Raw genomic sequence first — 1,153,433 nt, forward strand, 5'->3', positions numbered from 1 at the left:
ACATACGCTTATGGAATGAATAGAATTAACATCCAGTGCCATTTCCCCTTTTCCTTTTTCTTATCAGACATTCAAAGATATTCAACATCTCGGGTGTCTTCCTGCTTACAATCTGTACCGCTTTTTCTACAAATATTCCATAAGAGGTGAACAAGCTGCTGCTGTTATGAAACATTTGCCAGGGATTGCTAGAAATGGTGCGCAGTTCAGTGGTTCTATTAAATCTTAAAGGTTTCCTTTCTTTCTTCCTTTTGCTTTTAAATTATAATTCAGCATACTCTTTTCGGTCCTTGTTAAACACTAAGGAGAATGCTCACAAATCAAAAATCACTGAATATCAGAGCCAGAGGAGCAATGGGGAAACTGAGCCTCAGAAAGAGGAAGTTACCTGCCCACAGTCAAGGAGCAAGTTCCTAGTGTGCTGAGGCAGGGTTGAGATCTTCTACCTTCCAGGCCAATGCTCTTTCCAATTCTGGTCATTTGTTACATGGTTTCATTTCTAAAATCATGCATGGCCCCACTCTCTACTCCTAGCTGTGAATTCCATCTCTTCATTTGAAAAGAGGGAATCCCAGCTTCATGATGCATCCTCAGTTAGCCTGATGTTCCCAAGGTCCCCAGGGAGCAAGTCTGGCCAGCCCAGGCCTCTTGCTGCCTCACCGCTGTTTGCCGAAGCCCTGCCCGCATCAGATGCCCTCTCCTCCCATGGCCCTGGCATCCACGCATGCACCTCACTCCAGCCTCCAGGCCTTACTCTGGCTCTTACTCTTACTCTGTTGCCAGAGAAGCCCTCTCACTGTGCTTTAGACCGGGCAACTCATTTATTCCTTGCAACAAACTCATGAGGGATGCAGCTGTCTTATCCCCATGTGAGGTAGAGAAAGGATAAGTCACTTGCTCAAGGTCACACAGGTTGTAAATGGTAGAGCTGCCAGTCTAGGTTGTAAGGAATGGAAACAAGAGATGAGCCCGGGTCTTCCATCCCAAAGAGGCCCCTGCTTTTTCACATCCATTCCATTCTCTCAGGAGGTGATATCGCAGGTTTCCAAACTCTTCTTTCTTGAGTACATTTGGGGAAACCGGTTCCTACCTTAGAAAGTCTCGTCTTAGGGCAATTAGATGTGGGAAATGTGGGTCTTCTGGCTCGGGAACTTTTTTTTTTTTCCTGTTAAAAGTGGCAAGCACAGTCATGATTAATACAAAACAATCTGTAAATGGTATATTCACATTTCCTCATTAGAAAAATTCACCTTTAGTGTACTCTATGGAAAATTCCAATGAAGAAAGGAAAATTTCTTAAAGAGCAGTGAGCAATTGCAGAGAGGAATTTTGAAATAGACAGGACAGGCGTTTGGTAACCTCTTGGTATTTGTTACTGCAAATGCTAGGCCTTGCAGAAATAATAACTTCAGAACAAATGAGTGTGTTAGTCAGACTTAAGAGGAACTTTGCACTGGCTTTGGGTATAGACTTTCACAAAGAAAAGTGTCTGATGTCCCAGTTCTCTAGAGTTGTGTTCTTAGACGGGCAAAGAAGCTGAAAGGCGTACTAGAGCATCCTTAAATTAGAGGATATATACCAGCTCTTAGGGTGAGGACACTCATTGTGCAATTGATGAACACCTGCTGCTCTGAGTTGGAAAGTTCAAGAGGAAAGAAGGAAGAAGGAAGGGAGGGAGGGAGGGAGGAAGGCAGGAAGAGAGGCAGGAAGGGAGGAAGGGAGGAAGAAGAGGATCGCCAAATGCTGTTTCTCTCCTCACCCCATTAAAGAATTCTCAACTATTATAAGAATAAATTCTATGATCTACCCATAATCTTAACTCTGGTCTCCAACACACAAACATACACATAAAAGTAACCCGAGGAGGGATCAGAATAGTTATGTAGAATCACCCAAAGGAATGTTTAGTCTGTTTAGGTGCAAACCTCGGTGATGTGAGTTGCAGCTTACAAAACACCCCCATTTTGCTGTGTGTTTGGGGAACTCTGCATGACGCCACGACAGTGCCAGCCCAGCTTAGGACAGGGGTGGCACTGTGCCTGACAGGGCTGGCCCCCTGTACGCTCAGCTCCATGCCACAGCACAGGGTTCTGTCCTAGAGGGGCGGACAGAGAGAACGTAACCTCAGTGAGAAATAGGAGGTTAAATGTGCAGCCAGGAGAAAACCATGTGGAGAGAGAAGGGACTGGGCTGCGATCTCGGCCACCACGTGGCCACCACCACAGCCACACCATCACTCATTGTGTTATTGTAGGCAATCGCTGCCCTTCTCAGGTCTCAGGGAAAATAAAGGGACATGGCCAGATGGCCCCTGAGAGCCTCTCCCAACCCTAACAGTGATGTTTGTGATTGTGGTCCCATATTTCGCTGTTCCCTCACCTGTGATATGGCCAGGTTGGACCAAATGACCTCTAAGTGCCCTCCAGCTCTAGGAATCTGTGATTCTATGACTAAATCAGAGCTCACTGAGCAAATATCAAAGCAGAGAGGCTGTAATTGCCAAAAGGCTGTTCCCAGTGTTCTAGCCCAGCCTAAGGCAGGAGGTTTTCCAGTACAGGTCACAAGGCGAAAGAGTGAGTCTCTTGGCCATGTGGGCACAGAGCGGAAGCTTTCCACCTCTGAAGGCAGCCCTGTCCCCCACAACCCCTGCTTCCGGATCAGCTGCTCCAGCAACCCTGCTCATCAGAGGATTGGTGGGCTTGGGTTTTACAAGTCAGGGGCCCTTCTAGGACCTCTGAGATCACTAACCCCTCCAAACCTTTTGCCTGTGCATTCCTGGTAAATAGTTTTCTGGCCTCTGCCTGAAGGCAGCCTGTTCCGTCTCAGGGGGCTTTGACTATAAGAAGTATCTTGGGTCAAGTTGTGGGTCAAGATCTGTCTCCCTATAACTCCTACATTGGTCAGGTCTGCCCTCTGAGACCTCCCCTGACAAGTCTGTCCTCTCTTTTCCCAGGGAAAGTCACTAAATCTTCGGAGACAATAAGCAAGCCCTCATGAGGTCTTCCCCGGGATAAGGGTCTTTATTTTTCCTAATAACATAGTTTTCAGCTCTCCTACTCTCCTGGCCCAAAGACTCTCCAAATTTTCAAGCATGACCTAGATTTGAGAGATACAAGACCTAGCTTGGAGCTGTGCATCCACCAGTGGGCCATATTCCATCAATGCAGGGAAATGAAGTTTTTTTTTAGGGCAAATAAAATATTGGACACAACAAGCTTATAAGTGATAAAGTGCTACATAAAAATTATTACTGCTACTAGATACTACTCCTAAAAATAACAATTACTCCTAGTAAATCAAGAACATAATCCAGTTGTCTTCTGAGAGTATAGGAGAATAGGAAAAAGGGATCTCCTCCTGTGATCTAGATGCCGTATTCACATGCATTCAGCCTGATACCATCATAGCTATTTCGGGAGGCTATGTCTCAGAGGTAGTTCATCCCGAGCTTACAGACAACTAAATACTACAGATTTATTACACATGCCATTGTCAGGCTAGGTTTTTCCAGCTCTTGTTATTGTAAACTTGAGGAATTTACATTTGTCTCTGACATTTTATCTTGTTGTGGTTCACTCTTTTCAGACACTTTAGGCCTATGATTCAACCATCAATAACAAACAGTGCTTTCCAATCCTGGCTTCATATTAAAATCATCATGGAAATTTTTTGAGCATGAATATTTCTCCTGAGCTCGATTCTCAAGATTTTGATTCATCTGTTCTCTGGTAGGACCCTGGAAGCTATATCTAAAACACACATCTTAGGTGGTTATTAGTCAGCACATCGACGTGCATTTGGAAATCCAGGGTATACCACAAACTGCCCTGCTCAGTTTCACTTACACACTTGACAAATGTGATTTTTGGAGGAAACTGCCTGGAGGGTAAGAAGATATCCACATGGAAGGGCAGGCAATGACTTTCTCATGCCTTTTACATTTTGTTTATGTTTGTTCTTTCGTAAATCACTTACTTCCTCATTCTATAAAACCATGTAGATACAACAACCTATAGGTGAGCAGAGCATGTGGGTTATCAGAAACACAGAAGCTTCAAAATGTTCTGTTTCTTTTCCATCAGGCAGCATCCTACCTGCCCATACTGGAAGTGTGCAATCTGGCCAAAAGGAGCATCCAATCTAAGAGCCCAGAGAAGTTGGCCATTTCCTTGGTCCATCTCCATCTTATTTTCTCACTGTCACCCTCAGTTTGAGTAACTGGTAAAGGTCCAGATGCATATGTCTTCTGCCTGAGGGATGATAACACACAGCTACTTGCTACTCCAATGCCCATGACAAACACGGCTAATCGATCACGGTCCTTTACCTGGCTAAGCCCAGGTGTGGCCTCCAAATCCTTCTCGAACTGGAGCTCAGTTCAGCCACTACCAATGTGAGCAGACATGTAAATTGAAACTTAGTCACATCCTCAGTCTGGCCAGCACTTTACCCCTTCATTTTATAGGAAAGCCCCAGAGAGATGAATTTACTTGCCAAGTTCACACTGCCTTGTCTAAAGTGATCTGGGAGAATTCTTCCTGGAATACAAGGAGCCCTATGTCTTCCTTATTCTGTTCAGGATTCACTCATTCAGCACACACATACTGAGACTTCTCTGTGGGCTAGGCAAAAACTGGGGAGGAGATAAAAGAAGAAAGGGATGAGACATAGTCCTTTTTCTCATGCCTGAAGTCCAGTAAGAGAAGAGCTACCCACAAATAACGACTCAAGTTGAGTGGGGATGAGTGACGAAAATGCAAGGGAAGAAAGATTCACATGATCATTGTTCTAAGGAAAGGTGTTCTCTTCTTTCAGTTAAAAAAAGCACACTCAAATTTGCCATAAGAAAAAAACATGCTACATTAAATTCATGTCTGTGTCCAAGGATCCCATCAAATCTGCCAGGTAGGGACCCTGTCACTTTTATTACCTCAATAACACTTAGCATAATACCATGCACACTCAGAATGTCACTCTACCCTCAGCCTAAATCTCCTTATACTTAAGTTCTGAGCGTATAAGAGCACAATTGTGTTACTAAAGGCTTTTTAAAATGTCTTAGCTCTATGACTACTAGATTTCTTCATCTGTGTCTACGTTAAAAGGCTTTTCACCACATTACTAAGGCTGTGGTCTACTTCTTATATACCTCTTAGACAAGAGCCTCCTTGTTACATAAATCCAGAGATCATTCCTCTGGCTGTTCAAGCCCTTGGAGGGCTACTCTAAGCCCCTGATTCATTGTTCTCAGAAATAGGCATTTCTGAAAACAAGTTGCTATTTTGCTTCTGGGGTCAGAGCTCAAATTTTTCTTATTGCCACTGGTGAAATGATATTCTGTTCTCCTTCCTCCATTTAAGTATAAAACATGCCCTAAAATATGTGCTAATTAATACATCTGTTTGTCTTACAGAGCAGTCGAAAAGCATCTATTTAAACTGTGATTCACATTTTGCCTTTCAGCCTGGCTGCAGATTTTTGTGCATGAATCAAATGAGGAGCCTGATTGCACTACTATTTTAAAGAGCCAATTAGAAAGTTCATTAAGTGATACTGGTGTGTTTTACTACAGGTAATAGAAGTATAAAGTTATACATGCCATTAACAAGCTGGAAGGTACAACTAGATTTGATGGCAGAATTAATTTTTTCACCTTTCCAAAAGAGTCTTCTGTAAGAGAACTGTGTGTCCCTACTGGAGACACAGTGGGCACAAGGCACAATTAGGGAACAAAAAAGAAAGCCATCTATATGTACTCAGTTCGGTGACAAAGGCTTATGGTCACCCTGATAGAAGAAGAGCTAAACCTAAAGCACAAGACTTGAGTTTTGTCAATCACATACTTGCTCCCAGGACTTGGGCTGAGCCTCAGTGGGAAAGGCTGAACTGAGCATCTTTCTCTGATCTCCTTGAGACTGAGTTAAATTTATTGATTGCTTGATGGCTTGTGAGCCCCATTCTTGTTTTGTTTGTGAGCCATTTTTGTCTAAATAGAGGTGCTTTCCAATTGGTTCTCAGTAATGCTTTTTTTTGCTCTATAAAGAGCAAAATCTTATTCTGTTCCTGGGGTTGGAATTTTTAATCAGATAACATACAAGGTAGCTAATTCATAAGTATACATTCTACAAGGTGGACTAGACTAGCCAAGGTGATCTAGGAGACTGGAAGGGGGTCTAAAAGGCACATTTTCAAATCCAACCCTGCAGGACTGAAGTCTATAACCAATGGACAAAATTACATGATCATGCACAGACCGTCTTATTAGGTTCCTTAGCCACCCATTCGCCCAAGTGCATTCTTTCAGAGCAGAGAAACTAGAGGCCTAGAACCATGTCTTGCCCACCCTCACGCTCTGAGCTGGGGTTCGTGCTAAAATGGTGGTGCTCTTCTTGGCTGTCTCCCAACACTCCAGCCCCGCCTGGTGGGCGGCTGTCTTCTCAGCAAAGGCTGAGAGGGACTCTGCTTGCACCCTCTGGGAGAAGTGTCTGTGATGCTCAGCTGTGTGGGGGAAGCTCTCACCACAGTTCCTGCTTATGCCACAAACACCCCGGGAATAAATAAAGGTCCCTGCTCTAACACCTTCTACTCGTACAGAGAATGCACATGAGCAAAAAAAGAGTTTAAAAATAAAACTCACAGAGGTAGGGATTCTCTGCCATTGGAAGAAATTCCTTAACACACATTAGTCAGGTAATATTTGCTTTGACTGATTCCATGGAAATTTTTTAGAGCTAGAAATAGGGCCTAAGAAAGCACGTAGTCCAAAACCCTTTATTTACAAGTGGACAGCCAAGCTCAGAGTGAAGGGCATTTGGTCAGCGCAGTGGGCTTTCCACTAAATGAGAACACTGTTTTCCCCTCCTCAGGGACTTCCTGAGGTGGTGAGGGTGTGCGTGTATGACACAGATTATGTGGCTAGAGAATACGAATCCATCATTCTTTTGAACTCCAGTAAAGAAACTGAGCTACTTTCCCCAAAGCCTTTCCAGTCAAACGGCTGGAGTGAAAGGCCGTGGGCGGGGGGGGGGGGGGGGGGGGGGGGGGTGGCGGCGGGGGGGCTTGGGGCCAGCTTACCCCTTTTAGCAATGTGACTTCTGACAGTTAAGCTCTCAGAGCTTCAGGTTTCTGCAAAATCAGGACATTAAACTGGCTATCTCTATGGTTGTCTAGAGGATTAAAGAAAGTAACTTTTGCAAAGCCCCAGGCCCACTGCCTGGCACACCTTCAAGATCAGTGTAAGTTCCTTTGTTTCCTGCCCCCGCCTCACCTCACTGCTCCCCGCCTTGGCATATGTGAGGGAACCGAAATAAGCAAAACCACGAGCAAGTGTTTGCTCCCATTGAAGTCTGTCTCCCTAGTATAGATGACATTTGGCCAAGGATATTCAAGAGCCCTGAAGACCCCACCAGAAACACTGTCCATAAAGCAGAGTGCCCATAGGAAGGGCTGAGGAATTTCAGGTGCCAGGCTCACTAGTCAGAGTAAATGTTCTTTATGTTCTAAGACTTCTGAATAAAGGCTTCCTCCTTGTTTGGGGAAACAGATGCAACAGGCCTCTTCTCTGCGGACGAGATTTTTCAGAGACTCAATAAAAGCAACAATCCTCCCTTGAGACCAAGGACCTGAGCTTTTATAAACTTCCTGACAGGAATCTCAGATGTCAGATTATCCAGCCTCCGAACGAGTCCTGAAGTCTCATCTGCACCATTCTGGACACCTTCAGGGACAGGAGCTGCTGATTTTATGACAGCAGTTTTTTTGTTTGTTTTTTTTTTAAGCATTAAAAAAAAATGTACACTACAATCTATCTCTTACTACTTCCAACTTTTGATCCTACTTCTGTACCTCAGGAGTCAACAAGGACAAGTTTGTTTCTTTTCTGTGCTTTGCGTAAGGAAAGAATGCCTTTACTTTTGTAACATTAGGGTGCAAGGATTTCTACAACAGTGTTGAGACATAGGCCATTTCACTCTTTAAAAATTAATCATTAATCTTGGTTTATGGTGACCATACAAGTGGGCAATCGTGTATATGTAGCGTATAATTTTCCGATGGCTGAGCTTTGACTCACCAGAGTTACCAGTTCCCAGACATCACCAGCCAGGGTGAAATATCTGGGTTTCAAATCAGTAAACTTGTGTTAGAGCCTTGCCCGGGCTAGACGATCTCAAACAGGCATCTGAGCCCATGTTCCTCAACTGTGGGAAAATGGAGATTACAGTGGAGTGGTAGAGTCTGTGGTAAAGAAGTCTGGACGTCTGAGTTCACATGTGTGTGTTGGGGGTGGGGATCATTAACTCACCTTAGTTTCTGTCTGTAAATGAACTGTTTGAGTTATGTAAGTATCATTGCACACACTTGTAGACTTCCCTCAGATGAAGTCTTAATTGGTTCTTCAATATTTAAAAGTTGATAAAATGGAAGGTTGGGGTGACAGCCCCTGGTTATTTCTAACTATTATGACAAGTTGGAATTTATGACCCTGTTCAGCTTTAACAGTTTTTTTTATTCCAAATCATAAGAGATATTGTAGCTAAAAGTATGTGGAAAATTATAAACTGAACTCTAACTGTAAAGATCAGTATGAATCATTTTAAGAGAGTCTTTGTAAATCCTGTATTGCAGTTACCTAATCCCCACAAAAAGCCAATGCCTCTTCAATGAAAACTCTGTCCTATTACATATTTTCTCTCTGAGGTGCACTTGTGCCCACACTCTTATAATCTGCCACTTTCACTTCAGATCCCTTTTAAAAGGCCCGGAAGGCTTGTTAACCATCTAAATACCTTCACTGAACTACAGAGCAGATTTTTCTTTCAATGAGATGCACTATGTGTATTGGCTAGCCTTTGCTGTGTAACAAACCAGTCCAAAACTTAGTGACGTAAAATAGTCAATTATTTGCTCACAATTCTCTTGGCCAGTAATTTTGTCTGGGATCAGCGGAGCAGTCATTTCAATGAACTCACCAGGTACGCTCATGCAGCTGCAACTGGCGTTGTGGCTTGGAGCTGATTGGTGCTCCTTCCAGCAAAGCTGTATGCCTCCAGAATCTAGCAGGCTAACTCAGTCTTTCCCACACACAGTCAAGTTGTAGACACCGCAAGAGAAGGTAAGAGCAGAAGTTGCAAGGCTTCTTGCTTAGTCTCTTCGGCCAAAGTCACAAGGCAAGCCTAGATTGAAAGGGTGGGTGACGAAACTCAACCTCTTCATGGGAGGAATGGCAAAGTCACATTGCAAAGACATATACAGACAGGACTGGTAAGATTATTGTGGCAATCTTGCAAACCTGTTACTGCCGTAACTAATGCTAGTTTTTGCTTAAAGATACCACATTTGATTTTCTTACTCTCTGATATTTAAATAAAGTATAGTATATAAAAAATGTAGTCTGATAACCAAAATATATGCAAGTTATAGAGAGAGTGAAAATAATCTGAGTCCTTAATTTTTCTCTGCTACTACGAAGCCTAATCTCCTGCCCACATCTTCCTCATATCTGGCCTGAGCACTCATGTCTCACTCCTCTCAGGCTTCTGTCAGGATTCCAGTTTGTCACATGTCACTGGGAAATGACCACGGAATTTCCTCTGCTGGAGGACTCTCGACCCATGCCATGGCATGGCTGGGCCACTGAAGTCTTCAGAAATGCCCTGTACTTGCTTACTGACAACAATTACGTGGTTTATGAAGTTTGCCCCAGAAAGAAGAAAGTAGTCAGTTCTTATAAAACATAAAAAATGAAATAATGCATAGACTAGTATGGATGCTTTGCAAAGATTACAGAGGACTCTGATTTATTAACCTAAATCAAGTAGTTCCCCTAAGTGCCCTGAGAAATATGTAATACAAGTACATGCATGTAGTGTGCTTCACATCAATAGGATTATGTGTCCATTGTTTTATATATTCAATTAGAAAACAACTCCTGGGTAGAGAGTACCATAGGGGACAATGACAGGTGAAACACATGGCACATACTGGGTACCAGGCACTCCTAGTGCTTCCACATGTTGACTCACTTAAGCTCACAATAAGCCTCCGAAGCAGGTAGTATTAGATCCCCATTCACACATTAAGTTCATGATATTTAAGTGACTTGCCAAAGGCCTAACTTGTAAGTGGTTGAGCTGGGGTGTGAATGCAGGCAGTCTGACACTCCGGTGCCTGGGATCTTAACCACCATCTTCTACTGTCACAAGAAATATGTGACTTATGCATATGGTTCCTGCCCTTAACACAGATGTCCCTGGCCCCATATAGGAACCATGAGGTTTTTATAATTACAGATGCCCCCTAGGTTCTGATTCAATAGGTATAGAGTAGATATTCATAGAGCGGTAGAGGCTATAAAATGTGAACACGAAGAAAACAATGTCATCGATTTTTTAAAAAATAATAATAAAAATAAAAGTATAATAGATGAGGAATAGGAAAGGTGCTATAGGTATTCAGAAGGGGGAAAATATTTCTGGCTGGAGAGGTGAAGGTCTAGAAGGACTTTATAGAGGAAGAAAAATCTGATTTGAACTTGAGTTGACATGTGAATATCCTGCGTGATCACCTAGGGTTGAATGAATAAAATAGAATGTTTCCGTCTGTATCTATATGCAGCAGTACCCACTACTGGATCCTGCAGCTGGTTTGGCCACAACAAAGTGTCAGGAGAGGCCTCTCTTGAGCCTTCTTAACTACAACACATTTGAAAGTCAACTCAACAATCATTGAGTAACCAATCATTAACCTACATTAACGGTATCTCACTGTAGGAGATAATACAGCACTCATGTGTGGAAGCCATCCATTAACTGAAAAATTGGAAATAAATGTTAGGGTCTGGGTTATGGTAGATTTCATGTTACATATCATCCACAGCTTATAAAATGTAACTATGTATTAAGTAGATTAGCAATAAAATTTCCACCTGATTTATTCAGAGTTGGCCATTTCATTGGAGCTGAAAATATACATTGTGAAGAAAGTAGTACTTGCCTAACTTAGGACTAGTGTATGAGAAAATGTAATTGTTGAGTTTTTGTCATGATGATGGGCTCCTTCAGAGGCTGGGATTGCTGAGTCATGGGGACCCATGCTCTGGTGGCTAGGAGAAAGGTTAACTGGGGACAGCTGTGGCTGCAGAAGGTACCCCTCCCCTTGGGAAGGCAAACAGATCAGAGAGGAAGCCTTTGGCTTTAGGTTGTTCTAGAAAGACAAAAATAATACTATAGCAGTGACTGGATGATGTGAGGAACCAGAAAGAAACAGATTGAGCACTTTGTAAATAATTAAGCATTATTGAAAATTATTGTATTTTGACATTATAGTATTTGGACCACAGCAACTGAAGTCCCTACAAGCCAAACTTGGCCTTATAATCATTTTAGGATTGTGGAAGGCTAGATTTGGAAAGGGCCTTAGAGAGCTCTTAATCCAAACTCATTTTGTCTAATTTTAGAGCAAACAGTTTCTCTGGAGCTGAGGAAACAAGTTGCCCAAGGTAGGATAGAAAGTTGTTCTAAATAAAGAGAGATACAACATGTTCTTTTGGTGTTTTTTTAAAAAGAAACACTTAAGTATTTTCTTGGGATTTCTATTTGTCAAGCCTAAAAAGCTATTGATACTTAAAGCACTGGGTTGCTATATTAAACTAAATTCAAAGCCATGCTACACAGCTGGTAAAAGATAAAAGAAGAAATGGTATGATGTTTCACAGTCTTTCGGGCCTGATTCAGATCCTAGGACAAATTTTTAATCATTCACTTAATCACCTATTGATGCTTACTATTGTTTTAAAAAAAAAAATTCAACTGAGTAAATTTTAAAGATCTTATTGGCTTTATTCAATGATTCATGAATCAAGCAGCTTCTTATATAGCAGATAAATGAAGGACTTTTATAGGCAGAAGGGAGTGAGCACAGTGAAGTTTTACTGGCAAGAAGTGGATTGTCTGTAGCAAGGTCACTTTCTTTTAGGGGATGAGAGGGGTCTGTCAGGCAGATTTCCTCACTAGGGCTGACCTGGGGATTCCTGACTGACTGGTTTAAGATTCCATTTCTGGGAGACCCAAAACTGTAATTAAGTATTAAGTCTTGGTTTGGTGATGTGGGGCTTAGGTAAGTGACTCCATTTGGGGCCTGTTGTCTTTGTTTTTTACAATCGCCCCCTTTTGGTCAGACTCTCAGCCTGAGAGATGGGATCCAAATTTAATGCATCAGCATTACTCCCAGCTATTACTCTGAAGTTCTCACAGTTTTTGCTGATCTTCCTCATGGTGTTCACAGGTCGTGACTTTGGGCTCACATTCTTTAAGTCTGTTATTTTCTTCATTCGTTCTCTGACTGAGAACATCTGAGGGAGATCATTGCTTGGTGGTTAACAGCTGCAAACGTGCATTTATAGCTTTTGAGAGAATACAGCCCACCAGCGAGACTTGTGCTTGTTATAAGTAAGATAATTCCCATTGCCTGGCATGTACTTTGGAACCATATAGCCGCAAGACCCAAACCAATCAAAATCAAAAAAAAGTTGAAGAAAGACCTTGTTGAAGGAGTCACTTTCTTAAGCCAAGTGGCTTGTTTGGTGATATGTAGCTGAGTTTCATCTTCTCCAGAAGTGTCCATCTAAGAGCAGCAAGTGGTGTTGACCATAGCACAAATGCTTCCTTGCTCAGCTAAGAGATAATTAAGGGCTATCCTATCTTCAAGAACAACTCTTTGGTCAGAGAGTCTAGGGATCTTTGCTGGACAGCTATTGCTTTAGCAGTAGATTCTGTGATATTTTCGAGTTAAGAAAAGGCTCCTGATCATAGCCTCACTCATACTTACTCTTAGCCAGGGAAGTATGGGTCTGCCAAAGGAAGCAAATCCTGAACCGTGAATGCCTCCTGGGAGTCCTCTTCTAATTTGATGATGTAAATCCAGGGGACTTGATCAATGAGGTGTCTCAGTTGGATTGTGGACAGTTAGGGGCACAATTAGATAACCTAGGAGGCATTTCCCAGTTATGTACCAGACAGCTAGGCATTCACAGGCCCAAGGAGAAGGAAAACCAACACAGAAAAAGATAAGTCCTATCAGGGCACTGTTAATGGATTCATTCCCAGAAATTGTTGTACTTGCCTGTTCAAACTAGGGATGTTTAAGTTTTGGGGAAGAAATCCCCTACCTTGAAATAAAAAGTTGTTTTATGTTCCTTCCAGAGATGGATGCTGCTGGTGAGATCTTTTCACAATTGGAGGTTGGAGGCAGATCTGATTTAGATAATCACAGGAATGTGGGGGTGCAAATGTACTACAATTTGCATAGGTATTTGTGTCTAGTCGGGCAAGTAAAATTATAATTAAAATAAGGTAAAAACAAGACGCTGGATGTTCTGGCTGTAAAAGCTGGACTCTCTAAGTAATTTCTGCAAAGGGCCAATTGTAGTTTATTGTGACATCGGGAATAAAAGAAAAATTGGTCACAGAAAGGACGAGGGGGTCTCTAACATCACGGACACTTTAGAGTTTTTGACGACAAATCCGGCAATCTAAAAGGTCATCCCCCTTAGCAATGGCCTGGTAGATACATAGGATGGCATTATCTTCCCAAGCCCATACCAGACTAAAGGAAAGAAAGAGAAGAAGAAAGAGCTTTGTATTTAAAGTATAAAGTCTTGTTCTGGCATCTTGTGTAGACGCGGTCTTCCTTAACGCCAACTACTTATTTTCCTAGTCTGTTTGATTTGGACTTCTCCGGTGTTGGCACAAGACTAGATGTCAGGAGAAGCCTTCTTCAGCTGTGAGATGTGTACTCAAGGTCCAATGCCTTCTAGTTTCCCAGCAGTGTCATTTGTCAGGAGCACTTGGTAAAGTCCCCTCTAAAGGAGTTTGAGGGCTGTCGTCCTCTGGTGACATTTCTGGAATACCTACTCACCAAGCTCCAGACCAGAACCAAGAGGATCCTTTGCATTGGGTTCTGGGAAAGCTTCTTTACTTGTTGAGGCCAGGCTTACAGACTTATAGTAGCTGGTGACTTTAGGAGATCAGCAGAAGGTTGTATGCCAGTAGACATTGGCATACCAGCTACTATTTCATGGGGAGTGAGTTTATGTTTCCAAATGGGGGTACTGCAAACAGTCAGAAGGACCAGATGGAACACCTTGGGCCAGGGGAGTCCAGTCATTTCAGCAAGTTCAGATTTTTGAGTTTGAGGATCTCATTAGTCTTCTCAGCCTTGCCTGATGATTGAGGGTGATAACTCCAAGAAATTTGTAAAATTTTCATGAAGGCTTGTATGATTTGCCCAGTGTAGTGGGTGCTTCAGTCACTGAAGATTGTGGAAGGTGTAGCCCAATTGAGGAACACATTTTCTAACAGTTTCTTGGCCCCTGTGAGGGCAGCAGCAAGGGAAGCAAGCAAAGGAAGGCTTCGATGCTTCCAGAGAACACACAGACAACAAGCACAGGTTGATAATGCGTACTAGGTGGCGACAATCTCGTATGAAGTCCTGTGGCCAAGGCTCAAAGAGCAGAGGTCTGAGGCCTCTGGAAACAAAGTTTTCCTGGGATTATGGATCTAACAGGTGAGACATCAGTGGTAAACTTTTTATAGAAGTCTCCTCAGCAATGTTTGTTCATCATCTGAGTCACCATAACTGCGCCAAGGTGGGTGAAAGGATATAAAAAAACCCTAAAAGACAGAGTTTGGCCAGAAGCTGGAAAGAACCAAGTGCCTGTGTCAGGTTTTCCCAAGTGTTCGTTGAATTTACAACCATTGTTTACCCACAGCGATTTCTCTGATTACAGGAGCAGACTGTTGCCATGTGGCAAGCTAGAAAACCCCTTTGTTTCCCTAACATCCCCAAATCATGGATGGCCCCGAAGGCATACTGGCTGTTTGTCCTCCCGATAGCTGGCATGCTCTGGTCAAGGCATGGAGCTCTCCTTTGGGGCTGATAGAACTTGTGCAAGGCTCACCCTCTCAAGGAGTTCATACCAGGTTAGGACAGCCTAGCCAGCCTGGAAAATCCCCTTTTTCATTTTTACAGTCTGACCCATCGACGAGCGAAGTTAGTTCAGAATTAGTCAAAGGCATGTCTTGTAAATCAGGATGCAGTGTCATGACATGGGATGTTGCTACTTCACGGGCACATGGTGGACCCTCCTCAGGCCGGGGCAGGAACCCGTGGCAGGACTCAGAATGTGGCACCGTTTAAGATGTAGATTAGGTGATGAAAGCAGAAGGATCGCACAGGAGGTTAGTCCCGGGGTTAAATCCACTAAGGAGCAATCCCAGGGCTTGGTTATCTCTTTCAAGCACACAGAAGGCTCAGTAGCCCAAGAGCAGGCTGTTCTTCCCGTGCTTGTTTTAGTAAAGCAGATCTCTGCCGAACACAATGACACTAGCTGCATCACACAGCAAAAAGCAATGTTTTTCAACGAAAGGTCCCAGAGTCATTTATATTGGTTGACATAGAAACTCTCTCTGAATTTTATTAGATACTCCCATTGCAGAACTTTCTTTCTTTACTCCGAGGGTATATGAGATGGGGTTTAAAGTAGAGGGTAAGCTCCAGTATCTACCAGAGTTTGGCGAGGGTTTGCATTCATTTTAACTTTAGTTTCCCCTTGGAGCTGTTTTACGGAGTTGCTGGTAGCAGTTGGCTGGACAATCTCTTAGAGTTGTGTGCTAGAGTTGTGTGAGCTCTGGCGGGGGGGGGTCCTCTGGGGGCCCTCCTTTAAGGATAGATATCCCCATATCTACATTTGAGGTGATACTGAAAGATTTGCATGAAACCTTTGAGGACAATCTTTTTTTTTTCCCCCAAGTGTCCCATTGATTACAAATGAGACACTGACCCCCTGGGACATCATTTTGATGTTGGACAATGGGGATGGCCCAACTATTATTTTAGGTTTCTGGTCTTAGAGCTGGTGAAACCGTAAGGTTAATAGCTTGTCAGACGTTTGTGTAGGTCTTGTTCCAAGGTCCTTTCAAAGTGTTTAGCTACGGTCACAAGTCCAGTCAGACCGGTGGCTTCCCATCCTGTTTTCTGCCTTTCTCACTGATCTCAGGAGAGAATCCATTTACAAATAGGGTACCTAGGGCAGGCTGGGTGATATCATCTATTGTATGGATCCCAGAATGCCATAGGAAGAGAGCTTCCAGATGGGCTTGAGTCTCTCTCTCTCTCTCTCTCTCTCATGCGCGCTCGTGCGTGCACATGTGCGCACACACACACACACACACGTCTGCCACAGATTTAGCTTTCTTTTGTTTGCAGGTTCGAATAATAGGCCAATCCTGTGTGGGCAGGGAAGACTCTGCTAATGGCTTTAAAGGATCAGTTGCTATTTTGTGAACTTTTTCTGGTCCATAAGCGGACCCTGTTGAAGACTGGGGATTTTCAATATCACCCTCAGGGTTATGCCATTCTGCTTCCTATATCTATTTTTAGGCTTCCCCAGGTCCTATCAACATGTGTCCAAGCTGATAAAGATCTGGCAGCCCAAGGTCACAGGCCCTGATAAGGACTCTAAATTCTTTTTTTTTACCCCTGTGTAGAAAGCATCTTTCTTACTTTCTTTTTTTTAAATTTAAATTTAATTAGCCAACATGTTGTATTTCGTTAGTTTCAGATGTAGAGTTTAGTAATTCATCAGTTGCATATAATACCCAGTGCTCATCACATCACGTGTCCTCCTTAATGCCCACCACCCAATTACCCCATCCCCCAACCCATCTCCCCTCCAGAAACCCCTAGTTCCCTAGAGTTAGGGGTCTCTCATGGTTTGCCTCCCTCTCTGATTTCTTCCCATTCAGTTTTCCCTCCCTTCCCATATGATCCCCTGCGCTATTCCTTATATTTAGCATATGAGTGAAACCATATGATAATTGTCTTTCTCTGATTGATTTAATTCGCTCAGCATAATACCCTCCAGTTCCATCCATATAGATGTAAATGGTAAGGTTTCAACCTTTTTGATGGATGAGTAATATTCCATTATATATATATATATATATATATATATATATATATATATATATATACCACATCTTCTTTATCCATTCATCTGTCAATGGACTTCTGGGCTCTTTCCACAGTTTGGCTATTGTGGACATTGCTATGAACATTGGGGTGCAGGTGCCCCTTTAGATCACGACATTTGTATCTTTGGGGTAAATACCCAGTAGTGCAATTGCTGGGACATAGGGTAGCTCTATTTTTAACTTCTTGAGGAATCTCCCTGGGTTTAGGAGACTCTTTAACTATGGCCCTTAGTTTGGTCTTTGACCAAGGCATGAAAGATACCTGTAGCCTCGGTGCTCTTATTTTTTAAGATGTAACTGTTAGGTAGTCTCTTCCAAGTGGAGGGACAATTTAGATAGAGTACCAGTAGAATGTGAGTACGCACATAAAAATTAGAGGGAAGCAGAAGTCATGTCAGTCTTACTGTTTTTTGTTTTAGGTACCTCTTGCATCTTTAGTTTTTCATTAGCCTTTTGCAGTGAATCATTCAATGAAGCTATTTTGGAATCTTGAAGCTTTTGGAAGCTTCTGCATACCGATTAAAATATGTATCGCATTCTGTTTGATCTGGGAACCCCTGTTTTCAAATGCATGTTTTACAAAATGGATGATCTTGTCTAATTGGAACATTCCCCATAAAGACCATCGTAATTTTAGGTTACTTTTAGTAAGATTTTTCCATTTTTGTAGATATCTATAGACATAAAATATTTATATTTTAGACATAAAATAAGCAGGTGTGTTGGAAAGTGGCACACTCAACTCTTCAGAACTTAAGGTTCCCTTGGGTCTCTGGAAGCCAAATTAATACCTAGGAGGGATATGTCCCTGGGTCTGGGATTGTGTGGTGTTTACTGTGTACCTTGTTGCATGGAAATTTTCTTGACTTTGGCAAGTGACCTAGTGTCAATCTAACCCATTCTGTGACCAACTTATCCTAACATGGGAGTCTTAGAGTTAGGTGGTGAGTGCTCTACAAGCTTTTAAGTGCTTGACCCACTAATTTTGTGGCTTTGGCTTCTGAGATTCCCATTAGCAACAGCCTTTACCTCATGTGCACATTAATAGAAAGCAACAGTGACCAGGCCATGAGAAGGCTTTGTGTACACCACCAGCAATCCCCAATGTGGAACTGGGGACTGGGGAAAGCACTGAAGCAGCAGACCCTAACAGATGGGGACCGCTGGGGGTTCTAATCAAATGGGGGACTGCACACTGCACCAAGGGCTGGGGCTGGGGTTCTGGGTGGAACCATCTGCTAGCTCAAACTGACCCACCCTGGACTAGACAGCCAATTAGATCAGGAGCCCAGCACAAAGAGAATGGAGCTCAGAAATGAGAGGAACTTACCCATGGCCCTCAGAAATGGTTAGAAAGATAGAGAACTCAAAGTGTTCATGGGTATCAGCCTGTGTTTCTCATTGTTCCCAAAGCAGTCAGGAGTTTCCTTCAGATCCAGAATTCTTCAGATTCGAGAACTGTTAAAAAAAAAAAAAAGTTCAACCAAGTAAATTTTAAGGATCTTATTGACTTTATTCAGTGATTCATGAATTAAGCAGCATCCCATATGGCAGATAGAAAGGAGCTCCAAGGAGCTATACAAAATGAGAAACTTTTATAGGCAGAAGGAGAGGGCACAGCAAAATTTTATTGGCAAGTAGCGGATTATTTGTAGCAAGGTCACTTTCTTTTTGGGGATGAGAGGGATCTGTCAGGCAGATTTCCTCACTAGTGCTGACCTGGTGATTCCTGACTGACTGGTTTAGGATTCCATTTCTGAGAGACCCAAAACTGTAATTGAGTTAAGTATTAAGTCTTGGTTTGGTGACGTGGGGCTTAGTGTAAGTGACTCCATTTGGGGCCTGTTGTCTTTGTTTTTAATACTATAGTCAAGATGTTTTCAAAACTCCAAAAGGGCTTGAAGAGTTCCCAGTACAGCAAAGGTATTAGAATATTCCATTACTTCTACTATTAGTACTAACAACACTCATAATATGACAATATGAGATACAAAGTGTTAAAGACCTGAAGAGACATACAGGGAGTCAGGATGTCAATGGTTCTAACTATCAGTGAGGTTTTCATGGAGAGGTGTCACCTCAACTGGCTTTGAAGGACTAAAGGATTTGTGCCCATAGACATTTTTGGTGGGCCAGGAGAAGTGAATTTCCTACAGTAAGCAAAGACACTGAGATGGAGAAGTATGAAGTAGATTTGTCAGAACGCAGAGCTCAGGAAGGGAACAGTGAGAGATTATGCTGGAAAGGAAGGCTTAAAGAAAATATACAATTTGCTCTCTTGCTTTGGTATTCTCATAACGCCAGAAAATATTTTTATTTTTATAATGTATATAATCAGTTCATTTAAGAAAACTTGAAAATATAGACATTTCAAAGGCAACCATAATTTTTATTATTTAATAATTTGCTCTATTTCCTTCCATTTTTTTTTTCACCGACAGCTGGGTTTTTTTTTTAAGCATTGTTCTAATCATACTTTATTGGGCTTTTCAATTATGTTAAACCTTATATGAAAGATCCATCCTTCAAGAGACATTTCTTTTTTTTAAGATTTTTTATTTATTCATTTGAGAGAGAGAGCGTGCGCACACAAGCGAGAACACAAGCAGGAGGGAGGGTTAGAGGGAGAGGGAGAAGTGGACTCCGCACTGAGCAGGGAGCCTGATGTGGAGCAGAGCTTGATCCCAGGACTCCGGGATCCTGAGCCAAAGGCAGCCGCTTAACCCACTGAGCCACCCAGGTGCCCCTCAAGAGACATTTCTTATGTTCAGTTATCTATAGCATTGGTCTCACAAGACACAAGAAACCACATGAAAGGGATAAAGGGGCCACTTGGTTCCCAGTGCTGCTGGGAGGGGGCACCAGTCCTCCTTGTTGTTGCAGAGACCCTGCTCCTCAGGGACCTCCCGACAAGGTGGGGCCTCTGTTGACGGCTCAAAGAGCAGTTTGCCAATCATTTAAACCATCACTTCACCATTCTTGAGTTCTTCTCTCTCGTTCTGTTTTTGCTCTGTAAAGCATGTCTTAAACCAGTGTTTCTCACATGGTAATGTGCCTAGGAATTACCTGGGGATCTGGTTAAAATGCAGATTGTGATTCCAAAGGTCTGTGGTGGGCTGGGGTTTCTGCCTTTCTAACAAGCTCCCAGATGATGTCGATGCCACCAGTCCACAGACCACACTTTGAGAAGCAAGGTCTTATTTTCTTTTTCATACCTAAGATGTCTCTTTGTTGCTTTCATACAAGTAAAACAAATTCACTTGGTCAAAACCTTTCTCCCACAAACCCAGATAAATATTATTTTATTTACTTTTGACATTTTTACTGTGGCCGAGACAGCTGAGGTCAATGTGATTTTTTTTTTTTTTTTTTTTTTTTTAGAGAGAGAAAGAGGGCTAACAGGTGGGGTTGCAGGTGGCAGGGAGTCAGAGGAAGAGAGAGAAAGAGAATCTTAAGCAGGCTCCACACCCAGTGCAGAGTCTGACATGTGGCTTGAGCCCACGACCCTGAGATCATGACCTGAGCTGAAATCATGAGTGGGATGCTTAAAAGACTTAGCCACCCAGGTGCCCTGAGGTAAATGTGATTTTGATTCCTTTCTAGGTAAACTATTTTGGCCACCAGGATGTTTAAAGGATTCATTGTTGTGCTTTACTCGTATGCTTCAAACATTTCACTCTGATGCGTCTCAGTGTGAATCTCTTGTCTTTGACTTTGCCTTGAATGCAGTGGACTTTTTGGTTGGCATACTCAGGTAAACTCTCTGCAGCTCAGGAAAGTTTCCTCTAGATATGCTCTTAATCATTGTTTCCGATCAATATTGTTTTTCCCCCAAGGACCTTCAATGATTCTCAGGTTAGACCTCTGACTCCTGTCTTACGGAGATCATTTTCTCTTTTTATTTTGATCTCTTTAGGCTTTTCTCTATAATCTAAAAAAGACTCCAGTTTATCCTCTATATCATAGACTAGGCTTTTCCAGGTCATTTCTGCTCTGGTTCTGCCCCCATTATGGATGTTAATTCTGCTGCTATACTTCTTAAATTTCCTAAAATATTTTCCCATTTTATCCATTTTCATTTCTGTTGTTCTTTTGTCTTTTCATGTTGGACTCTTTCTTTATTACTTCTGTTCTTTCAAAAAGGCATCGCCTTTTAAGCTTTTAGAGAATGCCAAAACTTCTTTATCATTTTCTTCTGGTTCTTCCAGCAAATCATTTCCAGAACATTGTTCTCCCTTTGTATTTCCAGGCTAATGTTCTCTTTTCCCTTGTTCTGTATGTACTGTAATGAACATTTGTCCTTGTTTTTGTTTCTCAGCATCTGAATCTCCTCCTTCTCCCTTCCCATGCTTGGCGAATCTCCCATTTTATGAAGCAAAGCTTGTCTTCCGTATAGAAACTGAAAATCCCAGAAACTCAATTTCTCAGTCTCCTTTACAATTTGAGAACACAGAGTCGGCTCTGCCAGTTAGATGTATCTACATTGACTAATAGGAGTGGTTCAAAGAAGCAGGGCAGAACTGGCTAATTCAATTTCCAGAAGCAGCATGGTAGCTTTCCCAAAGATAGTGTTGGGGGTGTCGGTGGCACAAGCAATAATGTCCCTAACCAGTTGTGGTATTAGGGTGTCACCACAGGACCATTATATAGCTTCATTCCTCTGTATAGTCTCTGAACCTGTTGTATAGTCTGAAAGTAGGCCCTGGAAATTCCTCAACATCCATTTAATAAATGTATTTTCTGTTTATATTGTCAGAGTCCAATTCACTTCTTACAACTAAGATCCCTTCATGATACAATACAAATCTTTTAAATAGACCCCACAGTGGTCTTATTTTTTGCCTACCATTCCTCAAATGAGTGGTCATCTTCTATTCTTACATGGTAGATTATTGATTCTGCTCTGTGCATCTGGGTCCCGGTCAAACCCATTCCCAGAGAAGAGCTGGATGTCATACTCCTTTTGGCCCAATTCCTGGTGTCTTTAGACTTTCATTCTGTGCAGATCTTTTGGTTGGGGCTGGGATTTCTAACTCTGAAAAAGTAAAAATAGAGGTCTAATGGGGAAAGGGATAGCTCAGTTCTCTCATCTATTAAATCAGAGGATGGGATTCGGTGATCTCTAAGGGCTCCGTACTTGTGTATGCATGCAGGTGAGGCAGGTTTAAAGAGACCAGAGACAGGAACCAAACTCACACACTCCCAGTCCCACTGCTTAGAACAGCCATCCTGAGCACCGATATGGGCAGCCCATCCCTTGCTCAGAAATTCTCCATGAACTTTGGAGAAAGTCAATGTCCCGGATAGATTGCCTGCTGCCCTGCCACACCCTGTTACTTTCCCCTGTTCTTTTCCATGAATTATGTTCCCTCCGCCCTCTGGTCCAAATTTTGCTAGCTCCATTACCTCCTCCCCCATAACCTGTCTTTCTTTATACTCCTCACATTCTATGCTCAAGCCATAATGAATTATTTTTAATTCCCTGATCCTACAGTTCTCAGTCTTTGCTTGTGCTATAAGCTTTGCCTGGAGCATTCCTCCTTGTCCTACATTTCTTCACCCATCTAATACCTGCTTCTCTCTCGGGTCCCATCTTATCTATTATTGCCTTCAACAGATCTTCTCTGCCTTCCTTTCTCCAAGACCTATGGGCTCCTTCTATGGGCTGACTCATCCTTAACACAAATCACTCTCTATAGTGATTGTGTGTGTGTGTGTGTGTGTGTGTTTATAACCTTGACTAGCCTCTAGCAAACCCCTTGGCTATGTTTTATTCCCTGTTGTTTCCCTAAAATTTAGTCAGGTGCCTGCATTGTAATAGGTACTTGAAAATATTTGTGAAAAAAATAATTATAATTAGAAATAATTCCTCCCCAACCCTGAACATAAATAGCACTTTAAAATACAATGACTTTCTTCTTTGTGTGAAGTATTTATTTATAGCATATTAGACTCTGTTCTTTTGGAGTAGAATAGTAGATGACTGGTTCAAGTTAATGTTATGTTCAGGAACTTTCATATCAATAGGTACTCAAGAATTACTTGTTTAGAGAAGTCTTGTGTTATAGGGTAAGCAAAAAAACAAAAATAAATTGTCTAAGTGGGACCACTTTGAGAGTGAAAAGCCGTGCTATTAATAATTACTCTGAGACAATAGGCATAAGCTGGATTGTCCAGAGCAAGTGGGACATACAATCACACTATTTAGCTGGCAACACTCCTTTGCCAGATCATTAAGAGTTGTTTTGTAGACTTTGATTTAAGATAGAAGGTGTTGGGTCAGGGAGAGCTTCTGGCATTGTACCTACTCTCTAGGACAAACTGATATGAAAGATTATCATCTCCTAATCAAACAGCAAGCAGTGAGTTAGTGATAGGGACAGATAAAGGGTGCAGGATTCTTGATTCCCTTTATTCTTTACCTGAGTGAATGCTACTTGCCTTTTGATTAAGTGTGGCACATGCAATAGGAGACATTGCAATTTAGATAATTTTTGAACTGTAATAATTAGTCATTATAAAAAAGAAGGCAACAAAATCAAATCTCTTTCTTCTTCCTACCTGTGCCACAGTGATGAAGCATAATCCTTTACTTGTAATCAGAGGTGGGAATAAAATGTCAAAGCCATATGCTTTAAAGAATTTAATTGGAGATTCATCCACCATCCTAATGCAGTAACCACTTTTTTTCCTTAAAGAAAAGCACTTAGAACATTTAGATATAAGTTTAGTGATCTTATATTTAAGAGCTTGATGCTAGAAAGTCTTCTCATCCATGCTCTACTTGGGGAAATCAAGACTCAATATATACTGCATTCGGGACAGTTTGTGGTTTAGTCGATCCACATGAGAAGACACTGATGGATGACTTTGACGGTAGTGTTGGAAAGGTTGAGTGGAGATGGGAAAAGCAGTGCTGGGGATTATGAAATCTAGTAGCAATAGTTTCATTGCATTTACAGTTTGCTTTTATAGTCATCATTTTATCATATCCATGTCATAAAGATACAGAAGAAGGTGGACAGTAGATCCCCATCCAGTAGATGAATAAATGAATGAATGAATGAATGAATGACAAAGGCCCTGGGGGAAGAAACAACATTCTCAGGGTCATACCTTCACTAGCAGAGTTGGAACTAGAACCCAAGTCTCTTGACGGCTAGCCTGAACATCCTCTGCTGTGCTCAGTTATGTGGTTGAGTGCTTCATCTGTGCATGGCATAGGGGACCTACCTGACATTTGTGAATGCCACCAAAAGCCTTCATGCTGCTTGTATTTGTGTTCAGAATATCCTGCAGGGTTCTGGTTCTTTGCCTGGCTGTCTATTAGGCCATGTGTTCTACGAAAAGAGAAAGTTAATAATAAAGTAGCCTGATGAAATGCAGCCAGATCTTTAGCCAGAGCCTTTCAGTGGCCTGCAGGTATTTGAGCCTACAGGTACACCAAGGTTTATTTGTTTGTTTGGTAGAATCATCCTAATTTTGTGTAATCAAAATGCATTTGAATTTTTCTGGTGACGATCCAGTGCCCATCTAATGTTAGTGATTGAAATAAAAGCATGTAGTGGAAATTTTTGCTTGAAATTATCCTTGAAAATACTTAGGAAGGTTTTGTGTTGGAGCCCAACCCAGCCTATTTTTCTTCTGGCTTTGGGACTAATTGCTGTTTCTCTGTTGAACACCAGAAGAAGCATCTGGCTTTTAACTGGGAGCCATGCTGAATACAAAATCGGTGTCTTTAAACAACAGAATTAGCAAGGTGAGAGACCACACTACAGAAAGCAGGCAGAGAATGAGAGACCCAATGTGGGGCAGGTTTGCCTCTCACAGCCCCTGCTCAAAAAAGCCCTGGTGGAGGGCATTACTGGCAGCATTTGACTTCTTATCTCTCTCCTCTCGTGTTGAATTTGTGAATGTTAAAATAATAAATGATGGGACAGCAAATAATGGGAACCTAACTTCAAAGAAGGGGACAATGGGAGAGAACTTTTTAGGGAAGAATTGACCAGACTTATCAACTAATTGGAAAGAGGAGTTGGGAAGAGAGAGAAGTCAAGAACGACCCTGGGCTGTGACTGGGGAGGTTGGTGTATCATGGGTAGAAACAGGGAGGTGTGGAGAAGAGAGGACTGGGGCATGTGCATTTTGAAGCCATTCGGAGCTTGAAGGCTCTCAAATAAAGGCTGACTAATGTATACAGGATATGACTTTAATCCATAACTCAAAAGCAAGACATGAAAATTTAAAGATTGTTTATAATTGAGAGCTTCCAATTAAAATTAAATTTATTGTGCAAAGGAGGAGAAACCTAGTGTCATTCAATTGGAAGTCCACCCCACCCTTCCTCTGGGAATGCACTAACAAAGAATGTCTTAAGCTAATTGGGTGAGTGAAAGGCCAAAGGTTAGAAATGTGGGTAAAAATCTCATTGAATATTTCAAAGTAATATCCCAACACACAAACCATCTGTCATGGATTCCTGAGAAGATTCAATTGTCAAAAGAAGGAATGCAACGTTCCAAATATGTATTGTTTTTTGTCTTCAAAAAAAAAAAAAAAAGCACTTTAGAGGTGCCTGGGTGGCTCAGTGGGTTAAGCATCTTCCTTGGCTCAGGTGATGATCTCAAGGTCCTGGGATCCAGTCCTGCATCAGGATCCCTGCTCAGTGGGGAGTCTGCTTCTCCCTCTGCCCTTCCCTCATGTTGTGCTTTCACGTGTGTGCACTTTCTCTCTTTCAAGTAAACAAATAAAATCTTTTTAACCAACTGAGCCACCCAGGCGCCCTAAACAAATAAAATCTTTTTAAAAAAAGCACTTTATTGGGGCACCTGGGTGGCTCAGTCAGTAGAGCATCTGACTCTTGATTGTGGCTCAGGTCTCCATCTCAGGGTTGTGAGTTCAAGCCCCGCATTGGGCTCCACTCTGGGTGTGGAGCCTACTTTAAAAAAAAGCACTTTATTGTCTTTGTGTTATTATAGACACACAGGAACATTTAAAATAATATATATTTACTGTAAGAAAATTTAGGTAAGTCAGAAGAAGAAATCATACTACCATTTAAAGATAACCATTTTTAAAACCTCGGTTTATAATCTTTCAGATCCTTTTCTATACATCTGTACTTTCCTTTGCACTTTAAAATATCATGTACCCAAGAAAAATGAAAATATATGTCCACACAAAGAGTTGTACATGAAACGGTCATAGCAACATCATTCATAATGTTCCCAAAGTGGATAAAACCCAAACATTCAGCAACTGGTGAATGGATAAACAGAAATGGCATATCCATCCAGTGGAATATTATTTGGCCATAAAAAAGAAGAAAGTATTAATACATGCTACAACATAGATGGATCTTGAAAACACTATGCTAGGTGAAAGAAGCCATACGCAAAAGTTGACACATTGCATGATTCCATTCACATGAAATTTCCAGAATATGCAAATCTAAAGAGACAGAAAGTAGATTAGGGGCTGCCTGGGGCTGCAGATTGGAATGGGAATGACTGTAATTGGGTACAAGGTTTATTTCTGGGATGACGGCACTGTTCTAATGTTAGAATGCAGTAATGGTTATATAATTCCATAAATTTATTAAAAATCGTGTATGCTTAAAATGAGTGAATTTTATGGCATATAAATTATACCTTAAATAAAGCTGTCAAAATATTTACTCTTCTCATTCACCTGAAACTGTACTTGAAAATATAAATCTAATCAAATCCCTATTGTTGGTCAGAGGTGCTCTCTCCTACCCTGATATCTGCTGTGATTTTCCAGAAGTGCATGAGGATATGTATTGCAGCTACGAATGAGGCAAAGCACATGCTAAGGCCTATCCTTGGATGCCCAGATTATAAAGAACTAGCAGACCTTCTTCAGCAGTCATATGATCCCACAAAGTGTTCTAGGGGCCGGTGAGGCCATTAAGACCAAGACCACAGAGATTTAACCTTTGGACAGCATCCTTTACCTCCTTGCTGCTGTTGTGAAGACAAAAATGCATGCTCCATGTTTGTGTTCCGCCAACAAGCCCTGGGGTCTATCTCCAGGCTCACTGTCACCTGTTAAATCGGGAGGCTGTCAGCTGAAGTGTCAGGTGAGACCATCCAGTGGTCCATTGGGAATTCTCAGCCAAGCTACCTCGTTGGCCCTTTCCCTTGGAATTGGTATGACGTATTGTCTTTGTGTTAGCATGTAGGATAGGTGTTGTGTCCATTTTTCTCAACACTGAATTCCTAGGCCTAATACAGTTAGTAGGTGCAGAGTAGACACTTGTCAGAATAAAAGGGTGTTGTAAACCATCTCCCTCTGTGTTTTGGAGTCTCTAAAACTTTTCACTGATAATGGACCCAAGAGGCACTAAAGTTCCATCCATCAGCATTTCCACCACCAGACTGGCCCCCAGTCAGACCGAACCATCTGACATCTGACCTGACTGGTTTCTAGGCATGCTCCCAACTCCTGTTATGTTCTGGGCTTACCTGAGGTCAAAAGCCAGCAGATTTGTGCAAGGGCCTGTGCTGGGATCGGCCAAATACATTCAGATAATGTGCTCCAGATAATGCAAACACTGAGTACTCTACAGTTACTGGCTGAAAGCCAGGTTTGGAAAACTGGGTAAAATTGTGCAAAAACCCAGGGGCAAATACAAGTCACTGTGTGTCCATATTTGCTTGATTCCTCTAAGCCAGTAGACTTTGTGACAGTCTTTTCCCTCAAGAAAAGACCTAGTATTCAAAATAGGGAGAAATATCCATTTAGGAAGTCTGATGATGTGTTCTTTTTTTTTTTTTTTTTTTACATTGAGATCATTTTTTCCCATTGTACAATGAGGTGTGAAGAACAGAGAGTAAACAAACGTTTTGTAAATGGCTTCATTATCTTTAATGCTGCATTTATGAAAAGCCTACCACTACTGTTTACCACATCAAGTTTTCATCTCTTTACAAAAGGCTGATGCTTATCTGACCTGGCCAAAGGTCGTGTTTGCATCGTGCACTGGTACAACAGTCTTAGGAAGAGAACTAAGTTCAATTATAGAGCTGGTACATCAAATATTAAAACCGTCACTTGTGCTTAGTTTTTCCTGGAAAAAGGTAAACTTGGGTGTTCTTTTAAGAATTTATGTAATATGAAGTGGCAGAATTACCATTGCTTTAATCCTGTATCTACTGCTATGGTAGAACTCTATCCTTACCTAATTTATAAAATTTATACATGTTAAATATGGGAAGGCCTAGATCTGTGCACACCAGGGCACATTGTAATACATGAGAAATCACCCTTTCCTTCCCCCACATCCCTCCCAGCACCTGCCCAGAGTCATGGTCTAAGATAACATGACTAATGTTCCAGAGGGAAGGCATCAATTGTGTTGCTTTTCTAGCCAAGATGAAGGATTCACTCATTCGCTCACTGGGTAGCATTTGATCCTAAGTCCCAAGATCTGCCTTGATTGCTGGGGAGGAGAAATGAACAATACAGGAAGCCTACTACGAAGGGTTTTCTGTTTGAGAAGAAGAGATCAAACACACTTAAAAAAATTTACAATGCAATGGGACAATCAAGTATGTACATTTCCTAGAAGACAGAGCAATTATTTTCCTATCAGTGGAGAAGGCTCGCAGGGAAGGAACAACGTGGAGAAGACTGCTTGGAAGGGAGCCGGCAGGACAGGTAAGATCTGCATTTGTGGAGATGGGCCCAGTTAAGTATTTCAGGAGGAAGAAACTAAATGGGAAAAGGCTGGAAGCCAAAAGGGCTGGAAGCTCTGTGTGCCGCTGTGTGTGTAAGTGGTGGTGAGGGCGGAGGGCTGGAGGTGCGGTCTGTGGCGCAGCCCGTGAGGGCTCGATCACAGAACCAGGAAGGGACAGCTGAACAGCTTGGACTTAACGCAGTTGATTTCATGAAACTTCAGAAGTTTCAGAGGATGATGTGGCAGGCTACCCTTTGAGAAGATGAATTTGGTCAATAGCTTGAGAGTAGTGTTGAATTGAAGAGCTGGGAGAATGTACGAGAATATGAAATCTAAGAACCTATTGTACGGATAAAGAACTTGAGACCAGAGAGAAAGTGACTTGCTCTGAGGTTACACAGCAACTTGAGGGCAAGGAAAGGATTACTCACCTTCCTCTCCTCTGCCTCCCTTGCCAATCCTGGTTCTACTTCCAAATGGTCAGGCTCCTGTTATTCTTCCTCTCCCTTCCTCTGGTCTGCTGACATTCAGGCCTTATCTCTTGAGGGAGATGTCTGATTTTATTTAAACACATAGGGCCTATACCTCCTGCATAATCTTCTGCCTTCGACCAGGAAGAAGAAGGGGTGGGGGGAACCAGCTGGATGTGTACAATGATCAAGGCAGGCACTGTGTTAAGGACTCAGGGACAAATTAGCCCCAGTCCACTAGTAGAGAAAGACAAGGTGATCAATGACATAATCCAGAGTCACACGGACTGAGGGTAAGCAGAGTGACAGGAATATCTTTGTGGGGCAAGGCATCCGTCGGAGGTGGTGATAGGTGCAAAAAGGAGGCGATAGTTTTGGGGAGTCCGAAGAGGTTAGGTAAGGGTTGCCAGGTGGATGGAGAAGGGAGGGCATTGCTGTGAGAAAGAAGAATCCATGAGAAGGCAGATGAATGCAGATAGGCAAGAAGTGTTTGGAAAACCACAAGACCTCCGTTGGCCGCAGGGTGGTTGTGTAGGCAAGGTGGGCAGAGATGAGGCTGAAGGGCTGTCCTAACCACACCAAAGGGGTTTGGCCTGATGCGTTTAAGCTGGGTAGAAGCAATATCAGGTTGGTGTTTAGCTTCCATCTTCCCTGCTCCTCTTGTCCTTAGTTGTTCTCCAATAGCCTCTTCATAGCTATTCCCTTTGGTCAGCTGTGGCGGATTATGAGTTCTGCACACTGGAGTGTTCTCACTGAGACCAGATGTTCACTCAGCAGCGGGCGAGCTAGTGCTGGGCTGCCTGGGCTCGGGGGGGGAGTCTCAGCTTCCCCATGTACCAGCTCTGTGTTAAGAGCAAGCTACTTAACCTCCCTGGGCTTTACTTTCCTTGTGGGCAAAAGGGCAAAATAGAGAAAAATAATACTGTTGACCTTAGAAAGGTTTTGTGAGGTTAAATACAAAGCATATGAAAAGTCTTCAGAATACTTCCTCGCTTCCCTTAAGCACGGGGACTGGACTGCCAGGAGCTACACAGAGGCCTTTGGGTAAGGGGCTGTAGCGGATGGAAGGGAATGGTGGGACCACAGCCCGCCTTCCTGGAAGTTTTGTGTGCCATCACTGGAACGGTGAGAATGCTTTTGTAGGCCTTCAGACCACCAGCTTGCCATCCCGGGATCACAGGACCTCTGCCCCACCTGAAATCCTGTGCTTCCTTTAGCCTCTGGATGGGTAATCCTATATTTCTCTGGCATTGAGTCTGCAAATTTACACAATGTTTCCTTCTTTCTTAAGCCCCTGAACACAGCAGGTTTTAGTGGGCATGTTGAAAAAAGTGAGAATACAAAAGAAACCAGATCAGCAAATGAGAATGAGGCTTTTGACTTGGGTTTGCACTGATGACTACCCCACATGCCCTTGACCAAGCATCCAATTTATGACTCTGCTTCTTATACTCCTGGTGAGTGCCTCATGAGTTGAAATGATCTTTCCTGATTAACTTTAATGCTTGTGCTAACACCATGCCCACCTGAGCAATTCCTCAATATCTCAGGAGAAGAAACATAGGGATCTTCCCCAACACACCCATACAACAGTTTCAACATAATTAGTAGCATTTCTGGATCCAACACAGCACTCTTATAATGTGTATGATAGAGGAAATGAATGACTCTAATTATACCTTATTAAATCTTATTAATCCTCATTAGAACCCTATTATCCTTTATAAGTGGGTTACTAGGGAAAAGAAAAAAAGAAATGCTGGTCAAGCCCCGTTATATTGGATGGGGATTGGGTGAACCCATTCTTACTTTGAGGGATACCAGGGTTTTTTGGTATTAAACAACAGCATTCAGAATACGAGTTTGCTGCAATGTTGAAGATAGACTAAGTGAACTGTGTTGTAATAGGATCTGACTCTTGAAAGCCCCAGGACAAAATCTCTTTTAAGAGCTCATATTTCCTATTTCAAACTGTATTATTAGTTGCAAAGAAAAAAATATTTCATGATTGCATGGCATGGGTACTCTTTACCTTATCTCTGCTATTTCCAATTTTTGCAGGTGTAGCTGGGAAATTGAGAGGAAGAGAGATTAAGTAATCTGAACCCGGGAATGTCTGAATTAAAAGACTCTGCACAAAGAAGGTGCTCAAGAAACGGTAAGTGTAATAACCTGTGTTTCTACATTCACTTCTTTAATTCTTGGTTGAAAAAAATCCCTCCAAATCCAAGAAGAACCAAGTTCTGGAATTTTCAAGAATAGGTACTCTCAACATCCATGAATGGGAATTATGTCCTGCTGGGAGCGAGGGCCTCCTTATTGGGTGGACACCCGCGCCCACCATTAGTCATGCGACCTGGATAGGGGGAGGTGAGTTCATGTGTTAGCTCAGTCCTTTATCTTGTGTTGGGCAAATCACTTTACCTGTTTTTTATCCTCAGATATTAAAGAGGGACTACACTTTGTCCCACCTAACACAAAGACCTAATAAACCTGTGAAAAAGCACTTTCATGATGTGCTGAGGTGAGGGATGATTATTTTAGGTACAGGAGGCCAGAAATACAAAGAAACAAACTCTACAGCCTTGAGTGCCTTCCAGGCACTAGCTGCTGAACATTACAACCTTTTGACAAAGTAAATGGTGGTTTTCATGGTTGCTCGTATTTACAAATGTCAGAGGGAAAAAAAAATCCGACTCAAACCTTCCAAGAACAGGCTTGCCTCTACTCAAACCAGTTCACCCAGTTCACAGATTTTTTTTTTTTCCTTTTTTTTTTTTTTTTTTTTTTGAAGCTGTAAGCTCACAGCAAGCTTTCTGGGCTTCTGGGACAAGCCTGGGAAGTAAATGCTAAACTGCAGGGGTTCTTCTGAGTACAGGACGGAGGAAGCTGCCCTGAAGCAAATGATTGTCACAGCTACTCAGGGCTGTCAATCAGAACCTTCCAGGAACTGACTCTGGGACCAAGAGAAGTTGGCAAGCTCTTCACAGGGTGGTCCGCGTTGTCCAGGGACACATAGCCTGTTTCATGGCTCAGTGGGACGAAAGGGGTCCCCTAGGGCCCTGCCTGGCAGCGGGAACGCGGCTGGGAGCCTAAGCATCCGGGTCCCGCGCTTGGATCTGTGTTGTGTATGACCCTGGGCACGTCATTTTTCTTCCCAGGGCTTCGGTTTTCTGCGTGAAGTGGGAGAGTTTGGAAGTTGGTCTTTGCCAGCTCTGCCATCCAGTAGGTTCATGAATGTTGCTGGGAATCCAGGGCGAGGCTCAGGAGCGAGATCTCGAAGGGAATTCCATGGCAGGGTGTCTTCTGCTGAGGCTCAGCGCCCTAAATTGGCGCTTCCATAGTAGACACGGTCCCCCCATTTCTTCAGTAGCCCCTCCACTCAGCCGCTTCCTCCTTCTACGTCTGCTTCCTCTTCCTCCAGCGCAGGCAAAGCCTCCACACCTCCCTCTTTCCCTTCCTCCTTTGCAAGCTCCCTGCATCCCCGCGTCTCCTCCTCTTCCTCCCAGGAAGTAACATGCCCTCCGCGCGCCCACCTTCTGGCCTAGCTGCAGCCCTAGCTGGCGCCCCCTCCCCCGCCAGGCGAGCGCTGCGCGGCGGCCCCGCGGGCACACGCTCTCCCATACCTTACATGGACAAATGCGTACAGGCAAAGTCAGGAATTCAGGCCCCTGACGTCAGCCTCCAGCTCTCAGGGCACCGCACGGGAGCCCGAGGGGAGGGGGTGGGGACGGTGGGGAGGAAGGAGGGGGAAAGGCACCAACCAGCAGCCGCTCCAGCCCTGCCGAAGTTTCACTTTTTGTCTGTGGGTCCGCTCCCGGGCCCCGCGCGAGCTTTCCCGGGATAAGTAGCGTTAGCGAGCAGGGGAGAGCCGGGCGCTGCAAGGTAAGGGCTGGCTGCACGGCCCGGGGCGCGGGGCGCGGGGCGCGGTGCGGGGCGCGGGGCCGGGCCTGTCCGGGGCCGGGGACAATGGGAGGGGGAGTGCCCGGGCACCTCCTCCTTCGCCTCTGCCTCCGCCTCCAGCCGCCGCCGCCGCCGCCGCCGCCGCCGCCGCCGCTGCCCCGGCTGCCTCCTCCCCGAGGTATTGTTGCAAATCCTCCTTCCTTCCCCCCACCCTCCGCTCGCGGGCGCCTCGGGAACCCCCGGCCCTCCCCTGGCGCGAGCGCCTCCGGGGAGGCAGGAGCGCGGGGCGCAGGGCGCGGAGTGCGCGCCCAGCCCGGGCCCCAGGGCCCGCGGTGCGGAAGTGCCGGCCGCGGCGCAATCACGGGGTGCACGCATGGGGGTGGGGGACCCCGAGGTTTCGGGAAGCGCGGACCTGGGGCTGGGCGGGGTTGGCGCCCTTCCCTGAGCGCCCCCTGCCCGGGCTTTTCAGGGCGTCCAGGGGGCGGGGCCACACCCAGCCGCTGGGAGCTTTCGCGGAATCCCAGTTGTCACAGTGGGAAGGGCCTAGGAACCCGGTAATTCGAGTCCCCCCATTTTACAGTCAGCTCAGTTGAGGCCCAGAGAGAAGGAGGGCCTCCCCGGAGTCACTCCGTAGAGGCCGAGCCATAACTGACATGGAAGGTTCCCAACTCCTGGTTCTTTTTCTCCAAGCATTTCTTCAGCACCCACTGTGTGCCACGCGTTGTGCTGGGTGTGCGGGGTCAGAGAGGCTGGTGGGGCCCAGTCCCTGCCCTCAGGGAGCACGCAGTCAACCGAGGTGCCCAAGCTGACCCGAGTGCAGAGTGCGGGGGGGGGTGAGGGGGGTGGGAAAGCCGTGGATAAAGTTTTCAGGCGCTTAAGGAAAGGAGTTTGATTTCTCCCTTTGGAGGGGCCGCGCTTGATCAAGGCTTTGAAGGATAGGGGGTTTCCTGAAGCCAGCCAGCGACAGGAAGGCCATTTGCGCGGGGGTGGGGGTGGGGAATGCAGAGGAGAGAAGACTAAATAAAGTGTGGAGAGTGGAGATGAAACTGTAAATGTGACTGTGTTGGGGGCATAGGGTTGGATGGAGGGGGTACATGAGATGAGATAAAGAGTGGAATTGTGCCTGAGTACTCGACAGAGCGACGCCTTTGGGACTAGGGAGTGCTCCGGGAACTGAAAGGGCTCTCTGGCTTCCCTTCCCCTCCCAGGGATTCACTGCCTTCCTGCCCTCAACACAAAATGCAAAAATGTAGGGTCATCCCTGAGCTGCTTTCCTAGTACAAGACTCACTTAACTTTGTTTCCATTACCCTTTTCTAAATTGTTTGCCTCCTAATGAAACTCATTTTCACTAAGGTGTTAGTGACTTAATGGCTTACCTTTCCCAGCACTTGTGCATTTTTAATAAAGTCTCTAGACAGAAGGAGGGAAAGCAGCTAACTGCCCCCCACCCCCAATTCCTTACCCTCCCTCACTCTTACAGGTAGGAAAACAAACGCAGAGGCCCAGAGGAGGTGGGTGCTGGTTCTGGAGCCTACAGTGAGTAATGGTGGATGGTGGGGGGCCCAGAACTCGAAACCGGGTTCTCTCCACTCCACAGCCAGCCTTCCGTCCTTCCGGGTTCCTGCCAGCACCAGGGGTCAGTTAAAAGGAAGAGTGTGTATCTTGAATTTAATCTTTGCAAGGCAGTCCCCCATGCACAACACCCAGGCTTTTATAGTCTAGAATGTAGACTCTAGATGGGAGATGAGTAGTTGGGGTTAGCTGTCTGGTTGAGGGTACAGGCCTGGGCCCTTTGGGTCAGGCATTCTCCCAGGCTTCTGCTCCTTGTAAGCAGTGGGTGGGCCTAGAGTTGGCTTTGGGGATGGTTGGAGGGAGGAGAAGCTGAGGTGCTGAGCTGGTTACTACGGCTGGGACTGAGTAGGACTCTTTTTGTGGTGACATGTTCTGGTGGAGAAGTCACTGTTCTGGGAAGGTGGACAGTTCCAGACAGTGGTTGGTGGAGAGGAGGCTTCATTATGAAGGGAGTTGGGATGTGACTTGAAGTCCTCTTTTGAGGGTTTTGATCAGGCTGGGACATGATTGAGAGGGGGAGGAACTGGCATTGGGAGGCCTCCTGCCGCCCAATTCCAGTGAGAGAGGCAATAATTTGGCCTAAGAGTATTCTCAGTGGGTGTTCATTCATTTACTTGGCATATATTACCAAGTACCTATTATGGGCCGTTGGCAAATATGAAAAATTTGTAGCAGGTTTCTAAATTTACTGAGACAAATAAATTTTATTTCATTAATTCTAAAACACTTCACATTTTAATATGACTGAAATTGGGTTCTCATAATCACAGATGTGTCATGGCCGAGCAGTTTTTCATTCTAAGTTGATAATGGTACATCTTAACAGTTGATGGTTAGATTTGATAAAATTTCTTCATTATACCCTTTATGAATGTGCAGGGCTCTGCACTTGATTAAACAGTTTCCCATCAGATATTCCATTTGGATATCAAACAATCCCCCCGAGAACTGGGCCTGGTGACACTGTCATCAGCATGTGAACCTTTGCCCAAGGTCACAGGGCTAATTAGAGATGTGCTCAAAATTACAGCCCAGAACTTTGATCTTGGTGTTAATATGTGACTTTACTTCACTGTGAACTTGGCACCGGTTAATTGGGAACAGGGAAGAGTCCGGTTGGATTTGATTTCAGAACTATGGCTTAAGATGCTGGGATAATGATGGGTTTTTGGTCAAGAGAGATGATGCCTGGTGACCTGGTAAAAGCAGGGGATGGAACACACAGCTAATTTGTGCAGAGAAAGGAGAAGAGCAGTGTGTGAGGTTCACAAGTTCTGCAACTGGCTGGCCCCAGGAGTACAAAGATGAGGGAACGCAGCCCCTGTCCTCCTTGAGAGCACAAGTGTGTGTGTGTGTGTGTGTGTGTGTGTGTGTGTGTGTGTTTGTGTATGTGTGTGTGTGCTGTTATAAGGGTATGTTTTGGCTGCTCTGCATTGAGGAGGGTCGACTTCAGGGAAGCAACCACAGAGGGAGTGGTGTCTGAAGAGAATCTTTAGGGCTGAGTAGGACTTGGCCATGTGGAAGAAGGACAGGTAAGACCCCGATGTGATGTGTTAGGCATATGCAGCCATAGGGAAGGTTTATGCATGAGGCTGTGTTTGGAATGAGCAGCGTGAAGGGGGCTGTGGGAAATGGAGATTTAAAAATTTAATTTGCTAAGTAGATTTAAATTTATCTTGTAGGCTAAAGGGTCATTACATGCTTCTCTAGAGATCGACTTGAGAACGCACTGGGGCGGGGGTTCTGGAAGTGTCGCTGGGATTAGGCATTTGTATGGTAATGCAGGAAGCACAGTAACACATTTAGTAACTGTTTGAATGAAGCTGAGACTTTGACCCTGGTCCCTAATTAGGAGTCCTAGCGTAGTGTGTGCATTGGTGGGGACTTTTCCTGGAATGTGGCGTTGGAAGGCTGCGCCTTGCTGGAAGAAACCCTGGTGAGGAAGGAGGAGGTAAGGCTGTGTTGCAGGTTGGAAGCTGCTATCTGAGTGGAAGACTGTGGGCTTGAAGGTGTGTATGAGCTAAAGGTGAGGCAAAGGAGGAGGTTTGGAGCAGAAGTGTGGTATGGGAGTCTGGTCCACACTTCCTGGATGTGTGGTGCGAATGGCTGGTACATTCCTTTGTGGGTCACAGAAATGAGACAGAACACTGATGTACTGATGAGGACTTCACCTCTCCTCACTGTCTGTGAATAGGGTGGGCGGGTGTCAGGAGGCTTAATGGGATTCATGCCTGGCAGCAGGTAAACCACAGAATGGAAGCTGGAAAATGTTTATCTTTTTATCATTCTTTCTTAATAACAGTAATAATAATATAATAATAATTTTGACAGTTTTCTGAGTGCTTCCCAGGTGCTTATGTAATTCTCATACTGATGGATTAAAGGAGGCTTTATGATTTTCGGTCTTATTTTGCAGATGAGAAAATGAATTTTTTTGTTAAGTAAGGTCACACAACTGTTAGTGACATGGCTAAGTTTTCAGCCTTTGCCTGATCTATAGCTTCATCACTGTCCTCTGTGTCCACAGAATGGAAATGCAAATCAGTGGTGTTTTCCAGTGCCCTTCCTTGGAATTTAATTCAGTTCACATGCACCGGGCCCGGTGGGATCACAGTCGAAGGTTTAAGTGCTCGAACAGGTTTCTTACTTCCACATGCTGCTGCCCAGCCCCTTCTCTCTCAAGATACTACCATTCCCTCTACCTGTTGCGTGTCTTCTCTCCCCAAACCTAGCCAGACAGAACAGAGCCTCTCCAGCAAACCATCGGCCCCTCCCCCCCACATTGTTCCCTCCTCTGTAGTGATAAGGCTTTGATGTATCCCTATAGAGAGGCAGTTGGGGCAATAAAATCACTCAAGAAGGGAAGTGAGGGAGGGTCTTGATCCCTGTCCTTGCCCTTGACCTGTGGCTCCTTCCACAATGCTGGATGTCCTCTGGACTTGAGCTGAAGAGCTCCTGTTGGATCCTGCCTGCTCTTCTTCCCATCACGCGCACACCTTCCTGCAAGTTGGCTTTCCAGCTCAGGACTCTGGGGGATCAACTCCAGTTCTTCCTGTGGCCTACCTGCCTCAGGTGGATCATTTGCATTTCACTGACTCAGAGATAAAGGCATTTTCAGGTGTGGAGACAGATGCTAGGACTGGCACTCAGCAAAGTAAACAGGACCTTGCCTATCTCATCTTTGAATCCCTCTGGTCTCTGGTGCTCTGAAGATGTTCAGTACTATTTGTTCAATGAATGAACCGCACTCACTGACACAATATAGGCACCAATCACCCCTTGACTTTATATGTTTGCTAATCTTTGTCCCCGCTCCACTTTAAAATAAGCTTCTCGAGGATTGCAAAAATGCCTGCCTTGTGAATGGCCATATCCCCAGGCCCAGAAGAGTGCCTGTCACATGGTAGGTGCTTTGGAAGCATTGGTTTGATGAAGAAAGGGATTGATGTATTTCACTGCAACCACACAGTTGCAATGATGGGGGAGAGGCACTTTGACCAACCCAGAAGCTTGGGCCCATGGAGTCCCAGGACTGGATGGAGGACCAGCTAGGCTGTAGCCTGCCCAGGTGGCATTGGCATTGGGCAGTCTCGTCGTCAGGGTGAAGACTAGGGCCCTGGTGTAGAGGGGAGTCTCTTCAGCACGCCATCTGAAGGCTGAGTGCATTTGCAAGTGTTCTTTCGCTTTTCCTTCCACAGCCGGGTGGTCCTGTTGCCCATGAACCTGATGTTTTTCTCGATCCATGCCTTTGCCTGTACTGTTCTCCCTGCCTGGAGTTCCAGGCTGGCCAGAGTCTCTTGCCTGTTGTAAACCTATGACCCTTTAAACTCAAGGCCCAAACCCACCTTGTGCCGTGAAGCCATTCCCAGGCCCCTTGCCCCCTTGTCCCTCACATATGTGTGCTCACATACACCTCAGTCTCTTGCGTTCAGTGCAGCTCAGGGATACTGCGAGATTAACATGTCCTAGACAGAAATGCTGGATACTGGCTGACAAAGACAACCGAGGCTTGGGCTCTATGGCTCTTTATTCCAGTATAGGAGAGAGACTAAAATAGAGCATGGTAAGGCCCTATGAGAGTGATGCACACAGGGCTGATGGGACCACTAAGAAAGGAGTGACCCGCCACCTGGAAGAACAGGAGAATGCTCATGGAGAAGAAGACATTGGGTTTTGAAGAGTGAGTAGGAGTGCATATGGTGGACGGGGATGGAAGAGTTTTCCAGATAGAGGGACTCGATATCTTTGTATCGTCCTGAAGCCTTAAAGTGTATGGTGAATGGAAGTGTGTGTGTGGAGCTTGCGGGGTAAAAGATGGGGCTGGTTTGGGAGGCTTAGGCGGGAAAGGGCTGCCAGGAAGGGTAAGGATGATGGCAGTTGTGGGGGGCAGGAGGGCTTTTGTTACTTTTTGAGCAAAGAAGGGTTTTAGTGGATCCATGTTTCAGAGAGCAGAGTGGTAGCAGATCAAGTGCAGAGGCAGGGAGCCCCTTTAGGAGGGTGCTGATCAGTTCCAGGGTGGGTGATAGTGGGCCTGCACCAGTCTGGCAGAGAAGAGAGGGGAAAACCGGATGCCTGGAGCTGTTTGCTGTTAGAAGCATACCAGGCAGCTAAGTTCCTACTCTTGTCCTAAATATTTGCCAGCTTATCAGCCTTGGCTGGAAAAAACTCTTTATGTGACCAAAGCGTATAGGAAGTTGAAGAAGCTTCGATCAAGCAGCCAGTTCCTGCCTTAGAAATGTGGGCTAGGCCTTGGTGCTAGGGCAACCGGATCCTTCTTTGTACAGGTGAGGAAATCGAGGCCCTGGGAAAGGGACACACTGCTCTGTCACATCCTTGTCAGCTGAGCTGGAGTTGGGCCACAGCCCATACTCCCAGGCCAGATCTCTTTCAAAGGTGTTTTTTGTTTTTTTAAAATTTTTATTGTATTTCAAAGGTAAATTTTTGCTTCTGTTTCTGCTGAGCCAGGCCTGACACATTCCTTCTCTGCCCTACTTCCCCTGCCCCGCCCCACCCCTCCCCCCCCCATGGCTTTGCTTTGGAGAATTTGGGAGGGAATATAACTTGGAGATCACTGTTACTGGGTTTGGACCTTGTACTTTGTACTTTGAAACAAAGTGATCAAGATGGTTCCATTTGAGTGTGTGTGTGGTTGGGGGTTGATTTCTTTTTACTGCCATTTATGCCCTTCCCTTTTTTTTTTTTTTTTTTGCAAGAACCAAGGTTCTGACTGCATGATAACTTCACGGCTTCTTGAAGCCCCCAGCCCCACCCCTACCCGTCCCCTTTCAATTTTACTTACTTTTGCTTGTGTAAAGGTTTTGAGGCTGCCAGTATTAGGTCCATTACAGGGTAGATCCTTTTGTTTTTTTCCTTCCCTGTTAAACCTACCCATCACAACCCATCTCACAGAACCCATTAGTATTGCATTGCCTTTGTAGCACTTTTTATGTGGCGGAGATGCATTTTACAATCGTTTTTATTACTGAGCTCCCAATTGCAATCCAAGAGATGGGTTAGCAGGATTAGTCATATCTGCAGAGTGTGGGTAAGAGCCCAGGGGTGAAGAACCTTCCCATGGGGTGCTCCGCTTTAACTGGCAGAATGAGAGTCAGGCTCCCATCTCCAAAGCTCTAGTCCTGCTCCTTAACTTTTGCAGGTAAGCATGAGAAATTGACATTGACGGGCACGTCCTTAGCAGGCCCTATATACAGGCAAGAAACCGTTAGTATTATTTCACTCTGTGCTAATTCGTATTCGCTGCTGTGTCTGTGATTTTGGAAGGCAACTGAGAATCAGGTTGGAGACCCCCAACCCTGAGGGTCTGGGCTATCGTTTTGGCAGTACCATCACTGAACGTTTTTGGTATATGAAAAGCTAAGACCTCTCTTTGAGCCACCCACTAGTGCCGTGGTCTTAAGTTCTAGAACATGCCTGAGCTTCAGTTACCTTCAAATAGAGATCTTCTATCACGATGCATTTGTGAGGACCGGAGGAATTTCCCTGACAGTGCTTTATAAACTATAATGCAGCATGCAGTGGGGCAGCTTCTGGGCCTGAGCATGGGGTCCGGCACACGGTGATGATCCCTTGCCTACGGGTGGAGATGGTGGGGTGTAACCCAGACAGCTGCGCCAAGTTTGAATCGTAGCTGTACCACTTACTGGAGAGTGCTCCCTGGGGTGGTCGCAGGCAGGACTTGCTCTACTGACTTCAGTGTTCTCAGACTTCTTATTGATGAGGGCATCAGTGTGGAGAACAGTGCGGCCTGCAAAGGGGGCTGAGTGCCGACGACAGCCGCGGCGCTTGCAGGCTGTGTAACGGCCCCTCTTCTCTTGCAGCCATCCCATTCCCTCATAGGATTTGTCTGTCTGGTGTCAGTGCCTCAGCCCTGCAGGGTTGGCTCTGTTGCAGTAATTGCTTGTGTCATGGCTTCACTTCAAAGCCCCCCGTGGTTAAAATGGAGAGCTGGTATGGAGGGGTGGCTCCAGTCCCCCCTCCAAAGCTTGTGTGGGAACCTTTCGTGGCTCAGGTCAGCGAGAGGCTCGGGACAGGGTGGGGTGATTTCACTGACCTTCAAGGAGTGTGTTTTGGCCTTGTTCCACCCCCAGTATGGGCACTTCTCCTGCCATAGCCATTGTTAGCATTCCTTCGTCACTCAGGCCATTAACCAGCAAATCAGCTGCCATGTCCAAGGGCTTTGGGAGGTAGAGGGCCCGACCGACCCCCTTAGAAGATGGCTGTGGCCGAATGTAGTGTGAATTTTTTGGCATCTTTGGAAGACCACTTGGTGGATGTTAAGGGGTTCCTGTCTTTAATGTGAACCTCAGTTTTCTTGTCTGTAAAGGTGGCTGTAGCTACCCTATTTGGCCAACAGGTAGAGGGACGCCACTCTCTGGTCTGCTCAGCACAGCCCTGGTTTATGTCCATGCCCCAGTGCAGGACTGATAGCGACCCCTTTCACTCCCAAAGGTGTTCTGATTTGCAGGATAGATGGTACGGTTGTCCCACTTGTAGGTAAGTTTCGAGGGAGGTCGTGCAAAAAGCGAGCATAAGGCTAGGCCTGTCATAATGACTCAGCAAACACCCACTATTTTTGGTGGAGGAGATGCGACACGCTCAAGAAACGTTGGTTCAGTGAACTACTTTTGTAAGGTAAAGTTTGAGGGTGTTGGAAGAGGTTGTGAAGATTGGAGGCACGTAGTGTTGGTCAGGGTTGATGAAGACGTGTTCAACCTGTCAGAATGTAAGAAGGTGCCACCACAGGAGAGGTGCAGTAGGGGACAGACGAGGTGCGCCGGTGTCCTGGAATAGGTATGAGGACATACGTTGGAAGGGCTGCTTCTCAGGTTAGACATTGAAGGACAGGAAGGCTCAGTCCAGGATGCTGGGGCAGCTAAAGTTGCTCTGGCTATTAAATCTAAAGAAATAAGACTGATTCTCTGGTCTGTGTGTCTACTCGAGCTAGGTTTTTGAATCATTTCTTTTTCCATTCATTGGCTCATCTTGATAATGATCTCAAGGATCACTGTGGAAGCCCAGTGCGGTACTAAGTTCTGTGCCAAGAAGTCACCAGAGTAACCTGCCCTTACTCTGCCTAATGAGTTTCCACTGAAGATGGCTCTTGTTCAGTTCCCAGGAAGAAAAACAAAACTTAGTTGGCACCTGGAGCTTTTGTCTTGTTTGGTATGAAAACGAATCATTTGCAAGAAGTGCAGCAGGGAGTTGCCACCAATAGGGCAGGGTGTGGGTGCACTGACTCGTGGGAAAGGCAAACGGAAGGGACCTGGAGGGTAAGCAGCACCTTTTCTTAGAATGAGGTGAAAGGTAGGTCAGCTTTCCAGATGTCTGGTCATTTCCAACCTGGAAAACCTCTCTTCCTGGCCACGGCCTCGCAGCTTCACTTGGGGAATCCTAGGGTTCCAGTAATGACAGTGGGGCAGGACCCTAAAGATACATTTGTCCATTGCTCTGATGCACCTGTACTCATTCATTCCACACCATGTGCCGGACGTACCTGTGAATGAATGAGTGAAATTCTGGTCTGGGTTTTGGGGATGGAAAATGCATGCAAGAAGTATCTGGTGGCTCTGATTGGATGGTGACTAACTCTGGGGACCTGAGGGAAACTTCACTGATGAAGAGACTGTCATTTAATTGGGCTTCGAAGGATGAGTGGGAATTTGATGGGCAAGGAGAGCAGAGGGTGGTTAAGTAAGGGAAGTCACATGGCAGAAACACAGAGGTGAGAGAGTACACAGTGCCTTGGAAAATTGGGGTCACTGGAAATGGGCTGCATAGTACAGAGGCCAGGGCAATGAGGGTGGAAAGATGGGGTGGGGCTGAGATGGAGAAAGGTCTCGATCGCTAAGGAGTTGAGGCTGCAGTATGAAAGGAGAATCAAGTCAGGGCCTCTGTGTTTTAGGAACATCATTGGTTATGGTGTGCTGGGTGGGGAGGGAGCGTACTAGAGATGGCAACATGTACTGTAATAGTCCAGGCAAAAGCCAAAGGGAAGCTGAGTTTGGGTCAAGGCCATGGACATGGGGGAGGTTTCACATATTAAATGATGTCACCCAATCTTCTCGTTTAAACAAGAAGAAACACAGAGCCTGAGCAGGTGAAACATGAAAAGCCCACAGCCCTGGTTCCATCCTTGCTTAGGGTCTGTAGAAAGGTGACAGTGCATGGCTGTTGAGATAGCTGTTTGTCGAGCAGAAGATCTCTATCCCTTTTTATCTTTTAAGCATTCCATGAAATCTCTTAATTGAATGGAATTGGTTCTTCCTAGAGTTATCAAATCTCTAATCACTGGAGATATTCAAGTAGTGGTTGATTGGAATGTTAGTGAAAACTCAGGTATTGATTGAAGATTTGATGTAGAATGTTTTTGAGGTCGCCCAACCCTGACTTCTTTTTTCTTATCCCTTCTCCCTCCTTTCCCTCCCCCCTCCCCTCCCCTCCCCTCCCCTCCCTCCCCTCCCTCCCCCCTCCCTCCCTTCCCTCCCCCCTCCCTCCCTCCCTTCCTTCCTCCGAATAGATGCTTGTAACCATCTTACCTGGGGGCCCTCTGTCCATTTGGCTTCTGAGGATCCTCTTAGCTAAATTGGATCAATGGCAGAGAAAGTTGAAAATGGATGACGAGGCACTAGGAATGGTGGGCTGTAGTTCATGCAGAGTATCGACCATTTTGATGCCGGTAGGTTGATACCCACCGAGGAGATCTTTAGGGCCTAGACTGGCCTGCATGATCCTGATCAAGTTGGAATATGGTTATGACTTTCTACCAGTCGCCATTTTTATAGTGCTTTACAGTGAAAAGTGTGTTTTCCTATGAACTACAGGCAAATCCTCATAACAGTGCTGTGAGTAGTTATTTACTAAGTTTTACTGATTAGGAATGTGAACAGAGAAAGATTAAATGACTCTCCAGGGGCCCAGGCTAGTTGGCTGTAAAGTCCTGTAAGAGGAATTTAACTTGAGTTTTCTGTCAGCACCATTTCAGATTCTTCCTGTTCTAGCCTGGCCAGATCCCTGAGACAAGCTCTAACTTCTGTTTATATTCATATCCATTGTGGATCCTGATGTGTGGCAAGAATTTAATAAGTGTTTGTTGAATGAACATATGAACGAATGAATTATGTAAACAAAGTAATAAATGAGAACTTGAGTTTTAAGAATGTTTAGTAATGAAAAAACCAAATTGAACTCATGTAAACATCAATAGTCTGTTATCAAAAGACAAAAAGATCTCATTTAGAATACATTTACTCAACTCCTTAAAAAAAAATACCAAAATACTTCCTACCAAAACTCTTTCACCTGAAACCTGTCTCTTCCCTCTTACGAGACCATAACCCTAATCTTAACCCCCCCCAGATTGTGTGTCCACTTTTTTATATGTGTACAGTATTTCCACTTAATATTATAAAAAAGTCCTTTTTTTTTAACCTGGGCTTTATATTTATCCTTTCTTTTTTTTTTAAGATTCTATTTATTTATTTGACAGAGAGAGCCAGCATAGGTAGGCAGAGAAGTAGGCAGAGGGGGAGGGAGAAGCAGGCTCCCCGCTGAGCAGGGAGCCAGCCGCGGGGCTGGATCCCAGGACCCTGGGGTCATGACCTGAGCCGAAGGCAGACGCTGAACTGACTGAGCCACCCAGGCGCCCCTATATTTATTTTTACATAACGAAAGAGTTGTTGAAATTAACAAATCCTGCTTTAAACGTTACCTATGTGGACAGTAGGATAGTTTTCAGTTTTAAAAACACTAAATGCAATTTGATATGTTAAAAAGTGCAGTGTAGACATCAATGGACAAATAGCTCTCACTTCCTTCTAAATCATTTCCTAAAGACAACTCTTGCTTTGTCACTTCCACTTATCCCTGACAGCAGTTGCCATTTTGTTCTTTGCATTATGTGTTTTTATGAATATATTTCTTATCTCCTCCGGGATGCAGTAACAAATGCCTGGATGGTTGGAGAGGCAGCTTTGGGTTCACATCAGGGCTCTGCCACTTGTTAGTCATGATAACCTTGTACTGGTTACTTAGTCTCCTCTGTGAAAGGGGATAACAGTGCCTTCCACATAATGTGGTTGTGCAAGGAATTCTGTGGTCAGTGTAGTAAAGCAGCAAAGCCTGCCAAGTGGTACCTGCTGAAAAGTGTTATCTCTGTCCACTTTCTCTCCGTCAGCCCACCAGATGGTAAGATGACCAAGATCATTTCCCTGTAGCGCCTGACCCATAACAGGGAGACCTTTAACAAATGTTTATCGGCTTCCTTCCATCTTTTGAAGGAAGACGTTTGGCACAAAATGCTATCTCTCATACTTTTCATCCCATTTGCCACACAGCCTCTAGCAGAGTCCTTAGCGGTGTGGGACTTTCCTTGTTTCTGTCTTCACCAGGATTTAATTTTATAACTTGCATTTGTCTTTGGTAAGTTCATATGTAAGAAATGGTATTTCGTTATTGTTTTAATTTGCATTCCTTTAATTACTGAAAAAATTTCCCATGTAGTGGTTTTTCCCTTGTGTGAGTTGTCAAATAGCAGTTTTTAAGTGGGCTGGAGAAGCTTGGTATGAAGGGGCTAGAAGTATTTAGTGTTGTTTTTATTTATTTATTTATTTTTAGTGTTGTTTTTTTTTCCAAAGATTTTATTTATGTATTTGACAGAGAGAGAGAGAGAGAGCACAAGTAGGCAGAGCGGCAGACAAGAGGGAGAGGGAGAAGCAGACTCCCTGCTGAGCAAGGAGCCCAATGCGGGACTCGATTCCAGGACCCTGGGATCATGACTTGAGCTGAAGGCAGATGCTTAACGACTGAGCCACCCAGGCATCCAGCGTTTAGCGTTTTGTGTTGCCGACTCTTTATTCATTCATTCGGTCAGTGTTTATTGAGCACCTACCCTACGCCAGGCACTATTCCAGGAACTACACATACTACAAAGAAAAACATAGTGAATAAAGTCCGTAATCTGCAATCCAACCTCCTCATTTAACATGTGCTGTAGCTGGGGACTCTGGAAGAGTGAGGCTAATTACCCAGCGCCATACAGTGTGCTCAGTATTGGAGCCAACCATTTATTTTTACTGTGATTTCATACGTTTTAGGTCAGTCGCCTTTTAAGCCATGGAAACATCCTAGAAATTTCAGAATTGTGACACCTACATAACATCCCCAAACTGTAGCTATGTTGAGAAAGCAGAGACCTGATTTTTGATTTAGAAAATATGATCACTTCAATCTTATATATGTAAGCTCCTTCCTAGACTTCTCTGCCTCTTACATTTACATTAATTCTTAAATGAATAAACTTATTATTAAAGGTGCCTGGGTGGCTCAGTCGGTTAAGCATCTGACTCTTGATTTCGGCTCAGGTCATGATCTTAGGGTCCTGAGATCGAGCCCCGTGTCAGGCTCCATGCTCAGCACGGAGTCCGTTTGGGATTCTTACTCCCTCTGCTGCCCCTGGCTCTCTTTCTCTGTCTCTCTCAACTAAATAAACAAATCTTTAAAGCAGGGCAAGAAAACAAAATAACCCCAATCCAGGCAGTTTGGAACAAGTGTGAACCTTTTTGGACATGTTTTTGGTAAATGGAAATAACAGATGACATATTTCTCTATCAAATAAAATAGTCAATTTAGATTTAATAAGGCAGTTATCTTCAGGTAATAAAAATTCAGCTAACTTGCCATAACTATCTTGTTTAAAGTCAATTAAGAGCCTCATATTCCTTACTTGCTGGGTAAAATTTAATACAACTTCAGTTAAGCATTTATTGCTTATTTAATTCAAAATTAAGTTAATCACCACAGTTGGTAACAACCACTGAGTATTTAATTAACATTCAGCAAACTATCTTATTAAGTCTAAATTAGATACAGACAGGTCTTGTTTATCCCCATCAGTCTGCAAACACCATTTCCCCACCTCCCACCCCAAAGGGCCTTGAGTTTTCCCATGGCTTTCCTCTTCTGATTCGCCAGCTTCATTTTCTTCTGGTTGGCACCACCTTGGGCAAAGGAGAAGGGAAAGAAGTAGGGGTCCATTGTGTTATGGGGACTTCTGGCGTAGGGCAGAGCTGAGGAGCTTCTGTTCCATCCGTTCTGTTCCGTTCCATTCTTCAGGAATTACTGAGCACCTTCTCCGTGCAAGACATTCTTGTAGATACTTAGGAAGATCTAGAGGAAGTTATGTTGACATATTTGGCTTTATTTTCTCATCTTCAAAATGAGATGATTGGGTTTAGTGCATTCATTTAGCACACATTTATTGACCTACAGCTTATAAAGCCCTTTGCTGTGTGTCAGGGATACCATGATGATTTGGAAAAAGTCCTTGCTTTTCAAGAAGACACACAGTCTCGTAGGAGAGGTGTAGTAGAATAAATATTGGACAAGATGCTGAAGTGCCTTAGAATAATGTGATTCTGTGAGGTACTGTTTCCCAGAGTCTTGGTACTGTTCTATGAGAAAAAGTTTCTCTAGCCAAATAGGTTTGGTAAAGTCCAAGTTAAACAAAATTAAGTGGGTACCTTTGCCGTGGGACTCTGTGAGCCTTTAGCAACCGAATGCACACCGTGATGTTTGTTTCTCAAAGTTACTTGATCAGAGAGTCCTTGAATCACCACCCTCCTCCTCCTTTTTTTTTTTTTTTTTTTTTTAAAATCCCCCTAGGACATTTCTTAGACTCAGTGTTCCATTGTGCTTTGGGAAGAGCTACTGTGAGCCACGGGGCCTGTCTGTAGCATCTGAGCCTCGGAGGGGTACTCAGGCATGCACCTTCAACTCTGACACAGGGTTGGAAGTTCTGCTGCGTAGGGAAAGCACGCTGACACAGTGGTGGATTTCAGACGTAGAGACGTGTGGCCAGGGTTGAGGGTGTGAAATCAGAGCAGGAGGGCTGGGCTCGTGAAGGAGGGACAGTTGTGTAAGTAGCGGGGGCCTGGGGGATTGTCAAGAGTTACCAGGAACGGGGCAACGGTGAAATTTGGACATGACTGGTTTGGTTGAGACGCCCTTAACCCGTGGACACAGCTTAGACAATGTCCGTTATAGCCTAAATCTGGAAAGGTAAGAGGCCACAGGGTTTTTGGTGCAGAACTCTGCTTTAGGTCTTGTTCCAATTGAGTGACTGCCCATCTGCAGAAGCCATCACTTCTGTAAGGCGTTCTGACACCTTGTCTGGGGCAGAGCCTCTGTCTGTGAATCCCAGTCTCTCTCAGGAGCGAGTCAGGGCTCCTTCATGGCTAGCTTCATTCCGGCAGGTCTCATGTCCATGTACCCCCATCGCATGCCCTTTCTCCTCCACCTTCCCTTCCCCTCCAGCTTCCCTTACTCTGATGAATCACCTGTCTTCATTTTTCCTTCTTACCCTTTTGTTTCATCATTTTCATCTAAGGCCAGCTACCTTTTTATATTCTTCCTGAAAAGTCATCTGTTTCATTTAAAATGATGCCACCAGTTTTCTCATCGGCAGTTGCAACCAGCAGTTGGAACACGCTAGATAAAGTGGAGGACAATCTACGAATCCTGTCCACAGTGTCATGGAGATCTGACCCCAGGCTCTTTCAGTATGCACCTGTTACCCAGTTCTGTATGGAAAGGGGCACAGGCAAGGAATGGGGAGGCCTGGGTTGTATTTCTTTTCTTCCTCTTCTTTTTAAAAAAGATTTTCTTTCTTTAGAGAGAGAATGGGGCAATGCACTCCTGGGTTTTCAGCATGGATTCCAGGGAATCTAGGAAAGCTGGTTACCTGGAGAGCTGAAGCTTGTTTTGCCCACCTTGGAAAGGCAGCTTGAAGGGCACCTGGGGGGCTCAGTCACTTAAGTGTCTGAATTCGGCTCAGGTCATGATCTCCGGGTCCTGGAATCGAGCCTCTGAGTTGGGCTCCTTGCTCAGCACGGCGTCTGCTTCTCCCTCTTCCTCTGCCGCCCGCCCCGTTTGTGCACGCACTTTCTCTCTCTGTCTCAAATAACTAAATAAAATCTTTTTTAAAAAAGAAGAGAAGGCAGCTTGCATGTTTCATTTCGCCATCCACCTGGACAGACACTTCAGCGAAAAAATGTCCTTAGGCAGCCCGGTAAGTGGCAGACCGTGGGCTGGTGGTACAGATCATCTAGAATGATGTGGCTGAGAGCACAGGACACAGCAGAAGTCCAGAGAAGTCGTTCACATGTAGAGAGGCCATTGATAATGGCCATGAGGTTGGGTTCCACTCCCGGAAAGATTTTCAAAAGGTAGGAATTTACCTTGAGAGTTCTTTAGCTTCCTCTGTATATTAAACATGAAACTCACCTTTCGGTCTTTGTGATTAGTCCTTTGGATTTCCCCAGTTACTATAGCCTTCTTGGAAAATTCAGAAGCATTTGGAAAGCTTTGATCTGCATAGTGCTTGAGAGCATGGGCCCTGGAGCTAGACTGTGTCCTGTCTCTACCATTAGAGCCAGGCTCTACCATTAATACCCCGACTTGTTCCTTCATCTGTGTAGGCCTCTGTGGCCTCATCCGTAAAATGGGAATAACAAAATTATCTGTCTCCTTGTTGTGAGGATTAAATGAGTTAATACACATCAAACCCTTAGAATAGAACCTGACACATGCTAAGTGCCCGTTAAATATTAGCCACTGTTTCTACGTGTTATCCTTATAGTCAGAAAAATTGTGATTTGGAGAAGGTATTAGAGATGAGTGGATTTTTGAGGGGGGGGGTCATTTTCTTTTAAGATTTTATTTTTAAGTTCTCTCTACACTCAACATGGGGCTCGAACTCATGACCTTGAGATCAAGAGTAGCACACTCTTCTGACTGAGCCAGCTAGGGCCCCCCCCCATCATCTTTTTAAATAAACTGTTAATTTTGGAATAGTTTTAAGTTTACAGTAAAGTTGTAAAGATTGTACAGAGAATTTCCATCCACCCATCATCCAGTTTCTCTTATTTTTGGTGTCTTGCATCACCATGGGCCATTTGTCCAAACTAAGATACTGACATGCGTACATTGCTCTTCACTAAACTCCAAACTCTGGATTTCTCCAGTTTTCCCGTTAGCATCCTATCTTCTTCTCTAGGATGCAGTCCATGGTAGCACATTGCCTTTGGTTGTTGCATCTCCCTTGCCTAGAGTGGCTTTAAAGCTTACATCTTGTAATAGCGAGGGAAGGATTCTTGATAGACCAGCCTGGGGCAGCTGTGGATGACATGGGGCCCAAGTGGGACTCACCTTCGTTGCCCTCTTTGGCTTCTTTGATTTGAAGGAGCTCTGATGAAGCAGGGCTTAAATATCCCCACAGTACAGCCTTGTGTTTGGGGGAGGAGACTGAGGCCCCTAAGTGGAGAGTGACAATGCTGGACAGAGCTGGGAACCTGGAGAAGGTCAAGAAAGGATCATGGCAAGGCCCTGATCCTGTCCCTGTTGAATGGATGAGTGAGTAATAGTCAGGGACTCCTTTTCTGTAAAGTGGGTTCAGTGGTCGGTGAAACCTCACAGTACTTAACGCTCACAAAGTATCACAATTTTACCTTGTGAAAATTAAGTGAGCCGAGGTGCTAACTTAGAGTGTAGCCTGAACCGCGGTAGGTTCTCAATAAATATTTGGAAAAAGAAGCCTTGAAAATTAGGAAACTATCCTTAGGACGTATTTCCAGAGGACTGGGACAAATCACGGCAAAACAAAGAACAGTCATTCATAAAGAAATCTGTGACACTCAGGAATGGAACCAGTGTTTGAGTTTCTGATAAGCAGGATATACTGTCTGTTTTTATTCTTGGAGGCTTTTATCATACAATACTACATTATGTTGCAGTCTGACTTTCACACAAATTGGATCCCAAAACTTCTTACAGGAATTAAAAATACAAACTCGTGGGCAGTATGTGTTTTATAAATTACAGAAAACAGTAGTGTAAAGACATGGCATAGTAAGTATAGTCAAGCCTGCAGCAGGCACTGATACCCAGGAGGAAGACATGGTGGAGGCAGCCGCGAAGGCACGGGAGCTGGGAAGCCGGATGAGGAGAGCAGGTGCAGTGTGGTGCTCAGTGCCAGGAGAGATGGAGGGAGGCCATCTTCAGCGGGGAGGCTGGAGGAAGAAGCTGGGGCAGTGGAGGCAGTGAGAGAATCCTGGAGACGTAAGCCCACTGTATATCCCTAAAATATATATTTTTTTAAATTTTAAGGACTTTATTTTTTTAAGAATGGTTTTAGGTTCACAGCAAAATTGAGGGGGAGGTACAGAGATTTCTCATATCCCTCCTTCCCCATACACATGCATAGTCTCCCCCATTATCCACACCCCCCACCAGAGTGGTATATGTGTTGCAGTTGAGGAACCTAAACTCATACCTCATTATCACCCAAAGTCCGTACTTTACGTTAGGGTTCACTCTTGGTGTGGTACATTCTATGGGTCTGGACAAATGCGTGATGACATGTATCTACCGCTGTATCTAATACAGAGTATTTTGCTGCCCTTGAAATCCTGTCATCTGCCTGTTCTTCCCTACCTCCAACCCCAACACCCGGCAACCACTGATCTTTGTCTCCATATATATCCATTTAGGGTGTTGTTGAATGGGACCAACTGACTTTTGGAACCTAATCTCCATTGCTTTCGCTCACTCTTGCCTTTGTCACAGCATTTCCTCAGCCTAGATTGCTGTTCCCTGCCATCATCACCTGTTTGAACTTATCTTCAAGGTCCAGCACCTCCTCCATGAAGCAGGCCTTGCTTTTCACCTTTTGTCCCTAAGCAGGAAATAATCAGTTCCTCCCAGCATTCATTCCTGTCTGGAATCTGGCAGACATATGGTAAACACTTGTTGAATGGATGGACAGGTGCACAGATGGACAGATGGACAGGTTTGACATTGCCCATAGTATGCTCAAACTTAGTTCCTTTAGGATAGGATTTTAACTTGCTCATCTCTACACCCCACAGGGCCAGCACTGAGAAGGTACCCTTCCATCCATCCATCCATCCATCCTTCCATGCACCCACCCATCCCCCCAACCCCCCATCCATCCACATACCCATCAACCTACCTACCCACCCATCCATCCACCCCTCCCATCCATCCATCCATCCATCCATCCATTCCACAGTAGACTTCAGGCACTATTTCAGGGTTGTAGCCATGAATGGTCCATTTGTTGATAGTCTATATAGAGAAAGTGGTATTCTTTGGGATGTGTTTTTATACCTATAAGGTTTGTCTGTAATTTTTCTTTTTCTTTTGGCATGTAAGGACTAAGGAAGAAATGGTTTGTTTCATCTGCACATGTCATCGGTGTTCAAAGCAAATGCTCTCTCATTCCTTCAGCCAGCTTTGTACTAAAGAGAGAGCTCACTGGGTTTGGAAAGGCCCTGTCTCTCAGAGTATGTGGCAGTTTCTTACTGACTTTGCCTTAGGGATAAGTGCCCTTTCCTGTGTTTTGAAAGATGGTGCCAGGATGCCACAGTGCTCCTGGTTGGGCTTGCTTGCTAATGTTTTTACTTTTATTTTTTAATATAGTGACAGAATGCATACTGCTGAGGTGGTAAATGGGAAAAAGAAGTGCAGTGGAGTAAACTGTCTGTTTCTGGGGGCCTTCTGTATTAATCACAGGAGGAAGCATCAGTCATGGCCAGTTGAGAGAGCCAGCTGACTTCCGTTCATGCCAGGTGGAAATCGGAGTGGCAGAATCGGGAGGAGTTTGATGGCGCTGAATTGGGGAAGCTAAAGGTTCTCTGCGCAGCAGTGCTGGAAGGATCAGAGAGACCGTGTAGTGTGGCACTTCAAAGCTAAAGGAGACCAGGGGCACCCTGGAGGGTGTGCTCCGCGTCCGCACGCCCGTGGATTCGGACAGCCTCCCAGGCTGTGCCGAGGCTGATGGGAACCACTGAGCTAGTCCAAACCACTGGTTTGTGTTTTAGAGATAGGGAAGTGAGACCTGGAGATGAGTGGAAAAGACTTGCCCAGAGTCACCCTGCTAATAGGAAGAAAGCTAGAGTTAGAACCAGGAATCCTGACTTGCAGAATGTTCCATCCTGTCACCAGAGATAGTCCGGGACTGGGCTATTTTTAGTTCTTCTGCAGAGTGACAGCTCTGTTTCACCAGCATTGCCAGATCTGGTCACAGACTTCTTTTTCAGGCCCTCCCACTCAGCTCTCCCCAGCTCCGTGTTCTTGCTCAGTGAAACCCCATCTTGACCACTGCTGTGCACTAGGAGTCACATGGGAACTGCAAGTGGTGTAGCCCTGGGGTGGTCGGAAGGCAGGGGCGTCAGCTACTCGAACCTTGACTAGGTCACGTATTCATTTTCTAATGTGAACAACAAGGACGGTACCGCCTCCTGGGGCTGCAGGGAAAGTGCTGAGCACATACCTGGCCCTCCGCGTCCACTCTGAATGTTAATGTGGGTTGCATTCATTATTACTGAAGAGGATAACCGTGGGCCCGAGCTCTCCTAGTAGGGGGCTTCTGGAGTCTCCTAGAGGGAAGCTGGGATTTCGTGGAACAAACACATGGCTTCAAGTTTAGAGGACTGGCTTTCAAGTCCCGGCTTTGTCACTTATAAGCTGTGCAGTCTCGGGCAAGTCACTGGACCTCTCTGAGCTATGATTTGAAGCAAGTAGACTTAGTTTATATAATAGGGCAGCATGAGGAGCAAGAGGAAGGATGGAAATTGGGAAGGTGTGGAAATCCGTGTATGAGGTACAGGTTTGGGTGGGTGCGGAATGCATGTGCCCGAGGAGGGGGTCAGTAGAAGGTGCTGGGTGGCCTGAGGCTTGGTGTTGGAAGGAGCAGCGGGCCTGGAGGTGGTCCAGTGATGGTTGACCAGACCTGCCTGCCTCGAGAGGGGCTTGTGCACAGTCCGGGAGAGATGTCATCACTCCTGTGTCAGGGTCACTGGAGAGCCTCCAGGACGGGCGCTGGGGGTTGGGGCCGAAGGATGAGGTGAGGTGGGCACTGGGATTGGAGTGTGACTGGGGAATCTAGCTAGGGTGATGGCATTTGCTTTGGACTGGGGCCTTGAGGCACACTCAGGGTAGGAGCCAGCTAAGTGATAAGACTCAGGATTGACCTTGTCACCTTGGTTGCTGGGTTTAGTGAGCAGCAAAAAGATTAGATTAGAAAGGTACTGCATATGATTGCTATATCTTTCGTGATTGGTTCAGTCTGGGAGAGGCCTGGCTACAAGTTGGGGTGGTCCTGGGGAAGATAAAGATAAGATCTCCCACAAGCCTCAGTTTTCTCACCTGTAAAATGGGGATGATGCTGATGTTATCTATTCTGTCTGGATTAAGGACTAAAATACAGTTGACTCTTGATAACACAGGTTTGAATTTGCAGGTCCACTTTTTTGAGGATTTTTTTTTTTTTGGATAAATACAGCGCAGTACTGTAAATGTGCTTTCCTTATGATTTTCTTAACATTTTCTTTTCTCTAGCTTACTTTGTTGTAAGAATACAGTGTGTGATACATGTAACTTGTGAAATATGTGTTAATCAACTCTTTATATTATCAGTAAGGCTTTTGGTCAACAGTAGGCTGTTTTGGGGAAGCTAAAAGTTATGCACAGATTTTTGTGTGGAGGCTGGTGCCCCTAAGCCCCGCATTGTTCAAAGGTCAACTGTACTTGTCCATGGGAAGGCTCTTGTTGCTTAAGGGACACCGGAGCAGTGCACGATGTCCCTGTCACAGGGAAGACCAAAGAGCAGGAGAAGAATGAGAGATGCAGAGCTGCAGCTGCGGGAGGACTGTGGGAGGTCAGCTGCTGCCCACGGAAGGTCAGGGATGCTGGGAGGGTGCAGGGTTTAAGAGCCCATGGAAATATTGCTCAGCTGGGCTCATCCAGCGCATACTCTTCTCCTTTCACAGTGGAGCTATCACCATGGCTGGGCCTGGGGGCTGGGATGGGGGGGACCCTGCAGCACCCTCGGTTTACCAGTGCGAGAGGAGTCAGGCTCGAGTGCCGTCCCTTGGACAGAAGTGTCAGGGCCGTGGATGGAGCTTCCCTGTGCTTAGAGAGACCTGGGGATTCAGCTCATGTCACCGATGGGGAGATGATGGGGAGAGCGAGGGTGGCACGGTGGGAGGTTTGTCCACAGCCTGGTGCCCCCCCTCCCCCCAGGAGATGCCTGTGCTCTGCAAGCCCCTCCCTTCCCTCCCCTCCTCCTTTCTCTGGCTGTCCTGGCTCCCCACCTCATGCTGTATGCCAGTGAAGCCCACCGCCTGTCTCCCTTCTCACCTTTGCTGGTCTCGGTTGCCCGGGGACTACTCTAAGCACCTTGGGGTGGATGGCTGTTGTTTGTTTTTCCAAGGTCCCAGCATCTCCCTTTTCTTTAGACCATAACTCAAGACAATACACCATCGTTCTTCCAGTATTTGTTTTCTGCCCACTGCATCAAACTTCTCTTCTTGGCTGGCGTTAAACTGCTAGTAACCATTTACCTCTGTGGTTCTCTTAACTGTAGGTCACACTGTTGGACGGTCAGAGGGGGATTCCTGCAGATGTTTGGCATTTTATAGCCGCCTTGTGCATTAGCGAGGGACACCGTTCCCCCCCATGGTTCCTGTCTGCCATTCCAGGGACTGGCCAAATAACGCCCCGGTTCAGCCATCTAGGAGGCTGTGGTCTACACAGGAAACAGACATGCAAACAAAATCGGGGCAGCGGGTGACGTAGTGGGTGTGTGTACCATACGCAGAGGAAGTGTCCCAGCGGCAGGGTGGTGGAGAGAGCCCATTAGGCTCTCAGGACATGCCGATGTGTTTGGCCACCGAGAAGAAAGAGAGAGAGGCATTTTGAATGCACCGACGTGGGCCCTACAATAGCCATGCTCCTCCCCATCCCCTCTAATTGCAGAACCATGCTGACTGCCCCCCGGGCTTTCAAATTTGGGGGGTCTTCAGAGTGAAGCTTCTCTTGGGCTCACACATGTACTTTGGAGGGCACTGAGCCCCTCCCAGGTTCCCGCCTCAGCCCTCGGGCTCATTTCCCCTGTCTCAGCCTGGTGCCCCTAAGGGCTGGGAGGGTTGTCCAGACTGGTGTGTCTCCCTTGGTTTCCGCTGGGATGCCAGGGCCCCCGCCCCTTTGGGGGGCCCATATCTGGGACACACTTGTCTCCCCAGTGCGTGCTGTACACTTGTACTTTCCTCTCTTGTTCTCACATTTCCATTTAAAGCCCTCTTGAGCAGGTCTCTTGCCAGAAGCATTCCTTCTGGTTTACTGGAACCCCACCTCTCATGCTGCCAGGAATGCAGCCGTGCGGGGGGGCTTAGCGCAGCCGCTCTCCGGCCTCTTTTCTCCTCCGAGATCATGACTTCTGGCTGGAGCAGTGACCGGCCCGGCCCTCTCTTATCTGAGCCTCCTCACCCCCTGAGACTTTCTTTCCCTTCCTCCTCCGTGCCCAGCCTCATCCTGCCTTGGGTCCATCACAACAGCCCCTTGTGGCCTTGTTCTCCTCTGCCTCCATCTGGGCCTTGCCCACCAGAAGCAATGCAGAGGGCTGGCTGGGTCTGCTGTAAGGAGGAAGTCGGCATGGCCCCCCCTAGCCGTGCTTGGGGCAGTAAGAACGTTTTGGTTTGATTTTCCCAATTAGTTTTATTCCTAGGCACAAATATGTGCACCGCTGTGTTCGGAGAATTTTTAGGAGAACTGCTTTGTGAGTGGAACCGAGTGAAAGGCACTTATTAGCTCCCAGTTTTCTTCTGGCTCTGCTCCACATGGGCCGCTGCAATCCCCGACTCCACTTTAGGGAAAGCATTCTCTCCCCAGCGTCCCAGCTGACCTCCTGCCTTCTCACTCACCATCTCCCATGGCCCCTGGGGAAATCCTTTGCCCTGCTGCACACCTCCACCCTGCCGTGATCTGACCTTGCCCTGGTTCCAGGATGGTCTCCGGCCAGCCCCTTGCCAGTCATATTCCGTGCTTCAGCTGTGCTGAGTGTGTTCCTGGGCATACTGCCTTGCACACCCGTGTGTCTGAGCATGTGCTTTCCCTTTGGTCCCGAGGGCCCTTTGTTTCTGTCTGATGAGCACCTGCTCATCCTGCAAAATGCAGCACAGATTTCTCCTCCTCTTGAACCTCCTCTCAGTCCCCCAGGAAGAAGTGAAAGCAAAATACAAACCTAAGTTTTATTGCGTGTGGTATTGTTCCAAGAGTAGTATATGCTCATAGTAAAATATTTCAAATACGCAGAACCAAATAAGGATATGAGAATCATTCATCAATCTACTATTTAGATATAAGCACTATTTTTAATGATCTTGAGTAGTTCCTTTCATTACTTTTTGGTACATTTGCATTTTGCTGACTTGATGTCTTACTGTGTATACAGTTTTATATATAAGCCACTTCACCGGACAGTAGCATGAGCCCCTTCTCACGGCGTTAGGAATTATTCATACATGTGCTTTTGATGACTGTCTATTATTCCATCTTCAGAATATACCGTAATTTTTAAGTATTTTTTGTTGGATAGCTGACATTTGAATTTCTAATTTTTCATTATTTTAAATGGCACTGTGATGAATGTCCTTTTTACAAAATTCTTTATCTACCTCTGACTACAAGGTAGATTAGTAGGACGTGAAATTGCTTGCTCAAAGGGCACGAACTTTCCTCACCCTCAATTTCAGAATAACTCATGGTCGCTGAAGAAAATTAGGAACATATGGGAAAGCACAAGGAAGAAAATCAAAACCACCTGTAGCTACTTGTAAAAAGCAGTGTGAAATTTGGTGTATAATTGCATGTGTGCATCTCCCTTTCTAGCCTGGGCATCGGCAAACAATTTCTGTAAAGGTCCGATAGTAAATATTTTAGGCTCGTTGGCCTCATATGGTCTCTGTCACATATTCTTCTTCTTTTTAAATAAAACTTTTAAAAATATATAAAAAACCATTCCTGGCTAGTGGGTCGTGTGGATAGTTTGCCAACCTGGTTTTAGCCTCCAGAGTGGGACCATGCTGTATATGCTAGTTTGGAATTGTTTTCCTCCATAAGGTTAACTAAGCTACCTTCTTACTCTTCCTCAGGGTTTTTGGTTTTGTGCTGCCCAAATAGTCTTCATGGTTTCTTGCTGGAATGCCCATGCCTCTGGTATAGAATTTAAAGCATGTTTTATTGTGACTATTTGCTGAGATGTCTGTTTTTCACATTTTCTTTATCTCTTTCTTTCCAGCCCTGTACAGTGCCTGAGTGGTCCTTAGGTGGTCACTTGGTATATTTGTCTGCAAATTTACCCCTTCAAAATGCCTATGGTCAGGACATTGCTACTCAAGATTTGTTTCTTGTGCTGGTACCGTCAGCATTACCTGAGAATTGTTAAAAATGAAGAATCTTAGCCCCACCCCAGAAATTGCATCTGAAGTGATGTGTATGCATGTCAGGTTTTGAGAGCAGAACTCTAGAGTTCACCACTGCTCTCTTGGGAATATATTTATTTATAGGCATCCCCTCCCTGTTGTTTTCAGGGGTAGGAACCTCCTGGGAATGGACTTAGGGTATTCACTAAGTTAGGAGCTGGCCTGGTGGTCTAGTATAGTTTGTTTCAGATTTGGCATTGGCTTCCATCTTGCCTTGTGGAACCCATGTGGCTGCCAGTGCTTCTGGCTGGAGATGGAGGTGATGGTAGAAGGAGTAAATGTTTAATTAGCACCTACTGTGTGCCAGGCTCTGTGCCAAGTTCTTTACAGGTGTTCCCCCAAGAGTGAGGCTCGATGGTCTCAGCTGAAGGAAACATGGGGATCTTAAAGACCACTGATTCTTTTTTTTTTTTAAAGATTTGTTTCTTTATTATTTTAGAGAGAGAGAGAGAAAGAGGGAGGGAGAGCACATGGTGGGGGAGGGGCAGAGGAAGAGGAAGTGAGGGAATCTCAAGAAGACTCCCTGCTGATTGCGGAGCCCAATGCAGGACTTGATCTCAGGCCCCTGAGATCAGGACCTGAGCCAAAATCAAGAGTCCGACGTTTAGCCCACTGAGCCACCAATGTGCCCCAAGGCTGCTGATTGTTAATCTTCAGAATCAGCCAGGGAATTTGAAAAATGGATACCTGAATCAGAATCTCTGAGATGCAGGCCTGATCATAAGTATTTAGAAAAACTTCCCGAAGCGTTTCTGTCGGGTGACCCCGGTGAAGAACCGACAGTCTTGGCCAGTATCCTGTTGTGTGGATGAGCAAAGTGAGGCTTGAGGAGCTCACCGAGCCTCCCAGGGTCACCTGGATTGTAGTGCCAAACCAGGCCAGGATCCGGTGTCTTTTACCTGCGGACACACTTCCCAGGACCCGGTGCTGCTTGCCCGCCTGCAGCGCTGGGCAGGAAGTAGAAGCTGGGGAAGAGGGTGCACCCTCGTCCTCCCGTGAGCTGAAGTGGACGTGCCACAGTGCGGGGGTGGGGAGGGACGACTTGGCAGCGGGGGGCCTAGGGAACACACACCAAGTCACGTGCTGTTCTTCCCTTTCCCCTCCCTCCTGGTGCCTGATTTTGGGGCTCTGACGGGGAGCTTGAGCAATGTCGACAGCTCTAAGTGATCAAGGCAGCTGCCGCAGCATCTGGGGGCCTCCTGCAGCTTTGCAGAGTGGTGGACAGCACCCTTAAAGGCGGGAGCAAAACTGTGTTCTCTCCGATTTTTCGCTGTGCCCTCAGGACCAGGGTATTTTAACGGGAAGCCTGGTCAGCCCTTGCTTCCAGTTCTGCTGGCCAGAGGCAAACAGAACGGGCTGTTCGCCGAGGCGTTGCAAAGACATGCTATGGAAGGGCGTACAGACATCGTAGAGAGGCCTGGGGTGTGATTGGCGCTCTGATCATGTGGCAGCTGGACTGGCAAGCAGGAACAGCCTAGTTACCAAGAGGGCTGCCATGTGTGGAGTGCTCACTGGGCCAGGCACTCTGCCTGTATTATGTTTCTGCTAGGCCTTTAACGGCCAGCAGAGGCCTGGGACGTTGGACACCTTCCCCCGAGTAGCCGGCTGGGGTATGAACCTGGTTCTGCTTGATTTCAAAGTCCATGATCTTATTTGTCCTTTGACACTGCTTTCCTAATTGGCTTTGTGTTGATTTCCCCCTCACCTGCCACTCCCAGGGATTTCACCGAAAAGCCCATGGCATTAGACTGAACTCCATATTTAAGGACACACAGAAGAAGGTATCAGAAAATGGGGTGGACTGCATCAGGTGGTCAGGCATTTCTGGCTGGTGGAGGTTTTTAAGAAGAGATTGTGTGCCTCTTGGTAGGAGACGGTCAGATGGGGATTCAACTGGCCAACATGTCGTGAACCTAACTGGAGGACCCAGTCATAAAGCAATACAAAGTACATTAGATGGAAATGTATAGGCGGAGTACTGGGCGGGCACTGAGGCTCTTGATTCTGTATGGCCTTCTAGCCACGAGAGCCATGGTGCTTACTGAGGGTCTGCAGTGTGCCGTGACTTCAGCTCTGGGGGTGTCCTGGGCATGAGGACCTGCCCATAGGGAGCTCCTTGTCCAGTAGCAGTGGGAGAACATACTCCCATGTAGACTGAGACCAGACCTTGTGGGGGCAGAGGACAAGAGTGTGCCCGAGGAGCTTAGAAGAAGGGGTGGGTTCAATGAGCAGGGAAGGCAGGTCAGGCCCCAGTGTGGAGGGCTTCAGATGATAAAGGAGTTGCATTCCACTTGGGCTTCTTCCTAAAGTTTATAGGAGCTGCTAAACCAAGTGTTTGCAGGGTGGTGGAGAGAAAGCAGGGGTGCTTTCTTTAATTCATTAAGCATTTGCTGTGTGGCCACTGTGGCTGGAGGGGGCAGAGCCAGCCTCCAACTAAGGATGAGCAGTGGTGAGCTGGAAGAAGAGGTCAGGTAGGGGCCTACTAGGAAGAGGGAGCTGTGTAGGTGAAGGTGTGGACCAGACTTGCTTATCTCAGTGTGCTTGAGGTGTGAAAGGATCGTGTACCTCCTTGCTCTCCTTGATCTTAACAGAGCTGATGGATCCAGATTCAGTAGCTTGGTGTGTGGAACCAGAAAGAGCTAGGGAATTCCCAGGACTTTGGTCTCCTTCTAGTGATTGGACGCTGACGAAGAGGAGGGACTTTGAAGCCCTTCGAAAAAGTTCCATTTTATCTCTGTCTTCTTTTCTCCTCCTTCAGCATGAAATAGATTGCACTGTGTATCATTAACCTATCGGGTACTTACTTTATCTTCTACCACTTCCAAGGGGGAAAAGTACTGAAGGAACTGACGAGTATGTTCCAGCATTCTGTTTGGACGGCCCAGGAATGCTCACTTATGGGAAATGTGCATTGCTGCTGGTGTGGAGACTGGAGACCAGGGGTGGATGGTATGGTTTTAGCCGTGGCCTACACTGGTTTAATAATTTGCTTGTCCATGCCCTCCTGTTAGTTTCCATGTGTTTTCGGCTCTCTATCCAGGCAGTTCACACAGCCTGGTGCCTACGTCAGCTAATTGCTCGGTACATTTTTGCCAGATGCATGAGTGAAGGACGTCCCTCTGCCTTCACGTGCTCATTCTGTATGTAAGTTACTCCTTCCCTCTTCTGTAGGGTAAGACCATTAAGAATGAGTGAGAGAATGCCTGGGAAGTCCCTTTAAATTCACAGGCTGGAAAGTTTTGAAGAATTCATGGAAAAATCTCATGGGAGTATCTGGGTAGCTGATAGCCAGGCGCTACACTTGCTAATGTGTAGTACATTTATAAACATGGGCCAAGGCATGCCCTGCACAGCTATATTTAAGGAGCTAATTTCAGTACCAGCCTTGGTGCAAACTTCATGAGGTCTTAAAGAAAGGGCCAGGAGTGTGCGTGCATGTGTATACAAGGTGTGTCGTGAGACAAGCTGATCCATGGATGTGATGTGGGGAGAGCAATCCTCAGGCTGTGTTGTTGTAGTGGAACCCCAGACTCTTGGGTTTTGTTCTTGAACAGGATACCAAAGTGATGTCCCTAAATCCTGGAGTTGCCTCATGGAAGGGGGAAACCGGCTCATCCAGTAGCTGAGTTGGATCTCACATCTTCATTTGCTGACAAGATCACACTTCAGTCCTGTTTGAAGCCTCCCCTCTTCTGTGCCTCTTTTCCTTCCCAAAACAGAGGAGATTTGGCATCACTCCTGTCAAGTTTATAGGGAAAGGTTCTGAAGGATATGCAGGGAAAATAAGCGGATGGACATAGAGCTACAGAGGGCAGACTGCCCTGTGCCATGTTCGGAGAGTCGTGTCAGGTAGAGCTTCTGTCTCTCTCGAGAAGCCTGGCTGTATGGGGAAGGCCTCTGGCGAATGGAGGCTGACACACGTGAGACGCAGGGCCTGAGGCAGGAACTCCCGACACTAGGCTCGTGGCGGTGAGGCTCAGACCTGTGGGCTTTGGTAGGTTGTGCTGTGTGACCTTTTCCTACTTTCCCAAGCAAGTACCGTGTGGCGTGTGAACTCCTGGGAGCCAGGTGCGGCCCCAGTGCCCAGGTTTGGGAAGGCCCTAAATGCTGCCATCGTGGCCGCGACGGTGTGGGACATTATGGGAAGGAGTCTCTAAGCATGGGCACGGCTGTGGCGTGAAATTTCTGAAGTCCGGGACAGTGTTGCCCTGGGCTCTGAGACGTGTTTGCAGATGGTCACCGAACCATCTCCTTAGCCCTGCTGGTAGAGACATCTTATTTATCTACTCCTTTTGGTGGCACACGGAGGAAAGGCTTGGGCTGTAGAGCCCGAGACCAGGTTTTGAATTTGTGCTCTGTTACTTTACAACTCTGTGACCTGGGGCAAGTTGCCCCTAAGCTCTAGATTCTTCCTCTGTATCCTAGGGGGAAAAGATTCTTTCCCTGCGGCGTGTGGCAGGGATTGGAGAGAATGTCTGTCAGGCATCCACGCTGGCCTGTGGGGGGTACCGAGTGAGTGAATGTACCATCTGCAGTGGGTAGCTCTCCTGTCCTACCATAAGCCCCTCAGTTGGCTGACTTCCTGCCTCTGCTCATGGAATTTCTACTTTCTAGAAAGCCACCTTTCCTCTACACGTTCTTATTTCCATTGGTTCAGATCAGGCCTCTGTGGTTTCTAGGACGCCCTCCGCAGGCATCCCAGTGAGCAGCGGCCTGCTTCCGTCCTCCTCTTGTGATGTGGCTCATTTCTCATCCAGGGCTGTGTGCTGGGAGTTCTTGTTTATGCACCCTCACCCATCAGCTCTCTGAGGTCAGGGGTTCGGCGTGATTTGTCTCTGCCCTCCTGCACCGTGCCCGGCACACAGTGGTGGGTGCCCAGTAAATGGCTCTTAGGTGACTGAGACAAAGAAGTGATCCGGCCGATGGCTGGCGTGCCCCTGGTTTTAGAATCGGAGAGGAGAAGAAAAAAATGGTTCAGGAGTGGAGCGTTAGGCCTGCGGGTTCCTATTTCCTCATTCAGGGTGCAGGTTGGGATTGCCCGGAGCCACAGTTCCTTGAGACTTACCACCTCAGGCCTAAATCTGCCTCCTTTAATTACCTCCTTTCCAGGGAACAGGAGTCCTTGTTGTCTGCCCAGAAGCAGCTAATTATAGCTCCAACCTCCAGGCCCTGGGGCGCTGCTAGGCCGCAGGACTGTGCCTCCTGAGCTGTCTGTTGACTTTGGGATTTCCTCAGGGATTCTTTGTATTTTCAGGTTTTCATTAGGGGCTGCTTTTTATTTCTAAGCCAGCAAAGAGAGTTGAGGGGCATTATCTGTTCAGACTTTGCTAGGAGGATGTTCAGGGAGAGTTAAGGATCTTGAGGAGAATGGGAAGAGGGGCAGAGGGGCTTTGAAAGGGGGCCTTGTGGTGCACTTAGCCATGTCCACAAGAGTGGCATCTTGTAATGGTTTCCCCAAGAAAGTTGCCTTGCATTTGGCTTTGATGACCTCAGGGTCATGCTATTTGCAGGGTCGTGCTATTTGCTTCCATTTTCCTTTGAAATATTTTTTTAGTAAAATTTTTAAAAATTTAAATTCAATGAATTAAAACATAGTGTAGAATTAGTTTCAGAGGTAGAGTTCCCTGATTCATCAGTTACATATAACACCCAGTGCTCATTACATCACGTGCCCTCTTTAATGTCCATCACCCAGTTGCCCCATCCCCCCACCCACCTCCCCTCCAGCAACCCTCAGTTTGTTTCCTGAGATTAAGAGCCTCTTATGGTTTGTCTCCCTCTCTGGTTTCGTCTTGTTTCATTTTTTCCTCTCTTCCCCTATGATCCTCTGCCTTGCTTCTTAAATTCCACATATGAGTGAAATGATATGATAATTGTGTTTCTCTCATTGACTTATTTTACTTAGCATAATACCCTCTAGTTCCATCCAGGTCATTGCAAATGGCAAGATTTCATTTTTTTTTTTTGATGGCTGTACTTTTTTTTTCCTTTATTTTTTGAGAGAGTGTATGAGATGGAGGGGGATGTGGACAGAGGGAGAGGGAGAGAGAGAGAGAATCTTAAGCAGGCTCCACGCCCAGTGTGGAGCGAGCCCGACGCAGGGCTTAATCTCACGACTCTGAGATCATGACCTGAGCTGAAATCAAGGGTTGGATGCTTAACCGACTGAGCCACCCAGGTGCCCCCTGATTTTTTTTTTATTTTAAAAGTCTCAAATAAATGTTCATAGTAAAAGTGAAGTGAAATAATACAAAAGCCTTTATATAAGAACAACAATTTCTTGTCCCGTTTCTCCCCATGCTGGTGTCATTCCCCACATATAACCATTTTTTGTTTAATTCTTCTCGTGGTTATTGTCATATCTGTGAACAATGTGCTTATGTGTATCTTTAGTTTTTGAGTCATTAGTTTTATACGTCTGCTCAGTTTTCGGATAGGCAGGGACGAGCTCGTTTATGCCCCACAGGTGCTTTGCATCCCCCTTCCCAATTGTTGACAGTTACATCACTGATTTACTTTCCCTGTTCATTTCCTTTATAAGTTTATATAATGTGCGTAAATCTCCATTCCTTGCTGTATCAACTTTGGACAGTATCTCTTCATCCACCATTTTGTAAGATGAAGATGGTGGGGCTTCTCTCCACCTTTCCTGACTCGCTTCTATTCATAATTTGTCACTTGGGTTTTACATGACTTTTGCCTCTCCATTGTTTATAATTGATCACGTAAAATGCACGTGTGCACGGTTTTGTAACCATAACTGAGTCTTCTGTGCTGTGTCTGTGGGTTGATTTCAAAAGCTGAAAGCAATCAACAACATTTACATTATGATTTCTAGGTAAATATTGCTCAGTATGGGGCTAAGTCATGTGCTGCGGTTTCATTTCCTTTTCTAGGGTTCTGAGGTCACCACCTTCAAGCCACTCAGGGGACTGAACTTTCCCTTAGCATCACAATCTAGCACATTCTCCTATTTCTCCTCTAGTTGCTTAAAATGGTCCCAGGTTTTTGTTTTATTTGTACAGTGAGCTTTTTGCCTTTTCTTCTTCTTTAATATTCTTGGAGTCTGAGGTTGTATTTTTTTGGTTGGAAGAAGAAAATTAAGTATTCTGCCATATCCCATATATCTTCTGTCTTTCTAATTGTTCTCTCTCCTGCTTGGAGTCTCTTCTGTGTTTCTTTTTGAAGTTCATTAATTTTTTCTTTCTTTTTTTTTTTTAAATAGTTGTTGTTTTTTTTTTTAAGATTTTATTTATTTGACAGACAGAGACACAGCGAGAGAGAGAACACAAGCTTGGAGAGTGAGAGAGGGAGAAGCAGGCTTCCCGCTAAGCGGGGAGCCCGATATGGGGCTCGAACCCAGGACCCTGGGATCATGACCTGAGCTGAAAGCAGACGCTTAACGACCGAGCCACCCAGGCTCCCCAATTTTTTCTTTTATATTGGGCTAGTTTCTCTAAATTTGGTTATGATTTCTCATGCCGTCTTTTGTTTTGTTCTGGAGTTTCTGATTGCCTTCTTCTATTTAAATCTCCAGACTTTATCGTAGCTTCAAGTATTTCCAGGATCTCACGGAAGAGTCCTGAGTCATGCTATTAGCCATTAGTCATCATCATTATTATTCCAAAGCAGGTATATTATTAAAATATTATTCACCAGTATTTTCTTATATATATTCTTATGAGGCAGTTTTGTTTGCTCTTTTTTTCTCTATTGAATATTCATTAACATTTCCAGATTATTTTATAATTCTTGTGTTTTTAATGGCCACTCATAGTCCATTGATTAGGTGTGCTATTTTTAAATTTAGCCATTTACATATTTTTGGATATGGATTGTTACCAATTTCTGCTCTTATAAATAACACTGTTGTGAACATTTTAATGCGTTAGGCTTTTTTCACTCATTTCTTTTATGAGTGCTTTGTAGGGAAAAAAACCTGGGGAAATCTGTGACATCTTTATGGACATAGTCCCATGATTATTCTCATGTTGGGAGTGTAGTGGGGAATCACTTGACATTTTGTATTAAGAAACATTTTTGTGGGGGAAGAGAGCAGTAGGAAGCAGGAGAGAAGTACCACCTCTGAATCAACATGCTTATTTTTCTTGGAAGCTTAAGAAGATCTAGTGTGTCTTATTGCAAACTTGGTACTGCCTAGAAATCCACTGAGTAATTACCCTCCTTAAATGAGGCTTCTGGGCTCAGCTGGGGCTATGTGACATACGCCCTTGATGTTATCACCCACAAATTTTATGTTTTTTTTTTTTTTTTTTTCTTTTGGCCAAGTATTATTCAGCATGATCACCTCCAACTGGATCACCCACCTCCTTTATTCACTGGAATTGTCTTTCGGTGACTGTTGGAAAAATCAGAATCATTCTAAAAAATCAAAGAGGTATTCCCATTGACAATATTCTACAGTATCTACAGCTGCTTCCATACATAGTTTCTAAAGAAGGGACTTGAGCAATGGCAAGATTATTAAAGGGACCACCGTGAGAAAATCCACAGTCACAAGAAGCCTAAATTGTGATCTATCGAAGAGACTGCCTTATTGTTTTATTGTCACCCCACAGCTTTGCATTACTCTACAACTTCATCAGTCTGGCAACATTTACTTTATGGTATTTACAAAGTCTGTGTGACATAATAACATAAAAGTAGAACCCTTGCCTTTGAGAAGCTTTGCAATTCATTGACGAGCACGGATCACGTAGTAAAGGATACATTCCCAGTGGCATTCAATTCTGAGCTTAATGAATCAGAGTCTAATTGTTTTGGATAGTAGGTGATAATATTGTCCTGAAAGTGATGATGAGACACAGAGATCTGGAATATCACAGCCTGGAGAGGACCTGGTTCAACAGTCCCAATTTCATACGAGAAAAAGGGGATCCAGAGGGGAGAACTCACTTAAGGTCATGTAAGTAGTTAGTGGCAGAACCAAGTCTTGTCTCCGTACTTTCTTACTTCTAGTCTGTTGGTTTTTCTTATACCGCTTCTTATAATTTAAAACATTTGCAGTTTTATTTCTGGGTGTATGAACTGTACTTCATCGGGCTGGAAATTAGAGAAATTCTCCATCATGTAGAAAGATGCAGAATCTTTAATAATGGAGAGAATACATTTGCCTGGAATGGAATCAGGAAGAATTTAAACTCTGAGACATAAGGAATCATTCCTGAGATGAGGGAAAGTGGTAGGCCAGCCAGGACCCTTTGTTAGGATATAATTGGAGCCATGCTCTTGTTTCTAGTCATTGGGGGAATTCGGAGGCTTGGTTCTTGGCTAATATACTTCCATTCTCCAGAACACAGATTCTACATCTATAAAATAGCAGAGTTGGACTTGGTGGGCTTGGCTGCATAGACCCTGCAGCTCTGAGCTCCACGAGTCCACGATTCTGGGTTATGTCGCGTGTCCAAGATGACTTGAAAAAAATAAGCAAGTTCTTGCTGAATCATTACCAGTGTCACCTGTTTTGGTCTGGCTGGGAAGTAGGTCAGAGCTTGGCAGACGTGAAAGTGTGGTTGGCTCCAGCTGTGAGTTCTGCCTGGGTACCCCTTATAGACACCTGCCTTCAAAAGGGTCTGTGGGAGTGGGCTGACATGTTGAGGTAGGGAAGGGCCATTTGTGGCCTGGTGCTGCAGTGATTGGTAGGAGAAGGAGCTATGTGGGGTAGGTAGGGGGTGAAGGAAGCACAGCTGGTGACTGGTACAGAAAGAGAGAAGCAGGCATGTGTTGACTGCTTATCATGTTTGGAGTTCTGGTGAACATTCTTTTCTTTTCTTTTTTTTTTTTTATTTATTCATTTGCGGGAGAGACAGAGAGAGAAGAAGCAGGGGGAGAGGCAGAGGGAGAGGGAGAAGCAGACTCCCTGCTTAACAAGGAGCCCGATGCGGGACTCGATCCCAGGACCCTGGGATCATGACCTGAGCCGAAGGCAGACGCTTAACCATCTGAGCCACCCAGGCGCCCCTGAACATTCTTTTCTTAAACTACTCCCAAATACCTGGGAAGTAGGTGTCATTATTTGGATGTTAAGGATGAAGAGACTGAGGCTTGGAGAGATTGAGTTATTTGTCCATGGTTAGGTCGCTGGTGACTGATAGTTCAGGGAGTCACTCTTGGGTCTGGCTTCAAATTCCCTTTTCTTTTCACAGTCCAAGTGTGCTCTGATGAAGGGGACAGGTGACAGGCACAGTCCAAGGCTTCATTGTGCTTTCAGTCTAGGAAGCGAGACAGACAACAGACAAGTAAACAAATCCCTGCTGTCAGAGAGTGAAAGGGGCTATGTGGGAGAGCAAAGCAGCATTAAGGGACAGCGGGTGACAGAGCTACAACCTAGTCCCACACGTCCTAGCCCAAGAAGATCATGCATTACTGACCTGGGCTGGCCCTAGGTAACCAGACAGCTCTGGACTGAGATGCTTGAGGGTAGACTTTAGCCCTGGCCCTGCCATGAACTAACTGTGTTTCTTGGAGAAGTCACCTCCCCATCATTAATATCGAGGAGACCCTGTCCTTCCTACCACACTGGATGATGAGGAAAGAGAAAATGAATCAGTGTGATGTGCAACCATTTTTTCACACCTCAATAGGTTATAAAAATACAAGGAAGGTTTTTAACAGTTTTGGGTAACTTTTAAATGGACGACTTCTTAAGTGTGCCTTGAGGGAACATGTTTCTTTTGGTCACTTCCTTAGTCCAAGAATGAGGACCCCAGGCCAGTCTCAGGCAAGTTCGGGTTGGGTTTGTCAGCATCGGGGCCACTGGAAATGTGCAGTGGAGAGCTGGCCTCAAGGTTGTGCCATTGGAGGAGAGGGAGGGGGTTGGGAGGACAGCAGCTGGGGCCACGGAGGTGGACTGGGTGTCTGTGGGAGACGGGAGTCAGATGCAGTCCAATCTGACACACAGTAGGGCAGTCGGGCAGGTGGGCAGCAAGAGCTTATTGAAGGCCTAATATGTGCTGGCCCATGGCTGAGGAGGGAGAGGTGTAGGAGATGTTGTGAATCACATCACTGTGCTCTCAGCTGAGTGTTCTGGTTGCCGAGGAGTCATGTGCTTCTGGCCCTGAAGGAACATCCTACCTCGTAATTGATATCCGTCCTGTTCCACAAAGTATGCAAATCAGCATTTAGTTTAGTACGTAAATTATCCATGTAGGTGGGGATGATATTTAAAGGTATAGAATACTCTGTACTGAAGGGCCACCAGCTCTGCCAGGGGAACCTTTTGGTTCCTGGATTGTGGAGAGGTTCTGGGGTCTTAAGGGAGGGATTGGGAAAATTGGGGCACACCTAGGGGCCTTCAAACAGAAGCTTTGTAACAGCAGGCAAAGAAATACTCAAGTATTTTAGCAACGTGTGTGACCATATCTCTGTGTGCTGGTAAGGACCAGCCTTGCATTGGTGTGCAATACCTTTTATTGCCTCGGTATAATCATTCACGCGCGCACAAAGCACAAAGGAGACAATGACTGGAAAGGCTTCATGGGGTCAGTGGTGTGGAGTTGCCTTCTGTGAAATGAATAGGAGTATGGTAAAGAATGTTATAGGATAAGGGGAGAGAGTGGGCAAGGGCACCAGTGCGTGAACCAGCCTAGAACTTGCCTGGTTGAGGGGTGGGCACATAAGGAACCCGGTGCTCAGGTGGCGGTGGGTGAGCACAGTGGAACCCCTGACAGAGCAGGGAAGGAGGGAGGAAGAGCAGCGTGTCCATGTTATCCTTCTCACAAGGGAAGGGGAGAGATCTGGACCAGGAAGTTGCAGGCAAATTGTAGCTGCCATGTGCCAGGTGTGAGGCAGTTTGCTAGCAGTCTCTGATCTACCAGCAGCTGCATGAGGTAGGATTTTCATCATTCCCTCGTCTTACAGGTTAAATCAGAACTTAGCACGTGCCCTGCACCGGGACACACAGTGGCACGCACAGCACAGGCTTTGAACTCAGATTTGTCTGGCTGCAAAGCCTGGACACCCGACTCCTGCACCATGTAGCCTCTGTGTCCTGTGAATTTGTAGTGACATCTCTGAGGAACGGGCGCTTTCCTTGGGTGGAAGTGTAACTTGTCACAAAAACTGGAGGCACTGGTATCTTCTTCTGCAAAATGAGGAACAGAATCCTTGCTCCAAGTATTGGCAAGGCTCAGGGAAGAGGGTGCTTCCGTCTATCTCGGCTCAGGTGCTTCAGTCTATCTCCTGCTGTCTCTGAGCCTTGACTTGACTTTCACTCTCGTGAGACCACTTCCTGATGGCGACAGACAGAATATGGTGATCATACGGACACTGTGTATTTCTGGTCTTGTGACAGGTCTTTCTCAGAATAAATCAATAACGTGGTTCCTGGTTAGGATTTGGCCTCTCCTATGACTTTAGGGCAGGTGAGGGCACACGACTGTGTGTGGTCAGGCACAGGAGGGTAACACAGGAGGGTTCTGTGCATGGTCTGCTGGAAACTGGTTGTGATGGCAGTTTTGCCACCAGGATTTTACTGGCCATGGAGAACGTGTGGCTGAGAAATACCGAGTGGAACAATAATTTATCTTTTGCTGGTAGAACTGATTTTGGATTAAATGACATTTGCCACAGAGTTTATCTGTTTTTTAACTTTTGCTTTTAAATTTTGCAATCTGTGTATCAATAGTTTTATCTATAGCTGGGTGAGTCAGTGGGTAATTTTTAATTTGGCTTTAAAAAATGGGGTCACATAAAGAGAAACAGCAGAAGATGCGGATTTTGACCAACAGGGTTAAAGGCTCTGCTTTGCCGCTCACATACTGTGTCCCTGTATTCCCCTGCCCCCCATCCCCTGTCCCATCTCAGGGCCTCCATAAGTTCTTCTTTTTCTTGTTTCTTTCCTGCTCAGTTAGGGTGCTAGATGGTCAGATGAGTGTCCTCATCTCTGGGGTCTGTGAGTGACCCTCACTCTTGGTCAGTTAGCGGCAGAGTTTTGAGGGGATTTTTTTTTTTTAAGATTTTATTTATCTAATTGACAGAGAGAGAGAGAGAGAGAGAGAGAGAGAGAGACAGTGAGAGAGGGAACACAAGCAGGGGGAGTGGGAGAGGGAGAAGCAGGCTTCCCGTGGAGCAGGGAGCCCGATGAGGGGCTCGATCCCAGGACCCTGGGACGATGGCCTGAGCCGAAGGCAGACGCTTAACCGACTGAACCACCCAGGCACCCCTTGAGGGAAGTTTTTTAATCAGGTTTGTTGACGGTGACCTTGACTGGCAAAAGAAACAAATTGATGGTCTTCATTTTTTCCCTCCACCTGACAGCTGTGCACCTAAGAATTCTGTCAGCTTTATACCTGAAAGACATAAAGTCTTTCAGCTTTATACCTTTTCTAATCCCCCCAATATTTCTGTGTTTCATGCTCAAGAGTAGGATGAAGCCAAACAGTTATTACCATGTACATGGAGCTCTTGGAAGTTTGGTGGGGTAGAGAAGATTTTCACTGTGAAACTCTTAAGTGATGTCTATATAGGACATGTTTCCTGTGCCATCGGTAGAAAGGTGATTAAGCCTTCAACCACCCTATCTCCCAGCCTTGGTCACACCCTGAGCAGCATTTCTCAGTCTCCTCTTTGGAGTCAAGCTCTATCCAGTTCTGCGAACCTCAAGAGTGTGATGACCCTGGAAAAAGCCTTGTTGTTTTTCTCTGGGAAAACCTGAGTGGCCACACCTTCTGTGGTTCTTGCAGGGAGAAAGGAAGAAGAGTGATGTTGGAAGTGAAAATATTCGTGTTAATGTAGCCAAGCCATGTTTATGAATGTGTGCACATGGACCTGATGGTGGTTTATTATGTTTTAAGCTCGTATGGCTTATATTATTTATAATGCAGAGAGACTTCTGGGTGGTACCCTACTTCTGTGTAATATTTTAGTGTCTTCACTAGTTTGAGTTGTACAGTGAGTCTATGAGGTATGCTGAGTTGAGGTTATATTTTTAGGGTAGGGGAAGTGGAGGCTCAGAAAGGTAAGTGGTCTGCTTGAGATAGATGTGAGCCGTAGGTCTTCTCATTAGTGTTTCACAGAGTTGTTTCGCTCTAAGAAAATTAGACTGACAACATTTGTGATTTTTTTTTTGAAGGACGAGGTTTAGAAGGAATGGAAATTATGCTGTTTATGTTAATATTAAGCTATACCAAGGCTCTAGTCATAATATGACTCAAGACTGGGAATTTAAAGTACCATTGATATAGGGAATGAAGCCATGGAGAGTTCACAGATTTTCTCAATGGATGACAGTCCACCCATCCTCTCCATCCATCCATCCATGCATTCATCCTTCCGTCCATCACCCATCCATTCATGTCATCATATTTTTTTTTTTTTACAAAAAATGTACAGTGTACCAGCTTCCATGCTGAGCCCTGATTCATTAAAGTTAAATCAGAATGACGTGTGGCCATTGAGAGTTTAAAGTGTGGCCAGTTTGAATTGAGATATGCTGTCAGTGTGAAGTATTCATCAGATTTCAAAGCCTTTATAGGAAAGAAAATGTCAAATATCTTTTTAATAAATGTTGTGTTCCTCACTTATGAAGTGGTAATATTTTGGTTGTATGGGGTTAAATGAAACGTATTATTAAAAGTAATTTCTCCGGCTTTTTTCTTGCTTTCTGAAAACGTGGCTTCGGCTAGCAAATGACAAATTACATTCATGGCTTGTGTTATATTTCTGTTGGGCAGTACTGCCCTGGAAGCTTGTTGTCTAGTAGGGGTAGCAAGATACACACCCATGTGTCCTTCTCTGGTAAGGCACCATTCCCCCTCGACCCCCCCCCCCCCTTCCTTCTCTGCCTTGTCTCGCCTTCTTTGGGCTTAGCCCATTTCAGTCTGACGGAAGCTGTTCTTACCCACATCTGTGGGGGCCAAATTCATTTCTTTGTAGCACTGCTCTGATCTGGCCCCGGTGGTCTTGTGACTGTTGACCAACTCTTGCTGCCTTCATTCTTCCTCAGCCCCTCTGGCCCCTCCTCACAGGTGCTTCCTTGCCTCTTGTTCTCCTCACATCTCATAAATGTGCGGGCATTGCAGAGCATGGTCTTCAGCCGCCATCGTTTACTTCGTGCTCACGGTTTACATTCAGTTTACACCTGCTGAGCTTCAGCCCTGTCTATGTAAGTGCCTTTTGGATACTCCCATTGGAAATGTTAAAGTTCTTCAGACTCAACCCGTCTTAGCATTGTCACGTTAACAAATGATACCCCCCTCTGTCTCTTCAATCACCCAGGCCTAGAAACTGGGACTCAGTTGCCAGATGCCTGCTCCCTTCCCTTCACCTTTCTCTCTTGTCATCCTCAGATCTTACCGGAGTCAAGCGTGGTGGACTCCTACCTGCCCCTCCTCCACCTTCGCTGTCCCGCCTCAGTCCCCACCCTCAGCATCTCTCATCTATAGTGGCTTAATTATTCTGCCCTTCTTCCATCCCAATTCTCTGTTCTTCTTCCAGAGCGACTTTCCAAAAATGCAAACCCATTCATGCCATATCTCTGTTTTTAAAATCCTTGGATGATTTCTTCATTCAGGATAAAATCCACAGTCCTTTGCCTGAAGTAGAAGACTCTTGGTATTTTGGCCCCTGCCTCTTTCCATCATCGTCTCACTAACTTCTGAGACAGATCCTGCATTCCAGGAATATCCATGAGATTTTCTGTAGCCTCCGTGACTTCACATGCACTGTTTCCTGGTGGGTGAAGACCTCGCTCCTTTCCCCAGGTTATCACGGTAGGTCCCGTATGCCTTTCAAGATTTCGCTCTGACATCTCTGCTTGGAATAAACCTCTGACCCCTGGTAACTCCCCTCCCCTATTTTCAGCTATTTATTGAAGTTGGTTGTGTTTCCTTGAGAACAAAGGTCATTTCTTCTAATTCTGTATCTTCACGTCCAAAGTGGGTGTGCAAGAACTATTTGTTGAATGACTAAGTGCCAAATAATAAAGGGTAGAGATACATTATTATAGAAGTTGTGATGGAAATTATAGCTAGGTAGGGATGGGAATAGGGAAGGCCCCAGGAGAGGTGGCATTTGAGCTCTGCCTTCAAGTCTGGGGGCATTGGGTTGAGAGGATACAGAGGAAACGCTGGTGGTCATCCTCTATGTGCTGTGTTCTACAGGGCACAAGAATATAGAATAGGCCCCTCCCCTGCTCAGTACTGTCGTCACTAGAGTTAAATAAGGAGGCCCGTCTTAGGAGTCCATCTGGGCTAGTGTCTGTCAGTCCTCAGCTTGGTTATGTAACTCGGCAGAGCCTCCTTCCCCCAGTCCACAGCTGGCACGGCAGACAGGCACCCCATCCGGCCTCGTGAACTGCCCTGGGGGAAAGGAATATAGAGTGAAGGCTTGCATTTTCATCTTGACTTCTCCTTTGGAACTGTCTTTCTGGACAGTAGAGAGGTGACCTCAGCAGCCAGAGACAGGAAAGAGCAAAATGAGTCATCACAGGCCCTAATGAGGTGCATGAGGGACCCTTGCTGGGAGGGTCAGGTGAGGTCGTGCTGTGCCCAGGGTGGGTTTTGCCTCGGGGCTCTAGGCAACACTGGAGCAGAGCTGAGCTAATTTTACCCACAGGAGCTGACTGTGCTGAAGGGCAAGGCTTATGACATTGGCCTGATCATTCTGTGATGTCCGGAGAGCTCCCAGGGCACAGCCCTGTTACGCAGGGGCCAATTTTCCTCTGCCAGATGCATACATTTTTCCATTCGGTGTGCCTAGCAGCACAAGGAGCTCCAGACTTGGTGGAAGGCTGGGGGACTGGGTTTGGGTCTGGCCTCCGCTCCTTGCTTACTAGCCGTCCGACCTTGGACGTATTATATAATCTCTCTGAGTCTCAGTTTCCTCGTTTGTAGAGTAGGACTTCTACCTGTGTCCTCTGATTGCTCTTAGGTTCACACACCGGGTGACGCTTAGCCGGTGTCAGCATGTACCAGCCACTGCTGCAGCTGCTTTGCTCATAGTGACTCATCTAATCCTCTAAGCAGACCGATGAGGGAGGGACTCTTCCTATCTCTATTTTACAAATGAGGAAACAAGGACAGGAACAGACATTTCTGGAGGCCTACTCTGTGGAGCTGCACAGAGCAGATGGGCTGGGTCTGCAGCCTGCATGCCTTTGAGGTACGCAAATACTCAATGGCAATTCTGGAAAGCAAAGAGGTCGAGCCAAGAATTCTCAGGAAAGAGTCAGCAATTCTGCTGTAAACACCCTTTATTTTATATGAATTAGAGTTTAAGTTGACCGTAAACTAGTTTATGTGGTTCTGATTAGCTTATGCCCTGCGATTTCTGTTCCTTAGGTCTGTTAGGCTCATTGTGGTAAAGTGAGCTATTTTTCTTCCCTCCTTGGAGGCCAGGGAGAAGGTCCCAGGTACAGACAGACCTAAGTCGTACTTGAGCAGATCAAGAAATAGAGGAATGGATCATCCGTGAACTATCTACCGTGTCCGCCCCTCCTACCCCGCCCCAGGTCTTCTGCATCTTCAGGCTTAAAGTGCGGGACAGATGTTCTACATCATTTAAGTGGAAAGGCATTAATTTGAGATGCTCACAGAATTGTTAGAAAGGCTGGAGCAGTGGGAGCAGGAGGCTATGTTGGCAGCTATTGAATTTCTGAATTTTTTCCATAGCCACAGTCCAGGGATGAGGAAGCCGCTGCGGGGGCCTCTAGACTTTTCTCAGCATCTTCATAGCTGGCGGTAGGATGTTGGATTGAAACATGGAGCGGTGTTTTGGATCACGATGGTGCTTGCCAGTAGAAGTAGGCAGGAAGCTTTAGCCTCACTTCCACCTTGTAGGTCTCACGCAAGTACCTCTTGTTGCTGGGCACTAATTCATTAGCTTCCAGGCAGTGTGGGAAATGTAGTTTCTAGCAGTCTGCTTCTGCAGTACGGGAAGGTGCTTTAGAGGTGGGAAGGAATTCTGGTGAGTCCACTGAGAAAATATACCCGCCACCTACACACTCCTTTAGAAGTGCCCATGCATTATTATCCCCAGACACTTAATATGTACCGTTAGTTATAATATAATTAGGTCTAATGTTCTACTCAATATTTGTTTATTTACATAAATATATAACATTAATACACTTGTTACCCCCCAAATTTAGGTAATTTGCCCAGTGACAGTTTCTGAATTGTGTTTTCCTTAGTGTTTTTTTTTTTTTTTAATTCCAGCATAGTTAACATACAGTGTTATATTAGTTTCAGGTGTGCCGTATAGTGATTCAACAATTTTGTACATTACTCAGTGCTCATCATAATGGGTTCTCCTTGGTTTTGATCAAAATGGTTGATATGTAATTTTCCTGTTCAGTTTAATCTCTTGGGAGTCATGCCCTGGACAGTTGTCTTGTTTACATAGCTTGTTCCCACCTGTTTATTAGACACTTAACTATGAGCCTGACACTATGCTAGATTTGGTACTGTGGGCAGAGAAGTCATGGATTCTTCCATTGGGAGCCCTCACCAGGAAGAGAATGACTAACTTAGGTACATAATAAGACTACAGGAAGGTTATGATTGACGTGCTGGACAACAGGCTGAGCAAATTGAAAGAGAAATGGTTCCAACTGGACTGAGAAGCAAGGCGGGTTTCATGTAGGGTGACCGTGGCTGGGTGGTTCTCGGGTGGGGGCAGTAACATCTCTCTAAGGGACCTATGCAGATGTGGTGGAGTGTTTTTGTTGTCTTAGTGCTGGAGGCCAGAGCACGATTGTCATTCAGTAGGCAGGGTCAAAGATGCTAGATGTCCTATAAGGCATGAGACACTGTGCAAAGAGCTGCCCTTCTTCAAAGAGCAATCTCTTTCCTGTTGGGAATGACCAGCAGGCCTTGAAAGATATCTAGGATATCTATATTTGATCGTGGGCTGGGGAGGGTAGTAGGTCAAGCAAAGGGAACAATGCAAGCTAAGAGTTCAATCTGAGTAAGGCGAAGGATGTGTGCTGAATGGCAGCGGGAGGGAGTCAGTTCATGGTGAGAATAGAAGGTTGACTCCCAGTTACTGAGAAATTTGAGGTGTTACATATAGCACTTGGACTTACTCTCTTGCCATTGGGAAGCCACTGGAGATGTTAGCGCAAAGTCCGTGGAGCAGAAACCTAGCCTGGCCTTACCACCCTTGTCTCAAGTAGACTTCAGTGATGCCTTCTGAATGAATGAATGCCCCGGGCAAGCCGTTTACAGGAGTTGGACTAGTTGGTACCTGAATTTTGCCAGATACAGGGTCCTGTGGTCTAGGGAGAGCCCGGCAGGCAGCATTTGGACTTGGGAGAGTACACGGCGGCCTGCCACACGCATCCTGTCTCCACAGCAGATGAGAGGGTGGAGTTCAGGCAGTAGTCGCAGAGAGGAGCTGATGTCTTAAGCATCTTGAAAGAGAGGGGGTTTCTTCCACGGCTCTCCCTTGTGGAGCCCTCGGGCCGCGAGGCCTGTGAAGCGCAGACTGAGAGTCCTCATTAATGCTCTTGCCTCTCGAGCTGATTAAAAATCGCCGGTCACATCAGCAGTTTGCTGACAAGCTTTCTGCGCTGAGACCATGACTACAGCTGCTCTTGGGGAGTGGCTTGCCGGTCCGGGTGGTGACACTGTCACGAGGTGTGCCCTGGGCCGTCCTGGAGAGTTCTAGGGGCCCTTTGACATTCTGGTCAGTCCTTCTTCCTTCTTTCAGGATGGGCTTCTGGGCTTTGGGAGGGAGAGCTCGGGAGGGGACTGAACAAACCTGTGTGTGAGATGCTACGTTGTTAGCACCTCTCTAACATTTCATTCTGAAACCTTTCAAGAGGAGAGAAATGGGATGTGGATGTATGGCGTGGCCCCAGGGCCCTCATTTTATGGTCCAGGGAAGGAAAGTGATTTGCCCAGGGTCACATAGCGAGCTAGCTACAGACCAGCCCAGCACCTTTATAGCAGGGTTTTTATTTATTTATTTATTTACTTGTTTATTTATTTATTTTTTAAAGATTTTATTTTTATTTATTTATTTGACAGAGAGAGACAAAGCGAGAGAAGGAGCAAAAGCAGGGGGAGTGGGAGAGGGAGAAGCAGGCTCTCCGCCGAGCAGGGAGCCCGATGCAGGGCTCGATCTCAGGACCCTGGGACCATGACCTGAGCCGAAGGCAGAGGCTTAATGTCTGAGCCACCCAGGCGCCCCTATAGCAGGGTGTTGATTGTACTCTGCTGCTGGGGGAGAGTGGGTAGTGACATAGGCTCTGAACTTGGCTACAGGCTCAGCTACTTCACTCTATTATGGACCCCCAGCTTCCTCATTTGTTAAACAGGTGTCATGGTCATATCTGACATTAAGCATTTAAAAAGATGGGGCATTCGAAAAGATTTATTGACTACAAAGAAATACAGAAGTATTTCTTCTTCTTTTGATGTGGATGTTTATGGACTGGAAATGGGTGGCACTGTCTGTAGAGAAAGGATGGGGCTTGAAGACTTGGGGATCCACTTCCCATTGCACGGTAAAGAAATTTTGCAATCGGATTTGTAGGCATAGCACTAGTGGGGAGATAGGGCCAAATCTTGGGGTTGGGAGGAATTGTGGGTACCTTCTTTCCTGGAGCCAGGAAGTCATGTAGCAATATCATGGGAGATGTGGCTAGAGAGATGGGTTGGGGGCCCATCCTGGAGATCCTGAATGCTGGCCCGAGGGCTGTTGGACATTATTTTTTGTGCAGTTCAGATTACTGGTTGGGGTCAGCTGGGAAAGCCAGGATGACACGGCGATTAAGCTGGCGACACCTTCAGGATGGGCAGGGAGCCTGGGGCAAAACTCCGGCAACAGACAGGGCATCGTGCAGTTGGAGCAGGGGCCTTGAGATGGGATGATTCCCAAGTTTTGGGCACATTAATTTTTGTAGTGGTTCAACTTTCTACTTGAGGTTATAATAAAAATGATGATACAGGTATAGAGCTGAGAAGTTTTCAAGAGTTTCACATCCATTAACTCCTTCGGGTTAAATTAAGGGGAGATAGAAAGCAAGATTGTTCTCATCCCTATTTTATAGATAAGGAAATGGGGACTCAGAGACAGATGGGATTTTTAAAAAAATTTTTTATTGTTATGTTAATCACCATACATTACATCATTAGTTTTTGATGTAGTGTTCCATGATTCATTGTTTGTGCATAACACCCAGTGCTCCACGCAGAACGTGTCCTCTTTAAAACCCATCACCGGGCTAACCCATCCCCCCACCCCCCTCCCCTCTAGAACCCTCAGTTTGTTTTTCAGAGTCCATCGTCTCTCATGGTTCGTCTCCCCCTCCGATTTACTCCCCTTCATTCTTCCCCTCCTGCTATGTTCTTCTTTTTTTTTTTCTTAACATATATTGCATTGTTTGTTTCAGAGGTACAGATCTGTGATTCAACAGTCTTGCACAATTCACAGCGCTCACCATAGCACATACCCTCCCCAATGTCTATCACCCAGCCACCCCCTCCCTCCCACCGCCCACCACTCCAGCAACCCTCAGTTTGTTTCCTGAGATTAAGAAGTCCTCATATCAGAGGTCACAGATGGGATTTTTGAAGCCACTTGGCTGCTTGGTATGGAAGGCGGAAGCTGGGATGCCCAGTCTTAATGCTTCCTCCTGTGCCAATGACCTGGGTCAGTGGTTTTCTCAAGCTTGCTTTCTCCGCCTTTGCCTATCTTGGTTGACTTTCTTGGAAGCCTAAAATGGCCTTGGGTTTCAGAGGTTCCCGAAACTAGCTGTAAGATTTTTCACAGATGAGCTGTGGGGAATTGGGAACACAAATGCTTTCCTCCCTCAAGCTCTTTATTGCTATCGTGTTGTTTGTTCAGGTTGAAAATGTCCATGAGAGCATTGAGCCCCAGGCGCTTCTTGAGGATCTTTGCTTTGGACACAGTGCTACCTCTTTTACATCTGTGACCTTAGATCAATTTATAGATGAGGTGATCATAACATAGTATTTATCGTCACATTCTATTATGCCATTAGGTAGTTCTAATAAGAGCCTTGTTTGGTAGATAACAATGTTATCCCATTTTACAGATGAGAAAACAGGCTTAGTGAGATATGAATAACTTGTTGGCAACACAGGTCCTAAACAGACGATAATCCAAATCTTCTAATGGCAACACAGGTTGGCAACACAGGTCCTAAATAGACGATAATCCAAATCTTCTAATTTGAGAACTCTTTCTTCTCTGCTACTCTGTAGCTGTCTCGCTGGTAAAAACACAGAGCTGCTTAATTAAGGAGGTACAGTTCACCTTGAAGGTTACTACCATCAGAGCTGGAAGGTACTGTGAAGAGCCCAGAAGGCTGCTGGTTTTCAAGCTGTGCTTTCCTGAGTAACAGCGTTGCAGACCTCCAGGAGTGGGGTTGGGGCTGGGGTGCTGGGTGGGGGAGGTGGCAACTGGGGGAAAAGAGCTGGGGAAAGGGGAGCTCCAGAGCCCAGCCTGAGTAGCTCTGGTGTTACCTACTTTACAAGTAGGCATCTGCAAAGCATTTTGTTTAAAGGAAAGTCTCCACGGTTGGGGAAAAAAAAAGTTTGAAAACCAGTATGCTAGCCCAGTGTGTCTGTTCACCAAAGCTGAGAGACAGAGTGGCTTAGCACCAGTCGCACTTGTGAGGGGTCCTGGGTTTTTATTCCCTCGTTCAAGGAAATGTGCATTCTGTCTACCTCCTCCTGAGGCCTTTGGGCACCTGGCTGCAGGCTCAGGGTCATGCAGCCTCAGAGTAGCTGCAGAAGCTTCAGGCTGCCCCATGCACACGATCCTTGCCCTGTGTCCTTCACCTTGGCTGTGTGTCTCCTCTTCAGACCTTGGGACCCTCACTGAGTTTAGTTCCATTTCTGTGAAGGATAGAGTGGAAATGACCGCTGGTATTGTGTTACTCCCCTGGCCCAACCTTCAGAGACGTTGTCTAACTGAATACATGTGACTATCGAGTGTTCATTGTATGCACAGTGCTGAGAACACAGGCAAGGCTCCTGACTCCAGGGGCCTTCCAGGGAGACAGAAGCAAATAAGGAATATGGTCAACTCTTTCTGTAGAGTGATGCTTGTGCTATATATGATCGTTTTCTGTGATAGTTATGTGAGGATGATTTCATCTCCTAGAAATGGGATAGGGAGAGTCTGGACAATAGGAAAGAAAGTTAGAAATTGGAGAGTGCATTCTAGAATTGCAAGGGATTGAGTTTGCATCGGGAGTTAGTTAATCCTGTTCTCTTCCTCTTACTGTCTCTGGGACTTGCACAGTTTACCCCTCCTTTAGGCCTTTATTTCCTCACTTGTATAATGGGTGAGACTGCCTAGGTCACAGGGCAGTTGATGGGATTAAATGGGATGATATATGCAGCCTGCTTGTACAATGCTCAGCACAGAGTAAGCACTCATTAAATTATAGTTGTTTTTGTTATCATTATTATTTGCCAGTGAGGAGTGAAAGAGACCATTTGAAAAAACCTGATCAGAGCTTTGCTTCTCAAAAACAAAAACAAAAACAAAACAAAACAAAAAAACCACTCTGCTTTCAGAAATAGAATCAATCTAATCGCCTTAGGCTACAATAATTATTTAGTTTCAGTTTACCTGGCTGAGTTACCTCTTTTTCTCTCCACTTACCTGCCCACCTCTCCCATTAGTGGCCTACCCACATCGCTCCTCACTGGACATGGCTCTTCATTGCCTGGGCTTAAATGCTTCCTTTGGCCTGGAAATGTCCTTTGTCACCGCCCCCGTCCCACCCTCATTTAATCTGTAGCCTGGAAGTCTGTGCCTCCCACTGAGGATACACTACTGAAGTCTGAACTTCTGGAGTTGGCCACCTCTTGTCCCCTGTTGCAGTCATGTCTGCATCTCAGAGTCCTCTGCTGTATCCTCCCTGGGGATTTGGGCACACGCGCTTAATAGGTGCTCACACATTGCTGTGATCAATTAATTTAGTGCCTTTCTCCAGTGTTAAGCACAAGGAAGCAGACGATCCCCAAAATGCAAACCAGAAAATAATCATCACTGAGCTGTTTGCTCATCAACCTTGGGAATGGATTTCTGGGGGAAGATCTGGCCCCTCCTTCAATGACATTGATGACTTGGGGTCTTTGCAGAAGTTGAAGAGATTCGTGATGACTAGCGTGTTGGGAGAGGCCTGAAGGAAGCCAGCCCAGTGAAGTGCACTCTCAGAGCTTCTTGGGTTTCCTCTGCTCCCAGGTGGATCTGCAGCAGACCTCTGGTGTGCAAATGGACCTCTCTGTGGCCTGGGATGCATGAATTCCAGGTTGAGCCTCCAAGAGGAGAGCTGTGCTGGGAGGTTTAATGGAACCTCTGTCCTTTTGGTATCTGCAACTTGAAATACCCTGTGCCCTTGATTAATTCATGCTTGGGAGCTTCCTTACTGCTCTCTGGTAAATAGCTTGTTACTGTACGTCTATTTCCCCCATGGGCTTATTGCAGAGAGACTGGAACCTGTGTTTCTAACAACTTCTCTAAGGAGAACATCACAGGTCACGTTTCCAGAGCTGAGAATCTCAGGGGGTCTTCTGTACATCCCTCTCTATTGCCTCTCTTTGGGTTGGCATTCGCTTGTAGCTGCAAAGGGAGCGCTGAAAATCCGACAGTGAAAATCCGAGCTTCAGCTGCCAGGGAGAAGCATAGTGAATTCAGAACCCTGTAGAATAGTCAAATCATTTCCCTTTCATTCCCAGAGCCTTCGTGTTTCTTTGTCTTGAGAATGACCTCACTGCTTTTTTGTATTTGTAATGGAATGCACAGTCATTTACAAGTAATCACACAATAATCCCTTACACTTTTGGACCGCCTTCCCGTTTTCCAGAGGGTTTTAACTCTCATTATCTCATTTGATCCTCATAACTGCTCCGAGAGGAGGCAGGAGGGCCATTTTAATCTCTAATTTTCAGGTGTAGAAAGTGAGGTTTAGAAAAGTTAAACAGTTGGCCGGAGGTCACACAGTGAGTACATGGTGGAGTTGGAACTGGAATGTCAAGTAGTCTAACTTCCAAACCAGTGTTCCTTTTATTACTTGCTCTGGATGTGACCTTGGGAATATACTTAGGCTCTCTGAGCCTCCTCTTTGCTGTCATGAGATTGGGTATACTACTGCGGGTGGAGTAGCCAGTAGGGATTAAATGAGGCTGCCTGGGAAGGCCTTTACAAGTTGGGAAAGCACGCTGCTAACGTGAGGCATCACTACTGCATCTACCTTGAATCCAAATGGTGCCATCGGAACTGTGGCAGAACAGAACCTTTTCTCCCCCGTTTGGTAAAGACGGTGAGGTCCAGAGTGGTGCTGGAGCGGTCAGGGATCATGAGCCCCCAGCCCTGTGATCAGCAAGTTGGACCCGCCGTCCTGCCTGTAGGCTGCTTTGTTATCCTGAGAGTGCTTGAGCTGGCAAGGCCCTCTTTTCCTGCAGAGCTCTCTCTGAATGTTCCTTGGAACATCCTTGTCTCCTGGAGACAGTTTTAGGTCTGGCAGGACAGTGGGGCAGGAATGGGGAGCTGGGAATGGGATCTGCGTCCCTGAGCTTCGGCCACAAAGGGTAGGAATGCAGCATGGGGGAGGGGGTAGAGGTGGACCGAAGAATGGGTCTCCAAGGTCTCTCTCCTCATTTCTCAGTGACTGGGATTTAACAGGGCGCGTCCTGTGAGTCCACAAGGCCGGCGGTTCACGTGCAGAATTGGGGATCGGGAAGGGTTGCTTAGCAGTAATGCTTCCTGGAAGAACCCAAAAAGGATGGATTTCAAGTTGGCAACAAATGCTTTGGAAACTAGTGGTGAGATATGGCCGGGAAACGGCTAGAGTACCCGAGGGTGGAGATCTTGGGTCCCTTAGTTTCTGTATCCGTATTCACTTAACAAAAATTCCAGGGCAGTGGAACAGATATAGGTTGTTTGTATGGTTAGAAGGGGCAGGATGAGGACTAGGAGGTTGAAATCCAGGAGCCAGATATTTTTTCCATATAAGGAAGAACTTTCTGTTGGGAGAATGGAATTTGCAGCTGCAGGAGATAATGATCGCCACCTCACTGGAGACCTCATGGCCACCACGGGGGGATTTATGACCAGGGGGGACTTATGACCAGGGGGGACGTCGGGCTTAGTGGCACTTATGGTCTTCTCTCGTTTCAAGATCCCAGAGCCAATGGCTCTCAGTGGTCAAGGGGAAGAGAGGCACATGTACATTAGGGAATGCAGGATATGTGGATATGGAAACTGATTTGTGGATATGGAAACTGATTTCCAAATGCGATTTTGCAAAATGGAGGGTAGATATAAACTCTTCTTTCTTGGTTTTCATTCTTATCCCTGTAGTCTGCTTACTCCTTGGCTTTCCGAGTTTCCAGGCCATCCATGGGCAGCTATTCTCCATGGAATGTCTTTTCTCTCTGCTGGTATGTTCCTGTTGGAGTATTGGAAGGGACTCCGAGCTCCTGACAGGATGACAGTCTTTCTACAGAATCACCAAGTCGCATGTAGTCTTCTCAGTTACAAAAGAGAACCATCCCATCCCTTAACCCTCTTCAGACCTGCCTCTGGGACCTCTTGGGAGTACTGCAGTGGCAGGAATTCTGTACTGAGTTCTGGTTCTGACATGTGGTGGAAGGTTCTCTGACCCTGCTTCCCTCCCTCCTTCAATGGCCCCTTATATTTGTGTGCCTTTCTTAAACATGCAGTAAACGAGAAATGCTTGCTGCTTTGCGGATATTTATGGCACGCTTGCAAAAATATGAAGCAAGTAACCAGGGTAAATGTGTCATGACTGTTTGGACGGACCGAGGAGTAGCTGCTTTTAGAGCATGTAGTTGGACAGTTTTGGGTTACCCACTCGGTGTGTAGACGATGGAATATAAGCTACAAGAGGAGAACTGATTTTTCCAAAATCTTGAGTGGCTGACCTGGGCTTAGGGCTTGGGTGCCCAGGCTCCCTGAGCGTTACTGCTTACTGCTGGAAGGTTCCCTGGGGATGAGAACTAGCGTCCCCATGGTGCAGACCAGGATGTGGGCAGGGACTCTGAAAAAATGGCTCACATGACCTAGAGAAAGCCTTTACAGCCAACCGTAGAATAAGATCACTGTAAAAAATAGAAGTGCTGGGAGGACGAGGCATGGATTCCCTGGTCCAGGCAGCCCCCTCGTCCCCTGCACTGCCATTTTCCCCATCATCCCGTCTTTCTCCTTTCTCTTCTGCTAATTCCATCTGGAGTCATTTTAGACCAGATCCCTTCCTGACTGACTTTACTGGTCCAATTTAGTTACCAAACACTTCTTGGGACCTTCTGATCTACACATTAAATTGGGCACTCAGTCTTCCTTCTCTGCACCCCCCTAGCAACGTTCTCCTGAAAGTCTGGTTTTTTTCTGGGTTTTCCTGCCTGGTGTCCGTCCTATGAGTAACTCAGGCAAAACTAAGTTCCCAGGAGGATTTTTGGTCCAAGGGAGTCGGGGAATTGGGACCAAGGGTGCGGATTGTTTTAGGGCTCATCTGCCATCAGAAGAACTATGGACTGGCTTCCTGGTGACCTCTTCAGGGACACCTACCCCAGATACCACCCGCCTCCCCTGAATTACTAGATCAACTCCATAAATGTCATTGTATTCTAGATGGCCCCATTCCTCAGGTGAACTTAAAGCCTTTCAAATCCGTCACTTCCTTGTTTGGGCTGAGGAGCCTTTTTCCTGTAACAGGACAGCCTATGGAGCAGTTGAGACTCTACTTCTTTTGGGGTTAATCATTTACTCCAAGTAAGGAATTATGTCATAAGTGGGGGCATGTTCTTCAAGTGCCAGAGGAGAGAAGGGTGATTTTTCTGACATCCTCTAGCCTGCTTCTCCATATATGGAAATGTTTACCCACCACACTGATCTATTGGAAGAGAAGGAGGTGACTCAGGGTTTAGGAGAAGCAGGATTTGAATTCTTGTTTGCAGAAACAAAGTCGCCCCCGTCCACCCCCCTCCCCACCCCCCGTCCCCTCCATTCCTTTGCCCCTTGTTCTGGAAGCTGAGGAGAGAAAGTGTCAGTGCCGTTCCCCTCAGGCCTTGGGGCCACCTCTTGCAGTGAGACTCAGGGTGTGTGAGAGGGAGTGAGGGCCAGCGGAGGGCCAGCTGCCTGTGGGGCCCGACTCGCGTGAGTACATCATTACTGACAGAGCAAATGGCGTTTCTGCTCTCAGACCTGGGGCTTGCAGCCCTGAAGGCTTGCACTGCGATGGGACGTGTTGCTGGGAGCGCTGGCCACTTTAATTTGGGGTGTAGGCAGCTGCTTTCCCAGGGGAGCTCTTCTCACAGTGGGATTTAGAGAGGGACTCTGCCTGAGGGAAAATTCTGTTTGTATGTAAAAAAAAAAAAAAAAAGATATTTCCTCCCACCTGAGGCCTAGCCAGAACTGGGTAGAAAGGTAATTTGGGAGTGTCATCATCTGTCTGATTCCTAGGGCTGGAGCCAGAAGTTAGAAGGACGTTTGTGGACACTTGGGGAAGGATAGTTTTAGCTTGGAAAGCAGAGTTATGGTTGGCCTTCAGGGCATAAAAAATATTGCTATATATGCAGCATTTGCATGGCATCCGCAGTTTGGAATAAACTCCCGGCGTGCAGTACGTTGTGAGGGTTGATGGACTCTTAGAGCTGGAAGGAGCCTTAGAGATGATTGGGTTGGTCGGCCTCTGTTTGCAGCAGGATGGTGGGCAGTGAAGGCCCAGGGGGCACAGCTAACTTGCCCTGTGGGTACAGGGCTGATTAGTTGGGATCGGAATCCAGGTCTTTCGCCTCTCGGATCGTTCCTCCTTCCATTGCACTTCACCTGCCCCCGTAGGCAGAGGTGGAGGAGCACATGCCCATTTTGCAGATGAAGAAACTGGGACTCTGGATGCCAGAGCTGCCCACACTTACTGATCTGATGGGTGAGACTGAGAACTAGCACCTGGTTCTCCCAATCCAGACCTCTTTCTATCATGTTCATGGGCTCAGATGCCTGAATTTGTTATTTGTAAAATTTTTCCTTTTTTTTTTTTTCCTTTTTCGGTTTCAGCTTACTTTTGTTCCGCTTCCGGTCTTGTGAATGTTGTTTGAATGTGAGTTGCTGCCTTCTGATCTGCTTTGCTGTCTGTATCTTTCTCTTCCTGAAAGGGGATGATAGCTTGTCCAAGCTGCAGAACTGACTAGTGGAGGCCCTTCTTTCAGTTTCTCCCAGGTGGTGGAAATTATGCACGGGCCTTGAAAGAGACTGAGCAGGGCTTTCCATCTTAGCTTCTACCACTGTTCTTGAAGCTGTCAGAATTCTGGAGTGTAATTCCCATTGAAAGGTGAGCCCGACTCTGAATGGATTTTATACACAGACACAGACACAGACACACACAGACACACAGACACACAGACACACACACACACACACACACACACACACACACACACCTACACACAACACACACAGACACAGACACACATATACACATACTTCTTTGCCTTCTTTGATACCATGGCAACTTTCAAGAGAGACTAAGAGGGCACCACCCTCTCTAACGGTCTACCAGATAATTACATGGCCACGAGTAGTTCTTTGTAGTCAGTTTGGTTTCTGGCGAACCTGGGGGCCCTTTCCTCCAGTTCAGGGAAGATAGTGTCTTGGGGAAGCACCAGCACACCAGTGGCATTAGGTGACGGATCGTAATAGCGCAGGAAAGTGCTCCGAGATGTCTGTCCAGGGCTGAAGGGAGGGCTACCAGCTCCCTAAGCTGCTCTGAAGCACCAGGGAAGCAGGATCTTGCCAGGACCCCGGGAACCTGTACCCAGCATGTCTCCTGCCCCATGGCTACGGTGGGGCTGCTTGTGAACCCTGCTCATCGGATGGGAGGAGGCTGCCTGGAAGCAGGAAGGCTTGGGAGGTTTCCCAGCTGCGGTGGTGACAGACAGGGGCACTAAGAGGTCAGGGCTGGTGGTGGTGCAGGTGTGCATGCTGGTAATGTGAAGGAGGAGAACTGACGTGAATGGAGGGCTTTCTGGGTGCCAGGCACTGGGCTAAGCACTTGACCTAAATCACCGAGTCACTACTACCGCTACCCATGAGTAGATGCTATTTTTTTTTCACTTTATTTTTAATTTTGGTAAAATACGCATAACATTTACCATCTACACATTTTTAAGTGTACAGCTCAGTAGTGTTGAGCGCAGTCACCTCTCCTGTCACCCATCTTCAGAACTTCTTTCATTAAGCAAAACTGAAAATCCATAGCCGTTAAACACTTGACTCCCTGTTCCCCTCCCCCAAGCCCCTGACAACCACCATTCTCCCTTCGGTATCCGTGAATTTGACCCCTCGGGGCACTTCACATGAAGTGGAACCGTACAGTAACCATCCTTTGGCAACTGCCCTATTTCACTTCGTGTGATGTCTGCAAGCTTCGTCCGTGTTGGGGCGTGTGTCAGAATTACATACGTACATACCACAGTTTGTCAGTCCACTTAGGTACTGTTGTTTACCTCCATTTGAGAGAGGAAGAACCTGAGGCTTTGAGGGGTTAAGTGGCCCAGAGTCACGTAGTCAGTAGTGGAGCTGGGATTTGAACCCAGTACTGTGACATCAGAGTGCATGTGATCAGGAGCAAGCAGGTATTTGATTTTAGTTGACAAGAGTGTGACAAACCAGGGTGATTCTTTTTTTTTTTTGTAAGATTTTATTCATTTATTTGAGAGAGAGAGTGAGAGAGAGAGCATGAGAGGGGGTAGGGTCAGAGGGAGCAGCAGACTCCCCGCTGAGCAGGGAGCCCGATGCGGGACTCGATCCCGGGACTCCGGGATCATGACCTGAGCCGAAGGCAGACACTTAACCAACTGAGCCACCCAGGCGCCCACCAGGGTGATTCTTAACTGGATGATGATACCTCCTCACACCTTGCTGTGACATTTCAGTAACCAGCTATTCCAAAGGACTGCACATAGGTATTTCCCTCCGTTCTCAAGCCACATGTGAAGCCCTTCTCTGGCGAATGGTAGGAGGTGGATGGCTCTTCTTATTTGTAATCCTCGTCCCTTTCCTTCACCTTAATTTTCCATCTCCCTCCCCAGTTTTCCCATTGGAAAAAAATCACAAACTGTGCGTCGTTGTTAGGTACTTCAGATCCCTTATGGAACAAGACAGAATATATAAGTCAGTGACGTGGTATCAGGTCTTTTTGTTATTACTAAGTCTAGGGACTAGCTGGGCTGCAGAGCAGTGTCCAGAGGCTGCACATGGGATTTTCTGACCTGGCTCTGTTGCTCAATCAGTGTCTAATTTGGGTGCTGATGCTTCTTTCTGAGCCTTAGTTTTTCCCACCTGGAAGATGGGCTGGTTGTCCATAACAGGGAACATTCTGTGCTGAGCCCACCTGAGGCGTTTTACATGATTGATCTCCTTCTATCCTCCCAGCGCTCCGCAGGTGCTGTTATCCCCATTTTACCTGAGAAAAGTCAGGTCTAGAGAAATGGGAAAACTTGCCTAAACTCCTACAGCTCCTGAGTTGCAAGCAGTAGTGATCCGCATCTGACTCCAAGGCCCAGACTTTAGCCACAGTGCTGGGCGACTTGCCCTAAGTGATCTGTAAGGTTTCTTTCCTTGGTGGCACGGATTCATCTAATTTTATTAAATGTTTATTGGATTCCCACTTACGTGCTTCATACTGTTCTGGGCACTGAGCCAGCCCTGGGTTTGGAGTGAAGAAAAAGACACACAGAACAATGATTCTTTGGAGCTTACATTCTAGTAGGGGTGTGTGGAGGAGGCAGATAATAAATGAACATGTAAATAGGAGGGAATGATAAGTAACACTTAGGAGGATTCACACAGGGCACTCAGATGGTAAGTGAACGCAGGAAGGGATCTGGGAGGTGATGTTTAAGCTGAGATCTGAATGATAAGGAGCCAGCCATGCAAAAGTCAGAGGGGAGAAGCATGCAGAGGGCACTGTCCCAGGCACTGTCCCAGGCCGTGGAGTGGGAATGAGTCTGTGCTTGAGGAACAGAAGGAGCCCAGAGTGCTAGGACGTAGTGGGCTGCTGAGGGAGAATCACCATAGGAGGGCAGAAGGGCTGCTGGGTGTAAGTAAGCTAGAGAAGGGGCTTGACCTGAGTTTAGGGGTGATGGGAAGCATCTGAGTATTTGACAAGCATCATTCTGCCTGCTCTCGGGGAAATGGATTACAAGGAGGGTGGCAAGGGTAGAAGCAAGGAAGTCAGGAGGAGACTCTTGCTGGAATCAGCGGGGAGGTGGTGGCAACTTTGATTAGGGCGGTAGAAGTGGGGCCTGAGAGAAGCGACTTGGTTCACGACGTGTTTTGGAGGGATTGTCTACAGGATGTCAAGTCCAGTGTCCTTCGGAGAAATGGCAAGGTCAATGGGCAGGAATCTGGGAGACCCTGATGGAGGTGAAAATGTGCAGTGAGGGGTGCACAGACTTGCAGCTGATTCAGACTAAGGAGTCTGTGTGCTCCCCGCTTTGGTTTCTAACGTTGAACTTCTGGCTAGGGAACAGAGGGCAGTGGCTTCCTGCCTCTGACTTCCTGGCTGAGAGTTGCTGGAACGCCCCAAAATAAGCCCTACAGAACATGCCGCTTCCTTTGCTCTCCGTGGGTATTTGTATAAAGCATTCTTTCCCACCAAGCCTACGGAACAGAGTGATGTTGACTTTGCGGGTGATATTTAACATATTGTTTTTCCTTGATGTGTTGTCTGCTCCTGCAGGGATTCCTGCCTCCTGTGGATTCCCTGGTCACGAGCCTTCAACCACCCTGTAAGATGGGTCTGGAAGGCTCAGTGGGAGCCCAGTAGAGCTGGGGTTTCAAGGCCCCACCTTGGCTCGGGGACCCTGGTCCAAGGGCACCTCCCAAACCTCCTCTTTCATTGACATTTGATTTCACACTTTCTGGCCCTGACCTCCCCCTTTGTAATTCCTTTTAATGGGCTGGACTTTACTGTAAATCCCCCATTTCTCAGTGGCGTGGAGAAACTGGTCTCATAAAAGTTAGATGATTCTGGGGGTACTTGGATGGCTCGATTGGTTGGGCGTTCGACTCTCGGTTTTGGCTCAGGTCATGATCTCACAGGGGTGGGATCGAGCCCCATTTTGGGCTCCACGCTTAGTGCGGAGTCTGCTTCACCTTCTCTCTCCCTCTCCCTCCCTCTCTGCCTGTTCCTCCTGCCCCCCTGCACATGTGTTGTCTCTTTCTCTCAAAACAAATAATAAATAAAGTCTTAAAAAAAAAAGAAGTTAGACGATTTGGTCAATGTGAGGTTGTATCTGAGTCAGGCTGGGAATCTAAGATTCCTGACCAAGCCTTGTGCCCTCTGACCACCAGGCCAAAGTGACCCCACATGAGACCTCGTGCCCCTGGGTGCCTCATGGCATTCTTATACGGCACTGGGCCCTGAGCCTGGTGATGCTCAGAGATCATAATCTAAATAACCTCTGTAATTCACTCCCGGGCTTCTTCTGGACACACTTCTCTTCAAATGGTTTGCGGTCTGTATTACCAGTTTTTTTTTTTTTTTTTTTTTTTAATAAAAACTCTTGAACATTATCTCTTAAAAACAGTGTTTTGTTTTTGCTCATTTGAATTTCCTTTAAAATTTCTTTCATATTACCCATTCATTTAGTCAGCAAACATTTATTGAGTTCTTACTGTATGCCAGGCATTGTGCTAGGTGCTGGGGATTGATTCAAAGATAATTTGGAGGCGTATGGAAGGGGAGTGGATAATTACAGCACCGTGAGATAAGTGCTATAATAGAGGGATATGTAAAGAGCTAGAAATAGCACCATGAATAACATCTCGGAACAAATTGCCTTCTTTTTTCCTTTTGGATTATTCCCTTATGTATATTGCCCAAAGTGGGATTACTGGGTCATTTAAAAGATGAAAACAATTTGGCACTAAAAGATGTAATGACTTGCCTGGGAGAATACAGATCAATTTTCAACAGGGGGAAAATTGTTGACAACTCCAGATTTAAACACTTCACCAGGAGGATTGCGCCGTTTTTATACCACCCCTATCATCATGGTGGCTTTTAGGGGGAGTACCTATTCTCAACCTGTCAGGCTGCATGTAGAAACACATATCCTTATATTTAATCTCACACATTAATTGTTAATTCTCACAAGAGCCTAGCTATGTAAGTTATGATTGTTTCCGTTTTACAAGTGAGGAAATTTAACTTCATTAAAAGGAAGTGACTTGCTCAGGGTTCTGTACTTAATTTGTGGGGAATCCAAGAATCAAGTGTAGGTTTTTTTTTTGATTCTAGGACTCCGGTCCTGTTCTCCATGTTCTTTTCACCAGGTAGGGTACTTGAGCTCCAACTAGGGCCTGGAATTCGTGTAATGAGCTGTAGAGACTGTTCTCAAGAAGGTCGGAATCTACCAAAGAGGTATAGAAGTTCTGACCTTCAAAAGGGCCAGTGATCCTCTGTGCATCAATCAGAAGGGACCCAAAGATCCATTATTCCTGACCCTGTCCCAGATCCTGGAAGGTTAGTACGTTGCCTTAGCACTGAAGCACAGAATTCCAAGTAGGGCTGAAACCACACTGCAGTTGTATTTTGAAACATTTATTATTTTCCTAGTATGTTTAGCTGTATGTCCCTGACTGTAAATTTATTGATTTCGCTATTGAGGAGTAAAAACTCCCACCCTGGTACCCGGCTTATCGTAGCCAGACAGTGATGCCTCCCACTCTGCGCTTCCTTGAGGCTTTGGCTCACTCGTCCCTCAGAGAGCCACGTTCCCTGCCATTTTCCAGACATACCCTGCTTTTTCTCACCTTCATGCTTTAGCTCATGCTGTTCCCTTAGCCTAAGGTGATCTCTCCCATCTTCCTCCAGAGAACTTCTCTTCCTCCTGTGCACTTCTGCACAGAGGCCACCTTCTGATGGAGGTGACCCCTGATCACCATCTACTCTCCACCGTCCACACCTCCCCACGCTAGAAAGGATCTCTCTGCTAACTCATGCCATTGTGGGCTGTGGGGCAATAGAGTATAACTCTGTGGTGCTTATGAGCATGGGATCTTCATTCAGATCTTGGCCCTGACACTGCTAGAGGTGTGGTCCATCAGGTCAGTTAATCTGCTTGAGCCTGAGGCTCCTCATCTGTCAAATGGCTATAAATAGACACAGTAAGTCATAGCGTTGTGAGGATTTATACCGTTATCTGTGCTACTTCTATGGTTAGGCACCGTCTCCTACTTTATGTCTCGACTCTCCTTTCTAGACTGGGAGCTCCTTTAAGGGCTGGAAGGGAAAAACATCTTGCCTGTGCCTTTAACAAATGGGACCTGCCACAAAGGCTCCTTTAAGGGAAAGATTCCAAAGGACCTAACTGTGTGACCTCAATGCAGGCTCATTACTCCTTGGAAGCCCCAGTCACATGGTGCCAGGCCTGGACGGGAGCGCTGAGATAGGGAACTTTGGGCACACGCAGTGTGTGCTGGATAGGCCTCTGGCTCCCGCTTGGTAACAGGATAGAGGCTGGAGCCTGTGTGCCCCCTGTGTTCTGATTCACCAAGTTGGGTAGTGCCGGCATTTTGCTGAAGGCAGAGTGGAAATCCTGCTTGGAACATGAGACTTGGTTTCTTTTCTGGGTCTTTTCATGGAGGGGAGTTGCAGATTAGAGGAGAAGGTCATTGGAGGTGTGGGTTTGGGCCACCTCTGAGAGCTACCTCCTCCTTTGACTTCTCTGTGAGTGGGGCCACGGAGAAGGGGTCCCTTTGGAGGGGGGAAGCTGTCCTTTAGACACCCCCTACCCTCTCTGTGCTTAGAAACTGACCGTGGAAGGGGATTCAGTTCTTAAAGGGGGAGCTCTGCCATTTAACTTTCTCTTGAATCATTTCCCAAAATGTAGTACCCATGAGTCTCAAGGTCCAAGGGTTTTAGCCTGGCACACTAGGTCGTTCCTGTCTTGGCCGCAACATTCCTTTTCAGCCTCGTCTCCCACCGCATCCCTCCATGTGCTCTGCCACTGGCCTCACCAGATTAGTCACTTTCCCTAAGAACACCCTGAACTCTTCCTTGCGGCCCTTAGCACATCGTGTTCCCTGGGCCTGTTTTCTTCCTCCTCACTCATGGAAACCCTCTTGGGTGTTCAGGCTCGGTTCAGAAGTCATGATCTGCAGAGTTCTTCCAGACCCTCAGAATGACAGTGCGTGTACGTGTGCTTTGCACACTTTTCATTCTGTCTTACGTATTTGAGCCTGTCCCCGGTGAGCCTAGGAGCTCTTTGAGAGCTCAAGGCAAGTCTGACTTGGCACCTACACCTGCTAGGTCCATACGCGGCACGGTGCCTTATTAAGGACAGGAGGTGCTAGCAAATGTCTGTTTTGAGCACCTGCGAATGCAGGGCACATGACATCGTGTCAGCTACCAGTTGTGCCAGAGGGGGTGTTGAGAAGCTTGTTCTAGGGTTACCCGCGGTTTGTTTGATCATGAGCCCAGCCATTGGAATTCTGTTGAATTGGCTTGATAGCAGCTCACTGCTAACCCTTTCTCAGGTCTGCTTCCCACATACCCAGCAGATGTCTGCTTAGTGCCGGGACTTGGAGCTTTCTATTTCACTTAAGAACGTAGAGCAAGGTGGAAGTCAGGGAGGATTCTGCTTCGAATGTGAACATTTTTTAGTTTGAAAGTTCAGGCTTTGTTTTTGTTTTTGTTTTTTTTTATTTTTTAATCCCAGAGCTCCTTAAAATGTAAAAACAGGGGGAGAGTTTTTTAGTCTCTTTCTGCCTCTAGAGTTGTCCATAGCAGAGTTGTAACTGCCAAGTAAAAGAACCTGGGTCATGGAGCTTGATTTCGAGGGCTTGGGTTCAAGTGTTGGCTTTACCATTTGTCAGTCCCAAAACCTTGGGCAGTTGCCTGACCTCTCTGACCCTCAGTTTCTTTAGTGGACAATTAGGAAATTGTTCTTATAGGGTTGTTGGAAAGTTTAAATGAGGTTTTGGACATTAAATTGGGATTTTTCTTCCTGTGTGATTCATGAATTGGATTTGAAGGCCATTTTTTTCATTATTTTTTATTTTATTTTTTTTTAGTGTAGTCGACGCACAATGTTACATTAGTTTCAGGTGTATAATATAGTGATTCAACATCTTTATGTGTTTGTTATGCTATGCTCACCAGAAGTGTAGCTACCATCTGTCACCATACTCGTTATTGCAATATAATTAATGATATTCCCTATGCTGGGCCTTTTATTCTGTGACTCATTCATTCTGCTACTGGAAGCCTATACTTCTGTTCCCTTTGGGCCCACTGTTCCCCATCCCCCTACCCCCTCTACTCTGACAACTATCAGTTTGTTCTCTGTATTTTAGGTCTTATTGAAGTCTATTTTAATTAATTAATTTTATTTTTATTTATTTATTTTTAAGATTTTATTTATTTATTTGACAGAGAGAGACACAGCAGAGGGAGTGGGAGAGGGAGAAGCAGGTTTCCCGCGGAGCAGGGAGCCTGACGCGGGGCTCGATCCCAGGACCCCGGGATCATGACCTGAGCCGAAGGCAGACGCTTAACTGACTGAGCCACCCAGGCGCCCTGGAGGCCATTTTAAAATAGCAGTTCCAAAAAGTTTGCTTTTGAAGGAAAATGCTTGGTTATGTAAGTTTGCCCACACATGTTTTATTTTATTTTTTTCAATGACAAGTGAATTTTCATATAGCACACTTAGGGAGCATACATAGCTTATAAGACTTCATTATAGTCCACATAAGTTAGAGCCACAGAATCATAAGCTTTGAGAAATTATGGAAGCCTTGGAAGACAAGGGGCTGACCATTAAGGCGTGCTGGGATTGGAATCCTGGGGCATGATTACTTAGACCCCGATGGGTAGTTGGTATTAGTGCTGTTTTGCAGACAGGGAAGCTTGAGCTCAGGGAGGTTAAATAATCTACACAAATCCTGTATCCAAGCATTCAGCTTCGTCCTGTACTCATGGTGGCCTCTAGAATTCCTTTCCCCTTCCAGACGTGACGAGGCCTGCCTTAGCTTCGTGGATCCTTTATCCTTTCCCTGCGGGAGCAGCCCCTGATTCTGGACCAGATAGAGCAGTGGAAATCGGAAATGTGGTTGTCCCATAACTTGTTTAATTAATCTGGAAGAGTGTCTTTCCTGTTCCTGCCAAGCATCTGCTCATTTTGAGCTCCTTTGACTACTCATTCGTCAGCCTGTTCTTGTTCTCCCGTTCGGAGAGAGATTCGCCATTGCCCGTCTCTGGTTTTGAGGTCAGGAGTGTATTTGAAGAGGACTTCATATTTCCTTTTAAAAAATTACAGGTGGAAACAAACTGAGTGTTGCAGGAGGGGACGTGGGTCGGGGGACGGGGTAACTGGGGGATGGGCATTAAGGAGGGCATGTGACGTGATGAGCACTGGGCGTTACACACAACTGATAAATTACTGAACACTACATATGAAACTGATGATGTACTACATGTTGACTAATTGAATTTAAAGTAAAAAGACGGAATTACAGGTGGAAAATAAAATTCATTGAGTATTTCCTATCATCTCGTCCAGACATGGGGTGGTGGGAAGAGACAGCACAGGGCGGGGATTCGGAATCATGGCTGTCATACTGAATCTGTCACTGACCAGGCAGGGGACTTTGAGCCAAGCCCTCCTTTTCCTGTCAGGACCCCAGTGTCTTCCCCTGCAAAGGGCTGAGGGCATTCCGAGGTGACTCCTAAGATTTTAAAATTCTGCATGTTTTGTGGTGTCAGAACCATCAGTTTCTGCTGAGCTGCCTAATCCTGTAGCTGTTTCTCTGATACTTTTCAATCTTTAGGTTTAATATATTCAACAATGTATAATTTTTTAAAGGGAAGCTTTTATAGACACTTCTGAAATATCAGGGTGGGGGGATAAACGGATGTTAAAAAATAGAAAACAACCAATTAAATAGTATATAGCATGTAATTCTCCTTGGAAACTTACCACGAAATTGAGGAGCACTTTAACAACTGGTAATTTAAATTGCATTTGAACTCTGCTAATGGTTTGTTTGCATGGGAACTTCAATCATTTCACAGTGGTTCTTTAGCAAAGCTCCTTGTTCTCTTTATGGAAAAGAAGAAAAAAAAATGGAGAGAAGTCCACGATGGAAGAGGAGACCACTGTCCTTTGGGTGTGGAGGGAGCCGCCAGGTGTGTGAGAGATTGCCCCAGGGTCAAGGTGGAGAGCCTCACCTTCCAGTTCAGAGAGCTAGCAAGTCCGACGCCCTCTACTGCTCTTGGAGAAACTGTTCTGATTTCCATCTCCCTCTGCAAGGAGAAACTTAGGTTTCCTGGGGCTTGCGGGGCGAGCGGTGTCTTATGAGATTGTGCTGTCCACGGGTCCGGTGTTTGCCTCTGCATACTCCATTCCTCAGCAAGTGTGAAATGATGCCTTTCTCATGTCAGTGGAATGGCATTGAGAATTCTCATGTCCTTGAAGACCACTAGGTCTCATTGCTTTGCCGGGCTCGTCTCGATTATGTGCCATTTTCCTGACTTAATTTCTTTTTGCTGTCGGGCTATCCTGACAGCCCTGGACCGGAGCCCGGGACCATCTGCCACTAACTGTGGCTCCTGGAGTGGCCACCTCCCTTCTCTGGCCCCAGCTTCTCCCCCCGTCAGTCGGAACGGTTGAGGCGGGTCATTTCTTTCTTTTTTTTTTTTTTAAGATTTTATTTATTTATTTGACAGAGACACAGCGAGAGAGGGAACACAAGCAGGGGGAGTGGGAGAGGGAGAAGCAGGCTTCCTGCGGAGCAGGGAGCCTGATGTGGGGCTTGAACCCAGGACCCTGGGATCATGACCTGAGCCGAAGGCAGACGCTTAACGACTGAGCCACCCAGGCACCCTGAGTCGGGTCATTTTTAAGGTTCCTCCCAACTTTGAGCAGATCTGAGTGTTTGAGGCCTGAATGAGATAATATACACAAATCAATTTCATGGTTGGTTGAATAATGTTTAAAATGACAACAATGAAAATGGGAGTAGTGGTTTTTCTGGTATGTGGGTTCCTCCTGCATATACAAAGCATGCATGTTGTAACAGCCACTGCTTTGGAATACTCGTCTGTTGGAATATGTACTGCATAATCCTTAGCAAAACAGTAATAGGTTTTAATGAAATAAAACCTGTAACGAGGACTTATCTGGAAGCGTCAAGATTGTCCAGCTCTCTGCTGCTCATTGGCTGTCCTTTTTGCAGACAAGGAAACTAAGCTTCAGAGGGGTCACTCAGTCCCACAGTTACAAGTTTGTCTCCAAACTCATTTTTTCTGGTCTATTTTTATTTGTTGTTCAGATTTTGCTATTAATTTTTTCTTGGCTAGAGTGTGAATATCTAACTATTGATCTCTTTCCCCTCTGTGATGATGATGAAGCTGTTTTCTCAGGAGAGCTGGGGTGCCAGCAACCTCCTTTCAGTGATTCTGTGACAAATTGGTGCAATAGAAGTGCCAGGAGCTGACTGGGGGCTTAGCAGGTGTAGAGGGAAGCCTCCAAATTTGTCAGCTTCAAGCCTGGCATCATTTCTGGTGTGGCCTAGTCAGTGAGTTCATAAAGCTGGAAAGTTCTAAAGCTGGCAAGATCCTAGAGATTTGTTGTGCCTTTTTTTTTTTAAGATTAATTAATTTATTTCTAGAGAGAGGGGTGGGGGTGGGGCAGAGGGAGAGAGAGATAAAATCCTGAAGCTGACTTCATGCTGAGCACAGAGCCTGACTCGGGGCTTGGTCCGAGGACTCTGAGATCATGACCTGAGCCGAAATCAAGAGTCGGCCACTCCACTGACTGAGCCACCCAGGCACCCAAGATCCTAAAAGATTTGTAAGCAAGCTCCTTCTCCCATTTTACACAGGTGGAGACATTGAGGTGCAGAAATACAACTGAAGACAGAACCCAGTCACCTGGTTCTCATTTGAGGCCTTCTCTCATTGGTCTCCTGAGCACTCATCAGAGGGAAGCTATTTTTCAACTGGTGAGTCCTATGAAGAAGAGAAGACTTTTTTCTTTTATAATTAATGCATATGTTTAATGAGTTTGAAAATCCATGGTATCGATTGAACGTGTGGGTACTAACAGCTGGGGTAGAATAAGGACTAGAGAAGAACCACAGTCTTCTTTCTTTTTATCTTGAGTCGATTTCCTTGGCAATGGACAAAATAGAACAGTGCTCATAAAATGTATGGCAGGACTCAGCTCTTGGAAGGAGACATGAAGAGGAATTGGAAGAAAATTGGGAGTAGTGATGAGTCTGTATTGCTTCCTTCTTTCTTCTTTGGCGTGGAGGGATGCGTTCTTGAAATTGAAAGCCCAAAAGGAAAATGGCAGTGAACGGTGTTATGGGCGTTTGCGAGGAAGGCAAAGTTATATTGTTGAATGGTTCTTGTTCACCCCCGTATGCGATGCTGCTGCTTCTGCGATCTCATTTTATTTTCACCAGAATCCTTTGAGGTGGTAGGGGAGGCTAGATTGCTCAGGCAAAGGGTGTGAGCCACTGTCTTAAAGGGTCTGCTTGAGTTCCACTGGGATCCCATTCCACACTCAGGAAGGGGAATGGCGAACAGGTAAAGAAAGCTTTCCCTTGTGTTTTGAAATACTTCTGAGTTTGGCTGGTAGAATAGAACATCGTGTTCTCAAAAATAGGAGTAGTGAAAAGAGTAATGTGTGGGCCACCCTTGGCTGGGCAGAGATCTGAGGCAAACAACGGGAGAATTCTGGGAAAAGCTTCCATTTAAAATTTGAGACCCGTGCTCTCCATCCTGAGGGCCAGTCCCTGTGTGCCCCGAGCACTGGCTGTATACTGAGTAAATAATACGCCTCACCATGTTTAGGGCATAGCAGATGCTGTAGTGAGTGATAAAACCTAACTTCATTTAAAAGCGTGACAGAGTTTACAGTTACATTTTGTCACCGTTTCTTCATCAATGTATCTTAAAAGAACAACTGACCTTCTGTGTGCCAATCGATAACTGACCTTCTGTGTGCCAATCGATAACTGACCTTCTGTGTGCCAGTCGATCTGTGTAAGATAAAAGGCTGACAACCATTGCTTCGACTCTTAAATACCTTAGCTTGTTCAAATTTCACACATGGTCTTGAATGTTTTGCCCCCAAGTGTACGCTTTAGGAATCAAATTGTGAATCTTTGTTACCTGCTCTACTTCCTGGGTTTTTTCAGTGTTTAAAATGAAAATGTGATTAATATGAAGACTTTTACTTGGATTAAAAACAGATAATCAAACACAGTGTGTGATGACAGAGTGGGAGAGAATGCCTAAGCGGGAGGAAGCTGGAAGACACTCAGAAGTTTTCATTGTCTCTAAGCTAACTGTGAGTCAACAGTGGTTTGTGTCTCCTAAAATGCCACTGCAGCCTTGGACCGCATGAAATAGGGTATGCCCTCTAGAACGGGGGGTGGGGGAGGTGGCGGAGATCCTGCTGGAAACCGGCAAGTCCAGAGGTGAGGTGGGCTTCAGGCCTAGTTTGAACAGGACTCGGCTCTGCTTCTCTGTTAGCACTACTTGCTCTGCCTTCTGTGTGTTGGCTTCAACCTTGGAAGTTTCACCCCGTGGTCATGAGATGTCTGCCTGCTGCAGCCCGGGCTCTAGGCCTCCTCTTACCACTCAGGGGGAAAGAGCCTGTTTGCTGTGTCCCCATGGCCTTGGGTTGCTGTGCATTCCCACACAGTCACTGAGGCCAGGAGGCCGGGACTGTGCTAACTGGCCTGTGCACTGGGGTCTCCTCTGGAATTGAGTCTGAAGACAGTCCCACGCCAATCTCATGGCAGCTCCATGGCGGAGAAGAGTGGTCCCTCAAAGGATATCTGGGTGCTGCTAGGAGGGGTGGTGAGAAGCCTTCTGCTGTTTGGGTGACCATGAACTCTCTTTCTACCTTCCTAACAGAGCTCCCCTAGAGTGTCGGCCTTTAGTCCTTGCTCTGTCTTCTGAGAGGGACATGACATTAGCCAGCTGGACTGTCTACACAGGAATGCTGTGAGGACCGGAGATGGTGTCCCACCGGGAATGGTTACGGGAATGAGACTCCACTGGAGAGGGCAGGAGGCAGGGTACACACGATGCTGGCCTTTAAGAATATAAAACCTGGTCAGAAGAGGGATAGCATCTCTCCTAAGTTCACAAGTGTATCTCAGGTCTGGTGGGATCTCTGGCACATAATAGGTGCACAGTGCATTTCGTGGATAGCAAGATTGAATCTGAAGGTAGGGAGTGTCCCTTTCTCCAAGGGCTTTCCATTAGACACTGGCCATTCTCTGTTGGAGAGTTTTATTAATTATTTATTAAATTAATTAATTAATTATTTTATTTTTTTATGTTGGGGAGTTTTAGGAAATCTAGCACCGATGAGGCTGCCTGCATGTCTCTGTGAAATTGAAACAAATGACTGGTAGAATGAGTCTTTTGGGGCCATTGTGGCTTAAGAAGTTTGTGAGTGCATAACAAGGCAGTGAGGTACAGTGGGATGGGGTGTCAGAGGTCTGCCAGTTATTAGATGTGTACCTCCAGAAAAATAACATACCCCTGCCTTCCGTTCCCTGATCTGGGAATTAAGAATGATAATCATTGTGCTGCCTGCCTCTCTTGTTTGCTTAGAGCAGATGGGTTGATAGATGCCAGCCTGTTTTGCAGACTGTAAAGTATGGTCCATTTATGATAGATTATTACAGCTGTTGTCTTCTTAACTAAAGAAAAATGAGACAGTGTAATGTGTCGTCCCCAGCACCATGTCAGCTACATGGTGTAAGCTCAGTATATGTTCTTCCTCCCAACTCTGCAGCCTCATCATCCCCAGGACTGGAAGGGCACTAATTTGTCCTCAGGCTTGGAAAGGAGCTAGATCCGGAACCTTGTGTAATGGTAATGGTTGACATTGAAATGAAATTGTGTACTATTATTACTTTTCATATTTGATTTGGCTCAAGGTAGCAAGAGGTGAAAGGAGGTAGAATTGGGAGACTGAAGAAGTCTCCATGCTTGAGCAATCCCTTAGAAGTTACAGTCTAGCTGTTCTGCTCTTGCTTTGTTTGATTAGATAATCACACCTTCTGCTCTAGGCGTCACCGGCCCAGTGGGAGTCAGGAAGGAAATTATTTCCCTCTGTTGATACTACTGTACAATTGTTGATGGTAGCCAAGGACTTTCATTTTTAATATTTCCTCTTTGGTCCTTAGAAGGATCAGGTATTAGTCTGTGCCGGAAGCAAAGCGATGGCCACTTCCGCCAGAGGTGAATGTCTTGGCTCCCTACAATTACTCGGTCAGGTGGTTTCTGGGCATGTGTGACCATCTGCTGAGCCAGCTTGCATTGCTTTTTATGTTATTGCTTCAAAAATACAAAAGGACTTGCTGAGTCTGAGCAGGAACCCATCCAGCCACCTAGGGCTCTGTGGCTGTTCTGTAACCCAGGGATGTCTTGGAGGAGATGTTTGCTATCCATGAAAGTTCAAGGTAGAGCTCTCTCTCTCTCTTTTGTTTCCTTCCTCCTAATTCCATATTCTCCTCTGACCTCAGCACAGTGGAACTGTCTCTGTTCTGTGTTGCTCAGGGCCGTGGGAGGTCAGAGGAATTCTCAGGTTCTCCTCAGATTCCTGTGTGGTAGGAGGGGTCTGATGCCTAATGGATGGGGCGCCCCATGAGTACTTGGTAGATTGCCGCCAAATATCTACCCCTGGTCCATAGACTGTGTGCTTGTGCTCTGCCCTGACCTACTGTTTGTCTGGAAGTTAGTAAACCTCAGGGTCTTTAGGACACCACCGTGAATGAGGCACAGTTCCTGACCTGGAGAAGCTTATAGTCTAGTTGGAGAGAAAGACATACACATAAGAAATACACATTAGAAAGAAAGATATTGTTTACAGCACACATTTATTAATCACCATATCTGTTTCAGGCCTCATAGTAGGTGCGTGGGAAATGGAAGTTAAGTTATTGTCTTGGATCTCATGGGGCTAACTTGAAAGGTTGGGAAAGTGGGAAGAGTTGGGAGTGTTGAGGAAGGTTTCCAGGAGGAGGGGATCCGATCTCAAAACCAGCGAGTGAGCCATGGAACCTTATAGCACAAGCTCAGAGTGCTGGCAGGGTATGCCTGTGCACGTCATCTGGCCCGCTAGAGCTGGACAGGTTCTGAGGGTAAATGTAGCCGATAGCACATTATGGCTGGGTAGGTAAGGACTCTCTCACCTTCCAGGTGTGGTTCCGTCTCCAGTTTATTTCCTGTCAACATGCTGTAGCCAAAAGTGTCATGTTGACTTAGAGCTGCACTGACATTATTTCCGTGGTCCTCTCTGTGTGGCCAGAGCATGCCTGGGTATGTGTCACCAAGTGGGAAAGTGTCTCTGCATTTGGGGGGGTGGGGTGGGGCAAGGGTTCCTCCCAAGAGTTCCTGATAGCTAATCTCTTGCGGTCTACTTCCTAGGCCTGAAAAATGATGGAGTTGGTAGGGACCAGGACTGGGCCTCCCCTGTGTGGCTGCTATCTTTTTTTTTTTTTTTTAAAGATTTTTATTTATTTATTTGACAGAGAGAGATACAGCGAGAGAGGGAACACAAGCAGGGGGACTGGGAGAGGGAGAAGCAGGCTTCCCGCCGAGCAGGGAGCCCGATGCGGGGCTCGATCCCAGGACCCTGGCTGGGATCGTGACTTGAGCCAAAGGCAGACGCTTAAGAACCGAGCCACTCAGGCTCCTGTGGCTGCTATCTTTGTTATCTATTGCTGCATAACAAACCCCAAACTTAACACTTAAAACAAAGAACATTTATAATCTCACACTGTCTGTGATTCGGGACCTGGCAGCCGCTTAGATGAGAGGCTCAGGGCCTCTCCTGAGGTTGCAGTCTAGGTGTTTGCTGGCCTGCAGTTTCATCTGAAGGCTCAGTGGGGGAGGACCCACCCCCAGGCTCTGGCAGGATTTATGTCCTCACGGGATGTTGGACTGAGGGCCTCAGTTCCTTGCTGACTGTTGACTGAAGGTGGCCCTCAGTTTTTTGCCATGAAGGCCTCACCATAGGGCAGCTAACAACATAGCAGCTGCCTTCTCCCCAAGCAAATGAGCACGAGAGAGTCCCCCAGATTCTTACAGCCTTTATGTAACCTGGTCCTGGAAGCGGCACACCTTTCCTCTCTGCCTCATTCTATTTGCTCAACCTACCAACTCACTAAATGCAACCCACACTCAAGGGGAGGGATTGCACAAGGGCATGAATACCAGGAGGTAGAGTTATAGGGGGCCATCTTAGGGACCGTCTACACAGATGCCCTAGGTTACATGGCATGTATGAAGGTGGGAGCATGAGTTACATGGAACCTGAAGAAACTCAGCACACTTCTGTGGACCAGCCTTACTTGAAGGCTTTTGGGAGAGAACTCCATTTAAAATCTGGATATAAGCATTGATCTATACCTGCACAGAATGCAAACGTGGCCTGGCTTTTCAGAGGAAGAACAGAAGTTTTCAATGACTGCTGTGTCCCCATGCCTCTACATTTTTACCCTCCCTAGCAGTTAGAGCTACTTTGACAGAAGTGCTTGGATGTTCTTGCTTGAGCTTTTGCTCTACAGGTGAGATACCAAGACCTAGAGAGGGGACAGACTGCTTTGGGGCCACAGAGCCGTCGGCAGCCATTGGGGGGCCCTCCAGAGTCTCCTTTGACCCTGGCCCCACTGCTTCTCCATCTTTCCACACTGTCTCTGCTTCAGAATCAGTCCATACCAGTTTTCAGCATGTTTTCTCTGCTTTTTACAGCTTCTAGCCTGTCCCAGAAACTGATTAGGGGAAAATAGGTTGAAATTTGGAGTCTTGAGCCTTCATGTTGTCCCTTTAGTTAAATTTCAGGGTCTCCATCTCCTGTTGGGTCGTGCTGTGTCCTGAAAAGTTGCATAAATCAGTGTTACTTGGCTCAGTGTGTCTCTGCAGTATGAATAACATATGTATTAAGAACAGTGGGCCGATACACAACATTGCTGTGGGACTGACAGGATCAGACGTAAAACCTCAGCCAGTACCTTCTGTCTGGCAGAAAGTTCTTTTCTAGAGCATCGGTTACCCCCCTTCCCCCCACCCCCACCAACCAAACTGTCTTTTATAAAACCAAGCCCATCAGTCCATTTTATAGAAGATGGCAGGTTCCCTTAGAGTCTTCTTTAACAATCCTAAAAAATTAATGGAAATGGAAGACTGAAAATTATGGTCAAGCTCATTAGGAGCCCTGCAGCCAAAAGAAGGAAAGCCTGCTTGGGTCAGTAAGACTGTCACTGGCCAGAATGTTAATACTACTCCCCCCGTTCCATGACCCCTTTTGACTCTCAATATATATATATATATATATATATTTTGTATTATTAGTGCTTTCAAAGTGTTGCTTGTCTCTTATTTAATTTTTACTGAAAGTCCATAACAGGAAATAGTTTTAATTGGGTGAAGGCAACAAGGTAGAACAGAATTTGGAATAAAAGGACTCTTCATGTATCAGTTGCCTGATCTTAACGGAAGTCACGTAATCATTTTTTTAAGTGGTCTCCATATTTGAAAAACGGGTGCAAAGAGCCGCTGCCTTGGGTTTTGTTGTGTTCACAAAGCAGCAGAATGTATACAGAGGGCCTGCCGAGTCCGGGACTTAGTACATAGTTGGTGCCCATGAAACATTAGCCTGTGCTCTCCGTAATAGTCTGTAAGTGCTGCAAATCACCCTCAGTTCTGCACTCTGTCGGGCTGTTTTCTCAATGCGCCCCCTTTGCCCTGTCCCCTTGGCTTGGACCAGACCCTCAGCATTTGCATGTGTTGTCCCAGAATAAGTAAAAGCCTTCACGTTTATAATTTTGCTTAATGACCCCCAAGACATAAATACAGACATCATAATATGCTCATATTTTCTGGTATTTGGGAATATAGTAGCTCTGAGAACAAAATACTCACACCCTGTGTTTCATGAGCAAGGCCTTGGGGCCACCAGGACTTGAAAAGTAAGTGTTGCTTTTCATGACAAGATTGTCTGGTCCAGAGAATGAGCTCCGCTTGGCCGCCATCAGCCACCTCTTCCTTTGTACGTGGAAGCTTCTCTGGGCCTGCCTAGCACTGACCCTCTTTGGCTCCTCTTTGGACTTCTATAGGATGACATCACCCCCCCCCCCCCCCGGCTTCAATGGCGACGGGCTTGAGTTATATCAGTTATTAAAAATGATCTAATATTTCCCTTTTAAATCTAGGGCCCTGGCTCGTTCTATGATTAAGCTAGTGATTTATTTATAATACGGTACGAGACGGCTGTAGCCACTCTATGATGTAATCTAAGAATGACATGAAAACAAAATAGGCTTTTACATAATGAAAGTGTTCCTGTAATACATTTTATAGCAAGGCTTTTTTTTTTTTTCCATTGAGAACGGAGAGAGAGTCTTTCCTTTCCTCCCACTCCTTCCTTATCTTCTTTTCCCATTTATGAGTCTTAAGGCCTTTAAGTCAATTAAAACACACACACATACACACACACACACACACACACACACACACGCTAGCTTTGGAAACACCACACAGACTTGGTTTGCTCTTCTAATCTTGTCTTGTCATCTTCTTTGCTCCTCTCCTGACGGCCGCCATGGTGTCATTATGGCTACCGCTCTGCCCAACTGCCTGTAGCCTCCCGTCAGAGCACAGCTGTCCTGACCCTTCCATTGCTCGTGCTGTTCCTACTACTGTTAACTCCTCCGTGATCTTGAATTTTCTCCTGCTAAAGTCAGATACACTGCACTGGGTTCCTACAGATGGCAGACTTCTTCAGGCCAGCTAGGATGCACCTCTTCTCCAAGCCTTCTCTGAAGCTTCTGTCTCCTACTTAGAAGCCCTTTCTCTGTCTTTCTTACAGAACTCCATGCAGTGGCAAGCTCCCCATCCCCATATCAAGGCACGTTCGCAGTGTATCAGAGTTAGAAGAGAAGTGACTTAGGGGAGTGGGGAAGGAGCCTCTGAAGTTCTGGTTCTGCCCTTGACACAGTCATGGGGAGGTCATGGTCCGTCTCTGAGTGTCCATTTTCCTCCTCTGAAGAATGAATGGTTTGCAGTTCATTTCATGTGGCTACGTGGGAGTATTGTTGGTAGTGGCTCCTTGAGGTGATGTGTGTTGAGAAGGATTCTGAAGTTATATCCTGATGGAGTAGGAAAGAATCCACGGTCGTGTAGCATTATCTGCTATGGCTGTGGTTGGGGAAGGGAGGGTGGAGGCATGCAAGAGGTCTAGACTTAGATGACTAGGCTAGATGACTTAGAGATCGCTTTCTCTTTTACCTTCTGGGATGCTTTGATTTGGTGACTCGAAGTGTCTTGCCCAAGGTCACACAGCTAACAGTGGCTAGAATCCAATCTCAGGTTTAGAGGTTGTTAAAAATGTATGTTCTAATCTCACATGCATCCATGCAGGCTGGCTGTGGGAGTTGAGAAGCTGGGATAAATAAGACTAGAGGGGCCATGGTTTATTGGAGGCACGAGACGCCCCCAAACCTGTATGCCCTTGAGGTAGGGTAGGGCCAGGAGATGCCTTTCACCTCTTTGTCTGATTTGCTTCCAAAGAGTTGTCATGTCCATACAGTTCTTATTTATGTCAGATATGGCATTTTAAGGTCAAAGTCAGAAAGTTAGGGGACTTTGCTGGGGTCTTCTTGGGCCGGGGCTGACAGAGTTCACCCATGGAATCTTTTGGATCCTCAGTGCCTCTCTCCCTGATCCCAGACAAAATGCTTAGCTCTCAGCAGAATGCTACATTGCTTGGACTCTAGGTCAGCTCCAAACAAAAAAAGGTCCTGGAACAGTGAGAGAGATAGAGGAGGGAAAGGAAGAGGGAAGTTTGGGATGGCTGATGACACTGGCAACAGGGATGAAAGAAGGAACTGGAAGTGGTTAGTGTGGAGAAGAGAGAAAGGGGATGGAGGAAGAAGGAGTAGAGTGGGACTCTGCCGTGGAAGGGGACACAGACTCACTCCTTGTGACCTCAGAAGGAGTTCTGGAAGCAGGGGGTGGAAGCAACAGAAAGACGTGTGAAGAAGGACTTTATGTTACGGGTAGACCCATAATATAAAGCAGTGGGATGTGCCATTTTGAGGGGTTATGACTTCACTACTATAGGTATGTAGGTGGAGGCTGAGACCGATGGGTCCTTTGTAGAGGGAATAAGCGGTTGGACTGGATGCCCATTAAGGTCCTCCCCGTCCCCAGAGTCTGGAATTTTCTGAAGGCATGTTTTATGTTCACTTAAATAATTCCATTTTAAAATGAAGACTTTATGGAGGAAAGTGATTCCTCCCTCCTCCATGGTCTTGGCACACATAAATGCTGACTTATCTTGGGCAATCTTTTGTTTCACTTAGCAGTATTGATGAAGGAAAGCAGGCTTTTGGAGGGTGTCTTAGTACTTTTTTGTATGGAGTGTATTTTTTGAGGATGATTTCTATGCTTTTCAAGGTATTTCCAGAGAATTCTGTTCTGTTGGCCTCCCTCAACCCTCCCTACCCCACCATCAATGGTTTGCTTTTTCTGTACTGAGTGCTTTGTTTATACATCCAGTGGAATGTTCGTGTCAGTTAGCTCTGCTATATAAGTAGATTTTCAGTCTTCCTTCTTTACTGGATTATAGAAGCTTCTTAAGAGCATGAATCCTGTCTTATTCCATAAGAGAGGACCTATGGTGCCTAGGGCAGTGGTTTGCAAATAGTAATGATGGCTCATTAACTTAACAACTCTTGAGCATCTGCTGTGTCCTAGACACCATTCCAGGTCCTGTGAACAAAATCAGACAAACCTTCTATTTGATGGAGATAGACCATATACAAATTAATGCGTGAATATATACCAGTGTGGTTGTAATCTACATTCAGAAGACAAATAAGACAGGTTAAGGGCACAGGGGTTGGGGAGGACACAGATTTAAATTCAAAGGTCTGAGAAGTTCTTCCTGATAAGGGTCCACAAGAGTGGGGACCTGAATGAAGTGAAGCAGTAAGCTGGAGCCAAGAGGAGGAAGAGTGTTTCAGGTTGAGAGAGAGAGAGCAATTGCAAAGGCCCTGAGGCCGAAGCCTGCTTGGTATTCTCTAGAATAATGAGGAGGCTAGTGTGGCTGGAGTAGAGTGCCTGAGCAGAAGAATGGAGGAGAGGAGCTCACCCATGCTCAGAAAAACCATTGCAACAACAAATACTTGTTAATAAGCACCTATTGAAGATTCTCAGAAAAAAAAAATGCCTTTGTGATGTAGAGAATCCACCGAAGTCTAACAAAAGGATGACAAAAGGTATTTCTGCTTTTCAGCTTTAGGATACAGGGGCAGAAGGTGGGACCTGAGACCTTAGCAGTGCGCAGCTCAGAACCAGTCCAGATGCGAAGGGTCCTGGTTTCCCTGGCGGAGGACTCTCCTTTTTGATTCTCTGCTCCAGTGGCAGGCGCACCTGCAGGGAGGTTGGGGCAGATGGGCAATTGCATGCCTAATCACCCATTCAGGCACCCACTTATTTGTTTTCCACATGCAAATATGGGTTTTTTGCGATGGATTTAATATATTTGTTGCTTCCTCATTTTATTTAAAACAAAACAAACGACCAACCATGTCAGTTGAGGGCAACAAATAGAAACATGAGTATTACGGTCTTGCTGTACGAGCTGGTTACACGGCTGAAAGTAATCCTAGGCAAATAAGTATTTTCTGTGCTCAATTATATTATTATTTTATATACTGTCATCATTACTGTCATCATTGTTAAACAAAAAAGGGTTTTAAAGAGGGAAGCGGTATTATTTTTCCTAAATCATTTTCTCACTATTTTAGGCTCCATATTTTTACCGTGTGGTTTCCACTTTCACTTTTTTAGTTTCTGAACTTCTGGACAATTGTTTAAAATTGTGGAATCTCCAAAGGCCATTGGCAGGTGGTGCCTGCAACTTCTTTAGCCTGGAAATAAACAAATAAACAAGCACAAAGTAGAAGTGTTTGCCCCTATCGATGTGCTATTATTATTTCTTGTGCAAGATCATGCAAAAAGTCACTTCCATTTATCTGAGAGCCTGTAGGTCCACAGCAATACCAGCTAGAGGGCTTTGGTGGGTGTTTGCTTTGATTTCCAGTGACATTTCAGTAGGATGTCCAAATTCTTAGATACTTTGGCACACTCAGGGAAACTGAGGTCTGGAGAGGTAAAATGACTTATTCAAGGTCTCAGTGAATGAGAGGTAGACTTGAACAGCTGATACTTTGGCAGATGGCTGCCCCTGGGGCCTGGGGTGACGAAGATAGTGCTGGAACCCACCGAAGATGTCATCTCAAGGTGAGGTCTGTGTGTAAATGGTGTCAACGTGTCTCATTTCCCTCTCATAACCTAACTTAAAAATCCTTTTGATATCAAGTCTTAAGCAGAGAAGCAGCGGTGGGGAATGTGGGTGGAAACTGCTTGCAGCTTGCCTGACAAGGCTGTGGACTGTGTAAGAGTGAGTATGTATATACGTGTGTGTGTGTGTGTGTGTGTGTGTGTATGTGTGTGTGTGCCCGCTCATGAGAGCCTGGGGCGCAGACGGCCATGCTCGGAGGGAGAGGGCAGACCACTGGGCAGTAGGACTTCATAATTAGGCACAGAATTTCTGAGCCAGAAGGAAGGCTAAAGCTTACTGAATTTGACTGCTTTATTTTGTAAAAAAGGAAGCTGATGTCCGGAGTGGTTGAGAGCCTTGCCCCAAATCATTCAACTTTAATTGAGTACTTAGAATATCAAAGCAGCAGCATCCTTTGATAGAAACTTTTATTTGGAGAAGTACCAGGCATCACTATCAAATTGTATTTACTATTAGCCAGTGGGGCTGCTCCTATGAGATGGAGCGTCTGCACACTTTGGGGTTCTTTCTTGAGGTATGGTTTTGGCAGGAGAACGTCAGGGGCTGCAAGGGCTCCAAATGCAGGCCTTCTCTATTCTTGCAGACCTCACAGATACCTAATCAGACATCAGATGGACGCTTAGTTCACTGACTTCCCCAATGACAAACTTACAAATGATTCTCTGAAAAAATTAAGGTTGGAGAGCAAGACCAGTTAAGTAACATTTTGTGGATCTTTTATATATTCTTAAATGTAGGACCCTTTCGCTTCTATCCTTAATTTTTTAAAAAAGATTTATTTATGAGAGAGAGGGAGCGCCAGAGAGTGCATGAGCATGAGTGGGAGGGGCAGAGGGAGAGGGAGAGAGAATCTCAAGCAGACTCTGGGTTGAGCACAGCGCTGGACGCAGGGCTTGATCTCAGGACCCTGAGATCATGACCCGAGATGAAATCTAGAGTCAGATGCTTAACGGACTGCGCCACCCAGGTGCCCCATCCCTTTCACTTTTAAACGTAAAACATTGGGATGCTGGATTTATGGGGTATGGATGCAGAGTCCAAGGTGGTATTTGTGGTGGTGGCCTGAGAGCAGGAAGATCCCTATGTATGAAAAGGGAAGCTTGTCAGGAACGTACTGAGAAAGGGTTCACGTTGTGTGTAGTGGCTCTGAGAATGATAAATGGCCCTGGGGACAGCCTTGACACCAAAGGCCTCTAGGAGCAGAGAGTGGTGAGCAAGGAAAGGACCGTTGAAATAGCACTAATTGAACCTCCCGTGCTCGTTGTCAGTGCAGGGGTAGCTCTCCACAGCTGTTTATAGGGAAGTACGTGCCGCCCGTTTGCTCCCCACGGTGTGCTGGACAATCCCAGACGCTAGCGGCAGCCTCCGTGCCCATGTCAGACACAGCGTGATAGGGTTTGGGTCTCTCGACTTACTCCCCATGTTTCTCTCTTCTCCCCTACCAACCCCCCCCCTTGGAAGAAAAATCCTCAGAATTGTTTATTTATGTTGATTTCTTTGTGTTTTGTAACTAACTTGGTTCTTGTTCCTCTCTGAAACTAATTCCCTTTATATGCGACCACGTTGTCATATACTTGAGTTCTCTTTGGCCCCGAGTTTTTTTTTTCTTTTACTTAAAAAAATGTTTTACCCTTTTCTCCTCGGACCTCCAGCTTTCTTGTCTACACGGACAAATGATTTTTGAAGAATCTTTAGGGAGTTATTGACTGTGTTAGAACTACTACTATAGAAGCAATTCTGATGACAGAATCCCACATTTAACTTGCTTTTCCAGAAATAATTTATTTTTACTTTAGCTTCAAGGAGTAGCAGTGGGGAAGAGGGCATTCTGAAAATAAGAAAAACATGCCAAGTGAGTAGCTGATTTCTAGCTAGGCACATGGAAAAAAGGTTTTATTTCAGTGACCTCTCTGCTCATTGGAAAACTCTGGGCTGGTGGATTTCATGATCCTGAGACTCTGGGCACTCTCGAGTTACAGTGAGTGATGAGGGCAAATCGCAGGGTAGAGGATGCTCTTATTGGGCTCCTGGCTGTATGGAGACATGCTGTACTTTGGCATTAAGACACATCATTTCTTCTAGTTGGGTAAGGTTGAAGGAATAGCTCCACCAAATCCCTAAATATGTGGGGCACGTGCAGAGTGCAGGGCTGGTAGAGAGTCATCCTTAACATGGGTTAAGTTTTAGTGTGGCCACTGGCCAAACTTGGTGATTCCTACTGGATTTGTCCAACTTGTAGACACAGGCCTGTTTCTCGTTCCGCCCCTCCCCCAGCCCCGAGTTGATGGAGTCTTTATTCAGTTCTTTTTGAGTTCAGGGCTATGTGGTATTATTAAGAATAACACACTTGATAAGGAAGATGGGATTGCTGAACTCTGACCCCAGCTCTGCCACAACCACCTGTGGAACTACTCACAAACATTTCATTTACTCAACAAATGTTTGTTTATTTTAAAGATTTTATTTATTTATCTGACAGAGAGAGACACAGCGAGAGAGGGAACACAAACAGGGGGAGTGGGAGAGGGAGAAGCAGACTTCCCGCAGAGCAGGGAGCCCGATGTGGGGCTCGATCCCAGGACCCTGGGATCATGACCTGAGCCCAAGGCAGATGCTTAACCAACTGAGCCAGCCCCTACTCAACAAATATTTAAATGAGCACTTTTTACGCATCAGGTACCAGAGATACAAAAATGTCTAAGACATGGTTCTTACCTTCACTACTTTCAGTCGGGGGTAGAGAGCTAAGTACACAAATAGAACATGCAGTGACTTCTCCTTTTGGGTCTCCCTTTTACATATCTAAGAGCCAGAACTGGATTAGATGATGGCCCCAAGGTCCCTTCTGAGGCTAACATGCCATTATCTGTGCACGATTCAGCAAATAGCCAAAAATCACTTGTTTAACGGAAAATTGGCAAACAGTTCCCCTTTCTCCCCAGTTTATAGGGGGTGATGTTGAAGATGAATGAGGCAGTATCGACAAAGTGCTTTAATAAGCAAGTTGCAGAAAAGACGTGATATAGGTTTGAGGCATTATTATTAATGGAAAAATGAAAACAAGGGCTGATGTTTTTAGAGAGAGAACAGATGGTTCTTTTGTTTAGAATTTGAGTATAAAGGGGAGAAAAAAAGGAGATACTTGCCATATTGTTTAGGCCCTGAATGTGAGTGACTTTAAAATGCCAAAACAATCTGGTTAGGAAAGTCCCATGGATTCAAAATAGCTCCTACACTGATCAAACTATAATTAATTTAACAAAAAAATGACAGTAAGAAAAATCCTAATAAGAAATGCCACGGTGACAATTGACACAACCTAACAAAAAACTACCGTTTTTGCGTCAGCTCTAGAAACTTAATTTTTCCTGTGCTCAGGAGTTCTACCACAGAGGAACAAATTAGTGGGAACTGATTTAAAACAGTGTTTCTTACTCAAGTCATTCCCCCCCCTCCCCACCCCGCCGAGTTATTTCAGTGTTCCGTGACTCATAAAGGAAATCTTCAGGATTCACAAGAAATTGGCAGTCCTCCCCCACCTTTGCTGTTGGATACTGATAGAGTGGTGGGAGCTGGGGCAGTTGACTGAGAGAGCAAACCTCAAAGGCCTTGGGGGACATGGCAGAGGGCAGGAGCTGGGAAGGACCTTCTTCTCAAAGAGAAGACTTTGAAATGGTTTCTTTCTCTTTCTTTTACTTTCTTAGGATCTGTCTGTGCAATATATGGTTAATTAATGTCTCCTTTTGGCAGCATGCTTGCCCTCCGATGGCCTATCACTTGTGAGGTGACAGAAGATGTGGACTTTGAGAAGGAGCTCCTGGGCCACCAACCTGGGGGCATTTAGTAAGATGTGCTAGATCTTTCTTCCAGGTGCCCTCTCACCTGTGGTGTGAGTGGGCCTCAATTTCCCCACTGTGGAAGAAGGAGGTTCCTAGAGTGTTCATTCTGAGACTAATCTGAATTCAGGTCCACATGCTCTCGTACTCGGCCGTAGGAAGGCTGGGGATGGCTTTTCATTTGGGAGTGTTTAAAATAAACATACCTCCTCAAGACAACAAGAATGAAAAGTCTCCTTTGCCGAGGTAGGAATCCTTTGTCCACGATCTGAGCCACTTGCCGAGGTGGTGCCTCAGTCCACTGCCTTGGATGGCAAGGTGGCATGGCTGGGTGTGGTCAGCGCCTTCACAGACCCAGAGGACCAGGGTGGGCTAGGGTAAGAAGGACCATCTCGTCGTGTGGAGTTCTGGGTGTCAGCCTACTTCTGCTTCTACCCCTGTGTGACCTCCTTGAAGTTTCTCCACGTCTGATTGGCTGGTTGGTCTGTGAGTTATCAATGGGATGAGAAGACATTTTTCCTCTGCCTTCAAGCTCAGGCTTTGCTCAGAAGAGTCCCAGGGGCCCTTTCATGGTGCGTCGCACGTGCTTCTCTCGGATGCCTCTTTCTTCCGACCTTGTGTCTGAGTCAGAAGAATACTTATTAGTTGTAGAGGTGCTCCTTTCCATGCCTTTCTGATAACCCACCCGTCTCCTCCGAGTCACTTCCTCTCACAGCTCCAGGTGCCCACACCTCTCTTTAGACCTGACATCACCGCATGCTGCTTATTCGGTATTACGTGTTTGTTTTCCGCCCTGGTCTGTGAAACCAGCCATGTCCGGTGCATTTCTGAAGCCTCAGTGTGGCCCTCGGCACCTGGTATATAGTAAATTTTCAATAAATGTCAGTTAAATGAATGAGTGGTGGATGATGATCCTGGGTTTCCTCACCAGGTTGTCAGTTTCTTGAGGACACGGACTATGTCTAATGATTTTCCTTTTGTCCACAGGGTGCCCAGCCTAGGGCTTTGAGCACAGTATGTAGTCACCTGCTGTTTGTCGAACGGCATGACGAGAGGTGGTGATGGGTCCAGAGCAGGGAAGGCACATGTAGAAATAAATCCTGTAGCTTGGTCATGGGCTGAGAGAGGTCGTAGAGCATTTGTGGGTCTCTGATGGAGCACTATGGAGGCTGGGGAGGGTGATGGCTTTTCCTTATTCCCTGTCACACCGGGTCCCCTGGGCTGGCTGTGCTAGTGACGATGGGTCTCATCCTTGGTCTGGTGTTAGTTTTTTTTTTTTTTTTCTTCTTCTTTGCCTTCATCCTTCAAGGCTTGAATTAGGGTAAATTGTTTGCATAATTCTACCTCATGTGATTTTCAACATTTTGTGGGTGGGGCTGGTGTTTTCTCATAATTGTGTTCCCCACGGGTCCTGGCACAGAGCTGTCCACGGAGATGCTTAGTAAATGTTTGCAGACTTGAATTTCATCCCACTGACTTTGCTCTCCAACTGCCTTTCATCTCCTCTCAGGAGCCAGCTTGTATGATAATGCCACCCATACAATGAAGGCTGCAGAGTTAACTTAATAATCAAATAACAAACCATGCTTCCTTCTCCACATTTTTTGTAGATCAAAATAACTTTGTTTTTGGGTGTGCCCTGCTTTTAAAAAAACAGTGGCAAATATATTGTGTTACCCTTACTGTTGCCCTTTGCTTATGAAATCTTAATATGTTAGGAAAAGAAAAAGATTTGTTTCCTTTTTTATTTATTTGAGAGAGAGAGAGAGTGTGAGGGGAGGGGCAGAAGGAGAGGGAGAATCTCAAGCAGACTCCTCGCTGAGCGTGGAGCCTGACATGGGGCTTGATACCACGACCCTGAGATCACGACCTGAGCTGAAATCAAGAGTTGGTTGCTTAACTGACTAAGCCACCCAGGTGCTCCAAGATTTCTGCTTTGTGACTGTAATTGATGAACTGTATAGTCAGTTTAACGTTTTATTTCTTGACAGATACCATAAAGCAGTGTGACGTGATGTGAGGATTTTCAGATGGAGAAATGAGTTAGAATATCCTTGGGTATTCTATCTGCTTCTTAATTGTTTTGTTATCTTGAGTAAGATTCTTTATTCCTCATTATTTCTTTATCTCTAAAAGGAGATTATTGAAAAAGGCAATTTCCACAACTTTTTTTTCCCCTGTTGGCATTAAATCCATGGAACTTGAGAGCTTTGGGAACAGAAACATCTATTTATTTTTCTGCCCTTTTAAGTGGGAAGGATGACCCCTAAGCCTCTGTAACCATCAGCTTCAGTAATGTTCAGAAGCCCCTGGGAAGCAGACACCCTGCAATTCAGCGCACTCACTTGGGATTAACGTCCTCTGCCCCTTCTCATATCCCAGGCTCAGGTTTTGATATTTAATTATAGGGGATTCTTCCCCTCTTGCACTAAATATCTTGTTCAAAGTCACTAATCCATTTAGTGAGTTAACAATTTATTGACATCGCATACCTCTTTCATTTTACCGTCTCAGATGAGAGGTTATGGGGCCTCAGCCTGGTTTGCTAGAGATTAGTGAACCAAGGCCTAGAGAGGGGACTCTGGTTGTCTCAGGTCACCCACATGAACCAGAACAAGCACTATATTCAGCCGTAAAGGCCCGACAGGAAGGTCTCTGACCTTCAGAAATCAGAGAGGCGTGTCAGCGTGGAGTGCAGTCTTGAGTGTGCTTCACTTGACCTGCCTGTGAAATGGGGTAATGATCTCTTTTTTGTCTGAAATCAGTGGGCTGTCCAGATGATCTCTGGAGAACTTCTCCTGCCCTGGGATCTATGATTCTGTGAGCACAACCCACACCCAAGATACTAGTTGCCAAGTACTTTGATGGGGAAAAAAGGGTTAAGGCTGATGTTTAGAGTACAGCCCCTTTGTTAGGAGCTCAATGCCTTTGAAAACTTAAGGAATTGTTTTATGTATTAGGCAAGGAAGTTGCGTATGTGCATATCAGTAAGATGCGGAGTAACTATGCACATATGCAAAGTACTTTACAATTTATTACCTTTTTTGCTGTAGACTAGCGAAACTGGTTTGTCATTTGTGCCTTTTTATCTTTGTGGACATTGAACCAGGGTGAGAAATAAAATGATACCGTCAGTGTCAGTCTGAGGACACGGTAAAGCCGCAGACAGCTGAAGCTTTTCCTAGAGCTTAGGAGCTGCAGAGGAGTTTAGAATCTTCTAGGTCAGTGGTTTGCAAGTGGGGCCACCTACCAACATCTCCAGAGGAACTAAAAAAAAACAAAACAAAACACACACGCGCGCGCACACACACACACAACAACAACAAAAACCTCCCTCCCTCAGCTTTTCACCTGATGTCGCAGCGTCTGTGGGTGGGGCCTTGAGCTTTAGTCTTATTTTAAAGTAAGTTCCTGGGAGAGCCACTGATCTGGTCTTGATTTTTGACCTGTGTCTTTGCTGGCCTCTTGATTACCATCTTACTCCGTGGACAGCCCTGGCACTGCGGGGCCGTCCCTCCCCGGCCGCCCCAGTGAAAACTGCTGGAGGGCAGAGGCACTGGAGACTCAACGGAAACAGCTCAGATGTTCTGGGAGGCCCTGAAATAAATGTTGAGTAAAGGAAGAGAAGGAGTTAACATTATTTACATGGGGATGTGCCTTCTTTTTATGCTTCTAAGAACATTTAAAAATGATAGCAAGGAATATATTTCATTGCTTTAATTGCCCAAGGTCTTTTTAAAGTATGTGCAATAAAATACCATTTAAGCTAACTGACCTTTATATTTTAATGCTTTTTGGAAGGGAACAATACCTAGTATTCAGCTGCAGTGTGTATGTGTGTGTGTATATATATATATATATATATATATATATATGTACACACATACACACACACACACACACACACACACACATATTCAGTCACCAGAGACTGTTTTGGAATCAGAGGGCTGAGAGTTTTGCTACCTTCACAGATATTTTACCTCTTTCTCTTTAAGCATCAAGTTCCATTTGGTTGATGGTTCTTGACCTCATAATGTCTAACCTTCGTATCTTTTTATTTTTCCTCTCTAAAGTTATCCAGGAAGGAAACTTCAAGGGTCATGAATTTTTCCTTCTGCTGGGAAGTTCAGGTGTGTGGCGCAAGACAGCACACGTGACCTGATCCATATTTTGACAAAAAAAGGGCTCCCTGCCCCTCCTCGCTCACCAATTTGGTGATACTTAACTTCAAAGGCCGCTGCTGATAGATTTTTAAAAATTGATGCTAGCTATTAGCTTGTTAGATACAGCTCATCCTCTAACTCTAAACTTGCTCTTTCTAGAAGAGATATAGTACTCGGATTGCAAACGCGAACTGGAATTTCAGAGGCTTGCATTGACCTACAAATCTTGTAATTGTAGCCCTGGTTACATATCCACGGTGGCCTTAGATATGTTTGGTGTTGTTCATCCCCAGGAGTTTCAGGAAAAGAAATTACAGAATCCTTTCCTGTGTTAAGAAATTAAAATATACAAATTTCTTTGTGTCGCCATGAAATACATGGGCATGCCACTATTATATGGAATATATCTTGGGATTAATTAATTTATTATTTTCAAATCCTGCTGAAAAATTGAGCTAATTTTTCCTGACTGTATTTTTTCCTTCTCTTTCTCGGTGGTTATTTTTTCTTTAAGTTTTTTTGCAAATGATTTCAAATGTGAATAAGTTGCAAGAATAGAAAGAGTCCAGATAATACTCCTATGCTTTCATTGGTTTCATCTGTTGTTAACATTTCATATTATTTACATTTTCCCTCTTCCCTTCTCTCTCTTTATTATATATCATATACTCTATATTATATATTACATATATGATTATTTTCTACAGTATTTGAGACTAAGCCACATGCATCATGATACATCACCCTAAGTACAGTGTGTTTTCCTAATGATAAGGGTTGTCTCTTCATGTTCACACTATAGTTATCCTGTTCAGTACACCGACTCTGATTTGGTATTTTAATGTCTCTACTTCTCTGTTGTCACTGTGTCCAGTTGACAGCATTTCCCCCTCTAGGACAGAGTCCAGCCCGGGATCAAGTAGTGTATTTAGTTGTCATGACTCTTTTGTCTCTTTCACTCTGGAACATTACCACAGCCTTTCTTTGTCTTTGATGGCATTGATAGTTTTGAGGCAATACGGTGCTCCTTTCTTTTCAGTCCTCTCATACTCCTCGTTTGCGTTAGTCAGTTGTTTCTTCGTGTTTAGATTCAGTTGTGTATTCCCTGCTAGAATATTGCATAGATTAATTCTCCTCAGGGATTAATTACATCGGGAGCCTTACGATGATGATGATCACCTGGTCAAAGTGTTGTTCGGTTTTTCCACTTTAGAGTTACTATTTTTCCCTTGCAGTTATGAAGCAACCCATGAGATGCTTTATTCTTGGTCGTCATCAAACATTTCCCCTAACTTCTTGCCTAAAGCAGTCTTTTCTGGTTGGCTGCAGAATTATGCTGTCCTGTCTTCAGCACTGCCTTTACTGCCATCGTGAACATTCTAGTATATGTGCTGCTGAAGGGAGCCTCCCAGAGTTCCGCATTCTGCTCTAAGCAAGAGCCCCTCCCCTCTCTCTCTCTCCCCGTTTCTAATATAGGGATGGACTTCCCGACTTCTGTTTCCATCTTGTATAATTTATTAGTGCTATGTAATTATTTTGATGCTTAGATTGCCCCAGATTTGTCCTGTGAGGGCCTCTTTAATCTGGCTTCTGTGTCTCTGTGGCTTGTTCCTGTCTTTGTTGTTGTTGTTAGCACTTATTTACCTGCTAGGATAAAAAGAGGTTCTGGTTTCATCTTGCATCATCTCTGCCTGAGCTCCAAAATCAACCATTTCTTCAGTATGTCCTGGTTCTTTTTAGTGGAGAATGGGATTAGGGACCAAGATTTGGGTGCTAGGTGTGCTCATGGCTATGGTGGTGCCTTTGGTCATAGGCCCCTTCGATGGCCAGAGCCAGGAAATTATACACATAAAAGTATCTACATGCATATATATATATATATGTTTATATCATCTATATATATATATACATAGACCTGTAGCTATAGGGATGAAAAAATATATGAATACACAAATAATAATAACAATGTTTTTTTGCTCGTACCACTATACAAAACAAGCCTGCTAAAAACAGTTCGGGATTTGCTTGTGATCCGCCCTCCCCCAAGTTTAATCCTGCCTAAGACTGAGGGTTTATTGTCAAATACTGTGTTTGGGAATTGTGGTTGGTTTTTTTTGGTTTTGTTTTGTTTTGTTTTGTTTTGAGAGAGAGAGCAGTGTCGTGGGGAGAGGCAGCCGCAGAGGGAGAGAGAGAATCTTGAGCAGGTTCCATGCCTGGCACGGAGTCCGGCTGGGCCTCGGTCTCTGTACCCTGAGATCATGACCTGAGCCAGAATCAAGAGTCGGATGCTTAACCGACTGAACCGCCCGGGTGCCCCAAGGAATTGTCGTTTTTTTTTTTTTTTCCTTTATAGACCTTCCCCCCAATCCCCTAGTGTCATTATGTTGTTCATTTAAAGTATATTTGGGTTTAATTCTTTTAGTTTGCTTTCAGTTTTAGCTTTCCTCCTTCCCACCCTTGCCTTGTTGATTTAATTTTATTTTTTGAATATGTAAAACATTAACATGCTTCCAAATGTCAAAACTAAACAAAAATATATACCCAGAGACGTGCTACTCCCTCCAACATTCCTTCCACCCTGATACTCCCTCTGCCTCTTGTAGGGAACCAGCCTTTTTGTTTTCTTTGTGTTATCTTTCCTGTATTTCTTTTAAACCTGATTTATGTGTGTTTTCATACTTTCTTTTCCTTATACGAAAGGTAACATACTATAAAAATAAGCCTTTTTGTACTTTTTAAAAATTCTTTTCTTCTGTTTCCTTCCCTCCTCGCACTCCCTTCCTTCTCCATCTCTCCTCTTTTCTCTCCTCCTTTCTTCAGTCTTTCTGCAGTTCATTCCTTCCTCCATTTCTCTCTGTCTCTCTCATACAGCTGATCTCTGCTTGGACAGTTGAGGGTTTTCCTGCAGTGGATAATATTATTCATATTTATTTTCATACCAGTGGAGATTTATCTTCAGGCCGTATTCTTGGAAGTGGGAATGCTGGGTCAAGGACGAATATTGAGTTAGGTGTAGGCAGTGCCAAATTCCTCTCTGGGGGGTGTCTCACTAGACCCCTCAACCATGGCATATTGTCAGGGTTTTGACTTGTTGCCAGTGTGATGGGTGAGAAATGATATTTTGATGTACTTTTAATTCGCATATATCCTATTATGAATGAAGTTGAACGTTTTTTCATGTGTTCAAGGACCATATTTGTTAGTTTTATAAATTTCATTTCGTGAATTGTCTGTTCATATATTTTGCCCATGTTTTTCGATTGGATTGTGGTCTTTTTTCCCCTCAAAAATGTCTTTGTAAATTAGCTCTTAATATTATAAGTATTTGCCCCAATTTGTTATTTGTCTTTTGACTTTGCTTATGGTGCTTTTTTTTTTTCGTAATGCGTAAGTTTATACATTTATATAGATGAATTTGTGTGGAACTTTCTCTTCCATTGCTCAGGTTTTTGATCATGGTTAGAAAGCATTTCCCAACAGCTATGTTCACTTGTGTTATTTTCCAGTGCCTGTATAATTTCATTTTTCACATTTAGATGTCTGATTCATTTGTAGGTTATTCTTATGTATGATGTGATGATGAATGGATCTAATTTTGTCCGTATCCAAACGGCTATCTACATGTCCCAACACCATTTAGCGAGAAAATTCTTTGTCTCTGTGATTTGAGCTTGGTGGTTACTCTTTAACGCACACCACGCCTCGATGTGAAGGGGACTGAACGGTGGTGACCAGTGGAACAAGGTGATCAGAGGAGAATGGGGAACCCAAAGCTGTTGACTTTCAACTCAGAACTCAGTTTCTCTTTTACAAGTCAGCCTCTCCCGTCCATTTCTCTTACCGATAAATGGATTAGCATATTCAACAGGAAAAGTATTTAAAACAAAAGAGGAGTTTAGGGATTGTCTGTGCTTTCCCTCCTGTCAGCAGTACCCATAACCACTCCCCTTCCCTGAAATAGACTATGAGAACTTGGCGGCATACGTTTTTGGGAGCACCTGTGACTCTGTGTCTGCTGTCCGTAGCACCTGGTCACATGCTGATTACTCACAGTGCCCTCTTCTGCCACCTGCCCGGTTCAGGGTGCCTCTGTGGGAAGCCTGTAGCCACACGGGGTGAGCAGTGGACTCTGGAGGTTTTGGGGTTTGGGAGGGCCTGGCTTTACAGATCCATAATTCTCTGGCAAGTTGGGACATATACCAAAGTCTCTGTCTCCTAGATTTTGGGGAGTGAAGAATTCCAAATAAATTTTCATACCTTCAAAAGTCAGTACTTAAAAGTTTGTTAATTTTTATTGAAAGCATAATGAACCTTCCTGTCTTTTTTAATAGAACTCACCTCATGGTAATTTAATATTGTTGGCACAGCCATTATTGTGTATTTTGCAAGCTTAGTTTTGGTAAATGTTGGTTTCCTATGATCTGTTGATAGGTATTCCACAAGAAGGGGGATTTTGTGGTCAAACACGTTTGGGAGATGTTGGCTTAAACAAATTTAGACATGTTTCTTTGCTGTAGAACTTCTCAGAACTCACAGAATGAATTTGTCAAATTTATTTGATCAGGAACCAAAATTTACCCCCACCCCTCCACCCCTTAGCAGCCTTGATAGTTTGACCTGCACAGTCAAGTTCATTAGGGCTGCAAGGGTGTCCTCTGATACCAGCATTCCACATCTACTTTTTGTTTTTATGGTCTCCTCCTAAAGTCTTCCAAAGTTAAGCTGTTTTTTGTTTTTTTTTTTAAAGATTTTATTTATTTGACAGAGAGAGACACAGCCAGAGAGGGAACACAAGCAGGGGGAGTGGGAGAGGGAGAAGCAGGCTCCCCACGGAGCAGGGAGCCCGATGCGGGGCTCGATCCCAGGACCCTGGGATCCTGACCTGAGCCGAAGGCAGACGCTTAACGACTGAGCCACCCAGGCGCCCCAAAAGTTAAGCTGTTTGAAAGCAGGGACTGACTGTTGCCATTTTATTCCTTCCTTGGCAGTACAAATACCTGCTGCAGTACCTGGCATGTAGTAGGTGCTCATTAAGTATTTCTGAGCTTGAAGTTGTCAGCTCTCACTTAGCTTGTTGCAGTGTTTCTGGTTTGGTTTCCCCTTCCAAATGTATGTTTTTAGTAGCAGTTTCTAAACAAGTCAAATGAACGTATTTGCAAAGGATTATGTCTGTAACGTTTCTGGCCTTTCTAGAGGTATAAAGCTTAGCCATGGACCTTTATTAATGATTTAGCTATTGCTGCTTGTCCCCAGGAATAGGTACATAGAATTGCCCCTCAGACAGGCAGCTCGTGCACAAGCCAATGCCTGTGGCTGAGAGGTCTGCCCTTCTGCTTTTCCAGTTTAAGAGCCAGACCAAACGGCTGCTGGTTTTCTCTGCTCCATGCATCTTCTGTGTTTGAATAGCTTTTCTGATCAGCAGCCACTGTGATCTCCTCTGGTTTCAGCTGCTCCTCAAGGTGACCTCCTGTCTCCCAGAGCTCATCCAGTCTTCCTCTACCCAATCAGGATCCCACAAAGGATCCATATTTTAGGTTAGTTAGTATCAACCAAACATGTGTGTGACACACACACACACACACACACACACACACACACACACATGGATTTTGGGAAGTGAGAGACTAGGGTGTCTAGTATCTAGGCTTAGCACAGGAGCTCTTTGTGAACACAGAATTCTGAAGTGATTAGTGTGCTTTATTTATTTTCAACATTTTATCGGTGGGGCTCTCTTTGAATATACAAGTAACTAATTTTCATTGTAGACAATTGGGAAAATAAAGAAAGTATAAGGAACAAAATCTAGATTGCCTGGAATCCTATTGCCCCAATGTACATTATAGTGAATAGTGTTCCATTGTGTGTGTGTACATCACAGCCTGCTATTCTGGGGCTTGCTTTTTAAACCAATTCTCCATTGTTAATTATGTCCTGTACTTTTGACATCACAATTAATATTTATAATATTTATGTATTGCAACACGGAACCATTAACCTTTTACTTTGTGCCTACAAGGCCAATGATTGTGTGACAGGAGTCAGTGATTGTATCTTCATTCACCCTTGTACTTCCAGGGTCTTGCTCAGGGCCAACTGTGCACATGTTTTTGGCTCAGTAGATGCCTGATGAATTTAGGCGACTAGGCATTAAACTGGAATTGGATCTGCCCACCTGTTCTTAAGAAATTCAACTCTCCAAATGATGTATTCCAAAACTACAAAAGAAGGTGACAGCCAAAGCAGATGAAGCCGCCCTTATAAGGGTAGGAAGAATTCAGTAAGACCCTACCAGCTCAGTAGGTGTTGCCCCTTGGTGATTTGGAAGTCTCTACCAGTTATGAGACAGGGCTTCCCTTGATTGTATGGTTGGCACAGTTGGTATCCGGTCCTCATCATTTTAAGACTGGAACTCCCCACCCCCCTCTTGAAAATAGCAAATCAGGATTTCCATGGTGGGAAGGGGAGGAAATCGGTTTGCATTAGTCAGACGCAGAAGGCAGCCCAGGATCAACCCGATGCCTTTTTCATATGTGCCTAAGAGCAAGAGCTTTGCATTAATTGGCTTGCCAGTATCTGTGCTCTGCCTCGGATGCTGTGGAAATGGGATTGGTTGGCAGAGGCATTGCACGGCGAAGGAAGAATCAGAGCAAAGGGTTTGAAGGATGTAAAGGAGAATATTCCCTGCTCCACAGGCATCTTCCTCTTTGGGGCACCAACAAACTCATCCCCATCAGACGCAGTGGGTGGAATTCCTTTATCACCTCTGCTCAGGTAAGAGATGAGGCTCGTGTAGCTGAATGATCAAAACTCCCCTGGGCAACCGTTGCCGAAGGTTCGTCACCTTCCTGCAGTGTCACCTCCCCACAGGACTTCTAGCAGAAATGGGTACCTAACTATTCAGCCCCCCAGAGGCCTTGTCTTTCTCAGCCGTGCTCACCAGTCACGGCACAGCGTCTCTCTCCTCCGTGTTGGGCTGGATAAACACAAATCAACCCTCACATCCTGACTCACTCCTACCTCATGCCAGAGAAGTTATAAAATGCTGGAGTGGCTTACTTAAGTATTATTTCTATCATGGTTTCTTGGGAAAGTACCCTTTGCCTTGATGGAGATGTGGAAAGCCTCTTGATTCCTTCCGCAACAAGGTTAGGAACCATCTCGTAGGGCAGGGTGCTTCTCTTGAAGCAGGCTGAGCTCATCCACCGAGTGTGTGGGTTCTTAATTGGAGAGGAGCAAAGGAGATAGGGACTGTCGTATCCACAGCTGGGGTCTGTCCTAGGTGCTGCTACTGGACACTGGGATTGTCTTTCCAACACGCACTCGAGACAGATGTCACCCCATTTTACAGATGAGGATCCTGAGCGCAGAGACTTGATGTTACTCTCCTGGGTCACAGAGGTGGTAGTCAGAGGACTGAGACTCCAAACCGGGTCTGAAAGGCCATGAAATGTGTGGCTTTTCCTGTATATGCGGCCACCTGGCATGCCGTTCTGGAGCACCAATTTCTCTAATGGTGTTCATAGATTCAGGGCCTGCAGCCTGCATTTGGGGTTACGTGTTCTATTCTCTGGAAGCCGTTCCTGGCTCCCTGCTCCCCACCGCACACACTTCATATCCAAGTGAATACGTAATGGTTAGTTGCATTTATAACATTTAAAAAGAATGTCCTCTAAGAACTTTTTTAGTTTTAGTCGTTTAATTTTACTGAAGGCCACAAATCTTTACAGAAAAGGCCTATTTAAGAATTTTTCACATGATTTTGGAAGACATATTGAAAGTAGAACGCCGAATTTGCTGTCCTCGACATCTCCTGATCAGGAAAACCTTCACAATCCTGCACAGCAACATCAATTACCAGTTCTTTTCAACACTGAGAAATTTCCTATTTATCTTGTCTCAAGGAAATTCAGACAGTGATGCTGATAGATTTCAGCCTCAGCTTTGGCTTAATATTGACACTAACACTCAGTTATTTGGCATTTGACCCAAGCAGGTAATGGGTACAAATCTTCTATCAGCAGATTTTTAAGATTTTGTGCCAGAAGGCAACATGTAGGTGTCTCAAGGTCAGACAGGAACAAATGGTTTCCATGGTCACCACCCACTAGTTCTCCAGTAATCCTTAAGGAAGTCAAGGAGCATCTTGTTAAAGAAAGGGAACCCACGGCTTAGAGAAGGGAAGGGCATTCATGTCCAGGGGTACGTACCCGGTGGTGGTGGAGCCTGAGCATCGGACCCCTTCTCCATCCTGGGGCATGGGATGCCACAGACCTGGCTTTTAGTCCTGGCTCCAGGGCTGACCCTGGCACATAAAGAGTAAGGCACATGTTTCCAGACTGCCTGTCTAATGAGCAGTGTTGGTAAACTCATTAATTAGTGTTGTGTTTATGGTTTTATTCTGACTACTGACTTGTAAGTTGAATTGAAATTGACCACCTTCTGGCAAGCCTTGGTTTCCTGTCTTGCCTGCGCAGTGAGGATGATGGTCGTGTCACCTCCAGAGACCTTTCTACTTCGCCATTCTGTGGTGTGATAAGGGTTGGATAGCGGAAAGGTGAGACCTAATGACTTTTGAAGTCCGAGCCAGTTTGTAATTGCTGAGAGGCATGACTGAGGGCAGTACATTGACAGGCTGGGTTTTAGTTGACATTGCAAGTGTAAATAATACTTCTTCTTGGTCTGTGCGATACAGATTTGGTCGTCTACCACATGTATTTCTCATTTTTGTCTTCAGTTCCTGGTTTGGTGATGGAATGCAGTTTTGGAGACGATTTCAGTTTGGTTTATTTGCTTAGTAATTATAATACTGTATTCACTGACGTTTCTTGGTTGAGCACCTAGTGTGTGCTGGACTGTGCACACCATCATCCCTAGTCCTAAAAGAAAAACAATATGCAAGGCATACATTCTAATTCCTCCTTTGCAAATAAGGAAGTTGAGGCTCAGCGAGATTAAAGCACTTGTTTAAGTTCACTTCAGTAGTGGCAGAGCCAGCATGTGTCTAACTGCAAAGCCTAGTCCCTTCTTACACCCCCAAACTGCGGGACTGATAGCTGGATGTTGGGATCTACACATTCCTCCTTACCCCCCATCCTGTGACAGTACCTCACAGGACTTTGCTTGGGCTGGTGCTGGCTCTTACGGTCCCCGTGGCCTTGACTAGTGTTGTGAGGCCAGCACCCACCTTCACTGATTACGTGATGCTGGTGACCCTCCCCTGGCCTCTGCCAACAGCCTCTGGGGAACCTGACACCCTCCTCTGAAGAGCTCACCCTGGATGCCCCAAGCAGGGGGGAAGAGGCCTTGAAAAGCTACTAGTGTGTGATTGGGAGTTACTTTGAGCTTGAGCGGAACAGTCAGTTCTTGTCATTTATTTGACTTTTGGCTTTCTTCTGAGCATTTTTACCCAAAACCCCAGCGGTGACTCTCAACCCCGGCTGCGTGTGAAAATCACCCGGGGAGCTGTGTAATGGTAACTGTGCCTGGGTCCCCCCCTATACATTCTGATTGGAATAGAGCTGGAGTGGGGCCCTGAGTATCTGCATTTTTAAAAATTAAGTACCCCGAGGGATAATAATGTTCAGCCAGGGACGAGAACCAATGCTTTAGGGGCAGAAAAGCCCTCTTCGCTCTTTTGTTGAGGTGGTATGCAATCTGCTGAATTCGTGGCTCCAGAGAAGGGGATGGAGCCACTTTGGATTGGATCACTGGGAACAGAGCCACGACTTCTGCCATTTTCTTTTCTTTTCTTTTTTTCTCTTCTCTTCTCTTTTCCTTTCTTTCCTTTCCTTTTTTTTTCTTTCAAGATTTATTTATTTGGGAGAGAGAGAGAGAGCACAAGCAGGGGGAGCAGCAGAGTCGGGGGAGAGGCAGGCTCCTTGCTAATAAGCAGGGAGCCTGATGCAGGACTTGATCCCGGGATCCCGGGATCATGACTTGAGCCGAAGATAGACACTGAACCGACTGAGCCACGCAGGCGCCCCTGACATCTGCGATTTTCCCTCCTAATTCATTCTCCCCACACTTACCAGATTTTCATCATCGAGGGCATGTGTTCTCTTGTTTGCGAGATAGTCACAGTCGCTCCTGGATTTTACTCTGGAACATATTGTGGGGTATTTATACTGCTTAGGTATTTGTCTATCGTCTCTACTTTTTGTTTACTAATTTAATTTACTACTACATGTAAAGGGATGGCTTCAAGTGAATCGGTCACCTTGGCACCCAGATGCATGCGGAGACAGTGTGCCTCGCCCCAGTGGAATTACGCCCCAACTCCCCAGCCTGGCGTCCTGTGTCCTCTTGATTGTCTGACAACAGTCTTTCTCTCCAGAATGAAGGCCACTCTTTCCTGCCCCTGGGCTCCAGCCGGCTGAACTGTACCCCGGACCAGGATCTGCCCCATCCCTGCCTTTGTTGGCGTTTCTCATCCTGCTGAGACATGAACTCTGTCCCAAAGCTGTCCCTCATCCCCGGCAACTAAAAATAACCTTTCCTTTCCTATATCCCCCACCCTGCTTGGAGCGGGAACACTTTTAGAATTTATCCCATTGTACCTTGAGCTATTCTTATTTATGCGTGTGTATTAATTCCTGCCCTTCTGTAGGTTTCTGGAGGGTGGGTTGCCCCTTCATTTTGGTATCTCCTGCTATGCCAAGAATATTAGAGGCATTCCCTAAATGCTTTTTGACTAAATGTGTTCCTTTTAGTTCAACTCTGCAGTTGTCCAAAATTAACCTCATGAGATATTGGTGGCTTTGGTGAACATTTGGAGAGGTACACTGGGATGGAGTAAAATCCGGTGACCTAGTTACAGAATATCCCCTGCAGGCTCACTAGTGAGGAAGGCTCATGTTTAAACTCTGTGAAAGGAGAGCCTGGCTTATTTATGGTGGTGGTGGTTTACAAGTCTTTAAAAATGATCCTCTGTTTTTTGAAGGATGAAAGCAGTGTATTCTCATATGTAGAATATTGAGAAAATGGGGATGAGAGTGAAAGAAGAAACGAAATATCACCTGTAATACGTCTAGCTCTTATGAATAAAACCTGCCCCGTTGTAACAGGATGTGATAATGTAGAGCGTCCTGTGGTTGGAGAAAGGAGTCTGCTTCTTTGTAGTTTTAATAATTGGCGGCAATGCCAGTGTGTCCAGTGGGTGAGCTAGCTGCTTGTTATTATTATTGTTGTTGCCATTGTCGTCATCATCACATACTGTGCACATCGCTACAGCCCCTCAAGAGGACATCATGGGCTGCTCTGTGATTAAACACCTTATATTGACAAAGCGCGTGCAGTCTTTTTATTTTTAGCACTGTGCCTCGACAACAGCTGTGTGAGGAAAGCCACTGTCTTCATCATACTTGTCACCACATAGTAATGGATTCCAACTAATTGGGAAAAAAAAAAGGGAAGCCCTGAGATTAAGGAATGGGTCCCCCCCACCCGCCCCCCGCCGCCGCTGCCCAACACCCTTGCAGCCAGGACAGGAAGATTAGTGTTCAGAAAATGTATTTGGGCAAGTGCGGGGGGCTGGGGGCTGAGTTAATTTGGTTGTTTTCTTCTTTTTTTTAGGTTTTCTCCGTTGTCTTGTATTTTTAAATGCTGTAGTTTGATTATTTCTTAAAAAAATGTTTGCCAAGCACCGAAGAGAATTCGCACAATGCAGAAGAGTAGAACGCATGCAATAAAAGTCTCCCCAAGTCCATTCATCAGTGAGAATCATTGTTCACGTTTTGGAAAACAGCTCAAGTTAATCAATTTAGAAGGTACAGGAAAAGTCTAAAAAACAAAAAAACCAAAAAAAGAAAAAGGAAAATTACTTATCTTACCCTTTACAGGGATCCACTGTGCCATTTTATTTGTGGAAATCTGTTTTGCTCCGTGACCCCACGTAGCAAACTCACCCTCCACGCCCTAGTTCTTGGCTCTACTTTATAGAACATTTTGGAAGGATTAAGAGTAAAAAAAAAAAAAAAAATCCTATCTCGACCAAAATGCACTTGCATCTGTTTTGGCACCCCTCCCCCACCACACACAGACACATGCACACGCGCTCAAACACAGGGGAGCAACCGCTGTAGTTGAGCCGCAGCCTCTTATTTTACAGACAGAAAGACCGAGGCCTAGAACTTATCCGAGGTCACGTATAAAACAAAGTGGCCATCAGTGCTCAAACCGAGGCCTCCTGAATTCTGGCCCAGTGCTGCTTCTACAGTGATCCCTCCTTACTAGGTCATAGAAGCAGTGGTAGAGAGAGAAAAGGAAAAACACGTCAGTTCTAAAGAGTGCAGTTCTTTTTTTTTTTCCCGTGTCCTTTAGCCGAGCTATTTTTGTGACTGTTCAGTACATGTACAGGGCTGCCTCTCGGAGCCTTCGGCCGGACTAAGAGGTCGCTCACCTCTGACTGCAGCCATGCCATCCCTCATGGCAGGCTCCATGGAATCTTTGGCCCAGAAACCAGATGGGAACAGACTATTCCAAGATAAAAAAAATCAAATCTCAGGGTCTGAGCATACACAGAGAAAAATGACTGTATGTCCTGTTGGACTACATGCAGGACAACGAAACAGTGATTTAGGAGTGTGTGTCTGGCTGGGGAGGCGGGGGCGGGTAGGGGCTGATGAGCTGAGGTTGATTCATCTCTTACTCCCTAATCCATCCATGAGCTCTGATAAATCTTATTACACAAATGCAAATGATTTTCCCTAAATGTGACCCTATTATTCTAGCTCCCCAAACCTTGAGTTGGTTCCTTTTGCCTGGACAACAAAGCATGGACTCCTCAGTCTGGCCCTCTGGGAGCTGTCCAGGGGACATTGATATAATCTGGGGATGTAATAATCCCCCATTTGCAGCCAGGCTGCTCCACCGCCCGCCAGCCCTCTTACCCCGGGAGGTTACTGGACCTCCCTGGGCTCCAGTTTCCTCCTATGTGAAATGGAGGTAGGCTTGTTATGGGGATTAAATGAGTTTGTAATGGCGCACCAGTGACGAGGTTATCCATCACATAGAAAGTGCTACAGGGTTTTGGTTTGTCAGGTGAATACCTCTCCCGTCCTTCTACTGGTAGCATTTCCCTTCTGCACTGGACTTCCGGGCGTTCCTGAGATGGGCCTCTCATTTCCCTGCCTCTGTGCCACTGTGCCACTCGTCTGTGAACTGTGGGCTCTCTCACTTCTGCCTGTCCAGATCTTATTCATCCTTTTGAGGCTGAACTCAAATACACCTTCATCCATTTATTTCTCTATTCATTCCTTTAACAGACTGTTAATCGGGGGTCTCTTGTGCTGCAGGTGTCTTCTGTAGGAAGGCTCCCACAGTTCCTCGGGCTCGGATGGTCTATCCCCTATGCCTCTCCCACCGCATCACCCTTGACATCTCTTTACAGTTCCTGAGGGGCCTGGTGGAATGTTAACTCTTTCAGAGTAGGTGCTTATTAAGCTTTACTTAAAAATGAATAAATGAGTGAATAAATGAATGAATTACCCTTTGTGGTTATTTATTGTGTTCTAATGAAGGTAAAAATAGAAACAAAACAATTTGAAAAAAAAACTTCATTTGTGTGTGTGTGTGTGTGTGTGTTTGTGTGAGAGAGAGCTAGAGAGAGAGAGAGAGGAAGAGAGAGGGAGGGAGGGAAGGAGAGAGGGAGGAAAGGAGAGAGGGAGGGAGGGGAAGAGAGAGGGAGGGAGGGAAGGAGAGGGAGGGAGGGAAGGAGAGAGGGAGGGAAGGAGAGAGGGAGGGAGGGGAAGAGAGAGGGAGGGAGGGGAAGAGAGAGGGAGGGAGGGGAAGAGAGAGGGAGGGAGGGAAGGAGAGAGGGAGGGAGGGGAAGAGAGAGGGAGGGAGGGGAAGAGAGAGGGAGGGAGGGAAGGAGAGAGGGAGGGAGGAAGGAGAGGGAGGGAGGGAGGGGAGGAGAGAGGGAGGGAGGGAGGGAAGGAGAGGGAGGGAGGGGAAGAGAGAGAGAGAGAGAGGAAGAGAGAGGGAGGGAGGGAAGGAGAGAGGGAGGGAGGAAGGAGAGAGGGAGGGAGGAAGGAGAGAGGGAGGGAGGGGAAGAGAGAGGGAGGGAGGGAAGGAGAGGGAGGGAGGGAGGGGAGGAGAGAGGGAGGGAGGGGAGGAGAGAGGGAGGGAGGGGAAGAGAGGGAGGGAGGGGAAGAGAGGGAGGGAGGGAGAGAGGGAGGGAAGGAGAGAGGGAGGGAGGGACGGAGGGAGGGCGGGAAGGAGAGGGCGGGGGGGGACGAGAGAGGGAGGGAGGGGAAGAGAGAGGGAGGGAGGGAAGGAGAGAGGGAGGGAGGGAAGGAGAGAGGGAGGGAGGGAAGGAGGGAGGGAGGGGAAGAGAGAGGGAGGGAGGGAAGGAGAGGGAGGGAGGGGAAGGAGAGGGAGGGAGGGAAGGAGAGAGGGAGGGAGAGGAAGAGAGAGGGAGGGAGGGAAGGAGAGGGAGGGAGGGAAGGAGAGGGAGGGAGGGAAGGAGAGGGAGGGAGGGGAAGAGAGAGGGAGGGAGGGAAGGAGAGGGAGGGAGGGGAAGAGAGAGGGAGGGAGGGAAGGAGAGAGGGAGGGAGAGGAAGAGAGAGGGAGGGAGGGAAGAGAGAGGGAGGGAGGGGACGGAGAGGGAGGGAGGGAAGGAGAGGGAGGGAGGGGAAGGAGAGAGGGAGCGAGGGAAGGAGAGGGAGCGAGGGAAGGAGAGGGAGCGAGGGAAGGAGAGGGAGCGAGGGAAGGAGAGGGAGGGAGGGAAGGAGAGAGGGAGGGAGGGGAGGAGAGAGGGAGGGAGGGAAGGAGAGGGAGGGAGACGGAGATTTTGAATGGGAGGAGGGCTGAGAATGCTCTGAGGGCAGAGCTACCTCCAAGCGGAAGAAAGGCAGGAAGCCGGGGAAGAGAGGGGAGTGCCGAAGGAGAGAGAAGCGGGGTGAGGGAGTAGGTTATTCTCTGAATCATAAAGCATTCACTCCAAGAAATGGTTTTCCTTAAGTGGTAGAAAATGTGAAGTGCATTGGTTCTCATTTTTCCTTTCCCTCTTTAGGAGGTTGGAACTCATTTTTTAAATGAGGTGGGGGAGGGCGAGAGGGTTTGGAGAAGGAGAGTGAAAACTGTTTTCTGAGGCTGTCTTTGCCAAGTAACCTCGGAGAGAAAGTTCAGGAGGTGGGCCTGCCCAAGCTGACCAGGAGCACGCAGCCAGCTCACTGTTTCTTTCATCCTTGTCCCTGTGGCGTCCCATCCCTACCCTCCGCTTCCAGCCACCTCCTTCCTGCCTGCCTCCCTCCCTCCCTCCCCCTCCCTCCCTCCCTCCCTCCCTCCCTCCCCCCCTCCCTCCCTCCCTCCCTCCCTCCCTTCCCTTCTTAACATGTAACTATTACAAGTAAGGAAATGGGGAAAGATATCAAAGACAAACAGAGAGGAAGCCGATGATTTCAACTTATTTGATGGGTTTTAGATCTCTGTACCTCATCACCTCTTCTGTTTCATTCTGGAGGCTTCTCCCCTGTCACCCCCTCCTCACTTTGTGTCCCACCCTTCTACCTACTTCCTACTCAAAGCAGGAGAGGAGACTTTAGCAACATAATGGGCTTGAGGAGGGAGAAGGGCTGATTCTAGAGTTTTAGTAGGAGCAAATTCCCGGCCTTTTTCTTCTGATGATTTCCCAGCTGAATGTGTTTTTTTTTTTTTTTTTTTTTTTTTGGTCTCTCAACTTTACTGTTAAAGATGCTTCGCTGTGGAAGGCACAAAGGATCAGTGATGGGCATACGTCCACTGATGTATGCCCTCTGGGGCATCCTGAGACAAGGAGAACCCCTGATGGCCGAGCACTCAGTATTGATGTGTGCATGCACACTGTGGGTGCTTTGGAGAGGCTGGTTTCTGGGGAGAGGGGGTGGGCCAGGGAGTTGGCAGGCAGGTGTGCCAACAAGCCACGAGTACCTGGAGGCAGGCTGTCAAGTGATCAACGCCAGAGTTACGAGCCTGCGGAGGGTAAGGTGTCTGTTGGCTGCCACTGGGGAAGGCTTGGCTGTGGGTGGCAGTGTTCTAGGTCTTGAAAGATAGCTAGACTGTGATCAGCATGGGAGGAGAGACGTGTCCTTGAGACGGAGGGAACACCAGAGGCATGAGAATCTGTCAAGGAATGGGGGATGGCGGGCTGAGTCTTGAAGGTGCGCAGAGGTGAGGCATCTCCATCAAATCATAGACGTTTTACATGTCCCGCTCTTGTGTTTGGGGCTCTTTCCTGTAAGCAGTAGGGAGCTTTTCTGGGTTTTGGAAGGAGCTGTGATAGGATTACTCTGGTGAAGTGTGTGTGTGTGTGTGTGTGTGTGTGTGTGTGTGTGTGTGTGTGTGTTTTGTTTTGCTTTGACTTTTTCATTTCCCCAGTCTTTTGAGGAACTGTTGGGCAACCTTGACTCTGGAAAGCGTGCACTGCCAACCTTTATCTGTCTTCTCTTCTCTCTCCTGGCCTGGCCCCGCTCCTTCTTGAGCTTCTGGGGAAAAAGCTTGGCAGGGCCGGCTCCAGGGGCTCCCGCTCGAGCTCTCGGGGGCAGCCCCTCTCTGCCTCTTCCGGTTTCCCATTCCTCCCCTCTTCCCTTCCTCCTCCTCCTCTTTCTCTGTCACCACCCCCGCCCGCCGCCAGCAGCCGTGCTCCCCTCCCTAAAATAAATAAACCAGTCGCTCCAAAAGGTTCCAGGCACATTAGTCACATATCCCAGAAGTTTAATACAGAATTATTTTGACAGTGAGAACAAGAAGTGTTTTCTAGTTGAACGCACAGAACTTGCTTATTCCAACTGGGCTTTCTGCCGCACAGACAGATGATATGTTTTTTAGAGGGATCGGCCCCGCAGGAGGCTGTGTCGCTTCCCTTGGATACATGACAAACTGCTCACTACCAAAAGTGGTTGGGGAAAAGATGTGAAATGAGACAGGGAGAGAAGAATGAAATCACATCCTTATTGGGAACATAACTTTCTCCCTGGTAACTTCAGCAAGCCGCCGAGAGATTTCTGCACATTTATTTATTTATTTGGCTGCCTCTGGAGCTGTGAAGTCCCTTTTTCAAGCCGGGCTCGTGCGTGTGCTAAAAGATGAGGGCAGATCGAGTTATTGCAGTGCGGGTGGCTCTCCAAGCATTCCAGTTGAATAGCTCTTCCAGAAATATTTCTTGACTCACTTATTTAGCACTTTCTATTGCTGTTACTAAGCAGATTGGAGGGCCCTCCCTGTGCTGTTGCCAGACAGCTCTTGGGTTGATGTGGATCCCTTATCCCTATTTGGCCTGTGCAAAGATGGAGGAATGAAAAGCTCAAGGCCACTGTCATCTCAGAGGGCTTCCCCCTCACCGCGCCGCCCCGAGGTGCCATCACACCGTACGCATTGTCAGAGGAAGAATAAAAGTGTGTGCTGCCCTCTGTCCAGCTTTGCCCCTCTCCTTCTGGGTCCCGGCCCCAAGCAGGGAGGCCTTTCTCCTGGGGCGGTTCACCTGGGTGTGAAGTCCTAGAGATGAGCACGGAGGAGAGAAGTAAAGAAGTTCCCGGCCTGGGATGTTCTGTTCTGTCTGGCTCCCGTCTTCCTTCACTCCTTGCTTCTCAAATCCTTCTAGAGATCTCCAGCCTTCTGGGGGTGCTGGATTGATCTCTCTAATAGCAGTGCATGCTCTCTGGAGCTTTCTGACCTTCGCTGCTTGTTTCTCATTAGCCTGTCATGCCCAGGCCTTCCTCCAGGAAACCTCTGTGTGGCCCAGGCATTTACTGGCTTTACGACTTTCGACAGTAGGCTCTTTGGGCTTTGGTGTTTTCAGACCTTGCTCCTTTGTGGAATCCTATTTCAAACCCCTTATGACATGTGATGTGAAATCCCAGGATAAGAGATAACCAAAGCGCCGTTGTATGGTGGTGCTTTGGTTACATGTGGAGGATCCAGTAAGCTTCCACCCTGGGCCAACGTATCTTTCCAGAATTCTGTGCCTCTGGGGAACCCACTTTGAAAACCACTGTCCCGGAGGTGAGTCAAGACTGCTGACAGCACCTAGGACCACGGTACTGCCTTCTTTAAGCTTTCTGCCCCCCCCCCCCCCCCCCCGGACATCTCTCAAGGTTGAGAAAGCAGCACCTGTGTAGATGAGGAAGAGAGGCCCAGAGGGAGACATGGCCTTTGCTGTTTCCTCACACTGGCTATGACATTCTCTGTAATGAAGGCCTGTTAGCTCAGTCACTTTGGGTGACTCTTCCCCAGGCCTCCTCATGGGGCCCGCGCCTGGCTTGTGAGTCAGGGCACCCCCTGGCTAGCACCTCATTGTTATTCATCACTCTGCACTGAGTGGCAGTTAGCAGGAATCCTTGCTACTGTGTGGGGGTTCTGGGCCTACAGCCTCTGTCTCAGGAACATTTATGAAAGGAGTAGCATGGCAGTCAAGCTGTTTTTTAAGGTAACTTTTTAAAAAAGATTTATTTATTTGAGAGAGAGAGAGAAAACGAGAGGGAGGGACAGGGGAAGAGGGAGAGAGAGAATCCCAAGCAGACTCCATGCTGAGCACAGAGACCAATGCAGGGCTTAATCTCATGACCCTGAGATCATGACCTGAGCCAAAACCAATTGTCGGATGCTTAACCGACTGTACCACCCAGGCACCCCTGTATTTGCTTTCCGTGAGGAAAGTCGAGCATGGGCTATCTTTCATTCCTCCACTGATATTTATGCAGCACCTACATTCACATGACACTCTGTTAATCCCCAAAGAAGGTTCTTTTTCTTTTTTTAAGATTTTGTTTATTTATTTGACAGAGAGAGACACAGTGAAAGAGAGGGAACATAAGCAGGGGGAGTGGGAGAGGGAGAAGCAGGCTTCCCGCGGAGCAGGGAGCCCGATGTGGGGCTCGATCCCAGGATCCTGGGATCATGACCTGAGCCGAAGGCAGACGCTTAACGCCTGAGCCCCCCAGGCGCCCCAACCCAAAGAAGGTTCTGACTTTTATGACTGTACTTTCCATTTTTACATTGCAAGACCGTTTCTAAAGAACTTTTCCCAGCTAAGATCTCAACCACGCCAGGGCAGAGGAGACTCCACAATTAGGTTCATAGTTCACGGTTTGGATGAGACGAAGTGCGAGGACTTGAACCAGAGGCTCCTTGACCTTTACCATTACACCAAACCACTCATGGTTCTTGTAGTGGGAATTATGGATGGATATACTATTAACAGGTGCCATTTATTAGGTGCTTACTTAGATGTCAAACGCCGCTAGGGCGACACTTTGGAAAAAGCCTATTTCATCTTTTCAAGTACCCCATAAGGTAGACATGGTTATGTCCAGTTTGCAGATGAATTGCTAGAGATATTGAAGGGATAAATAACTTGCTCAAATTCTGCTTCAGAGAACTGATGGACGTTGGATTCTAAACAGGACTGTGTGCCTGCCGTATAGGATGCGGTCCCTGTCCTTCCTTAGTCCTCCCTGAGAAGATGAAAAGTGCACTCTTAAAAATTACAGAGCTAGTTTGTGGGTGGCCATGTGCCACAGCGAGGGTTGTGCACTCACTGTTAAGGGTTAACAGGTGGTTTTCTCTCTTTGTTCTTGGAGGTCATATGCCCTTAGATGGTCCCTTCCACTTTCTTTTTAGATCTTATGTGCTCCACATCGAGATGTGCTTCATCGTCCTGACTGTGTGCCATGGGGCAAGTCATTTCTATTCTTGGGGCCTCGGTTTCACCCCCTCTCAAGCTGTCCTTTTCTGCTCTGACATTGCTCTTCTTTTACGTATCTGGGGGATGTGTTTATCAAATTCTCTTTGTATAATTCCTTTCAAAAGTATTGTTTGGAATTATAGATACTTACAACATTTTTGTTTTAGTGGAATGACAATTGCAGATTACCCCTGTTTTCAAAGAGATTTTCTGCTTCTGAAACGTAGTTTGCAAGTGTTTGAAAGTCAGACACCACAAGAAGAGATAACTAAGTCATATCAAGAAAGATGAGTGCCGAGGACATGTTCTGATGGGCTAGCTGGCTGCGTCTTGCTTTTCCAGTGTCAGTTTGCCTCTCTAACTCTTATGTTAGAATAGTGCCCAACACCTGTGTGAACGTGTGTGTGTGCGTGCATGTGCATGCGCACGCGCGCGTGCACACACACACACACAATTCTTGAGATAGAAACCGTCGTACCTCTGTTAAACTTGACACTTTCTCCCTAGAATCTGGTTAGCAAACCTTTGGGTGAGCAAAAGAAGAATCTTTTTCTCTGTGCCAAGTTCAGGGTGTGAATCAATTCTCCCTGCCTTTTGCATTTTAGTAAATGTTTCCTAGATAGATTCTTCAGATTTCCAGTAAAGACAAACAGCTCAGAAACCGGATTGCATTCATACCCAAGGCCTGAGTTCTGGGACCCAGGCATCGGAGCTCAGTGCCATATATGGCCAAAAGAGGCACAGGAGGAGGGAGTTGGGAGAGAATACCAGACATACAACGCATTCCTAAGAAATGTGCATTCGCAACTGACAAAATGGGACCCCATTGGTTTCCATCTTCTGCAGAACGTGAACTGTGAAATTTTGAGAAAGAAGCCAATGTTCCAAGCATCTGCCACCGAGAACAGTTTATTTTCCCTTTTCTTTTCAGTCACATGTAGGTTTAATTTGGAGTCAGTGTTCAAGTCAATGCTAGCTTGGAATGAGGGCTAAGAAATTATTCTTGGAGTCAGCAGATGTGGGTTCTCAGCCCATTCGACCGCCATCCAGCTGTGAAGCTCTCTCTCTGGCCTGTTTTTTTCAGTCAAAATGGCAGGGCTGGATTTGGTGATTGCCAAGATCTCTGCTATTTCTGTTTTCTTTGGTTCTAATTTTGCCCAAGATTTTCCAGTTTCTGTGGAATTCCCTGTGGAAAGTAGTTTCTGATTCTTCCAAATATTTTCTGTGGTTTGAACTTAAGAAGACAAAATAAAACCCTGGTCTTGAATTTTTCTTTGTGATTTCCTTAAATATGCCTTGGACACATTATTAGACTTCACTTGGCAGATAACTTTGTGCTGGGGGCAGAGATGAACACATTTACTGCATCTTCATGGTCATCCCCTTCCACTTCTCCCTCTTGCTGTCGGAGAGGAAGTGGGGTATGTGCAGCACTGAGTTGTGGGGTCAGGTGTGCACTTAGTGAACGTGGCCACTGAGTGGCCTTGTTGGTAGTCTACTTCTCTTATAAATTCTGCCTTCCCTGAGGGAGAAGCAGGACCAGTAGGAGGCAGCCCCCACAGCTTCCTCACACCTTTAGAAAGGGAACAGGGGTTGTGAAACTGAGGTGTTGGCTTTCCAGTCAGTCATGGGATGAGTCACTTGCCTGTCGTGGATGTTAAGAAGGTTAGGAAGAAACAGAAATGCAAAATTCTGGCCCTAGCGTGGACTGTAGTCAGTTTTACTTTATGAGATGAGGCGTGAGATTCTAATAAATGTTCTTTGTCTTCATGGGTTCTGTAGTTGGTTGTCAACACACTACAACAGTTAGGTTGCAAAAGTTTGTACTTTTCCATTCCTTCCAGAAGGCGTTCTGGCCAAAGTTGATCTCTCCCGTTTCCCTTCTGAAAGCAAGGCATTATTTTCTCTGCTGAGATAAAGGGAGGTTTCTTTGTTCCTTCAAAAAATATTGCAGCCCTTGGGCTTAGGTGCCTTGGCGCAGCCTGTGCCTCACCAGCACACTGGGTAGTTGTGGAAGGGTATGGTGCTGAGGAAGCCATGGTGGAGGAGTCTTCCTCCCCTCAGGGGCTGAAGAACCAGGCGCCACTCTGCCCAGCCATGCTGCGGTGGCCTCTCGGCTGGAGCAGGCCACTGTACGGCCACCCAGTGTTGGGAGTAGGAGAAAGGGGCGGATTGGAGCTGATAATGAGGCAGCCCGTGCTCCAGAGACGGTGGAAGCTAAGAGGTCTGTGTTCTGATGGCAGCCGTGCCATGCACTTGCCCTGTGAGCTGGTCGAGATGCTTCCGGTCTCTGGGCCTTCATTTCTCCTTCTGAAAAGTGAAGTGCCTGTGGGTCTTGAAGGCCTCTTCTTTCTGGCTCCTAAAGCAGGAATGTAACGTATTTCCAGATCGGCCCTTCATGTCTCATATTTCTCTTGCGAGTATCCCCAGCGATACCGAGCTCAGCAACTTGCACCAAGCTCTGACCATGCCGTAGAAGAGGGCACAAACAAGATGCCCACTCTGCGGACCCCTGCTCACTGTAATATCACAATTTTTTTTTTTTTTTTTAGCACAACATTCAACTCCCTTCACCGTCTTCCTCCACCTGGTGGTCTTTGTTTTTGGGAATGGGGGCTTCTGTGCAGCCTTTCTTTCCATGGATGGCCTTCATCTTGACTGAGCTAGCTGTGGGCCCTTTGGCACCACAGAGGTGGGTGTGCGAATGAAAATAGCAAACGGCACACCATGATGAGGTGGCTTTACTGGGTTGAAAGGGGAGTTGAGAAGAATGTATCAGGTTTCAGAGGTTCTGTGGTAGATTCTACCCATCAGTTAGGGGGGATCTTGGGGAACCAAGCACAGTGTGTCTTCTGCTTTGGTAAAAAGCATACATTTTAATGGTTATCAACGCTTAGTGCGATTATGAGAAAACCACAGGGAAGACCAATCATAAAACAGTAATAATTTGTTGACCGCGATTAACCTGTTGGGGACTGTGATATGTGACATAGGTTCACACAGGGCTTTACAGTGGACTCACCGCTTTCCACACCCCTTGACTCAGCAGAGCCTCACAACAGGTCCACAGTGGTGGCAGGCTAAGGAATGTTACCCTCATTCTATTTAAGAGCAAAGTGATGCTCGAATAGAAAGAAGGGGCTGCCCGGTGTCACGTGGTAAAGAGATGGCATGGGGAGGACTTGCCCCATGCTCTTGTGCCCACACCATGTTTCTTGTTTTTCTGAAGCTTCAGCCTGGCAAGTAAAACAGGTTAGATGCACACACGTGTGTGTGTCCTCACCTCCTCCATTAGAGGATGGCAGAGAATGGTGCTTACTTAGTAGTGAGTTGTGTAAGCCATAGTATTTGGTGAATCAGGCTCAGTGATTAGTGGGTTGATGTGTCAGTCAGCTCACTTTCACAGCTTTATGATCCAGTAGGGCACCATGATGGTTAAGAGAATTGAGGCCTTCCGGTTTCTGACTGTTCATTCTTGCCCATGTACTTCATTTATTTTAGACCGCAAAGAACTCATGATTATTGAACATTTAATATGTGCCATCATGCTTTGTGTGAGATGCTGATCTCTAGAAGTGAATCATAAACGGAGGGTTGTAAAGGACTTTAACATTTTTGTCGAATACCCCATCTGCCTTCTCATCCTACAGTCCCTCCTCTGATATTCTTGCCAGGTGATAAGTCCAAATGTACTTGATGATTTTATGTGATATTTTATAGTAGAGAGTAGAGTTGCTCCAAAGGCTATAAATTTTAATGTTTAGAGATATACATAAACTATTTGTAACTTCCATTGATGGTAATATATGCATCTATTAAGTGGCTTTATGAAAACTTAAATTTATGTTTTCTTCTTAGAGTAAGTTTCTTGGGTTGGCTACATGCTCTCTCTCTCTCTCTCTCTCTCTCTCTCTCTCTCGATTATGAACTCATTTGTCCTAATATTTCCCCTTAGGTGATTTGGGGCTATCTCAGTTCTGGAAATTGAAAATTGGGGCAATAAGCCCATGCCGTATTCTTTCTTTTCAATTCCATTTTTGGGACTAGAGTAATACCTATAGAATTGTTCAAATTTTGAGTCACATCAGATGATGTTTCTGCACATGATGTTTGAAACCTATTTATACTTTCCTAGAACCACAGAATCTTCAGGTGGGAAGGCACCGCAAAGGTCCTCTCAAATAGCCTTGGACAGTAAATTCCTTGAGGTCAAGAGCTGTGTCACATTTCTTCCTGTACCTCCTCCTGCTGAGCTCCAAACACCCAGCCCAGTGCCAGGTGGCCTCCATAAATAAGTGTTCGATTGAATGGGAAGTCTTCCTGGTGCTTCCTTTGCCTCTTGTTCAAGCTGTCCAGTCTTTGGGAGGCGGTGTGTGCACCCGTTGAGTGTGATGGACGAGTAAATCAGGGGTTTTCTCTCGTCCACTAGGGTTTTAGCTGTGTTTAGATTTAAGAATGCTGAGTAACTAATAAAAAGCGATTCCAAAGCACTCTGCAGATGGAAAGTACTTCATGTGTAATAAATAATAATGGTCTCTCAAGATTAGGTACAGCCACAGAAAGAAGTGCTGACCTTGCAGGCTACTGAAACGGCCAGTAGACCTCACTGTGCAAGAGTGAGACGGTGGATTTTGACCTTTCCTCCTTTTGTAATTAGCACTTTTATCTCCCGGTGAGTGTATTCCTCGTTATGGACAAAGTTGCCTTTCTGAACTATCTATGAACGAATCCTTCCAGTTATCTTTAGGGGAGGGACTGAAGGAGCACCCTGAAAATTGATAGGCAGGCCTTCCAGTTAGGACTTGAATCCAGTCCTTTTTGGGTCCTGCCCTCTCCCCCACTGCTACTTCTTCTAAAGAGTCTGTAGTCACCTCTGTTCTCAAGAGGTTGAAATTGGCTCCTCTCTCCAAACTAGTCAGTGGGATGGCCAGGGCCCTTCCTGGCTTTGGAGCATCAGATTCAGAGTGAACATCATTTGCCTGGGGGAGACTGCATTTTCCCAGATAGCCTCTCTCTTTTTACTGAGCACCCCTCCTTTTTCTGTTGGTGTTGTATCCAGGGAATGGCCTCCCTTTCCTTGGTCCTAGAGTGTGGGTCAGTCTGATTTATATTTGGTGAATATATGGTGACTGCACCAGGAACCATGAACTCTGTTTGCACCTGTGTTATTCCACGTTATTTAAGTGAGTACACTGAAATATAAACAGTCTTGCTCTTTTTCCTGGTGACCGTAAAAGCCTCTTTCTTCTCAGGAACAGCAGCCTACTCTAGCTGGGCATTATTCATTGAAGCAGTAAATATTTATTGAGCACCTACTATATTCCAGGAATGCTTCGTGGTGCTGGTCAGTGACCAAAACAAAGTCCTCTTGAACTAACATTCGAAGGACTTCACAGAAGTAGGGTTTTTACAAAACGACTTGACAGAAGTATGCTTAAAGAAATAAACACAACAAGCCCCAAACACAGCAGTTTCCTTCCTCCTACTCTTTTCTCTTGTCTTCCATTTTTTTTCCTCTTCATAAACTGAGTCAACAGCCTTTACTCTTTCCCCCTGCCTTACCACAACATCCATATTTTCTTCTCAACCCCCTCTTTGTCTCTTCTTTATGTCTGCTTGAGCTTTGCCTGTGGAGATAAAGCAGATGAAGCTTAACGCTGCCTTAATCCCAGCTTGGTATTCATTCCCTAGATTCACCCCCAGTCATGGTATGGTGGGTAGGTACCGTGTTGTGAACCAGAACCTGGAGGCGAGAGTGGCCACTGGCTCTGGGGCTTCTGGGTGCCCACCCAGCAGTGCTGCATTGTCAGGATCCTGCTGGAGAAATGGGTGTGGCCCCAGAGTCCGTGTGCCCCAGCGTGTTGTAAGCTCAAAAGGGGCTTTGCTCAGGAAGTCTTCCTTGATTCTCTCTTCTCTCGTCATTTTTCTAATGCATCTTCGCCAAATAGGAACTCAGTAAATTTTCGTTTCTTTCCCTTCTCTGAAGTCCCATGCCTCTTTAGCTGGGCTTGACCTAATGGGCCTTGGTCTGTAGTTTCTTGGTTATTGTGCCTTGCTTTACCTCTGTAGGAGCAGGTACTAAGTCCACGTGTGTTAAAATGTGTTAAATGAGCCGGGACTGGAGGGAACATTTTCCTCCCATGAAAACTAGTTCCTTGTTTTGTGATGAGGATGTTCTAGCCACATTGAGTACCCAGAATCCTAGAATTTTAGCATTTAGCTCAAATGCAGAGAGCTGACCTCTGTGCTGACCAAGTGGTTGGGTTTCCAGTACCCTTGGATTTCCACTCAATTCTGGGGCTTGTAGGTGCCTTACCATCCCTGGGCTAATGTCATCCTAAATTGGGTATTTGGGAATGGGGCCAAATGATAACTCCTTAGTAGATGCAAAGTAGAACCTAAGGGATAGATTTTTCCTTTTCTGTCCTGGTGATCTTGATCTCTGACTTTATGCCTTACATCTTCCCATTTGTTTTGTGCTGGATTCTAGCCTTAGGTCATGCATGCTTAATTAGCACAATAACCGATGGTTGTTGCACATGTACTATGTGTTGGGCTCTGACTACATTGCTTTCCGTACCTCATTTCATTTAATTCCCAAAGCCGGACTGTGTGGTCGATCCAGTGTCCTCTATATTGGATGGAGGAGGAGACTGAGGTTTAGTGAGGTTTGAATAACTTGTCCAAGGTCACGTAACCTGTAATGGCAGGGTCAGGGTTAGAAGCCAAGTCTCTCTGCCGCCAGCTTTCGATTTTGTAATTACTCTGCTCACCCCTGTTTCCTCTCCTGCCCTTCTCTGCTCACCTTGTGTGGGTCCCACGTGAGAACCAAGGACCACGCAGGTGGCTGGGAGGAGGGCTTTGCCCTTCCCTCTTTCTCCCATTGGCACCTGCAGCCCGAGCCCTTGAGTGTGTGCTGTATTCTCCTGACCTCTCACCAGATTCTAAATTGGCTCTCAAGGCTGACTTCGCTGACAAGCACTTTCTAGTGGGTTCATTGTTTTTCATGGTTTACTTGGTTTATTACCAGCTAGGGACAGCTTGACATTTGCTTTCATGCCTGCTGGATCCAGACCTCCTCTACAGTTCCTCCATACTTAGTGAAGACTCTATGACCACACGAACTGACAGAGGACGTCGCTGCGGATCCATCCCAACACGATGAGTTACAACAGTGTCTAGAGGCATGCTTGAGAATTTGAGGGAAAGGAGAGTGAGGTTGAGAGAGAGGCGTGGCCTTCACATCTGCTGGTGGATGACGATGGGCACAGCCTGGCCGCTTGAAATCATCATGCTCTTCAGGGAACTGCCTTCGCCTGGGCCACTCATATTATTGGTGCTTAGCATTTTTGTATTACTTTACATTTGCAAAGTGCTTTCCAGTGATTTATTAGCTGTTCTTGTTTTTAATAGCCCCTGGAGGTAAGTTGATATTCAGCCTTCTGAGAACATAAATGCAGAGAGAAGGCTCATCTCATCAGATATTATTGGATCTGGGGTCAGGACTCTGAACTCCTGGGATGAGGCCATTTGGGGTCACTGCCTCATGAGGATTAATAGGAGATCAAGTGGACTTAACTTCAGCAGAAGCAGGATGATGGCAGCTATTTAAGGAAATTGCACAGAAGCCATTATCAAAGGAGCTGGATTCCAGTCCTAACTGCTGTTGGCTAGCTGTGTTGACCTTGAGCCGTCACTTCGCCTCTTTTCGTTTTGGATTCACACTCTGATACAACAAGCGTTATCGCTCCCCTATCCCTTTAGGTCCAGCGTTGCGTTCAATCTAATTCTATGACTTAGGACTCCTTCTCTGGAAGGGGTGACCAAGGGACTGTGTGACAGGGAACATTGGGGATATGTATTAAAAAGTTGCTCACCTTCCTTTTTCCAGGATGCAAGCACTAACTGACAAGGATATGCCTTTAGATTCATTTTAAGAAGCACGCAATCCTCATTCACTCCAAAACCAAGAGAGCGAGTGGGGCTGCCGGAGGAAAGTCAGACTGGAGCCAGGACCATCAGTCCTGTATCTTGTGGGTGTTGTAGAAAGTAATTAGCAGGCTTGGTTGTCTCACTGGTTCAACACACGTTTTAGGGATGTGATGTAATGCGAGGAAACATTTAGTTGTCAGATTTTAGGGCTATATCAAATTTATTCTTGCAGGAAAAGTCTAGTTGTCCTGGCAACCTGAAATTGATTTTCTTTTTGCTCTTGTCAGCTGAAACTGGTCCCCTTTGAATCATTCCTCTAATTTAGTATAGAGAACTGTATGTCCCCACCTGGTGACCAAATCGTTCTTAATGACAGGTAACCCCGGCAAGTGGTTTCTCTTTCAGACCTGAGCCAGAAGCTTTCGTTTATTGCTTCCTTCACCCTGTGCTATTCTCTTTGTGCTTATTTATTTGTCTGTGGAGTCAGGGGTAGAAGTAAAGTGGCATTCGGTTAATTAAGAGTTTAATCAGGCCTGTGGAGCAGTGATGTAATTGGCAGCCAATCAGGGCCTTTCCTTTGCAGTTACCTCCTGGGCAGGGATGGGATTAGAATGGGCTCCAGGAGGGGGGGCTTTTTTGGGGGGGGGATGCCCAGCATTCCATAACCCGGGGAGGGTGATGTCATGACCCAGATGACAGAGAAAACGGAGCTGTGTGCCTGATTGTCATCTCTAGCAAGGGAAGGCGGGGGGTGGGGGGGTGGCCTTTAAACTCGGGAAGGTAGAATCAACATCATTCAGGAGGGACTGACATCCACACCAGTGGAGGAGGTCGTGTGCGGGCAGTGTGCTCAGCTCACTGATCTACGGAGAACTTCTGAGGAAACCTGGAAATCAGCAGAAATGCCAGAAGTGAGAGATGAGGAAATAGATATCAGTTATCAAAACAACAGGTATCTGGAGTCTATAATCTGCTGACTCTATTGTGATTCCTGGTATCATTTTAGACTGGCTTATTAGACAGGTGATTTGTGAGGCTTTGAAAGGAAGCTGTATTCTCGAGGAGCCAGAACGGGGTCACTTAGCTATTTCCCTTTGTGTCTGGGTTAACCCGGTGGTGGATCAGAGTGACATCCCAGACGCAGTGTGGACAGTGCCGGCTTCGGAGTCAGATTGTCTGGGTTTAAATCCAGGGTCGTCCGCTAAGTAGCCACTTGGCCTTAGGCAAACTGCTGAATTTCTGTGACTTGGCTTCCTCCTCTCTAAAATGGGGCTGATGACAGGACTGAGGAAGGACGCTGTGCAGCCTGAAGGAGATAATGCACGGGAAGTGCTTACAACACCTTGCATATATTAAGCATTCAGTCAGTGTTGTACCATTACTCAGTAGGAGTACATTTGAATTTAGTATGGATAAGATGGAGACCTGTAAGCTGGATTAGGAAATAGGCAGTGGCTGAACTTGTGGATCCATGAACGAATGCACATATTTTAGTAACGTGGGTAGGGAAGGAGTCCATGTTCTTGATAGGACAACCTTCACAATTATATTACAAGGGTGAGGATGCAGAGACAGGGAGAGTTGGAGACCGTTTTTTGCGACTTACCGACCCCCGTCCCACTCCCCCATCCTTTTTTCTCTCCCAAGGAGTAACCATCACTAAAATTGCTGTGTGTCTAGTTCCCCGCCGCCCCCCCCATAGATTTCTATTTCTGTAAATACGTATTTATTTTTTGGTTAAAAAAACACCTCAAAAGTTATTTTTACAAAGTTTACATTCTTTGTTCCTTCTTAAAATACCCAGACTTTCAAAAGAAAAACAGTCACTTGAAGCTGCAGTCCCACATTTGACTGACATTTAATCATCCTTCTACCCACAGGCAGAGCGGTACCTGCACCGTTTTCCCTTCTCACTGTGGCCCTCGGGAGACTTTTCTTTCTTTCTTCCTTTGTACCTTCCGCCCTCGTACCTCCCCTTCCCTTCCTTTCCATCTGTTCCCCTTATTTTCTTCCTTCCTTGCTTCCCTCCCTTTCTATCTACTTCCCTTTCCCGCCTTCCTTTCTTTCTCGTCTTTAGCTTAAATTGGGTCTTAGTGACTGGCATTTACACGATGCGACAGGCCTTTGGAGACTCAGGCCCCAGCTACCGAGGGCCAGCTCTGAATTGTCAGGCTTCCACCAATATGCTTTCTTGGGCTTGTTTCCTTGTCTTTTACACTGGAGGTTGTGACACCGTTGTCCAGCCTCAAGAGGCCACGTTGGGGCAGGGGTGATCCCTGTCTTAGGTAGTTTTCTGTCCTGTATGCAGGGTGATAGGTTGGCTTGTATACATATGCACGTTCCTTAGGCTTATGGAGGAGTAGGTTTTATTTTGGTGGGCTGCCCCTGAGTGCAGTGAGCTCAGAGGCTCTGTCATGAGACTTGCCATGTGTTGTTCTGGCCTCCCCATGTCCTCAACATAAGTGACATCCCTCCGCGGTGCCCCACCCATTCTCGCTTCCGGCTACCTTTCTGCCAGCTCCCTGACTCCTCCCTATCCACCTCAGGCTCATGCCCTTCACCCCATGGGGAAGGGCCATCTTGCATGGCTGGCTCTGCTGGGCACCTCCCTCCATACTTAACTCAAATTCTGTCTCATCAGAAACATCAGCTTTCGCACTTGGAATCAGTCTCCCTGCTCCTATATTCCCTATCCCCTGGTTCATACTTTCAGTAACATTTTCACAGACCACCTTGGATTTTAATGAGTGGCATCTGCTTCTAAGCTTTGATTTCCAGAGGGCAAGCATCTCTGCCTTTGGAGCCCAGCTCAATGGCTGGCAACTTTAGGAACGCCGTAAATATGTGTTGAGTTGGAGTACTAAGGAGGTCTGAGAGGGGTTGGAAAGCTAACTACAGTTAAGCCCAGGAACCAGAAGGGCCCCTGGGGCATGTCGCTTTTATGAGCAACTCTTCAGCTTTCCCCTGGGCTCCTTCTGCATCCTGCGTCTCTAGAGGCAGAGGACAGGTGGGGCCTGGTGAGGATGCTGGTGACATTCCCAGAGAGATTAAGTCAGAATCTCTTCTCCTAGCCCTCAGGTTCTAGAGGATCAACCTTTCTCCTGTTGGAAAAGCTCACCTTCTGAAGAGGAGGGAGTGGTTTATGTGAGGACCTCTGAATTCCTGACTTTGATTATGAACTTTCTTGAGGAAGACTTTGCGGCCTTTATGAGACGGAGTGAAAATCCAGGCTCGTTTTGTGACTCGGACCTTCGGGAACAGTCCAGGGTCAGGCTGTGCTCCCATGGTGTGCTTGACAAATCCACTTCCCACCCTCACTGTGGGATCTTAACTCAACTGCTGCTTATAAAGCATCTTTCCCTGACTAGCAGTTCAGACTCTGCATGTACTGCTGAACGTTGCTTCCAGTGACTCATGCACAGGAAAACTCTACATTTACCGCAACGTGGATAGGAATTTAGGTGGAAGAAGGTGCACGATGCAGAGGAGAGGGAAAAAGAGCACACTGAGGACCCCTGGTTCTGGTCCTGATCTGCCAGAGACATGCTGTGTGTTTCCACATCTGTGAAATGGGACACTAATGATTATTAGGAAGGGTTCTTAGAGAAATGAATGGAGATTATTTAGGGGAAGCATCTGGCAGAACACCTGACACATTTCCACAATAGAGTATCTCAATGAAGTTGTATAGACGTGGCCGGGCTCCCAGTGGCCATTGTTATTAGGATGACTTATAGGACTTAAGTGACGCTGAGTTACCGAGCCTGTTTGAGTCCCAGTTTAAATGGGTTTTATTTTCGGTTAAACAATACCTCGCCTGCTAAGTTACAAAGATTAGAGAATGTTTGTAAAAGGTCTACCACAGTGGTGTGTCTCAGTATCTGGCCCGAGGCTTGGTGCTCATCACTGCCCCCAGCTTCTCTGGAATGATGATGTGCTCTGTGGTGGACCCAGAGAAAGATGGCTTTGGGCTGGGAGGGGACGGGAGGATTGAGATTGGTGATGGAGAGAAGAGTGGGTACTTGTCCAGTGTGCGGGAGGCCAGGCCTAACCCAGGACCGTGGCAGGTGGCAGCTGAGGATAAGAAGTGGGGCTGGCGGGAGGGGCGGAGTAGAGGAAGGGGGATGGGCAGTTGGAGGCCGGAGGCAGAGGTGGAGGTGTCTGTTCGGAGCACTGGGTGCGGAGGCTGGAGGGCACTACGTGAACCCATGAAGTGCTAGGGTGTAGCTGCGGTGCTTTGCAGGGTAAGAAAGAGAGGGGCTTTCTGCGGTCACCATCCCTCCAGGTAAATGAAGGGATGGCCTCGTGTGTGTGTGTGTGTGTGTGTGTGTGTTTGTGTGTGAGAGAGAGAGAGAGAGAGTGTGCACGTGTGTGCGCACATGTGTGTGCATGAATGTGTATCAGTAACAGGACCAAAGAGGTCGGGGACTTACCCAAGGCCATACAGCTAGGAAACATCATTCATTTGCTTAAAGTGCTGACTTCAGTAATGACTGAGAGTGACTGAAATGGGCAGGGGGAACCTGTAAGGGAAAGAACCTTGGCCCCATTTCCTGCTCCCCGCCCCCCCCTCCCCCCCCCAGGCAGGTCGTGAGTAGGAGTTTTAAGTTTCACTGTTTGATAGCATCACCTCCTCTGCTTTCCCAGAAGTTATTCCTCGAAGTATGACTCGAATCGTTACTCTGTTGGGAGATGTCTCCGTTCGGAGAGGACCTTCTCCTTCGGTTGTTCACTAAAGACATGGTGGCCCCAACGAATCAGGGGCATCAGAAGCGAGTCCAAAGAAGAAGGCAGTCGGGACTAGGGGCCTGGGTCTGAGTGTCAGCCCTGCGAGAACTGGGCGAGTGGAAATACTTCTTAGTGCCTTGGCTTTTTCCTCCTGTAAAGTAGCGGGTAATGATTTCTACTTGATAAATTTGTTGCGACGGTGCTTTGCAAATTGTGGTGTTGGTCATGGTACAATAAAGGTAAAGGGATATCTGGCCTTGGGTCCCATTTCTGTGCGTGTGACACAGTAGTGGGAGGTGGGGAATTGGTCAGCATGGTGGTGCGTATCTTTTAAGAGTAGGGAAGGCCAGGCTTGTCTTTGTGGGGGCGGGCGAGGGGGGCTTAGAACATGGTTGTAAGTGACTGTAGAATCTGCTGACTGCTTGGTCCCCACCCTGCCTGGGCCAGCCACCCTGCCAGCAGTCCCCTGAGCCCCAGCTATGGGTGGGAGTATCTCCTAGCTCCTGTGTTACCTTGGGAGAATTTCTGAGCACCTAGGCCTTTATTTGTTCATCTGCAAAAGGAGGAAACCGCTTAGCTTCACCTGCATTATGAGGGTTCAGTGAAGAAAGGGATATGAAGATCCTTTGTAAGTTCCGTTGAACTCTTTGTATTTTGGGAGCTCATTTTCTCTCTCTTCTCCCTTCTTCTGGCGTCGTGGCCAAGGGACCTCTTTGATCTTGAAAAGGTAAGCTGGTACAGAGGCAGAAATGGGGCCTTAGAGAGTGGGAAGTGACTTTTCAAGGCCTGGGACCTCTGCCTGGTTTTTCACAGCATGCCAGATTCCACTCTGCAGTATGAGCCTGACTTGTCCCTTCCTCACACCTACCCAGAGGGAGACAGAAGCTTCGGGAAGGGCTTCAGCTCTTTGAAGCCGTGACAGGGTTGGGAGAAGTCTCCGGTGTGACGACTGCTGAGTGTGTTGAGGTTCCCGTTTACCTCCATGCTTGTCCAGCAGTGACTAGTTACTTGGGCATTTGGGTTTTGGGTGAGTCAACGGGCCCATGACCCAGAGGACGTGTGGTGTGCTGGAATTAGTCAGAAGGCATAACTGCTCATCCTGACCCCCAAGCCCATGTACTCTGTGTGGATGAGAAAGCTCTCTCTGATCCTTAATTGCTTTGCCCATAGAATAAGGTTTTCTCTCTTATGATTCAGAGTGTTCGTATGGAAATCAAAGGACAGAGGACTTTTTTTTTTTTTTGGTAAATAATATCGCAGTATTTAAGCCACTGGTGTCTGCACTTAAAACAGGTGGCTGACTTCTCTTCTTTGCTCCCACCCAGAGTAAAAAAAGAAAACCAGTTAAATTCCCGAGGACAGTTGGTAAACAGTCCAGTCTTTTTATATTTGGCACCTGAGGTCTCTGAATTTAAACCTGGACCATTTCAAATATATATTGGGGATACAAGGTAAGAGGGGACAATGTAAATCCAAGCAAAGGTCAAGGATTTCGGGTTCCCACCTGCCTTATCTCTACCTTGGCTTATGATACTCAGTTCTTCCTAGACACAGGGGCTTTGGTTTCCCCTTTTTTATGTAAAACAAGGTAGAGACTTGGATTGTTGGGCTCCAGAAGGTCCCTGTTTAAGAAACCGAGGGCCCGGCAAGGCCCCTCATTGAGGAAATGGCAAAAACGAAGACGAGAAGCTGGGTTCTCGGGATGCTCCAGTCCCTGCTCTTTCTGAGGCGTCACTCTTCCCTCCTGTCAGGTGTGGGGAGGAGCCAGATGGTTTGACAAATGGTTCTTGTTGCCGTCACATCTGCCTTCTCTTCTCTCTCCGACAGTGTGTACCTTCCCTGTTTTGGGGGGGATTAGGTGGGGTGGGCAGAGAGGGAGGGAGGGAGGTGGATGAAGGAAGAAAAAGATTTTATCACCTGGTTCTTGATGTGGCTGAGGTGACCAGTACGTTCTCGTTTCTCTGTCAAGAAGCAAAGCTGAGGCAATGAGTAATTGTCACCTTGACTTTAAAGCACAGAAAAGCCTAGACATGGCAGGCTGTATCAGGAGACAACATTGATTTCATATATATTCATCTTTAAAAAAAAGCACGTTTAAGATGCCATATCCATAAATACTAATAAGGCTGTCTGATTCCAATTTTCAGGTGAGATTAGCATTTTATTGAGTATTTTATCTGTCAGATTCAATACTGGATGTACCATCCTCCCAGGCTTATTAGCATAATTGCTGTGCTTAAGCAACAATAAAAAATTCAGCAATAAAATAGCAGTTAGTGCAGGCAATTTGTTGTCAAAAGCTTTTACTTAAGGACAGCTCCAGCCTGCATTTATTATCAAGTTAGGGTTATAATTTATTTTTATTTGGAAAAACAAAAGGATGGGGGAGATTTTGCTTTTTTGTTTTGGAAATAATACAGAATTAAAAAGCATTGCCTCTTTGGAACATTGTCCGCATCCCTTCTTCCTTTGCTGAAAGCAGCCTGTGATAGGAATAGACTCCACTTGTGAGGCTCATTGGCTCAAAAAGTCACTCTCCTTGGCGTTGGAATAAACGGGCATAACTGCCTGTTTGTGTTCACGTAGGTTTCTAAATTGCTCTCAGGGCTCTTTTGTTGCTCACATCTCACACCAGTCCTGGGAGGGCTCCATTCTGAGAATAGAAGAGCTGAAATGCCCTGTTCCAGATGGGGCAGTAGAGTGGCAGAGCCCAGCTGTGAAACCCAGTCTTTCAGCCCCCAGGCCTGGCTCGGCGTTGCAACCCTTTGCACTGTTGCCCAAACATCCTCGTGTGGGTGCTCTTTCTCCTGCTCTGTGGGGGGTGGTTTCATTCCAGCTCTTTTCCATGTGTGCACGTGTGTGCGTGTGCACACCTGTAAACACACACACCTGTACATGCATGCACCTGCACACACACACCTGTACATACATGCACCTGCACACACATCTATACGTGCACCCACCTGCACACACACACAGATCTGTACATACATGCACCTGCACACACATCTATATGCACACCCACCTGCACACACACACACACCTGTACATACACGCACCTGCACACACATCTATACGTGCACCCACCTGCACACACACACAGATCTGTACATACATGCACCTGCACACACATCTATACGCACACCCACCTGCACACACACACACCTGTACATACATGCACCTGCACACACATCTATACGTGCACCCACCTGCACACACACACAGATCTGTACATACATGCACCTGCACACACATCTATACGCACACCCACCTGCGCACACACACACACCTGTACATACACGCACCTGCACACACATCTATATGTGCACACATCTGCACACACACACATGCACCTGCGCATACACATCTATACGTGCACCTGCCTGCACACACAATCTGTACATACATGCACCTGCAGACACACATCTATACGTGCACACACCTGCACACACACATCTGTACATACATGCACCTGCACACACATCTATACGTGCACCCACCTGCACACACACACATACACCTGTACATACATGCACCTGCACACACACATCTATAGGTGCACACACCTGCACACACACACATCTGTACATACATGCACCTGCACACACACATCTATACGTGCACCCACCTGCGCACACACACGCATCTGTACATACATGCACCTGCACACACATCTATACGTGCACGCACCTGCACACACACATCTGTACACAGATGCACCTGCACACACATATCTATATGTGCACACCTGCGCACACACACATCTGTACATACATGCACCTGCACACACACATCTATATGTGCACACACCTGCACACGTGCACAACATACACACATTCATATACACACCTGTTCACACACACATCTGTACACACACAGGCAAATTTTCCCCCGGATTTAATGATGTATGCTTGCAGCTGTTTTTCCTTTGATGTCCTGGTTAAAGCAATTCTGCCATGGGAATTTTCTTTTGATAACAAATGTCTTCCATTGCTTGCATTTACAATCCCTGTCTCTCCCATTCTCTCTTTCTCTCACTAGTGACTAACTCAGGAAAGCACTTGGGATTACCATCTATGAAGGATCTGGTACAAAATAAATGATTTTATAAGTAACATGGCAGTCTTTATAGAGAAGACAGAGATGAGATTTAAAAGTGTGGAGACTGGGAAATCATTTTTCTTTGTTTTGGAATGTATCAGAAGTAAATAAGAACATTCAATTGTGGCTTCTTAGCATGCCTTAGGCTTCAATTATGGCTAATAATTTTTAAACTGAAGGTAAAATTTGGGGTGAGAACGGGTACCTGAAGCTCCCAAACTTTCAGAGAAGCATCTTAGATAATCCTAGATTTTCTTTCCTTCCTAGTTCAGAGAAAGAGCATATAATCATCGCCTCTGAACGTCCCGAGTGTGCAAGGTGCTGTGTAGCTATGGGGCTGTGAGACTCGGGACTTATTTAGGCTATTAGGATATTAACAAACGAATAGTGTTTTTTGTTTTTGAGCAGCTGTTATATGACAGGAACTGAAGTAGGAACTTTTCTCAGATTGTCCCATTTAATCTTAATGTTTCCTTCAATTATTCATTGGATTAATTTTTGTTGAGCACTTAATTATGTACCCGTCATTGTTCTAGTGTTTTAAGTGCATCATCTCATTTAATTTTTATAACAATTTCATGAGATGATGGCAGGCACTATTAGCATTGTTTTCATTGGTTAGATGAGGAAACTGAGGCTCAGAGAGGCTAGGTAATTTATCCAAGTCACACAGCTAGCAAGGGGTGGAACCTCTCTGGTTCTCCTGTCTCCTCAATCCATGTTCTTTCTACTGCACCGCTTGGCAAGAAATGAATGAACAGGTAGGGAGACCACGCCGATGATGAGTAGAAGGCTGTGGAGTTTCTTGATGTCAGGGCTGGCGTAGAACCTAGATGTTCATAAGGAGCACTGAACTTGAAACCGGACAAATCCTTGTGTGTTTCTTAGTGTTTGTAAAAACGTTGGTTAAATGACCTCTTGGAGTCTCAGTGTCTTCCTCTGAGTTAGGGATGATAAAATCTCTCTCCCGCTGGCATTGTGGGAATAAATTAGAAAATGTATGGGAGAGTCTCCGAAGGCGCTCGGTTCATGGTGGGTGTTTAGCCGGCGTCAGGAGTGCCCACGAAGAGGCAGTGTGATGTACTGGATAGGAATGGCCGCCCAGACCACATGGCCTGGGCTTAAATCTGTCGTACACGCCACATCATATTGTATGACCTTGGGCAAATGGCTTCCTCTCTGTGTGCTCCAATTTTCCTCGTCTGTAATAGGGACTTACCTCACAGGGTCCTCGTAAGGGTTAAATAAGTAAGTTAAAAAATAAATTAAAGGGTGAACGTAATACATGTATAACAGTGCATGGCGTAGCAAGCCCTCTGTAAGTGTTAAGTCTTATTATTAAATATACATAATTCTATGTAAGTGTTAGCCCTTGCGATCCCATCACGCTGCCATGGTGAAGGAGACAGGGGCAGAGTGAACAGTTCAGGACTGTTTTAGGACCCCGGCCCCTTTACTCAAGGACAGGGAACCAGTGTAGCCTGGGACATAGGAGTTGCACTTGCGTGGCCACTAATGACCTTGGACAGGTTCTTGGCTTCTCCGCCCTTGACCTTTGCTTATCTGCAGATGGTAGTTGGGAGGGTAAACTTCAGATGGCAGAGTGTGTGTGGGAGTGGAATACATCCACGTCCTTGATTAGCTTCTTCCTGGAGAGTTGCCTTGGAGCTACCACGGGTCACTTTGCTGGTAAAAGATGGCTGGTAGGGGCTATTTTCCCCATGTCATGCAGACAGGTTCCGGCCTCCCTCAATCTGCATGTGCCTGGCTCCTGTCCTCAGAGCTGTCCCCCATGTTCCTTCTCTGTAGAAAGCGTCGATATATTGCAGCTACTCTTCCCGATACCATTTCTCCTGCACCCAAAGGAGGTGAGTGGGAGTTTTGTATTCCACTTTTTGAAAGGTGATATACTTTTTTTTTTTAAGATTTTTATTTGTTTATTTGGGAGAGACAGAGAGAGAGAGAGAGAGAGAGAGAGAGAGAGAGAGCATGAGTGGGGAGGAGGAGCTGAGGAGGGGAATCCAGACATGGGGCCCCATCCCAGGACCCTGAGACCGTGACCTGAGCCATAGTCAGAAGCTTAACTGACTGAGCCACCCAGGTGCCCCTGGAACGTGATACATTCTTAATATATTTTGCCCACCTTCAGAAGATACTGAAAGACACTTAATGTTAAAGTCATGCTACTGAGGATATCTCCAAGGCAGAAGATTCTTCAGGATTTGTGCTTTCTTGGGCTTGTTCTAAGCAGCACTTTTCCTTACAAAAGGTGCATGTGTGCGTGTGTGCGTGCGTGTGTGAAACTTCCAGGAATTGGTAGGGTTAATTTGGGGGGTGTTTCTTTGGCTTATTCAAAATAGAAACAGAAAGGCAAACGTGTTTGTTCATGTCATTTAAAAATGTCTTTATAGGAAAGGATGTTAAGATAATACCTTACATTGTATGTGGAGCTTTGTAGTTCTCAAAGCCATTGAAAACGCATTTTCTTATGTGCATCTTCTGGCATCCCTATGAAGTAGGCAAGGCAGAGCTTATTGTTTTCCTTTTAGAGATGATGTAGCCAAGGTTCAGAGAGATGAAGTGAGTTATCGTAAAGCAGTGGTGGATGCAACCCCCAAATCTCTGGAGTGCTTTCTGCTTCACCACCCTGATTTGAGTGTAATGAGGTCATTCTTACCAAGCACTACCCAGGTCGGATAGAGATGTAATAAATCTAAAAAAATTTGCCTTTTTTTTTTCCCTCTTTTTTCTTTTGGTTAAATAGTTAACTATGATTTGATATGACTTGTTTCTCCCCAAGTATAAATAGCAATGAATCTCTAGGATTTCTTGTAAACCAGCATGTGCTTTTCAGAAATCAAATGTCAAAGTATTTCCTGAAACTTGCTTTAATGAACAGGAGAAGTGAAGGTAAAAGTCGTCTTTTGCATGAGTTAATTAGGAAGCAGGATGTGAGAACTTGCTGTGGGAATTTAAAGAGGAATACTTATACTGATGTGCAAACTCGATCAGTATATTCCAGAGGGTTTCATGCTGGTAGAAGTTTTAAGTGAATGAAGCTTTCATTAAGTAGATCAGTTGTTTTTGGTTTGCATGAAAACCTAATCTGTTCCATGAGTTGGATCTAAAAGGGGTCAACCAGTCTACACTCCAAAAAACAGAAGCATGAGTTGGACTTTTAGTTTTGATTGCGAGGTGCCTTTATCTGGAAGCTCGAGTGTGTTCTCTGAATATAGAACAGAGTAATGGAAGATGCTCTTGAGTTTCGTAAAGACACGGAGTCAGTGCGACCCTTACTTGGGAGGTGGGAAGGACTGAATTTTCTTTGGCAGATGTCTTTGTATCCCTCAACAAATAAGTCCAGGGCTGTATTATTAGCCTCATGTATCGGAGTATGGGTTAGAGTACATGTATTTTGGAAACCTACTACTTTGCTGCACACTACATGGTTTCTTAGACGGCAACTTCTGAGTGAGTTGCCAGCTTCCTGAGAGTGTCTTGGCCACTTAAGAAGGAGGCAGAAAGTTTTGGTTTGGACAGGTGACTCTCTTTACTTCCCATCTCTGATGGTTTCCTAAGTCTACGTGATCTGGTCATGTTACTGATGGGGGTGCTGAAATTGGCTCTGATTTATACCCCAGCTTGTCATATAATAATTAGCTCCCACAAGGTTAGCAATGAAATCACTAGCACAGCAAGTGAGACAGAGCAAGTCGAAGGTTGCCTTCTCTGAGTTTCTCTCCCACCTTTAATTGTGTTTAATCTGACACGAATCTGTCCTTTGTGTGTCGGTTTGGTCTTTTCTCCTAGATTCTGAACTCCTGGAAAGCAGGTGTCATATCTTATTAATCACCATGAGTGTGCCTGGCACATAGTAGGTACTTATTACTATGTAGTTGGGTCATATCTGAAGAAGCTGAAAAAGGTGGTTTTTCTTGCAAGAGAGACAGTCCTGCAGTATTGCTCCTTAGTACATTCCATGCTTTGCTTGGAGCCTCGGGGAAGTCAAGAGACAGATAGCTCCTTCCTTAGGGAGCCACAGTGTAGCTGTATCATGTCAGTGAGAACACCTCCCAAAGGGTGAAACAATGCAGAGGTGGGTCGTCGTCCTGATGAGTTTTCCATGCAGAATGACTTATGCTACAAGGCTCTGCCACCTCCTGCCACATTTAAGAAGTTCCTTCCAGGGGGTCATTTTCTTTTCACGTGTGAAGGGATAATCTTGACTGGGTCATTGAGGGAATGAGGAGATGACCTGTCAAACGGAGTGCTGAATAAATCGCTATTCTGATGTAGATGGGGGTCTGTTTTAGTTTTAGAAGGTAGATTGCTGACTGGATAAGCGAAATGTAGTTTGTCTGTAAAACAATATTATTCAGCGATAAAAAGAAGTCCTGATATATAAACTATCAGATCAATGAATCTTGAAAACATTATGGTAAGTAAAAGACCATTTACCAAAGACCACATATTATACGATCCCAGTTATAAAAAATGTCCATAATAGGCAAATCCATAGGGTTTATAGAGACAGAAAGTAGATGAGTGTTTGTCAGCAGGGGTGGCTTGGGGCATAGGGAGAGACTTCTAATGAGTATGAATTTCTTTTTGGGGCAACAAAAAATGTTCTTACATTACATTGTGGTAATCATTGTACAACTCTGAATATGTATACTAAAACTGAATTACAGATTTTAAATTTGTGAATGGTATCTCAATTAAACCTGTTAAAAAGTAAGTAGATTGCTTTGCAATCTACAATCTCTGAGGGTTGCTTCAGTGAATCAAATAGTGAGGGTCGAGTCTTTAACTCATCTTGATTTGTTTGGGGCCCAGAAGTCATGCTTCCTTAACAGTGGTGACCACGCCTAAGGAAAACCTGGTAACACCCAGGGCTACCACACTGGAAATCTGTCTCCCTCTCCCCCCCATCCATGCACAATCTTTTCAGGAGCTTTAAAATTTTATACTTCCAGAAATGTTGATTAGTGAGATATCCGATAAGAAATAACAGGGTACTGACAGCCCTGATTGTATAAATAGGCGTTTGGGATTGTGTTCATGGTTTGCTTGTCAGTACAAGAGAAATGTGTGATTATGTTGAATGATGGTTAATTTCCTTATCCACCCATTTTAAAAATAAAGATGTATGCCTGGAAGACAGGTGCCCAGGGAAGAAAGGTGCTCCAGGGCTCCAATGAGCCCTGGAGCTTTGCTAACGAACCCTGGGCAGGAACAAGATCCTATATGGGAGTAGGATTTTGAGTCCTGTCCGGGGTCAGGCTGCAGCTGATGAGTTAGGGAAACAACGGCTGTGCCTCACCGAGCAGTTATCATTTACTCTAGTTTTGTGTTTGTCTGGACAGCTTTTCCCCCTCCTCCTTCAAGATCACCGTTAGCCCCCTCTTGGTCTAACTTACTGTGTTAACCGAGTTAGAAGAGTAGCCAGTGGATGTGCGCAGGTGCTGGAGGGAAGGGGCGCCTTCTAGCTTTGTATGGGAACTGTTCATACACAAACACTTCTCTTTGATTAAGTATCCGGTGAAACCAATTCACATGAACTCCAATTAAACTTTAATGAACAAGTGGGTGTATTAATATCAGCTGAGTAATGCAGGCAGCACAGATTCCAGTAAGTGACTCACTTCTCTGAGCAGCTCATCCCCCATGCACGGTTGGAGTTACTAGAAAGCTTCCAGCTATATTTGAGCGGGTCTGGTCTGGGCCTTCCAGTTCTAGCAGTCTTCTTGCTTGTTATGAATTTAGTGACACAGCCACAGTCATCCAGGCCTCTTGTTTTCAGAGCAAGGATTGGGGATGGGGGGAGACTTGCTCATTTTGAGCAATGAGGCCTTTCGTGGAGCAATGACCATATGGACTGTTATTTTCTCCATCTTCTTCTTTTCTTTTTTTAAAGTGAGAATTCTTTTTCTCCTTAAACCCAGGGGCTATATTGCTGAACATCAAGGTAGTGAGGGCAGAACCCGTGGTTTTGAGCTAAACTTGGCCCCCTGGTTCTCACTTCCTGTCCCTGTCTGCTCTTCTGCCTCACCTCTACAAGAATCCCTATAGTTATATCAGAGATGGCAAGATGCGCTTAGAAGGGTGAGCCTTTTTCAGTCGTTACGCATCTGCCTTCGGCTCAGGTCATGATCCCAGGGTCCTGGGGTCCAGCCCCGCATTGGGCTCCCTGCTCAGTTGGAAGCCTGCTTCTCCCTCTCCCACTCCCCCTGCTCGTGTTCCCTCTTTTGCTGTGTCTCTCTCTGTCAAATAAATAAATAAAATCTTAAAAAAAAAAGTCTGTTTCAAAAAAAGAAAAGGGGTGAGCCTTTTTGAGCACAGATCCTGTTCCTTCTAGAGAATAACTGTATCCACTTCCTGTATTTATTCATTAAACGAGATAATGTATAATGTCCTTAGTTTCATGCCTGGTGAATAGTAAGTTTTCAATAAACATTAGGTAACCTGCACCAAAGAATGAGGCCATGGAGATGAAGGGCACTCAGCTCTTGTCAGTGAAGGAAATTAGACCCTCCTAGAGGTATGTCTTATACCTAAAAATGCCTTTGTAATTACAGAGTGTCAAAGACCAAAAGCTCGGAAGAGATAATGCACAGACAATGAAGAGATCCCTGAGGTTGGCTACGTCAGAGAAGGCTGGGGGTCAGGGCAGGGCCAGGTAAGGGTTTGGGAAGGTACTCTGAGGAGGAACGAAAAGCACCAGGCCCCGTGAGCACTTGCACGTAGGGTGCCATCAGTGTAGTTAGAGTAGGTGATGTGTTGGGGCCTGAGGAGACTAATGGAGACTGAACGTAGCCTCCGCCTTGGCCCCTGAGCCTCAGTCCCATCTTCCTTTGCTGCTTTGCCTCCTGTTCTTTTGTACCACCTAGAACCTAGTTGAAAGTAGTGCAGGGCGCCTGGGTGGCTGAGTTGGTTAAGCGACTGCCTTCGGCTCGGGTCATGATCCTGGAGTCCCGGGATCGAGTCCCGCATCGGGCCCCCTGCTCGGCAGGGAGTCTGCTTCTCCCTCTGACCCTCCCCCCTCTCATGTGCTCTCTCTCTCATTCTTTCTCTCAAATAAATAAATAAAATCTTTAAAAAAAAAAGAAAGTAGTGCATTGGTCAGGCAGCTGGAGATAAAGACAAGATTGTATAATGGGCTTTACGTCTGCAGTATCTCTGAATCAGAGTTTCCTTTCTTCCTTCAGAGAACCCCTGCATGTGACAGCTCCCCAGTCGGGGACAATGCCTATAAAATTCCTGACCTTGAGCAGCAGGGAGTGTATGGTTCCAGCAGTCAGGTAAATCCCAAGCCTTGGGAGGAAGGGGCCGAGTGGCACCTGCCCTGTTCCTTCTCTAAACTCTGTGGTGGGGTAACTCACTCATTCATCCACTGAAGACCGGGCTGGCGGAGGGGATGCTTGCTCGACTAGGCAAAAAGGGAGGTAGAAGGCCCTGCTAACCCGAGGTTCCGTGCCCCCAACTCTCACCCACATCCCAACATGGTTCCTTCAGGGGAAAAATGGGTAGGACAGGGCCATAGTGTGTGGGAAGGAGGGACAGTTTTTTGAGCAGAGAATGCTGTTATGCAGTCTGTAATTCAGGCTGCTTAATCTGCTTGAAGGACACACTTAGATAACTCAGACTGTAAGCAGGTCTTGTGTAATGTTGTCAAGGTCTCTGGTGCAAGAATCAGCCCCCATTTCAGAAATAGCAACCACATGTGAACAGTGGACTCTTTGCTTCCCTCCCAGACTTCTTAGAGAATGTTACAGGATAAAGAAATCTATGAAGTGAAGGCCTAAATTCCATCATGATAATAGAGGTGGGAGAGTCTCATCAAATAGATTAATTCCATGTTTGGAATTTTGGATAAAGCAGAAGGGATTCTTGCAGATCAGGAATTGAATAGGCTGATGATGTAAATTAGGAACTATATGTTGCTTCTAGAAAACAAAGGGATGTATATTAGGTTTTAAAAAATATAGGTCAATAGTTAATTTAGCAATTAGAGCTAGGTGTTTCATTATTTGAGAACTCTCTAGGACATCATTTTTTTATATACTGCTGAGAAGTATATTTCATTTTACAAATGAAGAAACAGTAAACAGATATAAAGATCATTATCTAAGGACACTTGGACCAAGTTTCATTAACTACCTTATTCCTTTGTTTTATATTGGGTATTTCATATTTAAGTGAAATAGGAATTGCTTTAAGGGATTCATAAGATGACTGAATTACACTTGGTTTTGACATCCAAAGAAATCCGGGAGATGTAACTAGTTAAACTGTCTACCTTGTGTAGCTGAGGAGACTTGTCATAGCAATTTAGTAGCCATGATGGATTATACATCTTTGATTTGGGGGCCTCTGACAAATTCCTTCCAATTCAGACTTTATCCAGGTCCTGTTGTTTCAACAATGTGAAAGCAATATGCAGCAGGTACGCTTCCTACCTTTACCTCCTGTCATATTTTTTTCAAGATCACAAGCTGCATGTATTGTGTAGATTGATTACCTAGGCTTTCTTTTTTCTTTTTAATTTAAAAATTTTTAAAATTTTTATTATTTTTAAAAGATTTTTATTTATTTATTTGACAGCGAGAGAGGGAACATGAGCAGGGGGAGCGGGAGAGGGAGAAGCAGGCTTCCCGCTGAGCGGGGAGCCCGAGGCGGGGCTCGATCCCAGGACCCTGGGACCATGACCTGAGCCGAAGGCAGACGCTTAACCGACTGAGCCACCCAGGCGCCCCTAACTAGCCTTCCTAAGGTGAATTCCTTTTTTGCAAACCTGTCCCCGCCAAACCTAAATCCTGCCCGAATTTCCCTCTTTACCTCATTCCTGGACTTCTAAAGTGGATCCTCTTTACTGGAGATACTTGACAGATGACACTACTCTTCTCTTGGAGGCCACTTTCTGGTGCCTTGGGAAACCTCACGGTCCCCCAAGTTGCTCCCTGGTTCTCCTTTCCTTTTGTCCACCATGAGCACAGGTTATCTACTGGCCACTTGATCCTCCTGGGCACTCTTGCCCAGGTACCCCAAGTGCTCTCGGGTACCCAAGCTGATGATTGCTCCAAACAGCTGCAGTTTCCCAACTGAGTTCGTGGATCGGCATCAGTTAGGGCAATTCTACCAGAATTCAGATTTTCAGTCTGCATCCCTAAATCGTTGGCTGTGGGCCTGGGCATTTGCATTTTTAAAACCTTTCTGGGTAACCAGATGGGCACCCCTGCTTATTAAAATCTACCGTTACCAGTTTACTTATGGCATGCAGTGCTTAGAGCTAAAGCTGTTTAAAAGACACTTCATCCATTGGTTCCAGGATGAGAAAGCCACACTGAGAGCATGAAAGAGAGTGAGAAGGTTTCTAAAAGGCTATGGCCTCAGCTGGAGAGGAAGCTGGATGATGCTGCAAGGGAACAAAGGCTCAATGTCCTGACCATCTGCTGCTTTTATTCTCCAGGCTCATTCCCATAATGAGTATTTATTCTGCCCAACAACACTTGTTCCTACATGTATGTGACTATGGGTTCCGTTGTAGAAGTTTCCACAGGAGGGGGACTGAGGGCAGGCGTTCTTCACTCAGCCCCACCAAAGTGAGGCCAGTCATTTTATCCTGTAGGTGCCAACCTTTCCACGAAGACTCACCTTCTTTTCTTGCCCCAGGCCCTACACAGACCCAGCATTTCCCTCTACATATTCCCTACATAATTCATCTGTCTTCTACCTTTAGTAATGCACCAGATTTTGTCAGACTTCGTTAACTCCATTAACTCGTTAACAGATTTCGGTGAGTTTGCTCACGGGTGGAGGTGAAGTGGGGGCCAGTGTTCCTCCAGCTGAGGTTACCCTCTCCTCGGGCTTTTCTGAGTGTACTAAGTGGAATCGGTGTTACGACTTCTCAGTCATATCTTCCCCATTTTTAAAACTGCGGAACTGCTCTTACCACCTCACTGGGGAGCACACAGTCAGTAAATTCTAATGGAAAAACCTGCCTGATGAGTGGGGCAGGAAGGTGTCACAGCCGTACTGGTGAGTCATCTCAAGACCAGCTAGATTTGAGCTGTGGTGCTTCTTCCATGCTGACACTAAACCTCCCTCAGCATTCTGTCGCCTGAAGCAGCTTTCGAATCTTTGTCTCAGATTTCCTTATCTAGGTCAGACTTTGTCTTTTTAAAAATGGTGCCGGGACATCTCCTTAGTAGATTAGACTGGTCCCATTAGGATAATTGGCTTTATACATTTATGAAAAGAGCAACAGTGGGAAATTTTGTTGTCTCGAACAGGGTCTTTCCCTCCCATTGTGGGGCAAGGCACTAAGGGAAAACCTGTGTAGTTTTTCTTTTCCTTCCCTTCCCTTTCCCTTTCCCTTTCCCTTTCCCTTCCTTTCCTTTCCCTTCCTTTCGTTTCCTCTCCTCTCCTTTCCTTTTTCTTTTGTTTCATTTCCTCTCCTCTCCTCTCTCTCTCTCTCTTTCTTTCTTTTTTTCTGTTGTTGTTTGTTTGTTTTTTGGGATAAGATGTGATGTTTGTACTTGGGGTAGTTTTAAGGCACCATAGTGTTGGAGCCCCCATTAGGGAAAAAGAAAAAAAAAAAAACAACCAACAACCCAGAGACCAAATTTTTTCCTTTGGTAAATGAATGGTCATTGTAAAGAAGGCTGTAGAGCATCTGGAAACTTTGAGTCACGTGAGCTGGCCCATTTCACTATATGAGCTTGAGTGCCTGCTTGTCGGTGGGGATCCTCAAACCCATCTCTTGGAGTTGTTGAATGGATCAGATAAGTTCATGCATAGGAAAATACTCTGTAAATGGAAAAAAAAAACTATTCTCATTTGTTTTCTTAGCACAGGTGCTGGTCTTTTTCTTAAAACAAAATAACTGTTCTTTTTCAATTGTAAGTTGTTCAATTGTTTCAATTGTAAGTTAAGTATACTCATTTTAGAAAATGAAGATGTCAGAAAGTTGTGAGAAGAAACTTCACGCATACTCACCATCCAAGATAACTGCTGTTCTATATTTTACACATATCTCCACACTATTCCTTTTTTAAAGGGGGGTCGTGTTATATGTATTTATTTTTACATGTTTTCTTTATATAATATTATATTGTAAACATTTTCCAATGTCATTGAACACCGTTCAGAAGTATACATTTTAATCATTACATCATATCTGTCTTATGTGAGTAATGCATTTGCATGTCTTGTGATATATTTGACCATTGTTTTCATTTTTCCAATGTACAGTAAACAGTGCTTCCTATTTACCAGGAAGAGAACTTGCTGTAAAACAAGGCAGAGGCAGTTGACACTGTCTTTGCAGTAGAGGAATTGGGCATCTTTTATTTCATCCTAAAGTGAAACGTATTAGGCTGCAGTTGAGCAGTACTTTTAGTTAAGATCTCAGTCAAGGTAAAGTTAGACTTGTGGAATTGTTAATTTAGAGAAAATTTTGACTGCAACCCAATCTATGAGGCCAAGTGCTCTTAATTAACATAACGTTAATTAGAGAAACATTGAAAAATAATATGGTTCGTCTCATGAATGCACTGCATTCGATAAGTTGGTTTATGCCCTCTGGAATACTTTTTATATTCTCTTATTAGGAGGATGTGGTAAATTTGTTTTGCCCAAAGGATTCATTTTTCTGTTGCTGGGCACATATATAATACTACAGTTACCACATTTTGGGATGTGATGACATGATGATGAAGAGAGGCCTTTGGATATTTTAAAATGGAGATTTAAGGAGCAGTAGACTAGGAGAGGGAATTGTGCTGGTATTTCAGTCTTGATCTTTTTTGTCACGGATTTATGTCTTTGCCTCTTTTTTTGTGTTTGTGTGTGTCTGCTCAGCATCTTGCCAGGTACATCTGCCTGAATTCCTTCCCCCCGTTTGTCCATGTGCCCACGCATCCCTCCTCCCACCTGTCCATCTACTCATCCGTGTAATCATCCATCCTCTGGCCATTCTCACCTTCCCTCTCATTTATCTCTCTCCATCTTCATCTGTTGCCCGCATCCATCAACTCTCCTATCCATGTCTATCTGTAAAATGAAGGGGGGAGACTGTTTTGATGGGAGCATATGAGTTTCTTTGTTGCATTTTACAAAGGGGATCACAGGGGCCAAGGGCACCAGAACCAGAAAATGAAAATGACTAGAACTTGACCATTTTTGTTTCACTCGGAAATCTGGAGGGATGTTCAGAACTGACCTGGTAACCCACTCTGTGATGCTCATCAGGGTGCTGTTAATGTAATGCATTTTGGGGAATGTTGTTTCAACTACTATTTTGCTAGAAATCAGTCACCAGGAGATAGAATGAACAAGAGCTATTATATCCCTTCTGAGTAGTAAATTCAGAAGGGAAAAAAATTTTCTTGAGTTTGGACTAAGAAAGAGTCAAAGATGTAGAGATGCCATCTTTCCAAATTTATCGAGTAAAAGAAAATATGTAACACTTTCAGGGACTTTAGGTATATTATACAAAGGTATTTTTGAGGTGTGGGGACCAGTGTTGCACTTGATACTGGGTAAAATGGGAGGCAAGGAACCAACTGTTACTGAAAACCTGTTTTCTTTTGATTCTGAGAAAGCTGCTTTGCACTAGCCTATCCTTAGGACTTACCTGTCTTACTTAGTTCTCACATCAGCCCTATAATGTAACTTGTGTTATTCCCATAATGTAAGGCAGAGACTTGTAGAGGCTAAATGATTCGCCCAAATTTACATGGTTAACAAGTAGCGAAGCTTCAGTGAAATCAAGACTTGTTTGACTCTGAAACTGTTACTCTTTGCAGTAAACTACACCACAACGAGCGTGTAAAACCTTAGCTGTAGACCAGCTCTCCACTTCCAGTTTTAGAGTAACTCAGCCTCTGAAAAGCAGCCTGCACATAGCACAGCTCTCAGATCCTTCAGTTCGTTTCGTGAAAGGTGAGAGGGTTTGCATGGAGACATGATAAAGAAGACAGTTCTTAGGATCTGGTTATAAGATTGAATCTCTAAACTTGACTTTGGTATTTGACAGAATGGGGTTTTCCTCAGGTACAGCTGTGTGTTTGTGTTCCACTTAACTGGAGTTTTACATTAGCTTGATCCCAAAGATGCAAAGGTCTCCTCCCCAAGGTGCATCTTAGGGAGGCAAACAAACCCATGAAATACTGTAAACAACTCTCCTCAAACTTCCCTAAGCTCTAGAAAGCCAGCAGGAAAGCTATTGTAATGTATTTTTGCCACGTGGGCTGTTACAGTCACAAATGAGCCTGAAATAGCAACAATTTTTGAAGGCACAGCAAATTTATGTCCTTCTTAACTTTTCCATAGGTTTGAAAGCTTGCCCCCTCCCTTTTTAATCATGCTGAACTGTGGCATTGCTAATATTCTATCCTGGGTGAAAATTCGTGTTGCATAATTAAGGCGCAAGATGGCGGCTGGTGAAAGAGGTTCTGCCTTAGGACCTGCCTTATATGATCTTATTCTCACTTTCCACCTTTATTTTATTCTCTAAGCATCAATTAATTGCCTACTGTCAACCAGGCATGGTGCTATGTGGGAAGGATACACTAGAACAGGGGTCAGCAAACTTTTCTGTAATGGGGCAGATGGTAAATATTTTAGCCTAAATATTTAGGTCCATATGGTCTCTGTTGTAGCTACTTATTCTGCTATCTGACAATATAAAGTAAATATAAATATTACAGTGTAAAAGGTAAAATATGTAACTCTGTCATAGGCAGTATGTAAATAATTGAGTGTGGCTATGTTTCAATACAATTTGACAGAAACATACAGTGAACCAGATTTGGTCTGCGGGCCACAGTCTGCCAACACCTTTGCCAGAATGTCCATGAAAATAGGGAACTTTGTCTTGTTCATTGCTACGTCGCCAGTGCCTAGAGTAGTGCCTGGCATATGGTAGATGCTCTATAAATATTGGTTAATTGAAAGAATGAGTGAATGAATGAATCACACCCCATCTCTGATCTCTAAGAGCTCATTATCCAATAGAGGAAATAAGAACTACATGTATGAGAGTGTTCAGGGTAGTGGAATTGGGTGGTATTTTAACGGAGACCTGAAGGATAGGGAAGTGTGTGTCACCAGCCGGAGATGGGAGGCATGTGGCAGATGGAAGAAACACACAAAAGGGACAAGAAGCAGGTCATTTGTGGTGAAGGATGAGTAGTTTGAATGTTCTATAATAGGATTTCCCTGACTTGCCTGATCATTGTAATCACTTGCTATGAATAATACAGATTTCTAGCACCACCCCCCCAAGATTCTGATTTGGTAAGGCAAGTTTGATCAATACTTGTTTATAAAATAAAGATCTGAAAGGAAGTAAGAGTGGGAGGTGTCATTGGAAAGATATACTGGGGTCATTTCTGATGGGCAATAAAGTTCTTACCTTTCCTACCAACTGAATCAGTACTGACTGATGGCAGCTGGACTGAGAATTATCCTGTATCTTCTGTGCCATGGAATGGAGGGGAGCCAGGGTGGAAGTCCACCCAACTCATCTACCTGCCTTCATATCAACCCTACTGATATTGTACTTCAGCCTTTATGATGAAATGACATATAACGTAGCCACTCATTTAAAATACAATGAAAATAACAAATTCTGTGTAGCTGCTAGACTTAATTGCTTTTGAAACTCTTGGTTGACTCACATCTAAGGGGGCAAATAGATTTGAACAACACAGTAGAAAACTTGCTTTCTCATGCCATAATTCTAGTTCAGAAGGTTATTTAATTTAATACCCAGATCTGTAGAATGTGACCACCGGGAAGGCCCTATGTCTCCTTTTAAATGATGGGGGAAAGATGAAGTCTGAATGTAGGCAGTAACTTGCTCAAGTTCTGTCACCAAATTATTGGCAAAACCAGGATTATAATGCAAATGCCAAGTTACTCAATTTAGTTTTCTTTTCATAGTGCTATGCTACATTTATCAATAGAATTCCTGATTTACATAATTTCTCTCCCCCTTGAATCTCATAGCCTTTTGCCCACACCTCTTCTATGCTGCTTATCATAAAGTTATATCCTAATGTTTTCTCCTGGACCAGTACCCCACTGTTACCCCAAATAAAGACTGAGCTCTGTTTCCTTGGAGAGCTTAACATATTTCCTGGCACTTAGCATGTGTTCAGCAAATAATTGTAGACTTGAAATATCTTGAGCATCTTTTCCTTTCTTGTGTGTTTTGACTCAAGTTTCTTTGCACTTATATTGTCAGAAAAGTCAAGCTCTTCTAGAATTGCTGAAATACAAAGCTACTTTCCCTTAAGCTTCCTTTAAAAGAAAAAAAAAGTTGAGTTCTCCATTATGGCTGAGACCTTTTTAAATAGCTCTTTTGATACTTAAATGTCAGCAACTTCAAAAATGAAATGTCAGTAAATTATCAGAGAAAGAAATTGCATATTTATTTGGGTAGATATATTTTAATTGACCACTTAAAATATAGATTATAGCAAAATTCTGAGAATTTTCATATCTTGCACATTTCTCTCAACTGCTAGAACTTTTTTGTTTGTATCTCTTAGAAGATTTAATTTTAATTTTTTCTGCATAATGGTTATGGATGTACATTTTTCTCTTCCAGTAGATGGTACACATTTTGAATTGAAGTTTAAAAAAATTAATTTCTGCCTCCACACAAAACCTTGCTTTGTAGGTGCTAATACTAAACAGGCATTTACTTAAACATAGTTAGAAAATGGTCAGTCTTATCTTCACTTATTCACTTATTTTTGCATCTATGTGCCATGTTTTGTGCTTAACCTTGGTGGTGGGGCTGGATTGGGGTGGGTACATGAAAGTGAATAAAAGATAGTTCTCTTTTTCAGAGAATTCTAATTTGGTGGGGATGTTGACACATAACAAGTAAATATGATGTGATGTACAGATCAAAGGTACATACACATAACTCGCTTTAGAATCTGGTGGCAGGTTAATTCTGACAAGGTGAATCGAGGGAGGCTTCAGCGAAGAGACACTAAGAAGAACCTGAATGTGTCTTCATCCTTCCATTCAGTCACTGGTTTTGATCTTCATCAACACAACACATGCACATGTGCACACACACACACACACACACACATCCAGTAACACAGTTTTCCTTTTGTGATCTGTTTGACAGTAGATTTAAAAGTCAAACAGCCTTTACATGGGACAAAAGAAAGAGAGGACCATGTTTCATTGTGTAATCTGCAGGTTTCTCAATGTCTGAAAAACACAGTTGCCAGCAGTTTCTTGGGATGGGCTTCGCCATTAGTGGCATGAACTGCAAGTATATTGGCCAGAGAGAGACAGAGAGAGGTGTACTGTTCCAAAGTGATAGTGTTCTCTCCAGAATTGTCCCATCTGGTTGTTGTTCTCCTCAATAGTTAAATTACATTAAATAGTTTCCTACGTAGAAGAAGTGTCGGCTTTGACTTCAGACAGTTCTGGTTCCGTATCTGACTTTGCCATTTATTATTTATATGCCCCAGGATCATTGCTTATCCTTTCCTAGGTTCAGTTTCCTCATCTTTGAAAATGGTGATAATGGAAAGTACATCTCAAAGTTGTGAGATTACGGAGTTGATGTTTGCCGAGCTCCTATTTCAGTGCCCGGGACACGATAGGTCCTCTGCCTATAGGGCCAGGTAAGGTATATAAAAGAGTGAACAGGTGGCATGCCAGGTTTATGGTTTTGACACAGACACACTGCATTTGCGTAGTTAATATACAGAACTAGCCTTGACTTCCACAAACAAATACTTCCCTTGTCTTCTTGAAACACGACGCCCTTTTAGCTAGCTTTCCTTTTCCCACTTAGGAGTCTTGGGTACAGGTAACATTTTGTTCTCCTCTTTAGTGTAGAGAAGATAACAGTGCAAATGTGCTAATGAAATGTGGCTGGTCCTTGGCCACGGTCAGTGTGTGTTTGGGGAAGAGCTACAGGGTGTGGTGGGGGACATGGATAGCTTGAGAAGACTGGCTCTGAAAAAGGTGGCAGCTGACTGGTGCCCATAAATTATTGCCTGTGGGAATGCATTGCCAGATTTTTTAAAAAAGATTTTATTTATTTATTTGAGAGAGAGAAAGTGCATGAGTGGGGATGGGCGGGGCAGGGGGAGAGGGAGAAGCAGACTCTCTGATGAGCAGGGAGCCCAATGCAGGGCTTAACGTGGGGCTCCAGCCCAGGACCCCGGGATCATGACCTGAGCCGAAGGCAGATGCTTAACTGACTGAGCCACCCAGGCTCCCCACATTTCCAGATTTTTATGTGAGATCTTTCTGTTTTTAAATGTTGACAGCTCATTGAAATTTTTAAAAAACATTAATGGGAGATACTTCCTCATGGAAGGAGAGAAATGCAATTTGTGATCTCACTCAGTAACCTCAGCTTTGGCTCTTAAAAGCAACAACAAAGCACTTTGAAAGTCCGCACTGTACACGGCGAACAATACTTATTGAAGGACCAGATTGGATCTGCAGCCCTCCACTGTGCATATCCTGTGCATATTTTTAATTGATAAAGATTACAGTGCATCATGGCCAACACTTACTGAGTCCTCTGCATGTGCTAGGCACTCTGCCATAGATATAACAGATATCATTTAGTTCTTACAATAACCCAAAAGGTGTGCGTTACTATTATTTTCCTATTTTTACAGATAAAGACACTGCGACTCAGAGAGATCAAGTATCTTTCCTGAGATCACACAGATGGTACATAACAGGTGGGCTTCAAGCCCAGGCCTGTTTACCTTCAAAACCAAGCATACCAGTGGTTCTCCACCCTGATGGTATATGTTAGAATCACAGGAATACCCTTAAAAACGTTGTTGCTCAAGCCCATCTCCAAACTAATTAAATCTGAATGTCTAGGGATGAGATCAGGTATAGGTATTCTTTTAAAAGCTCCAAATTGATTGTTAGAAGTAGAAGTCATATAGATTAACAACACCTCTCCCCACATTAAGCACTCCCTCTCTCCTATACCCAGTTTTATTTTTCTTTTAAGTATTTATTGCTCTCAGGAAATTATGTGTTCATTTACCTGTTTGTGAACTTTTTGCCTTTGTAGGCTCCAGGAGTGCAGACGTTTAGTCTTTTCTCATTCTTTGCCGTATCTCCACCATTTAGATTAGTGCCTGACACATAGTGGGTACTCATTAAATATTTATTTAACTGAAGAATTGGTCCTTCCCTGCAGAGAGTTTACAGTCTAGTGAGGGAGGCAAACAATGCAGACTTAGTTCTATGAGATAAGTTGGTAACAGTGATGGTCAAGCCAACTTCATTAAAACTTGTAAGACTGTGTTTATCTCTTCGACATTGATAAGATAGATTGTCCTGACCTGTACCGAATGAAGTGCGGGGTACTTTTAGTCATCTGCAGTACTAGACTGGGTCTGTTCTGTGCTCTGAGGTGTGTGTGTGAGGGGGTGGGTGGGTGTGGGTGTGTGTACATTGAGTAATAGCTAACGCACTCCTCTGTTCGGACAAAATTTTTTAGTGAGGCAGCTGGGGATTAGAAGCAGGGCATTCTGAGTTTTGTTATCCAAACATCAGGCCATAGAACAAATTCAGGACTGATGGTACAGGTTTACCCAATCATTAGGGAATTTAGATATTATCTTCTCTTTCTGGGAAAGCCAACTTCTGTGGGGCACTCTGCTCTCCTTATCTACAGCAATAGTCCTCAGCCTTTACTCATCAAGCCTCTGACAGTGGATTATGTTTGTCTAACAGCACCCCTTGGGCTGGGACCAAGGGAAGGCAGGCAGACGTTAAATGAAGTAACCGTAGACCCATCCATAACTCTGTCTCTTCATCTCCCATGTAAGGAGGTACATGAAAGTGTGAGTTACAGTATCATAGGGATAACCTTGAGAAAGTTTTGGTTTCTAAATAAAAAAAAATTCATTTGGAAGTTTAGGACTTTGAAAATGACTAGTAGCAGGTTGCCTGTGACACAGCTGACAATCAGTGGACCCTAGTCATCGTGAAGATACCTAAGCACTGGTTGGTATGGCCCAAGCACTGAGCAGTCAGAACCAATCCCCACATACACAGTTGTGCCCCCAAGTACAAGCTGATGGGCGGCCTTCCTGGTGGAGTCATAGTGTGTCATGAAGAAGCAGCTAAAAGTCAGTGATGTACAGAGAGTTGAGGCGAACTCCAGGCAATTCTCCTCAGGCAGCACAGAGAGTGGGAAGAGCCCTTTCCCTAGAATAAGAAAACTTGGATGGAGAACCTGATCTTGCCACTTATTGCAGGAGGCTCCTGGGCCGTTCACTTGCTTTTATTGAGCCTAAGTTTCTTCTAGATGTAGTAGAGGAGAGTAACTTTGGCATTCCCTATTTATCAGGCTTGCTAGGATGGTTAAGCACCTGTGAAGGAACTTCTCAAGAAGTTCCAAAGTAAGTTACCAAAGTAAGGATGATGATTCAGGAAACCGTGACAGCAGTGGCTTTTCTCCTGACTGACCAGCCCTGATTTCTCTGTTCCGGTTTAGCCCAAAATGAAGGTTGAGGGGACTCTGGGGGAAAGGGGAGACGAGCAAAGGCAGGACTGGGCTTTCTTCCATGCTTCTCCAGAACAGTTCTGACCTATGGAGTCTGAAAACAAACTTTGGGCATTTTGGTTTTATGTTGGAGATTGTTTAATGCAGAAAAGTGGATCTAAACGGCCTGTGGGATATTCATGAAAAGTACTGTGTTTGAGGTGGCCCGGTTGTCTTAAAGATGGGCTGATTTTGACAAAGGGGAAAAAATCGGGATTCGTTTACTGTAAATGGCAAGTAAGAAACAACAGAAAGTTGAATATTAGAAGAACTTTGCTGTCGCCAAAACCACACACTTTCACATTAGTAAAACACGGAGTTCTATCGGAGTGAAATGTGAAACTACTTGCAGACCACAGAGAGTAAAAAGTACTTTTGTTTCATTATTAATACATTGTCCTTATTTCTTTAAATGAGAATTGATAGCCACCATAATAGAATCTTTCTCAAAGACCAAACACAGAAAGAAAGAAAAATAAACCAAAATAAACACACAAAAACCTCAGCACCACCATCACCGCGAAGAAAACCCAGTTCTCTCAGGATGCGCGGTCTCCATCCATTGTGAAGTCATCAGGCTCGAGAAAGAAGGGCCACATTTCGTTCTATCAGGATCAAGTCTTCATTCAAGTTTTTTTTTTTTTTTTTTCCTCCCCCATCTCCTCTTTTGGAAGACTGACAAGGTTGGCAGGGTGATTTTATCGTCTGATGTTTGTGAAAATCTGAAGAGGAGGCCTTGTGGGTACTGGAACTCTCCATGCCCACAAGGGGGTGAGACAGGGGCGCCTGATGGAGGGATGTGCTCTAGGCACTTCAGAGTGAACATGGAGCGCTTGGAGGGGAAACAAGGTAACCTTGAAAAATGACGAGCCATTGGCTTTGAGGGAAAGAGGCCCATTCCTTGACCTCATGGGAAATTTTGTGGTGGAAAGTCTGTATGATGGAGGTCGATAGACTCCAGTTTTCATCTCTCTCACCTGTTCCCTAACTATAGCTATGCTCTGCTCATTCCTCAAGGAAATGTGGGAATTGAGAACCATGTTTTCTTGTTACTCTCCTGACTGATGTTTAGGATTGGTCATTATTTAGTTCAGCTCTTGCTTCACGGGGACTTGGAGTGTTCTGGTGAGGAGACGGGAAGTGGAGGCCAGAGGGCAGGGTGGGCGTAATGTATGTGGTTGAGCAAAACGGCACATATATTCCTTGCCAGGCCTTGGATTAGGTGCTTGATACATGTTATCGTGCTTAATTTTAACAGCAACTTGTTGAGGTGTAAATTTTAGCTTTCTGTTTTGCAGCTGTGGAAACTGAGATGTTGTAAGAATAAAGAACTTCTCCAAAGTCAAGGCTCTTAAGTAGCTGCATTAGGCTTCAAACCCCAACCCCTTTGTCATCCTCGTTCTTATAGGGCCTTAGTAAATTGCAGAGCTGGAAGATTCCAGACCATCTATCTAGCTGTCTCCCTTACCCTATATTCGACATTCTCATTGGTGCATTGTTGTCCAGTCTTTCTTTAAAGAAAACTAAAAAAATAACTGAATAAGCAACACAAAAATATAGTGCAAAATTAGAAAGTCACAAAACAGAGGTATAGTGAAAAATAAATTTTTCTCCTATCAAGGTCTCATTCTCTCTACTTTTCTTACCCAGAGGCCAACACTGTTAGCTGTTCCATGTATCTCCTTCTAGGAATAAACTGGGTCTAAACAAACATAAATATGTATTTACATTCCTTTATATTTCCATGCTTATAGAATATTTAGACAAAGGGGAGCACACTGCACACATTATTTTGCATCTTGCTTTTTTCATATAATCATAAATCTAGATGATCATTTCTGTATCAGTTTCATGTAATCATAAATCTAGATGATCATTTCTGTATTAGTTTTAATTAGCGTTTCTATTGCTATTAGTGACTTTTAACATCATTTTAAATAGGATATAACCATTTGTTTTTTGTTTTTGTGAATTCTCCTTTGCCTCCATTTCTGTTGGATTGTTGGACTTTTGCTTATTTTTTACAATTAAAAAAATTAGTCCTTAGTGTGTTATAGGAGTTGCAACACCCCACTGTTTTGCACTTGTCTTTTTAACTTGCGTATAACTTTTTTAAAATTACAGATTCACTTCAATCTTTTGGTTTTATAGGTTTTGGGGTTTTGTGTAACACTTAGAAATGCCTTCTCCACTTTGGTTATTTAAAAAAATACCTTCCAATTTACTTGTTTTTCATTTGCTTTTTTTTTTTTTTTTACCCTCTGTCTCTCTCTTTCTTTCTCTATCTCAGTCTCTCATCATTGATTCACTGAAATTATATTTTGGTAAAAGATGTAAGGTAGGGATCTACTTTGATATTTTCTTTTTTTTTAAGATTTTATTTATTTATTTGAGAGAGAGAGAGAGAGTAAGAGCAGGGAGGCGGCAAAGGGAGAGGGAGAGAATACCAAGCAGGTTCCATGCTCAGCGTGGAGCCCGATGCAGGGGCTCGATCTCACGACCCTGAGATCATGGCCTGAGCTGAAATCAAGAGTTGGACGCTTAACCAACTACGCCCCCCAGGCGCCCCCCACTTTGATATTTTCTGGATCCACCTGTCCAAATACTGTTTATTGAACAGTCCTCTTGTCCACACTGATTTGAAAAGCCACCTGTATTATATATTAAATTTCTTGATCCTTAATTCCTTAAATATTTAATACATAGGAATTCGTATCATTTGGGGACCTTCTGTCCCATTCATGTGTCACTTCTTGCACCATTTTCATGCTTTCAATTACTGCACCCGTATAATGTGTTTTGTTTTCTGATGAGCCTACTTCAATCTTATTAGTTCCTCTTTTTCTAAATTTTTCTTTTAGTGCTTCATTTCCCCATGAACTTTAGAATGAACTTGTTGAGTTCTGAGAATAATGTCCTGTTGGTATTTTTCTGGGGATTGCTTATCCATTTACTTTATGTGTTGTAAACATGTCATTTCTTTTTCCTAGAGCACAATGCCTTTCTGTTTGTTGAGGTCTTGTTTTATGTTATCAGGAGCATTTAAAGTTTTCCACATGTAGACTGTGCATATTTCTTATAAGTTTATTTTCCTAGGTATTTTTTGCTTTCTCTAGCTAATGGAATTTTTATATTATACCATCTGATTGTACATGTGTGTGCACGTAGCCTCTTGATATCAGTGTATCGTTTTTCTACCAGCCCCTTTACTGAATTCTCCATTATTTGAATAAGTTTTAGGTGAATTTCTTTGAGTTTGTAGTTCAGTAATCATATAATCTGACAATAACTATAATTTACCTTTTTCTTTCTAGTTTTTATAACTCTTACAGATTTTTCTAATTGTATTATCTGTTTCCTCTGGAAAAGTAAATATTAAATAGCAGTGTTAGATTGAATGTCCTTCTCTTTTTCTTGACTTTAATGGGAATGCTTATACTTACAATGTTCCCTATTAATTATAATTTTGACTTTGGTTTGAGAAATATATTGTGTTAAAAAAGTATCCATTCCTCTTCTGAGAGTCTTCTTTTATTTTTAAAATAGAGACTGGTTGTTAAATGTTTAATACTTTCTTGGAAACTATGGAGATCATCATGCATTGTCTCCTTTTCTGTTTGCTGAGAAAATGTCTTAGACTTTTATCTTTTATTCTGTAATTTGGTGAAATATGTAAGTGTATTTTTCAAACACGAAATCATGCTAGTGTTCCTGGAATAAATATCCACTTAGTCATAGTTTGTGTGTTATATTTTTAGTGTTGTTGGAATCTAGAGATTAATAATTTATTAACAATTTTTGCATCAGTTTTCCTAAGTGAGATGGTTTGAAAATTGTGTGGGTGGGTATATGTGTATATTTGCATTGCCAGATTCCAGCATAAAAGTTATGCCTAAATCACCATAAAATAACTTGGAAGCCTTTCTTTTCCCTTGCTTCTTTTTGAAATAGTTTGAATGCCACTTATATGATCTGTTCCTTCAATATGTGATAGAATTCCCCTGTGAAACTGTCTTGACTTGGTGCCTTTTGGGGAGGGGTGGAGGTGTTTCCTCTTTGACAACTTTGAATATTTCTCCTGTACTAATTCGACTAATTTGCTTTTATATCTCTTCTGTGGTTACTGTTGTTAATTGGATTTTAGGAATGTCACCTATTTCATGATTTGCATGGAGTTCAATAATTTCTTACACTTATTTTCATTTCCTTTGTGTTTATGGTTATTTCCACATTATTACTGAAAGTTTTGTGGTTTTGTGCTTTATTTCTCTATCCCCTCTTTTGATTAGTTTAACACAGGTTTGTTTGTTATTTATTCAGAAAACAGCCCTTGTACTTCTTTATTGGCTCAGTCATTCTTAATTTTCTCTTTAAAATTGTCGATAATATGTTTCTTCTACTTTGCCCGAGTTTATTTTGTTGTTTTTCTAATTGTTTGAGCTTGACTCTTAATCTGCCTGTTTTCATTTCTGCTTTTTTATTAATGTAAATAAAAAAAAAAGCCAGATCCAATTAGAATAAGCCTCATGGGGACAGGAACTGTGTCTATTTGTTCACTTCGAGACTACCATAATGCCTATCACATAGCAGGTGCTGCAGCAATATTTTTGTATGAATAAACAAATCCCCATGAAATAATTACGGGATTTGGGGTGGGTTCCCTCCTGTTCTAGTTCTTCTCTGCTGTCTTTGGCCATTCTCTCTAGGTATCTGCTCATATGGAGGCATAAGAAAATATTGACATGCTTCACATTACATTTTCAGAGTATGTTATTAACATCTTTATTTTGAAAATCTACCAATACAGTTTCCCCAATCAAGTAAAACTAGGTAAAAAGATCTCAGTAAAGATTAGCCTGGGAGAAAACATACCAGAGTAGAATCAGAATGTTAAAAGCTGCCGGGTTAGCAGACATCATGCCCATGATTTTTGTGGGTTTGGCCCCTTTGTGGAAGCTAAATCTTACAGAGAGGCCCCACCGTAGAATGAAAATGATTAAAACAGATGGGCTGCCGTTGGCGGGGAGGGTGCAGAGCCAGGGGAAGCCCAAAACCCTGGGCTGGCTGCCTTCCCTCCTGATCTTATCCCATGTCTCATTTGAAAACCAATAGTTCAAAAACTCTCAATTTTCAGATGAGAACGAAAACAAAAAATGCAAAGAAGGCAAATGATTCATTCAAAGTTACTCAGTGAGTTAGAGCCATCATGTGGGACTACAACTCCGGCCTTCTGTTTCTGAATCTTGTGGTATTTCCAGGCGCACAGGAAGCTTCCCGTACCTTGCTTCACTGTGTGTTTTTGGATGGACCTGGTGTTTGATTACCTCCCGCGGCAGGCCCAACAGTCCTTGCTGAGGCACAGACTGCATATTTGCTGATCCCTGAGGGGAAAGCTGTGATTCAGACTTTGAGGTCTAAGAATTGCAGACTTAGTTTCTAGTCTCCCGATGAAACTGCTAATCTGGGTGCCAGTGGTGTTTCTGCTACACGGACACCTGCCCACGCAGCATGATTAGAAATTATAATGATGACGGCGATGAGTCTTCCAGGACACCCACGTTCTTTGCAAGATATTTCTGCTAATTGTCTCTACCAGAATCAGTTGGAGAACTTTTTTTAGTTTTTTTTTTAATTTCCCCCTTTCTAAGTCAAGTAAAAATACTAGTTTAATTCTGGTGTAGGGTAAAGATTCATCCTCACCATTAGTGGCGTGTCATTTTTTTGTGCATGGGATCCTTGAGCCTCGGGTGCATGGGGTGATGGAAAGCATCCTGGGCTAGATGTGAGGAGATTTGGGTTCAGATTGCAGCAGTGCCCCAAATTTCCTTTGAACCCTTGGTAGAGATTACTTCCCTTCTTTGCACCTTTGTTTCCTCTTCTGTTCAATGGGCATCTGATTCTCTTGTGTCTAATTTACTAGAGTCCTGGGAGTCAAATGAGGGAACGAGTAAGGAAATGCTTAATTAACTCTGCCTTACAAATTGAGAGGGTTGTTACTGAAGATCTTTTGCACCGTTGGCATCTTAGCTTCTTAGGGTTTTATGGAGTGTACTACAATCAAAAAGTGTAGGTGTGAGAGCTGGGAAGGTAGTTCTGATAAAGGACCAAAATCATGCCTGAAATGTTATTGTATATGGGCTCTACCTTGAACCGGGGAAAAATGCTGCCATGAGGGGATGGCACACAGGGGAAAAGGGAGGATCCCAGGAACTGGGAATCTTACTGGAGAAGCAAGAGCGAAAATTAGAGAGGTGGGAGAGTAGGAGGCTAGAGTCTGGTTGTGTGACAGTGCAGTCATGGCCTAGCGGTGACAAGAGCATCAGAAAAATGCTGGCACTGGCTTTGGACCCTGTGTAGGGTCTGGAGTGTAGGGGGTCAGGAGGGTGCATATAGAGAGGCTGCAGGGACACCTGGGTCCTCACAGAGTCATGTCCAAGAAAGCCCGCCAGATACCCGCCAAGGAGGAGGGAAGCAGTTCCAAAGCTCCTTAGGGCCAGAAAGAGCTTGGTATTCTTTGTCTCTGCATTCTGTTAGTTAGCATGGTACTTGGTTCACAGTACTTGCCTTTTTTTTTTTTTTAATTGTTTTTGGCCTTGCTTTTTAATGTAAAGTCTGAATATCTGAAGGAATATTTAAGGAATTTAAGAGGGGTTCCGATAGGAAAGAGTCAAGTGGGGTAATTCTGCGTCTCTTTCTGGTTCACCGTTTCCTCACCCAAAAACTGTTGCTCTCCATGACTTGGTTTCTATCACATGCACTACCTTTGTTGAAGGGCAAACATTTTTCTAAAAGTAGGATGAGAAAAAATACTTGGCAAACATGTTGATATTTTTGTTATAGTGTTGAGGGCTCAGGAAGGAGTAAAATGTTTTTGAAAGACCTTTTCCTTTAGCAGAGGACTTCAGCTTGTAAACGGGGCTCAGATAACTTTAGCTTTTATTCTTGTCTGTCTGTCTATCTATCATCTATCCATCCATCCATCCACCTACCCATCCACATATCTATCTATGCAAGATCGTAGAATTTAATTTTTCTTATTCTTTGATCTTTGATTGGTTTGCTGAATCAAGTAAACTGAGTTGAAGGAAAACTGACTTTTGAGAGAGAAATTTGGGGAGAAAAAAAGTATCCTGATTTTTTGAAAAGAATTTTTCCCATGCTAGGTTATATAGTTTCACTGACACTTGGATTGGGAACTAAAAGGTCTGGGTACACTGAATCTCTGAAAACCCTGTGAACGTGTTGGCGGAGCTTTTTTCCTTCTTAGCACAGATGGAGAAGCCGTTTTTGTTTTTGTTTTTTCAGTAAAATAGAGCCAATATAATATCTGAAACCTTCAAGCATGATTTGGGGAGATCATTCTCTATCTGTTGCTGGTCCAAATATAAAATAAAAATGTTTAAAAATTAGCAAAAACACAAATTTTTCAATTACAATTTCTTTTTTGGCCAAGTTGGCCTTTCTCATTCTATTCCTTTATGTATAATTAAAAAAAATTCTTTAATTCAGCTAATTCCTAGCTTCCAGTGAACCTTTTAACTAATCAAATGCATTTGAAATACTTTTAATTTATTATAAGAACAATACAAAGTGAGGAATCATTTTACATAATGTCTTTTCTTATTGTTCAGTGTTGTTAGCTCTTTTTCCTGATGGAGTTTTGGTTTGGCTGGAAGCAGCCTTAGGGTATTCATCCCAGGTAGTGTTTATCATGTTGCTGTTGGTGAGTTACAAAAATGGTAACTAGCAATAGTAACTGGTAACAGAGTCCCTGTGTGCCTTCACCTAGCTTCCTCTAATAGTAATATCTTACATAACCAAATACATCTGTCAAAGCTAAGAGATTATCGTTGGTACAGTGCAGTTAATTAAACTGCAGATGCATTAGAATTTCTCCAGTTTCTCCATTAATGCCTTTTGTCCCTTCCATGTTCAGGTTCAGGATACTACTCTGTGTGTATTCCTTGTGTCCTTTTAGTCTCCTGTCCGTAACTGTTGCTCAACCATTCCTTGTTTTTCATGACCTTGATATTTCCTCAGCATACTGGGCAGGTATTTTATAGAATGTCCCTCAGTTTGAGTTTATCTGATATTTTCCTATGGTTAGAGTGGGGTTGTGGATTCTGGGGAAGACCACCCTACAGGCGAAGCGCCAGTCCTATGGATTCATATCGGGAAGTACATGGTATTAACCTGAGATGACCTATTACAGAGATGTTCACCTTGCCGGTGATCAGTTTTGTTTTGTTAGGTTTTAACTAATGACCGTTTGTCTGAGACTATTAACACTCTGACATTTTTGCAAATTAGTGGTGACAATCGCTGACTGGCCTTCAAGCTACTAGCTTCATTGCAATGGAGGGCCAACACTCTCAAAGCAGGCAGCTCCCACAGCTCAATTAGGAAACGAGGTGTGGACCTGAAGTCTATGTTTAGGTTTGCCAGTCTGTCCTTCTGTCTGAACCCTGGTGCCTGCCTGTGGGGAGACCTGAGCTACAATGCTGGCTTTGTGTATTCTTACCCAGTGAACTGCATAGGGATCAGGACCTGTTTTAGAAATAAAATCTCCAACAGAAAGGAGAACACTAAGGAAAGCAGGTGGAAATGAGAGGTGGAACTTGCCTATCCCTCCTAATGACTTCTGGAGATGATCCTTCCCTTGATTATTATGGTATCATGGATGCCAGCCATTTACTGGTCAGATAGAAGCACCCCTCCTCCTGTCATGAAGGAAGTATGGAGAGTGAGGAGGGAGAGCTTTTTATCATTTGATGAGGGAACAGTCTTGCATATCCATGGACCAAAACCAGCGTCCCAGTGGGTAAAGTGGCTAAGTTGCCATTTTGTTGGTAGTGGTCCTTGGTCTTGTTTGGTTCTCTTCCATCTTCACATGCAGTGTGGAGCCATTTGCTAGTCTTGCAATCTCTTGATCATGAGATTGAAGATTGAGAGAAATAATTGGCAATATTGGGTGGATTGGGTCTGCCTGTGGGAATCTATGTATCTTGATGTCTATTGCAAAACTTGTCTCTCTGTCTCCACCAAATGTTTCGCTTTGTTCACGTACTGGGAGGTGAAAGTTGGGAAGAGGTCGGGGACATGTTATCCTGTGTGATGGCCGGTAGCCACACGTGACCACTGAGCACTTGAAATGTGGCTAGTGCCACATGTTGAAAGGATAATATTTTGTATATGTTTGTAAATTAAATCCTTTTCTCTTTTTTATTTTATTTTATTTTATTTTATTTTATTTTCTATTCCTACTAGAACATTTAAATTTTGTATGTGGCTCACATTATATTTCTGTTGGATGGTGGTTTGAGCCTGGGAAAAATATGGAACACGGTAAATTGACCTTGTGTTCTTCCCTGAGTTCTAATAATGTTGGCATTAAAAGGAAAAGCTTCAACAGTCATAATTTTCATTAAAAAAAATCTGATTCAGAAGAATTGGCTCATTTTACATTATTGCTTGGACTGGAGAAGAATCTGACATTTGGTATTTTCATAATTGAGAACATAACTTGCTGACTTAAAAAAAAAATCACAACATTTTGTGCTTGGCCTTAGGTACCAGACTTTGAGCTCTTTGGAAATAGGGATTGTGTCCTTTTCTCTTTCCACCATCCTTTCCCCCAAAACCACACATTGACTTGCACATAGAAGGTGGTTAGCTGGCATTTGTTGAGAAACAAAATAACTTTTAAAAAAGAGAAAACCTTATGAAGCTACCCTGTATTTATGGTTGGAAGAGAGAAGTACCCACCTTTATAAGGCAACCTTTTTTCTTAAGTCAGCCACCAAAATTAAAGAACATTGATCTGAGTGTTTATTTACTTCTTGATTTGATTACCATTCTCATCAGGTATCCCTGTCAGCTCTGCTTATGATAAAGAATCTTTTCAAAATGCTTAACTTCATCACCCCTCTGGGGAAGAGGAGACAGAAAAGGATGCTGCTTACACGTATTAATTCTCGCCTTGTTCAGACAGTATATCTAAGGCCCTGAAGATTGGATTCTTCTTATTTTCCCTCCTGTTTGATCCTTTCTAACATCTACCGATATAATGGAGGGTGTGGGAATAATAATGAGAGATGAGTTTAAGCTTGGACTATATTAACTTTTCATTTTTTTTTTTTTTTTAAATTTTATTCTGCTTCATAATGAGCCAGAGCCTGTGTGAACCCAGGACTTACAGGCCCTCAGTCTTCCGTTATAGGTACTCCCCTGATTCTTTCTTCTTTGGTGCAGGCCCTGGGGCTGGGGGAGGGGACAGTCTTTGTTAGATGTTATTTGGTCAGAACCCTGTGCTGGGAAATTCAAGAGCTTCCATGATTCCATGCTGGGTATGGTGCAGATTCTAACTGATTCCTGAATCCAGCTGTAGTCAAGACCATGTTGCCTTGGTCAGGGGCAAGCCTTCTAGAGTCTACCATGGCTTTGTTGCACACGACTCCTACAAAAGACCTCTTGAAAGAGCCCTTTGGTTATAGACAGCCTTATTTCTAAGAAATATTTGAAGCTCTGATTCTTCTGCAGAACAGCATGGAAGATCACGCGTCCTCTTGGAGACATGCTCAGGACAGCTGTAATGAGTGGAGAAAGGATTGGCCTTGGAGTCAGAAGGCCTATGTTTACTTTCTGACTCTCCTATTTTCTGCTTGTTGGATTCTAGACAAACAACCTATCATCTCTGGGCATTAATTTCTTCATCTGTCTAAATTGGACAATATCTGCTTCCCGGGGTTGTCATACGTTAATGTAAAGGGAGTGCCGATTTTAGGGACCGATATTTAGGCTTTATAAACACTAAATGAGTTGGTTTTTTTCACACATGTCTTATGATTTTGTTGGTGATAGACCAATAGCCATCTTCTGTCTTCATTTTGGAGGTGGGGAGGAAGGCATTGGGTAACTGTGTGCTAAATTCCACTTTAATTCTAGCTTTGAGAAAAAGAGCAGGGAGAATGTGGTAAGCAATTGCTTCTAAAAAGCTCGGACTAAAAGCACTTGATGGATTTGTGCTGGCTTCCCGGTAGACTCATCTCTGCACTGCCCGCATAGCACAATTAATAGTTATTACTCAAGAAGGAACAAATAAAAAAAAAGCGAAGGCAGGCATAAAAACATCCTTTCATCTTCCTGACGATGGTCCCCTTTGTCAGGTCTGTGGAGCCATACCTGTGAATCATCCTGGGAAAGCACAGTGTGGGTGATTAGAAGGAAGATCTTGTGGCTCATTTCTTACCCACTTCCTGGGCTGGGGAAATGTCTCAGCTCATCTTTCTTATCTACTGATGTCTTGTCAATATCTACTACCGTTCCCCATGCATCTTCACAAACAAGGGCCTCTTTCTCACTCCAGACCATCACGATGTAGAGAGCCAGTTCCTCTCTGTGCAGACAAAATTGTACAGAAAAAGCAGAATAAAGCTGAGAAGAGAAGAATGGGGCCAGGGAAGAGCCCTGGAATAGGGGTACAGAACAGAGTCTGAGCAAGAGCATAAAAACACTCAAGCTATGTTTGTGTTATGAAGAAGCTATGACATGAATCACGGTCCTGCTACAGATCGGCCACTTGACCTTGCGTACTTCACTCTTAAGCTCCTAGAGTCCATGAATCAAGGTTTGCCACTTGCAATTTTGAAGGTTAGTCAGAGCCCAAGGAAACCCTGACTTTGAGAATGGATGCCTCAAGTGGGCACTTGATTCTCCCATAGATTCAACTTCTTAGGCAAAATGGAGGTGAAGGTAACAGATTTTATGGTTTGTTCCTGTGTTTGAATCCAGCTAAAGCAGGAGTGACTCTGGGTGAGCTACACAATGTCTCTGAGTTTCACTTTTGTTGTCTGTGAGATAGGAATAAGGTTGTTGTCTGAACTGGAGATCATGAATGCTGTAATGCACCTGGCACCGAATAAGCTCTCAATAAAAGATGGCTATTGTTGTTGTTACTGTTCTTATTATTATCTGTCACCACAATCATTTCCTTGGCCCTAACTCATAGGGATAGACTGTGGCCACAGGCAGTATTCATTGTGAAAGCGGTTTGCACTAGATAGATGGAAACTATCTGCACGGTGAATAATACAATTAAAGAAAGCTCAAAATCAATTCCACCATCTTCTTTTTTATTTTCGCTCATGGGTTATTTGTCGTCAAGTCTTGGATTGTATCTTTTTTTGCTACCGCTCTTGGAGTTTCCCCTTCTTCTCTAATTCTACCCATGATTCCTCTAAGCCGAGCTCTCATTGCCTCCTGCTGCACTGGTGTTCCTGCCTCCAGGCTCTCTTAGAACCCTGGTTCTAAAGTGTGATTCCTGGGCCTGTGGCACCCCCAGCAAGCCTCCCAGCTTGCTGGAAATACAGCATCTTGAGTCCCACCCAGACCTGCAGAATCACAGGGCATGTTCGCCACCATGCTGTAGGGCCTCCATCCACCTCATTCGCTCAGAGTACATGCTTAGCCAGCGTGTGTGTGTTCTGCCTTTGGACTGTTTCCTGTTTCTGGTTGCTCGTAGTACCTTTTTTGCAAGAGGTGGTCGAGAGGGTAAGCATGAGGCCGTGTAAAGGCACTAGAATAGGAGAATAGTGACTCAGTCCAAGTCACCGGCCATTACCTTGATTGTGACAACAGAATCTCTGAAATGGTCTCTATACTTTTATGAATTCCCTTTGTTTCTCTTCTCCACACCACATGGGGAGATCTAAAGTTGTTGATTGGATCATATCTCACGCCCCACCATACAGTGGTTTCCATGGCATCTAGAAACATTCAGAAGACCTACTTGTAGCCCACAAAGGCACTGTGAGGTGGGCTTTCCTTATCTCCCACTCCATAATCACTTTACTCAGGAAGGTAAGGACCTTATTGACCTTCCTTTTGTCCTGTGTATAAGCCAAGTTTGTTCCCACCTGACCTTCTTCTGATTCGTATATGGCTGGCGTGGACTCTTCATTCTAGGTTCAGTACAGATGTCATCTCCTCGGAGAGATCTTCCTTAACCTGTAGCTAAAGAAGCACACCTCTCCGCTCCCCATTTCTTTCTCCCTTTATCTCCTTTTATGTTCTGTGTAACACTTGGGGTTCTCTGGAAGCATGGTTACCATGCCTTTGTTTTCTTTCTCTATATTGCAAACTCATTTGGCGAGAGCTATCTTAGTTATAACGATGATGGTGATGATTTGTTGAGTGCTCACTATGTGCTAGGCACTGTACATAGTGCACTCTAATGGATCAGTTCATTTGGATTATTTCCTTCTCGTTAATGGACTCTTTGTTTCTATCTTTATCTTTCCTTAGTCTTAGGATGTCAGCTCCCAAAACATGGGGACGGTATCTATTTGTTGGCATTCTGTTCCCAGCCTGTAGAAGGTTGCCCCAGCATAGGCATAGGAGTGGTGCTCAGGAAATGGTTGTTTAGGAGATGTATGGATCCCAGAAGGTTATCACTGGGGAAGGAGTCTACGTGGAAGGAAAGAGAAAGAGTCCCTCATCCCCTATTCGAGGAGAAAATAGCCTAAAGTTCATCTTTATCTTTAGTCTAAGACAGGGAGCAGGCGTTGGAATCTGAGTTGGGATTTGCTGTCGCAACCTTGGGTACAGAAGCAGATCCTGACAGTCTGGGAGAGGGATTTTCGAATGGCACCTTAATGAGAACAAGTCCTTGCTAAAGCTTTAAGTTTGGTGCGTAGTGTGGTTGGAAATACAGGGTCTTATGACTTTTACGTTCTTTGCGCTCATGCTGCCGATGTGCGTATGTGAGCCTTGTATTATTATGGACTCAGTCGGCAGTAACCATGGTGAGTAGACCTATCACACAGCATTTTTTCTGAGTCAGTTTAAAATGCTGACAATTAAATATACCGTACTCTTTTAAGCGATCCATCAGTCTCCCTTGTTGTCATGGTGACCGGAGTATATTTAGAAATGTGACAAGTACACTGAGTTCAATTGCACTTTTGCCAAAACATAGTTTTGCAGCTAAAATTGAATTTCCTGATTGAAGATCCAAGTGCTGTTAAGGGGACATAATCGTTTCTATACATTATTCTGGAAGCATAACTTACATCATTCTATTAAATCAGCAGTTAAAGTCTTACCGGGCTGGTGAGATACTGACACTGGAGTGGTTGTACATGGAGTTGATGAAGTAAAATAAAGGCGGCATCATGTTTTTCCTTTAAAAATGAAATTGGGCCTCATCAATGTAACTAGTTTAATGATTAATTCCCTTATATCTTTATAAAGAAACTGTAGGTAAGTGTGCATGTGTCTGTTCCTCCAGATTACATTTTTAATTGAAAGAAATTTATTAAGCACCTCCTCTCTCCTACATGCAATCTATTCTTAGCAGTATGAGGGCATCTCTTTTTCTTTTGGTTTGACCTCAGATTGACAAGCATCCTTATTTTTCCCCAGCCTTGTTCCTGCTGGGTTTTACATGGGGTAAAGAGATGAAATGAACATAACTTTTTGCCGGAAAAAAAAAAGGGAAAGTGAAAGTCCCCTCTCTTGTCTGATCGGGAGCTAGATTCAGATTCTCACTCCCTGTCCTTTGACCTGTCACTCCGGTGCTAAGAGAATGATATTGGGGTTGCACTCCTTGCTCAGTCCACCACAGGAGCTATTACCACCCTGCTTCCATTCCTGGCCAAAGACAGATTGTTTTCACTTGGGGGATGAGAAGTAAGGACTCCTGGATACTTTTGCCTCTGAGTTTTCCTGGAGCTGAATGTGTCAGCAAGTGGGGTAGATTTTGAGCCCCTGATACTATATGGTTAAATTGTTTATATTTCTTTCCTGTACATACAATAAGAGACATCCCAGTTATAATAACAATGGGTAAGATTTCCTGAGTTTTTTTTTTTCCTATATTCTAGGCATGGTGTATAGTAGGGTTGGATTTATTTATTTATTTATTTAAGGGAGAGAGGGAGAGAGAACATGAGCAGAGGGAGAGGGAGAAGCAGACTCCCCGCAGAGCAGGGAGCCTGACATGGGGCTCGATCCCAGGACCCTGGGATCATGACCTGAGCCAAAGGCAGCTGCCTAACCGACTGAGCCACCCAGGCTCCTCTGTAATAAGTATTTTAATGGATCATTTCAGTGGAACTACACAATAAATTATTTATTGCCATTCTTATTTCACATTAAAGAAACAGATGTAGAGAGATTTTGTATTTTGACCAAGAGTATACCCCAAATAGTAGTGGAGTCTGGATTCTGATCTAAGTGCCCTCTTAACCAGTGCCTGCCCCATGGAAGGCACACAGTAAATATTTGTTACTTACTTACAAGTGGTCTACTCCATGGTGAAGTCATACAGATGTTTCAGTGTTTCCAAATGTTCACGGACGGGGCCACTACATAACGGTAAACAGGTAGCAGGTAAACAGGTAGCAGGGTCTGAAGGCTTTGCTGAGCCACTCTGTGTCTTCCCTCATGGCTTAGAAGCAAAGTAGATTGGGACTGGGCAGGAAGGGGGCATACTAAGTTGCATCCAAGTGCTGTGGTTTGGTCTCAGGACCTGGTTACATTCTTTAACATGAGTTTTTGTTTATGTGGGTGATAGCTAATGATATTCATCTTAGAAATTAAAACAAATAAAAAAGATTTGAAAGAAAAATGTTTGTATGAAAATAAGTACATTTTCAAAAAAAAAGAGTGAGAAAAATGTCAGTTTGTCACGACACATGCTTTGATTAATGTTTATGAAGAAAATCCAGAAATATCTACAAAGGGATTGGAAAAAGAAGTAGAAAAGTTGCAATTATGGATTTCCTTTTTTAATACTACACCAAAACTTGACAAGTGGTAGTTCCCTAATGTGAAATCTGAAATGGTATCATTAAACTTCTCTATACTGTGTTATATTAAAATTCATTGGTCTGATATTCACTTTGAATTGATCTTGACCTCTGTGTAATACCACAAATTGATCATTTGGAAATACTGGCTCACTGAGTTATGCCTATCTTCCAAATCTTGACAAGTTTCATTCTTTAACAACGACAACAAAATCACATTCATTAATGTCACCACTGCTTTCATCAAAAAAGTATTTTATTATTATTATATTTTTGTGTTTATTTATAATTATATATTATGTTATTATAAAATTATTAGGAATATGTCAAGTATACAATAATAGTAGATGCAAGGTTTTTGAACCTTTAATCTTCACTTTAAAACTGATTTTTAGGGCGCCTGGGTGGCTCAGTTGGTTAAGCGACTGCCTTCAGCTCAGGTCATGATCCTGGAGTCCCGGGATCGAGTCCCACATCGGGCTCCCCGCTCAGCGGGGAGTCTGCTTCTCCCTCTGACCCTCTCCCCTCTCATGCTCTATCTCATTCTCTCTCTCAAATAAATAAATAAATAAAATCTTAAAAAAAAAAAAACTGATTTTTATCATTGGCAAGAAGGTCTGTTAATTGTTTTCCTTGAAATGATGGATTCTCTTTATTTTTGAGACAGTGTCTGGCCACACCAAGTCTGAATGACTGCAGTTTGTCAGTCATTCTTTCAGATAAAAATGATGTTCCGTGCAAAGTGCTGTTAGCTTAGCTCTCGATTCCAACAGTCACGCAGGTGCATTTCTTGGAGACAACCATTGTAGTTTGGGATTCAGCAGAAGTTCTTTGTGCCTAACTTTCCGTTCTGTCACGTGGAATATTAAAAAGATGTGTGCTCAAGGATTGAGTTTAATAAAATTAATCACTTTTAGTGCATGGAGGAGACTTGGAAGTGAAACTAGCCCTGTCTCCCCTTTCCTGTGGGGACTTGGTGGTGAAATGTACAATGACTCTCAGTATGTTTTGGTGCCATTGCTTGATTCACGTGAAGCCTCTGGCCATTTTTACCCACTCTTGATTGCTTTTGCACCATTGGTGCAGGTGTCAACACTGTGAAAAACACCCATCGTGGACATGGAGAGCCACTGATCTAATCCTGTCCTTTCGTTTTTTAGGCAAGCAGAGCTGAAAGGGTACCGGCCAGGACCACAGCGCTGGTTAGTGGCAGAACTTTGGCAAGAACCCAGTTATTAGTGAATTCCTCTTTTCTTCTTTTGATTTCCTGCACCAGTTTCAGGAATCTCAAGGTGGAGGTTTCTGAACTTCTTTTGTGACTATGGGATGCCATATATGTGTGTGTGTGTGTGTATATATATACACACACATATATATATAATTATTGAATTTACTTGGGAAGATTTCCTTTTTTTTTTTTTTTTTTTTTTTTTTTTTTGCTTATGAAGCCCTTGGTGTGTTTTCCCTGCTGTGTGCTCACCCCCGCACCACGGACGTCTCCCCCACTCTTCCGTAGTGACCACTGCTGCCGTATAAACAGAACGGGTTTTGTCTTTGCCAAGACCTGAGAGAAGCTGAAGGAGCGGTTCAGGGCTTGTTCATTTTCTGGTTTAGAATTCCAGCTTTGTGGGCGAAAAAAGACTCAGGGAGTTTGGGCTGAAGTAGCCACTTCCTTCTTCACCTGGATTAGCTCAGAGTCCCAGGGAAAATAACTACACACACACTCATTCTCTTTTCTGTCACTACGAATTCATCTCTCTGGATGACCCCCCCTCCTCCCACTTGTCTATTAAAATCCTCTCCGTCCCTTTTTTCTTTCCTGTGGGAGGGAGTCATCCAATAAAAATTACCCTTTGCCTTTGCTTTTGCCGATGTTAATATTTTATGTGATCTGTTTTCTTCAGTAAAAACTGGTCAGACTGACATTGTGATGGTGGATGCTGGGAAAGGCCATAGCACCGGACCCAGATATCACATTTTCTCTTCAGTACCCCTCTCCTATTTACAGTAGATTTTGGGGGGTCGGGGTGAGACAGGTCGCAGTGTATGAAAATGAGTGAATCTGGCCAACTTTAAAAAGTGGGCAGTGTGCTCTCAAATGGATTCTTCTCTCATTTTCCAATACGTTGAGTGTTCTTTTGCGAGATCTCCTTTGTTCCTATTTCTCATTCAACGTCTCATTTCTCTCTCCCACCTGTGAGCTTTTTTTGCCTTTTTTTTTTTAACTTTATTTTCTAACATTCTTCTGCTTCTTCCTCCATGGCTGTCTTGGTTACCCGGAAGTGAGCTCTGATTTGACCTTTGGTCACCCCTGTGAATCAGCTCTTCCCTAAACTTAGGCCTTCAATGACTTCCTTTTCTTTGCATAAAACGGATGGTTTGTACCCTTGGTTCCCTGTGAACCATTTAGGTTTCTTTCTTTCCTTCTGAGACTTCTGGTTATGGCTCTGTCTAGCCATTTATTAGGCTCACATACTGCATACCAGTAGTTCTATTTTAACTCTTTAAAATGTGTTTTCTGCCTGTCCGAACTTCTTGAGCATGGGGACTGTCTCATGTGTGGCACATCCTAGTTGCTCCATGGTTGTGCTGATTTTTTACCCAGGGGTCTCTTCTTCAAAGTCCATTCCTCAGATTTGTATCTGGAGATCTGAGCTGTTGTTTCTCTCTCAGTATTGGGCAGCTAAATCTCTAAAACACAGAGCTGCAGTGGACCATCTTTTAATGCTGACTCCCTCCCACTGCCAGGATGCTACACATGCCTTCCCTGACAGATGGCCCTTGAGCCTCTCCTTGAGCACTTCCAATTCTTTGTGAGGCCATTTGTTCTACTGCTCGACAGCTTCATGTTTAAAGCTCTCCTTTTCATTGTTCTGAAACTGCAGTTTTCCTGGTTTCAACCCTAAGAGTTCTGGTGTTGCATATTTTGCAAACGTGTAATATGTCTTATTCATGACCAGTCCTCAGATTCTCAAGGGTAGCTTTAAGTCCTCCATCCCCTTCACTTCTTGCTACCTCTCTCTTAGGACTTCAACAGGTTTGGATGCTTCTATTCTTTATTCCCCCAATCCCCCCAGGTCCACATCACTTTCTAGATTGCCGCCATGCCTTCCACCTCTAAAGTTCTCTTTCGAACCCACTTCTCTGTTAGATAGGGAAACAGTATGAGTCTGTGGGTCTAAAAGCTGGGATATACATAGGGAATACAATCAATGATGTTGTAATAGCATTATATGATGACAGGTGGTAGCTACACTTGTGAGCATAGCATGACTTACAAGAGTTGTTGGATCACCACGCGTATCATGGAACATTTTTGTACTTGGAACTAATGTAACACTGTGTATCAACTATACTTCAATACTTAAAGAAAAATAGCTAGGATATAAATTCTAGTACCATAGCTTACTAGGTGGGGGAACTCGGTCAGATTACTTAATTGTTCTGAGCCTTGGTTTATTCAGATGCAAAATGTATATAATAATGACTTCTAAGAATATTTTAAAGGATTGAAGTCTGCAAAATGCTAGCTCTATTACAGAAACATAGTGTGTTTAGTAAATGTTACTTTTTGCTTGATTAACTTTTTGTCTTTAATCTTTCCAATGATTTCGTTTTTAATTAAAAAAATTTTTTTTTAAAAATTAAAAATTTTTAATTCTAGTATAGTTAACATACAGGTAACATACAGTGTTACGTTAGTTTCAGGGGTACAATATAGTGATCCAACAATTCCATACATCACTCAGTGCTCCTCATGGTGAGTGTTCTCTTAATTCCCATTGCCTGTTTCCCCCACCACCCACCCCGGCCACCCTCCCTCTGGTAATCATAAGTTTGTTCTCCATAGTTAAGCATCTGTTTCTTGGTTTGTCTCCTTTTTTCTTTGCTCATTTGTTTTATTTCTTAAATTTCATATATGAGTGAAATCATTTGATATTTGGCTTTCTCTGACTGACTTACTTCACTTTAGCATAATACTCTCTAGCTACGTCCATGCTGCTGCAAATGGCAAGATTTCATTCTTTTGTATGACTAAATAATATTCCATTGTGTACATACATACATCATACGTACATATATATGTAATGACATATATATATGTATGTGTGTGTATATATATATATATATGTATATATGTGAGGGAAGTCATGTGTAGCATCCTGGCAGTGGGAGGGAGTCAGCATTAAGAGATGGCCCACTGCAGTTCTGTGTTTCAGAGATTTAGCTGCCCAATATTGATACTCTTCTTTATCCATTTATCTATCGATGGACACTTGGGCAGCTTCTATAATTTGGCTATTGTAAATAAAACTACAGTAAACATAGGGGTACATAGATCTTTTCAAATTAGTGTTTTTGTGTTTTTTAGGTAAATACCCAGTGGAATTAATGGATCATATGGTAGTTGTATTTTTAATTTTTTGAGGAATCTCCATTCTGTTTTCCATGGTGGCTATACCAGTTTGCGTTCCCACCAACAGTACAAGAGGGTTCCTATTTCTCCGCATCCTTGCCAGGACTTGATGTTTCTTGTATTTTTGATTTTAGCCATTTTGACAGGTGAGGTGATATCTCATTGTAGTTTTGATTTGTAGTTCCCTGATGATGAGTGATGTTGAATATATTTTCATGTGTCTGTTGGCCATCTGGATGTCTTCTTTGGTGAAATGTCTGTTCATGTCTTCTGCCTGTTTTTTAATTGGATTGTTTGGATTTATTTGGTGTTGAGTTGTACCAGTTCTTTATATATTTTGGATACTAACCCTTTATCAAATATGTCATTTGCAAATATTTTCTCCCATTCAGTAGGCTTTTAGTTTTTTTTTGATTGTTTCCAGTGATTTTCATTTTTATAGACATGACTTGATTTTTAGAATTCATTATTTTAAGAATTTCTCCCTCTCTCCTTTCTTTCTCTAGTCCTTTCTTTTTAGATTTGATTCATACCTACGATCCTAAAAAAAATTCCTGTTACTTCTAGATTCATTTCTCTTTTACTTTGTAAATTTGTCTAGTATTTAACATGTTTTTTTGGCAAATACTATTTTTAGCTACATAAATTTTTTCAACTCCTGCCTACATCTCTACTTGTGTATTCAGCTTTTATTATTCTTCCTGTGGAAAACATTTGTCCATGCCTTTAATGGGTTAATGATGACTGGGCCATTGCAGGTTACTTAAGTCCTCATTGAACTCCTCACTCAGTAGCTTTTAGAGGTATTTAGTTGAATAATATATTTTAAATTAAATATTCAATTAATGCCAATTCAGTCAACATTTTCTAAGCACTTCTAATATGACATGCTTTGAGCTGGGGCCCTAGGAATTACATAAAGCACTGTTTTAATTTGTTCATGAATTCATTCATTGAACATTTTCTTGAGTACTAAAGATCAGATTCTGGGTTTGGGGTTCAAAAAACTGAGTTAGACAGGGTTTCTATCCTCAAGGCACATAATCAAATAAAAATATTAAGACAGTGTGGTAATTTTAGTGATCTAGAAATGGATCCAACCAGGAATTATGAGAAGGGCTGCTTCCCCATACCTTTCTAGATTGAGAAAAGCATCTCAGCAGGTGGGATGCTTAAAGGCTGAGTAAGGGGCTTAAAGTCCACTGGAAGGATAAGACCTCTACTAGGGTTTAGACTGGGTTTGGTTATTAAGCTGTTTCTGTGAAAAACAATCACTAAGTTCCGTGTATTACCCTTGACTCTCCTCTTCCCTCCAGTTGTATTCGTGCAACATATTTCATTTTTCTGGTTATTTGAGTGGCCTTAGAACCAGGAGAATAACTGAAAGATAGATGTGATGCTGTTATATGTAGGTTTGCTTTTGGGACCTAATTACTGCCTGAATGCATATTTCTGCATTCCAAAGTAGCAATAATAACATAAATACATAAAAATAATCTCATGATAGTATGACACATTACAAAGTATTTCTCAATCCATCATGTCATTTACTTCTTATAGAACAGCTTAGTGCTCGTGGGTTTCCTGAGTGTCTTAAGCACTGTTTACTGATAGATAAGAGCATAAAAGTTAGCACTAAATAATTATGTATGGAGGGTTTGCAAAGAATTTTTTCTCTATTTTTTTTTTTAAAGATTTTATTTATTTGAGAGAGAGAGAGCACGTGAGAGGGGAGAGGGTCAGAGGGAGAAGCAGACTCCCTGCTGAGCAGGGAGCCCGATGCGGGACTCGATCCCGGGACTCCAGGATCATGACCTGAGCCGAAGGCAGTCGCTTAACCAACTGAGCCACCCAAGCGCCCATTTTTTCTCTATTTTATTCCAAGGGGATCATGCTGTGTTTTCTGATTTTATTTAAATCACAAGACCCAGTCTGCCCATAACGAGGCATCTAGGAAAGTGTCCCTTTGCCACTCTGTGCCTCAGCTTTGTTACTTGTCGAATGGGAATATTGCTACTTTTACTAACAGTAACACCAACCTCACCCCACTGGATTGAGATGAAGAGTGAATCATTAATCTGTGTGAGAGCGTAATGTACATAACTGGTCACCATTGTAGATGCAAAATGCACCTTTTGAGTGACCAGATTGTCAGCTGCTTTGGTCAAAATGTGGTCAACTTCATTTTTACCTATTTCTCCACACTCTCTAAGGTAGCTTCATGTCTCCCTTTCTTCCGTTTAGCCAAAAGGGACTGCGGGCAAGTGCTATATGTCCAATAAGCACTTGTTGATTGAATTTTTTTTAAAGTACTGACCTTTTAAAGTCTAGTGCTGGAAATTTATAAGCTACTTATATTTTTGCTTAGGATTCCTAAGGCCTCTCATTTAATTTCTAGATTGTAAGTTCCATTGATAGAGCCCTTATAAGTATCACATTAAGAAGCTGAGCATTACCTTTAGGCCAAAGCAATTTACTTTTTAAAAATCTGATTAATTTCAACACAATCAGCCAGGATGTCAGAAGATCTCAGTGCTTCTGATAGATGCTGACAGGTGAGGAAATTAAAATCAGGGAGGGAAGCAATTAAATACTGGCAAACATTACTTTAATGAGACAACCAAATCATTCAAAGCCATGGAATATGTTGTATTCTTGATAAGTATCTTAGGGTGGTGGGTGAGAGAGTGCATTTAAAAATGTACTAGAGTGCATTTAAAAATGCTCTTTGTATGGGATCTGGTGATGGGAGTAGAGGCCTTTCTGTTTGTTACCTAATGCCTTTGGCCTGGTCTAAAATTTCAACTGTTCTCAGAGACAGACTTCCTAATAATCGTGTTAAAGATTATGACAATGTTTAATTTAAGCAAATCTGGTGTATGATTTAATTTAAACAAGTAAATAATTTAATTTAAATCGATCTTACTCATCCTTTCACTCTACCTCTACTCCTTCCTAAAACTCAGGCAAACACACAAAATCCAGACAAAGTAATTTTTGGCCTTTTCACAAGTGGTTTAGGGATAACCATGGTCAAGATCTGTGAGAAGAGAAACCAAACCAAACCAAACCAAACCAAAATGTATTTTGTACAACTTCTAATTCAAAAGATTTGGGAATTAAAGTGCTAAGAGCAGAACCCAGGCACTCAGTCCCCATTCAGCTCTTCTCTGGGAACACAGTGCTAAGGAGTTACCCATTTGTTGGCTTAGTGCAAGTTTTTACAAGGCTCTGTAGTGTTGCTCATTGATATTACAGCACTTGTAAAATATCAAGTATTAAGAGGTATCTTTACATTGGCCACAGTGATTCTGGTGTGAGTTGGTTGGAATTTGTGTTCATAATGTGAGGTTCATCATCGTAGACTTGTGTTTCTTAAAAACTGTCCTAGGGTGCAGGGGTCAGTTCAGAAGACATTGTGGTTTGTGAAAAACCTTTTGGAGCAGTTCTCTCTGCTTCTTCATTTCTCACATCCTTCCATTCCTTTCTGCCTTTTTCCTTATTCCCTGTCATATTTCTTTCCTCTCTCTCTTTTTCATTGGCTTCATTTGTTCATTCCTATTTTTCCCAAAATACAGTGTAAATTATCAATTATTCTCTACCAGCTCCAAGTTGACTTGGTGAGTCTTGCTTTTGCACATACTTTAATTAATAGATTGAAAGTTTGCAAATTAAATGCTGAGTATACAGGTTTCTTTATTTTGGGTTGAAATTGCTTCTGAAGATGAGAACATTTTTCTTGAGAGAGAACGGGTGGTTTGACCAAGGATGCAGACTGCCAGGGTCTTGGTCAGCAGTCATAAATACAGAGGCGGCTAAGGATGACTGGCTTTATTAACAAGATGCTCCAGTGGGGTTTGCCAGTTGTCTAAGATGCCTTTATGGGTCTAGTGGAGAACTCCATTGCATTAGGTAATACGCATGAGGACGTATTGAGGACGCTCGAATCATGTGAAGAGGGCTGGTGAACTTCATAGCTGGGAGGCTTCAGCTTCTCTATTGCTGAACATTGAGACTTCTTGATGAGAGAGAATTCAGGGGTGCTGGCTTCTGTTGTTTCTGTGGTTGTGTTTTGAGAGTTTGCCAAAGATGTTGCATCTCTGAAACTGCACTGGGGAGAGCTGAGAAAGTCTGCATGGTAACCCTGCTTTGAACATTCCTTTTGCCCCAGCTTCGTAATGTGTCACCTACTGGTTAGACCACGGATACGAAGTCTTCTCTCTCTCTCTCTCTTCCTTTACTTGCCAGGGAAGCAGGGCTCAATACTAAATGTGCTTTGGTGCCTTGACAATTGACTTTTATATGGTAATGTGCTCCCAAATGGGAGGCTGCATCATGTAATAGAAGGGTCCTTCCTGGTTTTGGTGTCAAGATTCAAGGTTACATTTTGATCTGCTCCATTTTAACCATACGATCTTTGAAGTTTGGTTTCCTTATTGGTAAAATTGGTAATAAGATGATTACTGTTTTGATTTTGGTGGGCTATGACAAGACTTTCTTGCAGGGTATCTTAACCACATTCTATTTTTTTTTTTTTTAAAGATTTTGTTTATTTGACAGAGAGAGAGAGACAGCAAGAGAGGGAACACAAGCAGGGGGAGTGGAGGAGGGAGAAATAGGCTTCCCACGGAGCAGGGAGCCCAATGCGGGGCTCGATCCCAGGACCCCGGGATCATGACCTGAGCTGAAGGCAGACACTTAATGACTGAGCCACCCAGGCGCCCCATCAACCACATTCTATTCTTAATCTTATTTGAGTCCTATATGTTCTTCTGTTGGAAGCTCCATCTCTCTGAATCTAAAGGACAAACTTCAGGCGCAAAGGCCCAGACTTTCAAATGATTTGGGATGCAGCTGCAGGTCCTTCACCTAGAGCAGCATCTCTTGCTTTTTGGGGTCGAGAGGACACTTAATTTTTAAATTTTGAGGTGTTGTCTTTTGAAACAAACATTCTTTGTGTTGTTGTTAGGTGAGGCCATGGGAGATACACATGGATAAGTATTGCGGTGTTTTAGAATTAGGCATATGAAATCGAAGAAATTCCCAACCTGGAGATATTCTGTAGATTGTGAGCTTGTAACATCACTCTTTGATCAGATAAACATGGGCTCATAGGAAGAGATATTAATGTTTTGTATATCACCACTGTCCATATCTGTAGATATGAAATAATGGAGGAAAATCTTACAGAAAAAGTTTAACTGAGCTTGGGCTGTGAAGTAGATATTATAATCCCTATTTACATATAAGGAAATTGACACTCAGAGAGTTTAAGTAACTTGCCCAAGGACATTGTTAAGAGGAAGACAAGTCTGACTGGCTCTAAATCCCATGTGTTTTTGCCACTTTCTCATGTCAGTCAAATAGCTGGTTTTATTGTATTGTTCCCTCCTCCACCCACCCTAGTGGAGAAAGTCAATGAGTTGTTTGTGTTTTCCTAACCTAATAGCCCAGGACAGACTAAGCTATAAAGGAAGGATCACTGGACCAACAGGCGGAGTACCCTTCTGTGTACTGTACTGTGTAGTCTTGGGCAGGTGACCCATCTTTCCTGAACTTCCATTTCTGTATCTGTAAGATGAAGACAGTAATAGTCATTCAAAATATGTTTGTGAAGTTAGTCGTGAGAAATATGTTAGTTTCATTCTCCTTCTGTCTCTTCCTCCATGAGTTTTTGTTTCCTCACGGATGAAGTGAGTAGACTAATCTCTTCCTATTCTTCACTGGGGGGTTACGGAGTGAAATGAGATAATGAATATGAAAATGTTTTGCAAAACAAGAAACTGCTATATATATAAGTTTATGATAACTTATAGCTTAATACCTAAGAGTAATGTTTACCTTTTTCATTTACAGACACCAGCATTGCAATTTGCTGAACCTTGTGTCCACTGACCATTCCAAGAGCTAGCTATCTGAGGTAAGAGAGGATCGGCATCTTCATGTTTATGAAATGCTAACAGGCATCCTAACAATAATCTTGAATAAATGCAAAAGTATTTCGTGAGCACCAAAACCTGAAAAAATGGCCAACGCAATGAACTGCCATCCTTTTATCTCTTCTTGATTTAATTTCCCCTTTCAGTTTGTAGCCTTCCTGGTTTAATACCAAAAGCACAAAAATCTGGGCAACACAGAAAATTCAGATTTAACAAGTATTTAAGTGTCTATAATGTGCTATGTTCTTTCTTTTTTTTTTTTTTAAGACTTATTTATTTACTTTAGAGAGAGAGAGAGAGAGAGAGAGCATGAGTGGTGGGGGCGGGGGCAGAGGCTGCTGAACACGGAGCCCAGTGGGAGGCTTGATCCCACACCTGGGACATCACGACTTGGGCTGAAACCTAGAGTTGGACACTTAACTGACTGTACCACCCAGGTGCCCCCCTAATGTGCCATGTTCCCTTCTACTGTCTCTTTGTATCTATCCCCAGCTAGCATGTGGCAGGAGGACTTCTCTCTAATTTCCTGGCCCTTGATGGAGGGAATTTTTCACTACACCATGCTGCCAATGCTTTCCTGGCTCTGAAGGGATCAAACTCTACTTCTCGGGTCTGTCGGTGTCTTTTAGCTGCCCCGAAAAGATCTCAAAAAGACATAATTCAAGGCTACAGTGACATCACCAAAGTCCTAAGAATACAGAAAATGAGTTAGAGGATTTTGAAACTCAGACCCCATCGTATGTATATGCCCTTGTTCTAGAGGACCGGTGCGAAGGTGCTAGGGCTTTGGCAAAAGAACATATTTGTCTGGAGTTTGTCAAGAAAACAGAGGCCAGAAAAAAATTTAAAGGAAGCATGATGGTTGTAAAATTTGCAAGATGGGAGTTTTCTTTTACAGCTAACCAGCCAATATTTGCACTTCCCAGTTAGGTCTGCTGGGTTCTATGTTGTCTTTGAGAAGTCTTGGATGAGAAAGAGGTGATGTCATCAATATGGTGTTCCTAACGGCAAGCCCCGTAGGATAGCAACTTTGTGGAATATTTGGTATCAGCATTTAAAATGCTGTGAACACTTGTTTTGCTGAATATTTCGGTCATTCCATTGGTATGTTACTTCCCTGATCTTGAACTGTCAGTGTGACTTTAGTTACACAGACCTTGGAAAAAATCGAAGTTTGGGCACCTGGGTGGCTCAGTTGGTTAAGCGTCCCCCTTCGGCTCAGGTCATGATCCCAGGGTCCTGGGATCGAGCCCCCAGTGTCAGGCTCCCTGCTCTGCAGGGAGTCTGCTTCTTCCCCTGCCCCTCCCCACCACTCGTTCTCTCAATCTCTCTCTCTCTCGCTCTCTCTCTCTAAAATAGATAAATAAAATCTTTAAAAAAATTAAAAAAGTTTGTTGTCAGGCCCCATATTTGTCGGAATTAACGGTTTAGAATTGAGTGGAAATTATGGTGTTTTATTAATATGATTTTTTTTTAAATTAACAGGGTTTTTTTAAAGCTAATATTCACCATACACATCACATAAGAACATGTCTTGGGCAGACAAGGTGGGTGATGTATGGACTGTGAAACTCCTCCATAATTAGATCAGACAGAGCAGCAGCTATATTGTTTAGATTTTATTCTCATTCCTATGAAAGAGAGGGCTATAAAAAATGGTAGTGGCCAAAAATACAGGAATGACTCCTGCCCATCTTTTGGTCCCTCACTAGTCCCTAAATTACTCCTGCAAAAGCTCCTTTCTAATATAGTTCATGTATTTTCGTGGATAAATCTATCAGAAGAGAGTGTCTTGTAGACACATAATATTATAGTTTTCGATAGCCCTGTTAGGCAGAGATGTAAGTGGTTCATTTAGAAGCTGCAGTTGTATTAACTTTTCTCCAAATGCCAGTTGTTAAATATTAATAGAGTAAGCTTTGAAACTGTGTAAGTATGCCCCTCTTCTGCACTGAAACCCATCTTGAAGCTACAAATAGGAGTTTAAGCAAGCCTTGAAAGGTTAAGAAAGAATTGCCCTTGCGAGAGAGGGATTTCATCCGTATCTCTTCACCCATCCATCCCGCTCCCCATCCCTATTTTGGAGGGTGGGGATTGGTGTGCAGGGATGGATAAAAACTTCTCAAACAAGCCTTGGGAGGTAGAGAAGTAAATATTCTGGGGGCGTGCTGTAGAAATTGAAAATAATCTTGCGGTAATAATTGGTGTCAGTGGCAGTAATGAAGAAAGAATAACAGTTTAAATAAATAATTAGACTTGACAGGAGATGTGTCAACAGGTACCCACTTAATGAGTGTAATCATGTTTTTCTCTGCTTTCAACGTTGATCCACTGACTGTGGTGTGTTCCCTGTTCCATTTCCAAACCAAATCTATTTAAAGCTGCACTTCATGGAATCTGAAACAGTATACCCTGTTTACTATTTAGAGCTGATACCCAATGTTCTTTAATAGGCAAGATCTGTACTTGAACAAGAATAGGCTTCTGGCCTCCTGTAGACCGTTGATTGTCCCTGTTTTCCACAGCGTGGTTCATTAGCGAGGATGACTAGTACTGAATTAATTATCATGGACTTGTCTCTGTTGCTAGAGCGAATTTTTTTATTCTAATTTGATGGAAACAGCCCTAGTCTACTTTAAGTCAAATTAACCAGTTACTGCTTTTTGAGGTGGAGGTAGAGGCAGGAGTTACACCTGAAATTATTTCGGAGTTACCTGGAGAGAAGAGCATTGTTTTGGGGAGGGAAGCCATGTTTTATGTTGTGCTGTGTGAACCGGAGGTCGGGAGAATCTAATTCTAATCCCAGCTCTGGCTGTGTCACCTTCGGCAAGTCACTTTCCCTCTCTAGGGCCCAGGTCAGCATCTAGCAACAGATGGATTTGGGCCCGTTGGTCATGGCATGACTTCTAGTCAAATGTCCTATTGTCTGTGATTTTTATTTCTTAGCCAGTCTTTTCTTTCTCCTGCTGTCACTCTTCCGGAAGTCCTAGGAAAGTCTTAGGACCCTGTGACAGAGCCAGTGTTTGGAAGTAGGTATTTTTCTATTCGCTTGCTTCTTTTACATATCAGGAGAGCAGTTAATGATTTGGATTCTCTCTATGCTAGGATTGGGTGTTTATGCACTGGTTATCCCTTACCTCCAGCAACATTTAGGTTCTGGTTAGAAAGGAAGAAAACAAGTCCATCTTCCACCATGTTTCTCTACTCTATAATCTGGGTCTCATTTTTAGGGGATCCGGTAAACTTATCCACTGGTTGACGTTGATGGGGTCTTCTGTTGGATTTTTCCAGATTGAGTCCTTGACTTGTAAGGAGAGGTCAGAATGTCAAAGCTGGAGGGGACTTTAAGAACCAATCTAACCAAATTCCCTTTTTAGAGATTGAGACTTGGGGTCAGGGAGGGAGTCCAGTTTGTCTAAGGTATCAGTGGCAGATCCTGGTCTAGACTTTTATTCTGACTCCATGGTTGTATCTCTGTTTTAGGAGAGATATCTCTTTCTGTAAACTGTCCTTTCTCTTCCCGTTATTTAAAGGGCCATTGTCTTTCAGGCAAAGCCCGTCTCAGTGTCAATGCAGGGACCTGAGATGCTTTTAAAGCAAAGATGGATTCCATCTTTGTTAACTCCGTGGGGCAGTGGAGTAAGAGATTCTGGCTGGCTTCTGCTGTCTGTTTTTTATTAGGAGACTGTGGATTCCCCTGCAGTTCTTCCTGTAAGAGATTACTTGACCCTGACATCACCTCTGTTTCCTCCACCCGCCTCCTGCCCTTTTTTGATCCAATGAATTATAGGAAGCTGAGGATGAGCTCCTAGCTGGCTGTTTACTGTGCATAGTTGGAAACATTAATAAAGAGAAGACGGATGAAGGATTAATAAGCAAGAGGACAAGAGAGTAATAGCCAATACAGTGAAATCTAGTTCAAGGCCTGTAATTCCCAGGTGCAGTGCTACACAAGATTAATAGCAGCATCTCTCATTCTTTCAGACCGTCTCTCTCTGCCTTGTCCTTATGGGACTGGGCTGGGACTGAGAAGCAGCTGGAATGATCTTTGCCAAAACCAAACTCATGTGTTCATGAGATTTCTGGGTCCAGAGGAGGGAGTCGTAATTATCCATCATTTAGGAGTTAATTTAGAGGCCACTGGATCTAAGCATGTATCTTGGACCTTCCGATGCTGAAATACGGAGTGTGAAAATCATTTTGCCAAGTCTGAAGTTCAAATTCTGGCTCTAATTAATTTGCTTTGACTCTGGTGAAGCCATGACCTTGCCCTGAACCTCAGTTTCTCCATCTGTGCGATGGGAGGAGAAGGACAGTGGAATAGATGATGTCAGAGGTTCTTTCAGTCCTGATTGTCCCGAGTCTCTGGTTAGCCCAAGGTCCCATAACGAGTGTGCATCTGAGCCGGGGCTTGAATCCGGAACCACCTTTCTCTGGCTTGGAGTGCTCATTATCATAACTTTCACTGCCCAGGGAGGTTCTAAACAGTGCATTTGCATCCCTCAGCCTTTTAAAAATTAAAATCACCTTTTCTCCCCCTTAGTTGACAGGTCCCTTTTTTGCCTAAGGCAGTAGCTTTTAACTCTTGGGTGGTGCCTGTGGGGGCGGGAGGGGAGGGGAGGGGGCAGTGTAGGGCAGAGGATTATGGCATATTAAAAACTTTAGGTGAATCTCTGATATTTCAGAGATTAGAAGATGCATTAGAAAATGCACATCTGCATAGAATGTTGGCTATAATTTTAGGAGGTTTGTAGGCCTTCTGAAGGCCAGTGTAGATTCTAGGTTAAGCAGAAGACATTCTTTGATATGGAAGGCCTGAGATGACATTTGGCTAACATATATTTCCTTTTGCTGTTGGATTTTTCATAGTTCACCTGTGGTTCTTCTCTGAGTTTCAGCCTCATTTATGAGCATGATCCTGGACAGTTCAATGTCTCAAACTGTTGAGTGATATTTTAGCATTGAGACTGCTATTCTGCTCGCTTCATTCACTCACTCACTCACTCACTCACTCACTCACTCACTCAAATTACTTTTAACCCAGCATCAGTAAATGATAACCATTTAAATATATTATTTCATTTAATCTGGCAAACCAGAATTTTTTTTTTCCATTTTTCATGTACAGAAGCTGAAGTCAGAGTGGCTGAGTAATCCGCCCATTCGTACAGCTAATAAACAGCAAAGTCTGGATTCAAATCCAGATCTGGTCCCAAATATGTGATTACCTCTGGGGATCATACTGAATATGAATAGGGACAATGAAAATTCTAGAAACCATGGAAATCCCTGGTAGAAAATGGTCTGTGGGCTCCAGGGGAGTACAGTGAATATGGGAGTTCAGGGAGGGACAAGATCACATTTCCTGAATCCTTTAAACGATAATTGATTAGTTAAATGCTTATCTGGCACCTTAAGGCAGACTAAGAAATGTTGGACAATTGTATAAAACGCATTATAAATAACTCATTTTTTTCTTTTTCTTCAAGCTTCTGTCAGGTTAGTGGTCTCAATTTCTCCATTTTTGTAAGTGAGATGAGGAGGAGACAAAAATGGATTAGAGCCGTTGTACCCCGATAGTTGTGAGTTGTCAACCGGATTGGAATGTCAATGCTTTAGGGAATCCGTGTGTTGTTTTCTCTGTTAGACTGAGCGTGGGATTTTTTAACAGAGATAGACTTCTGACCATGCATGGATCAGCACAAATGCAGATGTGAGCAGCTAGAATTTGGATCGTGCCAAGATGTAATGTCTGCCACATGTGTGAAGCTAATGCTTAATGCTCGGTGACCCTTGTGAGCGTACGTGGGAGCCATGAGAGCGAAAGCTGGTGTCAGAGGGTCGAAGAGTCCTCAGAGATTGTCAGGTGCAATGTCTTCATCCTCACCCATGGGGAGACCTCAGAGATTGGCCTCAGAGGTTGTCAGGTGCAATGTCTTCATCTCACCCATGGGCAGACGGAGGCAAAGTAAAAACCAGACTTCATACCAGCCTCTGTGGTAGTGGCCACCTAAGATTTTCTGTCTCCCACTAACACACAGCAGATAGGCTCCATAGGCCGATACACCTGGATTGGGAATCCGGCATAATTAGTTGCATGGCCTTCGATACAGGACCTGATTTCTTTGGGTCTCGGTTTTGTTGTCTGTCGAATGGAAATCATACCCTACTGCCAGGACTGTTGTGAGGCCAAGTTCAGTACACGGAGGCGTGATTGGTAATGTGACTGGTAATCCTCATCGTAGCCTGAAGAGGCAGGCACAGTTGTCCTGCTTTACAGATTCTACTTCCTGATTTCATCTTGGTACTTTTTAGGCGCTTGCTCCTCCAAGTTTGGTCTGAAGACCAGGAGCATCAGCATCACCTGGGAAATTGTTAGAAATGCAGACTTCAGGCCACACTCCAGACCTCCTGAATCAGAATCTGCATTTTCACAAGATCCCCAGGTAGTTCCTGAGAAGCATTGTTTTATGCCTGAGATCAATGTCAAGGCCATTGGCCATGGCCTGGTGCCAGTGGCTGGCATGGTGCCAGCCTTTTTGGGCAGGCCTTCCCCATGCCTTGCAATGGTGGGAGGGAAGCCTGTGAAGTTGCGCCCTGGGAATCATGGAAGGCTGGCTTGAAGGAATCCAGCAGCCTTTATCTTTTCAACGCCTTTCATTTCCTCAGAAGTACGACTCACGGGGGTCAAACTGGGATTGGATCCCAAGTCTTCCTGCTCACAGAGTCCATGTTCTTTTCATTAAGCCATGATGTCTCAGTCCAGAGGCACGCTGGGCTGTGTGTCTGAGAACTCCCCATTCCCTCATCTTGCGGATGTTTCCACGCTGGCTGTTTTACTCCGTTACTCAATTCCTAGAGGGGAAGAATTAAAAAAAAAAAAAAAAAAAAAAAAAAAGGAGAAAAGGCAAAAAGCTTGAATTGAAAGCCAGGATCCTGCAGCTTAATCAGTTATTTTCGTGTTTTAATGAGGGTGACTATTGTAAAATAAGTAATTATTAATTACTCAAAACTAATGAAATATTTTAGTTTCCTTGCTAAAAAAGCATATGGAAGCTAAAAGAAAGCATATGGGTGTTTTTTGGGAAGCATATTGGTGAATGGACAAATTACAGTGGTGCCAATATGCCTTTGCTGTCTGGCTAGGGCCATCACTAAGTGTGCTGGCATCCGAGTCCCCGTGTATTTGAAGAGATTTTTTAAAATTTCCATCTGATGTGTGCCCTGGGTTGCCTCTGGAGCTACACAGCTCTGTTTCAAATTCTTCTGCTGTGATTTCACCCTGACCTTGCTGGTTGAGTGTCGCTCAGTACACTGCCTTTGCCGTAGGCGGCTGCCATGCTCCTCTTTCCCAGATGGCTCCCATCCTCCGCTGGAGACTCAACGGGTCTGCCCTGCCGACGGCTGCGGGTTGAGGCTGCCCATCTGATGGTTTTCCACAGTGGTAGAGACAGTACCCTTTTAGACTGCAGAACGGGATGCGCTTGCTCCCCTGGGGAGCCTGCGTGAGACCCTGGGCCGGCCACGGACGCTCTGCACGGCAGGTTCCCTCCTTGTGAGGCTGGAATGATAATGCCCACAGGCACATGTCCAATGTGTGGTTCGCACCCTTTGCTCCTCTCCTTTCCTCTCTGTCTCTTCCCTCTTGCTCCGTATTTAGTCAGTCTGGGAAATAGCTTGATGGATTTGGAGGTGGTTGGAGGGATTGCACACTTCTAGGCTTGGAACGATCAGGGGCAGCATGATATGTTTGAGAAGGTGCTTGGCCAAGTGTCAGAAAACGGAGGTTGCAGACCAGCCTGACTTAATAAGCATTTACTTGGCACCTACCAAGCAGGTGGGTTGCTAAGAAATCGAAGAAGGGAGGTGGCAGGGATGTAGAGGTGAGTTTGAGTTTGAGTTTGAGTCCCTTCTCCCGCAGAGGGCCAACTCCTGTAGAATGCCACCTCCCTCCCATTTTGCCTGCGTGGGCCTGCTGTCCTGCCTGAAGGACCAGCTCAAAGCCCTCCTCCTAGGGAAGCCTCCTTCTGTACCCCTTGGCTCTGAAATACGGTCTTAGCCTTGGACTTTGTTTTATAATGAAACTTTATTTTGATTGCCATCTTTTTCTGTTTCCTCACACCCCTTCCTGCCCCTCCTGCACACATAGTATATGGGTTCTGCATCTAAAGGCTATTCTCTGTTTCTCTGAATCCTCGTTAGCTCCCAGCCATGCCCTAGACATACTGTTCAGTAAAGAAGCACGTAACTATATTCTTCAACCGTTTTTCCCTGCTCCCTGTTGCTTGCATTTAAGATGGATATGAGCCTTATACGTATAGGCTTAGAGAATTGCAGAACTGGAAAGGGACTTAACAGCTGTCTAGAGCCCTCTCTCCGGGGAGAAATGACTGACCATACTTTACCTGCCCAGTTAGCAGCAGGTCTGAGAATGGCATCCCCGTCTGACCAAGCAGTAGAGGGACAGTTGTGGCCAGAGTTCCCGCTCACCACTCAGGCCTTGGCTGGGTTCTTCCTTTCCCTGAAGACCATAGGAATCAAGGTGCTACCCATGGCACTGCTGCTCTGTGAAACAGTGGGAAGCAAGCAGACATTTATTGGGTATCTGTTGTGTGACAGGCCCCATGACAGGTGTGTTCGCAGAGTTTAGCCTGGTCAGTCAGTCGTAAGCTAGAATTTGCCCTCTGCGTGAGGGAGATGGCTTGTAAAGAGGATACTTAGTAGAAGCCCTTCCTTAGAAGCTCTGATGAGCATACTAGAGTAGATGGACGCTTAGCTCCCAGAACATGGGCGCAGAGCTCTGCAAAGCTGCACACCCGACTGTTTTAAGGGTCACTGACTGTGAAGACAAGTGTAATAAGCAAGCCGACATTGTGATCAAGACTGAGGTGGGCAGACCTGTGTTCTCCCCAGTATACAGCCGAGTCTTGGGAGAACCGGACTCGAGTGCCTCCCACGTGAGCATTTGTAGTATTGGCTTGTACTTGCTCTTATTACACCTCACTCCCTCCTTTCTCCATGCCTCCAACCCACCGACTGTGAATTTTCCCCACCTCTCCTTCTCCCTCAAGCTAACCCTGGGTGGCCTAAAGTTTTCAGCGCTCTCGGGCGGCAGAGTCCTCTGCGCTGGACTGTGAAAACGCTGGCAGGGAAGACGAGACACAAATCTGTTAAATACATAGTAAAAATAGCTTATGATCTCTGGGAGTTGGTATTAAGCAAGACGATATTAACGAGGTTTGAGCGCCGCGCTGAAATGTGGCAGCTGTGCAGGCATATTGGCTGCTTGTCCTCCCTACCTCTGGCAGCTTGTGCGCAGTGTTGCCATGGCAGTCCTCGGGCTCTGTTTAGATCAGCTGTTTTCTGAAGGAGCCCCTGACCTTCCCCACGGTAGAAACCATCGATGTGGTCATGGCAGTGCCTCTTCAGAAGCGGTGCAACTGGTGAGCCCCAGTTGTCACTTAGAAACTACCGAAAGGGCATCTTGGCTCCTTCCATAGTTTGGCTGTTATGAACATTGGGGTGCATACGGCCCTTCTTTTCACTACATCTGTGTCTTCCAGGTAGATACCCAGGAGTGCAATTGCTGGGTCATTGGGTCATAGGGTAGCTCTATTTTTAATTTTCTGAGGAACCTCCACACTGTTTCCCAGAGTGCTGTAAGCAGCTTGCATTCCCACCGACAGTGTAAGAGGGTTCCCCTTTCTCCACAACCTCTCCAACATTTGTTGTTTCTTGCCTTGTCCATTTTTGCCATTCTAACTGGTGTAAGGTGGTATCTCAATGTGGTTTTGATTTGAATTTCCCTGATGGCTAATGATGATGAACATTTTTTCACGTGTCTGTTAGCCATTTGTATGTCTTCTTCGGAGAAGTGTCTTTTCATATCTTCTGCCCATTTTTTGTCTTGATTATTTGTTTTTTGGGTGTCGAGGTTGAGAAGTTCTTTATAGATCTTGGATACCAGCCCTTTGTCTGTAGTGTCATTTGCAAATATCTTCTTCCATTCTGTGGGTTGCCTCTTCGTTTTGTTGACTGTTTCCTTTGCTGTGCAGAAGCTTTTTTATCTTGATGACGTCCCAAAAGTTCATTTTTGCTTTTGTTTCACTAGCCTTTGGAGATGTGCCTTAAAAGTTGTTGCTGTGGCCGATGTCAAAGAGATTACTGCCTATGTTCTCCTCTAGGATTTTGATGGATTCCTGTCTCACATTGAGGTCTCCCATCCATTTTGAGTTTATCTCTGTGTGTGATGTTAGAGAATGGTCAAGTTTCGTTCTTCTGCATGTGGCTGTCCAATTTTCCGAGCACCATTTATTGAAGAGACTGTCTTTTTTCCATTGCATATTTTTTCCTGCTCTGTCGAAAATTATTTGACGATAGAGTTGAGGGTCCATTTCTGGGCTCTCTATTCTGTTCCATTGGTCTATATGTCTGTTTTTGTGCCAGTACCATGCTGTCTTGGTGATGACAGCTTTGTCATAGAGCTGGAAGTCCGGAATTGTGATGCCGCCAGCTTTGCTTTTCTTTTTCAACATTTCCTTGGCGATTCGGGGCCCTTCAGCAGAGGAATGGATAAAGAAGATGTGGTCCATACATACAATGGAATATCACTCAGCCATCAGAAAGGACGACTACCCAACTTTTACATCCGCATGGATGGGACTGGAGGAGATTATGCTAAGGGAAATAAGTCAGGCAAAGAAAGTCAATTATCATACGGTTTCCCTTACTTGTGGAACATACGGAATAACATGGAGGACATTAGGAGAAGGAAGGGGAAAATGAAGGGGGGGAAATCGGAGGGGGAGACGAACCACGAGAGACGATGGTCTCTGAGAAACGATCTGAGGGTTTCAGAGGGGAGGGCGTGGGAGGAGGGTCTCCTGATTTCCAGCTGGTCCCAACTGTGCCACACTTACTCTGCCCGAGGGCCCCTTGCAGCCCAGGGGGCTGTGGATGGAGGTGAGCCAGGCCCGGGGACAGTGCGGTCTCTAGGAATGGGTAGGGGAGGTGAGCAGGGGAACGGACTCAGTGCAGAGGAAGGGATGAGGAAGTGACGGGGTGTTACGGATAGCAGGGGGCCGCTTGGTGCCCACAGGGCATGTCTGAGGTGCCGTGCAGCTGTGCCCCTCGGCAGAGACTCTGCCTATCCCGTGCCACAGATGAGGTTATTGAGAAGTAGATGCTTAAAGGGGCAGGGGAAAAATGTCATGCTCTCCGTTGCTCTGAACCCTTTCCTGGCCTCCCGTAGGACCTCACATAAGACTACTGTACGAGCCAGCATCAGCACCATCCTTTGTTGGCAGGTGCCTCATTATGTAGTGTTAAGTATTCTTCAGACAGCTCATCTATGAGACGTTGACTCCTCCACAAGACTGCAGGGCCCCAGGGGATAGAAGGGATTTTTCTCCCTTCCTTTTTTCCTCCTCCCTCCTACCCTTCCTCTCGTCCCTCCCTGCTGCCTTTCAAACATGGCATCTGGCATAGACCTGAATCACATGAGGAGCGTACGGTAAATTTTGGTTGAGTTGGACTTGTTTGAATTTAGATGACCTCTTAAAATATTTGTAGTTGACAGTGAAAGTGGGCAGGTTATGATTTGGGGGAACAGTGTTCTCACCAGTTTGGGTTCTGTATGATTTCTCCTACGTTCTTAATTATAAAACCCAGTGTGCCGTCCAGTATCATCATCCTTCTACGGCGAAGAAGTGAGTCAAGGGGCCTGCGCAAGTTCACTTCAAAATGGTGAGATTTGGTTTGTGTCCAGGTCTTCAGTTTTTAAATAACGCAATGTTACTTCTGTTTTTCACCACTACTTGTGGGAGGGTGGCTATTCCATAGACAGTGATTCATCCTTTTCTCGAGGAGTTTCCAACCTTTTAAGGTGGTAACCTACCTCCTTTAGAGTTTGGGGAAATAGTTATGAGGTCTTAGGTTCAAACAGTGATTTGTTATAATGCTTTGGACAACACTTCAGCTTTTTTTTCCCAGTAAGCCAAGGAAAAACAGTTTTTATTTTTTATTTATTAATAAATATTAATATTTATTTATTTATTTATTCTTTAATTTGTTTAATTTGAGATAAACTTCAAAATAGAGTGTAAGAATTGGTAAACTTTTAATATATTTGGATACATCCAGGATAGAGGGATAAAAGGCCATCTGCCCTAAGTGAATTGACTAATTTATCTAGGAACAAAATTAGAGTACTGTTGGTTACAAAGGAAGGGTGTAAGAATTTTTGAATGTTGCAGTTAAAGCCTAGATTTTAGTTGATAATTGTTTTGTAGGTTCCTCTCAACATTTGCCATATTCAGTAGATGGTATGCATTCTGCTTTCCTAACTCTGTAGGATTTGGATGAGTTTGACTGATAACATTCTACATCCTTTGAGAAAGACCATAAATGTGGAACAGTCTTCTTTTTTATGTATGTGTTCAGGAAGGACACCGTTGCCTAATTTAATTTTCAGAACAGAGGCAAAGCTTATTTGTAGTGTCTATCTATCTATAATAGATTACATATATAACAGAGATTATATATATTATATATATCACATTATAATATAATATATATCTATAATATATATATGGATACATATAGACATATTATATATAGATATAATATATATATATATATCTCATGTTTCCTTTTTTGTATCTAAGTTTCCAGGTGTTTAAGGAGGAGAATGAGTTGAATAATAATGGCATAATGTCCAGAGAGAAAGTTGAATATATAAGACAAATATGTTTGTAAATCTGTCTCTGGAGAGAGAGAGAGAGAGTGTGTGTGTGTGTGTGATTAACTTCTGGTCTTTTTACAAAGTTGTCTGTACTTTGAAAGTATGTAATAACTTTGGAATTGTCAAGGGAAAAATTGAAATTTAAACTTGGATGTTCAGGGAGATGAATATTTTACCTTTTGTTTTAGAGTTGTAGGTAAAATTGAAAAGTTAGAAAATTGTTTTGTTTGGTATTAGGTGGAAATCAAACACTATATTTTCTTTGAGAAGAAAGTTTGTCTGGGGTATTTTGAGTGTTCTTGGAATCATTCTAAACTGTTTGGCCCCGATGGGTGCCTATACTTTAATTCAATTGAATCAATTTATTCTAACACTGGCTAAGAGAATATGTTATTTACAATAAATAATGCACTCTGAATAAAATAAAGGAAAAGAAAAAAGAACAAAGCAGCACTTTGTGCCTTTCTTGTATGTTTGAAGCAGTTTACCTTGCTTTAGAATTGCGTATGTGTCTGTTTCTCTAAGTAGATTGGAAGCGACCTGAAGATAGGAGAAGTGGTTCCTACATGTTTGTGACAATGATTTTGTGAATTCAGGTGCAGTAAATTAAAACAACTCTTATCACATCCTTTGTTTGGAGTTGACAGGCTTCTTTGGAATCTCTTTAGAAGTCATCCTATTATTCTTGAAATCCCTCTGCTTCATTCACTTTCTGTGGAATGAAGAAACATTGTCCATCTGCCTACTTAACAAGAGAAATGGGTAGCCTGTTTACACACTGGCCCAAACTGTTACTGTTAGAAAAGGTTTCATATATTTCAAAATGTTACAGAGCTAGGAAAAATATACACATGTAATATATAGAGTGCATATATATGTACATATATATATGATCTGTTCCTTGTCACAATATTTAACCCAACATGCTATTTACAGTAATGAATCAAAATGTCAGTTTTTTAAAAATATGAAGTGTCAAAGTGTTCCCACATTGCAGGAAAGTTTGATGTGACAGTTTGTTAATCATGTGACTATTATATCAAATGTGTCTCACAGTGTTTTTGCTCAGTGTTCTCTCTTGTAGGCTCCTCACACTTTTTTTAGTGATTTCCTAGTTCAAGTTACTAACCCAAGGAGCACATTCAGGTTACGTGTCTCCCACACCTCACAAATGCTCTGTTTTTCTGTACTTAAAACTGAATGGATTTCACATGATTTTTGAGTGGTTTGATTTTGTGCCTGACACATTTATGTATAGTGGCTTAAAAAAAAAAAAAAAAATTCCCCTGCTGTAATTTTGTTGTTTTCACTGCAGAATCATTACTTGAAACTTTAACATGGAGAATGAATGTTTTGTGTTTCCACAACTTGGGAGCCCCAAGGTATAATTTAGGTGTCCTTCTTTGCTATTGACCACTCTTTAGCCTTGGGTGCATTTTTAAATTTTGTTTGGCACAGTGATTATACCAACTTCTTCATCCTGTTAAAAGGGTAGAAATCATAGATCATAAATGTTTTGTATTTTGGAAAAGGCAGTATGATTTCTGTCAGGGGAATTTATGGCTTTGCTACTTGGTAGCTCTCTGTCCATGGGCTACTCTTAATTGTTGGGCCTCAGTTTCCTCTGAAGAATTGTTAAGGTTGAAATTAGAGCAGATCAGTAAATTTTTAATCTATGCTTCGTGGAGCCCTGGGGTCCTGAGTGGATATGTGGCCTCGGATTCTGGGGTACAGGGCGAGCAGTGAGGACCCTGGGTCTTTCTACCTGAGCAGTGTACTCTTGGATTTGTTTTAATTTAGTTTTATAAGCCATTTCATTTAAGTAAAGGATTCCGTTGCTTAAACAACCAGTTTGCCTACCTGTCGGCACCCACCCTACTAGATCTAGATGGATCTAGAGTCCGCATTCTTTGACTCTGTGGGTCATTTCTTGAGAGTTTTCAGTGGGCAAGCACGCCATCAGATCTCAGCTAATCTGACCTCGGGTTCCACCTGTGCATCCAGGAGGCCTGCATGGACGTCCTTTCAATGGCCAAGGGTTCTCCATACTGGGATTCGAGGCAAGGGGCACTAACTGAGATCACATCTGTGTTTGAATTTAGTCCTTACATCTTTGTAGTCTTAATAAACTTACTTTCCAATTCAGCAGATTTTTGGATAGCAAAGACCACGATGTACGACAAGTCTTGGCAGAGGAAGGGATAGAAGTTTTGCAGGTATTTTGTCTGCTTCTGGTCAAGGATGTGAATGTTACTCTTTAAGCTAGAGAGTTGCAGCTAGTTTGGGGAGGAGGGTGTGCATCCACAACTTGAATTTTTAATTTATCCATGACTTTGCCCTCCCTTCCACCCCATTTATATGCAGTCATCACCACCTGGATCCACTGTTCAGGGCATGTTCCCGTGTATATTCCCCAGAATGGTGTGGCTGGAGAATACAAAGTTGTGAATTAGCAAATCAAGGCAGAAACTGTAAGAATGACAAATGATTGAGGCATATGACTTAGTAACACTATAGAAAAGCCTTTAAGTATGAGCATAATAAAATCAAATTGGAGAAAATATTTCTTCACAGATTAAAAAACAAAACAAAACAAAACCAAAACAAACGTTCTAAAGATGGCAGGGAAGATGAATGTCTATTTTGCAAGACGCAGAAGCATCATTTTCAAAGTTCCTCGGGAATCAAATTGTGGAATTAAATCGATTTAACTCTTTTAATAGCTGGAATTCCGAAGGGAGAGAATGGTCAAGTCTCCAGTTCTGTGCATGATACTTTCTTATAGTGAAATGCCCCTCTGGTAATAAATCTCATAAAAACGGTGTGAGTCCAGAAGCAGCAGCTGAGTGCCAAGACAGAATGTTCTTTTATCGAGTCACATATCAGCCACAGGGGATGCACCTGGGTTTATTTGGATGAGGGGAGGGATGACCCAAAACGCATGTGTAGGATAATTAAGAAAAACCCCGGGGTGCCTGGGTGGCTCAGTTGGTTAAGCTACTGCCTTCGGCTCAGGTCATGATCCTGGAATCCCGGGATCGAGTCCCGCATCGGGCTCCCTGATCAGCAGGGAGTCTGCTTCTCCCTCTGACCCTCTTCCCTTCTCGTGCTCTCTGTCTCTCATTCTCTCTCTCTCAAATAAATAAATAAAATCTTTAAAAAAAAAAAAAAAAAAAGAAAAACCCCGGAGTGATTCCTGGTTCATTACCTGAAGAAACTGGTGAGATCAGGCAAAATGTTCTAAACAAATGTTGAGTTCTGGAAATACAGTTTCAAATCAAGCAGGAAGCATTTTGCGCACACGTTTCGTCAACATGGACTACCGTAAGGGATTGTTGGGGTGGAGGGAGATGACATGAGGATGAACCAAAATAAAAAGCACTCATCTATCTTGTTTGTTTAAGTATCTTACTTTTTCATGGACTCCTTTCTGCCTCCTTTTTCTCTTGCTAGATAGTGTAAGTACCTTGAGTTCAGAGCCTTCTCTGTCTTTGTTTCCCAGTTGCCTAGAGTCATGCCTGGCTCATTTATGAGCTCAATAAATATTTACTGAATGGATGAGCAATACTGAAAGATAGCATTATGGAGGGAAGAAACATGACAGAAATCTGGAAAATTCTGACCTGGCCACTTCTAAGCTCCCTGGGACTTTTACTTAATGCTTATTGAGTTGGGCATTATTCTGAGCACTTAGCACCATTAACTCACTCAATCCTCATAACCACTCTCTGAGGAAGGTATTGTTATTCTTACCATTTCACAGAGGAAAAATTGCGAACTGGGGACTTCACACAATTAGCTCCAGGTCATATGTTCATAAAAGGGAAAGCCAGGAGTTGAACTCAGATAGTCTGGCTCTGAGACTCTGGCTCTGTGAGAAGCTGCTCTCTTAACCACTAAGCTATATGGTCTCAGCGCTGTGAGTGTAATTAGACCTGCCTGTTCTGTCTCCCAGCATGTTGGGAGGCTGAAACAAGATGAGAGGCGTGAAGTATTAGGGAAGGGGTGAACCAACAGGCGAAGATGAGACAGTTTACAGGTAGCTATGATTTAAAGTAGAAAGTAGAACGTTGGCGAGAAAGTTCAGAGAAGAAAAAAGAACCACTACTTCCAACTGGCATTCAGGGCAGGGGATTAAGGAAGTCTTTTTGGGGGAAGTGACATTTGGGTAAACCTTGAATGAATGGGATTTTGGTAAAGGGAGATGCTTTCTAAGCCAGTGGAAAGTATCGAGGTACCAGTATGCACGTTGGTGGAAGAGAAGGTGTTAGTTCATCACATGTTGATTAGGTTAGCAGATCCTGTGTGTGGAGGCATGGGGAAGGGAGGGGGCTTCTGAAGGAAGGGGAGAAAACACTGAGCAGCGTAGTGAATGGGAAGATGATCAAGCATCACAGAAAAACTTGAGCAGCTTCACATTCTTTCTGGGAGTTGATTGTAGGCAGATAGCTAATGCCTGCCTTCCCTATATCATGCTTTGAGTCATCGTTTTCTTATGCCTGGTCCATAAATGCTAGTCCGAGTTGATACAACTCTAAAAAGAGTGGTCACACACGCCTGGCAAATGCCGCATACTCTGGCGCCCTCTTAGGTATTGACAATGTAGGTTAGCTTCTTTTAGGAAGCCCTGTGGGACAACAGGCAGCTTGCTTTCATTTGACTCTGGCACTTTGTTTTCTGCCTTCGAGCAACCCTAATTAACGTCCCCTAGGAGACGCCCTTCGGGAGACCCCCCCCCCCCCCCCCGCCCCAGCTAACCAGCTGGACTGATTCGTGTCCCTTTACTGACAGATCACCTAAGACTAGAGCCAGGTCCATTTTCAGGGCAGCTGAGAGTCCCATCTGAAAGAAGAAGAGCACTTTTGCCTGTAGAAATTGCGTGTCATTTAGAAAGCTGTGCTCAAGATAAACTTGAGAACCTGCAGCCCCTCTGAAAAAGTAAGAGTGAGAAGCAGGAAGTGAAGGCGCCTTAGGTCTTGAAGTGGAATGTGCCTTAGTGTGTTGGTTACACCAACCACAGGAACTCCCCCAGCAGGCTGCCTTGTGAACATTTTTTTGAGACAACAGCGTCAATGTCAGTAGCTCACCACGTAGCCCCAGAGAGGGCTCAATGCCTAGTTCACACCCTCCATTGGCCTGACAGTGAAAGGGAGGCTGCATTGAGCGTCTCCTCTGTGCCAGACCCTACATCAGGAGCTGCCATGTAAAATGACCTCACTTAATCCCCTCAGCAATCCCACTGGGGCAGGATTATGAATCTTTTCTTTTACAGATGAGGATGCTGAATCCCAGGGCGTCTCACTTGTGCTGAGTAGATCAGGCTTTTTATCCCGGACCTTTGCCATGTTCCTTTCCCTCCTTGTCTGCCCCCCCCCCCCCCCCCCCCCCGCCCGGGGAACTTGTGTCGTCCCCCCGCCCCCCCCCCCCCCCCCCCCGGGTTGTAGCTAAAAGGGGTTCTCTTCTGAAGAGTCTCTGAACCACGTGCGGCCTCTTGTCTGGAGTTGCATGCCGATCTTGTTCTTTATGTGTGCGTGCTTCCTCTCCAGATTCAGAACTTGGGTCTGAGTGACCGCAGAGCCCATGTGCTTCGTTGGCCCTGCTGGCCTGCGTTCGGCACTCTCTACAGTCCGGCTTCAAAGGAAACTTTTCAGACCTAGTCCTTCGGGGAATGCTGCCTCTCTAGGCCATTGTTCTAGTTCTAGATCTGCTTTGCTGACTTAGTTTTGAGTGTTCTAGATTGTAGTCCTCCTTATTTTTAATGTCATTTCCCCACTCCTGGAACCCGCCTGTTACCTTCTTATTTATCCAGTTCCTGTTTTAGCTGTCAAGCACTACTTTTCAAATTTGGCACGCATTGGAATCACCTGGGATGATTCAGTTGCTGTAAAGCTATATTACATTAGAAATGTAGATTACACTTACTCTCAGACATTATGGTCCAGTAGATCTGAGAGCACAGTGTGGGAGAATTTGTATTTCTGATGAGCTTCTGGATGATTCTGAAACTGTCAGTTTGTGGGCTCACTTTCATTAGCATGCCTTTTAAATACAGTTCAATACCCCTGTTTTCCAGGAAATTTAACTATCTCAACCCGAAGTAGTTTTTTTTTTTTTTTTTTTTTTTCCGTCTCTGTCTCTTTCTCTTTCTTCTTCTTTTATATGTTCATGGAACCCATTTCTTACTTTATCTGAATTAGGTAACTTTTCATTCATGTAAGTCTCAGGGGGCTGCATTACTGACTTCTGGTGCCTTGTTAAACACTTTACAGGAGAGAGACCACTTTGTGTATATGAACACCACTCTGGGTAGGGTGTCTTGAATTCTGAGTTCACATCTTGTTATCGCCTCCATGAGCTTTGTGTTTTGGGGACAAATCTTATCTTGTGGAATTGAGTTTCCTCATCTCTAAAATAATTATTCCATTTCCTCATGCTGCAGGAGCTCATAGAGAAGATCAAATGAGATAGTGATATGTAAGAGCTATATAAATACAATGATATTCATAGTAAATTATTGTTGGTGTTTTATTTCATAGGGTTGACTCATTCACTTTATCATCAGTAGTGAAGCATGAAGGAAATACTGTTGTTTTCAATGAAATGTGGATTGGAGGGTAGGGCTGAAGGGATCCTGGGATTTCAAGAAAGCACTGTAGGTTCCTGGAAATATTCTCGCACCTACAGTTGTGAGCCTGTGTTCAGGACAGAAAAGCAACGTACATTTACACTGTACTTCTGTCTTTAGGTAGACTAGGACAACGATTATGAAAATTGTGTTCATGTTCTGAACTTCTCATGTAAACTTGGGAAGAGCAATGAAATATTGAAAGTGGTTGTCACTTATAGGGGTTTATAGGGTGATTGCTCGTGGGTGAGTTGATAAATCCTTAAATTTCGGCTTTCTATAACAAGAATACCTAAAAAAGTAAGTAGTCTCTTCTTGGTTTTCTTAAGGAAGCTTATCCATCCCTTAAATGCCTGCTCTGCAAAGCCTAGACCTGGCACTGAGGAATAGAAATATGGGTAAATTTAATTTCTTCTTTCACAGAGTTTATAATCCAGTGGGAGACCCAGACACATAAATAACCAGCTGTTTTACCAAGCAAAACGACGTAGGTGACAAAAGAGAGGCATAGGCAGCATGCTGTGGGAGCCTGGAAGAGGGTTTCAGTTGGGTGTGGAATGGGGAGAAGCTTCCCGAAGGAGGTGGAAGTTGAGCACACCTTTAAGAACTGAAAGCATTTCAGCAAATGGACTTTTGGGTTGGAAGAAGCCAGACGAAGAGACAGTACGTTAGTGCTCTAGGTATTTCCTATCGTGTTTTATCGCCAAGGCTATGGGAAAAGTGTCAGTGCATAGACACATGAGAACATTTTTAAAGCTCTCCTGCTGATTTTCTGGTCCAGGTGACTATGCTTATTTTATTTCTTTTAGTACACGTGTCCCGTCCTTCTTTACACAACGTTCCGGGCTTGAGTTTTCTTTCCTGGTTATTCTCCTTTCTTTCTTGCAAAATTGGCTTACCCTCACTACCATACTCCTTTGGACCACCTCTTTCTCTTCTTCCCAAATACTGTAAAACCCCCTTCCATCTTTTACTCCCTAGCTCTTGTTTTCATTGAGGCATGAACGGCAGCTTTTTTATTTTCCTGTATTGATTAGATTGATGTGTTTGCAATATGAAGACACTACACTCTCTTCTCTGGGCTCTGGATCATCAAGTCTATAATGCCAACGTTAAGTCAGTACTTCTCTGTGTATAGTTCCTTTGCAGCCCTGAGGAGATACGGTCACAGCGGAAGGAAGCAGGTTGTTAAAAGCTGTTGGAATGAAACATCAGGTGCCCGGCTTGTCTGAGAATGCAAGGTAGACTTTCCATTCTGTGGCTGGTATGTTAGCAGCTTTGGACATTCGGAGACTTACATTTTGATACTTTTAATAATGTAATATAACTTTACATCAACTGAATCCAGGCAGTTTCACCATCCACTACATTATTAATTCCAGATGGGAAAATTCATTAGGGTTCAAATTTTGTTTGAGGCCCAACTGTTTCTTAAATTATTATTACAATTATTATCTATTTATTTTTTTACAACTGATGGGAAGGGAAATTTAACAGCTGTGTGATTAGCAGGGCATGAAATTAAAAATGTTTTGCACAGAATCAAGAGGTTGTTTACTACAGAATTCCTCATCTGAGAATTAAGTATCATTAAGTTTGGCCACAAGATGCTCTCTTTCACCGTTTAAGTTCGAGTCTTCACATCTAGTTCTTTGCTAAAAGGCCTTTAACCTTTTCTGGAAGGAAAATGCTGGTCAGATCATCACAAAGCATTTCTAATGTTTACAGTCAAGGTAACAACCGCATTTCTGTCACTCACAAGTTAACCGGGCAACTAGAAGTTCAGCCTCACTGCTCATAGCAAAGATTGAGTAAGTCCCAGTTTGAGGAAGTCTGGTCAATTAGAAAAGACTGCAGCCCCGTCAGCGGCTTGAGTCTTCTGCCCTCAAATTCCAAAGAGTGTGTCCTTTCTGTGAATGCAGGTGCAGACATCTAGAAGGCGATGTTTATCCGCACCTTCTCCTTTATTCAGATGATGCCATTTCTTGGGCCCTTTTCCAAAAATCCCTCCTTTGGGTTACAGGAAGTACCACATGGCCCTTGCTTTAAGTGGGATGTTGGCAGCCCGCTGCAGAAGCAGTGAAGCAGGAGGGTCAAGCACATTTGCTGGAGTCTCTTTGCCAAGTCCGAAGCCGGTTCTTCCGTTTCGCTCCTTTGAGTGGCAGGCACTCTTGGCAATTCCTTTGCCTCATCCCCTTATTTAATGGAGGGGACAACACTACCTGCCTGCAAGGTTACTCTGAGGATTAGGAAAGTTAGTACCTGGAAAACATTGAAGGCTCTGCTGACTTACAGTTTATGCTCAGTCACTGTTCGCTACCTCCGTTTCTTAAGGCAGCACATTGTTCTGTGTGTGGAGGTCTTTAACACACATCCGACACAGCCTTGCTGAGCTTTCAGCCTGGGATTTTTCATCTCTTCCTGTCTTCTTTGTCTTTAAATAGAGTCTTTCCTGTGTGATAATTATTTATGTACTTGTCTTAACTCTTTAGACAGGTTTTATCTTTATATTCCATGAATTGAATGAGACCCAGTCTCTGCCCTTAAGAGATTCTTTGTGGAGGGGAGTGGGTTGGTGAAAGTTAATGTAGGTAACTCTTACTGGAGGGAGAGTTGGCTAGACTAGGAATCTCCCCAATAAGAGTTATGATATTTATTTCATTTATGTTTTTAAAGATTTTATTTATTTATTTGACAGAGAGAGAGAGAGCAAGAGAGGGAACACAGCAGGGGGAGTGGGAGAGGGAGAAGCAGGCTTCCCGTTGAGCAGGGAGCCAGATGCAGGGCTCGATTCCAGGACTCTGGGCTCATGACCTGACCTGAAGTCAGACACTTAACAACTGAGCCACCGAGGTGCCCCAAGAGTTATGATATTTAGATAGTATCTCCAATACAGGGATTTGTAGTCATTGAAGGAGAGAGACGTTAGTTTTGGTGGGATTGGAGACCAACGTGGAGAGAATGAAGGAAGTCTGCCTGGAAGAGGAAGCATTTGATGTGGGACCTGAACACTGGGTGGAATGTGACCTGGTAGAAAAGGGGAAAGCCTCCCCAGACTATGTGAAGGGGGTGAACTGCACCTGATTTTTTTGTTTCCTGTGTGCTGGCCACCATCCAGGCCCTTTGGGGAGCTGCTGTTGCAGGTGGCACCTCCCCCGGAAAGCCAGTGAGTGTGTGAGTGAGGCTTTCATAGTCTCTGGGTCCTGTATAAAAAGTGGACAGAGGAGCCGCTCCCCATCCCCACTTATATCCTAGGTGTCTTTGAAAGGGGGTTTGCTCTTAGGTGGGGGTGGGGGAGAGGAAGACTAGGAAGGACAAAGACAGGAAATGATGGACACTTGTAGAGGTATTAGAATGAAAGCTGTTGAGTGCTCTTTATCTTTTTCTCTCAGATCACTTTTAGGGGTAATATAAGTACTTTTGCTTCCCCCCCCTTTTAAATATCCAAGTATCCCTTTTTTCTCCTTATCTCTACTTTTTCTTAGGAGCCAGTATTAAAATTACTCTTGTCCTCTGCCCTTAAAAATAAATCTGGGTGGGGTTATGCAAGAGAGTATTTCCTGGAATACATTACTTGCTGGGCGATAGATCTGGGTGTTTAAATACCTTTCCTGTAGAAGAAGGTCATTATAAGTGGGGATGCTACCGGCAAGCCTGTGGTGGTTGATGAGGATGTTTCCACACTGTGCTGCTGCCTCAGCTCTCTGCCATGTCAAGGTGGTTTTAAATGTACTGTCACTTTGAGCAAGTGACCCGAGGAGGTGCCATAATGTGCCTGTGGCTGGCCAGTCAGTACCTGGTGTGGCTGCAAAAACACTGAGGCTGGAGTTTTAGCACCACCCTGGAACATGTCCTTGCAACTATTCGAGTTAGCCAAGCAGCACTTTATCTGGGGGTGCCATTCTAGCCTGGGGAGCACTCGTCCCTACGTTGCTGCCATTGCTTGAAACATTCGCGGCATTGCCTGCAGAGGTAATGATGAGCCACCCCCAAAAGTCAGAGACTCATGCGACGTGAGACCATGAAATCCACTTACCTCATTCTGAGTGTGGGAAACCTGAGGCCCTGATACAAATATTGTTGAGCACAGCGGTCTTTCACTTAGGGGGAGCTTCAGATCTCAATTACCTTGTGAGCTCTCTGCTTGGTAGTTTCTCATTGTCTCGGAAAGACAATGAGAAAATGGATCCTTAAAGAAAATGGATTCTGAGTAAAGCCTATGCATAATTAGGAAGAAAAAGAGAGAGAAAGATAGAGAAAAAGGAAAAAAAAGTTCCCTCAGCATTGCCTGATATCACAGAGTATATCTGTAGCGTAGGGAAGACCCAGGCCTCTTGGGGTGAGGAGCCTTCTATATTACAAGAAAGTCTCAAGAAATGGAAATCACTTTGAGTGTCAAAGGCTTTGGTTGGTTATTGCATTTGTTACAAAATCTGGGATAGATAAAGGTAGAGTCAAACCTGGAAGTTTCTAGTTGAATGGTAGACCTTACCGTTCAGGGGTGGAGATGTTTTCAGGAATAAAGCTGTGTCCTTGTTATAATCCATTGTCATTTGCATAGCAGCATTTCCCAAAATGTGCTCCATGGAATACTGCCTCCACAAACGGCCAGACGAATTTGGGAATCAGCTGTTTTTGTAAGCCACTCGTTTTGGAGAATTCTCCATGCATCTTTAGCAAGATTAACTTGGAGAAGTCCTGTAGGTAAAAACATTCCTTAAATTCAGGTTTTGTCAAATTTATTTTATAATGGAATCATTTTGTGGACAGTTTCCCAGACTCGAGTTTTGTGGAACATTCTTTGGATAGCATGACTTTATTGTTAAAATTCTTAAGGTTCACATCTGTCATCTTGTAATAATCTCCTATGAAATATAAAGTCATTTGGGCTACACTACAGATCTTCATCTGCACTCCCTTCACCATAGGAGGAATTACAGGTTTATTTCAGGATCAAATACTTTGCAAATGAAATGTTCTTAGGAGGGGAGAAAAAAATCTTCTAGAGCCTAATAATTGCAGAAAGAAGACAGTGTTATACCAGCCAAACCCAATTTTGTGAATTAGGGCTTTAACTTGGGGAGTTGTTCCTGAAAATAGCTTGTTTTTAAGCAAAACTTTGTTGGCTTTTGGTGGTAGACTTTTTTTCACCATCAAAGGCATGAATATGGGTGATTTTAAACTGTGGTATGTTTCTTGCATTCAAAACCACGGCTTATGGGGGAAACAACACTTTTCATTTTTTTTTAACTTTTCTGAAAAGTTGTTTTGACCATTAGGGTATTTTCTTCTGTTTATTTAGGATATTAGCTTTCTTTCTGTCGTTCTTTCGTTCTCTCATTCTTGTTCTTGTTCTTTTTTTTTTTTTTTTTCTTTTTCTTTAAGCTGGAAGGGTCCTTGTTGATCTGCCCAGGCCTGCACTTCACAGATGAGGAAATAAAAGTCCCGGAAGGCTTCGGTAATCATTCTTAATTCACTCTCCCAGTTAGTGACAAAACCAGAACTAAAATCAAGATCCCTCATTTATCTGTTCAGTACTTTTTTTTAAGTAGTATACTCTTAAAAAGAAAGGAGTTATTGGGGCACCTGGGTGGCACAGTTGGTTAAGCATCTGACTCTTGGTTTCGGCTCAGGTCATGATCTCAGGGTTGTGAGACTGAGCTCCGCGTTGAGCTTGGTGCTCAGTGGGGAGTCTGCTTGAGACTCTGTCTTTCCCTCTCCCTCTGCCCCTCCCGATCATGCTCTCTCTCTCTCTCTCTCTCTCAAATAAATCAATCTTTTTTTTTTTTTTTAAGAAAGGAGGCATTTGCTTCTCTTGATTAGATAGGAGGTAGGTAGGTAGATGCTTCCGTACATAGATAAATACATACATGGGTGAAAGATACGCCCGTAATTAGAAACTCTTTTACCTTCAAGGTAAGAAGACCGTTCCTAGTGCTTTGGCGTCACCCACGCCAGGCCAGTCCTTTGTTACTATTCGCTTGAGAAGTTTAGTCACTTCAGTGCAGGAGATATGCGTGAAAGAGAGGCTCGTGCCCCATGTATCATCCCTCGGTCTCATTTCTGGTTGAGGGATTCACTCGGGCGAGGTGGGGGTTGAAGTCTCTGTGGTAAGGAGGACTGGCTCATCCCCAGCTGCTCCAGGGTTATGGCTTAGTTAGTTATCAGCCACTGTGTGTTATTTCTCTCCCTCGCTCCCTCCGTCTCCCAGTTTCAGCCTCTTCTTTGCCCTTCATCCATGTCTCAGCAGGAAGACCATCTCGTTCCATAGACAGGACAGAAAGCTCGGCTTACACCTGCTAAGTGTAAGCCAGCTGAGCAGAAGCAAAGTGAAATTCTCATGCCTTTGAGTTTCTTCCTTTAGCTAAGAGGATTTGTTAGGGTAGAGGTCGTGTGTGGATCCCCATTAGAAATCTCTAGTCCTGTGCTAGCTGTTATTTGTTCTGTGGTAGCACGGGAAAGGAAGCCCACTGGTCTGGGTGATGGAGAACATGGGGTGCACTTCTCTGCCCATGATCTTTGGGATTCCTGGGGAAACCAAGGACCTTGCTGAGCCTCATTTGACCCCCATCTCTGCAGGGCTTGGGGAGTCATGATTTCTGGGGTTGTGGGGATTAAATGAGATAATGGATACGAACAGGCTTTGTTCGTAAACTACAAAGCACCCCATACATCTGTTATGTATACCAGCATTATTATTATCAGTGGTAATGACAAGCACATACGCACTGCTGCCTTTGAGCCAGGTAGCATTTTAAGCATCATGTGTCTATTAGCAAACAATGCAGACAGCAGCTCTGTGTGCCAGGGGATAGCCCTGGGCATTGTAAACCACCGGGCCTGGCGGCTCACCGTGATCCGGGAAGGTGACTTACTAAGTGGGTGTGGGCATGTCCCTTCCCTTCCCTGGACCTGAGTTGTACTTTTCATAAAAGAAGCACTTGGACTCTGGCTGAGTGTCAGGCCTTGCCTGTTCTGGCATTTGTGATTCTGTTCAGCAGTGTTTTGTCCCTCACTGGCTCAGTCACTGATTATGAATCAGAACTCACCTGTAACCGAGGGCTACCAAAATCTCACACAAGCACCGAGTGTTCATGTAACTTTCCAAGGCCGCACGGCCCGTGAGTGTTGGAGTCGGCGTGCAGATCCCGCCCTGATGCCCGCGAATGATGGTAGCTGATCGATTTGATCGAGGTCCAGTGATCCCAGGTGTGTCGTGCTGTCAGACTCCTCATCTACTCAGCTTCATGATTATCATTGCACTCTTTAGGTTTGTGGTGTTTGTTGTCATTTAACCACCCGGTTAGCTCCCCAGCATCTTGACTTCAAGCTTTTCAGCACTGGAATGTGGTTTGCCAGCATCTGATGCAGGGTTTGGCCCATGGTCACGTCCCCCTTTACCCGCACAGTTTTTCTGTGCACCCTCTAGACTCTTCCAACCCCTCAGGGAGGTCTGCCACTGGCATCTAACTAAACTCTTTGGCTGCATGACCTTTTCACACCCAAAACCACTTGAGGAGGCTTCTGGGTCAGGACGCTGCACAAATCTCCACAGGGGAGACGTGTTTCAAGCTGCAGCCTGTTTGTTTTCTGCAGGGCATGTGCACTTTGACCTTCTCATGGTTGCTAAACTCTGCCAGTCTTTTGGTTGCCCCTGCTCTGGTTTTGCTTTGAGTGATTTTATGTTTCTAAAGGCCTGGTTTTCTTGATACAACATAAGATTTGGAGCCTAGTTGCATCTGGGAAAAGAGTTACACCCATTGGAGTTGGGAGTAAATGGACTCTTAGAACCCCAAGGAAATTGACATCAGTCTTAGACTGTGGACATCTTCCATCTCTGTCTCTGCCTTCCGTGTTTGTGTGGTGCTGTTCCAACATCTCTTATTGGGTCCAGCTTTCTTGGATGGTTGCCTTTTGGTCCTAACCCACTCAAGTGTGTTATTGTACCATTAGTACACCATGAGTAGTGTGACCTGCAGTTAGTTTATTCATCCATCTGCACGTGAATTATGTGATATTATCTACCTATTAGACACGGAACCAGGCACACTAGTTGATACCAAAATGAATTAGACACAATTCCTGTTTTCTTTTTTTGAAAATTTTTTAAATTTATTTTTTTTAAGATTTTATTTATTTATTTGACACAGAGAGAGCATGAGAGAGAGACCGAGAGTAAGCACAAGCAGGGGGAACGGCAGGCAGGAGAGAAGCAGGCTCCCCGCTGCGCAAAGAGCCCGATGCGGGACTTGATCCCAGGACCCGAGGATTATGACCTGAGCCAAAGGCAGCCACTCACCCGACTGAGCCACCCAGGCACCCCTGAAAAATTTTTAAAAAAACATTTTGTTTATTTATTTGACACAGAGAGAGAAGAGCCTGCACAAGCAGTGGGAGCAGCAGGCAGAGGGAGAAGCAAGCCTGTCACTGAGCAGGGAGCCCGACTCGGGGGCTCAATCCTAAGACCCTGGGATCATGTTCTGAGCTGAAGGCAGATGCTTAACCAACTGAGCCTCCCAGGCATGCCCCCCCCCCCGGCTTCCCCCCCCCCCCATTCCCTGTTTTCAAGAACCTAATACTTTGAGCAGGGAGAGGTCATTAATTCTATCGACAACTAGTTCTTGAGTGCCTACCATGACCAAGCATCAGGACTTTAACCAAAACTACGGATACCAGGCAGATACAAGCGCTCTCATTGCGGGGCTTCTGGTCCAGGAATAATAATGACCGCATTCATAATTTCACAGATACTTATGTAATTATGGTTGTCATACATGCCACAAAGCAAAGGTGCAGGTTGTAGTGGGAATATTAAACACTTTTTGTTTTCTGGTCTAGTTTGTGGGCAAAGTATGTTTCCCCAAAGAAATGGAGTTAAGCAGGTAAAGATGGGCACTGGAGAGTGGGCTTGGGCATAGACACCTCTTATCTGAAGTACAAAATGGTCAGGACTCAGTTCAAGCGTGGAAGTTGAGAGCATCAACCTGGGTTGATGCTAAAACTCTTTTCAGTATATATATATTTTTTGTGCTGCCCCCTCTATAAATGACAGGCTTTTGTAATATCGTGACCTGTTTTAGTAATTGTAAAATGACTTAAGAAAAAAATTTTCTGTTTTTCCTTACTGCTTAAATGTGTTGAAATAATTCACTGTATTTCATATGTACACCCAAGGTCTTTGAATCCAATTAGTAAGAAAAACATTTTTTTTATGTCATTGTTGAGAAACACAAAAATAAATAACTGGTAAAGAGAAACCCAAATATGAATGTCTTGAGCTTTCTGCTGGAATCTGGGAGTGTCTTGTTGTTAGACATGGTTTCAGACGTATCATTTTCCTTCTGCAGGTATTAATTTATTTATTGAGAGTACCTCGCTTAGGTTAAGTATTTTGCTGGACTGTTGGAGGTGAGAAGAAGGATATAGGCAGAGCTGATGCTTACTGCCCTTCAGATTATGTCATGCTCGGTGGCAGGAGGGCGAGTGGAACTCAAGTCCGACTCTCCCTCTATTTGCCAACCCAGGACCAGGCATGTTTTTCTAAGGTGCACAAAAGAAACTGATGGTTAGCCGAGGTCTGGCTGTGGAAATGTCTGGCACAGGTTTGTTTTTCTCTGAAAGCACTCATAGTTTAGTGGGGGAGGCAGACATGGGAAGAACTAAACATAATTATATTGCCAGCTAGAATGAGAGTTGTTAACTGGAGGTACAAATAACATTCTGAGGGAGCTCAGTTGAAGGATTTTAACACTGACAGAGTGGAGAGGATAAATTTATACAACATTCAAAGAGCTTAGGTGGATGGGTACATCTCTTTTCTTTCTTTCATTCTTCCTGTTCTTTCTTTTTCTTCCTCCCTCCCTCCTCCCGTCTTTCCTCCCTTCCTTCCTTCCTTCCTTCCTTCCTTCCTCCATAAGAGCTTTATTGAGATCTAATTCATATATCATATAATTAACTCTTTTAAAGCATACAGTTGGTTTTTATTATATTCACAGAGTTGTACAACCGTCACGAAAAATCAATTTTGGAACATTCCCCCCCCCAAAAAGAAATCCACACCCATTGGCTGTCACTCCTTACTCCCCCAGACACCCGTCATGCAGCCCTGAGCAGCCACTAGCCTGCTTTCTGCTCTGTAGACTTGCCTGTTCTGGACATTTCCTGTAAATTGAATCACGTAATAGGTGATCTTCTATAACTGGATTCTCTCACTTAGTGCAGTGTTTTCTAGTTCCATCCTTGCTGTGGCATGGCGAGTAGGTGTTTGGTTGCTGTAGAGTGGAAGGAAGTTTGCCCCAAAATGATGCACGAGGGTGAGCTAAGAGAAGGACCTTCTTAAGAAAGTATGGGCTATATATGAAAAGTTGAAATTAGAATATTGGATGGACTCTGCAGAGTAGGGCCTTATGGGAAATGTAGTTGGAAATGTAATTTGAAAGCAGATTATGAAGAGTAGGGATAAGTTCGAACTTTTTTCAGGATGCAGATATTGTTGAAAGGGGAGTAATACGACTTGATGGATATAATATGAAGAAAAATTGATATTTAATACTGTAAGGTCACCCAGGTTGGCTGTGGTGAGCCAGGTATGAAATTAATTATACCTAATTTCCAGGTACTTTTTCCTCATATTCCACTGCCCCTTACTCTATGTTTGTTGGCTGGAGTAAGTAGGAAAAGTGCACATGACTCTTTCTGTTATAGTTATTTTTTAAACTATTAGAAGTGTGTGGAAAAATAAACCTGCATAGGTTACAGTTAAAAATTCTACTCCCTCAGCACTTGGGACGAGGCAGCGTTTTCGTGGTAAAGCCCACTATATGTATTTTATCACGTCATGAGGAAATAGGCCCTCTCTTGCCCCATTTGGTTGCCTGTGTAGGCATGCTGTTTTGGATAAAGAGTATGTATCAGTCAGTGTGGGCTGCAGTAACAAATTGTCATAGCCTGCATGGCCTAAACAACAGAATTTTTTATTTATTTGTTCATTTATTTTTTGTGGTTCTGGAGGCTAGAAGTCTGAGCTCAGAGATGAGGGTATCAGTATGTTCAGGGTCTAGTGAGAGCTCTCTTCCAGGCTCGTAGAAAGCCTTCTCACTGTGTCCTCACAGCGCAGAGGGGGAGATGGGGCGAGCTCTCCGGGATCTTTTCTTATAAGGGCACCAGTTTCATCATTTGGGTCCCGCCCTCATCAAAGCCTAATTATCTCCCAAAGGCCCCACCTCCAAATATCGCTCTGAGGGTTAAGGCCTCAACATACCAGTTTGCGGGGGCATGGTTCAGTCCGTAGCAGGGTCGCACTTTGTTTTGATCTCCTTTTGACTCATGGCCGTGGATATGTTCCTTCTATTCATTTGACAGACTTCTGTTAATCACGTGGAAGTCAGAGGTGTCTCAGTGGAGCTTGCCCCCGTGTGCGTCTCTAGAAGCCTACAGAAATCCCTCAGTGCTTGTTTCTGTGCTGTTCACGTCACAGGCTTTTGCAAGAGGAAGGGTTTTAGAGATGATCTGGCTTAAGGACTATGAAATGAAGGTTAGCGGTCCATGAGCCTCCTGAAATTGCGTAATTCTCGCTGTTCGTGTGTGGGGGTATTCTCCTCACCCCCATCTCCGTCAGAATCTCAGCAGCTTTGTGTCCCTCCAAAGAGGAATTTCTCTTTTACACAAATGATTTTGAGCTCCTTACTTACCTCATTAAATCTTTACAACTCACCTTCATGGATTAGGAAACTAAGTACAGGTTTCAGTCAATTTGCCCAAGGTCACGGAGCTAGGAGGTGACAAAACCCAGGTTTGGACCGTGTGGTCTGACGCCAGAGCCTGTGGTCCTCACTCTCGTGCATTCTTAACCTGCACATGCTTTGCGTTACTCTGTCCCACCTGTTTTAGACTCTGGAGCTGACTGGCCCTCATTTAATAACTGGGTTATAGACACCCAGAAACAAGGCCATGATGGTGCTGTGATTAAAGACACATAGCCGTCAACATGTGACAGTGATACAAACCGAAAGTCAAATCCCGAGACTTCAACACATAGTTTTAAATTAAATTAAACATGCTGCATTTTGACCTTTGGTTCTGCCACTGAGTCTCTTGTCCTTCCTTCCCTTCTTGTCTCCTTTTCCTCTTCCCCTCCCTCTCTCCTTTCCTCTCTTTCTCTTTCCTTTCTTCCTTCAACAAGCACTATTTAATACTCCCCTCATTCAGAGCTGAGATGGAATTATTAGTCATTGAGTGTTTTACTGTTCCTAACGTGGCTTTATGGTTGGGGACCTGGGAACTACCCAACTCCTCTGTAGCCTCTGGAGCTGTCATACATGAAACCATGTTGAGGGAAGGCAAAGTACCTGAAGCCAGTGCCTTACCCTAGTACAGAGTGGGCCCCCTGATTTCTGATTTTGGGGACTGGATGGTGCCATTCATTAAAATAGGCAGTGCTGAACGAAGTGCCACATTTATGTGGGTATAGGGTAGAGTGGGAGGTTTTAAAAAGCTTTTCAGATTTGAGACTTTTGCAAATGAATTGCTGAGTGTTCTGGCCTGGAGTTTAGAAGAAAGGTCAGGACTGGAGTTGGGAACGGTTAAGCTATGACAAAAGCAGAGTAGTAGAGGAGATGGCTCAAGGGATATGGAGAGGAGCAAGCCTTCTGCCTCCTTTCTTTCCAGAGTCTGGCACCTGTCTCTGGTCCCATTTGCCCGGGTAACCCTTCCTCGTCTTTCTGACTCAGGCCGAGCCCAGCAGTCTCTGGCCTCCTGTTAATGTCGTTTTGTCCTTTCTTCGCCTGTTCACCCAGGTCCCCCACATACTTCGTAAAGCTGGAAGGGAGGGGCCGTGATCCGGTGGAACGCGTATTTATTTTAGAATCCCTAGTCTTGTTTTCTGCGTTAAGGCTTTGTCATTGGCTGTTTGTGTGATAGAGCAGATCGATTGATTGATTTTTCTCAACATCAAATTCCAAGTCTATAAAATGAGTTAATAATGTCTGCCTTGTCTTTGTCACAGAGTTGGTGTGCACTTTTTAACTACCACAGTGGGTATGAAAGCTCTTTAAAGAAATCATCTTTTGGGGCGCCTGGGTGGCTCAGTCAGTTGAGTGTCCTCCTCTTGACCTCAGCTCAGGTCTTGATCTCAGGGTCGTGAGTTCAAGCCCCACATTAAAAAAAAAAAAAGAAAGAAAGAAAGAAAAATAAATCATCTTTTTCCACATTTACATCTAGTAATGATGATGTTTGTTTTCACTCTCTAGGTAAACTCTAAGCTTTTTTGGATTTATATACACTTTTTCTTGTATACTTCCTCAGTACCTAAAATAGTATGTATATGAAATGTTCATTGCATGGTAATAAGGAAGATCTTATTTATTTTTTTTAAATTGTTGTAGCATTTTTTTTTTTTTTGAAGTTTTCCCCAGATGTTAGTGGTATGTTAACTTCTCCATAAAAAGTTTATGCTTTGACTTTGCTGGCCCCTTCTCCCGTGTCCTGTCCTCTGCATGGGTGCTGTCCTCCCTCCAGGCATGGTCTTGTCTCCCGGGAGTCTGACTCTGCCCCAGCAGTGGTGCCTTCTGTGTCTCTGCTGACACTTAAAACCCTGTAGGAACAGAGGGCCCAACTGCCTGATAGAAAAACTTCAGGCCCAGACAGGGTTCATCAGTATTTGGTTTCAGTCAGTATGATGCCGCTTTATCACTGATGCACATTCTCTGCTTTCCACTGAGGCTTACTGGTGTCTAGCTTCTTGTTTCTACTTATTTTTATTTTTTTAAGTTTTTACTGTGAAATTACTGACTTCTTCAGATATTCAGTTTTACGAGGATTCTGTTTTTGAATCCAATTTCATTCTGCTGTAGCTTAAATGGTACTTTCTTTTTCACCCTGCTGTGGTGCATTTGTTCCTAGACATCATCAGGGATGACACCAGACCCAGAAAATATTTTGTCATGTATTCCTGGAAAATTTAGTATGTTTGTTTGTTCGTGTTGACTGTGGATAGTATGGACACATATCCATTTTAATTGATAGTTTTGGTAAATATCATTATCAGTTTTCTCTACTTTCTCCTCACCTTCTTAGCATGGTTTGCCCCAGATAGATACACATTTTGCCTAATAAAATGTATTTTCCTTATCAGGCACTGTGTAAGATGCTTTATAACTTGAAAACATGATTAAAATATAGTTTCTGCCTAAGTTTCAAGGACCTTTATGTCTGGCGGAGGAGACGGGCATTTTAACAGGAAGGTTGTAATGTCAACTGGGCTAGGACGTGTCTAACATTAAAAGCACAAAAGTCTGAATTAGAGGTATATGTGAGAGGAAAAGAATGAACACGAGTGAGGACGTTGCCAGCATATTTATCTTTCATTGTAAATTGAACACCCAAATCCTTCCTCTCTGCTGAGGTTCTTTATATATAACATATATTTTATTTGTAATTATAATATACTTATGTGAATATATTTAATTTTTAAATCTGTTTCTATACTACATAAAATGTTACCTAACTTCTGCCTCACCCCAACCTCTGGCCCTTCGTTTTTATTTTATCATGATTTGAATAGTGTCAGGCAGACTGAAAGACTTAGGCATTTTTTTCCGAAGGTGACCAAAAAAAGCAGTTGGAGGGATGATTGATATGTATCTCAATGTTTAGAAAACCATAGAATTAGGGAGAAAGGTCTGTGGCATATCAGGATATAGGAAACTATATCGCCAGTTGCTAGAGGTGGTTGCTCAGATGTGCTTTCAATAGATAATGCTTAAATCATAGTGTGCATGTGCGTGCGTGCGCGCGCGCACACACACACGAGTCTCTCTGCCTTATTAACCATTTATTCTTACTCTCTTTCATTTGATGATTTCTTTTACCCTGTTTCTTTCTAAATATTACCTCTACTGGGACCTAATTAGAACCCCTCAGAATTCACAGAATGTTTGAATGCATGTGGGCTCCAAATGTTATCTTTAGACATTACGGGATATTAGAAACTAATTATGGTTATCCATTGTGTATACAGGTATATAAACACCTCTCTGCCAAATGTGTTGTCAGGCTGCAGTGAGAAACGTCAAGGAAATTGTTCTCATTAGCTTTTGAATTTTGAAGGAATTTTTTCTCTCCTGGAGTTAAATATTGCAAGTTGACACCTCTTAGGTTCTAAAGTGCATGTCCACAGCTGAAGTTTATCTTTATTGTTAAGTTACTGCTTTCTTTAGCACTGAGGTTGCTTTGTGACTTCATGAGGAAGGTACTACTTCTACAAAAGCAAGCTTTGTAGTGAACAAGCTTTTGTAGAAAAGACATACTGTTGGCCCTTGAACAACACAGGTTTGAACTGTGTGGGTCCGCTTACAGTGGATGTAAAAAAAAATAAGTACAGCACAGTATGGTAAATGTGTGTTCTCTTCCTTACGATTTTCTTAATAACATTTCCTTTTCTCCAGCTTCCTTTATTGTAATAATACAGTGTAGAATTCATGTAACATACAAAATATGTGTTATTGACTATTTCTGTGATTGCTAAGGCTCCCAGTCCACAGTAGGCTATTAGTAGGTAAGTTTTGGGGGATGTTGAAAGATATATGTGAATTTTCCACTGCTTGGGGGATCAGTGACCCTGACCCCTTAATTGGTTAAGAGTTAACTAGACTTCTCCTCTGTGGAATAGCCATGTTTAGAAAAGTTTAATTGAAACTCCAGCCAATCAAAAGCTGTTGCTCTCTTAGAGAGGTAATTGAGCATTGGTCTTTTTATTTACTTTTTTATAATATATAAAAATATTAAAATGACCCCAGATTTGATTTTGCCCCTAGAAAAGGGACACCGTGGAGTGCTGGGTAGGAAAGAATACCACCTCTAAAGTCTTGAGCGCTGGGGTCTAGGGTCGGTTCTGCCTGTGACTTGGTCTGTGCGCCTTCAGAAAGCTGGTGCACTTGCCTGAGCCTCATTTCCCCCTTTCAATAACAAAAGAGTTGCAAACTGTTGATCTGGAAGACACCTGAAAATTGGTCCCCTCTTTTTTATTTTTTAATTGTATAAATAATGTTGTAACGTTATGTAAAGCTCAGAACATTTCGTAGAAAAGAAAAAGTCACCCATAATTCCACCACCTAGATACAGGTATAATCTATCATTTTTGTGTATTCCCTTGCAATCTTTAGCTATTAGCATAAATTACCATAGCGCTATGTATCACTTGGCATCATCCATTAAGTATTTTCTGTATCACTGCATATTCTTGAATGATTACAATTTTAAAATCTGTTTAATATTTCATTGAGTGGTTATACCATATCTTACTTAATTATTCCATTATTTATATGTATTGCTGTGATTACCATTTTTATGCATAAATGTAGCTTAGTCCATCAAAAATTTTAAACATGATGTCGGAGGGTTGAGATATCAGGGTCAGAGGTTAACTTTTCATGGTCATTCAAATCCACTGATGACTTGTGTTCTAAAAGGGATGTTTCCATAACTGCAGGAGGAATGTGTGAGTGAGTCAGTATCTTGCCAGTTGTGCCAGCATTAGCTACGTCGTTTCTTTGGTATTAGCATTTCTTTGGTTATTGTAAGGTTAAACATGTCTCCTCATGTCTCATTTGCAGTTATATTTTGTATATGGCATTTAAAAATGAATACTTGGCGATGTTTGGGAGCCTGTTCACTGCAAAACAAAAAGAACATATTTTAATGAGAATGGTGCATGGCTTGTATGAAGAAGAGCTCCTAGAACTTTCTGAGTCACATGAAGGGCCCCTTGAGTAAATGGAAAGACACACCTTATTCCTAAATGGAAATATAGAGGTTTTTAAGTAGTTATTTTCCCTGTACATTTCATGTCATCTCAGCACAACGTTCAAGTTTATTGTTCTCGAATCTTCTCAAAATTAAATTCTAAGACTGTCTTGATAAAAACCCAGGCAAAATAGCTAAGAGAAATTTGACAAATAGGAGTAATGAGGAACGGGGACCAGCCTGGCCAGATGCTCCAGCACATTAGAAAGCAGCCCTCACTGACATGGTGGTGTTGGTGCTGGGATAGGATACTGTTGCAGTCACAGAACCCCCAGACACAGAGCACCTACCTGCGCTTGGAACTAAGATGCAGTAAAGCAACGTCTCGAAACATTCTGAGGAGGGAGGATTATTCTAATGGCCTTGGGGTAATTGGTAAGCCTTAATGAAAATGAGTTATAGCACGAATATGTATCCAAGTGGACCCTGATATGAATTACAGGTCATGTTAAACAATAACCAGACAAGGCTGAAGAAGAAAGAACAGATTTATTATATCTGGAGTAATGGGAAACAGTACTGTTTTTAGTTTAGAACTGGGATTTGTAGAATTTTTCGGCAGAGAGTCAGAGGGTGGCTATTTTATGCCTTGAGGGCCAGTTGGTCTCTGTCACGACTACTCAACTCTGCCATTGTGGTACCAGAGCAGCTGTGGACATCAAATATACGTCAAATACCTGCATGATATGCATGCGTTTATTTATTTATTTTAAAGATTTATTTATTCATTTTGAGGGAGAGCGAGCGAGCAAGGGAGCTAGAGGAAGGGGTAGAGGGAGAGGGAGAGAGAATCTTCAGCAGACTCCTTGCTGACTGGGGAGCCAGGCATGGGGCTCGATTGCAGGACCCTGAAATCATGCCCTGAGTGGAAATCAAGAGTTGGACGCCTAACTGACTGAGCCATCCAGGCACCCCCATAATATGCATTTATAAGAAGAAACATAACATTTTGAGTGCCACTTTCCCCACACAGCTATTCTCAAAGCAAATTTTCTGAATCTTTTAATTTTATACCATGCTCTGTGTGAAAAGTACTATCTCATTGTGTTTTCCTTCTATTGAAGTTGTGTAAGTGTGTGTATATTTTATTTTTATTTATTTATTTTTGCTGTATTTGTTTGCCATTGAGGTCTCCTCTTTGGTGAATTACAGGTAGGGTTCATTTATCTTATTTTAGCTCCCTGTCACTTGATGTCCTAAGGCCCTGGACATCGATTTGGTAACTCCAGCCCATTGCGGACGCGCAGGGTGCCATTTTGCTTTGTGAAATGTTAACTCTTCTCGTGACTTTGTGTCTATGGATCTGGGACTTGATTTTCAGCTCAGACCTTACCTGTGTCCTAAGGTGGCTGCTTGTTAATAGACTGAAGATGGAGGATTACTTTGCCACTACTTTGCCTCTCGGTCCTGAGCTCAGATTTTGGTTGTATTGACTGACCGCTTAGGCTCTCCACCTCCTTGAAAGTTAGTTGTTGCTCAGATATTACCCGAGTCTGCCTGTGCCCCTGGGATCCTGAAATCCAGCCATGGGCAAGGTCTGCCTTTGCATTTCTGTCCATCCAGGTGAGCAAACCTAGAGCTTGGGCCTCGCTCCCTCTACTTGTGCAGTTTCATAGAACTATCAGTATGATGCTTCACCCCTCAGTTATGAGAGAGATTTCTCTTTTCCAAGAGACACAGCTGAGAAAGTGATGAAGTCACTTGCACAGAGCCACACAAAAATTCTTAGAGGACATACACTGTGAGATTATTATAATTACCGAGGTGGAAATGTCACTTTCTTGGTCCAGCATGTCCATGGCCTTGGTGTGCTGCCAGCACAAAGGCTGTCCCTGTCCCTCCCTGCAATCTTTCTATTGTTGTATGTGCCACAGGAACTGAGACAGTTATGACAGAACTGAGCTGGTTTCTCTTCTCTTTTGGACATGATTGTTTGTCACAATTCTGATCACCATTTCTTCCTCCAGATTATAAGATTGTAAAAATATGGCTATATTTCTATTTCCTTTTGCTGCTTTGGGCTTGAAGAGTACCATTCATAGTTTGAAATTCCTCTATTAATGACCTGTCTTCATATACATCATCTGCTGCTTACAGAATGCTCTCGTGTTAAGTATTTCACCTGATCTCCTTAAAGAAGCACCTGTGAAGTAATCAGAGCAGGGAGGGTTGTGTCCATTTTGCAGGTGGTGAAATGAAGGCCCAGTGAGGTCTGGGAGGCGCTGGCCTGAGGCCATCATTGGAGCTGGTACCACAGCTGCCCTTCGATGTATGACCAGGTTTCTCTTTTCATGAGTTTCAGAGATTTTCGTGTCTGGGACATGAAGAAATTAATGACTTTTCTTTTTTTTTTTAAAGATTTTATTTATTTGACAGAGAGAGACACAGCGAGAGAGGGAACACAAGCAGGGGGAGTGGGAGAGGGAGAAGCAGGCTTCCGGCTAAGCAGGGAGCCCGATGCGGGACTCGATCCCAGGACCCTGGGACCATGACCTGAGCGGAAGGCAGATGCTTAACGACTGAGCCACCCAGGCGCCCCATTAATGACTTTTCTTGAGAGAGCTAAGCATTAGTGCTTTTGCCTATTATTTCTTTCACTCTGTTTCTGGCCTGAGTACTTTCAGAGAAGAAAGGGAATGTAAATACTCCCTTTTTCTTCAGACAGTGAGGCAGACGTTTTCAAAGAAGATACAGACCCTGAAGAAGCTGTGCTTGTTCTTTGGTATTTTTAACAACATGGCAACCACAATTTTGGATTTTTCTCCCTGCGGCTTTCCAGCTGCAGGCTGCCACTGTGCGTAACATTTGGGGGTCACTGATTCCTGTTCCTATTTTAACTATGTGAGGTTTGTGTATTATGTGACCTTTGGCCTCTGACCTTCAGATTTAGGGAACTGGAAATTTAGGAAGTTTTGTGAGGACTTGAATCCAAGTAAATTCCCTCATGAGTACAAAAACTCGTAGAGATGTGGAATGTTAGAGCTTAAGGGGACTTTCATCCATGTAGCCCCCTTAATTAGAAAACGTGGCCAGTTAGTGACAGAGCTGAGGCGAGAATGCTGAGATTAGATGAGGCTTCCTGTGGGTTTGCTCCACATCCCTGAGTGCTGCCCCCGCCTTGGCATGCCTCTTCCCACCAGACTTGGGGCTCTGAGGGCTGGCGCCGTGTCGGTTCTGTGTATGGCTGTGCTCTGTGCATGGTTCTGCTGCCTAGCAATGGTTAGAGTGCTTGTATAGGCATTCGGGATTTGTTTGCACCGTGAATGATTTGAGTCTATTTCTTGTTGATATTATGTCATTACTGTTATTGGCAAACTTAATTTTAAGGATAGTGTGGGGGGCTTATATGTGGTTTACTATAGGAAACAAACCACTCTAGGTATTTTTAGGCAGGAAGAATTTAATACACGGTATTATGTGCTTCTAAATAATTGGAAGGATCGTAGAGAATCATGGGGTTACCACAGGATTGTTGGGTTGAGGAAGGATGCACTGTATTTGGGATTAAGAAGCCATGGTCAGGAAGGTAGCACCTGGATCCTGAGACATGGAGTCCAGCCACCCGTCTGTCATAGCTGCTTCCTGACAACTACAAGGCTACAGATGGGATACGGGAATGTGAATGCAGAAAAGTCTCATCTCCATGGCCATGCTTCCAGAAGGAAGTAAGCCAAAGCTGCAGGAACATGGCCTTTGTCTTACTTTTGCCTTCCAAATCTCAAGCCAGTACATATATTTTGGCAGAACCTCTTTTGTAATCAAACCCTACCTGCAAGACAGCCTCTGCAATATGGCAAGTTTGAGTGCTCATCCACCATATGCAACACAGTAAGTTTACAGTTTTCACAACACGGGCACGTCTTCCATAAGCCTCTGTGCACTGTAGATACTACACTGAGGATGGATTAATAATTATGTTCTTTGAGACCTCTATTTGTCAGTGCAATTAATTATATAACAGAAGGTAATGCAACCACTTTACTTTAGGGAATCCCTAAGGGAAATTCCTATTTATCAGAGAAAATGCCATAAGGAGGGAAGATCCTGAGCTGGGAGAGTATTCTAAACTGTTTTGGTTTTAAACATCTTGGAAAGTACTACAAGGAGACATGCAATATTATGACGTAACAGTGCTTACCATGTCTGGGGGGGAGTTCCATCTTTGGCAAGGGTTGTCAGCTTTCCATCTTGTATGCTTCCTCCCTTCCCCTGCCCCTGTAGAATATACTTTTAAAATTTGCAGTGGAAATCCATATAAAATAGTTTCTTTAAAATAAATTAAATTGACTTATAGCCTGTGGGACTGCATTGAATTCTTTTGACTTCATCTTCCTTAACTCTCGTGTAGCCCCTATTTAGAAATGTAAAACAATTATAAGTAGTACCCTTCACCTTAACTCTTGTACCCTAGTGAATGAATTTGGACACATTTTATTTCAGTTTCTTGTCCACTGCCTTGTTTTCTTCTGTTCCAAGCGAAGAATCAGGCTAACCTGTTGTCCTTCTACTTGAAATGTAGTAGACATGATGAAATCACTGGTAATATTGGTGGGGGTAGGGGACAGGAATGGGCAGATGGTAAAGATGTAATTGAAGTAAATCATCTGGTTTTCTTCAAAAAGGCAGTAATCTTTGCTTCAGAAGAAAGGCTGAGTGAGTAGGGTCACTGATACCAGCTTCTGCTAGATTTCTGCTGTATCTTGCATTTTTCTACTCCTGCAGAAACATTCTAGTACATTCTCTCCTTACTGGGAAGCACATGTCTTTGGAGCAGGGAAGTCTGAAAGCCTCCTCTACTTCTGCTAATTGCTCTGCCCTCTTAGCAATGGCAGTAATAAACTCAAAGTATGGGAGGTCTTTGGCTATATGGAGCCCTTGGGAGAAGACCCTATCATATTGACAATTCTCTTGAACTCAGCAACCAAAACCTCATCATCACAGTGTGATAAGTAAATGACTATATATAAGTTATCATCTAAACTGGGACACCTTTGACAGTGAAAGGGGACATTGTTAATAATTACATCAAAACAACAAGCATACCTTGGATGTATGGTCCCCCTAATTATAATGAACTGTGGAGGACAGTGTTTGAAATGTGAACTAACATGATTCAAAAACAGATTTTGACTCTTTATATTCCCAAACCTTTATGTTTACCTTCTTTTTTATGTAGTAATCACTTTCTGAGCATTGATGATGGAAAAGATTCTGTATTGGGCACTAGGAAAATAAAGGAAGATGCCATCTTTGTTCTTTATTTACTTGCAGTCCCTGTTGTAACATTAGAGCAGCAGGTTTTCAGCCTGGCTCACAGTATGGCCCTCATAGGAAGGCTAGGGAAGTAATGCATTTTGGACTTACCCCTCTCAAAGTGGAACGTATTCTGCCAAAGGATGAACACTTAAATAAGGTGCGAGGAATAGTTCTATCAATTTGTTCATTTTGTTCTTGGGATTTTCTTAAGAAGTTGGCATGAGGAAACATTTATTTATTTACTTTGCCAAAGAGAGTTTGAAAACTACTGGTTTGAGATTTAAAATTTTATGTTATTATTCTAAAGTCATAAGGCTAGTTGTAAAAAAAAAGTGGGGGGGGGTTGGACTTCTAAACTTGGAACACAGAAACAAATAAACCAGGGGAAAAATTAGTTGAGAATTTAAAAAGTAAAAAAAAAATTTAAAAAAACTAACAAATTATTTTAAATATCTGGAGGGCTGCCATGTGTCGGGCTGCCATGTGTCAGGGGGCTTGTGGTTCCAGAGGGCAGAGGTAGGACTGATAGGTGGTTTTTATGGGAACACATAATACTTTTGGCAGTTACGACTTTCTGCCACGGAAGGGGCTGCCTTGTGAGGTAATGAATTCCTGGTCATTAGATATGTTCAAGCAAATTCACAGATGGTGGTTAAGTTTCAATTTCAGCTCCACATTAGAAGAAATATGTTCATGAACAGTTTCATGTTTCTTGGATGTTAAACTTATGTATTGTTGAACGTTGTTGCCTACTACCTTACAAATGTATATTGTGTGTGTGTGTGTGTGTGTGTGTGTGTGTGAGAGAGAGATTTCCCAGAGTATTAGCCAAACTAGTATTTTCTTCACACGTTGCATTGTTTATTTTGCATGGCGGTCAGTAATTGATAAAAATGCAGAAGGCACAACATCAATACTCTCATCGAGGGAGATTTAAAAGGGAATAATATTCACCGATGTCATTCTGAAACTGATCCGAAACAGCCTGGCTCGTTTTTACTCAGCTGCCATTGGTCAATGCCTCCACAGATTTTGTCTCTGTTTCAAAATCTTGAAATAAAAGTGCAACAACTTCCAACGTGACTTAAGAAAAAGGTCACCAGTTGAAAATGGTTTCAATTGTTTTGCTATTAAATGTGAAATTGCAAAACGAGCCTCTCTTACATAATTTGAATTTATAACACATTCTAATGAGAAGCCTGTCTGTTTTTCATACCATTTTTAATACTGAGAAATTTCTCCAGGCTCTTGGACTGGTGCTAAACAAAAATTATTATTTCAGAGCATATGATGATGCATGAAGTTGAAGTTGAATCTCTTTGTTTTCTAAAACTGTGTCTCATGGTGCTTGCAGGTTGAAAGTCTGTATCTCTCCACTCTCCCCTTTTATTTGTCCAATGTCTGGGAATTTTTATTTAATTTTACAATATCCTTATGTTTTAACCTGAGAGTGGAGTAGATTTGGGGTTTGGCAGAAATTTAAGATGAAAATTAAGTAATCGGGAAACAAAGATTACTTTGGAAACTTTATAGTAATATTACCAAAACTCATTAACAGTAATTCAAATTATAGTGTCTAAACTGTGCAAAGGCTGTAAGCTAGTTTATGACCAGCAGCTATGACATTAGGGTACAAAGAGCATACTTGACAGGTGACACGTTTTTGAGCAATTTAATGTTCAGAAGGCTGAAGTATAACAGTTAACTCTGTGTCTTGTAGCTATGATTACTCTTAGTGGGTTATATGGCCTGAATAAACATTGCTTCACAGAGTCGTGTGTAATATTGTCCGATGGAAATATGGCCTGAGATTTATCAATGGTGGACTCATCTTCAGTGAAGACAAAATTAAATATTTCAACTTTTCCAAGTTATATCTAAAACAAAATTTTTTCTGTTATTCTATTTGTTTTTATTGTTTGCTTATATTACAGTGACTTTTAAAAAAAGATTTTATTTATTTGAGAGAGAGAGTGAGCGAGAGAGAGAGCGAGCATGAGAGGGGGAGGAGTAGAGGGAAAGGGAGAAGCAGACTCCCTGCTGAGCCGGGAGCCTGATGCGGGGATCTACCTCAGGACCCTGAGATCGTGACCTGAGCTGAAGGCAGATGCTTAACCAACTGAGCCATCCAGGTGCCCCTTAAAGTGAATTTTTAATAAAAGAAAGTGTAAAAAATTATTAAAAAATTGAAATCAATTAAACGTCCCTCAGAGTGCTAATAAAATTCTATGACCTGTCTAATGGGCACAAGAGACTTGTAAACACATAACTACAAACATAGTGTTTGCATATTTTATTACAAGTTGGAACAAGCTGTCAGGAGAATGCAGACAAGTGAACAGCAGTTAACTTGTGGACCTATCACTTAGGGGCAGGTTTGGAATGAGAAGATTTCAGGTACCACTGGAGAGATTGCTAGGCCTCATTAGAGATTGCATCTGTGACTTTTCCGTACGCACTGTTTTATCCTACTGGAGGGGCAAGAAAGACATAAATTAGGATTTTAAAACCTTTATGAACCAGGTACTCAGAATCTCATCTTTGTAAATTCAGATTTTCACTTTTGGTAGATTTCTGAGCTCAAAGTCTCAAGGTGTGGTTTGCCCCTTTCTCTTAGCCTTGGACAGAAAGACAGTCTGTAAGTATCAGAGACTTAGAGGAAACCTCCTTAGGAACACGTTTTTTGTGAGCCTGGTACATTTCACAGACTTCCTATACCATTATAGAACATAAAATGATGTCATGAGATGGAATTTTGGAAATTATCTTCTTAAAGCTTACTATTGTAGAGCTGGAGAAACTGAGGTCCAGAGAGGGTAAATATTTTCTTGGTCATTTAGCCCAGTAGAACCATTGCTGTGGTGTGGCCTGGAGTGCAAGGTTGGGGTCACATGACTGGTGCTGATTTTCCATGGCATGATTTTCCACTGACTCTTGGAAGAGAGATTCTTGACTCCTCTGTCCATTTCCATACCTTTTACCCACTCTTTCTAGTTATCATCCAATAATCAATAGACTTACAGGCTTGCTTGCTGAAACTTTCCTATTGCAAACGCTTTTTGGAAGCAGAACAACTGGGCTTGAATGCGTCCTCTGATACGAGTTAGGGGCTGTGTGACCTTGGAAGAGTTGCTCCACCTTCTCTAAATCCTGGGTTTTGAATTTTCAAATTAGAAGGAACAAATCAGTCCCTACGATTTCTCACAGCTAGACTCTATGACCTCTTGGACATTGTCCTGGCTGTTGTCACCCCTGTCTGTTTTCCTGTGACTGATGGGAGTTGTGGCAAATAAAGACCAGTTAGTCAGTAATTGGTTTGGTTCTCTTCTCTTTTTGACTTTCCTCCGCATGCCCTGGTCTTCCAATGCTATTGTTTCACTCTCGTGGTTGGTTGTCCCCTTTCTGTGTGACATTCTCAAGCTGAGATGAAAGCTCAGTGTCGACATGTATCTCTATTCTGCCTCACTTTTTTGTCAGAAGGACAAGTTTATTTGTCTGGACTGATGCTTCCCTCCCTGCCGCTTCTTAGTTTACCTGGGATCAGCGATGTGGTGCAGTGGTTCTTGTCACCCACAGTGTTGCCAGCAATATGGGTTGTGCCTTTAGCATTAATTGGTATTCATACTAACTCTCTGCAAGGAAGCTTGGTATTTTATGTGTGGATTCCTGTCCTGCCTCCTTTCACTTTACACTCCCTGGTCAGTGGGACTCAGGGGAGTCGAGACAGTTTTGTAAGAAAGCTCAGCTCACTCAACTTGCAGACTTGTCGGAGGAATCGTGGAACATGAGAGGTGGAAGGAATGGCAGGAGGTATCTGATCTTACAGATAAGGAGAGACACTGAGGCTCAAGGAGGTCAACGGACTAAAGTCATCACTGAGTCAGTGGCTGAGCTCGAAATTACACCCGAGTCCTCTGCATTTAAGTCCAGAGCTTTTTCCAGTATTTCCAGTTGTGTCTCCGATAGCCTATATAAAGGTTTGGCATTTCTGCAGACTTGTTCTGTAGTCACCCCTTCCAAGTCATGCCAACTACCCATGCAGAGAGTGGGCCACTTAGCCAGGGCTGGGCCAGAGTTGCCTGGAGAGAGAAGTTGAGTGAATACATTGACATTTTCAGCCCATGGCAGGTTCCACTTTGCCCTTCCGGCTCTCATCTGACCTGATGCTTCAGAGGAAGAGTGATTACATTTGCTGTTCAGCGAACAATTTGTGTAATTTGCAGCCTGCCTTATTCTTTAACATTGTCTTCCCACGCTTCCATCATATGCCACGGTGTACCTGCTTCGTAATTAGACTGCTAGGGACTTACCTACATCACTTGGAGGAGGTTTGCCCGAAGTACTTATTTACTTGTGCATAAGAAATCCTGATTGATACCTTGGTAATCTCTGAGATCAATCTAAGCTTCTCTCCCTCAATGGTGAGGACTGAGGAGTCACGGAAGCGGGTGACCAACAAAGAAGAAGAATTAAAAAAGAGGGCTTTGCTTTCTTACTGATGAGCTAAGAGGAGAATTGTAGATGATCTAGAATTTCCATGATTTTGCTCGTTTGGGGCCTGTTCTACAGTCGGGATCTTCCGTGGAATCAGAAGAGTTTGTGAGTAGGGTTGTCCTTATTCCTCATCTAATCCAGTCACCTTGTTTTCAGAGAGAGGAAAGGGTGCCCTGCAAGCTCATGGCAGAGCTCTGCCTGAAAGCTGGGTCTAATTCAGAAGGTCAGGTATCCTCTAGTTGAATACTGAGCTGTAGAAAGGATGATTAGCTGTAGCCCAGAGAGGGAAGCACATTGTCCCATTTTAACAGACCATTAAGAAAGCAGTTTTGAAATTGTAGGAAGGTACTGACTTTTAGGTAAAGGGAAAAGATAGTGAAAAACCTCCAAAGTTATAGAAAAAGTATTATTTAAATCTTTATTGTTATTTTATTTTACTATTAGTTATTTATTTGAGAGAGAGAGTGTGTGAGAGAGCGAGCAGGAGCAGGGGGAAGGGCAGATGGAGAGGGAGAAGCAGAATCCCCACTAGCAGGGAGCCTGACCTGGGGCTCGATCCCAGGACCCTGAGGTCATGACCTGAGCTGAAGGCAGATGCTTAATGGACTGAGCCTCCCAGGTGTCCCTATTGCTTGTTTAAAGAAAGAAAATGTTGCTAAGGGACATGAATCCTGAACTTGGGTCGGCCATCAGCTACTTCTGATCTTTAAGTCACTTAACACCTCAGTCTCTCAAATTTTCTACCACTAAAATAGTATGTTAAAACTTGTCTCTTCCCTCGGTATCATTCATTTATTAGCAAACATTGACCAAGAGCCAGGCTTTGGGTTAATTGCCAAAGGAGATTTAGGGACTAATGCAACATGATTTAAAGATTAATATAAACGCTCTAAGTCAATTATTTTCAACCCTTCAATCAGAACACACACATAAAGATCCCCAGATGAGTCTAGTGTACAGACTGTCTTGAAAACTGCTACTTTAAACTTACAGTACTTGGTGTTAGATGATGCCGTGGAATGATTGGTTGGTTGTTTTTAAATTTTGATGATCTATGTAAATGTTTAAAGAAGTGTATAATATTGATTTTAGGAAAGAAGAACTTGAGCAAACACTAGTTAGTTCTATTTTTGTGGCTGACAATGACTTGTCATTCACATGGTAACTTTAGAGAGGTTAAGTGGCTTTTTTAAGTATTAAACCTCACTTTACCTGTCATCCTGTTTTCTCATCTGCAGAGGAAGGGTCTTGGTAATCATCTGGCCTTTTTTGGCTGTTTGTGCTTTGATTAGTTTGGTCAGACTATTGGCTTCATCAGTATATGACCCTGTGGTTCATGATGGTTATTTTTAGTGGAACAGAGTAGAGAAGACCTGGTAAGTAATATCCAGGAGCTAGGAATGGAGATAAGAGCAAAATCTACTGTTTCTAAGTGTGACTTCCTTTGGATTATGATTTTTCCCCCTCCAAACAGGAAGGTAGTACCATGATGAAGACCATGGATTTGGGGTTGAAGACTTGAGCTTTGCAGTTTGTCAGTGTATGTGTGTGTGTATATAAGCAAGTTATTTAATTCTTATAGTTTTACTTTCTTGACCTGCCGAATGTGGAGAATGATAACTCTACCTCACCTAATAGTGAAGACTGTTAGAAAATTGCTTGGCTTATAGTAAGTCCTCAGTAAACACTTGCTGTTTATTGTCAATGGCTTTTTTGTACCCGTTGAACAGCTAGGAAGAGACCACAGAGAGCGATAGAGAGAGGGTAATAAGTAAAGCTTTTTAGGTGCTTCTTCATTGCTTTGCATGTGGCAAAAGTTCCTGAAAGTCCAGTGTCTAGGGAGCCCAGCTCTCGGCCTCCCTTCACTTAGACCAGGGCCATTTCTCTTGTTTGTCTCTTTTGTGATGGTGTTTGCGTATTTTCACAGCCTCCGTGGAGATCTTCCCTTTCACTTCTTGCTTTCGCAATGATTGTAAACTTACAGTGAAACTGACCTAGAACCAGAGGAAGTAAGAGCAGGGTGAGTTTTGGTCCAGCACAACCAGCTCTCACCACTGCTTATCTTTGTGTTTATGTTGGTCGTTCTTGGAGAAGCTGAGAAACCCCAACTGACTTGTGCTAGTTCATCTGTTCACTAAACTTGTGAGGTTTCCTCAGACGCATTTATCAAAATAAAGGGCTGTAATTCAGGTTTCAGAGAAGGAAAGCAGTATAGACTATTAGAGCTGATTGGGACTTTACAGACATTCATTTTGCAAATGAGTATCCCCTGTTGTTAAAGGTCACACTGGCAAAGTTGAGACTAGAACTGGGGACATGGAGACTCTGTGTGTGTGCTATTGTGTTTATCACCTTCCTTGGATCCATCCTGAACTGGTTCATGTTTCGTACGTAGAGTTTTTACTCTTGTTAGATGACTATTCAGAGATTAAAGTTCTAGCTTCTTATTTCTCTGTATAAAGCCTTTAAAAAGCAAGCTCAATTTATCTTCTGAACCTTTTCCCCAAATATTCCCTTGAGTTCCTCATTTTAATACAGCTGGTCTGCTGCCTGTTCCATGGAAGGACCTTGCTTCTTCCTTGAGCTTACAGTATTTCCAGGCATTATCTTTGTTGTTCCATCTATCTTCAGAACCACGCAGCTTTCAAAGTCCTTGTCAAGGGCCACCCCTCCCTATGCTAGCTCCCATCACACACATGTCAGTTCTTTTGGTATGCTGTGTATTGCTCTTTTTCTCTTTTCACATATATAAATATCTCTTCTGCAGGTAGGCCTTAAGCTTCTTGAGAACAGGATGAGAATCTGATTCATCTCAGTACAGGATGAGAATCTGATTCATCTGGAGCTCTAATGCCAGGCAAATACAGTTATTCATTCATTAAGTTAACAGACATTTTTATTGAGTATCTATCATGTATTAGGCCCTGGGATTTGAGAGTGATAATTACTTCTGCTCTTAAGGATCCAAGAATTTAGCTTGGGATACAGGCAAGCAGAGAGACAGAGACGTGTGATGAGTACAGTACTCCAGGTGCTGTGTTAATGTAGTGAAAGGGTATATAACTTGAACTGGATGATAGAAAACATGAATTATGTCTTTAAGGACTAGTGGGAAGTGATGCTCAGGATCTAAATGATGCGTAGTAAATGAGACATCATTTTTAATTGAGAGGTAGCTAGATCGAAACGGAGAGAGATCAAACCTAGAAGAAATGGATGAGTTTCCAGCAGAATATGAAAATGACCTCAAAAGAAGCATAAAAAGGCTGTAACTATCATAGAAGTTATTGGAAATATGATTAAGATCTATTATTAAAGAAAGTATCACATCCAAATGACTTTACAGTAAGTTCTGATAAACTTTAAAGAATCAGATAATTCTAACCTCATCATTATTAAACAAATCCAAACAGTAGAAAAGGATGTAGAACCCTCATATGAAACCCAATGATGATGAGTAACACAAGGAGAGAAACACTATAGAATGATCTTACTCATGATTCTATGTACAGAAATTCCCTATAAAATAGCATATTTAATTTATCAATATATCAAACACTACAGCTGTGACTGAGTAGGAATTTTTCTAGGAATGCAGAGATGGTTCAGTATCTGGAACTCTATCAACAGGATTCATTACATTGCTAAATTAAGGGAGAGAAAAGGAGATGACCATATCAGTGGAGGCTAAGAAGGGAGATACAGAGATCCTAAAGAGGGATGAGTAACCAAAGAGATCAGCTTTCATCCATTTACTCCTTTATCCATAACATAGCTTTCTGGAGGCTTCTTAGCCAGGCATCGTGCTCATTTAGTGAGACTACCCAGAAGCTGCCAGCTTACTGGGTCAGTCCGTGTGGATTGTTATAAGTATGATACAAGTACTAGAAGAACCTGGAGTTAAGCTACTCTTTTTTTTTTTTGTGGGGGAGGGGTGTGAGTTAGGGAAATATTCACAGCATTGGAGACATTCAGGCTGGGTCAAGATAAAAAAATAAAAACAAAACACTCGGGCTTGGTGGAAAGTGAAGGGACCAAAATGACAGTGTAGATGGTGGGCACACCATGAGCAGGAGTGCGGGGTCAGAACCATTCATTGTAAATCCTGTGAATGGTGTCACCGGCGCACTGTGGACATACAGGAGAATGGTGTGAGGGGTTGCCTTTGAGGTCCTTTGCAAACAGGTAAGCTGGCCAGACCCTGGCACTCTCAGGAGGTGGAGCTGGAGGTGTCTTCATGGGGAGGGCAGTATCAGGGTAATAATATGAGGTATTGGGGATAACTGTAAAGATGATGGAGTCAATTAGTTACATATTGATGCTTAAGTTTTCATTTTTTATACTTTCCCAGAAGTTGCCTGTTCTTTTATATCTATGGCATATCTGAAAAAGCCAGGATTCTACAGTCAATTGGCAATGTGGGATTGATCTGGAAATGTGCCTCTTTGCTTTAGAAATCACTGCATCCTATATTAACCCATTTTTTTAAGTTTCTATTTTGGAATAACTTTAGGTTTATAGAAAAGTTTCAAGGGTGATAATATTAACCTGTTTAAAATGTACACATACAATTTACATTACACATGCGCAGAGTGCATTAAGGTTTTCATATCTTCATTCTGTCCTACGTGGTCTTGACCTCTGCTCACTTTAGTCATGTTGAAAGCAGAACAGACACTTTGAACCCCTTTCAGTAAGATCGAAGCGCGATTAAAAAAAAAAAAAAAAAACAACATATACAAGACCAAGTGTAGTGTTTCTCAATCCTAAGAGATGGGCTTTTCTTTTCTTTTTTTTTTTTTTCCCCTTAAATCTTGTCAAATGATTGTGAATGCACAGCCAGGGTGAAGATCCACGAGTAAACCAGATCCATGGTTGTTTTTCTCTATTGGTTTTGTGCTGGGCCTCCATGGTGGTTTTAGGAATATGTAAAATCTGGTCCTTGCCCTTTCAAGGAACTCACGGTGCCTGTGCAGACAGGACAAGGGAGGGAGAGGAAGAGCAGGGTCCTGCAACCGAGCGAGGCCAGTGAAAGCCTGTCACCGTGGCTGTAGTAACCGAAGCTTCCCGAGATTCCTAGTTGGGAGCCTTCCTCTTTGATCCGCCTCATCCTCTTTTACTGCGAAAACTGCACCTCCGACAATTTTCTTTCTCTTACTTTGCATAGCACTTCAGAGCATATGAGACCCTTCAGTGGCATGATCTCATCGGTTGTCCTAAAACTCGTGAGTTAGGGGGGACAGGGCTTTATCTTAATTTTGAGGGAGTTGAGGTCCCCAAGGCCCTGATGCGGGGAGGGGGCTGTTCAAGGTCAGGGCACTCCCTCTGAGGCTGCCTTCGCCCGCACGCTGCCCCGTCCCTCTCTGTCACCCCGTCTCTCCGTGGCCCTGCCACGTGCTGAGGCCTTTATTTTTCCCTGCATTTCCACTGGTCTTTGTCTTTACAGACATCTGGAGGTAATCATGTAGCCCTCTCAATTAATTCAGTTCAATTAATGAATTACGGGGTGGATTTGGGGCTGGGAGCCGGCGCGGGGTGCCTTCCGGGCCTCCCTGTGCTGGAGAGCTGTTGCAATCAGGCTTGGAGAGCCCTCCTCCTCAGCCAGCAGTCTGGGAGGCTCAGCCCCAGCCTGCAGGCTGCCTGGAGGGGTGACTGGCTCACCCTGACAGGCGACACATCATTTTTCTTTCCTCATACAGTGTATTGTAATCTGATCAGAACAGCACTTTGGCTGGGCTGCTTTGCCCGCTCCTGGTTACGTTTTTCACAAATGGTCCCCGTGAGACTCACTCAGCTCAGCTCCTCAGGCTTGTCAAGCGGGGCTGACCTTCGGGTTTGAATATTGCTAGCTCTTCGCTACTCAGTGCTAGTAGGGTCCCAGGCTTTGTGGCAGGCACACAGGGTTCCCCTCTTCCCAGTTTACAAGTGCTCCTTGGTGGGGAGTATAACTGCTCCTACAAGAAGGGTCATTTTAAAGTTTCCTGACATGGCGTTGGTTATGCCCTTGTTTCGAGAGTACACTTTTTGTGCTTCCTTGATGTTGACCCAATAAATTCAGGTTTCCCTATCTGGGCTTTGGTTCCATCCCACGTTTTAGTTGCCTCCTAGCTACTTTTCCCTCGACCCCTGCAGTCACACCAGACATGAGTGCTCTGCACTTTTTTGCCCATGCTGACCTGGTTCAGGCCAACTTCTGCTCAGCACTCAGGGCCCGGTGTGAGGGGCATCTCATTTGTGAGCTCTTCGTTCTGCTTCCGGCCAGAAGCAATTTTACCTTTTTCTGCACCCCGGAAATACTTTTATTTATTTTTATCTCGCTTAGGCAATATCACCTCATTTAGGTAACTTAATCATGGTTTAATTTATGTGGTATTCATTTTAATAGGTTATTAATAAAACTGAAGCTTTTTGTCCAACCTGGCTGCTATCAGATTCTCCTACCATAGAAACTTCCTCAGGTTAAGGACCATTTCCTATCCTCTCTATTTCCTGAAGAGTGTTAGACACTAAACAGGTAACTGTCCAAAGAGGTGTTCAAGATCGGTTGAGGGGAGTGTGCCATTTTCTCCTCCTCCAGTGAAGGTGAGGTTTTCACCCTCTTTCTCCTCCTCCCTCATTCACCTCTTCTCTTTCTTTTTCCTCCTTCTCAGAGAGCTCTGTCAGGATCTCATCAAGTATGGATTAAGGGGAGATAGCGTTGAAGGGAGGAAGGTTGCCTCCATTTTCATGCTTCTGTAAACCAACTCTGTTCATTTCTCTTTAGATTCCAACAATGTCTCACCCATCTTGGCTGCCACCCAAAAGCACTGGTGAGCCCCTTGGCCATGTGCCTGCGCGGATGGAGACCACCCATTCCTTTGGGACCCCCAGCATTTCAGTGTCCACACAACAACCACCCAAGAAATTTGCACCAGTAGTTGCTCCAAAGCCCAAGTACAACCCATACAAGCAGCCTGGCGGTGAAGGTAAGTGGGGGGATTTTAGAGTTGGGTGCCCAGAGTGGGAGAGTTCAATATAGTAAAGGTGATCTATCTACACAATGTTGTGTCAGAAAAAGGTAGCTTAAGAATTCAGTGTGCTTATCATAGTTAATAGACTGCCAAAGGTTAAAAACACATCTAGAAACTATCAAAGCCAGCCTTTTTTTTAGGGATAAAGAGAGTGAGCCCTCTTAGGGGTTATATGGCTGTGGTTATACAGTGAGTTAGGGCTAGAGCCAAAACTAGAACCTTGGTCTCCTTCTACTGTGTTATCTTCCACCCCTTCCCATTGTCTTGTAGAGATGTGTCTGCCACCCAGTTGCCCTTCCCTCTTGCCGTTGGACACGTGTCCCCACAATGCTGCCAAGAAGTGGTCTGATGGGAAACCCATATGAAGTGAACCTCGTGAGGCACCTGGAATTGTTAAGACTCCCCTAGGCTGCTGTGGGATAAAGTTGTCTGGAGAGCTCTGTGAGATCTGCATTTGCTGAAGGTCACAGGCAAATGAGAGCGAAGCCTAGTTCTAGGGGTTGTAATAGCAGTACATTCAATTCTCATCAAGCGGGAGTTTGATGAGCCGTGTGAGCTCAGCATCTTGGGTGTGTATATACTTGCACATTCCCACACTGAACCTCACAGGCAGCATGGAGAGTGCCATACTGTTGGGTTGAAGAGCTTCCATATTTTTACCAATGTCAGCAGCTCAGCCAAGTCCATGAAACAATGACTTATAACTGACAACAGAGGAAGGGTAAACTTCTGGGAGCTGAGAGCAAAGAGACAGTGAAAGGAGATTCAGCGCCCCCTTTCTCTGTTTTCTCCCTCCCCCACCTGCACTTTAAAAAAAATGACCTTACCTTACCCTTGCCAGGATGTTTCTTACTGCTTCTTGGGTGACATGAGTGTGTTTCTTCCAGCAAGTTTTTGTGAGACTGTTCCATACTCTGTGGTGTAGTTCGGTCTTTCTCTTTCCCTCCTAGTCCTCCCCCTGCCCCCAGCAAACACTTCACTCTTCTGTTGGTATTGTCATTAGAATTGAGTGACTTCTTCCAGGTATCCAGCTCGTGTGAGGGGGCTGGACGCTCAGGCAGGTGGTAGGGAAGTCAGGCATCAGCGTGCACGCCTGAACTGGGGCCATGGATCTTTGGGTATCCTTTTTCCAGAGAGGGCAAGAGCTGCTCTGGACAAACAGGAAGTGACACTCTTGGTGCTCTACCTAATCTCCATGGCGGTGTCTGAGTTGGATCGGCCTTGAAGGAGACGACATCTCCACAGTCAACCTAAGACTTAGTGGAACTGGTTTTCTCTGTTCTTAGCGGTGGTGCTTTAGTGGTTGCAGGCCTGGGGCTGGGATTTGGAAGAGAATCCCTCCTCTCCGGGACGGGAAGGGCCGATATGTTGGCTTTCTTACTTGTTTTCTCAGCGTGTTCCCTTATTTGCTTACTGGGGGATATGTTATTTTGTCCCCTAATTTTTGGGGAGAGCTGAAATGGACTTCCCTCTAATATGAAAGGAGTAAGATAGGCTCCCTCCTGGAGTAGGAAGCAGGCGTGTGAGGAAGGCTTCATTGGTGTGACAACCCCTACGGCCGGAGGGGTGGGGGCAGGTCCTATATTAAGGAGGCGATACGTGGCATATGTGAGGGAGGAGGAGCAGGCTGTGATCCCCCTTCAGACCCCTACATTCTGAGTGCAATGAGTAGCCGTGGCTTGGCCCCTTGGGTGACTCTCTTGCTCTCGAGATGCCCTGCTCTCTTCACTGCTCTCCGTGAGGCTCGCTCACTGCCTGTCTGGTTCTCTGGGGACCCTGGCGTCCTCTTCAAAACTCTGCAGCTCACAACCATTTGCTCTTTCTCAGCATCCCACCCTCATCCCTTTGGTCACCTGTCAAAATCCTACTGGTGTCGCCCTCTCCAAAATGGCCAGCCACGGCCTGGATCAGAAGTTCTCTTTCCCTTCCCTCAGTGTCCACATGCATCGTGTTCTGTGACTCTCACACACATTTCTGTTTTTTGTCACTCCTCCTGCTCTTTCTGTGTCGCTGTTCGACATGTGGTCTCTGCCAAGCGCTCTGCTTCTTCGTGCCATTTTATGGCCTTCTCATATAACCCTATGAGGTAAGTGGTTATTTTCACATGGCAAATGGGAAATGGGAGTTTGGAGACGAGAGGTGATCTTCTCTGTGGTTTTGTGGCTCCCCTACGTTTCTGAAACAAGTCCTGTCCTCGCCCAGGTGCCATCCTGCTTGGTCTTCTCTTCCTGGCATTTCTGGCGCCCAGGCCCCATGTGATGGTGGTACTTCCTTGTAAGAACGTAAGCTTTGTTTCCCCATTTAAGCAACAAGACATGGTTTCTCACTCGTCCTTATGTTGCTCTTGGCTCCTAGTATGCTACTGTGTTTTTAGTAGGAATGATTGTGTATGGTCAAATGTATGTCTGTATGTTCTTCTGTATGTATATATTTGGATGGATGGCGGATGGCTGGATGGGTGAGTGCTCTGCTCAGTAATTCTTCTCTCGCAATAAACAGTTTGGAATATGGCATCCTCATTTGAAGCAACTCAGTCTCATTTAATCTCTGAAGTCTTGATTCTTTCTTGCGATTCTGCCAATCTCTCTCTCTTTTTTTAATATAACCTTTTTTGAATACGTGAAAGAAGAAATTTCCCTTGCATATATACATTTTAAAGATAAATATGGGGAAAGGTTCATGGATATTCAGACTTTGTTTTTAAATGAAGCTCCATCTCTTCATCTGCTCTGTATTATGACATGATATTTGTTGGAAGTGTGAGATTTGCTTTACTTTCTATTTAATTTAAATGTTAGTGCATTCTCTGTTACTCTAAACAGTTTTATGATTTATGTTATTTTTTTGTTTACATTTTTATACATTTTTAAAGTTCGTATCCATTTTCCTTTTCCTTTTCCTTTTCTTCTTCTTTCTTTCTTTTTTTTGGGGGGGGGTGGTCCATTTAGAATGCTCTGCACCATTAGTGAAATCCCCAGATAGTAGGTAACACAGTTTTTATGTGCAGGGTGAATTGAAGATGCCGGGATCTTGTGTCCCAGCTCACCTGTTCTTTGCCTTTAGTACATATTCTCCCTCAGTTTCTCGCCCCTAGAGTCTTTTCATTCATAGCTTAGTTCAGAGCCTGACATCTAAAAAGCTTAACTGCAAAGGCAGCAAGTTAGAGTTAATAGAAAGCATACAGTCTGTCTTTTTCTGGTGTAAATGTGAGAAGTCAAGGGCAGAGGGTAGAAGTTATTTGCTCAGATGTGCACGGCCTGCTCGGGGCTGAGCTCAGGTCCCCTCTGTCTGAGTCCAGAGTTATATAGGACCTTGCACTATATTCTAGTGAGGACTCTTCCTCACTATGCCATAACCTCTTCACCTCAGAGAATTCTTATCCAGTGTGCCTTCCAACAGACTTCCTTGTAAATGAGCCTTCTCCTTCAGTGGACTTGGAGTTTTTGGAGGCAGGGACTGCCTGACTCATGCCTTTACTCCCAGTGACAACCAGCAGGATACCTGCCACATAGTAGGTGCTCTGTAATGTTTGGGGTAATGCTTAGGCCGTAGCAATATAAACCTGCTTATTCAGATCCCGGCTTCACGGCTACCTGTTAGGTGTTAGGTTTGTGTTTGAATTACTTTTACCCTCCCATCCCCATTCCTTGAGCTTTTTAGGCCAGGAGTTATGGAACCACTGCCGCCTGGAAGTTTTCAGTTCCATTTCTTACCTTGGTGTTATGTCTGCAATGTCTGGGCTTTGCTTTCTCATTTTTAAATTCTGACTGAGAGTGGCTAAGTACCCACATATTCTGCACATCAACTTATGTTTATGGGATCCCATATGTCATGAGTTTTCTTTTTTTAAAATTTATTTATTTATTTAAGTAATCTCTACACCCAATGTGGGGCTTGAACTCACAACCCCGAGATCAAGAGTCACGGGCTCTGCGGACTGAGTCATCTGGGAGCCCAACTGTCATAAATTCCTTTTAAAAGGTATTCTGCTAATAACCTTTCTCTAAAGGGCTTTGTCGTTTTTCCCAGTTAGTTGCTCTTTAGGCCTTCAGATCCCCGTATTTTGCTACCATTGTTCTCAGACTTTCCAGGGATCTTCTTTAACAACTGGTATCTCCTTAGTCCTCTTTGAGTGACCCTGCATTTCTAAATGCCTTCTCATGTTTAGTGCAATAAGCTTATGAGCCCATATATATTTTTTATTGTTTTGCCTTCTAACAAAGTTTATACTGTTAAATGCCTGTATCTTTTTTTTTTTTTTTTTTTGATGGGGTGGTTGCTATGTATGTATGATTTTGTCTCATCATCTTCTATTTTTGCTGATGAGGACAAGATAATGCATTTTTTTTTTTCTGGTCTTTAAAGTACTAGCCAGTAATATTCTGTATCCTATAATGTGGGTCTTCCATCTTCTCCAGATTTGCGAAACGAAAACCAAACCAAAAACACAAAGCCTTAGACTTGGATGGCAGAACAGGGTATACAGATCTTTCTTTTTTGTTCTTGGTAGATACCAAAGTAAGTGAGCTTTCCTACTTTACTAATACATTATTTTCTTGAGATGGTTCTGAAATGTTCCTGTCATTACAACTCTGGGAATTGGAAATAGACATACACATACACACACACGCGCACGTGCACACACACACACACACACACACGCAATCTTTTTTTCTCTTTTAATACTCTTGTCGAATGAAATGTGATAATTAGATTATCATACAGAATCATTTGTAATGTTTCCAGGTTTGTATATTTGGGGTTGCCTTGTGGCCTGAAATTTAACTTTCTCCAATTTCTAAGTTCCTTTGGAAAACATTTTTTATGTAAGATTTTTGAAAAATCGACTGTCTAGGATATGAATTCAAGGGACCTCATTCAGTAGAATCCCTTTGTATTTGTACAGTGCTTTATGGTTTATCCTACACTTCCATATTCGCCGTCATTTCATTCTCCAAAGGCGATTCTTGCCGTAGCTCTGTGAGTTAGGTAGAACAGATATTATTGCCATTTTGCTGAGTGGTAAACTACCAGAAGTGAAATAACTTATTCAGTAACCATGTAGCTAGTAAAATAATAGAGCTGACCTCTACTTTTCATGTCTAGGCTTCTTACTGATGTTATAGGGCTCTCTTTATTAGAGATTGGGATAGACGGCTTCCTCTAACTCCATTACTTTATTATTACATGATTCTTCTGGGATTAATTTCAAAACAGTTGCTCTTCTCACAAACTGTTTCTGCATATAATACCTTATAGACTTCTAGATAATATACATAAGACCTCAGCTTTCAAGCTTTGCCTACATTGGTTCACCTAGACTTGAAAAATCCAATCAGAATGGGTGAAATGAATTCTATTCATTCCTAAGCCTATTCCAGGCTTAGGACCCTGGAAATTTGTGACTGGATCTCTCCATGCTTTCTGCTCCCCCGAGATTATTCATCCGTTTCATGGAGGGGGAATAATCTGGAGTAGACATAGTAGCTAGAACAAAATGCCGTCACAAACAGTGGAATCCCCCATGGTGGAGATGGCAGCCAGTCTTCCTTCATTTCTGCTTTTGTGACAGAGCCATTCTTCATGCATTAATCACAAAGTCTTTGAGCAGCAGAACTAGAAGAGTTTGCAGGTCATGTGTTCTAGTTCTTACATTTGTCAGATGTGAAAACTCAGTCTAAGAGGGAAGGTGATGGCTTCCCAAGTTTATCCAAGGGTTTGGGGCTGAACTGGGGTCCAAGCCTGAGTTTCCCAAACGTGTGCATTCCACTGCATCTCCATTATCTCAGATTGAAAGAGGCAAGACAGGCTTGTCTCCTAGGAATCAATGAGTCCTGGATTATTGATACTTGGTAGAGAAGTAGCCATTAGTGATATGACACTGGTTTGGCTGGACATACTTATTTTCTCAACAGAAGCTAACATGCGAGGGAAACAGATGGCCACCAATGGCAATATAGTTAAATAATGTAGCACGGATTTTCTCTTACCGTTTTTGTGTTTAACCTACAGGCCAATTTGGTGCTTCTTCTCTTTTTTTTTGCTTTTTTCTTTTGCTTCTCTTCTTATGGTTAGTGAACTTTTTTCTTCTTCTTCTTCTTTTTTTTTTTTTTTGGTGAAACTTGGAAGAGTAGGTGGCAGAAAATGTGGGAGGACTGATTGTGAACTCTGAACAGTCATATCTAAATATTTAGACTCACAGTGTGCTAGCTTTTCTCTGGAGTCCTGTAATTTCTGTCCCCTGCCGTGAAAGGTGAATCCAGCCTGTGACTTTGCAGGTGCAAATGGGGGACATCTTCTTTCCGTAATCCTGACAGTCCCATTAAGTTGCCAGCAACTGCACGAGAGCAATTGCAGCTTCTTAGACGTTTGTTATAATTATGCATGGTCTGTCATGAGGACAGTCACAAAGTCATTGAAACATCAGGAGCTCTAATGACACTTGGGTTTGACTGGCATGCCCCTTTTCTTGTCCGGGGTAAGCGTGTTGAGTCTCATCTATCGCTGTGGAGTGCTGTACAGGAGTTTTAATTTTCAGAGCCTCAGGGGGGAAGAAAAGGACAAGCTGTTCATTCATTAGACGGTCAGCTAATAATTGTATTAATTTGATCTTCACATCACATCTTCCTGAAAAGAATTTGTAGTTCTTTGGGTGATGTTAGATTTTACCAAATATTCACAGGCCTTATTGACACTGTGGAGAGCCAAGGTTCTTGCTGATTCGGGGGTCGGAGTATTTACCTTCAAGCCTCAGGTTTGCTACCTGACCTTGATGATGACATTTTTCTATTCCACATTTCCTTAATTTATAAAATTAGCTGGAGAGATTAATTACTTTACAAGATTGCTTGAGCATCGACTATAATAATGAGTATGAAAATGTTTTATAAACCAGAAAATACCTTACAACTCTAAGGAACTGCTGTGGTGTGCTTGTTCAATAATCATTTCCCTAAAACAGATTTTGTATCAGGCTCTCTTCTAGGAGCTGAACGAATGGCAGTGAACAAAACAGAGATTAATTCCTGCCCTCATGGAATGTGCTTCTTGCTATAATAAAAATAATTAACTGTTTTATTCATAATAAGTAATATTGAAAAATACTATTTATTTAATAAATGCATCTCCTAATCTTATACATACTATATACTAATTATTCTAAGTTATAATACTAGTACTATAAGACTAATAAATGTGTAGTAATATAACTCTAATTATTACTAATAAAGGTATTAATATATACTGATGAAGATTATTAACTTCAAATAGCAATGATAAGAATCACAGTGCCTCAATATTACATAAACTATGAAATTCTAGACCAGGGTATATTTTAAAGATTATCTAATGCAACCCTTCATTTCCTAGATGAGGATAGTTATTTCACTGATACATTTCTGGGAGGTGTCAGGCCTTTGCCCTAGGAGTGCTGTAAATAACAAAGAGAATTGTTGAATTGAAGGCAGGGGTTATTACCCCAGTTTTAGAGGCTCAGAGGTCAGGTGGCTGGTTCAATATTACAGTACAGCGAGTGGTCAAGCTGAGCTTTGATCCTCTGGATTCCTTCCACGGTAACCACAACTCTGTGTCGCTGATGCGTTTTTAGTGACTTGTTTAGAAGCTCCAGTGATAGAATTAATTTATGTGGACAGATTGGATTAGATGTTTTAGAACAAAGAGAAGTTCATGTATTGTTAACAAAATCTCTTTTATTTTGTAACCTGTCAGCATAATTAACTGTGGAAGTAGATTACTTAATAAGGTAGTGGACTTCAAAAATGGTGAATAATGCTGTGTTCTGTGGTGAGGTGCTCTTTAATCTTCTTTATTTTTAAATTATATAAATGTATAATATTATTGTCACTCCATATTTTAAATCTAAACAAAGCTTAATTTTTTTTCAAAAATAAAAGTAAATATAGAAATACAGTAAAATATCACTACACACCTATTAGAATAGCTAAAATAAAAAAGAAATGCTGGTAGGGATGTGGAGAAACAACTGGATCGCTCACACGTTGCTGGTAAGACTATGTAAAATGGTATAACCACTCTGTAAAACTTTTTGGCAACTTTTTTCCCAACATGTATCAACCATATGATTCAGCAGTTGCACTCCTGGAAATTCAGTTCAGAGACATGAAAAGTTATGTTCACACAGAAACCTGTACATGAATGTTCATGACAACTTTTTTTCATAATGACAAGATACTAAAAACAATCCAAATGTCCTTCAATGGGTAAATATTTCAACAAACTCTGGTACATCCGAAGAATGCAATAATACTGTTCATCGATAAAAAGGAACGAACTATTGATATATGCAACAATCTGGATTGACCTCAAGGGCGTGATGCTTAATGAAAAAAAGAAGTCAGTTTCAAAAGGTTGCATGTACTGTGTGATTCCATTTATAAGACATTCTTGAGATGACAAAACTCTGGAGATGGAGAACAGATTCCTGGTTGCTAGGGAACAGGAATGAGGGATGGAGTGGGGCAGGGAGTGGGTGTTCATACCAAGAAAAAGCAACAGGGAGTCTTATCGTGTTGGTGGAGCAGTTCTATATCTTGGTTGTAGTGGTAGTTGCATGAATCTATGCATGGGATGAAATTGCATAGAACTATATAGACACACAAATGAATGCAGGTCAAAAAAATGGTGAAAACGGAGTAAGGGCTAGCTAACAGTAATATAACAATGTCCGTTTCCTGGTTTCGATATTGTATTCTCCCTGTATCAGATGTTACTATTGGAAGAAGCCGGATGAGTGGTACGTGGGAGTCTAAGCAGTTTTTACAACTTCCTATGAATCAATATTCCAAAATGAAAAGTTTAATAATAAGAAACACATCACACATAAAGATTTCTAAATGTTTTCTTCTCCTTCTCAAGTGCCATCTTACGTGGACACCAAATTGTCTGCACCATACTTTGATGATTATTGTTATAATGTATGGCTTAAACCAGTAGTTTTCAAAGCTGACCAGTCATCAGAAAGACTTGGAGAACATTTTTTTTCTTTTTTAGATTTATTTATTTATTTGAGAGAGAGCTAGAAAGCGGGGGGCGGGGTAGGGGCAAAAGGGAAGAGAGAGAGAGAATCTTCAAGCAGACTCCCTGCTGAGTGAGGAGCCCCACATGAGGGCTCAATCTCATGACCCTGAGATCATGACCTGAGCCCAAACCAAGAGTCAGACACTTAAGCTACTGAGCCCCCCATATACCCACCGGGAACATTTTTTTTTTTAAAGAAAAAACAAACAAACCCTGGGGCTCATGTCACTACTACAGATTTGGAATTTGAAGGCATCTGCTCCAAAACAAAACAAAACTCCCCAGATTGTTCTGATTGAGGCTCAACCAAAGTTTGGGAACCATTCAATTATTTCAATAACTCCAGGAAATGGTGTTTTAATGCCTTTTGAATCTTTTGCAGTCGTGTGGGTACACACTCTCTCCTTAGTTAATGACAGTGGCTTTTGAAGTCTTAAGTATCTTTTATCATGTGAACAATGGAGAGATTCATGGACTCAAATCATTCTTCACCTTGCTGTGCTTTTCCCTCTGTGCTTTCATCATAACAGAGTTTTCTGCAAATGTTGCCTCAGAGAATTTTAATTGGGACCCAAAGACAGAAGAAAGAAGATAAAAAAAAAAAAGATTCTTCTAGAATGCCTCAGTATGGAGCACTTGCTATTGTGTTACTTCAGGTAGCGATGCCTGAAACCTCAGCCTATTTTGGGTCATGACAGGCCTATGTAAATCATCCAAAAATGGATTCATTATGGATATTGTAAAAATAAATCTGACACCTGAGCCTTTGGGCAAATATACCATATAAAGAAATCATACCCTGGAACAACGGTTGACCCTAGGAGCTGCAAAAGAGAAAAAAAAAATCATGGTATTATATTTTTATCATCCTTTCTTAAATTTACTGTAGCTAGAGACTGGAAGACTGAGCACAGCTCCAGGGACAGAAGAGTACAGGTCCCTGAGATGTGACACCTCAAGCTTTCTAGCACTTTGACCCCCAGTATTCTCCACTGCTGTCTGTTCTTTACTTGGCTTTGCATGTTGCTGATCTCAAACAGAATAGACGGCTTGCTACACAGGATAGGCCTAGAATAGGTACCAAACTTCCATAAAGTTCTGTAAACTAAGCGCTTTAAAAGGATAGGAAGGATGTGCTGTGGGAGAAATTGGGGAAAGTGCCACAGAGGAGGGGACATCTGAGCAGAGTCTTGGAGAGTGGGTTAGCTGTGTGCCACCCAGTAAAGAGTGATGGACAGCATGACACCCCAAGCAAAGGGAATAACATATGCAAAAGCTGAGAAAGATCCCCCCCCACCCCATTCTCAACCTTGTAATTTTGGTAGCCTTTGGCTGATGTCTTTAGGCAGTGAATCTGGGCTTCTGGGAGTCCCTTTGCGATAGGAACCAAGGAACTTCATTCTGAGTAGACTGAGAATCTAGTATGCTCTAAAACATAGCTGTAGGAATAGCTCAAGGAAGTTGGGTAGCTAATGAGGAGGAAGAAACAAGAAAGAAGGTCAGACTGACCTTACCACACCATGGACAAGAAGCCTCTTCCTGGTTCCGGCCAGAAAGATCATGCCATTTCTCCCCAAGCGTCTGTCATGCTTGAGAATGAAATATTTCTGTATACCAGGTGCTAAGACAGAAAAGAAGGGTAAAGAAAGCACTCCCCAAATTAGATCAAACCAGCCTTAATTATGCAGTCAAACAAATATGTGAAATGAAGAAACTTGAAATCTTTTTGTTGTTGTTGCTATGTGTTCCTTTCTTACTTATCTCCATTTTGGGTGATCCTGAGAAAACAGGAAGCAATGAAAGAAGGACTTTATTATGAAATATTCATTACAACTTGCCACTTTAAAGATTGTGTGTGTGTGTGCGCCTGTGTGTGAATGGATTTAAATTCCTTTCCCACATAATATCTAGTTCAGTCACCACAATATGTTGTAACATTATTATGGTTCCTACATTATTATAGTTCCTAAAGGCAAATGAAAAATCCAAGATTCAGAGGACCCACAGATGAGGCTCTTTTAAGGGTAGAAGCCATATGTTACCAAATTTTAATACTTTGCCTTAAGTAAAATATTACTAATATAAATAATCACTGTGTAATAATAGTTATTATTACTATCACTAAAATAATTTCTCTGGCAAAACACTGTCTTAAGGATGGGAAGAACTTTTTTAGTGGATTTATTAGCCTATTTCATCTGAAAGCTACTCTGCTTTACTGTTAACCTATTTTTTTAGCTGCAGTGTAAATGTAGGTATCATCACCTTCAATCTGCAGAGCATATAATACAAAGTGAAACAACCAGCATAGGGCAAAGCTGGGATTTGAATTCTTGTCTCCTAATTCCACGTATAGAGCTTTTTCTTAGCACTACACTGCATCTTGTGTTAATGCTATTAATGTTTTGTATTAAAAGAAGAAAAACTTATCACTGTTATTTTCCCCAGTCATTACCATTCAGAGCTGTTTGAAAATTGAATTCATCCAAATAACATGCAAAAATAACCTGTGCATGGGTGTGTACAGGATAATGTATGGAAGTATAAAACAACCAAAGCTATCCCAGGAAGTCATTACCAAAAAGACATTATTTCAGGAAGTTCTTGAATAACCATTTGAAATCTCCATTAATTCAGGTGAATTATGTCATCTTCCTTAAACTTGTTAGATATCATTGGTAGTTTTATTGGCATTAAATTGAAATTAAAATGACATTAAAATTTGCTGTTTTCGTTATTGATATATGTTCCTAAATGTAATAGGTATTTGGATTTTATTGTGCTTCCTTTGTAAAAATTATTTACTAGGATAGATGGCCAATACATGATGTATGTCTGGAAATATCGCCATGACCTTGGAGTGTCCTACATGCCCATTTCATATGGCCCCCTGTAGATGGATTTTACTTTGTCGTACCTCATGCTCTGCCTTTTATTCTGGTTCCTCCAGTAAGGACAATTCTGATATACCTCATGCCATTTTATTGAATGGCGCTCTGTAGGTGATTGGGATAGAGTGCAAACACATCCTAGTCCTTAAGCAGGTTATATTTTTATTAGAAACTGGACATACAAAAAGGGCGAGTTAACTCACAGTAAAGAGCTGTAAATTCTGTGAAGTGGCTCTATGATTATTTTCTTGGAGGACTTGGAAAGAAGAGTTTACCTGGGGCCAGGACAGAACTGGAAGGCTGCAAGAGGAAAGGCTCAGGGCAGGCAGTGCTTAAGCATGGAGACTCCAGCATCAGATAGATCTGGGTTTAAGTTTGAGTTTACCTCTAATTCTCTAGGAACTTGGGCTAATTAGGTTAAGTAGCTACTTAAGATCTCTCAATTTGTTCTTTGCTTAAAAAATGTATATATCTTTAAAAAATACCTATCTCAAAGAGTTGTTTTCAAAATCCAGTGAATGTGTTGATGGAGTAGCGTGCAAAATAATAGCTGACTCAGTGGGAGCTGCCATTCTTATTGCTGCTCTTATTAAAATTAAAGCATGAATAGTAGATCTGGGAATCATAATCCATAGTTTTTCATCCATAGATTTTTTTTTTAGATCATTATTGTCCAAATGTAACTCTTGCTGGCTGTTTTTGAAAATAACCTTAGTTTTTGGGGCATCTGGGTGGTGCAGTTGGCTAACTGTTGGACTCTTGATTTTTGGCTCAGGTCATGATCTCAGGGTCATGAGATCGAGCCCTACTTTGGGCTTTGCGTTCAGCATGGAGTCTGCTTGGGATTCTCTCTCTCTCCCTCTGCCCCTCCTCCTGCTCACATTCTGTCTTTCTCTCTCTCACATAAATTAATTAAAAAAAGAGAAAATAACCTTACTTTTATCCTTTTTTGCTCTATGGAGGTGTTTTAGGATAGGCTTGTTTTAGTTTGTCCCCACTAGAATGATGATGTTTTGATATGTCCTATTTTGAATTTGTAGAACATGTTTCCCAGAGACTTTACTTGAAGTATGTTGTGGAAAAAAAAAAAAAAAGATTTATATATGTGGTGTTTTTAAGAAGAAGCATTTTTATTATTGAACTGTCATTACAGATAATGATGTCAATGAACATTAAATAGCAAACTGTTTAAATTAGTGATTTTTATTAATTTTTAAAGTCTTTTGTTTTCTAAAATATCAAATGAGGAAAGAGAGTTTAGAGATGTTATTAATTATATTATCAGAGAAAAAATAATTAACTGAATTAGCAATTTTATCTTGGGTCCCGTTCATCCCTGGGATTCATACTTGATATTTCGCCAGTCTCCTGAAGTTGTGTTTACACTTGGTCCACGTATATGTCTTTTTCAGGGAAAGGGTCCATATGTCATCAGACCCTTAAAGAGATGCTTAACTCACTCATTAAGAAAGATAACATCCCTTGCCTAAGAGGTCACCAGTGTCTCAAGCCAGTCATATTGATGCTGCTTAAATAAGAGCCAGATTTCCATTTTTCTCTCACCAGAGTTAGGAGGCACTGTTTGAAGAGAGAGCTGAGTATTTCATGGTGGTGGTGGTGGTGGTCGTGTTTCTAATAATTATATCAGAAAATATAATGCTTATACATAAAATGTACACCGTGTATGCAGTTATATCATGTTATAGGGTTTTGATATACCTTCATACCATATATATTTGCACCTCTCCTCTGGGTACTGCATATGCAGGGTGTTGTGTGAGGATGGATAAGGCATGAGTGGGACACGGGAGGGACACTGGGCAGGGATAGTGGCCCCATATGGTAGTTGAGGAGCTTATTCTTGAATCTCCTCTTGACTACTCTCTACCTGTCTTGTACCTGGTCTTACAGGTAGAGAGTAGTCAAGAGGAGATTCAAGAATAACTCTTCTGAGCCAAAATCAGATTCTTTATATGGCAGCATGTTTTCTGTTACTTAGCATAGAACTACTGTCTGTACATTTTTACTTATTTCTCTTATATGTGAATTTAAAATGTCATATTTGTTCTGCTTCCATTATTGCAGTTTTGAATGATGATTCATCAGTGCAGTGGCCTATTTTAGTGAACCACAATAGCTTGGGTAGAAAGGAAAAAAAAAAAAAGATTCAACATACTCAGGAATGGAAAGAAGCCATCTTTTTATAGCTAAAATTGCAAACATCTGGCAATTACTCTATTCTACCTCCCTTCAAAAAAGAAGAATCGTCCCTTCAACTGGAGCCTGCTGCTGTGTCTAATCAAGGCAGCTATGTGAGCCTCAAGGAGCAATAGGTTTTGATTCAAGGAGGCCATTGCCTAACCCAGTTGGCCAGAGTCTCTTTGGAAAGTACACTATTTAATGCTCCCCATATGGTACTGTATTATATAATGATAATAATGGTAATATGGCAATTAATGGCTGCAGAAAATCCCCTTTTGCTTTTCTGCCCTGGCTCATTTGTGGCGACTCTGATGGCAACTTTTCTATTTTGCAAGTTCACCGTTCAGGTCGACTTTGCCTCTCTCTGTTCTCTGAGGCTTTTTGTACTCCTGGACAGAAGGTTCAGCTACATCAGTTCAACCAACAGTTACCCACTCGATTTTATTCTTATAAGCTGGTCTAGTACAATGTTGAAGGAACAAATCAATTTTTATTGCAAGCCTGACAGTGATTCTTCGAGTCAAAAAACAATTCACCGTGGTTATGGTCCCTTAGTACCCCACCCTTATTTCTTATTGAGATAATTGTTTGTGAAACTAGTTCTTCCCTCACTGGCAAAAGTCAGCTCTGTTGGCAGGGGAAGTGAGAATGGCTGGTGGTTTGCAATAAGGGCTGAGAATCAGAACTTCTGCATTTTTCTCTTGGGGCTAATGCCAGCTTTCACTCTGGTCTTGACCAGTGCAGTTACCTTTCTATTCCCCATTTACCTTTCTCTTCCTCTAGGCCACTGAAGGGTAGAGGTGGACCTTCCTTTCCCAGGTTCTGCCAACCTTACTGCCACTGTTCTTGTTTGCCCTGGGGAATCTTAGTCAATAATCCATGGTAATTTTGAAGGAACGGAAAAGCTGTGGTAGGAAAAAGATAAAACAAAAAACAAGGTTCGAAAGCATGGTGATGTTCAAAAACAGCCTCAAGTACTAAAAATAGGCTGTTTTCTAGTGTTAGCATATGGGGGTACTTGGAAATCATAGACGTTCAATGGGGGCCCGGAGCTTATGTTATATGCCTGTCTTTTGCTTTTATGCTTTTGGTAGAATTTCGTTCAGTACCAAAAGCCAGAGCTTTTCCCTTGATATAAGAATTTTGCTAAGTGGTCTCTCCTGCAGTCTTCCCAAAATCCCAGTGAATTTTGTAAACATCTCATTAACCTGAATGTAGCTTTGGAAGAGGTAAGAATGTAACTAGGAATTTTCTGGCTAAAGAAAGAAAGAAAGAATGAATGAAAAAGAACAAGCACTCCTAACAGCCTAAAAGGCATCTCTTACTCAATACAGTTATTCCACGCAGAGCCATAGTGATCTCTGGAATTTTAAAATGGTGCGTGTCCCCTTTTCTCTGTCTCCATTCAGTGTGTTCTTGAGAGTGGTAGCCTTTCTCCCTCATGAGCACATCTTAGCCCTGGTACTTGTTTATTACAAGCTAGTGTTCTAGCTCATTTGCTCTTCCTGAGGACCTTGCTCATGTGGAAAAGGGTATGAGAGTGTGCCTTCCCTTTTACTTTAGGGCTTCAGGTCTGCACACATCCTAGAGTCTAGCCAGTGCCCTATTGTGGGGGGCTTTTGATGTCTCTTGATGGTTGTCTACCCTCGCTACACTTAACATTCATCTGGGACCTCCAAAAAATACCAAGACTTGGGCCTCATTAGCAGATATTCTAATGTAAATGGTCTGGGATGGGCACCATTTTTGGGAAACACTTCCCAAGTTTCAGGAACCACTGAGGTAGGCCGTTCTCTTACCTGATACTGATCACCTGATACACCATCTTTCCCAGGGTGTCCTCCAGGCTTTTCTTAGATATTTCTAGTGCAGGAAACTGAAATTCCCTGTTCTGTCTTTGGACAGCTCTAATGTGTTTTGAAAGCTTACCTTTACTTTGATTTGAAATCTGCCTTCAGAAAATGTGGGCATGTCTCTTAGTCTTAACATGTTTACTTAGTACTTAAAGCTGTAAGCACCTGCCCTCCAAGAAAAACAACAATAACAGAAAACAACTGTAGCAATGTGGTCACATCTCCCTGATTATGACCCAGTCCTCATTAAATGGGACCTCTCCCTTTACCACTTTGGCGTTAGAAATCTCTGGGAAGGGAACAGGGAAGAGCAAACAGACAAAACAGGTACTTACTCTGGTGAGGTGATGTCAGAGTTACCTTGTCAACTAGACAGTTTGGCTTCGTGAACAGGGACTCTGTGCTTGGTCACCATTAAATTCACAATGCGTAGCATGGTCCAGGCACAGAGGAAGCATTCAGTGAATATTCATTGAATAAATAATAGTTACGAAGTTTATTAAGGTAGCTCAGTTCAGATTAAATATATAGAAACTGATAGTTTTAAACATTTATTTATTTATGGTGGAGGGGGAGAAAGAGAGAGAGGGAAAATGAATGTGGGGATGAGGGGGAGAGGGAGAGGGAAAGAGAGAATCCTTAAGCAGACTCCCTGCTGAGCACAGAGCCCAGTGCAAGGCTCAGTCCCAGGGCCCTGAGATCATGACCTGAACGGAAATCAAGAGTCGGACACTTAACCAACTGAGCCACCCAGGTGCCCCCCCAAAACTGATAGTTTTAAATGTAATAATAATTTAGAAAATATGGTGGGAGAAGTTCCCTTCTGCAGAGGGAGTAAAGCTTAAAATACCTACCCACAAATTTAATAAGAGATATGAGGGTTCTACATCCAAACAACAACAGCAAAACTGAAATAACAGCTCAAAGCTCCCTGGAGGGACATAGCCTTAGTAGCAATCCCCCTGCTGCAGATACGTCCTCTCAGGCAGTCTTAAGTTTGCTTTGGCTTGAATGTCCAGTGGAGAGGGGAACAGATTTAATTTATAGTGTCACCTGCATTACCTTTATGTTAGAAAGGTATTTCCTCATATTTAGGTGGAGCCTGCTGCCCCTCAGATCTACTTTTGGTCCTAGTTCTGCCCTTAAAGCTTGCAGTCCCTTTCCTATGAGCCCTTCACGCCTTTAAGATAGTGATCTCTCCCTCATCTCCTTCTCCTCCCCTCCTTTAAGCTGGACAGTTCCACGGCAGTGTTTCTAAAAGTTTAAAAACATTTTTTTTTTTTTTTTTTTGATTTGAGATCTAATTGGCATATAGCATTGTATTAGTTTTAGGTGTATAACAGGACAGTTTGATATATGTTTCTATTGCGAAATGATCAGTACAGTAAGTTCAGTTAACATCCATCCATCCATCACCGCATGTAGGTACACTATTTTTTTTTTTTTTTCTTGTGAGGAGAACTTTTAAGATCTAATCTCTTAGTAAATGTCAAATAGCCAATACGGTATTATTAACTGTGGTCACCATGCTGTACGTTACATTCCCAGGACTTAAGTATCTTGTAACTAGAAGTTTGTACCTTCTACCACCTTTAATTCTTTGTATCCAGCTTATCCTGGAAAGCCCCCTCTGTCAGGACCCAAAACTGAACGTGAAGCCGTTGAATGCAGATGGAGAATGGCCAAAATTCTCCAAGAGGATCCCTTTCCCTCAACAAAGATGCAAGTACCAAGAATTGCCATTACAGTTGTTAGCACAATCAGGCTCACTTATAGCACTGTCCTATTTAAAAAAATACTGATATGTGTATGTATATTGACTAATTTATGTATGTATGTATGATATATATACTAATACTGTGGTATTTTCCTGGTGACCTTTTAAAAAAATCATGTGTATATTTTTTAAAAATACGATTTTTCCTTTTCTACACATGGAAAGAATACAGGGTCTTGGAAGGTAGTAAGGCCAAAAATGAATTGAGATCATTCCTATGATTAGATTAAGTAGTCTGATGAGGACAAATAGCATTTACAGTTGAATAAATAAGTTGGAGTTCTTGGAATCCAAGCAAGTCTAAATTTTGAGGAAACAAATTGGAAAAGCTCGAGTGCAGAATGACTAATAGTAAGAGCAAAACTGTGGTTACTAAGAAAATTATCACGATTGTTCTTTGCAATAGCTCTCCCTGGTGTATCCTGCTCTCGGGTTTAAGTTGTTCTACAGCTCCTTAATCCTTTATGCTTACTTCCTTAAGAAAGCAGGATAATCTGCTACTTTTCTTCTGCCTGTGCCAATGATTTATTTGGGTGTCGCAGGTACGTGCTACCCTCCCTGACTGCAGTGTGCCTCCAGCATAGATTCATTGGAAAAGTGAACAAAGCTCTTCAGACTTCACCTGTACAGTTAAGGTGATGAAGGGGCAGCAGGTCATTCCACAGTTATACTCCCCTCTATGATTTGTGATTCCCTGTGTTTGTTTAGAATGTAAAGAACACATAGAGTAGTAGAGGCAGGTGATTGAACACTCATAGACATCTGGAGAGGAAACACTGGCAAGATCATGTCCTAGAAACTTCTAAATATCTTTCTGTGCCAACCTGAGAGGGCATAGGCATAATTCAAAGCCCAATAGAGGAAGCCAAGTTCAATAAAATTGAAAGCACTTTTATACCAGCACTGGTAACTTTGAGTCCTCCCCCCAGCCCAGTTTAGATGGCTTTTGGGTATGGATTTTATTTATTGTGGTATTTTTCTTTCAATTAATTGAACTCTGTCAACCATAATTAAGGTTTTTTTTTTTTTTTTTTTTTTTTGATTCTGAGTGATTTTATTGTTTCAGAGAGCTTCAGCCATATTTACCTTTAAAGACTGGGTTTCTTGAGGCATTGTGTTTTTGCTAGTGGTGAATCTCTACTATTCCTAAGCAGTTTATCTCATGTAGTTTGCACTCTACTGGATAAAAATTAACCTGTATGAAAATGTCCGTTCCAGACTGAAATTGTCTTTGGGAATTACCTCTTATCCTGGAAAACAGTGTCGGTCCAAGGTTGAGAAAGGAGACGTCTTAGGACCTGTGCCCATGTCAGAGGCTCCCAAGGAATTTTTCTTCTCTGGAACAATGGCCAGGACACTTGTTGCTAATAGACCAGTACATTAACTGGGCATTTTGCTGGAAGTAGAGAAAGGACAAAGCTAGAGCCGTAGAGGGAATTTCAGGGCAAAAACCTCATAGTTAGAAGCTGGGCACTATGCTTGAAGTGCCCTTCAAACATCCTGTTTTCAGAAATAAACCCAACTGTCATAGCAACTGTTATTTTTTCCCCAGACTGAGTATAAAGAACCGTGATTCCTTGTTAGTAGCTAGGATCTATTGCAAAGTTTGACTTTGTTCTGAATACAATCTCAGAACTGTGCATGGAGACTCCATTGAAACGGGAGAACAAAAAGACTGACTAGAATAAAGGTAATTTTACCTTGACCTCACTGAAAGGAGGTGGCGGCCAATCAAGAAGGCAATCAGCACACGTGATATGAGCTAACCGGATAGAAGTGTGGACACTTTTTGCGGCACGTTATGGCTGACGTGTATCACTGAACCACCCTGGGTTGGGTTCCTCGATTGTAAAACAATGAGATTGAACAATATTATCTCTTCATTTCCTTCCTGCCCTAAAATTATATGAAAGTATGATTCAGCTACAGAAATTGTGTAAAATTGGTTACCCCTGAAGGGCATGGACTAAAATTGTTCCCATGGAATATTATAAATTTAGTTAGGCTGTGAAATGGGCCATCCGCTCTCAATTCTGTATGCCTTCAGCATGTTCCTTTTCCACTGCCGTGTCCTCTCAGTTCTCTCGTTGTAGGCTAATGTCCTCAAATCGTCTTTTCTGTAAACCAAAGCAAAGTAAAAATTTATGTTCTTAAGTACATACAGTCCATGAGGGAGCTAACATTTTATTTGTTCCTACTATATGCTGGGTATCTCATATATCATCTTTACAGCATCATTTGAAATTTGGTACTCATATTTCCAGTGTTCAAATAATGAAATTGAGGCTCAGGGAAATTATAAATAAGTGGCCTGATGTCCTGTGCTAATCATTAACAAGTCTTTGATTTGAATCCAGCCATCTCTAAATCCAAATTTCATAATCTTTCTGTTTCTGTTGTATTTTGTAAGTTGACTGGCAAACTCTATACAGAAAATATTTGTTAGGTGTGTACCCAATGAGATACATACATATATAGCTCTGCCTACATCTATATTCATTATCTATCTATCTATCTATCTATCTATCTATCTATCTATCTATCTGTCTGTCTATCATCTATCACTCAGTCAGAAAGAGAAATCTATATTCGTGATAGTATGCCAAGTGGAACCTTGCTAGAAGGACTTCCATTTTTATTTATTTATTTATTTATTTAATTTTTAAAAGATTTTTTTATTTATTTGAGAGAGAGAGAGAGAGAGTGCAGGAGCAGAGGGAGAGGGAGAAGCAGACTCCCCGCTGAGCAGGGAGCCCGATGCGGGGCTCGATCCCAGGACCCTGGGATCATGACCTGAGCTGAAGGCAGACACTTAACCGACTGAGCCACCCAGGTGCCCCTCCATTTTTAATATAAATCAGAAGCTTAAGCTGAAGGCATGAAGTTCTAATGATAAAAATCTGGGTATCACTTATGGGGGATCAGGGGAGCATGATGTCTTTGGATATATTCTATAGATGTTATGTAAACTTGGCCTTGTGATAAGAAAAGTGTTAAAAATTTTCCAGGTTAACCTTATGGTGGGGAGGAGAGTAAAATAAATACATCAATGAATGTCTGGCTGGCTTCCTGAATCTTCCAGGTAGTGTGAGGGAAATACAAACTGGGGAACATACACTGGACAAAGATCCAGAATCTTTTGTTACTTTCTTACATTTACTTAAAAAAAAAAATTCCTTGTCTGCTGGGCCACCTGGGCGGCTCAGTCAGTTGGGCGTCTGCCTTGGCTCAGGTCGTGATCCTGGGGTCCTGGGATCGAGCCCCATGTTGGGCTCCCTGTTCAGCGGAGAGGCTGCTCCCTCTCCCTCTGCCGATCCCCCTGCTTGTACATTCTCTCTCTCTCAAATAAATAAATAAAATCTTAAAAAAAATTCCTGGTCTGTTCTGAGGGCATCAAAACCTTTAAAAAGGAACATGTAGGACTCGATCCCGGGACTCCAGGATTATGACCTGAGTCCCACATCGGGCTCCCTGCTCAGCAGGGAGTCTGCTTCTCCCTCTTACCCTACCCTCTCTCATGTGCTCTCTCTCTCTCTCTCATTCTCTTTCTCAAATAAATAAATATAATCTTTAAAAAAAAATAAGAACATGTAATCATTTGTTTACCTTTTGCTGAAATGTGTGGGTGTGGGAAGTGGATAGGAGCCTCAAGGGATGAGAAGAAGACCTTAATCTGAACACTAATCACTTATTCATTCAACAAACATCTATGCCAAGAGCTGTGTTGAATTAGAGATAAACAGGGCATGAACTTTACTTTGGCTGTGTAGGCCCGAAAAAGAAGGGGAGACTGGAAGGCCCTGGCTAAGAAGCTGATCAGGGTTTTCTAGCAGCCTTGTCCTTCCTTATCCAAGCTGAGATTAACTTAGAACTTTTTTTTTTTTTTTGGTCCTTTTATTTACCTGTGAAATACACACACACACACATACACACACACAAATATATGTATTATATATATGTAATATATAATACATATATAATACATATATTACAGAGATGGCATGGAAGCTTTGTTGAAATTCATTTCAGTGTGAATATTGGCTTCTATGATGGTGGATACAGTTCATCTGTCGCGACGACCATTGTAAAGGAAGATGGGAGAATCCTTAGACCCTTCTTAAAAAATGAACTTTGGAAATCGTGGTCTGATGGCTGTGAGAGGGTTAAGAGAGCCCATCGTTTTGTAACCAGGCCCAGCGATCTTGTGTGAGCCATGTCAGGGTGTTGTCTGCACGCTGTCTTTGCTGATCACAGTAATCGGGTCATAAGAGAAAGAAAAGTAATAGAGTGTCTCTTAGCAACCAACCCCAGGAGAAAGAGAAAATTACTCAAACCCAGCCATCCAGCCAGGGAAGTAGAAAGAAAAAATATTCTGAAAGTCTGTTGAAAGTACCCAGGGACATGTCTCCTATGTGGCATCTCCTATAGGCTGGCTTGGGTCTCTCTTATAACAAAAGAAGGAAAGAAAAAGAAATAAGTGAACACACAAACAAAATCCCTCTAAAATGGAAACATTTCTTTGCCTTCCTTCATGTCTCTTTTGGTAATTTTTTTATAACTTAGAAAGAGGGGGAAAGAGGCAAAGGGTGGGCAGGGACCAAACACTTATTCCCTAACACAGGACTCGATAGTCCCAAGCGTGAGTAGATGTCAGGGAAGGAGGTGGTGGCTCTTCATTGTGCCTAGTATTTTCAGTTGAGATCTGGATTGCCCTCCCAAGAAATAGGAATGCAAAATCTAGAGGTGCTGTTATTAGTTGTAGAAGACCTGCTTTTGCTCACCCTTCTTGTTACCTACGTTAACAGTCAGCTCTCTAGCTACTAATATTTATCACTACAGACCTTGGTCTAGCGTAGCAGCTTTAAAACATTTTTTGGGACAAGTGGCAGTAAGAAATAAATTTCATGTTGATAATTACAGACACGCATGCACACACATACATCCATATATACATATACATATATATGTATGAAAGAAAATGTCACTTAACAATATATGCTCTCACTTCACATGATGCACATTGATGTTTTCTATTCTATTTCAGGTTTTAAAAATACTTTTGGAGGTCCAGTAAATTGATTTTATGACCTTTTAACAAGTTGCTTTATACAGTTTGAAAAGCCCTAGGCTAGGGTCAGCATTTGCCTTCCATTTTAATTTTATCAAAATGATGCCAAACAGCAAGTTCAGTCCCGGTGAAGAGCCCTTGGCCAGCATTGTGATGTTCAGAGTAACGGTTATTTAAGCTAATATTTCTTTGTCATCTGTCAAGTCGATGTATCCTGAGATCCTGGCTTGGAGTTTAGGGAAATAAGCTGAGGCAATTCTTGGACTGTCAGCAGTATAGAAAAGTACTATATTGTGACCAAGAAGCACTGCGCTGGACTCAGGCAGCTTGGTTCTACTTGGACACATCCTTTTCTCAGCCGGAGCCCCTTGTTTGATGGGGTTGAATTAGATAATGCCATAAATTCCTTCTCAGTGTAATATCTGGAATTTATAGCTAGAAAGGGTCCCACAAATCATCCAATCGAATCTCTGTGTTTCCAAGATTCAGTCCCAGAGAAAGAACATGGATAGATTTCCCTATGTCCTTTAAGGCTCTGTGTTAGAAAGAAATGTCCACAAAAGATTGAATCCTAGTTCCTCACTTCAAATATCTCACTTTAGTATGGGAGCAAAGCCATGTACACAACAAAGTTCCAGAAGAGGTACAATTTGTTAAACACTACAGTTAGGGTAGAATTAAAATATAAAAACGCAGAGGAATGGATAATTTAATCTGACTGGAAAGATGAAGGCTGAAGGCTACGCTAGTACAGGGGAGGAAGCTTTTGGGCTGGACCTTGAGGGAAGGAAAAGATTCACACAAGGAGATGTTGATGTTGGTAGACCATTTCAGGCAGACTACACTTTGTAGGTCATGGGAGAGGGGGGTCTTAATTGCCTCCTCTGAGTTGTTTTTTGACTTCCCTGAACTTACCAGAGTTGATATTTTTTCACCCCAAATTTTTCTATATTTTATGGGATTTTTTTTTTTCTTTCCAACTAAGATGACCCCTTGATAATGTGAGGTTTGATTAAATAATCTTTGTACAGTATTTCCTGGTGCTGGGAGATACACGCTCATACAAATACAAGGTGTCATTACAATGTTTTTCTCCCTCAGAGGACTAAAAAGTAAATAAGGAAATACAAATTAATACCTGTGGTCTTTGTAGAACAAATAATGCTTGAATATATATATATTTCCCCCATTTAGACAGATCTTCATATAGTTTTGTCTGAACTTCTAGTATTTTATAAACCATAGAAATACTGTCCATTATTAGGGATACTGGAAGTAATGTTCTTGCTGATGGCACTTTCTGAACTAGACTGGTTTGGTTATTAAGTCAGTTGAGAGAAATAAGTGCAACAACCAGAATGGACTTTGTAATTTTGCTTCCATTTTGTGCCTTTCTTTGAGGGGGCTCCAGGCACTCATGTAGCTTGTTCAGACCCCCGGTTCTCTAAAGCTTTCCTACTGGCAGCGGAGACAGAAAGGTGTGCTGCTGTCTTGAAGTTCATTTATGGACCTGCTTCCTCTCCACAGGCTTCTTCTAGAGCAGTATTCCCCCCAGCATGTACTCCCAATACCTCTTCTGTCCCCAAACCTGATTTAACAATGGCGGGAGTAAATACATTTCCTTAATATTCTGTGACACTTTACATTCGTAGCACACATTCACAGCTGTTATTTTATTTGATCTTTAGAACTCTTTTTTTGATAGGTAAATGGCAGGGGTTACTACTCCCATTTTGTAGATGACTGAGCTGAAGTATCCAGAGTTGAGATCCCTTGGTATCCCTCACTTAACCAAATCATGGTGCCAGGAGCAGAGGTGAAAGGATCCGGACTCCGGACCCAAGGGAGAGTAGTCGGATCGTGGAAGGTCCCTGCTGATGTTCAGTTCAGATGGTCTGTTGGAATGCTTTTCATTTTAGATGAAGAAACTTGAGGCTGGGAGAAATGGAGGTGCTAGTGTTTCAGAGGTCAGTACACAGAAGGAGATTTTCAAGTCCCTGTCTGGGAGGTGGTTAGCATCGCATTTCACAGATTTAATGCTGCCAGATCCCCTGCTGTGATCATAGCAAGGGATGGAGCTCTTGTTACTTGAGAAATGTGTGTGTGTGTATTTCATAAATAACTCCTGTTTATTGTTGATATCGTCTATATATAACTAATGTTATTTTAAGCCTGTATGTACGTGGGGCCCGATATTTGTCCAGTACTATGAATTGCCTTGGGAAAAAAAAAAAATCAATAACAAAAACTTAAGCTAAGATCTGGAATTTATATATGAAAGACTCAAAAGTACTTTTGGCGAGATTTCAAGAATAATGAACTGATCGGAAAATCATCGAGACTTTAAGTTCAGTAGGGATTTTGAGAAAGGTCCTATATGTTTAGGCCTGGATAGACAAAGGAAAGTGGGTCCTGAAGGCTGGAACAGTACAGTTGGCTAAGGGGTGAGAGATGAGGAGAGCGACTGTGGGTGGGGAGCATGGGGGTGACCAGCGGCAGTGGAGACCTTTGACCATGGAGCGGGGGTATGAAAGGAGGTACACGGGCCAGTGGGGAGTTCTTGGTCTCCCAGGTGAGGAAGGGGTGATTAGGGGAAGGAAGGGTAGACTCTGTCAGCCTTTCAGCCTGGAGCCTGGAACCACAGTGTGAGGTCAGGATGTAAACTCCTTGGAATTCAGCCATTTATATAGCTGCTCACATGGTCATAATTAGAAATTAAGATGACGCTCTTTGAAGTTAGCAACTTTCCTAAATAGCACTTGATGCTGCTGATGAATGAGACTGAGGCACATGACTTCTTCTGTAGGCTTCAGGCTAAATGGATCTGGGAGGATATGAGAGCTTCCGTTCCAAAGTGCCTACATTTGACTGACATGCTAAGTAATGCCTGGGTATAATTTGGGGAGTACTTGTGTATCCTTCAGAAGGAAAAGTTCCTGCTATTAGGATAATTTGTTAAACACTTCAAGTTTTCGAATATATTTCAATCAGAAAAATCCTCCTTGGATATGTTTTTCTTTGTGAACATTGGTAAATTTGAAGGTTTTCCGTACATTTAAAAATGTGCACAAGCTATAAGAACAAGAAAACAAATTCATTTTCAAAAATATAATCCTGTCTCCCATCATACAATTCCATTTTCTATGAACTGATTTATTCTCCAGCAATATGCATTTCTAGTTTTTGTAATGTGTAATCAAGGAGAGATACGATTTTTAATTTTTCTATTTAATGTTATAGAATAAGAATTTTCCTCATCATATTAAACGGTGGCATTATAGTCCTTAGAGAAGCTATACCAGAATTTATTTAACTGTTGCCATATAGCCAGTCATATGTGTGGCTTCCAGTGTTTTTCTCTTAGAGGACATAATGAGGGCTTTCATGGGTACAGCTTTTTGGGGAGTTAGCATGTCGAAGAAACTGGGAGCATGTTTATTACCAGCTGATAATTGGCGCTTGCCAAAATATTCTCTTCCTTAAATTCCATTCTGCAGTAAGTACAACAGTGGTGTGAAGTACTTGGGGCCCAGGGAGGATATTTGGAACTGGTTAGAAGACTTTTATTTGTGTGAGGTGGGTGAGGATGAGATGGGTGTGCGGTTCCATCTAATTTAAATAGGCCACGGAGGCAAATCAACTGGAATGAGGGAGAGGTGGTCCAACTACATTGCCTGGATATGATCTCCTTTGGGGCTGGATCATGTAGTTTTGTTGCAGTCAGGACGGTAGAGCACGGTGATGGTGATCAGTGAATAAGCAGACAGAGACCACTTGGCAGGTACGACCAGGGTCATGGCTGTGCAACGACAGGGGACTGATTCTATTCCTTGGCAGACTAATGAAAAACCCCAATCTTGGACCGACTGGGGTAATAATAATAATGAGAAGAAGAAGAAAGTTTTCTGTAGTGTTAACTATGTTCCGGATATTATTCCAAGCATTTTATATGTAAATATGCAAATATTCTATTTTAATACATGTTATTGTAAATATATTTATTGTAGTTCCTTCTTTGTTTAGTTCTTTGTTTCTTAGGAAGTATGAATCTGGAACCTAGTAGTGGGTGCCCATCAAATACCTATTAATTCAAGATTGGAAGAAAGAAGGAAGGAAGGCATGGATGAATGGATCACTTCATACATATGCCTATTTCTTGGAGGTCTAATCTTGACCTTAGAACCTTGGTTCAGCTATAACCAGGACAGAGTAGGTATGATCCATTTCACTACAGCAAAATCTTAGTTAAAAGCTAACTCTGCAGAGTGCGAAAGGATGCTGTTAACTAGTTTCCAAATGTATTAGTTTGATTTATTGTTGCCTTTTTCTGATAAAGAAATAGAGTAGTCTCCCCTAAAGTTTAGTGATTAAGTCACCAGCCGCCTTTTCTATTTTGGTAGTTGTGGTAATTGATGTTTCCTGGAAATTTTCCCCCTGTTCTATTAATACTGTCAAAGGGGGTTACAGTCGTGAGTCACTCCAGGAAGTCAACCATCGTTCGCTTCCTCAATTTTGCCAAACAGTCCCCATGTACAAAATCAACGACTTCTGCAAATGAGTTGCTTTATAGCTCTCAAGAAAGTTCTAGATAATGTAGCTTTTGTGGTTCATTCTGTGCTTCCTGCCATGATGGGGGATAAAACAAAAGTTGATGTTTTGTTTCTTGGTATTCTTGAAATCATTTACCATTTAGGTCACTGGTGTGGTCTCTCAGTTAAGAGAACTCCCACCTGCTGTCTAGCAAAAGTCCCTTGGCACTCATCTTTGCAAAGTTACACCTGGGGACAGAGACTTCAGCAGTCGGAACTGAGTTCATGAACTCCAGTGTGGGCTCTGCTTCTTAATGGTGTACACCTGCCTTTATGCTTCTGTATTCCTTCATTTGCTCACTTTTTAATGAGCTAATTAACACATTGATTCATTCAGTACCTAATAACATATCTCTTGAGCACTGCGTACTAGACACCATCCTATGCACCATCCTATGCACTGAAGCTGTAGTGCAGAGTACCTGCCCTTAGGAAGGTTCCAGTCTAGTTACTGTGAACTGTATTACTGAATTACCCACTGGAAAAACTAACTCAGAGAATATATAGCCCATAGGCTTGTCCTAAAGGAATCAAGTCCAACTGACATGTATAAAGTTGTGAAGAAGAAGGTAATTCATGTTGATTATGTAACTTTTATGCCTAGACTTCTCATCTGTGCCGCACCCCCCCCCCCCCCCGCCCCAGCACCGATAAACACTGGGGTGGAACTTAACTATGCATTTCTTGTGGTACTTAAATTTTTCTACCTTGGAAAATTAGTAATCTGTGTTCATGTTTTAGTTTCTCTGCAGATTCTTTGAGTAGAATCAGTGTGGGACTCATTTCTGGGTCAGGGCTGTCTCCCCTTCGACCTTTCCCCTCCTCATTACCTCTCCTTGCCTTCTAGCTTAGTGCCAGATGAGTGGTAGCTGTTCAGTATGATCAGTAAATGCCTGCTGTGTGATCTTAGACAAGTTAATGAACTTCTCTGAGTCGCAGTGTTCTCTTCTCTAAACAAAAGAGAACACTAATATCTGACTTCCTAGGTTGTTGTGAAGGTTAGGAATTAAATTGAAAGTTCTTTTAATAGTGCCTGACATTTGGTAAGCACTTACTAAATGTTATCATTAATAAATGATTTTACTGCTGCTTCTGAAGCAGCAGCATTTCCTTCTAGGATTTTCTTGTCATTCTTTATGATTGATAGAGAAGAGACATGCAGTCTAGGATTTCACATCAGCCTTCTTTATATAGGAAACTAGATGTAAATATGCTGTTTCAGTTGTGTACATCTTGCATTCTTGTATGATTGCTGACAAACCAGCAAGTAAAAATTTTGCTACCGTTTCCCCTCAGTGTCAATTCATGGTGTCGTTAAAATCTCCGAATTTTTCGAGATACTTACTGCTGACACTGATTTGACCAGAGGTTATGTGAATCAGTGTCCTCGTTGAGTAGTGCGGCATGATCTCTGAGGTTTGACTCAAGTCCTCGGTCCTTTGTCCTTTGTTTATTCTGGTGTGGGCAGAGGAATCAGGCAGCAGGACGTTGACATCCTTTTACCCACCTCTCCCATCTTCTGCTGGCAGAGAAAATGTTGTGTAAAGAAGGGCAACAGGATGACTGAAAATTGCTGGGATATAAAAAAAATTGTAGCATAATGAGAAATCCTAGTATATGTGCATGTTTTTATATATTTTCAGATATATGTGAATATATGTGTATATGTTTGTCTATATCGGACTTTGGAGTTGACATCTTTTTTTTATGTACAAACAATATGTACTTTTCAACTGTGTTTATAGCCCGTTGTCATTCAGTCCTTATACATCGACCCTGTTTGGTTGTCACAGCAGAGATTAGTCTCCATTTTATTGGTGGGGACATTCAGAGTTAATGACTAGCATGTTCTAGAGCAAGGATGGAACCCAGATTTTCAAAGTTGTAAGGCAGCAATCTTTTACCATGATCTGTACCTCTATCTGTGATTTGTGATTTATATCTATATCTCAGAAGATAATTTAGAAACATGGATATAGATTCAAGTTGAATCTTGACTTCTTTTTTAATGTCGTTTAAGTTTTTATTTTTTATTTTTTATTATTATGTTATGTTAATCACCATACATTACATCATTAGTTTTTGATGTAGTGTTCCATGATTCATTTTGTTTAAGTTTTTAATAGAAATAAAACTACAGCAAAGCTGCATTTGGCATCATTTGGGGCCCTTCCTATGTCTTCTTCGTATTGTGGTCACCTTTATCTGTGTTCTGATAACTGGCCCATGGCAGGTGCAGTATCAGAGTTGACTGAATGCTCCGCAATCCTCCCAGACCTATCCATTGTGGCATGGAACATGCTTTGTAACTGCGTATACGTGCAATCGTTTGATCAGTGCCTTCCTCCCAGGCTCGACCATAAACTTCATAGGGGCACCATGGTATCTTAGGGGTCTGAGCACAATGGATGGCAGGCAATAGGTGCTTCATAAGCTGCTGTTTGATGAATGAATGAATAAATGATTAAATGAGATGCCCAGACTTAAAAGTCCAGAATGTCAGTGCTAGAAGGAGCTTTCTAAGTTCTTTAAGTTCAACCTAATGAAATACTACTCAAAACCTCCCCTGTTGAACCACTGACAGAGATGCCTTGGAGTTTATAGAGACGAACAAAATATGCTTTCCATGCTCAGAAACTAATGATTTAATGGGGGGGGGGGCGTTTAAAATATGTGAAATGAATTGTAACAGAGTTCTAGGCAAAGCCTGTTGGGAACGGTAGAGAGAGATAAGATACTGCTTCTGATCGGGACATCAGGCAAGGTTTCCTGGAGATGCATTTCAACTGCGTCTTGGAAAGGAGACTTTCCATGAATGGGAACAGTGTTAGGAAAGAACAGTGTGTTTAGTGAATGGGTCATGGGGATGAGTCACTGGGTCTAATGGAGGGCCTGGGGGAACCATGAGCCTGACGTTGGGCCTCAGCATGACTGTGCAAAGTGAAATGTGCTCATTACCCTTTCTCCCTTTCCACCCATACTTACGTTTCTTTAACTCCTCTTTCAACTATCCATGACTCTTTTCTCCCTTACTCTTCCCCCAACCCCGTCATCCCCCCCCCCACCTTTCTTGGCAAAATCTGATACTTAGATAGTGAATAGTTTGTTGCACAAACTGTCACTGTTCATAAATTAATGTGACAGATGGGTGGTCTGGGGAACAAGACACTTTCTGTAATCTATAGCATTGAGGCCGAGTGAGGTGCTTCCCGAAGTAGTTTTCTTTTGCTATTTTTGCTCAGATTGTGATGTGGCCATGGCTTCAGTTCATACTTTCACTGTGGGGAATTTCTAATCTTGAGAATCAAGCTCTGGGTATGCATTTTTTATATAACCCCTTTTTTATGGAAACTGCTCTGCCAAGACAGTGATTTCTGCTGTCGTCTGCCAGGCTGAGGTGTTCAGTCCTGAGCATGCGGGCCGGCTGTGTGGAGCTGTCTTTGGCTCCCGGGGCCTCCTTGCTTTAGGAACACACCGCACGGGTGTATGTGTCTCTTTGTAAAACCGTTTTTTTTGGAGATGACAAAAAACACTCTAAGGAATACAAGCTTTGCTTCTGTTTCAAAGGTAGGGTAGAGGCAGATGGACCAGTCACTGAAGGCATGCTTGTGATCACTCCTCTCTGAACTTGATTTTCACTACTTGAACTTCATTTTCCATGCTTTTATGACCGATACACCTACACACAAAGGAAAGCATAATATTGCTCAAAGTGCAAGAAGCCATTTCCATCCTTGAACTCCACGTAATGGTTCATTTATTCGCCATTAGTCTAACAACATAAATGGCACTCCCTGTTTGTTACTGAAAGTAACGAAAGCCAAGCAAAAGAGCAGAAGGCAAGTTCTTGCCTATAGGAGCCGCAGTTGAATGTGGCATTGGCTAGTGATAAAGTACTGGCCCGCTCTTGGGGCCTGGCCTCGTCACTTACAGGCTCTGTGACATGGGGTAGGTCACCTAGCCTACTCACTAAATGGGGATAAACAGAATTGGCCTGCACTGACTTCTACTTCAAATGGCAATTGTGTGCAAAGGTGAATTGTAAATTGTAAGTGCTGAACAAATATGAAGGGCTGTTATCATTTCACCCCCTGGCTAAGGAGAAATTGGTAGCATGAATCTTACGTACCTTTCTTTGCTATTTTGATTCAGCAGCACCAAGAGCTTCGGCACTTCTTTTGCTGACATTCCTAATTAGCAATGCCGAACCTCAGCATTGTATCAATCCTCCCCAAGCCTTAAGATGGAAACAGGTGTTCCTGTTATAGCTCTACCATGTGCATGACAGGAAAGAATCGTGTTGCCATCAGAACCTTAATTTATCAATCTTACTGACTTAAATTTTAAATTTGCAAGCTTCAGATGATTCATTATCAACGTATTTTTCATGCCTTAGCTTTTCTCCAGGGAACAAAAGGAAATGGCTCACACCAGCACTTGTGATAACCTCTCATTCAGCAGAGGATGGTGTGCCCTTAATTTTGTCAGCATGTGCATAAAGAATGTACTTTTAGTAGAGATTCTTTACTCTGCAAATGCAGTGCATAATTTTCAAATATGCCTTTAAATCGGCCTCAAAACCTCTTCTGAATCTGGGTTTTTTCCTCCCTTCATTAAAATATTCCAACCTGGAAATTTCGTCTTTGGAAACTCAGACACTTTTTACTTCGTGTGAAGAGAACAACCAAATGATTGCCATACTTCAAAAACTACAAGGATGACATATTTTCGGCCTGTACCACATTGATATGGTTGAGCTGTATTTTTCTTCTAATGATACAGATAATCTATGTGTGTCTACGTGTGTTTGGTTTTTTATCTATGCGTTCATATTTTGAAAAGATAAGAGGCATAGAGGTAAATTTTGAGAAATTAAAACAGTTATGGACAAAATCGTCTTATCACTTTAGCAGTGCATCTCAATTCTAACCTTGAAACGAAAAGGTTGTATCTGCTTCTTTGATTATATACTAACTAGGAAAACAAATCTGTTATACCTGAGCTAGATTGTTCTCAGGATTTTGTGGAAGAAAAGATAACAAGCATAAATTCATCATAGAAAAGAAGAAAGACTAATCTATTCATTTGTTCATTCATTCATTTAGCCAAGCAATGTTTGAGAACCCATCATGTGCCAGATACTGTTTTAAGTCCGAGAGTAAGCTGTGACCAAAGTCCTTACCTTCCTGGGTTTTACTTTGTAAAAAGGAGGAGGCTAAGCCATCAAATATCTAAGGGCTCAAAGTGGAGAAAATCACACATGCACGCAAAGACACACACAGACTGGGGTTAGAGGATGAAGAATCGCCTGGTCGATTGTGATATAGAATTGGTGTCATGATTTGCCATCAGTTCCATCATCCTTAAAGGCCTCTCTTCTTATCATGAATTATTTCATTTGCCTCTTCTTTGTCCCATCTGGTGGGGAGTAGGAGTTGTCTGTCCTTTTTGCACCTAATTCTTTTATTTTTTGGTAAACACCACTTTCTCATTCTTGGCTCGAAGGCAGTGACCTTGCACGTGTGTTTTGTGCTTAATAATCTCAAGAGAGTCCTGTCCACAATACTTACCTTAAAAAGGCTTGTGGGATACCACTGAAATGACTAGAAACAGCTCTCTTTAGTAAGCACGCTGGGATTGTCTCATCATTTGAAGGGAGCCTGCAGGTTTGGCTTCCTTTTGCCACTCAAATCTCCCATGGCCTTTACAGACCAGTGAAAGTAGCAGGTGGCCTTTAGCTTTTAGTTTTTGTGAAATTTGTCTCTTTTCTGCCACTCTCTAGTGGGCTGTCGGGGTCAGCCCTTCATGAAATGGCCCACAGATCATTTCAGCTCTTTCTTTGTAAAAGCTTCTTTGTAACTTGTCGGTTACTGGGGATGCCATTTAACTTCTCTGTCTTCAACTCCTGAGGGGACTGCTTTGACAGTGTCCTCCGGAAGCTTTTGTGGGTTTTTTCTTTTGTTTTTGTTGTTCCTTGTTATTTTCATTTATTCTTTAATAATCAGAACCCATCCAACCTGTCAAACTCAGTTTCCCCAAGTTTCCTTAATTTTGCATTCACTGGCTGATTGCGTTACTGTGCTTATTACTCCAAACTGTATCTGCCTCTCTTCGGTGCATCACGCTCCTTGCCAGCCTCCAAGGCCTGGCTCACCTTCTCCCTTTTTCAAAGACCCTTTGCTTGTTAATGAATTCCCCACATGGCAGCCAGGTAGAGCTGTCCAGAGTAGGACTGTGCAGTTTTACTTGCTCTTTTTACCTTTCCTCTAGGTCTTGGTTAGCCCTAATTCTTATGTCTCAGCTTTCCAGAACTGACGTGCTTACTGTAGAACTGCTGTTTTCATAGTTGTTTTCTAAACTGCAGATGCTGGTGGCCACAGGACGATGGCAAGAGGAGATGGTGTCTCTCCTTCAACTGTTGGCATTACAGAGGATTCTGGAAATGCGCAAGTGTGAAAGCTTCAGGAAGCCTGAAGTGGGGGTTATGGCCTGAACCGTCTTCACTCTTTCATTGGGGTAGAGAATCTTAGAAGGTCTTGACACAAACCTCAAGGATCACCTGGGCCGTCCACCCTGTTTGTACCTTAAAACTGGGAGCAGAGCTTTTATAAAATACAGATGCAGGGTTCCCTGCTTCAGAGACTCTGACTTAATTGTCCCGCAGTGGGTCTGCACATTGATGCTTTATAGAAGTTTTCCATATGATTCAGGTTTGAGCACCACTGAGTTACTCTCACCACCTGATTTTATTAGGAGAAGATAAGGTCTGAAGCAAAAGTGACTTGCGCAGACTTTCGTAGTTGCAGGGCTGTCGAGTAGGGAACATGTATCTCCTGATTTCGAGTCAGCACTGCGTCCACTACCCTTACTACCATTTATTCGCATTTCATGTGTCAGATTGTCTGCTGTGGTCCTGGGTGGTGGTGGGGGGTGGGGAGAATTCCAGAACCTGAACTATGCAGGAGAGTAACTGGAAATTGTTCAGTGCTTACATGATTGAACCTAGAATACGTTGAGCTTGTAGGCTGTTGAATCAAGAAAGAAGGGAGATCTGGATAACTGGGTGTATTTGGATTCCCAAAGAGAGGGTCATAGGATTTAGCTTTAGGGCTTGATACTTCAAAATGTGATTGTATTCATAACAGATATTTGTGGTGTGTTGTAAAAGTATCATATTTATTGGCAAATGTCCTGGGTTCAGGTTACGATTCTGTCCTTATGAGTTCTGGGGACTTGGACAAACTGGCCCATCTTGAGCTTTGTTTTCCCCTGTTTTTATAATGGACATAATGTCCCCATTTCCCTGAGTTTTAGGAAGTTTACTGGAGACGACATATGTCAAAGCTGCCACATGACAGATACTCAGCGCTGATTTTGAAGTCAGGCAAGTCTGTCTAACATTTGCTGCAGCGAACGACATGGTACTAAGTATGTGGCCAAATCAGAAGGGTGATTTCTGTCAACTTTGCCTAGGACAGTCAGTAGGACTGAAGTGGCAAACTATAGCTGAGTCCCAGCTCATGAAACTTGCATGGCGTATGGTACCAGAGATAGGAAACAGTCCAGACTGTAAGGCAAGTGCTAGTCCTCTCCCCCACATTTGTAGCACAAGTGTATCCTGCACTATTTCTTAGTGTGCTGGAGGCTTTTTATGTTCAGAAAGATCTTAGTGAATCCTAGAATCATGCATTCCTGAAAAACCTTGGACATTAACTAGTTCAGCCTCCCATCCAGAACTTGCATCCTGGATAAATGGTTGCATAGACTCTGCTTGCACATCCAAAGTCATGCGACTCTTACTCTTTGGAGCCTGTTTATTTGTTGGGTAAACCATGTTGTTGAAAACATTTCTTATATTGGATTCTGCCTTCTTAAATCTTGGTTTGTTTCAAATAGCCTCCATACCTGGCATGGAGCCCAACACAGGGCTTGAACTCAGGACCCTGAGATTAAGACTTGAGCTGAGATCAAGAGTCAGACGCTTAACTGACTGAGGCACCCGGGTGCCCCACCTTCTTAAATCTTTTTTCTGAGTTAATGCAGAGAAAGTCTGATCTTCTTTTCCTTCTGAGGACCTTCCTTAGTTAAATAGTATAATGTAACAGGAAACACAGACCAACTCACACTAGCCAAGTAAAGGTGGTTTGCTATATGTTAGAAAATCCGAGAGAGGTTGGAAGCCATGAAGGCAGGAACCACAGTAGCTCCAGGCCTCTAAGAACCAAGAGTTTCAAGATTTTCACACCATTGGATTTCCTTTGAACATCTTTGCCCTTTCCTCCTTATGGACATCACATGCTTTAGACTGAATTAACAGTATGACTCCAAGATTGTTCAAGTTTCATTATTGGTCTTTGCAGAGCATCTCTTATTTTCTTTTTATGTTTCTTCCATTTTTTTCCTTTGCTTCATCCTTCATCCTCATTCCACTTTCCCTTCTACCTCAGAGATTCCTGCTCTCATGTGTTTGGAATAGTCCTTATATATGTATGAATCTTTAGAAATACATAGTATTTTAATTTACATAAATTTACATAATAATAATGCACAACACTTGCCATCTGCTTCCCACATGGTAAGCTGTCTTCCAGGTCCTTTAAATGTATTAACTGCAGTGATTGTCACAACAAACTCTGTGAGGCAGGGACTATTACCTTACCTGGTTTACAGATTAGAAAAGTAAGCACAGGGAAAGTAACTTTCCCAAGGTTACATTGCTGTGGAGTTAGTAGCTGAGCAAGGATTCAAACCCAAACAGTCTGACTTGGCACATCTCACACTTGTTTACTTAGCTCTTGTGTCTGTAGATTATGGTACTGTGCCACGGACCTGGTCCTATTTCTTATCTTTTTTTGCTGCTATTATGGCCCAGCATAGCCTTTCTTTGGTCCTCAAATTAAGCAATAATTGTATTATGAACTGTCTAATACATAGATAACATTTGTTGAGGGTTCAGGATGTATCAGACACTCTTTGTATGGGTTAGATTATTTACTTTGAATGGCTCTAAGATATTGGTATTATTATTATTTTTTTTAGAGGTGAGAAAAAATTGTACGCATTTCAAAACTGGTCAAGCATGTATGAGATATATTGAGTCGTATACATAAATAATGCTCAATGAGCATATAATGATTAGGACTCCTACAGCATCTCTCATACTCTGCCCACAGAGTGTGCTAATGGGTTTTAGAAGTTATATTAATTTACATTTGTCAGTATGATCAGCATAGTCTTTTAAAGATCTAGAAGTTTACTGTTTCTGACACTGCAGAGTATTCCAAAGTGTGTATCCATTGCATTCCATGGATCTGTGTCCCTGCTAATACACCTTAAAGCTACCTCCAAATCCCCCCTCCTGCAAACCTGGTCATGATGAACATCTTTATATAAGTGTTCTTAAGGATTGGCAAAAGTTTGCTCAGAGTTTGTAGCTGGGAGTAGGGTGCTTGGTCAGACTCAAATTCATTAGGTTTTGCCAATTTTTTTTTTCAGACTCAAATTCATTAGGTTTTGCCAATTTTTTTTTTTTCCATAATGGCTGCACCAGGGTCCATTTCCCCCAGGAAAACATTAGGATTCTCGTTTTCTCCATATAGTTCCCAACACATGGTACGTCGTGTACCTTTATATTTTGTGTTAATGTGATGGGTATAGGTGGTAGCTCCCAGTTTCTGCTTCTGTTCCATACATAGTAAGCTGACTCAGTCTCTCAAAATTACTGAGCAAGGGGATTTGTTTTATAATGGTGAAGTGTCCATTTCTGGTCCAATAGATCTCTAAGACTGTGGTCATAGTAGGCATGTTGCCTACTCATCAGGGTTTGTGGGTAGGAACAGATTCTCTGAAAAAGTGGTGTTGTCATTGTAGGCTGTTCTGCTGACCAGTCCTTCTTTCATTCCTTCCTTTTTTCAATATTGATTGAGTGACAACCATATCTTAGGAGCTTTTCTAAGCTCGTGAGCTGAGGGACACAGTTGTGAGCAAAATAGACATGGCCTTTGGTTTTTTGGAACCTCTAATCTAGTTGGGGGGTAGCCGTTAATTAAGTACTCATGGAAACATGGAACCATGGCGAGTGCTATTCATGAGAAGTAGAGGCAGCGGTGGCATGTAATAGACATAGCTGATCTATTTTTGCTTATTTGATACAGTTATATAAGGGATGCTGTAGGTCAGGGAAGTTAGAGGATATGGTGAAGTGGTGGGGAAGAATATTCAGACATAATAATCAAAAGGGACCCAGAGGAAAGAGGGAATCGGATGTCCTCAAGGAATGGAAAGGCTAGGATCACTTGGAGGGCTTTTAATTCATTTATTTAACACATTTTTATTGAGTGTTCGCTATGGTCCAGAATAGCATAGGGGGTGAGTGAGATGGAGCTAGGAAGGTGGGCACAGGGCTCTATCATGCGCTCATCTGCTTTGGGTTTTCTCGAATTTGAGCAGCCTGTGTTCTAATGTTTTGTTTGATTGTTTTCTTTGTTTTTATTTTTAATACTCTGGTTTCAGATGTCTCTTAACCTTTATTTGCTTTTACCAGAAGGTGCTACGGTTTGTCTCAGACCCTCTACAACAGAGGCCTGCAGAGCTAGGAGTAAGATCTTAAGTCTTACTCTCCAGAAGAGATGTATTCTAGACATTAGTTAAGTTCCCTTGCTGTTAGCAGCAAACATCACTCCTTATTTTTCTTCTTTTGCCATTAACCCAGCAGTATATTGTGTGGTCTTCAAGGGCACATGGTCTGTTTATGTGGAATGGCTGTAAATATAGTTAGCCTTTGGGATCTGAGCTTGTTGTTTGTGGCCTGATCTCCACATGTCTCGTTTCTTCCTTTCCCCAGAAGGACCACACTTGGTACATGACGAAGTCAGGCTATTGTCTGCTTGCTCAGTATTGTCAGACAAAATGCTTAAAAGCTGTTTGAGCTTATTTTTCTTTTGTCCACTGATGATGAAATCTCTCTCTCTCTCTCTTTTTTACTTGACATGTGATGAGAAAGAAAAACAACAAATAAGAAAAGGACCTTGGACAATTTCCACCCACTTTTGTTTTCCTGATCTTATAACATAACCTTTTGTATCTTCTACTTTTGCCCTCTACCCTCAAAATCTGTAGGGGGAAAATAGTTGCCATTGAAGGGAGATGTTTTAGTGGCCCTTGCTTTGTTTTCTAAGGGGTGAAGTGGGCATAACACTCACCCATGATGCAAAGGGTGCATATTATGGGCTAGAGACCACAGCCTGGTTTTGCCTTGTCTTATCTATTTGATGGAGTTAGTGTGCATCCTGTGACGAACCCCTATTTTGTCACATCTTATGCATATTTTATTATTTCCTACGTCTCTTTTCTTCAAGTAGTCCCCCATGCCCGAGTCCTTTCTTGATTATAGGTCTTTAGCTAGACCTGAAATCTCACCCCTTAATTCACTCCAGACGTTAAGTCAGCTCACATAGCCGTACATGAGCATGGCTCCCATTTGTATGTAGTGGCCTGTGGGAAGGAGATGGCGGTTGGCTATTTAAGATTCCTCCTTAGGTGGACCACCCCTTTCGGATTCTCTGGTTTCATCTCTTTTAAATCTGCTCCTCTATAGGCGTCTGTTACTGATCTGCATAAGCACGTTATTTCTCCTTGACTCTTCCTTCTTTCTCAGGTATTGAGATCCACCTGTTATATGTCCCCGTCATTTCTGCCCTTCCATGGCATCAGTCCACTCCATTCTTGGGCCGATGCTTTCTTTAGACCCTTAATAGACTCTGGAACTCCTTATCCCCAGGTCCTGGGCATCCATTCATTCTGCACCTTGTACTCCGTTTCTTCTACAATATTGACCTGATCCCGTTAATGGCCTATTGCACCCTTTACAGTAGCCACAGTCCCTGTGGGAGTAAGTTCCAGTCCAGCCAGCAATCTGTGATCCCTTGCTGATTGAATTTGCTTGTTTAACCTCAGCAGCAGTGGCTTCCCATTATGCCCTTTGCCCTGGCCAGATTGGACTATGCGCTGTTCTCTGAAAACATGCCATGTTTTCCTTCCTGTGTCTTCACCCAAATGGCTCTCTCTGTCTAGAATACACTTTTCAGTGTTTCTACTTCCACATATCTGTTCTACAGTCTTTATCAAAATAGTACCTTCTCTGTGAAGGCTTCCTTAGCTTAAAGTTATTTTGATTTCCTCTGAGTTTGTTACATATGGGGACTTCTGTTTCTTAGCATTCTACAGATGAGGAGACTGGACTCAGTCTCAGTAACTCCAACTCAAAAATGCAGCAGGTGGAACTGTGGAGGTTCTAACTAACGTTCTAACTAAAAATGCCATGTTTGTCCCACCGTACCACATTCTTTCCATTTCATATCATTCATATAATTCTACCTTATACAGTACAGTAGAGGGCAGGGTAGTGGAATAATGTCTGCCTTTTATTGAGTGCTTAGTATATTCCAGATACTGTTTTACATATCATATGTTTATTTAATTAATAATCATAAAATTATTTAAAGCAAGTAATCTTACGATCCCCACTGTCCATCTGAGGAAGTGAGGCACGGAAAGGTTGAGTAACTTGTCCAGGGTTATGCAGCCAGCTTGTGGCAGCCAGAATACCGACCCAGTCTGGCTCCACAGCCTGTGCTCTTTAACTGCCCTGTGACTCTGTGGATAAGCAGGAGCTCAAAATAGAAGCCTTAAGCCACTGACATTTTCAGTTAATAATATTTGACAATTGTGGGCTATAATATTTCTCAGTAACTTTTCTCAATGGAAAACCAGTGGGTCTCTTTGATGTGTTTCGAGACCTTAGGATTTTCAAAGGTTCCTCTGTTGTGGACACTTGAAATTTGTAATTGGAGATAAACTAATTGCTAACACTTTCCTACCTGGAAATAATTCAGCTCTAATGTATTTGTGTTCTTTGAAAACAACTCCAGTTTTAGGCATTATACACAAGCATGAGCTAACTACTTACGTTGATCGAAACACAACTTCTCTTAGTACTGAGAATTTGGAGACGTATCCTTTATACAAGTGAGATGACACAAATTGTTAATGCCCTGTCTTTACAAGAGCTGAGCAAGAAGAGAATCATGGTTCTCGGGACAGACAGAGTGGAAGAGAGTTTAATGGGTAACGTAGGTGCTACTTCATCAAGTTGCATGGTTTCAGGGCAGTTTATATAGACTCCGTTCTTAGTTGAGAGCCTGATGAAATCTCAAGGCCATTATTAATAATAACGTTTGGGGACTAGCAAAGTGCTACCATGATAAGCACTGACACGGAAAGAGAAAGGAGGTATTGACCTGATCTTCTTGGCCTTCCATTTTGAAAAAGATTCTTCAGTGCTTCACATGAAATGGAATCTATACACAACTCAGGAAAATGTGATTTTCTTGAGGCTGAAGACTAGGTTTTCTACATTTCTGATAATAAAGCTCAGTTAATATTTGGAATGAATGGAACAGTGAGAGGAAGTGGGCTCAAATCCTTGGTTTTCTTGATTGGTGACATAATTGATATCACTTACGAAATTTAAGTCAGTGGAATTTGATCACTCACCTGCTCTATGGAAGACATAGGCCACGGTTGAAAACAGTAGATATGTATACTTGATTTAAAAATGAGGCCGAAGTAAACTCTGTCATTATATACTGACTGGAGAAGAAGAGGGCCAATGTTGGTGAATCTGTTAGAACAAAAAAATGAATGTGACCTGCTCTCAATATGGTAAAACCAGCTCTCAGTACTCAACCTGTAAAGAGGATATTACTTTTGTCCAGAATTTTACAAGGATCTTTTTATTAAGGGGGCAACGAGAACTACAGTTGCCTAATATGGTTGTGAAAAAGTAAATCTGTTTTTGTTGGCTGGCTCATTTGTTCATTCATTCAGCATTTATTGGCACTATAAGAAACCCTGTACCATGTGCTACAGAGAGGGTTACCAAGTGGGTCACCACCAACATTAGGTCCTGCATCAGATTAGGAGGTTGTGATATGACCAGTGACAATAAACACATTCAGTAAGTATTGTTTGGAAAACTTGTTTGAGTTTTGCATGCTTGCTGTGTGTGTGTGTGTGTACGTCTGCGCGCACATGTACTTACATATTTGTTGGATCTCAGTGTAAAATGCATTTCTTATTCTGGATCATAGTAAAAAATATCTGCTAAATTTGCTATAGAAGGCAGATGAATTTATCACAGTTTCAATCAACAGGGAGCTCACAGGTAAGTAGGAATAGGTACAGTTATAAGGTAGAAAGTGGGAATGCTTTAAGGGACATATCTACTATGAGAATGCAATGAAACCAAAATAGTTTGAATGAAGAAATCAGCAAAGGTTTAATGGAAGAGCTGCCCTTTGTGCTGGACTTCAACAGTCGGTTAATGCTTAGCAGGGTTTAGTGTATGGGAGTCAGGATGGGGATTGGTGTGTGTTGATCTGTTTGAAGGCACGGAACCGTTCCACGATATTTCTAAGAAGTATTGCATTTCTTTTGGCTGCTAATGACAGAGCCAACCTTGGCTTTTGAGTTTAAGAAGAATGTGAGCACACTGAGCAAAGGAGTCAGGTAAGCAAATGGGGCTGGTTTGTTAGGAAATGCCTGTTGATTTATGAGAAAAGGAGCTAAGTCCAAGGAAGAAACGTGCATGGAGTGGCATGATAATAGTCTAGAATTCCTTTTATGTAGAGGACGGGGCAGTCATTTAGTTCTTGAATCCTTGCAAGAAAGGCAGGAAGTAACTGTTCAGAGCTGGAGTTACTTCTTGTAGAAAATAAGGGGGGGGGGGTTCGTATTTGCATTAACTCTTTAGAAATGGCTACCCCTTTTGGTACCCAAAGCAGAAATGGACTCAAGAATCCCAGAATTTTACATCTGGAAGAAAATCATTTGAGAACCATTAGAAAGAAGCATTCAGATTTCTCTGTGAACATTCAGAATGCACATGGCTGGTTGATTTGGAGTGTTGGACTCTTCCCAAAGATTTGGTCCTGTTAAAAAATGGAGCAGGGTTCTTCAGCAGGTGCTGAAGTCTTTGAGTTGAGTCTGGACAATAGCATTCCTGGGAATCTAGGGGAGGAGCTGCTTCAGTAGGGTGAGAGCTTGGTGGCGTGAAGATCTTTTCCTACTCTGTCTACAGCCTCCCCTTCTACACTCACCATCTTGTCTGTTAAATTATGTAATTTTCACAAGTTCCTCATACACAGAAAAATGGACTGGAGTACCAAGACATTTGGGTGCCCATCTGATTCCATTTGCATCTGATTTTTTAAAGAGAGCGAATGCCATTAACGGTGCTGAAATTTGCCTAGATAGAATTTCCGCACTGTGAGTGAAATGCTAGCTCTTCAAAGGATGGGTCTAAGCGCACGAACTACACCTGTGTCTGGAATCCCATTGTCGAGGGGCTGGTGCTCTCAACACTTGCATTCGTCGGGGGGGGGGGGCGGTGATTTAAGAATTAAAATCTGGGAGTGTTTCCCTTATGTTTTGAGGTCATTGCCTTGGTGCTATACAGATAATAACGGTGTTATTGATAGTAATGTGCAGCACATTGGTATTAAACTAGGAGCTGCTCTATGGAGTGGTGAATACTGTATTTTTAGCTCATTTCCTTAGGCAAATGCAAATATTGTGCTTGCGCAGTTACCTCGGGCGTTCACAAGTTGGATTTCCAGTGCAAACAGTTTCCAGTAAATATGAACCAAGTGGTACTATTAGTTTCGCATCCACTAGGCGCCTTTGTAAGCTTCTGAAGAGATAATTGAAGGAGAACTCGGATATGCGGTAAGTTGTGTATGTGTATAAAAGATTCAGCAGGGATTTAAGGCACTTCCAGCCCACATGAAACATTAAACATACTGGCTGAAACTAGCCTGAAGATGGGCTTTTTCTTGATCCTGAGGAGTTGTCTACTTTTTTATTTTATAAAACAAGATGAGGGCAGTGCATTACCCTAAGAAACAAGATGAACACAGTTAAGCCACATTACCTGTTTTCACCTTGGGATGGTGGGGGTTACTATCATGACTTCTAAAAACATATACTTCTCATTTGTCAAGCATTTCAGTATGGAAAAGTTCAAATGTATACAAAAGTAACGAGAAAGCTATTACGGGCCTCCATAAATATATTATCCGGCTTTGGCAATGATCTGCATTGTCAGTCTTGTTCCATCTATATACCTATTTCTTTTCTTCACCCAAGACTATTTTGAAGCTAAGCCCAGATATCATATCATTTAATTGCTATTGTAAATTTTAGTCTTTATTAGGTGTGTCTACAAGATTCTGAAAGATGAAGAACATGTTAGGAGGCCTCTTTAGAAAGGTATTTATTGATCTTGTGGCTTTTGCGTGAGTATGGGAGTGGCGACTCTTTTATGGAGGAGGAGATTAGAAAATGCAGTCTTTTGTTTTGCCCATCTCTCTATATTCTGGATGTAGTGTTAGCTTTGGGGACACCGTGTGGGAGTGTTATTTGATAAGGGTTTAAATGTTCAGCGACATATTTGGTCGAGAGAGACACCAGGTTGGTCTGATTTTGTTGTCATTATTTATTTAGATAAACTAGATGAACATTAGCCATCCTTTTTTTTTTTCCTTATTTTTTTCAGTAATCTCTACGCTCAGCAGGGGGTTGGAACTCATGACCCCACGATCAAGTGTCGGATGCTCTACTGACTGGGCCAGCCAGGTGCCCCAAACGTTAGCCATCCTTTTGCACGGAAGCCCTAACAGTATATTGAGAATTATCTATTTTTAGCCAGGTTGTGGTCTTAATTTTAAAAGTACTGTAAGTATAAGTAAAGATACTGAAAGTAGCCAGGTTGAGCAAACCCTAATCCTTTACTGCAGCGATTCCTCTCGCTCCCTTACCCCAGGAAGTGGGTCTTGGTGTACCAAGCAGAGTACGACATCTCATCTTTGACTAGATTACCTAGAAAACAGAGCCCGGGTCAAGAGCATATGTTGCTGGATTGGAAGGAGCAGGCCCAGGGAAGCGGGAGAAAAGGAGCGAGGCCTGGAAGGAGGGAGAATGGATACAGAAGGGAAGAGTACCAGGCTGTCCTGGACTTGCTCACTAACAAGTGCAACTGATTGCTTGGTTTCACAGCACGTGTTCACAGAAGCCTCCACCCTATGAGTCTCAGAATGATTCATTAACAGGAGGAAGGGGTTAAAAGGTCTGCACAGGTTCCTCATTCCCATTGCTCCAAGTGTGTTACCTGTTCAGCATTGACTTCCCGAGGAAACCTCTTTTATCTGCTTTTTTTTCCAAAGTGGCACTCTTGAGTATGCTTTGACTATTTAAAAAAAATAAAAAACCACGGAAAAGGAAATTCCGGGACTTCATTTCCATGGTGCCTTGCTAATCTAAGGTGCCTCAGGGGAAAGACGGAGTTTCCTAACGTTCCACACCAAACCTAGCTCTGAACTTTAATACCTGATTATTATCACTGGAATCAGATTAAAAGCATACTTATTTTCCTCTAAGTAACATATATTGATTGTTCATTTGGGATCCTTTGTTTTGAGATCAAGAGGATGCCCCAGTCATATCCATGCAACCTCTATTTTAACATGGGAAATTTAGGTTTTCAGTTTTTTTGCTCTTTTTTTTTTTCACTGTTTCCAGTTTTATTAAAGTCTTTGGATGTGTAGCACCCCCTTCCCCTCCGCCCCTTTTCTCTACCTTTATTGTTCCACCCAGTATTTCAGATTGATTTTCATATGTGGGATTATTAGAATAAGTGATATGATGCATTTTTAATGCTCTGGATTCATTTTAGCAAAATTTTATCCTGAAGTTACCAAATTGTACTTCCATTAGTAATGCATGATAGTGCCGATTTAACCATATGCTGATAATTCTTTTAAAATATGTTGTCTTTATGAGAACATTATTTTCTTTCTTTTTTTGAATTACTAATAGTAACTTTTTTTCACAAATTTGTAAACCAATTATACATTTAGTACGTAGGGTCAGTCCCTGTGTTAAATTCTCTCTACATGTGATCTCTTTTGTTTTTATTTATTTATTTATTTTTAAATTTATTTGAGACAGAGAGGGAGAGAGCGCACAAGTGTGGAGGAGGGTCAGAGAGAGAGAGGGAGAAGCAGACTCTCTGCTGATCAGGTAGCCCAATGCAGGGCTCAATCCCAGGACCCTGAGATCAGGACCTGAGCCGACACTTAACCTACTGAGCCACCCAGGCGCCCCCATGTTATCTCTTTTTTAAACTAACTTTTAAGATAGATATATTCTGGTTATGATTACAACTGTTGTTACTATTGTCAGTGTTAATATTCTCAATTCTCAGCTAGGGAAACTAAGAAACAGAGAGGCTGAGTGATACATACAATGTAATGAAGCTAATTTGTGGCATGTTTCTGGTTTATTCCCTATACTCTTCAGCAGGACACTCTGCTGCCTCTCATGTACGTCCTTTTGTTCACATTGGTTTAAAGAAATCATTTGTATATTGTTGTGTTTGCATGGCTAGCCAATTACTATGAGCTTTATGTGTAAGTGTTTTATTTCAGTTTTGTTGTAATTTGGAACTGGGCACAGACTGGTTTCAATTCTTTAAAAAAAAATTCTGCTTTTAATCAAACTGGCCAACTTTTGGTTTAAGGCAAGGATCTAAATTAATTTTTAAATGGCTTGTGTGTTATTGGTTAATCTTACCATTCCTCAGTGATTTTGCTTTCTCTTCTTCTGTATTTTTAGTGTGTACATAGGCCTCTTTTGTCCCATTACTACCTGTCTGTTCTTGTATAAACACGTCCCCTCTGCCAATTTCATTTGAGATTTTCTTAGCCACCTATGTAGTATCTTTAAAAAAGACGGAGGACCTGCATGAGTCCAGTTCTGCCCAACTTATTTTTACTAAATGCTCTCCTCTGCTTCCAAGGACCTGGGCAGCATGCTAGCTATTCATGGCTATGATAGGACCTGAGTAGAAACTTCTCTAGCTGCACGATCATCTTGGTCTTCTACCTTTCGGTGAGCTGGAGAATAGGCTTTCACCAGCTTTCGTTCGTTGCCTGATCTGTGCTAGGCTTTCTTGAGAAACTTTTGCATCTGTGAAGCATGCGAACTGGCTTGTGTGTGATTTGTCCCAGGATTACAGCAAGTCCGTGGCGGAGCCAGCACTGGCCTCTGGGACTTTTCTCTAGGTTGCTTTCTCCTTTGCATTATACCAGCGCATGCTGAGAAAACTGTCCCCATGTGTGGTCTCTCCCTTGTGAGTGTGCTTGACACAGTATTGAATTTGCAGTTTTGAGAGAAAGAAAGGCATAATGCTTCTTCCCAAAGAATTTTAATGAATTTAAATAAATGTGTGTTCCTGTTTCTAGCTCTCAATGGAAAATCTTTAATAAGGTTTAATTAATTAATTTTATGTCACCTTGAATCAGACAGAAAAGTTAGATTTCTTGCTTTGGTAGCAGAATTTAGGGGTGAGGCATAGGGAGTGGGGTGAACCATTTTAGGTATAATATGAGTAAATCTGCCAAGTCTGATTAAGTAGCTATAAATTTGAATTTGAATCTAAATTAATTAAACTTAAATAAAACAGAAATAGTCCCTCAGTCAGTGGCCACATTTCAAGTGCTCAGGAGCCACACATGGCACAATATAGAACATTTTCAAAATGGCAGAAAGTTCTGCTGTACAACGTTGGTCTACATGGTTTAACAAATGGAAGACTTGGGGAAAAGGAGCAAGCATAGAAGTGTGCTTTGTTGGTTTCTGTATGTTTTAGTGCAAAGAGCCCTTGCCTTAAAATATTATTGATGATTGATAAAACATTGAGATCCCATGATTTCAAATGATTTCATAGACATGAATCAATAGAGTAGCAAGATAGACAAAGTATTGACTATGTGAATGGATCAATACTTATTATACCTATTTTATAACTGAAAGGATTTTTTTTTTTAAAGATTTTATTTATTTATTTGACAGAGAGAGAGCGAGAGAGGGAACACAAGCAGGGGGAGTGGGAGAGGGAGAAGCAGGCTTCCCACCTAGCAGGGAGCCTGAAGTGGGGCTCGATCCCAGGACCCTGGGACCATGACCTGAGCCGAAGGCAGGCGCTTAATGACTGAGCCACCCAGGCGCCCTTAACTGAAGGGGTTAATAGGCACTCCACAGCCCAGCCTCTTAAATATCAGAGAAACAAAGGCTGAGGGTGTTTGAATGAATTATCAGAAGTCCTTCTGTTTTTAGAAATGTGAGTCTTCTTATGTTTATACCTCTGTTGGTTTGGGGTGAACTGCCTGCCATTGGGAGTCCTTCCTTTAAGGAAGTTTAAAATGGGACTCTTTGAACTCTGCACACTGGTATAATTGCAAACCCAAATTCAATGCAGAAAAAGCCTTACTAACCAAAGCAAACAAAGGAAAACAAACTAGACCCCAAGTGGATGCCATGATTTTTTATCCGGTTAAGAAAGTATGGAATCAGAACACGGAGTGTGATATGTTCTGGGAATTTATTGTCTTAAGGATGTCCCTGACTGAAATTTAAATAAAAATAAAACCAAGAGCATATCTCCCCATTTAATGATAGGTAGAAATGAAACCTTGTTGAATTCCATTTCTGGAGGACTCTGCTTTCATTTTCATCCCTTGGTACTTAGGATCCTGTGTGTGGTTTGTGACTAAGATGAGTGGGTGGGGGTTAACATGAGAAATTCCACAATGAGTGAGTTGGAACCATTTTGGTGTTGTGTCCAAGATAGCTCACATGTCCTAGTTAAGGCTGTGCGAAGTGAACTGGACCCTCCTAATGTGGTGGCCCCAAAGATTGGGTTTAATCCTCTGGTGTGACAGCATTCACAAGTCTTTTCAAGAGCCTAAGTACCATAAAATACTCTCACAAAAGCCTTCATTCCAAAGAATGTGTGTGTCGGTTTTTGTCAAGAGCTTTTAGCAAAGAACAATGTGCCTAAAGCCATAATCTAATAAACAAAGAGATAATCTAGTTCAGTTTTGTCTAAGTAATATAATGTCTCTATCAAACTATTTCCTGCACCTTGAGCTCTATTCACAAGGAAAGGGTTCTGCGTGGGAATGTGTATATATTTTCTCTTAACAGGAGGGCATTTAGCTCCTGTGACTGAATGACTTATTTTTCTTTTCTGGGTAGCTCTAGTTGTTTACGGTGGGAATTTTCCGTCTTGGTAATTTGGTATTTTACTTGTTTTTTATTGTAAAGGGTAGAAATGTGTACACCTGAATTTAAGAAATATGGTTGCCTCACCTCCATCTCAGTTAACAAGGGTCGGGTCAGAAAGTTCTCACATGTCTTGCAGCCTTTCTGTCAGATCTTTATGTACCTATTAAGTCAAAGGGAATATGCTGTTTTCATGAAGAAAGTTTATGGATGGGTAGGATTTGCCAGGCTTGACAGCCTAGGTGTCCCCCTTCACACCACTAGGTCAGCACCCATCTGTCCTTTGGAGAATTATGGCCTGATGGTGAGCAGAATATAGCTTATTAGGAAACTCGGAATATAAATAGCTTCATTTTCAAAGGTGCAGTGACACATGGGAGTTAGGGTCAGACATAGGTATTATCCACATTACAAGTTGCTTTTTGTCTAATCTTGCCTAGAGAATTATCTTTATGTCCTATTCTTGGTAAGCACCTACTTGCGGCTAAGATAACTGTCCAGTCATGGCATCAAGGGACATTTTCTGACTATAACCATTGAAGAGAAGCCTGAGTCTCTCATTGCCATTAATTGGCCCTTGTATTTTGAGTCATGGAGTCATAAACTATCAGTGCTGTAATGGGCCTTTAGAGACCATTTCCCAAGTTCCTTGGATTTATAAAGCCCACATCTCTTTTATAGTCTTCATGTCAAGTAGTGTTCTTGCCTCTACTTGAATATTTCGAGTTACATGGCACTCACACATTCTCAAACTATGTGATTTCTTTCTCCTTAAATGAGGTAGTTTCTCTGTTGTGTCTCAGGCTCTATAAATGCAGTTACATTCTGTCGATACACTTTTGTTAATACTTCTGTGAGACTCTTCATGTTTTTTTCCTAAAGAAGCATAATTTTTCTTTCTATATCATGAGAACAGTAGAGGCCCTATTTTTATGTCTTTTAGCCTTATGTTTTTGTCTGAAGAGGTAAACGTATTTGAAATGAGACATTTCTGTCATCTCAGGTGTATGCTGTATCTATCTCCACTTCTTTGCTAAATCGTAACACACATTTTTCTTAAAGTAATAGACTTCATCCATTCCCCACCCCCTTTAAGGGCATTGCCATATAGATCATCACAGAAACACGGCACGAATGTCCCTCATTCCATTTATGAGGTTCAGAAGGAACTTTCTCCGGACCTTAGCTGTGGTCTGTGTGGGTGGGTTTCTGGTCTTTCTGGGTTTCCTTATCCACAAAGTGGGGCTGAGGAGAGCGATCCCACAGGGAGAATATGTGGCTGGTTTCGTTGCATTCTCATTCAAACTTGCTTCTCAAAATTTCGAACCTAATATCTAATAGGGTTTTGTTTTCTCTTTTCTTAAATGTGACATCAAGATGCTAGTTGCAAAAATAAAAGAACAATGTGTATGAAATACAGTGGAACTATTTTTAGTAATATATATGTAAATCTAAGAATACACTAAAACATGATGAAATTTTCAGAAAATTACGGGAAATTCCAGAAAATTTGTGCCATGGAAGAGCTTTGGCTCATGTCTACATGGTGGCTCTGTGCTGATGAATTGTCTGTTGAGGTTTACAGCACTGTGTGCACACTTCCCTTCTTCATGGCACCTTGGGGTTAGCACCATAATGGCCCCCCAAAGATGTTCACCTCCTAATCTCTGGAACCTGTAAATGTATTGGGTTATATGGCAAAGAGGAATCCAGGTTGCAGATGGAATGAAGGCTTCTAATCAACTCACTTTAAGATAGGGAAATTTTCCAAGGATCTGGACGGGCCTTGCAAGTGGACCATGGAGACAAAAGAGGTTTTGGAGTGATGCAATATGGGAAAGAACTCAATAGCCTTTGCTGGCTTTGAAGATGGAGGGGGAAGGTCACAGGTCAAAGAATGAGGGCACTTTCTAGAAGTTGGAAGGACAAGGACATGGATTCTACTAGAGACTCCAACAAGGAATGCAACCCTGGAGTCACCTTGATTTTAACCCAGTGTTACCCATGGCAGCCTTCTGAGTTTTAGAACTGTGAAGTAATACATTTGTCTTATTTAAACAATTGTATGTGGTAATCTGTTGCAGAAACAATAGAAAACTAATACATGCGATATTATGTCGAAATTCTCTGTTAATGTGTCCGTTCTCCCCTCTAGACAAATTTCTCAAGGGCAACAGTGTTCCAAAAAAAATAAAATAAAATAATAATAATAATCTTAACACAGTTCCACATTTAAGAAACATAAAATTTCCTGTCATACACTAGAGAGAACTAGTATTTACTGAATGTGTATAAACCATCTGCCCAGCACTGCCTTAGTTACTGTGCTTTGCAAATTTTACTGACTCCTTAGGAACATTGTTCAGCCTTACTGAATCTCAGTCTTCTCATCTGTAAAATGAGTTTAAGGACTAGATCAGGGTTGGCAAACTTTTCTGTAAGTCTGGATAGAAAATATTTTAGGTTCTGCTGGCTAAAATGTCTTTGTCTCAATTACTCGGTTCTACTAGCAGAATACAAAAACAGCCATAGATGATAAATAAATTAATGACCGTAGCTGTGTTTCAATAAAACTTTATTTACAAAACCAGGAAATGGGCGGGATCTGCCCATTTGGCTATTGTTTGCTAACCAGTAGACTGGCAGACCCTCCTCATTCCATTCTAATTCCCGTCTAATCTGATGATATTGTGAGTTTATAAAGTTGTACCATTAGTGCCAGTTAAGCCATGAAAGTGCCAGTAGGACTTGGAGAGGTAACTCAAATGGTGGGTTGGATCTGTTTATAAGAAGCGGCATAATATTGCAGACTCAAGTGCCAGGAAGGGAACTGCCACCATGTCCTTGGCAAACATATCTGGGACAAATGCTCTTAAGGATGAGACATAAGGAGATCCTTGAATGCCAAGGCTGAGCTCACTGAACTTGAAACTCAGAGAGCTGGAAGTACGGTCGGAGAAATGAAAGGGAGCCATACATGCATTGCCCTCCAGAATGATAGCCCTTCTGAGGCAGCTGGCCAGAGGAAGTGGGAGGAGGGGATGAGTTTCTCACTCAGCTAAATTATGTCTTTGGGCAGCCAGACCGGGTCTGCTAGAATAACAAGGTGCCTGAACTTCTGCCCAGAACACGTCACCAAGCTTTGCATTTGGGACTGTCTTCCATCACATGGCTTCCTAATGTGAGGCAGTGAAGAAAGCAGAGTGAATGAAGTACAAGAATGGGGTTTTTCTTGGAGTGCCTCCCTAGAGACAAAACTTGATTTTTTTTTTAAGAGATTACTTTTTGAATTTTCCCTTCTCATTCAAAAAACATAAGTTCCTGGAGGATAAGCATCCAATCGACTTTGCAGGCCTTTTGAAGTTTGCCACTCATGTGGGACTTGCCCACTGTAGATGTGGGGGTGTGGGTTTACAGATCACAGTGGGCAAGGAGGAGCCCATCCGGAACTGAGCAGAGGACGCTGGGATTTGGGAATGTTCTTCTGTGTGTGACTTCCTGGTTGTGCTTGTTGTGGTTGTTTTGACTTGGCTGTTTCACTGGGTTTTGAGGACAAAACTGACCTCTTTGACCGATTTGTCACAATAGCTATTTGTGCCTTAAAAATTGTTCAGGAACAGTTTGTCCATTAAAGAAAGAATGACCTAGTAATAGTTCCAGACCCAAGGAAATGTCGGGTTAATCAGTTGCAGAAGCACTTGACGTGCCAAGAAGTTCCACCTCGGGGCTCCTGACATGGTTCCTTTCCAAGATTTCTAAACACTCTGGGGAGAGCACAATATTTATTTATTTGACTGCTAGGACTTCATTTTGCTATTGTTTTAGTTACTTATGCCCTTGTCTCTCTCTCTCTCTGTCTGCCTTTACCCCTTCTTTCGAACCCCTGTATGTGGAGAACCATATTAAGACTGTATTATCTACTCAGTTAATAATTATGTTTTTTATTTGGGTTTCTAAAGGTGAAGAAAGGGTTTATGGTCAAGGTGCATAGAGAATCACATCAAGATAAAAGTAATTTATATTTGTGTAGGACATTATGATTTTTAAATTATTTTTAATTTTATCTATCTGGTCTGCGCAACTCTGGGCAGTATACAAGACAAGGGTTGTTATTCTCATCTGACCAACAAAACTGAGACCTGGAAGTTTCATGATTTGACCAAGTTCACACAGCTAGTAAATAGTTCAGGTGTGACTGTAAGGGATGTATTTTAATACTACAGTGCTATTTCTTTTATATTTCTAAGTCAGCTAACCGAGTCACTGTTCAAGTCAAGAGCACGTTCCATTTATAGAAAAGATCCCCATGGGGATGTTCAGTTGAGTTTCTCTCTCAGTCTTTCAATCTCTCTCTCTTGTGCCTCTCTGTCTTTCAGTCTCTCTCTCTTTCTCTCTCTCCCTCTCTCTCTCTTTCTTTCTCTCCCCCCGCTCCCCACCACACACAGACCGCATCACACCACACACATATTTTGAGAATGGTAGCCACTCCCTTTTTCAAGTTCTTCCTTCAAAGAATAATTTATTTGGCTAGGATTCAACTTGTAGTTGTCAAGAATTCATGCATTTACCCACTTGGCAAATATTTTCTTAACTCTTCAATCTCAACTATGAGGCATGGAAAGAGGTGCTATAGGGCTAGAGGGCCAAATCATACATGACGGGGTCTCTCAAGGAGCACACGCTAAAGTAAGGTGAATGGCTCTTGTATTCTCAACCAGACACACAGTGGAAGTGCCCTAGAAGTGCTGCAGAGGGTGAGAAGTGAGAAGGTGCCCTTGTCACGGGGCTGCCAAGGAAGGTTGTGTGGGGTTGGCAGGTGACCTGGGCCTCCGAGAATAACTTGGCTTCTGCTATGAAGACATGTTAGAGAGGGAAGTTCTGATGGAGACAAGGCAGGAGAAAATTCTTGGAGTCAAGGAAGCAAGGAGAAGCAGTCAGGCAGATTACTGGGTATGTGGTGTAGGAGCTTTAGCATTCTAAAGTACAAAACTTCCAGAGCTGCTGTGTGCAGCAGTAATCTCAAGGAATGCATACTTACCAGAGCATTCTAGGAGAGCGTAAAATGAACCACGCTTGTCAAGGTTCTCTCCATTTCCTCCCAGGGGGCTCATCCTGTTTTAGGATTCTGCCTGTTCAGTATGAGATCCTGTCAAGTCTTGGGAAACCCATAATGTTCCCAAACCATCATTCTCTAAGACTCCAGCACAACTGCCATAGAATCAATTGGCCATTTACGTGAGGACTTATTTCTAAGCTCTCCCTGCTATTTCCATTGGTCTTTTAGGTCTGCTTTTGGGCCAGCACTACACTGTGGATGCTTTGTGTTGAGTTTTGAAATCAGAGCGTGAGAATCCTCCAACTTTGTCCTTTTTCAAAATTGTTTTGGCTTCTGGGGGACCAATGGATGTTTTCAATCTGGTGACAGTATCTCAGATTAGTTGGAAAGAACTAAATAAGGAATAATCGAAACCATTTAGGTTGTTTATTAAGCCTCCATAAGAGGTAACGGAGGTGTTGATTATTTGGGTGGCAGGAGAGGTGGAGAGTAGTAAATGGACTTGAACAATTTGGTATAATTCTGTTTTTTTTTTTTTTTTAAGATTTTATTTATTTGACAGAGAGAGACACAGCAAGAGAGGGAACACAAGCATGGGGAGTGGGAGAGGAAGAAGCAGGCTTCCCACGGAGCAGGGAGCCCGATGTGAGGCTCCATCCCAGGACCCTGGGATCATGACCTGAGCTGAAGGCAGACGCTTAATGACTGAGCTACCCAGGCGCCCCAAACAATTTGGTATAATTCAATATAGCTTGCTATATTTAGTGAGGATGATGGGACAAAAAACAGAGAAAAGGGGCTTTCTCCCAACCTGTATGATTGGGAGAATCACATGCTGTAATGAAGTAAATAGAAAAGTAGAGGGCACAAGGGAAGGTAAGCGGGTCTGTGAGTTAGGGTATCTGCTTTGAGTGTTGAGTCCTGAACTGGAGATTCCAGTGGAGGTCAGAGATGCAGACACGGAATAAGTGGGTGCCATGATTATTCTGGGTCTTATGTTGCTTATAACTGGTCTATTCATTTAGAATTGCTTTTTCAATATAATGCGTTTGTGGTTACCATGGTGGCAAGAGCCAAATAGAAGGAAGTGGTTGGGGACAGTGGCAAAGATGGAGATGTGGTTAAAGGTAATTTGCGAAGCTTCTGTGCCTTGCTTTAGCTAAGAACAAACAGAATGCTAGATGCTGTTGACATGTGTTTTATTTTGAAGTGACTGTTATTACTAGGGTCTGAAATCCTTAGCCTTGATCTCTTGGAGCCTAATGTTCCTGTTCTCCAGCTGAGAGAGTAATTCACCATCTTGTGTTGTAAACACTCACTCATTTTAACTGATTACACCTCCAATGATTCTCAAATCACTAAAATTACTAATTGCTATTCCTTACACATCAAAGAGTGAATCCTGAATAATTAACCCCAAATAAAATTAGATGAATTGGCCCTTTTAATTAGAGTCCCTGCTGCTGTTTGTTCTGAGCTTCCTTTTCTTACTGTTAAGAGACTTTTAGAATGATTAAAACTGTTTAAGTCTTAAACAGCCAGTGACCTTTTAATACAATATAAATCCGTGAAAGCAATATTTCAGTTAGCAGATGGTGCAGTAAATTTTTAGAGCAAGTACCTGTCAGCTCTAGTACTCCTTTGGAAAAAAAAAAAAAATCATGCCAAAAAACAACCACCTTGAAATGAAAGGAGTGTCTCTATTTGATTATTTTTAAAGCATTTATGCATTTGCTAAGCCTCAGTCTAGATGAAATGGCAGGGTTGAAGGAGAGTGAGTAATGGTTGGCATCATTTTATATAAATAGTAACAAGAATTTCTCAGAAGAATCTGAAGTCGTTTGTGCAGAAAAGATGAAGACTGGAGAAATCATAGAAAGCCCCTGGTGCCATGTAGCCATTCTCATCCTCAAGGAGTCTCCTGAAGCAGGGGAATGGGTTCCACGGTGGGGACAAGGAAGCTTTATGGGATTTCACTGCTGCTGATCATTGAGCTGGGATTACTGGCCTGCCAAGGCTGCAGTCAGCCTGGATTTAGCTGAAGATACTATACATGTTCCTGATCTATTTAGTCCAGGTCTTCTAAATAGCAAGAACCCCTTCTCCTCATCACAGCCTTCTAAAGTTGCAGGGACAGAACAAGTTTCCTTCTTATTCCCAACAGGTCTGAGAGTCTCACACCAAATCTGTCATGTACTGTGGGAAATGTATCCTTAGCTGGAAGGTAGGAGATTTGGGATCACAGTGGATTTTTTGGTATGGTTCCATACCACTTGGCTGTTTCTCTTCACTACACTGGTCCAAAATTCCTCCATCTATAAGATAAAGTTACTGGACTAGGGAAGTCACTTTTTTTCCCCCCTAAAATTTAAAAATAAGTTTTGACTTTTCATTCTGAAATAATTGCAGACTGTACACAAACACTGAAAAATAGTATGAAGGGTTTTCGCTTAGTCTTTCCAGTTTCCCCAATTGTTGACGTCTTACACAATCACGGTACCCGTACGCAAACCAGATAATTAATACACTGACACAATACTACTACCTAATATGTCGACTTTATTCAGATTTCATTAATTGTCCTACTAATCTCCTTTTTCTGGTCTAGGATCCTATCCAGAATCACAAGCTACATTTGGTTGTCTTGTCTCCTTAGTCTTCTTTAACTTAGGCTGGTTCCTCAGTCTGTTTTTCATGGAAGTCAATGACTGTTAAATAGGGCTACCCATCAGAATCAGCCAGGGAGCTTATCAAGATGCTTGTATCTCAATCCCAACCCCAGAGATTCTTTTTTTTTTTTTTAAAGACTTTATTTACTTATTTGTCAGAGAGAGAGAGAGAGAGAGCGCGAGAGCACAAGCAGGGGGAGCGACAGGCAGAGGGAGAAGCAGGGAGCCCACTGAGCAAGGAGTTCTGTGATGCAGAACTTGATTCCAGGACCCCAGGATCATGACCTGAGCCAAAGGCAGACACTTAACCGACTGAGCCACCCAGCCATCCCAACCCCAAAGATTCTGGTTGAAGAATTCTAGAGTAGGGCCTGGCTGCACGCAGTAGAGAAGGAAGTGCCCCATGAGATTCTGATGTACGCCCTCAGTTAAAAGTCAGATCTGTTTCAACACCTCAAGAACTGACCTTTTGAGAGTTCATCCATGTTACATCTCTTTTTCATCTTCCTTCATTTCCCTGTTCCTCCTCCATTCCCATTTCTTGTTTATGGGAAGAGTTCTGACTCTTCAAAATTCCTGGAAGATTTTTCAAGAAGTTTCTAGATATTTTGTGGGATGTAGTTAACATCCCACAAAACAGTACCTGTTAAGACCTATCTACAGATATTTTATTGTGGGAGAAAGATCAAGTACAATACATATGATGCTGTGTTTATGGAGGCTTGGGATGCCGCCATAATCAGATGACTAGGGAATGTGGACTCATTGCCTGTATCAGGATATGCTCTGAGTAAGGTAATGTGTAGAAACACCACCACTGCCAACAACAGCAAAACTCAGTGGCTATTTTAAGACTGTTGTTATTAGCTGTCCAACTATTAGCACCTTGCAGGACCTGTGACCCATCAGTACTGTACTGTATTGACCTTATGTCAATAATTGGAAAAGGGTAAAGTTGTCCAGGGTAAAAATGCATGTGTTCATTCTTTCAGAGTTCAATTCAGTTTAATACAATACTGATTTGTAATAATGATAATTTATAAAAACAATATTACTACCATTTATTATCTCCTATGTGTTATATATGCTCTGTATAGAGATTAGTAAAACAGAGTCTGTCTTCAAGGAACTTTTAGTCTAGTAGGAGAAACCGGTAGATATGTAATTAAACTAACAAAGAGCAGAATACATGCTCTAATAGAGCTAAATCAGGAGAGAGAGGTATGTTGTCTTCCATGTGGGGATGGTTTACTCTATCCACATACAGCAGTGATTGAATAAGTTAGCTGAGATATTTCAAGTGTTTTTATTGTGAAAACTCACCCCCTTAAGCTTCACACCATCTCTGGGGGGAAGGTAGGCTTTTGACCTCAGTGACTACCACAGGGTGATGTCCTATCTCCAAAGGAATGGGGTATTTTTTGGAATTGTCTTTCAGCACTATTTGTTTTCCACCTTCCTTTTTCAGTGGTAAATGAAGATTTTTGTTGTTGTTGTTGTTTTCCTGGACTGTTGCCTCATTCTCTGTCCACAACATGAATTTTAATTTTTATTTCAATTTTGAGAGAATTTCACTTTTTGGTATTGGGGCTGAAGATATCTCAATAGCTGATGGAAGATTGATGCTTAGGCGTACTTAAGTCATCGCCCCATTCATTGTGAGTGCCCATCTATGGAAGTCCAAATATATAGGGTGGTTTGTTTTTTGGGTAGCAATTAGCATGTTTTGTAAGACAGATGACAGTTGGTGGGTTAAAAATGTTAGTTCCGGTTCTAGTCCATTTGCAGAACCAGACCATCCTCCTAATTTCATATTACTTAAAAATCATTCAGTGCTTTTGACTAAGAAATTGAATTTGTTTTCAACAAATGGAAACCACAGTATAATAGAGGAATGCAGTATGCTTAGATGTGATGCACTCAGGTGTTTCACCTTCATACAAACAATTTATCTGTGATGAAGCACGAGGACTGTTGAATTCAGTGAAGACCCGGGGATTCTGTATTAGTGAATTTTAGAGTGAAACTGTCCATTTGAAAATCAGGGAGACTTCATCCACTTTAGGATAAATAATTCTTCTTGCTTTTAATTTGAGAATCACAATGAACATTTCAAGCTGAAGTTATTTAGAAAGATGACGGAAACATTACATTTGGGCTTGGGTAAATATAGTGGCACATTAAAATTAAACACTGGGTTTGAGTAGATTCTGCGATTCATTTCACAGTGTCTTCCTTTGATTTTAAAAAAATGCATGTCTGTATTTTATTGTGTAACAGTTGAACCAAAAGGAGAAGGATTAAAAAGAAAAAAAAAAAAAAACACAGCTCATCCCATAAGCTCTAGACAACCATTGTTAACATATAGGTTTCTACAAAAATAAGGACCATGTGATAAACACTATACAGTAGCCCACTATTTTCCTCACATGATATGTCAGAAAGTTCTTCATGTTCTTCTCCCAGATACTCCATGACTCACTCCCTCACTAGATTTAAGTCTTTGTTCAAATACCACATTGGTGAGGCATTTCCCAACCTTTCTCTTAAAAATTGTGGATACCACCCCCACCCTAGCACTCCCTTGATTTCTTTGCTCTGTATTTCTATAGTGCTAATCACCATTTGATACTATGTTTTATTTAATTTATTTAATTTATTTTTAAGTATTCTTCTCCTTCTGATAAATTCCATGAATGCAGGACTTTTTTTTGTTCTTATTGTTTGATTTCCCCCCCTCATGTCTAGAATAATGCCTGACACAGAAAAGGCTCTCAGTCAGTGAATAAGTAGATGTCAGATCTAGATCAAAATCATTATTTTGATGGCTACACAGTTTTCCAGTGTGTGATTGATTACAGTTGATTTTTTTTACCAATACTTTATTGATGAACATTCTGATTATTTCCATTATATTTCATTGTGATGAAGATTCTTTAACATGCTTCTCTATATACCCTTCAGGTACTTCTTTTGTAGGACAGTTTACTAAAAGTGGTGTTGCCGCATCAAAGTGCATAAATATTTTACAACTCTTGTTACCTGTTGTCAAATTTTCTTGAGAAAAGTTTTACCCTTAACACTCCTCTATATATGAATAGCACAGAAAAATGCAGATTTTCCTATTTTGTCATCAATATTGTGTTTCATTATTTTTAACCTTAGCCCTACCATGTAAATGACATTGCTTAGAAAATTAAGTACGATCACAATCAACAATCTGTTTTTAGTTAAGCAGCAGAAAGTAAAAATGGAAGGAAAATAGAAAGGTTAATTTTCTAATGTATAATTATGTATGATGAAAGCCTGAACTCCAAAAGTGTCTAGTGTGAGAGCTAAGGAATTGGGAATCACTTGGTTAAGGTCACATATCTCCTCACATACAGATGAAGATGTATCACTTAAGGGGGGGCTGGTGGTATTGCTCTTTGGATGATGAGGACAGGGAACCGGGAATGCCCAGCCTTGCCCTGATAATTATCAGTTCTCCCAGAGAGTTCTCAAAGGGGCTGCACACTCAAGGAACAGGAGCCAAATGGGAGTACAGGAGCCGCTTTATTAATAACTCCATGAAGACTTAATCTCTCTCTAGGACAGAGGTCCGAGGTCACACTGAGATGGTGCATAGGCTTTGGCTCTAGGAATAAGCAGACTTTTTATCCTCTCTACTGAAGATAACTGGCTGACTAAGGGTAATTCCTTTCATATTTTTAGTTATGACCAGTGGGTAGTAAATAGGTTGAGAAGCCTGAGAAGTGATGCATTCAATGGGACCTATCCTCAATGGTTTCTTGACCTCTGCCATATCCCAGTGTTTCCTGGCAGTTTTTAAAACCTTATTCAGCTCAATATTTGCAGATGACACATTTCTAGGTACTGAAAATTTCTCTTTGGTTTTGTGTATACATGTTATTTTAAAAATAGCGTATATTTTTCCTTCCCTTTCCCAATGTTCATCTGTTTTGTTTCTTAAATTCCCCATATGATAAAATAAGACATAATCAGGGAGGGAGACAAACCATAAGAGGTTCTTGACTATGGACATGAACTGAGGGTTGCTGGAGGGGAGGTAGGTGGGGGGATGGGGTAACTGGGGAATAGGCATTAAGGGGTGCACTTGATATAATGAGCACTGGGTGTTGTATGCAACTGATGAATCTCTAAAGTCTGCCTCTGAAAATAATAATACACTGTATGTTAATTAAATTGAGTTTAAGTAATCTTCGACAAAGCAGGAAAAACCATGCAATGGAAAAAACACAGTCTCTTCAATAAACGGTGCTGGGAGAATTGGACAGCCACATGCAGAAGAATGAAACTTGACCATTCTCTTAACACCATACACAAAGATAAACTCAAAATGGATGAAAGACCTCAATGTGAGACAGGAAATCATCAAAATCCTAGAGGAGAACATAGGCAGTAACCTCTTTGACATCGGCCACAGCAACTTCTTTCAAGATGCATCTCCAAAAGCTAGTGAAACAAAAGCAAAAATGAACTTTTGGGACTTCATCAAGATAAAAAGCTTCTGCACAGCAAAGGAAACAGTCAACAAAACGAAGAAGCAACCCACAGAATGGGAGAAGATATTTGCAAATGACACTACAGATAAAGGGCTGGTATCCAAGATCTATAAAGAACTTCTCAAACCCAAAAAACAAATAATCAAGACAAAAAATGGGCAGAAGACATGAACAGACACTTCTCCAAAGAAGACATACAAATGGCTAACAGACACGTGAAAAAATGTTCATCATCATTAGCCATCAGGGAAATTCAAATCAAAACCACATTGAGATACCACCTTACACCAGTTAGAATGGCAAAAATGGACAGGGAAAGAAAACAACAAATGTTGGAGAGGTTGTGGAGAAAGGGGAACCCTCTTACACTGTTGGTGGGAATGCAAGCTGGTACAGCCACTTTGGAAAACAGTGTGGAGGTGCCTCAAAAATTTTAAAATAGAGCTACCCTATGACCCAGCCGTTGCATTCTGGGTTTACCCCAGAGACACAGATGTAGTGAAAAGAAGGGCCAAATGCACCCCCATGTTCATAGCGGCAATGTCCACAATAGCCAAACTGTGGAAAGAGCCGAGATGCCCTTCAACAGATGAATGGATAAAGAAGATGTGGTCCATATATACAATGGAGTATTACTCAGCCATCAGAAAGGATGACTACCCAACTTTTACATCAACATGGATGCAACTGGAGGAGATTATGCTAAGTGAAATAAGTCAAACAGAGAAAGTCAATTATCATATGGTTTCACTTATTTGTGGAACATACGGAATAGTATGGAGGACATTAGAAGAAGGAAGGGAAAAATGAAGGGGGGAAATCGGAGGGAGAGATGAACCATGAAAGACTGTGGACTCTGAGGAGCAAACAGGGTTTTAGAGGGGAGGGGGTGGGGGGATGGGTTAGCCCGGTCATGGGAATTAAGGAGGGCACGTACTGCATGGAGCACTGGGTGTTATACGAAAACAATGGATCGTGGATCACCACATCAAAAACTAATGACATATTGTATGGTGACTAACATAATAAAATTAAAAAAAAATAAAAAAATAGCATGTAATTTCACTCATATGAGGAATCTAAGAAATAAAGTAAGCGAACAAAGGAAAAAAGAGACAGACCAAGAAGCTGACTTTAAATGATAGAGAACAAACTGATGGTTACCAGAGGGGAGGTGATGGTGAAGAGTGGGTGAAACAGGTGATGGGGAGTAAGAGTATGGAGTAATGTACAGAATTGCTGAATCACTGTATTATACACCTGAAACATATAACACTGTATGTTAACTATACCGGAATTTAAAAATATTATAAATGGGTAAAATAACGGCAGGTTAAAATTTTGTATAATGAAGAGTAAGCTTCTTTTCCACTCTTGGCCCTAGTGACAAAATTCGTCTTCTTCATAGAGGCAACTAGCAAGTTAACAATTTCTTAGGAATTCATTTAAAAGATAATCCATGACAGTACAGGCATATATGTTTTCATGCAGATGATACTATTATGCATGCTGTCCTAAACCGTGAACGCTTCATTTTTTTAAGTAAACTCTGCACCCAATGTGGAGCTCAGACTCACGACTCCTAGATTGGGAGTCATAGCTCTAAGGACGGAGCCAGCCAGGAGGCACCCTGTGAATGCTTCATTTTTAAAATATTTCACTCAGTGTGCTTTCTGGCATAGTTTCCTTGGTGGCAAGTGTGTTTCATATAAAGTGAAGATGGAGTTGAGGGTGAAATTGTAAAGGGTCTTTAGTTGCTTTGTTTTGTAATAAATTGCCTCTCATCTCTGAGGAGAACGCTACAAGGGTATGCCACTCCTGTCACCTTGGCTTTGTCTTCCACTCCATCTACTCAACCTATTGAGAGAGCCTTGCCTTCTCAGACTTGGTCTCTTGAGTAGGCAGCTTTAGACTGAGTTGTCCTCTTGTGCCTATGTGGAAAGCAACAAGAATTGTCGCCGGTTATGTAGACATTGTACAAGTCACATGCACATTTGCTTAGTGATGTTTCGGCTGGGAGGTGAGGCCCATCACAATCACTTTAGTGGTGGTTATTCCATGGAGTAACCGACACTTTTTAAATATATAAATCTAACAGAAATTGCAGTGTGCGTTACGTGTAGTAAGTATAGTTTCATGAAACCCTTGTTTCAGATACACGTGTGCTTAGATACGTCCAAGTGGTCATATTGCATCATGATATAAGAGGTTATTTCTTTACTCTGGGTTTTGGTCAAAAAAGGTTCAAAGTCACTGTTTTAACTGCTTTGATCTGCAGAGTGACACGGGGAAGTGGATATGGCCATCCTCATTTCATAGGTGAGGAGGCCGAACCTGAGATGGTAGTATTGCCTTTTCTGGGGTTTGCATTTCAGGTTCTCGGCTTGGGATTTTGTATTATTTTCTTTTGAACATATTTCTGTCCTCTATTTGTTACTATAAACAGAAATGGGTAACTGTTTTTACTGGAAGCTTGTGATTTGGTCACTGTAATTGCTTATGATCAGGCCACTGCAATTACATTTTTTTCACGTGTGTGTGTGTTCTAACCCAATCTGTTGTACACTCATAATTTAAATACTTAATTTGAAAAGCCCGTAAGTGATTTTCTTTATATATACCTTAATGTTTATTTCCTTAAACAACCAAAAAGTATCCACATAAGAAAGTGGGAGATCCAACAGCTGCCAAAGCCATGCTCCTCCCTGTGTCGCGCGTGGATCTACAGCCTCATTACCTGGCAAGCATGTTAGACATGCAGAGTCTCAGGCCTCACCCCATGCCTGCTGAATCCGAGTCTGCATTCTATTTAGTTATCCTTGGCCATTTGAACATTGACGTTTGAACAACATGTAAGGCATCAGGCCATTTTTTTTAAAAACGTCAATTGAGTGATTAAATGGCTTTCTGCGTATGTCAGTTATTCAGCTAATCTATTTACTGAGAGTGTGCCATGGCCCAAATCTCATGCCAGGATGTGGAGCTAGAAAGATAAATTGTAAGTGGGCTCGCCTTGTTAGGAGCTTCCGGTCTAAGTAGGAGAGAATGGTCATAAACACCAAAGTGCAACTAGATATTAGAGATGCTGTGATAGACCCTTGTGTGCTGTGAGGCACACAAGCGGCTGCTGTGTGAATCCCCGTGTATGCGTGCAGGTTTACATGGATGCTAAAGAAGAAAAAGAATGATGCTTTTTCTGTTTTTTTTTTTTTTTTTTTTTTTACTATAGTAAATTAATTCAGACTTCACTGATGATCTGTGTTTAATTATTCCCTTGTGTTTTTTCACTACCATCACATGTAACTAGTAATTTATCACCTTCTTTGCTAGTAAATTCTTGTTATTTTTTTCCCTCTGATGGGGGCCTTGATTTGATGAAGAGAGAAGTGAGCTCTGCATTCAGGTGGATAGATGCCTTTCATAGATGCCCAAACCATGTTACTAGGGCACCTACAGTGGCTGATAACTCAGCCCCCAGCAGGTAGCCATATCTGCTTCTTTGTGCTATGTCCTTCTAAGCCCTAGACTAGGAAGGGTAGCTGGAGAAAGGATGCATGCCTGGGTTATTGGCAGATTTGCCTCAGTTGCTTCTCAGGGTTAATGCTATGCATTACAAGCTAGTTTGTGGCAGTAAGTTGGTATAGAGTGGTCTTTGAGAGTTAGGGATATATACTTTTGCACGACTCACCCTTTAGCTGCCCCATGGTGCTATTTCTGGCACAAAGCAAAAATCCTTGGAATATTAGATGAATTCTTTGGGATGATACAGAGCAAATTAAGTGAGATACTTCTTAGCTTCTCTCCAAGGCAGTGAGGATCCCTTTCTAGCTCCGTATTTTACTAGCTGTGTAACTTGAGTCAACTCTTTACCTGGAAAGTGAGGGATAAATGTATTTTGTATGTGGGTAGGCTTTGGATGGTGAGGAAAAAGGTAAGGAGGAAGCCAGGTTTGTAGGCATGCGGCTGTGACTACCCTCTTTTTTTTTTTTAAGATTTTATTTATCCATTTGACACAGAGAGGGAGAGAGCACAAGCTGGGGGAGTGGCAGGCAGAGGGAGAAGGAGGCTCCCTACTGAGCAGGGAGCCCGATGTGGGGCTCAATCCAGGACCCTGGGATCATGACCTGAGCTGAAGGCAGCTGCTTAACCGACTGAGCCACCCTGGTGCCCAACCCTTCTTCTAAAACTGAATGTTTCCATCTTAGATTTTATGTATCCCTGCATTGTTCCAGTTGCCTGATGGTGTGTTCTTTTTTGGCTTGCTTGCTTGATTTTATTCCATGCCCCTGTTATTCATGGGGTCTGAAAATTCCATCTGGATTTCCCTGGCACGCAGAGAGGAGGACAGGCCATGTACTAATGGGAAGGTCTACAGCTCAGCGTAGCTAGTTGCAAGGTACTGCAGCTGATTCCGTGCAGATGTGTTTCTCTAGGAGGTTACCACCTGAGCTTCTGAGCCAGATGTTCTCTCATTGTTTGAAAAAATCTGCAAAAATGGAAAGAGTCCTCCCAACACACACACACACACACACACACACACACACACACACACACACACACACACACACACACTTTGTTGTTTTGTTCTTTCCATTTTGCCATCTTCCTTAAACATGGAAATTTGCTTTCTCTCTTAAGCAGACTTATTTTTCCTGCAACTTAGAAGCATTTTCTTTTGCTTAATGGCCTGTTAAACGGGTGAACTGTAAATCAGAGTTCTCGAAATAGTTCTTTGTCTGATTTAAGATAATTATGAAGAGCTTTTCATTCCAACTATCTCAACTAGTTATGTTTCCCTCCAAGGGACCCATTTTCTATCCTTTATCATGGGTGTGTCTGTTGCTTAGGCATTTGCCTGTTCCTCCACACCGTTTTAAAATGTGAGCTGCACCCTAAAGAATGAAGGAAGAGGCCTATGATGGTCGAGCTTGGAAAACTGAAAATTATGTGATAATTATTATGAGCTTATTCCTAGGCCTTTGAAAAATCTTAATCTCATCTTCGCCTAGAGTAAGCAGTCTAGATTTTTGTTGTTTTCAATTTAAAAATACATTCCTTCTTCCTTTTCTGTTCCTTTTCACCCTCCTAGGATTGTCGCCAACCTGTGCTTCATTATATATATTCAGTTTTTGTGTTAGAAATATAGTCAGGAAGGATATACAGTTGACCCTTGACTGATGCGGGGGTTAGGGGCACTGACCCGATGCAGTTGACAATCCTCATGTCTTTTGGCTCTCCAAAACATTAACTACTAATAGCTACTGTTGATCCTTCGGAAGCCTCGCTGATAACACAAACACTCGGTTGCACATATTTTGTATGTTATGTATATCATATACCGTATTCTTACAGATAAGTAAACTAGGAAAGAGAAAATGTTAAGAAAATCATAAGGATGAGAAAATACATTTACAGGACTGTGCTGTACAAAATCTGTGTGTCAGTCGACCTGTGGAGTTCAAACCCATGTTTTTCAGGGACTGACTAGTTGGAAGGGACTGCAGAGACAAACAGTTGTAGTTTTTATTCTAAGACTAATTTGCTGAGAATTTGGACTGTTCATGTGGCTTTCATGGGCCTCTGTTTCTACCTTTATAATATGATCTCCGAGATTACGTTCGGTTCTGATCCTGTTTAATGTTCTAGCAGTTCTCTGTGACATAATAAAATGTGGTAAAGTATAAGAAGGTGCTTAGAAGTCTTCTTTTAAGTTAGGTATGAAGAAGGCATAGGTCCGGATGGAACATTTGAACCAGCAAATTAGGCTGTGCACTAGAATTTGGTAGGGCCAGTCTCCATCAACCTAGACCTCCTTTGCTGATGACTTAAGATCTCATTGTGAGCATTCTTCTCATATGTTCTGACTTTTCAAGGCAGAAAACAACTTGGTGACAATTCTTTTTATTTAACAGGTGTTAAATAGTTTTTTAGTGCAGTGTTTGACCGAAGGAAGGCCAATATAGTTTCTCAATTCTGACTGCACATTAGACTCATTTGGGTTTTAAAGGAGTAGTGGCACCTGACCCCTCCTCCCCACTCCCTTTCCCCCATCCCCAAGATACTGATTGGTTTGATGTGAGATGGAATTTGGGCATCGGTATTTTTAGATAAGCTTTCTTGGTGATTCTAGTAAGTAGCCAGTTTTTAGAACTACTGGGTAGAGTTACTGAAGGTTTATGAGACTTATAACCCCAATAAGGATATGGATAAAGCATGTCTCCAGATGTGCACATCCAGAAAGGTAAGAGAAACAGAAATGTTTCTATATGACATAAGTCATTTAACCTTTCTAATCCTGTGGGGTTTAAAATAGGAATAATATAATACTTTGCTTAAATGCAGTGGTTCTCAAAGTGTGGTCCCAGGACCAATAGCATCAGCATCCCCTGGGCGTTTATTATAAATGCACATTCTCAGACCCCACTCTAGACCTACTGAATCAGGAACTCTGGGTGGGACAGAGCCATCTGTGTTTAACCAGACCTTTCTGAGATCCTGATGACCTCTGAAGTTTGAGAACCATTAGCACAGAGGGTTGGAGGACTAAGAGGTAGCCTTTGAAAATCTTAGCAGTGATTGGTGCATAGTGAGAGTCCACAAAGCACAGTACTCTTAAATACAGTGTGTTTGATGGCTTGGTAGTCGCAATATAGTGGGGAGCTAGATTGGACAATGACTCTTCTAACTCTGAGACTGTTACTTATAGGACAAATAGGGCCCACGTGAACCATCTCCAACGTGTATCAGAATAGTGAATCCAAGCCACCATCCTTCCACTGTGCCATTTAGTCTTTTTTATGGACAGCTTAAATCATGATATTTTGGTACTATCTGAGAGCAACTCATTGAGTGGCAGAACCCGCTGCCTTACCAGTTAAGTGTTGAGCATCTGAAATACAAAGCAAAGCTACTTATCTATGAATATTGTTTATTATTATTAAAATATTATTTTTTGAAGGAAAAAGGCAAATAGAGAATTTTTTTTTAAATGGAAGTTTCCTTTTCCTAATAGGATTTCTTGTGAAGTATTTAAAAAAATTCCATGGCGTGAAATCATAGAGCTCTTGGATTTATATGTACACCTCAGATCTTAGAGATTAGGTGTTCTCTTACGACAACATAACATTGGTATGCTGTGCTGGTTGGTCGGTGATGTTGAGGTTTCTTGATAAGCTGACCCCTCATAACATCCTGCCTGGATTGTATATAGATTTCAATGATGTTACTTATTTCAGTTGCTCCTGATTGGCCCTGCATGTACTTTTAGATTAGTCTTTAGTAAATCATATTGCAACCAGGTTTTTTCTTTTCAGAAATGCTTGTTGGATCCCCACTGCATGCATGATAAAATTCAAACTACTTACTAGACATGCAACACACTTAGAAGTTTTTTTTTTTTTTTGTCACTGCACTTATTTTTATTACCTACTAGTATTCTTTTACATTCCCATATTTATGCTATCTTAATAACTTCCTCCTTATTCTCTAGGCCCTGGATGTTTTAACTGATGCCTTTGTTCTGCTGTCTTTCTGCCAAACAGACTTGGTGTCTGTAATCATAATGTTCAGGGGCCCTTGTAATGCTCTGGTAAAGCCTTCCTTGCTCCCTCCATCTGGAGATAAACTTTCCTTTATCTGAGCTTCCAGAAGACTTTGTTCCTCCATCTTAAGATATTTTACCTTATATTATCTTTATTTGTATACACATTTTTTTCTTCCTGTACTTGACTGAAACTTTGCTGAGGGTTAGTACCAAGTCTTACACACCTCAGCCATCCGCACCCCAAGCACCTTCTCTGTTCTGGCTGAACATACCTGCCCCCTCTAGACTAGCTCTTATGTTACTTCTAAGTATCAGATCTGGTCCTCATTCTCTCAAAATTAAGGCTACTGATGAAACTGAAAAGAGCTATAATAGAGGATAGTTGCTCTAAGAGACAAAAAGTTGAATGTCAAAGTCAATTACAAAGCAGAAAAATGGCAGCAAATGTATGTTTTTCAAGAGTGCTCCACAATTGCATCTGTATTCACTTCATGTGTGCATTTCCTTTCTGTAGGTGACTTTTTTCCACCCCCGCCTCCGCCTCTAGATGATCCTGGTGCTCTTCCATCCAGCCCTGGAAACTTCCCTCCTCCACCACCCCTTGATGAAGGTGCTTTCAGGGCACAGGTAAGGTGTGTGGTTGAAGTCATATTAATAAGCCGTGCTAGAAAGCTCTTGAGTTCAGTGATTGTTTCTGTCGTGGATGAACATCTATCCAGAGCCTAAAGAGAGCTTTACAACTCACAGAGAGCTAAGGTACTTTAATGCATCATCCCCAGCTGAAGCTTCTCAGAGTTCTGCTGGCTTGCATTCGGAAGCTCCAGAAATCCTTTTACCTACTAATTTTGTTTTGAAACTCAAAGCCATTTTTTTAGGAATGTCATTTGAGAATTCCACATTTTCTTGTTTTCCTGGGGACCCAACCAGGCTTTTTTATTGCCTTGTTTCTCTATCCATAAACATTGCATTCTGCATGGGTAAGAGTGATATTTTAAGGCTCTGGTTGGTCACTGCAGGTCTTAATTGGTCAGCAACATCTTCCTAGCAAAAGCACCAGCAAACCTTCTTGGGGTATTCTTTTCTCAGTGAAGTCAAGGATGCACATTATAGTATGTATTGATTATATACAAGTGTCATGCTCCAGAGAGTGTTGATTGCAAGTAACTTGGGGCTGGAATCAGAAGCAACAGTAGGAATAGTCTGTGATCACGTAGAGTCACTGGTGACAGATGCCACCATTTAGGCATCTAAATGCTATTCATATCAGGAAGGAAAACTAAATAACAAAGTTATAGAATTATTGTTGTATTTTACGGGTGATGATGTTACTATAACTATACAGAAGAAAAACTAGCCCTTATGTTTTTGAGAAGCCTCAAAAATATTTGGGGCGGAAATTAATTGTGTCTGGTATTGGCTTCAAAATAATAAGAGTAGGGAGCTGATGATTGAGAAGACAGGTGAAAGATGAGTTATGAGGTGATAATTGTTGAGTGCATGCAACACTCAACATTATTTGGTCTACCTTTATATATATTTATAGTTTCCCATAGTAAGTTTTGGAGAGGAAAAGTCATGGGAACTAGTTAAATGGTTTAGTCCATTGTCTGGTTTTCTTTCTTCTAAATTTCAGGTTGGGAGAGACAAAGGAAGAAATGATTCATTCATTCAGGAGATATTCCATGTGTCTGTGTGTGTGTTGTACCCTTATAGCACTAGGAATTTTATAGCAAAAGGACATACAGGGTTCTGCCCTGATGAAACCCACATGTTAGTGAAACTGGTGGATGTAGACAAAATTCATATATTGATACCAAGTGCATTAGAATGAGATCAAGGCTGTGGGTTGGAGGACAGGGTGGTCCAGAGGCCTTGCTGAGAAGGGAACACCTAAGCAAAGATTTGGAGGCCGGGAAAGGGGAGTAACCATGTGAGTTTCTTGGGAGTGTATTTTCATATAGGAGAACTTAACAGAAGAAACTTTTTGTACTATTGATAAGTTAAAATGATTACGTTCTGGTTATAACCGGTGATCTCCAATTCACTTTGGAGCCTAGATCTTTTAAAATCTATTAAAAATTTTATGTCTTAAAAATTTTGTGTCTTAGATATACATATCATGGATTTCCTACAAAAATCTTGATTTTCCTATAAAATGTTGCTGATAAAATGTAGCAAGCTTATAAAATCAAAGCTCAGATTCCACATGGATAGGGGTCGTACAAGTTTATGTTTATTTTGTGCCACAGATCGGTCCGTTGGCAAATAGAAATAACATGATTATTTTTCCTTATTTTTAGTCATTGTTTGTTAACAATGAACAAAAAAAACCTCTTAAATTTGTCCTTTATATACCTTTGCTCTTACTTGGTCCTGGGCTGTTCTTTACGTATTATTGAATTTACATAATTAAAAACTTCACTTAGTCTATTTGCTTTCTTAGAATATTATAGAAACTATTTTCTTGTATTTTGAATCTTTAGTTCTAAAAAGCTTGTTTGACCTTGTGACGGAAGACTTATGTTTGACTGCTAGTTGAACCCTAGTTGTGTGTTTTTGTTTTATTTTTTTAAGATTTATTTACTTATTTTAGAGAGAGAGAAAGAGAGCACACAGAGAGCAGGGGCGAGGGAGAGGGGAAAGAGGAAATCTCAAGTAGACTCTGCGTTGAGCTTGGAGCCCCATGTGGGGATTGATCTCATGACTCTGAGATCAGAACCTGAGCAGAAACCAAATGTCTGTATGCTTAAATGACTGCAACACCCAGGTGCCCCTCTAGTTACATGCTTTTGAACAGGACACACTAAGTCCAATTTTTCTTATAATTAAAAGTAAGGTATCTGCCTACCTCTAGTAACTAGATGAAATACAGATGGATTTGAAATTGCCAAGCTATAATGGCTATATGGATATTTTGATGTTATAACTATTACTATGTAACTATAACAACAGCAGTAATAATAAGGCTTTCCCACAAGATTTAATTAAGAAAAATCCAAACCTGCGCTTTCATAAAAATTACAAATACTCTTTTCCTCTATGCACCTTGTCCTGATAACTATACGAAAACCGTGACTTTGTTTTTTATTTTTTTAAAAATTTTTTAAAGATTTTATTTATTTTACAGAGAGAGTGAGAGACAGAGACAGAGCATGAGCAAGGGGGAGGAAGCAGAGGGAAAGGGAGAAGCAGACTCCCCGCTGAGCCAGAAGTCTGATGCGGGGCTCGATCCCAGGGCCCCGGGATCATGACCTGAGCTGAAGGCAGACGCTTAACCAACTGAGGCACCCAGGCGCCCCCATGACTTGGTTTTAACAGGAAGGAAATAAAAAGCTGGTTGCCATGTTGGCTTATATATTTTGCAAAATAGAAGGAAGGAAAAAAATAAAACCGAGTTTGCCAAATGGGAAAGTGAAGATCTGGTAGGAGAGGCATGTTATTCTTGAATATATGGAAGCTTGCGCAAGGGCAAAAGAAAACGGGCATGCCCTTCTCTTGTGTGAGAGTGATAGTGACTTGGTCCTGCTCTAGCCATATTTGAACCACCTTGGAATATGAACTATAATAAAGCCCAAAGTAATATAGTCACCAGAGAAAATTTTGCACTTTTTCCTCTCGGCCATGGTGAAACCTCGTGTTGCCAAGTCCAAATTATAGCTGGTAAATGTGTGTTTTTATGTAGAAGTCTGTTTATGTTTCCAGCCAAATTTTCAGGTCAGCGTCAAAAGAATGTCTATGAAGTCTGACTATAAGAATTATAAGATTTTCAGCACTGAAAGGGACCTTAGAGATCATGTAGTCCAACCCTGGCGCCAGCCATTAGTTACAGCCTCTTCAAGGATTTACTAAATGAATTAATTCCCTGTGTTTGCAAATGGGGAAACTGAGTCCCAAGAAGGTAGGGATCCTCTAATCCATACCTGATTTTGAGGAATCTTGACTTCTGGGCTTGTCCCTCCTATTGCATCAGATGGCCTTGCACATTGCACATGGTTTTGCATTAGTCCGCCAGTCTGCAAGGCTCTGACGTTCAGACGAGGGCATTACAAGCTTTTATGTGGAAGGACCAGGTGCTGCTGGGGTTTTGCTTGGTGCGCTGAATTTTTGATACCTGCTAGGCACTTTTATTTATTTTTTCATTTTTGCAAAAGGCAAATATTTAATGTTAAAAATTCTTATTTTTAGTTTTTTTTTTTTTTTTTTTTTGAGGAAACAGATGAGTCTTGGAAATCAAATGAGGGCTTTATCTTTTCTTTTCTGTCAGGATCAGTTTGACCTCAGGACCTGTGAGGTTTGGGAGTGACGAGTTTAGTGACCCATTATGAAATAAATACCTTCTGTAAGTCAGGCACATACACTAGGGATTGTAGCCTTAGAAGTTGCCATCATGGTTCTAGTGCCCTGAGTCTCGATCTTGGGACTGTATAGCATTGTTCCGATCTGATGCCACAATAATTTGTTCTTATTTCAGCCAGCTAATGGGCAGGTCTATAGTATCGCTTAGAGTAGTTTCACTGGGGGAGAATGTCTCATAGAATTTCAGCTTTACAAGTGAATTAGAGATCATAATTTAAGTCCCTTTCTTTTGTTTGGACCTCCTTATTTTTTTTTTTTTTCCAGTTGAACAAAATACTACGGATGACTATTGGCAGGTGAGGTGATGTTGAAAGATAAGGAGATGATGGATCCCATGCAGTACCTCTGAATCAAGTTTGGGAGATACACATATATACACAGCTTTTATACTAAGGTGTTCTGTCGTAAATTATTCCTTAGTCACCACACTCTGATCTGAGTCCTCAGTTGTAGTAGAGGGTGGAGGAAATAAATTAACTGGCTGGAGATCTATAAGAAGGATTTTTGGAAACAGTTTCCTATGACCTGAACTTTGATGGCCAGGTAGGGCCTTAATTTTCAAACTGGGGTTGGGGGGAGAATAGATCTTTCAGCAATAAAGTAACAAAAGTAAAATTATTGAAGGAAAGCACAAAGTAGTGTGATAGGCCTGCATTCCAGACTGTGGAATTTGCCCTTTATTCCGAAATCGACAGTTTACTGCAGATGTTCATTAATGTTTTAATTATAAGGGTGACCTCCCCAGATCTGTTGTTGGCTGCCATGTGGGCACTTTTAACACCCCATCAGACATAACCTGTTGCATTGGTGGGAAACACCATGCAGTCAGCTCTGAGTTGTCTGGCATACTTCCTTGAGCTCTCAGGCACTTGTCTCCTGATACCTGATGGCTTGGAGTTCAGGTGACTGATTTTAATGACCACTTTTCCTAACATCTATGCTTGACTTTCTAGGCGGTGGCTCCTCACTGCCTCTCTCTGTGAGCCAGTCCCCTGGCTTGCTTTGACTTGCCCCCTCGGGTTTTCATCTCCCCTTTTCAGTTCATCCTGGCAGGATGGCCAAGGCCGCATTTGCTGCTGTCATTGCAGTCCCTCCACCTTAGAAAACAGACCGTGAGGCCTGTCACCGGTTACTCCCTATGTTAAAAACTTCTTTCTCTTATGGAAGTGAAATTTGTCTCTTTATGACTTCTTCCCAGTGATTTTCTTCCTACCCTTTTAAAGCATGGCACACCTGCAAAGGGACTATCAGGCCAGGGGAGGGATAGGTGAAGTGTGCCTCGAGAAGTTGATCATTAAAGCTGCCGAAAGAGGTGACTTTTCCGAGGACCGAGTGAGAACAGTATAACGTGAGCTCTGCACTGAACTTGGGCCCATGCCCAGAGTTAATTGAAAAGAGAAGGAAGAAGGAAAATCTCTGAAATCATTTATGGTCTTGTCTTAGTCCATCTTTAAAAAGTTTGTAGGCCAACTCATTTCTGTTCTTACGAAGACATTTTCAGAGCTCATTTATGTACATGGTGGATGGTGGATTATCAATCAGTTATCCGCTTATATCAATAATAATTTTAAAGTCTATCCTGGTTTTAGCATAGCGGGCACTGGATTCTGTGTCTCGTGACTCTTGTGGTCTAGTGCGATCATCGTCATGGGTGTGGAACGACAGATTTTTACTTGTAGACACAGGGGACTCAGGCCCTCAGCCATGACCACCTTCTTTCATGGCACCCACAGAAATAGGTAGTGGGACTTGCTTTATATGGCTTTGACATACCCTATCGTAGAGGCCCTCCCTTCCGCAGCCCGAGCGTGTGCTGAGGCAGCAGGGGTCTGGGCAAAAAAAGGAGATCTGGGCTGTAAAGTCTACGAGTAGAGGTAATGGGCAGTCCTGCCAGAACAAACCCGAAACGGTCAGAAGTTCTAATCCACTCAGAAGAGCTTGTCCTTTCTTTACATTGAGAAGACAGGCCTATCTTGATCCATGAGAACAGACCAAAGGAGTGATTGAGATGCTTCTTTCTTCCTGGCCCTTTCCCTTGTACCCGGGGCCTCAGGTTAGCAAGCCCTAGTTGGTTTGTAGGGTTGTTTGTGACCTCGACAACAGCAGCAGCTTCACAACTCTCTCCTCTTCTGGTTTGCGCTGGTAGGTCAGTGTGTGTTTAGCAGGGCCGGGAGGTTCTTGGGCTTTGGTCAATGCGATTTTCTACAAGTAAATTTCAAAGGTTTCCTGTTTGCTTTTCTCCCCGAATCATCATCTCCTTGGGTGTTCGGATGAGCCAAGAGAGGATATTTTTGGTGTCTGGACTTATAAACCCTTCTTTGAAAGTAGCAGGCCTGGAGCCCGTAAGGGTATTTTAGTATTTCATTTAGCAATTTGAACCTTTTTCATGGAATGTCATAGTTTTCTCTGCCTTATTTCTTAAGGACCTATTTAAAGAGGTAAACCTGTTCCTGGGGATCAGGAGTGGAGTGTGTACACACACACACACACACACACACACACACGCACACACGCACACTTCACACTTATCAACCCGATTACCACTGCTGCCGCCACCTTCAAGTAACCCAGGGCATCTGTATGCTTTCTGCAGGGAAGGACTGAGGAATCGCTGGACAAGACGAGTCCTCTGGGGAATTGGTTGTGGTCAGTAATGCTGTAGGTCAGGGTTACCGATGAGGTCAGGTTTGCTCTGGGTTCTTTGCCCAGAGACAAGTGAAGAAACTGCAGTTGGTCCTTTCTGAGTCAGTGAAAGTGTTTATCCTATTTTGTCTCTCCCATCAAGAATCTTTGCGATTTCTTCAAATCTCTCATATGCTTATTTTTTAATGTGTTTGTCTCTTAATGCAAATAAATCAAACAGCATAGATCAACTATTTTCAATCATGTTTCTCTATCAAGGAAAAAGTATGATGTCTCTACCCATACCTACACCATGTGAGGTTTGAGCGTTCTCCTTCCTGATGCATCCAAAGGGTTTTTAGGACAATTTGGAGAATGTGCTGTAGTATTTTAATCTCTTTTGAAAGGATCATTTCTCACATTAAATTGTATCACCACATTATTAATAACTTATAACTTTTACTTGTTTATTGCAGTGGCTTGTTTGCTGTTTCTCTTTCTTGAATACACATTCTGATTCTATTCTGGTCTTTTTTTTCTCTGCCATTTAGTACTTTATCAAGTAATTTTTTTTGCGGTGGAGGAAGCCTGAATGGATGACCTAGCTCCTGAGTTCTTATAGATCTGAAAATGATTTATTTTTACTTTCATATTTAAGTAAAAGTGGCTGCAGGTAGAATCCAAGCGTCAGATTTCCTTTATCAGTATTCAATGAAAATACACTATCACTTTAGTATCATTTAGCATTGCTGGTGAGAAATCAGCATTCAGTGGATCTGTTTGATTGGAGGAGTCAAGTTTTCATTTAGCTAAGATGGGTTTTCTTGTGTTATTGGGGAAAAAAAGCACTTTGACTTTTCGTTTGCCTTTTTCTTCCTTACAGAGCCCCTGTTTTATGATTTTGGATTTCTTCTCCATTCTTCATGCTGGGATTCTTTTTCAGTAGTTCTGCCTTCTGGAAGAATCCCCATTGCTTGCTTCCTTTCTTTATTTTTTAATTTTTTGTAGTGATAGTCTGCTCCTGACTTATAAATACTATATCCACCTGAATTTAGGGAAGGGAATGTGGTGGGAGTGGCTCTGGATCTGCTGTTCTGGTAGACCTAGCTGACTTGTACTCCAAACTTTATCTTTTATCTTGATCAGGAATATATAGTCCTTTAAATAGCATGGTGACCACAGAGTGGGTGTCTGCATCTGGTCTTCACCTTCTGTGTGTAATTAGGGGAGGCAGGCCAATGAAAGGGTTTCCCTTGGATACACAGACCAAGAGCGGACCAGCAAGCTTTACTGGAGCCCTCAAGGCTATGCATTAGCTGTGAGGATTCCCAATTGCACTTGCCACATAGATGCTAACAGAGGGCAGCAGCCGGCTTGGGGGGGGGTGGGGAGGTCTCTGGTGAGTCCTCCAGGCTTATCCATTCCATCCATCACTATTTACTTCCATCCATGTTTCTCAATGACTATGTCACCCGGAGTGTCAGGGAATGTGGCAAAGAACTTTTTGTTAGAAAGGATGAACTCAACTAAGTGATTTTACTGCTGTTATGACATTCTGTACTCCAAACATCCTTTCCCAAGAGGCTCCCCCACCCCCTCACCCTTCTTGTTGTGACAGCTCAGAGTTAGCTATTAAAGTCAGGTGTTGCTACCTTTTGTTTTTTATCTTAAGCTCACTCTCCTGCCCTCAAGGGCTTCACCACGGAAGAGCCCGCCTTGGTTGCATCATCTAAACCAAGTCAAGCTCTAGGGATAACATAGTATGATGGCGAACACTGTCACTGCAGGGTCCAGACACCTGGCCCCTCACTCACTAGCTGTATGCCCGTGCCCACCCTATTTAACCTTTCCATGCCTCAGTTTGCTCATCTGTAAACTGGGCATAGTACGGAACCTACATCTTTGGATTGCTGTGAGGTTTCAAAGAGAAGATGCACAGAGAGAACATAGTATGTTCCTGACTTAGGAAATGTATACTGTTGATGTCATCACTGTTGGGCAATTCTGGGCTAGTGGGCCTCTGTGCTGAGTTCTGCAACAGTTGTCACTGTCTTTGGTTTGCTTCTCCAAGGTTCACTGGTAACCCCACTCCTTGCTTCTATATGCTTGGGGATTTGGGGTCTTTTGCTAAAGATATACTTACACAAACTCCCTCTGGAAAATGCATGACTGGATTAACAACGAATCTTTTTAGATCTCTTACAGCTCTAAAATTCACTGCTTTGGTAATAAAATGTCACCTCTTTATAACTTCATGGTGATTTACAGATTGCAAAATACTTTATATTATCTGATCTTCACGTTTAAAAAAAACAAATACATTTTAACCAATTAAACAAAAAATTAAGGTCCAAGTTGTTGAGGCAACTTTTTTAGATCTCACAAGTGTCATGGAAGCAGTGATTTATTTTTAAATGGACAAAAACAAAAACGAAAGGTATTTTGGGGACTTTAAAGCCTCTTGGCTTAGTATCAATTCCCTTACAAATGAGAGAGGGCAGATCTTTTTGAATTCTCAAAAAGCAGCCGAAGTCATCAACAATATGTGTTCATGGCTGGTGGCCAGGGGCCACTGAGATAGCTTTCTGTGCAGTTCTTTAGTGGAAATAAGCACATCTTCCATCTTAGCCTTCTACATATTCTCTGACAATCCCCTCACAGATTGTGCCATGTTCTTTTTATCCATGGATTTGGTAGGAGGCTCTCTTGGGCTCACAAATCCTTTAGTTCCTTTGTAATTTACATAATCCACTCAACATGGGCACAAAACAACTTGATCTGAAAGGAGGGGTAAAAGAGGGAGTAGAAGATGCCAAGACCGAAAACCCAGGGCATTAACTCAGATTTTATTTTTGAAACTCCCAATGTTTTGGGGAGATTTTCTGTGCATAACTGATTTTGCTTGATCCATTCAAAAGTCAAGTATTTATGCATCCCAACTTGATAATTTACAATATATTACTGCATGCAATACTTATACCAGTTTTAAGGGGTTCCGTTATTCTTATCATTTTATCCTTAGCTTTTGTGAATTTGACCTGTCCGAGGCCCGCAAATTCCGTAAATTCCAAACTTGACTTGGAGAGTCTTTTGTTTTGTTTTGTTTTGTTTTTAAATAAAAGATTTTGATACACTTGATCTCACTTGAGCCTTTAAATAACTTATGAAAGGGGGAGGGTTGGGATAATCTCCATCTTGTGCAAGTGAAGGAGCTGAGGCTCAGGGAGGCTAAGTAATATTCTAGGTTTCCATGGTATTAAGTGTCCCAGGCAGGGATCAGACCCTGAGTCCTGTCAGTCCATTTCTTTCTCCCTCTCTCTGTCTCTCTGTCTCTCTCTCTCGCCATCACCACTTTATTGTTACTTTTCCTTTATATTCTTTCTCGATGAATGGCACAAAACACCAATTGTCACTTTCCTCTCCACATTCTTAGTATTTGGAAGCTCTTCCTCTTATATGACTTCTGTTGTAGAATTCTCTATGGCAATCTTGTCTTCAGCCTCTACTCCCCCCCCCCCCATTGTCTGTATCTTTATGGATTGTAAGAATGGCCTGGGTCACTCAATTCTCTTGATTTTGGCTCAGGTCGTGATCTCAGTCAGGGTGGTGAGATCCAGCCCTGCCTTGGGCTCCGTGCTCAGTGCGGAGTCTGCTGGAGAATCTCTCTCCCTCTCCCTCTCCCTCTGCCCCTCGCCCCCACTCAAATAAATAAATCTTTAACATATGGGGAAGATGTTTATAAACCTTTTAAATGGAATTCTTTCCATAATTTTTTGTTTGCTTTTATATTTATTTTACCAATAAACTTTAGTAAAGATAACAATTTTTATTACAGTGGAAAACGAGTAAAATTGGTGGTACCTGGTAGATAAACTGCTTCTATGGCAGTTTTTTGAAAGGGGAAATGGGAGTAACACAAGACAGGCAGATTCACATGATAAGAAATGTGATTTAGCTGTTATTTTTAGAAGTAAAGGATTTGACTAATGAGCCCCTCAAAAAAACGATAGAGAAAGTGAGAGAGAGAGAGAGGAAGACATAGGAGGTGGTCAGGGTCCTTTCTTTGCCCATAATTTGTATTATTCCTTCCAGTGCTTAAAACAGTCTGTCTCTGCCCTAAACCACCTTCTGTTTTGAACCATATGTGATATATCAAGATGATACGTGATTTGGGGCAGACCATTCCTAAGAACCAAATCTCAGTTTCTTTAGCCATCAACTAGCATGATGCTTCCTATCTTCTGTTTTTGTTTTGTTTTGTTTTTAAATGATTACAGAAAAACTTGATAGCACTCTGTAAAACAGCAAGTAAAGGATTTACCTTAAAAGTACTTTTTTTTTGGTAACATTGTTTCAACATCCTTGAGCATTCATTCTTTCTATTAGCAATCATATCACCCCCACATTTAGAGCAATAAATTCCTGCATGGTCTTTCAGTGTTGTAGTTGATGTCTTTGAGAGTGTTGAGAGGAGAAGGGCCAACTATCGCTGGGGCAGCCCTCGCTGACTACAGGAGCACTAAGGACTTCGGAGGACCTGTCTCAGAGCTTCATAGAGTACCTGGCTGGCTCAGGCTTAGGTAGTCCACGAAGAGATGATCAAACAAGTAAATGAAAAACATGGCCACCAGAAGAGTCTTTCACGATGCACATTCAGGAGACTTCATCATTTTTATGATCATTTTATGTCAAGCCATTTTGTAAGTGGAAATGTGCCTAGAGGACTGATTTCATTTCCTTTTCGCTCCTTGAGAGTCATACAGTATCACTTTAGTAATTCTTTCCTGACCCGTTGGGGATAGAGACCAGTTTTGGGCCATGGCAACTACAGAGAGATATTTTCATAGAGTTACAGATTCATTAAATAAGAGTCTCTCCTAGCCTTCCCTCCCGGCCTGCCATGTTTCTCTCTGTAAAGTGGGACTTAAGCCAGAGTCTGAGGATCAGCTGAAGTCATTTCAACTCCACTGAAATGGCCCTTGTCCATGTTTGCCACATCCTCTGAGCCCCCAGTGACTGTTCCTTTTCTGACATCTTCTACCTCTTTCAGGCAGGTAACACTTGACTCGAGCCTCCTCACTTCCTCCTTCAATTATCACGAAACAGAACTCTCTGAGTTCCTCTGCTGCATCTGCGACAATTCCTTTTCTCTCTCCTGTACCAGCTCCTCCTTCTTTTTTCATCTCCCCCTAAATTTAGGTGCCCACTCGGCGTTCTCCCTGTTGACCTCTGTCTTCTCTCAGTAGAAGTCATAACTCTGATGGAGTCAACTTTGATCTCTGTTTATTTAATGACTTGAAGTGGTGATGACTTTTTTCCTTAGACAACTGCTGTCCCATTTATCATAAAGTCTTTCTACAGGAAAACCTTCTGTCTCTTCACATTCAGTATGTCCCAGAACTACTCATCATCTTACACCAAGGCTTCCACTCTGTTAGAGACAGCACCGTATTTTCTATTCTTCCAAATTCGAAACTCTGGTCATTGCCGGTATGTCTTACTTTTTTAATATTATCTCTTACCAACATCTCATATTTTTTGGTTCAAAAGGACTCTCGGGTCTGATCTCATCTCTTTATTTTCCTGTTCATTAACCCAGCTTCTTCCTTCTCTGAAACACTCATTGCTTTGATTCTTTTTTTATTTTTATTTTTTGGGTTTTTGTTGTTGTTTTTCTATTCCAGCTGCATATCCCTAACCAATTAGTCTTCAAAAAAATGTTATTTTCTTCCTTTGGATTTTTATTGTTTGCCACATTAAATTTCTTCTCTTAGTTGATTTTCAGAGTATTCCGTGACCTCCCTCACCCTTTAAAGCACACCTCATCTCCCACTCTGCTCTTCCCAGTCTTGGCTCTTGCGAGACTGACGTCCTCATTGTCAGCTTCCCATGCTGAGTTAATTTTCCTTGTGTCTTCTTGCTGCCTGAAACATCCTCATTTCTCACCTGATCAGAAATCCTTCCAATTTTGAAAGCCAAATCCAGACCTGACTTTCTTCCCTGGAGCTTCTGATGCCACCAGCTTACCCCAGTCTGTCTCTTCTGTTTCCTCAGACTCTGTTGCCTGGGTAATGTGGTGTCGTGACATGATCCCAGGGTTTAGTGCCAGGAAGCTGTGCTCTGTTTCTTACCAGGTGCATGACCCATCTTCACATGCAAAATGGGAATCATGACACATTCTTAGAAAGTTATTTTGAGGATTAATTAAGATAAGGAGTAGAGAGTATCCAGGGGTATCTGTTTTGTAATCATGGCTATAATGAATCAGTTAATGATATTTCATTTTCCTGCCATTTAATATATGTCTCTTTGTGGACTGATGTAATTATATCATGTACATTAATATTACCTCCAAACTATATATTACAAAGCCAGAATTAAAATATGACATGGAAGAGACCTGTAGAAATTATTGAACATCACAAATCATAGAGACTCAGATTTGAAAGGGTCCTAATCCAGCCCATCTTTCTTGTGAAGAGGAAATGAGGGGAGGGCTAGATTTTTTAAGTGAAGCACCTAAAGTGACACAGTTAGTATGAGATCTGGTCCCAGCCCCAGCTGGAGGGTTCTGGACTCAAAAGGCTTAAACTCATTCAATTATCCTCTTGTTCATTCCCCTTTTAGAAATAGTCTGAAGGCTGGGTTACTGTTCATATTCCTCTATCACCCAAGTCTGTGTCTCACTGAGGGATATCTGGTTGATGTTTGTGGATTGATTGATTGATTCATTCATTCTTTGTCTTGGCAATAGGAGTTTTCTGGAAACATCTATGGAATATGCACCATACATGAGCTTATCACTCTTTTGATGCTCTTGATGCTGTCGTAAACAAAACTATTCGACTCGTCCACCTCAGTGTACTGGCTTGGGGTGGTGGGGAAAGGAAGTGGGAGAGGAAGTTCTAAACATCTTGAGCAAATCAAGCTTTTCTATTTTTAGTCCTTGCTACTGTTTGGAAAGTACAGCCCCTGTTCATGGCCGTCTGGCCTGTGTTTCCTCAGTGCCATTTCAAAAAGGGGAAAAATAAATATGGGAATTTTTTGTAGTGAAAATAGTTACTCAGTGAAATCACCGAAGTTCCTTCTTTTTCTCTTGATGAAACCTCAAACCCACTAGGCACAGATTCCTCAACCTCAACTATGCATGTCAAAGGCTCATGCAGAGTGGGAGACAGGAGTCAGCAAAACCTCCTGGAGCAAGATGTGCTGTGTTGTGCGTGCGAGAGACAGGGCAGGGAAGGCGCGGGATGGAATGGTTTCTTGATCAGTAGCTGGCTTGGCTGGCTACCAGATATGGTCCCCGGGAGAAAGTTGAACGCTGAACTGCATAGAGACACAGCTTTATAGCCCTTGCTTTAGCTATTCCTTCTGTCTGAGTGTCTCTCTCTGTCTCTGTCTCTCTCCCTGCTCTGTCTTTGGTAAACATTCCCTGATGGTCTTACAAGCCACTCCCCTAATTCAACTAGATGGATTGCTTCTCTTTCACTTTAGATGATAGTTTGGGGGCTTTTTCCCAATCCTAGGCTATATTAGGGAATGATAACCTTAGGAAAGAGAGTGAAGTGACCTGATCTCCAATCAGAGGGATTTCTATAGGATAGCAGGACTTGACTTGTGGGAAGTGTCAGGGGTAGAATGGCTCGGAGTTGAGTTGAGTGCAAGAGCCAGTGAGGGCCTGAACTGGGGCGGGGGCCACCACCTTGGCCAAGGGGAGCTGGAATCCAGGGCCATATGGGGGGTGGGTCTGGGAAACGGAGTGGTCCCAGAGGCTTGCAGCATCTTGCCTTTCTCCAGGGGCCAGAGATTTGCCTCCTGTCCTGGTGTTTGCCAAAGACGAGGCTCCTCTGAAGACTCGGCGCTCTGAGGCAAGTGAACTTTACTGGAGGAAATGTGGATGCCACTGAGCAAAGATTGCCCTCCTTAATGAGAGGGTCTGTGCCGTCTCTAGACGTAAACAGCTCTGCCGAGATCAAATTGTGGCAGCAGGGTGAGAAGAATACAGCGCTGTAATTAATGCTAATTGTGGATATTGCTGTATTGTTGTCATTGTTTTTTAATTGAATATCTATTAAGCTCCAACAGGGCGCTATGAATAATGCCAGCTTATAGTTGACTTATCAAAACACTCAGAAGACTTTATAAACACCAATAAATAGGAACTCATAGCACCCCTCCGAGGTGGTAAGTGCTGTTGCCTTTTCTACAAATGAAGAGAAGTGAAGGAGATTGTGTTTGCTTGGTTGGCACTGTGGGTGAGAACAGAGTGCTGTCGGAAGAGAGACAAGCATTTTCCCTGTCCCCGGGAACTGGGTTAGAATACATTAGTAAAGAATTCTCCTTCAGTGCGTTCAGAGTTGTGGGATTTTAATTAAATTGTGCCAGTTATTGTTAGCACTGCATTAGCACCAGGCAACCAAATTCTAGGCCAGCAGATTTCAAATTTAATGTGAAAAAGAATTGGGGGAGGGACGAAAGGCTTGTCAAATGCAGACTGCTAGGCCCTGCTCTCCAAAGTTCTGCTTTGGTAAATATGGGAAGGGGACTAAGAATTTTCCCTCTGAATGGGTGTCTGAAATGCTCTTGTCCTCAGAGGAGGCTCAGCTTCCCTTCAGAACCCCAGCCTTTTTCTTCTTATGAGGTCCATCTTCAGCCCCCCAAATCTAGCCTCACTCTGAGTTATCTGTAGGATCTCCTAGAACTCACCTAGTATAATCCTGTAATGTTCTAACTTACAGAACACGGGACTAGCTGGTATTTATAGAAGACCTACTGTCCATTTGCCATTCTGCTGGGCATGCCATTCCTGGGACCTTATCCCACCGGGTTTTCAGGATGTCCCTGTCGGGTTTGTATTATTATTCCCCTGTTTTGTAGGAGGGGATGTGACTTGCTCAAAAACATTCACGACTTTCAGTCCTTTGGATTTAAATCCAGGTGGGGGCCCGGTTCCACTTTGATGGGAGGAGAACCCCCAACTTGGTTTAAGTGGAATATATCATAAAGAAAAAAGCTCACACTGGAATAGGGGAGAGCAGGGAGGGAAAGGTAGGGACAGCCAATCCTGATTTTCCTTAGTCCTTGGTTATTTGTCCTGGTTCTGTAATGAAGTCTGGCTACCGCACTATTGGTAAATATGTGGTATCCATTTGATCATTGCTTGATTCTTCTGTGAAAAAGGAAACGTGTCTCGGGAAAGCCTGAGGGGAGGCATGAGCGGAATTCTGGAGTCAAGAAAGGCTTTTAAAGTGGAGATGAGAGTGGTGAGGCTCGGGACAGCATCGCTCCTTAACTCTATATCCTTCCCATTTTCTGTGTAGGGAAGTCCGCCTTTGCATAGAGCTCGGTTAACTTGTATTTCTTTTCTTTTTTTTTTTTTTTAAAGCTTAATTTTATTTATTTATTTTTTAAGATTTTATTTATTTATTTGAGAGAGAGAGAATGAGAGATAGAGAGCACGAGAGGGAAGAGGGTCAGAGGGAGAAGCAGACTCCCCGCTGAGCAGGGAGCCCGATGCGGGGCCCGATGCGGGACTCGATCCCGGGACTCCAGGATCATGACCTGAGCCGAAGGCAGTCGCTGAACCAACTGAGCCACCCAGGCGCTCTTAACTTGTATTTCTGAGGGCTGAGACACACATGCGTGCTGTCCTGTGGACTCACATTCATTCTCGATTAAGGGGAAATCAACAGCTTCCTGATATAGTCCCGTACTTACTTTTTTATCAATGGCAAACTTTTTTATAAAAATAGGAATTCCTGCTAGGAGCATCGTTAATATAAATTGTCTATGCACCGCCTAAAATATGTGTGATTCATACCATGTGTTTGTTCCCACATCAACGCTGCATCCCTAGATACAGCCACTCCTGCCCACCTTCTCCTTCCGTCACGGGGACATGCTTACCCTGCGGAGGTCTCTACCCCGCATGCGGGGCAAGCTCCCTCCTTGCAGAGCTGGTACACTTGCATTTTCTGACCACAGCCGATCCTTTGAGTCTGATCTACCATTATTTTTCCCCAAAAGAACATTTGTATTTGCCAAGTCCTGGTACACGCCCAGTACTCCTCTGATGTCTTTATGTTCTTGTGGTGAATATCTTAGGGATCTTTGCTCCATTCAAGATCTTCTCAGTTCTCCCTGAGTCCATGCAGCCTTTTCTGATTTCTCTATTTTTGTGCTCTAGCATCTTGCATTTCATATACTTTAATACTCACCTGCCTGCTGAATTATTCAGCTCTGTGATACAGTTATTTGTGGATAAGCAAACCTTTCTAATGGAACTGTAAGTACTCCGAGGACAGAGAGCCATTGATGTCCTTTTTGTTTTGTTTTGTTTAAATTCCTGTCCTTCATATCAGTGGGGCCTGAATATTTGTAAATATTTCTGGAAAAGTGACTGAAAACTCTACTGTATGGGGAAATGGAAGGTGAAAAGAGATGATTGGAGTTTGGCTTTTTAACTGTAGTTACAGCTATGACCTAATTCACAGTAACCTGATAGGATAATCACAGTTTGATGCTTGAAGGGAAGACCTGTCACATTTGCATTTCCAGCCTGGTGTCTTGGAAGGTGCCAGGGCTTGAGCTTTCAAGTGAAATGTTTAAGTCCCAAATTCTCATTCTTCCATTTTCTACCCAAGTGACTTGGAAAACTCTTCTAACCTGTGGTATCCTTTTTTGTAAAACAGGAATCCTATCTACCAATCTCTAGGGTTTTTTGTTTGTTTGTTTGTTTGTTTTTTACAAACAGGAAACTGCCTGACCAATGCAATGAGAAATATTTATGCAAGTGCTTTTCTAAACCCAGGCACTTCTCCGTTGATGATGACAGTGCAGAGGTAGCTATGATTTCTTTTCCTCATGTTCCCAGAGGTCATGGCATCCCGGGCTGTGCACAATGGATGGAGTGGCCACTAGGACTAGTGAGGCTACTAGCTCATAGGCCACTTCCCAGAACCATCTTTGAACAGCACGTCTGACCAAGATAAAATGATGAACAGATTTGTGACAATGATTAGGGAGAGGATGCATCCTTTATTATTAGCAAATAATGATTCCTAACATTTTAGGTAAGCCTCCCTGTCCATATCTTATCCATTTTTAGCCTCTGAGGTAAGAGGTAATGTGTGTTTTGTCTTGTCCTCTCCTGCCTGCTTGCTAGGACATTGCCACCCTCCCCTCTCTTTTTTCCATTTCTGTGGATCAACTGCTGGCTCTCCAAACAATGTAACTGAAGTCAGCTTCCTTTATAAAGTCCGCTGTCCATGACCCTACTTTTGAAATGGGTGTTTCAAATTGTGTCTTGTTAGTAGCTACTCTGTATCTTCTTCGGTATTTTCAACTATCAAAGTACACTTAAACTAAATAGAAACAGAATAATTTGGTTCCAGTAAGTGGCTGTAAGTGAGAAAAAATACATCAACAACAATGAATAACTTAAAATTCCTTATAATGTTAGGTAGGTGGCACTTTCGCAACGATGTTGGAATAACAGAACTTTTGAATCAGAAGAAACCACGAAGATCAAGTTTAAACCCATCGTCTTGCTGGTGAGCCAAAATAAGGTTAGAAGGAAAAAGCGATTGGCCCAGGGTCACCAGACTGAATTATGGCAGAACCAGGATGGAATGCCTAGTTTACTGCTTCTCTACTCTCCTTGCCCACACATCTGCCTCCCTGTCCACAAAAGAGAAATCTGTGGTTGTTCTGGGTAGGTAATCAGGATCACTGTGCTGGGCCTAAATATTCAGTCATCATCTGACATTAGCAGAAGTGGTAAGTTTCATAGGAGAACATTTAATACTGTCTCCTTTTACTTGATAGTTTTGAATTTTGAGCGGGAAGGCTGGGACCAAGGAGCACTGAGTATTCAGGTCATGCTGTCCCATCATTATCACTTGGCTTTTTTACCAACAGCAATTCACTTAAGCTCTCTGGTCCTTCGTTTCCTTTTTGGTACAACATGGCATTGTAATAGATGCTAGCCAAGATTCTTCCTGTCTCCAATGTCTGTGAATGTAAGTGTCTCCACCCATTCTGGCATCTCTCTTCTAGGAATTTTTGTAGCTCTAATTTGCACCTGTGTGTCAGTATTTTATTCTGAACTGGCTTGAGGATGACTCTTCTTCCCTCATTTTCTTGATCTTGTCCCAACAGTGAACTGGAAATCCTGGGGTGTGCCTCTGCTCTCATCTTCTGTAAAGTTTCCTCATCTGGGTGATGGGACAAGAGTAACTTTCTCCTTATATCATAGGCTCTTAAGAACAACAGTTGAACTAATGTATGAGCTATTGCTTGGAGAAGATGTTTCCCCGTATAGGATGTTCAGATTCTAGTCCTGTTTCAGCCCCTTCCCTAAATTATTATCTCACACACCTAAATCACTACTTTGCGGGCACTTTTATTATATTTAAATGAAAATGTTGGAGTAGCTCCTCAAATCTCCCTTCCAGTTCTAATATTTCATAAGCCTGAGTTACCTTTTTCATGCTAACCATCTATAATCTATTCACACTTTTCCCATACATCCTTTATCCGCAAGTCGTGATTGATGGTGCTTAGCACATAGAATCAGAACCACAAATGTATAAGAGAATGTCTCACTCCTTCTCCACTTGAATGGCATGCTCCTTTGTGTTATCGTTCTGGCTATCTGACATGGAATGCTTCACGTGGGAACGGAATACTTTCCTTGGTTTTGAGGGGTCATGAAAAGATTCAAGAAAAAGGTTGGAGGAGGATGAGCCGATAGATAATGTTAACATCAAATTTCTAAGTATTCACACATTTGCTTTTGGTTAATTCTATTATGTTATGGAGGAATGTGAGAATGTGGCTTCTGATATTTATCGTGCCTTAACTCGTTGACCCCATAGTATCAAAATGCAAAAGAAGAAAACCATCTGCCGTAAGGTTTTAAAGTAAAATCAATAACAAAAATATCTGGCATGGCCTGTTTTCCACTGCATATTTTCTGCGGTGAGGACCAACGATATTTTAGTCTGTCTATTTAATTCATAGGTTCAAATGATTTTTTGTTCTCCCCCAGCCACACCTCAAATTAATGTTTCCTTAATGGAAAATCAAACTGTTTCTTTTTTCTCTGCCTTTTAAAACTTGTATTATTTTTTATTAATTGTATTATGCGAAGCATTTCTGGGAAAGTTTTCATGGTCCCAGATGACTTTATGGATACCTTTATAAATATTTCAATGGGATGTACAGCCTACCTGGTCCTTTACAGATATTGGTTGGGTTTTTGTTTTTGTTTTTGTTCGCAAATTAAAGGTTTGTGGTAACCATGCATTGAGTACATTAGTTGGTGCCATTTTCCTGCCAGCGTTGGGTCACTCCGTGTCTCTGTCACATTTTGGTACTTCCGCAGTATTTCCAATTTTTCATTATTATTATATTTGTTGTGGTGATCTGCGACCAGTGATCTTTGACGCCCCTGTTATTTTGGGGTACCATGAACCCCGCTCATAGAAGATGACAGACTTAACTCATACATGTGTGTATTCTGACTGCTCCACAGACTGATCGTCCCCCCGTCTTTCTCCCTCTCCTTGGGCCTCCCTATTCCCTGAGACTCAATAATATTGAAATTAGTCCAGTTAGCAAGCCTACAATGACCTCTCACTGTTCAGGTGAAAGGAAATGTTGCACGTCTTTCATCTTAAACCCAAAGCTAGAAATGATTAAGCTTAATGAGGAAGGCATGTTGAAAGCCAAGCTAGGCTGAAAGCTAGGCCTCTTGTACCAGTTAGCCAAGTTGTGAATGCAATAAAGTGAAGCACAATAAAATTCTCGAGGAAAATTAAGAGTGCTACTCCAGTGAAAATGTGAATGATAAGAAAGCAAAACAGGCTTATGGCTGATGTGGAGAAAAATTCAATGGTCTGGTTAGAAGATCAGACCAGCCACAACATTCCCTTAAGCCAAAGCCTCATCCAGAGCAAAGCCCCAATTTCATTCAGTTCTGTGAAAGCTGAGAGAGATAAGGAAGCCGCAGAAGAAAAGTTTGAAGGTAGCAGTGGTTGGATCATGAGATTTAAGGAAAGAAGCCATTTCTAGAACATAAAAATACAAGGTGAAGCACCAAATGCTGATGCAGAAGCCACAGCAAGTTACCCAGAAGATCTAGCTCAGATAATTCATGAAGGTGGCTACACTTTACAATAGATTTTCAGTGTTGACAAAACAGCCTTCTTTAGGGAGAAGATGCCCTCTAGAACTTTCATAGCTAGACAGAAGTCAATGCCTGGCTTCAAAGCTTCAAAAGCTGACTCTCTTGTTAGGAGCTAATGCAGCTGGTGACTTTAAATTGAAGCCAATGCTCACTTACCATTTTGAAAATGGTAGGGCCCTTAAGAATTATGCAAAATCTACTCTGCTTATGCTCTATAAATGGAACAACAAAGCCTGGATGATAGTACATCTGTTTACAACATGGTTTACTGAACATTTTAAGCGCACCATTGAGACCTATTGCCGAGGTGGGGGAAAAAAAAAAGATCCCTTTCAAAATGTGACTGCTCACTGACAATGCACCTGGTCACCCAAGAGCTCTGATGGAAATGGACAATGAGTTTAATGTTTTCATGCCTGTTAACATAACACCTATACTGTAACCCATGGATCAAGGAGTAATTTCAACTTTCCAACTTACTGTTTAAGGGAAAACATTTCCTGGGGCTACAGATACCATAGACGGTAATTCCTTTGGGCAGTTAATTGAAAACCTTCTGGAAAGGATTCACCCTTCTAGATGCCTGTAAGTACATTCGTGATTCACAGGAAGAGCTCGAAATATCAACATCAATAAGAAACTTGGAAGAAGTTGATTCCAGCCCTCATGGGTGACTTGGAAGGGTTCGAGACTTCAGTGGAGAAACTGCAGGTGTGGGGGAAACCATAAGAGAACTGAATGACAAGAAGAGCCTGAAGATGGGACTGAATTGCTGCGATCTCATGATAAACTTGAATGCCTGAGGAGTTGCTTCTCACGGAGGAGTGAAGAGAGTGGTTGCTTGAGGTGGAATCCACTCCTGGTGAAGATGCAGTGAAGACTGTTGAAATGACAACAAGGGATTGAGAATATTACATATACTTAGTTGATAAAGCAGCGGTGGGGGTTGAGAGGATTGACCCCCGGTTCTGAAAGAAGTTCTGTGGGTAGAATGCTATCAAACAGCATCACGTGCTACGGAGAAATTGTTCATGAAGAGAAAATTCTATCAACGCAGTCAACTCTGTTGTTACCTGATTTTAAGACATCACCACCGGCCCCCGGCCTTCAGTGCACCACCGCCCTGAGCAGCCAGCAGCATGGAACACGACCCTCCGGCCCTCTGCCGGCAAAGAGAGACTGACTTGCTGAAAGCTCACATGATGGTTAGCATTTTTTTAACAACTAATTATTTTTTAGTTAAGGTATATACACTGGTTTTTTTTTAGACAATTCTATTGCACACTTAATAGACTACAATACAGTGTAAACATGACTCTTGTATGCACTGGGAAACCAAAAACTTCTTTTGGCTTGCTTTATTGTGCCATTTGCTTGATTGTGGTGGTCTGGAACCAAACCCCCAATATCTGAGGTATGCCTGTGCCTCCTTTTTACACACACACACACACACACACACACACACACACACACACACACGCGCGCGCGCGCGGTGTAGAAAAGGCAGCTTGGTATAATGTTTGCTAAGCTATGTATGTAGGCTGACTGGCAAGGTGGCTCTTAAGGATCCGGTTTCTTCATCTGTAGCTTGCCTAGAACATCTGCCACAGTGATTTTTCTACTATCTTTTGTAGCAGTGCTTCAGGGGACGTTACTGGAGGCAATGGGGAGGCCCCCCTGGGAGGAACCCCAGACTTCCCCTGTTGCACACGAGCCAGAGCTGCTCTGTTTTTATCTGCGTGAGTGGTGGAGCTCTGTGTATAATGTCATCTTCAGCAGAGGGTTCATCTGCTTTAAAAAGATGTGGCAAGTGTTTATTTTACTGTCAAATAATCTGATTGTGGTTATTACGATTTGCATTTTATTGATGGATAGATAATGTATTTTTCCATGTGATTATATAGCTATTGTCATGCAGGTTGATCTTTATTTTAATTGTAAGGAGCTACTTTAAGAATATTATTTTTATTTCATGAGAGTAGAATTCAGTAGCAATAATTCAGTGTAAGTAAATACAGTGAAAAGTACATTTTTTTGGTATTTTGTTGTTTTTGCTTTCTGACATGCATAGAGCCATGAGAAGCGAGGCTGCTCGTGTGTACTCTGGCAGAGACCACTTTACCATGCCCCTGCTCCTACTTACTGAGCTAGCTTGAACTCTGAAGTGGCCTGTCTTGGGTGGGTTTAGATCTGGTTGCAGGTGGGCAACAACGATCATGACGGGCAAGTTGTGAAATGTCATTATAGACCCAGTGAGAGAATTGAAAACAAAGTAAAAGAGGACCTGGAAGACTCATGCCCCTCATTTTTATAGAGGAAAAAGTTGCGTTTTAGGAAGGGAAAATCGGTCCTTATGGTGTCACAGGTAGACCTGGCTTCCCGCTGCCGTTCTTTGAGTGAGTGGGTCTTGTGCTGGCTGCCTCAGTCAGGCTGAGAGGAGAATGGAGACCCCACAGAGTATCTCCATGTAAAGGAGTTTATCTCAAGAATCCGTGTGGGTGGGATCTGGCAGCGGAAGGCTCAGGGCGAGGGCCATCTCTCTTTGCTTTTCATTCCTCTCCCCTCCCTCCCACTCCTCCCTCTTCGATCCTCTGCCTCTCCATTATTGGCAAGTCTGTTATTCCCCACCTGCCCCTAGTAATTGGCTTCTTAACTCCTTGTGTGTTTTGACTATTAGTAATTAGCCATGACCATGATCTTCTTGGCTTATCATGACCACAGTTCATCCTCATGGTGGTTTTGTGACATGTGTCTTCGCTCAAATTTAGAAGGGAAGGAGGTTTATTAGCCTTGCTCATCTTTTTGTCATTGGCCAAAGGTTAGGTTCACCAGCCTGTTCATGGACTTTTGGTCAGGTGACCAGCCTTGCTTCTGTGGGTCGCAGTGATTTGAAGCGGAGTTACATGGTCCAGAATATGGATCTTTTGGGACCAAGGGATAGTGGCAGGACTGTTTCCTTTAAAGAGATGTGCGTTGGCCAAACATGATCAACTTTGGGTATGTTTGTACTGAAAACTATGAGATGATATGGAATGTGAAGGAAAAAAATTGAGGTATAGATCGGGTCTAGTGTTTAGGTTTTATCTTGATGTTTTTGCTTCAAGTATACGAGACCCATGGAAAACTCTCATTTTCTCCTATTGTTACCCTACTTTCTGTTTCTTCAATGCCATGTTCCCGATTGCCAAGCTGTTATTATCTTTTGAATCATAAAAATGTTGTCTCTATTTTGAACGCAACAGAGTTTGCCCCAAAGATAGCTTTTTGTGGCACTTCTCACCACTGTCCTTAACTTTTGGGCAGATGAATCTTTTTAGTTGCTAAAGAGACTGGAGTTTAGACTAGTTTAACACATTAGAAAAGTTGAATAGCCATTGGATAGTAGGCTTCTTAGGGAAGGGGATTGCTTTTGTTTTTAAATCTCTTGTCTCTTCCATATGGTTTTACAAAGGATCTCAAAGAACATAGTGCATTTGATATCACTAGGCAGATACGAAAGTAACATTATCCCGTAGACTATAAACTCCTTGAGGTTAGCGATCAAGCCTGCATGCTACTTAGCACAAACCTTTCATAGAGCAGCATGGGAGAGCATGGGAGAGCCATTTGCACAAATCAACGGGTGAGATTTACCCTATGACTATTGGCTGTCACACAGAATTAGACAAAGGAGAGCCAGTTATCAAGTCATTAGGTTATCAGTAATGTCTTCTTGGAGGAGAGTACATTTGATAAGGTGGATGGGTTTCAGAAAGTAAGCCCTTCAGCTAAAATGAGTGGGAAGGAGAGTATACAAACATGAATTAAAGCATTTCTTTCCCCCTCTTCCAACATTTTGTGTCTCTTCAATAAAGTGACATTTTTATTAGATAAAATAGGTCATATTTTCTGTAATTTTCACTACTGTATGCTGCCTGTTGACTCAACATTATCAGAATCAGTGTGATAAGGGAACTTGCATTATTAGATAGCATGGGGGATGGTAAGAAGCAGTGTTACTGTTTCCATTTTATTTTTTTATTTTTATTTTTTTTATTTTTATTTTTATTGTTATGTTAATCACCATACATTACATCATTAGTTTTTGATGTAGTGTTCCATGATTCATTGTTTGTGCATAACACCCAGTGCTCCACGCAGAACGTGCCCTCTTTAATACCCATCACCAGGCTAACCCATCCCCCCACCCCCCTCCCCTCCAGAACCCTCAGTTTGTTTTTCAGAGTCCATCGTCTCTCATGGTTGGTCTCCCCCTCCGATTTCCCCCCCTTCATTCTTCCGCTCCTGCTATCTTCTTCTTCTTCTTTTTTTTCTTAACATATATTGCATTATTTGTTTCAGAGGTATAGATCTGTGATTCAACAGTCTTGCGCAATTCACAGCACTCGCCATAGCACATACCCTCCCCAATGTCTATCACCCAGCCACCCCATCCCTCCCACCCCCCCACCACTCCAGCAAAACTCAGCTTGTTTCCTGAGATTAAGAATTCCTCATATCAGTGAGGTCATATGATACATGTCTTTCTCTGATTGACTTATTTCACTCAGCATAACACCCTCCAGTTCCATACACGTCCTTGCAAAAGGCAAGCTCTCCTTCCTTTTGATGGCTGCATAATATTCCATTCTGTATATATACCACATTTTCTTTATCCATTCATCTGTCGATGGACACCTTGGCTCTTTCCACAGTTTGGCTATTGTGGACATTGCTGCTATAAACATGGGGTGCACGTACCCCTTCGGATCCCTACATTTGTATCTTTGGGGTAAATACCCAGTAGTGCAAATTGCTGGATCGTGTGGTAGCTCTATTTTTTTTTTTGAGGAACCTCCATACTGTTTTCCAGAGTGGTTGCACCAACTAGCATTCCCACCAACAGTGTAGGAGGGTTCCCCTTTCTCCGCATCCCCGCCAACATCTGTCGTTTCCTGACTTGTTAATTTTAGCCATTCTGTCCAGTGTGAGGTGGTATCTCATTGAGGTTTTGGCTTGGATTTCCCTGATGCCCAGCGATATTGAGCACTTTTTCATGTGTCTGTTGGCCATTTGGATGTCTTCTTTGGAAAAATGTCTGTTCCTGTCTTCTGCCCATTTCTCGATTGGATTATTTGTTCTTTGGGTGTTGAGTTGGATAAGTTCTTTATAGATTTTGGATACTAGCCCTTTATCTGATATGTCATTTGCAAATACTTTCTCCCATTGTGTCGGTTGTCTTTTGGTTTTGTGGACTGTTCCTTTTGCTGGGCAAAAGCTTTTTATCTTGATGAAATCCCAAGAGTTCATTTTTGCTCTTGCTTCCCTTGCCTTTGGCGATGTTTCTAGGAAGAAGTTGCTGCGGCTGAGGTCGAAGAGGTTGCTGCCTGTGTTCTCCTTTAGGATTTTGATGGACTCCTGTCTCACGTTTAGGTCTTTCAACCATTTGGAGTCTATTTTTGTGTGTGGTGTAAGGAAATGGTCCAGTTTCATTCTTCTGTATGTGGCTGTCCAATTTTCCCAACATCATTTGTTGAAGAGACTTTTTTTTTTTTTTTTGCAAGGTTGGTCTGATTAGCATCATTTTTTTAAAAATTTTTTTACTGTTCTGTTAATCACTATACATCATTAGTTTTTGATGTAGTGTTCCATGATTCATTGTTTGTGCATAACACCCAGTGCTTCATGCAGAATGTGCCCTCCTTAATACCATCACCAGGCTAACCCATCCCCCCACCCCCCTCCCCTCTAGAACCCCCAGTCCGTTTCTCAGAGTCCATTGTCTCTCATGGTTCAGAAGAGACTGTCTTTTTTCCATTGGACATTCTTTCCTGCTTTGTCAAAGATGAGTTGACCATAGAGTTGAGGGTCCATTTCTGGGCTCTCTATTCTGTTCCATTGATCTATGTGTCTGTTTTTGTGCCAGTACCATACTGTCTTGATGATGACAGCTTTGTAATAGAGCTGGAAGTCCGGAATTGTGATGTCGCCAGCTTTGCTTTTCTTTTTCAACATTCCTCTGGCTATTCGGGGTCTCTTCTGGTTCCCATACAAATTTTAGGATTATTTGTTCCTTTTCTTTGAAAAAAGTGGATGGTATTTTGATGGGGATTGCATTGAATGTGTAGATTGCTCTAGGTAGCATTGACATCTTCACAATGTTTGTTCTTCCAATCCATGAGCATGGAACGTTTTTCCATTGCTTTGTGTCTTCCTCAATTTCTTTCATGAGTATTTTATAGTTTTCTGAGTACAGATCCTTTGCCTCTTTGGTTAAATTTATTCCTAGGTATCTTATGGTTTTGGGTGCAATTGTAAATGGGATCGACTCCTTAATTTCTCTTTCTTCTGTCTTGTTGTTGGTGTATAGGAATGCCACTGATTTCTGTGCATTGATTTTATATCCTGTCACCTTACTGAATTCCTGTGTGAGTTCTAGCAGTTTTGGGGTGGATTCTTTTGGGTTTTCCACATAAAGTATCATATCATCTGCAAAGAGTGAGAGTTTGACTTCCTCTTTGCCGATTTGGATGCCTTTGATTTCTTTTTGTTGTCTGATTGCTGTGGCTAGGACTTCTAATACTATGTTGAATAGCAGTGGTGAGAGTGGACATCCCTGCCGCGTTCCTTACCTTAGGGGGAAAGCACTCAGCTTTTCCCCAATGAGAATGATATTGGCTGTAGGTTTTTCATAGATGGCTTTTATGATATTGAGGTATGTACCCTCTATCCCTATACTCTGAAGAGTTTTGATCAAGAAAGGATGCTGTACTTTGTCACATGCTTTTTCTGCATCTATTGAGAGGATCATATGATTCTTGTTCTTTCTTTTGTTAATGTATTTTATCACGTTGATTGCTTTGCGGATGTTGAACCAAACTTGCAGCCCAGGGATGAATCCCACTTGGTCGTGATGAATAATCCTTTTAATGTACTGTTGGATCCTATTGGCTAGTATTTTGGTGAGAATTTTTGCATCCATGCTCATCAAGGATATTGGTCTGTCATTCTCCATTTTGATGGGGTCTTTGTCTGGTTTTGGGATCAAGGTAATGGTGGCCTCATAAAATGAGTTTGGAAGTTTTCCTTCCATTTCTATTTTTTGGAACAGTTTCAGGAGAATAGGTATTAATTCTTCTTTAAATGTTTGGTAGAATTCCCCTGGGAAGCCATCTGGCCCTGAGCTTTTGTTTGTTGGGAGATTTTGATGACTGCTTCAATTTCCTTAGTGGTTATAGGTCTGTTTAGGTTTTCTATTTCTTCCTGGTTCAATTTTGGTAGTTGATACATCTCTAGGAATGCATCCATTTCTTCCAGGTTATCTAATTTGCTGGCATAGAGTTGCTCATAATATGTTCTTATAATTGTTTGTCTTTGGTGTTGGTTGTGATCTCTTTTCTTTCATTCATGATTTTGTTGATTTGGGTCATTTCTCTTCTTTTTGATCAGTCTGGCCAGGGCTTTATCAATCTTGTTAATTCTTTCAAAGAACCAGCTCCTAGTTCCGTTGATCTGTTCTGCTGTTCTTTTGGTTTCCATTTCATTCATTTCTGCTCTGATCTTTATTACTTCTCTTCTCCTGCTGGGCTTAGGCTTTATTTGCTCTTCTTTCTCTAGCTCCTTTAGGTGTAGGGTTAGGTTGTGTATTTGAGACCTTTCTTGTTTCTTGAGAAAGGCTTGTATTGCTATATACTTTCCTCTCAGGACTGCCTTTGCTGTATCCCAAAGATTTTGAACAGTTGTGTTTTCATTTTCATTGGTTTCCATGAATTTTTTAAATTCTTCTTTAGTTTCCTGGTTGACCCATTCATTCTTTAGTAGGATGCTCTTTAGCCTCCACGTATTTGAGTTCATTCCAACTTTCCTCTTGTGATTGAGTTGTAGTTTCAAAGCACTGTGGTCTGAAAATATGCAGGGAATAATCCCAATCTTTTGGTACTGGCTAAGACCTGATTTGTGACCTAGGATGTGATCTATTCTGGAGAATGTTCCATGGGCACTAGAGAAGAATGTGTATTCCGTTGCTTTGGGATGGAATGTTCTGAATATGTCTGTGAAGTCCATTTGGTCCAGTGTGTCATTTAAAGTCTTTATTTCCTTGTTGATCTTTTGCTTAGATGATCTGTCCATTTCAGTGAGGGGGGTGTTAAAGTCCCCCACTATTATTGTATTGTTGTCAATGTGTTTCTTCGCTTTTGTTATTAATGGCCTTACATAATTGGCTGCTCCCATGTTAGGGGCATAGATATTTACAGTTGTTAGATCTTCTTGTTGGATAGACCCTTTAAGTAGGATATAGTGTCCTTTCTCATCTCTTATTACAGTCTCTGTTTTAAAATCAAATTTGTCTGATATAAGGATTGCCACCCCAGTTTTCTTTTGGTGTCCATTAGCATGGTAAATGGTTTTCCACCCCCTCACTTTCAATCTGGGGGTGTCTTTGGGTCTAAAATGAGTCTCTTGCAGACAGCCTATTGATGGGTCTTGTTTTTCAATCCATCCTGTGTCTTTTGATTGGGGCATTTAGCCCCTTTACATTCAGGGTAACTATGGAAAGATACGAATTTAGTGTCATTGTATTCCCTGTAAGGTGACTGTTATTGTATATTGTCTGTGTTCCTTTCTGGTCTATGCTGCATTTAGGCTCTCTCTTTGCTTAGAGGACCCCTTTCAATATTTCTTGGAGGGCTGGTTTCGTGTTTGCAAATTCTTTTAGCTTTTGTTTATCCTGGAAGATTTTTATCTCTCCTTCAGTTTTCAATGACAGACTAGCTGGATATAGTATTCTTGGCTGCATATTTTTCTCGTTTAGTGCTCTGAAGATCTCATGCCAGTCCTTTCTGGCCTGCCAGGTCTCTGTGGATAGGTCTGTTGCCAATCTAATGTTTCTACCATTGTAGGTTACATAGCTCTTCTCCCGAGCCGCTTTCAAGATTTTCTCTTTGTCTCTGAGACTCGTAAGTTTTACTATTAGATGTTGGGGTGTTGACCTATTTTTATTGATTTTGAAGATGGGTTCTCTGTGCCTCCTGGATTTTGATGCCTGTTTCCTTCCCCACATTACGGAAGTTCTCTGCTACAATTTGCTCCAATATACCTTCTTCCCCCCCCTCTCTTTCTTCTTCTTCTGGGATCCCAATTATTCTAATGTTGTTTCGTCTTATCGTATCGCTTATCTCTCGAATTCTGCCCTCGTATTCCAATAGTTGTTTATCTCTCTTTTTCTCTGCTTCTTTATTTTCCATCATTTGGTCTTCTATATCGCTGATTCTCTCTTCTGCCTCATTTATCCTAGCAGTTAGTGCCCCCATTTTTGATTGCACTTAAATAATAGCCTTTTTGTTTTCAATTTGGTTAGATTTTAGTTCTTTTATTTCTCCAGGAAGGGTTTCTCTAATAACTTCCATGCTTTTTTCACGCCCAGCTAGTATCTTTAAAATCATGATTCTGAACTCTAGGTCCGACATCGTACTAATGTCCATATTGAGTAGGTCCCTGGCAGACGGTACTACCTCTTATTCTTTTTGCTGAGGTGATTTTTTTCATCTTGTCATTTTGTCCAGAGGAGGATAGATGAATGAGAAAACAAAATGCTAACAGGTTAACAATGTCCCCAATCAGAAAAGACCTGAAACCAGGGGAAAAGAAAGGGAAAGAAAGAAAAAAGAAAGAGAAAAGAAAAAAGAAAGAAGAAAAAAAAAAAAAAAGAAAAAGAAAAAGATAAAAACAAACAAAAACAGAACAAAAAAAAAGAATATGATCATATGATCAGGCTAGTGCATAGATCAGTGCCACACACTAGATTTTGGGTGTATTTTGGTCTGTTAGAAGAAAGTGCCTCCTAAAATTTTAAAGAAAGAAAGACTTATATATGTACAACATAAGGGTTGATACGATGAAGGGATGGAAGATGAATGTAAAGATGAAAATTATAAAAGATTTTATAAAAGGAATTGATAAGATAAGAAGTTTGAAAAAAGAAAGAAGAACAATTTAAAAAAAAAGAAAAAAAGGGAGAGAATGTGATTAGGCAGGAGACTAGAGCAAAGCCATATACTAGTGATTTAGGGTATATTTTGATCTGTTAGAAGAAACTGTATCTCAAAATTTTAAAGAGAGAACAAGTTATATATATATGCCAAAAATAAGGGTAACTACTATGAAGGGATAGAATATGACTCAAAAAATGAAAAATAAATTTTTTTTTTTCAAAAAGGGATTGGTAAGACATTCACTGAAAAAGGGAAAAAGAAAAATTCAAAAAAAAAGTTAAAAAAATTAACTTTGAAAAACTAATGAATCATGGTTAAAAAAGCCATGAATTCTATGTGCAGTATTCCCCTAGCGCTGGAGTTCTCCCGTTCTCCTTGATGGGTAAACTTGGTTTTGGCTTGCTGGCTGTTCGTGTTGATCTTCTAGGGGAGGGGCCTGTTGCCATGGTTCCCAAATGTCTTTGCCGGAGGCGGAACTGCCCCGCCCTTGCCTGTCCGGACTAAGCAATCTGCTTGGGTTTCCTCTCGGGAGCTTTTGTTCCCTGCAAGCTCTTGGTAGAGCTTTGGAGGACGAGAGTGAACATGGTGGCCTCCCAATCTCCACCTGGAGGAGCCGAGAACTTGGGGCCCCGCTCCTCAGTGCGTCCCCAGAGAAAAGCCGTCACTCTCGTCTCCCCGGTCTCCGGCCGCACTCTGTGCTCACCCGGCCTGTGACCGAGCGTTTCTATCTCTGGCACCCGACTCGGTGTGGAGTCTCCAAACGCAGCAGATCCCTGCGGTGCGCTCCCGCGCCGCTCCTCCCGGGGGAGGAAGGGGAGTCTCCCCGCATCTGCCGCTTGTTGGGTCCCTGCTGGAGGAGCAGTGGCCCGACTGTGCCGGGGATCATGGTTTATGGCAACCCCGAGCTGAGAGCCCGCGCCTTGGCTCTGTCTCTGCAGTGGGCTTCCCCGCTCCGGTACGTGGGAGCTCTGGCGCACTCAGGCACCCCCGGTCTTTCTGTGACCCGAGGGTCCTTAGACCACACTGTCCCGCGAGGGTTCCACCCCCCGCTTAGCCACTGGAGCGACGTCCCTCAGCGGAGCCGGCTTCTAAAAGTTCCGATTTTGTGCTCCGGGGCTCTGTCACTTGCCAGAAGCGGTGGACGGAGGCCCCCTCCCCCAACGTCTATCCTCCCGAATATCACCTCGGATTCACTTCTCCGCACGTCCTACCTTCCAGAAAGTGGTCGCTTTTCTGTTCAGAGAGTCATTGCTATTCTTGTCTTTGATCTCCTGTTGAGTTTGTAGGTGTTCACAATGGTTTGATCCCTATTCAGCTGAATTCCTGAGAGCAGAGGAAATCCAGGTCTCCTACTCCTCTGCCATCTTGCTCCGCCCCTCCATAAATCTCCATTTTATTTTTATCCAGATCTTTCTTACCCATTATTTGGATTGTCTGTTGGTATTTTCAAGGCCCCCCCCCCCCCCGAATTACCCTTTTAAGTGTTCATTGTGTTAGAAATCTACTTAGAGCAGTGGTTCTCACAGTGTGGTCCTTAGACCTACTTGTCGGCATCGATTCAGAACTTGTTAGAAATGTAAATTCTTGGGCCTCACCGATGATACACAGAATCCAGAACACTAGGGGTTGGATCCAGGAATCTGTGTTTCAACAAGCTCTGCAGGTGGTTCTACAACAGACTACAGTTTGAGAACTCCTGATCTAGAATTGGGTTCTTTATAGTTCATTCCTAGCACCATCAATAGTTTAAGAAGCACAGGAGCCTCATCTAACGGAAGCTCCAGCAGCTGGGTTTACTTTGAATCTCAAAATGCTTTTTAAACTTACATACTCACTAGGACTGTGTCATGTCAGCCAAAGCATTTATTTTGAGACTGTGGTCCAGGTAATAGTTGAGTAGGTAATGTTTATTGAATACTTAAGATGTGAGCAGTAGTTGGCACATAGGAACTCATTTAATCCTTAGAACAGCAGCATGAGGAACCAAGGCCCAGAGAGCTAAGGTAGACTGCTTAATGTCACCAAACTGGAAGGTGGCAGCTGCAGGCATCTAACCCCTACAAGGCTGACTCCAGAGGCTTTGCCATGCTCTTTGTGTGGTGGGGGGATTTAATCAAAATGATCACAAAGAAATGCATTGATCATATTCTCGGCTTCGTTAAAGAGAGAGATGATCAAAGATAGATACTTAGTTTTGTTGTTTAATAGACCGTATGCCTTTTTTTGTATCCCTTTTGTTATCACCAGCCATGTTTTTTTCACTAACCTTAGAAATAAGGGAATAATGAACTTCACTGACCATAAAAGAAAATAAATTAAGTGAAATCCATGCTGTGTTATTAATACTTAATTCCACTGAAAAGAAAATCAAAATTGCATATGGAAGAATGTACTGGTTTGTGTCCCCAGCCTTCTAGGGTTTCCTGAGATGAGATAGTTTTATATTTCTAAGCTATCTGGGGAATGTTTTTCTCCAATGAATCACAAAAGGAAGCCCAAGCTTGGATCCTGTTGGGATTCCCTTGGTGTTACACATGGGGTCTGCTCAAGTTCCCTGAGCTTTGGGAAGCATGGTTTAAATATCATAGATTTAGTACCTATAACATCAAGTTTTCTCTTTGATGATTTGGTTTCTTTCTCAGGTGTGCTTTTGAGCAGTCACAGAAAAATCTTGGCTCTTCAAATCCCCCTTCTGTGATGCGTCATTGTAATTGCTTGGCCACCTCAAAGATTCTGGACATTGCTGAGGATGAGGTCAGGCCCATGCATGGTTTGAGTGTGATACTGGATATGGGCTCTAATTCTAGGAAGTAAACTTCCTAGGGCAGACAGTGGTTCTTAATTAACTAGACCATTGCCCTTGATCCTTTGTTTCTCTTAACAGCCTGATTAGGAACTCTCTTTTTAACAATGTTGATTTGATCAGGCAGTTCTTGATGTTTTTTCATAGCAGAGGACTTTGCAGTTTGTCCTGCTCCCCTACCTCAAAATGGAAATGAATACTTAACAAATAACTTGTGATTATGCTAAGCAGAATGCACTTGTTTCCATTCATTAATAATGAACATTTTCCCCATTCTGCAGCCACCAGTGCAGTAATCAGTCCAGGCAAGGACCATCTATGGATGCTAAAACCTTTGGGGGAAGGGTTTTTATGAACAGAATAGCAGAGTTTTAAAGTGTCACCTCACAGATAATTTATTGATTTAAAAGGGAAGAGAGCAACTTTTACGATGAAGAAATCTGGTGGACCCCTCCTTAATCAAGTCATCAAATTTGATATCACTAAACCCAGCCAAACTGTTATCCTGAGCTTCCTGATGTGATGCAGTGGGAAGGACACAGCATCATGCACATAATATTCTTGTTCAACTTGCTTTAATCCACCTCTAGTCATCAGACAAAGCAAGATTGTTGAACTTTTTATAAGACACCTGGCCTGTATTCTTAGCTTCATGGAAGACAAAAATTGGCAGGGGGCTCAGAGGGGTGAGACTAAAAGACATGTCATCTCAACGTGTGATCTTTGACTGGATTCTAATAACAATAAATAAAAAGGGCATTACTGAGATTGCTGGTGAATGTGAGCTTGTGTGAGCATTAGAAAATTCCACACCCACGGGCACTTGAGTGGCTCAGTCAGTTGAGCGTCCAATTCTTGATCTCAGCTCAGGTTTTGATCTCTGGGTCCTGAATTCAAGTCCCATGTTGGGCTCAGGGTGGAATCTCCTTAAAAAAAAAAATTCCATACCTGTGTTACACGTCCAGGTGTGATCATGGTACCAGGAGTTCTTAGGAGATGTAAGCTGAAGTATATGGAGGGGAAGTTTCTGCAACTTCTTTCAAATGGTTTAGCTACAATAACAAATGAACAAATAAATGTATTTGTTAGAAGAGAGATAGTGCGAGAGCAAGTAAGTATGGCAGAGTGTTGGCTATTGATAAATCTGGGGGAAGGTATGTGGGTGGAGTTCAACTTTCCTGTGAATTTAATTTTTTTTAGATAAAGACCTTCGGGTATAAAGAATGAATAAATACAAGTGAATACTCTCATAACTCAATACTGTCCCTTCTTGTCTATTACCTGTAGTTCATGGATCAGCAGTGTGTGGGCAAAAACGTCACCCGTTTCAAGTCAGACTCTTAGAAATAGCCTTCCATGCTATACACTTTGGTTCTGGGCTCTGCTTTAAAGTCTATTCTTACATCTTTGCAATGGGGATGTCATCACCCTATAAATCTGCTAGTGGCACGAAGAATTACGATTTTCCAAGTTATAATAAGCCCCAATTGTGGTTTGGTGAGCTTGTGTCACATACATTTTTATTGAATGAATGAAAATAGTATCTTACAGAAAATAATATCCTATGGATGGCTAGCTCATGGGGGTTTTATAGCTGTTAGCAAGCAAAAAGACACAGTCACTGGACTCCATTGGTATCCAGCCTCTTGTCGTCTCTTCCCAGCTGCATACCCCAGCCACTACTCTGGCGCCCACCACTGCACGGGTATAAGCTGGCAGCACCCCGCCTCAGCTCCAATACCTGTCTCTCACTTTCTGCCGTGACGATTTTCTGCCACCATTCTACTTCTTGTCATGAGTACGGGGGTTTATAACCCATGGCAACCCTAAACCTGTGGAGAAATATAGCGTGAGGATGAGTATTCTCTTCTTTCATCCCTTGGGTGGGGAGATCTGAGGCATGATTCCCGGGCTCCTCCGAGCACCCCCCTGCCCCCGCCAGCAGATTGGGCCTTGAGCAGGTGATCGTAAGGCTGCAGTGATAGGAAGTTAGGAAGACATGTCGCTAAGTGTGTACCGTTCTGTGAAGTTGGTTGTAAGACAGTCGACTCTGGGATCTAACATAAAGTATTGAGAGTAGCAGGACAGTTCCTGCATCTACAGGTTCTGTAGAGGAGACGACCAAGAGGATCACCAGAGGAGGATGTGGCAGGACTTACGTGATTTGAACGGAGGCATAAAATAGAGACGCAACAGAGAGAGACCTGTTCTAATCTCTGATGGGGATTGAAATATGGCAGGGGAGCTCTTACCAGAAGACCAGGCAGGGCAGCAAGGGTCTGGGGTTCTTCGTGCAAAATCCCACAGCACTAGGCTGGGGCTTGCTGAATTACGTCAACCTCATAGGAGAAACTAAAAATGGGGAGTAGTCCCAGTTTGGTGGGAAGAGGGAATAAGGAGGCTGGATACCACCTGAAGCCTTACCTGTACAGGCTCGTTAAGCACTGTGATTACCTGTTTCATTGTATAGCTCAGGAGGATTTGGTGACTTTTGAGTCTCTGTGGTTAGATATCCATCAGTACTTAGAGCATGGGCAGTTGATGTACTTTCTACTGCAGTTAAAGTACAGATGTTGGAGACCTGATTAAATTCTGTCTCTTTACTGATACCCCGAGGGGACACTTAATGAATGATGCTCCCTTTAAGAAGAAGAATAATTAACAATAGCTATATTATTCATATTAATTTATAGTTACTGGTTACTATAATTAATGCTATTTAAGAAAATGATCATAATTATAGCACTTTACAATTTACAAAGTATTTTCCCATCCATTTTCTTATCTGAATCTTGTAACATCCCTCTGGCTTAGGTGGGGCAGGTGAGGGGGAGGAAACTATGGCCCAGAGAAGAATCTAAACAGTCCCCAGCTCTTACCACTATATTATGCTGTGGTGCTATGGAAATACACATAGGAGAATCAGATTCACACAGTTCTCAGTTACCTTCCCAAACACCAATGTCCCGTCTTTCCATGTTGTACCCGGACCCATTCCCCAAGCCCGCTCACGATTCCTGGGAAGGCACTTGTGACAGTGTCTTCCCCTCTACTCACCCTTTGTGCTTCTGAGTGCAGGTGGAGGGCGGCGCTTGTGATAACACGGGGTATTGACAGGAGAAGTCCATAGATCTCCAGCTTCATAGTCAGTGACCGCCACCACAGGCTTCCTCGGCAGCCCCTTGGCCAGAACCCTGAGCAAGACCCATTCTAGTGCACTTTGAAGGTGCATTGCTTGGAATGCACTGGGTCTCTCTCACAGACACATCTAATACCCAACTTAGCTTGCCGATTCCTCTTCCTAGACCATTAGTCTCCTGCCCGTGCCCCTTCCTGCTCCAACTCAAATGCTGTCATTCTATGTGATGATTTCTGAACACAAAGAACTTGTAATATCTCCCCAGTTGGATCTGCGCCTTCAGCAGAGGGGTGGAGACATTTACTTCCTTTTACTTGTAAATTTGTAAAAAAAAAAAAAAAAAAGCCTCTAATGAGTGTGATTTTAGGGAAATCACTTCATATCTTTCGGTTTTCTTATTTGTCAAAACAGGATAATTCTACTTCAGATTTTGTAAAAGCTAAAATAAGTGAAGTGCAGAAAAGCTTGGACCAAGCCACACTGTAACTTGAGAGATTTGCACTCAGACTGATAGCACTAGACACTGGAGATGGTTTTTTTGTGTGGGGGGGGGTAACACGTCTCTGTTACTTTCAACAGGGAAATCCTGGAGGCAAGACCCTTGAGGAGAGACGTTCTAGCCTGGATGCCGAGATAGACTCGCTGACCAGTATCTTGGCCGACCTTGAGTGCAGCTCTCCCTACAAGCCTCGACCCCCACAGGTAATAGCCTTCTGTAAACATGTCCACACTGTCGGCCACCGGAGTCCACAGCCACCTGAGAGAACAGGCTGCAGCTTGTTGCCCTTCCATTCATTTTTGACCTTCTCAGAGTCAGTGTTCTACATTGCATTTTTTTTTTTTTAATATCAGCGTATGTTAGTTGACAGAAACTTCTTCAGTTGAATTAACGAGTATTTATTTTAAAGGAACGCAAGAGTGTTATACAAAAATGTTGTGAAAATTAAATCTGCTCTTATTCTATTGCCCTGTACTTTTTCTGGCTTTCCCTATGACGGGTATTTTGTTATATGTCAGTATCGTCTGCACAAATATACTTTAGCATGGCTAGATTCAAGTTAAGGTGAGGGCTACATCTGCTGTAAAGAAACCCTTTCTGTTGGCTGTGGAGGTGGCTTCCATTTGGTGGTGGCTGTTGTAAGTAATGCTCTGAGCGACATATTCATGTCCATTTTCTTTGCAGTTCCTTTCCTGTCTCAAGATTCCTCAGGGGGGGATTTCTACATTGAGGAGCATGACCACTTCCTTCAGTTTTCTTGTCAAAGGTTGTGGATAGCTTATACTCACATCAACACTTTGGAAATATATATAGTTCTCCTCCATCTCACCAGAGTTAGCGATAGCTGCTAGGATCTGTATTTAAAGTGCAAACGGAGCGTTGTCATTAGCTCTTCCATGCATTCCTTTGCTCACTTTGGAGATTGGCTGTTTCTCTGCTCCTCGGTGTCCACAGAAGCTGATCTTCCACTGCTGTGGGTCATCGTGTCTCTCTCGGGTCTCGAGAAGGCAATGGCAGAACTACTCGAGGGCTTCTGAGTCCTCAGAAGACAGTGAGCAGAACTCTAGGTGCAGACACGGGACTGGTACTGTCATCAGTGTTGTTTGACTCATGTGATGTTTGCTGGACCACGTGACGGTGCGTACGGCACTCTGAGCCTCACTCTGGTTCTTGAACAATAGCTCCTGTATTCACAGTGGATTCTTTCACAAGCCAAAAGCCAGTCCTGCCTCTCCTCCGTCTGTCATTTCCACACATAAGATGGCAGTGCTTTCCTCATTGGACATATTCCCATTACTTTTTCTAGACACATCATGGGGCCGTCAGCCATGTGGGGGCACAAGGCCGAACAAGAGAGCTTGGTGGTTCCTCAGCTGTGTTGTCTCTACCAGCCCTACCCGTGGTGAAAACGCATTTCATTTCAGTCAACATGCCCTGAGCGGCAGGCATGGAGCAGGCACTCTGGTCTTTGGAGGGAACTATGCGGAGAAGGAAAGGGAGAAAAAGAGAACCAAGCTGCCATCTTCTAAGAGCCCATGATGTTAGAAGTCATACTCCGGCAGATACGGTAGAAGCACATGAACATGGCAGGCTCTGAGAAGGTTTATCAGAGAACCTTCGTGTTCAACTGGCGGGAGGGGGGCCTTGCAGTTTTGGGGGCCAGAAGGGAGAACAGCCTGAGCTGGAAAGCAGGAAGGTCCAGGGTGTGTTCAGGGAACTGCAAGCAGCTGGATAGTTGCAGAGAAGGCCACTGAGGGCTTGAAGTGTGCTCTAGGACCAGAAGGTTCCCTACTGAGAGCCTGTGGACACATTTGAAGGCCAGATTCACATTCTGGCCTGTTGTTTATAAAGATAATGGGGAACAGTTGAAGGTTCTCAAGCAGGGGAAAATTAAAATTCATTCTAGAAAAAAACAAAAACAAAAACATAGAAACAAGACCAACTCTGGAAAGATCCAGGAGGATGAGCCCAAGTCTGAGAATTATTCTTCAACAAGCCTTGCCTACTTCATCGCTCCTGGCCATTGTTTGATGTTAAACATTTTTCGTATTCCACCCAACACATACCTCAAGCCCAGTTTTTCAGGAGAGGGAGACCACTGACTTTACAGCTGGACTCACCTGTCTTATGCTCAAATACTTCTATGCCCCACCACACTGACCCACCCTGTTTTTAATAGGGCTTTTCTTTAGACTTTTTTTTTTTTTAATCTCCTAAATTCTTATACTGTAGTTTATACTGGGGAGGTTCTGCTTAGAGGTTTTTGCTTAATATAGCTTTCATTCTTTAAGGCTATGTCTCTGCATGTCTCCCATAAATCACTGCATTTTAATGGGTTGTTCAGCAGCTACATTTTTGTTTGAGCCATCATAATGTGCACACAAACTCATAATCACTGATATTTGGACAGTACTTTACTGATGGTAAAGCACTTTCACATATGTTCTCACTTGACTAACGTATAGATGCCTCAACTCTGAGACACAATTTGTGGCTGAGGAAACAAAGATGTGGCAGGTAAGTGACATGGCTCAGCAGGACATATGACTATAGTGTGGGCATAGCTGGACCTTGGCTTTTTTGTGTGTTTGGTTTTAAGTTCTAGAACAAGACTGAGGATGCCAGGATTTTTTTTTTTTTTTTTTTTTTTTACCAATGACAACACTATGAAATCAGTCATGTGAGTAACAGTATTGCTGAAGTATGGCTTTCTCATAAAAAATAAAACATTTAGAAGGTTTAAAAAGCTAATAATGGTAACCCTTAGATAAAAGAGTTGAGGATTAGGAGAAAATCTATTTTCAGTATGCCTATTCCATTCAGAAATTAAAGAGTGATCCTTTCTAACTTTTTTTTGTTATTCTGATTTAGGAAAGCAGGGGTTAATTGGGAGTGCTATCTCATTCTTCTGAATTATCTTCACTCTGGTGCAACTGAATTAGATGTGTTAGTATTTATTGGTTAACATAATTATATGCTGTGAGAACAATAATCACACACTTAAAATATTAACAAAAATATGTGCCAACAGAAGATGCTACTTGCAGGGGACTGTGTTGTGTTGTAATTAAAAGGTACTCAGAAAGTCCTAGAAATGTAGACTATTAATGCCCAACTTTGATGTTTCCATTTTTGATACAAAGCAAATTGAGACTCAAAGAAAATCCATTGAGTCACCTGAATACTTAAAGTAGGCTAGTAGGTCTATTATTTCTCATTATTTAAGCATGTGTTGTATGCTTACCCAAGCCCACCTCTGAATCACCTTTTTAGGCTGCTTTGACTCATGGATCTAAGGAAAAATGATGATATATGTGGAGTATTTGCAGAGGGAGAGGTCCAAAGGAGCTCTATAACTTTAAAAAATGTCTGAGCTATTAAAAATATATTTTATGGGGCATTTTCTTCCTTGTTCCAAGGGAATACTTTGTGCTCTCAGATTTCCCAACTTTAGTTCTGTGCTTATTTATCCATTTTTTAATTTGGGAAATTTGGCTTAATTCTACATATTCGTTCACTCCTAGCATTTATTGAGATCCCACTGTGGATTAGGCATTGGAAATATAAAGATCAGCATCAGTATATCCTTGCTCTAGAGTAATTTCTAATCTTACAGAAGAGACAAGCACATAAACAGTTCAAAAGGACACCAAAGAAGCACTTCCCTGTGCTACTTGAAGTTATCATGTGACTCACCAGATGTTGAAATTGTTGAAAAATCAAAAATAGGAATATCGGCATTATACTTCATACCTTTCTAGGGAAGTGTCAGGGCGGACTTCATGGAGCGGGGAGAATTTGAGTTTACTTGGCTGCACATGTCATGGGAAGGACATGAGATTCAAGGTACCAGAGAAACAGGAATGAGGAAGTCAAGGAATGTTGAAAGTGAATGCCTTGTTTGAGGATGAGTTAGGTCCTTTGTGACATATAGGGTATGTGGAATGCAAAGTGGAATGGCAGATGGAGAAATCACCTGTTCTTAATACCCAGGTTTCCCTCTTGATGCCCAAGGACTCATAGTAAGAGGGGGAATGGGAAGCATGCACGCACGCGCGCGCGTGTTTGTGTGTGTGTGTGTGTGTGTGTGTGTGTGGAGGGGTAGCAATAGTGCTTCTGGCTACAGTAGGATTGGGGGTAATTTTTTAAACAAATTTTATATTATAAAAATATACATTTGTGACACTGCACAAAATGTGCGTTTTAGGAAATAGTTTGAGAAGAACAGCTGTGAGAAGGTCAGGGTTGGTTATGAGGAGAATCACGGACCCAGTATGATCATAGAGTATCAGAGCTTAAGTGAGCTCTTGGGGTCATGTAGCCCAACACTTATTTTACAGAAGGAAAGTTTTTCCCCAGAGAGGGAAAGATTATTGTTCAATGAGGTTTAGTTAGAGGCAAGATGAATGATTCTCTTTTTCCTGAACCATGCCATAATGGTTCTCTGTGGATGATAACAACAACCAAGGGACAGTTTGGTTCTTTTTAGCATCTCAATTAGTTTATTCCACAATGTCTGTCTTTTGTGGTACTTTCCCTAAAAATATGTCTTGGAAACATAACGAAGGAGGAGATAAAGAACATATCTCAAAGGTAAACAGAAAATTTATGATCATATAGCATCTGTGAGTTAGTATATATCTAGACCTTACCCACTGAGCATCATTTCTTGGTAGAAGTGCAGCTCTGCTCAGGTTCAATTGCAATTCTGTCAGTTTCTTAGAAGACGAAGGATAAATCATGAACTTTTTTTTTTTTCTTTCTCTTAGCAGAGGCAGAGCTAGAGTGCTGGTCTTCTAATTCCTAGTACAAAGCTGCCTCTTCTTCCCACAAGGAGTTGGGTAGCACTGGAGATGGTCCCTAGGTGACCTGGAAGAACTTTCAGATATTTTATATTAATAGCTCATGGTACCTGGGGATTTAGTAACTTTTGGATCAGGTCGCCTTTGAATCGATCAAATGGGATTTCACTATCCTCATTTATGCTAGTGTGAAAATTTTGGAGAGATTTTGGGCATAAGGATAGGGCTGGACATAGTTTGAGAGCTGAGACTCTAAATTTGCCGGGAAGAAGACTACTGTTTTCTCCGTTCCACATGGTCTCCTCTCTAGGAAGAGCTTCATTTGCGGGAACTGTCACATCACCAGGCTGAGCTTCCTTTCGTTTCTGAAATGGGCATGGTGACTATGATGACTTCCCTTTTGCAGAGATGTAGTATTGTTCTACAGCTACAAGAAATAAGATGTTGACTTAAAGCAACCAACCCGTTCACGCGATTCTTCCCATTTTGTTTTGGGATTGTTAGCTTGTGTCCAGAGCTTGCTTTAAAGCTTTGGGTCTTTGAAGATTTGGAGCACATCATTTTTACATGCTGTTTACCCTATATGACATACTTATCTTCCTAATTTAGGGCATTTAAAAATGACTGTAACTTCTTAGTCTATTTGGAAACAGAGAACATACATGCTGTTTGGTCACATGGACACATCTTTAACTGCAATCCCTGGGCTCCCACACTAAGTTCTTTTCATAGAGCAATAATCTGTGAGGCCAACTGAGAAAGTATTTCAGGTGTGTGCGTGTTGTAGGGAAGGCTTTTTATTAGGAATTCATGTGGCCCGAGGGCTTGGAGACAGTGTAATCAGGGTGGAGTCTGGTGGTGCCATGGATCTTCTATTCTCTGGCGCTCCCTGTTCTAGCCTGCAAAAGCCATGAGCAGCTGCAGGGGAGATTAATTAGTAATTAAATTTTTAATATTTCATATTATTCAGTTCAACCCAAACTTGCAGGCCACAGGGGGATGAGAGCTGAGCCGTGCTGACACTCTGGTGGGATGTGGGCTATCCCTGCACGCCTGGACCTTGTTGGTTCCGTGTTGGGCTCCCTGAGAATTAGAGATAGGAGCTGGGTCTTATGCGAGAAAAGGAATAGGTATGGACAGTGTTGTCTTCCTTTTCCTACATTCTCCTGAGAAAAATTTGGGAGCATGTTGTGATTTGCTAGGGAAAAGAAACACCAGAGTTGTCTCTATCTGCATTGTCTGTTTACTAGTAGCTTTCTTTGAGAGCTATGGGAAAAGTTGAAACACTATAGAAACCTCATATATATGAGAGGAACTGGAGTACAATAAAATAAAATGTGTGAAAATACCACTTGAGAAGAAAAACAGATCTTATTATTTGCACTGTCCGCATTGAGAAGATCTGGTTTATTTTGAATTAGTCTGTACCTGCTAGAAAACTTGAGCAGTTAAATAACAACACGATGGGGGTGGAGGAGTGGTTAGCTGACTCAGACCTGCATGCCAAGAGTTTGATGACGGGCAATTAATTTTTAGATTGTATATAATTGCATCTCAATAACATTTATACCTCCTCCATTTTTTTTTTTTAAAGAAGGTGATGCTTCTGTTTGTGTCATATGTGACAAATAATAATAAAGTTAGCTTTTAATCTTTGTTTTGAGTGCCATGAAAATGTAACATTTTCAGAGTGGAAATTTAGGCCCAAAATATACCTTGGATTGCACCTCTACAAAACTTTGGCACAGAAATTTCCATTTCACCTGCCCCAGTGTCAGAATGTGCTCCTGGTGTCTGGTGTAGTTTAGCTCCTAGCAGTGATGGGAGAGGGAGCCAAGTGGATCACTGCTGCTGAGCACCATGGAGAAGCCAGGCCTTCTAGAGCCTGGAGTAGTGGTGGGGGGTCATCTCTGGTACCTTGGCCATGGTCCCTGGGATAGCCTTTAACTGATTTCTTTACCAGACCTGGCTGAGTCCTTGGCTCAGAGGTGATTGTTTTACAGGACACCTAATCTCTCAATCCAGGCCTTGGTTTAAAAAGAAACACGCAAAGATGGCTGTTGATTTTCTCCCATTTTCCAACAGCATCTTAGTGAAAATGATTAACTCTGTGTCCATGCAGAAGCACACATTGTATTTGCAAAATTAAAGAGCTTTCTTGTCAGGACTGGTTTCCCTATTTCTTTCTTCCTCTCCCACTGTTTAAACATCTATTTTGCAAGTAGCCTTGGTCTGAAACCCCAGGGTCCCCCCACACACACCTTTTTTTTTTTTCAATTTAAAAGAAAATAAACAACAAAATACAAATTCAGCTATATTTTTTACTTAAGATGATTAGACTTTACCGTGGCAAGTACATAAGAATATTGAGTTTTAAGAGAAGATATGGTCATCGTTTTGTCCATTTTCTATGCTTCGTAGCCAAACTAAAGCATAATGATGATAATGATGGTCTCTCTAGACAGAAGGTTGGAGGTGGTTAATAACCAATCCTACATATCACCATTTGTCAGGGTGAGTAATAGGTCTGTCCTCCACGCAAAATATCACATTGGCCTATAACTGCTAAGGTTCTTTTCACACCATGGAAAAAACTACCAGGGAAGTCATGCATTGCCTTTCAGGGAGTCTATTAATTACAAACATAAAACCATAGTTTGTTGTGTTTCTTAGTTTGAGCATATTTCCTTATGAAGTTCTAACGTGGAGTTTTATTGAAATAAAAGATACCAGTTGGGCACATACTTCTTTCTATTGAATCAGCAGGTATAGATTTCACTAGCAAGTACAGACAGGACCACTTGTGAATTTTGGAATTTGTCTCTCTGCTTTGGTCCCTCACCCAAATGTGTCATATCAGAGTTAAAGGCCACAGAAGGGAATTGGATTGTGTTTTGCTGTACTGAATCACACATTGCTTAAATGGAAAAGAAGACATCTTACAACAGCACTCACAAAGTATACCTTACTGAGGCAAGATAAAAGTGTGTACTGCCTTAAGCTGGAACAGCAAAGAAACAATTGTGATAAATACCAGACTATGAAGCCCTTGAGGGAAGATTATCTTTTGTTTCCTGGTACATGAGAGACAGACAAATTCACATTTACTGACCAAATGAGTAAATGTTGTCATCAAGTACAGTAATGTATCCACACCCTAGAAGTCTGCCAGAGAATCCAGTCTAGATTTGACATTGGGCTAGTGCATAGCAAAAGTACTAGTAGTTGCTTTCTGAGTTTTACATAGTGGGCATGTATTTGCATCCATACAAAAGAAGTACAACCGAGGCCAATGAGTTTTGTTAAGGACAGCTTAATGATGGCTGCTGATTCAGCTAGCATTTCTAGCTTTATCCCTTGGATTGCATTTTAACACTTGAAGGCAGTGCACTTGGTTGAGAAGAGGATATTATCTTAGGTTATGATTCAGTATAATACCATTATCTTATTATTGGGTATGGTATAAAAAAATAAACATCAAGTTATCTTCTGTATCCTCTTTAGAATTGCTGAAATGAGGAAACCATCATATTACTGTTTCCTAATACAAAGATCAATGTGATAAATTCTTTGAATTCAGTGATAGGAGACAAAAGTTACCTGAATGATGAACTGATAGATATCTTTCCTTTCTTCAGGGAAAAAAAAACCCGCAGAATTATCATATGACTCTTGCTTGGATTTCTATGATTCAACTTCTGCTTCCTTCACCACATTGTTTCTGATACCTCCTCACTGATATTTGAAATGTCATAAATAAATGCCAGTTATAAGCCATTTTGAAACTGGTGACTTTCCTAAATCTAACTCATGCTTTTTAAATGAAAATAAGTTCTGTATGTATGTACGTATGTGTGCCCATAAACATCCTTAAAAATATGTAAACTTCAGACCTTTTGAATAGAGATCATTTAATTCTAAACGGATTCTTTGCTTATATTGATGGTTACCAATGGCTCCATTAAAGTAACGTATTTGCTGATATAGATAAAATATAAGATTTAAAGTGGGCTAAAAAGAATATTTGTCTCTTTTAAGAAATGTGGTGTTTCAGAAAGCTTGAAGGACTAGTAGTCATATGCATGAGGCCATTACCTGAATCATTTGTGAAGTGTTTTAAACTCTTCCTAAATTTCATCTTGATAATGTAGTACTTACATGAAAATACTGGAAAATGCTGCTTACTAGATGCTGCGAGATGTGCTAAGTTCCTTAGCAATAAGGAATCTTCTTGGCTGTCTCTATCCCGCAACCTACACAGAGTGATGTTTTATTTCCCAAATGGCCAACTTATGTTAAATTGATCCTTACCCAAGTAGTCAAAGTCAGGAAACGGTTTTTATAAACAGCATCCTGGATGACATAATATTCTATGTAATATTAATTTCAGGGCTCCTTTTCTCATCAGGCAACTTAGCGTCGCTAAACGTTAACGATGTTTAAGTTTGTTTATGGGCAACTCTATTTTTACAGTCACTTGAGATCAGACCTCACAAACAGCAAGGGGAGTAAAAAGAGAGAATTAGGATGGTCTGTTTGCAGCTGTGTTAGAACAAGTTTCCGGAAGTACCTTGTGAAGGAAGGCTGTGAACGGATATGTGTCATGCAGACCATCACTCCTCTGCCACTGTCCATCATATCAGATGGGCAAAAGAGAAAGAAACGATAGGACTTACTGCTGAAGATGTGAGAAAAAGACTAAGATGTATCTTGCAAACTGGGACTCATAAAGGGTGGCTTTATGAGCAGGGAAATGGGATTCAAGAACATGGTGGCCATTGCATATGATTTTCCAAGCTCTCTCTTATTTAATGATTGGTTTGTTCACTCATTTATTCATTTTTTTTTCTTTTGTTCATTGACTACTAAATTGAACATAAAATTTCTACTGAGGTACTGAAAGATATTAAAGAAGGCCTGAGTGAATGGAGAGACATCCTGTGTTCATTGCTTGGAAGACTTAATATTGTTAAGATGGTGTGCTCCCCAAATTGTTGTACAGACTCAAAGTAATCCCTATCAGAATTCCAACTTTCTTCTTTGATGAGCAAATTTTAAAATTCATGTGAAATTTGAAGGGATCAAGAATAGACACAAGCAAATTTTAAAATTCATATGAAAATTGAAGGGATCAAGAATAGCCACAACAATCTTGGGGGAAAAAAAAATGAACAGTAGAAGACTCACACGTCCCAATTTCAAAACCTATTACAAAACTATAGGAATCAAGCAGCGTGGTACTGGCCTAAGGATACATGTAGATCAATAGGATGACATCGAGAGTCTCGAAATAAACCTTTACACTTAGGACCAACTGATTTTCAACAGGGGTTCCAAGACATTCACTGGGGAAACAATAGTTTTTTAACATATGATGTTAGAACAACTGGGTATCCACATGTGAAAGATTGAAATTGGACTTCTACCTCAGATCAAATACAAAAATTAACTTATCAGATGTAATATAAGAGCTAAAATTATAAAATTTTTAGAGAAAACATAGGAGTGATCTTCATGACCTTGAATTAGTCAGTAACACCAAAAGCACAAAGCAATTGAAGAAAAAACAGATACATTGGACTTCTTCAAAAGTAAACATTTTGGGGCACCTGGGTGGCGCAGTCCCTTAAGTGCCTGACTCTTGGTTTCAGCTCAGGTCGTGATCTCAGGGTACTGGGATCAAGCGCAGTGTCCGCTCCATGCTCTGTGTGGAGTCTGCTTGAAATTCTCTCTCCCTCTCCCTCTGCCCCCTCCCACTTATGCTCTCTCTCTCTTTCTCTCTCTTCTCTAAAATAAGTAAATAAATCTTTAAAAAAAAAGTAAACACTTGTGTGCCTCAGGTGACACCTTCAAAAGGGTGAAAAAACAACCCATGGGCTGGGATAATACATTTGCAAATCGCATTTCTGATATGGCCTATATTAAGATTCTTACAACTGAAGAAGACAGATAATCCAATTAAAAAATGGACAGAGGATCTGCATAGATATTTCTCTAAAGATACAGAAGAGGCTAACACACATAGGAAAAGATACTTGATGTCATTATTCATCTGGGAAATGATCAAATGAAGCCACAGTGAGATACCACAGTGAGATGCCACTTCATACACACTAAGATGGTTGTAATCAAAAAAGACAGTAACACATTTTGGCAAGGATATAGCGAAATTGGAACTACCATATATTGCTGGTTGATTGTAGGACAGTGCAGCCACTTTGGAAAAAAGTTTAGCAGTTCCTCAAAAGATTAGATATAGAGTTATCAGAAGACCTATCAGAAGTTCTATTTCTTTTATATCCAAGATAAGTTAAACATATATCCACACAAAAACCTGTACGTGAATGTACGTGGAAGCATTATTCATAATAGCCCCAAAGTGGAAATAACTTTAAGTATCCACCAGTTGATGAGTGAATAAATAAGGGGTAGCATATCATTGGAATTGATTATTATTTAGCCATAAAATGAAATGGAACACTGCTACATGCTATAACATGGATGGACCTTGAAAGTATTACGCTATATGAAAGAAGCCAGACACAAAAGACTTCATATTCTATGATTCTATTTATATGAATAGGCAAATCTATAGACACAGAAAGATAGGTTATCAGTGGCTGGGTGAAGGGGAGAATAGAGAGCGACTACTGATATGTACAGGAGTTTTTTCTGAGAATGATTAAAATATCCTGGAATTAGGCAATGATATTGCGTTCACAGTCCTTGAATATGTTAAGAACCACTGATTTTACATTTTTAAAGTGGATTTTATGGTATGTGAATTATATCTCAATTGAAAATATATATTTTTTTAAAAAAAGCTCTGTGTTGAACAGTATGCCTGGAATACCATCATAAAATTGTGCAGGGCTCCTGCCTTAAATAAGCTCACCATCTATTGAGAGAACACAGACTGACAATTATAGCAGAGTATCCGTCTTAAGGAAGAAGCACTTATAGGATATTGTTTCAAGAAGAAGAGGTAGTAGAACTTTGCCTGGATATCATGGAAGCTGTTTCTGCCTCCTGTTTTTACTCAGGAATCTCTGCAAGTAGGATGAGACTTCTGTGCAGCTCCAGAGAGCAGAACCAGGATCAGTATTTAGAAGCTGAGAAAAGCAATCAGCAATGCAGCATAAGGAGAATGCCTTTCTAATAGTAAGGGCAAAGTAGGCCACCTTAGAAGATGGCAAGTTTGCCTTCATTGGGGGCATTTGAAATGATCCTTTGGCATTTTTTTAAACTCTCCAAGCCTCAGTTATGAATCTGAGTTAATAACGTATCTCAGAATTGACATGAGGACCACATGAAGTAATGGATGTGTGTCTAATGTGTGAAGACACTGTCTTGCACGTAACACTGTGATCACTGTCTCTCTCACCACCATCATCATTATCAAATGAATTTTGGCAAGAATTCTGGGAAAGGAATTCAGGCAACAGATGGGAAAAATTGATTTGAATGATGCTAGTATTTCATGGTACTCTCATTCTTGGTTACAGGACTTGGAGTTTTCTGTTCCCTGATATAAAATTTGGAAAGAAATACAAAAGACCTTGATTCTATTCCAGGTCCTTAAATTGACTATTTCTGTTTCTACGACAAACTGCTCAGCCTCAATAATGGCTTTGTGCTGTTCCCCACGATAGCTAATACAGATGTGTGATTTACTAGAATTGTTACTGACAAGAATCTCCAGTGACCTCGGAAGATGGTCTTTGTGAATATCAATAGAACTCTGGTTGACACTGAGAAGGTTTATAGGTGAGACACTGTGAGGGTCAAACAGAAGGAGGATATTTCCTCAACCTTGCAAAGAATATGTCATCTCTTAAAAACAAAAAAGTGAAACACCTTAGTTAGACTTCTGGAAACAGTTATTTAAGATGTCATCAGAAGTCCAGAATTTCCGTGATTGGGCAGGATGTCTAGTGGGTAGTTACTACCTCTCTCTGGGTCTGTTTCAATATCTGTAAATTGGATTTGAGATGATTTCTTATGGTGATTCTCGCTTTGAGTTGGCATGGCTTTTGCCCTGAAAAACTGTTTTGATTTTCCTCTGTCTTTTTCTTATTTCACTATAGAAGTTTTTTTTTTTTTTTTTTTTTTTTTTTTTTTTTAAGATTGGGTTAAAGTTGATGGAAATCATTATGTGAAACCCGAGGGAAGTTTCTGCAAACTGAAAGACCAAGTTCATGTTTTTGCTAAGATAATTTGAACCCAAATTCATGGCGTTCAAGGTGATTTGGAGCCTACCTTGTAGAGTTTAGGAATATTTGAAAGGCAGTATATTGCTGTCCCTGAGCCTTTGTCCAGTCCTTTTAGTTATTTCCATGGCTTCTAATGCATAGACTCAAAAGCCAAAGCTAGAGCAATAACCGGTCTTGTCCTTTCATGTGGCATATGCATGAATCATCAACATCTGTTTCTGCGCATTACACCATAATCCCTCTTGTAATTGAGCAAGGTTCATTTTAAAAACAAAAATCATGACTTATGAACTTGTCACAATTTAATTGGACTCTTGGTATAATTTATTCTCATTATATCTCTCGACTGCACAGAGACTAAAGCATGTAAAACTATGGTCGAGTTGCTGTTCTTCAGAATGCCCTGGAGGGCTTGTTAAATGCAGATTGTTGGACTCCACCCCCTCAATTTTTTCGAGTGGGGCTCACGAATTTGTCTTTCCAACAAGGGCCCATATGGTGCTGATGTTGGGACCACACTTTGAGAACCTTCAAAGCTGCTTGTCGACCAATTGTTTCATAAGCAGCACCTTCTTCCTCCTTTCTTTCATCTCTACAGCTGTCTACCCTTAAGGCTCTGCTCTTGTCAACAATGGACACTAGTCTAATGTCTTCATTTTCTGGAGGAGGAAACCCTAACTTAGAGAAGTGTCTTTCTCTGGTTTCATAACTTGTCAAACCTTGGCAGATTTTTGCTGTTGTTTCATTGAGAATGATTTGCAACTGCAATTCTTTGACTCAACACTTAGGTTTAGAAAACTAGAATTCCAGTTCCAGCTCTGCCATGCTGGGAAGCATGGATTCCGTTGTTTTTTCTCTGAACTTCGTGTTCCTCATCGATGTGATAGGAATACATTCTCTGCTTACCATACAGGGTTTTGTGAGTAGTCAATGGCACACTGTGCATTAAGGTGCTTTGTAAATTATGAAGTGCTATGCAAATATTTTTCAACCTCATTCCAGTTATCAGATGCAGTATCATGTTAAACATAAAGTGTCTTATGATAGGCCCATCCTTCCCCCTCTCATCTAGGGTAGATACCAACTTTTCTAACTTTTCAGGAGGAAGTAGTATAGTATAAGCTTATCACCTTTTGCATCCTTTAATTTCCTTCCTATGTTGATTTCTCTCCTAATCTGCTTTTAAAATAAGCAGTTAGAACTTGTCATTTAACTATTTATGCATCTTAATACATACATGTATGTGAGATGCAGTCACATGCATTTTCACATTATGAATTTTTCTCCTAGTATCCTGGTATCCTGGTAAGATACCCTACACGTCACATTCATTAAGAATAAAGTAAGTGAGTTGCTATTTTGCTTGAAATTAATCTTCTTTTGGCATTTGCACTGGAAAAAAAACTGAGTTGCGCCAAGAGAAGTGGATTCTCCTCCCAGTTCTGCAATTAACAGGTTGTGTGAAAGAAGTCAGTTCCCTCTCTCTAAGCCTCAGGTCCCCATTTGTAAATGAGGCTAGTTCTTACTCATTCTTTCCACTCTCAGTGTCTATGATGTTGGAGTTATAAGGCAGTTTTTAAATTATGTCCCTCATTTTCCTGAGAAACACTGATAGAGTGTGCATGTTGACCTGGGTCTATTCTAGTAAGATATTTTCCTTTTCATGCCTGAGGCCTAACTGACATTTGCTTTTGTCTTGATGCACTAAAGCTCCCCCATACCTTTCCTTCAAGATATGGCTAGTCTCTAGGGAGACATCTCTGGGTTCTTAGGGATGTGTTTCTGTTGGTACAGTTGGAAATAGAAGAGGACTATGTTCTTTTTTGGTTCCCTGGGATGGGTTTATTAGGGCTGGGGTGGTGGTGGCAAAAGCTTTCATGTTTTTAGTGACCTTTTCCCTTCAGTAATATTCAGAGGATCTTCCTTATTAACACATAGTAAAAAGTATTGATTCTCTGTTGCTGTGGTACAGATTGTTTAAAAACCTAGCAGCTTAAAAAACCCATTTTCACATATTTTTCTGTAGACTAGGAATCTGGGCATAGCATAGCTGGACCATCAGTTCTCTCTCAAGTCTGCAATCAGGCTATTGTACCAGAGTCTACAGTCTCAACTGAGGCCTCGACTGGTGAATGATCTGCTTCTAAGCTCAGGGAATTGTTGCCAGGGTTCAGTTTCACCTGGGTTGTTGGACTGAGGGCCTTAGTTTTTAGCTGGCTCTTGACTAGACACTGCCCTCAGCTCTTTGCCTTATGGACCTCTACAATATGACAGCTCATTACATTAAAGCATGGAAGCTGGGAAAGCAAAAGGTAGAGTCTGCTCATGAGATATAAGACAGAATCATTGGTAACCTAATTATGGAAGTGGCACCCCATCCCATTTACTGTATTCTTTTTGTTAGAAATAGTGATTAAAATCAGGCCACACTTAAGATGAGGGGGTTATGCAAGGCTGTGAATATCAGGAAGTGGGGATCATCAGTGGCCATTTTGGAAACCTGCCTACCACAGAACAGGGTACCACTTGTGGAATCTGGTGGTCGTGTGAAGTTAAGGAGTAGGAGGAGCAGGTGAGGTATCAAGAGAAGAATAAAATCTGGAGGAAATTAGAGGTTGTGAAAGGCTCTAACAGATGTAGGAGGAATTCCACACTCTGAGAGCATTAGAGCTGGATTGGGTTTTAGGGGTCTTTTGATCTAACTCATCTCATTTTCTCAAGGAGTCCAAAGCTTATAGGGGGCCTTGATTGTATCTTAGCCAATTAGACCAAAGTCCTCAAACTCCTTTCTTTAGATTGTCAGCTTGTTATAATGGAAATAACTCCAGACTGGGAGTAAAACGATTTGTCTTTATAACTTTTGATTTGCTTCCGAGTAGCTGTGTGACATTGATCAAGTTAATTCCTTGAGATATGGTTATTCAGTCTAACATGAAGCTGTCATTTGTCATGTATATGTGTTTATGTCTCATGAACACATTAGCTCTTGTTGGTGAAAATTCTTTATAAACTTTATCAGCCTTTAGAAGAAAGTATGTTGTTGTTGAAATTAATGATGCATAGTTTGAGGCAAAGCAATCACCTCCTTTTGCCACAAAAGATGAGTATCCGTTCATAAAGATACAGATACTTTTATCTGTTTCCAAATCTGTGTAAGTCATCTACTGGTACATGATGAACTACCAAAAAACATAGTACTGTTTATTTTACTCATGGATCTCCAACTTTGGTAGTGTTCCATGAGGATGGCTTATCTCCGCTCTGGGAAACCAGCTCAGGTGGCTTGACTCGGGGATGGATAATTCACTTTCAGGTTAGATGAGTAATGGTCAGCAGGCTGTTACGGGGAGCTTGGCTGGAGCTGTGCATGTGGAACCATGGTTTCTCTCCATGTGCATCCCTCCACCAGACAGTGGGGGCTTCCTTATAACATGATAGCTGAGTTACCAGAGCAGATGTCCCCCCAAAAGATGGTAGAAATCATGCATTTTTATGACTTAGCTTTAGAAGTCACATAGAGTGCCATTTCCACTGTACAGTGTTGGTTGAAGTAGTCACAGAGGCTTGCCTAGGTTCAAGGACGGGGGACATAGATCCCATCTTTTGATGGGGTCGTGGCAAGGTTCTAGAAAAAAATGTGAGCAAGAGGTACTGTTTTGGCCATTTTTGGAAAATACAACGTGCCATTGTACTGCATTGTATTCTATCATGCTGAAGTTGATCATATCATATGAGAATGGTTAATGTTATATGGGTTTCTATTATTAAGTACTTACTAAGTGCCAAACATGTTGTAAGTTCTATAATTCCCTTAGAGTACACTTAATTCACCCTGTGAGTTAGTCATTGTACCTGTTCTCAGAGATGAGAAAACCAAAGCACGTAGATGTTAAGTCAGTTGCCTAAGGTCAAAGCAGCTCTTCAGTGGCAGAGTTCAGATCTAAATCCAGTTGACCTAATTCTGGAGTCCCTACATTTAACCCCTCTGCCATATAGCCTCTGTGTCCTCATCTGTATCTATATCTCAAATCATGTGCGTGCCATTCTCTTACCCACCCCTTCTGCATCCCCATCTCTGTCTATTGTGTCAAGAGTGAGTGGAGAGGGAAGCAGACTGATGAGGGCGGAATCACACACAGGAGTAGTAATACCTGTGGAAGGGATGGGGCTGAGCCTGCCCATAGGCACTCCAGGGGCTAGTGCCAGGAGGCCCCAAGAAAGAAAACAACTTAACATGCCACTAGTTCCACACAGAGTTTATAGGGGCCATGATTGTTCCTTTAATTTAAAAAGACTTACCGGAGTCTAAGGAAATCCAGGGAGAACAGCTGAGTAAGAAGATGTAGATCCAAAAAAAAAAAACCACAAAAAAAACAAAAGGGAAAAGGGGCCAATATTTGAAAAATAAAGAAGTTGAGAAGCATCTTTCCTTGTCCCCGAGAAGTTCAGCTGTGCTATTTTACTAGACGATGATGATCTATCTAATACTTAAATCCTACTGGTTTCTATTTTGGGATTTTTTTTTTTTTTTATCAGAGTCCAACCCACAAATTGAGAAAGTCACAATTAGGTTTTGTGCTAGTGTGTATCTGTTTTAACACTTTCTTTATTCCCTGAATCATGTATTTTCATTCCCCAGCAATGGTTAAGCCCCTCTTGAATGCAGGGCACTACAGATTAAAATCAAGGGAGAACAGTTTTTACCCTTTGCCCACTCTACAAGTGACTTCTAATGTAGGAAATGGATGAGCCAACAGAAGACAGGATATATAATAAATACGGTGATGAATGAATGAACAGGCCTCTATGAATTCATGGAGGAAGGTGCTCCAGTCCCCTTCTGGAGAGGTCAGAGGAGGCTTTTTAGAAGTGGCATTTAAGTCAATATATTGCGGCGTTAGAAATAGTTCAGCCTGTTTGGAGATCAGGGTATGTAGGGCAAGTGTCATGAGCTAAACCTGGGGAAGAAGGCAGGTGGATATGTTTCTGCAAATACATTTCCCACTTCTGTCTTCCTGCCTTATAAATTCAGTGATGACTCAGTACCAGGAATCTCAGGCAACAAACAACAAACATACGCGATATTGCATTTCTCTGTGATCCCTCAGAGATTCAAGTGATCTCAGTCGTCAGTGCAAACTCAGTGCCAGGAACTCATCTGAAAACTCTCAGGATGCAGCCTAGAACGTCTTGTGTCCTGTCAGGGTAAAATCAAACCAGTCACAAGTCAGTGAGGCCTTTAGGATCAGCCTTCTTTCCTCTAGCATCCCTTCTTTAGAAGCTGCCAGGCCTGTGTAGCGTTATCACATGGTAACACTCGTGATTCAGAAGTGCTTTACTACTGACAAAGCACATTCACATTGTCTCTTGTTTTCCTTAACACATGTGAGTTCGTTGTTACCTCATTTGATACATGACAAAATTGAGGCCCTGAAATCTGATGACTTAATTTTACCAAAAAGCACAAACAAACAAAAAAACATCCTAGAGAATCTGGTGGTTAAATTTGTTTCTTCTGTCTCCAGTTCCCAGCATATTTCTAGCATGTCAGTGGTTCTCCATAGCTGGGAACTCTGTTCAAATGAAATCTGAACTGGAAACTTGATCTGTAAGATGGCTAACATGGAATAGCTCTTTACTGAAATAGGCCTTTGGGGCTCCGGAACATTGCTGAGTCCCACTCTGCTCACTCTGGAGGCCACGCTGAGGCATCTCTATCTCTACCGTGAAAAGCAGTCCCATTCTACTGGGCAAATTCGTCATGTTGTACCTCGGAGCTTTCAGGAAAGACCTGAGGACTGACTATTTTGTTGCCTAGGCTGGGATTAATGCTGGAAGGGTGCCACTGTCCATGTGGGGTCAGCCTCACCATTCTCCCACTGATCCAACCATGAGTTTCCATGGATCAAAGCCAAGCCCATATGAGAATAAAGCAGAGGTTGAAAGAACCAGAAGAGGATGAAGGCAACATGGTACAGTGGACAGAGGCTGTGAATTCTCATCTTAATTCTGCCCCTAACTTGTTGTGTGATTTTTTACCAGCCAGTCTGCTTCCCTTCTCTTGTGCCAGCATTTCAACTCACAATACTAAGGATTTGAACCCTGGATCCCCTCAGATTCTAAGAGAAAATATCCCATGAGGTTTTCATTCCCTGAAGAAGACACCTAGCTTGTCCGTACCTCAGACCCCAAAAGGAGGATCGACCCTACTGTTTCACACTCCCTTTCATGACCTGCTGTGGTAGGTGTTTTGAAAGTGTCCTATTTCATGGATAGAGGGAGCTTGACCTGGTGAGTTGAATGAGTTATCGCCATGCAGGAATTCAAGTCCTCACTTTTTTTCCTGATGTGGTTCATTGTGTTTAAACATTTCAGTAGACTTCCTGCCTTGTTTTGCTGCCTTTAATATGGGGATAATAAATGAGGAAATCCTTGGGGTGAAGAAGAGGGAGGGGAAAGGCAGAATAGGAGGAGGGCTGTGTGTGTAAAAATTGTCAGCCACTGTGTCTCTTGCTCTGGAAGAATCAGGATAGTTTTGATTCAGATCTAAAAGGTAGAAAGAGGAGGTAGGTTGAAACCAGGAGGGCAGAGATGCTAGCGATGGCAGAGCTTTTTGTAAAATGCTACCTGTTTCAACTTGCCCTTGTCCCCCTCTCCAACATGGGGTGGGCCCTTGGAGGTCTTCCGTTTTGAGTCCCTCGGTCTTACAGAGGAGGGCCTTGAGGCCTGGCCAGGGGAGCAACTTGTCTACTCATGTTGTTACTATGCATCCCTCTCATAAAATGCACCCCATTGGGAAATAGTGGTGTGGGGGCCAGGGGGTGCTAAGATGCACCAGTACTAGTTTGGCCTCCATCCTGGGTTCACCTAAATCATCACCAGTTTCCTTGACACTAGGGATTAGACCTAGCTGAGAAGAAACCAAGCCTCCCACAGGAATGGCAGGAGAAGAAACCCATGGGCATGATATTTTGATAACAGTAGGGGCCACTGTCCTTCCTGCAATATACATGGTTGATGTGTTTAGAGGCCTTAAATTTATGAAAACGATAATGAGATGTTCCAACACAAAGCAATGTCCATGTCAGCCAGATTTCGATGGACAGTTTAAGAGAAGTCTATATTTCATTGTTTTATTTTGTTGTATTCATTACTGATTCCATTGGAGGGTTGGAACATATTAAGATATGATTACAGCACCAGAATATATTATCTCCCCCTGTATATTAAAGCGCCATATTATTAATTTAAATCCAAGAAAGATATACATGGATGAGCCTCACTGTGTTGCTTCTACCTCTTCAAACTTTTTTTCTTTTTTTGGTGCCATCGATGATTAGAGGACATTGGCTTGCCTGATAGCTCAGAAACCTGCCAACGGTGATTTTTTAAAAAAATAATTTTATATAGTTTATGTATTTTTGGTAGCTCCAAGCCTGACTGCCAGAACATTCTGTTTTATAGTAATGCCCTGGCTTTACCACTGAAAGCTGTAGCATTGTGCTTTATCTCATTATCTCCAGAGTGCAACATCGGAGATGTAGAAAAGACTGATAAACCCCCATAAATATAGACTCAGCTTACCTGAGGCTCAGTAGCACAGAGGCCCCCACTACCACCCATTTCCTCACGGGGGATAGGCTTTTATTTTTTTTTTTTTCCCGTAAGAATTAAGCCTACGCTCTGTGACCGCCTCACGCCCTTTCTTGAAGTGGATAAGAAACAAACATGCATGGGCTCACACATCTATTCTTGTTCCCTGTTTAGCAATTTCTGGGAAGAAAAGGCTTTAGAATGGGAGAATAGATTCAGAAATTTAATCTGAAGATGTGTCATTGTTGTGGTATGAGATATCTAATTGCCCTTCTGCTGGTCAGGATATGTGTTTTTAGAGATATTGTCTGTCGAGGCCTTTATTTTTATTTGTAATCTAGCTTCTCGCCATCTCCCTGACCCTGTTTTCTCTGTTTTTGCCTTCTCCTTTCCTCATTTTCTCCAGCCCTTTGTAGGCACACAAGCATACACACACTGGCTCATACAGCAATATGGGTGATACAGACTTAGGCACTTATGTACACGTGCACACAGTTATGTATACAGAGTTATCCATATACACACAGATGCCATGCACATCCCCAATTACTTACACATACGCACACCTGCGCATATAACGTACGCACAGACAGCTGCCTGTGCATTCTCAGCACGACTTAGAGGCGTGATCTTTAGTGTCTCAGGTTGTACTAGTCCTGGTTAATATTACCTAAGTTCTAATTATCAGGATTTGTGCTGAATGTTTTGCATGCGTTGTCTTATTTAATGTTTATACTTAGGAGGTGGTACTAGCTGTATCCCTGTTGAACAGGTGAGGAAACTGAGGCTTGGGGGGCTGTTGATAAGTTTTCCAAAGTCGTACATCTCACAACTAAGTGGTGAATGCAGCTGTGGCTATCTGGTTCCCAAGCCCACACGCCTATCTGCTCTCCAGTGGTACTCTGAAATAGTACCCAGAAAAGATCGACTCCCTAAAAGAAAGAATCTTCAAAATTAAATCAAGTGATGGGTACTAAGGAGGGCACGTACTGCATGGAGCACTGGGTGTTATACGCAAACAGTGAATCGTGGAACACTACATCAAAAACTAATGATGTAATGTATGGTGACTAACGTAATAGAGTAAGATTTAAAAAAAATCAATTCTTCGCACACTGCAATGTATATCACGTGACTTCTCTAGACAGGGAAGGGACGTATTATGATGGGAATAATCCAGACTAGAAATCAGAGCATCTAGGTCCTTATCACTTTCTCTGTCACTTCCTGGTGACTTGGGGGCAGGTCCATAAATGGGGGAAACGAAGCAATTTACAGCCGCATGGAAGTGTACCTAAGTTCTGTTGAGAGGATGCCGAAAGAAGTCTTTTAGAAAACATGCAAAATGATCTGCATTTGAGATATGGTGACTTTTGTCCTTTACCTCTGACACCATCTTCTCTTCTTGACACATTCACCTAGTTGTTGGCCAGGGAGGGGAGTCATGTCAGAGCACATCTCTGGCCTCTTGTTTATTCTAGCAAACACTTGGACTGGCTTTGCTATTACCTCATTGCAGGAACATTCAGAGCCAAGACGTGGCTCTTTGTTGATGTGCACTCCCACTCGCTGCAGGAACCAGTATCTTAGGACTTCCCCGCGGTGTCTTTCCCACAGCACTGCCACGCATGTATTGTCCATCCTGGAAATGAGGACACTGAGCCATGCGACTGAGTTACAGTTGCAGAGGTGATATGTACAAGACAGGGACTTTAGAAAAGAGGACTTGCAATTACCAGTCAAGTTCTTTTTTCCTTCACCCGTCATTCCTGTCTTGGAAGTTGATGGACACGTAGAGGTTCAAGATTGGTGTGCATTCAAATATTCATGCTAAATGGTAACGTCTCCTTTTGTGAAAAGTAGTGTCTGTGATCTCTGTCACTGTATTTATACCTTCAGTTTGTACACTGGCCAGGAGGCTTTCCTGACCTGTGTGTAGGTCTCAGATTAGGTAGTATTCTGACAAGGTACTTTGATGGTAAGAGAAGTGAATGTGTGTGTGAATGTGACCAAGATACTTCAAAGGCAATCTTTGTTTTATTGGGATCTTAAAAGAACACCCCCTCCATTCGCCAGTCTCTGTAACTTCGAAAATTGAACAAGACTCCAGTGTTATAGTGATTTGTTCAACGTTTTAAAAGTGTGGTTCAACATAGAGCAGAATAAGAAATCAAATAAAGCAGCAGCCAACAAAGTGACGGTTCTTGAAAAATCAGGCCAACAAAAACAAACCTTTGGGTATTCACCATGGTGGGCATCTCCTAAGCACACATTTATTTTTGGCAGTTGAGATCTCTGAAAAGCACAAATTAGCTGGCCCATTGCACTTACAGGCTTCAGGTTACTGGCAAGTGGGCTGGCATGGCTGTTGGTTAGGAGTGGTAGGACACCCAGATCATGGTGAGAAAAGTTGTCTGAACAAATATCCCTTATTTCCAGAATAAGGACAATGGTAGCTGTGCTGCCTAATTCACAAGGTGGTGTATTATTAAATGAGATATCAGTGAAAATGCTTTGTTACATTCCCAAACATTAGTTGGTATCCATGTATCTCTTGGCAATGTATCTCCTTATGAGCCTCAGGGAGCTTGTTGGATCTGCAGAAAGAAACTGGGTCATAGGATGTTTTCAGTAAGAACTGCATAAATTTCTACATAGAGAAGTAGTGTCCAAACTATGAACTCTTGTAGAGAGTTCATATTCTATTATTCCATTTAATAATAAACCTAGTTGCTTATAAAGCATCTAGTCTTTCCAAATATTTTAAAATATTTTGGCTCCTCATCAAACTAATAGGTATATATGGAACAGATACTATGTTGGTTACCAGGCTATAAAAAATACACCTTCCCTTTAGGGACTTACTTTAGTAAAGACAAACCATAAGAGGCTCTTAATCTCAGGAAACAAACTGAGGGTTGCTGGAGTGGTGGGGAGCGTGGGAGGGATGGGGTGGCTGGGCGATGGACATTGGGGAGGGTATGTGCTATGGCGAGCGCCGTGAATTGTGTGAGACTGATGAATCACAGATCTGTACCCCTGAAACAAATAATACATTATATGCTAATAAAATAAACAAACAAACAAATTATAACATATGCACTACTATGGAAAATAGACACCTTGTGTGTGTTGGGGGTAGGAGGGATGGTGATGGCTGTTGAACTTCCTCTCTGCCAGAGAGATTATTCTCCACCGAAAATGTCCCACCTGTATCTGACCTTTATGTACTGGTCAACCATGGGCATTCAATAATGTCAGTGGGAATGATGCTCCAGGAGCAGAGAGAGCTTTGTCTTGGGAGTAGGGTAGGAGCAGGGAGGAATGGTAAAAGTTCAGATTAGAAAGATGTGATACCATCTTGGAGGTCCTTGCACATCAGGTGGAGGAGCTTATGTAAGTAGTTTGAATATTAACTGGTTAACTGTAAGAAAAATGTAAGGTGTCCATGAGGCCTTCCCCCTCGCAGTTTCAATGTCTCCATCTGTCAAATGAGGGTTGTGACTTTGATCTCTGATGTTTCATATTTCCTTGAATCATTATATCTTAACTTCCCATGAGGATGACTTATTCAGTACCTATAACTGCAGTGGTTTCTCTAGTAGAGGGACAGTACTGTATGCTAGTTGCTAGGCATTGCTAGGCACCCATCGGTGAGGAAGCACATGTTCTGAGAAACCCAATGGGACCTAGGGCTGGCTAGTCATGTGTTGCTGATTTCAATATGATCTGGAAAACTCTATGAGAAATAAGTAGAGGATGCCATAAGGACCAGCATCAGCTCATGAAACTCATGAGCGAAGGCCAGAAAGTGGGAGTGAGCTTGGCCGATGTGCTAGTTTTTTATTATTCCTGTAACAATACCACACAGTTGGTGATTAAAACAACACATTTCTTTATTATCTTAAAGTTCTGTAGTTTAGAAGCCCAGTACATGTCTCTTCACCTAAAATAAAGGTGTTAGCAGAACTGCATTGGTATCTGGAGGTGCTAGGGGACCCTTTGCTTGGCTTTTCCAGCTTCCAGAGGCCACCCACATTCCCTGGCTCGTGGCCTATTCCTCTCCAAAGGAAATTCCCAGCCCTTCCAAAGCCAGCCCTGTTTCATCTCTCTGACCATAGCTGGGAAAGGTTCTCTGCTTTCAAGAAGTCATGTGATCAGCCTAGACCTGCCTAGATAATCCCAGATAACCTCTGCATTTCAAGATCTTTAACCTTAACCACATCTGCAAGGTCCCCTTTGCCAACGTAAAGGGACATATTCACAGGTTCTGGGAGTTAGGCTGTGGACACCTGTGGGTGAACCATTATCCTGCCTTCCACAGTCTGTTTATGGGAATGTAAGTAATTACACATTGTTCATGCATAGACAGTGAGGCTGTCGATGAGAAGAGACGGAATGGCCAGATCATGAAGTGTGTTTTGTGCTTTATGTAAAGAGTTCTGAAGTTATTCTGATGGCAGTAGGGAACTATTCAGTTCTTTTTAGCACAGGGATATTTCATTTGTAATGAACTATTGCAGTGAGCAGCTCTGTGGTCCCCAACAACCCTTTGCTTTATTTATTTCTATGGGAAAATTAAATCTATTTTTTGACTCAGCATACTGGGATACAATGCAGATATGCCATCTGCATATCATTAATATTCTCATCCCTTTTTACCATGTTCTTTTCTACATTATCTCCCTACTTGGTTTTTCTGGAGCCCGGGGGAATGCCATTCATGGTCTATGACTTGGGTAAAAAGTTCAGGAAGGTTTTCATTGGGCAGAGGTGTTTCAGATTTTGGAATCTGGAACTCAGTCATAGCACGAGGTATTTAGGAGGACAAAGAGATGCCTGTTCCTTGGAAGAGCAGCAGATTGGATTTGTGCTTTCTGGAGCTGACAGAGCCTGAGTGTGGAGGGGGATAGCCTCTTCATATGTTCAACCCAGGTGTAACACTCAGTTTTCTCTGGGGTCCCCAAGGAGCAGATCTAGGATGTCTAATGAAAAAATTGGCACCGATTCCCTGTACTTTCAACGTACGAACGGGCAGTTGACTTGTGTGCTGGTTCAAGAATGATTCGTAACACACAGGAGCTGGTGAATAGAGGAAGCCTAGTAAATTGAAAGATTCTCCTGATGGAACAGGGAAATTGAGATTTATTGTTCAGTCAGTTCCAATTACACTGTTGTGTTGCAGAGGGAAGCAGCTAAACAGGACATTGGCTTGTAACACTACCAACGTGGAGTCAACCTCAAAGGAGAGGGTTGTCAGAGCAGTTTTCGATGCCCAAGCTTCTACCAAATGAGTCACTTAGGTAAAGATAGAATCGAGGTGCTCACATTAAATCTGATCATTGAAATGTGAATACAGAATAGCAAACTGGCTTTGATCTTCATGGGGTTGCAGGCTGGGGAATAAAGAGGGGGTGTATTTTTAAAGGTTGTCTCTGCTACTTAGGAGAAAACACATTTCCTGTACATGTGAGACGGCAAATCAAGATGGGAAATGAGTCCATTTGAAGGAAAACTGCAAATTGTTTTTCTCGGTGTGAATTTCATGTGTGTGCATGGGCATGAATTTTGTGTGTGTGCATATGTGCACGTGTGTTTCTGGAAGAGTTTAGCGTCCTGAATTGTTACTTCTCTGCTGTAGTTGATAATCTCTAACACCCACTGTGGTGCATAGTGAGGAAGAATCTTCTATCTCCCACTTTAGAGGTCAATGACGTGGCATAATTTTATAGAAAAGGGCACACAATTTCAAATGTGACTTCTTTCCTCACTTGTAAGTAGAGTTGACAGCAGTGAATTGCTCTCCTCTATGTAAACTCAGAAAGAGTATCTTGTGGATGAGTGGTAGTTGAATTCTTACCAACGCACGTTAGCGATTAGAGGTGAATCCCTCTTTCTTTGGATGATGAGGAACATCGGTAGGGATGAGGCTGCTCGTCCGAGGTTGTGCAGTAGGTCAGCGGCACTGCCAGGCCTGGGGCCAGCATCACCTGGCTCCCAGTTGCATCCTAGGCCAGCACAGCTGCCTCCCACGTTTGACAGTCTGTGAGTCACAGTCCTGATCGATGGTGATGTGTAATATTTTACTTTGATTCTAAATCAACAAGCCACATTTACAAGTGCTTACACTGCTGCATTACATTTCACGCTTTTACACTATTCTTCTGGATTCTTCAAGTTGAATCTTACTTCTAGAACTCCAGTAAGAGTGACCAGAGAAAGCATGTATTCGATACAGCAGCTGCCGCCCCCCCCCCCCCCCCCCCCCCCCCCCCCCGCTTATCCATGGTTGTGCTTTCTGCAATTTCAGTGACCTGTGGTCAACCTGGGTCCAGAAGCTGATGATCCTCCTTCTGGCCTATTGTTAGGTCAGTAGTGTCCCAACATTCCATCACAATGCCCATGATGCACCTCACTTCAGTCATCAAAAAGACATTTTATCCTTACACGTCACCACAAGAAGAAGGGTGAGTACAGTCCAATACAGTATTTTGGGAGAGAAAGAGAGAGACCACTTTCCCATAACTTTTGTTAGAGTATATTGTTATCATATTGCTAATCTCTTACTGTGCCTCATTTATAAATTAAACTTTGTCATAGGTATGTGTAAATAGGAAAAAAAAACATGGCATATACACTGTTTGGTATTATCACAGTATCAGGCATCTACTGGGGGTCTTGGAATGTATCCCCCATGAATAAGGGGGGATTATTGTATTATGACAAATATTTTGTGAGCACCCGTTGAATGGCAAGCTCTCTTGTAGAAGGTGAAGGTGCTGCTTTGAATAAAAGTAAATGTATTTCCTTAAACAGTTCATATTCCTCTGGGGAGAGGAATAAGAAGCAGATAAGCAAGTATATATTAAGTCTGATGAAGTAAAGTGCTGGAGAGAAAAGATAAATGGAGAGAGGAAATACTTCGGTGAGAGTGCAGTAACACTTGCTATTTGGCATAGAGTAGGTAGAGAAGGCCTGATGAGTGGGTGATATTTGAGCAGAAATCTCAAGTAGGCAAGGGAGTGAGCCCTGCAGATATTTGGGACAGAGGGAAATATGTTCTGGACAGAGGAGAGCACATGTGTGGAAGGCTTGGGAGAGGAGCCAGGCTGGCAACTGGCCTGTTTGAGAAAAAGTAAAGTGGCCAAGGGTAGCTGGAGCTGCGTGATCTTCAGGGAATGAGAAAAGATGGGGTCAGGGACACACTGGGCCCCTGCTCATCACATAGGAGCTTGCAGGCTGTTGGAAGCACGCTGACTCGTAGTGCAAGGGAGATGGGGACATTTGGTGTCATGTGATCAGACTTCAAGGATCACTCTGGCAGCTTTGTGAGGGCAGACTGTAGGCTCCAGTGATGATCCAAGCTAGAAATGACATTTGGTTGGTAGGTATGGGGCAGTTGCTCATGGGAAATGGAATAAAAACCACGGTTGTTGGATTCTTGAGGCAGGTTTTTACATCTAAATCAACACTGGGCCAGGAGGAGTGTGGTAAGGAACAACTCCGGCAATGGGTGGTGGATTTGAGGAGCTGTGTCTCTCGACAGAGTGAGATACCATGAGCAAATAGCTCCCCCAATTCCTGTGCCTTGCTTTCTCAGGTCAGAAAATGGCGACAGGTGTTTCTTGGCTTTCTCACGTAGCTGTCCTCTCAGTGGAAAAGGCAGTGTCTTCAGCTTCTCAGTTTGCTGTGTTCCTACTGAGAAGGCCATAACCATACTTCCCACTGACCTGTCCTTCCTCAGAGCACTGTGTGGCTTATGCCCCCCGTGACACAACCGTGGCTAACTTGACTACCTGAATAAGGATAAGAGTCAAGAAGAACCTTGGGGGAAGGCAGAGGTTTTAGAAGTCTTATTATTGTTGCTTGGGCCATAATTGATTCAGGTCTGTAGAACTGTGCTCATGTTGTTCTGGTGTTCTCTTGTCTGCTTGTAATCATGCAATAAGCAGAACAACAGAGGCCATGAGAAGAGCCCAATTTCGGCCCTTCATGTCAGAAACTATCGAACAGGCACAGAAAAGTGAACTCGCTTGTGCAAGATCCCACAGTCCATTAAAGAACGGATATTATCAATATTCTTTTTTAAATTATTTATTTATTTGACAGAGAGAGAGAGGGAGAGAGTGGGGGTGGGGTGAGGCAGAGGGAGAGGGAGAGAGAAATTCGAAACATGATTTAGGGCTCAGTCTCAGGACCCTGAGGTCACGACCTGAGCCAAAACCAAGAGTCAGATGCTTCACTGACTGTGCCACCCAGGTGCCCCATCAATATTCTTTTTTTAAAGTTTTTACTTAAATTCCAGCTAGTGTAATATTAGTTTCAGGTGTATAATTTGGCATTCAGCACTTCTATACAATACCTGGTGCTCATCATAACAAGTGTACTGCTTCATCCCCATCAATATTCTTTTTTTTTAAAAAAAGATGCATTTATTTTATTTGAGACAGAGAGCGTGGCGGGGAGAGACAGAGGGAGGAGAGAGAATCTCAAGCAGACTCCCCGCTGAGCATGAAGCCCTTTGCGAGGCTCGATCTCAAGACCCTGAGATCATGACCTGAGCCAAAATCAAGAGTCAAGACACCTAACCACTGAACCACCTAGACACCCTCCCCACCCCCGTTAATATTCTTGAGCAGAAAGCAAGCCAAGTGTGTGTGTACACATGCTTGTTTACTCCCACATGGACACTCAGATAAAATATCTTCTCCAGTACTGGCCAGAAAGTTCCTTTTCTGCTTCTTAGTTCTTTTGTTCTTCTGTAGAAACACAAGCCTTTCTCTTAAACAGATTCCTAATTTGGGGTAAACTTTTATGTACTAAACACACCAGGATGAAAAACTGTATCCCCATACCTCCTCTTTACACCTGACGGTGCTACAGTTTACTGAGTTCATAATCTCTCCTACTGCACACATCTCCAGTGGGCTGTCATTTCTAGAAAGCTCTTGGTCTACAGCTTCCTATAATGTCTCATCACTATCTATCTGCCACTCTCATCCTTGGAACTTGCCTCCCTCCCCATTGGACTTGACGTACACATTTCTTCGGGCACTTGTCACATTCTGTACTCTATGACGGTGAAGGTCAGCTGTGTACATTTCCCTTCTCTGATAAGACAGGAAACTTGTGAATTGTGGGGAGTGTGTGTATGTGTGTGTGTGTGTGTGTGTGTGTATGTGTGTGTGTGTGTGTGTTCCGCCTCTGTTTCTGGATTTTTCATTGTATTTAACGCATTTGGACGTGATATGGGTTAGGAACTCAACGAATGTTTGCTGAACAAGTGAAGACAGTTGGGGAAAAAAATCAAACCCTCAACAATCTTTAAAACAATTCAATGAATAGAATTACCAGAACTGCTAGGCCATAGTTATTTTGACATTTTTACCTCCCACTTGCTATTCTAAATAAAAGCAAAATAAAACCATAGGTTCTCCACAGGTCAAAAATGAATGTAATGATCTAAAGTACACTGGGTCACACTGATTACATTTGATTAACTTTCTGTCTATGGAGAGACATGTGTATATGACTCTGCTTTTTCTCAGAGTAGCAGTGCCTTTGTTCTGTTCTGAATTCATGGGGAAAAAGAGGAGTTATTGATAAAACAAGGATCTTGACTTTGTCTCAGATGGGAGACAAAGAAGGTATTATGGAGATTAGGAAACAAAATATCTGGATTCTAGTATGCGCTCTGCCTCTGCCTAGCTGTGTGTCCTTCAACATGTCCCTATTCCTGTCTGGGCCAGTCTCCCCAAATGTCACATGCAAGAGCTGGAGGAATATAATTTCCAGTGCTTCTTCCAGCCCAGAATTCTAGGCTGGGACTGAGAAGTAATTCCTTCTGAAGACATAGGGCCCAACCTTCAGCTCTTAATTGGTCCACCATCATGATCACAAGTACCTGATTATTCACACACTTTTGAATATATGAATTGCATAAAGCTGTTCAGTGATGGTGAAAATTGAGTCCTAAATATTCTATCAGATGTATATGTAATGTAACCTATTCAGGATCTCATTAGAGTATAAAATGATATGTGAAATATGCACCAAGCGAGAAAGACTTAGAACATTATGATAACGGAGTAATACAATTTGATTTTTATGAGTTAAGGATGATGGTATAATAAGAGCTTCAGTTATATGAAGGCTGGAGCTGAAGTACGTAGAGCTGTGTCTAGTAGGGAAAACCGATGAGACTGTGTTGTTTTCATTCTTGTATTTCTGTGTTCACAGAATCAACTATTTCACTCAGAACTAGGAAACAAAGCTGCTTGTTAGCCTCTTTGTTCAGCCATTCTGACTCCTCACCCACCCCAGTTATATTTATACTTATGCATATTTTAGTATTCTTTTGCCATGTCATTGCCACAAAGAGAAATATTTGCACTTTGAAAAAGGTATCCAGAATCCCCCAATTTCACATCAGAAAAAATAATAACACTTACCTCACATTGACTCACTTCAGAAAATGTGAATGTCACACTGTCCCCCAAACCACTTTCCCCTTTGAATGCAAGCTGCACACACAGCAGGCTCCGCTGACCTCCTGCGTCCAGCATCTGAGCCCCTTACCCTCTACGGGCCGGGGCTGGTGCGGGCATTCATCTGGCCCAGGAGAACGAGTTCATGCTCGCACTCTGCTGTTTGGGACCTAGAGTCTCCATCTAACACTCAGGAGCTCTGTGAATGCTGGAGGGATGCTTGACTTCCCTAGATCCTAATTTCCTCAATGGTAAGAGAGGAATAATTATGTTTACATTATGACATGGCTAGAATTAAGAGAGAGAATGCATAGATGACCTTCAACTCAGGAACTGACCCTGAATAGGTGCAGCTTTACTTCCCCTCCTGTAGGTGGCCTGGGGTGTCTTTCTTCACCTGGTTTTTCTCTGTGCTGTGCTACCCCCAAAAGGGTCTTCCACTGCTCTGATAAGGAAAGGAAGATGGCCTGCAGTCATCCTGGAGGATCCCTTCCAGTTTAATGAGGCCTCAAATCACTACCCAGCAATCTCTGCAGCGCTGGGTTGTCCATTTCTCTGTGTGTTTCTTAGGCTTCTCTTGTTCCATAGTCTCCTACGAATGGAATGTGGGCTCCCGAGGAGCTGGATTCCAATCCTAACTCTCAGAATTAGCTGCTCGTTGACCAATGCCAAGTCATTTCCTTCTCCATATTGAAATGGCAGTCCTATCCCTTAGGTCTCTCTAGAGCCACATGGATTGTTCAAGTTCATTCACTTACCCCTTAGTTTATTGGAGACTCAAGTATTGAGGACACCATTTCTGTTTTCTTCCTTTTCTGTGATTCAAAGTTTATACAGTCCCACTGTTACCCCTGCAGCAGTAAACAGGTAAGATTTCTGAACCTGGTAGCTCTAGAGGCCTTTAGAACGCTGATGTTCTTTCTTGATAATGACAATTCAGTACTTTCACTTAATATATTAATATTTACAGAGTTTCTTCATATATTTATTAGTATTGAAATCTCATAGTAAGTCCTGAAGGTGGGGATTCTTATGTACATTTTAGAGATGAGAAAACAGGCTGATAGATGAAATGATGTGCTCTGGGGGCATCTGACTGGTTCAGTTGGTTAAGCATCTGACTCTTGATTTTGGCTCAGGTTGTGAGATCAAGCCCTACTTCTAGCTACTGTCTCAGTGGGGAGTCTGCTTGAGATTCTCTTCCTCTCCCTCTACCCCTCCCACTTGCGTGCGTGTGTGTGTGCATGTGGGTGTGTGTGTCTCTCTCAAATAAATAAGTAAATGTTAAAAAAAAGAAAAAGAAAAAGAAAGGATGTGCTCTGGAGTCCTATAGTAATAGTGCCGTATAGGCTGATTTCCTGCAGCAGCCTTTTCTCTGTCTAACGCCCCGGCTTTTGTTCTGAATGTCAGTGGGACTTCCAGCCTGAGTTAGGGTGTCTGTGTGCCCCTGAGTCCCTAAGCAAATCTGCCTTTTCTTGCAGGAGAATGAAATGAGACTGGGAAGCATTTTCTTAAGCCTATAGGGATCTGCATTTGCCTCCCTTTCTAATATATTCCCAACCTTAAATGCCTTCTTAAGCTCTGAGGGCATTTTACTCGGAGTAGAAATTCACTGTTGCCATTGGCTTCTTCAGAGTTTCGTAGTACACATTTTTTTCACCGCGGTGGGCAAGAAAGGTGCTCTTGGTACCTGAATGTACAATGTCTTGGACGTTGTCTCAGGGGGCAGTCACCGTAAAAAAAAGTACACTTGTTTTAATACGCACCCTTGATTTTTTTTCCTTCCTTTTAATGGCATGCTGTCTATACTTACTAATCCATTGAGCTTGTCAGTACATGTCCCTGTCACTCCTCAAAAATGTAAGGGAACGGCATGCTATAGACAGAGCACTGGGCAAGTCAGAAGAGTGGATTCCAAACCCACCTCTTCCACTAGTTCTTTGACTTCGGAAGACCCCTTCGCTTCTCTGAACATCTAGCTCATCTTTTATGAAGGACCAAACTAGATCATTTCTCAGGTTCTTTTCAACTCAGGTGTTCGGTAAATCCTCCAGCGTGTTGATCTCCTTCCTAGTTATTGAGCACTGACTATGTGCAATATAATGAAAGTGTAAAAGAAGTCTGGAGGAGGGAAACATCCACAAAAGGAAACTGAGTAGCGATATCGCAGCTTGGGACATCAGCGAGAAGCTACAGTGCATGGAGGCGAGCAGGTGGACGCCAGACTGCGTGGAAGGGCAGTCTGAGCTTAGGTTGGAGGATGGCCGCAGTACGTACTGTGCATGTGCACACACACACAGCCATGCCCCTTTCTACCGTCTCCTCAGTGTTGCTCTTTTTCCTTCTGCAAGCAGCTAAACTGCCAGGATTAAGTAGATTTGTACATCTGAGAAGGAATTCCTTTGAAAAAGATGGGGCACATCAGGTGTACCAGAAACTTTGATCCCATTATGAGTGTCATTTGGGGTTGTAAGAGTTTATTGCCTCTGTTGCCTATGACTTCCGGCAAGACGGGGATTTTTATATATTCTCTCTTGAATTGCTAACAGCAAGCCCAGTTCCCCCGTAGTTGGTGCTTGTTGCATTGAATTGCTGCCTCCTTACCTTCCTGGGGAAGAAGAAGGTAGTTTTCCTCATTGAGAATAACTAGAGGAAAAAAAAAATTTTTTTTAAGGAGCTACCAATAACAAAAAAACTGCAATGGGAAAATTGACAGCCTGGATCTGTAATCTAAGTGACCTGACAATTAAAAGAACTTATTACTGTGTCAGCCTGCCAGATGGATCTCCTTGAAATGTAACGTGCAGGGCTTCTGAACATGATTCAAGTGCAGGCTTCCTTTTCTCCCTGCTTCGTGTTTGTTGAGTTTGGGAAAGAAGCAGTTTTATTTGAACTAAACCCACTCATCTCAAGTGTGTTTAATGACAGCAGTATGTGACAGATAAAATAAAATCCTACGGCCTCATTTGATGTTTGTTTTAATTCCAGACCTTAGTGAAAGAGACAGGATGAAGTGATGTGGTTCAAATGGAGGAGTTTAAAACAAATTATCTATTATCACAAACTAAGCTATTTCTCTCCAGGGAAATTTAAGAGGTCAAATTAATACAATGATGGTAGTTGTAGTTGAGATGTATAGAGTGTTGGTGCCTTGTAGAATGGATTTGTGTTCATCTTATTCTACCTTCACATCGAGTCTGTGCTGTGAGTTTGCTTGGCCAGAAACTGTTGTCCCAGTATTACACACGATGTTGAGTGAGTTGCCCCCAATCCTACTTCTAACGTGGCAGAACTGGGTCTCATTCTTGGTCCTTTTGATTATGAATCCAGGGATCCCTCCACTGAGCAGTGCTGGCCCACCAGTCACATATGTGTGCAGTACTTTGAAGACATCCTGTTCCTTAACTTTACCGAAACATATATATGTGTGGAGTATGTGAATAAATTCTCATCACAACATATTCCGGCAATCAGAAGTATGTAGAATAGAACTTAAAAGCATTCCCTCGGATCACTGTATTGATTACTGCTGTATTCTCTCCCCCAACTCCGTACATTTTTCATAATCAGTATCGTCTGTTTGTCATGCGTCTTTGCAATCTTTTAACCATACATAAATACACATGGCTATGGCTATGGGTATGACTCTATGGCTAACATTTATTTTAAAAATAAATGTTATGATATTATCTCCAATTTGCTCTTTGCTTCTAGATCTTTTCATGCCAGTAAGCAGGGATATGCCATATTGTTTTTAACACCTGTCCCCTGCTCCATAGTTTGAGTGTACCATCATTTGCTTCTTCTACTGATGGGCACTAAGGGGTGGCATTTCTTTATTATAAATATTAACATGAGCTTCTTGCATGGGTGTCTGTGTTTTTTGTGAATCTAGAACTAGACATCCAGAACTGGAACTGCTTGGGGTTTTTTGTTTGTTTGTTTGTTTGTTCTTTTAAAGACGGCATTTATTTATTTGAGAGAGTGAGTACAAGCAGGGGGGCGGAGGGAGAGGGAGAAGCAGACTCCTCGCTGAGTGGTGAGCCCTATGTGGGGCTCGATCCCAGGACCCTGAGATCATGACCTGAACCAAAGGCAGATGCTTAACAGGCTGAGCCACCCAGGTGCCCCATAACTGCTTGTTTTTTTGAGGTTTATAAGTTAAGTTTCAACCACCATCCCCAAATGTTAGAGTCCTCATATTAGCTCATGTTATCGACCTGAGCTTCCACTTCGTTGCTTGGGGATGTGTTGTTCAGACCAGTGCAGACACTTCTCTAAATAGGTACTTGTGGCCAGGAGAGTAAATGTTGGGGGAGGTTGTTTTCCGCGGCTCTGTGGTTTGGATACAGGTGCTCGCCGTGGAGGAAGAGTAAGGTATTCTTGTGACACTTTTGTTTACTTAAAGCAGCCACACTCTTCACTCAGCTAGAATAAGTTATTTAATTCAATAAAGATGTCTACCGTAATTAAAAATGCAAATGGTGCAATGAACTACAAAATACCTTTATCTTATTCTTTGTTAAGAAACAAGTGTTTTGCATAATCAGGCTTGAAAAATATATGATTCCACCTTCTGTACTGCTTATATGATCTAAGCGTCCAGAGAGTTAATTCTATTCCCAGGCCTCCCGCTCTTGCCACCTTTCCTAGCTGCCTTGGACGAGAGGTAATTAAAAGGGACTAAAACCTGAGAAAGGGCCATGGAAGAGAAGAGAGCTAATCTGAATGGTTTGTTTGGTGTTACAAGATTGCAAGCAGACATGCACAGTAAACTCTCTCTTTCCCCTTCCTTCCATTTTCCTTTTCATTATATAAAAAGGCTTCGTTATTTCTTAAACCATGATATGCCAGTGTGGTCAGAATCATGTTTGTCCAACTTCCTTTAAAATAAAGAAACTGTTCCTCGGTTCTGTTGTAGTTAGGCTCTTTCAGGTTGCAGGAAGCCAAGGCGTGCTCAGTGTTACCTCAGTTGACTTTACCATGTCATCCGCCAGACAACAAAGCCACATGGAAACCTGGAATATCACTGAGGGACACAACAGTAGCTGATTTTGCCATCCCCTCAAAGTAAACCCCCAGTGTTTCCTTAAACAGTGGTCTCCCTTCCTATGGCTTAGCTTCTCTCTGTTTTTCTTTCTGTTTTCCTTTTGCTGCTCCTGTCAGTGGTGCTGTGTAGCTTTCCTCTGGACAGGACACCATGATGTTCACTCGCTAAGGTCGTCTCCTGTCTCAGCTGCTTCCTGCTACTCTGTGTATCTCTTGTTTCCACTCCTTACTACTTGTGCTGCCAGCTAACTGTGCCTTGCCCTCACATGTTTGAAACAATAAGGTCCATTATTGTAGCTGGTTCTTCTCCACTACAAATTGGGAAGGAATTCTTCCTCCAACATAATCTTATGTTGCTGGTTTGGGTTCAGTCTCTTCATCTAATTAGTTGTGGCCAGAATTCCGAATTAACCTGTTACAAAGCTGTGGGAAATGTATTTCTTAAAAACAAGCAATTTTTTGAAGCTCTTAACCTTGAACAGAACTGTGGGTGTGGTAGAGACTCAACCTTCTGTGTCCTCCTCCATCACAGTGGGTTTTTAAGTTAGCCACACAGAAGGTTTTCAGGATGTAGCATTTAAGTCCACGTGCTCCAAAAGCTCTGAAGATGTAGATTCTGATTCTGACGTGGTTCTAAGAAACAGTGGACCTTTTTTTGAGTTTTGCTCTCATCTCTAGGCTTTACTCTTTCTATCTTCTCAAGAAATTTGCTGTAAAAAAGGAAAAAGCTATCTTCAGAGAACTAAAGCTAACTTCCCACTACCCCCAAATCAAAGTGAGACCTGTGTTCAGATGCAGAAGAGAAGGCTCATGTGGACTGGGAGCCATGGAAGATACTAGTGAGTGTGGAGAAGGGCGTGAACAAGGGAACGGGGTTCTGGAAGAGGTGGGAGCGATGGGAGCAAGAAGACAAATGGGAAGATTTACAGAACATGGTGATGGGGCATCTCTTCCTCTGTTCCTGCACAGAGAGGAGTCCATTAACAGAAATAGGTTACTGAATAGGAGAAAATGTATGCTACATAACCTTGCTCTTCTCAAAAGAAGGAAGGGAAGTTAGGTGTGCAGGAGAGGGCCTGAGTGTGTGTGAAGCCAAGGAAATATAGATGGACCCTTTGGCCCTTTGGGATATGCACTGAACGGGTTCATGCAAAGGTATGGTGGCGCCACACTGAAGCCCCCTGGAAATTTGATGATCCAGGTCTGCACTGTGTCTTGGCTTTTTCAAGAATAGGTACAACCCCAGAGTCACCAAAAACAAACAAACAAGATAGCGAGTGACTTCAAGATAAAGGTCAGCTGAAAGGCTAGGTGAGCATTCTCAGGACACAATAAACAGAGTCCCTCCTTTCTATCCTTGCTCAGAAGCCATTGAGAAAGAGAGGAGGCAGACAGATGGAAACCAAACTGTCAGTGTTGGCACTGATAAAACCACCTTGGCTGACTTCATTAGCTTTAGGTCAAGAGAAATAACTGTCTTGCCTCTGAACAGACAGGTTTGCCCTGCTGAGAGTGGTCTGCACAGGGCCTGCCCCACCCCCAAACAATATGGAGTCTGAAAAAGCAGAGAAAAGCATGCTCTTGTAGGCAGCTGTTTCTGAGTGGAACTTGGAAGGGGCCGAACCATACATGCCCTGTTGCTGTCCTCAAAGTCGGCAATCCGCTAAGTCACTGGACTGACTCCTCAGTAAGATTTTCATCAGGAGAAGAATGTGTGAGGCACAGACATGTTATTATGAATGTTTCTCCATGGAAGGTCCTTCCCCATGGAAAACTCCAGAGCAGGGAGTGAACATCTCCCCTGCCTTTAATGACAGCGGCGTTCAAGGTATTAATTTGTGGGCCTAGCCTCCAGCCTGGTATAGGGCTGGCGAGGGGGGGGGGGGGGCACCAAATAGGGCTTCAGGGACGAGGTAAAGGTGGAATGAGTGGATGTTTTATAAAGGCAAAGAGAGTGCAGCTGGCTAAAGGCAAGTGACTAAAAACACATTCTGAGCTAGCGTGGCGATATGTGGAGGGGAGGTCTGGAATGTCACTGGGTGATGGGGATTGCTGAATGGACATGCACGGTCAGGGGAGTTGGAAGGAAGGACGGGTTAAGAAGTCAGGGTGAACTGAATATCTTAGATGGGGTTTCTCCCCCGATGTTTCCAAGTTAAAAAATTCTGTAATGTAGAGACGTGTTCCTCGCATTTTCCTACTGCCTTTTCCTTGGCTCTAGATCCATGTTCCCCCAGTATTTAGTTTTCACTGTAGTTTCAGAAGAATAACAAATCCACTCCACTGTTGGGTAGCACTCTCACCTGGTTTGTGTTGACTGAAAGGCAGTGTGGACACCTGATTACACCTAATGTTCAGATTTATACGAACGCTTGCGTGGGCTTGCCTCCAGTGTCAGTTTCATATCACAACTGCGTTCCCTTATCTGCAGTAAGATGTGCCTACTGTGACAGTTTTTAAAGTGATTTTGTAAAATCATTTTGGCTGCTCCAGACAGAGGAATGCTTTCTGATGTGTAGTCTGAGTGAAATTTAGTTAGCACGTACCATGGAAAATTTCCCATAAGAGACAATTAATGAAGGAAATTACTGTCATTAGTAAAGATCTATATTTCAAGTAATGTTCACATCTTAATGACTCTTTAAGGTATATAAGAACAACTTTTTGTACTTGCCTTTTTTACAGATTATAAAACAGCCAAAGAGATTTTGTCAGAGCTCATATAGTAAAATCCTTGCAGGAGAAACGGGCTCCTTTGACACTTCCACGTTGCTTGTACCATACATGAAATGTCAGGTTCCTCACTGATGCTCCTTCATACACAAACACACCTATGCATAGAGGGCAAGTGAGCTCCTGTCCAAGTAAGCATCACTTCAAATGCCAACATCCCTTAAAAGAGATGAATTAGCATTATACACACATGCATCATGCTTTACAGACTTCTGGTAAACAGAATGAATACAGCAATGAGCCCATTAGAAAGCAATTGTGGGATATTATTAGGGCTTTTAAAAGGTTTTATTCTATTTCTGTCCATTCAAAGCTAGTATTTCTAATAGTTTTCTTAAAACCCTGAACACGATTTTTGTTTGTTCATAAATACGGTGTCAAGTACATACTGAGTCTCATGCATTGTGGAGAAAGAATTTGAAGAACCAAATAGGATAAAACACATTTAATATTAAAATAATTGAAAGCATTCAATATTTGATCACTCAGAAGGGACTTTTACTATGCCTCAAGGTTATTTTTATTAACATGTATTATTGGAAAATGTATGGATGTTCCTTTACTCACACACTTCCAAACTTTTGCAAATGTGGGCAAAGCTGTTGGCCAGAAATATGCAAGTCATTTCTACACCAGTCTACCTGCTACTAAGAGGTGGTGTGGGTGGAGGATTATATACTGACAAGCAGGACTTAGAAACAAAGCAGTTTTGGAACAGTTCTTAACCTGTATGTGAGAAAGGAAGCTTTTATAGTGTAGTTAGTAGGAATTTTCATATGATTGCAAATGGATTAATAAGGTTTCTTATATTCTCAGTAATTTCTCAACTAGCCAAGATCTCTGATGAACAATTAAAAACTGATAGAATTGTGTTTCTTTTCAGTCTTCCCTTACATGATTATAAGGGATTTATGTCTTGATTGCTTTTCCTAATAATAAGTACGTTAGACTTTCACGGGAGGTTTGGAATATCACGTGTCGACTTTCATATGGAGGATCCGGACACCACAAGCAACTTACCTGTGTTTGAGGTGTTTTGTATGTAAAAGAATATTGTTTTATAATTGAACATTGATGGGGACTGTGCTCTTTTAAATCTGTGTCCTAGTTCCTGTATTAGCTTTATTAGCTATTCAGTAATCGGGTTTGGGTCACGTCACAGTCACACCTCTGAAAGTCATGTATGTGTTTCAGCTCTCTCCCCCCAACACCATACATACTGCATCCCTGGATTTTTCTGCTTGGGCCCAAAAAGCTATGCTCTCTTATTATGTAAGTTACACCAAGATTGCTACTAATCATATTTGGGAAGCTAACGATAATATATGCTTGAGTTGTGGGTTTGTTGTTGTTGTTTTTAATTTCATGCCATGGGATATGATGCCAAATCAGATCTCATTTTTGCTTTTAATTAGTCAGCAACAGTTATTTAATGCCTAGTGAGCTCAGACCAAGGAGAATGGGGAGTGGAGAAGGGCAGAAAGTAGACCTAAACACAAATAGCTGATCATTTCCAGAATAGCTTTCAGTGTCTTTATGAATACAGAAAACAGATAAATGAAGGGATTGAGAAAAGTTAAAAGCAAAATCTAAATGAGTGCAAGTTGGTCCGGTAAAAACTGAGTTATATAATTGCAAAGAGGATGCAAGTTGAGAAAACTGGAAGTTCAGTATCTAAAACTGCTCTCTTTCTACTGTTATTTTCATAATACTTTGCCATGAGCATTATTAGAAGTCAGAGTACCGTTCACTTCAGGGAGGAGAATTTCCTGGTTCAGTTGTATCGTTTAGATAAGTGAACCTAACTCTTGGTACTTTATGGAGAGTTGAAGCTACAGAGCTTTTTGAGTCCCTGTTCATCTTTCCTTGTTATCATTAAAACTCCTGTAATCTTGAATAAGTAACTTAACCTCTCTGTGCCTCAGTTTCCACATCTGTAAAATAATGATGGTAATCGGACCTATCTCAGGATTGTTAGAGGAGTATTAAATGTATAAAACTGCATTCTATTCTATGAAGCACTTTTTTTCCATTAATTTCTTTGAGATTGAAGCGCATCTTATAATTGGTATGATGAGAAATCATGTTAGAGATTCACTGGCACCAATTATTTCTATATTAGTGGTAAAAACATAATAGTGCGTTGTATAGTCAAAGGCATCATAGTGCCTGTGTAAAGTGCTTTTTAGAACAGAGCCTGGCATACAAAAAGGTCTTATAGAGTGATACTGTTATCATTGTCTGAATACCATATTTGTGGTTTATAAGGTATTTTCTCCTAATATTAGGGATTTCTGCAGTATGAGACAGATATATTTATGATTCCTGGTCTTTATTCAGGTAAGTAACACATCTAGGTTATAAACTCAGGTTGTTGCATTCATCATTCATCACACCTGCGTCTTACTATGTTGTATGAACTTTGGGTACTAGGATTAAAGGATGACTAAGGTAGAGGAGCTTCTTTCTCTGGCTGACCATAAATGCTGGAGGAGAACCTAAGGGAATGTAAAGACATAAGCGATAAGCCAGTAAACATCCTATCCTATCCTATTTAATATGCTTCTTCTTCACTCTTTTTGGCTACTATCTAGTAAGCCATTTTATTTTCATTTATTTAAACATTTAATCCATAAACATGTATTATCTGCTTAGCTTGTGTGTGCAATCATGGTGCTTGGAGCAGTGAATACCAGGATATAAAAAGCAAGAGTATTTTGTACAAGATGATCACAATAAATATTTACTGAGTCAATAACTATCATTTAAAAAAAATAAGCCAGTAAACAAATTCAGATAGTCATACAGGATAAAAGGTGTAGATGGGGAGTTATCTGGAGTGATGTTTACTGGGAGTGTCCGGTCATGCTTCTCAGAGGAGCTGACTCCTGAAATGATACCTCAGTATCATGCTTAGGAAGGAGCTTGGATCTTTTAAGGAACTAGAGTGAGCCTGGATGGGCCTTCAGTCCTATGATAGGAAATAGATAGTTGGGATTTTAGGCTTCAGACTGTATATGCTGAGTTTTATCTCTGAGGAGCAAGGAATTGGGGTATTCTTTATCATACCTCATAGGTTTGTGCTTTGGGGTACTTTATCGAAGTTCTTGCATTCTGAAGAGATATGTGAGTACATGGCCTGTTTTTTTTTTTTTTTTTTCTTTTCTAGATGAATATGCTGAAAAAACAGATACGGAATGATTTTCCCTAGTAAATTTTCTAATATCATACAGTGCTAGTGATATATAGTTGAGTCACATACTTACTCCTAGGTGTCAATTTTGGAGGGTTTTTAAAAGCTTAAAATTGTCCAAGTGGAAATTTCCAATACTATGAATCCTTAAGTGGGAATTCGTCATAGTCTATGGAATTGTTCCATAAAAGAAATCATTAGTGATTATTTTCCACTTCTGTGGTTCTTTGGTGTAGCCTCTCGTGGTATCAGCCATTTAGAAATACCAATTCTGTCCTGAAATAGCCCATCAAATAATGACTCATGTCAAGCTAGGTGTTTATTTATTCCTCTTTTAATGATTAGCAACACCTGTTTAATCTAATCATATAGATGTGTGTGTGTGTGTGTGTGTGTAATTTATTTATTTCCAAATTTATTTCCTACTTTTATTTTTACTATTTGGTGCTTGCACAGTCCATACTCATAACTCTAAATCTGGCTTCAGGTATGACATAAATCTTTCTAAGTCGGACACCTTTAATGATATTGATTTGGGAGGAGGTATTCTTTTGGGATCCTATTTGCATGATCACGCATAATTTACTTCTTTTACTGAGCCCAATTTTTTTAATTTATAAAATGTGGATGTTGAAATAAATGCATTTTCCAGCTCTGTGATTTATGATATCACTATCAATTTACCTACTGAGGAGCATCATATAAATTGATCGTTTGTAGAAAGTGTTCAGTGGCTTAGAATCTGGCATAACACTTCACTTTTATGAAATCTCAGCAAATATAATGGAGTGTCTTATGTGTACCAGGCTCCATAATAAGGATGCAAGCATGTAAGACCTTTGTCCAGCAACTGGGATGTGAAGCTACAGTGAAAAAACATAGATTGGTAACTCAGATTTTTTTTTGAGTTATAATTCATTTACCATGTAATTCTCAGACTGAAATTATTTATTTTTTAAAGATTATTTATGTATTTATGTATTTATTTATGTATTTATTTATTTATTTGTCAGAGAGAGCACAAGCAAGGGGGAGTGGTAGGCAGAGGGAGAGGGAGAGGGAGAAGCAGGCTCCCCATTGAGCAGGGAGCCTGATGCAGGACTCGATCCCAGGACCCCAGGATCATGCCCTGAGCCGAAGGCAGACGCTTAACCGACTGAGCCACCCAGGTGTCCCTGAAATTATTTCTAAAGGAGATAATCAGTACATTTACTCAACAGATATGCATTGAGCATCTGCCATGTACCAGGGACTTTCTAGGTGCTAGAGTTATAGAGACTGACAACAGTTCTGTAAAACCTAGCCTCTCACGGAATGTCCCTCAACAGACTATTTTCCATATGGTGTTAGAGGCCAATATTCAAGATCATCAAAGGCTGCTCTGGGAACACATGGGGCGGATAATGAAAACCTAGTCTTGGTAGACCTATAGATGTTTCTGAGATGTGGTCATTCTAAACAGAGGTCTGAGAAACCTATGGGAGTTTGCTAGGTTGATGGCACAGGGAAAATAAGCGGGGGAGAGGGGGAGGGAAGGGGCTTCTGGAAGAGGAAAGAAAATGTGACAAAGTACAGAGATTTAACATAAGTTAACCACAATAGCTCAGTAGGTTAGAGCATGGGAGGGGGCAGTGTGGAAGGACAGTTTCTGCGGGCCCGGAAGGGCAGAGTCTGTCAGTGTGTGCTTTCATAGAGGGTGTGTATATCTTACTGTGAGGCTGTGGAGAAGGATGAGGCTAACTAAAGAATGTGACATTTGAGTTAGGTCACAAAGGATATCTAAGAATTTTTTGAGACACACTACAGGTAGTCCAGGCAAAAGGAGCTGCAATCACAAAAATAAATGTGTGTAAAAGAATGGTGTTTTCAGCTTGGCAAGGAATTTGAAGTACTTGGAGAATGAGGTATGTGGAGCAGAGAAAGAATATCGTCAAAATAATACATTGGTGAGGATTGGAAGGGCAGCTTATGAATGGATTCTGTGCAATGCAATGAATTTGTACATTGGACTCTTCATCCCCTTGGCAGCTGGGTTCTTAGGGGCAGCATTTTGGGAGAAGACAGGAGCACTGAAGGTTTTAGAAAAGAAATTAGAAGTTTACTGCAGGGGCTCCTGAATGGCTCAGTTGATTAAGTGTCCAACTGTTGACTTTGGCTCAGGTCATATTCTCAGGGTCCCAGGACTGAGCCCCGTGTAGGGCTCTGCACTCAGCAGGGAGTCTGTGTGAAGATTCTCTCCTTCTGCCCCTCCTCCAGCTCTCTCTCTCTCTCAAATAAATAAATCAATCTTAAAAAAAAATGTGCTTTAGAATAACTCTGGATATACTTCAATTGGAGGAGCCCTGGATTGTGAATGAAACTCGGAAGTAAGTCACTGTATTGTATAGGGTAGTTCTTATGTAGCTAAGATTTTACAAGAATTCTACCTGTCAGTTACCCTCTGCAGCGATGGCTGATTATTTTCAATATTAGGAAATTATAATTAAATAAAACACATAGGATGATAACCAAAAGGCACTGAATACTTACTGTCACTACTTGATGCTCATCGCAACTCAATGAGGTAACCTGCCATTTCCCTCCGTTTTACAGATGAGATGGTGGCCCAGAGAGGTATAACTTGCTGGATTAGCAAGGTGCAACACTGGCGTTTTAGCTAACACAGTCTGTCCACCTCCAAATCTAAATATTTGAATTGATGACTGAATGCACAATCAAAAATACTAACAGTAATTGTGTTTGTGAAGAGAGATTTTGGGCAAAGGGTCTTGTTTTGTTTCATTGCAACTCACAGACTCAATGATTTTATAACCATTACCCTGATCTAAGTTTAGAACATTCCTTTCACTCCAAAAAGAAATCTCATACCTATTTGTAGTCAATCTCTGTTCTCACCTCCAACCATAGGGTAACCTCTAATCGACTTCAGTGGTAGTGTCTTTTAAATGAATATGACTACAGTTTAGTGACAGTTTCTTTTGAATAGTAGCAATCTGAGAGCCTAATTCACTAATTTAGGAGTATAAAACAGTTTGAACTTCTATTTTCTAATACCTGCATACAGTTACTGTTCTCTATTCATAATTTGGGGCAGAGAAGGGTTCAAGTGCCAGGCCCCGTGTCAGTCACTGGTCATGTGAACGTGAGCAAGATGCCCCAGAACCCCACCCTTGAATTCTCCATCTGTCCTTTGGAGAGACAGACATATAAATAGACACGTAATAGAAGGACACTGGAAAATGGGATTCTTCTAGAAATCCTGATGCATTTATTGAAGGACTTGTGTTAAACGTCTTTCTGCTGGAAGCCATAGGATTGTTTGTAAAAATCTTGTATGTATGAAGCATTTGGAATGCTTGGCATTTTGAGAATAAAATCCCCATCAATTTGAAATATAATAAAACTCCCCATCCAGAATAGAGTAGTAATTGCCAGGCATCAAAGAGCCCAGCTGCGGAGTGGCTTAGAGGACAGTTGGTCTCAGGCAGAGCTTCCCAGATAGGACACTGGCATGCAAGTAGCTGTCATGCCTAAATTACTGTACCTATTTGGTAACACACAGATCTACAATGGCTTAAAATAAAAAATTGCAAATGCACCAGATTTGATCAATCTTAGTATTTCTTTCTCTTATTCTCCCAGTCCCAAGTTAAAAATAAAATCTGCCTGCCTCATTTTCCTGTGTGTGAGTTAGTAGGATTAACTGGGGTTCTCAACAGGAAAGCAATCGATGTCGTAGACGACATTGTATAGTGGGTGCGAGCCTGGTAGAGATAATTACACATTCACTCCCACTGTATTACCCTTCAAAGAAACTGAGCCTAATATTCTCCTAAGCAATTTAACCAACTTCTAAAAAAAATGTATAAGATATTATTTAGAGAATGAAATCGCTACTGTATGTAATCAGGAGGGAGAATTATAGCAAATTATAATACTCATTTGATAAGTGTATAAAGAGCTACACTCAAAGCTCTGTATTGTACCTCCTAAGTAATTGTTCAGTGGTGCTAACTGTCCTTAAAATAGGAGAAGAGATAAAGAACTGCTAGAAAAGAAAAAAAATCAACTCTTATACTTGTTCAGTGAGGTTTTTCCCTCTGGGCATAGACTGAGTCTAATTTCATGCTCCATGAGGATCAAGCACGCATTTGGTCTTCCTATTTAATAGGGCTGATTTCTTTGCCTTTCCAAAGATAATGTCCATGTAGAAACATAGACACAAATAAAACTACATGTGTTAAAAATGTGTTTGAAGATCTAACCCATGTAGGTTCATATACATATGGATGTTTTATATCTGTGTTCACTGCACATATATCCCATTATTTTCAGAAGATAGGCGTAGCTGCAGATCTTTCCAATCATTATTTCAAGACAACCAAAAGGAGGCCCAGACATCTGCTAAATTGTCTATTTATATCAAAAGGAGTTGGCAGTAATACAAGGGTCAATTTCCCTTTGGTTTGCTTTAAACAAATAAGAAGCCCAATATGTAAACTTTAAGAGACTTAAATCTTTGAACACTTTCTTTAGAGTTTGTAATACATTCTTGTGCCCCCACTGTCCGGGGAGGGGGCTAATCTAATTGCTATTATGAGAAGCCTGACCTCATATTTGCTGAGAGCAGTTGCTCTAAGATGTCACCTGCTTTAGATGGAAAACCTTAGATCCTCCACTTACTAGCTGTGTGTTCTTCAGCAAGCAGAGTGATCTTTCCAGATGGACCTCAGTTCCTGACTCCAAGATGGTTATAATACAGAGCCTGCCTCATGCAGCTGTTATGAGGAATCAATCAGCAAATACACGTAGATAGTAAAGCACTATGTCTCGAGCATACTTCCAGCTTATCAGCTTAAGTCTCGTGTTTATGCACATCCTGAACATTTCTGACAGATTTCTGTTATTGCGGTGGCAGTCATGGCGTGGTTGTCATTGTCTCCCCTGCATATCGAAACTTACTTGGAAGAAAATCCTGGAGACCGATGACTTTGGTCATTGCTCTTGTTGGCCCAAAGAGGACAGTATTATGGGGGGAAGAAAAAACATGGAAGCCCCATGATTTTCAGTTGCAAAGTTGTTTAAAGGATTGAATTTGACTAAGAAGTTTTAGGAATGGATCAATTTGTTTCCCTTATATTTTTCTTTTTATATAAGTAGTGGGTGACGTATGATAAAAGAAGTACTGTGTCTAAATAATTTTAAGACATTTCTTTAAATAAGCATGTGATAAAAATTCTGTGTCATAATAAAGCACCGTATCATCATTTCTATAGTGGTGCATTTGTTTGTTTGTTTGTTTTTGGTGGTGCCGTAACTGATGGCACGTTTTGTAACTAGTAGCATCTTTTTTGATGGGATATTACAGTAAGTACTCAGTAAATGTTAGCAGTTCTAATTAGTGTGTGTGTTAAGATTGATGTGGTAGGTACACTCTCGAAGTTAAGAGTCCTAAGGCCTTTGAATTGGAGTAGAGTGTGTTGAAAGAATACCTTGGATTGATCAGAAGTCCAGAGCACATGACTTGGAGCTGTATCAGCATGACCGTCTGTACATGTTCCGTGAATATTGCGCTAAGTTGGGCTGAAATTCATGTCCGCCAAGTGCATGTACACTGTACTTTTCTTTTTGATTATCAGAATTACATTTGAATAATAGAAGTGAAAGCTCTTTGTAAACCAAAGTAAGAGGTATCATCAGGTAGGGTAGTCGAAGTAATGCTGTGGCGGTAAATACTCTCCAGATCGCCATGCTTGAAACAAAGGTTTATTTCTTCCTTATGCTACTGGTCCCCTGTGGGTCAGAAGAGCTTCTTTGCAGGCTAAGGAATAGGCACCATCTCAGACACTGCTGGCCCCCGCCCCAGAGTAAAAGAGTTCTGAGGATCTTGACCTGGCAAATGCATGCTCTGGCCTGTAAGTAACACAGCTTGTTAGCCACAACTATTCATACGGTTTCCCCCTAGCCAGAAGGGTGCCAGACAGCAGAGAGTGAGAACAATGCACAGAGTAGCACTGGTGGTTGTCAACATTTGTAATAATGATAATGGGAGCAGTCAGTGCGTGTGTCCTGTATACCAGGCACGGTCGGAAGCACTTTTCAGGTGCAGAGTCCTTTAAGCCCTCCCGAAGGTGGGCATACTCCTGATCTCCGTGGTACAGGGGAACCGAGGCACGCAGAGGTAGACTACCCTGTGCAAAGGAGGCAGAACAGGGATTTCACATCTATTGCGTCGAAACTTGTATCAAACTATCATGGACTTGAATGCGTTTTTGTTTGTTTGTTTGTTTGTTTTGTTTTGTTTTTAACTGGGAAGTTAAAAAGGAAGATACAAAGAGAGTGGAGAATTCTTCTGTTCTTTAAAAACAAGGCAGTGGACTAGGTGATCCCTAAGGCTCCCTAAAATTTCACCTGCATCAGCCTCAAATGACCCGCCAAAAAAAAAGTGACTCCCTTGTTTCTTTGAGAGCCTCCTCTTCAGAAGCAGAGGCCCTCCACTGGCCAGCACACTTGCCTAATAGCTCAAGAGAGGAGTGTTTGTGTCCAGTGCCAGGATGCCTGGCTTTCTGGGAATGCTCCCCGTTTGACTTACTTGAACTTTCTATGGGGGATATTCAAACATAACGTAAAAGTCCAAGATTAGAGTGACCCCAGTATACCAGATTATTAGTTATCCATATGCAGTGATCAGTGCACACCCAGTCTTGCTTGATTTAGCTTTGTCAGTTAATCTGGCCCCCTGTCAAGCAGAGCTTTGAAGGCAGGCTGAGCTCCATGGGCTTGTGGATTCTGGAAACAGAAAGCTGGCGACCAGCTAGCAGCGCTGTGCTTGGAGGCCCAGGCAGGACATGTGGAGGACGGGGTTGAAGGGATCAATGTGAAGAGAAGACATCATTCATCAATACTTTAGCCAAGTTTTCAAGCAGAGGATAAATGACATGACAGTATTTAATCATTCGTGGGCCACTCCTGCAAGGTTGGGGTTGGGAAGGAGAGATTTGTTAATGTATGATTGTAAAGTCATTGCCTTTCTCCCTAGCTTCAACAGTAATCTTTCCTGCCACTGGGGTAGCTAATGGAGAAAGCTGGACATGCGAGGTCTGTCAGGGGACAGGGTGGCTCTATGTTCTGGGCCCTACAACCAGGCAGAGAAGCTGCCGAGCTGGAAAGCTTGCTGCCTTCAGCACCCAGGGCTTCAGCAACATCCAGAAGGCCCCAGGTCACTGAACCTCCCTGTCTTCTTTTTGAAAGACGTGTATACTCACCGTCTGAGTGCCTCACAAACCTATTATAGCATTTAATTAACAAATGTTCCTCAAATGCTTTGAGCTCCCCGTTCAGATACATGTGACTGAAATGTAAAGTACCTTTCACTGCCTTATTTATTGCTCCAGCGAACACGCTATATGTTGGCACCATTTATCTTCATTTTAATTTTATCTCCAACAAATATAGGCATTAATTTAAATCACATACAGAACATAACAGTTTTTATAGAGGCAAACTTATTCCAGTGTGCTGCATTTTAATATCGCGCTTTACCATCTTTTCTCACTTGATTCAAGAATAGTATCTCTTCCTGCCTCAGCATTTAATCTTAGGACAACAGAAACTTTTTTGTGTGCGCATGTTCTTGCTCTCAAACTTCGTCTTTCTCGCTGCTTTGCTGTTTGCTGCCTGGAAGTCATTTTGAGAGTGTGAACACAGGTGCATATTAGTGGTGGTTCTTTGCCCGCTTAACGTGCCCATGTAGGGGGCCGGGGGTTGGGGACGGATGACCCAGCAGCTTGGTCATTCTTGCTCTTCACCTTCATTCAGATCCCTGTTCTAATCCTAACAGAGCCAAGGGAAGGTATGCACCCCCCACAACCCTGAAATTCATATAGTCAAGAATCTTTTAAAGTGCTCGTTTTTCTTTCTGGCCTTGTTTTTCACTCAAAAGGAAAATTCCCTGTTTTCTTCATAACTATTACTTTTGCAGTGGCTGAGTCTTTCCCCTCAGGGGGAAACATGCTAAATGGGTCGGCTGTATTTATGGCTATGAAACATTCCAGTTAGCTGTTACACCCTAAGCAAGGATGATTTCCCGATCCTTAATTTGTGGCCTGAAAAGTTGTGTCCCTCCTCAATTAAGACTTGCCGAATTGCCTCTGACAAGGCAGCACATTCCCAGAAGTCAGGGCCGTGGGGGCAGTAATAACATGACCACAGCACAAGACAATGTGATTTTTTATAAGCCATTTCAGGCCCTCCTGAGAAGCTCTCAGGGTGTGCGTTCCCTCCAAATTTGTGAAAACAACAAACCCTTTATTTTTCTAGTTTTCCAGGCCTCTGGAATATCTAGTCTGGGGGTATCTTTCCTATTCCCTCCCCCCCCTTTTTTTTTTTGACATTCAGTCGGGGTTTAAAATGTACCAGTTACTGTTTAAATTACCTGTTTTATCCTTGTAACAAACCTTTGAGCCAGATACCATTATTATGCTCGTTTTCCAGAAGAGGAAACAAGGCCTGGAGAAGTTAAATATGTTTTTTTCTGAAATCATACAGCTAAGACGTGGCAGGCCTGGGGTTTTGAATTTTGTCCACTTGAACTAATTTGCTTTGGGTATAGTTCTCTTTAGCCGGAATTCTTGACCTCTTGTTGGATGCTGACTTTTTCCCAAACCCTTAATCTTTGTGCTGCTAGGTGGATTTTATCCGTGGCAAGAACACAGTTACCCTGGAAACCCTCTAGCTATAATGGCAATCCAATTATAGCACCACAGCTCCGGTTTTATTAAATTAGCGTTGCTGATGATACGGGCTTCTTGATTGAAGGATGCTGAGAAATGGGTTCTCATCAGTTGTTCTTGCCTCTGAGGACCACTTGGGGTCATTCTCTTCTACTCCACCAAACAAAACAAGGCAAAATGATTATTTGGCTTATTGATTGGATTTGGAGGATAACCTGGGATTATCTTTCAGGACCACTGGCTTTCAGCAGTGTCTGGAGATGCAGGGAAGTGCCTAGAAAGAAGCGTGACTGAATTCTGCAGGCCCTCTGAATAGCCACTCCCACCCCCCTCAACAGCAGTCCCTTGATTGAGGGCCCTGGTCTGAAGAGCTGAGGCTCCCGGGTGGTCGCTGTTAGAGTGATTTTATTCCACTTCAGGCCATTAGTTTATACCCAGACTTGGTTCAGGGAAAGTTGCAGCTCTTTGATATTTTTTGGCCCTTTACAGACTTCTGATGCACCAAGAATTTGCTTTGGTTCAAAACGCTTAGGAAGTTTCCTGTAAATACGTAGAATTTAAATAGAATTGAATGCATATGGGCAGTGCTCTGTCCAATGGCGCACCAGCTTAGAGGAAATGACATTCTTTTTTTTATTTTTAAGATTTTATTTATTCATTTGACAGAGAGAGACACAGCAAGAGAGGGAACACAAGCAGGGGGAGTGAGAGAGGGAGAAGCAGGCTCCCTGCTGAGCAGGGAGCCCGATGCGGGGCTGGATCCCAGGACCCTGGGATCATGACCTGAGCCGAAGGCAGACGCTTAATGACTGAGCCCCCCAGGCACCCCAGGAAATGACATTCTTGATACTAGTTGGTTGTTGGCTCACTCCCTGGGATGGTAAGTGCTGGGCTGCTACCATGTTGCCTTAGTTCCTGCCACGTATCAAGCACCATGCCAGGTGCCTCACCCATTACTTCTGTTCCTTCCATCAGTTCTATTATTAGCTCCATTTTGCAGAGGAGGTAAAAGCATAGCTGGAAGAGATGGCTTGCTTGTTCGCCGGGCTGTTCGGTGAGCATGAATTTTGAGTACGGGTTCCTAGCTTGCTGTCCAGTGTCCTTTGCTTTGTACCATGGTGCCTCAAGGACAGTCTTCTTTATCTCAGATCACAAAACAGGTTAAAAACTCTGAATCTGAACTCTTGAAGTTCTAACGTGAGAACTATTTTTGTCTCGAACAAATTTTTTGTAGGCATATCCTGTCTAAAATGATAGGAGTCAGGGAAGAGAGGGGGCTGCATCTTATGATGCACCCCTGAAGAGGTGATATTTCCATCCCTTTCTCTGTCACCAGTGAGCAGATTTCCAGAAGTAGAAATTCAAAACGATGAAGGGAATTACACGTCTTCACAGAACATTATGTATTCTGTGTTAGCTTTGCCACCTGTTTCAAGACATTCATGGAAGTTCCTTTGAGCTGCGCCACTTACTGGCTCGGTGACCTTAACCAGTGTAGTTGACATCTTTGAGCCTCATTTCCCATGAGAAAAATGGAACAACAATGTTGCGTGAAAATGTTGAGTTGTGAAGAAATAAGCCAGAAGCTTATGATCAGTTGCAAAGTGGTAATCTCAACGTCAGGTATGAATGTTACTCTCGCCCTCATCCAGCTCTCTCTTACATTCTCCTCTGTCTCTACTCCAAAACTTTCAGGTTGTATAAATTAATCTGAAAATATCTGTGATATTCCTTACGTATAATTGTAGGGTCTTAGATTTAAAAATCCTCCTTCTGTTTTTATTTCTTTGACAGTTGCAAATTTTTACGTGTGTCATTTTCTCTATGTGAAATAGGAAGTAACACCATCCACATCTATTATATATTTTTCTTAACTAAATACAAATCTATATATTTTCTGAATTGTGACTCATATTTTCATACACATTTAAGTACATATGCATATTTTAAAACATTTATATACTAACCGTTATTTCTGGGGTAATGGGAGATAATACTTCTTTCTTATACTTTCCTGTATATTTTTTTAATTTTTTTAAAATTTATTCATTTGAGAGAGAGAGCACGAGCATGTGGGAGGGTCAAAAGGAGAGGGAGAGGGCGCCTGGGTGGCTCAGTTGTTAAGCATCTGCCTTCGGCTCAGGTCACAGTCCCGGGGTCCTGGGATCGAGCCCCGCATCGGGCTCCCTGCTCCGCGGCAAGCCTGCTTCTCCCTCTCCCACTCCCCCTGCTTGTGTTTCTGCTCTCGCTGTGTCTCTTTCTCTGTCAAATAAATAAATAAATAAAATCTTAAAAAAAAAAAAAAAAAGGAGAGGGAGAAGCAGACTTCCCGCGGAGCGGGGAGCCCGACGCTGGGCTCCATCCCAGGACCCCGGGATCGTGACCTGAGCCGAAGGCAGAAGCTTAACGACTGAGCCGCCCAGGCGCCCCTGCTTCTCTCTATATTAAACTTTCTATAATGAGCCCACTTCGCTTTTGTTTTACATGTATATGTAATTTATATAAGTATTTTTATAGCCATGTATGATATAATGTGTGTATTTTTATAAATTTGTGTAAATATATGTATGTTTGTATGCACATATACGATATTTTGGCAGTGCGAAGCATCTTTTAGCTCTATGTGTCTATAAAGACAAATTTAAAACTATCACTAACTTTTCTCTCCCTCTTTCTTCCAACCCTCCCTCCTTCCTTCGTTCCCCTTTTTTTCTTTCTTCTCATTTCTCTTTCCCTTCCTTCCTTTCATCTATCTACTTACCTGTCTCTCTCCCTCCTCTCCCTCCTCCCCCCTTTTTTGTCAATGCCCAGCATCTTTCAGAATAGAAACTGAAACAGTCTTCATCTTAAATATAGTGTGTTAGAAATACAGAATGAGTCTTTCAAGAAGAGATGACTCGTTCTTGCATCCATATATCATTGTGGTACCTGAACCGATCTCAAAACAAAAGTATAACTATGATTTTTAGCACTATTTTAAATATTGAGTGAATAGAGCTGCTCCTACTTGCCAGCCACCCTGATGAGAGAGAGAAAAGAACACTGGAACGTAAGTCCAGTGGTTACAGTAAGCCACGTCCAAGTTGAGTGACCTTTATGGTTCCCAGTGACCATTATGATTTCTTTTCCTTTCTTTTCCAGGTGTTTGGAGGATCGTGGTTGATTAGCTTTGTTGTAGCAGCCAGCAGTTGGGGTCTTAATATCTAAAGTTTATATACTTTATTTTCTCCCTCCAGATGTCTGCTATGGATATGAATTTTATTCCCTCCTCTTGGGACCACTGCTGCTCCACCTAGACTTTTTTCTTTGTGTGATGTTTTCCTCATCAGTCTGTGTTATGCTGCTAATTTTAGCTAGTGTGATGTTAATTTAACCCAGAGTGAGGAGAGCCACTGTTGTGTGCGTCTGTGAATTTTTTAAGGGGGAGGATGGTTCTCACTTTAAGGAGACTGACTTTAGCCTCCCTCCCTCCCTGTTTCAATTTGATCTGTCCAAGTACGGAGACCACATTTAGTACTTGCTAGTTGAGACGTGTGGTCTACAATTCTGAGTTAGTTCCTCCTCTGGCCCTCTCTCCTTGTGGTGCACTGAGTCACAATGGGATCGGCAGCTGCTTGTGCTGTTCCTGCACACAGCACATTCGAGAGCAGGGTAGCCAACCATCGGCCTGGGAAGTACTTTCAGGAAAAGGTAGAGAACCCTTCTCCACCCGGATCATCTTTGAGTGGCTTAGTGTAGCTGGTATTAATGTTATAAATGAACATCCCTAAATCTGTCTTAGTTCCAGCCCAGATGGAGTTTTGATTTTAGAAAAATCATTCAGTGAAATGTATTTCCTGTGCCTGGTAGTCAATGATCACTTACCAAAAAAAGGGGGTGGTAGGAGAACAAAAATAAACTTGTGATAATTCACATACACTTAACCTTTACTGAGTGAGTAATACCAAAAAGGGAATGAGCGGGCTCTGCTGACCAGCATTTACAAATGGATTCCAGGAATGTTGTTAGAGTTGCCAAAGCAATCTCTGAGTCTTGCCAAAAGCATCCCGTGGGATTTTGCTAAGGGTAGGGAAAGTGAGGGATATGGAGGTGTGTATGTGAATGTGTTTTAAAGCATTTTTACCCAGCCATGTGGATTTGAAAGAACACTGGCAAAAGTCTGGGAAACCTGTTTTCTAGACCTGGTTCCACCTAATCTCCTGATAGTGGAAAGCTTATCTACCTTCCTTGGCACTTCAGGTATCATGTGTAAAGTAAGGATGCCAGACTAAGATCTTCATCACTGACATTCTGAGCTTCAACTGTTCCAACACAGAAAGGTCATGCATGTTCATTACATCTCTGTGTTAACAAAACTAAGCCAAACTAAAAAACAACAAAAGCAATCACATTTTAAAAAGAATAGAAAAAAAATATATATATAATATTTCTGGTTAGTCAGTGTCTAACTTAATTAACAGTTCTAACTATACTTTTAAAGACCCTTTTGAGTTAAGAGGTCAGGTTCAAACTATGGCTTATACAAACTGTAAGACTATAGGCTGTGCAATTGACAAGGTACCAAGCGCTACTTTACCAAAAGGTAACACCATTCTGTTATATTTCCCGTGAGAGTAATAACTACTGAAATTGTTTTTCTCCTACAAGTTCCCCTCTTATGCTCCGTGCTCTGGCCACACTGGACTTCTCTCAGAGCCCCAAGGGCATCGAGCTGCCACTGGACAGTCTCATGCTATTCTCTCTGCCGGGAATACTCTCTCGCCCCCAGCCCTCTACTGCCATGTCTCAACATGGATGTCATTTGCCTTGAGCAATGTTCATCCACCTCCTCTGCTCTTACTTAGTTTAGGTACCCTGGCTATGTGCTCCTATATTTTTTCTCCTTGAACTTGTGAATCTTCTCACTTTTCACCCTATCCTGGTGGAAACCTGTCCCAGTGTTCTTCACTGCCTCCTCCCGCATGATCACCCAGTTCTCCACCCATCATCGGTTCCACAAGGACATAGACCATGACCCTAACTCATTAAGCTTCCCATCCTTGCTGTCCAGTGCTTGATGTATTGTCTAGCAGAGATCAGGCACTTGGTAAATATTTGATGAATGCTTATAAATGAGACCGTCTCACTAGCTCACAAACATTTCCAACAAAGTGACCACATCTTTTTTTTCTTTTTTCTGTAGAAGAACACATATCATGAACTATAATTCTCCTACCTCTGTCCTGGTTCCCTAGGAACCTGAGCACTTCTAGAGAGCTGTTTACACAATCAAATGAAGTGGTATTTTACTAGGAGGGAAAGCCCCAGAACAAGTCCCTTCTCCTGACCACAAAGTTCTATGTTTTCTGTCTTTTCCTCTTGAAATCTTGGTTTCAGCAAAGCAACTTTTTGATTCCCTCCTCCCAGTAACGCTATAAATGTAATACAGAAATGTGTATACCCTAAATCCTTCATCGATTATCATGTTAAGCCTTAGGTGGGGGGGGGTGCAGATAACACACTTATTTTTAGCATTACTTGGAAGTTTCTAGGTATATAACTGGTGACCATTCATGGAGAGCTGCTTTACTTTTCTATCAAGCTTTTGGGGGATTTTTTTTTTTTTAACAGTTCTGTATGCTGAAAGAAAGTTCATAAATTTTAAAAGGAAATGTGGTCCTTTTCATTAGCTCCCTTTACCTCATGCTGAGTCATGGATGAGAGAGAATTTGTAGGCGGCTGAGCTGCAGGAAAAGTAATACTGTCATTTACACTCGCAGGCTGTTATGCTTTCCAGAAAACTTTTTTCCGTAGGTTGCGAAAGTGATTAATCTGCTGTTAAAACTGACAAAGAAGGTTCTCTGATAAGAGCAAGAATTAAATGAGGGATTTTTTTTTTCTTTAAAAAGTAAGCTCCTTTTTCCAGTTTTAGACTAGAAAAAAATAGGTTTAGATTTTTTTTTTTTTTTAACTTTTGGTCTTTTTTTGTGTACATGTGAATTTGGTCATGACATGAAATAACACAGGATATTTCCTATTTTAAGTTATGTCCATTTACTGGGATGGTTCATGTCTCATGTCTTATATCTGAATTATTCTATATCCTGTTCCATTGCTTGTTTTTCTTTTTCTTTCATATTTTTTTATGTGGGCCTTATTTTTAATAGTTCCCACATCTTACTTCTCAACCCCACATCTCTTCAACCCACTTCTTTTTGATATTAAAACTGGTGAAGTTAGTCTCACTTACTTCTGTGATATAAACTCCTTCCTCCCTGAAAAATTCCATCCGTGCAGTATTTCTACAACAGTTTGAAAATGTGAACAAAAGTCATTTGGCATTATGGAGATGAAACATCATTGCCTGAAGAGCTTAGAAGATACATTTTTTTCTTATTTGTTATTTAAGAAATGACTTTGAAATGTAAAGTGTTTCCACTGAGTTCTAGCAAATATACCTGTCGTTCGATCTTTTCTCTAGGGACCCCACGTTTCAGGGAACCTAAAGGAACATAAATAAATCACTTGACATAACTTTTTTTATAATTCCGCAAAGAACCAGTAGCTCATTTAGAGAATCAGAGTCCTCAGAAAGGTAGAATAACATGTTAGACGTTTATTGAACTTGTTGCCTTTGGCATTTTAATACCTAGGTTTTATAACAAGTTTATAGGAGTTTTAAAAATGCACTAGACTAGACTGACCCTCTTCCTTTTACATTTTTCTTTTTAAAAATATTTATTATTTATTTATTTTTTATTATGTTCAATTAGCCAACATATAACATCATTAGTTTTTGTTGTAGTATTCGGTTTTCTATTTCTATGCCTCACCATTTTGGTTAGGGTATGTCAGGTTATTTTGCTTTTTTTTTTCACCCCCTCCTTATTTTTGAAGACTGACTTCTGAGTTTAAGCCATTTTCTTGTCAACTGAATGGATTCATGAGAGACAGCTCTCACAATTCTGGCAGCACCGCCCTGGGTGAGCGAAGGGAAGAGATGAGAGAAATGCCCCCTTCTCTAACTGGATGGACCAGTGTGAGGGACATGGCATTCCTCTTTTAGCCCTGAGGCTGATGTATACACACATTGCTTTTGCCCCGGAGCTATCGGTCCAGGTTTTAAAATGCTGAAGTTGAAAATGTCAAAACCATTTATAATTGAAAACCTGTTAGCTATCACTGTGGATTTATATGGGTATTTCATAGGAGAAAAAATAAAAGAACATGTAAGTGTACTTGTTTTATATCTGAATTGCCAAGAGTTTTCTGTTCCTTTGTTAAATGTGTATGAAATATATATAGTGTGTTTATGTATGGAGAGAGCAACATTATTAACACTGTTGTAGTGTTTATTCGTCCATCTTGAAGGTGCTGCCACATGTAGTTCCTGGCTGCATCTTGTAATAAAAGATTAGTTTTTGGCGGGGGTCTCCTTGGGGCAGGATGAGGGGTGGAGATCCCTTATGCTCTGCTTTTAAGTAGAGCAGGGTCATTGATACCTACAAAAGTGGCTGTTTGAAGATTTGTCTCAGTTTTCATAGCAGCATGGAATAACAATAACTTTTAAACCAGAAGGGGGGAAAAATGCCCTCGTTTTGTTGCTGTTTTTCTTCTATTGTTGAGATTAGCTGTCGTAATTCGGCGGCAGCATTTTTAAGTTAAGAACACTTTGATTTGACATTTTTAAAGGGAAAAGGTCCTATAGATATTATAGAAAAATCTTTTTCTTAACTAAATGCCAGCGACAAAATTTAGACCAGAAAGTAGTCATGAAGCCACGGTAATGAGATATGATTGTGGTTTAGTAGAGGAAGAAAAGGCCTGCGGGGAACAGTACAAGTGCAGTAAATTATGAATCACTACTAAATAGGTCTCATTAGTCCACCATTGACTATGTTTAATTGACATTAGAAAGGAATCTAGAAAACTTTGGGAGTATATAGAAGAAAACTTGGTGTCATACTAATAAAAGTGATTAGTGTCTGTTTTAAAAATTAGCAACAGTTGGTTGCGCATTGGGGTCCACAAAGCAGCGACCCTCTCACTAACAGGTGCTTAGAGAAAAGCCGTGTGTCTCCTGAGGGACCACAGAAGGCTGGGGGAGGTAACATGTGACCATTGCCGATGAGTTTCTCCCCTCGTCCTAGGTCTGCCTGCAAAATAAAATGGCCCTAAATGGTGTTCTGAAGTTCACTCTGATGAGGACTGGAACACAAGAGAGCATTTAGTGTCATGATCTTCATGCTGTTACCCTCCATGGTCTGCAAAGCCTGAGTGCCAGATGCTAAATTCTATCAGCATAATGTATCTTTAATTAAATATTATATTTGCAATACAATTAATAATGTGGCCTGTTTCCATAACTTTATGAGGAGATTACCATAATTTTTGTATAATAAGCTAATAAAAAGGCAGTGTGTTTTGAAACGGCCTTTCCTAAAGTGGTTATGTGCTTTGTTTCTGTTGAATTTTGAATTTAGATTAAGAGATTAATGGCCAGAATTATCTGATGCAATGCACTGAAGAGTCTAAATTATAGTCAGGAATCTTGTAGGATCTAGTACAATTTTATTTTCTTTAAAATAAAATAGATGTTCTTGCTTTTCAGTGGGCTCCCTGTTTGAGAGGCTTAGGGGATAATTCATTTATTTTCTTTATGCTTCCTCCCTCCTCTTCTTCTAAAAACCCAGGCAGTACCAAAAAAAAAAAAAATATATATATATATATATATATATATATATATACACACCCCAAAGTGTTAATTTCAAGTATTTAGTACATTGAACTGTGATGGGTCCCAATGAATAGGCGGTCATGCTTCTGGTTCTGTGGCCATCGTTGATGTGGTTTTAATTTTCGCAATGTGTTAACATGATAATTAAATTCCCATGGCTGTCCTGTGAGGAAAGAATTTTAAATGGTACCACGCATGGGGAAAAACTTTGATATTTGAAAATAATATTATCTTTTAAACTGAGATCATATGTGGATACAGAATATTGCGTATATTGCTATGACAATGGGGCTTTAATAACATTTCGTAAGCTGTCTTTTTCAAGACTGTTTGAAAATGTCACCCTCAGCTAAACAGATGTGATTTGCATCAGAGCTGTGTATGTCCTTACTCTTAATGAAACAAGAGTCCCTCTCTTCAGAGAGTAATTGTTCTCCTTGCAATGTGTTCTTTTTTTTTCTTTTCTCAGCCCTCAGTGTTCCTCCCCTGCCCTTCTTTTGCCTTAATATTTGTCCCTTAATTCTATCAGATTAGTTGTCAACTACAATTAAAGGCAGATGTCACCCTTCACAGTCTATCCTGATCTAATTTTGTAGCCTCGAGTTAGGTGCTTGCTTTCAGTATCGAAGAGGCCAACAGGACAACTTTGGAACCACGAAGTCTAGATTCGGATACCAACGTGAGACTATCCTACGACCTTGGACACATTGCTTCATCTCGCCCTGTACCTCAATTTCCTAATATGTAAAATGGGAACCGTGATTGGCCCTTCCTCGGTTCTATGGAAAGCACTTAGATAAGGACTGGCACATAGTATGGATCAACTCTTGCTAAGTCCCGCCCAGCTTGATTGTTCTCCCAGTGTGCCCTCTCCTTTTGTCCTTGCCTCTCTGCTCCTGTCATTCATTCAAGACAATCCACCCTCCTCCTCCAAACACAGGTGCATGCAAGCCCACAACAGGAAACCATCTTTGTGTTCTCATTCTATCCCCTCCCAAGGCATCACTGGGAGAGCGACTCTCTGCCTGCCAGTGTGGGAATAATCCAGCTGAAACCTTAATTGCTTCTTTTGTGCTGCTTAGCTTTTCTCAACGGTTATGTTATAGGCATCTACTAGTGTTCTTTTGTCTCTTTTGCCTTGTGAACTCCTTGAGCTCATGTCATAAATTTCTCCCTACTCCAAAGAGCCCAGTGCCTTGTCATCTGCTGTGCTCATTTCATTAGTGAGTGCTTTTCTTTACATGTATCTTATTATTTCAGACACTTTTGAATATACATGATGTGTGTACTTTTGCATGAATCCCATCACTTCTGGGCATTGGCAAAGGTCAGAAAATTAGGAGGAGCAAAAATACATTTAGTCCATTTAAGCAATATGTAAGTTCCTCTTGTGTTTCCTTCCCTCAGTTAGCTCCCAATACTTTTGCAAAAGAACAACTAATTCCTTATTTAAAGGAAAGTGAAAGCAGATACGTTACTTCTATCATAATGAAAGGTATTCTTTATCCATGGATAGATAACTAGAATATTTACATATGGTTTAAGCACTTTATAATATATTTATGAAAACAGTGCCCGGGACTCTCAGTGCCTGTATGTTATTATTATTATTATTTTTTTTTTTTTGGTCACATTCATGTGGGTACTAAAACAACATTTACATTTTGAAAACTCTAATATTGTTACATCTTTAAAATAATTATACTCTGAAATAAAGTTTTAATACTGTATGCTCTGCGATGAAAGTCATGTGGCATTATTACTTTACTGCTGAAAACTTAGGAGGCTCAAAATAGTTTAATGTTTCTAAATTGGAGCCACTTGACCATATTTTAAAATAAAGCTGAAGATCATAAAACGTGATAGCTTCACTAATTCTATTGGCTATTTTATTTTTGGACTCTTTGAAGGCTGTGTAGACTTTATTAAAAAACAAATTTTGACTTGCAGACACGAACTGTAGAGTTTGTGTAGCTCCATTTGAAAATGTGAACGTTTGCTCTTGTCGTTTGCAGCATTTGTGTAGGAGTTGGTTTCTGTGTTTTGTTATCGCCGTTGTGTTTGCTGTTGTGGTGCTGGGGGCATGTCTGCTTCTCGTTTCTGTGGCCCCACACAGCACGCACTCTTTTACATGGACTTAAATACCCTCTTTGGTTCTGCAATGTGGAATCATAGTTCATTTATTCTAGGGTGGTAATTACAATATCACAGGTCCAGGTAAGTGACTGAAGTCAACCAAACTTAAGGTTTGTTCCCTAACAGTATTTGAGGTCATGTTCTGTCTTTACAGATGCTTATTTACCTAAATGACACCTAAGGGTAATCTACACTGTGGTCCATATTTCTTAAGCAAATCATTCAATTTTTTTTAAATGGACAAGTTATTACAAAAGAAGTATTTCTCTTTACCCTTGATCAAAGGACAAAGCACAGTGCAAGCAAGGAGATAAACGGTTAGTTGATACTAGCCTCTGATTGGGGGATACTAGGGAGCGGTGAGGAGTGCAGCAGCTCTGACCCAGGCTACCTGTGTGAATTCAGACCCAGTGTTCCTAGACCCCTTGACTGAGTTCTGTTGGATGGCGCATGACTTCTAAGGCCTTCAATTTGTGAGATTCAGCGACACTGGAAACAGTCAGTTTAGTGCTTTGTCTGACAAAGCTAAATTGGTAGTTCTTTTCTAATTCTGAATCCCGACTTTAGTTAAACTATTGAGACAAAGCCTAGCAAGTATATGAAATATGGTATAATTTGGTGGGTGTTGTTAATGCTCATTTTTCCCTACCCCCTGAGGGCTCATTTACGAAGACCCACGGCCAGATGATAACTTTCAGAATCTGAGGCAAGATTTATCTTTGAATTTTGGCCAGAAGTAAAATCCTTGAGGTCACTCCGGACACATACATGGTGCTTCCCCACGAAGTTGTCTACCCCTCTGTGAGACAGATGCATGACTGCTATGCTACTCACATTTCCCAAAAGCAGCAAATCACCCTCTTCCTTAAAGGAACCATAGTCTACTCAGTGTTAATAATGCCACTTAATTCTGAGTGCCGGAATTGAGGCCTTCAGTTACGACAACCCTATTCCATGATTCTGTTTCTCTTTGTTCTAACGCCCCAGTTTAGTATTTGTCAAGTCTTATTGTTTCAAGCATATTTGCTTGGTTTCCACTAAATTAGCCACACCAGAGGATCTCATTTGCCCCATATCTATTCACATTTGGAAATATCATTGTGCAAAGGACAAGTTGCTAGGAAAAGGTATTCTGGGACAGTCTGTACAGGTATAAGCTCTCTAGTTGATGCTCTAGGAGCCTTTTCCTTCAAACTCTGGCACTTGTTAGGGCCCCATCTTTTCTTTCCTAGATTGTTGTGGTAGCTTCTGGTATGGCCGCCTTTATGCCCTTCCTAACCATATGGCTTCCAGATTAATATTTCTTCAACATAGCCCTGGTCCTGTCATTCTATATTTGGCTTCCTAACAAGCTACATATTAGAGAGATAGAAAGAATGTGGTAATTATAATGGTAATAATGGCAGTAACAGTAATAATAAACAAATGCTCTTGGGTGCCCCATCTCAAATATCAACTGTCTTGAAACAACAGGCTTTTGAAATTCAATATCAGAGGGTTTATCAGTGAGGTATTTGGCATCGGTCCGAATTGCATGTGTATAGTTTGGCTGATGGAAAGATCATCTGATAGACATGAGAAGTGAGTGAGTGGGGAGATGACATTTTGTTAGAAGTGCATGCCTGGCATTTTGCTGTACCATTTCACCTCCTCAAATCATTGTTATCAGAAATAAACTACTTTGCGGAGAGACTATAGCACATTTTAGGACAGTGGGAGAATCTTTTTTTTTTTTTTTTAAGATTATTTATTTATTTGACACAGAGAGAGAGAGAGAGCACAAGTAAGCAGAGTGGCAGGCAGAGGGAGAGGGAGAAGCAGGCTCCTCTCTGAGCCAGGAGCCGGATGCGGGGCTCGATCCCAGGGCCCTGGGATCATGACCTGAGCGGAAGGCAGACTCTTAATGACTGAGCCACCCAGGCGCCCCAGGACAGTGGGAGAATCTTTAATGTTTCACATCCTCATCTTGGCTTTGTAATGAAACATGTATGATGAGGAGTAGATTACTACTTTCGAGCGTCCCCATCTGTGAGGGAGGATTGACTACTTGGTTACCACATCGTAAACAGCTTTTTTGAAGAATTTTTCAGTCTGTAATTATATGTGATATGTTAAATGAAAACAATGAGATATTAAATTACATATAAACAAGGTTTACATGTAAGTACCAGTACTCATACTAACTACACATATGCACACGTACATGTACAAATGTACAGGTAAATGCGTAGAAAAATTTGTCTAGAAAAAAATTTTTTTAAAGATTTTATTTATTTATTTGACAGAGAGACACAGTGAGCGAGGGAACACATGCAGAGGGAGTGGGAGAGGGAGAAGCAGGCTTCACGCCGAGCAGGGAGCCCGATGTGGGGCTCAATCCCAGGACCCTGGGATCATGACCTGAGCTGAAGGCAGACGCCTAATGGCTGAGCCACCCAGGCGCCCCGAAAGATTTGTCAAATTTAACAGTTATTAACACTAAGGTTTTGAATTATGGATGTTTCCATTTTCTTTATTAATCTTGTTAGTATCTCCCATATTTTCTGCAATAAATATACTATTTTTTGAAGAAACTGCATCTTAATGTGAGGGTTCACCTAGCCCTGTCCTTGACAGCTCTGACAAACGGTGAACCATCATTAAAAAACCATGGAGCGACAACAGAACAAATACAAAGTTGAACTATCTTTTTATAACAGTAAGATATCTTCTTGAGTAGTTCTATTGTGTACCATCTATGAATGGTGTCCTGGGAAAATTGTATGTTTTGCTGCCTTTTTGTTTTTTGTTTTTTAACTGCTGGGGTATTGAGTGAAGAAATCTAGAAATAAAATGACTAGCTCCATAGATTGCACCTCTAATGGCTAGGATCATTTGTGTTTTTTTTTTTCTCATTTTTTTAAAAATGTGATTTCCTCTTTTCTCACCACATAATGATGTCGTTGAAGCTACCTATCATGTTCTTTGAATTTCTATAATGCCAATCATCCCAGAATCCACAAGGGCTCACATATACAGAGACTAAATAAAGAAAATTAAGAAAATGGCAGACAACTTCAGACTTGAATATATTTATACAGTAATGCATTCATTCCTCAGTGATGTTTTGATAGCCTACTGTAGCTTAATCTTTGTGCTACCATATCTAAATGAAAGGATGGATAATGAATATTAGAACATGATTACTGTTCTTGAGTTTTATAGTTTTGAACAACAGTTCTTTAACTTGAGAGTGCCTAAGAATTGCCTAGGTGATGACATTTATCTGAGATACATGGGATATCAGGAAGAGCTGACCAGGGGAAGATGTTTGAATTCAGCTGCCCATGTGAAGTATGAAAAAGCATTTGTAGCCAGCACCTTGAAGGGGAAGGAGCTGAACAGCAGAGAAGACAGGAACTTACCTAATGTCAACCTATAGTTGGAGTAGAAAAAAGAACCCTGCTCCTCGGCCTCTTAAGTCAGTGTTCTTTGGCCGGCTGGAGCTCAGTTCTATGTTTAAAAAATGAATGGGTTGCTGTAGAGCACAGTATTCCAAGTAGAGTTTGTCAGACTTCTGGGAATCTGAGAAGTTTCCACTGGTTTTCTGCCTGTTTCACCCAACTATAGTTGAATTCATTTAGGCTAGGAACCGTAACTTGTTACCCAGCAGTTGGCAAAATTTCTGGTATTTAGAAGGTGGTCAGTTAATGGTCAATGACTGTATGAATGACACCGTTTTTCAAAAAAAAAAAAAATTCTAAAGTCATGTATTTAAGGCAAGTAATATCATATTTCTTTGCCTTAAGGTGGTTTGGGAAGATGCAATGTGTTCTTTGAAAGGAAAAGATGTTTGGAGATATGATTGTTTTTCTCTGTAAATAAAACTATTTTATTTCAAATACAAATATAATGCTTGTTTTATAAAAGAAATTGAAGGAAGTAAAAAAGACCAAAATACCTGTTTCTAATACCCATAGTAATCATTCCGGTTTCTTTTTTTCCTCATTCAAATATTGGACTCTAATCATGCTCTATGTACAAGTTTATATCCTGTTATTTTCATGTAACACTATAAAATAAGGGAGTTTAGCGTTCTGCAACATATATAGACCTTGAGTTTTACCAAAATGAATCTTGAAAATAGTATTGGAATTGGAAGGATCTCAGTTTTTATGCCATCCCAAAGGACCTCAGGTATCAGAATTTATCTGAGATCAGAGGTGTTCCTTAGCTGTTTTAAGACACCAGAGATATTTAAATTTTCCCAGTCATATCCCCTTGCTTATAAAGAGGAAACTGAGAACAATGTAAGGGAATTTGTTTTGACCCAGGACTTTCAGACCTTGTCCCAATTTAAAATTGGGCCCCAAATAATATTTATTTATCTTTGAATTTGTTATTGTTTGGTGTTTTGTAATAAAATAAAAATAAACATTTTTTTTGTAATAAAAAGAAAACAACAATAACAGCAGGACTGAACTATTCTTTATTTTACCAGAAGGAGGTTCCTCTGGAAGAATGATTCCAGAATGATTGAGCTGTCAGCCATTTGTACCTCTCAGCTGGTGAAGGATTTCAGCAGTGGTGCTGATACCTTGCTCTTGGCTTAGCCACCATTCCCTCGCTTGTCCGTAGAGCTCGGTCACCATGTACCATGGCCAAAGTCAAGGTGATCTGTCCCACAGACATCCTCAGATTTCCAGCTGGCAGTGGCTGTCTAGAAAAGAGAAAACGAATTCTTTATTACTCCAAATTCTAGCATGTTTACTGCACTGCAGGATCTAAAATATCAAATAGACTCTAGCAGCAAAGCTTTCCAAACCATAAATGGACAAAAGAGCCAGGAGTGGTTTGGGGAACCATTCAAACTAGGACTATCAGTGCTCTTGTCATTATTATTTTTAAGATGACTATCCATATACTGCAAACACTTTGCCCATTTCCCTTCACCTCTGACGTTATACGCTAGTCTCTAAATAGTCGCCTGGAGAGAATAGGAAAGGAGCTACCACCTCTACAGTGCACTCCGGGAGTGAGGCACGGAGACTGGCGGGAGAACAATCTTTGCTTCCAGATTGCTCCATTGCCTCACCCTTTTCAGGCCACACCAGCTACCAGAAATGCATCGACTCCATGTGGTCATTGCAGGATTTATCTGGGCATTTGCTGAACCTGCTCTCAATTTATTTTTATTTCTTCCGATAGACGTGGATTTGGCACAGGAGAGTAAATTCTTTCTGGAACAGCAGATGTGCCTGGTACACTCGTTTGCTATAACCATTTGTGCTGTGGTTGAAAAAAAAAATTTTTTTTTAAGGGTGCAGAATTGTTGAAGGGGGAGGGTTAAAAAACCAGAACCATTTTAGTGATTATGCAAAGTTAGAATGTCAGTAATTTTGCTGCGGTTAGTCATTATGTACTTTCATAGCTTGTTTTACAAGGATAAAGGGATATGTACAGGTTTGGTGAATAGAGCTCTTATTTGTCCCTAATGGTCACTTTTTATGAAAACATTTTCTATCCTTCCTCCTACTCTGTGGCGAAGTGCTCTCTCCTTAGAAATTATACCCTTCTGTGATTCAGCCCCTTTGTCCGTCTACAATAAGTGGACAGTCTCCATTTCTGAGAACAAATATGTTCAAAGAGAAACTTTATTTTCTCATACAGTATAGAATGTGAATGACGTATATTCAAATCATAATGATACAATGATGATTTAAAAATGAGTATGTTTTCTACAGGAAAAAAAAACCCAGAACAACCATCTAGTGACTTCGCTGTGAGCTTAATGTGCTGAAAATACGGTGTTCTTTCCATCTTTTATTTGAAATATCTGAAAAGTCTTAGCAAATTTTGCTCGTGGAATTCTCTAAGAACTGTGTCGCAGCACCTATTCGTTTTTCGCTTTGCTTTCGGTCACCCAAATTCCTTTGGAAGTATGTGAACGAAGGTCTGTTTGTTTCCACTGTAGCAAATATAGCCACTTGCTCACACTGGTGGCTTCCCTTACTGAATTCCACTACTATTTTGGAAACTCCTGTATGAAAACACAGCAACCCAACTTGTCCCCATTGAGCCTTGTCGGTGATTTCCACGTAAAGCTGCCTGATGTCTATACACTGAGGTTCACTTTTGTTGAAAAACAGAACTGGGTCTGTTGCCTTTTGTAGGCTTGTTGCTAAGTCTGGTCATTCTGGTGTGATGGCAGGAACACCAGTCTTAGAGTCTGGAAAACTGGGTTAATTCTGACCCTGTCAAGCCCTTGTCACTTGGGATAAATCCTTCCTGAGCCACATTTCCTTGAGGAGAAGGTAGAAATTTGTGACCTTCAAATTCCTTCAAGCTCTAATACTCCGTGATTCTGTAGAGAGTATTGTATAATAATCCGTAGATAAGTCAACTTTATTTCTTCTTTCTCAAAAATTTCCTTGTGCTTACATCTGCCTCAGATAACTCTTTGCAGACCTTGTCTCTTTTAAAGGCTACCACCCCCATGCAAATTTTAACAATGAGAAACCCCTACAGGACTTGAGGGTTTCCTGAGAGAAGGGATCCCACCCTTTTATTCATCTTTTTGTCTTTAATGGCTTCTGAGTAGCACTAATATACTGGAATGGTTGGTTCTATGATAGTAGTTGATTATAACCAAAAACTACTGAACCACACTCACCACATTTCCTGTTACCTACAGCTAGGAAACCTAAAATACATAGACTAACTCAGAATATCGTTTTAATTAGATTGAATTAAAGAACCTGCTATCATACTAAAATACTTATTACTTAGTTATTCATCTAACTAAGGCTTTGGCTTTACAAAACCAGGAGGGGACCAAAAAGAGTATGGGACAGTTATAATTTAACCAACTACTGCCATTGTTTTTTTTTTTTGTTTTGTTTTGTTTTGTTTTGTTTTTGTTTTTGTTTTTATTTAAACATCTCCCTCTCTTATAGCATTTATCAATAATGCATTACGGAAATAACTTTCATTCATTGAACAAATGCTTATGCAGTATGGGTTTGTTAGATGCTCAAGGCATCATGCTGAATGAGAAAGATAAGTCCTTGCCCATAGGAAGCTTGGGGGTTGGGGGAAGAGAAGGTTAAAGAAGGAATTGTGAAATAATGGACAAGGGTTATCATATGGGAAGTTCAGTCAATTAAAGGGACACCAGTGATGGACACTTCACCTAGACTTAGAGACTCAGAACTGGCTTTCCAGAAGAGGCATCATTCATTTCAAACCTGCAGGATGAATACTCATGAGGAGTTGAGAAGTGGGAGCCGGGGTTGGAATGTGTTCAAGTCAAGTAATCACCGTATGGCTGGAACATCCAGTGGAGGGTGGGGGTGGGGGGTTGGGGGGTGGGGAGGAGACTAGCAAGCTGAGCCCTGGCTCTATCAGGAAGGAATTTGGACTTCCTAATAAGAGTAGTGACAGCCTTCAGGAGATTTTAATAAAGGAAGGTGATGATCTGATTTGGGTTTTAGAAATATTCTGTTTGCAGCATAAAGGATATATTAGAGGACAATAAGAGTTAAGGTTTTTTTTTAAGTCATATATAAGCATATATTTACATGTATTCGGTATATATATTGCAGTGAATTAGGGCACCAGTGATGGTGGACTGAACTTGGTATCAATAAGTTGGCAGTGAGAACCGGAAAGGTTGGTAATTAGGAGATAGAACCAACAACCTTTGCAATACCAAGGGGAGAAAACATGCTATGGCTGTATTAAAACATCTAATCACATGACTCTGCATCTTTATAGATACCCACTAACTTTAACATATTAGTGATGTACAAAATTTCTGTCCGTGTACATATGCAGTCTTATTTTACTTTTCTCTATAGGCTTATTTTGAATATATGTTCCCTTGCCTACCAGCTGCGAACATTCCATCAGATCAGCGTGCCATGATTTCTTAAACCACTCTCCCATAGTTTGTAAATATACAGTTAGCGTTAAGTTATGGGCATTTTAATGGCCTTTTACCGCCAGTTTACCCACCAAAAGAATTATCCCAACTTCCAGTGCCACCAGCCATGTAAAACTATACCTGTACTACTATCATAGTCTCACCAAGACTGTGTTTTATTGTTTCTTCGCTAATTAGTTCCACGCTCGGTACTTTTCACCAAACCCCTGGCCTGATTGGGCAAGAGCGCAGAGGCCCCACAAGGGAGGATTCCAGGTATGAGGTCATTTGCTATGGAAATAGGCTCTTCTCTCGCAACGTTCCTAGATTATTGAACGCACTCAGATTGAATGAACGCTGTGTGCAATGGCATTTTGTCCAGGGCCGGCCCCATGCGTGCTAGGGACTCAGTGTATTGTCCTGGATGGGGATTTGTCTAAATGGCCTCCTTGAAGACCTCTCAAGTTCAAAAGTGATGGCATGCCATCTTATTTCACAGCTGTTTTTTTTTGGGGGGGGATCTCTCCTTGAAATACTGGCCTTCTTGGTTTTAACATGATGACGTGATAGTTTTCTGAATATGTAAGCGCGGGGCCTCACCCGGATCATTGCTTCCTTGTCTGATCGTTAGGGATTAAGAAATGAGGGCTTCCAAGGTAGCATCTTGATTTTATTTCCGGGAAAACAAGCTGGACACACTGGCATTGGTGTCTTCAGTCGTCCGGGGAGCCACTTGTCTTCAGAGTCTCTTACACCCATTCAAGAATGTTGTGCAAAGTAATTAAATGGAAACGCTTCTGAGACAAAAACTGCTCCCGAGCGCCCTACCAGACCATCCTGGTACTGCTGCTTCTACCTCTGGAGCTATTCGGAGGAGCCCCTCACTAGCTGTGGTTCATGTGTGCGAAACGCCGCGCTGTGAACAGGTGTTGATAACAGCGCACAGAAGTAAGAGATTGATGTCTGCATCGCTCTGACAGGAACTCCTGGGGGAGTGTGTGTGTGTGTGTGTGTGTGTGTGTGTGTGTGGCTTAGGTGTGCAACAGCTGAAAATGAGTGTGTTAGTAGTGTCTCTGTATTGACAGTAATGTTTTGAACTCAGCAACACCAATTAAAATCCTGTGATTTTAATTTCAAAGGAATCTTTGAGATCATTTTAACCATTCACCGGTTTTCAGCTCCCATTTATGGGTAACTTTTTTCTTTCATGTGGAAGATACAGAAAAAAATATGAAGATGAAAACCCAAATTTCTGTTAATTGCATCTGCAGATGCAGTTTTTCATTTTTTTAAAAAATATTTTTAAACTATTTTCAGTGTCTTACTATGTTCCTTTTTTCTCTATGTACACACATACACATACAAGTTGGGAGACTATGCTGTTTTTTGGTATGTGTTAATTTTTAAAATAATTTATATTTAAAATATATTTTGTCATATGTATTATTTGAAATAATATGTACACACAGGCATGCTCTGATTAAAAAAAGTAAATTATGGGTCTGTTAGAAACTTTGGGATATAGGAAAAGTATATAGACAGAATACTAAAAATCACCTCCCTTAAAATACCTACTGTTACCATTTTGAGAATAAATCTTTCTAGCCATACATGTATGAGAGCTGTAGATAGATGCAAATATAGATTAACAAATATAAAATGTTTACTAGCCTGATTTTAATATATATAAAGTTACTCATTTTTTAATTGTTCTTTCTATTTTTTGTTCTTTTCTTTCCCCTTTCACTCTGTTAAAATGACAAAAATCCACCATCTTATCCATTTTTAAGAATATATTAAGTGCATTAATATCGTTGTGTCACCATCACCACCATCCATCTCCAGAACTTTTTTTTTTTATCTTCCCAAACTGAAACTCCATACTCATTAAATAATTACTCCCCATTCCTCCCTCCTCCTCCCTCCCTGGTGACTACATTGTTCTCTCTGTCTTGGTGAATTTGCCTACTCTAAGCACCACATGTAATTGGAATCATACAGTAGGCATCCTTTTGTAAAATGCCTTAGTGCATCCTAGCACAGTGTTTTAAGGTTCATTCATGTGTCAGAATTTCTTTCTTGTTTTAGGCTAAGGAACACACACACAGGTGGGTCTAAGATTATTTGTATCTAGAAAGACCTAATGAAAGATAATTTGTATCAAAAAGCTCCCCAGTGATCCTTTCGAACAGCCAGATTTGAGAAATACTTGTCGAAATGTATAGTAGTATGTTCATGCATTGTGTGTGTGTGTGTGTGTATACACACACACACACACACACACACAGTTTGTTTATGTATTCACTGATCAGTGAATACTTGGGTTGCTGCCACATGTTAGCCATTGCGAATAATTCTGCTGTGAACATGAGTGTGCAGGGTCCTGCCTTCAATTCATTTGGGGTATATAACCAGAAGTGGGATTGGTGGATTGTTGATACGTTTTGAAACATTTAACAATATAGTTTTTAATTGCTGAATAGTATTCCATTATATGAATGCAACATCATTTATTTTAACAACTCTCATGTATTCATTATTTAAATTGCTTATCAGATTATAATCTTTCTTTTTTTATTTTATTATGTTACGTTAATCACCATACATTACATCATTAGCTTTTGATGTAGTGTTCCATGATTCATTGTTTGCGTATAACACCCAGTGCTCCATTCAATATGTGCCCTCTTAATACCCATCACCAGGCTAACCCATCCCCCCACCCCCCTCCCTTCTAGAACCCTCAGTTTGTTTCTCGAAGTCCATAGTCTCTCGTGGTTCGTCTCCCCCTCCGATTTCCCCCCTTCATTTTTCCCTTCCAACTATCTTCTTCTTTTTTTAACATATAATGTGATTATTTGTTTCAGAGGTACAGATCTGTGATTCATCAGTCTTACACAATTCACAGCGCTCACCATAGCACATACCCTCCCCAATGTCTATCACCCAGCCAGCCCATCCCTCCCACCCCCACCCCCACCAATCCAGCAACCCTCAGTTTTTTTTTTATATATTCTATTGCATGAACGTTTCTAGAAACCAAGCAGTTATGCAATCTTGTGGTTATTTCCTTAGGTTAAATTCCTAGAAGCAAAAAGTATGGACTTTATCAGGACTTCTGATACACATATCATCAAATTAACCCAGAGACAGATGGCCCATAAGGTGTTTATAGAACCAAACACTGCATTGGTCCCTAAGTCTAACTCATATAAACATTGTCCTTTGGAGATAATCAGGGTAAGCCCTTCCTATTATTCCTACCTCCCAACTCCAGCAACGCCTCTTTATTCTGCTTTAACAACACTACCTAAGGAGGTAGTTGTGAATTCTGGGTTCAACAAAGAATCATTTGCCCCTTTCCTTTTTAATTTCCAGATTTCACTCTCCAAGTGGGTGGGTCTAAGATTATTTGTATCTAGAAAGACCTAATGAAAGATAATTTGTATCAAAAAAGCCCCCCAGTGGGCGCCTGGGTGGCTCAGTCAGTTAAGCAACTGCCTTCGGCTCAGGTCATGATCCCAGGGTGCTGGGATCGAGTCCCACATCAGGCTCCCTGCTCTGCGGGGAGCCTGCTTTTCCTTCTCCCACTCCCCCTGCTTGTGTTCCCTCTCTCACAGTGTCTCTCTCTGTCAAATAAATAAATAAAATCTTTAAAAAAAAAAAAAAGCCCCCCAGTGATCCTTTCGTGCAGCCAGATTTGAGAAATACTTGTGGAAATGTATAGTAGTATGTTCATGCATTGTACTCTTGGTCTGTTAGGTTGTTTTCTAGCTCATGGGGTCATCTCCCAAGTGGATAATGTGAGTGGCTCAAATGAATGAGAAATCGATTTGCTGTGTGTACTAATCCTGAATTCTGGGGCTCTGAATCCTGGCTGGCTTAATTGGTAGACGACTCTTGATCTCAGGGTTCTGACTTCAAGCCCCATGTTGGCCATGGAGCTTACTTAAAAATCAATCAGTGAATCCTGAATTTTAGAAGATAATTAGTAAGGGGACTCAAGAAATCAAAATTAAGTTAGTTCTCAGTTAAGGGCTTGAAGAAAACAAGGAAGTGATTTTTTATTGAGCAAAAAACAAGTAACAAATATGAGGAATGCATGTAGTCTAACTGACTTAGGTAAATTGTGTTTGCATTTTTTTCTAAACATACAGACTCAGAAACCAAGTCTAGCTATTTCTTTATCCAGCCATTACTTATTAAGTACCTACCTGGTGTGGATCCTTAGTGATGAGATCAGGCTTTTATTGGCCATTAAAACTCATCGTTAAATATTCAGAATTTATTCTTAGAATCACTGGATTGTTCACATATCTGGAAATAAGCGTCATGAAAATAAAACCGAAGTTGAAATTCCCAGAATCTGTTCCAACAAATCAACCATCCCCCTTTCCAGAGTTTTATCTGTTCCTTGTCCGTATGGAAATAACATTTCATGTAGCTCCAACTGTATTGCACATATGACTGGTTTCACATTCTGTGTTTGTCATTTAGCATTTACATTTTCATTGACTGTCTTAGGCATTTTTCCACCTCACTGTAATAGCTGGAATCAAAATATCTGAAGGGGCTCTGAGTTTTTTATAGTTGCTTTCATGTAGGACTTTAGCTTTCGTATATATTCACCTTCTGTTACCTTAGAAAGTTTTCTTTCTTAGTAAAAACGCTTTTACTTATCACACCAAGTTTTGTCCAAAAAATGTAATTAAGAATTCACTGAGTGCAGTGACTCTGCCTTTGTCTTTTTTGTGGCTTTAGCAGCTAAGCTCAGTAACTAACACATAGCAGAATTTCAGTTTTTTTAATTGAATAAATAACTTTGATTAATTAAATTTCTAGAGATCAGGGTATTGTAATTCCTTGGTAGTTCAAATGCATTTTGTCGCAGTACATGTTGTTAACGATTATTTTAAAATGCATTAGTCTCCTTTCTTTCATGATAAGTTTATTTAAAATTTGGCCCCTGACTGAGTCTGTAAGAGATTTGAGCCAGGATCAAGTGGAATTTGCATACACAATATAACCATCAAGATGAAAATAAGCATCCTCAATGCATCTTTGAAAGATAGTAGTAGTAATAAATTAAAAAAGTAAAGTCATTGAACTATTTAGAGGAAAAGAGAGACTAATGAGATTACTGTAATTAAGCATGCATTAAATGCATGACAGAGTTTCTTGATTGTCAAGTAATAAGAGAAATGAGCTAGCTCATATTTTGCATGTTTGTTTATAATCTGACAAGAGAAATGAATTTTTTTGGAGTCTATTAGTCATTCATTTATTCAAATTCATGTATTCAAAAATTTGTCAAATGCCTACTAGTGGCTGTGATGTGAAAAAGCCACTGGAGAAGCAGCAGTGAATGAGAGGGACGGTCTCTAAGCCCATGAAAACAGACAGGTACACGTGTGACCTGTGTAGAAGGAGAGGAGTCAGCAGTTCTCACTCTGCCAGAGGACTCAGCAAAGGTCGCTGAGCGGCCAGACACCCAGGTTGAGACTTAAGGGGTTCTTAGGGATTCGCTCATTAGAATTCAGAGAGAAGTGGGGAACCAAATGGATATAATCCCTGAGATGGGAGAGAGCCTGGCACATTGGCTATGAAAGAAGGTCTGTGTCAGAGAGTGATTGATACAATATGTAGCTCTCAAGAAGAGGGAGAGGAGCGAGAGTCCAAACCATTCCCCTAAGCCATTGAAAACTCTTAAGCAGGAAAAGAGTGTGATTAAATCTGCGTTTGAGAGAACACACTGTCTACAGAATGAAGGATTCATTGAAGGGGGAGCAAGAGTACACTCTGGGAGACCAGTTTGGATGCTGTTGGAGAATTCCCGGTGACGGGTGGTGGTATCTTGGAAGAGAGTCACAGCAGAGGAAAGGAGGAAATGTGGAAATATTTGAGAGTTACGGAACTCCCTATTTAGGAAATAGAATCGACAGGGTTTAGTACTTGAATGGGATTTGAGGAGAGGCTCAAGAATGACTCCTAGTGTTCTCATTTGAGCAACACCTGTGTGGATGAGAAAACCAGACGGAAAGCATGAAGGGCAGAGTCAAGGAAGATGATGAAACAGCTTTTAATGCATTGAGCCTGAAGAGCATATGAGACGTCCAGACAGACCCATGAAACAAACAGCTGAATATCTGGGTCTGGTATTCAGAGTACTCTAAATTCTGGAGACAGGAACTCAGGAGAATCTTCATAACATAGAAGGTATTTTAAATTGTGTATATGGTCCTGTAAAGAGTTAATTGAAGACAGGAGGTCCTGTGTCAGATAAAGACGATCATGATTCTGGGGCCATTGGGCAATATGTTGACTACTGTCGTTGGTAGCAATTTGAAAGCAAGATTAGTAAAGTACTTCTAGCAGAAACCTAGAAAGAGCCTGAATCCCTGCTGTCACTGTTGAACAGACATATTAGTTCTTGGCTGCCTATTCCTGGATTATCTATTATAAAAGACAAGTCTCTGAGATCATGATAATTTGACTTTCGAGAGCTTACAGCTTGACTTCTTTCCAATTTGTAAAACATGCAAGTCAATTATTAAAACACCATAAGGTAACCGTTTTAATGAGGGTATGTACCAAGTTCATGTGGAATATAACCGAAGGACCATAGAAAAAACCTCAAAATCTTTACAGCAGAGTCCAGAATGACATTACAGAAGACGCACCATTTGATCTGAGACTTGCAGAATAAGTAAGCAACTGCCCAGATGGCTGTGTTTGAGCAGCAGGGGAGCAACGTGGTAGAGAGTTGGATGGAACAGATCAGAGACTGTAGAAGGAGGTCCTGGCTGACAGATATGAGTACAGACGTAACTGTGTGATCTATTCCAGTCTCTGCATACGCCTAAAATTGCTGGGGTGTGTGATGTGAGTGATTTTGGAAAAAAGGAGGTGGCTGGACAGGGAGGCAGGGGCTAGACTGGAAAGTCTTTCTAAAGTATATTAAAAAAAAAAACAGCGCAATGTCATAAAAAGAGTTCAACACAAGGCAGAGTTATTTGCAAATTGGGATCAGGCTCAGATGGTCACGGTAGGTGACTGTGGCGTTATTGGGGAAGGGAAGTGAGAAAGAAATGGAGTTAACTGATGGCATTAAATAGCTCAGAGAAGTGGGGATGGGGACGAATAGTAGCGGAAAGAAACAAGACTGGAGTCAAGTGCAAAGTTGTAAGGAATACGTGGGGCTTCCATAGAAGACATAGTAGTAGAGTAGGGTAGGGGAGTGTGTGTGTGTGTGTGTGTGTGTGTGTGTGTGTGTGTGTGTGTGTGTGTGTGTGTGTGTGTGTGTGTGTGTGTACGGGTATGTCTAGGGAGTGGATAGGCAGGGGCAAGAGAGAGACTGAGGAACTGTCAGATGTTATCCTGACTTGGCCGTAAAGAAAGCCAAGGAACTGGCCCATGGGGTGAGCACGAGGGATGCTCTTAGCGACCCCTTATTTGTTGTTGTCTTATGGCCAAGACGATTCTTCCTGGTAACGGGAACATCCATTCCACAGCTTCTGTTACGTATTAGCCCCTCCAACTGACTAGAAACTCCCCAGGGATAGGGAGACACGTACTGCTCATCCAAGGATATTGCCCTTCTCCCAGCAGCCTCACAGAGCTTTACATGTCCAAGATCCTTAGAGAATAATTAATGGGAAAATAACCACATAAAAGGACTGTTCCAGAGATTCAAGTCTCAGGGGATATATATATATATATATTCATAATTTTAAAATGTGCTTGATTTTCAAAATAAAAATGTTAAATCATGATAAAACTTTAAGAATTTCTGCAAAAACAAAAAAGAAATGATATGCCAAAAATAAATACTCGGAAGTGCCAACTAATTCAGTGAGTAGAAAAGATTCACTATGTATTTAATTGAATATGTGGGCCAGGAAAATGTTGCCATAGCTTTCTTTAACTATAAAGAACATAAATAAATATGCTTTAAAATGATTCCTGTTCTTTACCCCTTCCACCTCCAATGAGGTAAAGAATGTAAAATCGCAAGGGGAAAAAATATAGCTAAATGTGCTATTTTCACTAACATAGTTATGATATAGGAAATACTCAGAAACATGCCGGCACATACACAGCAGAATTTATAATAAAGTTGTGAGAAACCTTCTCCTCCCCCAAAGAGAGCTCTACTGGCGAGATATTTCCTAGAAGAAAGCAATGGCTATTGAATTTGTGCCCTGACGCTTTCCTTCAAAGACTTTAGGGATGTGTAAATTGTGTGTGGGGGTGGGGGTTGGGGGGGGGTCTGTGTCTGTATTCACCAAGAAAGAAAAAGAGAAAGAGAATTGTGTTGGAAAAAGTTGCTTCTAAGGAGTGAGGTTGACATTAAGTCTTTTTTGCTGTACTTTATCAATGTAATTGGCTTTCATTTTCAAATCTGTGACTTCTGAAGGATCTGCTCTGGGGGCAGACTTCGTTACAGCTGCAGCCGAGAGTATGCCTGTCATTAGCCCAGTTGCTCAGTCACTGTCTCCATTTATAGTTGGGTTTGTAAAGTGTTCAAAATAGGAACTCTGGGTTTCTGCTGATCTTGAGTCATCAAAGAAAAGAAAAGCTTTATTTCTTCTTATATTCATTTCCATCTATGCTGACATTTTTTAAGACTGACATAGTTGACTAGGAAAAAAAAAACTGACCTTTTTTTTAGGTTCAAACTGACTCTACCGTGCTTTCTACTACAGAATGTCAGGATCTTAACTGCTTATTTATTTAGGAATTTCTTCAGGATACATATTTTAATACATTGCTTAAAAGGAAACTGAATCTCTTTCTTTTGGGTACTATTGGAGCCCTCTTCACGCAGAAGGGAAAAGCTACTCTGCCAAGACAATATTACTCAGGTTGCTTAAATTACAAAAGTAAATGGCAGGTTTGTCCCCTGAAAGGCTAGTATCAAAAGGGGGGGGAAATAAAAGATAACTGTATTCAACAGCCTCCTGTAACTTAGAGAACTACATCTAGAATTACACATTCCCCGGGAAAGCAGACAAGTAGAATTTGAGACACATAAAATGTGGAAAAGAGAGCTCTAACAGTCAGGATCCCAACACAAATGGTAGCACGCTGATTTATAAATGCGGGGTGTACACAGGCCATTTGGGTAGAGAGACACCTGAAGGGACAGAGCGATAATCTGGAGCTAGCCAAGTCAGAGCTGTCATGTCCTCTAGGCTCAAGGGGACAAAGGGGGAGAGCAGTCATTTCAACGAAGAGGTGACAAGTGGTGTAGAGGAGAGATGCTAGAGAGGACTGGTGACCTCCTTGGCTCACATCTGGGCACTTCCCAGGTAGGTTGACAGAAGAAATGTGCTCCAAGAGTCAATCAGTGTTTTTCCTCAGGAGCACCGTTGCCATCTTGGGTTTGACAATGATGTTTTGCTGCCTGCCCATGCAATGATAATAGCAGCCCCTAGTCACCATGACAATCAGGTTATCCCCACTCATTCCCACACTTCCCTGATCAGTAGGTGATTTCTTCTCCAGTTGAGAATCACTATATGTTAACCAAATACCCCTGGGAATGTTTTAATCTTTATCTCTAGATCAACATAGATGACCAAAAAGCTATCTTCAGAAAGCTATATGTCTGAGTCAATAGACTTGTATATTATGGAGGGGGCAAGATAGCTGCCCTGTCTATGACCCCGTATCTGCATATCAGGCAGGAAAGAGGAATGGGCTAAGTAGGTAGGGATGATGCTTAATCGGGAGAGTGTTAGTTTTCCCAGAAATGCTTAGCGTATATCTCATTGGTCAGAACTGTGTCCCAAGGCAACTCCTATCCTACAGCCTAGTCAAGGGAAGTATTTTAAGTTGGGCCCATTGTTACCTTGAATAGAATTGCAATTCTTTGAGTAATGAAGAAGGGGAGTGGGCATGAAGAATCAGTTTAGCAGCATCTTTCCAGCAAGCTACATATCTATAGTGTCTTGGTGTGGATGAATGACACTAAAGTAATAGAACACCTTGCATTCTCTCTTTCTATGCATACATTAATTTGCTTGGGAATTAATAAAAAACAAAATCAGGGTGTGCTCATTCATTTGTTACAGCAACGAATCTAATCATAGTAACTCAGAGTAAACTGAAAACATTCTGTCATTGGCATATTTTCGGATCCCTAATAGACTAATGCCTAAGGACGGAAGTTTAAATCTCTAAGCCTTCCCCGAGCCTTTCCTTATCCCCATCCTAACCAAGACCTCTCATAGTTTGGCAGTGAGATCTTTTCATCTCTGTGTCCTTACACATTCTTAGGGTATTCAGTAAGTGTCTCTGAATTGAATGAATGAATGCAGTAGAAATTGGGCAGATAGGAAAGGAGGAGGAGTCTGCATTTGAGTTCTCTTTGGTAAATCACTCTTTGACAGGAATTTTTGGTCTAAAATTTAGCATCTTTTTGATTGTGCTGAGGGTCTTTGTTTCTCTCAACACCCCTCTTTGCTTTTACTTTTTTCTGTTCCCTTGGCCCAGTCCTCTGTTCTCTTTCTCTGGTACCTCCTTTTAGCCTGAATGGTGACTAAGTCTTTGGGTAATTTGATTGAGATCACATTGTTCTGTTTATTTTTGTTGTTATTGCTAGTGCTTTCAGTGTTAAATTAAAAAAAAAAAAAATGCCAAAGCCAGTGTCATGAAGTTTTGTTTTTTCCCCCCCTGTGTTTTCTTCTAAGAGTTTATATATATATGTGTGTGTGTGTGTGTGTGTGTGTGTGTGTGTGTGTATATAGTTTTAGCTTTTACATTTAGAGCTAAAAATAGTGTAAAGTAAGGGTCCAACTTCATTCTTTTCCATGTACGTCTCCAGTTTTCTGAACTACTTGTTGAAAAGATTATCCTTTCCCAAACAAATGACATTGGCACCCTCGTCAGAAATTAATTGTGCATGCAAGAGTTTATTTCTGGACTCTCTGTCCTAATCTGTTGGTCTGTGTGTCTATCTTGATGCCACTATCATACTGTTTGGATTATGGTGGCTTTGTAATAAGTTTTGAAATTAGACCGTGAGAGATCTACATTTTGTTCTTCCTTTTTGAGAATGTTTTGGCTATTTGGAGTCTCTTGAGATTCCATGAATTTTAGACTGATTTTTTTTCTATTTTTATAAAATTTCCATTGGAACTTTGATAGGGATTGCATTAAGTCTGTGGAATACTCTGGGTAATATTAACATCTCTAGGATATTAAGTCTTCCAATCCATGAACACCGGATGTCTTTATATTTATTTATGTCTTCAGTTTATTTCTGCAGCATTTTTACTTTTTGGTGTAAGTCTTTTAACCTTTTTGATTAGCTTTATTCTAAAGTTTTTTTTTTTTTCATTTTGATGTAATTGTAAACAGAATCATTTCTTTTGATTTTTTTTTTCTTCAGATTGTTCATTGCTGGTACTCAAAAATACACATGTTTTTGTGTTCATATGTGAATTCTCAGAAGGCAGGAACCATGCCTTATTTGTATTTTACAGAGTTAAGATGAGATAATAATAGTGCCTAGTATGTGTTCATTTCTGTGTTATTATTTTTCATTGATGGTAATCTTTGCCCTTTTTATTTTTTTCTCTTTCCCACTTCAGGGCTCTGCTAGTTCGACAGCCTCTCCTCCAGCCTCCACCCCTGTCACAGGACACAAAAGAATGGTTATACCCAACCAACCCCCTCTAACAGCAACCAAAAAGTCTACATTGAAACCACAGCCTGCACCCCAGGCTGGACCCATCCCCGTGGCACCAATCGGAACACTAAAACCCCAGCCTCCACCGGTCCCTGCCTCCTATACGACAGCGTCCACCCCTTCCAGGCCTACCTTCAATGTGCAAGTCAAGTCAGCCCAGCCCAGCTCTCTTTACATGGCTTCTCCTTCATCGGGACAATTTTATGGCCCAGGCCCGGGACCCCAGGGCTATAACGCTCCACCAGGTTCTATCTCTGGGCAGTGCCCACCTCCTTCAACACGGGGGGGCATGGATTATGCATATATTCCACCGCCAGGACTTCAGCCTGAGTCTGGGTATGGGTACACCCCCAACCAAGGACGTTACTATGAAGCCTATTGCCCCACAGGGCCTGGCTATGGGGGCAAAAATGACTCTGATCCGGCTTATGGTCAACAAGGTCACCCAAATACCTGGAAGCGGGAACAAGGTTATACTCCTTCTGGAACAGGAAACCAGAACCCGGCTGGGATGTATCCAGTTGCTGGTCCCAAGAAGACCTATATCACAGATCCTGTTTCAGCACCGTGCGCACCACCACTGCAACAAAAGGTAGGGAGCTCACTCACATGGTGATGGCACTGAAGGAGATTGTTTCTTGGCCTGCTTTCCCCAGAAAGCAGAGCCTAAGGCAAAAGTGTATGTGCTCCTTTTATGTCATTAGGAAGTAGAGTCCCAGGGAAGTATGAGTGAAGCAGGAAAGGGGGAAGATCTATGCAGGGTATGTTATCAGTATGGCTACCATTTAGGATCAAGTACAACCAGTTGGTTCAGTCTTGAGGATCATCTTCCAAAAGACTCTATATGAACACATCAGGACAGTCTGTTCAGGGAGAGGAAGGGAAAATAGTTTATCTCCCAGCTTCTCTCTGTGGTTCAAAAATGTCCTCCCACTTAGACGTTACATTTACCTGGGCTCTGAATAGATCTGCAGTATCTCGTACGTTAGTGGGGACAGGATGTTCCCAGGATTGTAGGGAAGAGGTGTATAGGGCACAGGAGATGCAGTGCTGTCAAGGTGGTCTCATGTAGTCAGTCAGAACCCAAGCCAAGGAGGTGCTTTGGGTTCTGCCTTGGGCAGAATGAGCCCAGGACTGCTGGGGCAGAACAAGTGGCCCAGGGCCTAGGAGGTGGGTGAGGTCAAGGGGATTCAAGATAATGCAGATGCCTCTTCTAGTTTCCTTTGGGAAGGGGCTGCAGTATCATGGCACTCGTTTGTTGCCTCTTGTTTATTCCCACCACGGATCCTCCAGGAAGAATCTTCCTCTCCAGGCTTTAACTATATTAGGAAATTTTTAAAAGTTCTTTATGACAGTGGTTTGATTTAATGGCAAGTATGCATGTCTTTTAAGTCAACACGTTCAGTTACTTCCTGTGAATGGTTAAGATATAATACTACACATACCTACTCACCTACAACTTGGATTTTCCGTAAGTACTAGAACCATCGTGATGATGTTTCCTCCCACCCTGACAAGAGGAACCAAGGAGAATTACTTGGAAGGGATGTGATGGAGAAACGAAGCTAGTTTCCAGTTAATGGGTTGGAACTGAGCCCTCCCTTTTAGTTAGAGCTGTGAGACATCAGAACCTGGAGAGCCCTTCATTAGCTGAAAGTTAAATGGTAATTGTTGAGATGGATTATGGAAGTGTGTGTGTGTGTGTGTGTGTGTGTGTGTGTGTGTGTGTGTGTGTGTGTGTATAATTCTTTACCCATTTAAGATTGTCAATTTCCAGACACACCTATTCACATTTTCAACATTATAACAAAAATTTGTCAGGCCCTTGCTCTCCAGCTAAGGTGTTTGCTAAATCACAATTCTCACGTGAAAGCATCTGTTCTATTAATTGTGTTCCAAAAGAAGCTTAGGTTCTTTAGAGGAAAAGAACCCTTCCCAGTGGGGCGTGTGAGTAGCTGAAGGCACCTGTTAACCTTATGAATGCTCATTACATGAAAGTGAACCAGCGATGGTCATTCTCCAACATGAAGATTCCCAGTTAAAATGTTGTGTGTTTTTGAGACATTACTCTTGGAAGGCCTTTCTTTTCAAAATCTCTCCATGCAAAGAAAATTTTTAAGGGTTTTGTGTTTTGTTTTGTTTTTAAATAAAGTTTATCCAGAATAGCCAAGCTGGATAGGCTTGCCCTTCATTAACATTACAGTTTTCAAGGAAGGGTTTTTCCAGGAGGACCTGAAAACAACCAGGTCAGGAAAAAAGGGGGTTATTCAACTTTACCTCACTTTGGTATAACTGAAACAAATTCTCCTATGGAAGATTAAAAGTTTAGGTTGGGAAAATTGCCATCCACACTTAAGCTCATATAGGCATGCAGTTTTGCCCTGTCTAGAGCAGCTTGACTGATGTTCCTGCGGGAAAGAGATGGGCCCTGAGTTATGTTTAAGGATGCCAACACCCCACCTAGAGAAACAGACATAAGCCAGGGCAAAAGTATGTCTAGGTGGAGGGAATCATCTGGTGGGAAGGACTGAGCCAGTCTTCGAGTTTCCTGTTTATCCATCACGTCATGGGCCACCACAGATAGTCCCTCTTCAACATTTTGAACCAACCCAGTATTGTAGGTGGAAAAAATCAGCACCCATTGCAAGAGATGGACCTAAGATGTCAGGTCCAGCCACATGACTAACATTTGATCTGTCCTCAGCCATCCAGTCGGGGTGCTGGAATCAACTTTGACTAACCACTCACCAGAAAGCACAAAACTTCATTTTCCTTCTTAGAGGCGTAAGGTCATGATTCAGGATGATTTACTACATTATTACAGAGTCTGGGTATCAGTGGACTTCATGTCATTGAAAAATTTTTTGGAAATACTTATTTATAACCATGTCATGCATTTTAACATCATACTGTGCCTTTTAAACATGAAAATTAAACCGTGTATTTTTGCTGCCATTATAAAGGAGAGTGGTTAGAGGTTGATATTTAGCCATCTGTCTGTGTTTGGGGAAAGGGGAAAGAGGCCGATGAAGCTTTAGGTATTTCCTGTGTGTGTTGTGGGGGCACTGATGGCTGAAGGGGTGGGCTTTCCACAGTTAGTCTTCCAGCAGAACACGGCTGTATTCAACTGCACCTGTGCACAGAGGCCCTGAGTGTCCCGATACTGACTCTGCTCGGCTTAGTCCTGTGACTGCTGGCTTGAGAAAGGAGCTCCTAATTCTAATCCCAGTTCCTCCCTTGACATTTCTCTTTCAGCTTGGGAAAAGGCCTCTAGACCCCTTTATGTCACGCTTCCAGCCTCAGTAAAGTGGAACATCATCTTCACTCATCAATTAATGATTGCAGAGGGCTTGGAAATTTCCGAGGGCTGCATAATTGCCAAATGAGGACTATTTCGGTTTTCCCCTGGCTTTCATTTATTTCCAGTTGTTTTAGCCACTGGTGGAAGATGTACCTTCATACCTTAAAACAATTATCTTTTGTTACAATTGAGAAGTTCAGAGGAATTTGACATTGGACCCATTAAAGAAAAAGTGGTGGTGGTTGCTTTTAAGTGAAAGAAATAAATCTCTCCTATATTCGAGATGAGCTGCTTTAATTTCTCTACAATATAAAAGAAGTGGGGAAAGAATAGAAGGGGAAAGAAAAGGGGAGGAAAGACAAGGAAGAAAAGAATGAAGAAAGGAAGGAGGCAGCATGAGAACCTGCAAAGTGCGGGGGATCATGATTATATTTATGTTCCCATAATGTGCTGAGCAGTGAATTTGCATGCTACAGTAGACCATAATGTGTTTCCTGGACCATCTGAGCTGAGTTCCTTGAAAAATATTGTTATAAGCAAGTCTTTATAAGAGAGAAATATTCCTTTCCCACTGGAAATCCTCTTAAAGATGCAGTGGAATCTTTTCTTTAGGCTCTTTTCTAGAAGCTCCTATCTGCTAGCTGCTGTACAGTTTACACAACTCTTGTCCTGTGCATTATTTGCACACGCCCGTGAGGCAGGATGTGCCTTTTTTCCAATGTTCAGATGAGGTGAGTCCGTCTGAAAGTGCCAGAGCCAGGACCTGGAGGCCAGTCATCACTCTTGCGTGCACAGTGACTCAAGGGCAGGTCAGCTTTAATACCCACTTCCCTGTCATAAACCTAATCTCTGTCAGCCTCCGATTTATTGAAGACAAATGGCGTTTGTCCCACAGTGTGTGAGACGCACAGGTGCTATGCATCCCAGGGAAACCGGGGTGGGGGGGCCCACCTAGTGTGGGGGTGTTTGGTTAAATTCTAAAATCATCTACTCTTAACATCTTCTTGAAAACCCCTTCATGATGGTTTGAGTGTGGAGATCAGCACACTACTTTTCAATAAATCCAACACAAAGTTGTTTTTTTGTTTGTTTGTTTGTTTGGGTTTTTTTTTAAATCCAGAGTTAGAACAAATCACTGCTCTTCATTTAGCTTTTGAATCTGGGGAATACTTAATGGTATAGAGAAGAGAGTGAAGGCAGTGGACTTTTGGGGTCAGTCTTAAAGGGTCCGAAGACCTGTAACTTGTTAAGATTCAGAAAATATTTGAGAATGTTCTTACAGTAATATTTCACACATTCAAATAGTATCAAAATGTGGAACTTTCCTTCACTGTGGAAAAGAGATGGATGTGCATATTGGGTATACTGCAAGGAAGTGGTAGTATTTTGGAGAAAGCTTTCTTTATGGTAATCCTTGTACTAATTAGCTCTCAATTCCAGGATCAGAGAAACAAAAAAGAAGAGATGGTTAGGGTGGGGAGAGGGGTGGATGTAGAGAGATGCCTCAGGTCAGGCGCTAATACCTGGGTCCATACAAAGATGACGATGGAAGAGATTGATGAGGCCAGTGACAAGAACATTAGTAATCCCCCTCTGTACAGGGTTTTTTAGTTTCCAAAGTACTTTGTGGACCCCGCAGAATCCACGAGGGTTCAAAAGCTCGGGACTGAGAGTCACTCTCTACAGATCATGTGTCAGATTCATGGGAGGACCACAATTCCGATGTGGGTCTTCTGAATATTGTCCTCATGCTTTCCCCTTAGTCAGCCATGCGTGTCGGCATGCTTTGGTGTTCAGATGCTGGGAAGTACCACATCAGCATCACCAACCCCTGGACGTGGCTCCACCGTGGCCCTACTTGCTGGCAGGCATGTAAGTGGGCTTAGGCAGTTGTGGTGCAGTGCCTTCAGACCAGCCAATGGAGGGGAAGAACCCTTTTCATCCCTGCTGGACATCCAGGCCCGGGGCCCTGGGGCTGGACTTCCTCTTCCGCATCACCCATGTACAACTTACCCTGTTGTTTCTACCTCACAGTGTCGCACATCTGGTTTATCTAAATCCCCTTGGTACCGTCTTATTTCAGGTGTCCTAATTTCTCACCTGAGTTATGGAAATGGCCTCTTAATGGGTGTCTCCACTTCTAGGCTCTGCACACACCTGTCCATCCTCATGTGTGAGCAGATGAATCTTTCTACCTTACACACTCTGCCTAGTGTGGGGATAATTGCCTTTAAAAACAAACAAACAAACAAAAACCCAAAAAAACCGAAGCCTTCAAAAATTCCCAGCCAGTTACGGAATTAATTGAAACCCCAGCCTGGATTTCCAGGTTCATCTCCCCCCTTGAAGCCTCCCGACTTCCAGCTGAGAACTTATGTTCCTAGTTATTTCTCATCTCTGTAGCTTTCCTCATGGAACTCCTTCCTGCAAGGCCTTCTCAGACCTTCCCCCAAATAAATAAAATATCTGTACATCTAATGTGACCTATGAAGACCAAGCTAATGTGTTAATCTCTCTTGTGATGTCTTCTCTTTGTAAAATCAAGTTGTGCATTATTTCACCCTTTCCTTTGGAAGTTTCCACACTCTTCCGACACTAGAGTCGTGTGTACTGATCTTCCACCAGCCTCTGCCCCAGCATATATTGGACTCTATGATTTAGGGGATGGAGATGAATAACCCTGTCTCCTCCAGAGTAACTAAAACAGTACATCATAACACATTCTTGTTTAATAAAGATTCTTGAAGAAACTTCCTGTATCCTACGGAAATAAGGAGCATAACCCTGCTGTGGCACTTAGTAGGTTGGTTATTCAGCAACATGCCAAAACCCAAACCTAACTGCACCAAGTTATATCAGGTGACCTCAGGAACACAAGCATTGTCACATCAGCAACTCAGTATCCAAAGTAGCTAGCTAATTTCTCAGGTTCACCATGGTGCTAACATTTTACACTCCTTCTGGAATATGCATGTGTATATGTATGCTGTTACATACACAATCTTTATTTCCCCACTTGCCAAATGTCCATGGAAGTTGTTGATTCATATTCTTTAATCAACCTTTTGAGGTGAGCCTTTGACATACGTATGCACCCATGTAACCACCACCACAATCTCGAGAACATTTCAGGACCTCATAGGGCTCCCTCATGCCCTGCTGCATTCAGTTCCCTTTATCCTCAGCCCCAGGCAACCGTTCTGCTTTCCAACATAGGTTACTTTTCTCCTTTCCAGAATTCTGTGTAAATGGATCATATCATAGTATGCACTCCTGTGTCAGAGCTGCTTTTACTCACTATATATGTATTTTTTGAGATCCATTTATGTTGTGCATACCAGTAGTCATTCATTTTGATTGCTAAGCACTATTCCATTGTATGGGTGTACTGCATTTTCCTTATCCGTTAATTTCTTTCGGCACATTTTTAAATTCATTTTGAATTATGAATAAGGCCACTGTGAACATCCATGTGCCAGTTTTTGTATGGACGTAGTTTTTATTCCTCTTGTAAAATACCCAGCAGAGGCATTTCTGAGTCATATGGTTAACCATGTAACTGCTTAAGACACTGCCAAACTTTTCTTAAATGCACCATTTTACATTCTCACCAGCACTGTATGAGAGGTCTAGTTGGTCCTCAGTCCTGGCAACACTTGCCATTGTCAGTCTTCTTAATTTTAGCTATTTTCATACCATATAGATGCATCTATTTATGGTTTATATTTACATTTCCCCTTTGACTAATGATGTGGAATGTTTATTATTTATGCACGTACTGGCCATCATTTGTCTTCTTTTGGGAAGTGTCATCAAATTCTTGGCCCATTTTTTTAATTGAATGGTTTATTCTTATTGAGAGTTGTAAGGGTACCTTGTATATTCTGAGTAAGAGTCCTTAGGTATATGCATCGCCCGTATTTCTTCCTGGTCTGTGACTTGACTTTTCATTTCCTTAATGTCGTTTTCTGGACAGCATGAGTTTTTAATTTTGATCAAGTTCAGTTTATCACTTTTATCCTTCTATAGTTCATACTTTTTTTTTTCCTTAGGTATTTTTGCCTCCTTATGGTCATGAAGATTGTATTCTTGCCTTTTTTTTTTTTAAGATAATTTACCTTACCTTAAGATAATTTACCCTAAATTTACCAATTTAGGGCTATAATTACCTAGACACATTTGACAAAAATCAGTTGGCCATATATGTGCAGGTCTATGTGGACTCTCTCTACCATTCCACTAATTTATATATCTTTCAGCCAATGCCACATTACCTTTATCACTGACTTTTATAGTAGATTTTGAAATCAGGCTGTGCAAATTTTCCATCTTTGTTCTTTCGAAAGTGTTTTGATTATCCTAAATCCTTTCCATTTCCATATAAGTTTTAGCATCAGCTTGTCAGTTTCCACAAGTAGCCTGCTATGATTTTGATTCAGATTTTGTTGAATCTATAGATCCATATGAAAAGAGCTTATATTGTAACAATGTTACCTTCCTACCCATGAACATGGTATATCTCTCATTTGATTTTGATTTTTATTAATTTCTCGCAACATTGTATTATAGTTTTACACATATTTTGTTAAGTTATCCTTAAGCATCTCACATTTTGAATGCTAGTGGAAATGGTATTTTTTTTAAATTTCAATTTGTAGTTGTTGGCTGTTAGTATTATAGATTTTTCTTATATTGCTAAATTTAACAGTTCTACGAGCTTGTTTAAGATTCCTTTGGCTTTTCTACCTGATCATTTCATCAGCAAATACACTGTTGATTCAATTGTTTATTTCCTTTGTGGATAAGAGTCTATCCACCAATTTCCTATATTTGGAAAATGTGTCTTTTTGGTTGAAGAAAAAACAGTTTTTCACAAGATTGAAGAATGTAAATTGGAAAAATAATAAACCTTTACCCTTCTCTTCTCTAGACTAGCCTACTGAAACTGTCAGACATAGAAGTCACCTTCAGAATTATTAGATCATAATCCCCTAAATTTACCGATAAGAAAACAGAGGCCTGAAGTGTTATAGTGATTTGAAGAGTTAGTTATACAACCAGTAAGTGGCACATTTCAGTAAAAACTCATGCTTTTTTTATACCACAGTTCCTCTGCATTGGCTCAGGACAGGTGAAATCGGAAAAGGAGCTTTAAAACGTGGCATGGTTATTGCCAAAAGGAGCTTATACCTAGCCTTAGATCTCCCCATCAGTTTTATACATTGTCTAATCCCAGAAAATTGCTGCCATTTCAGTGTTCTTCATTCTGTCTCATACATAGTTGTTCCTCCTGTGGAAAGACTTGTTCTTAGGGTCCATATGGTTTGGACTCAGTCCATAATTTCTTCTTCCCCTGACTCTAAAATTTATCATCAGAATGGATGTCCTCATACACTAAGAAATGTCTCTGAATATTATTCATTTTGCTAATCCTATTTCTTCAGGGTTTTAGATATTTAGAAATATCCCAGGTCCCTAATCTTTGTAGAAAATTAAATAAATCACTTTAAACAAATGCTCCTAACAATATGTAATTTTTTTTTTTTTTTGCATTTATAGAGCTAAGAGAACTCACTTCAATTTACCAGTGTTTTATCTTTGTTCTGTTTCAGTCTGATAGTAAAAGAACTACCCAACTAAATGATAATGCCCCTGTAGAAATCTCTCTTTTTTTTTTTCGTGGCCAGCTGCAGACACTCATACTGTCCTGTCTCAGGGGACAGACTATAGTTGTTCCCTTCCCCAGCAAACAAAGAAGTTTGCCCATTATTGATGTATAATGATTAGTGGTGAATCTACATACTTTTAAAGATTTTACACACAGAGTATTAGGAAATATTCCCATAGTGAAAGTCAAGTAGTTGACTTTCCAAAAGTGCCAATGCCCAGTAATAAAGACTTACTTGTTATTTTAGCTCTTTGATTTTCTGGAATATGGAAAACTCAACTTTTAGATACACTCTTGGCAAATAATATGGTGTTTGCTCTATTTTATCCTTGGAATTCAGTGAATGTTCTTCAGAAAATAAATTTGGTTTACTTCAGAAGGTTACTTACTTAAAATACCATTTTGAAATATGTGAGAATAATAACATGTAACATTTTTATAACCCCTTATGAAATTTTACCCAACGCTTTCATATATGCGGAAAACTCTTTATCGTGTCCAGGAGCAACTTGTCTGGTATCCCACTAATACCAAATGTCAGAGATAGGGTGAGAAATTGGGTCTTCTGACTGGTAGCCCAGAATTCTTCCTTTCCATAGCACTTGCCTCCATGTAGCTCATAGCAGTTACTCAAATATCAAATATCCCTTGGGCCCAGAAGTCTGGAGAGTACAACTTTAGAGTTGTATTTCTGAGACATAACATATATTTAACATTATTTGAACCCCCAAATTCAGTGAATACTATATCAAGATTGAAGCAGTTGGAACTATAACCTAATATAAGTTCAAGTTAAAAGATACCCTTTTATTCAGTCTTCATAAATATTTGGTGTATTTATATCTCCTCAACCATGGACACCATGTTAATTTTTGACATACCTTTAGGGATTATTGTGAAAAATATAGACTAAGAGGGTGTAAGACTGCTAGTTGTATTCATTTTGGATCTGTTAGATATTTCTTGTTTTTCCTGGCTTATACTTATCATCTTTAACAAAAATTTGGATAGTTACTGTAAAAATATTCCTAATTTTTACCAGAGGGAATGCAGTTTTCAATCCTGCTATCCATCCCATTCAAAAAACAGAAAGCATTAAATAAGCAGGGTCTCTAGGAAAAACTGGTGTCAGGGGTCCCTGCAGAGGCAGAAAAATTTCTGGTGAACCTCAGAGAACTGGAAAAGAGTTCAGAAAGGCAAGCTGGGGAATATGGACCAGGACCCAGCAGATTGCACCCCATGGGCCAGATCTCACACATCACCTGTGTAGGTCATGTTTTATTGAAATACAGCCATGTCCACTTATTTATGTGTTACCTATGAGCGCGTTGTGACTACAGTGGTAGAGTTGAGAGTTGCAGCAGAGGCTGTATGGTCTTCAAAGCCCAAAAGATTTACTGTATGTTACTTTACAGAAGAAGTTTACTGACATCTTATCAAAATACGGAAGCAGTTTGCAAAATTAAGATTCTCATTAAAACTTCTTGAATATTTCTCAACTATTCTTTCTTACCCAGTAGATTAAGAATCTTGAGCTGGGGGTTGTTACGATAGTCGGTGATAATTTTGGGGAAGAAAGGATTAAATATCAAAACCAAAAATCCTGCTACTTGGCAGAATGGATTCTGTATCCCTCCTGGTAAACTTCTGTTGAGCCTTCAGGATCTATCTCCAGTATTAAATCTTGGAGAATCTTGACCATTCATTCACCCAGTCCCCGCATATTATTGTCATTCCTCTGAATTTTCTCATAACATTTTTCTTGTTCTTTTACCGTAACATGCATCTTAGTAGCTATCTTAAGTATATAATAACTTTGGGGCTCCTGGGTAGCTCAGCCAGTTAAGCAGCTGACTCTTGATTACGGCTCAGGTCCTGATCTTGGGGTGATCCCAGCCTCTGTCCGGCTCCACCCTCAGGGGGTAGTCTGTTTGAGGATCCTCTCCCTCTCCCTCTGCCCTTCCCCTAGCTCCTGCACTCTCTCTCTTTCTCTAAAATAAATAATAAGTAAATAAATAATACCTTTGTTGAAATAGAATTCACATTGTAGAATTAACCCACTTAAAATGTACAATTTGATCCATTGTTTTTAGTATATTCATGAAATTGTGCGACCATCATCACAATCTCTCATCCCAGAAAGTTTAAAACTTACACTTATTAACACTCCCTCCCCATTTTCCTCAAATCCTCCAGACCTAGGTAGCTACTAATACTTTCTGTATCTATAGATTTGCCACTTCTGGACATTTGGATTCAAACAATATATAGTCTTTGGTGACTGGATTCCTAGCATAATATTTTCAAGTTCCATTCATGTTGTGGTGCATCTGAGTACTTCATTCCTCGTTATTGCTGAATACTGTGCCATTGTACAGACAGACATCCTATTTGTCCTTCATGACGGACACTTGGATTCTGTTTTTCTTGGCTGTTATGAGTGGTGCTACTATCAGTATTGGGTTACAAGTTTTTTGTTTGTTTGTTTGTTTTTATTTGTCAGAGAGAGAGAGAGAGAGAGCACAAGCAGGGGGAGCGGCAGGCGGAGGGAGAAGCAGGCCCCCCGCTGAGCAAGGAGCCCGATGTGAGACTCGATCCCAGGACCCTGGGATCATGACCTGAGCCCAAGGCAGATACCTAACCGACTGAGCCACTCAGGCATCCCTGGGCACAGGTTTTTATCTGAGCATATCTTTTCAGCTCTGTTAGGTATATATGTAGCATTGGAATTGCTGGGTTATATGGTTACTTCATGTTTCACCTTCTTTAAAGCTGCTGGACTGCTTGCTGAAAGGGGTTATACCATTTTGCATTCCCACCAGCAGCGCATGAGCATTCTGATTTTTACATCTCTGCATCCCATTGGATTTTAATCACATTGTATGTCTGTCTCTTCAAGTAGTCATTTCTGTTCTTCAAGGGTGTGACTCATGTCTACTTTGGTTTTGTTTCTTATATACCTACCATGGTACAATGCACGTAACAGGAACTCATGAATTCATGAATCGATCAGTCTATCAGTAAGTAAAAAACATGAGTTACTGAATCGACACGGATTTGCATACAGTTCCTATTACTGAGAATTGTTAATGTTGTTTTTTTGAATAGGTGCGTTCTTATTGGTGTTCCTTTTTTGTTTTGTTTTGTTTTTAATTGTAGCTGTGTTTCCAGTCTCATCCAGGCTTTAGATCTTAGCTTGCATCACCTGTAGATTAATCTTCATTTAGATGCACTCTCTTTTAGTCACTGAGGTTAATTTCCCAGCCTGCCTCATTATAGTGTTTTTCTCTTGCTGTGGTCAACTTGAACTGCTCTTGTCTCTGTCCTTTACAGCACAGTGCTGTGTGTAGTGAAGCTTTCTTCATCATTGAGGGGATATCACCTCGCCCAAGCCTGCTTCTCCCACACACGGCTGTTGACCTTTTCAGTCCTGATGTTTCCGCTCTTCCAGGGGCTCAGACCTAACACCCGAAGTTGTTTAGACTCTTCTCCTTCTCTCACACAGCACATGCTTTCATCTCACCCTTGAAAGTATATCTGAAATATTATCCCTTCTCTTCCCACCACCTCTCCTGCCTGTTCCCTGGTGGAAGCCCATCCCACCTTGCCTGAATTATTGAAATGGCTGCCTACCACTCGGTCTTTTCCACCCCGGTCCCACATTGGCCTGTTCGCTACATAGAGTGATCCTTGAAAGTCATATTATTTCACCTTCCTGCTCAAAACTACCCAGTGGCTTGCCGGCGCCATGCTTCCCCTTGAGAAAAAAGCAGGCACGGTGCTTACAAGGCCCAACTCTCTTTGTCCCCCGTTAACTCTCTGACTTCATCTAACCCACCCGCCTTCCCCCTGCTCCAGCCACACTCCATGCAGGCACACTCCTGTTCCAGAGCCCTTGTTTTGCTGACCTTCTGCCTGGAATGCTTTCTCCAGATCTCCACATGGCTCCTTCTCTTACCTCCTGTGGGACTTTATTGAAACATGCTACTTTGCTGGGGAAGTCTTCCCTCGCTACCCTGCCAAAACGCCCTCCCCTGCCCTAAAATGCCTTTATCTCCCTTTTCTTTCCCCTGCGATATTTATCACCCCTCTAACATAAATATTTTCATCGTTTGTTCTTTGTTCTCTCCCCCTAGAATGTGTCATAATAGATAAGATGTTTGTCCTTCTTACTCATTGCTGTATAGTGACCATCGACTGACAAGCCATAAATCCCTGGAAAAGATGCCTTAACGAGTGAATGAGTAAATGCTGAGCACAGACTCATTCTCTCTGATAACTTTTTATCCAGATAGCTATTATGTGGGAAAGGGCACAAAGCTCTGAGGTCCTCCAGTGTATGACACCCACTTTATGTAGATTTCCCCAAATTTTATACTCCCCACTCTACCCAAGCCTCCTGGCCCTCCTTTCCACACCATGCCTGGTCTATTTTGATAATGTCTACATAGTAGAAAGACTTTGGATCTTGAAATCAACTCTGAGTTTGAGTTTGAAACCACAAGGAAACTTGTGTGTGATGACAGATGTGGAGGTACTGTTTGACTATAAAATTCCATACCTATATAAGAGATTATTATAATATTTGGAAGGGCTTAGGCTATGGGAGGGGGACTAAAAATCTTAAGTGACAGATGGTACTATTAAATATTTTAAAGCTGTATGGATTAATAGCTGCTAATATTGATTGAGCATTTATGTCAGGTACTGTGCTAAGCACTTTCCATGAATTAACACACACAATCTTCTCAGTAACACTAACAGTTTTAAAATGTGTTATTCTATTTTGCTGATAAAAACTGAGTCTTGAAGAGATTAAGTAGTTCTTCCAATCCAGAAACTTTCATGAATATAAACAGTTAGGTGTTGAAGCAGGAGAAATCAGTTTTATTGGAGGGTGACCTGTGGCTTCATTTGATCATTTGTTCTTTTATTGAAAACTATTCATTGCCCATTTTGTGGTGCTGGGATTAGAGTCAGAAACACAATAATATTGCTTTCCTCTTCAAGCTTATATTCTAATTTCCACCCCCCCCCCCAAAGGATAGGGAACAGGACATAATTTAGGCAGTGATACTTAACTCAGTAAAAAAGAAAAAGGATTTTAATATTGGGGTAGAGAATGATTTAGGTAGCCAACTCAGGAAAGTCACTGAAGGGGTGACATTTGAGTTGAACCCTGAATAGTGTAGATGGGCCAGGTCACCTAAGATCTGGATGAAGAACATTCCAAGCAGAGGACAGCAAGGATGAGTCCTCTGACTTGGAATTGACAAGAATAGAAGAAAGCAAGCCAGGGTGGCTGGAACATAGTCGGTGGAAGAGAATTGGATACAGTGAGGTGGGAGAGGTAAGCAGTGTCCAGATCTTACGGACCATGGTAAGGAGTTTGTCTTTATTCTAAGTGAAATGAAAATCTACTGGAGCATTTTTAGCAAGGGAGTGACAGGGCTTGGTTTTGTTTTAAGGTTAGTCCCAGCCACTGTATAAGATCAGAGTGGATGTAGGAAGCTTTGATAGGCTCTTGTGCTTCTGTAGTTTCCCTTAAAACTATTGAAAAGGTGGGCTTATGAAATTTCTCATTTGTAAATAGAAGAGCTTTTATATGAAGAAACATGAAAGCATGGGCCACTTTATTGGTATCGAGTTTGTTATCTCCCAGTTCTGTAGTTTTGTCCTGAAGCGGACTCCCAGCCTCCAGCTCCAGGGCCAGTGGAGGAGTATGGTTATTGAATGAGAAGCAAATACAAAAGACACATCACTCACTCTCTCAAGTGTCAGGGAAAGTTTTATGCAAGCAATGGAATGTAATGCAGGCAGTAATGGAAGCGATAATAGCTTGGGATGTAGGAGTTTGGGGGATGAACTCAAGTTGCATGTTTTAAAAGAAACTTCAAATTTTAATTACTTAGCCAAACAAAGACATAGTCTGACACCACTCCATTTTTTTTCATGGCACTGCAGCAGTTAAAAACTGGGTACTCTAAGTCAGGGACAGTGTAGACATGGGGGGAGGGGTGAAGGTTTTACCCTCTTCTGTTTCAGAGGGAGGGTCAGTAGGTTCAACAGGAGCATTCTTCAAAGCAGCCAGGGATCTGTCTGGTCTCTTCTTACCTGCTCTCCCCTTCCCCATCCCTCCCTCCACCACTGTGGCAATTGGACTGATCAAAAGCAAATAATGACATCAGTTCTTCCAGACTTCCTGTTCATACCAGGTGTTGTTCACCTTCATATGTACTTCTTATCAACTCACTCTACCCTTTTCAAGTTATCCCTTTGTCTTGAAATAACTTCTGCAATACTTTGCATGCTCCATAATGGTCTTTGTGTAAATGGCCCGAAGTGTTTATCAATAGAAGTCTGCTTTCGCAGCACCAATGCTGGGACGTCTTAAGGGTTTTCCGAACAGCTCATGAGCTGCTTACAAAGTAATTCTGTCTAGACAGGCATATGTGTAGTTTAGCCACATTGTTTATTCCACGAGTACCACCAAGCATATATGAGTTATGTAGTAATTTTTTTAAGAAAAAGTGTTGATGAGATATGTGGGTCTTAGTTGTAATTACTAATGCTAATATATAGCTGCATAGAACTATTTTCTTAAAATTTTACCTTCAATAAATAACACATACCATCTAGGTGCCATTTTTCTCGGTGTCAAAGGACATACAGAAATCAACTAAAACTTAGCTCATCCTCAAAGAGCTTAAAATCTAATAGGAAGATCAGATACGTATTAGTGGTAATGGCCTCTGACCATTCTTCACTTCTTTATTTGTCAGTGGAAGTATTATTTAAAAAAAAAAAATAGACCTGATATTTTCCCCCATAATTGGATACATATGGACAAAGAACCCTCCTGACACAAAAATTGTAAAAGTGCTAAAAGAAAGGCCCTGAGAAAGTTCAGTGGAGGTAGAAAGAGTGGATCAATTTTGCAAGGCTTTGTGTAGGGTATGAACCTCTATTAGTCTTGAATCAATGGAGATGGGGAGTGGGGAAAGAGACAAGATTAGATTGTGTAATTACCAAGAAACTCTAAAAGCTGGGGTATCAATAAGACTTCCTTAACTTAGATTAATTTCAATATTAATGGAGTGCCTTTCTGATTCTCCACATTTATAGCCATCTGCCTCTAAAAATAAGATCAATTTCAAAGCTGACTCATTGTGATAGCAAAGATATCCATCTTTGCATGTGATAGCATAAAGACAAGCATGCATAATGAAGACCCTAACATAACTTTATGTTACTGACCAAAGTTAGTAGGTAAATAACACCTAACCCAATGTTATATATTCTACATAGTGAATTTTAATGACTTGAGCCCATGTCCCTTTAGGAAGCAATTTTAAATCACTTGGGGACCCTCTTGTTGAAAACGCTATAGTAGTAAATGTCCATTGCGTTCTGAAGTTTTAAAACAAAGCCCCATAAGTGTGAATGCTAGAAATCACCCAAGTTAAATCATTTCTTAATGCAATGCTTTTTGTGTGCGTTGGTTCATTTAGTCCTCTCAAAACATGTACGAAGAAAATGCTCTTAATACCCGGATATTTTTACTGAGTGGGAAAGTGAGATTGAGAGGGATAAAGTTACCTGCCCAAGGACCACATGGCCCAAGTCTCTTAGCCATAATACCTCTTTGTAAAAAGATATTTACAGAAATCCACACTGATGTTTAGCCATCTAGCTTTAAATCTTAAATCTAGTCTCTTCTGATCTTGAGCAAGGTCCCCATATGCCAAGCTGCTGAGGATCCCCCTGCTAAAATGACAGTATTGGGAGGTTATCTGCTGCGAAAGTTCCCTATTTATCTTTTTCTAATAGAGGACGTAAGCTCATCTCTTCATTTTTTATCTGCCAGACTGCCTTGCCAGGCATTTTTGAAGCAAGTGGCAGAATGAGAGGTGTGGTGGGTGGCCATGAAATGGAAACTAAGCAGAATTGACTTTAACCTTGGAAGGAAAGTACTACTGAGCTCTGAGAGATTGCCAGCCAAGCACCAGACATCCTCAGAGCCAATGTACTGCCACAGCACAGTGTATCCAAGTGAGAGGACTTGAAGGAAGACCAACCACGGCCCGTTTCTCAAGAGTGATATAAAGTGACCAAGCATGTCCACTTCTTTGACAAATGCCGGGAGTAACATTGTTTTGTATATTTGTGTGAATAATTTACAGCATCACTGAAATGGCTGATCAGAAAAAGGTAAGGGGAAAGGAAATCTTAAAATAGTAGCTGTAAAATCCAGCCCGATTATATCTGAAGTTTAGAGTCAAGTAAACAAAAACGACTGATTCCATAGACTAACAGCATTTGCATTGATTCAAAAATAAGCCTGTTCTGAGAAAGGATTGATAAAATAAATAATATCTAAAAATTGCCATTCTTGAAACTCTTGGGGTAGAACACTGAGTTACGTTCCTACAGGAGAAATGCCAAATGAGCAAGCCTAGGCCAGGTTTTATTTGGAAAAGCCCTTATTTGGAGAACCATGGAAGTGTGAACTTGATCACGTGAGAAGCCGGGGACTGTTCAGCCTTCTGTGGTTGTTCTATGAGTTCTAGTACCAGGCTATTAATAGGGAGTCAAGCACAAGTGAGCCGCTGCTTTTTTTTTTTTTTTTTTAACTTCATGGATCATATTTACAAGACCCATTTCTTTAGCAAGAGATTTTGAGGTGAGGGAGTCATTGGTTTCCATTTTATATCCTTTTGTTCCATGTTTATATCCATACATAATGTTAACTTTCCCTATTAATAAATAGAAGCCTAGTTTTCTATTTTGAGTGTTAACTAATTGCAAAATCAGAAAGAAGCTCTAGAAATTAAATCAGATTTAACAAATAGACTTCTGGAACATAATAATTACCCCAACATATTTGCTCGGTGGCTGGGGAGTTCATAGATGGACCATTTTTAGATGGTCAGAGATCAAATAAACGTGTCAAAAAAGAACTTGAGATGGACAGAGAATGAATAATTACCCTCTTTTATAGATGATGACACAATTGCTGAGAAGTAAATCACTTCCCCAATTTTGCACACTACATAAATCATAGAATCCTCATTCCTTGTCCATAAAACCCATAGCATGAAACAGGTGGAGCTAAAAGGAATTGCACTTCCCAACTTTCCTGTTTGTGGAATATGCCCCTTTCTGTTGCTTAACATTTAGATTGAAAAATGGAAAATTTGTTAAACAAGACACTGAATAAAAGGCTTAGGCTGATATCTAATGATATCTAGGCATTCTTTAGCATTCTGAGAAGAGTCTGCAGATAGTGACTCTATACATGATAAGGTGACACAACCCTCAGAAGCCAAATAAACATTTTGAATAAATGATTCAATTCTATTAAGCATGTGTGATTGGTACTACAATATAATTGACTGTTCAAGTTGGAAAGTGTTTCTAAAGAAGTATGTATCAAAAGTAAGGATCTTGTGCTATGGCGAGCGCTGTGAATTGTGTAAGCCTAATGAATCACAGACTTGTACCTCTGAACAAATAATACGTTATGTGTTAAAAAAAAAAAAAAAAAGAAGAAGATAGCAGGAAGGGAAAAATGAAGGGGGGAAATCGGACGGGGAGACGAACCATGAGAGACTATGGACTCTGAGAAACAAACTGAGGGTTCTAGAGGGGAGAGGGGTGGGGCTATGGGTTAGCCTGGTGATGGGTATTAAAGAGGGCATGTACCGCATGGAGCACTGGGTGTTATACGCAAACAGTGAATCATGGAACACGACATCAAAAACTAATGATGTGATGTATGGTGATTAACATAACATAATAAAATAAAATAAAATAAAAAGTAAAGATCTTTGACAAAATGGCATTGGCCTTAGCTACTTCGGTTAAAACACCTGACAGTGAATCGTGAGATTATTGTGTGTATGTGTTTGTTGAGATACATTCAAATTTTGTAGGACCTAAATAAAGCTTTGGAGCTTTTCACTTTGGGGAGACCTCTTTATAAAATACAAAATTATGACCAGAAAATCGTTGTGCTAGTATGTCAGGTCTGCCATAATGAAGAACCAGAGGCTGGGTGGCTTAAACAACAGGAATTTATTTCCTTACATTGCTGGAGGCTAGAATTTTCAGATCAAGATTTTAGTAGGGTTGGCTTCTTCTGAGGCCTCTTTGCTCTGCTGATAGCTAGTCTTCTCATGTTTTCACCTGGTCTTTCCTCTCTATGTTGTTCGGGGTCCTCATCTCCTATTCTCATAAGGACATCAGTCATACTGGATCTTGCCTAGCCTACCAATCCCAATTTAGTTTAACTGCCTCTTCAAAGGCGCTGTCCCCAAATACAGTCACATTCTGAGGTACTAGGGGCTAGCACTTCAACATATGAATTTTGGGGGGAGATAACCTGTCCCATAACAATGATGTAAGAAATGAATATTTATTATAAATGAGAAAAGCAAATGCAGATACTTTAAAATGATAAAAAAAAAAAAGCTGTGAAATATAAAAACCACAAAATTCAGAAAAAAAACATCTTAATTAACAATTAATTAAAGGCTCGATGACTTTGTCTCACATTTTGAGCCTGCAAGCTCTCTGGTCACTTCCCCATGCAACCTAATTTTGTAATGTTTTCTTTAGAGAGACGAGAAAGAGAATTTCAGTCTTTCTTCTAGCATGGTTGATAGAAAGTTATTATTACTATTATGTCCTTATTATTAAAAGTTTGGAAAACTTCCTTTTATCTGCACAACTTTTTATCAGTGATGTTGTAAAACTTAAGGTGATTGTCAGATTTGAGGAAACTGCTACCCAGTTTCTTTTATTTGTCAGCTGTTGGAAAAATACCTGTGCTGTTCCTGTAAGCTCGTACTCTGATAAACTCTATGTTGTGAAATTCATATCCAAGAGGAAAAATCAAGGCAGTGGTGCATTTATAATTGCTTCCAGTACATTGCCGTAAAACATTCCTGGTGAGAGAAAGTAACACCTTTTGCATCATTGAATACCAAGTAGCCCTCCCTGCTTGTATACTTTTACACATCTGATGATTGGTAGAATGTTCGGCCGACAGCTTCTAGCTCCACACATTTCACACCCTGCTTCACTCCTCTACCGGCATAATCCACCCACACACTGGGTGTTGTAGGAAACATTGATGTCATGGGATTTCTGGCTCCTTATCTCTGACTCCCAGAACTAGGAGAGCTAGTGGACCAGGGGCATTTAGGGTTTTCCAGGAAACCATTGCTCCAAGATGATAACTGGCAGCGGCCTATGTGCATAACCATAGTGACTGCAGATTACATAGATATGTGGCACCATACTCAATGAAATGTATCCTCCACAGAACTTCCCCTAACCAAACCCCAAGTTTCCGAAATCATTCCAACACTGCCCACGTGAGTGTGTGACAGAGAGCAGTCAGAGTGGAAAGACACAGCAGTGAACACATTGCTTAGCCTTCCCCCACCCCCCCGCCAGGCCCTTAGAAGGGGCCAAAGCAAGTGAGGGGCCCTAAAGCTTCCTTCCATGCCATTCCACTATTTGAAAGTATTTCTTCTTCTCTGGGTACTTGCTTGTACAGTTATTTCTTCCTTCCTTCCCGCTCTTCCTCAAACATTTATTTAGTGCATACCATATCGCAGACATTGTGTTGGCAGGGAGAAGACACTACGATAATGTGTACAGCACAGGTGTAAACTGATGGGTAACCAGAGCTGTTAACGATAAATCTACTGGATAGCCAGGTGACTTAGCGGCGCATTCAGCTGAGTTATCAGGGAAGGCTTTACGAGGAAGTAGCATTAGATCTGGCCCTAAAGGATGTCTAGGCTTGGAACTGGTGATTCTGAGAAGAGAGAAGGCTATTCCAGAGGGCTGATACTGTATATGGCTGTGTCTCTACAAGACTTTTTCTCTATCTTCATGTTTAAAGTTTTATTTGGTTACAAGGCCAAAACAAACTGAAGGAAATCCCTGATTTTGTGGCTGCCTCAGTGCCTTTGAGAAATATCCTCCAGAGTGTGATGGCTCTTTCAAGACTCAGGGTTCAGAACATCTGATCACATCTGGGTTCTGGAATCCCATAGGTAATTTCTGTGACAACATCTGAAGTAATTAAGCGAGTAGTTTTACCTCCTTCACCAGAAGAAGACTTCATACGGCCTCTTCACTAAGACCTCATGTTTTAAAACTAGCACCCATGGACAAATGGAATGTATTCTTCAACGATACTTGATAGCAATGTTCATGCCCCACTTTTCACACAACGTTGACTTGTTCCTTTTCTCTCTCACTAATCCTCCCCTCTGTCAAACTTAAGTATTTGCTTTTAGCTGTCGTTTCCCCACCCCCCATTTCCCATTTGCTCTTTTTTATGCCAGGTTGACTTTTCTCTCCCATCGAAGACATTTTAGGTGTGACCTTCTTTCTGAACTGTACTTGGCCTAGGAGAGAGGACTCTGGCAGAGTGTCTCGTTCATATGCAGTCTGACACAGGTGGGTGACCTAGCATCACCCAGTGTGACCCGGTGACAGAACCAGTAGGGACGGCTCAATGTTCAGTCTTTGCATGATTCTGCCAAGTCATGTAGATCTGTTGGTTATTTCAGTCTTTGTGCCACGGGTCCTTTGTCACAGACATACTAGGTTAGAAGCTGCCTTGAGGGTAAGGAACTGTGTAGTAAAACACACACACCTTGGTGACTGGTGGTACATAGGCACCAACCAGTGTAAACAGAACCCAGCCAGGTCGCCTCCCACCTCATTACTGAAAGACCGTTCTTTGCACAGAGCCAGTGTTCCGTAAATGTTGTATTGTCATGGCTTCCGTGACTGTTCTTAAGTATAATTTGAGGAGTAAAGCTAACGAATCTGTTGCTGACATAACGGGAATTTTCGGGTTTAATGGTCGCAGATAGCAGACCTGTGAGCACTATTAATATTACTCTCCGGTGGGAATGGCTGTCTATATACTGAGTTTTTAGGAATAAGAACAGGAAAAACTATATGAAGACTACTCTTCCACTAATAGTGATGAACACACTTGTCTCAAACACATTTAGATCTCACATAATGTTGCTCCCTGTGGTAATTTTGTTCCAGATAAGTTATTTTAATGACATGAAATATTAAAATAAAATTGGGTGGGTGAGGGGAATATGCCAATAAAAAGAATCAATCATTCTCCTGACAAATGGCAGGCGATACAGTCACAATATTTACAAGTAAAATGGCAGGGATATAATTGAAAAATATCTCTCTGTATCGTTCGTACAGTGATTCTCCAAACTGTCACGGGTCCATCTTTAACTGATGCCTTGTCCCTATGTTATATAATGTAATATAGCACTCTTCCTTTTTACTCTTTTGCTTTTGGTCGTGAGAATTAATTTGACGGCTTTTAACTCTCCGATCTCATTTTTTTCCTTTGTTCCCGACATGGCTAATTCTGTCTGCCGTAGAACTATCAGATAAACTGCATAGCTTGCTTCCACCACGACTGCACGACCTGCTTCAGTCAGCCTAGCAGTTCTGCACAAGATACATTTTAAGGGGATCTGTACAACAGGCTGAATGAAAATGTTCCACATAAAATGCAGTTACATAAACCTTAATAAAAAGAAAGTACCAGGAAGCACTTAGTGCCTCCGATTCTGGAATCAAAGCTTGCTTTTTTTTCGTTCCTTTTCTCAGACGTTCAAGGGGCCACCCTGATGTTTTCTTGGCTGCACTAAACTTTAACATGGAGGGTGTTTATATAACATCTTGTTCAAGCCCTCATTCTTCTCATTGGTTCTACAGACATTTATTGGGCACTTACTGTGTGCCAGGCTCTGTGCTCGGTGTTGCATATACCGAGATGGAGAAGAAGCTGTCCCTGCTCGCAGAGATTTCAGTGGGGTAAGAAATAGGTGAGGAAACTCAGGCTGAGGGCCATTTGTGCAAGGCACTATAGGCATAGAAGATAGAACTGGGACGGGAAGAAGATCTCCCAGCCCGCCATTCATCCGGTTCTGATTCTCCTCCACCCCTCCATCTCCCTAACCCAGGACACAGAGAATGGGAGTTGCATTGAAGTAATTCTTGTTCTTGGTTATAACATGGGACTCTGTGCTGAAAACCCTATGTTTAAAATATGTGTTTTGTGTTTAATACTAATTCCATAGAATCCGGAAGGAGAAAGGGCAGATTTCTGACTTCTCTCCGCTTTCAGAAGCCTCTGATCTCACGTTCGGGGTTGTCAGAAAGGTTCTCTTCTGTGATAATGGTTCTGGAGCAGCAGTGTGGGCAGTTCAGAAAGCTTGCGGGTGCATTTAGACATACAGAGAGTCTGGATGTGTTTCCAAAGCTCTTTTGTTTGAATTGTGGAGCATAAATCTCATGGGACAGTTTGTCTGCAACAGGTTACCAATCTGTTTGGTTGTAGCCCCCTCCCCACAAACCCCCAGATATTGTGAGAACAGGCTTTGTCAGACTTTCTGCCATTGCTCATACAGGATGTTCTGAACCATGTGAGAGCTGGACATTTGCATACGAGGGAAGTATGGACAGTACTGCCTGACTCCCTAAGAGGTCCCACTCCACATGTGTGCCTCAATAAATCAGCTTCCCAGATACCATTTTTGATGTATCAGAATCTGGCATTCCAGTCTCTAATTCCGGTTAATAATCCATAAGTTGACAAGACAAGTTGACTCTCTCCCTTTTCCTCTGTTATGTAAAGCAAGGAGATTGGACTAGTTTCTTTTTTGTAGAGGCCTAAAGAGCTTATGAAATGTGCATGCTTAATATTAACTCACAAGTTCATTGAGGACCACTTGGCAGCAGAAGGCCATGGAAGTACCGAGAGTGATGAATCAAATGACGAGGTAGTCAACAGTCCTTTACTTCTTTTCGCCCCACTCCAGGTTTATATCTCATCCCCTTTCTCTTTCCAGCACCTACCATATATCTGAGAACCTAGCCGGCACATGGTAAAGATCTATTAAATGACTACATGAAATGAGGTAATTGTCATTGTGATCTGCCCCCATTTCCTAAACACAGCCTATATTAGACTGTGTGGAGAAGCAGCTTGAAAGTGATGGGCTCTTTTTTTTTTTTTTTTTTTTTTTTTGAGACAATATGCCACTAGTCACCTGTTCCACCCAGTGCCTGGCCTAGATCTTTCAAATGAAAGTTGAATGGTACTATAAATTCAGAACTAGATCCCTAATGACATCTCATGAAAGTCACCTTAAAGGGTAAAAATCTAACCCGTTCAATATGGTTACCTCTTTTACAGCATAAATGATTCCCGCAGGCCCACTTCTGGTGGTAGGATTCTCATTGCCTTCCCCTGTATCTCTTTTGGACAACTACATGCTTTACCTGAATCAGTCAGAATGACAGTAACTGGTAGCAGACAGGAGACAAAGCTCTAACCTCGGATCAGGGACCAGTCTTTATGTCTATACCATGCCAGAGGTTGTTGAGAGCGGAGACCTCGTTTTTCAACTACCCCTTCCCACCCAGGAGTTATTGTCCATTTGTGATACTCCTGAAAAAAGTCTAATGCCGTAATGCACTCTTTTGGAAACAGTGGAACATACTGTTAAAATGATATGAGGGCATACTCTGTCTCATACCAGTTTGTTCTAAATGAGTAATCTGAAGTTAGTTTTCTAAATGTCACCCATCTCAAGGGAGGAGGGTACATTTGCAGTGGATTTTTCTCAGTAGGTTAAGTCTAAAGAAGTAATTAAGACTCCACATTTCTGATTTGCAGGAAACAGTATTATGCATTTTCCTTGGATAAGAATAAGTAAGGAGGATAAAGGAAGACTCTCAAATTGCAGTCTGTGTGACCTGTTTTTGAATAAACATCATCATATTCCACAGTCAATTATCTCTAAAGTACAGTGTGTTCTCTAGCCAGAGAGAGAGAGGGAGTGAGGGAGAGAGAGGCTGTCAGTTAGAAGTGGTTAGAGAAAAGGACACATGCATTGGAGTGTACATTAATCTATTGTCCTCTGAATAATTTTATACAATTTGGAAAGGGGTAATAGGGAGGATTATACATTATTTTTATGTGATTTCATAAATATCAAATTGCAGTCATCAGTGAAAGAGACAAGCATGACCAGGGAAACAAAATGAGGTATGTTATGTTCAGCACAGTAATAGGGCTCCTAATACCAAAGGAAAAACAAGTCATTAGTTACAACTATTGAATGGAAGTGGTCTAATCGGAGCAGCAGGATAAGTATCCCATTTTATTATGGCTTCGTTACGTGTTTTGCAAGACTCTCCGGCTCTCCATTAAAATTATTTTCTACAGCAACACTGTGAGGGTTCAGAACCCAGAAGCATAACTATTATTTTTGTTTACACCATGCTGCTCTGCTGGGAGAGCAAATAGTATTTTGAGTTTTGTTTGTTCCTTTTATCCTTTTCCTTTCTCTTCACCTCTGAAAAGATCAAAATTATAGAGAAATATTTGTTGGAGAACGATCTTAAAAGAACCTTGGGTTTGATCAAAATAATGTTGGTCACAGTGAAGACAGGTACATTACCATTACCTCTATAATCAGTTGGGGTGTTTTGTTTTTCTTGTTCTCCTTTTTTGTTTTGTTTTGTTTTGTTTTCATTTGAGGTAAAGCTGGTGGCAAAGGAAGGTTTCAGATGGATAAGTACAGACACAAGTTGTGCTTGTGTTAATTCACATGGAGACCGGGCAGCCTCCCCACAATACCTGTGACATTTGGCCTGATGTGATAGAAACCTTTCTTTCTTTCTTTCTTTCTTTCTTTCTTTCTCTCTTTCTTTCTTTCTCTTCTTTCTTTCTTCTCTTTCTCTTCTTTCTTTCTCTCTTTCTTTCTTTCTTTCTTTCTCTTCCTTTCTTCTTCTCTTTCTCTCTTTCTTTCTTTCTCTCTCTTTCCTCTTCTTTCTTTCTCTTTCTTTCTTTCTTTTCTTTCTTCTTTCTTTCTTTCTTCTTTCTTTCTTTCTTTTTCTTTTCTTTTTCTTTTCTTTCTTTCTTTCTTTTCTTTCTTTCTTTTTTTCTTTCCTTCTTCCTTCCTTCCTTCCTTCCTTCCTTCCTTCCTCCCCCTCCCTCCCTCCCCTCCCTCCCTCCCTCCCTCCCTCCCTCCCTCCTTTCGTGTGGCCTGGGATTTGAATCTGGAGGCCTTTGATCCTTGGCTTCTCTGGCTGGCTGCGAAGTGGGGTGGCCCTCCTCATTGATCCTCCCAAGAAGGCCTATTACCATCAGAAGCAAACCGCAGCCTTGCTTGTTTGCAGTTACACTTGATAATTATTGGTGATCTTGGCCTCTGCCCACTCTTAACTTTCTTATTCATAAGCCTCAAGTATTAAAAAAAAAAAGCTGACATTCCACTTTTGTGGGGAAGAGAACACACCCCCCCCCCCACCGGAGGCTTACTACAGAACACCAACAGTGGTGTACCTTCCTTCTTATTGTGCCAACAAATCCTCACAAATTATTTATTTCCCATTTTAGACATTGGACAATGACTCAATATGCCCTGGAAATATTATCACTATAATAATTTTCTGGTGTGGCTCAGCTTAATGTTAGAGAAATGGGTAGTTACACGTCCAGACGCTATGAAGATGGAGCTAAATATTCTTCTAAAAATAGGATGTTTGGTTAACGTTCAATCATCAACAGCTTTCCTGCAGCCGCACACAGTGCTGGACTAAGGAGTGGAATAAATGTCTTCATGTTTGGTAAGGTCTCTCTTTCGGAGATTAACTGTGAATGTTAGGGATTCAGGTTGCCTTGGCTTCATCTTAGAGTCTTGTTCTATGGCCTGATGGTGTCTTTAACTCAAGGGATCAACAACTGGGAGGAAACACCATGATTATGGGTGATGGATGGCATAAAGTAGACTGTAACAGATTCGTTAACTCAGCAAAAGGATCACGAGGTCTTCTGAACCTTAAAAGAAACCTTAAAAGAAAAGATCCATTCCTAGGTGGCTTTGCCCTGGTGTGGGGTGCAGAGCAGGAAAGGAACAGGAAGAAAGGGAGTAGTATAGATTTTTAATATCAGACAGAACTGGGCTCAAAATTTTTCTCTGCCTTAATGTGTCTGTGTGATGTGTTGAGTTAGTCTCTCTAAGCCTCAACTTTCTTGTTTGCAAAATGGTATCATAGTATCTACCTATTGGATTATGTTAAAGAGTAAATGAGAAAATACATGTAAATAGCCCAGTTGGATACATACTATGTATTCACTTAATGGTCACTTTAATTATTATAAGCTTAATTAGTCCCAGTGATTGAGATGCTTATTACCTTCCAAAGCAGTTCATCCCAGCTTTGAATAGATCTATTCTGCTTTTATTAAGCTGAAAATGATTTCCCATCATTTTAAAACCCTGGTCATACTTTTAAGGTCTGGGTCTTTTTCTGATATTGGAGGAAGGAAGGGAGGGAGGGCGGGAGGGAAGGAGAGAAGGGAAGGCGGGCTTACCTGTCTACATGGCTTTCTTTTGCTATGTTGAAGGCAGTACTCAAAAATGGCCATTGTCAGTCCTTAAAGAATTTTTTATTAATATGCTTTTTAGGACCATCTGTATTCAGGTTATTGCCATCATCCCTGTAATGGGACATATACGGCTCACAATCAGATGTCATCCTTGAGGTGTGGATTCACCAGTGGAGTGGACTGTTGTTCCTTTCTTTCTAGGTGATAGGTGCCCAATAAAAGCTACTCTGTAGAAACCTGGGCCCTTCTCTCTAACATCAGTTTTGCCCTGTACTCCTTTGCAACCAAGGGTAACTTCAGAGAAACTTGCTGAGCCCTTCTTTCTATGCTCATAGAAAAATACTTGTAAAGGGATAGTACCTTTAAAAGAAATTAGTTGTATGCTTACTTTACCCTGAAAGGATCATATAGTTCATTTGCACTGAATGCCAAATGTCATTCCTTGAACAACAACAAAAAAAGGGGGGCAAGCGGGGAAGGAATTCTCACCCAAATTAAAATAAATAATAATTATATTTAAAAAAGGAGTGTGCATAATGAATTATGGATCGCTACATCAAAAACTAATGAGGTACTGTATGGTGACTAGCATAACATGATAAAAAAAAATAAAAAATGAATGTGGTCCTGAACAAAATTTGCAGGGGCAAAAGTGTTTCTAATTATTAGGTCAAGGAGTACTGAACTTACCTTTATATCTTATATATTTGCCCATATCTCCTGAAACTTGAGTTTCAGTTTTACTGAATTTAAACAAAGAAGTAGAACTAAGTCATTTCTAATATTTCTTCTGATTTTGAAATTGTATATGTTTCCTCATCTGTAAAGTGAAGAATTTTTTTTTTTTAATCAGAGGGTTGTTTGTCAAGAAGGAATGGCATTGTTGATATGATAAGGCGTTTTGCTAGGGAAATATACTATTAGAGCTCAGTCATTCACCCTAGTTGCCTAGTATCACTTTGCTCTTCCTATTCCTTTGGGATTCACCCAGGGTACTGGCCAAGGATGGCCATGAGAACCAGAATACCTTAGACAGAGCTATGCCCAACATTCTGCATATCGAGGCAGTTCTGGCCTCTAGGGAATGAATGATCAGGAGCCCCACACGCTGTCCCTTGGAGGAGCAGGAATGCTCATAATATCTACAAAGTCATTCTTGGTATACAAAGTACTATAAACTCATTAGATCCTCCCTGCAAATTTGTGAGTCCTTTGAGCAGGCTCCTTATTGCTTCAGTTTTACTTATGAAGTGACTGAAGCCCATAGAAATAAGGTGGTTCATCAAGGTGAGCATATCCCAGGAGGGTTGCCCATGGTAACCTGGTATGTTGTGGTGCATGACCTCAAAACCACTGGTATTTTGCTGCATTTAAGTGCAGAAAGCCCCTGAGTTCCATAGAACTGGAGCATTACAAGATCTGAAGTGTTGCTTAGAATTCATCTCATCTGATGCCCCCATTTGTCAGCAGAAGGCCAGAATGTTTCTGAGCTGGGAACAAAAAACACAAGTTCCATTTACATCCTGTCCTGCCGAGGGCTAGATGCATAAACCCAGGGAGTCATCAGGGAAGTATAAAAGCCACCACAATCTTTGGAATCATTGTGACCTTGGTGCAGATCTCCTTGCCACTTCCTGGGCATGTTGGTCTAGCTACGTCACTTCCCGTCCCTGAGGCTCCCTGTGAATAACACAGGCTAATAAGCACGGTATTGGCATTTGTTAAGCGAGATAGCATGTCAGTGCCGGGCCCCATATTTTGCCCGTAATGGATACTCACAACTAATACATACTTCCTTTCATTCATTTATTCCTCCTCTTACATTATTGGGGCTGCTATTCTGGACTATTCATTTCTGCTCTGGGTTTCCCTGTGTCGCCTCACTTGGTGAGGAGTATAGAGTATACCTCAGCCCCCGACTTGTTCTGTGCAGGACACAGTCGACCTCAGGATGCTTGCCGTGGTCCTCGTACAGGGCTTCCTACATGTGGGGACCTGGACTGATCTGGCCTAGGGGCTTCTGCTGCGGAGCCTGGTTGAGAGCACCTGCCTACTTGGGAGATAGGGCCTCATGAATGGATCTTTCATTAGTAACAAAATATTTGCCAGGGAGGGACTATAAACAAATAGAAGTCTTGATTCACTTGCTCCTTTTCTCTTTGCCTTCCCTTACTTTTTGTTTAACTTACTGTGTTTATACCTCAGGACACAGCTGGTACGGAAGCTCTTCCAAGGTTAAGAGAAACCTCTCTCTGCTATCCCCCTGGTCTCCCCAGACATCTTTAAAAGACAATGAAGGGGTATAGATATAAGACAGAGCATGTGTTCACCTGAGCCCTGGTCATTATGGGGGCCTCCAGACAAGCATCACCTCCCCTCTGTCCACAAGGATTTCACAGAGACTACTTGAGCACCCAAACTTACCTCAAGCACGTTCTTCCAAGTAGAGAGTCACTGCCGGTCATTTGCCTCACGTCTCACTCACTGCTCTCCTGGCCTGGTCCTCTCTGCTCTACCTTGGCTATGGTAGCATATTTTTCCCTTCTCAAGAAGTGTTCCTCTTTCATAATTAAAGATGAGGCGGCTCCAGGTAAAGAAAACTGCATAGTTTGGTGGCCAGCACACAGGGCCTGTGGTCAGAAGATAGGGCTTGAGTTCAAAGTCAGTTGGTCTTACTTTGCCTCAGTGGTTTGATTTGGAAATCTGGGAGAATGATTTTTGACCAGTCTATTTCATTCTGCTTTCGTGAGGCTTCAATGTTAGACTCAATGAGAAAGTGCTCTGCAGACAACAGAGCACTGTGTAAATAGGACGTTTTTCATTGGGCTTCCCGCATGCTTCATTAATAGATTGGTCCTTTGCATTGTAATGGTAGCTGACCTGAGCACATGATGCGGTTGACTTCAAATTAAACTTTATCTAAGACTTACTTGGAGAAAATCAGGTATTGGTGTGATTCTCTAGGCTTTGCCGGCTGCACACAAGTTGAGTTACTACCACCAACAACATAGGCTCCCGAAGGACTGTGCCTTATTTCCACTCTGTAGGTGATGAATGCAGGCCCCTGGGCATCCATTGAGCTCACAGGGGTTTACAAAATGCCAAGTCCGGATGGGAAGCTTCTTCCTGGTTAGTGTTCATTGCAGCTTATGGAGTCTTTCTTTGCAGATAATGAATATTCACCAAGTAAGATTGGTGAGGAACTGTGAGATGTCTGTGTGTAGGTCTGATTCAGCTCTCATCAAGACATGACCTTGCCCATGGCAATTAAAGCTCTGTCTTTGTCCGGCTGCCTCTTCTACTTTCTCCTTCTGTTGCCCTCTCCAGCCCCCCAGAGGTCTTGAGCCATCTTCGGCGTGGTACCATTATTTTAGGTAAATGGTACCCTCATTTGGATATTTGTTTCCAGTGTTCCTGAGGCTGGGAGGTTTCTCCAAAGTTTACTGATGACCAAGCACCAAGAAAATTTCCTCTTGAGGTGGAACTGGCACTAGAGGTTTCTTTTTCCCCCTATTTTAGTGTTGGCCAGTTTGGGCCAGCATCTTGCTACGTTGTGTTGATTTCTTGGCTCGTGTAACCAAGCGAAGATGTACATGTCAAAAAACATTTTTTTTTTCCTTTCTCTCTGAAAAGGTCTTCTCTCTTTTCTATAATGCTTCAGGACAGGAAAAGAGTGTCTGCTTGATTCCAGTTCTGGCATATGAAGTGTTTGCTATAAAATGTTTTTATCACTGTGTTATCTTGTCAGAGTACTATTGTCATTGTCATTTTCAGCTTAATAGCAGGCATGTTCTATTTGTACCAAGAATATTTCATATTTTAAGTAAATTCAACAAAGGAAACTTCAAATGCAAAAAAAATAAAATGATACCAAAGACGCTAATTAGTTTTACATTTCTCAAAACCCTAAAGTTAAAATAGCTTTTAGCTTCCCATGCATCATGCTCTGACAGTACCATTTACAGGTAAAAGATGATGCTTAACCCAGACTGTTGTTGGTTGTAACTGCTCAGGCTCCTTCTTGGAGAAAGGGAGTAGTGCTGTTTGCCAGACTGGCCTCTAGGTTTTGGATGACAGTTGAGGCACTTTGGTTTAATGCTTCTCTAGTTTCAGCAGGTGCATCCAAACCAGCCCACATCTCAGCCACCCCAAAAGAGACTGGCCTTGGCCGTATGAGAACCCAGAACTCCTGCACTGAAACCCAGTGCCCTGTGGGAGTTGATAACCACAGATGAAACCGTGAGCTAGATCGAGAGCATCTTTCTAGTGCTGAGGTGATAGCAAAATCCCTGCATTCCTCTATCCAAAATCTCTTAGTCCACAGATAGTTATGGAGGTTTTCACTGTATCAGGCCTTGCAGTGGGCCACAGAAGAAATGGAGTGGGGTCTCAGACAGAGATAGAGAGATGAGTCAACCGTGATTTCTGGCCTCATGGGGCTCATAATGGAGAAACAGAGACAGGTATGTACATAGCTGTTCCCAAATTTGTAAACTAAGTATAATCAACAGGATACCAAGGAAGCACATTAGAAGCTTCGATGAACTCTTCCTGATGAACAAATTCCTGAGGGAATTTGCCTTGGCCACAGGTAATCATTATTCATTTGGCTTCCACCTTATCCTTTGTCTGTATCTCTATTTGATATTTATAGCTCTTTCTATCAATTTGTGAGTTCCCACCTAATGATGTATTTCAGATTATGAATTATTTTTCACTTGATAATGCAGTCTGAGTGATACTTTGCATCTATCCGTCCATCCATTCTACAAAAGTCCATGCCCTCTGTATGACAGACATTTTCTTTTTTTTTTTTTTTTTTTTTTTAAAGATTTTATTTATTTATTCATGAGAGACAGAGGGAGAGAGAGAGAGAAGCAGGCTCCCAAGGAGCAGGAAGTCCGATGCGGGACTCGATCCCAGGACCCTGGGATCACGACCTGAGCCGAAGGCAGATGCTTAACCATCTGAGCCACCCAGGCGCCCTGACAGACATTTTCTATATCCTAAAGGAGATATATAATTCAGTTAGGCAGTAATGTATAATTTTGTAATGGAGATAAAAACAGCTGAGAAAATGTTATAGATCCATAAAAGAGTTAAAAAAAAAAAAAAAAGACCTGGAGAGCTTCTTGAAAATGATGTCATTATAACCATACAATGATTTTAGACAGTCCCTGCTGATAATGGTGACTCTGAGCTGGAATCATGGTTTTCTCATCATCTGTTCCATGAGTTCACCATGTTCACTGTGCATTCATTCCATGCCAAACACTGTACTAGCATAAAGTGGGGGCCTATGATCTTCTGATATCTGGAGACATTTCTTCTCATTGTGATTGGCCCTCTGCTTCTGCCCATGATAGCCAGGGATGTACATGCCGGCTCTGCTGCTGGTCTTTCCTTTTACCTTCTGTCCTTGTGGTTGGATTTCAGTGGACATATGCCAAGTACTAGCAGAAGGTGAGAAACTCAGAATTGGGATGCATACACATTTTCAAAAGTGTTAAGCACTTGGTTGCAGTTTAGGATTGGCCATTGAAGCAATAGGGCATTTGATGCATAGCGTGTAACATTGTTTGAGTGACGTAGAACTGTTGGAGATAGGAGAAAGGGGAATATGAGTTACATATCTAGGACAGAGGTCAGGCAGGTAGGGCCCATGGGCCAAATCCAGTCCACTACCTCTACTGATAAATAAAGTTTACTGGAACTCAGTCATGGTCAATGTATTTATGTGTTGTCAGTAGCTGATTTCTCTTTACACAGCAGAGTTGAGAGGTTCGCGCAGAGACCAAATGTCCCACAAACTCTACACTATTTACTGTCTGTCTCCCTACAGAAGTTTGCCAACCTAGGGAAACTTGTGGATCTCTGAGATAGAGCAAAGGAGAAATACTCTAATGTCCTTAATCATATTTTTCAATTTATAAAACACGGTTCCATCAATAAAACCCAGGACAATTGAAAAAAACAAAACCAAAACCCTAGGCTAAGAGATGATGGGCAAAAAATCCATAGACTCTATCCCCCACCCCTTCTTCAACCAACTTGTCTAAGGATATTGTATGTTTCAGGAATTTCTCCCAGATGCTGGATATTCAGACAAATACAACACAATCTGAGCTCCCAGTCTGTTAGCAGAGACGGACATGCAAATCAGCAAATGCTTCTTCCAGTGATAGATGCTATACAGGAATTAGAATGAAGAGGCAGAGAGCAGGAGTGGCCTGCCTTCTTAGAATTCTGGGAAAGATAGCACGGGGTTGTTGAAGTTTGACCTGCATCTGAAAGGATGAGCCTTGACAGATGAGCAGGGGTAGAAACAAATGATATATTTTTAGAGGTTTCATCTCTACCTTGAAGAGGTATGCTAGTAACTGCACTCGAGCATATAAAATACTGTCTCAATCATAATCTCTTTACAACGGAGGTCAGTTATAATAATTTTCTACATTTTATTAGGAGCTAAAGCTTGATCAGGACAGTTAAGTTACTTGCTGAAGGTTCCATTGCTTGTAAACGGCAAAACTGACCTGCCCCTACTTCTGACTCCAAAGCCACAGGACTGTCTCCCTGAGTCAAACCTGCCTGGCCTAAGTCTACAAATACTCCCTGGAACTTGTAATTGGTCTGAAATACAGGAGAAAAGGGCCTTTGGCTTTGCCTGCACTAGAGTAATCTGCTATTTCAGACTTGCCAAGAGGTGTCTTTTGCACCTGACATTATTGTGCATGCTGCTAGTTGAAGTAGTAGAGGTCTGGACTCCATATGCTTTTCTCTTATACATGCATGGTGCCCTCATTCAATTGCCACAGAACTCTCTCCTACTCTCAGCTTTCCTTGGACGTTTCTCTATTTATGTTTTCCTTTCCCTTCCTGTCATGAGTACCAGATCAGAGACCTTCTACACCATTGTGCTCCCTCATCACACAGTTCCCTCCTTCCATAATGGAGTTTTGGACAGAGGGAGGAGAATGTATGCCAGTACCCCTTGGTGTGTGAGAGAAGAGGGAGGGGCTTCAGGTTTACCATTCAATAAATCCCATTATTTCCAGCGATTCACAGCTCTGATTCCATGGGCCTCCATCATTAGGCCCACTCCTTTAACCAGGTACTGTTCCAGATGCATCTTCTACATTGATGTGTTCAGTCGTCTTTCCAGATCCCCAGCCCCAAGTGTTCAAGCTCTTTACCCCCGGAAACCTCTATTTCTTCCTTTGTTCTGTCTTGGGCCGTGGAAACGTCTAACACTGTGCTGGAAATGTCTCTTTCCCCACTGCCTCTCTGCAGCAAGAGGAGGAACAGAGTCTACTGCCAATTCTTACCCCAACAAGAGTGGTTTCAAAAAGAGAGAAGTTGGAGTTTTCAGTGCATGTTTTCTTAGCCAGAAGTAAGAAAGCATGGAGAGTTAAGAGATGGGCTCTGGAATCACTTGACAGGATGCCAGTCTTGCTGGTTCATTGACTAGCCCCGGACCTTGAACACCTCTAACCTCTCCAGCGTAGGACTGTTGTAAGGATTAAATGATCACATGTTAAGTTCCTTGAACAGTTCCTGGCTGTGCAAAATTTTAGTTATTGTTACTCTTATTACTACATTTTTTTCTCATACTTGAACTTTGCATACCATGTGTCTATTTTGGGGTCAGTAAATATGGTTAACGTATGGGTTTAATAGAATTCTGGGTTAGTCTGGGAACCTCACATCCGATTATACACTGTTTTTATGAGAAAATGAGTTCTTGAGTTCCAAACAGATGAGTTAACAAAGAAACCCTTTGACTGGAGTCACTCATCTGTAAGAGAAGGTCCAGCTTGAAGAAGGAGCTTGATGGTTAAAGATCATTGAAAGTCTGCAAAATTATTGGTACAAACTGTACGGTACTTTTGAATTAACATTAATAGCATTTCTAATGCACCAGCTGCAAGGCAACGAATCAGGTCATGTACATAGTCCTCAGTCATTTGGTTTATGAAATAAATATATTTACTTTGTTGGTTTTGCCTCTCTGCATTTTGACCTTATCTGTTTTATCATTTATTAATTAAGAAAATGATAGTAGTTGGGGCGCCTGGGTGGCTCAGTCAGTTAAGCGCTGCCTTCGCTCAGGTCGTGATCCCAGGGTCCTGAGATTGAGCCCCACATCTAGCTCCCTGCTCAGTGGGGAGCCTGCTTTTCTCTTCCTAACCTGCTAATGCTCTTTCTCTTGCTATCTCTTTCTCCCTCGCAAATAAATTAAATAAAGATCTTAAAAAAAAGAAAGAAGTGGCAATAGTCAGCTGTCATCCGTTTGTGAGTCTTAGGTGTAAAACTGACAAATCTAGTTGGTTGCCCTATCATAGCTGTCCTCAGCTTGTAAACTGGTCTCACTTAGGGATTTTGCCGCCATTGCCATTGCCATTGTTGGCAGTAGGATGGGGTGAGCGATTACCAAAGCAGTATCTCCTGTTCTCTGGGAGCTCAGTCTCACTGAAGGTTTTTGCTTGCTTTATAAAATGTCCATGACCCCTATTTCAGATTTATAAATAGAAGTCATGAAAGAGACTTCCTGAGGATCCCACCATATGCCTGGAACTAGAAGTACTGTGGTCTGTGCAAAGATAGATCCAGGTTGATTTGCACCAATACATAAATGGGTAAAAAAAGAATATATTAAATTCCCTGAAGTGGGGCCATGTCCACTGGGCATTGAGAAAAGCTCAGGGGAAAAGTGGTGTTGAGTGGGTCTTGCCTACTAGCATGGGCAGTCCGTGACCTTGGGATAAGGAGTATGAGTAGAGTGACAATTCTGATAGAGGAAATAATATGATTAAACCTAGAGAGGGAAGGGACTCTGGGATTTGAATCTGTGCCTTAAAAGTGGCAAATCTTATTTTTACTTCAAGATCCCCACATACTTTAGGGCAAAAGTCAACAAAACTCTTACAGTGCAGACAATCAAACTCTTTCTGTCAGAATTGTGTGTATACATGCACACGTGCACACCCCTCCACACACAGACACTTCCTGTGTTTCCACAAATCAATGACGATGCAAAATGAAACAATTTTCCACAATTTTCTGCAAATAGCTGCATGCTTAAGCACGGCACTCAGCGAAAATGATGAAGGTCCATCAATATTCCTCAGTCCTGCTGAGTTTTGGCATGTTCTCCAATAGCTTAGCCAGTTCTTGCCTGGATGCACGGTTGAAGATAGGAGATTGTGTGTCTGCAAGTACAAGGATCTCTTCACAAATGAATTCCAGGCTACTCTAACCTGCTGTACCTTTAGTCAGGCATTAGGAAGATAGCTTCAACATGGTTACACCAGCAGGGAGGAAACGATCCTAATAGTACTCAGAGGACAGACCAACAGAATAGTCTCAGCCCAGGAGTTTCATGGGGTCAGGCCAGCATCCTGTCAAAGGGGAAATTGCCCTGGCTGAGGTGGGCAGAGATAGGTAATTTATATGGGAAAAAATATACATTTATAAAATAAAATGGGAGAAGTTTTTAAGCAGTTTTAAAGCATGCATATCATTGGAAAAGCCAACTATGAACAGAAGATGCAAAATGAACTGTTCTTAGGCTTTTGTTTTGCAGTGAAGGGTCTGATGCACTACTCTTCCTTTAGCCCAGATGGATACATCTGCATGATCCATTCATCAAATATCGGTGTGGGTCTAAAATAGGTCACTGTTCCTCTTTTATCTACAAGGTAAGAAGGTGCCCAGAAGACTAGGTCCACTTCCTAGCAGCACCTCGAAAAGAGCCCAGAGCCTGGTCGTTAGTAAGCACAATAAGGTCATGAGGGAAGAGACATCAGAAAAGACTGAAATCACAAAACTGTACCACCAAAATGAATATTACACTGTATGTCAGGTAACTGGAATTTAAATAAAAACTTAAAAGAAGGAGAGAAAAGGGTAGAGTAGTTCTGCCGGGCTTCAAGGGAGAAATGTCATTGAAGGTGGGTTTTAGAAAATGAGTAAGACAAGATTGGCAGACAAAATTAGGAAGATTGCTTAATAAACATCCCAATATAATAGTGCTGGGTGGAAGGTGCATGGGCAAAGCATACATTTGCTCACTGACAAGAGAGCCAAAATAGCACTGAGATAAGACTCCATCGCTTTTGGAGGTGGTAAGGTTGCTGTCCTGGGGAGGCTGGGACGCTGCAGTGGGCTTCAGCCCTCAAATGTAGCGGAGCTTGGGCACTGAATAGATCACCACGGTGGTTGTTTCCAACGTGAAGCTTCCAAACTTCCACTGTTGAAATGAGATGTTCCCATAGGATAGAGAAAGATCAACCAGAGATTAGACAGAATTGGCCCATCAACAAGTTAATTTAAATTAGATAATCCTGACGTTGCTCTGAACTTTTCAGGCAAAACCTACTATAAGCAGTTTTTAACTGCGACTTGGGAAAACATCAGCCTGTGATGTTGGTGTTTCCTTGCGCAAATAGCAAGCAGTGAAAAATCTCACATTTAGACGACACTCTGATTTTAAGAAGAGGGCCCATGCCAAGGAGCACCCAGGCGCTGCCAGGACTCCAAGTGAGGGTCCTGAAGACAAACCTGAGTTCTTCCACTTGCAATGCCCGCAGATATTGGCTGCTTTAATGCTCACAGCCTGTGACAGCTCCTTGGTTTCGTTTCGTGAAGCGATCTTCAAAGCCGTGAAGCAATAGCAAACTGTTTGAGATCCCAAATCAAAGAACAGATTGTGTCGACTCAAAAAAACAGCAAACAAACAATTACATTTAAAAACAAAGTGTTGGGAAAAAAAAAAAAAAAAAACAGCGACAACCTTTTTGCTCACCTGCCAAGGCCTTGCTGCTAAGCTTCTGTTTTGTCAAATTATAGCAAATGACATCAGACCAGGTCCTACTGACAGGTGAACTATTTCTAGTCATTGAAGCTGAAGGGGTTTTGGAGCTCTCACTTGTAATGTGGACTTTCCCACTGGCTAGAGTTATGAGATTGAGCAAATCAAGCTCATTTCTCCACTTGGGATGGGGGTGCCATGAAAGCTCTCTACTTGAGGCAATAATAATGCATAATCACTAACATTGATGTCAGGCATTCACTGGAAGAATGCCCCTGGGTTTCCCGACAGCCCTGTGAAATATGCAAAGGGATAGAGAAGGGGATTACAGAAGAGACTTTGTCAAGATTACAGGTCCAGTAAAATACGAAGTGAGAATTCAAGCCCAGCCTTTCCAATATCACATCGCTTGTTCTTTCTCCTCCTTCACACGATCCTGCTTCTCGCTAACCACCCATTCAGTAGCTCTTGAAAAAGAGATTCTGTTACCTCCTTTGAAGATAATACCACATCCATACTTTCCCACAGGGCTTTCCAAACACAGTCCATGCTGGCTCATGTCCATGGGATATTTTGCATCAGGTATTTTATTTATTGTCTAACTGTTGGAGGTGTTTAGGTTGTCCTGGGATATCATATCTGAATTCAGTTATGTTCTCCTTTTTCCCCTCCAGTGTGCACATTCTCCCTAATGCTGGAGTGATTGTATCAGCTTCCCAGACCTGTCAAGGAATGTATACCACAAAACAGAGAGAACGAGACATTTACAATAGTGTTTTACTTTCATCCCAGTAAGAAACACTATAAAAAGACAACAAATTTGATGTGGCTATCATTACAGCCTTAACTTCAGAAATTTTTACCCTTACGTTATTTGCTTCACTTGGCCTTCTTCATCACAGGCTGGTATAAATTTAGCTTTACTACTAGTTTTCTTATATTTTATGTACTTTTTCATTTTGCTTTAGTCACTTTGCTACTCAGTAATTTAGCTTTGAACAGCTTCCCATGACTATAGAATCAATTATGTACTCCAGATCCTGATATCCATTGATTTTTTTTTTTTAACCTCTCCAATGTTTTTCCCCAATATTCCTTCATATTCCCCACAGTTTACACAACCCAAACAGAGTTGGTCCCTATGCATACTAACACATATTTTCCATTCCTCTGCTTTTAAATTGTCCGTCTGTGAAGATTTTTTTTTTTTTTTTTTTTTTTAGTCTAGGTTGGGTATGCTCAAAGGTACCACCTCTGTGATAGCTTCACAGATTCCTCCAGGTAGAAATAATAATTGCTTCTACTGCATAACACTTACATTTTTGAACTGAACCTCGCCTATAGCCCTATGAGAGTGTGTTGTGTAAACTGTACAGTGGCATATAAAAATATATAACAGTGCAACTTCCGTGAGTCCAATCTTAATATCCTTACTAAATTTTGATCCCCCTGACCTCTTCAGATATATTTATTAATCAACACAGTGGCAATGATGATGAGTGAGCAAATGTTCTGGTCATTTAAACGTATGGATAAACATTCCATATTTCTCAAGTTTGTATTTTTTTTATTAAAGTAATACATACTCATGGCTTAAGGAACCTAATAAGACTAACAGGTGTAAACAAATACCATCATCCCTTTTCTACGTGCCCCTCTCTAACCATCTCCCCCGCTCCGGTCCTCCTTGGCAGAAGAACACTCTTAGCTGCTTCTCCCTGGCATGTTTAAAAAATATCATGTTTTCTGTCTGTGGACTCATGAATTATAGACAGGATCTGTGGATTAACAATACAAAATATATATGGATAGGCCATCTGTATGACTGTTTGACTTTTTAGAGCTCCTCCTTTTTTTGGGGGGGGGGCATTTGCCCTTCTCCCTGCATAATCACGGAACTATGACAGTCAGATCCTCTCTTGCCAGGGTTCATTATTGGCCTGCTGACCTGGTGTTTTAGGTTGATTATGTTTGCCTGAGCCAAAAGAATTTCTTGATGATCCTCTAGGGCCCCATTTCCGTACAACACTTAGGCTTGAAAATTGCAAGAGTGGATTTAGTGAAATAATGATAGAACACCTTGGAAATTTTTAATGTCCTTTCAAGAAATACAGGGTGCTCTTAGTGACCACAGAGCTGGCAGAACTCCCGTACATCTCAACTTTGCTAACAAATATGGTCTACAAGCTTAACAAGTATTAACAAATAATAGTGTGTTTTGATGGATTCTTTATGGTATAAAATAATCTATCAGGTAATCAGGGAGAATTTTTTCTTCAGCATTAGATTGGTTATATATGATGTATTTGTCTGACTCCCAGAGATGTAATAATTGTCATATGGAGGTCCTGGAACATGACACAGTGGGTAGAGCGTTGCTGAAGTCCGGAGACCTGGACTCAGCTGCTTTGCAGCAAGGCAGTTTTCACAGGTGGTTATCTTCTTTCAGAGCCTCAGTGTTTGCATCTTTAAAGTAGAATTACTAATCCTCGCCCCGGATTGGTTTAACCATCAAGGGAGCCGAAGTATTTGGTTATCCATGTAGCTGATGAGTTGCTAACAAAGGGATCTAGGATGACCCTTAATATATTCTTTTGCCATTCATTTATCCATTCGTTCAGCAAATGTCTTCTCAGTTGTTTTCCAGAGTTCAGTTTATGCTAAATAAGTCCGGCAGGCAAGCAGGTGAGTTGGTAGCTTGGCGTAGTCCCCGGTGGAACCCAGAGGTGCCCCCATTGTCTTCTTCCTCACTCCTCCAAGTTTGCTCCAGAGCCTCACTCTACCTCACACTCCACAAGGGTTCTGGCCATCAGGCTTCTTGCATGGAGCGCATTGCCCAGGTAAATGTTTGGTTAGTTTATTCAGTTTTAATTTTATGTTATTGGTTCCACTTGTGCATTGGATCCTACACACACGTACCTCAAAATAGACACAATACATACAATTTGAGAACTGAAAAATGTTTTACAATCCATTTGACCTTTGTCTCCAATCCTTATTGTTCTTTTTTAAAAGATTTTATTTATTTATTTTTAGAGAGAGGGAGAGAGTGGGGGGAGGGGCAGAGGGAGAGGGAGAGAATCTCAAGCTGACTCCCCGCTGAGCATGGACCCCCCCCCCCAACGTGGGGCTCCATCTCAGGACCCTGAGATCACCACCTGAGCTAAACCAAGTGGGAAGCTTAACTGACTGAGCTACCCAGGCGCCCCTCCCCCCTTATTGTTCTTAATCCCTTTCCCCTCATTCTTCATCTCCCACTCAAGTGGTTTTCACTTTACATAGAACAGAAATGAATTTATTTTGGACTACATTGCTTGGGTGTTTTAAGGCATAAGGATGTGCAAATGAATAGAAGAGTAAGGGCATGTGACACAGCTCACATATTTGTGAATTGTGTTTTACACTCTCAACCTCCTTCCCTTTGCCTCTGCCCTCAGGATATGTGAAAATCCCTGGCAGACCACCAATGACAGAGTTGTCACTCCCCAGCCCAATTTTGTGCAAATAACAAATGCAGTGTGATTATTTGTCCTCATTTTGCACATGCAAACAGAAAACCTAAGGTCTCCGGAGCCAGTTCTTTAAGAGAGCTGCTTCAGTGCACCCCAAGTCAGAGCCCTTCGGTAACAGGCATATGCTTCAAAGTGTGTGGATCATCTGTGTATCTGTTAGCTCATCCTCATGCTCACAAAACTCCTTTGTAGGTGGATATTGGGTCCCATTTTACAGATACGGAGATTGATTGTCAGAGGGCTGTTAAACAGCTATTACCAATAAGAACCAGGAGTCAGATCCATTCTTTATGTCTTAAAACCCTCTTTCCTTCACTTGTTGTAAGCTCTAATATTAAGCGTCATAAGACTTTCTGCCCTTCCCAGTGTGAAGTGAATTTCCAAAGGGGTGTGTGTGTGTGTGTGTGTGTGTGTGTGTGTGTGTGTGTGTGTGTTTCGAATAGACTTTAATTTCAGAGTAGTCTTAGGCTCATAGCAACACCGAGCAGAAAATTTTTCAGAGTCCCCTGCCTGAACACACACACACACACACACACACACACACACACGCACACACCCTCCCCTACTATCAATATCTCAGCACCAGACTGGTGCATTTATCACAACTGAAGAACCTACACTGACTCATCAGGGTCCCCCAGGTCCATAGCTTACAGTAGAGCTCACTCCTGAGGTTGTGCATTCTATGCACTTGGACCAGATGTGCACTTGGACCAGATGTATAATGGCATATATCCACCATTCTAGTATCATACAGAATCATTTTACCTCTAAAAATCCTCTGTACTTCACCTATTCATCTCTTCTTCCCCCAACCTCTGGCAACCACTCATGTTTTTACTCTCTCTATAGTTTTGCCTTTCCCAGAATGTCCTATAATTGGAAGCGTACACTATGTAGTCATTTCCGATGGGCTTCTTTCACTTTGTAAATATGTGTTTAAGTTTCCTACCTGTCTTTTCATGGCTTCATAGCTCATTTCTTTTTAGCGCTAAAAAATTTTCCATTGTCTGAATGTGCCATAGTTTATTTATCTATTCACCTCCTCAAGAACATCTTGTTTGTGTCCAGGGTTTGGCAATTATGAATAAAGCTGCTGTAAAGACCTATGTGCAGATTTTTGTGTGGACAGGAGTTTTTAACCCCTGGGGATAGATACCAAGGAATGTGATTGTTAGATCTTACGGTAAGAGTATGTTTTGTAGGAAACTGTCCAACTCTTTCAGTGTAGCTGTACCATTTTGCATTTTCACAGCAATAAACACGAGTTCCTGTTGCTCTATATTCTGGACAGTATTTGGTGTTGTCAGTGTTTTGGATTTTGACCAATCTAGTAGATGTGGAGTATATCTCATTGTTATTTTAATTTGCAATTCCCTAATAACATTAGATGTTTAACATCTTTCCATACACTTCTTTGCTCTCTGTATACCTCCTTTGGTGAGGTATCTGTTCGGATCTTTTCCAGTTTTTTAAACCAAGTTGTCCGTTTTCTTATTGTTGAGTTTTACGAGTTCTTTGTATATTTTGGATAACAGTCCTTTATCAGATCTGTCTTTTGCAAATATGTTCTCCCCATCTGTGGCTTGTCTTCTCACCCTCTTGACAAAGATATATTCTCGGCCAGCCATATTTGCTACAATGAACACTCTCAGTCGATGGCATATCTTGCAATAGGTTTAAAAGATTAACTTGGGAGCAGCTGGTTTTTTGTAAAGAACTATATTCCTTTGTCTTTCTTTTTGTAATAGAAAGCAGCCTTGGGAGGGGTGATACAAGAATATTCTGATACTCAGTGAGTACTTGATCAAAAATTTTTCTTTAACTCTTAAGTGAAATTTTTGACTATCGTTGCAATGCACTTGTATACATGTGCTGACATTTCAACACCTGCTCTTGGTGTAGCTAGAAAGAGAGGGGAAAGGAAAAAGGAAGACTCATTGGCTCAACCCTCAACTTATGTGAAACAATGACAGTCTTTAAATAATTTCTCACAGTGATGCAGGCATGGTACTTGTTTATTTCTTCCTAAACTGTGAGCTCCCCAAGAGGAAGGGATTTAGTTCATAGACTTTAAGAGTGCCCAGCAGGAAATAGGCATTTAGGCAATGTGTCTTGAATCAAACTGGCTAGCCTTATTTATTCCGAGATGATATGGCATCACTGGGCTTTTTCTCACCATCTCTATCTCAATGGGCCCAATTAGCACAAAAGCTTAGAAGGATTTGAGGGAGCCAGATGGGTAGTGGGTACTATGCATTCTCTGAGTTTTAAGTTCTTTCATTGCATGTACTTGGAAATCCTTCCTGCTGGCGAGGTTATGTAAGTGATTGAGGACTGGTGGATCAATTAATATTTGTTTCATTCACGTTTGCCTTTATTGTTCCGAAAAGCATAATAGAAAAACCGAGCTTAATGAGATAACACATAGAGAAGAAAAACTTTGAAAATTGTACTCACTCTTTAAAGATTAATATTATTGTAGCTCTTAATAATCTCAAACATCTTATTAAAAACCCAATGCTTAATTACATAAAGAGCTTCTCATTGCCTGTCCCCTACCCCCTCTCTTTTTCCCACCCCCACAAGGCAGGCACAAAAATCAAAGCTATTTAGGGATGTGTGAATCAGCATTTCGCCTATATCTGATTTATCTCCGCACAATGCATACATTCCTGAATTTCTCAAAGGCATGTGACTTTCAAGAATTCTTTAAATATGTAAATAATATTATAAAGCCCCTGATGAATTCCAGACACACTATTATTCTAGATGGCTGAGTGATGCAAAGAAAGGCTCACATTCCCTGCTGAATTACCCATTTCACAGGTTACATTAATAAACATCAGGCTGCTTGCAAGGATCATGTGTTATCTGAATTTAATGAACTTCTGAACTGAACAGAATGCATCTAATTGACAAGGTATCATCAAACAGAACAGAAGACAGTTCAACGCCCTTGAAGAAGCAAAGAGAAAGGAGAAGCAAGAGGGGAGAGAAAAGCCAGGACAGAATGTGGGAGGTGGGGTTGGGGGTGAAGATCCCTGGAAGGCCTCTCTATTGGAACACGAGGCTGTGCAGTCATCTGCACATACGTGGACGTCCCCTTCTTATGTAGTGTGTAGGCAGCTCAGATCTGGATGATTAAAGGGCCCTCGTGTCTTGGCTTTTAAGCTTTACATTTCCTTTATTGCAGTACACAAACTCAGAAAGGGTTGGGGGAGCCTCACATAAAAGATAATCCACAGTAAAGATTTCAAGCTGTTAGGTAAATGAAATATTTCCATGGGAGGCTCTATTTTTTTTTTAACCTTCCAAATCTCTTTGCACCCAGTAAAGTAAAGACAAACTCTTTCGAGCAAGTTTTTGCTATTTTTCCTACCCTCTTTTGTCTTATTACATATCAAGCCTGTCACTTCTTAAAACTGAAGCGAGTAGGGTGGCAGTAGTGTGTGCATATGGCAAATATTAGACATATATTCAGGACACAATGCTATGACACTGTTTTTTGATGCAATAGGAAAAGCTATTGTGATGGGGAGTCTGCTTCTCTCCCTCTCCCTCTGTGTTCTTGCTCTCTCGCTCTCTCAAATAAATAAGTAAAATCTTAAAAAAAAAAAAAAGAGCTATCATGAGTGGAAAAAAAAGCAAAATATTGTCATTTGTATCTTCTGGATGATTTTTCCCAAGCTGTACTTGGGACAAATGATTTTATAAGGTATTGTGATGAAATTTGCTTGTAGAATTTATACCGTTAAATGTTACCTGCTCTGCACACTTAAATCCATTACAAGCCACGTATTACCATACGCCATGCCCAGACAGAGTGGCAGGGAGGGTAAGGCAGGAACATTTTGTTTTTGGGTGCCCGTTTGCCTATGAGCCTTTTCATATCCCAGAGCTGAAAGTGTATGTACCCTCTCTGAATTCCTGTTGCCCTTAATCATACACCTTAAAGGAAGTTTTAATCTTCTGCTTCGTATTAAAATTATTTGTATGTCTTAACACCCTTAGATGTAAAGCTCTGTGAAAATGAATTTTTTACTGACTCATTTTGGTATGCTGCTAAGTGCATAGAAACTGGCTGGTGTCCCATAACCTTGTTGAAAAGAATGAACAAACAACATCACACAAGGTGTTTCAAGTTGACCTAATTCTTTGACTATCAAAAGACTCCTGCATTTATTAAAACAACTGAAGTTCAGGTTCCATGTATTCTAATACTTTCATATACTCAGTGGCCTGATCCAGACAATTTTTAAAATTTTACTTAGACTTGCCATTTGAGAAAGAAAGCAAGAAAGAGAGGAGAGAGAACGTGTGTGTGTGTGTGTGTGTGTGTGTGTGTGTGTGTGTCTGTGAGAGAGAGAGAGCCTATTGACCAGTTGGTTCAGTCCTCTAGTTGTGTGAAACAACCGAATCATTTAAATAATTTTGAGACTATCAGCATCTTCTGTTTTGTGTTTTGTGTTAGTGATCTTTTTGACCAAAGATTGAATTTTCGTTTGAAGGGTATATTAGGGTTTTCCAGAGAAGTAAAACCCATGGAGTGTGTGTGTGTGTGTGTGTGTGTGTGTGTGTGTGTACATATGTGTGTGTGTGTGTATCCAGATTTATCATAGAAATTGGCTCAAGCAATCATGGAGGCTAAGAAGTCCCACAGTCTGCTGACTGCAAGCTGGAGGCCCAGGAAAACTAGCTGGTAGGTATAATTCCGTCAGAATCCAAAGGCCTGAGATTCAAGGTGGAGGGTGTGGCCAAAGGCCTGAGAACCCGAAGCAGTGATGCCAGATGGCAGTAGATAGAGGTTCTAGCTCCCGTGTAGAGCAAATGCACCCTTCCTCTGCACTTTTGTTCCTTTCAAGCCCTCAGTGGATTGGATGATGCCCACCCACACTGGTGAAAGCAGATCTTCCATGCTCAGTCTGCTGATTCAAATGCTCATCTCTTCTAGAGACACCTTCACAGATATACCCAGAAATAATGTTTTACCAGCTCTCTGGGCATCCCTTAGCCCAGTCAAGTCGACACAGAAACATCACCACAGCTGTGGAAATATGACCAGGGATCAAGATTATGGAGCACTGGAGAGTAAATTAAGGCATAGTCCTCTGTGCTGTTTCTCAAGTTGTGCTATTCACAACTAGGGCAAGACAGTCCTCATTTTTTGGCGTTGTCCAGTGCATGGCAGGACATTAGCATGCAGGGTCTTTACTCACTAAATGCCAGGAGCACCTCACCACACCCACATCCATTGTTATTACCAAAAACACCCCTCCTTCATTAAGCCCCCTGGAGGAATGCATCCTCTCACTCCTACATCTTTTGAGAACCGCTGTACAGATTTGTGGTCCACAAAGACCGCGGTTAAGGGTTGCCTGAGGATTGTGTGCTGTTTTTCTCTCTCCTATAGCCCTTCTCAGGTTCAGATTTTGCTACTCTGTGCCCTTTTTGACCTATGGTAACTATCATTTTAGTGAAATTAAGTATGCTAAAGACTGTTGTGAAGGGTATATGCTGCTTTTCTGTGCTGAAAATTGTTAATTTCTAGAAAATGTAAAATTTGCAGACTAGCCAAAGGGTGGTATTTTAGGGCAAAGGAAAGAAGCATTCTGGTAAATCACTTTATTTCATCATAGTTTCTACAATTCATGTTGAGTAGTTACTGTTTTATTAGAAAATTGTAATTTCCTCTCAAAACATAGCTAACATATTATTTTGTTTCTAAATACAATTTTAAAACTACATGTCTTGAGGCCAACTTGTCTTTTCCTTTGTAACATGGATCAGTTTTGTTGAAGAAGTAAGTGGGGAACTACAAATTTTGCATTTAGTGCATAATTTTATCTTAGCCTCTGCCTTATTTGGCAGGCTCTGACCCATCCTATAATTCTACAATTAATGTTTTAGCAGAAATGCAGTCATTTACATTTATACCTCTAAGATTTCATCATTCTTATTTATTTATCCGGTCGTTCAATCCCGGAATGTCAACATTGCCAGACACTATCAAGTGCTGGCCAATTCATTCATAAGTGGGTGAATAAGGTAAGTGCCCTGACTCAAGAAGTTTATAAATTAAGCATCATAATGTTAGTAACATTTCTGTAGTGTTAGTAAATATTTCTGTAGTGTTTTGTAACTTACAAGGCAAAATCACCTATTTCTATTTGTATGCATGAGACCTGAGAACACATTTTTATTTCACCGTTGTACTCACTTATGACTTGACCTCTTTTTGATCCAGTGACTCTGAAGTATTATATTATCAACCCATCCTTACAGGTGTGGAACTTGAAAGGTCAGAAGGATTCACAGTCTTGTCTGTGGTCAAATGAGTTGACCTATCTACCTTTCAACTAGTAAGATTCATCAAAACAGTGTGGCTGTAGTTGAAAAAAGAGGGAATGGTAAGTCAGGAAGGGATCTGCTTCAGGAACTCTCTGGATAAGCAAACTTAGGTAAGGTGCTTAATTCTAAGTACAACATTGTCTTATTTGGGAAAGAGAGCATACCTTACAGATCTCTCTAGAACAGTGGTTTTTCAGCAGGGAAGAGGGATATGTTTGAATGAGACTATGATTTATTCAGTAGTCATTGAATAACTATCGATGAGTGCCTACTAGGTACCAGTCGCCCTGTTAGGCATTGGAGTTACAGTTTTGAACATAATAATCAAATATGCCTGCCTCCTGGGCACTTATATTCTGACTGTATTACGTTGGAGCCCCAGCTTTTCGAAGGAAAGAGTACCTAGTACCTTCCAAAATTCTAAAATCTCCATTCTACTGTCTTCCAGCCCACTCACCCAACTTGAGAAGTCTTTAACGGAAGCTGCTGTTTACGGTGGTTGCATGATATATCCCTCAGAAATGCCTGCACCTTAAAAGTATTGATAAATGTGATCATTACACCCTTTTCTTAAGATTTTCTTAAGATTCGTGTACAGTATTTGTAAAGGACCAAAAGGAACGTTTTGTTATCATTACAAAAGATTGTTTTAAATGCATAAAATCTCTTGAAATTGAAATTGAAGGTCAGCAACACCATTCCCTTCATTTTATCATAAAGTGAACTAGGCTGAGGTATGAACCTTAAATGTTATGGTAGGTCCTTTATTTGCTTTTGACACCTCCAACCCCAGCAGTTCTGTGCAGTAGTTATGGGTAAGCACATTTTCCAGATTTGGCAACTGAGGCTCAGAGATGCTACAGAGCCAATTAGTAGGGGAGCTGAAAATAAGTCTTAGGGCTCCCAACCACCAACCACCATCTAGGGCTTTATGTGTGTCCTCTTGGGACACAGATCATTTGTGACCTGTTGACAGAGACTGAGTTAGTCCACTGTGTTAGCTAGGAAAGTTCTCATAACTGTTTTCTTCTCTGTTTTTAACGTCAATTTAAAACACATACAGGAATCTGAAAAAGAGAGTTTCTGAAGAATTTGTGCAGCTCCTATTTCAAAGAAAAGATAGACTTCTCTCGATAAAGCCTTGATGGTGGCAAATTTAGACAAGAATGGAAAGCAAAACAGCCTACTCAAGGTTAGACAGTGACTCGAGTCATTCCATGCACTTAAAACAATATTTAGGATGACCCTATATAAACTCACATTATCACTTAAAAGCCAGTATAAAAATACTACCCATCTGCCGTGCTAGTCCTGCTGTTGCTTGCCACATTCCTCTGACAAGCTGTTACCTCAGTATAGAGAGAGAGTATACATTTTGGAATCCGGAGTTTGAGTTTGAAAAAAAAATGGTATCTGGTACATATGGACTAGATTCTGTTCTTCCAAATGTAGATTTGTAACCTCATTTATTCTTAAAGATGATGTGTTAAATTAAGGGTTTTTTTTTTTTTTTTGCTATTTCCTCTTTTTTTGACTCTGAAGATGGAAACTCTTATAATTTTATGCCTGTGACATGAACAATGTACAATGGGAAGTCATTTAGTTCACACCCGCCATGTGATGTGCAGAGTGGGTGTGGGGAGGTGTTTATAGCAAACACCATGTCTAAGTTCTAAGCCGCCTTCCGTGACGTGCTTGCTCTGTGAACTGTGTAACTTCTCAGGTATGAAAGATTTGCCGGATGACCGAGGGAGTGCAGTACGTGTGATCGCTTCCCAACAAGTAATTGTCAGTGTGGAACGACTCTTCATTCCAGAATTACCAGTGGCCCAGGAACAGCCAAGAAGAAACCGGCCTCCTTAAATGGGTATATGAGCATGAGAGGCAAGACTGGAAGTCAGATCCTTGGAGCTCCTACTTCTCTCTCAGAGGCATGAGTCTGTGGATCATGCCTTTAGCTAGGATCACAGTCTGGCCCAGAAGTGCAAGACTGCCGAGCGATTTGCTCTTTTTCCAGGAGACAATTACTCCCACCTTTTGTGCCAATTCCCAAGAAATCTCCAAAAGTAAAAAATAATAGGAGCAGCGATGTGTGATCTTCCTTGCTATTTATTGTTAATACTTCCTCCACTGTTTTTCTGGAAATTCTTTTTGTTGAACATAACCTGCTACATTGCTCAAATACTCTGACATTTCATTCATTCCTTCACTCTACAAATATTTATTAGTGATCATTCTTTGTAAGACCCTGGGGTAAGAAGTACCAAACAGGAACATGAGTCCAGCAGAATATGAAAGTGGTATAGAGGTTACCAGAGAGGGAGTACGTGAAGGTGTAATTTTAGGGAAACTGAGAAGGGACGTAGGGAGCCTCTTGATAATGGACAGTAGCAATGGCACTGTGATACAGAAGAGGCCATTTCAAATTCCATATCTGCCCTGAGGTGATAGTAGAGCCTTACCTGCTCACAGCATGAAGCATATGAAATCAGATTGTTAAGTTAAAAGACATACCCTAAATCCTCTAGTCAAAGCTCCTTGTGCACAGATGAGAGAAGCGAGGAGTCTGCACAAGGAAGAGATTTGCCAAAGGTCATGGAGAAGTTTAACATTATTTCATACAAAACCCAGGATGGGAACCTAGGTTTGTCATCATTCAAGGCAAAGTCTTTCCACTCTTGTAGTTGTGTATTTGTGTCCACAGTTACCTAAGGCTACTTCAGGCCAGCCATTGGGGTTTGAACCAATTCCAGATGAGGGCATTTTTGAGACAGGGATCGCCTGTTGAACTAAACTCACCTCCATGTTGGCACACACATTACTTCCTCTCCCCTTTATAATTTTGCTATTGGCTTTAACCCATGTGGTTGGTGCTAAGGTTTTGACCACAAACATATTTGAAGATTATACTTATTTTTGGATGCAGCCTCCTTTGCCTCCAGAGCGGGTAGGGTTGGGTACAGGAGGCAAGAGGGAAATCAAGGGATTCCAAACTGTCACATTTCATGGCTACAGGCTTTTTATTTTGCCGGGTACCATTATTAATGCTGTCTCCATTGCCGTCCTAAGCACTTCCTTGTCTTTCATTACCTCTCTGGCCTTGGCTCCCACTGTTGCTCGTTGTCAGTTACATGTTTCTAACTTAATAGACAAATTTCATCCCCCACCCCCATATTCCACATAAGTTGCCTTTTCTCCACCTATTTGTTCATGCAGTTTAGCTCCTCCTGGATTGCTCTCTCCACCTTTTAAATTCCTTCCAATTTTTAAGTCTCAGATCAAGTACCTCCCAGCTTAAAATGGCTCTGCCTCTTTTATGGCATTTAGGAAATTCTGCCTTGGATTATACTTATTATACTGACACTAGATATTGAAAGCTTAAAAAGAGAAATAGTTTGTATTCATAGTGACTGTCCCTCTAGGACACAGCATTGCCCCTTTCACTTAATAAGTATATGAGGAATAAATTATCTTCACGTAATATCCCTTACCCCTAAAATGTTCACATGACTCCCTTTGCAATCAATTTAAAAGCTATAAAAGTTGACATCTAGATGTGTTGGCAGAGCTGTCAGCATTTCCTTCAGTTTATCACATTTCGATATTTACTTTATTGAAATTGAAAAAAAAAAACCCAGCCGTTTTCTCTACAAAAAGCACAGATCCAACTGATTAATGCCTCCCCTTCCTTCCCTTCACAACAGCAATATGAAGCAATATCTTCACGTAATAAAAGGAGACAATTTTTTGTTAATATTAATAGTTTGTCCTATTGCCCCCTTCACCCACAAATTCATGAATTCTAAGAATCTGACCTAGATCCACTCTTCAAACTTCAGTAACAATGGAGTGAAATAGGTCAAGGAGCTCTTATCAGTGTTAAATCTTGCAACATCTTCATTAGAACTGCCCAGTTAGGCAATGGAAGTGAAGTGATGTGTTCCAAAAATATAAATTTCATGCCACCTGAAAAGAAAATTGGTCAAGAGGGTCATTGAGGCCCCATGCGTCATAAGGACATAGGAATAGTAAGGATTTTGGATTGATGTCATTGCTAATAATAAATCCAAGTGTTCTTAGCCTTCTCCTTCCACGTGATAAGTAATATGGTAGACCTCAGTGGCTAATCTGATTCCAAACTCTTTGAGAGATGTCTTTGATCTCCCAGCTTCTTAGAGTTTGTGTGATCTTTGGTCTACTCATAGACAACCCTTAATTTCCATTTTGGACTTTTTATGCCGAGTACCACAGTGCCTCACACATAGTTGGCATTCAGTATAGTTTGAATGAATGAGTGTCCTCAAAGCACTGGAATTTGATTTAGTTCATTGGTTGAATGACTCTGATACTGCTCCCATCCTCACCTTTCGTATCAGCCTTCTTCTATCCCTTGAGGACCTACCCCAGAATTTATTGTGCTCCTACCATGTGGTAGACATTATCCTGGTTGCTGAGGTGTTCACCCTGGCAGTGAACCAATAAACCCTGTTCTCATGGAACTTAAATTCCAGAGGGTAGAGAAGGACAATTAATAATAATAATAATTAATAATAATAATAATCACCACCACCACAACAGTAAGCGGTGGGTTCAATGCTAATCAATACTAGGAGGAAAAATAAAGAGTAAGAAGATGGAGTACAGATGCAGTGGGGTAGATTGTGGAAGTGCCGTTTTGATTAGATGTCATTTGAACTGAGACTGCAATGAAGTATAGGTTGTGTGAAGCATCTGGGGAAGAGCCTGCCAGGCAGAAGGAACAGAAACGCAAGGATCTGAGGCACAAGCATGTTTGAAATATGCAGGGACAAGAAAGGCCAGGCGGAGGGGAGTGGCGGGAGATGAGATTAGAGAGGTAGCCAAGAACCAGATGCTTTAGGGTTTTAGAAGGTACGCTAAGAATGTGGATTTTAGGCTAAATGAATTGAGAAGACATGGGAAGGTTCTGAGCAGAGGCAGGACCTCAGCTGACTGACTTCTTTTAAGGGATGACTCGCAGCTGTATGGACCATAGACTGTAGGGGTAAGGACAGAAGGGCAAGAGAGCAATTAAGAGGCTATTATAGTAGATTAGGGGAGAGCTGATGGTGTCTTGGACCAAGGAGGTAGCTGAGGTGCTCAGATGGTGGATATATTTCAAAGATTGACAGGATTTGTCAGTGGCCAGGGTGTGGAGTGGGAGAGGCAGAGAGATATCAAGATGTCACCGGTTTCCATGTGAAACAGGCTGTCATCATATTCTGAGCTTCTGTTGTATTTTTTTAAGATGTTTAGGATGACTAACCATTCTACATCTGCTATTATCAATATTGAGTTTTGGAAAACCCCTGGGACAAAATACAGCTCTGGCATACAGACGCCCTGTGTTGAAGCTCATGCGGTAGTCTCGTCCCTGTGCCGTGTACTACTTCCACATGGGCTGGTCTCACTTGCGTCTTTTGATTCTGCCCATGATATATAGCGTGTCTTTTGCATGTGGAGATGCAAAAAATATCTCATGAAAGAGGGAATTAATTTCAATACCCATGCGTCGTCAGGTTTTCCGAAGAGTCGCCTGATAATCTGCCCATACCAAACATGATTTTCCTTCTGAAGTGGAGGTAGCCTACTTATAATACTTTTTTAAGCACACATGTGCTCATGCGTGTGTGCCTCTGTGTATGTGTGTGTGTGTGTGGATGTGGATTTAAATAAAGACAATGACTTAGTGAAAAGTGATCCAGAGGCGGTTACATATGTTTTGTTTTGTTTTTTGAAAAACTTCTAAGTCTCTCCTGTTCCTTATTTGCATTGGAATCGGACTGGTGTAGTGGGGTGGGCCCATTCTCTCCTGAAAGCAAATTTAGAGAAATTACTGCCAGAGGCCCTCCCACTCCCACTCCATGGACATACAGCGCCCTTCAGGCCCAGAGCGGCGGTAATGCTGGAGGTAGCATTTGAATGTAACACTGACTAATTATTTAACCGTAAGTGACAGCTCTGAACATTGTGCTCTTTTTGCGCCATTTACTGCATTTGTGGGATATATAATTATGAAAAAAATAAGTATTCTTCAGTGGCCCTAGCAACACTGCCACAGAAGAGTGTGAACACATTCTGTGCAAAACAGTGTTTAAATAGAAGTGCTTGAAAATCCTCCATTAATCTTCATTTTTTTGCATTTTGAATGCTTCTCTGCTCGCGCTTTAGGTATCAAGGGACTGAATGAGTCTGAACTGACTGTACAAGATGTAAGTAAGAACTGGGAGGAGCAGAAATGAGGAAGCTATTTGCATTCCTGGAAGGCAGAACTCAGGTTTATTATAATCTTTCATGGTTCTAATAAAAGAGAGTCTGTTTTCCAAATGCTGTTTATAGTGAGCTTTTTGTCTTCTACTTTTAAATTAAACAATTTATTTTGTTTAAACAACGTTACTTTTTTTTGACTCACCCATTGTGGAAACACATGAAAGAAAAACTAGAAGGGCACCCCTATCCCCTTCACTCCCCGGGGCTCCCCTGTTGAGTTTCGCATCTTGTCTTCTCGGCTCTTACTTTGTTTTACTATATGCGACTTTTTTGATTGATTGCTGTTCTGTTGCTATATGTGTTGCTACTGTTTGGAGATTGTCAAAAGATCCCAGGAAAAATACTGTTTGCCTTTTGCCTCCTCCTCATGTTTGGAGTGTGTGCCCGCATGGGGCGGAGAGTGATTTTACCTGCACCATTTTGTTTCTGTTTGCTGTTGCCAACTCTCTCCCTCACCCCTGTGCTGCAGGCAGGTGCAGACCAGTGGTCCGCACCCTCCCCACCCCCCATACCTTTGATGGCTTTGTACCTTTGCTGCCCTCAACTCACCTGTTCTTTCCACAGAACAGCTTATTCATTATCTTCTCTGCTTTGACCACATCTTTTAGGTTTGCTCCCTGCACTGCTGCTAAATGAGTAGCGTGTTTTCTGTTCCAAATACCTGGGCCCAGGAAGGAGAGGAACTGGACGAATAGAGTGGATACGGTATATGAATCACCATATACTTCATTAGCTAAAACGTCTTCCCTTTAAGTTCTAAGTCCTATATCCAAGGACAAAGCTAAGTTCATTTTTCATTTTGTTTTTTGTTTTGCTTTCATTCAGCACTCCTCTACTGAGAATCCCCAAGCTGTCTTAAGTCCCATCCAGGGCGCTAGTATTGGATGCAACATGGTCTGTCTGTTCACGTAGAGAAAAATGAAATAACATATAAATAACATTCCTGCAAGTGATGAGGATGCTTAGGGAGGTACAAATAAAGCAACCTGTGGAGATTCAGTGAGAGAAAGCTTATTTCTAGCCAAGAGAAGTTCATTTTGAGCTTGCCAAATTTATGATAATGCTCTCTTTTATTATTTTTACTCTGAGGCCCTCTGTGAGCTTGATCAGTTTATATCACCTCTTGAATGATGGAGGGCCCTACATGTGAAAACAAACAAACAAACAAAAAACCACGTTGGAACAGTGTCAAAGGAAAATGAAGATGTGTTCGCTCGTGTCAACATTTGTATAAATTATTAAAGACATAAAATGATTTGGTAATATGCAGCCTCTATAATTAATGGATGTAGCTCTTTCTCTGTGATACTTTCTCATTTTAAATTAGCTTCAACCATATCAGTGATGATTAGACTCATGTTTTCCATCTCCCTGAGGCGTTTAAAACATCATTGGGGGGTGGGGGGAGCCTTTTAGCAGAATGTACTCACAGCTAAGGGTTAATTTAACCCACGGATCCCGAGGATTCTAACTCTCCCTGCAGCTCTGGTTCTGATTCCGTGCACCTTCCTGCCCCTGCTGGACCGAGTTGCTGCTTCTCCATATTGAGGACAGGAAAAGAAAACTTTGTATGCTCTGCTGAAACTGGAGGGGTGGGGGTGTTTATTGGTGGAGTGAATGAAAAGCGGCAGATTGGAATATGGCCAAGACCAACACCCAGTCTCTTGGGGAAAATCAAAGCCTTTTTTTTTGTAATTGTTTTTCTTTCTTTGTCTTGCCTTCAAAGAAGATTGAGTAAGATTCAGTCTCCTCAGGAGATAACTCATGAAATGTACCCTTGGGTCATTTGCATCTCGTTCCGGCATAGTGTAGGGAAGAACATTCCCTACCCATTATAGCCATGGGCATGTCCTAACAAATACAACAGCAGCCCTCTGGAATATATTATTGAACTCTGGGTTTACTGAATTCTCCTGAAAGCACTTTTTATTGAATTGGCTCATTCTGAACCACTCATATGTGGTTCCACGTTCCTATAGTACCTCTGGGGACACTAAGGATACAAGAGTTTACAAAAATGTAGTTGGGAACTTTTTAACTCCTAATATTGGCCCAGAGGAGTTCCCAACTTGGAAGCTCCTAATAGTCTTTCTCCCTACCACTGTTCAGCTCATGGTTTCCCAACTTCTTTTCTGTGAAAAATTAGGGTAAATTTTTATTATTTTATGCTTGATTTCTTTCCCTTCTCTTTTCTCACTTTTCATTCACAGCAGGAATGGCTTGGCTTCCCTCCCTTCTCTCCATCCTGCCTTCAATACACAGGACCGCATCATGTTTTAGCCTACTGCAATATAACTTAAATTAGGAAACTTTTTATTTGTAGACCTCAGTTGGTTTTGTTGACACAATTGCGTCCGAGTCCTGAATGCACTTAATCCCGTACTCTTAGTGAAGGTAAAGAAGAAAAGCTAATATACAGGGAGTACCTAGCTGGCCGCAGACATCGGGCTCGGCTTCTTCTTATACAATTTCTCACTTAATCTTTATGAGAACCCTGGTAAGTGTGGATTACCATTCCACTTTGCAATGTGGAGTCTCAAGCCCAGAGATGTTAAACACCTTGTCTGAGGTTAGGTGGCAGAGCTGAGCTTTGAACTCCGATTATCTCTGACTTCCAAGAGCATGCTCTTTCCACCTCATGGAAAACCTTCAAAGGTTATGACATATTTGCTATTTCAAAATGTATAACCCCGAAACACGTGTGCTTCCTTAGCAACTAGAGGTGAGTGAATGACATATTAATGTTGTGTCGTGTAAAGTCACTGACAGGATGACCTCTTGGTGCCATTCTGATCCTGGGCTGTTTAGCATGATGCCTAGTGTGAAGCCATTGGAGTAATCCAGAAGTATTTTTAAGCAATTTCTCCATGCCTAGCATTAAGCTTCGTTATTTCTATAACATAAAAGCAGAGGAATAGTCCTTCCAGATGGTAGATAAAATGATGGAAGAATTGAAGCAGTGAAATAACTTAGATTCATTTATAGAGATGAGGCAGTGTGTCAAGTCAGTGTTGGCTGGAGTATACTGAGAAGGCGCCACACGGGGTGGTGGCAGGGGAGGGGGGGGTGTTGTAACCAGTCCTAGGGGATGGTAAGACCTGAACACGTAGTCTGGTCTCCACTTCTATTGCCCAGCTTCCTTCCCTGCTCAAAAAGGCAACCAAAAAGATAAGGAGGGAGGGAAGGGGAAAGGAAGGAAGGAATGGAGTTAGAAAAAGAAATACTGTGAATAACTCAGATTGGAGAAATACTTTCAAGTCTGTATTTCCCAGATCACGTATGCATGTTTGTATACAAGGGACAACACATCAAGAGTAGTGGTAAGATATGTAAACTTAGAAGTCAGTATACCACAATTCTGGTTCTGGTCCCACCATCAAGTTATCATATAGCCTTAAGCAAGTCACAGAGCCCTCAGGCCCCTCGGGTCCTCGTGGAATTGTAGGAATTAGGCTGTGTGATCATAAAGCTTTATTTCAACTCCAGCATCTAATGATTTAAAAGTTTTTAGTGTTTTTTGATTAGGCTCATTGCATTACATGGACATATATTAACTACTTTAATATGCATCAAAGGAGGTATGCTCTTTCTCTTCAAAAATGCAAAGGGCTGATCTTGTCCTAGAAAACACTCTGGAATCATGTATTCAGAATTCTTAGTTTTGAGTTTTCCTTCTTGTATTTTAATGTCTGTGTTGTTATGGTCCTCCTCCTTCATTGCAAGCCAGTTTTAAGTTTTGACTTAATCCTCTTTTTAAATCCCCCCACCCCTGTTTTTTGAATTAAAGAGAAAGAATAGCAGGAGCAAAAGATTACTCACCTCTAATTCAGAATTTATCTTGACAGAGACTAGATAAAAAGATCCTATTTTTAAGAGGAATTAGAAAAGGGAACATGTTAGGGAAAAATAGGTAGCAGTCACTACCATATTCTGGTGGAATGTAATCCTTGAACATTTATTCATGGAATGCTCTGGATAAAATCCCATCTTACATTTTTTGAGAGGATACACTAAATTGTTGAAACAGGCTATCTTTTATCCCAAGGACATGTTGCACCAACTCTCAAGTAAGTGTTTTCATTTGTCGACCCTGTGTATCCCCACTTCGTAGGTTGTTTAAGATAGATAGAGGATAGGCCATTGATGCCGAAGTTGAGTACTGGGTTGGACTTTAAGACAGGAAGAACACATCTCAAACCCTGCCCCCACCCCGACTTTTCTAATTCTGTCTACGGGTTATACTGTAAAGGATTTAAAACAACAACAAAAACGCTTTATCCGTTCTTTATCATATGCCTTTGTGCTTGACAAAGACAGAAAATATGCCTTCTGTTTCGAACACATCATGACAGCGTACATCAACACCTAAAGTTCCTTTTCAGTCAGCAATGGAAAGATCCCCTCTTACCTTTAAGACCAGCGTGACCTCACAGAGGCTTACACAGAAGGCAGAAGATGTCATAAAGGGAGACAGACTCAAAGGTAGCCCCCAGTTATCCCCACCTCCTGGTATCCAGGCCTTTGTATGTGGCACTCCCCTTGAGGGTGGGCCAAACCTCTGATTTGCTTCTAAGCAATAGACTAAAGCAAAGGTGATTACTTGTATAAGATAATGTTGGATAAGATTGTAGGCTTGTAACATCCAACTTACAAGAATACCTCTCCCTTGGTGGCTTTAAAGAAGCAAGCTGCCATGTTGTAAGCTGCCACATGGAGAGGGCCACATGGGAAGGAGCTCAGGGTAGCCCGTGGCTAGAGAGAAACCGAAGCCTTCATTCCAGCAGCCTGCAGAAACGAAATGTTGCCAAACACCATGTAAACTTAAAAACAGAACTTACCCCAGTGGAACCTAATGGGGAGACCGCAACCCTGGCTGACATCTTGCTTACAGCCTGTGTGACTCTGAAGCAGGGGACCCAGCTAAACCAGAACTGCACTCCTGGCCCGCATAGAATGAGATCATAAATGTATGCTGTTTTATCCCACTGAGTTTTTATTGTCATGCAGCAATAGAGAGTTAATACCATCATTATTGTATCTACCAGTTTCTTCATCTTTCATTCTCTACACAATAGTTACTAAGTTAAAGTGACTTGTTACCCCCTCCTCAAAATTGTGAAGGGTATTTTTTAAGAGGTGATTTATCCATGACTTTGTGTAGGTCCTAAATGTGCCCCTCAGTTTCTGCTCTCTCTTCAAGGGAGATGCCCCTTGACTCTAGTTTATAAGGGAGTTGGATAAGGTCGGAAATCATTAATAAATACTTGCTGAATCCAGTTGAATTATATGAAGATGAGTTTCTCTGAAAGCTATTTTTAAATATTCCTGTGGCTTTGTCATAGGTGGCATATCAGAACTTCTTCTCCTAGGAAATAGGGTGAGGAGATCATTCTTTGAGCTTCTCTGTATTTGCATACTAATGGAATTAAGTTAAAAATTACTAAAAGGAGCCTTAAAATGAAGCCGCTATTTTACAAGATTACTCTTCAGTCTGAAGAATGTTACAGAAGTGGAGCAGGCCCCGAAACTGGCCAAATGATGGATGTGTCTGTGTGAGTACTGCCACTTTCACTGTCCCCCAGGCCTGGGTGACGCCTGGTGTAGTTTGCTGGAAGACAGGGCCTTGACAGTTTGGAAAGGACAGAGGATCCTAATACCCTGAAACAAGTTGTAGGCCTAGAGCAGCCCAAACATGGCCCCCCTGTGGTCATGCCACTTCTGACTTATCAGGAAAACTGCCAAACCCTCCACTAAGCTCTCTGGCATTTCTTTAATCACCCAACCAACTAGAAGCAAAGTAGGGATTTGTGAAGTTCTTAACTTTTTATCGCATCCTTCTAGCTTTTGTTGCAATATTATCAAAGCAAGTCCCTCTTTTTTGGAGCCTCAGTTTCCATCGTGGGGCTGTCTTATAGCAGATTTCCCTCAATTCCAAATGAACAAGTGAATGAATGAGCAGATGAGGATGCTTTAAATGCTATTATAACGAACCAGTCTCTTCTTGAGGGACATTGCATTTCATGTAGCTATATATAGCGCAGACTTATTTTTATAGGTTAAGCATTTTGTTAAACTATTCCTAAAACATTTCTGAGTGGATCACCCAAAAGAATGGGGAAATCAATTGGGCTGTAACCTAACCAGGAAAGTATTGATTATTTTCTGGGCTTAGAGTATGTCCTGTCGTGCTGCCTTACCAGTGAGCAGAGAGCTCGTGAAGGTTATGAAGACTTGGCTAAGGACACATAGCTCAAATACAGCAGGAAAGAGATAAAAAATCCTAGTCTGTCTAATTCCAAACTTTATCCTCGTTCCATGATACACACGCATGTATTCAGCCGACATTTTCCACACACCCCCTTTGTCCCCTGTGCAAAGTTAATAATGATGAGGGATACACAGATAAATAAAGCCTAGAACTTGTCCTTGTAAGGAAAAAGATCATTAAATAGGTTAACTTCTGAGTTTTATGGGAAGAAAGAAAAAAATGAACAAAAAGAAGGCCAGGCTCAAGTGAATGCAATTAGATTATAAATCTCCTGACGTCGTTAAGTAACTTGACCTTTCTAAGAGCTGTTTCTTCATGTGAAGAATGGGGGTTAATAATCCCTGCTTCACAGGTTGGTTGGGAAGACCGAATGAAAAAACATGGAAAGTGGCTGGTATTTAACAGCCATCTAGAATAGGGGTAACAACATACTTTTGCGCATCTTAGGTAGAGAAACCCCCAGCTAAGGGGAAGTGGAGCCAGGCAGAGGAAGAAACATGTGGGGGTTCAAGGTCAGGCTGCAGGCCAACTACAAGTGCACAGACGCCGTGGCCTCCACAAGGGGATGGAGGTCGCTGGAAGGTCCACCTCACAGGGTGGTTAGGGGAGATGTAGATAATGGCACAGGTGCAATTATAAATCAAAAAAATCTGTGGGAAAACTTCATTCAACTTTTTTTTTTTTTTTACCATAAGAACATAAAGAAGAGCCACTTTTTACTATAAGAACATAAAGAAGATTGTGTCCTTTCACCTCTGTTTTTAAAATCATGGTGTTCCTTTTGCCATTACTATGTCCACAGTAGCCAAGCAAGTGAGCGTGTTAGTCTTTGTCGTTATCTTGCTTGAGTTTGTCAAGACTTTGAATGTTCTATGCATGTGTGTGGTGTGTTTAATTAGTGTTAAGAACATTTGGCCTCCACAGGGAACTGGTGAATTTGTGTGTACTCCTGTGAAGTGGAGGCTCTTTGTGGTCATTGTACCTTATACCTGACTTTTCCCCAAAGCTTAAGCATTCTCTGCCATCAGGCAAAATCAGTAATAATAATAATAATAATAATAATAAAACAGTTGCAGTGGCTTTGGTGAAAACCTTATTAAAATGCAATTCATGTTTCTCCCCTTCCAGAGAAGCCATGCTAAGCATTTGAATCCCCTTGATGACTCAAGGTCATCCTCATGACCATCTATTATGTGCTCTGCTGAAATTCAGTCATTTTCCTCTCCTGTCCCCTCGGGCTGTGGGCAGCTATCTCTACTGTCACTGGGCTACCCCTCGCAGGCTTCCCTACCACCTCCTGGTGTTTATTGGTTCTAATCTCCAGTGTGGGGAAGAAGCAGCAAAATGGTCATTAGAATCGTTGGTGAATATGAGTCAATAAGCACTGAATGCTTATTGCTCCCGAAGGAGCATCCATCAGAGGAAAGAATGGTTTTATTATGGCACTTTCTAAAATCACTGTTTTACCCACACAGAGCAGAGGCTCTTCCTCCTTCTCTTTCTCCTTCATCATCATCTTTCCCTTTTCCGATGCTCAAGGAAATCGGAAACGTGCGCTATGACTATATGCTTTCTTACCCTCTCCTTGGATTTTGTTCTTAACTCATAACAATTAGAGGAGTTTCTAAATTGGATCCTTTCAGATTGTCTCCGTTCTCTGTGGCTTTAAGAACAAGCTGATTTGAAGCCACATACTGTTGGCAGCTTTCATCCATTTATTTGGACTATCAAGCAAGAATGCTCACAATCTTTCAAATGAAAGAAGACATCTTTATTTCCAGTTCACACCCTTCATAATAAGAAGGGTTTTTGAAATAAAGCCAAAAAGCATAACTTACTTCTCGAACTTCATATTACAGATGCCTGCAGTGATGGAAGAACGTGTTTTTTGTTTTGTTTTTTTTTTTTTTTACTACGCGACCTTACCCCAGATCAGCAGCAGAAAATGACAGTGAAGCATTCAGACTCAAACGCAAAAAAGAAAGAAAAGAATCATTTGCTTACGTTTGTAGGAAAGGCCTCAGCTTTCCCGAAAGTCTGTCTTGAGGAAGAAAGTAGAGCCGCAGACCCAATACAGGAAGATGACTTCATTATCATTTAACTCAGAAATAGTCTTTGAAAGTATCATTGTGCCATTGTTAACCGAAAAGGAGCCTAATAGTTGCCAAAAAATTCAGAAGTAGGGAAAAATCACATTATGAAACACAGATCTCCTTTCACTCGGGTTAATACCCATAACTCGGAGACGGGAGAACTGAGTTTTCTGGCAGAACTGAAAACTTTGTGTTAAGGACTAAGTGGAGCTGAGGATGTCAGTGAGCCAGTTGTCCCCTTGGGGAGGAGCAGGTGCACCCCTTGCTTTATCTTCCCAGGTGCATTTTCCTCTTGGACACTCGGAGCCCCGCATTGCCACAAGTCCACGTTAGGACACCCTCCTGTTGCTTACTCCTTTCTTCCTGCCTGGGACAACCCTCCCCGCCCCAGGCACTGCGCTCCCTGAGCTTTTCCTCTCCCACATGGAAAATGATCTCCCCGTGGAGGAATTTCCGTGGCATTAGACCTCCGCTTCTCTGAGAAGGCTTTTATCACTATGTGCCTAGGACAATAGCAGTGTCTGTAGTGCCTCATCTTTATGCCATCTGTTAGCTTCCTGCGGGCAGGATCTGCTTCTAATTGATGTGCTTCCCTTATGGATCTGCACCCTAATGAATATTCTAAGCATGCCCTTAACTAGTATTTAATGGGAAAGAGGAAGAGAGGGAGGGATGGAGGGAGGACGGGAGGGAAGGAATGAAATATTACAGCTGCAGGAAGCTTCTGTCTAGGACACTAATGTAATAATGGTACATAATACTTTTTACTTGTATGCCAATTTACTAGTTCTTTTGTTTATTTTTTATTTTGTTTTATTTTTTTGCATGTATCTCCTTAGCATCATTTTGCCCTTCTGTGGGGGGGTGCATAGCATGTTGTGCATATGTATGGCTCCTCTTTCTTTCCTTGTTCCCTCTCTTCCCTCTTTACACACACACACACACACACACACACATTGCACATGCACACAAGTATAAGCTCTGTGAAGACAGTGACATTGCTGTGTCCATGTCTGTAACCCCAGCTCCTTGAACAGTGCCTGCTTGAGGGAAAGCTCAATGCATGTTTGTCAGATGAACGGATGAAGATATGACCTCATTTGATCTTGACCATAACCTCATGAAGTGAATACAATACAATATCCATATTATGGCCTCCTGTTTCACAGATAGCAAAACTGGAGCCTGAACACCTGCTCGAGGTCGCATAGCCAGGTATTGGCCAAACCAAGACTTGAACTCAGATTTTTCTAGTTCTCTATTCCTTTCATTCTGTCTTCTGGGAATTTGCTATATTAATAGCAAAGCAAGAAATGTCACACAAGGAAAATTTGTCTCCAAATTTAAATTCATGATGCATACACAAGAAATTACTGACTTCCCAATCCAATGGTAACACAGATTGTGTGATTTTGAGGAGGAGAAGCCTCTCTTTCCCATCCTCTTGCCTTTATTAGTGTATGTGTCGGTGCACACACATGCACGCTCTGCAGCTCTCGGCTTGTACTTTTCCAGTCTCTCGTTCCTTCCTCTCGGAGGCGCTTCCGACCCTGACCATCCCCGGTTCCCGTCAGGGCTGCTTGGGCAGGCCAGGGCCAAGCGGCAGGCGGCAGGATCGGTTATGGTTACTTTGGCAAAGGCGGAGGGCTTGAGGGAAGCGGCACAGCAGGCATTTTAGGAGTAGGACTAGGCCGGGTTGTCGTCGTAAACATTTATATTCGCCCTAATTGTAGCTCACGTGGGCAAGCGGAGTAAACACCCATGCAAATTACTAAGTTGTGCTGAATGTCCAAGGTTGTCAGTAATCTCCGTGAAATTCAAATGAAATATCCTTCTTTACTGAAAGCAAAGCCAGGCTGCTCATGCGGGGTCTCCCTATCACTGAAGATACAGCGTGGGCCCTTCAGCCAGGAAAGGTCCTCCTTAAGGCCCTGGGGCAGGGAAGGAACTGGAGATACCTCAGGTGTCCTTGGCAGCCCTGTGGAGGTGGAGCAGAAGTCCCTGCCCGTCCTCAGGACCCTGTTTTCTTCTACCTTAAAACAGGATGACTACAGAGGGGCGTAAGGAATAGAGTGGCAGGGGGCGCCTGGGTGGCTCAGTCGTTAAGCGTCTGCCTTCGGCTCAGGTCATGACCCCAGGGTCCTGGGATCGAGTCCCGCATCGGGCTCCTTGCTCAGCGGGAAGCCTGCTTCTCCTTCTCCCTCTGCCTGCCCCTCCCCCTGCTGTGCTCTCTCTCTCTCTCTCTCTCTCTCTCTCTCTCTCTCTCTCTCTCTCTCTGTGTGAAATAAATAAATAAAATCTTTAAGAAAAAGGAATACAGTGGTAGGGGATCCTACTCGAACGTACAGGAGAAAACAGGCATTCATTTTTATCTAAAGCAGTGCGGGGAGGGATGAGTCGGGTGAAAACAGTACAAAGGGGACGTGAGGTCCCATGTTGTCGCAATGGGCAGTGAGGAGCCCAGGGATTCTGCAAAGCCTCTTCTCATCTTCACTCAGACAGATGGTAGTGAGGTGAAACGGATGTCAAGCCTGCTTCTCCATTTGACCATGACTCAGGCAGCTGTCCATGGACTTGGGCTTCTCCGAGGCAGTAGGACTCATTTCTTTCCCTTTTCCTTTCTCATAAATGACTCAGGAGACTCCGTGGAGAGCCACGTGTGCTCTCTTCCCAGAATTATCATTGTGGAAGTGCGTGCCCTCCGAGCTTACTGGCTTCGCCCAATGAGACATGCCTCTACTTTGACTTCACCTCCTGGATGTGGTCTGCAGAGATGGGCTGTTGGGATTTCCCACCAGTCCACGACTTGAAGTTTCTATTTCCACATTTTGACTGCCAGTTCTATATTTGCGCAAAATCCTGCTTTTTGCCTGGTTTCCTAGGGAAACAGTTTGTAAGAGCTACTGCTTTCTGTCCATCTGCTTCGCCCGCCTGGGTTTTTGACTGTGCACCCTGATTATTTCCTAATCTGATGGAAAGGCACAAGGCCCCAGATAAGGGGAACTCCCTCCACATTTGTTAAAAGCAAGTTTATGAAAATGACTGGTCAATTAGGAAATCCCTCTTGTGTGGGGGGAAGGGAGGGCAGTTTGTGTTTGTGCGTGTCTGTTTGTCTAAATGTTCACAGCCTGTGATAATAAGAAAGGCAGTGGAAGTGAACAGTGGGAGGGACAAGAAATCATATTCTGTAGATGCAAAGATATCACATTTATCACACATAAGATAGAAGCAGAGGCACAACAGCACCCCGCGGGCACCTTCCAGCTGTAGAGCTATCCACTATAGCAGCGTCAAAGTGACACTACACTTGAAGTCAGGGAACCTGAGTGGCTGCATCATTTTAATCTCAGGCTGGATCTTCCCATCAAAAAGAGGAGCTCATTTTATTTTTGGAATTTGGACCCCTTGTCCTGAAGATCCTGCTCAGCAAACTGCATTTATGACGTAAATATGCATCCCTGCCCCAGTTTTTGTGCTTCATGGCACATACGTGTTGACCAACCAGAACCACGTAGAGTGACAAGACCAGTGTCACGGTGCCGAGTTGGTAACCTAGCAATAAATGCTCTAATCACCAATCCATGCTTGTGTGCTTTTAGGCTTCTTATGCTCCATTCTGCAGCAATCATGGGCACACCAGGCTCCAGGGGCAGCAGCAGGTTGAGAACCATTAACGTAGATGATTTCTGAAATCTTTTCTGGGCTCTTAGTTGCTAAATTCCGTCTTGATGTTTTCTGGGGAGAGAAAACTGGCAGCGACGGTGGGGAGATGCTTTCTTACACTGTGAAACACCTATGCTCTCCACGCCCGTGGAGTTATGCCAGTGAATCTACCGCCCATTCGGTTCTTGCATGTTCCTAAGATATTTCTATAGTGCAGACATTCCAGGTGAGCCAGGTCCTTCACGGTGGCTCCTGGGTGAAGCCTGTCTGGGTGCAGGGGTGGGGGAGCGGCCAGGCAGGTCTCGCTTCAGGACATTGTCACACACCTAGTGCTGGAAATGGAGCCCTCAGCAGATAGAATCTGTTGTTTCATTTAATTACTTTTCAAGATGCCATAACCAGAAATTTTTATGTAAAGACATATTTTATTCCCTGAGGCATGTTAATATGAGACCAAAATTACACAATGCTGAAGGGAAAACAGAATGTCCCTTTTTACTAGTTCTCTCTACGTGTTCTTGGGAACATGCTATAGGCTAGAATAGCAAAGGTGCTCACTTGGCCAAAACCGCCACTTTCTTTGGTATTCCGTTTGCAGAATCATAGGAATGCGGTATTGCTACTCAATAGCTGAATGCAGTTCAATCCAATGAACATTTCCTGTTGGCCGTCTGGGGGTCAGGTGCTGAGCCCATGCTATGGAAAGCACAGACTCCATTAATGAAACAGACACTTAAGAGTCCCCATAATGTGCTAAAAGCATATAACCACCCTACTGGCTAGACAGTAATTGGTGCCTCCGAGGAGGTACTTATTTATTTATCAAGTACTTATATTGCACTTATCATATGTCAAGCACTGTTCCATGTGCTTCATAAACCCATATCATCTTCAGAACAGCCCTTTGGAATGTGAGCCCTGGTGAGTGCTTCAAACCAGCCTGCTGTGCTCAGAGGGGCAAGAGGAGAAAGGAGTTACTTTGGGCTTAGTGGATCAAGGAAGGAGGCACCTGAACTAGGATGTGAAGACTGGTAGCACGGACCCTGCAGGAGATGTTTGGGAACGTGTGGCTCTTGGCATTCATAACAGTGAACATAACAGAAGCAGTGGTGACCTTGTAGTGGAAAATAGCCTCTGTGGCAGTGTTGAGAGAACAGTAAGTAGACTGTTCTGGAATAGGGAGTATAGCTAAGGGGAAGGTAAGACTGAAAACTAAGCTCAATGCCAGAATATGAGGGGCTATGAAGAGAGCCCATCTGTTTCATCTCATTTGTCTAAGTGGAGCCACCAGGCAGTTAAAGGTCTGAGACCAGCGTGGCAAGAACATGCCTCGTGTCCATGGCAGCACTCCACCTGAGGTCAAGAAGCCCCAGCTGCAAAAACCTGCTGGCCCGGGAGAACACCCTCGATACATTAACCCAATTAAGCAAGCTGGACCATTTCCCTAAGAAGTATCCACTTCTCTGTTGGTGAAGGAAGCTTCCCAAATTCAACCCGTCCACTTCCATACAAGCCTGTGTCCCTTCGGAGCCGAAGAATTTTGAGGCGTATACATTTTTCTTGCTCCCTTGGTCAATCTACTCCACTCTTGTTAAAGAGAATAATTGCTGGCATATTCCTGGCTAGGCAGGGACAAGTCTCCTCTGAGAAGAAGATAGCCAGGAATAAAGAGCCCACTGTAGGAGCGCCCTTTGGCAGGGCAAGTGCTGAGGGAAGCATCTTCGCCCTCCGTGGCATCAGTTCCAAACACCCACACAGCTGCAAGCCCCGGTGCCTCTGGTGTGCGTGCTGCTCGTCTGATCCACCATGCTGTCCGAGGCTGCACAGCTCACTTTGTCAGATGCCACCAGAATCTTCTGGAAACACATTAGATTCCAGAGCCTGTGTTGAGTTCAGCTGCCGATTCTGTCACCCATGCTTAAAAATTTTCTTAATTTACCAACTGATTTTCCTCTAAAGATTTTGGGAGTTTCTTGCCTCCAGCAACCACCACTCCTCTTTTCCCCACCCAGTTTGGCCTTTTATTTAGGCCAGTGTCAGGGGTGTTTTTAGGAACAGAAATAGGTCCAGAGGAGGATTTTTTTTCCTCTGGAGTCAGATGTTCACATACCGAGAGCTTCATTCTCCCTCCACCTCTGTGAAGACCGTGATGCTATTGGGGTATCACTACACTGATGTGTAGGACTCCAGGCTCTGGAGTCAGGCCGCCATGGGCTAGAGTGTGCCCGTGCATTATTCCACCCCACTGAGTCTCAAGTTTCTTCATCTGCAAAATGGGGGTATTGACTGTACCTGCCTCACAGGGATTTGGGAATGATTAAATTCAATAATTTATGTAAAATACTCACCTGCACACAAGTGGCCAATAAATGTAGCCATTATTACTACTGATAACAACATGAAGCTCTGAGGATAAATCATGCCAAACAAAGTACCTGGCTCTTTCTCTGATGATTTTATTTGTAGTAGCCATAGGCCTATGCCAAAGGCAGTGATAATGAGCGGAAGGTATAGAATGTTCTAAGCTCCTTTATACTAAGCTGAGTGGGTCCCACTTGCCCCCACCTCCTCTCTTGCAATTCTTACCTCGACTGCTATCTCTGGGGAGAAATCTAATGGGCGTCATGGATGCAGGGTGGTTGGGCGTTTTCCCCCAGAGAAATGCCAGACAGTAATAGAGAGCTAACTTGGTGTATAACTTGTCCTTGCTCCCTTTGCTCATCAGAATTATCTGGGGAGCCTTCTAACCCCACCAGTTCCTGAGCTTCAGCCCCAGAGATACTGAGTTCATTGTTCATGGGCGGGGAGCAGGGATGAGCATTATTTTTTAAGCTCCCTACGTGATTCGGATGGGCAGCCAGGACGAAGAACCCATGGCTGAGAGGATGGGCAGGCCCGGGGAGGAGGTGGCAGTGCTCTACAGTGACCATGAGAAGAATCGATGTCAAACAGACCCAGCAAGTGTTCGTCTAGCTGAAGCTTTGCTTTTGCTCCATTTGTCTCAGTGTGGCATTTGCAGGCCACAAAACAAGAGAAGGGGGTGGGGGGGTGCTCAACATCAAGGATGTGAAAGCTGCTTCTAATCTTCAAATAGATGGTAGGCAGGGGCCCTAAGAGGGTAGCCTGAGGAACAACAAAGGCAGCTGGTCTATGTGGGCCGAGGTGAAGTGTATGTACTGATGTGAGAGCCTCAAAGTCAGACTCTCTGAAAGGTGGAGATTTTCTTAGCTTTGCTTCCTGTCAGAATAATAAAGGAATTTGGTGGTTTTCTTATGAGTCTTTAGATTGATGTGCTCGCTTGCATCTTATCTCTTTTCTCCATGCTTTCTCATTTCTAGTTTCCGTATTATGGGAGGTCATCTAGTTCCGTTCCAGCTGTCTCATTTTCCAGATGAGCAAACGGAGTGATGCCTGGCATCCCACGGCATGGTAGTGGCAGAGCTGTCCTCCCCTCACATAACACGTCATGGTCCAGTCAGCTCTGAGGTCAAGGAGGGGAGGGCTACCTTTGGAGGATCTCCAACTTTCTTACCGGCTCTGATTTCACCACCAGAGCCCCAGCTATTTCCATGACACCCTGGCTAACCAGTGTCTTATTTTCAAAGATGGCGAAAGTTTCTCTATTTTGAAAACACATTTCTTACCTCAACTGCCCCAGGCAGCACTGCAGAAGCACCATGACCTTGCTGAAAGCCACTGCATGCCAAATGAGACTTAATTTTCCCTAAGTACTTAGGAGAAGAAAAACAATAATGTATATGATGGGCTTTTGGCCTGCACCCATATCCTTTAGAAGATGGAATTTGGCACAGCACAAATTCTGATTTAAAGAAAAATGTTTTGTACTGATGTAATTTGTCTAATTAATAGTAAAAAAAAAATTGAATTTTTCTGATGCAATGTCATCTAGCCTTTGGGATTTTAGAGTTAGATGGCCCGAATCAATTGTCTTGTCTTCTGTGAAGCTCCTTAATGGATAAATCTAACCTTAGCATTCACAGGCATTATTATATTCATGGCTTGCGTATAGTGCAGGTCTAACCCCTCTCATATTTGTATGTTGACTCAATGAACATTTTGCTGAATCCCACCTATAGGCTAAGGTAGGTGGAGGGTCTGGACGGAGATGGTGCACAGGGGATGTGGAGAGCAGTGAATGGTGGGCATTAAGGTTATGAAGGCAGGACTGCAAATAACTTTTTAAAATAATTCTCAGGGGATTGGCAAAGAGCAGTGAGCAGAAGTTTGTGAGCCCTGAGGAATAATAGAATTAGATTTGTATTTTGAGAGGGAAAACATCTGATTATGGTTTAGCTGCTCAGCAAACACTATTTGAGCACCTTCTGCATGGCAGACCCCATGCTTGGCTCTGAAGATTCGAGAGTTAAAAACGGTCCTTGCCCTCAAGGAGCTCACAGTCTATTGAGTTGCCTTTCTGACTTTCCCACTAGATTGTGAGCTCCTGGAGGGCAGGCACTTTTGTTCAACTGAAAAAAAGTGTTAAGTTTCAGAGTTCAACCTGGATTATAATTCCAGCTCTCTTCTTTTTATTCTGTTCACCTCAGTTCACTGATCTGGAAATTGGGCCTACTAGTGCCTGCCTCGCTGAGATGTGGAAAGATTCCATGAGAGAAGGATGGGATGCACTTGATGCTGCAGGAGCTCTGTCAGTCTGGTTCTCTCTATATCACAGTGCCTGGAGCATGGTAGTCATTCTGTCCACCCCTGCTGCCTGGCCAGTTTAAAGCCTCAGGTCTGGGAGGATTTCAGCCTGGGGTCTGGAGCCAGCAGGCCCCTTCTCAGCTCAGTGTCAGTGACCAAGTTACTTACTCCAGGCTATGAACGACAGTCAGGGCCAGCGTTGGGTTCTGGAAGCTCAGTTCCTGAATCCCAGGCATGCATCTTGCAAAAGTCAGAACCAAAGTCAAAAGAAAATGACGAAATTCCCTCTCTGGCCAAAATGCTATTATTTCACCAAGGGCAACAAATCTTCTTGGCAGGGGAAGTGGATTTGCTTGTGCTCATGCAATCAATTGTATTTGCAGGTGACAAAGTCCTTCTCACGGTGGCTTAAAGAGGAGGTGTTGGCTGGCTGTCCCTGGCCTTTGTTGGACATTTTATTATTTCCAGAGCATTTTCACAATTCATGATCTCACTCATTCCTAATAAAGTCTCTCTGAGGTCCTAGTGTAGGATTTAGTACCCTTCACTGTACTCATTCAATCACTGGGGAGATTGGGATGCATGGAAGGAAAGTGACTTACCTACATTGTATAGCTTCTTGTGCTGTAAGAGGTTTGCTTTTCCATCAAGGAAACTTTAAAAAGATATTAGTGCTTTTTGTCTGGTTAGCACAGGGCAGTATATCAGGAGATCTGAGCTCATTTTTTGGCTCAGTGAGTGACCTTAGGAAATTCAGAATGGGATTCCTAAGATGAATTTGCTTCTCTGACCTGTGAGATCACTGTGTCTCTCGCACTGACTGATCATAAGGTAAAGTTGTTCCATCATAGGCCATGTCTGCTACTCAAGGTGTTGTACTTACATTGGACAAACTCTTAAACCTTTATATGATGCTTCCAAGGGTAGTCATCTTCAAACCTACCTTGGGAAGCATAGGTGGAACCTCCTTGATCCAGAAGAGGCAAGTGAGGCCTAGAGAGATGATGTGACATTAGGCTAGGTCGTGTGACCCGTTTGTGACAGATTTTGGGCTTAGATCCTGTTCTCTGGTTCCTCAGACCAATGTTTGTTATAGCACATGGCACCTCAGTATTGGTCTGACCTTGCTGTTCGCTGTGGGTTTAGGCTTTCGCTTTGGAAGTTACAGCTTGGTAAACCTAAACCTACAGGCTTCTACGTTTGCCATAGTAATGCTAGTATGAAGTACCCTTTGAAGTGAAAAATATGTTGCTTCAAAGGGACTGCTCCACTTGCTTAAAGAGAAGTTTTCATTTACTTCCTAACTATACTTTATACTTCTGATTTTTCTAATGACCTCCCCAAAATTGTTCCAAGTCCCTTTAATCTACAAGTTGGAAGTGAGAGGTTGGCCTAATTTCTGTGTTCCCTTCAAGCCTGAGCACTAACACATTTTAAAGGATGATAAATAGCAGTGTGAAATAGAGATGGGTTCTATAAATACTCACCGAGATCCCTGTAGTCAGAACCAGGTAGAATAAGAGAATAGTCAAGGCACTCTCCTCTCCTTCCACATCATCCACCCTCTTCTGGAGGTAGCTCGGTGGTTAAGAACACAAATACTAGAGCTGGATGGACCTGGATTCGAGCCTTGCCCTCTTCTGTACTTCCTGCAAGTCTGTAGGCAACCTACTTAACTTTCCCGGGTCTTTGTTTCCTCATTTGTAGAAGGAGGTTTAATTATATTACATATAACTTGTAGAACATCCATTTTGTACAACGGCTGAACATTTTTAGCTGCTAATTATTGGTACTTCTTGTCACTGTTTTTATCTTCATCCAAGATCCCTTTCTTTTACCGCTTGGGATACTTCTGTCCATGTGTTCTGTAGAGAGGAGACAGTATCAGCTACATTTAATGTCAGTTTGAGGTCCTGTGCTTACGGGGTCCTCTGCGTTTTTCATTTTAGCCTTAACCTGTGTAATCAAAGTGTGACGACGGCGGTATCGGCCCCCTTGGGCCTGCCCAGTAAATACAGTTTGGATTGACCGGTTTTATGTTCTAGTTATGAGAACAACATAACACCAAACCAAAAATTTAGAGGGTAGAGAAGAGAAAACACAGTGCAGCACGAAAAACCACACGTGGCGTGCCATGGACGAGAGTCATGTTTGAGTCCTGGCTGTGCTACTCTGAGCACCCTACTTAGAACTCCAGCTTCCATTTCCTCACTGGTGAGTGAGGGCAGTAAGAGCAACTACCTAGACAGGAGGTTGGGAGGATGAGGTGCATCTGAAGCATTTAAAATGGGGCCTGGCTCAATAAATTTTAGCTGTCAACGGTGATGATGATGATGGTGATGATGATGATGGTGGTGGTGGTGGTGGTGGTGGTGGTGGTAGTGGTGGGTGGTGGTTTTTGTGTCCCCTTTATGCATGTTGCTGTTCACAAACTACTTGGGTAATTTTACTTCCCCTTCTCCCTGTGCTTATCATGAGAAATGTGTGCATTAGGAGATGGAAGAGCCATTGGAGGAAACCAGGCTCAGAGAGGGGAAACGAGTAGAGAGTACCCAGCGGCTCTCGGCAAAGAGAGACCTAGAACTCATAACAGCCAGGCTGTTCTGCCCTCATCTTCTACGTATGTTCTTCATCAGAAAAAGAAATTCTTGACTCCTAGTTACCAAGATTGTGGATTAACTTACAGAGGCAGGCAAGCATAGCAAGCTGTTTCAGTCTCGCTTTTATGATAATCCTGGCTTCGTGTGACATGTACCTCATATCCCCTGGAACGTAGACACCGAAGGAGCGAATGGAGAGGACTTCTGGAAACGTGCAGCCAGGCTTTTATGTAAAAACAGCACATAACACTATGGAATATGCAAAAACAAACTAACAAAACCAGCTCCCACGGTGCCCCTGATCCCTTACATGGCAGATAGCCCTTGCAGCGCAGTCCTGGGGCAGCCATGGTTCTCCACCCTGGCCCTCCTCCAAGCGTGGAGTTGTTAGCATCAGAAATCATCACAGCCACTTTGTGACTCACTTTCTTTAGCCTCTCAGTAAAGCAACTTTTTTTTTTTTTTTTTTTTTCTTTAAGCCCAGTGTGGGGCTTGAACTGACAACACCGAGATCAAGAGTTGCATGCTCCACCAACTGAGCTAGCCAGGCACCCCGAAGCAACCATTTTTTTTTTTTTTTTAAGATCCGCGGCAAAAAAGCATGCATTTGAATATGTAGTGTTCACCCAAGTCTAGAACAGCTGACCTGCCGTGCCAGGGTCCCGGGCTCCTCTGCAGACATGTTTCCCCAGATGGCCTTGTATATGGGATGACTATACCAGCAGACAGCTCCCTCACTTTCCCTAAAACATTCCTGACATCTTCATGCACAGCACAGACAATGAAATCATCCAAAAGAAACACAGAGAGACATTAAGAGCCGGAGGTCAGTTACATGTGTTTTTACCTGGAATGAAAGATGGTGACCTTTCAGCTTGACTCTCTTGTGTGCACGTCTTAGAGTCTTGACCTGGGATGTCATTTGTTACATCCCTGGATGTGTGGATTCCGTCTTTGTCTCAGACCTGATTAAAATGCCACCCTTTCCTAGGAGTGTCCTTTCATCTCCCCAGCTTGAGCCATCTCCTCCGTGTCCTGGCAGCAGTGATTAAACCATTGTACTTTGGATATTTTATTTTTAGAGATTTCCAGGTGTCTCATATTTCCTAGAGGGTGGGACCCATATTTCAGTTATTTCTGTAGCACTAACACTTACAGGGCACAGAGCAAATGTGCTTGGAATAAATGTATTATTTACAGACATCTCCTCGGTTATGTTTAGTTTTTGTGTTATTAGAAGCTTTCTAAGTTGCATCTCATAAGTGAAACAATGTGACTCTTAACATTTCCACGTTACTGTAACATCTAATTTGCCAAAAGACTCTTTGTATTCAAGAAACGCTGAAGGCTGAGTCACTAATATTAAGCCTTGTCGTGAGGGTTGAGGCACAGCTGAATGACCTGGGTCAGTCACTGCATTATATTTTTTGACGAGAAAAGGAGGGGAGTCAGTAATAACTTGCTTCCTACGTCTTACCCTGGAGAGTTAGAAGGATAGAGATGGACATAGAGTTTTTGATGATATCCATGGCGATGTTATAATAATAACCCCTTGCATGTTTGTGGCACTTAATTATATCAAACCATTTCATTCTGATTGGAGTGACACCTTGGACCCTGTTCTTCTGCGTCTTAATCTCTAGTGACTGGAACTTGGGAGACGTTTTCTAGGATCAGTGTGGTTGGGCACAGATCCTAGCTCTTTCTCATACTCGCTCTGTGACTTGGAGCACATTATTTAGCTTCTCTGTGTGTTTCCTCATCAGTAAAGGGAGGTAGCAAAAGAACTTATGTCATTGGATTACTTCAGAGTTAACGTTCAAGGAGAGAATGTATGGACAGGGTAGTGACTCCACAGATGTTATTATTGTAATCCTCAGACATTGTGTAAGGCCCGAGATGAAGAAAATTCTCACCACGTGACACGTGTCTCTGAAAGGCACGGCATTAAGAACTAGTATCTACGGCAGGGGAGAGAGGAGGGATTAAAGCCTGAGTAGGACTCTGAGCTCCCCTATAGCAACAAGAAGCTCAGGGGTCTGCGTGAACTGAGGAGAAACACCCTTTGCTAAGTCGAGGAAAAGGAGCCTTGCACAGGGATGGTCCCAGCAGAGCCTGACAGAAACCTCTGTGGACCACATCTGTTTGTACCAGCTGTTGTCAGCCTGTGTAGGCTCGCTGAGAATAACAGCAATGATTTTCACTGTATAGCAACTTCCATCTTGGGATCTCAGAATGCTGCATAAATGTAGATTAGGGCTCCCAGAATTTTCACCAAGAATGAGCATACTTTATAGGGCATCAAGAATGCATCGCTGTTCTCAGTGAATCTTTCATGACAGAAAGTGAACTAACTAGCTTTGGATTAGACTTGCTTCCCCGATTTGAGCTTTCTTGCTGATTCTACCGCTCCTCTTCTAGGTGACCTTGGACAACTCCATTTCCTCCCGGACCCTTAGTTTTCACTTTATAAATAAAGGGACTCCTTTACCTCTTGGTGACCTCTAGTGTGTCTTCGGTTTCTAAAATTCGCAGAGAGTCTGCAGGGGATCTGGAGTTTCCTCCCAGATAGACTACTACTTGACACATTTTGGAAAGGCTTTAGTTCTTGTAAAATGCAATACTTTCATAGTATTTTACTCACAGTTAGGTCATAACCCAGCAGAAAAAAATATTACTTTGGTCACTAGAACATGGCATTCTCTTTTAGTTTTTCACATGAAAGTGCATTCGTGTCTTCTCCATGTGTTTCCCTTTACCCACCTTTAAGTACAGTGCTACTTATCATCTCCTTTTACTATTTTAAGATTTGCCATTAACACGCCAGCTTGTATCGGAGACTGATGAAATAAGTAGTCTTTTTTTTGTCTTTTTTTAAGTAAGTCATCTTTTGAAGAGCAGTTCTACTTCTCCCACTGAATCGTGAGTGAAGATCTCAAAATTGACCGTGCCTCTCAAAGTCCTGTACTCAGTCCATCTGCAGCAGGATTACCCAGGGTGCTTGCTATTTTTTTTTTTTTCTCATTTGCCGTCTTTCTACAAGGAGGAAATATTACATCATAAAATGTAGTATTTGTGCTTAAGAAAGGTTCCTTTGATAGTTCAGGATTTTGTAATATATGATTAAATTCCCCTAAAAAATCTGGGCGCCTGGGTGGCTCAATCGGTTAAGTGTCCGACTCTTGGTTTTGGCTCAGGTCCTGATCTTAGGGTCTTGAGATCGAGCCCTGCATCAGGCTCTGCGTTCACACCCAGCACGGAGTCTGCTTGAGATTCTCTCTCTCTTTCTCTCTCTCTCTCCCTCTGCCCCTCCCCCCGCACTCCCTTTCTCTCTCTAAAACAAATAAATACATCTTTAAAAAAAATTCCCCTAGGAAGTCATAAAATCCCTCTAATAAGATGCAGATGGGTCAAGCAGCTGAGAGAGTTTGTGCGATGGTTAAGTGTGCACTTTGTGGAGTTGATGACGAGATTCAAATCCCAAATTCCCGGTTCCCGTCAGGGCGATCCCTGTGCCTCAGTTTTCTCATTTGTAAAATCAGAATAGTAACCATCTGATGGGGTGGCTGTGACGAGTAAATGAGTTGATGTAAGATATTTTGAACGTTGCTTGGCCCCTGCTGAACACTCAGTGTTCTTGTTTATTTTCAGTCTCGTCAGTTATAAATCGGTAAATATTATAAATTAAACACTTACGCATTTCAGTCTTTCAGAGTTTATGGAGAGGGAAATTCCTACAAGAGAATTACTATTATGTGAATCATGGTTGACCATCAGTTAGCAATAAGAAAGCTGCTGGTCTTTACATTCACACCAGAGTGTGCTCGTTTTTCCCTCTGCCACCGTACTGATGAATGACACTGACTCATTCATATTCCCTGATCCACCTTCCTGCCACATTTGAAAGACATCCGTAGCTCAGATGTGACAGATTGTTTGTGAGCATTTAATACAAGTCATGAGACGCTGTTAAATATGAGCACACACCATGTACCATTTTAGGTATTAGTCACAGTGGCCCTGACATTGGGGCATTCCCTCTCTCCTGCCTGCCCCCTAACCCCATTTACAGATGCAGAAGCTAATGCTAAGAGACATTGAAAAAAATATTATACAAAAGAAGCGATATAACTTGGTATTTGCACCAGCTTTGTCTGCTTCTGAAGCCCACACTTTCTCCATTACACCACAATCAATGTTTCTGAAAGTAGAAGGGGCCACATTGATCTCCAACCTCTGATATAATTAGCATCACGCTTTAATCAGTGAGGTTGACTGTCTTGATTAACCTTTATGATAGATCATGTAAGTTTCATATTTCTAAATGAATATATAGAGGCAGCTGTAAATTAGTGGAAAAACACTGAGCTTGGATCAGAAGACTCATGTTTAACTCCTGGCTCTGCCACTTATTATGGGTGTGATTTTGGCTAAGTCACTTAACATAGTCACTTAAACCACTAACTTGTTTTGTTTCTTGGTACAGAAAACATGCTCTCATGCTTTGGGTAGCATTAACTGAAATCTAGCGTGGGTGAGTGTTATACCGGGCTTCTTTGTTGGCTGTAAAGGACCATAGAACTACAAAGCGTTTTCTCTCTTTCCCTCAAGTCCTAAAATCAAGCCCCCTGATCCTCTTGGAATGTTTTCGGTCTGCTCTAGCCCACTGTCACCTCTCTTTCCTCTGAATCCATATTATCCATTGATCCGTTCACGTGATATTCATATAGCATAGCCTGTGTTTAAGGATAATAGTAATTGCTTAGCTAGTGGAAGCAGCTAAATGAGTTACATGGACCTCCTCGGTGAACTCATGAGGCAAACCCAATTGACCCCATTTTATGATTTAGGCAACACACATTTAGTCAACTGAAACATCTTGCCCCAGGTCACACTGTTGGTACGTAGAGGATGTGGGCTTTGAACCCAAGCAGGTAGGTCGCCCCTAGGGCTTATACTCTCAGGCATCTAAGCCATACTGACTACCATCCATGGGCAACGCTTTGTTTCATTCTTGTATTTCTCCTTCAGGAGCCTTGACTGACTGACTGGATTATGAATTCCTTGAACTGGATGTCTCTCAATTATCTTGATGATTGCCTCAATACCTAATTACTAGTATTTGTGGATAATTTAATGTAGATTTCACCAGAGGCTACAGTTTTCCACACCGCTCAAATACCCTAGAAGCAGGGACTTTTGACCCCTTCTTCTTTGTCTCCAGCCAGAAGCTAATCTTCTCACAATGTTGAACTACTCTGATTTGATTTTCCTGGGTCAAGCAAAAAACTTTTTCTCTGTGATTCTCACGGAGACACTTTGCCTGCCTCCCCGCCAAGGCCCAGACACTTTGCCTGCCTCCCCGCCAAGGCCTAGAAATCCAGTGTGATTGGTGCGTCTGTGGGAGGGCATGCTTGTTTGCTGCCAGTGGCATTGTTACTGAACAAAACACGTGCCCTTTCTTTGCATCCGAAGTGCTGTGGATCGCTGAGCAAGAACCTTTCTGACTCAAATGAAAACCACCTTGTGTTAGGTGAAATATGGGGAGTTAACCATTTGTTGGCTGGCATGCATTTCCCACGAAAAACTCAAAAACAGCAGTTTACCTCAGCCATGGAAAGTGATGTGCCAAGCGTCATATTTGCATATTAAAACCGAAAAACTGATTTGCATGTTATTTCAGTGTCTTGTGTCACGTTCAGGCATCTGTCAAGCCCACTAGATAGAAACAGCTTGTACAGTAGGAAAGTGTTTCTGTGCATATCAGGACTGAAAATCTAGGTGCTTTTATTTTTTTCAACAAATTGTCCCCACCTTAGATTCTCCATTCCCTTCTGGCTTCGTATGTGAAATACTAAAGAAAAGACAGAAATCCCATGTTTTGTAAAGTCTACTTATTATTTTCTAAGGGTCATCCATGTTTACTATATTCAATGTAGATAATTTAAAAATTATTAGGAAAAAGTTTAAATTACTCATAATCTCACCAGCCAAGCATGAGCTATTTTGGTATATTTTCCCTCTGGTATCTGCTTTTTTTATACCTACCACATAGACACATGTGGGCACTCTCACGTATATGTTTTTATACATCTGTAATTATTAGGTGTACTGTTTTAATATACTGAGAATGGCAAGAACTGTGATACCGTGATAATGGCAAGAATTATGAGACAGTCCAGTTAATGATAAGGAATTGCTAAAACTCCATTTTGAACACAGTGGATTAGAACCACGGTCAAGGAAGGAGTCCTAATGGGAGGCACACTATGGTGTCTGATACAGCTTTATGAGAATGTAGCTTCTGGTTGAGGAGGACTTTTCGGTGGGAGAGTGTGTTGGGGTAGGATGTTTCTTCCCACTGTTGGAGAAACTAGTTCTTTCCATTGTTCAGGAAACCATATGAAGATGAAAGGTTTTCTCAGAAGTCATGGCCAGGCACTAACTAGTGGGGCACAGCGAAGACCCAAGACCTGGTTTAGTTTGAAAACAACCTTGAAAGACAGTTCCTTCCCAAAAAACTTTCATAGCTTGTGTCTCATTGAGGTGAAACCTTCCAATGGAAATAATGTCTTGTAATTGTCTTGCCTTTGTTACAGCTAATCCCTTAGACATAACATACAGAAGGCCTGATTAATGGGGGGGAAAACATGTGGGTTTTAGCTATAGTATTGTAGAAATAGGTTCTTTTATCCTTGGGTAGAAACAGTGTATGTAAGAGGTGAGTGAAATGAGAGAGATCTTACCACCCCACAGAGGCAACTCCCTTTCTCCCTTAAGGAGGGCTGCCTGGGAGCACTGATGTGGGAGCTGTGGTGTCGGTTGGCAAGAGATCTTTGAACTCACTTCTCCCTGACGCTGAGACTCTGGGTTTCCTGCCTCTTACCGTTCCTACTTCTTACCTACCAGGTGGGACAGCATCTGTAGTGGTGCCTTTTCTGCCTGAAATTCATCACCGCAGGAAAGCATGAGGGAGGCTACCTTGTTCCAAAGAGCCAGACATGAGAGCCCTGCTGTACAATTTATCTTTTGGTGCCAAAAGCTAGAATGTGGGGCGGTTGACCATTTGGAGAGCCAGCAAGGTGTGTTGTCCACCAAATGTTGTATATTTCAAGGTGTTTAGTTAAAAGAACTCAGAATGATTCCATCTCTTGCTGAAACAGTTAGGGTGAATTCAGATATACTCCGCTGAAGTGCTCTATCAGCAAATACAGAGCTCAAGAGAGTCTTACTCGGCAGACATCCCACTTCCAAGAAGAAAATCATCTTTGTTAGTGGTTTGTAAGCTGTCCCTCCTGGTAATTAGAACTGCCACTTATGTGATGTTTAATATTTTACAAAGGTTCCTCATATGAATTAGATATTATTAACTTCCAGTTGCTGGATGAGAAAATCCATAATAGAGAAACAAACACCAGGGAACTGAAACGGTGCCCCAGACATCAGGCCTGGGAACCAGCATGCTCCACGCCCAGGCACTCTGGGGCTACCTGACTGAGAGTGGTGAGCGTGGAGAGGAGCCACCTTGCTCTCTGCTCAGCCTACATCACCATCGCTCCCTGTGCGCAAACAGCACACGACCCCTTAGCGGACACCAAGTAAATCCCCCCGATTCCCGCTGCAGTGACGTCTACTATACTGTAATTCAGAATCATCCAGCCTTGGCTGTGACTGCTAATTTGGCTGAAGAAAGGTGATTTAGAGGCATCGATGCAAGGCCCAGGAAAGAGAATATGAGAAAGGGGTTGTAAGAAAATCAGGCTTTTGAATGTTGAAAACTAACTGGAATGGGCTTCAAAGCTAGAATCAACTTTTTCAAGTCAACATTTCTGGGTCTTCTTTGTGGCCTTACCATTCATTCTCCAAGAAAATGGAACTTAAGAATAGGAGAACTAAGAGCACGCTTTTCTGCTCCTCTGCAGCTGTGAGGAGTATCCATTTGTGGGTTTCTAGTTGTTAAGTGGCAGTTCATCCAGCCCCTTCCTTCCCTGCGGCCCACTGCTTTTAACCCGAAGCAGAGTGGGTATGCAGCAGATTTTCTGCCCTTGGCCTGAAAGGGTGCTCCTTCCATTAAAAGTGAGACTTTGAGAGTAGAGTATGATAATTCAGTGAGAGTCAGAAAGGAGAAGCAGCCTCAGGAAATTGCAAACTGCAAACTTGACATAGTTAAATAGAAGGGGAAAAAAAGGAAGGAAAATATCAGAAATATATTTTTTTCTGGCAGGCTTTCAGCTCCAAAATGGGGCTAATTCTACCTTTTGAAAGAAGATAATTTCAATGTTTCTTTTTTCAAGAACACATAATTGAAGTTATTTTCCCTCTGAGAGAAGGAACCTCTTGTACATCATTACAAATGGACAAGAAAAGTGAGCAGCTCTGGTCCCCGAGTGATAGAGTATTCATTATCATGTAATCTCTCTGAACATCTTGGCTGTCTTTTCCCGGTGTTTATCTGCTGGGGTGGTGCTTTTCTGGTAAGGTTCAGATTTGTACTAAGTTCAACTTATCTAGCACTTTGTAACTAGGCAAAGGGTGGCGGGTAAGGACTCGCAGGAGAAAAATGACCCACTGTGAGGTCAGAATCAGAGTTACTCAAGAGGCTGACCTGATGACAGAGGGTGGGTTGCCATTTTGTAAAATGGATCCTTAACACATATATTTAAATAGTTAAATTGGTGGTGATAGAGATTCAAGGTGGTAGGTGTTCTCCTTGGGGTCTTCGCTGTTTGCACCCCTGGTGCAGGCTGTTTGCTGTGCTTCCTTTTTTATTTAGGAGGGCTGGGGAAATTCTTGCTCCACCCAAGGAGGGGTGGTGGTTGGATAGGGTGTTGAACCTTTGTTCTTGATTTTCATGCACCACATGTAGTGAAAGTTCAGTAGGCTGAAGAAACCCTGTGACCTGCCAGCCGCTTACTCAGATTCAGAATGCTGAATGAAGTTCTAGGTTGTTTCAGGGGATGCTGACAAGTAGTTTAAATCCTCCTGTAAATGGAAATCTCTTTAATGATGATGTTTCCACTTACTCAGTGTGTGTCTGTTTTTATAGACTACAAAGTACCCAAAAATAGGAATTATCTGTGATTTCCCTATAAATATCTGTAATGATATGTGCCCTGCATATTACGGGCACAAAAATAAGCTAGGGTAGAATCAAAGGACTCTTTGAACACATCATTTTGCACAGAATGCTACTAAGGCTTGGGGAATAGAAATGATTTGATCAAAATTACTGGACCACTTAAAGGCAGAACACGGATTAGAGAAATAAATAGGTCCCTCTATGCTTATGGGTTCCTATGTAAGAATATATAAAACCCTTCCAATACCGTCAAGTGATACATAAATATGACGATATCCTTATTTGTGTTCTTCTTAACCTGGCAGTTCCCTTGCTCACAGAGGACTCTGTCCATACTTACTTTGTTTGCAGAAACAGTCCTGATTTTTGTACAGTCCCACCCATAACTTTTACTCGGGACCTAGATCCAGATTTGGCTACAGTATTCATAATAAGCCTTCCCCGGAATATTATAAGCTGGGCTGCTAGCAAGAAAAGAACCGTGACAGAGAGGAACCAGTTGCAGATGCTTGGACATTTTCCATTTTCTGACACTTTTGTGTCAAGAAAAAAAAAAAAAAGTGTTTTTTGGGGGAAAAAATTTTTTACTATAAAAAAGGGGACATAAAGGAAAATATAAAGGGAAGGAATATAAACCACTCTCCCATCATTTTCGGCCATTAACCTTTGAGTATATTTCTTCCCCGTCTCCCTTGAAGAGCAATTTGAGAAAGACCAGCCTGGGCAGTGGATAGCTGTCCACAGAGTATGGCTCCTCCTTTCTTGTGCCTCCCATGGCCACATCTAACTGCAAGAGAGAGTGGAGTCCAGCTGTGTGCCCAGAAAGAGGAGGAAATCGATTTTGGAGAGCAGTTAGCAGTCTCTGCCTCACTTAGTAACTATCGGAGTCCTTAAGCATATTAGCCATTAAATTGCTCACAAGTACCGTGCTGTCTGGTTGCATTTTTTAAGGTGTCATTAGACTTGGTGTTCGAAGATGTTGCCAATATGTATATTTCAATAACGTGACTTTGACAGAGTGAACACCCGGTTTTTAAATCTCCTGATGATTCTGTGTTACCGACCGCAGTCTTGACATTGACCACAGGTCATTTCTTTAGCCTCATCTAGCTCTGTTCCTCCCCTCTTTCTTAACTTCTTTTTTTTTTCTAATATGCATGTTCTTTTATACATGCTATTCTTAGAATGCCTTGTCTTCTCTCTCTCTTTCTTTCATTTGTTGAAATCCAACTTATCCTTCAAGATCAAACTAAGAGGTAATACCTTTCGCAATAGCCTTCTCCCATCTCAGATCACTGAATTCATCCCTGTGTTTTAGTATTTACACTTTATTGTGCTTTTCTATTTTCACGTCTCTTTCTTCCTAAACTGTGAGTTGTCAGGGTGGGGGAATCAGGAATAATTTGAGTTTAAAATGATAGTGCCCGGCTCTTGGCAATTTCTTGGGAAAGGCACGTTTAAGAGAATTTTGAAGCAGTCTTCTGAAATCCATTTCTCAGTAACTCATCTCTAGGCCATACAGTGCGTTTTGCCCCTTCTAGGAGTTTCAGGCATTTCAAAGAACATACCTATTAGTGATTAATATTGATACTTAGAAGAATGTCTTTTTCTTAGCAAAGGCTTGAGGCTTTGTTTATATTTGCTTTGCAGGACTTTCGTTTCACTGTTTAGCAGTAGACCTCCACTCCGAAAAAAATCCAAGTCACTACAGAAGAATGGAGTAGAAGGGCGTGTAGATGCCCCGGGCACTGAGAGCCAGCCACCACTGTGTCACTGGGACATGCCCAACTCAGCACAGTGGTGGCAGTCAGGACTCCACCACTGATTTTCAGGGCTGGTCCTAGACGCCCTGAAGGCTGCTCACTTTCCCTCTCCGGGCCTCACCTTGCTCATCCTAAAGGAGGATTACTGATTACACGGGGCTGTTGCATAAACATTTGGATTATGGGGGTGTGAAAACAGGCACCCTGCAAAGCATCACAGAAATGCAAGGAATTATTATGATGCCACAGTAGCTATACTGCTGATCCTGTGCACATCTCTGTGTTTGAAGAAATAGAAAACAAAAAAAAAGTAACAAATCCCTTCCCGGCCCCACCCCACAAATTTTCAATCATGTTCTATTACCCAGACACAATACTGGAAGCTGTTTGTTTAAAAGATACATTGGACAGTTGCCTGCCTTTTCTTAGGACGTGTAGAGTCCCTAACACTCCTGAGAAAGAGAAATGAAGAGGGGTCTCTTCACCCCAGGGAGAAAAGCCCTAAAGTACTTAAAGGACTTGAACCTCAAAGAAAGGCCTGGGCTGCATCTTCCTTCATGTGAGAGACATGCAGACACTGAGGACCCTGTGTTTTTAGCAATATGTTTTCCATGGATGTTCAGTTTTGTGCACTGTTTGGGGGCAGAGACCAGGGGGCGTTCTATGGCCAAATAACGTTCACAGACTCTGGAAGAGATGTTCTCTTGGGGGTCCTTCCTCATAAGAAAAGCCAGGAATCCAAGGCTAGCATTTATATGGGATTAGAATGTAAAAGAAAAGGAAAACACCTTTCCAAATACGTTATTTCAGAAACCGTATCGCAAGCAAATAGGAAGTATTTGGAGAATAAGAGGAATGATATATTTGTCTTAAAATCTGTGAAGTCCTGACAGGGTAAATAAATACTTTGAAAGAAGGACCTCTACTTGTAATGCAAGTGCTTAGGGTAGAATCTAAATTGCTGGCAGAGGACGCCCCTGGCTGGCCTTCTTGCTGCCTTACTTGATGTTAAAAGGGAAGCAGATGCAGGAGGCCCAGACCGTGATAAGCCGTGACCACTCCCCGAGGGTCTGCCCTAACACTGGGACCAGGAATGATCAGAGTTTCCTTAATAGTTGTTGATTTAAATTAAAACAGCCAATGTCATTACTACTACAGGTAATATTTCATACATGTCTCCACTTTCTCCATGGGAAGCAGTGTTTGGTCGGAAAAATGCATGGCATTTGGAGTTAGATGACAGCCTATTTGGGGCTTAGGTTCTCTTCTTATTGCAAGCCTAGAAAACAAGATGTAGGCCATTTTTCCATCCTTGTCTTCAGTTCTGTCACGTGAACTGGGATTATCCCCTCCCTCAGAGGTGGGTTGGGCATCCAAAGAGAGTCCCTTTGTTACCATGGTTTGAGAAAGCAGTTAAGCTCTCTACAGCATGAGATGCAAGCTCTCTGATTTTTTTTAAATATTTATTTATTTATTTATTTATTTCAGAGAGGGAACGAGAGCATCACACGGGGAGAGGCAGAGGGAATGGGAGAGAGAGAACCTCAAGCAGACTTCCTGCTGAGCATGGAGCCCAACTCAGGGCTTGATCTCAAAACCCTGAGATCATGATCTGAGCTGAAATTGAGAGTCAAACGTGTAACATACTGAGCCACCCAGGTGCCCCGCAATTTAATTTTAATCCTCACAGAGACTGTGAGGTGGTGTTGACAAGCCCATTTTACAGAAGGAAATCTGAAGTGACAAAGAGTTCCCAAGGTCCTCTAAGGTCCAAGGTCCATCCAGCCATTGCCAGAGTTAAACTCTGTCTCCAACTCTCGTGCCACTGCCACACAGTATGTCCCTTCACTCTCTGGCCACAAATGTTTTAGGATAAGCTTCGCCCCTCGCCACCTCATCCCAGGCTCATAGCTCTCCCACCCTCCCTCCACTCCAGAGAGACCTTTCTAATCTGACGAGCTCCCCTCCCTGCTGAAAATCCCCACTGAGGTTTCTGTTGCCTGGACGTTCCTACCTGAGGGTCTTTAGATATGTTCCCTGTAGCCTGTGAGCTTCCTGAAATTGTAAGTAAAGTTGGTGTGTCTTTTTATGAATGCCAGTCTCTGCCAAAAGGGAGTTGAGTGCATCCGATTTCCAGAGTTGCCTGTGGTCTCACACAGGGCCTAGAGCCCCTGGCCCCTAGAAAAGACTGAAGTGCCCAGGATGGCGTGGCAGTTGTGAGCTGGCCCTTCCTTTCTCTCACCTCTTCAGTTTTAAACACAGAACCACTTGCATTTTTCCCCACTCACACCCAACTGTGTCCCACCTTCAGCCTTTGGCTCCTCTGAGAGCTCGCCCTTGACCTGGGTTAGCCCATTCCAGGGCTTTGCTAGTCTCCAGCCTATCTTTATCACTTGAATTCATTGCATTTGAAAAGTTGTATTTCATGGATTGCAGAAGTCGAATTACATACTGTAAAAGAAACACAAACTTAGAAATTAAAAGGCCCCCAGGATTCCAAACCCAGAGATGATCCCCTTTAACACAGGAGTATATGTCCTTTCAGACTCTTTTCCCTACCTATATAGAGAACAAGTAGATAAATAAATTTTTATCAAGTAGATAAATAATTTATTTAATAAATTAGATAAATAATTTATTTAATAAATTGATAAAATAATTTATCAAGTAGATAAATAAACTGTACTTACTTTTCAAAAATGGGGCCGTCATTTAGATTTCCCATCCTATCACTGGATCTGTTCCTTTGATAAGCATGGCTACACCATCTTTTTTCATACTTATACAGATAGATTTATAATGTTCTCTTAAAACCTGTTCACATTCCATTGTATGCATCTGTCATTGTCCATTTAAGTGACCTCTTACCCATGGACAGATAGTTACACTGTTACTTTTGGTTCCTTCTTTTTCCACATATAGTTCCTGTGACTGGCCTTGGTCGTATAATTTTATGATTATTTCTGCAAAATTTTCCTAGAAGTGGATAACATCTGTGCCATTGAATATTTAATATTACTAGCAAATCACTCATCCAATGTTCAAATGTTATTTGCACCTTAGGGGAGGCCTTCCATTGAACATTTAATGTTTGTTGAATAAATGAGTCTAGGATGGGCCCCTGTGCTGGGTTTATCATAACTAGCTCTGCACTGATCTTTTTGGGTGTCAGATTTCCTTATCTCACAATGAATAAGAGATTTCGGCATGCAGCTCTATTTTTTGTCTTTGTCACGCTAGCCACATGTCATAGTTTGCTCACTGCTGTCCATTCTCCAATCCAAACTGCCCAACAATGAAATAAAATCCCAGGGTAAGACTAATAACCAACACAAAAAGTTCTTGACCTTTTTTGGCCTTCTGTATGTCTATGTTCCAACTTTCTATCCATTTTTTAAAATCCTAAAAAATTGGAAAATAACTACAGAGAAAGTCCAAAGTAGGTGCCAATTAACAACTTCACATATGTGTAGAAGGCATTTTATGCCTCAGACATCACACAAATAATTAATATGCATCTTGGAGTGGTTGAAATAAATGTTGGTAGTAAGGATAAAACATTTGTACAGGGATTTATACTTTACAGGATTTTCACATCCAAGAACACATTTGCTATAGTGAGGATAACAGGTGAATGAATATGCAGCTTCAGGTTTTGTTGAACTGATTCTTGTAAACTGTTCATGAAAGGAGAGTCTCTTGATCAACAACTTAAGAATACATAAGCATCAAGGGAAGAACATTCTCACAATCTCAGCTCTCCCCATCAGCTATTGTGGATGTCATTTTTAACTTTTTGTAAGTTTTTCTCTGTTACAAGCACTTTGAATAAAGATACTGGGGTGTGATATTGGAAATGGGCAAAGCTATAATATAGGCAAAGGGAAATACAATAATAAGTTCCCTTTTATTTACATAGTGCAAAGCTATTTTACATCTGGCATCTGGCCTTCCTTCTTTCTCTACATACTTCAGATTCTTGGTTGAACATCTCAAGTAATCTTTCCCCTGACACTCGCTTCCCTGACATTGCTATAATTCTGGCTCACCCACCTATTTAAACACCAATCCCGTATCAATACTATTGATGTACCTTCCCCATTTGGTATGTGGCTGTTTGTAGTCCTACGGGGAGAAGCTACTCAACCTCCTTAACTGGAACACAGGGTCATTCACTTTCTGCACCCCTGTGCCCCGTAAGACCCACCTCATCTCCTACCTCAAGTTTTATACATAGTGCAGAAATATTCAACTGTCAGGAGCCCCTGTGCCACGTGGCCTTTTCCTCACCTGAATGTGAAAAACTTCCACCTGTAAGTTTCCTGCCCTTCAGCTGAGTAAGTCCTAGTCTGGACCTGCCTCTCCTCTGGAATTCTTCCTTTTAGGCTACAGGAGAGGTCCCTTTATGTACCCTGGTTGTGCACTTTCTATAGTTGCTTTATCTTTAATTATTGAAGGACCTGAATCTCTCACTTGACCATAAACTCCTCAAGTCGGGGGGGGGGGGAATCTACATATCTTGTTTTTATAAATATACAGCTGGTACATAGTGACTGCTTAGTAATTGTTGAATGGAATGAATCCCTACTGTTGTAAACATGGATTTCTAAAGCCCAATAGATGACTCATCTCGATAAGACAAGTGGATCCTGTAAGATGGTGTGTCTCAGGTCAGACCCTGAAGAACTGATAAAACTGATTGTAAACCCCAGATCTCTTAATAGCCATGTCCAGTACTTTTTTGCCTACAATGCAAATACTATGTGATTGTCTTGATTGTCTAGACTGTACTTAAAGAACTATGTGTCTTCTGCCTTTCAGGGTGGACAAACAGGTTCCATGGGGCCTCCAGCTGTCCCCAGCTCATTCCGCCCTGAAGATGAGCTCGAACACCTGACCAAGAAGATGCTGTATGATATGGAAAATCCACCTGCTGATGAATACTTTGGTGAGTGGGGGCTAGAGCTGGTTTCTGAAGTAAATGCCTTCTGTTTTTCTTAATTATTAATTAAGAGTATTATCAGCTCCACTGGTAAAGGATTTGAAGCTGGGTGCATTGGAGTTGGTGTGCATCTGCACACTACGGAGCGTTCTGGAAATCGGTTTGTGAGACCGCCGTCATTGTGCTATCTGTTTAGCTCATACTAAAAGTGCAAGGGTACTGTGCAGTTTCTTGAGATACAAATGTGATTTTAAAACAAATTTCTGACAACTTAAAAGCTTCTCCTTAGGCAGAAATAGGGTTTCTGTATGTGTTCAGGTTCCTCACTGGTCTAAATATTTATATACAAAATGTGGAAGTGAATAGGGTCTAAATTCTGCACTCTCAGTTATTCCCCTATGCGAGTTTGGGAAAAGATGTTCCTGTTGTATTTTTTTCAACATTCTCTCCTCCAAATCTGTGAATAATTATGAATGGTTATTCCATCCAGTCCATGAGGGTAATGTGAATTTATGAACTATATGTCAACTATGAGGTGTTACGGATACATAACCTGTCCTCAGGGAGGTTGTAATTACTCAGAAGAAATAAGAAAAAACACATAAATAATTACTAATCTTGGTAGAAAGCTGTAAGAGGCATAAGAGAGGCTTATGTGAGATATTATAAAATTTAAAAGCTCTGTTCATCAGGAGCATCAGGAAGGCTTCATAAAGAAACTGGTGGCACCTGAACCTGGGCCTTTTAAATCAGCGCCTCCCAAATTTTCTGTGATAAAAACTATTTCCTCCTCAATCTGTTGGGAGGCCAAAATTTGTGTATAGAGCACAATTAAAATTAATTACTAAGAAAATGAAATAAAGAGAATACAAAATGGAAGGCCAAGTTTCACCATTATGAGATTTAACAGGAATAAATTACCCTATTGAAGTGTTACCTTCTTTCCTAAATACTCCCTCTCTGTTTTTGTACTCTGTCTCATTGCAGGGTGATAGACATTTCTTAGATCCCCATCCCTGGACCCCAGTTTGAGTAGCGTCACTTTAAGGACGTGTAGAGAAAGGAGATTGTATTTGGGGGGGGAGGGAGGAGGAGCAAAGACACAGAGGTGGAAACACTGCACAGAGCTTTCCCTTCTTCAAATATTTAGTGTTTTCATGTCTTCCCCTTGCTCCCTGTTTGGGGATGTGTAATAACAGGTGAACTGAAGGCACTGGTCCAAAGCCACAGCGTAGATGGAATGGGATAGGATATGAAAAACATGGCATTGATTTGTATATGGGTATACGTCAACAGTGGGAAAAAGGAATTCTGGTTCTGGTTCTTTCTGTGCCTTTGACTGGCTAAGAATTAGTGAAATGTTCCCCATCTGCTTGAGCCCCATTTCCCACCTTGGTAAATCCAAAGTGTAGAGCAAATGTTTTCTAGAATTTCTTTCAACACTAGTAAGTTCCCATAGAAATAGCATTAGTCCCAACCGAATACAACAAAGCTAAAAGCTAAACACAAATTGATAGGACAAATGCATGGAGAATATTTTTTAAAAGTCTCTGGCTGTATTAAGATATACTAAAGGTGTATCATGCTCTTGTTATTGATGTGGGAGAAAGGTTTATATTGGAATCTTAGGTAAACTTTTTAAAAGATCATGTTAAAAGCAAAAAATAAGGTTACTGTACTAAAGTATATTAAAAATAAAAAGCAAACTAATATAACAAGAATACATACCTCAAATATCATAGCAACTAAATACATAGCAATAAAGAAAATTGAACATAGATAGTAATTGTGTTAATGAATATGTGTCAAGCCTTCTGGGAAACATATAAATTAAATATTATCTTTGCCTTCAAGAACTATCTCAGTTGCTTACGCTCTCTCAATCTTTGTTTTTGTTTTGCTTTATCTGTAGTATGGAAATAATCTTTAACTCACACTGTTATTTTGAGTATTGGGTAAAATACTTATAGAAAGCACTTAGCAGAGTTGTTGGCATATAGAATATCCTCAAAGATCAGAGTTATCCCATGCTTTATTTAAGAAAATAAGATATGCCTATTAAAAATCCATTAATAATACCTGATTTAAATTTAAGTTCCTCACGAAAATAGAAAATAAGTCACCATTGGTAAATAACCATTGCCAAATAAGGATTATGAACCATGAGGGAGAATGTGGAATTAATGTTTATTGAGTACTTATAATATGGCATCACTATTTTATTTACTTTATAGGAATTAACTCATTTCATCCTTAGAGAAAATATAAAACCCTGTAAATGCTATTATTATTTCCATATTAAGAAATTGAAGCACTGAAGTGTTAAGTAATGTGCCCAACATCAACAGCTAATAAATTACATTGATTAGAAAAAAAAAATTACATTGATTAGAATCCAGACTCCACTCTATATTTTTTTCTTCTAAAATTTTTTCCCCAGCTTTATTGAGATATACAGAAATCAAATGCACATAATCAGTGTCCATAACTTGGTGGGTTTGGACATGTGTATACATTTGTGTTTCTGTCACCACAATCCCGGTAATAAACATATCCATCACCTGCAAAAGTTTAGGCTGGATAATTAGGAGAGGTTTTATGGAGGAGATCAGCTTTGGATACACAGAAAATAGAAGAAGAATATTCTCTTCTGAGTATATAGAATGAATAAAATGAATTGAGGCCAGGATTATTTAAGGAAAATATACTTTAGGTGGAAAATATCTACCAAGTGCCTATAATGTGCAAACCACTCTGCTAAGTGATCCATATGGCTATAGGCAGACATGGATCTTACCTTTAAAAAGGTGCCTATAGTCTAATAGAGAATATATACAGAGGAATAGTGTTTAATCCTCGCACAAGCCTGAGAGTAACAAGTGACTTAGTCGAGGTTCAGCCACAGTTCTTTGAGAATTCAGAAATAGGAGAATAGACATCCCCAGGCAGGAATGGAAACATGTTTATGGAATGGTTAGCCTTTGAGTTAAGTCTTTAAAGGCATGCTAATAGAGATTTGGAAGAGGGGTGATAGTAGAGAAATGTTGTCATTTCTGAGGAGGGAAATTTTAACATGATACAGAATAAAATCGTTAAAGTGAATCATCAATGTGGGAAGGAACAAATGTTGGGAAATAAGGTTGGAGAAGAAGGCAGGAGTCCTGATTGGATTCTGGATTTGAAAAAAAAAAAACGTATTAAATATTTGGGGCAAGGTTAGAGAAATTTGAATATGAGCTATATATTCAATAATAAATCAGTGTTAATTTCTTGAGTATGGTAGTGGCATTGTGGTTCTACAAAACAATATCCTTGCTTGTAGGAGCAACATATTGAAATATTTAGGGTGACGTGTCTGCAACTTAACTTTGAAACAGTCTGGATAGATGATAGATCAATCAGTAGAAATACACATATAGATAGAGATACAAATATAGTTATTGTGGGGAGGGCAGAATCACTTTAGATTAAAACAGCTAGAGATGCCATTACTATACAACTACCCAGGACACGCTTCTTCCCCCAAAATGTGTTGAAGCCTCACCAATGAATTATTTTAAGACTCCTTTCTTGGGTGGGAGAAGTAGAGAGAGTTACATTCCTGTGCCTTCTAAACCTGAATATTTTAATGATTACAGTGCATCTTTGACATTTCCCTCTCTTGGGTATGTTTCCTTGTTTCCTACTGGACACATACCTTTTCCACTGCTGATGAGATGGTAGTCATTAGGGTGGTGATGATAGGAGCTGATATTTATCGAAAGCTCTATTCAGTCATAGTCTGACTGACAGGTCTGGTGATGATGTCTTCATTTTTTAGGTGAGGAAACAGAGTCAGAGAGGCTAAATGACTTGTTCAAGGTTACGTAGCTAATACGTTTCAGCGTTTGGACTCACTCTTCTCATCTCAAGTCCATGCCGATCCGTTACCATTATAGAAAGGCATATGTTGTTCCTGCAGCTTGTCAATAGTTGGCCATCCTGCCTCATGTCATCCTTTCCCTCCTGATGTCATGATCTTCAAGTGAGAGACCATCTGTGTCCAGGGCTGTAAGTTGTGTAGCTGGAACGTCAGTGTCACTGGCGATATATTTTCACTGGGTATAACACCTGAATTAACTGATGTGGCACTAAGCATGGGCTTTTTGCCATGGTTCAGATACATACTTTATCACAGCACACCCAATACCTTCCTGTCAGCCGTGTTAGCTGACTAGCCCTTCTGTTGACCTTGAGAGAAGGCAAATTGCTGATAACTACAGCACTTCTTGTTTTCTTAGGTCAGTCCTTGATAAATATTACAAGCAGGAACCTTCAACCGAGTCTCAGCTTTTTTTTTTTTTTTTTTAATGGTTTCTTCTAAAAAGGTTCTAGTTTTAGTGTTTCCATGCTCTCCCTCTTCTGTCTTCATCATAATTGGGGATTGTTGCATTACAGTATTAGGTAAATACTGCCACAAGGAATGAAACCCATCATGCAGCAGGTGGGTAAGTCAATATCCTTTAAAGGAAAGACAAAATTCCCTCGTGCTCTGAACATTTTCCATCTATTTAGGCTTATGTAGTTGGGCTATAGAAGATTCCTAAGTATTTTTTCCATGGGCCGTGGGGTCCTTGAGTGGGCCTCAAAACACTACAAAACACTTGTAGGGAGAAGAAAGGAAACATACAAGAAAATTGGAGGTAGAAAATTTTCATCTGATTCAATAACCAGGCAGTGGGCCTTTGGCCCAAATCATTTGCAGCAAGGCTTCCATCTTAGAGCAACCTGTCTCCCTGGGCAACTAGAAAAGTATGTTTATACTAAAGAGATTCTCAGTTCCAGGGATAGATGTATAGAAAGAACAGGAGGTGATGAACTATGAATTATTTTAAGTTCGGGTAAACTGCAGAACTTAAAATGAGAGGGAGGATTTTAAAATTAGCTATTAAGATGAATGGGGAGAAAGGTATCATTGCCAGAGTATTAGGGAGCTTATAGGGCTAGTTGTCATGATTGGAGCTTATATTTTTCAGACAGTTATGAGGGGGGAAATGTAATGGAAAGTTGAGTTTGTCTCTAGATATTTTTGCCATGTCTTTTGAATTTATCCAAGAGTTTTCCATGTTGGTTGACACTCCCAGAGCCCCTAAGTTTTGTGCTTTCATTCATTTTGAAAGACAAAATATGTTTGTGTAAGAGAGGTTGTACATCTATCCCTATATCCATGGCATAGTTCTCCCCCAAAATAACGGTGTTCTTGTTGTGCAGACCCTAAGACCCAAGACAGTACTATTAGAATATAGTATCTCTGAAAATGAGAACTGTAATATATCTGAGGATGGAATGAAAATATCTACCAGCTTATTTTTAAGCACAAAGCTGTAATTATCTTGGCATTGCTTACATAGTGTTGTCTTATTCCTTCTTTAAAAAAAAAAAAAACTGAAGAGTGTGAGTCTCAAAATTGTTTAGGGAGCTATTTGAAGAATCCCTATGCCTTCAGAGCAGCACTAGGTAAATTCTCTTCACAGAACTTGGCATTTGTCTAAGAATTTTGTTGTTGTTGTTTCTCTCTGAGTATTGTTATTGAGGTATATTGGGAAATTTTGCATAAAGCCAGAAGTTTGTCCTGGGGGAACTAAGACAGTGGGACAGAAGTGGAACATAAGATGCAGTGAGGGCCTGGCATGTGGTAAGCCTCACGAGAAGAAAGGCGTGGGTGGGCATGTGCTGTAATTACTTTATTAATAAAACTAACTCACCATGCTTGGTGCTGTGTATCTTCTCGGTTGAGAGCAGCCTGGAGGTCCAGTGAATGTCCATGAGTAGAAAGAGTGCCCCAGTCAGTGAGGATTGGTAGTCCATTTGTCTTCGCTACTAGTAAGACTGGTTGATAAGTGAGCATGTGTGGGCGACTTGGACGATGCTGCTTAGGAAGCTACAGACCACTCTTTGAGGTACGGTTGAAGGTGTGGAGGAAAGAAACCTGGAGCCCGGGTGCTGCTGGAAGACTGCCGTGTGGAAAAGCATTAAACTTGGGGTCCATGCCTCCAAAGTTAGCAACAAATCAAGGCAAGTGCTGGGAAGCCAGCAAATTCGCGTTCAGTGTAATGAATTAACATTTTGAGCAGACAGAGACAAGTTCTTGGAAGAGTCTAGGCCTAAGCCCCATAACCGTTCCCTTCTGGGGAAGTGGTGGTAGGTATTCAAGCTTTCCATGGGCAATGAGATTGGATTTGGAAAGTACTGTCCTGCCCTGGGCGTCTAAACTGGCCTGGGAATCAGCCTCTTGCATCCAGTTTCTTGTTCTACCCCCAGATTGTCGTTACTGTTACGTGATTACAATTGACATCTGTATAACGTTTTGTAAAGCGCTTTCCTGCTTGTTCTGTCGTTTGAGCTAGACAGCAGCCCTTCAAAACACAGTATTTTTTTCCCCATTTGGCACATGAAGACACACGGGATCTGAGTAATGAAGGGACTCCCCACTCTCCGGGGCCACCACCCATCCCTACAAGTCAGAGATCCCAGAGGCATAGCTCCCGAAGCACAGCATTGCAGTGAGGCCCAGGCCTACTACTCCAGATCCTGTTGTCTTTCTCTCCCAGCACACTCTTCCCGCCGTGTTGCTAGAGAGTCATAAACTGGGAGGTAGATCAGTGAACATAACTCTGTACTTTAGCTTTTTCATCAGTACAAGGAACAGTGTGTCTCGTTTGAAAAGTGCTGAGGGGGTCTCAACTGAGAGACTTTCCCAAGTGCTCCTGTCAATTACAAACTGGGAAATGACTCCGGGTGGGCAGTTGTCTTTAGTACGGATGGAACCTGAGGCCTTAAACATCCTATTTTCTCAGGGAAAAAAAAAAATGACCTAATTAATTAAAAACCCCAAAAACCACAATGGAAGAAAAATTAGAAAATGAGTGGCTTAGAGAAAAAGTTATATTGATTTGGGAAAAAATGGATTTCTCAGTTTTGTTTCTCTCCCCCTCTTTGTTTAAGGTATCTGTGGGTCGTGGGAATAGAATGTTTTCTAGTTAATGAGACATATTAGATATATTTCCTTTTGTGGTAGTGATTTCTGGTAAGATGTTTGCTTGGGGCAATATATGTTTATAGCACTAAATAAATAATCCTAAGCATTTATGTGTTTCATCTTAGCACACGTTAATTTTTAATTAATTTGGCTATATAGTGTGATTTTAAGCATTGATTTGGGAACCTGGACTTACAGTGTCATAAAGAAGAATTTAATCTTAGAAACTATCTAGAACAATGTTTCATTTTCCAGAAAACTGAAGTCCAAATGACTCATTCAAGGTCATACAGCTGGAAGTGTTTTAAACTCTAGGGCCAAAAGTTCCTTTCTGAATAAAGAAGAGAAATTAGTCTCTGCTAGTGCGAAGAGAGATGGCAGGGCTATTCAGAAAGGTGAGGAAGTGGGTTTGCCTGGCATTTTTGTGAACCCATTCAAACTTAAGTGAAATATACATTGCCCTTAAAAATGATAAAATAAAATCAATGACTTGTTAGGACCTATGTGCATATAATGTCCTGAGCTCCCTGATTTTTAAATACAAAATTACTGAAGAGATTCCCAGTATCTTTTTTTTCATTTCCATCAAATTTCTTATTTGTAATATTTCGTGTCTATTTTCCCCACTAGAATGAAAGTCCGATTGAAGGCAGTAGTTTATTTCATTCACTGCTGTGATCCCATCTTCACTTCGAGAACCAAGGCCTGACTGATAGGAGATGTTTAATATTTGTTTCATTAATTAATGAACATATAAATGAAAATTGTGAGTAGACATTACAAATTCCCTGTGGCAGGTCATGGTATAAAGTAAACTACAGAGGGAAAATACTTCATTTGTTTAATAGACATTTATTTAGCACCTTATGGAATCATAAAAGGTTAGAGCTGGAGAGAATCAGAGACTAAGGAAAATCCCCTCAGTGTTAAGAGATGATGAAACGAATAAGTTTTCTAAGTTGCAAACTAGATAGCGATAGAGCCGTGGATTATAATTCAGACTGCCTCATTCCTTTTTTTTTTTTTTTAATCACTTAAAGGTACTGGAGAATGTGTAGAGTAAGATACGTTTGCTACATTCATTGAACTTCAGTGAAAATTAAATTGACACCTTGAACTTGATCTCTTTTGCATGCGTTTTCTATTAAAACTAAGGATTGAAATTGGTCAGTTGATGGGTTACATAGTTGAGATGTTCAAAGTTCCCTCATTTCCCACTGTGGAGTTTATAGTCTTTGGTTCCCAGGCCAATCTCTTAACTCCTCAATTTTCTGCTATTCTAATCTTAATTGAGTCAGATGAGCAGGGCATCACATTGAAAGAAATATCCTTAACCCATGTTTATGTGTGTTTTCCATAGCAACCAGCTGTGAAAGGTCATTCACTTCCACTAGACCCCTTCCAGGCTGTGAACCACCACCCAGATGGCTGTTTCATAGATCTTTATATCAACAGCAGACACCCACTCATTCAGTTACATTGAGATCATCATTCCCTTCATCAGAGAATGAAATGTAGAAAAGAGATTCCGAATTCATAATGAAACTTTTTTTTTTTTTTTTTTTTTTTTTTGCCTAATAACTGAAAGCAGACTTGGCATTCTGGGAGAGAATGAGCTGGCAGGAGCACACGTTGTGTGACCAAAAAAAAAAGTTCCAATTCATAGGTTGTTTATGTTTGTGTGCTGAACTATGTTGCTGGAATTGAGACCCGAACCTGCAAGTGCTAATTATGCGTTTTCTGATCTTCAACACGCAAATACAGATAACTGTGAACTCTACTCCCTTTACCCCCCCATACCATCCTCCTTCCCCCTCACCTGCTCTTTCCCCACAGCTTTCTCTAAAACACACAGATAATCCTCTCCTTCCAGACTTTGAAGTGACATTAGATTTGTCAGAAGGGCTAATTAATTGTCAGCAAAGCCATTGTTTGAACATCTGTGGAGTTCTATTTGGTGGGCATCTATTGTACTTTTAATTGAATGTATTCACTCATCTACAAATATTTACTGAGTGCCTACTGTACACCAATCATTGTAGTGTACACTATGGGAAATAATAGAATGTAACGTAATGGCCAAGAAGATAAAGCACTGTTAAATCCTATAGCACCAAGGGCTTTGATGGTGAACCAATTTTATGACTGGCAAAGGAAAATACGTTGTTTCTCATCCAGGTTCAGGGGCTTTTCCCACTATTACCCGCCCCGACCTGGGCCAGATTAAATGTCATAGGAGTTCATGTGAAGAGAGACCTATTGCTGGGGAGTAGACTGGTTGGCAACATACTATCTGTGGCTAGAATTCTCAGCAAATACAGTTGAATCCTTTTAAAGAAAAGCAAACAAAATATCCAAGGCCAATAAACTGGGAAGACCCAGAAGCAGGTCCAAATTAATGACCGTATTCCAATTCTCTTCCTAACTGACTCCAATGTCAGTCATGTTGTATTAAATTCTTCCAGATTTGTTACAGCACTACACAGCTCTAAGCTCAGACCTCAGTTGGTTCTCTAACCATCAAACCTTCAATCTGTCCGAATCCTGGACTCAACTCCACTCCTATCTGTTAAGTGAGCATCATGTGTTAAATTTCAATGAGAAGACAGAAACACTGTGCAGGAGTGACTTGTTGAAGGAGGCTAAGAAGATGCAGTAGGCTCGAGGTACTAGAAAATGGGTACTAGCCTCCACTGCCTCTCTTTCTCTCCTATTTAGCCTTAGGATCATGGCAAAGTTAGAGAGACACATAGAAATCATATAGCTTCAGAGCCTCCCATTCTGTGATAATTGGAGGCACCTTCATAATTTTTACCATATACATAAACTATCTGTACTATTATTTGCCTAATATTTCTATTTAAATTAATTAACTTTTTAGCCTACTTTATCTTCATCCATATCAATAATACCACAATTTGATTTTACGGTTTTGAAATATGTGCTGCTTTTTCTCCTTAAAACACATTAAATTAAATACCATATTCAAATTTTAAAATGTGCATCCATGAACCCTGTAATGTTCAAAGTATTGAGAAATGTGGATGTAATTCAACAGGAAGACAAACTGGTGGAACACCATGATGATGTAATTGCCTCAAGGTCACTCACTGAGTTGACTTTTACAAAATAAACCTTTTTTTGCACCTAGAGTCATTATGTTATCACAAGAGGCAGGGTAGTGGTGTAAAGAGCCAGAAATCAAGCATTCAGGGGCCAGAATCTGGGCCTGACACTATCCTGCTGACTTGCTGTGACATCTTAGTCCAGCCCCTTTTCCAGGGGCTTCATCTTTTGTATTAGGAGATCGAACTACATGATTTATAGGGATCCTTCAGCCCCTTAATTTTTTTTTTCTTGCTTCCAATACTTTTCATATATTGCCCTCTGATACATCATTAAAACATAGGTGGATAGGAAAACAGCTGTCCTTTATAAAATTACAACATTGCTTGCTTCAGAGTTTCATAGAAGAATTGGAAAATAAGCTCAAGAATTATATTTCCCGGACCATTTTATATCTGCTCAGTACTGTTCCTCATTTCCTAAGGTTGACGAGAAGGTTCACTGAATTTACAGTAGCTTTAACTGTAAGTTAATAAAAATAAAATAGGATTACAGAACATAAGGAATACTCTTTACTGAGGTGGATACTCTAGCATCACTGTTTAAGGATTTTCTTGAGTCTGTAATGTTGTTCACTAATGTTACTTGGCCTACGTAAGTGAGATTAATATTGGTAACCATCAGTGTGACAGTGGTCTTCAGCATAGATAATACAGCACTGTCATCAAAATGAAGAGTTCATCTTTTGTTACATGGCACCAGGAAATAAGGACCGGACTTTGAGTCAGGAAATCTGAGTATAAGTTCTGTATCTTATCCGTATGACACTGTGGACATTTGACATTTCTGGTGTGCTTTGGAACATATTGGTACACATTCTCTAAAAACCTTATTTGGCAGTTTTGAGATTAGAGTTATAGAAACCAATTTATCCAAGGACAGGTTAAGAGATGGAACCAAATTCTTTATCTAGGTTTTCTCTATTAAATAAGGTTCAGCAATTTTATTTAACCTCTTAACTTTGCTGAGTTTCACTTATTTCACCGATTAAAGAAGATCCTTATTCCTATTTTATATACCTATAGTGAGGATTAAGTAAAATCAATAGATGTGAAAATGCATTCTAAACCATAACAGATCAAAAATTTAAGAGCTGTTAGTATTGTTTCCCAGTGCAGTATCTGGCTTGATTTATGCCATTTATGATTAGTGTGTGATAATCAAGCTCTCTGAATTTTTAATGTTAGTATTTGTCTCTCTTTGAATTAGCACGTTGTGTTTTCTTATGGTGTTCTCTTGTTATTGGAATATCATCAGAGGATACAGAAAATGTTTTTCAGTTGTGTGTGAGAAAGCAACACACAAAGACATACCACAGTGTCCTCATTTGCTGAGCAAACTACTCTTGCTTTTTAATGTGGAATGCAGAAGAACTAATTGAAAAGAGACAAAAATGAATTTTGACTCAGATTGTGCAGGATGAATCATAACCCACTTTCTCATCTGAGATGTGAAGAAAAAAGAATTAAAGAAAACTAACCACCACACAGCTTTACTGTCAATGTCAGCATAATCAATACAGGGTGTTTTTTAGCAGAACAAAGAATGCGTTACTACCAGGCTGAGAATTGCAGGTAGTAGAAAACCAAGTTAATTTTTCTTTGTCTGTAGTCTGCTTGAAATTGCCTTTCTTTTTCTGCCTTGGTTAAAATATTGTAATCAAGAGAGTTTGGGACCTATCAGCAATTTTTGCCCAAACCATTCAGAAATGTAGTGATCTCTCTTGAATAGTTAGGGGCCAATCAGAGACTAGACAAGCATGGACCACATTCTGTCCCACTGGGCTTTTGTCAGGCAGTAGGGACCAGGAAGACAGCAAAGCAATAGAAACGTGGCCATGGTGGAATTGCTGCTTCCTTGAATTTAACTTACTTGAATTGTTGATGTGAATAATTAAAGAAAAATGAAGATTTTGTCCTGCTGGAGTCCAGGATCCAAATATATAATTTACTTTGCTTACAAATGTAGCTTTTTAAAAAAATTTAAAGGGTTTTGTACAGAGAGGCACTATAGACTATCCTAGGACATGGTCTTCGATTCCTAAGTCAGAATTAATTTCTTTCTAATTCTCATTAACATTATATTTTATTCATAACTTTGTGGCCTTTATTTCTCATGTATATGTATATATATACACATATATGTTATGTATGCTATGTAATATATATACATATATATATATATATATATATATATATATATATATATATATAACTCATATGTTTATATGAGTCTGTGTCTCCTACTTTACCTTAAGATCACTGAGAGGAGAGGCCATATCTTCCTTATGTTGCTCTTCCCAAGGAGCAAAATGAGGAGGTGGAGCTAATAAATCCTTAACTCTTTCTGTGCCACGCCATCAAGACTTTGACTTGCAATGAAGATTCTCTAGGCTGACTTGATCCCAAATATTCCTACTAATGCTTCTGTTGAAAAGAGAGCGAGCACATATTGATCACTTACTATATACTACAAGTTTTGCATGCATTACTTGTATTTGTTGACTATAACCCTATGATGTGGATACTGTTCTTTAACAGATGAGGAAATTGAAGCAAAGGGAAGTTAAATAATTGTCCAAGAGTCTGGTAATTATTGGAGTTGCAGTTTGAACCTAGAGCCCAGTTCTGAACCCCCAGATACACTGTGCCTGTGACTAGTTTGCAGAAGGTCTGGTAGAAGATTGGGCCCACAGAGTCCGTGCTTATCATGTGGATTTTCTGACGAATTCCATTTTATGTCTCCTTCTGCTTCTCTCAGGGGATTTTTCAGTATGATACAATTTCCTCTGATTGAAAGGTCTCACCACTGATGAGGCAGGGGGTGGAAATCCAGGTGCACCACCACTCTGTTTGCACCACACCAGATGTCTGCAGGGACACTGTCTTGGCTCTCCCATAAGAGTAATAGTGCCCAGCTGTGCCACTTAGTCCACATGATGTAAAACAAGTGCCAAATGTAATGCTGTTTATGATAGCAGTACATAGATCTACAGCTCCATTCCTCTGTTCTCGCTTGAATTCGAAACCTGGTTCTTGTGATTTTAGCAATACCTACATCCACAAACCCCCTTCTCCCAACACTTCATCCCAATCCAGTGCTGCCTTCATTCACACGTGGGAATAGTTACTTATAATTTTTATCAATCTATCTGCACTGATATCTTCTAGTCCAGTGAGCCTTAGGAAAAGGCCAAGTCCGGGTCTCACTGCCAAAGTGGAAATGAGAGAGAGCAGGGAGAAGGGAACTCATCTTGAAAATAAGGTCACCCTATCGATATATCATCAGTCAGAAGAGTTCAATGCAATAGCAAGCAATTGGCTCGCTCAGTCGGAAGTTGATGCTATTTTAGGCCATCAGCAGGAGTGTCAATGTATCTGTGAATTTTGGCATTTTATTTCATTAAGGTGGTTCAGGAAGCCAGACACTGATTAACTGATTCTTCGACTTAGTTCCCACTCCTAATTTTGGATGTGTGGTGTCTTCAGGCAGCTGTTGTGACACCCTGATTCTAAAGAAAACTTTCTGTGCTTCTAAAGCAACCTTGGGAACAATCTACCCCACATCCTGCTCTCCTGGAATCTCCCATGCTCTACATATCTGGTCACAGGTGGTGTGGAGATACTGTTGCTTCCAGTCCTCTGGCAGATCAAGGAAATACAGCTCAGGTGTGTGCATCCAGCTTCCATCCAAAATTTGTCTGTACTAGCAGCATTCTCACGGACACATTAAGCTCAAGGTGGATTTTCATTTGAAGATCATGTAAGAAGATACCTATGGAAGCAATGCCTTCAGCATTGCAGTTACTTTCGAAATCAAGAGATTCCCTAGACAGGCCACGAGATTTGTTTAGGTAAGACTAGGAAAATTCTAAACTTTTTGTTGTTGCTAAGGGTTTGGGATCTGAGTTCATTTATAAACCTGCTTTAACTGAGAAAGATGAAGATTTCTAGATAGGAAATGCATGATACTTGTTTATTCCTTCATTCCTTCATAGTTATTGAAGGCCTGCTATGTGCCAAGCCCTGTGCTAGGCATTTCCATTCAACATTAGTCTACAAAATGGACGCTGATATGTTTACAAATAACTCAGGGACAGTATGGTAAGTGTGTTACTGGAGTTAGATGAAAAGTGCTACGAAAGGAAAGAAGTTAGAATGGCTCACTGTGATTGGAAAAGTGAGAATGGTTTTCTAACAGGTGATGTTATGTTCTCACAGGGGCTGAATGTGAGTGGAATTTTCCAAGCAAACCATGACTTTAAGGACATTTCAGACAAACAATCCAATGGGTACAGAGAGATCAGAAAATTGCAAAAAAAAAAAAAAAAAGAAAACCCACAATATGACGAGAGACTTGGAAATTGGAGGGGAAATGAGACCAAAGAATGACCAGTGGTCACATCAAAATGTCTTTTTCTTTCCTACTGTCTGTCCTGAAGGCCCTGAGAATCTCTGAAGGATTTGAACAAGGGGATGACACAACCTGATATACACTGATTAAAAAACACTCTGGGTACTACCAGAGGGACGGGTGTTGAACAGGAGAGGGTTCGGTGAGTGGAGGTCGGTCTGGGTGTCATTTGCATTAGTCTGCAGGGAATGATAGGAGCCTGAACCAAGGCTCCGTGTTGTGACAATTCAGGGGAGAGAGAGAGGGATAAATTAAGGCTCGTTCTTGGGATTCTGTCTTAATTTGAGGATGATATAATTATTAAGTGAGGTGAGGAAACAGAAGTTCAGTAGTGATGTGCCATTGATTCCTTGAGGTGGTACTTATTGGGAAGCAATTGAATTCCATTCATCAATGGGTATAGAGCACCTCTTGTGTACAGGCACTGCTGGAGACATTGGCACAACATGAGTGATTCAGTTAAACAACAAAGCCTGTGTTATGGGGCTTTCATTCGAGTAAGGAAAGAGAACACATAAATAAGTCAAATCTATGGCATGTCAGCTGGTGGTATATCCTATAGGGAAAATTAAGCAGGAGAAGGGGGCTAGTAAGTGCTACAACAGTGGTGCAGATGGAAAAAAACACAGTAAATAATGTGACAAATATAATCATGAAGTTCCTATTGTTGGTGAAATCTGGTCTGCCTAATTTTGTTTTCTTGCCATTTGTGTTTGTTTTATAAATTATTATTTCTCCTAAACAGCAACTAGCAACATAAACATTTACAAACACATAGATGTATACACAATGCTTTGTGTTGCCAACATATCACATGCCAGGAAAAATAAAAGAAGACAGCAGCTAAAAAAAAAAAATAAGTATCCAAAACAGTTTTTTAAAAAGGGGGAGAAAAATGGAGATTCCCTCCGACACTAATCCTTGTCGTTCAAATCGCTGGATAGTATGAATTAGAAAGTCACAGACAGGAGAGAGAGTCAATATTTGAACCAGTATAATAATTCTGATATTCTTGATGGTGGAGGACTTCAGATGTAACCCAATCCCTTACTTTAGGCAGAGAAACCTTGGCTCCAGCTAGGAAGTAGCTTATGGAAGGACACCCAAGTAGGTCTAGATGTCAGCTTCCCTGCCAGCCCATCTAGGAATCCTACCATTACCCACCATAGCAGAGAGATCCCAACTTGTGGTCTGAGATCTGACTTCCTGGGTTTGAACTTCTACTTTGCCACAGTGACCTTGAGCAAGTTTCACCTCTCTTTGCACCAGTTTCTTCATTTGCAAAATAGGGATGATTATAATAGTATTTATGATAGTGTTTTTGAGGTTTAAATAAGTTAATAGTAATATGTGTAGATTACTTTCAGCAGTACCTAACATACAGTTAGCATTCAGAAAACATTCACTACATTATTGCAATACTTTAGGGTATTAGAATGGCATGATGTAGATTGCTTGGGCTTTGTGTGTTTGAGCACAAACTTGAAACCAATCTCTGATGAAGGCTATACATAAAATCTTCTGGAATTTCTAATGAAGATGTTAAAATATTAACTAGTTTTGGGGGATCATTGAGTAAATACAAAACACATTAAAATATCTGATCTTTGTTTCATTCACAGAAGTTCAAGAGATTTCGTTTTAGAGCTGAGTTATGTGAGAATCTAAACCAGAAGTGGAACCCTAGCCTTTAAAGACAGGGACATGTCTTATTCACTTATATATATCTAGCACAGATTGGCCTTATTGTTGACGGTACTCATGTACTGAGTGCTGACTATGCACCAAGCACCGTGCTGGATGCTTTACACAGCTGATCATACTTAATCCTCACTGCAGGGAAGCATTTCTATCTGGATTTTACAGATGAGAACTTTTAGACTGAAAGCAGTTCTGTACCTTGCCCAAGGTCACCCAGATGAGATGGTAAGAGACACAACCTAGATTTTCATCAGCCAGTGTCTGTTTCTGTTTGCTCAGCGTATCTGCCTTTAATGGTCATACTTTTCCCACCTAGCTACTACATTCTGCAATTAATCTGAGCTCTACATTACCATCCTTTTCTATGCCATTCCTACTGCTCATTCATAGAATTATCAAATCATAGATTATTTTTTTTTGCTGAAACAACCTGGAGGGAGTTTCCTGGTTCTCAACTCAAAGACTTAGAATCACCTGAGGGAACTTTATCACTGTACCTACACACACCTACCTTGTATATACACTGTGGTTCTGACATAACTCTAGGCCCACCTCTACTGAGGAAATGCTATCAGTCTGAGAAAATTTAGCTGATGGAATGTGCCACATTCCCCAGGTGTGATGGAAAGGGGGAAAAATGTTTGGGTATTAGTGATCAGTTTTCATATAATGAAAGTTGAGAACCAGAGAGTGACAGTAACATCACCAAGATTACAGCTAATTCATTACATATCTACATGTAGATCCTGGGTCCTTCTGACATTCAACTTTGGGCAGTTTTCTTGGTTAGTCCTCAAAACTGCCTTTGAGGAATGTGTTCTGTGTTCTCCTTGATGGTTCTAGAGGAATACGAGGCTAAAAGAAGAGTGTGATTAATTTGCCCGGGATCCCATAACAAATCAGTTGATCAAGAAAGGATAAATAAGTTGATTATGCTATTCTACACCTAGTCACTTGGTTCTAGTTGAGTAACAGTTCATCAATATGGAATGCACACTTTCGTAATAGTAGGTTTGTGGGTTGCATAGCTTTTTTTGTGTCTGTTTTCAATTTCTGTTTCTTTGATAACTAAACAAATAGCAGAGATGGTGAAACTCAAGAGGAGAATTATCTCCTAGATTTTCTGTGATCTCTCTTCTCTAGTGAGTCAGTATGTCTAGTAATGACTTGGTAGATTATAAAGTTATTTCCTTTGTTTGTTAAGTAAATATTTGTTGAAAGCCTAAAATGTCCTTCAGTGACCTAGGTGGGCTGAATCAGAGTTGCTATAAATCTTTTCTGGGGGGGAAAAAGGGTGCTGTAATTAATAGGTCTCTGTTTCCAAGAAATACATAGACTACTAAAGGCTAAAGGCTCAAAAATATATACTAATCATTTTACCACGTGATAAGTGTTGTAAAGGAGCTCTGTACAGAATAGCTATGAGGTAGAATGTCTGGTGGCCCTGGAGAGAGTGCAGTTTTTAAGGGGTGATATGTGAGCCAAGTCTTCAAGAGGGAACAGAATTGTTTGAAGTAGAGAAAGAAGGAAAAGATGTACATAAAGAAGAAAGAGCATGTGCAAAAAAATAGAGGTAGGGAAGCATGATGTCCTGGGAAACAGTAAGACACTGCAGACTTCATAGCAGAAGTTCTCTGGGACTAAAGCAAAGTTGAAGGAAAAGTGGTAGGACATGGAAGATAGAGGACTCAGGGTCCAATGATGAAAGATCTGATGTGTTATGTCATAAAAAGGATCTTTTGGATCTTTTTCTGTGCAAAATGGGAAATTGTTGACTACTCTTAAATAGAAGGTAACATCAGATTAGTGATTTTTTTTTTCAAAGGAGGGGTTAGCCACTTTTATTGCCATGTAACAGTATTAATGGTCTAGATAACTTTAGAAAGCCAGTTCACAGAAGTAACAGAGCTGGAAATTTCATGAGAACAGATTTAAGGCATTTGTGGGGTGAGAAAAAAAGGTACTGCTATCTTTTTTCTCATAGTTCAAAACAGGAAGTGCCTAGGTATGCAGAAATGCAAGTCAAGTCAACTACGTTTTTAGTGGATCTTGCATGTATGTTGATTTTCCCACATCAGCAGTAATGCTGCTGAATATTACTATGTGAATAATCCACCGGATTCAACTGTGTGTGGGGGGGGAATCATCAGATTTTAAAAGTGCATACTATGAACAGATTTAAAGGTTATTTTCAATTTGCAAAAAAAGTTTAGCAGATCCTCAGAAATCATCCTGTGTGTACGTGTGTACATGTGTGTTCCTTGTGCTGGTCCCACTTTCAAGCAGAAAACATTTCAAGCTCTCCATGCCTACTTAATAATTTGCCTGTGCTTAGGGTGATAAGTACCTTGAAGTCATCTCCTAATTCTGTCATTCTCTTGATGAAGAAAATGATGTCCAGAGAGAAACAGCAGTCTAAGCCACAGCCACCAATGCCCAAGCTAAATCTTGTTTCCATTATCTCTGTAAACCTCATTTCCTTTTTGCATCACTTAATTTGCAAAGTGTTTGGTAGTCATCAATTGAGTGAATAATTCCATGGTAACAGATATCTTGGTATACTCACTTATAAATGTAGAAACAATAAGAAAGGGCCATTTGGGGCATTTCGTAAGGAAATATGATTGGATCTATTATGGATAACCTTAGCTAAAGTCATCTCTTAAAAAGAGTAGCTGGTAGGGCATGGGTGTGCCAAGCATAATACGTTAAGCCTTCTCCCCCTTTATTTTCACCCTCACATTGGTTTAACGTGATAGGAGAGGGTATTTTATTGACTCTAAAGGATTGGGTCAGTATTTGTTTATGATGCCTGTATTAGTTTTCTATCACTGCTATAACAAATTACCAAAAACTTCCAACACAGATTTCTATCTTACAGTTCTGTAAGTCAGAAGTCCAACATGGGTCTCAGTGGGCTAAAATCAAAGTGTTAGCAGGGGTGCATTCCTCTCTGGAGTTTCCAGGAGAGAATCCATTCCCTTTCCTTTTCCAGCTTCTAGAGACTGTCCACATTCCTTAGCTTATGGTTTCCCCTTTCATCTCCAAACCCTGCAACATAGCATCACAGACCATTTGTCCATAGTCAAGTCTCCCTCTGACCACAGCTGGAAAAAGTTCCCAGATTTTAATACCTATGTGATTTGATTGAGCTCACCTGGATAATCTCAGATACTGTTTCTATCTCCAGACCTGTGACTTAAACACATCTGCAAAATTCCTTTTGTCATACATGGTAATATATTCGTGGGTTCTAGGGATTAGTCTATGGTTGTCTTTGGGAAATCGTTGTACTGCCTACCACAGTGCCCTTCTGATCAATTCTCAATGGTTTTCTAAAGATAACAATGCCAGGCCTGTTTTGGGGGCCATACGTGAAGGTGCCCCAAAAAGCCTGTTTCTTAAGGGGCCCAAATCTTCCTGTACATTCTAATCCTGGAGCAAAGGAAAACTTGAGATTTGCTTGTAAATTTTATTGCTGATAGCTCCGCTCTGAGAAAGGTTATTCTGACTTAAACAACTATATGAAGATGTTAGAGTATTTAGAATATATTTGCTGATTCCCTGGTCCTTTTGATGGAACATTTAAGCATGTAAGTATTTAGAAGCCCAACTCTGGTTTCTCCCAACAAATTCCATTTTGGTCCAGTCCTTCTCTTAATGTATCTAGGCTTTTCCCCTCCTTCATTCGTTCCTTCCCCACCCCCATCCCCCTATCCTCCTTTCTTTCCTTCATTTCATTTACAGGGAAGTACTAGAAGAAAGGAAGGAAAGGAGTAAGGAAAGAAAGATGTGGGTAAATAAATGTGTTAAAGAGTGTGTAGGTAAAGAGAAGAGGCCAGAAGGAGAGGTTTTCTATCAAGGTTTCCATACCAATCTTAGGTAGTTTTATGAGACAGTTTTATTTTCTGAAAATAGTTAAAGACAGGAATTCAAGAATTTAGGAGTAGTAGTAGGTCCATTAAAGACTAAAGGGAATTAAGGAATTTAGGACTGATAACCATGGAAAAGGACATGTTCATCAAAGCATCTAATTCTTTCTGACTTAGAAAACAAACATGACTGCCAAGTGGAAAAATTTATTTCTAACGATGAAAATCAGATGAGATAGAATTCAGATATAAATGAAGTTATTCCAGGATCTAGAGAGGAGGAGAAGTAAGGGTATGTGTTTTAATAGCCTAAAGATATACTTGTATTTACATTCCAAAATTCCCTGTTCCAGGAACCATTCCACACTCTGAATTGCCATACTAATGCTAATTGATTATGATAATTAGATTAACCAGTATTGATCATAAAAGAATATCCTACTGAAATGAGAAAAGACAAAAATTTTTACAGTATCTGGTTCATATTTCTTCTTCACAAAATAAAGGTGAAAAATGTATCTCCTACAGTGCTATGAAATAGGTCAAGCCGAATAATACTAATGAAAATATTCTCTAAACTACTGGAATTGTAAAAGTTCTTCTTCCTGTTCCTCCTCTATTATCTCCCCTTAGAGATAATTTATTTTCTTACTTGAACCAGAGAGAAAAATTAGACCAGCCACTACTTTGGTCGTGGGTATCAAAGTGGGAGAATCCCAAGTAGATTTTAAACTTGGTGAGAAAGGGCTAGAACTTTTTGCCCTGGAGCTCCTGCTGCCATAGCCATGCTCACAGAAGTTTTGAACTTTGTTGCTTTAGGGATGGTTATCTTGATAGGAGTTCTAAATTCTCATCCAAATCTCAATGTGACTATGTATAAGTAAAGGGAACCTTCCTAATTTCTGCGATGTGGGTAGTTACGTCTAGTGTAAAGAATTCTCAACCTATCTCAGGAATTTTGTTTTCCTTCACCAAAACGTGTGTGCTTGTGCGCGCGCTAATAGTCTTCAATTGCAAAAACATCTGTAGAAAAGCCAAACGATTATGTAATACTTCTGAAAATAATTTACTGTTTCCATGTTGCCCTGTAAGTCTGTACTCACAGAACGTGTCCTCACAAATCTGTACTAAAGTCAGTTTTTAAAAATTAGGCTTCCCTGTGATATTCTCTCCCTTTATTTAAGTTGTGTTTTGTGCCCTTCAATACATTTTTATAGATTTTCATCTAAGTCATACCCATTTATTCAACAGTATTATTTCAGGATAAATCAATTTTTGTTGCTATTGTGCATTCTGTTTGTTTCCATTTCTCAGTGGCTATTGCTTATATGAAAGGAATCGCTGGACTGATGATTACTTATCTAAACACCTTAATTATTAGTTCTTTAACACTTTTGTGCACTTGGATTCTTTCAAGCACACAGTATTATTTACCAGTTTTATCTTTTCATTCTCAATGTTTGTGTTGCTTATTTCATTTTCTTGTCTTATGGCTTAATTACAATTTTTTGAAATAATTTTGAACGATAATGATAATACTGGACATCACTTCTTGTTACTTATTTTAATAGCAATGCCTTTAGCATTTCATATTTTTATATAATATTTGGTACTAGTTTTAGTCAAATGCTTTTTTCTTATAGGAAATTTCATTCTATTTCTCTTACTTGGATTATATCAATTAGAAATGGCCATTAAATTTTATTAAATTCTTAGATTTATTCAACCTTACTTACATTTTTTTCTCCTTTTTTTTTTTTGTGCTCATTTAAATGAATTATGTTAGAATTCATAATGTGGATCCATCCTTGCATTGTAATCCTTATTTTATAATACATATTACCTAATCTGGTAACTTCAAGTTGTTAATGTTATTCATTTAAAATTCTTCTAACTATATCCATAAATTAGGATTGGTCTGTTCTTTTCTATTAATATCATATTTTGATGTGGGGCGCAAGATAAAATCCTAAAATCAGCTTGAAATCTTTCCATTTGTTTGTATGGTCTAGGATAGTTTGAATCATTTAGAAATTATGTCTTCCTTGAACATTAGGATAAACTGGGATTTGAAGCCATCTATGTTTTATTTGTAAATCTTTAACAAACTTTTAAGTTTCTTCAGTGGTTATTTATGCTGCTGAAGTTCAGTTTTGTTTTTGTTTTACTTCTATTGGAATCCATTTGGTAATGTGTATTTCACTAGAAAAATATTCATTTCATAAAGATCTTTAACAGTGTTAGTATGATGTAGATGTATTACTTATAATTTTTAAAATTGCCTGTATATCTTTTTATTTTGTCTAATTTTCTGATTTTCACTGTAACTAAATCTTTTTAAGAATTTTCTGGTGTGTGTGTTTGTGTATATGAAGTTTGCTTGTTTTCTAACTCTTTCTAGTGTTTAGCTTTATTAATTTCTACTTACTACTTTGTTTTAGCTTATTTATTTATTAATTTGTGTAGCATTTTAATCCAAGTGCTAGTTCATTTATTCACTATCTTTTTGTTTAATAATGAAAGCAATTACATTTATAAATATCCTTCTGACTTCATCTGCATCCCATGGGTTTTGATATATTTTTTAATTTATTATGAATATTTTATAATTCAGCTGTTCTTCCACCTATGACTTATTTAGAAATTTATTTCCAAGTTATTTTTATCTTTTTTGCTATTTTTCCAATTTTATAATTGAAAGAAATTAAGCCTTGAAATTTATTACTGACATAAATTCCTGACTGAGCATTATACAACTTGCCCTGCTCATTGCTGAATTTGGTATTTTGTCAGCTGGGAACACTAAATACCCCCACTTAACTTGATATTTGCAAAGCTCAGAGTAGCATTGGGGTTCCTGTACACTTTGGCAATTGCCCCATGACTAATTTGGCCAATTTCCAATTCCTCAGGGAGAGACAAAGAGTTGTCTCATTGCCACCTGCTATTAACTAAATGCTTAGGATTCAGTGTCCTAGGGGTAACTGGGAGACATGGGAATGGATTATTGTGGCAGCGTGTGGAACCTCCTTCCCTGGGGAATTTTGAGAGCAGCAAAGAACCATCTGTCTGGGGTGGTTTTAAGAGCAGCCCTGCCTAAAGGCAGGTGCACGGATTAGATGACCTGTGAAGATTGTCATCCATCCCAGTGACTTCAATGGAAAGGATGCATTTGCTGAGTTTGAAAAGAGTCCAGGAGGAACACTGATAGTTTGGGGAGCATATGGTCAAGAGCCTGAGGGTTTTCAGCCCTTCTTGAAATTGGAGCCTACTCAGTGTCACCCTGTGCCCCAAATTAAAAAATGCCATCTTCTACATGTGAACCTAGCAATAAGTTATTCCACCTTTATGTTATATGCACATGTAGTTCAAATTGGAGTTGTTCAAATGTTTGATCATAGTTATTTTTTTAACAGATAGCTCAACTGATCCATGCCTAGAAATTTAGATACACTGTTGAATCTGATTCTTCTGGTTAAGCCAGATCATCATGCCTTGGCCTACTAACCTTAACTTTTCTAACCTTCTTCCTCAGTGGTTATTCTGTGTTTTTCAGGCAATTGAAATGTCCTGATTAATCCTTCAGTAAAGCTGTCCTACGCCTCTCAACAATAAATTTATTATAAGTACAATTACAAAATGCTTAAATAAATTAACCAAGCTAAATTACCTGTGTTGTTATCATTTCCATCATGTGTAATGTACTAATCTATTTTAAAGTCATGGAGAAAGAGATTGCTCCAAAATATCTTCAGAATGATATGTCAGATGTAAGGATTACAGTTACAAACCAATAGTTGGACAGTTGTCTGCACAGGTGACAAACTGGCCAGGTAGCAAAGGTAGACATGGGATAGGCCAACTGATTTCATTTAATTATTCCAGAAGAGTTAGAGGGATTATCTTTTAGGGGACCCCTGCATGGGAGAGGTTGTTTGAAAAAACAGAATGGGGAGAGAGGTAGATAAGACCAGCTGCAAACCTTTCCTGAAAGTTTAAACTATTTATTTATTTTTTTAAGTTTTTTTTTTATGTTTAAATAATCTCTACACCCAACACGGGGCTCAAATTCACAGCCCCAAGATCAAGAGCCCCAGGCTCCACTGATCAAGCCGGCCAGGCACCCCAAAAGTTTAAACTATTTTAAAAATAAAAGTAATGACTTCTCAAAGAAGCTGTGCTTTCGGGGGGGGGGAACCCTTAATTTGCACTGTCTCCCCAATCCAGGTGGATTAAAACTTCCATGTTTAATTACTAAAAACAACCTAAAAAAAAAAAAAATCTAAGGTGAGGGGCACCTGGCTGGCCCAGTTGGTAGAGCATGCGACTCTCGTTCTTTAGATCGTGGGTTTAAGCTCCATATTTCGCATATAGCTTACTTCAAAATTTTTTTTTTAATTTAAAAACCAAGGTGAAATGTAAATATTGGTTTGATTCAGTATTGAGAAAGGATTTTCCTTATGCTTTTTAGGTATGCCTTATACCTAAAAAGCAATAAGGAACAATCACAAAATAAATTATCAATAGCTTTGACAACAAAATTTAAAAGTGCATGTAAAGGTCAGAGATAAAATTAAGAAGCAAATAAATGGGAATTATATTTGCAATAAATATGATATGAAAATGTTCATGTAGTCGCAGAAATCTCAGTAGGGAAAGACAAAGGATGGAAACAATTCTTAAAGGAGTAAACACAAGTGGATAATTAACTTAAAGAAATGTCATTTTCACTGGTATAAAATGGAAATTAAAATAACTGAAGTAGTTTTTCATCTATGAAATTAGCAAAGATTTAGGAAAAGAAACTACTCTAATTTGCAGCTGGTGGGAGTATAAATTTGCCCAACTGTTCTGGAAAGTTATTTGGCAATATTTCTCATGAACTTTAAATGTTTCGTATCTCTCAATCCAGATAGATAGATGGACAGAAAGATATACTTATAAAGAGATACACCTATCTATATCCTAAGAGAATAGAAATTTGAACAAACATTTATTTGCAAAAATGTTCACTGAGAAACAATTTATCATGACAAATAGAAAGTCTAGATGATGAAAAATGGGGACTTAAGACCCCAAATGATAGGATATTATTAAAATACTATATTTGAAGAATTTAATATATTTAAGGAAATGCTCCTCTTTGGGGGAAAATAAATAAAACTTATGTATTTGGTATGATCAGTTAAAAATATGTATAGAAAGTCTTTAAGAGAACACATTGTTTTTAAAATTTCTATTTAAATTCAATTTAGTTAACATATAGTGTATTATTAGTTTCAGGGGTAGAATGTAGTGATTCATGAGTTGCAAATAACACCCAGTGCTCATTCCATCATTGCCCTCCTTAATGCCCATCACCCAGTTACCCCATCCCCCCACCAACCTCCCCTCCAGCAACCCTCAGTTTGTTTCCTAGAGTTGAGAGTCTCTTATAGTTTGCCTCCATCTGTTTTTATCTTACTTTATTTTACTTTACCTTCCCCTATGTTCATCTGTTTTGTTTTTTAAATTCCACATATGAATGAAATCATATAGTATTTGTCCTAAGAGAACACATATTTTAAAATGTAAAGACTATTGCTCGGTAATTAGATTATATGATTCTAATATTTTACATCATTTTCCTTAATTTTCAAGTTATCTATAATGAACATGTGTTATTTTTATAATCATAAAATACTTTTAAAAAAAGAAATAAAACTAGCAAAATAAGAATATATGGAAGAACAAGTAAAGGATTTTTTTAAATTTTTTATTGTTATGTTAATCACCATATATTACATAATTTGTTTTGGTGTAGTGTTCCATGATTCATTGTTTGTTCATAACACCCAGTGCTCCATGCAGAATGTGCCCTCTTTAATACCCATCACCAGGCTAACCCATCCCCCTACCCTCCTCCCCTCTAGAAACCTCAGTTTGTTTTTCGGAGTCCATCATCTCTCCTGGTTCGTCTCCCCCTCTGACTTACTCCCCTTCATTCTTCCTCTCCTGCTATCTTCTTCTTTTTCTTTTTTCTTAAAATATGTTGCGTTATTTGTTTCAGATCTGTGATTTAACAGTCTTACACAATTCACAGCGCTCACCGTAGCACATATCTTCCCCAATGTCTATCACCCAACCACCCCCTCCCTCCCACCCCCGACCACTCCAGCAACCCTCAGTTTGTTCCTGAGATTAAGAATTCCTCATATCAGTGAGGTCATATGATACATGTCTTTCTCTGATTGGCTTATTTCACTCAGCATAACACCCTCCAGTTCCATCCACGTCGTTGCAAATGGCAAGATCTCATTCCTTTTGATGGCTGCATAATATGCCATTGTGTATATATACCACATCTTCTTTAGGGTAGTGCTCAGATCCCTAGATTGAGCATCAGCGACCCTGGATTCTAGAATCCAGAGAGACTGGTTGAAATCATCTCTTCTAGCCCAAAGACTCTACAAGCCAATATTTTACCAAAGAGCCATTCCTGCTGTACCTATGGGTCTGCCAATCCTGGTAGACACCCCAGATTAATTTCCCGCGGGTGCATTTCAGAACTCCTCCCCATTGATCACCCCTTTTCACTCTTTTGGAAGAGAACTAAGAAATTACTGATGCCATAGGCCTCCTTCCCACTTGCCCTCAGCTATGAGATGGGGGAAGCAATGTTCTGAACCCAGGTGGTTCTAGACTAAGATACCACTGCAGCACAATAGTGATTCTTCACTGAATTTAGCTATGGTTTTTTTGTTGAATATACCCATCACAAACCTTCAAAATGTTTAGTAGCTTCAGGAAATGGGGCAGTGCCCTCTAGGTATGGGACTGAGGAATTCCTAGTGTATCTTTTCCAACCCTGTGATTCAGACTGAAATTGTAGTCAGAGTGTCTAGGAAACCCTTAGCTGAGAAAAATCTGTGCTGCTTGAGTGATCTATGGTTCAGCCGTCATCTTACCTCTTTACCAGGTCCAGCCCACCTTATTCTAAGATGTGTCCTGTCCATTTAATCAACTTGTTCTCATTTGTTTTTCTTTTTGTTTTTTAATTCCAGACAAAAATTGGAATATCTTGTCTGTTATAACCTCCATCTTCCACTTACATTCTCTCTCTTCTCCTTCCCCTCTCTCCTACTTTTTGCCATTATTATTTTGATACTTGTATGGTTTTATTTCAATAGAGTCTTGGAATGCAACTGTGTCCATGTCCTGAACTGTTACTATAAGAAAATAAAATTTTATAGCAAACAAATCCTCAGCAGCATTGTTTCCAAATCTTAAGGATCAGCCACATAGGGAATCTATAGACTCTTTGGTAATAACAGCAACAATAAAGATAGTATTTATTATATGTACCCAGGTGCTATCTAACACTCCTTTTATGCATTGACTTGGGTAATTCCCACAGCAGCTCTAATTAAATAGGTACATTATATCCATGTTTTGCAGATGAAGAAACTTATGCCCAGATAGGTTAGGTAACTTGCCCAATGACACACAACAGGTAAATTGATAGAGCCTGGTTTTAAAGACAGAGAATGACTTCAGAAACCTTGCTCCTGATTATTCTTTTTTTCATTGTAGTAATATGATTTAAACTATCTGGCCAATTTTATTCCACCTAGTAGTGAATTCAAAGCTTCTTTGTGGTGGTACTTATATAGGTCCAAGAGATCCCCATTTCTAAACATAGTCACTAGATAGAATGGGGGCTGCTTTTTAATAACAAATATAAATAGCTTCTTAGTTGTTACGTCAAGCTTCTGTTGTCCCCTAACTTTTAATTATGAACATTTAATTGGATCCCTGGTGCTATGTATATTGGACTTCTGGTGTTAAAATTACATTCATTTCATTCCTTCATTTGACATGGGCAAGACATAATTCCTATAAACCAATTAGTGATACACCTTTCAACTCTTACTCTAAGAACATTAGCTGGCCTAGGTATCAAACACCTTTCTTGCAAAGACTTGCTGGCCTGACTGAGTTTGAAAAAAATTTCTCAAAAATAGTGGCTTGCTATTGCATATACTTACTTGAAGTCTTTCTGATAATCAGGCTTTGATTGAGATCCACATGGAATATATAAACAAATGTGTGTAGTTCTAACTGAAACAGTTCTTTGAGATCTTATAGGGGAGATGAAGCAAGTGTACAAATGCCTGGAACGTAAAATGAATTAATATGATTGCCTGAAAAGAGTTAACATCTCTACCGTAATTTGAAGAAGGGAGATATTACATATACTTTGGAGATACAGAGAAAGGCTTCATGAACTACCAAGCAGAAAAATGGGCCAAAGTTTTAAACATGAAATTGGCAGAAGGGGAAACGTTGCAATCTTCATTAGAAAGAGGGAAAGAAGGGTGGGGGGGAGGGAAGCAAAAAGGAAAGGAGAGATTTCTCACCTGGCTTCTAGGAGAAAACAGTATTTGACACAGGTGTTGGATAATAATGTATGGTTGTGACTGGTGATAATGGGATGCAGACCATCAGGAAGGTAGGAATAACTTCAACAAGGTTGAAGTAGAGGTTGGAAAACATGGAGCACTAGAGAAACAGAAGTCATGAAGGAAACTTACTCATTCCCTATAAGGTTGAAGGATTTGTGCTGGTTCTTAGGAGTTGTATAGGAATCCCACTTACAGTCCTATAATGAAGGGCTGTAAATTGCAAATGGTGTGTCAGTGCATAATTCTTTAAGAGATAGAATTCTGGAGACACTGGGGAAAGGGTGATAAGATAAATCTAGAAATTCTGTGGGGCGCCTGGGTGGCTCAGTCGTTAAGCATCTGCCTTCGGCTCAGGTCATGATCCCAGGGTCCTGGGATCGAGCCCTGCATCGGGCTCCCTGCTTGGCGGGAAGCCTGCTTCTCCCTCTCCCCCTTCCCCGGCTTGTGTTCCCTCTCTTGCTGTGTCTCTCTCTGTCGAATAAATAAAATATTAAAAAAAAAGATAAATCTAGAAGTTCTTCAAAGTTGGTTCCCATCTGGGAGAATGGGCTTGTAACTACAGATGGGAGTTAGTTACTTCAGGGTCACAAATATCTTTGATAAACCAGGTCTACATGGATGTAACAGTATCGTCTGTGAGCCTAGTAAAGACTTATTTGCAACAGGCCTTTGAGTTGTGGTTATCCTACCTTTATCTCCTGCTAAACACCTGTATTCAGAGCAATCCCTTAAATGCTTTCTAACATAGTTTGACTGACAACAATACCATGTTATAGCAATCTCTGAAAGTTGTTTCTTGGGTCTTCTGTAGCTCACATTTCCGGAAAGTAAATGATCAATGACTGTCATTCAGTAGCCGTCATTTGGCTTGAGTTTGTTGATACAAAAGAGGCATAACAAATTTGTCTTTTGCTTCTCAGGCTGAATGTCCACGGAAATCAGCAGTGGTGGTATCCATGTCAACCCAAAGACCAAATAGTCCCCATATGTACTAACAGACTCTATAAGGCAATTTCCTCCAGGTTGTCATTGTGAGAGCTAATGTGAGCATTAACACAGGCACCATCAAGCCGATTATTCTGTTGCTGTAGTTTACTAAATATTGCTTTTGCAGTAGGGACTGTGTTGCCTAATGGGCTCTGAACTTTAATTTGCTCATGATAATAACAGTGAGTAAATGGGTCTATCTCTGGACTTCAGAATACACTCTTGCATTTTAGATCTGCAAGAAAAAAGGACTATGTTTTATACTTTGCTACATTCGTAGTTTCTGTTAGAGCATACAAGCCCGATATCTGACACCAGTCTTCATAAAGAGAAATTACATTAATTGTGCCTCTATCCTTTTATATTAATCCATTATGAATATTTTATTCCACAGAGTTAGAAAAATTGCACTCACTTACTACTGAAGAACATTTCTTTATAAGGAGTGCTCTATCCTTTAAGACCTCATAACTTACTTTAAATATTTCAAGTACGATAAATGGTAAGAAATGAAAAATAAGCCTGAATTCATAGGGTAAGGACCATTTACAAGCCTTTTGTCTTCAGACTGTGATCATATGGTTAAACTTACTTGATGTGCTTAGCAGGTTGTAAAATTCATATCTTTCTGTGGTGATCCATGGGAGATGACTTCATCATAATGAAACACTTTTAAATCTGATTTTTGTAAGTTGCAAAATGATTATCATCCTTACCCCACCAGGAAAAAAAAGTGTTTTTCCTTGTTTAACATCAAAAATCAGATACTAATTCTGATCTCTTGACAAAAATGAAAACTCTCTGCAGATCTTCTGCCACTTCTTAGTTTCCATGACCAAGCACAATTATTGTGCTTTATTTGCTTTATTAGCAAATAAACACATTTGAGGCAAAACATTAATTTACTTCATTAGATATATATGAACTCCCTTCTGAAAGAGAAAATAAATAAGCCATTAGTATGTTTTATAAATATGCAGTATCAGAAAAAAATCAAAATATTAGTTTTTAATATTTTCCTAGAAGAAATGCATGAAATAAGCATGGTATTTTGCATAACATGTTATTTAAACTAAAACTTTGAAATCTTAGGGCAAAATTTTATGGATAAATACAATAGAACCTTCTTCAATGCATTTAGGTCCACTGAGCTAATCAAAATGCACTTTGAATTGGGGAATCTCAATTGAGAGAGGGAAGGAGGAAAGAAGGGAGGAAGCAAGAGAGGAAAATTATATAATTTAATTTTAATATCTTTATATTTATGTCTGTTTTTGTGCCAGTACCCCACTATTTTAATTACTGTAGCTTTAGAGCAAACCTTGATACCAGGTAATATAAGTCATCCAAATTTGTTCTCCTTTTTCAAAAGTGTTTGAACTATGCTGCATCCTTTGCATTTTCATACGAATTTTATAATCAGTTTGTCAATGTGTGCCAATAAAATTTGGTAGGATTTACATCTAATAAATCAAATAGGGAAAAAATGACAACTCAACAGGGTTGCCTTCCAGTACATGAATGTGGTATATCTGTCCTGTTACTTATATCTTCTGTAATTTCTCTCAGCAATATTTTCAGGTCTCGCTGTAAAGGTCTTGCACACATTTTCATTCACAGACCTAAATGTAAAAGCTAAAATACAAAAATTTTACAAGAAAACATAGAAGATCTTTATGACATTGGGGTAGGCAAACATTTTCTAGAGAAGATACAAAAAAGTTAAGCCAGGAAAGAAAAAAAATTAACTTCTGCTTCTCCAAAAACGTCATTTAAAAAATGAGATTACAAGACCTATACTGGGAGAAAATAAGCACAGAATATATGTATCTGATAAAGGACTTGTGTCTGGAATATAGAAAGAACTCCTAGAAAAAGAAGACAAACAGTTCAATTAAAAACTAGGCAAAACATTTGAACAGACACTTTTCTAAATAAAATGTAGAGATAACCAATAAGCAAATGAAAAATGCTCTAAATCTGTAGTCATCAGAGAAATGTAAATTTAAACCCTGTGAGGTACCTCTACACATTGATTAGAATGGCTAAGATTCAGAAGAATGACATTACCAAGTGTTAACTAGAAGATGGAGCAACTGGAATTCTCTGACATTGCTGCTGAGGATGTAAAATGATACAACCACAGTTTGGTATTATCTCAAAAAGTTAAACACATATTTACCATATGATCAGCCTTTGTCGGCCCATATGTTGACTCAAGGAAAATGAATTTTTTTTTCTATAGAAAGACTTGCATATAGAAATTTATAGCAGCTTTATTTGCAATGGCCAAAAACTGGAAACAACTCAAGTATTTATCAGTAGGTGAAAGAACAAATTGTGCTACAGTTTTGCAGCCATATGTTACCCATCAGTAATAAGGAACTGACCTACTAGTAAGTCTCACATGGGAAAGTCTCACAAACATTATGCTGAGTGAAAGAAGCCAAACCCCTCTCCCTCCCCCCAAAAAAGAATATGTACTGTATAATTCCATTTTTATGAAATCCTAGAAAAGGCAAATTTAATCTATAGTGACAGGAAATAATCAGTGGTTTTCTGAGGCTAGGGGAAAGGATTTACTCTAATGGAACACAAGGGAGGTTTTTGTGGTAAGGGGAATGTTCTAGAATTTGATCATGGCGGTAGTTACAAGGGCCTATGAACTTATTAAAATTTATTAAAAATCACAATTAAAATGGGTTCATTTACTGCATGAAAAGTCTACCTCAATAAAGTTTATTTTAATAAATAAACAACAAAAAACATATTTCACCATTTAAAAAAACATGGCCAAGGCATATTTGAGTGATGGCTGTTGGCCTTTCATCTTGCATGAGTCCTAGTGCATAATGTCATAATGAGTCCTCTAACAATTTCCAGTTTAGGTTCCTTTAAAGGAGAGTAAGAACTTAAAGGCACTTGTGAAATAAAGTGAATGCAGAATTCTTTGAATGTTTAAGCTTTTTTTTTTTAATAATTTAAGGTTGCTTATCCATACCTAATTGAACAATTTATCTTTTTTTTTTTTTTCCTAAGCAGATTGTCTTTATGGAACTTTCCCAAAGCATTCTATTTCAATGTTATTTTTAAAAAATTAAAACATTTTCACTCTTTTTTTGTTAACCTACATAATAGTTAATAGTATAATTACAGTAACAATTTCAAGTGGTATGACTAGACTTGGGATCAAACACATCTGACACTGGTAGCAGGTTGGAGCAGGAGTCAGGCTGTGCTCGTAGTGGTTTTGGTTGGTTGTGCACAAAGACATATAACTGAGGGACCCCTGGGGTGGAAATTGAGGATCCTGAGTTTGAGACGGAGTTACTGACACATAGTAAGTCCTCAATACCAGTTTAATTTGAACATTTACCCTCTATATCAGGTATTAGGAGGCTTTAGGATTGGCAGTTAGCTGCTTAATAAGTATTTAATTGATTATATACAGTCTTACAGGGAATTATACGAGTTATTCCTTTGTTCACTTATTAATTTTTGGCTACCCTACTTTAAAAAGTGCATTTGGAATGTGAGTTCCACAAGAGCATATCTGTCTTCCTGCTGTATCTGCCATGTCAGCCCACAGTAGTTACTCAATGAAACATTTTCTGAAAGCATACTCTCCTTGTCAGGAGTCTTGTGAACAGGAATGAGTCTGAAACCAATCTCTAATAATACCTCTTTAAAAGTTTATTAAGGGGGCTTCCTGGGTGGCTCAGTCCGTTATGCGTTCAACTTTTGATTTCAGCTCAGGTCATGATCTCAAGGTGGTGAGATCGAGCCCCACTGGGCTCCGAGCTCAGTGGGGAGTCTCCTTGAGACTCTCTTTCTCCCTCGCACTGTTCCCCTCTCCCCCACTCATGTGTGGGCACGCTCTCTCTCTCTCAAAAAGAAATTTAAATTTAAAAAAAATAATAAAACTTCATTGAGAAGATAAGTTTCTTAGGCAAATATCCTTGTCAGTAAATTTCTGAAAATTTATTCTGAGGAAGTGGATGGTATACAGATGAAAGTGATAAAGGGCTCTAGTCAGTCACCGGTCCCCTCCACCGTTCTCCCTGTTCTCAAGACTCAATGTAGCTGAATCCTCTGGACGCTTAAGGTTCTTTGGAGCACATTTTTAAAAAGCTCTGATTCTGGTTCTCACCATAATTGACAGAAGAGGGATCTGAGGCCCAGGGAGGCTCAATGACCTCTCTAAGGTCAGCCAGCTACACATGGTCAAGCCCACCCTTACGCACGTGTCTCCACTAATACCATTGCTTTTTCATCCACCCTTCTGTTCCAAGTTTGCTGTGCCCCATGGATAACATCTTCAATGTTTCTTTTTTTTTTTTTTTTATTTCATAGCAATCTTTCCTTTTCTTTAAGATACACCACCGCTCCCATTTGTACCACCTGCAGCAAGCTCAATTATTCCTCGGTGTTTACACCTTTCAGATATTTATAGACCATCATCATGGCACTCCTTAGTCATCCTCCAGCCTTGCTGTGTGTACATATATGGCGCCTTTAATCTTTCTGTACCAGTCAGTCTCTCTTGTCCTTCATCGTGTGCACCATTCTCCTCCCTAGTGCCTACAAGAGAACAGTCTGAGTATATTCCAGATGGGAAAAAAATAACCCCAACATGTTGTAACAGGGGGGAGAAAAAACACACCGAATAGATGAAAGGAACAATCTACAGGTTAATTAGTAGTATGGCCACAAATATGTGCACAGTTTTGTTTCAGAAATAAAGCAAGCTGTATTTGTTGTAACTATCTCTTCTTTGAACCGAACAGAATGCTGATAATGCCAAGCTGTGTTTATAGTCCAAATTTTTGCTAAAGACCTTCAACTTTGCACTCCCCCTGTGTAGTATCTCTTGCCCAAGACAGAACTACAAATAAAAGCACTTAGCAGGAGCTGATGCAAGAACCCATTACTGAGCTTATCTGTTTTTAGGCAGTTTCTGTGGATTTATACAGTTTCTGAAAGCTCTTCCTATAAGCTTTAGTAAGGAAGAACCCTTGTGTTATCTCACTAGTTATTAGGCACTTGGGCATGAGTCATCCTATAAAAATTAAATGTGTTTACCGAATATGATAATCTAAAAATGGAAACTACGTTAGTGCAAGAGGATTCGCCTGGAAATACTCTGCTGACATAAATAGAACATGTCTGTTGCTCCATTTCTTGTTTCTTTTATTTAATAGCTTTTATAGTGTTTCAACGATTTTGGAGTCTTGAGTCTTGGTGTCCAGATATCACCATGGAGCAGGTTCTCCTTATCGTCAGGCAGGCTTACTCTAATTTATCTGAGAATGAAAACTTGAAGCCTGGGAAGGTCCTTAGAGAAACACTTGATCGTATTTATACATCTTATCAGAGGAGACAGGGAGGATCTGCCCTTCCCAGGTACATGGCTTCTTAAGGAAATGTTCCATTTTCCCCAAATCTGCTATTATCCCAAAAGTGTTCCTTCATTCCCAACCAAGTCCTTCCTGTAGTACTTTCTGAGACTTTCTTCCGCTGTTCTCTCCCTGATCTCACAGGGCTGTACGCTCCCACAAGGGAGAAATGCAGTTTCTGGCCGTGTTCTTGTTATAAAGTGTTGTGCCACACCTCAGAAATAATGCTAGCCAGTGGAGTTTATTAGAACGAAATTTAAACTTTTCTACTTTTAAAACCCAGTGATTCTGCTAATCTGGAGGTGGCAAAGAGGGGTGGCTATTTATTTCCTCTCTCACACAAAACAAGATTGTGAAGGAACTTATTCTCTGAATGAAAGGGGAGAGGGGAAAAGTGGGAACCTTCTCATGTTTTATTCAGATGTTAACAAAGAAAATTGAGAAGTGTGTTTCCTTAAAATTGACACCATTTTTATCCCAAACATTCTGGTGATAGCAGACGACTGTTCAAGCTTCTTGAGAGTGAAGGGAATTTTTTTCAGAAGCATAGTCCCGGTGGGAAGTATTACCTAAAAGTAATACACTAATTGCTTTCAATCATGCATATTTCCACATACTGTGTGCATACATACGTGTATTAATAACTGTTCCCAAGACGTCATGCTAGCTCTCAGAGAGCTCAGTGTTACTATGCAAGTGCCAGAGACAGAATTGATGCAGACTGCAGTTTAGCAACGAGAATTTTTCAGACACGCGAGGGCGGACATGGAGATGGCCGCAGGTCTACGACTCAGTGCCTGGGTCTCATGTGTCAAGTAGCCATGGCATCCATCTGCCCACTCCACTGAGAAGAGGAGCAGCACTACCAGCATTTCCAAGGAGCTTAGATCCTCAAAATCTATCCACTTACATCTAGGACTGCATTCTATCTTGTGGATTTGCACAGGAATTCCTTAGACTATGAACTCTGGATGAAAGCCCAGATAGAGAAGTACATTGTGCTCTATTGTGCATGTGATTTATATCAACATTCAGAACAAAAATTTATTTTATGGTGACACATCTTAGAGGAATTCCTTACATTTTGTTGTCACTTATAATTTAATATGTAAATTCCTCCCTGTAACACTTTAAGCCACCATGGGCTGGGATCACCGTTGAGGGACGTAGGACTGGCTCAGGTGGATGAGGTAACTTGCCCAAAATCACAGGTTATATATGTGGTAGAGTCAGGATTAGAACCCAGTTCTAATCGCAGATCTACTACCTGTCCCCCTCGAACTGAACAGAATGCTGATAATCCTTTATCCTTTAAAAGCTAATAACAAAACAGAAGCCTTTTGTCAAGTGAATGTTGTATGTAACTCCAGTGTACAAAAATGAATCAGTTCAGACCAGGTATGGTCAAACAGGGAGCAGAGCCTGGCCTGTTTGGGCCCCAGGGTATGGCTGCAGAACCCACTAGCACACATCTTGCTGCCATTCCTTTGATTTTCAGAACACCCAGGTGGAAAACTCCAGAACATGTCAGGGTGTTTCAGACAGAAATGGACTGGTTCTGCTGTTTCAGATGGTCATGCAGTTTACCCTTGTTCTGGAATCATGCAGGAGTCATCCTTGTGGACTACCCTGTACCCCCTTTTAACAATGAAATTTCCCCATATGGGGAGGGAGGAATTCCTCATGCTCAGGCAACAGCGCCTACTAGTGGGCAGAAACTAATATTTGAGGTGGCACACCCGGGAGCTAGAAGACCATTCTGCCGAGGGCCTACAGGCCTGCATCCAGGTCTCATCTCTTCTGTCAAGGCACAGCCTCTCCCTGAGCCTTTGTTTTTGCATCTGTATATGAGGTTGGACCAGATGTTTTCTAAATTTTCCACATGTTCTTTCGTTCTTAGACTTTTAAATCCTCTTAATAGTATATTAGGGTCATTTCAGCACTGAGTAGAAAAACCAAAGCTGGGGTGTAGTGTCAGATGAGAACATCCCCCACCTCTGGATTCAGCATCGTGTGTGCAGGTACTGTGGTCCAGGTCAAAGACCGCTAGACTTGGGGCCAGAGGAACCAAGCCTAAATTCCAGCTCTGCTTTCTACCTCTCAAGTCATACGCAAGATGATTCCTAAGTTAACTCATTTGCTAGATAATTGCCTTATCTAGCATTTAGTTATTGTGAGGTAAGGTTCAAACAACATGAAAGAAGTGAAGTTTTATGTGAACCTTTAGGATTACTCTGGATCTTGATATATCAGAAATTTAAAAGTAATGTTAGTCATAACTTTCATTTTGTTCTTTGTGGTAGCATTAAGTGAGAAGGCACATTTAATATTATAAAATACTATATAAATATAAGGAGTGCTTGGTAACATCATAAGATGCTCATGGCTATTGTTGGGCATTGAAATACTGTAGCTTTAGAAACACCCTCTCGAATTACCTCAGGGTTAGGTTTGCTCTTAAATAACCACAGTACATTTGGAGATTTCCCACCACAGAAACTAAACAAATTAAAGTATTTTCAGCTTGGGATGGAGCTTGAGGGAAATATAAATTCCCATGAGAGATACCATAGAGCAGATTCCAATCAGAAATCAGAAATAATCAGTGCAATAGCAGTTGCAACTGTACTAGTAAATATTGATTCTTTTTTCTGTTAACCGATCAATCATGAAGTGAATTTTAAATATAGGAAAATATATTAAGAATTCAGAGGGGGAGTATGAAAATGTCCATGTGTAAAAATTAAATCGAAGAGAAATCTTGGCTTTAGTCAAAATAGATGCTGATATTCCTGTCAGGGATGTTGTGAGGTTTATGCAAGCTTCTTGCCAGGCCGGATGTTTGTAGGAATTTTGGAGTTCTAAAGCAATAAGCCAGCTTAGAGGACAGGTGAAGGGGTCTCCAAAGCCAGACTGCTGGGTCCCTATTCCAGCCTCAATATTTAACTCCATGGCCGCGGGCAAGTGACTTACCGTCCCTAGGCTACCATTTCTGCTGCTATGATGAAGATGATGATTGGACCTACACCAGCAGGTCAGTGGAAGAATTACCTGAGATAATATATTTAAATACTTAAAACAGGGGCACCTGGGTGGCTCAGTCATTAAGCGTCTGCCTTCGGCTCAGGTCATGATCCCACGGTCCTGGGATCCAGCCCCGCATCGGGCTCCCTGCTCCGTGGGAAGCCTGCTTCTCCCTCTCCCACTCCCTCTGCTTGTGTTCCTACTCTCGCCGTGTCTCTCTCTGTCAGATAAATAAATAAAATCTTTAAAAAATAAAAATAAATAAATAAACAAATACTTAAAACGATGCTTGGCAAATACTAACTGCTGAATAAATATTGACTGTTATCTTCACTCTGGGGTCCACAAGTTCCTGCAGGATTGGGGTTGAATTTTGAGCACTAAATTCTCTAAGTGATAGCTTGATGAATATAAATCTTACATAACTGCCTCAGTGATGCAACTGTCTCTATTATCCCCATATTGACTGTCCTTTTTACAGGTGGGTCCAGAATGTGTATCACCCTGCTTTTGGTTGCAGTGATCTCTCCATTTGAAATTGAGCTATACCTCCTGTAGCTGGAGAGAGAAAGAATCAGGGCCCGCACAAGCCCCTTTGTGGCTATTGTGGAATTTCGTGGCCAAGTAGTGAAGGCAGTCATCACTGTTCCCTTTTTACAAACGCTGAAAAAATGTTACCTCTGTGCGCAGTACTTAGCACAGAATAGAAAATTCTTAAATGTGTTTGTTGAGGGGCTGACAGAATGGCTGGACAGATGACCCAGCTGAGACCACCTGATCCTTGAGGAGGGGTCTACTTATTGCTTATTTTGAAAACATGTGCCTCAGGCTCTGGAAATTTAGGAAATTTGTCCAGGTTCCCATAGCTAGTGAGTAACAAAGGTAAGACTTGCAGTTCTGGCTGATTTCCTTTACACCTTTATATATAACTCATTAACAGGTGCCATGTATTACATTCAGAACTGCAAAGCAGTGTTGTTTTTTGTTTTTCTTTTGTTGTTATCTGATTTTTGCTGTTATTTGAGCTGCTTTCCCTTAGAATGGAAGTTGCCAGAAAGCGATCGTCCTGACATACACCGTGCATGTGTATGTTACTTAGTTTGGCAGAGGTTGGGACCAGGGTGGGTGGTGTCCAATTCACTGCCTTTGTCAATGCAACTAAGTGCGGCTTACTAGGAGGTAGCTCTGTAGGGCCAGGACTTTGGTTCCTAACCGTCATTGCTTTGTAAGAGTTCTCTGGGACAGACTGTACTGTGGAGCACATAAACATGCAGTTCCTTTTAGAGCAATGGTTCTCGAACCCACTGCACAAGAGCATTGTTATGTCAGGGCCCCATCCCAGACCAGATAAATCAGAATCTCTGGAAGCGAAGCATGGCTATCAGTGTTTTTGTTTGTTTGTTTGTTTAAAGCTTTCCTAGTAGGAAGGCAGAGTTTGAGTTTCAATACTTTAAAATCTTCTCTGAAGGACCCCCCCGACCTATGCTGATCTCCCTACCTGTTGCAGATTCTGATGTTTACTGAGAGCTCCCGAGATTTGGGGGTCAGAGAAGCGATGCTATATATTGGCTCTTCTTTCCCTGGGTGTGAAGATCTCAGAGGCAGAAGGAGGTAGGGCTGAGATTGGAACCAGGTCAGACTTCTAAAGCCCATCTTCTTAATCAGCATGTGTTTTTCTGTGAGTACAGTTTATTATTCAATCATAACTCTGACGTCCTCGGCCTTGGTTAGGAGCATGGGCTATTCTGCCCCCGAGACCTTGGCCAAGTGACTTAACCTCAGACATCTTACCTATCAAATAAAGATAGATAAGCATTATAGCACTATGGAAGAATGTATGTGGAGTGCTTAGGGCAGTGCTTGGCATAGAGAAAAAGCACAGTAATTTTCTGTGCTTCTTCACAATGCAGTGTAATTAAGTCAGTGGAACATGCTTGCTTTTGCAACCCCGTGTGGGACTCCCCCTCCAGTCCACCTCTTTCCCTGAAGGTCCAGCCTAAGCAAATATGTATCTATAAATGAATCACCTCATATCTAGGCTTCATAATGACTTCCTTTCGTCAGTAGGATTCAGCCTTCCTTCCATCTTATCAGGTTTGTGGCCCGGGCCTTTATCCACCCACTCCTATACTGTTCTCTCTGACACTTTGGGGTGGTATTTTGTTTTTTGTTTTGTTTTGTTTTGTTTTGTTACTCTAACTTAATTTCTTACTTTTAATTTCTCTGAAGACTTCCTGCGTCTGCCACTGGTCATTGTGCTTCAGCAGCTGTAGCCCCTTTGCCTGCCGTGTCTAGTAACATGCACGTGTGAGAGAGCACAAGCACGTGTGTGCAGCGAAGGGGGGGACCGCCTTGTGCTGCCTCCTCCCTCCCACCCAAGTCCCCACGGAATCTGCAAGCATCTCAGCAAGGACCACCGCAACAATACCATAATGAGCCAGTATAGTATCATTGTGTATACATAAGCAGGGCGACAAAACTAAGTGTGTCCTACAGTCCAGCTTTTAAGATATGATAAGAATTCCATTATTCACACCACTAAATAGCATTTGCCATAGGAGACTCAATACTGCCATGTTACTTAAAGGCAGAGTTCAAGAAAGTAGGAAAAAACTGAATTTGATGTACGACGTCATACATACTATCACACCTTACATGGCCATCAGTTGACATTCTCGTTAGATTCTGTATTGTCGAAGGCCACACGGCAGTGCTATATGATACGTTCATTTACAACACGAAAGAAGGCTGCTGTAGAAGTGCTTCTAATTAATACAAGTGAGCTTCTTATGCAGTGCTGGTGAAATTTGAGAAAATTTAGCTGATTCTGTTCTTGTATGTTATCAATGAGTAGAAAGCCATTGAAAACTCTTCAAACTAAGACTTAAAGACACAGCATCAGGGTGATAACTCATTGGTGAAAAGTAGAATTTTTTTTTTTTTCCAGCCAACTTACTGTTACCAGTCTGTCCCTGAACTGTTTTGAATGCAGATAAAACAAACCTATTTGGGCAATGCTTGTCAGCTATTATCCTAATGAGCAATACAGAAATAGGGGCCCCTTGGAACAGGGGCTCAACTTGCCTGGACATGAGAATCACCAAGAGAGCTTTTAAAATTCCAGTTCAAGAACATCCCACCTCAGACTAATGAAATCCGAATCTCTGGAGCTGGAACCCAGAAATCAGTGTTTTGTTTTTACGTTCCCCAGATTATCGATTATATTGGTAAGGTTGAAAATCACTGTCCTAGGACTTAAGTAGTTTAAAAAACAGGGTGTCTTTTATCACATGCATTAATGCTACAGGATTCTATAAAATAAAAGCTTTGGTGATTAGGAAATGCCATCATTCCAGAACCTTCAGTGAATGCCATATGCACCTGTCATAAAAAGAATGCAAACTTGCAACTTCAGTGGAAGATAATTTCTGAATCAGCTTAATGGAGGCTCTGCTTTAGGAAGATAATTCCAGTGGGCATATGTAGGATAAATTTTGGAGCAATCTTTGTTTCTAGGAATACTTTGCCATGACTTCATTACCCTGATATAACCTTATTGATTCAACTTTTCAAACGGGACTCTGTTCAGAATATTTTGCAGAAGGTGCATAAGGAGAAAGCTGATACATCATACAATCGGCATATAGGGTGATTCAATTCATTGTGATATTTAAAAATAGAATATGACTTTTGCTTGTGCCTAAAATTTCTATTATAAGTCAGATAGCAAGGAAGACATGAAGACAAATGTGACCTGGCTTGATGTCTGCATACGCATACATTTTCTATTTTACTTTTGATGTTGAATAATGCACAAGTTTGGGAGTATCACCAACTTTTAAAATGGCTGTGGACATTTTTGATCCTACCTCAAAAACAAGCAGTGTTTGCTAAAGAGGGCCTGTGGCCTATTATACTAATGGTGCAAGGTTCACATACATAAAAAACTTTTTAATTAAAAAATTCTATTTTTACATCATAAAGGAAGTATATTCACATTACCAAAAGAGAAAACGGGAAGCAATAAATATGAAAACCCATTTCCTACTACTCTACCTCCCTTGCTCTACCTGTTATTTGCCTGTAATATCACCCTCCACCCATGCCCTTCCTAGAAATGACTTGTTCCAATTCTGCATAACCTTCCAGACGTAGCTCAGGACTAAGACTTCCATAGAGTTTTTCCATTTATAAGAGGAAGTAAATCAGATACTGGAGCAATCAGGAAGCCATTGCAATGGCCCATGAAAGATAATGGATCCCGATTTGGATAGTAGGCATGTGGTGGAAAGAAGCCTTTCAGAGAGGCTTCACTCAAGAGGTTGCTACAGTTGGGACAGGGTCCCTGGGGAAAGGGGTGAGAAGAACCATAACTGGTTCCAGAGAAAATACGGAGCAGTGTACATACCAAGCAGTAATATATAAGCAAGCTTTAGAAACGAATTCTTTTTTTTTTAATTCAGGCATCTTAATTCACTATCAAAATTCTCCTCAGACTGTCTGATCCTCTGTCATTGGATTTTTTTAAATCACTGTGCTGAGCTTTGCCAGCAAGCTCCTCATTCCAGCCCTGGGTCTGAACTTGAGCTTCCTACCGGCCCCTAATCAACTCTATTTCCTTCATGCTCTGATGCCTTCAAGTCTGGTACCATTCCCCTGGTTTTTCTCATTTAAAAGTGCTGAGATACTTGTCCAAGAGATGGGCATTAAGATTGTGGTCTGCTTTTAATGATGTGTAGCATAAGCCCCTCTAGGGGCAAGGATGTACTGGGCTTGAGTAACTTTCTTTCCATTGTGATTGCTTCCCTAAAAGGCATAGTTTGTAAATTTCGTTAATGTGAAAAGGGAACATTCGGGCACCTTTTCTGTCCTGCTGATGTGTAGGGCTATTTTTATGTTTTGTTCTTCGCTCTTTTTCTGTGCTTGTGATTTTAAAGGTGCCAGACTGACTGCCCTCGAGCCTGTGTCCCCAATTTCTCCCAAGAATAGGAAAAAAACGGGAGGCAGCAGCAGAGCTGGTCATGTCTGGGTCCAGCATATTAGCCTGACCCACTCTGGAAGAATGTTCTCCAAATTATAAAGGAGAAGATTGTTCCTTATGAATACTGCCCATCTGCTTTCATAGCTGAGAAGACAAGTCCTTGTTGTGCCAGCACCAAGTTACTGCAGAGGTTTGGGATCTAGTCAAGCCCAGCCACTCATTCCCTTTGATAAAACCAGAATGCTTTTCTCTTTTCCATCTCCACCTGTCCCAGTTCCATCCTTGAGTTGGGCTCAAATGCCTCTTTCTCCACAAAACCTTTCTGAGCCCCTCTCACACGTGATTTCCCTCCCACACCTCCATAGCACTTTCCCCTATGGCACTTGGCACCTTTCCCCATGGGATTGTAGAATGTATAGTCTTATAATGATTGTAAAAGGCACTGACATCGTCTAATCCATTTCTGTATATCACACAGAAGCAGAATATAGTACTGGCAAAGAGTAGATACCTGGGGAATGTTTGTTGAACAGAATGAAAATTTCAAAACATGTCTTTTCAGCCTGACCTTTAGGGGTTTGCCCTCATCTTTCTCTCTAGTCAGTAATTGCGATTCTCTCCCATATCCTCAGGGTTAGCTAGCAAACTCTCCATAAACTATGTAGACTCAATATCTTGGCTTCCAGAGACTATACTTCGGGCCAGGCATGGTCTGGGTCAGAATCACTACCTCCAGCTGTCTTATAGACCACCATGACCAGTAGACTGTAACATTTAGCCAGAATTTTTTTTCCCCCAAGGTGTGGTCCACACATCACTAGTAGTCCCTGGTGGACTCTCAAGGAGCCCAGTTTAAGGTCTAGAATGGGAAAGAGTAATAAATAAAAATAATTCTGTTGACCTGAATTTAACAGATTTGAAATGTAAAATTAGAGTTTTCACAGGAATCCAGTATGCTCTTTTTTTTTAAAGATTTATTTATTTATCTTAGAGAGAAAGCAGGGGGAAGGTCAGAGGAGAAAATCTTTGAGGGGACTCCCCGCTCAGCACAGAGACCAACACAGGTCTTGATCTCATGACTCATGAGATCGTGACCTGACCTGAAACCAAGAGTCAGATGCTTAACCAACTGAGCCACCCAGGCGCCCCAGGAATTCAATATGCTCTTAATAATCATCACATTCTTTTTTTTATTTAAATTCAATTAGCCGAGGTATAGTACATATAATGTTCAGTGATTCATCACTTCAGTATAACACCCAGTGCTCATCACATCACGTGCCCTCCTTAATGCCCATCACGTTCTTAAAATTTGCACATATGTCACAAACCTCTGTTGATTGATGTTGCTGGACCAATGTTCACCAACAGTGCCATTCAGCTCAGAGTATTTTGTCATTAGTATTTTTTCTGCTGCTCTTAAACCTGTATTTTTCATTATCACTATTGTATTGCATTATTTCTTTAGTTCACCAAAATAGATCAGTGATTTCAATATGATTCCGTGACAGCAGGAAAAATGGTAATAAAGATAATACCATAAATACCACTTTGGATTAATATTAAAAATGTAAATTTTGGTGAAAGAGGATTCCAATATAAATATTGGAAGTGAATCTGTAAATTCTAAGACAAATGTGATAAGTCTGCACAAGCAGTTGTAAAAGAAAAGTTTGAATACTAAATATGATGATGACTTTTTAAAAAAATAAGACTTTATGAATTGGTGATCCATTTGCCTATAATTGCAGGGTGTTTTCTGTGATGAAATGACAGATAGTGACATGAAACTTTGAGAAGTGTAGCATCAACTTCAAACATAGCACGGTGAACTTTTTAGTAAACGAGTTAAGCTGTTGTTTTTTTTTTCCCCTGAATAATCACAAAACAAGTGCCATATGCAATAACCTAATTTTGTCACTAAAGGCAATTAAAGTCCACAATTTTAAAGGCAACTTTCTAAAGTTATACATCTCATGATAAAAACAGGTACAAGCTGGGTGCCTGGGTGGCTCAATTGGTTAAGCGACTGCTTTTGGCTAAGGTCATGATTCCAGGGTCCTGATTCCAGGGTCCTGGGATCGAGTCCCACATCGGGCTCCCCCCTGCTCTGTGGGCAGCCTGCTTCTCCCTCTGCCTCTGCCTGCCACTCCCCCTGCTTGTGCTCTCTCTCTGTCAAATAAATAAATAAAATCTTCAAAAAAAAAAAAAAAAAAACAGGTACAAGTTAACTCTTGGGTAGAAGTTTGTAAAACAAGCCACAAAGTTTATTACAGAAGTTTTTATCAAATATCAAGAATATGATATCAGAAATTTAGACTATCACCTACCATGGAGACAGCTCAGTTTCCAAGAGTTTAACTCCTTTTCCAGTACTTGATATTTTTTATTCCTTAGGGGGAAAATGATCTGTAGTTTGGGTTATATTTTAAAAACACATTCAAGTCCTGCAACAGAGCATATAGAAATATTTTCCAGTGCCAATGCAACCAGAGAGGATTAGAAATATGTTTGCCTCTTTTCTCCCAAGTTGAAACATTTAGCCCTCCTGTTTGTAGGTGTGAAATGATTGTCAATCCAACGTGATGGAGTGCTGAAAGCAGTCTTCAGTGAGAAATCTCCCCATAATGTCAGCTCCGTGTTCAATCCCAATGCACAGAATGAAGCAGAGGCCAGATGACATAGTGCTTAAAACCATGGACACTGAAGCTAGACTACTTAATTTTGAATTTCATTAACCATTTTTGTGACTCACTTTCCTCATCTGTAAAATAGGGCCAATAGCAGACCTGTGACATAGGTGGCTGTAAGTATGAAATGAGTTAACATGTCTAAAAGCACCTTGAAAATGCCTGGCATAAGGGGAAGCACTAGGTTTGCTACAACTTATGTGTTAAAGCCCCCAGATTCTTGTTGACATTTCCAGTGACCTGTAATTATTTGTTAAGACTTTCTACTTATGGAAATAAAGAAAAGAAGGAAAACTGGATGTGGATCTGACCTCTGGCTCCAGATTCCCATGACAGAACCAGATAGAGATACAGACTGCAGCCAGCACAGTGCCTCACGCTGACATAAATATTTGTGTCTTCTGTTGTTTTATTGTTCCTATTTAAAACAATGAATTTTTTGAAACCCAAATCTGATGTCCATATGTGGTCCAGATGCCCCATAAATCAGTTTAAGAATGCTGAAAGTTTACAGAACACTGGGCTGGACGATGACAACCAGGACCATCGGGACTCGAAACCCTAAAGTCGGTGGAACTGTTGCAGGTTTTAGGGATGTTCCAACTAGTACCAGACTTGAAGGCAATATAAGTAATTGTAATAACTTAAAGGATGTCAGGTGTAAGAGATGACACGTGTTTCACGAGGCCCTAGAAGACAGAACTAGAAGTACTGGGTAGCAGTTAGCTTGAGGAAGCAGTCTGGCTCAATATGAGAGAGAACTTTCTAGCAGTCGGAACTGTCGGGAAATAAAAGGGACTCCCTTTTGATCTGTCTATCACTGAGGGCTGGATGCAGAGATTTTACAACCTGGACTTTTCTGAGAGGAGTTAAAGTTTGATTTTTTACCCAATTCCTTCACAGTCCAACTGGACACGTAGACTCTCCAAGCAGAAAGACTTTCCTAGACGTGCCTTCCACTGCTCCCTTGCTGAGTCATGTTCCTCTTACACTTGGTGTGAGATCAGAGGCACAGTACTGGCCTTGACATCAGGAGACCTGAGTTCTACTCTGTCCCTTTCTGTAGGTCCTTGAGCTGTGAGGGTCAACTCCTCAAATGCCTCATAGAAAATCCCCATCATGGCGGCCGTACCCGGCCTAGGGGTGGCTATACCGGCGATCTTTCTCCTGGGACGGCGGTGGTGGGCGTGGTGTCAGTCTTGTTGCTGCTGTTGCCATTATGAGTCGGCTGTCTCCTCCACCTTGGCTTCCGTCCTAGGAGGACTGAAAGTGTTCCTTGGTGTGTTCTTAGGAGTCAATCCCTTTTGCCTTTCAGGCCGCTGTGCTCGCTGTGGGGAGAATGTCGTTGGGGAAGGGACAGGATGCACTGCCATGGATCAGGTCTTCCACGTGGACTGTTTTACCTGCATCATCTGCAACAACAAGCTCCGGGGACAGCCCTTCTATGCAGTAGAGAAGAAAGCTTACTGTGAGCCCTGCTACATTGTAAGTTCACATTCTGCTCTGCCACTCCCCCCCCACCCCGCCCTGCTTTGTAAAGATGTCTTCTTTGGCGGAATGCCAATCACTCCAAATAGAATGTAGCCAGCGATCTCTATTTCTCCCCAGATTCCAATGTGTGTGTGTGTGTGTGTGTAGATTGACATATCTTAATTTTTTCCAATTGTCCCCTGTACGTATGAGGTCAGAAAGGCATGTTAGGAGGATCTGCTCATTATCAATTAGTGGTCTGCAGAGAAGATCATCCCTTCGGGCCTTTCAAGCATGTACATACAAGCTCACACACACCCCCCTGCACAGCAGGTTTCCCAAGTGGCATAGTTGTACCTCTTATTATTAGGTCTCACCCTGCATTTGAATTTGCCAGTATTTGTAAAGAAACCCTGCAGGGCCTCTGGACTCCCCAGTGCTCTTTCAAATTCCTGGGCCCTTTGAATGGCCTCTTATCTCCCCAAAAGATTGCCTACCTACCATACCCAGCAGGTTTTCAATGCTGCAAACAGATAGACCCTTTATGATACAGGGAAATGAATTTCCCTTAAAGGAAAATGAATAGTAATGCTGACTGAGCTAATAATTGAGGGTTTTTTTTGTTGTTGTTGTTGTTTTTAAGAATACAACAACTATATTTTAATAACATAGCCGGATGGCTAAAAATATGCTATCTTCATTTCCTACCAGGCTACTTAAATCTACACATTAAGCTATCTTCTGATAGAGCAATTTGATAAACTGTTTTTGAACTTAAAAAAACATTTCTTTGCTGTCTTTCTGCATGATTTTAATCTGTTTAACACTTGTTAGTGGAAAAATTGGTGCATTTTTGCAAACCCACAAAGGAGGCATGGTTTGGCCTCAGTGCCCAGGCCTTTTAACATAAAGGAAGTTTTGGGTGCAAGGTCTCAGGAGTTATACATAGCTTTGCAGAACCCCAGGGTTCAAGTTCACTGCAGAAGTTTCTGGCCTTGTCAGTATCTTCCTATGACCTGCCCGCTCTAACTCATTGCAGCCCTGGAGTCCGCAGCACAGATCTGAAAGTTCTTCAAGATTAAGATATTGCAGGATTCAATATTGTTTTGCATCTCTTAGGTTCAATTTTATTTCGTTTTCCTCCCCAAAGGAAACTTAACTTAAATACATACCGCATCGTACTAGTGCCACACAATGCTGGAGCTGGAAACCAACTCCTCTTTTTAGAAGTGAGAATGCAGAAACAAGGAGAGGAAGAAAAGGGCCTCTCCATCCCATCATGGATGTCATAACCAGGGCTATATTCAGTCCTTCACACCCCTGGTCCCATAGTCTCTGCTGACAGCACACATTTTTAGTTTGTCTAGAACATAAACAGAAACACTATAATGCCCTATTGATCTGGAAGGGGGCAGTTACATATATGAGGGAAAGTCTACTGAACAGAAGCTTACCTCTTTAGGAAATAAGAATATTTCAGATATTGCCCTTTGAAATCTTTACTGAAAAGAAAAACATTACAAAATCCCCTGCCTTTGTAAACAGACCGCATGGACAATGGCTTAGGGCCGGCACGTGAAATTACTTATTGCAGTGCGCTCTGTGACGACGATGTCCACAGAGCCTCTGGAAGCACCTGTCGCCCTTTGTCCTTATACGAAGTGATTACACATTGCTGTGTTTTGTGTAGCTCTGTGTCTATTTTTCATCCTTCTTTTGGACTGCACTGTTGATTTTTTTTCCTACTTTAATGGTGCTCCGGGGGCAGTCTCCTTCATTTTTTCTTATATCCCTTGGGGCTAAGGATCATACGAGCAATATTGGGAAACAGTGTAACATGGTGTGAGGAACATGGTTTGAATTTGATTTCATCACTTACAAGGCTTTGTCTCCTTGAGAAAGCTCTTTCCAAGCCTCAGTTCCCCCATATATATAATGGGAGTGATTGCAGGATTTTCTCCAAAGGCTTGTGAAGATGAAATGAGGCATTGCTGTAAAGCACATTTGGCCTGCCCAAGGAATGGTAATGGAATGCATGTTATTCCGAGATGAATGTTGGTAAGATTTCTGGCATATTTAGTATTTCTGAACATGAGGACCTTACATGTGCCGTGAGGCTCCTTGGGCTTTAGGGAATTGTTTTAACCTCTCAGGCATACCCCTGTCCCATTTTTAAATGCTTTTCTTGCCCTCCTGGGTGTGTAATAAGACTGAAAAAAAGTGCCATCTGGCCTACTCACAGGTTTCTACAGTGTGTGGGCTCAGGTTTCGATCTCCGGGCCAGGTATAGGAGCTCAGTGATTCCTGAGTTGTAGTTCCTTCAGCTTTGGTTGCCCTGTTGCTTAAGACTGTGCTTATGACAAGGAAGAGTATCTGGGAAATATTTAACCACATCCTCGGAAGAGCTGGGTGAATTCAAACAATGGAAATTCCTACCATCTTTATTGATGTCTCTCCCTCAGAAGAACCTTTAATCAAGATTTTTCTTTATGAGATCTATCCATGGTGACTCTAAAGTGTAATTTAATTCTTATCAGAATCCAGTTAAGCTGTATTCAGAGACCCTTGTTTAGTATTGATTTTAGAGTTCAGCACAGCCCTCAAGCTCTCACATGGATGTGTTAGCATTTTCATTTCTTTGGGACTTTTCGTCAAGTCCAACAAGTTGCCACACTAGAAATGTAAAGAGTTTTCTCTGGGGGTGGGATTGGGGAAGCTGGGAGACTAAAATGAAACAAGTTGGTTTTGAAGACAGCGTGTGGTAAGGACGATCCTAGGGCTGTATGTCTGTCTCTTGGAACCAAAGCCCTCCGAACAGAAATACCTGTGATGCCATCCAGTCAAACTGCCTCAGGTTCCATTGGTGGAAACTGATGTCCAAGAGACATCCTGTGTAAACAAAGTGTGGCGAAAACCCACGCCCTGCACCTCAGTCAGTGAGCTTTTTTTTTTTTTTTGGTAATAGAATCAGAATATTCACGATCGTGGTTTAGTTCATTATTTCTGTGTAAAGACCACCCATGTCCAATGCTCTGAGTTTAGGAAGGAGACTCACCTAATATAAATTTAATTTCTTCTTGCCTAAATTAATTAGTGATCAACTTAGATCATATTTAAATTGACCATTTACATAATTTGGGGGGAAAAATATACCAATTACGTCTTCATCTTTGCTTCAGTGATTATTCAGATTTTCCTGTTGTCTCTTGAATCCTTAATCCTTGCACACACATAACTGTAATTAAACCAGTTTGGTTCTATAAGGCACTATAATTCTCTTTAATCATTTCATATATGCTTTCTTTTGTGTTTTCTATTGGTTGACTTAATATAAATATGTATATAGCTTTCCACTGTTAATAACCGCTATTTTTTAGTTTTTTTTCTGTTTAGTTTTGCATTATGTTTGCATATTACATTGTAAAGCTCTTTGCCACTAGAAAGGTATTGGGTGTTTTCCATTCTTTCAGTATTGTAAATAACATGCCTATAAATAGCTGAGTAAAAGTTTTATATTCTTTTACTTTGAATTTTTTTCCTTAGCATAAATTCTTTGATTTATATTACCAAGTTCACTTTGCAGCAATTTGGAGAACTTTTGCTCGATTTCTTTAGAAAGATTTTTCAAATTCACAGAACCATCAGCAATGTGAAACCGTATGTTAAACTCTAACCTATCCACTATTGAAGAAGTTTATTTATATTTACTTTGAACCAATTTAATAAGTGCCTTATGTAACAGTTATTTTATTTTTTTAAAGATTTTACTTACTTAATTTATTTGAGAGAGAGAGAGAGAGAGCATGCTCAAGTGGGGAGAGGAACAGAGGGGGAGGGACAAGCCGACTCCACGCTGAGCACGGAGCCTGATGCAGGGCTCCATCCCACGATCCTGACACTATGACCCAAGCTGAAATCGAGAGTCGGACACCCAGCTGACCAAACCACCCAGGCACCCCTGTAATAATTATTTTAATTTAAGTTTGTATAGTTATTAACAAAACAAATAAGATGCTTTTCAACTTTGGTGATCTCTTAAAAGCTTAGTTTTGATTATTTTTGTGGATTTGTGTAAATGAACAGATTAAAAGTACGAGCACTAAGCTTCCTTGAGAAGTAAGGCGATGTAAATAGAATATATTGCTTCTAGACCTTGCTCTCCTGGTGTGACCTTGGGGAAGCCATTTAATTTCCGAGTACCGGTATCCTCATTTATGAAAAGGAGATATTAACTTCTTCCCTGTCTTCAAAGACAAGGAATGAACAATTGTGTTATTTTATACATTATGAAATTGTTTACTAACAGAAGGGCTTAGTCTGTTAAAAACATTATTATCGTTGCTTTTTGCCTTAGCATAATCTGATACAATTTAGAAATCCTCTACCTTTGGGGGTAATTTCATAGCTACAGTTGCTATGGAAATACTGAAATAAATGGACGTCATGGAAGGACGATGAGGACATACATGAGAAGAAGAGGCTCATGCTTTGCTTGAGAAGATTTTCATGGTGCTGTGAGTATGAGGGGCAGCAGCCATGCCTCCCACTTAATGTGTTCTTCTGTCCTGAATGAGACAGGTTTAGCCACAAGCGTAGATTAACAAAAGAACCGCCGCGTCCTTAGCATTGCCAGGGCATCTGGGCCTGAGACGTCGCGCGTCCGAGATTCTCAGCAAAAGTCTGTTTACGAAATGGCAGCCAAGGATCTTCCCCTAAACCAGGGCTCTTAACTCAGAGTGGATCACATCCAACTTCTAACTCTCCAACGGTGGAAGTTGGTACAGACGTTTTTATTAGAGTTAAAATCCAAGTGATTAAAAGGCCTCAGGAAATCGGAGGCCAACTCCACAGGAGACTAAACACTGCAAGGTTCCTGAGCTTGACACATTAGTGGCCAACACGCTCACGGCCTTTTGCTCCCTTAGTCACTCAATGGCCACAGTCTCCTACCTCTGCAGGAAAGTTGTCCTTTTATATGCTCAGTTCCTCTGAATAGTGTTTTAAAAGCAGTTATGGCCAGTGCTTCATGTGGGTGTTGGGAAAGGAGCTCAGAGTTTGGACAAAAGCTGAAAAATCCACACGAATTCCCCTTCTCTTTTCTCATTGCCCACCCCTGCTCCCTCACCTCCAAGAAGCATCTGTCTCTCTTTCCCCCTCACACCAAGCGCACCTGCACACATACTTTCTTCTTGATGTTATATCATTATCCCTCAAGCACTCTCCCAGAAAGGAGAAAATGCTTCAAGGAAGAGGGACATTTGTCAAGTATCCTCTAGAGCGATTTCACCATGCTAACTACTACTGATCGTTCTCTCTCTCTGCACCCCCCCTTACATTTGACAGCGCTCCTGAGCACCTCTCATTGCGTGTTACCATTCCTATTAAAACCTTGTGAAATAGACTGGTGCAGGGCAGAGGAGTGGAGGGGTTACTGGTCCCACTTGATGGCGGCTTTGATATTTTCAAAGCGAAAGACAAACCAAGGGTAGGGACAGATCTTCTAACTTGTACATGATTGCTAGGTCCATATCACCACCCTGAAACTAGTATTCAGCTTCCTAAAGATAACAAAGATACTGACAGCCCTCTGTGATTAGAGCCTTCCATTTCCAACATTTGAATTGATGACCACATACATCATGCCTTCCAGCATTCCAGAATCTGAAATGCTCAACTTCTATTGGCAATAAAACGCAAGCCCTGTCTTTTCTTAAGCATTTACACGTGGCTCTCCCTGCAATGCCTCAGGTTTTAAGGGGAAACCCTTCTTTTTATGGTTAAAAATAATCATAATAATAACATTTGTTTAGTGCTTTCAATTTTATAGAGCATTTTTCTTTTAACTTACGTCATCCTCTAATGGTCCTAGAAAATAGGATGATTATTATTATGTTCCTCTCCAGGGATAAGAAGCTGAATTTTAGAAAAAGTCAGCTTGCTCCGTTCCATAAGGCATGAGCATCAGATCCAAGACTTGACCTGGCCTTTGACTCTCAAGCCCAGCTCTTTTCATGCACCCAACTAGTCACTGGAAATTTCATTTATTACTAGGTTTCCTTTCTCACAATTAATTTTTTCTCTATTACCATTTTTTCAGTGTCAAGTTAAAAAAAATACAGTTAACCTACATTCTGAATTTCATAAAGTGGCTTTTGCTTATTCTTGGACATATTAGAGAAATATTGAGCTCAAAATATCCTTTCTTATGGTGGTCGATCTTAAAAAACTACAACTATGTTTTTAAGTATTATGTGCTCACTAGAGAAAAATTAGAAAATGTATTAAAATATGCATAGCCCACATCTAAATAACACTTTATATTTTACCACACACTCCTTTTCTATTTCAATATCTCTCTGTATAGATACAACCATACATCTACACATATGTGGTTTACACGTGCATGCACACACAACGCACACACAAATGGGATCATACCATCCATACTAATTAGTAACTTGCTTTTGTTACATGACGATACATCAAACTTTGCCTTCTCCAAAGGGCATTCAAAATGTCTTCCATGGGCAAAAAGAATATATATCACCTACATACCTTTTCTGGAAAAAAAAAATGACAAAGAAATATTCCAGCAGAAAAATAAGTTAATCAAAATAAAGTATGTGGAAATCTAGGGCTAATAAAATGGTGATAAACAACGAACCAATACAACTAATAGTTAAAGAGAGAGGAAAAGATGAATAGCAAATTCAGGCTAAGAGAAAATAATATTAATCACCTACTAACTACAATATTAATAGCAGACAAAGTACAATTCAGAACAAAACTATTACATCGGCCAAAGTGTATTACCTTATTGATAAATGTCACAGTTCCACAGGAACAGCCCTGATTTGTTAAATATCATTACATTGAAATATATAATACAAAAATATTGATGAAATACAAGCTGAAAATGGCTAAACCATATGCTTTATAAAACTTTAACACATTCCGTGCAATCTTTGACAAACCAATTATGGAAGTTGAGTAATATGATTAATATGATTGATTGGATCCATACAAGCAAAGAGATTCTATCTTCTCTCCAAATCTCCATGGAAGATTTAAAAAAACGTCCTCTCATAGTCTAAGAGGAAAATATAGACAGTTCCTACTGGCGCTCACAGAATTGCATATAGCAGTACAGCAAGACAAGAAACCTATCAAAGGATAAACAAATAAGCATGCCTGTGGGTTAAAGACTTCTTAGAAAGTAGTGCTGATGGTAACGCTGCATGACAACCAGAATGAGACCCAGCCAGAGTTGAATTCCAGTACAGCTAGGATCATTAATTGCAACAAGAAAGGGTGCATATATATTTATCTAAAGACCTAGAAAAAGACAACAAAGTCAACCTTCAGGAAGAAGGAAGTCATTAAAGGCAGTTATTGATAAACTGAAAAATACTAGAATTTTTAGGTCCAGGAGATGATTCTTTGAAAAGAGAAATAAAATAAGCACCCAGGGAAGATGAGAAAGAGAGAGAGAAACAAAAATTACAGAAAACTAGGAATGGAAAAGAACTTCTTTAGCATATGTATAGAAGACATTTAAAAATTATTGCACTTAAAATTTCATAGAAGAGGCTATGATCTGTGCATACTTAAAATGCAAGGGAAGAACCCTTGAATAACCCCTGAACATGGGTGGAATGCAGACGTACCGCCTGAGAAAGCACCAGGAAATTTCACTGAGAGGACTTTTCAGATCTTTAAAGAACAAATGATTCCTCTGCGAGTTCAACTTTCAGAGCTCAGCAAGAGAAGATAAGCTTCTCAGATCATTTGAGAAAGCTAGCCTGATCCTGGTTAATAATATCACTAATAAACAAGGTTGCCCCCAAAAGAAAAGTATGCTCATCTGACTTTCACCTGTGCAGAAACCCTAAACGAAGTGTTAGGAAATTGAGTGCCACATAATGAAACATCCCAGGTAATTCAATGTTAGGACAATAGTAGGAACATTTTAACATAATCCATTATATATATATATATCAAATGTTAATAAACCAGTCATCTCCATAAATGCCTAAAGGGTATTTAACAAAATTTATCATACATCCTTTGTTAAAACAAAAACAGTTGCAGGAACAAAAAACAAGCTCTAAGTAAAATGGAAGAAAAAGGAAAATACGTGTTTAATAGGATAAAACAAACTAGTGGCCAGCCTTCTTCCTAGATCTTGCTGGGTATGCATAGGATCACTGCTATTATATTAATATTGTTTTTAACATTCTAGCCTTCATAATGGGAACTGGGAAACAAAAAGTCTTATATAAACTTTCATATATGTAACTTTTTCTTTATTTTACATATATATTTCAATTTATTATGTAATATTTCTAACACATAAAACATGATGAAGTATCACGTACCCTTTATCCAGTTTAACAAATAAAACATTAGGAATTCCACTGAAACCCTGAGGTCCTTGTCCTTAATCACATTCCCAGAACCCTTGTACAGAGGTAGTCATTATGCTAAATATGTTTTTTGTATCATATCCATGCATTTCTTCATATTTTGCCTCCATATCTCTAAAAATATAGTGTCACTTGCGTATAGTGTTTCTTAATTTTAAATGAATAGCACTTATCATACCTATTTTTCTGAGACCTTTCCACTCAAAGTCATAAGACTAAAATATAGCAACATTTATAGATGATATGATTATTCTAGAAAATCTAAAGTCTTAGAATAATAAAAGCTTAATAACTTGACAAAATTAAAATTATAAGTTTTGGTTTAGAAAATATAACAGGAAAAAAAGCCCTATACAGAAGCAACAAACACTATAAAATACCTAGGCAAACCTTTAAAAGCATAAATGATCTAAGTGAAGAATGCTATAAAATTTTACAGGGATAATTAACCCATGAGCAAAATGATTTGGGGATTGAATATGCTTTGGAAAGCACCTCTCACTTCAACAGGCATTCATATCATCACCCTGTAATTATACAAGAACAAGGCTTTGCGGGAGGGGAGATAGTTACTGCATGGCCCTTTGTAAGGGTTTTTATTCAGCTTTTTTTCCCAGCTAGCCCCCAGCCCTCTGCTGACCAAGGCTACTGCTCACCACATCCCTGCAGGCTTCAGGTTGGCCCTTGGTGAGGGTAGGGAGGCAAAGACCTGCAGGCAGACTGCCCGGAACAAGGAAGAGGCTAGCTGAGTTTAACCTTTTTCTCCAGTTCCTATCCCAAAGTATATTTATTTCTGTTGTTATAGAATTAGGATGCATTTTAAAGGCCAGAAGGAAGGAACCTTGGAAATTCAATAACGTCAGTTTACAGCTGAGAACACCTGAAGCCCAAGAAAGCTGACCGATTTGCCTGAGGTTATATGGTTTATTAATGGCAGAGGCAGGAATAGAAACCATGAACCTTGATGATACCTTCAAAGAGCTGCTTTCTTTGGGACTGACGTGAAGAGGCTTAATCATATGGGGCTACAGACTCCAGAGAAACATCCCTAGAAAATTTTGGATTCCGTAAATTTTGGTTGGAGAGTGTAGAAATGGGACAGGGTTTGCCTCAGCTCCAACCAAGATGGAGAGTCTCAGATTTCCAGGTTAAATGCCTCTGAAACTTTATGCTAGAACCTTCCCACTGCCCTAGTTTGTTTATTTTTAAATCAAGCATGAACTCACCACTCGGTGTTTGCCAGAGTTTGGATGAATGTCAGCATCAGGCCACTGTAATAATGGTTTAAGATTATTTAATCCTATTACTTGTACACTTCATTAGGCTGAGTGAATTGTTGGCAGTGGTTCAGTAAACTTCCTACTTTAGAGATAAAAGGATGGAAAGAAAACAGGGAAGGAGTCTGTTCCTCGTTTTCCTTCATATTTATTGTTTGTCTCTTAAAGGATAAAGGAATGGTAATTACCCAGATACAGCACATAATCTGTGTTAGCAGGGTCTTCTAAGCTGCTCTGTACCCTCAAAAGAGAAAAATGTCTATAACTTGATGTTTCCAATTAAAAAGAAAGGATTGGAACAAAGGAGAGAGAGAGAGAATGTGTGTGTGTGTTTATGCTTTAAAAATCAATGTTAAAAATAAACCTGAAAATAAGTTCAAGAGTCCTAGGTAAGACATTCAATCTTTCACTTAGCAGGCCCGGTGTGAGGCAACAAATGATTTTCAAGAAAAAATCATGGAATGTAGAGTCAGACCTGGTTCACACCAGCCTGACCAGCTGCTATTCTGCATTCACCTCATTTATTTTACCTTAAATTTCCCCACAAATAGAATGAAAGTAATATTTCTTAGCTTGATGGCTAAATGAGGATTCAGAGAGGCTGACAGGGCTGAACAAAAATCAAAGTGTGGGGGTGTTGGACAGTATATAACCGCACAGGGCCAAGCCCCAGGTATGTGCAAACAGAATCTGCAAAGGAGAACTTGGCTTCACTTGAATCCCCAAAGGACTATTTATTGAGTCAGCATCACAGTCTCTGGAATATTACCTGCATGCTGGGGGTTCAAGAGCTCGCAACGTCTGAGGGGTGGCGGCAAGTCATGAGACTCTCGAAGCTTGGTTTTCCCAAAATGTGTCAGAGGTCCCCTGCTTTGGAATCACCCTCAAGTCCTCATTAAAAAAGTAAAGTTCTGGACCACTCCCCAGAATTTCTGCACATTTCAGCCAAGAAATGTGCATCTTTTACAAGGCTCTTGAGGGAGGTTCTTGTGCATGCTCAGTTTTGAGATCCACGTGTCTGTATTTCTAGCCCAGCTCATCTAAGAAGTAGTCCCAAAATACTTCACTATCTCCCATCTCTCTCCTACACATTCTTTTTACCACACTTGGCCAAATGGGACTGTCTTCTCCTGGACATTGATATTTTACGCTTCTCTGTCTGTGCTCCAGGCTGCTGTCTGCCTTGTGCCTTTCCCCATCTCCATGGTTTGAAAATCTGTATCAACCAACCTTAAAAAGCTTTCCTGGAACTTCCCCAAGTAGATGTGGCCTTTTCTGATGCAGTGCTTCTGTTTCCTCCTCTCTCATATGATTTCACTTCCTACAACTGGCGTTGAAGTCATTTGAGTGTTTGACACATTCTCTTATTGTTTGAACCCCTTAGAGAGTGTGCTATGTTGGGATGGGGGGGAGTGTGTGTCTCATCTTGTTCATCTTTGTCTTTTCCATGATTCTTGTCACAGTAGGTGAGCCATCCCTGCTTTGATATTTATGGAGGTTGGGGCCAGAGGGGACCTGGTTTCTTTCACTCTAGACCCCAGTGTCTCCTAAGAGGGTCTTTGACTCTTTGCCCTTTGGTACACCTTAGATTTGAGACTCCCTGTGTGTATATGAAGCAGAGAGGAGAACTTGGCTCTGGGAGCTTGTGAGCAGTCACTGCTAAAATGTAAATGTAAAAGATTGAAGGGAAAGATGTGAGAGTGAAGCCAGCTGTCTAGCTTCCAGTCGTAGAATTATCATAAGAGCCGGCACACTCAAGGTCAAACACACAGACCTGACTCCCGGATGAAAACTGCCAGAGAGTTTGAATGGAGGTTCTCTGATGTTCTGATGACTTTGAATGGGACGTGGTAATTCCCTCCAGCCAGGGAAGCCAGCCTCCAGCCAGGCTTACTTTTTTTAAAAAAAGGAAAAAAAGATCTGCTTCCTGGACTTCTCTTTTGCTCACCTCCCCGCAATCAAGTGATGCGGGCAAGATTGGCATCATTGTAACATGGCAAGTGCTCTATTTGAACACTTCATGGTGACAAGAGCCTGGTATATTGTAGATCTTCAAAGAATGTTTACTTTTTTAACTTAAAGCTTATTAAAAAAAAAAAACAGTCTTCTACGTTTACAATATGGGAAAACAGGATGCCAAGATAAGAGGGAAAGACATGCTCGGGGGTCTCACAGGTGGATGGAGACACTTAGAACCCTTTAAGCCCTGAAAGCCATAAACCCACACAGTAATGAGTTTTTAAATTAGATCAAAAAAATTGTTTTTGAAAGGAGAGTAAATGTCTTCCACAAAAGCTGTTTTTTTTTTACTTTATGGGCTGGCTCTTCATTAATGCTAAAAGGTATTTGAGGCAGTTTATGTTAATAAAATCATTGGGACACATTAGTTAAAATAAAACTGAACCTTCTAAAACGTATCCCTTTAAAAAGTAAAAATGTGTATTTTTAATCTAGTTTAGGCAGACTCTGAATTCTATTATAAAGCATAACAAATACACAAATAGGTTTTCCACAAAATAGATTGTATGAAATGTGTCAGGGCCTCATAGGAAAGGACTGGGGAAGGAGACTAGGGGCATTTTGGGGGAAAGGAGGCATTTGATAAGAAAGTCTTCACGGAGGAAGTGGCACGTACCGGGGTGTTGTGTAGTAAATCTGATTTTCTCCTAATGCCACAATAGTCATTCTTTTTCCACCCCTGACAGACAAGTGGGAACTGTTACTATCCCTTCCTTTCTGCAAATTAACAAAATCAAGGCTTAATAAACCAAGGGCTTTGGAAAATGAGGAATTAGCATAGGATTAGAGCAGAACTTTGAGCTAGTCCCTGCACTCTAAATCTTAGCCTCTACCTTTCTCTTGAAGTAAATTCAAGCTAACAGATGGCCTGTCATCAGATAGGATTTTTTTTTAAATCAGCAAGTCTTTTTTTAATAAACCTCAGGCCCCAGTTTGGTTACCACTGTTTTGAGACTCTTTCCCTATGTTCTTCTAAGCTAAAGACAAGCCCTCCATCCTCTGTGTCCCGAGAGCTTTTCTCTCTACCTTGGTTTTACTCCTTCACCTTTGTTCTAACCCTTTACTGTCCCCACCTTATATCGGCTGACGGTCTCACCCTCAAGGATTCTCAGTGTAAGCTCCTCAGGAGCAAGCTCATTTTTTTCGTTGTTTTTTGTGTCTCTTTCCCCTATTCAACCCCAGACCTTACTCTACATCACCCAAAATAGTGCCCAGAGCAGTACCTCTCTCCCTGAGGGGTTTTTAGGTATTGGTTTCTATGTGGGTTTTTGGTGTTCATTGTTTTCTTTTCTTTCCTTTTTTTAATGAATATACTAGTAAGCTCGGTGTGCTGTAACAAAATACCTTAGACTGGGTGGCTTAATTGCTTACACAACAGAAATTCATTTCTCACAGTTTTAAAGGCTGCAAGTCCCAAGATCAGGGTGTCTGATGGTCGGATTCTGGTGAGAGCCCCCTTTCTGGCTTCTTAACTATGTCCCCACATAGCAGGGAGAGGGAAAGAGAACAGCTCTGTGGTGTCTCCTCTTATAAAAGCACTAATCCATCATGAAGGCCTACCCTCATAACCTCATGTAAACCTAATTACCTCCCAAACGCCTCATCTCCAAATACCATCACTTTGGGGTTAGAGTTTCAACATATGAATTTGGGGGGAGAAACAGTTCAGTCCATAGCAATGGATTACATCTTTTGGCCGTATGTCTGTGAGTGCGTTATCAGCACTGGTTAATGGAGTAACGATTAGAATATCCTGTTTCTATGTATAAAAGCTGTGTACTTAGGTATTTAACAGGTGTTTATCGAGCATCCTGCTGCCTTTAATTTTTTTTGCTGGACTTTCAGAAGGGCCCTATTAATGTTCAAAAGACTGCAGAGTCATCCTGCATTTTCCCTTAAGGATGCACTTTAACCCACTAGTTCTTACCTCATTTTGAAGACCAGAAAGAGAGAAAGACTCGGTTCTTTACTGGGTTGTTGCACATTCCTATTAGATCATTAGGAAATTGGCACAAGTGGCAGGAAGCCAGACTGGCCTGAGTCTGGCCAGGCAGTGTCTGCAGGTCATTCCAGCAAAGCTGCTGGAATAACGATGTGTTCTCCCATAAAGTGCTCTTTGTCAAAGTCTCTTTTGGAATTAACTCCTCATGCATGGATCAATAAACCTCACCAACTTGCCAATGTAATTAAGAGGGGGAAGGTTAAGCATTACTATTAATTAAGTTCAAAGTAAAATAAAATGAAGAAGGTTGTTCTTATAGAGGGGAATCTAGGAAATGGAGGGGATTACTGTCTCTACTGCCTTGGGAAAAGCAAGCATTTAAATATATGTCTCTTGAATATTTTTGACTGAAGAATAAACTCTTTGCTGATTTTAAGAGCCAGTGAACGAACACCTTCTGTGTACAAAGGGCTTAGTTCAGTGTGGTGGGGGATACAAACAGCACGAGACTCAACCATGCTCTTACAGAGCCCTTAGCTGAATGAGGAATACCACACATGCACAAGACCACAATGCAAGGCAGAATCCATCTGGGAGAGAGATTCAGGCAGTGGCGGGAGCTCAGAGAAGACGGGGCATCCGCAAAGAGCCTCCCTTGAAAGTAGAGTAAGATTTGATAGGGGGGCAAAGAAGGAACAGGCGCAATTCGAATTTCTGAATATTTATTTTCCTTGTTGAACTTTATAACTTCTGGAATCAAAGGAAAAGAAATCAGCCTGATGGTAAGGAAGGATTTATGGAGCAGTCATTGTCTGTGTGATGTTCTGCGGAAAATGTGGCAGCGAAGAAGGTAAAAAGTATCTCCAGGTGCCTAAGTTTTTCAATATACATGGCAGATCATCTTGGGTTCATCAACTTCCTCTGATGGCATCTTAAAGGGATTCATCACAAAGGCCAAATTCCTTTGTCTTGAGACCACAAGAAACAAGAGCCAAGGGAGCGACCATGGTGTTGCTATCCTTCCTTTTCTAGGAAGGTGGATACTTAAAAGCTAGCAAAGAAGCACCTATTTACTTGTAGAGAGTTTAAGTCCATTTTGCTGGTAGAGTTGAGTGACAACGGATTTATCCACCCAAGCCCCTCTTTTTGCAGGTTAGTAAACCAAAGCCCTGTAGGAGCGTGACTTTACCAGGTAAAAGAGAGCCATGCGAATTTCCTAAATCACATTGCAGCTAATTTGTCATTTGATATTTATGTTACCTTTACATGGTAGAGGACGATTATTAGTCTTTTTCAGGGAAGAACAACTTGATTCTCAATTCCCTGAGTCACCGTTGCATGGTATTAGGCAACTTCACTTAATAATCTACCTGTTTTTCGGCTATGTTAATTACATATCTTATAGCATTCACCACCTGTACCAATTGCCTAGCATAATAATACCTTACACTTAAATGCATGTGCCCAAAGTACTTTTATAACTTGTTTTTCACTTGACGTCCACAACAATCCCACAAGGCAGGTGTTAGTCCTAGAGGAAACATGAGAAAACCCAGGCCCAGAGAAGGTAGCCATATAGCGAAGAAACTCAAACAGGCCTCTAACATCCATTTTGTGACCGAGTTCAGTGTTCTTACCTCTGCATCTCAGTTGCCTGCCTAAATGGTTTTCAGTCACTTATTCATCCAGTGAATATTTACCGAGCACCCTCCATATTTCAGATCATGTAGGGAATTGAGGATACCAAAGTTGAAAAAGACGGGATCCCAGGCCTTGGGGAGCTCACCATTTGAAAGAGATAGCCATCCAAACAGACAAACACATAGAATGCTAAGTGCATAATGAGCATGGGAACTGTCTTTGGGAGTTAGGGGTGACACAAAAGATTGAGGGACAAATTTTGTCCTTATTTATTTAAGCATGTCATGCCCCTGTCTCCCCTCAGCCTCCATGAAGCCTCCTTGCCCAGGCCTCACACTCTGCTGGCATTCAGGTCATACTTGTGGATGATGGTACTGATGACTTTTTCCTCTGATTTCTGTAGCCCTGGAGAGGTTTTCTGCTGCCCTTTGGGTATAATAGATTTTAATTTACAATTTGAGTTCACCTTTTAAAAATCATTTTTAAGGTAAATAAACAACTTTATGAGATAGCTTCTAAGTACCACTCAATATAGTCATGGTACTCTGCTTTAACCAGTTCATGCCCAACATTTGCAGTCTAGAGGGTTGTTCTTGTATCAACTATTCTTGTAAATCAGTGAATTGTAACTTTCATTAGGGGCTACCACATCAAAACAGACTTTAGTCGGTCTTTAAAAATCTCTTTATTCCCAAGTGTCTAATCATTACTGTTGCATTGATGTTTTAAGTGGTATCAAGCATCCCAACTGTTTTCCACAGGAAGTGGATGGATTTCAGAAGCAAAGAACACCCGTATTTTCAAAGTTATAGGGAAATTTTTCCTCATAGCAGAGTTGTGATTACATTTTGTGAATTGCACAAGCTTGGAATTGTACACAGTGCCTTCATTCTGGATTGATGTACATCGGCCACATATTAAAAACAGAATATTTCCCAGCATGTTTATATACATTTTTTGGTTTCTGAAATCTTACTGGCAAACTTTGTGAGCAAATATTAATTTTCAAACGTACTAGAAATGAAGTAAAAATTAGGTATTTTCTCTCAACTATCTAAAAGAACTTCCTTTAATTATTAAATTCCCAAGATGTAATTAGTCCAATTCTGCTCTAGATAGGAGTTCATTATAAAGATCCTAGGTGAGCAGTCTCTTTAGCAGAAGTAACCTTTTTGGTTCAGTCTCCCAGCATTTCCTAAAAATCTGGTATACAGGGAGAATTGCTAGGTAAATAAGTAAATTAGTCTTGAGTTGCCAAACACCAAGACACACACCCATGTGTGCATACAAACGCAAGTACAGGCTCACACCAAAGCCAGGAACCCTAGAACAAAACAAAGCTGCATTTACCCTCAGGGGAAATAAAAATGTATGCCTGCCACAAAATTATTCTCTTAAAAAATAATACTGAAATTTGTACGCAGACACTACAGCTCTAATTTATCAACCAAATCACAATTTAAATGGGACAAGAAAAGAGAAACTGTAATTTAAAGATTTTTGAGTGTGGTACGTGCGCACGTGTGTGTGCTGTGTGTGTGTGCGTGTGTGTGTGTGTGTGTGTGTGTGTGTGTGGATGTATTGAATTTGAGAGTAATTTATGGAAAGTGCTGCTGGCATGGTATTTCAGATGCTCCACAATTTGAATTTAAACTGCTCAATGGGATCATTAAGATTATTATGCATGTTTTCCAAAGAGTTTGGATTCAAATGACAACTTAAAAAAAAAAAAGTTGCCCTTTAAAAACTGAGGAATGTTATTGCACTTATAGAAATTCATGCAGTTTGAAGTAATTTGCCACCTCCCCCTTCTATAAAAGTACCTGATGATAATGTGCTCAAGAGATAGGGACGTTGGAGAAAGTACATATTGCAGACACATTCCCTTGATGAGTAAAACTGGATTGTAAAGCAGGCTTTATGACAATGAGTTATTTCATTTAGTACAACTGACACAAAATCCGGAAGGGACGTGGATCAGTGTGGCTGGAGCCCAGAGATCTGATGATGGCAGAGGGTCACTGAGTAGTATATAAAAGGCCCCTTAAAACTCATTAAATGTGCTGTTTGGTTCTCTTTCTATGGGTGGGTCTTGAAATATGGAGGTCTACTTTCATTTTGTGCCAGTTAGCCAAGTGAACAATTTATAAAAGAAGTAAACAGAGGGGTGTTTGCCCACTTTTCAAAAGCAGGCTTTTTGCAATGGATTTTGCAAAGTTATTTTGCAATGGATTTACCATTATATTCTTTTAAATGAGCATAGTTCCAAGGATGGGAAATTTACTAGTTCTCAAGGCAGCTTTTTCCTTTGTTGAACTCTCTAAAGGTTATAAAGTTACTTCCTATTTTGATCGGAAGTCTATTTCCTTACAACATCGTCTGTCCACAGAAAAAGACAGCTCATACATTTTCCACTTAAAAGCCTTTTAGGTATTTGAAGAAAGTTTTCCATTTGTTGTCTATCCTGATATCAAAGCCTTTTAGTATTCTGATCACTTTCTTTTGGATTGTCCAGCATGTCATTATCATTCTTTAGTGTTTAGTATTTCCATTGCCTTAACTACAGAAATTGACCAAATAGGACATGTAGAACCTCATTTCACAGGCAAATAACAATAACAAAATAACAAGAAGATTCAGAGTTAAGTAACATGTTTAAAAGTTGACGAGAAATTTTATAACCTATTTCCAAATTCTAGTGGAGTAAAGTAAGGTTGCATATTAGACCTTGTTTTGTTCAATCTGTTTTAAGCAGAAGTGGAATGAGATTTATGACATTTATCATTTCCTAACTTACATTAAAGTATATGTTTCAGGGTTGCCTGGGTGGCACAGTCGGTTGAGCATCCGACTCTTGGTTTCGGCTCAGGTCATGAACTTCTTAGGGTCGTGAGATCGAGCCCCGTGTCAGGCTCTGCACTCAGCGTGGAGTCAGCTTAGGACTCTCTCTCCTTCTCCCTCTGCCCCTCCCCCACCCACCACTCTCCCCCCCCCCTCTCTAAAATAAATAAATGAATCTTTTTTTTAAAAAGTGTATGGTTCATCTCCATCCAGGGGTAATTTACTCATTTTCTTTGCACCTTTACCACTGGGCACTGTCTTGGTATAGCTGATACCCCTTCATTGTTGAATTAAGGAACAATAATAATAACTATATACTGCTTGCGAGTTTGTAAAACATTTCCAATCTAAATTTAAGCTCAGCATACAGGTTTATTTTGTGCATTTGTTTTGGTTTTGTTTGTAATGTGAGGATGTCAAGGTACAGAAGGCCTACAGGAGTTGCCCAAGAACACAGAGCTGGTCAGAGGATTTGAATGCAAGGCATTGTGGCTTCAAACCTTGTCATTTAGTTTAGAGCATCTGTAAGTCTGCTCCTGTCACCTCCTTGGTTTCCGCCTAGATAGGAGGTATTTATAAGTGGTTTGGGGGAGGAGAGAGCTTTTGTTTTTATACCCTTGTCAGAGGTGTTCAAATTCAAGGACTTGGTAAATTTGAAAACAATCCTTTGGGTTTCTAGGAGCTGTAAGAACAGCATTTCTTGGGAGCATTGCAGCCTCTCCACCAAAAGGAATCTGCAATAGCGTGTAAGAATGGGTAGTCTGTGAGGGCCAGAACTGAGGCAGCAAAGGGACCGGCTTAAGGGTTCCCAGCAGGAGGCCCATTTTGTATCCAGATCCCTAAGCACAAGGGGGAGGAATGAAGCTTTCGTGAGGAGGGTGATGTTCCTGAATGAGTCAGCTATAGAGTCAGGGAAAGCCTTCAGTATTAGGGCTCCTTGTCTCCCACCAGTTTCTCTACCCAGCTGGACACAGTCCTACAGAAGTTCAAATTTATGTTTAGTCTGGAATTTTGGTAAAAACCCAATGCTTCTACCTGTTTCTCCCTTGTTGTTCTCCCTCCTCACTGCCTCCCGGACCTCACCACCATCACTCTGTACCCATCCCACTTCAGGGCTGCCCCTGTGCCTTCTTCTTGTTACATCATTCTGTCTCTGGATCCATTGCCTTATCAAATAGGGCCCGCTGTCCTTTCTAGAATGCTCCTAAAAATGTGCATATTTGATTAAATGTCTCAATCATAACATCCCTTTCCAGTAATCCCAATACTGGGCAGCCAATTCCAGTAATGGAAGAAGACACTTTCAGCTGTTAGGCAATGGGTTACACTTTCAAAAGTGATTGAGCAATTCCGTCTGCAAGTTGTATTTAAACCATGAGTCTGGATGCCAAAAGGCCCTTCTGGACTCACACTGACAGCACCGGAGAGCTTTTGGGTGAAAGGGCAGTTTGAAATGGTCCTGTGTGTACTCATTGGGCAAAACTCATGGGAGAGGGAAACAGAAGATTCATTTTCTTCATTATGTGAAATGGCTATAACAATATTTATAAGTGTTTTGTGACTATCAAACACAAATTTGGGGACAGTGGCTAATGCCCTTTGTGGGACAGATTCAGCTCTCAGCAGCATGTACTACGCTAAAAGCAAGGTGGACACTTGAGAGATATCCATAGAGATTGGACACGCTGTGAAACAGGAGCATCTTGCCCCTGGAAGGAAGGGCACAGAGACAAGATGACCACTCATCAGACATGTAGTGGACAGGACTCTTTTCAAGGATGGGGAGGTGGAGGAGATGACCTATACTGGGCTTTCAACCATTACAGTGGAACACAGGAAAAGAAGGACCTGCTTGTACATGAACCCCCTGACACACTTCTGCCAGTGGCCCACATGGTATATGTTGTCTTCTTGAGGGTAGAGTAGTTATTCATGTGCCCTGGGTAAAATAATCTGGTAATACCCGTCAGTGCCTTTTACAGTTAAAGGGTAGTTGGCTTCATCTGCCATTGCAAGTTCACATCAGGAAATATCATGATGCAAAAATTCAAACTTAGTATCTCATGACATCCAAAACTATTCTTGCTCCTTGGTTCGGTTTCCACATACCTGCAGGCTGTAAGGCAGTGCACCGAACTCAGCCTTGGAATCAAAGAGACATGGATTTAAATAAACCTAGAACTACTTTCTACTTGCTGACAATGGTCAGTTCTCTGCTTCTCATCTGTAAAAGGAGGCTGATAGTACTTACCACGGGGGACCACCAGGAAGACTAAATGAGTTCACGTGGGTTAAGTGCCAAACACAGTGCCTGCCTCCTAATAGATATTTAATAAGTGCTAGTTATTATTACTGATATTCACTCTGGAGACACTGGTCATACTATATCTTCTCTGGCAAATAGATTATATAAATACACCCTAAAAATTTACATTGTAATATCTTCCCTCAATCCTTTGTTGTTCTCTCCTGTCACATTCTCCTGGCAGTACAGCAGTCTGGATGAGCCCAACGACTTGTCTTTGCTCACCAAAGCACCTAAATGTTGCTGGGGAAAAGCACACAGCTAGGCGCATTGATAGCAGTATAAACTGTGACCAACCTTGACCCTACTCATGGCCAGTATTCTTACACTCTGCTTTCAAGAGAATTATGCCGAGGGGAAAAAGTCAATCCCAGTAAGTTACATACTGTGTGATTCCATTTATATAGCATTCTTGAAATGACATTATAGAAATGCTGAACAGGTGAATGGTTTACCAGGGGTTAGGGTTGGGGGAGGAATTGGGAGAGAGGAGAGGTGGGCATAGATGTGGTTCTAAAAGGCAACAGGGGGAACTGTTCTGGATCTTAGCCAAGGTGGTGGACACATGAATCACACATGTGATAACATGGCCTGGAACCAGATACGAGTGCAGGTGCATATGTGTGAGCACATGGGCGTGCGCGCGCACACACACACACACAGCTAAGCTCTGTTCTCTCTGCCTATCTCCCTTCCTACTCAACCCAGATCCCTGCCGTGTGACTTCTGTGCCCACGTCCCCGTTTATGCAGCTCTCCTCAGCATCACCAGCAACCTCTAAGACGTGGAGGGCTTGTCGGTCCTTATCTCTCTTGAGCCCTTTGCAGCCTGACGCTGGCTCTTCGAAACAATGTCTTCCTGGTCTTCATGTGGTGTCTGTGACACCGCATCCTCCCGGCTTTTCCTCCTGCCTCTCAGACTCATAACATCCTACTCTTTTGTCACAGATTTTCTTTCTTCTCCCGACTCCTTAAATTCAGTGGGTTTTTTTGTTTTTTGTTTTTTTGTGTTTTTTTCCTTCTGCCCTAATCCCTCTTCTGGTCGCACTCCACACTCTCCTAAGTCGTTTCATCCGCTCCCAGGACTACAGAGATCATTGAGGTGCTGAAAACTCTCTGGCTGTAATCTGCAGCTGAGATCTCTCTGAGCTCCAGACTATGGATCTGTCAACTGACCAGACAGTAAGCTTAGAGGCCCACAAACTTCAACACTCTCAAAACAGAACCCACACTTTTCTCTTCTGTCCCCTCCCCTGCCTGTGTGCCTCGTCAGTGGAACCACCTGCTTCCCTAATCGAAGGCACGGGAGCTGTCGGTCCCGCATGTCAGCCCCTTCACTCTCTCCTCTTACTTGACACTTACTCAAGAAATTCTGATGGAATACTTTGGCTTTCTTTATGTCTGCTTTCATTTATATAGCAAGTGCCTTCGAAATTCTTCAGTGACGTTTTATCGCCTATACGATAAAGTCTGCCCTCATCAGGCTGGCATATAAAAAGCCTATAGCCACAGGGGTCACCTGGGTGGCTCAGTTGGTTGGGCGACTGCTTTCAGCTCAGGTCATGGTCCCAGGGTCCTGGGATCGAGCCCCACATCGGGCTCCCTGCTCTGCTGAAAGCCTGCTTCTCCCTCTCCCACCCCCCTCCCCCTGCTTGTGTTCCCTCTCTCGCTGTCTCTCTCTGTCAAATAAATAAAATCTTTAAAAAAAAAAAAAAAAGCCTACAGCTGCACGTTAGTACATGCACATGTCCACGCACACATTTCCAAAACAGGGAGGCTGCTCGCTACCCCTGAGGCTGGGCTATCCCTTTCCCTTCCTGGAATGTGCCGCTTTCTCCCTCCATCTCCGTCCCCCAGCCAAGCATCCTCCTCCTTCAGGCCTCACCCCTGTGCTGCGAGAACCTGATCGGCTTTACCCCTTTCCTGCCACTTAGAAGATGGCATCTGAGGTATCTCTTGATTTCTCATGTGCCCCATGAGCTCTCTGGGGTGGCCTCTTCTTCCTCCCTGCATCCTCTGGTGAGCGTTCCGTCTGTTTCTTGACAGATTGTTAGTGCACGGAGCGAGGATGAGGTCACGGGCCCGGCAAGCAGGGGTGTGTGTGTGTGAGCCCTGCAGGGCCCGCCGTGGGGTAAAGATCCCGCACTGGATAAGGGCTCCCAGTTCCTACGACCCTGCTGCACAGCCCCGATTGCCAGACCTTTTAGTCACTTCCTCTGAGCCAGCATTCTCTCCTGTTGTTTTTCAAGTTCTCTCTCCATTGTGTGGACCAGAGCGACTTAGGGTCTGACCGGTGCTGACTGTTAAAGAGTTGCGTCACCGGCCCTGGGAGCCCCTCCTCAGGTTCGGCGGCTGCTATTCTGCTAGCTGGCTTCCGGCAGGAGGAGCACGCGGAGCCTCCCGGCTCTGTGGTCCCTCTAAACTCCGTTGTTGATGTCACAGTTAATGCCCCATGCCCGACTCGGCACAGAGCACAGGGACCCGGCAGCCAGGAAAGCTGCCCCCCCCCCCCCCCCCCTGGCTCTGCCTCTGCCTCTGCCTCTGCCTAGGGGCCGCCCTGGAGCCCCTGACCGGGCCACAAAGAGCTATCCAGGATCCCTTTTTAGAGGGTGTTTGTGTTTTATGGCAGTAAGAGTCTATCTCATTCTGACCCGCTGTACGGACAGGTTATGTATGCACAATGATTTGAAACACTCCCATGAAGACGTCTTTATACAATACAAGAATTCTGTCCCTGCCGGGCTTTATAGTTCTCGATGGGGCTCCCCAGCCATCATCCCATTTGATCCTTACATATTTGGAAACTGAGGCCCAGTGACTTGTCCTACGTGAACAAAAGTAATAGATACTGGAGACAGTCATTTTGAGTATGCATAAAGATTTCATAAACATTGATCTAAAGACACCGTGATCCGTTAGACAAAAAGACTGAAGACATCAACAGGCGGTTCATAGAACAGATAGTAACAAACAGCTGATAAAACTCTGACAAGAGGTTCAATCTTAATGAAAGAAAGGCAGTTTAAAATACCATTTTCCCCTTATCAGAATGGCCACAGTTTATAAGTTTGACACTTGGTTTTGGCCAAGATGCAGGGAAGTGTGTACTTTCCTGTGCTTTGGATTAGAGTACAAGTTCATACCACCTTTTGGAAACAAAATTTAGTGTTATCTCTCAAAATTTTAATTATACATATATTTCGACACTATAACTTCAAACAGTAATATACCATTTGATATATTTGTACAAGGGCACAGCAATACCTTTATAAGAATACACATAGTATCATTGTAATAGTGTAAAAAGACTAGGTAAATAAAATTACAAAATAAATTAAATACGGCAAATTCATACGATAACTTGGAAGCTATTAAAAAACAAGGTAAATCAGTAGGTACTACAAAAGACACCCAAGAAAAACTAGTTGAAGAAAAAAATAAGGTACAGAGCAGTACATGAAATCTCATTTGTGTTTAAAGAAAAACTTTGAAAGTGGGTGTTTATATGTGAATGAATGCATGTGTGCACACACGTACACACATACACATATATGCGGGCATAGAAGAATCGTAGGTATAGTCAAGTTTGGCATGTTACCTCTGGGGAGGAGTTTTACTTTTCACTTTTTCCTGCTGTGACAATTAAAATTTTATTTTCTTTTTTTTTTGATAATTAAAATTTTGAACGAATATACATACAAAAATTTGAAAAGTGAACATCCAGCTGAGATGCTTTTCTTATTCCCTGAGCTGTGGTGTAGCTTATTGGTTTGCCCAACTTCACTGACCCAAATAGAAAAACTTTCAAGAAAAAAAAAAAAAAGAAAAACAACACTTCGGAAGCCTTAGGTTTATATGACTTTTAAAGTGAAAAACTAATAATCCCACTCTGGAAATCAGAATTCCCACTGTCAGCCTCAAAGCATAATAGCAAGCAGATGACTAATCTTTGGCATTTCTTGCACCCTGTGATGAGTCAGCAGTCATGGAATGTAGGCCTCAGTGTGGAAGGGCCTCTTCACGATAGCCTCATTCTGCAGAACAAGAGAGAACTGAGTGCCCGTCCACTCTTTGTTCCTTCCAGCTCCCGTGGCATCTAGATTCACGCACTTGACTCCTATTCCAAAATATCTTCCTCAAGGAAGGATTGAATGATCTTTCTGAGATTCAAACCCCATCATGTTGTTCTCCTATTTAAAATGCTTCAAGGGGTTCTTCTTCCCAGTGCTCCCTGTCCCTAGTGATTCTGCGTATAAAAGCAAAGTTTCTTAACCTATTTTAATGTGCCCTTGTTTACGTGACCTTTTGTCACTGGCCCAGAGCCGGTGATGCCTGTGCAGCATGAATGAGCTTCTGCGCCCTGGTGGCTGAGATAAGACGGACCTTTTGTATCCCTCAGCCTCGCCTCTCCTCTCTGTGCTCTGATCCCATTGAGCTGCTCTCCATTTCCAAGTTGCACTGTGATCGGCCTACCCATTGGTCTTTGTGCATAAGCTTTCTCTCCCTCGAATGCTCTTTCCTGGGCCTTTACCTGGCCACCACATTCCCACCCTTAAGGTGTCAGCTGACCTTTCACTTCCTCATGGCGTGTTCCTGGCCTCTCGAGACTGGCCTTGCTGATATGGACAGCTTGTTTGTAGTGCTCTGTGAGTCCCCCTTCACAGGCCTTGTTACCTTTTTGCATGGATTTGGGCTTTGCTTGTCTGCATCCCACTCTTTGAGAACAGGGAGTGTTGCCGTCTTCAGGTTTAAATGAGGATGCTGTTCTCTCCTCTACCATAACACAGTAGGTGCGGTGTTAGCAGATTCGAAAAGAATGAGCTCTAGACAAGGCGGACCCTACAGCTTCCGGGCCCAGGTGCCCTGCTTTTCTCCTGGATCGGGCTCTCTTCCCTCGGCCTTCCCCTGTTCTGTCTCCTCATCCCAAACACTGTGTACAGCCTGATCATGTCTAAGCCACTCAGGGTTGTTAGGACAGGAGAGAAACTGAGAATTTAATGTCCTTCCAGATTTTGTTTAACAGAGAAAGGAGAAAATACTTGGAGTTGTTCTCTCTTTGGACTGGTTTTTTGTCTGTCCTGGGTTCAGCTTCAGTCAGATAGATTCGGCATGTGCCCATTGTCATACAGCTTTCTGAAGGAACGCCAGAAGGGCTCTCCATCCTCCTGCCTCATGCAAGCTCACTGCCTCAGATGGTGCTGGGCATTTCCAGTTTTGCTACTGCTGAGAGATGGGGCCCTGAATCCCACCTTTCTGTTTAGGGTTTCAGTCAGCCTCTCATTAAAAGGCCTGATAGAAGAATTGAAATTTGCGCCAGCAGTCCTTTTTTTTTTTTTTAAAGATTTTATTTATTTATTTGAGAGAAAGAATGAGAGAGAGAGAGCACATAAGAGAGGGGAGGGTCAGAGGGAGAAGCAGACTCCCTGCCGAGCAGGGAGCCCGATGCGGGACTTGATCCCGGGACTCCAGGATCATGACCTGAGCTGAAGGCAGTCGCTTAACCAGCTGAGCCACCCAGGCGCCCCGCGCCAGCAGTCTTAAAATGGCTCCTTCCCTCTTCTTCGAAAGTGCTACTTTTCCTCTGTTAGGACCAACGTCTCTGACACAGTGCAGCGCAGTGGAGACCATCTGAACGTCTGCACATTTCATCTAGAGTACACAGACCCACCGGCCAACTCTGAGGCAGAGGGGAAATAGCAAAAAGCAAGACTGGATGAGATTAATGTGTCCCTCCTTTACTCCCCTCGCTCATAATGTGTGCTGAAATCAGAAATAAAGTAAAATCAAGGCTAGTTCCTCTGCTCAGTCTCCCCACCCTGCTAATAAGACCTTGGGATGCATGAGGCTCTGCACTCAGGTATTAGCTGTATGGATAATGGAAGATAAAGATGATGCTACATTTAGTTTAAAAGTTCTCACTTTTTTGGCCCGAGGGAAGATTTTTACAAAAAGTAGAAGCGGCAGCATCCTGAAGCTTCCGCGGAGGGGAAGAAGTCAGGACTGTGAGTGAGCGTACCTCTAGTCCCTCTGGTGGGCACTGGTCCACATCACAGGGAACCCAGCTGTGGTGGCTGGTGGCTTCAGAGGGGCTGACAGCAATCAGAGAGAAGTTTCTTTTTATTTAGAATTCTAGAAGGCAGCAATTACAAAGATAATGTAGTCAAGTCGTACTTTTCCACTGTACTAATAGTGAAATTGAGACCCAGATGAGAGATCTAACCCATCATTGCCTGATGTTCTGAAGCCGGAGTAACCAGCAGCCTACCCTTTAGAGAGTGACACTCACTCTTACAGGACCATATAAGCTTTATTGATTAGCAGAGGGGTATCCAGGGCCTGTTGGGAGCCAACCCCTGTCCCATATGGGTGAATGGGCTTTTCTAGTCTCCCATCCAACTGGGTTCAGTATCATTTAAAGAATCTTTAAGGAGAACCTGCACCCTTAGATGCTGGACCAGTGTTATAGGTGTTAGGACAGAGCCGGGATCAAGGTACTCTTGTCTTTGCCCTAATAAAGCTCACATTCCCAGATCTGTAAGGGGCTTTGGGCTTCGCCTGCGAATAAATACAGTGACTTATTGGTGTAATTTCTTTTGGAGGTGGTTTTCAGGACATAACTCCTTGTCTTAGGTGACCTTCAGCTAGGCCTCTACTCACCAAGACTGTTCATGAGCTTCCAACTTAGGGTGCTCAAATAATGAGTGAGTATCATGACAAGAAAAGATGCTTTTCTTTTCCTCAGGCAATGAGGTCAGCCTGATTTCAGTGGCTGTGTTGGACAGGTATCTTTGTTAGCAGTATTATATTTTATGCCCTGTGGTATTCCTATATGGATAATTTATATTAATAGTTGTTAGGTAGAGGTATAGCTCACTGTTTTTCAACTGTGGCTGCACATTAAAATCACCAGGATATTTTTTTTTTTTTTAATTCTGATGCCCAAGTCACCACCCTAGAACAAAAAAATTGCAGTCTTTAAAAGTAAGGCCCAGACATTGGCAATATATTATTTCTAATCACTTAATAATCAAGTATCACATACAAGTCTGACTAAAGGCTCATTTGTGGGGAAGATAACCCCCAGCCACCACTGCTAGGGGGTTATCCACTGCTTATCTAGGTTATCTAGGCCTTTCCACTGCTAGCCAATTCCTGGATACCCCTCTGCTAATCAATAAAGCTAGGTCCCACACCCATAAAAAATGAATTTAATTTTGGGGTTTTGTTTTAATTTGTTGGCCTATTCTGCAACTATAGCTTAAGTGACTCTGGTTGTCCTCACCACTCAATCTTGCTCCCGGTGTATATTTAGCTAGATTCGTATTAGAAGGTAAGGAGGGGCAGATAGAAGAAAGTGACCTTTTTGAAACCCATTTTTTTTTTTTTTTAAGTGTTAGGAGAATCATTCATTGGAAAAAGCCATGGAGGATGTTTAGACACAAGAAAGAATTTTGTAACAATTAGTACAGGCTGAGAATAGCTAGCTCAAGGAGTTCTCATGTGCTCCCTCTTATGAAAGTCTTGGGCTGAGGTTGTTTATGACCTGCATTGAGGAGGCTCACTTTCTGCACTGGCTAGGAGCTAGACAAAATGGCTCCAAGATCCTGCCCAGTGCTGGGAATCTATAGCTGCTGAAGAAATGGAGCACTGGAACTGGATAGAAAAGCCATGTTAGAAGTAGATCTGACGCATCAAATCTCCCCTTTTGCATTCACCTCAAGCATTATCAAGAAAGATAACTTAGAACACAAATATAATTTTCTTAATGTCTGACCTCATATGTAATTTGGACAAATAATGCTAAGTGCTAGAGCAAACAAACCCCCAAATCTCAGTGATTTGATAATAATTTATTTCTCGCTGATAACATCCACGTGGATATTTGGCACTTGCTTTCTACTTGGGGAATCAGGCTCTAGCTTTTTCGTCCACAGGCTCCACTGTTCCCTGGAGCTTAGAGGTCCTGTGTTAGATTCTCTGCATCTGACAGATGAGGGCAGAGAAAGCTTGGAGGATATCGGGAGACGGTGGCGGGGATGGTTAAGGGCCAGACTATGAAAAGTGGCATAGTGATCCTCCTACTCACTTTCCATTGGCCAGAACTCAAGTCACTTGGCTATAGTTGCAAAGAATGTCTGGAAACGTAGCTACACTGCGTGCCCCCAAAGAAGAGGAAGTGGTTTAGTGTACATCTCACTAGTCTCTGCCAGACTTTCATCATCATCGTCGTCATCATCATCATCATCATCACCACAGCTGAATTTGAATCAGTTCACTTTCCTGGAATTTTCCAAGTCAAATTTTTTAGGTTATTTAGCTTAACAAACTATGTACAAGACACTTTTCCTATATATTTTAATTCCAATATGGGTTTTCTACCTTGGTCTGATTTAAAATAATGACTACCAGATTCATTTTGCGCCAACTAGATGATTTAACCTCTAACTCCTCCATGTCCACAATTGGGAGATGTACCAAATTTTTGAGGAAGAGAATACATATTCAGTTATTCAACAAATATTGTTGAGAGCCTGCCGCACGCTGGTCACTGGATACTCAGTGTAACCAAAAACAGACAAGCAGCCTGCTCTTGGGAAGTGTATGTTCTATTAAGGAAGATGGACAGAGTAGTTTAAAAGAAGAGAGCATTGTGTTAAGAGAATTCAAACAAAGGAACAAGCCGTAGGTAAAAGGCCAAGAAAGCATTCCTGGGGAAGTGCAGCTTCACTGGGCCATGAGGAATGAGTAGTTTAGACATCTGGGACAGTGGAGCATGCATATTTGAGGAACTGAAAGAAGGCCAGTGTGGTTAGAGCTCAGACGTTGAGGGAGAAGCATGATTCAAGATGAGTTTTCAGAGATAGACTACGAAGGACTTGGGCCACGCTAAGGATTTTGGCCTTTCTCCCAAAAGTAAAAGAAAGCCCAGCCATTTCATTACTTCGTACACCACTCATCCATCACAGGTTTTTCCTGAAAGGCCTTTGGCAGTAGGGGAGATAGGGAGGCAACATCATGAGTAAGTAAACAATGGAACCTCTTCACTAAGTGTTGTGGTTTTTAGCCACACACCATGTATTCTACATCTCTCCCACCCTCCTCATGGTTTCCTAGAGCTAAAAGTGAGATAAGCTCGAAGGGGAGCATGGCCTGGTTAAGAAGACAACCTGAAGAGTGAAAGGTTTTTCCTCTTCCACATGTGAGCCATTGTCTGCATCTTCTAGTGCGTGAGTTAGTGGAAAGACACATATTTCTAGGCCTTTCCACTGTTAGCCAATTCCATCTTATCAGCAACTTCCTAGCAGTTATTTTTCAGAAATGGGTCTAGATTACAGCCTTCTGATTCCTCCTAGTCAGCATCCTTTACACTTTTCCACAAAGATCCAAGCGTCGTTCTCCCTTCTCCATAATCTTAGAATTACCACTTCTGATTGAACCAGGTCACTTATTCGTCATCCCATTTTCTCCCCACTGAGATGACCTTTGTTTTCTTTCTAGAATTCGAACCAACTTTAATACTGGAGCTCAAGACTCCTATCTCTACAAAATCTGCCCTGACAGCAAATTTGTTGACTATATTGTCCTCCCACTAAATAGAACAGCTGCTTGAGGGAATTGGCTTCAGCTATTTTTCTAGGAAACACCACACTGGGCTCTGGACTGGTGAATGTGGGCTTTGGTGACTTAACAAAGCAAGAGAAAACAGAATCGGACGGGGCATGCCTTTGTTCTGGATTTGCTAGACAACCACAGTCAAGCTATCAAGTGCTTTCCCTCAGTTTGTTAACAGACGGGCTGATGCATCCCATATATTATGGTGCATGTGCAGTAACACTTCCCATGCAAGCAAGTTGAGGTTCATGATGAATCAAATGGTGGTAAGGCATTTTGCAGTTTTTCCAGTCCATCCTGTCCATGCTGCCTAATGAATGTTCATTCCTACAGATTAAATGTTGCCTATAGATTAAAATCAGGGAACCTTCGAGACTTCTAGATACAGAAGAGCTGGAGAGATCAAAGCCTTGCACATGACTGGAATTACCCGATCTCATCTCATTTCACACATCCTAGACTCCAGCCTTCCTCACCTGCTTTGTGTTCCTCGAAACTCCCCACCCTTTTATGACTCTCTGCTTTTGCTCATGCTGTGCCCTGCATTGAAAAGCCCTTCCCCACATCTTTGTGTCAAGATCCTTCATGGCCAACTCTAGTGCCACCTCATCTCTGAAGCTTTTCTTTGCCTCACCCTTTGGAAGTAATCACTCCCTCTTCTGCTCACTTTATGATGTAGATTATTTATATTCTTATGCATTTATACGTGTATGTCTTCCTTTCTCTATAAGAGCAGCTTTTGAAGGAAGGGCCTGTAATTTATCTTTGTATTTGTGTTTCCTAGAGCTCCTTCTAGTGGGAAAAAGTGTTTCGAGGTCAGTAAAAATTGAGTTCAAATTGAGCTCTGTGATTAAAACATTTATTTATGACCTTGGACAAGTTTTTTTAACCTATCTAAACCTCCTACATGCTGCACAAGAGAGTGGGGATATCTCAATGGTAAGGAATAAATGAGAAGACTTATAAGAGAACTCCCAGTGTGGGGCCTAACTTATGATCGATATTCGGAAAGAGTACTTTATATCCTGCATACATTTATATGTCTGGTTGGTATTAAATGTGTATGTGAAATACGTTATATCTTACAAGCAAAAAAATGATAATTTTAGTATTCAGTGCACGGTGACGTGGTGCACTCCATGCCATAAGGTGGGGACCCTGATCTGTCCTATTTTATAGGAGAGAAAAATGAGACTTAGAGAAGGTTAGTAATCTGTCCAAAGTTGGCACAGTTGTTGGAGGAGCTGGAACTTGAACTCAGGCAGTCAGACTCCAGGACCTGTGCTCTTGGCACTGCTTTCTTGATACTTTCTCCATCTTGAATTATCACCTAAATAGACAATGCAACTCGTAAATCTACCCCATCTAGGAACATAATAAAGTCTGTTCACTCTCCCAGACATTCGAAGATAAATCTCCATTCTCCCCAAAGCGGCCTTCTCTGCAAGGTAAGCAATCCAAGCCCATTCCATATTTCCTCACAGGTCAGATTTTCAGCTCTCTCTCCCTGTGTCCATCTTGGTCTCTCTGCCCTGGATGGGCTCCAATTCCTTTTTGTGTCCTTAACGGGGAAGATACAGTTGTTTTGAAATATTATGCAGTGAGGTGACAGAATTAGAAGGTGTAGTTGTGATGTCAGGGGACCGTTTTGTGGGACCCTAATATGGCCACTTGCTGACTTGGGTCAAGCGCTCACAATAACGTGGGAAGCCCAAGGTGAGAAGATGCTGACGAGAATATGGAAGGAGGCGTAAGAGAAGGGAGATCCCACCCTCTGCGAAGTCTCTGCACGTTGAGATTTTATGAACTCTGTCACTTGCTGGTGAGTCTTCTTACTCAGTATATTCAAATCCAGCTGCAATTTGGGTTCCACCCTCTTCACTTAAAAGGGTGATTAACTATTTGTGAGGGATAATTATTTAATTGCCATTTTAGCTGCATGTGTGTAGTTGTTTTGCTTCTTTTCCCCTTCGGTGTCAGCCAAATCTTCTCAATAATAAAAAATAATCCGGAATTAGTCAGTTGCCTTTTCACAGGTTTTCATTCAGTCTGGCACAGTGAGAAGTTTCCAATTTTACAACATCACCTTTACCGTCAAGAAAGAAAGACAAGATCCCGCTCTGCTGGACAGATTGCCAGCTCTGTAACCATTCATACAGCCGTTACTTCATGTGGAACAATGTACTCTATCTCTGGATAAAAATTTAATCAGAGAGAATTACTGCTCTCTTAATACCTGTTTAACCTTTATCCTTACAACAGATACAAAAACCTCTTAAAATGTAAACCTCTCTGTGAGGGCATGTATGCTGAGCCACTTTTTTTGTTTTTAAGATTTTATTTATTTACCTGAGAGAGAGAGAGAGAGAGAGAGAGAGCACAGAGGCAGAGGGAGAAGCAGGCTCCCAAGGAGCAGGGAGCCCGCCACGGGGCTGGATCCCAGGACCCCGAGGTCATGACCTGAGCCGAAGGCAGACGCTTAACTGACCGAGCCACCCAGGTGCCGCTGATACACTTTTTCTCAGAGGTGTTTTTTCCCCTGAGAGCTGTGGAAAGAAGTGTGGCGTGGGGCTCACTGAGAAGTTCCAGGCGTCACATTCCCTTTTTGCGTCCCCTTCGCCCTAGGAATTATTTTAGCAGCGACTTGCTGTGTTAAGGACGTTCTTTATTAATGCTGCTAAATCCTCTTTTATTGTCAAGATCCATTTTCTTCCCATCATTAGAAGTAGTTGATGTTTTCTGTTTTTGGAATGTGTAGGTGCTGAGCTCCCCATAAAGCATGACTGCCACCTTCACTTTATAGACTTTACCAGAAAAAGGGTGTGTGAGTGGGGTTCAGAATTGCCTCTGCACTTCATGCATAAACTCAGGCTTACGTTTCCTCATTCAAGTGGTGTATGTGTAGAGAGACAGCATGCTTAGAGTACAGAGTTCTGTTTTGATTATAAAAGTAGCCCAACTTCTAGTAAAAAGCCAAATTATGCAGAACTACCTAAAATAAAAAGTGAAATTCTTCCCAACTGGTTTCTCTAGAAGAAGCCACTGCTAACAGTTCTGCGTATCTACCTCCAGAAGTCAGAATTGTTCATGCGTTATAAACACATATATGTGTGTGTGTGTATACACCTTAGTTTGTTTTCCCCCTCACAATGTGTGCGTGGTGGTGTCTTTCTGAAAGTGATAGCACAGAAGGGTCTACCCTTTGTCTTTTTAATGGTGCCATAGCATTCTATAGGATGCATGGATCATAGTCATTTCGCTATGGGTGAATATTTACACTGTTTCCATCTTTTGCCATTAAAAGCAAATATCTTTGAGGCGCCTGGGTGGTTCAGTCGGTTAAATGTCCAACTCTTGGTTTCAGCTTGGGTCATGATCTCAGGGTCGTGAGGTGGAGCCCCACATCAGGCTGTGCCCTGGGTGTGGAACCTGCTTGAGATTGTCTCTTTCCCCTCTCCCTCTGCCCCTCTGCCCTCTCTCTCTTTTTCTCTCTTTCTCAAATAAATAAATAAATCTTTTTTAAAAAAGCAGATATCTTTGTGCAGTGATCTTTATGCGATTTTGAAACTTTCTGTAGGATAAGATTTCTAGAATAAACTTGCTGAGTCAAAAGTATATGTGCATTTGTACTTTGATACCTACTGAAATAGCCCTCCAAGGGGGGGGGTCCCAGTCAATTCACCTCAGGGGTGTATAAGAATACCTGATGCCACATACTCTCACTAACCTTGTACATGGTTAGCTTTGAAATTTCTGCCAAAAAGATGGTCTAAAAATGGGGTACCATTGGGGTGGATTTTGTTTTTTGTTTGTTTGCATTTTTGTAATTTTGGGTGGGTGTAGGATCATCTCATATGCTTGCCTATTCTCATCCCCTGTTCATTTTTTTGGTTGGAGTATTCATGTTTTTCTTATTGGCATATTGAAAGTTATATGAGTTTTGTTAGTGGTTATTTTGAAACCCCTGCACAGAGCCCTGTAGGTTCCTTGAAGAAGACCCTGAGTGAGAAGTGGCCTGGCTGGCAGGGTCTCTGGGCTCCTACCCCACCCCCCACCACCGCCCCTTACTCCGAGCACACAGAAACCCTGACCAAACAGAGTAGCCCAGCTTTTACCTACGTCTCATGTTGGGCTTTGAAATTAAACAAAGGCTCTTGAGGCTAAAAAGATGTTGGAAAAGCACAGCTAGGGGAGGAAAGAGCCAGATTTGTCGTAAAGTGGTCTGTCTCGGGCTCTACAACTTAGCATTTTCAAATTGGAAGAGCCCTTAGAGATTAAATGTTTTTAAGTTCCTATTTTATTACAAACACCTAAATCACGTAAACTGTACTGTGAATCTATGTTGATACACATAAAATGCTCACAGATAGCTTTCATGACTTCCGTAATGCCTTAAAACCAATGTGTATTTTCTTCTTCGTAATAGCTTCAACATATATTTGAAACTAGGAGTACGCATGTGACTACAGACCATGTTCAGAGCTTGTTTATTATTATTTTGATGCTTTATTTATTACTATTACCATGTTTAGTCCATTGATGATGTGTTCCTCTGAGGACTCTGCTAACGCAAGGCCCAGTGGGAATCTACTGGCCACAGTTGTGAGTAGCTGATGGGGGCCAACCTTTCAATTCTGCAAATGGAGGCACTCAGATACCAGAGTGGTCTCCCTCCCCTGGGTGTCTTGGCTCCTTGTGCAGTGTACTTTTCCCCACTTTGCCATTCTTTGCTGATTAATCTTGGGCAGATTTTCCTGGCATGTCTGAATCTCAGTTCTTTTCCTCTCTCTTTCAATGAGAGTACTAATGCATGCATTGACATTCTGACTAAGGTAGGGCTGGAAGGATAATGAATGTTCTTACCTTTTGCGAACAGCATAGTAACTTACAAAAATCTGAAGAATAATTCAAGTACCTCTGGCCCTTTATGATGGTGTTAAAATAGAATTGCCAGTTTGAACAGCAACTATAGTAATTCACTGTTTTGTTTTTAGCATATTCCCAAATCAGGTAGACCAGTGTTGATATTTTAGCTCTTGTAGCTTCTGAAACGGGCTTGATTTTTTTTCTAGTTTAATTTTTTTAGATTTGAAAGGAAAAAAAAGAAAGAAGGAAAGAAAATGTAACTGCACTTGGCTTTCATTCTTTCATATTCCGTGAAATAAGAGCAGAGCAATAACTCTAAAATGGTCAAGGTAGTAGCCTGAGGGCATTCTTTGGAATTCTTTCTGTGTTTATTCATTTAAGAAGGGCCTAATTTCTACCATCATCAACAGGACTCTTTTATACTAATTTAATTGTTAAATAAGACTTATTATAACAGATTTATTCAAAGACTTATTCAAAACAGATTTTTTTAAAATGGGAAAGTGGTGGGTATTTATATTACAGGATAATTTACTCTTGCATACTCAAACATCTTCTTTATCCCTTTTAAAACTTGTAGTTATCTAGAGTTATTTCATAATTATTCATTCAGTTCTTTCCACAGATATTCTAGGGTCTTTGGATGTATCAGAGAACAAAACAGCAGAAAGTTCTGTCTTCCTAGTGTTTATACTCTAGCCGGGGAAGACATACAATAAACAATAAACCTAACACAAAAGTAAATTATGTAGCGTATTTGCAGGTGACATAATGCAACGAAAAGAAAAATAAGCAGGGGAAGGGGAATGAAGGGTACAGTACTTGGGGCGTCTGGGTGGCTCAGTCAGTTAAGCATCCAGCTCTTGATTTCAGTTCAGGTCATGATCTTGGGGTCGTGACGTCGAGCTCTGTGTTGGGCTCTTCACCCATTGGGGAGTCTGCTTAGGATTCTCTCTCTCCCTCTCCCCCTCCCCCCGCCCCCCTCTCAAATAAGTAAATAAATAAATCTTATTTAAAAAGGAGTACTGTACAATTGGAGGTTACAGTTTTCAATTGCGTAGTCAGGGTAGACTTCTTTGAGATCATCTTTGAGTGTGGAGTTGAAAGTGGTGAGTGTGCTATATGCTCAAGACCCCAGATCAGGAGTGTGCCTTCAGTGTTGGAAGAACATGAGAGGGTCCAAGTAACCATGAAGTGAGCAAGTTGGGGAGTAGTATAAGATACCAGAGAGGTGACTTGGAGAAGAGAGTGCAGATCTTTTAGAACCTGATAGGCCCTTTTAAGGATCCATTTGAGAAGCATATTATTATGTGAAGTTCAACTCTTCATCCCAAGTTACAGAATCAGTGATAGACATGCAAATTATTTATTCTATCAATCCCAAGTATAAAATATCCAACCAACTTAATTCAACCTAAGAAACATCCATCAAGCTACCACTTTGTTCCAAGCAAGGAACCAAGGTGGTCTGATTGCAACTTCTTAATTTATATCTAAAAAATTGGTTGCAAAGGAGGAAAATGACTATCAAATGGCATTCATAGAGCAACCCAATGAGTGTCTTTTTTAAAAAATAATAATAGTGTTACTGTTGTATAATATACATAGAGATAAGTTTATAAATTGTAAATATATAGTTGGCCAAATTACAAAAAAGTGAACATGCTTTCATGATCAGAACATTAGCAGTTCACAGAACCTCAGAAGCTCCCCTCATGCCAAACAACACTGTCCCTTTCCTCCTTCCCAAAGATGGTCACTATCCTCACTAATAATACTACATATCAGTATTAACCACTTTTGTTTTGTTATCTTTGCTTTTATGCAGATTTCCTTTGCTCTATGTTATGATGGTGTAGTTCTTCTAAGATTTTAGAAGAATAGCCATTGTTCGTTTTCTTTTAGTTTTTTCGTTTTAGGTTTTATATTTACATCTTCCATCATTTTGAGTTAACTTTCACATAAGGTGTGAGTTATGGATCAGGTTTCTCTGATATTCCAGCACCATTTATTGAAAGTTAACTAATCATATGTGGATTGTGAACCATGTGAACTATATGGACCATATGAACCATGCATGGGTCTGTTCATGGATTTTTCTGTTGTGTGCATCAATCTACAAGAACCGTTCTCCAGTTCTCACACCGTCTGGAAAACTTTGGCTGTGCAGTAAATCTGGAAATCAAGCAGTGTGATTTGTTCTGTTTTTCCAAAATTGTTTTTCTTTTATGAAAAATCCTGCAGGGATTTTGATTGGAATTTTGTTGAATCTTTGGATTAGTGTGAGGAAAAATGACATCTTAACAATATTGAGTCTTGCAATACGTTATGTCTTTCCAGTTATTTTGATTTGTAATTTCTTTAAAGATTCTATTTATTTGAGAGAACAAGAGACAGCGAGAGAGAGCATGAGCAGGGAGGAGAGGGAGAAGCAGGCTACCCATGAGCAGGGAGCCTGATGTGGGACTTGATCCCAGGACCCTGGGATCATGACCTGAGCCAAAGGCAGATGCTTAAGTGACTGAGCCACCCAGGCGCCCCAAGATTTGTAATTTCTTTAATCAACGTTTTGCAATTTTAGTATGGAAGTCTTGTGCATATTTTATAAGATTTATAATGAGATAGTTATGGGTTTTGGTGCTCTTATAAATATTTCAGGAATTTCAGTTTCCAACTGTTCATTATTACTATATAGTGATTAGACTGATTTTTTTATGTTGACTCTGTGACCTTATTAAACCTATTAAACTAGTTTATTAATTCTAGTTGCTTTTTCTAATGTGGGGTATTTTTAATGAAAAAAAGTCATATTTTCTGTGAATGGAGATGGTTTCATTTCTTTCTTTTGAATCTATGCCTTTTCTTTTTCTTGTCCTATTTCACTGGCTAGGACCTCCAATGAGATGTTCAACAGAAGTCACAAGAGTGGACATTCTTACCATTCTTCTTCCCAGTCTTAAGGAAAAGCACTGAATCTTTTGCCATTAAGTATAATATGAGATGCAAGGTTATTGTAGATGTTCTTACCAAGTTGAGGAAGTTCTCTTCTATTCCTAGTTATCTGAGAGTTTTAATCATAAAAAGGTATTAAATTTTGTGAAATGATTTTCTGCGTCAGTTGATATGACAATGGTATTTTTCTTCAATAACCTATTAATATGATGGATGGCATTGATTAATTTTTAATGTTGTATCAGCCTACATTACAAAGTCAAATGCCACTTGGTCATGTACTAATCATTTTATGTATTGTTCGATTTAATTTGCTAGTAGTTCGTTGAGGATGTTTGCATCTATGTTCATGAGGGATATTGGTATATCATTTTCTTTTTTGTAATGTCTTTCTCCAGATTTGGTAGCAGGGTAATGCTTGCCTCATAAAAGGTGTTGGAAGTGTTCTGTCCTCTCTGATATTCTGGAAGAATTTGTGGAAATTGGTTTTATCCCCTAAATGTTTGGTAGACTTTGCTAGTGAAACCACCTGAACCTGGAATTTTCTTTGTTAGAAGGCCTTTATCTATGAATTTAATTTATTTTTAAGTGAACTTTAGCAGTCTGTATTTTTAGGAAATTGGTCTATTTACTCTAACTGGCTGCATTTATAGGCTGGGGGTGGTTTACAGTATCCTTTTATTATCACTTTTATGTCTGTAGGTGCTATAGTGTTTTTCCCTCTCTTGTTCATGATATTTATACTTTATGTCTGACCTAATTTTTTCCCTTGGTCAATCTGGATAGAGTTTATCAATTTTTTTTTTCTTAAAAGAATCAGCTTTTGGTTCTGTTGATATTGTCTCTATTGTTTTTCTCTTCTCAATTTCATTGATTTCTGCTCTGTTTTTTCATTCCTCTTTTTTGCCTTGGGTTTAATTTGCTCTTCTCTATTTTCTTAAAGTTAAAGCTTCAGTCATTGATTTGAGGTCTTTTGTCCTTTCTAATATAAATACTTAATTAATAAGCATTGCTGGAGCTGCAGCCTACCACATTTTGGTATGTTGTGCTTTAATTTTCCTTCAAGATATTTTCTAATTTCCCTTGTGATTTCTTTTTGACTCAAGGGTTACATAGACATATTTTCCAAATACTTGGATTCTTTTTTCTACCTTCTGTTAATGGCTTCTAGTTTATTTCCTTATCGTCTGTGACCATACTTTGTATTACTTCAGTTCTTTTACATTCATGAAGGTTTGTTTTATGTCCCAGAATATGGTCGGTCTTGGTGAATGTTCCATGCATTTCAGAAGCATTTGTATTCTCCTGTTGTTGGGTGGAGTGTATAATTGTCAATTAGGTTACGTTGACTGATGGTGTTATTTTTTTCTATCCTTACTGATTTCCTATCTGCTTATTCAGTTACTGAGACAGGGGTACTGAAACCCTGACTATAAGTGTGGATTTGTCTATTTCTCTTTTTAGTTGTATGAATTTTGTTTGTGTATTTTAATGTATTTTGAAGCTCTGCTCAATGTGAACATGGTAAGACTATTAGGTTTTCTTGACCCCAGAATTGACCCTTGTTATCATTATATGATGTGCTTCTTTAATTCTAAAAATATTCTTATTCTGAACTCTATTGATACGAATATATCTTTCTTTGATTAATTAATCACTTTTCTTTTTCCAGCCATTTGTTTTGTTTGTTTTTTCCTACCAATGTCTTTTTTTTTTTTTTAACATCTGGCTTTTTATTTTTTTATTTTTTTTATTTATTTTTTATTTTTTTATTGTTATGTTAATCACCATATATTACATCATTAGTTTTTGGTGCAGTGTTCCATGATTCATTGTTTGTTCATAACACCCAGTGCTCTATGCAGAACGTGCCCTCCTCAATACCCATCACCAGGCTAACCCATCCCCCTACCCCCCTCCCCTCTAGAACCCTCAGTTTGTTTTTCAGAGTCCATCATCTCTCATGGTTCGTCTCCCCCTCTGACATACTCCCCTTTTCTTCCTCTCCTGTTATCTTCTTCTTTTTCTTTTTTCTTAAAATATGTTGCGTTATTTGTTTCAGAAGTACAGATCTGTGATTCAACAGTCTTGCACAATTCACAGCACTCACCGTAGCACATACCCTCCCCAATGTCTATCACCCAGCCACCCCATCCCTCCCACCCCCCCACCACTCCAGCAACCCTCAGTTTGTTTCCTGAGATTAAGAATTCCTCATATCAGTGAGGTCATGTGATACATGTCTTTCTCTGATTGACTTATTTCACTCAGCATAACACCCTCCAGTTCCATCCACGTCGTTGCAAATGGCAAGATCTCATTCCTTTTGATGGCTGCATAATATTCCATTGTGTATATATACCACATCTTCTTTATCCATTCATCTGTCGATGGGCATCTTGGCTCTTTCCACAGTTTGGCTATGGTGGACATTGCTGCTATACACATTGGGGTACACGTACCCCTTCGGGTCCCTACATTTGTATCTTTGTGGTAAATACCCAGTAGTGCAATTGCTGGATCGAACAGTAGCTCTAATTTCAACTGTTTGAGGAACCTCCATACTGTTTTCCAGAGGGGTTGCACCAGCTTGCATTCCCACCAACAGTGTAGGAGGGTTCCCCTTTCTCCACATCCCCGCCAACATCTGTCGTTCCCTGACTTGTTAATTTTAGCCATTCTGACGGGTGTGAGGTGGTATCTCATTGAGGTTTTGATCAATGTCTTAATCAATATTTGAAGTGAGTTGCTTTTAGACAGCAAATAAAGTTGAATCTTGCTTTTTTTATCCAGACTGGCTATCTCTGTATGTTATGTAGCATGTTTAGAATATTTACATTTAATGTGATTATTGATATAGCTGGATTAAAATTCACCAATCTTGGGGCGCCTGGGTGGCTCAGTCATTAAGTGTCTGCCTTCGGCTCAGGTCATGATCCCAGGGTCCTGGGATCGAGCCCCGCATCGGGCTCCCTGCTCGGCGGGAAGCCTGCTTCTCCCTCTCCCACTCCCCCTGCTTGTGTTCCCTCTCCTGCTTTCTCTGTCTGTGAAATAAATAAATAAAATCTTTTAAAAAAGTAAAATAAAATAAAATTCACCAATCTTGCTAGCGTTTTAAAATTTTTCTGTTTTATTTCTTTTTTGTCTTTCTTTGGATTGTGTATTTTTCACAATCATTTTATTTCTACTATTTGTTTATTATACTCTTGAATTTAGTGTTAGTGTTGCCTTTTGATTTGTAATATATGTCATTAATTAATCAGGGTCTACCTTCAAATAATATTATATCGCTCTATATACAGTGTCAGGACCTTGTAGTAGTATACTCCCAATCTCCTTGCTATCGTTTGTGCTCTTGCCATTCTTTTTATTGGTATGCTATAAGCGCACAGCACACTGTTGCTAATTTTGCTTTAGACAGTTTTGAGAGCAGTTAAAAATAGGAAACAAAAATTATGTAGGTTTTTCTAGCACTCTTCATTCTTTTGTGTATGAATCCAGGTATCCTGTCTGGTGTCCTATTGCTGAATAGGTCTGCTGGAAATGAATTCCCTCTTAATTTTTGTTTGCCTGAAACAGTTTTTAATTTGCCTTCATTTTGAATGATAGTTTTGGTGGGGAGAGAATTGTGTTGACAGCTTTTTCCTTTCATCACTTTAAGATGTCCTTCCATTATGACATTATTCTTTCGCTTGCATAGTTTTGTTTTGTTTGTTTGTTTGTTTTGAGAGAGAGAGAAAGAACATGGGAAGAAAAGAGAGAATCTTTAAGCAGGCTGCATGCCCCAGTGAGTACTCACAACCCTGAGATCATGACCTGAGCTAAAATCAAAAATCAAGATTAGGACGCTTAACCGACTGAGCCACCCAGGCGCCCCTGCTGTTACTTTTGACTTGATGTTCACAAAGCCAGGAAGGTGCTCTCCGTTCTGTTTCAGCCTCAGTTTTAGGGAGCCACTGTGTCTTTGGGTCTCAGGAGCAGACTGTCTCTCAGCGATTCTGCCTCTCCCCCAGTTTGTTTGTTTTCTACCCCCCAGTCATGGTGGGTCTTCACTGGTGCACTAAAGGGTGACAGGATTCACTACCCTTTTCCCAGAGGCTTAAGGCTTTTGTTCTGAAGGGAATCCATAGAAGAAGACCTGGGTGGAGCTTTACACCTCTTCCACAGCCACTGTGGCTCCTCTCACCATCCTCCACCAGGACAGGCACTTTATCAGGACTCTCGTCTTACCTCAAGTCTCTTGAGAGCATCTGGCGAGATTTGTGGAGAAACCCCTACAAAGGGGCATGAATTGAGTTCCGCTTCTTAATCTGCACTACCCAGGAACGTTATGCTCTACTAGCCTTACCAGCCTTTAACAATTTGTGAGTGATTTAGATGATTTCTTCTTACCAGATAGTATGGCACTCAAAGGCATTTGCCTCAGGTAAGCAAGTGCTCAAATCCTGTCTCTCCACGGAGGCATCCGACTCCCTAGACTTCAAAGGGAAGTTGCTCTACAGCCTCAGTTGTCTAATGGGTGCAAAGAAAGTTGTGGATTTGCAGACTGTCTGGCATGTGGTTTTTTTGTTTGTTTTTTGGTTTTTGGTTTTTGTTTGTCATAAGGACGGGAAGAATAGTCTTTCCAGTTTTCTCCATCTATGCAGAAACCATATAGCTCACTTTGTTCACTTTCATTTATGTATAGTTTTCCATTGTATGAGAAATACCCCATGATTCTATTTTCTTGAGAGAAATTTGTATTATTTAGAGTTGGGTCCATTATTACAAATAGTGTTTCTATGATCACATATCTTTTTGTGCACGTATAGAAACATTTCTGTAAGGTATAGACTTAGGAGGAGAATTGATGAGTTACAGAGTACATATATGTATATATGAGTGATAAGGTATATGTGTATAATTCTGATAAATTATTTTCATAAACCTTTTCAATGAAGTATAACTGATAGACAAGTACACACATCTTAAATGACCACAGGACATCTTTCAAACTCCAACATGCTAGATCTGTGGATATTCTATATACTCAAACATTAAGTGAGAACCTGTTCCATACTAGGCATGTAGGAAATAAAAGGTGAGGGAGAAGTCACTGCCATTAAGGAGTTTCAAAGATAAGATGTGATCAAGTGCTGTATGGAAAAAAAAATGAGTGAAGGGAGAGAAATCATAACTGGGAAAATCAGGGAAAGCATATTGGAAATGCCATTTGAGTTGGACCTTTAAATCTGGTGGTGTAGATAATCAGCTAAGAACTGGAATCTGGACATTTGGGCTTGATTTTTTGTTCTGCGCATCCTAGCTGGATAAAACTCAAGTCTTCCTTTCTCTAAAATGTAAATAATCGTAATATCAACATAAATTAAATAATGCACCTTTAGGCACATCCCAAGTGGTCAAGGAATGTTAGCTGCCATCATCATCATCATCATCATCCTATATCAATTATACCTTAGAGTCATCTTCTTCAGAATTTCATAGAGCTTAGAGTCATTATGTCAGGAAAGAAACCTATGGCCTTATTTTATAGGAATTATTGAGGATATCTGGGTCTTTTGCCCTGGAAGAAATCATCCTTAGATCCTTCATTAAGGAATGGCAGACCTCTCAGGATCACTGGGTCCAAAACTCCCACAGATGAGAAAACCGAGTCCCAGAGAGGAGAAGGAACTTGTCCAGAGTTGCAGTCTACTGAGAGAGGTACTTGTCAAAGTCCCCCAGCTATACTCAAAGCTCTGAGTAGTGAAACATTGTCTTACTTATCTTTTATTCTCCACAAAACCTTGTGTAGTGCACTTTGTGGATCTTTGTGGAAAATAGGAAAAGTTCTTACTCCCTTACATTCCTCCTGGCCCATTCAAGGGCACGAGGGAGCAAGTTTATAAATATTTTGTAAATACATCTTGTTGTTTTTCCTAAATCAAGTGTAGTTTATACAGATAATGATCTAGGCAACAGGGAATAAAGTAGGATCTGGAGAATCCTGCTTATTACTCTGTTTTTCTTCTGTGTGTTTCGCTACAAAATTCCTACATTATAATACTTCCCAATTCCTTTTATCAGTGCCTGCAGTGCCAGTGGGCAAACAGCATTCTTTATGCAACCAGAGAATTCTGAAAGCTTATTTCTTGCAGCTAGCCTAAACCTCCATTTCCACAATGGTAGCAATGGTGGATTTTACCCAATGTTTTAATGGTGAATTTAATCAGAACATGAAAAGATCTAAATGCATACTTTGAAGGAATTTGCAAAGATGACTAGGACGACCCAAAAAAAGCACAATTCAGTTTGTTTCTTTAGCATCTGTGTTTATTTTTTTTTCCTTTCTCTTGTGCATATTGAGGACTTTTTAAGATTATATTTTAAAAACCAAGTAAATAGTTTCCAAAATGTTCACTGATGGGGTAGATTAGTGTGTTCTTTGTAGATGTGATTATTAAATAATTCAGAGGGCTAACCCCAGACTGACATTTTTTTTTCCTTTATTCATGGGTAATTTTTAAAATTCCCTCCAACCTCCCCCCCCCAGGAGCTAATTATGTTATTATTTTTGTATATTATATCTAATAAATTTTACCCCAGACATCCAATGTTCCAGATACAGATTTGACTCAAGAGAAAAATTTGCACTTCTCTTAGTGTCCTTTACGTTCTTAAAGTCTCAATTGGTGAGGGCAGGGGAAGGGGAGGAGGTTGAACCCAAGCAAATAGGGGAATTGATGGGTGATTTTGAAGAAAGGAGGGCCTCTGAATCAGTGTAAAGTTTTCTACTATTTTCCTCAATTTCTAGAGCCAGTCCTGGCAACAAATGTGTAGCATTTAGAGCTTGCACACGTGTGCCACACAGATATATATGGAATTCATGAATCAGATTAAAAACTGGCCTTTGAATAATAGAAATTGTATGCTATGTATAGTTTCATATGCATGAATCTATTAGTCTCCAGTGGCATAACAAATACCTTGGCTATTTCATTGCAATAACACCAACACCCATTTATTCAGTCGTGCATGTCCCTCTGGCTCCTCAGGGACATCACTTAATGCATGCTTCGTTTTGTGCTAGTTTTTGTGCTAAACGTTTTACGTGCTTGATCTTATTTAATCATATCAGTGATCTATTAAATCTTTACCTTATTATGGTAGTTCACCTGTACCAAAAGAGAAAACTAGGTTTACTGTTAAGTTAAAAGGTTAGTAGATGGTATCAAAATTTAATTCTAAGTAGTGCCTCCAGAACATGAGTTCTTAATCCGTATTTACTGTTCATTCGTACCATAGATCGCTGCGTGCCTGCTGTGTGTCAGGCAGAATTCGAGGCCCCCTTCTAGTTGCATCGTTAAGGTCCCAGCCAGATGACACCAGGCACTGCACAAAGGCTACTGTCTGCCCCTTGGAACTGGCAAACTCCACAAGGTTAATGCTGTTGCAGAATTCACAGCCCCGCTTGAGCAAAATCTGGCTCATTTTAGAGGAACTCATGCCCCCAAGGGAATTTGGTTACTAGGGCTTAATTAAGAATCTGTCATGGGCAATGCATCCCAATATCACCTTAGAAAATGCTAACGGGGCTTTTGGGAAATAATCTGGTCTAGCTCTCTCATTGAGTAGATGAGAAGGTTGCCCCAAAATGTACACTGAGATCACAACTGAGACAACAAGCCACAATAAGGAGTTGGCTCGGGAGCAGTTTCACACCCTCACCTCACCAGTATCACTATACGGCGCTGACTCAGTTCAGAAGTAGAGATGAACATCATTGGTACCCCAGGAGTACATTTAAAATCTCCCCTTCCCCTTCTTGTTTATACCCTTGCGGTATTAGAGTCCACTCTCATGGATATGGCTCTGGGTTAGAAGACTAAGCTTTTCTATTCACTTCTAGTAATTGAAATTCCACTCAACCGCCCCCTCACCTGGATCCCCTAAATTCCCTTTCAAATAAATTAACTGGATTCCTCCAGGTCAAGTGGGATTAGGAGTCCTCTTTGTTGTTCCCCAAATTCTTCTTTCCTCTCTTATGGTATCACATTCATTCTGGCTTAGCTGAGGGTTGTTTGTACACGTGTGTTGTCATACTCAAACTCTGCACGCTGAATGAAGCAAAGCTGAAAGACGAGTCTGTTGCAAGGCGCTCCGCCTGCAAGCCAGGGAAATTCAAGGCTATGAGAGCGGTGAGTTCTGAGTTTCTCACAGGCTAAGGGACTTTTGTGGGCTCAATGTGGAAGTAATTTAGCATTTTCAGCTGATTGGTTGCCTAGTGGTCTTCTTTCCTATTTGGATCAGTGTAGCTGAGTGCAGGGAACAAAGACGTCCAGAGATGCTATGAGCAGATTTGGCGTTTGGAATTGGCTGGCGTCTTCTGCTGAGCTCTGAGAAGAGCTGTAAATTTCTGTAAAGCCAGGTTAAATTTCCTTTATGCTCCTGCATCGACCGTATCCATTTTTTCCCTGACACAAATGGCTCCGTTGTAGTTTAGTTCTAGTGTGTTCCCCATGCCTTCCTCATTCTCTTGCTCACACACACACGTATGCACTGAAATGCAGACTGATTTGTAAGTTCTTGGAAGATAACAATAATGTGTGATTCATCTGTCATCCACTGTGCCCTCTGTCACCCACTATGCTCTCTGCATCGCTTCGGTCTCTCAGCCTGGAGAGGCAATACAGCGGAGTGGTTAAAGGCAGGGCCCAGGAAACAGGCTTGCCTGCCCATGAGCTGCGGAGGGCCGGGCAGATTACTGTACCCCTCTCCAAGACTTAGTGCTCATATCTGTGTGATGGGGACAATGATAATACACCCTCCTCCCTTTGGGTAAGTGTGATCATTAAATGAGAAACACACGCCAAGCAGCCAACCCAGTGCCTCACACACAATAAGAGCTTAATCAACTCTAGTTTATTATTATCCTCAGCCAACCTATATTAAACATCTACAAAGATCCAGGCGCTAAATAAGTACTTGTTCAATGGACTAGAATTTAGTGCCACGAACACTTCAGTCTGATATCTACCATATGGATAACAAAGCTTTATTATGCCATTTGGATTTAGTTCCGAGCCCACTGTATCCCTTGTATTCAAGCCAGCTCCTAGGCCACCTGGATAACTTCTCTGGCATTTCGATAAACACGCTGATGTGATACAGGCATAATTAGACTTTGCATCTATTCCCAAGAGTACTTTGTGAGGGGAGCCAAGATGTTCAAGGACATCTAGGGGCAGGTATAGGTTTGCTATTAAAGTACCTCAGCATAGACTCATTTCCTTTTTGGCTGATGTCAGTTACGATAATCTAAGTCTGCATTTAAGATTGTATCTCTGAAGAGACAAAATAACAGGGCATTCTAACCGCTTTAAAAAGAAGAAGAACAAGAAGAAGCAACAGCAGAAGGAGTAATTGACTTTTATGTGTAGGCTAGGACTCCACAGGGATTTGTTGAAAAAAGCAATTGTTTTCATGGTCATGTGTGTTGGTTTGGATTTTCTGTTGTTGTGTATTTTGAAAGACGACTTTGGCTAATCATTGTGATTTCCCAAGCAGCTGGTCTTCTCCTGGCATTGTTACAGGGTCAGTCTATTTCCCCTAATCGGACCATAATGTCATAAAACGCTGGCTGTTCCCTTGGCAACTTTTTAGGGTAGGCTAGCCACTCTCTCTGCCTCAAGCCAGTGGTGGGCTGCAGGTAGGCCCCTACAGGTCATAGGGAAGCAGAGTGCATTAGGAAGTGCCCTTGCATCAATAGCTCATTCTGTTCAAAAGAGGATCCAAAAGTAAATGTCACAAGAGAAAAAGAACATATATCCTACCCAAATGATTTTTTTCTTTTTTTTTCAATGTTGCTTTTTTTCTTTTTTTACTGGGTAGAGTTTTTGCCCACTTTTGGCCTTATTTTCGAATGAGATAATTGATATAAAATCAGAAACTATAATCGATAAACTATGAAATGCTCTAAAGGGACTTCTGTATCTCATAGTCATTTCTTGTTCTCTCTCTCTCTCTCTCTCTCTCTCTTTTTTTTAAGATTTTATTTATTTAACAAAGAGCATAAGCAGGGGAGCGGCAGGCAGAGGGAGAAGCAGGCTCCCCACTGAGCAGGGAGCCCGATGCAGGGTTCGATCCCAGGAGCCTGGGATCATGAGCTGAGTGGAAGGCAGACACTTAAGGACTGAGCCACCCAGGCACTTCTCTTGTTCTGTCTTTTTCTAAGCCACACCTCAAATGTCTTCTCCTCAAGCACTGGGAAGTTTTTTTGACTTGCTCTCTCAATTCCACTTTCTGAATCACTCAGAGTTCATACCTCCCTCCATATCTATTAAAATCAATATCAATAAAACCTTTTTGAGATCTTCTCTCTTATTTATTCTCTCCCTTTTCCGAAATCCTATGCCATTTGGGTTTAGTGCCAAACAAATTAATGTTTTTTGTTTTTTGTTTTTTACTTGCTGGAAGGTAAACAGAACTTGAATGTACTTGGGAAGCCAAGACCAAGTTATATGAAATAACTAACCTTGTGTTCCTAAATACTGCAAAAATCTTATGCATTCCTCAACACTTAGCATAATACTAAGCATCAGGTCTGAGCAAAAAAATATTACAATAATCTCAATTACTTATAAATCATTGCTAACAGCTCCTTTACTGGCAGAGGAAAAGCTACTTTTGATCTTTCTTCTCCCTGAAAACTAAGCAGTGAGAAGCAAGCAGTTTGTTTTTGATGATTGCATGAAAATAGGCATTTGTAAATAAGAGAAAGGGGGAAATTTGGCTCCTCGAAAAGACAGGAATGTTTTCGAGTAAGTTTGAAAATGAACTACCACAGAAGCCAACACAAAGCGTTTAGGGCAAATGGGTCTATTCCCTGTCATCTCTTCATCATTTGCAGTTTGCCGGAACCCCCTGTGCCATGGCCACTGGCTCCCAGAGTGCTAGGGTTAGCTTAGAGGCTGGTGCAGCTCTACAGATCCGCCCCACAGCCCTTATCTTGTCTACACCAAAGCTTTATCAAGAGTCAGTGCAGACTGGTGCACAGTGCGCAATGACGTGCCGGGGGCGGGGGGGGCATTTTAAACAAGAGCTAGTTTGCACCAATGGATAGCTCTGAATGAATGGAAAACCCATCTTCAGATTTCAAAAGGACTGCTAATGCACTTGGCTCTGGAGTATAGAGATACACAAATGAATATAACAAACTGGATGCCCCCTCTGCAGCTGTTTCTGCTGGGGTGCCAGGTTTTCCCGTCCTTGCTGCTCGTGGTAGTCCATCCCTTTCTGCAGCACATCACACCTTCTTCCATTTTACAAGTATTTTTCCTGCTACTGGCACTCCCTACCCCAACACGAAACCCAGCCCTGTTAGCATTCTTGTGGGCGGTGGGGCAGAGAGGAGTTTTGCCTGAATTTGAAATGGTTGTAACTTCACTTTGTATAGACAACGAAAATGGAAAACCAGATCTTGTGTTTGTCTCAAAACTGAAATTCCAAATCCTAACCCGAAGTGAAGAAACAGATGCTAGAGCGCACTGGGGTGTCTGGGCTCACTTCAAACAAAAGCAGCGAGGGAATTGCTCTCAAACACCTATTTTAGCAGTTTGCATTTTTGTTCTTCCCTCTGATTCTTAGTACCTTCAGTGTGCTAGAAATAATGCTTTTAGGAAAGAATGCAGATCATAATTTGATGCACATCACATAATGTTCAGAGTGCAAGTATGAGCAGAGTCTCTCCTCCTTGTTAGTGAGATCTGGTAGGTGTATCGGTTAGTAGCCTCAGGCTTCTAGAACATTAGAACTAAAGGATGCATGGGAAATCATGTATTCACCCCCTTCATTGAACAAATGGGCAAAACAACAGCCCAGCAAAGGAAAGGACTTGCTCAAGATCGTGGTTTTGTGTACTAAAATCCAGATCTCATGCTATCTTCCCAATGCTCTTTGTATTTTTCTAGTACATCTACTGATGGTTTTCTTGTGAATAATAGCACAATGTGTGTAATTTAACAGAACTGTTTAATACTTGACAGAAGTATGCTTCCTCATGTTAATCATTTTCAAGCTCTTCTGAGTGCTATAATATCTTCTATTGCTATTTTCTCTCTTGAGCAATTTCTTCCCGTAAGTCTGTAAGCAGTTGCCAGGGTTTTGTGGTTCTTTGTCAGTTGGACAGGTGTTACCCTAAAAATACAAAAAAATAATATATATATGTACATATATATGTACATATATATAGGGAGGGAGAGAGAGAGAATATAAGGTAGCACGAGAATCACTCTCTCTTTAGTCTTCAGCTACATTTTCCATTACGTATCTGTGAGCGGCAGCTTGGTAACATGGAAAGAGTACAGATTTTGTAGTTCTGCATCCCAGGGTTTATACAGTTTGCTAGCAATGTGACATTGGGCATATTTTTAGCCTTTCTGAGACTCAAGTTCTTCAAATTAAAAAAGGAGGGGGATAAGTCTCCCTTGCAGTGTTACTATTGGATTATATATGTGAAGCACCTGACTCCTTGTAAGCCTGTAGTACATGCCAGCTTCCTTCCCAGCCTTTCATCTGTTTTTGACCCAGCTTGGGTTGTACGGAGAGAAGATAATTTGTCATGAAAATAATTGTCTGATAATTGTGAGAATTTAGTTGATGATAATTTAAGGATATGTTTTCCCTCATCTCTATGCAACACACATGTTATCTGTGTGTATATATAATTTATTAAATTTGTGCTATCTCTGTTATTCCTGTATGACTCTTTGCTTGGTCTGGTCTTAAAAATCCAGATACATTTTAAAAAATATGCATACCCATTGTATAAGTCTCTGTAGGGGCTACAAAGACCCACCCACACAGCAAGGCTCTGTCCTATGAGAATTTGTAAGCGGAAGGAAAAGCCTTTAATTTGCAATAAAGTAAAAGTTGAATTTGTAGGGTGTTATAAGAGAAATATACAATTGGGTGAGAAAAGGATGTATTCTAATGAAGTAGTCAGGGAATACTTTGTAGAGGCGGTAGGGGCTGGATCTTAAGGACTGAGTAGGATCCTCAGCAGGTCATGTTGAGTTGAAAGGTAGAGATTGAAGAAGCTAAGCCCAGGGTTGGAGGTGGAAAAGTTCAGCCCATGTGTGGGGCTCGTTTGGCCAGTGGGGCAGGAAAGCAAAAGAGCAGGAGAAAATAGACAGAAAGATCAGTTGGGAGTGCTACTTCACAGAGGGTCCTGAAGGGTGCCCTCACCACTGGTGATCAAAGGGAAGATTTGTGAGCACTGAAGAGGCCCTATCTGAGGGGGAAACTTTGTGCCCTTTGTGCCCTAATTGAAGCTGAAGTTTGGAAAGGTTACATAGTGTCTGTGACTTCAACTACTCAAGCATACTCCACAGGACTCTGGAGTTATTTGCACTGTTGTGTAAATAGGGTCAGTTTTGTTTTTAGCAGAATCTCCCAAGGAAGTGTGGTAAGCATATTTCTAAGGCCATCACATTAAGTGCTGTTAGCAACAAATCACTGCTTCTGTGTTAAAGGTCAAAAGTGTTCCCGCTTAGAATTTCTTTTCTCCCTGGTGTGTTTTGCTGTCCTATAAACGTGTGTGTATATGTGCACGTGTGTGTGTGCGTATGCACAGGCACATGACTGAGTAGAGACTAGAGGACGCTCACATTGAAAATTTCAAGTTCTTGCAAGTCAGTGTTTCTAAGTACACTTTAGAAATTAGCACCAAAAAAAAAAAAAGTTTATGTGTGTCTTTTTGTTTGTTTGTGTGCATGTCTGTGTGTTAATTGGTTCAAAAGGCAGAAAGCAGATCTCAAAAGTTCACATCAAATGCTTTTCCAAAAAACCTTTTATATTTGCTGATGAGAATTATTACATTCCTTGTATTTGCTTCTCCCAACTGCACCCCAACTCCGCAATGTACACCAACTTAAATTTTCTAAATCTGCTTAATTTACATATCAGAAAATGCTGAACTGGGATATTAACCTCTGTTGCAGGTACGTGGAAGTTCAATAGAAAGGATACACATTTGAGTTTTCAGGGTGTTCTTGAATAATCCTTTTTATTATAAAGACATACTTTGTCACCTGTAGTAAGCCCAGATCATTCAGCTTAGTTCACCACTGAAATGTTTCATAAAAGTAAAATCTAATACTGTGTTTGTCTTTTATTTCTACCTTTTCCTTTTACAAGGAATCAGTGAAAGAAACAAACTTCTATAAGAAAAGAAAAGAAAACTTCTATGTGTTTTTTGTGAAACTTGTTAAAGATGGTTTCCACTATGTCAATGAATGTATTAAATAGTTTCCTCGTAGAATTTAGTTCTAGGCTCTTTAGCAGAAATTACCATTTTTATTTCATATTAAGTTTCCTCTTTTTCCTGGCAGCCAGGAAGCTCAAGCCTAAATGTATGCTGTGCTACTGTAACCTTCTTTTTTAGGTTTCTGGTACCATGCTCTCCTCCATTTCTCTCTGTAGTGTCTGGTATTTTTTGTTTTGTTTTGGGGTTTGTTTGTTTGTTTGTTTGTTTCCAGATTCTAGTTGCAACAATCCTAATGAATGTAACTTTAAAATTGCAATATAAGTCAGAGTCTTTTTTGGACATGTATATTTCCAATAAATAAAACATGTGGTGGAAAAGAAACATATATTAAGAACAGTGGTTCCCATTTATAGCTAAACATTAGAATTACCTGGGTGCTTTTAAAACTGATACCCAGGCAGCGCCCCAGACTGCTTACCAGAGTATCTGGGGGTGGGTCCCAGATATCAGTATTTTTTAAAGTGTTTTAAGTGATTCCATTGTTGAGAATTATTGGTTTAAATCTTTTTTAGTGTGCTCACTATGGCAGCACATATACTAAATCTTTTTTTGTGATGATGTTCACCATTTTTATTTTAAAAGGATAAGAACATTTCAAATCACCAATATCACATAATTCACTATTTAATCACTATAAACATTTTGGAATAGCTAACCCGCCTATCATTTTTCTTCTTTTTTAAACAAAATTGCAGTCATATGTATATATGTGTATATATATATATATATATTATACATGTAATACCTCTGTGTGTATACATACATATATGTGTACTTTGTATACTATATATAGTAAATTTTATATATTTGTGCTTATATGTTTGATATCTATTCACATATTTGCATGCAATTGATTAAAATGTACATGTTTCTTTATTCCTAATCTACTTTATTTCCAGGGATATTTTCCCATATATCCCCAGAAATATTTTCTAATAACCTGGTTCTTAATACTTGCATAACGTTTATACTGCATGAATACACCATGATTTATTCCTCTATTCTTACAAATTAAGGTTGCAGGAAACACTCTTAAACAATTTGAGGGGCATTAATCTAATTTTTACCTTGGAAATAAATCAAGTGAGCTGCTGATCCCTTTCTATGTGGGCCAGGTTTTGTGCGTGAAAGGAGAGTAGTAGCCCTCCAGGAGCTACCTAGCGCCTCCTTTCTTCCCAGCATTTGGAGGAATGGCTGTTTTCTGCTCTTCCTCAAGACACAGAACTTAACACAGATTTGCTCCGGGTTTTAGAAACCTTGAATCTTAGCACTGAAAGGGTCCGTACTAACTGACAAAATTATCTTGGGAATGATTGAGTACGCTTCCTCCTCTGGAGGGAAGGAATGGGTCGTGAAGTGATGACAAGGACTCTTTGAATGTTGAAATACTGGGCAATGTAGCCTGCAAACACTGTCTTCTCAGGCACTAAAAGTTAAGGTCACTACTTTGGCTGGAAGAAGCGAGCCTGAATTTGAGGACTTGAGGCTTCAGGAAGGTCTGAGCCAAGCTCTGGAACAAATGGGTCAAGTGTGATAGAGGAAGCAGCAGATGGAGAACACTGAAATCCCCCTGGGATTTGGGTCATCTAAGATGACACGGTTACGTTCGCCAGATGCTGATAGTCTGCTTGCAAGTAGGCAGAAGGAAAACATCTGCTTCACGATCCAGGGTAATATATGATGATGTTTCAAACTGGGTTGTCCAAAGAATGTCCCAGCGTCCCCACTCTTTGCCACGCCACTGCTCTGCTCATTTGCCAAAGCCTTCTAAACACTTACTTCTCTTCTTACTGCCTTACCCCTTCAGATTGAAGGACCGGTTTTAGGCCATGTGAACGTGGACAGAGCTGATCATTGTGCCAGGGATGTCGTGGACATTCAGTAGGTGCTTATTGAATGAAAAGAGCAGCCACAATCAGCGCTTTCCATTTCTGATGATCTGCTTTGTGATAAAATTTCCAGGAATGCATTGTGTCTAAAGTTGGGGACCATATGTACAAGAAATTCTTTCTTTTGTCAATGTGAAATCCCTCCAAAGTTAATCCCCCTCATGATTTTGTGTGTTTGGGAGTGGACGGTGTCTTTTGTGTTGTGTTGTGTGTGTTTGTTTTGTACAGAAACCTGTAAACTAAGCCATATCCTCGGACAGCTCTTTGGAAAGAGACACAGTCCTGCACAAAGGCTTGGGCACAGGTAGATGGCATGTCTTTTTCTGTAAAGGTCTTACTTGGACATTTCATGATTCCATTACTTCCTTTTGAGCGCCCTATTTAAAATTCCAGCCAATCTCTGAGCCCTCGAGGAGCAAGCCAGGATAATAATGAAGATAATGTGGCCAAGAGGTGTGAAATTTCTCAGCCTTTCTAAAACAGATGAGTGAGAAGAAATGTCTTCAGGATTAGAAGCAGTTTTCCTTAGTAGCCAGAGAGACACATGTCCCAGGCCCTGCTCAAGCTGGCCCTTTTCCTCTGAAGGACCTCTTCCCAGTGCTCTTGGAGGTGTGGTGGGCTCAGATGGCTGCAGGGGGGCTGTATCTCACTGTTCAATAGCAAGTCCATCCAAGCTTCAGTGTAAATCTTGGTTTTAAGGAGGGTTCGCCCAGGGATATAAAATAAAATGGGATTTGAATGGAAACTTGGCATCCCAGTTTGGAAACATTTTTTACTGGGTACAGATTTGGGAGGGGGGAGGAAAAAACAAACACAATTTCTATGTTGTAAATGTTAATAAAAAAAGAACAAGTAAAACAAATTAAAATGTTTTGTTTTGCTGAGGCTTATTTGCATTCCCATGACTCCAAAATACTTCTGGATTTTATGAAAATCGGTATAACTGCTTTAGTACAGAAACATAGGGGGAAAAATGAAGTTAAATAAAGTCAGAGAATAACAGAGGTAAGATGTAAAATTATAGTAGTCAGTTGGTAAAGATTCTAATGAGTTTTTTTAATCGTGTTTTTTGTTGTTGTTGTCCAAAAAGATCATGCTATTACTTTGAATATAGGATTCTCGCATTATGTCTTCAACTTGCCAATTCTGTTATTTGTTAGTGATAAACTTTCATATTCCACCCTATGTGTATCAACCCAACCCCTGGCTGACTTTTTGTTGTTGTTGCTCTTGCTAGTTTTTATAACCATTAGATCTAAACTATACTCCACTACCAAAGTTATTAAAATTAAGGAGAAAATAGAAGCTTAATGGTCATGGCTCAACTCACAATAATCTATTTGTATCATACTCTAATCTCAGAAATATGTATTTAAAGGGAAGAAGAACCAGAATAATCAGGAGGTTTGTGTTATAATCCTGGCTCTAATGTGGAACCGCTATGTGATTTTGAGCAAGTGGCTATCCTGTGTAGGCCCCCGGTGGCCTCTGAACAGTTCATTCACTCATCTGGGAGTGAGGTTTAAAGGACATGGCTTGCAATAGGGCAAGATGGTCCATGGTCTAGATGATCCAGAACATTACTGCCCAATATGGCAGCCACTGACTACATGTGGCTTATTTAAATTTAAGTTAATTAAAATTTTAATTTTAACCACATTTTAAATGCATACTGTTCACATGTAGCTAGTGGCTACCGTATTGGACAACAGGGAAGAACTATTCCATCGTCACAGAGGGTCCTGTGGAGTAACACTGATCTAGAATGACATTCCCTTCCCTAACACTGGGAATTGGTGTTTGAATTTAGGTGCTCTTTGAGTTGCTCTGTGAACTGCTGTGGATAGTACAGTCCCTAGAGAACTCTCTTTCTCCCCGTGAGCTGCGTGCAAGACCGGGGACATGGCATGCACGAGAGAGTGGTTACTTTGTGCTCAATGGCATGTCAGCTGCATCATCACAGATGTGGAATCAGTGGCCCTGCTTATTCTGAATTCTGTCAGAATCATTTTTAAGTACCATATGTCCAGTGTCGTCTTTGGCACATTTCTCTGACTTCATCTGAGTTCCAAAATGAAGCCTCACGGTCCCCTTCATAAATTTAACCATCAAAGGCGATGATGGCTTGCTGAGCTCTAAAGCCTGAAGTGAAGTGGGATAATCGTGCTGGGAATGGAGAGTGCGGGGACATCTGAGAATCGTGTTGCTGTTAGGGGTTGGCGGAAATTCATCTTCAGTGAATTCAGAAGCAGCTGCCTAATAAGCAGAAGACATTTGCCCCTTCTGCTTATGATTTGCTACCCCACCACATTCTGTATAAATGTCTGATTTTTGAAAGTCTTTTACGAACTATAAAACCATATACCAAAGTTAATACTGATTATTAATATCTTTGGCAACACTGTGATAAAGGCGTAGCTCGGTGACCAGCTCTGCTGCCTTAGTGGTATGAGGTTCACCTCTGTACAGATGCAGTGATGCCTGACCTCCTCTGCGTGTTGTGTGCGTCTGTGTGTGTGCACACGCGTGTACGCACACTGGTGCTCCCATGTGGGTGAGAGCACATTTTTTTCCTTTAGGCATGGTAGTTTCACCTATATTTTTCCCAGCAAGGACTCTGAAGCTGACTGTTCAAATCCCAGTTCCACCACAAACTAGTTAGGTGATCTTGACAAAGTTACTTACCTTCTTTGTGTTTTAGTTTTCTTACCCTCATTTTAATGAGGGTAATAAGAGTTGCTATAACAGGATTGGTATTAAAAGAATGTGTGTGAATGTGTATATACATATATAAGCACATACACATACATATATACTCATTTACATATATACATACAACACATGTATAAATACATACGTGTGTGTGAACATATGTCTCAGTATAGTTCCTGGTGCACTATAAGTGCTATTTAAGTATTAGTTATAAATTAGCCATTATTATTAGGACAGTAGTATGCTCATTAGTGGACACACCAAATCTATTCCTCTTTCTCTCCCAGAACCCTGTGATCTACCAAATGGAGGGTGATAACAAGGTGTCTTCGTATCCTGTCTTTGGAGAGTGGGAGCCACTTGCGTTGAGCCCTTCTCTTGCTGGATATCCACCCAACTCTTGAGTTGATTGGATGCTGCCTTCAGAACTAGTTAACCCCAGTGCTCTGGGACCTTCACAATACCCTCCCTAAACTTCTGTATTATGAGAGCTTTCTTCATCACCACACTCCAGTACCACCACTGCCACCCCCACAACACACACACACACAAACACACACACACACACTCCAGCTTTCTATGTTTCTTTCTTTTTTTTTTTTTTTGCCAGATACTCAAGATTTAAGGGTCCTAAATCTCCAATCCCATCTTGACTGAGGCACAAAGATGTCCTGTTCCCATGCTGTTGATGTTGACAGAAGTAGGGCACGTTTTTCCTCCATGTGCTGCTGAACTCTCAAGCAGAATGTACGAGATGTTTTCTGGTTACCAAGGATACCTGGTGACATAATCATACCTAGCCTTTCTTTCCTCTCTCCGCCCCCTCCGCCTCTCCCCTCACCCTCCCCTCTTCTGGGTCTTTATGTGCCACTCTCTGCAGAGTACAGTTCGTACTCTATAGCCTGTACTTACTTTGGTGCAGAAACAGCTGCCCAGGACTGACTGGAGAGATCAGTACACTTACAAACACTTCCAGACTCTCCAGTGGACAGGTTACCTCTTGAGAGAGAGCAGCTCATGCTTTCTTATATACTAAGGTTTTTCACCATTTTAGAATGCATCCAATTTATGTTTGGTTCTGGTAAGAGGACTAACAAAATACTCTCTGGTTTCTGTAGTTTGATTGATTAGAGACATCCTGCCTCCCTCAGTGTAGATCCTTGCCCCATTAGCTTTCAGCAGTAATTATTTTAAGATCTTATCCAGAAAGTTCTGCCCTATTAGCCCTACGTGGGCAGTGTGTCTTGGGATAGACATTTTACATTCTGTCTGCCTACATTCTCTATAGGCAGAAGACTACAGACAAACAGAAATGTAGCTTAATGTGCAATGTCAAATAACTTCTATTACCTAATATCTTAGGTGGCATTCTTAGATATCTTATCTAAGATATCTTAGACTGGCATTCTAGGCCCTTCATGATCTGACTTCTAACTTGACATCCTCAGATCCCTTCTCACTCCACTCACGTTAGCAATAGGTTTTCCCATCACCGTGTCTTTGCTTGTATTGTCTCTGCCTGGAGTTCCCTCACCACTCCAACCCCCACCATCACCTCCATCACCCCCACCACCGCCACCTCTATCACCACCCCCACCCCCACTACCACCTCCATCACCATCACCTCCATCACCGCCTCCATCACCCCCACCATCACCTCCATCCCACCACCTCCATCAACATCACCATCACCACCACCACCTCCATCACCACCACCACCACCACCACCATTACCACGTCACTACCACCACCACCACCTACATCACTACCATCGCCATCACTACCACCACCATCATCACCACCATCACTGCCACCATCACCACCCCCATCTCCACCATCAGTACTACCACCACCACCAGCAGTAGCCGGTATCCTCTCCTTTAAGACCCAACCCAAACACCTCTTCCTTTGCAAAGGTCTTTATACCTGCTGAAAGTGACACTTCTCTCCTCTGAACTCCCACTTTTGTCTCTCTTATGACATCATCAATTACATTCTATCTTGTGATACTTGTTATTTAGTTGAATAGTCCATATCTCTACTACTAGGTATGAAATTTCGTGATGATGGCATGGTCCTGTCTTACCTCCTCCTGCCTCCTCCCTACTTAGGCTTAGGGCAGGCTTAGTTCCTCATGCACTATAGCTTTTCAAAGAGTACCTGTTGAGTAGGTGAGTGAATAAATGGCAGAAACCATGTGTAGGATGCTGATGCAAGTAGTTCCATTGACTGGAACTATTGAAAAGAGATTGATTAAATAGGAGACTTGAAATATTTTAATATTAATGGGATGGAATATTAGAGTTGGCAGGAACTTCCAAATAATCTGGCCACTATGTCCCTTCCCCTACCACCTTCATTTTCAAATGAGGAAACTAAGCGTTATATATGTGACTAATCCAGATCACATAGTAAGGAAGTAATAGAGTTAGGGTTGTAACTCAGATCTGACATCCAACCCAGCATGTTCTTTTGAAACAAGGCTCGAATAATAGTGACAAAAACATTCTGTTGCCCAGACACAATGTGAGAAGATAATTTCCCACACCATAGCACATCAGCCCATACATTTATTTCCTTGCTGATATAAATAACACCAACAAAATAGCAGCAACTTACGATGGAAACATGACTACTTCCATCATATGGTGGTTCTGCACAGCTAAATCAGAAACCCGGGTAAGGAGATAAGACAAGTCTTACTCAATTTCGTACTTCTAAATGATTTAATTACTGAATTTTGGGCTGCCGGGTCATAGACAGCACGAAAGGAAGTGGGAGTTGGAGCTGGCTGACAATCCCTCAGCAGTGAGGAAAAATATTGGGAGTCCTGCACTTCAGCACTAGGAGGAGGTGAGGGTAGGAGCCAAATGGTAGGGCGGGGGAAAGATTCCTTTCCCCAACTATGTAACAGAGCATTACGTGAGTGAATTCAGAACTTCGAGTGTGTTCTGAGCTGAGTGCCTGCTGGAATGTGGACTGTAAATCTCTCTCATCATCTTTCTCCTCACTGACCTGCAAACAACCCCTGTTCCTCCCATCTGCTTCCCCACCACCTGCTTTTTAGTCTTTATCTACATAACATTTTCCATTCTCCTACCTTCCTTTCTGTCTACCTTTCCATGGTACATCTCATTCCCCCTCCAAATGTTTGCATCTGGCCATATTTTTCCCTAGCTATAAGACCCACAGTAGGATCATGTGATCTCTTAACAAATATTATTGAGCCCCAACTATCTGGTTGTTGAAGATACAAGAGTAAGCAAAACAGTGAGCAAAACAGAAAGTTCTGCCCTTGTGGACTTTACATTTGAGTGGGGAGACAATAAACAAAATAATTGGTAAGTTATGTAGACTATTGGAAAGTAGTAAGTGCTGGGAAAGAAATAATTTAGGTTAGAAAAGGGAGTGTAGGAAAAGAAGGAGCTCCAGGTCTCAGGACAGAGTCGGACAGCCTGGACTAGAATTGGAAAGGGTTCCAGCCTTCCAGGTCATGTGACCCGAGCAGCCTAATAGATCTCACTGTGCTTCAGTGTCCTCATCTGTATGTCAGGAATCACAAGGAAAACTGATACCTTCTTGGGTGATTTGGAGGATTAAATGAAATGATGCATATAAAGTGTTCAACCCAGGACCTGGTTCCCTATAAATACTAAATGATTGTTAGTTTGTATTATTTGTAACATGATGCTATATATTATAGTATATGCATTATGTATATATACCTGTATGTTATGTGCATAACATTATTATGATCTTAACTTTGCACCCATAATATTCCACATTTCTCAAAAACCTGTATTTTCATCTGTGCCTCTTTTTCTGCTAGTCTGTGCATTTTTGAAGGCAAGGACCAAATCTTGAGGATCTCTGTAGCCTCCATAGTTCCTCGGCACATAGAGAATTCTATGTTTGCTTGCTGAATTAGAAACAAATGTAATACCCCTTTCTGAGGCACAATAATCTTGTACCAAAGCCAGTTGTTAGAACCTCCTCTGGTTCTCATCCTTCTCATGTCATACCTAAATGAGAGCTGCATTCTGTCCATCTCCTCTCCCTGCCCAACTCCTTCCCCCGCTCACTGACCCTCTCACCCCTCTGCTTCTCCACGGGAGCTTTTCAGAGATTATTTCCTGTGGATCCAGCTGGTTCCTGTAGCTTTGTTCTACCTCCACACAATCTTAAACTATTTCTGTCCGGTGGACTCCCCTCTCAAAACCTACGTGCATGCCCTAAACCTCTAGTAATAATGTGCTTCTACAACTGTTTCCTACTCTCTAGTAGAAGAGATTTCATCTTTTTCTCATGTGATCCTTACAACAACTGTGTAGATACAAACCGGGGATTATCAGTGGCATGTTTCTAATAAGGCAACAGCTCAGAGAGGTGCAGTGAAAGCTCCCAATTTCACGTGGCTAAGAATGGCAAAGCCGACACCTGAATTCCCATTATCTCCAGCAATACCAGGTCAAAAAAGTTTATGCTTGGCACTTGGATGACAGAATTCCCACCCTGGCATTGCTGTCTACTCACCGTACGACCCCGGGAGATGCCTTGGTTTTTCACTTCTGTAACAAAAAAAAAAAAAAAGTAACTCTTGCCCATCCTGACTCACAGGCATATTTTGAAGATTAAAAGGCATGTTAAGAAATTTCAGGATATATAAATTGTCATGTACAAATGTCAGGAGTATGAATAAGCTCTGTAAAAATATAATGACTGATACATATGAAGGGAACAAGTGGACACTTTGTGATTTCCACACACACCAGAAAAAGAAAAGCTCTTTAGAATTTTCAGACATAACTAAGCATTGACACTGCTGATAAAGAATATAGGATTCATGAAAGCTTTTTTTAAGCATATGGGCTAAAAAATAGAATATCCACAACTGCCAGAGTCCAAATATTATTTAAAAATAGCCCTCTGGCAAGGAGTACACACACACACTTGATAAATAGTGAAGAAGATAGTCTTTTTCCATTGCACTGAGCAAACCGCAGAGATGTTTATATTGACCTAAAAAATCCAATGATGCAAAGTGTTGTGTTGATCTGTCTTGTTACAGTAAGAGGCCCAGCATTACGGACCAAGTTCATTGCAGAGTCCAGGAACCTATTCAAATTCTGTGGTTATCCTAGATTTTGTTGAACTGACTGCCATGTCACAAATCAACTACCCTTTGGACTTGGAAATTCTGAAGTTGTATAGAGATTTTTGTGAAATTTCAAACCCATAGTTTTATATTTTATAATCAGTGCTCAATAGAGGGACTTATAGTTAGACTGAATGATATTTGCGGCAAGGATCTGTGGCCCGGATGACAAAAGTAATCTGTGCACCAGGGCTGAGATTTCTCTATCATTATCTGCTTTGCTCCCCCAGTATGCACCACGGACTACTAGGAGATGGTGCCAGGCAAGAGCTCCATATTTTAGTGAATTTTGGTCCAGACCATCAGAGTCGACAGGGAAGGAGAGGAGAGAGATGAGCAATACATCCTCACAGACATGGCAGAGTCCCTATACCTTTGAAATCAGCCATAGTGCAGAGACTAAAAGGATCATGGAGTACTATGAATATGGCCATGTAGACATCTATCTGGAGAGCAAAATTAGGGATTAGATCTCAGTTAGGGATTAGACCCAGCACTACGGGGGGGGGGGGGGGCGGGGGACGGGGAGCGGGTTCCCTGGTAGTAGTTGTCCCAACAGCTGCTAGAGATTCCGGATTCTTTTAGGATTGGGCATCCAGATCTCAGCCCTGCCCCACCTGCCTGGATTTAAAATGCCATTTTGGGCCTCTAGCTGGGCACATTCCCTCTTGGTACCGTGTGACAATGATAAGCTTAATGAACAGGGAGCCTGGAAGGCGAGCAGAGAACCCCATGGGCCTAGCCTCCCAGCCTCCTTCTTCTTGGTATTAGGCATACACTGCATAGATGGAGTGGTGACTCAGGTCAGAGAGCTCTCTTAGCACTTAGAGTGTTCTCCTCAGACTAATTTTAGAATCCTAGAGTTCGGATATGGCTTGCCCAAGGTCACACAATGAGCCCATGGGAGATCTGGATGAGAACCCAAGTCTTTCAAGTCTCCATGTAGCTCTGTAATGAAGCAGCACCTCCATCTATTATGATAATGTATCAGGCTACATATACCTTAATGTGCTTCATGAAGATGACTATTGCAGACCATCTGGGCTAAGCACTCCACCCTCTGGATATGCATTACTACCTCCTCCTCTCAGGACAATAAAGGAGGGTCTCATAAAGATGATGTTAAATATGTGTCTCTTAGATTTTGGTGAGGCTTCAGTGGATTAAAAGGCGCTGTATTTATTCTGAGACATTGGAAGACAAGTTGCCAAGGATCTTAGGTTTTCTACAGAGATACTTCTGGGGGGCAGGCTATAATGTGACACCTCCTGGTGTTTACCTCTTTGTGTAATTCCCTCTTCCTGAGTACAGGTGGGGCCTGTAACTTTCTTCTAATCAATAGAAGATGGCAAAGGTATTGGGATGTAACTCCCATGATTGCAGTACATTCTATCAGAGTCCATCTCAGTAGACTGGCACAAGAGACTCTTCTTGTAGGCTTGAGGAAGTAAGTGACCATGTTGGAGAAGCCCATGAACTAAGACCTCTAAGGAACTGTGGGCTACCTCTAGAAGCTGAGGGGGTGGCCTTCAGCTAACAGCCAACAAATAGCCAGAGCCTTACAGCCAAAGGAAGAGAATTCTGCCAACAATCTGAAAGCTGTTTGGGAACAGATTCTTCCCCACTCAAGCCTCCAGATGAACATATATCTCATCAACACCCTGCTTGCAGCCTGTGAGGCTCTGAGCAGCAGACCCAGCAAAGCCATGCATGGACCCCCAGAAACTATAAGATTAAAAAGTCACGTTGTTTTAAGCCACTTAGCTTGTTAAGCAGCAATTGAAAGCTAATACAATACTCTTGACTATTTTCTCAACAGGTGCTATTTAGAAAATCCTCACCTAGTAAAGGAGTCTCCTACAGTTTCTAAATCAGCAGTTGTGAAGGTTCTTCTTAAACATCCTCAGGGGTGGGGAGCTACCATTTCACAGGGCAGCCCATTTCAGTGTGAAACAGTTAGCATGCTGTCAAGTTCCACCCTCCGAAGGGAAATACACCCTACAGAGGCAGCCTGTGATATGCCATGGATCCCAGGTAGCCTGTCGGGGGGGGGTGGGGTGGGTTCCCTGTTCTCTCAGTCCTAGACTATCCCAGTTGACAAACAGTCCTTGTCTGCATGCTTCGTCAAAGAAGGACGGGAGGGGAATGATGTGATAGGTCTACAACACAGGCTCTCTTGCTCCCAATTTTATTGCTCAGCCACGATATAAACTTTTACCCCTTAAATAAGTTAATGAGCCCTGCTCTGCATACTTTTCCTCACAGGGTTGTGGCCATCAAGTGAGATAACGTCGATGAAAGTGTTATTGGCTATAAATCAACAAATGATTGAAAGTGATGATTATTATTAAAATAATAGGCATTTGTCAGTAAACATTTGTCGAAGCTGGTCCACATTTATGGAGACAGGCTCTCCAGGGAAGTTGCTGATGTGAAGATAAGGAGACCAGCCCCAGTTTGGAATTGCATCACTGATTCTGGATTCCCAGTGGTACATTTCAGGTCTTGCTTCAGGAATTTGTTTTTTGTTTTGTTTAAAAGGAACAAGAAGCCCCTGGAGCCAGTTACGCTGTCATCAAACTTAGTTGGTAATTAGGCTCCAAAGAAAACCTGTGGCAGCGAGACAGCGTTGAAACTTGAATTCCTTTCCACAGGTGGAGGGTTGGATCCTAGAGGCAGTGTGTACAGCTTGGCTATTTTTATGCTTCTGCATGCAAGAAGGTTCAAGAGAATCTGGGTAAAGCAATTAGCGTCCCACTGTCTGCAGGCAAAACTGGTTTGAACATGTTTCCCTCTTCTTGAAGGGCTGTTGGAGCCTTGGCAGTTTATCTGATGAAAGATTTCACTAAGCAAAATGTCTTCACTTACAAATCCAGGCCCTTTACACTCTCTGTCAGCCCAAAACTTGTTTCTTTTCATTACCATCCTTCCTACAACCATGGACCATGAACAAGTAAGTTAATCCCCAAGAGCCTGAGAAATTATGGAGGTGTTTAATCGGTCTGTTTGTAGCTGTCCCAGCAAGGCCCGTGAACTCTTTTTGTATGGACAATTCACGTACTGTGATTCTCCTCATTTGGAACAGAAAAATATGTCTATACTTGTATTTTTCAGGGCAAGGTTCATCAATATGTTTATATTGCACTGTGCACATTACCACTGAAAGTATTGCTACTTCACCGTAGATTTGTTTTGCCCGCTTAAGGAAAAACAAGATCAAGATCTCATTATTAAAACCAAAATCCTTCATAGAAACTCCTCCTTTTAAAAACATACGTTAAAAAATGTCCGCAGTTATGTTTGTTTCCACAAAAATGGCCTGAATTTTTACCTGTCTCTGTATACATCCTATTCTTGTGTTGGCATGGTGACATGTGCAGGGGCATCAAGTGTCAGGAACCCACAGAAATGTGCTATCAATGCTGCATTCTGTGTCTTCATCCTTCATCAAACCTAGTTTTTATCAGTGACTTCAGTTTTTGGTTTTTGGTTGCTTTGTTTGTTTGGGGATTTTGTTTGCTTATTCCGTTTTGGTTTTCGTGCCTGTTTTCTAATCTAAGCCTGAGATCCAGTGCTAATTGAATACTAGCATAAGATATTTGAACCTGGCTCCCTGGAGCTCCTCTCGCTGGTTATCGTAGTGGTTCAAGTGTCACGCTACCAGATTTTGTTCTGCTTTCTCATCTTTGATCCTAGAGAACTTTTCACCGGTCAGCTCTAAAGCCCACCATTGAAATTTTAATGGATCTGTTTAATTCCTCAGTTTCCCCCACTAGGTGGTGAGCTCTTGCAATGCAGAGAACCTGTGTTTGTCTTGTACATGATGACCCCGCTGCCTAGCACAAGGTCTTACAGAATACCGATGTTCCATAACTGTCTGTTTCATAAAGGGAAGAATGTTCATAGGTTACATTTTTCCCAGGGACGAGATAATGCAATCCTAGATCTTGCTATAGCATCCGAGAAACCAAGTGAGAGGATTTGAATGATCTGTGAAAATCCATGTGGGCAGCTCCCAAATTATAGATGGATTGTGTCCCAGTAGTTCAGAGATGAATGAGTATTACAATTCAGAGAGCTTGACAGATACACTCATTTCAGCCTTCCTGTTTCACAGATGCAGCAACTCAACCCTGAGAGGGTTGCCTTGCCGAAAGTCCTGGAAAGAGTTTATTGCAGAACTAACTCCTGCCTGGTTCCAAGTATTTTCCTTACTGCTTATGCTCCTTGTATCATAGGCACATATACCAATTAGTTGCATCCTTTGGCCCACAAGGAAGCACATTTAATCCATTGTTAGATATTGTGATTATTCATGGAATCCTGACACTACTAGGGAATAAGCTCTGAGACAAGTGGGAAATAGCTCTAGCCAGCCATCAGTTGTGGCTTCCAGAAAGGACGTCCACAGCTGTGAGGGAAGGGCTCCTTTCACTGTGAAATTAGTGGAGGTATGTGCAGGCAGGTGGCTACGTCTACTCCTACCTAATGGCACAGGGGTCCATAAAATGGTAGCAGTCCTTGAATCAAGGGCGAGCCTTCTGCCCAGTTTTCAGAGGCAAAGACAATGGTGTATGTTCCAGAGAAACCATGTGCATCTTTTCCCTGTGCACATCTCTGCTTTTTTTTTTTTTTTTTTTTTTTTTTTTTTTGAGAGAGAGAGAGAGAGCATGCATGTAAGTGGGCAGAGGGAGAGGGAGAGAGAGAATCCTAAGCAGGCTCCATACCCAGCAGGGAGCCCGACATGGGCTCGATCCCACAACCCTGAGATCATGACCTGAGCCGAAATCAAGAGTCAGATGCTTAAACGACTGAGCCACCCAGGCATCCCCCTCTCTGCACTGCCCTGCACACAAGGACTTTGTTGCTTATTGTGTGAACACCTGTCTGCCAGGATTTAGAACAAATGCTTTCAGGCAATTTTGTCTCTTAGTTCAGATAAATTTCATATATTACGTTCTGTCCAGAACTGTAGGGTCATGTTAGGATTTTTAAAACTCCAGGAAATGTTTATTTTAATTTTCTTGAAAGAAGGGGGGAAGGGTAGAGAAAATGTATCAAAAGCTTCTACTGCCAAACTACTGTTTTGATTTCTTTGTGTGAACTTTGGCTTCCCCACATCTTGAGCCCTAAACTCTTTGATGTTGTCTCTTTAAGCATAAAATAAAAGATTATTTTCTTTAGTGTACAGGCTTGGAGGAGAGCAAACACAAAACATTCCTGCGTGTTCATATTCTATAGCAATAATTGATGCTGGTCTTAGAGCTGTCATATTTGCCCTCACCTTATACAGTAAGTGTTTGGTGCTCTATGACTTTTCAGTTTTGTCAACTTTCCAATCCTGTATGAAGTTCCTTCATACTGCTTCTGTGTGAGCAACTTGACAAGGCGGTCCATGATCTGATTCTTCTGTCTGTCCCTGCAGGGCTCATAATTATGTTTTGCACACAATAGGGACTCAGTGCATGAGTGAATGCATGGATGAATCTTCCAGTTTGATTCCATGAGCTGCTTAATTCTATTAGATGTGCTATCTAGGTATTCATAAGGCATTTCATTGGTATATATTTCATATTGCTTTTTAATACTCAATAAATGGTTTGTGTTACTTTCAGTAAAAGCCTCAATGAGTAGAAATTAGAATATTTTCAGTTACAGAGTTAATCTTTTCATACCCTCTCACAAAATGGCATTGGGTCCACAGACTCATTTCCTGAGGTTCCTGGCCAGTGTAGTTGCCTAACTTCGTGTTCATGTGGCATAAAATCCTCAATTCCCAGGGTTGCCCTGGCTTTTAGACATCCTATGGAAATGCTTATCATTTACAGATGAGGAAGGTGACATAGTTGCTCTCTTTAGTTAGTGAATGAATTAGGAGTTTGCACTATCTTTAATCAAGCTAATATGTATATATTCGCAATATTTTGATCAATATTTTGTTCACTCTGTTTTGTGACTATTCCTAGACTGATTCAAGAGACACACGAGCTCAGAAGTAATCCGGATGACTTGCCTAATTTTCAGTGTTGCTGTTCTTACTGACGGACAAGAACTCTGTCGCTTGTGCTCATAGCTAAACTGGGTTGCTTTTGGTCAGGGAAAAGAATAACAGTAGTTACCCTCATAACCAACTGGGAAGTCCAGTCTGTTCTGCTGACCTTGTTCATACTTTGTGATAAATCTTGAAATTGCCCCTATTTCAAGTTTGACTGGCAGTGACCACGTATTCAAGCCATCATTTGCTTTTTCTGTGCTTGCATCCCTCCTTTTCAGAAGCTTTTCCATCTTTAAGGCCTTTCTAAATATTGTCATTACCTTGAGAGAAAGATAAAACACTTAACAAGAATGAGTTAGGAAATATAAAGGGGTCCTAGTAATGAAATGAGGAGAGCCTTGCCTCGGTTTTATAAGATCTGGGTCTGAATCCTGGTATGGCATCCTGTTAGCTTTATGATTTTAGAAGAGTTGGGAACCCTGGAAACCTTCTCTCCCTGTCTATCTAGTGTGGGAAAACATGGAACCACTTTGGAACAGAGATTAATCTATGCAAGGTCATAATAAAACACACACATACTATCTCCAGCGGTTCCTGTTCCAAGTCTTGTTTGGCCAGGTAGCTTCAATGAATAACAATTTCAGTGATGACAAATATTTATTTAGCATTTTATGGCTTACAAAGCACTTTATTGTCATTCTATTATTATTGCTAATATTATTTAATGTTTTAGCATGAAAAGCAATGTTCTCTTTAGTATTCTGTTACTGTTGGTTGTATTGTGACCTGCATTTTACAGATGGAAAAAGACAGATCCTAGGAGGACAAAGGACTGTGTGATATAAGTTTGCTTCTAAATAATGGGGGAGATTCAAACCCACATTTTGAAACTCATAAACTTGTGTTCTTTCCTAAGTCTTTTCCTAAACACTGGACATAGCCGTATAGAAAGGTTTGGCTTATCCTGCCCCTCACCCTTCATGGTCTCCTCTTTCTCTCAGAATTCTCCAGAAAGAACTTTGCTACTTGGAAATGTACAGCTTGGATTGGAAGCAGTTCTGTTTCACAGGAGCGGTTTTCATTCCCCATTTGAAAGTCTGAAATGCAATGTCTTTATAAGACTTTGGAAGTTATAAACTGAAGACAGGAGCCACAATTTGCAGGGGTATCTCACACTTTTGTCTTCTCATGACTTGATAAGAATCACCGGAGGATTTCCATCTTTACCTGAAACTCTCTAGGAAACAGAGAACCCCGGCTGTACCTACAAGCAGGAAAAGGCACTTGGCCTACACAAAACTGCTTTAAGCTCTGAAACTGGCGGACGGTCTGATGTGCAAATAGGGAAATGGCTCTATTGGTGCTATAATAGAGTCTTATCTAAACATCCAAAAGCTCTCTGCAAGCATCAGTTGTTACTCTAGGTTAGATTTCAAAGCCCACAGCTCCCTTATGAGGTCAACAAGGATAACTGATGTTTATTCTATCGTTAGGGCCCTCAAGGCTCCAGCAAACATTTTGCGCATTGCTTCGAGGACTAGCAATCAATGTGGGAATCATGGCCAAGACTGGGTTAGCACATCTGCTCAAACGGTTATTTGAGTAAACAGCAAAAGAGAGGCAGGGAGAAGCCATAGGAGTGAATCAGACAGGCCTGAATATAAAACCCACCTCCACCACTAAAATGTCATATACCCATTGAGGATAAGAACTTCACTTTTCTGAATTTCAGTTTTACTCTCCACAACAATAATTTATAAATTGCTGCTTTATGGGTAAGATATGAAAAAAAAAATGTACCAATCTAGTTAAAGTAATTGGATTATTCCAGGCCTCATTCCTCAAATGCCCAGAGACATAAAGACTTATCACTTGACAGAGGTGGTAATTCCCAGGCCCGATGGTTTTCTACTACCTCGTATTCTAGAAAATTCAAGATTTCCTTCTTCCTTTTTCTAGCTATTCGTGGGCATAGGAAGTGATATGTTTAGATCTTTGTGGCACCCCTGGGCTATTTGGGAGCCAGTGTCTATGAATTCAAGGGATACGTGGGGTCAGTGGAAGCTGTGATTTACCTCTATGCAACCACATCTTCCTCTCAGACTGAGAGGGCCAGATATTGGATCTGGAGAAGGAAGCCATCTTGCTATTCCCACGGGTGGGGAAAGACAGTATGTCACCTCTCATAACAGTGAATCCCTGTGTTTGAAGAGGGTTGGACTTTGACTTCCACCATCTCATCTCGTTTTGTCCTCTCAACCCCACAAAGGGACATTATTATCCTCATTGTACAGACGAGGAAACTAGGGTGTTGTGCTTTGCCCATGATAGGAAATTGCATGAACCGGTACTAGCACACCAGCAAGTTCTGAAATCCAGTGACATTCTTTTCTTTTCCATCTCCAGCCTTGTTTCTGGCTCCCTCGGGCCTCCAGAGCAAGCTCAGGCTCCATTTCCATGAACCATGAAGCAATTTGACATGGCAGGCATCCAGACCACTTGGGAAACAGTGCTCTTTGAGGACTGGCTTGTCTTCTTCTCAGGCCCCAGCAAAGGGGTTGCTGTGGGCGGGTGGGGTCAACAGACTGTCCCGGGTCCATCAGCAGAATTAGTAGGGTCCAGGGCTGTTGTGCTCTAGGCCCTTCATTAAGACCAGCCTAGTGATAAAATATGTTCATAAGTCACAGTCTTTGTGGCTTCTTTTTGTCCTCCACATGGAAGGCACATTAGAAAAACAATATCTATAATTTGTTCCTTTCTGCTTTTAATATTTATTCTTGGTATAGTGCTTTAGAAAAGTTGGAAGTGGAAGGCAGACTAGCTTTAAGGCATCTCTTCGGGCCCTGGGACAGCACGGTGCAGTGAAAAGAGCTCATCCTGAGAACCGAGAAAACTAATTTCCAGTCCTTCCTTTCCCAGGAAAGTCACCCTGCTCTTTCTGAATCAGTTTTCTCAACTACAATTGTGTTTGAAGCAGACGATTGCAAATATCTCTTCCTCCTCTGAAATTGTTCTTTAACTTTTCTATGTAAAGAATTGATTGAAAGAGCCACAGATTTCATTATGAAAAAAAGGTTAAGTTATAAATAGGAGCTATTTAAGGCAGCAAAGAAATAGAGCACCCCTTTCTAATGATGTTCATTCTTAAAAAAAGAGAAGGCATAATTTCCCTTTGTTTGCATTTAAAGAGTTAGACCCTTGCCGAGCTAGGGCATTCATCTTTGTTAAATGGACCGTAAAATTAAGGTTTTCCCTCTGTCTCCTTATTTACTTTCTTTTTATTTGTATTTTTTACAGTATATTGGTATATATAACATGATGTGTTTATTTATAATATCACTTATTACAGTTCTTCCTTGTTTTCTTTTTGACTTTTTCTCATTTTTAATGGAGGCGTGATTTACATGCAATAAAATACTCATATCATGAGTGTCTCTGGGGATGACCTGTAAACTATTGATGAGATTGGACGATTGTATACATCACCCCAGAAGTTTCCCTCATGAGGCTTTCCAACCAATTCCTACCTGCCACCCTCAGAAGCAACTACTTTCTGACCTCTCTCACTATAAATTCTGTCTGTTCTTTTAATTCCAATAAATGGAATCACACCTTGTTTATGTTTTATCTGACTTCTTTCATTCCACATGCAGGTTTTTTGAGATCCATCCGCTGGTCTGTGTTGTTATGTCAGCAAGCTGTTCCTTTTTGTTACTGAGCAGAATCCCACGGCTCCATTGAATATAGCTCCAATTAGTTTATCCATTCTCCTCTTTGTGGATTTGGCCCTGAATTTATAAAGGTGACAAACGTGGGGATATAAATAGTGAATCCTTGGGTCAGATACATCTTCTGTTCAGTACCCTGGGCCTCAGGTTTTTGCCTCGAGGGGCCCTGACAGGCACCTGAACTGTGAAGGAGATAACTTTGCTTCGCATTCCTCCATTGTTTCCACTGGTGTCTTGTGTGGTGGAAACACCAGCCTGAGAGCCAAGAGAGCCGGGTTCAAACAGCCACTCTGCCCCCACCCAGCAGTATGAATGGCCACTTCATCGCCGGACCTCTCAGTTTCTCCATGCTTAAAATAATCTGTTTAGACTGGATTAACCTTCGGCCTTCCCATCTTGGAGACCCTGTGGTCCTCCTTTGCAAATCACCCCTCTAGGCTCTGGACACCTTGTCCTTTTCAGTCAGCCCTGGATTTCACTCTTCTGCCTCTCTGTGGTGAGGTATCCAAAGCATCAGATCATTTGAGGAAATGTCCCTGGTGCCCCCTCTCCCATGCCTCGCACTTCCCTTTTCCAGAAGCGGAGCACAGAGAAGATAATGTTGTCTAAAGAGTTTGCTGCAAGAAAGATTTCCCTGAAAGTGTTGAGTCTTACATTTTTACCCATTTGTCAGGTTTTTACCATGCTATTATTACTTTGCAGAGCTAATCAGGGTTATTATACTTTATTGTCCTTTTTAACATACTACATTATGGATTTGCACTTTCTGTCTCCCTCACCTCTCTGGTGGTAGCTTCTAAACTACTGACTCAAGTTCTGCCCTCCTGATTTGTAATACCAGTTTTGTGATCTGGTTTGGGACACCAGATAGTCAAAGTGCTGGCCTACCTATATTTCAGCTGCCTGGGCTAATATTACTCATTTGACAATGTCTCTTTTACTGTAGAACTCAACTTATAAGTACCTCCTCTCCTTGTCTTCACAATTTATAGAAAAAGGCCTTTGAAACCCAATCCCGCTCCCTCCAGGAAATGCTATCTATGAATTTTTTATTTTAAAGGCAAACTTTGCTTCAGATGAAGAAATAGTATCTGTCCCTAGCACAAAATAAACTGAAGGGAGTTGAGCAGTGAAGGAGGATATTTTTCCAGCTTCTCTCAGGTCAATGACATAAGTATTTTGGTTACCAAGGGAGTTTAGAGGTTAGTATATTTATCCATATAGAGTGGAAAATGTAAAATTCCATCTCTGAGCAAAAATGGATTTGAGAAATATCTATCATTTTTATTATCCATCTCCTTGGATATATTCTTCGCAGCCCAGTGGGCGGGAAAGAGCACATGGACTTACAGAGTCAGAAAGGCTAATTTTTTTCATCTTGGCCCACCTACGTTCCAGTTGAACAGCTTTGGAAAATCACTTAACCTCTTTCAGCCTTTGCATTCTTATTTGTGAATTGGGAATAATGATGTCTATTTTTCAAGGTTGTTTTGAGGATCTTAGATAATACATGTAAAATTCATGGCGCACAAAGTAGGAACCCAATAAAGCCAGTAATGCAATTACTCCGGAGTTGACACTTTGGCTACTTCTCATTATAACATCAACACTAGAGCCAGAAGTTTTAAACTCAAACTTTGAAACTTCCAAAATGAAGCATAAATTTTATTTTCGCACTCACAGGGCTTGGGTCCTTCGTTATGGCTTGTATCTTACCAAATTGTGATTCAATCCAGAAAAACATATTTTAACGGCCTGGTGAAGTGAAGGACCAGGAAGGGCACAATCAGAATGTTCGTTACGTGAGCATTCTGTGCTGCATTGCAGAGGTAAGACCTCTGTACAGGGAGATGTGTCTCCTGATTCTGCCGCTGAGACTCCCAACAGCCCCAGAATCTGGAAATCATCCCTCTGTCCCTAGAAAGCATGGGGGAGGATGGTAAAAAACCTTGAGAGAAATTGAAAATTCGCTGAACCTGAGGGAGGACTAGTGATCCACTAAAAACAAATCGGCACTGTAAAGTGTATTTTCACTTGTAGGAGACAACGTTACTTGCTACAGTTTTGCACACAAAAAAAAGTGCAGTGCCCTCCTGCAGTAACTGTTTGGAGTGGCTGTGATTTGTTCTCCATGCGTGAGCGGGAAGCATACCTAAGCAGGTCTCACAGCCACCTTCTTTCATACACTTCCTCTGGTGTATCTGCCATGTACCGGTGGCAAGGACAACACTGTTAATAGAGAACTTCTCCTCTGGAGCTTGGAGCACTGACGTGGGAATTGGGAGCTCTTACGTCTGTTGTTTCTGCCGAAGACAGACTGTGACCTTGGAGCAAGTTAACTCACACACAAGGTGAAGGAGATCATATCTGCCCTGAGCTGAGAGCTCATCTGAGAAAGATGCTCCATGACTACGAAGTGTTTATTATTGTTGCTTACCTCAGATCAGGGGAATGGCTATCATTGTTGCCTAGACTTCCGGGCCATTCCCTTTTGCTTTTGTGTTCAATACCAAGCTTTCTTCTTTGAAGTCTAGTCTCACCTAAACCAGATGAGGATTCACCTTGTTTACCTGAACAAAATCCACTTGAAAGCTTTTTAGAGTTTGTGCTTCTGTTCAGTCATCCATCAGCCAAGAGAGATTTACTGCATACCTACTATTTTGTACCAGACACTGCAAGGAGATGCAAAAGATGGGTAAGACTTGGTCCTTTCTCAGGGAGCTCAAAATAGCGGGGGGAGACCAACACATACACAAAACTAGAACACAGTGTAACAAATGCCACAGGAATCTACCTACAAAAGTTCTATGGATGAAGAAAGAGACAGCAATCCATCTGCCTGAGAGGGACTGACTCAGAGAAGGAATCAGAGAAGAAGGCACCTATGGCCAGAGTCTGGAGTTTCTGGTCAGAGAGGAAGTGGGAAGAGCAGTATGAAGAGAGGGCCCAAGGGGGAAAGTGTAGGACAATGTTGAGGGAAATGGTAGCGCTCTGATGTGGCTGGAATGTCAGGTACATAAGAGGAATGTTGAGTGTCCAGCTGAGTCAAGGTTGTGTCAGTTCTTAGGATGCTACCAAGGAGTTGGATTTCTCTTATAGGTATAGTGGATCTTTTCATGGTTTCTAGACACAGCAGGGATCTGATGCTCTCTTCATTTTAGAAATATGCTCTGACAGAGTAGCAGGGGTGATCCACTAGAATAGGGCAGAGGTCACACACTGGCAGCTTTCAGACCAGGTACCCTCAAATGTATTTTGTCTGATATCCAAAAGATCTTTTAAAAATTTTGAACTAATGGCAAACTGACAGTTTGGGAGAATGCACATAAAAATCTAGATTTATAGCTTTGGATAAAAAGTAGACTTCACAATTTCTGCCTGGCAACAATCAACTGGAATGTAGAAGGACCTTCTTTCTACCTTCAGCTGGGGCATGCATTCTGCAATTTGTCACAGTCCCCCTCGCCACCCACTGTTTATTAGGTACTGTTCATGACACAAAGCATGTCACTCACTGATGTTGTCTTTCTGGATCTTGTATTTGAGCATGAGACTTTTGGAGCAAAGCAAATCATTTCAGTGTCAGAAAGATCATTGGTAAACGGATGTTGCCATTGTCCTTCTAGGCATGCCGAGAACGTGAACGATGGTGCAAGCATTGTTTCACTGTGTAAGGCATGAGAGAGACAGAGAAGTCAAAGAAGACTGGGGTTTTTATTTTGGATGATAAATGGGTAGGATCCCATAAAATCTCACATGCAGGATGAAGAGAAATCTTTGGAAAGGTGGCCTTGTATTTACTGTGGTCCTTTGTAGTTCAAGGCTTTGGAAAATATCAATAAGACTGTTGAAAATATACCTACAAGTCAGTAGCTTCTTTGTGCTGAAGGATGAGAGCTTAATATTATGACCTGAGCAGTTGTATCCTTTTTTTTTTTCATCGTCTGTCTCATACACATTATCATGAACTCCAATGAGTTGTCAGGCAAATGTCCGTTCTTGAAACCAGGAAAACAAATAAGGAAAAGGGATGTATGAAATCCCTAGACTGGTCCTATAATTGTGAGTGATATTTCATTCCCCCCTGCGGACAGCAGAAACAGTCCTTAGTTCAGTTGATGTGAAACAACTGGGTAATGTTAAAATGTAGATTTCAGAGGAGTTATACTCATTGGGCGGAATTTCTTAGGGGAGGAAAAGTTAATACAGAACATGAAGCAGGGCCAGGACTAGGATGAGAGAAGTAACACTCCCGAGAACCAGACTGAAAGGGATTCTCAGGCATTTGCAAGACCCTGAGAGAGGGTGCCTCCTTAAATTTTGCTCCCTAAGTGCCTCACCTGCTTCCCCCTAGTTCTGGTCCTCATAGGGAGTTTTTGCAGTTTAAATAAGTCATAAATATTTATGATTATGAATTGTAAGATGTTATTCTTCATCCCATGAGCTTCCATGGTCATGATTACAATTACTCATTGGGGATTTATAATCTTCTCTAACTACCATGTATGTCCCCACCATAGAGTAATATAGGCAGAACAAGCTCTGGGTTGAGGCTTCTGGATACCATGAAAGCCCCAAGACTTGTCTCATGTGTTTCCTGGTGGGGCTGATAGCTGTTTAAACTGGCATTCTGCACAGGATGGATCCCTCTCATCCAGTAGCTTCTGCGGATACTGATGTAGCAACCCTAGATCTTGAAGGACCATTCACTAGCGGATCAGCATGCCAAGCTGCTAGAGGAAGGAAGTTTTGGTGTATTTGTTTTAATATTAGGGCTGGATTATTCATTTGTTTACTTTAACAGTCTTACAGAGATATAATTGATATACAAAGAATGGCATATATTTAACGTGTACAATTGAATGAGTTTGGACATATGCCAACACCCGCCGTACCACTGGCACAGTCATAATGGACACATCCCACACTTCCCAGAGTTTCCTCGGGTTGCTTTGTTTTGTTTTTTTGTAGGAAGAATACTTAACATGAGATCTGCCCTCTTAACAAATTTGAAAGTGTACAAATTGTTAACTATAGGCATTATATCATATGGCAGAGCTCTAGAACTTACTCATGGAGCATAACTGAACCTTGACATGCATTGAACAATAACTCCTCATTCTCCACTCCCTGCACCTCCTGGCAACCACGATTGTATTATCTCCTTCTACAAATTTGACTGTTTTAGATACCTCATGTAACTGGAATCATGCATTATTTGTCCTTCTGTGACTGACTTATTTTACTTAGCATCATGTCTTCCAGGTTCATCCATGTTATTGTGAATAGCATAATTTTCTTCTTTTTTTAAGGCTGCTTAGTATTCCATTGTATGTATATACTACATTTTCTTTGTCCATTCATTTGTCAGTGGACACTTGAGTTGTTTCCAGATGTTGCCTACTGTGAACAGTACTGCAGTGAACATGGGAGTGCAGATCTCTCTTCAAGACCCTGATTGCCGTTCCGAATCTTCCCCTTATGGCATGCCGTTTAGTCATAGAGATGATGAGACCAGAAATAGACCTTTGGTATTATTTAGCCCAGCCTCTTTGTTGCATAAATAAGAAAATGGAGGCACAGAGAAGGGAATCACTGGACTTGAATCACAAAGCAAGTGTGTTGGTGAGGGCTAGGTTCAGCTGGAGTGACACGAAACAGTCATAGTGACAGAACAAGGTAATGTTCATTTCTGTCTCACCAGGGAAGTAGGGGATCCAGGAAAGTGGTAGGGAAGGACCCAGTCTTTTGCTGTGTTCCTCTGCCATGCTCAGCCTCGCTTCTAATGAGGGGTCAGGATGGCTGCTCCATCATCTCAGGGGACTGAGGGCAGACCCCTTCCCTCTGAGGACGCTTCCCTTTCACTTTCAACCCTTTGGCCAGAACTCAGTCTCATGGCCAAACTTAGCTGCATTGAGGCTGAAAAATGTAATATATATTCTGGACAGCTGTGTACATTGCTAAAATTTGGAGGTTATAAGGAAAGAAGGGGAGAGCAGCTGTAGGGAAACAACTATCAAGGGGCATCACAGCAAATTAATGACATTTCCAGGACTAGTGTTCTGTTTCCAGACGCCTAGTCAAATGCTCTTTCTATTACACCATAGATTTTTCTCATAGACATGTGATCTTTAATCAAAGCCTTTAAGACCACTTTGAATATGTACAAATTCATCACTTGTATATCCATACAAGATACAGTGTCTCTCTTTTGCTTAAGAAATGTTTGTATTGGGCGCCTGGGTGGCTCAGTTGTTAAGCGTCTGCCTTTGGCTCAGGTCATGATCCCAGGGTCCTGGGATCGAGCCCCGCATCGGGCTCCCTGCTCAGCGGGAAGCCTGCTTCTCCCTCTCCCACTCCCCCTGCTTGTGTTCCTTCTCTCGCTATGTCTCTCTCTGTCAAATAAATAAAAAAAAAATCTTTAAAAAAAAAAAAGAAATGTTTGTATTGGGGCGCCTGGGTGGCTCAGTCGGTTAAATGTCTGCCTTTGGCTCAGGTCATGATCCCAGGGTCCTGGAATCGAGCCCCACGTCAGGCTACCTGCTCAACAGGGAGCTTGCTTCTCCCTCTCCTCCCTGCTCATGCTCTCTCTCTCTCACTATCTCTGTTGCTATCTCTGTCTCTCTCTCAAGTAAATAAATAAAATCTTTTTTTAAAAATGTTTTGTTATTCAATTATTGATCCTGAGGCCTCATAGATAGGAGTCAGTCAGACCCACATTTAATTTCTGTGTGCCAATTTGTGACTTCGGGTGCATATGAAGAAAAACTCTAAACCTCAGTTTTTTCTTCTCTCAAATAGTGATATTATCATCACCCTGACATTGTTTTAAGAATTAAATGGGACAGTATCCAGGAAAGGGCTTCGCCCCATGCCTGGTACAGAACAGGTGTCTGGTGCTGCAGGTATCAGTCCTGTCTCCTTTCTCCTTCCTCCCTTGGGGTTCTTCCCACCAGAAGACGACCTCATTTCCCAGAAAATAACTGCAAGGAATCTAAATCCCTGACTCTTCTCCAGATACCCATAATCAATTTGTTCAGATGCATTGTTTGTTCTTTCTTGCTTTATAAAAACTCAAATTCCAGCTGATCCTGAAAGATCAGGAAGCTCTGGCACCATCATCGAAGTTTTTAGAAGTTACAGACACCTGAGTCCCAATCCCAGAGATAATGATTAAATAGGTCTGGAAGTGACCCAGGGATCTTCCGTTTGTAAAGCTGACTGGTAAGTCTGATGCGCTGGTGTGGTGCATGCAGGTCGATCTGGTGATAGACTGGGCTTGGGGAAACGGGAGGGTGCGAGGCCAGTTAGGAGGCTGTTGTCATCCCCTGAGTGGGAGATGATAGAACAATATGGCAGCGATAGCGAATAATGGGTGAGATTAAAATATTTAGTGGGCAAAATAATAGGACTTGGTGCCTGGTGGGATGTAAGAAAGGTGAGGCTCACTCTGATGTCCAACATCTTTCAACAGTAGCAAAACTGTAGCTCTTGAAGTTGGTCTGAACTGAACTTACTGGTTTGAAGTAAAGGACAGGAGGTATTGTAGTATATAAAATATGATCATTAATATTCTGAAAACCCTCAGTTATCTGGAACCATGACCCAAATCTGACAAGATAGAGTATAAGCGGGACAAAAGTCAAATCTTATTCTTAGCTTAAAGAATTAACTCTACAAGTATACGTGAGAGTCATTTAATTTAACAGATGTTCATGTGAAAAACTAAAGACTTGGAGGGGAAACCATGTGACCCCAAGACCAATAATAATACATGGGGGCGCCTGGGTGGCTCAGTTGGTTAAGCGACTGCCTTCGGCTCAGGTCATGATCCTGGAGTCCCGGGATCGAGTCCCGCATCGGGCTCCCTGCTCAGCAGGGAGTCTGCTTCTCCCTCTGACCCTCTTCCCTCTCGTGCTCTCTCTCTCTCATTCTCTCTCTCTCTCAAATAAATAAATAAAATCTTTAAAAAAAAAAATAATAATAATACATGGGACCACAGAAGAGTAAACGCAGTCTTCCGCTGCACCTGTGTGAAGACGAGTGTGCAGAGTAGGGGATGCAGTAGTTCCTGGCGGGATGTGTTCCTTTCCAGGCCCCACACGTCGAAGGGAACCTGACAAACTAGAACTTGTGCAGAGAATGATGGTCAGGAAGACAAGATGACGGAAATCATGTCCCATAAAAAAACTGCTGAAGGAATCCGAGTATTTATCCCAATAAAAATGACACACGTCCTCTCAGACCCCACCTGTCTGTAGTGGACTATCAGGGTCACACCAGAAAAAGAGCATGTGGCATGGGATATAGGTTGGCGTCGTGGTCTTTGAAAAGCGCACTTTGTGATAGCTTTTCCCACGGCAGAGAGAACACTCTACAGGGTCCCTGCTATTGTGAAGGTATGAACAGTGCTGTGAAGGAGCAGTCGTGGAGGGAAAGGATTAATAAAGGAGGCAACACGCACATGCCCATGGCCCTGAATGTTGAGCCATCTAACTTGTAAAGAAAAATGTTCAAGGCAGAAGCTCCAGTGGATGCATAGGCATGCAAGAACAAGGAGCATGGAGTTGGGTTGAGCAAAAGCTTGGGTTGACAGGAGCAAAGACTGACTTGGGGGAATGGTGGGGTAGGTTCCTGGAGAGGGGAGGTGAGACGATATCCTGAAAGGCCTTGAGTGTCAAGTCTGGCATTGGGGGGTGGTCACTGGCTTTAGAGCACCGCGTATAGAATGATCCTCTAGTGCAATCTCCTCCACCTCCATTATTTCCTGCCTTTGATAGTAAACATATCATCTCTGTTAAAGTTTGCTTCCTAGCTTAAACCGAACGCAGACTAAACCATCAAATCACTTCAGGTTTTTTTTTTTTTTTTTTTTTTTTTTTTACCCACCACAAACAACTCTAGGATGGCATGCATTTGAACAAACCAAAAGTGATTTCGCTCTTCTAATTTTCAGAGTTTTTGGCTGGATACAGAGTGAGAAATTCATACCTTTTTCAAGGAGCGTGGGTTCTTTTTTCCCAATTCCTCCCCTCCATCTGGTTCTCTGGAGGTCTTGGAATCCAGGAAAGTGTTAGTTCACTGTGCTGAAATCCAAAAAAGACTGCTAAACTGTGAAAGAAAATTTGCATTCCAGAGACACTGGAAGAGTTAGTCCCCCGCCCTTTTGCAGCAGCGAAGAGAAAACATCTGTATTTTCTGTCCCCTTTGTCTTTCAGCAGTTACGGAATGAAAACCCCTGCACTCTTGTCTGTCCCTTTCATACCTCCTTAATGTAAACCACTTTGAGCTCCTCGGGGATGGAGAGAGGAACCAAAACATGGAATTATTTTATTTCTGGTGTCAGAAAATATTACAGCCAAGATACAGTTTAAGGGAAGTAAATCACTTCGCCGACTTCCCTTTGTGCTCCTCAGGAGGCTGTGTTCTCATGAATGGGTTCCAGAGCCGGGCGTTTGAAGTTCACGTCAACAGCACTCTGCTCAGAAGGAAACCACACAGTCACAGCCATGATGTTGGCATGTCATTAATGGCCTTTCTAAGCGACGGTGCTGTCTTTTGTCTTCCATCAGCAGAAGTGTAATTAGAAGGGCTTGTTTTCAACAGAAGCCAACTCATTGCCAAATTTGTTCAACTGATCTCTAGAGAATCGAAGTTAGCTCATGGCCCTCTGGCTGTTCTCTTTGCCACTCCCAAGAGTTAGAGGCTTAAAGTTTTCCCTTTCTTTTGAAAGAGGATCAAGTTTGGTTCAAACAAGCTTTTCTGTCATCCCCAGAAGTATAAGGATAGACCTTCCGTGACCCTAGTTGTTTGGCTCAGACCACTTGTGGCTTGTTATAATTTAGGAAGTAATTGCAATTCATAAAGCCAGGTAGAAAATAAACATCTTGGCAGAGTTGAGTTTCAGGCAACTCTGAAGGGAGCCGACACGTGAGCAGAATGGTATTGGGAACATTTCTAGTCTCTGCTTGCAGATCCTGACTCTAATGGATGATTCACAGTGGATTTAATTCTGATCTGAATTGTGCAGGCAGGCAATCATTACTATGTATACATGCGGCTAAAAACATCATTACTTAAACCCCTGGTTTTAGGTTTTGCCCCTAGACGGGTCAGTTACCCACGATGAACAAATGCGGTAAGTAAAAGAACATTGTCCTGCCAATGTTGTGTGATTAACGTCAGATCATGTGTTTTTTTAGCGAAATTTGTAGGCCTAATTTTTTTTAGAAAGATACTTTTGCTGAGATGGACTCAAAGAACCAAGAGTTGGAAGAGACCTTAGATGTTAGATTAATGTCATTTACTTTTCTCATTCAACAAACACTTATTAGGTGCTTGGTATGTGTTAAACACTGCTCCAAGACTGTGAATGTTGTAGTATCTCAAACGGACTGGTAGGGAAGTAAACAATAAGCATGTCAGCAACCAGATGCATGAGGTGATATCAGGCAGTGATAAGGGTATAAAGAAAGTAACAAGGCAATGAGATAGAGTCTGGCTCAGGAGAAGAGGCTGCAAATAGGGTGGTGATGGAAGGCCATCTGAAGATGGTTATGGAATTTCGGGTATGTCTATGGGAGTCAGTGCTATTGGATGACTCTTTGGAGTATTCATTCCCAATCATTCATTCAGTTCCTTAATTAAATATTTATTGAGCTTCTTCCATGTGCCAGCCATTTTTCAGTGACCTGGGGTTTAAGCAGTGAACAAAACAAAGAGCACTGCCCTGTTGAAACTTTTGTTGGGCCCTCAAACCAATCATAGAGCTTCAAGAGACCAAGAGGTCTACTTAATAAAGTCTCTTATTTTATAGGTATAGGAATTTCGGCCAGCACAAGCAAATGCTTTCCACAGACCTCACTGCCAGTGGCTGGCCTTCCAAAACTAGGCACAGCCCTTACCTTAGGGTCATTTCTATGTCACCATACTGTGCAGGGTGTCCATAAACATCTACTTCAGCAGTCCTAGTTTCAAATAGTGCTGGGGTTAGCATTGTGATCCAGAGATAAATCTTATTCCCCATGGAGGCCTCCTGTCCACTGTAAATTGAGGGTAGTCAAAATGGCACCTCACAGGCATCAGGGACTTAGTTGAAGAGCCTGTGACAAACTACACTGTCCATGAGACTTGTGCGTGCACACTCTAAGTGCATAATATGTACCTGTTGCAGCATTTATTAGGTGTTCCACATGTGTAAATGAAAGAAAAATGGAACAACACAAAATGTCTGTTGAAAACAAAATAAAAATGAGAGGGGAAAAAAAGCACACTCTACTTTCCAAAACACAATATGCATGGGATTACGGATGCCTATGTGTATATCTCATATTATGTCTTCTCTCTGTGATAAGGGCAATGGAAAGTAGGCTCAGTTGATTAGTCAGAGACTGAAGAGCCAGGAATTCGGGTCTGTCCTCACATGGAACAGTAGTTTTGCCCAGAGAAAAGGACTTTATCACAATATCTTTACATCTCTTTACATTCTTTTTTAATTCCAGTATAGTTAAAATACAGTGTTACATTAGTTTCAGGTGTACAATATAGTGATTCAACAATTCTGTACATTACTCAGTGCTCATCATGGTAAGTGTACTCATTGATCCCCATCACCTATGTCACCCACCGCCCAACCCACATCCCTTCTGGTAACCATCAGTTTGTTCTCTATAGTTAATCTTTACATTCTTAAGAGTGCATTTTACATTTCTTATCTCATTTAATTATCAAAATTCTGTAAGGTCGATAGTAATAATTAATAATAATAGTATAATTAGTATCCCATTCTAATAGATGAAAACATTGACACTCAGATGATGGAATTTTGTTCAAGAAGCTGTGAAATTCCAGTTATTCCAGAAAGTGACTGCCTCAGTGGAACCTGAGTTCTGTGAATAACCTCTATTTACAAGTTACAAGTGGCAGGAATTATGAAAAGTGAACCTAAGACATCAGGCCATGGCCTAGGATAGGATTAGCTCTCCGAGTCATTGGCCAGAGGGCACCCATACTTATCGGTGTGAGATGACCTTGTTTTGACAGCGGCAAAAACTCAAGTTGTGTCATATGTTCAACTGATTTTTCATTTGTGATGTAAGTAATTATGTCAACAACTAACCAATATTAGTTGTCATATTCTTATTGCTAACAAGGGCCAGAACACCAAAGAGAGGTTTTGGTACTCCAAAACGATCCAGCATGGCGTCTGGGAAAGAGCACTCTATAGAAACTGGGGCAATTGGGCCCTGAACTCAGCTCTTTCCCTAGTTTACAACATTAGGCAATTGCCTTCCCCACATGCAGTGTCCTACTATTTAAGGGGAGAGAGTGGAACAAGATGATTTTCATAATTTTCTTCAAGCTCTAGCAAACTATGTACTTGTGAAAGGCTGTGGCACAGCAGTTTGCTAGAGAGTCAGAACTGCATTCAGTGTAATTGGCATTACGTGAACTAGATAGAGATACCTAGGAGAAACTTAATTGGAGGACAGTGTGAAGTAGAAGAATGAGCAACTTTGTCTTTGAACTTAGAAGACATTGGTTCAAATCCAAACACATTTATAGTCATGTGGCATAAAAGCAGGACAAGAATTCTACCATTCTACCTGCTGTAATACATTGCTGTAGAGATTAAAATGAGGTCTTGTTTGTGTGCACTTCGTAAACTTTAAAAACTCAACCAAGACAAGCTCTCAGTTTTTGTTTGGGTATTACAAAATAATGTAAATTACTTTTAAGAAGGACTGAGAAATTTATGGGTTTGAGGTACAATAATGTTTACATAGAAGTAAGAACAACTTTTCCACAAAATTCCTAGGAAGCAGGGGGAAAATCTCTTAGGAATCCAGAAGCTCATTTGATATTATATTATCCAGTTGTCCCAGGGTATCATACACAGGATTCCTTTAAGTAATCCATTTTTTAAAAAAAAAGTAGGGATATGAAATTCTTCTATAAGATATAGACGAATTGATGGTGAAGGACAAATTCGAAAAAAAAATTGAAATATGGTGCTTAAATATGGTAATTCAGCTAAGTGACCAAGGAATGCCAGTTAATTAAATATATGTCCTAGACCCTTAGAATCTGTAAGGGGAATGAACACAAAACCAGTTAGTATACAGCAGGCCCTGGGCACTTCCTTTCATACATGGATCTCACTTAGTGCTCCCAGCACTGCACTGTAGACATTTTCACTCTTATTCAGTAGATGAGGAAACTGAAGGCCAACAAGTCCAGGCCCACTGCCTGGACTTCCCAGCCCAGGTCTCTCAAATCTATCGCCACTTCTCTCACTGCGTATGACAGACTCTCTGCTCTGGTTCCTGAGTTGACAAGTCCCAACAGACTGTACCTTGAAGGTGTTGTGAAGGCAAATCTGTGATCTGACTTGGCTGGGAAGGAAAGGAATTCTGTTCTTTTTTGCCCTCTCACAATAGTCTCCATGGAGTGCCGTGTGATCTTTTAATTTTGCTCCTGGCATGAAGACCTGGCACTAGCATCAGGGCTCAGCCCCTCCGCCTTCATCATACGCCTCCAGGGTTATGAGACATTCGAGAGAAGTGTTTAGGGAAAGCTAGCGTGCTACAAGGTCCGCACTGTTTAAGGTAAAATACCACCTCTCTAGGCCTTAAGGTATAGATAAACTAAATGTCCTTTAATGGGATTTTTTTTTTTTTTTTTAATTTCCTAAAGCTCAGATCATAATCCCAAACTGAGTGCTTCAGAATGAGCAGCGGGGCTTTATTTACTTTGTGGAGAATGTGACTTGTGGCTCATGGCAAAATTGAATAAAGTAACTTAATTGCTCTGGTCTTTGTGTCCTTTCTGTCAGCCTTTTCTCTTGTGGGGTGAGGATATACTTCTTAATTTTAAATTCAGTTTATTTAGCCCAAATATACACAGAAAATTTTTTAAGATTTTTTTTTTTCCTAAATTCTACATGACTAGTCCTGCACGTCCTTTGTTTCTGTTAGTTTGACACACAGATGGTGGTCTCTCCCAATGTTGACTTCCCCTTCCAGTGCCGCTCAATACACTGATTTTGTTACAAACGCTTCCTGTGAAATGAATTTCGTTTCATTGTAGGCAGACCTGGGACTTAGATAATGAAAACTCTCCTTATAACACATTAATTCCAAAGAGTGTTAAATGGCCTTTTTCTTTTTTAAGAGCAACTCAAATCCCACCCAGATAGGTTCCCAGCATCACACACCACCACCATGCTGCATGTTCCCTCACCATTCAGAAGTAATTACTCTCTCCTCTGTGTTTCCATCACACATTACTCATTCCTCCATAATAGCAATGTGTTTTGCCCTTTGCCTCTAGTCAGTTATTTATAGAAGTGTCTGTTCCTCCCACTACGTTGGGAACCTCTGAGGGCAGGGATGGTGTCTTTGTTCTCTCTGCCTCTGTACCTGCCAGGATGTTGAACATTTTGTTCCCCTCTTTAGGCTTTCTGCAAGGCTGAATTAAGTGGGAAGCCTGGCTGCTCTGCTCATCAGAAAATCATGCAAAAAGTTTCTTTAAAGGGGATTGATAGGAAAGCCGAGGTAATACAGGCATTGGGTGCAAAGACTTGTGCTCAAAAAAAATTAGTGGAAGTGAACAAAAAATAAGGATGCTGAGTTCTTTTACTAAATTTCCAGTTCCATGTTTCATAGTTGTCATTTTTGTGTGTGGCTAATGACCTCAAAAGAAAACACATTCTGTGGGTTTGATGCCATCTAATAAATTGACTCGAGAGTTTTCCTATCTTTAAAATTTAGAATTCTCATCTACAGAATAGGAATTTTGATTCTGATTCAAAAATCACAGTCATAGGCATCGGATGACACTGGTCTTAGCATTATTGTTTTCCATCTGTTTCAAAGCGCATATTAGATACAGATACAAAGAGATACAGATACAGATTTAGATTAAAATATAGATATAGGTGGGGTGCCTGGGTGGCTCAGTCAGTTAAGGGTCCGACTCTTGTCTTCAGTCCAGGTTATGATCTCAGGGTCGTGAGATCAAGCCCCACATCGGGCTCCACACTCCACGTGGAGTCTACTTGAGAATCTCCTTCTCCCTCTGCCCCTCCCACTTGTGCGCCCCCCCAAAATAAATAAATAAATCTTAAAAAAAAGATATATGTATAGGTGAAGGACACTTGGAAAGTGAAAAACCTTTTAATAAGAAATGTGTGCCTCACTGGGAGGCAGAACCGTAGGGAGGCGTTGTACCATAGTACATTAGGAGAACTACCAAGGTAAAATGATGTCTTCATCTACTGGGAAACCCAAAAGTACTGCCATCATTTGGGAAGTCTTCTTGGTTATCAACATCAAGAAAAAATTTAAAGTACAAAATTAAGGTAGGGAATATAATTCTTTGAGTTTCAGTAATGTCACTCCAGCATTTCCGTGGAGGTGTGCTGAGTCACAGCCCTCTTCTCGCCTTACTGTACCACACCGCTATTCCATTGGGAACACCAACACTTCAGCTGTGCTTCACAACCTTCCACATCATGACCCATGTGGGAAAGGATGTCATTCAGTTAGCATACTGGAATCAGTGACCTGACCCAAGGTGACCACTCAGGAACTATGGAAACCTCTGTCCCCCTCTACCCCTCCTAAATGTGGTACCCCTGGAAGCCAGCGAAGCACCCTCTGTCTTAGCCTGCCTATTAAGAAGCTCTGGACTAGAGAATTGTTTTGCATGGTTAAATAAAATCCTTTTCTTTTATGTACATATCCAGAGTTTATTAATTCATCATCTAACCAGTATTTGGGGAACAGCAATTTTATGCAAGGATACTGCTGTAGATGCTGGGGATGCAACGGTGAGTTTTCTATCTTACCCTGTGGGAACCAGTGAAATTGACAGTAGACAAACTGTGTTAGGATCTCGACATATTTCCTCTCTTTATTTATAGGCGGGTTAACTTGTGAGTAGCCCACCTGAATGCCTTATGTTTGTGATATGGAGCGTGTCGTCTGAAATATGAAATAGGTATAGTGTGTTGGGGCAGGGGACTAGCCACTGGAAGGAGAATTAGGAGACCAATATTCTAACTCCAAATCTGCTACTAGGTGTGCTTCCCCTCTCTGCGTCTTAGTGTCTGGAATCTGGTAGTTGGACTAGAATCATGGTTTTTATTAAACTGTACGTATGGACACCACCCTCTCGCCCTCCCCCACCCTGACAGGCACCATCCTTTCATGCTCTTCATCCAGAAGTGATTTGGGACTGTTGTGGATGTGCTTCCCTGGTTAACTGTTGCCTTGAGCGAAGGATTATGGGAGAGGCAGGCAAGAGAGGGGAGTTGAGACTCCTGGACAAGCGTCACCTCTAAAGATCTTAAAGGCCTAATATCTTCAGACTCTTCTTTTTTCCTTGTTATTCTTATCCCAACAAGACCAAAAGTGTATCTAGAAATGAGATGTCACCCTCATTTTTTCCAAGAGTCTTTTCTGTTTCAAAACTGCTTTTGTACCTAAAAAAACAATAAAGATTGAATATAAGGTCACATTTTAATTTTATGAAATGAAAATTTTAACATTTCTAAATGGCAACACTTCATAGTCTTCTGAATCTTCAAATACTTATGTGCCTTGATTTAAAATACTCACCATTGAAAATGCAGACACACCTAGGCAATATGTAAATTTTAGAACTATTTTCCCTATCGTCTAACTAGTAGTTAATCCTTCTGTTACCTATATGCTTCATTTATATTCAGATGATTCTTCTAGCTCTTCTGCCTGTGAATTAGAGAAGTTATTTATACAGTACCCAAGGATAGAAAAGATACAACCAGATTGTATCTCTAATTTAAAAACAGTTACATTTGGGAGTTTCGTGTACGAGATTTGTTTGTGACTTTATTTTTATTTTCACTTAACTTTTTGCTTTTAATCATAATTGTATTGCCATCACTTCAGCAAAGTTTATAAGCTGTGCCTTTTGGTAGCTTTCTTGTTTTTTCTGCTACTCTCACATCTCCCTTTGACCGTACCTTCGTTGGAGTAACTGCCTAAGACATTTTCTGTAGATTCTAAAAAAAAAAAAAAAAAAAAAAAATCCTCAAAACAGTGCTTAGAATTCTTGAAAAAGAAAAGAAATCTAGACTCTTTGTTCAGCTTCAGCTGTAAGGCGCTTCACAGCCGGTCAGCAGTTGCTGACCCTGTGTCAGGAACTGTATAGGTCCTGGGCAAGGATGGTTATAGTGTGGAGGCAGTAGCCCAGTGCTCAGATCCTTCTTTAGGACTGAGGCTTTCCTTCCCCCCACCAACCGTTTGTAGTGGAGTTCCTTCTCTGGTAATTACTCTCAGTTAAAGGGAACCTCTTCACCCAAGATCACTCCTCTTCCTTGAGAGCCTCCTGTATGCATTAACTGGTAGATGCAGGGGATGTAAAGGCCCTACTCGCTAGCGTCAAGGAAAGACAAATGTGCAGAACCATCCCAGCTCCGGAGTTCTCCAGGGAACTATCAGATGCCTTTGCTGTGACTGCATCATGGTCCAGCTTCTCCCTCTGCCCAGGGGCTTCCTATACTCTCCCACAGGTGCTGATCTCGAAGACACTCTTCCATAACTTCCCATGTGCAAATCTCGGTTTCAGAATCTATTTCCTAGGAAGCTCTACCTAGGACTATGGCTCCATGCAGCCAGAGTGGGGTTTGGTAGCTGAGGTTGACGCAAATCATGAAATCAAGTACATTATATCAGTGTCATCAGAAAAGCATCATATAATCCTATGGGAGTAGAGGAAGTGACTTATTTTGCTAGGGGTACAGCAGAGGGAGAATTAGAAGTGTTTTGCAGAAGAGGTGACATTTGAGCTTAACTTTAAAGAATGAATAGGTATTCTTTAGGCCAAGAAGGATATGAGCTATTCTGGGCTTGTGAAAGAACATAGCTTATTAAAGAGTTGGCAGAGAGCTCAGAGTGGCAACTGGAAGGTGGGGTCCATAGGAAAGAGCAGCTGAGATGGATCCAGAGCCAGGTCATGAAACACTCTACTGATCTCTGGGTGATTCTTATGCTGGAGTACATTCTTCCTTCCTAACCCCCCGCCATGATACCCCTACTCCACACACAAGATGCGTTTGAGTAGGCATACTTAGAGATGCCCTTCTTTCACTTATTTGCTTGGAGACTTATTTATTTTTCTATTTCCTTAAAAACTATTTTATTTATTAGCCATTTCATCTTAAGTGACTTTAGAAAAGCCTTGTGTTTATGCAAAGAGGGCATCTTTTGGTCTGGTTTTAAAATAACCTTCTATAAGAAGACACAAAGATCTTCCTCTGCCATGCTTGAAATTCTACCACTAGTAATTTCTGGAATTTCAAGTGGTTAAGACATAGTAAAGATTATACAATCCAGGTTTCTAACACATGAACCCTCCTTTCAAACCTCAGAGGAGAAATTACCCAGTTGTTTCTAGTATACCTCTAGTAATGGAAACATTGCCCTTTCCCCACTGTTGTTAATTCTGATCTATCACAGAGCAATAAAAGTGTTGAGTTAGAATTAATCATTGTTTTACAGTTGAGAAAACTGTGGTCTAGAAAGAAGAAAAAATTTACCCAAGTACCCATGCAGTGGATATTAACAAAGCCAGAGGAACAGTCCATATTCTTCATATAGAAACTTTCCCTCCCTATGGTAACACGATTAATTCATCAGATCCATATCTTAATTAGGGAGTTACAAGAACCTGGGGTGTTAGTCTCTCCTCTGTCCCTAATGAACTCCATGACTCAGCATCCAACTGTATTAGTGCTCTGGGTCTGTTTTTCACCTGTGAAATCAGAGGCCTAGACTAGAGGAACTCCTTATTCCCTCCGCTCTAACATTGTAAAAGTCCTTTACTAGTTATTTATTTAATTAATTAATTATTTATTTATTTGAGTGCATCCTTTTTTTTTTTTTTAATTCAATTTAGGTGCGCCTGGGTGGTTTAGTCAGTTAAGTATCCCAGCTCTTGATTTTGGCTCAGGTCATGATCTTATGGGTCGTGGGATCAAGCCCCACATCCCACGTCCAGCTGCACACCCAGCAGGGAGTCTGCTTGAGATTCTCTCCCTCTGCCCCTACCCTCACTTGCTCTCTTTCTCTCTCTCTCTCTCTCTCTCTCTCTCTTTCTTCTGTAAAAAATAAATAAATAAATCTTTAAATTCAATTTAGTTAATATACAGTGTATTATTTGTTTCAGGGGTAGAATTTAGTGATTCACCAGTTGTATATAACACCCAGTGCTCATTACATCACATGCCCTCCTTAATGCCTATCTCCCAGTTACCCCAACCCCTTAACCCCCTCCCCTCCAGCAACTCTCAGTTTGTTTCCTAGAGTTAAAAGTCTCTATGGTTTGTCTCCCTCTCTGATTTCATCTCACTTTATTTTTCCTTCCCTTCCCCTATGTTCATCTGTTTTGTTTCTTAAATTCCACATATGAGTGAGATCATGTGGTATTTGTCTTTCTCTGACTTCTTTTGCTCAGCATAATACACTGTAGTTCCATCCACATCATTGCAAATGGCAAGATTCATTCTTTTTGAGGGCTGAGTAATATTCCATTGTATATATGTATATATGTATATACACATATACATATATGTGTACGTATATACGTGTGTGTGTGTGTGTGTGTGTGTATACCACATCTTCTTTATCCATTCATCTGTCGATGGACATTTGGGTTCTTTCCGTATTTTGGCTGTTGTGGACATTGCTACATTGGGGTGCATGCGCCCATTCAAATCACTATGTTTGTAACCTTTGGATTATTATTATTATTATTATTAAGTATAGCTGATCTACAATGTTATGTTAGTTTCATGTGTACAACATAATGATTCAAACTTCCAATTATAAAATGAGTAAGTCATGGAGATGAAAAGTACAACCCAGGGAACAGAGTCAAAAATACTGTAATAGCTTTGTATGGTGACAGATGGTAACTACACTTAACATGGTAAGCTTCATAAGAGTCTTTACCCTTCCTCAAAGAGAAGGTGTGTCTACGGCTCCTAGTGGACCAGCTAGAGACTGAAAGGAGAGAAGTTCAGTAAAGGGAGCTGGCTAGAGATGTTTCATATGTCCTCCTCTACCATTTGCTAGCCCAAGCTTCTAGCCAGCCATATTCTTAGAACCTTCATTTTCTGATTTGTGGGCATATTATAGTAATCTCACTTTAGGCATATTTTGCACTGTTTTTCCTTTGTAGCATAAATGTTCAGATTACCTGTCCTTTAAACAGTGATTCCACAGACCATAAAGTCTTTCCTTAGAAACTGACTCAACCTTATATGGTGCTACTGGTTTTGAGTAAATGGGCTAAATCTTGCAGCCAAGCCTCAGTGCAAACAAAAACATTCTCTTGTCAAGCATTTTCTGGTTTGTTCAACTCCATTACAGAGCTGCCTTTAAAAAAAAGTTAAAACCCACAAAGAGCAAAACACAAGCCCTAGGAAGACAGTTTGCAGCCACATCAGCTCAGATCACCAGGATAGAAAAAAAGCAGGGCCCTCATTGTCCAGAGCATCATTTTCTCCAGACTTTCATCTTATGTTCTTCTGCTATTTTAATTTCACCACTTCAAAATGGGGGGAAATAGGTTAATAGTTTCCATGAGTTTAGACTGTGACCAGAGGCATACTAAGCAATTTCAGAACCTCCAGCAACCACAGCTTTGAGGAGAGGATGGTGATGAATTTACCAATTCATTTGGGGATGGATTTCAGAGTCAGGAGAATCAGACCAGTCCAATAACGCCTAAGTAGGATGTAAACAATTTTCCTTCATTCATTCTTTTTGTATACATTCATCCTCGGTTTAGTTTTATTCCAGGTAGTATACTGGGTATAGTATGAGACCGCAAAATACCTTCTTAAGACATGGTCTCTGAGGCCTGCATTACCCTGATACCAAAACCAGATTAAGACACCACCAAAAAAAAAAAAAAGGAACTACAGACCAATATCACTGATGAACACAGATGCAAAAGTCTTCCACAAAACATTAGCAAACCGAATCCAACAATATATGAAAAAAAATCATTCACTATGATCAAGTGGGATTTAGTCCTGGTTTTCAAGCGTGGTTCAGTATTCGCAAATCAATCAATGTGATACATCACATCAACAAGAGAAAGGTTAAAAACTATATGGTCATTTTAATAGATGCAGAAAAAGCACTTGGTAAAGTACAACATTCATGATAAAAACCTGACAAAATAGACTTGGAGGGAATATACCTCAACGTAATAAAGGCCATAGATGAAAAACCCATAGCTAACATCATACTCAATGGTAAAAAAACTGAGTTTTCTCCTAAGATCAGGAACAAGACTACAATGTCTACTCTCGCCACTTTTATTCAACATAGTACTAGAAGTTCTAGCCACAGCACTCAGACAAGAGAAAGAAAAAGCCTCCAAATTGGTAAGGAAGAAGTAAAACTTTGATTACTTGCAGATGACATGGTACTACATATAGAAAGCCCTGAAGACTCCACCAAAAAAACTGCTGGAATTGAAAAAATAAATTCCGTAAGGTCACAGAATACAAAATCAATATGCAGAAATCCATTGTATTTCTATATAATAATAATGAAGCAACAGAAAGAGAAATTAAGAAAGCAATCCCATTTACAATTACACCAAAAATAATGAAATTATTTTTCATATTTACTAGGTATTGTAACAAACTTAACCAAGGAGATAAAAAACCTGTACTCTGAAAACTATACATCATTGATGAAAGAAACTTAAGATAACACAAATGGAAAGATATTCCATGCTCATGGATTGAAAAAACAAATATTGTTAAAATGTCCATAGTACCCGAAGCGATCTACAGATTTAGTGCAATCCCTATCAAAATACCAACAGCATTTTCCACAGAACTAGAATAAAAAATCCTAAAATTTGTGTGGAACCACAAAAGACCCCGAACAGCCACAACAATCTTGAAAAAGAAAAAACAAAGTTGAAGGTATCACAGTTCCAGATTTCAAGTTATACCACAAAGCTGTAGTAATCAAAACAGTATGGTACTGGCACAAAAATAGACACACAGATCAGTGAAACAGGATAGAAAGCCCAGAAACAAAGCCACAATTACATGGTCAATTAATCTTTGATAAAAAGGCAAGAATGTGCAATGGGAAAAAGTCTCTTCAAATAAATGGTATTGGGAAAACTGCTACATGCAAAAGAATGAAACTAGACCACTTTCTTACACCATACACAAAATGGATTAATGACCTAAATGTGAGATCTGAAACCGTAAAAATCCTAGAAGAGAGCACAGGCAGTAATTTCTCTGATATTGGCCATAGCAACATTTTTTCTAGATGTGTCTCCTGAGGCAAGGAAATAAAAGCAAAAATAAACTACTGGGACTATATCAAAATAAAAAGCTTCTGCACAGTGAAGGAAACAACAAAACTAAAAGACAACCAACTAAACATGAGACGATATTTGCAAGTGACATATCCAATAAAGGGTTAGTATCCAAAATATATAATGTATACAACTCAGCGCACACACACACACACACACACACACACAATCCAATTAATAAATGGGCAGAAGGCAAGAACAGACATTTCTTCAAAGACATCCAGATGGCTGACAGAAAAGATGCTCAGTATCACTTACCGTCAGGACAATGCAAATCTAAACTATTATCAGAATGGCTAAAAATCAAAAACACAAGAAACAACAAGCGTTGGCAAAGATTTGGAGAATAAGGGATGCTTGTGTATTATTGGTTGGAATGCAAACTGGTGCAGCCACTATGGAAAATAGTAGGGAGGTTCCTCAAAAAGTTAAAAGTAGAACTATCCTGAGATCCAGTATCGCACTACTGAGTTTCTACTCAAAAAATACAAAAACACCAGTTTGAAAGGATACATGATTCCATCTGTTTATTGCAGCATTATTTACAGCGGCCAAATTATGGAAGCACCCCAAATGTCCATCAATAGATGAATGGATGAAGACGATGTGGTGTGTATATACACAATGGAATATTACTCAGCCACTAAAAAGAATGAAATCTTGCCATTTGTAACAACATGGATGAAGCTAGAATGTATAATGCTAAGCAAAAGAAGACAGTCAAAGAATAACAAATACCATATGATGTCACTCATATGTGGAATTTAAGAATCAAAGCAAATGAGCCAAGGGGAAAAAGAGAGTGAGAAACCAAGAAACAGACTCTTAACTACAGAGAACGGACTGATGGCTACCAGAGGGGAGGTGGGTAGGGGATGGGTGAAATAGGTGAAGGGGATTAAGAGTACACTTATCATGATGAGCACTGTGTGATATATAGAATCATTGTGATTTTTGAATCATTGTGATATATAGAACCATTGAATCACTCTACTGTACACCTGAAACTAATATAACACTATGGTAACTGCACTGGAATTAAAATTTAAAACTTTAAAAAAAAGACATGACCCTTTCGCTAAAGAAATTAGTTTGCACAAATGTGCAAATAACTTTTTTAGGACTTTGTTTATTTGTCAGAGAGAGAGCAAGCACAAGCAGGGGGAGCGGCAGGCAGAGGGAGAAGCAAGGGGCCCGATGCAGGATCCCAGCACCCTGGGATCATGACATAAGCCAAAGGCAGATGCTTAAGTGACTGAGCCACCCAGGCATCCCACAAATAATTTCAATACAGTGGACACTGTAAGTGCTATAAGCAATGTTAATTAAGTGCTTGGGAGGGGTAGAGAAAGAAGGAGTTCACTCCAACTGAAGGCATGCAGCAAGGCTTCACTGGAGAGTTGCCTTCCGACCTGTACCTTGAAAGGTCAAAATTCATACTAGGCATTAGCCAGTGCACAGAAGTATGGAAGTCTCTTATAGGTTTGAATAAGAGTGAACAGTCTGAGGCATTAGGGAAATCTGACCCTAGAAAAGGAGGTTGAATGTCAAGTGAGGAATTAGGTCTTTTCACATTGTAGAGCCATAGAAGTTTTTGCTAGCAGCGAAGTTCCTTGGTCACATCTGTGTTTTGGAAAGGAAAACCAGAAGTCACTTTGGGGATAGGGAAGTGTTACAGGAGGAGAGATGCAGACAAGGAAGCCAATCAGACTGCTGCTGTGGTTGAGACATCAGCACACTAGTTATCCACCTATAGGCATTTCTTACATCATGGCCATTTAAAGGTTCTCATCGTAAGAGGGCAATTCCAGTTCTGCATCTTTCTAATCAGATCCCCATCCCAGGTTTATTCTAGATTGTAAACTCTGCATCAGTCCAGACCTTTCATTTGGAATATAGCATGTTACACGTGAAACATAGTTGTTTGGTAAGACAGCATGGGATTCTAGGGAAGGATGGAAAGTTAATAGCTAATTTTATCAGTCTATCTGCGTCCTGACTCAATATATGGTATCCTTTTGCAGGAGGGTTTTTGTTTTTCATTTTTAAAGTTCAACATATTTTTAAAGCCAGAAAAACTGACTTCCGTTATTCACTTCTCAAAACTAGAACCCTTCTAGATTCAACATTTCTACCAAGAGTTCACAACACTAAACTTGGAGGTGGTATTCGAATCAAGGCTTAAAAGAATCAGAAGCCTCATCGATTGTGCTGAGCTCTGGTTGGGCTCTACACCCGGCACGTTCTGCGTGTCTCCATCGTCAGGCAGACCACTCTAAAATCTTAAGGTCCTTGGTGACCCTACCAGGTTTTTGATGACTAATCAAGTTTTAGAATAGTGAAGTGTTCTTCCAGTGGAGAACCTGGGGTGTGTAGTTCAGCGGTCAAAAAACTACAGCTGTGAGCTAAATCCAGCCTGCTTTTGTAAATTAAGTTTTATTGGAATACAGTCATGCCCATCTACTTAGTGCTGTTTACAACTGCTTTCACCCTATGACAGCAGAACTGAACTGCTGCAACAGGACCAGAAATGTCTTCTCTATGTGCCTTAACAGAAATGTTTGCCATCAACCCTGCAATAGTGGTAGAAAAGGGAGAGAAGTCAGAAGACATGTGTTCTAAATCTTAGATTTGCCACCACCTACCTGGGTAGATTTAGAAAAGACACATGATCTATTTCATGTGTTTCCTTGATACGCACTCTACCTTCTTCCAAGTACTGTGATAGGCACACGAGCCAATGTGTCTGTAAGGTGCTGGTCGTGCTGTAAGGGACTAAATACATGGAGCTCTGCAAGTCCCAAACTAACACTGGCATGTTTCTTTCCCTCCCCAGAATACCCTGGAGCAGTGCAGTGTGTGCTCCAAGCCCATCATGGAGCGGATTCTGCGAGCCACCGGGAAGGCCTATCATCCTCACTGCTTTACCTGTGTGATGTGCCACCGCAGCCTTGATGGGATCCCATTCACCGTGGACGCTGGTGGTCTCATTCACTGCATTGAGGACTTCCACAAGTAGGCAGTCTACACTATTCCCTCGAGCCTGCCAGTCCTCCTGGAGTCTGTTCTCACTGCCTGCTATCTGGGCCACGCATTCTTCTAAGAGCTGTAGAATCTCAGGATTTGGTGGGACCTTAAGAAGCTTGTTTATCCCCTCCTCTAACGCAGGAATGGGTATCAGTTAATCCAGCTGGTCCTTCAGTCTGGCTTCTGCTTGATCAGTCACATCTTTGTGTGGCTCTGATGCTGAGAAAGTTGACTCAGCTGCAGAATATGTGTATTGGAAAGAAGAAGAATCCAGGAGTAGCCTTCCCTGACCTATACATGAACAAGATATATTACAGTGGACAAATTGCTCAATGGCTCGGAGCTTTTCAGTCTGGTCATTAGAACAGAGCCTGTCTTAAAGCTCCGCAAGTGTGACGGCCCAAGGTTCTCTCTAGAGCTGACCTCTACATCTTTGCCCATCTTCAGAGAGGAGGTCACAGGGAGATGGAGATGGACACAGAAAAATCCACTCCCTCTTCCTAATACAAGCCTCTCACATTCCAGGTCTGCTTCATGTCATTAGCAACATATTCACATCCTCCCATAACCTGTTTCCCTACCCAAGCCTTCTTTTCCTCAGGACACTTTCTAATAACCTTAATGAATGCAGTCTTGTGCAGTCTTTTGAGGAAGATTAGAAAGTAGAGTCTCAAGGTCAAGACCACGTACTCACGGGCCTGGGGAAAAATGTGTCCTCATTCAGTTTTCTCATTCGTCGGGCCCTCTTTCCCCTGTTATAGCTACTGTTTTCATGAAAATTGTACAGTTTTGTCTTTTGCTTCTTTTTATTTGGCCCCTTTCTTAGTTGGTGAATTGGTTGATGACATTTGTTGCGTATATTTGGGAACCATACGAAAGCTGTAGCGATGATCTGTAAGTAGTAGGCACAGAGGCTTTCTGGCTTGCTTGCTGGGCAGTCTGGGTCTTTGAGGACAGTCCAAAGTTCTCACAGAGATAAAGCTCATGTGGCTCCCCAGTTTGGGTCTCCATTTTATGACCTCTAGATGTGCAGTTTTCTGGGTTAATTTTCACCACTCTGTTGATTGTCAGCAATCAGGAGGAACTTGCCACAGGCACTTTGGGGACCTGAGACTCCACTATTTTAAAAGTGAATTTCCTGACCACTTTCCAAGTAGCAAAGAAAGTGAAAACCTCACCAAAAGACGTGAGGCTGAATGAATTAAAAAACAAAAACAAAAAACAGAGGCAGGAATTCTCAACCTGAATTAGACAAGTAAGGGCTCACTTTGAAAGGGCAGTCACAGCATAAATTGTACATGTTATTGATATTTTTAGCTTGTAATTACACATGAAAAAAAAAAACCTGCATCTATTTAAGGGAAGTGAAAAGATACCGATGGGGAGTGTGTTTCTGTCACGGTTTCTCTCCTTTCTTCGACGTACCCTAATCCAAGGAGGACTGGTAGATGTAATCCAAGCACACATGTTTCTGTTGCTTGGAAAAGACTGATCTATTACACCCCCCAATTAAAACAGGAAATCAATTCTGACAAATGGAAGTTTCTATCTCTGCCATTTATCTTTCATTTCTAAGAGTGAGGAGCATAATTAGAGACTTGGGACCGGTGACGTAAGTGTGTGGGTCTCAACACTCCAGACAAGCAGTCTTAGCAGCTAAAAGGGAAGAGCCATCTCCAAGCCCCAGCTCCGCCTCCCTGCCCCACCACCACCACCAATTCAATGACATGTTAAAGCACAAATTATTTTTTTTTTAAATAATGTTGTCTGCATGATTGGCAGGTATGTGGGGGGGGGCAAGCTTTTTGGTCTTTTCACCATTTCCCAAAGGACAATAAGAGATACATTTTACAGAACTCTATTTCTGAGCTTTGAAAGTACTGGAACACAAAACAGCTAAAAGCCCCACCCAGGGTGGGCACTGCCAGGCTAACGAGAGGGTACATGGGGGGATACAGCCTCCTTCTGCAGACTATTTTGGGGGGCCTTGTTCTTGGTCTCCCTCAATGAGCTTTTAGGAAACACCTTTCAATTCAATTCCACCACGTCTACAGAGAGCCCTCTGTGTGCTCAGTGCTAAAGGAGAGAGATACAAGGAGAGAAACTGCAGGGGTAGAAAATGCACAGACACAGAGAGAAAAGCCCGTCAGCGAGGAGCTTGCCAGGAGGAGGGGGAGAATCAGCACAGAGTATGTGTGGTATCAGGCAGAAGGGGCCAGACACGATGAGACAGGCAGAGGCCAAGGCTTGAGGTGTCAAGTCAGAGGAAATTACTTGGCCCTGAGATCTGGGGAGGCTTCTGGAAGCAGAATTTGAAGAGTATTTTAAGTGAGAAATGGAGATTCCTGACAGCAGGAACAACTCAGGAAATCAAGAAGGGCATGAAGTGAGGAAGGGCTTCTCTACATTCATGGAAGATTTGCTCGGCTGTAACTAGAGCAGCCTGGGAATGGAAGTTACTGTGAGATACAGAAGGCCCATGACAAGGGATTCATCTCGCCTGCTTAGCATCCTGTCTTCTAAACCAGTGCTTCCCAAATGTTAATGTGCTTACAAGTCACCTAGGGATCTTGTTAAGCTGCAAATTCCTAATTCAGTAGGTCTGAGGTGGGACCTACAATTCTGCATTTCTGACAAGCTCCCCAGTGGTTTTGGACTGCACTTTGAGTAATAAGTTTCCCAAATACTATTTTTAAGGCCTTGTAAATGGGCCATCCCCTGCATAACCACCTTCAGTCAAGGTTGGCCCAAGTCCTCCATCCTATTAGGTACCAACTCTTTTCCCATGTTATTGCAGATGACTGCTCAAACTAGTTCCCTGGCAAACTGACTGTATCCACCCTCATCAAAACACACACACACACACACACTTTCGCCTTTCACCTAAATAACCATCTTTCAAGCCCCAACTCATTTACCACCTCCTCTGAGAACACTTCCCTGACCTCAACCCCTCCCTCTCCCCTGTTTAAATTTATATCTCTTTCTCTATGTTCTGTAGGGTTTTGTAAATCAGGTATAGCTAATACTTAACCATAGCCTGATTAGTAATAAAGAATATACACACACACACAGAGTTTTACCCTTACCACCTTCAACCATTTTTGCAACATGACAGGATCTATGTATCTCAGCTAATAGACCAAATGCGGAAATATATAGAACTCCCTCACAATTCTGACTGCTGGAGTCCTAGTTTATTTCTGTTTTCCCAGTGCCAGGACAGTGAGCTCAGAAAAGCCAGCTTATTTAACTGACCCTTTCATTGCATTGAGCCTTTATTTCACTATCTGTGCTTTCTTATTGGAGATATTATGCTCGTCCACTTACTTGTCTAATCAGCACCCATTTGCTGATTGCCAGAAATGTGCCAGGACAAAGATGATGAAGACCGGCCCTCTCTGAGCCTTGGTTCCTGTGGCTGTGAACAGAAATGATAAAAACTATTTCTTCATAATGTTGCTGTCAGTGAAAAATGAGGTCAAGTGCACAGTGCTTAACAAGGCTTGGCACGTAATAAGCACACAATATATGGTAGCCGTTTGAACCATCAAAAGTGTTTTTTTCTCAAATTTATTTTATTATTATTATTATTATTGTCTGCTTAGTGAGCTGAGCCTTGAAACTGACCACCTGGGATTTAGAACAGTCTTCAAAATGCCGGCCAAGGAACACTGTAGGGTCTGTGGAAACCACTTCCTGTCTCTTCACTTTGTTTTTTCCCATATCATGGAAATGAGGCCAATTGGTAGGAAGGAATCATTACTCAGCAAGAATACAATTTACGCCTTTCCAAAGAGGAAGGACCTTGAGATTGAACGGAAAGGTCCAAGTAACATCTTTTTATTAGAGCAATATGGCAAACACTTCATTTCGTTAGATGTAGCCTAAAATTCTGCTGTCTGCCCCAGTCACAGTTGTTTCTGGAGGTTCGGAGATTGAGCAAAACCTGCCAGCTGGAAGCTCAGTTTAGTGGTCCCCAAAGATGTGCAAATAATTACTACTAAAATAGGCAAATTCAGTGAAAGATATTTTATCCTAAAGAAGTAAGTAATTGTAGTTGAGGAAAGAAGGGCAAGCTCACAGTTCAATGACGGGCAAGACATACTTCTGACCTCACTGAGTTTATGGTCTCGATGGGCTGGGGGAAAGGAAATTTTGCACTGGATTCCAGAAGCCTGCTTATTTCACTGCTGATGACCCAGATTCAAAAATAATCAGGTAGTCCAAAGCAGTTTTTTTTTTTTTTTACCACTGAGTGTAAACTTCTCGCATAAAATGCCAATTATAACAACTCTGATTACTGCTGCAGTTGTACCATGATCCTTTTAATTTTTCTTTCATAGCAATCAATTGATCTGCTGCTTAATTCATATTTATTTAGATTGCAGCCACACAGATGCCTTTTGGGTGCTGCCAAGAAAATTAATATGTACATATCGAGTATAATGTATGTAAAAATGCTTTGACAACCATAAAGTGCTCTGCAAAGTATTAGATTACTATCATTATTTCTTTTTCAGTCTCACTACAAATAGATAAATTTTAATGTCATTAATCTCAAAACCATTACCATGAAAAAAACCAACTCACACAGTCTGTTTGTCCTTTTTTTTTTTTTATTTTTCCATCTCTTCAGTTTTTATCCATGGCCGTTTCAAATCATGTCTCATTTCACACCTTCCCAAATGCCACCCCTAATTTCCAGGAGATGCAGATGAATGCACAGCCTGTATTTGCAGCCTCTTAATCTGTTATGAGAAACAAATTTTAGAGCCATCGGTCATATTAAGGAATAGTAAGAGATCAGGAAATATTAAAATTCCTCACCAACAGTTAACTTCAAAAGGACACGTACGTATATGCCTATCTACACGCATAAGTGTCCACACCTTTTGGACGTGCTAAGACCCTCTAGCTTTTGAACTTTTGTTCTTTTCAAACCAGAGTTTAACACAACTGAAACTTAGGAAGTGCAGACTTGGTCGTAGTGAGTTTGGTGTAAAGTTTGGTGTATTTAAACTCACTAACCTCTACTGTTTTGACAAGATATGTGGCTGAGGTTTCTTGTGTTAATTCCTAGAGCTCAGTTTCAGAGAAAGAGGCTCTAATAAGTGGGAGTGACACAGTTACCAACCTCAGAATATTTGTGGGGGGCCCAGGGAGCACATACAAAAGTCTAGGAGCAAAAGTCAAGCAAGACAAAGTCAAGCGAAGGAAACAAGTAAGGGCCCCCAGGACCCTGCCCTACCCCAGGGTCTATGTTTGCAGTCTCTCCACCAGCGAACTTCATGCCACATATCAAGTGGCCAATAGCTCCTAGATGCTCTTTATGCATAAGCAATACACACACTAACTCCCCACCTCACCAAAGATCACAACGTTCATGGTCTAGAAGGACCCCAACAGTCACCAAGTCTAATTATTTTACAGCTGAGAAAGCAGACCCAGAGAAGGAAAGTGGCTTGCTCAAGGTCACACAAGATGCCGGAGCAAACGTCCTGACCCTGGGCTGACTCCTTTTCTTTTCACTTCTGGGTCTCTCCCATTTTGTCAGTGTCCATCCTCAGCATCTAACCAGACCTATGTATCCATTTGCAGGAAATTTGCCCCTCGATGTTCTGTGTGCAAGGAGCCTATCATGCCGGCCCCAGGCCAGGAGGAGACTGTCCGGATTGTGGCTCTGGATCGTGATTTCCATGTTCATTGCTACCGCTGTGAGGTCTGTGGTCAGCGCCCCCACCCCCTGTCAGTGCATGACAGGCACTGAAAGGCCTACCAGAGCCAGGTTTTCTCAAACACAGCAATTAATCAATCTGGGAATGCCCCCTGGTGCCTGTGTTCACAGAACTTGGGTTTTAGATCTTAGGCCTTCATTTAATGCTAGTGACACTGGAGAAGTCACTTTACCACTCAGTCTCAATTCCCCCACCTGTGAAAAGGACTCAGATTCTTATGAACCTCCCCAAATTTGGCTGAGGGACCAAAATGCAAAACTGTATATTAGAGGACATTGTAAATCACGAAGTGCTACATTAGGGACAAATGGTATTCTTGTTACTATTCTTATTATTGTTACACTGAGTCTTACACCTCTCAGAGGGGTGGGAACTTGATGCTCCAAGTCATGGAGATTGGTTGAGTTAACAGCACCGACTGAGCACATAAGATGGGCGGTCAGGCGGCTGCTAAGGGCTCCAGGGAGGTATGCACAGGCGCTCTGTGAACACACACAAGTGGCCTCTAATCCAGGCTGGAAGTGACAAGGAAGGCTTCTTGCCCAAGGGACATGTAGTCATTTCTACAGCAAAAGGCAGAAGTCCTTCCCATAATCCGTATCAAAAGGGCACTACGTTCAAAAAGTGATTTTAAAATGTTTTCTTATTCTGCTTCCAGTTACCCAGAGAACCCCCTTTGAAGCCATTTTCTTGTTTTCTACTAGCTCTCCCGAGGACAGGACTTATCAGCTCCCTCTTCTCTCTGGGAAGAAGAGTATAAACTGCCTTACCACCACACCCTCACACATTGGTTCATCTAGTCCCCCTGGGTGATCTTCCCAGGACACCGGGGACGGGGCCGCCCCTGGCTCTCTGGGACTCCATTCATTCCACGCATTGCTCTAGCTGAAACCCACCACCTGGTTGATGTGGGGTCCTTTGTTTTCCCCTAGAGCCCAAGTGACCTCTCTCTCTCTCTGGGTCCTTAACATGAGAAAAGATAATAAACTACCAGCTTTTACACCAGATTTTATGACTACAGAGGAACAACCACCTCCAGCCTTAAAACTGACCTGAATCATAAGTGTGAAAGAGCTAATAGATGCCTTCGAGGTCATTTTACAGATGGAGAAACTGAGGCTTAAAGAAGAAAAGCTTCCCAACATTGCTCACACACTTGCTATGCATACCGATAGGCTTTGACTTTTAATGGTTTTGTGTTTTGTGCCCAGAGTTGCATGAAAGGTGCCTTTTCTCCTTCCAGATGAAATGAGAGCGGTACAAATTAGGTTTGCTTTAAAGTCCTGTGAAGTTTTTTTGTTTACGAAACCATGCTATAGCATGGGAGGAGCACTGAATTAGAAGGGGACAGACCGTCATTCTAGTCGTACCTCAGACGCTGCAGGACACTGGAGAAATCACTTCCCCCTCTGCTCCTCACCTCCCCATCTCTATAAACCGGGAGGGTGTGCTGGACGCCCCGGGTGGCCCCTTTGGGTTCTTAGAGTCAAGGCGTTGATGGTGCCAACACTGGTTGACTCCAGGCTCTTCATGGTGCCCAGGTGACCGTAGAGCTCAGCTCATTCAATGCTTACGGCCATGGCGTTTTTGAAATTTCCCTCTTTCTCTACCGCAATGAGAAGAGTTCATTTAATGCCATCATGCAGTGTCTGGAATGCCTCTAGAGTGGCAGAATATCTGCTTGCTCGTTTTGGCAAACAACGCCAGCTCCGGGGAGTCTGGGTCCCTGCTGCTGTTGGTGGGTGTAGTGTTGTAGGCCCTAACCTTTCTGGCCGTGCCCTTCACTGTTAGTCAAATGCAGGCATGAGCCCCAGCGACCTCCTTACTGTCTTAGTCGACAGCAGAAGCAGGGCATGCGGCGGTGGTGGGCTTTTAGACGAGTTTCTGCTGAAGTGAGCAAGGGCCACACACCGCCAGATGAAGTCCTGTATTTTTCTTTTCCAAAGAAACTTCCATTTCCTCCAAAGGTAAGGGCCAGTATTTGGCGGTTACATGACACTTTCCAAAAATGGAGCTGCGGAGGTGCTTTTGACAGTAGTACGTTCCTTTGATCCTTTCCAGCTCTGTAGCTGCCTGCATTTGTTTCAAAGTACATTCACATCCAGTTTCCTCTTTGATCCTCCCAACAGCTTGGTGAGGTAGGACATGCAGGAACTCTTTTCAGTGACACAGGGGCAGAGCTAAGGGGTGCCCCGGGAGGGGCCGTCTCCCCATCCAACACATTCCTCTGCACCACACTGTCTCCTCCAGAACACAAACCAGTACTCCCAACACACTTTAGGGTTTTGTTTTCCCACTACACTTGGAGCCAGGTTGCAGAGCCCAGGGCTGGCCCTTCTGCTTGGAAGGAGGCACTCTACAGCCCTGCTTCTGCCCCGAAACGGCCAAGGAATTCTGTCCCTGCGCCTGTGTTTTCCTTTTGAGAGATCCTTAGACTCATAATAAAGGGTAAAGATGACTGAGCGGTTAGGGATCTCCTCTTGTTTTGTTGTCTCTTGTTCTTGCTGTTTTTGTTGCTTGGGTGAGAGAACAAAACTACTACTTGGGGCCCCAGAGCCTTGGGTTCTTCTCCTATGAAGTAACCTGAGGGGGATCATTTTACCCTGTAGTAAGGGGCCACGTTATGGAGGCCTCAAACAGAAAGCTAAGGAATGCAGTCCTCACATCCGTAGTTTCCAGTTTCACTGACATCCTTTCTGTTTCTCCAGGATTGTGGTGGTCTCCTGTCCGAAGGAGATAACCAAGGCTGCTACCCTCTGGACGGACACATCCTCTGCAAGACCTGCAACTCTGCCCGCATCAGGGTGCTCACCGCCAAGGCCAGCACCGACCTTTAAATTCAGTCGCCTGCTTAGCTGGTTAGTGGGTGGTGCTGAGAAGAGGAAACACAAGAAAAAGATAAGAAAAGAAATGGGAAAATGCAGGAAAGGCAGTCAAGCCGTGGGATGGTCTCTGTTCTTCATCTAATATTAACCTTTCTTTAGAAGCACATAGATGATGAGATTTTTTTTTTTTTTTTAAGTTTTCACCAAATACACATTTCACATTTAATCATGTAGGACCTTGATGGGCCTTTGTTCCCAAGGACTTCCACATTTTTGCACGGATTATACTCCATCCCATTCACTTCTGCATTCCTGTAACTTTTAATCCCTATGTTTGTCTCACTTTTCATCTGGTTGAATGGCTTTTTTTAGTGTGGTATTTGCTGTCACACAGTTTTTCCTGGGTGAGTCGGCCAACTCACAGGTGCTTTTAGGCTTGAAGGGTCTATTCTATCAGTTCCACGTGGCCTGTGATCAGAAAAGATAGCCATTCTTTTTCTGTGTATTGAAAAGTACATCTTTCTGTTGCTCTAAACCGGTCATGCCCCTTGGGGGTAAAAAAAAAAAGTGTACCATGTATACGTTAGGCTACAAAGAATTTAAGCTATAAATTACATAGGTTAAAACAAGCCCAAATTTAATTTGCAACCAAATTTGATTGGAAATTCAAAATCTCTAGTGACCAGTGGTCAGGGCTCATTTGAAAATAGTAATTGGTGAGAGAGATCCAAAGTTTGCTTTTTTTTTTTCCTGAAGGAATTACAGGTGGGATATGCTGGGAAAAAAGCATTTTGGGGGTATTTTGAAAAGCCTATTATTATCCCACAATACCATCTTAAGATTTCCCTTTTCCATGCCACCTAGACATCATAATTCAGACAAACTTTGTTTTCTCTGGAACATAGCATTTCCAATACTGTCCCACTTTTCATCTCAGAAATATTGCCCTGGTTGTATTTTGTTTTGTTTTGTTTTGTTTTTTTTAATAATATCCAAACACAACTACCAAAGTTGAGTTTTCTCCGGAGCAGACAGTTGTAAAGCACTATTCCTAGTCTTCCTTTTTTTTTTTTTTTTTGCCCCCCAGGCCCGGGTCCTTTTTGCCTGACAACTGCAAATCAGAGCACAGAAAATAAAACTGTAGAGTTTTGTTTAATTTACTTTAAAAAGACAGGAAAGCTTGAAAAAACTGTGAAACCACAGTTTCATCACTCCCATAATCCCTCCGCAACTCAAATTGCATATCACGGGAGATGTTTTCTTATCATCGATGTGACATTTATACCACACTTTCAAAGACAATCGCTGAAAAAAAAAAATTGCCTTTCTGAGCTAAAAATATGGAGAGTCTCTGCCTGGAATCTTTATTCAAACTCTTACTGGGCATTGAAATGCTTGCTTGCCAACTATAGAACCATTCTATTGGGTTCTAACTTGTTTCTTTTAAAGAGACGCCCATCTTCGTCACGGCAGGTTGCCATTTTGTAAACTAATCGAGTATTTTGGATTGAGATTTCTTAAACATTTCTTCAAATCTTCCACAAGTATATACTTTTAAATTATGAAGTATTTTAAGTATACACAAAATATAAATAATAATATAATGAATCCCTGTATACATAACACCCAGTTTAAGAAATCAAATATAACAAATATAGTTACATTCCCTTGCACACCCTTCCCTGGGTCCACAAATACCTTTTTCATGATCATAAAGATGTAACGTCGATTTTTAGTCTTTTATTTTAATTTTTAATTTTAGCACTCAGAAATGAAAAATTATTTGTGCGTGTTTTGAATTACGCCCCATGCCTCAGGAATTCCAATTACATTTATTTTACTTTAGTAGGAATGATTGTAAAAATGGTTCAGTTTTCTTTTTTTTATTTCAGTAAGAAATTCTTAAGCCTATGGTCATTAGCTCATCTAAGTTAATTTGTGGCTCTTTTGCCTTGGTCACCCAAAGTGACCGCCGAAGTTGCAACTTTTCAAAGTTTTCTTGGAAAACTTTGTCTTTCCTTACTTTGCTACTCTTACCATTGGTCCTATATTTTTCTTAATGTGAAATACAATGGGATTCATTTTGGGCAGCATGTGAATTTTAGGATACAATAGTGACTGTATCTCTGAATTTCTGTCCTCCACATTCAAGATCAGACATGCTGATGACCTCAAAGAGCACTGACTATTAGACATTTGGAGAGAGAATGTAATTTGCTTGAATGGCTTCAGCAATTTGTTTTCTATGAAGTACTTGGAGGAAATTGTGTTTAGGCCAAAAGCCCAATTTATTGAGAGATGGATTTTATCTCTTGAAGTGCAGTCATATTATTATGAATTTTGCCAAAAGAGGAAAATGTATGAAATATTTATACTATAAAAATGCAATAACATTCTACTTGTTTGTTACATTTAAGTCCTTGTGTAACTAAAATGTTTACAAGCCAAAACATTTTAAAGAGAGAGAGAGTTATAAGAAAATGCTGTCACAGACCCATCAGTGTGGCTTTGCCAGAATACTGCTTGCTTTCAATCTTTATAGTACATTTTTATCACATAACCTCAGAGTATCTTTACCAAAGAGTTTTAAAGTAAATCTCTTTTTAATATAGACCTATTATACTTTTATAATAATGAATGTGCACACACACATATGCAGAAATATTTAGATTTAGATTTCTTTTCTTTCACAAGGTATAATAAGGAAAGGATCCTACATATTTTATTCCAGGATTTCTTAAGTATATGATTTATATTGCCTTCTTGTCTTTTCTATTAATCATTTGGTTTAAACAATGCCAAATCACTCTTTACTGTTTTAGTTACATGAAATTTTGCCTATAACAGAGACAGAAAGATCATATAACCTTAACAATTGTAATTCTTTTGTCTTTTGGTATATTGCCTTGATATTTAAATTCAAAAATAATAGAAAAATCAGAATTTATAAGAGGAAGTTTGTTAAAAAATTGTCAAGAACACAAATATTTGGTAATTATGTGTTGATGAGAGATGTGGAAAAGGAAAAAAAACCCACTATGTCATGGGCTCTGCACACCATTTCAAAATCAAATTTCTTCACTGTCTGGATCCCAGCTCACACTGACTCAACGTGGAATCTTGTTTGCAAGCAAAATTGCATTTAAAACTCAAAACTAAGTCATGTGTCCCAACATGGGACATCAAGGCTTTGAGATGCTGGACATCTCTGCAGCTCAAAAATGTGGGTTCTTTTTCCTGTCGTTGACATTATTTTTGTAGGGGCAACTTCTCTGATCAAAATTACTTCATTGGCTGTATGCTGACTAACGCAGCCGAGTTATTAACACTATCATTGTTTCCTCACCACGCAAGATTCTGCGAAGGTGCTTATGGTGATGTTTAAAGTATATAAAACTCTAACTACATTTAAACAAGTGTTTTTATTTGGGTTCAGAGGAAGAAAGAGAGCACTTTTACAACGGGACTGTAGTAGAGGGTTTATAGAATATAGACAGGACTCTGAGAACACAACTTCCAACAGTTTTCCTCGTTAGTAAAAATCCTATTAATGTGAACCAGCCAGGAATAACAGTGTTATTTCTATTTGACATAGTTCGGGCTTCTCTTGTCAAATCTGTGTCGGCTGCCCCCTGATCCCTCCATCATCAAGTTTTGAAGGGTGTCAGGGAAATTATGGCAGCTGCTAGGGAGATCAGGAAACACTGATGTGACCTCCCAGCCTCTCACCACTCCTCTTGGCTCAGAAAGGTTTCTTTTTCTCATAGACATTTCTAGAAATGTTGCCATGCTACCTTAGTATTTCACATTTGTAGTTTAAACAAGTGATTGTCCATCTGTTGCCTCGAGCTACAGTACATGTGTGTTATGAATGAAATATGACAGCATGTTCCATACTCTGCTTTCGCCATCTGTAGGAAACCAGTAGGCTGAAAAAGATATACCTCTGCAGAATGTGCCTGAAGTCCCTTTCTTGAGATCACTCTCTCGGGGCACTTCCGTGGGAGACAATCGGAGAGCAACATGTATGTGTGCCTTATTTTTAAAGAGTCTCTACGCCACTATGAATACTCCACTGGGGAGTCCATAGTATTAGTAATCACCTCCCAGATTTCCAAAATACACTCATCGAAAAGGATAACAAAATCCAGAGAAGTGTAAACTCTTTATCTTAATGTGCTCTAATAGTGTTTCTTTTCTCCTTGTCTCTTGGAAGGACCTTGTGAATTCCTGAATTAAAGAAAACACTTTTATGCCAGGAAGTGATGTTTCGGATGTTGTTGGTGATTATGTTTGGTCTTTCTCTGGTTTTAGTCAGATAATGAAGTCAGACTTCCATTTGAGCCTTTACCACCCATTCAGCATATCCACTTTGAGTAATTGTCATAGCTTTTTGGTTTGTCTGTTGTCTTAATTTAATAGTGGACAGAACAGGTTGAGTTCTGAGTCATTATTATGGTACAACCGTGGGCATTTTAGGTTGTTATTTATATGACAGATACATAGAATGAAACTCTTCTCAAGAGACTGTTGTCTGGGCAGCATATTACATATTATTTCAAACCTTTAAAAAATTATCTGATTAAAGCTCTACGGTTTGGTGAGAATTTTTCCTCTTTCCCTCTTCGCCTCTTTTCCTCCCTCCTCTTTTTTCTCTTCCTGCCTTCCTTTCTTACATTCTGTCCTGCTTTTCATCCTACCTAATAATATTATTGTGCTTGGACTTTTCATAAGTAAATTATATCAGTGCATTCTGATCTTTACGGAATTGTGACCATATGAAGGGAAGAAGGCTACCGTCAAATATACATGGCATCCATAAATCCTTCCTTTATAAGGGCATATTTTCCAGATTGTGTTTATTCATAAAGCGAGATGAGATAATAGAGTCTTTCAGTTTTATTTTAATGAGTTTTCATCAGGGATTCAGATCATAGAGTTCTTGGCAAATTCATTTATGACTGCCCTACTTTTCTCAGCTATATGCAAAGTGATCTTTCTAAGACTAGGTTAAGAATTAAAAAAAAAAAACATTTTGGCCAACAAAACAATCATATTTTTAAGTGGTGTGGCATATTATTTTATTCCTAATGAAACTTGGTAATTTTCCTCATGGCAAGGAAAAACTATTATCCTTCCAGAATTTTTACACATATCAGCATTTTGCCTATGAGCATAATATTAAATCCTAATAGTTGAATCACAGTATTTTACAGGGGGTAGGTCAGCGCCAGAGTTCTTCCTAGAGCACAGTTCACAGGCCTGTGGTATGTTTATAAAAAGCAAAAAAGCAACCTGAGAAGAACAAGTCTGGGTCTCTCAGTAAAGCATTTTGCTAAAATTCGGCTTTGAGATTTTTTTGAACTCTGGCTAATAATTGATAAAAATATGCCCTCTGTGTCCATTTTTTTAAAATCTGTTTGGAAAAAGCTTCTATTTCTAGGGATATATTTTCACCTTTGGTTTCTGCTCTCACTTCGACTTTTTGTAAGTTTTCACAGGATTGACATTGACATTGATTTTCCCTTTTCAGAGGGTCACATGTGAGGAAGGTAAAACATACTTAATACATATTTAATTCAATACATAAGTGAAGTTGCCAAGTCTCAGTGGGTATGTTGTTTTGTGGGGGGGGGGGGGTTTGTCTTTTGTTTGTTTGTTTGTTTGTTTGTTTGTTTTTTCAACCTGTCTCCAAGAAGAGTGGGATTCAGGAAAATAAGGAGGGATTTAAGAAACGAGACAGTCTACAATTAAAATGATGGCAGGAGAGTTCTTGTAAAGTGTCACTCCGAGACCTTTCGGAGGGGTTTTAGGCATCAGCAATTGCAGTTGTTTAAGCAAGTAAGCTCGTAAAATATTCATTTTTCCAGGTTTATGAGGTATTTAAAAATCACTATGGATATAGTGACTATATTTTTCCCTTGCCAGAAGAAAGTGAAGTGAGAGTAGCTGCTAGGCCCCATGACAGGGTTCGTAGCTACTCCAGGAATTTATAACGCATGTCCTTTCACCCCCTCCAAGAGAGGGGCATAGCTCATTCTCATTCTCACCATCAAAAGATGGTGATACATATTCTGACATATTCTTGGGCACACCACACCGTACCCTAAGCATCTCTGACGGTTAGAAGTTTCTCTTTTCACACATGCAGTGTTTTCTCCCTTTCCAGTACTTACCTGATGATGACAGTAAGTAGGAGTTTAGGTCTGTTGTTCTCTTGTTGAAATCCAATCATCCACTATCTGTAATGTCGTGCCTAAACAGCCAAACTATAACTGATTTTTACTAGTTTTCTCTTTTTTAGTTGCAAACACAGGAAACTAACTTAACTTAGTAACTTTAAAAAAAGGAAATATAAAATGGCTTATTTTCCTTTAAACTTAGGACACTTATCCCTTTCTCTATTTTACTTTCCTGCCCCTTGTGCAAGAAGATGTAGACACCGTTTTGGTTATCCAACATGCAGGTGGCTTCTTTTGTGGAAAGTGGTATGGAAGATGCATTTTTATTAAATTCATGAACATTTCCCCCCTTGAAATCACACACACACACAAAAAATACTAAAAGCTTTGGTCTTTATTTCTGATTGTTACTTAATTTATCCACAGTCTCTAACCACGCTAATACATATCTCTATTTCCAGCCTTTGTTATAAACAAAAATTAATACTCTACAAGCGAAAAGTTATATATACTAGAGAGAGGAGAAAACCTACAGCTAATTCCTTTGTAATAATTTAAGATACTTGCATTAATCTTTCCTTACAATATGCCTTTTTAAATTTTTCCAAGCTACTCATCCACTTAGGGACAAGAGAAAACCTTATTCATCTAACTCTGATAGGCATTTAACTCATTGACCCAAACAGCAGTCTTATTAAACAACCCACATAATGGATTCGGTCAACTTGACACTGAATGTAGCTTCTAGTTCACTGCTCAACCCCAGAAGTAGAATGGTTTACCAAGAATGAGACAGGTCTCACTATGTTATCTTGTGTTCTACACTAGTATAGAGAGTTCTAGCTGACCCCAGACATCCATCGGTGGTGTTCCCAAACATAGACTCATGGGCTCTTTAAGGACCTGAAGCTCCTCTGTTATTTTGCTAGCAAGTCACCATCCCATATCTTAGACCTGGCCAGTATGTAGTACTGTTCATAGCAGTCCATTCTACTATTAGGGCAGCTCTTTTCTACAAAAGTTCTTCCTCGTGCTGCATATAAATTTGTCTCCAGGGCTTTGCAAAACAAGTCTAACGTCTGAATCTCCCCTTTATTGACATTGTGTCAAATCCAATCACCTTTCTGCTTCTCCTTTGAACACTTGGACAAATAGCTCCTAATTTTATTTCACTCTACTCGATGAAACTTAGTAATCACCTTGGGTCAGGCTAGGTGGAAACACTTTCTTTGGGGGTTGAAAGTAAATAGAATTGAAGTCACCCAAAGGAAACTGATAGTCAACATGGAAATTTCCACCAAGGACTCAGACCCAGGAGAGTGGAAGGCAGATGAGGCTAGATCTTCTATGTGTACAAAACAGACCTTTTACATTGTGTTCAGTACTATTTTTGATTTTTGATATTTCGAAGTCATTCTGAAAACGAGAAGCAAGCTAACCTGTATGCCATCTGTGAGAGTCCCACTTCTTGGTTAATGTTCAGAAAGTCTCTGTAACCCTCTCCCTTTGTCTCTGTCTTCTCAGTAATAGCACAGTTTTTGTCCATGTTCCCATGCTGAATATGCAAAAAGAGTTCTGGATACTTTATAGGGGTTCGAGATAAATAAGTACTTGCTGATTGGTTTTGACATTCACTTCCATTTTCCTGTGCTCAAATATTTGTACCTAGAGATGTTGCCCTTTAGACCAAGTGAGCAGCTTCCCTACGTGTTCAGTTAGGAACTGTCCTTAGGAGTTCTGTATTTCTCTTTACTTTTGTCTTTCTAACCTCTTTATCCCTTGCTCATCTTAATTTAATAATTGCTGTGAGAGCATAAGTAACTTTGATTCAGTCCAGCTGCAATAAGATCAAACAGGTTCAGTGGGTACTCAGGAATATGGCAATGAGAAGGGTACTACTTCCCAGTGGCATCAGTAGGGCTCCATGGAGGAGTGAAATTTGGTAAGAAATGTTGAACTGATTCATTGACTTGATGTGGAAGTTGAAGGAAGAATATTTAAGACACTAGAAACAATAGAAAAGCCAAACTATCTTCAGAAAAGATCCTCTACTTTAAATATTACAGATTCTGGAATTTCCTTAACAGGAGAAAAAAATTCCAAATATTCAGGGTCAATGGGAAGGTAAAAAGCACAGAGGGCTAATTCAACTGCTATTTTCTATCTTGTCTCTTTATAATTGGAAGATAGAAGGAGCTGCCAAAATATAATCCAGCACATACAGTATGAACAAGAAGCTCTATAACACAGATACTCTACTCTTGGAGCAAACACACGTGTCTTTTGAACCCCTGCAAGAGAAGAAGCAAGACATCCTTATTTTCCTATTATGTTAGGTCAACAATTGGAAAGGACCCTGCTATCATCTATTCCACTTGGTGTTAAAAATTCCCTTACTGATTCACTGCTAAGTGATAACCCAGACTCTGTGTAAGCATCACAGAGCTGCATCAACAAGCTCATGACTTCTTGGGTCTTCCATTTCCTCCAGCACACTTTGTTCCAAGCTCCCCCTGACTCTGAAGCAGAACCAGGTTTGGGGATTACGCTCTCCTGAGTGCCACACAAAACTCAGCCTTAGTGCATAATAAAATGTTATTCCTCCCTTCATTTTCCTTCCAAAGATATTTTTTTTCACTTTGGCAACACATTACTTTAAAATTTTTTTTTTTATTTTTAGCTAAAGATTAAAAAACTTTTAAACATCCTTAAAAAATAGGATTTTCTGAGGGCCAGGTTTTAGAGTTGGCGACTTTTGTTGTTTTTATTTTCTTACTCAAAAGATAAATTGTTCTGACAGTTGATTACATACATAGCTCTATGCCCTCCCCCAGTGCCCAGCCCATGAACAGTACCCTCCAGTTGCCTGGTCTGCTGATAATGACCCTAAAATGTTAAAAAATGTCCATGCCTGATCTCCACTTCTAAAAAGGAAGAAGTCAAACGCAAAAGATAGCGGTTCTGTTGAAACTCTTTACTTCTGTCTAGTTCTTTGCCAGAGGAAATCATTCTTGGGGGGACAGGGTGATAGAATGTTGCAGTCTTAGGTAGAAATGTATACATTCTTTCCGCCGTGCCCTGGGTTACCGTGGACCGTCATCCTCTAAGACATCCCCAGGTTTGAATTAGAGGGCCCTCTTGGCAGAACCTGTCACCAGTCTCCTGGGCCGGACCTGGGGGTGGCTGTCTGAGCTCTAAAATAATAATTCCTGAGCGAGCTTACAAACGGCTTTCACACATGAAACAGCCCTGGGAGGAAGGTTATTAATAGCCCTATCCTAGGAGAGGGAGCCGAGGCTGGGAATCGTTCAGTGACTTGCCAGAAGCGATGCAGCTGCTAAGTGGCAGATCTGGGGACACAGCCAGGTCGTGCAAGTCCAGTGCTCTCTCCGGCGGCCACTTGCCGGGCACAGAATACCTCCGAGCACAACGTACGCTTTGCCCAGACTAACGTGCCCCCCGTGCAAAGGCGTCCAGGGCGATTCTCCTAGCCCGTTACAGACCTCAGGTGGCCAAGCCACGTGTGCACAGCGGAACGTGCGATCGCTTAGAGCCTGCGCACATCCTCCGTGCGGTCTTGTGGGAAACTCCCGGGCGTTCTGTCTGATCAGCCCTGTGCTGATGGCCGTCGGGGAAGGCCACCCGCGAGGACAAACGGTGGCGCTGCAGCACGCTGCCCGCAAATCTCCCCAGAGACAGTTGCTTTCCTTGGCGTGAAGGGGAAAGCTCTGGAATGGTGAGGTGCAGCCTGTCACCCGGGATCATGTCATTTCTAATGCAGTGGAGGGCAGAGGTGACTGGGTCCTTAAGACAGGTCTCTCTCCCGTGGGCTACGATTTATGCCCCCCGGAGACGGAGACTGCTCTGTAGGTAAACAATGCCTAGGATTCTTCCTCTCGGTTCCCAGCTGTTGAGGCCCACGGTGTCTGTCACTGCACCAGGCGTTTCCCAACCACCCCACCCACCCATGACCTTGAAACGTCTGGGAACAGAGGCTGCCGGACTGAACGCGGCTCCACATTTGGTGTTTGCCGTTGGAGAGACAAGGCTGCCCAGGCCGGTATGGTTTTGTGATTCGTGGAAGCTTATTCCAGTGAGTTTGGTACTGTGTTGTTCCCAGGATGCTTACTTAGAAGCCTCTGTGTATATTCTAGAAGCTGCCCTACACGGCAGTCCCACAACTCACCATTCTTTCTCTTGAGCCGCATCTCTCAGGAATGTGCCTTTTGATGCATGCTCTTGGGCTTTCATTTCCTCCCATTTCTCATTATAGTTGTTTGGCTTCTGGTTAAAATCTGTGAACCGATTGCAAAGATATTCTCTCTTCATCTGAGTTAAATCTCCTGTAGGAAACCTGTAAAATGATCTCATCTAATAAGCTTTTTAGGCTTTTCCCTCCCTAGAGTCTACCATCCATCACGCCGCTCTCACCATCTCTCTGGTTATTCCCTGGGATTCATGAGGGCCAAGTGAAGGCACAGATGGCCACTCACCCCTTTCCATACTTCACACCTGGCACACACAGGACGTGCCAGTGGGGCCAGTGCGCTAGTACCCTTGGCAGAAATGGCAACATTCAGAGCCTGGAAAGGTGCCTCGTCTTCCTGCGAGGCTTGAGAAATGCTCTGGCTGAAGCCGTGGAGAACGGTTCTTGTAGGATGGACGGAGTACCCCCCCCCCCCACTCAGGAGTGGGTGACTAGAAGAAGAAGAATTTTGAGAACTCTCCAGAATGATATGGGTGAGTACGCCTGGGTAGAGACTCCCCGGGGTGGAGCCTGTGACATCTCGTTAGCGGGAAGAAAAGGACAGTGAGGCAGTGAAGATGGAGAAGCAGCCCTTTAAAAAAAAGAAAGGGCGTCACCAACCCTGATCTCCCTTTACATAATGTAAAGAAAATTATGAATAAAACTTTTTCTTCTTCCATTCTACATGATACAGTTCTCCATATGTAGGGAAAACACAATTGCGTTGTCTTTCAAACACACACCCATGCACGTGCGTGCACACACTCTCACGCATATGCACATACAGACGTCTTCCAAGAAAGCCGATCCTTCAAAAAAGAAACCTTATTTTAAAACACTTGGGTTTTTCAGGCCAGGAAATTAATAATTCCTAGACCTGACCCATTTTTGTGGCTGCCAAAAAGGAAAAGAAAAAGCTCTTGAAATTTTGTATGGATCCATTTATCTCCTAAAATATGCCAAAGCAATTTGAGGTGGGGGTGGAAACGAAAGTATTTCTCTCTCCTGCCTGATTCTCTCTTTACATTTCTATCTGTGGGGAGAAGAGTAAAGCCTCTTCCTGGGCCATTCTTATCAATGCATCGTGTTACCACGTTGGAAGGTGCCTGCTCGCTCCGTGCCAAGAGGAATCACACTTCCTCTCCCGACTCCATTTACTCTATCATGAGGGAGTAAATATTAAGTCTGGACGTCTTTCCTCACCAAATTATTTAACGCCATTTCTGAACTGCTTTAGAAAATGTAAAAGGGAGAAGCTAGTTTTTCTTGGATCCATGTCTCCTTTCTTTTCTTTCTTGGGAAACTTAATTATAAAGGGGGGGGGTGGAATCCAATACCTTCTCATCTCGTTTTCTCTGTGGGTGACAGCTGATGACCACTTAGGAACCATAAGCCAGAAGTAGGAGAAGAGCATCGCCAGGTTATGATGTATCTGCCAATGTGTTTCATTCCTTCAAACTCAGACTTCAGAGGAAACGGGATTTTTATCAGTTACATGCCAACAATAGAAATGGCCTGATTTTAATTTCAAATAGTAAAAGGCAAGTTGATATTTAGGCAGTGTTTGCATTTTACTAACCCTTCTGCTTCGTTTTTAGTTGCTATGCCAAGCACATCAATGTATCAGGGAGAAATTGCCAGAAAGAGCCAAAGTGCCTCAGACCTCTCTCACTCGGTAGCAAATTGAAACTGGTAGACACCATGCCGGCCTCCTCACTCCACTGAAATGTCAGAATTGAGACGCATCCTTGATGAAAGAGATTTAGGACCCTGGAAACTAAATCTTGTCACCAGTATGTATAGGGAAGTAGTTGCAAAACCACGTTTAAATGACGGTCTTCCTTTTACTCCCCATTTATTCTCTTGGGAAAGCTGATAAGCAAGTGATCCAAGAATTCTTTCCTTAGTAAACAAAGTCAGAATCTATTTCCCCCCTAAAAATCTGGATTCTGTCCTTGTCCTTTTTCAGGAAACCTATCCAAGAGCAAACAGAATTAAAGATGACACTTGATTGTCTGATCCTTTAGCATGAATAAAATTATTGTGTGATTGAATGTGCCTTAAGTGAACATTTAAACTGAGATGCAGCATTTTCACCGCTGGATGGAGGGTTAACTTCTTCCAGGCTATCTGCGCAGCGAACTACTTTGTTTTTGTTTTGTTTTGTCTTTTAAACTCCACATTTATCATTAGTTTAGCAGATTCGGGGCTCTTTCTCTCCTGGGAATATGTGCAATTATGAGACGCACCAAAAGAAAAAGGAAGGGGAAGAACTTCCTGAGTAGCAAATGTGTGCCATGAAGGAGACGTGACATGGAGATAAGGAGCCCAAGGATAGTAATTTCTCTGAGCTGCGCACACGAGCTTTTATTTCGTGGCTCTGTCACAGGCTTTTCTCCTTCTGTGCCGTCACCTTTGAGAAAAACGATTGCACCTTCTCCAAGTCTGCCTTTTTAACAGCTACAGTTGAGTTGGCAAGACTTCCCCAGCTCTGAATATAGCCATTTGCCGACTCCGGCCTCTTTGCGAGACTGACTCAAATCTGTGATCTTCTGTTCAGCATACACATCAGCAAAGTGAGAAGATGAGCACTAAATATAGGCTCTATTAACTTTACTTTTAGATTTACTGCCTTCAAAAAGTGCCTATTCTGAGAAACATAAACGTTATTCCTACATATGTATGTACACACGGTACCCAGAGTCATACTGTGCAGCCTTCAAAAACATACCATCTAAAGGAGTAGGTGCTAAGATAAGGAACGCTTGCCAAATGGAAGAAAGTCACTCATTTCCAATATCCCCTCTCGAGTGGCACCGTGAAACAGGCTGCAAACACATTCCCTGAGCATTCCTTGCTGATACAGCCACTTTATATTTATATCCGACTGGATGGAGGCATACCGCTGAGGCTTCCTGTACTCTGCTTCAGGGGCCTCGATGCTGTATGGAATTGGAATATTCAGTCAGAAGGAAGCATTGTTCGAGAGAATTAATAGAGCCAGGATCTGTATTAGGATATGCGTCAGATGTGTGTTTTATAAACTAAGCATTGGTGGGTTTAGAATGTCAGCACATTTTTTTTTTTCTCCTTTTATCTCTCAGGCTAACATCAGTGAAAATGAAAGAAAAGTCTTGGCCAGGAGGATTGGAGGCTCAGAGGGCCAAACGTCCTTGCCAGATCCTTAGAGCATCTTTACTTTGACTCCTAAAAATAGTAGCGTATGTTACTGAGTGGCTTTTGTTTCCATAGTTCTGTCATGGGCATTGCAAGCATAGCCGCTGCTGATGGGACAGCCGCACAGCCTGGAAGGAGAGACTGTTCTCCAGGTGTGGCATAGGAGAGGGTCTGGGGAAATAGGACGACGAGGTAGGCCGTGCATGATTTTAGGAAAAGGGTTGAAGGGAGGACGTGCTTCCAAAAAAGATCTTTCTCAATGTGTCGTCTGACTCAACCAGCTGGCAAATTACACTTGCCAAGTCGCTCTCTTTCCTTCTAAGTCATTTGGCTCCATGTGCATTTGAATACGCCTCTCCTTTGGGAAAGAGAGATGCCTCCAGTTAGCCTCTCTCCAAGGAAGCTCTTGACGTCGTCTTGGTCACAAAGTTATCTCCTGCCCCACCCACTTTCACCAAAAGGAAGTAAAGAGGGACGAGCTATAGGAGATGGTTTCCATGGCACTGCAGTCAGCCACCATTCTGCCTTCCATATAAGGAGCCCCCCTACATGCACCAGGGATGAGGCTGGAACAGATTACTGTTGCATAATCTCGAGTGTGGACCACCCTGCTTTAGCTGTCATCGTTTTATGAGACCAGTTGGCTCCTTGGAGAAAGAGTGATACTCTTCACTAAAAATGTCTACTCTTCCTGTTGACGTTCGTTTTCTGTTTTTACCTTATCCAATTTCAACACTAGTCATTTTCTATTTTTTAGAGAATCAGATGTCAGTGCTAGATAAGAGTTGAAGAATCTCTGTGTGGTGTCAGAAGAAGTATTGGGATATGGGGGGTTTTCTCCGTGGAAACAAGATGGACGGGGAGAGACAACAGGGCTCTGCTCCAGGTTTCAACCTGATGACCATGACTATGAGAGTTTTGTGTAAATGTTAAGTGGTACTTACAAGTAGACAGAGAAAGGAGAAGGGGGAGACAGGGAGAGGCCAGGTTTTCTCTCCACTAAGAGCAAGAACGTCCCACTGAGTACAAGGATAGCCCCACCATGATCAGCTGCTAGTCAGAATAACAGTCCCTGCTTTAGGGAAAGCCACACGAACACATACAGGGAATATGCCTTTTTTCACATGTGTGGTACTGACAGAGCCATGATATTCCTAAAATATAGGTTTCTCTTTCTTATTTTATTCTTAGAAAATCACATTTCTCCACCACATCATGAACCATCACTGACTTATCCAAAATAACCCACATGATTCCTTATGAAAATAAGAGAATAAAACCTGTTATAAGCAAGTGATTTGGGTATTTTCTTTGTATTTATGTATAATCCAATTATATTAAAACATTTCTATTTACCTTCTATCTGTTTCTTCTCTCAATTATGTTTTTCCAATGCTCTATAAGAATAAATATGAAAATGATACTCCCTTTTTTCTGTAAAAGAACTGCAACTCCTTTATTATATTTAGAAATCCAATAAACTTCTTATTACATATACTTGTCTTTGTGTGGAATTCTTTTTGAGCTGGATAATCCTGGTTTCCTTTCTTCTGACCCCTTTTACTGTGATTCATTTTTTTATATCATTTGCTTTCCAGATGGTCTTCTGAGAAGGGAATGCCTCTCAGAGCAAATATGATGCCAACAGGAGTATAAAGGCACCCACTCTCCTCCACTAACAGCACAGAAGATCTTAAGGTTGGATGTCTTCTAAAATTACTTGACCACTCTGTGTCTTAACCTTCCAAGTAAAGGATTTCTTGCCTTTAAAGCTGGCTCCAACCCCCAAATGGGTCCCTAGATGTGGGGGTAGGAGGTCTCCACTTACCACCAACATTGGCTGGCTTTTTCACACTTCTTCATCCATACTGTTTGTACTTCTCGAACATTGAGAATTTGCTCTGTACTAGCACCTTGAAGGATATGGGTATACATTGGACAGTTCCTGCTTTCAAGACTTCTATAGTCTACTAGAGCTGATAGATATAGATACATATGGGGAAAGGAAAGAAAGACTCAGACACTTGAAAGAGTAATTTAGCATTTTGAAAACTTTCACTGTTCATTGTATCATTTTTAACAGCTCTCTGATCTGGAATTATTTTTACCTTCATTTTACAGACAAGAGTACAAGGCATAAAGTTAATAACCCATCGTGACCATACACTAAAAACTTTTTTTTTCATTTTTTTAAAGTAACGGGTCTACAAGAGAACTCAGTACCCCGACACCCAGTGCACTGGCCTGTCCACTACCTTAAGAGTGACTAGAACTAAAGGGTACCTGAAAGTCCTCCATAAAATTCAGAAAAGAGTATCCCTCTCTTTCCCACTTTGGCCTTGGATTTCATCTCTCCAGCATCACGTGTCAGTCTACCAATGCTGAGGGATCTGAGGACACAGATGCGAGAAACGTGCATGCAAGAGGCTACCATTTTTTTTAAAGATTTATTTATTTATTTATTTATTTATTTAGAGAACATAGGGTGGTGTTGGGGGGGTCGCAGGAGGGGAGGGGCAGAGAGAGAGAGAGACTCCCTCTCAAGCAGATTCCCCACAGAGTGCAGAGCCTGATGCAGGGCTTGATCTCAAGACCCTTGAGAGATCATGACTTGAGCAGAAATCAACAGTTGGATGCTCTACCAACTGAGCCACGCAGGCGCCCCAAGAGGCCACCATTTTTAAAGGTGCCAGACACAAGATGTTTTTGAATAAGCAAATAATAGATAAATACTGGGATTCAGGGCATTCATAATTTCATCCCAGAAAGCTGTACACAAAAAGGGCATATAACATGTAATCTTGTCTTCCCTTTCCCTGTTTTTCTCCTGTTACTCACTTTCTGTTGTTTGACCCTCTTCTGCTCTCTGTATTCTAACACTACAACAGGTACATTCGTTTGTCCTATTCACAGACTGTGAGAGCACGAAGGCCCCTTAGAGTGCTTTTACTCTGATCTTGTGAGGGAATACCAAGTCCCAGAAATATGAAGGGATTTACCCAAGGTCACAAAATAATTTAATGTCAAGCCTGGATCTTGAGTCGAGTGCTATTAATACTGATGACTTTAATAATGTGGAAGAAAGTGGGACAGGTATTCTTAGTTTCCATTTCTATGAAAAAATAAAGACATTAGAAATAAATAAAAATGGAGTGGGCTCAATGTCCGTAGGCCGTAATTCTAAAAGAAAATAAACCAAGATGGAATATCAGTGATGTAACAAGGGATGATGAGCAAAGAAAATGGCAGCCATATACTTTAACCTCCAATAAGTTAGGTGTATCCTAGGAATATGAGGACAGTTGAACATTAGAATATAATTTATAATTATAGTGTTATTTGCCACTTGCATAGAACAAAATAGAAAAGTCTTATGATTGTATCCCAACAGATGCAGAAAAAGGATGTACTAAAATAAAAACACAATTAAAAAAAAAAAACCCTTACAAACTAGGAATAGAAACTTCCTTAACTGAGTAAAGACTACCTATGCAAAAATTACCCCAAATAGTGAGACACTAGAAGTGATTATTCTGAATCATAAACAAGAGAAAGATATCTACTATCACCACTTCCATTCAATTTTATACTGAGGACTCTAGTCAGTACAGTTATATTAGAAACATGAATGAAATTTATAAAACTGGAATGTAAGAAACCAAACCATCATCAATCATAGATGATACAACGATAGGAAACTGGAAACCCAAAATAGGCAAATAATTGGCATTCAAAAGTTTAACAAGTTTGCTAGCTATAATGTTAATATACAAAAAACGCATTTTATTTCTATGCAACAACCACAAAAAGTTTGATAATGTATTTTGAATAAACCATATAAAATAGTAACAAAAACTGTAAAGTACCCAAGAATATCTTTTTTTAAATGTAGAAGACCTTAATGAAGAAAATCATAAAATTTTACTGAAAGACATTAAAGTAGATCTAAAGAAGTGGAAAGATAGACTGTATTCAAAGATAGGGAAATATCATAAAAATATAAGTTCTCCTTAAATTGATCCATAGATTTAATGGAATTCTAATCTAAATCCCACCAAATTTTTCTATTGACTTTGACAAGCTGATTATAAAATTTACCTGGAATAGCAAATGCTAAAATACCGAAGACTTTTTTGAAGAACAAGGATAATTTTGTTTACCAGATGAAACCTTACGTAAAGCTGTGGTCATTAAGGCAGTGTACTATTTGTGTGAAAAGACAGATATACAAATGGACCACAGTTGAGAATCCTAAAACAAAACCATCCACTTATGGTTACTTAATATATGACATGGATGATACTGCAAATCACTGTGGAAAGGGTAGATGCTAAGATAATTGGTTTTTCATGTGGAAAAAAAATAACATCCCATGCCTACCTCAGGTAGACAAAACTTGAAGACCTATTAGAAGATCTTTATGACTTTTAGGTTACAAAGGATTTCTTGAACAAAATAAACATTAACATTAAAACTATAAAGAAAAGAACTGATAATTTAGACCCCACTAAAATTAAGAAACGTAGTTAATCAAAAGATTCATAATAGATTCAAGCTGAGAAAAGCTACTTGCCAGACATGAAACAAAGGGTTACTATCCAGAATCTACAAAGAATTTCTAAGAAAAAGAAAATTCAATGGAAAAATGGGCACAAGAACAGATATTTCATGGAAGGGGAAACACACATGGCTAACTGACATGTGAAAGAACATTTAAGTTCGTCATTAGAGAAATGCAAATTAAAACCAATGTGAGTTACCATTTTATATCAACCAGATAAGCAAAAATCTAAGTCTGATAATGTCAAGTATTGGAGATAATGTGGAGTAATGGTTATTTATATGCAATACTGGTGGGAGTAGAAGTTGTTAAAATCACTTTGGAAAGCAATTTAGTGGGCCCCTGGGTGGCTCAGTTGGTTAAGCATCCGCCTTCGGCTCAGGTCATGATCTCAGGGTCCTGGGATCAAGCCCCGCATCAGGCTCCCTGCTCAGTGGAGAAGTCTGCCACTCCCTCTCCCTCTGTTCCTGCCCTCCCCCCCCACCCCGCCCATACTCTCTTTCTGCCTCTCTCAAATAAATAAATAAAATACTAAAAAAAAAAAAAAAGGAAAGCAATTTAGCATTATCTAATAAAGATGAAGATGTGCAAATCCTATGACCAACAAGTCCACTCTTGCCCATGTACCCCAGAGAACAAAGATATAAAGGGCTCTATGGTTTATTAATGGCAAAAGCTGAAGATAACACAGATGTCCATCTGAGGATAATTGATCAGTAAATAATAGTATAGTCCTTCAATGGAACAATGTATAACTGAACATTAATGAATGTACTCTAGGCTGAGTAACTTGATATGGCCAGTGCTCAGAAACATAATATTAGAGGGGAAAAAAACAGTTTTAAAGGATAAATATATTCGTATCATTTATTGAAAAAATAAAAATGAGCAAAACTAATTATGCTGTCTAAGGACCTATATATACATATTCTTATATACATACTGGGGAACAAGATAAAAGGAGGAAGATGTGATTGGTGAAAGACATAAGGGAACCTCAGTGGTGTTATTAATACTAGATTTCTTTAGTTGGGTTATGGGTTCATAGGCACTCGTTATGATACATTATAATATGTGCTCTATATGCATCTTATGGTTCATAATATAATCATTAAAAGAGAAAGGAAGGGAAGAAGTGCTCCCTGGTAACTCCACTTTCTACTCCAGTACAGAGTCAAGTGTTTAAAACATCCTTAGTGACCAGTGCATCTGAGATTAAGGCTACCTTTGGAAAGGGGCTAAGGGAAGTCTCCTCTCAGCACTTCTTATACAAAATCCTAGAATCAACTTCTTTAGTTAAATGTAGATAAGGATGAATGGAAAATGGAAACTAGAGCAAAGCTCTCAGTGTGGGCCATGCAATTACAGGATACTTCTCTTCCCATACCTCCCTGCCCCTGACATCTCCTACAAAATCTTCTTCCATCAAGTCTCCACTACTTTCTTTATTAAAACTGACGAGTCCCTCTTCCAAGTTCCCTTTACAGTGCAAACTAGCATACCACCCTCCCTCAGTTGTATCCATGTCTGCATACCCAATTATGGGTGGTTGTTTTTTTTTTTTTCTGAGAAGGGAAAAGTCTTACTAATTTAGGTGCTCCCAAAATATCTAGCATAACCTGGCACATCACAGATCCTAACTGAATTATTATCCAGTGGAATTAAACTGGTCTTCTTTCAACTTCACCTTCGATTTATGTCCAAAGCAAAGCATTTCACCTCTTTCTGCCTTGGCTGTTATGCTCAGGAAATAAGTAACACTCACTACTTTCCTATGATGATGTAAAAGTTAACAATGGTAGAGAATTCTGCATGAAGTACCCCAAACAAGATTCCCAAATTCAGGTGAGAGGGCCTCCCTCTCAACTCTCTCATTAAGGGCATGAGTTGGATAAATAGGAAGAAGGAAGAAACAAACACACTACAGTTATGTCAACAAAGTCTGCCATGTCCTTTGAGTCATGCAGAACCCAAACCTCAGTTTGGTCCCCCAAACCTCCCTCTCATTTACTCATCTAATGGCTCCCCATTCCTGTCCCATCTCCTGAAAGCCATCTCCCTCGCTTTGTCCACCCTGCCACAGTCCAGGTTTTCATTCCTTTAAGGAAATCATTTCAGAGCCCATGCTTTTCTCCCTGTCGCAGTCTTTCTGAACCTACCACTTCACCCCACCTCTAAACCATCCTCCACTGTGGCCAGCTTATTTCCAAGCCACAAATGGGACCACACTGCTCCCTTGATCCCAATCTTGACGATCTCTTCATTGCCCCAAGATACAACACAAACTCCTTGGCATGACCCTGAAGACTCTAGGTTACCTTTTCAGACTTCTCTACTCCACTCCTCCCCCCAACATTCCCGCCATTAAACCAGGCAACATTTCTAAACTAACCATGCCTTCTCACTTCTCCATGCCTTTGTAGTCCCTTCTTTATGATTAGACTGCCCCTTCCTCTTCCTGTCTGGCACCCACTGAGAAATACAAAAGGACTCCATTCAAAGGCCCTCACTGAGCCCTGACCAACCCTAACAATGAGCGTCTGACCCCTCTTTCTTAGAACATTGACTTTAAAATGCTTACAATTGCAAGTCCCTCCTCTGTCCCTTTTAGGGACACACACACACACACACACACACACACACACACACACACACACATCTCCTACAGCCCAGGAATATCTCAAGGAACTGAAAGCCACTGCTTTGAAATGTAATCATCAGAAAGGATAGGGCTTTTGTCTGCCAGTTTCTGTGGGAGGATAGAATCCTGACTTCATGATTGCCAGCTAGCAGACACAGCTGGGCTAATCACAGTCCTACTGACCAACTCTCTTGCTGGCTTTTTGTAATTTTTCACTTCCTTGATTCTAGTTGAACCCCTGTCTACTCCCCTCCTTACTACCCTATGCTCCTTTTAAAATGCCCAACACCCCCTGCACAAATGCAAGGGGAGTTTAACCCTTTCCCCTCCCGTCAATAGTTACAGAATAAAGTGCTTTCTCCACTTGAACTAATGTCTAGCTCTGTTTCCCTTTGACACTACTCATAGTCCAAGGGCCAGCCCCCATGTTACCCACTCCAGGAAATATTCCAGGGTGGTATTTCTCACTCTTCTATATGTAAGCCCGTAGAAATTAGAGCAGACATGTACTAGGATACTTCTTATATTAAACTAAAATTTATTTTTCTTCTAGTCAAACTTCCATCCAGACTAAAACCCTGTAGGCTGGAAGTTGTGTTTTGCTCCTCTATGTATACACTGAGCCAGGTATGTAACAGACCTTGAATAAATGCGTATTAAGTAGACATGAAGGAAGGAAGGAAGGAAGGGAGGGAAGGTCTGGTGTGCGGAATGGTAAGGGTTAAGATGTACTCTCTTTCTAGAGTTGTCCCTAAGGGAAATGGAGAGTGAGAGATCTGGCTGCTGAGTAAGAGGAAGGCAATTATACTTTTCCAGGAGGAGAGGAAGATCAACCCGTATAGACTTGTTCTTTCATGCCGCTGAGATTTTCCACTCCATTTTTTTCCCTTCTCAAATCCTTCTAAATTTTTATGTGAAACTTTTTCCCCTCAAGGGCTGTGAGGAACCATTTTGTAGTCTTTACTGTAACACAAGGGCGAGGGAGGACTCGAATCCCTTCAAACACTGGACAAAATCTGCCAACTGAAAGGGCTTCTTCTTGGGCCGTAACCAGATGCAAATGTGTGATGTCAAGCCAACCTAAACTATCCCATTGTTTTCAAGTGTGACTAAGTACTGACTAATATTACTTCCTCTGGCACTTTTTTTTTTTTTTTTTTGACTCAGTAGAATGGAAAAGTTCCAGGCCGTTGTTATACATTGCTGTCTGGACAGAATGACTTCCTGCGCATCATAACCACTTGAGAGAGGGGAAAAAAATGGAAGGGAAAAAACAAAACAAAACAAAACAAAAAAGAAAGAAAACCTCTCAAGAGTTCCCTTAACTTTAGCAACATTTGTTGTTGTTGTTGTTGTTCTTGAATTTTATTGTTTTTATTTTTGCTATTCTGTGTTATTCACAAAAGCAAGAAAGAATATCAAAATCCAAGTTAGAAAAGACCTTGTCCCGGTCATCTAGTGAGGAGCCAACACTTTCCCTGCCCTTCCTGAGATCTGTAGTGTCGCCATGACATCCTCGCCAAGCTGTTCAAGCATGATGTAAACACTCTCTTTCTTGGGGAGCGCTGTCCCTTCCAAAACAAGTCCTCACACCTTTGGGCTGCCAACAGTTGCTTCTGCCTCCCTGTAGACTATTCCTCATAGTTCTGCCTTCTGGGAAACAAGTTGTGTTTGCAGACAGTGAAGAGATTTCAGAGCCTTGTTCCATGTGGACTAGATCACTAGAGACAGGATTGGTAATGACTTCTCTCAGGGAGAAAAATGAAGAAATGAGCAGAACCGAAGCTCTGGGAATATCTTCAAAGAGAGGAAAGAGAGAAGAAGGGCACCCATTAAATATACCTTTGAAAGGTCAGAGAGATCCCTCCTCCCTCATCAGTGGCAGATGACAGCACATAATTGTTTAATATAAGCCTTTCAGACCAAACGGAGTCCCAATATTTCCTCTGCTCCTTCTTCCCTTCCAAAATCTTGGAAGATGTCAGCCCCTGCCTCACCCAGCTCCTCTGGATGCAGACCCCATTAGTTCCAGTTAGCAGCCTCAGCCTCTCCTCTCTCCCTCCCAGCGAGTCTGGGGGCAGAAAGGATTGACTGACCCATGCTACATTCCAGAGAAAGCTGCTAGCCATGCGCAATGAGGAAAATCTCCCCTCTCTGAAATCCACTGCAAATGGTTTTGGTCACTTTTCCCAGGTTGTGAGTCATTTCTATAACCTCTGAGTTTCGACCAATTTTAGGGTCAGATGAAAAGCCAGTCCCCACAGGGCCTTTTAGTTCCCTGGGAATTAGGAAGAAGGATTCATTACATGGCAGAGATGATTGCTTTTTTTCTTTTCAACTGCGATTGGTGGCCCTGAAACCACAGCCATCAAATGCAGAAGCTCTGCTAAATCATCACTATTTCAACTGCTAATTAGTTCTAATGTTCACAGCAGAGGAGCCTGTGGGGGCAATAAACTGCTTCTTCAAGTGATTAAACTTCCAAGTGAACACACTTTGATTACCACAAGAACCATTCCTTTGCAAAGGTTCTCCAAGGCAACTAACTGCATCCTGGAGACATAGCTCCACAAATGGAGGATTAGTAGACTGGAATTTGGGTGTGCACAGGCCTTAACCCTGTCTCCTCTGGCCAAATCCCTGCTCCACCTCTGGTTCTGGTGAGATGCCTCAGGGGACCACATGCGACAAAGCTAAAGAAGTTTCAGGGAATAGGAAGTTCACTGGGTTGGCTGTAAGATGACGCTGCCCAAAGGCCTGGGCCATCAGAGGGAGAATGACTAGAAGGGCAGTTGGGGAGACAGTCATCTGCTATGTCTGGGGTATTAGGGCTCCTGACCCTTATTTAAAGTCCTGATTTAAAGGTGTGGATTTGGAGAAAGGCACTGTGACGGTCAGGAAACCTGAGGCACTATGCCAGGTACTTGCACATGACTTCTCTCATAGCAAAAACAAAGGCATTCATTTGATCTGGCTCTTTTTCAGAGGTATTCATTTAATGTGCTTTAAAAAACAAAAAAACCAACAACTATACGTGAACTATAGGCTCACTGCAGAAAAAGTAGAAAATACAAACAAGCAAACAAGAAAGTTCTGGTATTCCGTAAGCTCCTCATCTAGAGAAGCGTTTTTCAACCTCAGCACTACTGACATTTTTAGTTGAATAATCCTTTGTTGTGAGGGCTGTCCTCTGTATTGTAGGATGTTTAATAGCATCCCTGGCTTCTACCCCCTAGATGCCATTAGACCACTGTTCGCCCTCCTCCCCGCCACTGGAACAACCAAAAATGTCAGGAGACATTGCCATATGCCCCCTAGTGGTGAAATCACTCCCATTGAGACTCACTGCTCTAAAGATAACCAGTAACACCGTTTTCCAGTCTTTTTTCTTGCATACCTACTAGCAAATTCATATTTTTAATGGAGTTATAGCATATATATTGTTTAGCTCCTGAACATCTTCCCATGTTGATATCTGTTCTACGTCATCTTGACCTCTTAATGTGCTCCATTGCATGGTTGTGTTTTGGTTTATTTCATCCCCAATTTGGGGACAATTAGATTATTTCAAAGACTATTAAAACAAAAACAAAGCAAAATTATTGTGCCTCTTTTCCTTTCTAAAACGGGAAGAGGTTGGCATAGTGCATATGAATAGGGAAATAAATTCTTATGTTCCATCCTTCCACTTACAGAAACCACTGGGGGAACATGAAAAGGACAGAAGTCTTAAGACTCTTCCATGCTGGGGTGCGTGGGTGGCTCAGCTGGTTGACCATCTGACTCTTGATTTGGGCTCAGGTCATGATCTCAGGGTCATGGGCTCGAGTCCCATGTCGGGCTCCACTGGGCGTGGAGCCTGCTTAAGCTTCTCTCTCTCCCTCTGCCCCTCTTCCCCAAACAAAAAAGACTCTTCCGTGCTGTTAATGAGTAAGACCCTGCATAGAATCCACTCCTGAGTTAGGATGGCATACAAGTTGAGGAGTAGAGAGCCAGATGAATTTGAAAAATATAAGGGAAAGGAAATAGGTTAGGGGTGGGTAGACAAGGAGGCCAAGAATGAGAGATCCTGGAAAACAAAGAACAGAATAGATGGAAAGAGGCTTAGAATGGGGGAGGGAGGTGCTGGTAAAGGTGGTTGTCCCCTGGCCATCAACCTCCTCACTTTCAAGCTCTTACTGATATTTGACCACACTTCTTGCCTACGGCCAAGGTACCCAGAGGAGTAAAGGGCATTTAGGGTAGATTATATTATACAAAGTGGTACATTGCAATAAAAGGACAGCACGGGCCCGTGCAAAATATAGAGTGACGATGGAGAACTAAACAGATCTTGGAGGCAGAGGCAGCTAGGAGACTAAGAATCGCCAGAGATATTGGGATTGGGGCCACAGGGTTTCCCCTGCACATGGGATCGGTGTCTGAGCCAATCTTATTTCAATGTTGAAGGCCAAAATTAACTCAACAGGATAAAGAATTTAAGGAATAACCAGTCAGCACAGACTTAAATTACACTTTTTTTTTTTTTTTGGCTCTTATAAACAACACTACATTGAATACTGCTACAGTTAAATATTTGCCAAAAAATACTTAATTTTTTCTTTAAGCTAAATACTAGAAATGGAATTGCTCAATCTGAGAGAATGCACATTCTCAAGGCTTCTGATACATATTGTCAAACAGCCCTGATTCGGTTTTAATGGTTACTATTTTACCATAGCCCCAGCAGCGTATGACAGTTCTCTTGTCCCCCATTATTTCACCAGCATTGGTTATGTGTTCTTTCCATTTCACAGGAGAGCTGAATAAGACTTGCCCATTGTCACAGAGTAGTGGAGCTGGAACCAGAGCCCACAGCTCTCTGACGCCAAGTCTGGAGCTGGTCTTTATCTACTGTGAGGAGTGTGTGGGGGGTGGTGTTTAATCTGTAGAGGACTCAGCCTGCATCAACCCTGACCCTGTTACTCTTCTGCTTAACTCACCGATCTTACGTTACAGTCCAAACTCTTTCAGAGGCTTGGAAGCCCTTGGAACTCTAATCCCTACTTACCTCTCTATCCTTTCCCTACCTTGAACTTTAAATTCCCACCATAGAAAATTTAAGTTTTCTCAAACGTACTTTGCTATCTATCTTGCCTCAGGGCCTTTGGACCTGTTCTTCCCTTTCTCCCCACCCATCTCTCCCTGGGTAACTCCTGCTCATCCTGCAGAGGGAACTTAAACATCAAGCCCCCGATGACCTTTGAACTCTGGGTTATGTAACCCTACTGCTCCCATGTGCTTCTACGGTACTTTTCACTTCGCCCTGATAATACCTATTAACTGTGTTGGAATTCTTGTCCAATTATTTGACTTCCCCCATCAGTCTTTAAGCTATATAGGACAAGATCTATGTTTATAAAACCCAAGATCAGTTTTTGCTAAGTAGTGTAATCCCCTTTAGACTAGACAGGTACACTCAATTGCTTGCCTCACCCCTCTATGTTCCCTGCTCGGCAGCTGTAGGCATTTTGAGTACACTATTTTTACAACAGACATATTTCCTGTTCATGCCAGGAAGAACCTTCCAATATTAAAGAGTTGTCCGACAATAGGGTGGGCCCCCTCTTCCTTCATGTTGTAAGAAGAGCTTCTGCATGTGCTTCTTAATAACACCCAGACCTCCCAACATGACTGGAAGGGCCAGAGGTCCGGAATGAGCCTGCTGCCTGGCTGACCAGCCCACCTGACATGTGCCAGTGGTCTCTGAATGTGTGTAGAGCCAAATTGAACTAAACGACTGTCTTGGCAACAGATAACTTTCTAAGACTCGACAACCTGCTTCCAGCCCAGCCAAAGGCTTGCCACTCTGAGGCAAATGTCACTGTGGTGGAGTTGTCTTAATGAGAAGGCATGCTTGCTTCTCTTCTGGGGGAGTTTCCTAGAGCGATGCTCTTAGAAACTCCTTGGCAGGAATCCTGAGCCAGGCTTGGCATTGACAGCGTCCTCCTGCTGGCATTAACAAGCCTCTTATTTAAATGTAAATGAGCTCTCAGTGCCAGTTTGTGAGCGAAACACATCTCTTGTGTTAAACCAGAGCTAGGAATGCTACAACACACCAAATGTCGGCTTGGTTTCTACTTCCCCACCACATCCGCGGTTCTGAGTGGGGCTCTCTGTGCCTCGTCTTCTGCGGAGCTGGGAGTCCTCAGACAACAGAGAGAATTTGTGGAGGGAGTCCAGGGCCCTATTTATAGCCTGAGATATTCTTCGACATGACCTCAATCAAGTTACTTAGAGTTACCCCCAAAAAACAGCGCCCTGTGAAATTGGGATCCCACATCAAATTCCACCCAGAAAAGGGCCCCACAAGGTCCAGCAGGCCCAGCAGAGGGTCTGAGCTGCCCCTTCCGCTTTGCTGGCTGTGTCAGTCCCACTTTCCCTGGGTCCTACCTATGTTTTTAGCTTCTCGGATACTTATGTACACTCTCTCTCCTCCTGGCTTGCTTCTGTTTCCACCCAAATATATACCATTTGGTGATCTTGCCTGATGTCTGGTCCTATTTAGCCATCTGCTTCCCCACTCTGTTTCCTGGCCCTTATTTGTCCAATATTATATTCAATTTCCTGTTTTGGCATTTCCCTCTTTATTTCAGATCTTTCTGGAGTTGACCTGTCTTCCTCTGACATCTGGATCCTGAGCATTTCTTCCCCAGAAGCCCCAGTGGCTAGCATTTTTAGAGCATGTATAATGCTAGATGTGAGATTGTTTCTGTTTGCATGGGTCCACTACAGCTGGACCGTGTAATGCACCTTGAGGCCACGGCTTGGGTCTTATCTATGTTGGTAGCTTCAGATCCTAGCCCAAATCCTAACGTGTGAATAAATAAGGTAGTGGAGGAGAGTGTAGGGAAAGCTTTTTCCCCACTAGGACCCTGATGTGAAGGCCATGCAGGACTTTGTTCCATTTCACCATCCTTTGGACTGGCATAAGATTTTTAGCCAAGTGATCATTTTGACAAAAATCCATGGCATCAAAACAATTGAGTTAGCCTCTAGGGTGGCCTATAAACATAAAACATATGTATTATGGGGGCCTTTCATGAAAAGCAGAGTGAGCTGCATTCAATAAGAGATGCAAAATGATATAAAGGAAGCCCCAGAAAATAGGCAGTTTTACCTGGGACGCTTTGAATTTAGCAAAAGTGCCTCTGTTACAGGGAAGCATGGTCATCAGCTTCGCCGTCTGAACATCTAAGTTTCTGTGCTGCTTCAGCCCAGGTACTCATGAAAAGTTACATTTCTGACTGCTGAGCGCAGACTAAGGTAGTGGGACCCTGTGTCCCACTCACCCAGTGCCGGTCCCCACTGGTGTCCCTGCACAGACTCGGCTGGGGGCTTGTGTTGGGGAAGACGATTCAGAGTGCCAATGGTACCTGCTGTCCCCAGCTAGTCCTTGGGCGGATTTGTGGCTCCAATAGAGAGAAGGGTTGGAGGCTGCCCGATCTGGAGGATTTGCACATGCTTTCCCGAGACTGAGCACAGACAACAGTACATAAGGCATGGGGGAGGGACGAGATGCTTTCCGTCCTTCTTCAAGAAACCGGTGATAGTCTTGCATTCCGCAGACGGGAAACCGTCGGGACAGAAGCCCTGACACCAAGCTTGATATTCTCCCGATGGGGGATGGAAGCAGTGGGGCTCCGTAATTGATTCTGCAGGAATCCAGTTATGGACAAGTGGAGAGTAGAGGCAAAAGATAAGAGCCGATGAGTTGTGGCTATTGCTGATACTATTCTTTGTGGGTCCCTGTGGTATCTTCCCCGGGGACTCCCAACTAGAGATGGGAGACACCTTAGGGGAAGCTAATTTCTGGCAACCCTTTTCTTGAGTCGTCACAGACTGGTAATGTCTGAGGCATTTCTCTTAACCCTCCACTAGGAAAAGAACAGCATGGAAAGAGCCTGGATTCTATCCCCAGGAGTCAGGAAACGTGGTGTTTCATTCTGCCTCAGCCTCTCAGGCAAAGTGTGATGCTGAGCAAATTTTTTCCCTCTGGAATTCAGTTTTTCTCACCCGTAAAATGAGGCAATTGGGCTAAATAAGGTCCAAGAAGAATATACCAAAGAGCAGAGTAGAAATCAAGGGTTCATTCATTCACTCATGTAACAAATATTAAGTGCCTGCTCTGCATCAGGTAATGTGCTGGGCTCAGCAGATAGCAGATGTGAGGCCTGTCTATGTGGAAGTTTCAGTGAAGCAGAGAAGACAATCATTAGTTAGAGGATGAAAACAAAGATAAAATCATGACTGTGATAATGCTAGGAAGGTGAGGGAAATGGCTCTCTGGAAGTATAAACAGAAAAACGTAGGGTACCCTGAACAGCTCATGTACATCGCAGTTCCAGATAGCAAGAATCTAGAGAATGGCATGAGGAGAGAGAGGGTTTAAGTGGGTGCCATGGAAGGTGCGTGGGCAGGGCTGGGTGAGCCCTGATCCTAGACACAGAAGATGGCATCCCGCAAGCCGAGAGAGGAGAGTTGTAGGAATTTCGTCATCCAGTAAGAACTTGGTAGAAAGGACTGTGTTTTGTTTATCTCCTTGTCCCTCCTTCCCCCACCCACCTAGCAGCTAGCACGGAGCCCAGGACTAAGCCCGGGTGCTCCATGTAGGCTTGTGGAATAAATACTTTTTCCTCAACTGTGCAAAAAAGCAAGACTCGAGGAGTTACCTGGACTGCACAAGGTCACCTAGTCGGCAGGTGGCTAGCAATAAGATGGAAATCCAACTGGAAAATCATGCGGTGTTATAAAACAACTGTTTTCATAGCTGCAACCTCAGAACCGACTCCTTGGCAACAAGGTCACGTGCAACTGAGGCACCAAGAGGAAGGGATCATCGGAAAGACCGTGTTCCAAGAGGCGCACACCTCCACAGGTGTGCACGCGCACGCCCAGCCCCTCTCCTCCGCAGCCCCTGTCTTCTCATTGCTGCCAGGCTACAACTTTGCTTTGTTCGCAGAGCCAGAGGAAGAAAAGGACTTTGCCTGAGACAGTCTCTGTCTGTCTCTGTCTCTCTCTGTCTCTGTCTCTCTCTCTCTCTCTCTCTCTCTCTCTCTCTCTCTCTCTCTCTCGCAGTGCACTTTTTCTTCTCCTAAAGGGACACTGGAGAGAAACGCTGTCTGGAAGGCTGACAGCTGGGTGGTCATCAGATTTACTGTGGCAGTAGATGAGGGCAGAGGCTAAGTGGAAAACTGTGTAGATGTAAAACATCCGCTTCCTTGAAATGTCGTCTTCCTCTGCGAAGTGGACCTAGGAACTGATCTATTGTTCTCTGGTTCTCTTCATTTCAGGACTTTCTGCCTTATCCGCTCAGGGCGAAACCTCCACGCAGGACGCCGAGGACACTTGCCGGCGTGCTGGGCTGACGGCCGTTGGTCCGGCGAGGGGACTCGCGGGCTCCCGTAAACAAAGACAAGAGGAGACTGGGGAACTTACCTCCGGGGACGTCTGAGTGCAGCAGGGGCTCGGGCTGCCCCCGGGAGCCTTTGGCCTGAGCATTTGGAAATGGATTTCACATCGGTGGCATGCAGGCTTGGAAGGATACAGTCAGTGTAGCCTGGGGCCCGTTCCATGCCCCTGGAGCAGCCTATGCTGCTTGTACTTTCCAAGATCACAGAAGAAGCAACTTTGACCTGACAGCCTAAAAACCTACCCCATAGTTAGTTGTATTTTCCAGTTGCCTGCATGGCACATTTTAGCCATGTATTACCTGTGGAGCATATAGAGCTATGTGTTGTGGCTGTCTGTGACGTGGGAGTGTTGATGTACAGCAAGGCTGAGTCCCTCCTGGTGTGCAGAGGGCTGGAAGCTCTAGGGGGTAGGTCAGCCGGTGAACTATTTATAGTAGTGACCAAGAAACCTGCTAGAATGGAAGGTTCCTAAGGGACAAGAGAGAGTGGAGGCCTCTAACAAAGGTCCAGAGAAAATGGGCCTTGGGGAAAGGAGAGGGCCCATTCTCAAGACAATTGTACCCATTTTTCTCTTGGTCAGCCTGCTGTTTCTATGCTTTTGTTGAAGTCTGTAAGGTTAGGAGCCCCAGGCAGCTTCACTTTGGGGCCCATGGAACATCATTCTAGAAAACATAGAGAAAGGCAGCACAAGGTAGCTCTAATGCTTCAAGGGTCCATCTATGGGTCATGTCGGCACCTTTGACAGCCTCATGTACTTCAGTTTGGGGCAGCAGCATGGAGGGTGTTTCCATAGTCTGTTGCCAGAGTCAACAGAAATAACTGGAAGGAGCAAAATGAAATCTGCCAAATAAGGCCGTGTACGGGAACACACGTGAGTCGCTCCCTCAGGCTGCTCAGAAATAGTTTGAGAGAACTTTCTAGGGGATTGGAGATGCACACGTGTAGAGAAGGACCGGAACAGGACTGCCTGGGGACTCAGATCATGTCCCCACACTTTCTGCCAGAGGAGTGTGGTATATGGAAAACACGGGATTTGTTGTTGTTATTATTATTATCATTATTAACACATGAAAACTTCCGTATAGTGCCTAGCGTAGGATAGTCAATAAATGCTATATGATACCATAAAAATTTCTAATACTGACCCCCAAACACTGTAGATTGATTACTTTGTCTTAAACAATGAGGCGTTATCTTCATTTAGGAACTATTTACCTTCTCTTCATATAAAATGTTCATATATACCTCTATATACATTCACGCACATATATAGAAATTCATATATATATACACATATTCAATATATATACACAATTCATACACACACACACACACACACACACACACAGAGAGACACTCTTATTCTTTCTGGAATACATGTGTATATCCTCCAACTAGAGCAAGAATCATGGTTCCTTCGGATGATCTATGAGGAAGACCAGACATGCTGTCTTATATTTCCTTTTGGAAGAATGTGCCTGAGGCTCATAAACTTTAAAAATTGATGAGCCTCACAGAATCTCAGCTCTCCTGAGCCTCTGCCTGACATCGTTCCACCATTTTTCCTTTAATAATATTTAGGGCAAAGGGCAAGAAAGGATGGTTTTCGTGACAGCCATATGGTTGTCACCATTTGGGGGTATTGATCTCCTTCTACCCAACATCTGCCTCTGGTTTGGTAGAATGAAGAGGGGCATAAACCTTCCCAGTACATCAGAGATATCCTCTGCACATGTTTAGAAAAATTTCTAACATCTTCCCTTCTGTTTCCCGCATATCACCCAAAACAGTGGGAGGCCATGGTGTAGAAGTACACTAGAGTATCACTCCAGAACCACCATTTATTAACTCTGGCCACAGCCCCGTCACTTAGCCTCTCCAAGGTTCAGCTTCTTCCCTGGTAAGAGGAGGTAATGACCCCAGTCCCCACTACTTTACAGGACTGTTGCAAAGACCAAACTAAATAGTGAATGTGAGTGTCCTTTGAAAGCTATCGATAAATGTAAATTACTTCTGTTGGAGAAGATGCTTCAAGAATATTCATTCGCTCATTGTCTGATATTACAGGGGTGTGCTGCTTCCTTTCCGATGGAGATGCTGCTCCCTGTCTGGTTCTTCTTGTCAGGCTGAGCAGGTCAACATGTAAAATCTGATGACTGAGGATCCACTCCTTGCACTTTCTCCGACACCATGCGTCCAAAAGCTGGGCCCCGGTTTTGAAGTGTATGATACATTCTCAGAGCTGGAGGGCCTGGCGCTTCCAGAGAGTCTTAGGACTGGGCTTTCCCTCTTAGTTTCCATGTTTACCAGTTCCTTCATGCTTTCCCAGCTAAGTAGGAAAAGGTCTTAGTTTGGATCCTGCCATTGTGTGATCCCAAATGAGTCACTTCCTAACTGGGTTGTCTCAGCTTCCTCAACACATTTCTGACCTTCTTACATCCACCAGAGTAGCTCCACATCTGCGTCTTTCTAAAAAAAAAAAAAAAAAAAAAAAAAAAAAAAAGTTGTATTGCTGATTTCTCTAAGCCTTTTGGACTAGATCTTTTTTGTAAACCACAGCTGATCTCTGAGACTCTTGGTTCTTACATGTAGATTTTATCATCTCTTCTGGAAAGTCATGTAACCAACTATAAAATGGGGGTATTGATATATTTTTAATTAATAGAGTTTTGAAGTAATGGCTGTGTAAGTACCCATGTGAAGGATTATTCTTGTCAGTGGTTTTCCCATCATGTGCTTAGAATGAATTTCACTCTGAGTCTTGCCAGGAAAACTCATAGGATAAGCTCTGCCTTCCCAGCAAATATTGAGATGTGTCAACTTCAGATGGTTGGTTAAGCTTTGTCTTTCACTCAAAGTCTGGCATCAAATCCATTTAGCTTTTTGAGGCTTACCCATTATAAACACTTAGAAGATTTTACTGGCCACTGTGGCAAAGGTATAGTCCATCCCAGAACATACAGAATTTGGTATAATGGGTTAGTAGCCTCCTTACTGGTATCCACATTCAAGAAATGACTTATCTTCCAAGGAATAACCAAGTAAATAAAGTTCCAGCAAAGCCCACCATGAATAGTTTTGGGCTCCTTTAAGATTTTATGTTACAAGAAAACACCCAGGAGGCCAGGTGGCCCACTCTCTTGCCTAAACTCAACCTATGATTCTTTTTAACAGTCTCCTGGAAATCATGGCATATGGACACAATGAGACACTGTTGGTATTAACCCCATGCATAGCAGTAATGCTGAAGGAGAAAGGCCGGGATTTTCAAGGTTAGTACACCTGGGCTCATTTTCCTTGAAGCAGAGACAAGCCCTTGCACGTGAACTAGGTGTCTTTGGTCTTTTCCTCATGCTACAAAAGGAAAATGACCGTGGTCAGAATTATGGAATTTCGCTTTTGGAAAAGACCTAAGAGGTCAAACTGCTGGCAGCTGGAATCCACTCTAAAATATCTCTTCCAAATAGTTGTTGAGCCATTGCTTGATTATCTCCAGTGATGGGAAACTCACTCTACTGTTAAACAACTTCACAAAAGGTCACTATGTTTATGCCAAGCTATAAGTGACTTGAATTTCTACCCACTGATTCTAGTTACATGCATAGAGAAGTCATTTCACAAATCTGTCCCCTCTTCCCAATGGCAACCCTTCCTCAATCTGAACATAGTGAACATTCCTCCTTAAGAAAGGCAATGAACCTTCTACTTACTCCTACCACATGCTAGATTCTACCATCACCTCCCACAATCCTATCATTGTATGGGGTTGGAGTTACCAATGTTCATTATCTCACCAAAGCTCAGAGAGGGAGAATTCTGCAGGGCCACCCGACTGAAAGGTGACAGGTTGGGATTTTAAGACCAACACTGGGAAACCCAAATGATGGTAACTTCCATCATTTTCTGCTGCTTCCCAGCACAAAGGGAAAACTAAAGAAGACACATAGCATTAAGTGGCAGTCCTGACTACCCATATAGTGCCGGAGACCCTACAGTGTGAGGTCACTTCCCAAACCTGAAGGTCTAGAACCAGGCAGGAAATTCAGACACAAAACACTGCTCTGAGGCCAGCTCATAGGGTTCCATTTCAGAGCCCAACTGCTGCTCTACAAGGCAGCAATCATTCCATGGCAATATATTCAAGACACAGTTAAAAAATATCTCTTCCCCATTTACTGCTTTAGAAACAGAATCCACTGCCTAATTGAGAATCCTTTCTGCCTAATTACTCCATTCCCGATTTTTTTTAAGCAGCAGAGTTGCTGTGGAATTATGTACTGTATAATTTCATCATTTAGCAATATGTAAATCAGGAGAAGAAAGGAAGAGGAAGGGAGCAACAGGAGACGCTGATCATCGTCTGAATTCTGTGTGCAGAAATGGGCATTGGGTGCGGGGCAGACAAGGAAAGACCCACCCGCTGAGCAGAGCCAGGTGTGAGTTCCAGTTGCCCCCACAGAATAGCTCTGCATTGCTTGGCAAAACCACACAGGCTTCCTGAGCCTCAGTTTCCCCTTCTGTCATATTTGGTACTTGCATTGCCAGCAGCACCCATCACAGCTCCTGGCACAGAGTGATGCCCTGACAATAACCCGGTGACCAAATGAATGAGAACCCGGTTTGCCCCCTTCGCAGAACTGTTCGCAGGGTGAAGTGAGGTGGTGAACATGCACACTTTGAGTGAACCTCAAAATGCTGCTTGTGTATAGAGAGCTTTAAGTGCTCATGGAGAAAACATGGTTTGATGCCCTGAATCAGAAAACCCCTTTCCTTGCCTTGTTTGTTGATCAAGCGGTCTGCTCCTTTAGAAGTAAAACGATAATGTTCCAATGCTAGTGTCTGTCATAGCTGAAGTCACTCTTCATCCCCCTGCCTGTCCTGCCACGCTCTGCAGAGGAGAAAATGGTGGACTCGAACTGATCTTTTTCAGTGAGTTTAAAGAAAATCAATCTACACTCTTTGTCCCCTAGAGGCTGCCTGGATCTGGGGCTCCCGAGGTAGGTTTTCCTTTGGGGGCATCACTCTCCCTGGCACCCCTCTCCCAGGGGCTTCCCCTGTTTCCAGCCCACTTGCTCAGGTAGAGGCATCCTATGGCTAGGGGCAGAGACTATCAGGCTGTCACACTCACTCAAGGGACTGATAGCATCTTTGCTGTGGGACGTTCTCTGAGAGACCTAGGATTGCATTCTTCTCCATTCCCTGAGAGAAGGGGCTCTTACTCTGCGCTGTTCATCAATTCCAATTTTCCCCACCAGGTCAGGGGGAATGCAGACCGGTGTCACCCCTTTCTAAAGCCGAAAATCCAGTTTTTGAATGCTCTGTTGTCTTCATGACACATGGAGTACTTAAAACACGATGATTTAAAGGTTTAGATTCAGGAGAACTGGATAGCTCCCTCCTCTTCTGGGCTTCAATGTCTCCATTTCTTTGCAAAGAACTAAAAGTGGCTACTATCTCAGTCCTCCTTCTCTGTCTTCCACCATAACATTTTCTGCCTCTGTGACCAGAGTCCCTGGGCCTCGCGGTCCAATGTTTTGGCACAGTTGGACTGATCTTGCATTGGCAGAGGGAAGAATTAAATGCCAGCATGGAAGACTCAGACACAGCAGACTGGAGAATTTGTCTTACGACCACTGTTCTTCAGGATTAAGTCAGCAACTACGTCAAAAAAGCAAGCCACTATAATAATTTAATTGATAAATTATTTATAAATATTACATTTATATTTCATTTCAGAATCTCCAAGACCATCAGAGGTATACAGAATGGGATGTGCAATTGTATAGTGAGGAGGGACAGAAATTTCTTAGAAATCAATAAAAATCATTATTTTTATTAGAAATCATCTAATCAACTTTCTTAGAAAACTTCTTACTCCTTAACCTTCCTCTAGCTCACAGATAGATAAACCACTCGATAAATATTGAGAACCTAGAATATGGCAAAGGCAAAACACTGATGAACCAGACAGGCAGAGTTGTGGCCCTCAGTCTGTTTGTACTCTAATAGGGGAAACAGAAAGTAAGGGCTAAGCAAATGCATACAGGATTTTATGTACTCTACTAATGCTATAACAAATCTAAAAGAAGGTGATGGGGACGTTTTATAGCTTGAATGGTTAGGGAAGACCTTCCTCTAAGAGAAGGTGATACGTAAGTAGAAACTTGAATGATGAGAGAAGATAGTCATGGAAAAATTTGCTCAAGGCCACACAGCTAATCAGAAATTGACCCAGCCCTCACATCCAGGACTTGAGACTTTCTCTCTTGTGCTCACTGACCCATGCTGGTTTTCCTCCTGAATCCTCAGTCCACACATCTGCCCAGTTTGCCAAGGGCACTGGCTCACATTCTCTCCTCTTCAGGATCTAAGATGCCTTCTGTCTCCCAGCCCTGGGCCAAGGCTGAGCTGTCCTCAAGCTCTTGTGGTCTACTGGTTCAACACAATCATACCACAGGCCTCATTATTCTAGATCTCTCTGCTGTGAGTCCCAAGTCATCAACACAGCTGAATTCAATAATGATTGACTGTGCTCCAATCACTTGAAAGGTATCCATGGGAGGTACTTTTATTCTTTAGTAAGAAGAAATCCCTGCCCACAAGAAGGTCACAAAAAGTCTACTTATTATAAAGTAAGAGAGAGAGGAGGGTACCACATAAGTGCACAAACAACCATTTTTATCATTTATCCTGCACTTATAGAACTGACTGTGTGAAAGGCATTATGTCAGGCTCTAGCATGCTCACAGAAATAGATCAGGCAGTACCAGCACACTCAAAAAATTCTGGGTTTGGAGGGGTGAAGAGAACCTTAAATACACAGGTGATTATAATACAAAGTAACAGCTACTTCAGGCAGAGAATCCTAAAAGAAATACAACCAACGGTAAGGGGTATTATTTCCTTGAAGGTGAACCATGGAGGGCTTCCCAGAGGAGGGGGCATTTGCGCTGAGCCTTGATGGGAAGGAGAAAAGAGCAATCTAAGTGGAAGGAGGGGTAATAAGTTATGGAGACCAAAAGTAGGAGGTTTTGGCTGGAGGGAAGGAACCCCACCCCCTGCAGAGCTGTTTCTTAGCTGCTCTCCTCTGCCTCTGTTCACAGGCCTGAGTCCCACATAGGCCAGCTTCAATCACAGGTACACAGGGGCACTGTTCTTGTTCCTTTGAAGACAGCACCCACAACTGTTCCCTCATTGTGACATGAGGAAATGTCATGTCTGAGAATCACTTGCCTGGGGATAGTGGAGGGTCTTCTTGTCATGCTTCCTTCAATCTTAAGAGCTGGAATTTCTGCCATGTGATACAATTCTCAGAACTCCCTTTTCTTTCTCCTTTTTCTTTCTTTCTTTCTTTCTTTCTTTCTTTCTTTCTTTCTTTCTTTCTTTCTTTCTTTCTTTCTTTCTTTTTCTTTTTCTTTCTTTCTTTCTTTCTTTCTTTCTTTCTTTCTTTCTTTCTTTCTTGCTTTTCGTCTTTGTTTCATTCGTCAGTTTCTTTCTCTTTCTCTCTGTCTTTCTTTCTTTGTTTGTCTTTCTTTCTTCTTTCTTATTTATTTTTTTGAGATAGAAAGTGCATTGGGGGGGGGGGGCGGTTAGGCAGAGGGAGATGGGAAGAGGGAGAAAGAGAATCGTAAGCAGACTCCATGCCCAGCACAGAGCCCGACACAGGGCTCGATCTCATGACACTGAGATCATAACTGAGTGGAAATCAAGAGTCAGATGCTCAACCGACTGAGCCACCCAGGTGTCCCAGAACTCATTTAAAAAAAAACTCATGTCAGCTGTGATCCTTATACTAGACAAATGGATGGCAGCCACATATAAAAGGCCCGGATCTCTCACTTATGGTTCCGATCTGAAACTCCACCTACCTGCCATCATTTCTACCTGGAAGCCCCCCAGCACCTTGGACTCAACAGCCTGTGCTGAATATACCCCCTTCCTTCCTCAAATCTGCTCCTTTGCTCATGTACTGTTTTGGCTAATAGTTCATCTAAGTAAAAGTCGACACAGGGTATCAATTCAAGTTACTGCGCTTATATCTGTCTCTTCCAGGTTTCTCCTCTCTTCTGTAGAGTCATCAAATCCTGACAAATTGACTTCTCCGGTGTCTCTACACCTTCCCCTCTTTTCCAGCTCCATTACCAATGGCTTAGCTTGTCATCTACTGGTGTGGTTATCATACTGGTCACCTTGCCCTCTCTTGCACATCTTAGCTCTCTTGTACATTGTCCATGCTCTTGCTAGAATGATCTTTTGGAAAGACAGGACATTTCTAAAAACTGTTCAAGGTCTCTCTCTGCATGAAGAACAGAAAAGATCTCACAGTCCGGCCTAGATGATATCCTTTGCCATGCCTCCCAGAGCTTCCCTCCCACACAATCCTACGTCCCATTTTCACCAGATTCTTTTTCACCATTTCCTTTTTTTTTTTTTTCCCTATACAATCCTATCTACCCTTCAGGACCAGTCCAAATGCTACCTCCTTTGTGATGCGCAGTTGGGCCTCTTGTTGGAATTCACCTTGGCTTTCTTTGTACTCCCAAAGCTTCTAACTGACTGTTCCTTCATGTGGTGGCCCCCCAACGATGCCCATGTCCTAATCCCTAGAGCCTGTAACTATGTTAACTAACATGGCAAAAGGAAATTTGCAGATATAATTAAGAATCTTGAAATGGGGGAGGCATGAGGGGGCACCTGGGTGGCTCAGTCAGTGGAGTGTCCTACTTCCAACTCTTGATTTCAGCTCAGGTCATGATGTTGGGGTCCTGGGATCAAGCCCTGTATTGGCTTCCCACTCAGCAGAGAGTCTGCTTGAGGATTCTCTCTCTCCCTCTCTCCCTCTGCCCTCCCCCTTCTTGCATGCTCACTCTCTCTCTCTCTCAAATAAATAAATAAACCTAAAAAAAAAAAAAAGAATCTTGAAATGGAAACATTATGCTGGATTATCCAGGTGGGCCCAGTGTAATCACAAGGGTCCTTATGAAAGGGAGGCAGGAGGGGGAGGGGGAGGGAAGACGCTGTACTGCCGGCTTTGAAGATGGAGGATAGGGACCAGGAGCCAAGGAATGCAGCCAGCCTCCAGAATCTGGACAAGGTAAGGAAAGAGATTCTCCCCTAGAGCCTCCAGAAGGAACACAGCCCTGTGGGCCCGTCAGACCTCCAGAACTATATGATAGTAAGTGTGTGTAATATTAGGCCACTAAATTTGTGGTGATTTGTTAAAGCTGCAATAGGAAATTAATATGCTCTACTTAGCATTTATTTCTTTTTTGCCTGGTACTATCTTGTCCTTCATAATACTGTAAATCCTTGAAAGCAAGAACCAATCAGATTAATTGTCTTTTCCCCCGGGTGCTTAACACAGGGCTTTGCACATGTAGACCCTTTCCATGCCTTTGAATTAAATACCCTCTTTTGGGTATTTAAATTTAAGTCAACGGTCTTTTGGGTGAAGTCTCAGAGGTAGATCGAAACTGTTGTACATGTGGATCCAGGTGGGCTGTAACTGAGACATGGGCATCATTTCAGGTGGTTGGTATTATCAGGTTAGAAATGCTGCCAAGGCCTAATGGGAGGAGGGAGGCAGCTGTGTGACTTTCATTAAACAGCCCCTCACCGTGATGCCTTGGGGCTTGTGTTGCTATTTAACCTTTCGTCATTCAGACTCCACATTGTCGTTCTCCCTGAACTCTCCAAAGAAGTAAACATTCGTGGTAAATATTAACAGGAGAAGACACATAAAGACCAAGTTCTTGGCACAAAGGAGCAGGTTATTTCAGTCAGGGGTTGTGCTCCATGTACCTCCGGTCTCAAAGTCGGTTGTCTCTTGATGTATTCATCTCCTCATTACTTTACGCATGCATGGATCCAACATGGATTGAACAACAGCTCTGTGTCCGGCAACATAACAGGCACCAAGGACACAGAGAAGAAAGAGATCAAGTCTAGGACATCCGGGAGCTCCCATCAGAGCAGGGGGTGGTGGAGGAGGGGAGGGACAGACAAAGCAGAGATGTAAGTGTGACCTTGAAGAGCAATGCTCTTCTATGTGTGTCTATGCAGTGGCTTATTTATTCTTCTCCTCTGTTGGTTCTGTGGCTTCTGTCATGCAGTTGAGGACAAGGCAACTGTGAATGTTGTCCACTCTATGCTCAAGGCCCAGAGACAGGCATCTCCCTTGTAAGTCACATTCTCATGCACAGCTGGTTCTCTGAGATTCTCGATGCCTCATTCGACAGCGTGGCCTTTCGATGGTACTTTGCCCAGAAGGAACAACGATAAGCATACCTTCCCAAGGGAAATCAGTATCCCTCTTTGTTGGGACTCAGCGGGCCCAAATTATTCAGCTTTCCTGCTCTGCTCACGCACCTCTGAATCCTGGCTGCTCTGCAACCAAATTACTGTATGACTTGGACAACCCACTCCTAGTCTCTGGACCTTAGTTTCTTCTTCTGTAAAATGGGTGTGATGGCCATTCCCGCCCTGCCTATCTCTTAAGGGTTTTGTGAAAAGCAATGCAATAATGAACAGTAAAGAATTCTAGAAGACTCAAAAACTGTTTATGTCTGTGAGCTGTCCTTAATAGTAGTTATTATAATATTTATACTTATAATTATTGCTGCTATTCATATTATTTTTATCACCATTATTATCGTGGGAGAGTTGTTAGCTGCTTCTAAGAATCAGGCAGCTGTCATGGCCAAGTGACTCAATCACCATATGATCAAAAATTGGCTAAATGAGAATGCAGTTGAAGCCCCTCATACAGAGCCATAGCCTTGCTGAGAGCTGCATTTCCCACTGCTTTCTCCCTCTCAGGATCACTCTAAGCCAGATTTCTCCCTGTTATGAGAGTGTTCATTGGGGAGGAGATGACCCAGGCCTGAACCTCCCCTGGCCATGGTCCTCTCTCCCCCACTCAGGTGGAGCATGTGCCGTGGGCCCACAGATGACCAGGTTCTGCCAAGAGCACGTCCTCGGTCCCCTCATTCCCCTGGCATTCAGTCTTACCTGCACTGCGGAGCTTGCTGAATTTAGCTTCCACCATGTAGCATTGCCTTTGTCATTTGTTGCAGGGCTGGATCAGACATATTTACCTTCTCAGCACCTCAGGCAGCAGAGGGGGCCAAGATGGGGCTTCATGGCGTCCTCTCCCTCTTCTCTTCATGGACACCTCCAGTTGCTGCTGGTTTCTCAAAGATACCTTGGCTCCTAGCTAATTACAAGTCCCAGACTGGCCTCCTTAATGACTTCCACTCTCCCTTGTTGATGAACTACAATCAAGGAAGTTGCAGTGCTATTTGTGATCTTGCAGCTTAGCAACAGCGGTTCTCTGTTACTCACCATTGGAACTGAGTCCGCAAAAGGCAATTGATGAGAATGTGGGTACTCTCGGGATGAGTGATAACCCCTGGTTCCAAGGGTCCCTGGATGGGGGTCCAAACACTGAGACAGCTGGGTCTTGGTCCTCCCACTGATAGACTGTGTGGCAACTCCTTTTTCTCTGTGTCTTCTGTAAAAAGGCATACATGAACATTCTTCACAGTTCTCGTGGGATTATATGTGTAAATGTGAGTAAATAATTAGAAAATGCCATGCAACACTCAGGTAATATTAAAAGAGTCTGTTCTGTAAGATTTTAGAGCTGAAAATAAGACAGACACACCTACTCGTTCTGGAGCCTTCCTCTTCTATGTCCCTGCCCGGTGCAGAGCAGGGAGTGGGCGGCAGTGGGGCTGGTCATGAAGAGCAGATAAGACCATAGATGCGGAACATGTGCTTGGGGTTCCGCGGGCTTGGTGCTAATCACCCCTGGTCACTTATTCTGGCCCTTGTCCAGGTGCTCCCCTTTCTGAGCCTCCGCTTCAGCATGTGAAAAAGAATCTGCTACTGAAACAAAACAAATACCGGTCAGAAAGCCATTGGCCTAGGCAGCTATTTCTAAAGTCCCCTCCAGCTAGATAATAGAATAACTGAAATATTTTTAACAAATTGATATCTTCAATGACAGTTCCACCCCAAAGATGCCACTTACCAGTCAGTCCATAATCTGAGCAACTCTGCTCCAGGAACTCTACTGGTCAGCTTATGATTTCAGAAGCTCAGTGGCCAGCTTCACACCCTACCCATCCACAAAGGGGAGAGGACAGGTCAGGAGACCCCCGCCAGGAGCTCCTAGTGAAACCCTGGGCAAGAGGAGGCCTTATTTTCCTTATCAAAATAAAGGGCACGCACTCGATGTTCTCGGAGGCAGTGTTCAGTGAAAAAGCCTGTGAATCTAACTTCTCTGAGTCTCACTTCTAACAAGTCCTGGGCACAGGGAAACGGGCTGGCCTCGTGTGTTTGTACTGAGAGGCGCCTTCTTAGAGCAGATGGAGTGTGTCTATCATGGCGGCGGCGTAACCAGTCTGGTCACTTCAGATGTCTCTCCAATTAACACTCATGGCGGCGGCCAACTGCTCAGGCAGCAGAACATGCTGGTGAAGAAGATGGCGGGAACTTCTGGGCCCGCTGCCACACCTATTATCCAAGCCTCGGAGTGGGAGGGGCCAGCCAGACTTCGCAGTGTGGGGGCGGTGGGGGGAGGGGAGGTAAAAATGGGAGGTGAAATGTGTGCGGGGAGATTTCTTTAGCTGTAGAGTCCTAGAAAGTTAGAAATGGAAAATGTGCATCTAGTCATGGCCCTTACTATACACTTTGGTTTCACTTCCCTCTCATCATTCCCATGGTGCCTGATGCAGTTTACGCCACCATGACCTCTTGCTCTTGCTTCTGGAGCAATCTCCCTGCCTTCCATCTCTTTCCCACTCCAAACTATCCCCTAAAAGACAGCCAGAGTGAGATTTCTAAAATATAAATGTGATTGTTATCAACCTGCGTTTTGGTGTTTCCCTATTGCCTTCAGGGCAAAGGACCCAAGCAAAACTTGAACCCCATAGCCGGAAGCACACAGGCTCCTGGAGATCGGATTTACCTAATCTCTTACTTCCTCTTCCCTTCTTACCCCACAATGTCTCATCATGGAGGAATTACTTGAAATTCTCGAACCTACCAAACTGTTCATATTCTTCCCTCTGCTCCCCTTCCCTTCTCTGTCTTGTGCGCTGCCTTTAGAATTCAACATAGCTGTCCTCTTTTCTGGGACACATCGTAGAGCTACCCTCTCTGAATCCCCATGATAGCCAGGTAATTGCTACTAAAGCATTTCCGCACTGATCGGTGATTGTCCTTCCATGTCCCTCTCCTCCATTACTCTGTGAGCTGTCAGAGGGATGGGGACATGCCTAATCCATTTCTTTTACAGAATCAAAATTGACTTTGACATCAGGTACTCTAGTGATCTCCAGAGTTAATTTGTCTGATGTGGCTTCTGTGCCATTCCTTGAGCTGTGACCTTGGTCAAGGAGAACCACTTCATCAGAGAGTAGTAGATTTGTGGTAAATGTCAGTTGAGTGAATGAAGGACCCCTCCCCCCCTCATTTCACAGCGAGGAAACGGGCCTGGAAAGAGGAAGTGACCTACCAGCGCTCACAGGGAGGGAAGGTCAGTTGGTGCTGGCTCTAGGGAATTCCTCTCTCAACTTCCAATCCAGTGCTCATTCCACTATCTTACGTGTTCATATAGTTTCAAGGACTCCTCCTTTTGTGTGGGAGAGCAGCAGCGTGCTCTCACCTGGTGGTGTGTGTGCCCATAAAGGAAATCTTCAGTGTAGTCTGGATTTGCCGTATCTCCGAGCTCCGGGGGAATGCCTAACCTTGTGGGCTGAATGTCGAGAGACAACCGTGCCACAGCACAGTCAGGTTGAGAAATGGTAGAGCAAAACCATTTAAAGTACGTCAGGAAACCCCGAGACTTGGCAACGCTTGGAAGTGTTTAGAGTAAAACGAAATCACAATTGTGATCCATACATACTGATTCGGGTATCTGTGTGTCTCACGGGCCTGGCATCGGCCTAGAGCTGCCCAAAACCTTCACCTCCCAAGCACGTCAAAATTCCCTGCCTGTGTTGTTCTTGGGAGGGAAGGCTTGGCGTTGAACAGTTTTTCCTGAAAATTCAAAATAACTCCTCCGAGTGGGCCCAGCTTCCAGGGGCAGCCTGGGAGCTTGGCGTGCTTCCCTCAGCCTGTGTGTTAGTGTGCGGGTTTCTGGAGTCCAGAGGGGCATCTGAAGGTCATGCAGTAGGGTATCCAAACCTCTGAGCCTGATTTACAGCTCAGGGCCTCAGACCTCCTCCCTCCCAGCCCACATCACCCCCCAGTTTCCTCTCCTGCGAGCCAGCCGCTCTTCAGAGCTGGGAAATGAGATCTAACCAGTGGCTTTTTCTGGGCTTATGTATGGATTCTTCCCTGAGAGGATAGCAGAAAGGAACAGAAGTGGTTCCTGAAAATGTGGGCAGGAGAGCATCGCAGTGAGTCAGAGCCCAGCAGGACTGAGACGGTTGGAGACCATCTAGCTCAGCACTCTCGTCTGTCTTCCTTCGTTCCTTTTCTTTTCTGTTCTTACTCCCCCTTTTCTCTTTATATTCTTTTTCTTTTCTTTTTTTTTTTTTTTTTTTTTTTGGTGGCTGCTCCCTAAAATCCTATATGGATACTCAACATGTTCAACTTAAAAATGGAAGTGCTCTCGGCGGCTGTGGCTCGGGGCTTCTGGTCTCCCTTTCTAAGCCTCACTCTTCTCTGACCCCTGGGCCCCTCCTCGAATCCCTCCAGCCTCATTTCACACAGGGGGCCACTAAGGCCCGAGGAGGCGAGGGGATTTATTAAAAGTCAAACAGGGATTTAGTGATGGGCTCAGGCTCTGTAGGCCCCTGCTGGCTCGCTAGCTTTCTTCCAGGAACTTATACCAGATTTCACGTAGGCCCTGGAAAGACTCAGCCTGGTCCTGGGTTCTGCAGTGGGTGAATCTTGTTTTTAAGAAACAAGTTGGTTAGAATTTAAGAAGCACTGGGTCAGTAGCATGAGGAAAGAACTATTGTGTCAGTCTCGGCCCTGGTGCTGTGATCCTCTGCCTGTGTTTAGAACCTGGGTCCAATCCCGCTCCTCCTCTCCCTGAGGCCCTGCCTTTATAAACTCTTGGAATGGGATCCTATCTTCTTACTAATACCCTTGACTTTCTTCTGTTCCCCACCCTAACAGGACCCAGCCTGCCCCCGAGCCTGGCCCAGGTGTGGGAATGTGGATCTGCTCCTAGGCCCCCCAACCCCTGTCACTACCTGAATCTCTGTTCACTGCTGGTCCCCAACCACGCTGCCATGCTCCGCTTGCCAGCCAGGACCCTCCTAGAACCTTCCTGAGTTAGCACCTGGCCTGGCAGTCTTCTCTCTTTGCCTAGACTTCAGCTTCCCTGACAAGTTGCTTGTGCCCATGAGCCTGGATGTTCTGTAGGCCCTGGGGGAAGGGATGTGGAAATGAAAGGGGTTGACTGTACTTGAACTTTCCAGGCTCCCCCAGTCTGGCCAGAACAGCTTTAAACCACCCTCTGGCAACCTAGTCCTTCTGTGAACTCCTGGGTTTGTGCCAGAGGCATCTGACAGGACCCTGCCCGTTGACAGCCTCTCCTGATTGATCTCGAAAAGCTCAGAAGGCGAGACTGTGAACTTATTTCCACAGACTGCAGGGAAGGAAGTGGCTCCTGCAGTTCTCCAACCAAGCCTGACCATGCTCCGGGCACTACCAAATCCTATTCTCCTCTCTCAGTGCTAGAATATACACAAAGTCTCTCTGAGTCCTCACTAGTTCAGTTTAGTGTCCAGTACCCTCCAAAACACCTTGGATTCTGAGGCCTGAAATTCTGTGACTGCCCTTTTTTCTGCCTACAGCCTCCACCTTGCTGAGGGAAAGGTCCTGCCCATCTCCAGCCTCAGGTATCCCTATCTTTCTTTTATTTATTTATTAAAAGATTTTTATTTATTTATTTGACACAGAGAGACACAGCGAGAGAGGGAACACAAGCAGGGGGAGTGGCAGAGGGAGAAGCAGGCTTCCTGCTGAGCAGGGAACCCGAAGCAGGACTCGATCCCAAGATCCTGGGATCACAACCTGAGCCAAAGGCAGACATTCAACGACTGAGCCACCCAGGCGCCCTCCACCCCCCCTCTTTTTTTTTTTATTTTCTAAACAATCTCCACACCCAACATGGCTCAAACTCACGACCCTGAGATCAAGAGTCGTGGGCTCTACAAATGAACCAGCCAGGCACCCCCTCAGATATTCCTTTCAAGGCTTGTATAGAGAGGCACAACCAGGACCTCTGCCTTCCCTTTCAAATTGCAGGCTACTGCCAGGGGCCAGGGCTGCCAAACTGCTTCCTCTCTGTAGGCTCTGAGACTGAGGACAGCAGGAGCCCACGTGGTAACTTCTGCTGTCCTCCTCCACAGTGGCTCTAGGCTGACCCCCTCACCCCCTCAGCCCTCCTGGAGCCCCTCCCCAATAATGTCCAGCCCCAGGTGATGGGCCCAGGCCTGGGTGCTTTACTGAAGCTCTGCACCAGAATCTGGATTGACTATGGGCCTAGTGTTCTTACAGCCACAGAGTCTTACTCTCCTAAACCTAGACCAGGAATCCTCAGGCTGTGGTCAGAGAGGCAAGAGAAGTCTGTGAATTGTGAGGTGCCCCGAGGCCCACATACCTCCCTGTGGCCCAGAGTTGGAGCTGGAGGGCCCAGGGGCTGCCTGAAAGATTCCTGGGGAGAGCTGGGGCAGAGCTGCCTCTTAGGCCTGTGGAAATACCCATGCTCTCCATCAGCAGAACGTTTTCCATCTGGGATCCCAGCCTTGACTCTGGAGCTTCCTCCAGATCCAGATATTCAGTGAAATTCCTGGCTTGAGGATAGCCTTGAGCCAGTATCCCCTAATCCTGAACTGGAATCTATATTATCAGGGTAGATAGAACAAACTCTGAGACAAAGATCACGGGGCCTCCCAAGATCCTTAGAGAATAGTATAGTTGCCCAACCTCCAGGATGACAGCCCACTCAACTGAGTCATCTTGACCAAAGGCCAGGAGACCCCTTCTGGAACCTGTTGTAGGTGTCCCCAGGTGCCTACAGGGCACTCAGGTTCTCTCAGATGAGTCTGTGGCTAGTTGGGAACCTGTGCAGTCCATGTCCACTCTGCCTGGGTGAGATTGAGGAGAGGGTCCTCTGCCATAGGGAGACCCCTGGAGATTTGTCATGAGTGTAACAGTCGTGAGAAGGCAAAACCTTTCAATATCTTCCTCTAGGTTGGCAGTACTGTTGTTGCTGGGTCAGAGAAGCCCCTCCTGGAAGCCTCTAGAACCTCGCCGGAGAGTGAGTGCTTATCGGTAGTGGGGCTGGATTGTGGTGCGTCCCCTCACTTCTGGCCCAGCCCAGCCTGGAGCTCATGTTCTGACACCATTCAAGCTGGTTTCCTGGCCCTACATCCAGTTGCCGTGAAGCTAGGGAGCTCAGGCAGAGACCTGGGCCTTGAATTGCATGCAGGCTTGCATAACTCCCTTCAACCTTCTCAGCTTCTATCCTCATCTTGAAAATAGGGGGATAATAGTGCCTGCCTCACAGGGCTGGTGGGATTCAGGTAAATGCTGTAAGATTTCTCAGAAATAGTAGGCCCTCGCTGCCTATTTCCTGCCTCTGCCTCTGAAAGGTTAAACCTGGGGAGAAAGCACAGGTTTCAGAGAGTCAGCATGATGGTCCTCCAGGGGCTCTCCAGGGAGGGCCTGGAGGGCAGCACGTGGGCCGCTCCGGGTTTGCTTTTAAAGATTACATCTATATGATGCATTCTATTCTGCACCATTGTGCTGGATTTTAGCAATGGGGACAGGAGGCAGGAGGCCAGAATTCCTCCCCTAAGTCTGCCCCAAAGCTGCTGAGTTAGCTGCTTTGTGACTCCAAGTTCTGGGCCAAGGGAAAAAACAATGTCTCCTTCTCTTTCCAGTCCAAACTATGATAAAAATTTTGCAAAATATACAGAGCCTTAGAGCTCCCCAAACTTTTTAACACCCAGCATCTCCTCTGATTGTCACAGCCACCCTGTGAGGCTGGCAGGGTAGCCTTTTGTCCTCTTATTGGGGAGCAGCCTCTGGGCCAGACAAGTGACTCATTCAGCCACTGGGCAGCACAGGCAGGCCCAGCACACACATCTCCTGCCTTCCACCCACTGATCCTTGTCTCTCTGCTTTAATTTCAGCCTTGAACATTTATTTTGAGCTTCTGCTTAAGTTGTGTCATTTCCCGTATGGTAGCCATGGCACTCACCCTCAGGGCCAGGCTAAGTGGAAGTCCTGTGGGCATGTCCTTGGCTCTTTCTATTCCATCAACTTGGAAAGACTGTTCCCTCCACCCTCTGCACGAGATGGGGATGGTTTGGAGCTCTGGTGTATTCTGGATCTAGGTTCATGACAGAATTGGCGGGGAGAGGTTTAGCAAATAATTCTGAAAGACACAACATTGGATGTGTGAAAGGGGTGGGCTCCCCTGTTGCCACTTGGTTATTTCTTCCACTTGGCCTCGTTATTTTAAGCTACGGGAAGGAGAAGGAGAATGGAAGAAAGGACTCTTGATAGAGGCTTTGGGTCCTTTGTGCAACTAAGAAACCACAGGTTGCAAAGAATAAAACTGATTTGTAAAATATATTTAATATTTGGATTATTATTAAAGTAATACAGCCACATGGTTAAAACAGGTGCAGACACAGGGCCTTTGTGCTGTGGGTGGTTTTCCGTTTTCAGGTGGGGAGAGTGCAGTTTTTGCAGGTAGGAACACCGAGAAAAGGCTTCAGTTGGATTAGGCAGATTCCTCCCTGAAATCAAATACTCCAGAAGGCACATAATGAAGGTGGCAGTCTCCTGATTCATGTTCTTCCCACAGTGAGTCATTTCACTCAGAGGCAATGACTTCTAACCATCCTTGCTCTAGTTTTTATTGTGATTACTTCCACAATGCTAAGTAATATGCTTATTAATATTATTATTTCTTGTTTTGTTTACTTTATCCAACAGTCAATATATATTGAACACCTTCTGTTTGCCAAGCTCTGTTCTTGGCAATCAGGGAGCTTATACTGTGAATTAATATTTTACTAAAATAGATGAAGACTTAGCTCGCTTAGAACAACCCCTCCACCAAGAATGGTTATGTCACCAAATTCATTTTGAAAGAAGATCTTTGAAAGAATCAGGTAATTTATTGTGTAGGTTGAAGGTGATGAGGTGAAGGAGTGGTTTAGAGTTAGGGCATAGTTATTTTTAGAAGACAGGGGAATTGGATAAAAAGAAAAATTGAAGGTAAGTCTCTGAAATGTCACCAGAGAACACTGAAACACTCTGGAGTGTTCTGAAATACTGAAATACTCTGGAGTGAGCAACTCCACAGCTGAGACACCTAGCTTGTACTTCACCCACTGTGGCTGGCGTGATACAAACACAGACAAGCCCTCCACAGGGACCCTGGGGGCCTGGAGAGGAAGCTGCTCATCTGAAAACCTTATCCTGAGGAGGTTCCTGAGATCCTGGGCAGTGTGTCTTAGGCGGTTCAGGCTGCTGTAACAAACAGACCCTGGACTGAGTGGTTAGACGACATACATTTATTTCTTACAGCTCCAAAGACTGGGAAGTCCAAGATCAAGGCACTGGCAGTTCCTTTTTGTCTGATGAGGGCTCACTTCCTGGTTTGCAGAGAGCTACATCCTCACATGGCAGAAGACATGAGGGATCTTTCCATGGCCTTTTTTTTTTTTCCCCCATGAAGGCACTAATCCTATTCATGAGGGCTTCACTCTCATGACCTAATCACCTCCCAAAGACTCACCTCCAAATACCATCACAGTGTGGATTAGGTTCCAACACATGACCCAGACATTCAGTCTATAGCACAGTGCCCGGGAGAAGAAAACCCAGGATATAGGCAGGGGTCCTGAGTCTGAAACCTGACTCTAGCGCTAAATACTTTTTTGTCTCTTTGACTGCCTGGTCCTCAGTTTTCTGTTCTGTAAATTGGTGATGAGTCCAGCTTTCCTGTGTTGGTATGAGAATGAAGTCATGTTGATGTACCAACTGTAAAGTGCTATCGAGTGAATTTTTATTGTCAGGGAATATGCAAAGGATGCCTGAGAGTCTGTAACTACAATTCCATGATGCATTATTATTTCTCCTTTCTAAAAATCAATGGCTCCTGCCACTAATTTATCACTCTAATGATTCTTATTCATACTCTGGATAGTAAGAGAAATCACAATCACACTTTCTGGTGGAATGATGCCTTTAGTTAAGTAAATCTCCAGATGTTTAAAGCTGAGGTTCCCCTCTGGCTCTCAGAGACTGATGGCTTGTGCTGTCTTTTAGTCACTGCAGGAAAAGTTCATTGGCTGGTTTAGCTTTTGGGGTGGGCTCTCCCCTCAAAGCACAGTCCTGAAATGATTCCACTCTGCTATGTTCGAAGTTCAATTCAAGTTCGAAGCTCAATTTTTAAAAAAAAAAATTTTTTTTTTGACAGAGAGAGACACAGCGAGAGAGGGAACACAAGCAGGGGGAGTGGGAGAGGGAGAAGCAGGCTTCCCGCGGAGCAGGGAGCCCGATGCGGGGCTTGATCCCAGGGACCATGACCTGAGCTGAAGGCAGACACTTAACAACTGAGCCACCCAGGCGCCCCTAAATTTATTGAAAGCTTGCTCTCACCAGGAATTGTTGATGGACTGTGGGGGTGTTCCCAGATGAATGTCATCTTCACCCTGCCAAATAGGGGCTCACTCTTGGTGAAAGGAACAGACATACACACACATACGTACACACAAGATGATCAGTGCTCAGTTCTAAAATAGTATAATTCTACACAGTGGGAAACTCAAGCAAAAAAAGATTAATTCTGAATTGGGGGCTATCTGGGGCATACAGGTGGGGAAGGTGTGGTTTGAACGGCCTTGAAAACTTGCTAGCACCCTGGCAGACTGAAAGGGGAAGGGATTGGCCTGTGCAAAGGCCCCGGGGGAGGGAGTGATTAGGGGAGAGCAGAGTCTGAAGGGTGGGGGCAGAACTGGTCTGGAGCCAGACCAGGGTGGAGGACCCTTGACACCTTGCAGAGGTTTGGTTTCATTCCACAGACAACAGTGCCTTGGGAGGAGTCAGGGTAGATCAGACCAGAGTGTGGCTTTCGTGAGAAGAATAAAGCAGCCATAAGCAAGTGTGCGCACGGTGCTTTTCTTCCCTGCCCCACAGTGGGGTGGTTTTGGGGGAGGCAAGGCTGGGCAAAGGCTCCTGGAATGGCTCTGACTGACTGGCCCCTCCCAGGAACCGCTCCTGACCTTCTTCTGTAAATACCTAATTACCTGTTCATTTCCTCAGTTACCCAATCAGTGAAATCAAATCATTCACTGTTAATTCTAACCTTAATAAACATACTTCAGTTTACATATGTGATGCTCTTAAACCATAAATAACTGTATGTGAACTTTGCAAAGGTAGTTTAGGTGGAGAAAAAAATAACGTTCAATTAATAAGCTTGTCAGAAGCTGACTCATTACAAATGACAGGAAAGCATGTTTGCGATATTAAAAAAAACTCATTAGAATATCTATTTTCTAGAAAGCGATTCCATATTAATAAAAGGATAAAAGCCTAGGCATCAAATCTCAGAACAAAGTTGAAGGGACCCTTGTGGATTAATATCCACAATGACGGGAAGCACTAAAGTGTGGTGGGTAAGCGCAATGCGTTGAGTGGCAGGCTGCCTGCATCATATCCCGAATCCGCTCTGTGAGCTACATGACATCAGGTAGGTCCTTGATTGTACCGAGCTTCAGCTCACCCACCTATGACATGAAGATAAAAACAGTTGTTGTGAAGGCTAAATGAGCCAATATAATTAAAGCTCCAAGAACGGTGCCTTCTATATCACAAATGCTGTGTAAACAGTCGCTGCTATTATTATTATTATTATTATTATTACTTCTCCTCTCTGTCCTTATGAGGAAGGGAGGAAACCCATGTCAAGGGACTTACTATGTGACAGACACTTTCACAGTTATTACTTCATTGGATTTAACATTGAGAGTTCTTTTCATAGGTTGGTGTTATTAGCCACATTGTAAGTTAGGTGACCTTGTTGGGGTCACCCAGCCAGGGAGTGGCCCACTGAGGTTGAAACCGGAGATGATCTGGCCCCAAGTTCCCATCCATCAGGATGAACTCTCTTATTTTGAAAACATTCAAGGCAAGGTTGATTGATCCAGTTTTCTCAGATCAGCTTGGCTGTGCCTTGTTAAGGAGTACCAGTGGTGGGAAGAAGTCTGCTTTCCTTCCCTATCTTATGCGCTCTAACATAAGCGGTGCAAGTTCCTCTCACCGACTGGAGGTGCTCACCAGCCTTGTGCTCCATGGTTCCACTGTTGGCACAGGCAGAGAGAAGGAAGCCCAAGATGGCCAGTGACTGCCTCTTAATACATTTTCCCTGAGGTAAAACAGGGAAAACAGAGCAGAAGTTGAGGTAGAAGAAAATCTACCTAAAATGGCTTTAGTCAGTGCATGATTCTAATCTCTGGTGTGTGCAGAACTTAAGAGTACAAAGCCTTTTCCTATATGCACATATGACCTACTTCTCATAACAACCTGAGAATACTCAAGCAAGAATCATCCCCTCGTTTGGACACTTGATGAAACTGAGGCCCAGGGAAACCAAGAGGTCAGAAGAGCAGGTTTTGAACTCCAACCTTTTTTCATCCAAGTTCGCTGCCTCTGGTGGTAAGGAAAAAATATCCATACCAAAGACAAGATATATAATTTTGAAACTGAAACACAATGGTAGGCCTTGTTTAGAGAGGTGGAGGAGGGTGCTGTGGTCCTGTCCCAGGGCTCTTCACCTTGCATTAATATTCTTGCTCCTGACAAAAGGCTCAAGCTAAACACTTTGGGGTGTGAAAAAGAACAAACGTCTTGTGTCAATCCTCAGGCACTAGGCAGGATTCCCCTTTATCTCCAAAGGTATCTCCAGAGGGTCAGAGTGTGGGCTGGGGTTCAAAATCACTCACATCTGATAGTGGAACTCCCTTCTCCCATGTGCTTCTTTGACTCAAGTGGAAGGTCATTCTAGACGTTTCTGACCCTGTGTCCTTGTCAGTAGTACTTTTAAAAGCTCCATTCTTGGCGGATCTGTGAGGGGCTCCTTCTGCCACAGCAGGCCTCCTGAAGGAAGCAGCTAGTAGAGTTCTCATCCGGCTTTTGTCTTTCTCCTTCAAGGAAAGACTCCTTGAGAGCTGAGCGTGTCTGCATCAGTCTGGCCTCACCCCTCTCCATGCCTGACTCTGGATGACTGGTGAGAAACAGTGTTCTCTCTGTCAACTGTCATGACCATCTACCCATGTGGTACTCTTCACCTTGAGAAGTTCCTTCACACGAGTCTGGCACTTGGCTGATTTTCCTTATTGTTTAAGTTTGGAAACACTTAGGGGTATAATCTTGCTGTCAGTCAAAGCTAAGGTTTCTACCATCAGGAGAATTTTTTTCTAGCTCTCTGTGTGTTTTTGTTTCTTTCCCAAGCCCTTCATATCCTTGATGAGGACACAGGGTGCAGTGTGGCCAGGAGGAATTCGGCTTTGGCTACGTGGAGTGTTAAGATGGGAAAGAGTTAAGGCAGGGTAAGCCCAGGCTGTAGGCACTGGTTGGTAGAGCACAGCGGAAGGAGAGAGTGTCAAGAAGATCTTCAAAGTAGAAAGGCTATTTTCCAGGATCCAAGAGCAATGGTTACAGGTGTGCCAACAATTGAATGACTAACAGGGTGTGCCTCTGCTGTCTAGTATCCAGCAAAGAAGGCAGAAACAGGGTGCTAACATCCCGGAGGATTCTGGAACCCCTCTTCTGGGGTCATTGTCTGAGGCTCAGGCTGAGACTTTGTGCAGGAAAAATGGATGTGTCCCAGGGCGTTGTCATCTAAGGCTCACCAACTCCAGTCCATACTCTGGGCCGGTGTGGCCCTAATCCACATCTTTGTCCTGATCTCCTTCTTTCTGCCTGGTAGTTGCCATTAATGGCTCTTCAACACCTCAGACACCAGAGGTGCACATGAAGTTCTCTCGGTTTGTTCATTCCCACACTCCTCCCTGCTTTGGTGTGTGCGCAATCTCAGCTCACACCACCACCGCACCCCACCCGCACTCTCCCAGGTGGGAACTCGCGGGTTATTTAATGAATTCTCCTTCTCTTTCTCCACACATATAATTCCATTCGCTCACCTGCCACCATGTCTTTGATCTTTTCATTCCTACCAGGGCTGCCCTGGTCAGACTGCCTTCACTTTTTTCATGGATCACTAGCAGCCTCCTAATTATCTCTTTCTCTCCAGTTTCTCTTTCCATCGGTCAGTCCTTTGTAGAGCTTCTTGAGCCACTTTTGTAAGTTCCAGCCCTGGTCATTTTATTTCTCTTTCTCAAAAACCACTGATGGTTCCCACTGCTATTCCTTAGCCTGTCATTTGTGCAAACACTGGTCTGCTCCTTGCGACCACGTGAGTGTCTCCTGTCTGTACCTTTCTTCTTCCTTGCTTCTGGTTATGCTGTTCCATCCTCCCAGAATTCTCCTCTCCTACATTTCTCTTTGTCAGCACCCTTTTCAAGGTCCTGGTCAAATTCTACATCCTTTGTAGAGAGTTCTGTGTGTATCCCATGAACAACTTAAAAGGTGTCCTCTGCACCTCTGGGCATTAGGCACTGTACTAGGTGTTGGTGAGATACCCATGAACAACACACACACTGTTGCTGTTAGTCTTGCACAAGTAGACTTCACACAAATAAACACACATATAAATATAAATAAGGAGTTGTTCTATGCATTTTGAAGAAAAAGAACTTGGTGCCCTGAGGCAGAATGATGCAAAAGAGAGGGAGTATTACTTAGCATCTGTGGAGTCAGGGAAGGCTTCTCTGGAAGTGATATTAGGAAGATAAACAGAATTTAGGCAGAGAATAGCAATGGAAAAATGGGTGTGTGAGGGCCTTGAAGCAGGAATGAAAGAGCTTTGTCAATCCCTAAGGCCAGAATTGACTGCTGTATCTCTTCTGTGTTCACAGAGCCCTTGGCACCTTGGTGACCACACGCATTGACACCTGCTCTGTGTTAGCGAGAACTACACACAGTTTTCTGTCCTTCACAATAGACTGAGGATTCTGTCTGGGTAAGGACTGTGTGTTACTCATTTCATTCAACAATTCATTTATCCAAAAGTATCTCTGCACACTGACTGTGTAGGCATACCTAGTAGGTAGGTCCCAGAGGCAAAGGTCAGTACCAGATATACAGTGACGAGCAAGGTATCCCATGCCTCTTAAAGAGATCCAGTCTCTGCATCTCCAAGATTTGGCATTGTACCAATCACACAGTAGGGACTCAGGGAAAATGTGGAATCGGGTACCCAGGAATATGTGCTTGTGTGATAACAAGATGAGCTTGGCTTCGCATCGAAACACTTTATCCAAATGCCCCCCAACAGTTTCTACTTCTTTAGGTCATTATGGAGACCAAGGCACCTCTAACCGAATATCCTGCGGAGACCAGAGGACACACCCAGCCATCCATTCCAGTCCCCTGGATGCTTGGGCACAAGCCATCCTCCTTTGAGAGCAGACTCTGCCAATTTTGAGTCGTTTGACCGTGTTCTAGTCTGAGCTAATTTTGTAAGTCAAATTGCTTAAGAGTGAATATGAAATCTTTGACTGAAGCCCAAATATATAAATACCCATCACATTTCCTTCCTCCCCAATTTTGCAATCATCCAAAAAAGCTGTTCATGTTGTCCAGCGTAATTAGTTATTTATACACCCTCATGTGGTCCATTGTTCAGAATTAAATTGTCTGGTATACAGAATTTCTCTTGCAAGGCTTGTTTTGCCATTTTACTGCTTTTTGGAAGCTGTTTGTAAATATGTCCTTGTGGAACCCTTCGGAAGACTTCTGAGCAGATCCAGGATTGGTGGGGGGAGTAGGGGTAGAATAAGCTAGTCCGTGTAAGCAAATCTGACCTCTGAGGTCTCACATGGTCCCCTGACTTCAAACACAACAATTACAAAGAATTATTCATCCTTTCCTTGAAGACCCAGGGGAATTAGGATGAACACAAAAATAGCCACGGAGAGGTAAAAGTGGAAATCATCTTGGAGGTCTAGTCGTAGGTTCTAGTGACTCCATTTTGCCCAAGAGGAAGCTAGTTCCCAGAAAGAAGAAGTGAAAGAGACAGGCCCCCAGCCTCTTGTGGGCTAGTGGCAGAGCCATGCCCAAACCCTCATCAGCTGACTCCCATGCTCTTCCTACTAAACCATTAAGTATCCTAGAGCAGAGTGCTTTGTTTCTGGGCATTCCTGGGCTCCTTACACTTTGCACCTGAACTAGATGGCTCCAGACTGCTTGCTTTGGGCCCTCGAGTCTCTATTTTATAGCTACTTTTTCTCCCCCCAAAAGGTTTGGCAGCCAGGTATTACTGATGAGGATTGCCCATTGTGAAGCAATTCTGCTTTCTCTTCTGCTGTGCTACGGTCAGAGACTCCAGATGGTCTATCAACTTTATGTAAAATGAGACTTTTTTTCTGAGTCAGGGTCCGAAGGTCTCTGCTTCATGGGAGAATATCCATAAGGTTTATGACCCACGATATGGTCTATCTTGGTGAATGTTCCATGTGCCCTTGAAAAGAATGTGAATTCTGCTCTTGTTGGGCAGAATATTCTATAAGTGTCCATTAGATCCAATGGTTGATGGTGGTGCTCTGCTCTTTACCCTTGCTGGGTTTCCATCCATGAAGTTTAGTTTGTGAAATTTGTAATGTTAGCTTTGATTATTCAGAAGTCTTTTAGATTTTCTTTCCGTATGGGAGTATAAGATCCTAATTCTTATCTTAAAATAGGACTTTCTATCCAGCCAGGTTAGGAGTTAAGAGTTGGGCATTTCTGGAATGGTTGGCCAGATAGGATGATGTGAAGAATCCTGAAATCTTCCTCCTAACACACATATATGGACGTCAGTATGTAAATCTACCACAGTGGTCTTATATGAATTCTCATTGGAGTGAGACCTGTTGTACCTGAGAAATAGCACATCGTGACTTTTAAATAGCTAACATCATAACGCTAAAAACTCATTATCTTTCTATGTTATGACTCATAAAATCCCCAGATTTTCTGTAATGGTCACATGTTAATATTACACACTTAATTTTAAAATATATTTATGTTTTAAATTATTAAATATGTAATCATACAGAAAAGATGTAACAGAAGTCATGTACTCACCCTCAGAAAACCCAGATGCTGATCATTTTGCCATATTTGTTTTTTTGTTCAAAGAAATTAAGTGTAACGCACATAGTTAAAGCTCCCACCTTCTATTTTCTCTTCCTCCTGCCTTTTTCCCCTCCTATTTTCTACGGAGGAAAACACTATTCTGAATTTGGTGGGTATCCTTCCCATGAATGTTTTGGTGCCTTTGCTCTAAGCAAATGTATCTACAATTTATGGCCCGGAGAATTGCAGGGTTATTTATTTTTATAATCCGGGGAGAAAAAAAAGACTCATCTGTTGTGTTCAGAAGGGCTAGGTTGATTTTGATCTCTATTTCTTTCAACTGGATTTTGCTTTAATCCTGGTTTTCATGTTCTTTTTTCTGGTGATCCTCCTACCCAGCTTTATTCCCTCCTAGCTGAAGTCTCGTCTGGCTTTTGCCAGAAACGGTAGTTTGGACTCCTGTGATTTGAACTTTCTGAAGCCATGGTTTCTCTGCCTTAGGCATTGCTCACTCTCAATCCCTGGACTGCGGCCCCTAGGTAGGAAAATCTGTCAGGCTCCTGCACCTGGATATCCTATTGCCTTATGTTCCCCTAGCCTATGAGTGGATGTAGCTACTGTTGCCAGACCTGAGCTGTCTGCTCAGCATTCCAGCACCAATGGGCAGATTTAGTTTCTATCTTGCCTTACCTGTTCTGCTTAAATCTTCCATGTCTGGAACACAACGCCTTGAAAGGACACATCAGGGGAAAGCTGAGGCTTGGACGGTAGAGGCTGTTGAGTATGGTGATGATGACTGACAATTGCTACCATTTTTTAAGCAATATAATCAAAATCGTAAGACCTGGGCTATAACAATATTCAGAATGTGATGTTCCAAATAAGAGTAGAGCACCTACTGCATGTCAAGTACTGAGCTAGGTTCTTTTTATCTCATTTATTCTTAAAAGTAATCCCGTATTTTGTAGATGAGGAAGCTGCGGTATAGAGAAACAGGATGCTACAGGGGAAAATTATGGGATTTAGAATACGACAGACTGGGTTCAAACTCTGGGTCCACCACTTGTACTGTCTTGGACCAGTTTCTTAACTTTTCTGAGCTTGGCACAAAGTAGGTGCTTGCAGTGATGGCTGTTGTTACGGTACAAGGTCTGGCTTCTTGCCTCTGGTTACACAGCTCGTGTGTAGTAGCAGTGGGATTCAAACCCAGGTCTGCTTCTCTCAAAGCTACCCTCTTCTCAGGGAGATGCGAACGTTAGATGTTATCATATGAATGTTACTCCCTTAAAGGGGGTGTCATGGAGTTTGGAAAGAGCACTAAACTTGAAATCAGAAGTCTTGGGTCCTATTCTCCGTGACAAATGAGCTGGGAGACCTTGGACAATTCATTTCCTGTCTCTTTTTCCTTGATTTTCTAATTTATAACACAAAAGAGTTGAATTCCAATTCCCTCCAGGTTCTGTTTGTTCCATCTCCAGCATTCTGTGCCTCTGATCAAGAAACATAGGAGCAAATGGTCTACCCAAGGGAGATGAAGAAAGGCAATGGCATTGCTATTTTAAAGGAGGAGAGTAGGCAAGGCCTCTATCAGCTAGCTGCTTGTCCCAAATCCTTAACAACTGAAACCAGTTGGATTTCTTTTCTGCTCCCCAACTTGAGCCGGGAAGGGACCTAGGTCATGGAGGGTTTGAGAAGACAAGACCAGTTGCCCACATTCATTGCTTTCTTGGGTAACTTCTTTTCTTCTCTCTCTCTTTCTTCCTTTCTTTCCTTTTTCCTTTTTTTTAGAAGGAGAGAATGAAAAATAGAAGATGGCTAAGTAAGGTAACTAAATAAGAGATGGAGAGTTACAGGTGGAATTTTATTTCTACCCCAGGTTTCTTCCTTTACCTTTCTTCCCAATCCTTTCTGGTTTTATTTTCTAAAAATAGATATATTTGAAGGACCATGAAACAAGTTCTGCGCTTCTGTTTAGTGAATTTTAAACTCTGTCACCCTAGGGCCACCTGTTTTGCTGAAGTTAAAGGTAGGAAAAACCTTCTTGTAGACCCCTTTGACCACTTCTAGGCCACTCTGGTGGTCTTTTTGGCTTTCGGATCAAGGAGGCATTCACTTGCTCAGTGAGTCTTTATTGAGCTGCTACTATATGCAGTCAACCTAGCAGGCCCTAGGGACAAGGAAGAAAGAAAACCTCCCATTCCCATTTCTTCTTTAGCTTACATATCAGTGTAAGTAAAGAGCAGAACACCAAGGTAAACACGCAATGATGGAAACTGAGAGGTGCTGGTGAAGGAGCTGTGGAAATCCCCAGTGTCTGCCACTCCGGTTCTGGCTCTGGAGAAACATCCCTCCCTTCTCTCTCCACTTCCACTATATGAGATTTTGCAGTCTGACCATGAATCACCATTCCAAGACAGTCCTCAGCACATCTGCCCTCCATGTCATCAGTGAGGATCACAGGGCCCCTGGGACTCCACTGCCTGGCCTCTTCCTCGCTGACCTCCTGGGCCATGTTCTCAGAATGCTGGCATGGGTGTGGTTCTCCCACATGCCCTTTCCAGGCCTGCTTTGGAGTCTTTGCTCTTGCTGATTGATCCCCTTTACCAGGAAGTTCTCACCTCCGTCTCCACTTGTCCATATTCTACTCATTCTCTCAGGCTTGGTTCATCTTGCTGTAGTCACTCTAGAGTTCCTTTCCCCACCTCAGGGTCTCTGCCTCCCCTTCTCTGATGCCTCCTGGCATTTGGTTTACGAGCTAGCTAATCAGGGCACCCATCACGCTCTGCCTGGTGTTCTACAGTTATTTGTATATCCAGCCTAGGCCTTACCTACCTAGCCACACCTTGACAGCATAGATATTTATCTCTGTATCTCAAACAGGACCAGACACAGTTAATACACCCCAATTGAATCAACACCCCAACATTAAAGTTAATAATAAAACATGTCCTATATAATTTTACAGAGTGTCCATCTACATTTATCTAAAATAATCCTCAGAACAACCCTATATAAAAGAAACTATCCTAATCCCATTCCACAGATGAGGAAATAAGTTATTTACTGAGTGCTGACCCTCTGCTAGGCATTATTCTAGGAACTTTGCACACATTACACCATTCAATTCTCATTTAATTCCAAAAAACAAAACAAAACAAAACAAAAACCAATAGTCATCTGTACTGAGCATTTACTCTGTGCCAGGCACTATTTTTAGCCCTCTATACCTATTAACTCATTTAATTCACATGACACTATAAGATAGGTATGCTTAGTATCCTCACCTTATACATGAGAAAGTTGAAGCATGCAGAGGTTAAAAAACTTACCCAAGTCCCATAGCTGAATTTGGATTCCAAGCTAGGTAGTGACTGTAGAGACCACCATTCACATACGAACATTCCCCTCCTTTCCTGGCCCAGCACTGCCAATACCACTTAGTATTGCCTCTGTGAGGTATAATTATACCCATTTTGCAGATGAGAAAATGGACACCTGGAGGGATTAAGCAACTTGCCAATATCGCCCAACTGATCAGGGCAGAGCCTCATCTTGTACATGCAAAGTGCAGATTCTGACCACTCATCTGTGTTGTCAGATAGATGTGACGATGGCCAGCCTTGGTATATGCACATTTCCTCGGCCATGTGAAAGTTTTATGATTTTTCAACATTCCTGTGTGTCTGCTATGCTCAGTGCAGTGGGCTGTACCCTGTGTATGTCGGGTCAGATGGGGACTTACAAAGACCCAGATACACTCCTTGCTTCAAAGAGGCAAATCAAAAACTGGGGAGACACAGGGAAAGAGCTAAGCCCAGAGTGGTCAGCAAAGGTGAGGAGAATGTGGATAGGTCCAGCAGGTGAGTGCGACTGGCCTTGTTATTTGAAGTCTTAGAGCAGTGCGGGGTGTGGAGACTTCTGGTTCCAAAGTCGGCAGCTTGTTCCTGCCTAGCTGTATACTACGGCTTAGGATGGAGGAAGGGGCATGGGAGCCTCTGGGGAGAGAAGGCCAGCAGCCAGGCTGGAGACAACCAGGCTTCTTGGAGCAACCTCTCTTTAGGATGAGGTGGATCCCTGCCCCCCGTGCAGACCACAGCGTGAGAACTGGGCACCGCACAGGGTGGGGGTGGGAGTCCTGGGTTTGGGTCTCAAGCTGGCTACTCAGAAGCAGATGACTGTGTGCAAGTTGCCTCCGCCCTCCCACCCCTTGGTAAAATGGGTATAAGACTTTTAGCGGTGCTCCTGTGGCCTGGATTACGTGGTGATGTTCATGAGAGCACGTGGCTAACTGAGTGCTAGGTGCATGTGAGATGCTGAGGAGGAAGAAAAGGCTCCTGCGGGTTTTGCCTCCTCTGGAGTTCCTCATGACAGGATTATGCTGATGGAGGGCACATCAGATTGACTCACACATAACTGACAGGAAAATGGGCATCGTTTTCACTTCACCCAGTTTCCAGGCCGGGAACTTAAACCTCCCAATGAGAATCAGCTAGCATTAGCAAGTTTTCCCGGTGGCGGTGGGTGGATTGTGGGGGGGGGGGGGGGGGCAGAAGGGGAGAGGGAGGAGCTGAACCAGGATAGGGAAGGGGATGCTTGTACGCCAAAGATCCATGCCCGGAAATGAATGTCACTGAAGTGAAACCTGCTTCAGGTTCCCACCTGGTAAGGCAAACAGCTCTGCCCTGACTCACCATGTGCCCCGGGGCACATCCTTGCTTCTGTCCCAGCCTCAATTTCTCCATCTGTAAAACAAGATACTACTTCCCAACAGCTTGAAAGGGCGTGGGGGTTCTTCGCACCCACGGGGAGATTTCTAAAGATTGAGTGAAAGAGGTGGGAGACACCAGCCCATCTCTGTCCGGATCCCCAGATTCAGGGCTCTTAAACCAACAGTGGAATCCTCCTCTGGGCGGTGGAAGGAGAGAGCTAGAAGATTCCTGTCTGTCGGTGAGTGCGCTTGCGGGACAGAGGGCTTTTAAATGAATCACTTTGTATCTAGCAGGGCGGCACCTGCTCCTCAGCCTCCAAAGGCAGCAGAGCAACGCGATCATTCACAAGCTGCCGCTTTCCATTCACGTCTATAATTAGCGCGCAGGCTGCAGCCGCTCTGGAGCTGCGGGAAGGGCTTTGGGGCGGGGCCTATTCCCTAGCTCCTCCCCTTCTCGTCTCCCTCCCCCGCTCTCCCTGCCCACCGGAGGCTCTGGCAGCCTCACCCCCACCCCACCCCAGGGTGCGCTCGCGGCAGGATTCCTTCGGGTCTTGCCTGGACGCCAGGGCCTCTGTCCCCTCCCTTGGGGATCACTCCAGTGCAGTAATAAGCACCTTGGTCCTGCATCTCTAGGAGGGCAGCTATATTTAGAGTGGCATCCCTTTACCCCTCCCTCGCCCCTCTGGCCGCTCAGCCCGCCCCCTCCCGCTGCCCCTCCCAGCCACCTCTCCCTCTTTGTCGCATTACATAGTAATCTGAGATGCATTGGATGAGCTCCAGGGAACAGAATGTACTTGGCAGAGACGCGGGGCTTGATGTCTGCAAAATGTCGGAAACGCAGCCAAGAGCTGCTAACTGGGTCATTAACCTCCAAAAGCTAAGCGAGGACTGTAGGCCTGCTCTGCCTCCCTTCATCTCGCCAATAAAAGTGCCTCAGTGAGAGGGGAAGAAAAAGCCCAAGGTTGGCTGCTTTGATTTCTAGGCACCAAAGGCAGGCCCGGCCCCTCCTCCTGGCCCAGGCCCTTGGGCCGCCCCTGCTGCTTCTCTCCCTGTGTACATGCGGCCTTTGAAAGGCCCAGCAACCCCCCTGCAGCCCTTCCGTACCTCACAGCTCCGGGCCGACTTTCTTGGGTCCGGGAGGAAAAAGGAGAGTGAGAAGGTTCCAGGCACATCTCGGTCCCGCAACTAGATGGAAGGGTTTTGCCAATCTTCTACTCTGATTCTCTCTCTTCTAACTTCTTCCCTCCCTCCCTCCGCTCTGCCTTCTCTGCCTCCTTCCCCTCCTCTTTTGCCCCCTTGACTCCCTTCTGCGAGCAGGCTGTGGGGTTGGTGCCTGCACACATGGCCTGGCTCCAGGAGAGGAGCTCTGTCACTTGCTGTGTGACCTTGGATGAGTCACCCATTTGTCTGCTCCTTAATTCCCTTATATGTCACTTGTTCACAGGAATAACACCTTCCTGACCTAGCTCACAAAAAGTGGGGCCCACATTGGAAAGTCTCTTACCAGCTGCCAAGCTCTGCTCCGTTTCAGAGATACTCTCCCTGACTACCTTGACTTACATCCTTCTGAAAGCCCCAAGGCCCAAACTTCCTCTGGACTTGTGTGCGCTCCTGGACATTAGGAATGTGAAGTGGTCTCGCCAGGAACTTCAAAGGTTTGAACAGGTACCAGGGGATAGTCCCTAAAATCCACCCCCTCAAGCTGTCTAGCCCTCAGGATTGCCAAACAGACACTTCCCCCGAATGTCCAAACCCACTTCTCCAGCAGCTGGGTGGAGAGAGAAAGTGCTTGGTACTGAAACCAGAAGAGGTCCTGCAGTTCCTCAAATGATTCGACTGCCTTACTTGTTGGAGAGAGGACAGTCGGCCTGGGGAGACCAGCAGCAGCTTATGCGATGTGTCTGGACACCTGGGTAGTCTCAACTGATGTCAGACACCATGGACGCTGACCTGTGCGACCCCACTTACGCTCCCTGGTGGCATCCACAAAATGAGAACCAAGTTCAACTGGGCCTCCACGCCCTTCCCGCCTCATCCCTCCCTGGTCTCACTACACCTCCCTCTGCAGCCAGGTCAGATCTACCCTGCTCCTTACCACGCCTCATAGAGGCCTGTACTCCGCAGCCACTGGGCCTTGGCTCAGGCTTCTTTTTTTTAAATTAGCCGGAAGGCTCTTTGGCCTCTCATTGCCACACGTTCAAATCTTTTGCATCCCTCAAAACCGATTCTCAAATGCCGATTCTCATCTCTAGAGGTGTTTGTTCTCTTTCTCCTTCGACTCTTCTTGGGGCTCTTCCGTATGTCTCAGTATAAGCAGCTAGCTCTGGGTCCTTTCATCGGTGTGCTTATTGTATCCTTATGGAGGGGAGCTTTCTCCATGGATAAGGACCCTTTCTTGTTGACCTCAACTCTGAAGGTGTAGGTGCCCACATATCCTGCTCTGCCTTCCCGGTTTATGCCTATTTTGCCGGTATTATGATTAATAACTCCATTTTCATCCTTAAGGGCTTCGGTTTGGATGATACATTGTATGGTCACCTTACTGGGGGTCTCTATTCTAGTACCTGGCACATTAGTAGGACTCAGTAAATGGGGTGAGCTGCCATGAGGAGCCTGTCAGTTATTTTTTACCCAGGTCCTGGGGGGCTCTTGGTCCCACCTTTTTTTCCTCCAGCCTGAAGGCGTGCCCCCAGGTGTTTTCTTTTCCCTTTCCTGGAGAAGAACTGCAGAAGCACCCAGTACCATTGTCTTTTTGACACACCTTCCATTTCCAAATGCTCCGACTTCCACATGCAGTTGCTCACCCAACTCTTCCCATTCCTCTGAGCCCCTAAGCAGTAGGACCACCACTGGATGTTGGAAGTAGCTGTCAAACTCCAGAGGTGGTCACCTGGTCTGTGGGACAAAGCCCTTACTTCTAACCTCAACTGGATTTTTGGTCTTGGCCAATTTCTTTGACAGTTCAACTCTTCAGAATTACCTTCAGATAGTAATGTAGTTGTCTTAGGAGGAGGTCACAACCTGGAAAGCTCCGAGTTGCTTTGTTACAAACTAAGTAGTTAACCTTCATCACAATTTTTCTCAAAAATAAACCTGCTAGGATGTTTGTTGACTTGTTTTTTTAAAATACCAAACATTTGAAAATAAGAGCAGGCAAGATGCCTGGCCTTGTGAATGGAGCCCCAGTGTCAGGAAGCCTGGGTCTTCCTTCTACTTCTCCTCTGACTCACTGCTTTCTGGAGGATGAATCATATGCCCTTTCTTGGCATTGGGTCTCACTTCCCTCGTCTCCCCTATAAAATGGGTATATTTGCCCTTCCTACCACATAGGAGGGGGCTGAGGCTGGAAGAGGCCTTGGTCATTATGCAAAAATATTATTAAAAGTAAAAATGTGCTGGGACGCCTGGGTGGCTCGGTCAGTTGAGCGTCTGCGTTTGGCTCAGGTCATGATCTCAGGGTTCTGGGATCGAGTCCCGCATTGGGCTCCCTGCTGAGCAGGGAGCCTGCTTCTCCCTCTGCCTGTTCTGCCGCACCCCCTGCTTGTGCTCTCTCTCTCTCTGACAAATAAATAAAACCTTAAAAAAAAAAAGTAAAAATATGCTGTAAGTATGTGTTTTGACTCTCTGGAGAGGCACACCTGAGGGGTATGTGAGGCCATTTTATGATTCTGCTTTAGATTCTGGAACACCTCAATTCACAGAGAACAGCCTCTCAGAAACTGGAAAGAATCACTCTTAAGACAGGGGTTGGAATGAGTCTGGTCTGAGCGGGAGCAAGAGTCCTGCGAGGAGCGCTCCACCTAGCAATCAAGACAGGAAACAAATTGGAAGGAAGGGAGCCAAGATGAAAAAGCAAACAGGACTATTATCTGCAGGGCTCTGAGGCTGGGACACTTGCATTCTCTCCTGAGGGCCATGGGAGATCGATGGAGGTGACTGATTAGGACCATGGCATTATCTACACTGTGTTTTGGTGAGACACATTTATTAGATGGAGGGACAGACTCTGGAGCTGGCATCTGTTACATCCCAGTTTGTCCCTAAATGAGTGGGGACTCCCCTCCCTCTGAGCTTCAGTTTCCATCTTTCTAAAATAAATGGGTAAAATGGCCCCGAAGAGCTCTAACATGCTGTGATTCTACAGTAAAGACCATGAAGAACCAACTTGTCTGTGTGTGTGTGTGTGTGTGTGTGTGTGTGTGTGTGTGCGGCACGCATGCACATGTGTGTGGGGTTGGGCAGAAGAAGTGGGAATGAAGTGACCACTCAGTAGACACATAACCAGGTCTGGCAGCCTCGTCCTTCAGGGAGGAAGCCTGACCAGTCTCAGCCTCTCAGGCCTGAAAGACTCCCTGTGTATCCAGAGCCCGGAGACCTTTCTTCAGGCCCCAACACAACACATCTGAACATTAGGTCCTGGTCAGCAGCCTCTGTCTAGACTTGTCTACTATCTATTTCCTGGTCCGGCTGAGACAGCTGATATCTGAGGAGACTGCACTGAGGTTCCTGCTAACCAGCTGTTTTCAAGATGCTTCAGATCTCCCCCTATCCTGTATTAGGTTCCCAGGAAGCCTTATACCATCCAGGACTACATGGCTTGGGGTCTCAGAACTCTGCCTTGGCAGTATAACTTGACCGTATATGTTTGACATTTACCAAGGTCCACTGTAAGATTGGCATGTAGAAGTTTCTTTATTATGAAAGTGCTATTAGCATATTGTCTGTTAAATTATTTAATAGCTTTTATGTGAAGACCTACATAGAAAAGCCCTCAGTGAAGTCATATAGTAAAGAAAAATATCATTAAAAATTGTTTTTGGTCCTTTGGGGTTGCAATAGTTCCTTTAGGTCTCAGGGATAATTGCGTTTATGTTCTTGTTTTGTGGGTGGGTTTAAAAGTACTCACGCTTTTTACTGTAATCTTTATTTTTTCAAATAGGGTTACATAAATGAATGAATAAGAAGGGTTTAGTTGGACAACAGTCAGTGTTTGAAGTGGAGAAATAAGCCCACTTATGATTAGTGAACCCACTGAAGCCCTCCTAATTATAGCTGAAGCAAAATGTCCAAATTTTATAGCATCCCTCAAACGATTGACTTAGTGCTTCTATGTTTGAGTTGCAGTTTTGTGTGAGAAGGTTTGACAGAATTGTGATTATCTGTAAGCAGTACAAGGACCCAATGATAATTGGAAGAAGAAAATTTAAGTAGTCTTAGTGGAGTTATGGGATTAGCGAGTGTGGAGTTTATATGGTGGAAGTTACAATTAGCCTATAAGGATACCATAATCCAGATTTATTCTACCAATTACTGTATTGCCTTGAAATGTGTGTCTTGGCATTTATTAAATGATAGAGAGTGTGGTTGAGCTCTGAGGTTGCTTCTAGTGTTCATCTTTTATTTGCTGAAAAGTCAGAGTCTGCACGGGTTGGCAGATCAAACGCCACAATCCACCTTAGAGCCCACAAACCAGCGAAGAAACCGATGCCCTCACACCACACTCCCACTGCTGGTGGTTGAAGGGCATAAATGAATAGGGGAGGGGTTGTAGCTGGAACTTTCGGATTCAAGCTGTTCTTCCTGATGAAGGACGTATGTGTTCACTGAATAATGACTGAACAAACAGAGTTACCCTTAACCTTCCTTCAACGAATTCCCTAAAGAACAGTTAAATTATAATTCTAAGATACTAGCAACTCATAGACTCAGGATATAGAATGAGAAATGAATCTGGCAGACTGTGTGGTCCAAATCCCTCTCTTGATAGATGAGGAAACTGAGGCAAAGAGACTTGCCCAAGGGACTTGGCCCAAGACACAGAGCCAAGAAGTCTCAGAGCCAGGGCTGGGGCCCAGATATGCACTGTTCCTTGGTTATTGACGCTCATTTTTTTGGTTAAGAGCTGGAGCTTGGTCTCTGGGTTTCAATGGATAAATCTTTTGCTAGGCAGCCGAGTTGATAAGCTTTTTACATCATTCTTGGGTTAAAAAAATCATATGGATTTCTAGGTGCCTGGGTGGCTCAGTTGGTTAAGCGACTGCCTTTGGCTCAGGTCATGATCCCGGAGTCCCGGGATCGAGTCCCTCGTCTGGCTCCCTGCTCAGCAGGGAGTCTGCTTCTCCCTCTGACCCTACCCCCTCTTGTGCTCTCTCTCTCTCTCACTCTCTCTCTCAAATAAATAAAATTAAAAAAATCTTTGTGGATTTCTGCTCCCCATTCTTAGTTCAGAGTTCATTTTTGTGTCATTATTGGGCTCTCTCCATGTTATCTGCCACCACTCTTGAAAAATTTGTGAATTCCCTTGTAGATGGTGAGGTAGGGAGAGGTCGATTGGTGATCTTGTTTATGCTGATTTGACTGTCTCTGACACACACCTAACCTGGTTAACCTTTTCCTGATTTCTCAGTTTCTTAACTCATTTCTTATCTCTTGAGGATCAGTTAGTCACTTTTTTCCTGTAGTGGGAAGAGAGGTAGAGCTGGAAAACAGGGTCTTCAGTCGAGTTTAACAGGACTATGAGCAGAATTCTACAAAGCAAGGCAAGAAGGACCAATGATCTTTCAGGTCAGCACAGTAGGCTCAGATAACACCAAGCCAGCCCTCTGGTGAAGGAGGTTGAGATTGTCCTCCCAGAGTTTCCCACCACCGTCACCAATTGTACTCCAAGAGCGCCCTCTGCTGGATTGGAGCAGGACCCAACAGTCTCAACCATCTTGGAAGTGGGGCCAACAGGAACTCTGAAAGGATGAAAAGAAAGATTGGGGTTTCCTTGAGAGAGGGGTTCCCACTCAGGGAAGCTTTGAGCTGCCCCTATTTAAACACAAACTCAAAATAAGATGGTTCCGTTCCACGAGGTTCTCTCGCCTCCCACTCTGGGAAGCTCTGAGCTGCCCCTATTTAAACACAAACTCAAAATAAGATGGTTCCATTCCATGAGGTTCTCTCGCCTCCCACTCTGGGAAGCTCTGAACTGCCCCTATTTAAATACAAGCTCAAAACAAGATGGATCCATTCCATGAGATTCTCTTAGCCTCTACATTTCTCATTTCCTCTATTTCAGTCTTTTGCCTCATCTTACTGATTAGTGTTTGCGGAAAGAATTCGCGGTGGCAATTAAACCCAAAAGATCATCTTTGAAGAGATGAAAAGAGGGGATTTACAGAGGGCAAAGTGGGCATAAAATATGAATTCGACCTTCTTGAGGCCTAATGGCTGGGTTACAGAGAGCAATTTCTTGGAATAACGATTTCTAATCTCAGCTTGTATTATTCCTTAGGTTAAAAACTTTCATCAGCCACTCATTGCCTACTAAACTAAGTCAACATTATTTACCTCAGCATTCAAAGTATACTTGTAAATTCATAATGCATTATTTTGTTTGCATTCATATATCAAGGCTAATAGCATGCTTATTTTAAACAAGAACCTTACCTTGATTTAGTTTTTAGAAAATGAAAATGTATTGAAAATTTTAAAAGTATATTTGAATATCAAAGTCATACATTTCACATTAAAATCAGGCTTAGCAAATACTTAATCTGCTTATAATTTTGAACAAGGCAGAGGACACTGCTTAAATAATTACTTTTTTAAACAGAAGCAATAATTGATAGATTGAATGCTATCTTTAGCATTGAAGTTAGTCCTAACATATTTTTTAGGAGAAAACCAAGGTGAAGCTTATTTGACATCAAAAAGTGCTGGGGGCTGATAGCCTTTCAAGTGCCCTGTAGGCAATGGGAGACACAGCAGCGAGGAATGTACTTATTAAACAACAGAGACAGTAACCACTGAAATTGTGCCAAAAAACTGATGGTTAAAGCTGGATGAAACCTTACGGAGGACTCCACCCTTTGTAACCCGGATGGTAAAATGAGACCTAGAAAGAAAAATTTCCCCACAGGTGCGCAGGCAGCTGGTGGAGGAGCCCAAATTGAAATCTGGGTCATCTAATTCTCAGTCTGAAGGCCTCACCGGTCCCCAACACTAACTCCGTACAATGGCATGAAAAAGGACTCAGAGGTGAGGGACCCTAAAGTGCCTTTGGAAACTGCTGCCCAAATCTCAGTGAAATTAAAGAGTCTCCTAACTCAGGCTCTGTTCCATTTCACTGTATCCTCGAGGCTGAGAAATGGAGCATTCAGATTCTTTCCTCCCTCTGAGCCTTCATTCTGTTTACACATGGGTGGACCAGATGTTAGAGAAATAACACAAACATTTGCAGCTGTTATGGGGGGGTTGGGTGGAGCCCATGAGGTTCCCAGGTTTTGATCTAACACATCAGAACATAATTGACTTTTTTTTTGCCGGCTTCAGAGTTTACTACCTTCAGCTCCCTCCTCAAAGCCTGGAGTTTGCCACTTCATGTTGAAGCCTATACTGAGAGATGCCATGGGTTTCTGGAACTAACTTCAGCCCATTACCACCAGCAAACCAGGTGACTAAGGCAGCTATGGCTCCATTACAACTTTGAGGGCCCCTTTCTCCTCAACCCCTGAATTCCTTGATGTAAGGTGGGCATTTCTCCCTAGCAGGCAGAGGCCAGGAGGGGCTGTATGTGAGAGACCATGCATTCTAGCGAGCAGAATGTGGGCTTTGCGATTACGTAAGACCCAATTTTGATCTGACCCAGCCATTCACTGGTCATGTGATGTTGAGTTAGTTGCTTAACTCAAAGCCTTATTAGCCTTGCTTTTTCTTAAAATACGGATACTTATTTTTCAAAGTGAAAGTATTTAGTGACACAATGTATTTGGACTTTACAGAATGCAGGAGTATCCAATAAACTGTAGCTATTACTGTTATTTCCTGAGGGTTTTTTCATCTTCCTGGAGCCTATATGAATGATGTAGCTACTAATTGTTGATGATCTAGGGGAGAGCATTAGGCGTCTTGCCTTTATGCTGTTTCCTGAGGGCTCAAAAATGTGATGACACTGTTATTACCAGTAGTAATCTATGACACTCATATGTGTTTAAAGCTTTTCAAAGCATGTTTTTCCCCATTTTATTGTGAAAACATTTTAAATATATGTCAAAGAGAAAATGATTTTATAACACTTGTACACTCACTTCTCAGATTCTACCATTAACATTTTACTGAACTTGTTTTATCATTTACCTATCCATTTATCCATTCCTTTATCCATCCACTAATCCACATTTTAATGTATTTCAAAATAATTTGCAGACATCGGTACACTTCCCCTTCAATTCTTCAGCATGAATATCATGAATATATTAGAGTTCAATATTTGTTTGCTATTTTTATTTTCAAATATATTTATATACAATGAAATGCAGTCTTGACTATGCATTCACTGAGTTTTGACAAATGCATGTATCTGTGAATCCCAAGCCCCTATTAGGATATAAAACACATTAGCATCACCCTGTAAAGTTCTGTCATGTCTCTTCCCAGGCAGCCCTTCTCTTCCCCAAATAGAGGGAAACACTATTTTATTTTTTTTTCATCATGGATTCGATTTGGCCTGTTCTAGAACTTCATATAAATGGAATGATATAGTATGTACTTGCCTGTATAAATCGTTTTTCACTCAACATACTATTTTTGATACTCATTCTTATTACCGTATATATTGGTGGTTTGTTCATTTTCACTAGACTGCTATCTTTAGTGAGTGGTTTTACATAACTCCTTGAGAATGCTGAGTTGGTAAAAACAAAAAGCTTATGTGTGTATACAAAAAGAAAAAAATAATCCCAAAATGTGGATAGCCATTACCTCCAAGATATGCAAGTGGGGCAAAAGGAGAAAATGGAATTTTGTTCTTGAATGTATATACTTTTATATTGACTTTATTTCTGCTCTATAGAGATTTTAAAATATAGAAAACACGTAAAAATATTTTAAAAACAACAACGAAACTAAGCTCCTTGTTGAATGGGAAGAGGACCGAGGGTCCTGTGCCAAGGAACCTCAGGCTTCCCCTCTGCCAGAGCTTTCTCCATGCTACTGAACAGACAGAGAGTGGAGATGACAAGCTCTGGGTGAGAAGAATACTCAGCGAAGAGATACACCAAAGGCATAAAAAATATGGGTTTTGAGAAGGGAAAAAGGTATAAAGAAAGGCGTTCTGAAAGAAGACTAACAGAAGAGCCCAGCCAGTAGTCCTAGAATCCTATAGCCATAAATCCGTAAGAGGTTTCAAAGGACATTATTGTGACTCCTTTATTTTGAAAAGTGAAAAATGAGGTCCTACTTAAGAAAATGACAGGTGATCTCATTTAGCAGGTCTTCGAGATCATCAAAGCTCCTTGAGGCCTGGTCCATTTCTGTGTTTCCTATCAAGGGTGCCATGTACTTAAGTGCTCTGTATTGGAAAAGTAAATCTAATCCTAGACCCTGTTTTACAGATACGGAAACTGAGACATGAACTGACACTTGCTCAGAAGAATGCATATCTTCCCCAGTGGAAAATAGCCAATGACTACCAGTCTCCACTGAGACACCTCAGTAAGAGATAGATCAGAATTATATTTGAGGACCGGACATTAAATATAAGGAAGACTTTCTTGGAAGAGAAGGTTGTGAAACCTCTGTTTCTTAGAAATATTTAAGAATGCAATACAGTCTCGCATGTTGAAAGACTTTAAATGTGGCACTACTTGCCAGGCTAGACAAGCTCTTTTCTTCCCAGTTAGGGGGGGAAAAAAATCCAAGATTGGTTCCTTCTTGCAAGTCTGACCCCTAGTGGTCACCATCTCTGGGTTGGACCCAAGAGAAAAAAAGCCAAGAAAATGAAGACTACCAGACTTTGTTTTTTAAAACTGGAAATGAACCTTGAAATTTCCTAGTCGAATGATTTAATTTCACAAACAAGAAATCTTAGACCAAGTGAATAGAAATGATTTCCCAACATCAGTGACTTTGTAGTAAAACTTGAAGTGGAACCCAGCTTTTGCTAGCATTGTAGGTTCAAGTTCCAATTCCTACCTCTCCCAGTCTTTGACCTTTGGTGAATCTAGAAGCTGGAGCCTGGCTAGATATTTAGGCTCCAAGTATGCTCATGGTCCTATTCACTGGCCATTAAAAAGAAGTTATTTTCTTAAGCCAATACATCATAAAAAATAATCTGTTTGAGCACCGTGTCATGGATGCAGATGAACTTAGAAAAACTGCTGCCATCTCTGGGCTTCAATTTATTAAAATGGGGAAACCACGTGATCTATAAGGGCTTGTCCTGCTCAAATGTTTAAGGCTTCAAGCATACATTGTATCTGGGTTCAGAATTCCTAGCAAAGTGATGGAACTGTTACCATGAACAAAATACTCCTCCCTTTTAGAATGGGGATCCCTAATCTAGGATGGACAGAATTCTGTAGGATCAGGCTTCATGAGAAATCCATGAACTTTCCGAAGTTGTATGAGGTTGCCAGTGTATCCTCCTTAGCGAAACCTCCTTAGATTTCATCAGAAGGATCTAGGACCACCTCAAAAGGTATAAATATCTCTAAGTTAATATAGTGGGATAAATTTCTGCAAAGAAGACATCCAAACGGCCAACAGACACATGAAAAAGTACTCAACATCCCTTGGCATCAGGGAAATACAAATCAAAACCACAATGAGATACCACCTCACACCAGTCAGAATGGCTAAAATTAACAAGTCAGGAAACAACAGATGTTGGCAAGGATGTGGAGAAAGGGGAACCCTCCTACCCTCTTGGTGGGATTGTAAGCTGGTACAGCCACTCTGGAAAACAGCATGGAGGTTCCTCAAAAAGTTGAAAATAGAGCTACCGTATGACCCAGCAATTGCACTACTGGGTATTTACCCCAAAGGTACAAATGTAGTGATCCAAAGGGGCACCTGCACCCCAATGTTTATAGCAGCAATGTCCACAATAGCCAAACTATGGAAAGAGTCTAGATGTCCATCGACAGATGAATGGATAAAGAAGATGTGGTATATATATACAATGGAATATTATGCAGCCATCAAAAAATTGAAATCTTGCCATTTGCAATGATGTGGACGGAACTAGAGGGCATTATGCTAAGCAAAATAAGTCAATCAGAGAAAGACAAGTATCATGTGATCTCACTGATATGTGGAATTTAAGAAACAAGGCAGAAGATCATAGGAGAAGAGAGGAAAAAATGAAACAAGACAAAACCGGAGAGGGAGACAAACCATAAGAGACTCTTAATCTCAGGAAACAAACTGAGGGTTGCTGGAGGGGAGGGGGGTGGGAGGGATGGGGTGGCTGGGTGATGGACATTGGGGAGGGTATGTGTTGTGGTGAGCTCTGTGTATTGTAGAGGACTGATGAATCACAGACCTGTACCCCTGAAACAAATAATACATTATATGTTAATAATAAAAACAATTAAAAATTTTTTAAAAAGACTTAAAAAAATAGTGGAATGAGATGTCCAAGAAAGTAAAGAGCACAGCCTCTGACACTTAGCTCTAATTCCGCAGAGCTAGACTAGTATCTCTTCATCCCCTTGATGACGTTGAGACAGCAGATAAACATGGCTTCTGCATTCAGGGTATACATGAACTCAGTTCACATTCTTCCCTTCTCTTCCAGGTTGAGGACCAACGGGTTATTCAGTAGATGTAACTCCCACCTAACTGACAGAAGCCCTCCATTCACTTTGTAAGGATTCTGAGTGATGCCCCCAGCACACTAAATACTCACGAAGGTCACACTGCTCTCCAGCGTCCTGGCAGCCATATCCTCCCACCAGTTGAGCTGCATGCTTACCAAAGATTGGTTGACTTCCCCCACCCCAAACCTGTTTATGTCAGTTGTAGTACTTAATATAATTATGTAATTTAAATATTATGCAAGCAGATCAAGTATGAGTGTGAAAATAAAGAGATTTATTTCCATGAAAACTAAATTAATTGCTTGGGAAAGGCTCAAAGGGGATGAGTTACTGAGAAATACTCTAAAATTCATTTGTGGACCAGGCAACTGTAAAAGAAGGACAACAATTTAAAATCTGGAAGAACTCTGCAAGTTTTAAAGTCTTCCTTTATTAAATCAGCAAAATGAAGAAAAAAACACATGCAATGGAAATCGGAATTTGATCCATGCATGCTTGAAGATGGGACTTTGCCTGTTGAGTGGCAAATGAGTGTCTTAAGTTAAAATACATGCATTCATATGAATCCCAGGTTTAGCCAATTTTTCTGTTTGGTTGACACTGGTGACTGTGTTTCTTTAGTATTAAAATTAAAATATCAAAGTCAAGTAAACCAAGAGAACTGGCTTACTGTGTCTACTGAGTGTTATTCTCTTGAGGGTTTGATCTTTTTGAAATTCCCTTAAGATCTCTTTTTATTCCTATAAGTCAGTTTCTTGTAGGCACTTCTCACAGACCTTTTTCCCCTTGACAGTAGGTAAGCTTTGCCTCAGAATCAGGTGTCAAAGATTCAGCATTCAAACCCTCTATAAAATTAATGTTTGTTCACCTTAGCAAACCAGTCACATTCACTCAAAATCTGGAACCAGATGCCCTGTTCAATGTCTTAAGATTTCAACAGTGCTGGGCCATTTGTGGTCAGCCATCAATATTACACTCTCCCTTTTCAGAGAGTATGAGCCACAAACATGGACCTGCCCTTTGCCTTAGCTTTGCCTTCTGGGGAATGCATGCTCTAGAAACAGTGTGATTGATAAAGTGAATGGTGCAAAGATATTTATTGCAGCATTATATATAACAGTAAATACACCTAAAACTACTTAAAGTTTAGTGACAGAGTCATCAATTAACCTAGTAATTGGTGCTGGTTGTTTATGTAGCCATGAAAAGGATAATTATGAAGAATTTTAGCAATAATTATTGGCAAAATATGAGAGTAAATTAAGTGAAGAAAGAAAAGTGCAAAATGAAATGAACCCCATGATTACAAATGTAATAAATGTATATATGAAATTGGTAAGCTGGGGGAGACTTGGGGTTTTTATCTTTTGCCAATTTTTCACTTTTGGTTCTTTCAATGATTAGAAAGTCCCACATTATGCAACAATTCACCAGTTTTTCAACCTTGGTATCTTGAGAGGCCTTGTGATGTCTGAGGTTTGACATAGAGTTGCCCAGAACCACGGAATTACCCCCCAGAGGAGAGAGGATTAGGCAAGAGCTCACTCAATTATAGATGGACTGGGTTGGAATGTGCCTTTGAGGTCATAGTGGTCCCATCCCCTCAATCTACAAATCAGACTTATCATTGCACTTACCAGCAGTTTGACCTGAACAAGTCACTTATCCCACTATACCTCATACCTCAGTTTTTCCCTCTGCAAAATGCAATGATAAACATATCTATGCCCATGGGTTGTCGTGAGGTTTAAATAATAAAAATCCAGGGCACAGCACAGAGAAAGCTCTCAAAATATGTTAGTTATTAAGATCACCAGAGTTAGTGGTTGAGCAGAGCCCAAATTCAGGTTTCCCGACTTCCTCACTGGGGCTATTTCTATCATACCACATCATAGAACTTTCATCTTAATTCAGGCTGGAATCCCTTGTGGTGCTGGGTACTGGTCAAGGAAAAGGTTTTTCTGATAATATGAAGGATACTATGACTTTACATAACTCTTGCCTATCAGGTGACCAACAGCATAGACTGTAGTCAAGACTATGTGTGAAAACCATCAGGGATACCATCAGATGACCGTACTTTCCAAAAGGAAAATATGTCTTTAATAAGACAGAACTGAGTTCAAGTCTATAACCACTTATGCCCCCCTTGACTTCTTGATCTGCCTGTGCTTTTAGGCAAGATGGGGATTAACAGAAACAATCCTTCCTGTGAATATGTGATAGAAGTTGCCATGTGTGAAAAAGCTTTGTAAAATATAAAGTGGAATATAGTGCCAAGTGGTGATTTTGTTTTCTAAAATTATTTTTATTTAAAAAACTTAACAGTTACATGTGTTCCATGTGCCAGGCATTATTCCAAGGACTTTACAAGAATTAATTAGAATGGACTCTCCACAGCAGTCCTATAAAGTAGGTACTACTAGTATCTTAGCTTTATTCAGGGGGCACAAAGGGTTTAAGGAACTTACCCTATATCACAGAGCCGCTAAGTAGTGGTGCTGAGGTTTGAACCCAAGACTTTGTAGTTTGGTCACAAAGTCTATGCACAGCTCTGATGCAGCTTTGTTATCACCAAGTGCCTTGGCCTGAAAGTGAAGAAATTTAGGTTCTGGGATCTGTTCTCCTTTCATTTCACTCAATATAGTCCAGTCCAATGCAATGCAATCCAATGCAACCCCTTCCTATCCAATCTGATCCTGTTCAGCTTAATTCAATTCAACTCAAGAAATACTCTTCTGGGGGCGCCTGGGTGGCTCAGTCGGTTGAGCATCTGACTCTTGATTTCTGCTCAGGTCATGATCTCAGGGTGGTGAGATCAAGCCCCACGTTGGACTCCATGTTGGGTGTGGAGCCTGCTTAAGATTCTCTCTCTCCCTCTCCTTCTGCCCCTCCCCTGCCAGCTCCTCTAGCACACATGCTCTCTCTCTCTCTCTCTCTAAAAAAAAAAAAAAAAAAATACTCTTCTGAATGTTTAGTTTGTGCTGGCAATTGCTGCACTAAGCATAGTGAGAGCTAACCCAGAGGAGTAGGACCCAAGAAACCTAGTTTTGATGGTAAGGGGTAAGTCAGGTATTAGAAAATGATGAGAAAATATGGAGTAAAGAAGGCAGTTTCAGGAAAGAATGTCAAATCTGGAGCTGTGAGGGTCAGAATAAGGGTACTTTGTGTCACCTGTCTACTGCTCATTGAATAAAAAGTGTCCCAGCCAGCAGGGCAGACAGGGGTCTTTTGGAACCACAGAATCTGGGTGAAGGAAGAGTTGAAAAAGAGATACTCTAGACCCCTGAAAGGTAAGTGGTCTTCAGCCGGGTTTATATCTTCAACACTGGGACCGTTGCCTTCTGCCTGGCCCCAGACATGTGGCCAGCAGCCTTTGGCTGCCATTTTAAGCTGAGATGACTCGTCTCAGTTGCCTGGTGTGTGTGATTTCTTGCTCTGCTTCCCTCACTAGGCATTCCAAGGGAAACCTGCATGTTGGTGGATTTGCTATCTTTTGACCATTAAAAGAGATAGTCTTTATAAAGCAATTGGTGCACTGTTTGGCCCACAGTTGGTACTCATAAGGTGGCAAATACTACCATCATTATCCTAGATCTTTGTCACCTGACCACTTTTCTGTAGTTCCCTCTGAGAAAGAGTTGGAATGGCCTCCCAGGCCTGACTCTGGATGACACTCATTTGTCTCTTTTAGAGAGTCTTATTTTTTTGTTCCAAGATGAAAAGTGGGACAACCCAGCCTAAGCATCACAGATCATGCTCCTACTTGCCCCATGGTCGCACTGCACAGAATATGAGTATTCCCCATGGGTAAACTGTTCCCTTACACAACACTTTTGACGTTACACAATTAAAATGGCTTACATATTAAGATTTGAGGCAATGTGAAAGTACCTCATAATTAACTGCTGTCTATTTAACCAGACAGCTCTAGCAAGTTAATTTGATGTCTGTTATGAGACTTAATAATTGTCAGTGATTTTTAAAAACAATTTACTGGTATAATCATTAACTACCCCTAGATTATCTTGTCAAATTGATAATTAAATGCCTCAAAAATTCATTGCAGAGTCAGTGTATTAATAGGAATGTAATTAAGTAATGTTTGCTTATGTAATCTAGAGTTTATTACCTGTACACTTATTTATCTTTTCTATACTTATTAAATCTTTCTAGGGGCCTTTTCAGAATCAATAGAAAAACCAAGAGTCAATAAATGTCTTATTAAATCCAAATGAGCCACTTAATTGAGAGACGTGAAATAAATATGGATTCTCCACGTCTGTGGAGAGGGAGGAGAGATTATTCCTATTTCACAGTAGGATTATCAGTTGGGGAAAGAGAGCACCATTTTTTCTTCCATTTCTTCCTGTGTCCTTTCTTTCCCTCCCTCCTACCTTCCCTTTCTTGTCTCTTCTTCTTTCTTTCTTCCCTCTCTCTCTTCTTTTCTTTCCTTTCTTCCATCCAACATGTAAGTGCCTGCTATGTGCCAGTCATTGTGTAAGACACTGAGACTATATAAGGTCTCATTTGAGTCTAACGTAACAAAGAAAAAAGACATAAATAATTGCAATGCAACGTGTTTAATGCTACCCTAGAGGTGTGTGCCAAGTGCTAAGGGAACATAGAGGAAGGAACAACTAACTCTACTGGTAGTCGGGAGATTTCTCAGAGGAGGTGGCATTTGAGCTTGCCAGAGATCAGGATGTAGGAATTCTCCAGGGAGAAACAGTCCAAGAGGGGCATTCCAGGCAGATATGTGCAAAGATGTGGGGCGAGGGAGGAACATGGGCCCCTCAGGAGCTAGATGGAAAGGGATGAATTTTAAACTACAGAGTATCACGATTAGAGCTAGGCTTTTCAAAGGATGACTTTGGAAGATTGTGTTGGGGTTACAGTAGCTCTCATTTGCATGGTTATGATGTCCAAGGCTTGCCTTGATATCCTTGAGTCTTCAGGATATGCATTCAAATCGCAGTCTGATTGGTCTATCCCTCCACAGTCTCTCGTCCTGGTGATGATCATCATATGCCCAGGATTTTACAGGCTGCATGGGATTCTGCTCTGTTGTCACTGTACAGATATTCATACCTTTCAGATTACATATTCAAAGTTTGAGTTTGATAAGTAAGATCACAACATATTTCAATCTGGGCCTTCCCAAAACAGGAATCCATAGTTCAGTTTGCTTATTCCTAGAAACTCTCCAACAAACCCAGAATCAAGGATAGTTGGTTGTATGAACAACTTTGGCTAAAACTTAGAAGGGAAGGGGCCTTAAATTTAAATTAATAGTTTTTAAACTTCTACATAGGCTTTAACCTTCTTATCCCTCATAACCACTGAGACACACAAGAGTCAGTTGTAATAATTTTTGTCCTTGACCAAGTGTCAAGGACTATAAAAGTAACTGCCCACATGTTTCCTCTGGCTATACGGCTGGATGTCTTTTGGTGAAGAGGGAAAAGTGGGAGACAGAGAAAGTGAAAATAAAAAAAACCCCCATATTCTGGGGTATTTAAAATGATATTGGTTGTACTCAGCATGCAAAAATTGTTCAAAGTCTCTGAAGACTCTTTTTCTTGATGCTTGGAAACCAATTTCGCATCTTAAGCTCAGGCCCCTGGAAGAATCTGCTTGGAGGGCTCTCCTTGCCCCAGGAAATTAGTACAGTGCATTTTTGATGCCCATATGCTCTGCGTGCACTAGGCCTCCTGAAGTGATATGTACTGTGACCAGCAGTGTTTTAAAATGATCACATTAGATCATAACATTAGACAAGGTCAGAGGGGATCAAAGTCAATGGCTAATTAATCCCAAGAGCACAAAATTCTCTAAACTCTGAGCTGAGAAGTGTTTAGAATTAAGTGACAAAAAGACAGTCTATAAATACAAAGTAGCTTTATTTTTTAAATATAAATAAATGTATGTATGTATGTATGTAGTGGAAAGCAGAATTTCAACATCTGCAGGTTTGACCAAAGAGGTAATTCAGTTTGTCAAAACTTCTGGGCCAAGATACTAGATGATGTTTTCTCAAGGCCAGATGGTAGGGAAGCCTGGACCCCAGTCCGCTGACCTGGTTTGAAATCCCTGCTCTGCCATTGCTAAGTGGATGACTTGGGACCAGTACCCTTCTCTCTCAGGGCCTCAGTCTCCTCGTGTATAAAATGGGGAATGATTGTCCCAGGCCCACCTACCACACATCACTGTTGGGAGGATCAAATGAGATCATGAGTGTAAAATACCTTGTAAACAGGTCATAAAACCCTGCAGAAACACGGTGGGGGATAGTATTATGATTAGATCTAAAAGACCGTAAATACTTCAGAGGAAAATATTCAGTATTCAAAGCACATGGTCAGAGTCAGGTGCTGCCTATGCATCCGACCCTGGCTCTGGGCACTGATCAGCCAATTGACAGATTTCTCTTCTCAGAGAGGGGTTTTTCTTCCCAGGTGCTCTGCCGTGGAGGCAGATACTGTCTCTGCCTCTTGACCTGTCTGCCTCCTCAGTTAGCCTGTGAGCTCCGGGAGCGTAAAGATCCTGCCCACCGGGACAGTCTGGCACTGTGGTGAATGTACAGGATTTAGGGACAAATACCTAGAACAGTCCTTCTTCTGGCCCTGGCTTTGCTGCTTACCCGCTCTGTGACTTTGGGCAAATTGCCGAACCTCTTCAAGTTTTAGCTTTCTCATCTGTGACATGAAGATAATAAATATTATCTTAGGGACATTAAAAACAGATTAAATGAGTTAGTACATGTCAAGTACTTGCCTTAAAACCTAGAATGTAGAAAGTGCTCAAGGAATACTGGATATTCATTACTATTACTGCTCTCGTTCCTCCCTTTGTATCTCCAGTGCCCAGAAGAATGTTTAGCATGGAACAGGTATTCAGGAAATGGGTGGTGAAAGAATAAAAAAGAAAGTCCCTATCTCAGCTGATGGGTATGCTGAGATGAATGAATCCTGAAGGTCAGAAAAAGATGAAAAAGGATTGAATTCTGCAGGCTGAGGGTTTCAAACTTTGGTGCTATTTCCACCTTTGAATTCCACCGGTAACTAGAGCATTTCTATTCATGCTGGAAATTTGTAGTATTGGCATAACACTTTAGAGCTGACAAATAATTTTTAAGACCAGTGTCTTACTGGATTCCCACACCAACACTGCGGGAAAGGTATTATTATACTACCCACTTCATAGATAAGAACGTTGAGTTTCAGGGAGGAGAAATGTCTTGCGGAACCGTCACACATCTGATAAAGAGAACTGCTGGAATTAGGACTTCGTTGTTCTTTTCTCCTTCTGGGAAGAGACCAAAGCCTAATCCACCTAGGACTAGGTTTCTGATGGTAGCCATGGTCAGTATTATGCAGAAGGGCCTGGTTTGTCTCCCTGAGCGCAATAACCAAAATTAGGGGAGTAGCGTGGATTTCTTACACTAATCCAGTAAGAATCTCTCACCTGACAGTGTAACTAAACTCTTGTGAAGCTTAGTTGTCCAGCTTGTACTTTGGTTTTGAATCCCAATTTCCTTGTATGAAATGTGCTTTCCCCTATGAGAGCTAAGCGGCCACAACCCGTCCCTGCTCTGAAAATGGAAGCCAGAAACCCTGGAGGTCTTTCAACCGAGGTCACTTAGGCAAAAGCAGACATGGAAGTGTAATTACACCATCACTCAACTTCATAGATCCTCCAGATTACCTGAAGGGAAAAGCATTTCTCTTGACAAATCTGAAACCCCTGATAATTTCCTCTGAGGAATTACCAGCAGGTTGCCAAACCAGCATGGCTCTCCACTGCCTGACTTTTTCTCCAGTCCCATTCTCTGCTCTCTCTCTGCCACACTGCATGCTGTTGACAATCTTTCCTCCAGCGTTTCCGGAGACCCAGCATTACTCTGGTTCTTCTCCAACACCTCCATCCTGACCTTCTCCCACTCTTTCGCAGCCTTGCTATGGTGGGCACTTCCATTAAGGCTAAGCCTGTGTCCTTCCTCCAATTCCTCTTCTCTCCTTCGTTGTCTCCTCCCATCAGCTTTGGTGCCAGCCTTTAGGGGAGGCCTTGGGTATACAAAGATGAGCAAAACACGGTATCCTACCTCTAGGAACTGGCAGTCTGGTAGAGGGAGAAGAAATGTGAGCGAAGGCCGCTAATTCTAGGGCCATGTGGTGCTTTGACAGGGCTGGCTGGGTTTGAATGCAGGGAGGGGACAGTGAACGGTGCGGGGCAGAAATGTCCCTGAGGGAGGGGTCTTCAGAGAGGTCTTAGAAGGTAAGTTGGTGTTCCTCATTCAGATAAGAAAAACGTCATCTGAGATAAGAGCACAGCTGTACCAAAGAACCAAGGGAAGAAACTTGGAGTTTTATTTTCCAAATCAGGAAAACGGGGATAATAATACTTAACTTGCGATGGTAATGTGAGCATGGGTGATAATGGACATAAATGGAGCCTGGAACTGAGTAGATAATGAATGAATGGCCAATAATAAATAATAAGCCCCTTTACCCCCTTCTCTTACTAGTCCTGTTTCCTTTTTTTTTTTTTTTTTTTTTAAGATGGGACTGGACTAGAAGGTCTTTAAAAGGCTTTCTGGATCTAATATCCCAAGGTGCCTTAAAATCCTCTAGGGAAGTTTAACAACAGTGCCGTCCTTTCTCCTCCATACATTCTGCTAATACTGCCAAGCCTCAGCACTGTCTCACCTCTGGACAAACAAACCATTTACTCTAAGGACCATCAATTTTACAGACAAACAAATGCTGCCTCATTAGGTATATTTCACCATTGCGTGGACTGTCTGGCTTTGCGTTGTTCAACTTTATCCACGGGCTCAGCTTGTCTTCTGTTCTCAATTGTAAACTCCCTGAAGCAAGGATGGGTGCCCCCGGATTTAGAGCAGGAACATAGGGTACCAGTTCTGGCTCTGGAACCTACCAGCAACCAGAGGTTGGCTAACTTGGGTAACCTCCATTTTCTCATGGATTAAATAGGGAGCATGATAATGGCCAGCTTTTGAATCTTCACTGATTTTTAAATGAAATAATGCATTTGATGGTACTTTGCAAAGTAGAAAGCATTAAGAAGGTAGAAATTTTATATGACATTTGTATCTGCACCTGTATTAACCAGGACTCTCTTGATTACAACTAACATAAACCCAACACAAAGTAGACTAAGTAATAGATCACGTACTGGGCACATAACTGAATAATTGCAACAGGTATCAAGTAAGAAAATCAGAACCATGCTTCTCTTCTTGTTCTTCTTCTTTTAAAAGATTTTTTTTTATTTATTGGAGAGAGACAGAGAGATAGGAGCAGGGGAAAGAGTAGAGGGAGAGGGAGAAGCAGACTCCCCGCTGAGCAGGGAGCCCGACTGGGGCTAAATCTCTGGACCCCGGGATCATGGCCTGAGCTGAACACAGACGCCTAACCGACTGAACCACCCAGGGACCCCAGTGCTTCTCTTCTTTTATCAGCTGTGCTTTTCTCTGTGTTGGCTTCTTTATCAGACATCTATTGGTGTTTTTCAGCAGCTGCATGTTTATATCCTATCAGTTGAAAAACCTTAACCAAAAACTGGGTTTCCTCCCCCACCACAAGTAATTTTGACAAAACATCCACTATCCACGCTCAGTGGCCTGACAGGGGCATGTGCCCCTCTCTAATTCAGTGACTGTGGCCAGCGAGGTTAGATGCGCTCATTGACCAAGCTTGGGTCTACTCCACAAATGGAGCTGAGAGGAAAAAGGTCAGTTCCTCATATACCACATGGCTTGAGAGGGAGGGGTGGTTCTCCAAAGGAAAAGTGGAGGATTGTTGCTAGAATAGGAGAAAAGCATGCCTGGAAGGCCCAAAACGACAGAGATATTCTGCAGCACCCACCACAGCCTTATCAATCAAGGCCAAGAGAGCTTAAGAGGGCTGATGCCCTGTGTGGTAACACCACGCACACACACGGGAAGGTACTGTGATGAATCAAAATCCATGTCACTGGAGGCATCACAATTCATTCAACAACTGATCTAAAGGAGACAGGTTGTGGAAAGTTCCAAAGCAGGGATATTCATAGGGCATATGTTGGGCATCCAACCAAAGTTAAATTGCTTTTGATTTTGTTGATTTCAAACTGGCCTAGTTTTCTTATACTGGCATTGGTGAGTATGAGGGCAAGAGGAACAGAGAAAGTTCTGAGACCATATTTTTAAACAAAGTCTTTTAAAATGAAACATTCACTCATTTGAATACCTGTCTGAAAGCAGGAGAGCCTCTGCTGAGTTCACCTCAGGACACGCTTGCTCGACGCTTTGGAGCCAGGCTCCTGGGAGGCAGGAAAGGGCAGAGCCCGCAGTGTCTCCTGCCATCTGGGCGGCTCCCTCCTCCCATGAGCCTCCAGGCAGCAGGGCCTCCTGGCCCTTGGTGTCCTTTCTAGTGGGCATGGGTTGGGGACTCATCTGGGTGCTTGTGTTCGGTCCCTCGGTCCTAGCTCTGGTGGCATCTGTCCACATCGGTGGGCAGTCACTGGACAGAACCTAGTGAGAGACTTAGGAAATGCCAGAAATGGCTGCTAACTTTGTGCAGCTGATCCTTTGTTTGGCAAAATGGACCAAGCTGAGGGATTAGAGCGTCTTCGACTTTTTTTTTCTCTTCCTCCCCTTCTCCACATCCATCACCATCTTCCTTCCCTTTCAACTTTTTCTGCTTTCTCCTCCTCCCATGTGCCCTTTCTACTAGGACAAATTCCCTTAAGGACAATATTTATGTCTTAATTGTGGACAAAGCCCTGGTTGGGGGGAGATATTAAGACAAAAAAAAATGCAAATCCTGTCTTTCAACTTTTAATAAAAGGAGAAGCCCCACCGACAACAAACCGAAGGTAGGCAGTGGTGACAACCCCATCCCTCAAAGGCACATGTACTGGTTTGGGAGTTCAGAGGCAGAAGTAATTTCAGCTGGAGATTCACAGGATTCTGAAGGCAGTTTTGCTTAAGTTAGGTCCTAAAGGCCACTCACTGAACAAATACAAGTAAACCTGGCAAATAAGCAGGGGACATGGATCCAGCCACAAGAAGGGTTCAAACTCAATGCGCCTATGTTTACACAGTTTGTTGATGGGCTACAGTCCTTCCCCTAGAGCTTGATTAATTTTAATTTATAAAAACTACCTCTAAACTTGGTTACCCACAAATACGTATGAGACCGAAACCCAACAAATAAAAAGTGGGAGAAATGGCTAAAGACAGAGAGAAGTACAAGGTTGATGGCTTGATGAGAAGGGAGGAGACAGAAAAACAAAACAAAACAAAACACGACCACAAATCCACAAGCCTGGAAAAAAAATCACTGCAGTCTGAATTGAGTATGGAAGTCAAGCAGTCTTTTAAATTTCGAATCCTCTACTAGAATGCCATTGTACTTTAGAGTTCAGTGAAGAAAGTGACAGCCTATAGTCCTGTCTCCGCACCCAAAAGGCCAAATTACATTTTTTATGTTTTGTTTTAGAATATAGACAAATCCATAATTGATTTTAGAGAGAGTTCCATTCCAACTAAGTTACAGTAAAATTTGTATTAAAACCATAAACCTTTGGCATTTGAAATGCTACATCCTAGAGAAGAAATCATTTGATTTGAATTTTAATAAATCCAAAAGTGCTGTGGGTCATTTTTTGTCATATACCCTACTTGTAGTCTGCTTATCATCTCTGTGTGTCCTGTGTTCCTAAGGCCTTCTTTTTCTGGACTGTGGCTTTCAGCAGCTTCCCCCCGCCCCCCCACCCCCCGAAACTGGCATACTGAGCTGCTTTGGGTCCCTCTTCTGTGGCATTTCCAGCATGGTGGTGAGGGCAGGGAAGGGCTCTGGGGCAGGGCCTAGGGACTTGGGTACTGTGCTTAGCTTCCTATCGAAGAGACAGAGGTTTTAGAACAATCACATTTCTTCTTTGAACCTCTGTTTTCCCATTTGGGAAAAGGGGATAATAACCCTTATTCATGGAGTTGTGAAAATCAAAGACATTACTTGATGGGAGATTGGTCCACTGAACGGTGGGTCCATTCTCAACCTATAACCGCACTTATAACTACTCCTACCGCTAATTATCATCGGCATACACATCTATCTCCCTCATTTGATTGTTACTTATTTGGGGCCGTACTTTTCTTGGATTTTGTGTTTGTTTTTGTTTGTTTTGGTGTCTCCTTGAAAGAAAGCGTATCTTGAAATGCTCGGCAGGTCATGTGTCCTGCACAACACTGGGGGAGGGGCACCATTCATAGGATCATCATGTGAATAGGGTCCTTTAAGGTTGACTGATGCACGGAGCTCTGAGTAAAGTGCCTGACATGCTGTAGATATTAAACAGCAGTGGCTCTCTTTTCCCTCCCTAATATTTAAGCCCTGTCCTGGGGCATAAAATATTGCTGAATACTGGATTCTGGGCCTGAATGGAACATTTTCCTTCTATTATCTGGTTTTAGGCCCAGCTTTCAGCCTCCATTTTATCTTTGTTGGGGCTAGACTGGTCATGCCCTTGGCAGAATCTTTCAGCCACATAGGTCTCCACCACAGGTGAAGAAGGGTTTTGGGCTATCGGGATTTCCAATTAAAAGTAAGTAAGAAAAAAACAAAAACAAAAACAAAAACTTGGCAAGGATTGTGTTTAGACTTTAGTGTTTTAGTCCCCAGGTCTTTGCAAATGAGGACATCTCAACGGTCGGGACTGAAAGGAGGGAGAAAAAAATCACACACATTCCTCCTCTGCTCCCTCATTCACTCCAATCATTATGGAGATTTCATAGTGCCTGTGAAATGTTCTAGTCTGGCTTCTACTGCCCTCTTGATGGGCTTCAGTTTTCCTTATCTGCATATTGGGACTACTCATATCTACTTCCTAGGGTTACTAAAGAGATGTCACATGAACGCATCCAGACACGGAGGCTGTCCCCTATCATGTGCTCAGAAATGGTAGGTGAATCTGAAACAATGGTGGCAAGAAGCCCCCTTCTTCCATGTTCTGGTAATGTTTTTGATTGTTGTGTAACCTTGACATCGAACTGTCTACCTCACAAAGAAAGAAACAAACCCATCTCTGTGTAAATTCTACCTATGAGACCTGTGGGCAAAGATGAAGTGTTTTCCCATTTTCCTGGCCTCCCCACTAGTGAGGACAGACAGCAGAGGGCCGCTGTGGTCAGAGGACTGAGGAGCCAGACAAGCCTCTGTGGTTCCACACTTATTTATTTCCTTATTTATTACTTTTGCTGCTAACATTTTTACAATCATGTTATTTTGTGGTTGCAAAATGCATTGTGAGTCAAGTTTGCTTCAAATGTTCTCCGAGCTGGGGAGCCCAGTGAGAGGTGGGGGAGGGCAGGGAAACAGTTACAAAGACATTACAGAATGGATTTATCTTTTAATGATCTTTTCTTTGTCACCAGGCTCTAAAAGGCAGATGGAGAAATGGAAACTGGGAAAGCATCATAAGCTCATGGGGAGTAGCACGAGCAGACCCTGCAGCCTCAGAAATGAAATGTAAAGGGGCTAGACTTGGGGGAGGAAACCCGGGAGGAAGACAACTCACTCCTGCTTACTGGCCCCTGAGCACCAAAATGCCATCTTCTGAAAGACTTTGGGAGAGAGAAGAGGTTGGTTATAGGAGTGTGATGGCTAATGAGTTAATCCATAAATATTAGTCTTAGAGAGTTTATTCTAATTAGTTTTTTAAGATCTTAATAAAAACAAAAACCCAGTTTTCCCAGAGATTAGCTGAAATGGGGCTCAGGAGACACTCTGCCAGAGCTGCTTTTCCTTTTCATTCTATATTCTTCCTCCCTCACCCCCCAGGCAATAGTAGATTCCTGAGAGGGTGCCCAGTTGTTGCTGCAGCCCATTTTGACTGTATTCAAGTTCGTTCTTGTATTATTCCATCTGGTGGCTCCCCAAACCACTTTCCTTTTTTACTCTCCTTGTAAATATTTACATAGGAAGATTCTTGCAGGATCCTATATTGGTGGATTGGTGCAAAGCAAAGAGTCTTGACGCATTTTATTCCTTTTACGAACAATTTGGTTAAGTGGATTCCCTTCCAGCTCATTAAAAAAAAAATCCTTTCATTTTAATAACATCATCAGAAACTAAACAGCATCAGAGGGAAAAATAAGTTTGCAATGTACAGCCTCGAGTGGTAATCTCAGAGCGGCTTCTGGCTGTTAATGGTAGATGCAAGAACCGGCCATTGTAGTTAATGGCTGGAATGCAGCATGCATTTAAAGGCCTTCTCTTCCTCGGCAGGACAGGGATATGTGGTGTTTTCTGGGTTGGCTGGGTGGACAAGAGATCAGATAACTGAATCAGGAGATCAAGATGTGGTTCATAAACTTCAGACACTGGCTCATCTTTCCGCCCTCCCTAAGGCTCTGTCTTTGTTTGCTTTCTCTTCTCTGCCCACCTTCTTGGACAAGTTCATCCTTGCCCACAGCTTTAACTGACGCCTTTCCACAAGTAAAATCAAGCCTCTCTCTTTAGCTTCGACCTCTTTTGTGAGCCCCAGTTCTGTATTTTTCAGCTCCTCTGGACATTTCAGCACGATAACCATCACTACCCTAAGTTAGCAGGACGAAAGCCAACCTCATCTCCATCTGGACCTGGTCCCACTCTGGCTCCTGGGAATGCAGGCTTCTCCCCACCCCCCTATCCCCCTACCCCCCCACCCCCCACCCCCCCTTGACCTAAACTTGGCATTTGTAGCACATCTTCCTCGAGTTGAAACCCCTGCTTTCCCTGACATACCGTCTTCAATTTGGCTGATCCCTCCTGGCCTTGGTCACTCTTGCCTGGAGTAGAGACTGACTCCTGTAAGCTGCCATCCACAGAAACTGCTAGTAACCATGGCTCCTTGGTCAGTACTGGACTGTGCCAGATTTAGAACAGGCAGAGCAGATAGTTTCCATATGACTACTTATTATGTGACCTGGGATAAAATGGTATTATACAGCTAGGCAGTAGCATCCTCATGAGAAATCATTGCTCTGTGTTCCTTCTTTCTCTTTCTGGTTTACAGAGGGGGAAGGACAATGTTGAAAGAAGCACATCTTGTACATGCTATAATGAATTAGCAGAAATGATAGAGATGTTAGAAATCAGATTTTATGAACACAAGTTTCAATGCTTGGTCTCCTGGATTTGCACGGCTGCAATGAAGAGTGGTTAGATGCTGTGGTGTTTTGGTCCAGTTATTTACGATGTTTTGGCTCCCTTACATTCAGTGTCCCCCTCACCTCACCTCTTTTCAGAAAAAGACCAGCCTTCCTGAGAGCACAGAACATCTGCCTTGGAGACATTGTGAGTACCAGAGCAGCCCAAGGCTGTTGAGCAACACCTGCCTGCGGCTGGGCCAAAGATGAGACTGGTTTCTGAGAAAGACTTTGCACTCTCCCTGTTGGAAAGGCAGACATCATTTCTGGAAATATTCAATACAAAGTTTTTGAGACACAGAGTCCCATTCATGGTGAGAGAGATCGCAAGGAGCTGGTTTCCCTCTTAAGTCTTAGTTCAGTCTGGAAGGATGCTATTTAATGTAACCCAGAACTGATTATTTTGTTGATCATATTTCAAAACCCCTGCCCTTTAAATGAGTTCCCAGAGTAAATCGAATGCAATTGTGGGAAGTTGACTTGAAAAAAAAAAAAAAACACCTCATCATTTTTTTGAGATTTGAGGAAAAGGGTGGCAGGAAAGGGTAAATGGAAACCTGCCCAAGGACCAAAAAAATAAAAGGGGTTTGGGGAGTGGGGATGGATAGAGCAAAGAAAGAGAATTCTGGGTCAGAAACTCTTACTGAATGAGTCATCCTACAGGACAAATAAAACCTCACCCATCACCCTGTCTTCCTTCTCTGTAGCGAGAGAAGAAAACAGTGGGGCCCTGGAAAAACATCAGCAACTTCTTGTAGCATCTGTAGGTGGGGAAGTTTTCCAAGCCACAGAGAAAGCGTGGACGCATTTACCGGGGCCCTAGTTTTTCTCAGCCAAATAGGAAGAACCTCCAAATTGACCTTGGAAAAACATACTCACTGAAGGAAAAATATTCTAAGCTCCCCCTGTGTATTTGTATTAAGAGATCTTTTATTTTTTTAAAGAAACAAATAGATTGCTTTCCAGTTTTCCATGAAAAGAGTTTGAATGCTCTCAGACTCACAGTGGTGGAATCCTTAAAGTGGGTTTTGAAAGGCCTTAGAGAGGACTTAAGCCTTGTCCCTAGTTAATGAACACGAGGTTACCCACATAGCACAACCATATTCCTATTGAAAAGCCTAAGGGGAAAAGCATTCTTGCCATGCTTTCTGCGAAGATTGCAATTAGCATTTTTATGAAGAACATAAACTCTCTGTGTATCAAAGATGCACTTTTATTACTCTGAAACTGGCTCAAGTAAGCATCCCGCAAATGTTTGGCTCCTTCCCTTCCAGGAGGAGGCCAATTAAAGAACAGTCTGTCTGACTGTCAGCCCCTACCCACCCCTTGGTGGGACAGCAACAATACTGAGATGGTAGCGTTGGCACCCTGAAAGTGGCTTTTCAGTTATTGGGCACCTTGAAGGAAAATAATGATTCCTTGGCTGCCATCACACACGTACACACAAAAACAAAAACCCAAGGCTTATTTTGCTTTTCCCTCCTGACGCCAGCTATGAATTGCTTAGTTCAGAAGGATGATTGAACTTGCCACCAATTGTGTCAAGTGTTGCCCCACCTCTGACGCAGCAAGGCTCATGGGAGAGTGGCAGTTGACCATGTCTTCGTGGCGCCAGCATGCTTTTACAAACTGTACTGCCTTCTGGAAAGCAGCCTGTGCCTGTGGGCTGCCTTCTGGGGCAGAGACTCGCTTTGCACAGTTTCCCCGGGCTCCCAACTCATGGGACCCTGTGATGGTGTTTCTTTAGGTATATTCCGATATGGCTGGTGGTTTTCCTGTTAATGGTGGACCCCTTATCATGGCATGGGGCAGAAAGTGAGAAAGGACAGTGTCTGGGTGCTTTTAGAGCCAAAGGCAACAGGCCAGGTTTGACCTCACTCCTTTGGTTCTATTTGTCAGCCAAATGGGTCTGGCTAAAATATTTAGTCTCCACATACACAATAAACAATCTTGAACCAGAGTCAGGAAAAAGCATAAATAAGCCTAATAACCCTTTCAGTGGAAATGGCACCAAGCATCAAGCCCAGTGTAAATAGACGACACTCTGTAAATGTTTCTTGGATAAGGAATTCATGTGACAAGGCTAGAAAGGGTATACTTTCTACCAAATGACTTTAGATACAGTTTAATGGTATTTTCCTCATGTACCTCTATTCCATGTCCCTGTATTTTCTGATGTGATGAAATTCATTCTTCTGATTGCTACACTAATGTTACTTCTGCGATTGAGTTTTCTAGATCTCAGACAAAGGATTGGACTGACTTCATATGAAAACAGTTCATGCAATGCTTGGAAATGTGACAGTTTTGATGCTTTTGGCTGCAAATAAGAGAGTACCTGTCAAAACTAATTCAAACAATTCAGATTTATTAACAAAAGTGAAAAAGCAACATGTCCAGAGATTAGCACTTCTGGGGTTGGATCAGCAACTCGTCAATGTCAAAGGTTGTGGATGTTCCTTTTTTTTTCTTCCATGCTTTCAAGATGGCTGTTACCATTCCAAGCATCGTGTCTTCCTAGAATGATATCTAAAGCACAACATAAGAGCCTTCCTTGAAAGACCTAAAAGACTTCCTGCTATATCTAATTTTCTATAGCTGGGCCAGATGCAAAATAAAAACAAATTTCCATGACTGACTTTGACCCATTGTATTAATTTCCTAGGGCTACCATAACAAAGTACCATAGACTGGCTAGCTTACCCAACAGGAATTTATTTTCTCATGGTTCTGGAGTCTGAATGTCTAAGATCAGTGTCAGCAGGGTTGTTTTTGTCTGAAGTTTTTCTTCTTGGCTTGTAGATGATTTTCTTCTACCTGTGTCTTCACATGGTCATTTCTCCATGCGTGTCTATGTGTTCATCTCCTCTTCTCATAAGGACATCAGTCATAATGGGTTAAGGACCATCCTAATGACTTCATTTTAACTTGATTACCTCTTTAAAGGTTCTCTCTCCAAATGTAGACACAATCTGAGGTTACATGGATTAGAACATCAATATGGTCTGAGTTCTGGGGGAATACAATTCAGCCCATAATACCCATCATGATTAATCCTCCGGAATTTGGCATATTACTGCTCAGGCCATATTGGGGTTTGGTTACTAAGAAAGACGGAAGACTCTCACAGATATCCTTACTTAATGGTATTATTATTTTTTATGTAATTATTGTTGCAATACCTTCATTTCCCCCCAAAAGAACCAATTTTGAAGAGGTCAATGTTAAAAATGATTCAGAGGAACCAAAGATCAGGATAACCGATCACCTCTGTCTCTGGCTCTGTCCCTTGACACAGGGCTAGCCAGTATCCACAGATCGCGTACAGTTTAGTAGCCATTGCACGGTAAGGGGAATAAATGGGTTTTCTTAGCAAATGGCACAAGGATTTTTCCTAAGGAAGAAAATATCTTGGGCTAGAAAAATTCTTAACGAGCTGCTTAGTGAGAAAGTGATAGAGGTTCTGAGTTACCAAGAACCAAGACGACAAAAGAGAAGGCTAAACTCCTTTGAATCAATGATGAACAGGGATTTGGGAATTGGGGGAGAAAGGTGAGAGGGTAAGAGGAAAAATACAGGCTGTTAGAAGGTAGCACAAAGCCTGAAGACCTCAGGAGAAAAGTGGGCAGTGACAATACCCATTTGTGGGTGAAGCAAAGCCTTCCTAGAACAAAGAAGCCTGTTCAGTTTGAATGTATTTTTGTTGGTGTGATGTAGTCCTTTCCTTGGCCACCTTTCTCTGATCATCAGTACAATCTACTAAGCACACACCGATCTAATGAGAGTAGAGCTTCAGGGAAGGGGCTGGGCTGTAGCATTGAAAATGTCATGAACAGATTTGGCAGATGATCCACACATGGAACTGATTCAGCCAAAGCAGGACTTCAGAAGCAGGTATCTGTGAGCTTGAATCACTTTCTCCTCCTACCTCCAGGCATGAACAGAAATCTGGGGAAACAGTTTTGATTCTTATAGGACACTGAAAGGGACATGAGAGTAAGGATGTGTTTAACTCAATCTTATCTACACTTTAAGGGGCAGGCTGATCCCAGATTTCATGGAGGTTATATATGTATTGTAACTCATTACTTTTTAGGAACAACAGTCCAACCTTATGTTGGATTATGAGTGATTTTAACATGTTTCTCCACATATTATTCTTTATTTTCAAAGACTTCTGTTTTTAATCACATATGATTATAATAATATGGGAAAACTAGCATGAACTTTTAAAAAACATTTTATTTATTTAGGTTAAAAGTTTATTTTATGATCATATTAAATTGGCATGGAGTTGTAAGAAATAACACAGAGAGATCTTGTGTACCCTTTGCCCAGTGCAATATCACAACTGGAATATTGACTTTCATACATCAAGATACAGAACATTCCATCACCACAGGGGTCCCTCTTGTTCTTCCTTTAGCCATACCCACTTCCCTCCTGCCCCATCCACTCTTTCTAGAAATAGTTCTCTATTTCTAAAATCTGGCATTTGAAGTATATTATATAAATGGAACCACACAGTATGTAAGTAGCTTTTTGGGATTTTTTTTTTCACTTAGCATAATTTCCTGGGGAGTCATCCAGGTTATTGCATGTGTCAATAGTATTTTTTCTTTTCATTACTGAGTAATATTCCAAGGTATAGATGTACCAAAGTTTGTTTAAATATTTACCTATTGAAAGACATCTAGGTTGTTTCCAGGAATGGGATATTACAAGTTAAGGTACTTATTGTGAACTGAATAGTGTCTCCCCAGAATTCCTACGTTGAAGTCCTAGTTCCCAGGACCTCAGAATATGACTATATTTAGAGATAGGGTCTTTACAGGGGTAATCAATTTTAAAATGAGGTCATTAAGATGGGCCCTGATTCAGGGTGACTGGTGTTCTTGTGAAAGCAGAAATTTGGAGGCAGGCATGCACAGAGGGCAAACGCCATGTGAAAATGAAGTCAGAGATTGGGGCGAGGTTTCAGCAAGTCAAGGAGTACTAAGAATTGCAGACAACTACCAGAAGCTAGGCAAGAGGCATGGAAAAAGTCTCTCTCACAGCCCTCGGAAGGAAACAATCTTCTAACACTTCCATCTTGGACTTCCGGCCTCCCAAACTGTAAGATAAAAAATTCCTGTTGTTAAAGCCACCCAGTTTGTGGTGCTTTGTTAGGGCAGCACTAGCAAACTAATACAGTGCCATTAACATGTGTATATAACGTTTTGAATGATTACAAATCTTCATTTCTTTGGGATAAATGCCCAGGAGTACAATTGCTGGTTCATATGGTAATTACATGGTTTTTTTTTTTTTAAGATTTTATTTATTTTATTTGAGACACAGAGAGAGAGAGAGAGAGCACACACACACAAGTGGTGGAGGGAAGGCATAGAAGAAGAGGGAGAAACACACTTCCCACTGAGCAGGGAGCCTGACTTGGGGCTTGATCCCAGGACCCCGAGATCATGACCTGAGCCAAAGGCAGACCCTTAACCAACCTAGGCACTTAGGTGGCCCAGCATGTTTCATTTTTAAAGAAATAGCCAAACTATTTTCCAAAACGGCTGTACCATTTTACATTACCCCCAGCAATGTGTGAGTGATCCAGTTTCTCTGCATCCTCTCCAGCATTTTAGCGATTCTGATAGGTGTGTAGTGATATCTCATTATGGTATTAATTTGCATTTCTCTAATGGCAAATGAGGATGGACATCTTTAATGTGCTTGGTTGGTTGTTTTACTTGGTTGGTTGAGAGTTTTTATATATTCTAGTTAATAGTCGTTTGTTGTATATGTGGTTTGCAAAGATTTTCTTCCAGGCTATAGCTTGTTCTATCATCCCCTAATAGAGTCTCTCTAGATCAAAAGTTTAATTTCGATAAGGTCCATTTTATCATTTGTTTCCTGTTATGGATCATGCTTTAGTGTCAATAAGAATTCTTGCTTACCCCAGGATACCGAAGACTTTTTCCCATTTTAAAAAATGTTTTATAGTTTTCTATTTTACATTTCAGTCCATGATCCATTTGAGTTGATTTTTGTGTAAGATGTGGGGATTATATTGAAGCTTATTTTTATTTTTTTAAAAAATTTTTTGGCCTATCGATGTCTAATTAGTTCAGCACCATTTGTTTAAAAGGATGGCTTCCCCCATTGAATTGTTTCCACACCTAAGTCAAAAATCCGTTGCGCATATTTTTGTGAATCTATTTCTTAGTTACTTATCCTGTTCTACTGATCTATGTGTCTATTCTTCCACCAGTATCAAATTGTATTGATTAGTATAGGTATATATTAAGCTATAGTATCAGGTAGAGTGATTTCTACCACTTTATTATTCTTTTCTCCTCTACTGATGTCTTTAATTAATGCATTTGGACCATTTACATTGTTTATAGTTATTGATATCTTAGAGTTACATTTGCAATTTTATTTTTTGTTTTGCTTTTATTCTGTTTTTTGTTTGTTTGTTTGTTTCTATTTTATTTTCATTTCCTGCCATTATCTGGGCTAATTGAACATTTTGTAGAATTCCATTTTCATTTTTCTATAGCTTTTTATAAAAAAAAAACTTCTCTCTTCCTATAGTTGTTTTAGTAGTTGCTCTAGGTTTTACATTACATATACATAACATCACTATTTACTGGCGTCATTTTACCAGTTTGAGTGACGTATACAAACTTTATCTCCCTTTGTATTTCTTATCCTTCCCCCATTTAAAATATAACTTTTTAAAATATTTTCTCTACATGCACTTAGATCTGTATCAAACAGTGTTATAACTTTTGCTTCGATTGTGTAAAATAACTTAGAAAACTCAAGAGAAGGAAAGTCTATTTTTTGGGGGTGCATATTTTTGCTTACCACATACTTCCTTCCCTCCTGATATTCCAAGATTTTTTTCTTTTATCATTTTTTCTCTGTTTAGAGAATTTCCTTAGCCATTTTGTTATGGTAGGTTTTCTGATGACAAATTCTCTTATTTTCCTGTTTCTGAGAATGTCTTGATTTCCCTTTCCCTCTTGAAGGATATTTTCACTGGACATTGGATTCTGGGTTGACACTTTTTTCATTTAAGTAGTTGAAAAATGTTGTGCCATTTTCTTCTAGCCTCTATAATTTCTGCTGGGAAATCCAACTGTAGTTTGATTGGTGTTTTTCATATAGGTGTGGTTTTATTTCTCTTTTGCTGCTTTCAATATTTTTTCTTTGTCTTTGGTTTTCAGGACTTTGATATGTCTTGGTATGAATTTCTTTGAGGTTTTCCTCTTTGGGATTTTTTCTCAGCTTCTTGAATCTGGAGGTTTATGTGTTGTTTTGGGGTTTGTTAATTTTGGGGGGACAAATTTGGGAAATTTTCAGGCACTATTTCTTCAAATAATTTTTTAGTCCCATCCTTTCTGTCCTTTTCATCTAGAACCCCAAAGACACAAATGTTATATCTTTTTTTTATATTCCTACAGTCCTTGAGGCTTTGCTCATTTTTTCTCAGTCTGTTTTTCTCTGTTGTTGGGATTGGGTAATTTCTGTTGTTCTTAAAATTTACTAATTAATCTGTCCCCTCCATCTTACCATTGAATCCATCTATTGTGTTTTTTAAGCTAAGTCACTGTATTTTTTAGTTCTAAAATTTCAATTTGATTCTTTTTTTGCATTTTGTATTTCTCTCTGAGAGCTTCTATGAAGAAATCATTGGCACTTGCTTGGTTTCACGTGTGTCATCTGTGTGCATAATTGCTCATTAAAGCCTTTGTATGATGGCTCCTTTACAATATTTGTCCGATCATCCTAACATCACTGTTATCTCAGTGTTGACATCTATTGATTGTCTTCTTTCATTCAATCTGAGGTCTTCCTGGTATTTGGCATGATTTTATTTTTATTAAAACCTGGACATTTTGGGTACTATGTTATGACAAATCAGATGTTATTCAAACCCTCCATTTAAGCTTGCTTTCTCTGAATCTACTTTGACAGGGGTGGGGGCAAGAAGGCAGTGTGTTGTTACTGTTATGTAGTGGTAGAAGCTAAGTTCCCAACTTGAGCTCCACTGATACACAACAGGTGGCTCTTCATTAGGTAAAGTTGGGAATTCCAGTTTTCTTTCCTATCTTTCTTTTTTTTTTATCCAATTTCTTTGAACCATTTGAGAGTAAGTTGCAAAGCACAACAACTTCAGTGTGTTAACAATATTCTTTAACATAACCATAGACAATTATCCAAATCAGGATATTAACATTGAGACAATATTATTTAATCTTATAATTACCAGTTGTCCCACCTGTTGTTTGTAGCATAAGAAAAAATTAATCTTGGGTATTTTATGGGGAAGTACATCTTCTCGTGTTGGACCCCGAGATTTGCTGTATTATTTTATTGGGCAATAAATCCCCTGAGTCTCTTTCTTTTTTGTTATTTTTCTTCACCAAATTCACCCTGATTTTTGATCTTTGAAGGTACTTTATAGTCAATTAGCCTAGAATCTCTTTACTTGTATTCACCTAGCTCTCTATTTGTACTAGTGTTTGTTTGGGAAGGAAAACAGTCATTCTAAGTAATACAGGAATAATATTTTTATATAGAATATAAAATATATAGAATATTGAATTCTATGTAGGATATAGAATGTATGGGATACTGAATTCTATAGAATAGAGAATACTATTTTAGTATAGGAATTAAGAATTAACTGAGAAAGGAAAGATTTGGAAGGGTGGCGTCAAAATATCAGAGAAACAACTTGAAACTCTATAGTAAGTAGTTATAAAAATTTCACCAGGAAATTGTTGCAACTCTTGAGTCTCAGAAAATTCTTAATCAACTATCTTGGTTAATAACCTACCTTTGGCCACCCGTGTGGCCACCTTGATATCCCAAATCACTTCTGCCTACCAAAATGTCATGTGAGTTTTGATTACTGGCAAAGTGTATATTCACATTAACAAAGGGGATTCCAGAAAATATAATTAGATGACTTCTGGTTTATCTAAGTCTCCTGATGAGTGAATGGTGCCCTGTAATAGGAGAGGTAATGGATGGGAAAACATCCAACTGCCCCAGGCAATCTGTCTTTCTGGAAAATTACTCAAATAGAAATACATTGCTAAATTCTGCTACTGGACCCATGATAAGAGATAATTGGGTCTCCTTTTCCCATCATGATGTTGAACTTGTTTTTGTTATCCTCACTTTCCCCAACTGATTCACCTTGAAATAGTATCTAAAAAAGACATCTCTAGTATTATCTAATCTACACCATTTCTTTTAGGAATTGTATTTTTTCCCCCATTCTAACCAACTGGTTTTAATTGGGACTACCATGACTTTCCATGACCTTGATTCCATCCTTGGCCATAGTTTATTGGTCCAAAAATGGCATATTAACTCAAGTTGGAATAATCAGAGTGTTTTGTTTCCTGGAAACCGTTTATTGGTCTAAGTGTAGGTCCCCGATCAGAGGAGGCAATCAGAATTATTTCTATAATTTTTTTGAAATATAATTGAGAGAAAGTATTCATTTTCTTCTGGTGGGAACTTAAGAACTTTTGGTAGCTCAGTTTCCTCTTCTTTGGAACACCCCATTTGCAGTGAGAGGAAAGAACTGTGACACATAGAGAAAAAGAGCAAAAAAGAAAAAGACAAAGAGAAAGAAAGGGGTGTGGTCATGTTCAAGTCGCTGATTCTAGTTGTTACAAAGTCCAGCTTCATCTCTCCTCTTCTCATCACTTGCTTACTCAAATCTTGTTTAGTTTATGGGAACCAATTACTTTCCACTCTCTTTTTTACTAAACTGGGTCAAACCAGGTTTCTGTCACTTGGGCACACATATTGTCAGAACACTGGATGAAGTGCAATATAACTCACATTTTTAAAGCCTCCCAAACCACTTATTTTGAAGAGTGGTCATTTGTCCTACTCACAAACATTGCCTCTACTTTTTCTAATGGAGTCTTTCAACAATCAAAGTTGATTTTTCAGGTTTGAGTGTTATTGTTCTATGTTGTGGACACTATATATAGCCTTTACATATCTTGTTCAATTTAAATTTCCTAATAACCAAACTGATAAAGATTTTTATTCATATTTTAAAGATGAAAAAACAATGGAAGCTTTAGATAAGTTGAGTAATGTCTCATAGGTTATCCAACAAGTAAATGAGATCTTAGTTCAGGGATTCAGCTTTCATATAAAGTACTTTTGTGTGATTTGGAAAGCGGTACCTTGCTGTTGGGCCACAGCTCTGAACCACGATGCACAGCTTGGTGAACAAAGTGTGAATTAGATTTCAGACTTCACTTGTCCTTACCTCATGTTTGTCCTTGTGCAGTGAAAAACCTTGGTAACCATTACATGGTACCCAGCGGAATTCTTGTCTTAAAAAGAATTGGACTTTTGGCATTAAGTTCAGTTACATTTTTTTTTCATTTGGCCATGCAGCATTTATTTTTCATTTCCACAAATGGCTTAATTTTATGATATTGCTAGAGCACATGGAGACTACATCAGTCAGTATAGACTATGATGTGCTATGGTAACAGCTCCAAAATCTTAGTAATTTAGCATAACAAAATTTTACCTAGTGCTCAAATTCTGCTGAAAGTCCAGGAGTTTCTCCAGGGCAACTGTCCACGCTGCGCTAACTCGGTATCTTAGGCTGCTTAGCTCTTATGGATATATACTTCTGTAATTCCTTTGGCAAAGGAAAAGCCAAGCAATAGTTTCAAGCATCTGCAACTAAATACTTCCACATGGAAACTGCACTTGTCACTTCAACTCATATTTCATGGTGCAATCAAGTCGTATGGCTATGCCCAAGCTCAAGAGGTGGATTAGTGTAGACTTCTATGTACTCAGAAGTAAAGGATACCTAGATGTCAGTGAACAATAGTGATGGTTACAATGTGGACTTACAGTTGTAGTTAATGATGATTAAGGCAGCTAAGTATGATGTCCCCATAGTCTTGGATCGGAACACTGTGAGTCAGTACTAAGGAAAATATTCTCTCTCTGTTTTGCCATTACTTTGATCACTAGGCTTGGGAAAGTCAAACATAAATAATGCTATTTCTTTCTATTTTGCCTGGCATTGTAGGTGACTTACTTTTATATAATACCCTTTCTGAGTTAGAAAATCTAGTGTTGAAGTTAATGACAGAGTACTATTTATGCAGCCTGTCACAAAGGGTTGTTGTAAACCTCACACAAAATAATGCTTATAAAAGGCCTGGGTATACTTTAATATCTTAAGTTATCATTTTTCTTTGGAATTCTATCAGAAGCATCTTTGATGACTTTTCAGAAGAAAGCTGAGTGGATGATTCATTGGAGGGCATAAACCCCCATTTCCAAACAATCTAAAGGCCCTCTTGCCAACAAGACTCTAATGAGCATTTATTTATTCAATGAAAGACCCAGTTAAGTGTGGCAGGGTAGAATAGGCTTGGGTAGAAGGTAAGGGTGATCAGAACAAGTCAGTGATAAGGATGTGGCTCAGATGGAAAAATAAAGCATCCTATAGTATAAATGTGAGCCTGCTGAGATCTGCTCTGTGATTCTCTCTAATAACGGAGTCGAGAGGTGTTAATGAGCATGACACAGGGCACACAGCCATCAAGTGAATTAGTCATAGCTTGATTCTTTTATGTGCCTTGTCTAATGGCAAACATTACCCAGCAATCATGGCAGCAGCACTCTCAGATGGAGCAGAAGGTGTGGAAGGGAGTAATGAGGCTGCCTAAAAACTGTTTTACAGAGCCCTGCACCAATTCACAACAGATAATAGAACTCAAAGCCAGACAGATAATAGAAGTGACAGCCATTTATTGCTAAGAGACTGTCTGAATATTTGTGCATAAAACAGCCCACTCCAAGTTCTTTAATCACATTTCCCGAGAAAAAGTGGCAAAGAGGAAAGCCACGTGGCAGGCTACTTCCATTAGTGTATTCTAAATGAGTATAAAGAAGAAAAATTAGTAGATACGAAGAAAAGAATACTGACAGAGACTGCAGATCAGAAACAGAGCCTGGCTGTTCGACTCCGGTAAATTGGGACATGTTCTCCTTGTGGGTAGGGCAGGGTATTGGAAAATCTCATCCTAGAGTTATTTGATATTCAGGATTGTTAAAAGAATCTTAGTTTACATTTCTTCTTTGATTCCTGAAAGAGAGTTTGGCTCACCCAGACCCCATTCTCTTTTACTTCATGCCTAGACTTTAGAACTTTTGCTGTATTGTGGGTAGTGAACAGGGACAGAGGTATTTGGTAAAGGCCTGGGGAATGGAATGCATAATTTTCCGTAAGTTTTTATAAGCACAAACATCTCTTATCTCTTACCTTTTACCAAACAGACCCCAAATGGAAACTTATATGATGCCTCCTAATATAAAGTAAAATTCAGAAACATTGTTTTTCGTATTTTTTTTTCCCACTTAATGAGGCAATCGTTTTCCCTTCTGGTGCAACATTTTAAGAGGGATATTAACCAGATGAAGTGCATCCAAAAGAAGATATCCAACTTGTCCCTGGAATGTGAAACCGTATCATTTAAAAATGGTTGGAGGACCTGGAGAAGAATTTTGCATGGGGAGGATTGTATGTAGATAGCTTAACACCAGTATTGAAATAACATTACTTTCTTGTGAAAGAAGAGTTCTGTAGGATTTTAGGGAGTAGAAAAGGATGAATACAGCAAAGTTAGAGTACACTGACCTTAACATGATTATAGGGAATGATTTGGCAGTGATTAGAGCTGTCTAAGAATTGAATGGACTGTCTGGAAGGAATAGTGAGCTCCCTGTCAGTGAAGATGTTCAAGTAGAAGCCAAGTAACGACTTGTCAGGGATATTATAGAGAAAAATTAAGCTGGAGAGTTGTCCTAATTGATGTAAAGTCCACTTTACATCAGTTGTAAAGTCCAGAGGGTCTGTGATATTCCTCTTGTTTTTAGTCTCCTCAGGGGAGTCCTTGATGCATGTAACCTGGAGCCCAGGAGATGAGCAAGGATGGAAAAATGGAAACTTGAAAGCTATGTCTAAAATGGTTTTTCTTCTATTCTGAAGTTAGAAAGACTTCCGTATTTACATTATTATGATTATAAGATTTATTTATTTATTTATTTATTTGACAGAGAGAGGGATTAAACATGAGCGGGGGGGTGGGGTGGGAGAGGGAGGAACAGGTTTCCCACGAAGCAGGGAGCCTGACATGGGGCTCGATCCCAGAACCCTGGGACCATGACCTGAGCCGAATGCAGATGCTTAACGACTGAGCCACCCAGGCGCCCCTACATTATTATGATTATAAAAGCAAGGTTTATTTTTGAAATAAATAGTAATCATGATTGTTTGACTTTTAATAAAATTCTTTGTTTTTCCTGAAGTTAATAATTGCCTTGTTTATTAATTTTCTTCATTTTCAAGTACACATAGCTAATTAATCTCCATATGCTCTAACAATTTTATAAAACATTCTGCATTATTATTTTATACACAGTCAAATGCACTAGGTGATTTATCAAGTCCGTATGTAAAAATTTAGTACCCAACACTGTTAGTTGTATATCCAAAATACATTCTCCTTTTCTCTTTCTTTTTTAAAAATTTTATTTATTTATCTGAGAGAGAGAGAGAGTGAGAGGGGAGAAGCAGACTCCTCCCTGAGCAGAGAGCCCGATGTGGGGCTCGATCCCGGGACTCCAGGATCATGACCTGAGCTGAAGGCAGATGCTTAACCAGTTGAGCCACCCAGGCACCACCTCCTTTTCTCTTTTAGTGTAAGCCTAATAATTGTTTAGTGCAGAAATATGTATAGCTTTAAAAAATTATTTACTAGTCTCTCTTACAGGAAATATCATCCATAAGATACTCATAATATCCATAGTATACTTCTCTTTCTCTTTATTCTCCTTCTCCCCTCTATTTTTCTTTCTTCCTGAATATGCTGATTTTATGCAAAAAATGGAGCAGGCTTTATATTACATGAGGCAACCATGAGAATGGAAGATATAAGGAGCAGAAGAATAGAGACTTGGGTGTTAATGGCTTTACAAAACTCAGTCCAGGACCTTTTATCTTCAGATCTCTGGTTAAATGTGGGGGAAAAGAATTACATGTTTCAATCACTTTGATCAGGTCTCGAAGACATTTAGCTAAATGTAACCCTAACTGATACAAAAGGCATTTTGAATCAGTGAATTTCTCAATAAATAATGTTGGGACAAGTACCTAGTTATTTAGGAAAAAATGAGGTAGAATCTTTACTTTTTAAAAAATAATGTTATTTTTTAATTTATTATTTATTTATTTGAGAGAGAGAATGAGTGTGTGTGGGGAGGGGCAGAGGGAAAGAATCTTCAAACAGACTCCCCGCTGAGCATGGGGCCTGTTGAGGGGCTAGATCCCAGGACCCTGAGATCATGACCGAGTCAAAATCATGAGTCAGACACTTAACTGACTGAGCCACCCAGGCGCCCCTTTACTTCACTATCATACTAAAATTAGTCCTGGATAGAATAAAAGTATAAACTGAAATAAATAATTGCTAAGTTTAATCATACAAAATTTAAATTTTCTGTATAGATGCTTGAATAAGACAAATGATTAATTGGCAGAGAAATTGTTGCCACACTGAACTATAAAGTAACCTCCTTTATATGTAAAGAGTGCTATAATAAAAACAAAATTTTCTCACAGTAATAGAAAGTTTGGCAAAGGAAACAAACAATTCTAAGATAAAAGAAAGATATTTGAGAAAAGTCTCTCACAAAACAGACTGAATAAATAATAGAATAACAAATAAAAAGGAACTTAAAAAAAGAGACATATGGAAGAAGCCAATTAAAATAAAAATAATTTCCTCAGAGAGATAAGAGAAAATAGAACACCGTGGAAATAACAAAAAGATGTCTCATACATTTAAAGACAAAACAAACAGAAACATTAGAGAACAAGACAAAGCTTTTGAGAAATTTAAAAAATATGGTAATAAAAAATAAAAAATAAAAAACATGGTAATAAAAATGTCTGAAAAATAGCTGGGATATAACATTAATGAAATAACCCAGTAATTAGAATGAAAGCATAAAGAGATGGTTAATAGAAAAAAACAAAATTGAAAACTAAACCATAAGCTCCAACCTTCACCTACTAGAAGTTAGTAGAAAGAAAGACCAGAGTAAACAGTGGAGAAGGAACTGTCCAAGTAACAATTTTGTTAAACTTTCTCAATCCAAAGGATGTGACACTTAAGATTGAAAGTGTATATGGGGTACCTGTCATATGAACAAAAAACGTCTAAAATACCATGGACACACAGACATTTCTAAGCTACTAGAAGAGAGGAAACTGTCCCATGCAAAGGATCAGAAATCAAAATGGCATATCCATCTATTCCTACTTCCTATTTTATTATATCTTTTACTCTGGAAAAGATGTTGAAATTCATCAAATACATTTTCTAGTGAAACTGAATCTTAAACTATGAGAAAGTGGTCTTGTTGATATCTCTTAGCTATGGGCAACGTGACCACAAGAGGGACTTAGTGTGAGAGGACTGGTGAATTGGCATAAACTCTATCTTCACTGCTGGAAAAACAAAGGAACTGAGGTTCATCAGTGCCAGTATGGTGTCCTTTTTCATTCAGATCATTTTCGGTTTTCTCCTCCTCTCCGTTCATTTTTTTCTATGGCAAATAATGTCAAGAGTTGGCACAGGTACAAGAACCTCTAGTCTAAGAAGCACTAATTCTTTCACATATATGCCACTTTCCCTTAGGGCTATCTCACTGTAATCACATAGCCCTCATCAGATGGTTTCCTTTAAACATTCTTAATTTCTGGATAGCACAGAAAATTGAACCTGGGATTTTAAAATATATCAAACTCTGAGGAAAGCTGTAGGGGAATAAAGTCAAAGATAAGAAAAATATGAAGTTTTGCTTACAAAGTACAGTGCAAAGCTCTGATCTTTGAGTGACTGATTATCCTAGTTTGCCAGGGCCTGAGGAGGTTTCCAGGACATGGGAATTTCAGTTTTAAAAGTAGGACAGTACCAAGTAAATTAGAATGAGTTGGTCACCCTAGATCTTACCTAACTAGCTCACACTCAGCATCAGGGAAATAGAAATCAAAACCTCAATGAGATACAACCTCACACCAGTCAGAATGGCTAAAATTAACAAGTCAGGAAACAAAGATGTTGGTGAAGATGCAGAGAAAAGGGAACCCTCCTACACTGTTGGTGGGAATGCAAGCTGGTGCAGCCACTCTGGAAAACAGTATGGAGGTTCCTCAAAAAGTTGAAAATAGAGCTACCCTATGACCCAGCAATTGCACTACTGGGTATTTACCCCAAAGATACAAATGTAGTGATCCGAAGGGGCACGTGCACCACAAGGTTTATAGCAGCAAAGTCCACAATAGCCAAACTATGGAAAGAGCCTAGATATCCATCGACAGATGAATGGATAAAGAAGATGTGGTATATATAGACAATGGAATATTATGCAGCCATTAACAAATTGAAATCTTGCCATTTGCAATGATCTAGATGGAACTAGAGAGTATTATGCTAAGTGAAATAAGTCAATCAGAGAAAGATAAGTATCATATGATCTCACTGATATGAAGCATTTGAGAAACAAGACAGAGGATCATAGGGGAAGGGAGGGAAAAATGAAACAAGACAAAACCAGAGAAGGAGGCAAACCATAAGAGACTCTTAATCTCAGGAAACAAACTGAGGGTTGCTGGAGTGGAGGGGGGTGGGAGGGATGGGGTGGCTGGGTGATGGACACTGGGGAGGGTATGTGCTATGGTGAGCTCTGTGAATTGTGTAAGACTGATGGATCACAGACCTGTACCCCTGAAACAAATAATACATTATATGTTAATTAAAAAAAAAAGATACCTAAACTTCGGCCTCAATGAACTAGCACAACAGTTCAAGTTCCTAAAAAGAGTTCTTTTCTCTCTAGCTCTTGGGAATATCTCCAGGGAAGGCACGTTCAAACATTACAATCCAGTAGCTATCTCTGATGCATCTTGAAGCCTATATCACCAAGTATAAAGAGGGAGACTTCCTCCTTTGCAGTTCATCTGTGATCTTCCTTATGCTAAACCCCTCTCCCCTACCCCCTTACCTCCCACTCCCTCAACCCTTGATTTCTGGATTTCTGGTTTGAGGTATATGATTCTTCTTCTTTCCCCAAGTGTCTTTACCTTAGAGATAGACCCTTCTTCTACATACCAGGATTTAAGTTTACTCTTAGGGGCTGTGATATAATATAAAAATATATTTGGTCTTTGTCTTGGTTCCTGGCACAGAGCTCCTAAAAGTCTTGGGATTTCCTAAGTGATAGGAGTGTATTTTGTTATTCATAACAAACGCCTTTGGATCACAACTGACTTTATGCTAATGAAGTGACTTAGGGTGTGACCCCCAGATACACTAAGGATGGAGCTGGTCAGGAGAAAGAGCTAGTGAATAGAGGATCTGAACTCTCAGCCCCATCCTGGAACCTCCAGGAAGGGATGGGGCAGGGCTGGATATACAGCTCTATAAAAATGTTCCACCAATAAGCTTCAGAGGGCTTCCAGGTTGGCATGAATACCTCAAGGTGTTGGGAGAGTATTGTGCCTAGAAAGGGCATGGAGCTTTGCCTACCTGTCCCCCCAGTACTTTGTCCTGTGTATCTCTTCTATCTGGCTGTTCTCAAGTCGTAGCTTTATAATGAACTGGTAATAGTAAGTAAAGCATTTTCCTGAGTTCTGTAAGTTGTTCTAGCAAATTTTCAAATGTTGTGGGAGATGGAGAGAGTGGGCTATGAGAATCCTCACACTTGTAGCCAAGTCAGACAGAAGTGTGGATAATCTAAGGATCTAGTATTTATGGCTGGCCTCTGAAGTGGGGACAGTCTTGTAGGACTGAACCTTTAAACCTGTGGAGTCTGACACTAAATCTGGGTAGTTAGTTTAAGAATTGAATTGACTTGTAGATCATCCAGTTAGTATCATAACTGGTTAGCATGTGAAAAACAAAACAAAACCATACATTTGGTGCCAGAAGTGTTATGAGTAAGAACAGTTCAGGGGCAAATTTAAAAATTCATATTCATTTAGCCATTCACTCACTTGTTCAATTAAAAATGTGTAGAGATTTTACTATGTGCCAGGCACTATCTTAGGTGCTTGGGATTTAGCGGTAAAAAACAATAACAATCCTATTTTTGCTGCTATGGAATTTATGTCCTTATGGAAGTAAAAAATTAACAAACAAACAAGTTAAGTATAAGAGTAACATAGTTTGGATGTGAATAAAATAAAATAGTGTGACAGGATGAAGAGTAATGGGGTGTATTTTAAACTGGGTTTGTGAGGAGGTAGAATGTGAGCTATAGCTGGAAACATGAAAAGGAGCCAGTAGTGAGAAGATTTAGGGAAAGTAAGAGTGACTGTACAGACTCCCAAATGGCTTGTTTAAAAAACGTCTAGAAGAGCATCATGGCTGGAACATAGGAAACAAAAGTGTTATTATGTATTATTAGAAAGGTAGGAAGGAACCAGAGCATGCTGGGGCCTTGAAGGCCATAGGAAAGAATTTGGGTGAAGACACTACAGTTCACCCTCGAAAATACAGGTGTGAACTACATGGTCCACTTATATGCAGATTTTTTTACAGTACTCTAAATGCATTTTCTCTCCATGATTTTCTTAATAACATTTTCTTTTCTCTAGCTACTTTATTATAATAATACAGTATACAATATATATACAAAATGTGTGTTAATTGACTTTATGTTATTGGTAAGGTTGGCAGTCAATAGTAGGCTATTAATAGTTAAGTTTTGGGGGAGTCAAAAATTATACAGGGCTTTTTGACTATGTGGGAGTCAGTGCCCCTAGCTCCCCTGTTGTTCAAGGGTCAATTCTAGATGATTTTGAGTAAGAGAGTGATGTGGTCTAAATTACATTAAAGGTACATATCTTTTTGACTGCTGTGTGGGAAAGATCATAGGAGTTGAGAGTAGAGGTATTGAGATTGTTCAAGTAAATGTAAAAGCTGGCTGGTTCTAGGGTAGGAGGGAGAAATTGGCCATATTTAAGACATGTTTTGGATGTAGAGATTATAGGATTTGCTATTGGATGGGGTCGGTGGGGGTGAGGAAAAAAAAAATTAAAGATGTCTCCTGCACTTTTGGTGTGAGAAACAAGTGGCTATTGGTGTCTGAACATAACTCATTGATCATACCATTCATAGCATTCATGTAACCTGTAAAAGCTATAGAAAAAGAGATACATTGCTGAAATGAGCAAAGCATTTCCAAATGGTGTTAAGTATTCTTCCACCACAATATCGGCTTGTGCATAGTGGTTAGGAGCAGTAGTTATGGAGCCACAGGGCTTGACTTTGTATAATTCCATCCTGCCACTTACTGTGGACATAGGTTAAGTTAACTTCTTTGCCTCAGTTTTCTTATGGAGGATAAGTAATACATAGCTCACACAATTTTGTGAGGATTAAATAAGCTAACACATGTAAAGCACTTATAAAAATATCTGGCAAGAAATGATAGTTATTCTATTAAATACTTTTAATGGCTGCACGATATTCCATTATGTGATGTATTATAGTTTATATAATTGATCTTCCCCTTTGTCAGACATTTAGATTATTTCTAACCGTCTCTATTAGCTATAGCTCTATACTGAACAATTCACGTACAGAAATATTTTTCCACTATCATGATTATTTATTTAGGAGAAATTCCTACTGTTGGATTTGTTGGCCCAAATCATCTGGGAGATTTAAGATGCAGGATTTAAGGCTTTTGCTACTTATTGCCAAAAGTTATATAAATTTAGACTCCCACTAGGCATGTATTTTCTCATACCCTAGCCAAACTTTGATACCATCATAAAAAAAGAAAACACAGATTGATGGAAGAAAATAACATGTCCTTATCAATTAAGTAATTATCAAATAGACGTAAAGCTTTATAATAAAGTTAACCATTGGTTTTTTTTATATTGGAGTATTTGGCATTTTTATTTCAATTTGTAATAGCTGTTTACCTGCTACATATGCTTCAATCAAGGTTAGTCAGTTGGTTGCTGAATACAATGTGTACATCTTTTACATCTTCCGTTCTCATACTGATATCCTATGAATATCAGCCATGTTTCTAAAGGTTAATTAAACTGAAATTTTTTTAGCGCATGATAGAAGTTTAATATATGGGTTTTTGTTTTTCAAAATAGTTAGTTTGCTTGATATACTTTACTTGACTATTGAATCTCTTATTCTCCAATTTAAAATACTTTCCCTAAAAATTATTGAGATATACTTACAGAATTTATATCTAAATGTACACATGAGTAAATGTTTAAAAAATGGAATACACATGCCTCGTTTTAATGTACAAAATTATTATACATGTTCAGCTCTGTTTTTCAGCTTTTCCTTCTATTCCATTTACCCATCTCTGTGGTTCTATACCACTATTTAAAGAATTGTAGCTCTTTAATCCATTTAATATCTGGGTTTGTAAGTCCCCCAATGTATTCTCATTTCAGAAAGACATTCATGTTTGGACTGGAATGTTGTTAAATTTCAAGATGAATTTTGGAGAATGTTAACAACATAATACACCAAATCTCCCCAATCAGGGACATATATTCATTTATTCAGGTGTTCCTCAGGTTCAGCAACTTTTGAGTTGCAACATATAAGCTAGAAAGACAACAAAACCAAAACCAAAATAGAACAAAGAAACCAAAAGAAGGGATAGAGGAATGAGAAGGATAAGAAGAACCTTTTTTTACCCCCTGAGGAAAATTTTTTATCTATTTTTAATTTTTATGTATTTATTTTTTATGTTAATTTTACTTATTATTTTTATTCCAGTATAGTTAACATACAGTGTTATATTAATTTCAAGTGTACCACATAGTGATTCTACAATTCTACACATTACTCAGTGCTCATCATGATAAGTGTACACTTAATTCATCTTCTACTTCACCCAACCCCCACCCTCCTTCCCATCCTCATTCCCCCTGGTAACCAGCAGGGTTTTTTGTTTGTTTTTTGTTTTTATAGTTAAGAGTTTGTTTTTTAGTTTGTGTCTCTTTTCTTTGCTTATTTGTTTTGTTTCTTAAATTGCTCTTTATTTTTTGCATATCTATTACTGGTTTCTGATTTGTGGTTGCCCTTAAGTTTGTATATAACATCTTCTGCATATATCAGTCTATATTAAGTTGATGGTTGCTTAAGTTTGAGCCCATTGTTTACTCCCCAGCCTCCCCACAAACATTTTAGATACATGTTGTCATCCTTTACATCTTTTTACCTTGCGAATACCTTAACTGATTTTTATACATATACTTAATTTTACTGCTTTTGTGCTTCCTGCTCTTTTTACTCTTGCTTATGGTCTTTCCTTTCCACTCAAAGAGTCTCCTCTAACATTTCTTGTAGGGCTGGTTTAGTGGTGATGAATTCCTTTAACTTTTGTTTGCCTGGGAAATTCATTATCTCTCCTTCTATTCTAAATGATAACTTTGCTGGATAGAGTATTCTTGGTTGCAGGTTCTTTCTGTTCAGCACTTTGTATATCTCCTTCTATTCCCTTCTGGCCTGCAAAGTTTCTGCTGAAAAATCAGCTGATAGCTTTATGGGGGTTTCCTTTGTACATAACAATTTTCTTTTCTCTTGCTGCTTTTCTTTTTTTCTTTTTTTAAATTTCTTTTTTATTTTTATTATGCTCAGTTAGCCATTGTATAGTACATCATTAGTTTTTGATGTAGTGTTCAATGATTCATAAGTTATATATAACACCCAGTGCTCATCACAGTACATGCCCTCTCTTGTTACTTTTAATATTCTTTCTTTATTACTACTTTCTGCCATTTTAATTACTATGTGTCTTGGTGTGGACCTCCTTGGGTTGATTTGTTGGGGACTCTCTGTGCATCCTGGATCTGAATTTCTGTTTTCTTCCCCAGATTTTGGATGTTTTCAGCTATTATTTCTTCAAATAAATTTTCTGCCCCCTTTTTTCTCTCTTTTCCTTCTGGGATCCCTATGACATGAATGTTATTATGCTTGATGGTGTCACTGAGTTCCCTAAGTATACTTTCATTTTTTTATTATTATTATTATTCTCTCTCCTACTTAACTTGATTATTTTCCATTACTTTATCTTCCAGGTCACTAGGTCACTGATCCATTCTTCTTCTCCCTATAGTCTACTATTTATTCCATCTACTGTATTTTTAATTTCAGTTATTGACTTCTTCATCTCTGGTTGGTTCTTTTTTATGTTTCCCATCTCTTTGTTAAGGGTCTCAGTGAGGTCCTCCACTCTTTTCTCAAGTGCAGTGAGTATCTTTATGACCATTATTTTAAATTCTCTATTAGGGATATTAGTTATCTATGTTTCATTTAGCTTTCTTGGTGTGGTTTTGTCCTGTTCTTTCATTTATCCCACATATTCCTCTGTCTTCTCATTTTGTCTAACTCTCAGTGTCTGTTTCTATGTGTTAGGAAAGTCAGCTATGTCTCCTGCTCCTGAAAGTGATGACCTTATGAAGAGGTCCTGTAATGCCCTGCAGTGCAGTGTCCCCTGTTCACCAGAACCTGGTGCTTCAGGGGGTTTCCTATGATGTGTTGCACACACCCTGATGTTGTGGCTGAGCCACTTTTGCCTTCAGTCCAATCATCTACAGTGGCTCCCTTTGCCTGTTGTGGGTAGGATTTGGCCCCTGTGTTGTGAGTGTAAGTCTGGGGCCATCTTAGGCTTGAGTTGTGTCAGACCAGGCATTTGCCAGAGATGTGGCAGCCCAGAACTACAGGGTGTTGTCCTTGTGTTGTCCCCTGAGAGGAGATTTCGTTAGTGGGTGGGGCCTGTCGTCAAACCAGATGACTGCCCATAGCCCACTGCCGGGGCTGCAGTCAAACTGTGTGGTTATCCTCCCCTTTCCCCTGGGGCAGGAGTCACTTTGGAGTGGTGCTGGTCCCTGTTGGAACTGCTTGCATACTACCAGGCTTATGGCACCACTTGGGATAAGCTCTGGCCAAGGGCATATTGGAGAGGGCAGGTCCAAAGGGGAACACAGAGGTGGGTCTGTAATGTCAGCAAGGTTAGCATGGGTCTGCTGTGGAAGGATATCTGGAGCCAAGGCATGGCTGAAGGGGGTGTACCCACAGGAAAATGCAGGGTAGGGTGCACTCTTAGCAAGTTAGGTAGCAAGTGTTGGTGCTGTGCTTGTTCCCATAAGTGTCCCTGTGTCTAGGCTGTGCGGCAAGGGAGGGAAATGGTTCCTGCCAGCTCTTTTGTTCTTGGAGATGTCTCCCAATGATCCCTGTCCCTCCAGTACATGTTTTGAGATTAGCAAATAAATCTCCCGACTGTATACCCCAGGCATTTTTCAAACTGCTGTTTCTATGTTGTATCTCTATAAGGCTGTTTGTTGTGCTGCCTTTTTAAGGACAGGGACTTTACCCTCCTGGCTCTCCCAGAGTTGATCCACTGATTTTTAAAATTCTAGGTGCTAAGCCCCACTGATTGTAAGAACTCATATTTGGTCTGCCTGGTTTCCAAAACCATATGTTGTGGGAATTTGTCTTCCTGTGTGGGCTCCCTGGTGTGAGGGTCAGTTTCTTTCCCCTTTCTGCACCGGAAGTGTCCCTCCCTCCTTTGGATAGCCCTGCGGTCTGTTTAGCTCCCGACTATGTCTCCGCCCTTCCTATCCTCTTTGATGTGGCCTCTTCTCTACATTTAGCTGTGGAGACTTTGTTCTGCCAGTCTTTGGGTCATTCTTCTGGGTTATTTACACTGATGTGAGTATTATCTAGTTGTATCTATGGGATGAGGGGAGTTCAGGGTCCTACTCTGTCATCTTCCCTGGTAGTCTATTCATTTTTTAGATTGTAAGTAAAACATATATTACATAAAATTTATCATTTTAATCATTTTCAAGTGTACACTTCAGTGGTATTAAATGCATTTATGATGTACAACCTCCAACACCATCCATCTCTATAACCCTTTTCGTCTTATAAAGCTGAAACTCTGAACTCATTAAGCAACAACTCTCCATTCTCTCCTCCACTCAGACCTTGGCAAACACCATTTTACTATCTGTTCCTATAGTTTTAACTACTCTAAGTACCTCAGAAAATTAGACTCATACAGTATTTTTCTGTGACTGATTTATTTCTCCTAGCATAATATTCAAGGTTCTTCATGTTATAGCATATAGCAGAATTTCCTTTCTTTTTAAAAATTGAGTAATATTTCATTGCATGTATATACCACATTTTGCTTATATATTCATCTGTTGAAGGGCACTTGGGTTGCTTCCAAATTTTAGCTTTTGTGAATAATGCTGCAATGAATATATATCTCTTTGAGACCCTGTTTTCAATTGCTGGATCATATGTTAATTCTATTTTTAACTTTTTAAGAAACTGTGATTCTGTTTTCCACAGCAGCTGTATCATTATACTTTCCCCAAAAATGGGGCACAGGGATTCCAATTTCTCCACAACCTTCCCAATACTTGTTGTTTTTGTTCTTTTCATGGTAGCCATTGTAATGGGTGTAAGGTGGTATCTCCTTGTAGTTTTGACTAGAATTTCCTTAATGATTTGTGATATTGAGCACTTTTTCATGTGTTTATTGGTCATCTGTCTATCTGCTTTGCAGAAATGTTTATTTACGTCCTTTGCCCTTTTTTGAATTGGGTTGTTTGTTTTTTTATTGTTGAAATTTAGGAGTTCTATTTATGTTCTGAATACTAGTCCCGTATAAGATATATGATTTGCAAATATTTTCTCCCATTCTGTGGTTACTTTTTAACTCTGTTGCTATCATCCTTTGATGCATAAATAAAAAAAAATTTCATGAAGTCCAATTTGTCTATTTTTTATTTTGTTGCCTGTGACTTTGGTGTTAGATTCAAGAAATTCCCAAATCCAATGTCATGAAGTTTTTGCCCTATTCTTTTCTAAGAGTTTTGTAGTTTTAGGCTTACATTTAACTATTTGATCCATTTTGAGTTAATTTTTGTCTGTGGTATTAGGTAAAGGGTCCAACTTCATTCTTTTGCTTGTGGGTATCCAGAACCTGTTGTTGAAAAGATTGTCCTTTCCCATTAAATGATCTCAGCACCTTCATCAAAAATCATTTGACCATAAACACAAGGGTTTATTTTTGGGCTCTCTATTCTATTCCATTTCTCTATATGTCTATCTTTATGCCACTATCACACTGTATTGATTACTGTAACTTTGTATTGTTTTAAAACCAGAAGTGTGAATTCTCCAGTTTTGTTCTTTCTCAAGATTGCTTCAGCTATTTAGGGGTCTCTTGAGATTCCATATGAATTTTAGGATGGGTTTTTCTATTTTTGTATAAAAAGTTATTGGAACTTTGATAGATATTGCATTGAATTTGTAGATTGCTTTGGATACTATTGACATCTTAACTGTATTAAGTATTACAGTTCATTAACGAGGTGTCTTTCCATTTATTTACATCTAAATTTCTTGCAGTAACATTTTGTAGTTTTTACTGTATAAGTCTTTTACCTTTTTGGTTAAGTTAATTCCTAAGTATTTTGTTCTTCCTGATACTATTTTAAAAGGACTTGTCTTTGTAATTTCTTTTTCAGATTTTTCATTGCTAGCATATAGAAATGCAACTGACTTTTGTGTGTTGACTTTGTATCCTGCTACTTTGCTGAATTCATTTATTAATTCTAACAGTTTTTGTTTGTTTTTCTTTTTGTTTTTGTTTGTATTCCTTTGTTTTTGGTAGAATTGTTAGGGATTTCTACATCTAAGATCATATCTTTGGCAAACAGAAATAATTTTACTTCTTCATTTCCTTTTATTTTCCTTTCTTGCCTAATTTGCTCTGGCTAGAACTTCCAGTTCTATGTTAAATAGAAATGGTGAAAATGAACATCCTTGCCTTGTTGTTGGTCTTAGAGGAAAAGCTTTCAGTGTTTCACAGTTGGGTAGGATCACTGTGGGTTTTTCACATATGCTTTTTATTATGCTGAGATAGATTCTTTCTGTATTCATCAGTGAAGCCCTCAGGTCTAGGGCTTTTCCTTGTTGAGAAATTTTTTTGATTACTGACTCAATTTCCTTACTAGTTATAGGTCTATTCAGATTTTCTAATTTTTCATAAATTAGTCTTGATAAATTTTGTGTTTCTAGAATTTGTCCATTTCATCAAAAATTTTAAACATACAATTGTTCATAGTATCCTTTTATAATTCTTTTTATTTCTTTTTTAATTTAAATTCAATTACCCAACAATTAGTACACCATTAGTTTCAGATGTAGGGTTCAACAATTCATCAGTTGCATATAACACCCAGTGCTCATCACATCATGTGTCCTCTTTAATGCCCATCACCCAGTTACCCCATCCCCCAACCCAGCTCCCCTTAAGCAATCCTCATTTTGTTTCCCATAGTTAAGAGTCTCTTCTCATTCAGTTTTCCCTCCCTTCTTTATGGTCCTCTGCACTATTTCTTATATTCCACATATGACTGAAACCATATGATAATTTTCTTTCTCCAATTGACTTATTTCACTTAACATAATACCCTTGCGTTCCATCCACATAAATGTGCAAAATACTCACCAAGATACTAGCCAATGGGATCCAACAGTACATTAAAAGGATTATTCACCATGACCAAGTGGGATTTATTCCTGGGCTGCAAGGGTGGTTGAACATTCACAAATCAATCAACATTATACATCACATTAATAAAAGAAAGGACAAGAACCGTATGATCCTCTCAATTGATGCAGAAAAAGCATTTGACAAAATACAACATCCTTTCTTGATTAAAACTCTCCACAGTGTAGGGTTAGAGGGAACATACCTCAATATCATAAAAGCCATCTATGAAAAGCCCATAGCAAATATCATTCTCAATGGGGAAAAACTGAGAGCCTTTCCCCTAAGGTCAGGAAAACAACAGGGATGCCCACTCTCACCACTGTTGTTCAACATAGTACTAGAAGTCCTAGCCTCTGCAATCAGACAACAAAAAGAAATAAAAGGCATTCAAATTGGCAAGGAAGAGGTCAAACTCTCACTCTTCACAGATGACATGATACTTTATGTGGAAAACCCAGAAGACTCCACCCCAAAATTGCTAGTACTCATACAGCAATTCAACAATGTGTCAGGATACAGAACCAATGCACAGAAATCAGTTGCATTTCTATACACTAACAATGAGACTGAAGGAAGAGAAATTAAGGAACCAATCCCATTTACAATTGCACCCAAAACTATAAGATACCTAGGAATAATTCTTTTTATTTCTATAAATTTGGTAGTAATGTCCCTATTTTCATTTCTGATTTTAGCAAGCTGAGTTTTTTCTCTTTTTTCTTAGTTTAGCTAGCTAAGTTTGTTAATTTGGCTAATCTTTTCAAAGAATCAACTTTTCGTTTCATTGATTTTCTCCTATTTTTTTAAAATTTTCTATTTCATGATCTCTGTTCTAATCTTCATTATTTCCTTCCTTCTTCTAACTTTCAGTTTAGTTTGTTCTTATTTTTTTAGTCCCTTAGGTTGAAAGGTTAGGTTGTTGATTAGAGATTTTTCATATCTATCTATCTATCATCTTTGTTTATTTATTTATAGTTTATATAGACTATTTATAGTTCACAGCTAATAAATATTCCCCTTAGCTTTCATTGTGTTCTATAAGCTTTGGTATGTTTTGTTTTCGTTTTCATTCATCTCTTAAGTATTTTGTTTTCTTTTTTAAAAAGATTTTATTTATTTATTTGACAGAGAGAGAGAGAGAGAGCAACAGAAGCAGAGGGAGTGGCAGGCAGAGGGAGAGGGAGAAGAAGCAGGCTTTCTGCTGAGTAGGGAGCCTTATGTGGGGCTTGATCTCAGGACCCTGAGATCATGACCTGAGCTGAAGACAGATGCGTAACCAACTGAGCCACCCAGGTGCCCTTCATCTCTATGTATTTTCTAATTTCCCTTGTGATTTCTTCTTTGATCCTTTGGTTGTTTAAGAGTTTGTTGTTTAATTTCTACAAATTTGTGAATTTTTCAGTTTTACTTCTGTTATTCATTTCTAACTTCATCTTGATCTTGTTGTGGTTGGTGTAAAAACTTTGTATGATATTTGTATCATTACAGATACATCTATTAAGATTTTATCTGTGACCTAACATGGTTTATTCTGGAAAATGTCCCTTCTGCACTTGATAAGAATGTGTATGCTGTTGATGTTGGGTAGAGTGTTCTGTAAATATGTTAGAAATAGTCAGTTCATTGTGTTAAGTCTTATATTTTCTTACTCATCTCATGTCTGATTGTTCTACCCATTATTGAAAGTGGGGGATTGAAGTCTTTAACTATTACTGTAGATCTGCCCCTTTTTCCTTCAATTCTTTCAGTTTTTCATTCATATATTTCAATGATATGTCACTAAATGCATAAATGTTTACAATTGTTATATCTTTTTGTTCTTCAATAGAAGAAAAGATTCAATATCTTTTATTATCAATTCCTTCTTTGTCTCATAATTTTTTGGTTTGTTTTAAGGTCTATTTCACCTCATATAATATTAGTCTTATATAGTATTGTTCTGGGTTTTTTTTTGGTTACTATTAGCAAGGAATATCTTTTTTTCATCCTTTTATTTACAACTTTTTTGTGTCTTTGGATCTAAACGGAGTGTCTTATAGATGGAATATAGTTGCAACATGTGTTTTTATCCATTCTGATAATCTCTGTCTTTTGATTGGAAAAATGAATCAATTTGCATTTAAAGTAATTACTATCAGGAAGGACTTATTTCTGTCATTTGCTATTTGTTTTCTATCTGCTTTATACATATTGTACCCCCTATTTCCTGCATTACTTTCTTCTTTTGTGTCTTTTTTTGTAATAAAATGTTTAAATTTATTTCTTATTTTCTTTTGTATACATTCAATAGCTATTTGCTTTGTGGTTACCATGGAGATGAAAGGTAACATCTTAAAATTATAACATTCTTATTTGAATTTAGCACAGTTTAATTTCAATAATATAAAAAAAACTCTGCTCCTTTGCAGTTGTGTCTCCACCACTTTTGGTCAGTTATTGATGTCATGAAGTTACATCCTTATATATTGTATACCCCAAAATATAACTAATGATTCTTTTAAATTCTTTAGTCTCTTAAATTATGTAGAAAAGATAATGTGGAATTTTGCACCAAATTTACAATAACACTAAATTTTAGACTAATACTTTTTAAAAAATGTATGAATCTCTTTAATCATGTAGAAAACAAAAAGTAGTTGCAAACAAGTGTTACAACAATACTAGCTTATATAATTGCCCATGTATTTACCTTTACTGAGATCTTTCTTCGTATGGCTTATAGTTATTATCTAGGTGTCCTTTCATTTCACCTCACAGGCTTCCCTTGAGAATTTCTTGCAGAGCTGGTCTAGTGGTAATGAACTCCCTAAGCTCTTGTTTACTTGGGACTCTCTTAATTTCTCCCTCACTTTTGAAGGGCAGTTTTGACAGTTTAAGGTTCTTGATTGACAGTTTTTTCTCTTAGGACTCTGAATATGTGGGTCCACTGTCTTCTGGCTTCCAAGGTTTCTGATGAAAAGTCTGCTGATTATTTTATTGAGAATCCCTTATATGTGACAAGTGTCTTCTTTCTTGCAGCTTTCAAGATTCTCTCTGTCTTTGTTTTTCAAATAGTTGATTATAATGTGTTTCAGTGTGGATCTCTTTGAGTTCACCTTCCTTGCAGTTTGTTGAGTTTCTTGGACGTTTATATTTAAGACTTTCATCAGCTCTCTAAGAGAGTTGTTTTCAAGTCTTTTTCTAATAGATTTGCCACCAAGTCTTTTTCTAGAGATAGTTTCTGTTGATTACTTCTTTCTTTGAATGTGCCATATTTTTTTTTGTTTCTTTATGTACTTTGTGATTTCATATTGGAGATTGGATATTCAAATCTAATGATGTGGTAACTCTGAAAATCAGACTCTACCCCCTCCATGGGTTTGCTTATTTTTGTTTTTTGTTTTTGTTTTGTTTTGTTTTGTTTTGTTTTGAGGTAGACTGTCTCTATGCCAAGGATTAGGTGAGATGTAAACCTAGGTCTCCTCAGGTCTTTTCTGAGTCTGTGCTTTTCCTTGGGAATGTACTTTTTAATTTTCCTTGTATTTGCAGTTGTTTTTCAATGTCCTCATCTTTAATGTCTAGCCTCCAAAGGAGGAAAAAGAGGTAAATGAAGGGAGGAAGAAAAAGGACCCTGGGTTCTTAAGTCCCCTGAAATTCATTTCACCCAGAACGGAGGGGCTTCCAACAATGGGAAGATGTGTAAGAACAAGGTCACCCACCTCTTTGCACGACTGTTATCAGAAGCACAGATCTCAGATATTTGGAGGACAAAGCCCCTTTTGCCCACCTTGGCTTTTGGTAGAAGTTGCTCTTGGAATGTATTCAAAGCTGCCTGCCATGGGACTGAGGGTGGGGGGATGGTAGCTGCTACTATCTAAGAGTTGAAATTGACTGAAAAGAACTGTACTTTGCTTTCCAAGACTTACTCTGGAAGTTGAAAGCCTTCAGTAGACTCCAGCGTTCCAAAATAATTAAATCAGATAAATTCTGCCCATGCAATTGTTGTCTAGGTAGACAGAAAGTTTCCTAAAGCATCCCACTCCACTATCTTCCCAGAATCCTCTTTTGCTTGGGGAAATTTGACTTTTGTTTTTTTGAAAGATGCTGAAGATAAGATGAGCTCAATGACCAGGGACGCCTTCTGACTGTGAGAATTGGAAATAAAGAAATGACAAAAATATATTACATGCATGTGTTGCTTTTTTACTTATCAAAGTATTTTTATATCCACATGTCACTTCATCTTCCCAGTACCCCTAAAGAAAAGCAAAGAAATTTCTAAAATGTCCATTTTACAGAAGAGGAGTTTATCTCAGAAAGCCTAGATTGCCCTGACTGGGACAGCTACTTGTTGCAGCCCTTGACTCAGGAGTAGGTCATTTGGATTTTAGTGCTTGCTCTATAATACTCCTCAGTGTAGTCAGTAGTGGTTATGAAGAAAAGGATGAGTTTAGATTGAAGAGCATTAACCATTAGGTACACTACCTAATGTACCCAACCCCTCCGCCAACGCAAATATATTTGATTCAGGACAATTTGTTTTCTACAATTTAAACCTTTTCTCCTTTGCAGAGACGAGACTTCTTCTTCATATTTTTTTTCCTTATTACTTTCCTCCCTCCAAGCCTGTTCTTGCAAAAAGAACTGATATATCTAAACTTCACAAGTACCTCCTTATATTTCAGTTATTGACAGATTTGAAGTCTAAATCATGGGGCAGAAATGAGACACAATAAGCACCTGAAAGTTGGGTTGGAAAATAATATTTAATCAGGTTGAATTTTTCAGTTTCTGGATTCACACCGTGTAGATAAAGCTTTCCTGTTCTGCCTGACCACTGTGCAGATTCCATATAATATGGGCTTACAGATATAGAAGAGCCTTATATTCAGTGTTCCCATTTTGTAGATGGGAAACTAATGCCCAAAGAGGTAAACTAATTTTTTTAAGGTCACTCTATGCAAATTTAACCTTTGTTCTGTTGACAGATGATTCAGTTAAGCCCTAGCTCAGTGGTTAATGATCTGTGTAAGGCTGGCTTCTGACACAGCTACAGAGATTTAGTACACAAGATATTTGCTAGGGAGTATCCTTAGGATCAACACCCATGGAATGGGTGCAATGCAGGAGAGGGCAGAGAGAGAAGTGGAGCTGTCATAGGGAAGCTCAGTTCCTGGTCACTTCAACCAACACCACAAAAAGCTCTGCAGCTAAAATGGTCCATCAGGCTTGTCCCGATTTGATTGCAATGGCCAGGACTTTCTAGTCCAGCCTCACTCAGTTCTTGGATATATGCCACACCAGGGAGGAGTCATCTTGGGCAAGGAAGCGCTGCACCTGAGGCGACCACTGGAAGGCTGACAGCTGAAGGCAGTCTGTGACAGCAGTTCCAGCAGCTGTGTCTACCAGACCTTCCTTGAAAGGGGAATCAAAGCAATGCCTCTTCACATCCATCCTAAGAGCCTTGCTGAATTGGAGGATTAGAGATTATGTCCAAGTATTATCAACACTTTTGGCAAAACTTGGACTTGCAATGAGAATTCCCCTGTCTTTACCATTCTCCTTTGCTGTTAGAATCCAAAATCTTTCTTACAGGTTTGTGATTTGGAATTATTTGTGATTTGGAATTATTTGTGATTCTTAGATATGAACTGTTGAACTGTGAAGAGACTTGACAATCTGGTTGGTTCAATCTATTTATCTTCATGCTCAACCACCACAACAAAAACATTTAAGTCTATCCCTGAAGGTTTAACAGCTCCTGCTATAGAGCAGAATACTTAATATCAAGCTCTCCAAATCTCTTCAAACTCCATAACTTTAAAAAAAAAAAAATCTGTTTACTTCATTCTCCCTGGAGCTACATGTTGATAAATGATTACCCTAAGGAATTTTCTGAATCTACATCTTTTGTGTCTGCAGACATCATCCTTCATCTGATGAATACTGAACCAGAATTCTCCAGTACCATAGAGGATTTAAGGATATTATTGAGACCTTGCTATGAACCAACACAGGCTTCACCTATGACCTGAACTCAGTCGTTATATTCTACCTGCCCACAATATTGACACGTCAGTGTCTTGTTTATTTTTTAAGCATTTGCTCAAAGGCCATCTCCTCTAAAAGGATTAAATGATTTAATACTTAAAAAACACTCAACCATACCTAGCATATATGTAAGGATTCAATAAATATTAGCTATTATTATTATTGTCTTCTTAATGGCTTTGAATCTTTTGCATAGAGTTCTGTAATGCACACTCAACAGCTTATTCCTTGGTGTGTTAAAGGCAGAAAAATATATTTTTTTCCACATGCCATTGCCACTTTCAGTTGTGGTTTCAGAGATGATAACTGTGTTTGACTACAACTAACTACTTGGTCCACACCCCATGCATAGTGTTCAAGCAGTGGCACAGAGAGGGGAGAATTAAGAGAGAGAGTGCCAGAGTCAGCCACAAGGCACTGAGTCACAGGAGCTTCAGGAACCATCTGTTCCCAAATGCTCCGACCGTACCTCAAGCCAGTTGACCCCCATGTTTCTGTGGCATTCCATCTTCAAAGTGGCAAAGTGGTACATCCCATCTCTAGAAAACTTTTAAAATTTTCTTAATTTGGGACAAAATTTAACTTTGGAACTTTCATCCAGACTTCTCATTCTGTTCTCTGGGACCACATGGACCAAGTTCCTTCCCTCTTCTTTAAGATTGCCCTTTAATATATGGAGAGACCTATTGTAGCTGATCACTCTAGAACACATTTGTAGAGCTATGCCTTATATATTGACTGGCTTCAAAGGCCCTTTGTGTTGCCTCATATCCTGCTTCATTTTTTGTGGCTGATTATGGACTAGAGATTTAGTTTGATTCTTGGGTGGGTTAGTATCACAGTTCTCTCTTGCAAGTTGGTCTGGAAAGTCCTTTCTCCTTCTTTCTACTTACCTAAATGTGACCTTTTAAAAAAAGACTATTTATTTATGCCAAAGAATGCCATGGCTCAATATCGATAATCATTTCTTCTTCTGAGTTATCCTTGCTGTAATCTTCTTTTAGGGACATTTATAGTTATATGCCCAGTTCTTGCCATGTTCCCTCTGAGGAGCTAAAGAGAGTTATGCTTTTGGGCTGAGGACTTAGAGGTGAATCTTACCATGTGGTTCTTGCCCCTGATTCTATCTGCTCACATATTTGTATGGGTAAAATTGGTATAAGGAAACATGACAGTGAAGCCCACAGAGAGAATTGATGCTAATGAAAAGATGAAGGAAGACAGACTGTTTGGATGTATGTGAGCATCAGGTTTTCTTTATGTTCATTTTAAAAGTTGCTATTTTTTGGAAATGGTAATACGTTTATGTGGTTCAAAAATCCAAACAATGTTAACAGATATAAACAGAAAATCTGGCTCCCACCCCTGTCTCTATTCACTCTGTTTTCCCTTGCTCACTGTGTTTATTTTTACTGTTTATTTTTAAAATGACAAGCAAATATAAATGCATATACTCATTTCTCCCCCTTTTTGCACAATGCGTAATTATAGCAGAAACCAGTAATGCTCACCAGTATTCATGCTCTCCTCTATCTAGGACAGACTTTGTGTGTATTTGCTTGAGAAACTGACAAGAAGGAAATAGATCATAAATCTACCAAATTTTCTAATGTATTGTCACATCAAAGAAACCATGACCCAGGACTGAAAATGCTTTTATGTTTTCCTCAGTTCCTCATATTTGCATCAGCAAGACGTTGGCTGTGAAATTTGGACTGCTCCAAAAAAGCACAAACATTCACTTTATTTTTTTTAACTTTCAGAACTTTATTTATTTATCTAATTATTTATTTATTTTTATTTTACTATGTTATGTTAGTCGCCATACAGTACATCATTAGTTTTTGATGTGTAGTGTTCCATGATTCATTGTTTGCATATAACACCCAGTGCTCCATGCAATACATGCCCTCCTTAATACCCATCACTGGGCTCACCCCTCCCCCCACCCCTCCAAACATTCACTTTAGATGTGGCCACAGAAGATAGTGGATAAGGAAGTACTTCCCAAGAAGGGAGCTAGTGGCAATAGCAACAAATGGACAGATCTCCCCCCATTGGCAGCATCAATGCCCAGTCAACTAATCTCCCCTACTCCCATTTTAAAAGCTCTTCAAAATGCCTTCCTAGGGGGATTTAAGAATTGCTATGGACAATCACTTCTGTGTATCTCCTGTCCTTCCCTTTTCTGAATGAGTTTTTCTATTTTGGTAATCCTTCATTATTACACAATTATATATTCCATGTGGCTCCTAGGTCACTAGACCATAAGGAGATATATCCAGATCAGACAGAAAGGACGGATTCAGACATGCTGGACTTTTGAGTTTGGTGGAGTTACTAGATGGGACTTTGTGTTGGGTTCTCTGGGAAGTATGTAAGTGTGTTCAATATGTTGAAGAAGAGTGAACCGGAAGTTTGATGGCCAGAATGGCTCACTGTGGAAGATATGGCTGGTGCTCTTTAATATCAATGTATTCTCTTCTTCCTGAGCATACAGGTAGACTACATTTTTCTTGTCTTTCTTGTGGTTCAGGGTGACAACATGACTGAATTTTGACTAATGAAAGAAGAACAGAAGTAATGTTCCCATTTTCAAGTTTGCCCATAAAAACCTTCCTCATGTGATTCTTATTCTCTTGGCACTCATCCTCTGCCTGAACAGTGCAGACCCCAAAGACTTAGAGGAGGGAAGAGTCACAGGATCGTGTGGACCATTGAGTTAGAGCCTAGAGCAGAACTCATCAGGAACTTGCTCTTCAGACCTCCTTTTGAGCCAGCTGGTAAAGCTTCTTCTTCTTCTGGCCATTACCTCCTTGAATGCCTTACCAGATGCCAGTACTCAGCCCAAGTCCATGTACCACTAGAAGTCTGGAGCTGGGAATTTGCCTTTGGAAGTTTTCTTTGCCTATCCTGGCCCATACTGCTGTCTCTGGAATTTTAAGCCAACACCCCAGAGCATACTTTACAGAGTCTGTTTCAGAATTGTACATCTGTTCTTACTCATCAGATCATAAGCTGCTTGAACTCATAGATCACATCTTTTGCTTCTTTCACTACCTCAGTGCCCAGTAAAGTGCTTGATACATAGAGGCGGTTCAGTATGTCTTAATTAATCAATTCACTGATTTCCCAGTAGAGCAGATGAGAGGTGATTGGGGTGCTTGAATGAGGTATCTCTGAACTTTTGACCCTCTCCAGAGCTCTCCAGGAGTGTTTTGGCATGTCTTCCAAGAAAAATTGTAAGTCAAGAGAAAATTATCATTTTTACTGATGACTCAGCCAAAGTTGAGCATCTACTAATCCAGAAAATTCTGCTGACAGCTTTGCTTTTTTTTAACTTTCCAGTATTAATGACTCTATAAGAAAATCAGCTGGGGTTTATGTTCCCTTATTTTAAGTAGTTAAGTAAAGTGTTTCTGGGCGTGTACACTTGGCAAAGCAGATTCTTTGAGTTGAGAAGGAAATTCCTTTTATATATTGTCTTTCTAAAAGGGAGTCCATCTGCTTTCGGGGAGATTAGTGGAAGGAGCTTATAAATACAGGTCTGTATAACCAAATCATTAGTAAACTAATTGATTAAATTCATTCAGTATTAATTAAGCATCTGTCAAAATAAAGGCACTGAACTAAATACAATGTAACAGGCAACAGTGAATGGAAGCATGTGCAAAATGGAAAGAATCCTGGATAATCAGCAGTATTAATAGTAGTAGTGTTAATAATAATAGTATTGATAGTAGTAGTAATGGTAGCTGCCAGTATTGACCACTTATTCATACCAGAAATATTAATCAGATTGTCTCTAATTCTCAAAATAACCATTAAAAGTAAGTATATTACGGGTGTCCATATTTTTGTAGTTTAAGAAACAAAAATTCTGAGACATTGAATGTGTTGTTCAAGATTACAAAACTACCCAACTGAACTTCTTTTTTTATTTTAAAAATATTTGTATTTAGAATCAGCCAACTGGATTCAGTTTAGATGATCCCAATTTTATTGGCAGTATCCAATGCATCATGGAAGCAAGTTGAACATATGCCTGTTTCTATCAGGCCTCATCAGGGAGGGTGTTGACATTGGCCACACCAAGGTCATAGAGTTTCTTTACATGCTATTTAATGTGGTGTTCTTTGGCCTTGACATTTACAATGAATGCCAGTGTGGTGTTTTTTATTTTCATAGCCACTATCAAATGAATTTGAATACAGCTCTCTGACTCCATATGCAGTTTCTTGCATTAAACACACCTTGCAATCACAAGATCAGGATTCAAGTGTAGACTTTGCTTCTTAATGCTCAGTAATCTTGTTGAGTCTCAGTTTTCTCATCTTAACACCCAGGGGTGTCTTAACACTCATGACTCCATTCGTCTCCCAGGGGGGTGTTTTAATCAAAGGGCTAGTGAATGTGAAAGTGACTATGAGCTGCAAAGTACCCTATGTATGCAAATGATAATAATAATAATTAGTAGTAGTGTCAGTTACAGTAAATATCCTTCAGTTGCTTATGATCTAGAATGGGGACTAGAACATGCAAAATAATAGTGTGAAAAGTGACAAGTGTTGTAATCAATATATATACAGAGAAGGAGCTGGAGGTGTCCAGAGGGAGAGACCTCACTGTCGGGACATCAGGGAGGTACTGAAGATATGTGGATATGGACTCTTGGGGAGCACCATGGCCTCCAGCCTGAAAAAGTGGCTCTATTCAACAGCAGCTATAGGCAAAGGAGAACTATTCTGCAGGAAGTCTTTCCTTCAGGCAAGCAAATCAACTCCAACAGTGACAATGGAGTTCTGAAGGCCACTGGCATCAGAGTCACTGTAGTCCCAGTTTGAAAAAAAAAAAGTAGTAATTGCTTTATATGCCTTAGAGACTCTAAATAAAGGGTCAGCAAACTATAGCCTGAGGGCTGGGGGCCTGTTTTCACAAATACAGTTTTATTGGAATGCAACCATGTCCATTACTTACATATTTTCTATGGCTTTCTTGCTACAATGATGCAGCTGAGTCGTTGCTACAGAGACTATGACTTGAAAAGTCTAAAATATTTACTATCTGGCTCTTTAGGAAAATGTTTGAAGAATCCTGCTCTAGACAAAGACAGCAGCCATCAATTAAATAATCAACTCATTGTGCTAAGTACATATCTGCACATTGTGGGTATGGAGAGGGGGCAGAGAGGGGAACCTGGGTTGAAAGGTGTGGGTGCCATCTACTTCTTTATTCACTATCCATGTGTTCTAGCTGGCTGGCTATTAGTCACTAGCAGAGGCAGCACACTGTGATCAGTGGTTTGCAAGCTTGGCTGCGTATTAGAACCACCTGGGGATCTCTTAAAGCTCTGGATACGTAGGCCATCAGAACAATTAAATCAGAATCTCTTGGGGTGTGACTGGACATCAGTAATTATTAAAGCTTTATAGGTGATTTCAGTGTGCAGCCAAGGTTGAGAATCATTAACGTAGTGGAAATAACACTGGCCCGAGTTTCTGAAATATAGTTCTAACCTAAGCTCTGGCACTATTTTATTGTAACTAATTAGTGAAATGTCTCAATGAGAAATTAATTAGTATGCTATGCTTTCTTCCTTCCAAAGCAAGAATTTTTACGTCTTTCTTGGGGTGGGACAACGCCTGGGAGGCTCTAAAGTAACGGCATTCTTATTTTCAGTCAGAGATTGTTCTTGCTCCATGTACAATGGATTGCAGAGTTTATGGACCCTGGGAGACAACAAGTGGGCATGGAAAAGGGAACAGTCATGGGGCAAGTCCATTTGGAATTTAAGATGTGCTAAGAAAAACAAAACAAAACAAAATCTCTCTTTATTTTAGGAGCTCTTCCTCTTCAAATATATTATGTTATATTGTGTTCCAACAGAGTAAGGCTTATGTATCTAAATACTTTCTTTTCTTTCTCAAGGCCTCTTGACTTTTCCAGATTGAGAGTGAGTGGATCAACCAAGGTGGTTAAGAGACAGGTATGAGAATAAACTAAGGCTTGGAAATTTGGCACAGTACTGTGGCTGTCCATTTGCTACCACAGGACTAAATTATTTACTCTAGTATAAAGTAGGGCTACTGAATCAGTAACCACATTTTGGTTAGTGACTGGAAGGCTGGTCTAGCCCCACCCACCCTTTCATGGACCACTGGCTAGCTCCAGGGTTAGAGAGTCCACATTTTGGGAGTGTTTTCTGAAAGTATGACTGAAATTTAAATATGATAATTAGAGTTGTGGGGCACTTAACCCTATTAACTCATTAGCTCACATTAGTATAGTTAATTTATTTTACTGACCTGAGGGAAAGGACATTGGTCTAGTGAATGTCAATGATGACCAAGGAGCAGGGCAAAAATGGTGGTAATTAGGGAAGGTAGATCTATTGAGACCTTATAAGGAGGGACCTGGAAGACTGGATAGAGATTCTAGTCAGGAGAATTTCTTTCTTTTTTTCCCCTTGATTCTAAAAGTAATACTTAATCACCAGAGAAAATTTGGAAATGCAGAAAAGCATTAAAAAAAAAGCCCCTAAACTAAAATCGCTTTGTAATCTTTTCTGCCAATTCCCAACACTTTCTGGTCCATTTTTTTTCTGTTCATTTATTAATGAGAAATCCTTTGATAACAGAAATAAATTTAATATTTATTTCTAATATTTACCTATAGTGTTGCCCTATGATTCTCAGATGGTCATTGCCCAAGTGCAATAATTCTCAACTGGTTTGCTGATGGGCCTTCTCAGGGATGCTGATGAAATGTGGACAGTATGTTAAACTAAAATATGGTGTGACTGACTGTACACACTCTGATGGTTGACATCTTTCCTGAAATAAGAGTAAGAGCAAGGAGTAACTTACTGATGCAAGAGGGAAGAGACATAGCATAATCAAGCCTGTGCTTGCTTTCTGGAGTGTTCTCTAGAATGTGAAGGAATGTTGTCTTTCAAATATTTAAGAAAGCATTATTGAATCAGTCAACATGTCTACAATAATGTATAATGACCCAGAAAAAGTGCAATAACCATGAGTGATATTTAAACATCGAGAGATGTTGTTTTTCCTCAGAAGTGATTGTATTCTCATTAATAGTGATTTTTTTCCAGAGTTTTTCCCCCCCAATTTTTTAATCCCATATTAATGCATTACTAAATTCAAAGGGCTCAAAACCAGTCATTGAACACAAGATTGAGAATCCCTACCCTAAGGAACAAAGGAGAGTTTCAGTCTGCTCAGGCTGCCATACACAATTCCTCAGGCTGGATGACTAAAACAGCAGAAATTTATTTTTGTAAACCTGAGGAAGCTGGAAGTCTAAGATCAAGGTACCAAGAGGATTGGCTTCTGGTAAGGCCTCTCTCTTCCTGGTTTGCAAACAGCTGCCTTCTTGCTGTGTCCTCACATGACCTTTCCTCTGTATGTGTATCTCTGGTGTCTCTTCCTCTTCTGTAAGGACACCAGTCACATTGAGTTTAGAAACAGCTTTATGCCTTCATTTAACTTTAATAATCTCCATAAAGGTCCTATCTTCACATATAGTCACACTGGGGGGTTAGGGCTTCAACATATCAATTTTGGAGGGATATAATTCAGTCCATAACAGAGTGTGTGAGTTTTGCATATTGAAGGAGAAGGTGAGGTTTATATTAGCCTTGGTACTGGGAAGGCTTTTAATGCACTGTGGACAGGACCATAGATACAGGATAAATAAAATCATGTTTTTGGAATGGCAGGCAGGGCTTAAGTTTAACCAGGACATAAGATTTGTGAGGGAGAGATTTTAGATGTAGGTTAAAAAGGGAGGTTGAGACAAAGTTTTGGAGCCTTGGAGTACCAGGGTGAGGATGTGTCACTTGATTTGGAAGGGCAGCTGAGAGCCACTGAAGAATTTTGATCTGGGGAATGACATGGGTCAAAGCTGCATTATAAGCAGATGATGCTGGTGAAGAACAGGCTGGAGGGTAGGGCATATAAGATGGGAAGTAAGGAGGCCAGTTAGAAGGCCACTGAAGTAATTAAGGGCACTTCAGAGGCAGCTTGATATGGTGTGGTTGTTAAGATCATTGACTCCAAAGCCAGGCTGTCTTGTTTCAAATCTGATTTATGCCTCTTACATAACTGGATTACTTTAGGCAAATGACTTTATTTCTCTAAGTGGTTGTTTCCTTGTAAGTGATCCGTGGCTGATGGAAGTGGTAAGAATTTTACACAAGTCAACATACGTAAGGTGCTTAAAAAGTACCTGGCATACAATGCTATTAAACTGTTTGCTTGTATAGTGAAGGTGGAAAAGCATTACACAAAAATTCAAAATCACTTTCTTTTTTCCTTGACCAACTTTAAAATAAGTGTTTTATGTAATGACTCCTGTAATTTTTTCCCTACACGTACATCTCAGGCCTACTTTTGTAAACAATTAGATTTTTGCTCAGCCTACCCCTACTCTGCCTACACTGATCCTGCCAAAAGAAATCCAAAATATACCCCACCAGGATTCAGAATGCACTTAAGCAACCAATAAATCTTTTGCATCTAAGGGATACAGCTGTTCTAAAAGTTTACATTTGGATTAAGTAAGGTATGTAAATAGAAAGTTGGAACTAGGCTAAAAATCTCATATTTCTGCATTCATTTGAACAACCAGACTATAATGAACCAAAACACTATAAACTCTGCCTAGGAATATAAACACACACCATGATGCACTCAGGACAAGCTCACAAGGACAACATTACTGTGATTAAAAATATTGTCAGGTTGACATTCTTCACTAGGTTCTCAAAGGCATACAGAATGGTGTTTTTTACATTTAATGCAATATTCCATGCTGTTAGTGGATGGTACTTGGACTCAGTTTGAGTTAGTCTGTGTTTAGGATGAATTATGTAAAATCCCCAAATCATCTGTTTTGTAAACATAAGAAAGGAAGTGATTCCAATGAATGGGAAAAGTTGTTCCAAATTGGGAAAATGGAAAATCAGGGCCAGATGGAAGTGTGTTAGAAGGCTCGAAAGCTCTAGCATTGCAAACAGTGAGCTTGCATCCTCTCTCATGCTTTGAAGTGAAGGGAAACTTATTTATGATTCCTGGGAAATGAAGTAAGGGCCATATATTTATTGTTCATTCATTTTTTCATTATGTTGTCAGAGTATTTACTATTGAGAACTTACTATGTGCCAGATGCTGGGTTTCTCAGGGAACTCACACCCCAGTGGTTTATAGGAAGATAACAGCTAGAAGGAAACTTTGATTATGTAGTTTAACCTCATGACTTGACAGATGAAGAAACTCTGGTAAGTCAGTGTCAGGACTAGGCTTCTAGGTCCCTGACCCTCATTCCAGTGCCCTACTTGCCACAGAACACTGACACTTGAAGTAGTCACTTAGCCATTCTTCGCATTTTTCACTGTGCAAAGGTGGGGAAAACAGTGAGAAACCGGATAATCAAGCCTTGGAAGATGACCGATGGTGTCACTTAATGATCTCCTCTCTAGGGCTTTAGGGTCACTTTCTGCTGCCCTTGGAATAGCATGCATTGCTTATGAGTTCCTTGGTATTAAGTGAGGAGTGGGGAAGTATTAGAATCACGGTCTGTCACATCTGAGATCTTCACCCATCATAACTGATGGCTGAGAAAACAAGGGACTTCCAGTGCAGATCTAAATGAAAATCGTCACTCTAGCATTTTCTAGCTGTTTTTAATTACCCCTCTCCTCAAATCTCAGAAGAGGTACCTGTAAATGAGGTATGCTAATATTTCTTACTAAGTACTGGTGTGAGTATTGGGGAAGGTCATTGAAAAGACGTGACTGCCAGTTGATCACTGGGCTGGACCTTGGCAATTGGATGTTCCTTACCCCCTCTCTTGTCCTTGGAATGTGGGTTCCACTTCCTTTTCCCATTCCAGAAGCTGCCCCAAAGGCCTAGTCTTGAGATAGTGATGTGGTGTTGGAAACATCGACATGGTATATGTGATGGGACTCCGTTGACACATCTATATAAACTTTTAAAATCTGGTGGGTGAATGTGGGGATCCACTCATCTTGCTTCTGCCCCAAACTAGCTTCGCATGTAAGATCCCTTTGCTTGTTAAAATTGTAACCCAGCAACCTGGAGTGTCCTGCCTCTTTCTTTGGTCTCTTCGGGCCCTCTGTGTATGGGAGCTGGTTTCACCCAGGAATTTCTGAGAGGGTTGCAACCAACAGTGATGTACTGAAGGTAAGATGCCAAGCACATTGCCTGAAGGGTGGTAAGCTCAAGAATGGTAGTTAACGTTATCATTTGTCTCTGCAAACAGAGATGTGCTAAATATATGTAGTAATATATTATTACTGTACTTGTTAGGATTCAACATAGCCCCTGCCCACAGGGAGCTCCCATTCCAGCAGACAAGGCAGACACATGCATAGATAACCTGCTGGCAGTGCTGATTATGATAAGCATTTTAAGGAAAACATCGAGTGTCTTGGAATGGAGGAGGAAGGGAGACTAACTTAAATTTCTCCCTGTTCCTCATCATGGTGTATTTCCTATTGAAGATGGAACTGAGTAAGTGTTTTCAATGAAAAAACAAAGTGATTTAGTGGGTTGGATGTGAGAATTTAGGTAAATTGAACAGTTTGAAAAGAGGTTCAATGAAAATGGAGCCTGTTTTTCTATCCTGAAATAGTTAATATGATAATGTCTGCTCTCCTGAGTGAAGGGAGCCAGAGAAAATAATACCTTTTTATTGAAATTTAGATTTGTTCAAAGAGAAAAAAAGAGAATCAGTTTATGTGTGAGATGTGACTTCCAGAGCCGAAAACAGGCACGTGGAAATGTGGTTCATTTAGAGGTGCAATGTTTTATGATGCTGCTGCTTCTGATAAAAAGAGCAGGGAATAAACAGTATAAAATGTTGATGTTATAAAACATTCCACGTGAACTAACATCAATAGAGATGAATAGGGCTTTCATGTAATTAATGCCAACCTGCCTCTCTGCTGTCGTTTATTGTAGAACAGACAAAAGCAATTTAATCAGCTTTTCCAGAGCAAACCCACGCAATCTTAATTAATGGGTTAATGATTTTAGGAACAACAACAAAAAGATCATGTAGTATAGGGCTTCAAAAGTGGCTTGGAAGCTGGATTACAAATTTAAGAAAGATATTTTTATGTAACTGGGTCAGGGGGTAGAAACCAGAGATGTTTCCTTCCCTTTCACTTGCTTTTTTACCTGAATACTCCTGACACTCCCTGTGCTTCATTTAAGAAGTCAGAAGGCCTGGGTTTAAGTCTTGAATCTCGGTCACTAGATGTAGGAGATTTTATTTCATCATCTATTTCACAATTTACCCATCATAAAGTGAGGGAATTTGGTAAGATGGTGATTAGGGTTTCCGAATAGCATTGTCAGATTAGCACAACACAAAAGCAAAAACAAAACAAAGTGAACACTCGGTTACATTTATATTCAAATTAAAACCCAGTTAAATTTAAATTCTCATGTAACTGGGCATCCTCTATCTGGCAACACTATCTGTGAGGTCTCAATCTTACCCCTTCCTTATGTATGTTTTGAATAGTCACTGGACTCAGGAATCAACATATAAGGTTTTTTTTTTTTTTTAAATATATATTCCTAATATATCTGGGTTGGATAATCTGGCTTGGAGTTAAAGCCAAATTCAGTCTCTCCTTCTTCCAACTATCATTCCCAATTAAATTTACTAAAAATTATTTACCAGAAATCCCTTTGCCCAGGAAGAAGTCAAGAGAGGAGCTGGAAATGTTACTGCAATCCTGCCTTTACCCCACCCCACTCTACTCCACCCCCAGGAGAGGGCTGGACCACTTCTAGAAGCATGTAGAAGGCTAATGGCAGATCACCATCTATGACCATCTCTCCTGGGATGAGGTGGATTTCATTTTGTTGCTGCTCATACGAACTTTACAATAAAGTATAAGAAGATTTAATTCAGTCATTTAATCTTGATTGGAAGCTTCATAAAAGCCATTTAAAAAAAACAGCTAGCATGTACAGAGCTTACTATTTGCTAGAAACTATATAAGTACTTTATATTTATTCATTTATTTTTAAATTTTTAAAATTTAAATTCAATTAGCCAACATCATTAGTTTCAGATGTAGAGTTCAATAATTCATCAGTTGCATATAACACCCAGTGCTCATCATATCACATGCCCTCCTTAATACCAGTCACCTAATTACCCCATCCAGCAACCCTCAGTTTCTTATAGTTAAGAATCTCTCCAATTTCTTCCCATTCAGTTTTTCTTCCTTTCCCCTATGATCCTCTGTGCTGCTTCTTATATTTCACATAAGAGTCTCATTTAATAAACTCCTCAGTCCTGTGAATTAGTTTCTATTATCACCATTTCATTTTACAGATGAGGAAACTAAGGCACAGAAATGTTGAGTAATTTAAGATCACACAACTTGTAAAAAACGAAGTCAGCCCCTGAAATCCAGACTACGTGGCTCCAGGGTCTGAGCCTTTAACCATAATATTAGAGGGATCTTGTCATCAATGCCAGCACAGCACCACCAACTGCTGAATAAAATAATCAATAAAAAGTAAAAAGGGATACTGAAAATCCTGTCAAGTTGAAAAGAGAAGTCTTATCTGCCTTACAGAATATATGACACACATATACTGGATATATGCATGGTCAATATTATATATGTTTACACATTTATATCAAGCCCATTTTATATATAGACATGGATATATCTGGAAATCAAGACATGCAAGACTGAGTGGCAGGTGAACATTTTCTCTAGTGTCTTTCTTGCCATATTCCTTATGTGGTTGGCTTTCCCCTTTTTGCTGTGCTGTCACATAAAGATCAATTCAGTGCTTCTTTCAGCAAAATTTACTGAGTGAATACTGTGTTCTAGATACCGTTTTAGGCCCTCGAGATATAAATATGTACAAGACGGATTTCGTTAATAATACCAGTGATGATTGGCTCTGTGGAGGGGTGATTGAGACCAAGAGAGGAAATTTCAGGCAGCCCTTGTTTAAGAAGTGGGGTGGCAGAGAGTGTATATGACATATTAAAAAGAGTTTCCCAAACAAAGAACTTCTTTGGAAGCACTCTTGAAAGCAGTGCCTCAACAAGAAGAGAAGCAATAAAAATAATAAAAGTAAGCACTAATAAGAAGAAACAAATAGAGTTTGTGAAATAAGGTAATACTAGAATTTAGGTCTAGCTATATGTAAAATTGACCAAAGTAACAGTCATTTAAATAAGATGTTATAGGTAGAATAATGACCCTTCCAAAGATATTCCTAGCCTAATCTTAGAACTCATGAATATGTTAACTTACATAGTAAAAGAGACTTTGCAGATGTGATTAAGTTACAGATGTTAAGATAAGGAGATGACCGTGGGTTATCTGCATGCAATGTAAGGATCCTTATAAGAAGGAGACATGATGGAGTGATTGGAGTGATGCAAGGAAGGGGCCATGGCCCAAGGAAGGCAGGTGCTTTCCAGATTCTGGAAAAGGCAGGGAAACAGATCTATCCCTAGGGCCTCCAGAAGGAATATGGCGCTGTCTGAACCTTGAATTTAGGACTTCTGACCTCCAAAACTGAACCGTAATAGATTTATTGAAGCCACTAAGGTTGTGTACATTAGTTACAGGAGCCATAGAAAACAATATACAAAGGATGAGTTATCTCTCTCAGGTGGGAATTAAGTGGTAGGTGTTCCAGGATTGGTGGGAGAGTTTTGTTGCCCCAAGTTGCCAAAAAATCCTGGCTGTTTATATCTTGCTAATCTTCCTTCTTAAGGGTCTTTCTTTCACTGATGGTCAAAATGTCTCACAATTACATATATATTTCAAATAGGTGGTTGAAGGAAGAGGAAAAGAAAGGTCATGTCCTTACTTTTTAAGTATGTGTTCCAGAAATTGCACACATATTTTCTCACATATCTTTGCCCAGAACTTTATTACATGGTCATATGGCAAAGGAGTCTGAGAAATGTGGTCTTGATTTTGGGTGATTGTGTGCTGAACTAAAAGCCAGGGGCTCTATCACTACAGAAAAAAGGGATAATGGATATTGGAGACAACTAAGCAAGTAACTTAGTAAAGTCATTACCCTTCTTAATAAAACAAAAAAGGTATAGAATACTCTATGCTCTATATTACCAATGATACCAACAAGATGTGGGGAGGTGCAGAAGGAGATAAAAGGTACATGAGAACATGTTAAAGCTCCTGTCCAGTTAAGGGAAAATACACAGATATTGATTTATTTTTTTAAATGCTTGTATTTTAAATATAGTTATATACCTTGATACTTTGAGAATAGCCCCAGGATATTAAAAATAGAATGCATATTTTTAAGCAACTAGAAAAATTGATCTATCCAATTAAAGGTATATTGGGAGGAAAATAATTGGACAAATTTTGTAAACAGAAAACAAAAAACTTTGGAAGTGGTAAGTTCTAACAAAGTAGTAATTACAATAAATGTAAATGGATTATAGTCATCAACCCCAAACAGACTTTTTCAGATGGGACTAAAAACAAGACCCACCTTTATATGATCAATACAAGCCACCCTTTTTTTAAAAAGTACACAGAGAGATTAAAAATAAAGGCATAAAAAAGATACTAGACATGATCTGATAGTAAGTCAGTATAGCAATTTCAAAGTTGAACAAATTAGAAGTGGAGAACAATTATGATCAGGAGAAAAGATAGGTGTAGTAAACTGATAGCATGAACAACAGATCAAGCATATAAAACAATCATAAACATATCTGCCTCCAACATACCAATGTATGTTCAAAATGTATAAAGTGCCAACTGACAAAACTATGATGGAATAAAGGTAAATTAATATCTGGAGCTGGGGTCCTTAAAAACTGTTCAGTCAAACAGATAAAAGGAAGCAGAGACATAAAAAAATGTGAACAGTAGCATTTAGATGAAAATTTGGTGTTTAAAATATATCTGTAGGAATAAAAATTAAAGAAGATTTCAACTAAAGAAGAAAAATATCAATAGCATAACATTATTCGAAACAAATGAGGAAGAAGGAAATCATAAAGAGGAGATAAAATTAATGAAATAAAGAACAATAACAATATATAGTTGAGTATAAACAAATTAATTTGGGTTCTTCAGAAAGATGAATAAGATACATAGGAAACTAGTAATACTGGTAAAACTGATAAAGAAAAGAAAAGGAAGATGTATATTCACAAAATACAGAACGAAAAATAAAATCTATTACTATAGATGTAACGAATGATGTATAATTATAATCATAGGTATGATTTATAATTATATAATTATAGGTATAATGGGAGATTACAAAAACAACGAATACTATTAAAGGCCTACTAACAGATAAACCTAGGTGGAATAGATAAAAATAATTTTTTAAACCAGAATCAGTGGAAGAAATAGGAAATTTAAAATAAAAAAAATCAATTTTAAAAAACATAATAGAAACTGAAATGATTATCAAAAAGTCCTCATTCCAACCTCTACCCTTTACCAAAATCTCAGGCCCAAATAATTTGTAAGTGATTTCTTAAAAAAATTAAGAAACAAGTAATCTTCTTTTATAAATTGTCCTAGACAGTGAAAGAATAAAAAAAAGCTGAGTTGCCTAAATCATTAAATCATTTACTGAGTCTAGTTTAACACTGATTTTTTTTAGTATGTAAAAATGTTATCTGTAAAGAAAATTATAGTCCAATTTTATTTATAAACATAGATGTGAAAATCCTAGTTATTAGATCACAAATTACATTACTTTTTTTTTTAAAGATTTATTCATTTGAGAGAGAGAGAAAGAGAGCATGTGCAAGCAGGGGGAGGGGCAGAGGGAGAGCCGAGAGAATCCTCAATCCTCAGAAAATCCTCTGCTGAGTGCAGAGCCCACCCCAGGGCTCAATCCCAGGACCTTGAGATCATGACCTGAACTGAAATCAAGAGTCAGATGCTTAACTGACTGAGCCACCCAGGCACCCCAACAAATTACAACATTACTTTTTAAAAAACAATATGTTGACTTATAAGGAAATCAATCACATGCTTAATTCAATAGAGATAGAAAATCATTGAATAAAATTCAGTTACTACTTATAATAGAATTTTTAAAAAGATTTTATTTATTTATTTGAGAGAGAGAGCACAAGCAGTGGAGGAAAGGCAGAAGCAGACTTCCCTGCTGAGCAGGGAGCCCAATGTGGGGCTGGATCCCAGGACCCTGAGACCATGATCTGAGCTGAGGGCAGATGCCTGACAGACTGAGCCACCCAGGCACCCCTTATAATACAATTTTTTACAAAGTCTGACATAAAAGAGAATCTGATTAACTAGTTAAAGGCTATATATGAAAAATTTCCAGCAATAATAAGAAATTTCCTTTTCTTATTTAAGGAAGAAACTTTAGGTATGTTTCATACAAGACAAGAAAGTTTGTGTCACCACCACTGGTTTACTTTAATGCTAGAGAATATAACCAATTTTATAAAACAAGAAACACAATGAAGAATTAATATTGGGAGGGAAAAAAGTTTCAGAAGACATATCCATTATGGAAACTAATATAATCTTTTACACTGTTTGGTGTAGAACCGTAGTTCTGGATAAAAGATGATCTTATAACAACTAACAGTATTCTCACCAGGAATAATAAAATATATATGTCATTTCACAGTATACCAATAAAACATTAAAATATAAATACATTAACCAAATAAAAAGCATACAAGATGATTTTGGAGAAATTAATATCTGTACTAACAGGCATATCAGAAGACCTGAATAAATGTAGAGATAAACCATGTTCATGGATAGGATAAGTTAACATTTTAAACATGTCAAATTTCCCCCAATTAAATAAATAATGCATGGAATTCTAATCAGAACTTCTGCAGAGAAACTTGAAATAGTGGGTCTAAAATATATTTTGAAAAACAAAAGTCCATAAGTAAATGACAATTTTGGAATAGAAGAGCAAAAGGGAATATTTGCTATACCCTATATTACCGCATAGTAATAAAAGAAAACAATGTAGCCTATAACAAACAAATGGAATAATGCAACAGATAAAGGGCCATAGATAGTACCATCTAAAATATGGCATAAAATTAAGGTAACTACTTGAATTTGTGTGGGAAAACCTTAACTTTACGCCTGCTGGTCTAGCAAAATTTTAATAATAAAACCTTTTACTCTCAAATTTCTCCCGGTTTGGATTATAAATTATATGATGTCCTTATATGTAATAGACTGTCATAATAAATCAGTGGAGGAAAGACAGATTTTTTTTTTTAAACATATAGTATGATTTAAGTAGCTTAGCAAATGGAAAAAAAATGGAAATTGATAAAATTTTGAATGTATTAAACACCTAAGTATACATATAGATTATAAACTATTAAGAAATTGTTGAAAAACACCTTGGTGATTTTGGGGTGGGTAATGGTTTCTTGAGCAGTCCCCAAAAAAGTCCAAACTAAATTGGGAAAATGGATTTAGCTACATAAAAATTAAGGATTTCTGCTCAATGAAGGACATTATAGATAAAGATAACAGATGGGAGACAGACTGGGAGAAGATAATTACAACACTTAAAACTGACAAGGGATTAATAGCTAGAATAATTAGGCAATTCCTGCAAGTCAAGAAAAAAAAAAGAGGAATTAACAAAGAATATGAATAGGCAATTCACAGAAGGGGAAACCCAAATTACCTACATGCTCATGAAGAGATCCCCAACATCACAAGCAATCAGAGGGATATAAATTATAACCAAAATGAGACTCATTTTACACCCATCAGATTGATAAAAATTAGAAAGTCAGATGGTAACATTGTTGGCACAGATGTGGTGAAGGGAGAATCCTCATGCACTGCTGGGGGGAGTGTAAACTGGTGAGCCATTCTGGACTGCAATCTGTCAGGAAATTGAATATGTGTGTATCCCACAACCCGGAAATTCCTCTGGTGGATCCGTAGTCTAGAGAAACACAGGGTCATAAGTGACATATACAAGGACAGTGTTTGGGTAGGGAGATGTTGCTCTATGAAAACATTCAGAGAGAAACAGACCATCATAAAGCTAGAGCTGGCTTTCTGGGTCTGCAAGCTTGTATTCCCTGCTGAATCTTCATTAAGTAGGAAGCAGTGATTGCCCCATTCCGCCTCAGTCTTAGGGCATTGTTAAGGCTCAGATACTGGCCCTTCCCTGTAATTTTTCAGTGCCCTATTAAGAAAAGTGTCTAGGAAGTTAAATACATCGAAAGTGTTAGGAATTCATTGGAACATTTAAAAAAGTGGATGTTATCACAGGGTAAGGGCAATTCTTAACCCAGGGGGGAAATGATAGAATATAGGTTTCAGGGACAGCAAAATAAAAGAGAAATCCATGACATCATTGAGTGCAGACATTTAGAGTCTCCATACAAGTTGGAGACAACTTCTGCTCTTTCCTTTTGCACAGTGAAAGAAAAACAACTTCATACATGATTATGGCTATGAAAACGTACCAAGAGCCAAGCCAATAGTCTTTCTAGTTTTAGTGGAACTCTAGTTTTGAACACCAGGTTATTATGAGAGAATGTTCACTTGCCTTCCTGTGATTTCCGGTAAGCCAGGAAAATAGGTGAATTTTGTCCTCATCCAGATGGCCCCTCAGAAAGATCATTTTCAGGTAGCTTCCTTTCTGGCTTTTAAAATTTTTCCAAGAACCACAGAATATTAGAGCTGGAAATTTCCAAGAAGTCAACTGACACAACTCTAGCCCGCTATTGAATTCTCTCTACAAAAATCCATTCCCTAATGAGTTTAACCTCAAGAATCTGCTGGAACCAGGCCATCGATCCATTACTTTAGGACACATCTTCCCATCCTCAGGAAAGCTGTGTAAGCCCCTCCTGAAAGAGGCTGTGGCAGAAAAGCTGCTTCCTTGCTACTTAGGGGTCAGGTTGTAACTCTTGGAACTCAGCTCCTTCAGGAAGTGAGAGATCATGTTCCTTATCAATCTTGTCTTCTCTAGGAGGTCCTCACTGTGGTGGATGAATGAAATGAATTTTAATGAAGATGAATTAATTTTAATGAAAATTAAATAGACTTTAACCTTCCTCTAGACATTTAAGAAAACAGTGAAATATTGGATCTCTATGCCTCTTTAACTATCCCCCCAATTATTTTCAGGTGTCCCGAGAGGTATACCTATAGACACACAAATACACCTGCTTAACCTTGGTTGCCAAAGTGCCTGTTTCCCTGGTAGTTTCATCACTGCTCTGCTGCTGGTGTGCCTCATGAATGGTGCCAAGGGAGTTGAACCGAGGGTTTTCTTGAGGATCTCTCTTGGTCTCTTAATCCCACCTCAGGACATTGCTTTGTTTCCTGCTATGGCTAAGGCCCTTGATATCTACCAATGGAATCAATAGGCCATTCTGTCTACCATTAAGAGCACTGTGTGCCTGCGGCCACCACTGATACTGGTGTTCCTGTTGCTGATGTCTGCATGATGGGGACCTCATCACAGATTTGCCGTGTCTCCCACCTTTATGCCATTGTCTCTTCCACTGGTCCCACAGTGGTGTGACCACTTACTCCAAAGCCTCATGGACACAATGGGTGAGAACACCCCATTCAGGTCTTATTTGCAGGTCTTCTCTCCCCAGGATTTGAGCACAGGTCCATAGGGACTGAGCTGGGTGATGAGTCTAAGGAAGGCATTGATGGTTCTCAATACCATTCCTCCTCTCCAGCTCAGAGGCAGTTGCAGCCACCTCCGTCTGGGCTTTGGCTATTTTCCTTAGACTAAGGAATTTCTTAGTCTTGGCTATTATTCCTTAGACTAAGGAACTCCTCTATATTTCCCAGGACACTCCTCTATAGACTTCCCCAGACTTGTTGCAATTTTAGGTTGGCAGCAGCTGCAGCTAGAGCTAGGACCCCTTTGCTTGGGGAATGTTGGAAGTACAGACCAACACAGCCTTTTAGGATAGCACTAGGCCACTCCCTGTCTCTCCCTTCTCTGCTCCCCTCTCTCTTTGTTAAAGAGAAGCCCATCGATCCCTAGAAAGCAGTTCATTTTATAAGCTGGATTCTCACTTAGCACAGTCCTTACCATTCCTAACCTTATCGCAGGTGAACTGAAAGCTGCCCCTGTTATCCAGGAAAAATACAGCACGGTGGCTATGGATTTGAACTTTGAAATCAGAGACTCTCAGGTTCAATTCCTAATTCAGTCCCTTTCTGGCTGTGTGGTTTGGGCCTACTGCTTAACCATCATCTGTCTCAGTATGGCTTCATCTGTGAAAGGAGAAAGCAATTATTACCCACTTCACAGGACTGTTGTGAGGATTAGCGAAGATATATGTCGTGTGTCATCCAATATCTGGGGGCTACTACTGTTATTAATTAGGGAGAAAAACCCAAACCACACACAGGGTATGGGTGAGGTGCTCAAGGCTTCAACTGCCACATTCAAGTGGGGAGATGGAAGCTTCCTAGTCTGAGTCATTCACTCAGATGCTGGCAATTTTCTGCCCTATTACCTGGTGATGAGGCCCTCTGGTGGCAGAGGACGGTGTAATATCTTTTGGACAACCTGAATTCACTCTCCCATAGCCTTTCAAGTGGGGAAAGGACCCAGCAGATTCTGCAACTGCCCTGCACAAAGCCCTTGGAGTCACACACTGAAACTTTTGTCCCTGTTGCTACAGGTCTGTTTATTTTCTCAGGATGCTGAATGTTAGATATAAAACTGGATGCAAATCTCAAGCCTGATGATTTGGATCCTGATATAAAAATCAACTTCCCTCCCCCAAGCCTGGGGGATCCTTCTGGGTCATTAATACCAACCTTAGAGATCTGTTTCTGAACCAGTGGGGTGCTCCATAAAGTGAATTGCATTACCTGCTGGACATCAGGGCTGGTTAAGTCCTTAAGAAGCCCTAAGCATTACAAAGCTAAAATCTCTCATCTTTCAGAATTGAGGAAAACAAAACAAAACAAAACAAAAACAACCCTCAGGTCATGAAATAAGTATCAGAAAGTCAAAGGAAGATGAGCCTTTCCCCATAAAGACAACTTTAATGTATTTTTTGAACTACCAAGAATAAATTTCTTTGCCAATTCCCCGCTTTTTGGTAGCATTTATTTTTCTAATATCTTAGCATGTGTTTTATCCTCCTTTGAGTCATCCATGTTTGTGAGACATGTAGGAAGTTCTAAGTCAGAGGTGAATAAAAATCTTGGTAATATTTTCCATCTATAAGCTGTTTCATAGCTTATAGTTTGCTTAGATAGCCACTGTCTCAGAAATCTCACACCGACTCTGGTTTATTGTAGATTTTCAGTAAAGGAAAATGAAGTTTGAACAAGGTGCGAGGAGGACGGTGTTATCTTATGTCTGTGCAGAAGGAAGTAGAGTCCCAGGGACGTTATGTAAATAAATCACTGGGTCAGCAGGTAGTAGAGTTGGCCCTTGTGTTCAGAACTGCTGACAGCTTCTTTATATTAAATCTCAGCTACGTGGGACGCACTGAAGATCCCTGGTGGAAAGGAACTCAGTCTTGCTTGAAGAAAAGTATGCAACAAAACAGAAAATAAAATAATTTCTTTAGGCATTTAGATAAAACATCATATCACAATGCACAATCGGCTAAGGCTGGGAGGACCCTCATTTTATAGAGGAAAGAAACTGATGTCCAGGGAGAGGGAGAGTTACTTGCATGAGATGCATGGGAGCTCACTGGCAGGACTGGTACTGGAAATGGTCTCAGCCCAAAGACCTACACCATGGGGGCAGCTTAGACAAGCTAGAGTGGACCTGCTTCCCACCTCCACTTGTGGCTGGAAACACTGAGCATACTGTTCACCCATTTTTTTATCCTGCAAATATTTTGTAAAGCAAAAGAGAATGCTGCTGTGCTACATACTAACTCTCAGGTCTTTCCACTTTCACCTGGCTTCTAAGGTCAAAATAAATGGGTCCCACTCAGAAAACAGAGGAAAGAACATATAGAGACTAAATCCAAACTAAGAGAAACGGTAATTCTGAAGCACAAAATACCCAGTGATGTCTGAGTTTTTATGAAAATAAGATTCTGTTTCTGAGGGGAAAACTTGGAGAGGGTATGGATTAAAAAGGGCACAAAAGGGGTGCTACAAGACCCGAGACTAGGAATTAAGGGTGTCAGGTTGTAAGAGGCTCTCAATAGTTCCACTGGCTTTCTTTGGGACCTGGTGCAAGAAATTTCTTTCTGAGCCTCAGTTTTTCCATCTGCTAAAATGACACGGTTGGACGATGTATCACACAGGCCCTTTATGGGATTTGACCTTCTGTGACATTAAGTGCTCTCTTTATTTTTCATATTTTCACCCCAGATGAAAGAACAATTTGTTGATTTACTAAGAAGCAGACCATCACCAAAGTCAATCCTCTGCTTCGCCTATTGAAATTTTTTGGGCGACAACCGACTCCGGGGACTGGCTTGTGTATGTTGAAAGCATGCCATTCACCACCTCAATTTCGGAATTGGAATGGCACTGGAATTCTATGACGCCCACTCTTTTGAATTGGAGAAGGGCATGGTGACATTGGCATTTCTGCTTGGGGCCAGTGGTTGAATCACCCTTTAAAACTAGTAGTTGGGTTGCGATCCAAAGATGGCTACTGACTGGAGCCAAAAGTTTCCACAAGGATGTCATTAAGAGAAGTGACTTTCATTACCAGAGGAGAAAGTCTGCTCTCTAGAAGTGAGGAGGTCTGTGAATGACGAGTGCCATCTATAGCATTTGAGCTATAGCCTACTAGTCAGGACTTACACAAGGAACTTAATTTTTTTCAGGTCTCCTTTTTCTATCTGATGATCCGATGTCAAGGTTTTCCTGGTGTCTATGTCTCCTATAAATAATAAGCACAAGGCAGATGCAGGGAAATGTTTGATAAATAAATGAATCTTGATGGCCAAAATCAAAGAGTTAATAGGAAAGAAAGAGAGAATGTGTGTACATCAAATAGTAAATATAAGGTAGCCCGTGATCTGTGCTATAAGAAAGAGATAAGTCAAGTATCATAGGGGCTTCAGAGCTAGAGAGAATATGTGGCTGAGACACCATGAAAAAGAAGGAGTTTGAGCTGCACCTTAAAGGACAGGTCTGTTTTTCATATGTAAGGAAGGTAAAGAGTAGCAAGAGGATAGCCTGGTTAAGAAAGTATAAGCAAAAGTAGAAAGGATCTATTGTGTGTAGAAAAGAGCTTTGGTCCAGGGTACCTGAAGTGGAGAAGACGGTTAGAAAGGTCAGTTGGTGGTCTTGCTGGGAAGAAACTAGGATGCCAGAATCATTGGATTTCTGCAGAAAATGGACAGCCCCTGGATAGTTTTTGAGAAGGGGCATGATATGATCAGAACAGAGGATTAGAGTTTATTTAGACATCTAATAACAGTACTCCATGAAAGGACCATAGTATTAGATTTTATGTCAAAGTGTGATTTGCTCTTTGAAAGTGTAATGCTCATCCTGGGTGAAGAAAATGAACTCTTTCAGGTGATCCGAGTGTTCATCCAAATTCCTGGAGAATGACCAAATAAAACTCTGCTACCCTGGATGATCTAATTTATCTAGCATAAGCAGAAATACACCCTTATAGAGTTTATTTAACCATGCCCTTCACTGGCTAAGGTTTATTTTTAATCAATGCTCATATAATATATATGTGTATATATATATATATATATATATTTAAAGCACTACATTAAAGATAAACATCCTGTATGGCAAACATGGTGTTTTAGCTCTAAGAGCACTAAAGGACTTCCCGAACAAATATGATTTTATTTTCAGCATTAATACTATCTAACTGCCAACCGCATAGCATTCGAGCGCAAGGGTTACGGTAAATTCATCTATGGCCGGGTCTGCTTTTCCGTTTCATCTATAGGAGTGAATGACTTATGTAACTGCTCTTCACCACAAGAGGAAAAGAAGGACTATGAAGCTCAAAAATGTTCTTATAAATAATCAGGATTTAGACATTTTATGGCATAAGTGGAAAAGAGGACAGCTATTGAAGTTAGATGTCTGGGTTCAGTTTTGATTCTGTCAGTTGTTAGTAGTGATACTGGAACAGATTATTAGATCTCTGAACCTCCGTTCTTAATCTATCAAACGGGAAAATATCTGTATGGTACCTGAAGTAGAAGCTGGCACCGAGTAACTGTCTGCTAAACTGTAGCTATTTTAATCCTTATCACTAATACATCGTCACCCTAGATGGCCTGTCCCTGCAGTAAAAAGTCACTTGCAGGAGAACCGAAACGATGTTGCATCCCTGAGTAGACATGGATCGCAGCTACAAGGACTGCGCTGGAGGGGAGGAGCCCCGGGACTGAATGGGTTGGAGGCTGAGAAAAATTGCCTGCTGTAGGCACTTGGCATTTGGGCAGACTGTGGTCTGCATTCAAGGGTCCAGTATCCACACTAAGCTCAGGCAGGGGCTGGAGCCAGAGAAGGAAGGCTAAGTAGGAAGGTGGAGAAGAGTAAGGAAAATCCAGTGGCAGGAGGGTGCTGCCCAAGGTCAGGGGGAGAGGCACGATCCAGAGAGTGTAGGGCCTTGGCAAGGGGTACAGCTCCTGTAAATGGAACTGGCAAGAGCTCTGCGGACTTCTGGGGCCTCTCAAAGATGCAGAGTGTGGGGACCAGTGATTTGAGGAAACCAAGGCAAAAGCTCAGTTGAGTTGTAGTTGGGGATCAATGGTTCATCTTGGGCATACTGAATTTCTAGATCAGTGACAGCAAGATTTAATTTCAGGGTCTACTGGTCAGTAGACAGGGATTGTTGGTAAGCTCTCTGCTCCTCCTGGGCCCTGAAATATGCACAGCCTGGGAGGACTCAGAGAGCACAGTGCAGTCCAGGAAAGCTGATGATCAGGTCTGCATCTTAGGACTGTTGCAAAGATCCAGCAAGTGGATATATGAGGCAGAGCTAGCTATTTCTCTGGGAAGTATCTAGGAAAACTTTCCTGGCCTGAGTTGTAGGGAATAGTTACGCAGGGAATTCTTTAAGTCAAAAGCCCAGCAGAGAAAAACAGGGAAAGGGGAATGATTCATCTGACAAACCAGGGAAATTGAAAGATTGTGTAACAGAAGCACCCCAACAGGGTTTTTAATTCTTCTCTGAAAGATTTACCAGTTTCTTTTTTAAAAGTTCTAAGATTAAAGATATTTTCCATTATGCTTTTCCTGTAGTGGTAGCCGCCCGGGGAAGGCAATTTTTGTTTTATGGCTATTAGTCAACTCTTTCAATTGCCTCCTTACCATCCAGAAAAACTGATATAAAAACCCATGCTTCTTCATTGAGCCCAGAGGGGAAACAGAGAAGTATTGGAATGAGTAAAACCCCTATTTAAGGCAGAGAAAGGTCTTGAAATCCAGGTAGCTTAAATTTTTTTTTCCTGAAAATACAGATATGGCTCTTTCTGTCAAAGCCAAGTAGGTGGAGGATGCTATAAGAATTGATATCAAAGTAAGGGATTTAACATGTGTATTACTGAGACCTGTGTATGTGTGTGTATAATATGGTCTTTCAAAAATATCTATTTGCCCTAACCAAACCATTTTTTTTTCAAATGAAATCTTACCTGGTATTTAGTTATACAGTCCCTCTGGACCAAATTCAAAGTTTTGTTTGTGAACACTAAGGCCAGAAATAGGAGGTCCCGTCCCCACATTACCAATGTGCTATGAGATGGCTTCTCCTCATCCCCAGTCTGAAGGCCTCCCCGCCACAGAGTGCCGCCTTCCTTCTAGCGTCCTCTCACATCCCATCTTCTTTGTTCTGAAAAGTTTGTTGTGTTCCCCACTTAGGTTGGGGTTTCCAAAGCAGAGCCTGAGGCAAGAATTCATGTGAAAGCCGGTTTTTAAAAATCGTTCCCAAGAGCAACTCACAAGGCAGTAGGGGAGTAGGACCTGGAGGGAAGGAGAGGAGGCCAAGCCAGCGTGCTTCATGCCTTCCTCCATCACTGTAAAACCAGAGGTACTCCTGCTGTTCTCTCTCTCCCTCATTTGGGTGTGATTCCTTCTCAGCAGAGAGCTGGGTCCAATATACAGACCTCAGTAGGTGTTAAGTACATGAATGAAGAGAGCTTCAAGGCTCCTTTCAGTTGAAGTAATCTCTTTCCCCTATGAATTGTCTGTGATTACATCATTTTCCTTTGAATCATAGTTATTTATATGCATGTGCTAAATCCCTTGCTCATTTATAAGCTCCTTGAGGTCAAGGATCATGTTGGACTCTCCATGACAGAGCCTAGTCTGGGTGTTTGAACATGGTAGGGACCCAGGCAATGCCAGCTGGGATGGTTGAAACATTCTCGGATAGATGAACAGCTTGAATGCATAGTCCCAGTCCAGGGTGGGATTTTTAGTTTTTATTCTTGTTCACACCTACTCCTTTGGGGCTACATGGTCTTGGGCTACTTTTCAAAATGATTGCAGAACCTTTGGAAAGCTTCAGTGCCATGTAAATTTTGAAGATACTCAATCCCCAGTGCCTGAGAATTTTTACCCTTACTCATGCTTTACTCTTCCAATGGCATCTCGAGGTTTGTTCCCACCCCCAAGGGGAATAATTTCTGAAGTGTACGAATTAATCACTCTTGCTTCCTTCTTGAAGCATTGCTAAATTAATGGGGCTTGACATCACATCTATCATCCTTCCTCTAAGCTCTCTAGGCCCATTAGGATTGGGCAGTGTCTGAGAACATGGTATAGGCTAAGTAAAAAAATATTTTGTGGGAATCAGTAAGTGATTCCAAAAATGTTCAGCATGCAGCAGCATTTGAGGCCCTGGGCTTATTACTATTTGTGTTGCCAGCACATGATGTAGGTACACTTCAGCATATGTGCAAGTCCTTGCTTGTGTTTGCACTGGTACCCAGCTCTCCACGTCTAAATTGTTAGAGTGGAAAGTATCTCCTCTGGGCTGTAACACACACAAAAAGATTTTGGGATTGGAAATCATTTCATGAAACTCCAGCAGTTTTGTTTTGTCTAGACACAAGGCAATAAAAAGAAAAATCATCAGAGATGATAATAAGATGGCATGTGCAGGACGAGGCACTTCATGTACAGCCATGATCTTGTTTTTTTTTTCTTTTTTTTGTTATTTTTTATACATTCTGTGGCCTCATTTCTAGAATCCGATCACCTTTTGCAAATTCTTTAATGATTCTCCTGTGTGGCCCAAGGGAGAAAGTGTTAACAGCTATGGGTAAAACTTTCACTGAAACAAATTAAATAAAACAAACAAAAATAAATAAATAAATAAACATTAAATAAAATAAAAATTAAATGACCCGTTGGTAGAAGACAAGAAGGGGTTATTCTCATTTCTGAAGCACAGTTCCTATTTTCGTATGTATCTTAACATACGAACATATGGATTAACATACGAACTTCTAGATCTTTGAAGTCTTCCTTTGCATTGTGTGTTGACTGAAACCAAGTTGTGAGTTTTGTATGAGTAGATTGTTGGCTGGAAAGGTGCCTTAGGGATTAGGTAACACACTCGCACTTATACGGCCCCTGCTAGAGGAATGAGGCCTCAGAAATGACAGGTAATTTAAATATTTGCTAGACCCAAAGTTTTAACCTAGCACCCTGGATCTTTCTACCACGTTTGCTCTCCTTGAAGACATCTCTGACCAGTTTACCAATGGTTCCCTTCTGTGTGATCAAAGAGTATAATCTTGGGCAAGCAAGTCTCCACAATGTAGTTTGGTCTCAAATGACACCGTAATAGAAAGTAGAAAGTGAAAAATTTAGCTACTTATTATGCCATGGCAGGAAGTATGAAAGTGAAAAATTTGACCTCTTACTATACTGTGGCACCAAACACCCCACCTATAACTGAGTTATCTTTTATTCTGTCTATTTATAACTGTGTTGTACTCTTTTATGGGCCCATAAAGCATCCCATTGGATCGAGGGATTTAGAAGGGTCAGGGGACTGTTAAAACTCATACAGTCTCGACAAATAAGGATTCCCAGCAAAGAGGCCTGCATTATGAAACTGTTTTAAGAAAAATAATCCTTAATGCTGGTTTCTTAAAGCTGTTGCTTTCTTGGGAAAGTAGTAGGTTGTCTATAAAGGTGATTTACCCAGGATGTGGCTAACTTAAAACAGCTGTATTTAAAACACAAACTCAGCCTTTATCCCTGAGGCTGGGGAAGAGATGGAGGATTTGTGCTTTTGCTGCTCAGGCTGAATTGGTGAAATGGACCTCAAAGTATATTAACTAGAAGGCATGCTCAGAGGCACTGAGAAAGGCCCACATGCGCCGAGACCAGGTCCCAAGAAAGATATAGCAAACTCAGACTGAGGAAGTTTCATTTAGACAATGCTCTTTCTCTGAACATATCTAGTTTTGCCCTTCTGGGTACTAGCACTGAGATGCCGATGGTCATGAGGGTGTCCCAGGGCAGATATGCACCAGTTTTGACTCTATCGCTTACTAGCTCTGTGACCTTAGGCAAGTCATTTAATCTCTCAAACCTCTGTTTCCTAATATCTACAATGCGGATAATGATATTTCCACTTCACAGGATTATCATGAGGATTACATGAGATAGTCCCAAGTGTTCAGCACATAGGTGGTCTCAAAAATAACAATAAGAATAATTAATACTTACTGAATACTTTCTAGGTACTAGGCACAGTTCTAAACACTTCACATGGATTAATTCAATTAAATACTTAAAACAGCCCCATGAGATAGATAGTATTATTGTTTCAATTTTAGAGTTGAGGAACTTGAAGCACAGAGAGGTAATATAATTTGCCTAAGATCATATAGCCAGCAGTTGTATTGCTGGAATTCAAACCTTGACAATCTGGCACCAGAAGCACTTACAGTTTAACTATTATTGTTATTGTAGTCTTAGAATAATACATAAGGACAAATTAACATTGTGTAAATTGCATGCAGAGTAGCTAGTAATTCAACAAACGTGCATTGAGGAAGGGGAATTTTTCCAGCTTCAATCCAAGGATTCGAGGCTTGGAGTCTTTGGGGGAATATAGGGAGTTTGAATTGCTAGTATCTAAAGTCAAAGGCACATATGCAGGAGATGAGGCTGGAGAAGTACCAAGTCAGGAAGACCTTGTGATGAGAAATTATGATAAGGGATCAAATCTTACCCTACACTTGAAGAAGAGTTGAGGAAGGGTGAGAGTTGGAGAGAAGGAGAGTCTGTGTCCTAGTCACTTCTTCTGAAGCCTAGATCCAGCTGTGGCTGAGGTTTTCCTTTGAATTCTCTAGTTCTATAAGTTAATGCCTTTTCTTTGCTTGTGCTAGTTTGAGTTGGATTGCTATCACTTGGAATGTAAAGAATCTTGATAAGAATGATTAGTTCAAAAACTATTATTTTAGGAAGAAAATACGAAGCTATAGACCAAGACAAGACTATAAATTAGATAGCTAGTTAGCAAGTATAAGAGTCTGATGGAGCCCGATGAAATTCTTTTAGAGAATTGTCCCTCTTCCATCAAGTGCTGTGTTGGAAAAGATGTTAATCAAAGATCTCTCCCTTCTTTTGGCCAAGGGATAGATAGGTCTGTAAGAAATGTAGGCAAAGGGACCATTTCTTCTGGTGATTTGAGTCCTAATAGTACAACCCAAGGATAGGAAAAAGAAAAGTCGCCTGTCCATTCATTTCAGTGGCAAGGCTGATGAGAGTCTCAGGATATTTCTCCTCGTAAGACTTCTGGGGTTCTCTGTTTCTGACCTATCAAACCTGATTCTTACACCTGCTAACCCCTTTCCCCCCAGTTCTGTGAGTAATCCCTCTTCTTACACTAATATTCTTTTAAAGTTTCAGTTAGTTTATCTTGCTTATAGTCACAGTCTTAAAGAATATAGAAATTGATCCAGGAAGGGAGACGTTGCAAGGGACCGACTAAAAATTGTAGAACTGGCTGAGCTGGATGAATGGCAGAGAAGCCTCCTTTATGTTCTGGGAACTATGCAACACTTTTCATGATGTTAGAGTCTACTCGCTGTTTCTTGTGACCTTCAGCAAAGCTCTACAAGAAAGAAACCAACTACGATTATAGCTGGCCTGTTGGTGAAAAGAGAATGCTACCTGGACAAGATGGCCTCGATTCTGCCCCTCCTTGCTAAACACAAGCAGAAGCCATATAAACAGTGGAAGAGGCAACCGAAAGGAGATCTCTTAAAGGTGACAAGAAAAAGGCAAACTGGTTTAGGGTCCCAGCACTGGAGGAAAAAAACAAAACAAAACAAAACACAGTGCCAAGATTCCTTTTATCTCCCACCAGACAGAAAAAGGAAGCCCAGGATTTTCTGACCTCCAGTCTGGCAACAAAAGGCATCCTACATATGCTCCTTCCTTCTAAAACTGAGAACATAAAGTCAACAAGACACCACCAGCAAAAGGGATCGATTTGGAGTTCTTCCTAGCCAGGCTTGAAAATTTCTTCCCCCGCCCAGGGACATCAGAACCAGGAAGTAAGTCCTATCCAAAAGAAGAGTGATGGCCTGGGAAGCCTGAGATCCCCTTTTCCTGCCCAGAGACAGTGGGAGAGCTAGGGTAGCATGGGGATGGGGGTCCTTCCACAAGTGCCTGGTCAGGAAGCCTCTTTGTGCCAACACACTGGAGACTCCCCTTTTCCCCCAGGAGATCCTTACTGGTCCAGCCTGGTGAAATTTTTCTACCACTTCAGGCAGCACCAACAGGGACCAGTGGGAAACCCAATAGCCTCACATAAACCAACCAGACAAAAATGACACTGAAAATACTATGAGGATTACACTATCATTGGAAACACAGACCAAGAAAGTAGACCAGTACCTACCTGCATGCTTAATCTAAGCAGAATAATAAACTTAAAAGATTTAAATAGGATACAGAGTCACCTGACATAATTGACACAGTGTCTAGAATAGAAGAGGAAATTACTCATCATGCCCAGAATTAAGAATAATCATGACTTGAATGAGAAAGACAACCAACTAACACCACCTCTGAGTTGGATCAGACATTGGAATTTTACGACAAAGATTTTAAAGCAGCCAAATAAAAGTGACTTGACAATCAATTACAAATTCTCTTGACACAAATGAAAAAAATAGAAAACATCAGCAAAGAAGTGGAATTTATAGAAAGGAGCCAAATGAAAGTTACAGAACTGAAAAATACAATATCAGACATTAAAACAAAAACAAAACAAAACAACAAAACCTTAATGGCTGGGCCCCATAGTAGCAGGGAGGTGATGAAGAATAAAATCCATAAACTTGAGGACAGATGGATAGAATTCTACCAATCTGAACAATGGAAAGGAAATTGACTGAAAAACACAACAACACAACACAACAACACAGAGTCTCAAGGACCTGTATGACAATAGCAAAAGAACCACCGTTCATATCATCAGAGTCCCAGGGGAGAGGAAAAGAGAATGAAGATGAAGGATAGTCAAAGAAGTGACAGCTGAAAACTCCCCAATTTTGGCAAAAATGAAAACCTACAGATTCAAGAAGCTGAGCAAATCACAAACATGTTAAATCCCCCCCACATCAATGCCAAGAAACAGTATAATTAAACTTCTGAAAACTAAAGACAAAATTTTTAGTTTTCAAAATGCATCCAAAATCTCAAATGCAGGCAGAGAGAAATGAGGCATTACTTACTGAGGAACACTAATTGGAATGACAGTAATTTCTCACGTGAAGCTGTGGAGGTCAGGAGGAAGAGACACAATATTTCTCAAATGCTAAAAGGAAGAACTGTCACCTGCAAAAAGAGTAAAAATATGAGTACAGACAATAGACTATCTTTCTTCTCATGAGTTTTATAAATCATAACTGATGATCGAACAAAAATTCTAATATCATCTAATACTCAGGACAATGATATTTATTTATTTATTTATTTTTAATTTAATTTTTATTTTTTTATTTTTTTTATTTTTTATTTTTACTTTTATTTTTTTTTTAAGATTTTATTTATTTATTTGACAGAGAGAGACACAGCGAGAGAGGGAATACAAGCAGGGGGAGTGGGAGAGGGAGAAGCACGCTTCCTGCGGAGCAGGGAGCCCGATACGGGGCTTGATCCCAGGACCCTGGGATCATGACCTGAGCCGAAGGCAGACGCTTAACGACTGAGCCACCCAGGTGCCCCAATTTTTATTTTTTTTTTAATTTCTTTTTGAGAGGGGGGCAGGGGAAGGGCAGAGAGAGAGAGAGAGAGAATCTCAAGCCGACTCCATGCTGAGCACAGAGCCAGACTCGGGGCTTGATCTTACAAACTGAGCTGAAGTCAAGAGTTGCACACCTAACTGACTAAGCCACCCAGGTGCTCCAGGACAATGATATTTATTTATTTATTTATTTATTTATTTATTTATTTTAAAAGTTTTTTGTTTTTTGTGAAGATTTTATTTATTTATTTGACAGAGAGATAGCGAGAGCAGGAACACAAGCAGGGGGAGTGGGAGAGGGAGAAGCAGGCCTCCCGCCGCACAGGGAGCCTGATGCGGGGCTCAATCCCCGGACCTTGGGATCACGACCTGAGCCAAAGGCAGATGCTTAACGACTGAGCCACCCAGGCGCCCCCCAGGACAATGATATTTAAAAGTAGGAAAGGCAAACAGACCTACATGGAAGAAAAGTTGCCACACCTCACTTGCGGTGGTAAAACGTTGATGCCAGTAGAATACGATATGCCATCTATATTGTTCAGTAAGAGTTCCCATTGCTTCACATCTTTATCAGCATTTCGTGTTGTCAGTGTTATGAATTTTGGTTATGCAATAGGTGTGTAGTGATATTTTCTTTTAATTTACATTTCCTCAATAGCATATAATGCTGAGCATCTTCTCTCTCTCTCTCTTTCTCTTCGTCAGTCTCTTGCTCATACACACACACACACACACACACACACACACACACACACACACACACCCCACAAATAATCACAAGTAAAATAGAGGCAATCTGAATAAGATTGGTAGATTGTATCAATGTCAGTATCCTGGTTGTGATATTATCCTATAATTTTGCAAAATGTTACCACTGGGGGAAATGGGAAAAGTGTCTGAGTGATATCTGTATTGTTTCTTACAACTGCATGTGAATCAACAATAAACACATTATTAAAAAACAATAAAAAAGAGAGACAAAGAGAGAAAGACAATACAGTCTCACTAAGAAAATCCTACCTACAGCCTGAAATTTAAGATAAATGAACACCCAGGTACTCCAGAATCTTACGGTATTGGAAAAACAGATTTTCCCCCCAATCTACACTTAGTGTGAGCAAAGACAGTGACTCAAGAAACATGGCAGGAGATTGAATTAGGGCTTGAACTTTGATGCCTTGGGTGGCCATTGTTTTAAATTGGTCTTTGATCAAGACAGAGCACAAACTGAGGGTGAGGGGACAGAGACACACCTGTTGCTGGGAAACAGAAATTCCCAGATCAGTTTCTGGATTCAAATACCGTGACTTGATAAGACGTCTGGACCTATTATTTGCCCCAGGAATTGCCTGGAAGCAAACAGACTAACACTCAAAAAAGAGAGTGTCTTGGGGAGAGCTCAGGGGAAGCCCCGGATGAGTTGACCAAAGTGAGGACTCCAGCTCATGGACTCTGGGGCATTCCTGCTCAGCAGCTTCCCCGTGTGCTGACAAGCAGCCACTCTGGATATGGTTCCCAATTCCACCTTTCCGAAGTGAGAATTTAAAGCTGGCCATGGAAAATTCAGTTCAATGAGCCAATACATTTCCTTTTGGTTTAAACCGAACCTTAGTTTGGTTTGATATCACTTGCAATTGAGAGATCATTAACAGATGCATTGTCTATCTACTTTATTCTCAGCGATGTGTAAGTTGCATTCATGTACACACAGAAGCATAGCGATAGAGAGGCAATTATCTACGCAGTGGTGTCCACACACCTGCACAGAGGCATGAATCTACACCTACAAGCACCAGTGTGCATATGTACACACACACACACACACACACACACACACAAACACACTACTGAAAGAGGCAGTCACACAGGTACAGAAAAATTCATTCATGGTGCCATGTGTGTGCATACAGAGTAATCTCCCTAGAAGAAAAACTATTATGAGTCATCCTCTGCAACACACCTTTGGGCATATCATTAGCCTCAGAGTATTCAAAGGCAGAGATGATGCACTTACTGTAATAAATTAATGAACAGAGCTACTTTTTTTTTGAGCTTCAAAAGATGATTTGGGATTATAACATAATGAAGGTTTCTAAGGTTCAAAATCTGCTAATTAGGTTGTGTGCTCAATTCAATACAGCTTCGGTTCCCACAAATACAATCAGGACCTGGATCTCTATGAAGGAGTCTCCATGGAGCTGGGTTCAGACAGGCTGCCGACTGCTAAGGGCCTGGCATCATCTCTCTCCCTGCCGGCATACGCATGAAGAATGAAGCGAAGCCTCAATTAGTTGAGGGGTAGTGATAAGGGAATGTGAAATGCTGGCCATACCGGGCTTCATCACACAGACTAGATAGTGATGAAGAGAGAAAAATGAATATTTAATATTCTCACTGAACTTGGATTCTACAATATATGGAGGGAGAGACATAATAAATGGGCCTATCCATCAAGGATTTCCCTTCTTTCATCAATATCTTGAGGAAATTTAACATTGATATAAAACTTTTATCTATAGATCATATCCCAGAGTTATCAATTGTCCTATAATGTCCTGTATCACTGTTGTTTACCCCTGGCTCAGGATCCAGTGTGGGCTCATGCATTGCCTTTAGGGGGTTGTGTCTTGATTTTCCTTTAATCAGGAGCAGATCTTCAGGGGTTTCTTGTTTTTCACATCATTAAGAATTCTGAAAAATGCCAGCCTACTGGTGTAAAGATTGTCCCACAGTATGGATTTTTCAGATGTACCCTCATGATAAAATGCAGATATTCCTTTCTGACTCATTTACTTCACAATTGATACTGTGTCTTTCCTGGAGCATCACACCCAGAGGCATGTGATGTCTGTTTGCCCTTCATTGGTAATGTTCATTTTGATCACTTGTTGAAAATGTTTGTTTTTCTCCTTTCTTTTTTTTTTTTTTTTTTTTTTAGAGGGGCGGGGAAGGGGCAGAGGGAAAGGGAGAGAGAGAATCTCAACCAGGCTCCACACCGAGCATGGAGCCTGATGTGGGGCTCGATCTCACGACCTATGAGATCATGACCTGAGCCAAAATCAAGAGTTGGGCACTTAACTGACTGAGCCACCCAGGTGCCCCTTCTTACTAATTTTGACACTCAAAGTTTCCTAGATTTTAAAATGAGAGCTCTTTCAAGCAGACTTCTGTGTATTGGCATATGGCTCCATATTTTTAAGACACTTTTTTACTTTCTGACACAAGGTGTTCCATATTTATTTTGTACCTCCTCTGCCCAGTTCTTGAGTTAGCCATTTTCCCAAGGAGCACTGGTCTCTGTAGTAATTTCTTTAGAAACCAGGACCTGGATAGTAGGTGTGTTCATTGCTATGGGAGCTTTTTTTTTTTTTTAAGATTTTATTTATTTATTTGAGAGAGAGAGAGAAAGAGCACAAGCAGGTGCAGGGTCAGAGGGAGAAGCAGACTCCTCACTGAGCAGGGACTCCCGACGTGGAGCTCAATCCCAGCACCCTGGGATCATGACCTGAGTTGAAGACAGAGCTCAACCAACTGAGCCACCCAGGCAACCCTGCTATGGGAACTTTAAGGTCTTTCAGTGCATAGATCTAGGAAATATGAAATCATGAGTTTAAATTGGTTCCTCCAATCCCATTCCACCCCCACGAAGTCCTTCCTTGCCTTCCCATTCCATATTTGTATTTCTCCTCCCCCCAAGCAAGAGCTCTAGCTCCCAACAATGTCAACGTTATTTACTCTTTTGTTCAGTCCTGCAAAACACAGAAATTACGTCAGCATTGCTATACTCACAACACTATTAAAAAAAACAATTAAAAATGATTTAAGATTTTCTTGCAGTTCTTTTGTTTTTTTTTTCTTCTCTTTAGAACAAAGTCCAGTATCAAAATTACTTGAATAGCTCTTCTCTCACCCTTTAGTGTCTGTTATTTATACACATTTCTGTTCTATTTTTATGTGGTTATTCTGTTTCTTTCCCATCCTTGTTGATTTAGTTTTGTGTTTTGAATTTGTAAATAGTTAACAAGAGCTCATGTGTTAAAACATTGCAAACAAAATATACTCATAGAAGTGTCACATTATACCAATAGGTAAGCGATTTCATTATTTTCTGTTTTGTCCCTATGTCTCTTTTAGGAAAAATAAGAACAGATATATGTTATTTCTCCTTGTTTCTCATAAAAATGTACACAAAAGTAATACATGTATGTTGCTGTAGATAGTAAAAAATAGTGTATATGCTACCATTATTTCACACTCTTCTTTTTATACTTATCAATACATTCTGATTATACTCCATATTACTTTATATAGTTTATTCTTACTTTTGAATTAAAATTGTGAATTGCCAGTTATTTTTCACCAGTACTTTTAATATAGTATCCCATTATTTTTTGGAATCTATTCATGCTAATGTGCAATCTGCCATCAGTATAATTGCTGTTGTTTGTGGTACTTGGCCTTTCTTTTAGTTCTTGAAGTTCTGCTGATTCATTAAGATGTGCTGTGGTATAGATTTGTCTTTATGAATTTACATTGGTATTTAGAGATTTTTTTTTTTATTCTAAGGATTTATTATTATTTTTTTTTAAGTCAGGAAACCCCCCTGATATTTTATTTGATTTTTTTCCCCATTGCTTTCTTCTGTAATTCCTATTAGATCTACGTAGGAGCATCTCAATTTATTCTCCACAGTTCTTAACTCTTCTTCCATATTTCTATTTTTTAAAAATCTCTGTGCTGTTCTCTTTTCAACTGTGTTCATTTATTTCTCCTATTGTCATAGCCACCTATTCTTGTATTATTCATGCTTTTTTCATCTCTTTGGATCATTTTAATTATGTCATTCTTTCATTTATCTCTGACTACTCTAACATTCTTATTTGAAAGTTTTTGTCACACTGTCTCTTAAAATTAATTTCACAAGGAGTGAATTATGTTCTAGTTGTTGATTTTTTTTTTAAAGATTTTATTTATTTATTTGACAGAGAGAGACACAGTGAGAGAGGGAACACAAGCAGGGGGAATGGGAGAGGGAGAAGCAGGCCTCCTCTTGAGCAGGGAGCCCGAGGTGGGGCTCGATCCCAGGACCCTGGGACCATGACCTGAGCCCAAGGCAGATGCCTAATGACTGAGCCACCCAGGCGCCCCCTAGTTGTTGATTTCATTGGTTGTCCTTCTCATCTCTATACATTTTCATCAGTCTTAAAATTTGCTCTGATGTACTCATTTTGAGACAGAGGGATTATTTTTGTCTCTCTTCCTCTCTGTTTAGTAGTTTGTAGTCTTACAAACATTTGAAACTACCTGCCCTGTAAACCAAGTCCTGAGCCTAATTTTAAAATGGCATGTTGGGGTTTCAGTTCTATGGTGATTTTAGAGATACTGAGATCCAGTCTTTGAGTCAATGAGTTCTCTAACTCAGTTCCACATCAGGCAGTACCTCCTTAGTCCTACTTTGTTGGGTCCACAGCTTCCTATAAACCACAGTTTCAGGGATAAAATTGGCAAACTTTTTTTTCTCTGTCTCCTTTGTGCTTGAGGATTTCCCCACATATAGCAAATCCCCAGCCTCAAGAGGTGAGCCTAGTTTTTGTCACCCATCTTGCAGGAATAATATTATCCCATTATTCTTTGACTTCTAGCTCTGGAGGCCAGCAGGTCTTCTGTTTCAACCCCCTTCTCAACATAGACTTCTGTTCTGTTTCTGAATATAACTACATATTTATTATCTTCAGTCTCAATTTTCACTCAAGGATATTAAAAATGTTAAGGTGAAATGACTAGTATAAAGCCACATGGTTAATGACTGAAAGTGCTGGACTCAAATCCAGGTTTCCTGGCTTTACATTCCATAATTTTTTAGTGACTCCAAGCAGCCTTTCTGTTGGCTTTTATTTTCCCGTCTAGTATTTTTCTAAACTTCTACTGAATTCAGATTTTTTTTTCTAATTTAGGCTGTAAATGAAATGAGAGCACTTTTTCTCTCTAAAGGCATCATGTTATGGTAGAAGGGACATTAGGCTGTAGGTAGAATTACCTGGGTTCTTTTGTTGGCTGGGAAATTAGTTAAGTCTCTGGGCCTCGGTTTTCTCTTCTACAGCACTAAGTGGTTTGGCTGAGATGAGCTCTAAGTTACCTTTCAACTGTAAAGGTCTTGGAGTGCACTTTTTGTCTGCCCCATTTTCAGCAAGCTGTAGGTTGCTGATTGAATATCACTTACATTTTTACTATATGTGCATTAGCTGTCACTCTTCTTTATAAGAAATGCTCCTTGACAAAGGAATGTCAAAACAGAATGAGCTCATCAGCATGAACAGCTGGTTAGTGAGTGGTTTAATGTTCTATATGGAACTTTGCTGTTAAGTTCTGGACTTAATGGTCTCTCCTTCCCCTTTACAAAAGCATGGATTATTGCTGGGGGTGATAAGGTAATGAGACTAAGCAACACCTGCCCAGTAATTTCCAAGAAGATGCTAAGGGCCACTTAGGCAAATATATCACTGTTTATTCTGGAAATAATAGATTAATACTTGAACTATCAAATTAATAGGTAAATATTTTGGCATTGAGTCAGATTACAAAAGAAGTTAAAGTATTCTATGAGGACAAATGGACAAATACTTCACAATAGACTATATATGAATAACCAATAAGCACGTGAGAAAGTGCTTATTGCAAAGTAAAACCACAATAAGATAAACTATAAATGGCAAAAATCCAGACCAATACTAAATGTCACTGATGATGTGGAGCAACTGGAACTCTGATACCTTGCTAATGGGAGAGTAAAATTATGCATGGCTATGGAGATGAGTTCTTCAGTGTCTTATAAAGTTAAACATGGATGTACACCATGACTGAGCAGTTCTACCCCTAGGTATTTATTCAAGATATATGAAAAATAAGTCCACAAAAGATTTAAACAACAGTGTTTCTAGCAGACTTATTAATAAAAAACTAGAATCAGGGATAATAATATTATTATTAATGACTGGAAAAGGATATAAGAAACTTTCTTTGGTGATGAAGATATTTAGGATTTTGTTTGGGGGAGTGATTATACAGGTGTATAAAATTTTCCAAACTCATTGAACTGAACACTTTAGATTTATGCATTTTATTGTACGTTAATTAGACCTCAGTTAAAATCTGACTATAGAGAAATTGATATATCTCAGGCTCTGAATCTAATTGAGCCTATCTGCTGTTAGAAAATATTCACACTGCACACTTTTCAAGCCCTCAGTATGGGTTAGTTATAGATCTACATTGAAATGCAAAGAATCTCTTATTTAATAGATATTTTCTTGGACTTTGTTTTAGTTGGAGCACTGAGAAATTGCACAGTCAACTTTACACCTGGACAAAAACAAACATATAGGTGCTTCAAATTTAATGTAGTGTGCATCAAGCAAAGCCAACACTTCTTCTCAACAAAGATGCTCACAGAGCCATTTGCCAATTAATCTGCTTTGAAGAGCACTAAGTTTCTCCTGAAACCCCCTTCTTTAAAAATGTGTTTCTGTAATTAAAATGTCTTACAGATACATTCTTAACTTCCCATATACCTCTTACTGAATGAGGGGAGGAAAGGAAAAAATAAGATTAGCAATGAAAGGTCTTTTTTTTTTTTAAGATTTTATTTATTTATTTGACAGAGAGAGAACACAAGCAGGGTAAGTGGCAGAGAGAGAAGCAGGCTTCCCACCAAGCAAGGAGCCCGATGTGGGGCTTGATCCCAGGACCCTGGGATCATGATGCTTAACAACTGAGCCACCCAGGCATCCCAGCAATGAAAGCTCTTATTTCTAGCTAGATTGTGGTCTAAATTCCTTTGTCTCACTAAATTCTGGAAGCTCTTTACTGCTATATACATTCAGGGCTGTATGAAGAACAATGGTCTAGAGGTGATGACTCTATCATTCTGCATTATGTACTTAGTAACTCATGACTCTGAATTTAGGCATGCTTGGATTTAAATATCTTGGCTTCACCACACACCAGCTGTGTCACTTTAAACAAGTTTTCGATGTCTCTGAGTCTATGTTTTTACTTATTTAATTTTGCACAATAATAATATGTAATATATAACACATGATAATAATATCTACCTAAAAGGTTTTGTTTTTATGACTTCAGTAAAACAGTAGTGTAATGTTTGGCACATAGTAGGCAGCCATATTATCATCATCAATGCTGTACTGTGATTGTTTGCTTACTTGTTTGTGTCCCAGGACCTGGGTCTTTGCTTGGCTTTGCCATCTTTGACCATATGATTTTGGACAGATCATGAATTGACCTCTCTGGGCCTTATGTGGCTTTGAGGAAGATTAACCAAGAAAAGATGAGTGTGTGGAACATAATGCTTGGCTTGATGTCAACTTTCTTGACTTTTTTTTTAATATACTTCATCCAGGAAGGAAAAAACCTAGAAGCATGTGAGGCTTCTTGTTAGAAGGCCAGGCAACAGTTGGTGAATTCTGTTGACTAACTTCTCAAGGCTGCAGGCAGTCTTATGGGCTTTGTTTGTACACATCCATGTTAATGGAGTCTCTACAACTGACCCCAAGTCCATCATGTACCTGAGCTACAGAGACAAGTACTCTCAGGTGTCCTGCCACTCACTGCAATTTGGTCGAATTGATTCTGTTTCAAGTTTTACAAGTTACCTTGAATATCTTGAGCTCAGAGAGGTAAATTCCAGGGGTTAGAAATGCAGCTGTAGTAGCCATCAACTGTGTGACTGACACTAGAAAAGACCAGGAAATTAATTCCAAGCATAGCAGAATATTTGACTGCTCGCAACATCCCTGCTGCGTTTACACATGCGCGCACACATGCACACGCACACATGCACACACACACAGCAGAAATCTACCTGCATTTGTGTCCAGTCAAATGCATAGCTGGGGGAAGAGAGATGAAACTTGGGGGGGAACAGAGTCTGGGAAAAAGAAGAACAAGAGAAAGGGGAAGATGGCAGGCTCATTTCTTATATTTTTCCACTGACTGTGTTTGAGTGCCTATAATTAGCGTGGGCTGTGGAGGGAGAGGGCAGCGGAAGCTGGCGGGTCTGTTTAAAAAATATTTTGTGAGATTCTTGGCACAGGCAGAACCACTGGGGCCCAGGTGACCAAGGGTGGCACTGAGCTGGGGAGGAGGCTCTTCTCACTGATGCTGCCTGGAAGCCAGCACAGCCATGGAGCCAGAGGCCTGGAAACTTTGACGACTCTGGCTTGGACGTTGGGTTCTAACAGGGGCTGGAGCAACAGTGGTGAGGCTTCTCCTGGGGGGTTTGTGGGCAATCCAGGAGACCTAGCAGAACCCAGAGGAAAAGAGGAAAGGTCAGGGCAGGTGCCTCATGGTCACTGCAGCTGGCTGACTAGTTCATGGGCCTGTTGCATGGTCTGTCCAAGGACCCTCAGAAACAGATGGAGCAGGGGGCCGGAGACTTAAATTTTAGTATCAGCTTTGCCTTGGACTTACTCTGGTGCCTGGGACAAGTCATCTTCCCTTTCTAGATCGGTGTTTTGCCATCTGGGAAATGAGGGTTTGGGGTTTCATCTGAAAGATCTCTCCCAGGTCTTACATTTTCTACCTCCTAAGTGTATTATTCTATTGTCACTGAATTAAACAGATATTTCCAAGTGCCTGTGTCAAGTTTCTGTTGACAAATTCTAGACAGAGAATTATAAGCTTGGTATGTGTCAGATCCAGCTGCCTTATGTTGTTATTAGTTGTGTCTTTCTTCTTACCAGGTAGTAGGTTTTTTATACAGGGAACGATATCTGATTAAGCCCACTTCAGCCATTCCCTGTAGTAAGAGCATATTCTGCTGCAGGAGAGCCTGCTGCTATATGGGAAACACTGGTATCCTGCTTCTTGTATTTTACCCAGAGAAAAGCAGATTTTAAAAGATGTGACCAACTATAATTGTCACATTGTATGACTTTTATCATAGAGCCTACCACATGGTACATACTCTAAATATTTGCCAAATGAATAAATGGATGAAAACAGTTGAACCACGCACTTTAAATCTTACTTCTCAGGAAGCATCATTCTCTGAATCTATAGAACATGTATCTTAAGTTCTTTATTGTCAATTTCCCTCTGCTTTTCTGACACTGGGAGTTTATTCACAGCTTTAATACAGCTTTAATAACATGAATCTTAGGGTTTTTAAGTATATCACATCCTCTGAAGTTCTCTTGATTTAAAAAATTTGTTGCTTCTCCATTGGCTACTGGAATTGGAAAAGGAATCAAGACAGGTAATATATGCCAAGGAAATTTGAGAGACTTCTCCAGATACACAGAGGAGCACTTTATTGCTCACAGCAAGTCAGAGCCATTGTTTGAGGATTCCAGTATTTTAATTCTAACAAAGAGAAGTCAGGGTCATTCTACTTGACCTTGACTCTAATATTTGTACTGTTTCCCCAAATCCCAACTTCATTTCAGTTATTTATAAATGTCCTTAAACTGTTAATAAAACATCTCTATCTCTATATGGTCAGGCCATTTCCTACACCCAATCTACATACAAAGAGTATTTGTGATTTAAGTGGGAGGTGAGGGAAAGGAAGAAACATAGGACTTTAAAGAACCTCTCAGGTAGTGAGTTATGGGGGCAAGTTAGTCTCACTTACTTGCTGTGACGCTTGAGTAAATAAGTTCTCCTTTTAGGACATGAAATTCTTCTTTAAGGTGAGGTGATTGGACTAAATTGCCACTAAGTTCGTCCCAAGCCCTAACATATTCTTTCTCTTTCTCTCTCTCTCTCTCTCTCTCTCTCAGATATATACTTACTTGTTGCAAAAGGTACAATTAAGACGTTTTAGTTTGGATTTATTTCAGCTGTGTTCATAAGTCCAGTTGACTGCTTTGGGGACTATTTTCCATGGTTTAATACCAGGGTTTATTAGTCTTACGGAAGCAAATGGGAAGGCGTCCATTAAAAAAAAAATCAGAATATTTCCTTAAAGATTTAGTAGAGAGCATCTATGAAATCACCTGACATTGTTTTAATGGAAAGATGGAAAGATCTCTGATTTTTTTTCTTAGTTTTCTCTTTTGATCACTTGCTATTCAAATTTTTCAAGATTCTTTTGGAATCTGTTTGGTAACTTATAGTTTCCCAGGATATTATATTCTCCATTTTGTCTAGATTTCCAAATTTACTGATATAGCCTATAAATAGTATTTTCTTAATATTTTCAAAATCTCCTCCATATTGGTAATAAAATCCTGTGTTTGGTTTTTCATATGGTTGTATCTTCCTTCTCTTTTTTTGTAAGATTTACCAGGAATCTATTTTATTAGTCATTTAAGAACTAGCTGTTGGAGCTATTGATCAACCTTAAAACATATCATTTTGTATTTTATTAATATTTATTTTATATTTGTTACTCTTCAACAGTCTTTGGATTTATTCTATTTTTATTTTATAGCATTTTAATTGGATCCATAGCTAATTTATTTTCAATATGTCTTACTTATTATTAAATGTATTTAAGAACACATGGATTCCTCTCAGTATTACTTTGTTACACTGGCTATATCCCACAAATTTTGATATGTAGAATTTTCATTGTCATCCATTTCTAAATAGATTTTGATCAAAAGCATTATTTAAAATAATATTTAAAAATTTCCAAATATATAGACTTCCCTTTGTTTCTTTTTGAAGAGGACAGCTACATTTTGTTTTTAATTTCTAATTTTCATTGAGGTCAAAAAATCTGATCTAAATATTTATTACTTTACAGAATTTACTGCAATTTATTTGTGCCTGATAAAAGGTTGATAATTTACACCTTTTCGTTGAATTGTTCAGGTCTTTACTTGGTTTTGGACTTACAAGGTCCAGTTATTGAAAGAGATGTATTGAAAACCTCCACTAAGTTTTGGCTCTGTCATAGTTTATGCCTTATATGCCTTGAATCCGTGTTATTAGGTACATAGAAGCTTAATAACAGCTTCAGTTTCTTGATCACTTATCTTTTATCAGTTGGAAGTACTCCTCTCTGATATTTTAAAATAGTTTCATCTTGACTTCTTTTATATTATCATTAACACCCCTGCTTACAGTTTTAGCATTTTACATAGTATATCATTCAAATGGATTAAATATCGTTTTCAACTCTTTCTTGATATTTTTGTTTTAGGTACATCTTTTGTAAATAACATGTAGCTAAGCTTGCTTTATTTATTTAAACAAATCTGATTTCTAATGGGAAAATATATTACACATTCTTTCACTTTGATTAATGACACTTTTGCAATTGTTTCTCCATTTTACTTTATGTTTTCTATTTACTTTATGTTTTCTATTTCTATTTACTAGAATGTATTATGAGCTGGTTTGGCATCCCAGCTCTGTCACACTAGATGTTTGATAGTGTTAAGTTACATAAATCCAATGTGCTTCAGTTTCTTCATCAATAAAATGAGAATGACTATTATCACACCTAATTCATGGACTTGTTGCAGGGATTAAGGAAACTGTTGTATATAAAGTATCCAAAATTTGGTCTCAGAAACAGTGAGGACTGAATAAATGTTAGCTATTTTATTATCATTATGCCATTTATCTCCCCACTTGTATTTGTTGAGTTAATCAAGCTTCCCTTCCACCCTCTTTCTTCTAGTATTTTGGAAGTGGAATATCTAATTTTTATTCTTCTAACAGTTAACCTGTGTATATGTGACACAGTATTTTTATTTTTATTTTATTTTTTAAAGATTTTATTTATTTATTTATTTATATGACAGAGAGAGACACAGAGAGAGAGGGAACACAAGCAGGGGAAGTGGGAGAGGGAGAAGCAGGCTTCCTGCCAAGCAGGGAGCCCGATGTGGGGCTCAATCCCAGGACCCTGGGATCATGACCCGAGCCGAAGGCAGACGCTTAACGACTGAGCCACCCAGGCGCCCCCAGTATTTTTTAAAATCAACTTTAAGAGGCATCATTTATATGTGACATCATGGATACATATTACATGTGTATTTTGATTGGCAGCAATGTCCACTATATAGTCAAACTATGAAAAGAGCCCAGATGTCCATCAACAGATGAATGGATAAAGAAGATGTGGTGTATATTACTCATCCCTCAAAAGAAATGAAATCTTGCCATTTGCAATGACATGGATAGAACTAGAATATATTATGCTAAGTAAAATAAGTCAGAGAAAGACAAATACCATATGATTTCATTTGTAGAATTTAAGAAACAAAACTGATAAACATAAGGGAAGGGAAGGAAAAATAAAATAGTATAAAAACAGGGAGGCAAACCATAAGAGACTCTTAACTATAGAGAACAAACTGAGGGTTGCTGGAAGGGAGGTGGGTGGGAGGATGGGGTAACTGGGTGATGGGCATTAAGGAGGGCCTTGGTGTAATGAGCACTGGGTGTTACATGCAACCGATGAATCACTAAATTCTACCCTGAAATTAATAATACACTGTATGTTAAATAATTTGAATTTAAATAAAACCCAAAAAGACAAATTTAAATTTAATAAATTTTAATAACATTTAATTATCACCAAAATCGAGATATTGAACATTTCCATCACCCCAAAAATACCTGTACCGCTTCCCACACAATGCATCTCCCACTTCCCACCCCTGTCCCTTTCAGCTCTAGGTAACCATGAGTGAGTGTGCTTTCTGTCACTATGGGTTAGCTTTGTCCTTTCTAGAGTTATGTATACATGGAATCAGACAGCATGCAGTCTTTTGTGACATACACATTGAAACATATTTTGCTACTGTTATTAGAGTTATGCAATATCTCTAATCTTCCTTAAATGAGAGAAGAATCTAAGTAGTTTTTCCCTTCCCTCTGCCGCCTGCCACTTTGAGATTATCTGGAACTTGAGTTATATTTAGTCATAAATATTTTAAAATTATGCATCAAGAGTTATTTAAACCTAATCTAGGTTTTCTACTTACTTTCTACTTTTTCTCATATCTTATATATTATTTATTCTTTGGGTTTTATATATTCTTTCAAAGGACTTCACGCACCACCCCATCTCACCCCAATGAGGGCATGAGGGTAATAAGTTTTCTGAATCTTTGTAACCCTAAATGTGTCTTTATTTTGAGCTCTTATTTTACTGGTAGTTTATATACTAGGTAGAGGTTCTAAGCAAATCATATTTTCTTTCATTTTCTCCTAACATCTGGCTTTGCCAATGAGAGCTCCGATGCAGCGCTGAAGATGGGGCTTTTTACTCACTTTCCACTTAGCTAAATCTATTTCTGCTTTTCCATCCATTAATCTTCCTCCCCCTCACGGTGATCAGAACTTCAAATTCTAAGCCCTTTAATGCAGTGCTCCACCAATGGCAATGAGCATACACATACCTTGTGGGTCTTGGAAAACTACAGGTAGGATTTTAGTCATTCCGGGGTGAGGCCTGACATTCTGCTTTTCTAACAAGCTTTGAGGCCATGGGCATGTGGACCACACTCTGAGAAGCAAGCCTCTAGCTGCCAAGTCCTCAAGGATGTGATATTTTCTTTAATCTTCCTGAAGATAGTAATCGGTGATCTTAAATGTCTTCCTCTTTGCTCTCTACATTAACTCTATTTATTGAGTGTTAATAGTTGTATTTGTTACATTTGTGGTTTCTTTTCTGGTGTTGGTTTTTCTCAGATATTTTTCTTTTCTTTGTTCCTTTCCTTTCTTCCCCCCCCCCCCTTTTTTTTAAGAGAGAGAGCTGGGGAGGGGGAGGAAGAGGGAGAGAGATAATCTGAAACAGGCTCCATGACCAGCACGGAGTCAAACACAGGACTTCCATTTCAAAACCCTGAGATCATGACAAGAGCCAAAATCAAGAGTCAAAAGCTTAACCAGTTGAGCCGGCCAGGCGCCCCTTCCCCTCCTTCTTTTTAAATTCCTGGTTGTCAGAGTTACCTATTATTTACCTGTTCCTGTGTCTGTGGGCAAGGAGCAGGCAGGCTCCTCAGAGGAGTGCTTTGTAGCTTGGAGAGCAAATGTGGGGGTTCCACCACCCCTTTGACTTCAGAATTGAAGTTCATTGCTTTAGCCTCTGGGCAAAACCAACTACCAACTGTTTAGGACAACCTGGGGGCAGGGCTGACCAGCATAGCTAATGACTGGAATGAAGGCAGAAATAAGGAATCCGCATTGTTGAGTGCCCACAGCATAAAAGGCACTGTTTATGTGCTACATGTATGAACTCATTTAATGGATGGAATTTGACAAGCTTTGAAAATCTAAACCACCTCAACTCTTCCTTTCTGTGTTGTTAGTGCTCTCTAACTTACTTAGACTGAGGAATACAATTTCTCTTTAATCATATCTTTTCCTTCTTCAATTCTGTGAGTAAATGAAAGGATGCTGAAGACACAGAGATTTGTCTATATGAAATTGCCCGAATAGTCCAGGATATTTGGCTAATACTTCAAAGTCAAAGCCCATATAATGGCAAGTGCACAAAGTAAAAGGAATAAGAGAGAGATACAGGCAAAAAAGAGAAAAATAAAAAAACAGAAGTCGGGGAGAAATGGTGAATAGAAAAGAGACAGGGAAAATGGGAAGGAGAACATGACTTAGGGTAAACCTTGCACAACAGGGGGAATGTAGCTGCATTTTGCTTGGTGTAAGCTTTTGACCTTCCTTAAATGCTTTCAAATCTCTGCAAACAAGAAGATTAATTGAGTAGCCTTCGACATTCAGAAGGAGTTCTCACTGTAGTGACCTTACAGACATAACCCAGGAGAACAGGAGGAATATTAATTTTGGCTTACCAAAAGGCAGATTTTTGTAAGTTTATTGGAGAGACATCTTGTTCTGTGTTGTATGGATTGTTTCTGAGCTGAATAAAATGGTCTTTTATTTTGCGGGCTCACAGGGATTTTATGGGCTATTTACGTAGACGCCAAAGAGGAAGCCATTTAAGTCTTGGAACCTGACTGATTTGAATTTGCAGCTTAATGTGATCTTTCTTCTCAAGGATTTTTCCTATAATTTTCAGGATGTGGATGGACAATGGAAAGACAGGTGAAGTCACCTGTATTTTGGGTTCAGTCCACTAACTTACAGTATGTGCATTCTGGGAAATTTTAAGCTCACACTCTTAAAAAAATGTTTCCCCTGTTTTTAAAGGTATTTGTTTTGTAAAGGAAACACATTCCCAATTTTCCATATTTATCAAAATCTGTTTCTTTAAAGTGAGATATTTGCTGGGCCTCTAGGAGGCATTCTAATTGTCTTTAGTTATGATCAGACAGTGTTCTTCTTGGTAAAGAGAGCAGCCTAATCTAAAGGGCATGGTCAGAGCAGCCCTTGGGTTATTGGCTTTGTTTTAGGTCTACCTCCTTTTAATCAGTTGTTCATTTTTCAGGTTGTCACTGAGTCTCCTTCAGAATACAGCCTCTGAACACAATGAGGGCTCCCACTATGGCCCAGCCCTACACTTAAGTCTGGGGACATAGAAATCATTCTTCGAAGTCTCTGAGTTAAAGGGCCACCAGAGTCCTATAGTGAGACAGATTTGGAGGTAGTGTCCCCCAATGCATTATGTGTGCTGTGTGCTGTAACAGGGTTATGAGAAAAGGTATCCTATAAGACAGGTGGAGTGGGGGCCTCACCGCCAGGCAACCTTCCACCTGGATCTCACAAGAAGAAAGATTTTCTCCAGTACAGTTAGTCCTTTCTTACCCTTCCTCAACCACTCCATAGCTGCCCCTTCCTTCCCCTCTGCCCACCACCCTGCTGAATCCCTCACCTTTAAAATTTCTTTATGAACAAAGACATACCTATTCCAAGTGCTCTGAGGTTCCCCTTATGTGGTGCTTAGGAAGTCTTGGGTTGACCAACCGCTTCAGGTCCTTGGGTTTGGAGTTCAACTTGCTCTTTATGCTGCTGAAGTCCCTCCACCTCCTCACTGGCTCCTGCTTGCATCTTAAGTTTGTGCCATTTGTTCTGGTGAACACAGCTCTGTGAGTTATGGCACGAAAGTTCACCCAGGCATAATTGATTTTCTCATGGTGTCACTTGTGTTGACAGCCAATCCCAAAAAGGGGAAGTGTTTTCAATGTGGGCATTTTTAGACATGATGGGTAGGGCTGCATCTCTGTGCATGTCAGTGCTGACAGGGGTGGCAAGAGAAGTACAGAATACCCCTTCTTTAGGGCTGATAATCCCTTGCTGTCATCCATCACTGAAGCCTTCCTCCTTGCTCTGGTCAAGGTGAGAAGCAGGCCCATCCATCCCAGAGGAGCGTAACATGCGACCTTAGGAAGTGACTGGCATCAGTTTTGCAGATGGTTCCTCAGTTCCAGGGCGTCATATCAGTCTTGTGTCATGCGTATTGATTGTAGCCTTTCTTACAGCGATTTTGACTCATGACTAGGGTACCAATGCAATGTTTTTGTCCCCTGTCTGCTGAGAGGGTGTGAGAGAGCGTGAGTAAAGTGAGGCAGAGACTTGGTCTATAGTCGTTACTGTCTTGTTTGTCCTGAATACTTGTAAGACTTTGTCTGCAGTGAAACAGGACACTTTCACCTTTTGATTGCTGGTCCAGGAGAGGCTGCCTGCCAGTGGCATATTTAGGTACCAATGACTGACAAGATTTCGAATGGTAGAGAAGGGGAGACTGGGGAGTCATACACCAGAGTGTAGAAAATGTGTGGTGTATTCAAAATTGGGTCTTGGAAATGGCCAACAGACTCATTAAAAGATGCTCAACATCACTAATCATCAGGGAAATTCAAATCAAAAGCACAACGAGCTATCACCTCACATTTGTTAGAAGGCTGTTAAAAAAATAACAGACAACAAGTTTTGGTCAGCCTGTAGAGAAAAGGGAACACTTGTGCACTGTTGGTGGGAAGTAAATTGGCACAATCACTATGGAAAGCAAAATGGAGGCACTGGGTGCTATACTCAACTAGTGAATCATTGAACATTATATCAAAAACAAATGATGTACTATAACTTGGTTAATTGAATTTAAATTAAAAAAATGCAGGTTCATCAAAATACTAAAAATGGAGCTACCATATTATCCAGCATTTCCTCTCCTGTATATATCCAAAGGAAATCAATCACTCTGGAAGAGATATCTGCAGCCCCATGTTCACTGCAGCATTATTCACAAATAGCCAAGACTTGGAGACAAGCTAAGTGTCTATAAATGTGTAAATGGATAAAGAAAATATGATATGTATTTATAATGGAAAATTATTCATCCATAAAAAAGAAGGAAATCTTGCCATTTGTGACAACGTGGATGGATGCTGAGGGCCTTATGCTAAGCAAAACAGACAGAAAAAAGACAAATACTCTATGTTCTCCTTGTATGCAGAATCTAAAAAAGTAGAACACAAAGAAATAGAGAATAGAATTGTGATTGCCAGGGGCAAAAGGGTGGGGGGAAATGTAGAGATGTTGGTCAAAGGGTATAAACTTTCAGCTATAAGAGGAATAAGTTCTGGGGATCTAGTGTATGGCATGGTGACTGTACTTAACAATACTGTATTATATATTTGAAAGTTGTTAGAGTAAATCTTAAAGTTATCATCACACACACAGAATGGTAATTATGTGAGGGGATGGAAGTGTTAACTAACCTTTTTGGGATGATTATTTTGCAACGTATATGTGTATCAGATCATCATGTCATACACCTTAAATTTCTCTATGTGATATATCAATAATGTCTTAATGGAAAGATGGAAAATGGTGGAAAAAAGTTGAGTCTTGGCATCATGTCTCTTCTTTACCCTTGCATTCGGAGTAGTGCATCGGACACTTATGGGATGTCTTTGCTGGGACAGGTACTGTGTTTGGTGTTGGGGATCCAGAGGCAAAGACAGCAGACTCACAGACCTTCAGGAGCCTTTGAATGCAGCAAGGAGTGCTAGGTATCTAATCAGTCTTTAGCCTTTAAAAGTCCCCTGAATCACTCCCTTCCCTTCCATCCCCTCTTGAAAGCTTCACCATCCTTCGGATGGAGGTCTTGTCTGTGCTCTGTACTTAGAGTAGCACTATACCCTCTCAGTCATGGTCGGATGGGTCTCTCTCCCCTGAAGGCTTTGTTCAAGAGACTGTGAAGACAAGACCAGCATCTTTTTCCTCTCCGAATCCCTCTTGTTCTGATCAGGGAGTGGTGTTCAGCAGACGTTCTTCCAGTGATAAATCTCAAGGCTTGTGTCAGTCTCACCCTTATTCACTCAGTGTCACGCCAGAGTTGGGACAGAGGAACATCAGCTAGGGCCTGACTTAAGAAGGAATTGTCTGGCAAAGGAAACCTTGAAGCCAGGTCAGGGCCCGCTCTGTCTCTAATTTGCACTTTATATGAATCTTCTCACTTCTTTGGCCTCTATCAACTTTCTCCACACAATTTTCTCACATATACTGTGGGAAGTAGGGGTGATAAGACACAGCTAAACGCATCCATGGCCTAGTCAATCACTGTTTTCATACATAGGTTCATCTGGCACGCATTTATTAAACCTCAACTCTATAGGAGTCTTTGAGTCCTGCCTCTCAGTTGTGTCTAATGGAATGCTTGCTCTACTCAATGTACTCTCTGCTCTCCTACCCCCGTGCTCTTCCTTCTGCTTGGCCCACAGCAACACTCCCCAGCCCCTCTGCTTTTATTGTTTTGTTTTCTGAATGCTCAGTTTTTGTTCAGCCTTCTCAACTGTTATCGCCTCTGTAAAGACTTTTCTAGGTTGGCTTACCTCCACCCTGAGTGGAGCTTTGGAGGCATTTCGTTCCTTCTCCCTGGTGGCACTCCTGGACTCAGATTGCCGCTATTGATCTCCATGCCTTATCTTCCTGCTACACCTTGAGGGCTGTAGGAGCTGGATCCCCTGTAGTATTTAGCATGAACCTTAGCCATACTAGATGCCCAGTTAACAAGTGTTGCACAGATTTATCTCTGCTTCCTTCTAGAATAGTCTACAGGAGTGGTGCTCAAATATTTTGGCCTCAGGACTCCATTCCACTCCAAAGAGTTTGTGCTTGTGTAGGTTATATTTATTCGTAGATATGTGTTAGAAATTAAAACTCAGAAATTGTTAAGAATTCACAAATCCCCATATTTTCCAAAAGAAAAAAAAAAAAACTGGTGTCGTACATTTTTTAAAATCTCTTTAAAGTATGATTTAATTGGAGACTGGTAGATTTTCTTATCTTCTATTAAATTTGCAACAATACGTTGTTTAATTGAAATAGATGAAAGAAATCCTGCTTTGTACAGATATAGAGTTGGAAAAGAGTGGGATATTTCACTAGTGTTTTCAGATAATTGCAGACATTTTTCTTTGCTACTACATCAAAACTCAAGATATGGTTGTTTCTTAGAGTTTAGTTGCCTTGTGGAACTTGGCAACTGTTAGTGAACATTTTGTATTCAGTTTTGTTAAAATCCATTAGTCTATCTTGCATTTTCAGTGGCTGTTTTCCCAGTCAGGCATGGTTTTATAACACCATGCATTGGTCATTTGGAAAATACCTGTTCACTGACTTACACCAGTCTTTCAAATGTTGACGTATTTCATTCTAAAATTCAAATAATCACATTTGTCAGTATCACCACTGATCTAACCAGGAAAGTTTTAAGTATGGGGAAACAGTTCAGTTCATGGTGGTAGATACACATTTCGAGCATTTTTAATTTTTGACTGAAAGCTCAGATTTATCTTTGGCAAAAGGTGCTGTCTATTTCGCACTGGAAATGACAGGCTCACTCTGTTTATTATTAGGAAAATGTCTGCCAAATACACAGGTTTAGACAACCACAGTTTGTCAGTCGTTCTTCCAGGTAAAACTGGAAAAAAATGATAGGTAAAGCTTACATCTCAATTGCGTAACTACTTTTCCTTGAGACAACTAGTCTACTTTAGTATGTGGCAGAAGTACTTTATGCACGTTTCTCACCTTGCCGGGGAATAGAAAAAAAAAAAAAAAAAAGAAAGTGTACTCGAGACTTATTTTCAGTTCAATAAAATTTAATCTAAATTTAATCAAATAAATATTTTTAACTGCTCCTTTATGAGTATTCTTAAGTAAAATTTACTTTTTAAAACAACTGTTGTTCGTGGCTGTGAAGATTACAATGACTGGGAGTCCAATTCGGTTTCAATGCCTGGATACATGCTAGCCCCACCCCCGCCCCAGTTTTACCCCTTGTGGTGTTTGCACCATCGGTTCAAATGTTAACACAGTAAAAATGACAAATAACATCTTAACATTATGGTGAATACAATTTTGACTTTGTAAACCCCTTGAAAAGGTCTCAGGGATCCCCTGAGGCTCCCCAACCATACCATGAGTACCACTAATCTACTGGCTTCTGTATTCCTCTCCTTTAATGTTATTTGTCTTCACTAAGGGTGAAAAGAAGACCCATTCCCACTAGATCTATACTGAAGATTTGGGGAGAGAGATGAAATTTTTCTCCTTGATACCACTTCTTTCAACAGTTTCATTCTTTCCTTGATGTACACATGCTATCCTCCCACAGGAGCCGGTGACTTATCCAGAGGACCAGACAACTGACACTGGCGAATTGACTGGGTCCCCAGACACAGGGCAGAGATGGAGAAGACAAGAGTGTAGAAGGAAGGAAAGCACAAAAGGAAATAAAACTCGAAGTAAAAGAATAGGCAAAAGAAACAGAGAAGACCTGAGGAGAGAAAGCAGGAAGGGAATCAAGGAAGAGAAAGATGCTAAGAGCAAAGCCAAGAAGACAATGGGAAGGGGGGGAGGTGAGGGCCCTGATGATTCCCTCGGAATCAAGGGATCCGGGTTCAGCAGGACCACATCTAGCCTTGACTTTGCAAGAGTCACTGTCTTCTCTGGGTCTCACAGTTCCCCTTCTGCAAAACGAGAGGGCTGGCAGGGGAAGGAATGGTCCAGTAGGTCGCTGCACTGGGGCTCCTGGAGTCCCTGCACTCCCCAAATTGTTAGCCAACTCTCCAGTGTCTGCAGGTTTTTGCCTAGCGCAGGGAGTGGCTTGTTGTCATCAGTTACTCAAAGGTGTCTTTACCAAATTGTGTGAAGACCCACTTACATGGATGGTTTATGATCTTTTCTAACCCTAAAACTTTATAATTCTTGCACGGAAGGGGACCCTGGACACTGATACTAAAATTGTTTTCTGGCTCTAGAGGTTCACCTTTATTGTCTTTTTTGACCCCGAGCAAAATTCAGTATGAAGTCTCCGGCCTCTCTAATGATCTGTTCTCTCCTACATAGAGGGGGGGTGGGAAGGAGGAGCCGTCGCTGGGAGTCTTGAACCCTTGTCACACTGCATGTAGTGCCCAGCAGGTAGGACAGGTGGGAAATCAGAGTCCGGGGGGCCGCGGAGCCGAGCGCCTGAGCCCGGTGTGCAGGCAAACGGAAAGGGCTTCGCTCTGCATGCAGAGCCGCAGCTCCTCTGGTCTCAGCTTGTTGACTTGGTCCCAGGGAAGGAACAAAGCCGGCCAAGTGCAATGAAGGGCCGGCAGTGGAAAACCAGTGCCGCTGTCTGCTGGCAGGCAGGGCGGCCAACACCACACTCGGTCAGCTCCCCCCCGCCCCCAAGCGGCGCTCTCCTTCCCCCGCCATGGCTGGCTTTGGCAGGGCTACCAGGCCTGGGAATGCAGGAAGTTTTGGGTCACCGTGACCTCTAGCTGCTGATGCCAGATGAAATATGCCCTGGAGGTTCTCCAGGGTCACATGGTGTGTGGAGCAAGAGAGGGCGGGACTGCTCTTGTGCTGACAAAGTGGCTTTTGGCTCCAAAATGGCACCCCTTGGGGAGTAGGAGGGGTTGTGGGTGGGAAAGGGGGGGGCAGGCGAGGCAGGGGCGTGAGAACGAGCAATAGGGAGAATCAGTCTTGATCTTTTCATCCCCTTTAGCCTTCCAGGAAGCCACTTGCTCCTGGATGTGGGGGCACACCCCCAAATCTGGGGCGCAGACATTTAGGGAAGGGTTTCTGTGCGTTTTTGTTTATTTGGCAAGATGGGCGCGTTTCGAGCTCTCCACACGCTGGGCCTCAGAGCCCGATAAAGCTGGAGAGTAAATGGCGTTTGACGTAATGCTCCTCAGTAGTTCAACCACTCAAAGCGGAAAGGAAGTGGGCTTTCAGCCCCTTTCTGAGAAAATAAGGCCTCTGCCGTTTCCTTCCTGCTGAAATCTCTCTTCACCTCAGGCTGACATGCGGTTCTCCTGAACCCCAGACTCCTAGAGGAGGCTCAGCTGTTCCAAATAAGGCCCTCACCAGAAAGCCAAAGGCGGACACCAATCTTTGGTCCCACTTAGGTTTGATGAGCCCAAATACAGTCCCTTTACCTTCGCCTGGGCAGAGGGAAGGGGCTTGGCTACTTCTGCTTTCAAGAGTCAGGAGCAGAGGCCTAAAATGGAAACAGCTGAGAAGAAAGGAGCCAAGTCAAAAACAACATCCAGCTGAAAGAGGTCAGGCCCGATAAGCAGGCTGACCACAGGCTTGAAAAAGAGGTCAGGCCCCAGGAGCCGAGCTGGAGCAGTGAGGCGTGTTTCTGCCAGGGGAAGACAATGGCCTGTGAGGTAGGTGGGCTGCGCTGTTCCATCCCACATTCGGCTTCAGTTAGTGGAGTGAGGCCTTGCTGGCTTCCCTCTCGTTCTCTGCTGACCGCTGAATTTTCTAGGCTTAGTTGAAATGGGGAGAGGAAGGGTATGCCTGAGCAACTAGAGGCGAGGAATCTTTGGGGAAAATGAAACACATCCAATCTCCAGCTCCAATCTTACCTCCTCCAAGAACCCTTGCCAAGTCACTCCCCATGGGTCTTGGCTCTACCTCTCTACCCCACTCTACTGCACTTCATATTTTGTTTCTGGTGTGTGTCTCAAACTATCACATAATAAATTACTTGGTAACGGTAATGCCTGATATTTGTACCGTGTATCTCTGTTTGCAGAGTTTAGTGCTTTGGGGACTATTAATTCAGTTGCTCTCTATAATGACCTTGAGAAATAGCTGAGTGGTTATTGATAGTCTGCTTTATAGAGAGGTAAACTGGTACAAAAGGCATAGACCTTGATTCGGTCAGGTAAGGGCTTAAATACAAGCTTTAATAACTGGCTGACTACGGGAGGTAGGACAGCTTGCTTGACTGGCTCAGGCAGCTGGTGGTGCCACCAAGAGAGATCTGGACCCTCTTCTTTGTTACTGGAGTCACTGTAGCGTCCACCAAGAGCTACATTTTTGGTAAAAGAAAATCCTGCCCTGGCACACGCAGAAAAAAAAAAAAAAAGATTATTTTGGAGGCGTCATATTTTTTTTTTTTAACAACATTGTTTGGAACCCTGAGCAAATGCCATGGTTTTCTAGCATCAAAACAAGTTTATTCTAAAGTTTCTTTTGGAAATTTGAAGGCTGTGAACTCTGCCAGAGTTCACATCATAGCTTTCCTTGGCAGCTGTGCCCTTGGGTTATTACTGCTCCTCTAGGCACATCTCTGCACCCCTGTCCTGCTTTGATTCCTTTCCCTTTTCCCTTCTGCACACACTACCCTTTCCGACCCTTTGCGTTGTAACTTTGAAGCTTGCCTGTCCATGCTAACAAACTCTCTCCTACTGTTAGGCTTTTTACGGGGTTCATTCCTTACCCTCTGTGGTAACTGGAACCTGGTCTCCCCAGGGGGACCACTTACCTGGAAGTTCTCTTATCCGGAACGCCAATACATTTTTCTTAAATCTTACCCGGAAGTAGCGCAATGTGACCTTTCTCTATACCGCATGTTGCTGCTACCAAATCGTCCTCCGTCTAGTTCCCTATTTCTCTTGGGCTGGGGGGAGGGGAGGGAAACAACATGGCATTTGGCTATACCAGCCAAATCCTCGACACTCTCCACCCCTACTCCCCACTGCCCCACTGCCCTGTCAACCACGGACCTCTTACCCTCTCTTCACATTCATTGATTCCTTGAAGACTAAGGCCCAGAACTTGTTCGCCTTCCTTCCCTAAGTCCGGCCATTATTCTGAGTCATCAATATCCAGAGGACTATCTGATTCCTTGTCTTTCAGAAATATAAAATTTCATCCTCTGACCACAAACCTCTCATTGCATCTCTTAACGCTTCATCTGTTCTCTGGTATATTTGAGTTTCCTTGTGCTATCCATGCCTACCTTCCCCCACTAACAATCCTTCTCTGTTTTCCTGTTCTTCTAACCATCCTGTCCAGCCTGGATGGCCATTCTCTTCTTGGTATCCTAAATCCCTTTCCTCGGACGTTGCACATGCTGAATCAGCTCCAGTCTCTGTTTCCTGGCTCCTGCACTTAGACCACTGGGTCAGCTGAGGGAAATCATGCCACCACATGACTTGATGCGACTCTAAGTTCACGGTTCCAACCTTTGTCTGGCCCTCAGTGACACCTGAATAGTCTTTTATGTATTGAGAGTTTGGTCCTTTTCCTATTTTTGCAACAGATATTTAGACTTTTCTGGAAATTCAATTGCTCTATCCCATGGCTCTCTCTCTCAGCAAGGTACCATATTTGCTACGTCACAATGATGTTGAGGTTATCAGATGAGAATTATAGCTGGAACCATTCCTTATCTTGGCTACACCTGCTTCTGCGGAATAGGTGTCTCTTCCCCTTTCAGGTCAATTCCCTCCTGAGCTCTGGATCTCATCATATACCTCTTCCTCCTCCAGAACGTTGATCTAGCAGTTCTCTCCTGTTCCTTGTATCTTCAACCTCTTCTTCACTACTTTCTTTTCCCCTTCAGCATGGAAAACTACCCATTTGTCCTACCTTAGCAACCCACACTTATTAGAAATTACATTCCATTTACAACTCCTATAGTTGACGTTTTCTGCTCCCTACACCTACAAACCATTCAGAATATACTTAGCTATCCCTGACTCTGCTTCTCCAGCACCCACTCTTTCCTGAACCAGCCACAGTCTGGCAGCCGCCTCCACTACTCTGCATATGACCTTAAAGTGGGTAAACCCACAGATCTATTTGAGGCCCCTTTTTCTTGACCTCTGTACAATATTTGATGCTCTGTGTATATCCTGTCTTTTGGAGTTTCTCCTTCCTTAGCCTCAAGGATGGCACTTTCTTCCACTTTTCCTGTTTTACCACTTATTTTCTGTTTCCTTTGCAAGGTAATAATAACAAAAATAGCAAATATTTCTTGAGTATTTACTAATTTGCTGTGGTGCATGGTCAGATATTTACATACATCTTTTTACTTGGTTGGTAGGAGCCTAGGAGGTAGGTGCTATTATTATTCACCCTTTGCAGATGATGAAGCAGGAATAGAAGTGTCTAACGGACTTGTTCAAATCATGCTACTGCTAATAAGCAACTGAGCTGGGATTTTAAGTCAGGCATTCTGGCTCCAGGGCAGGGACATAACCACCATGGACACTGCTGTCCCTGTTTCCTAAAGACTTTGTTTCTGGGGTTTCAGCTTCAATCTTTCTCTTTTCTCATCCTACATACTCTTTGTAAATGAACTTGTCATCTGCTCCTATGCTCTGTTAAATCCTAATTCTGTAATTCAGGGCAAGAAATAAGAAATCCAGCTGGAGTTATTGTTAAAAATCATTTTCCCTGACCTTTCCTTTATTTGCATTTCTTTATCTGTGAAATGGGAATAATAATTGCACCTAGCTGACAGATGTATGTAAAAAACTGATCTACCTTCATGGCCAGCAGATCACTCTCCTACATCTCGACTTAAAGATCCCACAGGCATCTCACACTCAACAGTTTGATACTGAACTGAATGATGCCCTAAATATTTTAATATTGATGACTCCTCCCCCCTTTTGTCTGCCCAATTGTCCTATGGGTAATCTGTTCCTTCTTCTCTTGGTCCTACATATAACCTGTCTCCATGTTGAATCCTATTGATTCTAATGCTTAAATTGACTTCATTGCCTAAATCTAGGCCTTTAAACCACTGTTATTCCAAACAATTGCAGTGTTTTTCTACCTGAAATCCTTACCCCTACTTCTTGTGGTCCTGAAATAGTATTACAGAAAAAAAAAAAAAAAGATCAGATGATGTCTATTCTGCTCTAAAATTCTTCGATGGCTCCCTAATGCCTTGTTTTTGTTTGTTTGTTTAAATTCTCCTTGCTTTCCTGCTTTGCCTTATTTTTGATACTCTCCTAAATTTTTTTACTTCTTGCCCCAGTAATGGGAACTATTGGCAATCCTTCAAATGCCAGGGTCTCTTACAGCTCATCGTATTTATAAATGCAGCTTTCCCTACCCATCTCCTCTTTCTCTAACATTCCTTTGTTTTCAAAGACTCCATGCAGGTATCATCTCTTGCATAAATGTTTTATCCTCGTGCCCCTGGAGTACTTTGGTGTTTTCTCTGAGTTTCTGCAGCACCTGATGCACACTTCTGTCAATCAATTAATATTCCACATCGTGTTTCTTAACTTCACTTTGCCCCCAGATACCCAGAGCTAGGGTTGGTGAACTATGACCTGTGGATGAAGTTTGGCCTCTTAACCTGATTTTGTAAATTAATTTTTCTTGGAACACAGGCATGATCATTCATGTAAGTATTCTCGTGGCTGCGTTTGTGCTATAAGAGCAGACTGAATAGTTGTGACAGAATCTATATGATCTACGAGGCCAAAGTATTTACTGTATGGCCCCTTGCAGAAAATGTTTGCAGACCTCTGATCTTACATCAATTACCGTGCATTACTACAGCCAGATTCTTAGAGATGCCAATGCCTGGAGGGAGAAAGTAGATCAAGATCTTGCAGAGGATGAATGGCAAAGGAAGGGGTATTTGGATGAGTCAGATACACACCGTAGGGGCTCATGTTCCACTCAACCCTGCTGAAAATGTTGTAATCATCTATGTCCACACACATGACCTATGAAACACTTCTTAAGAGTGTTGTAAGTCAGGGACTATTTTTTTCATCTTTGTGTCTTCCATGTGTAGCATGATAATAAGCTATTAGAAGTTTAAAAAAGAAGGCAAGCTTAAGCAGAAAGAATTTTGCAGGACCCTGGGATATATTCATGGAATCCAAGGAAGAGGTGAACGCCCAGTCCTTGGGAAAGGCAAAGCAATGGAGCAGATATATGACTGCCACCAGCATCCAGTCTGTCTCGTGTCTCTGCTATTTTTTCACTGAGCCAGCTTAGTTTTTTCTTTTTACTGTGGACTTCTCCAGCTGACAATAAGCATGGTCCTTCACAACTTCTGAACATTTCACCCTATAGTTTTCCGCCATTGACCATACTTCATCCTGATTTTCTCTTAGTCCCAAATCCCAAAATACTAAGTCAGTTAGGACTATCACTTATGGTCAGGAAGTAGGGATTAGTTGAGAAAATGAAAGTTTTTGTGATACATATTGATAAACTAGAGAAACAGGAAGGCGCCCCCCAAAAAAGTGGTACTGTTCTTTTTTTCAAGATTTATTTTTGAGAGAGTGTGAGAGAGAGAGAAAGAGTGAGTGGGAGAGGGAGAGAGAATCCTTGAGCAGACTCCCCGCTGAGCACAGAGTCTGATGCAGGGCTAGATCCCAGGACACTGAAATCATGACCTCAGCTGAAATCAAGAGTTGGCCACTTAACCAACTGAGGCACCCAGGCACTCCAGAGTGGTACTGTTCTAAGAAGAAAGGGTGCTGGACACGTAAAGCAATGGGTGCATCCTATAGTAACTCTTGGTAGGTTCTCCTGTAGTAGCACTTGGTAGATGCTTCCCACAGCAGCAAGTACGAGGCACTTAACCAAGATATATTGGCTGAATAAATGAATGGCTGAATGAAATGAATAAAGGATTTAACCTCTCTGAGTCTCTTTTCCTCCTGTAAGATGAGAATACCATTTATTTTATAGACCTGTGTTGAGAATAAAGTACTTGTGCACTGGCAGGTAATAGACACTCAGTAAATGCTATCTAAATGTCTAATCCCTCATCTGGGTTGGGATTGGGAGGAGGACTTAGGAAGAATGTAACATAGCCAGTCACTTTTTAAAGTTTCATCAACATGATGGTCTGATAAAATCTCTATCAGTCTCTGTGTCCCATCTTGTCTCCTAATCATTCTTTTAAATCAACTAAATCAAATAAAGTCCAGGACTCTCCCTTGGCTCAGGCTGAGTTGCCACATTCCTTAAGGGAAACTCTAGGGCATCACAGAACAAGCTCTCATTTGCATCTATAAGACACTATATTCATATGTTCAGAAGATTAACAGAAACTCAAGTTTAAGAACCCCTGACCTCCTTGATTAATGTTTGTTTATTCTTTGACAAGCAAAGTTTCAGCTTACCTGTTCACCAAACTAGCTCACACAGCCCACACTCAAACTATTGATTCTTGCGCCTTCTTGAATGTTCTTGGGTTGCTCTTTTTCTTTATCTCCTATTAAAATGATTCTTCCTGCCTTCACTTGCATAGCTCTTCATCCTTCAGTGTCTGCTCTGGCTCTATAACTTTCCTGGTCCACGCCCATCCACCTCCAGAAGTCCTTTAACAACTTTCCCCCAGATCTGGTACAGAACATTTATGCTCAAGCCAGGTATCCTGGGGCTCTCACCTCTCACCCCAATTTCCCTTACCAAACTGTACCAAAATTCTCAACCCATAATGGGCAATACTGATAAAGATTTCTGATGAATGAACATTTCCATCCACTGGTGAAATGCTTTATGGTAACCATAGATAGATACAAAGCTTCCTAACAGCTCTCCCCTGGTGGTGTTATTAAAGCCATCCCACTCCTTATTATAGCTCCTGTCTCCTAGATGATTAACAGTTTTGGGAGATGAAACTTCTCTGTTACCGAGAAGAGTTTCTTAAATCTTTCTGTTAAGAGGCACTTTCCAATGGTATCTCCTGGTGCTGGAATACACTTTACAGGTTGTCTATTACATTGGTCCTTAAGGTTTTGTCTGAATTTTCTCTAGGTGTCCCCAAGGGGTGTTTGAATCTGTACATACATTTATGATTTATTTGTGACTTCTAAAGGAACACCTATTTCCTCCATCTGCCAAGTTAGACCTCTCCCACTCTTATCTGATTCTTTCTTACATACTGAGCAACGTTTTGCTCCCCAGTGAACATCGACCATGAAATTCTCTGGCATCCATTAGAGGCCTTTGACGTCCCCTCTTCTCCATGAGACAACTTCGTGAAAGTATGTGGGATCCAGACTGTGTCTCCTTTGTTTTCTCTTTCCCAGCACTGTCAGGCTTAAAAGCATTAACTCTTGCTCATATGTTAAGGTTTTGAGTCCACTAACCTTTTCTCAAGATACATTCTAATCTATTAATTTTCTTATGAAAATTCTTAATTTGGGGGCACCTTGGGGGGTACAGTTGGTTAAGCATCTGACTCTTGGTTTAGGCAGGTCATGATCTCGTGGTCATGAGATTAAGCCCCATGTCAGGCTCCATGCTCAGTGTGGAGTCTGCTTGAGATTTTCTCCCTTTCTGTCTGCCCCTCCAGCTCATTCTCTCTCTCTCTCACATAAATAATCTTTAAAAAAATTATTTTTAACTAGCTGACTCTTTTTGAAGCCTGTAGAATAGAGGATGTCTGAAATGTCCTTCAGGCATAATAAATACTAAATATATAGGGATTAGGAATTTTCTTTGGATATAGAGACATTCTAAGTTGGAAACATTTGTTGAGGATAAAAGTTTAGCCTGAGTAAAAATTAGGATGTCCGTTTTCATAATTGTTCTAGTCTTATCTCAAAAGCAGTAGGAGATTAGCGTCATGGTAGCATGAATAAAAACCATCAATGGTTACCCTGGCCTTCTGCTAATGCTTTGGATATGTCAAGCTTTTTTCACCTCAAAACCTTTGCAAGTGCTCTTTCCTTTACTGGAAATACTCTCTGCAACCTCTTTCCCTCAAATTTTTACCTTTCAGTTCCTTATGCTTCAAGTCGCTGAGAAACTTTCCCTTGATGCCTTTACCCTCCACCCTAATCCCCCACCTAATTCAGGTCACCCATCATTATTTCCCATCCTGCCTTTAACTTTTCCTTATGGCAAACATCACAATTTTAAATATATTTATTTGTATTATTATTTAGCACCTGTCTTCTCCACTAGACTGTAACTTCTGGAAAGGTTCCAATCCTATCTGCTTTTGTTTACTGTGAAATTTTTAGTTCCTGGCAGGGAGCCTGGTTTATATTGAGAATTCACATAGTATTTGCTGGAGGGAGGAAGGAAGGAAGGAAGGAAGGAAGGATGGATGGATGGATGGATGGATGGATGGATTCCTACAGCATACTGTTTTCTTTCTTCCTTGCTTACATTTGTATATGACCTTATTCTTTTCAAAAGGTTTTCATGTTCCTCTCATTTTAGGTAGGGAAGGGTGATACTCTCCCAATTTCCATCTGATGCCACTGAGGTCCAGAAATTGGAACTAACACAAACTCACTTAGCTGGTGGCATGTGGGGCTGTGATCAGAGATGGGACTACATGTTGACTCAGTCCAGAACTCTTTCCATTAATAATTTTTAAGAATAAAGTTAAAGAGTTTCTTTTAGAAATAATTTAAATGCACATAATATGATTTTTAAAAAGATTTATTTACTTATTTGAGAGAGAGAGAGAAAGAGAGATACAGAGTACTTGAGTGGGAGGAGAGGCAGACGAAAAGGGAGAGGGGAAGCAGGGAGCCTGATGCTGGGCTCTGTTCTGGGACCCTGAGATCATGATGTGAGCTGAGATAATGACCTGAGCAGGAATCAAGAGTCAGGTGTTCAAAGACTGAGCCACCCAGGTACCCCAATTTTTTTTTATCTTGGGGGAAAAAAATACCATCTAATTCTTGGAAACATCGAGGCAAAATGAAATCCTTTGACTTCTTTTTTTTAGGAGATTTAATTTTTTTAGAGCAGTCAGGTTTGTAGCGAAATTGAGCAAAAGGTACAAAGATTTTTCCCCATGCCCCCCGCAATCACATGACTTTGATGGCTTGATTTCTTCATGTGACCTACTGTGGAGAAGAATGTAAAGGAAAGATCTCACGGACTTGGTCCCATTTCTTTGGGGTTCATAGAACTTCAGACAGACAGTATGGAATACATATTGATTAAAAGCAGGAAACAATTTCTCCATCTGAACATATTTGTTTTCTTATGAGAGCATTTGGTCAAAATGAAATTTTAGTTTTTGTCAAACCAATGGCTTAAAAAATTAAAAATTCTCTAACATGCCTTTTGCTTCACAGTATGTCTATCACAAATTCCCCCCTTTTTTTCCTATGGATTTACTTCACTCTATTAGTCATTACCTTGCAATAACAAGTAGACTTGAAAGCATTGCAACATCATTCCTTTATAGAAATTCCCATACGTGGAACCATTTTTCCCGCTGAATCATGCTACTCTTCTTTCCTTATTTCAAATGAGGAAAGTCAGTTCTTCTGCATTCAAAAAATCCTACAACCCCAGAGCAATCCTATAGCACAAACTTACCTTAAGTGAAAAATTACATAAACCACTACAAGTGTTACACTGAATTAATAGATAATTTTTAAAATATCCCCTAATTTGTAGACTATCCCTGATTTATATCTCAGGTTATAAAATTCCTGCGTGTGGTATCATTTGTTTTTATTTCTCTGTGGAATCAGCCAGGTTTTGAGTCATTAGGGAAGAGAAGTTTCTTAGAATGTAGTATTCTTTTCTCACTTCTTTGGAAAAAAATAGCATTTCATAGAATCCTAAGGTTTTATGGTGGTGGGATATTTTTTAAAGCTATTTAGACCTCCTGCCTTTGACTTCTCTCTGCAATAAGCCCTCCAAACCCATCTATTCCCTCCTTGAATACTTTGTGTGACGGGTAACTTACCACCTCGCTTCTATACACACCCAGGGAAAAACCAGGTTGATTGCTTGCCCAACTGAAGGTGGTCCCTCTAGCCCCCAGCAGGTTGCTGGCTTGTGAAACACAGGGCTTCATTTATGTCTGAACAGTAGCTTCCCTGAAATTCTGGACATCTGGAAAGTGTGCTCTGCAGTTGGGTCCAACATGTGATTGTGTTGACTGGTAGCAAGGCAGGCTGACTTCGTTTGGGGCTGGAGGCAGGGGCGTGTTGACAATAGCTCTCAGAACAAGCAGGTCCCTGACTAGCTGCTTGTGAGAAAGAGAATGTTTTAAGTGAGCTTACGTTTCTAAATGCTCCTTCAAAAGTACCTGATTGACATTGGGAGGTTTAAAACAGGACAATATGCAATATGTGAATTAATTACTCTTTTTCACTGATTATTATTTTTTTTTACTTAATATTTGGCAGCACATTTTTCAAAAATCTTATTTTTTAGAATCTTTCTTTCTTTCTTTCTTTCTCTCTCTCTCTCTCTCTTTCTTTTTGTGCTTCAGAACTGCTGTCCAGAATGCTGATAGACTGGCAACTTTTCTTAGTATGATTTTATGCACATTCTTTTACACTTGTTGGCTCACACATTGTTCCTTGCATTCAAATATCTCAGTTCCTACCTTTTGTAGAAACCATAATCCCATAACACAATAACATAATTTTAATAATGTCAAATCAGGTATTTCCATCTTCCTGTAAAGGAAACTGCAATTAAGGTAGCACCTTTAAAATTTCTTATCCAAGAGAGGTGGAGCAATATTTTAAGATATCAATCTGTTTTGTTCTAGCAGTGTTTCCATCTCCCCTCCCTCTCTCTTCACCCCTGTACTTAACTCTACTTGATTGCCTCAGGGGAGGCCGTGAAAGGGCTGAACTCAGAAATAGCCCGCTTGTCTTTCTGACATTTGTCATGGAAAAGCCTAAGCCCTCAGGGGAACTTTGAGAGTTTTTGTGGAGAAGGTAAAAGGTTGGTATTTCAGGGTATAGACAAAGTATTTTGGCCAGAAGCAAGCAGAGGAGAGAGCAGAGTATTCCTCTGGGCACTGTGTACAGAAGTGAGGGGGTGGGGGTGGGGAGGGAGAGGGAGAGGGAGGGAGAAAGGCAGAAAGAAGTGATGATTCAGAGAGCTCTGTGGTCCAGAGAAGAAGGCTCTTGCACTCTACTTCCCAGCAGCACTGATGGAACAGTAACTAAACCCTAAAGAGGAAATGGCTGCCTCGTGCGTGGAATACAATGTAAAAATTGATACACAGAAGTCTTGTAAGAAAAATTCTCTTTTTCCAAGAGTGACAGGGAAACACTGGGGAGTTACCAGATATAATGGGCTATGCAGCAAGGGACAATGGATGCAGCCACCATGTGGAACTAGGACTATGTATAAATCCATTGCCATGGCCCTCCCACCTTGCTACTGCCTGTGGAATCCTAAGTATGGCATAAGCTTGGGAGAAACCGGGATGGGGGATAAGTCTCAGGAAGAATTGATGATAAGTTTATCTACCAACCCAGTGGAGTAGAAACTCAGGATAGAAATATTACGTTGAATTATGGGTTTATAGTATACCTTAGTGTGTGAAATGAGAGGAAAACTTGCTGTAAAATCAAGAATTTTCTCACTTAAAAAGTATTTAAGGTAAATCAACATACAGTAAAGCTCATCCTTTTAGTACACAGTTCTGTTCATTCTGGCAAACATTCCATCTTGTAACCACCACCACCACCATCATAACAGAGAACAGTTCTCTCTCTCCCCTCGACTCTCTAGGATTCCTTTGTCCCTCTCCCCTGGCAATCACTGCTCTGTTCTTCACCCTATAGTTTTGGCTTTGCAGGATTGTCCTATAAGTGAAGTCATGCACTATTGAATTAATTACTCTTTTTCACTGATTTCACAAGAGTTTTGAGACTAGCTTCTTACACTTAGAATAATGCATTTGAGATTCATCCATGCTGTTGCATGTATTGGTTTAGTTCCTTCTTATGACTGAACAGTATTAGACATAAGTATGTACCATAATTGTTTCCAGACGTGGGTGATTGTAAATAAAGTCGCCATGAACATTTACCTGGTTTTGTGTGAACATGGGTGTTCCTTTTACTTGGGTAAATACTAGAAGTAGGATTGCTTCATTGTGTGGTTTCTGTTTAACTTTATAAGATACTTCCAAATGGATTTCCAAAGGGGCTGTAACACTTTTCATTCTCATCAGCAATGTAGGAGGAATTTTACTTTGCTCCACTTTGTATTGTCAGTTTTTTCTTAAATGTTCAATTCTAATAAGCATGTAATGGTATTACATTGTGGTTTTAATTTGCATGGTTTGCTTGCCATTTTTATATTTTTGGGTAAATTATCCATTCAAATATTTTGACCACGTAAAAAAATTTTTTCTTTAATTGTTGAATTTTGAGAGTTCTTTATATATTCTGGCTACCAGCCAGATATATCATTTGGAAATACTTTCTCCCAGTCTGTGATTACTATGCTTTTATCAGGAGTTTCAAAGTGTAAAAGTGCTTATATTTGATAAAGTCCAATATATCAAATTGTCTTTTATGGCTTAGACTTTAAGAACTCTTTGTGTATTTTGAAGGTTACAAAGTCCCCCCCCCTTTTTTTCTTCTAGAAGTTTTATAGTCTTTTACATTTAGGTCTATGATTCATTTTTGAGTTAAGTTTTGCCTAAGGGGCAAGATGTGGATCTAGGTTCTTTTTTTGATTTTTGTTCCTTTGGGTTTTTTTGCAGATGGACACAGAATTGTTCCAGCTATTTGTTGAAAAGATTACCCTTTGTTGAATTGCCTTTGCACCTTTATTGAACTCCATTGACCACATGTGAGTCTGTTCTTGGACTCTATTTTGGTGCACTGATCTATACCTTTAACAAACTTTCTCTAACACCAAACTGTTTTGACTATTACAGCTTTATAGTAAGTCTGGAAATTAGGTAGTATAACCCCTCCAACTTTGCTTTTCCTTTCAAAATTGTTTCATCTTTTCTTATTTCATCGCCTTTCTTTGTGAATTTTAGAATCGGCTTGTCAATTTCTAAAAAGAAAATTCTTACTGGGATTTCAACTGGAATTATATTGAATCTGTAAATAGGTTTAGAAAAAAATTAACATTTTAACTTGCTGATAATTTGAAAGATTTATGCATAAGTATTTCATGTTTTTTGCTGCTGTTGTAAATACTTTTTGCATTTCAATTTTTAATTATTCATTGTTGGTATAGGAAAAATATGATTGACCATATATATCCTGCACTCTTGTTAAACTCATGTATGAATTCTAACAGCTTTTTTGAGATTCTTTTTTAGGCAATCATATTACCTATGACTAGAGACTCATTTCTTCCTTTCCATTCAATATGTCTTTTTTTTTTTTCCTTTGACTTGTTGCATCGGATTACTTTTGGTACAATACCGAGTAGAAGTGGTAAGAACAGAGATTCTGGTCTTAGGGGGAAAACATTTAGTCTCTTACCATTAAGTATCATGTTAGCTTAATTCTTTTGTGGGTTTACCTTTTATCAGGTTGTGGAAGTTCCCTTTTAGTCCTAGTTTACTCTGAGGTCTGTTTGATTTTTTTTTTTTTAATCAGGAATGAATGTCAAATTTTGCCAAAAAAATTCCTCTGTAGCCTGTGAGATACTCTATTATTTATCCCTTTTTATTCTGTTGATATGATATGAATTACATTGACTGATATTTGAATGTTAAACCAGCCTTGCATTCTTGTGATCAACTCTACTTAGTCATGATATAACATCCTTTTCATATACAATTAGATTCCATTTGAAAGTACTTTATGGAAATTTTTACATCTATGTTCATAAGAGATATTGGTGTATAATTTTATTCTTTCCCTCCTTTTTTTCTTTTCTTTCTTTCTTTCTTGTTTGGTTTTATTATCAGAGCACTGTTGGTCTCATAAAATTAGTTGGAAGATTTTCCCTCCTACTCTATATTCTGGAAGAATTTGTATGTAATTGGTATTATTTCTTGCCTAAGAACTGTTTTTCATGATGGAAAATATCCAGATGTTTGTCTGGATTTGTTAAAAAAAATTTTTTTCCCTTACATGACCAGCAGCTAAAATACCCAAAACTCTTTATTACATGACGGAGTTTCTATCTTGATAATTTTACTGTAGGGTATTTTGGGAGATAACTAGTGAATGCACCTCCACTGGCACCAGCTCTAGGGCAAGTTTTGTGGATTTCTTAGAGTAGGAAATCCATTTGTTGGGCACAGACTTTGTATCAGACACCTAGGTGCTGTGTGTTCAGAATGTCTATTATGTCTCCCAAAATTAAGCAGTAGATACTAGTATTTCTCCATCTTTATAGGTGAGAAAATAGTGCCTTATGAAATCTGGTAATTTTCTTTTTATGTGAATGTGTCCAAATGATAGCACTACACTCTGTTTTTAAAAAAGGCTCTGGTGTTCTTTTCTGATTTTAAAAATAATTCATGGTTGTTATAGAAAACTTAAATAAAATTTATGGACTATTTTTATTTTTTATAGAGACTCCCAGTCTTATTTCCATATGCAGCAAAATAGTATTTGGAGAATAAAGTGAGAAATGTTTTTATATCCCCATGCTTTCAAGAGCCCTTTCCCAAACATCCAAGTAATAAAGATAACTTTTCTTGAAAGAAAAAGACAATACTTTGAGAAAGTAAAATGTATGTGTTTTAATTCCAAATCTCTTCTTTAAATAACTAGAGCTAAAATCTGGAGAATGTAGATCACTGAATTTATTCCATGAATGACACAGAATAAGAGCTCTCCCACACCACCCAACTTCCTCCAAATAAGAGTTTGATGAGGAAGAAGAGGACTAGTGATGCCAGTTGTAGATTTAGGCGTGGCCTCTGTCACTGGGAAGGAGCCCAGCATCCCATTTTTCACTTTGTAGAAACCTTAATTCCTAGTATTTGGCCCAGAAGGGTGGGTGATAGAAATTCTAGATAGATTAAGGGTACATGAGAGCCCAATAAATTGTTGACTGGATTCCTCAGATGTAACCTTGAGGGGCTGCAAGACTCATAGAAAAATCTCAACTACAATGTAACTGTTGAGCTAAACCACAGCGGTGGCTAAGGGGAGACATAAGGAGAACTCTATTCCTACCTAAATTCTCTTTGTACATAAAGTAGGAATTTCTGTTTTTGTAGAAGTAAAGAAAGAGACCACTCATCTTTGCTTCATGTCACCCACTCTTAGACTTGATTGTAAGACACACATGTACTCTGTTTGGTGGGAACTTGTGGCTCTGCTTGAGGCAGGATGTGTGCATTCAGTTTGGGAGTAGAGCTTGAGACTGAGGAGGAAGAAAAGCGATTTCTATAGTAAAACTACTGTTTTGATCTTTGATAATTCTTTTTTTTTAAGATTTTATTTATTTACTTGACAGAGAGAGAGACACAGCGAGAGAGGGAACACAAGCAGGGGGAGTGGGAGAGGGAGAAGCAGGCTTCCCTCTGAGCAGGAACCCGACGCGGGGCTTGATCCCAGGACCCTGGGACCATGACCTGAGCCAAAGGCTGACGCTTAATGACTGAGCCACCCAGGTGCCTGTGATCTTTGATAATTCTTGAGTCATTTCTCAAGTAGATCAGATCTTGAGAGGGGAGTGGAGTGTTACTTATTTCCTTCCACTGCAAACTCCAACATATTAATTGGTACATGGGCTGGGAATCTTGAGAAATAGTCCCAGTGGCTAATATTAGGAGGCTGAACTGCAGGGGAAATTGACCCTTACACAGTAGCTAGGGCAATAGGTGTAGGCTTTAATACTTTGGTAAGCCAAATTCTCTTGGATTGTTGACTTAGGTAATCGGCAGTGGCTCATATTTTAATTATAGGGCTGGATTTCCACTGGTATGGATCTGTACAGCTCACCTTGGCATAGATTTGTCCAATGCAGTTGTGCTTCATTATACAAGCCCTTAAAAAAATATAAAGAGCACTGTGAATTGTGTAAGACTGTTGAATCACAGACCTGTACCTCTGAAACAAATAATACATTATATGTTAAAAAAATAAAAAGAAGATAGTAGGAAGGGAGAAATGAAGGGGGGCAAATCGGAGGGGGAGACGAACCATGAGAGATGATGGACTCTGAGAAACAAACTGAGGGTTCTAGAGGGGAGGGGGGTGGGGGGATGGGTTAGCCTGGTGATGGGTATTAAAGAGGGCACGTTCTGCATGGAGCACGGGGTGTTATACGCAAACAATGAATCATGGAACACTACATTAAAAACAAATGATGTAATGTATGGTGATTAACATAATAAATAAAATAAAAAAAATAAAGGTACTTAAAAAAATATTAATGGCTGACCATTGGTTCCCTGCATTGTTGGTGGGAATATACAGTGAGGCAGCCATACCAAAAATGGTATGACAACCTCCTAAAAAAAAAAGTAAAAAAATAGAATTAATATATGATCTAATAATTCTACTTCTGGGTATATACCCCAAAGAAATGAGAGTAGGGTCTCAGAACACCCATGTTCATAGCAGCACTATTTACAATAACCAAAGGATAGAAGCAACCCACGTGTCCATTGACAGGTGAATGAATAAACAATATACATATAATGGAATATTATTCAACCCTAAAAAGGAGGAAATTCTGATATATGCTGCAACATGCATGAACATTGAAGACTTTATGCTAAGTGAAATAAGCCTGTCATTAAAAAGTCAAATACTATATGAGTCCATTTATATGAGCTATCTAGAGTAGTCAAGTTCATAGAGAGAGTAAGTAGAATGGTGGTTGCCAGGGGCAGCGGGGAGGGGGAAGGGAGACCTTTTGTTTAATGAGGATAGCATTTCAGTTTTGCAAGGTGAAAATAGTTCTGGAGATCAGATGCACCACAGTGTGAATGTACTTAACACTACTGAACTGTACACTTAAAATTGGTTAGGATGGTAAATTTTATGTTATACATATTTTAAAACAATTTAAAATAAAAATAATAAAAAACACTAAAAATATTCTGCTCAAAGAGAAGTTAGAATTGGCTGTATCCCCTTTTCCTGTCATTATCAGTTTGCTTGTCCTCTGAGATCTCAAACTTTCCCTTAAAGAACACTCTTATCTCCAGTTCAAACCATCTTGCTTCCTTTACCTGAGGCAAAGTTTAATACAAATACTTCATTGGAAGGTACAATCTTGGGCAGGAAAAGGTGAGAGAAAAGACGGTAAGGAGGAAAATAGGTAAACAAATATAAGGTGGTAGTTACTGAGCGGGCCACCTTTTCATTAAAAAATAACCAGTGGTTGTTCAGTCACTTGGGTTATCTCTGGAAAGAGGTGGGGAGAGGAATTTATTTGCCAGCTCCTTGCCACCACCTTTCACTCAGTAGTCAAGTTTCTTATTATAGAGAGACACCCTTGTACTTTTAGGTTATACAACCTGGCCCCCTTAAAGGAGATAGTACTTAGGGAAGCCAGGTTCCATGTCCTGTGTGTGAGAACTGTATCCAAATTCCAAAGTGGTAGAAGGAACAAACACCTTTGTGGGTCAGGTCAGGTCCCAGTCCTGTGACTTGGCTGGAGATACTCTGGTTGCGGCCACAGCCAGCACAATGGAGGCCATGTTAGCAGATGAGGAGGTGCTGGGGATGGCAGTAGCATTAAAGTAAGTGGAGAAGTATCTGGGAAGCCACTGAGAACATATTAGACCTAAGAGGGCATATTAACTGTGCCTAACACAGAGACATACTAGCAGAAAATACAGTGAGTCCAGAAGAGATGGTGGCCAGCCTTGGTGTAAGTGTTGCTCTGGTGGAGCAACATGTTCAAAATGGGACTATCCAATGCTGGGAGATATGGATAGACCAGATTTGGTCAAAAATAAATGCAGTTGGAAAACTCAGAACTCATGACAATTATGATTTTCACAATGGAGGAGTCCCTAGATTAGTAATGGTAAATAACACTAGCCGCTGTTACAAACCCTGCAATATTGGTGTTTGCCAGATGCAAAGCATGCCTGCTTAAAACAGGGCGTGGAGGCAATGTTGCTCTTACGCAGCACTGAAGTACCAGGAACACAGGTTCAAGGTGAAGCTGGGTATTGTTAGGTTTCAGAGGCTGGATGGAAGAAAACAAACAAACAGTGACCTGATGACTGGGGCTGGTACCACTGAAAATTTCTAAACTTTGGGTGGGGAGGAATAAGGAAGTCACTCTCTGAAGAAAAAAAAAAAAGTTGAGAATATGCACAAGTGAATTCTCCCCACCTACAATTAGGGTAAATATCCTTATTCTTAACCTAATCATAAGTATTCTCACTAAATTTAAGTTTCAAGATGTAGACTCTGGACAAAGAGATTGGTAAGGCTAAAAAGATGTAGATATTATTTTTTCTCTTCTATTTTAGTCAGATATCCTAGTCATCTGCTTGGGTCTTGGCAACAGCTATGTGTGTCTTATGTTACAGACCTTGAGAGAGATCTAGGTATGTCATTTTGACTGGGATCTTGGTTCTAAGGGCTGGGGATTTGCTTGTGTTTTTTTTTATATTTTGAATGTGTGGGATAGGCATTGTGATAATGTTTGTATATATTAACTTCCTGGTGTTTTTAACTAGTGGGACAGGAGAAAGGCTTGATTGGATTAAGTGAATTGGGAAGGCCTTTAAGGAATTATCCTGTTCTATTAGCAGAGAGCTCGGGCTGGGGGTGATATGGGAACCCATGCTCTGTTCAAGGTTCTGAGCCAACAGATTCCCTGGTTGAAATGAAAAAGAAATAGGAAAGATTTTTTTCTTGGCACAAAATTTACAATAGGAAAGGATGTTAATTGGGGACCTCAGTTTCTCTTTGAGAATTTGATAATGGGATGAAGTTCTTTTTTTTTTTTTTTAATTATTTTTTTTTTTAAAGATTTTATTTATTTATTTGAGAGAGAGAGAATGAGAGATAGCACGAGAGGGAAGAGGGTCAGAGGGAGAAGCAGACTCCCCGCCGAGCAGGGAGCCCGATGCGGGACCCGATCCCGGGACTCCAGGATCATGACCTGAGCCGAAGGCAGTCACCCAACCGACTGAGCCACCCAGGCGCCCTGGGATGAAGTTCTTATTGCTCAAATCTGAAACATTTTAATATTGTTTTGTTTTTTTTTTGGTAATCTTTACTTTGATATTTGATGTCATTGTCTATATATTGGAATGGGAATAATTTAGAATAACAAGAGGACATTTGGTCTAGAGTATAGTGTGAATTACTCTTCTTACCCATTTGAGTATTTTATAGACAAAAACTAAATTGCTTTGTCCCAGTAGCATATACAAAGAAACCAGTTGGTTGACTTGGGGGTAACTATCACATGAATGTGGGAGGCTGATCTCTTCCCCCAAGGACAGCAGCCAATCTGCCTTCAGGTGGCATGTAATAAAGATTATAAAATGGTTAAAAGTCTTTTCCACATTACAAGTTAGATAATAAACAATATCCAATTTGAGTTACATACTACCATGTGACTTAGGCAGGACAGTGGTAGCTACGCTTTACTTCCAAAAAAAGAAAACTAAGACATAGGGAGTAAGATTTTCCAGAAGACATGTACCTGCTTTATGCTCTATAAACTATTTGTCACTGATATTCCTAAACTAGACTATCAAATGGGAGTTGGACTAGGAACAGGGACCTTCAGATGGGATTGGAATCGACATGGATGCACAGGGCAAATGTTCAGACATAAAATTCTGTATTGTGTATCTATTTTTTAATTCAACATGCATTTATAGGATACAGTATCTACAATGAATATTCAGGAGTTCCACACATAGGACACTGAACTAAGTATTGAGAAATATACTGAGACAGAGACTAGTCCTTGTCTTTTGGAGTACACCATCTAGTTAAAGCCATAAGACAAAGACATTATGATAAGAAGTCACATTTGTTCACTGCCATAAGAAAGGCCTAAGGAATTGTAGGTATTCTGATTATGGAGAATGAACACTTCTAATCTGAGGTGACCAGAGCAAGTTTTATGAAAGTTAATCCTTCTGAAACTTTCTTATTCCCAATACGTGAGCTTCAACTATGATCACCAACTGCCAACATTGTTTGGCCTCCTTAAAATTATTCCAAAATTTATTTAGCCACTACTTTCCCTTATTCATTCATATGCTCACTCATTCATTCAACAAACATAATTTTGAGGATCTGAAGGGCTTTAGAAGATGGAGACACAGCCAGCATCACCACTACCACAACAACCCAGTCCATGTGTGTCAAAGAGCTCATTGAGGAATACAAAACACCCCTCCCTCCAAAAAAAATCAATGCTATTAACCCAGAGTGTGGCAAGAACTGTGAGAAAGATAAGAGCAGTGTACTCTGCATTCACATAATATGGGCACCCAGCCAGATTTGGGAAGCCAAGAATGTCTTCCAAAGAGAAGTGATATCTAGGTTTAGACCTGAAAGATAAATGCGTGTTAGTTGCTAAATGGACCCAGAGAGGCAAGAGTGCTAAGAAGGTTCAAGAAATTTTGTCTGAATTATTGTAGCAGTAAAGGTAAACCTGGTCAACCTTGCTGGTGTGGGTTGAGTGATTTCAGGGTTTTGAAAATTTTCTGAATTTTTCCCCATCATCATATACCCCCATCAGAGCCCAGGTCTTGTTGGGATCATTGCAGTTTCAGATGATTGTGGGGAGAATGGGAAACCATGTGAAGAGTGACACATTTATTCTGTCACAGAAAAGGAGGACACTTGTAGAAATGCTAAAGGTAAATTATTAGACTGTATAGTACAGTATGAGCAAAAGTATTTTATCCCAGAGTGAGGTAAGTGACAGTAAAGACACAGATCTATGAATTTTTATTTTCCTAGAGGATACAACCACAGAATTGTAGGAAGACTTTAATTATGAGTAGATTCTGTCAGTTAGGTAGAGAACCCTGAGAGTATGTGGATCTTAGTGCCTGAAAAATCCCTTTAAACAGGAGAGCTAATCTAATTTAGGTATCAGCCGTCGTGGCAAAGATAACACTCTGAGTTTACCACACAATTTTGTCTTCCTGGATTTGCTGAGACTACACTTCTTAGCCTCTTTGAGGTTAGATTGGGACTGAATTTTATTGGACTGAGCCTTGGCCAATGGGAAGTGAGCAGAAGACATGTAAACCACTTTTAAGTTTGACCTTTAAAAATAGCTCATATATTCTATTTCCCTTTCTCTTCTTATGGTGAATCTGGAAGACCATATACTTATTGTAGCTAAAAGGTAGAAGCAATTTGAATCATTGAATGATGGCTTGGAAGAACCACCAAGTACAGCCAACCTCCATCAGGCTATAACATGAGCAAGAAGTGAATGTTTGTTGTGTTAAACCATTGATATGTCAGTAATTTGTTATTGAAGCAGAACCTTGTCTGTTCTGATGAATGTACCCCTTCTCCTAGAGGTCTTCCCATGTCTGCATTTATATTTCACGGGGGTCATTTATGACTCGAAGCCTTGGTAACTCATTTGGCATAGGAAATGAGAGAGCAGGAATGAAGAAAAGCTGTTGTTTTTTGGTTTGTGTAGGTAAAGTTGTGAACTGAGGTGGAATTTTTCAAGATAGGCCAAATGAAGAAGAGTAGGTTTGAGGATTAAAAGTATGAAATTAATTTTGGACATGTTGTATTAGAAGGATTTTTAGCTCTATGTTATGGATGATCTCATAAATATCCTCGAGGGCAAGTAGTGTGGTCTTACATGTTTAATTCCCTGTAGTTATCTAGTATTTATATACTGTTTATATTTGTTGATGGGTTGGTTTCTTCACTGGATCAGCTGAATTCTGGAGGAAATTTTCTGACTCCTTGAATCAATGAATTCCTCTGAGAGCTGTGAATATGCTTATTCTTTTTGTGACAGGAATTGTCTTGAGTTGTCCACACACTCAAAGGAAGTATCGTGTTTAAATCACAATAGCTTATTTATGCTACTTTACTTCTTGGCTTTTCCTTTCCCTGAAATCTACATTTTCTTGAACAGTTTTAAGCAGGATGCTGTCGTTCTTTGTAAAGATACTTCTCATTAGGTAGATTGTAAAAGCCAACATGAGATGTCAAACCCAAGTTTGTTGCACAAGCAATTTGGAAGGTCAGAATGATCCCCACAAGATGCATACCAGCAGCTAACTCAATTTTTGATTTCCCCAAATGACTTTTCTTGTGAAATCTGGTTTTCACATCTTCCCGTGCTTTTCCCTAATGGCCTGCTTTTATATTAGAAAAATAACCCGGAGGAAGTATTTTACAAAAGTTATTTTTTTTTATTTTTCTTTGAAATCTCTTAGGTTATACCTTGGTGTTTTTTCCTAGAAGAGCATTTTGCGTAGAGTAGGTACTAAATAAGTATTTGTTGACGGTTTAAAGATCTTGGTTTGAGCTGCAAGGAAATGCCGGGATCATCTAGTGCAATCCTGTCCATTTACAGATGAGAAACTGAGAGCCTAGAGAATTGAAATGTTTTGGCCAAGGTCACACAGCTGATCAAGTGCAGACCTGCTGCTATTACTAATGATGCTACTCTTTAATTATGTGCATAACTCAACAGTTTCACAAAGCCATAATTTATCTCATCTGTGATGTAGGAAACACAGACATAATCAACACTTTTGGTTTTTTAACAAAGAAGGAAATTGAGGCCCAGGAAAACCAAGTCAAACAGTTGAATGATCTTATTCATTTATTCCACAAACTTGATTGAGCCCCTGTTACTGGCCAGGCTCTTTTCCTGCTCTGTTCTAAATATGAACAAAACAGAGTCTTTGCCCTTTTATCAGGGAGAAAAAAGGAAGAAAACACTATAATAAATAATAGCTGAAACGAGCGAGCTTGCCTCCTGACTCCAGTCCGGTGCTGTTTTTCTCTACATCCCTGTTAATTAATTAAAACCAATGAAATTTCTGATTGATTGATTAACTCTCTCGTACTAAGGAAAAGTAACCCTGTTAAAGGATTTCTCCTGTGAACAATGCAAAGCATTTTAGGTGCAGCAATAACATGAGGGCTTCAGAGAGTTATATAATTTTACGTTCTCAAGAGAATATGGGGAAATATTGGTCCATGTTCTCTTTCTCTCCAGTTTTGAGATTTATGACTGGTCAGTTACAACAATAATAACAACTGAATATCGGCACAAGAAATATATTTGATTCAGTGGGTAACATTTGACAGCCTTAACTTGTAGAATGTAGCAAAGTTCTTGCAGGAAGCTCCAGCAGAATATGTAATACACAAGAAGGTATTCAGGGAACAGGGAAATAAAATCAAAGGAACCTGCTACCCAATCTGTTTCATTAAATATGAAAATTAAAATGCCTTAACAAAATGCTTTCTCTTCCTCTCTCCTCCCAACAAACAAAAGCTTTGGTAGGCAGCCTGAAATTGCTCATCAAGGAAAAAGACCAGACTGATTCTAAATGGCTTCTTTTGAATGAGGCAATTAATGCTAAAAGGAACATGTTGTCTCCTCAGCATTTGTAAGGTAAAACATTCATTGTACTTCCTGGCACTCTGTCAAGCCTCTCCTTGGCCTAAGCCAGTAGAGAAATGGTCTGCTGCTTGTGCTCTTTAACTCCGGTAATCAGGAGGATTTGGCTGATTAACTTGACAGCAATGATTCTCCTTAGGACTAGGAATGTGTCTGGGAACTGTATTCCTGGATCCTTCTTTCTCAGACCCTGACTTGCTGGCTTTGGGAGGTCCATCAAGGCTGGCATCCCCTCCATTTACAAAATAGAGACGTTACCTTATGACTGTTAGGTTCTGAAATGCAGTAGAGTAATGCAACAGAGTATTATCTTAATTGTATTTGTTCTGGTGATTCAGCTTTATCAAGAACATTACCTTCTTAAAGATACTTTTCATTTGCTTACTCACCAACTCATGCATTTATTCAGAACACAATTAATGGGGTCTGTGTATCTGAGACAGTAGGGAATGTTCTGGAGTAGGGACACAGATTAAGACATAGTGCCCATCCTCAAGGAACGCTCAGTTTTAGGTAGAGGGTGGGCAGAGATTCCTTACGACAGTACAACCTGGTGGCTTAGTGGAGGGGCAGCTGCAAGGCGCACTGGGATTATGGAGGGGTGGTGGGAGCTCTCTCTGTACCACGAGGACTCTGGGCTGGGCTGGAGACATCGGTGGCCAGGAGGGCTTGGATTTACTTTTGTGCAGCCCCTGCCACCGGCAACCCTCAAGTGGAGACTTCCTCTTTTACTTGTTTCATGTGTACATATTTCTTATAAGAGGGTTTTAGAACAAAGTGTTTCATTTAAAAAAAAATACAGATGAGCCATATGAATGGTCTCTATTAATTCACTTAATGCTCCCTTAAATAATCCGGGTAGCAGGAGGCAATGTCCTCCCCATTTTACATAGGAGGAAAATATTTATCTTAAATAAACATTTGTTATTTCACGGTCGGTGCTAAAAGCAATGGTCTTTATTTTTCCTCCATGAAACCAACCTACTGAAGTATTTTCACATTCAATTAGGGAAGGTCAGTAACTGGCATGAGGCAAGACAAATATTTGTGGAATGGCTGAATGATGACAAAGATTAGACCTATCTTTGTATAGAATACTCATTTTAAAGAAATGGTAACATTTAGTTTGTTAGCCTGAAAGTGAAATACACTTTCTACCAAAGTGATAGTAGATCTCTGGATGAGATCCTGTGATTCACTTTACTTCAGTTTAGTAGGTGGTGATCTTTCAGGTACCTGCCTATGCTTAATTTTGCTTATACTTTTTGTTTTCCAGTCTTGGGTGGTAAAGGTAGATTTTCTTCATTTAATTAATTTCAATGCCACTATGTCAGGAAGTTTGCTTATACTCAAACAAGAGGTGTTATTTTTTTTAGCATTTGCTTCATGATAATGTGGCAAACCTGTATTCCTGAGTCAGGGATAGAGGTTCAGATTTTTGTTCTGCCACAAGCTAGCTGTGTAACTGGGCACATTTCTTTGTCTCTCCTGGTTTCAGCTTTCTCAGGTGTGAAATGGGGTACCAATCCCAGCTGACCTCCCCCTTGTTGGGGATCAAACGAAATGATCTAATTGAAAGTGTACTCTGAACTATAAAGTGCTGTATAAGTGAAGGTACTTATTATTCACTGAGCCCTGGGCCTGTCAGACCATATGATCTTTTTCCAGTGTTGTTTGTTTACAGTTGATTAACAGGCCCTGCAACCTGCCTGCTTTTTGAGGTCTGCAGAGGGGGGATTGGCAAAGAAATAAAAAGCTACAGCTTTCATGTAAACAATTCCTCTCCCACTTAATCCTTCTTTGGACTCCCTATCCGTGTGTCTTCTTAATCACCAGACTCAAATGAAGCAGTACCTTCCAGTCCTACTTGAGGATTCCGGGGGCTTGAGGGCCTCACGTTTCAGGGACGACCATCCAGGGAAGACCCCGCCCTTTGCAGAATTCCTCATATCAGACTATTTTTTTTTTTTTCCAGTTAGAGATTTCATTGCTCAGAAAATGGAGGTTCTGGCTTTTTAGTTTTGTTTTGTTAGATTTTGTTTGACTTAGAAAAAATGTCTTTAACAATCAGCAAAGTGCTTCTGCAAGAACATCACACTGACAGCAGTCCATCTTTCTCGTCTCCTATCAAATTCACTTTCCTGACCAAGTGCAAGGTGGATTTCTCCCTGCCAGCACTATAGGCTGCTGATGCCTGGAACAGAGCTCAGCTCCTTCTCCTAGGTCGCAGCATCATTATAGATAATAAAAATTCTGGAAGCAGGACTTTGCTAGCAGTTTAGGTTTGGGGATGATGCATGAGACGGAGAGAAGTCCATTTTGGGTTATGAGGTGCTGACACCAGGAAAACTCCTTGTTCCAGATAAAATAAGTCAATTTGACTCAGAAGACACGGGGAAGGTAGAACTATACTCTTGTAAGGACGCATGACCTCCTTCTAGTATTATATATACATATAATAAACCATTCTGCTTTCAGACAGAACTTGAAGGTTATACTTCTGTCTTTAGGTGAGGGAAGCTGGTCATGGAAGCAGACAATGGCTGGACTTCCAGCTTCACCCCCTACCAGCTGTATGATAATGGAACCAATCTGCATTTACTTATAAAGTGGGGATTAAAATACCTGCCTCATCACTCTCTGGTATGTTTTGAGGATTAAGTGACAAGGCCAGTGCATGATGCTTTCTGACTTTTAAAGCCTTTTCACATGAGAAGTGGCCAGTATGTAGTTAGAAAAACACATGTTTAGGGGGTTTTGATATGTGTCTGAATCCCATTCCAATTATTGGCTAGCTCTGTGACCTTGGACAATTTGCTTAAACTTACTGAGCATAGGTTTCCTCATCTTTCAAATAGGGATGACAATACCCGAGAACGGGCAGGGAGGTCCAGTACAGCGCGGAGGTCGGTCGTGGGTGTCACCTGCCCGGAGCTAGCTTCTCCACCTGCGGGTCCATGCCCTGCCTGCTCCAGCCCTGCTCTCTGCCCTCGCCTGCCCTGCGGGCACCACTCTCCTCCACAGTTTCAGCCCCTCAGCCCAGAACAAGGCTACAGTAGCTGCGTTAGGGGCTTCCGGAGGAGGAATTGGGCAGCCCCTGAGCCAGCTGCCTGACCCTCTATGGTATTGCTCGGACACCCTGAGTGGCCGCAGATCTGAGCCACATGGAGACCAGAGAAACCATGAAAGGCTACCTTGAACCTGAGCAGCTGCTAGGCTGCTTGAAAGGTTGCAATGTGGCGGTTTTTCCAGCAGGAGTCCCGAGGACGCCAGGCATGATAGGGATGACCTGTTCAAAACCAGTGCCCCAGTTGTGGCCACCTGGTGGCTTCCTGTGCCCAGCATTGCCCTCAGGCCATGATCGTGTCAAACCTGGTTAACTCCATCATCCCAATGGCAACGGAAATTTTCAAGAAACACGGAGCATACCACCCCAATAAAATCTTTGGGGTGACAACCCTGGACATTGTCAGAGCCAACACTTTTATTGCAGAACTGAGGGGTTTGGATTGTGCTTGAGTCAATGTTCCTGTCACTGGCGGCCACGCCGGGAAGACCATCATCCCCCTGATCTCCTGGGGCACTCCCAAGGTGGTCTTTCCCCAAGGCCTGTGGACAGCTGTCACTGGGAAGATCCAGGAGGCCTGCATGGACATGGTGAAGGTCAAAGCTAGAGTAGGCTCTGCCGCCCTGTCCATGGCTATGTGGGAGCCTGGTTCATCTTCTCCTCTGTGGAGGCAATGAACGGAAAGGAAGGAGTTGTCCAGTGTCCCTTCGTTAAGTCCCAAGAAACAGACGGTGCCTATTTCTCCACACCATTGCTGCTGCAGACAAAGGGCATCGGGAAGAATCTAGGCATCATCAAGATCTCCCCTTTTGAAGAGAAGATGATAGCAGAAGCCAACCCTGAGTTGAAGGCCTCCATTAAGAAAGGAGAGGAGTCTGTGAAGAACATGAAATGAGAGAGCAGCTAGCGAGCGGTCTGTTTCCCTAACTTATGGAGACATTATGTCCCTATAAAGCCATCTCCTGCCACTTTGTGTTTCAGTTGTGTTAACCACAAGTGTTGTGTCAGGGTCCCTGTCCCTTCCAAATCACGGGTCCATCTGTGGGTATGTCAAAAAAGCAGGCTTTGATTTTTTTCAAAAAAAAAAAAAAAAAAAGAATGACAATACCAATGTTGCAGGGACATCAGGAAGGTGTTAAATGATACATGTGAGGTGCTTAGCTGCATACCTGGCATGGGGTATGTCCTTTCTACATGGTTGCTAGTTCTATCTTACTTGCTTTCTACCAAACACTGTGAGGAGAGAACAGCTCTTATTCACATGGTTTCCATTATGAAACGGTTGGTAACCAGTGGCCTGGAAAGATGAAATGTGTTGCTCTACTTAAATCCAGCAGGAATATCTTATAAAGCAACACATACACCTAGAGATTGTGACTACTGTTGGTTAGAATAAAATTGCATCTTCCCTTTGAAGCAGGGAGCATCCTTCCTGAAGGAAGGGGAAAGACGCCCTAAGATTTCATGCTGTTGATTCATGGAAAGCCTATTATTCTCACTCCCAAGTGTCCCTAGAGCCCGGGACATGTCCTACAGAAGATCTTTGTTTTTAGTATATCTGATCTACCTCTGAGGTGGGGAGAAGGGAATGTGGGAGTCTCAACTGAAAGGGAGAATGAGGATACCCACAGGAAGTAATTCTCAGCGTCCAGGAAGGCACTGGCAACAGGAGACCATGACTCAGATGGCCGCACCATCAGAAACCAGAGTCCCGGAGGGCAGAATGCTGGAACCGGAAGGAGCTCAACAATCATCTGGGTGATTACATATGGGGATAAGCAGAAGCTATTTACCAATGGTAAAATCATAGCTGCAGCAGTACGTGCTGTTACCAATATACCAAGTCAGTGGTGAATCTGATCCAGGAATTGGGGCTTTTCCCTCCTGATTTAGAAAGTGTCACCTTTGCTTTGGAGGCACTGTAGGAAATCTTGACATGAACATGGCACAATCCTTACCCTCAAAGCCAAAAAGGAGATAAAATGCAGACACATGTGGCTGTGATCCCAGGTAAAGGTCTTAGGCATTTCTCAAAGTAATGTGGAGAGTCAGAAAAAGAAACCTTGTACCTGGTTTGGAGAATCAGGGGTACAAACTCACAGAAGAGGTGGCCTTCAAGCAGAACCTCTTAAGAAAGATGTAGATGCAATGAATGGCCCTAAAGCAAAAAGATGATCATTTCCAGATGAGGTAGAGAGGGTCTAAGTTATTTTTTCTTCCTTCAGCCTTGGGTTCTCATCAGGAAACGGGCACAGGTATACTTCTCCTATGTGGTCCACTAATGTATGTGAAAGTGTTGTGCCCAGATGCTCCCTCTTTTTCTCTTATTCCTCCCCACAGATCCCAAGAGGTGGCCCATCTTCTGCGCTGTCGGTAGTTCTGATATTTTTCCTTGTGGTTTAACAATTTATGTAACGCTTCGATCACTGGGCTTCTGTAAGGGGTGGGTAATAAAAATACCCCCAAAATTTGAAAATAAGTTTTGCACAATTGTAAGTCAGAGAGAAAATTCCTCCGAGTCATGCATTCCCCGTGAACTCGCTTTGCCAGAGTCAAAATCCTGTCATTGACTAACCTTTGTGTTTCCCTCCTGGAGCACGGGCTGCCGTGGCATTCAGGTGAGATTGTTATGCCAAAGGGTCCTCTGAGCTGAGCGCATCAGCACTGTAGAAAGAGAGGCTGAAGGAACGAAGGGGTGTCTTAAAGAAAGGGACTGACAATTGGAAGTTGGGTAGAAGTAGGATTGCCAGAACTAGAAATAAAAATATAGGATACCCAGTTGGTTTGAATGTTAGATAGTCAAAAATATGATTAAGGTAAGTATGTCTCAGTTATTACATGGGGTATATTTAGACTAGAATGATTATTTATCTGAGATTCAAATTTAATGGGGAATCCTGTATTTTATCTGGTAACCCTAAGTGGATGGGGAAGGACATAGTAATGGGGCAAAATAGTAATAAAAATAATATATTTATAAAGAAAGAGTTTATAGGTTTTTAAAAAATATTTTATTATTATTTTTTTATTTGAGAGAGAGAGGGAAGGAGAAAGCATGAGGAGGGAGAGAGGAGGGGCAGAGGGAGAAGCAGACTCCCCACTGAACAGGGAGCCAATGTGAGATTCGATCCCAGGAATCAGGGATCGTGACCTAAGCCAAAGGCAGCCGCTTAACCGACTGAGCCACCCGGGCTCCCCAGATTTATAGTTTTAAAAGTACCGTCGGTGGGCGCTTAGGTGGCACAATCAGTTAAATGCCTGACTTTTGATTTTGGCTTAGGTTGTGATCTCAGTGTCATGAGATGGAGCCCCGTACAGAGCTCCGCACTCAGTGTGGAGTCTGCTTGAGATTCTCTGTCCCTCTCCCTCTGCCCCCCCCACTCGTGCACTCTCTTTCTTTGTCTCTCAAATAAATAAATAAATCTTAAAGGGGGGGCTCAGGTTTCTTTTTTTATTTTGTCCTCAAATAGGTAGGTGCTGTTCCTCTAGTTTTGGACGTGATGAAAAATGAGGTTCAGGTGACTTATCTAATGCCACAGATGGTGGCACCGTTAGCATTCAAGTTCAGTTACCTTTTAAACTTGTTATTTTGAGATAATTTTAGACTTACCAAAATGTTGCAAAACTAGTAGAGTGCTCTTCTATCCCCTTTAGGCAACTCCTCTTTACGTTAACATCTTAAATAGCCATAGAACAATAATCAAAACTAAGGAATTAACATTGGTACAATACTATTATTCACTAAAGTACGGACTTTATTCAGATTTCATCAATTTTTCCACTAGAGGCCTTTTTCTTTCCCAGGATCCATTTCCACTTCCCACATCATTGTCAGTTGTCATGTTTTCTTAGTCTCCTACCATCTGGAAAGGTTCCTCAGTTTTTCATTGTCTTTCATGATCTTAGCGCTTCTGTCCAGTACTGATGAGTTATTTTGTGGGATGACCTGCAGTTTTGGTTTGTCTGATGTTTTCTCAGGATTCTGGGGAAGGCATTGGGAAGGAAACCGCAGAGGTGATATGTCCTTCTCAGGGCATAACGTGTGTATTATGTTGACATGTTCTGTTGGTGATATTACCCTTGGCCACTTGCTAGAGATGGCATCTGCTGGGTTTCTCCACTGTAAACTTACTGTTTTTCCCTTTGTGATTACCAAATATTTTTAGAGGAGATACTTTGAGACCACACTCAAATCCTGCTTCCACCTAAACTTTCACCCACCGGTTTTAGCTTCTACTGGTATTGCTTGCTTGCTGCCATGCTTAGTGTGTTCCAGAGGTCATTTTCTAGTTTCTTCATTCCTTCTACATTAATTGGAATTCATCTGTAGGAAAGAGCTATGGCTTCACCCCATTACCTCGTTTAAGCTCAGTTATTGTAATTCCAAGTTAATTGTTCTTTTCACGAAAGCAAAGGCGAAGCAGAAAGTGAAAAAATTTGTGTTCTTATAAAGGTATGCCTGTTTCAGATGTGCAGTGGAAAGGAGGTGGGACTAATTTTGTTCATCTCACAAGTATTGATCAAACATTTCTATCCAAGGCATTGTATGAGGTACAGTGAAGGAAAGAGAAATGTACAACAAATCCAAAGGAGGCTGATAAATCAAAGATTCATACTTCAGGTACTTTTTTATAAAAGGGATAATGAAACTTCTCAGTTGAATATTGAACTGAAAAATAGTCACACCCATGGTTATGGCAAGGGCAAGTGTATCATAATGCAGTAGTTATGAAGCCCTCACTGAACGGCCAAATCTGTGTAGTGTAGAACATCTCCAACAAGATGATCGTGATGCATGTGAAGATCCTGGTACCTTAGTTTGTAGGGTTATAAAGCATTTTAGCCTTTTTCCCCTAATTCAGAGAGAAGAACCCGATTAGAAGATAACCATTTGACTGACTTTAGGGCCCATGATTCCTCTCCTGCCTGAAAGACAGTATGAGGCTTCAGAGAATTCAAGCTCGCTCCTCATTAGGAAATTGGGAATTAATTTATATATAGTACCTGGAAGAGTTAAGCTTCTATTTTTGGTAACTAGAACTGCCCATACAGGCATAATCCCAGTGCCCCAAATATCATCAGAGGATAAAGGACTGGCATGGTCAAAAGATTTCCAAACTCTAAGCATATTATTTTAACCAGCAGTTAATAAAGCTAAAGGGCAGCTTTACAGAGAACACTAATTATCCTTTTGTGTGGAGAGTAATGAGATCCAACTAGGGGCAAATATAGATTCTCCTTGTGTGGGTCAGTGGTTTATTCTCCTGTCTCCTATCAGAGTAATCATTTGCATATTCAGGCAGAATGTGAATTGTTTAGGACACCCAGTGAAGAATGCTGATGTGAAGAGAACCTAGTCCCATTACACTAGTGTCATTAAAAAAAAAAAAAAAAATCTGTCCAACAGGAGAGCTTATTCTAGCTTTAATTTACATTCATTCATTACATTCATTCATTCATTTTCATTTACATGCTTCTTCAACTGCAGATAAGTCTGAGATTCAGGTAACAGCTTACATTTTTGAGATGAGGAAACTGAGATTCAGTGCCATTATGTCATTTTTGCTAACAATGGTGGATCTAGATCTTGGATCCAAATGTTCTGATTCTAGAAAGTGTGTTTTTAGCCTTACACCATATTGCCTCTGGTCAGTGATATTCTTAAAATTCCTTATGACTGTAAGTAGAGTGGTCATATGACCCACTTTGCTCAGAATGGTTCAGATTTATACTTTATGCCATGGCATAATTATTGATAGTATGATTTTCTACTCTAAAAAAACTAAAATAAAATGTCCTGTCTTGGACAAGAGAACAACATATGGTCACCCTATCCATAGTAAGGCTCAGAGAAATTCTAGCTGGGAATTCATGCAATCTTTAAACGTATGTTAAGGAAATCACTAATAAACTCCCTAAGTGTTAAAAACTAATTAAGCCAGGGGCACCTGGCTGGCTCAGACAGAAGAGCATGCAACTCTTGATTTCAGTGAGTTCGAGCCCGACGTTGGGTGTAGAGCTTACTTAAATAAAACATTAAAAAATGTTTTTATGTAATTATGCCCTTTAAATATATTATGAAGCATTCTGATGTTGGAATAGGATGCACATATAACATACACACATACACATATACATAATATTTAATGATCTGGGAAAACTCAAAAAAGGCAAAATTATAACGATTCAAATTGTATGTGCATGTGGTAACAAGACTATAGATGATTTTCTTTTTAAAAGTATGTTTCTGTATTTTTCCAAATAGCCCATAACGAACATGTGAAAAATTTAGAGCTAAAAATTATCTTTAACATCTCTCATTTAGAATGAAGGGATTTCTTTTGACAGCAGAATATAAAATTGTCACCTCAGAGAAAGTAGGCTTGCATAGATAGGAGTCTAATAACATAGTAATAATCCTTCTTACAAGTAGAACAGAGCTTTATATTCCCAAGAACTTTCTGATCACATTTTCTCGCTTAATCTTCCGAAGAAGGCTCGTAGTCAGTAAGCTAATGCCCCATTTCACAGGTGAAGCCAAAAATGCAGAGAAGACACTGAATGAGGCAGATGTGGGAGCTCTGAGGTTGTCCCAGGTAAGCCCCTCCACCACTGACTCTTATACTTTTCCTATATTGGTTTTTTAAAGCTAACGGTGAGACCCTGAGCTTACAGTTAGAAGGTAGTTCCTTTGCTCATGCTGCTAGTCTCTCATGTTGAGCACAGGGAGAGCAGGACATATTGCTGCCACGGTGTAACATGGGAAATGAGAAGCTTTTCCTTTATTTAAGCAACCATTTAGCCAGCCATTAATTTCAATCTCCAGCCATTCAAAAGAACACTGACTACAACTCTGAGACAGGTTCCAAACCTGAATTTGTTGTGACTGTGTCTGCCGTGTGATTTACAGCGACTTGCTTTTTCCCCTCTGGTCCTGGATTTCTCCATCTGCAGAATGAAAACTTGTAACCAGATCACCTCTATGGTTCTCTCTGGGCTCTGATAGTATGTGATTCCAGGCTTCTGAGCTTCGGAGGGAAAAAGTGAATTCCAAAGCTGTATTCCAGAAGCACCCTGTCTAACTCAGGCTCTACTTTTCTTTGCATTTGGAATCAGCCCAAAGAAAAGGTCATTTTTGCAGACATCTTGAAGTTGCGCTCCAATGTCCTCATTAAATAACAGGAGCCCAGACTGGCAGGCCCAGGGGAATATTCAATCAAGGAGAAAAAGGCCAAGTCATTACCGGAACCCTATCATCAGAGCTGTAAACACAAGCATTCATTCGTGGGCTTTAGCTGAAAGCATGCTCGATCATGCTCTCTCCCTCCTGATACAGGTTCCGTTTGTCAAATGCGTGTGACCATTCTGATAAGTCACCAGGGGTGGGAAGGGAGAAAGAGAAAGAAAGAAAATTGCAACCGTAAATAGACTCTGAACATAGAGAGATCAAAATAGACAGCCTCTGGCTTTAGTGGATGAGTCATCGTCGCAGCCCAGACCGCAAAAACAAGCGTGGCTTCTCCTTTGCGGCAGTCTTCCTGTCTGGAAAGGAAACACTGCTCTGATTGGAGATATTGGCCATTTTACAGACTTCAAAGCAACTTAGGCAACTGAACATATAAGAAGGGGAACAGGTAAAATGGTTTTTTCCAGGTGTTTCTCTGGAGAACCAGCTACCAGCTCTGATTTGAAGATGCGTGAAAACTTTCATCTTGAGCCAACACTGGTTTTCGTTTTGTTTTGTTTTGTTTTAGTGTGGTGGTCTTCACTTCTGGTGTAGTGTACATATTTGTTTTACTTCAAATAATATAAGTTATTTTTCTGAGACTTCATTTCTGGGCACTGAGCTGAGCGCTGTGGGGGATGGAGAGATGAATTGACATGAGGACCAGCTAATGAGGAAGTGGACAAGTATACACATCATGATATTATGAAAGGAGATATGTGCTGAAACAGGAAAAACCCAAGACCACAGGGGTGTGAAGAAACCAGCAGCAGTGGGTCCTGATGAATGGTCCACTAGATTGAGAGACTGGTATAAAGAAGGCCTATATGTATTCAGGATTTAACAGTGAGTCCAGGTTGAGCTTGATGCATAGTGTACAGTAAGGGAGTAGAAAAAATAAGGCTTGAAGGACAGATTGAGACCAAATCCAGAAGGAGTCTGAATGCCAAGATGCAGTTTTGGGCCTTGTCCTCTATGCTATGGAGAAGGGGAGGGGAAGAAGGAGAGACACTGTGGGAAAGTAGCAATACCAGCTGTAGGAAGAAAAAGATGGAGAAGCAAGATCAAGGAAGATCAGTTAGGGACTCTTGCCACAGTTTAGGAGAGAAAGAAACTACAGCCCCTGTTGGCGTAAAAAGAAATATATATTTGGTCTTTGTCCCTGGTTCTTGGCAAAAAGTTCTTAAAACCCTTGTAATTTCTTGAGTGATAGGGGTGATAAGAGCATTTTTTTTTTTTTTAAGAATTTTTAACACAGAGCTCCTATAAATCCCTTGGAATTTCCTGAGTGATAGGATATCTTTTTTCCTAATGAGACAGCTGGTGGCTGGGTGCCCCTAGATAACTTCAGTATGGGGGCTTGTCACCAGAAAGATCAAGGTATGATTAGAGGGTTGGAACTTTCAGTCCCATCTCCCAGCTCCTGGAGAGGGGCAGGGGTGGGGTGGCTGGGGCTTGAGTCGACCATCAGTGGCCAATGAGTTAATCAACCATGGCAATGTCATAAACCCTCTACATAAGTCCCTAAACATGGGGTTCAGCAAGCTTCTGGGTTGATTAGCACTCAGAGGTACTAGGAAGGTAGCATGCTCTGAAGGCATGGAAGCTCCATGTTCCTTCCCCATACATTGCTCTATGCATCTCTTCCATTTGGCTGTTCCTGATTTATATCTTTTTTAATAAGTCTGTTACGGTAAAATATTCTCCTGAGTCCTGTGAGGTTTCTAGCGAAGTATTAAATCTGAGGAGAGGATTGTGGGAACCTCTTAAATTTATAGCCAGTTGGTCAGAAGTACAGGTGATAAGACTGGCCTCTGAAGTGGGGGCAGTCTTGTGGGAATGAGTTCTCAGCCTGTGGGACCTGCCCTAACTCTATGTTGTTAGTACTAGAGAGTTGGGGAATTGGTTGGTGTGGGCAAACCCTCCTACACACATTTGGTGTCAGAAGTGTTGTGAGTAAAACCAGTTCTTTGCTCCCCACCTAGAACATCCCCTTAGATTAGAAAGGAGAGGATCTACAGGAAAGGGTGGAAAAAATGTCTGAACTTCTAATCTGGTTAGTGAGGATATCACTATAAAAATGTTCACCATCATAGTGTGTGTGAAATCATTGAGGGGTCAGGGAGGCAGCTGTGGCCAGCTCAGTTTGACACAAACAAAGGAAGATTTTCCACTTTATAGGAATATGGGGCAAATAGCTTTAGCTGGCCTACTCACACTGTAGGCTTTGTTTGCTGTTTGGAGTTCTGAATACTATATATTCAACCGCATTTCCTTTCCAGCTTATAATTTCTTTCCTGCCTTGGTATCAGCTCTTGATCTTTAGAAGGCAGTGGTGCTTGGAAGAAAGAGAACTCACCTTACTACTGGCTCAGCTTTGCTGCCTCTCTGACCTTGGGTAAATCCCCTGATCCCTCTGGGCCTTGGTTTCCCATCTGCAAAATAGGCATGATGTATTGAATTATTCAGTGCCTGGGACCCCTTGCAGCTCCAACAGTTTAGGATGCGTATTTAGTAATGAAGTAGTCTTCATTACTAAAGTTATCTTTCACAAAACAAACCCATATCATTGAACCCTCCTGATAACTTGAGATAAGCTGCGCAGGTATTATTATTTAAGTGTATTTCATAGATATGTAGATAAAGGTATAGAGACACATAGAAGGTAGGTAATTTTTACAAGGACATACAGTGACTTAATGATGTGGTCAGGACTAGAACCTTGGCCACCTGACTACCAGCCCAGTGCTCTCTTGGCTCTCCCAGGCTGCATTGGTCCCTAGGAAGGGTCAGTGAAGTACATTGCCAGGAACATTCTCAATTTCCATGATTGTTCTTGAATATCCTCTATTTCCAGTGTTTCTCCTCAGTGAGACCAGGCCAAAAGAAAGGGAACCATTTTACCAGGGTCATTGCAAAGTTTTACTTGTGAAAGACATTTTTTTTTTAAGATTTTATTTATTTATTTGTCAGAGAGAGCGAGCGAGCACAAGCAAGGGGAGTGGCAGGCAGAGGGAGAAGCAGGCTCCCTGCTGAGCAAGGAGCCCAATGCAGGACTCGAACCCAGGACCCTGGGATCATGACCTGAGCAGAAGGCAGACACTCAAACGACTGAGCCACCCAGGCGTCCCTGTGAAAGACATTTCTTTAAAAACCATTTCTAGCATGCAACTCTTGATCTCAGGATTATGAGTTCTAGCCTCATGTTTGGTGTAGAGATTACAAGACACTTCCTTTTGCTGGGATCTGTTCAGATGTCAAACTTCTTTTTCAGTCATTACTCCCATGGCCAGCTGTAGGAGGTTACCTACTTGGATGTGGTCAGCAGGCAGAGGCTGGACCATCTAGTCTCCTCAGCGTGGGTCCCTCTGGCCGTAAAATCATGCTAGCTCTGGGCCAAAAGGACTTTGGAGTTCATCCAACCCAACGCCCTGTCCAGTGCTAGATATTTTCTATAATGGTTCTACTGGTTGTTCAGCATCCTCTTGAACTACTACATTACTTCTGGAACCTAGACCTGTATTGTCAGCTATCTGTGGACGTCTTCATGTGATTGTTCATGGTCAGCTCACATTCAACATGACTGAAGCCAAACCTATGTTATTTTCCCCCAAATACTTCTCTTTTCTTCTCCAGTCGCATTGCTGTCCATTCAGTCCAACAAGCTAAAACCTGGTTCTTTTAAGTTCACTCTTCTTCTGTATTTGATGAAGTCCTGATGGTGTTCCATTTGCAATCTCGCTTTCCTGCATCCCTCTTTGAACTCGCTTACGCTCTCCCCTTGTCAGGACCTCCACCATATTTCCCTGGACTATCCATGTAGCTTTTGCACTGATTTCTTGGAGCATTTGATAGGCAAATATACATTTTAAATTTCTAAATGGGAATAAAGGATGCGTTTCCCAAACTTATTAACCATGGACATTTGTTTCCAGGGTATGTCTGGCCAATGCTAATCTAGTCATTCCAGATGAATTATAGTCCCTCATCACTGTCACATGTGTCCACCCCTACTTGTCACTGCACTTGTTATTTCCATTGCTTAGAATGCCCTTCTTCCTGACTCTTGCCATCTGGGGAAATCCTACGCAAGTTTCATGGTCCAATTCAAATGTCTTCTACTCTCTGAAGCCTTCTTTGATTCCATGTCCCAGGATAACCCCTGAGTTCTCAGAGGACTCTGTACTTGAGTCTATTAAGATATTTATTTATTTATTCTGTTTCTACTATAATATTTAAATCATATTCTAGTTGTGTGTGTTTGTGTCTGTCTCCCAACACATGGTAAGCTCCTTTAAGGCTCAGAAGTATATTTTATTCATCTTTCTGTCATAAGACTAGAATGATGAATTTTGTTCTCTTTTACTTCCTTCACTATTGATTGAGCAACTTATGGTTGATGCTTCATGAACTTGATGCAATAAACAAGCTTACAATTCTAGTACAGTGGTCTCTACCTCTTTGCCTCCCCCATTACTACCTGGGTCTAGATGGGAACCAGTGGGGGTTATGCCGGGACATGGGGACATTGATTTAGAAAGCGAGATGGGGCAAGTATGTTGGCAGTTACAATATAAGATTGTTATGGGTGAAGTTATCTGAGAGGGGAGAGCAGATATGAGGAATGATTCCTGAAGCTTCAACATCAATATCCTACCTTTACTGAGCACCTGCTCTGTGCAAGGCATTGTGCTAGGAGCTTGAGGACACCTGATCCCCCAGGAACTAATAGTTAGTAGTTGGATTGCTAAAGACACCTAGTTCCCATGAACAAAACCCAACTCTGCTAGCTGGGCTACAAAGAGAAACTTAAGGATGTGAGGGTAGAATCTAAGGGCAAGGAAATAGCTGGGTTGGAACTGAGCTGGAACCAGGGGATGAAGAGCCATAGGGAGTCCAGGAAGTAGTTGTACTTTTGTTCTTTTTGTGTGTCTGTTTTCTTCTTCTTTCTTGCTATATGCCAATATTCTTAGTGTCTCTAACAATTTATGATTCAGAAAGCTGTGTTAGGAATGTGGCTAGAGCTGAATATCACATCCAGATGAGTTGCCTTAGACATAATTTTCCTAAGTCTCCCATCTATGAGATGAGAGATTTGACTGGCTCAAATGTCAGCTGTGAGGACCTATTTTGACAAGTTCTGCCTTAAGTCACTTTTCAGATTTGCTCTGATTATAAATAAACATGAAAATATTAGAAAATAGTGACTCTGGGAAAATTCTTATCCAACTCTAGATTCCAGTATTCTTGGCCAGCCAATAAAACCTGTTTTGTTAGAACAAGTGAGCATAAGATTCCTCTCTTACTTGTAACCCTTTTCTACCTAGGAACATTCTGGTTCTCTCTAACACACACTGCCTTCTCCTTTCTTTATCTCCGCTAAGACAGAAATTGCCTCTCTGCCCTGCCTCCCATTTGAATTGCAACCCTGGGCCACATCAACGAAGTTATGCATATTTGAAATATATTTGCCAAAGTATCTTCTGATATTTTAAAATAGCCTATTAACTCTTCAGTTTGGGGATAGTCCATGCATTTCCCATCTGTGCAATAGTAATGCTTTTCTTTGTACACTGCCACAGGATTTGCCAAGTGTTTTTATGTCCATTAGCTTATTTGGTCTTCATGACAATCCTTCAGTTACTCAACAATCTTTATTGAATATCTACCACATACCATGTGCTGGGACAGGCATAGGGCTACAACTGAACAAAATGCACATAATCCCTGCTCTGATGGAGCTGATAGTCTAGAGGGACAGAGTTCATATCCTGTCCCCCGCTCCATTTTTAGAGACAAAGATACTAAGGTGAAATGGTTTGTCCCAGAAAGGTAGTAGAGCTAGGACCACCTGGGCTTTCCATTCCCTATCTGGGACTCTAATCTTGCCACCATTCTGCCTTGCTGAATATCCCTGAGCACTCTCCAGGAGTTAACTCAAAAAAACTAGCTGATGCCAATGAGGATGTAAGAGTGGCAGATAGAGAGGCATGAAGTATCAAATTATAAGAAAGTAAGAAAATCAACCAACTTCTGAAAACCCCAAAGTACAGGGAAGGAACAGATCCCAAACCAAAACAATGAACAGAATGGCAGTAATAGCCACTGGAAAACAAAAATTAAAGTGGTTTGTTCCCTCAGAGACGAAACCCTGTAGGGTGTCCTTAAGTTACAGGGAAAGTGTTTGATGTGAGTATCCAGGTCCTGCTGTGAGCAGAGCTCCAATTTGTATCTTCTATGCAGCCCTGATTGACTGGCAGAGCTGGACTCAGAAGGGAATGGGCCACAATTTGGCTGCTTGACTTTTGAAGGATGATCACGAGGAATCCCAGTGGGGTGGCAAGGAAGAGTGGGGTGAGCAGGGAGGAGGAGGAGGAGGCCTCCATTAACGGGCCCTCCCCTATGCCCACAACACGTTATGCCTGCTTTCCTCAGCCAGCGCCCTCCCGCTCTTCCCATGTCTGTAAGGGTCAAGTGCAGGCCTTGGTTGGTAGATGCCTAGGAAAGAGGAAGTGACCTTGCTTTTCTTGAGCTGTAATAAGACATCTAAAGGTAAAGAGACATTTCTGTTTGCCCCTGTGCTCCTCCATCTTTAAGCTGGAAGATACAGTCTAAGGGCACCTAATCCCACGGACACTGAATGAAAACAGAGCCAAAAGATGAGAGGGTGCTTTCTCAGATGTTAGTTAGGGTTTAAAGAAGACAGGGTCCCTGCCTCAAGAGGAGGAAGACCTATGTAAACCATAATTCCACTATAATCAAATAAATGGTATGTATGTATTTGTGAAAGCCCAAAGGAGAGAGTGATTAACTTCATCTGGGTGGTGCTTCAGAGCTGGACCCTGGAGTGAGAGTTTGCTTGGTAGCCAAGTGTAGTTGGGGTTGAGGGACAGGGGGAGAAAATTGCGGGGTAAACAAAGGCTTGGAGGGGTGAAAGTGTTCTGGGAGTGTTTGATGCAATGCTGACTGTGTTTCTGGTAATAATGTCCTTTATGTAGTGAGGTAAGATAGATGATTGTCTGAGTTTTAAGGTAGGCTGGTTACTTTAACAACCGGCCAATTAACCACAGAGGTTTAAGAGGGTAGACTTCATTTCTTATTCACTTCCTATCCCAGTGCAGGTTGGCAGGGGTTCTGCTCCAGACAGTCATTCAGGGGCCCAGATTCCTTCCATATGTGGCTCTGTCCTCTCATAGTCCCTGTCTTTACCCTCAACTGGTGGATGGAGAAAGAGAATGCTGGGTCACGTAGGCACAGATAACTTAAAGGTAAGGTTGGGAAGTTGTCAACCTCACTGCTGTTCATATTTCTTTGGCCAGAACCTAGCTAGATGGGCACACTTAACTGCAAGGGGTTCTGGGAGTTAGAGGCTAAGGGAAGAACATGCGTCGTCAAGCAGAATAGTCTCTACCACAGCTTGGAGACTGGAGCACAGGAGAATGGAAAGAATGAGGGCATTGTGCCTACCAGATTGGACTTGCTGAAAGCCTCCAGCTTCCCTAGGGGGAAAGCATGTGATAAAGGAGTCAGGGTGGGCTGTTGGTAAGAAGTGCCCTGTGGCCAGACTCTTCAGCATAAAGAAGACGAATGATTCTAACTCAAGGGTGCTTGTATCTAGATGAAAGAATTCTCCAACCATGAGAAAATGGACAAGAAATCATTTCAGCTCAGCTCTTAAAATGGGAACAAAAAGAAACCCAGCCAAGAAGGCAACTTACAGCCTCAACATTTATAGAGAACTACGTGTTCACTGGCTTCAGCTGATCTTCCCGCTAATCGTGGGAGAAGGACCTGGTTGAGAATTCTCATTCCCATTTTAGAAGTGGAGAAACCTATGCCCAGAGAGGTTAAATGACTTACCTAGGGTTGCACAGTAAGGAGGAGACAGACTGGCAAATCAAACTCATGTGGTGTTCCTTCCACAATTCCACAGATCCTCCTCTCCATGGGGCAGATGCTGACCACACTTTGGGGAGGTGACCCAGATCTAGTCCTAGACATGGGGCCAAGATCCTGGGGAAATTCTCCTCTCAGCCACCCTTCTGTCTGGGTGGCTTTTGCAATCAGTGAACCAACTCCTCGTTCAGAGAGCATGTACATATTAGCTGTCAGGCAGCGCATGCAGCCTCTGACAGCCCCAATATCACTGTTTGTATTATCAGACAATTACCAGCCGAGCTCGTATTCATAATTTGACTAACAACTCGCGACAATGATTATTTTTCCTTTCCTGGCAAAACAAATATAGCAGCATTTTCTTTTCAGCATCAGCGCTGATGCTCCTTGGCATTCTATCAGCTGAAGGATTTTTTTTTTTCAAAAAAAAAAAATGTTAGTTGTACTCCCCCACATCTCGCTAACTTTACAGTCCCCCATGGCATCTGTGTGCAGTGAACTGAGCTGTTGAGACTAAATGTAATTTGCAATCAAGCTTCTGTTAACATGGAAATGTACCGGCTGGTCTGCTGCAATATGGGTTCTCATTCTGTCTAGCATATGGTTGCATTAAATCCAGTCTCCAGAATGTCTCTTGTTACCACATTGTCAATCCGTGCAGAGCAGAGAACCCTAAAAAACCACTAAAGGAACATATTTTTGGAATTGGCTCTTCTATTGGATCTTGACAAGAGCTGTCCAAAGACATACTTGGTTACTTGAAATGAACTAGCCCTGTCAGATCTATGCACACATATACACAGAGACACACAGTAAACTTGAAACCCAGTTAGATGCTATGTATCTGCAAGCATAGGAGTTACACTGGAGGACAAAGGGAAAGGAGAAGGCGAAGGACTCAGCTCCATTAGTTACATTTGAGATGGTTTATTGATTGTTTTCTTCATACCTCAATATTCAGAGAGTCCCAAGATATTAGATTTGCATGGGACTTTTAGCAGTCTTTGCAGCTAAAAGCACAGGCTCTGGAGTTGGATGAAGCATGGCTTGAATCCTGATGCCATCCTTAGCTTGGTGACCTTGGGCACCTTCTTTGGCTTTGTGTGCCTCAGTCTATGCCTTGGTGAAACAGAGGGTAATAAGAGTACCCTCACGATTTAGGATGTTATGGGGGATTAAATGCTTAGGCACAGTACCTGACTCAATCAGTTGTGGTCATCGGTATTCATTACTTCTTGCTCACTCTCTCCAATCCCAAACCAGTTGCTTACACGTCCCCCACAGCTCAAGCCACCATTGTTCTCTTGTTCGGGTCTCACACTGGGCTGGTATCTGGGAAGCCCGTCCCTTCCATGGCAACCAGTTCTCTTCTGTGCAACTCTGTTAAGTAGTTTTTCCTTACATTAAAAATAAATCTCACCCCCACCCCGAGTCTTCTGAGGCATACACATAAAGTCTAATTGGGTGGTAGCCCTCAGGTATTTGGAGAGGCCGTCATGTACCCTGAAGGCACGTCATATTCTCCCATTCAGCTCCTCTTGTTCCTCCAGCTTCCTTGTCTGATGCAGCATGGACTCCCCTTGTTAGCCTGGGTCCCTTCTCGGGCTTGCCTGGGTAGGTCCATGCCACAGCGAGGACGGTGTTTGCAGAGGGCATGTTACCAGCTGGGTCCTACCTGGCAATGAGTGATGATTTACCAGATTACATTGAGCTTTACAGAACATACCTCTCCTTGGAAAATTCACCAATAGAAGTTTTCATTAAACATATAATCCTTTAAACTCGGTGTTGGGAGGAACTTCGTGCCTACAGGTCTCTGCCTCATTTTGTGGAGGAAAAAAAGAATTTTTTTCTAGGAAGTTAATGCCCTTGTTGGCATCTATTCTGCAAATCTGAAGTGTTATGGGTTTTACTGGATGTGTTCCAAGTAGGAAATTCATGCACAGAAGGTATATGAGACACCAGAGTGCTAGGACATAAAATTCTTCCAACATTTGAAGAGTGCTTTGGAGGGTCAGGAGAAAATGGGAAAAGAAGTTCTAGTCATTCTCTTAGAAACCATTTGTGTGCTAGACACAGTGCTATGTACCTGGCTTATAGTGATAAACATTCCTTTCCTGCCATAAGAAGCTGGCAGACGGATGGAAGCCAATTAAGATACAGGGTGATAAGATCTAGAATACTGCCAAATACAGGATGGTCTAGGGGCTGCCCCACCAAGACTTGAGTAGCTCAAAAATCCAGAGATGGGGATAAAAATGCAGAGAAACAATTAAGTTACTACGGACTAAGTGTTATGTTTAAAGATTATACAAATTGCTCTGAGCACTTCGAGGAATTTGTTCAACAAATATTGAGCACCAATGTGTGCTGGAATCTATGATGATGAACAAAACAGATAGCTCTTGAAATTTATCAGAGTTATAGTCTTGAGCATTTGTGTGCATGTGTACTCAAATATTATTTATTACTCACTTAAAAGCTGTGATAAGTGTTACAAAGGAAGAGAAGATGATTCTTGTAGAAAATAAGAGGGAGCCCTGATTTAAATGTTGGTGAGGTATCAAGGAATACTTCTCCAAGTTGTATTTAAGTGGAGACCTGAGAAATGAGTAGGGATAAAATGACAGACCGAAGTGCCAAGTTCTATAAGAGGAATGAGCTTGGAGTTGGAGAATTGGGAGAAATGGAGTTATAGGAAGGGCTTCAGAGCCCACGTGGCTCTGGGCAGTTGGCTACATCCAGAGGGAAAGACAGGGCATCTCAGGCAGAAAGGGCAACTCACACAGAGGAATAGGTCCCCAAGAAGACATACCAGGGTTGAGAGAAGCTCCCTTCATGCTCCTTGTGTGTGTGCAGGAAGTTTGGGATGGGGCCGGAAATGGAGAGGCTGGCCATGTCATAAATGGCTTCATCCACTATGTCAAAGGATTGATTACATCTGGAGACACCTTGGAAACACTGAGAATGTTTTAAATTGTCTTTTATTTTTATTTTGTGTATCTATCTCCTCGGTTTGTTTCAAAGCTTTACATGGGGGCATGCCTTTTGTATCTCTGTACCCCACCCCCACCTCCATGCTTAATTATCGTTGGCCAAATTAAATTTCATCTCCTCTTGGCCACTTTGTTCCTAGCTCTGATTTGTGATCTGTGGTGGCTTCCACTTCGAGGTTCTCTGTACCTCATAGTGACATGGTGCTAAGGTACCTTGAGCAGATCCCTGTAGGATCTAACTTCAACCCCCCGTGGTGCTTATGACCTGCTCTGGCATTCTGATGGGAAGGTTTCACTCAAAGATGTGAGGGATGAATCACACCGTGACACAGGTATTTTCAGCTGCCAGCTGGCCATCCCTTATTGAGACCACAGAATCTGAGGCTTGTTAGACTGTTTAGCCCAGCACTCGGGCTCAGCAGAGAAACTCATTAGCTCCATTTAATTAGGAAAACCAAACACTTCCAAACCTACTTTGCTGTCAGTCCACTTCCCACCATCTCATTAATGTATTTCTTTAAAAAAAATTACACCTTTAAAGTGGTGATGATTTTCTTAATTTCTTCAGCATCAGAACTCCATAGATTCAAGCTGTTTAGCTAGAGAACAAGTAGAACAATTATACAAGTAGTTGTCACACTTCTTTGAACCAATATCTTTTGGTATCACAAAATATGAGATTTTGGGACTCAATTTTCTATGAACAGGATACACAAAGGCAGTTGTTCAGCTGTAGTCCTATAATATTGCAATTAAGACCGTCTATTTTTAAGAGCATCCTAGAGTCTTCAAAAGCTTTTAGATCAATCTGTTGATTCTCATACAATGCTGAAAGAAAGTGAGGCAGGAGGACTCATCTGCATTTGACAGATGCGAAGACTGGGGCTCAGAGCAGTTCAAAGATTTCTCCGGATGACAGCTCTGAGATGTTCGCCTTTCCCCCTCCCCTTAGGCTGGTGCAGGGTTTGGCAATGAAGACCCAGATTTCAGGCCCACCTAGCTAGAGATACTGTTCTATCAGTACCAGAAATGGGGATAATTGGTTCTCTGCAAAAGATTATACTTTCAGGTGAGTATGTGCTGAGGTTCGCTGACTAGAGGGAACTGAGCACTGGATGAAAATGTGTATGGCTGCATCTCTCAGCTGCTTTGAAACTGCATAAGCACTGTCTTCTCTACCTGAGGGAGGTCAGTGTTTTTCTGAGGTCAGAAACATTTCAAGTTTGCCCGAGAGTCCACGTGTAGGAAGTGGATTCTTAGTCCATCCTGAATCTGTTCTGGTAATCCACTGCTCTTCTATCCAGGCCTTCCATTCAAGGTGACTCCAAAGCAGATGTAGGTATAGGTGATACTGATTTGATAATGGGCTTTTATATTCTTGACCTCCTCTGATGCTCACGGCACTCCTGTGAGAGTGGCTTCTTGTGTCTATCACATCAGTTAGGAAATGGGGTTCTGGAAGGCATGAGATTTATTCTGTGGCAAACAGCTCATAGTGGGACATCAGGGTCTCAACCTTGGACCTGTGTCCATCATCATGGCTCATTCCACTGCTTCTGCACAGCTCCTGGTCCTTCCCTTGTCTTTTCTCTTGCCTCTCTCTGTGGCTTTCCCACGCTCCTCTAGGAATCTTCAGGAACTCTTCCCATAGTCCTCTGATCAGATCTACTTTCTATAAAAGTCCACCTGTCAGTCATTGTTTTAGGATGAATTTAAAACTTTGAGTTCCCTAAAGGTGTACATATTTTCATTACCATCTTCTCCTCATTTGCTATAACAAATTCTTCTTAAGCACTTACCATGTTCCTGGCACTGGGAATACAATGATGATAATCGCACACCATCCACATCCTCTGGATTTAACGTGCTCGTGGAAGAAAGCACTTTCCTGGAAGCTGACTTCAGAGATCCACATGCCTCATAGACAACCATTTGTTTCTATGGTTTTGAAAAGTTTTTAATCTTTAATTTGGGGTTTATGAATATTTAGTCGACCACTCTGCCAGGTGACATAGAGGCACTGAAGAAGAAAAGGGATCTGGAATGCTGATGTGACATCACCCTCCAAAACAAAGAAGTGGGAGGTTCTGCTGTCAACCTGAGTATTGAAATGTTAACTGGGGGTGTAGTGGGGTTGCTTTTCCATGGACCAGATAATATTGGTAAATTCATAACGTTTTTCCCTTTTAATTAAGGGGTTTCCTTGGTTTCCTTTGTATCTTATCACAGGAACAAACACTGAAGCCAGGAAATTGTATGAGTTTTATCTAGGTTCCTGCTGAAATTTTGGAACAGATCATTACACAGTTGATTTGTGGGCATTTTTGAAGAAAAGTCACCATCACTGGAAGTTAATGCAAGTTTACCACAAACAGGTCATGCTAGACGCACCACATTACCTTTTCTTATTGTGCCACTAAATCGGTAAATCATCAGGATGAGGAAGTTTTAGCAATGGACTTAACATGACCTCCTGGGATCTGATTGTACGTGAAATGGTGAACTCTGAGCAGGATTGTGTGGCTCTTAGGGATTGCCGGACAGCTCTGCGTAAGCTAGAAAGAGGTCTCTGGCAAGGACCAAAATCTTTCTCCTGGTCAATACTTTTTATTAACGACCTGGAAGGTTAACTAGAAGGAGGGATGTCCAGGTTTGCAGCTGACAAGACTAAGATGGAAGAGCAAACACTAGGGACTGGCACAAAGAGATGGCATGGGCTAGAGGAAAGGATGCTGGCTTTGAGAAAGGCTGAGACGACCTTGTCTCTTGTCTCTGACACCTAGGGGTCAGGGCTTACTCTCTCTGACTGTTCAGCCTCAAACCCGTAAAGAAGCAATATGGTTGTTGATCTTTTCCGTTCAATATGAGAATTTAAATAGGGGCCTGGTATTATGCTTGGCACATGTTTTCAATTAATGCCATATTAATAATGATGTTACAGGATTAAAATCTAAAATGGTCTAGAGCTTCTAGAACACAGGACTGAAACCAACATGATGAAACGAGTCAAAACTTAAGGTATGTGTGTGTGGGTGGTGGTGGGGGTGTCAGGATTAAATTTATGACACACAAAGCTTCTAAGAAGTACTCAGCATATGTTAGGTGCTTTAAAAATGTATGTTAATGATGGCTTAATTAGCTGTGTGAGTTCGAAGGGAAAGAACACAAAGGAGGACCTTATACTGATAACTGTCTCATGTGTTCATATAGATGAAGGGCTGCTATGTTGAATAGAATATGGACACATTGAGTCAGGACTGTTCTAAAGAATAGAACTAGGCCAAATTGGTGTACGTGGATGACATTAGAAGACTTTCTGTGGCAGTGGAGTTTTCCTATAATGGGTCTGCGTGACTTGGGGACAGGTGACCTATCAGATCAGCTAGTTTTCCTTGCGCCGACTGAATCACAGGCAACACTTGTTGCATGGGGAGGACATCAAGGCCGGTCTCCCTTGTGTGTCACTTTTACTCCGTCACTTTTGGGTCGCGCACTGAGCCAAATATTAAGGGGCAAAGTAAAAGTATGTGGCTTCCACCTTCAATGAGATCACAGCCAATGGGAGAAGGAGCCCTTAAATCTCGTTGATGGAGATGAGAAGACTTCTCACAGGACACTACCTTTAGGCAGAGACTTGAGGATTGGTAGGGGTTTTCCAGGCAGGAAGGTATCCATTCAGAGGGAATAGTCGGTGCCAAGGTTAGAGGTCTGGGACATCAAAATGCGTTCTCAGAAAGACAAATATTTCTGGCAATAGGTATTGCCAGCAAGGTAAGGGTTAGATCATAAAGGGTCTACCATGCCTTCTAAGGAGTGCTGGAGCTCAGGCTCCCTCTCTCTGCTGTATCCTGTCCATACCGTGTTAGAGCACCAATCCTGTTTCACTGTAATTGCTTGCGAGTGGGCCAACTCAGTGCACGGCGAGCTCCTCGAGAAGGGAGCCCATGTCTAGGCATCCTTGGGTCAGCCTCCTCAGAGCTTGCCTCTGAGCTTGCCACAGCTTATAGGCTCAGTAAGTCCTACTGAATGAAAAAATAAATCCATGAAGGCACACAGATCGCATTGACGGGATAGGTCCTGACGATTTATGAAGAGTTTTGTGCTCTTAGAAGTTTCTGAAGCTGTGTTGAGTATAGTACCAAGAATTACTTCTGGGGAGCCATGCCTTCTGCAGGGTGTTTCTGCTAATGCTAATAGCGATTGCTAACATGTATTTAGTGCCCCATGCACCAGCACTGTGCTAAACACTTTGCATGCCTTGCCATTTAATTGGCACAACATCCCTGTGAGGTATGTATACACTTTCCCCATTTAATAGGATTTGGGGAAGGTAAGCAATTCACCCAAGTTCACACAGTTAGGATGTGACAGAACCAGAATTTGACCCAGGTCTGCTGTTGACTCCAAAGCCTGTGGCATGGCTTAACCACTCTACTATTTATTGAACAGAGCTTTTTACAGCCTTGTTCGGTTAAAAGAAGTAGAGCTCTCTGCAATCTTCTTGCCTCTTATTCCACTTCTCTAGCAGTTGAGAAAGAAGTCCATGGGAATAGGACACGTTTGGAGGAATTAGAGCATCACGGATGGTGGTAGAGACAATGCAGGAGATTACAAAGTAGCAAGAGGGGAAGTGGGTGAAGCCAGTAGAGAGACAGAAACAGAAAGAAGTAGAAAGATAAGATAAGGCCCTTCTGCCTTTGGGCTTTTTTGGTACGGCAAGTCCTTTGGGGATGTTTCAGTTTTTCATTTGGATTAGAGATGTCTTCTGTTTGGGAAGCCTTTATTTATTAGGAACTCCACAGCTGAACGTAGGGTTCCCAGGTAACGAGGTCAGAGGCTCTATGCTTAGAGCACCTGTAGGTCTGAACCTGACCAGCCAAGCTCTTGAGTAGGGAACGAGGCAGGAACCCAGAAAGCCCACGTGTTTGGCTGACTTTGGCTTATAGTCTGGTTCTCGCAGATGGAGGTGGGCAGGAGGTTAAGGAACCTCAATGGATGGCAGCAATCAGTGGGTAATGGTGGACACTTCTCTAAGTGCTGAAAAGATGGTCACTTTGTGCCTCACTATTAAACTCAAATCCAGGTTCCTCTGTCCTAGAGCACAAAACAGTATAATCCTTTCTCAGCCTAAGGGAGGAATATTTTCAGAAAGCAGAGATATGTAGGGAATACAATGGCTGCCTGAGGGTCTGATTCAGGCAGTGTGAATTCTACTGCCTACTCAAAAGTCCTGATGTCTGCAGAAATTTGTTTGTCTGTCTGCAAGGACAGGGATGAAAGTCAAGTTGCTATAAACCCTTCCCCTCCCTTCTGATTGGTAAGGGAAAAAAATGTCCATACACTGCCATCTGGTGGCCACTACTGGTCACTGCAGCTTGAACGAGACCCTGAGACCGTTCACGCAACAAACACTTCAAAGGGGCCAGGCGCTCCCTTAGCTGGTTAACAAAGCAGCAGTGCACAAACCACGGTTGCTGTCCTTGGAGAGCTCCCTGTCTAATGGAAGAAATTGACACGTCACCAAGTAATTATAGCTCAATAGGGAAAAGTTACCAAATGTTACCAAAGCAGAGGACCTCTCTCTGGGGGCTTAGAAGACTTCTTTGGGCTGGGTCTTGAAGCATGCCTTATTGTTAACACTACCAGCAGGAGTAGAAACACAGGAATGGCACAGGCAAGTACAAGCTGTAAATTGTTAGTCTGGTTGGTAAGTAAGGAACATGGGGAAGAAGTTGTAGGCAAAAACTGGAAGAAGGTTGAGGCCAGCACATGAAGGGTGCTGAATGCCTAGCCAAGGCAAACGATTCCGCTCAAGATTAGTGAGCAGAAAAAATGATGGGACCAGATTTTGATGGTAAAGTAATATGGACAAGTGTCTGTCATTCATTCCAAACACGCTCATTATTTAAAATCTCCTATGGAAGCTCATTATGTGAAGTCGGCAAAGTCATAGCTATTCTGATTGAAGCAGAAGTCTCCCTCCCGGTCCCCCAACCCTGTACATGTGGGGACTTTCAGACAATGTCCGAGCCTCAGAAGGACCTTCTGTGATATCTGCCACTATGGAGGAGTCCTTCCTCACATGACCACCCTGCTCTGGTTTTAGGGGTAACCATGTCCTGGTCCCTCCTATGTCCATGAGTGTTCATAAATTAGGTTCTAGATCTTTCCCTTTCAAGTAATTGATTAATTACAAATTATGTTAGTTGTGTTTTTATTTTTTAAAAAGACTCTTCTTTTTTAAAGATTTTATTTAGTTATTTGACAGAGAGAGACAGCGAGAGGTTGGGAACACAAGCAGGGGAAATGGGAGAGGAGAAGCGGCCTTCCTGCCGAGCAGGGAGCCTGATGCGGGGCTGGATCCCAGGATCCTGGGACCATGACCTGAGCCGAAGGCAGACGTTTAACGACTGAGCCACCCAGGCACACCAAGACTTTGTTTTTTTTTTTAGAGCAGTTTTGTTCACAGTAAAATTCAGAAGAAGGTGCAGAGATACTGTGCACACCCCTCCCACAGGCACACAGCCTCCGACGGTTACCTACATCCCCCACCAGAGGAGTACATTGGTTACAGTTGAGGAACCTACATTGATACATCATTATCACCCATGGTTCATAGCTTACATTAGGGCTGACTCTTGGTGTTGCACATTCTATGGGTTTGGGTGCATGTGTAATGTCACATAGCCATCATTATGGTATCCATACAGACTACTTTCACTGCCCTAAAACTCCTCTTTCTTCATCCCTTCCCTCCACTCCCTGGCGACAACTGATCTTTTTACTCTCTCTATGGTTTTGCCTTTTCTAAAATGTCATATGTTGGGATCTTATAGGATGTAATCTTTTTAAATTAACATCTTTTTACCCCTTTTGTTAGAACTGCTTACAGTCTTGGAGACTCCATTTTATGGTGACCCCTTTTTATGGGTAAATTAACTTTCTTAGACACACAGTGTATGCCCTTATGTCACCCAGTCCTTAGCAACTTTAGATCTGTGGGGAGGTGGCTAGAGACCAGCCATCTCTGCAGGGTCTAGTGAGCATCACTTGCCTGCTGCCTATAGTATTAATTCACACTCAGCATCTACGGCATACACGCACCCTTCAGCCCACAGATCATCTCTGATGGAGTTTGGAGAAGGCACCCTTTGGCACTTATTAATGGCGTACAATTCGTTGCTTTCTTTCCAAGAAAAGCACTCTGCAAAAGCATTCGATGGCCTTCTTAGGAGTGTCCGAATGATCAAGATGCACAGCCTCTAGATGGGATTTGCCACAGGGAGAGAGATTTCAGTCCAAGAACAGGTCAAGAGTGGCTGGTCCCTGATGGCCAAAGCTGTTTTGTTCCACCACCGTGGTTATCTTCCTGCCCTTTCAGATCCACTCTTTCTGATGCAAAGCAGAAATTCCACCCACCCAACAGCATTTCTTCTAACTCCTTCTCATGGCCTCTGTCTTCCCTCACGCCTTGCCCACTCTCTCTGCGTGATGGGGTCAATTTGCTCTCACTTGCCCACACTAACTTCTCTGTTGCAAGCCTGTGTCCGGAACTGCCTCCTTCTTGCCATCTGGCAGCTGACATCTGCCACATCTTTCCAACACGGGCCCCCACCTTTTCTTCGAGGCCTTCACACAAAAAAGATGTTAACTTTCACTCAGAGACTTGCCCAGTACTTGATTATGTACACAACATTTCCACACGGTTGAACAACTACTTTAGCATTGATTCTTGCCTGCATTACTTAGGTTAATTGTTATTTTCCTGAGGGCACGCTGACCAGTGTCCTTTTATGTTCCTAGTGCCAAGTTCAATAAACATTAACTGAAAGAATATCACACTTTAGAATAAATGGGTTGGAGCTATTCTGTGTTTTATTAGACAAAATGGGAATGTAACTTAGCCTACTGCCTTATAATAAAATATAATAAAGAGCAGCAAGGCAGGAGCATCTTTGCTTTTTAGACACTGTGTGGCCATCTCCTATTCACTTACCTCATTCAGTTGTAACTGTTGGTTTCTCTGCTTGTCTCCCTTCATTAAAGCATGACCTCCTTAAAAGAAACCTTCTGTGCTTGGCTTGGGACCTGGCTTAGAGTACAGAATCAATAACTTTTTTTTTCAATTGATTTTCGATGTATTTACAAGGACCCATCTGGATACTGAAGATATTTGGGACCCCAGTAAAGTGTCCCTAATACCAGGTGGTCACATTTTTTTCTTGGAGTCATTTTGAATGAAAATCAACAAAGTGGTGGAGAGAATGCAGTGCTACCCATGTATGTCTGGAGTTGTTTAGCCAGCTCCTTAGCTCCCTGAGGGCAGGGATGAGTGGGTATTAATAGAGAGAGTCAGGGCTGGATGTTATGGCATCTGTAATGTAGCCCTGACATTCCCAGGTCCTACATATGTGACCCTGAGCAAGTCACTCTTCTCCAGGCCTCAGTTTTTCCACCTGTGAAATAAGGGAACTGACTCCCCAGGACCTTCCATCTCTGGCAGTGCCTTGGATTTCTTTGGTTTTGTCTCTGGTACCAAAAAAGCCCCAATCTTTTGATTTAAATTGCTGAGTAATTTTCAATTAGTAGAAGTCCAGTGTTGGCTCCCATTCTCTTCTAAAGAGGTCGGTGCAGAGATCTGTACAAACAATTAAAATGGTAAGCCTGCCTCCAAAGTGAGTCTCTTTGCACTACTTGTCCTTGCGTGGTTCCATAAGCGCAGACGTTCAGAAAAGCAAGTGGGTTTTGTGGTTTCAGGCACACTGTTGTTAGGAACTCACTGGTATAGAAAGAGTGGATCTGAGTTGGGAGGTAGAGCTGATGTCCCAGCAACAGTCTTCTGACTTCAAATCTAAGTACTTTGGAGATGTATCCCGCAGAGACAAATTTGACCCTGAACAGAGCTAAAACAATGGCATTGCAGAGGGCTTAGGAATGGGATATTACCTAGTTCTTAGTTTGCAGGATGTTAAGCAATCTTGGATGTGAGAGAGGGAAACTCAAGTTAAATTGAGTCACGGAGGGCTTATTTTAAGAATACAGGCCTCTCTGACTTAACCGTCAAACCTCACCGAGCCTCGAATGGGAATGTGATGTGGATCCAACCGGTGTCCCTGGATCTGTTCGAGGGACCATGGAAGTCAGACAACACGAGCCTCAGTCTGTGCTTCGCCCTCAGTGCAACTCAGCAACCCTGCCAGTCTCTGCTTCTCTTAGAATCTTCTCTCTTCCTGCTGCCAGGCTGCACCATTTCCTCCCTATTGTAACATCTGGAGAGACGTATTCCAATTGCTGTGGTTAAATACCACAGCCCTCCTTCAAGTCATACCGTAGCCAATGAATATAGCTACTCCTAAGCTGGAGGAAAGCCCGGCATCCAGTGAAGTCTATACCTGTGCAGTTTCCTCTACAAAGTGATGTGTGACAGAAGAACAATCATGTCTGCTCCCCCAACTGTTTGTTTGGTAAAGGGAAAACCTAAGAAGGAGTAGGAGTGCTGCTTTTTACCACAGTTGACCCTTGAACAAGGTGGAGGTTAAGGATGCTGACCCCTGCACAGTTGAAAATCCATGTATAACTTTTGACAACCCAAGTGTTAAACTGCTAATAGCCTACTGTTGGCCAGAAGCCTTACTGATAACATAAGCAGTCAACTGACACGTATTTTGTACATGTATTATATATGTTATATATGTATTCTTACAGTAAAGTAAGCTAGAGAGAAGAACATGTTAAGACAAGCCTAAGGAAGAGAAAATACATTTACAGAATTATACTGCATTTATTGAAAAAAAACCACTTATAAGTGGACCCGTGCAGTTCAAGCCCAAGCCCCCATGAAGGGTCAACAGCTATTGTATGAAAGTGGTAACAGGTGTATCTTAGATTACTCTAGAGGAGAGAAATAAAACAAAGGATACTAAATCGAGATCACATGTCCATTTTCTGCATGCCAGGAAGTGCAGAGAAGGGGAGGAAAACTTTTCCTTGGATGGGAGGAATGTACTGCATCGTATCAACAACTCACAGCATGGGATATTCTTTAGAAGTAGGAGAAAAGCCTGGATGCTGCCCAGGAAAACCTGAGGGATGTCCAGAACACCTTTTGAAAAGCTTGCAAAGTGAATATTGTTACTCCCATTTCATCGTTATGAAAACAGTCTCAGAGAGGTAACTTCATTCACCAATTCATTGATTCATCAAACAGCTGTTGAGAGCCTACTATGTGCCCTGTGCCAGGTGCTGAGGCTGTGAGCAAAATAAGTAAAAACACGTGGCTTCACACAATGTACGTTTCTACAGCGGGGAGGGGATGAGACAGAAAGTAACCGATCAGTAAAACATGTAGCATATCAGATGGGGGTAGATACTAGAAAGAAAAATAAATCTGGGAAGGAGAGTGAGTGGGAGGGCTGTTGTATTATGGAGATGTTGTCATTTTGAAGTGGGCAGACAAGGTAGGTCTTGCTAAGACAGTGATATTTGATCAAAGACCTGAAGGAGATGAGGGAATGAGCCACGTGAGCCTCTGGAGAAGGGTGTCCCAGGCAGGGGGGACAGCATGCGCTAGGTGCTTTGAGGCACCGGTATACCGGGCATGCCCAAGGACCCTTTTGGAGGCTGGTGTATTAGGGCCAGAGCAAGAGAAAGAGCATCCAGAGGAGGGAAGGGCTGGCGGTGCTGGGGCTGGATCATGGGGAGCTTTGGAGGCCGAAAGACATCTGAGCAGAGGATGGACAGGATCTGACCTACATTTCTAATAAACCGCTCTGACTGCTCTGTCTTGAAGACCAGGTGTTGGGGGACGTGGTGTTGGTAGAGGGATGGCAGAAGCAGGAGAACTGGTCAGGAGGTTGCTTCAGTTAACCCAGGTGAGGGCTTGTGGAGGCTGGGGTGAGGGTCATAGCTGGGAAAGGTCCTGGGAAAATAATCAGAATTTGGGTGTGTGGTAGGCTGAAAAAGGCCCCCAAACATGTCCCCATCCTAATACCTGGAACCTTCTAGCCAACGGGACTTTGCAGACATGGTTAAATTAAAGATCTTGAGATGGGGAGATTATTCTGGGTTATTCACGTGAGCCCAGTGGGGTCCAGAGGTCCTTCTAAAAGGGATGCAGTGGTGTTAGAAGACACGTAGTGATGGGAGAAGCAGAGAGAGAAGAGAAGAGGCGATGCTGCTGGCTTTTACGTCACATAGGATAAGGGGCCATGAGTCAAGGAATGTAGCTGGTTTCTGGAAAAGTCAAGGAATAGGTTCTCTCCCAGAGCCTCCAGAAGAAATGCAACCTGCCAGACTCCTGACCTCCAGAACGATCATATTAAAAAAATAAATAAGTGACATTTAATCTACTTCATTTGTGGCAATTCACTAAGAGCAGCAATTAGAAACAAATACAGGCGGGATTATGGGGTTGGAGCCAACAATGTTTACCGATGGCCTGGATGCCAAGTGCATGCGAAAGAGAAGCAGGGAGAATTTATGGTGGAACCACTGGCAGGACGGCGTGTCCTGTAGTGTGACGGGGATGACCTGCCTAGGGTGACGCTGAGGGGCCGTGTGGCCGTGGCCTTTCCGCTCCTATGCGGACAAGAGGCTGAGCCAGGAAGGTGCACACAGGAGGTGCATCTGGCTCAGCTGAGCCACCACCGCCCTTCCCTTGGTTTACCCCTCAGAGTCCCCCACTCTCTTCAGCCTCCCCCTCAGCCCTCCCTCCCACCTCTCTGATGGCAGAGGCAGCACAGAGCCGGATGAGATTAGACACATACATTTTATTTTAAGGCACAGCTGAGAAAACACTCAAGAAATAAAAGTTGTTTTGACGTAAACTGTATTATTTGGAGGACTGTTGATGGTCTACTGATGGGGTTCTCAGGCTGTGGGACAGATTCCTTATACTGAGCATCACTGAGACCGTCACTTAACAACCACTGCAGCTTCTGTCCTCACCACACCTGGCTAATCTCAGCCAGTGACGCGTGTCATGTTCGTGTAGGAGAGGAGCTCTCCGTCAAGGAGATGGGATACTCTGGCTCTGCTCAGCAGCTGCTGTGAGCCTCAGTTTCTTCATCTGTAAACTGCAGGTGGTGCGGGAGCCAGTGTTCCCCATGAGCCTCCTTGAACCTGGTTCTCTGGTTCTCACCGATCTCAGGTGTGTGTCTTGGAGGGATGCTTGAGCAAGTGTTTAGCCAGCCAGGGTCTCAGCACCCACCCTTCTGTCTTGGGTCCTGAAGAGCAGGCACTGACCTATTTCTCTCTTCTCTTCCCTGCCGTCCTGTTGGGGATTATTCTGACCCTAGAGCTGTCACTGCCCAGGCTGCACTGGAGAACTTGCTTCTATTCCAACTGGTCCACGATTCGCATGTCCATGGGACTTAGCAGCGAGGACAGACTCCATTTGATAGAGTCCAAGGCAGATGGCCATGCTTCCTTTCCAAACTGAACATCAAATGCCAGGAACTCAGTGAGGGGCACCTCCTTCTGGCTTGGAGCTCTGCAAGGCGGACACACAGGCCAGGTTCCGGCCACCTTCTGTTCCGGTTTGCCTAATGATGCTTTTGGCAAAAGACGAGGAGGAACAGAAAAAGCAAAGAAGGAAGTGAGTAGTCTGTTAAAGGAGAGTGGCAGGCATCTTTCACCCTTTGGGAGGAAGTTTCCATGAAAATAAAGCACAAAACAAAACACCAGCATACTGCTGCATCCCAGGAGGATGGGCAGATCTGCCATGTGAACGCGCTCCCCATCTTCCTCCCTGGGCCAGTTTGCTGAATTGGAACATGCAGTTTCTGTGATAGGAGTCCTCGTAAGTTCTGCCATTTCTCTCCATTCTGGCTGTAGGGAACCTGGCCTGTCTAATAGCAATAAAGACTGAATGACAGTTGCCATGTATTGTGCAATGCATGTTATATAGGCTAATAAAGTCTTGATTATATAAGCAAGTGGATCAAAGGGATATTATCTATTTACTGTGCGACTTTATTGAGTGTTGCATCGTGCTTTTGGTTCTCAGGGGCCACATTTATAAAACAAAAATTCTAGCCAAACAATTTATAATCAAAAAAGATACTGAATATCAACACCATAGTCTCGCTCTCCATGTTGGAGGGTCCTTCAAACCATCTTCTATAGGAAGTAGTCACCGTCGTCATGGTTTGCAGAATGTTCTCCCACTCATTTTTATTACTCATTTTCTAAAACAGCCCCATGAACTAGGTTTCATGATTATTCCCCTTGTTGAGCTGGGAGAACTGAGGCTCTGAGGGCCTGAGTGGATCTAGGGCCCTTTACTACTCTCAAAGGGGAAGAGCAGGCAATCCCTTTCTGGGAGACATGGGGTTTCGTGGACCTCGTCCCGTTTTGTTCGGTTTGTCTCCATCTTGATGGTTCTCTTCCCTCCACTTTATATCTCTGTTGTCTTCCTTTTACACTCCCTCTTCTGAGGAATGAAACCAAGTTATTGTCACCATAGATGTTTGCCCGCTTCTCTGAGGCTGCCTTCCAAAGCACATTTTCTATCCCAAGAACTTATCAAGGTATTTTTTCTTTTTTTGTCCTAGACAAAGGCAATTTTCTCCTTAAAAAGAATGATTGTGAGAGCTGTTAAGATAATAAAGTTTATTGTCTCCAGGATTTTCTTCTGAGGAGCTGGCAGTTATCCCTATAATGATAAAAATGCACTCCTCTCACACCACATTTACACCCTGCCACCCTGGGTCTGTGCCAGTCTGTGCTCACAACTTTTCATTTCAATGCGAAATCATGGTATACTCTTTAAAAAACATTCAAAATGGTAATTAATCTGAGCAATGTACTTTAAAAAAAAGGTAACAAAGTTTCTTTCCAGTCTTTTCAAGGAAGAGATAAGGGTAGACCCAACTCTGAGAATGACCAAAGGTTTCCCAAGGAATGAGTCTCAGGAGGATGGCATATTCCTTCGAGTGCAGGAAGAGGGGGAGGTGGTGTTTCAGGCCGAGGGAACAGGACAGACAAAAGGAAAGAAGCATAAACAAGCAATGGTGTGTCAAGGTGACACAGAGGAAAAAGTGAGAGGCGATTCTGGAGGAGTAGGCTGGGAAGAGGGAAGGGCGGAGCTATGCCCCCTGTCCTGGGGATTTCTTAGAACTGATGGGAGGCCCAGTAGAGATGAGAGATGGGAAACTCTCATAAAATTGAGAGCACTGCAGGAATATAAGGCAAGCGGTGTTTGTTCACGTCGATGTTGCTATTTATGTGTTCTTATTGTTATTACCAGCAATCTGAAATCATCCGTGGGTCTCCGACAAGAAGGATCTGATTCAGTGGCTGGTGTAGTTTAATTATCTTGTATGTTGTTCTTGGTCCTAGGAGTGCAATATGGGATGAGAAATGAGAGATAGGACACTTTTTTTTCTCAGGTACTGCAGATTCATACCCACGGCCCTGGGGTAAACTCTGTTGTGGTAGGTGATGCTTTGATGGAGTGTTTTCGTGGGGTTCATGAGCCACAAAGATCCACTGTCATCAGTCTTGGTGAGCATTGGAAGAGAGTGTGGGGGTGGCTTTCTTGGAGATTGCCTCTCACTGTTTAATGTCATAATAAATCCTAAAATTCAAATTCCAAAGGAATGCCTCTAGGGTGGATGTGTGGGTGGATGGGTGCAGAGGTCAACTGAATGCTGAGGAGGAGATGGGCAGAATTGTTAGCCTGAGCTGAGGTGGGCTGCCGTGCTCATTAAGATTCACAGATGTCAGTATCTTTTGGCAATTGATCTATGAGCTGAATTTTATGAAAAGAAACCAGAATTAGTGGAAGAACCCAAGGCAGTCTGCGAGTTGACTCTGGGGATTTCACTGGGTGATTTCTTCTTCTTGGTGGAAGGATGAGCCCACCCAAGGTAATCTTTGGCTAGGGGAATGTGATAGAATTTGGTGCTCAGTAACTCTCCTCTCTAGTTAGAAGTCTTGGAATCAGTCATCTATTTTGTGCTCTTCTTATTTTCTTTATTTCCATTCGAGTTTTTCTCAGTGTTTGGTAAATTTCATGTTGAATATGTCAGCCTGTCTCAGTTGTGTTAAGGAAAACAAGAAGAAAGATTATGTTTACCTTAAGCTGCGAAGAAAAAAGGGAAAGTACCTCTCTCATCTTCTCCCCCTCCCCAGCCCTGGGAGATGGGGACTTCCCTTGGTGGTGGCAACAGGAATCAAAATAAAACAACTCTTGGGAAAGATAAAAGCTCAGAGGAAGTGGTGAGATGCTGGTGCTGCCCCGCCCTCTTCACCTGTTAGACCTGTTTCCATGGGTATTCCTCTCTCAGGGATAAAGATCTCAACCACCGAATGGAAAATTCTTATTGTGTTCTTCATATTCAAGATAGCAACTCCTTCCATGGTGGTGTTTTGTTTTGTCTTTGGTTTTGGTTGAGACTCCTTTTAATAGAATACTTATAGCTAGAATCTGTGGAGAAGAGGCAATGAAGCATAACTGAGGTTGTCTTATAAAGATCTCGGTTGGATGTTTGGCTTTGCACTGTGGCCTGACTTTGGACGCATCACCGATTTATAACATCCCCTTCATGGGATGGTTGGAGAATTTGGGACAATGTGTTAAAAGTACCTACTAATTTGTACACGATAGACACTTAAGAGGTATTGGCTTTTATTGTTATTGCTTTTTATTACATATAAACTGAAGTAATCTGGTATAAGATCCTCCTTGGGGCTAGGGTGAGAGAGGATAGGCCTGGCATCTCTCACTTTTCTTTTGTTAAGAGAAGTAGTTTGCTGTATAGCACAGGCTGTAGACCAGACCGCTCATGGCAACTTCAGCAAGTTAGTCTCTCTCTCTCTTTCTCTCTTTTTTTTAAGATTTATTTATTTATTTGAGAGAGGGAGAGAGCAGGGGGAGGGACAGAGAGAGGTAGACTCCCCACTGAGTGCAGGGCCCATGTGAGGCTCCATCCCATGACCCTGAAATCATGATGTGAGTCAAAATCAAGAGTCAGATGCTTAACCGACTGAGCCACCCAGGTGCCCCAAATTACTCACTCTTATTTGTCCTCAGTTTCTCCAGCCATCAAACGAAGGGATAGTGTGAGAACCAAATGACACAAATATACTAAGTACCTAACAGAGTCCTGGCCCCCCTAGCTTAAAAATAGTAAATTCTGCTTTGTGTTCTTCTTATCCACATCTGCCTGCCTCCCCTCACCAACTACTTTTTTGTCAGGTGCCAAGACTGTGCAAAGTATCCCATTGTCCAGGCTCAGGAGAAGCCTGGCGGTCAGTGTAAATGCAGTGCTTATGCCTGGGTATGTATGTATGCATGTATGTATGTATGTATGTATGTATGTATGTATTTTGCTTTATTCATTCCATTTTATACCATTCCATTCCATGAGATAAATTTTAACTGAGACCCTGTTATAACACAGGGATGATGGATTTAGAGCAGTTAATGGGATGGTTCTTGCTCTTAAGGAGTTCACAGATCAGTCGGGGAAGGGCACAGTCTAGAAATCATGCCATGAAACAGATAGGGTACATGCTGTGGAAGAGGGTCAAAGTCAAGGCGGATGGCATCTGAACGGTGGAAGGAACAGCATGATCTTGTGCAAGCTCCACGGAAGAGGTGAGTTTGAAATGGTCGTGGTTGCTGTGAAGACTCCTTGTGGCCAGAGGGGATGGGGAGGGCCTCCGGGCAGAGGGAACATCTGAGACATATTTGGGGAAATGGTGACAGTTTAGTTTGGCTGGAGTATATGATCTGTGAAGGGAAATAATGGGGAATAAGGGTGAGGCATTATTGTTAAGAGTTTTTAATGACAGGACAATAATTTTGTACTCAGTTTGATTTGCAATGAGAAAACACTGAGAGCTTTTTTGAGTAAGAGGGTAAGTAATATGACAAGGCAGATAGAGTAAGTTGTATCAGAAGTGGGGCTTGCAAATGGCTCTAGGTGGGAAAGCCTCAGAAATCATTTGAAAATAGATGAGTCTAGGCTGCGATAAACATAACATACAAGTTGGGAAATTTGGAGAGATGACTTCAGATTTCATGGTAGGATCTCAAAGCGCCTATCAGTGATGCTGGTTTCTCTTTTAGAGGAGATCAGAGTACACAGAAGGCTATCAAAGACTCCAAATGAGTTTACTGTTTCTTTGAAGTCAAGGCTTCTTGGAAGGTCTGTGAACTATTAAAGCATTTTTTCTTTATTGTGGTAAAATACCCATAACATAAAATTACTGTTCTAACTATTAAGTACACCCATATGTTGTGCAATCATCACCACTATTTAGTTCCAGAACTTTTCATCACCCCAAAAGGAAACCCTAACTATTAAGCTGTCACTCTCCATTCCCTGCTCCTCCTGGCTCCTGGCAAACACAAATGCCTGAATGGATAAACAAAATGTGGGGTAGCCAGACAATGGAATATTATTTAGCCGCAAAAAGAAATGAAGTATGATACAAGCTACAATGTGGATGAACCTTGAAAGCATTAAGCTATATAAGTTTACATTTTGTTTTTAATTCAATGTTAATAAAATTACCAGTTGTAATCTCAGTTTTTAGGCTATGCAGTGATAATTTGCAGCAGAAAATATTTTTGTAGGTTACAGCAATTACACTGTAATTTAGTGATTCTTGACTGGGCTCTGCAAACTCTTGAAAGTTTCTGATAAGTTTCGGGGGTTCATGACATGATTAGTTCTAGATTGTTTCATTGAAGTCTCTCAGTTATTAGAGTTTAGCATCTTGTTGCAAAAATTATAAAAACACTGTGGATAAAACAAACAAATCTGCAGGAGTCTGTTGAAGACCTCTGCTAGAACACATATAATGTAGTTAGATGAATCTGATGCTGAACTCCAGCTTCATCCTCTAAGGGTATGACTTTCTGCATATTCCTTAACTTCTCTGAGTCTCTTTCCTTATATGCAAAATAGGTCTAATGACCATCTTTCCCTAATAGAATTGTCATGTACATAAAGCCTTAGTACAGTGTTGGCAGAATACAAGGCACTAATATGAGATAATATTATCAGCTGATTGTTAATAATGAAACTAATGGTGCAGGGGCATGTGGGTGGCTCAGCTGGTTGAGCGTTGGGCTCTTGGTTTCAGCTCAGGTCATGATCTCATGGGTCCTGAGATTGAGCCCTATATCCGGCTTTGCGCTCAGCAGGGAGTCTACTTGAAGTTCTCTGCTTCTGCCCCTCCCTTCACTCCCTTATTTTCTCTTTCTCTCTAAAATAAATAAATCTTTTTTTTTTTTTTTAAAGAAACTAATTGTGCAGATTCTACCTGGTTCTGCTCTTAGGAGGTCTTGGAGTAACTTCAAGGGGGTTGGTGAAATAATCCTGATGGTGATACAGTACACTTTATGTTGACTGTTACCTAGGAGAGCATCTTTTGTACTTGTCACAGTGAGCAGCGATGTGATAGTGGCCAAGTTAGTGATTCTTGCTCAGTCTCCTTACCTGGGAGATGGCAGTGATGTATAGGACCTTCCCCACATGGCTGTTGTGGGGGACACATGATTGATATTCACAAGGCCCTTACAGCCCTTTCTGGCACATAGTTAAATACTCCATAGGTATTTGTTAAATCACTAGAAATAAATAAGTATAGGGCACAAGCTGATCCAACATAGCGTTCTTAGTTTTTTTCCTCTGAATGACTAATTTCACTGAGGCATTGATTCAACTTGATGACACCTTGCTTTAGTTGGTATTTTAAGTAAAATTTGGGAATGTGCTAGCCCAAGTTATCTGTGTTATGATTCAAGACAGAGCTGTGATCCACACCGACATTATTCAGCTAATCTGGAGACCTTTAAGAATGTCAGACTTGCTCAGGAAGCAAAAAGTTTGTATTTTACCTTCAGTTTATGATAACTTCATAACCCATTGTTCTGGTTGTTTTAACGAATTACTAGGATGAGGCTTAAGCCATAGTGTCTCTACGAGCTAAACAAGTGACTTTAATAAATTCTGAAGATTTCTGTGGGGTAACAAAGTAGAGTGAAAGGGAAAATAAGGCTCTGCCACTAAATCCTAATGTAAGACTTCAGGACAGTCATTCCTCACTGGGTCCTGGTTTCCCAAAATGTCAACTTAAGGAATTAGGTTTTTATGGGTATCACTGGGGCCTCCCCCACAACTTCTTAAAAACTGCAAGTCACAGGGACCTCTAATGGATACCCAGGGAGCAGGGGAGTTGCTCTGGTTGAATTGGGATGGCACCTGCTTGCTCTCCCCCAGGGATCAGCCTGTCCCTCCTGGTAGCCTCCGAGGCACCTTAGTGGGACTTCTAGGGTCCCCTGAATCTCATTCTGGAAACTACTGGGTAAGATGAGACTGTTAACTTTTAGCCAATAGTCTGTGATTCTAAAAATACACATATTTTTTCAAATAAGGTCAATTTCTTTTTGCATAATAAATAATACATATGTACATGTGCTTATATTTTCCACAGAACCCAGGACTTTGCTGTTTAAACGGACCCCGTGCTAAAATGAAAAATTCTTTTGTAATATGAACAATTGCTCTTCAACATCTCTGTTTTTGAAATTCTGTGCTCTGTCCTTCTTAGAGTGGGATCATTTTGGCCGGAAATGACACTGTGAAAACTTAGGATATTACTAGCTTTCTGTTCAGTTTCTACATTTTGAGTCACTGGCATTTGTCATTCCTTTTACCTCTCTTCAAAAGTGGGATAATCTGAAAAAAAAAAAGCTTCCATTTAAAAAAACGTATCTGAAATTTCACAAAGTATGCTGGCATCCCAGCAATCCATGAATATTTAATCATTATCAAGACAGGAGGTTGGAGAAAAAAATCAGGTTGTGATATTTGGGAACAGCAGGTGTGGGAAGGAGGGTGTTGACACCCTCTGAAAACAGATATGGCATGTTGTTCCCTCTGCAGTTCCCACGTCACCTGGGGTCCCAAACGTGCTTGAAGAAAACTCTAGGGAGCGGGAGCTTGTCCTCACTGGCCCCACACCCTTCACGTGGCAGAGAGTCTTCCTGGAAGCGTGGATGCCCTTCGGGGAACTCCTTCTCTTCACAAAACTCTTCCTGCTCTCTTTTCTGTGGGCCTGGCATAACGCAACTTGTTGTGACCCCCGTCCCTTGGCATCTTTTTCCCCCCCTTCTCCCTTGGCATATTGTTGTTATGTCTTTTGTCTAATAAGTCAGTGAGGGTCCAGGGATCCATCCCAGAATTTGGGACAGAGACTATTGAAACTCAGTGTTCACCCAGGAACTCTCGTGTCTGAAAATCAGGAGCAAGGTAGCGATGAAAGACTTGTGGGTCACTTTGGCACAATAACCCGTCTTCTGACTTGATCACACGCTCCACCTGCCCTACCACCCAGTGTTGCGACCACACAGGTTCCGCCACTGCTTTTGGGAGGCGGAGACTGATTCATCTCACGAGCTCCTGCCCTGCGTTTTTGTGCAGCCTGCTCCATGTTGGAGCTCTCGTCAGGAGACTGAGAAAGTGCAGGGCTCTAGTTCTCAAACTCTTAGGAGGCGCACACCAGCTACCCAGCAGGACTTCTTAACGTGGAGATTCCTGGGCCCACCCCTAGGGGTTCTAATCCAGCAAATCAAGCATAAGGCCTGAGAATATGCACTTTTTACAGGAGATTCTCAGGCAGGTGGTCCCGGAACTGCCTGCACATCAAAGGCTGTCTTTGGGGTTGTCCTTCCTGGGCCTTGCACTAAAGGACACCGTGGCCTAAAGGTCCAGGCTGAGACTGGAGTCATGAAGCCCAAACTGTGGGTCCAGCTTTGGTTCAGATGGTTACAGAGCATTCGCTGTGTGCAAAATTCCTTATGTTGCAGGAGTGTGGCTGGGGCAGGGACTAAGACAGGCAGGAGGAACACTCCCTCCCCTTCCCCATGTGATCTGGGCAACATCTGAGGCTGTCTGTTTGCATTCTGGCCACAGCCCACAGGAACTCATCAAATGTCAAGACAGAATCACTCAACAGAGTCCCCAACACATAAGAATGATGAAAATAAAGTATAAACTTCCCGGCCTAGAATTTAAGACCTTCAATAATATAGCCTTGGTCTCCAGGCCACCATCCCCCTCATTCTCCGCACATCCCGTCAGAGCAGGGTGACTGTTCCAGTAACTGTGCTTGGGGGGCAGGGCTCAGTCTAAATCACGTCACTGGGGAGTGAAGGTCCCATGGCTCCAGGGCACCTCTGTGGATCCCAGGGATATCCCCACCCTGATGTGTCTCCATCACCTGAGTTGTAACCTTGGCATCAGAATTCTCTAGCAGCTTCCTCTCTGGGTCCCCTCCTGCGGTCAGCACTCAACTTTTGGAACTGCGTTATTTTGTTGCTTTCATTATTTTGTCATGCCAACTTAGGTTCTAAAGTATAATCTTACTCTGAAAATCAGTTCCTAAGTCATGACGCTGAAATGAAGATGATAGCAGTTTGGCTCTTAGAAGCACAGAAGGCCAGCCCTGGAAGGGCCTTCACTCTGAGCGTGTCCAACCCTCTTCATGTTGTTGACCAGGAAGCCCAAGACCAGAGAGGGAAACTTTCCCAAGTGTATGCTTGCTCAAGTCCATCCAGAACGTTAGTGAACTAGCACTCAGAAGTGACTCTCCATACACACACAGGCGTGTCATTCCTTTCATCCTAACCAGTGCCTCCCCCCTCCAGGCTTCCCTTGGCGTCTCTGCGTTTCTTCTTCTTTTTTTATGCTTTATTTATTTATTTGAGAGAGCGAGTGAGCAAGAGAGAGCATACACCGGGTGAAGGGCGGAGGGAGAAGCAGACTCCCCACTGAGCAGGGAGCCTGAGGTGGGACTTGACCCCAGGACCCTGAGAGCGTGACCTGAGGCGAAGGCAGACACTTAACAACTGAGCCACCCAGGCGCCCTTGGGTGCTGGAGTCTCCGTGTTTCAAACGCTTGTCTTACTTGCATGTTGTTTATGATGGGCTCTTTATTTACACGTTGCAGTTTTGTCAAGTTTTGCCCGCCTCCTTTGATTTCGTCTCTACTGAGACATGTTAACTGTCTCGGGCTATTAGAAGAACTTCAGGTAGGAGAGAAGAGCCAGTGGTAATAATTTCATTATACTGCAGTTTTCAAATATCAGCCTCATCCTCGATTTCATTTGACCTTATAGAGGTCAAATAAATTCTGACGTTGAGCGTCAGAATCTGCTGGCCCCTGCCCCGGGTGTGGGACTATGTTCCCCGTATGCCAGAGGAGTATGTCCTGCCCCTATGGATTCCAAACAGATAGAAAAGAGAAGTCAGAAGGGAATTAATGCTGAGAGCAGCATGGGAAACTGACTCCCAGTGTGAATGTGGGTCAGTCTGTTCTCGAACCTGGAGCAGATTGTTTCCCTGATAAAGGTTGGCCTGTGATGGCTGCCTGAGGTCTGTTCTGAAACCCTGTCTAGCTCTGTGATGTCAGGTGGTGACTGGATGGTTTCCACATTCACTCCAGGGCAACCCACACTTCCTCCTGAGCTCCATGAGCAGGGAGGAGCCCCGTGTGCTTACAGGAATGGTGAGCCACACCTTGCACATGAGTCAGGCCCCCAATCCACCCACGATGGGGAAGGTTGATAGGGGTGGAACCTGTGGCAAGTTTTGTGTTCTCCCACCTTGTCTCGTCTTTGGTTAAATATTTACAGTGAAGGGCATTCCATGGCCAGGCTCTGCCATGTGGGGAGCCCTTCGCTCCTCCATCAGTGGCTGGCAAAGCTGCTCCATTGTTCTCTTCTTCTGATGCTTTTCCTTCTATATTGCTTTGGGGGATTGGGTTTGTACGACTGGCCACACTGTTTGCGAGCCTCAGTGCAAAGTGAAGAGGCAGACCCCTTGTTCAAAAATTAAGAATTGCAACATGGTGACAGCTGAACATAACCAAGCATGGGGCCTTTTGTCTATAGGGCTCTGGGCTCCTGCATAGGCTGTTTGCCCAGGAAGCCACCCTGGGTAAGGGTGGATCAGGGAGTGGGATGGGGACCTGGGGGGGAGAGTGAGCGGGAGCTTCATTAGGCCAATAGACACCAGACCATTGCCTTGAACCAAAGCTAAAAATGATGAGAAATTTTCCCCAGCTGCACCAAATGTGAAAAATGACACAGGTGTTAGTGCAGCTTGGTGGCCGGAGAGTTTCAAGCTATTCCACGTAGATGCCATGGCAGTCAAGAACAGACTTGATTTTGCAAAGGAGAAGCTGGTGAAGCTAGGAAAGGTGATCCATGGAAGGTCATGCTGCTTGTTGGTGGTGCCTGGGGACTGGGTCTCGGGCCCTGTAACTTCGGTGCCCTTTCTAGCCCTTGATAGAGCTGGGTATCTGTGAAATTGTTTTCTCTCACTGCGGGTACAATTGGAATTTGGGAACATGAGTGAGATGCAGGAAGGGAAATGAGATCAATGATAACTGGATGGAGAAAACAAAACAGTTTAGGAAGCCAGAGCAGTTTGTCTGAGTCCTAGCTGATACACAACATACAGCAAAACAGACAAATGTCTGTGTAGCAAAACAAAACTGGAAGAGGAAGATATTGTCAAATAAAATACGCACATTTCCAACCAGCCTTGAGCTCATCTGATAAGGGACAGATTGTCCAGAGTAAATAGAGAGAGGAAGAAAGATGCTTTGGGCTGTATTTAGTCCCCTGTCAAAATCACAGGGGAGCGTCATGCTTCTCCTCCTGTTTATCGTTTCTCCGGTGGCCAGGGCTCGTAGGGCCCACACAGGGGAGCAGAGTAGTTCATACACCTGTGCATTTGTCCGTCTTTCCGTCCATCTGTCCATCCATCTATCCATCCATCATCCATCCATCCATCCCTCCATCAGACATCTCTTGAGCACCTCTATTACCATTGTCCTGTGCTAGATCCTAAAAAGAATGTTTAAGACATGGCCCCTCCCTTTAAAGAGAGCAGACAGATAAGGATCAGGGGAGAAGACTAACCACGGTGGAGTGTAATGCTAGTGAGACCTGCTGCATGCGGTGGGACTCAAGAGAAGGGGAAATTCATGCTGCCTACATTTCTCAGCCGATACCCTGCCTGCAGGTTCCTGTTGGCTCTAACAACAGTGTCTTCTAGTATCTGTTCATCGTCCCCCTGCTTCTCTTCACCAAAAGACTCCTGGGGAGGAGGCAGGGTTGGGGAGCAGGGATGTGGGATTTTTAGAGATGCAATCCATTTACCCTCCGGGGTGTATGTGTATCAATCCTTCTCTGCATGAGGGGGAAGCCCTGGGCTGGTGGTGGTTCTGGTTCAGACCTGGCAAGGATCCGTGCCAACCTGTGCTTTCTCCCACCCACCTGCTGCCCTGGGCATGACTGTAAGGGAGCAGCCCCGCTGAGGTCAGGGAGAGGGCAGCTAGGAGGTCATCAGGCTCACCCTGTCCCCCTCTGCAAAATGGCAGGAGGGGAGGTCTAATAAACCCATGTTTCCTAACTCAGATAAGCAGCAGCTTATATTTTCCATCAGTGACAGCAGGATTAAAGCAGAGGGGGAACTGTAAAGGCCATCACAGAGGAGAGAGAAAGGACCAGACGCCAAGAGAAATGACGTCTAAGTACTTATCTAGTAAAATGTTCCTTGGTGGAGGAAGGCATCATCCACCAGGACACCTGCACACGGCCTTCGCTATCACTGAAGCCAGTAGACGTGAGGTGAATCCCACATGTCATCATATGTCCCGCCGTGACAGTGCTGCACATTCACACAAGGATTTAGCCTCAACAGAGCTCACCTTACCTCCAGAATCTCACAATCTCCCTCTACAGCCTGGGCAGGCTGGTGGGGGGGGGGGGGTCTGTGTTGGAACTCCCATTGTGCAGAATAGGCAACTGAGGCATGGGAAGGACAAAGCTACTTGCCAGTTGATTCCAGTGAGTGGCGACGGGGGCCCAGAGCCCAGGTTTTCTGTGGGACATTCTTCAACGGTCGTGCCTCTCTCAGCTGCAGGGTGGCAGGACCACAGCGTGGGCCGGGAGAAGCCTCCCATGGCCACCGGAAGCCTGGTGATGCTTAGCTGCCCCGTGGACATAGATGTCTTTTCAGAATCTCCTGCCCTTTAAAATAACATGCTTCAAACAGCAATGCATGGCTTGGTCCCAGGCTGGGATCCTGTACCTCTCAGCCACCTTCCCCTCTGCCCCTGGCCGAGTACCAGAGAGACACCCGTGGCTGCGTGGAAGCAGTATTTGTCTTGCAGTCACTTCTCCTGGGCCTGTAGCTTTGTGGTGTAGAAGTGGAGTGACCCAGATACTCCTTATATGAAACCCTCTTTTCATCCTGGGGTCTAGAGTAAGGAGGGCATAAATCAGTTGGATGAGGGGACAGTGGTTCAGTCTGTCTCACAGTTAACTTCACCATCTGCACTTGTTGAATACCAGCTCTCCCTACCAGCCCGGAGCTCAGGCTGCCTCCTCCCCTGTGAAGCCTCCCGGGATTGCTCCCTCCTCAGGGTTCCCAAAACCCTGGTTCTGATCCTATCCATGGTGCTCGGGTGCTCATCCCTTTCTACATATTTCATTTTCCTGAATCTTCATGCCAGAGACTGCCTCGTTCATTTTTCTATTCTTGTCTACACCGAGAACTGAGAATGGCCAAGGTGGTTGCTCAGTTAACTACTCATTGAATGAACGCATGAATTGATTATGTCCTAGACATTATGGAGGCATGTAAAAAGACAGTTGGTCATGTGATGTCTTTTCACTGCTCATACTTTATACTGACTCTGTAGAAAAGTCTTATTTGGGTCTCAAGATCAATTCATTATGATTCAATTATATTTTCTAGCAGTTGTTATTGCATCAACCCTTACCCTAGGTTTATTTCCTATGCTTCTCCTTTCAAATGCAACATCTCTGAAGGTGGAATGGTATCCTCAATTTACAGATGACAAAAATATCAGCTCAACGTAGTGGTGGTTCTCTCCCATAGGTTGCAAAGACATTTGATGGCCGATTAGGATTCACTAAGCAGATATTCCTTGATCAGCATTCATTCAGTATGTATTTAGTTAGTCCTTGCTACATGTGGACATTGTGGGCAATGTATGGGAGAATAAGATGTGGTCATTACCCTCCAGGGGCTCACAATCTAATGAGAGGGACATACACTTGAATGGAAAACCATGCCATGTGGCAAACACTCTAGAAGAAATACTGTGTCTGTGTTTGTTCTCATGGAGATATACTGCTCTGCATGTCCTCTATATCTCTGATGCGAATGTGGTGATGATGCTCAAAATCCCAAAGAGCCAACAAATCAAGTCATCACAAAAGAACACTAATAATAGGAACAAAGGCTTCAGGCTTAAGCTTCCTTATAGCTAATTGGGAGCATGCCAATGACGTGAGGGGATGGACAGGAGACTGCTCCTGCTCACCCCATCAGAAGATTTCAATCAGAGAGGAAGTTGGCAGGAAAATCCAGGCCTTCTTGAAGAAGAGGATGAGAAAGAGGTGTGTCACTAGAACGAGAAAGGCCCCACCCACAAACCTGTCCCTGACAGGTTGAACTCCACCCTGTAAACATCCTCAGTCTTCTCATATGACCCTTTGTTTGAGACAGAGCACGTAACTCTCAGCCCACTGGGTAAGGCAGGGTTCAGACTGAGGGGGTGACAACTCAAGGGTACCCTCGTGTTGGGCTTCACCTGAGCCAACCACATTTTCACTGGCCACTCTCTATGCTCTGGCCCCCCTCATTCAAGAAGAGAAAGAAGAGCCTTGAAGATCCGCTACAGCCTCATCAGGTAAGAGCAGGTGGATTGTCCTCGGTTCTGCAAAGAGATGGGGTTTCTCCCTATGTGTTGATTGCTCCTGGCCCCTAGCCTGGCTTTCTGGTCATTTCCACCACTGACTGGCAGTTACGTCTAGGCTTGTAGTTCACCTCGACCACAGGAAAGTCCTCCCTTTGTCCTCACTGCCAGGGTTGATGAGGTTTGTAGACCAGGATTTTTCAGCCTATAAAATCACTTGACATACTTATCTATATGTTGATTTTGATCTCAACTGCCTTTAAAAGTGGTGGGATAGGTATAATTTTCTCTATTCAGTGGCTTAGTGAACAGAGGCTTGGTGAATTGAAGTGATTTGTTCCAGTATGATCAGCAGGCTAAGACCAAGATTAGATTTTATTCCTCCTTCTCTCTTCCTCTTCTGTACCACCCAGCAGGTCATACGTTATCTCAAACAGCCACGAAAAGTGAAAGGGCTTCCTGAACTGTCAAATGAGAAACAAAAGGTGTTATTTCCTTACAGGCAGGTTGGGAGGGATATTTCTGAACTCCTCTGAGACAGATTTTATAATGATATATAGGCTCCATCAAATAGGGCTATTTCTAGAGAACAAATGAGAATATGTATATAAAGAGGACTTGCAAACCGAAAAGTGATATGCAAATGTGGGAAAATGGCTCCATAGAGCCCGCAACATGCTCTTGCTCTCTGTATAAGAAGGCTTGCATCTGGGGCTGGATGACACTCTCCTAATGTCATCAGGAGCATTATGAGGCACAGCTCACAAAAGCCCTGGGGAAATATTTAGCTGTTCCATCTTCTTGTGGTATGTGGAAAAGCAAATCTCAACGAGGAGGGGAGGGAACACCCCCAAATCCTTTTCAAATTGACTCCTGCAATTTCCTCTCATATGACAGCTATCATTATATCTCATTGTTCTATAGTTTTAAGAAAATCTCATCTTCAGTGATTATGTAGTTTATTTTTTAAGATGCTAAGTTTAGCTATCATTTTCCCTTCATGCTCAAAAGATTGTATCGTTCTTAGTTGTGGAAGCAAGTATTCTGTGCACGTGTGTGTGTGTGTGCGCGTGTGTGTATGTTTGAGTTTGTTATGACAGTGCTAATATTCATCCCCATAAGCCCACCACAATGCAGTGGGTTGCCATATTACACCATCTTTGGCACACTTCTGTATATTCTTAGTGTCTGGCTGTAAGCATCTTGATGAAGTCACTTAATCAATTACCTTATTCAAAATGGAGAAACTGAAGCCCGGAAAGATGACATGATGTGCACAAGGTCACAAGGCCAGCGATCATTAAAGCTGTCAGTCAAACGCACATTCCTAGTCTTTCACTGCCCAGGATGCATAGTGAATGGTGCTGGGCATCCCTCAGCAGAAGCAGGAGCTGTGTCATTTGGGGGACTGGATCCAGATGTCCTTTAAGATTCCTTTCAATGGAACATTTTAGAGCACTTTGGCCTTTTCTTAGCATTCAATGGAAATATCATACCCTGCAGAGAGTAGGGGACTTTTCTAGAGAAGACTCTTTCCTTCTTAGCTTGGTTCTTGTGCAATATTTGTTTCAGCCAAATTCTGGAACTTCTTCTTACATGTAGCGTTTGGAGATGTGCAAGCTCTGGCAGCATCTTCATTTTGTTCAGCCAGTCTAGATCTTTGTATCTTTTAGGCCCCTTCTAAAATGGTCTAACCCAGTTTAACTGGTTATAATTCTGCTTGATCTTGAATTCAGAATTATGGAATCCAACAGCAGGGTTGAACTCTAGAGTTCCTTTAATCCAGGGGCTGCAGACCAGCAGCCACAGGTGAGTCCAGCATTCAGATGTGTTTTGTTTGTGGTGCAGTGGTAAACAAAATTGAACCAGTTGCAAATATTTAACATCCAGGAAATTTCTTGTAAAAGTTCAGATATATCATTTTTCAGGAAGATCAGAAGATCTGGTTATAGTGGGTCCAGATAACCCACATGGAAAACATATCGGCTGGGTCTGGGCAGCATGTGCTTCTTGTAGATGGAGCATATATTCCCCAATCATTCACATCTCTGTGGGACCTGATTTCAACTACCAGGTATTTGCATTTGTCAATGCTGTTCTCTTCCAATCTGTCATGGGCTCAAATCATTCTATGTTTCAGGAGAAACCTAGTTCCACATAATGATAGGCCAGGCCACACATCAATGTCACCAGGGAGGAGGTGAAATTAATTCTTTGGTCCTAACCTCTTATTATTTGTGAGGTAGGAAGAGAAATGATGACTACAGCAGAACATGCCATTGGCCTTAATACCAACCCAGGATATTAAGCCAAATGTCAAAGCTCAGTGACTTGAAAGCTTAAGTATTCAGCTACCTGACACAGTTCCAGCATAATCTCTGGGTGCCTACAAGAGAAAAATTGACAAGTGCAGGGTAATACTCTTTACTCAATAGATCAATGTCACAAAATAAGAAAAGAAATTATGATGTGTGATAGCACATAGAATGCAACACAATGCTCCACATTCCCAAAGAATACAGAACAAATTGCTGAAATTCTGGAAACTAGCCCAATAATATGTTTTCTGTAATCCATTCACTAATAAAATAATCACTTCTTGATCACTTACAGTGTACATCACCCTAAGCTAGAGGATTTAGGGATGAGGGGCAATGACGCTTCCCCAAAGGGGCTTACTAGTATTGAAAATGTGCCACACAAATAACCACAACACAGGAGAAAGTATGATAAATGCTCCAAGAAGAAGAAAGCCAATGTTGTTGGTTTTGCTGAGTAAAGAGATATTCATGGAAAGTATGTAGGTTGCCACCAGGATGGTTGTAAGGAGGAAATGGCATTTCACCTGGGCTTTGGACAGATAGAGGTGGGAAGAGTTTCTGGCAAAAGAAGAACTTAAACTCATTCAGTACTATCTGAAGTGTACTTGAGAGAGAGAGAGTGAGAGTGAGCATTCATTGTGGCTAAATATAGGGCCAATGGGATGGAGGGGGATCGAGGCTAGAAATGTGGGTCTGTACCAGATCTTGGGTGCTGAGGTCAGACAGGCTAAGGGCTTCAGCGGAGGCACAACATGGTGGATTCGAGGAACATTGCAACTATTGACCAGACATTTAATCCAAGTTCATGGCTATCCAAATCCATAACTTGGCAGTGACAGAATATCAGTGTAGGTACCATTGAGCTTAGCTTTAAGTGTTTCAAAAAAATTAAGAGGAAAAAACCAGAACTGAGCACTTCTAAACATGGTAGACAGTATCAGATGCTTAAGGAGGGAGGCAAAGTGGTAATGTACAGAAGAATTACAAAGATGGATGAACATATTTTTTAAAATATGTTGAGCAACTTGTAAGGAATACCTGGGGGAAAAACATGGTTAAGATTTTTCCCTTTCTTTTTTTAGAGCAAGTCTATTCCTTTGGGTTATCTGAAAGTTAGAAAAGTGATGTGCATAAGTTCTTGTGGGATGTGGAGCGTTATTTTTAGTTGATAAGCTTTTTCCTTTGGTCTGGAAAGCAGTCACCCCCCAAGGAATAGTTATAGAAGGTCCTTGGATGTCCTAGCCCTCAGTGCTTCCATTAAAACACTGCTGGAAAATTCCACAAATATTTGAAGGCTTCACTGTAGTTTACAGCATTCCTGATGAGTTGAAAGGAAGGTTCTGGTCTTGTAAAGGACTCCACCAGTCACCAGAACAATGTTTCCACACACACCACAAAGTATTTGTGTAATTAACCAAACTGTTCTAACTTTCATGAGCATGCTTGTGTGTGAGATTGGTTCAGCATTGTACCCACGTCTCAAAGGACTGTGCTTCAAGGGAAGTATGCAGGTGATGTGGCACAGAGTAAAATGAGGTATGTGAACAAGATTTGTTCATTTAAAGCTATTTATTGAATATCTGTTCAATACAAATATCACTTCAAGTTTCATTCATTCAAGACTATTGAATATAGGTTCTAGGGTTTGGGAAAACCTCTGCAATGAACAAGAAGAAGTAATCTCTGCCCCCAAGTAGCTTACATGTCTAATGAGACAGATGGAAAAATCAATCAATCAGTAAAATGTACAATATGTGAGATATGATAGGAAGTCTTGGAGAGCTGAGATTTTGGAGAGGATGCTTAGGGAGAAATAAGTTGCTATTTGAGTAAAGATCCTAATGATATAAGAGAGTGAATCATGTAAATAACTGGGAAAATAGTGTTCCAGACATTAAGAGCAGCAAGTGCAAAGGTCCCGAAACAGGAGCATATCTTCCTGGCCCCTTTAAAAATATCACATAGAGTAGACAAATCCTTAGAAATAAAGTTAGAAAGATGATGGTGGGGTGGGGAAGGGACAAGGATAATGCAGGCCCAGTAAGACACAATAAGGACTTTGACTTTCACTCTGAGGAATAGGGGAGCCATTTGCAGATTTTAGACAGAGGAATGATATGGTCTAACTTCATTTCAAAGGGAATCCTTGGTCTGTGTGTTGAGAATAGATGAGGGTGGGGTGGGGAGAAGGCAGGCAGAAACAAGGAGATTCATAAAGGAGTTATTGTTATAATCCAGATGAGTGATGTAGAAGCTTGGACAGGTTGGTAGTGGAGGTGATGAGGACATGTGTTTGAATCTTGTGGTTGAGATGGATTGAATGGGGAATAATGAGACAGGAAGGAGCCAAGGATGACTCCAAGCCTTTTGCTGAGCACCTGGTAGAAAGTAGTGGCCTTCTATCTGAGATGGAGAAGAACATGGCAAGAACAAGTTTTGAGGGAACACTAGATTACTTTTGGACAGGTTAAGTTGGAGATGTTGAGTAGTGAGTTCATATACAAATCTGAGATTCAATGAGGATATCTGAGCTGAAGATAAAAAGTGGGAGTCATCAAAATTTATGGCAATGAAATTAAATAAGATTATCAAAGGAGTTAGTATAGACCAAGAGAGAGAAAGAAAGAGAGAGATTGAAGGGCTGACTTGGATACTGCAAGGTTTTGAGTTAGGGAGGTGAGGAGAATCCGGTCAACAGTGTACTAAAGGGGAAAGTGCATGGTAGGGGCAGTTCTACACCAGCAGAGAGAGTTCCTTCACTGAAATTGTTTAGAATCCTCAGCACATGGTAATAATGAAAAGCAATTTCATTTACATTTTCTATAGACAATGTGCCCCTTAACCATCTGCACCCTGGAGCAGACCACTCCTTCTACTCCCACCACCCAATAATCCTCTCTGGTTCCATGGGAACCAAGAAAAAAGATGGAGAGGGAGCAGCTGGAGTGGTGGCCCACACTAGGTGAGTGCCATGCACTCTGGGATCCAAGTGCAGAAGCTTTCTGAGATGAGGGAGGTCAGATGGCACAGATGCTACTGAGAGGTGGAGGGAGGTGAGGTCAGAGATCTGAACACACAGCAAGCAGTAAGAGAATGGGATTAAAGGAATTGGAGCTGATGAATACAGATGTTCTTTTCAAGGAGCTCATTTGTAGAGGGACTCAGAGAAAATGGATACAAAGTGGATGGGAAAGAGGGAGGCTTCCCGCCCCCCCCTTAAAATGGGAGGAAATGATAGAAAGGTGCTTTTATAGAGCTTGTAACTTGATTGATACACATACAGTATTTTTTTTTTTACCTCTGTGAAGTAGTCTTGGTAAGGGTAATCTTCTTACATTTTTTCAGGGAAGGAAAATAAGGCTCAGGGGGTTGAAGTCATCTGCCCCAAATCTCACAGCAATCTAATAAGAGATGGGACTCAAATCTGGGCTCTGAAAATCAAATTCATTGTTCTCTTCTCTGCCACTGCCTCATACTACACAGATAATTTTGGAGGTCAGGTAGAGCCTCAGAACTCTCTCTAAAGCTTTACAAAGCTTTCACTTTGTCATTGTTTAAGCACCTTTCATACAGTCCAGGGAATCTGGACTTCACAGCAGGGCATCCTGAACTGTAAGTGCTGTTACACCAGATGTGGGATGTCTGGGGCCCTGGGAAGGAACTCAGCATCTGCATCAATGAAAACTTGTAATATTTGGAAAAAGTCTTCCAAATATGGTCAATACGGGACTTCATATTGAACCGTCTCCATCCTGGAGCATAAGAATACAATTTCTTTTCTTTTTCCTTTTTTTTTTTTTTTTGAGAATGCAATTTACGATACATCCTTAATGCTGTCTGCCGATTTCTTTCCACCTGAAGGTCATACATGGTTAAAGTTCTTCCTGTTTACGTGGAGCTCCAACCATACATTTCTGGGTCTTCAATCCTACATGGGTCCCAAATGTGACATTACTACTCTGTAAGCAGGGCTACATTGAAACCTATATTATTTGATCCAGCCCTAAAACAAACAAACAAGAAACCAAAAAACACCCCACATGTTTAGAATAAAGAGCTCTGCACACCATTTGTCTTCCCCAGTAGAGCTCTTCTCTGCCATCATTCACGGGACCAAAAGGCAACTCCTAGAGTAACATGTAGCCCTTGTCTTTTAGCGGGGGGTCACACTGGGTCCTTGACGTCTGTTCAGTGTTTTGCTTTGTATAAGCGCTCTTAGATCCATAAATATCCAGACAGCTCAGCATGACTCTGCACTGCCCCTAGAATGCTTCTTTGCACTTTGTGCCGATTACTATCTAGGTCTTTATCCGGCCATCTTGTAACTATCTTTTGGCAGATCTGATTCTCTTATAGACAACTTACTCCATAAGGGCAGAAATTGTATTTGCAGGTTTTCTTCTACTCTCCATTTCTCTGTCTTCCCCAGCACCATGCTTGCTATAGAGATGGTTTTCCAAAATGTTGGGAACATTTTGATGTGGAATTAATAAATTAAATGAAGCATTTTGTACCATGTAGGGTTGTACTATGGAGATTAATCTATGTCACACAGAAAAAAATAGTGTACCTAAGTTCAAGCTATTCTGATATGCAGAGTTAATAAGTTAGGCAAATCAAACTTACAACTTTGGAAGCCAACTGGTGTGGTTCATTGTGCTCTTTAGTCAGAGATACCTCAACCTGTGTAACTGATAACCCTATTTTGAAAATTTTATACCATCATTACACACACCTATAACTTTCAGTAGTGTTAGTATAATCATTAAGAGCTACTGACATTATGAACATTTGTTTAATTGTTCATGCATTTAACAAAATGAAAAATTCTTGTGGATCAGTAAGACCAAAAAAAAAAAAAAAAAGGAGCTAATAAAACTGTCCAAACACACACACACCCAAACTTTCAATCTCACAACTTAAAAAAGCATGGCAAGTTAAAGCAAATACTGGACTCATTTAAACCATTAATTGCAAAACATATATTTTTTAAAATTACAAAATTCTCTCCTGATGTGCAGGAAAATTGGTTATATATTTTTTGTTATTTTTTATTGAAGTATAATTGACATATAACATTATATTGGTTTCAGGTGCACAGTGTAATGATTCAATACTTGCAAATGCTGTGAAATGATCACCATAATGCATCTAGTTAATGTCTATCACCACACATCATTACAAGAGGTTTTTTTTTTTTCTTGTGATGAGAACTTCAAAGATCTACTCTTAGGGGTGCCTGGGTGGCTCAGTGGGTTAAGCATCTGCCTTTGGCTCAGGTCATGATCCCAGTGTCCTGGGATTGAGTCCCACATTGGGCTCCCTGCACTGTGGGGAGCCTGCTTCTCCCTCTGCCTCTGCCTGCCACCCCCTGCTTGTGCTCTGTCTCTCTCTCTCTCTGTCAAATAAACAAAATATTTTTTGAAAATCTACTCTTTTAACACCTTTCCAATATGCAACATGGTATTATGAACTGTAGTCACCATGCTGTGTATTATATCCCCATGACTTATTTATTTTATAACTGGAAATCTGTACCTTTTGATCTCTTCCACCATTTTGCCCACCCCTCAACCTCTACCTCTGGCAGCTACCAATCTCTATCTATGAGCTTGTTTTTTTTTTTTTTTGTTTTAGTTTTAGCTTGATTGATTGCTTTCTCTCTCTCTCTCTCTTTTTTTTTTTTTTTTGATTTCGCATATAAATGGGAAATCATATTCTACAGAGACTTAAATTCTACAACATTTCTGGGAGGGGAAACTTGGCCAGATCTATCAAACACCTGAAATCTACAAACTCTTTGACCCAACATTTCCATTTCTACAATTTATACTGAGGAAAAAAGTAAGGATCTTGAAAAGTTTTACCTACAAGGATCTTCAGTGCATAGTCATTAAAAAACCAAAGTAAAAAAGCAGCAACATGAATAAGAAACAATAGGGGATGAGTCAAATAAATACAGATGATTGCATAACAGAACTTTTGCAGCCACTGATATGCTGCTGTAGGAAATTATTTATTAGCTGAGTAGTTTAGTGCACTGATGGAAAACAGGGCCTTGAGGTTTGAGAAAACTTTGATCAACTTAGAGCTCTTATCACTAACTGTGTGACCCTGAGCAAATTCCTCAACTCTTCTGAGTTTCAGTGTCCTAATCTGTAAAATGAGAGTAACTCTAATACTGGACCACAGGGCTATGGTGAATTTGAAATCAGCCAATGCAATTAAAGCCAAGTGTTTGGCACACAATATATTCAATATAGTAAGTATATGTACAATATATTATTCAATATCTGAAGTGTAAAAGGAAGATTTTGAAACAATATTTACAGCATAACTTCATTTTTGAAGTAAAAAACTGATATTATCTACAGATATAAGTTGAAGTCTTAAAAGATACACATCAAAATTATTTACTTTCATTTTCCCTGCATGGTAGATTTAGGGGAAGATTCCTTCTCCTTTTGCATTTTATGTATGACCTACAATGTAATAAGAAAAGTTAAATGGGTCCATATGATCATCATTATCAATCCCTATAAATGAACATCTATCAACACAGGAGTTCTTTGCCTGTGTTATCACTGCTTCTCTCATTGTCAAGTCACCAAAATCTCTTTAAATCATTGTCATGGAGGCCATACATGCTGTGGTTGGTAGTGCTAGTGATTACCTATAGGTTTCCCTTGCTACTCTACCCTTGTCCTCTGCCATACCCTATGTGGTGTATATATTAAACATTTAGTAAGCATCCTTCTGTTAAGAACACTGGGTTTTGATACTGGGGTGGAATACAAAGGAGCATGAGGGATGGTTTCTGACCTAGAGGAGCCTATAGTGCCTCCGAAGGGAAGGGCACTTACCTTATGGTGCAGGTAATGCTTCACCTTGTTGAGGAGATCCATCTGTCTCAAGTGAGTTTGGATAGCTAGGGAAAGCTGCCTTAAGGAGGTAGGGTGGAGCTATTAGAGGGACATTAAAAACAAGTGTATTTCCATAGCCCACAGTTAGAATGATCTCTGACTGGGCTGGAGCCGTTCCAAGGTCCTTGTGTCACCATTACCTTTGATAAAATTTTTTTTGTATGATTGCCTCTTTCCTCTGGTTTTCTGAGGTCTTTGATGTTTATTCTCATATTTCAATCAATTCCTTTTGTGTCCATACTCCCATGACTCTTGATTTATATCCACTTGGTACACATCCTTGAAACATTATTTTTCACATTTTTTTTGGCCTCAATCATAAGTATAATGTATGTTCATGCAAAAAAATTAGAAAATTTAGAAAAATGTAAAAAAAGTAAAAATCATCCATAAGCCAGTCATGCAGTCATAACATTTTGGTGCATGTGTTTCTAATACATGTGTGGGTGATATTTTAATATAATATTTATGATCCACATTTCTGTTTCATAATAATATATCTTTTCATGTCAATTAATATTTGACTATAGGCTTATGCTGTGACATCCTTTACAACCTCCCCCTCCTAGAGAGAAGGAATGCAAAAGGAGAAGGAATCTTCCCCTAAATCTACCATGCAGGGAAAATGAAAGTAAATAATTTTGATGTGTATCATTTAAGACTTCAACTTATTTAACACTTCTGTATGTTAATTTCTAGGACTTTTCTTTGCTTATTTATATATACTTCAGGCTTTAAAAATAAAACCATAGTTTATGTGTAGCTTCGGACTCTGCTTTTTTACTTAACAATGTTGTGTGAATTTTTATCCATCATGTAACTATCTTAAATATATGATTTCTAATGGTCCCATTATATTCTACTAGGGGTGTGTACACATAGTTGATACAATAAATACCTTTAATTTTAAACCTATCTAATTTAGGATTGATGCTTAAATCATCACCCCTTCCACAAAGCTCTCAACTTCATACAAGAAGATCTAGTTTTGATTCACCTTTGAACTGTAGTTGTATAGCCAACTGAAAAAGATAAAATCCTTTGTTCTAAGATGAAATTCTCTCAAGAGAAGCTTCCATGATGTGAAGGGATCCAGGAAGTTATGTCTAGGTCATTGCAGAGAGTGGAGAGGAGGACATGACCCACAACACTGTGGTTGGTTGGGGTGGGAGAAGAACTTGACCTTGAATGGGCCAGGTGGGCAAGATGGAGGGCAGGATGAATGCCTAGAAAGGGCGCCATCCCCAAAGGGTCATCCTCACTGGTTAGAGGTCAGCTAATGAAACCAGGCAAGAAGTTCCCACCATTTGGTGTTTCTTGTTGAATTAAAAACCAAAACCAAAACAAACTAGTAACTTGTTCTTCTTGTTGGTTTCTTATCCCTGGTGCTCTTAAAGATGTGATCCTTTATAAATATATAACCAAGGACTAGAAAGTTTTGATTTGTACTGGGATGAAGGTGATAAAGATAAATATATTCTACCTTGTTATTTTTGGTGTTTGACCTGCTTTGAAAATGGCTTCCGAGCTCTCCAATTTGATTTAGAATGGGGGCTCCAAATCAGGCCTCTCTGGAGTCCTAGACTAGCAGAGCTGGAAGGAAATGTGGGGGCCAAGTAGTTCAAGTCCCCTCCTCTACATGTGAAAAAGACAGTGCCCAGAGAGAAGAGATGACTCACATCTGAGTCAATGGATTCAATGACTTACAAATCTGAGGCTTGTATGAAAGCCTACAAGACTTTCCCCACCATCACTAGTTACTATATGCTCTGATCCCAACTGTTCAAGTGTGTCTAACATAGATTCCATTGATCATTAGACTTCTAGCTTCCTTTTCCTGGAAACCTTTAAACTCAGTTTTAAGACTCTGTTGTGGTGTAGGTACTTTGCTAGGCCTTTAGACCATTAGTTCCTCTCATTCCTATACCCTCCTGCAAGGTAAATCTTGGATCCACTTCACATTTGAGAAAACAGAGGCTAAGGATTTTTTAATTGCTACCCAACCTCAGGCAGCTGGTAAATTGTGGCGTCTGGATTGAAGCCCAAGCCTGTTTGACTCCAAAGATTTCTCTACTGTGCCAGTCTATTTCCTGATACCGGAATTGATTGCATGAAATGCATCAATTTAGGTCTTTACTGTTCCTTGTGTACTGTCTTGTGGAAGAGTTGGTTTAATTAATTCTCCAAATGTTTATGCCTTTGAATTGTGGGTCAGTGATTTTGACACATCCCCCACAAAGGTGTACTTAAATCAAAAGCAAAGACATCTTTCAGGCTCTAGGAGAGGAAGCTAAGTTGTGTAACTTAGCCACTCCTACTGATTGGCCCAGCTCCCAAACAGGATTGAAGCTTAACAACTGAAAAAAACAAGAACAGTTTTACAAAAGTTGGGGGGGGGGTGGATAAAAAGCATAAAAGGAAAAGAAAATAAGAACCTGTTCAATACCACATAAGTGAAGTCATCTCTGCTAAGAGAGAGGATGCATTTCAGAGAGAAGCACAAAGAATCATTGAAGAGTTAGCAGGTGTGAAGGAAATTTAGGGCTGTGCTTTGGGATGTGGATTTTCTTGGCCAGGCATCTTCCCTTGACCTCTTCTCAAGGAAGATGGGTTATAATATGACTTCTAAGTCTGTTTGGCATAATGCAGGGGGTATGAAGGAAAGTATTTTACTCTGGTTTGTTTCAGACTGATGTTTTTGAATCTGACCTATGTCAAGGTCAGCTTGGTGCGGAATGGCTCCTCTCAAAAGCCCCCTTGCCTGCCCCTTCCCCAGGCCACTCTTCAAAACAAGGTGACTGCCGCCTCTTCTCCAACTCCACATCCCATGCTATGACCTTTGGCTGGAAACCTATAACTTCTGCCAAATTATTCTGTCCAGTCCATTTGTAAATAAGGGTTTTGTTCTCAGAGGATCTGTTTATTGGAAGTGCATTGGACTTATCTCTCTAAGACAAATGTTTCCCCCACCTTTTTCCCTTATAGAATTTAAATAACAGGTTTGTAACTTGTGGCCCACATAGTGATTTCATAACTCCTTGTGATAAAAACTTGCCTAAGAGACACTATCTTTCTCCATCTCTCAGTTTCTTTTGATTTTATTTCCTGAATACAGCCTTTGCATATCAGTGGGCAGACAAAAGTTATTGCCCAACAGCCCAACTCTCTGTGTACAGAAAATAGTCTTTATCAGTGTATGATTTTTAGCCTTCTTCTGACTTTAATTTTTGGGGAATTTCTGAGGGCCAAATTTTGATGCATTTTCTGTATGAAACAGAATTTATTTTATCTCTGATGGTGGGTACTGGAGAATAAGAGATCTGTGATGAAAATGTGTGCTTAAAAAATAAGTTTTCAAATGCTTTTGCTAGAACTAATACTTTCTTCTTCATTTTATCCTCTTTAAAATATTTTTATTGTAGAAAATTAGAAAATATAATTAAGGGAAAATATCTATATTCCCATTATTAAAGAAAACCAATGTTAACATTTTTGTGGCAATCCTTGTAAACCTTATTTTATATATATCCTTATTTTATTTTTATAAAAACTAAGATCATGCTCTGACCTATTTTATAGTCTTTTTAAAAACAGTATATACCTGAATTTTTTTCTGTTGTATTTGTACTATGTTTATTATATCAGTTACATAATATTCTATTTAAACTACATTAGATATTATAAATAAATTATAAATTAAACGATATTGCTATTTTATTTTTTTTTTTTAGATTTTATTTATTTGAGAGAGAGAGTGAGAGAGAGAGCACATGAGAGGGGGGAGGGCCAGAGGGAGAAGCAGACCCCCTACTGAGCAGGGAGCCCAATGCGGGACTCGATGCAGGGACTCCAGGATCATGACCTGAGCCGAAGGCAGTCGCTTAACCAACTGAGCCACCCAGGCGCCCACGATATTGCTATTTTAAAAAGGGGTTGGCGTTGCCACTGGAAGATGATGAGTTTAAAAATAGCTAGCGATAGTAGTTATTTTAAATGATATCTCTCTTTATTTCTTTGTTCGGATATACCACACAGCTTCTAACAAGGTACTGGTTAATTCCACTTTCTTTACCATGAAATCTAAATCTATAGATACATATCATTATTAGTGAAACAAAGTAACAGTCTTAGAGACATCTATACTGGGTGTGATGTTGAACTAGCATAAGCAAGCTCCCTCCTACATTGAAGAGTCTACACTCAGTCACTCTCAAAGGGAGAGCTGATTTCAACTACTCTGTAGTGTTTAATAATTTTATCCACTGGCTAGGCTTTGGTGGGAAAATTACTGTTTCTCAACAGAATTTCACAGTCCAACATTAATGGCATTTAGAGCCTGACATTGCCTATTTTTGGTGGGATACAAGAGAAGTGATGAATAATATTAACCAGGGATAGTACTGGGTATTAGAGCTTGGCCCCAGCTCATTAAGAAGGGAAGACAGCTACTCCAGAAACCAATATTGCACTGTATGTTAACTAAGTAAAATTTAAATTAAAAGAAGAAGGGAAGATAGAACTTCCCTCATAGTTAACAGGAAATATATTTTGGAAAGTGCCAAACAGTTCAGTGATTTCTTTAAACACCATGCAGGGTCATAGTTGAGGTTCTTAGATGCAGAGACACTGCCAAACAGTAACACTGTGCTCCAACCCACATTGGGTGATACTTATCTCAAAAGAGAAGCTCTAAAGATGGTCAAACTTATCCATTCACTTGAATTTCTCCATTCACAAATAGGACATATTATATAAGCCACAGATGTTCTTTCACTGATTTGATATTCTGAAGGAATACTCTAGAGGGAGGAATTGACACAGGAAGTGTGTGTATGCGTGACTCTGGCAGCATCCATATCAAATTCTGGCCCTGTGGGCTTCATTTTCTATCTGGTCCCCTGGCCTAGTTGGAACAGTTGCCTCCTGGGAAGATCTGGCATATCCTTTGTCTGGACACACTGCGTCTCCTCACTATCATCCCCCGCATCTTGCCAGTAGCTTTGCCTTCGTCAAGATAGGAATCAGCTTTCTCTAAAGACTTTGGACAGTGCCACTTTCCCTTTGGCATTGTTCAGGGATGGTCACAAACTCCTGCTCAGATATAATTTTATTGCCCTCTCCTTCTTCTAAGATAATATATTAATGGCTCTTCAAAAGATGCAAGATCAAGGCACTCTCCATCATTTGCAAAGTACTTTCACAACGTTTTCATTTGATCTTCACAAGCAATCTCATAGAGTAAGTGGGGCAGGCATCAATATGCAGATTTTCATAGATAAAGAAATTGAGAGGTATTACTACAACATATATGTGCACTTAACATATGAAGATGGCATTGCTGATGACACTTACTAATGACTGGATTGATCTTTCCCCTGGTCCATGTTCCTACACCCCCTCGATTGCTTTGTGAGTGAAGTCGTATATTTGCAGAAGGCTGAGCAAAACCAAACAGTATTCCTCCCCAGTAAGCCAGCCTTGAGATACACCTTCCCAGAACCAAGGAAATGTGAATATCACCAGCAGCATTTTAATTTTCTCAATGCAATTACTATCTGTTCTGTGTCATGCTATTTATTGCTTCAACAGTAGATGTAGCAGGCCACACATAAATTCACATTTATCCTTTCTAATATTCTGAACTTATTTATGTGCATATAATTTACTTAAGTGCATATGTAATTATATTTTCTTAGGTACCTACATATTTTGTTTTGTTTTCTTACTGAAATACAGAAAAAGAAAAGGCCTTTTGTGACTGATGTTATTATTCTTCATCTCTGTCTCTTATCTAACTACAGCAAGCTAATATAATTTTTTTTTACTTTTTATTCTTTAGCATTCTGAACTGTCTACTTTTCTTAAATCATCTTATAATGAATCTGAAGGTCCTTCTTGAAACACAACTCTTATTTCTCTATACCTGTATGCTGGCCTTCATTATTTGCATGGGAGAATAATGCTCTGCTTCAGTTCTCTTGCTTTTTCCCTCTCTGGGTGGTGTTCTCTGGACCTACTTGGATCCTCTTGGCATCTTGTAGAACAAGCTGAATCACAGGTGTTAACATTCTCACCTAGGATGAATGGAATTGGGTCAAAGTTGCCTTAGGATGATATAACTCTAACACTTTCTTAGAGCTAAATTATTTTGTCCCATTTGGTGTCTTGTTTAGCATTCTGCATTGGACTTCAATGTATATTTCACTAAAAAAACATGGGTTATCTTTCAGTTATGGTCCCCAACAAGATGAAAAGTTAGCAATATCTGTTTTTAAGACCTCAGGCTCCCCTATCTGGTCTTGTTCTACCCCTTTCAAGTGCCTATTCCCAAATATTGCCCTTTGGTTTCAGGATAAGACCTCTACTTCTGTTCCTAGACCTGTTCATGGGAAAGGTTCTCATTAATTGTCACCTACCCATCAGGGTAGTTTGAGGCAGAAGTGACTTTTTCCTTCCTCTGTCTCTGGTGGTGCAGACGTCTTCCGTGACTTCCACTGTGACTGAGCTAGCTGTCCTGCACAGAGGGTTAAGTATCCTGTGGGCATCCAAGAGGACAAAAGAGGCCATGGTTCATTCCCTCACAGAGCTCAGAAACTACTCACAGAGACCAATTGTAGGCAACGACTAAAGAACTGGTTTGATAAAAGATCACGGTAGTTGGAAAGCATAGGAAAAATTGCATTTCTAAATTGCCATTCCTGTGAAGCTTATGGGAACTGGTAAGTTTGGAGCCTGGTTCAGAATAAAGGGTTTCAAATCTTCTCTTTCCAGGTCTGATTCCATCACATCTGAATACAGACTCTCTAAGCTGAAACTCCTTTGCTTTTCTGTCATGGGTGCTCCATGGAATAAAGATATTTATTACTGATTCGTTTGTTTGGCTAACACATAATGAATGTTATCTATGTGCTCTACTTGGTGCTAAGCATATAGTAGTAAGAAAACCCTGTCCCTATCATCAACTATTTTACGAACTAGTGAGGAGAATGTGAACGTTGAGTTAAGAGATAGATGTGATATAGTGTGATAAGTACTGTCATAAAGATAATCACAGTCTGCAAGGAGAAACAGTAGAGAAGCATGTAAGTTATGAGACAAGATTGGTCAGGGAAGCCTCTAGCTGCTTTCTAAGTTGAGACAAAAAGGGCAACAGGAGTTATCAGGTAAAGGAACTGAGAAAGAGCTTGGTGGATTTATGAGTCTAAAGGTAGAGGAGTATGGCTGAAGCACAGGTTGTGAGTGCTGGGGTGTGACAGGGAAGATGGAAGAAGAAGACGGAAAAGAAAAGGGAGGGAAGAGACTTGGTGAGACATGAGCCTCTATAGGTGAGTAGGAGTTCAGATCATGCCTGCCGTGCTCAGGAGCTCCTACTTTATTTGGAGTGCAATGAGGATTCATTGAAGGTTAAGTGGCCAGTTACATAATCTGATTCGTATTTTAGAAAGATTAGTCTTCCTGCTGTGTGCTGCATGAATTTGAGAGAGAAATATTGGAGAGAAACCAGTTAGAGGACCTTTATAATGACCCACAAAAGGTAAACTTAAGCCATGGCAAAAGCAGTGGAGCAAAGTAGAGGATTCACTAGATACTGAGGAATTAAGAGCTATAGGACTAGGTAGGTGTCTGGTGGCTAAGTATTGGACAAGAAGAGAGAATCAGGCAGACTTCTGGCCTGAGCAGCTGTATAGCTGTGGTATCACTCCCTGAGATTAGAATAAAAAGGAGGAACAAGTTTATGGGGGAGGTACGAAGACGATGAGGTTCCTCTTTGGATAAAATGAGTTTGAAGTACCTGTGGGTCAACAAAGGTGATGTGTCTAGTAGGCAGTTGTTTAGATGGATTTGAGCCTGGGAGAGAGATCTGACTGGAGATACAGATCTGGGAATCATAGATCTATAGGTTATGACTAAGCAGTATAAACGAAGGAGCTTGCTTATAGAGAACATCCAGAGTGTGCTCTGACAAACATCAGCATGCAAGATATGGGTGTGTGTTGTGTGTTTGTGGTGGGGTCTCCCTGAAAGAAATAAATGCAGTGAACAAGCAAGTAGAAAGACCACTGGGAATGTGCATTTCCAAGGGACAGAAGGACACAAGAATTTCAAGAAGGATGATGTCAACAATCAAGAGCCCTAAAGAAGATCAAGGAAGATAAAGAATGGAAAGTACCTATTGGATTCAGTCACAAGAGCTTTGTTGGGAATATTTCAAAGGGACTGAAAAGCAGATTTCTATGGATTCAGGTGTGAATGAGATAAAATTAAATAGAGACAGCATGGGTAGGCCATTTTTTAAAAGAAGGTTGGTCATGAAAAACAAAAGATTCTTCACCTTTCTTATGCGTCTAAGGTCAAATGGAATAAATGTGCTCATTTTCTTCTGGCAATCCTTTAGGTATCTGAAGAGAACGGTCAGTGTCCTCCACATTTTCTTTCTTCTCAACTAAAATTCTCCAGGTCCTTCTACTGTTCCTCAAGTGACACAGCTGGTGGTCCCTCACCCTCTTCAGAATAAAGGGGAAGGTTATCTCACAGGCCATGTGTCAAAATGACCAGTCTGAACATGGAAATAGAAGAGGGAGAATTTGAGAAGCATCCGTTGACATCGTGAAGTGTCTCTTTATTAATTCATTTAACAAATATTTTACCGTGTGTCAGATATACACCAGCAGGCCCTCACAGAAGAAACAATCATTTGTGTGGGCTTTAGAGAGGCGTCTCCAGGACAGCTCCTCAGAGATGGGCTTTATGAAGCCAAGAGAGGGCAAGCCTCAGACTCTTGGAGAAAAGAGTCATCATAAAGAGTAGGTTTCCCTTCTTCGTAGGCCAGCTAAGCCTTCCTAGGATTTGGAGGCAATAAGAACAGGAAAGAGGAGCCTGAAACCCTGGCTCTTCTTCTAACTTGCTTTTTGACCTGAGCTAAGTCACTTCTTTGAGCATCTGGTTTCTTATTTGTAAAATGAGGGTGTTGTCAGATATCTAAAATGTCTGGCAGTGCTCTTGGATTCCATCATTTGAAACCAACTGAGTATTTACTTTGAGAAAAATAATCCTGTCAATGTGCCATTACTATGGTATTTCTTGACCTATGTGGTAGTTACCTGGGTGTGTTTATTTTATGATCCTTCATTGATCTGTACATTTACGATGTTTTGAATGCATGTCATACTTCAATAAAAATGTTTCTAATAAAAATGCCATTAAAATAATAATGGATGCAGTTTTTATTTTGGTGGGGCGGGAGAACTATTGTCAGCATTTGGATGAATGTCTTTCCCTGAATTTCACAAAATCTTACGTGAGAAGTCACAGTTGGCCTAGCAGGAAACCCAGGCTTGGGGGCGACTTCCTTCAACAGAGCTCCCAGCCAGGAACATCTGGTTGTGGAATGTGTGCTAGTACTGCTCCCTGGCACTGGGACGAATGCTGCTGGGTAGGTAGTAATCCTGGTGACATAATCCACACACTCCCCTGGGATGTCCCAATTACTGGGAAAGAGACTTGTTCTCATTTCTAAGCATTGTCAACCATCTAGTTTCTGCACCAGAAGCTTCAAAATCAGGGAACCTATTTACTTTGAAGAAGGAAGAAAAGAGGCTGATGTAGGCTTAATTGTTGTCCTTTGTTGATTCTTTTGATTTCTCTGCTCCTTTCTTTTCCACTTGTTTGTGGAAACCATATTTGAGAGCTTATATTCCCCTTGAAGTACATCATCTGGACCCAACATCTTTGTTCTGGTCAGTTCTTTGCAGGCTGATTTTTTTCTTTCTTTTGGAGGGGGTTGGAGGGTTGGTGATTTAGCCTTAATTCTTTTTCTTCCCAGGAGGAGAATTCCACCACTTTTCTGTCCCCCTCCCTGTCCTAGGCTTTTCACAGTCAGGCCAGTTGCTAATTAGGACACCTCTACTGTGTGAGATAAGTCACTACGTGTGACTCCTGGCTTACAGATTGGCTTCCTTCTGCCTTTTCAAGCACATCCCCAGCCAGCTCCTCCCCAACTCACAAATCCTTGTACAAGTGTATATTAATAGCTACCTCCAGAATTTATCTTCGTGGGGGAACTCCATTTATTCGGGGTGCTGAAGGGGAGAACCCGAGTGACTTGGAGATGTGGATGAAACAGATATGTCCTTCAAATAATAAACACACATACTAGGAAGAAATTGTTACCCTGGAAATAAAGAAGAAACAGATGAATGGTGCAAAGTTGGACCATATGCAATGCGACTCACCTCTCCAAGACTTCTCTCAATCCTTAGTGATGTTAATCTCACGAAGCATCTGGGGAGAGTGGAACCCTTACAAGTGCCAGCCCTGATGCTGCATTTGGGTTGCCTGTGCGGGAGCTGTTCCAGCAGGTATGGAGGTGTGGTGATGCAGAGAGGAGGTGTGAGGAGGACTTCCGACTATCATCCCGTCAGAGAGTGGCAATTTTAAGCAAGGGTTACCAGCTCCTCAAGGGGTGTGGGCTGGAGGTGGGCAGCTGATGTCTCAGCTACATATACCATATTACCTGCCGTCTTTTGAACACCCCCCTTTCACACCTCACAGCTGTGCAAACAATGGCCTCGCCTGTCTCCAACATGCGGTTGGCTCTACGGAGCCTTTCTCCACACTTTTCACTTTCCACACTCTCAACCCTCCCTCCACTCAGCCCTGTTAATCCTGCCTTCTTTCTCCAGGGTATTTGTGCACGTATTCCTAGTGGGGCTCTATCACCAAAGTCTGCGATTGTCTGCTAGACAATGAGCTTCTTGGAGGAAAGACTGTGTGGCACGTGCTTCTATGTGTGTCTGTGTCTGCGTGTGTCCAGAAGATGTTTCCATTCCTGTTGAGCACAGGGCTTCATTACTCAGCCCACCAACGTTTACTGAGTACTCATGTATGAGGTAGGGGGTCATGTGCCAACAACAATGGATCTGACAGAAGCCTTGCCTTTCAAACTTAGACCTGACAGAGAAACAAGCAGGGCATCCATTTGAGAACTTGTACTTTGTGGCTGCTTTATGCCATGCTCATGCCAATTCCGGGCTATAAAGATGAGTGCTCAGAGTTGCTCATGGCCCAGGAGTGAAGACAGGGATGTCATGGGGATTACACAACATTGAGATAAATGCTACAAGTCAGGGACCCAAGCCTTACTCAAACCCAAACAAGTGTTTGTGGGAGTGTGTAAGAAAATTAATCTCAGGGAGTCACAAGGGATCTGTAATCTCACAAAGTTCTCTAGTCAATATCTTTGTCTTTATCAATTCTTTTCCGTATATATTTTCAAAGAACCCCCTTTAAAAATTATGTGTCTTGTATGAGGGGCTCAGCAAATCTCTGCATGTTTTCCTTTTTAAATGCGAGAAGACTTATTGGGGCCTTAGTGTATCTCTAGCCCTGGCCTGAGTGAGGTGCCCAGTGGATGCCCTATCAGCTCTGGTCAATGTAGATAGATAGCCATTTGCACTGGAGGGTATTCAGAGGCGGCCAAACACCCCAGAGTCTTCACAATGGGCACCCAAATTCATGACATGGCAGTTGTCTTCCTCTGACCCCACAGCCTGTGCATCACAGGGAACTACCATATTCATGGGAGTCACATAATGAAGATGAGATGGGGGAAACCATACATGAGCCACCTCTCCAGACTTAGATCTAGAATATTCTGGGTACTGGAGAAAAGTCCATCAAATCTTGTGGAGCTATTGAACTGGAAGGAAACTTGGGAATAATTACTCCAAGAGTTTTCAAACTTTCACATAGTGTTCTCCCCACGTGAAAGCTTCAGAAAAGATCCCAAAGCAGAGAAGTGGATCTGCTTTGATTGAAATGAGTTACTCATTTATGCAAACCATAAAGTCTGGCCTCTCATTTTGCAGATGAGGAATCTGCGGTGCAGAAAGAGGAGTGACTTCCCTAGGGTTACTCAGTGAATGAGTGGGGGTGCGTTCTTCATGCTGGCCTTATGTTCCGCCCGCCCCCTTGCTGAATGAGCACAGGACCCTGCCCACCAGGGGGCAGCTGGGAGGGAAGAGACCCTGCATCCATTCAACTTTTCCCCAGGATACAGAGCAGCCCTGCTGGCATGTTATCCCTAATGCACAAAATGTGAAATTGTGAAGGCTTGTTTGCCAATTCTCTTATCTCAGCTGGTACCGAGGAGGGCTCGTTGGAGTTTGGAAGTGTTCGAGTATTGTTTATCCACCACACATCCCTTGGCTGTTCTCGAAGAGACTCAGGAAAGGCTGCACATATAAATTCACATAAATTACCTTTATAAAATGTCAAAATTAAAAGTGGATTTTTATTTTGGGGATGTGCCTCGAGCATGTTAACCCCTTCTAGTGGGTAGAGGTGTCACCATCAGAAAAGCAGTCGACTTCTTTGAAAGCAACATAAGCCACAGGAACTTACTCCCACGCTCCCTCCCCAGCCCAGCACTACCTCACCTGCAAGAGGCAGCAGTTCTTGTCAGCAAACCAGGGACTTTTCTAAGCTCCTAGCTGGCCCGCAGATAATCCTCTGGAAAGAGTATTTTTAATCCCGGGCTGGCCATAACTTCATTCTTTATTACTTCTTTTTAATTGACTAACTGGACAGTTCAGGGGAGAAACAGAACCCAACTGGGCCTCAGTTTCCTCATTTACAAAATGTGGATGGGTGTTTCCTAACTAGGCATTCTGTCTGCCCAAGGATCCGGAGAGGCAGTAATGGGGATCCTTAAGTAGGTATTAATATTTCAAAAGCTTTATGGAAATCACAAGACACCTGCAATAGGGTTGCATAGGTTAAAAACAATCCCATGGAGACTTATGGAAATACATGGAGAAGACAGGGAAAGTAAGGGAGAAACAGCTGTGCAGGCTTGCCAGGGAGGCAGAGAGGGTGAGGAGCCAAGGACTTCTTACAACTGGATGGAAAAAGGGGGAACATAGTGCTGGAGAGTGGCATGCATGGCCCTTGAAAAGAGGCTCACCGTGAAACAGCCCTGAGGTTTACTGCTATCTCTGTTTATTTTACTGTTATCTCTGTGATTCTTTTTGTTATGTCTAACCTATTCTTTATTAAACTCTTGTGAAAACGAGAAAGTCCCCAAACTCTCCCTTTCTTTGCCTCTGGTTGGAGTGGTGGCCACTCAGTGTGGCCAGCTACTTCTTTAAAGCTGATCAGAAGTTTTCAGCATAGTTCATTGTATGCTTTTCTAGAAAACAAATATTTATTGGGGTCAGCTCTTCTGGATCTCTCTTTGATTTTAATAAAGCAAAAAATAATTGTCTTGAGTTTGTACAGTTTGTCCACAGGACAGAAATCTTTCAGCTGGAACAGAATCTTCCAGAATAAAGGTTTGGAAGGCACTGGAAAGGGTAGGGAATGTTTCTAGTTCTGATGATTTAGGATGGAGTCCCAGAATGGAATATTAAGCAGGCAATGTCTGTAGTAGGATGTAGGTTTAATTCAGGGCCACATTATCATTTTCATGAGCCTAAAACTCTTTAGCCTTTATGGACCTCTCCACCTCTCCATAACATTATCAATATTAAAACTTACATTTCTTTATGACTTTAAATGGTTCCCCCATTTTTTCGGTTTTAGGCAAAACCAAAAGTTTTGGGTGTCCTACAAATTTCACTTTTTTTCCTGACATGAGAAAAAAATCAAAACGTTTCTTTTGACCATGCAATTTTTAATTTGTCTCTTCCAATTTTAAAATAAATTAACACGTTTCCTGAGCCCCTAAAAGGTTTGTGGACCATAGGCACTACGCCTGTTGAACCTAAGAGATAAGTCAGCCTGACTGCAAGGTAGAGGAGAAAGCTTTAGTTCACAGGGCTGGGTGCTGGGTACCTGCTGCGGATCCAAGAGAAACTGGGGTGAGCCTTGTTCCATGGGAGGTGTATCTCCCATCCCAGAGCAAAGCAGAGCTGACTGATGGAGACATTAGACAAAATTGTTTCCAGTTGACCAACACCTAAGTTTGACAACTGCTTCTCTGCTTTTCTTCTAAGTGATACAACTTGAAGCAGTGAACAAGAGTCAGGAGTCCTGTCTTGTTTCTATTTAGCTGCGTGTCCTTGGGCGAGTCCCCCTCCTGAGCATTCCGCAGTTTGCAAAATGAAGGAGTTGGACTAGACATTGATTCTCGAGCTACAATTTATGCCCTATATGCTTCTGAAATATTATCAGAAAAAGTCACAGAAACACAGATGAAAGCACGTATACAGTGAGGCAGGTATACTTAGATGAGGACCCAGAAATAAGTTATTTACTGCAATACTGTATTAAGTTTAGCTCTGAATTTGCTGGCAGCTGAAAAATATAGAATTCTTACCATCTAACGGAAGGAAGAATAGTGCTTCTTTAGATATTTATTTGGCGTTACATTTGAGGAGGTCATGGAGAAGATAGGACCACTAGTTGACCCCTGAGCGAGCCCCAGAGGAATCGGAAACTTCTCCTCTCTCCTCTGCCCTTGAAACATACACGCCACCCACTATTCCCACGGTGGGAGCCACTTGAAGGACACAGCCTAGAGAGAGAGAAAGAGAGAGAGAGAGTAAGTATTGCTGAGACCATTTTGACCTTATATGTGACTGAATCCAGGTATGTCCTGTGTATAAACTTTTAAGATTCTGGCGGGCACATGCAGAGATGTGCTTGTCTTGAGGCGCCCAAGACAAATTCATATGTAAGTTGCCTTGCTTGTTAAACCTGCCACCTACCAATTTGGATTGGTCTGTTCTTTGGTCTCTCCTTGCCCTCCGTGTCGGGGGTGAGGGGCAGTTTCAGATTATACCAGAATTTGCAAATCAAAATATTTATTAAATGTTTTATTTCTTATTGCAAAAGCAGCACTAACACAATTACAAAAACTTTTTTTTAAAAGGCAAAAATTCAGTTTCAATCCAACTACCTCAATAAATCTAAGTATTTTCCTTGTGCTCTTTACCAATGTAAAAATTATTCAAATCCTCCTATCTAGAGAAAGTCTTTGTTTTTTGCTTTTGCTTTTTTTTTTTCCACCTAGGAAGATACAGCCTTTACTTCCCTGCTGCAGCAGTGCTTATGCAAGTTATTTTAAATGTCTGCACGGTATCAATTGGACAGACTTAGCAATTCCTTGGCTGTTAGGTGTTTAGTTGATTTCTGATTTTTCATTACCTCCCAGAATAAGCAATTAATACTGCACTCTTTTTCTTCTTCAGAGTGTCCTGGAATGAGATTAGGTCAAAAAGTACGGACTTATTCTTTTCTAAGCCTTGACCTTACTTTCCTTAGAAATTGTGCTACTTGAGTACTAAATGCTAACATTTAAGATTCCAAGAAGTGTTAGAGAATAATGATCTTTTTAAATTATAAATGGCTCCAGATGGGTCTGTTGCAAGGCATGCTTTATCCATGTAAGGCAGTGGAAACATTTGAATTTGTCTAGATTTGTTTTCAGTATTAATATGCTTTTAGTGTTTCAATGTATACTACTCAGGCAGAGGTAGGAGAACATATCTATTGAATTCGGGAGAAACATTGGCTGGGCAGAGGTTGATGAGGAATAAAGCTGGCCGCTTCGGTGCTTGGCACTCCTCTCACATTGGGGAGGTTGTTGAAGAAGTCACATTCATTGTCCTTACAAAGATGTCCCCGTGACTAGAGCAGAGCTGGAATCATCCCGGAGTAAGGCAGCCGGGTTCCATTTTCCACGATTCGTGGCTGTAAGAATTTAACTGGAGCTGAGTTTCCTTCTTTCCTGGATCTCAAACAGCTTGGTCTCAAAGTGCTCTGATTCTTTTCCCTGAGTGTTTCCAGAGAAGACAGCCTGAGGGAGAGGAAGTGGTGCTAATTAAGTCCTCCCTCTGTTTTTCAGGCACGGGAGCCTTCTGCAGATGTCTGTTGTGAGGCGTGTGTTCCCAGAGTGTGGCAAATACAGAAGCAGGCTTTCCTTTCCCAAAGGCACAAACTTTCCTTAACAGGTTACAGGGAACTCTAGAAACACACTTCCTTCCAACAGCCACTGTTTGATTGAGGTGACAGACCTGCCAGGGAGGCCAAAGTGCTTCACCGATTGTTCTCTCTGTCTCTGTTTCTGTCTCTCTCTCTCTCTCTCACACACACACACCACACACATACACACATACACTTGCACATGCACACACAATTTTTCCTGCTTCTGCGGGTGCGCCTTGTATTTCTTACAGGCCAATCTCTGCCTTTTATGCATCTAACTTAAAAAAATTACTGAAGACTCAGCAAAGCCTTCCTGCTGCAACACAGCGTGCCTCATGATGGGCGTGCTGGATTGACAGGAAGCATGGTTGGGAGCCCGGGGTGGGCATCCAGGTGCTGCCACGATGATCTGAGTGTGCCCTGGGTGGGTCCCCTAAACGCTGTGATCCCCAGAGAGATGCAGGTAAAATCATCTTCTAGGGTTGCTGGGAGGATCAGATGGGGACTGTGGAGGGCTTTTCACTGGTGAGCCCCCCTAACCAGCTGTGTTTTCTCCTGCATTCAAGCCCCTCAGGGTGACTGTGTATGTCCACCTTTGCCTGAGATAATCCTGATTTACTCTCTCATTCTGACATAATTGTTAATAGTATGTTTTTCATGCTCCAAAGTGTCCAGCTTTAGGCAATAGGTTATATGCTCATACTATTTTTACCTCTCTTGAATACTCTAATTCCAATGTTAAGAATGTACACTTGCTGGGGTTGGGGCTGTTTCTCACTGTCTAGTGTTTCACAAGAATCGAGGGAATGAGATTTATCTGAGTAGGAGCACTGAGGCAGCTCTGAGGATAAGATGGTGTTCCCAGTCACAGTGAAGCCAGGCACAAAACCTACCTTCTATGTAGCATGGACGGTGTACTTACTGCAGGTCTGCCTATCTGGCCTCAGCTTGGAAATGGTGACCTGATGTAGGGGTGCTTTTTACTAGGCTAGTGTGTGCTTTCTATTTATTTTGTTTAATTCTGCTGTATATTTACAGAATAGAAATAAGTTTATCGTGTTTTTACTTATATATAATCATTGTAAGCATCCAGAGACTTATGAAAACAAAAAATTAAAATAACCTCATCCAGAAATAACCGTTAATATTCTATTTTATTTCCTTTTTTTTTTTAAGTTTTTGATGTAGTGTTCAATGATTCATTAGTTAAGTATAACACCCAGTGCTCATTACAGCATGTGCCCTCCTCAGTACCAATCACCCTGTTACCCCTTCTCCCACTCTCTGCCCCTCTGAAGCCCTCAGATTGTTTCCCATGGTCCATAGTCTCTCATGGTTCATCTCCCTCTCTGATTTCTTTTTAGACGTTTTCTAGCCCTGTCACACAATACATGTATATACATATTCAACTCCCAGTTTCCTTTCTTCTTTCTTTTTTTCTTTTTGAATCTGAATTATTTTAACCCATTTGAATATAGTAAGTCATAATTATTCATAATGTTTTTCCACTAACAATATATTTTGGACAGATTTCCATGATAAAAATATGCATTTATATTTTTAATGACTACATTATATTTCACTTTATGATATAACATATTTAGCCAGTTCCCTACTGACCAGTTCTTAGTTTTACTATATTCTTTTGGTATTAGATACAATGTTGTTTGAGTGTCTAATGTGGCTGTTTTATAAATGTTTTGCTATTAGACATAAAGTTGTGTATTTTTCTGTTATTAGAGACATGTGATGAACTACTTCAATATTGATATTTTTAGGCATTTGTCTAAATTATTTCCTTACGATAGAATTTTAGAATTGTTGTTTTTGAGTCAAAATATGCTCAGTTCTAAGTGCTTTTGTGCCCTATTACTACCCAAGCAGCATTCAAGAAGGTGCATTATCATTCCATTTACCTGTTAAATATGTTGGCAGGCTGGTGGGTTTTTAAGCAAAAATTCTATGAAATCATGAAGATCAACTGCTTGGTAATTATTTCATACTGCCATCTCCGTACTCCGCTTCTTGTCCTCTGGGATTCAAGGTGGGAAAATGGACCTACTTGCAACCCCCTTTTGTCTGTCTAGAGGGTCTCTGCTTCGCTGCCCTGGTAAATGGCCCAACAGGGTAATGCAGTCTGTGTTATTGAACTGCATTCATTAAGGCCTTTGTTTAGTTAACAAGTGAGTGCCTTTGTCAGTTTCAGGAGCATCATTTGCACCCTGTCGACTTTTTGCCCTGGCCAGGACAGAGGTGACTTCTTTTCCCTTTATTTTTTCCCTAATGAAAAGATTATTTCTTCTCTTGTTTTAGGTAGAAGAAATGTCAATGATTAGGAGTTTTGAAGGATTCCAGCCTGTATCTCTGAAGCAGGAGGGAGATTACCAACCCTCTGAGACTGACCAGCTGTCCACGGAGGAGGGGGACCCAGGCATGGACCCAGAGCCAAGGCAGATTTCAAGGCAGCCAAGTGTGACCGAATCAACACTGTACCCCAATCCTTATCACCGACCTTTTGTCTCACGGAAGTACTTTGCTACACGGGTAAAGTTTTTGGTGCCCTGAAGTACTGTACAAGACAATTCTTACAATATTCTAATATTACCAAGTATTTTCACATTTGTTATCTCATGTAATAGTCATAATAACTGTGAATTAGTTATCCTTCTCCCCATTTTACAGGTGAAGGGGCTGAATTTCAGAGAAGTTAAGGGTCTATTTTTGATAACCAGGTAGTATTGAGGAGAAGTCGGTTATCCAGTGTCTGTGGATCTTTGGCTCCTCAGTCCTGTGTTCATGTTAAACCTGATCTCCACAGATTAATGATCTATGGAGAGAAAACCCAAGCAGCTAGAATATAAAGTTGTGTGCCCAGAGTGGTTATTTGTTGCATGTTTGAAAAAGACATGGGTGATGGAGTGGAAAGGCTTGCTGAGAATGGATTGAACCTCAGGGTCTACACTGGGCTGCTGGTGTTACGTGTGGGAGCAGGCACTTCGAAATCCCAAACCTTTGGCTGCTGTCTGCAGCTGACCTCTTTTACCTGAGCATTAGAGCTGAGAGAGTAAATGGATGGATGGGTAATGAGGATGGGGTTTGTATATCTAGATACAAAGATTGATGGGGCGCCTGGGTGGCTCAGTCGGTTGAGTATCTGACTCTTAATTTTGGCTCAGGTCATGATCTTGGGGGTTGTGGGATTGAACCCCATGTCAGGCTCTGCACTGTACTGGGTGTGGAGCCTACTTGAGATTCTCTCTCTCCCTCTCCCTCTCCCCCTTCCCCTGCTCACTCACTCTCTCTTAAAAAGAAAAAAAAAAGATATTTTGAACTTCTAGCATTTGGATCAAGTGGAGAGTGCTTCCTGGGTTTGAGTACTTTTCTCTTTCTCTCGAACTCTCCTTCCTACTTATCAATGTTCTTTCCCAATCCTTCAATGTTCTTGTTTACACAGTAATTGCTGGCTCACAGGCTATAATCAGTCAGTGGCAAAACTGGGGATTGTACAGTGTGACAAAGGAGAGTATCTCATCTTTGAAGCATACGTGGGACACATCTTGAAAAAAGGTTTTTCTCAACTCAATCTTATAATTAAATGGTGGCTAAGACATTGTGACAATTTACAAAGTTTTAATGAATCCTGATTTGGTAGCTTTTAAAACATCTTTGGTTAAGATAAAAATTCAGCTAATGTGACTCAGTGTGTGTGTGTGTGTGCATGTACGTGTGTGTGCACGCACGTGTGCGCGTGCATGTTTGAAGCTAAGATATACCCGTATCATCTGTATTTAGCCACTCGTATGTGTTAAGGTGCTTTGGTAGGTGCTATGCTATGTGCGTGTTTGTGTGAGCGTCTTTGTCTAGGCAGAGCATATAGTTTGTTTTCTAAAGTATGTGAACGTTATTGAATAAGCAAAATTAAGTTGTAAGATACATCTGTGAAGGAAATCAAAGCATCCCCTAAAGTTGTCTCATCTTTGGTAATGATGATGTATCAGTCACAGTTTGATGAGATAACAACCATGAGTGGTATGGAATAAGAGATTCATTGTGCTCAGAAGCTGGTGCAGTCATGAGGGCTGGCTGGGGAGTCTCTGCAAAGCTGTTGTCTTTGCATCTGGTGATGGGCCTGAAGCTGCGCCACGCCATCAAGTGAAGCAGCCGTGAATATGAGCTGCCGCAGTCACTGCGGGCCTGCACTGATCTTCCGCAGGGAAATGACCGATGTGTCACTTCTGCCTTGCCAGTCTGACACTAATGTCTCTTGTGGCCAACTCTAATTGGGAAACAGGAAAAGAAATTCTAGAAAAATGTAGTTTTAGCTTAGCTAAATCGACACAGTTTGAAGCCACCATGGAGCTTTTCTTTGTTTGTTTGAATGATGCTTTTATTTGTGTGGCTCTATGTAACTTATCAAGTGAAGTTCCCTGGAGCCACACTGTAAGGTAGGCAGGGGAGGACTTAGCACTCTTGCTTCATTGTAAACAGTGCAGCTTCAGGGGAGTGAAGTGACCTGACCAAGTCACACAATATTAATGGAATAGCTTTAGCTAGAATCTGTATCTCCTGTCTCTAAGTCCAGAGCTCTTCCCACCTCATGTACAACTGCACGTATGGCCCCTTTCTAAGTCAGTCAATGACTGACTCCAGTCCATGTGAAGAGTATCTTCTCCCTCGGGTATATAGAAACAAACCCTAAGTTCTCAAGATGTTGGGAGGGAAAGCTTCTAATGTTAATGAGTTTAAAGTAGACTTGAGGATTCTTTAGGAGCTGTGAGGGCTACATTCCCAAGGCACTCAGCATTTGCTCTCCTTCAGACCACATAATATATATTCTGTGAGCATGTGAATATAATGAATGTGCTTTATATGTATTTTTATATTTTTATCTATACCTATAAATTTCCTCATTTGCAATGTGTGGATAAAATACTAGTTTTATACAGAGGTTTAAGTAGGCTGATTTTGTAAATATTTTTAGTACAGTGTATGACACGTCTATTAACATTTCCTAAGCAGCATCTCGTTGCTATTATGAATGCTTTCTCCTTTTCTTGTTGATTTGGCATTCCCATTTCTGTAGTTGGTCATAGGGAGTGACATTAAGATGCCCGTGACCTCACCATGACTTCCAGAAGGAGATATAAATGTAGATGTATAGCGTCTATAGCAGTAAAGAGGTTTGAGTTAAGGAAACTCATTCATTTCTCAGGGAATAATTCAATAAGACCCCGGCTCTGAATGATTCGGATCTATGAAAGATTCATCATAAAGTATCATTTCTTAGAGCTGAAACGAGATCGACAGATGATCTGGTCCACTGGTTCTCCATTTTATCATGCAAACAAATGACCTGCAAATCTTGTGAAAATGCTGGTCTGATTCAGTAGGCCTAGAGGAAGGTCTTAGATTCTGCATTTATATAGATCCTCTGGCAATAAGATGCAATCTGTCCACAGACCACACCTTGAGCACCAACGAGCTAGTCAACACTCTCGTTTTCAGAAGTAACTAAGGCCCAGAGAGGGGTTGTTGCTTGTCCAGTGTCATAACCATTAATAAGCACCAACTTGCCCAAGACGCTAGTAGTAAGTGCTAAAGCTAGGGTTAGAACCCAAGTTTCCCAATTCCCAATTCATATTTCTGTGATCCCAAGAAGCAATTAAAAAGAAGTAAGTTTATTACAGTGCAAGAGTTTAAAGCATATAGGTTGTAAATTCAGAAGAACAGTAAGTAAATGAGTTGAGGAATTCCTTGATCAAGCATTTTATTAAATGTTTTAAAATCATTTCACAAAAGGTAGCTTATTGGAAAAATTAAAAAGAAAAATGTCTATAAGCAAAATAAAAGCCACCATAATCTCCCTGCCCAACATTAACCAAAGTATATTGAATGTGTGCTTATACATTTTGGTGTATATCCTGTCTTATTTATTTCCTCACGTGTACAATTCGTTGCATAAAAATATTTCTGTGTCAATAACTATACCTCCATAAACTCATTTTTCACAATTCAATAACATTCCACTATAGAATATGCTACAATTTATTCAACTTTTGATGGACATGTAAGTTGTTTCCTACTTGTATCTTTTAACCCAGAAAGGAAAGTTACTCTTTGGCTTGCTGTGGTAGTATGGCACTGAGTTTCTTAGGCTCCAGGAGTAGATGCCCAATGCTATAATAAGAAGATCAATTATATGAGTTTCAAGCTGGATACACAAAGATGTGACTGCTCTGGAAGTTTAAATTAATTCAGGACAAACAAGAGGCTCAGTCTCACAACCCTGAGATCATGACCTGAGCTGAAATCAAGAGTCGATTGCTTAGCCTACTAAGCCACCCAGGTGCCCCCAAGAGTCATTTTTTTAGCATTATAACCTCATGTATTAGATCATACCAGATCATAAAAGAAGTCAATCTGGTTCCTTAAACCTCTTATGTTATTTCATGGGGCATCTGGGATGTTGCTTCCTACCACAGGCTTCCAGACTATTATTTATTTCCTGAACTGTGCCCTTCCAACATAGCGATGTTCTTGCTCGGAGCCAGAAGGGGCCTTAGAGGAAAATTTAATCCAACCCCTGAAACACACAAAGGAGATGTGACTTGTCCAAAGTCAACCAGCAATTTAGGAGCCATGCCAAGACTGAGAGCCAGGACTCCTGATACTTTTTACCACCCCTCCAGAGCCTCTGACCTTGGACAATGAATGAGAGGTCATAGGAATGAATGTCTGAAGCACTTGCTATCACTCTGCTTGGATATTTTTTTCCTCCTGTTTTGTTCATTTGCTATTTTATTGCTTAGACATATCTAAAAAAGGCCTAGTGCCTTTTCTGAACAAAAGTACCACTCAAGGCTAATAACTCGAGGTATATTATGATAATCCCTTTAGTTGTGGAGACTGATATTCAAAAGCAACTTCTTATGAAAGGAACAATACTTGATACGCATGGGGAAAGATATTTTTAAACTCCCTGTAGGACTCTATATTTGCAGATACCTTATCAGAAAGTTGAAAGCGATTAGGGATGGGGAATTATCTCTAAATTTGTACTTGAGGATGTAAATTACATACAAACTAATGGGACTAAAACTATTTGATCTTTTAATATTTAATTAATGGTTCCCCATGGCCTTTTTATAGCCTGTGTTCTATTGTGAGGAACGAGACCTTAATAAGCAGGTTTGGGACTTCCCATTGTGTAGCAAGATGTCATTGCTTTCATGACACTAATTTGGCTTTCATACTCTCTCCCTTCTCCTCTTCTCTTACTATAGGGTTCCCTGTGTCTTGCTCTTTCATTGGGAACAACTAAATATATTAGTTGTATTGTTATTGTCTGTGTGAGCTTCTTTCTGGTCTAGAAATTACATATCTCACTGGGCAAAAGATTTCTTGATTCCCCTCCTTACACTGAAATCCCTTGAAGATTGTAATAAAGTTGATGTTTCGTTCTGAGGGTAGGCACTTAACAATAATAAAATAAGAAGCATTTCCTTTATTTTCAAAGAGAGACAACTTTGCCCTGGACTTTACAAATCACATCCAATTTAGAGCTGTTTTTCTGCCCGTATGTGTTTACCACAGAGTGATTTCTATCTGGGCATGATGACACCCACAAGAGAGATCCTATTGTGTCTGAGTCCCTGGGAGCATTCCTCTCTATGCTGCCCCCTCCTCTTACTGTCTGGCTAAGGAGTCCAGTACATGGGAAACTATTAGCAGCAGATGGGAGTATTAATTGTGTGACAACTGGCCCCTGGCTAGTCCAGCTTACAGAAATATAGGGAAACACACACACACACACACACACACACGTCTTTGAAATTCCCTCAGTAGGTTTGTTTTGACTGAAGACATTCAGTGCTGAACTATTAGAAAAGATATTGCCTACTATGCTGTGTAATGACTTGTAAATAAGGAGCCCTCCTCATGATTTTTCTTCAAATTTAGCATTAGAAATATATATGTATTGGATGATGGGTACTTATTATTCCATCATACTTTCCTATTAGTCTTAGGCGGCATGGAGTCTTCGAGATAATTGTTCCCTTGCAGTGACCATTAGACCCCCAAATCCTGGTACAACTATTTTCCCTCCATTTAATATTACAAAAAGAATGAAAATACAGTGTTTTATTATTCAGTGTTCCCATATGCTTCTGGCATTTCCCAACAGCTCTGTTACAGTTACTATTATCTTATCCCCTCGGCAAATGAGTAAACTGATGTCTGGAATAATAAGGACATAATATGGGTCTCACGGCAGGCAGAGACCTTGCCCTAGACACAAGTCAGAGTGTTCACACACTATCTCGTTTTCTACACTGAGTGGCTGAAGTTTATTTATTCCAGTCAACCCACAATGGCAAACGGAAGAGAGTAAAATAATCTATCAGGATACAGTGATTAACTGTTCCATAAAGGCACAACCACTGTTTCTGCTGAAGGTGAGAATAGCACACTCAGTGAGGACACTGACAGTACTCTAGAAACCTCCCAACCATTTTATAAAAACCATACTGATGTTCAATGTTTAGGTTTTGAAAAGGTGTACAGTAAAACGTCACCTCCATCCACTGTCCCATCAAGTGCCTCCCCCCTCATAGGGGACCACTGTTAGCATTTTCTAGGTATCCTTCTAGAGTTGCTTTAGCATATACAAGCACGTGCAAATATTTATTCTCATCCCTTCTCTTTTTTATACAAAAATGTGACATATTTATCTTTTCTGTTGAACATTTTTTCTTTCACTTAATAATACATTTTGAAATCATTCCATATTAGCACGGATTTCCTAATTTTTCATATTCATCATGTTCCATTGTATGGACGTGTCCCCTATTATATCTAACAAGTCCCCTATTGATTGATATGTGCCTTATTTCCAAAATTTCGCTATTCACAAATAAGGCTGCGAAGAACTCTTCATACACATCTGTCATTTTGCACATATGCAAGAACATCCATAGTATGATTTCACAGAAGTGGAATGTGTAGATCAAAGGATAGATCATTTTGATAGATTTTGCCAGTTGCTTTCCATAGGGAAGACAAGTAAGGTTTTGAAAAATTCTAAAATTTTATATTCATCTTCACATGTTCTGGCAAAGTGCCTGGTGTAAAAGCATTCAACAAAATGCTTATTTTGGGATTATTTCATTATTCTCCAGTTTCACTTACAGTTTTTTTTTTTTTTTTGTTCTTCTGAAAAGTATTAGTTTCACTACTGAGCTATATTAGCTAGAGGAAGAAATTGTGTGGATATACGAAGAGAGACAGGAAAAATAGCCTGATGAGTCATCAAAGAAAGGCTGATTTTGAGCAGTGGGCCTGGTGCATTCTGGCTGTATCCCAGGAAGCTTGGGTTGGGAGATGGGAGCACTGTCATGGGATTATAGGGGATTTCTCTCCAGCCTAGTTTGATCCTGCCCGTGGGGTCACTAGAACAGTGATGTTGGCACAGCCTTCTCTGTCAGTGGGGGCTCAAGGCATACTTGATTTATGCTCCACAACTTACTGATTTAATGACTTACAACTTCCGGCAGGCACAGGCTGCCATCTTAACTCTCTGACAACCTGTGAACCAGCAGCCGAGGATGACAAAGGAGTCAGAAATCATTCAGTCCACTGGCTGACTATTCAGTTCAGCAGGAAATGTGTTAAAATGAGGTACTCAGAATGTCTCAGTATCAGGGCTGTGATCATATTTTCTTAAAGACTTCCAGGAGGCTTTCATCATCAGTTTGGCTCAGAAAGCTCTGGTTCAGTCTCCTCATTTGTCTTTATAGATAAGGAAATGGAGGCCAAGAAAACTCAGATCATTGGCTAGAGGTCACAGAATTGATTTACCACAGATCTGGAACAGGAACCCAGGTCACTCGACTCTGTTCAATGGACATTTCCTGGATGACTTGGGCTTTGCCCAGTGAATTGGAGGGGGAGGGGCAGAGCTAAGTAGGGAAAGCTCTGCACCATTTCCTACCACTTCATCTGAAGCAGTGCCATTCTTTTCCTGTTTTTCGTATATGGTTTCTCCTATTCTAAGGTTTTTTTTTCCTTGACCTATGGACTCTGTGGCCAAAATGTTTCAAAGTCTTTCATCGTAGACTGAGAAAGCAAGCAAATCCTAATCTACCACCCCCGCCCCCAACCAACCTCCGAGAGGAAAAGGCATTTGGATGGATCCTAGGCCAGGCTAGTGTCCTGGTTTCCTTTTGTGAGAGAAGGGTCTCAGGCTGGGAGGATTAAGAATGTTAATATTTAGAGACGATTAGGTGGTTAGTATTAAAGCCCTGTTATATAGAGAATATTCAAGAACTGGCAACCTACTTGTCAGTAGCTCAGGGCTGGGAATGAGGCCAGCACTGCATTGTAGGTGGGGCAATGGAAAGTCTGTTTTCTTGTCTTGTCTCTACCACTTCTTAGCTGAGTGAATTTGACAAGTTACTTCCCCACACTGGCCCCTGTTTCCACACCTATAAAATGAAATGGCTTAGACTAGATAATCCCTGGGCTGTAGTGGTTCTCAACCTTGGCTATATATTGGAGTCATCTGGGATGCATTAAAAAATGCTGGTGTATTGATATGTGAGTCCCATCCACTGAGTATCTGGATATGATTGCCCTGGTGTGCAGCCTGGGCATTAGGATTTTTAAAAGCTCCCCTGGTGATTTTGATGTGTAGCCAAGGGTAACTGTCTAGAGAGCAATAGTTCTCATAGTACAGTCCCACACCAACAGCATCACCTGGGAACTTGTTGGAAATGCAAATTCTCAGGCCCACTCCAGACCTGCTAAATCAGAAACTCTGGAAACGGTGCCCAGACATCTGTGTTTTTGATTCTGATGTGCACTGAAAGTTTAGGGATCACTGAGTTAGAGGTCTATGAATTTCTTATCAGGAAAAGGGTTAATCAAATTTTAAACTAGAGGTAGGCCCATAAGTAGGAGCACCTGTTTGGAGAAGGGTAAAGAATGCAAGATAAGGAGACAAAAAGTTAATTCCCCAGAGTCAGCTAAAATTATGTCAAAATATTAGAAAAAGATTTAGGTGTTTTATTGCCATGTGTTCTTTAAAGAGAGAAAGGTTTGATTTTAAAAATGTATATATTGCTAAATGCTTTGAATTTTCTTATAAACTTGTTTATTCAGGAAAACTGGCCCTCTGAAAATGGCTGTCTTCATTTCTTCGAGAAAGTATGAGTAAGATCATGGGAGACAGGACTTGGATCACTTTGGTCCCACCCAAGGAGAACAGCTTTGTAAATACCAGAGTTCAAGACAGCTCCCGGGCAGGCTGTGCCTAGAACAAATAGACAGATGCAAGAGCTATCTTTCCCATCAGCTTTCTGGAGGAGGCTGTGGGTTATACTCACTAATCATAAGCACAAAGAGGGCTCAGTTTTCTCTAAACTAGGTATTTTCTTTGTTCCACTCAGCCGGGGGCCATTGAGACTGCCATAGAAGACTTGAAAGGCCACATAGCCAAGACTTCTGGAGAGACAATTCAAGGCTTCTGGCTCTTGACAGAGTGAGTAGTTATGGCTAAGTGAAGGCCAGTGGAAATCTAGCATTTTCCTTGACACCACTGTAGCAGAATAGAAGGTAGACATGTGGACGGATTTCTTCTGGATGCCGTGTAAGATCATTGATTGGCATATCCCCCAGTTAGAGAGTAAAGTTCTGTGGTGCCCTTATGGCTGATGTATGACTAGGTTTCACTCCTAGCTAGTCGCTTCACTCAGCTATCACTCTGACTCCCTTAGGTCAGGCCCTCATCATGGCTCTCAAGGACTATTGCACTGGCCTCCTCACCCATCTCTTTGGTTCCAATCTGTCTCTTATAAGTACTCTCCTTCCAGCCACATCAGGCTACTAACCATACCACTCAGGGGACGGTGGAAAAGAAGGTTAAAAAAATGAATGAGGTCAATGTATACAGTTTGAATTTTATCTTATGTGTAATAACATGGGCCATGAAACCGGGAAATTCATGCAAGATAGAGAAGACAGGCCACCAGCCCAGAGTTAAGATAAAAACCAAGTCCAACACTTGAGTTCTTATTCCTTTAATAAGTGCTCTATTCATCCCTGAGGCTTATCTTAGCTCCAAGGGCTTTAATTACAAATGACACCATGAAGATGGTTACCTTTGTGTCTTGCACTGGTGTCTGTGACTTTTTCTTCACTTACCAGTAAACTATTAGGAATGCCATGGTCTTTACAGTGATAAAGTAATATATTCACGTAATATATCCACATAATAATATATTCACATAATAAGAGGAAGAGGTATCTCTTTTCTCCTACAGAATCTATAATATTAAATGGAGGATGTAGTTAGAACTCCATTTTGGATACTCAGTTGATTCAGTAAGTTTTCTGGCTCCAAAGAGTCCAGCAGAAAAACTCAGTAATTCCTATACCTTGAGTAAAGAATCATTTAATCTTTCACCCCTGGGCAGAACATCTCCTTTAAGTTTTTTTTTTGGGGGGGGGGTTGTGGTGAAGATGGGCAACACTTGAATGTTCAACCTTCCAGTCCAGCAAAATAACTCCCTCAATCAGTGGAATATAGAACCTGATCACCTGTGGGTCCACCTGACTGACCACCGCATTACATTATTTTTTCAAATGAGTTCTAAGAATTGAATGAAAATGAGCTTGGAAAGCCAACCTGATCATTTTTAAGCATTTGTTTCTTCATGTATAGACTGGAGATAATGATATGCACCTGAGGAATTGTTACAAGGGCTAAATGAGATGGCCTGGTAAAATTCTTAGCGAAGTCCCCAGCCCATAGTGGATTTTCAACAGATGTCAGTGTCTCTCCTCTGTTCACAGGTTCTAACTATTGTTAAGGCCTTTTGCTTTTGTTTGTTTGGTTGCCTCTGCCTTTATTTCTGTCCTATCCATCTCTATCTCTTTAATCTCTGGGTTATCTCTAATGAAAAGAAAATTCTATAATTCAGTCTTTTTACTTATTCACTTTTACCAATGCACATTTCACACCCTACCTCCCATCTGCAAAGTAAAATTTGACTTGTACAAATAAAATGTCTACCTTGATTAAGACAGGCATCTACTTGAATTCTGAGGGTCTAATCAGAAGTAGACACTTACCTATTTTGTTTCTACAGTGCTTTTCATTTATAAGAAAAAATGTACAAATGCAGTCTTTCAAAATCCAGGGGTGGCATTTTGAATTCTCAAATAATAGAATCAGCAATTTCTTTAATAGTACATGTTTTAATTGTCTTATTTCTATAGAAATTTGGCTTATTTTTGTTTGTTTGAATGTTTTTGTTCAGTGATTATAAAGGCCTATAGATATCATTTGTCCAAAGATAAATGAGACTTTGTGATCTGCATTGAGACTTAGCACCATAATTCTGTCTGTTTGATTTAATGTCAACTAGGATGATTAATAAAACTAGCAGTTTTCAGATAAATATGAATGGTTGTGCCACAAAGACCCAAGTTTTGCACCTAGCTCTGAACCTAATGGGAAGCTCCAAAGAGTTGATAAGGACTATCTGGCAACTAGTTTTCTATTTCTCTTTTGCTTTGTGGTATTCATATATATTATTGGATAATAATGAGGGATGTATCCTGTTCACGTGGAATTTTAAGCAATCATTGTCATTTGCTGTCAGACTTTCTTCCTTTTGCAGTTTGAAACCATTTCTCTTCTTTACTGTATGTTTTTTAAAGATTTTATTTATTTATTTTTAGAGAGAGAGTGTGATGGAGCAGAGGTGAGGGACAGAGGGGGAAGGAGAGGGAGAGGGAGAGAAAATCCAAAGCACACTCCATGCTGAGCATGGAGCCCAGTCTGGGGCTCAATCCCACGACTGCAAGATCATGACCTGAGCTGAGAAGAAACCAAGAGTCAGACGCTTAACCAGCGGAGCCACCCAGGTGCCCCTCATTTCTCCTCTGTAAATTATAGTTCCTTTGTGTTCTCTTTGGTCTTCCTCTCTGCCAAAATCCTTTTACACATCTTCCCACCCATCAAAAGCTACTTTCAGGGGTACCTGGGTGGCTTAGTCGGTTAAGCGTCTGCTTTCGGCTTTGGTCTTGATCCCAGGGTCCTGGGATCAAGCCCTGCATCGGGCTTCTCACTCAGTGGGGAGCCTGCTTCCCCTCCCTCTCTGCCTGGGCCTCTCTGCTTACTTGTGATCTCTCTGTCAAATAAATAAATAAAATCTTAAAAAAAAGAAAAAGCTACTTTGAAGAAAGATTTGATTCCAGTCATTTCTACCATAGTAAGAATTTGCCCTTTGCTTTTCTTTGCCTGTGGAGTCCTAAAGCTGTCTTCTTGTAATGGAAAGAGCTGCCAGTTGTAATTAAGATGATTCAGGCATCTGGGCTAAATGAATAGGCCCCCAGTCACTGTGACTGTTCAAGCAGAAGATGGGCGGCATTTGTCAAAGGAAGAGCATGCATAGAGGTTCTGAATGACCTTTCGCACTTAAGTCTTGGTTTGTTTGTTGTGCACCAATGTAGGGAAGGCAAACACAACAATAAAAACAATCAAAAACCAAAACCCCCAAAATAACAACAGCAAAGCAAAACAAAACAAAAAAAACTGAACAAACCTATAAATATACAGACAGGCCCAGAAAGGTAAGAGCCTGGGGCTACTCTTGTCTCCTATTCTCTTTTTTTCTAATGGGATGAGACCCAGCTATTCAGTTCTTATGAGTTACAGAGACTGTACTATAGACCAGCTTCCCCAACTGCACCAACCACACAAGATGCTTTTCAAGTGTAATGCTTTTGTGTTTAAGAGAGATGACTGGGCTTTATGCACATCAATGGTTAGCTCCTTTTATGGAAATGAGAAACCCCCAGCTGCTATCCAGCAATTTAAGGAATGTTTGCTTTCAAACAAGTATTTCAGTTTCAGAATGATAAGAGTGAAAAACCCCTCTAATGTATACAGCACATGACAAGCTAACTTCATGTCCATGAACTTGCTTTATGTGCACGACAGCCTTGCTGGTTTTGTGATTGCCATTTGACAGACGAGAACTGGAGATGAGGAACAAGGAAGTGGGCAGATGAAGATCACGTAACAGATAAAGCGAGGAAGGCAGACTGGGTCCCTGCACTAGTTGGGTTCTGATTCTTTCCCAAAGGGTGTAAGGTGTAGATGTGGGGTGACTTAGGAGCTCAGCTCAACTTTTAGTCATGGGTGGTCAGAGTCCCAGAAGTGGTTTGATGCAGGAGGGTGATGTGGGCACTATAACGATGCATATGTGTTTTATTTTATAACCCCAGTAGAGGTCTGGGACAGCCCCCCATAACCAAACACATGAACATTTTTGCAGGAAAATATGTGATATTTAAAGTAGAATAAATGGCTGCGTGTTGGTTCAGATCTGGCTTGTACCACAGTCGCCGTTTTCAGGGTTTTATTGAATTTGGAATCATGGCTGAGGGTGCACAGCATGTACATGTTTGAAACGTGAAGGATCAATGCATGGGGGGAAGGCTGGCTGAGGGATTAGGTGCTGCACAGTATCAGCGGGTCTGGTCCAGTGGCGGCCGGCGCTGGGTCATGCTGGCTTACGACTGGTGAATGTTACCATTTCAGCAATGTTGAGAGTTGATTGTCAATTATTAAAACATAAAATTCCACACTAAGTAAATTCAATTTAAAGCAAAGCTAATGAACTCAAACCTCCTTACTTTCTGACGCTTTTGACTTCATTTTGCTGTTCCATTTGCTCCTCGTGCCTACGGTATTTGTGTCGTGGAAGTGCTACACGATGTGCTGCCACACACCTCTTCTCAACGGTACCTTCTGTCACACTGGTCACTTGGAATCGACCCTGGTGGCAGTGAGTAAAATGTAAAAGTAAAAATGGAAGTCAGCAAACACGAGAGGTCAGAGCTCGATGTATTGCTTTGTGGATTGTCTAAGCTCTAGAAAGCAACAGAGGATATTTTTTAACAATGCTGACTAAGCTTAAAAGTGTGTCATGTCTGTGGCTGTGATACTGTAATTGCACACAAAAAAATTAAAATATTTTTCCAGCATTTAGAAAAACTATTATCCAGTTCCACACAAGTCACCTTTTTCACGGAAGAGTAGGTGAACCCTGAACAGGCAGCCGGGGAAAGCTTATGGCCAAGCAGAGGCTGCAAGGCTGCTGAGCGTCTGTGTTCTGGGCCTGAGGCTGGGGCGGAGGCCATTGTTGCTCTCACACCCGCACTGCTGAGCCCCAGTCTGAGCTGGAGGTTATAAAAAGACTCTTCCTGTTCCATCCCTCTTGTGCTCTCTACTGCAAAAGTGTACCATGGGGCACACTTTCAAGAAGAAATGCTTCATGGAATTCTGTTGTTCAGCATAGAACACCTACTGAAGCATGCGTTTGGGACTGAGAGGCGAACTAATAACCCACAGAGCTGGACTTTGTGGATCTCTGTGCTTAATCGTCTGTGAGGAAGGAGTTCAGGGCAACTCATAGGCTTTGGCCTGGGAAACTGATGGGTTCACTGCCACCATTCCAGGTTTAGAAGGAAATGATAACTCTACTTTATTGAGGATATGCTGTATGCCAAACCTTGCAGAAAGAACTTGGTGCATGCAATCTCATTTAGTTATCCCAACAGTCTTGTCATTTGCTTTTTATAGAACTCGCTGAGCACAGTTTTGGGGAAAAATGTGTGTGAGGTGTCCCTAGAGTAGTCACATGGAGATGTTGAATGGATGGCTTTACATATGGATCCAGATACTATCTTCTTAAGTAGATTTTTCAAAAGGGACAGTGATCCTGACATATTGTTTCTTATAGTCTTGTCTCCTATAGAATCTAAAGGCATTAAATAACATTAAGTCAGTAAAAGCATTTTCCAAGGGATATCACCCCAATCCAGGGGAGCTGCTTTGTGATGTTCTAAATGTATACAAGAATATTATTTAGTAAAATTAGAAAAATTAGTTTGAAGGCACTTGCGTGGAGGACATGAGGAGGATGGACAGACAGGCCAACTGGAGAACTGGAAATATGCAACCATCAACTCCAGCTAGATCCCAGTTAGCTGAAACCGTTAAGAATAGAATCCTAAGAAGATTCTAGTTAGGACCCAGGCCACCAGCCCAGCCCATCCTGGAGATTTATATGCCTCTACAGCTATAAAGTCAGGATAGTGTTTATCTTAACTTCATCTCCTCCTTTCACTGTCCTTCTTGCCCCTTTTGGGAAAGAACTTTTTGAAGAAATTGTGTGTATGGCTTCAGAAGTGATACATTAAGGCAGAACCAAGGAGAACATCTTGACACTCTGTGAAGTCTCAAAAATTGTGTTATAATGGCAATGAAGTGGCTCTTCAGTAGAATGTACTCAAGATGTCTTTATATATGGTGCTTAAGGAGGCAGGAAGAGATGGGATCTTTCTATCCAATACATTAGTCCCAAGTGGTGGGGCGGATGTTCTCATTCCTCTTCTTCCTAAATGAGAAGACTTGCCTCCGGTGGCTGGGGTTCAAGTAACCCTCGCTCTTCATCTTTGTGGAAAATACTGTCTGTTTCATTGCCTACCTTCCCCTAAACCTGCCGAGGTTTCCATCCTAGCACTTTGGTATAATAAATATGTGAAATCCAATTCTGTATCTACATATCGTCAATATATGGCATATATAACATATAGACAATAGAACGGAAGTGAGCTTAGTGCCATAGAAAGAGTCCTGAGTTTGGAGTCAGAAGACTTGGGTTTGAATCCTGGTTCTGCTACTCACTATCAATGTAGCTCAGTAAACTTACGTAGGTTTTGCCATTTGTTTTTTTAATTAGGGTATTTGTTTTAATACAGTCCTTAGTCCATTAGAAATTCACTGTTCTTGACAGAAGCACAGCTACTGTTAATTTTTGGTGTATTTTTCATTCCAGCTTTTCTTCATGCATCTTTGCCAAAGATCGGTTATGATATTAATAAATAACATTTATTGAACATTTAAATTGTACCAAGTATTCTGATAAGTGATTTCCCCTCACTTGCCATTACACTGGTATAATACACATGACTTTGATGATCTCTAAATGGCACTTTCCTTGGGTTTTTCCTCATATTTTTCCTTGTTACCATGTAGTTTTTATAAAGTTACTTGACCGTTCATCTATTATTGGATGATTACTTTCCAAACTGTCAGTGCCTACATAAATTTGATGATTGATACTATTCTTTTAAAACTGAAGCCCCCAGTAAAGGATATTTACCAGGAAGGCAGAGTGAGGCTCCACAATTGGAAAGAGAAATGAAAATATATAAGGCATTCTCCATTTATGTTTTGATTTTTAAAAAAAGGAATAGTCTATAACACTTTGTAGTTAAAAAGTGCTCTTCTTCATTTAATCCAATCTTCATAGCAGTTATCTGAGGTAGAAAACATTACCTCCAGTTTGGAGGTGAGGAAACCAAGGCTCAGAGAGTAACACAGCTGTAAACAGAGCTGGGGTTCCGACGCATTCTGTGGCCCTGACTTTTGCTAAAATGATCCTTTTGCTGTTGTGCTCAGATTCCATGTGTGCCCCTTTCTGGGTTGTGGTCTGTCATTCTTCCAGCAGAAACAGGCTGGATAAACTCAGAGTTCTGTTTCTGGGGCTGGGTGGGATAAATGGAAGGGTGCAGGACGTCTCTGCTTAACTTAGAAAGATTTCCCAGAAGAAAGAGCTATCCTAGAAGCTTAAATAAAAAGAGAGGCATCCTGAGAGAGAAAGGGATGTTGAGGAACAGACAACTAGGAAGTATTTTCCAGGCACAGGGTGCCCCAGGCGCTAATGGATCCCCAAAGCAACGCTTTGGGTGATCACTTTCATACCTGCACTCACATTTGATCCTCAAACAGACTGATGGGAGGAGGCCAAGAGGAACTATTGGGTTTATTTTATGGATGAAGAAATCCAGAGATTAAATGACCTGCCTAAGGGCAACCACTTATTAAGGTCACGGGAGGGCTTGACTTCACAGTACCCCTCACTCAGCCTCATTGTTGTCTTCCCGTCATGTGGCTCGTGCCACTTTTTGTGAATTTTCATCTCCCGAGACAGTAATCCCCACAGTTTAATTACCTGAATGCTCTTTGCGCCGGGGTCAGGTTTCTTTGTTGATTGTCTGTTGTTTGCAGGGAGGAGGGCAGAGACTCATTGAGCAGGTTCAGGGACCTTTTCCTCTTTTCCTCTCCCGATCTTACTCTGCCCGTGCTGTTCATTTGACCCTATTTAGTGTTTTCCCAGAATCAACTAAAAAGTCAGATACCTGTAGGGGTGGGTCGGTGCCGCGGATGGGCTAAGGCCAATCATACTTTCTCTTGTCCCAGTCTAACTGTAAGGAGTGTTGAACTATGTTTTTAATGAAAAATACTGCTACTGATAATTTTTAAAAAGTAGAAAGATCCCAAAGAACCCTGAAAACCAGGGTTTCTAATCTTTTTAGTCATAAGTAATAAATGTCCTATACAAATTGAGGTAACATTCTGAAATGTGTCTCCTCCCCAAACCCATCCATTTTTGCATGCATTCTATTCTAGACCTTCCTACTCAAAGAGTGATCTTAGAATGAGTAGCATCAGCATCACCTAGGGATTTATTAACAGGGCTCATCCTCAAGACCCACTGCAGACATACCAAACTTGAATCTGTTTTCACAGGATCCCCAGTTGATTCCTATATACATTAAAATTTAAGAAGCCCTTGTTCAGGTCACTCTCATGCTTATCATCCGAGGACTTTAGTGGCTCCCCACTGCCCATGGACCCTTCTGCTGTGTCTTTAAAACCCTGCGTGTCATGGAATGAATTTTGCTCTCTAGCCTTATTTACTATGATTTACTTATTACTAGCCTTATTTACCCTTTAAAAATTCTCAAAGTGAACTGCCTACTGGTTTCCCAAAGTTCCTGATGCAATGCTTTGACATCATCATCATGATTGTACTCACTCGCTTTACTTATTTTGTATGTCATTCTCTCTTTTCTGTTTGTTCAGAACTTTCCAGTCTTTCAGAGGTGTTATGTCTATAAAGCCTGTCCATATTAATTCACTCAGAATACCCCCTTCTTTCTGGTCACGTTATACTCCATAGCATAGCTTACTGTGCTCACTGTGAGGAAAGCATTCCTTGAGGCAGAGCCTGATTCTTTTTTACTTTTTTTAAGATTTTATTTATTTATTTGACAGAGAGATAGCACAAGTAGGCAGAGTGGCAGGCAGAGGGAGAGGGAGAAGCAGACTCCCTGCTGAGCAGGGAGCTCGATGCGGGGCTCGATCCCGGGACTCCAGGATCATGACCTGAGCTGAAGGCAGATGCTCAACCGACTGAGCCACCCAGGCACCCCTGGGCAGAGCCTGATTCTGACTGACATTTGTCCAAGCCCATCTCTGCCCACTTTCCAGTGGTGTCTGCCATGTAGGGGCTAGAGCCCATCAGGAACTTGACTTGAATTTAATTCTGATGGAGTCATCCACTGTTTGAAGCCCTTCACTGACACTAGTAGGGTCCATCCATCGAGTCCTGCCTCCATTTCCCTGGGCCTCCAAGAGACCCCTTCCATCCTTGGGTGAAAGCACTAAAGCTGGAAAGTGCCTCGAATCCATTAAGATGTTAATGACCTGTGGCAGGACTCTGGCAGCAACAACAGCACCTCTGTGGCCAGAAACCATTTATACTGGGTGGGTGTTTTCGACAACCACTTAATTAAACACGTTGCTTTTCTCTATAAATTCCTCATGGCAGCAGACGCATCCAGATAGCTAATGGTCCCTGAGTGACCTGAATTATAGGACAGCGAGGGCATTTAGTTACTGCAGTCACAGATGTACTTGGAAATGTTTGTTTTCCCAAGACTGCTACCAATTAGGGAGGAGTCAGAAAGAGCCGAGGTGAAAAAAGTCTGATGCGGCTAAACGCCCAGTTCCATCACTTACTAGCCATGTGACTTTGATTATACAAATCTCTTATATCCTCCAGGCCTCAGTTTTATTATTTATAAGATGGGGATGGAAAACAGGTTATTAATTTAAGGATTAAATTACTTAATATATGTAGAACCCTCACAATTTTTGCACATGGTATGTATCACATGAGAGTTGGATTTTATTTTTATTATTGTTATTGTTAAGATTTATATTCACTCATTCATACATTCATTTGTATATTCACCAAGCTCCTCCCATAAACCAGACTCCACCCCAAGTGACGAAAATACCGAAGCAACAAGACAAGATTTTTGTGTTCAGGGAGGTCTCTGTCTGGAGGGAAGGAGGATATGTAAATGAAGTCAAAACAGAGTATGATATATGCTGATATAGAGTCCTGCAGATGATCTTTCAGGAGCATAGAACTTTGTGTTTGTATCGTTGACTTAGGTAAAGGGGACATCCAGGATTAAAGAAGAAAGAGAAATTTCCAAAAATATATGATGAGGAAGAACATCCCAGGAAGAGGGAAGGGAAGAATATATGTAGAGTAATAGACAGGCTCAAGGAACCACAAACAGTTCAGTGTGTCTGGATTATAGTGATCAAGAGGAAGAGAGCTAGAAACAAGCTAGAAAGGCAGAAAGGAAACAGAAAGTCAGGAATTTTGAATTCCAGGTTAAAGAATTTGGATCATATTTTTTCTTGCAGTCACAAATCAGAGATGCATAGGTCATTCAAATACTTTTAAATCGGTTATATATTTCCAGTTGCCAACATCATGTCACTCCCCATTACCTTATACTGGCCCCTCTTTATTCCCTTGATGCAGTGATGTGTGGTGGTCTCTCCCAGTCATGAGAGCCATCTGTGTGCATCTCTTCTGACTACATGATCAGTGACCTTACCTTGGCATCTTGAAATCAGTTGTGGTAGGATAATTTATACCAAAGAAATGAAATGAGAACATTGTCATTATCTTTATTATTATTTTAGAAAGAGTTTACCATTTGCAGCACAACACTGTCATTATGTTTCCTTTGTGAGCACTGTAGGCATTTCTTTCTTGAGTTACTGAAAGATATCAAACAGGAGGTTGACATCTTTGGAAAGGTAATAGGTTCTAGAAATATTTTACCAATAATCTAAACTTAATCTTGATTATTTTGATGTCTGCCAATGTGTGTTTCAGTAAAGAAAACAAGTAAGACCTCAATCTTAATATTGAGGCTATCAACGCATTTGGGCCTTTACAGCTGTTACACAAACAACTGTTAAAGAGTCTTATGAATAAACATGCTGCCTGATTCACAAACAGTAATTTGTGTTTACTCTATGAGGTACCTAGGTTGTCCTCAAATGCCCTATTTTAGGGAAGATAGGGTGGGTCTAAGAAGAGTAATCCCTGTGAAGAAGAGGGAGCTTCTTCCACTGGTCTCTTTAGTAGAAACTACAGAGTTTAAAAAATGAAATGCTGTGCTATGTGAATTAATAAAAATGTAGACATCTGAGCAAAGAAAATTACCCAGGACAAAGAAAGAATTGTATAATGATAAAAGGGTCAATCCACCAAGAAGACAGAACAATCCTAAATGTGTATGCACCAAACAAGAGAGCTGCAAAATATGTGAAATAAAAACTGATAGAATGAGAAGGAGAAATAGACAAACACATGATTTTAGTTAGAGACTTCAACACCATTCTCTTAATAATCAATATGACAAGTAGGCAGAAAGTCAGCAAGGATTTAGAAGAACTCAACATACTGAGAGAATCCAATCAACATTTATAGAACACTCCGCCCAGAAAAAGCAGGATAAATGTTCTTTTTAAGCACCCAGAGAACATATACCAAGATCCAACACATCCTGAGCCACAAAACAAACCTCACCAAATTTAAAATAATTGAAATCATTCAGAATGTGTTCTTTCACTACAATGGACTCAAACAAGAAATTAATAACCAGAAGAGAACAGGAAAATCTCCAAACACTTAGAAACAACACAACATATTTCTAGATAATCCAGGAGTCAAACAGGAAATTTCAGAGGAAATCAAAAGTACATTGAGCTGAATTCAAATAAAAAGACAACATGTCAAAATGTGTGAGTTTCAGCTAAAACAGTTCTGAGAGAGAAATTTATAGCACTAATGGAAGAATGCTAAAGACAATTAAGGGAAAGTCTCAAACCAATAACCCAAACTCCTGCTTCAAGAAACTAGAACACAATAACAATAAGAAAACAAATTTAATGGCAACAGAAGGAAGAAAATAATAAGGATAAGAGTAGAAATCAAGGGGAGCCTGGATGGCTCAGTCGTTAAGCGTCTGCCTTTGGCTCAGGTCATGATCCCCAGGTCCTGGGATCAAGCCCTGCATCAGGCTCCCTGCTCAGCCAGGAGCTTGCTTCTCCCTCTCCCACTCCCCTTGCTTGTGTTCCCTCTCTACCTGTCTCTCTCTCTCTCTGTCAAAAAGATAAATAAAATCTTTAAAAAAAAAAAGTAGAAGTCAATAAAAAAAATGGAGAAAATTAACGAAGCCAAAGTTGGTTCTCTGAAAAGTTCAATAAAGTTGAGAAACTTTTAACAAGGCTGACAAAGAAAAAGAGAAGATATGGATTACCAATATCAGAAATGGAATGGGATGTCCCTACAGACCCTGCAAACAACAAAATAATAAGTGCAAAAAATAGTAAGTGATTTTAACTAAAAACTGCACACATAAATTTGCCAATTTAGATGAAATGGATCAATTCCTCAAAACACTCAAATGACCACAACTCACTCAGTATAAAGTAGATAATTTCAACAGCCCTATAACAATTAGAAAATTGAATTTGTAATTAAAGCCTCCCCAAAAAGGAAATCTCCAGGCCCAGATGGTTTCACTGGAGAATTCTATGAAATGTTTTGAGATGAATGAGCACCAATTTACATAATCTTTTTCGGAAAATAGAAGAGGAAGAAACAATTCCCACCTCATTCTATGAAGCCAGTATTAACCTGATACTAAATCCAGACAAAGATAGGAAAAAATAAAACTACGAACCAATATCTGTCATGAATATAAATGCAAAAATTCTTATTGAAATGTTAGCAAATAGAAATTAAGCAACTTATAAAAATAATTATATATCATGACCAAGTGGGGTTTATTCGAGGAATATAAGACTGGTTCAGTATCGGAAAATTAATCAGTGTAATCCACGATATTAACTGGCTAAAGAAGAAAACTTAATGGTCAGATCAATTGATGCTGAGAAAACATTTGGCAAAATTTAACAGAGTTTAACACACATTTATGGTAAAAGCTCTCAGAAAAATAATAGAGGGGACCTTTTTCAATTTGATAAAGAACATTTACATAATACCTTTAATTAACAACATGCTAGTGGGAAAAGACTAGTGTTTTCTCCTTAAGATTGGGAAGAAGGCAAAGGAGACAACTCTCACTACCACTATTCAACAGAGTACTGGAAGCTCTAGCCAGCACAATAAGGCAAGAAGAGGAAATAAAAGCCACACAGATAAAAAAAAAAAGGAAGAAATAAAAACTGTCCGTAATTGTAGATGGCATGACAATCTTTGGAGAAAAACCGAAGAAATCTACCACAAAATTCCCAGAACTAATAAATTACTTTAATGGAGTTGCAGGGTACAGGATCATACGAAATCAGCTATATTTCTATAGGCTAGCATTAAAGAAGTGAAAACAAAAGTACAATAACACTTATAATCACTCAAAGAAAGAAATGTAAATCTAATAAAATATGTATAGGACTTGGCATGCTGATGAAAGAAATCAAAGAAAATCTAAATAAGTGAGAGAAATACCATATTCATAGATTGGAAGATGCAGTATAGTCAAGGTATCAATTCTCCAACATCTGACCCTGTAGGTTTAACATGATTCCTTTTCAAAATCTCAGCAAGATTTTTTGCAGCTGAAAACAATATTATTCTAAAATTTTTATGGAGACAAAGGAATCAGAATAGCTGGCACAGTTCTGAAAATGAAGAATAAAGTGCATCTCATTGACAGCTCCTATTTTTTGCTCTGTGACTTCAGCCTCTGGCCATGGCTGATTGGACAAAGAGGAGCTAATCCATTAGCTGGCCCATGACCCAAAAAGACAGCTCAAAGAAATGCTTCGGTCTAAAAGAATTCCTGATCTTGAGCATTTGAACTGGGAGAAACAGCTAGAATGGCTATGAAAGTGGATCTGGAAGTTCAGGTACAGTCAAAATGAAGGAGACAAAGGTCATAGGCAAGGTGAAATTAAAGAGGAACAAACACTGGTAGTAAGCAGAGGGAGCACGGTAGTCAAGAGGGAACATGCGATGTGCGGAGAGACCCAGAAATCATGATAGAGACAGCCCCTGAGGGGATAGCTTTTGTTCCTTGCGGATTTCCAGCTTTCATAAAGCCCAACTGTGCAATGGTTCCTGCTCTTGGATTTCTGTGGGATTCCTCAGAGTATTTATGTATCTCCTCCTTCTGGGCTTGCCTGATCTGGGCTGTGTCTCCTGTACCCAAAGAGCTGAACTAACATAGTACAGTCAATAGACATCTCTCCCATTTAAAAAGAATAATACAATGGAGGTGGCAAGAAGTGAGCATTTGTTGTATCTTGTCTCACTGTTCTTTCTTCTCTGCCGCCTTCTCAAAATTAGGCCTTGTTCTTCTGCCAGCTTTTTGGGCTTCTGATCAAGTGAATACCCCAAAGTCAGTTCAGGGGAGGAGAGAGCTCCTCAGGGGGTGGGCCTCCTATTAGCCCCTGGTGTGCTGTGGGGGACTTGAGCTATTCAACAGCTATTCAGTCCTTTTGTGGAGAAGAGAGAAGGATGGGGTGTGCCCAGAGTCTTTTCTTCTGGGTAGCTTTTAAAATATCCTCTTACGGATGGTACTGTGACAGGGAGAGCAAAGTTGCCTGGTTGTGTGGGAAAAATAAATGGGAGAAGCAGCTGGTTGGGATGTATATTGCCTGGGCTGGGGGGTCCCAAAAGCTGGATTCTGGTCTTGCCTCTGTCACTTAGTGCTGGATGCATGTCGCTTTATTGGGGCTTGGTTTCTCCATCTGTAAAGCAGAGGGTAACAACCATTTAATATGAAAAGCATTCATCAATCACAAAGAAACTGTGGTTGTCCCAGCATGGCATGTGGCTCCTGCTTGCATCTCCCTCTACTCCCTTACTTGTTCCTTTTGCCTTGGTCATGCTGGCTTCCTTGCTGTTTTATGAAATGTGATGGATCCTGTCTCTGGGCCTTTGCACTAACTCTTCATTTTACCTAGAGACTATTTCCACAGATACTCTCATCTCCCTTTTACCTGGTCTCTATGTTTATGTGTCCATTTCCTTTTGTCTGTGTGCCTGCCTAGAATGTAAGCATGAGAGGAACAGGGACTTGTTTGGCTCACCACTATACCAGTAGAGTGTGGAGCATAATAATGGACCAATAAATATTTGTTGGATCATTAAGGGGGATTATTTTTGGACTGGATACCTAGTATTGTTTCTCTAAAGAGATACCTTCCTTGGGGCACTTTGGTGGCTCAGTCGGTTCAAGGACATCCGACTCTTGATTTGGGCTCAGGTCATGACCTCAGAGTCATGAGATTGAGTCCTGCATTGGGCTCCACACTCAATATGATCTGCTTGAGATTCTCTCCTCTCCCTCCGCCCCTCATCCCTGCTTGTGCACTCTCTCTCTCTCTCTCTCTCAAATAAACAAAGAGAGAGAATCTTAAGAAGGCTCCACACCCAGTGCAGAGCCCTACTTGTGGCACCATCTCATGACCCTGAGATCATGACCCGAGCTGAAATCAAGAGTCTGATGCTAACCAGCTAAGCTACCCAGGCGCCCCTGTTGCAAAATTGTTTGAAGGGAATTTAAAAGAATTCTTCTTCATTGTTTTCTTCTTCTCCTCCTCTTCCTTCTTCATCATCACCATCATCATCATATTAATAGCCAATGAAAATTGAGTACTTTATGTGTGCTTTGTATTTTACTAAATGCTCTATAGCACTATTTTAAAAATTCACAACAACCCTATGAGGTATGTATATATTATTATTATTTTCATTTTAGAGATTTGGAAAAAAGGATTTTAGAAAAGATAAGTAAGTTTTGCAAGATCTCACAGCTAGTAAGGGGCAGAACTGCATCTCTAACTCTGGGCTGTGTGATAGAAAGCCCACCACTGCTCAGGAAACTAGCACTTGAAATGTACCATGAAATGAAGGCCCATTTATGGTTAAAATGAGTCTTAAGCTCACAGGAGTATTGACAAAACTACTGGCCAGGTGCAGTTTGTCTTTAGGACAGGGACATAAAAAAAGAAATTAACATTCACAAAGCAATTTCTCTGTGCCAGGACTAGGTTGGGACTATGACATAATATAATGATTCCTTCTGGTTAGTTGTTTTGGCTGGGAGACTAAGAAGCAGAAGAGGTTCACTCCTGGAGTTTAAAGAACTTTTGATAAAGTGAGGGTGGTCATGATTAATTATTTGCATTAGGAAAGTACTCCTTAGAAATACTCTGTAGCTTTCCACTCTGAAAAGTTGGGTAAGTCCACAAATCTTCCAGTGCCACCTACAAATTCTTTGGGTTTAGGCTCAAAATGGTTCCACCTCAGTGCCTGAGAGATCAGCTCCTGAAAATGTTTTGGTCTTTTAAAACCTTCTGTATCTGGATAGCTTTTAAAAGGAGAGATGCCCGGGATTCCATCTCAGCGATCCTGAGTCAGAATCTTTGTGGGTTCTACCCTCCCTTTTTATGGTAATTCTGTTTTCATGATTTTCATTTACATACTGTGCAAACACGTGTCTTCCAACAAGTCATTCTGTGCATGTCGCTCTGCGTGTTTGCACATGCTGTTCCCTCCAACTAAAATTAATTAATCTACTTTTTGCATCAAGCTATTTAAAAAGATTCTTCAAGCACACTTTATCCAGAGCCGTACCTCATTTCCTCGGTGGTATTAAATGCCTTTCAGTAGAGCAGAGTGGTTAATCAAAAGCATGGTTTCTAAAGGCAAATACCCTCTAGAACTGTAGTTCCAGAATTGGGCAAGTTATTTCACCTTTTTATGTTTTAGTTCCTCATTTATAAAGTGGGGAGAATGACATCCTCACAGGATTACTGTGAGCATAAATGAAGTAATTTATACGAAGAACTTAGACCAAAACCTTATTCAAAGTAAGCATTAAATCAATGTTAGACATTAACTGGGATTTCCATAGCACTGTATACAGATTTCCATGTTATTATTAATCACTCTATACCATAGTACCTGATTTATGTTCTCCCACATTAGATTATAAGCTTTTAAGGACAGGGATAATTATAGAGGACTTTATAGTCTGAGGACCTACATAATGTCTTTAATAAAGCACAACTGATCCTTGAACAATGAAGGGGTTATGGGTGCTGAGTCCCCACCCCTGTAATCAAAAATCCATCTATAACTTTTGACTCCCCAAACTTTACTAAGAGCCCACTGTTGACTAGAAAGCTTACCAATAACACAGTCAATGAACACCTATTTTGAATGTTATATGTATTATATACTGTATTCTTACAATAAAGTAAGCTAGAGAAAAGAAAATGTTATTAAGAAAATCAAAATACTGGGGCACCTGGGTAGCTCAGCCATTAAGCATCTGCCTTCAGCTCAGGTCATGATCCCAGGGTCCAGGGATCGAGTCCCATGTCGGGCTCCCTGCTCCACGGGAAGCCTTCTTCTCCCTCTCTCAGTCCCCCTGCTTATGTCCCCTCTCTTGCTGTGTCTCTCTCTGTCAAATAAATAAAAATCTTTAAAAAAATATCAAAATACATTTACTGTACTGTACTATATTTACCAAAAAAAAAAATTGCATATAAGTGGACACACACAGTTCAAACCTATGTTGTTCAAGCATCAAGTGTATAGACACTCAGCAATATTAATTGATTACATGAAGAGATTTCATTTCCTTCCAAATGAATGGTGGTTTGGTAAAGAGGAGAGCATAAGGGTTTAAAGTGAAACATACCTTGGATGAATCCTGGCTGTGTTATTTGGAGCATGTTAGCTTCTTGTGTTAGTCAGCTTAGGCTGCTGTAACAAAATGTCCATAGACTTGGTGGCTTAAACAACGGACATTTATTTCTCACAGTTCTGGAGACTGGGAAGTCTAAGATCCTGGAGGGAGGAAGTTCTGTCTCTTCCTCTTTTTTTTAAGATTTTATTTATTTTTATGACAGGGAGAAACACAGCGAGAGAGGGAACACAAGCAGGGGGAGTGGGAGAGGGAGAAGCAGTCCTCCCGCCGAGCAGGGAGCCGGATATGGGGCTCGATCCCAGAACCCTGGGATCATGATCTGAGCCGAAGGCAGAAGCTTAACGACTGAGGCACCCAGGTGCCCCTCTTCCTCTTCTTATAAGGACAGTGATCTCATCGTGGGAGCTCCATCTCCATGACCTCATTTGCACCTAATCACCTCCCAGTGGCCCCACTGCTTACTACCATCATTTTGGAAGTTAGGGCTTCCACATTGGAATTTTGAGGGGAAATAAATATCCAGTCTGTTGTACCTCCCTGAGTCTCCGCTTCCTCACCTGTACTCATCCAGACTGTTTGATGGAGATTAAAACAGGTAATATTTGTATAATATCTGGCAAAGTACCTGATCCAGAGAAGACCCCCAATAAGTAAAGGCTTTTGATTATAACCTAAGATAAATGCATGGCAGAATTATTCATATGCATGCAGATCTCAAGCTTCAGAATTGTCATATATGTATGTATATATATGGATATACATACATATACACATACACACATATAAATTGTATATATATGTATAGTTTCCTAAGTAAAGCTCATTATTTATAGTTTTATTATATTTTTTAGAACTCAAAAACTCCGTTTTCTGAGGAAAAAAATGGCCATTGTTTTCACTTATTCAGGAAAAAGATAGTCTTTGTGGATACGTGAATGGATGTTTCTAGGTCCATCCTATCTATGTTTTATGGGGACACTTTGTCTATCCTACAGGGGTATACATTAAGGAAGTGTTAAAAAAAAAAAAAAAACTTAATCCTCCTGAAAACTTTTTGCATGTGTTTATTCCAAAGAATCATTCCTGTTTTGCAACTTGTGCTTTTTCAACACAGAGATCTTCCACCTAACAGCAGGAAATGAAGTGTTGATCAAAGAACATTCTTCAAGGGCATCAAACAGATAGATGCCTGGGGTTCCTTTTCCTCAGCCCTGTGAACAGTGGACTGGAAATCTAGAGACCTGAGTCTGTGGACTTGTGTTAAAATTATAAAATCTCGTCACACCTTTGGGTGCCATATTAGCTCTTCTCTACATGGTTTCATCTCACATCTTAGAGAATTGTGTATTCCTTAAGAGCAGAATACTCTTCTCACTATTCCCAGTAGCCACCACAGAACTTGGAATATGCCTGGCTCTGTGGGGTAGTGGGGAGAAAACCGAACCACAGGAAGTCAGGTCAGGGGATCTGAGAACAAAGAAGGTTTGTGGGTATTGGGTTTTTATTAGAATACTGTGTTTACTTGGAGGGTCCCCTATTTTAAACAAATTGGAGAGGCCCCAGGAAAGAAAAACCAAATGATTGAAAGAATTTAATGTGGATTATTTAGCTAAAGGTTTTTTAAGACTTCACTTAACTCAGGGGGAGGGAAATTGCTTTGCTTCAATGCTATGCATTTTTCATCTGTTTATGTTTCAAGAGCAAACCCAAATTGGATTCTCTTCAGGGCCTGGAACCCAGTGGGTGCTCAGGGAATATGTGTGGAATGAATGATTCAGTGTTTTCCTCCTGGGTTGCCGATTTCTGGCTAGCCAAGAAACTGTCTTCCTCTTTTAAGGTCTGGGCTATGCTAAGAGACTGGAGGGGCACACGAAGGAAGATGGATTTGTTAACCAGGTATAGTCACTCTATTCAATATTAGGGAAGCTCTTTCTATTGGATGGTGTGTGTGTGTGTGTGTGTGTGTGTGTGTGTGTGTGTGTGTGCGCGCGCGCGCGCGCGCGCGCGCGCGCGCGCACGCACGCGTGCATATGTGTAAGTATGGTGGAATAATGTTAGAAAAAAACATTTTTGGAGGAAAATAATTTCAAAACCACAAATTGATGTGACACAGCCTTAAAAGAGCAACTGAAAGTATTGTTGGGGTAGGGCTGTGGCCACTGGGAAAGCATCTGGATGGTTTGAGTGACTGGATGGGAGCCCTGGAAACTTGCTCTGACCGGTTGCCAGTCATTGCTGGTTCGCTGTTGCCCTCTGCTGGCAAAACTGTTGTCATCCCAGGAAACCACAAATCTCACGGAGTTCCTAGATTCCCTTTTATACTGGGGTGTCCGGGCCCTTCATCAAATAGGGAAATGACGCTAGTGCTGAGGAACAGCAGTGGCAACAGGGGATGCGACAAATCCTCTGTCAGGGGACACTGGGTCTCACAACTAAGAGGATGAATCTTATGGTTTTAGTTTTTCATGCTCTGCTCACTTGCTAAGACCATGATCTCTCTGGGCTCTGTGTTGGGCATAGTGAGGGGACGCGAACAGGACCAAAACACCTCTCTACACTAGGGTGTCTCTCATCAAATGTGCGGCAACAAGAGGATATTCTGGAGACAGACATCACTGTAATATAGAGCAGATTGTGACTTTGAGCTACAGCTGAGGCTCTGATAAAAAGCTTCTGAATGCAAAGAAAGACGACATCTACTTTGTGGGGGGTGGGCTGGAGACTGGTGAAGGTGAGTCTCCATGAAATAGATAGCACTTAAACTGGGGATTTGAAGGATAGGTGAGATTATTTTTTTAAAAAATGTATCTCTTTATCATAAAAGTAGAATATGTTCATTGCCAAAAGAAATTAAACACTGGCTAATAAAATCATGAAAAGAAATGGAAGTCATGTGAAATCCCAGCACTCAGAAATAATCACTGTTACCATTTTGATCTATGGATTTGTTGTTACAAAGTTGGAAGTATCCTGAAAGTAACATTTTGTATCCTCTCTTTCTGACTTTTAAGGCATGAACATTTTCCCAATGTTACTGATTAGTTTTTGAAACTGTGCTATTTTATGGGGGAGTATTTCAATGTGTAAACGTGAGGATAGGATTCCCGAACAGCATGAGCCAAGGCATATGGCTGCACAGCACAAGGATTGTTCATTCTTTACTAATTCATTTCAGAAATACTTTTTGGACACATGCAACCTTGGAGACAGGATGTGAAGAACTGACTGTCTTTGTGGCATTTATAGTATAGGAGAGGAGGCAGACACTAATTAGGTCATCATAGAAATAACTGTAAAATTGTATCTGGGATAAATACTATGAAGGAGAAATGTGTGGTGTTATGTAAGTGTACATTAGAAAGAACAGAAGTAGTCACAGAGGTCTGGGAAAGCTTGCCTGAGCAAGGAGTAATTGAGCTCAGCACTATAGCAGTTAGGTAAAGAACCTCAGGAGGAAGCAGCATATGCAAAGTCCCTTTAGTAGGAGTGGGCATGTTAAATGCAAGAAACTGAAAGGTCAAGAAGAATGAGTGCAGAGTCTTGGCCTGGGATGAGGTTGAAGAAGTAGGTAGGGCTTGACCGTGGACAGCATCTTAGACCAGGTGAAGAACTTTTGTCATTTCTTAGAAGAGCTCTGGGGAACTGTTGAAATGTTTGAAGCTAAAGTGGAGAGGTGGGGGCCAGATTTGTTTTTTTCAAAAGGTCCCCCTCATTGCAGTATGGTGGAGAGGTTAGGAAGGAACAAGAGCAGAGGTAGGTAAAATGGGTCTAGGTGACTAGTAGTCCAAAGCTTGTAAGAGGGTGATTGAAATAGTCTAAGCAGGAGGTGAGGGAAGACTGGATTGGGGTTGTGAAGGTCAAGATGGAGCTAAGTGGGCGGTGTTGAGAAATATTTTTGGAGTCAAATGTTTAGGACCTGGCAGGTGAGGTGAGGAAAAGGGAGAGTTCAGAATGACTCCCTCCTAAGTCTCTGGCTTGTATAACTGGAAGGAGGGTTCCTTTCCAACATTGGGAACACTGGAGGGGGAACAAGGTTTGAAAGGGACAATGATAGGTGTTTTCTCAGGGGAGAGGTTTCCCAGAGAGCACAGTCCCAGGAGTGGTATATATCATCACATCAGCTCCTTCCAGAAGTGGGTTTTATCACATTCTCATACCAACTGAAGGACCCTCTATTTGGAGGTGGATGGTACTGGGAAGAAAGCTCATACCATGGCTGGGTTTTGTGTCTCTCTACCTTGTCTTTAAAATGAGGGTAATAACATCCAGTCCAAAGGGTTGTTGTGAGGATTAAAAGGACCATCAATATCCAAGGACTTTGTAAATCTCCATAATATGTTACTGTTATTCCTATCCCTATATTTGTTGTGGATATTGTTGCCAACCCAACTTCAATTATGTTAATATTGGGAATATGAAATTCAATGTTTTTTGCATGAGTTATTTGGGGAAAAAGGTGTGATTGAAGTCTAAATAAATACATATACCACCCAGGAGCTAGAGATGTGGCCCCAAACTATTTATAAATCTGTGTGTTTACTTGAATTCAGACTTTCCCGACATGTAAATTATGCAGAATCTGTGTCACAGCAGAGCACTCTGTGTTCCTAAAAAGAATTCTCTTTTTTCCCAAATCCTTTACCTTTTAAAATAAATCTCATTATGGAGTGCTGACATTTTCAGTAAAACCATTCAACCAAAAGCTGTGGTTTTTTTAGACTAAAACCAAGTCTGGTTTATTAGGCAGCAGCTTTTTAACTTGCTGCTAAGTAGATGCAAGCTATTTAGAGAAATTTATGTAGATATCTGATAAGACATTTCAGAGTCCCCGGTGTCTTTCTGACTAAGACTGAGAGTGTTAAACAGATTATCTAGAATTCCTTCCTTTTCTCTCTGCGTCAGGAGTTGAGTATGGCAGTGTTATTGGAGTGGATGGACACAGTCGAACCAGGATTTAAACCAGATCTCTCAGACTGTACACCATATTCTACTATCTACTATCATATTATAGTTGACTGACTTCAGATGTGATTTTCTTCAAAGGGTTGTGGGGGATGTAGAACTAGTACTGATACCACCTCATGGCCACCGTACAGTAGGGCCTCTATCAGTGATCCCAGCCTTCTTGTTTTCCCTTTTTCTGCTTTTCTCTCTTTTCTTCTCTTTTCTCCTTTTTTCTCTCTTTCACACGTCTACTGTTCCTTGCACTGATTTAACTTCTGACTTGTCTTACTTGTCTTTGTTTAGGTTATGCTCTACTGGGGAATGGCATATATCTGGGTTGCCCAAAATTCCTTTGTGACTGAGGTCCCTGCCACTGATAATAATAGCTGATTTATAGAGCACTGATTGAGAATCATTTCCCCTAATCCTCTCCCCAAACTTAGATGAGTGCTAATATTGTCTCCATTTCACAGATAAGGAACATGAGCCAAAGACAGGTCAAATATCCTATCTTGCAGAGTTAGTAAATTATAGAGCTGGAAGTTTTCACTCCCACCCTCATCTAGCCCAACAACCTTCAAAATTTTTGATTAGCACTCATCTGTTCACTCAAGAGATACTTATTTAGTGTAGGCTATTTGACAGGAACCGGATAGAGTGAGTAGCCCAAGGGACACAGTCTCTGCCTTCATGGAACACACACACACCATGGAACACACACATACCCCCCCCCACACACACGCAAACACACAGACACACACACACACACACACACACACACACACACAAGACACTGAGCTCACACTGACTGGCATTGTCCTCCCTCTGTACTATGGTGTCCATTCTGATCAGTCAGTGTCCACATGGTACTTCTAAATGTTTTACATATCATTCCTTCTAACAAAAAACAATGGGTTTGGATGCTTTGAGAGAGCATGATAGAGAGCCAAGTTTATACAGAAACTGAAGAAATACTCTTTGCATGGGACATTTGACTATGATTTGGACAGTTGAGGTTCTTAGCTTGCTATGAGATAATGCTGTAGTCCACAGGTAACTTGGATTTGCTCCTAAGATCAAAGAGATGCTATTTAATAAAATAAACAGGGGAGCGATGTCATTCTGTTTGCATTTTAAAAATAGCACTGTGGTTACTCTGTGAGAATGGGTGGGAATAAGATGCCCATTCTGTCTTTACATTAGATTGATTCTGTGTCATGAGGGTTCAGGTATGAATCAGTCACAGATCATCCTCTACAAGTCTCTTAGGGAAAACAAAACATGTACAGAAATAATTCTAATAAAAGTCATGAGTGCTATATCCTAAAGACTATAGTAGATAGACAGCAAAAGTGCTGTGGGTGAGAGGATTTACAGACCATGTGCACTTCCTTCTAACCAGACACCACTGTTTGGATTTCTTCCTGTTTTCTCTGGTGGAGATTCTGTTGAGTCAGAATTTTCCATGCATGCCCTGAAAGGGTCTCAAGGCCAAAGCAAATCAATGTAGTAAACACTGATCTAGTGTCTACTTTGTCCTTGGCTCCTAAGAACACCACTACACTTGTTCAAGGTTATGATAGGATGAACAGATGCAATGATGGCTTGGGGATGAGTGCACCTGTGTTAGTCCCCATTTCATCTCCACTCAGCAACCTAACTTTTGGGGATTAGAAAAAACAAGTGTGTGGTGAGTAAGGTTTGTGGTAAGAATTGAGTTAGAAACATAGATGTTTTGGTGTCCTTGGAGGAAGATGAAGGTTTTCTAGTGAACAGGGAAGATGTGAAGGAACATGAATCAGGTAGCTGCCAACATGGTACAAACTTGTCATTCCCCTCATGGATCCCTTCATGGGTACTCATCTCTGGAATCATATATTTTCTGCAATCTTCCATCTTCCCTCCTCCCTTGGTCATGGAACTGGACTGAGAGAGGATGGCATTAGGTATTCCTCAACCCCTCTTCTGAGGTGATCAAAGCTCCCTATTTTCTGTGTTAGTAGGGATGTTTCAGTGAGTGCCATTATCTCTAACTTGGAAAGACCACGACATCAACTCTTATTTTCTGTGATAATTCCTACAGGATAGACCACTGGAACAATGAGAAGGAGAGGATTTTGCTGGTCACAGACAAGACTCTCTTGATCTGTAAATATGACTTTATCATGCTCAGCTGTGTGCAGTTGCAACGGATTCCCCTGAGCTCTGTCTACCGAATCTGCCTGGGCGAGTTTGTCTTCCCTGGGATGTCACTGGACAAGTGAGTGTGATGCCTTAGATTTGGAAAAGTGGTTCGGTGGGGCTATGTCACGTAGGGAGTCAATCACAAAGTTCAGTTTAGAATGATAAGCTGGGTGAAGGGAGAAAAGTAAAGCTCTACAGCTGAATTAATCAATTATTGAGTTTCTACTGTATGTTGGACACCAGGGATACAACTTTAAGTAAATTTGTACTTTAATATGAGACCATGAGAAATAAATAGTTGAATGTAAGGTGGAAAGAGCTGTGGGAGCATGGAGGAAATATTCTCAACCTAATTTGTGTGGCAGAGAATCAGAGAGGCTTTCCTGGAGAAGGATTTGAGCCTATATTTGACATTGGGTGGGAGTTGGCCAAAGAAGGAGAACAAAGTTTAACATTCCAAGCTGAAGGAACAGCACAGCCAAAGGAGTAGAGGTGGAAAAAAGTGTAATGCGTTTGGAAATTGAAATTATTCTGTAAAGCTGAGTGGACAGAATCTATGATGGTTAATAGCTCTTAAAAGAAGTCTGTTTGAGATCTTCCCTGGGAGCTTAGTGGAGATGACATCAACCATCTCAGAGATGTTGACATTCACCAATATACCTGATGAGATCTGTAGAAAAGGGTTGCTGAACTAAGCTCTTCTTATGGTCTTGGAAGGAACTGCCTTTCCTAAATATTTTATATCTAAGCCCGAAGGACAGCCTTTGAATGTGAGCTTCTCCCATTGAATGGTGAACTCTTTGAGGGCAAGTACATTTTTTTGTTTGTTTAGTTTTGTATCGTTAAACACGTGGCCTTGGCCTGGCACATAGTAAGAGCAGGAAAACATTTCTACAATGTTGAAAAAAGCACAGTTCAATCAAGTGGTTGGTTTCCTTACAAAAAACACACCGTATCAAAGATCTGTTTTTTAATTTACTTTTCATGGATGTAAGATGCAACAAATTGATTTAGTTTGCTGAATTTTTGAACTGGTGGATTTTTCAATTTTATAAGCAATTGTAAATATATTTTTAAACATCTTAAAATGTTTATTTTCAGGAAATCTCTCTCTCACCCTAGACTCTCACTTCTCAAGCATTATCTCCCTAGGTAATAGCTGGTAATTACATGTTGTTGTTGTTGTTTTAAAGAAATAGTGTGCAAATATACAAGAACACAAATGTTTTTGTGTGTATTTATGTGTATTTATACGTATTTCTAAGTAAATATCTGCATGTGTACATTTATCATAAATTATATATCCTTTACTGGATCTCACAGATTTTGATATGTTGTGCTTCTATTATCATTCAGCAAGAAGTAGTCTCTAATTTTTCTTGTGCTTTCTTCTTTGAACCATGAATACTTTAGAAGTTGTATTGGCTAATTTCCAAATATTTTGAGTTTTCTTAAGATTTTAGTATTATTTAATTTTAATTTAGAGAACATACAGCCTTGATTTTAATCTTTATAAATATATTGAGACTTCTTTTACTGATTGAACGATAGTACATCTTTGTGAATGATCATGTTCATTGGAAAATAATTTTGTATGTAGTTTTCTATAAATATCAATTAGTTTGTTATGTTTGACAGCATTGTTTAGGTTATCTGTATTTTTACTGATTTTTGTCTAGCTTTTTATTGGTTATTGAGAAAGGAATGTTGAAATCTATCATCATGGGGTTTTCTTCTTGCCTCTTTAATTTTATTATTTTTTGCTTCATGTATTTTGGGAGTCTGTTATTATGTACATATACATTTATGATTAATATGTCTTCCTGAAAAATTGAGCTTTTTTTCATGATGAAATGTTTGTTCCTCTATCTCTAGCAGCATTCTATGTGTTGAAATTTATTTTTATATTTAATATTATTATATCCACTCCATCATTTTAATACTTATTATTTTGCATAGTAAATCTTTTTTTCATCCATCTGCTGTCCACGTCTTTGTATTCAAAAGACATTTGTTATAGAGATCACATAATTGAGTCATGCTTTTAATCCACTCTGATAATCTCTGCCTTTTAATTGGAATGTTTAGTTCCTTTACATTTTATATAACTTAATCTGATTGAAGTTGAGTCTACTTATTATTTGTTTTCCGTTTCCCCTTTCTAGTTTTTATTCCTATATCATCTTTTCAACCACCTTTTTAATTATTTAAGTCTTCCTAATTGAATTTTAATATTTCTGTTGGCTTTTTAGCTGTAACATTTTATATAATTTTGTGGTTGCTTTAGGCAGAGTTTCTCAACATCAGCACTGTTTACATTTTGGGCAGGACAATTCTTTGGTGTGGGAAGCTGTTCTGTGCATTGTAGGATGTTTAACAGTAACTCTGGCTTATACCCACTAGATGCCAGTAGTACCCTGCTTCTGTTATGATAATCGTAAAATGTCCCCAGACATTGCCAATGTACCCTAAGGGCAAAATCACTCCATATTGAGAACCATTGCTGAAGGAATTATAAGTATTTAATTTTTCACAGTCTACTTAGAGGTAATATTGTAAGGCTACACTTCAAACAGAAACCTTGTAAACATATTGTTCTAGGAATGTAAATGTTGGATATGGTATAATAAAGTTGGTGTGGCCACAGGAGAAAATGAGAGGGCAGCTGAGAAGAAAGAAGTTTATTATAATCACAGGTCCAAGATAGGGGGTCACTATATGCCACATAGGGCCACAGGGGAAGTTCACCAGTGTTGGTCAGGAGGCTGAAAGGGCAGGAGCTATGGGAAAACTTAGACCATAGCCTTCACTGGAGTTTCCACAGGAAGGGCAAGGCATGACCGGGTAATCAATTTGGGGATTGGCTAGTTTTAATAATTTTGGTGGACTTTAAGCCATAGGGGTAATCCATTGTTTCTTAGTACCTGACCCTGGATTGACTAAGGCAGAAGAATGTTGCCTCATGGTGTTTATGGACCAGATAGAAGAGGTATGGTTCTGGGTTGTTTTATATGCATATCAATGGTGTGCTCTGGGTTGGGCCCTTTGCTATCTCTAAGAATTGGCTAGCTCCAAGAGGGGCAGTCTCTCCCCAGACAGAAAGGCTTCCTTAATATGTCAAAACATCATAATATACATTAAATATATACCTACCTACATACATACACATGTACAATATGCATGTAGCAGTATTTACACCCCCTCCGCACTGACCTTCATGGTGCAGTTGTCATGCATATTACTTCTATGTGCATTTTAAAACCCACACAATAATGTTATAAACTTTGCTTTAAGAAATTATATATGGGGCATGTGGGTGGCTCAGTTGGTTAAGGGTCTGCCTTTGGCTCAGGTCATGATCTCAGGGTCCTGGGATAGAGCCCCCACATCAGGCTTCCTGCTCAACATGGGCAGGTCTGCTTCTACCTCTCCCTCTGCCCCCCCCCCCACTTGTGCTCACGCTCTCTCCTCTCAAATAAATAAATGAAATCGTTTTTTAAAAAAGAAGTTGTATGTATTTCAAAGAAATTAGGATATATAATTGTATTTTGTATTTAAATAGATATTTTCATTTCTGATATACTTCATTTGTTCCAGAAGATTTAGATTTCCTTTTGATGCCATAGTCCATCGATATGAAAAATTAATTTTTACTATTCCTTGTACTGCAATCTACTGGTGATATATATTTTTTAAACATTTTTATTTAGCCTTCATTCTTGAAGAACCTTTTCTTTAGTTAGGGAATTCTGACTTGACATTTTCTTTTCTTTCAGCACTCTCAAGATGTTGTTCCACTGTTTTCTGGCCTCCGTAATTTTAGAAGTTCACAGTTACTTGAACTGCTATTCTGTGTAGTCTCTTGCTGCTTTCACATGTTACTTTTATTTTTAGTTTTCAGAAGTTTGACTGTGATGTGCCTAAGTGTGTGTGTGTGTGTGTGTGTGTCTGTGTGTGTGTGTGTGTGTGTGTATTTAATCTTGTTTGGGATTCCCTGAGCTTCTTGCATTTAAAATTTGTGTCTTTCAACAAATTTGGAAAATTTAAGGTTATTACTTTTTAAAACTTTTTTTGTCCCATTCTCTGTGTTTTTTTTCTTTCTGATACTTCAATTATATGTATAACAGAAATTTGGCATTATCCCACAGGTATCTGAGTCTCTATTTTTTCCTAGTCTCTTCTCTATCTCATCTTCAGATTGGCAATTTCTATTGATGCAACTTCACATTTACTGACATTTTCCTTTGTCATTTCATTCTGCTATTAAGTCTATCAAGTATTTTTTTATTTCAATTGTTCTTTTTGTTTTAAAGCATCCATTTAGTCCTCTTTTATATTTTCTATTTCTCTTAAAAGACTTCATGTATTTTCTTTTCTTTATGGGTATATTTTCCTTTATCTTAACGTAATTACAATAATTACTTTAAAGTTCTTCCTGATAGTTCCAACTTATGGGTCATCTCAAGCTTATGGGTCATCAATGGATTGCCTCCACTGATGGTCCTTTTTAACGATAGGTCATATTTTGTTGGTTCTTGGTATACTGATTACTTTCAAATTTGTTCCTCCTGGCATTGTGGAGATTTCCTTTATTCACTCTCTAAAGCCATAGGTATAATTTTTATGGGGAGGAGGATGGGTCTTTCGGTTTGTTTTTTCCATTTTGTGCAGAATTTCTAGTTGTTATCTTCAAAAGAGCTAGTCTGCTGGGCATCTATGCCTAGATATTGAATTTCTCTGAATGCTTTTATAAAAGGCATCTTTGGAGATATTATTTATTTTTCTCCTTAGATCTAATTAATATCATGAATTATGTCACACATTTCTTAACACTGAAACATTTTTGTACATTCAAGGTACAAATCCACTTGGAATTATTATGTTATAATTTAATATTCCATTGAATATTCACTACAAATTTTGAAAGTGTTTTTTGTATCAATATTCATAAATTTGATTGATATTTAGTTTTCTTATATTGGTCTGTCTTTGCAGATTTTGGTATTAATATTAGATAATTTTTAAAAGACAATGTTTTTTTTTTCTTTCCCCCTCTCTTGATTTTACCAAGTAAAGAAATGGATTTATCTTTTACCTAGATGATTGGTATATTTCACCTATGAACATGGAAGGACCTGGTGCTTTTTAAGGACGAGTAGCACTACAACTTTCTCGATTTTCACTATCGTATTGGCATGTTTAGACATTCTCTCTCTTTACAGTTTCTTTAATTTATTTTTTTACTAGAAAATCATTCCATTTTATTCAGGTTTCTAAATTTTCATTGAACTGAGAGAAGTAAGAAAATAGATGATTAAAAGAATAATAAAAAATTATTTTAGATGTAATACTTTTTTCCTTATGTGGGGATTTGAGTAGCTAATAGTTTATTTCAAAGTACCACCTCTTGAGTGTACTTGTTCACTATAGAAGAATTCATTTTCCCATTTATTGTTTTTTATATTTATCTGTATTTCCTAGTGCTCTATTTGTGTATATTCTGTTGTGCATTTTGGAACTTTTTCACTTAAAGTTTAGAGTTGTTTTATATTAGATACATACGTTTTATGAATATTAAATTTTCTTTAATTATGCTTTACCAGATATAATGTTTTATTATGTTTCATATGCCCTTTTATTTTTGTTTGTTTTATCTTTGATTCAAGGATATGATTAAGGCAACTTTTTTTTTTAAGTTGGAAGGTTTTGACTCCTTTGAAATATATTATTAATTTCTAGTTTTATACATTGTTTTTAGAGAATGTCTTCTCTATTTCTGTGTTTTTGGATTTACTGAATATTTTTACATTTAAATTTAAATAGTTAATTTTTATCCACATTTCATAAATACTTGAATGTGCAGTCTCTGCTTCTATGTAGAGAATTTGATAACTGGTACTCAGATCCACTATCATTATGCTATTTTATATGTCTTCTCTGTCTTTGCCAATTAATTAATTAATTATTATTATTTTTTGGCTACTTGATCTGTCATAGACTGAGAGAGGAGAATTAAATTTTCCTTAATTACTATGGTTTTTTTTTCTTACTTTTGTGACTTTACATTATGAATGTTGATACTGTCTTGTTTGATGTAGGAACACTTACAGAATTTGATTATTTATTTTAGATTACAATCTTTTCCTTATAAAGTTTATCTTCTTTAGTGCCTTGACTGTTTTTGTTCTTGTCTGGTGAATATTGTAAACCTTAAGTTGTTTTTCTTTGCATTTTCTTCATATATATTTGCCTAGTTCTTACTATAAACCTGAGTCTCTTTGTTTTTCAAATGTTCTTCTATACAGCATATAATTGAATTTTACTTTGTGATCCAACCTGGGGGTCTTTTCTTTAAATTGGTAAGATGAACCTACTTACATATAATGATATGACAGTGATAATCTTCATTCTCCCCTCTTGATTTTTGTATTATTGTATTTTTAAAAATATATTACCATATTTTCTAGATTTCCTTTGCCTTCCATTGAGTATATATTTTTCTTTTTTTTTAAGATTTTATTTATTTATTTTAGAGAGAGAGAGAGAAAGAGAGCACCCGTGCATGAGCAGGGGGAGGGGGAGAGAGAGAGGAAAACAGAGGAAAGAATCCCAAGCAGACTGTGCTGAGCACAGAACCTGTCCCAGGGCTCGATCTTCCAATCCTGAGATCATAACCTGAACTGAAACCAAGAACAGGATGCTTAACTGTATGAGCCACCTAGGCACCCCGAGTGTATTTTTCTTTTAACAAGAAGGTTTATAGTCTATCTTTTTCTATGGATGACTGTAAGTGTAACTTAGCATAGTATTTTTATCCTAGCCTTTTCGACCAATATCTAGTGACTTCCTAATATGAACCCATTTACATTAACAAATAAGAAGTCATTTCTTTCATCGTCTTTTTTGTACTTCTCCGTCGTTCATTTTTTTAAAAACATGCCTATACTGATCATTTTTAGTTACTTCAGTGGTTATTTAAATAATATGTTTCCACTTGATGGGTCATCTTAAATAGCTTACGTTGAACCTCCATTTTGAAAAATAAGAAATCTGCATATTCATACTATTCCCACATTCTCTCATCTTTCATCTCCCTTCTTTCATTAGTTTTACCAGACAAATTTCATTTTTTATGGCATATTTTATTTTATTTCCCACGAGGCACCCAATTATTACCACAGGGAGTTGATGTAATTCCAGCCCTCCTAATTAACTTGTGTGGCTTTCTCCAGATTTGCATTCTGGGGTTAGGGAGAGAAAGCCTGTGCCAACAGCTGGCCTGTTGGTAAATCTGAAGGGCTTTCCTGGGCCCTAGGAAGTAGGAACACAGTGTGACAAAGGGGTGGTGTTCTAAGTAGTGCTCAGTTTTCTAGCAAACCTCCATAGTAGATTTCCGGACTAGGAGTGGAGTCCCGGGTTTCAGCCCTGATTTTACAGCTATTAACTTTGTTTCCTCATCTCTCAAAAGGTGACATTAATCATCATTCTGCTTCATTAATAGTCTTATTGTAAGGTTCTAATGAGATAGCTTGAAAGCATTTTGTAATACGCCTCATAGATATCAGCTGTTAACAAGTTCTGATTTTTCTCCCAGATAAAGGCTTTTGTTAACATGGAACGAAGTAGGTTGATTTGATTGTTGTCTTTGTTTCCAAGTCGGTTGGCCCTCCTTGGTTGGGCATTAAGTCACCATTATAGGGTCAGAGGTCAGGCAGCGGCAGGCAGAGGAGGAAGAGGCAAGGGAAAATCAGCTGCTGAATAATCATAAGCCGCTTCCAGAGGAAAGCTTGGACAGAGTCAGAGAAAATTCTCTGGTCGTAAGATGCAGGGATTTAACAGCCTCCTCCGGCTGTAGGTGGTAATGCTGACCTTGTTTTCCAAACACTTTTACCTCTCCTGGGCCGTTTGCCCTTCAACCCCCAAGGATAAATACGGCTGAGTGAATACAGTTTAGAGACGAGACAAGACAAAAGAGGTTCTGGGATTGGGGCACCATCAGCTGTTTAGTATCAGAGCTGCGTTTTGAAATCAGTTCTTCCAACTCCCTGTCGAGTGTTATTTTTGGATAAATAATATTTTATTTGCTTCTTTCTCTCTCTCTCTCCCCTCCTCCTTCCCTTCCTTCCCTCTCCTCTTTCTCTGATCTTGCCTCTGTTTTTCATCCTGTCTCTTCTCCTTTCCTTTTCTCCATCCCTCTGGGTGAAGATAATCTCCCCTGTTAATGTAGCTCTGCTTCTCCTAAGAAGCCACAAAGAGGACTATTGGAACTTAGCAGAACCTGTGCCAGCGAATCCCACATGCTGGTGCTCACAAAACAAAGTTGTTTTGTTTTATTTGCTACTTGCCTTTTGGCTTCATGTGAAGGAGAGACCAATGGCGAGAGACGACTACAGGCTGTGGATCAGGTATTTGTGAGATAAAGGCCAGTTCTCTTTGGATCAGAGCATGAACCAGAGACAAAAGCAGGAAAGGGTAAAAGGCCTGGTTTCATTCTTTAGGGCAACTAGTTGCTACTACATAGCATTTGTTATTGTTTCTTATCCGGGATGGGAACCCTACACCTTATTTCTATCATAATCGGATTTATTTTCAGATTTTAAGTTCAAACCCATTTTCATGACCCTGTCCTGTCTGTAACCTTTCAGAGAAGTAGAGGAGAGGGGCACCTGGGTGGCTCAGTAGGTTAAGTGTCTGTCTGACTCTTGATTTCAGCTCAGGTCATGATCTCATGGTCATGAGATGGAGCCCTGTGTTGGGCTCTGCGCACACGGTGCTGAAGTCTGCTTGAAGATTCTCTCTCTCTCTCTCTCTCCCTCTGCTCCTACCCCCTACCTCTCTCTCTCAAATAAATAAATAAATCTAAAAAAAAAAAGCATAAGAGAGAGAAGACTAGGCTTCTGTGAGATTAACCATAGGTTAAAGCTATGACGAATCTTAACCACACCGATTTTCTTACTGTTCAAATTTGGACAATGTGCTTTAACTCTTGGGCTTTCAATTTCTAATCTACAAAATGTCAGTAATAAAAATCCTTACCAGGCCTAACTCATAGGTCATTGTCAATTTAAATGATGAATGTGAGAGTGTTTTTTAAATTGAAAGCTGCTAAAATAAAGTAAGTTGTCACTTACAGAATTCCAGAAATCCATACTTACTTGTTAACTCTCTCATTTAAAAAAAATATGCCCATAAGAGCTGATGATGAGGAATGTGTGACATTGAGTGGTCAAGTGACTTGTATGTAATCATGTAAATAGACAGTGGTGGGGCTGGAAACTTGAGGTCCTCTGATTTCAAATCCCCCCTTCGTCAAGGGCCCGATGCCTACTACTCCTCAAATGCATTGTCATTTTTGAGGATAAATGGGCCCCATTTCTTTGCCTCCGTCCCTGTCTGAACTCTGTAATGGGGAGGTAGAGTACTCTAGAACTTAGAGAGCAGGTTCTGAAGTCAGGCTGCCCAGGGAACTGATCCTAGATCTGCTTACAAGGGACATAGGACAACAACCTATGTACCTGTACCTAGGTCAGGTACAGCTTGTACCTCAGTCTCCTCATTTGTAAACTGAAGAGAGTAATAGTATCTATCTCACTGGTATGTGTTGAGAATTAAATGAGATAATACATTTAAAATGCTCAGAAAAATATCTGGTATGAATGAGCACTCTGGTATGTGGTATGGTAGAAGCAAACCTATTGCTTCTCTAGTAGGTTTCGTGGAAAGATACTTGTTTAGGATTCAGAGACCTGGGTCCTGATAGCTTTCCTGATATGTCTCCTCCATTTGCTGAGTCTCAGTTTCCTCATTGCTAAAATCTATAAGAGTTTTTTGGTTTTTGGTTTTTGTTTTGTTTTGTTTTCCCTTTGTGTGTGTTTTTGATATTGAAATTCTGTGCCTTTGTGGTACTCTATTGGTATAATGAGTTTTCAAAAGTCATTCATCTTAGAGGGCCAGATGACTTCACCTAATCAATTACTCCTGTGAGAAATTTCTCTAAAGAGGTTTTGTGCTGGAAAATATTGTTGCTGTCATGTTGATGTGCCAACAAAAGCTGAGCAGGAAGGTCATGCCAAGAAATGTCTTCCTGCAAGAGTAGGCATCACACACTGATCTCTCCATGCTGTTTCAAATTTGCGTTCGGCATAATAGAAGGGATAGGCAGTGCTGCAGAAGTGAGGCTTGGAAAACTTCCTGCGGAGGTCACCACCACTCATCTTGTCTGTACAGATGCTGGTGGAGGCGGGAACTAGAAGCTACCCCCTGTTGATTTAATGTCAGCACACACAGGGTGGCAGGAGGGCATCCTAGACATGACTCCATCAGCTCAGCAGTGCTCCCTTGGATCCAAAGGCCAGTGAGCTGCTCTGTGCCCCCAGAGTTCTAATTGGGCCTCTTTTTCCCAGACAAGAGCTTCAAAGTGCCTCTGCTCTGCTCTGGGTGAAACCGGCTCATGGCCCAGGCCAATTCTGCTGTCTCTGCGTCTGTCAGTGCATTCTAATCACTGTTATAAGTGTGGTTCTGCGGAACACCTTGTAAAATATTTTCCTATTGCTCCAGCAACATCTCCTGTCTAGACAATCTAATTAGGAGCACAGAGCAAACAGCTGAAGTCTATTCCGCCCCCAAGGGTTGCCTAACTCCAGGAGTGGGGGCAGAGGATGGTGGGGGGGGGGTGAAAGGTATTGGTTGCTTTTTGTTGACCTGACCAGAAAATTGAGTGCTCCAGAAGAATCTGGCTAACTTTTAATTAAAAAGAAATGATCTGGTGGAAGCTGGCATTTTGTTGTTTTTCCAAACTCAGTGGAGGATTAATGGTACCGATTTATTTCCCTCCAATCGCATCTTTTTCTTGGCTTCAGAGGTGGTTTGTGGTCTTTGCTTTTAAAAAACAAAACAAAACAAAACAAAACATAAAAACACTGATTTAATAATCTGTCCTCCCAGCAACATGTTGCAAATAGAAGGCAGCCCCCTAAAGGTATGTTCTTTCCAAGTAGTAATTCAATTACATTCAGTGAGTGTTTCCTGAGCCCTGGCCACGTGGCAGGCATTGAGCATGACAAAGTGACGAGACATGGACTCTGTCCCCAAGATGTTCACAGGCTCACAACAAGGCAGACACATAGGCACTTGTGGTTTAAGCAGGCTTTGTTTAATGCTTCAGTGGAGAGGCAACAGTGTCGTGGACATAGGAGAGGGAGAAATAATTTCTACTGTGAGGTATAGGGAGGTCTACTGGAGGAGGTAGAATCTGAACAGGTCTTTGTAGGATGAGCCGAATTTGAGCAGAGAGATAGGGAGGAGCAGTACAGTCTAGGCATAAGTAGATAAATGCTCAACTGGTGAGATCATGCCAAGTTTCCCATTGGGCTGGGTCCTGGCTGTTGGGAAAGTATGGTGGAAGCTTCTGAATGGTTTTGAATAATAACATGAGGAGTTTGGGTTTTAGTCATATTAGCATGTAAAGGGATGAATTTTGGCGGTGGGGGGGGAGGCGAGGAACCTGAAACCACTGACCTTCTGCTCAGGAAGATAAAGGTGGCAGCCGTGTAAGAGATGGTTTGGAAGAGACAGAAATGGGAGAAAGGGGCTGGCTAGGGGAGAGAGTCTCTGATGGAGAGACCTGAACTAGGCCAGTGAGTGGCAAAAGGAGGGAATGGGTGTGAGAGGACTCAGTTGAAGTAGACTCTGACACACGGTGACTAGATTGGTTTTTCCTGATGTAGGAGAAGGTAACCGTGGGCCTCCAAGTGGAAGATGCTCTTCATTTTTTTTTCTTCCTGGGGAACCTGACTTGCTATGGGACGATGTTTAGATAAAGTATTCACGTAACTGACATTTATTGAGCACTTGCCATTGCCAGTTGCTGTGCTGGGTACTGTGATGCCATTGATAGAGTTTCTGCCCTATCAGACAGTAATCAAATAATCATAGCAATAAGATTAAAATTACAACGGAGATATGCACTGAAGGACAGATGTATGGGTTGTGTGAATTATCTATTGCCATGTAACGATTTAACTTGGAACTTAGTAGTGTAAAATAACAAACATTATTCCTGGGTCAGGGATATGGGTGTGGCTTAGCTGGGTCCTCTGATTCGGGATCTCTCCGATGCTTCAATCAAGACTGCTTGGGCCATGGCATCTCAAGGCTCAATGGAGGAGGATGATTCTCAAGCTTACTCATGTCAGCAGGTGCAGGTCCTCACTGGTCGTTGGCCAGAGATATCAGTTCCTGCCATGTGAGCCTTTGCTTAAGGCCACTGACAGCATGGCTGCTCGCTTCCCTTAGAGGGAGCAAGGGAGAGAGTGAGAGAGAGCAAGAGAGGTTGAGCAAGATGGAAGCCACCATCTTTAAGTAACTTAATCTCAGAGGGAACATCTATTACCATTATGTGATTATCTCTGCCACATTCTGCTCATTGGAGGCAAGTTGGCAAATCCAGCTTACCCTCCAGGGGAGGCTGTCAAATAAGGACATGCATACCAGTAAGTAGACATTTTTGGAGGCCATCTGAGAGATAGCCTATCACCTAAAGGGTACCAGAGCATTTATCACAGGATTTAGACTTAACATTGGAGAGGGAAGAGCAGGGAAGGCTTCTCTGAGGAAGGGATTCTGGAGCTGGGATTGGAAGGATTGAGAGAAGCTGACAAAGTGAGGAGGATTATGGAGAGGGTGCTCCAGGCAGAGAGAAGAATATGTGTGAAGGAAGAGAGAACCTGGTACCTCTGAAGAACTGTAAACAGTCCAGCATGGCCTTCTAGCTATAAAGGGCCTGAGGGGCACCAAGAAGGAGATAAGTTTTGTGTTTAGATGTGGATGAGCTATGTTATTTTGGAGGAGTTAGAGTAATTCTGCTTTTATCTGTCATTTGTGCTGGCATTCACTAGAGAATGAGGGGGTTCACAGTTAAAACTAGTTTGAAAGCCCTCACTCTGAACTGCAGGACTGCTGAGAAATGGGTCTGATTCAGTGTACAAAATGAATAAAATTGCCCACTTATCTCTTAGGATAATTACTTCTGATGTAATGAGATAATGTTCATAAATCACCCTGGGCTTCTTGGGGGAAGGTATTATATAAACACAAGGCTTTATCAGTGATGATGGAAACAGATTTGGGGGATTAGAATCAGATGTGCATCTTGATACTATGCATTTTATTCCAAACCGAGAGAACTGTGAAGTTTGCTTGAGTTCTTAGGAAGTGTTTTAGGTTCAGAAATGGAAGCAGCAGGGTACTGGGAGGTGATTGCCATGGGTATAGCATGGAGAGGCAGCTTGGGGTTGGGGGTGTGCTCTCTTTAGCTCATTCATCCTAATCAGGCAGAGCATGGCTCTTATTAATCCTAGTTAAAGGAGTATGACTACTTAAAAATGCAATATGAAGCCTCTGCTTCTGGGAAAAAGAAAAGTCTGAATTCTCCATCTCTATTCTGTCTTCAGTTTGCTCTGTGTCCTTGGAAGATACTCATTTCTCAGAGCCTTAATTTACCCACATGTAACAGGAAAGGGGTTAAATTAGGTGATCTTTAGGGTCTCCACCCTCTCTTGGGGCAGTGATTAACCAAGATTTTGTAACATTCTTTCCAGTTTTGCTTCCATGAGATTAGAAAATAAGACCTTCTTTATTGTCAGCAGTCCAAAAATGCTCTGGCCAATGACAGTTCTTTGCTTTGGGAAAAGTGAACCTTGGTGGCAGAAGTGGAACATCTGTGCATTTATTTTGCTGACTCATGGGAAGGATGGAACAGGTGAAGAGAAGAAAGTTCCAAGTTGGTGTTTGATCCATTTTTTTCCAGCTTCTGCAGGTGCATTCTTCTCTTCCCTCCTCTCTCTCAGCACCTGCTTTTCTTAGTCCCTGGATCCACTCATATGGTTCATATTTTCATTTTGTCACCCCCCCATTTCTCTCTTCTTTAAGAACACCCAGTCAAGCATGAAACAGGTTAAGTTATTCTTCATTTAAATATGTGTGAATACGAGGTTACCTATCCAACAAAGCCTTTACCTCACAAGGAGGGTATTTAAAAAAAACCCCACAAAGCAATGTTTCCCCACTAGGTGCAAGTGAGGTAAGAGGCGATTGAACCAGAGTCTAGTCTGTTGTCTTTCCTGTGAAGTAACTGCCTGGCTTCTCATCTTCTTCTTGCCCAAATACTCTCTCAGTAAATAAGTTAATGTGAAACAGTACTTTTCTCCCGAAATTAATCCTTATTCACCGAGGTAGTTCTGCACTCCATAGGACTCAGGATAAAAAGACCTGGGAACAACTGAAATCCAAGAAAAATTATAAACAGCCTCAGATTATGCAACAGGCAGACAAGCCCTGGGTGTATGGCAGCAACAAAGAACAGCCAGAAAATGGTGACAGAAACTTAATCCTGGTGTACTTACTCACAACTGTAAATCTGCGAAGCTTGAAAGAAACTACTTCAATGTCAGTATTCATGAACATAGTCTACTTTTTGATTCTGTGTTGCTTGTATTGTGACTTACACAGGAGTAGAGAAGGCCATAATCTTTACAGTGCTTAGGGTGACAAGATCTTTAGGATGGCTTTCAGTGTGAGTAGAGGCACTGGAAGCCAAAGCAGTCCTCTCTTCTGAAGAGGGCATCACACTGAGAGGCCTGACGGGGTTGGTTCATCTGATCCTCCCACTATGGCAAACAGCAACAATTTTTACCTTTTCTGTAGAGTGTCTCTAAATACAAATAAAAATGACCCAATTTTCTTTTTCTACCTTTTCCCTTCTGCATTATAATCCTTAACATTTTGTCTTTAAAACCTTAAATTAGCCTGCAGAGTAGGAGAAATGTCTGCAAAATACAAACGTCATGTTGTCAATTCTCAGTAACGTTCTCCTCTCACCCCTTCTGACAGAATCCCTAAGTTACTGGGCGCAGCCATATCTCTAACTGAAGCATTACATTTCTCAGACTCTCCTGAAACTAAGGATGTCCATTTGACCACGTTCTGGTCAATGAAATGTAAGGAGAAGAAATGGGAGAGCCTTCTGGGAAGCCTCCTCAAAAGGCAAGGAAACACTCTTCTCTGTCCTTTTCCACTTCCCCCACTCTCTGCCTTAACATGGATGTAATGCTCCAGCTCCAATCCTGGACGGTGGATCCAAGGATCAAACCTAAGGGTGGCAGAGGGGGAAGCTGAAAGGAGCCTGGCTTCCAAAGGACTCTGTGGAACTTCCCTTCCACTCCCACACTGCCCACCTCTGATCTTCTTTTACCAAGAGAGAATGTGTGTTTCATCATTAGCCGGGATTTTTTTTCTGTTATATACAACCAAACCTCCTCCTAATAGAGCACAGGACAGGAGTCCTGTGCTCCTGACAGCAGTGGTGATGACGGGGATGGCAGTTTCATGTGGTAGAATGTTCGTGTGGTTCAGGATTCCACAGCCCATGGTTCCCATCCCAGATCTGTCACTTACTGGCTTGGATACATAACTTTTCTTAGGCTAGCGTTCTTATCTCTGAAATGAGGTTAATAATACCCACCTCATGGAGTTCTGAAGATGAGGTGAGAACACTTGAGAAGTGCCACGCTGGTGACTGCTATAGGTGCTCCAAACATTTTAGTTCCCTCTTAGCTTTCCACTTAGCTCTGCTTTTCCTAGGGAGATGGCACACTACATGTATCCTTCATGGTATTGCAAGATGCTCATAGACAGCTACTCCCCAAGAACCTACTGAGTCACCAAGTGGGCAGCTGGGGCTACAGGTCTGTGAAGGAAAGGAGGGTTAATCATTCACTCAGCTCTAAGCCTGTCCCTTTGTGGCAATCTAACGGAGAGCTGGGGCCTATTTTCTGGGGGGAATAGCAACTTGATGAGTTGGTTTGGGAGAGTCTAAGTCGTATTAACGGGAGATAAAGATTCTTGTTTCTGTGAGCAGAGAAAGCACATGTTAAAATGCTCCTAGGGACGAGGTGGTAGCCCCCAATTCAGACGAAGAAGGAGGCGTGTATAAGAAGGGATGACTCTATAGCTATGCACAGAGAAGTGACCTGAAATCCAGAGCATGCCCACCTAAAACACCTAGTGTTATATTTCGTCCCATTTGATGATGGGGCAGCAGGCAGAGGAAGCTGGTTCTGGTGCAAAACCCAACTTATAATTAAGAATGGTAGGTAATTAACATTACCTTGATTAATATTAATATTACCTTGGTATTAATATTCCTTGATTTTTTTTAGTTAAAAAATTGTTTCAGCTGTTTCATATAGTTACCATCATTGTGCATTTTCCTTGTGTTTTTTGTTTGTTTGTTTGTTTTCTTTCACGGAAAATCAGATATTGCTGCACCCAGATCCTGGAAAAAAGGTTTCGTTGTGATAGTTTTGATGTGGTGATTCAACAAATGGAGAACAATCGTGTAGTAGTTTCCATAGGGGAAAGAGGAGGAATTAGACACTGGCCTTGCTCTCAAAAACCTGAGATCTAATTTGGGACTGGGGGAGTACATATGTAGAAAACTAATCCTCATATAACACACATACATGACAAACCCTAAATGAATGATAGAAGCAGTGCATTATGGGAGCACAGATTAGGCAATTGTTTTTTTCTAAGGGTAGAAATTATTGCTAAAGATCCAACAGACTAATGAATTTTGGTAGAAAACAGTAAGTGCCTCATGGGCTGGGGGAAGAGTATTATCAAAAGACATGATACAAAGTGTGGAAAGTTATTTCAGAAACCATGACTGGTCTCCTAGGCCACTGGAGGACAAGAAGGGTGGAGGGAGGGAGAGAGGGGAGGGAGGAAAACCTATTCATAGTCAGTGTTAGATGACAGGATAAGGAGGTTTTATATAATTTGATCGGCCAAAAGGAGTCATAAAGGCTACAGAGCAGAGAGGCTTTATGCATCTTGGTGTCTCCACAGCTGGTAACACAACATTTGTATGTGGCAGGCACAGTGCTATGTATTCAATGGGTGGTGAATAAATGATTAGGACAGGTGGTGGTGTGTGGCATGGGTTGGAGCACTAAGAAAAGTTTGATCAGATCTTTGAGTCCGTCTTGATGAGAGGTGTTGGGTGCTTAACCTAGGTGTGGAAAGAAGAGGTTATATGTGAGATTCTGAGTATCATCCTCTTGTGGGCAACACTGATTAATGGCCCCAGATTCCATAGGAGCCAAGTCTCTTGAGATTCGCGTGGATGGAGATAAAATCTGAAAGCATTGCCTTGGGGTTTATGGAGCTACCATCCTCAGTAAGGATCACGTTACATGGCATACTATGATGAACTGGGCAGCAGGCAAGGATTTTGTCTCGCATGCTTGCAACTTTGCCTTTGGGGGCCTGTGCCAAGAATGCCCTGGATTTGATCTTGGGTGCGGTGCTGTCCACTCACTCATAATGCCCAGGGAGGCGTGTTGACAAGGATGGGTGGATGGTGGGGGGTGGCTGAGCTATTTCTTGGCAAAGCCCTGGGAGGAGGCGTTCCTCAAATGCCACAATCCTGTTATTTTTGAGTAATTGGCTGAACCCAGGTGCCTGATTGGACAGGGCCACTCCCAATTTCTTCTAGATAAATATTTGGTTGCCAGGAGGTTATATTTAAATGAGAAATACCTCCTGGGGAAGTAGTTGCCTAGGAATTCCTGCAGAGGGCAGGATCCTATCCCTGCTGGGAAATGCTTGAAAACCGCCCCAAAACTTACTCTACATGTACTCACTCACTGTGTACTTAGTGTGAGGGCATCCAGTTTGAGGTTCTATAAAAGTCTGTTGCTCTGAATAACAAGAAAACCCATCAGTGTTAGAGGCACTTTGTTTCTTCAGGGAAGTGCTTGTAGTCTTTAGTGGTGTAATGGCAGAATTCTGAAGAACATTTGGAATCCAAGTCAAGGATTCAGCTTTAAAGAGACAAATCGGTTTTCTGAAAAAGAGCCTGATCCTTGCTGGAATCCAAAGCACAGAGTTTGGGAAGCTAGAGAATTTGGATCTTTCACACATAGGGCACTCTTGACTTTGTTCTTATTGCTTGTAATCAGTATTTAGATGTTAGCTTTTCAGGCCCCATCAATTTAGCTTTTCTATTCTTTCTATGGGGAAAATGCTCTTACATTATGTATTTTTCTTCCATTTTCACCAAATGAGACTCTGAAGAGTCAGCAATTAAACCTTAGAATGGGTATTTGGATCATCTATCTTTAGAAATACCCCTGTTAACATCCTCAGTTGTTCCCCCCCCATCCCACCAAATAAAAGAACACAGAACAAAACACGAATAAAAACACATGACAAAAAGCAAGGCATAAGGCAAAAACACAAATAAAAGAAAGCCTGTTAACCTAGCTTTCTGACTCAAAGTTCAGTGTTTCTGATCCTTCTGTCAAGATCCATCCTAAACATACATTTGCCATAAGAACATGTGGCATCATGGTCACCTGCTGTGACTCTCTCTATGATTTTCTGAATCACGTCTTAATCACCAGTCATATATTATGGTCATATATTACTTTGTTTTTTGTTTTTAATCCCTTGGACCCATTTTCATTAGGGGTGGCACTAATGTTCACTGATTAATAGATCACCTCAGAAAGGAGAGACCTTACCCATGTGTACTAGCTTACATACAAATGAGAAGAGGCAGGCGCACTCAGCAGATTGGCTTGAGCCCTAGGGCTACGTAGGGTATGTCTCAGTGAGAACCCATTTGAAGGAATGACATGGAAACTGGGGGACATTTGGCAGAGAGTCAGAGTTCAGCATTTGTTTCTTCTAATTTATTGCCGAAAAAAGCCCTATTTATTTTGATGTGTTTAAATTCTTCCAAGGTGCCATTATGATAATTCAGTAAATGAGAGTGAGTGATGAGAAACATAGGCTTTTGGAGCTTGAAGGGATTTTAGGGTGGCTGGTTCCGTCTCCCTTGTTGGAGAGATGTAAACTGTGGTCTAAGGGGACTATGCTCAGGACCCCAACGACAAGGCTGAGAGGAGAACTTACAGATGGATAATTGACTAAGGAGGTTGTATGTTGACTAAATCTGTGAGTTCCCACATCTTCAGTGTTGTTCTCTTTATGTCATCAGAAAACAGGGAGTCTACTCTTTAGAAGCATCCAGGAAATAGAGCATCAGCTTCAGATAGTGATGTGGAATTAGAGTTTTGGCTTTCTATAAATGAGCTCCCTGACACTGGCTTTTGATGATCTTCTCTCTTCTCTTCTCTGGACTTTTTTTTTTTAAACACCTGTGAGCAATGGAAGCATAGGTTCCGATCTTCCGTGTCCTTCAGAACTAAAATTCTATAACTCAAAATTCTTATCTAGGCACTCTTAATAATAATGATAATGATAATGATAATGATAATAAGCTGAGGAGAGAAGAAGCTCCAAGTGGTTCTATAGAAATTATACCTGTCAGGAGTTTTAAATTTGACCGGATCTTAGCATTGAACCTCTCCTGCATTTATAAATTGTCACTGTTTTCAAAATAGGTTTCCTCTCATTGCTTCTTAGACTTTTCAAATAACCATCCCTTTCAATTCTACTTGTATGAAATGCGTGCAGTTCCCCTGGGCAGTTGCTGGGTGGCAGCAGATGTGCTGAAGTGGTAGCCCATGGAAGAAGCAGACTGGCAGAGCGGGCATATTGTTAATGTTCCTTTAGCACCGAGTGGGTGCCCTGGCCCCCACAGCAAGTCAGTGACAAAGCTAGAATGGCTGTGAGGGTTGGGACTGGCAGGTGAGAGTGGGGACGGATGGGGACGGGAGAGGGACAATCTTTCTTTTCCCATGGTTTGTCACTGGCCATTTGAAAAGGGTGGTAAATCATTACGGTAGCCACTACAATTTATTGAACAGCCACTGTGGACCAGACACTGTGTTAGGCTCTTTCAATATGTCATTGCGAATTCAAATATCACCCCTAGCAAGGTATTATTATCCCCATTTTACAGATTAGGAAACCGAAGAAGAGAAAGATTAACAAACATACTCAAGGGAGTAAGAAGCCAGTCAGTGGTTTACCTGGTTTGAAACCAAAGACACTAAAACCCATGCTTTTCCCACAATGGGACGGCTAAAAAGAATAAAGAGAAAGCCTACCACAAAAATCTCATCTCTGTTTTTGAGGTGAGGGAATCAAGGGGAGTGGAAGTGTTGTGCAAAATTTTGGCTGGAGAAAGAGTGTAAGCTCTTAGTACTTCAGAGTCCTAGAAACTACAAGGCCCTGCACTCATTATTTGGACACACATGCACACACACACCCACCCTCCCATAATAAATGCAGGAGGGTGGTTAGTTTTATATTTTGTCAATGAAGAAACTGAGGCTCCCTTGAAGGTGAAACCACCTTACCAAAGTCCTCAGTATATCATGCAGAGCTAAGTCTCTTGATCCCTAGGTTAGGACATTTTCACAACAGCACAGTGCCTTGAAGAGATGGGCTGTTTTCTCTACATGATTAGTCCTCTAAGATCTGTAGGCTTAAAGGCAGAGGGACAGTCTTAGGCCTTAGTGCACAGAGTTGACTGTTCCCAACTCGAGGGCCCTTGTCTGTCAGACTGAGCTAATTCCTGCCTACGTTTATAATGATGCCTGTTTAAACTGCAGCTACTTTCAGATCTCTGCACACAGTAGATGCCTCACTTAAACTTGCACATCATGCACATAAAGAAACTGTGAATACGTTGCATCTTTACTGAAGGTCTTCATTTCGTGCCATCACTCAGACAAATCGAGCTAAATGTGCCATAGCAGCAAACAGAAAAGAAAGCAGTCTAGACCTTGTGGATATTGTTTGTGCTTATGTTTTACCTTATTTATTTTTGGATAGAACGCATGCCAGAACTTCATTTCAAATCTTGGATATTTGAAGTTGCGTCAGAGAACTTCTATGACTAGAATGGACCTTTGAGATGTAAGACCCAAAGAGGGAAAGTTACTTATTATGTAAAGTCCAATTCATGTATGGGGCCACGGACGGCTCAGGTGTCCTGATCCCTTGGGGAGGAGATTGGGCTTAGGAACCGAACAAATTGTGGATTTGAATCCTGACTCTGTCATTTACTGGTAGTATAACCACAGGTTAAACACTTGATGTCTCTGAGTTCCAGTCTCATCTTTAAAAATAGAGATAATTATAACTACTTTGCACTGTAGCTGGCCAGTCTAAATGAGGTAGTATATTCAAAAACCTCATGTAGTGCTTATATACTTTGCCTTTCCTATCCACCCTGATGCCCCAATGGCCCTCATTTGCTTTGGATTCTAATGAAATCATGTGTCTTACAGTTTACAGTGCAGATGACCCGCATGATAGAGGAGCACAACTCAGCCTTTGATGGGAAAAATACAGTGCAATCAATCCCTTTATAATTTATTTACGTCATAGGTTAACCATGTTATAGCATGCTTTTCCCATATGTAGTTTTAGCATCTATTATTACATTTGGGATCTGCTTTGACTTGTATTCCTGAACCTGTATAATTAAGTGTTATATTATAGTGGGCTTCACAGCATTGGGTAATGAAAAGAATTCTGGCCTTGTAATCAGCAGGATTTTGTGCCAACCCTACCAGGCCCTAAAAATGTGGTTATAGATGTCTCCCTTTGAGGCCTAAATGTGAACATTTTAGTTCATGTGATCTATGACATTCTGCTCAGTTTTCAGATTTGATTTGTCTATGTTTTCCTCTACTAGCATATACTGAGACCCCTATTTCTTACGACTTTCATAATGCTTTCTAGTGGGGTAGGAGCCTGTGTCATTCTTCTAACTCAAATCAACTCAGTAGTGGAAGATTAACCTGACTTCTCAGCCAGAGACCTCTCCTACTAAATGCAACATTTTTGTTTGGCTTTGACTTTGCTTTTTAGCTGCAGAGGCTCCAAACAAAATAGGATCAGCAAGTCCACTAGTCAGTTCTAGGGAGGACAGACCTTTATAAAGTACCCCAGGTTACAGGAAGGTGGTGCTAGAGACTCTTCGCTCAGATAAGTCATGGGACCTAGGGGCTGGAATGGAATAGCTCTAGAATCACTAAATTGGAGACCACCCAAAGCAGGTTTCTTCTCTCCAGTAACCCTGACAGGTGGTTGGTTATCCAGCGTCTGTTTGCAGGATTCTGGTAAAAAGAGAATTCACTATTTCCTGCCTTACCTGTCCCACTGGTAAGAATGATCTGGTAAGAGGTTCTGGTAAGAGTGGTAGGCTCTGGTAAGAATGATCTTTCCTATATTGGGTTGAAATAAGCTCTTCTTGAAGCTGTCATCTATTGGTCCTAGTATTTTTCATTGTAGCTGCATAGAATCAAGAGTCAATTCATTAATTCAATAACTAGTTCCTACTATATGTCAAACACAGTGCTGAGCTCTGGAGAGGTAAAATAAGACATCTTTCTTTTCAAGGTTTGGATGACAGGTTATTTTCCATCTCTTTATTTCTGTTCATCACTGGTCAGCTTAGAGTAGACAATCAGTACCCTCCCTGCAGTGGGGTCTTATCAAATCCCTCTGAGCTCTCTCTACCACGCTATGGACTGTATTGGGGTGACCCTTAGCTTGTACTTAAGATGTTTTCAGCAATCATTAAATTGAAAGCACACTTAGAGAAACCCACAGAAATTTTGGACGTGCCCAGGCAAATTGGAAGTTGCCCCTGGGATCTTTCCATTGACCAGCACAAAAAAGATGACTAAGGCAGTGTCTGCCCACTCCTATGTGGAAATAATGTTGTGTTTGTCTGGAAGCCAGTGAAAAAAAGTGTATGTTGAAAATGGCCTGATGACAGGTTATTTTGTACCCCAAGTGCCTTGATACCTTAAATCCTTTATTTTTTAAATTTGTGCACTTCAATTTTTTTTTTTTCACTGATCTTTGGAGAGATTTTTTAGAGAAAGAGCTAATGGCTCAGACTCAGAGGTCTGAGGAGTCTTTTAGAATGGAGATAGGCTATTACTCCCGCCTGCTTCAGCCAAGCTCTGATGATTTGCTTGGGGCTAAAGTCAAGGGAAAATATTGGGTGAAAGGGGCATCTCACAGTCACTGGAGGGAAATCCCTTAATGATGGGATACAGAATCTAGTCTCCAAGTGCTGTTACATAAAATATTATTTTCCTTGGAATAAGAAAAAATGTAATTGCTGTTTGTTCAGCCTGTCTGGATAAATTTCATTGTCAATGCCAATCTCTCTTGGGTGTTTTTATATTATACAGAACTTAAATCTGTATGTGGACTCACTGATTTTTGGACTTTGAATGACTCTCATGTGAGTGGTAGGGAGAATAGTAATTGAGGCATGGGGCCCAGATAGTAGCACTGAGAATTCTCTAAGACCATGATGTCAGAGTAAAGATTTTCTAAGTTAATTTCAGTAAGCTTTCATCATTCATTCAAATGTTCGCAAAGAAATCCCCAGGATTTGCCACCTCCTCTCTTCCCTAGACTGAAAGCAATGAGTCTTGTCTCTCAATTTGGCAATAGAAATTCCTCACCAATTTAAAAAATTTTATAGAGTTGGCAATTTTGATCATATTTGAAAGCATACGAAGAGGTCTGAATTCTTACTTTAATTTTGATCTGTGCTTTTCCTAAAACAAATAATAGTCACTGAGTTTTCCCAAGAGCATATCTTAGGAATTTCATGAATTTTGAGGTATGGGTAAAAGTGAAGTCATAATTGGCTGTAATAATTATAATTCACAAAACCACTCATTTATGAAATATTTATTAAATTTAGGCACTACACATATTTGTGCCTTTTGATTGCTCTAGGAAGAAGAGAATAGAAAATACATCAACTGTAGGGAGGTCTGAGACATTTTCCTCTTTGACTGAACTCTTCTAGATCAAGCTTCTACCTGACAGTTTGGCTCAGGTACCAAGCGACATGCATAAAGGCAATATTTCAATACAGGTTTAAATAATCTGTTCAAATGCAGGAAGCATGCATTGGGTGCAAAAATGCACACATCACTGTGTTAGGTGTTGTAGTGATACAGAGCTAAGTGACACAGTCTCTGCTGTAAATGATGCATATTTTACTAGCAGAGATAAGTCAAGTATCTGGACAGCTGTGCTTTAAGGTGCAGTAAGGTTATACCATCGGAGTGGAGTTGACATGAGAGAGGAACATCTGAGGAACATAAAAAATGTGGTATATAACATGGTCTTTGAAGGATGGAACTAGGATATTGGTGGGAGTTAGGATGTCAAGAGCGAGTTAGGGGTAAAAAGTGGTTCACATAGAAGGTATAGTAAAAATAAAGCCATATGGCCAGAAAAAGAGCAGGGAAACAGAGAGAATAGTGAGTAAGTGCAGTTTTGCTTGAGTATCATGAAGGGAGAGTGGATGATAAAGTTAGAATGGGACCAGATGAAGAAGGCAGGCTTTGAATGCCATTGTAAAATGCTTGTACTGTCTTGGTCGCAATTAAGCTACTGTTGAATTTTTTTTTTTTAAGATTTTATTTATTTATTTGAGAGAGAGAGAATGAGAGATAGCATGAGAAGGAAGAGGGCCAGAGGGAGAAGCAGACTCCCCGCTGAGCAGGGAGCCCGACGTGGGACTCGATCCCGGGACTCCAGGATCATGACCTGAGCCGAAGGCAGTCGCTTAACCAACTGAGCCACCCAGGCGCCCAAGCTACTGTTGAATTTTAAATGAGAAAGTGCATCCATTAACTGATTTTTTTTTTTGACATGCTCTCTCCAGGTTGGACTTGTAAACTGTTGAGAATTCAAAGAAAAAATAGATAATCTCATACTACAAAGTCTTCATTTTTGGGTGGGAGGAGAGGCAAATACAATTATTCTCATATAGTTAACACATATTGCAGGGTCATCTTGCTCAGATAACTAGGGGATCGTAGAAAGTTGCTTCAAGGAAGTGGACCTCAAGCATGGGGTAAGGGCTGTTGAGGGGGCGAGAATGAAAAGTACTGGCCCAAGAAGACCCTGTTACAGTCTGTGTGATTGCTAACACAAGGCTTACCAAAGAGGAGATTCTGAGGGAGGATGTGGGAGGGAGGGAGACCAGTTGGGTGGCTGACTAAGCAGCATGGGAAAGAGGAAGGGAGGGAGAGCTATTGAAATGTCTGTTAAGATGAAGAGAGGGTGACCCTATGGAAGAGACAGATGCAGGTCTTGATTCGACGCTGGAAAGGGAGTTGGGACTGGGAACTGCAGAAGTGGAAGAACAGGAGAATAGGAGCTGAATGGAAGTCTGGGAGGCACGGAGAGGGATGCTACCATTGGTAGGGATGCAGCGGTCAGGAGAAGCTGGTTTCCAGGGAAATGTGTGGAATTCAATGTTGGGTCACTGCCAGAGAGCAGAATAAGCAAATCTCCCCATAAAACTGGGCAATGAGCAAACTTCCTTAGGCGATGATGCCATAATTTCTCTCTTTCCTCTCCTCCCCCCAAAAATCAAGACCACAGGACTGGTGCCCAAATATTGCCTCAAGCACACTTTAAAGTATTGATGTCTAAGGCAAAAAGGTCATGTGTATGAACTATAAAGTGTAACCCTGGACATTGTTAAGAATTCTTTGACTCCCTTGGCTTGGCTATGGACATTCTAAATAATACCTTGAAATTACTTAGGATAACTGCTTTGGCATTCCCCTTGGAACATACACATGCCCCTTAAGCAAGCTGCTTCCTCGGGAAGAGACCAACAGAGGCATGGCTTTGTCAAAACACCTAGTTTTCATTTCTTCCTCATTTCTTTTAATTAGTGGATAAAATTGGTGATTATTGGACCATATCTACCTGGTGATTGCTGGACCATATATATATGTATATGCATATATATTTATATTTAATGACCCCACATGCTATCAGGGTGAATCATGGTGGTCTCTTCTCTTTGCCTCCTCATTACTTCACTTCCAGCTCCATTTCTGTCTCCACTGTAATTGCAGCACTGGGTGAGACATTGTTCAGGGAGGAATTAGCTGAACTGTGGTGGTTTGGCAACAGAAGGGTAGAGAGGAAATAACATGGAACAGGAGGTCTGTGTGAAACATGTAGCCTTGTGGCATTCTGCCCAACCAAGGCAGCTTCCTCTATAATCTCCAGCCCTCCTAGCACTTTTAAGGCATGGTGTATGAAATGGGGGTAAGTCTCTATGCTGCATTTGCCCCAGATATAATTCTCCTTCTACAAAGGGGTTGCTGCAAACACACACATATGCACACACAACACCTCATACCCCAAAATCGCAGAGGAATTTCAAGACCACATACAGATATCAGAAAACTGTACATTCAAAGTAAGGAGAAGTACTGATTTGGGCAATCTGATAGTTTAGTGGAGAAAAAAATGTAGAGAGTAGGATGAAGTTAAGAACAGGAATGTAGGGGTGCCTGGGTGGCTCCATTTGTTAAGCGTCTGCCTTTGGCTCAGGTCATGATCTCAGGATCCTAGGATTGAGCCCTGAGTCAGGCTCCCCACTGAGCTCCTTCTCCCCTTCCCTCTGCCCCTCCTCCCTGTTCGTGTTCGCTCTCTCTCTCTCTCACTCAAATAAATAAATAAAATCTTAAAAAAAAATGAATGTAGATATAACACAGATCTATTCTATTTGAAGCAGTTCATTTTAAATGGGTTTTTTCATTTGTGACTAAAGCCTCCCCAAATCAAAATGTGCCACTCAGTAGGACTTTGCAGTCAGCACGTATTTGGCCAGTGCACAGAATAGAGAAGACTAAATGAAGGTTTATGGCCTTGAAGTACTGAATGCCAATTAATCAAGTAGGGAGGTCAGTTGTGGAAAATTATGTACAGTATAGGCAGCTTCAAAACAGCCCTAGTGAGCAGCATAGGTAGCATCAGTCCGTGAACTAGAACCTATCTTTCAGCTCTGCTTGTCCAATTCCACATTCGATGTTGGAATCACTATTGTATTGTCTGGTGAAGGGGAAAGTGGTGTCTGCTCCAACATGCTCAGAGATGGGAACTCACTACCTCCTCAGGCAGCCAGTTCCATTTTTTGTTGAGCTATAACTCTTAGAAGCTTCTTCTATTTTGCCAAATCTGCCCCATCTGTGCTTTCTTTGCATCTGCAGCCACATAAAAGTGTAATTCTTCCTGTCTATTCACATGCTTCAGATCAGTGAACATGTACTTTCTCAGGCTGTGTGTCTCCTGGCTAGTGGACCCTCTTCACAGAGGATATCACTTAATATTTAAGACCTTTATCATATATGCTTGCTCATACCCTTGGTTGCTTGATTTAGGTTTGGTGCCTTTTCTTTCTAGGGCATTCTGTCTTTTTTTTTTTTTTTTTTAAGATTTTATTTGTTTATTTGACAGAGAGAGAGCGCAGGAGCAGGGGGAGTGGCAGAGGAAGGAGGAGAAGCGGGCTCCCCACCAAACAGGGAGGCTGACCCGGGGCTGGATCCCAGGACCCTGGGATCATGACCTGAACCGAAGGCAGTCGCATACCTGATGGAGCCACTCAGGCGTCCCTCTATGACATTCTGTCTTAATGACATTAAAATGGTGCTGTGAGGGGTGCCTGGGTGGCTCAGTCAGCTGAGCATCTGACTCTTGGTTTTGGCTCTGTTTGTGATCTCGGGGTCATGGGATCAAGCCCCAAGTTGAGCTTCGAGTCAGGCTCTGCACTCAGTGGGAGTCTGCTTGGGATTCTCTCCCTCTCCCTCTGCCCCTTGCCCTGCTTACACACACACACTCTCTCTCTCTCTCAAATAAAAATAAATAAATAAAATCTTTAAAAAAAAGGGTGCTGTGACCCCAAGGCTCTGGAGCAGTGAAGGACATGGGGAATCTACGGCCTGGTTCATCTCTTTGGGTGTTCCTAAGATGAGCATCTGGATAATGGTGACAATTTCCCTGGGTGAGGGAAGAACAGTAAGCGTCCAGAGGTCAGAAGAAGTCTGGACTATCATAGCGCTGGGTCTTGTAGGCCAGTGTGGGTGGCTGGATGCTGGTGCTGGGAAGCAGACTGGCTCACAGATGGAGAAGATTGCACATCTAGATCCAAAATGTCTCGTCTCAGTACTGTGGTAAATGATCCTATGAGCAACGCCTGTTTCTCCCCTTCTCACTAGTCCATGTGCTCATTAAATAAGGTTGGATATAGATCTCGTCATGGAAGGAGCAAAGTGCTTAGCACCTATATCCAGTGTTCGTAGGAAATTTGTACAGAGGGGCGCCTGGGTGGCTCAGTTGGTTAAGTGACTGCCTTCGGCTCAGGCCATGATCCTGGAGTCCCGGGATCGAGTCCCACATCCGGCTCCCTGCTCAGCAGGGAGTCTGCCTCTCCCTCTGACCCTCTTCCCTCTCGTGCTCTCTATTTCTCACTCTCTCTCTCTCAAATAAATAAATAAAATCTTTTTTAAAAAAAGAAATTTGTACAGAGCATAAAATAATAAAATGCCACAAGTCAAGACTTTTTAGGCTGTATTTAAGGTCAGGTATATTCTAGACTAGAGGTCAACAAACCTCTTCTGTAAAGGAATAGATGGTAAATACATTAGACCTTATGAACCATACCATATCTATCACAACTTCTTAATTCTGCTGTTCTAGAGTAAAAGCAACCACAGAAAATATGTAAATGAATGAATGCAGCTCTGTTACAATACAGTTTTTTTGTGTTTTTTTGTTTTTGTTTTTGTTTTTGTTTTTGTTTTTTTTAAATAGCAGGCAGTAGGCCAGATTTGGCCACACACCCTCATTTGCCAATCCCTGCCCCAGAGGGTGGACAGCTAACATACTGGAGGACAGAGCTTGGTGGCGTATAGCAAGGGCCCTGTTCTGTCCTGTTCAACATTCCTGTGTATGATTCAGTTGAAGGCAGAGGGCACACCTGGTAAATCATTTCAGAAATCTAGAATGTTCTCTAATATATTTTGCAACATGATTAGGATGCAGAAAGAGGCAGATATATCCTAGTGGCTAAGAGCATTGCCTTTAGGGTTAAATAGATCTACGTTCAAATTGCAATTCTACCATTTTCTGTTTGGAGCAATTCTTAGTAACTTGTACAACTTGTCTTCAGCCTCTCTGAGTTTTATTTTCCTCGTCTGTGAATGGGCATAATTTTCCTTGTCTCAGAAGTTATTATGAAGATTCAACTAGACGACACATATGAAGTATTTAATACAATGTCTGACACATAGTAAGCCCTCAATGAAAGGTAGCATGAAAAACCTCTCTGACTCAAAACCAAAACGAAGAGGGTCACCTGATTTGGAAGAGAACCGACATAAGCTGATTCATCACACAGAGGCAGAATCCCCTGATGAGTGCTCCATGTTGCGTCTAGAGTATCATTGTCAACTTGTCGATTGTGACTTTGGATGGAACGGTACCGAGAGATGATTCCTGTTCTAGCGAGGGGGATGGATGAACGAAAGGTAAACCGGACCCAGTCCTTCAGATAGGCAGAGAAATTAAAGGAGGGGGTCTCTAAACAAGAGTGAGAATATTCTGGTAGACCGTGGGTCTTTATCTGGAAGATCTCTGAGCTGGCTCTGTAAGCGCTTTCTGTTATCTCTGGGGTTAGGCAAAATTCTTATTGCGGAGGACAGGAGTGGTAGTGATGCTATTACAGCTTCTCTTCTGCTACTGAGGGATTCAAGTTAACACGAATCCCATATCAGCGTCAGCCCTTCACAGACTATCACCATGCTGCCCTAGAAGGTATTTCAGATGAGGGACTGGGTCTTACTTAACTTTGTTCCTCCAGCATAGCAGAGTGTAGAAGATTTTCTTTTCTTTCAAAGTATGAGTGTCATGAGTAAGAAGAGCCACAATTCACTTAAATGCACGTATTAGTAATGAGAACTAAAGAACCGGTAGATCCTCTTAACCACTTCCTCTATCATCTTTCCCTTCCCCAAATCCTTTCTGCATATGCCTCCACAGGGCTAAAGGAAAGCTCTGCTAAGAGAGACTCGGAGAAGCCTTGCATCCTCCATTAAAGTGAAGCTGATTGCCATTATGGAGAGAACACGGGACTAGCAAACATTCTGGTTTCTGGTTTCAAGGACCAACCTTACCGTTCCCATTTCCATTACCTCAGGCTAGTTCACCCTTCTGAGTCTGAGATTTTTCTCTGTCATATGAGGGTGATGCTATCTGCATCTCAGGGCTATAATCAGGATTCATGTCTATAATACATGTAGTAGCCAATGTTGATTGCCTACCCAAAAACCGCTTACCCCCTCCCTCCATTCTAACCAGATCCAGTTTTATTTATGGATCAACTGTCCTCTGAGAAGTCATGTGATTCAGGGAAGGTGGATTTCCAGTCCCAGGAGATGAGTGATTGGTTAAGCTCCCTCCCTTGTCAGTTAATGCTTCAGGCATGATTGTAACCCAGTTCAAGCTTATTAGCTAACATGTAATAGGATTTACTATGAACCAGATGCTGTCATAAGGTCTTTAAATACATTAATTCAGTTAACCTCCTATGAGGTAGATATTATTAACTTCATTTCTCAAATGAGGAACTGAAGATCAGAGAGGTTGAGTAACTGGTCCACAGAAACACAGCTAATAAGTGGTAGAGCTGTGTTCAAACCCAGGAGCCTGTCCCCAAAGTCTGTGCTCCTCACCATTAAGCAAAACTGCTTCTCACATAAGTGAAAGTCTGCTAAAGAACTTCAGGGAAAAGTTTTCTTCATTGAAAAGCTTTCTTCATTGATTTAAAAAATGATCTCTGCTATGTTAGGTCTTCATGTGAGACCTGGTGTAGCTCTAGCCACCTTCTGACCATGGAAGGAACTAACGTGAAGTGCACAGGACTGCAAAGGAAAAGGATTCTAAGAGCCTGGTTTTTAAAAAATGGCACTTAGCTCCTGAGCCAGACAACCTTGGAGCTGTATTAATGCAGATTTGCATGTGTATGCCTGCGTGTTTGTGTGGTATTGGGATTATTTTTTGTGATCTTACTTACATGACACATATAATTTTATAAATATAAAATCAAAATATAATTGGTATTTTTTTTCATCTTCCTTAATTTTTGAATACAAACTAGATGATCACGGTTATTCCTGGGATTCACAAGGTTTGAGTTCTAGCCAAGTAGGTAAGTTTTGTCCTCAATGACTTTAGCTTTCTGGTTTGACTCTTTCTGGCTTCGGGACCTCTGAGTTTCATATTTTCTCCTCTTACCCCGGGTCCAAACCAGCACCTAGGAAAGATATTGAAAGGCATCCACAAGAAGTTTATAAATGGTTGCAAAAGGCTGAAAGAGTTTCCTAGCCCTGGGCAACGTCAGTGGGCATCATAGCCCTTTCCAAAATAAATGAAGCAGGAAGTGTGGAATCTTCGGCATCAGCCAGTGCTTAAAGTGGTGTTATTTTGGGCCGTGGGTCATCTAGGTGCACCTGAAGTCATATCTTGTAGGCGTTCATCTGTTCCCTTCAGCATGCCAGGCGGCTCTGGGCGCTGCTTCTGCACACTCTTCTAACACCTTTATCTGCCCAGACATGCAGTTTGGAAGACAGAGAGACTTGGGGAGAGGGCACGAAACACGTGGTCTTGTGTCTCATTCTGCTTGGTCTCGTTTCTCCTTCCATCTCCCTCCTTTCGTTCTTTCCCTGCAGTCCTCCCTGTTAGTCCCCGCCAGCCCCAAGCTCAGTCTCTGTCTCCTTCTCTCCCCCTCCCCTCTGCCTCTTCCTGCCTTTCTTTTGTAGCTGATTTAATGGAATCATATTTTCTGGGGTTTTCTATAAAAATGCCTTGGGGCGCTTCAAGGAATACCTTTCCCAACTCCTTGTTTTGATTACTCCCAGCACGCATACACAGCTGGCCCCTTTTCTGTTCGAGTGAAACCACAATCCACTCGGCAAATCACGGCTTTTCATTTTGCTGGCTGGAGGGAGGAAGGATCAGATAGGCAAGGTGAAGATGTGGAGGGGGGGATGGGAAGATAATGACAGATTTGATGATAATTAATATTTTCTGTGTCTGAATAGTGAAAGTCTCATCCAAGCCCCCCAGCCAAGCTCAAGTTAAACTCTTGGTGTGTGGGTTTAAGTGCTCTGCAGCCTGGCGTGCTGGGGCTGGTCGAGAGGGAGTGATGCTGTAGATGTGGAATTTTGTGGTTCTCTTTTATTATGATTACTGAGTAAACCATGCATATCTAAAAAGGAAACTTTAAGTCAACTTCTCTCAAGGTGAATTAATGTATTGGGTCTGAGTTACCTCGCCCATAATTTAAATTACCAGGAGGTTTATGGGTTAATTATTAAGGGCTTTGGAGTTCCTCGATCACTCGTTTTCATTTTTATATCAAACCTCAATTATTTGTGCATATCATGTTTGTACCTATTTTTTAAAGTACTGAGACACCTGAGATCGGAAGGACTGGTAACGATTTTCAGATTCATTAAACTGGCATTCAGCTTCTTTCAGAGTTCAGGACTGGGAATGTCTCCTTTGTGACTCCCAGGTTTTATTCTGATTTTTCTTTCAACAAGCCAAACAATCATTTCTTTTAGATCAGTAATAGAAATTAATAAACAAATATGATTTTCTTGTAATATGATTTGTTAGAAATTCTCAGTGCTTTGTTTTTTATGAATATGTCTTAATAGAGTGTATCTGAATGCTGTTAGATCTGCTTACTATGAGATTGATGTTTTTAACAGTGTCCTTAAAAATAAAATTGGGTCGAGTCATGGAAGCCAAGAGAGAGGGTATTTTTATGATGGAGGAATGGTCAGCACAACCAGTCATCATTCTACAAACATTTGGTAAAAGTGAGCGTGGCAAGGGATTGTCCTACTCATTGTTTCATGTAATATTTAGGATAACCTTGAGAGGTAAATATTATTTTCTTCTCTTTAAAAACAGAAAAAGTAAGGCATGGGGAGGTTAAGTTACTTGTCTAGATCACAGAGCTAGTAACTAGTGAGCCAGGACCCAAACCCAAATCTCAAGTTAAATAAACCAAAGATGTGGGTGAACACTTCAAATTTACTTTGCTGTTTTCATGTTTGGCAACAGACAAGATGACGGGAGACTTCTCCCTCTTCTCCTATGATCTGAATTATGTTAAAAGTGGGGGCAGATCAAGGATATAATGGATATAAGATATAAGGATATAAAAATGGATGCACAGATATAAAAGAGGCGTACATCCAATGTAATCCTGCTCATGTTCCCTGACTCTTCATCAATGTTTCTCCACTAACTTCAGGAAGAAAACTTCCTGCCAGTCCCCTCCCCCATTTTTCCTTTAGCTTTCAAATTCCTCACTTTTTCTTAGGAATGCACTTGGTTATTTTTCTACAATACAGGATGCCGCCTTGTTGGGAGAGGAAAGGTATTACAAGCAGTTTGCAAAGTGTCAGCGGACTTGACTTGTGAGTCTTTCTTGCCAGGGCCTGCCAGACCTCTGGAAGGTGGGCCCACAGTGCTGTAGGGCTCATGGCGAGACGGTACTGCGGCCTTTCTGTATCAAAGAGAGCGGGGCCCTTTGAGGACATCAGGTCCAAAGTGCTCCGTGGAATCACACACATCAAAAAGGTGTTCAGTGCTCCAAGTAAATGAAGAAGTATCGGACCATAGGAGGTCAAATAGGTCTCCTACGAATGCCCTTGTAGAATGTTGGTAGACTAATGTGCACTGTGAATGTCTAAAAGAGTGTTTTTCCTTAAGTTCTTTGATCATAAGGACTCTTTACTCACAGTGCCTTTCTGCGTGTATATATAACCCAGGCACTGTGCATAATTTAACTTAGTTCTTTCTCACAACAATCTTTGAAGGCATGCATGAATTCTCTTTAACTTGGGAATCAAAGAGGGTGATCTCTTGTCCAAGAACTGGCAGTCCTAATGGTCCTGGTAGGATTCGAACTCAGGTCTTTTTGACTCCAAAGTCCATGATCTTCCCTTATGCAATCCTGTCTTGCACTTTCTCCATAGAGACTTCTCTGACATTCCACACACGATGATTTCTCTTTTCCAACTATGTACTCTAGCCCACTTATATCAGTTTGTAGTAGGCATTTTGAGAAATGTTTTGAGAAACGTTTCCATCTTAGTCTTGCTTGAATAGGGGCCTAATCTCAAAGGTGGACACCCAGAAGATGTGGTCTGACCCCTCACTTGACTTATCTGCTACAACTTGCCCCTCAGTTCAGGCTGCTAAAGATATGTTGGCTTCCATGGCGTTTCTTAAAAAATTGTGAAGCGAATAAATGTTCTAGTTTCAGGGTCTTGGCATTTGCTCTCCTCTCTGCCTATAATGTCATTTCCCAGGTATCACGTAAACTACTCCCTCATTTTCTACAGATCTCTATTAAATGTCACCTTCCTAGCACCCTGACCACCCTATTGAAAATAGTAATTTTCCCTGTCATATCAGCCTTTTGCTTTACCCTGCTTTATTTTTCTCTATACCACATATTTCTACCACGTATTATATGTTTGCTGGTTTCTTGCCTGTGTCCATGAACCAAAAGCTGAAATCCATAAGAGCTGATTTGGTTTATTGCTGTATCCCTGGTTTCTAGAACAGTACCAGACCAGAGCAGGAGCTTGAGTGGTTTAGTTGTAAGGATTGTAGACAGCTGTTAAGACAGACAGTGGTTTAACACTTGTTTATGAAAAAGTTCAGGGCTAGCATCCAGCGATGGCTCACCGAGGCCATCAGGAATTCAGCCTCCTCTCATCTTCCCATTCTGCTGGCCTTCCTTTGAAGACCACGGTATTCATGCTGTCATCTCGTGGTTACAAGATGGTGCCACACCTCCTGGCATCACTTCTACGCATCAAACAGGAAGAAAGAGGAAGGAGAAGGGGGCTAGGAGGTTTTTCCCGGTGAGGCTTTGCCTTTTCATTTCAGAGAGATAGTCTTCCTATATCTCACTGTCTAGAGCAGTGTCCTGACCCTAAGTAGACAAATCAAGTATTTTAGCTTTTCTGAGATTTCTATATGGGGATGGCAAAGGAAAAGAAGGTTGTAAATGGCTCTTGGTTAGCCAGTTCAACAGAATTTATTGTAAACAGCAGCCAGAAGAACCTGCTACATATCCCAGAGTTTAGCTCTACTAATTCTCAATTGTCTTCTCTTTCCAATTTGAATGTAGCCCATTTGAGAGAGGGACCATGTCTAATGCTTCTTCTGTGGCCTTCAGAACATGCTGAACATATAGCCTCCATCTATATGCAGATGTGATTATGGACTTTAATTTGGTCTGAGAATCTTCTTTTCTTTCTTTTTTTTTAAGATTTCATTCACTTAGAAAGAGAGTGAGGGGGGCGCCTGGGTGGCTCAGTCGTTAAGCGTCTGCCTTCGGCTCAGGTCATGATCCCAGGGTCCTGGGATCGAGCCCCGCATTGGGCTCCCTGCTCTGCGGGAAGCCTGCTTCTCCCTCTCCCACTCCCCCTGCTTGTGTTCCCACTCTCGCTGTCTCTCTCTCTCAAATAAATAAATAAAATCTTAAAAAAAAAAAAAAAAGAAAGAGAGTGAGGGGGAGAGAGCGAGCACGTGCAAAAGTGGGGGGGAGGGGTAAAGGGAGAGGGAGAAGCAGCCCCAATGTGGGGCTCGATCCCTGGACCCCAGGATCATGACCTGAACTGAAGGCAGATGCTTAACTTACTGAGCCACCCAGGAACCCCTGAACATCTTATTTTCCGCAAAAGAAGTCTCTGCCCCAACTCATATTAATTGCCATCTTTTCTGACTCCAGTAGCATTCTTTGCACAACTGCACGTCTTAATGATTCCACAACTCCATTATAAGCACTTGCTGGTTGGACTGGGACTTAACTTTCCTGATAAACTCTTAACACAGGCTGTCTTCATAGTCAGGACTCAGTGAACCCATAATAAGTGAATCCACATGGCATTGAATGCTACACCTCAGAATTCTGTGTCAGAAGGTGTTATTTACTAATTTATTGGTAATATTTCATTTGCATATTTTCTAGAATTCAAATAGAAGTAATGTATAAATACTACTGGATACAATTGTCTAAAAAAGAACAAGATTATAAACTGAAGAGAGCTATTAAAATGCTTGTTTTAAGATGTAATCTGCAAATGTTGTGATGGTAGACTTTGGATATGAGCACAAAGGAGAGGGGAAGTAGAAGCCAATAGATAAGATGAGGAAAGACACAAGAAATACCTGAGAACCCCAGGCAGTTCAAAGGGCATTGTGATGAAGTGCCTCTAATATCTGAGCAATTTGCTCTGGGTGCTGATAATTTCAGAGAGGAAGTACTCAGATCTGCTGGTGTTGCTTTATGTTCTACGTGCTATGGGCATTGCAATATCTGTCAGTACAAATGTTATTTGGGTTGAGGATGCTAAGTTAATGTTGCCCAGAAAAATCACGGGTGATGACTATTTAAAATATTTAACAACTATTATATATGAAAATATTTAATGACTATTAAAAAATTTCAACGAGGGGCACATAGGTGGCTCAGTCATTGAGAGTCTGCCTTTGGCTCAGGTTGTGATCTCAGGGTCCTGGGATCGAGCCCCGCGTTGGGCTCCCTGCACGGCAGGAAGCCTGCTTCTCCCTCTCCCACTCCCCCTGCTTGTGTTCCCTCTCTCGCTATGTCGCTCTCTGTCAGATGAATAAATAAAATCTTAAAAAAATTTTTTCAATGAAAAGTCAACTCTTAAAGCATGACTCAGATGCATTTATCTTTATATGTTGTCCCCCCATTTGAAGGTATGATAAATTCTTAAAGGGAAAAACTTCTTAGGTGGCAGTGTGGGAACAGATTTAGAGAACTGAGTCCACAGTGATAGGACTTTATCACCCAATACTATAATCATGGAAATTAGCATTTTGATTTTTAACACAAAGTTTATATCAAAAACAGCGCAAGAAGAGAGCGAGAGAAGTGTGTGTGTGTGTGTGTGTGTGTGTACAACCAAAGTTCAGCCAAAAGTAATAGAATTCATTTTCAAAATTTTTAAATTCAGACCAGTAACGTAGCTCCTTCACTTCTTTTAAAATGAATAATATATTGTCTATAACCAGCAGATGCTGCTATCTGTGAAAAACAGAGCAAAGTTTATATATTCTGTTTAGTTCTTTCTAGAATCTGTATTGAGATTACAGTGCAAAGTAAGAACAAGCTCCAGAGGTTAACATATATTGCAGGATGAAATGAATGGCTGGTATGGCAAACAGAACTACTATGAAAATCTCTCTCCTACTCACTGTTAACTTTTGGGGTAATATGCTTATTTTTAGAAAGACCAAACCTAATCAGTCCCATGATCCTTAAGTCCCTACTAAGTGAAACACAGAATCTGTTTTTCTTTTTAGGTTTATTTATATTTTAGTAATCTCTACGCACAACGTGGGCTCGAGCTCACAATTCTGAGATCAAGAGTTTCATGTTCTTCCGGCTGAGCCAGTTAGGTGCCCCCCAAATCAACTATTTAAAGGACCCTGTGGCTTCTGTGTTCCATCTCTTCTTTCCTCTGCCAACCTTGAACTCTTCCCAATGTCCCCTTCTATCTTTCTTTTCTCTTCTCCCCTCAGCCTGATTGGGGGCCCTCTTAGACCTCACTCTAGGCAGAGGAAATCCTTTTGAGCCAAACTGCACTTTTGAAACTCCCAAATAGACTTTATTATCACGCAGGAGCAAATTCACCTTCATAAGGGCAGCTTGCTGCAGGGAAGGAAGGAATTACTCTGCTGTTACTGCATCTATCCTCAAGCCACTGATTTGTGTGCCTAATATTTTGAGTTTAGAAAATAAGCAGTGTAAGGTGATTTTGAAAAAGTGTCCAGCTTGTTATGAGGTGGCTGAATTTATGGGTGCTTGTGTCTGTGTGTGAATAGGTTTTTTTTCTTTTCCAACTCCAAGCATTTATGGAAGATTCTATCCTGTGTCACTCACCAATGTTCAGGGTGAGTCTAAGACTGAAAATAGCTGATTGAAACTTTAGCAAGTCTGGGGGCCCGTGATGGGAAGCACTCCACACCTGCATTTCTTCCCCTTGGCTGTCTCCACCTGTATGCCCCACAGGCATCTCAAACTCCACACATCATCTTCCCCCATCGCATGCTTCCCCAACAAACCTGCTTCTCCTCTGTAGGCCTTTATTTATGAGGATGGCCTCATTATCATCCCAATTATCCAGGTTTCACAAATCAGTCATCTCTGACTCCTTATTTTCCCCCAAATCTAGCCAGGTTGTCAAATTCTGTCAAGTCTATCTTTGCCACATTTCTTAAACCTAACCCTTTCAATTGCTACTGTCGTGATGTTACTTTGGGTCTTTATTACCTCTCACTTCAATGATTATGGTGGTTCCCAATGCACTTCAATGTAGTGTTTAAGAGCCTGGACTCTCCAGACTTATGCTGGTTTGAGTTCAGGTTCAGCCACCTACCAACTTACCAACTCTTCAGAATGTCTCTTATAGTCTCCTTCCTTTGGTTTCTTTATCTGTGAAATGGAGACGTTGATAGTTTGCACTTCATAGGATTATGGGGATTAGTTGAGACTATTTATCTTAAGTGTTTGATATAGTGCTAAATAAATATTGAGTATATGAGGTTACTACATCTTCCTGCCTCCAGTGTCCACCAGTCCTCAAATTCATCCAATTTAACCCTACAGGATTATCTTCTTAAAATCACTTTGATCAATTCATCTCTCTCCTCAAAATTCCACTAGTGATGGTCCGTCATCTCCTTATGCTTCACAAACTGGATTATAGAAAATCTCAAGTAACCAAGTTGTGCTATGCTCTCTGAGAAGCCACAGGATAAACACGCCTTATCTACCTGAAGTCTAAATTTTGACCAATGTTAAATAGTTTGGATTTTAAAATATTATCTTTTTATTAAAACCGATCCATGTAAATGAAATATAGTAGGAAACATAATTATATGATTTTAAGGATAAAACAAAAGATTGCAAATAAATTTAGTGTTTAAAGCAAGTGGCCTTGCCCCTATAGCCTTAGGAATATTTCCCTGGCAAAGTATGAGAAGCAGTAACATACAGCTTCATAGCTTGGCTTACAAGGCCTTTTGCAATATGGTCCCAACCTACTTTTCTAGCCTGTCCATTCTTAAATTCTCTTTATATAATTCAAAACCTCATCAAATCAAACATATCAGTGTTTGCCTACATGTACCATCATTCCACTGCCAATGAATGTTCTCACATAGTTTCTTTCTCTTGAACTGCTCTAAACTATCCAATTACTGCACCTCTCATGCATACTGTATTTACTTTCCTTTGCTCTAAAGTCATCCATATCCTAAAGCCCAAATCTTGGTGATGAATTGATAGGGCTGATGAAGTAAAGAGAAGTGTTAAAGATGACTTGAAAGTCTCTTCCATGGAGTACCCTAACACAGAAAGCTGTCTCTTACGCCCTGTTAGGGATAAATAGAACAGATATTGTTTGTCATCAATGAAATCAGAAATTCGGGAGGAGCATTTATTAGAGAGCTGTGGGATCTCTTTGGAAGGAATAAGATTTTGTGAAGGAAAAATCTCTGAATGGTTCCAGGGCAGAGAGGCTTGGCTGTGTTTGATTGTAGACTATCGAAGATCAAGAAGAGGTTTGGGATGAGGCCATACCGGAGAACTTCTGCAGATATCTTTTGAGTTACATAGGCTAGAACTAAGCCAGGTAAACTCCCTTTCAAAATAGGGATCATAGGTACGAACCTGGGGTTATTTGAGGAGTTAACTGGGCGGAGAAGCTTTCTGTAATTGTTTGGCTGAATACAGAGCCAACAGCAGTTTAGTTGAAAAAAAAAAAAAAAACCCAAGGTAGACCAAGTTCTAGACCAAATCTAACCTCTGAAAATTTTGTGACCTTGGCAAACTGACTTTCTGATTCATAATTCTGTCATCCAACAAAATAGAAAAACTATTGGAGATCTATGAATCAAATGAGGCGATTGGTTTATATATAAAAACACTTTGTAAATTTCAATGGAGCTTCCTTATCTGTGAAATAGAGATAATATGTTTCTACATTGGGTTAGTGTGAGGATTAAGATGAGAAAGCCATGCAAATCCCTTCCAAAGTGTTGAAAATAAGATGCCAAAGGGAATAAATATTAGCCATCATCATCATCATCGTTACTGTTCATATACTGCATCTATGAAAATGGATGATTTTTATTATGGTAGCATTTTTTAATTAACATATAATGTATTATTTGTTTCAGGGATATAGTTCTGTGATTCATCAGTCTTGCACAATTCACAGCGCTCACCATAGCACATATCCTCCCCAGTGTCTATCACCTAGCCACCCCATCCCTCCCAACCCTATGGTAGCATTTTGATTATGGTTTGGCTGCTAATTTATGGTTTAGGGTTATAAAGGGATTGCATCATGATTCCCTTTACCCCATAGCAAAATCTTTATTTCTGAAGTTGGGTTCCCTAATTATTAGACATTTGAGCAATTATCTCTCATTTGCATAGTGCTTTATTTCCAAGTACTTTTATAAATATTTATCTCATTAACTCCCCAAAACAATCCTGATCGCTAAGCAGAGTAAGAATGATAAACACCACTTGGGAGTTGGACAGACTGAAGCTGGGGGCATTGGTTTTTGTCCATGGTCATGAAATGAACTTATGGTAAATACCGTGGACCCCTCTGGCTGCGACTTCAGAGACCTCCCAGAGCTCTGGCCATGCCTCTGCTTCTCCATGGCTGCCGTTGTAGGTGAGCCGCTGGAGGACAGGTACTAACAGAATAGAGATACCTTCTAATTCTCCAGACACCAAGCAGCATTCAGTATGTGGTAAGACTTGATGACTACTTCTCACATCCACTTTTTTAAAAACATGGCAGACAATATCTTTCCTATTTTCTCTTGATGATCCTGAATATGACAAGAAGATGTAATTTGTTCCAAAGCTTTCTGCAGCAGCAGTGTGGGAGCTCCAAAAAGGGAGTGAGAACTTTTGCAATTGCAGGATTTACAACAGAATATTAAGAGTGATTATCTCTGGGTGGTGGGATCAGATGTAATTTTCCTTTTTTTCTTTTTTTTTTCTTTTTTTGCTTATCCTTACTTACTACCTATTTTTTCTCCCCATTAAATTTTATGCAAAAATAGCAATTAAATTAGCTTGGCAATAGTGCCACACTTTGGAGGTGGTATATGTCTCCCCAGCTTGCTACCTTCACCACCCGGAAAATCTCCTTCACCTCCCTCTTTCTCAATTTCCTTTGTATGAAATAAGAATAATCATAATCATAATCATAATCATACACAACTTACAGGGTTGTGGAAGGATTAAAAAATAATATAATGTAAGGATCCTGGCATGTGACTGATCAACTAATATATATCTACCACCATCTGTACCTCTTCTTCCCCCCTCTTCAAACTTATAATAGTTTCAGGCTAGAAAAAAATTTAAGTGGTAACTCTAATTCTATATGAATTAAACATACTCATTTGCAAAAACAACCAAGCGAAAACTTTAGGGTGACAAGTTATCCCAAGTCTTAACTCTTTCCCACATGTCCTTTGGTGATGGGCTCTTGTAAAATATTGTAATTAAATGCCACATGTCAATGAGCAAGGAAATCTGGCCAGATGATCATGGAAGGGAGATTGGGAAGCGCTGTTTGTAAAGACATCCTTAATGTGAGGAGATGGGTGAGAGCTGCCTCTATAGTGTGGAGTAATCGGGCTGTCTTCGGGGACAGGCCAGAATTCAGGCATCCCAGGGTCCCACATCTGCTTGTGTTGGCCCTTGTTCAGATCACTGCACCTAATAAGAACCTGCAGCTTCCATTGCAGAGCTTGGGCTTGGTTTAGGCAGCTCTCTAATTGGTTTATGTCATTCATTAGGAATTTCTTTTCTTTAAAGTTGGCGACGTGAAGCCAGATTGTTAGGAGAGATTCCATACCACCCATATCTGTCTTGTTATTCGCCAGGTTATAAATGAGGTGATGTGGGGGCTCCTCTGGCAGTGTCCTTCGCTCCCAGTTTCTAGAGTTGGAGGCCTGGTCTGTTTGGATGGGAGGACTTCACCTTGCACCTCCACCTTCACAAATCGGGCGGGGCACTGGCGGCAACCTTCCTGCAGGGGCCGGCCACTCTCTTCTTTCCTGCTGCACTTCACACTGAAGCCCTCCTGATCTGGGCTGTGGATAATTAAAGGGCTCTTTCGCTTCTGGAGAGGGTTTGGCAGAGGGCAGGTGGGGAAAGATGTGTCAGGAAAGGGAGCAAGGAAACGTCAAGAATGACTTTGCTACACCACAGACTCCTCAAACCCAGCAGGCCCAGGAATAGACCTCTCTCCACTCCACAGGGACTGCTCTAGTCAAAGGCACCTCTGTCTTCTTACCCACTAGGGATGAAAACCTCAGGACCATAGGATCATTTCAAGAAGTGTACACTGAATAATTTTTCAAAGATATTTCCAACTGGAGATCAAGATTCTGTTATCTTTAACCCTGAAGTCTCCCTCAGTTTCCCTTTTATTCTCCTTGGCACTACCCTGCTCTAGGTCTTGTGATTTCTCCACACTGAGGATCCTAACTGGTCTCCCTAACTCTATACCCTCCAAATTCATCCTACCCCTCAAGTTCTGACCATTTAATTATTATAAGTCAAAGTTATGGTCAAGTTCATATCTCTCCCCCTATGAAAAGCTTTCCTCAGCCCCCAGTTGTTTATAGGATAATGTCTTATAGCATAGACTCCTTCGTTGAGTTTTCATTATCTTCTGTTACCTGACTCCAATCTATTTGTCCAGCCCCTTGATTGATTTCTTCTCTTATGTATACTAGGTTTAAGTCACACTGGCACATTCAACAGCTTCTGTACGTGCTTTACAATTTCTTTGGGGAATACTATATGAAGCTTTTAGAATAAGAATTAACTGGGAAATAAAACAATGTGAATGTCTCCTTACCAGTTTACCTTTCCCACCGGATGGTTTTGTCCATGGGGGACTGACTGGTGATTTTGAAGACTGAAGTTTAAGTTTAAGGAGAATGATAAAAGTGAAGATTTGGGGTCCATCCACTATTCAGATACTATGTTACCTCTACAATGACATGTAAGATCCTATAGCTGGGAAGAGAGAGAAAAAATAAACAAACAAAAACAAAACAATAACAAAAACAAGCTATTTCTTGGAACCTATTCTAAATTATGTAGTAACCAGGTTGATAGCATAATACCGCCCTGTAATATAGTAAAATTTGTGTTCCAGTACACTTTGCTTTTTAGGTGTAAGAGAATGAGCAAAGGCAGAAGTGAAATGATAAACTAACATTATTAAAACACTCTGTATCCTAAAAGATTTTTGTGAGGAGTTTGGCTGAGAAAAACATACTACCAGCCCACCTGCATCCTCTCTGGAGAGATGGAGAGTGGCCTTGTGTATCATAGGAGGGAACACATAGGCCCTGAGGTCAAATGAAACCAAAGAGAATACTTCGCAACTTTGAAGCAGGGTTTTTGAATAGTCCGAGTTTCAATTTCTTCATAAATACAGAAAATAATATCTGCCATAAGATTGCTATGAGATGTGTGGTTGAGGAATGTGAAGTGTCTGATTTTTAAAGATTTTATTTATGTATTTGAGAGAGAGAGAGAGAGAGGGACAGCATGAGCACATGGTGGGGTGGGGGGCTGGGGGTGGATGCGCAGAGGGAGGGGGAGAAGCAGACTCCCTGATAAGCAGACTTTCCGATGAGCAGGGAGCCAGACTCAGGGCTCCATCCCAGGACCCTGGGATCATGACTGAAGCCAAAGTTAGGCTTAACTGACTGAGCCACCCAGGCGCCCCTAAAGCATCTGATTAATAAATAGCAGCTGGGTTTCTTATTATACCAGGCTGTGACTTACCAGAGAGGGGCTGCTACATACAAACTATGTTCTTCCATGTGGAACATGAATGCTCACCTTTTCTGTGACATCCCCAATCGCTCAATGCATGCACACACACACACACACATACACAGAGTGGGTGGCGGTGAGGGGAGAGAATTTCTCCCTCATTTTAGAACAGGAAGGAACTGGTTGAAGATATTAAGCTCAAGGACAATACTCAGAATTTACCTGGCCCAGGGTGAGAAGTAGAAAAACTCCAATACTTCCCCACATTCATGCCTTTATGTTATGTTCTTCTATTTGGAATATCCTCCTTCTCATCGTTGAATGTCCACTTCTTTTTATACTTCCATGTTCTGATTGCCACATCTTTCAGGATTCACTGATCCTCAAGTCAATTGTGGAATCTTCCTTTATACAATGATAACTTCTCTTCACAGTTGTCTCCTATCTATCCTAGTAGAATGTGAGCAACCTTCATGAAGACAGAATTTCCTCGTTTATCTCAGATGAATACTGCCATGGGCAGTGTTTTGAGCAGAGTTCCACTGAGCACACATTTATTGAATGAATATTGTTGCTAAGATAAATTTCAATACTTTACATCTTTAAAATGATATTGTCTCTGTGGCTTTAAATGAGAATTCATTTTTGTTTGTCTTCAAGAGGTAGGTAACAAACTCTATTGGGCATCACTCAAATTGCAAAGAAAGGTCTTAATCTCTTTGACCTTTAAATTATTATGAAGAAGCTACTTTGATATTCTGAGACTCATTTCTTCTCAGCTCTCTGCATAAATATGTGGGGATATTGTAGAAGAAGGCTGTAATTGTACTCCAAGTATCTTTGGGGGATTGTCTGTATGTGCAAATTTTAATTTCAATGATCAGAAGTTCCCAAGAGTGCACACTGCTGTAGTAGGCATGATGCAGGATTAATTAAAGACTGTGTCAGATTTTGTCTTTGTGGCTCTTACAGCCTTTTGGATAATGCTTGTAATGCAAAAAGAATTAATTTTGCGGTTACTGAAATGTCCTACCACCTCTTAATTATATTGTGGAAAGATTATTTATTTGGTTTCATTTTTAAATGATTTTTTCCTTCTTTTTTTCTTTAACACTTAAGCTATTTCTCAAACTTTGGCCAAGAGAGGAGGTTGAGCGATCTATCACCTATCTATCTATCTATCTATCTATCTATCATCTGTCATCATCCTTCCATCTATCCATCCATCCCATCTACCCATCCATCCATCCATTATCTGTTTGAGCTCTACCTCCCTTAATTCAGGAACTAATCTAAAATGGTGATACATTTTATGATGAGCTGGTAATTTAATGCCTGCCTTACCAGGATATAACACATTAAATTCCTTTTGTTTTGCCTTGAGCATTTAGCCTAAATAAGTCATCGGGAAGGTTTGTTTGTTCTGCCTTATAGTTTCTGATCAAAAGCTTTCTTATGAAAGATCAGGTGCCAAAGGTGGAATTTAACTATGAGCTGTATTTTCCATGTCTACTTTCTCCAAAGTCAATTTGAAAAATCAACTCTTCACTATGTATTTTAGCAGCAGCAGGCATGAAAAAGACTTAGAAATTAGGAACTGTATTTGATGGTGAGCTCTAGGTGAGTCAGCAGTGTGGTAAGTCACCTGCACAGTCAATGTTGTTGTTGGCTGAATTCACTGATGTACAACCTCTAGAAGGAGGGGGGGAGTTGTCATGGTATATCCCACACTGACTGGATCACTATTAGAGTATTGTTTTCCTTTCTTGGCCATATACTTTAATTAGGACATTGGAAAACTGGCACATTATATCTATACGTACATACTATGCCTGTACTATCTATCTATCATCTATCTGTCTATCTATCATCTATCTATCATCTATCTATATAGAGAGGAAGAGATTCTATGATAAAAAAACTTGTATCACTGAACTGGTATCTGAGTAATCTTTAAGCAAACTGAACACTAGTCTCTGGATGAAAAATAAATTTTTTGAGGACTTCTGTTTGATAATTCCATTAAATGATAGGAAAATGATCTTGATTGCAGGCTTTGAATTTTGCCTTTAACCACAGATCATTGATAGAACCCTCTTCTCTTAGATTCTTGCCTTGCAATCAGGTACAAACCACTGGTCCTTCCCCTGGTCAACCATGACTCCTGCCCTAGTCCCACACAATAGATAGCCCTCCTTTGATCCTTATCTAGCTGTGACCATTCCCACATGCTAAGGAACCCTCAGGGCCATGGGATATGCCTAACCCACTGCCTGTGCCCTTCCCTCACTGAGCTACTTGTTATTGGGGCCAGTGACATCAGGATCACCTGGGAGCTTGTTAGAAGTACAGAGTTTAGAACCTCACGACCCATTCCACCAAGTGAATCAGAATCTGTATTTTAACAGGGTCCCCATGTGATTCAAACACACATTAAAGTTTGTCAGGAATTATTCTAGACCATGATCTGGGTACCTCAGACCCTAGAAACTCCCTGCCCAAATGGTCCTACATTTGCCTTCAGGGCCTGTCCTTCCCAGAGCATACTGTGCTGCCAATGGACATAGACTTAAGACTAAGGGGTGACCAAGGGGTGACCATCTGGGGGTGGAACTTGGAGATATGGGCTTATTGTTCTCACTTATGTAAGTGATGCTGCCACACTGAGGGACTGGATACCAGGCCTGAAAAATAAGAGGAAAGGTCCCAGGTTTCTTTTTTTTTTTTTTTTAAGATTTTATTTATTTATTTAATTGACAGAGAGAGAGAGAGACAGCAAGAGAGGGAACACAAGCAGGGGGAGTGGGAGAGGAAGAAGCAGGCTTCCCACCGAGCAGGGAGCCGGATGCAGGGCTCGATCCCAGGACCCTGGGATCATGACCTGAGCCAAAGGCAGTCGCTTAACCAACTGAGCCACCCAGGCGCCCCAGATGCCAGGTTTCTATCTGGATTGTTGCTCTGGGTCTGGATGGAAAAATAAAGCTCTGTGGTAGAAGTAAATCTTAAGTGAAAACAAAATCATAAAACCCCAAGCTCATATGTATGCAAAGCAATACAATGGCAACATGAAGATTAAACACACACACACACACACACAAAACCACACAAACATTAGCTCGCATACCACAAAGCAAATATGCACTGTGGAATGTAGGTAAATCAGTTCTGTTTCATGAAATGTCTGGATTTCTTAACTTTGTACATAGCTTATTATTTCACTGCATGTTCCTTCTTTGTCTCCATATCCCCCAAATTTATGATTTGGCAGTTTTTGGTGGATGCAAAAGAAACTAGCCAGAGCGCAAGAGAATTCAGAAATTCTTGCCTTCTGATTGACTTTTCAGAGGTCTGCTAAAGGAGTGCTTGAAACCTCTGATGAGAGGTGCCAGGCACGCTACATCCGGCCTGAGAACAGTTCTGCTAACTAGGCATCTGTCTCTTTATTTTGCAAAAGGGGAAACAGACTATGAGGGTTAAAGTGCTTTTCCCAAGGCCACAGAGTAAATGAAGGCACTAGTTTCAAACCCAGGTCTGCATCCTCTCTCTAAAATCTATGACTTTTTTATTATATCAAAGTACCTCATAAATAATATGGGTGTTTATGTTGTCTGAATTTTACCTGTGATAGAGTGTAATCACTTTGGGCAGGGATGGGGGGGGGGCACTGAGCACACTATTCTTGCTGAACAGTTTGAATGGCTCATGTTGACCATGACCAAGAGAGAATGTAATATTGATGGTGGACCATGTCATGTGTGGAAGTTAGAGATGGACGTTTTTTTATTGGCCCACATAACATACTGTATGGAATATCATAAACTTCCCCACAAAATGTTTTCTTAGGCATAAAGGGGAAAATAAATTAGCACATCATGTAGAATCTCTTGAAATTTGTTTCATTTCAAATTCCTCCAAAGTGGAGAAAACAAAATGTTTGCAGCCTCAGGAGCAGGATCAAGGGGAAGGGCTGTGAGACAGAGCTGAATTTCTTCTGTCATTCAGAGCTCTTGCGCCCATTGCCTTCCTGGGTGGCCCCATCTACTTTCCAAAGGGCACTAGAGAGCAGGGCCACAGGTTTGTGGTAACCGGTCTCTCTCATTGTCTGTGTATATATTCCAGACAATCTGCTCTCCATCTCCCTTGAGAGGAAATGGAAACAGAGGAGACTCACACACACAAAAAAATGTTTTTCTCTGATGCTTTTCTTTCCTTTAACTTAGCTACTCTGTGCGTGTTGAAACTTGGCTGTTTGCAGTGCTCAAAAGCAACTTCCTGTTGAGAGGAGACCAAAACTTACACAAACCCAAGGCTAATGTGATTTACCAAATATCCCCATTCATAATAAGGGGGGATGCCTCAGAATCGATCGTTTCCTTTATTGTGTGGTGTTTTCCTGGGTTGCAAGAGTTGCCCTCTCCTCTGTACACACAGAAACCTGTAGGCACGGAAGGGCCTCGGCGTAGGCCTGGTGTGCCAGCCCCTGCAGCACTGTGCTCTCAGAGCAGGGTCCTAGATGACCTGTGGGCAAAGGTACAGCCCCTTCCATCCTGGGCATTTCTCTAAGCAAGTCCTTTTAGGTACACCCCCTCCCCCCCGCAACAAACAGAAAACAGTTGAAGAACGCAGTTTTAAAGAGCGCAATTCAGAAATGTACATTAATGAAAGACCAAAGCAGAAGCCTGATCCATCTGGTTGGAGGGAGTGAGTATTTTTGTTCTGTTTTGATGTGTATTTTTTACAGTAAAGACCATGGGTCTAGTTATTTAAAAAAACAAATCTGTAAGACGAATCTTGTGGGGGGAATGTATATGATTTAGGCGTGGACCCTCGTCTTGGACAGCTCACAGTTCATTTGAGGATATGAGACAAATACACAGAATAATTTCATGTTGGTGCAATGATCACAAATGCTGTAGGCCAGGCTCAGCAAGTTGCATTGTTTGGCCGGATTGTTGAGGAGTTGTGGCTTTGAGTTTTGGAAATGAATTCATGCTGAAACTGTAGTGTGAAACGTCTCGACTTTGAGGCTGGGAAATTGTTTCTGAATTTTAGAGGCAACTGGAAGGCCCTTTAAGTGTCTGAATCAGCATTGTGGAAAAAGGTAGAAGAAGGTGGATTAGTTGAGGTGAAGAGAAACTACAAATAAAAATGTGAGCTCGGCAGTGACCATCTTTACTTAGGTTCACAAGGGAACACACAGCTGGTTGGCATAAAGTTTGGTTTTCGTCTCTGTTCTGTACATCCACAGGGTTCCATGGAGTTGTGGGGGTCTGTGAAACCAGGGAGATCTAAATTCGAATCCCAGTTCTACCATTTACTACTTGATGGCTTTGGACCTCTCTGTGAAATAGAGATTATAAACCAAACGTGTGAGTTTGTGGTAAGGACTAGAGATAACAGATGTAGAGATCTTAGCCCACTGCTGGTGGCTCTGGTCATGATGGATGACAAAATCTTAAATATGCAGTTGTTCATTTCCATGTAAAAATAATACATGCTCATTACAGAAGGTAAGGAATTTTAAAAGAAGGAAAATAATCCTATTGTATCAATAATGTTAATATTCTAGGGTGTTTCTTTCAATCCTTTAACCAGAGAGGAAACAAGCTTACCATTGTCCTTCTTGAGACTTGACTACTTCCTGATTTGCTTTGCTGTTTACAAGAAGAAGAACCGGACCTGGACCAGATAGGCCCTCACTGCCTTCCTCTTCCATCACTGTAGACACAGTCCTGATCCAGACCTTTACTTCAAGCATGGCTAGGAGTAGGCAGACTCTGCCAGAAACGCCATGAAATGTCCTCTTTGTCAATCCACCCTCAGATCTCCTGAACATGTACGGAATGAATGAAGGCTTCTTTGATACCTTCAACTATAAGGGACTGTTCTTGCCTTTGAGTCCTCATTACATTTTATTTAGAGCATTTGCTCTGGACTGTATTGAGGAATACTAGCAGAGATTTGCTGATACTGTTGCTACTCAAAGTGATCGTTAAGTATTATGGGAGTTATACTCTAAATGGCTTGAAGGAGGGGTCAGAATTTAAGACTTGTTGTACAGAATATGAGAGTGCCAGTCTACCAGAGTGTGACCTTAAGGATGACAAAATTTCATGTCATCCCCATTGGTGGAAAGGTGGTTGTCATGATTAATTCTGGGATCAGATTTGTTTCATTCTAACAGGCATAGAACTCCAAATGGACTTTCTAAAACATGAGCCATTTAGATGCCCATCTAAAAGTTATTCACCATCAACATTATTGGATTAGCTCTCCATTTACATGTCATCTGTGAAACCAAAGCTTTTGCTATAAATTTCCCTCACAGAAAAGGGCATAGGAAAGAGTGTGGTTTTGTTTAATTATTTGCCCATGACTCCAAAAGTAATGCATTCCTAGATTCCCTGTCAGTAGAAGTTCAGAAAAAGCAAATTAGAAGGAGTCAGAAATGTTGATAGCAGCAAGAAATGACAGAGATGAGGGAAGAGATGGCTGATATAAGAAATAAAAAATTTGGCAGTCAAGAATCTTTTAGAGCTTGGGTAAATAGCCTTGCTCTTCATGTACAACAGTTGGTCTTCATAAAGGGAAGTATTGAAGTATAGGAAAATATTAGGAGGGGTTCAAGTATTAATCTAGGTAATCTTTTAGATTTCAGTCTCTGTTTTAGTAAAATAAGGGATCAAGGACATAGGATGTAAATGGTTAATAATAAATCCCTTTTAAGTCTTAAAATTTGGTTTGTGATGACTTTTATTAAGCCATAAAATAATTATTTTTACTATAATTTGAGAAAATAAGTATATATGTTTTAGAATGATTTCTATCTAAATAATCCATTCATATCAGTTCTGGAAAATAAAATATCTCTGTATGTTATTTAAGTGACATCCAAAGGTAAGTAATGCTTGACTCTGATGAGTCAGAAGTGTTCCACTAGCGCATACTTGGAGCATCCTCTAGAGAATATCTGATCTAATGCCTCCATTATCATCGTGAGCACGCAATGAAGGTACACACACAAGTTGTGTCTTTCCACAATGTCAGCTTTATTCAATCAGAAAGCAAAATTAAATCACAATTATAAAGCAGGTTCAGGATTCCAAACTCAATGACAATGTGATTAGACTTGGCTTCTTACAGAGCACACAAAGCAGGAGAGAAGACAAACCACAAAACAAATAAGATAACAGAAGGGTGTAGGAAGTAAACAAAGCAAACACGCAAACACGGAAGTCAGTCTGGGGGTGCGCAGTTGAGATAAGGCCTTGGGCTGGTCCATGTCAGCTCTGGGCACTTACTGCTTCTGATGTTCCAGCAGTGAAGGATCTTGGTTCTGTTCGGAGATCCGTCCGGCAGAGCCTTCAGTGGCAGCTGCCTTTTTAAGTGGTCAGACATAGAGCCGTCAGGTCTGAAGAGTCTGGCAGTTTGCTGCCAAAATCCTTCCCTTTTTAAAGGGATTCAATCCATTTTGGGTCTCTGCAGACCTCGTCTGGTTCTGCTCGTTATCAGTTCTGGGGTGTCAGCTGACGTGGGTCCGGGCGAAATCTCCTAGTGCAGGAAATACCTTAACTGCTTGCGTCACTGCTTGACACAGGCTCCTGCTTGACACGAGAGACTCCATTTTGCTCTCTACAATTATTTTATAAGAAGGATGTCTTGGTCTTTTGGGGCTGCTATAAAAAATACCAGAGACTGAGTGGCTTATAAACAGCAGAAATCCATTCATCATACTTCTGGAGTCTGGGAAGTTCATGATCAAGGTGCTAGCAGATTTAGTCTCTAGTGAGGGTCTGCTCTCTGGTTCATATGCGGCACTTCTCCCTGTGTCCTCATATAATGGAAGGGGTAAGGACCTCTCTGGGGACTCCTTTATAAAGGCATTAATTCCATTCATGAGGACTCTGCCTTCATGACCTAACCATCTCCCAAAGCCTTTACCTCCTGATTTCATCATCTTGGTCATTAGGATCTCAACATATACATTTTGGTGGGACACAAACATTCAGACCATAGCAAACGGAAATGGAGGCTCAGAGATGCTGTGCCCAGCTCTAAGCCACAAAGAAAGTTAGCATCAGTAATAGGTTTAGACCCAGGTTTTATTGACAGCCAGTTCAGGGCTCTTACTACTATAATATTTAACATTCTAAGAATGGAATGATACGGCATTTGTACTCACAGGCGTCTTAACTGGTCTGTGAATTTATTCATTCATTCATCTTTTTTAAATATGGATTTATTAAGAGATTACTATGTACCTTGCACACTTTAAGTTTAGCCTAAGTATTAGCTATATGCGCGTGCGCGCGCGCGCACACACACACACACACACACACACACACAAGACTGTGAGTCACAGAATCTTAGGTTGGACCTTTGGTTTGGACCTTAGTCTTCTTCACCTCAGCCCTGAACATGGCCACCTCTAGGACAAGCACATTTAGGTTTCCCAAGCAAATAAACATTTAAGGACTTTCATCCTGGGAGATTCCATGGTCTTTTTCTGTAGCCCTTTTTCTAATTATTCATCCCACTCTCTCTGGGTTCTGCTTTTGGTTTAATCCTAGGTCTTTTATTCTGTAGTTTAAGATCCTTTCTTCTTTTGGAGAAGAAAGATAAAGTCTCAGCAGCCCTCTGAGAATTTCTCAGTCACTAATTTATCCTTTGGCTTTTTGTCTAACTGGTATAATACAAATTACTTTTTTTCATAATAGGTATTAATTTATTGGGGCAGAAAAGGAGAGTAGAGGTGATCTGGTTCGACTACTAGTTTCATCGATGGTCCCCTAGAACCCAGAGAGAAGAAATGGTTCAAATTACCCAGCAAGTTAATGGCAGATTTAGTCTTTGAACCCAGGTCCTACCTGTCATCCAAGGTTTTTGCCATGGCACCACACTGCCCCAGAATTCTCTCTTTAGGGTCACTACTGGTCTGTTTTACTTTATCACTTACTTCTCCATCAAGTAAAATAACCGACGGAATTTCTTGGTTACCCATGCCAGTAAATGGTTAATCTCACTGAGCCCAAGGCCCTGGAAACTTCTGGGAGGGAGCCAGGTGAGCAAAGAGAGCAGATAAAGGCACCACCTGCCCATGGGTTAGAACAGCCTGGGGACACAGAGAGAATGTAAACACATTCTGCAAATCTTATTGTCTGACACCGTGCCAGCGTCTTTTGGGTTCTTGTCATGGAAAATATTTCGTCTGAGGTCATTCATTGAGCAAAAAGGAGCATTGAATACCCTCCAGGGTGCCAACTCTGTCCCCCCCCCCCCCCCACCTTTGTCCAGATTAAATAAGCAAGGGACTAACATTTCATGGTTCTAGAAGGCCTGCCTTTCAACAATACAGGCTGTAAGGTAGGGAAAAAGGAGACATTAAGAAAATATATTGTGTTGTTCCGAACAGCTCTCTCCCCTGGGCAGCCCGCCCTCCTCCCCCGCGGCCTCCCTCTGTTTGCTCACCCATACTTACAAGCACACGCCCTGCATTTAGAGCAAGAGTTAATGTCTGTGCTTCCTCATAAATCTCAGCTTGGTGCCTGGAGCTATGTTTTTAATTCTGTGGTGGAGCTTTGAGATTTGAGATGAGTAGAAAGGAGGGGCAGCTGATGGAGGTAAAATTGGAAGCTGCCATTTCTCCTTCTGGGGACTTGCCTCCTCATTCATGTCTTCTCTCAGGTGGTTTAAAGCCTTAGCTCAGCCTCTGTGAAGGCCAGGATGGAAGGAGAGTTGGGAAGTCAAGAGAAAGAAGAGCTATGTTGTACTATGGCTATGTTGTACTATGCCGAAGGATGCATGGCTTCTCTCTGAAGGTAGCAGAGTGTGTGGAATGAGCAAATTAACCCAGACTGGTGACTGGCTGGCATAGTTTTTTGGTTCGGCTAAAAATTACTTCAAGGAGGAGGAGTCTTTCCTGTCAAAAACAATGTCTTATGGAACTTGTTATCAAAGAAAAGTTTTCCTTCCATTCAACTTGGAGCTTCTTTTTTTGTGTTGTTCATTTATTTTTCATGTTTGGTCCTTTGGCATTTGGATGATAGTTTCTTCTGTATAAACCTCATCTCTTCAACATGCCTTTGCTTTTTGTGGTGTAGAAGGCAAATCTATTTGGCTGCTATGATGGTTTAAAGTAGTAATTGCTTAGGTTTCCACCCTGGCAACAACTGTATTTGAGTAGAATTCTGAGTGTGAGTCACTGAGTAGAACATGTAATTAACAAGACTAAAGGAAGAGCTCTGATCTTTGAAAATACTGGTCCTCAGTTTATACATCTATAAAACGAAAGAATTGGAAACACATCTCTTAAAGGACCTCCAACTCAGACTGTCTAAGATCCTAAAAATCTCCAACTGTTATAAACCTCTTCTTCCACCAAGTTCTTATGAATCTTTATGGAGACTTTCCTTTACTTCTCTATCTTCTATATCTTTCTGGGAGGTTTTGAAATTTATCAGAAGCAAAGGGTACATTGACCTTCTTGCTTATACTACTGTGGGAATGGAGGCCAGATCCATTGTAATTTATTGAAAAAATAAATTGTAATAGGTGAACTTCTACTTCTATAATGAGATCTGTGGGTTTCTATTTGTACCTGTTTGAGGTACGGGAAAGAGATGATAGTAAAACAGGCCCAGAGATCATCAGACCATGGGCTTCTGGAGTTCAGAGACTGAGTCTTATTCATTTCTCTACCTGCAATAATACACTGTACTGTACAGAGAATATGCTAATTAAATTGTGGAATTGAAGATAGACGACTTAGGACTGTTTCAGGGATTCACCTCTGAGGTGATTTAAAAGATTATTTTTAACCTATTAGAAAAGTTTTATAGAACTATGCTGATTTCAGTCTGAAGAAAAAAGAGCTATAGGGGTGTTTTAAGTTGAATGGAAGTCTCTCTGATGGATTTAAGTTCAAGGAGGAAATCATATACATCAAAACACTGATAATGCAGAAACTAAACAAATAAGTATTCTGAGACTCAGAATGAGGTGGAGAAAGAGGGATCAATAGATGAAGAAAAATGTAGACGATTCCAGAACCTTCTCTGTTCTAGAGATTTGCTTTTCTGGTTTTGTGTGTGTAGGGATCATGGAATTTCTCTTCCCCCTTCTTATTCTGTTCCTCTAGTGGTTCTTGACTTGCTGATCTGATTAAGCCTGGTCATATTCTTTATCATATTTCCTGTTAACTTCATTTATTTCTACCACAAGAAGTGTAAATGCAGTTAAATAAAATTTAAACAAAGTTTCTAACAGTACACAGTAAGCATTATAGTACACACTAGGAACTCAAGATCTGCTAGTTGGGCCTTATAGCATACAAAACACTTTCTCATCCATTATCTTCTTGTTCCTCATGAAGTTGTTGTTACCTAAATATTGGAAAGGTGGTATATAATGCTCAAAGCCAGGGTATATACTCAGAGTATGATTTGGAGCAGAGAGCTAGCAAATCTTTCTTTACTTAATAATTTGGTGTTGGCATTCTTTACCTAGGACTGTACCCCCATTTTGATTAACTTGACCATAGCAGCTCAATGAGAAAGATCCAGTCTTCTTACCCTGACAAATAACTTTTATTTTAATTTCCCTCTTCACTCCCAGGGCTACCTTATTTTCTTTCAATCTTATAATTGATAATATTAAGTACATATACAAATCTATAGTTCCTTTTGAGACTGAGATTTCCTTTCTGACCTTTAGCTAGGATCTCTGGGCACGCTTTTTGCCTACAGCTGGTAACGGTCTCCTAAGGGCAAGTCTTTTAATTCTGTGTTGATTGGAAGTAAGGCTGTGTTGTGTAATAGCAGGACCTTAACTTGGAATGTATTTTGTAATGATAGCCCAGAATGGTGAAAAGACCCCTAAATGAAGTCTTGGGAGACCAGGGCTCCCACCAGCTCAACCCTGTGTGTAATGATGCTTCGGAAAAGCTCTAGTTCTTCTGTATCCGTTTTCTCCTATCCAGAAAGAAGGACCGGGCTTTACCTTCCAAAAGCCCTTCTATCTGACATTCTCTAGTTTATAAACATTAAAATGCTATTCCATCATATGGTGGCTGATTTGTGCTTTTACATGTTTGTGAAGTATCATGGCAGGTGCTAAAGTTCTCTGGGAGTGATGGGACAATGCTTGGTGTAGTCTTTGCAGGAGAGGATGTGTTCAGGGGGCTAATTTGATGCGTCTGAACTGAAGCCACAACCCAGAGGCTTCTTTTAGATCTAGTATGTCCTTGACTGGATGAATGATAGTAGAATCATGACCGTAGCTATCTACACCCTCTACATAGTTACCGCGGTCATGAGCTGTCACATGGAAATAGCCAAAGAGCATATGCTAAAACTGAGACTCAGAAAATGAAACTAGCTTATTCATAGTCACACAGCATTAGGGGTCAGAACCAAGACTCTAACACAAGAATACCTGACATCCTGTTCTTTGCATTTTTCACTTTACTCTGTTACCTCATATAATATCTTTCATGGTGAGCACAAGTAACTAATAAAGCACGCTTGGTTATAAAGGCATCTATATTCTCCATAATTGTCCTTATGACATTTGACAGAAGATGACAGATTTTCATAGACCCCTGGTACTGAAGTCTTTGCTGAGAAGCACTGCCTTAGTTTTACCTTTGGAGAGAATTCTTAGTTGTAGATTTATCTTCTCAGATATCTCCAGTGGAGCTCGGGAGAGAAGGTTGGCTGAACTTGTTTGTTTATTTATTTATTTATTTATTTATTTTCTTTTTTAATTTAAATTCAATTAGCCAACATATAGTACATCATTAGTTTAGATGTAGTGTTCAATAATTCATCAGTTGCCTATAACACCCAGTGTTCATCATATCACGTGCTCTCCTTAATGCCCATTACCACATTACCCCACCCCTCACCCACCTCCCCTCCAGCAACCCTCAGTTTGTTTTCTATAGTTAAGTGTCTCATGGTTTTTCTCCCTCTCTGATGATTTTCCAGTTTTCCTTCCCTGCCCTATGATCCTCTGTGCTGTTTCTTATATTCCACGTATGAGTGAAACCATGTGATAATTGTCTTTCTCTGATTGACTTATTTCGCTCAGCATAATACCCTCCAGTTCCATCCAGGTCGATGCAAATGGTAAGTATCCATCCTTTCTGATGGCTGAGTATGAACTTGTATATTTAGAAGTATGCTTCATCTCTGAGAAATGTCATTGCCATGCTCAAATTGATCGGTTATTTAGAAATAGGGTCCCTCTTGAATTTCATGCTTAAACTTCATTGGAGGTTTCCCTAAGGTAAAAGAATATAAAGTGTACTTATTAGAGAAGCTATCTTGGCAGATTTTCGTTGCCTTTGGATAAAAGCAAAATTGCACCCAGCACATAAATTGACATATGAAGCAGTAAATAATTCCATTGTGCAAGTTGTTTTAATGGACTAAAGCCAGAATGCCCCATTAACCAGCATGCATACAATATTCACTGAGCTTAGAGTTTATTACCAGGCCAGGAGAAAAAAAAAAAAAAAAAGAAGAAAGAAAGAGAAGAAACAGAATGAAGGAATGTATGGGGGAGATGATAAATGCCAGCATAGCAGCTGGGAAGGTGAGAGGTTAGAAAGGGAACCTTAGAAGTATGTACAATATGTTTCTTTTCCTCTCTTCTTTTTTTTTTTTTTTTCCTTTGTGGGTGAAGGATTAAGTAAAAAAAAAGGTTCAGTGTCAGTTTTCAAACATAATGATCAAAAATCTGAGAACTGGGCAGTAGAATGTGCCAGGGTCTTTTCTAACTTTAAGAAGAATCTCAGAGATCAGCCAGTGGGGGAGAGGGGTGGCATATGCTTATGTGTGAGATTGTGTTTATACACATATCTACTTGGACAAACACTCAGAAGCCACAATAGCATTCCCAAAGGAATTCCTCCTTAATACAGGAAGTGACAGCTTTGTGAAGGCACCACAATTAAGCTCTGGGTTTTTATTCTAGATCCCAGGATTTAATTTCTAGAAGAAATGAGAGCTCTGTGATGTTCCATGGGACTGTTTAGAAGTACAGGCAACTTAGTTTTAAAGCTTGTTGAATGCAAAGCACCTGAGCTTGGCTTAACCTCCAGGGATCTCTTTGCATTCAGAGATGTCTAAAACCACAAACCATAAATTCTGATGGGCCCATGTGAAAGAAAAGACCACAGGAATTACAGTTTTGTTATTCAACGTGGCCACACTCTCCTGCCACAACTTCCCTCCCATCACTCCCAAGCTTCCTCTTGTTTTGCACTTGGGTTTACCAGATGGCCAGGCCTGGGCTATTCCAGAGGGTGTTTGAAAAGGCAGGCACAATTCCTTGACTAGCTTTGATATGTTTGTTTCTGCAACTTTGCTGGATGGAATGTGTGCAGAGAATAGAGAACCATGAGATATAAAAGCTGAAGTGACAGGCATTTTGAATTGGTCGTCATCCCTCTTAAGGATCATACATACACTACTGTTATTGATGTCCCATGTCTCTTCTCAGTCATTTCCTGCTGTGTTTACTGTTTTGTGGAAACTGGAGCTGCTGTCATTTCGCTCCTCCTTGAAACTGCCCACCACCTCAACACTTCCAGTTCCTGTCCCACCCCACCCTGACTCTCCCTCTCCCTTTTTCTTTTAACTGTTACCATTGGAATATTGGCATGAGGTTAATGTCCCTATTTCCAGCCCTGGCCTTCTGTCCTCAGCAACAGAGTCACATTTCCAACAGGCATTTCCACATAGGATTCTCAACAACACCTAGAACTCATCATGTTTGGAACCAAATTTATCCTTTTATTCTTACCTCTTAAATTTCTGGAACAATCAGTTAGTAGGCAAGCCACTTAGCATCATTATAAAGGCTAACTGAGACACTACTTTACTTTCCCATCCTTTTCTTTTTGTTTTAATTGAATGACAAGGGCTAATCTAAAGGAAACTTCTTTCTTGTAGGAGACAAGGAGAAGGCCTTAGGATCTACTGGGGGAGTCTGGAAGAACACTCCCTCTTTTCCCGCTGGAACCCATGGTCCACTGAGGTGCCTTATGCGACCTTCACTGAGCATCCCATGAAATACACCAGTGAGAAATTCCTTGAAATTTGTAAGGTAGGCAGTTTGGGCATCACTCTTAGATTACCTTTGACAGTGAAGCTGTGTTCTTCTAAGACATGTACTATTCCAAAAAAAAAAAAAAAAAAATAATAATAAGATACAACCTGAATTTATACAGATACAAACTTTAAAAGGTTTGAACTATTTTTTAGTAAACAGTGGGGCTGTTTTCTTTATTAAAAAATATATAATGTTTATATTAACCATATTATGATGTTTCCTCCTTGCTAATTTCTTATAAAAATTATAGTGTAATGTATTTAAAAATTGCAATACTTACTTGTGTCTGTCTGATTGTGTTTATTGCCAAAAGGATACATGAAATTTTCTGTATGTAATTAAATTCTAATTATTTTATTCAGAGAAGGTGTGTGGGATAGTGTGAAGTATAAAGTCAGATATGGCTCTTTGGTCATGTTTGTCACTTTTCTTTCTGGACCTTGGTAGTCTCATCTCTGAAATGGACATAATGATGATCACTGCCCTTCCTCCTAACTTCATTGGAACACTGTAAGGTTAAATGGGATAATGTGTATATAAATGCTCCATAAATGGTAAAGCAATTAAGAGTATTAAGTAAGAGTATTTTTATGTCTTTCAATCTCATTTCCCCAAATAGATCTTAAGTTTATCAGTGACAGCGTGAGTCCTTCTACTCTTCTTTCATCCCCTCTAGGGAAATTTAGGCAGCGCTAGCACACTAAGTAGGCAGGAAGTAAAACAGTTGGAGCTGTAAATGCAGAAAAAGATCAAACTTTTATATTTTCAGCAAAATCTGTATACACATAGGAGTGTGCTTATAGGCCTAGAAATTCTTGCCTTCTCTAGCCTTTCTATGTTTACTTTTATATGCTGTCATTCACTTCCAAATATCACAACTCTCTATTTGCTATAAATTCAAAAGATTGCAACATACATCTAAAGTCTGTGGATGGATGGCGTGCATTGCATTGCCTGCATTGTTTTCAACACACGTATTCATGCAAGTATGTATATGTATAAAAAACATTTTTAGTTGATAAGTCTCCTATTTTGAAAAGGATTTGGGAGAAACATGTGATTAAAGGATAGACAGAGTCTTCATTCCCCCAAATATATAGGTGGAGTTGGCTTAAATCCCTTCTGCTCTCAGAAAGGTCAATGGTCTTTTCAAGATTTATGTGGGGTGCCTGGGTGGCTCAGTTGGTTAAGCGACTGCCTTCGGCTCAGGTCATGATCCTGGAGTCCCGGGATGGAGTCCCACATCGGGCTCCTTGCTCAGCGGGGAGTCTGCTTCTCCCTCTGACCCTCTTCCCTCTCGTGTTCTCTCTCTCTCATTCTCTCTCTCTCTCGGATAAATAAATAAAATCTTAAAAAAAAGAAAACATTAAAAAAAGATTTATGCAAACATCCTCAGGGACTTATGGTCTCAAGGTGTACCTCTGGCTTATTGCAGGCACTAAGTTAATTCATTGTATGGATCATGTGATAGTCCAATTTCACGATGCTGCAGCCCAAGCTTCAACATCAGCCCCTAGCCTGACTCTACCATCCAAAGCAAGAAAACAGCACAAAATGAAAACCAATGAGAACAACAAAAACACTTACACAAAGGCATTGATGTGAGAGTAGACTTGCTGAGGGCTTCAGGGAAATGGAGTGGGAATTTACATCATAATAATGAGTCCAAACTTCACGGGGAATATCAGCTCTCCCTGTTTTTAAAATCCTTATTAATAATAATACTCTGATACATTGCTTCATAATCCTCTCTCCTCCCCTCTGGATCCTGCTTTGCTCCTCCCCAAACACTTGCCCTTCCTCTTCCCTTCTTCTCTTTCCTCTTCTTTTTTTCCCTTCTTCTCCTCCTTCTTTTCTTCTTCTTAACAGCTCAGAGTATTTTATCTGTTTCTTTTCTTTTTTTTAAACACCTGCTAATCCAACCCAAAATGCTTAATAATGTATTTTTCCAAAACCATTTCCCACCTTTAAAGGCAGTCTAATTCTGGCCATTAAAATACTATGTATTTTTGCATTAATAGTCCTTGTATTTTATTGTAAGTTAAAATAAATACCAACTGCCTTGGTTATTACATCCATTACTTCCTGAGCCAAGTCTCTTATTCCTCATACCTGATGCATTAAGTACTTACTCCTTGAGTGTCCTTTGCTGGAAAACGTTCAGGGTAAGGGATTAGAGAATAAGTTCTATTCACTGCCGAGAAATGGCACTGCATTACTCTAATTCTTGATGGTACTTTGATTTATTCTGATACGTATGAATACAATCAAATAATTTTAAAAGGAAGATAAGAAATAAAATGTCAAAAGGGGGATAGGATAATTATTTCCCAAATACCATGAATGTGGTTAGTAGAATGGAGTATTAGTTTTACACAAGTCTTCCTATTAGTCAAGGCTAAAGGGAAAACTCAATGTTTATATAGCTCTTGTTGGATGGGAGTAAGAATAGCAGGTGTGTGTGTAGGCACTCGAGCACACATGTGTGGATGTGAGTATAATGAATGGTTGTTCAGTTGGTTGGTTTTCAGTCAATCAAACTATTTTGTGGATCTGTCAAGTGTATTTCCTTTATGGTTTTTCTCCTTAAACTACTCTTCCAAAGCTTTTTTTTTTTTTAATTTCCTGGCAACAGTCTGGCGTTTTTCTTTTGCCAAACTATTTCTTATTCAAAGGCCACCCCAAGTCCTGATTCTCTATGAAAACAAGTGATCTCCATCTGTGATGTCAGATGATGAGTACTCTGATCCAGTTCTTTGAGTCTTAATTTCTCTTTTGTTGTTGTTTTTTATGTCACAATATTATTTGTGTTTAGGATATTTTCCAAGATTGGCTTTGATTAATACTCAGTTATATTAATGTAAATGAGTAAATAAGAAGGAAGATAATTCTGTGGACATATAATTCCTTTTTATGTGAGTATTTTGGCATAACATAAGATTTTAAAAGGATGATATAAACTAGTTTTTCCATTCCCCTTATAAATGAAATGGGAAAAAGTAGAAAAATATGGGGAAAATGCATAACTAAACTAAATACCTGAAGCAATTTAATTCAGTTTAGCAAATCTATTATGGCAAAGGAAAAAGAATCCTGTAGAGCTGGGTTACACATAGTCAAAATTTTCAAATTATGTATGATCTAATGGAATAACTTATTTAAAAAAATACATTAAAAAATCCAAATTTATTCTTACTCAGAGCCTTTCCTTGTATAGCACCTGGGATCTCTTTATTCAACAAATATTTTCTGACACCTACAAAGTACAGGTATTATTGTTCAGGATACAAACATAAATGAGACAAGATTCATGTCTTTGTGGAAGGCATTGCTTAACAGAGGAGGTAGATAAAAATGCAAAGATTTTTAAATGAGTACTAAATTGATTAAATCAGAAGTTTAGATCAAAGGACAAGGAGTGGAGGCACATGAAGGTACAAGGAATATTCTTAGACACGGGGTAATTTATTTTAGCTGGAGTTTGTGGAGTTTAATCTTATATATTCCCATCGTGATTATAATGGTTCAAATAATAGGTATAAGGGCTTAGGTTAAGGGCAGTAGGAATGGAGAGAAAATAAATTTTGAGATATTCAAGACACTGAATTAATGGAAGTAGGTAACTTACAGGATATAGTAGTAGGTGGAGGAGAGAAAGAGGTTGAAGATGATGTGGTTTCTGGCTTGGGTAGATGGTGATTCCATTAATTTCAGTGGGGAAAACTGAAAGGAGAGTAGGTTTGGAGGTTCAGTGTAGGACATGTTGAGTTTGACACCTCCATGGAACATGTGGATCAGTTAGTTGTCAGGCAGTTAGAAATTTAGGTCTGAAGCTCAAGAGAGAAAGATGAACTGGTGATAAAGGTTTTAGATCATACAACTTTGGGTCAAAGCTGAGTCATGGGCTTGGTTGGTCAGGCCAGTACTGTAGGAAAGAGCCTTAATGGAAACATTCATTGCACTTAAATACAAATTCATATTATTTCTAAGTCTCTTAACACTGATCTAAAAAAATTTACTGTTGGGGTGCCTGGGTGCCTCAGTCATTAAGCGTCTGCCTTTGGCTCAGCTCATGATCCCAGGGTCCATGGATTGAGCCCCCGCATTGGGATCCCTGCTCTACAGGAAGCCTGCTTCTCCCTCTCCCACTCCCCCCTGCTTGTGTTCCCTCTTTGCTGTGTCTCTCTCTGTTAAATAAATAAATAAATAAAGTCTTTTAAAATAAATAAAAATAAAAACAGTACTATAAAGTTGATATAACGCAGCATCAAAATACATCATGTTTTCTTGTATTCATCTCACTAACTCTATGGCATTCTACATCTGGCAAATATGATGGTCAAATGGCCTCTTTCCAGACATGCTTGCTTATCTCTGAGCCTCACCAACCTGTTCCAATCTGTGTATGCATATACTTTGCATTACTCATATAAAACAGTTGTGAAAATACAAAATAATCATTTTTTGGCATTGACTTTCTTGTTACAAGACATAAAAATAATCTCATGTAATATTATGTAATCAGACTATATTTATTGATTACAGTTTGTATGTTTTCATGTAATTCAACTAACAAAAACCCTGTGAGGTCAAGATAGCTATCTCTTTTTTAAAATGAAGATACTTAGAGTGATTAAGTGAATTGACTAAGGTATTACAATAAAATGCTCTATTTCCACACCTAAACAATTTGCTAATAAGCAGGGAAATGGGTATAAACCTGAGCAAACTCTGTGCGTGCATGTGTGTGCGTGTGTGTGTGTGATGTGATGGAATGTGATATATTATACTTATGACGTGACTCAATTATCCTCGATTGTTTCATCCACTTTATATTAGTAATTTGTAGTCTCATTTCCCCTGTTTTAACCGTTGCCTTGCCGGGTTCTTAGGATGTGTGGACAGTCTTGCTGGGAGGAACTAATGACCCAGCCAGAGCTGGTGAATAATAGTGAACGGGTCATGAATGCTCTATGACCAAATCAAAGGGATCTACAGACCAATCCTTTTTATTCTTTTCTGGCATATTTACCCTTCTTTTCAAGGGAATTATGAAAGTGAACTGATGTTTTAGCAATCAAATGTAACTTTACATCCTTAGCTCCTTAGTTTCCCTTCACATCAATTTGACAAATACTCATTGAATACCCACCTGGCATTGAATACTTCATGCTGAGCAGTGTGCTAGTAAGCTGGGATACCAAGAAGAATAAAACAGATTTTGCCCTCCAGATACTTGGAGAGTAGAGGGAGAAAGCAAAAAAAAAAAAAAAAAAAGTAATTAACAAATTATAATTTAATATGCTAAGACTGTAGCATATAGAGGGATTCACAAGGTTCTGTGGGAGTCCAGAAGAGAGAACAAGTAAGCCCAAAAGTTAACAGGTATGATAACATTTGAAGTGAAACTCAAAGTATGAGTGATTTAAGCATCAAAGGATGGGGGAAAGACATTTTAAATAAAAGAAAGTTGGTGGGAACCTGCAAATTACCAAGGTATATGAAATGTTCTTAAATAAAGAGTAGCTAATTTTAGCTAGAATTTTAAGCATGTGTGTGTTGACAGGGGAGTGTTGGGGGAATGGAATAGGAAGAGGTTGCAAATTAGGATGTATAGGAACCTCTCTTGGAGGAAAGAAGCTTCTGTCTCAGCCTCCTTTTTCTCTCTACACATCTGAACATACCCACAATCAAGGTGTCTCCATAAAGATAATTCCAGGTAAAATGTGCCAGAGTGGTAGAAACATTCTATCCAGCTGTGTGACTTTTCAAGTGGTTTCCAGGATTGGGTTTTGGATGGACTTACTCTTTATCCCAGCATGCTTCACTTCCTACAGAGGGAAACTTACAGCCTGAAGGTTTGGAAAACCTGCTCTGCTGAGGAATGTGGGCCTGCAGGCATGAAACCTGGTCTCTTTCCCCAGTGTAAACAGGAAGCAAGTTATGGTTGTAATAAGGAAAACTGAGACTCTAGGCAGTGAACTGCTGGCAGACAGCACCTGAAGCAACCCAGGAGCCCAGTCACTCAGCTGGTAAATAATTGCTGTAAAGTCAAGAAGAACGTTGAGCACTCCGCGCCAACCTCCAACACACCCACCCACCTACACACACTGCTATACTTTACCCCAACCAGCATACGGCTCCTATGTAATCCGAGTTGTTAAAACTTGACCCTCTGTTTTTGAGACTGAAATAAAAGAAGGAGCCAAGGGTGGGTGTATAAAAGCTTTTAGAGAAAAGTATGTGGCGGGTGGCATTCATATCAGATGACACCGCGTTCCTGTCACACAGATTGAGTTCATTCAGGTGCTTGAAATGCTCAAGAGCCAGGTTGGGGACTTAGCCTTTTGTCTGCCTTTCCTTCAATGTACTGCTTGTCACGTTGTCTTCGTGGTCCCTCCTTCTTTTAGAGGGTTCATCAAAATGACTAGAAATAAATGCATCTGACTCTAATGCAATGCCAAGTTCATTGAGTATGAAATAGTGTCAACTTTTTCTTTCCAGCACTTATATGCAGAGGACACAGAGGATTCTCTGAATGAAGCTTATGATGAGGACTGGAGATGCATCCAGTCATCTAATCTAAAGACATTTATTGATCTAGGAAAAGGTATCCTGACAGTCCAGAGAGTGTTGGCAATGGGAATGTTGAGGTGGATTGCATTTTGGTCTTCAAGAAGTTATAATTTGATGATGATATTGTCAGTGATTTACTGACAGTATTTGTTGGTTATTGGTAATAGGCTTCCTTAATGGCCTTTGCAATATGACTCCAAATTCCAGCCTCATCTCATTCCACTTCCCCGGCTTTTCCTGAAATACATGAATATGTGTATCTGTACATGGAGAGCTTATACACAAATACTTCAATTATTAAAGTTGGTTTAATCTTTATAGCCACCGTCTGCATTTGATGTTATTGATATTTTTTTTATGGACAAGGAACTATAAAATTCAGAGAGGTTGAATAACTTGCCCACAGTCACACAGCTAATAGGTGCCATATTTGCAACCTAAGACTGGATCTGTTTAATCTCAATACTCATGTTACATCATGCATACTTCCTTTAGTTCAGTGCTTTCCAACAGGGGATGATTTTACCTCCTGGGGGGCATTTGGTAATGTTTCAAGACATTTTTGGTTCTCACACCTGATGTGGGGATGCTACTGGTATCTGATGGGTAGAGGCTATTGAGCCTGCTTAACATCCCGAAATATAGAAGACATTGTCCCCCACAGCAAGGATTTATTTGGCACAAAATAACAATAGTCCCGAGGTAAAGAAACCTTGGTTTACTTATTTAGACAAACAGCCGCACTTGTGACTCTAATTCTTAGAAACCGGATGAAATATTTAAGTGGAGATATAAATGAAATTTGACAGAATAAAATATTAATTTTTACCTTGAATAGATGGAAAGACATTGTGGGAGAGATAGGATTTGCATTTGGTTTTGAAAAATGAAAAGGAACATAGACAATATAGATCTTTGTGGATTGAATAGACTGTCAGAGCTAGAGGTTGCTAGGCAAGCTTAGTATAGTATTTTTCAAAAATTTTTTTAGATACAAAAGACTTTTAAAATAAAATCTTACTTGAAACCCAAAGATATAAAACTGTTAAAAATAGAGCAGCTCTAATTGATGTGATTGCAGGGACTGGAGTATGTTACCTGCTTGCCTTCCACATCTTTTCCCCAAACCCTCAGGAGTATCTGTTGTCCCAACATTGTTAATAACTACACTTCCTTTCTTTTCAAAAGAATCTTGGTTTGGATGATAAATTATATTGTCATCCATCCTATGAGGAAATCTGGTGTTCTAAGGAACATGGTTTGAAAATTACTGGGTATAATTTTTTTTTTCTATCCCTTCTGAAAAATAAGGAACATAAATCCTTTTCTAAATATTAGAATTTTACTGCTCATAATAGCAGTATGTTATAGAAGAGAATACTTTAACACTTAAGTCAGGAGACTTGGGTCCAAGACTTTGCTCAGTTGCTTGCTGGTTATTTATCATTGGATAAATCTCTGAAACACTTGGACCCTCAGTTTATCTATTAGATCCCCAAACAGGATTTCTAATCCCTGCCCTATATCCTATCTTGTTTAAGCTATTAACTTCACTTTATGAATATTGTTCTTGACCTCAGGATCTGTAATTCTTATTTTGGAATTGTTGACTATAGACATGGACTTATCATCTCTTTATTTCTTCATGCTCCAGACTCATGTATCCAGCTGACCATTAGAAATTACTAAAAGGCTTACTGGTTAGACACCTCAAACCACACATCTAGAACAGAATCCTTGATCCCTGTACCTCACCACATGCAAGCCCTTCTCTCAATGAGGTTTTCCCAACCTAGTAATGAAATCACTTTCTATCCATTTTTTCAGATGAAAAATCTAGGTATCATCTTTGATTCCTCTGTTCTCTTCATCCCCTATATTTACTTATACCAGCAATTTTTATGACTCTGCCTCCAAGTAGTATCCCTGTCAAGCAGTTCTCATGTTCTCCACTGCTCTGTTTGTCCAAGCCACCATCATCTCTTGCCCGGACTACTGAAGTGACCTTCAAACTCCTCTTAATCTTCCTGCTTCCATTCTTGACCCCAACAGTAAATTCTCCATGCAATAGCAAGGATTATTGTAAAAAAAAACAAAACAAAACAAAAAACAAACAACCCCACAAAACCCCACGGAAACCCAAAAAAACAAAAAATATGCATTATTGAACTTATCTTTAAAATCACTGCAATCCAAAGTCCTTAATATGGCTCACAAGATGTTCTGTGCCTAATGGAATATTACGCATCCATCAAAAGGAATGAGATCTTGCCATTTGCAACGACGTGGATGGAACTGGAGGGTGTTATGCTGAGTGAAATAAGTCAATCAGAGAAAGACATGTATCATATGACCTCACTGATATGAGGAATTCTTAATCTAAGGAAACAAACTGAGGGTTGCTGGAGTGGTGGGGGGCGGGAGGGATGGGGTGGCTGGGTGATAGACATTGGGTAGGGTATGTGCTATGGTGAGCGCTGTGAATTGTGCAAGACTGTTGAATCACAGATCTGTACTTCTGAAACAAATAATGCAACATATGTTAAGAAAAAAGAAAAAGAAGAAGATAGCAGGAGGGGAAGAATGAAGGGGAGTAAATCAGAGGGGGAGACGAACCATGAGAGATGATGGACTCTGGAAAACAAACTGAGGGTTCTAGAAGGGAGGAGGGTGGGGGGATGGGTTAGCCTGGTGATGGGTATTAAAGAGGGCACATTCTGCGTGGAGCACTGGGTGTTATGCACAAACAATGAATCATGGAACACTACATCAAGAACTAATGATGTAATGTATGGTGATTAACATAACAATAAAAAAATAAAAAAAAAAGATGCTCTGTGCCTAAGGTTTCATCTCAATCTCTTTCCTTTAATCACTATATTCTAGCTGAATAGGATTTTTCCCTATTCTGTGAATAAACTAAGCTCATCCCTACCTCACAGCCTGTTCAGGGGCTTTTATTTTCTCCCTGGTATACCTTCTCTGCATGATTACATCTTTTTCATCATTTGGGCTTCACATCAAGTTTTACTTCCTCAGAAAGTTGTGCCCTGAATTCAATATGTAAAATAACCCTCAATCCTATTAATTTACCCTTTTCCACATTTTATTTTCTCCTAGAATTTCTCATCATCAAAATCACCTATATTTACTTTTACTTTTTCTCATACCACAAAAATGTAACCTCCACGGGAACAGGATGCCTGTCTTGCCTCTCTGGTCACGGCACTTAGAAAATGTCTGGTGAATAGTGTAGGTGCTTCATTAATATTTTTTGGATAATTTTATAGCTTTTTAATCTTTAGTGACATAGAGAGTTTATAGTATTAATATTGATAGAAATAACTCATATATACATAGAAAAAGCAGCTAAAACTAAAATGACAGCTGGTAACCTTACATAGCTAATAAACAAACAGGAATTGCATATAATTTTTGACATTAGGAAGCAAAACTTGGCCTGAGGAAAGTTAGTGTTAGTAGGTTAAACACAAAATTAAATTAACAACTAAAATCACACTCAGGAAAGTAATAATATTAAAAGTAATATCCTCAGAAGAAAACTTAACAATGACTAAATTTGGAATGGACAAAAAAATCAACTTTTTGATTTAATTTAATTGTATAGACATGAATTCATTCAATGGAAATTTTTCAGGAAAAAAGGGAAAAATTTATAAATTCTTTCATTCAGATGGAAAATTCTTCAGTGAACCCAATTGTCTTGGTGTAATTCATGTCAGAAAATACAGTCTTAATGAAAATTCAGTAATGCTGGTATAATTTTGATGTAGGTTCATATTAAAAAATATAGAGATAAGGAAAACAAAGTAAAAGTGTCATCTTGCACCTGGTTTTCTTTGGAACTTTTCTCCTTGATCAATTGAAAACTTCAGTAACCCTGGGGAACTAATATATAGGATTTTCTTTCAATCCAGTTTAAAGGCTTTTTATTTTGAAATAATTTTAGACTTACAGGAAAATTGCAAAGATGATAAAGTTTCCATGTACCTGTCATTAAAATTCTTCTAAAAACTTACATAATATAATATAGTTATCAAAACCTGGGAAATAAACATTGGTACAATAATATTAAGTAAACTACAGGCCTTATTCAGATTTCACTGGGTTTTTTTTCGTTTTTCTTAATGTCCTCTGTCTTCCCAGGATCCAGTCGATGAAAACATATTATATTGAGTTATTCTGTCTCTTTATTCTCCTTCAAACTGTGACAGTTTCTCATTCTTCCCTTTTTTTTAATTTAAATTCAATTAGCCAACATATAGTACATTAGTTTTGATATAATGTTCAATGATTCATCAGTTGTGTGTAACACCCAGGGCTCATCACATCCTTCATTCTTCCTTTGTTTTCATGATCTTGGCATGTCTGATGAATACTGGTCAGTTGTTTTGTAGAATGTCATTCAATTTGGGTTTGCCTGATGTTTTCTCATCATTAAATTGTGGTCTGCTTTTTTGGTGCAGATACTATAGAAATGATGTTATGTCTTCATTGTAGGCTTACGATGCCTGTATGTCTTATTACTAGTGGTGTTAACCTTAATCACTTGTTTAAAATGGTGTATACTGGATTTCTCCTCTGCAAAGTCAGTATTTTTCCCTTTATAACCGATAAATATCTTGGGGGAGATACTTTGATTCTCAAGCCATGTTTTTTGAAATCATGGTTTCTGAGTAGAATTTGATGTATCCTTTGGCATCCAGAGAACTCTGTTACTTTTAAAAAAGCTCATATCAGAGTTAAAAAAATAGTTTTATGGAGCCTATGATTCATATTAAGTCAATTGGCGTTCCAAGTATAGAATTGAAGGGAATGGGACTAAGGAAGTTAAAGTCTTCTCTGCCTATAAATAATGAAAATATTTGTATTATGAATAATATGCTTTATAAAATATTTTTGAATAATTCACTTAAATTCATACAGCAATCTGATGAGGTTGGCATTTAGTATTATTATCATGATCACATTATTATTTGCCCATTTTCAGATGTATAAACTAAGGCTCAGTGAGATTATATGGTTTTATCCAGGGTCTAACCATCAGTAACTGATAGGGCAAAGAAACATACCTGGCCCTGTGCATCTAATGCCAAGCATTTTCCCACTATACAGTGATGAAGTAGACATGGTTAGATAGCAGTGAGTTCCATATCATCGGATATGTCCATGGAGAGGTATGTGGCTTCTTGGTAAAGATGTAGCAAGGCATAACAATAGATGAGTGGTGAATTGATAAGCTCAGGATCACTTCTGACCTTGAGATTCTATGATTTTAAAACATAGTGATTAGGGGCGCCTGGGTGGCTCAGTTGGTTAAGTGTCTGCCTTTGGCTCAGGTCATGATCCCAGAGTCCTGGGATCGAGCCCCGCGTCAGGCTCCCTGATCAGCAGGAAGCCTGCTTCTCCCTCTCCCTCTGTCTGCTGCTCTGCCTACTTGTGCTCTTGCTCTCTCTGTCAAATAAATAAATAAAATATTTTAAAAAATAGTGATTAAATGCCCATGTTATTAACTTATTCTTTCCTTTCTGCTTTCCTCTTTTGGAAGTTGAAGAAAGATCACTTCTTTCTGCTTTTCTTATTCAATCAACTAAAGCACTGGTGGAGTTTGCTGAAAGGAAGGCTGTTCTTCCTTTTAGAATCCTCAGGCTGTATAATTATAGTTTGTATCCTTCAGTAACGGCAATATTTAGATTCTCTTTAAGATCTCAAAGAGGATGCTGGAACTGCAAATAGTAATAAAAAGTACCTTCTGTCTGTCTTTGCTGCTGTAGACTGAAGCTCATGGAGAACAAGCAAAACCCTACTTCTGTGTTATTACATTCTTTAGCCTCAGTGAAAGTGAGTCTATTTTTTAAAATTAATGTTTTGGTATTACTTAATTACTTTAAATATAACTTTCAAGAAAAGTAGAGAGACAGGGGCACCTGAGTGGCTCAGTTGGTTAAGTGTCCAACTCTTAATTTTGGCTCAGGTCATGGTCTCTGGGTTGTGGGATTGAGTCCCTCTTCGGTCTCCACACTCAACAGGGAGTCTACTTGAGATTCTCTCTCTCTCTCCTGCTCCCTCTCCTTCTGCACCTCCCCCTGCTCACATTTGCACTCTCTCAAATAATAAATCTTAAAAAAAAAGAAAAGTAGAGACAAAAATATCTTTTTATTTTGAAAACCTAGAAATATTGAGGTACTCCAGAAAACTATGTTGTTTTATCATCAGTCACTATTTTTTAAATTTCTGATATTATCCAAAATCCATAGATTTCAGTGCTTCTTTTCAAAAGAACACACAGAGGCTCCAAAAAGGGGAAATGAATTTACAATGTCACACAGTTAGAAAATTATAGAGGTTTTATTTGCATGGCTTTTTTTTTTTTTTTTTTTTTTGGCTTATGGGTTAGGTTAACTAGCAATAGTAGATACATTCTAAATTTTAAAAGTTTTTCTCTTACTAATAAGGAAACTAAGACTAGAATAAAGAAGTGGTTTGCTCAAGAGCAATATAAAATTAAGAATCCAGCATAAAATCTATATGGAAAATTGTATCATGGGGAAAGGACTACAGGCTTCTCTGTCATCAGTGAATCGTAACTCTTGTGTTAGTCTCTTAAAGCAAAGATTGGTGTCCTCATGGACAAATGGGAAGAACAATGATCACTTTATATAAGTATGCTTAATAATTTGAATTGATATTGGAATATGCTCTGATAAGAGTCTTAATTTAGATTAGTGGTCAGTTGCCTAGGAAACAGATTTGGATCTCACTGTGAATAAGATTTTATTCCCAATGTTCTTTTTTACTGTGATGCAGAAAGCGGAGTTACTGTGGATAAGTCATTTACCTTCTATGAGCCTTGGTTTTCTAACATGGAAATGGTGGTACTTTCTTTGACCTACCTAATACATCTATATTAGAAAGAAATCATGGAAATAAAAGAGCTTTTTGGAAATACAAGGATATGAGCTTTCCTACTTCATTTCCTTGCTTGTTTCTCTGTTTAGAATGCTCCCTGAACTACCCTCCTCTTAATCCAATTCAACTTGGCTTGACCAAAAGAAGGAATTTTTCTTTTAGTCACTTAACTTAAAAGTTTAGGGTCGGCTGATCTAGTAATCTGCATGACTTTGTCAAGAATTCATCTTTCTCTACATCTTAGTTCTTTCACTTTTGTGGGCTTATTTCTCAGTCAGGTTCTCACTGTGTGTGGCAAAATGACCATGAATACCTCCAGGGAGGCTTGTATTCTATCAGTTTTATAACAACATTGGTCATGTACCCATCCTGAACCAATCTCTGTGACCAGAGAAATGGACTCCTCTAATTGGTTAGGCCTGAGCCATATGGTAAAGTCAGCGCCACTTAAACTATGTGGGCTAAATGGGACAGGGTGGTTCTTCAAAGAACAAAGAAGGTACTCTTGTTGGAAGAAGAATCTCAACTGGTGGAAAGGATGCTGGGTTGGAAAAAAACAACAGCTGTTGACTAGGCCCTTCCTAACCCCATTTCACCTAATGAAACCCTATGAGCCCTTTAAAGATTATCTCAAGAGTTTCCTTTTGAGGTCATTTCTGATCCTCTCACTACATATGATTTCTCCCTCTTTTGTGTTCTCTTAGCATCTTGAGCCTCTTTTGCTGTTTATTTTCACAATCTTTGTATAATCAATACAAGTTCATTTCTTAGGTGCACCTGGGTGTCTCAGTCAGTTGAGCATCTGACTCTTGATTTTGGCTCAGATCATGATCTTGGAGTCATGGCATTGAGCCCTCCTTGGGCTCCATGCTTAGCACCAAGGCCTGCTTATCCCTCTCCCTCTGCTCCTACCATATCTTTCTGTCTCTCTCAATCTTAAAAAATAAAAAGAATCTCTCAATCTTAAAAAAAAAAGTTCATTTCTTAGATTATTATAGTATCATATCTTTGGAAACAGAGACTACAACTTACTTGTCATTAAATCTTCAGCAGCACCCAACAGGTGTCTGATTCATAATAGACTATCAGCAAATATTTATTAAAGTGACTTCTTAATGTTGTACAAATTATGAAGGATGAAAAATAAACAGGATGTGGCAGATAAGTTCATTATGTACATAATTTATTGACTGATTAATTTATTAAAAGACTAACAAGCCATGTTGACAATTCTGAGAAATGATTTCTATATAAGTAAGGATAGTTGCAGCCCCAGGAGAGTGGTCAGCTTTGGTGAGGACTGGCTGGGGAGGAAGTGTCCCTGGACCTACTCTACATTTACTAACTCTGTGCCTTCTTTTCCTCTTCAGTTGTCTGGGTTCACGTCTAAGCTTGTTCCAGCTATCCAGAATGCCCACAAGAATTCCACTGGATCTGGAAGAGGAAGGGGACTGATGGTGTTAACTGAACCCATTTTGATTGAAACCTACATGGGGCTGATGTCATTCATTGGAAACCGCAACAAACTTGGCTATTCCCTTGCCCATGGGAGTATTGGTTTTTGAGACTCTATTTGGTGTATGGGTATGTCATCCATCAATATATCTTTATTGAAGATTCTGTTTCAGACCACCATATTTTTGGACTAAAACAATTAATTACTTTTAAATACTACTACATGATGTTGAATACTTAGTGTCTTAGGAAATCTAAAAGCTTGATTAAACTGATAGATGCACACCTCAGACCTCATATATGAATAATCAAATTTCCTAAAACCAGAAAAGACATTCTCTTAAGCTCCTCAAATAATGTTGTCAATGAATACCTGATCATAAACTGAGGGCAGACTCTCTGGGTTCTTATTCTGTCCTCTAAATGTAGGCATTTTCTGGATCTTGATCTTGAGCGCTTTGATTCTGATCTTTTCTTTTATTGGGATCTGACTGTATTATTTTAGCTACTCTTTTTATGAAGATGACTTCCAAATCCTTATTGCTATCCCTGATATTTCTTCAAGATTCAGTTTTGTATTTCTTTCTGCTGTTCATATATATCCGTGTTCCAATGGCCACTCACATTCAGCATCTTCAAAATCCTGGAGTTCTCTGTGGCATTTTTATGGTTCCAGTCATCATCCCTGAAATCCATCAGTTCTGATATATCTAAATTCCTTGCCAAATAATTTTATATGGTATCTTTCTTAGTTTGTTTAGGCTGTTATTACAAAATACCACAGACTGGGTGGCTTATAAACAACAGAAATGTATTTCTCACAGTTCTGGAGGCTGGAATTCAGAGTTCAGAGTGCCAGCATAGTCAGGTGAGGGCCCTCTTCCCGGGTTACAGACTTCTTGTCATATCCTCACATGGTAAAGGGGCAAGAGGGTTCTCTTGTGCTTCTTTTATAAAGGCATTAATCTTATTCATGAGGGCTCTGCTTTCATTATCGAATCACCTCCCAGAGTCCCCACTTCTTAAAACCATCACATTGGACTTTAGGCTTTCAGCATGTGAATTTTGGGGGGACACAAACTGTCAGAGCATAGCAGTACCAAATTTATGTGTGGCTTAGTATTGTACCCCAATGCCCAGATGTCAAACTTAAAGTTCATTCTTCTTTAAAAATTGTTCATGAACTCCTTTGCCTTTCCATTTTCACAGGTATATATTATTAGATCAAGTCTCTAATTCTGTTCCTCTGGGTAATTTTGCCATAGCCTTTTATTTGGAATCTTTGATCTGAGCTTGACTCTATTCTAATCCATCCTGCATTTGGTTGCCAGATTTCTAAAGCACAATTTGACCCTATCACTCCCTGCTCAAGAACTTTTAATGGCTCATTTTCTTCTGCAGTTTTTTGTTCAAGTATTTATTTCATTTTATTTTCCAATAGCAGACCCTTTCCTTCTATTGAAATCTGTTTTGGACTCCCAAAATGTAAAACAGATAGAAGTGAGGCCACTAAGATTGAAGTGGACATGGGAGTGCCTCTGGATTCCTCTTTTTGGGGGGTCTCAGAGGTGCCCCCTGTGGAATGGCAATGGGTCCCAGAAAGTTTTGAGGAGCATGTTTTCAAAAATACTGTCCTACCTTATTCTGTTTCCTTTGCTCTTTTCTCTGATATTTTCTCTTTTTCTTTCCCTGATGAACACCTCAGGAGATTATCACATCTCTTCAAGTTTTGCCTTTTCAATTTTACAATTTTATTTTTTTAATCTGTTTTGGGAAGAAGCTTTGAATGATGAACACCATAAATATTATTATAATCAGATTTTCATGTCTGTCTCAAGACCCAAAGTTAAGATGCCTTGGTTGGTATTCAAGTTAAAACCTACAGCTATTTTGTTGTTGTTGTTGTTGGGGGGTGGGTTGTGCAGAGTGTATTTTTAGTCTTTTTTTCTAAAAATTTATTTCCTCAATTTCAAAGATTTGTTCTCCGATTCATTAACAAACATCAATTGGTTGCAGGCATTCAAAACCCACACTTTGAATAACCCTCATTTTATTTAGTCTTTGTCTTTGTTTACTTCCATTAGCATTTCTCTTTCTCTCCCTCTTTCTAAAATCCTTCCCAGCACCTACTTACCCCCAAGCCCCCGCCCCATGATGGCAAATATTGTTATAGTCCCCAAGGCAGAGAACTTCTATTCAGACTGTAAAAGGAAATGTTGAAATCCTTAGCTGTCCTGTCAACAGTAGTGGAATGAAAAGTCGTTGGATTGTTTTGGCAGTGGTTCTGAAGCAGGCATAATTGGCAAATTATTATAACACTGCTGCCCGAAAATCCCTATTTGCCTCAAGATAGTGGCATTTGTTGGCAGAAGCATCTGAAATGTCCAGCACATTCTTTTGAGTTACCATTTAAGGATCAGCCTGACAATAGACTTCTTTCTGCACATTTGTCCTCCTCGTAACCTGGGACAGACTGTTCCGAAGTGACTTTCTAAAGGACACAGTACAGCACCAACTCTGCAAAAGGTGAGGGGAGGGAGATGTCTCTTAGCCCTGAGGTCTAGCCTCTAACAAATAGGATAAGCATTTAATAACACCAAAACTGTTTAACATGGAGAAGAATGAACTTAGAGATGACAGGAGAATGCTTTTCACATTTCACAAAGACTGTCTAGTGGAATATCCCATAAACTGATACGTGGGACCTAGGAAGCAGGTTATTACCAGGTTATTACCAGTTATTACCATTCCATGAAAGGATTCAGGAATCTGGAAGGCAGTTTAAGATAAGAAAGAACTTCTTTTAGGTAGGAATGTCAAAGATGGAATGGGCTGCTCCTTAGAAAAGGGAGCCTGCCATCACTTGATGTATTCAAGTAGGGACTAGATTACGTGGATATTGTGAACAGAATTGATAGATGGGTGATTGATATCATACTTTAAGGCTAGAGGCCTTATTATGATCCTCCAAAGAATTGTTGCTAATGATTAGATAATTAAATGTTTTTTTTTTCCTTTGGAAAGAATTGAATCATTCAAATGAGACCCTAGAAAATTACCTTAACTTTCCTAAGATTTAATTTCCTCATCTGTAAAATGGATACAGTGATACCTTTACTGCCCACTGCATAAAGATCTTGTGAGGACTGAATGAAATGAGGTTAAATGATTGTGTCAAGTAAAACAAAAACAAAAGCAGAAACAAAACATTGAGTACCTGCCTGTAGAGTGGTTAAGACTTGGAAGCAGAAAGTAGGACAACATCCAAAGGAATTATATTTAGTTCCCTCTGGGAAATTTTCCTTGGTCACTATAGACCTACTGACCATCATTCTCCCATTTGACACATGGTGTTCTCACTTGGGTTCCTTGTCCATAAGCGCAACAGGAAATACAAACCACAAACCAGGGGACCTACTATATGCCTGGGCTTTTCATTCAGACTGTCATCTGAACTATACCAATAAAGTTTCTGGAAGGGACATCATAAATTTGATTGGGAATAGGATTATTTACAAGAGGCATTAAGTATTGGGCATATCACCATAAAAATGTCATGGCTGGCCATCTTCTTTATCTGATCTTTATCACATTCAGGGATATTTTCCCATTAGAAAATCCCCGATATGTCTCTTCAAAAACTGCTTGAACATCTTCATGGACAGATTGTTCAAGGTCTCCTGATACATTGTGGGTCATTCTGATGGTTAGAATATTCACCTTCTTTTGATTTAGACTCTGTAACATCCATCTGCCATCTCTTTCAGTAAAAAAAAAAAAATTGCTGGAGTGGGGTTAGCTTGGGTTTTCTCACTGGGATGTGGGATATTTGGGTACAGAGGCAAGGTTGGTAGATTCTCTAATGTTTACAAGAAGGAGAGCTGTCAAGAAATGTTAAGCCTGACCTTCAAGTGGGCAACTGGGCCTCTTTGGAGGCCTGACCTTTGGCAATTCTCTAAGGCGGAAAAGAGAAGCCAGTTGGTGTGCTCTGGATCTTTTGCCTTGAGGCCTGTTCTCCTTGTTCCCTTGCTGAAGCAACACTAAGAAAGTCAATGCACAGAGCCCTGGGGCTAAGGAGGCATAGAAACCTCACAACCCAAGGCTTTCATTTCACAGAACAGGAAGCAAAGGCGTTGAAACTGGAAAAAAAAAAATGCTCAAAAAGCAGATGGTGAGTTTTTGGTACTGGGGATTAAACTCTAAAGCTTCCAACTTCCTATTCCTGGCCCACTGCTCTCTGCATATATCTAAAGGCATAACATCTAAATCAGGGCATCATAGTCGCTGGGTTAATTCCGAGGGGAGGAAACAATAGGTCATCGTTGTTTAAGGGGAATTTCCAGAAATTACCTGTATTTTCTTAAAGGCTAAGGTCACTCATAGAACTCTCTGATTTCCTATCTGATCGAAAAGCCCAAACAAAGCTGCGGAAGCCCACAGAGCCAGCAGATATTTTGTAAGGCGGCTTTACCTCTGCCTGGCATTTTGTGGGGCAGGAGAGAGGAGGGCAAAAGTATTAAATTTAGGCTTAAAAGCTCCTCAGAAATTCTTTACACACAAGAGACCAAGTTGGAGAAAAGAAGATACCTCGTGCCAAGGGGAAGAAAGAGAGACTAATGCCTGTGGTTTTCAAAGGTTAACAACAAAAAAAGCCCAAGTATTTGCACAGAGATGAATGCTCATTGGCTTTTGGCCAACAATTATACAAGGGCTTGTGCCCACATCCTGTAGCTGTGGTTTAGGGACGCTGCTCATGAGTGACTTCTTATACTTAGTGGCAGGAAACTTTAGTCACTGATGTGTAAACTCACCTTTGGTCTGCACCTCCCACAACATGCTCCTAAGGCAGTTAGGGGGCCAGGCCTCCAGACTTCCTCACTGATACCAATTCCTCAGAGGCTAGGGAAGAACTCCTTCTGAGGCCTTGGAAGTGACTGAGACCTGATCCATACTTTTCTTATTCCACTCAGTTGTATCAACCCCTTAGAAGAATTCTGTAGCCACAAGGAGGAATCATGGTATCTTCTGCTAAATTCTCACTTTAGCCTTAAAACCCAAGACTGAAAATACGTGAGCTGGATTTCATTTCAGGCTGCAACCAACGTGAAATACGAGAGGCAAAGTCATGAGGTTGCACCTGAGTCTAGATCTTGTATCTCATGGGCTATTTGCACTCAGTTGAACATTGAGATCTTAGCAAACATCTCACAATTCTCCTCCTGGGTGAAGCCACATGGAATTTGCAAGGAATTGCTCAAAAAAACAGATGGTGAATTTTTGGCAATACCAGGATTAGATCCTACAGCTTCCAATTTCCTGTTCCTGGCCTACGGTTTCTTCCACATATCTCCATTTCCAGGAAAAGGCATGACATCTAAATCAGTGTATCATCGTTGATGGGTTAAATTGAGGTGAGAAAAATGATAGGTCCGATGTCATTGACTCTTGTGTTTCTAGGCAGATAGGAAGGATCAGATTGCTACATTATGGATAGGAAATATGTCAGGATCAAGTTCTCTGAAACAACCCCCTTGTGTCTCACATCCTGTCAACAATGCCCATGCCATGCATCTCAGAAGTTCTCCTTCTTTCCTTTTACATTCTGTTTACTCTTTACGGGCTCATTGAAGCTGAGACTGGAAGGGACCTTAAACGTCACTTACTTTAGCATCCTACCATATTGCAGTAATGCCCTCAACCAAAACATGCACAGCAGCTGCAGACCCAGCTTCTGCAAAAACATTTGCAAGGCAGAGAATCCCTGGATTTCTACAGCAGCTAATTCTACTGCTAAGCAGCTGCAGCAAAGAGAAAGTTTTTCTGAACATTGTACCCAAATCTTCCTCTCTAGAAATTTATCTGTTTAATCCTAGATCTTCCTCTGAAGTTACCCAAAATAAATCAGTTTTATAGTCCATGTGGTCACACTTCAAATAAAGGCAGCTAACTGGTATTCTCCCAACAAAATAGTTTGTGGGTTTCTTTTTTTTGACACAAAAACTCCGGTTCCTACAACTGTTCTTCATGTGATGGGTTATATAAAGCCCTTATTGAACTTGTCTCTTGTTTGTGGTGTTCTGTTTGGTTAACCTTTCTTTGAAAATATCGTATTCAACACAGGCCTGGCAGTTCATATATAGGCTGACCAGTACAGATTAGAGTGAAGTTTTTCTTCATTTGCCACCACACTACTATTAATGAAATCCAGGTTTTCTTTATCATACTACTTGTTTACAGGAAACGTAGAGTCAGTTTCATCATACCATACATAACATTTTTTCTGATTTAGTAATCTCATTTAAGAAACAAATGAAGGGTGCCTGGGTGACTCAGTTTTGGCTCAGGTCATGATCTCAGGGTCGTGAGATGGAGCCCCAAGTGGGGCTCCACGCTGGGCAAAGAGCCTGCTTAAGATTCTCTCTCTCTCCCTCTGCCCCTCCCCACCCCTAGCTCCTGCACATGCATGCATGTGCACTCTCTCTCTCTTAAAAAAACAAATGAGACCATTTAGTATGGATTATTCATAGTAAACCTATACCAGTTCCTGGTAATTACTGATTTTCTTTTCTGACTTTTAAATTTATTTTTTAATTTTGTTGCTAAAGTATCTGTTTCATATTTAATCCCAAGTCCGTAAGACATTTCTTCTTCTATAGTTTCTGGCAACCAACATTATTTTTAAGTGGGATTTTTTTTTTTCTGTCTCCAATCTGGAGGACACGGTGGGCTGGCTACCATGATGGGAGCTGAGCCAAAGCAGTAGTCAGAATGGTTTGATCCATAGAGATCTTTGGCATTGGTTAATTGACTGTTTTGTCTCTAGAGCAAAAATAGATGGGCAGCCCATGCAAGTCTTATTTGATCTGTATAAGCAGAAATGAATGGAAATATGACTTGAATCAGCACCCACCACCCCAGGATACCATTATCTTCACTGAATTTAGATTGCCCAATTCAATGGCAACAGTTCCCACTGTCATTTCTGCCACAGAGAAGAGCCACAATGGAGCTACATCCTAAGCATGTCGAGATTCCCCTCATAAATGTATTTCTCATAGCTTTGGTGAAGGAAGTGTCTCTGGACCTTCACAGGGGACATAGACAGGAGGTGGGGTCCTACATAATAATCCACTTTAGCCTTTAGATGCCTTCCTTGGGCATTGCAACTTCATTCAGTATATACTTCCTTTGGCCCCATGTTTTAGGCAATTAACCAAACAAACTATTTGAGCCATTTTTAGTGGCTCATACACATTGAATCTACAGTTGCAGCCTGGTGCATTGTCGTCAATAAATTTTGTCTTCTCCAATATTATATTTCTTCTGCTCTGCTCTAATATCCTTAGGATCGGTTCCCATTCATGTTCTCCAGTTTTTTGTTGGTATAAATTGGCAAAACCTCACAATTATTTTGGGGTATATTATACCTTCTCATGAGTTGCACATTTTTACTTACATGTTAGAAACTGAATTTGCAGTGAGAATGGATTATTGTACATTTAATCAAGTGCTGACTCCAACTACAGTATGGATCCAGATGTGTGGAAGTTTTTTTTTCTTTTTTGCTTGAGCAAGATGTACATTCCCTGCCAACTGTATGCTGGGTTTTTTTTGTTGTTGTTGTTTTTGTTGTTATTTTTTTTTCTTCTTACCTGTTATTAAAGATCATCAGGGGCAGTTTGATTTCAGCTGTTGGGACCACTCGTACACTCAAGGTTATATCAACCTTCCAAACCTGTCAAATTCTAGTCAAAGAAATTGATTACCTCTCTGTTCTGTAAGACATCACATTGGTCTGTTTCCCTGATGAGGTCATATTGATTTAACCAGGTGAACAGGAAGTAACAACTATTCTAACACTTGTGTGACACATGCATGGAAATATATAACCCCCAAATTCTGAGACTTTTGTCACCAAAAGTCACACTGGGGACTTTTCTAGGGGATCAGTGGTCTGGGACATGTCAAGATACATGTCCAAAGGCTAAGGGAAAATTTCTGCCCTCCTATTACGAAGGAAGAGCCACAGTGCCTAATGAGTTTCTTTAGATTTCAGAGGCAATGTATACCTCGCTTGGGTCTGCTACTTGAATCCATTGTACATTTAGTCCAAAAGGTTGCTAGTTTTGAATGGTGCACAGAATAGGAGAAAGATCTGGAATAGGTCCAGGCTGCAGTGCAGGCTGTTTTATCACATGGGTTATATACTCAGCAGATCCAATGTTGCTTGAAGTATCTGTAGCAGATTGAGATCCTGCATGGAACCTCTTGCCAGCCCCTCTAGGTGAATCACTGGATAGACATTAGGTTTCTGAACAAAGATATTCCATTCTCTTAGATAACAATTTTCCTTTTGGATCACTTCTGGGCCCTTGTAGAGACTGAGCACTTGACCATAGGCCACCAAGCTGTGGTACAGCCCACACTGCCCATAATGAACTTGATGTTGTGAACTTACCATCAAGTAAAAAATTTGGGCATACACAGCAGAACTCTATCAATTGGAGGTGATAGATACATGCTAAGTCTTAAGCAGGTCCTGAAGTCACATGTAAATTGCATGAGTAAGTGTCCCAGAAAACCATGATATGTATTCCTACTACATTTATTTCTCTTTCTCTGCCCATACTTACGGCTTTGTGGAGAGTTCCCTACAACCAATGGGTTAGGGGAAATTTTTTGAACTATTTACAAATGGTTTTATATGATATGCTGCACCAGTTAGAAGTATGCAGTTGTGGCACCTGCTCCCTCGGTGGTCCTGAGAGAGAATAGTGAGGAAAGTTCCTCATAGTGAGCAGAAGAAATAGAATGCCATTTACATGTACTGCCTCACTACTACTTTCCATTTTATAAATGAAGAAACTGAGACCTAGAATAGTGATATGACCCAGTTACTGCCACACAGAACCTCACACAGCCACCACAGCTTGCTAATGGCAGAGAGATGATGACACTTCCTCTATCCTGCCTCTATCAGGTTTGGATTCAGTTTTACATGATATAAACCATTTCACTATTTTAAATGCAAAGTGTTTTAATATATGGAATTAAGTACTCACAGCATCCTTAGAAAGTCTGGAGGCCCAAACTCTAGGCTGGAGCTCTGGAAGTGATTCCCAGAACAACACTGCAAAATTGGTCCACCTAAGGATTAGTTATCTCCACCATATAGGAAGCTAAGCAATTAGGAAGTTGCTATCCCAAGAGCAGGCACAAGGATCACACCCCTGAGCTACAATCTAATGATCAGGAGCTTCCATTAGACCTGCTGGCTCCAGAGCTATGTTGCATCTGCTAGGTCTGCACCAACCAAGTAAAGGTGATGCTTTCTGTCCCCTTCCTCCTAACTTATCCTGAAGCAGGACATGGGAAGGACATTCCACTTCTTCCTCTTAATAATAATTGCAAGAATTTATTGAGTGTTTATAGGTACCAGGCAGTATGCTAAGGTCTTTGCGTTCATTGTATCAATGAATCTTATGACTCTGTCAAGAATTTATTAATGTTAAAACCTCCATCTTGAAAGGAAGCAAAGGACAAAGAGGCAAAGAAACTTGTCCAAGATTGTGTATTTGTAGATAGAAGACCTGGATTAAATTAGAACTTAATGACACCCAAAATCTAGCTACAAAGGAATCTGAGACTGTAATACTGAGCTTTCTAACTTCTGCAGTACAAAAGGCCCACTAGAACAAGGTTAATTGTTGAACTGGCCATCCTACTGGATCCTCACTTATATTAAAGATAACTGCTAAACTGTTTTCTCCCCTGATTGATTGTAAAGTCCTTGAAGGTACCCCAATTTCTCCTTTAACACAGACCCTTACATGATAGGCAATCACTAAATGTGTTTTTATGACACCAATGCCATAGGCATTTGGGGTTTAATCCATTTCAGTAGTCCATGTTTAAGCTTCTGGGAAAGCACTGCCTTTTTGTGATCTGGTTCTACAGAGCAGTGACCCAGCTTAGGCTTTCTCCCTGACTTTAGAAAGAAATAGTATTTTGATTTTAGCAAAACCCTTTTTATGCTCCAGATTTCATTGTGGTTACATCAAAAACACATACTCAGAATGTATCATAATTATGGAAAGTGAGGAAGGGCATTTCACTGGGGTTAAAAAAAATCATAAGACTAGCTGAGTGATGCCCAGAGGGCCAGTCAGGCTTGTTGACTTCAGAACAGAGCTCAGTTAGTAGAAGTATAGGATACAACTAGAATAAACAGAACATGATGACCTGGTAGATACTACAGCCAGAAGAGGTGTATCAAAAAAAAAAAAAAAAAGTGATAAGCTGAGGCTCTCCCAGATTGCTATTGGTTTCAACTAAAGTGACCTGACCTGCAAGCAGTGAAGACCAGCCATCTGATTCTAGTGACTTCTCACTAAAAGTGAGTGACTTCAACACAACAGGTAGGGAGTGTAGAGAATAAAAGTGATTTTCACGGAAAATATAACATGTCCAGATTTGGATAAGTTGAGTATGAGGGCTATGGGACATCAAGTGAAAATATTCCTAACAGCAGGTGCATAATAAGGCCTGTTGTTCAGGAGAGAGGATATTTGGCTAGAGATACAGGTCAAGGAGTCATCCAAGATTAAGTGGCAGTTAAAACCGTACGTGTAGATGAGATTGTAGAACTTTCTGTAATAATGGAAACCATAATTCTGTGCTGTCAAACACAGTAGCCACAAGCCATGAAATGTGGCAGATGAGACTTAGAAACCAAAATTTTTATTTTATTTTAATTAAATTCCATATAACCACATGTGTCTAGTGGCTATTCTATTGAACAACACATATAGAACGAAGAAAAGAGACGGCTGAAAACGAAATCCTTAGTAACAAAATGTTGAATATCTGAGGTTATCTTGATGCCACCAAAGACAAACCAGAAAACGTGCCTTTCCGAGTTGTTTATTTTTTCTTTTATATTTTATCAAATGTTAAAGAAAATCAAATGATACAGAAGAGCTTCTGTTGGAAACCAACAGCTTCCCAACTCATCTCCAACTTCCAACTTACATACACTATACTTCACATTTCCCTTGCCTCCTCAAATGTTTGTTATTTTCTTTTCTTTTGATTATATTTCTTACTTAGATGATATGCTTTCACTTTGATTTCTCTATCAACTTTAGTTTCTATCTCATCTCCCCTTTGTGTCAATAAAGATGTTAGTGAGATAACTTTAGCTTTTCTCGGCAAATCTTATTTTTTCCCTTTGTCAAATATGTATTCGCTTTTACATTATTCATTAACATTCTTTTCTGGAGTCATATTAAATGTGTCACCCTCATCTGTGTACTTAGTAATTCTGAGGAAAGCGGTGATGGGAATCATTTCCTTGTGGAAGGAGGGATGTGAAAAAATTATCTGCTCCTTAGCTTCAGTCCTCCATCTTTGTTGGTGCAAAAATAACAACTCATTATCTATACGTCTTCAAACTTATTTTATTTTAGTGATTCTCTCACAGGCCCATAAATTATTAATATCCTTGTTTTGCAGAGAAAGAAATCAAATAGAAATAAATAGAATGACTTGACCAAAGTCACATAACTGGGAAGTAGGTATGTTGAGAGTCGATTAGGTTTTCTGATGAGCTAGCACCTCACAAATCTGTTCTCAGTAAGGTTTTCTAACCAGTCAAGTTTGCAAAAAAGTTTATGGGTTGGGTTTCTTAATTTGGGTTTACAATCCATGGTTCATGTTGGAGCAGAGAAATTTGAAGCTTGTGTACAGTGACCACATTTTCTTTCAAGGAACTGTAGAAATGCCTCCAGGCATCTGGGTGCTTCATGAACTCAACTTGGCAAATGCTTACCTATGGGTAAAGAATCATCTAACATTAAACTAACATTTACCAAGCACTCATGTGCTAGTGTTGGGGTTTGGATATTTTGTGTATGTTATCTTATTTAACCCTCACAGCAACTCTCTCAGTAGGGAATATTTCAGAGATAGAATAGTTGGAATTTTAATAAGTCATCACTCTGATTCAGTCCTCTCTTTCTATAAAATGGGCTAGAATAACCTCTCTCCTGGACGTATTTCACAAATGTGCATATTTGGAAGATGAATTAGATTTGGTAAAATCAAATGAGATTAAGTGGTTTGGTTGCTTGGGAGATAGGCAGCATACAAATATAATGCTGAGGAGTAATAGTGAAGTGTTTTTAGGCTTTGTTCCTGTCACCGGCAAAGGAATTGACCCAAATTGGCATTGGGAGACTATTCCTGTGCACAAAGTTAACACTCTTCTAAATTGTCCAATTCCCATGAGGATAGTGCTAGAGTGATTGTACAGTAAGAATGAGTCTCTGATGCATAAACCCCACCCAGGACAGGTCCTGTCATTTTTAGTGATCCTGTGGTGAATGCAACCTTATTAAAGAGGTATCACAGGCAGGGAATAGATCCAAATTTCATTCTGCTTATATGACACAGGGGCTCTCTTTAAGAAAAAATAATATAATATTATATATACAAAATTAGGCACAAAATAAATATTTTTGAATGACAAAATACTTCGCAATCAATTACAAAAAACTGTAGCTATTACAAACCTGACAAGCACTACAAAAAATAAAAAATCCAGAATATAACATACTACCTTTATTAATTAACTCACCTATCCATATATTGTACACTTGAAACTAATATAACATTTTGTGTCAATTATACTTCAATAAAAAATACACCATTAATATTTATTCAACCCATTATTCAAACCCATTATTCAAACCCGTTATTGACTGCATATTGGTTGATTACCTCTTCCTATGGCAATTTATTTTTAAAATTACTTTCTGTAAAGAGAGTAGATAATTCTATTTTTCCTCAGTTGATTGAAATGTATTTTTACAAAATTGTTACTTCTAATCAGGCAAGTTTCATTTAGTTTCATGGTTTATCACTGATAATGAAAAATGTCCATCAAATTTCTTCCACATGTAAGACATGAGATTTTGGAAAAAAATTTTTTAAAGATTTTATTTATTTATTTGACAGAGAGAGAGCAAGAGAACACAAGCAGGAGGAAGAGGGAGTTCAATGCAGAATTTGATCCCAGGACCCTGGGATCATGAACCTGAGTCAAACCGACTGAGCTACCCAGGAGCCCCCTGAATCCGTGTGTTTTATTTATTTATTATTTTTTTTTAGATTAGATTTATTTATATATTTATTTGGCACAGAGAGAGGCAGACACAGGAAAGCACAAGCAGGGGGAGCAGCAGAGGGAGAGGGAGAAGCAGGCTCTCCGTTGAGCAGGGAGCCCAATGCTGCACTCAATCCCAGGACCCTGGGATCATGACCTGAGCCAAAGGCAGCCAGTTAACAAACTGAGCCACCCAGGTGCCCCTGAATCCATATGTTTTAAACCTTGTTCTTCATTATCCTCTTGTTTCCTGTGCCAGATGCCTTAGGGCCCATTAGTATCGCCAGGGAACTGAACTTTGGCCACGCCCTCCTTTCAAATATTGGTACTAGTTGTAGAAGTGTTCTTAGAGGCCCAACCTCTATCAAGATAACAATAACTTCACTCTTCATGAAAGTGATTGGGAACCACATAATTATATCTTACTAACCCCCCAACTAAATGTTAACCTACCTCAACTTCCCCTTAGCCAGATCTCACAAATGCCCATGGCCATTCCAGCTTCCATCTAGAGGGGAAAGTGACAATGGAGGGCAGAATAGAAAGGAACAGCATTCTTAACCGATTGTAGTTAAAATATCTTACTTTTGAAAAGAAGAAAGAAAAAAGAAAGAAAGAAGAAAGAAAGAAAGAAAGAAAGAAAGAAAGAAAGAAAGAAAGAAAGAAAGAAAGAAAGAAAGAAAGAAAGAAAAAAGGAAGGAAGGAAGGAAGGAAGGAAGGGAGGAAGGGAGGAAGGAAGGAAGGAAGGAAGAAGGAAGGAAGAAGGAAGGAAGAAAAAGAAAAGAAAGACCAAAAGAATACATTGCTAAGATCCCTCTCACAGCCTTGGAAGGGACACCTTAAAGGAAGTATTTTGAATTTAATCTTTACTAGCTTCACAGTAAAATCTAACCCCAAGATGGTGGAAGTCGTAACAGATTTGCAGGGCAGGACCTTGATTGCAGTCCTGGCTCTCCTACTGATTTACTGTATGGTCCTTGGACAAGTTATTCAATCCCTGATCCTTCAGTTATTCCTTAAAAAAAAAAAAATGAGAGTTTTGGCTAGATAACCCCTGACGTTTTCTTCTCCCTCTGCCGTGATGTTATATCAAATAGAACTGGCTGCAGTAGCAAAATCCAAACAGATGGGGCTTTCCTGCCTTCACAGGCTCAGGGCACATAGCATCTAGGGCTAAATTCAAGAAACAGAAGCAACCCTAGCCATTTCCACTTTGTTCTGGAAGGGGCTGCCTTGTTTTTCCAGAATGCAGTCTGACAGACCTTTTTAGGTGTTGTCTTTCAGGGACTCTAGTTCCCTTTGCATCCCAATGATCCCCTGAGTCACTAAATGATTGATGAGCAGCTTGTTTCCATGGTGACTGCTTTAGCCCTTCCCAGCAGCTGGAGAGCTTAACCCAGCCCTGACACAGCTTCCTCAGTTGGGCTGGGCACCCACTTAGGCAAAACATTCAGGGCAGGACTTGACAGCTCTGCACTGTGGGTCCTGGAAGGGATTCCAGAAGGGAGAAGGATAGGAGCATGGTGAAACCCACTCATCTGTGCTCTCATTTTTTTCCATGGGTTAAGGTCTCAAAGGGTATGTCCTAGCTAGAAAGGAACGTTAATGGCAGAGAAGTCTTGAGAGGCCCTTGATTGCTGAATGAAACATTTCTTGGTGGGTGGGGCTGTCCAGTGAGTCTTCCTATACCAATTTGCTTCTGACCTTCATAGAGTAATCTTCTATCTTTCCTGGTCTGTTGGGCTAAATTTGCTGCATCTCGATCTCAGTAAAGTCAGCCTCTGCCATCAATTGACTCGCTGATGGTTTGTGGATTTGACCTCCTCTAGTTGCCTTTCCCCAGGTCTGTCAAAATAAACCCAAAAGCCATCTGCTTGAATGGAGAACCATGCCTAAAAGTTAACAGACAGTCACAGCTGTGTTAGAGGATTCAGGCGAATCAGTGCATTCTAAAATAGAACTCGGCCACACAGGGCATGAAGACATGCTGTGCTCAACACTGCCAGAGAATGTGGCCCTGAAGCTTGGGTTTTTCATGCCTCAAACTCATTAAACCCCCAGCCTGCATTTCACACATCATGTCCCTCCAGAATCTCTGGCTTCCTCCCTTTAAACAGAGCACCCTTTTCTTCCTCACTCAGGTAGCTTCCACCGGTCCTTTCCCAATTTTTTATTGATACTACTACTCATCCTGAATTTTCTGAATGCAAAGGTTATAACAGTAGGGAACAGAATGTCCCTCTGGAGGGAAGAATTGCTCTAATTATTAGAATTAATGGATTATAGGCATGTAGGGCTGGAGGGGAGCCTAGAAATCATGTAATTCTACCACCATCCTCCTATCGCTTGGGCAAAAGGAGAACCAAAGTTTACACAGTGAGTTTGGGCTACTACCAAGAAAGTGGAAACTGATTCCTTGCCCTGTATTTACTTCTATGAAACCAGTTCAAAATCATTATTCTTAACACCAAGTAAAGGTATTTAAAGTTTATAGAAGTAGGGACCTAATACAATCAACTCACCGATTGTCTTAATCTTTTGCTTTAGTTTTAGAGTAGAGCCTAGTCTAGAAGTGCCAAAGAAATTATCCCCTGCTACACACAAAAATCCGGGACATCTGTTTTCGTTATCCAAATCTCCATGTACATCCATCATAGTTCATAGCTAGATGCGTTGATGCAATCACATATTCATTCAACAAGCCATCTGACTGTGAATTACTGACTACTGACTGTGCAGGTGCTCTTTCTGGTACTGTGGGGCTACTGGGAAAGGAAATACGGGAAAGCCTAGGTGGGATTCCCAACAAACAGAGAGCATAACTTCCTTTTATTTCTGTACTCTGGGGCTCTCGAATAAAGTGGGTCAGGATACCTATTTTAAAAAGGTAAAAGATTCTTAGGGAAAGAAGACAGAATGTTTAAACCAGGATATGCACAGAAGGCTTTTAGGGAAGGTAGAATTTGAACTGGTCTTAGAAGATGTGTAGGAGCTGTACCTGTGCACAGCAGTAGAAGAGAAAGTTCTAAGATGGGGAAACAGTGTGGACATAGCATGGGGGGGCAGCATTGAGGGTTTGGGCACCAGTTTGTGGCCAGCTGATGCTGTATCTCATAGCTGAGTGGGAAGGAGGAGGAAGCACAGAGCTATACTCAGAAAGGGGATTCTCAAAGATATCTAAGTTTCTAGGTGTGAATTCCCATATCCAGAAAAAACCCAAACAGGTAGGATTTTCATATTTTGAAACTTCCTCATTGTAGCCATATCCTTATAAAGAAGTCTCAATGTTGTGGGACTTGCCTAGGTTTAAATCCTGGCACTACCACTTGCAAACTTTGAGACTTTGTGCAACTGACCCAATCCTCTCTGACCAGGGTCACTTCCTTCTTCCCTCCCTCCCTCCCTCCCTTCCTTCCTATTACAGTAGGGAAGAATTGTTCTAATTATTAGAATTAATGGATTGTAGGCATGCGGAGCTGGAGGGAATCCTTATACAAGTTGCATGTGAGAATTCAGATGACACAAATGATTAAAACTTCTCAGTATAATACTGGGCATGTATTAATATTTAACTTTTCCCCTCTGATCTCAGCCTACCAAGGGCATGAAGATAAGTATGGCAACCTTACTGACTGGATCACTTCTTGAGGCTTGGGTTTAATTGTTGACACACAAAAGAGTCAGTGTAGTTATATGTTATGTGATCAACTGTCCTGGTTTCTCCAGGGCCAAGGGGTTTCCTGGGATAGTCCCAAGCAAATCAGGATAGTTGGTCACCCCACTCTTCTATTTAAGAGTGGAGGCTTCAGGGCCAGACCATCTAGGCTAAAATCTTTTTTTTGCAATTGCCATATGAACAATCTTGATCAAGTGACCCAATGTTCTGTGCCTCAGTTTCTTTATCTGTAAAATAAAGATTAAGATAATAATGCTGCCTTCATAAAGTTGTTATGAAGATTTAATAAGTAAATATACATAATGTTAGCTATTATTTGTAGTAGAAGATGCCAAAGACTCTTTGTCTCTATGTACCCAGCTCTAACTTCCTAGATAATGATTTACAAAATAGCTTGTTGAAAGGAATTAAACCAATTTCTACTTGTGTCTTTATACACTATCTTCACAAGGGATTTGATGTGGAATGAGACCCTCCTCTAGATGTTCCTGGAACCCTGGGCTTGGTCTGTTTTCACGCTTGTTGCACTGTGTTGCTTGGCCTTTTGCACCATTAGGTACAAATGGAAATCTGTGAGAGACTTTGGGGCGGGAGGAGAATGAATCTCATTTCTCAGGTTCTTTCCACTCCTCAGCCCCACCCCACAGAGGGCAGTGCGGTGAGGTGGATGGAGTATAGGGTTGGGAGTCACTAGGTTCTGTCACAGGTTTAAACTTGGCCTGGTATTCCCCTCTCTGGATCTCAGTTTCCTAATCCTTTCAATGAGGGGGCTGGGCAGCATGATCCTCCTGGGGGTCCTTTGAATCTGAGTGCAAACACGCCTGGATGCATTCTCTTGTGTTCCTTTCTTTGGCTCAGGAAATGGAAAAGAGAAAAGCAGACAACAGTCTCCTTGCATTTCCCAAAATGTTCCCCCATCCTAAAGAGCAGAATTCTGAAGCCTTACACAAAGGCTAGTAGGCTCTGCCCCCTCTAATTATGGCCCATTAAGACCCAGATCCCTCCTGTCTGCAGAATGTGCTCTTTAACATTCTCCCTGGCAGTGCCTTCACCCAGGACGCAAGCCATTGCTCTCACTTCTGTTGATGTTTATGTTGAGAAAGTAGATAATCCTCACTGCAGTGACAAGTTGATTGAAGCAAGTAAAACCCGAATAGGGTTTAGAATTCTAATTGCTGACAGATTCATAATGGTTTGTGAGCCTGGTGTCTGCCTGGCTGCCTTGCTGTTGAGAACAAAGTGTGAAGTTAAAGAGTATATTGTTTCTGGTATGAGATTTCTCAACCCCAGAATTGTTTCTTTTTGAATGGAGGTGTGAGAGAGAAATGTGGCTTTCTAAAAATGATGAAGAAAAACATCCACAGCACTTAAAATAGGGGGAAAAAGACAACCAAGTGGGGTTTTCTAGTGAAAAGGGAACATAGAGATGGGTGTAGGGGGAGGGTATCTGGGTTTTCACTGAAAGAGGACACTGTATCACTTGGGGCAAGTCAGGTAAACTCCTTGACTTGTCTATTAAATGGGTGTGTTAGATTGAAATTGTTTACAATTTTGTTATGTTACAGCAGTTTTCTACTATTTCTAGGAAAAATAATACACAAGTGGACAAAATGAGAATAGTTTTGACTGAAGGATCCTTAAACCCCTAGAACTAGTAGAGAATATGTGTTATCCATCGATATCCACATGTGCAGATGGAATTTTATACACAGTAAATTACAAGAATTTACAAACCTTTTTCTAATACTGGCTGTCCCTGGGTTGACAAAGAGGGCAGTGAGGTTTAGGGTTGGGGAAAAGGAATCTCAACGATATCTGCATAATTTTATTTCTTATAATAAAAATGTTTGAAATAAATATGACAAAATATGAACAGTTGTCAAATAGGTGTAGTAGGAAGCACAGGTGTTATAATCGTTAAATACTTTTTGTGCATCTATTTCTCTAAATTAAACATAAAGTTGACTCAATATTTATGATCCCTTCAAATTCTAATATTTTGTTATTTTGTAAGATTCTCTCTTTGAACCTCAACTTTCTCAATCATAAGATATAAAGGAAGGTCCAGGCTATCTCTAAGATCCTTTGAATCCCTAAATTCTGTTTCTGGTAAGAAAATAATAACAGGATGGCTAATTGACAGGGCAGGAAGGACCTTTTATTTTTAGCCAATATGCTGGAAGATTGTATTGAGACCCTCTTGAAAAGAAGGGTGATAATTTTGTCTTCCTCTCACTTTCCAGTGATTCTATATAGATACCTAGTTTCCAATTGCTCATTTTAAAATCTAACATTTGGCAATTCCCTGCAGTATTTCTCTGCCTTTGCAGAAATCACCACTTTGATTAAGAGGAAAGCAGCGGTGATTATTTGAGAGGAGGAATGAGCCCTTGGATAGAAGTGTTGTTTGGGCATTAGAAGATCCAGGATTTTGGTCCTATCTGTGGTACTGTCTACCTTGACCACTTTGAAAGATTCACTTTAACCTCTTGGGGACCTGGTTTCCTCATTTGTAAAGTGAATGACTTGAATCAGATAATCTTTAAGGTCTCTTCTGTAAAGGAAAAAAGAGTGAACATTTTACTTGAGAATAAAACAGCTCTGGGAAGAGATCTGAGACAAATAGCACCAGATTAGGAATCCCATAGGTAGAGCTCAATGATTCTAGTGATTAGACCATCTGTGGCCAGTCTTTAGGTTATCCAGGAGCCAAGGACACTGCTGTTCTTTAGTCCTTTCTCTCTGGATTTGTTTATGTCATCTTCTCTTTAGCATTTGTCCCATTACTGCTTTGGTCTTGTACTATTTTGACTCCTGTATCTTAAATATTATTTTTCTCGCTGCTCTTATTATTCACATATATATATAATATAATATATATATAAAATATATATAACATATATTTGTTCATTTGGTACCTCCTAAGCATTTTTGTTTTCAGGAGCATCTCTCAAATGTGCATCTTTCAAAGTTTTGGTGCTGAAAATCCTTTAGGTATTGGCCAGAGCTAAAAAGAGGTTTTATTCCACTTCAAACAAAATATGGAATACTTCTTTTCCTAAATAAAATTTAGTTTTCTACTATAATTGTTACATTATTTTGTCTTTTTTATCCCCTCATATCAATCTGACTGTTAGAATCAACTTTTGAATTTATACTAGTCTTTCTCCAGTAGGATGGTGAGAAGCTTCAGGCCCATTACAAGCTAATAAATTGACAGTTTGTAGATTAAAGGAAATGCAGAGACAATGATTAAAGAGTTTCTACACTAGTAAAGTGAATAATAAGCACTCAGAGATTGTCCTTGGCTAAAGGCTCCCTGTGGGCATATTTCAAAGTCCATTCAGTGGCCAGGGGTTGGAGAGCTCTTCTAGAGGAAGGACATACCATAAATCACTTGCTCTTGAGATTTTTTTTCTAAGGAAACAGAGACTGAAGCCATGACTCAAGCTTGCCAAGACTTTAAACCTATGGTTCCAGGAAGTCTAAGAATTTTGAAGCTGAGACCATTGAGTTATGTTTCCAGTATCAAAAGCCAACTGAACAGTGATACTGCCCTGGCAACCCTAGGAAACCAACAGGATGGTTCTCTACCTTTTTCTAGATCTTTCTTTTCTTTCTTTTTTTCTTTCTTTCTTTCTTTCTTTCTTTCTTTCTTTCTTTCTTTCTTTCTTTCTTTCTTTCTTTTCTTTCTTTTCTTTCTTTCTCTTTCTTTCTTTCTTTCTTTCTTTCTTTCTTTCTTTCTTTCTTTCTTTCTTTCTTTCTTTCTTTCTTTCTTTCTTTTTCTTTCTTTCCTTTCTTTCTTTCTTTCTTCTTTCCCTTCCTTCCTTCCTTCCTTCCTTCCTTCCTTCCTTCCTTCCTTCCTTCCTTCCTTCCTTCTCCTTCTTCTCCTTCTTCTTTCCAACCATGACTTCCATGCTATATTATGGATAGTGGTATAAACTCAGAAGAAGGCACCTGTTGGCCACTCCGAATTCAGCAAACATATCAACCATTTTTAACATGGAATCCTTTTGATAGTTTTAACACCTGCTTTTTCAGAGCTGTTGATTTTTTGTTAATGAAAATCTCACTCTGATCAGCTTAAAGTGTAATTGACAGAGAGAAAACAGAGCCTGGATTATTGCCATTGCTGATGGACCATAAAGAAGACAAAACCTGATGACAGTGATGTGAGGGGAGAAGTTCCAGAGATACTGTATTTTCTGATCCACTGACAGTCAACATGTGTTTATGGAAATCAGTCTGTCACTGGATTTCCAATCCAACCCTTGGGAAAGAAGACTGAGAAGGTGAGGGAGGGGAAGAGAGATTTGGAATTAACCCTGAGAGAGATCATATGTATTCTATAGGGTTGATTTCTTTTAACTCTTTGTTCTTGCCTTAGGAACAGCAAGAGTTGAATTGCTATGCTGAATTCCTGTTTTTTCTGCAGACATCTATGAGAAAGAAAATGTCTTTTTTTAAAAAAGATTTTATTCACTTATTTGAGAGAGAGAACATGAGCAGGGAGGAGAGACAGAGGGAGAGGGAGAAGCAGCTCAGTGGGGAGCCTGTTTTAGGGCTCAATCCCAGGACTCTGAGGTCATGAGCTGAGCCAAGGCAGATGCTCAACCCCCTGAGCCACCCAGGCACCCTGAGAAATGAAATCTCTTGATATTAGACTTGAGGAAGGGGATTATTAACTCATCCTTCTCATTTAAATGCAAGGAAAGCTTCAGCCAGCAAAAGCCCCTGATCGCAGAGTCTCTGAGAAGCAGAGTTGGAAGTTATGTTTGATTTTTTTTATTACCGGGCCCGTGCTCAGCTTCAGCTCTGGAGGCAGACTGCATTGATTTAAATTCCAGCTTCTTGCCTTAAGAATTGTGCATTTTGGAGGGCGCCTGGGTGGCTCAGTCAGTTAAGCGTCTGCCTTTGGTTCAAGCCCCATATAGGGGTCCCTGCTCAGTGGGGAGCCTGCTTCTCCCTCTCCCTCTGCCCCTCCCCCCTGCTTGTGCTCATTCTCTCTCTCTCTCTCTCTCTCTCAAATGAATAAATAAAATCTTAAAAAGAACTGTGCATTTTGGTGCATGTTATTTAACCCCTGTGCCTCAGTTTCTTCATCTGTCAAAAATAATAATACAGGATTATTGTAAGGATTAAATAAATGATATGAATTCACATAAAGTGCTTAACACAGTGCCAGGCAATGTTAATACAATATGTACTAGCTATTGTTATTATTTTTGTACCATGAAACTGAAGGCATAGTGGGTCAAAATATATAGCCCCTAACAAGGGGAGGGAGGGGTGTTTTATGGTCATGAAAAAGAGGCAAACGTCATTCAATCACCCACTGTCATGAGGAAACTCCCCAGGCAGAGCGCCTGGATGGCTCAGTTGGCTGAGGGTCTGACTCTTGATTTCAGCTGGGGTCATGATCTGGAGTCCTGGGAACTAGACCAGAGCTGGGCTCTGCTCAGTGCCCAGTCTACTTGCCCCTCTCCCTTCCCTTCTGCTCCTCCCCTTGCTGTCACTCTCTCTCCCGTTCTCTCTCTGTCTCTCTCTCAAATAAATAAATAAAACCTTAAAAAAAAAAAAAAAAGGAAACTCTTGAGTCTCTGCATTACCCCCAGATTCTAAGGAATCATTGCTTATCCTCAGGATAATGCTCAGTGGTGGGCATTGGCTGATGTTCCCAGCCCCATCCTTTGTCCTTCTCCCTCCCAATTTACTGGCCCTTGTTTTCCTCCCCAAGGTTGGATCAGCCCCACCCTAGTTATACAAACAACCCATGATCTCCCTCATCTCCAGGGCTTTGTGACACATGCATTCTCTGACTTCTTTTCCTAGTTACTCTTACTCTTCAGATTAGCTTAGCTTCACCTAGGCAGCCCCTGAATCATCTGTACTTACTTTTCTCATATTCTTCATGACACACATTTGAGTTTTCGACTTCCTTCTCTCTGGCTGGAGTAGACATAGGCCCTTAAGGTCTAAGGGACTGTATTTTTTTTCAGTTTTATCCCCAGCTTCTAGAATAATGTCTGCCATGGGGTAGTTGCTCAATAAATATTTGTCAAATTAAGCAAAGGACCCACAGGATTCCTTTCCCTACACAAAGAATCTTACAGCCTGAACATAATGAGAGGTTTTCTGGTACCCCTTGTTGCTGGTAAGTGGAAGCTTACAGGTCAGTATCAAAATCACTGAGGCAGCACTTTCCCAAGAGGGACCCATCCAAACCTCTGACTTCACTTGAACAGGGTTTAGGAGACAGCATTGCCATTCCCTGAGACAGACCTGGAATATCAGCAATTAGGCCGTGGGAAAAAGAGGAGAATAGTGATTAGGTCCCTCTGCTAAGCAAGCGACTTGAAGAAGTATGATTTCCATTGTCTCTCCCGGTAATCCTCCCTTACATTTTCTCATGATTGCCTGCAATAAGATTTCTTAATTGTTCAAGGGGTTTAGAGTGTGATCCCTTGAATGTATAATTATGTCCATTACTCAAAACAAAGAAGACGCGTGCCAGTAGACAAAATAAATAATAAAAATAAAAATGTAGCCTCCAGCAGAAAACCAAGTTTGACTCCCCCCAGCTCCCAGATTCTCCTTTTTTTTTTTTTTTTTGGTCTTTTCCCAGCGCCCTCCCTCACATGAAGCGTTCCACACTCTGGCTTTGGCGACTCTTAGATCGCAGCTGCAAGGTGGGGATGGGTACAAGCAGCAGATGGGTACTATGACTGTAGGGCGGGCGGCATCCGCTTCAGACCGGAAGCTTCCGTATAGGGCCACGTCACACAGGGCACATGCTAGGACAAAATGAACTTGCCACAGCACCTTCATAATTAGTTTCACTGTTTTTGTTTTGTTTTGTCTATTTTTTTCCTCCTCTCCATAGGAAACATTCATTTTCCTATAACTGGCTCTTGTTACCAGGGCCCGCTCAGTCGCTGGCTTGCACCCTACGATCCTTGGGACTCCGGGCCACGGAGTATGATGAGAAAAGCCCCTACCTGATGAGATGTAGGTGATTCCAGCATTGTCTCTGCCACATGACAGCTGTGTGAGCTGGATGTGTTACTTGCCCCTGGGTTTGTGTTTTCTCATCCTTAAAAGAGGGCATTGGCTTATACCAGGGACAGATCATTTTTTCTGTCAAGGGTCACTAGTGCGTATTTCGGGCCTTGCAGGCCATATGATCTATGTTGTACTTAGGATACCCTGCTGCCGTGTGCAAAAGCAAGCTACAGACAATTCAGGTGGGCATGGCTGGGCTCCAAATGAAACTTTGCTTATAGACGCTGAAACTTGAATTTCATATAATTTTTAGGGGCAGAGGTATGTCATGAAATATTATTCTTCTTTGGATTTTTTTCAACCATTTAAAAATGTAACGATTCTCAGCTCACGGGCCATTTAAAAGCAGGAGGCAGGCTACATTTTGCCGATGCCTGATCTACACTTTAGTTCTCAAAGGAGGGTCTATAAAAGGTCGAGGGGAACGTCTGGTATAAATACACAGCAGCACACATTGTTCCGTTGATCTGAATTGACTTTTTGTCACGATATTTAATTTACTTTGACTTTCAAATGCAATTAGGTATGGATGTGGGAGTTTTTGTTTCTCAAGGGGAGTTTGTAAAGACTGTGGAAGTCTTTTGATTTTGATTTTTAAGTTTGATTATCTCCAAGGCCTTCACATTCACACTCTGTGAGCCCTTGGAATGGGTCACGGCTGATCTTCAGCTTCTAGGATGATTTTGGGCCACTGTGGACCAAACAACATTTGTTAAATTTCATTTATGCATGGCCATGACAGGGAGCTGAGGCATGAATAATACAGAAGAGTGGATAAAAACATCATTTATACTGCTTGCGACTTTAAAATACATCATGGATATGTTTTTCCTCTGAAGATTTACTTTCCTAATCCCTTTTGCTGATGTGAAAATGAGTTTGCATTACCTGAGCTCAGAGTGGGTTATGGTGGAACCAGGGTGCAGAGGAGAGATGTGCTAGAAATGCAGTAAAGGTGACACCCCTGGCTAAGGCTTCCTCCTTGATGCCTTTTGTCTCTCCCAGCTGCTGAGATTTTTCTTTTTCACCAGCTCCTTTGTGGCACCCACTTATTGGAGCCCTGATGCTGTCTTTCCCATTCTGACCGGGCATCCTTGGGTTGCCCCCAGTCCTGGGACTTCCTGATGTTTCTGGAGTGGCCACGCACCCGCTCACTCATCTGATTTTGAGGCCAGGACCTAGATAACACCCCATAATTTGAATATCAATCAATAGTAATGATGTGTCAATTTCAATATTTTCATATTTTTAAGGTCTTCTTACAGTGGAAATCTGCCTTGGCTTACACACTAGTAGAGGTGGACTAGCCTTCTGCTCTGGCGTGCATTTTTTCATAGCATCCTCATTTTTTATCCAGGAGAATGCCAACACTTTCCGGTTACTCAGACTGCTACAACATATGAGTGCATTTTACATAGACCTAGCCTCCCTCTTCCTCACCACCCTGAACCTGCCGGGATACCCTCTGAGTGTGTATCCCTAGGAGATAACCCGGTCCATATGGTGATATAATTCTGTGCAAGGCCAGTAATTACTATCTGAGATCTTAGGGGCCAAAATGAGTTCTTATAATTAACATATGAGTATCTCAACTCACTCGGACAGGAGGTAAGTCAGACAGGAGTAATGAGTCCTGTGATTTCACCTGGATGGGAGATTGATGCTATAGGAATACGGTATCCTGCCGGGTCTTCTGAGCATGTCTCTTGGGATTCTGTAGCAGGAGCACCTGGATGCTTTAAAGGCTGGGGTTATGGGAATTCTAGATTATAAATGCTTGCTAACCCCTCTTTCCTGGCAAGGAATTCAAATGCTCCTATTTTCTGGAATGCTGAATAAGATCTTACCTATTAATTGATGAGTTCATCTCCTTCCGATTTCTTGGATCCTGGGGCTATTCTTTTTAGTCTCGTGCCCTCAGGATGAATTGTTACTGTAGAATTTCAGACACCAGGAAGGAGAAAAGCCTCATCTTTTTCATTTCAAAATAGGCTTTTTGAAGGTGATGGCAGAGATTTAAAAAAAAAAAAAAGAAGAAGAAAGAATGTCAGAGAAAATCCTGTGGGACTTGGAAGAGCCGGGGTCTTTTAGAAATCAATAATGAAGGTTCTGGCATGGATTGATTTTGGCACAGAGTGTTAAGCATAGAATGATCTCCATATTGACAATAAGGAGTTAAAAATTTGGGAATGAGGTAGAGAGGTAGCCAAACTAGTGAGAGGCTCAGGAAGGTTTCTGAGGAAGTGACTCCCCCACTCAGCAGTTAACCTGAAAAATTTGAGAGGTAAGTGGGTAAATATTCCAATTCCCTCAGATGAGGTGATCTGAGATTAGAGCTGATCAGGAGCCTATTTCCTGAATGGATTCTGGCAGGCTTCAGAGTGCTGCTCCCGCTGATAAGGATGGTGCTGTGTATGTCTGGACGAAAAAGACCAAAGACATGCCCTGGAAGTGTTTGCAGCTCCAGAGTGGTGGGGGAAGTATCTAGAAATCATCCATGCATCTCTCTGGAGGGCCCTGCGACCCTGGAAAAGTCTCCCGGTCAGCAAAAGGCAATGTCAAAGCAGAATGTGACGTGAAACGCATGGCAAGAGACTTGTGGGATTTCAACTAGTGAATATTTATTGAGTGCTGACTAAGTGCCAGGTACTGTTCTAGCCATGTGGGGTATATTAATGGAAAAAAGAAAAGAAAAGAAAAGAAAACATTAAAATCCCTTCATGAAGCATTTTGATGATGGGACCAGAGGGAGAGGGAGGGAAAATATGCACAATAAAGGAATATTTGAGAAATTTAAAAGGGCAATGGAAAAAAAAAAGTAAAGTGGGATGAAAGGTCCTGGAGGGAGATAGTTAATTTTAAATATGGTAATCAGGGAAGGTCTCATTAGGGCAATGACCTGAAGAGGGTGAGAAACAGAACCAGGGGGACACTTGACAACACTCAGTGCAAAGGCCCTGAGTGTTAAAGTCTCTGTGGAACCAAGAAGGCCAGTATAGCTGAGTGAGGAGTGAGTAGGGAAAGTCGAGGTCAGGTGAACCACATGTGTCCAGATCAGGTAGGGCCATGTGGATCATTGTAAGCTTTGTCTCTTACTCTCAGTGAAGTGAGTAGCCTTTTACTGTTTTGCACAAAGGATGACATGGTCTTTCTTAATTTTTAACAGGATCGCATTAGGTGCTCTGAGTAAAATAGTTCATAGTGGTCAAGGGGGAGGCAGAGACAGCAGTAAGGAGACTATTGCAATAATCCTGGTGAGACAGCATGGTGGCTTAGATCAGGGTGCTGCAGTATAGACCAATATAAGTGGTTGGACTCTGGATGCATTTGGGATTAAAAAACAACATCATTTTATGATAGAATAAATGTTGGGTATGAGGAAAAGGAAAGAGTCAAAGATAAGTCCACCATTTTTGGTCTGAACAACTAGAAGGATAGGGTTGCCATGGCTGGAGTTTGGAAAGACTGAAGAAGGAGGTTTGAGATTGTGGGATGTCAGGAGTTGAAGTGAGCTATGTTAAGGGTGGGATGTCTATTTTACTTTCTGGAGGAGGTGGGATCTTATGGCTAAGTGGAGGGCTGGACAGGAGGAAAGGCAGAGGACCACATGGGCATATTGCACATCACACGGATGCAGTATAGGGCCAGAGTGTTTCTGTATGGTGTAATATCAATCTTCTCAGAGCTTCAATGCACTCTTGCAAAGAAGCCAGAAGGCAAACGTAAAGTGATGAAGGTTAACCAGAATGGCAAATATTAAGTTGTTTATTTGCCACCAGGAAGAACAGAGGCTCCAGTAAAGATTATATATGACTGTCTTGCAGATTTCTTTGCGTGTTTGTTTTCTGTATTGGAAACACCTTATGCACTACACATTTTAATAGCATGGGTGAACAAAGGCAATAGAATGAGTGTATGAACTTGAGGAACAAGCTGAAAGGTCAAATTGAAAGCAGAATGGAAAATAGAAGATGAAGGAAAGAGATGTGGGATTCATGTTAATTGATAAGGGAGGTATAAAATGGTCCTGCTCTTTCGCTTTGTCAGAAGAGATGTGGATGGCAGCTCTTGGACCAGACTTTAGAGTGACCTTGACAATCAGAGAAATCCTCAGAAGAGCATGACTCAAACCACTTCCCGTGAGGGAGTCACTTGCAGAAGACTCAATAGAATTATCTTTATCATCTTCAGGTATCTGAAGGGCTGGCGTGGAGGACAGATTATACTTGTGCTCTGCATCCCCGAGGGAAAAGTTAGGACTAACGTTATAGAAGCTCCAGAAAAAATGATTTCACAAGGTGAAATAGCCAGCGTCGTTCAGAGATGGGTAGCTGCTCCCAGGAGTGACTGAGTGAGTTGGCTAGTTAGTTCTTTGTCAGGGGTGTTTTCAAACAGAAATTCCACAGCCATTTGGCAAAGAAAGGATATAGAAAGGATCCAGCATCAGGTTCCTGCCCAAACCTGAGATTCTATTAGCCAACAGTGGCCCTGTGAAAACATTGCCTGAGACAAACGCTATCCGCAAAGGCTCAGCAGGATAGGCAGAAGACCAGAAATAAGGACAAAACTCATGACATAATTTTCTGTTTATATGTATTTGGCAAAGAAGAATAATGACTGGCTATATAATCTAGCATAGAATTCATCGGCTGATTTGATATAGAAAGATTTTAGGTTTATTTTAAATACAGAGACTTGAATATTGCCTAAATAAATAGTGGATAATTTGGCAGGTACAGGTAGTTGCAGAAGAGAATTCGTATTCGCTCCTTTTTATAAACATGCATAAGAAAAGGAAAAAAAAATGTTTCTAAAGGAGGTTTTAAAGGATCAGAAGCTGGGATTGAAGAAGAGGCCACAAAGCTCCATTTTACTGTGGGGTGTCATTTTTCAAATGGCTCCTAATCACATTCTCGAGCCTGTCTGGAAAGGCCAAAATATTAGTGTTCTTAGTAGGAAGGCAGTTAAGTGATTACTGTCTCATGCAAATGCACCTTGGTTTCAGCTAAGGTCGACACAGCAAAATTACAGTCTCTGTGTGCTTCAGTTGGCCTCAGACATTCTTTTTGACAGACAAAAAGATTACAGCGAGGCCACTAGGCTGTTGAACTTAGAATCACGATCTTAGTTACATGCCATCCTCCTTTGAGTTTGCAACCCAGAGCTTAGAAGTTGGGCAGTTTTATTATTATTATTATTTATTCAGAAATTCTGCAAATGGTAGGTTAGTACTTCCTGTGTATCGGCTGTTTTAGTCACTGTGGGGTGAGGAGTGAACGTGGGCAATGTCTTGACCTCAAGGAGCTCTTAATGGAAGGGAAAGTCCAAGAAAGCAGAGAAGCATGTTATGCCAAGTGCTACAATAGAAATGGCAGAAGATGCAGTAGTGGTAGTAGACTTCAGAGGTAACTTTTAGAGGTAATTAGGTTTTAGGCAAGAAGACATGATGGAAGATTGTGTCTGGCAGAAAGCAGAACATGTTTGAAGTTCTAGGAGCATGGAAGAGAAATAGTCACACATATTTTCAAAGCCATTAGGACAAAGATATTTGTCACAACATTTTTTTTCTTTTTTTGTAATTCTCTACATTTGTTCCTCTAAAAATTTCCATCCATTCTGTACAGGGTTTATCTTTTGCATCCTTACCTTTTACTCTCTCCTGGTGTTGAACTTTTTAAGCTAGCCTGCATGGAAATTTAGAAAGGAGTGAATGTTTTCATGCAACCCATTCCTTATCCAAAGGAATTAGTTATCTATATATTCTATGTCTTCAAATGTATACTGTAAACATCTGGAAGGTTTGATTACCACGTAGCTGCTGACAGTGGCCTTTCTTTTTTGTCTCTGATTCTGAATCTGTACAGAATGCAAGAAATCTCATAGGATTTTGTTAAAGTGGCTTATTTAAAATGTTACTTTGTCTTGAAATTCTCTGTGGTGGACACTTCATTATCCAGCTGGGTTTTAGCCAAATGCCTTTTCAAAGGTTTTTGGTTTTTTTTTTTCTTTTTTTTTTTGGAGTCATTTGGTAAGTTCACCCTATTAAGTGGTCACTGTAATTATTCTGATTTTATAGTTAGAATTTAATCACAGATGAAGTATACATCCTCCAGAGAGAAAGGCCAGGAAGTGGCAGAGCACTGGGTCTAAGGATGTTCTACCCACGTGTTGGCATCTGCACTCTCCGGCTGTCTTCCTGAGCACACCTCACCACAACCAGAATATCTGCTAGCATTCATAAAATATAAAAGCTTTAAGAGAGTTGTTATAGCTCAATGATGTGAGTCCATGTTGAATCCCAGTAATAGGAAAACCTGCATCTGAAATTTGCTCTTTCACTTATGATTAATGAACTCATTCATTCATTTAAGTGTTTATAGAAATCCTGTTTTTGTGCAAAAGCATGATTCTAAATTCTGGGCCAATTAAGTAGAATAAGAGTAGATCATTCTTTGGTTTTTAGGGTATTTCTCAAATAAGGGAAATAAAGTAGACAAATAACAAAAACAGTACCATTGGATCCTTACTCTGTGCCAGGCACTATGACAAGTATTTTACTTTATTTTTATTATTTCATCTCACAATAAGTAGTAGTATTATCCCCATTTTATGGAAGAGGAACCTGAGGTTTAGAGATGTTAGCCAGCTTGCTCAAAGTCGTACAACCAGTATGTGGCAGGGCTAGCTCTTAAACCCAGGCAACTGGACCACGGGCCTGTGTTTTTAACCACCTCCCAATGCCGCTCTCATAAAGAAGGTGCTATAAAGGGCAGTTTGAAAGTGGGAGTCCTTCTGGAGGCATTGGAAAGGTGTGGTCAACAATACATATGACCTCAAGACTACTGTGTCACTGTTTTCCACATGTTTCACACTTATTTTCACACTTGTTCACACTTTTGTTGCTTCTTTGACCTCCACTTGACATGAGCTCACGTCCCTATTATCCCTATCAAAACCTGTCTGTCCTTTACATTCAGACACTGATTGCATGAAGGCCCTTCTGAAATCTACAATTGGAATTGTGTTTTTTCTGCTTTCCATCCCCATCACCTAGTACTTGTACCTGTATTTTACTTTGCCTGATATGAGAGTTGATCTTTTTTTTTTTTTATCTATTTATTTTCTCTGTGCCTTTCCTGAGTGCAAGATGTGAGTATAACTCATCTTATGCCTAAGACAGGGCAATGGTAGTTGCCTGCTGAATAAATGAATGGATTCAGTTTGTCCAGAAGTAGGCATACTATGGCCTACTAGAGGGCTTCAGTGTCCCAAAGCAGGAGCTGGGCTTGGGGTGGTTATGTTTTTCTGAAACAATTAGGATCTAGTCACTTGTCTTTAGGTCAAGTACTTCTCCATCCTGGCATGTCTGGAAGAAGAACATTTTCCTTGGGCCTAGCTTGCTTTCTTCTCTCTCCTCGGGAAAGAGGAGCTGGGTTGAAGTGGATTGTGTCAAGCCAGGTGAGCCCTGGTCATAAATACCACAGATCCACTTGTCCCTCCCTTAAGTCTGAAAGCTCAGGAGCCTGCTCAGGGCCTGGTGTGTAAATGTTCCTTTCTCAATCAGTCTGCTTCTATCGCATTAAAGAACAAAGCCACTGAGATTCTTCCTAGTTCTGTGCTCTCTGCTGGAGAGATGCAGAGATCCTGGGAGCTGGAATGTGCAAGACTCACGCAACCTTCCCACTCCACAGGCCTTGTCATCTCTCCTCCCGACATTCACACAGGCTTAGAGAGGTTAGTTGATTTGTCCAAGATCACAGAGCTACTTATTAGGACTATTTAAAACTAACTGCCCCAAATCACATGGAGCTAAAATGATGTTACCAGGTGTTGACAATTATTTTATAATTTGAATCATAATCAGTTTCTTCTTTCTCACATTCAAGAGATCTAAGAGACTATATCTCGACTTCTAAAAACACAGACGCTGAAAAAAAAAGGGGGGGGTAATTTTCATGAACCAAGGGGTTAAGACAATAAAAGAAAGCACAGTTTCTGGTTTCCCTATCACCTCAAGCCCTGTTGGAGCGGGTTGTCTCCCATCCCAGCTAGAGTATCAGGTTCACTGCAAGCCGCTGGGAAAGCTGTATCTATTCTATTTCAAGGTCACAGCCCTGGCTGCACGTTTTTGTTTTTTGTTTTTTTTTTAAATCTGAACTCTTGAGCCAAAGAGGGGGGTCCAGGAGGGTAGGGAGACAGAGGTAGAAAAGAAGTGAGGGTTATTTCAGGCCTTGCTTCTCTAAGCCTTCAATGTCTGAGCTCCAGGACAGACCTTCCTCTTGTGAAACACTGGGCCAGTTGTTGCGGTCTGAAGATAAACAACATTCCAGTAGTTCCCCTGGAGGCTACCCGAGGCCTTGTGCTTTTCAACATTTCCCTGGCCCTGGGATGATCCAGAAGCCGGGGATCACTGCAGTACTGGCTGTGGCACACACAGCAATAGTTCTGTGGTCTCTGTGCTCTTAAACTGGGTTATGGTAATGAGGTCTGTTTGGTTGTCAAATGGTGAAACACTGGTCCCTTTTGTGTCGCTTTGGACGCCCAGGCTATGCTCATTGAAGGTTGGTGAGAACAGGGGCTCTTTGCCCTGATGTGCAAGATTTCTGTCTTTATTAAAGTTTGAGGCTGATTTAGGACTCACTGGGTTTATGTAAGGTCAGGTTCGGAAACCAGTTGCAAGCCGTTAACAAAATCAACCCGGGCTTATCATGAAAGGGTTGGACCTAAGGTCACTATCCCCAATTAAACAAGCATTTTAAATGAATTTCTCATAAGTTCTTGGTTCTTATATAGGTAGGCATGGCTTGAAAGGGCATAAAACCACAACAAATGAAAGAATAGCCCAGTCTTGCCTTGCACGCCGTGACTGAGGGCTTGAGTGATGATTCACGGACTATGAATGCCCGCCCTGGTCCCCGGCTTAGGTCTACCTGCAAACACCATTAACACCCAAGAGTTCACAACAATACACTCTTTCCCTTCTGGATCACTTTCTACCGTTTATCAATTGCAATCCTATCCATTGATACAATTGTTCCCCATAGTCACCCATAAAGCATTATAAAGGGTATTATTAACCTCGTTTTAGTGATAAGAAACTGGGGCTCAGAGAGAAGAAATGTCTTTCCCAAAATCTTACAGCTGTCACCCTTGTCTAAGTAAAACAATGAAAATTTTTGTTGGCCTTAGGTATTGTTGTCCTTTTCATGTGTGTTTATGTAATTGCTAATTGAGTAGGTTTAAGATGGCTGTGGCAGGCAGACATCTCAAGTGGTCCCAGTGATTCCTGCCTCCTTTATTCTTTACAAAAAAAAATATATATATATGTATATATATATATATATATACATATATATATATATATATTTGGTGTGGTAACACATTTACTATCAGGGTCTGGTCTGGGTGTTATAGTATAGGCTACTTGAATAAAATATTCAGATGAAAATATTGAATGTAATATTTTCAGTAAAAAAACATTAAAAAACTGTAAGTTAATAGAAAGGTGAATCATTAATATATAAATACAATATTACCATCTGCACCTTCTTAATAAAGCTTGGTACCTAGAGTCCAGTTGTTGAAACAATGACACAGTAAGGTAACTAAGAGAATAAGCAATAATAATAAAAAGACTTGTGCAATAAAACTAAATAGTCATGTATCCTTAAGACATGAAACATGGTTATAGAGAAGAATATCGGTAATAGGATGGCAGACTCAGATTATGTGGAGTAAAGGTTGGAAGGAGGTAAAAAAGAGAAATAAATCTAGTAAAAAATGCCTCACATGTAGATGAGCCATACAGTTTTCAAAATTGTTTAATATAAATGACTCATTGTAATCTTTACAACAATTCCGTGATATCTTGGAGGAGTCAGGGGGAAAATTGTTATTGCCATTTGACAGGCATAGAAAATAAGAGCCCGACATGTTAAAATGTTGCCTGAGCTCCTATCCACAGAAAAGATAAGAGGTTGATAATCAGCTCTTGCATTTGGAGCTTTTTATTAGTGCTTATGCATTTATAGCTTAGTATTTTATGACAGTATGCATGTCAAAATGTGTGTGTATGCTTACAAATACGTATCATATAGAATTTTGGTGGCCAGTAAGTATGGGCATATGCAAAAAAAAAGAAAGAAAAAGATGAATTCCAGATATTTTAAGGTAGCAGCGGAGTGATTGTAAAATAATTTTGCTTTCCATTAAAAATCAATGAAAACTTTCCGGATAATCAGCATTTGAATAATTCAAGAACTGTGTTCATATAAACCCTTTTCCCCCTTTATTTAAAATGTTTGGTGTTTGTTTTGTTTTTAGGAATAAGAAGTCCAGCATCTGTAACATTTACTTATACAAAGGGGACATTTTAAAAAAATCAATGTTGGTTAAGGATTAAATTTACTATAATTATTTATATTCTGTCTTTGAAATGTACTTCAGTGTGTGATGTGGACTCATCAGATCACCGGGTGTACTTTGCCAGAAAGCATGATGAGTACGCATTTGGCAGAGATGGCGAGAAGGTGTGGCACTTGGTGGTGGGGAACCAACAGGGATGGTGGCCGTCACCCTGTAACTGAGGAGCTTGTGATAAGGGAGAAGCAGAGGAGCCCTGACCTCCCCACTTAAACTACTGCCCAAGGCCAGTGGAACCAGCAGATGTCAGAGCTTAAAGATTCCTTGGTTCATTTATAGACAGAAAAATGAGAAGCCAATGCAGGTTATCAGGAAGACCAGCCATCTTCTGTGATTTCCATTCTCCTTCCCCCCTTATATTTAGAGGAATAACTAGGGTCTCACTGCCTGTGCCAATCCCCATGGAACTCAGTGGGGAGAGGAGAGAGCATTGTGTATTACACTACCATGACCTCAGAGAACTACCATGTCCCTTTCCTATCTTCCCCAGGGGCTAGGGGTTGCGGGGCGGAGGGGGGAGGCTAACTCCCTGTGCAGTGATTCCAAATGAGGCTTGACCATGACTCATCTCCATGATCCCTGCTTGGTTAGCCTGGCCTGCCAATGTGGTGTAAGGGGAAATGCAGTGTCCCAGGGCTCAGAATTTTTCTTTCTGCGCTTTCCACCTAAAACCCAAGACCAAATCCTTAGCCTCACATGGCTTCAGTGTTTTTATCTCCTGCACAGGATTTAACCATTCCTAGCAGGACATCTTCCCACATTTTTACAGGAATTAAATACAATGGATGTATTAAGATTTATAAACCCCGAAGGGCAGCATAAGTATTAACTATCATCATCTGTTTCCCAGGGGAGTACAAAATAGTGGTGAGAAGCTCAGGATCTACAATTAAAGTTTGTTCAAATGCTACTTTTGCCACTTATAAGCTGTTTGAATTCGGGTGTGTTGTATAACTCTGCTAAATTTCAGGTTCCCCAATCTGAAATGGCAATGATAACAGTCCCTACCTCCCTTTAATGGATTACTGTGAGGGTTAAGTTAAGCAATATCACAGTGGTTGACACATAGTAAGCAACTGACACATTTTTCTATCAATGTTATTCTGGGTCTCCAAACTGCCTGCTGTGATCCCTGAGTCTGGTAGAGTAGAGCCTTTTAGGAGGTCCACTGAAGTGATAGCCTGGGTGCTCTTTTGAGCTAATCCTTAACTATTCTCAGAGATTTAATTATTCCCGAGTCTTAAAATGCAGTTATTTTTATAGAGGCCAATAGCAGTGGAAAATCAAAAGGGTTTTTTTCCTTTCAAATTTTTCTCACTTCTCTATCGCCTCTAATTTTTCTGGAAGGGTAATAGGCCTTTGGAAGTGAGTGAGTTGAGGAGCGGGGTATATTAGGAAAGGGAACAAAACAGATTGGAAAGACCCTAGGACGGGGAGTCTAGTCTTGGGTCTGCTTCTAAGTCATCATGTGACCTGTCACCCTAGTTTTCTGAGAATTCTGGTTGCCCACCAGTGAACTGAGAAAGGTAAGCCTAGATTTTTTCAATGAAGTAAAATAGTCAAGTAAAGCATTTAACAGTTTCTGGCACAGGGTTAGGGCCAAATAGTCATTCTCTGCCACTCTCTTTTTTAAGGAATTTCTAGTTCTAACATTCTGTAATTTTAGAATTACATCTTTTGGCAACTTAATTATGTTGAGGATTTAGCATAAGGACAGAACCTAGTGGAAAAGGTCAGGAGATGGTTTTCTGGGCTTATAAACTCTTTCCGGGTCTAAGATAGCTTCTTTGATAATACTTTTGTGGTTTTCTTCCAGTTGAGGCTGTAACATTCTTGGGTACAAAGTAGTATGTACAGAAAATGAATCATTTTCCCCGAAGTGGTGACTGATATCTTGTTGCAATGCCATATACTCAATCACCAGAGTCCTTTAGAAACTAATGTTTATTAAAGGAGGATGGACCATACTGAGCCAAACCCTGAAGACCACACAGAGAACCGAACTTAGAACCTTCACCTAATTAATTGCTCTAATTGGCTCTACTAACCAGCCAGCTCTACAACAAAGATATTATCTGTTAGAGCTGAAAAAAGACCTTAAGTATCCTCTCTAATCAAGCTTCTCATTTGATAGGAGGGGAGAGTCAGGAGGAGAGAGTCAGAGTTACTGTCCAGGGGTCAGAGATAGTAGAAGAGGTAGCTTGAAAAGCTAGATCTCTTGATTCCTAACAACTACATCAATAACACCTAAAAAGAATGTCAAGGGATAGAGAATACGTTTTTCTTCATGTGAAACTGAACTTCCTTCTGCCAAATTTTCCAAATCTCTAGACACTGATGTGCTCAAGTTCAGTAAATTAATGGAAAATGTTTTGTGTTCTGTAAATGAAAGTCACTGCTGAAGGCTATTTAAAAAGGCCTTGAGACTGAGGCTGTTGTGCTTTCCCTGGGCCAGTCTCTGTTGTGGCGGCGGCGGCGGGGGGGGGGGGGGGGGGGGCGGGGGGGTGTTGGATGCCATTTACTAGATGCAATCCCAATGCATGGATTTCAGGTTTTTATCCTCCTGTTGCTTGGTCTGTTGCTCTAGCTGCTGGAGGTACAAGGCATACAGTCTCATTCCTCTGTTGCTTCTAAGGGGAGACTTGTGCTTGGTAACGTCAGAGCATGGGTCCTGAAGAACCCAGATTGACCAAGGTGCAGGGTCTAGTAGACACCTGTTGACTAGGGGTGGTGGGTTTATGGAGAAGCCCGAGAAAGCTGAGCAGTATCATGCAAAGAGAACAAGGGTTCTCAATCTTGAGTATGCATCAAAATCACCTGGAAGTTTTCTTAAAACACAAATTTGAGGCCCTATACCCAGTATTTCTGATTCAGTAAGTCTGAGTGGGCCCAGGAAATTGGCTTTTCTATTAATTTCTTTAGTGATGCTGATGCTACTGGTCTGGGGACCACACTTTGCGATCCTCTGGCATACAGCGTAATGTGTTGGTGCATACAGCTGATGGCCAGCAACACACAGCTGATCGCCAGTATTTGAATGGAATATAAAGAATTCAGGAGGCTTTCTCTGTAATGGGCTCCCTGGGCAAGGACTTCAGCTTTTTCCCTTGGGTCAACTTGGGTCTTTAATGATCTGGCTAGCATTCAGGAAGGCATTTGATATTCTGGTTTTAATGTAAACACTTCCCACCTGTCCCAAGTATGTGCATCCCTTTCCAAGTGCGGCAACATTTCTGACATTGGCGGAACCCTAATCTTCTCTCTCCTCCCGTCTCCCTCACTCCCTCTCTCCTGGCCAGCATCTGTTCTTTTCACAGCTGTGCTGTTTCATTCTGTCTGCCCCTTTCTCTTCTTGTCCCCAAGCTCTCACTACCCCTCCCCCTCCCATTAGGATCAAAATACTCTGTTTTTATTTATTTACTCCACAGCTGTCAGTGTTGTGTCTGGGTCACTGCGGTGCAACTTGCAGGGAAATGCGATCCACAGAGAGTTCTTAAAACTGCAGATACTTGTAGTAACCAATGTACACACACTCCATAACATAGGCCCCTTCCTTGTCCCCGGGTTGGTCTGAAAATGGCTGGCTTAGGGTTGTGTGTCAGGGTGACCCCAGGAGGAATGAGCCTAATGGCCCTTGGAATTTACACCAGGCCATTTAAAGGTATTGAACAATTCTGAGTATTTCAGACTTTAGCACTAGAAAAAGAGACAGAATTGTTCAGTGGAAAGAGCTCTAAATTAGGAGTTGAGAAACTAAAGTTCTAATTTCAGCTCTGCCACTAATAAGCTGAGTGACCTTGAACAATGCACTTTCTCTCTCTCTCTTGCTTTTTCTCTCCCTCTTCTCTCTCATGCTTACACTGAAAATGGCAGACTCGATAATTTCTGAAGTCCTGTCCTCAGTGGCTCTAAGTTATACTCAGACTCGGTTAGGCATCTGATTCCAATGTGATGGTTCCACATACTGTATATAGTGATCCCAGGCTGGGTTCTAGGGAGCTTCCAATATTTTGCCCCGATTGTTCGCTGAGGTAACTGTAAAACTAGAAAGGGTAGGATTTTGAGGCAGACACGAGGACAGTGAAAGCAATGTAAGTTAATAAATCAACCAATGAGGATTTATTTGGCAAGTAATATGTCTCAAGGAGATGTGAGAGAGGCAATCTAAACTAATTCCACTAATGGTGGAAGAGGCACTGAACTGGATCAGATATGGGAAAGGTCAATGTCAGAGAAGGATCAGTGTGATACAGAAGGAAAGTGACCAGACTGTGGGTCTTCGCTACCTTCTATCCTTCACATCCATGTTCTGGGCTAAACCAGCCTGAAGGATAAATTGCACAGTCATGCAGAAAGCACACTTAATAATTCACTTTAGAGAGCCAGTTACAATACACAATCACACTCCTCTTTCATTTAATTAACACAATAATCCTATGGGGTAGCCAAGTAATCACTGTTACTCTCATTCTTCATGTTCAAGATTGGGATCAGAGAGGGTGGTGGACTTTGCTAACTTCACACAGATCGTGTGGTAATGTCACCAAAACACATAAGTTTCATTCATTAATTGAAAAACATTTAATGGGGGCGCCTGGGTGGCTCAGATGGTTAGGTGTCTGCCTTCGGCTCAGGTCATGATCCCAGGGTCCTGGGATCAAGTCCCACATCGGGCTCCCTGCTAGGCGGGGAGCCTGCTTCTTCCTCTGCCTCTGCCTCTCTCTCTCTCTCTCTCTCTCTGACTCTCATGAATAAATAAATAAAACATTAAAAAAATATTTAAAAAAAAGAAAGAAAAACATTTAATGTATCTTGGAAGCAGGACTTCCTGGGGTATGTGAAGATGGATGAGAATTTTTCTGTCCTCAAAGGCAAGCAAAGGCAAGTGCAGTGGACAAAGTCAAGGGTGTAAATGAGAAGGCACAGTAATGAGTTATAGGGGCTGTGACAAAAGAGTTAAAGTATGTGCACACGGCTGGAGGCTTCAGGAGAAGAAGTCAAACTTTTTTCTGTTAATCCCTAGGTTATGAAAGTTTCCTGTCTGACAGATATTTCGACTGCATTTTATCGTAACTCTATTTCTTATTATCAAACAATTCAATATGTACAGTGCATGTTAATAAGAATTTATGGTAGAAAAATACTGTCTAGAAATATTGACTGTGATGCTCATTTCTATAAAACAAGTATGACTTGTCTCATAATTTATAAATCAAACATATTTCCATGTTGATAAACATCTCAAAATATGATTTTGAAAAGAATTTGCTGAGGAGGGACACCCGGGTGGCTCAGTCAGTTAAGCGTCTGCCTTCAGCTCAGGTCATGATCTCAGGGTCCTGGGATCGAGCCCCATGTCTGGCTCCTTGCTCAGGGAGGAGTCTGTTTGTCCCTCTCCCTCCCCCTGCTTGTGCTCTCTCTCTCCCCCTCTCTCTCTCACATAAATAAATAAAATCTTTAAAAAGAGTTTGCTGAGGAAAGAGTCGGGAAGTGGATTGTTCAAGATACTCTGTGCAATATTAAGATAATCATCTACAGTGGTATATATACACAATGGAATATTATGCAGCCATCAAAAGGAATGAGATCTTGCCATTTGCAACGACGTGGATGGAACTGGAGGGTGTTATGCTGAGTGAAATAAGTCAATCAGAGAAAGACATGTATCACATGACCTCACTGATATGAGGAATTCTTAATCTCAGGAAACAAACTGAGTGTTACTGGAGTGGTTGGGGGTGGGAGGGATGGGGTGGCTGGGTGATAGACATTGGGGAGGCTATGTGCTACGGTGAGTGCTGTGAATTGTACAAGACTGTTGAATCACAGATCTGTACTTCTGAAACAAATAACGCAACATATTTTAAGAAAAAAGAAAAAGAAGAAGATAACAGGAGAGGAAGAAAAGGGGAGTATGTCAGAGGGGGAGACGAACCATAAGAGATGATGGACTCTGAAAAACAAACTGAGGGTTCTAGAGGGGAGGGGGGTAGGGGGATGGGTTAGCCTGGTGATGGGTATTGAGGAGGGCACGTTCTGCATGGAGCACTGGGTGTTATGAACAAACAATGAATCATGGAACACTGCACCAAAATCTAATGATGTAATATATGGTGATTAACATAACAATAAAAAAATTAAAAAAAAAAGATAATCATCTACAGCAAGCAGGTCCCCTTTTCTTCATGGGAATTTGACTACATTGCAGAAACTTTTCAATTTAAGGATTTCCCCAACATTTTAGTCATCCTCCCACATTTATTTCTTACCCTTCATTTTATGTTTTCCATGTTGGTAAATCCCCAGCCTAAAATTTTTACTATGAATAGAAGCCATTTCAATAAGGGGGTTACTTCTTTTTTATATTATTTCTCAAGTCTTTGACTTTTTCAGCACTAAATGCATATATTTATTATTCTTGAACATTAGGGTATAACCTCACAAAGGTTATATAGAGTATAGCTGTTTGTAAATAAATCAACACACTTGGTTAACCTTTCCTTATTAATTTCTTCCAATGAAAGACATGCTCTGAACTTTATATGATGAAAGAATCTTTCACTGACATATGTGCAAAATTCCTTTAATAAGTACTTATTGAGCAAGAACAGCTATGCTGGGTAAACTAGTGGATCTCTCAGAGGGGCCTTAGGAATGACTTAATTAAATCTTCATTGTAGAAAAGTTCAGTAATTACCATAACTCACCCAACAATTCAGAGGCAGATACGGTACTAAAACATTGCAGTGCTGATTTCCATCTTCAGATGCCATTTTCTTGTAAGGTCAAGGCATTTTCAAGTAGGTCGTTTTCCCAATTCCAACCATTTCACCACAAACCTAATTTGATTATAGGTTCTTCAGAGACTTCTCATTCACCAATTGTTGCGCCAAATCTTGCTGAAGCTATCTGGTAACAATGATACTTGGATATTTGCAGAGTTCCTAAGCAATTAATTGACAGTAGTATTCTATAGTGCAGAGCCCCCTGGTATGTTAGTCACTAAAGAATCCTACTAATAATTTTCTGGGAGCCCTTAAGCAAGTCCCTTAATTTCTGTAGATTCTCATTTTATCTGGTTTAAAGATTTCATTTATTCCCCCTGACATTCTGGCTCTATAACTCAAATTTGGCCCTCGTATAGATATTCAGGGTGATGATGACCAGATTCCATTATCTTATCAAAATCCCATTTTGTGTCACACATATTTTGACTGGAGTTTCATTGTTCAGTAAGATTTAAGGACTTTATAATGAATTTTTCCTTATTTTAATTTTTAACATGTGTCTATTTTCATTGATATGTGGTAGTTTGGGGCTTTGTTCACCAAAACATGACTGTCCTGTAAAAGAAAATGGCTGTAGAAATGCAATCTCTTCCATGGGAAGCCAATCTATTTAAGTCTAACTGTGAATAGACTGTTCACACCTCCCTGCTTTTGTTTATGAAATTGACAGAATTTTAGCCTTGGGTGAAATCAGCTCCACGCACAGAGAGAGAGGAATGTGGTGGCTCCACCGTAGAGCAGACTAAAAATTCTTCTTAAGTGGCCTGCAGTTGGAATGGATTTCTTCGTGAATTCCTTCCATATCCAATTCTCATGATTCTGCAATAACTCTACTTCCTGAACATAAAAATAGGCCGTTAGCAGAGCAGTGGAGTGGTGACTCCCTTTTACCCGAGGAAGGAAGGTTCTCTGTGAGGAGAGTAACCCTCAAAGTTGGACAGGTCCAATTCCCAGCACATCTAACTTGTTTGTTTTTTAAAAACCACCTAAGTTTTGAGGGATAGATGTGACCAAGAATACTGAGAGAGAGTGGACACATTCTTGGAAGTGAAAGGTATTCTAAAAATACAGATATCATGGACCTGGAATCAATAGGCCCTTACTCCATCTCTTCCTTCCCCTCCCCCACCCCTGCAGCCAACTTCGGTAGAAGTACCATCCAAATATAAAGTAGATGGGTTGTGTCCCATTCCATGGGTCTTGAAATGTCTATCCTTAAAACAGGATGAAGCTAAAGCTGTTTTTGAAGTGTCCTAAACTAGGACACCGAAAGCAGCTGCTCTTATTTCCAGCAGGATCCTCAGGCTGGCAGTGGAGAAGGGCAAGGCAAGAGTTACCTTGACAAATTTTCATTTCCAGGCATTTGGAGATTCAGCTGCATGGACTGCTGAAGGCAAATGCTAACAAATTCAAAGCAAAACACAAGAAGAACAAGAATCAGAACAATAGTAAAAATTATTCTAATGAGATTCCTTTTTCAAAGGAAATAATCCATTTAAAAGTGTGAATGATACGCATGGTACAACCTATGGTATTCTAAATATCAATTTTTTATATCATTTTGAGGCTCATTTAATTTTGTTCCTTCTGATCTTTGTAGTTATTCTTACTTAGGATGAGGAGACAGGTATTCAAAACTTTTCAGGTGGCTTTTGACGACTACATTCAGAAATTAGATATCTATATAGAGGCTTGATCGTTCGTACCAGGCTTAAAGTAAAGGGGAATGACTTAACAGTTGAGAAAATTCATTATTTGCTTTACCATTACTACCTACCATTTATGGATATTCTACCTTACATCAGGCATTATATTAAAATCTTTGCTTATTTTATTTCACTTTTACTTCAGTCTTATGAAATAAAACATGATTAGTGTTATAGATGTGGGAAGCAAAGCTCAGAGAAATTAAAATAACCAAGTTTACACAACGAAAAAATGGTAGGTTAAAGATCCAAACTCAATTCAACTATACCGCAAACCCGTCTTAAAAAATACTACATTGCATGGAGGGAAAAATTTTTGAAATTATAACTGATGTTATTTTTTTTCAACCCTAATACTTCTTTTACCACCATGATACTACCCGGTCAAACTAGGTAAATCTAAAAATCTAACTGTATTAGCTGGGAAAGAGATAACAGAGCAGAATGAGAGAGGGAAAAAAAAAGCGATTATTTAGGATTTTGTGCTTCTAAACAACTAGCCCTTGGAGAGAAGCAGAGACTACCTGATTTTAGACTAACCCCATTTCTTTTTCCTCCTGGCACACAACAAAATGTTAAAGTCCAGCCTTCTATCAGTTAAGAGTGGCTATAGGATGTAAGTGGAAGTGATGGGCAGCATATCCAGGCTGGGCGCATTAAAAATATGAACCACCCCCACAGGGGATAAACCATGCTCCTTTTCCCTCTGCCGCTGGCTGGCTGGCTGGAATGAGAGGCACTCTTGGCAAACTCAAAAGGTGAATGTTAGACGTGGTGGAGGCACAGAAGATCCTAGGTCCTGAATCACTGTATGAAGGAGAGCCACTGTTCACAAGTTCAGCAACACCTGTTTTAAGCTTTACTTGAAGAAATGAGTTTGTCTTGTGTTAAAACATGCCAGTCTGGGCTTAGGTGTCAAACATAAATACAGGTGGCAATGGCAAGGAGTTTGAAGAGGAGATTAAGGAGGATGTCTGATGAATGTGGGAGGTGGGGGAGTCCCCCACCTAGGGTACAGATGAGGATTTCTTAAAAGTATACAGAATAGGGAGGCAAACCTTAAGAGACACTGAACTCCAGGAAACAGATTGAGGGTTGCTGGAGGGGTGGGGGGTGGGGGGATGGGGTAACTGGGGGATGGGCATTAAGGAGGGCACGTGATGTGATGAGCACTGGGTGTTATATGCAACTGATGAATCACTAAATGCTACCTCTAAAACTAATTGAAAAAAAGAAAAAAAGAAGAAAATATACAGGATAAATCACCTGGTTTCTTCAAGGAAAAACTTTTTTGTTTGTTGTTCTTTTTTGGGGGGGGCACAGAGATTTATGGAGCCATTACCTGTAGATAAAAATACATTTAAAAAACATATTAATCAATGACAATGCAGTGTTCTTGTTTAGATCCCAATTCAAACCAGCTGTTTAAAACAAAATATTTCTTAGATTCTGAAGTGTAAAATATGTGAATACTCAATAGGTATTTGATAATAAAAATTATTATTGGTGTTCTGTAATAATAGTATTATGTTTTTCTTTTTGAAATAATCCTATCATCGTGAAATTACCTAAATGTTTACAAATGGATTGGTATGATGTCTGGGATTTTCTTCAAAATACCATTGGTGGGAATGGGTGTGAGTATAAATGAAACAAGATTGGCTTTGAGTAGTTGACTGCAGAAGCTGGGTGACAGGTACACGTGGTTCATTATATTTTATCTACTGTTGCGTATGTTTGAAATTTTCTGTAACTAAAAAGTTGAAAAAATAAAATATTTCTTTTCCTTTCGAGTCGCAAAGCAATGAATATGTAGATATTATGAGAGCTGAGTTACTCTGGGGCTCTCTCTGCCCCAGACCGAAACCCTGAGGAGGACAGTTGAATCCTCACATAGATTCTTGGGATTGGAGAGTAGAGAGGCCTGTGCTTTGCTTTCCAGGAAATCCTGGGCAAGAAGCAAATCCCAATGTGGAAAGAACTGGGTGGTGTATTGTTATGAGCACACTGTGAAGGTGCGCCCATGAGCTGTGTCTTTCCACATGTCCGCTTTATTCAGTCATAAAGCAAGATAAGCACAATGAAAAGCAGGTTCAGGATTCCAAACTCAATGACATTTCACCCCATGTTTAACTTGGCTTCTTATGCCTCACACAAAGCAAAGCACCAGACAAGTCACACAACCAACGAACTACAACAGGGGGTAGGAAGATAAAAACTAAACGCAAAGTCAGGCTGAGGGTGCACAGTTGAGGTGAGGCCTCAGTCAGGTCTGGGTCAGCTCCCTGCACTTACTGCCTATTATGTTCAGTCAGTGGAGGATCTCTGTTCTCCTCCGAGATCAGTCGGGCAGAGCTTTTGGCGACAGCTGTCTTTTTGAAGTGGTCAGACATAGAGGGGTCAGTGTCTGAAGAGTCTGACAGTTTGCTGCAAAAATCCTCCCTTTTTAGAGGGATTTAGTCAGTCTTGGGCCTTTAAGACCTCCTCTGTTTCTGCTGGTTATCAGTTCTGAGTGTGTCATCAGCCGGTGCTGGTCTCAGTGATATTTGTCCTTAGCTGCATGTGTCACCTCTTGACACAAGCCATTGCTTGACAAGAGTGACTCCATCTCGCTCTCTCCATGAATGCAAATAGGGCCTTGACCTCACCAAGTCTCCTGTGGCTCCATGTGGCCCAGGAAGACCTGGGGGGCAATGTGACACACAGAGAGAATCAGACTTCTTATCTATGAGGATGAGGGATGACAGGTGTGACCTGTGTGGACCTGGGAACATGAACTCCTGGTGGATGTCTCAGTTGATGGTTAGATGGCGGTATAGGACCAGATACCTCCTGGTGCTGCAGCATAAACAGGAACCTTTGGGCCTTACATGAAAGCCTCAGAAGAGGAGAGAAACACGAAAGTGACCTAGATTACATTTCCACCACCTGGTAGAATGGGAATTCAACATATACAATTGGTTGAACTATACAAAAATAAAGAAAATTAAAAGTCTTGCCCACCTGCATGTTTGAACTACAATTCATATATACTACAATTATAGTGCCTTTCAGAAACCCAGTGATTACTTCCACCACATTTAAGTACCCCAGATGAAGCTCTAAACACATCCTTGTTTCTTTGTTTTTCCTCTTCATTAACTTCATCTCAGCCTTTAAGTCAGTTAAATATTTTAATTCTTAGTTCCTATGGAAAAAAACTCTTCCTGGTTGATGACAGCTCAGGGCTAGAGCCTGCTTGTGTTCTGCTAGTAACTTTTTGTGTGACAGAAGAAAATAATTTACCTCTTTGGACCTGAGTTTCTTCTTCAGTGAAATGAGGCTTCAATTCTAAACCTGCATTCAAAACCTCTTTAAAAGTGGGTTTTCGGGGCGCCTGGGTGGCTCAGTCAGTTAAGCGACTGCCTTCGGCTTGGGTCATGATCTCAGGTTCCTGGGATCGAGCCCCGCATCGGGCTCCCTGCTTGGCGGGAAACCTGCTGCTCCCTCTCCCATTCCCCCCGCTTGTGTTCCCTCTCTCACTGTGTCTCTCTCTGTCAAATAAATATATAAAATCTTAAAAAAAAAAAAAAAAAGATTTAAAAGTGGGTTTTTGTTGTTTTTGGTGCTGTTGTTTGTCTTCAGATTGCCAAGAATGGCAGGAAATGTCAGACTATACTGTGTAGATCCACTAGTTGACCCTGTATGATGAGGTTTCGTGGATCATAGTCTGAGAGTTTCTCAAGCTGGATTAGCGGGGGATAGAAGTAATCAGTATTGCATGTGCCTAGTATTAGTGGAGACATGATAAAATGACAAATCCTAAATATTATAAGCGATCTTAGAAATGGTCTAAAACACTCTCCTGTGACTCAGAGACAAAATAATAGTGGTAAAGCCAGGTTTTGAACCCAAGTGTCATTGTTGTTATTGTTATTGTGTGTGGTGTGTATGTGTATATGTGTGTGTTGTTTTGGTTATCTTCCCACTATTCCTTCCAGCCTCAAATATAAAGCCGTACGTTTCAGCACATCTGTTTTGTTTTTCTGCTCTATACAGAACACTGTGAAAGCTTTGGTACAGATTATGTGAATCACTGTCAGTGGGCTCACATTTGAGAAGTCAAGGGGCACCTCTATTAAGCACTAATACCAGGTAATGCAGTTGCAAGTGGGCTTTGATGAACGCTTTCTTAGAGGCTGTAAAAGGGCATTTTGGTAAAGCTGAGAAAGAGCACAGTTCCAGGAGAAGAATGGTGTTTGAGCTGGGTCTTGCAATTTGGGTAGAATTTTGGAAAATCTGGGGTAGGAAGAATGGGCAAAGATATTTCAGAGGGGCAAAAAAAAAAAAAAAAAAGCATTCATAAAGTCTGAAAGAAAAAGAACGTAGAGTACCTGGGGAGAATCTCCAGTATACTGATATACCCAGAGTCATGGAAAGGCTGGAAATGAGACCTGGGGTTTGGATTTCTCATGGAAGAGGGAGTCCTTGAGTTATCAGCAAAGTGGCCAAATGAAACAGGCAATGATGTGAGCTCTGGGACACAGAGTGTCTTAAAATCAACTTTGGAGTTTTAAAGAGTCTTCAGGTTGACAAGGTTAACTAGATCCCTATTTGGAAAGCTCTGTTTGCATTTTTTAGTACAGCACACATAAGCATGGGGAAGTTATAGAGAGGAGCTCTTCCTAAGTCCCTAAGGATGTAAATGAAACTGGAATGAGCTTCACTGGGAACATAACATTTAAAGTTTGAATTCAACTAGGGACCAAATTAGGACGGGAAGAGGCTGGCCGTAGGCCAGAACTCGGGAATACAATGGTGAATTAAGTTAAAGTGGTTTAAATAGTTTTAAATAAAACCATTTGCCCATAAGAGCTTTAGGGCTGTGTAAGGGCTGAAATAACTCACAAGTGTACATTTGCACAGTGACGGGAGCAGGTGACGTTGCCTACTGTGGGTTTTCTCCCGAGGGCTTATTTTAACAGTCTCTTTCATGGCACATAAGGGTTAGCTTTTCATAATGAAAATCAATAATCTACTCTAAAAAAATGACAATAATTTTGCCAGGTTTTAAGGTTCTTGTCAGTTCCCATCTGGGTTGCTTCTGCCTTTGTATCTGGATGGTTCTTACAAATCACTACTGTCCCAAGGGAATCGTTTGTGCCAAAGAAATGGAAAAATAAATGAAATCTGTATGCTATCCTATGATAGCAGCTGATCTTGTAAAAATTCCCTCCACGTGCAATTACTTGAAATACAGTGTAGGTCTTTAAGAGCTCTGCCTCTGAAGCCCAATATCTAGATTTTAATTCCACTTCTACTACTTTCTAGCTCTGAGATCTTGGCAAATGTTTAGCTTCTCTGAGCTTTAAATTTCCTTCATCTGTAATATGGAGATAACAGTAGCTATCTCATAGAGTTGTTCTGAGGCTTAAACAAATTATCATATGCGAAGAATTTAGAAGGGTGCCTGGCAGACAGTAAGCATCATAAAAAGTATTAGATAAAATACTAATAATTATTCTTAACGTATTTATTTCCATCAATCACGGTTCTTGCTCTGCCCCTCATGCTCCAACTACACTGAACAGAGGCATGTTCCCCTCTTCACTTCTGCTCAAATAGTTCATGCTAACGAAAGAAATTTCCCTCACTCAGCCTCTCTCTGAAATTTTCTCATTCTTTAGTGTTTGAATCCTGTGACATTTCATTTGTGAAGTCCTCTCTTACCAAGGCCCTTTTCTAGCAACCCCTGGTGGGATTCACTCCAACCTCTTCTGTGCTTCTGTACCATTTTCCAGATGGCATTATCCTTATTTATTTGTCTTTACTACCAAAGCGTGAGCTTTTTAAGTCCACAAAATATTCCCCTTTACTCTCCTCTTTCCAGAGCCTTAGAGAAGGTCCCGTTTCAAATAAACACTGTATGTATAGTCACTGAACTAATTAATTAGATATCACTGTGCATATAGATACCAGAAAAAGTAAATTCATCAGAAATCTTGAGAATTCCAACAGAGACCACTGAAGTTTGCAGAACTATCTAGAAATAAGAATTTAAGTAAATTAATACCACAGCCAGGATTGTAATGGAAAGGTTTAACTTGAATAAAAAAGGGGCTTTTCAAAAATTTTATAACAATTCATGCCAATTAATTGTTATGGACTAAGACAACAATGATTCCATGATTTCCCCCTACAACTATCACAACAAATATTTTTTTCTAAAATTGTGATGATTTATAGCATGATATCCTCACCATACTCAAAAGCTTTTAGGTCTACCAAGTGCTACTTATCTAGTCCCTGATTCAATAGGTTCTATCATATTTATGCACACATGCATGTGTATATACACACCAGTAACACCACTACTACCGTCCTGCTAATCCAATGCACTCTCTCATGGATTCCCCCAGTTAATTATTTTCATGATTTGGGACTGCTAAGCAATATAAAATCCTTTCTCAGCACCTTTGGGAAATACATGAAATAAGAGTATTTTTTTTTAATTTTCTTTTTAGATTTTATTTATTTGAGAGAGAGAGACAGAGGTAGTGAAAGAGAGCACAAGTGGCAAGGAGAAGGAGAAGCAGACTCCCCGCAGAGCAAGGAGCCTGATGCAGGACTCGATCCCAGGACTCTGGGATCATGACCTGAGCCGAAGGCAGACATTTAACCGACTGAACCACCCAGGCGCCCGAAATAAGAGTATATTTAATACAGATGGATGTGTACCTAAAATATGTCTGGTAATTCAGTAGATGTTTCCTAAAAGACAAAATGTGGATCATTATCCTATTTTAAAAGAAAGGCCCAACTACAACATAATAACAAGGATAATGATAGTAGTGATAAATGCAACAACTGATCGAGAACAGAGTGCAATCATCAACTTGTAGTTACTAAGCAATATTGCCTCAAAATAGTTCATTCACAAGGGCAGTTGGACAAATTCATAACCACTGTGGGTGATTTTTATCACACATCTATCAACAACAAATCTAGCAATCAGACAAAATTTAGCACTAAACATAGAAAATTTGGAGACAAAATTAACTAGTTTGTTTAGAACAGTTCTTCATTCCTGTACAAGCAGTTGGTCACAAAGGAAATTGCACGAGCTTTCACAGAATCAACATCATGTTTCTTGAACCAAAGTGGATTTAAATTAGAAATCATTTAGGTAAGAAAATACCCACACCCACACACAACAGTAAATGAAGTAGTCTGAGATGTTATGAATAATGAGCAAATCACATACAATTCAAGAAACTACAAAAGAGAAGCCATGTAAAACTAAAAAAAAAAAAAAAAAAAAAAAATTGGAGGAAGAAAAAACAAATGGTAAAAGTAAAAATTGTTGTTTTTTTTTTTTGAGAGAGAGAGCGAGAGAGAGCATATGCACTCATGCACGCATGCACCTGGTGTGGGGAGGGGCAGATGGAAAAGGGAGAAAAAGAGAATCTTAAGCAGGCTCCACCCTTAGCATGGAGCCAGAAGCTGGGCTTGATCTCAAGATGTTGAGATTATGATCTGAGCTGAAATCAAGAGGTTGGTGCTCCGAGTGCCTGGGTGGCTCAGTCATTAAGTGTCTGCCTTCGGCTCAGGTCATGGTCCCAGGGTCCTGGGATTGAGCCCCGCATCGGGTTCCCTGCTCGAGGGGGGGGCTGCTTCTCCCTCTCCCACTCCCCCCCCGTTGTGTTCCCTTTCTTGCTGTGTCTCTCTGTCAAATAAATAAGATCTTAAAAAACAAAAAAAAAAGAGTCTGGTGCTCAACAACTGAGCCACCCAGGTGTCCCAAAGTCAAAAATAATTTAAAATATGAAAGTGAACAACAAAACCAAAGGTCAGTTCTTTTAAAAAAATTAATAAATAATAATAAATGAATAATTAAGGATAATAAATGAATAGATATATTAAATGTTCAATAATAAAATTAATTATTAAATATTAAGTTGTCAAATATTAAGATTAAAAAGAAATGACTATAGAAAACATGTTAATTATAAATTTGAGAAAGAAAGAATAAACATGAAACAAGGAAAAAGAATAAACAGAAACTGAATTAATAGCAAATAACAATTGAATTGATAATCAAATATACCCTTACCCCCTTCAGAATATACAGGGTCTGTGTTTTTATGCTGATTTTTTTCCAAAACTTGAAGGAATATGTCATACATATATTAACCAGAATATATAGAAAAAGTAACTCAACACATGCTATGAGGTAGATATTACTTCAATCTCAATAACAGTAAAACCAATATGGCACTTCGCTACATGTCACATACTATTTTAAGAGTAAGTGGTAAAATAGGAATTCTTCTACATGGCTGGTGGAAAAATAAGATTATACAACCACCTTAGAACTATCTAATAAGGCTGAAAATAAACATATTTTTTGACTTGTCAGCTTCTCTCCAAGAGATGTTGTTGTATTTGTGCCCTAAGAGACAGGTACTAGAATGTTCATTGTAGCACTATATCAGTGAAGAGTTGGAAACAACACAATATCTATCAAAAGAATGTACAGTTAATACTTATAAACAAGAGCCATATACATTAATATGGATACATCTCAAAATTTGGAATTTGGGCAATAAAAAGAGAGCAGCCTACAGAGAGTTGATAAACACAAAGTCAAAATAGACGTTCTGTGGCGGTAGGGGGTAGGGATAGAATCAGGAAGGAAATTATAAGCAGCTAAGTTGTATCTGTAATATTTTCTCTCTCTGAAAAAGAACAAAGACAGAAAACAATCTGAAAGATAGTAATAAAGGAATTGTTTTAGCATCCAGTTAGAGAGAGCAAATTACAAGGGATAAAAATCCAGGCCAAAATCAGACATTGCTCCAATGACATTCGATTCTGGATTCCAATGGAGTAGTGCCTTCGGGTTTCTAAGAAAAGAAACTGTGACTAAAGAATATTCAACTAGCCAGGGACACCTGGGTAGCAGAGTCGGTTAAGTGTCTCACCCTTGGTTATGGCTCAGGTCACAGGAGATCGAGCCCCACTTCAGGCTTCCCACTCAGTGCAGAGTTGGCTTGAGGTTCTTTCTCTCACTCCCCCTCTGTCTCTCCCTCTCTTGCTCTGTCTCTAAAATAAATAAATAAATAAATCTTAAAAATAAAAGAGTATTCTATTAGTCAAGATACCATTCATGTATAAAGACACTTACAGGCCGACATTCTCACACATGAAACAATCCAGGGAGTATAGCATATGTGGATCCTCTTGGAAAACATTTCTTGACAATATCTAGCCAATTAAAGGAGGAATCAAAGAGCTCAGAAATGAAACAGCCATGATTAAAACAAAACAAAACAAAACAAAACATGACTGCTGGTAAGCAGTGACTCCACTTAAAAACAGAATGAATGCCAAACAATTTTGCTAATTATGATAGCAGAACAGAATGTATATTTTATAAACATTAGCAGTGTAAAACTAATAGAAACCACAAGCTGGGAGGAAGAATGATGCACTAATTGTCAGAGTTCTCATACATTACTCTTTTTTAGCTAAGGGAGTCACAATCCTGTCTACATTCAAATTATGTAGTTAAAACATAATGACTTCACTTATTTTTTTTTCATAATTAAGTTTTTAAACCTAGAATAATCTTAAACAAAATAATTCTTATAACAAAGAAACATTTTTAAGAAACATCAGTAACCAGATTCGTTTCACTTTCTGTTGCTTCTGCTAAATTTAAGTAAGAACACTCATTGATATTGTTACCACTTTTTATTATTATACATATATATTATATATTGAAGATATATTAATTAATTGCTTAAAGACCATATTTTTTTTCTAAAAAGTCTTTATATTTCTCTGTGTTGTGTTCATCTTTTTCTTTCTTTTGGTCAATATCTATGAATAAAAAGATGTCTGAAATGATTATCATCCAATGTTATCTATAGTCATGGGATCTCAGGTAATATATTATTACTCTAGTTTTCTGAATAATTAAGTAAAATAAACCACCAATTTTGCAGAAACAATACCATTTTTAAGAATTTTATTTATTCATTCATTCATTATTTATTTATTTATTTAGAGAGCACATGAGTGGGGAGGGGCAAAGGGAGAGAGAGAAGCTCAAAGAGACTCTATGCTCAGTGTGGAGCCTGACACAAGAGTTGAAGGCTTAACTGACTAAGCCACCCAGGCACCTCAAAATAACATTATTTTTTTTAAGAAGTAGACCTGATAAGTATCTCTAGCTTCCCCCTGAGCTACTCAAGAACCTTTGTTTCCTTCAATTTTTTCCTTTCCCTAGTCCCAGCTTCCTGTCACATCTGTTATTGAACATCTCGGGTTTTACTTTCAAATATGGATTAATTTTTGTTATAAGAAATGGTTGTTTAGATTCTAAGTTTATTGATTCTTGTGCTCATCCATATTCCTCGTACCTCGCGTCTTCCTTTTGGTTTTATTTTTTATTTGTAGACTACATTGACTAATTCTTTTCAGAGAGGTTTTGTGATGTTAAATTCCCAAGTTTTTGCATGCTGGAAGTGAATTTATTTTATCCTTACACTTAGATAATAGTTTAGTCAGTTAGTTACTGAATTAGAAGATCAAAATGCTTTTCCTCAGATTGTGAAGACATTACTCAACTGTATTCTTGTATTCAGGATTGATGATCTGACTTGTTTTTAGGATGGCTGTTTTATCTCTGGAAGATTTTAAGGTTTTTTTCCACTCTTGCTTTTCATGTGTGTAGATTGGAGATGTCCTTCTTCATCCTGCTACATAACTGGTAGACTTTTCAATATGAAGAATCATGTCTTCAGTTCTGGGAATTTTGTCATTAGTAGCAATAGCAATAACTGTTGTTATCAAGCTGTTACCTCCTTGCATTTTCTTCCTTTTCTCTTTCTAAATTTCTTTTTTAAAGCTTGTTTATTATTATGAATTTTTTAGTAATCTCTACACACAATGTGGGGCTTGAACTCACGACCTTGAGTTCAAGAGTTGTATGCCCTTCTGAACTGAGCCAGCAAGGTGCCCCTCTCTTTCTAAATTTCTTTTGAGATGATTATTAAAATTTTGGATCTATTCTCTTTATCTTTTATATTTTCTTATATACCTTGTCATATACCTTGTATTTTGGAAGAATTCATCAGATTTATTTTCACCTGTAGCTATTCTACTATTCAATCCATTTATTGTGATTTTAATTTGGGCAATCACATTTTATTTTCAAGATATTTAACTGGTAGTTTTTCACAACAGAGTTATTGACTCATCAATTACTCTGAAGATACTAATTATAATTTTCAGAGTATGTTTTTGCACTAAGAACTCTATTTCCTTGAGTGTTGGTTCTCATGTCTATTGCAGTTGGTGACTCTCATGTTATTGGTTTTTCTCAAATACTGATTCTAGCCTGTCTCTTCATTTTTGTATTTAAGAATGTTAGCTTTTTTGAGAATATGATTTCTGTATTCTCCAGCCTATCTTCAAAATTGTAAAAGAGGGAGAAATGTGCTATTTGTCAGATTATGCCGATATCTGGCATTGCAAATAGGGAGATTTCCTCTTCTTTTATAATGTAAACATCATCCAAGGTCCTACACCCTGTGCCTCATTTTTAAGCATTCATAGCTACTATTTTTGCTGAGAGTAGAAGTCTGTTTTACTGCATTATCTATTGCCTGGGCAGTGAGAGATGTGGAGAGATCTCTCTACATATTATCCTAAAGGTTGCCTCAGGATACTTCCTTTCTTAAGAGTCTGTTACCTTCAAACTTGGCAAATACATATCCAGAACCATTTCTACTTTTTATGGTAGTACTCCCTTTTATGTTTACTGATCTGTGAATGTGTGTATAATATATATATGTGTGTGTGCTCAACAGAAGTGGATCTTCCTTACTTTTTGGCACTGTAACTCGTTTTTATTGATTCAAAGTCTGTGTATGTAATAGATGTATGTACTTTGTGTATAATTCTATGTTTAAATTTTGCATATATACACACACACACATATACATATAGTGATTTCTCAGGGTGTAAAATGTGAGAAGGAAGTGGGTACATGCACTAAGTTCACCATTTGATTCAATCTTATTTGATGTCAGTTAATTTGAGAACATAATCACTTTTCTGGTTTAAAAAAAGAAAGGTTACACTTAACAGAAAAAAGAAAGACTTTCTGTATTTGCCATTCCAGGAATTCAAAATAGCACAAACCAAGCTTGTGTGTGTATATGGGTTAAAGATTCAAAATAATCTTTATAGAATGAATATCACTAATTAGTACTCTTTTTATTAAACAAGTTAAGTTCTGAAATGTACTCCTCATAACCTTTTTATCAAAATTAGGATAATTGAAATTAGACTTATTTAATTTGTTAGAAGTCAGCACGGTATTCAATAAGCTACACTAGATATTTAATACTTCAGTATAGAATATGCTTTGTGTCAGATGATTCTGCCCATTTGCAGGCGAATGTAGGTAAGTGTTCTGAGCACATTTCAGGTAGACGAGGCTAAGCTATGATATTCTGTAGGTAAGGAGTAGTGAGTGCAATTTTGATTTAAGGTATTTTCAACTTTCTATAGGGTTTATCAAGACCTAACACCATCGTGAGTCGAGGAAGATCTGTACTTTTGACAGACTTTCTGTTATTTGCAAAGAAAAACATCCTAACAAGAAAAAAAAAAGAACTATTTTTTTAAAGTTACTGATAAAGATACAATTTTCCTTTTTCATTTAAAGAGATAAATTTTTAAACCTGTCTGTTGATTTTGTTTTATGAAAGTTAAATGAAGTTCCATGATTCTGAGAGGAGTTCCAGAATGGAGTTATATGTTGACCTTCATAAAACAACCTAGCCTGGCCCTCGGTCACAGCAGCTGAAATGAACTCCAGTATTCAGCACTGGTAAGGTATTTTTTTCAGGCTACATAACAATGAGTTGCTATCAGATTCATCATGTGGACCTAGGAAGGTAAAACTTCTCTGGTTGTGAGCTGTCATCCATGACATATAGGACTTGTCCAGAGATATATCTGCTCAGGCAAGAGAATAAATCTATGTGCTTGGAACCATGGGGGCAAAAGCTCATTTTCTGAACTAAATTAGGTTAAGCATGGACTTTTTAATATCAAATTTAACAAAATCTTACACTGACTAAGTGAAAGGGAATAATGATAATAAAAGAAGTTTAAAAAGGGACAGTAAAATATTCAGAAAGTTTTAAATAAAATATTTTTTTCTATCATCTCTTCTTTTTTATCTTCATTGTCTAGAGGAACATACGCCAATGGAAACATTTTAAATTTTTTCATTATAATTCATATGTTTAATGAGGAACAGATTAAAATTGAAAAAATATCTGGAAACTTGTATTTGATAGATGAGGACTTATGAATACATTTTGGAAACCAATTTTCAGCTGTAGTATTCATGGCAAAAGCCTTCATTATACAGAGAATAATGATCCAATGGTCTCAATCTATAGGGCCACTGTTGACCTAGAAGAAAATTGCTATTTAAATAGGCAAGTGCTCTATGGGACTGTATTTGCCAAAATATGTTTCTCCATGAGACTAATGCAAATACAATGAGAAATTGTTTGAAATGTGCCAGGAGTAATATTTAACCTATTGGATTTAGAATCAGAAAATCTAGATTTATGCTGTCATTTCTTGCCTTTGAGATTTGGGGCTTCTGTTTCTTACCTCCAACAGGGATATGGTAATAGCAATGATAATAATAGCAAGAACAATGGCAACATTTGTTTCAAAGAAGAGTCAAACCCAATGAGTTAAAGTCTGTGAGAATATTTTTTAATGAAAAAGTTATAGAAAGCCACATTATTTTTAAGACTTCTGGTGGCATGATGATCTAAAGCAAACAACAACAAAATAGTCTAAATATTATGGAATCACAGGCTTCTATATGAGGCAGAGAAAGGAGTTCTTGATTCTTGACTTAACAGGCCCTGGGTCTCAATAAAAGAGGGCTAAATATTAAAGTTCTGAATTGCTATGTGACAGGCTACGCAAAATTTTGCCAGTTTAAAGAAACAAAAGCAGATGACTCATTTAACAGTCATTCTGAGAAGAGTTGTGTTTACACTCTTGATTTGGGGGCTTTTTTTCTTTGCTATCTGGGACTACCCAAAGGAGAATTTTCTGTAGCGATGATTTATTTTTGAGTTCTCAACCTAACCCACGGGTTAGATGTTTTCTGGGGAATCCCACAAGTCTATATTTATAAGACTTTTAAGCAATCTGGGATCTGTTTATTTAACTATGTGACTTTAGACAAATCACTTTAACCAACCTGATGTGGGGCAAACTCAGAGTTTTGTGAATAACAAATCACGAAGACAACGAATAAGAAAGTGCTCAGTTGACTGCAAGGTTCAGCGGAAGTATGAAGCTGCACCGGAGTTCTATCTGGGGACAAGCAGGCTCGGGGTTCTGGTGCTGGATACGCCTCTAGTTACCTTTGTGAACATGAACAAATGGACTTCTCTTTGTGTGCCTTGGTTTCCTCATTTGTAAGATGAATAAGTTGCCCTGGTGCATCTCTGAGTTTTCTCCCAATATTATATTGAATTAATCCATAATTCACACCCAAAGAACTATATCTTAATTTTTTTAAGTATTCAAACTTTTCAGAAAATGCTAAAGCATAGGATAAATATTTGTTTTTGTTATTGTCAGAGTGGGAAGATAAAGTTGGGACAATAATATCATGGCCAACCATGTCTTTAGTGTTTTCATTCCCCTCCCCCTTTCTCTGTTTCTGGGCGTCCAGGCCTAGGGTGACAGGATTCCTCAGGAATACAGACACAGAGAAGCACCCACATACTGACTCTGTCTCACTCTGTGCCTTGTTTTTAATAAGTTCACAGTAAGTATGAGACAAAACCTACCAAACACTTTTGTTCTGGGCACTAAACTTAGGCTGGCCCACGATCCTTAGCCAAAAAAGAATTCCTGGCCGCTCTACAAATGAACGTGAATCTGATCACACACTTTTTACTTTCTCCAAAGATTCTTCTTGAAAAAACAAAATGTAAGGCGCATGGGAGGTCAATGAAAAAATTTCAAATTTTGGGGTGCTTGTTTCTGGTGGGAAAGGAACTATGGGTCAACAAAGAGGAGGGGGGCGCCTGGGTGGCTCAGTCGTTGGGCGTCTGCCTTCGGCTCAGGTCATGATCCCGGGGTCCTGGGATAGAGCCCCACGTCGGGCTCCCTGCTCCGCAGGAAGCGTGCTTCTCCCTCTCCCACTCCCCCTGCTTGTGTTCCCTCTCTCACTGTGTCTCTCTGTCAAATAAAAAATTAAAATCTTTAAAACAAAACAAAAACAAACAAACAAAAAAAAAACAAAGAGGAGGAAATCATCGCCATGGTTCAGGTAGCGTCATAGAAGGGTTTACTGAAGAAAGGGACAGATGATCATAGAGATGGCAGGGTTGAGAGGTATCCTTGGGGAATTTGTTCTGGAAAAGAAGCTCTGCCCTACACTTTCTGGAACCTCAATGCCCTATGGTCATCTTCTTCCTTTGTGTTCTCACCTGCTGTCCTCCTGGCCCCTATCAGTATGGTTAGAGACCTCCATATCCCACCTCAGGAGGGTGACGGGGAGGTTTCCCAAGCATTCCAAATTGAAGTTCACTTTCCCCACACAAACTTGGCAGCTTTTGACTGTCAGTTACCGTGACTCTTTTGGTACAGAGGTATAGGTGCATTGTGGATGAAGTAGTTTTTGTGGGATAAACCTGGATCTCTATCCAACATATATGCCATGCTTTCCATAAGAAAATAAGATTCCAGTTCTAAAATACTTCTCCATGTCTAAGTGGAGGGAGACCTGTAGATAATCTTGTTCAAATATGCCCTTCAGAGTCTAGGATAAGAGGCACAGGCGAAATGAATGTCCAGTCTAATCATGGTTTGGTGCTTGGTATCTCGAGTCTTGGGAGAATGGCTTAATCTCCGCAAGCTTCCACTTGCTCAATAGCAAAGTGAGATGAAACATTTCTACAAGGAGTTGATAGTGACATGCCAAGCATCTTTTAACAATGCTTTGTCTTTGATTCTGTGCTCCACACTTATTGAATTATTAACTCCCCACAGCAGCCATCCTGTCTCATACCTCTGATGTTATACTCCTCTGTATCTTTAAGGATTCAGCTCAAACATCATTTCCAGGAAAATCTTCCCAAACACTACACACATGCCCGACACAAACGCACACAACGTAGTCCCCCCGCCCCGGGACTTCTGCACACCTAGTGCTTACCACTGTTCCAGTACATGTCTCACTGTGTAAAATTTGGCTCTTTACTTGCCATCTCTCATTTTTTGAAAAAAGGGGTCACATTATTTGCCTTTGTACACCTGAACATTTGTACACCTCCCGACGAGCGGCAGGTAATCAATAAATATCTCTTACATAATGAATGACTGCATGGATAATTACAAGGTTTTTTTTCCCTGCAACAGCAAAGCTCTCTTCCACTTCTTTCATACAGAGTGATGCTCCCCTAGTTTACTGCTCAGCTTACCTGGGCCAAACATATCCTCATTGGGTGAGTAATCAAAGCTGCTCCATGTACCAGAACTCATTAGCAGGAGCCCTGCAGGGTGAGACTACGCTTCTTCCCCCTCACTCACCCGGCCACTCTGACAAAATGAGGAGCTCTGGGGAAGTGCCCAGAGCCCACACCCTCCTTTCAGACTACACCTTGGCCCCTTAGGCGCAAAGTGTTCCGAAGTCTGAGTCAGCCAGCCCTACCCATCCACATGGCTGGCCGCTATCTGAGACTCAGATAAGAAACCACCCAGGTGCTCAGCCTCAGAAAGCCAACAACAAGGTGGTCGGGGCCAGCAGAGACCAAATTAACTGGGTGCCGGTTAGAAAAGGAAGCAAGCACTAGCTGAGAGTCAGGAGACCGACCTGGTTTCTCCAGTGATAAGCTGTACAATGTTAGCAAGTCACTTCTCCTCTCTGGGCCTAATCTCACCATCTGGGCAGTGAATGGATGAAGCGGAATGGTATCTAGGGGCCTGTCCAATTCTCAGGTTCTAGGATCTGAACTCAAGGGCAAGCGAAGCAGCTCCTGCACCTGAAAAGGTAGTGAAACCTGCCTCTAGCTACCCCATCCTCGGGGAGGGACCAGAAAGGACAGCTCACTGCCAGTGAAGGTTCACAATACACACAAGGTGCCATCTCAGCCCTCATTCCAAGAGACCTGATTCTAAAAAAGCTAAGCCTCACTGTTTCACCAAACCCTATTATTAGCAGTGGGGAGTGCTGTCCTAGTACCAGGCAAGAGCCATGGCCTGGGCTGCACCTACCACTTAATAAGAAACCCACTACTACATCCCACTCATGATGTGGGATTGTACTATATTCCTCCACAGTCTGCATTTGGAGCCTGCAGATAGGCTAGGATCAAATACCAATTGCTTTGACTGGATCAGAAGGAGTAACGCTAATAATAGCAACGTCTCTACCAAGAGTGGCACCTTTTATTCAGTGTTCAGTGCTGTCATGACTTGTGCAATGTGCTCCACATGTTTATTCATTTTGTCCTCATCACCATTCTGTTAAGGCAGTATTTTTATCCTCGTAATGCAGAAGAAGAAACTGAAGTGTGTTCTCGATGTAATTCAGACTAAGTGTATAAACTGGCCGAAAAAGGTTAGATGACAATTATAATCCCTCACATTTGTATTGCATTTTAAGTTTACAAGGACCATTTTATAACATCATTCTATTTGGTTTTCACTGTGCGTGTAGTAGTATCATTAGGGGCTGAGTCATGACTGTTCCCATTTTAAGGAAGAGAAACTTGAAATGAGGTAAGATTAGGTGATGGTGGTTTGGGTCTCTTGAATCTCAGTCCTGGGAATTCCCAATAAGCCACCCATTTGTGCTAGTATTCCTCAGAGGGGGACAGGTGCCCAGGGGCAGCGAGTTCTCTAAAGGGCAGTGGCCCAACATCCGGGTGTGAAGCTGGATTTCCAGAGCTTAGTTGATATTGTGAATGGGATCAGGGTATGAACAGGTGTAGGGATGGGAGGCAGACATGTGAGGAAAGATCACTTTGTGCATCGTATCCTGGACTCGATGCAAATGATGCCAACAGTGTGCAGTCATGTAAGTTCTTAGTTCATTTTCATCAGCCCACAGTAAGACCCCCAGGGTGTGGTAAGAGGAGAGAGCCTTCTGGGTGGAGATGTTTCTGTTTCCGCAGGGGATTTTGTGCTCATTCAACCCGAAACTTCTAAAATAACTTATTAAGGGTGGACTGGCAGGTGTTCGCATTCAACACACTGGTTTGACCTCACTTTCATCTGTCCTGTGGCAATTTCTCATCTTTTGCTCGCTTGCTTGCTTTCTTTTTTGCCTACCGTCAGGTCATTAGTCAGACAGAATCATGAGCAATGTTTAGAAAGGAATTACATGTGTGAGTCTTTATGACAAAGAAAATGGACCATCTCAGGGTCTGAGTAAAACTAAGAATATGGAATAAAGTTGGTGGTTGCCATTCTGTCATTTGGTAGAAGTCAAAGCTAAGAAAATTCAGGGTTGTTCTTATTTTATCGAAGCTTAATTCACAAAAGTATGGGTGAAATCCCCATTAAGAAACTAGAGGTTCAACTTCTCTTGGGCTCTGGCCTCTCTTAATTTAGTTATAGAAGTCTACAGTTTGAGGGAAGATCAAATCAGTCATCCTTTGGCAAGGCTTATGTTCATCCAGCTACTTACTGTGCCACATCCCTGAGTCAGCTCTGTCTCTCTCTTCTGCAGTTCCTGCACATTCCATGGCTTGCTCATTTCTGTTCCCTCTGCCTCCTAAGTATCCTCAAATTTACATGGCAATCTCATTTCTCTATCTTCAGATTCAGTCTACATCATATTTCTTGTGAACTGCTGCAATAGCCTTTTAATTATCACCCAGAGTCCAACCTGGGCCTGATTATGATCTGCTACTAATAGATTACCCCAGGGGTTCCACACCTTCAGGATAAAACCCTAGATCCTTCACTTTCTGCCTCCTGAATGTCATCACCTGTGCAGCTACTGTGTATATTTCTTTAGCCATATTGAATTACTTGCAATTTCCTGAACATGCTGTACTCTTTTAAGCCACTCTATCTCTGCTTATGGTGATCCCTTATCCAGAATACATTTATGCTCCTTGTCCTGCTATTGATTTATCATACTTTCTTCAGGACCGTCTTCTCCTTGCATCCATCTCTTGACTGCGCTCTTCCCAGCCTTCCACAGTTCATTTATCCCTTGGCAATTTACAGTCTTCTCTTAGTCCTTATTCACTGTAATTTCGGTTTTGGGCATATACATTTTTTCACTCTCTAAACTGTGAATTCCTTAAATGCAATAGCTGTGCTTTCCTAGCCTTGTCTCCCTATAGGAAGACTTAACAAATATTACTGGAATGGATATTTAATAACATATTTAATTTGTTTCCCAGTGCAAACAAGGAAATTAATATTTTCTTTTTAATTTTTTTCTTACTAATACAGGGAAAGCCTATTGACTTTTTTTTTTCTGAGAATGATCCTTATACAGTAATAAAAGTTGATTCTTTCAAAATTCTTAAATGTATGGACCCACATTGCTGGAATGAATGGAAGTCTGAGAATGTCCATGTCTATCCTCTTTACTGCATTAACTGCTGGGAATAATCACTCGGAATTTAGTCTAGCCCTAGCAGAATATTTTATTTCTACTTTCAAATTGTTATTCAATCTCCCCATCAAAGCATTGTTCATTCAACCATTTTGAAAGGTTTTGGAAATATTTTTAGTCTATACTCTGAAGAGCAAGGTGTCACTTTATAATGAAACATAAGCTCTTATTTAGAGATCCTGATAATACTTTGGAAAGGTGAACATGTTTTGGCTCTTTGATAAGGGTATGGAATGTAAATGCCATTTTTATCTATTCCTTTTCAATTATGGATACTATTTGAAAACCCTTACTTTGTATTCTGGCTCTGTTGTCTAACAGATGTATGACTTCAGACAAATTACCTAACACAGTTTCTTTACCTGTAAAATAGAGGTCCTAATTATACCTTCCTCATAGGGTTATTGTGAGGACTAAGGGATATAACACACACCGAGTGCCTAAATAATGCCTGGATCACAGTAAACCGATAGCTATTAATCTTTATTTTCAAATTTCTCTTTTTGGCCTTCCTTACTCTGGGTCATTTTCTGATAACTGTCACTTTCTGATTCAGGAATTTTACAAATGCAACAGGGTACAAATATAAAATTGTTTTGGTGATCCAGATCCTTTACATTCCTCTACAAAGTTAAAATTATCATGTGAGTTTCCTCAAAGAGCCTGCTGAGATTTTGATTGGAATTGCACTGAATTCAGAGATCAGTTTGGGGAGGGAGGGTATGAACAATATTGTCTTCCAATCCATATATGTAGTATATCTCTCCAGTATTTTTAGGTTTTATTTATTTCAGCAATATTTCATAGTTTTCAGCAATGATATCTTCCTCATCTTTTGTTAGCTTTAATCCAAGATATTTGATATGCTTGATGATATATCAAATAGTATTTTAAAAGTTTCATTTTTCAATTGTTCATTGCTTGCATATAGAATGACAGTTGATTTTGACTAGTAACATTGTGAACTTGGTAAATACATGTATTCTAGGAGAATTTTTTTGTAAATTTTATTGGGTCTTAATGTTAATACTTATGTCATCCATGAATAGTAATAGTTTTACTTCCCATTTTTTAATCTTTATCTTTTTTCTTCTCTTTTGCCTTATTGCATTGCTTAAGACTCCCACTAAAAAGTTCAAGGGAAGTTTGAGGAGGGACACCGTTGCCTTGTTCCTACTCTTAGAGAGGAAGCATTCAGTCCTTCACAGTTAAGAATAATGCTAACAGTAGATTATTTTGTAGATACCCATGGTCAGATTGAAGAAATTTTCCTTTGTTCCTGGTTTATTCAGAGTTTTATCCTGATTAATTTTTTGTACCTATTGAGATAAATTTTATGATTTTCTCCTTTGTCCTACTTATAGGGTAAGTTACATTGATTTACTGTTTATTAAACTAGGCTGTAGTCCTAGGTTATAAACCACTTAGTCATGATATATTGTCTTTTAAAAATATTTCTAGCTGGCAGAGCAAGATGGCGGAGGAGTAGAACTGGATTTCGTTTGGTCTCAGGAATTGAGCTGGATAGGGATCAAACCATTCTGAACACCTACGAACTCAACAGGAGATCGAAGGAAAGAATAGCAACAACTCTCTGAACAGAAAAGCGACCACTTTCTGGAAGGTAGGACTTGTGGAGAAGTGAATCCGAGACGATATTCGGGAGGATAGATGGCGGGGGAGGGGGCCTCCGTCAGCCGCTTCTGGCAAGTGATAGAGCAGCGGAGCACAAAATCGGAACTTTTAGAAGTCGGCTCCTCTGAGGGATGTCGCTCCAGTGGCTAAGCGGGATGGAATCCTCGCGGGACAGTGTGGTCTCAGGACCCTCAGGGTCACAGAAAGACGGGGCGTGCCTGTATGCAGCAGAGCTCCCAGATATGGGGGCGGGGGAAGCCGGCTGCAGAGACGGAGCTGAGGAGCACGCTTTCAGCTCGGGGTTGCCATAAACTGTGATTGGCGACACAGTCGGGCCACTGCTCCTCCAGCAGGGACCCAACAAGCAGCAGATCCAGGGAGACTCTCCTTCCTCCCCTGAAAGGAGCGGTGCAGGAGCGCACCGCAGGGATCTGCTGGGTTTGGAGACTCCAGAGGGGGGTCAGGTGCCAGAGATAGAAATGCTCGGTCAGAGGCCAGGTGAGCACAGAGTGCGGCCGGAGACCGGGGAGACGGGAGTAATTGACTGCTTTTCTCTGGGGGTGCATTGAGGAGTGGGGCCCCGAGTTCTCGGCTCCTCTGGGGCGGAGATTGGGAGGCCACCATTTTCACTCTCATCCTCCAAAGCTGTACCGAGAGCTTGCAGGGAACAAAAGTTCCCGAGAGCAAACCCGAGCAAATTACTTAGCCCAGACCAACAAGGGCGGGGCAATTCCGCCTCCGGCAAAGACATTTGGGAACCACGGCAACAGGCCCCTCCCCCAGAAGATCAGCAAGAACAGTCAGCCAAGCCCAAGTTTACCGATCAATGAGAACGGCAGAACTCCAGAGCTAGGGGAATACTGCACATAGAATCCATGGCTTTTTTACCATGATTCTTTAGTCTTTCAAAGTTAATTTTTTTAACTGTCTTTTTTTCTTGGAATTTTTCTTTTTCCCTTTTTCAACCAACATCTTATCAATCCCTTTTTTAAAAAAACATTTTTATTTTTCCTTTTTAGAGTCATATTCTATCCCTTCATAGTAGTTGCCATTATTTTTGGCATATATATATATATATAAGTTGTTCTCTCTTTAAAATTTTGAGATACAGTTTCTTCTAACAGATCAAAATATACCCTAAATCTCTAGTGTATGCCTTTGTGTATGTCTCCTGCCTGATCACATTCTCTCCCTCTTTCTTTCTTTCTTTCTTTCTTTCTTTCTTTCTTTCTTTCTTTCTTTCTTTCTTTCTTTCTTTCTTTCTTTCTTTCTTTCTTTCTTTCTTTCTTTTTTTATCCTCTTTCTTTTTTCAAACAACTTCTTATCAATTCCTTTTATAAAATTTTTTATAATTTTCATCTTTACAGTCATATTCCATCCTTCATCATATCAACCCTTATTTTGTACATATATAAGTCTTTCTTTAAAACTTTGGGAGGCACTTTCTTTTAATAGACCAAAATACACCCAAAATCTAGTGTGTGGCACTGATTTATGCACCAGCCTGATCATATTAGATCATATTCTGTTTTTTTTTTTTGTTTTGTTCTGTTTTTGTTTGTTTTTATCTTTGTCTTTTTCTTTTTTTTCTCTCTCTTTTTTCTCTCTTTCCCTTTCTTCTCCCCTGGTTTCAGGTCTTTTCTGATTTGTTTAGAGTATATTTTCTGGGGATGTTTTTACCCTGTTAGCATTTTGTTCTCTCATTCATCTATTCTCCTCTGGACAAAATGACAAGATGGAAAAAATCACCTCAACAAAAGTAACAAGCGGTAGTACCGTCTGCCAGGGTCCTACTCAATATGGACATTAAAATGTTGTCAGACCTAGAGTTCAGAATCTTGATTTTAAAGATACTAGCTGGGCTTGAAAAAAGCATGGAAGTTATTAGAGAAACCTTTCTGGAGAAATAAAGAACTAAAATCTAACCAAGTCGAAATCAAAAAGGCTATTAATGAGGTGCAATCAAAAATGGGGGTACTAACTGCTAGGATAAATGAGGCAGAAGAGAGAATCAGCGATATAGAAGGCCTAATGATGGAAAAAAAGAAGCTGAGAAAAAGAGAGATAAACAACTACTGGATCACGAGGGCAGAATTCGAGAGATAAGTGATACCATAAGATGAAACAACATTAGAATAATTGGGATCCCAGAAGAAGAAGAAGGAGAGAGAGGGGCAGAAGGTATATTGGAGCAAATTATAACAGAGAAGTTCCCTAATGTAGGGAAGGAAACAGGCATCAAAATCCAGGAGGCACAGAGAACCCCTCTCAAAATCAATAAAAATAGGTCAACACCCCAACATCTAATAGTAAAACTTATGAGTCTCAGAGACAAAGAGAAAATCCTGAAAGCAGTTCGGGAGAAGAGATCTGTAACCTATAATGGTAGAAACATTAGATTGGCACCAGACCTATCCACAGAGACCTGGCAGGCCAGAAAGGACTGGCATGATATCTTCAGAGCACTAAACGAGAAAAATATGCAGCCAAGAATACTGTATCCAGCTGGGCTGTCACTGAAAATAGAAGGGGAGATAAAACACTTCCAGGACAAACAAAAACTAAAGGAATTTGCAAACACAAAACCAGCCCTCCAAGAAATATTGAAAGGGGTCCTCTAAGCAAAGAGAGAGCCTAAAAGCAGCATAGACCAGAAAGGAACACAGACAATATACAGTAACAGTCACCTTACAGGCAATACAATGACACTAAATTCGTATCTTTCAATAGTTACCCTGAATGTAAATGGGCTAAATGCCCCAATCAAAAGACACAGGCTATCAGATTGGATTAAAAAATAAGACCCATCAATATGCTGTCTGCAAGAGACTCATTTTAGACCCAAAGACACCCCCAGATCGAAAGTGAGGGGGTGGAAAACCATTTACCATGCTAATGGACACCAAAAGAAAGCTGGAGTGGCAATCCTTATATCAGACATATTAGATTTTAAACCCAAGACTGTAATAAGAGATGAGGAACGACACTGTATCCTACTTAAAGGGTCTATCCAACAAGAAGATCTAACAATTGTAAATATCTATGCCTCTAACATGGGAGCAGCCAATTATGTAAGCCAATTAATAACAAAAGCAAAGAAACACATTGACAACAATACAGTAATAGTGGGGGACATTTACACCCCCCTGACTGAAATGGACAGATCATCTAAGCAAAAGATCAACAAGGAAATAAAGACTTTAAATGACACACTGAACCAAATGGACTTCACAGACATATTCAGAACATTCCATCCCAAAGGAACGGAATACACATTCTTCTCTAGTGCCCATGGAACATTCTCCAGAATAGATCACATCCTAGGTCACAAATCAGGTCTCAACTGGTATCAAAAGACTGGGATTATTCCCTGCATATTTTCAGACCACAATGCTTTGAAACTAGAACTCAATCACAAGAGGAAAGTCGGAAAGAACTCAAATAAATGGAGGCTAAAGAGCATCCTACTAAAGAATGAATGGGTCAAACAGGAAATAAAAGAAGAATTAAAAAATTCTTGGAAACAAATGAAAATGAAAACATAACTGTTCAAAATCTTTGGGATGCAGCAAAGGCAGTCCTAAGAGGAAAGTGTATAGCAATACAAGCCTTTCTCAAGAAACAAGAAAGGTCTCAAATACACAACTTAACCCTACACGTAAAGGAGCTAGAGAAAAAACAGCAAAAAAAAAAAAAGCCAAACTCAGCAGGAGAAGAGAAAGAATAAAAATCAGACCACAAATCAAAGAAATAGAAACCAAAAGAACAGTAGAACAGATCTACAAAACTAGGAGCTGGTTCTTTGAAAGAATTAACAAGATTGATAACCCCCTGGCCAGACTTATCAAAAAAAAAAAAAAAGAAAAAGAAAAAGAAATGACCCAAATCAACAAAATCATGAATGAAAGAGGAGAGATCACAACCAACACCAAAGAAATACAATTATAAGAACATATTATGAGCAACTATATGCCAGCAAATTAGATAACCTGGAAGAAATGGATGCATTCCTAGAGATGTATCAACTACCAAAACTGAACCAGGAAGAAAGAGAAAACCTGAACAGACCTATAACCACTAAGGCAATTGAAGCAGTCATCAAAAATCTCCCAACAAACAAAAGCCCAGGGCCAGATGGCTTCCCAGGGGAATTCTACCAAACATTTAAAGAAGAATTAATACCTAGTCTCCTGAAACTGTTCCAAAAAATAGAAATGGAAGGAAAACTTCCAAACTCGTTTTATGAGGCCACCATTACCTTGATCCCCAAACCAGACAAAGACCCCATCAAAAAGGAGAATGACAGACCAATATCCCTGATGAACATGGATGGAAAAATTCTCACCAAAATACTAACCAATAAGATCCAACAGTACATTAAAAGGATTATTCACCAGGACCAAGTGGGATTTATCCCTGGGCTGCAAGATTGGTTCAACATCTGCAAATCAATCAACGTGATACAATACATTAACAAAAGAAAGAACAAGAATCATATGATCCTTTCAATAGATGCGTAAAAAGCATTTGACAAAGTACAGCGTCCTTTCTTGATCAAAACTCTTCAGAGTGTAGGGATAGAGGGTACATACCTCAATATCATAAAAGCCATCTATGAAAAACCTACAGTGAATATCATTCTCAATGGGGAAAAACTGAGAGCTTCCCCCCTAAGGTCAGGAACACGGCAGGGATGTCCACTATCACCACTGCTATTCAACATAGTAGTAGAAGTCATAGCCATGGCAATCAGACAACAAAAAGAAATCAAAGGCATCCAAATCGGCAAAGAAGAAGTGAAACTCTCACTCTTTGCAGATGATGTGATACTTTATGTGGAAAACCCAAAAGACTCCACCCCAAAACTGCTAGAACTCATACAGGAATTCAGTAAAGTGGCAGGATATAAAATCAATGCACAGAAATCAGTGGCATTCCTATACACCAACAAGAAGACAGAAGAGAGAGAAATTAAGGAGTCGATCCCATTTACAATTGCACCCAAAACCATAAGATACCTAGGAATAAATCTAACCAAAGAGGCAAAGGATCTATACTCAGAAAACTATAAAATACTCATGAAAGAAATTGAGGAAGACACAAAGAAATAGAAAAATGTTCCATGCTCATGGATTGGAAGAACAAATATTGTGAAGATGTCAATGCTACCTAGAGCAATCTACACATTCAATGCAATCCCCATCAAAATACCCTCCACTTTTTTCAAAGAAATGGAACAAATAATCCTAAAATTTGTATGGAACCAGAAGAGACCCCGAATAGCCAGAGGAATGTTGAAAAAGAAAAGCAAAGCTGGCGGCATCACAATTCCGGACTGCCAGCTCTATTACAAAGCTGTCATCATCAAGACAGTATGGTACTGGCACAAAAACAGACACATAGATCAATGGAACAGAATCGAGAGCCCAGAAATGGACTCTCAACTCTATGGCCAATGGCAGGAAAGAATGTCCAATGGCAAAAAGCAGGAAAGAATGTCCAATGGCAAAAAGACAGTCTCTTCAACCAATGGTGTTGGGAAAATTGGACAGCCACATGTAGAAGAATGAAACTGGACCATTTCCTTACACCACACACAAAAATAGACTCAAAATGGCTGAAAGACCTAAATGTGAGATAGGAGTCCATCAGAATCTTAAAGGAGAACACAGGCAGCAACCTCTTCGACCTCAGCCACAGCAACTTCTTCCTAGAAACATTGCCAAAGGCGAGGGAAGCAAGGGCAAAAATGAACTATTGGGATTTCATCAAGATCAAAAGCTTTTGTACAGCAAAAGAAACAATCAACAAAACCAAAAAACAACCGACAGAATGGGAGAAGATATTTGCAAATGACATATCAGATAGAGGGCTAGTATCCAAAATCTATAGAGAACTTATCAAACTCAACACCAAAAGAACAAATAATCCAATCAAGAAATGGGCAGAAGACACGAATAGACATTTTTCCAAAGAAGACATCCAAATGGCCAACAGACACATGAAAAAATGCTCAACATTGCTCAGCATCAGGGAAGTCCAATTCAAAACCTCAATGAGATACCACCTCACACCAGTCAGAATGGCTAAAATTAACAAGTCAGGAAATGACAGATGTTGGTGTGGATGCGGAGAAAGGGGAACCCTCCTACACTGTTGGTGGGAATGCAAGGTGGTGCAACCACTCTGGAAAACAGTATGGAGGTTCCTCAAAAAGTTGAAAATAGAGGTACCATACGATCCAGCAATTGCACTACTGGGTATTTACCCCAAAGATACAAATGTAGGGATCTGAAGGGCTACGTGCACCCCGATGTTTATAGTAGCAATGTCCACAATAGCCAAACTGTGGAAAGAGCCAAGATGCCCATCGACAGATGAATGGATAGAGAAAAAGTGGTGTATATATATATATACACACACACACACACACACACACACACACACACAATGGAATATTATGCAGCCATCAAAAGGAATGAGATCTTGCCATTTGCAATGATGTGGATGGAACTGGAAGGTGTTATGTGGCGTGAAATAAGTCAATCAGAGAAAGACATATATCATATGACCTCACTGATATGAGGAATTCTTAATCTCAGGAAACAAACTGAGGGTTGCTGGAGTGGGGGGTGGGGTGGGAGGGATGGGTGGCTGGGTGATAGACATTGGGGAGGGTATGTATTATGGTGAGCACTGTGAATTGTGCAAGACTGTTGAATCACAGATCTGTACCTCTGAAACAAATAATGCAATATATGTTAAGAAAAAAAAAAGAAGAAGAAGAAGAAGAAGAAGATAGCCGGAGGGGAAGAATGAAGGGGGGGATATCGCAGGAGGAGATGAACCATGAGAGACTATGGACTCTGAAAAACAAAATGAGGGTTCTAGAGGGGAGGGGGTAGGGGGATGTGTTAGCCTGGTGATGGGTATTAAAGAGGGCACGTTCTGCACTGAGCACTGGGTGTTATGCACAAACAATGAATCATGGAACACTGCATCAAAAACTAATGATGTATGGTGATTAACATAACAATAAAAAATAAAAAAAATAAATATTGGTTGTGCTTATAAAAAAATAAAAAATATTTCTAGATTTGATTTGCTCATATTTTTTAGAGATTTTTGTTCATGAGTTATATAGGTCTATAATTTTATTTCCTTATTGTAGCTTTGTCAGATTTTGGTATCAGGCTTATGCTGATCTCATAAAAATAATTTGGAAAGTGTTTTCCCATACTCTATATTCTGCAAAATTGATATTATTTCTTCTGTAGTTGTTAGAATTCACCATGAAGCCATCTGTGACCAGACTTCTTTCGGTGGGAAGGTTTTTGATCAAGAACTAACTTTCCTTAATAGATATAGTGGGCATTCAGATCGCCTATTTCTTCTTATGTTCATATTAGTAATTTGTGTTTATCAAGGAATTTGTCCTTTTCATCTAAGTTGTCAAAATACTGGCATAATATTATTCATAATATCACATAATTACCCATTTACTGTCTATAGTGGTATCCCCTCTTTTATCCCTAATATTGCTAATTAGTTTTCATTCTCTTTCTCTCTCTCTCTGAGCACTCTTGCTAAATTGTTTACCAAAGAACCAACTTTTGCTTTTGTTGATGTTTTTCCCATTTATCCAATTTCTATTTTATTGATTTCCACACTTTTTTTTTAGTATTTCCATTCCTCTAATTTGCTATTCTTTTTTAGATTTTTCTTTATGATGGAATGTTAATTCTTGGATTTTATACCTATCCTTTCCTAATATAGGCATTCAAAATAATAAATAACTTTTTCTGTTATTCCTGTTTCCCTTCCTTTGCTTCATGAAAAATTCAGTCCAAACAAGTTTGACGTCCATATAGGGAACAATGGAAAACTATGGTGACCCGAGTGAGATTTCATAGCCCAATTGGGTGAGAGGTGTCCCAGTGCACACAGTTTGGAGCCCAGCATACGGTATTGGAGCCCAATAAGAGTGAGGAGAATTTCTGTGTATCTGGAGAGACACAGCTCAACGTGGAACATAGGCGCTCTGGCAGAGGAAGGTGAGTGTGGGTGGCTGAAGTGGAGGAAGATTTTTAACAAAGAGGAGGATTGATCAAAAAAGTAAAACTAGTAAGTATAATGGGAGACAAATGTCTCACTGTTAGAGAGGGACTTACAAATATGGAAAGGGAAATAGCAAATTGAAACTCATATGAGTGTGAACTCATGATTTTCAATATAGGTAGGTATATAGGTAGTTTGACTAATAGAGAGATACATAAATAAACATAGATATAAATGTGTGTGTGTATGTGTGTGTATACATTCCCTAATTCTGTACTAAGAGGGAAGCAGTGATATGCCATACCAGAGCATGATTATCACTTAGATTTTGGTTTTGAAGTAGAATTCTCCACTAAAAGGAACCAGAGACTCGAAGTAAAGGCTATTTCCAGAGGCTGGGCAGGGAAAGCTGACAATAAGCCTGGAACATTTTGTTCTAGGAAACAGGTGAAGTTTACTTACTTCTGGAAGTAAGGAAGTATTCTTAGAATGACAGGGACATGTCAAAAGGACAGAGAAGCCAGCTTGAAGGGGTTCCTACTGGCCAAATCTGGGACAACTTAAGCTCCCAAATTAATAATGATAAGAATAGAATAAAATAAAAATCTGTGAATCCATGTAAACATTTTAAAAAATGATTAAATGGAGCATTTAATGAGTCACAAAGTATAAATTTTAAAAGTAGGCAAAATATGTTGAAGGAATATGATGAAAGTGTAAATAAAACACTGTGGAAGGTGAGTTTGCATCTGGAGCTAGGTAACACTCTTAAGACTATGTGGGGAACAGCCAGAAAGCATAATAGGAACCCATGGCAATTATTCCAGAAGGAGAGGACCTCAACCTAACATAACTTGTATTTTCTTAGTGAGCATTCCCTATGCTCTTGTTTCTCAGGTATCTTGGCTATCTTTTGGTGTGTGCCTCTTAACTCAGTCTCTTCAGTGTACATTTTGGGGCCTTTTCCTGTTTGTCGCACAGCATCTAACAGTGATTTCTTCCAGTAATTGATCTTCACCCCTCTCCCCATTGTCAACTTTTCTGTCTTGGAACACAAGAGAGATAGGTAGGTAGGTAGGTGGGTCGGTAGAGAGATAATCAAAATAAATAGTTATGTGGGTGGGCAGAATGATAGAAGACATTTTAATGATATTACATTATAATTTTTTTTATAAAAAGTACTAAATATAATACTGCTTGAGCACAATGGAAGTGAAATCTAAGATATTTGAAGTGTAAGTGAAGTGAAGTTCAAAATTTACCTATTTCTTTACAACAATCTTTATTAGTATCTTTTTTTAAAAAAAAACATTTGTAAAAATAATCATGTTTTTCTATAGACATCTATGTGCTTTCCCAGGCTTTAATATGTTTAAGCTTCCTGTCTTAAACAGAGTATCTGTGCTGAAATTCTCTGTTCTTCTCCAAGTCCATACCCTACGATTTTTTACCCTGCACTTTGACCTAAGGGGCTTACCTTGGATGTCACTGTCTACACCCCCATGCCCTGTGTCTCCCAAATAGGTTTACCCAGTGGGAGGCATTTGTCCTGCTGGCAACCTTTCTGTTGGACCATGTGGGGGGCAATGTTGCCTATCTATGGCTTTATCTCCTTACAGCCACAGCTCCTGTAAGTGACCCTCCTCTACAGCTATAGGTCACACCAGGTACTGCTAATTACTTCTTTCTCCTGCCCCTTGGTAGAATCTGGGTATGTTATCATCCCTCATTGTTTTATCTAAACATGGTCCACAGCTTTGTAAACGGTTTTTTCATTAAATTCTCTTCAACAACAGTGTGCCATCTATTTTCTGCTTATCTTCAACTAACATGGTGTCTAATGACTCCCCCCCATGAAGGTTATATACTTCCTCTCAACATTCAGTCGGGCTAACAGATCTTCATTTTTTATTGCCCTGCTAGATAGCTTCGTAATTCTAAATAATAGATTGCAATTTCTTTCTTTCTCTCGCTCTTTTTAAAGATTTTATTTATTTATTTATTTGACAGAGAGAGAAAGAGAGAGAACACACGCTGCGGGGAGGGGCAGAGGGAGAAGCAGGCTTCCCGCGGAGCTGGGAGCCCGATGTGGGGCTCGATCCCAGGACCCCGGGATCATGACCTGAGCCAAGGCAGACACTTAATGACTGAGCCACCCAGGCACCCCTAGATTGCAATTTCTATTTCTTTATACATTTTAGCTATCCATTGACTTCCCAATAAGAAAGTTGAATAATTTAGCACCCCTACAGTTCCTAAGGGAGGGAATCTGTCAGCCAGAAAGGAGCCGTGCATTCTTATAATTATTAATAGAAAAATATCATGTTAAAACTGCTTCTGACCTTGGTCCTTCGATCACTCTATCCTCCATTACAGCTGAAATTTAATCTTCTAATTATTTATAAAAGTCTATGGCATTTAAAAAATAGTATTCTGGGGGCGCCTGTGTGGCTCAGTTGGTTAAGCATCTGCCTTCAGGTCATGATCCTGAAGTCCCTGGATCAAGTCCTGCATTGGGCTCCCTGCTCAACGGGGAGTCTGCTTCTCCCTCTGCCCTTCACCCTGCTTGTGCTCTCTCTCGCTTTCTCTCTCTCAAATAAATAAATAAAATCTTTAGAAAATATATTAAAAAATAAAATAAAAATAGTATTTTGAATATAATTTTTGATACACATCAAAAGATTTTCATCAATAAAAATAGATTAAACAATAAAATGCAAGTATCCTATGAAGCAGAGTCTATAATTTAGATAACTATGACTCACCTTTCTGCAGGTAATCTTATTGTGAGATAAAGAACTTTCTTAGAAATAGACTTGGTTCATATTGAAATATCTCAAGTGGCTATACGTAGAAATATGGTGCCAAAGAATCCAACAAAGCATAGTCTACATGTGCTAGGTCTGGGTTAAATAATGGATTGAATGAAATTCTGACTCCTTGGAATTCCAATGCATGTGCTCAGTGAGCTGGGCACTGTCTGTTGGAGGAGAATCGATCTCAGACCTACTTCCTCCATCAAATTGAATTGATGGCAACACCATCCTTCCAGACTTTGAAGTTATTCCTTTCTCTTTCTCTTTCTCTTTCTCTTACCATTATGTCCTCTCTTTCTCTTACCATTATGTCCTATTCTGTAAGAAATTGTTTCTTTTTCTTCAAAATTTACACCAAATGACAGGTGAAGTAGACATTATTGTTTCAATTTTATTTTGAGACTGGGAGATGTAAGGGCCAAATTCATGCAGCAGAAATGTATTCTGAAAAATTAGAATATGGAAACTGGAAAATAATTGGTCACACAGATTCCTCCCTGCCCTGCGAATTCTTTTCTGTAGTGTCATGTCAAAAACATTTGTTATAATAATTTTTGACTGTGCTTCATGCTGATGGAAGAATGTTCTTATTTATTAAAAAAAAAATCCCCTTTTCCTAACCATGGGGATACAACTCTTATTTTCTCAGGAGCCAAGCTCATGGTGTTTGAACCTGTTCCCGATTTTCACTGTTGGCATTTTCACTTATACTTTTGCTGTACAATTACCAGGTACTAGTGCTGAGAATGTTCTGTTTTGTCTCTACGTCATGGATTACAAATGGGTGAGGTCTAATTAAAGAAAAATCTTTACAGAAACACTCTAGCATCAGCATCTTATTATTAAACGGAATATGACTGGGTTGAGCACATATTCAGGTGTGTCTATGATAAAGCCAGTTCTCACTGTCCTTCCTTTGTCCCATGTATTTAACTAAGAATTTTCATATCTTTCTCACTGGGATTGTTTAGGTAAAATTCCTTTGTTATTCCTGAATCACTCCCGCCTTGTTTATTTTTATCTTTTTAACTTATTAAGTAAAGGAAGTGATGAGAAAATGAGTCTTTTTCCTTTATTTTAGGAATAGGGTGAAACTCTGGCAAAGCAATCAGGTTCCCCCCTCCCCTGAGTGAAGATCTGGACAAATAAAAATGAACAAAATGACAAGGAATTGTAAAAATTCAAAAAACCAAAGAATGACTTTAAAAAATATTTTAAAATAACATGTAAATAACTAGATAGTTTTAGAACACATTGGAAATAAGAAAAAAGAGCTGATGAAAACAATGAATCCCCTGACAAGAAGTTTGGGGCAGTTATCCCTGTCTCTTGTAAATTATGCTTCATTGGTGTGGAGTAAGTCTAAAGAGTTACATAACGTAATTTACAGTACATCTGACAGTTGATATCAGGTGTAATATGAAGGCAGATGAAGAGTCTGGATTACTTCTAAGTTTGAGGTTTATGTCTCCCAGCTCTTAAGTTACAAATGGGACAGAGAAGGTAATGTGATTTATTTAAATGACCTTTGATTTTGAGATTCTAAGTCTCACTATACAAGCCTCCCATCTGCCACCTTAGGAAAGTCATTTCTCCTCTGTAAGGCTCAGTTTTCTTGTGCGGGGAAAGAAAGGTACTAGATATTTTATCTGTCTTTCCTGGTGTACTACTTTTCACTGACAAGTATTCTGATTGGTTGGATTATCCTAACTAAAATGCCAAAAAATTCTATTTGTAAATGTTTCAGTGCTTCTAACTTAAGGCATACTTTTTTGGAAGTAAGTAATAGGGTTCAAGAGTACTTTGGGATAGCCTTGCCTCTTAAAAGATATTCTAGCCTTCACAGTATCATATTATTAAATGTTCAGTTATTTAAACATATAGCTAGCATCTTTCACTGCACATTCATATGATAAGATGCAACTATAAATATGATGTTTACAGTATAACATCATACTACAAACCAAAGCTATGAATTATTGAGCATCTAGTATGTGCAAATGTTTAGATACTTCACATACAGTTTAAAGCTATAAAGTGTAATATCCTCCTGACTTACAGGTAACCCCTTGAGATATGTAACAGTTATCAAAGATCACACATGCTGGTAAATGACACAATTTACTAATTTCTAACTAACAAAAATCCCTTTCCAATATGAGTTAAAACATGAATTTGACTAACATGAAAGCGTGTATTCTTTCCTCTAAAGTAAATTGATAAGGATCGGGACTTTTCCCTATAACTTACACTGTCACGTTGAGCAAGGCACTTCTTTCCCCTGGGTCTCGGTTATCCCCACTCTAAATGGAAGGATTAAACCAGTTGATCTCTTTGTCTCTATACTCTTAAAATAACAAACTACTAGTGCACTGCTCTGAGCTTATATACCTTTTTTCTCTCTTCATGCATGTACGAGTCATAGTGAGAGAATATTTTTGAAGCTGTATGATGTGGCTTTTAGTCTTAATACTTTCTCCTCCTTCTCTTCCCCCTCCACCTCCTCCTCCTCCATTCAGCTAAGGAGGCATTCTTTGCATGGTGTCAAAGAAGAGATGACATAGCAGAAATTTAAAGAAAAATAGAATTAGCCCTCAGTTTTTGAGTTTTGAAAAGCCTTAATTTTAGGGGTCTCGGTAGGATTCACATGCTTCAAATCAGATTTGAGAGGATATAGTATGGGAAAGGGACAAGAAATGCTTCTTCTACTCAGGAGACCTGAAAAGAAGCCTTGGGTTGTGCAGGGAAAAAGAACCGGTGCGAATGGTGAGTGGGAGCTCGGGAGGATGTGGGAAGAGAGCAGTTCACTTTGAGTGCTGCAGGGTAGCAGCATCAGCAGCTGAAGACCTCCAACTCTCACTGGTGCACACACTCAACATAGAACCTTTGCTGGCTGGGGCTTAGGAGCTACTTGGGAGTAGAATCAAAGTCACAGCCGCGCTCAATTTTCACTGGAATGAGGAATGTACATTGCCTGGGCTGAGGGTTTTTTTTCCCTTGTCTTTCTTGTTGGGATTTGCTGACAAGATTGTAACCGGCAAGTTGCCTCATTGGCTTTCCAACAAAAGCGTTATTCATTGTGTCCTAACAACTTTGCCCAATCCCCCATCTGACTTGTCCCATATGTGAGCACTAATTTTAATATGTCAAATAGTTATAAGCACTCTAGAGATGGCAAGTTATGTCATGACAACTAGAAGGACAGAACAGTATGGAAAACTAAAGTTCCTTCCCTCCCCAACCAAACAGCCATATTTGTATATGGATGGGACCAAAAGCAGCCAGCCCTTGGTCTCTTCCACAAACCAGTTCAGTGAAAAAACACACCTCATAAAAAATAGGTCCTGTGTGTTAAACTTCTAAATTAAATGAGTAGGAAAATTCCCCTTCAAGAATGAGATAAAATGTTTCAAGCACATTTCTCCATAAAGAAAAATAATTTGAGCTGGTGAGAAGACACCCAGGTACTGTTGACTACCCTGGTAGTTATCTCCAAGATTGAATTTATTGTTTTATACCTTTTTTTTAAAGGTGATTTTATTTTTGTTTTTATTTGTTTAAAGATTCTATTTATTAGACAGAGAGAGACACAGCGAGAGAAGGAAGACAAGCAGGGGGGGAGCGAGAGAAGGAGAAGCAGGCTTCCTGTGGAGCAGGGAGCCCGATGAGGGGCTCGATCCCAGGACCCTGGGATCATGACCTGAGCCAAAGGCAGGCACTTAACAACTGAGCCACCCAGGCACCACCCCCCCTTTTTTTAAGAGAGAGAGAGCGTGCAAGCAGGGAGGGCAGGGGGAGAGAGAGATTTTTTTTAAAGATTTTATTTATTTATTTGACACAGAGAGAGACACAGTGAGAGAGGGAACAAAAGCAGGGGAGTGGGAGAGGGAGAAGCAGGCTTCCCCGCTGAGCAGGGAACCCAATGTGGGGATTGATCCCAGGACCCTGGGATCATGACCTGAGCCAAAGGCAGGCACTTAACAATTGAGCCACCCAGGCACCCCCCGGGAGAGGGAGAGAGAATCTAAGCAGGCTCCACACCCAGCATGGAGCCTGACTTGGGGTTGATCTCAAAGCCCTGAGATTATGACCTGAGCAGAAATCAAGAGTCGACTCTTAACTGAGCCACCCAGGTGCCCCTATTGTTTTATACCTTTAATTACACTACTTGGGATCTCAAAACCCAGAAATTTATTATTCAGAATTAATTCATTTCCACCCTTACCCAGGACAACGTGTGTGAAAGTTAAGGTTAATTAACTTTTGTCTCCAATAGAATATGGGATCAGATGGAAATATGAGTCATTATTTAATCATGGACTTCAAGAAGAACACCCCGGGTGCTAGGTCTCACTGGTTTTGCCCAAGCATATTTGTCTAACAGCTTTTGATTTTGTGTGTGTGTGTGTTTTCAGAAAATATCCCCATGGTGCATTATTCCCATTTGCTAATAGCTTGATATCCCAGGTAAGCATAAATATATGCAATTCCAAACACCAATCACAATCAGCACCCATAAGTATTCAGAGAACTTACTATAGGCATAAATACTCCTTATTTAGTATGTAAGACCTGCTGATGATGAGTTGGCGCCTTGGGACAGCAAAATGAGATCTTTGAAAAAGAGGAAACTCTGGGACAAGAGAAAATCTCTTTTAACAACACTCTGGAATCAGGGTGTTGGCAGCGAAAGAAATCTGAATGTCAGCTCCTGGTACAGTCTTGTCATTCAATGCCTTCCCATCCCAGGTCAGAGTTCACAGTGACTAATTGAGGGCTGTGGCTTTGATAGGAGCCCAAGTTAATTTTTACTTTCCAACCAAGAAATATTACGATTACATTCTTATTTCAGCAATCTATAAAAAAAGTAGTCCCTGCCTTTATCCAAATTCCTATGTACTGCTCCATTATTTATCAGACATTTATTGAATATCTGTGAGAGCTGTCCTCCTGTGCAAGAATTGGGAGTTGGGGCTGTAATATTTCAAGGTGAATAAGACATAGTCTTGGCACTCAAATTATTCTGCTCTTTGGGGACCAGACTTACTCCAGACAGGGAATCTGAGTTATATGCTGCAGATTACCCAGCTCCAGCACTGATTTTGTGAACTTGATCATTTTCCTTTTAATATTGGCTAATTTTATTTTTTAAAAAATGTGATGATCTGATGATCTACTATGTACAAAATAGCATGCTATGTGCTGGAGATAGAGGCAAAATTAAACACAGACTGGGCCTTTAATGAGCTAACAGTTCGGTGTCTAAGGAAATCACTAATAATGTGCCATTGACTGGGCATAATGTCCAAAGAGATATGCTAAATATGATTTGAATAATAGTAGCATTATTGAAATATCTGTAAACCTTCTAAGACTATTTTGACTGGACAAAAATAAATCTACCTATTTTTTGGATATGTGATCTGTGGTCTGTTTTGGGGAAAAAAAAAGACAAAAACAGTATAACATGGCACAGAAGACCATGGGATCTTGAGGTCTGCCTTCTAGTCCTACCCCTTCTCTGTGATCATGGGAACTCTTCCCACTGTGGGCATTAGTTTTCCTTGCTGTAAAATTAAGAAGTTTGACAGATTGGTCTGTAACATCTGGCCAATCCAATGGCAACTATATAGAAATCACAAACTTGACTTCTTCAATTGCCCATCTGCAAGGTCCATTGTAAACAAACAAACAGACAAACAAAAAAAACTAGCCTTGTCAGTCTAAAATGACAGGGCCAGCTGTATTAAGAGCTTGGTAAAATGAACTGGGAAATGGAACTTAGAAATCAGAGGGACTTCCCAGTGAGCTGGTGAAAATCCCTTCTTCTCCAGAGTCTAGTTCCTAGCTTCCATTTCAGAAATAAGAGTTTTAATGAAAAGAAGTTTCCTGAAATGAACCTGTTTGTGATGGCAAATACTTTCTTTAGGATCCAGGCCATTCTAATCCCTTGACCTGAAGTTGTACTGAATGGAGGGATTAGGGTATTTGATGTGAAAGGGGAGATGTGCTGAGGTTCAAGTTGTAAAGTGATAGCACGGGTTTGGCCCCTTACTTATGAGACCTCTAGCAAATTCTATGTCAATGCAGAGGAGATTTTCTGCTTATTTTGTCTGTGATAAGAACTGGTCCATCACAACGGTACTTGCCACAAACAGAATAAAGAGAAAACAAAGTAGCTATTTGTGTGCCGAATATTTTCCCTTGAACCACAATGGGCTGAAGGGTTTGTGCAGATGCATATGGTGCCATCCCTACGAGCTTTCCTGGAGGTAATCATAATCCTAAAAGATGAAGTGCCTTCTCTCTGGCCAACTATTGATTTTGAGTTAATTTTGTTAATTTCTCTTACAAATGTACATTATTGGGTTGAAAATTTTATTGCTGATATTTTTATTTCCTTAGTATAAAAAAAATATTTCATGGCTGTTTCAACCAGAACCAGTTTTGTGGACACTTACTTAGAAGAGGGGTTATTTTCATGTATATTTGCACTGGAGATTATCCAATCATATATTTATACAAGACTTTGGTTGATGGTAAGTCCTGGTGCATTATATTAATGGGGAAGACTTCTGACTATTTCATTCTCAGACACACCAAGAAAAATGCCTCCTGAGCATTAATTCCCTCCGTATAAGTGGAATATATGATGAACTTTGCTCCTCCTATGGAGCAACAGTGAGAGACTATTCCTTGAATTATCAAAGGACTTGTATATTATCTTTTTTATTTATATTTTGTCTAGCCAATTTTTTTTTTTTATGTGCCACAGGAGACGTTGCACTATGCCAAGGTTTTAGTCGCTAGAGGGAGATGTAATCACAAACTCCCTTTATCAAGTTGGAGCCCAGGGGACAGATGGAAAAGCGAACTAGCCAGGAAATGACATAGTCCTGTGTCCTGCCAGAAATATCGGTGGTAAGAGAGTTCCAATGGGTAGCTTATGTTAAGCTCACTCTCTGGCATTCTGATGGCTACTTACCAGAAAACAGCTCATCCATCCAAACCTGCAAGGACATCTCTACTGAAAAATTGGCAGTCTTAAGGGACCACGATTTCCTTCTGTGTTTAAGTAAACACCTGTTAGTGTTAGATGTCATAGGTTGTTAAAAGATTGTGCTACTTAATAGGATCAGGAAATATAAATATTTTAAAGAATATTTATGGTCCCATAAATGCTTTTCTTTTTAAAGAATGGGAGAGTCAGAATGTCAGAGGAAGTAGCAAACTTATAGGTCATCCAGTCCCCTCCTGTCAATTTGTACATGAGGAGACTGAGTCTTAGAAGAAATTTGTCCAACGGCATTACTTTGGTAGCTACTTACTGAACTAGAACCTACATCTCCTCACTCCTAATTTAGTATTCACGTCACAACCTCCCTTTTCACATTTCTTGAGCACTTATTATTTTCTGGGGCAATTAGAGATGCGAAGATGAGTGAGATCTGTCCCTGCGTAAAGAAGCCAATGGTTTTGTGGAAGAGGCAGAAATATGAATGACAATTACTAGGAAGAGTATGTAAGTTTCTACAGTGAAGGACAGGTAGAAGCTATATAAAAACAAGGGAGCTAGTTGGTATACCTGGTTTGGGTTTGCATGTATCCCAAATACCATAAAGGAAATTTTCATGCAAGTTCCCTCTCCAAATCTTGCATGTCTGGATTCTCCAGCCTCAATCTCTCTATGAATTACTAGTGTGTATATATATATATATATATATATACACACATATATATATGCATATATATAAAGTTAAGTGCTATTTAATAAAAAAGCATAAAATAGTATAAATATAAATAATATATCATCTCACTTATATAACAAAAAGGTACATATATGTTTAAAATAAACTGGAAATAAATAGAATAAATGTTAACAGCACTTGGTTTCTGAGGTCTAAAATCATGAGTAATCTTTGCATTTCTGTTCCATTTTTTAAAATAATGGCACTAAGTTTTAATTATCAATGTAATAAATATATTTTTATTATACAAATTCAGATATGAAACTCAGAACTATAAAACTTTAGAAGAAAATGTAGAATATGTTAGTGATATTGGAATTAGGGAAAATGTCATAAACAAGTCTCCAGGGGCACAAAGCTTAAAAGAAAAATATTAATTTTGACTCCATTAAAATTTAAAAACTTCTTTATGACAGGACACTGTGAATTTAAGAGCTAGTTAAAGACTGGAAGAAGATTCTTGCAACTCAAATAAATGATAATAAATGATGAAAACTGTGTCCAGAATTCATAAAGAACTCCTAAAACCAATGAGAAAATGTCAAATAACCCACTAGAAATAGGAACAGATATTAAATAAAGGAATTTCAAAGAAAGGGAAATCTGAGAAGTCCATAAATATAAGAAACCTCTCTAGCAATCAAAGAAATGTTCATCAAATCACAATGAATTACCATTCACACTTATTAGACTAGAAAATTAAAAACTTGAAAAATACCAAGATTGATGAGACTGTGATGGAAAAGAAGCCCCTATACTGTTAGCTATAGGGTAAATTGGGAAAATCACTAAGGAGCACAATTGGGACAATTCAGGGAAGATTGAAAATGAAATATCTTATGACCGGGAAATCCATTTCTAAGTATGTTCTTTAGGAAAACTCTCACATATCTACATGAAGATATCTGTTCAAGAATGATCATTATGAAAGAAAATGTAAAACTAAAGTCAGGATAATTTAAATGTCCATTAGTAGGAGAATGAATATATAAACAACAAAATTTGAGGCAGTAATTAAAATAAATGAACTTAATCTTTGTGTATTAATATGGATAAATTCAGAAACATAATGTTGAGGTTAATAAAAGATATATAGGATCCACACAACACAGTACCATTTAAAACAAAAAAAATAATACAAGGTACTATTTGTAATTGCTTATGTGTATACTAAGCCTCATAAAACAAATGGGAAGGATACATATTAATGCCAGGACAGATACGATCTTTGGGGAGAAAAAAGGGGAATTGAATTTCAGGGAGATGTAGGGCAAATTTGTAGCCTGAACTTTCTATTTCTTAGTATTCTTTTATGTTTCTAAAAACATGTTCTATTTCTTAAAGAATGATTATACTTTTTCTCCCCAAAAATATGTTTTTGTTTCTTTTAAATTCTGTGGTTAATATGGTAAAATGTTTATAAACAATGTATAAATCCAGTTGATATTTAGATGCATATCTGTTAATTATTTTCTGTATTTTTGTATATTTTAAATATCTCATGTCACAAATTAAAACATTAGAAAATGAAGATATATTGTATAAAGACTTAAAGTAACAAGTTGTAGAAAAAGTACATTCATGAATCTATTGGGATATTGAATACTGAATGGATATTTGATGACTTTAAATAATTATTTTTAAAATCTAGACAACTATCTGTATATACTAAAATATTCACAGAAACTACGATGTCAGGGATTTTTTCAAGATATCTGTAAAGGGTGGAAATATGTAGGGATTTAGATACAATAAGATTGGCTTTAAGTTGATAATTTTTGAAGCTGAGAGATGCATACATAGGGGTAGGGGTTCATTATCCATGTCTGTCTACCTTCCCAAAATAAAAAGTGGAAAAATACATTTATTTAAAAAAAAAGTTGAAGAAGGAAAAAAAAGGAAACAATAGTAACTGGATTCACTTTTCTTACATTCAATAGCTCAATATTATGCTCCATTTTAGTTTACTTATATTTATACAATGCCTCTCTACATAATTTCTTTTCTTATTAACATCCTTTTAATCTTGAAAATCAAGTAGCATGGCTTTACCATATCCCCACAATTTGGGGCTCCTGATCACACAGTTATAGAAATTCCCTTTTTCTTCTTTTTTTTCCCAATGAAATTCTCTCTCCCAAGTTTTCTGACATCTTGCTACAGGTAAGACTGCTTATTCTCTATGTCTTCCTGGAAGGGCATCATCCTGGGGTTTCCCTGTGCTCCTGGATTGGAACCTCTCTTTCTTGGATTCCATATTTTCTTCTTCATTATTTTGTGGTTTCCTAGAGTATGTTATCAATTGACTTGCTCAGCTAGGTATATGGGAGACAAATTTTGGGGGTTGTTGCATATCTGAAAATGTCTTTTATTTTGTAGCAACACTGGACTAAGGGAGCATAGTTTTGAGTGTTTAAAAATGTCTTATGTACGGTATGTCTTTAAAGACGTTGAATGAAAAAAATGAGTTCATTTATTCAATAAGCATGTGATGCATGCCTACTATGTGCCAGGCATAGCTTTTACATTTGAATAAAATACATGAGAGTCAGAGTAGGGAGGTGATCCAACCAAGGTAAATGGGTGACAAATGGGTAGAAATTGCCAGAGGTCTAAACTCAGTAAACTTATGTTTTGAAATTGGCTCTGTCACTTACTGTCTACACCTCAGACCTGTCTTCTATTGAATGGGATTTATAATATTCACTTCACAGATGTTAAAATAAAACAATATGTCCTAA

General features: G+C 41.5%; 2 protein-coding genes, 1 long non-coding RNA gene and 1 pseudogene across 20 annotated transcripts; 3 read left to right on the forward strand and 1 right to left on the reverse strand.

Moving 5' to 3' along the window:
- Positions 1-31,376: 31,376 nt before the first annotated feature.
- On the forward strand, positions 31,377-698,597 carry LOC113918675 (LIM domain containing preferred translocation partner in lipoma). 17 transcript variants are annotated; one of them, XM_027587341.2, is made up of 14 exons: positions 31,378-33,086; positions 34,587-34,642; positions 99,394-99,513; positions 200,988-201,051; positions 202,556-202,617; positions 253,751-253,952; positions 322,926-323,038; positions 360,073-360,195; positions 441,147-441,836; positions 530,599-530,725; positions 577,687-577,856; positions 674,746-674,924; positions 680,538-680,658; positions 683,383-698,597. In XM_027587341.2, the coding sequence occupies exons 5-14, from the start codon at positions 202,600-202,602 to the stop codon at positions 683,509-683,511; spliced, it is 1,872 nt and encodes a 623-aa protein (XP_027443142.1). In that variant the 5' UTR covers positions 31,378-33,086; positions 34,587-34,642; positions 99,394-99,513; positions 200,988-201,051; positions 202,556-202,599; the 3' UTR covers positions 683,512-698,597. The 17 variants fall into 17 exon arrangements, with proteins under 17 accessions (XP_027443155.1, XP_027443142.1, XP_027443144.1 ...); XM_027587343.2 differs by having other exon boundaries at positions 34,587-34,617; XM_027587344.2 differs by lacking the exon at positions 99,394-99,513.
- A 36,336-nt stretch (positions 698,598-734,933) lies between these two features.
- Positions 734,934-746,956, reverse strand: LOC113917553. Its single transcript, XR_003518276.1, has 3 exons — positions 746,799-746,956; positions 745,678-745,728; positions 734,934-735,537 (listed from the first exon to the last, which is right to left on the reverse strand). It is a non-coding gene; the product is annotated as an uncharacterized LOC113917553 (long non-coding RNA).
- Positions 746,957-861,544: 114,588 nt separating this feature from the next.
- Positions 861,545-1,069,429, forward strand: TPRG1 (tumor protein p63 regulated 1). Of its 2 annotated transcripts, XM_027581960.2 has the most exons (7): positions 861,545-862,008; positions 874,065-874,153; positions 960,268-960,498; positions 969,402-969,493; positions 993,968-994,144; positions 1,052,812-1,052,965; positions 1,067,848-1,069,429. In XM_027581960.2, exons 3-7 carry the CDS (start codon positions 960,277-960,279, stop codon positions 1,068,040-1,068,042), a joined length of 840 nt encoding a protein of 279 aa, XP_027437761.2. In that variant the 5' UTR covers positions 861,545-862,008; positions 874,065-874,153; positions 960,268-960,276; the 3' UTR covers positions 1,068,043-1,069,429. The 2 variants fall into 2 exon arrangements, with proteins under 2 accessions (XP_027437761.2, XP_027437760.2); XM_027581959.2 differs by lacking the exon at positions 874,065-874,153.
- LOC113917333 lies at positions 887,703-888,804 on the forward strand (annotated as a pseudogene).
- Positions 1,069,430-1,153,433: the final 84,004 nt, after the last annotated feature.

Source organism: Zalophus californianus, chromosome 1, assembly GCF_009762305.2.
Source record: "Zalophus californianus isolate mZalCal1 chromosome 1, mZalCal1.pri.v2, whole genome shotgun sequence".
NCBI lineage: Eukaryota > Metazoa > Chordata > Mammalia > Carnivora > Otariidae > Zalophus > Zalophus californianus.

Coding starts and splice junctions, on each gene's coding strand:
- LOC113918675 (XM_027587341.2), top strand. Junction 360,196..441,146: donor ACAAGCCTCGACCCCCACAG/GTAATAGCCTTC, acceptor TTCCCACTTCAG/GGCTCTGCTAGTTCGACAGC. Junction 577,857..674,745: donor ACTGTGAGCCCTGCTACATT/GTAAGTTCACAT, acceptor TTCCCTCCCCAG/AATACCCTGGAGCAGTGCAG.
- TPRG1 (XM_027581959.2), top strand. Junction 960,499..969,401: donor GGAAGTACTTTGCTACACGG/GTAAAGTTTTTG, acceptor TGTTCCACTCAG/CCGGGGGCCATTGAGACTGC. Junction 994,145..1,052,811: donor CCTGGGATGTCACTGGACAA/GTGAGTGTGATG, acceptor TCTTTCTTGTAG/GAGACAAGGAGAAGGCCTTA.